A 1,153,433-nucleotide genomic window follows, 5' to 3' on the forward strand; every position below is an offset into this window, starting at 1 on the left:
TGTGGTTGCTGGGAATTGAACTCATGACCTCTGGAAGAGCAACCAGTGCTCTTAACCCCTCAGCCATCTCAACTAAAGAATGGATTAAGAAAATGTGGTACATATACGCAATGTAGTGCTACTCATCAGAGAAAAACAATGACATCATGAAATTTGCAGGCAAATGGATAGAACTAGAAAATATCATCCTGAGTGAGGTAACCCAGACTCCGAAGGACAAACATTGTATGTACCCACTTATAAGTGAATACTAGAAGTAAAGCAAAGGATAACCAGACAACAACCCACAACTCCAGAGAAGCTAGCTAACAAGGAAGACCCAAAGAGGGATGCATGGATTGCCCTGGGAAGGGGAAATAGATGAGATCTCCATGAGTGAACTGGGAGTGAGGGGTGGGCAATGGGAGGGTAGGGGGTGGGGGATGAGAACATAAGGGAATGGGATGGTTGAGCTGGAACAAGGATGGAGTGGGAAAGCAATGAGAGAGATATAATGGAGGGAGACATCATGGGGATAGAGAAAAAAAATCAGTGCTAGGGAAGTTCCCAGGAATCCCCAAGGATGACCCCAGCTTGGACTATTAGGAATAGTGAAGAGGGTGCCTGAACTGAACTGGCTTGTCCCAATGATCAGATCGGTGAATACCCTAACTGTCATCATAGAGCTCCAGTGACTGATGGAGGCAGATACAGAGATCCATGGCCAGGCACCAGGCAGAGTTCCAGGAGTCCAGTTGGAGAGAGAGAGGAGGGATTCCATGAGCAAATGCATCAGGATCATGATGGGGAAACATGCAGAGATGACCAAACCAAACTAGTGGGAACTCATGAAAGTTGGATCAATGGCTGTGGAGCTTGCATGGGACTGGACTTGGCTCTCTGCATGGTTAGACAATTGTGTAGCTTGATCTGCTTGGGGGGCCTCCTGGCAGTAGGATCAGAATCCATCACTGATGCATGAGGGGGCTTTGTGGAGCTCACTACCTATGATGTGACACCTCATGCAGCCTTGAGGCAGGGGGAAGGACTTGGACTTGCCTCTACTGGATGTGCCTCCCCATGGGAGACCTTACCTTCTTGTGGGAGGCAGTAGGGGGTGGATTGGGGGGAGAGGCTGGGAGGGTGAGAGGAGGGAAGAGGGAGATCTTTGATTGGTGTGTAAAATGAATGAAAAATTTTCTTATAAAAAGAGAAAACTTGCAACTGTAGAATATATCAATAGTATATACATAGACATATATAAAAATAATTTTAATGGGATTACCCTATAACAAGATCACAATGCCCCTGCTAGACAATACAGGCTAACAAATAAAAAGCCCGGTGTTAGGGGTGGGCTACACGTTCTGGAGTTGTTGGCCAGTGAGATATCAGAGGCCTTCAGGCAGTCCAGGGTATTGTCAACACTATTGGTTACTTTCAGCACTGATAGACAGTAAAATTCTATTGTTGAAGCCATCACATACTTGAGTCTAAGAATATGTATAAATCATGTTGGTATTAACCCAGAAACTTCATTCATACTGACTAGTTTTCATAGTGCTAGAAAGTGTTATGTAGCTGAGGAGCCATCAGTAAGGCAATTAATAGGTACTGGAAGAAAAAGAGCAAATTTTCATTAAGCATGTGACCCCCTGTTAGGTTGACCATGTGGGTGGCAATACATCCAAGAGTATTTGGATAACACAGTTGGACTTGAGGAATTTAATAAATAAGAAGACACAGAACTGGGTGGGTAGGTAATGGGGGTATGAGCAAAATATATTGTATGAAATTCTCAAAGAACTAATAAAAAAGTGTAAAGCAATAAAGATATAGTCAATGATATTATAGCAGTTCTTTCATTAATGGCAAACTACTCAGGTAGTCTACACACAGTTTCACCAAGGCTCATGACTTGCATGTTGTTGCATGTTACTGAACTGTGTGATTATCTGAAGGATGTCTGACCTCACTTATGAGCCTAAAGATTCTTTGTGGCCATTATAATGAACACTTGCTTTTCTGCTGAATGCATGAGTAAAGGGAGATGTGGTGATGGTGAGGGCATGTTCCAGCCAGGAACTTCCTCAAGGACAATGCAGCATGGATGCTCAGTCAATGATCCTATTTGTGCACATAGGAGAAATGAGAAGTAGCCTGGAGAAGATAGAGTGAGACGGGCATGAAGGACGGGGAACTGGGTATCCATGACAACATTAAACAGGATGGCAGTCACTCTGGTACAGGATGAAGTGTAAATGATCTTCCTTGAGGAAGCCTGGAGGCTAATGAACACAGAATTCCACTTAAACTTGCTCCCCACTTCAACATACAGAAGCCATGGTGCTAAGTGAAGGGTGGATGCTGGGTTTTCTCCATATGGCTTCTATGCTTGGCAGAGTGCTAATCATATCCCCAAAGTAAAAAGCCTCAATTCTAGGACTATGAAATTTGTCAGCTATGTAATATCACTAAAAGCTATATGATATTACTGAACTTATTTCTCTTTTCAAAATGGGTCTGGATCTCCAAGGAATCACCTGACAGGGAGCAGTGTTAAAATGGTGCCAGAGCTTAAAACACTATGCACTGGGGTGGGGTGGGGGGTGTAGGGGTGGGGTGAGGGGTGTAGGGGTGGGGTGGGGCTTTCAGATCATCATCGTGAGCATGAGCTCTACTCCATGGTCTGCAAGCTTTCTCAGTTCTTTGTACGCTTTGGAATGACCCTGGCCAGTGGTCCTCACTCACCTTCTCTGCGTTTGCACCCATGCTCCAAAGTCCCACACGCCCTACGAAGGTTGTTTCTCAGCCATCTTCTGCCTCACTGTGCTGTGCCTGTCAGGGGAATTTGCTACTCCCCCCTTTTGAAACTCTCCCCCCCCCCCCCGATTTTGATAGTAGCATTGACGCTCTTTGCTTTTTTCCTTAGGCCTCCCTCCCTGAAATATCCAATGTCCCCCGGCAGTGGCCATGTTGGAGGAGCTGCAGTCAGCAATGGAGCTATGGGGTACAGCTCACCCGATAGCACAGCTATGAAGGGTGCATCCTGGAGACGCAAAGCCCCAGTGTGTGTGTGTGTGTGTGTGGTCATCGTCTCCCAAATGCTGTGCTTTCTCCAGCTTGCTGCTACCCTGATCCTACTGCATTTGGCGTGGTGTGATTACTAGGCGAAAGGATCCCACTGTATCGAGCATAGTGTGTATTTCATGGGAAAATCCCACTCCTCACTGGGCAATTTACGGGCGGGTCATAATGAAGATGATTTTTGTAGAGCAATGATGCTTAAGCATGAGATTTGCTGAGGAGGGAAAATAAAAATAAGGAAGTTTCATGCATAATAGACCCACGAATTCTGCCTGTGGAAAAACAGGCTGATGATCAAAGAAATCAATTACGTCCCTACACCCAAGGTTAGGTCTGAGTTTCTTGATCATGTAGCTTACAGAACTAATCACAGGTTTCAGCATGCACCTTGAAAAAATAAAGTTGTGAAAGGAAATTAAATGACCTTATTGTGTGTAAAGAAAAAAGAAAAAATAGATGGTTCGCTAGACCACTTGAGTAAAATTTTGTAGAGTAGAAATCGGGTAAGAATTTGCTATGCTGAAACCTCAAACTGCTGCCTGGCAGTACAAAGGAACTGGCTGAAATGTACTTGGCTCGCTTAAACCTTTATTAATCAATAATAAAAGAATCATTGCTTTGGGATGAAGATGTTCTGGTGGGAAAATTAATACAAAGAAAAATATCTAACTACTTGTGTGCTTTCTAGGAAAAACATGTAACTTGTCACGATAAGGTGATTTCTTCCTAAGTAAAGATTTTGTTTGTGGAAAATATGTAACTTGTGAGGTAATTTCCTTCTTGCATAGAGATTTTTGTCTTAGGCAGTATAGAAAGGATATGAGAAAAATAAAGAGACAGAAGAAAAAAAGGAAGAAGAATCAAGTTTTGCTCCCTCAGAGAAGTCTCCTGTGTGATTGTGTAGCAGGCGACTCCACATCTGCTCTCCACTTTGACCTGGTGGAGCTGGATTCCGGCATTCCCTCAGGACTTTCACCATTCCAGGACTCTTTTCTCCATATACTTTCAAAAAATATATTTTCCACCCATGTCAACTCTTCAGCTCTCCACTCTAGGGAGATGATACTTAACTTGATATCTCATTCCAGAGTCCTAGTTTCCAATGGCCTCTTGCAACATTCCCTTTGGATTTATCATCAACATTGGTGATTTCAAGTATTTAAATACAGTGAAATGTCTTTTTTGCTGTAAATGTTCTTTCGAAGTCCTAAGGATAGGTTTTATATCTTTGGGCACTTGGAAACTCAGGCTCACATCTCAGAAGGATCTTTAGGTGCTTCTGTCAATCAAGTGGCAGCCATTGCTACTGACTTACATAAATCGTATTTCACACAATTTCCCCCCTTTACTGGGCATTGGACCCAGAACCTCATGCATAGTAGTTTAGTGGCTTGCAACTGAACACAATCACATTTCCTTTGAGGCTGGGTCTCACTAAATTGCTCAGGCTAGCCTTGAACTTGTGCTTCTCCTCTATCAGTTTCCCAGGTGGCAATGGAGTATGCAAGGAAGGGCATACATGTCCACAACTACTTGGAGTCCTCCACTGCAATTCATGTAGCAGGAGATCTTGTTCACTTCTCTTTGTAAGACCAGCTATGGCCCAGGACATTACATTTTTTCACTTAGTTTTACAGGATACAGGAGAATACTCTGTGCGGAGATTCTGCTCACAGAGCCTTCTCCAAGGCACTGCCAGTGAGATTCTGGCCTGAGGTGCACCACGGGAAGGAGCTTGTTGCTAAGACCCAAATGAAGCCTTGGCAACCCAAGGTCCAGTTCTCTTATCCAGGGTTCATGTACTAGTTCATTTCTGTGGGAACTTCACGGTAAACAAGAACCGGAAAGGTTCAGATTTTTCAGATGGGATCAGGTCGGACAATCTCAAGGAAGAAGCAGAACAACAGGATTTTGGAGACCAGAGTTACAGGAATACGGTTTCCCCAGAAAATCTTTCTGGGTGTGGGTGGGCTGGACAACCAGTGATCTCTAATATTCATTGTGTGCTTCCTGGAAGCTTGGCTTACGTTTCTCATTGGTCATATGGAGGTTCCAGCATGGCTGTGGGTTGAGGGGTAAAGATTAGCTGGTCATGCTAACCGTAGGTTAATGGACTACCCATGGCATCCTCTCTGTCACAGGTGGAGATGTACTGGCCAGTGTCCTTGTTGGTCAGTGGGAGTATTGCTGAAAACAGTGGCTGTGTTACATTCCCTCTGCCCATGTGACAATATCTATTTTTCTCCAGACAGAAATTGTACCTCTGGAGGCACAATTCCCAGGAACAAGGGGACAGCACCACACCACAAAGGGGAGTTGAGGTAAAAGAAACATGAAATAAAATACACGGAGCTTTGTGGTGGTGTTCGCTTTCCTGCTGAGTTTAAACTCTGCCTTTCAATTTCAATGCCTGTTACTGAGGATCAAAGTACTGGGTAACATTACAATTGATCCAGGATTGAAATATCTTAGTTCACAGGCTAAGACTAATCATAACAACGCCAAGTGCTCCTTAGTTTCTGCTGATGACATCCTCAAATAAAAAGGGTATCTATTTTTCATAATAAGATCTGTATTTTATTAAGTACATTGAGTATATTTATTTTTTATTATAAGGATTAAATAGAAAAAGAAATGTTTAGGTTCCCGTATGTTCCTCTGAAAAGCGCCATTCTCTTCTCAGTAGGGGGATCCAGATGAGAGAGGCATTAACTTGGGATTGAGTGTCTTGGTCATCAACACAATGAAAGGAAAACCAAAGAAGTGTCCTACTCCACCCTGGTATTTTATCCAGGGCATGCCATGTTACAAATCATGACTCAACTGCTGACCAACTTTTGCCATGGAAGCCATGGGTCTTTGGGCTACTCTACAATTCAGGCGAAGCCTTTCCATCCACTTGTCTATCTATTCACCCACTCCTTCCTTCCTTCTTTCTTCCGCTATTGATCATCTTTCTTTCCCTCACAGTCTATATTTGTCTTATATCTATGTCTGTGTGAACATATTCAAAGAAGAAAAATTGGTTGGCTTAAATAATTTTGATCACTCTAAATGTTCTTTTGTACTCTACCTGTGGTGCCAGGGGATCCTGTATGAATTAATTAATCGTAGCTTGGTACAATGTACTCTTAAAGATAGCAAAGACATCCTTGGTCTCCAAGAATTGCTGATGTGAACCATGCATTGAGAGTCAAAATTATAAAGAAAATAACAAATTCTTTCTGGAAGAAGGAGATCCTCAACACTTGTGTTTATTTCCCTCTGCTTAGCTCTGAACAAGAAATTGAAAAGACTAAACCAGCTATTAGGCTATGGTAAGTGATACTATATTCTCTGCTTTGATAAACATGACTATTTCATCCAGTGACACAGGAAACACAAAGCGTCCTTGTCCTTGTGCTACATATTTGTCTTTCTGCATGGATGAGAACCCACTTCTTTGAAGGAACCCAGAGAGTCCTTAATAGACAAAACAACACAATATGCAATTTATAGGACAATACACATGTAAGCTTCGGCCCACTGTTCTACTCTGGAAATTAACTTTTCCCTTCCCAAACGCTGCATGAATAAAGTATATTTTGTTCATTGTTAACTTTGAAGAAAACCATTGCTTTTAGACTCTGAGCTGAATTAAACTATGTAGAAAAAGGTGGTGGTGATGGGGGAGAATCAAGTTTTCAAGGAAGATGGCAGCCAATTTCTTTAGTTATTTATTTTTTTATTTTTTTCCAAGAACAGTTAACATTTGCCAGGCACCTGTTGGCCTCAGTCACTTGCATCTAAAGAGCGAAGCTAATTTACCCACAGCCCACGTTCTCTGAAATGGTTAGCCTTATTTCTTAGCTCTGTTAACCAGTAGTCTAACGTTAGCTTCAAGTTCAGTTTTAATCATCTAGCCCGTAATTGTCTACTGCTCCCTGTCACATGAACAAAAACGTTTGAGAGGGAATAAGGCGAGCAGTTTACATCTTCTATGGATACTTCAAGTAATTGGCCCCAAAGTGAAACTACCGAGTTGGCCATGGTTTAGCATGTTCCGAGGGCATAAAATGTGGAAGGGATTGACCTGTAGAAAGAGTTGGTTTCTAAGAATGTGTGAACATGTGAAAATCCTACTTTACTTCAGCTGGGCTAATATCCTGAGCCACTAGATGGTGAGAATAGTAGATACATCACAAAAGGAACAAAGTTATGTACACCGATACCGAAAAACAAAAGGCTCGTACAAGATGGACAGCAGATGGAGTTGCTTCTATCCAAACAAAATCCCACACAGGTCATCGTTATACATACATTGACATACACACACCCACACACGCACAGACACACAAGCAAGAATGTGTATTTTGTAAGGTTGGTCCATGGAAATAGACATTCTTAGCAAATATGGATGACAGATCAATTGTAATTTATTGTCTTTTAACACTGTATCATCATAAAGAAAACTGGTATAAATGAAAAAAAATCTATTTCAAATATCTACATCTAAAATTTTAGGCAGTGAAAAAGCACTTTGTTGACAAGGAGTGTGGAATGACGTGTTAGCTGTGAGAAACTGCTGGATGCCTTGTTTAGTTGCCACAAACAAATCACATATCAGAACGAACAATACTGCTAAATATTCCTTTTTTTCCTGTTTTTTTTTTCTCTTTTTTGTTAAAACATACTGGGAGAAAGAAAAGAAAAGAAAACTGGAAATCCATACATCTTCCAAAAGTTTGAAATTGAAGCAATATTTAGAACCATTGATGAGGAAACACGGCGGCATTGGTGTAATATACACAATGCGCTCTTCTTCTTTAATCTGTAATGTACATCAAATACTTTACAACAATGCATTAACAAAAGGCAAGAGACGTCTTGCTGTACAGAGAAACCCCAATGCAACTTGAAGCCTAGAGTCACGTGGATGAGAGAGTAACAAAGCGTGAGAAGCCGTCCCCCATAGTGTGTAAACTACTCTGTCTTGTGCTTAGCGATAACCTCCACGCCCACCACCTCGACCGTCCCCTCTCTCCTTCCTCCAGCCACCCCATGGCCCATAAAGCACTTCGAAATCTCTATCACTCAAACTAGAAAGGTGTTGGATGTGGTCACATTTAGGATTGCGTTTAGCGTCCTACCGATTTCCCAGTTAACTCTCGATTCACTTAGCTTTCTAAAATAGCTCTGAGTATTTCTTTCTGGTTATCACAGCCTTCCTATGGAACAGGCTTTAAGAAACTAAATTTGCAGGGGAAAAAAGAAAGAAAAAAGAAAAGAAAAGAAAAGAAACAGAATGTCCCGTGGTATGCATGCACATGCACTGTTCCCGGAATGCCTCGCGTCCTGGCTCCTCACACCCAGGAGTCGGGCGAGGCCGGGTAGTGACTCGTTTCATAGTTCAGTTCACTGTAAGGACGGGCAGCGGAGTAGAAGTCGACATAGTTGCCGGTGGACTTGAGGCCCAGGTGCATGGTGTACTCGCCGGCCGGAGGGCGGTGATGGACCTGGTCCTCAAAGAAGGACTCGTCATAATTTCGTGTCGAATTCTGAAACGGCTGGTAGGTCTCATAGTCTTTCCTGCTGGGCTCCTGGGGGACAGGCTGTGCTGAAACCTGGCAGGGAGAGAGCGTGTCACTCTGGGTCAGCCATTCCCTAGCCCACCCTCCTTCCCCAGGCCGCTCTAGCACCTTGTATAGAAAGGACTGGAGCCTGCTCCGGGCTTTCTGCACACACTGCCAATGGCTGTGTTCTTTCCATTCAATTTGATGTTTTGATTTCGTATCTATGGGGGTGCAGTTTGCTGATTTGACGCTGGTATCCAATGTGTTGAGTAGCATTTCAACCTCCTTGGCCACTTACTTCCTTGTGCTGGGAATCTTCAAACTCTCCCCTTCTAGTTCTTTATAAAGTACACAAAGCTCATCATGAACGTCACGCACGCTGTGGTACTATGGATGTGACTGCTTACTCCCCCGTCTCATGGGGGCCGAAGAGTCCTTATCTGGCATCCTTTTCTCTCTTCCTCCTCCTCTCCACTCTTCCCGCCTCTGCTGCCCACTAGGCTACTTGCTGCTGTGAAAGCAACTTGGTTTTTAGTAGCCCTGTGAGAACAACTAAGTTTGATCTTTCTGATGTTCTAGCCAGGAAAGAGGCCCAGGAGAGGTTTGATAACTGGTCCAGGAGACTAGGGAGATACATCAATGGATAAAGGTTCTTGCCATGAAATTGAAGACCAGAGTTTGGATCCCCAGAACCCACATAAAGGTTGGTAGGTGTGATGGCTGCCTATGGCCCCTGCACCAGAGAGGCAGAGACAGGGGCTCCCTGGGGCGAGCTGGCTAGAAAGGATTGGTGGTTCCAGGTTTCATGCTCATTAAACCTATTACCCATTCCTAGATTCTGGAAACGTCCATGGTGATTTCTGTCTCTATGAATTTGCTTACTTTTGGAGCCCCATGTGTGTGGAACCACACAATACTTGCGCTTGTGTGCCTTGGTCTTTTGCCCTCAGTAAGTTTTCATTCCTTCTACATGTTATATTTGTTAGAATTTTTTTTTGAAGAATAAATGAAAAAAAATGGACATAGCTTATTTTGTTTATCCAAAAACAAATGAGATAATTGGATAACTGGATGTGCCTCTGTCTATTTGAGTCCCCCTTCTGGTTTTTTGGGTGTATACCTTGGATCAGACAGGAGCTCTATGTGTAGCCCTTTGAGGAGCCCCCAACTGTGTGCCACAGCAGCTCTGCTCTCTTACGGGGTGAGCTGTGGAGTAAAGAAGTGTGGACTAGGGGCTGGAGAGATGGCTCAGTGGTTAAGAGCACTGACTGCTCTTCCAGAGGTCCTGAGTTCAATTCCCAGCAACCACATGGTGGCTCACAATCATCTGTAATGAGATCTGGTGCCCTCTTCTGGCGGGCAGGCATACATGCAGGCAGAACACTGTATACATAATAAGTAAATCTTAAAAAAAAAAAAAAGAAGTGTGGACTCAGCTCTATAGAATAGAGGACGTTTGTTTTCATTATTTTTACATTTGCTGCAATATCAGAGGGGCTGGAAATGCACAAGGTCTAATGACCACATTATCTCTTGCTTATAACACATTCCTGCGATTATGTGTGGAATTGTGGCTTCCCTGTGGTTGGTCCACTCCATCACACCTGCCCAAAGTAACCAGGACCTCAGACAGACACACACTCCAAATAGTCTACCCTCTGGAAGATCAAATGTTTCCTAACACTTGGTGCAATTAAAAACTGATTAAATTAAAGAATGTTGCAAGAACAATGGTTTACACCTGTAATATCATATATGAGGGAGGCTGGGGCAGAAGGATGCAAAGTTGAGGCCTTAGGGGTTCAAGGCCAGCCTTGACCACTTAGCATGACTATGCCTCAAAGTTAAAGACTAAGAAGGCTGAGGGGCAGCTCATGGGAGGAGGTACCTGCCCATCATGCACAAGGCCTTGGGTTTGATCCTCTGTACTTATGGGGCATTCTGAAGCTGTTCACTAGAGGGTGGTGTCTACAGTGCTCTCTGGTGTCCCACCCCAACTCAGTATTCCTTGTACTTGGCCTTTGTGGGTTACTGTCTGGTGTAGGGTCTACAAACATTCAAAGGTCACAAGAGTTTTATGTCAAAAGTCAAAAATTGGTTACTTTGCTTGGCTTTAGTGAGAGTAAGATAAGGAACATTCCTGGGCTGATAATACAATAGTCAACTACCCCCAGCCCCCAATCTCTCTCTGTTTTGACTGACTCTAGGATTCCTTTTCAGGTACCTGACCCCTCATTGTGAGCAGATGTCCCTAAGGTGTGGGATGAGGGGGACCGATTGCCCATGTCCACAGTGATGTGCAAAAGTATAGTTCATAATAGTCAGGATGTCTGGTATGAATGACAAAACACTCTGGAAAAGATACAGTTTGATTACTTTCCAGCAGATTCAGTAATCCCCTATTCATTTTACCAAGGTTCAGTGCGGTAGCCTCCTTTAGAAATGGGTTTAATTAATAGGTAGTGATTTGTAATTAGCACGGTGTGTGTAAATGAATGCCTTTAATGGCCCATATATAATTCTCCTCTCAAGTAAGAGAAACTCCATTTTTTATATATAATTGATTTATACTAGAAATCGATCAGTTCTCCACAGAAGTGGTGAACTTCTTCAGAGGCTGTCCAGGCTGCCTCATACTTCCAGTTAGTGCTGGCAAATGAGCGAGACTTCAATCTACCTGTGAAGGCCTGGATGTTCATGGAGCATTAACCTCTGCTAGCCCCCAGATCCTGGGCCTGAGAGGAATTTTGGAAGTAGCCGGCAACATCGGTGAAGGCCAGGTCTAGCAGGCTGCATGGTGGGGGGAGGCTTCCCATTCCAGAAAGAGTTGTGTGTTGTGTGAGACTATACTGTAGTCTGAGCTCGGAGCACTGAAGGGCCCAGTCAGAAGGCTTGGAAACATGCACAGGGCACTTGCTAGAACCCACTGTCTGTATTTCAGTAGGCATTGCCTTCAGTACTGAGTGAATTGTTGATTTCTTATTCCTCAAAGTATCACAGGAGTGTATGTATGCACATGCCACATTGACCTATATCTGTGTCTTCCATCTGTCTGTTGACTTATCTGTCTGCTCATCTGATTCCTACTTTGCTGGCCTCTTCTGCAGCAATCACATCCCCTTTCTGTTTCTCAGCCACATGGTGCAGACAGGACATTTTTATAAGAGACTGAACAGATGGGGCCTCTTGATCTTGTACCTTCAGCTTCCCCAACCAGGAGCTAAACTTATTTCCTTTATGTAGCACCCAGCCTCCAGCATTTCATCACAGCATCAGAAAAAAAGAAAGATCAAGATTGACTAGCAAACTGGATTTATTTTGAATAGTTAGCAAAAACTAACTGCTAATGACAGGATCTCCAGTGTTTTTCATTTGTGAAAACTGAAGATTCAGGGCATTAATGAAGAGGGCCAAGTGGTAAAGACTTCCATTTCTTGGGTCTATTTCTTGGGTCTCAATGTTGTCACAGCAGTAAGAAATTCTCCAAGATGTGAATAACTGGGACAAATACCATATTTATTGAATCAAAGAGACCAGTTTGAGGGCCAACAGGTTTATGTTTTGATAGCAATGGGTGGTGGTAGTCGCAGTGGAGGGGTGAGAAATGGGGGCTGGGGGGGGGCTCATGCCCAGATTTTAAAGCCACTGAGTCAAGAGACGGGAAGTGGGACACAGAGACAGAAGGATCAGTTTGAATCCTTGCTTCTTCCCAGCTGGAAGACTGAAGGTAAATCCTGTCCCTGGATAATCATGTCCTTATCCCTGGTGACAATTACACCTGTCTGCTTACCTGAGATTGGGACTCGGGACACCAACAAAACCAAGCCAAATCAAACAAAATCAAACCAAACCAAACTAAACCAGACCAAACCAGACCAAACCAAACCCTTAAGGTCATGGTTTAAGTATAAAACACAAACCCCTTTTGTTGAGAGATTATGAACAAAAACTCCCACTGCCAGAAAGGCATGTGAAGTTAGATATATTCGCATTTATAATCATGGGATTAATGAGCAGACTTTCACTGGGACTTGGGGAAGAGTGAAAATAATGTGTGTGATCTGTCACTAAGCATAAGAACCAAGGATCCTCAACTTTTATTTTACACTATTGGTTGTTTCTCCTCGGAGACTTTAAGTACATAATTTACTGAGAATGTGCACGGAGTTCTCGGCAGTCACATGACTTGTGCCCTGGAGCCTGGCTCCTTTTCTGTGGAGGCACAGGAAGTGTGGCTCTGGGCTGTGTCCCTACCCCGCCACGATGGCCCACACATCAGGTGCTGGCACTTATGCCCCCTTCTCAGGACTTCTGCATTGTCCTGGAGACCCACCTCTCTACGGTCAGCTGCTGCTTGCCCCTTCTCGGTGACTGTTTTGTTTACAGACAGGTTCTCTTTCTACAGCCCTGTTTGGCTTAGAATGTGCTATGCAGCCTGGGCTGGCTATGAACTAATGGCCACGGCACCCTGAGTGCTGGGATTATGGGTTTGAGAAACCATACTTGGCCCATGTCAAGGGCCTGTTCTCTGGTGCTTTGCAAATCTTAGTTCTAATTTTCATAAAGGATCAGAATACTCTTCAAAATAGGCTTATGAGAACATTATGGGCTATTCTATAAATGCAGGGAACAGTCTTTGGAGCTACTGTAGTAAGACCATGCCTAGGCTACACCAGGGTGCATTTTTATTACCAAGTACAGCAGGATTGCATGGCCAGGAGGTCTGCTATGAGATGTGCTGGTTCTGCGGGGAGCTTCTCTCTACCTGCGTAACTAAAGGCTAATCCTGTACTCTTGGTTGCAAAATCAGGACTACATCCTTTCATCCCTACAAATCTCTGAGAGCTTGAAATTCTTTACTCCATGTAGCTACAGAATTTCATGATATTTGCTACAAGGAAAAAAAAAAAGAGTTGGTTTCCATAACTGGAGTCGATATCTCTAACACACTTTGTTCACTTCTTTACATGTAGGCAGGTTCACTGGCAAGAAAACAGTCAAGGCTGCCCTGGTGATTTCCTTTCTACTTTCCCGACCCAGTTTATTTATTCACCAGCTTTTTTTTTTGCTTTTAGCAGAGCCCAGAATTGAAGGGGGGCAGGTAGCTATTAGCAATATGTCAGGCAGGCTCTTAGGCCATTGCATTCATGGGGGTGGGGGTGGTTGTTACAACAATGCCAGATGTCTTCCGGAGTGGGTGTGCACAGACTGGAGAACAGAAGGTAGGAGGGTAACGCCTCAGCTAAGGATAACATTTCCTGTGGATGGCTGATCAGACATGAAATCCAACTGAAGTTCAAGGACAGTTTAGTGTTCTCTCCTTCCCTAGAAATGGGACTGCACAGGACACGCCCACCTGCTGGAGGGCAATGCGGCTCTGCTGGGTGCTGGCATTGTTCTAAAGCCACACACACACGCTCCCATGCTTTCCTACACCTGGCCATTGCAACCAGGGGCATGTTTTTTTGGTTATTTATCTCCATGTAACTTTCCCGAAGTGTGGCAAGCATGTAAGGCACCCACAGAAGCTAGCCTGAGCGAGGGTTATTACAAGGGGCCAAACTTGCTCTGCTGCCCACCGCAGGGGTGAGGGCGACAACTGGCTGATAGCAGGGAGGCCCAGCCTCTGTTCTGCTCTTCCCCAAAGAAATGGGCAAAATGATCCTTTAACAAATAGTTCTAAAATCAAGCAAACAGAGACTCAGGGTCTTCTGTGTGGGTTTCTTTTTAGAGTGGTGTTTCTGTTATTGTTAAATATTATGTGTAACACAAAGATTTTGTGTTAATTACAGATGGCTGGGTAATAGAAACTACCCAATCCCTGTCCAGTCAACAGACACCTCTGTTTCAGGCACTGGCATCTTATACTTGTCTAGTTGGGGCTTTCTTTTTAGGTCCAGCCCATCATCTGTTTCTCACTTGTATCACGGAACACTCGAGGCTGGATAGGTTTATAAAAGAAAGAGGACAATTTATCTCATAGTTCTGGGTGTCCAAGGGCATGGTGCCAGCACTGGATTGCCCAGTGATAACATCACGGCAGATGGCAAGGTACTGGCTATAGTACATTCATGTGCATAAGAGAGACTACCTGGGGATGGGACTCTCCCCCAGGAGAGAGGGGTGGACTCCCCAGAAAGCTAACTCTGGGCCTCACAGGAATGACTGTCATCATTTTCAGGGTCAGGGCTGCCAGTGAACTTCCACTAGACTCCACTTCTTAAAGGTCCTACACCCTACGCACTGCCGTTCTGAAGGTCAGGTGTCCAGCCCATGAACATCCGAACCAAGACAGCGCCATAGCGTGACACCAACTTTCTACTGCCAGGTAGGAAGTGAGGGTGAGAGTTGTTCTGAAGCCTGAGGCTGTTTAAAGCCTGCAACTGGACTGCACCGGGAGCAGCTGTGATACACTGCACGGGAGGACAGGACACGGGGCAGCTTGGGTTTTGATGAGCGTAAGGCAGGCGTCAGTTTACTCCTGGCGAAACCAATGTGGAATTCTAGGCCACGTGAGTTGATGGGAACAGGAATACAGACATGTGGCTTACACTTTACCTGGTTGTGTTTGATGTCTTCGGCGGGCGCACCATATGAATTCCTATACAAAGTTGAGACTCCAGTGTTTTGAGCTAAAAGCAAAAGGAAAACAGAATCATTAGCAATAAAAGCCAGGTTCCAAGTACGGAATGATGGGTACTGAGGCAGGTTCTTGGCCTCATACAGCTTGGTATGTCATGGACCATTCCAAGTGGAAGGATCTCTTTTTCCCCAAGTCCCCCTTTACATATTTGGGAAGAAGAGAAACCATGCTATGAACCCCCATAGCCTGTCAGCTTATTCTAGTAATGTTTGCATCATGGACAGGGTCAGGGAGGGTGCGGCTCACAGATGGTCACCTTGCAAGTTTTATTGCCCTCTTTCCCGGCAAAAACCAAAGGATAATAAAAGCTTGTCATCTGCGCTGAGGCATGCAGGAGCTTCGTCAGCAGCTCAGCTTTTAGCTAGAGAGTGACAAGAATGCAGTCTCTGATTTGAGTGCACACAAACGCTTGGTCATCTCTCGGACAGTTCACTCGCCAAGGCCTGAAGGCCATGCAGACAGCATGTCTTAACATCTATCCCTTTCACATCTGGTGGTGGAAGGGGCGGGGAGCTTCAGAATCCTGTTAGGTACAGAGACAACTCCACATTGTCTTCACACCTGCCTCTAGGTGAGGGGAGGGAAGGTATCCTGCTTCCAAGGGAGGTGCCCAGTTGCTCAAAAGGTACCTTGGAGGTACATGCCACAGGCCCAGATGAAGGGCAATATTCCTCTCACATATACTGAGGGGTCATGGCTTAAGAAAGACATGAAGAATGTCCAAGATCAGTAGAACACACGCACGCGCACACACACACACACACACACACACACACACACATACACACACACACAAAACCACCCTTTTTTCGGGGGTTTATTTTTTGAGATAGGGTTTCTCTGTGTAACAGCTCTGGCTGTCCTAGAACTTGCTTTGCAGACCAGGCTGGCCTGGAACTCACAGAGATCCACCTGCCTCTGCCTCCCAAGTGCTGGGATTATAGGCATGCACCACCACTGCCAGACACACACACACACACACACACACACACACACACACACACACACACACACACACTTTTAAAATATCCTTGGCTTCCATGATCTGAGGATAATGAAATTTACATACCACCTACTCTCTTAGACTCAATCAGGACAGCATAGCAAAGTTTAACGTCATACTGCTCACTGCTACTATTCTTGCCTAAAAGGCACGTAACACAGTAGCTGTGCAATTCACACCCTGGGAGACAGTGCTTAGGAAGCGAGAGCAGAGCTCACTTTCGGCTTCCTCTTTACCTCCTGTGTGTGTTGCACGCACATGGACGTGTGGGTATGTGCACCCTTGCTCATGCACAGTACCAGGGGTGACGGAGCAGAACATCGGAGGCTGTCCACCGCTGCTCTCCACCTCATTACCTTGTCCCCGAGGCCGAAGCTCACTATCTCGGCTAGACTCTGCCTGCCTCTGCCCTCCGGTGCTGGGGCTACAGGCGCGGGCAGCCAGGCCCAGCTCCTTGCACGTTCACACTCAGGTCCTCATCCTTGCACAGCACAGTGAGCAATCTCTCCAGCCCCTCTCTTCAGTTTTACACCGCTCTGCTACCCTCTCTGACCAGATCTACATTTCACCTATCTCTTATCTTTTTTACTCCTGGATCACTGAATCTTCCTAGTGGGTCCAACTGTCTGTCTGTCCTGTGTTCACTATTGACCCATCTTCCACAGCCAGGGGGACCCTGTGCTTTATGGATTGGATTATGTCACTCTCTCAGCTTGGTAAGATTCAAGCTCCACATGCTTTGCCCCCAATCCCACTTTCCACCATGTTTCTTAACCAGTCTCTCTTGTTAAGGAGCCTTAGCCACGGTGCTCCTCTTTGCTCTACCGAGTGAGTCAAGGTTGTGTGCCCTCAGGGAGACTATACCTGTAAATCCTCCTTTACAGGTACAGTCTGGTGGTCAGGTATCAGCTGAGATGTCTCCTTGTTACGCATGGCATGCAAAGCTACCCTTTCTACCGGGCTTCCTCTGTCTCATCATCTGTCTAGTCCCTCATCATGCTCAGCATCATGTGACACCACCTTGTGGGAGAACTTGTTCTGATACTGATCTTGTTTACTGCTGGTCTTTGTTTACTAGAGCAGAGGCCCTATAAAAACAGAGAAGCATGTCTTGTCCTTTCTGCTTGTATGTCTCTGGATGGAGCCGGGTCTCAGTGGATCTTCACAGAGCAGGAGACATAATTATTGAATGTCTGAATGAAGGCATGGATCTTAGAAATCGATCTATCTGCCCTATATAAACATGCTGACAAAAATGTCACTTCAAGGTCAAGGTGAAAGACTGATGTATTTTAGGGGGCAGGAACATCTGTACTGTTACAACCTTAGCCTCTTTTCACAGTGTATTGGTTTTTAAGTAGAAGATGCTTCTGTTGGAAGTTCTGTCCTCAGCTCACTTGCCTGTGTAAAAGAGACTCCGGTTGAGAGGGAACTACGTTCACAGGTACATGAAGTGGAGAGCCTCAAGGATGCTCTTCATAGAGAAGTGCCTTTCTTTCTTTGTGTGCCATCCCCTAAACACTCCATTTCTAACCGAAAGGATTAGGATGGCTTTAAAAGGCATAAGAGAGACACTGACAAAAAACGGCAGGCATCACCCGATGAAAGGGGAAGTTCAGATGGAAAGGTGAAGTCCCCAGATAAACTTAAAAGTTAGGCTGTGTAACCAGGGATCAGCCGGCACAAAGAGGTTCCTAGGCAACCACAGCTGGAGAACTAGCTGCCAGCATCTGGCATGCTTGAACGCACAGCTGACGTTGGGATTCTCAGGGCCCCTCAGTAACACAAAGAGAGATGGTGTTCTCAGAGACGTGCTGGAAGCTAGGGAAGGAATGTGGAAGAAGAGAGAGTGGGATGGCTGGGGTGAAAACCCACATGGGTCTGGATTTCTGAGATCCAAGCAAGGGAATGTCAGTATAGGTGAGGAACCGTGTCTACCACCAGTGTTCCAATGTTGCCTTTGAGGGCAGGTGGTCCCTCGTTTCCCATAGCAGACAGCCTCTCCTCAATGGAGAATAGTAGGGCATCACTGGTCCCTCAGGACCAAGAAAGGAGGAAACATTTGAGTTTTTTCCTACCAAACCCTGCCACACCTTGGGTTTAATCTTAAATGACAGGGGGAAAAAAAAAACCAGCTAGTTTTGAAATGGAGATCCCAAGAAATCTGACTTTGTAAGTGAATTCTCGAATGATGGGCACTTCCCAAAGTTCCTAGAGCGGAAGTTGGTAAAACGACTCTTCTATTCCAGTGTGACATGTTGGGTGCTATTGTGGCTCGGCTGGTGACTTAATTCACACCACTGACAGGAGGCACTCACTACCACCACCAGGCTCATCACCAAAAGCCCCACCTTTGTCCTTGCCGGCACCTCCACTCCATCATTGCCACCCTTGCCGGCATGTTAACATCCACTCTCATCCCTTCACCTCCACCATTACTGACACACTCACCTCTGCCCTTAACACCACAGAGGGGGCTGGACCTCCGCCATCACCACCCTTGCTAACACCTCGGTCTCCACTACTCACTACTGTCACACCCCACTATTATCACGGACATGAAGTCACCAACACAATCACCTCCCCTTCTCTCATTACCACAACCACCACCACCACCACCACCACCACCACCACCACCACCACCACCACCTCCACCATCACCACCACCACCACCACCTCCACCACCACCACCTCCACCACCACCACCACCACCACCACCACCACCTCCACCTCCACCTCCACCACCACCACCACCACCACCACCACCACCTCCACCTCCACCTCCACCACCACCACCACCACCACCACCACCACCACCACCACCACCTCCACCACCACCACCACCACCACCACCACCACCACCACCACCACCACCTCCACCACCACAACCACCACCACCACCACCTCCACCACCACCACCACCACCACCACCACCACCACCACCACCACCACCACCACCACCTCCACCACCACCACCACCACCACCACCACCACTTCTCTCCTTGCCCCACTGCCTCTCTATCCCTCCACTTCCCTGATCACTTCCACCACCCTCACACTGTTAACAAACAGCTTTTTATCTAAAATCCCATTGACTTGAGAAGAACGTTCTTATATCAACAAACTCAGTCAGGAGCCCAGTTTTCCCCTAGGTTGGCTACATGACTGATAGCATTGTTTTGAACTGAGTTTCCAAGTAAAGTCAGAGCTAAGCTGTTTGGGCCTCTAAGTAGGTTTAAAGAGTTCCATATATCTTAATAGCAGAGTTGTCAAGATCTTGGCCATTTCCTAGGCGGGAGGACGATCCGGTACACGAGATATTTTATGCATTATTTTACTGTGTGTGTGTGGGCAAACTCATGTATCACTACAATTATTTCAACATAAACATATTGCTCTTAAAACCCTTCAGGATGATTCTACTGGGCCAGAGAGTTGAAAAGCAACACTAAACTCAAAGGATAGCAATACAATCAATCTTACAATTATTCTTCTAACTATCATCTCAATCTGTCATCCCAGATTCCGGTGCTGTGGCTACCTGGGGCAATAATAATTATAAACTGGACCGGTCAGATGAATTTGCTGTCATTGATAATTCAGGCTAATCAGACTGAATTAGATTCTCCCCTGGGCACCTCTATGCTAGGGACTCAGATTCTCAACTTTCTCGGGCCATTCAGTGATGGCTAGAGCAACATTTATAGGGCAGGGAAAAAAATAATAGAGAAAGAGAAGAATAAGTTATGGTGGTGAAATGAATTCATCTCTCCCATTCAAGAGGCATTTCAGGATGCAAGGTGACATGTGGGGTCTGCACACTGAGGCAGAATGTGGTCCTGAGGGTTCAGGTAGGACATACATCTTTTAGCGCATGTTTCTTTATACAGCTCTGCAGGGCTAACACAGAACACACCGCTGCTGGGGTAAATACATTTGTTATTGCAAAAATTTATCTTATCTGTCCTGGGTTTGGAAGACATTTAATAAATCATCCAATTTGTCTACTCTGCTTCCCTGCAGGTCTGCGCATAAATAACATCAGAGACCCATGCCCCATGCTTTTCAAGAGTGCTCTGATGGGAGCATCTCTGCCTCTCTTTAGGGTTACACCCTTTGCACCCCAGTTTTTAATCAATGATTTAACCACCTGATCTCCTCTTACAGGCCCATTACTCATAGTCTATTTTCAGGAGGGACCCATCTTCATCTCCACGTGGCAAAGAGTCATGTTGGGCCTTTGTTAAAGTCATGTGGCTCTGAGAGTCTAGTTCTGAAGATTTAAGCTCCCTACAGGAGCTTTCCATGTCCTTCTTCCCATGTCCCATCCTTATAACTATGTCCTCAGAGAAGCTGTCAGGGGAAGGGAGTGGATTAAGACCCCAAAGACATTTGTAAATCCCAAAGGGAAACTGTATAAAAGATATGGGGTGGGGGGGTTAAGGCCATGCCTACTTACAAGCCAGGGTGAGCAAAGCATTCTGGGAAGGGAGCTAACAGGCACCAAAGTCTATCAATTTTGGCTTCCCCAGAGTTCCCAGCGGATGGGATGGAAAGATGATGGATCTGACTGAGATGGGGACAAAGACAAAAGCTCATTCATTCTGTAGAAGTTTCATGGGCCTTGCGATCTATATAAAAGATCGGCATCATGGTAAGAGAAGAGAAGATCTCAGTAAGAGTCCTGTAGGTATCCTTGTCTTCTTCCCCCAGTTCCAGGTACTATCAAGATCTCAAATGCTCTGACAATCCTCCCAGCCATCAGCATTGGTCCCGGTCAAGGGCGTGACTGCGCTCACCTGTCATGGCGTCTTTTCTAGAAGTGTGTTCTCCTTTAGTTCCATGGTAAGTGGCATTGTTGCCAGTGGACTCATAGTCCGTTTTTCTTTCTTTGAGGCTGATCATTTCTCGAGGTGAAGCTGGGGCACTTGCTATATAAAGAAAAGAGAAAGTTTTTTTCTGTTGTTGTTGTTGTTTTGTTTTTTCTGTGTCTCACTCGATGGTATGCCTGACTTTTTACATAATCAGTTCACCTCACAAATAGACATGGTCCAAAACTTGTCAGTATGGTATTTTTTAGTATGGTATTATTTTTTAGTTTTACCTCTTTGACTTGGCGTTACCATCTTCCCTCAGTCCATGGCGACTGCTGCTTTATCATAAAAAGGGACAGTTTGACTTGGAGGTGGGCAGTTAAGGATTACTTACATCTTGGATCATCTTCCTTGTATAGAAATGGTGGAGACATGACCTCCCCTAGGTGTATGTACACTAGAGCTTTATAAATGAGACTGATCTTTCAAGCTCTTTTTCCTTCTCTTCCCCCCTCGCCCTCACTTTATTTTTTAATTAGATATGCTTCAAAGGAGCTGTTACAGTTTGAGCATCCCTAATTTGAAAACAGTAGGTACAAACGCTCTGCCGTCTGAAACTTTCTGAGCACTGACATGACAACCGGAGTGGAAAGTTCCACACACCCTACCTCCTAACACAGGCTGCAGTCAGAGCACCCCAAAGAATTCAGACCATTTTCTACAAAGTCCTACAGGGAGCACGGATGCTTTTTTTTATGTGTTTAGACTTGTGTTCTCTGCTCAGTGTCTCCGTGATATAGATGAAAATTTCCAAACTAAAAAAAAATTTATTTAAAAATGAGAAACCTAAAACATTTCTGGTCTTAGCCATTTGAATTAAGGATATTAGACCCATGTTGACACTAAAGGAGTCCCTGATGAGAAGAAATACAATGTGATTTCAACACAGAGTTGCCTTAGAGGCTGCCTTATGTAAGACAGGAGTAACATCTCCCATGAAGGGAATTTGTGGGGTTGAAACAACATCACCCACAGAGGGAATCTGGGGCTGAAACCATGTCACCTACCAGGCTCTTCTCCAGGTAGCCTGGGATAGGTGGGAAGAATGTCTTTTTTTTTTTTTTTGCTGTTGTTTTTTGTTTGTTTTTCCTGACAAGGCATTTTTGTTTCAGCTCTTGGGGTGATCATATCAATAATGTCTCATACACCCCTTACATTTCTGCTGCTTGTTGATTGCTGGGCACAAGGAATGTACCTCACCATGTTCCTCTTTCTGAAGGAGATGGGTTGTAATTACAGGAAGGACTCCCAGGAGTAATGGTACAGAACCATGGAAACCACAGTGAAGGGGACGGCTTGGTAGCCACTCAACAGTGAGCCAGCACAGAGATGTGGGAAGAGGCAGAAAAGAGTGTTGGTGCTTCAGGGGTGTGGGCCAGGCCTGTTCCCACCATGATGGGGGCATCACACTCAGTATGAGGACCTTGGCCATGGTGTGCTTTTATCTTTCCTTTTCTTCTGACTTCCTAAACCCCAGGGCAGTACTTCATAATCTTGATTTACCTAAAGATCTGCCTGAGAGTTTAGGAATTCTCCACCAATTCCTTAACCTTTTTTTGGTTTGAATTTTCCCTGGAAAGCCCTTGGAATCCACTCTTACCAAGCATGCCTGGTGATGAATAAGTATATATTTTTTTTTTCAAGAAACTGACTTTTAACATAAAGCCCTCTTTGGTAGTGTCTAAGCTGCTTTTACAGTCATGCCTCAGTTTACCTTTCATCCGAATGCTGTGCAGGGTTCCTCAGCCCCAGCACATAAAGCTTGCTTCTCCCCCAATGTATCTCTTTGCACCATGTGAATCATTGGATTCTGCCCAACTTACTAAACTCCCTGTACAAATCTCTGTGCCAGACAGTGCAGGATGCAGGATGTGAACTGTGTCATGCTTGCGAAACTTAGGGAATCCCAGTAGAGTATGGAAACAGACATGCAGACACATTAGAATCAGAGTTGGAAGTATTTAGGAGAAGTCACATCCAAATGCTGAGAAAGTAAGTAGAGGCATTGTTTGGCTGTCCCGAAGAACCTTCTGACACATCCCAACTGGACCAAAATGAAACCAAGGCTCAGTGCTCAGCTCTTGAGGCACTTGGAGGTTTCCAACCCCAACTACCAATCAGAAAGAATTCCCCAAATTCCTTAAATATAGATGCTTGAGCCCCATATAACATCAGTTGGGTCAAAGCATCCAATGGGAACGTGGGGGCATTGGACAGGACAACCTGCAGTGTCTCCCCTGGACACACTTGAATCTTAGTGATCTGACCCGCGGGTGCATCTCCCTGCTGCACAGGGACTCTGGCTCTTCAAGACGGGATTGGAGGCTGAGGAAGGCAGGGAACAGAGCAGGACTGGGTTGTTGTCTGTTCCACGCTGGAGGAGAACAGGGCCACAGTGAAGGGACTCTGCACTTTATGTATTTTTAGTACCCTGAGCTTAAAGGAGAATTACTGCATGATCAACCCAGGCTCCAACCAGCCCCCAGCTTGGCTGGGCTCAGTCCATCCTGTCCCGTTCATGTCTCACCAGCGGCTGCGGGGGGCTCCCTTACTTCCACAACCCGCTGCCTTCTCTCTCATCCTCTTTCCTGTGGAGAAATCCCGCTTTTGTCCTTGTTTCTCTGGTCCTGGGTATCCTTGCATAGAACCTGGCCATTCAGGAGTCCGGGCCCATCAATCAAAGAGGCACAGGATTTGGAACCTTTTGACCAAAGCTTTTAAAAATGAGAGCCTAATATTGCACAGATGGTGATGTTTATTAAGCTACATGAAGTGTGTAATTATCTCCTGAGACCTTGCACACGGTGATGCTCCGGGTCTTCAGTAAATCAGGGTTAAGCTCCAGGAAAGATCAAATCATGCGAACGAATGTTTATTAGGTGTCTTGATGTGCCTGGCCTAGGAAATACCAAGGCACAGCACTTGATGAATGGATCCCCAGTCTGGCCTTTGCCTGCCTACTCCAGACATGGCTCTTCCAAAGCCCAATCCCTTCCCATCTACTCTGTCACCTCACCTTCCTGACTGATTTGTTCTTAATCAGGTAGAGCCTTTAACAAGCACCCTCCTCTTCTGTCCCAGGCGCCCTTCAAGCCCTCAGAATCCTAGAGTCAGAAGTACGTGTCCACCTCTGTGCTTCAAAGTTACAGGGGCTTCTTGACTTCTCATCTATGGTTGGGTCAGATGTCCTAACCAACAACTGTACCTTGAACACAAACTTTCATGGAGCTTGGAGAGGGTAACGACATTTCTCTCTTTGTTTCTGCTTTTTCCTCAACCCCATGACAGTAAATCAGGTGAAAAGTTTGAGGGCAGTCATCCTTGAGGACAGAAAAGTCACTTTGATAGGGTGATTTTTCTGCCCAACCCTCCAAAATGCTGTTTCAGAAAACAGGACTTCCTCATTAGGGGTTGGGGACAGGGCAGGGAAGAGAAGGCTGTCACAAATAAGAGCCTAGACATCAGGGTACATGTGGGGTCATCTGGGTATTTAGTCTTGACCCATTTCTCAACCAAAGAAACAAACATTCAGAGACAAAAAGATAAGCTTAAAACACTATTCTCTGAGTCAGAGAACAACAGGATGCTTATGTTACTAAATGGCACACATATTTCCATTTAATCTTTTGGCTTACTCAAAATGACTAGAAAATCATATAAAGTATTTTAGAAATGAACCAACTGAGATAAAAATTTAAGTGCTAGGAATTTGGCAAAATGAGAGAAAAATTATGAGTAAAAGTTGACTATGACACAAACTTATGAATGATTCAGAGTTTATAATAAGTGAGTTGTGTATGGGGTAGACATACTTGTGTAACCATGATGTGTGAACTCCTGCCTGCTTCCTTTAGACTCCTTCCTCATTGAGTGCACGAGGGCATCCCATAGACAAGAAGCAATCTCAGCTGGGACTGGTTCCTGGTCTGTGTACAGCCCCCAGAGTTGCCACCACAACAGAAAACACACCCATCTACTACCCAGTGTATAAGCCAGACAGCTTTTCTCAGTGTGGTGTTGAGATCAGGGGCTGGGCCTGAGTCCCTAGGCTCAGGAGGAGGAAAGCAGGGCCTGGGCCTGGCTCTTACCTGAGCGGTTGTTGGGAGACACACGCACAGGAGAGATGGAGGGTGTGCGGGAGGAGGAGTAGGGCCTTTGTCGATCCCTCTCAATGGTTGAAGACGAGGCTACAAAGTGATATTGTGACCATCCATCCTGCAAAAGACAGCGCACTTCTATTAAGCAGGGAAGGCACGGTGATGCTTCACCTCCTGACTCTGCAGAGTTCCAAGCATGTGAATTTGCAAAACATTTCTGCAGGTGTCAGAAGAGATTACAGAGCCCCGCATATCACCAAGGCTTAACCCAGAGCAGTGGGAATTGAGGACACACCTCTTCCTCCTGGAGACAGCCTGGCCAGCTGGGAAGGTGGGCGATTTGTGTCTGCTTTTCCCCCAAATACTGAATAATGGTTTCTGTGCCAACTTGTTTTGGCCATATGCATTATTAAAAGCAAATATACTGCTCAGAATGTCAGATGGCTCAAACTGTCTATCTTTGTCTACTTGGCTTCAGCTCTGCCTGCTTGCTCTCCATTCACTAGCAAACCTTTCTTAAGTATTAATTTCTAATTCTCAGGACAGATCTGTGAGCAACAGGGCCCCCGTGGCAGCATCCTGCTGTATCATTTATCCCCTTTACGTATTTTCCAACCTCTTTCTGCATCACAGAATCCCAATCCTTCTGCCCCTGGACCTCAAGGCTCTGGTAGGACACTGGATAGATAGATGATACATTCCCTGAAGACCCTGGGATTTCCACTTCCTATCAGAGCATCCTCAAAAGGTTTCCCACCTTTTCTTCCCTAGCCTTCCACTATCTGGTCAGCATGCAAAATGTATCAATACTAATTTTCATAAGACCCACAAATGCATTACAGGTCATTTATGAATTCATAGAGAACAAAGAGGAAAATTAATGTAGCTGATGATTTAAGTCCTTGTAGCTACAGAGAGCTAACATGTTAACTGTTAACTCTTGTTAACCTGTCATAGGTTTTCCTTCTAGTCTTTTTTCTTTAGTTGAATTGTATTTCTTTCAAAGTACTGTCCCAAGGAGTGCTGGCCTTGGGTATCTGCCCTGCTCCCAATTCCCTCTTCATGGAGAAAACTCTTTCCAACTCTTTTAGTTTGTTTTTTAAGATAATGTTTAGACTTTAAAAGAATTTGATGTTCTTTGAGGAATCATTGCAAATATTAACAAAATCCATACTCATTTCAATATTTGTTCATCTGATTTTGATAATTCCTGTTCTTACTCATATGATAAAGCCAGGACTATAAGTAGGTTCCTTTGAAAGAGGTTACCAAACAGGCCCTGGGTAAGTGACTGTGTGGTAAGATTCTGCTAACAGTTCCAAGAGCTGGATTCCATTCCACAGAAAAGGAAGGTGGTGAGGCCACACTACAAAAGGAAGCAGGTTAAAGACGCTGCTATTGAAAGTGAAGTTCTCATTCTTGGAAGAGAGAACAGTAGTGAGAGGAGAGTACAGTGTGCTGATGCAGCTGCCTTGTGAAACTTGGCAAAGGAACACTGTGTAAATAAAATGCTGATTGGCCAGTAGCCAGGCAGGAAGTATAGGTGGGACAAGCAGAGAAGAGAATTCTGGGAACAGGAAGGCTGAGTCAGGAGACGCTGCCAGACGCTGCCGCCATGAGTACCAACATGTAAGATACTGGTAAGCCACAAGCCATGTGGCAAGGTATCGATTTATAGAAATGGGTTAATTTAAGATAGAAGAACTAGATAACAGGAAGCCTGCCACGGCCATACAGTTTGTAAGCAATGTAAGTCTCTGTGTGTTTACTCTGTGTGTTGGGTCTGAGTGGCTGTGGGACTGGCGGGTGAGAGAGATTTGTCCTGACCATGAGCCAGGCAGGACTGGAGAACACTCCAGCTACACTATAGGAGTTACATAGAGCCAGTCACTCACTAAGCATGGCCTCCAAGTCAAGGACAAAACAGATGTGAAGGCATTGGGTGGAAACAGAACGGTGGCCATGACGGAGGGGGTAATCGAGGGTACAGAAAGACACAAAGCCTTCTGGGTGCTGGGAACGGAAGACAGCTTATAGACCGCAGAACAGAAGCAGCAGCTCTGGAGGAGGAAGGGAGGGGAGCGCACATGAGCAACTGACTCAGGCGGAGACTTGGGGAGAAGTGGAATGTTTGACTCTCTGTTGGAAGATCTGACGCCTTGGCCTTTGAGTGTTAGACAGAGAAATTGTGCTTCATCCTGTGTTTCTGCTGTGAGCCTAAGGGACTGGAGGTGCTGCTCCCGAAAAGAATTATGGCAGAGAAGCAGTTTTGGGAGGAAAACCGAGACTGCTTTGGGAGCATGTTCGATTAGAGATGCCTGAAAGACATGGATGTAAGAGGAAAAAAAAAAAAAATCAAGCAGAATCTGCAAACCTGGCTCTCAGGAGCAAGATCAGAGGTAACACATCCCAGAGTTCAGAAAGAGATATTATCCAAGGCAAGGGAAGAGAAAGAACAGGGAGCAAACGCAAATTAAGAAAAGCATAAAGCAGAGGCTGAGCGAGCCCAGGGATGCTCCCGCAGTCAAGAGTCAGAGCAGCTGTGAAGGAGGCCGAGAGGAACGGAACAGAGCATCTGGCAGGAGGTGGAGGCAGGTGCAACATCGGGCAAGGAGAGAGGAGTAGATGTAGAAGAGGAGACAGCGAGCGGCAAAGACCAGCACTCGCACTGTTCTTGGGGAGGCGGGGACCACTGTGGTGGGCACTGAGGCGCTCTGAGAAGTTTGGTAAAGTCTAACTCAAGTGGGCTCAGAGGATTCCATGACTCGAAGAAGGGAAGACTGAGTATGGACAGCTCTCGGTGAAGTTCTAGAACTGAGAGAATCAGCAAGACGAGGCTTGGAGAGAGGGAGGGATGGAGAGATGCTTTAGGGGATCGTCTGGAAGTCACTCGGGCATTCCGTGTGCTGATGGGAATGACTCAACGTCCAAGACAAAGAAGCTGGGGACACTGGGGAGAAAGGACCATTGAAGGATGATGCAGGAGTGACAGGATTCAGTGAACTAAGGGACTGCTGGCCAGGAGGAAAGGTGAGGAGAGACAGTCTGTCCAGTCACGAGAGAGGGAAGTAGGGAGATCTGGGCACAGGAGGGTGAAAAATCTTCTTTCTTGGTTTTGCATGTTTTCTCAATGAACGTGAGGTCATCAGCTATAAGCAAGGAATATAGTTTAGACAATAGGAGAAGAAATAGGAGGGGGCTGAAAACTGAGAAGTGTGTGTGTGGAGGGGAGGCTCAGTTTCAGTGCTGAGCGGGAAGCAAGGGGGGTCTCAGGGCTGGAGAGGAGGTTCAGTGGGCACGGTGCTTGCCACACAGAGCAAGCCTGAGGACTGGGGTTCGGATCCCCAGCACTCATGGAATTGCTGAGCAGATGTGTTGGCCTAGCTACAATCCCAGTGCTCCAGAAATGAAAAGAAATCCCTAAAGCACTCTGGCAGCTAGACTAGCCAGATTGGTGAACTCCGGGTTGAAGTGGGAAAGGGAAAACCTGCCTCAATCTATAAGACAAAGAGTGATCACGGAAGAAGTCCAATATCAACCTGCTCAGGCCCACAAAAAGATGTGCACCTCTACACATGTATAGTACACACACACACACACACACACACACACACACACACACACACACACGCACACACACACACCATACAAACAACAACCCTGGATGAGAGGTGACATATTCCCTCTACCCTCTCATTCAGTGAAGCAGGAATCTTGGAATGGCCAAGCTGTGGATCTTTGATACGGCTGCATCTGGAAAAGCCTGGGTGGGACATTAAGATTTCTATTCTGATGGCACATGCTTGCAAATGTCATAGCATGGTGTAACACTGGATGCTGGAGGTCAGTGTGCAGCTGGACCAGGGATAGCTAGATCACAGCTGATTACAAGCATGAATGCTGGCTGACCAGTTACTGTGAGGCCTCACTTCTTTCCGCATCTCTTACTGTTTGAATTTTTGATCATTTGATTCTTGGTGTTCTAAATAAGCTCAGAAGATGAAGATATATATTTTTGAGGGGAATGTTATTGCTAACTGAACATGTCCCTACTAGCCATGTGCATATCTGTAATCTAGTTAGCAATGAACTATCATTTACTTCTTGTTGTCACTTATAAAGACTTAAGACTGATTTATACAAACACATAAGTCTGGGAGATCTTTTCATTCATCATTTGTCTCTTTGCTCGCTATTTTTTTCTTGTTTAAATTTTAACTCATTCTTGGCCATATTGTGTGTGTGTATGTGTGTGTGTGTGTGTGTGTGTGTGTGTGTGTGTGTGTGTGTGTGTGTATTCTATTATATTAAATGCTTAACCAAAGATCCCTTTGTACTATCCCAATGGTTTGTTGGGTTAGATAAGAAAGCTCAGGAAAGAAAAATGGAGACTGAGGGACAGCCACAGTAGCTAGGGAGAGCTGTTAATCCCCAAAGGCTGATGATAAGGAACTTTTTAAATGTCCGTGACTCTGCAAACCTCAAGCAGTGACCTAGAAGATGTGCCCTTTAGCTAGAGACCCAGCTAAGCCGTCAAAAATGTGATATGATATCTGGCACCTCAAATTGGTTTTTATTTTTAACACATTAAATTTAAAACTGGAGGCTGTTAAATTGTCCCGAATAGATAGAAACAGAAATTCAAAGAGAAGTCCAAAGTCCTTGAGCTGTAACTCGCCACTAGGAATCACCTGACCTTTTCTTCATACCCTCCTGTTGCCTTCCCACCAGTTGGGGCTTCTGTGTCAAAATTTCTTATGTTTCTCTAAGAAGTTTAATATCCCTCAAAGTTGTGGCTTTCTACAGTGGAATCTTTAGGGGTTCTAAGCGCAGGGGAACCAGGTCAACTTTAAGAACCTGGCCTCAACTTTATGGTCTCAGGAACACCAGTGCTTTGTGACTGGAGCTAGCTTCTGTAGGGAAAGGAGCATGATGTGTGTGCATGTAAACTTAACAGACACATATGGCCGGGCGGTGGTGGCTCACGCCTTTAATCCCAGCACTAGGGAGGCAGAGGCAGGCGGATCTCTGTGAGTTTGAGGCCAGCCTGGTCTCCAAAGCGAGTTCCAGGAAAGGCGCAAAGATACACAGAGAAACCCTGTCTTGAAAAACAAAAACAAAACAAAACAAACAAACAAACAAAAAAAACCTAACAGACACATACACACTCACACACACCATGTGAGGTGTGCACTCGTATACCCATAATGCATTGTGGAGGACAGAGGTCAGTCTTTAGTGTCTTCTTCCATTACTCTCCACCTTATTTTCAAGTGAGGGTCTCTAACTGACCCCAGAGTTCCCCACTTGGGCAGACTAGTGGGTCAGCAACCCCTCAAGATCCTCTTGTCTCTCCCTCCTAGCACTGAGATATAGACGTGTACTGTAGTCCGGACTTTTTATGTGGGTGATGATGATCTGAATTTTCATCCTCATGCTTGCATCCCAGATACTCACCCACTGAGCTATTTCCCCAACCCCTTCATTGTATATTTTTGAACATTCAGTGAACATTTCCAAACAGAATGCTCTTAGTAGAGGGACCTCCATGACAGATGTGGGGATGAGTGCTTTACAAACTTAGACAGCATACCATTGCCTCATGACTTCTTCTTCTTTTTTTGGGGGGGGTGGGGGAGGTGTTTCAAGACAGGGTTTCTCTGTGTGGTTTTGGTGCCTGTCCTGGATCTTGCTCTGTAGACCAGGTTGGCCTTGAACTCAAAGATCCACCTGCCTCTGCCTCCCGAGTGCTGGGATTAAAGGCGTGCGCCGCCACCGCCACCGCCACCGCCACCGCCACCGCCACCGCCACCGCCACCGCCACCGCCACCGCCACCACCACCCAGCTGCCTCATAACTTCTTCACAAGGCACTAAACACATATCAGTATGGAGTTTGCTACACGTGTTCACAGGCTGAGCCAGAGCTGCTGGTTAAGGCCCAAACTGCTCTCAGGATCATCCCCGCTCCTACTGGAGAGGACTCCCATCATGAAGAGGTGGAGCAGAAGGCAGTGAGGACTCGGCTCCTCTCTGCCAGTGTTAGTAGACTCTATCTGTTTTCATTTCTTTCTCCTCCATAAATCAGGGGCGACAGAACTCACGAGCATGAGGGCTTAAAAACACAGCAGCACCTGCGATTCTCAGTCCTTGCGATTCTGTTTGCATTGCTCTCAGGAAGGCCTAGGCGTAAGTCCTTGCAACGTCTCCCTTCTTCCTCTGGCTGATGCTAATGACTCACCCTAATTGCAAGTCACTGGCCTGTAGTTTCTCAGCACAGGTAGAGGGGTCGGCTAGGTGGAACACACACGTACAGAAAGACTTTAAGTTTTTCAGTCTCCTAGTGTATTTGGGAATGTCACATAGAGCATTCTCAACATTGACTTCTATGGGAACAAGAAGAGGCCACAATCTCAGAGCTGAGAGATACCGTACTCATACTCAGTCTGGCCAAACCTGAGAATGGAGCCTCATTGACATTGTGATTCTGCTTTACATGTGCATACCTTCTAGCTGTGGTCACACCTGAGTATGGAGACTCACAGACTCTGTGATTCTGCTTTACATGTGCACACCTTCTGTCTGTTAGCTCAGAGACCCAGCACAGTGCCTTCCTTTTTACAATCTGTTCAGTATACCAACCTGGCTCTGTTTCGTGCCAGGTAAACAGGAGGCAGGAAATGCAGGTGCATCGAATCACAACAGCTAAATGCGTGCTGCCTCCAGGGCTCGGGAGCATGCAGGAAAGACGCTAGAGTTTCCGTTTCCCACTAACACTGCATGTTCACATCACACTACAGATTGTAGTGATCCTGTCTGCCTGTCTCCCAGCTGTGAGGCAAAGAGTCTTGTTGGTTTTTGAAACTCTAGTCCTGGGCTTAATGCCGGAACACAGCTAAGCCTGACATATGCTAGCTGGATTTTATGATGTAAGGTAATAGCAGCAATTATTGCAAAAACAAAGTGCTCATCAATTCCATAGGTGTTACTGCTAGCTTCTATAGTCCTTGTATTCTCTGGTTCTATCACAAGAATGATCAGAGCCGTATGATCTTTTTGGTACTGTTTTAGTGGAAATGGATCACATGAGAATCTTTTTCTGTTGTTGGTCCATGACATACACACATTCGGGCTGCAAAGCAGCATTGGTTCAGCTGAAATATTTAAGAAGTAAGTCTTCAGCTAGGCTCCCTCAGCATCAGTGGTTTCTCTAGGCTGCCTAGGTTTCAGTGTGGAGTATATGAACTTGCTTCCTTTTTAATCTAACCTTGAGAGGAATTCTGAAGCATCAATGTATCCGTACATTTGGCCCCTGGGTTGATGCCGATTCCATGTCCATCTTTTGTCTCTGTTGTTTCAGAAAATACAAGTTCCTGCCCATAGCGAAGACACCCAGCTTTCCCCAGCCACAAACCCTCAGGAGGGCGGGGGATAAAAGGATGAGAAGGGAGAGCAGATAACATTTCTCATTAGTTGTGCTCCAGTTTCCTTCAAGGTTGGGTACAGACACTCACACCCACTGCAGAAGTGTGCCTAACATACCGAGGGGCTGGTTCCTGAAGGCATTACCCAGCAGAACCCTTACCGGTTAGGGAACAGTGCTGACAGTCACATTCCAGATGTGCTAACCATGTCATCCAGAGGGGAGGAGAGCACTTGGGTGAGATGGAATGAGAAATGTGGTGTGGGGCAGTGCAGTCTCCCACCTGCCTCCCCCACATTTACATCAGAGGAGGAAGGGGACTCGGGGTAGGAGTTGGCTCAGGCCACAGAACAGAATTTACAAGAAGGGTAGACGGAAGAGAATTGTCTCAACAGACGCTAAAGGGAAAGTTGGAGACTTGGTCTTCGGGAGAGAGAAAATGGGGTGACCCAGCATGTTCTCACTAAACAGGTGGGGGTTAGCAGGGCACAGGACCTGGAGTTACTCGGTGTGTAGCCGGCCTCTCCCCTCTGTTTCTGGAAGATGAGCTTTGGAGACCGTGTCAGGGTGGGGTGACAGGTGACAGTGAAGAGCCACAGCCCAGAGAAGGTCAGTGTTGATGGCCCTGTTCACAACACCCTGTCCTAAGCCAGTTCTGGTGTATGGTTTTCTATGCTTAGAATTTAGATTTGGCAAAGTCTTTTCTTATGATATAGAGACATCTCTGACTGGCATGGGCTTCATTCAGTAAATAGCTGACTTTGACAATAAATACTATGTATTTACGTAGGGGCCATCAGCTGAAACCCAGCATACACACTTGACTGTGGAAGCCCACGTATGGCGACTGGCCCTTTTCTTCTTGTTGTATAAACAGCTCTCAAATTTTCTTCCTCTGATAAGATTTACTTGGCTTCAGAACAAGGATTTCTCAGTGGACATCCAGAAACGACTTGGTGTTGAAGGGACAAATACAAGTTTTTTTTGCCTTTGCTGTCCTTGAAGGCTCTGCAGTCCATAAAGCCTGTCAATTCTAATTTTCTCTGAGTGACCAGAGACAAAAGGGAATGTGGGTTGCAGATCCTTTGGGCTTTTAGTAACTCAGGCTCGTCTATTCATCAGCCTCACATACTTAGAGCTTGTCGCTCACATTCACATCCAAGACTTCTTCACTGGGGACACAATTGTTCAAGTAATAGCCAAAATACACATTGTAGCTACCTGCTGGAAAAGTCCAGACTGCCCTCATAGATGAAAAAACGCTTGTTCAAAGATGTGCCGTTTTCCAGTTATTTCTGGGTGGAATGAATTCATTAGTATAACTACATGAAGCAGAGAAAGAGGATATTCGGAACTAGTGGAGTTACCCCCTTCTGTCTGTCTCAAAAGAAAATATTCACTAGTATGGGAACAACAGAGGTGGACTGTTTGATACACAGTCAGTGTGACCTAAGACCAACCCAGATTTTGCCTAGCAATGATACCTTCTGCTGTTTTCTGTTGTAATAATACAAAATTATCTTTATTTTAAAGGTACAAATGCTTGTTATGGATTCATTTAAGTTAATTCCACCAACAATTCTAGAAGCCATTAGCGTTAAATATTTAAACTAAATGTTAAGGGCCAAAAGGGAGTATTTGCAGTTTAATGCAGAAATAAATACTACCTGACAGACCCCTGGCTTTCATTACTTTGTTTCAGCTCTGCTGCTTTAAAGAAATTGAATTAAATTGATTTGGGTTTTAAAGGTACAGTATACACGAGGACGTGGCTCTTCTGAAGTACCATCTTTTAAAAGCAAATACTCAGAAATCAATTTTATGAATGCAATTAAATTCAGTTGGGCTAATTCTGAAGACCTATTATCATCAAGAAGATTTGACAAGTTGTAAGGAAATCTATATACTTTAGTTGAACCACCATTACTTATCAGGATTCAACAGTTACCAACAGAAGGAAAACAAAGACCTTAAGAAACCAGAAGAAGATCAAGCCAGCCTCTTTTCTGGTGTCACTTTGGGGACTTTAAATAAAAAAGTGGATTTCCATTTCCTATTTGTGAACAGGATGTCAATGAACACATCCAAGCAAGTATCTGTGGAGCAGGACATGGAGTCCTTTGGGCACTTGCCAAGGAGTGAGGTAGTTGGGTCATAAATGTCTTTCAACAGATGAGCAGAGATAAAAATGTGGCACATACAGACAGTGGAACACTCTCCAGCTGTAAAGAAAAATGATAGCATGAAATTGAATAGAAATGGATGGACCTAGAAAAGATCACACTAAGTGAGTTAAGCCAGACCCAGAAAGACAAATGCCACATGTTCTCTCCTATCTGTGGTTCCTAACTCCAAATCGTCAGATATGAGCAGTATACAGCATGGAGTAGCAACAGACCAGGAAAGTTTAAAGAAATCATATGGGGGTGGAGTCTTGAGAGGGGAACAGCAGGATACAGGTGATATGAAGTGGAAAATACAGTAATTGGGATGGGGCTAAAACCAGGGAGCAGAGAAAGAAACCAATATAGAAGGAGAAGGAGGGACAACTAACACCGAGGTTGTTTGATAAAGCCTCAACAGATGATATTATTTTACATTTACCTAAAACTATACACAACAGATATGAATGTATGTGTTTGCATACATCTGTGTAAGTGCATGTGTGTATGAGCTGACCCATTTGGACTGACAATATTCCCCACAAAAACTATAGACTAACAAAACCCCAGTACCAGGGACAAGAAAACTCCTTTTATATAGCTGGTTAGGGAAGTCTAAGTGACTCCCCAAACAATATAGACTACTGCTGTAGCCCTTGGTTGCCTCTCAGGAGCTGAGGGTGGACCCCTATTGCTGAAGATGCCACTTGACATGACAGCATCTTTCCTGTGGCTTAGCTTCTGTGATTTCAGAATATTCTATTTAGGCTTCCAAGGGAAGGAAGCAATTAAGAATCCTATCCAGATGCAACACCTATGAACCACGACAATTGCCAGCAGGGGCAAGATGTGCATAAAGATGCAGTAAATAGCATGCACATGCTGGTGGCAACCAACAGCTGTCTAACTTAACTTAAGGCCGACTCAACATGAGGCAAATCTAGGCAGCCTCCCAGGGGTAGTGAGGTCATGGACCTTAGAAAAAGAATCTACTACTGCAACTTTTCTAGACCAGGATAATCCCTTGCTACATTCTAAACCCTATCCTTCTACCTTCAGAAAAATGTAACTACCCACTCATATCAAAGAAGCTTCTCTTTACAGCAAATGGAGACCATCACAGAAAACCACAGCTGGACACAGCTGGAGATCACTGGATTGGGGGGAGTTCAGCCCCAACAGATACAGCTACATCACAGTTCCTGCATTTATGGCTCAGAGAACACCGAGGGACAGACTGTCCAAGCCAGAATTCCAGGAAGTTTGCTGTGAAACAGTCTCTCCTGGAAATGGCTGCTGAAACAAGACCAGAACAAGGGTACTATCAATGGACATGTTAATGTGGAAGGGGGAAATTTTCCCAGTGTCCCAATTCTAGACAGGATCTTACTCTGTAGCTCAACCAGGCCTTGAGTTTGTGATCTTCCTGCCTCAGTTTCTAGAATAGCTGAAATTACAGGCTTTATTACCAGGCATGGGTGAATGAAATCCTGCTGATGGATAGAGACCTACTCAATAGAAGAGATGTTCTCATGGATGACAGGTATAGCTATGAGCCTTATAGCAACCTGGAGTCATAGGTACAAAGTGTACTGAAGGTTCACAGGGGAAGAACTGACCCACCATCCCACAAAGCCATCAAGGATGGCTACCTGAGCAACAAATTAAATCTCTGTGGTGTTGGATCATTAACCATGAAGGTTAAGGTTGTAGCTGGGAGTCCTCCCCAATTCATCCAGGCAATTTGGCATTTAGAAATGACTCCAGCAAAGTGTGAGGACAGGTGTCTGGACCACGTGCAAGGGACAGAAGTATAAAATGGACAGAAGTAGAAAGTGGAAAGCTGGGCACACAGAGAGTGAATTCCAACCTCAATTGGGAAAAGTGAGAGGGAAATATCAGTGTGACCATCAGAGCAAGGTGGTTAGGAGAGGAGATGAAGACAATACAGAGAGAATGTGTCTCTACAGAGCAGGAATGAATAGCAGAGGCTTGTAAAACAGGAATGAGGGAAACAGACACACCCCAGTTCTTTTTCAGAGAAAATGGCTTCAGAATCTCAGACCATGAACAAGAGAAACATATATCTGTTTTAAAACTGAGTCCAGAAAAATAAATGTAAAGCATTCAAGAAACACCTGTTGAGAATCACAGTCTTAAGCAACAGGGTAAGGAAATCCAGCATGAACAAACTCACTTAGAAATTTCCAGAATCTAGAAGGCAACCAAGGAAATATGAAATCAGCTGTGTGCCAAATGAATATGGAAATGGCTGTTACTGGTCAGACTGGGAGAGTGGCACTCAGGGAAATCAGGTGGGAGCTGGGGAAATGGGGCTTCAGTGTCTCTCTCAGGAGTGCATGGGAACCATATCAGGGATGTTACCCTACCTCAGGACTAGTAGCACCCAAAAGAAGCATCAAGATTCCAAATTCTTTGACTTTACTTCTCCTTTGGCCACTGATAACAATTTTCATATTGTTCACTCTATGACAGATCGTCTGAAGACTTCTTGGTCTTTCCTAGTGCACTGATCTTGCATAGGACTGAGAAACCATGGGTGTGGGTTAGCTGTTAAGGTTGAAGTAACTGGTAACTACTGTAGCCTTCTCACTGAGATGAAAGATGTGGGACAGAGAGCACATTCTTATAAATCCTGAGCATAGACAAAAGGAGTACTAGCTGTGTGCTCTGAAAATTGGCTGCAGGGACTATTGTCTTAAGTGTTATTCCAGAGTGATCCACTATAGCTAGAGTTTTCCTGCCTTGCCCACAGTCAGGACAAATCTTTGTCACCTGTCAGTCCCACAGCCACTAAGCCCCAACCAAGTAAACACAGAGACTTATATTGCATACAAACTGTATTGTTTTGTTATATGTAATTTTACTATGTTAAAATTAAAACCTTCCTTTTTAAAAAAAGAAGAAAAGGGGAAGTGCTGTGGATATCACTCTATATAAATAAAACACTGATGGCCAGTGACCAGGCAGGAAGTATAGGCGGGACAAAGAGAGAGGAGAATTGGGGAAACAGGAAGAAGGAGGAGAGACATTGCAGCCACCGCCAGGAGAAGCAGCATGTAAAGACGCCAGTAAGCCACCAGCCACGTGGCAAGGTATAGATTTATAAAAATGGGTTAATTTAAGATATAAGAACAGTTAGCAAGAAGCCTGCCACGGCCATACAGTTTATAAATATTATAAGCGTCTGAGTGATTATTTTACATGTGGATTGTGGGACTGCGGGGTTTGGTGGAACCTGGAGAAAAGCCCTCCAGCAACAATCCACATGTTGAATGACAGAGGTGAAATGATTGTTGCTCTTGTGGCTTAAGTTTCAATTCAAGCCCCTGCACAACACACTTCCAAGAATTGTACATGATCTTATGATCATAATCATTTCCTTTTAAACAGGACTTCCCAAATGGCATGAGATATAAGGATACAGCCTTGTATCTAGTGTAGAGGTCTAGCAAAAGCCTGAGGTTGATGGACAATTCTGAATAGCCCAGTGAAGGAGTCCAGGCATGAGTAACTCATCAACAGATGGGAGAGGCTCAGTGACGGGTATGTCTCCAAGAAAAGGATGATACCACTGACCCCAGGAGAGAAGGAGACAACATCTGCACAAGTCTCCTAGGCAGAGTGACCAAAGCCAGATGCAACTCTGCTAGCCAGGCTGGCTTTCCTCACCATGGAATCATTTTTTCCTCTATTTAACCAGCTTAGCAGGTGGGAGATGGGCAAAGGTACAGCATACAAGAGAGAAGAGGAGGGATTTAGGTGTAACATCACCCAACCTATCCTGATCTGCCAGAAAACCAGTGGTTGAGTTTGAGTTAGTATCACAAAGTGAGCTCCTGTGTGTATGTAAACTTACATTTACCTCACTGACTTTTCTAGGGCTTGATTGAGTCTTTCCCCCACTGCTTTTTGTCTCTGCAATTTTTGACTTAAAACTGTTTGGGTGAAGCTTTGTAATAGAGTGGAATTAAAGAGGAAATGTTTAATTTGGGTGCAGCTATATGGGTTTCCCTTCCTTGGGGATCTATCTGAGCAAGAGCTGTAATTTAGTCACTTCTTGTTCAGTAACTGCCACGTGCATTGATTTCCACTTTTGCACAATTGATTTTTACTACTGTTCCCATTTGTGCATTTGATTTTGGACAGATATCCTATGATGAGTGTCTGAGAACTGTCTCTTAGAGGTCAAGGGACCTCATGAAGAAAGACTTTCTTTGTCAATACAAACATCACCAAGTAAATTCTCAGATTTATGGAGGGGAATGTTTCATAGCTGAGTTTAACCTCAGTCTTTTCTTCTGCTACCCTAACTTGATATCAAGTGATTCAGAAAGAAAACACTTGAAGAGCTACAATTGTAAGCCTTGAGACACAAGCTTTGGGTATTTGCTTGTTTATTTGATTTTAGAACCTGGCCTGAATCTTTGTGTCTTTCTAGTAATTTCTTGGAAAATAATTTTTTTTTAGCATAGTTGAAGGATTAATAAACCCCTGGTGAGCAAGTTCCCTGATAAAAAACAACAACTTTCCATCTAGGAGTTTTTTTTTTTCCCCCAGAGGACTTACTGCTTTTCCATCACTATCTTAGATACTCAGAAGTAAAATCTATTAATTCTTTTTTTTTTTTAAAGATTTATTTATTATGTATACAGAAGAGGGCGCCAGATCGCATTGCAGATGGTAGTGAGCCACCATGTGGTTGCTGGTAATTGAACTCAGGACCTCTGGAAGAACAGTCAGTGCTCTTAACCTCTGAGCCATCTCTCCAGCCCCCAAAATCTATTAATTCTTAACGTGCTAACACAGTGAAGGAAGTATTAACACAGTACTCATTCTTCTTACTGCAAAGCTGAGAAATCAAAGTTTTTGGATTTTGACCTAGCTGTGAATTTCCCTTGACAGTATCTCAAAACAGTCTTCTAATTCACATGGGAACCCAGGAGATGAACCCGATGAAGGAGTGTTAAATGTGCACCCGTGAGTTTCGTTTGCACCACAACAGCTGGGTCATCTGTGCACAGTGCTCAGAAGACTCCACCAGGCCATGCCACTCTGCCACCCATGGTGGCTTGGGCACTGGTGGCAATCTGCAGCTTTCCCTTGCCTATCCATAATTACTTATTGATTTCTTGTTTTGTCTGTGCAATAGTAGCAGCAGCCAATGAAATGACTACAACATCAGGAAGACAAGGTGGGGGGCGGGGCGGGGCGGGTGCTGTGTGAGAAAGGTGGGGAAGGGCATGCTCTCCTCTTACCAAAGCTTGTTACTTACCTGCTGAATGGCTGATGGAACCTGGGAGTCTATCCTCCCAGGTGATAAAGGGAAGGATACCTAAAATTAGTTATGCTTTGTTTCCCATGTCAATGTCAATAGAAAAACCAGTATCAGTAGCCTAAAAAACATGACGTTCTTTAGTTTTCAGCATAGCTAGCTCAGCCTTCTTGGATACAAGAGCTTGCTGTACAAGATATCAGTGTTTCACATGGGGGGTGTGGCATTCCAAAAGTAAAATACCCCATGCCAGAAATATTGGCGGTAATTAGAGGTAACTAATTCATTTCTAATTCCTCCGATTGTCCATAAGAATTTGATTCTGATGTTTGATCTATCTTTGGCTTGCTGCTGGCCTTTATGAAAGGATGAGCTAATTCTCATAGGGAGACTGAGTAGTCCATTTTCTCTGGGGCACTTTTGAGTTTCTTAGAATAAAAGTAACGAGCCTCAGTATCACAGGTTAAACAACTGAAGAATCAATCATCTGTTACCTGAGGGCAGGGACGGACCTGTCTCTTCCACAGTGACCATGCTGGGGTTGTGCCACGGACACAGAAGAGCAGAGGTGTCGACTTTCCACCCCACGTGCCTTCTCCACTCGGAAGTACTTCGACTTTGGTGCAAAGCTTCTTGCTACCACTTCTGCCTTGTTTCTGCTAGAACAATTGTGTCTCAGAAGGCAGACCTGGGCTGACTGTACCTCGAGTTCCAGAACTGAGCTGTTACCGGGAGAAGGGGCCTGTGTTGTCATCCAAGATGACCTGGAATGATTCAGGTTGATAGAGTAGCTGTTCTCAAAGTCCACCAAGGGCAGCTTAGAGCTCCCACAAAGCCTTGGTTGTACAGATTGGTCCTATAAGGGAAGTCCTGTTAACACTGCATGACCAGATCATGGGTGTTGACTGAAACGCGGGGAATGACAAGCTTGTCTGCTGAGCTGAAGTGTTCTCCAAAAATGAGGAATGAGTCATATACAGAAAGATGACATGGGGAACTGGAGGACAAGCTGACTGATACATCAGCCTAGGTGCCAACCCCACAGGCAGGATTGATTCACCGGCTGATGAAACATTCAGAATCGGTTACAATTCTTTTGTAAGAATCCATTTTGTCACAACCAGAGAGCAAATATGAAGCTCTCATCTGAAATTTTAATGATTAAAATCAATACAGTATTCTACTATAATTGAAGAAGAGTGACTCAAAGCCCATGAATTGGCCAGAGAGATACCTCAGTGGGTGAGAAGGCTTGCTGCATAAGCATGGGGCCATGAGTTCCAGTCCCAGCACATATATAAACAGCCGCAGTGGCTGTGCACATCCCTGTAACTAATATCATGGTGGGAGGTGATAGGAGGTTTTCTGGGGCTTTTGGGACATCAGCAAGAGCTCCAGGCTCAATGAGAGACTGTCTCAAAGGAACATGGAAGGGTTAGGATAGCCAAAGTCTTCCTCTAGACTCTGCATGTACACACACATACATATGCCCATACACACACACCTGCCTATACACAGAGCTCCTTATACATAACACACTTACACACACACACACACACACACACACACACACACACACACACACATGCCCACAGAGGCCCATATACAACCCCCCACATACACACATTTACTTAATCCTGTCCAAATCCAAGTCCAGGGTCCACAGGAAGAACATGAACACAGAAGGCTTTCAGGCCAGTGAGAACCTGTAGGACACTGCAGTGATTGATCTATCTCATTATTCATTTGTCCAAACCCACAGAATACACACAGCAATAGAGAACGCTCCACGAGACTCTAGGTGATCATGGTGTGTTCATCAACAGAATCAAGTACACCACTGTGGTGTCTCATGTTGACAATGGGGGCCCTTCCCTGTATGAGAATGGGGGCATATGGGAAAGCTGTACCCACCTTTAGTTTTTGTATGAACCTAAAACCACCTTAAGACACACAAAGGTTTAAACTTCAATAGGGAACAATAAACTTTCCAAACTAACAAAAACCCAGAGTCCAAATGATAAAGAAGCTTACCCCTCAGGCAACAGCTGTGTATATAACGCGTTGGAAGCAGAATGGGAGCTGTGTGAAATTTAAAACTAATGCCTGTCGCCCAGTCTGTGTTCAGGAAGGTCTGCTAAAGTGGTCATGATCATAATACCTCCTGACAAAGACCTATGAAACAGTGATCTACACTGGCCGGGGAGGAGATAAGCTCCAATTTTCTATTCCATTAAACTGTAGGCCGTATCTTCACAGACACCAGTGTCTGTAAGAGGAAACTTTAAGTTTGGCACAGAGAGTAATCAAAGTAGCTGCGATAAACCAAGACCTGTGACTTTTTATTAAAAGGGAAAGTTAAGAAGCATCTCCATTACTTTTTGCCAGCGACACAGCTTTGGTTTCTTTCATTGATTACAGTCTTATTTCTCATGCATACAGATGAGGTCTCTTTCCACAGGCATATCTCCATCTTGCCTTTTATATATTTGGGGGATTCTTTCATTTGGTGCTTTTCATTAGGGTGGATATTAATTGTTCCAGGGTCAGGGATGAGTGTGATTTCACTGTTTATGAAGGGAATGGATGACTTGTCATGTTAATAAGTTCACGGTGAAAACTCTCACACAACAAATATCTGAGCCAGGAGTGGAAACTGTTTCTACCAGAAGCATAAACACTAATGTAGTCATTAAATGGTATAGTGCCAGTATACTGGAATATGTTTAGTCACGGGTTTATAATACTGAAATGTAATTCAAAGTGTAAATTAAAAATAATTTATTTAAACTCATCATTTTTAAAATTGTCTTAGGTTACTAAGCAGTGCTCTTACTTTGGATTAAGGAGTTCATAAACTTTATGTAAGGGAGGTAACATGAAAACTATAGGAAGAATGAAGGATGAGATGTGTCATGGGACAGAATACAGATTTAAGGGAAGGTCCGTGGGGAAGGCCAGATATAGCTGTATAAGTACTTGCAAGAGATGGGATGAGCTAGAGAGAGTGGCCCAGGCTGGTCTTGGAAGGACTCATGAGCCATGTTAAGATATTTAGACACCCTCTTGGGGGTAAGGGGGGCATCAGAGGGCATGAATCACATTGACCCACCCTCTAGGAAGTTTTATTTCTGCAGTTCCCTGGAGAGGAGACTGGCAAAGGCCAAGTCTGAAGACAAGAAGCCCAGATAAGAGCTCAGTTCGATGATCCAGCCTAGAAGAGGCAGCTGTTTCTATGATCCTGAATGTAAAAACAGGTGGGTAGAGGCTGAGGTCTACAGATGTATGGCAGAGCCAGCAATGGTCCGTGGGCACTGATGCAGTGAGTGGTGCTAGTTTATGATGACAGTGCAGAGGAACCAGGGAGAGCAGCTGAATTTAGGAGGGCCGGACCGTCTGGGATTTGACTTCAGTGGAGTACTGCAGAAAAGCTATTTAAATGGGTTGTATAGATGTCTCACGGCGTAAAGAGCTAGGGCTGGAGAAATAGACTGCAGGGACAGGCACATTTGGTTAACTGCGCCCAGAGGGGAGAGTTCTGGCCACTCAGGGGAAATAAACACACCAGACAATGAAGTCCCAAGCATCCGGAGCTCAACACACCAAAATGTAAGAAATGAACAGGAAGATGAGCTGCTCAAGGGTGGAGAAAATGCAATGGGGAGCCCGAGGCAAGAGGGAGGACTGGTGTGCAGTGGGAGTTATGAGAAGACTGCTTTTGCTGATTCATTCCGTAACACTTCACACTGAAAGCACATGGGATCAAAGTGGGGACACTTGTGGGGAGGAGGGCTTTGCTTGAACTCACATCTTATTCTTCCTTTTGGCCTCACTCTGACCTTCAAAGTAACAGGAGTCTTCTGCATACCTACCCCACCACGCACATGTGCTCAAGCATTGACATGAAGCAGAAACAGCCACCCACAAAGCCCATGGAAGTTTGCTTTTCACATTCACGTCCTAAAAACCCTGAGCCTGTGGTTTGCTTTACTAAGCCTCCGCATGCATGGTTCTTCCTGCCGGTCTCCATTACAAAGCAATGGCTGGCAGGTGGAGTTTCTTAGGAGAAAGATTGTGGGTAAAGGATAAGGTACAGACCGCAGGAGACAGCAGGGCACCACGGGAAAAGGAGCGGTGAAAACAGTGATGGAAGTGAATCTTGGTAGAAATCACGACAGAATGAAGTCTTCAGCTCCAAGCCCCAGCAGCTTGTGGAGAGGATGATAGGGACAGTGTGCACCGAACGGCATGAAAAGAATTTTGAATCACCATTAGCCACTCCCTTTGGTATATCACTTTAGTGTGTACAAAACATCTTGATGATTGCTCTCCACTTGGCCATCAATAATCCCAGCCAGGCAGGAGTTATGACTTTTATGTCACATATGGGAATATTAAAGACGGAGAAGGCCCAAGGGATACATACATGCCCAAGGACTTTATCGGAGGGCGCAAAGGGTCCTTGATGGAGGTTGAGGAAAGTTCCCAAATCTGATATATGGCAGAAGGATGGGTTTGTGCAAGGACCTCCATGGTTCTGTGAGCATGCCCAGCTTCCTGGAAAGAAGATTCTGCTGGTGGAACATAAATTGGAGTAGATGATTGGAAGAGGTTAGTTGATACTCTGGCATTTGTCAGGAGTGGGAGAATGGAATACAATCTACTTGCTATATCTCTGTGTTGGTGTGAAGTTTTGTGCAACTTAGGTCTGCTTACAGTCTTGGCAAGTGATCTACCTGAGGTCACAATGCCAGGAAATGGTCTTTGTCTTTGACCTTGGGCCATTTGATTCTGAATCTACTACTCTTTCTATTATTTTGAATAATACAACAAGGCTTCCAGGCATGAATCTGCTGACAAACATTGTTAGTAGACATTCAGTGCCCAGCACCAGGGAAGCCTAGCCTCCCTCTGTCTCATAGAAACCTGAAGTCCATATTCATTCAGGAAGGTTCCATCACAAGAGAGATGTGAAAGTACTTGTATGCCCATGGTAAAGGCTCAGGCTATCCTGGTGTATTAGAACTCAGAGCATCTAGCCACCAGGTGTGACCTCCTGGAGACAGATGGCTCTTCTGTCACAGAGATGAGAAGTTGAACTTGCTCAGTGTGGCTTGGAGGTAGAAGTTGCAGATAAAGAGATGTATGCCTAATATAGGCGCAGAGTTCTGGTTAATCACAGCTACCCTGAAGTAGAATTACATGCTTCGCTAGGTCAGGTTGGCAATCGACACTAGGCATAGCTGACAAATGGAAATGACTGCTGGAGCCTAGACTGGCCTTCTTCTGTCACAGAGTTTTCAAAGGGCTTATGGCTAACCACTTCTCTGGGACACCCCGGCAGCTGAGTGTAGGCCCAGGCTGAGTCTTAGCTCCCTGCGTATGAGCAGGAGCTCAGCAGCTTCCTACTCTTGGCCTGCCCAGCTCTCTCTTTCACTGCTGGTCAGAATGGGGAGGGGAGAGGGGGAGGTCAGTAAGCTTTGCTTGCACAGAAAAAATCGAATCTACAGTGTGAGGTACGAGAAACCGGACGGTTCCTGCCTGATCTTGGTCCATGGCAGGAGAAGACGCCTACTTAAGTAGATCATCTACAGCTGAGCTGTCTTGTTAATGACTTTGTTTACATCCCATTCTATTTCTTGGTGATGTCACATGGACATTTAGACAGTTGTTTTTGTATTTTTATGTCCTCCTCCCAAGTTTATTTTCTCTTCCCCAAGCCACCCATCATAAGACTCCCTGAACACAGTCAAACACAAGCACTCCATTTTGTCAGGGCGCTTGTTTTCAGTCCCAAGTTTCTGGAGGGACAGGCGCTGCTGACCGACCTCCTGTGTATCTAGCAGGCTCACAAATCCCCTTCACGGCTTTTGTGAACCATCCACCAGCCATTCACAAACGATAAGGGATTTTACAGTCCTATGCAGGGCTAGCTGAACATAAGGGCTGTTTAGAAAAGCTGATGCTTTATATAACCATGATAACCTCGGCTCATTTTTCCAAAAGTGGATAATCCAGATGGGCTCCACTCAAGTTGAAGGTTCAGATAACACGAATGCGTTTGGGGGCACCAAATGCATCATGAATAAGCCACAGTTTTGTTTTGGTCAGAACCCACATAGCCAAAGTATTCTAGCTAATTAAATTTGTCTCTGAAAAATAAAGCAGTTGAGCTAATGATATGCTTGTCTGGCCTTTGTGTAACTGAAACCAGTGATGCATGTAGCCACGATTGGGTCCTATACATCCCAAATTCCATCTTCTAATCATGTTTTCCCTCTTCTAATGCTCTTATCCCAAACTCCTAATTATACAAAATCTTAAACATTCTTCAAGATTTAGTTTTATAATTTTCTTCCCTTTGATCTGGGCTTTAACTCCTAAAGTATATTATTCAGAAAGTAATAGAATTGCCAACAATGGCTCCATCTTTCACACTTGCTCACAGTCATGGCCTCTGTGTCTTAAGTTTTCCTTGTAGACCTTCATTTACTGATCTCTAATAGATTCTAATAAGTAGATTTGAAATAAGGATAATTAAAAGATATGGATCACACAGCTTTTAGCGGTATGCAAATGGTCAATGAAGAACAGAACAGAAATCGGCCTCCCTGTCGATTAAAGACAAATGAAGAGGAAGAATGAACTGAGCTTTTCTGCAGGTCTTTCAAAGGGAAAGTGATTATGAATGCGGGGCTTTATCAGGAGAGCTCATGACATTGAGCTCAGAGGTCCCTGTTTCATTTCACAACTGCATAATTTGGAAATGATTAAGAACAGCTCTTTCTCAACATTTTTTAATCAGGGGCCAACTAAAAACATCACATTGATTTCTCCAGCCCATCCTTCTTGAATGTGCTCATATGAAACACATTTTAAACCATCTCAGCTCTCGAGTTTTAGCTCCATTAAATTTCTGTCAACACATTCTTCTTTTTGTGGAAATAGAAAGACAATTACACGTTTTGAACTCTACTACAAACAAAGAAAAAAAAGTCCTAAGGTGCAAAGCTCACAAACCATTCAGTAAACAGCTGGAGGGTGTCCCAAAGCTGCTTTCCCACTGTGCACATAGTATGAGCAGGTGCGCTGCAGAGGGGCGGAAGTGTCTCCTGGAGCTTGGAAGTACCAGCTCCACCTCAATTTACGGGGTGATCACAATGTCAGCCCACTGCTTAGCTCCACCCTGTCTGCCCACTGCTTAGCTCCACCCTGTCTGCTCACTGCTTAGCTCCACCCTGTCTGCCCACTGCTTAGCTCCACCCTGTCTGCCCACTGCTTAGCTCCACCCTGTCTGTCCACTGCTTAGCTCCACCCTGTCTGCTCACTGCTTAGCTCCACCCTGTCTGCCCACTGCTTAGCTCCACCCTGTCTGCTCACTGCTTAGCTCCACCCTGTCTGCCCACTGCTTAGCTCCACCCTGTCTGCCCACTGCTTAGCTCCACCCTGTCTGCTCACTGCTTAGCTCCACCCTGTCTGCTCACTGCTTAGCTCCACCCTGTCTGTCCACTGCTTAGCTCCACCCTGTCTGTCCACTGCTTAGCTCCACCCTGTCTGCTCATTGCTTAGCTGCATGTCAGCCCACTGTTTAGCTCCACCCTGTCTGCTCACTGCTTAGCTCCACCCTGTCTGCCCACTGCTTAGCTCCACCCTGTCTGCTCACTGCTTAGCTCCACCCTGTCTGCTCACTGTTTAACTCAACAACCTTTTCTGAGGGAGATTTCACTTGGCTTCTGGACGAGCCCAAGAAAGGAGCTGAGCAGAGACCATGGTGGTCAGAATTTCATGCAAAACAGGATGGAACCCCCAAACACTCTCTCACCTTTAAAAGGAAAATATTTAGAAACATTTATCACCAATCTGGAATAGCCCCCTAACTCGTAACGTTACGATCTCTGCATCAAATTAAGCATGCCATGTCTAGAAGCACAGGGAAACTTGGAAAGAGAAATGCAGAAGTTAAATTTTATAAAGTATAAAGAACTGGGTGTTTAAGGGAAGAAGAAGGTCCCGTGGGAAAATCTGAAAATAGACTAAGACACAGGAGGACCAGGTATTGAATATTTTACCTTCCCCACAGGCTTAGAGAAAGACAGAATGTGCCTCTGGCAAGATGGTTCTCAAGCCTTATGATGTAACACGGTGTATGACCTCACATCCCTGTCCAAGGAGCTGGGGGCGGCATGCAGGCATGCAGGGGCTGGTGGCTAGGGATGCTCACAGTGGTGCTGGCTCTCTCAGCAGGGTCATCTTTGGCTGTGGTGGAAAGAAGCCACCCCTCTTTCCCAGCCCCGCTTTTCCTTTCTAAACCCTGGTGCTCTGTCTGTGTTTATGATGTTCCCCATCTCTGCTTACTAATGAAATTGGAATTCTCCACACTTGCTCAGATAGGAATAGCAAACACAAAACAGTCCCCGGAAGACCTTGTTAAGAATGCCTGCCTGACCCCCAGCTCCTGAAATTCTTCAGTAGAACTCAGCCATGATGTGCAGAGCCAACATCTCCACAAGTGGTGTGGTGATATTCCACTTGTATGTTACTCAATAAAGTTTGCCTGGAGAGCGGAGGAAATAGCCGTTTCAAGTAAACACAAAAGTCAGGCAGTGGTAGCACACGCCCTTAATCCGATCATGTGGCAGTCAGGGTCTCTGTGTGTTCAAGGCCACACTAGGGGACAGAGCCAAGCGTGGTGACACACGCCTTTAATCCCAGTACCAACCATAGAGACCTGGAGGTCTGTATAGACAGGCAGTAACAAGGAAGTGAAGTAGCTGGGCTAAGAGCCAATGAGAGGGCAGAAAAGCAAGGCAATAAAGGCACAGGTAGACAGGAAGTAACTCACTTTGGAAGCTACAGTGTGGTAAGCTAAAGTTAGCTGATGGCTATTCCTATTTCCCTGATCTCTAAGGCTTTCACCCCTAACTTTGGCTCCATGTTTTTTATTTAGTAAGACCACTTAGAAATTTGTCTACAAAGTGGTACTCTTTAGGTTTTAGTTTTGAACCACATTTAGAGTGAAGATGCTTTTAAATACAAAATATGAATTCCTGCTTGCCCCACAAGTATACGGAATGAATTCCAAGCCTCCTGTGGTTTATAGAGGCCAGGGAGACCTGAATCTCCATCCTCTGGGCAGCCATGTGCTAAGGCCGTCAGGGCCGCTACTGTATCTTGTAGGTGATTTTTTTTTCAGCTGCCATATTGCTTGACTCTCTCAATTGCTCTTGAACTATTTATTTTTCCTGTGTCTCCTCTGTAATTACCTGTTCAAATTTGTTGATGCTTTTTACATTTTTTTTCTAAATCTCTAAATTTATGACTTTTCGGTCTACTTTGGAATACATGAGCTCTAGAAAAAAAAGTACTACTTTTTTTTTCTAATAAAGTGAATTAGTATTATTCAAAATGTTGTACCAGGCATTTCGAAATAGCTAGGTGGGTGAATCTTGAATTTTTTTTCATCATAAAGAATGATATATGCTTAAGAGAATGAATGAGGTAAATATCTTGAGTGGGCCAATAACCAATGGATACATGCATTGAACCAGCATGCTGTACTCTATAAATATGCATAGTATTATGTGTTAATTAAAAATGGAAGAGGAGGATGAAAATGTATCTCAGTGGTTCAGATCACTCCTTACTTTTCAATGGACCTTAGTTCCTTTCTCAACACCCACATGGAGGCTCACAATCTCAGTAACTCTATATCCAGGGGATTTGATGTCTTCTGACCTCTGTGATATCCTGCATCCATGTGGCATTCATACATACACCCAGGCACATACATAAACACTCACACATAAAATAAATAAACAAATGAATATTTGAAAATAAAAGAAATCATAGGGCCAGTGAGATGGCTCAGCAGGCAAAGCTTTTTGCCAAGCAAGTCCTGAGACGGGTGCTCAGTTCTTGGAACCAACATAAAGGTGCAAGAGGGAACCAACTCTACCGAGTTGTTCTCTTATCTCCATATGTATACCATGGCATATGTGTCCATATACATCACACACACACTAGTAATAATGATGATGATAAAATAGGCTCTTAGGGAATCAAAAAAGATGATTTGGTATAAGATTGTGTAAGTTTGGATCTGTTTAGTCAATAAGGCTCACATTTTGGTATCTTGGTATATGGATAGAAACTTTCTCTTCTCTTACTTCAGCTACCAAGGCTTTTGGACAAACACCCACTATATCTGGGATGCTTCTTATTATGGTCATATTTGGCACCCTTGGGCCTGAAACCTGTGAGCTCAGGAGCCTCAGGGTTTTTTTTGTTTGTTTTTTTAAAGCCATCCTTACCTTTTTGTACAGACTCCTCAGATCTCGATACTGCCACATGCTGTTGAGGACCTGAGATGCAGCCTTGACCACCTTTGGAGAGTGCCTGGTAAAGAAAAGACAGAAAATGCACATGATGAATGCCATTTTGGTTTGGAACCGCACTGTCTTGTCAGGAAACATCCAAGTCTACATCTTCTTGGTTTTTCTCTTCAGTACAGTACTGCTTTCCTAGTCCCCATTCTCCTCAATGGCATACCTGGAAGACAACAGCAGGAAGGTACTAGAGTTTGGCAAAGAAATGCCAAAAACGCAACCAGCAGAACCCTGACATTTAAGGAGAAAGCAGATATAGTCTCTAATCATATAAAATGGAAGAGAAATATGAAAAAAAAAAGTGATTCAGTAGCACTGACTGAATCTAGGAATTTATATAGCAGTAATAAGAGAAATGGAGACACCCATATCCCCAGGGCACAAATGTAGGTATGGTGCCAGCACACTGACCTGTGTGAAGATAGGCAATTGCTTCTTGTTGCCTGTGGATGCTAAGCAAACACACACACATACACACACACACACACACACACACACACACACACACACAGAGATACACACACACACACACAGATACACACACGTTACCATGGATACCCAAGGATGCCCATGAATAAGAAGAATCTATGAAGCCCTGTGTGCTCCTCAAGCTTAGTACTTGAGATCTAGGTCACAGAAACTCATAATCATAGTTTATTGACTTTTTCTCATATTGTGCCTTTGTAATTGTTAGGAAGACACAACTCTCACCTTTGGTCAATGCCAATCTGCATGTCAAAACAGAGACTAGGTCAGTATAGCCATATTGATTTAATCCCATCAGATTCTTGAAAGTCACTTTGACTAGTGCTTGGCTTAGAGGAGGTACTAACCACTTGAAGACACTTAATTCTAAAAATGGTTTCACCACCAGCTGCATAATTCGAGTGGCAACCATTGATATATAGTCTACCTAAGGGGCCAAGCCACTTTTTCTGCAAGGAGTAAGATAGTTTGCAGAGGGCGTATGGTTGTTGGTCACAGTTACTCAGTTAACTGTCACTGGCAAGAAGAATGTGGCTGTGTGTCAGTACATACAACACTCTATGTACACAAAACAAGAAGAAGGTATAAGCTGGGCTGTGGGCTCCAGTTGTGGGTCTGTGGTCCCTGAGACTACTGGTGTTGGCCAGGATGTTACCAGTAATGAGGCCTCCAAAGCAACGGATAGTCCAGAAACTGACTGGTATGGATGACAGGTCCACTGAAAACAGTCTCTAAAGTGGGACCAAAAATGTCTTTGACTCTTACTACCTTTCTGTCCACTCTTCCTAAAGAGTCAGAGGACCAGGACACCTGCTTCTAGATAGGGTGCCACAGCAATGACAGGGATGCTGTACCCATGACATCTCAACAGCATGGCGGCCCAAATTAGACTTGCACAAATGACAACACCAGGGAACCAGCCAGTGTGGATGGGGGGCAGTTTTCATAGGGTTCCACCCCTCTATGAAGAGCTGTGGGCAACTCATGGCTGCTGAGAGACAGTGAATCGGTTTTTGTCAGGAGAAAGTCCCCTGGTCAGTTATCCATTTCCCACTGGTCAGCCCTAAACATGTACATAAGAGTGACCCTAAATGGATGACCCTAAATGAAATTCTCAAAACATTAAATAAAAATATATATTTGAAATTTAAAAAGGCCTTTGAAATGCAAAGGAAGCAGATGGTAGATGGGCTAGGGTGGGCTTGGATTTGAGAGCTGAAATAAATGAACGTTTATGACAGGCCTTCTCTAATGAAATCATGGGATGTCAGGACATGCGGACAGCATGGCTGCTGCTTTTCTGGGTCTTTACGTTTCTAATTTGTGCGAGCTGAGGTTAGAGCCTCTCCATCAAATTAATGAAGAGCAACAGTGACAGCGACCTGTTTCTGAGAAACAATCCAACTGCAGCTGTACTGTAACAAAAAAATGGGGTCCTAGGAACTCCACTTTTCTCCCTAATACATTAGCTACAATAAGGTAGCATTTATTTTATTCCACTAAAATAAATGGATGTTTAATTATTCTATAATTTATGGTAGTATCACACTCCAGCTATAGTTTTAAATTCCTGTAACTTAGAGAGAAATTTAAGCCTTTTCATGGCTACAGATTCAAGCCCCTCTTGGCCTTGTGTGATCAAGGTTACACAAAGACTAAATGCTCTTGTTGTGGATATTTGTCTCTGGCAATGCCCAGGCAACCCTGGAGGAACATTATTAGCATTCAGGTGGTGGTGGTGTGGCTGACACACTTAGCATGAAAAATTCCTCTGACATAGTGTAATTTCTTTTGTTGTTTCAACTTCTTGCTTAGTTACAAAATAGACACTCGATGAAAAGCAGTTTAGCCTCTCAATTAAAACGCCAGTGTGGCAGGGTGTAACAATAGCATGAAGGTCAAAAGGAACACTGCCCTCTTCTTAGTCTTTACTTTGGCTCCTGCCACTAGACTGGTGTCGTAAAAATATCTACTTGAAAAGCTGTAACTGTCAACTGAAGGACCAGGACAATTCAATGTTCCTAAGTGATTATGAACCGAGCCAGAGCACACAGCTCTCGACTGACAAGCGACAGTTCAGACTGTTAATAGCTTCTCTGTCTCATGATAAACACAATGACACATTCAACACGATTTCCCATATAACTGTGGAAATCATGAAAATGGATATCAGGGACATGATAGAATGTCTGTACTGTGTGTTTAAAAATTGTATGAAAATAGTAAGTCATCAGACTTTAAAACAGTGTACATTCGGCTCCTGTAAGTGTTGATAACAATCACATAGTGCTTTGATCTTCATGGGAGCTGTCAAATCAGGGGTGGCTGAAGATGTCTGATGGTACAATTCCTCATGGAGTATCCATGGTGCATCCCAGAGTACCAGTCGCCTTGAATGTCTTCCCAGTATCATAGGGGCGAGGTTCCAATGCACTGTGGTGCCTTACAAGTCTGACTTGTGCATATCACTGCATGGTTAGGCTTGCTCATACTTAGAAGTCAAAGGTACAAATATTTAAACCCTGAGGACCACAGCCAGGCATATGTGCGTTTTGTTCTGTGTTTTTGTTTGTTTACTTTGTCATGTTTGTTCCTATGCTGTTACAAATGAAAATCTGATTTGAACTGAACGTAGTTCTAGGAGCGAGTTCTTAAGAGCAATTTAGTGTGGGCATATTTGTGATGGTTATACAGGACAGCTGGAATGAACTGGTATTTATACTATGTTATTGGCTCCCCAGCTCAAAAGTTCTATTCCTGAAAAGGTTTTCTGATTTGTTAAAACACATTGAGAGGTTCAAGGGAATCTTAATGCTGGCCATCACCATAGGACTGAGCAACAAATAGGAGTGTCATGCTAAGATTCAGAGCACTTCTCCTGGACTCATTTGGTTTCAAAATCAGTGAAAAGCAATTATAAACTAAGGTGTAGGGAAGAAACGAGAAGTTATAAAAACCTTGATTTGACCCTCCAACTAGTCAGTATATTCATATACAAAAGAGATAAACCACATGAAAGACAGAAGGGCCAACTCAGCGTGAGAACTACAATTGTAAGAGACCTGATTCAGTTCAATTTAACACTTGTTATTAAAGTCACAACTCCAGGCTGTTGACAAAGAAAAAAAAAAGATAAGGAACCAATTAGATGAAATAGGTGACTGTCCATGAAGAAATATTTAGTCAAATTAAAGGACACTCGTGAGATCACCTACAGATGAAAAACATTTGCCCCTTTTAACAACCAAGTCTGGACCACACCTTACAGGGCAATTTAGTAGGTCACCAGTGAGGAGTCACATTGTTTCATGGGTGATTTCTCCAAAAAGACTTTAAAATAGTTTCACCAACTAGTTTTCTGTGGCCACAAGACTGACCACAGCATCTTTTCTAAACTCAGACAACTGAAAGGACTTGATAGATGCCCAGCCATCTACCCCCAGCTTTCTTGTCCTTAAATTCAGAGAATATACTTTAACCTTGGGATGTCTCATAAATACAGCAAATAGAGTGCTCCTGTCAACTGTGGCTTTATTGTTTCTTTAAGTGTGTATGCTTTAAAAAAAAAAAAAACAGTAGCAACAATAATATACTGGGCTCACAATGCTCAAGGCAAGTAAGCATTTCTTTTCCTTGAGACCCACAGGTCTGCTGAAGCTCCATGAAGAAGGAAACTTCGTAACTTCCTATCTGTGAACTATGGTGTTTTATTTTCAGACAGAACATCACGAGTTGTATACAATTCAAGTCCCAAATCTACATTGCACAATTGCCCAAGTCCATTGGGCTTCACTCCCTGACACAAGAACATATTCAAATCTAATGTTGAATTGCTGAATGGACCTCTTTAAGAATCTCAGGGTATTTAAAAACCTCCCCTGAAACTTTTATAACACATTGCCAATAACCTGAGTTAAATGAAATAATGAGACAGAGTTTCCAGAGAGTCTCAAAGAGCATTCCTCACCCTCTCCAATAACAAAAGAAAAATTAATTATTTAGCATTTAGGTGTAAAGGAATGGGAGGGGGGAATGAAAAGGCAAGAAGTCGGCAGGCCCTTGATAATAGAAAGTTTACCCATTTAATCTTCTTTGATTACACCGAGGGACTTCCAGAAGACAAAATTTAATTAAGGGTAGTGAAGGTTTCTGTAAAGGCTGATATACTAGCTGATACACTAACATCCTGGCTGATGAAGGTTTTTATTTTTTTAGTTGCATACAGTAAGATCCCCTTGATTCTTCAGTCACAGGGAACATTCCCACATAGGGAGGAGGTGCAATGGCTTGGAGACCAAGCTGCTTCTTTTTGTTCCATGTGGCTGGAAGCCTTTCTTTGCACTCTCCTCTCTCCCTGGGGAATTTCTACTTATCTTTTCAGGTCTGATGATCCCTGGGTCCAGGAAGGGTATCAGGACAGGCCTGCCTTCAGTTTTAGGTTAGAAAGCAAGGGCATAGTAACTTGTTAAATTAAATTACCTGCCCAGAATCTCACAGCGAGTAAAGGAGAAGGCTAGATTCGAATTCAGTTCTCTCTGACTCGGTAGGAAGGACACAGTGGAAAAAACTCCTATGTGATGACTTGGAACACAGAACCAAAGGACATGGGTCCACTGATGCAGGGACTTGCAGCCACAGAGGAGGCAGGACAGCAGGGGGACAATGTCACGTTTGCAGGCTAAGCTGGTTGGCTGCCCTGTGAAGGAACTCTGATTGCGCATGGGGTGGGACATGAAATCTTCCTTAGCAATGCAAAGACAATGCCGCCCCTGACTTACTCCAGGGCAAAGACAATGCCGCCCGACTTACTCCAGGGCAAAGACAATGCCACCCCTGACTTACTCCAGGGCAAAGACAATGCCACCCCTGACTTACTCTAGGGCAAAGACAATGCCACCCCTGACTTACTCTAGGGCAAAGACAATGCCACCCCTGACTTACTCTAGGGCAAATACAATGCCACCCCTAACTTCAATGCACAGACAATGCCACCCCTGACTTACTCCAGGGCAAAGACAATGCCACCCCTGACTTACTCCAGGGCAAAGAAAATGCCACCCCTGACTTACTCCAGGGCAAGACAATGCCACCCCTGACTTACTCCAGGGCAAAGACAATGCTGCCCCTGACTCCAATGCATAGACAATACCACCCCTGACATGCACAGACAATACCACCCCTGACTTCAGTGCACAGACAATACCGCCCCTGACTTCAATGCACAGACAATACCGCCCCTGACTTCAATGCACGCACAATACCACCCCTGACATGCACAGACAATGCCGCCCCGACTTACTTATCTCCTTTGCTTTTGGAGATGCCGACCAACTTCTCGATGCCACCGGCATCCCGTAAGGCCTTGGCGTTCTCCATGTTCTTGGTGATCACCTCGTGCAGGGTGCAGCACACGGCCGTCACGGTGTCGTCTGACATGGCCTTGCTCCCTGTGTTGTTACTGTTGTTCCCTCCAGGAAGCCGGTGGACCAGGTCTCGCATGGCGTACTTGCCTTTAGGGAAGGAAAGGGAGGGGGCAGTTTAGGAATGGTGAAGGCGGAAGAAGAGGGAACAGTAGAGAGACGGGAACAGGGGAGAAACGAGGATGCAAAAAGGCACCGTGTGTCAATCAAATACACATAGAGAAGGCACGGAACGGCTGCCCAGTGTCCACTGGGTCCAGGACCTCCTCACCACCACACTGTAAATACCTAAATCTATGGAAGTCCAGGTCTTGCATAAAGCAGCATGTACGCATCCTTCCTCATACTTCAAATCACTTCTCCATCACTTCTTTTACTCAGCCCTATATAAATGCTGTGTAAAAGCAGTTGATGTCATATGACTAAAAAGAAAAACTCTGCATGTGACTAACGTACATGAATATTAATCGAATAATTTTGATATGCAGGTGGATGAGTCCTGGCTGAGGAATACACAGTACAGAGAACCAACTGCACTTGCTCACGGCAAAGGCCAAGGGTCTGGTAGTCCACAGATGTAGGATGGAGTGTCTTTGGGAGTGACTTTATGGCTCTAACCTTCAGTGATTTCAGTTTTTAAAGCAAGAACAATAATGATATGAAATCTGTAAGATTATTTAAAAGATGAAATGAGGAAACCCATGGGAAGCATTTATTCCATGATTAAGAAAGGCCACAGCCTCAACAGATGTCATGTTGATATCCACGGTAGTAACTAAAATGTATGGTGGCTGATACAACCTTATGAACTTAGATTGGGATCTGTATAATTTAACAGCAGTTGGATCACTAGCAGGGAAGGTGACCTTGACAAATCGTCTAATGTGGTATCCTGTGTACTGTGGTAACCTTGTCTCTCCAATGAGCTTTTATTGCGTGACTCTGTAATACAGCATTTACCAACCTGGTACAGTTTTCTTTGTGTGAGAAATGAAAAAACCCAACTTTGCTTACTTAATTCACTTTATCATTAGCAGTCTTGCCTCTCCCAATGATAAAGGTACTTACAGTGACAGATTTATGGAGTGTTTTTAGAATACAAAGCACTTTAGACATTACCAACAGCCCAGCAAGACAATTAATGCATCCCACCCGTAGCTTCCAATTCTGTTCCTTTAATTTACTTCTGGAAGTAAACAAGAGCCTGCAGCAAAGTCAGCTGTCCCTAAAATTCTTTTCGGTGGAATTGGCAAGTGTTCCAAGTTAGGTTCTTTACATACCTCCCACTCCCAAACTAGACATATGTAGCCAGCTTCTAATAGTTACAGGAAACACTTCATCTGCAACAGACCTCTAAATGGCACCTTCTTCTGCTGATAAATTGTCTAGTGTGTGGCAGCATGGGGCAGGAGAAAGAATCCCATGGGAATAGGCAGTATCTTAGCTCCAGGCAGTAATAAATAAAACATAGGGCTCTGTAATATGATATTTTGATATCTGCTCTTATCCTTATTTTAGTGGCTTATTTTAGCTTGGACAGAAAATGCTGATGTTTAAATTACGGAAATAGAAGAGTGTCTGCATTCAGTTGATGACAGGAGAGGAAGTGTCTGACAGAAGTGCTTTGACTTGAAAACCCCCAAATGGGGCATATTTATTGTCTAATGACAGCATTCAAAGTGGTTTGGAGAGGATGCTTTGTGCGTGGATAGTTAGTCCTCGCAGCAAATTGCTTGATATATTTATCATTAAATCAACTCAACTCTGACGAAGAGCTTGCTTCTGTTGAGCTCAGCATGCCTGTGGTTCTATCATAAGCCACCGGAAGACAAATCTGCCAACCACTGAAGTGAGGAGACGGACATGTCCTTTCCTCCCTGCCTCTGGAAGGGAAGTGATGCAGGATGTTCTGACGACAGGATTGAGAGACACTTCAACCACTGAGCATTTGGGACATTCACACTGTGAGTGTGGGAGACTGGTCTTGTGACCTTAATATTGTGCTGGTTGAAAGCAAAAAACGTTGAGAAGAGACTTATCTGTGGAATTTCTTAGTTTGGGCTGCTGTTTTGTCTTTAAAATGTCGGGGGCAAAGGATGTGGCTTTGTTGGAAGAGTGCTTGCTTGGCATGCATGAAACCCTGGGTTTGATCTCTAGCACTTGGGAAGTGGGGCCAGATCGATCAAAAGCTCAAGGTCATCCATCCTTGCATACATACAAAGTTTAAGGTCAGCCCAGACTACATGAGATCTTGTCTCTAAGTAATTAAGTAAATAAATAAACCTATGTCAGATAATAGTAAATGTGTGGCTTCTTTATAGCCTCCCAATCTGTAAGACCTAAAGGAGACACAACTGATCCTGTAATGTTCACAATTCATGGAAACTATCCCACTACCAAGAAGCTATCCATTCAACCCTGAGTGCCAGGACATGTGCCCAACATGCAAAGAACCAGGAGTTACCACTGCTGAGAACTCATTGGAACTCTTTTGTTTCCAATATGTCACCTACATCACACGAATGCTTTTTTTGGACAGCTAGGGCTTTTTCTTAAGTTATCAGAGCCTGTATTTTTCACTAGCTGAGTGAAGAAAGCAATCAAGCATAATTATTCCCAGGTAGAAGACCTCTTGGCTGACTTTGTTGAGTCCTTTAAGAACATAATGTTCTTTTTCAATGTCTTTGTTAGTGTGTTTCAAAAAAACAAATGAGCACATCTTCTCACACCTGAATTTGAACACTTTTAGCAAAGGAAAATTGGGCAGTAGGGAAAACATTTCAGCTCTTTCTGGTGTTTGGAAACTTTGAGGCTAATTGAAGAGGGGAAGGGAAATGTGGGCCACAGGATGATGATAGCCACAAGCAACTGTGCTCTGGGCTTATAAGATCAATTTGGGGAAGATGAAAAATTGGTTTGGCTTGGGGTGGTTGTGGAAGGCTTCACATAGGAGGTGGACAGTCAGTTGAGAAGACTTTGTAGGTTGGGGGAGGAGCAAGATCCAGCTGCTATTTTCTAAAGAACATGCTGATACATTAAGAGCTCCGTGAGATTCAAAGGGGGAACCATGCCGTCTTTTTCTGACCTGGGTTTCTGCAGTTTTGACTTGTCAGCACAACTCAAGGTAGATGGCTGCTAACTGCTCCACACCCCAGAGCTGCTTTCACCACTTAGTCTGAATGCTAGAAAAAGCGAGTCTTGCTATGCAGTAAGAATCTTGGTCCCCTTTTCCTCTCCAACCCCAAGTCATTCTTTAAGGTCCCTGAGGTCTGAGAAGTCTTTCGATGTGAAAGGCAGTTAATTCCATCTTTGTGTCTGAAGCCATGAGGCAAGGCTAAAAGGTGAGGGGGTGTCTTAGTTAGGTTTTTATTGCTGTGAAGAGACACCATGACCGTGGCAACTCTCATAAAGAAAACATGTAATTGAGTTGCTCTCTTACAGTTTCAGAGGGTCAATCCATTATGATCACGAAGGGAAGCATGGTGGCATGGAGGCAGACGTGGTGCTGGAGCTGAGAGTCCTAAAGTTTGCAGGCAACAGGAAGTCCACTGTGACACTGGGCCGTATCCTGAGCATAGGAAACCTTAAAGCCCGCCCACATAGTGACACATTTCCTCCAACAAGGCCACACCCACTCCAACAAAGCCACACCTCCTAATAGTGCTACTCCCTATGAGATTATGGGGGCTGAATACATTCAAACTCCCACAGTGGGTTAAACTTACTTTCACTGTTTAATACTATTAAGGTGACCAAATTGTTCATTTCTTTTCTCTTTAGTGATAGAATAGGACGGAGAATGGTTCCATGGCCAAGGGTTGGGCAAAAGGGTGGGACAGCAGGCAGAGATTGCCTTTCTAGAAACGTCAAGGGAAACAGCTTGGAAGTTCTTCTGGTGCCAGAGACTGAAAGGGCATGTGAGGCCTAACAGCATGGATCGGCTTAGGTGACCAGTTAAGTCCATTTGTGTTTGTGTATGTAATGTGACATTGTTAATATATGTGCTCTGCTGTAATATATACTACAATAAAAGGTCTAAAGAGTCCAATAAAGGTACAGTCTCAGATCACTTTAATGCTGTCTTCTAAGACTAACATTTTCTCAAAAAATCTTTACTAAAGTGAAATGCAAAAGTGTTTAGCAATGAGTGAATTACATCATAAGTCCTATGTAAAACATGAGAATCAAAGGATTACAAGTTGTTAGGTTGGCTAAGGCAAAGGGGGACATATTACTTTAAAGACTTAAAGAGGTTCCAGTATTCTGCACCTAAGGTACAAAGAGTCCATGTATTTTCAGGCTTATTGTTTAGTGGGATCTAATCTATGCAAGATCCCATTTATTTCTTCATTTGAGAATTAGTATAGACATTGTAAATTTCCACTTAAGTTGGCATTGTTTATTTAAAATGGTACAAACTAAAAGAGCATTTAACTAGGTTGAGATTTCATGACTGGTGTTTTACAAAATATATTTTTTTTGTTAGCAAAAATAATTGTGTAGATTCTGTGAACTGGCTTATTCCATTCAACATATTTTGATGTCCTGTTTTTGTTTTTGACAAGATTTGGATCACTAAAGACTTGTGCACATGATGCCCATACACTTGCTAACGTAGAACCAGGCTGCCCTTGGTATGCACATTTGTGCTGCCCTTCAGGAAGTGCTAAAAGGGTATGTGTGATTGAAGGAGGAAGTGCCTTCCAAATCTGGTGACCTCAGGCAGCCTTCCTGGATTCTGGTTGGTCTCCGGGCATACTGACTCAGGTGCCTATTTCCTAGCCTTCTCTCAGCTGGTGGGCAAAAAGAACATGAAGAAAATGCTATAGTTGAATGTTTTAGTTCAGTATTTACCAAAGGAACCTTGCACACACACACACACACACACACACACACACACACACACACACAAAATAGGAAAAGAATAGAAAAGTTCCTAACACTGGGTGAGGTGATTTTGCTATTGTTGTTGTTACTGTTTTATTTTAAACATTATCACTCTGAACCAAGCCAGATTTATATATCTCTATTTCTATCTATCTATCTATCTATCTATCTATCTATCTATCTATCTGTCTGTCTGTCTGTCTGTCTGTCTGTCTGTCTGTCTGTCTGTCTATCTATCTATCTATCTATCTATCTATCTATCTATCTATCTATCTTTCCTTTAGTCACTTAGGATTAACTTTCATGTCTTGTGTCCTTTAAGAATGCATTTTTGAAAATGCCTTCCACAAATCCAAACCCCATAAAATGTAAATAAATAAATAAATAAATAAAGTAAAAAAAAATGTAAACCATTTTTGGATTTTCCCAGACACCAAAAAGTATGTTCTCTTCTACATTAGAAAATATGGGATGCAAAACTTTAGCTATGCACAGCATTATGTAGATTTTTTATATGCGTTAACATTTGTGGTGATAACTGTCCTGTTTATCAAGAATCTGACACAAGAGTTGGGTGTGACGGCTCTCATCTAGAATCCTAGGACTTGGAGACTGACATCAAGTTAGAGGCCAGGCTGAGCTACACAGCGAGACTGCATCATCATCATCATCATCATCATCACAACAACAGTATAGAAACAATTAAACTAATACAAAATGGTTTGGCCAGTGAAGAAGAGGAGAACTCAGCTCCCATTTATGGTGACAAGTATCCTCATCCTAATGAGGTGTCAGCAGTGACTGACAGTGTTTTAGAGAGATACATCCTCCCCTTCATTTAAAGAATGGAATGATGGTCAACCTTTTAATACAAAGGTTTCAGAGAGCCACTTCCTTTGCTGGTAATCCTGGAATGCACTTGGATGGACAAGCTTAAGGCCTAGAGCTTTCTCACACCCTCCTGTGTCTACACTTAGGTTTACACCAAGTGTGCTTGCTCTCATATGTGAGTCACCAACTACCTCCTGTGGTAGGACACTTGTCACAGCCTTGGTATTACTGGTTAGGACAGGTATGCAACCACAGACAATCAGCTTTACTGCCAGCAGGGAATTCCTGATTTTCTCTCATGCTTGCCTAAGACCCTGTCTTAAGTCCCCACTCAGCCACAGTGCCTTTGTAAGAAAGTATCAAAGCAGAAGCCTGCTTACAGAATACTCACACATGGTGTGATTAAATATTAGGCTGTTGCTCATAGTCAAAACTGACATCATCAACACAATGTAGAAGTCGGCATTCCCACAGCTCATTCAGATTCCAATCAGACCACTCAGATTGGAGAAGCTGGATGACTTACTAATCCAAGATCAATAAAATAAAGATTTATGACCAAAGTGAAACACACACAACTGTGGTTAACATTACCTTTCAAATTAGGCTCACTATAGAAGCCTTCTTCCTACTTTGCTTGTCTTTATTGCCTCATCTAACAGGTTACACTGTGAAATTTGAATGACGGTTTCTTCAAATGGAACGCTCTTCTAATGAATCCTTCAGAATGCATTGAACATATCCTTGTAAAAGTTTCTTAAACACATGATAAGACAAACAATTGTCAGCAAAGACTACTACTATGCCTGGAAATGTAACAAATACATTGATCAGCCTGGGTCAATACAACTCGGAGCAACAGTTATAAAGTGCCTTTTCTATCTGTGTACTTTCCTTAACTGTAGGTTTTCATGGTGAATGATGATGCTGAATCTCACCACCAAGTAATCAAGTAAATAAAATCTGTAACCATGACCTTACCAGCTATGTTACATTTAAAGGCAAGTAAAATTTAATTAGACATGACACGTCCATTAGGGAACTAGAGCATTTTGCATGTGAAATTGGTATCTGCAGCCTCCTCCTAGGACACTGGCTTGGCTTGTGCTATATGGTTTAGGGGATTTCAGTCCTACAGGTAGCATGGTCAGGATCACTGAAAACAAGCTCATAACTTGGAGTAATTTCTGTACTAGGCAATGGAGGTTAGACTAGGAAGAGGTGAAGCTCACACTTCAAAGTTCTGTGTTCCTGAGCTCAGGAGCTGAGGTGAAAAGGAATGGGGCATTTTCATCCTAAGAAAATGACCATAAAAGCTAACTGTTGAGACCTGCAGCATACACTCTTCACCTTGCTAACCACGAAGAAGTCTTTCTGAATGAATCAGTCGTGATTGCTGTGTCTGTGTCTATAAAACTGGCAAGGCAGACAATCCAACACACAGTCAAACAATGCAGCTAAGCAGACATCCATGGCGGTGTCCGCTCTTCAGCATAAGAGGAGACTAGCAAGGAAAACCAGTCCCTAGCTGTCTCCCCCATGGCAGCATGCCCATCAACATAAAAATAGCACAGCACAGAAGATTAGCTCAGGGAATAAAAAAGCAAGAACAGAAAAAAAAAAGCAAAAGAAACACACCATCCCATTCCTCCAGCCCTACACTGGGTTCCTAACCAACTTCATCTCCGACAAGGGTTACATCCTTATGGATAATGGTTATCCTATGCATGAATTCCTGTTTGTCCAGTGTGGTGTGAACCTGATATATTACGGTAAATGTGTACTCTTTTACTCCACATATGGACACCAGTTATTAAGGCTGACTCCCTTCTAATAATTCATAAGTAAAATTCTCTCTCTTATTATTTTTACTGAAAAATATTTTTCATACAAATTATTCTGATCACCATTTCTCCTCCCCCAACTTCTTCTAGATCCTGCCCACCTTCCTACCCACCCATCTCTACCTCCTTTCTCTCTCTCTTTAGAAAACAAACAAACAAACAAAAAAAACCCAAATAAACTGGAATTTCAGAAAAGAAAAAAAAACAAGATACACACACATAAACAAAAATATAAAAACACAAAAAGGGAAACCATAATTAATATTCAGGCAAAAGGCCAGTAAGACAAAAACCAAAACCAACCAACCAAAACACACCCAAACAAAGCAATATGAGACAAAAAGTGTATAGAAACACTGTTGAGTTCATTCTGCATTGGCCATCTTCTGCTGGGTACAAGGCTTAGATTCTAAGAGCCAGAGAGGATGTACGATTCCAAGGAAACAGTGTCTTCCCACACAACAGGACTGCAGCACACGTGAATGCAGCAACAGAGGCAGCAAGAACAGGGCCTGCACAGGTTCAGGTCAGATGGGGTCCCAAGTGCTGATGAGAGGGGGAAGTGGACATGGACTCCCACCCACAACCAAGAAGCTGTCTCCGACCGACATTCAGTTGCAAAGGTAAAATTGCTTTTTCCCAGTTCCTTTCTTTTTGATGCATCCTCTTCGACTCTCGCTGACAGGTGGGAAAATGGCAGCGGCAAGGGCAGCCCCCCGGGTTAATCACACCAGTTCCCTTTCTAGCACCAGATCTGCTCTGCACATGTTAGACTGGAACAGATATTGGAAGAGCTGAATTATTTTTTAAATGATCTTTTTTTTTTTTTTTAAATGTATCGGTTACCGTACTTGATTAGCGACTTTTAATAGTAGGAAAACTGTGGAGGTGGGGCGTAGTTAGGAAGGATCATTTGGAGGTAGGGAACCCAATGGCTAGTCTGGGCAGAGGTTGAGATATATTCTAGAAGATATGCCATAGTTTCTTTAGCTTTATCTAGTAACTGTGATTTTCAAAAGCAAGCACCAACTTATAACATACACAAGAACCTATTTCACATGCCTGAACTGATTAGCAGTTGGCTTGAGAAGATGATTCAAAGAGTAACTAAGCTTTCGAAAAGGAAATAATATTAAATGAGGCAGAATCTTCCATGTTTACTCTGCATGGTATACAGCTTTCCCAAGAGTTATGCACTCCCCCCCAATAAATAACCCTTTTCATCTGTTGGGAACACAAAATGAATTGTATTTTTGGCACCTCGCGGTTCCATCCAGAGGAGTCACTGAGCTAGATCTGAGAAATTCCCACACTGTTGAGTGTCAAGGACTGTAAGGTGATGAGTGGGGATGTCAGCAAGAAGGTGGTCAGGTGATGCACGTTTAACTAGCATGAGAACAATTCTAAAAATAAAAATGGCAGCTAATTAAAAAGAGGCTGGATGCAGTATTTCTCTGAACCAGAAATGAATTGAGTTTTAGAAATATTGAAAATGATACAAGCAGATGATACACATTTGAACAGGATTCAGCTAATTTGATTAACTATTAAGTGTGATAGCCCTCAAAATAATTATCTCAACTCATCGCCTAATTTTAGCAGAAGTGAGAATATTCAAACTTAACTAATTATAGCTTCGGGAGAGAAAAACCTATGAAGGGCCTTTTCCTTTTTGGTTAGAATTGATATCTATCAAGATCCAAGCATTCTCACAAGACAAAAATTTCATAAAACAATAGTCTGCCCTAGACAGGATGAGTTAGTGTTTCCATAATAAAGATTTGGTTACCGGAATGAAGTCTGACGTGAGCACATTGGGACAGTGTGTTGAGTGCAGCAAGTGGCCTAATGATGGATTACCAATCACATTCTTTCATTTTTGGTTTAGCAAATTGATGTGCACCACTGCCATAAGTGGGAAAAAAAAGCTTCAATTAGGGTTACCAAGAGAGGCATATGGTACTCATCATAGCTTGCACAGCACAGTGGCCCTGCTTTTTTCAAGAACATTCACATCTGTTATTGTCACTTTTGTTTTGCATTGCCCTGGGGGTACAGAAAGGAAACACACAATTTCCACCTTGTGTATAAGACAAATGCAGTTCAAGAAGTCAACCAGCACAGGTCAGGTTGTCTCTTGCATTTTGGTACCTGAAAGCCTCAGGAGCAGGAACTTCCTTAAGCATCGTGACCCTACTCAGTCCTTCCTTCAAGCTCTTTTCCCGGTACAGACCTTTCAAATGCGGGGACGGTTTTCTATCATCATTTATTGAGTTGGGCATTCCACAGACACTCATCAGAGTTTCATCCCATGACTGAAACTGGCATGTTGGACTTACCTTTCTGTCACTATTATATACTGAAGACTAGATAAAATTAAACAACCTGATGTCTACTGGCCAATAAATCCACAACTGGGATGTACCCTTAGAACACACAATGTAGGAGCACTGAGTGTTTCGACCTCTAAGAATTGTATTCATGATTATCATGCTGTTATTGCCACCCACCTCCATGAAAGGTCTTGGGAACAGAACTTCTATACAATGTTGCTAAAACAGGTTCATGTAGCCTGAACCGAGGAACTGCTGTACTTGATATCCAAGGCATTGACTTGTGATATATTATCAGCAAGTTTACTTCAAATTAGAAAAGTAAATGTCCTGTACTGTCTAATAGATGCACAAAAAAATGCAGCTCCTTGCCTAAATAAGCTAAACGCAGGCTTCTCCAAACTTGCTTGAACAGAGAAAATATGCAACCTTTCTTGAGAATTACAACTCAAGGCATTACCCTGTTGTTTTTGCTACCTACCCTTAATGTTTACACAGCAATTTCTATGCATTCATGTATCTTTACCACCAAACATATTTAAATTTCATAGCAATGTGAGTTAACATCAATAAAAATAAGAATGATGGAATCACTCTGACTGAAAACAAGATGGCAGACTGTGAACTCTATGAGCTACAATAACAAGTGATTTGATAACATATTCCCACTGGTGCAAGAGTGGCATGGATGTTATGTGAGTCTAGCCACTTCCTCATCCGGTTTAAAACCAGCACCTCAAGATGGAACTCAAGTCTGGTACCATTAGCTGGGCAAAACCCCATGACTGCCTAGGTCCTAGGTCCTAGGTATGAACCTAATATTATCCTTCTTCTAAATGGACATAGATATAAATTTCCTCTTAAGTTTTCATCTTTATACTAATAGATTAGTGCATCTCTCAATCCTTATCAGAGAAGATTCTCTTTGCTGTAGATCGAGATTAATATAGAAACCCACAATTGGTCAACACGAAGAATAAGAGATTAGGAATGTTCAACTGTAAATAGGACATCTAGCTCACACCTCTTTCTCCAAGGCTCAGGGATTACTGGGGCGGGGGAGGGGTACTACTATAGAACCCACAGGTAATGAACATCTACAGAAAAAATGGTGTTTGCTGGACTTGTCAAGGCCATTGCACATATGAACTCACAGTGAGTATGACAGAATACACAAGCCCTATGTGAGATCGAGTCAGAAGAAAATCAGCACTGATGTGGGAGGTGGTCATGAAGTCTTACCCTTTGGGGAAGAGTTATTGGTAAGTGGTAGTTGCTTGGAGAAGGATAGTTTTCTTAAATGATGTGAACCCTTAGAGATTACTAATGCTCTAGTAGAGGGTCCTATACCCATGTGCATATAGGCAGCATTAAATGGGCTCAGTGGGTTTTAAAAAGCACATAATATTGGGAAGGATAAATAGTGGGGAAGATATGGTAAAATTTCCGGGGGGAAAGAATGGGAGTATATTTGATCCAAACACATTATGGGAACATATGAAATTTTCAGACATAAAAATAACAAAATGACAGAGAACATGTATGCTTACATTGGCTGATAGGAACAGCTAGGCATGCCTTATTCCTAAGCATACCTGCCTTATCCTGACAACATATGCACACTTCCTCTGAGTCTACATACTCATGCCTTGTTTAGAGAGATAAAAATGCATAAGGAAGACATAGTATTTACTTAAACTTTGATCGTCTTCCTAACCAATTAGGTATATATGGAAGAATTCCAAAGGTAATTATTCAAACACAGGAAGTTTTCTGTTTTAAATTTACTTAAGTTTTTGTTATCTTAAAATGAAACAATTGTTTTCTATTTTGGTACCTACCAATAAAACAACTACTGGTCTCCAACAGTCAGCTCTAATTTTAATTCTGTTCATACCACGTGCTATCAGTACCAGAGGGGCTTATGTGATGCTCTGTAACTGGTTCCCAGTACATTATTCTGCTCTGTAAAACCACCTTGTGAAGGGCTTCCTGTAGAGCAGAGGCCAGCATCAGGGGACAGTGTCCTGATGCAGGTAGCAGGGGGTGGTGTTGGGGGTGATGGTGCTGGCTGGACAGTTACTTGATCTTTTTTCCCAACACAAGATGGATGATAAATTACAGGGTACTAGACCCAAACCTGCCCCAGAGCTTTTGAAACCCTTGTCTTTCCATACTTAAGAGATAATTCTCTATCTTGGTGTAGTGGTTTCAAAGAAAATGGCCTCCAAAGGGAGTAGCACTATTAGAAGGTATGGCCTTGTTGGAGTAGGTGAGGTCTTGTTGGAGGAAGGTGTGTCACTGTGGAGGTGGGCTTTGAGGTCTCATAGATGCTCAAGCCACATCCGGTGAGACAGACCACCTCCTGTTTCCTGTACCAGATGTAAAACTCTCAGCTTCTTCTTCAGCACTATATTTGCCTGCATGCTGCCATGTCCCATCATGATGATAATGGACTGAACCTCTGAACCGTAAGCCGCCCATTTTAATGTTTTCCTTTATAAGAGGTGCCATGGTCATGGTGTCTCTCCCCAGCAATTGAAACCCTAACTAAGACACATGGTGTGAGGGGTTGGGCTCAGCCTCTTCTAACCAAAGCAATAGCTTTGTTTGAATTTTCTGTTTCTGTGATAAAACACTCTAGCCCCAAACAACTCCTGGAGGAAAGAATTTATTTCCTCTTATGCTTCCAGGTCACAATCCATCATTGAGCGAAGTCGGGGCATGAGCTCAAGTCAGCAGCTTGAAGCAGAAGCCGTAACAGAACACAGCTTACTGATCCTTTACTTGCTCAGATTCTGCTGGCTTTCTCACATAGCCCAGGCCCACCTTCCTAGGGATGCCGCTGCTCACAGTGGGCTGTGCCCTTCTGTATCAATCATCAATCTCGCACAGACATAGGCACCAGCCAATCCGATGAGGGCAATTCTCAATTAAGACTCCCTCACATAACTTTGGGCTGTGTCACGGTGACAGCCAAGCTAACTAGAACAAGCTCCTTTGCTTAAAAAAGGCAAAAAAGAACTTCCCATCATGCACTCTTACTATTTTTTTTTTTTTAGTAGTACAAGTTTATAAAACTTGAAGTTTACATCAAGCTTACTGTGTAGTTTCTGCCCACTGATATATTATGTGCTTTTTTCATGATAAAGACATTTGGCATCTTTCATATTTTTACAATACATGGAATTTGAGAGAAAGAACATTAGAACCGAAAGATATTGAAAAATTATTTTAATAACAGTTGGCTTATGGTTTAGATATTTCTCCCAATTCCCTAGCTTACGAAAACAGTGTTCCTGTGAACTGTAAAAATGTCTTGGGCCACATAATATTGAGAACTTCTTTGTGAATTAACCACAGTGGACATTCTGAATGGCACTGCCAGCTTTATTAATCTGCCAGCAATATGCTGCAGGCTTATGATATGTGCAAAAAATGAAAACTTACTGGATTTACATTTGATGAGTTTAAAAGTTTTTGTATTTGTGGTACAGTAAAAAAAAATCAACAATTACAACAAGTATATGAACTCTTCAGAAGTAGACATAAAGAGAAAGAATAAAGGAGAGACCAAGTAGATGTAACAGAAACAAAAATGAGCTTTGAGGACAAAGAACAGATCAAAGTTTACTTCTGCTAATTCCTCTTAATCAAAATGGCTACATATGAGATCCGAGCCCAGCTGATAACCCACTTATTACAAGCAATATTTAACACTGAAAAATTCTAGGGAAGGAAAAGGCATTGGACGGTCCTTTGGCAATTTCTTTATTGTGGTGGGATTTCGCTCGCTGCAAAGGAGAAACACATGATGAATGGGAGAGATTGCATGGAAGATTAAAAAAGCAGAAAAATATTAGGCACTGGGTATTTGCAGTTCAATTGTTCTAAAGCCCAGCAAAGGCTTGGTGTGTTAGCTTTCTTATCCATCCATTCAGTTTATGAAATCTCCATGTGCCTATTTGTCTTGCTCACCGTGGAGCTCAAGCAAGGGGTGGCGGCACCTTCATTCAAAGAAGTCTGAGAGTGACTGACTCACAGGGCACTGGCCTCACACCTTCTAGTGGCTGTCCTGGGAACAGGGGGCAGCTGCTTCTGCCCTTCTTTATTCTCCTGGCTGTTCTTAAGGTTGGCAAGAACGACTTCCTATCAGTGATACCTTCTAAACCACGGACCCTAAGTGTGTGCTGCTCACTGCCCTGGCATTCTCTCAAGTTTATTTCAACATGATTGGCTAGAGAACAGCAAGGGAAAGAGTTACCTGCAAGGACCATGTCAGAGCTGGCACTTTGATTTACAGATAGTTTAGTTACCATTATGCAACGGTCATGGTCAGTACCAACACAATAAAACCAAACCCGAAAGTCAAGTTTCTTATTAGACAAATGTGAGTAGTGCATCTTCATATTAGAGGAGTATTTTCAACACACATCCTGCAATTCAGTATGAACAGGCCCTGCTATATTACACTAAAAACCATTAGACATTTTAAGCATATTTGAAAGAAGATTTGGGCCCAAAGACCAGGTAGCCTGCCTGCAGACCTGCTTTGCTCTCTGTTCCCTCAGCAGACTCAATCCTTCTGGCTCATCCCTAGCATTGCAAACAAACATGAGCTGCAGCCTCCTTTCCCCACTTTCCTGTGGATCCCACAGACCATCCCCTTCTGGCCTCCCTCCCTCCACTTGTCTCTGGGCCCCGGCCTCCAGGTTGGGCAGACACACAGGCCATGCCCGCCAGAAGACAAGGTAGCCTGCCCACAGACCTTCGGCTCTCGCTCTTCTCCAAACAGACCCAAGCCCCCAAACTTGTCCCAGCTGTAGCTCCCCACCTCCTGTTCACACCTTCTGTGGATCCCATAGACTATCCCCTCCTGGCCTTCCAGAAATTAGCACTAGATCTATAATCACCCCAAAACCCAGATGCCTTGACACCAGCATAAAAACACAGTCCGTAACAGCCAGGAATCTCCACTACAGCCTAGTTACCCTACTCCAGGCCCTGAATATCCCAATATAGCTGAAACACAAGAAAAACAACTCTAAATCCACCTCTACATGAAGATTATAGAGGTCCTTCAAGAGGAAATGAATAAATGCCTCAAAGAAAGCCAGGAAAACACAAGTAACTGGAGGAAATACATAAACCTTGGCTGTAGAGAAGGCCAAGCAAAAAACAAACAGTTGAAGGAAAAGAATAAAACTATTCAAGGCCTGAAAATGGAAACAGAAGCAATGGAGGAATTCTGGAAATGAAAAATTTAGGAATGCAAACAGGAACCGCAGAGGCAAGTGTCCTCAACAGAATGCAAGAGATGGAAAAGAGAATCTCAGGCATTGAAAATAGAAGAAATGAATATATTGACCGTTGAAAACATTAAATCTAAAACATTTCTGGCACAAAACACCCAGGAAATTAGGGATACTATGAAAAGACAAAACTCAATAATAAAAGGAATAGAAGAAAGAGAAGAATCCCAGATCACAGGCCCAGAGAATATTTTTTAAGAAAATTGTAGAAGAAAATTTTCTAACCTAAGAAAGGACATGCCTATAAAGTTACAAGAAGCATATAGAACACCAAATAGACTGGACCAGAGAACAGTCTCCTTGCCACATAATAATCAAAACACTCAACATACAAAACAAAGAAAAAATATTAAAATTTGCAAGAGAAAAGACCAAGTAACATATAAAGGCAGACCTATTACAATTATACCTGACTTCTCAGTGGACACTTTAAAAGCCCAAAGGGCCTGAACAGATATCCTGCAGACTCTAAGAGAACACAGAGGCCAGCCAAGATTACCATTCCCAGCAAAACTTTAAATTACCATAGATGGAGAAAATAAGATATTACATGATAAAGCCAATTTTAAACAATATCTATCTACAAATCCAGCCCTGTAGAAGGTGCTAGAAGGAAAACTCCAACATAAAGAGGTTAACTACACTCATGAAAACATTATAATAATTAATAATTAATCTCACACCAGCAAAGTACACACACACACACACACACACACACACACACACACACACACACACACATCACCACCACTACCACCACCACCACCACCACCACCACCACCACCACCACCACCACCACCACCACCACCACCACCAAAACAACAACAACAACACTAGGAATCAATAATCATTAACTACTGATATCTCTGAATATCTATTGTTTCAATTCCCTAGTAAAGAGACACAGACTAATGGGATAGATGTGAAGACAGGATTATCCTTCTGATTCATCCAAGAAGCACGCCTCAACATCAAGGACAGATATTACCTCAGGGGAAAAGCTATTCCAAGCAAATAGACCTAAGAAGCAAGCTGGTATAGCCATTTTAATACCTAAAATAGATTCAAAACTATTCAGAAGAGATGGGGAAAGACACTTCACAGTTGTCAATGGAAAAAGTCACCAAGATGACATCTATCCCCAAAACACAACAACACCCACTTTTGTAAAAGAAACACTTCTACAGCTTAAATCACCTATTGATCCTTACACGATGATAGTGGGAGACTTCAATACCCCACTCTCATCAGTGGACAGGTCATCTAGGCACAAACTAAACAGAAATATTGGAGAGAACAGATATTATAAACCAAATGGATCTAAAAGATATTTACAGAACATTTCACCCAAACACAAGTGAATACATCTTCTTCTCAACACCTCACAGAACTTTCTCTAAAACTGACCACATACCCACCTGGTCACAAAGCCAGGCTCAAAAGAAAAAGAAAATTGAAATAACTCCCTGCTTCCTCTCAGACCACCACTGATTAAATCTGGGTATCAATAACAACAGAAACACAAGAACTCTTACAAACTTATGCAAACTGAATATCTTTCCACTGAATGAAAATAGGTCAACCCAAAAACAAAGAAAGAAATTAAAGACTTTATAGAATACAATGAAAATGAATACATGGAGCTCTCAAACTTATGGGACACAATGAAAGAGGTGCTAAGAGGAAAGTTCATAGCACTAAGTGCCTACATTAAAAAAAATGAAGAGATCTCATACTAGTAACTTAACAGCACACCTGAAAAAGCTCTAGAGAAAAAGAAGCAGACACACCCAAGAGAAGCAGAAGGTAGGAACTAATCAATAAAATAGCAATAAAGAGAACACTACCAAGAATCAATGAAACAGAGTTGGTTTTTCCAGAAAATCAACAAGGTAGACAAACCCTTATCCAAATGAACTAAAAGGCAGAGAATATCCAAGTGAACAAAATCAGAACAAAAAGGGGAGCATAACAACAATCCATAGACCCAGAGAGGTTAGGTAAAGAGGAGGGCTCTGGGTGGCAAGGTGGGGAAATGCATGGATCTCCCAGGGAAGGGAAAATAGAATAGATTTTGAAGGTGGCCTTGGGACATATGGGGATGGGAGTGTGGGGGGATCAGGGGATGGAGGGGAAGGAAGATGGAGGGAGATAGTGTGAAGCGAGATGACTAGAATTGGGGGACACTTCAGGGACACTGTGGAAACCTGGTGCAGGAGAAACTTTGTGGAATCTATACAAAATAATTTAAAACATAAAAAAATTAAAAAGTAGGAAGAAAGAAAAAAGAAACAATCTGGGCAGTGAGTACATTTGTAAGTCTGAAGGGTCAATGATATTGATTGGCCTGGTGCAATTCTATTAGTTAAGCCCAGTTTAGGAAGCAACTGTTTTCCTTTTATTGGCAAGTGGCTAAGGTCAAGTTGAGGCAAGTATTTTCCTAAATACCCAGCAGGCGAGTTCAGAATAAATAGCGAAGGAGGCTCAAAGGGAAGTGTCACCTGGAAGTCTGTCTGCAGAATCAGCAAACAGTTCTGCTCAGAGAGCAGAGGTCAAGAGTAGTGAGAGGCTCTGGAGGAGGGACACACAGACACTGCACATGGAATATCTTCCCTTCCTTCTGCATTGACTTCCTGTGATTGCTGCATCAAATGCCTGAACAGGCTAGTGTTTCAAAGTCAGACACAGATATCTTTTCACCACCCTAGGAGCTTTGAGTCTAAAATCAAGACATAGGTAGGGCTGTGTGCCCTCGATGACCAGAGAGGAACATTTCTCCACCTTTCCTGAGTAGCGCTGCATTGCATGGCCATCTCCTCTATACGTACGTTGTCTCCTTTTCTGTGTCTCAGGAGGACACTTGTCTTTGGATTTAGGGCCTATGTGAGCTCTTCACAATGATCTCAAGACTCTTGCTTCTATCTTTACAAGCTCTTTTTCCAGATTAGGTCACACTCACAAACAGTGTCTTTAACCCACCCAGTTAGTGCCAGCTCCCTATGGCAGCCTTAGCAAGCTGATGCCTGGGTCAACACAAAGGTTTAAGGACATGTTTGCAGCAGATGCTCTGAGTAGAAGCCACTAGTAACAGCGACCTGAACTTGGTTTTATTTGACAACTATGCACGTACCCGAACTCACAGGTGGCTCCACAGAAGTTGTCATTTTGAGCTCACTGTGCACTATTTGAGATCTCGAATAGCATGCCCATCCTTAAGCTGAGGTTAGTGGTTAAGACAAAACAAAGTACACAAGCATCATTTCACCCAAGGAGGATGTTTTAGCATCCCCCCCCCCTCTGTGTGTGTGTGTGTTCTGTTGTCCTATTTTACTGAGAAGAATGACCTGTGAGATCCATGGAGTTAACTAAGCTCAGCCAGGTGAGACAGCAAACTCAATATCTCTGTCTCTAGAAAGCCGTCGATAATGGCATAAAGTCCATGAAAGTAACCACCCACAGGACTAGAAATAGAAAAGGAGTTTCCATTTTATCCCAAGTGACCCCTTTCAATGTTGGTTCCCTTGGGGATTTCAGAAGGGTTAATTAGATGGGTTTCATTACTGAAAATATCTCTGTGAGGCTGTGATTTTTTTCCCTCAGGGAAATGCATATGTGCTAAGGATCTTTATTCTGGAAATTAAAGATTTCTTGGAAGGAGTGCTCTGACTGCTTCAAAGAAGCAGAGAAAAATGCCAGTGCCTGTTTGCATCTGTCCAGGGGGAAGAGTCATAAGAGAAGGCTGGGCCACTGCTCTGTCACCCAGAGCTCACCACACAGAGTGATGACAAAATCAAGGATTTTGTATTTTTTTTTCCACATAAAAGGCACTGTGCTGGGTTATGATCTACCAGGGTGACAGTGTTTATATATGAGAGGAACAGATCAATTGTTTTCATTATACTGAAAGTGTGACACCCCTTACACACACACACATACACACACACACACACACACACACACACACACACACACACACACACACACGGACTGTACACAAACATCCTGGTGGTTTTTGCTCACTGTGAAGTCAATAAAAACGTAGCCTGTACCTGTGTCATTATTTGATACTAAGATAGGTCCAGAGATGCTCTGGTAATTACCAATCCTAGCCAACTGAAATTAGGAACACAAGGCCATGTGGCACCTTTACTGCTGTCCACATGGGTGGCTCCATTACTTAACAGATGTCTTAGTTAGGGTTTTATTGCTGTGAAGAGACACCATGACCACAGCAACTCTTATAAAGGAAAACATTTAACTGAGATGGCTTACAGTTTAAGAAGTTTAGTCCATTATCATTATGGTGGGACATGGCATCCTGTAGGCAGACATGGCACTGAGAGCCCTAAAACTTGATCTGCAGGCAGCAGAAGGAAAAACTGTGTCACAGTGGTCAGACTTGAGCTTATATGACCTCAAAGCCCAACTCCACAGTGACACACTTCCTCTAACAAGGCCACACCTCCTAATAGTGCCCATTCCCTGTGGGCCAAGCATTCAAACACATGAGTCTATGGGGACCGTTCCTATTCAAACCACCACACAAGATAAACACCAGCTTTTGGAAACTGAGAAATAGGAGCCCTGAAGTTGGACCCCACCTCACCCTCCAAGTGGTCCTATTTTAACTCTGTGAATATTATACAAAGTAGAGGTGCTCAGTATAAGAAGAAGTTCTCCTGTCCCAGCAGCCACTTCCAAGTTACCACACAGAGGTGTATATTAATTATAAATGCTGATCCAGTAGCTCAGGCTTACTGATAATCAGCTCTTACATTTTAAGTTAACCCATATTCCTTATTTATGCTCTGCCACATGGCAGTTCTTTATTAGCATGGCACATTCATCTCCTGCTCCCTCTTTGTCTAGCTGGCAATATGTTTCTACTCTTGTTTAAGATATTTTTGTATATTGATACAAATTTAAGGTCATTTTTGTTAGAACATACTGTATATACATTTCTACTCTTGTTCAAGGTATTATACCTATACATCTCAGTCAACAATGCAATGCAAATTTCTAGTCCTTGAAAATTATTATTACAAACTATTTAGGATAATAAAGAAATGTGGGTTAGTAGTCACCTATTACGATCAAGCTTGTAGTCATGTTAGGTATGTTTACAAGATCAAACAGAGATATATTTTAGATAGGTCATCTTCAAACACTTCAGAGATCTCAGAATATGGCATTTAAGATGTTCTAATAACATATATTTTTTTAAATGACAATGAGACATGTCTGCTCCTAGCAGCACCAATCTACTTCAGAGAAGAGATGATGGGCACAGAAGAAACTCCAAATGGAGTTTACTTTCTTTGTGGCAAAAGTTAGTTACTGGATAAGAAACTGCCCTTGCCTCGACTACTGACAATATGCTATCCAAATTGTACAAGCAGGCCACAAAAGAAAGTGACTACCTAACTTTGCCAAGACAAGGTGGGACAGTCCTTAAAAAATCCTGCTTCACAGATAAGTCTGTCAGATATTCTAGGCCTGCAGGCCAAAGATAGATTCCCCACCATTACAGAGTAACCTTGGGTGCCCGTCCAGGCAGCCAGCTGTTTCTGTCATTTCTTAGTTTTAGAAGTTGTTTGCTCTGGACTTCCTGTTTACTCAGGTAATACATTCTTCTCAGGACTCTGATGGAATAGAAGACAAGATAGTTATAGTTTTCCTTGTTACCAAATTCAGAAAAGAATCTCAAAAAAGAGGTGTAAAGTATATAAGGTTGAGAGACATAAAAAGATAATTTTGGGTTGATAATGTAAGTTACAATAGAAAATGAATTAGGTACAACACTTTGGACTCACCAAGATAGGCTTGTGGTGATATTTTGTCTTTGATCTAACAAATAAAGCTTGCCTGAAGATCAGAGTGCAGAACTAAGCCACTAGTTAGCCATAGAGGCCAGGCAGTGGTGACACACACTTAATCCCAGCACTCAGGAGATAGAGGCAGAGGGATCTCTGTGAGTTCAAGGTCACCCTGGGCCACACAAGATTGATCCAGTCTAAAAGATAAACAGAGTCAGGCAGTGATGGCACGCATCTTTAATCCTAGTACTATGGAGCTCGAGACAGGAATATAAGGTAGGTGAAGACAGGATCTCAGTGCATTTAGTCTAAGGATTTGGGGAGACAGGATCTTGCTCCCTTTCAGTCTGAGCATTCCTAGACCTAAGAAGTCTTTCTAGTGGCTGGTTGCTCTGCTTCTCTGATCTTTCAGCTTTCATCCTGATATCTGACTCCAAGTTTTTATTATTAAGATCAATTAGGATTCGTGCTACATAGGCTAGATAATGGAGTATTTTCTCTGAATTTGTCAAATGCAAATGGACTGGACATTGTTAATGTATTTCTTGCTTGTATATGTTTGTATATAGTTATTGTACTTATTGTATATAGTTTTATAGTTAGTTAGATCCTTTGCTTTTTATTTAGACACAAAGGGGAAAATGTGTGATATTTTGATTGTGTTCTGACAAATAAAGCTTGCCTGGAGTCAGAGGGCAGAGCTAGCCACTAGTAGGACCAGAGAGGTTTGGAGGACTGACGGCAGATAGACAGGAAGTGGTAAGGCGGGGCCGAGAGAGGATCTCAGCTCTTTTTGGATGGAGGGACAAGAGAAGTATGAAGCACTTGGCAGCTGCTCCCTGTTCTCTGATCCTTTGGGTTCTTACCCCAGTTTGACTCCTGATTTTTTTTATTGATAAGATTAATGAGATTAACGCTTCAGCTCAGTGTGCATGCATGATGTATGTGGAAAGGCCCAGGTGCTCTGGCACCATTGTGGAAGGAAGAGGAAAACTTTTGCTCCTGGTATTCTTGCTTCCCATGTGGTCTACTCATTTGCCTGGCTTTTCCAACTTTACTAAGGTCTGTGCTTGGGTCTCATCACTTAAGGATGGTTTATAATTCCCACACAATGCTTCCTTAGTGGTCCTCTTTGCCACTCCAAGTCCAGGCATCCTTCCAGCACAACAAAATGTCTGCTCGCCTCCCTGAGGCACGGGATAGAGGCAGCAGTAAAGCTCCCCAATTGGAACTGCTTTATGTCCCCAATTACTGTATGAAATGACACGTCCAATCTCTCTCAGTGTCTATTCAGACACCAATAAACCACATGTCCAGAGTACCGCAAACACAAGCCAGGCTGTGGTTTTTAAGACTCAAGTATAACTCATTCTCTGAGAGATGGCAGCTGCCTGCGGGTGTTCAAATGGTCTTGAATGCTAGTTCAGATTTAACATTATGTTGTCTGCTGTGTCCTGTTTGTCTTGTCTTTGTGTGTGTGCACGCACATGTGTATGTATGGCTGCACCTCTGTGGGCACACCTGTGTGTGCAGGGTGAGGGTGTACAAGAGTATGTATAGAGGCCTGAGGTTAATACTGGGTTCATTCTCAATTATTCTTCCACCTGATTCATTAATTCAGAGTCTCTCAATCAGTCACAGAGCTCACCAACATGGAGAGTCTCCCTCGCCAGCTTGCTCTGATGAATCCCTGCCTCCTCCTTACAGGTAAATTATGCCTGAACCTCCACAACCACCCAGTGTTTCCTGGGTTCTGGAGATCTGAACTCTGATCCTTTTTGCTTGTGCTGAAGGTGCTTTAATCACTGATACATCCTCCAGTGAACATGAAATCTTTTTTTTCCCCCAAAGATTCCTGCATAGATGTATTTGTTGGTATACCCAATGCTGCCCATGAAACTAATAGGGACTACACACAGAAAGAAACATTTCTAATAGCCACCTAAATGTTTCTAGAATATTATCTTGTGGCCAGCCTTCCCTACTTCAGCCCTCCAAGTATTGCTCCCATGTTATCTGTAGAGAATCAAGTTCATATTTGTAAGGAGTTAGACACAAGTGTATCATCTGGCTGGATAACATAGTAGGTTCAGTGGATTTTCCAGTTGTGACTTTCAGTTTTATGTGGACATAATCTAAGTCTCCTTTAAACACAGGAAGGACTTTTGGGAATTAATAAATAAATAAATTAATAAATAATAAACACAGAACCAAATACAGGGGTAATAGCCAAAGAGAAACAGCAAATAGCCATGACTAACCCTAACTTACCACCATGCAGTAGCTTCCACAGAGAGAGCTTCTGCTGTGGATATCACTCTATATAAATAAAACACTGATGGCCAGTGACCAGGCAGGAAGTATAGGCAGGACAAAGAGAGAGGAAAATTGGGGAAACAGGAAGAAGGAGGACAAGCAGCATGTAAAGACGCCGGTAAGCCACCAGCCACGTGGCAAGGTATAGATTTATAAAAATGGGTTAATTTAAGATATAAGAACAGTTAGCAAGAAGCCTGCCATGGCCATACAGTTTATAAGTAATATAACTGTCTGAATGATTATTTTATATGTGGATTGTGGGACTGCGGGCTTAATGGAACCTGGAGAGAAGCTCTCCAGCAACAAGCTTCTTCCTGTCTAAATTGCCCTTTTATTGCCTTGTTATTCTGCCTTCTCATTGGCTCTAAGCCCAGCCACATCACTTCCTCTATGTTTATATGTCTATACAGACCTCCAGGTCTCTATGTTTGGTACTGAGATTAAAGGCGCGTGTCACCACACTCGGCACTGGAACTGAAGCTATGAAGGGAAGTAAGTGCGTAAACATGCACTGGAACAGATGCTATGAAGGAAAACTTTTAATCCGAGGAATGAAAATGTAAGGCTTGTCAATTGCATTGTGATAACTCCCCAGGGACTCCACTGAGATACCCGAAAGCCCCGAATTATTGCTCATGCATCTTCCCTTGCAGTGTGTGTGTGTGTGTGTGTGTGTGTGTGTGTGTGTGTGTGTGGTGTGTCCGACCATCATCTGCAAGGCATCCTGAAATTTCTTCAAGATTGTTATCACCATCCACTCTACAGCCACATGATTATACCCCTTGCGGCACAGTATACCTTTAGTAAATAACCCGATTCCATAGCAATTCTATGAAGCTGACATAAAACGTGACTTTTCCTTAAGAGGAATATACTTTACTATTTTTATCTCTTTGTTGTCATCCCATTTAAATAGTCAAATTGTAAGCCACAATCAATTTGTCTTAGTGAGGGATATATGCTGTGCCCCCTGTGGCATTATAGATAACCACTAACAAATCAGAGGGAGGCCTCGTTGGCACCTGATTCATAGTAGAACCCAACAATGCTTAGAGGAAGAGTCAGGGAAATTGAATGATGTGGTTCTTCTCTAAACATATTCTTACAAGTTGGCTTTAAAAATAGTTTAGGCTATAGAATTATTGCATGTATTTTGCAGCCCTGGAATTTCTTTCTCCTTACTTACTAAATCTTGGAAGCATGTTCTCACTGTAAGCGACTCTGTACCTCTTCTCCAGTCTACCAACTCATACACTAGGAACCCAGAGAACATGAACACTTTCCCACAAGAAACTCACTCCCAAGTGTCCACCAAGGTGGGACTCGAGAGAACATAGACGGAGACTCTAAGTGCATCAGAGGCTTGCACTGATCAGCCTGGCCCTTATATCTCCATGATGCCTTCCTCTGAGATCCCTCTCTATGTCTACAGACAGGACCTTTACACATAACACAGGAGAGGAGACACTCAGATTTAATTTATTCCAAAACACCTGTTTTGTTTTGTTACAACTCTAACTAAAATTAATATAAAATATGTCAGAATAAGAGCTCTGTTGCTGTCAAACTCACTTCTCATGGTGGGGAATTTAGCTCAGTGGTGGAGTGCTTGCCTAGCTAACTGAAGGACCTAGGGTCTGATCCTCAGCCCTGGAAAGAAACCCTCACACCTCTCCACTGAAAGACTAAATATATAAATGGACAATGGACCCACAGCAAAACAGACCCACAGTGTACAGCCACCTGACCAGGGAACCAGAATCTTATCTATAATACACGATTTTGGAAGCTGGTCTGTGAAAAATCATTCTTGCAGGAAACTAGAATGCTATCTCTAGGCACCATTCAGAATTTCCATTAACAACTGGCTGAAAATGGCCAGGACCCCATAACTGACAGCTTCTCTAATTTTTGTGCCTGTTTCCAATTTAGAACTCAAAACAACAACAACAACAACAACAACAACAACAACAAAAAAGCCAAATATAGACCCTTCCGAACTCACACAGAACACCCTGCTGTCTCAGCTCCCCCGGGGCTCTCAGCCTCCAATCAGGGTACACAAAGACACACCCCCTCAACACACACATCCATGTGCACCCATGCATGTACTGGACTAGCTACTGTGCCTCTGCCTTTAGGTGCCTGGCAAGTACAAACCATCACGGCTGGTTTCCCTGCTATAGTAAGTAAGTTAGAGTACACGACATTTTCCACTGAAGAAACGCAAAGGAGTTGCTCCTTATCAATATGTGTAAGCTGCTCCAAGTGTCTAGTGGGTTTCCTCCTTGCAGGCCTCCAAAAGATTCTTGATTAAAGACTATTGCCATCTCTAGAACGGAGCATGTTTGCCCAATGACCAGACTGCCAGTTGGCACCCTGGGAGAACAGCACATGCAGAGATACAAAGGCTACCTGAAGTTTATGAGAACCTTGGATGAGGAAATCAGCAAGGAACTTGGTGAGAAATGGAGACCCAGTGTGGCTCCCTGGTTAATTTTATTGATCTTAGTAGAAATGGGAGAGGAGTTGACGAGAGTTTTTGTTTTCACTGACAAGGTCTTGAACCACATTAAGTGTGCTCAGTCTCATGCACATAGAACGTCTCTTGATATGTCTCTATCTCTTAGAGGTCAGGGATAGAAAAACACAGACATCAGATCCTGATCAGTGAGTGTGTACAGTGCAGAACAGCATTCCTCGAGTAACTGGGACACTATGTAAGTCTTCTGAGAGTTGGGCTGTTTCACACTTTCCCCAGCATTTTAAGGCTATGGCTCCTGCAGTGCCTGCTTCCCACGAACGTAGAGCAGGAATAACAATTATTTTTCAACTCCACAAATAATCCTTGACGGGCTGAAATTTTTTGCTTTGGACTCATTCAGATGACAAATAAGCGCCATGTGCTAAGAACTTGTATTACAAAGTAGCTACCACACAGCTTTAACATGTGATTTAAAAGCCGTAGTTGTTGCTTATTGTCGCTCTGTGACTTAAATCTACGCATTAAAGTTTTATTTATCCTTAGGATGTGTGTGTTTGCATATAGATGGATGCCAGAGGGCAGCTATGAAATTGGTGCTTTTCCTCCGCTTACGTGTGGGTTCTGGGAACCAAACTCAGGCCCCCAGGTTTGTGGTGGGAGCACCTCTACTCTCTGAATCATCTTCTTGGCCCAAAGCTATGCATTTAATAAGTAAGCATTGTCATCCCACCACGCCTTTCTTTATGTGGATTCCCATAGTACTCCTCAAACACGCGTATCAGCTATGTGAACATGTAAGTATTTCGAATGGGCTAATGCTCAGTCTTCAGCCACATGAGCCATTCCTTCAGACCAGAGAATCTACCTGGGCTTCTCTTCCCTTTCAGTCTTGTCGGGCTGCCTATCAGTTATGAAGCAGCCATTTGGGGATGTATGCATCCTTCCAGACTGCAGAGAACTGAAACTGAGAACTCCCAAGGTTAGAGCAGAAAAACTCCTGGTCAAGAGAACAGAATGTCTGGTCTGGGCGGAGACTTAACATTACAGCTGGCCTGGTTCAGTCGCTTTGGCCAAAGGACCACCATGAAAAGGTGGGCTTGCCTTAGATCATGCTAGAGACCTAGGCAGAATCATTAGTTCTTTAATGAAATGTTGTATTTTTCTTTCCAGAATCCCCACCCCCTTACAGAAGTTTACAGACCACAGCCATATAGAGTTGTTAATTTACCTGCTTCTCTGATTTATTCAGAAAAACTGTAACTCTTCCCTTTCTTGTTTCTCTTGTGTTTTTGGGAGTGCTTTCCTTAACACTTTGGGCATTCCCCCCAACATTTCCAGATTCTTCCTCTTTCTCTAAAGCCTCCCTTCCTGCAGTGTGGCAGCAGGTCTATGCCAGTTTAACAGGCGTGGCCTTTTCCTCCTCACCTCCATCCTCCTCCTCCAGGCAGCTCCTGAGCTTTTATGCCTGCCTGCACTTGGGTTTTTCTTTCAAATCCCAATAAGATTGTCCTTGTGCTTTTGAGTCCGTTCCTAAAATCTTTTAGTAATGCTACTAAGAAACCCAAAGAGGACCCCAGTTTCCCCTGTATCACCAACTTTTCTTCCTCACTGCTCCCCCACACACAGCTTCACAATGAATTGACATGCAAGTCTGACTCTCCTCATTAACATTACTTAATTATCCTCATTAGCATCACTTGCTATTCCAAGAGATTCTGATCCACACAAATAGCTTGATTGTTCAATACACAAAGTTGTGGAAAGACCCATCAATGCTTTAACAGAAAGTATCAAAGGATAAGCTTGTACCCTAAAGACTTTGAATTCCTCCTTTTACCAACCCTGAATTCTGGCCAATTCCAGCATTGAAAGGTCTGCCTTGTAAAGTATGCTTCAGATTCTAAAATCTCCCCTGCCCTTCCAAGCCCCATCCCAGGCCCTTGGGTATCGTCCTCCTATGAGATCCTTGGGTACCGACCTCCCCTGAGGTCCTTGGTACTGACCTCCCCTGAGGTCCTTGGTACTGATCTCCCCTGAGGTCCTTGGGTGCTTTCCTCCTTTGCTACAGTATTGTACACAACAAAACCGGCTTTGTATCAGCAAAGAGCCTGGCAACACTAAGGGTCCTGTTTCCTCTCTGTCACACAAGGGCTTGTCCGAAGTCTGGCAAGATTTGCTTCCCTTCTTCATCCTCTAAGATCAATAAAGGAGTGAGGGAAAAGAAAGTGCCAGAGCCAGTGGGGTTAAGACTATAGAGGCTGAAGGGAAGGCTACCTAAATGCTTCTGCCAAGACCCTGGATGGACCTTAGAGCAGTTAAAGATGAGCTAGAAGCAGCCTCCCCCGTCAAAGACAGAGCTTTCTGAAAATTCAACTAATATAAATCCCCTCTAGGGAGCTTCCAGGCAAGGAGACTGACCCTCTGCACTGGGGGAAGAAAGGGCACCTGTACCACCATTGAGTTCCTCCAAGTCCACGTTTTACCAGGTGAGGCCCCACCTTCCCCTTTCCCTGTTAATGCCCCCTGTTGTTCAGCGACTAACTTCTTACATGCCTGAGAACAAAGCCTGTCTCGTCCTGATTACCTGATATTATCAGTCCACCTCTCCTCCTTCCCCCAGGCAAGTAGCTTGATTGGTCAATACAGAAAGTTGTGGATCACCATCAGGGACGATGGGGGACCCTAAGCTGGGTGTCCCTGGTCATGAACTGCTTAAGTAGCTTGAGTTGCTACTCAAAATATGGCAGCTGTGCTTGGTTGTACTCTGCTAAGTGATTTTAAACAAAGAGAATGTAGGCAGGTGGAGTAAGGGACAGACTGCTATCAGTATATCTGAGATTGCTCTGGGCAAGGACAGAACCCCAGCAGACTGCCCAGGCTATGTGACCACACGAGGCTGGAGCATGTTTAGACGTCTGTGTGTTGAGGAGATGGAAAGTCAACCTGTAGTAAGTACCAAGCTTGGCTTCACTGGCCTCCAGCCTGCAGAAAGAGGTCTGCTTCATGGTCAAGGCAGATGTACTAGTGAGGCTTCTCACATACACCCACTCATGAATACAGAGTTCTAATTGATCCTCCTGCGCAACCACAACACTAGGACTCTGGACTACGGAGTGTGGTGCAGATGTGGCCAACCGCTGGTACTTTGCCAAAGTATACGCTTGAATTAAAAAGAGATGTTTGAGCAACAGTTTTTACTTCCGAGAATAAGCACTTCACATTTCTATAGTACTTAGCAGTTCTGCTTTTGAATTGGGAATCAAAATAGATAATGGGTAGGGAATCACAAAACCTAGTCTGATGTCTTAAATATAGCAATCACTCAGTTAATGTTCACTGACTGAATATAATACTAGTGAGAAAATATTAAAATGAGAAATCGAGTAAAGTTAAGGGAGCCTTGGAAACATTTCAGTTGTATTCTTGTGTGTAACAATGACACAGCTGTCACTCTCACTGGTTAAGTATTTTGAACACAGAGCTATGTTGCCTAATCTTAATGGCATGTGGCTTAGGTTTCCTGTAAGGTTTTAAAAACCTTTGTAAGCAGTAAGTTAGAGCTCAAAACATAGTATCCCCACAAGAGAGAAAAGAGCAGCTTCCCTCAGAGGAGGGAGGCTGATCTGGTGAGAATCACATCCCAGCTCAGCCTGGACTGTGCATGAATGCCACCCGTGAGGAAATCAGACCGATAGGTGCCCAGGGCCATTGAAAAGAAACAGACTTGGGAGTTCTGGGGTCAGTCCGGGGAACATACCATTCTAGATGTTTCTGAAAGCCACTGACTGCATGCGGAACATATTTTACTAGCCACAGCATGTGGAATCCCGCCTTGTGCTATACTGCAGAGATGTCTGTTTACCTGTGATCCATAACTGTGGATGCCCCATTATTCAAATAATAGAAATCATGTGTCTATGTCCACGGCCTTCCTTTAGTCACGAGTGACATCCTGAGCTGTCCTGGCCAGGACCAAATCTCAGTGGAACAGTGGCAATGGAATGAGTGGGGACAGTTTGAAGGTGTACATTAGGGTTGCTTGGGTAGATCATTAGTATTGCAGGGTTGAGTCTCGGCTATAAACAAACATTTAAAAGGTCTCTTGGGAGTCTGAAGGCAGAACCAACGTGACTTCTTATGTGTTCTTATTCCTATTCACATGCATCTCTGAAAATGGCGTTGGAAAAAAATCATACAAAAACTCCTGCGGCATAGCAAGATACACACGCACACACGATTAGGAAAACCATTCACTCATAGCCAACTAAAATTCAAATGAAGTGATGGAGCACTAAACGTATGAGAAAAAGAGCATCACAGAAACCTTATTTCACACACACACATATCATGCATACATACACTTACTATATAGAGTGTTGAACCTTACCTAAAATCAGAAAAGGAATTACAATGTTTCCTTTTCCTGGAAAATAAAGGGACCTTGACTACAAAGTGCCTCACACGATCCTCCATCAATTAGATTTATCCATCCCAGAAGCATCTGCCTCACCACAGGCTATTCTCACTTCTAAATGTTGGTCAAAGTCTCCCACCAAGTCTTGCACTCAGCTGAAAAACAAGAGCTTATTCATAGCCGGAACATTTGCTGGAGACCGTGGAGGAGACAAGGTACCCTCTCTGCACTATAGAGATACTAGCAAAGATGTATTCCTGGTTATATTCCTTATAATATATCCCATGGATAAATAACCTGACATTTGATATACGGCCTCCAAACGCAATTTCCGCCCCACACAAAACAGTATGACAGAGTGACAAGGCCACCTGTCTTCTCTATATGTACCTATCAACCTCCACAACGTGATAAGATGAAGGGTGCCTGCTCTTACACACATGGCAGATAAAAATTTCACTAGTAAAATATGACCATCTAGTATAATGAATGTAGGGAAGTAAATAATAGCCAAGAAGTGAGCGTAGGGTGGTGACTGGAGACCCACACTTCCCAGTCCTGTGGGCTGATTGGCTTTTACAGGGACGGTTAACAAGCTGGGTCACATGAACTGTAGCCATGAGCTCATGATCAAATATAATAATTATTATAAGGGTGATGACTTTCAAAACACTTCACAATATAACCTACAGGTCATCTTGAAATTATGGGAACATATGTGGACTTAGGTTTTTCATTTTTACTTCTTTTTATTTAAAAGTAAAAAAGAAAGAGAAAAAATTTTAAGAAGCTCATCTTTGGTTAAAAAGCTACAAAATGCCTGGATACCCGTGGCTAGGCATTTTATTTGATTATTAATTTTTATTTTTAATTATTTTATATATATGTATATGTATATGGGTGCTTTGCCTGCCTGCATATCCACACCATGTGTATGCCTGATGCCATGGGGCACTGAAGAGGTCATCAGATGCCCTGGAACTGGAGTTACAGATGATTGTGAGCCGCCATGTGCTTGCTGACAACCAAACCCAACCATCTGCAAGAGCAGCCAGTGCTCTTAACCACCGAACCATCTCTCCAGCACCCTGGCCATTTTATTTTAAAATGAAGCTTCCTTGAGAAATTTTTTTTTCTGTACTTAGGGGACTACCATATTAAAGTTTCCTTTTTAATTTTTACAAAGGGGACATAAGTACCACTGTCCTGATCTACAAACTCATATTATCAGCTTCCCATTTGTCTGCTTCCCATTCACGTCTAATATATATTCCAAACTTCCAGTTTAAAATTGAACTCCTGATTCTATTACCCCCTCCTCCTCTCCTTTGTCCTTTCTATTGAGAGCACTTTGCTCTCCATCCATCAGCATGTCTTGCTGGTCCCACTTTAAAAATTCCTTTCCTGGCTGCTCTGTCACCTTTCCGACTCTGCAGCCAAGCTTTCCTGATCACTCTCCTTCCTTACTGCCTAGAATCCAATTGGTAACCAGTAAACACTCTAATGTTAATCCAGGCTTGATCTCTTTGGCACAGAGCCCTAGAGAAGCAATCCAGTCCCTTACCTGTGCATGACACACAGCATCAGCATCCAACTGATTGCTGCTCAGTTGCCAGCTAGAACGCATGCCCTGTTTTAGCCGCATGCCAGCTGCCTCCTACACCATGGGCTTCTGCAGCCAGTGCTCTCTTGTTTCCACACACCTTGAAGATGTTTCCATGATGAGCTCCTATCCAAGAGTCGTTTCCTGAACACTACATTGAATATCCTTTCTCCTTTATTACTCTGTGACGCCTTATCCCATTTTATCATATCTATACCATGAAGTCAATATTGTTTGCTTGCTTTGGGGACTGTCTGAAACAGTAGACCAGGGCTCTACGAACCAGAACACTTGATGCTAAACTGTGACTGTGTTATGCACAGCAGGCATAAACAATTATTGCTCAAACGAATAAATAAATTAATTCCATTTCTTGGAAGTCAATAGACAGGGAGAATCAACATGACACTAAGCTCCCAATAGTTAACTATTTTTATTACAGGATCATGACAATTACATTAAACAGCCTATTAGACTTTTATGGCATAAGAGCTGGACTGTGACACCAGCAGCCAGAAAGCCAGACTTCTCTTTATATCTAATTGGTCTCCAGAAAGTTTTAAGTACTACACTCATTTTCCCAATAATGACTCTCTATGTGTAGATAAGAAATGATGATCTAGCATAAAACCTGTCCTGCAGACTTATTAACTTAAAATGTAACTCTTAAATCTCATCCTGTGGTCCACACTCCACTCAGTGGCTGTTTTTCTCACAGTATGTTCACTCTGGAGATCTGAGGTACAAAGGGCACTCAGGAAAATGGCTTGGGAAAATCGGGGCTCATGCCCTTGAGAGGCACATGGTCTTCTCAAAGCTGACCTTGGGCTATGGGAACAACCTTGGGGTCATGGCTACAGTCTTTCAGGTCTAGTTGTTCTGGAACAGCACTTTGTAAATGGAGTTCACAGGCCCTGAGATGCCATGCAGTGTGTCTGGAGGGCATGTGGAGGTCTAGAGAACCCATGTCAGATTCTCAGTTTCCCTATGCACTGTTACCAGAAAGACCACTGGCTACAAAATGTGCAGGTATGTTCTTTGTGGTTTTTCCTTTCTTTCTTTTCATGACCAAACCTGCTGTCTCTGCTCCAGGATGGTTCACATCCTGTGGGATGAAATTAAGGTACCAAAATGTGGACCAAGTGGGGCCTGCAAAGGAGTCACATCTCGGGAGGGAGCATTGCTTTTTTTTTCAGACAGAACTTTTTAGTTCTTTAGCTTCAACAACATCAAAGGGAGATGAAATCAAGGTGTCCATTAGTAGGTAATTGAAAATAGATTTCAATGATTGACCCTAATGAGACTTTTGAAATGAAAAGCAAAAGAAATTCAGAGGAGATGTTCACAGCTACAGTGAAGGGCTTTGCCAGCCCTTAACCTTAGATACATGAAGCCTGCTTCCTAGATTTAAACCTATGAATCAAAACAAAACAATAATGAAAACAGAACGATACCGAATCCTGTTCATTCAAGCAATAAGAAGGATTCAGTTTTGAATATATACATTGATTGAGGAAAAATAGCCCATTCATCTAAGGAATGCATTTCCAATACAATTTTGCTTTTATATTTAAATTTCAATTAAGATTTATGACATACATATTATTTTAATGAACTGTATTCTGCTAATATCTACAGTAATAGATAAAGTAATAAAGAAATAACAATTAAGACATTGATTGTTTAAAGTCTGATAACATGAGAAATATCTAAAATTAAATTTTATTTTTTTTTTATGTAAAGAACTTTCAGTAAGTGGCTTTGGGCACAAAATGCACAAATGGGCAACATCTGGAGAGGGGGGATCTGGGACAGGGGCCCTTGTTCACAGAAGTAAATGGATGACATGGAATTAATAAACTTAAGTCCATTAATGAGGATTTTTTTTATCTGTTGTTGAAGATGATGATAATGGCAGATGTCACAGCACTGGCATGCAGACTGTCTTAAGGATATATATATATATATATATATAGAGAGAGAGAGAGAGAGAGAGAGTGTTAAAAAGTTGTTTTTTTACACTTAAGGGCAGGCCCCATGCCCAACAGTAGATTGCCAACACAAAACACACTCAGTGGTATGTAGAGGTTTTTTTTTTTTTGTCACATAATGCTTTCTCTAGGCACTTTTCTTCCCTTTATCTTATAGGTCTCCTACTTATAGATTATGGTTTATGGTTTTGTTTTGATGCTATTTCTGGGTGTGAAAATGTGTGTGTCTCTGCACCTACATGTGTTTCTTCTTTGTCTCTTTTTTTTTGTTTATTTGTTTCGTATTATTCTGGGTTTTATTATTTTATTACTATTATTAGTTATTAGTATTATTTTTTTAGACCCAGCCCAGCTCACAAGCCTTGTACTTAGGTTGTTCTTGGAATGTGTTTTCATGCCCCTCCCAGGTGCAGTAAATAGGAGGAGTGGGTTTTTCTTCAGGTTGCCCATCATCTTACCCATCATTATTCAGAATGATGTTTCCAGGCATAAGTTGTCCTCATGACTGTATACAGCCTGATCTCATGTGACCTTGCCCTTGTGACCGTATACAGCTTGAACTGAAGTGAACTTTTCTCATTTGACTTGCCTAACCTTCAGAATACCCTCAGAATATAAATTGTCTGATGCCCTGAATAAAGATGGCTATTGCATGAGACTTTAGTCCATCTCATTTTTAGGCTCTACTCTTCCAGGTTCACACCACCAGACAGAATGATAACACTCTCCAAAGTTTCTCTCCACTTCCAAACCCCTAAGCCCTTCACCCCATGCCTGCGTGGAGCCTCTGAGAGTTGGGGTTCCTTTGGGAGCCAGACAGGGAAAGGATAAACAGGGCAGATAGAAAGTGCTGCCATAAGACCCCGTGGGAAAAGGACGATGCTCTCTTCCCTCTGTTTTCTCCCTTCTGTGCCGAACTACTGTGGATGAAACCCCATGTGCACACTGGAGGATGCAGACGTCCTGAACGTAGGCTCGCCGCACCGTTTCTCACTCAGAGATCATTACTGTTCACTTCAGAGGAGCAAGTTACAGGCTTGCAGTATGGAATAATGATCCAGAGGAGACCCATTCTGACTTGTAATTCAAATGGTTTTACCTACTGTTGGTCTTTTGCTTCATGGAAAATGCTTCCTTTTTTTTTTTTATGCCATGAAGATGATTAGAAACAGCATACTTCCTTCTTTATTAAGCAATATCTTTGACAATATTTATCACCTATCTTCCCTGTTTCCAACCTACTGTGTCCTCTTCCACAGCCTGAATGACCGAAGTATCAGCCAGAAAGAAATACGGTCCCAATGTTGGTTTTTTTGGGGGGAGGGGTGTGTAAATGAGAAGGTAATACACTCAGAAAGGTTCACTTCAAGCAACAGAATTACTCCTTGGCTTTCCCTAATGTTTTGTCTCTCTTACTTTAGTAGATTAGCAACAGCTGCAAAGGCAAGGTCAAAGGTTCGGCCGTCAAGAGGAAGAATTAGCCTCTCCTAGAGTCTGAGGCACTGAAGCTGAGAGGCATTCTTCACAGGACACATGTGAACAGTCAGGCTATGGGAAGGAGACAAGATGGAGGAGAGTCCCAAAAAAATTTTTTTTTAAGACTCAGGTGTCCCTCATAGCACATGCTTCCCTGTGCTGTGTCTCTCCTGTACCAGACAGAGTATGTTTAAAAGGAAGGAATGAGAGGGGGACCTGTGGTTGGTATGTAAAATGAATAAAAAAAATTTTAAATAAAAAGAAACCCATTTTGTTATGATACAGGAGCAGCAAAGAATAATCAGCAGCTGCTTGTCCACATTTGTGGGTTTTCACATCAATAACTGAAGACTGAAAATAATTTCAAGAAAGCCCACATCTGTATTGAACAGCCATTTGTGTATCACCATCCCCTACACAGCAGCATTTATTAACACAGAGCATGAATTATGATAAGTCCTCTAGGTAAGCTCTGACGTCTACAAGAAGAGATGCATAGGTTATAAGAGACTATGCCACTTCCCACAAGAGACTGTCCCGGTAACACTGGCATCCCTGAACATGGCTGCCAACCTCACACTTGTGCTCGATACTTTCAGCAGCTTCTTTAGCCTATCCCTTGATCAAACTGGTCTTTGAACATGATGCGTTTCATTAAGTGGAAAGGTAAAGTCAGAATCCTTGGGTAAACTAAAGAGAACCCTTGTATTTCATGAGTTATGAATGTTATCAAAGATTATACTAAAAAAGGGCTAATATTCCTTTGATATTCCTTGCTCTCTTGATACACACATACACATATATAGACACACACACACACACACACACACACACACACACACGAAAAAATTAAACTCTAGATATATTGACATTAGTAGCAATGTTGGCTGAACTGGCAGTTCAATTACAAATACTTATCCTCTATAAACAATAATATAAAGGAGGACTGTCTTAGGATTTGTATTGCTGTGAAGAGAAACCATGACCACAACAACTCTTATAAGGAAAACATTTAATTGAGGTGGCAGCTTACAGCTTAAGAGGTTCATCATGAGGGCATGCAGGCAGATATGGTGCTAGAGAAGGAGCTGAGAGTCCTACATCTTGGCTTGCAGGCAACAGGAAGTAGTATGTATCACTGGGTGCAGCTTGAGCATATATGAGATCTCAAAGCCCACCTCCACAGTGACTCCATACTTCCTTCAACAAGACCACACAACCTCCTAATAGTGCCCCTCCCTTTGGAGGCCATTATACCACTCCCTGGCTCCTAAAGGCTTATAGCCATATCATAATGCAAAAATGCATTCAGTCCAACTTCAAAAGTCCCCATCGTCTATAACAATCTCACACTTATTTAAAAGTCTAAAGTTCAAAGTCTCTTCTGAGATTCATGCAGTCTCTTAACTGTAATCTCCAGGTAAAAATCAAAATCAAAAAGCAGATCACACACTTCCAACATATAACAGCATAGGATATACATTGCCATTCCAAAACATAGGGAAGGGAGCAGAGTGAGGAAATACTGGATCAAAGCAAGACTGAAAACCAGCTGGGCAAACTCCAAACTCTGCATGTCCTCCATATTTGATGTCAAAACACTCTTCAGACCTCCAACTCCATTCAGCTTTGTTGACTGCAACACACTTCTTTCTCCTGGGCTGGTTCCACTCCCTGTTAGCAGCTTTCCTCAGCAGGCATCCCATGGCTCTGGCATTTCCAACATCTTGGGGGTTCCAAGGCAGTCCAGGCTTCTCTTTCACAGCTTCACAGAATGGCCTCTCTTGGCCTCCATTCAGGGACACCCCTGACACATGCCTGGTTTCAGCAGCTTTCCTTGGGTCCCATAGTCCCTTTCTTCTATCCTTGACTCTAAAGCCAGAACCACATGGCTGAAGCTGCCAAGTTCTGCTGCTTGCTGGGGCTGGAATATGGTTCCCTCGTTCAATTACATCTTCACCAAATTTCTGTTTTCGATGGTTTCCTTCACTGCCTAACCTTGGCTGTCCTGAAACTGGATCTGTAGACCGGGCTGTCTACAGTTCTACATATCCAGTTTCTGATCCAGCTAGGTGAACCTAAGCAGTTCTCAGCTATAGAAGAAGCTATAGTACAGGCAATAATTCCAAACCTACTGAAAATAAGTTTTAAAATCTATGCATGACAACGTAAGCTTGGTTTGTGAAATCACAATACTTCGGAGTTTAAGTCATTCCATTCTCAGGTGCTATTAGTATTCCAGGTACCAGAACAGCTCTGTGCTGGGGTGTAGCAGCAAAGGAGGAAGACACTGCGTACGCTGCAGGGGGAGGTCATATGCTCTAAAATGAAATGATTCAGACCTGTGCCATCACTGCCGTGTTACCCAAGGCTAGGCAGAGTCAGGGCTTTCAAAAGAAGCGTAGAAGGTGAAAACAAAGAGTGTCGTTTTTCTCATCTTAAAAAGTTAGTCGCCTAGGTGAGGGGATGACCCCACGACTCTTGATTTGCATGGAGATACTTGAGTGTTGTCCTCAGCATCCCCGAAGTGCTAAATTTGGAGTACATACACATAAACAGGAAAGAGTTCAAACACGGGGAAAGCTGGCATTCCCTCAGGTGGTGTGCGAAAGAGTGGCGCCTGGAATTATCCTTGAGGATGGGCAGGGGAGAGATTGAGAAGAGGTAAAGCAGCAATCAGAGGAATACCGGAAGTGTAGGAGCTGAATGGGAACTGGGTGAGTGGAAAGAGGGAGGGGAGCGTCCAGCAGGAAGGAAGGCTGTGAGCTGAAGAGTCACACAGTTGAAACAATGTTACTTAAGACCGGAAATGTAAGTGATGCACCTGTCCAGGAGGCTACAGCAGATTTTCACTACTGAGAGGGAGGGGAAGAGCAGGACGGAAAGGACATTATGAGGAAGAGAAAGGCCCAGAAAGACGGTGCCTGGCAGGGCTGTGGAGTGTGTAGAATCTCTGGGACCTCTCAGTGGCCCTCTTTCATGCCCAACTGAAAGTTTAACGCTGGCCATCCTCTTGTAACATTTGATCTCAGGGACAAGTGACTCTAAAGGAAAGTGTGACCAGACAGAATTTAAGTCAAGCGGGGCTCTGGCTTAACTGTGCGTTAAATTAACCCAGCCCCCTACTTAGCCACCTAATAAAAATGGGGTGCTCTTTATCGAAGGAGTTACTTAATTCAGCCTATTGTATTCTTTTAACACAAAATACCTGGCACACCATAACAAGACGTGGAGAATAAAGAAGAGGAAAGCGTCATGCAAGAAGAAAGTCACGGACAAATCCGTGGTAATCCAGGCGTTGGACGATGAAAAAGGACTTTATGTGGGGCAAGTATGAAACTTCTACAGAGGGAAGATGGAGAGTGTGAGAAAAATGGACAGGATCAGCAGAGAATTGAGACAAATGTCTAAGCATGAAGTGGAACTTGAGGAATCAGAAAACACCTCAGAAATGAGGCATTCATAGGATAGCTTACAGAAAATTGAAAGCAGTCCTTAAAGGACCATGAACAGGAAGGCAGAGACTTGGGATTTATCCAAACAAAACACAATATGAAAGAGGAATGGAATATCCAAAACAGAGTGAGACTTATGTGACATAGACGTAGCTAGAATCCCAGAAAGAAAGTTGGAAATAGACAAAATATTAGTGTAAATATGAGCAGTTACCTCAAACCAGGAAGCATAAAATACATACATTCAAGGTAACAGCAGTAAGAATGAATGACCTATCATTAAAAGTATACACTCATCAAAGAATAAAACATAAAAAAAGTAATGGAGAGCAAAAGTCAGCACAATGGTATCTTTAAACTACTCAAAACTTGGGGGGAGTGTGCAGCATTCAAGAATCCACAAAGCAGAGATAATCTGAATGGCAAATAAATAAATAAATAAATAAATAAATAAATAAATAAATAGTTTCAGATGAGAAAAAAATGCCCAAGGGAATTAATCTTCAAAGACCCTCATGACAGGAAGTTGAAGGACTTGAGGCAGAGGAGACTTACTCCAGAGGTCGGTGAATTATACAGGGTGGGGAGGATGGAGTGAAGAGAGCAGATATAAAACTTGGAAGTGAAGTCTTAGATGTACTCTAGACAAAAAGAAAGGAGAGGGGAGGGGTGGGGAGGGGTGGGGTGGGATGGGGAGGGGTGGGAGGGGTGGGGGCAGATTTAGAGCCCTGAAATAAGGTGGTGGAGAGAAAGTAGGGAAGAGACAAAAGAGAGGGGGCAGGGGCTAGGCAATGCGTGTCGTAGAAATGAAGACTATGAATCTATCAAATGCAACTGGACAATCAGAGCAAGATTTAAAAAAAATGTGCCCCAGATGAGACCATTTCTCCTGCTCTCAGTCTCCCTCAGTCTCCCTTAGTTCTTCCCGGCTGAGGCCTCCCAAGCCCCGCCCCATGCGCCTTATCGTGTTTATGGGTGTCCTTGTTCAGCCCATGTTGATGCAATCATGTTGCTGAGATTTTATGGGGGCAGCTCTGATCTCAAAAAGTTAAACAAATGATTTTTTAATATGTGCCTGTTGTACTAAGCATCAGTGAGGAGATTCCCGAGGGAGAAACTGATGTGGCTTATTCTGCATCACTTACCCTAGGGAACCCTGAATCCTTCTCAGCTGAAGCCACTCACAGGTGTCAGGGTGGAAACAATGATGGGGGAGGTCTGTGTGCAGAAAGCTGAGAAGGGACAGGGGAGTGACTCTGGGCGCTGGGCTGGACTGGGCTGGAACTGAAAGAGAGAGGCACAGGGAGGGAGAACTCAAGGAACGGATTTACAGATTTGCCTCATGGAGTGAAGGAAAAGGTAGAGAAGAAATCAGCATTTCAGTGCATTCTTCACGGGGTGGGGTGGGGTGGGGGGCGGGTGAGCAGCAAGTAGAGAGCCAGGGTTCAAATTAGAGTTAGAGTGAACTTGATGGTGAGTGAAAGTTAAAACTATTGGGTTCCTAACATTTAAAAGTAATAAGGTCACTTTTAAAATGGCCTGACTCACACAAGCATCAGGCACATTTGTCTGTGAACTTAATTAAAGATTTAATACCATTCCTTTTCATTCGGTGGCTATAACTTGTCTTTCTGACAAGCAAATTAAACTGTTCAAATCCCAAGGTGAGGACCACTGGGGTTTTATTTTTTGGTCTGTCTTGAGCACAGGATATTATCTAATGCTGGAGCTGCAATATTACTCATTCCTACTTAAAATCAGCGCAGCACACAGTGGTTTCGGTCCACTTCATCCCATGCCATCTGTCCTAAGCGTTTACCAAATGATGACAAGGATGATATTGTCAGGGGTTCAGAGGATACAAGTGCATTAGGGGACCGGCTTCTTTTGTCTTTTTAATTGTACTTTTCAAAGTTATTCGTTCTACCTGGTACTGATTAAAGGCATAATATACAAAATCAAATAAGTAATTTTATTATAAATAAAGACAGTCATTTCCATCACATAGTAAAGGATCATGAACTTCCTAGGGTGTGAGAGATGAAAACCCTTCTGTACATCAAAGGTCTGTGAAGAGTTTTCCGGAGAGTCCAGAAGGAGCTCCTGGGAGCTACTCCAGCCATGCTTGTTACTAATTGCTCCACTGGCTCCTGTCTGGCAGCATGAACATAATGACATGTTTCTTCTTGACTCCTTGGACTTTGGATCAAAATTTGCTCTTGGTGTGGGAACCACTTCATAGTGTTATAGTACAGAATGGAATCTACACACCATTGTCTTCTCCTCCAAGAGTTAAGTTTAGCTGTAGGTCAGGTCAGGACCATTCCTCTGGAAGGCAACTCTTCCTTAAGCAATGTTAAAGGCAAAAGAATGAATAGTTAACCATCTAACGGTCCTTTTCTGTGGGATGACTCAGCCCTAACAGGCTTGAGGGCCAGCCGGCTCAAACCAGTAATAAGGTACTTCCTGAGAGTTAACCTGGGTCTACCTAAGGGCCTTAGCAACAGCAGCTGAGACATGATCTGAGATGACCTGGACCAATGAGAGGACATGTCACACCAGCAGATGCATATTTATCAGACCTTCCCCCAGGGTGGGGTGGAGGGTATATAAGGCTTGCTTTTTCCTGAATAAACTAAGCTTGTTGTTTCGACATTTTCCCAGAGTCTGTGTTGTTGACTCTGTGCCTACTTGGCCCCCTCCCCAAAAGGGAACAGCACAGGACCCTGCCACACTTTCCTTCCCAGAATTCCCACTAGTAGTATAGTCACTTAGGGGGCCACTGGCTCTAAGGTGCTGTGGGATGTTCTGTATGTCCTGTGGGAGCTCGTTCTTGGGTTCCTCGTGGCTTTACCCAGCAGGTCCTCATAGAGGATGTTTAGGATCACGGGCCCGAGTGCAGGTGTCTGAGATGGTCTGCACTTGGCTGTGCTGTGGGATGGTCTGTATGGCAAATGTGTTGCTCTGATTGGTCGATAAATAAAACCTGATTGGCCGTGGCTAGGCAGGAAGTATAGGCGGGACTAAGAGAGGAGAAATAAAAGAACAGAAAGGCAGGACTTAGCCAGCTGCCGCCAAGACAAGCCGCATGTGAAGATGCCCGGGGTAAGCCACGAGCCACGTGGCAAGGTATAGATTTATAGAAATGGACTAATTCAAGCTATAAGAACAGTTAGCAAGAAGCCCGCCACGGCCATACAGTTTGTAAGCAATCTAAGTCTCTGTGTTTACTTGGTTGGGTTTGAGCGGCTGTGGGACTGGCAGGTGACAAAGATTTGTCCTGACTGTGGGCCAGGCAGGAAAACTCTAGCTACACTAAGGTTCTGCTGGGTCTGTTTACCCTATCTTTCTCCTTCTCTTCTGTCTCTTCCGTTTTCAGCACTGGTCAGTGCCTAAGTATATTTTTTCCTGATGCTTGGACTTCCTTATTCTTTTTCTAACTCCCCCCTCCCTGCCACTTGGCTGTGTGTGTCCCATGCGGCCAATGTCTGTGATGACTGAACCAAACAGCAGGGCTGCTCCTCTTTCTCTTTTCCCTCTCCCCTTTCCAGACAGGTGCCCACATTTACAGCATGTTACCTTGGGGTTCTTTGAAAGCCTCAAGCTTTCCTTTGAGTTTGTTATTAAAATCTGGTATTATCATGACTAAGAACTCCAAGGAGCAGACCCTAGTTTTCCTGTACCAATAGACCAACACCCTTGCCTTGGCCTCAGGCTACCTGGATGCCCACACCCTGTATCTCTCGGCTTCCAGCTCATTCTTTCCCTGGCCTGTCTCTGCAGAGTCACTGTGTCCTCTCTCCCTATGACTGCTCATCTCTGCTCTATCTGCCTTCCCCTACTGCCTCGTGTGCATCTCAGGGTAGAACCTCTGGCCCATCTGACTTTGGCCACTGTCTGATACCATTTCACTCTTAAATCTGATTGCTTAATGACAATTGTATTCACCTGCCTGGTCATTTCTCAAGATTCAGCAGGGTAAATAACAAATATCAGCTATGATGACTAAAGGAATACTCATCTTAAAAAGTGTAAAGTCTTTGTACAACAATTTTTTTAGGATTAGAGAGTAAAACTTTCTCTGCATATGATCCAGACTCTGTGTGTGTGTGTGTGTGTGTGTGCGTGCATGTGTGTGTGTGAGACAGAGAAAGAGACAGAGACAGAAAGACAGAGATCTAGGAGTGGGGATTGACAAGGGAATGCAATTTAAACAACTTATCCTCCTAAAGTCCTCCTCCTGCTTTTAAGTTCTCAAGATTTGGTGGGATGTTTGCAGAGAGTCACTTCATTTCTCACATATCCCCTCTTCTAAGCATTTTCTTTGAATTGTTTGGCTAGGCATTAAATGAACGCCTAGTCAACATGAATCCCTACCCCCTTCTCTCTCCTTGTCTTGTCTGAGGTCTTTAGGCTGAACTGGAATCAACTGGAAATTTCTCATTTGCATTTTCCTACATGAAACATTTCCAAGGGATGAACCATTAAACCCCTGTCTAATAAAGTAATTTTTTGACTCTTTGATTTATTTATAAGTACCCTTCTAAGGAATTCTTATCTGCCAGGCCCAGTTACTAACATTTCCCCAATAGGTGTCCAAACTTAATTAACAAGGAACTTGTGTGGCTTCATGAAAAAGAGAAGCAGCCTTTGGGAGACTGGGTTCTGGGGGTCAGGACACAAGCAACCAATCTGAAGATGTGAAGCTTTGGCTGAAGCTGAGCTTTCCTTCTGCTAGGGTCTGGCTTGAGAGACCAATTTACTTAAGTGAGTCAGCAGAGAGTATTCTCATAAATCACCCTGTCTGCAAAATCACGCCTCCACTTTAAATATTAATTGAAATTATATGTGTTTTAATTAAAACAACATCTGCCCTGGGCTGAAGAGCATGTTTTGAGATGCAGAGAAGGTGGGTTTCTAAAATGTCCTCAGATCTACTTAATAAAGTGAAGTTTATCCATTCCCAGGATTAGAGATGACACATAGCCTCCTGGAGTGTCCTGAGGTTTCTAGAGTCTCAACACTTTCCCTGGACACAGATGAAATTCATCAGAGTCAAGGGCACAGATGAAGGAGGTGCTTATGGTGTCATGTGATGATGGATACTAGTTGGGAGGTCTGCTTCCCAGAATGGAGGTAATATAGCCCAGAAGCCTTTGCTACCCCTGATCTATTGGTACGAGACAAGAAAATCACACATGCACGCACACACTCATGTACTTCTCTGATTTAACCAATAAAGTCTTATTGAGCCCTCTGCTTTTCAGTTCTGCCAGGGGACACAGTAAACACCGTATGCCAAACACAAATGGTAGGGTGACTAGGATGTTTCTCAATCCTATGCGGACAAATTTACATAGAGTTTTCAAAATGATTTCAAGTGAAATCACTGCTATGGGGTTAATGGCAAAGGCGCAGCCCTCCACTTAGTCCTCAAAGAACATACGGTTGGGATTTCCAGCTTAGGCAAGAATGTAGGTCAAAGTTCACATGAAAGCAAGTATCTCCAGGTCTAGAATTCGGCAGGTGCAGTTATTCATCAAGAATTCACTCACTGGATGAATAAATGAAAAAGGAAGTTTACCGAACCATGCATCACTCACGACAGTATTAACACTGTGGAGGTTCCCTGCCTTTAGCCTCCTCACAGCTCTGCAGGTCTCTAAGAGAAAGTACAATGTCTCACTAAATAAGATCCAGTGTAGGGAGAGCGGGACTGTAAGACTATGGACAACATTCCTACTTCCTACATCCACTCATTTGTTTTGGTTGAATACGGAAAGTTTCCTGCCTTTCTTTAAATATCTCCAGCAAACTCTACATGGTCTTTAGAGTGGCCAAGAAACTATATTTATATATTTTAATCCAAACATTTAAAATAAATCAGGACAAGAAAAGAAAGTTAGGAAAGAGTATTCTTGTCCTTCCCACTGAACTTCCCATAATGAAAGGAACTGTTCAAGTGCTGAAACGGAAGGCAGACTGGAAACAAAGTGAGATGACATGAAACGCCCTCTTCAGGGAAGCTAATTATTACCATTCTTCTGAACAACTTACATTACATAGAAGGATAATTAACATTTCTGAAGGTTGCAAAGTATGTATGTATGTGCATTAACCTCGGCTACTGAGGCATGTCATTAAGAAGAATTCAGGATCCATCTATAACATACTTTTCAGTTTGCAGAGATGTACACATAACCATGGAAACAGCCCAATGAGAAGATCAGTAGAGTGGAGGCAGCTAGGCTCCTGAGTGTGATACTATTTGCTTCTCAGCAGATGTAATAGGGTAATGTGACCATTGCTTACTCAACAGCTTCATGATAATGGAGTCCTCTGAAGATGATCTATCCCTCGAGTACAAAGGTGGCTGTCCACCCACTCTCACACCAATTAAGAGAAGAGTCCAAGAGAGTTGTAATTTAAACTGAAACCTCTGAACCAGTGATGGGAAAAGTTGGGTTTCTTCTGAAATTCTAAGTGCCTGCATGCATCTGGAACAGCTAAGGAAAAAATGAACTGACTTTCTGGTTATTCATCAACATGAAATCCTTTTCTTTGGTTGATGTTTTCTTTAATTTGTTTACTTAATGTTTTTTTTTTTTCTGACATAGAGTATAAGATGATAGTTGGATAGGAAAAAAAAATCTATCTCAGCTATCCATTCAGCAAACATTTATCAAATCCCTGCTGGGGGTTGCATATAGTTCCATTCACATGGAATATATCAGAAAATAAGACCAGGCATCAGCTCCTTATTAGCTAGTGTCCCAGTGGAGGGGAAAGAAACAAGACCGGTAAGTAATGTCACACAGGGAGAGTGTCATCGTGTTGGGGTTATGTCACAACACACCATTATAAGTTGAGAATGTTGTCAGCCTATGCATTGCATACACCTAACTTACTGAACGCCAGAGCTTAGCAATACAGTGCACAGCAGAACCTGAGTTCCTTCCCCTATGATTTCACGGCTGACTGGGAGTTGTCACTTAATGCCCCTGCCCAGTGTTGAAAAAAAACACTGCATGACAAAATCACTAGCATGAGACACAAGGAGATCTCAAAAATTCAAAGCAGTTTCTTCTGAGTGCATAGTATCATGAAGTTGAAAGGCTCTAGGTGGAACCTTCTTAAATAGGGATCATCTCTTTTAAAAATCCATCAGGGAAGGGGGTAGGGTGGGTCGATGGATGGTTTACAGCAAAGCTTCTCTTGGGAAAGTGGCGTTTGCTGAGGTGAGGGCAGTGTGTGGACACCTGCAGAAAGAGGATCTTTCAAGGTCATGATCCCAGACGAGGTCACCAAAACTTTCAGAGTGAGTTGACAGAAAGGACAAGAAGGCCACACTTGTCTTTCTTTGATGTTGTTGTCGTCCTTGGTTCAAAGTCATGGTTTCTCCTCAATGTATAATGTGCTGTCTATCATTTCTCGATACAAACAATCACTTTGATACAATATTTAGAGTCAACTGGTCGACAAGAGTAACGTGTGCTTTCTCCTAAACAGAATGTCAGCACTTTGCTAAATTCTATTCTTTTCATTCAAAACAAAAACAAAAACAAAAACAAAACAAAACAAAAAAACTGCTTTCATAAGGCCCGTGGCTTCAGTGCTTCTAGCTCTGTTTCTGAACGGCTGCCTCCGTTTCCTACTCGGTGACAATTGACAGTAACAACTTAATGGACAATGTGGAGCTTGAGGTGCTCCAAGCTCAGATGGACCACTGGATAACTGGCTTCAGAGAAAGAAGAGATGCCTAGGAGCTAGGAGGCCAATCGATAGCTCACAATTTTGTTATATATTAATCCACCAAAAGACATAAAGCACACAAGCGCACAAAACCTGGTACTTAGCATTCAGGCAGTAGACTGATTAGCTATTGATTTTTTCCCCTCTATGTTAGAGAGAAGCTATGAGGCTTTTATTGGAAGGCCCGTTGCTGGTCCTGTCTGGAATAGCTATTTAAGGAAAGGAAACGTGTATATGCAGAGGGTTTTCTGACCTTTTGATCTACTAGCTTGGTTTAAATATACAAAGCACACTGAATCTGCAAATACTAAAATTAAGCCAAAACTAAGAACAAATACCAAATTTGCAAGTTTATGTCCTTCTGTATAAAATATTGTTAGGAAGATAGACAATGACGAGAGAGAGAGAGAGAGAGAGAGAGAGAGAGAGAGAGAGAGAGAGAGAGAGAGAGAGAGAGAGAGAGGTGATAAGAACCTAAAGTCTGATTTTATTCTTAGGAAATGAATGGCTGAAACCCTGCAAATACTTTGGTTCTGAGTGGAGGCTCTGATGTGCACTGGAAAATGGCAGGGGAAAGGCGTCAGGTTCCTGTATTACTGAGAGTTTATTCAGCACATCATGCCTAGTTCTTCAACTATCCAGTGATAGAGTTTTCCCACTATATCTCACTTTTCCAAATTTGCCAAATGGTACAGCAAGCTGCACCTTAGCTGCTGTGGTTGGCCCGGCTCCCTGCTGCTCAGATCTCAGATCCCATCTCCTGATAACCCTCCTCTGCTGCAGTACAGCCGGATGGGAGCCTGTCAACTGTCCAGGGGTCATAGAGGAAGCCCACAAGGTACTGTGCCATCTCCTCAATTCCAGTGCCACCCTTGTAACAGTGATCTAGGCAGCTCGTGCCATTTCCATGTGGGTTCCTGCAGAGTCTTCAGTTCCCAGGCATCAGCTGGCCTCTGTCCTGTACCTTCCCCCGTACAGAGAGCCACAGGAAGGCCTCTCTGCTCTAGGAGCCCACTACTTCCCCTGCTAGACAAACGAGGCCTCTCGAAGGCTCCAAACCCATTGACTTGCTCCCAGCTCCCATCCCAGGACACCGTCTGCAGAGGCTGCCCCTTCGGCTTGGATTCCTTCCCTCTCCACATCTGCATAGCTACCTTCCTTCAGGCCGTCCCTGAAAGCGTTCCTTACAACCACACCCAGCTTACCCTCATTGAAAACCACACCTTAAAGTGGAAAGGCTGCGTACAGGAGGAGGAAAATGAACCTTTATCTCAGCCAATATGTAAAACTAAGCTCAAGGTATGTTACATAGTTAAATGTGACATTGCATAATGTTTTAAAGAAAACTTATGGGGGAAAGTGACACAATCACTGGCCTGGGCATTAGTTTTTTTACAGATCTGACCCCAAAAGCTCAGTGAGAAAACTCAAAACATACATGCAGGATTGCATCAAACTAAAAAAAGTTCTGCTAAGGATGTGGATGACTGACAGCAGCAGCAGATCAGCACCTGGGGGTTGACAGTCAATGTTTCAAAGTCTAAACCCGACATGAAGTTAGTACCAAAGCACACACAGAGTCAAACCCAACAGCAAGAAAACAGCTCATTTTAAAACCGAGCAAAGAGTATGACTAGATATGTCTCATAAGGAGACGTACAGATGACCAAGAGATAGCTGAGAAAATACTCAACATTACTGATCATTAGTGAAATGCAAATTAAGCCACAGGAGACATCACCTCACACCTGTCAAAATAGCTTTCATAGATGAAGGTAAGCGTGGAGAAGAGGGAACCTTTCTTTGCATTTCAGTGGTGGGATTGTAAATCAGTGCAGACATCATGGAAAATGCTCTGGAAGTTACATTAAAAAACCAAAAGTAGAATTTCCATATGATCCAGAAAAGTTCATTTTCTGGGCACATATCCACACCCTGTGCTCATCCATGGCTGAGAGCATAAAGGAGGTGGGGTACCCAATAGACTGTTCCTCAGACTTAAACTAAAAGGAAATGATGACATTTGTGACAACATGGATGGAACTGGGGGGCATTCATGGCAAGGGAAATATAAATGTAGAATATAAAACGAATTAACTCTCTTTGAAGCAAGAGTAGAAGGTTGGTTACTGGAGGCTGCCAGCTGGGAGAGATAAGTTGATATTGGTCAAAGGCACAATTAAAAGAAAGCCCAGATTTTAAAAGAATTTTTAATTACAGAGTAACATTTCAAATAAATATTGATTCCAGCATAGTGGTTCAGGACTATAATCTTAGCACTTAGGGAGGTCGGAGGCAGAGTGTTTATAACTTCAAGGCCAGTCTTGGCTATTCAACCCACCCAAGGGCAGCATGAGCTATCTGTGGAGACCTTGACAAAGCTTGTGAGGTACTATGTTAACTGTAACTTGATTTGACTATTCCACATTTCGTGTGTGCTAATACCGCTTTGTGTTCTAATTAGACAATTATAATTTATTAATGCATAATAGAACAACTGACAGCCATTCCAGGAATTATACACAAGACACATAAGATCTCACTTTCCATGAATCTACACATAAGGGGTATCCAGATCAGAGGAGTTCACTGAGATGGAGCAGCTTGGTCGCCCCCACAGTAGGAGGAACAGGATCTGCTTAATGGATACAGGTTTCTTTTGGGATGAGAAAATGTTTTGGAAACAGAGGTGGCAATTATATGGCATTGGAAACACACCAAATGCCATGGAATTGAACATTTTAAAATGGTTAAGTAGTTATATAAATATAAAATCAACTGAAAAAAAATTCAAGCTCACCAATGAAAGCTTCCTTTACCACCTCCCCCAAAGAACACTTCTAGGCAGCATGTGATTCATTTATTTGTCTTGGTTATTGTATAGAGTGTCCCAAAACTTCCTGTCTGTTTCATTCATTGGTATAACTCCCTGGACCTAGAGCAGTCCTGGAACTGATAGGGAATGAAGAATCATTTGTAGAAGAGGCACATACATATATTACCTCTTTAATGCCCCCTTAATAGAAGATCTTTGATATTTCTTAGGGGAGATTCTTTCAGTTTAAGTATGGTGAAAACAGATAAATAATACAGGAATAGATAACCAAACATATAAATGAATACAAATAGAGAGTGGGAGGAAGGAGCAGGTACCCTACCAGGCTTCCTAATTCCCCCATGTAGGAAGCACACAAACAGCACAGCAGAGCTTCAGCACATTGGGACGAAAGGATTAAACACGAAGCACAAGGTTCGCTTTCCATTTGCAAAGATTAGAAACCATATTCTCCTTTAAGTTCTAAAGGACCAACCAGTGCATTGATTAAAGCAGGAAAGCTGGAAAACACACAGCTCCTAATAAACACACTGTCCCCACATGCACATGCTCTCAAGAGGAATTCAGCTGTACACGCACACACTTGCTCAACAGGACACTGAGTTAGAGAACATACCGATGAGCTCCTTATTTCTGACATCCAAGGCCATGTTCCGGAGTGCCGTGGCCACTGCACATACTACACGGTCGTTGTCTATTCGAAGGAGCTCCACAAGGATGGGCAGGCCTTTCTCTTTCCGGACAGCGGCTCGGATATATACGGACCACTGCCAAAAGAGGGAAGGCAAAGGAGATTAGAAAGAGGGGCGAGAAGCCCTAGAAAGCCAACAGCTCCGAGGTTTGTCAGGCGGCTGTTTGCAGGAGCCGAAAAGGTTGGCTTGCCATGACCTAGCTGCAGAACAGGCTGAACACGTTAGACATGCACTGGACGGTGTCCGCTTTCCCCCTCCGAACCTAAGATAAAGGTTCCAGGGTCACTTCGTGGACCACCGCTCCTTTTTCTTGTGGCAGTGTTCTCAGCACTCGGGGCTAGATGCCACCTACAGGATGTGCACCCGTGATGCTGTAGGATGTGGAGGTTTGGGGTGGGCAGAGCTGACTACTGATATTAGAGAAATAATAATAATAAAAAAAAGAACCACCAATATGCAGGAAGTGGTGTGGGTTGGATATGGGTGGCCTTTGTAAAGAGAGCTCTGAGGTGGCCCGTAGAGATCAACTGCCATGCATGCAAAGGAAGAGGCCTTTTGTTCATCAATAGAGAAGAAATTAGTAGAAAAAAAGAATATAGGACTGGGAAGAGGAAAATATGGCATTGAGAAGCAAGAGTGAAAATGATAACACTTTTTGAAATAAGAACATTAAGATAAAAATGTATTATTTCCAGGGCTATCATTCAATGTCCTATTTTTTTAAAGACACAATTTGTTTTGGTTTGGGGTTGGTGCCCTTATGGAACAGATCTGATACTTCCTGTTGAATGAAGAGGTATTGTTGGGCAGATAAAGCCCCTAGACTCAGTCATTTAAGAAAATGCAGGTAGCCTGAGCTTTGTAGACGTGAATGCATGTTTTATATTGTTCCATACTGTTCCAAAGACAGCTGTGAGGAAAACTGATTGTCAGGGTTTGATTGGCTGCAATTTCACTTATGATCTGGAAAAAATACATTCAGGAAAGAGGATTCAGATTCTGAGGGAACCAGTCCTTCCCCACCCCTCCCCCACCAGGCCCACTCCAGCCCCCCAATCCCCCATAGGGACAGGCACCCCAGAGCTGGCTCTCACCTGTGGCAGGCAGGGAGCCCCCTCTGGCAGTGAACGTAGGGCATACGCCATGCCTGCCACATCCTCAGCCCAGCCCTGCATGAAATATGAGATTAAAAAAACAAACAACTTCATCCCATCCTACGTTAGAAGTCACATTCACATCGTTTTCATCACCATCATTCAATATCGCATGATTCTCTTCTTTCCCCTTTGTGCCTGAGGCGTAGGCACACAGATACAACTCACCATGGCGCCGCTCAGCCTACTCAACAGCCCCACGTACAGAAGCAAAAGAAACACTATTCAGGAGTCCGGTCGACAGTAGAGAAACACCAAGATTTGAAATCACTGAGCTAGATCACGTTGTGTGGCTCTGACACCACTTCCCAGAGAGGAAGTGCCCACTTCTATGTGTACGTTTGCCCCCCACAAAGAAACATGGCCTCCCCTAGACACACATTCATTGCTTTCTCTAGCTGAGTGTCTAGCACTTAATCCAGAAAAGACTGAAGCTTAAGCTTACGCAGCCGCTTATGGTTGGCCTCTTCTATAATATTAAGGAGAGAACTTGGAGTTCAGAGAGTGAGATTCAGACTTTGGGTCAACATGGAGGAATTAAAAAGTGCACATTAATAATAAATAATACTGGGATACTTTTGTCCTGAAAGACCATTGTAAACAGTTCCTGGCATCCTAAGCACAGGCCTTAGAAATGGCTCTCTTTCCACTGCCAAGCCTATGCTCTTGGTTTACACAGTTGAGGTCTCTTCTAATTCCTCAAAATGCAGGAAGACCAGCACCATCACTTTATCAACAGGGACATATTAAATAAAACATTAAATAATCTCATCACAAGAGATACCCTGTCCCTGAATCTGCTTCTCCTTTGGCTGAAGATATCACGCTCTCTGCTGCTGCCACTTTATCTTCCACACTACCGTATCTGTAATGTCCCCAAATGGGACAGCTATGGTTTTCTTGGAAGGTCCAGTACTACACTCATCTGCTCTAGGATGGATGGAAAGATAGTCTGGTAAGTGGAGAATGAAGAGAATCCATTTAACTCTGACAGGAACTTGAGAGGAAACAAAACAAAACTGAACCAAAAAAAAAAAAAAAGCCTGTAGGCTTCCAATACGTATGAGTTCAGACATGTATCAGACATGTATTTTATGATATGAAAAATGACAGCCTGGAATGGATTTGACACTCAGGTGACCCAAGAGCAGAACCTTCTTTTTTGTTTTTTTGGAACCTTTTTTTTTTTTTTTTATAGTGTGTGTGTTTTGTGTGTGTGGTTCTTCTCATATCACCATAGTCTACAGCCTGCCGTAGACATATTCAAAAGGTGCTGCAAATGTGCATGAGTTTTTCTAGACTTTCCAAGATAGGAGGTTGCCATGTTCTTAAGCCATTAGCCTAGAAGTCCAGGGAGTGGGCTGGAAATCTATGAGTCACCCAGTAAGGAGTTAAAAGAACAGAAGGCATGGTGTCGATAAAGAAGCCTGGGGACTGTGGAATGCTTCCCAGGTGCGAGTAGTGTAGAAGCATGAGGCTCACACAGTGTTCCAGAAGAGAACGGGGCTGCTTCTCTTTAAGCCCAGTGGTGGTCTGAAAGGTGTATGAGCTGCCAAAAGCTTTATTTGGCAAGTATGGGTGCCATTGAAGGAAGCAGACAGTAGAGGAAGGTGTACATACCTCACCCTGATCGGGGTAAAGTACCTGACTCAACCCTGACGTTTTGTCAAAAGACCGAGGGTAGTATGCACTGAGCAGGGCAGCACAAAGCGGGGAGGTAAACCAGGTGTCACTGAGAAGAGTGACCCATGATCAAGATAAGATGCTCAGGATTATCAAAAAAATAGCAGAGAAAGAGGGAAAAGCAAGAACAGGGAGAAGGAGAAAGAGGAAGAAAGAACAAGGACCAGGCACAAGAGCAGAACAGGATGCCAGGTTCAAATTGTCCCTGATGTGGAGTTCCCAAAGATGGCTCAGGAGGGCAAGTTCCCTCAGAGCATTCTAGCTAACATCTAATAACACACTTACCAGAAACGTTCTAACTTCTTTGTATGTTTGAACTCATTTAATTCTCAACTCTGTAAAGCAGGTGCCTTACTCGTCCTACTTTACAGGTGAGACAAGGCAAATACGGCATGATGCAGACTGGGAATACTCAAGCTGGTCTTGAACTCATGAAGCTCTATCTCTGAGTCAGTGTGCTTGACACCCACTCTCCCTTGTCCCTCTGTAGGACGGCTTCAATTATGAACATCTTCACCCCAGTTCATAGAACTTACAAGGTAATCAACTCATGTTGTTTTTCATTTTATTATTTTTAATTGCCAATGATCCATTTAACTTGCCTCTAAACTCCTGAGTAAAAGATAGTTAAGTACTATAAATTGGCCCACTGGGCACTTAAATCTATTCTTGGGAACGGCTGTCCTGATTCACTAAGACTAACACAAAAGCCACATGTAACTGGAATATCTTGTTTATGTCAGAAGAGGGTCACTTTTGTTTACATGGAATGAGATGATACTTCAGACAGGCAACATTGCATTCTTCCTTTTTCTCCTGGGCAGAATTGGGCCATTGTTTGGCTCCACGAGATGTTGTTATAATGGAACAGAGAAGAAAAGGTAAATGGTTGTTTTTAAGGCTAGCCCCACAACCCCAGGTACAAGCTTGGATATATTGAAAGGGGATTAGAAGAAGCAGAAAACAATCTGTTCACTTTTCAGAGTTCACACAGAGCCCCTAAACGAATGTGTGGGGCATTACAAGAAGAAGTAAGAGATGCAACAGTACTTCGTGAGCTGTCATGACAACCCTGGAGTGTCCAGGAAGAAGCTGTTGATGTGGGAGGGTACGGTGGTGTTACTTTCTCCCTCGCCCTCAACAAAGATGGCAGAATGGAGAGTCAACCAATGACTTCCCTTATTGGACTATGGAAGAGGCCAAGAACTAACCAGTGAAATTTTCAGTCCCATCCTGGAGGCATCCATGAAGTATGAAGGCTTCTGTGACCCCAGTGTCACCAGGGGTAGCCCTGGGGGCTTCTACGGGCTGAAGTGTGAAGGAAAAAAGAGCTACAGAGAAGAATTACAGAGGGTTTACTTGACTAGGAAGCAGGTGACACATTCGAAGGGTTAGCATGGAGGAGGTATGTCTGCATCCGAGGATGCTCAACAGTGAGGTGAGACTGAGAGAGGACAGTAGAGCAAAGTGGTCCAGCCACCAACCATCACACCACGGTGTGCCCCAGACGGGAGGCGCCGTAGGATAAAGATGACTCCACACAGAGAAACAGAATCAATGCACGATCCAACACCTATCCATCTACAGAGTTATGCTCACAGAACCCAAAGTCAGCACCACCTCGAGGTCAGCAGAAGATAGGGGACGTCAACACGGGACAGCTGCATTCTGCTGAATTCACCTACAAATGTCTAGATTGTTGTTTTTTCCATTTCTGTCATTTTTGGCAAAATGAAGCTCAGGGAATGAACCCAGTAAGAACTACTCAAAACAAAGTTATTTGTGTCTAATCAATTTACTTACACTGAGGGATTGAAAGATCAAGTAAAGTCAGTTTTTTTTTTTAATCCTTCAAATCCAGGTTGCCTGATTCAATTGTGGATTTCCTGGGACTTAATTCAAAAATATCAGCCAGAATAAAACACAAATGATGGTTACAATATCTTTAAAAATTATCCCATACTTAGAATGAGACAATTCCACTAAAGCTGATTTATGCAAGTAAGAGGTAATTTCTCTGCTAATACTGCACTAAATAACTGAAGATAATGTTTTCCATTAAGAACAAAATAGTCTCTTTTGGAGCTGAACCCATGATAGTGCTAAAATTCTGAACTGATGGATTTTCTATTCTTTAAATTTTTGTTGCTTTAGTGGTACAGTCAGCTATTAAAAGATCTTCTGTTAAATGGCAGACAATTCTCCCCTGGAATTATTAAAGTAGGTATTTCCCCACTTTATCTCTTGACATGGTAAAGAAATGTCCTATTCTAAAAACCTAATGATTCCAAATAAAATTGAACCCCCCCCCATGCATGATAAGTCCCCAGTTTATTTCTTTTTAAACACGGGTTCTGGGGATTGTCAGTTTCTCATACTTGGAAGGCATGTGCCTTACCAACTCATTTATCTCAGCCCATGATTTAACTTTTCAGAAGTATTCTAGCATCTTCTGCTCTCATAGAGTCTCAATGTGCTTGATTCTTATTCCATAAAATGAAAAAATACCTAACAACAACTTTAGTATCAATTACGAGAGTCTAAAATTTGCTTCTGAATTTATTTATTTATAAGGCCGTGTTATTTTATTGGCAATCTAATTAGTGTTATAAGCAGAACATTCCCCATGGGCCAACTTATTTATTCAGTATTATTTTACTGGAAGTTTGATTACAAAAAGAATGTGCTAAATATTCAGAAACCATGTGGTTTCTATTGTATGGCTCATGTTACTACAATTGTTTCTATTATTATTATTGTTGTTGTTGTTGTTACTGTTATTAATCGAGTAACTAAGTCTATAAAGAAATAGAACTGTGATTGGCGGCTACTATGGGATTCATGGAGTAGTTGGGCAAGGTCAGCACAAAGCCCTTCCCATGAGGGTTCCTCTACATTGATGGCATTCATGTGTTGTTCTTTCATTTCAGTCATGTAATAAGATTGTACACTTTTGTCCTCAAAATCCCCATATTTACTTTGAGAAGTGAAATCTCTGGTCAACGGGACTAGCGAAGAATTTCCTTGTTAGCAAAGCTAGAATTTATCAACAGAGACGTTGGCTAAGGCGGCAGCAGATATCGTGTGCTCATAGGGTGGGTTTTTTCCCTTGTTCATACTTCTTACATGTAAGTCAGGGTACTGCAAAGACTGAGTTTTATCACACGTATTTGCTGATAACACTAATGTTCAGGTGATGGGGTTTCCTAGGAGGAAAAGGATCTTGATGTAAGAAGTGAAGAAGGCCAGGTTTAATGGACAGTGACCTAGAAAAGCATCCATTAAGCTGAGCAAATACCTGTAAACCAGTTGTCGGCCATGTCAAGGAGCAGCAATAATCAATTAAAACAACTTATCTTTAAACATTAACCTTTCTGAATTTTTTTTCAAATACTGGAGGTAAAAAAACTCTGTGTGCATCTGCCATTTAGGAATGCCTTTCAGGGAATTTGATGCAACTGCTTCTGGTGATAGGTCTTGCATGCATGAAACTAAGGCTGTCTCAGATCTCACCCTCAGCCAGCTACATTTCCCCCTCGATAGCACTGTGTAAATATGTCCTTGCGGCGGGGAGACGGCCAGCACCCTGACCTCTAACCAGCAGGGTGTACTGGAGGTGGCAGACTCCCAGCCACTGCGCACAGGCAAGGCTGAGCTGGCGATCATTTCTATTCAATATGAGACAAGAAAAGTAACCCAAAGAGTTTACTTTTCTCTTACTCAATACCACGTCAAAAACTTCCCCTTAATTTTTTCTTTGTAAAAGTAGTTTCTCATGAAAATAAGGGACTGGTCTTGATATCTTTCTCATGGAGCCAGGGGAATTCCACCTTGGAGATATTAAAACATTTCTTCTTTTGATGACACAGGTAGGGGGAATCTGTATTTTGTTGTGTGGCATGGTCTGGAGAGGCCATGATGATGAGGCCTTTATTCTTGTAACCATAATGTTTCTGAGGAAGTTCTATGCAGCAGAAGAATTCAACTGCAATTACTTTATACTAACACTTTGTTCTGCAGCACAAGTGGACTCTATTAGAGAAAGTTTTTTTTTTCTCATGAAAGGAGACGAATTTATTTTTGAATCTAGGTTTATAGGTCCATTTTACAATCCTTGTCCATTCTGGTGGGGGGCAAAACCACATGGAAGTGTTTCTCCACCTCAATCCTAGACTATCAGCAGGGAACAGAGATGCCACTGTGGTTTTCATGGTGGAATATTTCTTTCCAGAGACTGAATTTTGTTTCCTGCTGGTGGGTGTAACAATGGGAGTAGTCTTGGAGTCACATGTTGAAGATGACAGAATGGCCCTTAGCCCGTGTGAATTGCTTCCTGCCTCTTTCCTCCGGCCTTTATGGTGATATCAGGAGAAAATAGGCTCTGACTTCTATCTTGCCTGAGACTTTTCATATCTGGGGGTCTGAATGTTATAGCGGCTGGCATTCCTTTAAATAACAGACTGCTTGTAAAGGTCTGCCAGAGGTAATTCTAAACATTGGCTTCTATACTGAGGTTTTAAGTAGCAATGCTGGGAATGTGCTGACTCCTCCTTTACTGTTTCCTTGTAAAAGTGACCTCAGTGCCACTCCTGGACCCTGACACACCATTAACAATGGCCTTCTGAACTTTTTACTTACATCTTTATTACAGAGTAAAGGAGAGACCAAGTTACATTCATCTCTTTCTTTCAATTGTCTTCAGCTTCTGGTCCATAGTGGAAGATTAAAGAGTGCTTAATTGACAAAAGAAACTGTTGGGTTGAGTTTCAACACCAAGTACTTATTATGTAAGTCAGTACTATCTCCACTGAAAGTGTCTACGCTCTAAAGATCAAAGGCAGTGGAGTTACTGATGGGGCCAGAGATTTCCAACCTTTCCCCCAGAAAAATCTCTAGGTTCTAAGTGGTTATGGGCTCTCAGGAGAGTCTTTTCTGTGCCAAAGTAATCCATAACCATATGTGTGGGCTAGAACCACTGAATCAGATCTTAGGAGTGGCTGGTTTTCCTTCATGATGGGAAGATAAGAATATTGAGGAGCTATGACCAATACTCTAATTCAACTCAAGTCCTTATGTCACAATTTCTCTCTGGCATGACTACATGGGCAATTGACAATGTCTGCTCTCAGCATAGTTTACATTTCAAAAAGACTCAGAAAGGTAGCAACCATTCTAACTGAAGCTGTACCTGCCTGGCAAGTCTTGATTTCCTTAGTTTTTCTTTGCCTTTTTGCTGTCCATGGTGCTGACCTAGACCTGCTGATGAGAGTAGCCGCCACCCCCAACCCCCACTCCTGGGGGGATGAGGGGAGTTTTTCTCATTAATGCAAAGTTTGAGTGATCTGATTATTAAATATTTGCTATAATCTAATCATTTTCCTTATGTTTTGTGGTTCTTTGAGCTTCTTGGGTTTGCAAGTCTATGGTTTTCATTATGTTTGGAAAAATTTTAACTGTTACTCCCGCCAGTATTTTTTTTCTATTCTCTTGATCCTGCTTGCATCCTTTTGTTTGAGGAGCCCAATGATGTGTGCACCGGGCAAGCTGAGGTTCATGGATGCATCCCTGCCCTGACGTGTGCTAATTTTTTTCTGTGTAATATTTAATCTGCTATTTACTGCATCTTATGTATTTTTCATTTCAAACATGGTGCTTTTAACTCAAGATGTTTTATTTGGTTTTTCAAGCACACGTCTTTTATCTCTAACTTTCTGAACATATACAATGCTATCATAATTTTCTCATGCTTGCTAATTTTAACATCTGTCAGTACTGAGCTGTTTCTTTCTTTCTTTTTTTTTTTTTCATTATGGACTACATTTTCTTTTTCATTTGTTGACAGAGTAATTTACAACCAAATGGCAGGCATCCCCAATTTTAACTTCTGGGATACTGAAAATACCTGCATTCCCATAGGTGCTTTAAGGCTTTGTTTAGACTGTGATGAATAAAATTTGTAACTACTGATGAATTTGGATTTTGCTTATAAGGTTCTTTAGAAAAGGATGGAGCACACTCAGTCTATGGCTAATATTCTTCATAATTAAACAAGATCTTTCTGAGTATTTTATCCAATGGTCCATGAATTGTGAGATTTTCCCACATGACACTGGGAAACACATACTATGTCCATCTCATGTAGGAGACAAATTTTGCTCCCTCTTGTAATTTCAGGTAGACTTTGCCAGCCTTAGGCGTTTTTCTCACAGGCAAACACTAAGAGTTCCTTGCTGAATATTAGAGGGGACTTTTCCTGTGTAAATCAGGATCTTTGGTATTCTGTCCCATGCACTCTAGTTATTTTGACTTCAGCTACAGGTTCACATTTTTTTATTTCTTGTCCTCAAGTTCTTTGTCAAAACCCCACTGTTTTACCTATTTCTTATTAGTTGCTTTTCTTTAGAAGAAGGTAAATTTGGACCCTGTCACTCTGTCCCATATCTCTGGTTCAGCAGTTTCTCCACTTCCAGAAAGGAGTTCTGCGACACTTACATTAGAACTAGAGCAGAAGTCAGATGACCCGTCTCAACAGTGACAAACCCAACATCAGGTTATCACACAGGTCTCCTCTGGAGCTGGCGTCAATGGCAACTGCGGCATTTGCAATACTGTTGTGGTTCATGACCAAGTTGAGCTTCCTGGTTCATGTAGGGGAGAAGCTGCTGAGCCATGCCTGACTAGGACCAAGAGTTGGCCCTCGGCTTGGTCCTTCACCTCTTGCTCCTTAGCTTCGGCATCTTGGACTCATCTAAAATACTGTTTCTCATACACTCCATGTAGGCAGAGCCTTCAGACAGCCTCTGTGCTCATTCTGGGGCAGTTTTTTTTTTTTTTTTCACTTTCATCTATCAGGCATGATACTTCATGTTCCATGTTTTAAAATAAGTTTCTACAGCTCGTCTTTGTGCTTTGACTTGTGCCATCGACTAGGGGAAAGGTAACTCACTCCATCTTGATGCTGAACCAGGAGTCTTGCTTTTTTGTTGTAGTCTACTAACCTCCTCTCGTTCTCGATCACAGGCCACAGTGACTGCTGGATTAAGCTAAACTCGCTGTCCCCTCAAGGTTGCCATTTCTTTCTCTAAGGATATGTCTCAAATTTCTGAGTTCTCTTACATTTAGAAAACTTCAGTTGGGCCATCTGGGCCAGAGATGCTATTTCTTCCTCCTTAAATTTATGTTGTTATCATGTCACTTCATAAAATATGGGATCATATCTGTGCAATTTTTATTCTATTTTATTTTTTTAATATAATTAGGCTGATAATATTCCTAGAGAATATTCATATTTTAGTAGAAATGGACTGAAGCTATGTAAATGTTGAGCTTCACTGCCATTACACATGTATTTCTACAATTCAAAGCCTGGGTTTTCATAAACCTCAATTAGAATAGGAAGGATCTACAAACAGGAGTTGAAAGGGCATTTGTTCACATTTTGGATAATCTTCAAGTTACTGGATCACCCATTTTAATATTCTGCAACAAAAAAATTCACTGTCTGTGAACAAGAAAAGTGCAACTAAAGTCCATGCTCTTCTGAGAAACATTTATCACTTTGTTCCTGCCATAATGCCACCTCCTTTTTCTGCTGTTCATGAACCACGTAATGAACATTTTCAAGTGTAGAAAGTGCTAAGGGCCATTAGGAAGATCTAGTTTGCTAGTCAATTTGTCACAGCCAAAGAGTGATCATGCTCTCCTCATAAACGGAAGTTATTGTGTCAGACAAGGAGGTCCATAAAGAGCTCTCTCCATGCAAAATTCTCCAGTTTTACCTCCTCATTTCTGTTTTGTTGGGTCATAAAAAGTTAAGGACTACTAAGAAATGCCACTAAAATTTGACAGTTGCTATAAAAACACATTCTTAGAGTGCTAGCTTGCTGAGGGTAGTGCTGTGTGAAAGCCACTGTATGCCTTGTCATAGCCTTGCTTATTATTTATGATTTTTTTTAAAAAGACAAACCTTTGCATTTGTGCGTGTGCTATCTGCACATGTATACTTTCATATGTTTGTGTGAAGGTGCATGAAGAGGCAAGAAATAATTATCTTTCTCAGTCACTCTCCACCTGAGTTTTTGAGACAGAGTTGTTCACTGATCCCAGGGCTCATCAACATGGCTAGACTGGCTGGAAAGCAAGCCTCATGGATCTTCCTGTCTCCATCTCCCAGCACCTGGGATTGCAGTGTCTTTTTATTGGGATTCTAGAAATTTGAACTCAGCAAGCGCAGCAAGTGACTGACCAACTGAGCCATCTCCCTTGACCAAGACTGTCTCTGTCACATGAGGATTTTTCTGTTCAGATTTTTATATTAGACTTTATTAATCTATTTGATTATAATGATATATCACTGTTTGGTATAATAAGTATCTTCTCTACTCTCCTTTAAGGACCTTCCATCTCCTTTCCCCTATAACAGAGTAAATGAAGTGTAGAGTAGGTGGTGGGAAGTCCTGATTCCCACAAACACATGTGGAATCGAATGATAAGGATCTCTGTATGTGTGCTTATTTGTAAATGCACAGAAACATTATTCAGAGGCCTTCTACTGTGTCAGAGGACCAACCTATTTATCTAGAGTTGTTAGGAAACAGGTGTTGATGTAAATTTGACACCCTAAGAGCCAATGTTCTACTTTGTCCATCTGGGATAGAAATCTTCATAAATTCTATCTTCTGAAGTAGCCAATAACAACTAGACATCCTGATGACAGTGGGACTATGTTTTGACATTCACTCAGTACTTGGAATGATCTCTGGCAGTTTTCTTTCTTGCATACTTATATTTACATTTTCTACCTTTTCCCCTTGCCGTTGGGATATCTGTTGCATTTCTAATGGTGCATATTTGTGTTTGGTCATAAAGTTATCACATTGTATTTTCTAACTCAGGTTCATAATCTAATATAGACTTGAAAAGTTAAATGGTCATAGTCCTTAAACTTTATCCATTTACTAATCTCTACTTTATTGATAGCAGAAAATTTGGTAAACAAATGTCCTCTGGACTGTGCTGAGCTAATGTGCAGGTTCAAGTGCCGAGAGGGGCATAGTGTGATCGCCAGAAGACCCGGAGTGATGTCACACATCCTACATTGCTTGCATTATATGATCCAAGATAGGAAAGAATTTGAAAATATAAAGATTGCAAAAGTTTTAAAACCCTATCATTTTATCCTTCTAATTAAGGACTCAGACATGTCTCATTAACTCTCCAAACTACCCTGGTTATCACAAGACACAGAGATTGGTAAGTAACACAAAATATACTGCATTTCAGGCAGATACTGTGAACCCAGGAGGCACTGCTGATCCTAGACATCGGTGAAACCGTCACTCTCCTGTGACTCCTCTCTATCAGTTTCACATAACAAGCACGCCATAGGCTGCTGTGGTGACTCACTGAGTAAAGACATGCCACAGGCTGCTGAGATGAGGTGACTCACTGAGTAAAGACATGCCATAGGCTGCTGAGATGAGGTGACTCAATGAGCAAAGGCACGTCATAGGCTGCTGAGATGACGACTGAATGAGTGAAAGCACCCCATAGGCTGCTGAAGTGACTCACTGAGTAAAGGCACTTGTGCCAATCCCAAGGACCCAAATTCAATCTCTGGGACCCACATGGTGGAAGGAGAGAATCAATTCTTGTAAGTGGTCATTTGATCTCCACATATGTGTTGTGACAGACTGACAGACACATGGGGGGGGGGATAACAAAGCATGTTGCTATCAGAATCAAATAATCAAAATCAAATGAAGAGTCCTGAAGAGTGACCCTCTAAGGATGGCTGGGGGATTAATTTGTGCTCTAAACATCTTACTGGCATCCTAGGAGTCAAACTGGTAGCTGTGTATGGAGATGTATGCACAGATGCTGCTGTGGCTAAGCGCTAGTGTTTGGGAACTGCTAATCCAAGCACAGGCCCGTCAGTAGAGCACAAGGAGACAAGTACATCCTGGCTTCAGTTGTTCAGGGCCTCGTGGACCACACCCCCTCCTAGTGACCAGTTGGTGGCTCAGCAAGGCCATACATCATGAGTGAATGGATGACTGGTGACATTGTATGCTGGCCTTAGACATGGTGCAGTGCTTTGCATAACAATTCTCTTTCCTCCGTATACTTTTAACATTTCCTCTTTATTACTAGTTTATAACAATTTGCTTACAATGTTCTTTGCATAGTTTCCTTCTTAGTTTTTTTTTTTTTTTCGGTTGTTGTTGTTTGTTGTTTTGTTTTGGCTTTTTTTTTTTTTTGGTGCTTGGAGTTTCCTAACTACCTTGATATATAAATGTATGATTTTCATTCAATATGAAAAGTACTCACTTTATTTAACTATTCTCTGCTCCCTTCCTCGCCCTCTTCAATCAGTACACCAGCCTACTTAAGTACAGCTATGCCTACATTGTTTTTCTTCTCGGAATGTTTCATTTTCAATAGCTTCGTATACTGTCTTCAAGACCACTGATTTTTTTTTTCCTTTTGCATTATTTAGTCTGTCATTAATTCTATTCTATGCAGTTTTAATTTCAGACATTACTGTCAAGACTCCTGAGCTTTGACTCAGGTCATCTGCATATCTCCCCTTAACTTTTAGAACACAGGAAACACAGAATTTAAGTTAAAATTTTTACATTCAAAATCTTGTAGTGTCCAAGACATTTCCACACTTTTAAATTGTCTTAAGGACATAAGAATTTCTTAAGGAACATGAAAAATGATGAAAATAGAAAAGCATATGGACAAATACAATAATTTACTTAAAATTTTATCTTAAAATAGTCTATGTGATTTGCTATCATGTAAATCTTCATGCCTCAGGTCAGGTTCACCCCAGAAATCAACTTTCTCATGCTTATCCAGTTAGTACATTGAGGAAGGGAAGCTGGAGGGGAACTGTGTGTGTGTGTGTGTGTGAGAGAGAGAGAGTGCTCTTGATCTCACAGATAGACAACTGCTCGATCTGCTACATCTTCTACCATTTTTTGCATCTAGTACCTTGATGGTACTGCACGCTGCAGATTGAGGCAGTCACAATGGCCTCTGTTAAAGAGGTCATGTGACACACAAGACAGCTAGACTTTGCTCAGTCTTCTCAGGCTAAGAAAAGATGGGGCCAGCTTAGGTTTGAACTGTGATTTAAATCAAAGCTTCTGAGACTATGAGAGCTTAGAGAAATGTAAGCTCCAAGGGCTAGTTCAAAGGAATGGCTTCCATTATTATATCTGTCCTAGCCATGGCATGCTATGTGCTGGCTTTCTGAAGAGCATGACTCTTCTTTTAAAACTTTTCTTCCGATCTCTGCTTGAAAATAAGAGACAACTTCACTTGCAACCCAGCCCAATCCGAATTCTTTAAACACTGGGGATGTCTCATGGATGGGAATGAAATGATCAGTTTTATTCATCTCTAAGGTCTTTAAGAGAAGAGGTGAGCTTACCCACCATCAGCAGCCTCAAGAGAACTCATTTGTGCTGGGCCCAGAGAGCTAGGATGTCATGGGTGAGAAAGAGGGAAATGCAAAAGCTCAGGTTGCAGCAACAGAAAGGAAGGATGAGAGAGAGGGATAAGGCAGACACCGGAGGTATGAGCAGGAGTGTGTAGCTGCACGATGTCCGGTGCATCTCCGGCACTGAGATTCCGAATATTAAGTTTCTACATGTCAACACTAATGTGTTTTTGAAGAGAATGAATGTCAAAGGAAAAGAGCGATTATGAACATTCCAAATTCAGGCACTGGTGTTAAATGGATGGAACATGATGGGGAAACTCAAAACTTTTTGATCTCTTCTCTTGACATTTCCCACATATATCCTCAGCTTTCTCAGTGATCATACTTTTTTATTCAACAAGGAAGACTGGTACATGGAACTGTTAGTGAACATAACCATGGCTTTTTTAATGAGGCAAATCCTTTCTACTCCAAATGAAGGGATGATCATTTCTTATGAAAATCAATCAGGAGCAGTATAGGTTTTCAACACCTTGGGGGAACAGGGTCTCCTTCTGGTCATTATAGTCATACACTTGCTGTTTCCTTTCTGTGGGTCTGTACTTTTAAAATGCGAGGGATTCTTAGCTTTAAGGGCCAGAAATTGGTACTATACTGTTCACATGGCTTTTGAGAAAAGATGTTTAGATTTAGCACCCTTGATGGTCAATGATAATGCTTTGAAGCACCAACATATCACAATAATTCCTGAAAGATAAGCAGGCTAGCTATCCATGTAAAAAGATAAGCATTTTAGATTGTTTTCAATGGCTGTACTGATGTCTATTTCTTTACATTCACAATGGTCTTCAAGGACACTGGAGTATTGAAGAAAAAAAATTAAGGGCATTCTAAGTCCCACAGCTCAATATAATTGGTTTTTCTTTAACGTCTTAAAAATATTTATTAGAATTGCATTTTTTCAAACCTATACTTGTATCATTTTTAAGGCTTGCTCATAATTCCAGATTGTTTTTGTATTGTAATGAACTAGCCATACCTTCCAGCTCCCTGCAGCCAAGTTCTGCAGGGCGCCTGCTGCCCCTTCCAGCGTGTCTGGGTTTGAGCACTCAGAGAGCAGCGTGAGGTAGGGTTTGACTATGGATGGGTGCCACAGCATCTGGATCCCTTTTGGTGGTTCTGCACAGTCTGGAAGAGGTCCTACTCCATCCCACTGGTGAAAGAAAAATGAGAGAGTAAATACCTTTAACATTTTTATGCTTCATGATACCGCCTCCCATACAAATCACTAAACACAAAACAGGCATGACAGCGTTCGGTGAACATCAGTGAAGCAGAGAGGGTCAGCCATCTAGGGACCACGGAAAAACAGGAGAGCTATTCTTGAGACAGAACTTTTGATTAAGGGTGGACGGGTTTGCAGCATGTTCACAAGTGGTTGAACCTAGCATTTGAAGGGGGTCTGCTCTTGGAAATAGTCCAACATAACCGAGAGAGCAAGGAAGGAAACAGATGCATATTCATGGAGTAGAAGAATGGCAAGATCAAGGTTACATGTTTTATCATTGGCATAGACCAGACACTGCATATTACAAGCTGCCCAACCCAACACTTTCACTTATTTTGTGTAAGTTGATAACCTTTGCACAACTCTGGTAAGTTTCCATATGTCTTATGCTTGATGTAGGTAACCATTGCTGTTTCTAACAAACACGTAAACATGTACAAGGGAGAGCAAATTGTTACATTTAGTATAGACGTTGACGCGAACTATATGCAAATATAGTCCTGGCTATCCTGGAGCTCACTATGTAGACCAGGCTGGCCTTGAACTCCCTGGTGCTGGAATTAAAGGCATGCACCATCACCAGTTGGCAAATTTAGACCTTAAAGCCACCCTGATAGTTAAATTCGTTCTCTGTTGAATATAATGAATAGTAAGAGAATTTGTTACTAAAAATTAACTGTATATAACTTAAAAATTATGGCTCATATTCACAAAGAAATACTGGTTCACCATTAAAAAACGATAGTCATGAGGATGGTGGCTTCTTGGACAAATGGGAACAATAAAAGTTAAATGAATAAAGTAAAAGCAAATGTGGGGGTTAATGTTTTATCCCAAGCAAATGCATTATAAAAGCCCGTAATAATCACAAGAAAGCTTTGATAAAATGATTCAATTCTATTTCTTGCATATCAAATTTTATATCATTCTTACTCTTAAAAATAACATTAAAATAATGATACTCATCTTTGATCACATGAAGCTTATCTTCTTACTAAAGGCAGGGAATACAGGTCAAAATAAGATATATATTAAAAAATACATTTAATCCTTTAATAACTTATAGACAAAGCAATTCTTTCAAATTTGGAGTAGAGAAGCTAAGCTATTTAGCTTATGTGTACCTTAATAATGAAAGACCCTAACCCTTCAGGCTTACACCCCCAAGCCTCAGGAAAAGAGAAACTTCAAGCACCAGGAAATGAGAAACTAAAAATGTAGTTCCAAGGGCAACCTGACTCAGTCACTACTCAATCACCCCGGCCACAATGTAACAATGTAAAAAGATCTCTGTTAAGAGATGTGCTCAACTGTGACTGGGATAGTTGCAGGTGTTCCAGGAAGGACCACTGTGACCTTTGTGTAAATTCTACTCCCGCCCTGATATCCCCCCTTGAGGTTTCAGGAAGAATGTACCTGTTGACCTAACTGTACCCCCTCTGTGATCACTCTGTAACCAGACCATGATCTTGTGTGATCTGTATGGGAATTTTAATCTTGTGGGTTTTATGGGTTTTTCCTTTATAAGCCCTTATGGGGCTGCAGTAAGATGCGACTCTTGCTCTCAGGACAAGAGTTTGCCCTTCTGTACAGAAGCTTCAAAAATAAATCCTCGTGCTTTTGCGTCAACTGGACTGGAGTCTGGGTTCTTGGGGCACCCACTTGAGACCCTAGATTTTGGGGTCCAACAATAATTACACCAAAATAAACACAGTTGATATATAGTGTTCTTGTATATATTTTATATACATACATATATATGTATATAGTGTTATATTTCAAAATAAGTTCATTAAGTGTTCAAGTTTTCATTAGTGGCAGATGCAGGAAGTGTTGTGAGAGGGACTTTAAAGTTACTTCACTGTCACGATAGTTTCAAGAGTGTCATTATTTGCCAAGATAAAGCAGTCCTGTCTTGTCTCTCTCAGTTATGTTGTAGCTTGGTTTAAGTCAAGGCTGCAGCTTGGCAATGAATGGCATCCACAGATGGATGGCGGCTAAGCCCTAAAAGGTCATTCCTAATTAGTGTGACACGCAATTTCAACTTTATAATCGGGGCACTTCGGCTTCTTGTTCTTTTCATCAAAATATCATCTTGACTACTTCAGGATGCCTCTGCGTCTGTGAACAGCCACCCACAGAAGGCCAGTCTGCGCCTTTTAACAATTACGAGGAAAGTAACCCAGCCCTGCCACACTGATCCTGCCTTGTTATCTGAAACTAGCTTGTTGTAATGAACACACAGACAGCACCCGGGGAAGAGCAGTCATTTTGTAGCTGGGTCTGCGCCAATGATGAGCAGGCATCACAGGCTCTCAAGAACCCAGTCTGGCAGAGCGCGTATATCTGCGAGTACAAGACATAGACAAAGATTTCATTTGTCTTTTGTTTGTTTGATTTTCTAGTCTGTCATCTCTTAGAACATTTCAAGTTATCCTTTTCACATAAAAGTCTAATAGTATTCACAGAAATCAGAACATAAGATTTCAGCTGAGCCTGGAGCAGCTTTGCCTCTGTCAGAACTAACAGGACAGCCACACACATATGCAAGGAAGATATGTTGGAATGCTTGCTATGGAGTGTGGCAGCTGATAAGTATGTGGACGACAGCTGCATTCTCTTTGGCTGGGATTCATCTTGTTCTCCTTTTCCTAACTTCGACTCTATAAAGCAGGACAAATGATTAGATCACTAGGCAATTTTCCTCTGCTCTGACATGTCATCCCTGCAAGCCTTAAATACCTTTTATTACAATCATTTCTTAACAGCTTCAGAGGGAATCTGAGGAAATAAAAGAACAACTGATGTGAATGTGGATAATCTTTGATGGTGACCAGGGGCTGGAGTTCAAAGGGGAATCTTTGCTATTTCAGAAAGTTGATGAAACCCACACATGTTAATACCAAAGAAAAAGAACCATTTCAAAGCTAGTCAATGTAACTGACCTTTATCTGGGCACTTTCTCCAAACTTTTATTGAGTTAATCAAAGGGAAAGCATCAATTTTCCATTAAAAACAGTTGGAAGCATTCTTTAAGGACTCTGTCAATTTGCCCGACCTGGTTGAGCCTGCTAATCGACATCAACAGGGTATAGGTCAATGGTGGTGTGGATTTAATGGGTGTAGGATGCAGGTGAAACTATCCTATATGGAGTAACAGTTTAGTTCTTATTTTCTTTAGAATTTCATACATGAGCACTGTATTTACATCATTTCTACATCTTTTCCCTCTCCGACTCCTCCCATGTCCCCCCAATTCCCTCTCAAACTCATGACCTTTTTCTTCTTCAATTAACATTGTTGAGTATCTATAAATGAATACATGCTGTTGAGTCCATTTAGTATTGCTCATATGTGTACGTGTTTAGGGATGACTGCTTGGAATTAAATAACTAATCAGGGGACTTGTCCTGGGAGAAGACTGATTCTCTCTCTCTCTCAACAGCCATTAATGGCCTGGAGCTCTTCATCCAGGGGTGAGGCTTTGTGAGACTCCTTCCATCCATGTTGGCATGTCAACTGGTGCTGGTCTTGTTTAGGTCACAATTTTTGAGATTTTATAGGTAGAGCATCCCTGTAGTATACAGCTGACAGTATCTCCCAGCAGATGCTCTCGTCTTCTGGCTCTTACAACCTTTCTGCCCCGTTTTCCACAGTATTTCCTGAACCTTAGGTGTAGAAGTGTGCTGTGTTTGTATCCATGGATTTGGGTACCCACCGTCACTTGTTCTCTGTATTTTGACAAGTTGTGGATTTCTGCAATGGTTTCTATCCACTGGAATAAAAAGACCCTCCTTCTTTGATAATGGGTGAGATCTACATTTATCTCTGGGTATAAAAAGTGGTCAGAGTGAAGTTAGAAATTAAACTGATTTGGAAAAAGACAGTAATAGGCTTTCATTCAGGGCCCATCACCTCACCAGCCATGGGTATTTGGGTAGGTTTACAGGACTAGGTGTGCATTTCCTCCCATTGAACAGGTTGTAAGTCCAATTAGACAATTGTTGGTGACTTGCAAGATATAAGTGCCACTACTGTACCCTCGTGGACATCTTGCCATGCTGCTCATTGTTGTGGTTCACCTCCTTTACAGCTGGGTAGGTCTACTGATTTGCTTTTGGCTTTAGATACTATGAGAGTCAGTACACAGAAAGGGGCCTTTTGGGTCAGTTCCACTAACTTCTCCAAGTTCTGTGTCCAAAGTATATAATGTCTTCAGTAATGGGGCCGGGGGGTGGATGGTGGTGTTCATATCTCTACATATGAACAGCAAATGCTGACAGGTATGTGGAGGAAGGGGGACCATCATTTATTGTTGTGATTACAAACTGGATCAGGCATTATGGAAACCAGTTTGGAAAATTCTTATGAAGCTAAAAATAGGCCATATGGTGATATATAGTAGTAATAAAAATCTTTCAGATATTAGTACTGTATGGACATCATTTATCCCCTCTACTTCCTCCTTCCAATAGTTGTTTTCTTGAACTTAGCCTTTCTAACTGGAGTAAGATGAAATCTCCAAGTGGTTATAATTTATATTTCCTCAATTGCTAAGGATGCTGAACACTTTTAAAGATATTTCTTACCCATTTTTATTTCTTCTTTTGTGAATTCTTTGTTCAGATCTATATCCCAAGCTTTAAAATTCAGTCATTTGTTTTCTTGATTCTGTTTTTCATTTGTTGATTCAGGGTATCAATCCCCCATCACATGCAAAGTTGTGAGAATTCTCTCCCACTCTGTGGGTTTCCTCTCCACTTGGCAGAGTGCTGTCTTTGCTGTATTGAAGTTTTATGAGGTCCCACTTGTTAATCATTGGCTTTAATTCCTGGACAAATGGAATTCTATTTCTTATGCCTATATTGTGTAGGGTACTGCTTATGTTTCTTCTAGCACTTTCACATATATCATAAAGATCTTTGATATACTTGGAATTGATCTTTGTGTAGGGTGACAGATATGGGTCTTAATTTCATTCTTATGCATGTGGACCTCCAGTTTTCTCAGCATCCATTTGTTGAAGATGCTGTCTTTTTCATCAGTGTGTATTCATTTTTTAACATCTTTGTCAAATATCAGATAGCTGCAAATATGTGCATTTACGTTCGCGTTTTCTGTTTTTTCTATTGGTCTACCTGTGTGTTTTTGTACCAGTACCATGTGATTTTTATCACCACAGCTCTGCAGTATGTCATGGAATCTAGAATGGTGACCCATCTGCACTGTTCTTTCTGCTCAGGATGACTGTGACTACCTGGGGTCTTTTGTGGTTCCAGATGAATTTTAGGAGTTAAAAAAAATTAAGTGGCAGGATGCAAAATCAACTTACAAAAGTCAGTAGCTTTTTTATATTCTAATAAAAAGAAATTACCCCGAGAGAGAGAATGAATAGAAAAACACTCCCTTTCATAATAGCTTCTAAAAAATATTGGACAATAAACTTAACCAAGGAGGTGAAAAACCTTTACAATGGAAATACCTGTCTGAAGAAAGAGATTGAGGCAGACACCAGACTAGAGAAAGACCTCCCATGCTCATGGGTTGGTATAATTAATATTGTGAACATGAAACTTCCATCAAAAACAATATATAGATTGAACAGAATTCCAAATGAAAATCCCCACCCTACAGAAGTGGAACAAATTATTAATGCTAATCTATTTCTGGGTAAGGATGTATTGGTAACTGTAGGATATACAGCTCTTTACAATAATGGAAATATATCACATATAAATTTAAATATATGATGCATCTAACATTTCTAAAAAGTGGCAAACTGGGTGAAGGAAGAAGTGACTATTTTATTTTTAATGTGTGTGTTTTGTTGTCATTGTTTTGTCTTTGAGACCAGGTTTCCTTATTTTTTACAAGCTGACCTCAAACTCCCTATGTAGTCCAGGATAGCCTCAAACCTTGTAATCACCTACTTCCATCTCTTGTGTGCTGGGATTATAACCATGACATGTAGTCCACAGCTACATCTTTAATGATCTCTAAGTGCCTGCTACATGGTTATGCCATTCTTAGAACACAGGACTCAGTTTACAAACCTTGTGTAAGCTATGTTCTTGACTATATTTTTCAAGACATGTTACAAAAATTGTTTTAAAAGCTTGAAATATGAAAATGTTATAGAGCTGGGAGAGAGGACTTTCTACAGTGTAAAGGGCACACCTAGGAAACAAAGCATTTTTAAGACGCCAACAAGGGCAATGTCTGTAGAGTACTTATTTATTATATTATATTTGCCATTGGCAAGTTAGTAAACACGTACATGGTATGCCGAAGGATCTTCATTCTGCAGTTTACAGTTTAGAAAATCAATAACAGCGCTTAACAACAGAGAGGACAAAGAGGCATGCGTGGTTGGATAAAGCTTTCGCTGGCGTTCATCTTGTGCCAGGCTGGGGAGATATTCAGTGAAAACGCCTTTCTCTCCTCATGGTTTATCACTCCTCAAACTTGAGAATTAAAAAAGTATTTTACAGTTTTGTACAATAAATCTACTTTAATATGTTACTCTTTTGAGTAAAAATGGTTAATTCTCTGAGTTAATTTTAAAATAATGATGCTTACATTTTATCACTATAAAAAAATTATAAAGGGTCAGACACAGTCCACACCTGTAATCCCAGCACTCGGGGAGGTTGACAAAGGAGGCCTGGGAAGAAGCCAGAGGATTGTCATGAGTTTGATCCAGCCTGGATGACATGATGAGTTCCAGGCCATCACAGGCTTCAGTGCACAGCACTGCTTTAATCTATTATTTTTCTTTAGTAAAATGAACAAAACACTTTTGTTCCTTAAATCTGTCCTTTAAATGGTCAGATTGTATTTTGCAGTTAAACAGGGGACATACAAGGGAATGTATTTCTTATTTATTTAAAAAATGTATTTGTTATTATTGTGTGTGTATGAGGTACATGTGTAAGCACAGGTGCCCGCCATGGTGTGCACGTGGAGGTCAGAGGCCACTCTGAGAGTCAGTTCTCTCCCTGCACCATGGGTTCTGGTGACCCATCTCAGGCTGTCCAGCTTGCATGGCCACTGCCCTCAACCACTGAGCCGTGGTTGAAGTTATAGTGCTCTATAGAGTAGTATAATACTTCAACCACCTCCCTGTTCCGGAGAGTGTACTGACAGCTAAAGATCCTTGGATTCACTGCAATGGAGGGTTTTGCCCATGTATTCACAGTTTATAAAGTTAAGGATCAAGCAGGTTATAACCAGAGATTGTTTTCAAAGGATAACATTCTAAAGCATGAACAAACCTTCATGTTAGAGAACTGGTTGGCTGCACAGTGACCTCTCTGCCATGAAGGACTCTTGAGAACAGGCTGGCAATAAACTTTGAATGGACATGGAGGGTTGTGTTTGCCACCCTAGACAGTGCCTCACCCAGTGACATGTTGCTGACACTTTTCCCACCAGCTTCAAATATACAACTACATGATGTATACCAGCAGAAAGTAGCTTATTACCTGTACTCTTTCAAATCGCCAAGTATGGAAAACACGTACTTTCCCAAGGATCATCAGATGATCGTACACAGAAGTTTTTTTTTTGTTGTTGTTGTTTGTTTGTTTTTTGAAGAGAGAAATGCAAGCTGCTTGACTATTTAAGTTGGATGCACTGGCTTACTATGAGCAGGGCTGGCGGCAGGAGGGTGGGTGACGGTGGCTCTTGGAAGAAATGTGTGCTTATGAAGAAAATAACCCAAGAGTGACAGCGTTATCAGTGGGTGGGTCATATATACTCAGGTGCTACCAGGGAGCAAGAGCAACAGTCAGTATTTTATAGCAGAGCACTGTAACAGTAATCAGCAAGAAGTAATTCTCTACTTCAAAATAGCTAGTAGAGATTATCTCCATCTTCCCGCCACCAGAATCCACACCCTTTCTGTTTCTTGTTAGAAAACAAACGGGCATCTAAAGAAGAAGAATAAAAATAGGATGAAACAAACACAAACAAACTGGAATAGGACAAAACAGGGTGAGAGCACCAGAGGTGCTGGTGTGGTGGTGCATGGGATGCATGGTGCATGGAATGCTGGTATGGTAGTGCATGGGATGCTGGCTTGGTGGTGCATGGGATGCTTGCATGGTGGTGCATGCCTGCAACCCCCACGTGGGAGCTGAAGGCAGAAGGATAAGAGGTTGCAGTCCAGCCTCAGCTACCCAATGAGTATGAATATGGTGTATGAAAAACACCTATTTTCAATAAAAAAAAGCAAATGTATTTAAAAATGCTTTAAAAATAGCTGGTAGGAAGGAATTTAAATGTTTCCAACACAAATGACACATGCTTTAGGAGATGAATATGTCAACCATGCTGATGCAATTATTGTAACTGCTCGTATGGACTAGAATATCATACTGCACCCCAAAGTATGGACAATTACCAAGTGGCAGTTAAAAACTATTACAATTCTCTTTGGTTTCCTTGTTGGGTTCGGATTCTACTTAAAATGTTTCTACTACAGTTAGGTTAAAGATTGGAAAACTGAAGTCATTTGTCCTTTATATGAAGAGAAAGACATAACTTAGGGATAAAAATCAGAAACCAATAAAACCAGGTGATGATGTAATACATTTTACAAAGGGACTTTGCAAACATGGTCCTACGAAGACTCACAGGATAATTCTCTCTATTAATCCCAAAGCTCATGCTGAATATGGAGAAGTACAGGACGATTTCAGCTCTTCTTTACCAGCTCGCAGTGTCCTCCCTGTCTGGTCTCACAAGCCCTAGGCTGTGTACCACCGACTTGCTAACAAGTAAAACCCACTGATTACACTGGTCGAAGGATTCCCACCAAAGGAGAGGTATCAGAAGACTGGCTTCTTCCGCCCAGCGTGCCAATGGCTTTACTCTAGTCTCAGCCAGTTAAATTGATGCTCCGAAAATATGTTGTCTTGGTGAGTTGTATCTTAGGGACACAGGCAGCAAAGGTCAGTCTTACCAGCAGATCTATCCATAGTTCCTCGATTTCTTGGCCAATTAGGGACAACCACAGCCATTGTATATGCGCAGACAAACTCTACCTAAAGGAATTCCAGTGAACTAAAGCACAAATGAGACAGGAATTGCTGCTGCACGATAAAGGGAGTGAATTCGCAGCAATGGGGAACAGTCTGACTTAAGATCCCATTTTTTTCCTTCCTGGGGAAGCCACAGGCTGTAAAACATAGGAAGACAAAGTAGGTTAGTATGCAGAATCTTTTCTCAAGCTGGGTTTGATTTCATTGGGCTGCAGCCTGGATACAATGCCTCCAAGAGTAACAGTCCAACCCCACGTTCCTCCACTGCCATTGTTGTGAGGTATGGTCTGAAGAGCACAAAATGATTTTTGCCTTCAGGGTATATTCCTGACCACCCCCAGCCTTTTGGGGATGGGGGTGTGGTGGGAAAAAGATGGCAGGAGTAGGGATTTAAAAACTCTAGCTGTAAGCCAGAAGGGAAAGGATATTTCATGCTGTCTTTTGGGAACTCCAAAAGTGAGGGTAGCTTAGTTGTGTGGATTTCTGCAAATGCTGTACGGGGGCCACAGAGCACAGCTGAGTTGATTGGGCTAGTCAGCTGCATTTGCGAGACACCGCATTGTCTCTAGACACCACATTGTCTCTAGGCTCTCCCGAGACTGAACACTTGTGTCCAGGAGGAGACAACATAGGCGGCTTTTGCTACAAAGTAGCAGGACAAAGGCATCCCAAGATAGCCCCGGGGATAGCCCTGGGGGCTAGGCAGTACATCCTCAGGATAGAAGATGTGTTACCAGGGCAGCTCAGCCTTACTGGAATCATCTGCACCCTTTTCCACATCACCGTGTTGAAACCACTGGAGTGGCACTGTTTTATCCTGAATTCTTCTCCTGCTCCAGCCTTCCCATCCTAGCCTAGGGAAACCTAAAGTCTACTATCTGCAGAGGCACCATCTCTGGCATGTTAACACCTTTCTGATAACTATTGTCTTGGTTATTTGTTTGGTGACTCAGATGGTCTTGCTCCCTGGAGAGTTGTCCCTTTCAAAGAGGCTACAGGCAATGTTTGGAAGGAGTTTTGGTTGTTATAGCTGGTGGAAGAGGTGCTACTGGCATCCACTTGTCGAGCCTAGGGATGCTGACAAACACTAATGCACAGGACAGATCCAACACAGAGAACTATCCAGTATAAAACATTTTCAGTGCCAGACCTGGTCCCATAGTCTTGGGGGTAAAACTAAGTAAATTCAATCAAGACACATTTTTCAGTCTGCAAACTCCCTGAACTTAAACAATGCCTTTGAGGTGCTATTAGAGGTGAAGAAGAAGGAGAAGAATCTCAGGCATGGATGGAAACAATGGGACTGTGCAGCCAGCTAGTCTTCATGGGAATGCGCCATGTGCTGCTTCTACGACACTGAATACGGTGTCTTAAGTCAACAAGATCCCAGCATATGGTGGGGGAGAGTGGGGTGAAACAAGGCTGCAGCCAGCAGCAGGAGTGACAGAAAGCAGCAGATGGCCAGAAAGGAAGTGGGATTCAGCAGCAAAAGAAAACCCTGGTTACTAATAAGAAGAAAACCGTCTGGAAAGAAGGCGGCCACTGTGACATTAAGACATGAAAATTTAAGGTCACCAACAGTGTCACAAAGGACACAGTCACTAGGTGATTATCTATGTAAAACCAAATTCATCTATTTAAATTATCACTTGCAGAATAATTAAGACAAATACTGGGGGGGAGGGGGCTCAGTCAGCATGTTCAAACATGAGAACTTCAGTTTGGGAAACCAGCACCCACTGAAAAAAGCCAGGCATAGTGGCATCCACCTGCAATCCCGACACATGGGAGGCAATGACATAAGGATGTCTGGGGTTGGCTGACTCCATTGATCTTGTCAAATGGTTGAGCTACAGTACAGTGAGAAACCCTGTCTACATGAGGTGTGCAATGGAGGAACCTGTGGCCTCCACATGCCTGTGTACACACACTCATACACGCACATGTATATTTACATTTGAACGCAATCATATTTTACATATGCCATACACATGCAAAAACGTAAATATTGGTTTGTGTATCCCAAGTCCTAAGACATTCATTTGGTCTAGATGTTTCATGGTGGAGAATCGATCTTTAAGAAGTAACTAAAGAGCTAGGTGAGATTTGACTACACAAATGTTTACTACAGTTTACATCAATGAAAATGTGGAGGCAACCCAAATTTTCTATAAGCAAAGGCTTGGGTCAGCACACCATGGCATGAGTCCAGCATGGAATTTTCAGTAGCTTTTCTGCTTCCCAGACTAGAGGGCTATTTGCCAGGAAGGAGACAGGCCATGCTGCATCAGGTGATAAGTGGCTGGCAGTAAGCAGGCTTTCCCTACACTTCTCCCCATCACAGAGGGGCCAAGGCAGGTAGGGGAGAGGTGGCCGGAGTGCCTGTCAGAAGGGGCTGCATTCTTTGCAGAGAGTGTATGAGCAATGAAATGAATAAAAGATCTACTATGACTACCATGTGTAGGTACTGCTACACAGTTTGAACAAAGATACTTTTCTCAGAGAGATCTTTCACTGGACCGACTTAATATTCCATTGTAACCCTTTTTGTTCATTAAGGCCATGCTGAAGGGTACTTTACAGAGGATCTAGGAGCTTCTAGGGAAGCACTCTACTTTGCAGAACCCCAGGCAGCTATGGTGCTGCTGTGAAGCACAGGCCACCTGGAGATCGGTGATGTGTGTAAAGGAAAGGAAATGCTTGTTTTCTTTGTCTGTTTCTGCTTATGGACTGTGGATATGAAGAGCTCTTGGACCAGGAAGAGGGGCCCAGTCTCCTAAAGATAAGAGCTCTGAAAGGTATAAAGCATCTGCTCCTGACAATTGTAGGGTGGTGGTCTACAGCAGTGGAACAGATTTACCAGAGAATCTATGTGTCTGCACCCAACCAAACAACAGAGTAGCATTGTACTCTGAAGGGTCAAACAAAGCTATGGATGTATGTAGAAAGAAAAAGATCCACAATGATGGATGTATGAACATTAAACTTGTTCCCACAGACAAGGGTGCTATGTATGCATGTGTATTTCTTCTTGTAGTATTCTATTTTGCCTACATACTATTTACACATGATTGGCTATATATGAAGTCTTCTTTTAGTGTTTTGGGGGTATCCGTTCCAGGGCTTTCAGCAGCTATCAAAATTCATGCTCAAATTCCAATGCAAAAATAGTACCATGTTTGCATACAACCTGTGCCCAACTGTCTGCTTTAAATCATCTCTAGAGGTACACAACATTGTATAACTTATGTGTACAGAGATGCTATGCTATATTATTTTGAGAATAACTACAAGAGTCTGAAGATGTTTGGAACAGACTTTTTTTTTTCCTGAGTATTTTATCTATAGTTGGTTGCATCTGTGGATACAGAATCCAGAGGTGGAAGCCACTTGGATTTCTTTTCATAATTAACATTTGCTTTGTCTGCTGGGAAACACTGCCAAATGAATTTAAGCCTCCAATGTAACATTTTGAATGAGTAATAAAATTTACATTTGTGCCTGCAGATATTTCGCATTATTTAGTATCAGAGTCTCATTTTCAGGCCACTATCATACACATGACTTGATGGGCTTCCAAAAGACTGGAGCCCTGTGCTACAATCTGAAAGACTGAAGAAAACTGTGGAAGGTTATGGGGAACATGGTAGCATTTAAGAATGCTATAATAATCCCTTGAGGTCAAAGTATTCCTTTATTCGAGCATGATCTAAAACAGCATTTGCAAGGATCCTTTGACACACATGTACACTACATGCATGCAAAATCTAAGTTGTGTATGCATATATGTATGTATTTATGTGTGTACCTGAGTGGGTGTGCTCATATGTGTGGGCTTGCACATTTGGGTTGGATGTATGTGCAAGTATGTAGACCAGAGGATAACATCAGGTGTTGTTCTTAAGGCACAAAAAAATCTTCTAATTTTTTTAGACAGTGCTGTTCTAACCAGGAAGAACATATAAGTAATCTAGGGGCCCTATATCCCCATCCCTAGTGCTGGGATGGGAAGGACACACTGCCATGTTCAGCTTCTTATTTTACACAGATTTCAGAGAGAGAATTCAGTACTTTATTAACTGAGTCATCTTCCCAGTCCACATATTCTAAGCTCTTAAATAATGTTAGTGTAGAATGTGTATTAGATTAGGTTTCTTGATAATTCTAGATGCTGATTGTCAATGTGATATGATGCAAAGAAGATGAAAATCCAAGAAAGAGCAGATTGTGGGGTTTACCATCTCACAGCTACTTTGATACAAAAATCTCTTCAGGAAAGAAAAAAAAGTGAGACTGGACACATCCTGGCTGTGAACACCCACTTTAAACAAGACCTAGAGGTACCAGAGGCCACACCTCAATGGCCATACAGCACAGCTGGTGCCAGATGTTGGCCTGAAAGTCACACATAGAAAAAAGATCCATACAGACCTGCTATCCATCCTCTGTAGGACCCACTCATGTGTCCAACTCCAGAGACTATGAGAGAAGTCTAACGAAATGAAGAGATGGAGCAGATTAGGGACCAGCAGGCAGTTTTTACATGGGGTTGCTCTGGAAGAGTGGAACTGAGGTTTCATTTGGTTGTGAGGAATCATTCTTGCAGTGATGTAGTGAAGCAATGCCAAGAAGAGTTTCACAGATGAATCTTTTCACTAATCTAAGCATTTAGCATCGACAACCGAGGAAGGAGCTTTGCAAGAAGCAGAGCTTACATCATCTCTTACAGTGATAATGATGCACCAGATCATGCGACGAAGATGATCGCAGCAGAAAAATCTATCCTGTTTGAAACACTGGGTCAGAATCATGTTTGGAACCCGGTCAATCTCCTGTCACTCATCTGAACACATACTGGACTTTTCATCTCTTTGAGAGGAGGGCTTCCTGGCGACTCACGGGACAGGGGAGCTAAGCTCTCGAGGACTCTGTTGTTTCTGCTTGCTTTTATCTCAGCAGTTTTTCCCAGGGTCAGGCTCATGCTGAGTGAGGCCCAGGTCTGCCTGGCCTGCAGCCAAGAGTAGGACAGTGTGGTGTGACCCTTCAGCTACGACGGAGCAGAACCCATCAGTGCACCGGTATCAGATCCTTGGTCATGTGCCAAGTTGAAAAACAAACCCCAAAGGGCTTCTTTGTACAATAGGTGCAAAAGAGGAAATACATTAATTTTGTCTTCTACTTTTTCAGGTTTCTCCATTGCCCTGAGAGGCTGGATTGTCATTACAAACTGTACTTTGGGCCAGAGAGAATCCTGACGAGTTGTCATTTTGGGAAGTTTTTTTCCAGAAAGGGACACCAGGGACTTTGGGCTTTTTGGTTCAGCAACAGACACTGAGCAGAGTTAGCTGCCAAGAGCTTTTATAAAAGGAGAGGGCAAAGCACACACTTTTCACATAGGTCTGTACTCAGGGTGATAGTTCAGGTATGTTTCCATAGCAATCACTTAACTAAATGAAAGCAAGAATGTGACATAACCTTCATGGTATACATTTTCCCGAACTAGCCCTATCAAGGAACTCAAGGAAACATTTCTGAGATTTCTATCTTATAACTAAACCTGACCTGCAGAATGGTATAGGTTCTTCTAAGGTTCAAAACACATTTTTTTTTTGAGACAGTATATCACTATGTAGCCTTGACTGGCCTAGAACTTGCTGTGTAGACCAGGCTGGCCTCAAACACAGAGATCCACTTCCCTTGCCTCCCAAGTGCTGTGATTAAAAGAATGCACTCCCAGGACCTTTTGGAATTATAAATATATGGCAGTGTTGGGAATCAGACCTGGGTCCTTATGCCTGCTGGGCAATTTTCTATAGGTGAACAATATCCCAACATCTTGTTTCGTTTAGAGACAGGGTCTTGCGAAGGGGCTAGGCTGTGTTTGAACTCATGGCAATCCTCCTGCCACAGGTTCCTGATTGTTGGGATTACAGGTGTGTACCACAGACACCCAACTTGAACACTACTTAGAAATGACATTGCTGAGTATGATCAGAGCCAGGTGATCTTGGACCCCATTGTATTTTTCTAGACTATTTTGCATACACATACATTTCATTGTTCATATGACACACATATCATGAAATTGAAGAAGGTTCATCTGAATCTTTGTCATCCATACATCTACATTTGTATACACAAATTCTTTCTACCACTTTTAAAGCTTGTATTATGTATTTTCTTCAAACCGCTAAATACTCCTTAAAAACCCAGGTTTGAGGGGTGGTGGTGTGGCTGGTGCTGAGCGCTTGTCCAGCATACAGAGCAGCTAAGAGCATATGCAAGGTACAGCCAACTCCTGACTTTGGGGCGGTAGAGGTCCCAGGGTCAGACAATACTCTGATCATATTTAAAGCTATATATGTAGAACTCTCTGGATGCTTCTAGGCAAATTTGTTAATTTAGAGACAGGGTCTTACAATGAGGCTAGGCTGTATTTGAACTCATGACTATCCTCCTGCCTCAGGCTCCTGATTGTTGGGATTACAGGTGTGTACCCCAGGCACCCAGCTTGAGCACTACTTTTAAATGACATTGCTAAGTGCTCATTGGTGGTCTGCTGGTCTGGAGTCAGAGAAGACAACTATGCTTTGTCCTACAGAGACCTTGGGGTATCTGCATTGCTTAGCCTGCTGTGACCTGGTAAGGGTGATGAACTGGGGTCCTGGATCCTGCCTCTAATTCCTGTAGGTTCTTTCACTCCTGTTTCCAAATGGTGGCCTCATCCCCTATGTGCCAAGCACTACAGGGCATGGCCAGGGAAATCACTTCTCAGTCTAACCTGGAGAAGCTGGACCGGCCCCAGCATCACTCTTCCCCAGCAGGTAGCACCATAGACTATGGTGATATTTTATTTGTACTGAAATGTGATTTTAATTTTATGTTAATAAATAAAGTTGCCCTGGGGTCAGAGCTATTAGAGCCATAGCAAGAGCGTGGTGGTTAGAAGAGCTAGGTAGATTTCTGTGTGTTCAGGGATACAGCCAGTATTGGAGACATACGCCTTTAAGACCTGGAGGGCGGTACTTACAGGCAGTGACAAGGCAGTCATGTGGTTGGGTTTACAACCAATGAGAAGGCTGAACAGAAAGACTATTTAAACACGGACAAACAGGAAGTAGCTCTCTCTCGGGGAAGCTAGGGGCACTGCAGGAGGTAAGATTTTATCTCTGAGCTCTGACCTCTCGGCTTTCTCTTTTACATTGGCTCTGTGTTTCTTATTTTAATAAGATGATTGGTTACATCTACAATAGACCACAGTTCTCTCCCTGCAGAAAGCATGAAGTCCACAGAACCTTGCCTGTATCGCTCATTTATCTCAGATTCTGCCGTCACCCTGTTTGCAGTCTTTGGGTCTTCACCCCTGTTTTTTTCCACCAGTCTTTAACAGCAAATGGTTTTCACCCCTGACTATTCAAACACGATACTGAAATGGACAAAATACACCAAATGGTTTTCCAAACCAGCACAGTTGTCAGCTTGCACCCCCAATTAAGTTTGACATTGAATTTCTGGAACTTCCAAATAGTTTTTGTATATATTTAGCTCATGGTGAAAATCTAAAAAACAACAACAACAAAAAGCCCATAACAAACCAACCAACCAATCAAGCATAAAAACAAACCAAAAAAATTTATGATTTGCTTGCTATTTAAGTCTGAAGAGTCATTGTAGACAACATCATTCCACAGCATTTTAACTTTTGGAGGTTTCAGCAAAACATTCTTCAAGAAAATTCTTAGAAAAAATGAAGCATAAACAATTTTAAGTTGACTTTTGGCAAAAATCTATGACTAGTTTTATCACACTCAAGGTTGAAAAGTTGAAAATTATCATAGGATGTGGCTACAAGCACAGTGTGAACCCTGAAAAGTCTGTCTCCTCAGAGCTTCACCAGAAGGCTTACACCCTGAGAGAAGGGCTGTGATTGGGCGAGGCCCACAATGTTCCTTCTCTTCTGGTTACTCATTTCTCTGAGCGCAATCAACACTGATCCCCTCCGTCATCCAAGACTTCATAAGGGACATCTGGGCAGAGTTCGGACTGTTCCGTGTCAAGTCAGGATTTTATGAAGTGAGACACTAGAGTCAGACCAGAGGCTCGGGCGAGGGAGTAGCTGCTCAAACCTGGGGTGAAGCCAGACACGGGATTGGGTGCAACGTCAGTGAAAAGCTCCTCCTGTTAAGACTGACATTTTAGAGTTGTTTCCTGAATGGGCCTTCCAGAGTTACTTGGTCTGTCTAGGTGGTCCAGCCTTTGTGGCTTTCCCAGCACATTCCTATGGTGGTGGGAGATGCTTTCTCCTCTGTACCTTTATGCCATGGATGTTATTTCCAGGGGAAAGCAGTGTGGGCCCCGGCGTCACAGAACATGGCTACAGACAAGGGGAACCCACTGTATCTTTATAAGTTCCTGCTTTAGTTGGCGCAAAGGGAGAATGTGCAGAACTGTATTTTCTGGCTCTCTGATCTCCTAGAACAATACTGAAGGTTGACATGGCAGCTAGTATAATACCAGTGTTAAAATGGTCAGTGAACACAAATGAGATGCCCTTTGCAGCCCTGTGGTGGGAGGGCATTAAGAAGCTGCGTTAGTTACAGTTCAGTCCTTCATTCCATTCAAGAAGAAGATTAGAGATGCAAAGCTCTGACTTGTGTCAGAGGAAAAGGCAGAACGGGATCAGATCCCAGAGTGGGAAGGCTCTGCCCAAAGCAAGGAGCATGGCCCTTTCAGAGGCACGGGTAGGTAGGACATGCAGGTCCAGATGTTGTGAGAAGTATGTGGGAAGCACTCAGGAGCTGCACAGAGCTGATACTCACAGCTATGGACTTCTGATACTGAGCCCTTCCAGATAAACTTAGGAATGAGATTTAAAGGGCATTCTTGTTAATCTTTACTCTAAGGACAACACTTTCTTTAAACTCCACTTGAAGTAAAACTATTTCCCACATCACTTAGAATATTGCACTATTGTCTGAACAAATACATTGGCAAACAAATCTATCGTCTTGGATTAAAAATCTGGCTACAGAGATGGCTATGGGCCCCGTCTCACTTTGGCAGACACTTCTTCAGGTCGACAAAACTCTGGTCAATTGGAAGCATTATTAGTGTCCAGGAAAAGCTAGCCACGTGACCTCAGTGTCCAGAGAAGGATGCTGAATGTGAGATGGCTTTCACGTCTGCGGGAAGGTGGACACGCTGTGCAGAGTTGAGTGTTGGTGTCCATCAGACAGGTGCAGTGTCTGGAAACAGCCTCCTCCAGTGCAGGCTTCTCAGCTGCTTGCAGATGGGCCATTCCACCATGCCTCGTCCTAGAGGCACTGAGTGGGAGGGCTTTTAGATCCCAGGGACCCCAGGGACCCCAGGACCAGACGGAAGGCTGTTCTCACAGCAGACTGAGGACAGCTGCCCCCTGGCCTTCACTGTGCAGCAGGGAGTCTTTCTTAGCAGGGTCTACAGTGCAGAACATTCTATCCTTCTCTGGCTGCAGTGTTCTGAATTTACCAAAATTGATCCCCAAGACCCAAATTCTGACATCATCCAGTTGTAAAGCTCATGAACTCTCACCCCAACTTCCCTAGGTTAAACAAGACAATAACCAAGGCTTTTGGAACCTGTTGTCAAACATACACGGCATATCATGCCTCTTCTGTCCACTTCCCTTCTTACCTGATTTTTCCTGTCCTGGGCATTCCATCACCTTCATGGCATCTGCTTTTCCCCACCCCCAAAGAGGATTCAATGCATTTGTCACTCAACATACAAACATCAGTACCTACTTCTACCTACACTCTAGGAACTGGGTCATCAGAGTACGTTAATGGCTTTTTCTTTACTTTGGAAGTTTCTATCCAGCCTGAACTGGAAGACAGAAAAATCATGCGGACACACTAGCGACTTCACCATATACTGTAAATGCAGAGCCCCGTATCTATATATATCGATACAGCTTTAATATCTTAGTGAGGAAGGGGATCATGGCATGCAGCTGTGAGCCTGTAGCATCACCTGATCCTGGGATTTCTTTTTCTTCTTCTTCTTGCCCCAGCACCCAGAACTCTCCGCATCCTTGCCATTGGCCTCCCCACAGAGCAGTCCGTCCAGCTCGTCTGTGCCCATGTGCTGTCCCTGAGACGTTTCTGCTGCTAGCCGGTAGGAGAGGTTCCTCAAGATGCACACACAGTTTTCAACGGTCTGCAGCATCCCCAAAAGAAAAAAGGGAAATGGAGGGGTAAGTGTAAGTGACTCAGCAGATGCTTCCACCCTGGAAAGGCAGTCAGTCTCCATGGACACATTGGTCCTCAGATGCATTTACCTCCTGCTTTCAAGGGCTCTGCTAACAACTGCAACAGAAAGAATCTGGATAAGCTTGGAAGGTCCTAAGACCATTTCTCACTTGAGACAATTATCATCAATATTAGGTACTTCAACAAACACCAGTCACAGGTAATCAAAGTGCACTTGTGAGAACTGGGCAAATTCGCAACTACAAGATCACCATTTACAGGCAGCTCCTGCTTGGAGTTTAGGAATCCAAGTCACTAAGACCACAGGGAGTGGATTTAGTTCGGCTCTGGTTGGGGATGCTGTTGCACATCATTTATCAAGAAATATACAGTTTCCGTAATGCTGGAGACCACACCTGGGAGGCCCTGAGCATGGGACATACAACACTTTGTCTCGGCTTTGGTGTGAATATTAGCTCTGCCCAATGGCTGTGTGGCTTTGTGCGCAGTGACTAACCCTTTTGTGCCTCCGTTTCTCTATTAGTAAGCCAATCATGATAAAAGCACCAGCATCACAGGGCTGTGGAGAGGACGGGATGAATTTAGAGACTTGGTGCCATTGTTGCTGTCACCAGTTGTGGATATGACACAAAATAAGTTCTAGAAGCTTCCAGAAGTTGAGAGCGAAGCTCAAGAAGCTGCATCTGCAGGCTGGAGCCAACCTGAGGCTTGTCTCACGATAATGCTTTCGCAAACCCAGCATGCCCACCCCTGTAGAGGGCGAAACACACCCCAGGCTGCTATCGGGGAAACCAGAGAGTTGAGACAGAGATTATGTGACCCACGCATTTGTCCTTTGCCCCTCTGCAGAAAGTGCTTCCCTGAAAGAAAGCTGACTTTTAAAAATCTATTTTATTTACTGTGTATGTGTTTGTGTGTCTGTGTATTTGTGCCTATGTATCTGTGTCTGTGTGTTGTCTATGCACGCCACAGCACACATGGGGAGGTCAGAAGACAACTCTCTGGAGAAGTTTTTTTCCTTCCACTGAGTGTTCTGTGGATCAAAGTCATGTTGCCAGCCTTGTGGAGCAACCATGTCTATAGGCTGAGCCATATCATGGGGCCCCAAAATTGACCTTTTACATTTTCTCCTGAACTTAAGACAGGCCGCAGGGGTGGGGTGAGATAGAGAAATAAAATACACATCTTAAGAAAGGGAAAACAATAAGGGGAAGAAAACACCCCAATTTTATTTTGAAAACCCTTGCATCTTGGCGATCATGTTTCAGAGACCCACTGTGTGGCTCCTAAAAGCAGGGAACAGACTTTCATGCCGCAGAGGGAAGAGGGATGGGTGAAGCCAACTGTAGGTAGCTCACTGTTGAAAGCTATTCCCTCCGTCTGGGGTCAGTGCCAGGACAGACAGAGCCACCGGACTCCAATCCTGGCCTGCTGCCCCCATTGGCACGAAGCTGGTAAAGGGTAGCCTGTGCTCTTTACCTGATTAGGGGTGCTGTGACTGTCAGTTAAGAAAAGCAGTTCTCAGGATATACTCTGCGGCCCATGCCATCCTTGGGTATTTTTTCCAGCTTGCCAAGGTTTCATGGCTGCTAATCCCACAGGCTTTGAGCCAACTTGATTTTCTGTTTCGAGCATCCTTTCCGCATCAGGAAAAGGAAGCCGGCATGAAAGCAAGTAAGCACAGGACGACACATGAAAGACAGACACGTCTCTCCTTGAAAGGAAAATGTTATGGCACAAGTCAAGACAATTTTCAAATCATCTCAAACTGATTTCTCTTCCATCAAGGACTCAGGAGAGAAAGCTTCCTTCCTTCTCATCTCGTTGTTTCTCTCCCCTGGGGCTTCCATGTTCCTCCAGCAGGACTGGGGAGACTAAAGCTGTAGTTTCGAGGAGTGCTTTATAATCACCCCGCAGTTAGGGAGATGGTGTGGGGAGAAGCTGGAGAGAGAGAAAGAAGGAGCTGGGAGGTGTGGCGATATTGTGTTCCCCAATATATTGTGCACCCCAATAAACTTATCTGGGGTCAGAGAACAGAACAGCCATTGCATATACACAGAGGCCAGAAAATGGTGGCACACACACACACACACACACACACACACACACACACACACACACACACCCCTTTAATCCTAGCATTCTGAAGGCAGCGATCCATCTGGATCTCTGTGAGTTCAAAGCTACACTGGAAACAGACAGGCATGGTGACACACGCCTTTAATCCCAAGGAGTAATGGCAGGAAGCAGAAAGGCATATAAGGTATGAGGACCAGGAACTAGAGACTTTTAATTGTTTAGGCTTTTAGCAGCAGTTCAGCTGAGGTTGACTCCAGATGAGGACTGAAAGGCTTCCAGTCTGAGGAAACAGGATCAGCTGAGGAACTGGCGAGGTGAGGTTAGCTGTGGATGGTTCAGTTTCTCTGATCTTTCAGCGTTCACCCCAATACCTGGCTCCGGGTTTGTTTTTATTAATAAGACCTTTTAAAATCTGTGTTACAGGGAGGGTAGGAAGGAGGGACCCGGAGAAGAAAACTGCACCTCTTATGAAGCTTCCTGGAGTTGGGTAGTCTGGTTGGGTTAGGTAGGTTCCCAGTTCAAGAGCATTCCTCTAAAGAGAGCGTGGAAAAGAAGAGAAGGAAGAGCAGGGACACCGGCAGAAGACACGCGGCGTCTGGTGGCTAGGTTTGTGACATCCATTACTGTCAACAGCACTTTTTAGTGTTCTTCTTGGTCACCAGGGTCATTTTGACTCCTTATTTTCTATTAGAACAGGCTAATTTGGGAGTCATCTGTGGACGGCTCCACCATATGTTAGCCATTCAATAAACGGTCCCAATTATAGGAGCAGAGCCACGAGCTTGCATGGAATCCAGGCTCTTATTCATTAACTTCTTTGGCCTTAAAGACAATGTGCACTCATGTTTCCCCTCTAACTTGTCATTGTGAAAGCTCAGAAGCAGCCAAACTGAGGGCTGAGTGGAAAATTATGGTGCAATAATAATACGTTAAAAGTCAACAGTACGATCCAGCCAGCAAAGCCTGGTGGAGTAATTTATCACACTGGATGGAGCCCTTCAATAGTCAGGGCATGCGGTTAAGACAGTCCTTCCTGTCACACGTCAAGAACACTTGTGTACAGTGCTCTAGTGAGCAGGGGATGGAGAGGGCATTGGACGCTGGCCCTGTTCTGATGCCCAGCTCAACACATGCCCTACTTATCAGGGATACTCAAGTCTTCTCACTCCAGTCTAGAGAAACCCTCCACTTCAACTTCATCTTTTAGAAAAATACATGGATATTAAAACAGATCATCTCGTTGGTCTCCCAAATGGATTAGGAGTCTGCTCCTCCAAACAGTCAGACAATGATGCTTATGCCACAGAACATGGTGGTGCCCAAGCCCTGTGCCTGAAAACTGCCTACAACCTCCAGAGATGGGAGCAGGGGAGCTTGGCAGAGACATGAGGCAGTGGCTTCATTTGATTCATCTGCAAGGTCCAGACAGTGGGAAAGCTGTCTTGGATCCAGCAGACTCACAGACTTAGCATCTCCATGTATCCTCTGCCTTTGGATACTGTGAATGCTCAGTTAAAATGCTCAGCATTGCTGTGGCAGTGAACTATCTACAGGAGCTCTTCCATAACTCGTGTGTCTATTACACTAACAGGCTCCTGTAAATACTCAAGATTTCTTGACTGGTCACCAGTTTAGGGATTTAATTTTCTTGTCAACCGTATTAATAGGTCTACAATGGTTATCAAGGGACTTCACAGAAGAGGGAGGCTTAAGTCTTTATTATATAACACCCCATGCTTGAAGTTAGTGCTGTAGCACTGGCTTTAGGCCTGGTGGGTATCAGTGATGGGAGGACAGTGGTGTTTACCACTGGGTGGAGCCAGTGTCCTGCAAGACACCTCAAACCCAACTCTTCAGGGTGACAGGCTCAGATATCGGTAACACTGTCTCATGTATAGTCAAAGTTAGGAAGGGTTACGTTAATTCACCCATAAAGCCAATTAATGGCTAAGCATCCTGAACTATTATTTAAGATTTATATTTATTTTATGTGCATGATTGTTTCATTCCACGTAAGTACGTGTGCTGCGCACGTGTAGGGCCTGATGCTGACAAAAGCCAGAAGAGGCCATTGGACCCCTGGGACTGGAGCTACAGACTGTTATTAGCTGCAGAGTGGGATCTGGAAACTGAGCTCAGGTCCTCTGCAAGAGTGGAGAGTGCTCTTGACCGCTGAGCCGCTGCTCCAGCCCCCAAGGGATTGTTCTTTGTTGCTGTCTTTTATTTTTGGACACAAGGTTTCCTTAGCCCAGGCTCACACTGAATTCACTGTAGCTGAGGATGAGCATGAACTTCTGACCTTCCAGCCTTCACTTCCCAAGTGCTGGCATTCAGGTGGGTGCTGCCTCACGCAGCTTATGTGGTGCCGGGGCTTGAACACAGGGCCTCCTGTGGGCACTGTAGGCGAATGCCAACCGAACCGAACCCCTTATTTGTTCTCCATCTGACTTTACAACTACACTGCCTTAGGCACACCTCCTAGGTTGTCCATTTCAAACCTCCATCTACTCAGGCTGGGCTTTAATCCACAATCTCATTGGATTTCATGATTCCCTTTTAAATGGACAAATACTTGAGGCCAGGGCTGGGTATTCATAGCTGGAGGGTGGTAATGGGGTCCTAGCAGGTGTCTTTACCAGTTGTTCCAAAAGCAACTGACGAAGAGTTAGTACCGGGAACCATGGGGTCAAAGCGGTGGCAGCTAGACTCCTCACAGGGCATGCTCTATGTCTGGAGACACTGTTGTTTGGTCCTATGGATGAGAATTCCCCAATATGAGAATATGGCTGCAGGGACAGACTGACTGAAACTTCAGGGACTGTGGAGCGTTTGGAAGGTTACAGACCCAGAGTCTAATCACAACTTCGTATGGGTAATCTTTAGCTTACTCCATAATCCCGCTTTACCTTCTTGGCCTCTCCTACAATCAGACCTAACATCCTGTTCTTAGCCAGGCCTCCTTTTGGAATGTATTCGCAGAACTCTAGTTTTCTACCAATGAAAGGGCTGAGTGCTGTCCAACAAGGCTGAAGGCCGGAAACAACAGTTCTTTCCATTTTATTATAACCCACTTCTCTCATGTCCCCACCAATGCATTTTAAAAGCCCCGATTTACAATTTCCTGTGTTCTATTTCTACTTTAGAAACGCCCTAATCTATGGCCACTAGAATCTGGCTCCATGATAAACTCTGTCTTATGCCCTTGAGTTGAGAACTGCGTTTTCGGGTCAACTGTGCCATGGTGGTGATGGGCATGGGGAAAGCTGCTGGCATCCAGTGGGTAGACAGAGGCCGGAGAGGGTGCACAACCAGCCCAGTGCACAGACTCTCACAACAAAGGCTTGTTCTGTTCCAAATGCCTGTAACAGTAGCTGTGGAGAAGTCCTCATTAAAGAATGACGTTTGTCACATGCCTTATTTTTAAAAGTAAATGTTGACATATAGCTACATATCAGGATACTACAAGATCACAACTTTCTAACTGTTGTGAATGATGAATTTAATAGAGACAAAACAAAGTATCTCCAATACTGGAAAAGCCCACCTAATAACTAATTCTCCTTTGAGTTTGTGAACTAACACCGTGCAGTGACATTGAGACATAGCATGCTGGAAGCTTTAATTGAATGTTTTTTGAAAAATTAAAAAAGGTTTTGCAAGTACTTAAAAAAACAGCCCTTAGTATAATTAAATAATTAGTTATCAAAATTTAATTTATAAGAATTTATAATTATTCAAATTTCAACATCTTCATCTTCAAAATTGGATAATTATTTTTTTTAAAAGTGCAGGCTGGAGGCTCAGATGTGTGAAAGTTTAGCCCATGGTTTGATTTACTAACAACAATCTAGATGTCACTTTAACTTCCTGAATTCTCAAAAACAGCAATTTTCAAATGCTGGTTCTAAGCTAGAGTGAGCATCCCTTTAGATGTTAGATCATTGTTGTAGTTATATCAGGAGAGGGCTCAGAACATAAGTTATGAAATACTGTAATAGCTTCGCACGGCTGCCAGCCCTTGCTTCATCTCTGGAGTACCTTTAATCATTAAGAATCTGGATCTATGCAAACAGCACCAACCTTGCTATCGATCTCACTGCTCCCCAGCGCAGACTGAATCACATACAGCAAGGCATCCGTGAGCCCGTCACACTCCCGCATCCTCCGGCGGGCCTCCTCTCCAGCTGAACTTACATTCCTGAAAAGCAAAGGGACATGTCAGTGACCTTCACTGTGGCCACCAAGAGACAACCCTTTCAGAAGGAAGTTCTTTTCCTTTTTACAGTGTTTAATGAGACTGTAGCTTTAGCAAATAGACATGGCTTCAACAGACACATCTTGGAGCTGATTCATAAGCATCTACTGCAACTTGTTAAAGAGAGAATGCAACATAATATGTTGGAGTCCTGGGACTCTTGAGAACTAGAGACTTCTAGAAACTTGGGAGGTTCACCTTATTTACAATTGAAGAGGGAATCAGAAGTTTTTGAACATTCTTTAAGAAATCTCAAGTATTTTCACAGCAAGACCTGTGGAAGGTATATGCCTTAAACATATACCTTCCACAGCCCTGTCAGAAGCATACTGGTAGGAATTCATTCTAGGGACAAACTTTTTTGTGTCGTTGGGATGTCTCTGACACAGCCCATAGGAAGGAGGTACACCACACTCTTTCCCGTGTTGCATATCCTGAGCTAAAGGCAACAGAAGGATCCTATTGTAATACTTCACATGGTTAAGCAGACAGACACTCTTGTAGCTCTACAAAAGACATGTGATGTCTGAGTAGATGAAGAATCCCTAGCATGATATTAGAATCTTTGGGAGTGCTGTTTATTTATTCTGTTACCTAAAAATGTTCTTCTATTTATATTTATGATTTAGATGTTTATTTATTTATTTATTTGCAATGGCCATGGACAATACAGAAAGAAGAGGAACACTGGAAGAGGTGAATCGGTAGATGGCACAACAAGATTGGAAGCATTTGAGAGCACAAGGGAAATGGGGGGAAGAGAATGAGATATTGCAATGGTCCTCAAATTTGGGAATCCTGATGATGACCTTGAAGGCAGCTAGAATGGAGTTACACTCTACTCTGGAGTCTGATTCTAAAAGCTTGGGTGGAGGTAGATAACATTCGCCTCCTGGATAATACAGAACATGGTATCTGAACTCGAACTCCATAGATGGATTTATTGCAGGAGCAGTGCTCTTTGCTGATTGTTGGGAGCCACAGAGGCTGACTACAAGAATCTGTGCATTGGGGCAGGGTCTGGAGTAAAGGCAGAAAGGGTGACTTCATCCCATCACCTTGGCTGACAAGGTGCTTTCTCATTTCACTCCCAGTTTTCTTTGCTGGCGCTGAACTGTTAGAAGATGAAGGAGCGGACACTTCCTGCACCCAGGCCCCTCGCCTCCCCTGGAGGTTCTGAGAGTCACTGAAGGGGATGCAATGGAATGTAAGTCAATGGAAGAAGGAAACTTGAGCTCTACAGGGCTGACTGAGAATCTGGGTAATTGGTTTTGTTAGGATTTTCTTTTAATGAAAAGAAAACAGGCGTAATTCTGTTAAAGGCTACTGATCCTAACTATTTACTTTGATATCTAAATGTTTTATAGGATGGGTTAAAATAGGATCCATCAGTACATTAATATAACACTATGAAAGGTTATTCAATTTAAATAGGATTTTTTATTGATCTTAAAATATAAATAGAAGATTTTAGGTGCTTAGATGAGATGACTAGGTAAATATTAAAAACATTTTAATGTGAGTTCTTGTAAATTCTAACCTTTGTTTCTGAGATTGTATCTGGTGGGGATGAAGTAGGAGGAGGAGGTAACTTGCTGTTAGAAAGAACTTGTGAGAGGCATGGTAATATTGTTCCAATCTAGAAGGGCAATTATAACCGAATGTTATAGAGCATGCCACCTAGGAATGATTTCCACCAGGTTGAACTTTGAAGACATTCAGGAAGCTTGTCAAAAATTTCAGTTATTCTTTCTTGGCAAGAAGAATGTTGGGTAGCAATGTGTGTGTGAGTTTTGTTTGGTGGGGAAGTTTTCCCAAATAATTAGGGAACCCAGACAGACTCCTTAGAGATGATTTATATATACCCTAGCATCTGTCTCCTCCCTTCACTGATAACCTCAGCCCTTTTTCTGTTTAAGCTCATCATGGTAGTAAACTGCCTCCTTTCACAAGACATGACAAGTAGCCTCATTTCACTGGGATTTAACAAATGTACAGAACCAGCCCAAGAACAGCAGGAATGAAAAACTTCACCAACATTATATGTTGCCAATTCCAAAATTTTTCTTTATCCTAGTTTTTATTTGATTTTTGAGTTCAGCCTCTTCCAAAAAGATATTAATTTGTCCCTATTTTGAAATGTGCAAGGTACTGAGAAATAAGGAAGACTAGTCAGGCTTGGTGGCACATGTCTTTAGTATTAGTGTCCAAGAGACAGAGGTCAGTAGAACTCTGTGAATTCAAAGGTAGCCTAGTCTACAAAGGTTGTTATAGGTAAGCCAGGGCTATAGAGCAAGACACTGTCTCTAAATAAATAAATACATAAATGGTAATAACACCTTAATAGAGAAGGGAAATGACTAAGACACACACGCATACATATGCTTTCACACACACACACACACACACACACACACACACACACACACACACATGTAGAGATACACAGACATTCTGACACACACACAAACTAACACAGACACACACATTGTTTGCATCTATGAGGAGGCTCATTATGTGCACCTTAGATGGATGTAAGAGCATGTATAGTATCTCTATTCTAGAGACGGTTTTCTAGATGCATTTGAATTTGGGTTTACACTTTGAATAAACTATTCTTGCATATGTAAACACCTATTTGGATGGCCTTTGTTTCTGCTGTGAGGTGAAGGAGAGTGTCTTAGTTATCATTCTCACCATATAAGGGAAGAAGATGCAGCCTGTCACTGCATTCAGGGTGGGGTTGGGGTGAGAGTGGGGTGGGTGTGCACAGTAGTGTTTAAGTCAGCAGGGCTTGTGGCAGAACATTTCACATGGTGGTCACAGCAGGAAGGAGAAAGTAGGAACTGGAAGCCATATCAGGCTCCATCCTCATATCTCCACCCCGTGACCCACCCTTGCTAGCCAAGCACAGGCTGGGCACCAAGTGTTCAGACCCCATGAGAGACATTTCACGTTCAGACCATCATGTGCCTCTTGCTCTTCCCTAAAAAACAAGCTTACTCTCCCACTGTGACACTCAGCATTTATTATTGTTGAAGACTTTTGATTATCATTAAAGTGGAGTCATGCCAGCTGACGGTTTAAATGTAGAGACACCACTAGGACACCATAAAGACATAAGTGTCACATTATCCCAGTTTGAATCTCTGTTCCTACCTCTTGACTATGAATGTTTTGCTAGTTATGAGCCACAACAAGTAAGTGGCTACTTTTCATCATAGACCTAGCTAAGCATTTGACAATGAGCCAATGCCTAACATAGGGAGTCCTTATACTCACTGTACTTAAAGCATTTTTCTGTCCATCATGGGGTAGGCAATTCCTAAAGCTGTCTAGAAATTGCACAACAGACAAAATTATATGAAAAAAACTACAACATGGAAAAATTCCTAAAAGTTTCTTTGTGAAATCCTTGAATACATGTGTACTATCTAGCCCCTAGAAATAATCTAAATAACCCCCTAGAAATAATCTATATAACCCTGGCTGAATTATCAGCATATTATTAAAGAGGTTCAGATTTCAGGGCATTCTTTTGATTATTTTGTCTATGAAAAATTGATATAATTTGTTTCTCTGTCTTCTGATTAAAAGACCAAGTTTTTATTTCTTTGCATCCAGACAGCTGCTTCGTTTTCCTCATCTTCAGGGTACTGGATATTTTCCTCTGATCCTCCATTACTCACTGTACCTGTTTAAATTAAATTCAACATACAGTGCTCTCCTAGGATCCACAGGGGACTTAGACCAGATGTGAATGGCAATATCATTTCACATAATATATGTGTCTGCTACAAAAAGTCGGCATGTGAGAGATCAAACTATAGAAAGCCAAGGGATGGGTTTAGGAATGTAATGTTGGAATTAGCCTCTTCCTCTGCACTCCATTAGCTCTTTGAACTGCCACTGCTGAGCACCCATTGATCTTATATGGGAATCCCTAAGAATGGGGCCTTATCTTACAGTGTTCCCTTCTGGAGGGCTGAAACGTGATCCTCGGTGCATACCTAGCACTGGGTGCCTGATATGCTTGTGGTAGGTGCTCAGTGCAAGTTGGCTACTTAAGTATGCTCATTTCTTCATTCAGAACGGAATTCAGGAGGTTGGGGGATACTTTTTTTTTTTTTTAAATATTTATTTATTTATTATGTATACGGAAGAGGGCACCAGATCTCATTACAGGTGGTTGTGAGCCACCATGTGGGTGCTGGGAATTGAACTCAGGACCTCTGGAAGAGCAGTCGGTGCTCTTAACCTCTGAGCCATCTCTCCAGCCCCTGGGGGATACTTCTAATGCACTGATGATTATTGTAACATGCTTATGTACAAATATCAGATGCTCGCTGAGTTTGAATTGGGCCACTATTCCCCCCACCTGGCTTATACAGAGAAAGCTCGGTTTTCAGAGAAACAACAGAGCAATAGGGTTTGCTTTCAGATGTGCTTTCTTTCCTCTGGTGGTTTAGATGACTGAGGGCATGCATGGTGGAGAGAACTGCTCTGTTTTGCAGCCTGGAGACTGTCAGACATTCTTGTTTCACATGAATCTACAACCTGGGGGCTTAGGGGAGGAGTTTTCACTCTCAAAATGGAAAGTGTTCCCCCCCCCCTTTGGTGTCTGTAACTTTTCCATCCCACCTAACCTGTTCCTTTGGTTTTTTCACAGGGGTTGCATATCAGTTATCCTGCATATGAGATGTTTATATTACAATTCATAACAGTAGCAATATTACAGTTAATGGTGTAGCAACAAAGACAATTTTATAGTTGGGGTCACCACAACACGAGGAACTATATTAAAGGGTTGCAGCACTAGGAAGGTGAGGACCACTGATCTAGAATGTCCTTTCTACCACTCACCTATCAACTCTGACCATCACAGTTTCCAGGATTAGACAAGAGCAATACTGTGTCCATCTTCTAAGCCTTAGTTAGCGTAGTTAGCTTTTTGTTGCTTTGACAAGCTTAAGAAACAGCTTATTTAAGAAACAGATTAATTCTTGTTCATGGTTTCATAGATTTCAGTCCAGGGTTCTCTGGTTCTGTTGTTTTCAGGATTGTGGTGAGGTAGTATGTCACAGAAGAAGGATATAAAAAGAAAAGCTGCCTACCTCCCGGTATCTAGGAAACAACAGGCATGAGAAGAGGGGTCCTGGACCAAAACATACCCCTACAAAACATCCCCCTTCCAGTGACCCACTTTCTCAACCAAGACCCTACCTCCTAACAGACCCATTCAGCTATGAAATTTTAAGAGATTAATCCACTGATAAATTCGTATTCCAATCACCCAATAAGTGCTCAATAATGCCAGTAGCTGGAGACAAAGCCTTCAACAAATTAGCATTTTGGGGACACTTCAAATGCAAACCACAGTAATTCCCTTAACCTTCCTACTACCTCCTGCCTCACCCCAGGGTTCCTTTAGAGCAGCTGCAATGCTTGAAGTTTAAACTGGCACCCATGAGGTTGGGACACAAGTGAGAGCTTTCTCTCATTTGTGCCTTGCCTGCCCCTGCACATCACATTCTTGGAACTCGCCCAGTGACCACATTCTCAGTGCAAGAGCACACAACTCCTTTCAGCCCCCTATGCTTCTAGACCAGTGGTCTTAGAATTTCTGGGTATCAGGATACTTTAAGTTATCACAACTGGGTGAGTGTTAAGAAATCACTAGCATGCATCTATTGAGTGGAGGTAGCCCTGGCCCCTGGTAATCACCCTACAATAGGCCCCACAACAAGCTCGGCAGTGTGAAGGCCAGAGGCCTTCCTTTAACAGCTGGAGCCCCTGAAGATCTTCCTCAACACTCACCTCTTGCTTACTCCAGTGAGTCTGACTTTGGGAATTTGGTATAAACACAAACCCAAGGTTCTTTCCTGCCCCAGTGATTCTATGTGTGGTCCTCTATCTGGATGGCACACATACCTGTCAGCCTAAGGACTGCTGTTTATGCCCCAGCAGGAAATCCACAGAAGAGTTCACATGAAGATACTGATTGTTTGACCATGGAATAAACTATGATTGACATGATTTACAGACACTTAACAATATTCACCAGGCAACTCCAAACACAATAGGGCACAGTGTCCCCCAACACAACAGATAGTTATTATACCAGTAGTCATGAGTAGCCAACCAGCAAATAACTGGACATAATTTATTTTCAAGGGGAAAGTTAAGTAAAATATACATTTTTTTTGATGATGATATCATTACCTACTCAGTGACTAGTGAATTTGTCATAAATTATGTGAAAACACACAGGAATGGGAAATCATACCCATTAGGCCACTTGCCTATGAACTACACTTGTATTTACTGCAGGGAAAAAATACTTAAAAGAGTTCTGTCCATCAATGTCAAAACCAAGGGTTAGAAACTTCTCATGGAGAGGAACAGAGTAAATACTTCAGCTTTTGAGGTCATATAGGGACTCTGTTACTTCTTTTCTTCCTTCTTTCAGCAACCTTTTCAAAGCATAGAACTCATTTTTACGTCTGTTATATAGACAAAGTCATGGGCTCGACTGGGTCATGGGCCAGTGTACCAACTCCTGACCTGGATCTCATCTGTTGCTCAGTTACAGGATTCAGGAATGGGTCTCTGAATATTAGTATTATACCATTTTTTTATAATTATATCATCTTACTAGATTTTTATGAATATATTCTTAATTTTATATGGATAGAGGTATAAAAATTTATCATTCACTGAGGTCATACATCTTCCCTACAAGTCTAGGAAGAAATCAAAGTAAGTGACTTTGAGTAGTGCATTGCTATTCTAAATCCAGGTTGGGTTTGAGGAATGTGGTGGTATGAATAGGAATGGCCTTTATAGGATCACGTACTTGGATGCTTGGTCATTAGGGAATGGTGCTACTTAATAGGGACCAGGATATGTGACCTTGTTGGAGTAGGTGTGGTCTTGTTGAAGGAATTATGTCACTAAGGGAGGGGTTTGGGATTTCAAATGCTCAAGCCAGGCCCAGTGTCTATCTCTTCCTGCTGCCTATGGATCAAGATGTAGTCTCTCAAGTTACTTCTCTAGCACCATGCCTGCCTGCCTGCATGCTTCCCACCATGATGACAATGGGCTAAACCTCTGAACCGTAAACCAGCTCCAATTAAATGCTTTCCTTTATTAGAATTGTCATGGTCATGGTGTCTCTTCTCATCAGTGGGACACTGACTAAGACAAAGAATCAGATGTAGTCTCTCTAAGTGTCAACAGCAGCTCTGTTTGGTGTGAAGGTTCAGGCTGCTGAAAAGCAAACACGAAGAACAGATGAAAGCAGGGTGAGCATGAGAATGTGCAGGAAAAGTGTAACCGGGAAAAAACATAGATATGGGACAACCAACCAAAGAAAATGAGCACCCACTCCGGGAAACACACACACACACACCTACACACCCTCACTATTGCCAGGGTGAATTACATGTGATCTCTAGAAGTATGTGTATAACCTATTGGAGTGCTCTGCCAGCATACAATGGCACTCAGGGGGCAAGACTTCCAATTCCCTTGAGAGACTATGCCTATGGAATATTCTATAACTAATTCACTAGATGCAGAGGGAAGAGGCCCTCTGGCCTAGAAATTCTGGCAGAAGTAGTCTACACATATAGAAACCCTTGCTTGAAAGAGCACACTGACTAAACTCTTTCCTTCTACCCACATGTAAAGATTAATACAAATGATGATCCAAGGTAGAGAGAAACTATACTAGCTTAGTGAAGAAGAAATAATAAGGGTATAAAATCTGCTATTTCATGCTATTAACTTTTTATGCTGTTTAGTTTTTTCTGTTTTTGCTTAATTGCTTATAAGTTGTGTTTTAATTATTAAGATACTACATTTTAACTTTTATTTCGATAACACCCTCTTTACTATCTCATGTCTCCAACTCATATTGTCATTGTCACTCATGTGTTACCTTTACTCCCCCCTTTCCATTTCTTCCTTATTTAACTACTTAAGTATTGATGCCCTTAGCTTTACAAACCTGTACAAACTAAACTTTCCTCTCAACCAGTACCTCCAAACCCACTGTATCTGAACCTTATTAGGGACATAGGTACCACACAGGTGTACCAGGCAGTAAATCAAGGCGGGGGGGGAGGGGGGACGGGGGACACTTCAGCTATCTCATCTGTAAATAGCAGCAATAAACCTTACTCTTAATGATGACAACCCTCCAGGGAGATTCAGATAATACAAAACAAGCAAAGGAAGAGTGAAGGGAAAAAGCAAAAACCAAAACTTGAATACACATCCCCGACATATCCATTCCAACAGACACAAATAAAACAAGGCAGTAAAACTGGAGAAATAATATGAGACAATGCCCCATCATATTATATCAACAATCTCATCATTCCTCAATAATGGAAATGAAAGACACAGAGATTTCTGGAATGTCAAAACAAGAGTCAAGTGTTCCACTTTTTAAAGAATAAATGAACACACAAAGGAATCTAATATGTAGATGAATAAAGCAAGGATATAAATAGGAACTAAACAAGATTATTACCAAAGTCAATTAAATAGTCAGTGAACTAAAGGACAAATTTTAAATCATGGAGGAAAAATCAGCAAGAAAACTGAAATACTGAAAACAAACCAAACAGAACTTCTTGAAGATGAAAGACTCAAACAAAACCCACAGCAGAATGCATGATCAACAGACAAGACCAAGTGTGAGAATGAATTTCAGACATACACCAAAAAAACATAACAAATATGATCCAAGCTTCAAAGAAATCTGGGATACCTTCAAGAAAACAAACATAAGGAAGCATAGAATAAAAGGAATTGAGATAAAGTCAAAAGCCATAGACAATTTATTCAGTGAAATTAGAGCAGAAAATTTCCCATACCCAGGGAAATAAATATCTAACTAAATGAAGCATAAACAATTCCAAGTAAAAAAGACAAGGGAAGAATCTTTCCATGGTATATCAATGTCAATGAACCAAAAATAAAAACCAACAATATTAAAAGCTACAAGGAAAAATGCTCACTCTCATATGCAAAGGTAGAAATGCAAGAATAACATCATAACTTTTGTCCGCTACCCTAAAAGCAAGGAATCATATGCCAAGTCCTGGAAGCAAATGCTAACCGAGATAACTACCTATCTTTTAACACTGGTAAAAATAAATCAACATTTAAAGATAAGCACAAATTAAAGACAATTCATGCCAAACAAGCCAGCTTCTCAGAAAATTCTTAAAGGGATCATGTACAGGGAGCAGGAAGAAAGTCCATTTCACTCATGAGAACATAGGAGGCAATATATTACACGAGAGCAACAAGTGAACAGAGATAGGATGGGAAGGAATCAATCATGTCCAATACACAAAATCACTAAATTTCTAATACTAATAGGTGAAGAGGAAGGAAAATGTCAACAATTGAGTCAACCAGTACATCAGGTAACAGAACCACAGTAAATAGCAAACTCCTCTCAATAACAATCTAAAATGCAAATGGTCTCAATTCACCAATTAAGCAATACTTACTGACTAGATTAAAAATCAAGATCCAACCATCTGCTGTCTACAAGAAACACTCTTACATTGTAAAAACATCCAAAACATGATAGTCAGTGGATGGAAATAACCTCCCAGGCAAACAGACTGCAAACAAGTTGGCACATCAATTCTTATATTTCATAAAATAGACATTGAAACAAAACTAGTTAGAAAGAGATGAAGAAGACCATTACACTTTAATAAAGAGAACAACTCGTTGAAAAGGTATTTCTACTGCAAATATTTATGCACTAAATCTTGTGGCTCCCAATTTCATTAAAAAAATAAAATGCAAAAACCAAAAATATCTCATGTTTTTTTGATGAAGTGATATGTGGAGACTTCAATATCTTACTCTCATATTTAGAAGGTTTCCAAACTAAAACTTAGAAAAGAAAGTCAGAGCTAAACATGCCACAGATCTACTGGATTTAACAGATTCTGACCTCTAAGAGGTAGGGGATGCACTTTGTTTTCAACAGTATGTGGCACTTTGTCTAAACTTGAACACATGCATCACATACATCATTGGCCACAAAGCATGCTTTCATGACTACCAAAAAAAAAAAAAAATACAAAAACAAGAAAACAAGGTGAAACAAGCCTAAGCTGAAATACTTCCTTATAGCTCATCCAATAGCAGTCAAATAAAACTAGAAACACTCTAAGAGAAGCCTTGGAAACAACATAAGTATCTGAAAACTAAACAATATACTTAGAAGGTAAAGTGGGTCACTGAAGAAAGGAGGTCAAAGAAGGGACTAAATACTTCTCATAATCATATAAAAATGATGGCACAATTGAACATAACCTTTGGATCTGTAGTTCTGACATCTTGACTCTGACATATCATTGAAACAGTCTTTGCTGGTCATGTCTACTTGGGGTTCTTTATGCTTCTTTTATTTGCTGTTCATTTCCTTTTCTAGGTTTGGGACATTTATTTTATAATTTTATTGAATATAGCCAAGGAAGTCATAGGAAATCTTAACTAAATAACCTAGTGGTGTACCTCAGAGTATTAGAAAAACAAGAAGGCAAATTCAAGTGCGGTAGGCATTAAGAAACAAAAGATACCAGGGCACAAAGTAATTGAACAGAGACTAAAAGAAAAATACATAGAATCAATACAAGAAAGAAATAGTTCTTTGAGAAGATTAACAAAACTGAAAGACCCAGATTAATACAATTAAAAATAAAAAGAGAGTTGTTACAATAGGCTCCACTCGAATTTAGCTCATTTAAGAACATTTAAAAAACCTTTGTTTGAAAATCTGGAAAATCTAGAAGCAAAAAATTACAGTTCTAAACTTATATGATCTACTAAAATTAAAACAAGGATATATAGAAAATTTCAACACACCCATAAGAAGCAATCCACATCCATACTTCTTTCACAAAATACAAAGGGAAGAACACCACCAAATGCATTCTACAAAGTTAGTATTATCATGATATCCAAACCTGATAAAGATGTAACACAAGAACAAGAAGAAAGGAAGGAAAGACAAAAAATAGGGAAGGAAGGGAGGGAAGAAGAAAGGGAGGACAGAAAAAAAGGGAGCAAGGAAGGAAACGCCAGGCAAATTTTCCTGATGAACACAGATGTAAAATTTCACAACAAAATACTTTCAAACTCAATTCAAGAAAACATTAGAGGATCACACATTGTTACCAAATTGGTTTAATTTTAGGGATGCAGTGTTGGTTCAACTGACCATATCATTCAATAAATATATCATATAAATTGTCTTAAGGGCAGAAATCACCTCAAAGTTCAATATACTGTCATGATAAAATTCCTGAAAAAAAGAATACATGAGTTCATATCTCTACATAACAAAGGTGGAAGCTAACAAACCTGTCAATAACACTGACCTAGGCAGAAAAACTAAGAACACTATGTCCTCTAAAGTCTAGAACAAGACAAGGGTGCCCGGTATTTTCACTCTTACCCAATATAGTGCTTGAAGTCACAACCATGGAAATAAGACAAGAGAAAAATAAAAATGGCTATAGCTAGAAAAGGAAGAAGTTAAATTTTCCCTCTTTTTAGATTACACAATTCTATACTTAATAGAAATTACAGACTCCACCAGAAAACTTTGAGATGTTTGTATATACTTTGAGTAGTTACAGCCAAAATAACATGCAAAACTCAATAGCTTTTCTATATACCAACAACAAATCTGCTAAGAAAATTAGGAATGAATACTTCACTCACAACACTTGAAAAAAAAAAAGTACTAGGACTATACCTAACAAAGGGGGTAAAATACCTCTACAAAGAAAAGTTTAATATTGAAAAACTACATTAAATATGTTAGATGATATAGTCACCCACTATGCTAGTGGATTGATAGAATTCATTAAGTGAAAAGGGACTGTACTTCCAGACCTAGTCTACTAATTTTTCAATCCCTATCAAGATTTCAATGATATTTTTCACAGAACCAAAACCCCTAAAATTGACATGAAAATATAGAAGACAACAGAGAGCCAGTGCAATCTGAGGTCGACAGAAGAGGGCTGGAGGTCACAATACTTAGCCTCAGAAGCCCTTGTGACAAGGGCGGTGCTAGAAGGACACTCGTGCACAGACCAACGGAACAGAAGAGAACACGCAGACAGAACTCCCTACAGCGTTTGCCACCTTACGTTTGACAGAACTGTGGAAAACATACATGGGGGAAGAATACAGCCTATTCAACCAAACAGTGCGGTCTGAATAACCCCTTACAGAGGGTGAAGTTACATCTGTATCTCTCATTCTGCACACACAAACACACACACACAAAATCAATTCCAAAAGAATAGATGACCCAGGTTTAAGCTGAAATGAAGAAACTGCTAGAGGAAAGGAGGAGAAACACTTCAAGATACAGGCACAGGCAAGAGCTTTGTGACTAAGAGTTCAGTAGCCCAGGGAAATGGGATTATGTGAAAATACAAAGTTTCTGCACAGCCAAAGAAACCATCAGCAGACTGATGAGACAGCCTTGAGAACAGAAGAGAACCTCAGGCAGCTGCACTTTAGATCAGGGTAAATATTGAGACTATGTATAAAGAAATGCAAAATTAAATACCACCTACCCTCAAAGCACCAATCAACTGTGGTATTATATTCCCCCAAATATTGTGCATGCTAATAAACTTATCTGGGGTCAGAGACAGAGCAGCCACAATATTAAACATAAAGGATAGGCAGTGGTAGCACATGCCTTTAGTCCCAGAAAGCAAGCCTTTAATCCCAGGGAGTGGTGGTAGAAAGCAGAAAGGTATATAAGGCGTGAGGACCAGAAACTAGAAGCATTTGGCTGGTTAAGCATTTGGTTGGTTAAGCATTCAGGTTTTGAGCAGCAATTCAGCTAAGACCCATTCTGGATGAGGACTCAGAGGCCTCCAGTCTGAGGAGACAAGACTAGCTGAGGATCTGGCGTGGTGAGGTAGCTGTGGCTTGTTCTGTCTCTCTGATCTACCAGCACTGACCCCAATAACTGGCCTCGGGTTTGATTTTATTAATAAGACCTTCTAGGATTCCTGCTACAATCAGCATATAGGCTAATGAACTTAACAGTATTCAAAGAAGAAACAAAAATATCCAATAAACATCCTCAGGCATCAGGGAGATTTATACTAACAGTTCTTTACGATTCCATCATGTTCCAGTCAGAATGGCTATCATAAAATAAAAACAATGAATGATAATAAATTCTGCCAAGAGTGTGGGAAAAGAGGAATCCTTCTTCCCTGCTGGCTGGAATGTGAACTTGTTTAGCTACTGTAGAAATCAGTATCAAGATTTCGCAGCAAGATGCAATTAGGACTATGACATGGCCCAGCTATATCACTTGTGGGCTTACTCTCAAGTGACTCTGTTCTAACCCAAAGATATCGGCTCATCTATGTAACAGCAAGGTAATGGAGCCATCCAGTATGTCCATCTTTAGGTGAATGTAGAATGAAACATGTATAATTTTTTTATTCAGTCTTAAAGCAAAGTAAAATTACGAAGTTTTTAGGAAACTGGGTCATCCTGGAAATCATATGTTAAGTAATGTCTCACAAAGACAAATAATGCACATTCTCTCTGAAAGGTAGATCTTTGCTTTTAATATAAAATGTTTGTGTGTATAAGTGTGCATGCACATGCACATATGTGTGTCAGTACAAGTGTGGGGTGAAGACTGTGAAACTAAACAAGGGAAGAGAGGTTTTATGGAAGCATGCACATTAGAACGTGTTCATAAGTGAACACACGTGACAAAAAAGCGCAAAGGAGGCTCCCAGAGGTGCAAGCAGGGACAGATTGGGAATAAAATGGGAGGAGAATCAACCAAGAACTTAGGTATGAAAATTCTGTAACAAAAGCTATTACTTTGTGTGCTAACTGAAAATGATCCAAGTTTTAGAAAAGCATTATCTGAAATACCAATCATATATACTGAGGAATATTAACCACGTTAGGATTAGCCATGCCTCTGTATACTTTCACTGGGGAGTTGAAGTGACTTAAAGAGTTCCTGTCCCCCACTTCCCTCCCACCACAGCTGAGTACAAATGGTACCTCATCACAGCCCAGTCAGAACTGTTTCCTGCAAAATGAGTTTCCTTAATTTTTAAAGGATTAACACAGTCTGGCTGTTTGGATTACTGTGCACCTGGCTGTCTTCTCTCGAGGAAGGCAATTTCTTTATAAATCAAGACGACAAGGGCTTGGTAATTGCTTTGCTGAACTGCAGGGACAGAATGCTTCAGTGGCCAAAGACCAGCTCCCTACTGCGGCCAGCAGAAAGCCCTGCTGCTCTTCTGTACTCAGAGCATCCGCTGCGGCATGCACTCCCCCACGCCCCCCAGGTCCCCTCATCAATGAAAAGCATCAGAAGGAGACGGATGAGCTCATCTTTCTTTGATGGTTAAACACTGTCCTTTTTAAGACGGCCTGGGTGTGCCTGTTGCAGTCAGCTATGCATCAGGGAACATTGTTCCAGGGAAGCCCAAAGCAGAACCAGAGGTACCTGAGTTGAAAGACACCCTTTTGCTGTCAAGTACTACCCGGGGCTTTAGCGACATGATTCCAATTAGACTAGATGGTTGCCACAGAGTTAACTGCCCCATGAAATGTCTGCTGAAAGTTTTCCATTGGGCTAAATTACAGGGAAATCATAGGGATAAGAACACGAATGCTGTGTGGTTAAAACCATTAGCTGGGAACGTAATTGTGCATGTGGTCCTTTGCGCTCCCCAAACATTGCCCACACTGTTCACAGTTGTTTCCTATCTGGCTGTACTAAGAGCACGAGCTGTACTCTCTGACATTTGATGTTCAGGTGACCACTTCTAGAATCGTGTTTTCATGCAGTTCAACTCCCTGACAGTGCCCACCTCCTCTGACTACACCAATGTACCAAGAGTTTTACTTACATGTGATGGACCTGAAGACCAGAGGATTACATATCAACTACAGATCAGGCAACTCTCCCTCTGTGAAGAGCATACCTGACTGCAGCAAGTACTCACACCATGCTAAATAACAGGCTGGTGATGGCCCAGCTAGAAATGCAAAAATGGCTAAAGGGGAAAGTCAGAGATCTAAAGCAAGCCAAGTCCACAGATGAATAAAAGCAAGAGCTTCCTTCCCTTTCTGCTAATTCAAATTATTCATCAGCCAGATGTTGGTTCCCTGTGAGAAATCAGAAAACTTGAAATTTAGATATATATTATACCTATATGAATATGTGTGCTGTATAATATGCACATGTATTTGTCTATAAATTAATATGCTAGAGCATGGAAACTGAAGTTCCCAGCAAAATCCACACCTGTGTTGCAGAGTCTACAGTGCTGACTGGTGACTGGCTTCACCCGACTTGACACTGTCTATGGGAAGAGAGTCTCAAGTATTCTCTGCTTTGGGCTGGCCTGGGTGCACGTCTCTGGGGCATTGTCTTAACTAAATTAACTGATGTGGGAAGCCCCAGGCCACCGTGGGCGAAGCCATTCCCTAGGCCAGAGGTCTGAACTGTAGATAAGTGAAGAGATCAAGCTCAGCACAAGCGAAGAACCAAAGAGTATGTGTGCATTTGTTTCTCTCTGCTCTTAGCTGTGGCTGTGGTGTGACCAGGGCACTCAAGTTCTTGCTTTAACTCTCCCTCAATGATTGACCACAGCCTGGAATTGTAGCCCAAATAAATCCTTTCTCCTCTAAGTGACGTTCTTGTCTCATATTTTTATCACAGCTGCAGAAACGGAACTAGGGCACTGACTCATTAGAACCACGACTGTACGTTTTAGACCCAGGGTCCGATTATCTTGGGCTATCACTAGCCTCCTAAGAGCCACTCACTGCCCATCTCTCTCTGTGATCTAACATGCATGTGAATCTCAGATATCCCCTTCCATCATGTGTTAACTTAGTAGATCATCAACCCCAAAGCTAAGGATATCCTCAGACAGAGCCTGAAGCCTGAGAAATGATCAATCTCTCCCCTTCAGTGTAACCTGATGTTCCCATCCATGTATTTGGAAATGGCTTAATGTGTGAGTTCCTTTCATTGAGCTTCATGAGGCCATTTCTATCTTGGAACGTGGTGTTCAGGGTGATGTGAATCTGTGTTTCCGGGGCCACGGTCACTCATATTTGGTTGAAGAATAAAGTACTCCTTGTTGCCTTTGAAGTGAGAGCTGTGTTTGGCATAGAGAGAAACAATGAAAATGTAAATTCAACATTAACTTCATGGAGCCTCCAGGAAGACAAGCCTCAAGCGATGACATAATCCATCTCCTTGCAGTATGAATTCTTCATGATTTATTTGTTTTTGTGGTTGCTTGCTTGCTTTTTTTTGGGGGGGGGGCTTTGTTGTTATTTTTTTGAGACAGGGCCTCTCTCCATAGGCCTACCTGTTCTGTAACTTATTATGAAGCTCCGGCTGGCCTCAAACTCACAGAGATCCACCTGCCTCTGCCTCCCCAATGCTGGGATTAAAGGCGTGCAGCATCACACCGAGCTCTAACCCTCCATCTTCTGAGAAGCAGAAGAAAACCGACAAGGAAGGGACCATTGAGGACCGGCCACCTGCCTGGTAGGTGTCAGTCTGTGGGCTGAATTAGGATCGGGCGCTCTGGATTATTAATCCATATTAAAATGAGCCTTTTAACTTCCATTTCTATTCTCCACCCAATTCCCCACATGCAGTCATATAATCTTTTACATTTATTTATTTGAAGGAAATTTTTAACAAACTGTACTTCAAAGACTCACTAAAGCTGGGAATCCAAGTTGTTTCTAAAAAGCTTCCTTATCTAGATGCTAAGTTTTCCTCCAGGCATGTTTCTTCTTTGCATGATGGCTTCGATCACACACTGATAGCATATTGGTCACCAATAACAACCACAAGAACCCTGGAAGTATATTCAGAGAACTGTATATGCTTGTGGAGCTTATCCTCTCCTCCTGTGTGGCTCCCCTGCCCTCCTAACTGCTGCGATCAGGAGTTCCCTAACCTGACTTCAGGGTTCTTGCCATGATGGCTGGCTGGATGTAATGACTGGGTTAAGCAGCCCCAAGTTAGGAGAGAAGCAGTCAAAGCCCACATTCTGTTATCCCAGGCCAGGCCCTGTTGGTGTCATTTTCCTTCTGAATTTTTGACGTTGGTGGTGGATTCACAACTTTCAAATGTTGAGTTTCTCTCCGTGTGATGAGACTGGTGGGTGAAGTCTTTGTCCTCTTTATGTTATAAGGGCAGAGCCTAACTGAATGAACCATTGCTCTCATAAAGGAGACTCGAGAGATCTGGTTAGCTCATCATCTACCTCATGAAGACACAGAAGAGGCGATTATCAGTTTCTAAAAGATGACCCTTGTGAGAATCCATCTGTTCTCATCCTCTGATCTCAGATGTCAAGGCTTCAGAGTTGTGACAAATTTATGTTGGTTATAAGCTAGACAATTTTCTTATATTTCTTCCTTGCAAGGGAGGGGGCTCTTAATTTATGGTAAAAATGCTAATAAAAACTTCATTGGATCAAAAATGATTAAAACTCTGTCCAAAATGGAAGTAATTTAAAAAATAGAATATACCTTTCCTTTATTATCTTAGAAATGTACCCAAATCTGCAATTTCTTAAATAATGAAGTAAGTTTGAAAACTCATTTGTTGATGTTACTTGGACCAAAGAATGTCACAACTCGTAGAAAAATCCAGACTCCAGTAGATGGGCTAGAGACAACTGTGTAGTTCTGCTAGGTGAATGCTGTCCTTTGGAAACAATTTGAATTTTTAGCTAATGATGAGCGGATTCTACAGTTTACCCTTTGAAGATAAAGACAGGAGATGACCAAAGGGGCAAAAACTCGAGTCCACTTGTGCTCAATGTAAGAGAATCCACAAAGCATCATTCTAAGCAGGTCATCAGATGGCCATGAAGAGCTGACTTTCATGGTTTAGCCTAGGCATACCAAAAAAGTGCCACCATCTAAGGGTTTTTAACCTGTGTGTAGTTCTTTCATCACTCTTGGTTTGGAGCAGATACACATATTTTGTTTAAACATTGTATATTTAACCAACTTATTGTCTTCCTCAAGGAGAACTAAAATACAAAAGAGAAGGTGTTTGTTCTTCACACTCAGCCTAGGTATGCCCACCCACCTGTCATGCCCTCACTGTACTTTGTAGATAGAAATGATTCCTAGAAGCCCGGTACAAACCACACCAAGACATCAGTGTGGTGTATCAACAACCTAGAAAACAGAAGCCATAAACTCAAGATTTTCTTAAATCTCATCCTAACATGTGTGACTAATCCTTTCATGAGTACTAAAATAAAAAGGTGTTAGAGATCTGGTGACCAGTAAAGACTGTAACTATAAGAAGGGAGAGTAAGTGAACTTTTGTGTTTAAAATGTATATTGTCAGAGGATCCTTCCACGCCACACAAATGCACAAGCTAGAGCTGCTTCAGCCAGGCACTGAATGACTTCACTCAATCTGATAATTTGCTGACATTCCCAAGAAACACACCACGCCACTTTAATTTTAATCACAAGTACTTAACATGTTATATTTTTATAGAATGTGAAAAAATCAAATATGCAACAGTAGTTTATTCCAAGTTCAAAGAAGTTACAAATTGCTGCACCCTTCACAGCATCAGGTCCCTGTCTTTTTGTTGCGCGTGGACACATCTGAAAGGCTGCGTGTCCATGGCTCTCATTCTCTATCAACCCTGGCTACTGACTACAAGGTGAGGCATGGTGCACTGTGGTTCCATGCACTTATAAGCCAGGGAGAAGTACTGCCATTCTCCATTTGATCTGAATTTTGGAGGTGGGTTAGGGAGCAACATCTACCTCTACAGCAGTGTTGGCCAATGTGAAGGCATGAATACTTGTGTTATCCCTTACCCTACCCCCAAGTTCACATGTTGAAGTTAATCTCCAGGGATAAGGGTGTTCAGAGGTGAGGCCTTTGGCAGGAGGTAGAAAGTGGAACCCTCATGAATGGGATCAGTATACTTACAAAAGATGCCTGGGAGAGAAGGTTTGTCCCTTTGCCCACATGAAGACACATCAAGAAGGTTTAACATTTGATGCAGAAAGCAGCAGCATGAGACACTGAGTGTGTCAACACTTCCATCATCTTGTCCTCTGGGCCAGAGGAATGAATTTCTGTTGTTTTTGAATTACACAAGCGAAAGTACTTTATCCCTGCAGTCTGCATACAGGCAGCCAGCCTTCTCTTTTCTTTTTTGTTTTAGTTATGAATTTATTTGCTATGGAGACCATGGGTTAAGTTAGTGACGGATAGGAAAGAAATAATATGAAGAAAACACAGGCCTTCCCAAAGCGAATCTGTAGCTACCATGACCGAGAGATGCAAAAGAGGAGTTGGGGAGGGGGGAGGAAGCAGAGGGAGTGTGTGTGAGGGAGGGCAATGGAGATGGAGATCGATTGGAGGTGTTAACCAGAGACTGATTGATTTGGAGGTTTCCCCAATGGTTACTCTGTCATGTGCCAGGATACCTACTGTCAGCAGCATGTGCTTCTGGTCCTTGACTCTTTCTCACAAAACCTCATTCAGTTGGCACAGCCAGCCAGCCAGCCAGCTGCACAGCTTGCTGCCAGTCATCCTCCATGGCCACTGTCTTAGCCATACACCATCTCCTGTCTCCCATACATCCTCTCTGCTTTTCTTCCTTCCCTGATTTCCATGGAAGCTCACGGAATCACCGCAGTGATTCTTAGAATACATACATTGAAGGACAAGTCCTTTCCAAGATCTTCCATTTTGCTCTTGGTCAAACTGAAAGTCCTTAGCATGGTACATACTAGGAAGGTGTCCTATATTCCCAACCAGGTTGAAGCCAATTGTTCTGTGTTCCTCCAGGGTCTGATTTTATATCTGGTACCACTTACTGGTTCCTTTAGTGTGTGTGTGTGTGTGTGTGTGTGTGTGTGTGTGTGTGTGTGTGTGTGTGTGCACGCGCCCTTCTTGTCAGTATCACCAGGGTCTAGCACAGTGTCTAGGAAAGTGCTAGCTCTTTATACACATTGGTTGAATTGAGAACATGTCCTACTTCATCTCAAATCAAACCCCGGGAAACGTATCACATTTATCCCAGATTAATCTAGAGGGGTTGATTGACAGAGAAAGTATGTGAAGGATTCATCTACTCATCAGTCTATCAGTTTTACTAGTCAAATGATATTCTGAAGTGAAGAATTTCCTTAACTTTGTTTATAAAAATACCAAGAATAATTGGATTTTATACCAGCATGGTGAAGATGTGGTATTTCATCATATAAAGTAGGCGATGATTTGGAAAGGAATATAAAAAAAATACACAGACCCTAAATTGCTGAGGAATGGCCTTTCCTATCTTTGCTGGTTATGTCTCCCTGTGTCCATGAATGACGTTATTCCTGATAAATACTGTAAGCCCTGGGTTGTTACTCACCCACGGCTGTAGACAAACACTTACAAAATACACCGGGAGGATGGAAGACTGGTAAGCAGAAGGCCTGGGACCCACTCCCTGACACTGGGATGGGAAGAAAGAGTCAAGAGAGGAAAGGAAAGCAGGTACCAAATCAAAGGCTAGAACTACTTCAAGTAAGCTGAAGATAGACTTCCGCAGAAACAAAACGATGGTGCATGCTGGCATGCCATTGCCTTTACCTATGGCAAGCTTTTTCCCCCTCAGAATATTCCTGATGTCTACAATTGCTTATGGAAAATATTACCAAGTTAGGCATCCATGCAGATATGAAGTGGAAAAGATTTCATGACCAAAAAAAAAAAAATTTCCAACTATTGCTGGCAAAATCAAATGACCCCATTTTTACAGCTTAACATGACCCCAAATTATCACCTTGCTGTATTCATTTATTATACATATGAGCACAGTTTGAATCTCCAAGACTAATGTCAGGGAGTCAGTAGGATTGTGCTCATTTTTGGAGGCTCTGTTTCCTTGGTTATTCTGCTTACTGAAGTGTTTGCTTCTTCACAGTTCTGGGCTCAAGATCCTCACAGGCAGATGAAGACACATCCAATCTTCTACACTTGTGATCTTCCTGAGTCTAACCAGACAATCTCCTCTTCTTTTGAGGGCTCACATGACCCAATTAGGTCCGTACTGACAGTATTACAGCAACCTCCCCATTCCAGACACCTTAACATTAATCATAAGTGCAAAGTGTTTTTCCAGGCTTTCTAGTTTGCTTCTTTGCTGCTGTGATTAAACGCTCTGACCAAAAGCAACTTTGGGGAGGAAAGGGTTTATATTGCTTATACTTTCAGGTCACAGTTCATCACTGAGGGAAGTCGGGGTAGGAAATCAAGCAGGAGCTGAAGTAGAAATTATGGAAAACCCTGCTCATTGGCTTACTTACAGGTTCAGGCTCAGCTAGATTTTTTTTTTTTTTTTTAATATGTCACTGGTCTACCTGCCTAAGGAAGGTGCTGCTAATAGTGGGCTGGGCACTCCCACGTCAATCAGAAGTCAAGACAATATTTCGCAGACATGGCCACAGACTCATTTGATTGAAGCAATTCCTCAATTGACATTCTCTGTTCCCAGGTGACTCAAGTTTATGCCAAGCGGATAGTAAAATCTAACCAGAATGCCAGGTAAGAGAAGATGGTCACAGAGTAATTAGATTGTGGGTATGATACATTCTGGTGTCAGCCTCAAGCTCTCATTTGGTTAATGATGCAACCCATGTTAAACTGGGTCCGTTCATGTTCCAGCTGAGCAGGGAGGACCTGAGAGATGCACAGGTAGTACAATCCTCTCTTCATCATTGCCTGTGGGTACCTGCATCCTGGATACGGACAGTGAGAATGATAGCTTTATAGTTTTCTCTATTCACTGGAACACTGATAAGAGAGTAAGGAACACTTCAGAAAGTGGTAAAGACAATCACATTAGTATGAGATTATTGTTAATCACTTTGATTTCATCTATTATTGTATCTACCTATGCTTTAATAAGTAAAAAATAACTTTCACATGTATGTGGCCTATAGGTCCTCTTGTAATACTAGGGGCATACAGCTCCTAGGAGTACAGTACTATAGGTCTGGTTGATATAAGTCTGGCCCAACCTTTCATACTTTCACTCTAATGATTTTTTTCACCCATATATAGAATTTTTTAAAAAAAATTATGTGTACTAATAATGTTCAACTTCATATAATTCTAGTAATAACTCTAGAACTAGGTGGTGAGGGGACATCTTTGTCAATGTTTCCTAGTGTGATACTAACTCACATGGGATAGAAAGTAAGGGGATGGGGTGCCTAGTTATTCCCAGCTATGGAACAAATATTTATGCTACCTTGGACAGCAATGGGATAATCTGGAAATGCATAAGAATCCGATGAAATTATATATATATATATATATATATATATCATATATGTATGTATATATATATATACACAAAAAAATAGTATACTAGAGGCATACAACTCTTAGGAGTACACACACACACACACACACACACACACACACACACACACACATGTGTATATATATATGCCATATACTATTTTTTCATTTTGTAGTGCTAATGGATGCAATAACAGAAAAGGTCAGAGTAATTAATGATAAATGCATGTTGATGTTAGTGATTTTACCTCTTTCCTACATCTTCCTAGTTCTGTCTTCAGGGTTGTTGGTAAAGAAAAGAAGCTATACCCAGAAGTTAGAGGTTTCAGGGTTTGGAAGGCAACTTTTGTAAAAATATTCTTTAGAGATGTTTAATTATTCCAAGAAAATTTGTAGATATTATGAAGACTGCCTTTGAACCTGTTGTGCTTTACGGTACAAGAAACCAAGCTGTAGGAAGACTAGACATCCATGGCAGCCGACAAAGCAAAGAGGTACTCTAATTAGGGTCAAGAGAAATTAAACACGTGTCCTAGACCAGCTGTGTCCACATTCAGATGCCCGGTTGTCAGTGGGCAGTGCTCAGGAGATCTACATTTTCCTCTACATGCAGCTTCTGTCTGTGAATGGCTAAGCATGTCTACTTTTGATAGATTTCTTTGCTTGTCAAATAGGCAATACCTTGATGAAATAAAAAGTAGAAAGAAGGACTAAAAGATGCCAGCATTAATGTACTCTTGCTGCAGAAAAGAAATCGAGAGTTAGCAAGAGCCATTCTCCTAATATCTGCTCCCTCCTTTTCCTTCCTCCTCAGGGCAATTAAAAATAGACCATATAACATTCGGAAGACTTTTCAAGAATTTCAGCAAAATCTGGAGTTGAATGTATTGGAAAGAAAGGCATAAATAGAGGTGTACACTAGGGGAAAAAATCTATATTTTATCTTCAGATGTCTCAACTTTGTGAAATAAAATGTTTATGAACGGTGTTACTCACTTTTACAGAATGAAAATATTTTACCCCATAATAAGACAGACTGTGGTAGAGAAATACTTCGATGCTACATCTCACCTCATTGTCTATCTGGCCTTGAACAACACAGTTAATGTCTGACCATCATTTTCTGAATGTGAAGAGTTGGTAGATGTGTAAGGCATCTACCATGTACAAATCTGTACAGGGGGCCACTCATTCCTGTTTTTGTCCTCAATTTATGCTCCCCCAGGTACATACACTGTCATGCACTTTATTACATGACTCAAAATTTATCCTTGGGCCCAATAAACAAAACTTTTTATTCTGTCAAGTTCAGGATCAATTAAAAATTAAAGCAAAGGAAATGGAAACAAAATAGTCGGTACACAGCCAAGACTACTAAGACAGTGCTAAAGTTAATTAATTATCACAAATAATATGGGCATCTTAGAGTTGTGATGTGATCCAGTTTGTGTTGCCCAGCTACTCTTGGGAGTGGGGCTGCCTTGGACTGTGGTCAACCTACCAGGTAGTATCATTAAAGAAAGCTGACTTTCCCTCTCCTAACAACCATTAAATGCCAATAAATCCTCAGCTAGTACTGGGATGTCATGCCCACCTTCTCCAGTCCATTCTGGGATTTTTTTTTTTTATGGTTTGAGCTTGCTTATATATTGAGTATGCTGTCACAGTCTCTGTTAAGTTCATATTTGTAACTGCTCTGTTCTGTCTGGGAAGCACTATTTGCTCGAAGTCATCCATTACCTCTGGGCTCTTGCAATCTGTCCGCCCTCTCTTACATGAAGTTTTTTGAGCCTTGGGGGCAGGAGGTAGGGGTGTGATATGAAAATAACTGACATCCTTTAGAAATAAAAAAAGATGTGGATACTGCAGTTATTCAAGATTACATTCAGACGTAGATTGGAATGTCTTTTGTATCCTTGGACTGTATACTTCTGAAGATATCCCATATCAACATTAAGGCCATCTCAAAGACAATACATCTTACTTAAAGCTCTTCCCAATCTTCTAGGGTATAGTCTAGGAAGAGCAAGCAGGTTCTCCACTGTCCTAGGTTCCACCTGCCCCTGTTCTACCTCCTTAACCTCCTGTTCAGGTCCTTGCTCACCTCGCTGCTCTACCCTCCAGACTTTGCACACAACTGCATTCACACGCCACTGGGAACATGGTACCTCTCCCTGCTAACCATGCTCCTATGGTTCCAGGTAGTCTACAAAGCTAAGGAGGTTTTCTCCAAATGTCTCTCCTTGAACTCTTAACAACTGGAATTGAAGACCCTTCCTCTTTCAGGCCTCTACCCATTGACCATACCCTAGATAGCAATACTGAGATATTTATTCATCCCCACACTTGAATTGTGTCTGAAACTCCCTTCTGCTCTGCTTCTTAAGTCTGTTTATTCACTGGGTATCCTCCTGGTGTTCTTTAGGGTGATGTATGCCCCCTCAACTAGAGCATTTCAACAATGATACATAGGCTTTAATCATGGCACTTTGGACGCTTGCTGTTTGTTCACTCAAACTTCCTTCTGTTCTTTCAGACCACAAGTATCATGTCTAATTAATCTTTGTTTTTATGGTACCTAGCAACATCCTGGGCACAGTCTAGAAATTTAGTTTATGTGTATGTGGGACAAGAGACCTCATTTACATTAGCTAAGCTGTTGACTTAGTACCTAAGAAGGACACAGTACAATCTTACGGCTATTCTAAACCATTTAAAGAGGGACAGCTGGCTTCAATGTTGAGTGTTGCCAGCCGATTCCAAGGTCCAGGCATCATGAGCAGAGCCTTCTATTCAGACTCAGGAAGCTCAGGTTTGAATTTTAATGCACAGAGTTATTTTTTGTTTTGTTTGTGTTTTTGTTTTGTTTTGTTTTAAATTTTGCCATAAGTTACAGGACCAGTTGCTAAAACTTACTTGAAAGCTTATTTTTTATTTAAAATTGGAGAGAAATATACATTTTTGTTCCTAAAGCACTACAGTAATACTGTCTATTTATTTTCAAGCTGTGCTGGTAAACAGCTCAACAGTCTCCTTCAAAGACAGTAGATGATGATTCACTATCATAAAAACCAAGAACTAAGCAATACAAATGAGCCGGAAGGACAATGCACACTGAGTGGGGCAGTGATGACTATGTGAGAGAAGAGAACTTCTGCTGCTCCATAGAACTAACGGACACAGTGGCTTCACTTAATGGGTATGTCACAAACACTCACACTGGAAAACAAGAAAGCATAGGCAATAACCAAGGGATGGCTCTCATGAGCAACTGAGGAGATCTTCTGAGTGACTAGGAAACTTGCAAATCCCCTTGCATTGGTGGGATGGGCACAGGGCAGTTGCCAGGCAGGTGGACACAGCAGCCACTGAAGGTACATCCAGGGATTCAGTTATTTCTTCAGTCACTGAGCTAGGAACTAGTCAGGCATTTGCAAGGTGAATGATGATATTCTAGGGAGAATGAATTGAACAAGTCATGATCCTCAGCTTCTTGGGAATATGATTTGTCATGTGACTGGGCTTCACTGGGCACATAGGACAGGGCTTCGCTCCAAATGCTGAGAAATAGTGCATCAAAGGCAGGAAAGCTTTGTACAGGGGTCAGGGAAGCCTCAATTTGTCGTGGAATGCCTATGAATGGGAGACATTTTGATTGAGATGTGAAGAGGCAAGAAAAAGAACAAAGTTCTTTGTGTTCTTGAGGTCATGTGTGAAGTCATAGGGCAGACCAGGACCTAGTGTCCAAAGTGGGAGTAAGGAGGCTGTCATTGTAGCGGGCAGAGGACACTGAGAGGCATGACATCAGAGGGTTGGACCAACTTTTCCTCATTGATGGACAGTCCTTTCCTCTAAGAACTCATGAACATTGATATGAAGACAAGGGTCATATTAGTCAAACTACTCAATGTAGAAATAGTAGAAAAGTAAGATAATATAGGAAATGAGGTGTCTGGGGCCCCAAATACAATGAAGGTTCCTACACCTAAAAGCATAAAGAAAAGCCAGAAAAAACATTTTTGTTTTTCCTTGGAAAATGATAAACATAGTTATATGTGATCCTGCAATTCTGCTCCTAGGCATCTACCCTAAAGAATTAAAAACAAGTAAACCACACAAGGGTATGAATATCAGGGTTATTCCTAGTGCCCAAAGAATGGAATAGACCAACTCACCAGAGGTAGATTAGGTACCTAGGACAGTATATCCACAAAGAGATATTATTCAGACACAAAAGAGTGAAATACGAGATACGCCTTCTTGTTTGGTTTTCCTGTTCACAAAAACTAACCAGCATATGGATGAATTCAGAACATATGCTACATGAAAGCAAACACCATACATTGTGTGATTCCACTGATAAGAAATATGCAGAACAGGTAAATCCACAGAAATAAAGCACAGGTTGGTAACTGCCAGGGCCTGGGGAGAGGGCAGGGGGACTGTCTGCTTCACAGGGACATGGTTTCTGTAATTTGGAATTAGACACACATGGTTGGCAGTACATCTTAAGGAAAAAAAAAATCCACTGAGTTTTCCACTTCAAAATAGTTAGCTTTATGTTGTACGACTTTCACTTGGGTTTATTTTTATGAAAACAGAACAAAACAAAAATTAAGTTTTTTGTTTTGTTCTGTTTTCATAAAACAAACTGCCCATGGGATGGGGGGTCAGGACAGAAGTTACCCATTGGGTGTAACTTTCCTACTGGCCAGAGTTGCACTCAGGCCGGGAAGTTGGATCTCCAGGAGTCCCTGTGATCTCGATGGTCTGTGGCGTTCCCTGAACAGTCTTCACAGCTCAGTGAGCTTCTCAAGAGGAAGAAGCCTGGGAGGTGAGAAGTGGAGCCCCTTTCTGTACCAACCTCCTTGTTCCCAGTGGGCGCTGCTGTGCTTTTCAGGCCCTGGGGTAGGTGCTCAGACAGACTGTCTCCAAAGGTCTCCCACCGAGGCTGCAGAGCCTCCCTGACTGACTGCTTGGTAGGAAACAAGAGGATCATCAGTCTCCATGACCTGCCCTCAAACAGGAATTAGCCTCGGAAAATCCCAATAAACTCCATGTTTTCCTCTTTAAACCTATTGCTTCAGGGCTGGATGAGATTTCTGCCCCATCGGGCTGGGGGGTGCTGTCCTGTTCATCTACTTCATCTGCTTAGGAGTGACAGAGGTCAAGGACAATGACACTCAGTCATGTTTGTTAGCCCAGAAGACAGTGCTACTCGTCATGGAAAAGAAAGAACATTCCTTTCTGTTCTAGAAAGTAGCTTATCGGTGCCGCTTTCCCATATGCTAGGGAGAAAGCCTGACCTTCAGGAGCTGCCAGACTCTGAGCTAAGGACCAGAGCCAGGTTCCTCCCACAGCCATGGGCACTCACTCACTGTGACAGGCCACAAGCCACGCCTCCTGGCAGACTCAAAAAGGACACAGTGCTTTTCCCTCTTACTTGAAATAATTGCCTTTTCAGTAAGCTCCATTTGCTCCAGCCACCTGACCCACCATTGTGCAAAACAAAGTTATAAGAGCAGTCAGGACCACTTCCGGTGGGAACACTCCCATCTGAGAGGACCTTCATCCGCTCAAATTAAATTAGCTTGCAATTAGTGATTACACTGTTTTCCAAAATAAGGTCAGATAAAAATGCAACCCCAGAAAGAACAATGGTCAGAACATGAACGTCAACATAGCATGTTTATGGGGCATCACAGGGCATGATGAATCAGCTGGTCTCCCCCGGGGATAGTCATTCTCACACAAAATCTTTGTGCTAGCATAGCCTTTTTCCCTGGCAATAGGTTACCTTAAGAGAAATGTAATTAATTGTAAAGAATTCATTAACTCCAGTCAGTACCTCTGTGGCATCCTGTCTTCTGTGCTGGTGCAGAGCTTGTTAATGGGGAATAATGATGCAGCCGCACCTCCCGGGAACAATGATGAAGGACACAGGTTAATCAGAAATCTTAGCGTGTCTGTCCTCTTACTTAGCAGACCAAGAGACTGAGAAATACATCCACGACACAGACAGAAAAGTACAGAGTCCCAACAACATCGAGTAGAAAGCATCAACTTGTAGGTACATATTACCCTTAAGAACTGTTACTTTAATCTTCCAGAAAAAAAGAGCCTGTATTAACTATTCATATTCTTGTTGCCTGAGGGTGTACTGGAATCAAGGAAATGAGTATGAGGGGTGAGGGAACGAAGCCACATTGTGCAGTACAGGCTCAAGCATCTAGCTCTGAACTCACAAGACAGCATGAGGGCACACAGTGCAATCCAGCTCAAGCATCTAGCTCCAAACTCACAAGACAACATGAGGGATACACAGTACAGTACTGGTTCAAGCATCTAGCTCTGAACTCACAAGACATCATGAGGTCACACACACAGTACAGTACCAGCTCAAGCATCAAGCTCTGAACTCACAAGACAGCATGAGGGCACACAGTACAGTCCCAGCTCAAGCATCTAGCTCTGAACTCACAGGACAGCATGAGGACACACAGTACAGTACCAGCTCAAGCATCTAGCTCTGAACTCACAAGACAGTGTAATAGAGGTGAGACCTCTAACTCAGCGCATCTTGAATGCTTTTAAGGGCTCTCATTTGTTATGCTTCTCTTCTTCCAAGAAGACTCCTGCTGGTAAGCTGAGGATTATCAGCTGACCTCTGCTCTTGTGGGAACCGTATTCACCTTTTGTTGTTGTTGTTGTTCCAACTATGATTGTTGTTAACGTTATTTTAAAATAATGTCACTTTGCAAAGAAGAAGTGTACACAAGCAGACATGTTAAGGCGTTGCAAAGGCTTAGAATGTAAACTATGAGTGAAAAAGTTGAGTTCTTTCATCCTACATTGTCAGTTACCAGACTTGCTTCTTTGCATCTACAGGGAAACTTCTCTTTACACAGTACTGGCACAGCAATCTGGAATGATTTTATGTGTTGTAACATCGAGAAATTGTGATGATTTAAAGAATGAACTACATCATTTAGCTTTCAAGGACCCACTCTCATATAAAACAATGTTTTATAAAAATAAGTATTAACTCCCTTGCCCACTCCACCACATGGCAGATAAAGGGTGGGGCCAGACCTCTCACATACATTTCCTGGTGCCAGATCACCTGTGCCCCGTCAAATGGGTCAGCCCTATTGTGCTGCCCAGGCGAGGTGCAAGGGCTGTTCTTCTCCCGTGCTGCAGCCTGTAGCGGGTAGGGTCAGTTCTCCCGCTCTTTGTGTCTCTGGAATCAGCTTTCCCACCTGCAGGAGGTAGCTGCAGGGGAGGGGGGTATCTCTCCTTCACCCAGGCCACTATGTGGTGACAGATAGTGGGGCTGGCTCTCTCCCTCTCACACCTCCAGGGCCAGCTTATCCACACTCCCAGACCCCAAGGGCATGAGAGCAGGAGAACAGGCCCTGCTCCTTGATGCCTCCTGCAGTGGGTGAGCTAGCCAGGTAATACTGGAGCGCTCACTCTGGTGGTGCCGATGAGGGAGAATTGGCAGGCTGACCAACCCAGCTAAATATCCAGGCAGGGAACCAGGGCTATGAGTTGGCCCACCCCAACATCCACCTCATCTATGAACTGATGGAGCGTGTGATGAACCTACAGATCCAAAGCTGCAGGAGCTCCATGACACAGGACAACAAAAGGATTTCCAAGAGGAGTCCCAGTGAGGGCCCAGGATTGAGGGTGTAGCAGCGGCCAGAGGCCTTGAACCAGACCAACGACACAGACACATTGCAATGAAGACTTACAAGTAAGATGTATAGACTAAAGGGTGTATCGTGTGACTTACAGTGTCATACATATTATAGCCGTCACGAAGAGACTAGGCTTTTTTTTTTTTTTTTTTTAGTTTTCATTTTTCTTTTAAGTCATATTTTATTTTTTGGGAGGAGGTTGCTAGGGCAGAAGGTGGCTATGAAGGGATGGGGAGATGAATGGGTTCAGGATGCATGGTGTGAAATCCAAAAAAAATCAATAAAAAAGTAAAAAAAAAAATGGTATACTGGTTCGCCAATTTTTTTCTTAAAGGAAGCAATCTCTTCACATTTAAAAAATGTAATGGAAATATCAGAGTATTTATATGCGGACAGGAAGAATGATTTTTGTTTCTGGACCTTTTTAGACGAGGTCCCAGTCTATAGCTGAGGGTGGCTTGGAACCAGCAACAGAATTTCAGCTGGATTTGAACTTTTCATCTTCCTGCCTCTACTTCTAAGTATTGAGATTAGCTTCATGTCTAGCTAGGAAAAATGAGTGTAAGAAGCCAATATTTACAACCAAATTAAAAAACAGAAACATTTTTAAAAGCTTTAGTTATGGCCTGTAAGATGGAAGGAATGGCCAGGCGGTGGTGGCGCACGCCTTTAATCCCAGCACTTGGGAGGTAGAGCCAGGTGGATCTTTGTGAGTTCGAGGCCAGCCTGGTCTCCAAAGTGAGGTCCAGGAAAGGTGCAAAGCTATACAGAGAAACCCTGTCTCGGGGGAAAAAAAAAGATGGAAGGAATGGCATGATGGGATATTTTATGCTAATCATTTATATTTAAGGTGAAATCATTATATGCACACCTTTTCTGGCTAAGAGAAACAACATATTGTTTGGGAAGAAGTAGTCCTCATTACTAGTTCATGAAATATGAATGCTGGAAAGAACTATGGATAATTAGAGTCAGTCCTTCCCATAATAACATGAGGACCTGAGCTAGGGGAACTATATACATGGTAACCAAGTAAAAACCAAGAATGGCAGTGTGTGTCTACAATCACAGCCATGGGGGGAAAGACACAAAGATTCATCGGGCTTGCTGGCCAGCTGGTCTTGTTTCAAAACATAAGGTGGGAAGAAACTGAGGAAGATGCTTAACATTGACTTGTAGCCTATACGTGCATACAGGTACACAGAAAAACACAAGCACACACGAGAGAGAGAGAGAGAGAGAGAGAGAGAGAGAGAGAGAGAGAGAGAGAGAGAGAGAGAGAGAGAGAGAGAGAGACTATTGTCTTATGATGGGTTAATTAGGAAAAATTTACCCATTTGCCTACCTCAGGACAGACAGGCATGGCTATCTGCTGCTAATCCTGTGGACACTGCCATTTGCTCACCAGAATGACCACAGCGCACACTCAGTGGCCTGGTATAGGAAGGATACCCAAAGGAATACTGACAGGGAGAACCAGGCTTTCGGTTGATATAGCTCACTCCTCTGGTCTGGATTCCCCCAGGCAACTTCCGGACTGTGCACTGGCACTCCATGCAGTTAGTCTACAGAGGATGAAAATGCTCGTGTAGGCTCCAGGAGAGTCCACTGCTAGATTACAAATGAACGAGTGTCACTGACTGATAGGCCCTGCTGCCATGCCCTGAAATCCTTCACGCTACGGCATCATTTCCCATGTATGCTGGAGCCAGTGACTGAGAGATCTTAGCAGCATCCACAAGGCCAGCTCCTACACAGGAGACTTCAGTCCTGTGAAGGATGATTGGGCTAAAGGCCTCTGCAGTGGCTTGATGGGTTCTGTCAGTCTGACATTTCAGTGCCCGCCTCTTTGCCTCACTCCTTCCTCTCCCTCTTCCTGCCTCCCTTCCTTTTTTTTTTTTTTTTTTTATTTGAGGGAAATCTCAACCATGCTTTGGTGGCTCTCCTCGTTCCTCTGTCCATTTTTCCTCAGAGGTGTGGCCTCTGAGTAAATACCTTACATGAACTGCCAATTTCCTTCAGATGATTTTAGAGGAATCTGGACTGTGCCAGCATATCTGTCTCACCATAAATAAACAGAGGTGTATTGGAGAGAGGGCTTGCTTGTCTCTGTCTTGCATGCGGAGTGAGACGCCTAGGTCTGGTGTCACACAATATGACTCCCTCCTTTGCTAACTGGCTTGAAGACATCGCTGCATAAGCCTTAACTTCTGGATAAAGTAGAATCAGCTGAGAATTCCTGCTTCACACTCTACCACTGTGTCAAGCTCCAGCTTCATCTCCTGGGGTAAGGAAATGAACAAGGAAACCTGTGCACAGAACATTTTTACAGCCTGTGTTTATGATCACTACCCCTTGGAAATATGACCTAAAAGCTAATAGTAGCTATTTTTACTTGGGTCATAAAATAAGCATTTTGTTTATATTGTATAATGAATTAAATATACTACATGCTGGTCAGCATGATTTTGCTATACAAAACTTTGGATCTATCAAAGGTTATTTGCCACCATTTCAGCATTCTAGGTGTCTTGGCAGGGTATAGGAAGCATCTGAGCAATGTCTCAGAAAGGTTAGGATGGAAACACAATGGCTTTCATCCATAGACGCAAAAGATCTCAAGGAAGCAAAATTTTACGCGGAGGTGGAATTTCTATAGAAAGAAGAAGCCAGGCTGCTGGCAACTGGCTATACCATACTGTTGCCAGTGAAATGCTTTCTTGGGCAGGGGACACACAAGCCAGAGAGAAGGTCTGGGCTATTGAAATGTGACAAGAGGCTGGGTAAGGTACTCATGGGGAACTGGCTGAAGTATGATAGGAGCTGGAGAGAGATGCCAAAGTGAGATGTTCACCAAAGATGACAACACACCCTCTTGGGCTAGTGCCTGGATGAGTTCCAGGGGATCACAGGGGATGTGCTGTGCAACCTGGAACAGTGTCCTAAGAGTACAAGGGCAAACTAGGGTGGATGGAAGTGCTTTCCATACTCCCGAGACTCTCAAAGATCAACTAATAGGCTGGGAGGGTGGGGGTGGGAGGAGGGAGGAGAGGGGGATCTGTGGTTGGTATGTAAAATAAATAGAGAATTTCTTAATAATAAAAAATAAAAAATACCAGAAACAAAGTTAAAAGATGTTTAAAAGGCAGTTTGGTGGCTTGTCAATCTAGCAGAATGACAGCACTAAGCTCTTGGTAGGGCCTGACCTCCATCAGAGAGATGCCCATTTTCCAAACTTTTGAGGGAGACCTACGATCAATACTTCTCAAACTATTTTGAAAAATGTACAGGGAAAGAACACCATCAAAATCCTTTTACAAAACCAGAATTCTCCTAATGTCAAAACTAGATAAAGACCCAACAACAACAACAAAAAAGGAACACTATAGACCAATTAATTTGATGATCCAAAAATTACAAGATTTGGTTCAACATATGTAAATCAATAAACGTAGCACATGATATAAATAGACTTAAGGACAGAAAACACATGATCTTCTCAACAGACCCAGAAAAGGCATCTGAAAATATTCAACATGACTTAGGAAATAAGAACAGATGGAAAATACATACACATAAGAGAGCTGTGCACAAGAAAATGACCAACATTATATTCAATAGAGGAATCTGAGAAGATTTTCTCTAAGTCTAGAACAGGCACGAGAATCTGCTCTTTCTGCTCTTACAGCATAGTGCTTGACTCTCAGCCAGAAAAATATATGAGAGAAAAAGCAAATACAAGTAGAGAAAAAGACAACTCATCCCTATTGGTAGATAATGTGATTTATACTTAACAGAACTCACAGTCTCCACCAAAAATACAGAGCTCAGATAAATACTTTCCACCAAGTTTGAAAGATATAAAAATCAACATACAAAAATTGATAGCTTTTTTACATACGATCATGAACCTGCTAAGAAAAAAAATTAGGAAAATAGCTCACTTACAATAGCTTAAAAACACTTAGGAATAAACCTAACAAATGTAAAAAATGCATACAATGAGCACTTCAAGGCATTGGAAATTGAAATGAAAGAAAACACTTGGTGATGCTAAGAGTTTCTTTGCTAATAGAATGTTCAAATTAATAATGAGCAAATAAATGGCTATATGTCCAAGAGGACTGTACAGATCCAATGTATTCTTCATGAAAATTCTAAGACATTCTTCTCATACTTAGAAAGAAAGATTGTAAAATTCATATGCAAATAGAAAAGACTCCACATAGCCAAAGCAATTGTAAGCAAAAGGTATAATACTGGAGGTACCACAATAACTGGCCTCAAATTATACTCTACAACCACAGGATGATACTAGCACAAACAGATATTTAGAGGATAGAATAAAGTAGAATGCCCAGAAATAAGCCTACATGGCTACAACCATATCATTTTTACATGGGTGTGTAAAAAGAATACACATGAAAAAATACGGCCTTTTCAACAAATGGAGTTGGCAGCACTTGATATACACCTGCTAAGGAATGAAAATAGATATCATTCTACACGTGCGCACATGCACACGTGCAACACACACACACACACACACACACACACGAAAAATCAATAAAAATGTATCATAGACGTAATTGACAACCTGAAATGTTGAAACTGCTCAAGGAAAACAGGAAATATACTTCAAGATTTAAGCATAGGCATGAACCTCTGACAAGGACTCTAAAGCACAGGACATTATTCCCAGAACTGAAAAACTCTCATTTCACATCCCATGAAATCAAAATCCTTCTTCACAGTAAGGGTGAGGGGAGGTATCTGATCAGCAGGGTGAGCAGACCATCTACCAGGTGTGAGAAAACCTTGGCCAGCTGTACTTCAGACAGGGAGTTAACATACAGAACACATAAAGAACTGCAAAAATTAAACACTTCAAATAAAAACACAACTGCCAACTAATAAACGGGCCAATCAATGCACTAAACAGACAGTTCTTAGTACCTATGATAGACAAGTGACCAATCAATCAGTATTTTTAAAAAGTAGCTAGTTATCTTTAGTCACTAGAATAATACAAATTAAAACTCCTGTGAGAGTCCATCTCATCCCAGTCAAATGACAAGGAATACTGGTGGGGGTATGGGGAAAGAGGGATGCTTTTTCACTGCTGGTGGGATGTAAACTGAAAATTGCGGAAATCTGTACGGTTAGTTCTCCAAACCTTGAAACTAGAGCGATATGATATAGTTACACCACTTCTGGGCACAGAGATACCTGCCTGTAGGAAACAGAGCCAGCCTAGACATCAATCAACAGATTAATGAACAAATATGGTACATATACACAATGCAATTTTATTCAGCCTGAAAAAAAAAAAAACAACCATGAGATTTGCATATCTCAGGCCCAGAAAGACTAATAAACATGTTTTTTTTTCTCATATGCAGAACCTAGATTTTAAATTTTTTATATAGGCACATGTATGTTTATAGTGTTGCCATAGGGCAGGGAGGGGACCATGACAGAAGAGGAAGGAGAAGAAAGATGGTAATAGAATACATGTGATGATGGGAACGTGGGGAATGGGAGCTTCTGGTGAGAGAAAAGGGGACCAGCAGGTGGTAGGCAAGAGGGAGAAGAGGGCCATGGAAGGAGAAAGGAGAAACAAAGAAAAAAAGCATGCATGAACATGCCATAACTAACCCCATTTTTTCTGTGCTTATTTTTAAAGGAGAAAAAAAAACCCACAGTATTTTCTAAAACAGGACTAAACAGAAAAATCCAACTGTTACAGCATTACCATAGCCTGAGGTGTGTCTGTCTGAAATTCAAAGTGAATTCTTAACTTAGAGCCCCACTCCTTCCCAGGATGCGACAGTATTCAAAGGCAGCGACTTTAAAATGAGGAAATCTGCTTAGAAAACAAAGTCTTTGGTCTTAGCCACATCTGACTGGTGTTCTTAAAAGAAAATAAAATTTGGGTACAGATCCCTGAGAGAAGACCACAGGAAGAGCCTGTGGATGACAGAGGTCTGCTGTTCAGGAGAGAGCCCTTAGAGGATCATGCCCATTGGCACTTTGATATATGAATTCCGCCACACAGCTGTGAGGACCCAGATCAGTGACTCAATTCACACAGCCCATGACACTTGGATACAGCAGCTGAGCAAGTATAAATATTTCTACTTTCTGCTGACTGTGCTAAGGGAAGTGGGCTGCAAGTGGTGGGGTGCACAGCCCTGTTACCAACGTGGCTGCTAGATAGGCAGCAACCACTTAGTCTAATGAGCTCTCAGACTGCCTAGTTCTGCCCCAGTGACCTCTGTGTCCTCAACTTGGATGACCTTCATGCTGAGGCATGACTCAAGAAAGCTCTGTCACATCTACACTTAGACCCTCTTACACTTAAACCAGTGAGGAGATGCCGCAGCCTGAAGTCCAGGTGTAGAAAAGACAGAGGGGGAACAAACTATGTGCAGCACCAGAGAAAGAGTCCTTTTCCATTCCAAGCACCAGGTACAGAGTGCTACATGCAGCTGGCACATGCCCAATATCCTTGTCCAGATGGGCAAGCCACCCCAGAGTTCAACATCCAACACTTTCAAAATATGAAAGTTCAGTCCTACTGGCCCTCTTTTGTAGTACTGGAAGGTTCTTTGAGTGCTACTAGGGGAGATAATTCAACAGCAGAACCTAGTTATGAACCCTGCCTTACAGTAAAAACTAGCCCGCCAACATAGTGACCACTGGTGTAACTGTGGTATAATTGTTATAGGAGTAGCCAGTTACTTTGTGGTTGGATTTAAAGACCAGTTTACAAGATGGAACCCCTGGAACCACTAACTAGGCCCCAAAGGACTAGGTCATAGGACTCGGGGAGAACATTGTAGTGTTCTTATGTGAAATGAACATACATTAAACGGCACAGTAAGTTCTTGTCTTCACACCCACAGAGGAGTGCAGCATTCTTCAGGGATGTGAGCCTCGAGAGGCTCTCCATACTCTAGTAGGTGGTCCCAATCCATACACATACAGGTAGCATTAACTGGACTTAATGAGTTTCAAAAGAGAGCACATGAAATGGGAGGTAAAAGTGGTGAGGAAGACAAGAGAGGGATGAGAGGGAAAAAAATGGGAGAGGGGTGTGGCTGGAAGTTTTTCTGTGTCCTGCCCAGCCCTGAGGCCCCACAGCCACTTATATAATAATCACTCAGAGGCTTACATTAATTGCCAACTGTGTGGCCTATGGCAGGCTTCTCACTAGCTAGCTCTTTCATCTTGAATTAACCCATCTCTACACATCTATGTATCACCACGTGCTCCGTGGCTTTACCTGCATCCCATTACATGTTGTTCTTTGGAATTCTCCTTTCTCCTTTCATTATCTCTCTTGGATTTTCCTGCCTGGCCCCATCCTGCCCTGCCATAGGCCAATCCAGCTTTATTTATCAACCAATCAGAGCAACACATATTCACAATGTACAGAGACATCCCACAGCATTTCCTCTTTTTTTCTAATAAAAAACAAAGGTTTTAACTTTAACAAAGTCAATCTATTTCTAAAACAAAAAAGGAGGATATGATATAGATATGATAGGCTGAAAGAGTAGATTATTGAATCTACTTTTAAAGAGCAACAACTTGTTTGGAATGTTTTACATTGCTATGGATTTTAGTTTATTGGTACAAATTTAAAGTGAATTTTGTTATACTATATATATATTTCTACTCTTATTTAAGATATGTTTTTGCAACTCATTTAAAATTATAATGTATAATTAAGAAATACAGATTAATAATTAGTCTTCTATAAAATTCAAACTTACAGTCATGTTAGTTAAGTTTTCTAGGTATACATAGATATATTTCAATTAGGTAAGTAATCTTCAAATACTTCAAAGACTCACAGAATATGGCATTTAAAATGTTTTAAAAACTTAAACTTTTCTGGACAGTGAGAAACATCTGCTCCTGGCAGCATCAATTTACTTCAAAGAGAAAGATGGACATCAAAGACACTCCATATAGAATTTATCTTCTTCTTGGAAAAACTGGCCATTTGGGTAATAAACTGCTTGTGCCTGGACTGCTTGATAATATGGTGTATAAACTGACCATACAGGACCCATAGCAAAATGACTGATTTTGCCAAAACAAGGTGAAATGGTCCTTCAGATTCCTGCTTCACAGAAGAAACTGCTAGACATTCTACAAGACACAAGGAAAAGCAACTGAGACACTCTAGGCCTGTAGATGCCCCAATGCTGCAGAGGAACTTTGGGTGACTGTCTAGGTGTCTCTGTCATTCTAGATTTTTTGAAGTTGCTTACAATGCACTTCCTGCGTACTTAGGTAATATTATATCCTTCTGAGGTCTTTGATATAGTTGAAGACTAGATAGTTATAATTATAATTTTCCTTGTTTATGATAAATGTAAATTAGATATGAAACTTTAGACTCACAAATATAGGATAGATGATAGAATATTTTCTTTAACTTTGCCAAATATAAATAGACTAGGTATTGTAACTGTAATTCTTGCTTTGTAACTGTTCTATTACATGTAAATTTACTATGTTAAAGTTAAAACCTTCCTTTTTGATTACTTAAAAAGGGGAAATGCTGTGGGATGTCTTGCTGTGAATATGTGTTGCTCTGATTGGTTGATAAATAAAGCTGTTTGGCCAATGGCGAGGCAGAATAAGGTGAGGCGGGACATTCGAACTGGAGAGAAAGGAGGAGAAAAGGAGAGACTGGGGCAGACACTGCCAGCTGCCGCCAGAAGAAGCAAGGTGTGAAAGTACCAGTTAGCCACAAAACCACGTGGCAATGCATAGATCAATAGAAATGGGCTGAGCTGAGTTATAAGAGTGAGCTAGCAAGAAGCCAGATCCACAGGCCATACAGTTTGTAAATAATATAAGCCTCTGTGTGTTTACTTGGGACCAAGAGGGACACAGGTGGGAGAGATTCATCCTGACCATGGGGTTGGGTGGGACCAGAGAAACTTCTGACTACAGGGTGTGGGGTGGATTTGATGCAAGCACATTATATGCATGTATGGATACTAAATAAAATATTAAAACAGAACATTCATCTGAATAGGTGGATAAAACTGGCATGATCTTATCATAAAAATAGTAATTTTTCCTCTTCTTACCTGTGGCTAACACAAGAGTAAACCAGATAAAATAATGTCCTCAGAGCCTTCTAGCCATGGTGTGACTATCATTAGCATTATTTTGCGATGGGTTTTCTCAAGGTCACTCTAGAATTAGTGGCACCGTGGGACCAAGCGCTCATCCATTATATGGGTTAAAATGACTAATTGAGGGTCTGAGTTTAATTATGCTCATAAGCACAGGCACAGTGCAGCTCCTTTGACAGGCTTAATAACATTCTGTGTACACAAAGATAGATGAGAAAAATTAGGGTTGTATATTGTTGTCCTTCAGGACAAGATGCTGTAGTGGGAATAGAATAATAAAAATAAATAAACGACTTGGTGGCATGGGCAAAGGAGCCGGGGAAGTTAACAAAGCCAGCCTTATGCACATACTCCCACTGCTGATAAAGTCCTAAGCACCCATGACAAAATGCAGCACAGCCACAGAGTAACGTGTGTGAGTTGTCTTATTGAGCCAGTTGCTGGATTAAAGGGGAGAAAAAAGGGCTCCTTATCAAGGTTTTACTTACAGCTCATTTTGAAATGATGATTATGGCCATGCCAAGGATCTTCAGGGTATTGATTTATATGTTTTAAATGGGAAACACGGCCATCTTTCTCAGGAAATTCAGGAAGCATTCATGCTGCACACAGCTGCTGGAGTGAGCTATGGAAATGATGCATGTATCGTGTCACTTTCCCTGTATAGGAACCTAGAATGACTTCTGGCTGCACAGAGCCTTCCATAAATCCAAGCCGTGCGCTGAAGCTGACTCAGAGTCGGGAGAGAAAGTGAAGAAAGGCTCCTGAGCAAGAACAGGGCACACAGAAGTCACCCACCCACCCAGGAAGCCTCTCACTTCACACACACCTAGTGAGAGAGTTGCAGTCACACCTCCTTACTCTGAGGCAATTACACCTGACATGCTGACCTCACCCCTGCATAGGCAATGCCTTCGTTCCTTACCTGGGTTATAGAGGCAATTGGTTTTACACACAGACAAAAACAAGTCTGCCTCTGGTCATTCTGTCCCAGTTTGTGAGGACTGTTTTGGAGCAATGGTTTACTCATTTTCCTTCCCATTCTGTGTCCTCAGGTGCCCCCTTGCTCTGCAGGGCACTCTGTTTCCAACTAGGGAAGATGCATTTCTTTTCTGGTCTGCCAGAGCAGAGTCTCAGAAAACTCATGGTTTAAAACAACAGAAATGTACCCTCTCAGGATTGTAGAGGCTAGAAGTCCAAAATCCAGGTGTCAGCAGGGCCAGGCTCACACTGAAGGCTCTACGGAGCCTTTCCTACGGTGGGTTTTAGGCATCCTCAGTGTTCCTTAGCACGTATCTGCCTCCCTCTCATATCTGTCTGTTTCCCAGGTCTTCCCTTCTGTACATCTCTCCTTAAAAGGGCACTATTACACACACACAGAGGTCCACCCTAATCAGATCTCCAAAGACATTACTTCCAAGAAAGGTCACCTGCCAAGGTTACAGATGGACACAGAGTTTGGAGGAAAGTTTACTTCAGCCACCACACTGACCCTGACCAGCAAGAACTTGCTCATAGAGTGATCGGATCTGGCCTCATGCAGTCTGTTAATACATGTTTTCAGCTGAAGGTGATTATTATAATGGCCAAAGGTTAAGGGACACATTTGATTACACGGTGCTCAACAAAACAGTCATCAGTACAAACCCAAATCTATTTCTAGGTCTAACCCTGTCTGCATGAAGTCATTTCCCCAGAGGAGTTCTTAATCATGAAAGGAAGAAGAAAAAGACTAACAGAATAATTTCATTCCGATTTATGTCCCAAGCCTTTCTAGTATTTTGTCACATTTGTTTTGGACAATATTTTAAAATGGTTTTTATTTAAAATAAAGTTTGGACACAGCAGAGTTGGAACAGAAGATGGAATTATAAAATAGGAAGAAATGGGCATGAACAAATGTGACTGAATTTGGGATGAGGAAGGTAGACATGGTGAGGCAGTGAGAGAGTTAAGTTTTACCTGGCATCTTGATGACTCATGATTCTAAGGCCCTCTATCCCATCCCATGATCCAGCGACTGCCATTTGTTATGAACTCATTCCTTCAGCAAACGTTGAGAGCTCTCCCTGCCCCCATTTCTATTTTATTTTATCAGTGATAAATAGGTATTTCAGGGACAAACAGATGGATCTGCCTGAGAAAAATTCCATTTCCTACCCAAAATGAATTTGAAATGGAAAAGGATGAAGGGTATTGAGTCTTCATTTTACATATCATCTGTGCTTAACTTTTGGCTGTGTCCACAGGAGACGATTCTTTCCTCATAAGGAAGGCAGAGGCCAGGGGCCCTTCTCTGTAGAGGACTCTGTGAGTCAGGATGGAGAGAGAGGTGGCCACCATGGAGGCGATGCAGCATCTACTGCTGAGGGACACACAAGAGCCTAGACTGTCGACGAAGACCATGAGTTGCCTGAGGAAATGTGGCTCTGGACATTCAGATTTTGGCTTCATAAAATTAAACTTATTTTACTTGAATTTTTCTCTGCTGAGCAAATTTTGGACAGTGAGGAGCAGTGTGGCTTACATTATTAAGCTTGCATTCATCTCTGAAATGTAGAATGGTGAAAAAAATAGTAACTGCTTAAATTCCTAGCCTTGTTTCTTTTCCTGGAGTAACAGAAACAAGTCTGAATTACGCTACTACGAACAGAGTCAAGAGCAATGATGGCTAGAAGTGGTCCGATATATTTACTTTTACCTGTCATTTGCTATACTAGGTTAGAAAATCCTGCGATAGCAAAATAGTTTTATTTCCCTTTCTATTTCATTTCATTTACGCATTCCTAAACTGCAGTTTCAGAAACAATCCTAAAAATATCAACTCATCTTAAACTTTTTAGTCACAGAATAGAGGAATCTGACATGAGTGACTAGGATATTCCTAGTGCGCGCGCGCGCGCGCGCACACACACACACACACACACACACGTATTTTTTCAAGAGCATCCATGGGTCTAAGTGAAGATTTAAGATGGAACTTGTTGGGGCAACTGTCCAAGGCTCTACAAAAATATATGATTTTGAGTTTTGGTGGCTCAGAGAGCAATGTCAGGTGATGCTTTCTTCTTGTTCTCTCGTGAGGGCCTCAAGGCAGGTCTATCACCATGGGAGGAGAGGGTGGAAGGAACCAGGAGCAGGATGGGATTCCAGTTACTCTTTATGAGGCTCTGTCTCAGGGATCCAGCCAGGAGCTGTAGCTGTTTCTTCTGAAGACAACACCCCAAGAACCAGCCACATCCCATCTCCAAAGGTGCCCCCACCTTTCTACATCTCCAGAGTGTGGACCACACTTCCTGCACATGACTGTAGGGACACAGCTCACATGCAACCACAGAAAGACCTCAGGACTGAGGATGGGGAGTCAGGAAGGGCAGAGAAGAAACAACTGACGTTTAAAGGCGAAATGGCTATTGGTTAGGTAAGTACCACTCAGTAAATGCTAACCAAGAACTTAAGGCGGAGCATGATAGTATATGCTAAATTCCCAACACTCAGGAGGCAGAAGCAAGATCACCACAAGCAGGTACTAGGCTGGCTTGGATGGCAAAGGAAGATCCTGCCTCAAAAACATTGACAGGAAATTAAATGAACCAACACCTAGGACTCCGTGGCCTATTCATTGGTAGGCTGGTTGTTACATGCTATTTCAGGAGGGCTGTCTACAATCTTACCATAGGACCCTATACATCCTCTTGATACAGTCAAATGGAAATGGTCAGCAGAAGACTCAGGGTGTGGGTCAAATGTCAGGAGTGGCCCTATAACCTAAGTAAACATAACTTACAAAAAGGAGGAGAATAAACTGTTCTCAGGGTCAGGGATGCAGCTTAGTGGTTGATCTCCGGTCTAGCATGTATAAGGCCTGGGTTTGACCTAGTGCTGACAAAAAAAGCAAGACTCAGTTTGGTATTTATATTTTTTGGTTGTGAGCCTAGCCTTTAACGGCTGAGCCATCTCTCCAGCCCTCATTTTGGTATTTATGGAGACCTGGATCCAGCACTCTCACTGGATTCCAAAAATCTATATGTATTCAAATCTTGATACAAAATAATACAGAATTTTCCTCCGGTACTATCACTGAATTCACCTGACAGTGCAGTACTGTGTTAGGGTCAATTGGGTTCATATCACTCCCTTCTGCTGGGTTAAGAGTTACTGTATGTCAGGAGCTGTGGTGGGGATCTCTGTGTCCCAGGTCACTCCCTGGCACACTGCTGTCACTTAGCAAAGGCTCATGGGATCAAGGTGATAAAAGGCAGAAGCATCGCAGGAAGTGATTTCTTTAATGGGAATAAAGATCCAGGAGCTGCTGAGAAGAGCAAGAGTACTAATTACTCATAACAGGAAACCCTGAAACTTCTGTGACGTCAGACATGGACAACTGTTTGGGTGTGTTGTCCTTATTCTCTGGGAACCGTGGATGCATGAACATGGAAACTCCTTGAAACCTTTTGTTCATAGAGTCTTTGATGAATTTATTTTACCACTTTGGATGACCACTATATTACTCCCCCAGTCCAAAGAGACTATCCGTGTGGCATGATATGCCATCCCATTAGAATGAGAATGGCACTAGCTTACTGCTTCCTGTAGGTCAGAAGTTTAGTTAAAAATAAAGTTTGTTACATGCAAATGGGTTTTGCTTTATAGTTCATGTAACACTCTCAGAAATGTGGGAAATCACCAACTCTGGTTGCATCCTGACTTGGTTACAACATACTTTTCTTAAACCTAACAACCTCTACTCTTAATGTTTCCAGTGAGGTGGTAACTTCCATCCAGAAGCAGAAGCAGTAGGGGTGGAGCCTCTCTGTGCATGGAGAAGTATGGGGTGTCACCCTGATCTGACCTCACTTTATTCAGGGTCCTATCCCAGACCTTAAATGCAGCTGGAGGCCTCATGAAAAGGTCTCGTGATGTAGTGGCCCAACTTCTCTATCGTCTTTGTTATCAAAGGTGCCGAACACACCTAGATTGGCTATGCTCTCATCTTTGAATCAAATGTCATGAAGATGCAATGATGCAGCTGTCATTTAGAATTTCATCTGCAGAGTTGAACATGTCTCCACTGGTTACTCTGCAATGAAATCTGCAGCTCCTCCTTCCACAGGCTTTTTTTTTTTTTTTTTTTTTATTAATTAATGACACGGGCCTTGCAAATAGAAGAAGCCAAAAAGAGGAAGATCACTTTCATAGATGCAGGTAACTGAGATAGATAACCATGTGCAGACGGTTGGGAGTACCTCCAGTGTTGGTACTGGAAGAGTTACAGCTCTTCAGGCAGAGCGGGGCCTCCGAAGGATAATAGAATTGAAGAAGTCATAAAAGGATGCTACAACAGGGAGTTTTGGAGAAGTGTAAATCTGGCTGATGGTAGAGACTATCCCGAGAAATCATGCCGAAGGTTCGTATGTCATGTGGTGGGGGCAAAGTGTTCAGAGGATTCCTGTTCTGTCTGTAAGTATGTGAAGATATTCACAGGAGCTGGCTATGAGCCTTCCTCTACACACAGTAACACAAGTAAAGATGCCCTCTAATGCCAGGGCTGGGGTACAGATATTTGTAAGATGGTTATAATTAATCCTCATTGACATGCTTTTGTTCCTTCTTAGCAGAGACCTGTCTGCTTCTAGAAACTGACCAGCTGTTAGAGAAACTGCAGGTCAGTGGCAGCCCAGCTGAAGCCATTCTGCACATTTTAGCTCTGAAATAGAGATTATTTGATTAGGCATGTTTAACGAACCCTTTTGCTCCTATCCCATAATTAACCCACCTGGTAGAAATGTCCAACTTTAATATAAACCATCCCTAGGAGCACAGGTTGACTTTAGAAGAACGTCTATCATGTTTAGTACCTCCTTTCCCAGAAGTCAATCAAGGCATACAGACGACTCTAAGAAGACTACATAGATTTCTTTGTGGTGCTATGTGGCGATTTGTTTTTTAATGTACTAGAAAAATTATATATACTTATGATTCTTTTAATCATTTGAAAAACATTAAGTAAAGCAGGCCTTGTTAAGGAAATATTTCTAAGGAATTATGGAGTGTTGTAATCATACAAAAGAATTAAGGGGAAAAAAACTCAGAATAAAGTAGTTCCTGGCGGTATTTAATTACATCCCTATACATTTATCACAGAATCTCCCCCAAGCAATTGCCTGGTCATTTTACATGTAAAATGTCACATCAGATTATTACAAACCATTGTTTTCAATGAAGACCTGGCTTGGGTTGAGATGTAACTCTGTTTTGTTCTAGATGTAAGACAGCAAGTTAACTTGGCTGAACACTGTGTGGGTCTAGAGTTGTGGAAAGCGCCTCTTGAATCGCTCTCCTTTAGCTTTCTATTTGCCATGCCAACATCTGTCTTGGCAGACAGTCTGGTCCTCAGGAAATAGCCACCAGGGTTACAGGAAGAAGTCCCTGCACCAGGAGCTCTACAGAAGGGGAAGGGACTGACCTTAGGCACCCAGTGGCATTGCGCAGCACCTGTGATGAATGCAGCTGTATTTTCCGATCGTCCTGAAGAGGTGAATTTTCCCAGCCCGAGTGAGGGATAATCACTGCGTTGGTCAACACTGCCAGGGCATCCTGGATGATTGGCATTTTGAGTGCATCACATGATGAGAGGTTCCAAAGGACTCCTGTAAGACACATATAAAGAGAGCCACTGAGTGGTACCACTCTTTCTCATCTCAACTAGTTTTCCTTACTGGAGATAACAGCATTGGCAGGAAGGAGTAAATAGTATGGGCTGGGCCAGCAAGGTGGCTTAGTAGGTAAGAATGCTTGCTGTCAAGGTGGATGACCGGACCTCAATGACTAGGACCCAGACTCTTGCATGTTGTTCTGTGACATCCTCATGTATGCTATGGCATGTACACACACACACACACACACACACACACACACACACACACACACACTGCATAAATACAAAACACAGAAGGGGGGGGTAAGCACATGTGTTTTAGAGCCTGTCCTCAACAGTTAACAAAGAGGTCACAGGTTTGAAAGAGAACAAGGTCAGTAGATAGATGGAAGGGTTTGAAGGGAGGAAAGAGAAAGGGAGAAATGATTATATTATGATCTTAAAAAATATATTTAAAAAGGGAGCAACAGAGAGTTGGAGATTGAATATAACAGTAATTAAAGACAGAACAAAGGCAAAAATGTTGACCACACAGAATGTTTTGTTTGGGTTTTAAAATAGGAATTACCTAAAACAAAACTAATTCTAGATGAGGTCAGAGCTTCTATGCTATGTCACCATTTAAAAATGCTTTTAAAATAATTGTCCTATTTTATTTTTGTTCTGTATAATTGACATAAAAGAAAAGGAAACCTCTGTGCTTAGGCTGGAGAAACTACCACTGGGATGCAGAGACAAGACTGACTTGCTCTTCATAAAGCAACTTCCGGATTACTTGTTAAAGGGGCTTGGCCTTTTAACCAGATGAAATATCATCTCATCTATTGTGTTAGATGAGCACAACACTGTTCTTGATAGTCTTTTTTGTTAATTCTTGCATTCCACATGCTCTACCAAATATAGCCATTGATAACACAAATCTGATTGTTAATTACAGGAGCAGCTATACAGTTGTATAAAAAGTACTTTAGAGATAAACTTTCAACTATCTTCAGAACTAGCATTTACTGAGAATTTTATTTACACGAAGGCAATTGTCTGGCATATATAAACCAGCCCTTTAGTGGAGGGTATCTCTTGAGGACAGGTCTGGTTTGCCTGTTTCTACAAACACAGATGTATTTAAACCAGCCATTTCTGTCCATTGACACAATTATCTCTGCTTCCGTCCACAAAAAACTTGTCATCCTGTCTTTTCCAGACAAGTGTTTACCCAACCTCCTTTTAAGGTATCAATGATTTTTCATATGCTTTATGTGTGATTTTTATTCTCATTAATCTCCTACAATTGAGTATACAAAACATTCAATGGTAAACAATAAGTGCAGAAAATATGTTTTGAGTGGGACTGATTTGTGATACTAGAAATATTAACATACTATGTCATTTTGAAAAATAAGATAAAGTTGTTCATTCATTCATGATGAAATCTTTTATTAAATTCTGATCACTGAAATAGTCAAAATGTGTACCAGCATTCATTTGTAGTGTCACAATGTTATTTTATAGCAAAACAATAGATGTTTCAGTTTTAAAAAGAACATTAAAAATAAATTATATTTAATCTCAGTATTTGAGGATATGTTTTCAGAAAAGCCATGTTAAAGCATTGGTGTGCACTGTATGTAAACAATAGAGACAGATGATAATAAGCATTTTCATTACCAGCTCCTGATTGAAAATACTAACACATACAAATTGAAGTCTGAAAGTGAGAGTTTTAAAATGTAGGTGACATTTCACAGCCAAACATAACTAAATAGTAAAACACATTTTTTTTTTACATGTAAGGAATGTATAGGAGTCCAAAGCCATTATGTGATAATAGTAACTAATTTTTGCTATTTTTAAAGACTAAAAGAGAGTTAGGAGGGACTAATCTAATATTTTACAAGACGAGAGAAGATGAAGGAGATGTCTTCATTGAACTACTCTGTCTCCTTCACCTTTCTTGCCAATTTATTGGTTGATTTAAACTAGTTCAGACTTGAGCACGGGGTGATCCCTCAGTTCACAGTCTACCTTTCTACACTGATGCTGTTGTGTGTTATAGTCCAGTCAACTTAGGAAAGTCCTTGGTCTGCATCTCCAAGTCTTCCACGTAGCTGCATGAGTATCTGAGGCCTACAGTCCACCTCCTGATAGGAGGACCACGACTCACTCAGTCAAGGACAACCTGGGTGTGAGGTGAAGGGTGGGGAAAGTGGGTGCAATGGCACAACTCTTCTGGGAGAAACCCAGACAACTATTCAAGGGGTGCCCTCAAAATCTGAGTTTGGGTCCATTATCTGAATACAGGTAGAAGCTTGAATGTTGAATCAGTGCTTTCTGGAGACAGCTGGCACAATGGTTGATATATTGAGAGATGTCAAAATTAGACAAGAGTTGGGTCCACAGCTGTCCTGACAAAAACACATGGTGGGGGGGGGGAGAATACACTGGAGGGAAAGAGATTCGAGATTCATGTAGATAATTAAGTATCTTCCTCTCTCAGTAAACGAGAATTGGATTTTGCTCAAATTATCCAGTCCTTCCTTTCCTCCTTTCTTCTATGGTGGTTTAGGACATGACCACAGATTGTTTGATCATCCCTAAAAAGTGGGGGCAGCCAAAGCCTGAGTACAGGAGAGAGAGCTGGACTCGATGACTTCTTGCGGCCAACAGAGCAGCATGGCGGTCTGGCGGTCTGTGAGAGCCCACACCAGACTGTAGTGCGCAGCACTGTGGCTTTTTTTTTTTTTACATATTTCCCTCTGGGGCTGTTTGCTGGCAGTGCAGCCTGCTGTCATGCCACAGGACCCACAGGCAGCCCACAGACAGGCCGCTGTAGTGAAGAGGGAGGCCTGCATCAAACAAATCACATGACCGTACCACTCTGCAAGCAGGTCCTCCAGGGCCACCCAAGTCTACGGAGACTTGAATCTTGCAGAGCCAGGGCTACACAATGGGGCTGCTCCTGGATCCCTGACCCTGAGACATTGCATGAGATATGTTTGCTGTTTCCAGCTCTTAAGCTCTAGGCTTTGTCTGTTATAGCTCCTTCCCTTCACACCCTGCTGTCTCTCTCCATCCCTTTCACGTCGTTCCCTTTGTCCAATGGGCTTGCCTCACTTTGGATTTCTTCTCTTCCCTCAAGTTGCTCCTCAGTTTACCAAGATGCATCTGTCCTCGTATTCCTTCCCAGCCATGAGAAGATAGGAGGCACTTGTTCAAATGTTGGAAGGATGCAGAACACACACTCAGCATTCGGCGTCTGTAGCACACAGAATGTGCTCTAGCACCCAGGAGGTGCTGGCCTGGTAGTTACCACAAAATAGCAGAGTGAGTAACTGCAGAATACGACCCTGCAGGATGCCAGGGGCAGTGAGCATCAAGCATTTCTAAAGCATTACAGTGCTAGCAAGATGATGTAAGGAACTGAAAGAATAAAATAGCAGATGCAAGACAAATAATAAATCCAGGTGCGAATATAAAAGTGCTATTTAAATGGCATTATATGCCCCGAATCTACAGACATTCTACTTGTAGCTGGCAGAGAAATATTTATACCTCTGAAAAACAGTAATCAATTTAGCACTAGGAGTTTCATCTCTTGCAGTTGATTTGGGCAGTTTCATTATATTAACTTACCAATAATTCTAAATTACCCAGGGTGATACCAACTTGTAACACACAGAAAAATTGTAGCATAAACTGAATTCACAAAGCATCCATTAGAAGTTAAATAAAAAAATGTTGTAATCGGTAACTGGGGAATTTTAATTTACATGATGAAGGTACGATAATTTATTTCTGATAGTAATCTGTAATAAAATTGTTTTTGTGGAATGTTCCATTAATTACATCATCCAGTAGTATCCTTTTATCAGCATAAAGTTATTACTGTTCCAAATATAATTGACAGTTGGTTCAGTTGAGAAGAAATTTAAATAACTAATGATGTATACTAAATATATTTAAGTGATACTTTATTTTTATTTCAGGTAAAAGATGGCTCTTTTTCTTGAGATTATCATATTCATGAGCAGTAATTGGTTTATTAAAATTTCTTTAATAAGGTCTTAATTACTTTCATTTGATCCTTTATTTTGTTTTAATAGGGGGTAATTGTGTTTTTTTTTAACCTGAAAGAGATGACTGTCTCTGTGTAAAAAATGGACAAAACCCCCCCTTTAATAACAGCAAGTCTCAAACATGGCCCCCTGGCTGAGTAAGGCCTTATTCCACCCTCCATTTGATTTTTATTATAAAACTTAAGGAAGAATTCTTAACAAAAGGTAGGGCCCTAAAATATGCCCAGAAGTCTAGGCTTAATTTCCTTTAAATGTTTTAAAGCTGTTTATTTAAAATTAATCAGTTTATGAAAAATTAATGTATGCATTTATGAGGATTTAGTTCAAGGAACACTTTCATTTAGTTAATTTTGAGAGTGACAGTTTGTGTACCTGAGGAAGGCAGTGGAAAAAATAAATGGGATCAAAACCTTTTTATATTAAATTAGAAAAAAAATAGGCCTATAAGCCAGTTGTAGTGGTGCACAATTTTAATTCAGGGGGAAGAGGTAGGGAAATTTCCATAAACTCTAGGCTAGCCTGGTCTACATCGTCTACATCTCAGACAAGGCTATATGGTGATGCCTTGTCTCAAATACAACCACAAAAAAAAATGTGTCTTTATTGTATGTGTTTGGGTGTTTTGGCTCCATGTATGTCTGTGCACTATAGTCATGCGGTCCCCACAGAGGCCAGGAGATGGAGTCAGATCCTTTGAACCTGGAGTTAACAGTAGTTGTGAGCCACAGTGTGGGTACTGGGACTCAAATTCAGGTCTTTGGAGAGAGGATCCAGTGCTCTCTACTACTAAGTCACCTCCCTGGCCTCAAAACAGTTCATTTTGTGATAAAATCAGAGTTGGGCTTAATGAGGTAATTTAGAGCGAGCTAAGAAACCTATTGCTTCCTTTCCTGCCTTAAGCCTTGATTCATTCATACCTATAGTTTTGAGTGGGACCGAGCTGTTGATTCAACTCTGGGTCTAGGAGCCCCTGAACTCCTGTTGGGTTGTCTGTAGGTACACTGTGTTCATCTGGATATTTGTGCTCACATCCGAGTGCTCACATATCCCAAATGTGCAGTTAAGATGCAAAGGCCTCAAGGTGTACATGAGAATTTTACCATAGTGAAAGAAAGTCCTTCTTGATGCAACACACACACACACACACACACACACACACACACACACACACACACACACACACCTAACACATAGCAATATTGTTTAATAAAAGCATTTATCTCAACTTTATGCTCCCATTTACCATAATGATACTTATAACCAAAGTCAATTCCTTAGGCCCAGACCCCTCAAGCTTTCTGCAGGGGCTGAGGAAGCAGAATAAAGGAAGTCTAAGTTCTCCTTAATCTTCCCAAAGATTAAACCTCCTTGCTCTCTGCAGTGGGGTGGAGTGAAGGTTGAGCCTCTTGGAATATCAGCTCATGGAAGCATTTAGAGCTAGTTATGAGAGGAGGAGGCTGTGGGGAGTGGTTCACGTGGGGGTGAAGAGGAAGCCAGACAGGACCGTCACCAGCATCACCACACACCCTCATCCTACAACTGCCGTATATGGTTTCTGATCCAAACACCGGATCATTTTAAGTAACCACAGACAGACAGAGGTCGAGATTCAACTAAGTTAGCTTTTGCTTGTTTTCAAATAAAATCAGTCAGTCAGTCAGTCAGCCAGCCAGCCAGCCAGCCAGCCAGTCAGTCAGTCAGTCTGCATGTCCATCCATCACTGAATTTCACTGCAGAATGGATGAAGAATGATTCTGACCTCTGTTGGCATACAGCAGTCATATTCTGGTCTGAGAGGACAAAATCTACCTGGTTCCCATGAGGCATTCTAATTGCTAAGATTCTAAAACAACTTTATGCAAAGATGCAGCCATCCAAATGAACATCTCCTGCTCTAAAGCCAGAACTGATTCCACCAATGAACTCATGCTCAAATTTCTGCACCAACTACATTGACTGAAAGTTGGGCCTAAGCTTGAAAGGTTAACATAGGGAAGAGACCTAAATGCATCTAAATTTTTGATTAATCATTTAGAAATCTATCTTCATTTAAAAAAAAGATTTACTTTTTTGAAATTTTTATGTTTATCTGTATAGATATATATGTATGTGCCCCATGTGTGTGTCTGCTGCCTGGAGAGGTCAGAAGAAGATGCTTTGAAAACTGGCTACTCAAGAGCTAGAGTTTGTTTATCAATACCCTCCCTGTATTGTGCTACTAACAGAAACTCTGCCCCATCCCAGAACAATACCCATCTTTAATCATGCAACAATGAGGCCAACGTGTGTGTGTGTGTGTGTGTGTGTGTGTGTGTGTGTGTGTGTGTGTGTGCGTGTTGCATATGTGGTGAATGTTTGTGTGGTGCACACATGTGAGTGTGTGGATGTGCATAACTGTGCTTGTGGACCTGGAGGTCAGAACAGAACATTGGGTGTCTTCCTTTTTTACTTCCCACCCATGTTGCCTTAAGATAGGGTCTCTACCTGAACTAGAAACTCACTAGTCTGAGGCCAGCAAGGTCTCAGGATCCACTTGTCTCCCCTGTCCCAATGCTGGGTTACAGGCATGTGTAGCTGTGTTCAGCCTCTTACGTAGGTGCCGGAGATTCGAACTCATGTCCTCCTGCTTGCACAGCGAGCACTCTTATTCACTCCGTTATCGCCCCTGCCTCCAAGAACCCGATTAAGACCCCATACAACTCTCTTGGATATAATTTCTTCATGATTAAGACTATCAGCATCATGACCGCAAGTCTAATAAACTTAGTTGTGTTTATCAACAATGTTTTGCTTATTTGGGACATTTGGCAAATCACATGAATGGTTGAGAATGTGTGGACTCTTAGCTTTGACTAACATGGAGTGTGTGAGTTCTGGAATGCACAGGGGGATCCTTTAACTATAGAGATCGTATTTGGGTGCGGAGTGATGGGTAAGGTATCTGCAGCTCCATTAGTGGTGCACCCCAGGGCTGACACAGCCTCACAGGTTGGCAGTACCTCTCACAGCTACTCAGGACTTCTGGGCCCAGTGAGAAGAAACTAGAGCAAAACTATGTAATGTTTATACAAATAGGATGCCGGCCATCTTGGGGCGGGGAGGGGTTCTGTGATATACCACGTATAGAACTGTAGCCTATTTTTGCGCTGTTGGTACAGGCATCAGATTCTGAACGTTTCATAGCTCAGCATCCCAGTGCTGTGGTTTGGACTTGCTTTGTTTCCCACTGGTTCACTTGTAAAGGTTTGGGCTTCAGTGTGGAGGTCAGCATTTTAAAAGGTAGAATCTGTAGGAAGTGCTTTGATCAATGTCGGGATGGCCTAGGAAGGTATCCTGGGACTTGGCCTTTCTGGCTTCCTGAATTGCCCTGTAAAGTTTGTTTCTGTATGAAATCTCACTATGATGATGGCTATGCCCAGGCTAGATAAATGGGGATGTCAGATTTCTTTTTTACTTTTAGTCTTCACAACTACAAACTAAATATGCATTTTTCATGATAAAATTATGTAGATTCTGGTGCTACATGGTTAGGGTATTGAAAAATGAACTAATGCACTCTTGGAAAAGGGCATCTGGGAACAACAATCGGGTCCATTTTTAGGAATACCCTTGTTCCTATGACTTCAAACAAGGAAGTATTTATGACATTATGTGGCAGAATAAAAAGACTAACAAAGACTGAAGTTGATATTTCACTTCTCACAAGCAATTAAGAAATAGCCTCTGGTGGGTCTGCAATAGGTATTCACAGGAAAGTTATTGGACCACACAAATCCTAATGTGTAAATTATCACACAGATGGCTGCTTAAGGTATCCAAAATAAGAACACATTGAAAAATCATTGAAGATCAAAACATAAATTCACACCTGGGGACACCTGATTTTTGATAAAGAAGCCAGAAATATACACAGAAAAAAAGACAGCATCTTCAACAAATGGAACTGGTCAAACTGGATGGCTATATGTAAAGAAATCCAAATAGATCCATACTTAGCACTCTGCACAAATTTCAACTCAAAATGTATCAAAGACCTCATCATAAAACCAGATACACTGAATCTGATAGAAGAGAAAGTGAGGATTAGCCTTGAACTTATCGGCACAGGAGAAGACTTCCTGAACAGAACACAATTAGTATAGGCACTAAGATAAACAATAAGTGGGACCTCATGAAACTGAAAAGCTTCTGTATAGCAAATGATACTGTCGTTCAGATAATGTGGCAGTCTACAGAATGGTAAAAGACTTTCAGTACCTACACATTTGATAGAGAGTTAATATCCAAGATGTATAAAGAATATAAAAAACCAGATATCAAGAAAAAAATAACTTAATTAAAAAATGGGGTATAGATCTAAACAGAGAATTCCTCAAAGATGATACTCAAATGGCTGAGAGACACTTAAAAAATGTTTAATACCCTTGGTCATCAGCAAAATGCAAATCCAAGTTACTTTGAGATTTCATCTTCCACCTGTCAGAATGGCTAAGATAAATCAAACAAATGACAACTCATGCTGGCAAGGATGTGAATTAAGGGGGAACACTCATCCATTGCTGGTGAGAGTGCAAACTTGTAGAGCCACTATGGAAATCAGTGTGGCTGTTTCTCAGGAAGATGGGAGTTGATCTACCACAAGATCCATCTAAACCACACTTGGTCATATATGCAAAAGATGCTTCATCCTACCAGAGTCCTTGTTCAACCATATTCATTGCTACTCTGTTTATAATATCCAGAAACTGGAAACAACCTAGGTAGCCCTCAACAGATGAATGGATAAACAAAATGTGGTATATTTACACAATAGACAATTACTCAGACATTAAAAAAAATCATGAAATTTACAGGCAATTGGAGAGAACTACAAAATAATCATTCCAAGTGAGGTAACCCAGACCCAGAAAGAGAAATATAATATGTACTTGTTTATATGTGTATATTAATTAGCTGTTAAGTCAATGATGTATTAGTTTTTGTTTTATCTTATTATATTTTATTATTATCATCCCTTAAAAACCTGTTCATATTCTAATGAGATACAGAAGGAAGGGGGCTGATTCCAGACAGGAGAGGAGTGGAAAGGAACTGGGAAGAATAAGAGAGAAAAAAAGAAAACCATAATCAGGATATATTAGATGAGAAAAAAAGCTATTTGCAGTAAAAAGGAAAATAAAGAAAAAGGATTGTTAAAATGATCAAACAATCTCACATTTTGAGTTCTTATTATTCTCTAGGGTCTTGGCCAAGTACCTCCTATACACTGACTCATGAAAGCTTCCACCAATTGCCTTTGACAGGTAAGAAAACTCAGAGGAAGAGAAGTTGAGTCCCCTGTCCAAAGTCATTCCACTTGTAGGTGAGAAAGAAGGCCAGATGTGATAGGATGCACATGAGTAATCAGACAAATGTCAGGTGCATGGATTTGAAACTTGAGTTAAAGAGGTGATGTGGTCTGCCATCTTTTGGAGCAGAATGCATGAACTCAGGAGGCTGCTCCATTCTCCTCTTTTCTCCACTTTCTGTTTTTAGTCTTAGGTCACATAGTTTGAGGGATTTCAAGAAGAAATAATGAACATTTGGAGCTGTGAAATTTCTTCTGCTAATAACTTTTTTTTTTGCAAACATTTAATTCTATTATCTCTACTGTAAAAAAAAAAAAAAAAAAAAAAAAAAAAAAAAAAAAAAAAACCAAAGCTACAGCAACACAATCATAGTCTTCCATGGTGGAATGCTGAACAAAAACAAGATGGAATGGGAAGTAACCTCACACTAAATCCCCATCACCATAATTATGTCAAAATCATCCCTGTTTTCAGGGATGTTTTCGGTTCAATAAGAACTACAAGACACTATGCTCTACTGTAAACCTGCGACATTTCACAACTCTGACTATAACCTAGGAAAGAAGTGTAGCTGGGGGTGTCACCTGCATATTTATGCCCAGCGATTAAAGAATTTAGAAAAATTTCTCAAGGAGAAGTTACAAATTAGAGAGCTCAAATATAAATGCTGGCTCCAATTCTCCAAACTCTACTGCCCCTTCGAGATACTCTTGGAGGTGACTTCATGGGAAATGTCTGCCAGCAGTGGTTACAACCATTAAGACAGCTATCATCACGGCTAATCACCCTCAAATCTATGTTTCTCAGTTTCACTTAACAACTGGAGATTTCTCGGAAGTGCTCTTCCCACTCCGTTTCCATAAGCCAATCTACTGCCTCACCAGACACTTGGGGACAGTTCTGTTCTTTGTGCCATGTTTAACGGTTTTAATTTTTCAGCAGATAATTTATGAATATCTACTAACTAACATTGTTAGTCTGTTAGTCACTCTGAAGAACATACAGTCAATGAAGCAGAGGCCATGTATGGAGATAAAAAATAAAGCATGTGCATGTGCTCAGTGACAACTTGAAACTGACTTTAAAGGGTCTTACATAAAATTCAGGAGCCATCAGAGAAAGCATGACAGGAATATACAGGTAAAAAACATGTCCATGGAAGGAAATAAAAATATAAGGATCAATGGCAAGGGTGGACCATGAGATGACCCTTGATTACAGAATTACCCAGGAAAGGACAGAGACATTCAGGTGAAAAGAAAGACAGAGCAGAGGCTTGCAGTTATGAATGGGTAAGAGTTGTACTGTCTGAAGGCTTAATTGCATGGTAGATGTCAACTAAAATGTTGAATCAAGAAGTATATCTCTCAACTATCCAAAAGATACCTATCATTTGGGCGATTACAATTATATACTAGAACAGTAGTTAACCTCTCCATCATGAGGAAGTTCCGAACAGACCCACTTAATTTCCATCTCTAATGGAAATGGCCTGCGGACTGATTGGATACCACCGTTACTTAAATTTATTTTTATTGTATGTGTACGAGTGCTTTGTCTGCATGTATCTATGTGCACCATTTGGGTGCTTAGTGCTCACAGGGCTAGAGAAGGGCATTGAATCCCCTAGGACTGGAGTGACAGACAGTTATGGGCTGTTATGCGGATGCTGGAACTGAACTGGGTCTTCTGTAAGAGCAGCAGGCGATCTGAACTGCTGAGCCATCTCTTCAGCCCAGAACGCCACCATGATTTAAAGAATTGTTAAAAAAGAAGAAACATTGGGGTTGCCCATCATTATATCCTAGTTTTGACCAATGGAATGGAGTTCATTGACATGAGATCCCATGTAACTCTTCCTCTTGAGTAGAGAAAAATGAGGGGAAGATTAAAGGATGTGACGAGGGAGATCTTTGTACCTCAGCATCGTCCGCCACTTAACTTCATCATGTCCTTGTGGATCCGCTTTATTATCCATGTACTCAGTAAAGAGGACATTCTTCAACTAAACTGTCTGCAGCTCTAGAGTGGTTTGTTCGAAACCTGTGGGTCCAGATCCCCTTGGGGTGACATGGCCTATTTACAGGGGTTGCAGATCAGTTATCCTGAATATCAAATGTTTATATTACGATTCATAACAGTAGCAAAATTAGTTATGAAGTAGCAATGACAATAATTTTATGGCTGGGGGGTCACCATAACATGAGGAACTGTGTTAAAGGGTCACAGCGTTAGGCAGGCTGAGAGCCTCCTAAGGATGAGAACTGCTCTAGAGAGGGAAAACTGGTAGGCGATCGTTTTACAAACATTCTGCCGTCTTTGTGCAGCTGCTTTCTGGAGCTGGGGGACAAGGAATAGAGGAGGAAAGAGGGAGGATCAAACCTTAGGATCTTCCTGGGTAGAGAGGCTCCGCCAGGAGGACAAATGTATATTGTACTTTTACATATTTAAAGGCGGAAGCAGTTTTGGAGAGGAGTAACGGGGTGACATGGTAAATGGGTGGTAAGTGGAAGACACAGGGCAGTGACGCTACTTTAGAGTCCCAAGATCACGATGTCAAAACAGACTCTAAGAGTCACCCCGATAGAAATACCATCTGACTCAGGAGTTCACAGTAAGGTCTATAGAGGAAGAGGCGTGAAGTGCTCTCCATTCGAGGCCTCCACATGCTGTGAGACAGTCAAGAAGGATGCAACTCCACGTTGAGAACATGCACAGATATTATGTGTAGACCCCAGGCAAATTCCTGTGCTTTTGTGATTTGCTGTCTGTCTAGATTGGCAGGAAAACAACCATCCAAGGCACCGTGCTTTCACTGTATGGCACCCTGATGCCTAATGCTGTCTGCAATCTTCTAAAGGCAAGATTTGCACACGAAAATGGATGTGGTTTTAGGACAGGAGCTAGTTGGCAAGAGGGGAGTTAGCAAGAGTTAGTCGGGGAGGGGAAGGAGAGGCTAGTGAGTGCTGCACATAATCACAATCCGTTCTACGCAATGGTTAAAGGATTTTTAAAAAAGGATGCCATTATGTCCTGATGTGGAACTCCTCAGAACTTATGGCCTTCCCGAGTGCAGTGGGATTCAGCCAATAGAAGGATCTGAGGAAATCCGGAGGAGATGGAGGGAAACAGCAGGGATGCTGTGCCAACTCCTTAGTTAGACACTTGGAGCTGAGAGCCTTTCTAGTGATGGCCTCGTCTTTCTGTGGGCCCCTGTCTTCCCAGGCTCTGCAAGCACTCTGTCCTCTGATTCAGCTCACACAAACTGTCTGACCAGCCCTAAATCAGCCCAGATCATATTCCTAGAAGAAGATCCCTTCACTGGATTTTCTGGCCAATTCAAGCTTATTTGCCTTCCCCCCACTTTTCTCTCTACAGGGCCCGGGGTGAAAACCCAGGAGGAGAGGCACGTCCTCTAAAAGTGTATACTGTAAGTGCAGTAAAGGGTGGTCAAGCAGATGGCTATCCAGATTAATGTCTGGTTTTGTTTATTTAAAATGCCAGGCAGGGTGTGCACCTCTAATCCCAGCACTCAGGAGGCAGAGGCAGGTGGATCTCTGTGAGTTCAAGGCCAGCCTGGTCTACAGAGTGAGTTCCTGAATAGCCAGGGCTGTTACACAGAGAAATTCTGTCATAAGAAAACAAAACAAAAAGCTTTTTATTACGTTTTTTTTATAGTGGAGTGTGAATGAGTGCGTGCGTGTGTGTGTGTGTGTGTGTGTGTGTGTGTGTGTGTGTGTGTGTGTGTGTGTGTGTGCACCACAGTGCATATTGGATTTGGAGGTCAGGAGTAGGATTTGGAGTGTAGGAGTAGATTCTCTCCTTTCATCATTCCAGTTCCGGAGATTAAACTCAAGTCATCAGACATGGAAGCAAGCACACTAATCTGCTGAGCCATCTCCATAGCCCTTAGGTTTGGTTCACAAAGTTTAATTTCTCCATGCACATCATTTGTACAAAGTGAAGGACTGGCCACTTATCATTAAGGTTTTTTGTTGTTGTTGTTCAGCAAACATTTTTGAGTAACGACTATGTGTAACAGTCTGGGATTTTCTCTTTTTTTTCAGATTTTATTTTATTAATTAATTTGTTCTTTTGAATTTTTATACATATCTAAATACATTCTAAAGACTCTTTAAATACATTTTTAAAGATAAAGGTCTCGTAATATACAACTTAGCATTTTGAAATGCACAGTTCAGCAGCATTAATACATTCATATCAGTGGGCAGATACCATGCCTCCCTAGAAGAGCATGCTTCCCTTTCAATGCCCTAGCAAGATGCTTGGTGTATGGAGGCCCTGCTCTGGAAGTGCTTATGTGTTCTTAAAAGGTTAGAAGTGTTGGGTGATGGTGGTGCACACCTTTAATTCCAGCATTCGGGAGGCAGAGCCAGGTGGATCTTTGTGAGTTCGAGGCCAGCCTGGTCTACAGAGCGAGATCCAGGACAGGCACCAAAACTACACAGAGAAACCCTATCTCAAAACCCCCCCACCCCCCCAAAAAAAAAGGTCACAAGAAGGAAACCAAGTTGTAGTAGGTCACATTGTGATTCCCCTGGAGAAATGCTTCAGTCAGCTTGTGGAGTCCGAATGTCTGGCTAGACTAAAGGTGTGAGGAGGAGGGAAGTCAGACACTTGGGCTTGGAAGACAGGAAGAAAGAGACCTGGCAGGAAACTGTGGGTTCCAGGTTGGGATGCCTTCAATTTAAGATGCCAGTTAGCTATTCAGGAGTGATAGCAGGAGGCAGCTGCTGGGCCAGTCAGCAGCACATCGCTAAAGATAGAAACACAGAGGCCTCAGCATTTAAGTGGTATTTAGAGCACGGGGTGGAATGAAATCACAGAAATAGAGTTCAGATGAAGCGACAGCAGCCCAGGGCTGGTCCTTAGCATTTAAAAGGCTAATGGTGAAGGCAGTTTGGCTTCAGAAGAAAGGCATTATAGAAGTTTTAGCTTGACAACTTGTTAGCTTTGCAGGGGTATGGGTCTGAGATCTCAGCTGACACTTCTGCTAACTTACAACTGCTCAGACTTTTTTAAAATATAAAGGCAATCTGAAAGTATAGGTTTCCTTGTAATGTGTGTGTGTGTGTGGGGATTGGTGTGTATCTGTGTATGTGAGTGTATGTGTATATGGTGTGTATGTGTGTGGTGTTGGTATGTGTGTGTATGCTGTTGGTGTATATATGTGTGTGAGTGTATGCATGTGTGGTATGTGTGTGTGGTATTGGTGTGTATGTGTATGTATGTGTGTGGTATTAGTATGTGTGAGTGTATGTGTGTGTGGTATTGGTATGTGTGTGTGTGTGGTGTGTCTGAGTGTGTATGTGGTGTGAATGTATATGTTCGTGTGGTATTGGTAAGTGTGTATGTGTGTGTGGTGTGTGAATGTATGTGTGTGTTTGGTATTGGTGTGCTGTTTTGTTTGCATTGTGATGTGTGCACTCGGTGTGTATGTGCCTGGTGCGTGTGGCTGCTCCAGCATGTGGAGGCCAGAGGCAGACACCACTGTCTCTCTGGAGGCATGCTACCTTTATTTTTTAAGGCGGGGACTCTTCCTGAAGTTGCGGCTCACGGGATTGGCAAGGCTGGCTGGCTGAGTAGCTCTGAGATCTGCCTGACTCTGCTTTCCCCACACACTAGAATTTCAGGCACCTACCCTGGTGCCTGGCTTTTCGTATGGGTTCTAGGGGTCCAAACTCTGCTCCTCATGCTTGTGAGGCAGGCATCTTCCTGACTGAGCCATTGCCCCAGCCTGTAAGCTTCCCTTTATTATGCACATCCCCCAAAAACACTCCCACCGAAAACCGAGTTGCAATTTTCATTGCAGAGCATCTGGTTTAGGCCCATCAGTGGGTTGATTGAGGACAAAGAGATGCGAGTTAGAAGGTTGATCATTACGTCAGGTGCTCAGGGATTCTAAGCAGAACAAATGACAGGCGGGATAAAATCGCTTATTTTAGGCTTTTTCTGAATCAAAGCAATAGCATAAACGGAGCGTGGCAAAGGATGCAGAATGATGGGGCCGCTATTATGATTGGAATGTAAAGTGTAATAGGATTTTCAGAAAACAATTTAGGGAAAGTGACAATCTTGCTTATTTAAATGCCGTGTGACATTCAGCATTACTCCTCCAGGTAAATCACAAAATTGATAAAATGACTTCCAGAGATATTGTTGAATATGCGGAACACATGTAATGCATTTATCTGTTGACTAACCCTCAGGTGAGTGGAAACGGTATTGTTTCCCGGGAATCAAAAGCAGCGTTTACGGAGCCATTATGCTAAAATGTAGAGGTTCCATGCTTTGTCTCTTTCCACCAAGTTTTTTACAATGCTTCTATTTTGGGCACTCCTGATTTTTCCTATATGGAGACATAGACTGTATAATAATTTCAATTTACACTGTAATTAGTCATTATGCAATTTCAAGTTCACAAAAAGTGCACGCTTTGGTACATGTTTGAAGCTTTCTAAGATAGTGAGTTGTTTCTTTCCCCTTCTAACTTAAAGTTCAATACATGGCAGGTTTAAAATCTTCAGTCAAGCTGGGCGGTGGTGGCGCACTCCTTTAATCCCAGCACTTGGGAGGCAGAGCCAGGCGGATCTCTGTGAGTTCGAGGCCAGCCTGGTCTACAGAGTGAGTTCCAGGAAAGGCGCAAAGCTACACAGAGAAACCCTGTCTCAAAAAACCAAACCAAACCAAAAAAAAAAAAAAAAAAACAACCAAAAACAAAAAAAACCTTCAGTCAAGGAAAAAAGAGGTAATCTGAAAAAGCCCTCCAGCCATCGACATTGAGAGTTACTAGGACAGGTTCCTGTGGTCTCTCTCTGCTCAGCAAACACTCACAAGTCATTTTTATAGAAATCAACACATTTTTTACATTCAGCACATAGCACTGACGTATTTTGATATCAACAAATATGTAGCCATGTGTTAATTACAATGCTTAGAAATAGTCTATTGCATGGACAATTTTATTGATTGATTGATTGAGAGAGAGACAGACAGACAGAGAGACAGAGACAGAGAGACAGAGAGGAACAGGGTCTTACTACATATCCTTGGTGGGCCTGGAATTGGTTACAGAGAGCAGGCTGGCTGTGAACTTGGAGATCTACATGTCCCTGCTCCTGACTGCTAGGGTCCATTTTAATCCAATCACATATTGATGGACATTTGAGCTATGATTTTTCTTTTTTTTCTATCATCAGTTCATATCATACCAATAAGGTTTTAAATATGTTTTATGTTTAACCCAACTTCATTGAAAACTGTTCTTAGTATCTACTGAGTATGAGCTCCAAAAACGTCAATGACTGGGTAAGGATGATAGCTATTTTTTTTTTAAAGATTTATTTATTTATTTACTAGGTATACAGTGTTCTGCCTGCATGCCAGGAGAGGGCGCCAGATCTCATTACAGATGGCTGTGAGCCACCATGTGGTTGCTGGGAATTGAACTCAGGACCTCTGGAAGGTTCTCTGGAAGAACAGCCAGTGCTCTTAACCTCTGAGCCATCTCTCCAGCCCAACAGCTATTTTTAATAGTAATAAGTTGCTAATGTGCCCCAACAACATTGTGACAATTCCACCCAACAATGTTTGGTGTGAGGTCTTCTCTAATTGGACCAAGCAACTATTTCATACTGGGAGTTCTCAGCACGGGTGGTGTCTCCTTACCACAAGGGTTCTGTTTCAGCCACCTTCAGGTTGCTTTTTGGAACACCCCTTCCTAGTTGACTGCATTGGGAGTAAATAAACATTAAACAGAAGAATTCAGAAAGTATCAGAATGAATACTGATGCACAAAAGCATCAGTTTTCCTCCTCCCTTTTGGGGGACTGTTGTCTATTGATGCCTGTGCTAGATTCTTCACAGTGTTATTTCATTCATTTGTTTTCTACAATTAATTCTACTTAAAAAATCCAGTGGGCAGTCTTTGCTATTTCCTACCGACACGATTCTTCTATTGGGTGTCCTGGTCAGAACAAGGCTCAACAACTATAAACACTATCTATACAGAGGCCCTGGAAATAAAGAGCCACTGCCCAATATTGCTGTCAATGGGCATTGACCATTGATTAATTCAATAATGAACTCTACTCTGTCACCAGCATCTAAGGGTGTGAAGCTTTCAGCCACTTGTTATTGTAAGCATATGGCTTAGCTTGTGTTTGCAGGTTGAGGAGGGTATCGTTGCCATGGTTGAAAGGAGGAGGACATACATTGAGCTCTTTCCCATAGATCTCAATGCTTCTACTTCTCTCTTCAAGTCATCCTACCTTGTGAAGAACAGTTTCCTCATCCTAACTTGAAATAGTAGAAACCCAAGATCTAGAGTGAACTTAAATGGGCTCTTTTGTCATGATCGCTAGCTTTAGAAATCATAATAACCTAATTGTTCCTACCACCTCTGCTTATCTACTGGCAGACAATTCCAATCCATCATGCCACTGCTGTCAGATTAATGTTGCTCCTGTACAGGAGGGATTCATGTCATTACCCTACTCAACAGCCATCTGCTTGTCTCCATCATCCACAGATTTGAGAACAAATGACAAATTAGAAAGGATCTAGAAGAGCAAGTCAGTAGGATTTGCTGAGCCAGTTTTCATATAACTTCTTATAATCCTAATAAAAGTAAATGGAATAACATTAATATCAACCCCTCTCAGGATGGAGAGAATAAAATCCAGGCATGTAACCCTGTGATTGTGAATGTTATAAACAGAGTACAGAAACACCTGCTAAGGTGGGTGAGGATTAGGTCTCTTAACTAACCACAACAAATTCCAATGTACTTTGGTATTCATTCAGGACTATGAAAGTTCAGTTAAATCTCCAATAAGGAAGTGAGATGTAGACATTGGACACACATTCACAAGGGAATTCTGGAGCATTTTCTCCAGGTCCCCAGCTAAGGCAATGAGCTTAGTCATAAATCTCAAGACATTGTTGTTCAGTTTCTGACAAACCCATCATTTATAATACTACAGCTTCTAACAATCAGTAAAGTTGGGACTCCCATTATCCTAAAAGAACAACAACAAAGCACCCTAAAAATAAAAAAAAAATCAATTCTTGGTGTCCTAAAAGATGTATTCATTACTTACTTAAAACTACTAAATTCATTTAACAAAAATGAATCAGCAATATACGTATATAAATTGTTCAAAACACAAGCATTACAAGTTATTGAGAACATTTTTATAGGCAGGAGACATGGCTCAGCTGTTAAAGGCTAGGCTCACAACCAAAAATAAAAGAATATGTTTTATATGTCATTTTATGAAAACGACAAATATTTAGGGAAAGTGAGACTTTTGAAAACTATCATGTTTTCAGTCTATGGAGAGCTCATTAGATATAATATTTCTCATATCATGAAGAAATAATATTAGATAGAAACATTTATATCATTAATTTAAATTCTGGAAAATAACTTGCCAACATAACTTCTATGATTCATGATGCAGAGTGCTTCTTTTTTATAGTAATTAGAGAGTGGGACCAATTATTTTTCCAGGTAGGTTGTGGATATTGGTGACTAAAATCAGCTAATCAGATGAAAAATACTATGGATTCTATGACAGGGACTCATAAACCACGAATTTAAAAACTGCACTGAGTTTTTTATGTAAGACAAATGGACAGGTGGCACTTGCTGATCCCTGGCATCTAGTGGCTTGGTGGGGCTGGCGGTGATGAAATAAAGAAGCAGAAGTATAGAAGGAAGAAGACCAGGAGTTGGCTCAGTATTCAAGCTGGCTGATATTGTTGGAGCAAGAAATAGGATCTCTAGATGCCTGTTTCCACTCCTGCTGTAGAGTTAAGGCACCTACAGAAGTGTTAGCTACCATAACAACTCACAAAGCAAGGGAAGTCTTACCATGGAATCACAGGTGGATAGATGAGCAGCCCAGAAATACAGACATGCCTATGAGAGGCTAAGCCTGTTTCAGCAAGCTACAGGGAGGACACGGTAGTGGATATTAGCTGAGGACTATGTTGAGATGTAGACAGACAGCCTAAGGGGAAAATGGAAGTAGAATCTCCACCAGATTAGTCCAAGGATGGTTCACTGATGATATGTCATTTCCTCTGCCCTTAAGGAAGTTGTATATATATGTTTATAAGAGAGATGAAATCAAGTATCTGCAATTTACCCCACATGGAATTTGTTCTATCAATCTCAATCACAGGAATGTCATTAGCAATGCCTCATAGGGGACAGAGTCCTAATGAAACAGAAGCCAGTACAGCTGGGAAGCCTGGCATGTTTGTGAGGACAGAAACTCACACCACCTCCCTTTTTCAGGAAGAATATATTCAAATTATGACTTAAAACATGTTAAATGTTGGTGTTAAATTGAACTGGGCTAAGAAGGACCACAGCATTTAATCACTTAAAGCTGGAAGATAATAGTTGTTACCTATTTATTGTATAAGAAAGACAAAACATGATGAGTTCTTGACTTTGTGAGAAAACTCCATGTCTTGACAATGTTTTGTACAGTACAAAGGCTTTGATAACTGGATAATACTTATTTAACATTAACTGAGATAAGAACTCATACTTTAGAGTTATTAATTATAAAGATAGCATGTATAGAAATAACTGGATAATTTCTCATAGCTTTATTACATTAGTTTTCAGATGCTACATCTTTTTAGTGTGGGGATATTTTTAAGACAAGAGATGTGGACATTTATTCTTAAAGATAAAATGGGAATTGATTATGTTTTCCAAAACAAGGCTACTATTTACAATATGGATCATCCTTTAAGTGTACAGATTTAACCATATATAATGTTGGCATCTACAACACATGCAATTTAAATTCTTTCATAAAGGGATAGTCTCTTATAATAAATATGTTCTTTAAAACTATATGCTAGCCTCTATTCCTATCACAAGGTCTCAGATCTGAGAACATGGCTAATTCATAGCATTCTGGAGAGTGTCTAACATCTTAAAAATGTACATATTTTTCTTGGAGAATTGATTTGTACTCTAAAGTGATTTTTTTTTCATAAAGAAGAAGACACTTTTAGTTTGGGACATATGACATTAATTTTTTAAAATGTCTCTTCCTCCTAACCTGGGGATAGCAGCAGTGATATGCTTTTTATTTTCTTTGAATAATGATCTAGCAGCTCTGCTTTTTGAGAACTTTCTTGGAGTATTTACTGAGTCTTTGCAGCTAGCAAAGAAAATTGGGCATATGGCCATAACATGTAAAATTTTTTTTTGAAGTGGATTTTCAAGTTAATAATTAAAACATTAAAAGAAAATATTTACTGTTGATTGGCTGAGACCCTATCCTTCCGTGGGCAGCCAGCAAACACAGACAAGCCTGTAACAGGACTCAGCTTTTCTCAGGAAGCTAGCAGGAGGCCACAGTAGTGGCTATGAGCGGACCACTTTGAGATGTAGTCAGGCAGTTTAAGGGAAAACTGGGGTAGAGTCTCCACCAGATTTATCTAAGGGTGGCGCTCCTTGGGTCAGAGACCATATCTTCCTCCCTCTGGCACCCCAAGTCAAATATTTCAGGAACTGTGGGGTGGTGCTCACTGCCCAGCACCTCAAGACCCAAGTGGAGCTTAGTCCCTACGTTGGAAGCCTTATCTCCCTCCCTCAGCTACCCTCACCCTCAGTGTCCCTCATTTTTAAGCTTTCTATAATAAAAGCATGAGAACTGTGTGTGTCACATATTATGGAATTTCAGCATCATGATGTCTATGAGAATATGTTGTGCTCATGTCCCATCAGTACAGGATGTGGGGCAGAGATGGACTTTACCTGGACTGAAGGATGGGGTTAGTAGCAACCAGCCCTTCCTTTCCTTTTTTTTTTTTTTTTTTTTTTTTTTTTTAAACCAGGGACTCAGTGTGGCAAACTCTCTGTCCTGCAACTTCCTAGTAAACATTGGAGACCTGGTCTAAATCTGTAGACAGCCAAACAAATGGATGCACTTGTAGTGATGAAACTTGGTGACTTCTTGAGTCAGAATGCCTCTGTCCACTGAGGAAATGAGACAGGACCTGTCTCTCCAGGCAGTGTGGATGCACAGGGCTGACAGAATGAACTACAGGTTAAGCATTCCTAATCCGACAACCTCAAACCCCAAATGTTTCTAAATAGGAAGGTTTTGAGGAATAGCCTGAGGCCCGGATGGAAAATAACACACCCTACTTTACACGACAAGTTGTAATAAAAATGCAGGTGTGCCACTCGGTTTATCCAGTGTCACCAAGAGAACACGAGAGCCATCCCATTCCCTTACCCTTGTGTAACGTTTGCTTCACACACAAAATTAATAAAAGACACATGATTATTTTCAGACAATGTGTATGAGGCAGGTATGAAACGGAAATGAATTCCATGCTTAGATTGTGTCCCATTTCAAAGATAATTCATAATATGTGTTGCATAATGCATTCTAAAATATGAGAAAAAAACAACAATTAAAAGCACTTTGCTCCCACACATTTCACATAATTGGTCACCAAACTGTGGTGTGTTGACCCAGGAGGTTCTGGGCACAAAAGCAATTTGGAGAATTGGGACCCGTCTGTTTTGGTCAAATTGACTGGGAGAGTCTTGACTGATGATGGGGCAGGAAAGCTCTTAGGAGAGAAACTGATCCAAACAGAGGCCAGCTACTAGATACCAGGAACAGAATGAAGTCCTAGGGGTGCTGGGTAGGGATTTGAAGGACTCGAAAATAGTCTACCCAGCCCAGCAAGGAGAAGACTGTATCTCACCTCAGGGGAAGAGGTAGAGGTGGAAATCTTTGTTTTCCTCATGTCTGGGGCCTTAGCCGTACTCTTCAGGGATTTCTATGTAAACCATTTTGCCAGGGCAGCAAGCCATTCCTTCTGGGTCACAAAACACCTGGCAGGTACGGTTCTCTGGGGCTTGAGACTGACACCCATGGGATACTGCTTGGAGACCAGCCTACGAGACTAGCAGCCAGCAGAGCAGCAACCACAGTGCCCTGGGGAGCAGTGACAATCAGAGTGGTGACCTGCATCTCCCTAGGAGCATTGCAGAAGATCTCCTGGGCCTGGTGTGCAAAGCAGATGTAGAAAAGAAGTCAGAAGGCTTGGGACAGAAGTCCTTGATATATAGAATGTGATCGATAGAGGCTCACAAATGCATGATAAACCCAAGGGCACCTTGAAAGGGGTGTGTTTGTGTGTGTGTGCGCGCGCGCGCGCGCGCGCTCATTGGTATGTACACAGTTGTATATGTATGACTGGATATGTTTTGTATGTCTACACTTGCATGGTCTGAGTATGCCTATATTGCACAGGCACAATTAAAGGTATGTTTGGCTCCTGTATATGCATATCTGTGTGTGTATACCTGTGTGCGCACACATGTGCATGATAATGTGTGAAAGCCAGTGAATCACTGTCTTGGAGGAGATGTTAGGCGCCAATTCTAGTCAGAACACCCCCCACCCCGGCCACCGCAGTCCAGACAAATCTCTCTCACCCATGGTTCCCCTCAGACCCAAGTAAACACATAGAAGCTTTATATTATTTACAAATTGTATGGTCTATGGCAAGCTTCTTGCTAGCTAGCTCTTATATCTTAAATGACGCCATTTCTAATCATCTATATTTTGCCACATGTTCCATGGCATGTTGTTCCTTGGGTGGCAGGCTGGCATCTCTTCTGTCTCTGCCTTTCTCCTTCCTCTATCTTGGATTTCCTGCCTGGCTATATTCTGACTCGCCATAGGCCAGAGCAGCTCCTTTGTTAACCAATCATAGCAACACATATTCACAGCAAATAGAAAGACATCCCCCAGCATGGAAGGTAACTGTTGGCTTAAAAATATTTTATATTTTAAGAATCTCACTTCCTCCCTCTCATGTTTCCTTCCATTTATTTCCATGTTATCTTCCATTTTACATCCTCTCAAATTCAAGGTCTGTTATTCTTCAGTTATTGTTACATGCACACACATAAATATATAAATCTACAGCCTGCTGAGTTCCTTCATTAATATTCCTATCTATATGTGTTTAGGACTGACCACACAGGACTAGATTACCTATGAGATAACTTGTCTCTGTAGAAGACTGAGTTTCCCTTTGTTATTTTAAATGAATATGCTCTAACTTCTCTCCTCTCTCATCCATGTCTAGGTGGCTTTATTTTACCACAACCCACAGACGCCTGGGAGGTCTTATAGGTGATTGGGCTGCTCCCACCTTCCTGTCCTCAACTCCCGCTGTCAGCGCTCGCCTTCAAGGACTCAGTGGTATTTTCTCTGAAGAAAACACATAGCAAAAGTAGCCATTGAGAGATAAATGGGGTGGGGGTAGTTCCAAGTGTAGCTATGAGCTGGAGTACTTATAAATTCCATGTCACACAAACTTACTGTGGTCTGATCCTCTTTTCTTTTCTTTTTAAATAAAGAACTTTGCATAGAGTTGGCTGTTACCATAGTAAACATTGTTTCCTCAGACATAAATAACAGGTAGCCTTAATGGAGATGGAGAGGGAACTCCTTGGAGGTAAAGAGACTTTTAATATTTGGAGACTATTGACTTACTTTTCCTTTGCTGTGATACAATACCACAGCCAAAGCAACTTATTTGGGATTATGGTTCCAGAGAGAGGGGTCTATCATGGTAAGGAGGCATGGCCCCAAGCAGCCAATGACATAATTCCTCCAGTAAGACCACACCTCCTAAACATCCCCAAACAGTACCATCAACCAGGAACCAACTGGTCAAATACCAGAGACTATGGGCAACATTTCTCACTCAAACCACTACAGAAGTGGACTGGAAAACAGGAGAAATTCCTCTCCGTTCACTGTTTGACTTAATGAGGCTTTGTGCTTGTGGTAGGTTGGTTCCCCTTCAGGTATCACACGGTTTTCCCTTTCAATCACATTTTCATTAGATTCCACTTATAAATAACTTGGCATGTTCAATGTGAAGTGTTTTCCCTCTGAACAATAAAACTTCACATCTGTGTTTACACACTCCAATAACTAAGTTAATAGCAAAGACAGTTTTGCAGAAAGTTACTAAATTGATTAACTGCTCAAAGAGCCTAAATGATCCACATTCATCTCAAAAGCACAAATATGTGTTAAATACAAATCCCTACTTCCTGTCAAGGTAAGGAAGTATTAGGAGTCTCCTGGGGGCTACATGAAAGGTAAGGCATGCAAATACAATGCTACCCCAAACATCCTCGAGAAAGGGTGGATGTGATCAGCTATATATGGTGATCACACATCACAAAATATCCCTTGGGTCAAGTTCAAGGGCTGAGAGATGTAGAGAAAGGCATTTTCACACAACAGTTATTTGGGAGAGCAAGACTGATACTGAGGATTCATTATGAGTTCACACCTGTGTATAGACATTTGTGTTAATGCATCCGTGTGTGTGCAAACCAGTGGATTCTTGTCTTGGAGGAGACAGTGTGCAGGAGAGGAATGTTGTTCCTTTAACTTCAATCTCTCAGTCTTGTGTTCTCTCCTTCTCACTTTCTCATTCTTTCATTTCAGTGCCCCGAGAATGCATGGGACCAAACATTGGCCACATTAAGACTATAAAGAAAGCTAAAAAGTAAAGAACTAAAACAAAATAAAAACACAAAACACATACCAGAACCCATTACCAGTACCATCAAACCGCTAGCTTCCATGCCCAGTATCCTTTTTATTAATCTTTTCTCCATGTATGGGGATTTGTACTTCTCAGCCTTATATGTCCAGTGTCTTACTGCTCTCACTGACCGCAAAAGGAAGGTTCTGAATTACATGAAAAGGAGAGAGACTAGTTCTTTGCCCTGAAAACATCATGCACGTGCCTGTCAGCTCTCGACATGAACTGTGAGGGAGTCCTGTCAGTGCAAATGTGAAACTATTGAACACTGGGCACCTGGCTGGGACGGCGCTCACTTCGGCTTTCAGTTAAGCAGCTGCACAGATGGACTTGGGGCACTGTGTGTGTGAACATAGCACGGACACCACTTGAAAACAAAACTGAGCTCTTGAATTAAATCCATCTGCTGCAAAAAAAAAATAATAATTCAACATAGACTAAAGTCAAGCAAAATGTTGATCAAGTGTATATTTGTGTGCAACGGGTCAGGATGCATACAGTTTGTGCATCATCCCTTCCATGCAGAAGTACAGAGATCAGGCTGGAGGGCACATATTGATGGGCAATGAATCCCAGACTGACTGACACATGTAGCATTAGGCCTTGAAGAAAGAAACTGGAGATGTCAGGCATGAAAAAGGTTTCTACTTTCGTTGGGGATGTGTGTGTATCTGTGAGTGTGTGTGTAAGTTTGCACACATTCACCACGATAAGCAAACAGATGACTCCGTTTAAATGCATTCTTGCCAAAGTGGTTTATGGGGTTTACAAGAAAGTTACAACTTTCTGGACTCATGTTTTCTTTTTCTGCTATGACTACGTTAAAGCCAACTGTCCATCTTTAAATCTCTTTCTAGATTTAATTGCTGTCTTTGTGAAAATCTTTTGTTTCCATCAGAGATTAGCCCAGAGACATACTCTTTTCCATGGGTACTGGGAAGGTATAAGCATTTTTATAAACGTTGTTAAGATCTGCTAAAATTAATTTTTTTGTTAAATTATCGTTGTTAATGATGGATTCTATGAAGTTTGTAAATTTCCTTTCTGCTGTTCATTTTCCTGCAAATAAACAAAACCAGTGAGAATGTGGTAATTTGACTTCCTAGTCAGCAGTGGTTGGACTCTCTCTTGTTATCCATGCTATTCTGAATAAAAAGGCTATCAGTCTAACATCAGTCATATTGCCCTTAGCACCAGAAATCTGGAACATACTACAGATAGCTTGAGATAGCAATGAGATGACTGTCACTTGCTTCCCTGGCTCTGGATATCACAGTTCCTGCCAGGAGGACTGTCTAAACAGTTTGAACTACACTTTCTGCAGTCACACATTTTGATGGGCCATTTTTACTTTGGTCATAGGGGAAGCACTTCCCTTGGAGGAGAGACAACTATCACTGGTAGCAAGAACTTGACTGTTGTGGGATGTCTTTCTGTACACTGCAAATATATGCTGTTCCCATTGGCTAATAAAAGAAGTTGCTCTGGCCTATGGTGAGTCAGGTTATAGCCAGGCAGGGAATCCAAGCACAGAGACAAGAAAGAGAAAGGTAGAGGCCGGGGAGATGCCAGCCTTATGCCCAAGGAACAACATTCCAACAGACCGGTAAGCCACAGCCACATGGCAACTTATAGATAAATAGAAATGGGTTAAGATACAAGAGCTAGCTAGCAAGAGACCTGCCATAGACCATACAGTTTGTAAATAATGTTAAGCCTCTGAGTGATTATTTTATAAGCAGCTGCGGGACCGCTGGGCCTGGTAGGACCAGGGGAACTCAGGAGCGGAGAACCTTCTGACTACATTTGCCTGATCCAAAACATAAGCCTTCTTGACTAGGATTGGTCCAGCACCAAGGGCTGTCCAAACAACTGTTGTGACTAGCCCAAAATACTCCTTATGTAGGTACACAAGCAGGCTGCCTAGTTTACTCCATGAACTGGTTGAGATACACACTTGCTACCTTCCATGTGTTGTCATTATCTGGTCAAAAAAAAAGGTTTATCTCAAGTGATCTTGAGTTCACAAGTGCTCAGTCCAGTTCAGTACTGGCAGCAGCAGGATCTCACAGCTTGCCTCACTAGAGCGTGACAGTGGAAGATCCTATGGGTGCTACCTGAACCCAAGATGGTGACCTTCTAATACTACTTCCTACCAGATCACTGGCCTTCCAAACAGCCCAACATGTTTACCTGAGCTCCCCACAACTGCTTCTGGACAGCTAAAGAGGTCCTAGGGCCTCAAAGATGTCCAGCAGTTGGTGCCCCATTTTTGGTACTCACTACTGGGCTCTGGAATAGCCCTGTTTGCCTCAAGTCCTGGATTTCTAGTGTAAAACACTGGCAAAAGCTGCTGATAGCAGAAAAAAAAGTTTCCTAGATAGACTTCAAATCCACTTGTGGTGATATTTTATCTGTGTCCCCCAATAAAGTTTATCTGAGGATCAAAGGAAAAAGCCAGGCACTACAGTAAATATAGAGGTCAGGCAATGGTAGCACACGCCTATAATTCTATCACTCGGAAGGCAGAGAGCTGTCTGGATCTTTGTGAATTCAAGGCCACACTGAGAGCCAGGTGTGGTGGTACATACCTTAAATCCTAGCATTAACCATAAAGGTCTGGAAGTCTGTACAGACAGACAGGAAGTGACAGAGCTGGGCAGGAAGAGGAAGTGATGTGAGTTGGCAGAACAGAAAGGCATATAGGCATGGGTATACAGGAAGTAGGTCTCTTTGGAAGCTGCGGAGTTGGTGAGGTGAGGTTAGCTGTGGCTTTTCTTATTCCTATGATCTCTCAGGTTTTAAGCTCACCTGGTCGTCTCAGTGTGTATCTGCTTCCCTAGACAACTTACTGATCCCACCCAAGGCTCCCATTCACCTGCTAGAAGCCAACCAGTGGGAGGAGCCTGCTTGAACCTGACTGATCTTTGCCTACCCCAATACCTAGCTCCTGATGCCTCATCTCCAGAATGTTTTCCTGACAGAGGCAAGTGTCCAAATCATTCTGGCAGCAGTTACTAGCCACTGGAGCAGAGCAAGAAGAAAGGAATTAGAAGCAGAGAGGGGAAGAGGGATTCAGGGAAGTGATAAAATGTAGCAAGGAGCCAAGAGAAGAATCTGCAAGCTGTGGTCATGAGAGATGCTCCGGAGAGATGTAGTCCTGTAGAGGCAAGGCTTGAACACTGGTCATTACCAAGGACTAAGGATCTAGATACCCAAGTGTGATGATATTTTATTTGTGCTGAAATGTGGTGATATTTTATTTGTATGCTAATAAATAAAGTTTGCCCGAAGATCAAGGAAATAGCAAGCCATTTTAAGTAAACACAAAAGTCAGGCAGTGGTAGCACACGCCCTTAATCTGACCACATGGCAGGCAGGGTCTCTGTGTGTTCAAGGCCATACTAGGGAACAGAGCCAAGTGTGGTGGCACACACCTTTAATCCCAATACCAACCATAGAGACCTGGAGGTCTATATAGACAGGCAGTGAGAAGGAGGTGAGGCAGCTGGGCTAAGAGCCAATGAGGGGGCAGAACAGCAAGGCAACAAAAGCCTGGGTAGACAGGAAGTCGTGGCATTTTGGAAGTTGCAGAGCTGATGAGGTAAGGCTGGTCGGTGGCTCTCACTATTTCCCTGAGCTCTAAGGCTTTCACCCCTATATTTGGCTCCGTGTTTTTTATTTAATGAGACCGCTTAGTAATTCAGCTACACACAAGGCTGGCACAGTAACCGCAACATTGGAGGGCACCTCCTGCTGCTGCCACTCGCTGACGTAAGACACTGGGGGAAACACAAGCTACCAGCACGGAGCACTTGGAGTGCTTCCTGCCTCTCTACAATGTATATTCATGGAAAGCACGGAGCCCCAGCCAGCACACTGGTGATGTTTCCTGCTCTAAGCTCCCTTGTCCTCTTCTTGGTGCTCACCTTATGGAGAATGGATCTAGTCCTCTCAACTGACCACTCCTCAAGGACACAAGCTCACACCTCCCTCTTTTCTTTATTTTTTCTACTATACCTTGACTGAAGTGTGGCTCAGACACACCTTACGAGAGCAGCGGAGTAAGATGACAGGAAGACCAAACGTTATACCAATTTCCCTGCTTCTCCAGTTCGCGGACTACGGCTCCCCTGCTAAGAAGTCATTTCCCCGAGACCCTTTCCCTGAGCAAAATTCTCTTGAGGACATGTGGCTGACATCTACCTGTTGGGGGATATTTTCATTGCACCCTGACACTCCCAAGACTGACAATAAAGTTTACTTTGAATCAGAGGGTGGAGCTAGCTACTGGCTGGCCAAAATGAGCCATAGAGGTATTGGAGAACTGAGGACATCTAGAGAGACACAGGAAGCGGTAGGGAGGGGCTTAGAAGGATACTCAGCCCTTCTGGATTGAAGGAGGAGAGAGAGGAAGTTACTGGTAGAGAGAGAGGAAGTTACTGGTCGCTTCTCTGCCACTTCTCTGATCAATCAGGTTCTTATATCGATATCTGCCTCCTAAGTTTTTATTGATAAATAGTAATTACATAAATGCTTCATCCACCACTTTATAATGTCAATCATGCCATCAATGGAAACCCCACTGCAGGAGCAAGTCACTGTGCAAACCTGAAGCTTCCATTCTGCCAGAATGGCTTTGTTTTCTAAGACACAGCACGAAGAAAGTCTGTTCTGGATGCTTTACTCTAAGTATAGAATAAAAACATCTGTTGGGAAGGAAACCAGGTGTTGGGCAAGCGATGTTGACACTGTATGCTTTGCCCCCTCACCTCCAACATCCGGTGGGGATTTCTATGCTGTGTTTGTTAACACTAGTTAATGTAATTTTTGTGATAATTGTAGAGCAAATAGAGCAAACTCTCAAATATAATTAGGGAAAAGTGTTTCTAATTAACTTGTAACTCCTGAGTTGCAAAGTAGAGATAGAAATCAGTTACACTTTGTCAGGTCTAACGAGCACAAATGCACTGTACATTTCAAGGTTGGTGAGCTGAGGAGAGCCGTAAGGGCTCACCAACACCCTCCTGTGGACCTTCCTAAGATTCCGTCATATCTGGCAAGGGCATGGAAGAACATTTTACCTTAGGTTGTCCAGCACTATGGATCTCCGAGATGAAAACTGTATGAACAGTTTAGTTTACCCTCAGATGGTTCAGGGATATGTAGGATGGATGAAGATGATCACAACATTAGCTTACAGCCATACACACAGTGTGTGTGTGTGTGTGTGTGTGTGTGTGTGTGTGTGTGATGCCACTTAACGTTACCTTATGGGCATACACTGTGTGTGTGTGCACACACGTGCATGCATCAGATGTTGATTGTTGGGGGGTCTTTCTCAATCTTTTCTCCACCTTGATGATGTTCTGTTTTAAGATAAGGCCTCTAACTTAGCCCAGATCTCACTAATGGGCTGGACTGGAGGGCCCTGTCTTTGTCCCCAGTGCTGGAGTTATAGACTTGTACTGTTCTGATTTCTGGGGATCCAGACACAGGTCGGCATTTTTGCAAAATCTGAACAACCAGTATAGCCCATACAAAGGATGTTGATGAAATTCTACAGTGTTCTTAGGTAAGTAAAGGACCATAATCACACTAAATCCTCCTCTAATACAGCATCGTCAGTGATATTTGATTACATGCTATGTCTTGTGTTAGAGTTAATAAAGAAGGAATGTAAGGATGACTTGTCTAGATACAATTATAATATAAGCTATAACTCTTTTGTAAAATTTAAATCAAAATATCTTACACACTGGGGCATAATCACGATCAGCAGTAAGAGAGACATACTCTTGAAACAGGGAGCCACAGCTGTGAAGGAACATGGGTAGGAAGAGTCCATGGGATTGAGTTGTGTCTCCACCTAAAACACTCCTTCAGACTTCAAGTATGAGAGAGGAAAACTCACCTCTACTTTAACATGCCACTACATGCAGCCTTCACTTGTTCAAGAAGAGCTTCCTTGTATATAAGCCCTCAACCCTTTCTGACATCAGGAAAACAGATCACTTGATTTTTCATGCCAGCTCTTGCCACGTCATGTGAACTAGATCTACTGCTTTGGCTTATGATCTGTTTTGTCTACCACGACACCAGATCTGTGAAGGCATGTCTCTGGATTAGAGCTTGAAACCTCTTGCAATGGTTTTGTGAACTGATTATGAAATTCTACTTAGGGTATTCATTCTCTCATATACAATTCACCGGAAAAGGGAGAATTTCTCTTCACCTGGCTTCTTTCCAGCCCCATTGCCCATCTGGTTTCCAAAAAAGGGCTCACCGTGATCTTAGCTATGGAAAAGGAATTTGTATCCATGGGAAAGCTGGTCTATGATGAGGAGGAACCTGGGATTCCCCTTCTTGCAACACTAAGCACCTTGGCCTCACATCTACAGGGTAGGTACTCACCACATTCACTGATGTGTTTAATGGATGAGTGTGAATAAACTAGAAACATGTGTCTACCTCTAGGACAGAGTGAGGTGGGCAGGGCTGTGATGGTGCACATTCCCTAACTTGATTGAACTCAATCTGGTAGGAGGAAATTGGGAGTAGGAACAGTGCTGAGGACTGTAAGTTTTTGCTTCTTCACATGTAGATATTATTTGGTTAATCACTATAGAGAGATGACTCTAAAATGGCCAAAATGATAGCAGGCTAGAGCAGGCAATGTCTCTATAATGAATATACTAATTAGAAGCTAGCTAGATGCCATGTGGTCCATAAGAGACTAAGCAAACACACTTAATCTTCTGGGTCCCTCAGCAGTTGACTGGAATTAACAGGCATGCATTAGTGAAGAAGGATTCTGGCCCAGGAAGTCTTCCTTCCTATGAGTGGAAGACTGTATTGATAGAATACAGGTTTCTTCCAACCACTCCTGCACCCTTCCCAGAGTGCTAGAGGGGCTTAACAAAACCACCTGTTGGTTTGTCTGGTAACCTTCTTCCTCTTATGAGAGTAACCACAGGGAATTTGAGTTTCCCTGGTCTCCGTAAGAGGTGTCCTGGCATTTTCTAGAGGACGAAAGGGAAGCTGCCAGGCCCCACAGGAGGTTGGCCATTTTATATGTTGCACATGTCTACTCTCTTAGCTACTTTTCCTGTGATAAAACACTTTGACTAAAGCAGCTTATGGGAGAAATGGTTTATTTTGGCTTACAGTTGCAGAGGCCTACAGTCCCCCATGGCAGGGACACGGCAGCAGGCAGAGAAGGAGAGAAGGTCTGGCGCCAGGAGCAGGAAGCTGGCCAGTGACATTGCATTTACACTCAGGATGCATTATTAATAAGACCATTGAGCAATTTGTGTTACAGCACTCTGCTTACAGAGTCAAGGATCTACTCAGAAAATAGTGCCACCCACGGTGGGTAGTGGAAGAAAGACTGATTGAGGCTTCTATAAAATGTAACCTGAGGGCCAGCCACCGACGTGTACAAATAAAGCCATGCTGACACACAGTCACATCCCTGCAGCTATGTATAACCTTGTGACTACTCCCCTCACCCTATAGGTAGACTAAGTGATTCTAATGCAGGCCCAAGATTCTACAAACTGGAAAGCTTTCTAGCTTCCCCTCTACAGAGTTGGCCAACTGCTGTTCTGGAACCCGAAGGGATGTTTTAGAAATGCATAGAGACTTGGCTGAGCCTTCCAAAGATCTGCCAGAGACAGAAAAAGAGAAAGGAAAGCCAGCAGCAGGTCCCAGTATGGAGGTATGAAGAGCTCTTGAGCAAGCAGAAAATAGGAGCTGGTAGCATGGTGCAACTGGACCATGGCAGGTGCACACACATGTGCATCCCCAGGAGAGGCCGATGGCCAGACGGTGTGGGGGTATCAGATCCAAGGGGTTCCACAGCAAACAGAAGAAAAGCAGCTGTTGTGGCACAGGATGGAGGAATACCTGCTGTTAATGAGCCACGGGGAAGTGAAGGCCGCCAGCAGACAGTACATATCCCTCTACCTGTGGTGCCAGATAGCTAAGAAAACCCCCAGAGAGGAAACTCAGAGACTGGAGGGATGGCTTATCAAATAAGGGCCACTTGTGAAGTGTTAGGACTTGAGCTCAAGTCCTTAACACCTACATAAGAAGCTGGGTGTGTCTACACATAGGTCTGTAACCCCGGCACTCAGGTGTGAGTGGAACACTGGAGCTTTCTGGAATCCAGCCTAACTCCAGGTTCAGTGAGAGATCCCGGTTCAAGGGAATATGGTAGAGAGTGGTAGAGTAGGAGAGGAGAGACCCATCCATTCTCCTCTGGTCCCCAGGTATGCTCATGGTACACACACCGCATCAGGGAAAAATATTACCTCATGTCAGTCCTGATATGGTGGGTTAGGCTGAGTTGTCTGAGCTGAGCTGAGTGAGCACTACACTTCCCAGAACTCCCTTCCCTTCCTGGCTCCAGATGCTGCTGTCCACAGGGAATTCTGAAGTTTGGCAGGTACCAATGAGACAACAGCCAGGAATCCTGAGGATCTCAGGCAAGGCGCAGCCAACACCGGTCTGTGTATATTTTCATTGCTCTGCTTCTTCCCCTTGCGGGAAGGAGGGGCACAGATCTGTCTGCTCATACCGCATCTCCTCTGTCAGCGTGCCCGGGCTCCATACACATGAAAGCTCTGAACCATCACTCATGGCTAGAACATGATCAGTGACCAGCAACAGAAGACATGAGTCTGTCATCCCAGGTCCTGGTTGGGTGCTGTTGTCTCTCATGCTTTATGTCCAGCTTTTCTTCCCGATGACAGCCTGATAACCAGTGTCCCGTCCCAGCTCATCATCAGGCATGGCGCTTTCTTTGTCAGCTCTGACTATAATATCAGGTCTAATCCTGACAGGAAGTCCATTTTTCCATGTCACTCCCAGAGTGTCTGCTGCTCCAGTGAAACCACAGCTATTATACCTGGCAATAGGTTAGGTTGCCTCCACGCCATACTCTGATATTGTAAGGTGACTTAAGCACCTTTCCAAAATAAGCAACAAGTCACAGACAAGTCTCCTTCAGGTGGTACGTGCTTAACACCAAAATGAAAGATTTATTTACATCACTCTGTTTTATGTGTATGCATGCTCTGCTTGTGTGTTTACATGCTTGTGCACCACATATGTACCTTAAGGAAAGGGGCCAGAAGAATGGGTCAGATCCCCTAGGACTAGAGTTATAGATGGTTTGGGCCAACCATGTGAATGCTGGTAATCAACCTGGGTCTTTTGGAAGAACAGCCAGTGCTCTTAACCACTGAACCATCCCTCCAGCCCCTTTAACATCATAATTAACCTAGACAGGTTATCTCTTGATTACATTTAAGCTCATTGATAATGGACTCTTGAAGTCAAACGAAACCAGATTGGTATTGTTTCTCCAACTTAAGTTCAAGGACATCCTTTTGCCAGCAGAATGATAGTCCATCAAGGATGCCCTCATCTTAGCCTTTTATGCCTGTGATTACATCCCCATTCACTTACTAGAACACACAATGGCAAGAGATAATGGCTTTTTAAACTTCATTTTATTTTGAACTCTAATGTCTCTGGATTTCAACATGAAATAGGTTTTCCTCTTTGATTTTAATTTCTCCCCGGGAATTTGATAATTCTTCATTGTTGTCCTGTCCTTCTGGGACATCTATATTCATTTTCACCTCCGAGTTGTTGCTTATTGTTACTGTGGAAACCCTGATTCACTGTGCTGGACAATGTGGGTACATGCTGTTTGGAACAAGGAATGAAATTGGGGTTTAATTTTGAACCCTGAGAACATGATGGCTCTGAATTTGATTAAAAATCTTGCTCTTGTGACCCATTTCAGTGACTCTTGCTGTGAGGTATTAACTCTCTGCCCAGAATTCTAAGTGACCCTCTCCCTCAAAAGCCATAAAGGTGGAAGAAAGGTTCTTATGGTAAACTACTTAGCTCCTACTTTTGAAGGAGCCTCTGGGTGATGGTAGACAATGGGGTAAAGAGAAAAGTGCCTTGGGGCTGGGGATGTAGTTCAGTGGCAGACTGCTAGTGGAATATGGCTTCAATCCACAGCAACACTAACAAAAACATAATAAAATGTCTTGAATTAGTAAGCTCAAGTAGCTGCTATACCTAGAGTAATGCCTCCAACCTGGCTTCCACTGGAAAGGAGGATAATATTCACTAATATTTACATTTTGTTTTCTCTGTCAAACTGTTCAGAACTCACACAGGGAAGATATTATTCATTAGGAATCTAATGGAATTAGGAAGATAATAGAAAGATATCATCCAACAGAAATCTCATCCTATGTCTCATTCATGCAACAGGAGTTTAGTGGACCAGTAGGACAGTGGGGGAACTCAGTTAGGGCTGGGGTCTACTCAGGGGGCTTTATTTCAATGAGGGGACTCGTTGTCCTGATGGACTTTTAGGGAGATTTTCATAGAAGGCAAACATGTGGCATATGGAAAGGAAATAGAAAGGGAGAAGCTATGAAGACTTTGTATAGGAACAGTGGGCTATTTCCTGATTTGCCACAGCCATGTAAGGGCAATGTTCACTCACAGGCAGGAATGTGTTGGCCTATCCTTCCAGGCAGAGCCATGATACAGAACTGACAACTTTGAAGAACTTCAGAAAAAATAAAGACAAGAAAACTGATCGTATAAGGGAGGGCTAAAAAGCTTCCCTAGCTAAAATTCAGTCTTGAAAAGTCTACCTAACAAAGACACTTTATGGGCCCTTCACCACAAAGTATACCCTACCAGTCCACCTTGAGAAAGAGTTCACCACGTATTTACCACTCTTCATTTGTGTGCAGAGAGCTCAACAAAGCCCAGCTTCCTTCTGTTTTAAAAGTTAGAAGATCTAGGGTAATTGTCACAAGCATGTCTGCAAAACTAAAGAGACAGTCACCCTGAATAGAAGATTTGACACCAGGAAGAGTGAGATGATTCATGCTATACGACATTCTTAGAGAAATGCTTTAACACTATATATTAGTAAAATAAAAACACAGGCCATAAAAATCAGAAAGCGGTTTCTTAAAAGTAATGAGAAAGATGCTTTCACAGTCCTCAACCCTGCTCCCGGAGGCTTCTACAAAGAGTGAGGAAAGTGAATGGTACAAATCAATGTTAGGCGGTAGAAACGGTTCCGCGATTGTGTAACAGAAATGGCAAAGGTCTCCAAATTACATAAGCAAAGAAAAAAATAACCTGAGGGTCAAAGTCTGACTAATTGCATAGAGGACAGAAAAGGAGGCTATGGGAATTAGTGGTTTATAAAAAGGTAATATTTCAGAACGGAGAAGGTCATTCTTTAAACTGGAAGTGTTCAGTACCAAGGAAGGTTTTTTTTTTTTTTTTTAAAGAAACACACAGCCAAATATCAGCACACACCTTCACAGAATCCTATAATATCAAAGATAAAATTAAATTTGTAAAATATTCATAGGAAAAATAACTTTCTATCATAAATTCCATATCTAGTATAGTTCACTTTCATGTGAGACTTTAAAACGGGTATTTTCTTAATAATATCTTCTGATTGCCCATTTTTAGGAATATGTAAGATGGCAAAACACTAGAGAGGAGGGTATTGAGATCCAGGGGACAGATGTTGTAAAGCCAGGGCTGCTATGCAATAGAGCTGGGGGACAAGATCCTGATGTTGCCAGATGTATGGGGCTCTGGGGTACAAGATGTTGAGTAGACAGAAGGAAATCAGCAATCACAGAAAGCATAGGCAAAGATCAAAAAACAAAAACTGCATGTTTTCTTCCATATGCAAGACTTAAATGTGTGTGTGTGTGTGTGTGTGTGTGTGTGTGTGTGTGTGTGTGTGTGTGTTAAGGTCATGAAGCCAGAGAGTGGACCGTGAGAAGGGAGGAAGTGATTTTAAGGAATGGGAAAATAAAGAGCAGGTAACAGAATACATAGCATGAAAGAAAAGGGGACTATTTATGGGGAAGAAATGAACCAATAAGAGGAAGACGAGAGTAGGCAACAGTGTGTGTGTGTGTGGGGGCGGGGGTAGGAGGAATCAGGATGAAGCATATGTGATGACATATTACATATGAAGATGCTATAGCAAACCCCATTAGTTTGCATGCCAACTTAAAAACCAGGAAAGAAAAATGAAATCACTGGCAAGGTTGAGTCAGTGGCTGGTTTCCTTAATTAAAAGAAAGGACCATTTGGGCCCACACAGCATAAACGGACTACCCACTACTGTTGGAGAAGTGATGCTCCCAAGGACACCGATGTAAAACTTACTGATCAAGTCTTATGCTCCAATAAAAATCTGCTTTATTATTATTTGTGAAGCATTCTCAAAACTTCAGTTGTGTATTTCAAAATTTATGTTGATTATTCCCACATTTAGGGAGAGAAAAACCTTACATTTGTCATGCCCAAAGGACAAGCAACATTTCTAATTGGTCCGTTTGCTCCCAAGCATGGTGAGTAATGGACAACAGAGAATAACTTCAACTGGGGTTAAATACAATGCTGATCATTATCTCATCCTAATTATTGCATAGGAGGAAAATTATGTATTCCCAGGCCCACTAGGCAGCGAAGAAATACATGCCGCTGTGAGCCGCGGCTGCAAAGTGAGCAGGCGGGTGTTTTCCAGCATGCCTGGTTGTGTGCTGCAGGCAGACACCTCTACTTTAACATTTAATTATTGTTCAAACAGTTTTCTAAGGTTTATTCAGTAAGTAATTTATGGACCTGTGGGATGACTACTTCATTTTATCCTTCTATTGTTTGCATTTTGGCTTTCTCAGTATCTCTTTTGAATCGGTATACACACCTTGCACATGGTAATGCATTTCATGTGGACATTTTAATGGAGTACGTAAGGCACTTGACTGTGTCCTGACCCCACTCAGCCCTCCCTCTCCGGTGAGTCCCCCTAGCTTCCCCAGAGCGTTCACCTCTACCTTCCTGTCAGATATACATATGCAATTTTATGAATTTACATAAATTCTATGGTCCACAAATGAGAGAAAAGGTGATCATTTTCTTTCTGGTCCTGACTGAATTTGTTTCATATGACAACCTCTTGATTGAACAACATAATGTGGTTCTTTACTGAGGAATAAAATTCCATTGTGTATATATGCCACCTTTTCTTTACTGATTTCCCTGCTGATGGACACATAGGCTCATTCCAAGACCTGATAGCTGGATTTCATCCAAATTCCTGTTTCTAAAACATGTTAAAATCACTAAATTAATCAGCTTACAATTCTGCAGATCCTAATATTTATCTATAGACAGGATGACTTCAAAGAACTCCTGTCTCCCTGGTCCTTTAACATTTCCCAGTGCATTGTGTTCTGATGTATGAGCTCAGAGGCTGAAGAAAGCCTGAGGGAAAAATTTCCCTTTACCTAAGGGAACTCCTATAACACAGCATGTCATGAGTCCTTGATGAACTCTGTATCATGCCTCCTGGAGAATTGAAAAAAAAAAATCACAGTTTTATTTAATTAAAGCATGGACACATGACCTCATTCCCAAAAGGATCTGTGGAGGCTCCTTGGAGCAAAGGAAGTGAAGAAAGCCGCTCTTACATCTCTCTATACCTTCCACAGACACTGACTTCTTCACTGCTTATCTGGGAAGTTTATAAAATGTGGACACATTTGTCAGAATACTTCTGTCTTAGGGTGTTATTGATGTGAAGAGGCACCATAACCATGGCAACTCTTACAAACATTTAATAGAAGCTGTCTTACAGTTTCAGGGGTTTATTTAGTCCATTATCATCATGATGAGAAAAGCATGGCAGCATGCAGGCAGGCATGGTGCTGGAGAAGGACCTGAGAGTTCTGCATCTTGATCTGAAGGCAGAACAAGGAGACTGCATGCCACATTGGGCATAGCTTGAGCATATGATACCTCAAAGCCTGCTCCCACAGTGACACACTTCCTCCAACAAGGCTACACCTACTCCAATGAGGCCACACTTCCTAATAGTGCCACTCCCTATAGGGCAAGCCTTCAAACACATGAGTCTATGGGGGCCGTTGCTAATTTAAACCATCACAGTATTTTTACATGTTTATCACTCAGCAATACCCAGGCATTGGTCATTCAGAGCAGAGCTTCACCCTGGCAGTGAGTACTCGATCGAGAGTCAGTTAGTCAGCAGGGCTTAGCAGAACACCTAACATCTGTGCACTCTGAAGTGCTTGAGGGATGAGTGGAAAGCATGATATTCCTGGGAGCACACAGGCAGGCTTATTACACCAAGGAGACCACTGGACTTGGGCAGAGACAAATGTCTCAGAGGAGGAAAGAGAAAGAGAAACGGAGGGTTTGGTGACCTTGGGGTTAAACTGGGTTAGCTGAAATAAAACACTGGATTCCTCAAGCTCTGCAGGCGTCAACAGAATCAGCACTTCAAGGCCCTCTTTGGCAGATGATATGGGCCAGTGCTGAAGATGCAGATTTGTCTCTAAGGCTCTCTGACTTCCATTTACCTCATTTCATTTTTCTCAGGCCAGAAGGATTGGCTTTGGTAAGACTTGATCACTGGTGTGATGTCTAAACAGAAGTCAGCTGAGTCCTGCAGCCTTCCTGGTACCCTCAAGTCTCTGCCCCTGGAAAAACTCAGAAGGCTTTGTACTCCCAGCACCCATCCCTCTGCACAAGCTTGTCCTCACAGGCGTTTTCTTCCCATTCCCTTCTGCGAGATGGTACTGCAGTATTGTTATTTAACAGCACCTACATTGCTAACCCCAGCTACAGTGAGACTATAACACTCTGCCTCTGGGAAGGCAGACAACATCTGCTAGGGTAGTAACTTTGATTGTTCATAATTGATTCACCGATGTTTCAAAGACAGTGTTCCTTTCAGAAAGGAAAGAGGAGAAAGCTTTGGCTACCACGGGGACATTCTTGTTTGGCTTTCCTCAGGAGAAGCAGAGTGAAAAAGGGAAGGTCGGTCTGTATGCCAAGTACTACATCTTTCCCACAGCCCGAACTTCACCACAAGTGAAATCTTCTTAACCTTCCAAGAAGGATGTATGCTTTTGATATTTCCAAGTGGAGCTCAGAGACATTTCTGCCGCTGTTTGGGGTTAAAATGGTGGTCTCCAAGAGCTTCCAAAAGTAGCTGGGGAAGGCAACAGCTTCTCTTGATCCCTTTCTGGACACCCCAAGTGCCAACCGCAGCTCCCGTGCCATGCCATGGGCCCACTGCGTTTAGGTCATCAGCTACCTCCAACGTTCACACGATTTCTTTGGTGACGTGATAAATGCTATTGAAGCAGCTTCCAGATCATGGTTCTGAGTTGCAGACAACACAAAGGTAACTTAATTCCAAGTCTTTTCCAAGCCTGGAATAACATGTGCAGCCTATGCAGAAGGTATTGTGCAAGACTCCCATTTCCCCGCTTTCTGTATCCAGTAGCAGAATCTTGACGCACCAAGCATCTTGTTTCCATCACACATACTGAGTCCTTTTCTCCCAGGCACTTCCAACTCACACACAACCAGTGAGCATAAAGATGGTCTTGCATAACCATAATGGCAGGGAATTATTTCAGATTGTGTAATTCACCTCGGAAACAGTCCTCAAAGTCACAAAATGCAGATAATGACCACTTTACCTCGCCTGACCCATCTGACTTCATTGTGAAACATTACTTTAATAATACTATAACCCTTGCCAATAATTATTTCCACAAGGAAAACCCTCTACTTATAGAAAAATGAAGAGGAAATAAAGCCAGCAAGCAAGTAAGGGTTAGGGGAGGACATAACAAACAAAACATAAAAAAAGAGGAGCCGATTTGGGTCTCGTTTAAACTTAGCTAAAAACAAGAAAGAGATAGAACTACCTTGAAGAAAGAAAACACAAGGAAATGTTCTGAGACTGGGAGTCTGGAGCCAGCCTTGCGTGCCTATTTATGATTCTGTAGCTTGCGCGATGCATTTTCTTAAATATATTTTTTTCACATACTTCATCTGCATAGATATAGAGAAATTTTAGACCTGAGACAGAAGGTCAAGGCGATGGTATAGTGGATAATTAAGGGATCTTTTGGGGAAGTCGCATTTGCAATTCATTTGTCAAATAGTTGCTTGTAGGGGTACCTTAATGAACGAGAAGCCAAAACCACCTACAACAGTAGTGAGCATAATGAAGAAGAGGGAACTTCAGAGCCATTTGGAATCCCGTACTGGGGACATGTGTGTCATTAGGACACCAACAAGACTGCACACTTACAAAGTGAGGGATGACAGTTAATGGTTAACGATTACTCTGCCCAATTATACCAAGAAAGGTACGGGCTGAACGCTTTCAACATTTTCCCTCTTTACACCCTCATTACTCTACAAGCTACTCTTATTAAGTCTAAAACCCAAAGTTCCATGAATGTGGAAAGGCATTCAAGTTAACTTTCAAACAGCTCTTTAATATTCAGTAATATAACCTTGGAACGTTGAGCATGCAGGGGTATTTTACTCAATCAATTAGCACTAGAAGCACAGTATGCTCAGTGTACTCATAAACCAGGACATATATGGCTCGTTGCCAATAGCTTGAAGGCCTTGTCCCCTTATCAGTTATTTCTAATGTTACTCTAATGACGGCCTGTGGGTACTGCAGGAAACTCAACTACTTCTAAAACAAATGACAAGGACTGAAGTAAGATCACAGAATGCTAGGGATGGCTACATTTACTCGTTTCTAATTATTGAGCATGATCTACCTACGTATGTTACCTTTGATGGTATTTTTACTGACTCATTTGAAATTGGAAAATGACTATGTTATCAGCTCTGGGAGGCTCTGAGTTGTAATGCTTGGTTCTCACATTTGCTGCTGGGCTGGATACTGAAACAGGCATCTTGAGGTAAAATGGAACCATTTAGTAAGAAGTCTGACCTGTGACCAGCTCCCGGATCTCCAGGTCTGTGGTCTTGCGAAGCAGTCTCACCAGCGCTGGGATGCCACCACAGTTTTTCAGGGTGATTTTGTTGTCGTCATTGGCCTTCCCATACACCAAGTTCCTCAGAGCCCCACAGGCACTACGGTGGACTTCCGTCATCCGGTGATCCAGCAGGTCCACCAGGAGCTGTATGCCTCCTTGTCTCCTTATCTGAAAGAACAAGGGAAAGAGCTTTGGCCTTGGGGAGTCAGGTTCTGCTGTCTGAGCCCAAGCACTGTTTCCCTCAGCAAACCTGCTACAGACAGCTGCACTGAACTGGATTAAGGCTTACAAAAGGGGAGGAAAACTAAGTGCTCTTCTTGGATTCCATCCCCTCCAACTGCTTTAATATCCTACCCATGAGAAAGTGAATTCACTGCTTTCAAAGGATAGAATCTTGGAAAGGTAATTTTAACTCCATAATGGGTACCTCAGACATTTCTTTAAAAAACAAACCCAAAATGTCATGTGCTCACGGAGTTAGAATGATTACCATTCCTGAGACTTAACTAAATTTTACCACTGTCTTAAAGGGCAGCAGTATTGATACAGAAAACACCGAAAGTATTCTACTCAACAGGGAAAGACTGAAAACACATAAAAGGCGCTGAAACTCCACGAGAAGCTGAAATAATTGACACAAGTGGTTTTGTCTCGGAAGTTCTGTGATGCAAGGGTCACTCAGAGTGAGAGGCACAGCACGGGTGACCACAGAAAGCATGTCACACTTAGGTCTTTGACCTAACCACAGTGAAAAACACATTATGTTGTAGTGTTCTATTTGTTGAAAGAAAACTGAAATCTAGAGATGAATGCAAGAAATGTTTTGTGGTATGCTTCCACATACATGCCCTTTTTGCTGCCCATTAACTTTGGGGACAACTTAAATATTTAAATTGAAGAGAGAACAAAGTACCTAATCAATACACAGACTCTTTGTTGGCATCAGCAGCAGCAAAGCTACATCTTAACACTGCTTGCTGCATTTATGTGGAAAATCAGATGATTCATTTGGGAGGGCTTCTTTGTCTTTCTTTAGACTTCTATGTTATCAGGGATTGAAAGATTGGCACCTCCATGATTTAATTTTCAAATTCCAGAAAACTTATTCACTGCACCCTGCCACTCTGTCAATGGTGCTCAACCACACTGCTTCAAGCTGCAATCTGGCCATACTTACTCCCCACCCCAGCATTCCAAGGTCCCATAAGACTATAATCTTCATTTGTTTCACCAATATCTTTTCATCCCAAGCGCAATGCCATGCTCACCATAAATGCTCACCACATCAATTCTGAATGAATGAGGAGCGTTAATTAACATATGACTTGCTACCTTAGGGTTCTATAGATTTACTAAAACATTGCTGTTCAAAATTGAGTAATATGCACTATAAAGGAGGGGGAAAGGGCTTTTTGTGAACAGTTGAGGTTGTATGCAGGGATCTCCAGGGGCATTTCCCACATCAGCTTACAAACATAAGGAGGGAGGCTTCATGCACACAGGTTGGAACACTGATGATTCATTAAGAGCCTACAAGAAGTGTTTTCACTCATGCACATAATGCAAACATAAAAAGCAGAAAGCTTTACAGTGCTCACGGAACCTTAATTCTTTAAGCTGGAAAGCATGATGTAGTGCTTTGTGTATTGTGCCTCCCATGGGAAAAGCACCAGAAAGAGGGAGAGGAGGACTCCCAGGGCACAGCACTGCTGAGTGAATGCTGAGTTCTCTTCCTTGCACTGAGCACAGCCTGCAGGTGGTAAGGATGCCTGGGGAAGGCAGCTCAAAGGATGACTGAGTTGATTAAAAAAGAAACAATGGAACCTGAAACAATGTCCTTCCTTAACAATTTTACCCTGGGCTTGTTTGGCAGCGTTCGGGAGAACTGTGTGTGTGTGTGTGACATGAACTGAGCATGTCTGCATTATAGCCCCAGCCACTTTATTACTTCACCTCAGAAGGTCACCCCATGAGTATACAAAGGGTATAAGGAAGGTCTTTTTTTCCTCTGTGTGTGTATTTGCATATGTGTTCTGTGCTTTACAGTTCTATAGTTTCAAATAATGATGAAGCCATTGAGAAAGAAGAAATAAATCTCACCATAATAGTGAACCTATCAGGCATAGATATTAAACGTGAGAGCAAATCAATAAGTTAATTTTTAATTTTGTAAATACTTTTAGTTTGATAATGTACTTCATGTTTATGTGACTTGTTGAAGTAATATACAATAATAGTTCTGGAAGTGGAACAGCAGGTCCTTGCTTGCATGTGTCTACGTGTTTGGGTGACACATGTGTGTATGTGGTACACATGCCTGGGTGCACATGCACAAGATGGCCAGAGGCTGAGGTTGGGTGTCTTACTCAACCATTTTTCCTGTGGTGGTCTGAATGCAAAAGGCTTCCACAGACTCATAGGGAGTGGCATTATTGGAGGTGTGGCCTTGTAGGAGTAGGTGTGGCTTTGCTGAAATAAATGAGTCACTGGGGTGGCTTTCAGAAGCTCAAGCCAGGCCCAATGGCTCATTTGTTCTTTCTGCTGCCTGTCAATCGAGATGACAATGGCTCATTTGTTCTTTCTGCTGCCTGTCAATCGAGATAACCTTTTTAGCACCTTGTCTGCCTGCATATCCCCATGCTTCTCACCATGATGACAATGGACTAAACCTCTGAACTGTAAGCCAGCCCCAATTAGATGCTTTTCTTTATGAGTTGCCTTGGTCATGGTGTCTCTTTACAGCAATAGAAACCCTAGATAAGACACTGTCTGCTCTCTACATTAGATTTTGAGAGAGGATCTCTTACTGAATATGGAGATCAAGGTATCTGTGGTGGTATTCTAATTGTACTGAAATGTGATTTTGATTGTATGTTAATAAATAAAGTTGCTCAGAGCTCAGAGCTAAAATCTCACCCTTCCTCCTGCGGTGAACTATGAAATGACTTAGACACAGGGAAATAGCTCGCTTTCAGGAAGCTGGAACCACTGCAGGAGGAAGGGTGAGATTTTAGCTCTGAGCTCTGACCTCTCGGCTTTCTCTTTTACATTGGTTCTGTGTTTCTTATTTAATAAGACGGTTGGTTACATCTACAGGTATCTCCCCATCCCTTTCTGCAGGAGTCTTTAAAAATCAAATCTTAAAAAGACTTTAGTTTTAGGGATTATTAAAATACAACTATATGTTAGCTAATATGTAATGCTTTATATAGTATCAAAATAAAATAAATCCACTAGAAGACTATCACATTAGTCATAACTGAATAGATAATTATTATGCATTAAAGAATGGTACATGGCATGTCCAAGGTGGCTTCTTTTTTATAGTAGTTGGTATGCATTTCGGGTTCCTTTCTGTCTTTCCTGCCTCTATATTTCTTTTTAGCACTGAATAACATTCCTGTTTCTGGATATATTACAGTGAATTTATCTGCTTCTCTATTAGACAGGTGGTTATTATATTGGTCGCTTCCAAGTTTTGGAAATTATGAACAAAGCCACCTAAACATGTGCTCAGTTTTGTATGTACTTAAGCTCTGAATCCCTCTGGATAAATGCAAGAGACTAATAGTTGAATCCTATGAAAATAATCAGTTTGGTAAAAGCAGCCGAGGAGTCTAGCAGAGCAGCTGTGCCTGCCACTGGGCACTCCCACCACCACTTCCTGCTGCTCCCTGACCTCACAGCAGCTAATGTTCTCAGTGCCTGGATCCCAGCCACTCTCTAAGTGTGCAGTGGAATGACACTGTGTTCCCCCTCTTCGAAGATTTCCCGAGTGAATCAGATTTATTTGCACTAAGGCAAATGGTTGAATAAAATCAATCTGAAATGCAGATGGGACCATCCCAGTTTCATTTGAATGGACTACATCTCTGAACCCAATGGAATCAGAAAACGATCACAAAAGATTTTTATTCCCAACCCAGGTAGCTAGCCTTAATTTGTTTACTATATAGTTCTGTGATATATGGCTGACTTGTTCAATGGGTTCTATGTAGGTATCTCATATCTATTTCTCTGCCTAGTTAGGATCTAGATGGGAGCCAGTTCATCAAGAATTAGAAGGATGGAGGCTGATGGCTTCCACCTCCTGTGATGAAGTGTGAATTGGTTAACCAAAGCAAAACTATGTCCTACTGCCTGCCCTGTTGGGTTGTTGACAGACAGAGTATTATTTTCTTTGCTGTCTTTCTTTTTCCTTCATTTTAAAAAAAAGTAGCTCAGAATGGTCTTGAACTCAAGATCCTTCTGCTTCTGCATACTGAGCTTGTGAAATTAAATCGGAGAAGCAATGAATGTTTCCAATGAACCCGAATTAACATATGCCCATGTACTTACCTCTGAATAATAAACAAGTATACTTCACAGGGGTTACAATGTGTTTCAGTTACACCATAGAGGCTATATCGAAGAATTTAAGAGAGAATCTCTATTTTTTCTTTCTCTCCCTCCAGTTATGTGAAATAACTTGCTTCCTTTGCCTAACTCATCACTTTAAATTTTATATCAGAGATGCAGCACAGCATGAGGCTTAGGGTTCCCTGGAGTTCAAATTGTGGCTCCTCTGTACCTTTCTAGACAGTTACTTGTCTATAAGTATTGACAAGACAGGGATACTTCATAGGGTTATTCTCAGGACGAAACAAGAATTAAAATGTGAATTGTTTAACAAAGCGCTCAGCAAGTATTACCTTTTTAGAAAACACTGCTTTCTTGAAGTCATTCACCATCTCATCTCTTAGTTTCCCACCTGCTCTGCCATGATGCTCCATGAGCCTTGGGAGGATGGGGTGTGATACAGATGTCCCATTTGGACTAAGCACACTCCAGTTTCTTATTCTCATCACATTGACCAATTCTAGGTCTCCGTGTTAATAACCATTTACTGCAAGTAGAAGCTTTTCTGATGAGGATTGAGAGACAGCACTAATCTATGGATATAATGATATGTCACCGTGACAGCATACATTAGATCTGAACAAGCTCAAGCCAGACAAAATTCTGGCATGTAGCAGGGGAGGTAGGCATGAAGTCTCACCCCTAGCTGAGGATCTATTACAATTTATAACTAGTGGGAAAGACAGAGTTGTTTTTTTCTTTAAAGATACGACCCTGCTAGGTCAGACCACCATGGTTTAGGGGATAGTCTCACACCTAAAAATTGAACTTGATTTTTTAAATTATTATTTTTAAAAAGCGAAGACTCAATGTGAAGTGAGCTGAAGTAGGTGTGGATCGGGAGAAGCTGGCAAAGGGGTAATACCATTAAAATACATAGAATACAAAACTCTCAAAGAAATAAGAAAAATATTTACAGAAGGATTATCTGTCAAGGAACTATACCTATAAGCCAATTTGATAAAGGATATTCTTATTAAACTTATTATCTGGTCAATATGTAAATTAATTTATGACTAGGATGACAGCATATAGTAGTCAGTGAAAGGAATGCAGTTCCTAGTCATACTTTTCTAAAGTGGTTGTAGTGCAAATTTAAAATATTATGCAATACATCCAGAATCCCATCTGGTATGTGGCTAATGAACTCAATAGCAGCTTTATTATTCTTACTCAATTGTATTGATTGTACTGGTCATTTAAGAAATAATTTTATATACATAAATACTATAAGATTTTTGCTAGCTATATTTCCAACATAAGGAAAATGAATTAATTTATGTTTTAAAAGGGAGTGCAATGTTTGCTTTTCTTGTCATGATAACTTAATAGATTTTCTTAAAGACATTTAAATAATTTTGAGTAACCCTTACTCTCTATATATTTCAGAAAAGCATTTCTCTTATGCCAAGATTACACAAAAAACACCCTTTTCTCAATTTCAAGGTTTGTTGTTGTTGTTGTTGTTAAATGAAAAATAGAGTGAAGAGAGGAACACGTTTCACTTCATTAACAGAGTAACTTCCAGTAAGTAGATGAGAAAACAAAAGTATAGCAACTGATGCCCGCGATGAGAACTGAGATGGCCCAGATGGTTCCGTCTTCACAGACTTCCCCCGGGCACCGCTCATGAACCTTGGTGGAGGATGTATGGGGCCTCGACTTTCTGCTCCACCTGCAGACTTCTCTGCATCCGGCACAAAATTACTTGTTTTTTGCAGTGTATATTTCTGCCCTGCCTACTCAGGGAATTGTTAGGAAGAAAATGAGACAGCACAGAGGGATACCTGAGGAGGACACAAGTCTACAGATACATTCATATTTGTTATTTCGTTCCTCTTTCCACCTAAGCGTCAACTCTGAAGTCCCCATAATTCATAGACTCCTTGTCGCCCGGTACCCATTTCAGCACAAAGACTCCGACACCATCCATGTGTCCTTCCTTGGCTGGCACTGGCATCAGATAAGACCATCCAAAGGTGGCTTTGGGAGCACGTGACAGAAAGGACACCTTGGAAAAGTACTCTGACATTTTTAATCTTTTTCAATTACCTTTCACTTAAGACAAGTGGCTAGGTTACAGTAAATATTAGTAAAGTTTTCTATCACTTGTGAAAGAAAACCGTTTCTCACGGGAACCTCTGAAACGATCTATTTTACTGCTGTATTAACTCTCAGGTTCATATCACCCAAGGGTCCCATCCTTTAAGGAGATAAAAGAAGAACAGGGAAACCCTTTATTTTGGACTGAACATGAATCATTATCTTCCACACAGTGATACATTTCTATAAGGTACTTAAAAGACACAAAAATACCTGCAATGCCACAAAGAAATCCCTCCCCCATCTACTGCAAGGCTCTGCTCATTATTCTCCTCTTGCTAACAACAACCGCGGTGAACTTTCTGGTCAGTTCCACTGTGAGAATGAGGGAAGGTCAGGTGCGGGTCTATGAGCAGTTGGCTCCCTGCCAATGAAACAAGCACAGAGGCCAAGTGCCACTCAAGCCATCTTCCCGAGGGCTGGGATCTCATGTCCTCCATACAGTCCTCAGGGATCAGAAGTACTGAACCCCCAAAGATGGTCTCAGCTGTATTTACTCTCTAGTGCAGCCACAGAAGGGCCTCCTTTAAACAAACAAACAAACAAAAAATAAGCCTATTCTCCAAATTCTTTCCCCAAATGTTACTTCAGGAGGTCTCAGGGTGTCCCATGACAGGATGTCTATCTAAATTCTTTGAGTGTGAAACAATAAGCTGGACAAGATGCATAATAATATATGTATAGACGTGTGTGTGTGTGTGTGTGTGTGTGTGTGTGTGTGTGTGTGTGGGGGGGGTAAGTGCATTATGTATGCTGACAGGATCATCCATGTGCACTATGGCAGCCAAAGATAGACTCAGGTGTTCTGCCATATAGTTCTCTCCTTAATCCTTGAGACAGGGCTGACTAGCATCTGGAAAACTCTTTTGTCTCACCTTCCACAGCTCGGGGCTTGTGGATGTGCAGCATGAGTGCTGGGGTTCACACTGAGGTCCTTAATAGTTGAGCAAAATGTGGTCTCCCTTTCGAAGCCATCATCCCAACCACCTAAGTAGAAATTTATCAACAGCAAGAAAAATAACATAGTCTATACTCTGCTGCACGAAAATGGTGCAAGAAAACATTTGAGTCAAGAGACGAGGTCTTTTCTGGGTTCTTTTCCTGACACAGGAGAAGCAAAGAGGGAGCCCTGGCGGTGAGAACAGGGTGGGTCTTTAATGACGGACAGGTGGGTTATGATGTAGCTCTGGACAATCTGTCATCCCACAATTAAAGGCATGTATATCCCTGTTCTCTCATGCATGCGCAGAACATGGTAAAGAGGAGTTTACCCTTCACAGCTCACTTCAAGGACAGACTTGCTTTCACTGCCCTTGTGCTTAAGACTGGTTTAAGTCCCCCTTGCTTATCTCTCCTTTTCTTCCAGAAAACCCCTGACCCCACATTACCCAGGGGTATAGAGGGGCTGATGTTGCTCTCCCAGAGAGACCATATACTTTTATTTTTAGGGAGTAAAAAGCTTCTGTCTGGGGCTTAAGTTAGCCTCTGAGAACATTTGCTTTAAGGCTCAGTGAGTAGGCCCTTTAAACCTAAACTTGGCCCATAGCAAACATCACTACTATGCATTCACACAACACAAGAATCAACCTCACTTTAAATGAAAAAACAGTGTGAGAATGCCAGTGACCAACTTTATCATTTAGCTGTGTTATGGATACAATGGTCCATAAGACAGAAAAACTGAAGTAGGTTGGTAAGCCCATTGAAAAACAGATTCACAATTACAAAAAAATGCTTTAGGAGTTAATTAGGAAATGCAGCAAGATATAAGCTTAATAAGGTTAAAAACTGAAGACTCTCCTTATCTAACTTCATAGTTATCATATATGTGTGTGTATTAAAAAGAATTAAAATTTTAATAAAAAATAGATCACAGTATATAGAATTCTGTGGAAATCAACAAAGGTTAAGGGCTTTGTGTGAGGAAATTTACATATATTACTGAGGTAAAAAAGAGTACCTGTGAATAGATGGGTCTGGAGGACCACATTCCTGAAACCTTTCAGGACTAAGACTTTCATTTACCTGCATGGGGATAAAAACTAAAGCTCTTATAATCCAAAGTCAAGTTAGGTTTCCAAGTTGTTTTGGACAGAATGACAGTTAAAAAAATCATCTAGAAGAATTAATATAGAGGAAAAATCAGAGGAAACTACAGGACTATGGAAGGAAAAACACAGTCTAAAGCACCAATCAGAAAAACATCGCGGCAACGGACCAAGAGTCTATAGACAGGAAGGAAAGAGAAGACAAGAAGAAACCCCAAAAGATCTGTATGTTAAAGAAAAAAAGTTAGGATGTGGTCCTGAAACAGCAGGGGGTTAACGCAGAATAACTGCAAATAGGGTCACACAGCAGGGGAATGTCGCTTTCCATTCTTCAAACTTGCATAAAGTAAGTTCAAAAGAGTTAGACAACTGATTGACTATATAGTGAGAAGTCAGAGGGTGATACATGAGACCTTACCTATCAAATAAATAGGTAGATGGAGAAATAAATATGAAGCATAAAGTGGAAGCACATCAAAAGGAGGTGTGCGTGGATGTTTACCGGAGAAGCTAAGGCTGACTAAAGGCAGCTGGCAGAGTGGAAACCCAACACACTCACCACATCAGCAAACATTAGTGAAGGGCAGACCAGGGAAATGATTGGCTATGAACACGAAGGACAAAATGCTTACGGCCTTATTTTAGGTGGGGACACCGAGGAAGGCAGGGACGTCAAGGTCTGAATCTAGTTTGTGCTTCTAATGCCCACACACCTCTAGAGCTCATCCACAAAGGGGTCTTGGGGTGGTATTGTGGAGAACTTACTTCTGTCTACTTGCACTGATCACAAATTATGTTGGTGATACTTATTTAAGTAAAGATATAAATGGAATTTCTGTCACAACCAATAAATTTGCATTTAATACTAGGATGTGCTCATCTGTAAATCTATAGGGCAGCTTCTTTATCTAGTCTCATGAAGACAGACATTTTTTTACTGCCTGTTTTTGGGGGTATACAAGCAATAAGTGCACAGAAAAGACGTTTCCACAGATGCATAGGGTTAGTGGACTATAGGTTATACATGTGTTCAACCACTAGATGTAGTCTAAAAGGTTGTAGTAATTTACATTCTACTGCAGTGAGCAAGAACCACCCTATACACTTCATATTAAGGAATTCTTTTCTTTTTCTCAGTCTACTTTATACAAAATGACATTAGTTTTAAGTTTTAATCATCCTCTTATTATTGGTGAGCCTAGGCCTTTGAATAAACTCTCTAACCATGTGGGTAGAATTAGAGAGCATTGCTAAGCAACACAAACAAATACATTAATAAAATAGAACAAAATGCCCAGATCATGATGAAAAACTAGATATTGAAAAATCAGTGTTTGCCAAAATTTATTTATAGTTTTAACACAATTTCAATCAAAAATGGATTTTTTTGAACAAAGCATAACTTTGATCTGTAATCTTAGCACATCATAAGACAGAGACCATTTTCAATAAGGAGGAATGCAAAGGGATTATTTTATCTCATGGATAAATATTGTATAATGTTTCAATAAATAAAACACTGGGGTATTGATGGCAGAGTCAAAATGGCTGAGGAATGGCTGAGAAGAAAAGCAGGCTGTAGTGAGAATCTGCTATCTGACAAAAGGCAATATTAAAAGCCAGTGTGGGAGGGTTGAATTTCATGACAAAAGGCTCACAAGGGAGGTGGTCATGTGTCATGTATACTAAAGAGGAGCTAAATATACCAAATAAAGATAAAATTAATTGGCATGAACATAAAAATGCTTTCAATGATGAACAAGGAATCTTGAGAAAAAAAGCCACAAATAATAATAAAAATAAATTATTTCCCAAAAAAGCATATTTGTTTGCATACAAAAGGAATCATTTCAGTGTTTGTGATCCCAGGAGCACTGGTTTTAGAAGTGTGAACAGGATTGTAACACACCTGCTAGAGGATACATGCTGAGGTGAGGAGACATCTTCATCTGACTTGTGGTCCAGACATTCACCTCCTTTTCTCCCTCCTTCCTTCCCTGTCTCTCAGTACCAATGGAGGCTGGACTCAGCAGGTTCAAGTTCACAATAAATTCAAAGATATAAATGTCGTCTCAAAGCAAATTCTCTTCAAATTCTGATCTTAAGAAATCAAGCCAAGCATGGTAGCACACGCCTTTAATCCCAGCACTTGGGAGGCAGAGGCAGGAGGATCTCTGTGAGTTTCAGGCCAGCCTGGGCTACAAAGCAAGTTCCAGGACAGGACTCAGTTACATAGAGAAATCCTGTCTGGGAAATACAAAAATGAATGAATAAATAAATAAATAATGAACAAAAAACAAACAAGTTAGACATCTCTTTTGAGTGTAAACATTTATCCCTTTGGATGAACAATTACAAACATTCTTTCATTTCTTCATTGGGAGAAGATAAAAATTCACATGATTATGTACAGAAAACTGAAATTCACATGTGGTTTAGCACCTAACAGAGTTCGGGGTAAGCACTAGTGTAATTTTTGAAGATCCAAACTCCAAAAGGCAGAGATACAACCTAATTATCTGAAAATTACCAAACCATTTCAGAATATAGGAAGCCCACAGATGTTCCCTCCAAGCCTTTACTTTTGTAAAGATCAGACCACTGTTCATCTTTCTTTCTAGCCTTTAAGGAGGGTTAGATGGCCAAGACTTTCCATTTAAGGAGGCAACACGCCTCGACAGGAGTTGGAGACTAAGGAGCCGGGAAAGAAGCAAATCTGATGAATGAACGGCGGAAGCTGGCAGCAGCTTTACCTGGAAGAGACTGGCAATCATCCAGCCATTGTTTTGCAGTCTTCCCTTATAGGAGATCAGGTAAACTGTATGTACAGTTCCAGTACCCAGGAAGTAAGAACCAAAGACATAACAGAATCAGAAGAGATGGTGTGAGTGCCAGGGGCAGCAGACTGCTTGGGAGACGCAGCACTAGGGATGAGGGAATGTGGTGAGGGTCACTGGGATGAGCAAGGAGGTCATGGCCTAGGGCTGAGGGATGGAGAGAGAAGGGTGGGTGCAGTATGAAGTGGTACCACGCTGCAGGACTGGGGGACTTTGGTCATCATTGGGGAGCTGGCTTTACTCTGAGCAAGCAAGAAGCAGAGTTCTTCTAAAACACTACCTTACAAACTAACTAATACGCCTAAAGACAGACTGGGTACCAGGCAAAGCCACCAAGACCACCCCAGTGAGAGAAACCCAGCAACTTCCATATGAATGACAGGAAGATGATTTGTACAGTGTCAAATTCCAGATCTGCTTGGTTGATAGGGCTTTAAGTATGATGCCTGAGTCAAAGAAAGGAATCATGGCTGGCTATGATTCTTGGCTTTTTCATTTTTAATAAACAAGCGTGCTGCTGATAATCATCACAGCCATACTTTGGTTGATTGACAGATGGCAAAGCACTTAGGAGAGACACAGCCTCTCATTTAAATTTCATTGTGTTGACACAAAAGGCATACATTTAAAAAAATTACTGTTCCCTTGTCCATGTAAAATGGAAAAACGGCATCTTTCAAAAACATAATAGAGGAATTGTTTTGTATCTCAGATAGCCCACAGTTATAACAGATGATAAATATTAAAGAAAAAGCAACATATTCCACTGAAAGAGCAATGGTGAATGTTTAACAAAAATTCCCTTTACGTTTATTTTATTTTAAAATTATATATCTTTTTTAAAAGTGCTACTTCAAGTAAGATTTTCACTAAACCTCCTGAAATTGTATAGAATCCAAAATAGGTTTTATTATATGAATTACATGATTGAAAGTGTCTTCTTGTTATACACTTAAAAAAGAATAGGTATTTGGAACTTTTCCCCCCTTTCTGTACACAGTTATGAAGCATCATACAAGCTCCAAAATACTATTCTTTTCTTTTGTTGTTGTTGTAGTAATAACCAATATCCAGGGGACGTCATTATGGTTGAGAAGGAATATTTATTAAATGTTGGTCCAGGTCTGGAGGATCTCACAGTGAAGGTAGAAACTGCCCTGTAAAGCCCATTGCAAGGTTTTCAGAGACAAGCAGGGTGCAATTATACCCTAACATGCTCAGGGTACAGCAATTACACATTTGCTTTTATTTTTACATTTTTTGTATGTGCTTATGTGAGTGTGTCTGTTTTTATGTGAGTGTGTGCATGTGTGTGTTTATGTGTGTGCATGTGTGTGTTTATGTGAGTGTGTGCATGTGTGTGTTTATGTGAGTGTATGAGTGAGTATGTGCTACCGCACCTGCAGGAAAATCAGAGGATGACCTGCAGGTCTCAGCTTCCCCTATCACCATGTCAGTTCTGGGGGTTGAACTTGGGCCTCCAGACTTGCCAGAAAGAACTTCTACCCACTGAGGCATCTTGCCAGTCCAGAGAACCATACATTTTTGGGTGGGGTACACATGTGGTAGTTTGGAGGAAAGGATCTGGCATTGGTGTTTGGTGACAGTATGTTTTCTTTTTTTTTTTTTTTTGTGATATATATTTTTTATTTTATAATACCATTCAGTTCTACATATCAGCCATGGGTTCCCCTATTCTCCCCCCTCCCACGCCCTCCCCTTACCCCCAGCCCACCCTCCATTCCCACCTCCTCCAGGACAAGTCCTCCCCCGAGGACTGTGATCGACTTGGTAAACTCAGTCCAGGGAGGTCCAGTCCCTTCCTCTCAGACTGAGCCAAGTGTCCCTGCATAAGTTCCTGGTTTCAAACAGCCAACTCATGGAATGAGCACAGGACTTGGTCCCACTGCCTAGATGCCTCCCAAACTGATCAAGCCAATCAACTGTCTCACCTATTCAGAGGGCCTGATCCAGCTGGGAGCCCCTCAGTCTTTGGTTCATAGTTCATGTGTTTCCATTCATTTGGCTATTTTTTTTTCAATAATTGAGTAAAACTGAAATTTATTATATGCCACAGTTGTCCTAGGGACCTCCATGCTATATATATAGCCTCTATGGTTCTATGGGTTGTGGTCTGATTGTTCATTTTATATCTAGAATCCACCAATGAGTGAGTACATACCATAACTGTCTTTCTGGGTTTGGGTTACCTCACTCAGGATGATTTTTTCTAGTTCCATCCATTTGCCTGCAAATTTCATGCTTTCATTGTTTTTCTCTGCTGTGTAGTACTCCATTGTGTATATGTACCACATTTTTTTCATCCATTCTTCCGTTGATGGGCATCTAGGTTGTTTCCAGGTTCTGGCTATTACAAATAGTGCTGCTATGAACATAGCTGAGCATGTATCTTTATGGTATGTATCAGCATTCTTTGGGTATATGCCTAAGAGTGGGATGGCTGGGTCTTGAGGTAGTTTGATTCCTAATTTTCTGAGAAACCGCCATACTGATTTCCATAGTGGTTGTACAAGTTTACATTCCCACCAACAGTGGAGGAGTGTTCCCTTTGCTCCACATCCTCTCCAACATTGGTTGTCATTGGTGTTTTTGATCTTAGCCATTCTAACAGGTGTAAGGTGGTATCTCAGAGTCGTTTTGATTTGCATTTCTCTGATGATTAAGGATGTTGAGCATTTCTTTAAATGTCTTTCAGCCATTTGTAGTTCTTGTTTTGTGAATTCTCTGTTTAGCTCTTTAGCCCATTTTTTAATTGGACTGTTCAGAGCTTTGATGTCTAGTTTCTTGAGTTCTTTATATATTGTGGAGATCAATCCTCTGTCAGATGTGGGGTTGGTGAAGATCTTTTCCCAATCTGTTGGCTGTCTTTTTGTCTTATTGACTGTGTCTTTTGCCCTGCAAAAGCTTCTCAGTTTTGAGAGGTCCCATTTATTAATGGTTGTGCTCAGGGTCTGTGCTGTCGGTGTTTTATTTAGGAAATGGTCTCCAGTGCCAATGCGTTCAAGAGTGCTTCCTATCTTCTTTTCTATTAAGTTTAGTGTAACTGGATTTATGTTTAGGTCTTTGATCCACTTGGACTTGAGTTTTGTGCATGGTGACAGATATGGATCTATTTGTAATCTTTTACATATTGACATCTAGTTATGCCAGCACCATTTGTTGAAGATACTCTCTTTGTTCCATTGTATAGTTTTGGCTCCTTTGTCAAAAACCAGGTGTTCATATGTGCATGGATTAATGTCAGGGTCTTCAATTCGATTCCATTGGTCCGTATGTCGGTTTTTATGCCAGTACCAAGCTGTTTTTATTACTATAGCTCTATAGTAGAGTTTGAGGTCCGGGATGGTGATGCCTCCAAGGGTTGCTTTATCGTATAGGATTCTTTTAGCTATCCTGGGTCTTTTGTTTTTCCATATAAAGTTGAGTATTTTTCTTTCCAAGTCTGTGAAGAATTGTGTTGGGATTTTGATGGGGATTGCATTGAATCTGTAGATTGCTTTTGGTAAGATTGCCATTTTTACTATGTTAATCCTACCTATCCATGAGCATGGGAGATCCTTCCATTTTCTGATATCTTCTTCAATTTCTTTCTTTAGAGATTTAAAGTTCTTATCAAAAAGGTCTTTCACTTGTTTAGTTAGTGTTATCCCAAGGTATTTTATATTATTTGTGGCTATTGTAAAGGGTGATGTTTCTCTGACTTCTTTCTCAGCCCTTTTATCATTTGTGTATAGGAGGGCTACTGATTTTTTTGAGTTGATCTTGTATCCTGCCACTTTACTGAAGGAGTTTATCAGCTGTAGAAGTTCCCTGGTAGAGTTTTTGGGGTCACTTATGTATACTATCATATCATCTGCAAATAGTGAAAGTTTGACTTCTTCCTTGCCAATTTGTATCCCTTTGATCTCCTTTTGTTGTCTTATTGCTCTAGCTAGAACTTCTAGTACTATATTGAATAAATATGGGGAGAGTGGACAGCCTTGTCTTGTTCCTGAATTTAGTGGTATCGCTTTGAGTTTCTCTCCATTTAATTTGATGTTTGCTGTTGGCTTGCTATAAATTGCTTTTATTATGTTTAGAAATGTTCCTTGTATTCCTATTCTTTCTAAGACCTTTATCATGAAGGGGTGTTGGATTTTGTCAAAGGTTTTTTCAGCATCTAGGGAGATGATCATGTGGTTTTTTTCTTTCAGTTTGTTTATATGGTGTATTACATTGACTGATTTCCGTATGTTGAACCATCCTTGCATCCCTGGGATGAATCCTACTTGGTCGTGATGGATGATTGTTTTGATGTATTCTTGGATTCGGTTTGCCAATATTTTGTTGAGTATTTTTGCATCAATGTTCATGAGGGAGATTGGTCTGTAGTTCTCTTTCTTTGTTGCATCTTTGTGTGGTTTGGGTATCAGGGTAATTGTAGCCTCATAAAAAGAGTTTGGTAGTGTTCCTTCTGTTTCTATTGTGTGGAACACTTTGAAGAGGATTGGTATTAGTTCTTCTTTGAAAGTCAGGTAGAATTCTGCACTGAAACCATCTGGTCCTGGGCTTTTTTTAGTTGGGAGACTTTTGATGACTGTTTCTATTTCTTTAGGGGTTATTGGTCTATTTAAATGGTTTATCTGGTCTTGATTTAATTTTGGTATTTGGTATTTATCCAGAAAATTGTCCATTTCTTCCTGGTTTTCCATTTTTGTGGAGTACAGGTTTTTGAAGTATGATCTGATGATTCTCTGGATTTCCTCATTGTTTGTTGTTATGTCTCCCTTTTCATTTCTGATTTTGTGAATTTGGGTGTTCTCTCTTTGCCTTTTGGTTAATTTGGCTAGTGGTTTGTCTATCTTGTTGATTTTTTCAAAGAACCAACTCTTTGTTTCATTGATTTTTTGTATTGTTCTCTTGTTTTCTATTTCGTTGATTTCAGCCCTCAATTTGATTATTTCCTGGCGTCTATTTCTCCTGGGTGAATTTGTTTCTTTTTGTTCTAGAGCTTTCAGTTGTGCTGTTAATTCATTGGTATGGGATTGCTCCATCTTCTTTATGTGTGCATTTAGAGCTATGAATTTTCCTCTTAGCACTGCTTTCATAGTGTCCCATAAGTTTGGGTATGTTGTACTTTCATTTTCATTGAATTCTAGGAACTCTTTAATTTCTGTCTTTATTTCTTCCTTGACCCATTGATGTTTCAGGTGGGTATTATTCAGTTTCCATGAGTTTGTGGGTTTTCTATAATTTTTGTTGTTATTGAGTTCTAACTTTAAGGCTTGGTGGTCTGATAAAATACAGGAGGTTATTCCAATTTTTTTGTATCTGTTGAGATTTGTTTTGTGTCCAAGCATGTGGTCAATTTTTGAGAAGGTTCCATGGGGTGCTGAGAAGAAGGTATATTCTTTTGTGTTAGGATGGAATATTCTGTAGATATCTATTAGGTCCATTTGAGTCATAACATCTGTTAGGTCCTTTATTTCTTTGTTAAGTTTCAGTCTGGTAGATCTATCTTTTGGTGAGAGTGGTGTGTTAAAATCTCCCACTACTAATGTGTGGGGTTTGATGTGCGTTTTAAACTTTAGTAGTGTTTCTTTTATGAATGTGGGTGCTTTTGTATTTGGAGCATAAATGTTTAGAATCGAGACTTCATCTTGGTGGATTTTTCCTGTGATGAATATGTAATGTCCATCCTGGTCTCTTTTGATTGGTTTTAGTTTGAAGTCTATTTTATTAGATATTAGGATAGCTACACCAGCTTGTTTCTTAGGTCCATTTGCTTGGAAAACCTTTTCCCAGCCCTTTACTCGGAGGTAGTGTCTGTCTTTGGAGTTAAGGTGTGTTTCTTGTATGCAGCATATGGATGGGTCCTGTTTTCTAATCCATTCTGTTAGCCTGTGTCTTTTTATAGGTGAGTTGAGACCATTGATATTGATGGATATTAATGACCAGTGATTGTTAATTCCTGTTATTTTTTTGGTTGTGTTGTGTTGTCCTTCTGTGGTGTATGTTGGTGTAGGATTATCTATTGCTTGATTTTTCATGGATGTGTTTAGCTTCTTTGGGTTGAATTTTCCCTTCTAGTGCTTTCTGTAGGGCTGGGTTTGTGGACAGGTATTGATTAAATCTGGTTTTATCCTGGAATATTTTGTTTACTCCGCCTATGGTGATTAAGAGTTTTGCTGGGTATAATAGTCTGGGTTGGCATCCATGGTCTCTTAGTGTCTGCATGAGGTTTGTCCATGATCTTCTATCTTTCATAGTCTCTATTGAGTAGTCTGGTGTTATTCTGATGGGTTTGCCTTTATATGTTACTTGGTCCTTTTCCTTTGCAGCTCTTAATATTTTTTCTTTATTCTGTGTGTTTAATGTTTTGATTATTATGTGGCGAGGGGACTTTTTTTTTGGATCCAGCCTATTCGGTGTTCTGTAAGCTTCTTGTATCTTCATAGGTATTTCTTTCTTTAGGTTAGGAAAGTTTTCTTCTATGATTTTGTTGAATATATTTTCTGTGCCTTTGAGTTGGTATTCTTCTCCTTCTTCTATCCCTATTATTCTTAGGTTTGGTCTTTTCATGGTGTCCCAAATTTCCTGGACGTTTTGTGTTAGGACTTTTTTGTCTTTATTGTTTTCTTTGACTGACGAATCTATTTTCTCTATCGTGTCTTCAGTGTCAGAGATTCTCTGTTCCATCTCTTGCAATCGGTTGGTTATGCTTGTTTCTGTAGTTCCTGTTCGTTTTGTCAGGATTTCTATTTCCAGCATTCCCTCAGCATGTGTTTTCTTTATTGTCTCAAATTCATTTTTCAGATCTTGGAATGTTTCTTTCATCTGTTTAATTGCTTTTTCTTGGCTTGATTTGATTTCTTCCCATTTTTTGTTCGTTTTTTCTTCCATTTCTTTAAGGGAGTTTTTTATTTCCTCTTTAATGGAGTTTTTCATTTCCTCTTTAAGGGAAGTTTTTATTTCCTCTTTAAGGGAGTTTTTTATTTCCTCTTTAAGGAAAGTTTTTATTTCCTCTTTAAGGTAGTTTTTCAATTCCTCTTTAAGGAAAGTTTTTATTTCCTCATTGAGGGAATGTTTTATTTCTTCTTTAAGGGCCTCTATCATCTTCTTAATGTCATTTTTAGGGTTGATTTCTTCTGTTTCTTCTGTCATGGTATGTTTAGGTCTTGCAGGTGTAGAATCACTAGGTTCTGATGTTGCCATATAGGTCTTTATGTTGTTGCCTGTATTTTTGCACTGGCGCCTACTCATCTCTTCCTCTGTGAGGTGCAGGTGGTGTCTGTGTCTGAGAGTGCCTCTCTTGTTCTAATTTTTAGTCTTGGTTTAGTAGGGGTTCTTGGTTAAATTGGTGCTTTTGGGCTATTTCTTCAGGGGCAGCTGATTTCGATCGGTGAATTATATACTTATGATTCTGGTGATCTGGTTTGGTGTCTGGGTAGCGCCTTCTTCTGTGTTCTCAGGTCACTTTTTGTTCATTTGTCAACTCCTCAGCTGATCTTGTTTCTTCAGACTTTAAACTGTAGGCATCTGAATCCTCTCCCAGATGGGTTTCAGCTGAGCAGGGTAGTCTCACCAACACCTCCAAGTTGTTGGGTTTCACAGGATCAGCAGCTGGGCCCTGGGTTGTCCTCAGACGGAGTGTTCAGATTCGTTCTGGTTCTGACCCACGGAGATAGCTTCTTCCCCAGATGTTGGGGTTAGGGGCGTCCCTGTTCCAAGCTGTGTCTGCTTGTCTCCGTCCCTGGGCCTGTTTACCTCTGCGGTCCGCCGCCAGGCCTGTATGTCCCTGTCAGCTGCCGCTGGGTCTGTCTGCCTCTGGGGGCCACCACCGGGCCTGAATGTCCCTGTCGGCCGCTGCACGTCTACCTCAGCGGGCTGCCGCTGGGCCCGTCTTCCTCCACAGGCCGCCGCCACAGGCCTACCTGCGTCTGCTTGTCTTTGCTGCCGGGCCTGTCTACCTCTGTGGACCGCCGCTGGGCCTGAATGTCTCTGCCGGCTGCCGCCGGGCCTGAATATCTCTGTCGGCTGCCGCTGCTGGGCCCGTCTACCTCAGCGGGCTGCTGCTGGGCCCGTCTACCTCCGCGGGCCGCCGCTGCAGGCCTACCTGCGTCTGCTTGTCTCTGCCGCCGGGCCTGTCTACCTCTGTGGGCCGCCGCTGGGCCTGAATGTCTCTGCCGGGTGCTGCCGGGCCTGAATGTCCCTGTCGGCCACTGCCGCCGGGCCCGTTTACCTCAGCGGGCCGCCGCTGGGCCCGTCTACTTCTGTGGGCCGCCGCTGGGCCTGAATGTCTCTGCCGGCTGCCGCTGGGTCTGAATATCCTTGTCGGCTGCCGCCGCTGGGCCCGTCTCATAAGAAACTTTTTTAAAAAAGTTTAAAAACAGGCTGGAGAGATGGCTCAGTGGTGAAGAATACTGACTGCTCTTCTAGAGGACCTGGTTCAATTCCCAGCACCCACATGGCAGCTCATAACTGTCCATTACTCCCGACAGTATGTTTTCTTCATCTTCAAATTTCTTCAAACATGGATTTGTGACTGGGGATACTTTGGATTCTTTTGAGGAGTAGAATTTAAGATTCTTGGAAATTTTAAAGGGAAAACAGAACCAAATTGAATTGCATGATTACGGCAAGCAGCTCTGGCCAGCGGGCCTAGTTCCCAGCAGTCTGTGGGCTCACTGAGTGACTCTGAGAACAGAGAGCCCTGAAAGGGTGGGGAGAGGCATGTGGTGAGATGAGAGGCAACAGCCTGAACAGAGTACCTCCTAGAAGCAGATACTGTGGGTACTAGCAACACTAGGCAGATGCTGAAATCCACATCAATGTGGAAGTGTGATGGAGGTGGTAACACGGGAGGACCAACCTCAGGCTCCCGAGCAGAGGATGGAAGCGATGGAGGCTATGGCTTCAGAGTCAGCAATCCATCTGGGGAGGCATTTCAATGATTTCATTTTAGAATGTGTAAACATGTGTCTTAGAATCTATTTTCCCATTCCTTCACATTCGTGGATTTCAAAAATATTAACACAAATGTGGGAGTTTCCACATATCTTAACTGTGTAAACTATTATTGCTATTTCTAATTTGATAGTCCTGTTTCCTGAGCCCAGAAGGTAACAATGGAGCCTATCTATCTATGACTCTCCACTGAGCTCTGCCATTGGCCCTGGAGGATCAGCCTGCAGGGAATTCCAAAGTCTGAGCAAGAGAGAAAAACAATGCCACCACCCAGAGTTCCCTGGGGCACTACCAGACTCAACCTACTGTGAACAGCCATGTTAAAAACCCATGCACCAGATGCTACCCTTATTTTTTCCTGGGTTTCTCTGGAAGCACACTGACATGCGTGCTGGTCCTATTATTTATTCTTTACAGAAGAAGAAGGCTTCATTCAATGTGAGAGAGACTTCAGCAAGAGTCCCGAAGTCTTAGCAAGCCTCCCAGGCATTTTAAAGTCAGTAATACTAAATTAATAAAATTCTATACACATATAACATTCCAAAAATTATATATATATGATGTACATATTGTGGTCGTTGAATAAGACTGTCTCCCATAGGCTCAGATGTTTGAATCCCTGGTTCCTAGGTGGTGGCATTGTTTGGGTAGGTTCAGGAGGTGTGGCCTTGCTGGAGGAAGTGTGTCACTGGGGGTGGGCTTGGATGTTTTCTAAAGCATGTGCTATTCCAGTTCACTCTCTGCTTCCTGCTTGAGGTTCACGTTGTGGGCTCCCCTTTGTTCCTGCTACTGTGACTGCCACACCTGCGGCCATGCCTCCCTGCCACCACAGACTCTGATCCCTATGGAACCGTAAGCCCAAATAAGTTCTTTCTTTTGTAAGTTGCCTTGGCAATGGAATTTTATCACAGCAATAGGAACGTGAAGCATGAATCTATTTAGTCTTATCAATAAAAACCTGGAGTCAGATATCAGGGTGAAAGCTGAAAGATCAGAGAAGTAGAGCAACTAGCCACCAGAGAGTTCTTACCTCTCTCAATCCTTGGACCAAAAGGGTGTGCCAAGATCCTGTCTCCACCCGCCTTATATTCCTGTTTCCACTTCTCTAGTGCTGGTGTGTAACACCACCACCTGGCTCTGTTTCTCTTTTAGACTGGATCAATCAAAAATATGTAACACTACTATTTTTTGTTCTTTTAACTCATTACTTGCAAGGTCAAGGTCCCACCTGAGGTGTGCAAACTCTTAAATAGATAAAGTAGCCACCTAAAAGCTGAGAACAATTACTTCTCTACATCAATAACCTCAGTTCAAAGACTTTCACTGGAGTTTACTAGATAAAATGTCTGCAACCTACATTATAAGTAATTAAATACTCTGTGGTGATATACTATATACCCTAGTAAAATTTGCCTGAAGATCAGAGGACAGAACAAGCCACTAGATTAAACACAGATGCCAGACAGTGGTGGCACACACACCTTTAATCCTAGCACTCGGGAGGCAGAGATCCATCTAGACCTCTGTGAGTTCAAAGCCGTACACGAGATTGACTCAGTCTAGGAGAGAAACAGAGCCAGGCAGTGGTGGCACACACCTTTAATCCCAGTACTTGGGAAGCACACATGCCTTTAATCCCAGGAAGTGATGGCTGGGCAGAGAAAGGTATATAAGGTGTGAGGAGACAGGAATTAGAGGCTTTTTCAGGCTGAGGGGTTGGTGAGGTAAGAGGTGGTGGCTGTGGCTTGTTCCTTTGTCTCTCTGATCTTTCAGCATTTACCCCAATATCTGGCTCCGGGATTTTTATTAAAAGACCATTTAGCAATCCGTGTTAAATATCTCTGATTCAGCCATGCTTTCAGACTTCTCCTCTTGATTCATGCAGCTTCTCAGGATCTCAAAATCTTTAATGTTCAAACGATCAAGTTTCTTTCTTTGTTGATTTTCTAATTATGCATTAAAAAAAAACATAGTCTATATAAGTGACCTGGTTCCTGTTTTTAATTCTTCAAGAATTGTCCTGTGATTTCTATGTGTTGGCAAATGAAGTTTCTCTCTAAGCTTGAAGTCAAGCAGTGTGTACACACTGGGTTTTTAACTGGTTGGTAGACCCGGAGGATATGTAACAAAGCAGAGTGGCACCAAATAATGTTTTGGTTTGAGTTTTAAATTATGGATACACAGTAATCACGGTTGTTTTACTTAAACACACATATTCAGACATGTCAATCTCTGCTGACTCCTCCATATCCCACATTAGAAGGTCACCACCCCAGGATCTGGTTCTGCCCACCCTACCCAATCATCTCCCACTGACTACATTTGGCTTCTGTGGCTCTGGGATCTAGATGCTGTTGAGCATGCAGACATGCTTTCACCATGGCTACAGAATGGCTCCCTTTCCATCACAGTGACATCTGACCAGCCTGAGTAACTACTGACATGACCATCTCACCTGGCACCTCTTCCTTAGATCCGTCTTCCCTCCTCTAGGTCCCATTATACTTTCTACTTATTTCTTAATGGTTTATTTTATGCACATCCCTGAACTTCTGCTTCCACAGAAAGTCTGGAGGATAGAAGCATTGTGAGAGCAGAGATATTATCTGAAGTATTCAACTCAGCTCTTCAAGGTCCAGAGGAATACCGGGCACTGAGAAGACATACCATGATCTTTTGAAGAATGAAGCTTTAACTCTAGACTTGGAAATTTTATAATCATTGTGGTGATATTTTATTTGTGTCTTAATAAATAAAGTTTGCCTGGAGATCAGAGGAAATAGCAAGCCATTTTAAGTAAACAAAGAAGTCAGGCAGTGATAGCACATGCTCTTAATCCTATCCCTTAGCAGGAAGGATCTCTGTGTGTTCAAGGCCACACTAGGGAACAGAGTCAAGCATGGTGACACACACCTTTAATCTCAGTACCAATCATACAGACCTGGAGGTCTGTACAGACAGGAAGTGACAGAGCTGTGTAGGAAGAGGAAGTGAGGTAGCTGGGCTAAGAGCCAGTGAGAGGGCAGAAAAGCAAGGTATATAAACCTGGGTAGACGGGAAGTTTCTCTCTTTGGAAGCTGCAGAGTTGGTGAGGTAAGGTTGGCTGGTGACTTTCCCTATTTCTCTGGTCTCTCTAAGGCTTTCACCCTTATATTTGGCTCTGTGTTTTTTATTTATTAAGACTATTTAGAAATTAGTCTATAAGTCATCCTGTTTGTCCATTCTACCCTTTTGGAGAAACACACATACCAAGCAAAATGGTCTTTTTTTTTTTTTTTTTTTTTTTTAATAATAATAAAAAAACCTTCTGTGCCTGAGAAGCTATTTCAGAGTTCTAGAATATTATACAACCTGGAATACGTAGACAGGAGCTCAGGGAAACATTTTGCACACGTAGAAAGTGTTTTTCTTTGAACTTCTTCATTTATGAAGCAACAGTAATTTTCCCACAAGTAAATGCCACCCCTGTGCTTCTGTACTATGTGCACCTGCATCTTGTTTATAGAGGCTGATCCTGAATATATTAGCTAATTATAGATATGCAGATGTCTTGTTTGCCATGATGTAAAAATATATAAAAATCACATGAAATAGGTATCACTCGGGTCTGTAGATGAATACCCAATTTCTGTGAGGTGTGCCTGGGTGATAAGGTAAAGAGACAGACAAAAGTTAGAACAATAAGGGAGATTATTCATAATGCCAAGTCTTCACATTCTGCTGTCATTCTTCTGGTGGAAGGCAGAATTAAAATATTAAAATAGAAAAATTTGAATTGCAGAACAAATTATCATCTATTGATTCGTTTCTTAGGACATTTATTGCAGAAAAATTCTATCTAGAGCCAGAGAAACTGGCAGAGGGAAGAAAGCATCAGTTCTGTTTTTTTCTGAAAGATAATATTAAAAGCTGCAAGGGATTCACTAATGTAGACATACAGGGGTAGAAAATGGCAAGACTGAAGGTGAATGTCGAGGAACCTGTGACTGTTCACTCAAGTATTTGAAAGGGTTTTTCATAATAACAGTTGGGGTATATGATCAATGGGATTACACTGAAGACCATATACTCATCATACTGGAAAAGACTGATGCCTATAACCTAGTCAGGGAGTCTGGAACCTTTATCCGAGGGAAGGCGACTCCACAGAGCAAGGCAAGACGACATCCTTTTTTCTGAGGTATAGTTTTCCAGGGCTCTTCCTGAGAGAAACATTTCTTTACTCTAACAGGTTGCAGTATTAAGAACAATGCCACCTACCCCTGGTGTTACAAGGCATCCATGGTCTAATTTCTGGTGACTGTGAATATGTTACTTGACACTGGCAACTGCAGGTTACAGATGGAATGAAGTAGCTGATCAGCTGACCTCAAAATGAAGGCTTCTACTGATTGCTTTGATGGACCCAATGGAACCTCACAGTTCTTTTTAATGCGCTAGAGGAAGATAAAAGATTTTTAACTAGGGAGATGACAGTATGAAGAAAGATTGAACTAGAAATTGCTGGCTTAGAAGATTGAAGGGGCCATGCACCAATGGAAACCAGTAGAAGTTAGGAAAGGAAAAAAAGAAAAAACGCAAATAGCTTCTACCAGGGCAATTCTGAAAAGGAACACAAACCTCCTTGTTAGGCAGTGGGCTTCAGCCTAGAGAGGCCAATTTTGGATGTCTGTGCTCCAGAGCTTTAAGATGACAACTTCATTTAAAACGAAGCAGCTGGTTTTGTGGTGATTTGTTACAGCAGCAGCAGGAAGCTAATACTCAGGGCTGTGGGTGAGTCCCAGGTTACACTCTCATGAGCGGCATGTCAGCCTTCAGCAGATAACAAAGCAGCTGCTTTTATCTGCACACCTGCGAACAGCAGGAGGCTGCTGTGCCCTCTTGTTCTGATGTCCAAATTCCTATCTCCACTACAGTAACCTATACATCATCTTCCCGTGCTCCAACCACTGGGACTCTCTGGGCCGACTAGATGAAGTAATCTGCAAATGACACAGCTGAACTTAGGTCTAGGAGAATCAAGACAAATGATTACCTGCTCTGCTTGAAGAAGTACCAAGGTCAAGGAGTTCACTGCTTGATTTATGGCAATGCCGTTGACCAATGCCCAGAGCTGATGACTTTGTTTTTGTTTTAATTTTTTTTCATTCTCTTGCTCCCTTATCAATCTTTGGTCTTTTCTCTTGTTTCTTTACTTCTTGTCTCTAATAGACCTCAATATCCCCAATATATATTACCATCTCTCTACAGTTCAAAGACCTCTATCAATTGTTACGTTTCCTATTTGCTGCAGGATAGCATCTAGGAGACACTTCAGATCAGTTGAGAAGCATTTCAATGTCTTCCAGTTTTCTCTGTCAGCCTCTGTGGCTCTGCAGCCTTGTCTACCCAGCTCAGCTCATCACCCAAATCACACTCTTTCCATTTGGTCACTCATCTCTTTTGTCATCATGATGTCATCAAAGCTACATCTTGGAGCACTTTGGTATCAGGTTGTCACAAAAGGAGTTGGGTATGTAACAAATATATCTTATATGAAAACCAATAAAATAGACTGCATGTATCTGAGATAAAAAGAAAATTGAGATTGGCTTTTTCTCAGAGATAGACTTTTTTTAAAAAAGAAAAAAACAAAACAAAACCCCAGCAGTTTTCCAGGCTGATTACAGCCCTGTAAACCTTTCATACCTATTGAGCATTGTTATTGGCTTGAACTTCATTGGCTTGGATACAGTCAGAGCTAAGGAGTTTGACACTCTAGTCTAACAGGCCATTTGTGTTGAGAACTGTTGTGAACCATGGGACCCACTCTGCTGCTTCCTCTGTGAACAGAGATGTTGCTGGAATCTTCTAAGAGGTGTGTGTTGCTTTTGTTTCCAGATTGTTGGGTTTTGGCTGTCATGTGGTTCATGGTCAGTGTGAATAACTGGCCTATGCTATTCTCATCCTATTTCTCTCTCTCTCTTTCTTTCCCAAGTCTTCCTCTCTTGTGGTGTGACCAGGTCAGTTGTAAAACAAAACAAAACACAAAGTACCAATGACTTTCTTTCTTTTTGATTCCTTTAGCAGACGTTTATTGAAATGCTGGCAGATTACAAAAGAGTGTAATAATTCTCTCTTTGTTCTGTCATTTAAAATATAAGCATAAGCCTACATGAACTATTGACAAGATTTACTACTGACAAATAGCTGACAGTCCAGTGTCCTCTACAGGCTCAGGATAAAACACAGTCGAGTGCTGTGGATATCGCTCTGTATAAATAAAACACTGATTGGCCAGTAGCCAGACAGGAAGTATAGGTGGGACTAGCAGAGAGGAGAGAGGAAAAGGAGAGGAAGGCAGAGGAGAAGAGACACCAGCTGCCGTTCAGGGAGCATCATGTAGAGGCAACAGGTAAAGCCATGGAACACGTGGCAACATACAAATTAACAGAAATGGGCTGAGTATAAGAGTAAGAGCTAGACAATGGTAGGCCTGAGCTAATGGCCGAGCAGTTTAAATAATATAAGAGTCTGTGTGTTTATTTTATTATAAGTGGGCTCCGGGACTGGTGGGACTTGGCAGGAGCTGGAGAGAAATTCTCCAGCTATAGTCGAGTAGTTTTAAAGACCATGGACCCAATTGTTGAGCGTCTGAAATACTTTGATACTTATCTGTAAATCAGAATTATGAATAATAACTTTCATTTTCCAAAGACATTTTTATTTCACATGCATGGGTGTTTTGCTTGCATGTATGTCTGTGTACCATGTGTGCGCAGTGCCTGTGGAGGCCAGAAGATGATATTGGATCCTCTGGAACTGCAGTCAAAAATAGTTAGCTACCATGTGGACTGGGAACCAAAATTTGGTGTTTTGTAAGAGCAACAAGTGCTCTTAACTGCTGAACCAACTCTACAGGCCTACTATGAATATTAACTTTCTGGTAAATCTAAAACTCTTCATCTTGCAGCTCATATCTAATAAAAGTATTCTTACATAAAAAAAAATGCTTTTTATTTCTGAAGACTCTCCCTTTCATTCTCCGAGATCCCTCCAGTTCTTTCCAACAATGTCCAAGTACAATTACAAGATAAAGCCCAGATGTGAACATGGGGCCTAATTCCCACTTTGCCCTGCCCCTTGCCAACAGCCCCCAAATGTCTCCATGTAAAATCAAATTAAAAATCTATGGGATGACCTTGGGCATAGCCACAACTTCTTAAACACAAACCCCCAACCTCCTCTGAAACAACCTGTGGGTTGTGACCCCATAGGCTGTGCATCTGAATGTAGTAGTCATATACAATCTAGAAGCAGTAAATGCTCAGATGAACAGCCAAAGAATAATTCAAATTCTAATGTGTAATGAATCTGAGGAGTCCCTGCCAGTGTGCATCTGGGCTGTACTGTATAGCTTCACTGTAGCCTTGGCTCTGGACACACATGGAACTTCACAGTACACATCTTGTCATGCCACACAGTGCCGGCACCTACTGCTCTAACATGTTTTGAGATGACAATATCTCATGAAACACAGTGTTTTTGCATAGGTACACAGTATCCTGCTCTCATAGCAACACCATGATTCAGCTATGGAAAACAAAGACTTTTAGTGTTTTCCCAGTATTGTTCCTCAGCAAGTAAGTACAAGATTGATGTTTCTTTGAATTGTGTTTTGTTAGAAAGTTTGATTTTTAAATTGATATTTCAGTTGAGATTAGGATAGAATTTTCAATAATTTCTGAAATGTTTCTGAACACCTTTGCAACACTTACGCATATGTATTTATACAAAGAGGTGGTCTCAATGACAACTATAAATTCAAAAGAATGATGAACCCTGAAAAACATAAACTACATCTACATCCTATAGCATTAAATATTCAGCTAGGATTTGTTTATGTAAAACTATTTAAGCTTATCAGGCTCATTAGTATTGCAAATTTGTTAACATCATAGGTCTATAAAAGAATTGCTTTTAAAAATGATTTATTATCACTAAATATTTTATATAGATCTATTTTATATATTACTTACTATGGGAAATACAGTCTTCATTGTCCTTAAGTCCCTGCTCTAGATTATAGATTATATCATCTGTAGTTGTTGACTTGTCCTCACTCCGACTCCAAAACCCATGAAGACATCATGCAGAGACCATGACTTCCCTTGAAGTAGACTGCTGAAGGTATTCACAGAATTCCTACTAGAACAATCACTGTCCATCTTTATAACTACACAGATACTGGATATTATAGTATTATTTACTCTCAACTAGATTTCAAGGGAAATTTTGGCTTAACAAGGCTCTGGTGAATTCTGTTGGGAAGGTAGTCTTTTCATACATCATTGTTAACCAATTCAATACATTCAATCATAACATTCTGTTTTTCCAAATAGTTATGGAAATTAAAATTAGCCTAATGGAGATCCTTGGGGAATACAGAAAACATCTTGTATGAATATTCATAGTGTATAGCTTCAAAAAAACCCAAACCAAACACTTCCAAAAGGGCCATGTGGAAAGGGCAAGGTCCTTCCATATTGGCTTAGCTACTGAGATGGGAAGATTTGAGTCTTTTGATATAGAATGAAATGGAGTGATAACACCAGCAAATATGGGACTGAATGAGGTCAAGTTCACTTATTGAGGACAGATTCATGACAACAGAGGCAGCAGCCATAACTGGTTAGTACAGACATGAGATGGAAACCCACAGGAGCATGTACTGTGCATGGACAAAGTATGCTACCCAACCTTTCTGCAGGATTGCATTCGGTGGTTTGAGAAACTATTTTCCTTAGCTCTGTGACATGAGAACCTAGAGAATTTTAGAAGGGAAAACTGTAAAGATGGCAGATAAACAAGATATGCCTTCCTTGGTTCGATGATTTAGAGATTTTTCTTCCAGCATGGAAGTAAGGCCTCAGGGTGATGAGTTGGCAGCAATTCAGAATCAAATGGCTACTAGGAGGTGAGAGGACAGGGCTCTCCTGCTACTCCTCTCAAAGGCAAAAAAAGAAAAAATGGAAAATGGAAAAGAAGAAAAGTGGAAAATGCTGGGTGAGGCAGTTTAGGTGCATCTAAAGTTGATCACATTCTGAGAGATGGACTCGTGCTTCAGATACAGGTCTATTTAAAAACATATGAAATACTTCATCTCCAGAAATGTGGCAAGGAAAATGGAGCACAGTAGCACTTGGCTGTCCTTGAGAGGGGGAGGCAGGAGAAGGAGTTCAAGATCAGCTTACATGACATGAGACCTTGTCAGAAAAAAATAAACTGTACCAAGGGAAAAAAAAACCTAGAGAGAAATCCCCGTGTCCCACACACAATAGGAACCAACTGACGTCCAGGAAGGCTATTTGTTTCTCTTTCTTATAACAGTAAAGACGAGGAACTATTCCAGGAATGGGCAGGTAAAGAGGATCCATTCAAATAGGAGGAGAGTGTGAACGTACAAAGGAAATGAAATTAAGATAAGCCACCATAAAACTGAACAAACCAAGACTAGTAATGTCACAGAGCTTAAGGGACACCAGCTGCATGGATGTTCATGGACACCCAGCTTTTGAGGTGGCTCTAGGCTCATCCTTATCTTGCAGAGAGAAGATGATAACACCTGGAGTTTCTTGTCCTGACACTGGGTTGCTAAATTCTACTCCAACAGTGGTCTGACTCCTTGATGCCCACCTGCTTCCTGAAAGGCTCTCAATGCTCAATGATTACCCAGACTGAAGTCTGGCCATGTTTCTATTCAGAATCTCATTCCCCACACCCCACCCCACCCCACCCTACCCCACCTCACCCCACCCCATCCCCTGTGTCCAACATCCCCCTTACAGAGCAGGATGCACTCAAGACCCACTCAACTCTCCTTCCTTCTCACTCTGTATCTTTTCCCTCTGCTGGAGTGGCACTGGGGATAGCCGATCTGCTAATTCAAAGGCAGGTCATGAGGATACCATCTTTTCTCTGGCGCATCTGTGCTGAGGTGGTTTGTGGGCCACAGAATGGCCGGTCTGAGTTGCTGAGGCCCTCTGGTGCTTGCAGGGGACAGTCTCAATCTGTGTCTGATGCTTGCAGCTGTCTTCACCCCCGACAAACACATCGGCCACCTCTTGGCTCCTAATCTCTTCTCTCTTCCACAACCTTGTGATGGTTCACCTGGAGGAATCCTGACATCTTAGGGCAGTCCTAGATCCCCAGGACTAATTGCACCCTCATTTCACCTCTCCCTATGATCTAGAAACACAGGGCAAGACACCAGATGTGAACGGAAGGAAGCCAGGCTTCCTATGGCTCTTCCATTCTTCCATCCCATCCTTCTCAAGTGGCATTTCTGTCCTTTACACTGCTCCCATGAAAGTGGTCCTGAAGCCACTGAAGAGACTATCAAGATACAGTTCTATCAAGAACTGGGTCCTTTTAGAATCAGTCTTGGTATTCATGAACTCATTTTGTAGTGGGCAAGATAATTGCTCATATCTGTATGCCATGTCCTCTGGGGCTATGAGAAATACCTATTTGGCATATCACATAAGTCACACAAAAGTGTCATGCTGGTACCTGAGGTTTCCATGACACCCACAAGGAGGTCCTTAGTCAGCCCTTAAGAAAAACTTCCAAGGCCAGACAAGCCTGACTGATGGAGGGATGCTCTGACTGGCTCAGGCCCAGGGGAAAAGGGTAGAGAAGAGACAGGAGCAGGAGATGGTGGCTGGGCACCAGAGCAGGTGATGAAGAGATGCATGTGATGGGGGTGGGTAAGCACCCTAGGCCTCCTTTCTTTAAGTAGAAAAGCCTCATAAAAAAACAGCTCCTGGTGTCTCTGAAGGTCTGTCTCCACTGCTTTCTCCACATTCCAAAGGATCATAATTTTGACTTCCTCCCTCATCCATCATGCCTCGGTGGAACCATATTTGTCTTCTTTATTTCTAATTCTGCCGCAGCCTGTTAACAATATTGCCAGCCTATTATCTCCTCCACTGAGGGTGAGTCACGGTCCTTTTCCTTTGAGGTCCCATAACTGGTGCTCCACCTCCTCCATCACCCTTCATGTGTGAAGGACCAGGCTTTCAGGAAATTAAAAAAAAAAATGTATCAGCCATCATCGTCACTCATTCTGTATTAGCTCTGGCAGCACTGTGCTCACAGTGGACCACACATCATTTTCCTCCTGTGTCTGCGAGGCTGTGATCTTTGCAAGCTTTCAGCTTTCCACAGAGCTAACCATAGACCCAACTATTGCCCGAAGCACATTTCCAGTCTGTTCCTCTTCCTGCCTTGACTGTAGCTGATGGGATCACGAATATCCTTGGAAACAGGTCCCATAGCACTATTTATCAACACCACTGCCCCCTTTTCAACATCCCCTAGCTGACAGCAGCAGATCTCAGGAGCTGGACAAGCAAAGAGGGTGTCTACACACACTGTTGTCTATAAAACCAGAACACTGGTTTCACATGAAACGACTATAAAGTTTCCCAGCTGACATCTGCTCTTGGCTGTCAGCTCAGTGGTGTCCTTGCCACAAGGATACAGAGCCCCAGGCCACCGTGCAGCCTGGTCCTCTAGGACTCAGAGAGGCAAAGCTGTTTCCTCATGGTCATGGAGCCACATAGTGGTACAACAACCAGAGTTCAAAGGCTGGCTCCAGTGCCTTTTGACAATAGCAGTGGTATTCTACTTCCCGATGCCTAGCAACCGAACACAGGCTCCTTGAAAAATAAATGAGGGACAATTTACAATGAGGGTAGAGAAGGAATCATTCAAAGGCAATTGAGCAAAAAAAAAAAAATGGATAGAACCTTCCCTTGTACTACATGAGGTAGAAAGAATCAGAAGTGAAAGAAAATCAGGAAATACTTTACATGTAGTAGACAGGAATAAGTCCCAATTTCTTTAACATCTAAAATGTTTTAAATCGGTCTGAAGAAAACATAATTATGGAGAAAGGGACATTTATATATGAAGATCAATTTTTGTGTTCCAGTTAAATAAAGACACACTTTGAAAAAAATATTGTAAATGATACAAATTGGACATTATGTGCACGTATGCATGCACATGTACACACACACAGACATACACCTGGGAGTGGTAATACACATCTATAATCTCATATAATCTCAGCACTCAGAAGGCTGAGGATGAAAATCAAGGCTAGGCTGGGCTACATGGTGAGCCCTAGTCTTCAGAGAAAGAAAAAGAAATTCCATAGGTACATATAAATAAAACCCTTGGGGCTGACGGGCTAGCTCTCAGACCTCTTCCACCGGCTGTAAGTGGGTTCATTTGTAGATAGTATTTTTCTGGCAACCTCTGACTTTCTGTTTCCTGTTTTTAACTTGGGCTATTCATCACTGCAGAAAGCCGGCAGCCACCCTGACTGGACGTTAGTACTCATTACAAGCACCCTGGAACTATATTCTGCCTTCCCGTGTGTGTGTGTGTGTGTGTGTGTGTGTGTGTGTGTGTGTGTGTGTGTGTGTGTAATCCCTGGTATGACAATGCACTGCTTACATATGTTTGTCTGGTAGGTGTGGATTCCTTAACCGACACATTAGTAACATTTGAATCTCTCCTTTAATGCAAACCCAGCTGTGAGTCACCTTTCTCTATGTCTACTAGAATTACCTTTCTGTAACAAAAAACAGAGTATGCTTTAGGAACTGGAATGGCATCATTGGGAAGGGTGGTTTGGAGGTAGGCAAATACAACCCAGATTGTTTTCCTCGTACAATCTTGGAATGGCTTAACAATAGGTTCTTCAAATACTTCAGTTGCATATTGTATAGTCAAGCTAATTTTTCTTATAAGGAGGGATCAGGTCAAAACTCTACATTAAATATTCATTACTGGTAGATTTAGGCTTTTTGTCAAAGTTTCCCACATGTGGGAGGTCACATTACAATGTTTGAGTTTCTAGAAAAACAATGCGTTCATGAATTTATTTAACAGAAAGCATATCCTTAATGTAAACATTTAACACTTTTATTAAACTAATTTCTGTTTAATTAATTGATTTTATTACATTTAATTTAAACAGATAATAGAATAAAATATTAATGTTTTAATATTAAAAATAATCCCTTGCTGTGACTTAGAAGGGTAGAAATATTTTTTTAATGTCTAGGATGTATATTACTTAGATATAATTGAAGTGCACAGACGTGTGTCTATGTGTGTGTGTGTGTGTGTTTCTATTATGTAAATCTCTCCATGTGTGAATAGAAAAGCTCATCTTCTTGTTTATTCAATGGTGTATACATAAGAAGACATGGAAAAAAAAAGGCAGAAAGGAAGAACTGAGATAAACCAAAATTCTTTCAACTCACAAAGGCTTTTGGCATTATCTCCAAATCAATGACATGCTCTTAGTAGGCTTAACTGAAGAGAATTCCCCAGAAAGGATTGACGAAAAATGCTCAAAAGTTATCAATATTGATGAACTTCCTCGGACATGCTTGCAGTCTATACTCCTGAGTAAGCTTCCATGTCCCATTTTACTCTGACTTCAAGTTATTTTACTGTGACATCTCCAGCAATTATCACACATGGAAAGCACTATTCACATTTTACTGATGTCTACCCATGCTGCTCAGGCCCCTGCCCATTTAAAAGACTACTTAGATATCAGATGCCTATTGGGTGCACATTGTGAGGATTCCGACACCTTCTCCATCCCTTCTGCTTCCTCTGATCTCTTTTAATGTTTCTTCAGCTTCTTTCCTTGTGATCTTGCCTTAGACTCTGAAGGAGCTGTGTGCAACCCTCCCACTTCTCCCGATCTTCAGGTGCTTGCTGATCTTCAAAGTATATGCACTTAATGTTCTACCCTAGATTGGGGCACCTGGTGGGATGCAAAGTTCACTTTAGTCGCTGGACACTTGTCAAGCTGACACTGCCTAGCTCTAACTCCTCAGCTTTGCTGCACCACAGGGGTATGCATGGATGCTCAGATTTAACTTTATTAGCTCCATAGGAAAACATAAAGGGCTGGCTTTCATCTGCTGATTGAAGGAAGTGAGTCCAAGACTTTGTACCTATAAGTTTCGGCATCCTTCTCAACAAAACTGATTTTTTTTTTTAAACTTCATTATAAGAAAACTGTACAAAACACCATGATGAGGAATGAGGGAGCTATGATTTATGGCCCTCTGTGTAGAGGAGATTTAATTCTGCCTTCTGCTCAATGGCCTATCCATTGTGTGAGCAAAGTCAATACCAATAATGAAATGTAGACTGAAGGGCTAAATCAATTCAATAAAATGCAATAGAAAGACTAGAGGACTGAGTAAATTTGGAAAGGCTAGTGCCTGCCAGATTAGTATTTGGACAACAGGTAATTACAAAAATCAATACCTGTATATGAAAACATGACAGGCAGCCATCCATCGCAAAGCAGGGCGTAATTACTAACGGTGTGGACTCTAAGTAACGATGAGAGGACAAAACAAGTCCATGTAGAGTTCTCACCAGACTTTACACGTTGGTGTGTGCATATGCTGATACACATATGCACACCTCCCCATATGACCACAGGAAGTGGGGTGGGGGCAAGTTACACCTCATGCTCTCAGCTCAGTGTTAAGTCATGTCTTCAGTCCTATCCTACCCTAGCCTTCCTTCTGATCCAGCTCATGGGAACCAGAGGACAATCATCACGGGGACCCAGAGCTGAGGATGGGGCACCCGTGGGGAGGAGGAGTTCTATTAATAATATTAACTGTCCTTCAAGTGCTAGCTGTTGGAGAAAACTCCAAATACTGAAAGGTGACTCAGGCAGCTCAATGACACCACAAAAGAAAGTATTATATGTGCACACACACATACATACGACATGCTCACACCTCCATATACTCACACACATACTGACATATACAGACATAACACAAGAACATGCATACTTATATATACATGGGCAAAGACACATGTACACACAGACATACTCATGCCTACATATGCTCACAAGCACACTGGCATATAACACATACATGTACACATTGACATCTATATACAAGTTCTCATACTCTGATGTGTACATACATTCATAAGATTATATTGTAACTTAGTGTCTTGTGTTCCTAGACACAAAACTATGGATAAAGCATGTTCACTCACTAATCTGTCTTCTTAAATCAAGTCCTTTAACCCCACAAAGGCCCTATAAATACAGTTTCAGTATCACTAGTTTTTCATGCACACATTTCTACTCTTGTATTTTTTCTCTTTTAAAATTTCTTTACACTTAAACCTTAATTACATCATTTCTCTGCTCCCCATTCTTCCACTATTTTAAAGATAAGCAAAGAGGTTCCAGAAGACAGTAGCTTCTGTTCCAGATGACAAGCTTGGTTGCTGGCATGGGAAGCTTCTTCCATCTGATCTGATGGATATGTCGGTTCCCCTTCACTGCACAGCCTCTGTCCGCCACAGGGTACAGAGCGCAACTCTGATAGAGCTACAAGTAAGTCCAAGATCTGTTGTTGGGCTGCATGGCAGCTGACAGGCCTCAAGGCCAGTCCGCAGAGCATGTGTGCAGAGCTAGTAAGACAAGCGAGTTCATACTGCCCTGGGCCATGGTAGCTGTGCAGCCTGACTGGATGACTTCCTTTCCTGATGTTTGACTTCTGAAAGCATAGAAGTTGCCACTCCCCCTTTCCCTTCTGTCCCTCATCCAAACAACATGATGGAAAGCTCACATTTCCCCCTTTGACATGAGCAGGAGATTCAAACCAGAGGAGGCCCAGTCTGTAGGGATGAACCCACTGCCCAGCCATTCACAGTGCTGAGCCAGCGTCCTTTCCAAATCTCTTGGAATCCACATCTGGACTATGAGAGAGCCTGCTCTGTTCATTCCTGAAAGCCTCATCATGTGAGAAAAAGCCTTGCAATGTGTTCGTGGGGTCTGAGGGATGTCAGAAAACCCAGTATCAGCCCCAGATTTGGGGCAGAAACACAACCCACATAGGACTGATACACCAAGTGCTCCTGTATCAACATTTTGCCAACAACATAACAAGAAGCTTTCATGACCTTGGGGGAAGCTCCAAAGGTCTCCTCTTAGAATATTATCAGTATGTGGCACCCTACTCTGCCCTTCACTTTGCATGATGACTGGGCATGGGGGGGGGGGTGTCAAAGCAGGGACCCTAAGACGGTGTCTACAAGGAACACCTGTCATATAACCTTAATGTGATTTTGGTCATCTTAACAGTAGGTACATTTTACATTTAAAAACTCTCCTTGCTTAGCATTTAAGGTCAGATAATTCTATGCTGTGTGTGGCTGCCCTGCGCATTACAGGATACTCTGTGGCATTGACGGTCTTTGCCCATCAAGTACCAGTTTTAACACCACACCCCTCCCCCAAATTGTGACAATTCAAACTGTACCCAGCCACCAAACCACAGCTTTCTGAGAACTACAAGAAATGTGGTTTTTCTGATGGTGGGCACGAACCAACTTCTTGAAGGAAAATCTGCTAGGCTACATGCATCCAAATGTAAGGAAGCCAAAATCCACAATAAATTGCAAAGACATCCTTGCATCTTTTCCTTCCACTGTTAAACCAGTTTGGCTCATGCTCAAAATTTCTTACATGCTATGGAGATGCCTCATTATAGTTTACAAAATCTTTAAAAAATTTGATTACTCAGCTCCTTGCAAGCCAATGCTTATCCTCTATCTGAAAAAAGAATTTGAGTTAGCTGCGGTGACCATGGTAATTTTCCAGAAATAAAACACACTACAATGTTGTACATTCCTTGGGGTATTCCAAAAGCATGGAGCATTTTAACAACCATTTATGTGATGGACACAGACAACAGGCTCTTTAATGGATCACATATATCCATATTATATCCACTGCTGCTTTTGTAAATGGCTCAGAACATTTGGTTATAGGGCAAAGCCTACAGCGCTCATCCTACTAACAAGTTCTCGAAGACAGACAGGCCATCATGAATCCTGACAATAATTTGAGGAGATAACAATTGATGTCTGGCATTTTTTTTTTAGTTTTGGGAGATAGATTATTCACAAAGACAGAATTAGGAAAAGGAAGACAAATTATAGCAGCGTGAGGCGCTGAAACATCAGCTTCTCTCAGACGGGCAGGCATGCCTGGCCCTCTCATCCTCTGTACTCAAACAGAAAAGGTGTATGCACATGTACACATGCAATTCACTACACGACGAGCTCTCTGTCTCCGTCTCAAGGATAAGTCTACCAGTCAATGGAGCAATTTTCATTTTCCTGTATCTTTTTCTGTCTGACGTGACTCTCAACATACCTAAGCACTTATGAACACAACACCACTCCCTCGATGACGCCCGGAGCACTCACCTCTGCTTTAATTTTATTGTCTCCGAAACAGAGGTGTTGCAAGTAAGCTGCTGCATTGGATTGGACGGAAGGGAACTGATGCTGCAACATCTGTATCACTTCAGGCAGCTCTGGGTCTCTCCATCCAAACTCCCTGTATGAAAGGAAGCAGGAGAACATGAGGAATCAAGCCCAGCACAGGCAATGTTCTTCTAACACCCACTAAATGTGCTCAGCAGTCAAGAGAACACTTCACAATGACTGTGCTGGCTTCCTCACACATACATGGGTTCAGTGCAGAAAGGGTTTCTGAAAAGATCTTGGGTACCAGCTTTTAAGCATCCACATCTGTATACATTCATACTCCATGAAGATTACATACATGTGATCTACCTGTCTCAACTGAAAAATTACAGAAGATTAGGAAAAGATAATTTAAATCCCCGCCCCCCATTTTTTCACTTGGGCTTAATTGAGTAGAGAATACATTATTTTAATATACGATTTCAAAAGGCTGGCATACAGCATTTGCCAACATTATCAAATGAGGAAAACAATGGGTACAATCCAATATGCCATAAGACAGGTAAGCGTACTGATACTGCTACTTTTGTCATTTTCAAAGCCTTTTAAGAGACGAATGAAAACAAGAGGGAGGGAGGGAGGAAGGGAGGGAGGGAGGGAAGGAGGGAAGGAGGGAGGGAGGGAGAGAGAGAGAGAGAGAGAGAGAGAGAGAGAGAGAGAGAGAGAGAGAGAGAGAGAGACCCCTTAAATGATTATCTGAGGTTGGAAGTGCAGTAGTAGCATGATGACTTCAAAAAGGTAAATTATTTATTTGAAGAGCTTTCCAATGCATGCTAGCAAATTTTATGTGTCTCCCCTTTCTTTCTGTGTACTTTCCCTAACAAAAAGGAAAACTTAGCCCAAGAAGCTGGTTCTTTATTTACTTCCAGGATATATGCTCCACTCCAAAATTTACATCTAAATTCACTGTGTGTGTGTGTGTGCTGTTCCTAAGAACGTTATTCTGTGAAATTTCTCAGCTCCCTCAGGTAGACCATGTAACCAGTGGGGTGAACTCTGTGGGTTCTATTCTTAGAAATCAGAGAGCTGATTTTTTTAAATAGAGAAATAAAAAGCAACCTCTGAGACCACAGACAAAAACCTGACCTCAGAAGCCACAATGGGGACTATTTATCTGAGAGATGGGCTGGAGGAGAAATAGGGTGACTTGGAAGCCAATCCCACTTCTGGCGAAGCCTCCATCCTCCTGAGCAGAGAAGTCGTGAAAAATGAGGCAGAGAAGGTAGAGGCCGAGGTTAAAAGTTCCCTGGCAGATTCTGACCTGTCCTCCCTATCTCCCCTTTCTCACAACTGGTAGAACTGTCTCACAAACGCCGAAGCATGCTGGTGCTGAAGACAGATGGAATAGGAAGGCCTCTGAAGATGGTTCGTTTTTACTGGGGGAGAGAAAGCATTTGATTTCATGTGGAGGAAGTCTTCAATATACTTGCACTCTGCCTGATGCTGACAAATTTCCCAAAAGATAGACAGCACATATTTTCTGAAAATAGTTAAGAAATGGCTGGGACTGAATCCTCCTTGCTTATGTGATCACAGAAGAAAATAATTACGGGTCAAAACATGAGAAGTCTGTTTTCCTCTCAATTTAATTTCCCTTTGTGGCATGATTCCAGATCACCTCTGTAAATCAAAAAAACAAAACAAAAACAAAAACATTGTCCTCACAATAGTAGCCCAGCAGACTTATATTCTTTATGTAAATGAAGCCCAAATCTGCAGAGAACCTATACAACTTCCAAGCAAAGACATTGCATTCCTAAGATGAATTTAGGTAAACTTACACTTTCAGAAAGCAATTAGTAAAGAACTCATTCCAGCCTACTTTATAAGCCAGATGGCAATTGCTGTATTAGCCAATGGCTTATAGGGCATACATCAAGAACATCTTTTGAGCAAGACCTCCAGGAAGGAAGTCTTAGGGGTCCTTGAACATCTGTACATGCGTGTGTACATACATGCATGTACACACACACACACACACACACACACACACACACACACACACACACACACGACTCAAGTCTGGCAGGTGAACATTCCAAACTGTTCTTGGACAGGTGAAGGGAGGAAGGCTGCTGCTCCCTCATTCCCCATCCACAAGCTTCCAGAATCACTTCCCCCCTCAATGTTCTTCTAGACATTTCAGTGTGGTTTTGACTGCACTTTTCTGGTTCAGACCCTCCAAAGATCCCATTGTGTTAGAAGAGAGGCTCAGAGATCCCCCATGACCTTCTATACTCTCCTGGCTCTGCTCACTGATATGATGGGGGGCACTGGCTGAGTGGATGCTCACTGAGCCCATCTGTTGGAGTGAGATAACAGTTCCTACCTTAGAGTACTGGTGGGATGGTTAGCAATAATAGTTACAGCTGGCACCCAGTGTGGGCCCTCTAGAAATGTCAGGGATTCCATATAACTAGATGAAGGAGAAAAGAATAAGAAATAAGAACCATCTATAATTCCTAGAAGGTGAACTCATAACTGTCACTTGTTACTGGGCTTTACTCTGGAAATGTTAATGGACTGGAGAATATGCAAATGTAACCTTTTCTCCATTAAAGCTTGTCGCATAGACCAACAACATTGTGACTACACCCTCCCTCAAGTGTGGACTGTCTGCATTGTTAAAATCACAAGGCAATGCACAGAGCTAAATAGCTAGCAGTTTTGAAATTCCTTACTGTGCCATGCTGGCACCAAAATCAAAGAGTTGGTGGGCTGTCACAGCATTTTATCAAGTTCCCCAAGGAAAAGAACCCGAGGACACCCAGGGTCCTCACAATTCACATTTCACTTTTAGCAAAAGTTCTTGCCAGAGTGGACACTCTCCCTTTGACTGCAGCATGAACAACTTCACTGGTGCCTGTTTGGACTTAATGTAAGACATTTCAACCATGCGTGTGTGCATGTGTGCGTGTGTGCGTGCGTGCGTGCGTGCGTGTGTGTGTGTGTGCGCGCGCATGTGTAAGTGTGCAAGCACACATGTGCAAGTGTGGAAATGAGAAGCAGACATGAGGGGACCTCATCACTTGCCCTTTATTTTATTTTTTTGAGATAGAGCCTCTCACTGAACCATTGATTCATATAGGCTGGTTGACCATTCAGCTCAGGAGATCACCTCGCTGCCCCCTCATTCACAAGCTCTGAGATTACTGGAGCTTGTTGATGAACGCACTCTTTTTTTTTAAATGGGAGCACTTGGGATCTACATTCAGGTCCTTATACTTGCAGGGAAGGCACTTTACCAATTAAACCATCTCTTCTAGGCCCACAATCATTATAAACTTTTGAACTCTCAAAGTTTTAAAGACTGAACTACTATTAATTTTTAGATCCAAAGCCATGAGGTAGGCTGTTTTGTTCTTTATTTCACTTTATCTTGAAGAAGTTGGGAGTGGTTCAGAGGTGATGAAATTAGAAAGTAGGCAGAAGGCTTTCATTAATAATAAAAAGGAGATATTTCCATTTTCACTAACCAAAGTGAAATTATCTGATGATATTCACATGAAAGAATCAATATTGTCCACTTTATTCTTGAGTACTTTACAATCCCAAACAAAAACCTGTTAATTATATTTTTAAAAATCTATCATATAAATAGTACTGGAATTACGACCATTTAGAAAGAAAGTGAATTGTTATAATTTTGTAGAAGAAGTGGCTTTCTTCACATTGTACAGTTTTAGTAAAACAGACTCACTCAGCCATATCACAAGCATGCATTCACTCTGCCATGACTCCTTAGGGCAAGTCACCCACTCCACAGATATATACCTAGCTCATGAGGGATCTGACAAATAACCATGGCAATAGAAAATAATGTAACAAACAATTAAAGATGCATCTCTGATAGTGTGGTGCTTTGAATTAGATATGGACCCCATAGACTCATGTGTTTGAATACTTGGCCCATAGGGAGTGTTACTCTTAGGAGGTGTGGCAATCACTGGTGTAGGTATGGCCTTGTTGGAGGAGGTGTAAGACTGTGTGTGTGTGTGGGGGGGGGGGTTGAGGTCTCATACTCTCAAGCTATGCCCAGTGTGGCTCACAGTCTCCTTCTGCTGTCTGCTGGACTCTCAGCTCCTTCTCCAGCATCATGTCTGTCTGCATACTGTCATGTATCCCACCATGATGATAATGGACTAAACCTTTGAAACTGTAAGCCAGCACTAATGAAATGTTTTCCTTTATAAGATTGGCCATGGTCATGGGGTCTCCTCACAGCAACAGAAACCCAAACTAAGACAGACAGATAAATGAAATGAATGAATCCCATTAGGAAATGAAGAGAGAATGGTTTATAGTATTGTGAATCTGTCTCAGTGTTTATGATAGGTCTCTGGTTAGAAGATGTGGTGGTTTGAATGAGAATGGCCCCTATAGGCTCATGTATGGGAGTACTTGGTCCCCAACTAATGGAACTGTTTGGGAAGGATTAGGAGGTGTGTAGAGGAGGTGTATCTTGGGGAGGGGGACTTTGAGGTTTCAAAAGCCCTTCCTGTTCAGTTAGCTCCTATTCTTGCTTGTGGGTCAGATGTAAGCTCTCAGCTACTGCTCCAGCACTATGACTGCCTCTCTGCTGCCTTGCTCCCCACTACGATGGTCATGGACTTTAATCTTCTGAAACTTAAGCCCCTAATAAATTCTTTCTTCTATAAGTTGCCTTGATTATGGCATCTTAACACAGCAATAAAAAAAGTAGGTAAGAAAGAAGATATTACAGAAAGTCACATCATGGCCTCTAATACCCTCTAAGCCCTGACTCCTGAATCTGTGAATGCTTCCTTATCTGGACAAATACACTTTGCAGATGTGATCAAGTGAAGGATCCTATGGGGGAAGGAGATTATCTTGAATAACCCACAGTTCTCTGAGGCTAATTTGAGCATTCTTAAAAGACAGAAGGAGAGGGACAATTGCTACAGAGGAAGGTGATACTGGCACTTTGAGATAAGGTAGGCTGATGTCTTTGAGAATGGACAAAAGGATCAAGAGCTGTGGGATGGCAGGAGAGCAGAGCTCTGAGAGCTTTCCAAGGCAACGGAGGAGATTTTCCTCCAGGGAGACAGTGATAACCCTGACCCCTTGATTGTAGCATGATGCACCTGAATTCGAGTTTATGGTTGGCAGAATTGCAAAGGGATAAGGCTGTACTGTTTTAAGCCCCTCAATGTTGTGTTGATTTGTAGCAGCAGCAAGGACTGAGTTCAGAAGTTTAGATTTTCAAAACACAGCCCTGGGAAGCCTAAGAGAAACCTATCAGGGCAAAGATATGGCGACAATTGCCTGATATACCACTACAAACATCACCTCTAATCCGAGTGTCTTCCCTTTCACTTCCAACTATGAGGCGCAGATTATTGATTTTCCATGACTTCCTTACTACCTCTTGGGTATTTACATATTTTTAACAATAGTTTTCTTAATCTTCATTTTATTTTTACAAAACTTTGTAGCCTTAACTTCTTTTATATCCCTGTCAACCTGCCTACTTTGTCTTAGGATTCAGCTACAAATCTACCTACCACCAACCCCCCCCTCCCACCCTGCCCCTGGCAGTGTTTATTGTACATCCATAGAGTATCTAGTCACTGAGGTTGACAAGAGTCACTTTTTGTCTTGAGGATCATACTTTCAAATAGAAAGTGGTACTTAACTGTCAAAAGAACAACACAGACTCTTTACCAGATTGTGGTATATGTTTAGTGTGTTAGGTACTGTTTCCCCAAATTCATGTCTAGACGCAGTTAGGGTAAAGACCAAGAAGAGATCGTACTGGACAAGAGTGATTCCTATGTCTAAGGAAAGTGTCCTTATGAAAGAGAGAAAAGGACATAGAAATGCAGAGAGAGAGGGCAGAATGTGAAGATGGAGGCAGAAATGGTGTGATGACGCACGCCAAGAATGGGAAGGTTCCCCGACAGCACAGGAGGCAGGACTAGACTCTTTCTCCATCCCCTCTGGAATGATCCAGCTCTGCCAAGAACCTCATTTCAGACATCAGACACTGTAGATGGCGAGAAATTGGTTCCTGTTTCTTCTTTGCTTTGTTTGTTTGTCATTGATGGTACTATGTTACAACTTCCATGTGCATTCATGAAACTGTGACTGGGAGATTAGGACAGTGAAACAAAATATCAACACGTAGGCCTGTGAGAATTTGGGGGTACAGCCATCATACACAGACTCTGAAATGATGCTCCATAAGAAGATGCTGGGGCAGGGGTGTGCACAGCCTATCAGAAAAGAGGCAAGAAGGGCAGTGGGCAAAGGAGAACATGCTCTGAACTTCAGTAGGTGAGGTCAAAGGGTCCAGATACTGTAGGATATGTCATCCATTGTTGTCCTTGATTGCTGCATGGAGACATGGGGATGGCAATGGAATGTTTTAATCTGGCTCACATTTTGAAAAGATCACTTTAATGGGGGTTGTATGCAACTGTTAAAATCATAATTTGTAGGGAAAAGTGTGTTAAGTACTCCTGGGTGTAGCTGAGTTGATGAGAGGGTCCTTGTGGTTGCTGTTAAAAAGAGAACCCATTGACTGCATGGAAGTGGGGAGCAGCAGAGGAAAGCATGGGTGCTGTGAGGCAATTGTGAGGTCTGGTGCATGGTGCAGGCAGAGCTACAGGCTGTCATGTTGGGGCGCATGTGAGAGAAGAAAGAGGAACTCTGTGAGCACCTGACAAGAACCCTGCTCCCTGTGTCTGTGGCCACCCTTGCCCTGACCCCATCTCAGATCCAGTCTGGGGCTGGTGGGTGCTGCTGCTTAGGAGAGGCTACCTGCTGGGCCCTGTATCTACTGCTTCAGGTAAGGATGGTCAAGGTGAAACAGCCTGTTTCCCAGTGGTCGCTGAAGTACAGAGAGGCAAACAGTGAAGTGATGAGAAAACTAGGTGTTTCTGAACTATTTGGATTCCAAATATTTGAATTTAAGCTTAGCCAGCCACGGACTCCTTCTCTGAGTTCAGTTTATTAAGAATTGAGAAGGAAAAAATAAAATGAAAGGACCAGAAAAATTAATGCTATTATTTACTTTCTTTAATTACATGTAGTTTAAAATCAACAGATATCTGCTTCAATTACAGACCTAAATATTCTAAAAAAAAAAAACAAACATGAAGCTGTAAAAGATATCCATTTACTAGAATACCTCTGTGATGTCAGTGAACCTTAAAATGCTAGTTATGTACTCATTAATTTACTAAATGTATTCAATTAAAAATATTCCATGAGGAAAACCTAGTCACCTTTGGAATGTTTTGTGTGGATATTTTTATGCAATATTCATGTATGTATGCATATTCATGTATACATGTTTCTATATGTGTGTTATACATATATACATCCATCTAATACTTGACTATATATTGTATATGTTTATAGATATGTATACTTATGTAATGAACATGCACATATTTTTAAAGGCTATTACATAGTAGACCAAAAATACTATGTGTAAATCTTGACTACCTAACCATCCGCTGAACAAGGACAACAATAGAAATGCTAAAGTGGACACGGGAAAGCCCATGAGGCGTCAACCCTCCACAAGAAACTACAGGCAACTAAGGAATACTGAAAGAGGGAGAACTAGTCTACCCCAGGAACTAGCACGTCAACTGGTTATCCAATACCAAGTAGTCAGTCATGAAAATATACATACAAGTACCAGTATTTAGAATGAACAGGTTATATTTATGTATTTAAGAATACATATGTATACAAATATATGTATATATAAAACAATGAATGAAAGAGAGCAAGGAGGGGTATGTGGGAAGGAGAGAAGGGAAGGGGGGATAATATAATTATATTCTAAGCTCAAAAACTAAAATAAATAATTTAAAAAATAAATTAAGTAACTATACCCAATCTGCCAGTACTCAGTACAGAGTGGTGCATTTGGTGAATCTTACTTATGAAAGCTTGGAGCTTCTCTGAGAAGGCACAATGATATGGGCAGACACATTTTAATTGTAAGACCATCTCTTTGTGTTCCACCCTGGGCTGTGTGTTCCGGTACATGAAGAGCTGTTTGTTCTGCGGCACCTGTCACGAAGTCTTTCCGATGTAAGCCATGAACACAAACATGGGCTTGAGGCTGTCTGTCTGCCTGAGTCTGGCCTCTGCTACTACAGTATGCAGCCTTATCTAATACTGTGTTTACCCTTTCAAAATATTTGTAACATGTTTTTGACATATACATTCACTTTCATTGTCACACTTTAGCTCTCTAAAGTATGCTATCTCTACCTAAGACAACATCCAGGAGAAATACTACCTTTAAAGAACGTCTCAGGAGAATCTAACCCGATCCACTGTAAAATTTGGCCATGCTCTCTCAGCCTCTAATCCTTGCTTTTGGATTTTAGTCAGCAACCGAGGAGGCAGAATTATATAATATGAAATGCATACAATCCAAGGGAGAGGATAGTACATTTCTTTATGAGCTATGAGTTAATTTTCTGGTGAATATAGGTCATATACGGTAGTACTCAGTAAACTTTGAAAACAAGTTTCTAACCACATTGGTGCCACATCAATCTATCTAACCAAGATTAGCAGATCACACCTGTGGTTGGACAGAGTTGGGCTTCAGTCCTCTTAACATGAAGAACCCACGCCACAGAGACTGTCTTATGCTGCTGCAGGGAAAGCTTCTCATGACTTGGCTGCATTGGTGCCCTGGCAGAATGGTCTTCTTCTGGACTGGCTGCATGTATGCAACTGTGCTTGGGTGCCTTAAGGAACTTCACACAGCAGAGAGAAGAGAACAACACTTACCCTGTGACTGACACTGAAACACCCGTCACTCAGGCACCACAGGGGGACTTTGGTTAGACAGTCACACTGCCTGCAGTTAGTGAGCTACAAAAGTGTCCATGCTCAAACAAATGGCCCCATACCCACCCATGGTGTAAGCTGGTCCTGGGCTGCCAGGGCCCTATTCCTACCCTACAGTCCGGGCCAGGGCTGCCCAGAGAAGAGATCTTGACAGTACAGGAAGAGAGAAATGCCACCTAGAAACTTTCCGCTCTAAAGCTGTCTGCCCCCACTCAAGTATTATTCTGGGGGATAACGTTATATCCCAAGCCCTCTTCACATCATAGCAAAACTACAACTTTTATAAAAGAAGGACCTGAAATGGAATAGTTGCACTGTTACAGAGAAGCCACATTGCTTGTATAAAACTCCTTTCTTGTAAAAAACTTGGTTTTGTTATAGCATGAAATGTTGCAGACAGCAAGTCTGACACTTCCATGTAACTCCTAGAGATTGATTCATATATTACATTATTTTAGCCCAAGACACAAATATCAGTCATGGTTAGCTGCTAGAATGGGAAAGCAACAGAAAGGTACCGCTTCATTAGGTCTATACCTACTAGTGCTTCTGACAAAATAAAACAAAACAAAACAACACCCCAAACAAACAAACAAACAAACAAAAACAAGGGAAATGCATCCATCTAAGCTTGGTTATGGAAGCTAAGGAAGGCCTGGATTCTTCCTGGTATTTACTCAATATGAAAAAAAGCATGGTGGTGCCCAAGCCAGCATGCATGATTATTTCTCATTCCTGGCATCAAATGCAGAAGGATCCCATGGCATTTCATTTGATCTAATCCTATTGCGTTTTACTATAAAACTACTAACTTACATTGATATCCAGTGTCTGGATTTTTCTAACTATAAAAATGTAAGTATTTTCTATATTCAGAAAATATTTTCACCCTTCAGAGTCAATTAAGTGACAATGGGTGTCAGTCGATGGGTAGAGTAGAAGAGGTGCGTGGAGGTAGGGAGCTGTAGAGTATAATCCTAGAGGATTCCATGGCTGGGCACTGAAATATATATGCAAACTTCTCGTCAGACTACAATAATAATAATAAATAGGATTCAATTTTAAAACAGAGTGTCCACTTAGGCTTCTCCTTGTTAATAAGTTCCTAGGTATGTTTTTTATAGGGTCAGCATGTACCTAACTCTTAGCAGTATTACTCTAATTAATTTAAAAATTAACTTAAAGTTCGCAACGAGTTTGGGGACCCCTCTTGGTATTGTTGTCACAGGAGTCACAACTTAAGATGGGCAGGGTGTGACCAGAGAGATAGAAGAGGTTTCACTGTAGGGAAAAGGAAGAATGGTAGATAAATAGAGGTTTATTTATTCAAATCACAAATTCATATATTATGTCTGTTATTTTTCTCACTAATTAAGACCGAAAGCTTATCATCCATAAGAATGGCTTAGTTTTCAGCTCTCTGTATAAGCACTAATCGGAAACTGCTAAAAGTGAGAACAGTGGTTCTTTAGGAACATTGGCTTGAATTAATTGCTAAATTGTGAAACCATTCATTTCCTTAGTAAGAAGTGACTGAACACAGAGGGCGGCAAACTCCAGAAGCTTCTGACCTGGTGGCACTGAGCAAGCTCCTAAATGTGACCACTGGCTGGGAGACCTGGGTGGCTCTGTGCTTCACAATGCCCCGGGCCAATCTGCCTGACAGTTTCATTTATTCAGTGGTTGGTTCCTACAACTAAAGAATTGTCAGTGGTCTGCAAAGGTAAAGGTTTCTGGTATCAAACAACTCAAACCTTGCAGGGGTTCTATTTCTTCATTTCCTCACCTCTACCGACAGCAGCTGACTTTTTTTTGTTTTTTTTAATCATAGAAACCTCTGAAATTCCATGTTGCAAAGCAATGAAAAATTTGATTAGAAAATAAAGGAAACATGCTGGGTGGTGGTGGTGCCTGCCTTTAATCCCAGCACTCTCTGTGAGTTCCAGGCCAGCCTAGTCTACAGAATGAGATCCAGGAGAGGCTCCAAAGCTACACAGACAAACCCTGTCTTGAAAAAAAAAAAGAAAAGAAAAGAAAGAAAACAAAAGTGAGTCATAATGAACACCTGAAATTGTACTAAGTTCATCTGAGCTTTACTGCATACTTGGCATTGTTATGTTTTCTCAAAATATTTAAAATAACCCACCGTCCCTTTGAATTTTCTGTGTGTCCTTGAGCAAACTCAGCACTGTGGAGCAGTTTGGGAACAAGGATAAGGGAAAGGTCCCTCGGATAGCTGTTACTTAAATCATAGTGAAAAACTTTAGCATAATGAGCAATTGTTGGAGGAAGGGGGGATCATTTGCATATGAATGGAAGTCAGTCTTGTAAAGTTTAATTTTAGAATTTCAATTAAATGACACACCAGATAAGTCAGCTGAATGTAAATATTTGTTCTTTGAGAAAAAATAGATTTTCATTCATTTCTAAGAATTTTCTTCTGAATAGGTTTGGAAATATGCTATTCATGATGAAGGACATAAATTATAGCATTTCTTAATGAGTATACCACTGGGGCTAAGAAGATCATTTTAAGGTGTTCTCTGCACCATTCCCCCTCTCCCTCCTCCCTCTTCCTCTTTCTTTGGGGTACTGGGCAGTGGGTATAGAAAAAGCTTGGCAACCAAGGGCTCTGTTGAACCTACACCCATTTCCTAGGGATGCAGCTAGCAGCTTGGGACCCTCACCTACATAGTGTGGCACACCACACCGAATCACGCAAGAACCTAACTTAATAACTCCATGCTTCCCTTTGACCGTGTCCGGGTAATATCTAGGAACTAGTGGGAGGGGGCCATTTCAGCTTGAACTGGTTTGGGGTGCATATCACAGTAAGACAACCTTTGTCCTGCGAGTGAATTTTTGGCTACGTATGACTGGTCATGCATATGATTAAAGTCAGATGTACCAGGGGAAAGAAAGCGTACAGTTAGGAAAAGCTTCCATGATTCAAACCTGTCAACTAAACCAGAAAACCACCTACTGTAGCAATCAGTACCTTCTCTTGCCACTCAGAAGGAAGCCCCAAACAGTAACTCGCTGCTCCTGACACTCTAGTCTGATGCTCCTTTGCAGTGTGTACTGTGCTGTCTCCTTAAATAAAACTTCCTGTTGTTTGGATGTATGTGCACTTTTCTAACTCTTTGAATCAGAAGCCAAGAACCTAGAAAGGCCAGGTCCAGAGAGAGACCCCTGGTAACAGGATAGTACATGAACCAAGCAACGCTCACGACCAAAGCACCACTTCAGCAGCAGCTGCCAGTGAAAACACTCCTTTTATTACATACAACATGCTCTTCACAGGATGAAACTGGTCTAACATCTTCAATCTTATATTTGATCTTAAGGGCCTTCCTTCCTGCTCATTCTTTGCCCTTTCTCCAGAGCCTTTGTTGGACTGCGATGACCTTAGATTGCAGAAGGAGAAATCACACGAGAGAGCTGAGAGCCAGAGAAAGCAAACAAATTCAGTGATGAGTGAGCTCTGCTCTGGGGTCAATGTAACAAGCAATTTGTCTTGGATTTGACTGCGTGGGGGTGATAAGAAATTCGAAATAGATACTTCTGTGTCGTCCACCTTAGAGACGATTGTTACCTAATTACTGGATATATTATCTGCAGGATGCTGCATCACGTTCCAGTAAGTACTGACATTCCTTCGTTCCACACAGACAGGAATCAGCGTAGTAAGAAGTAATGCAGCCACTGTGGTCCAGGGTCATCCAGCAATTTTCCTGAAGCCCATAATCAGGTGATTATTGTGCCTGTGGTTGCAACCAAGAGTCTCACCATCTCATTAAGCCTTCTTTATAAGATAGGTACAAGAATAAATTTGTGCCCCTTGGAAAATTCCATTAGGATCAGAAAAAGAAATTATTGGATTTAGTACAGACACCAAGCATACTGTAATTTTAGATCTAGTTCTGTAATTAAAATAATATATTAGGCACCCATATGGTGACATTTTATGTTACTGGCTTCTATGCTTTCTCAGGAGGCCAGGGTCAGGTGACGGAACATGGAAAGATGGGTCCTCTCCACCAATGCCTGCACAGCTTATTTGCTTCTTGTTCATGATCTGGCCTCAATACCACAGAGAGTCTACCTCTCCAGATTCCTTCCTAATTTACATTCTTCATTTCTCTGGCATTTGTTAGTCACCTGCTATCCATTTAATGAATCACCATGGTAGTCCAATAAAATGGACTGTCTACATACCTATTTCCCTAGAGAACTGCGCTACTTATTAGTCCAGTTAGTCCAATCCTCCAGGTAAAATACTTCTTCATTATTTGCATTATTCTACCAATATTAGTATTTTCATATTTAAAGTCTTCAAAAAAAAAAGAGGCAATCAGGAGTGCTGGCTGAGATTTAAAGCTCACATTTTCTTTAAGCATGATGTAATATAAAGCACATAACCTTCCACAGTCTCAATACTCACTTACTTACCTCCTGTAATGTTACTTCTGCCCTAGAATTTTTTATTAAAATCTATTAGGATGACTAGAAAAATAGAGTGGACATTTAGAGAACGATGGCTGCCCAGTCATCAAATCTAACAAGCTAAAGCCTTAACTGAATTGAAAAAGATACAAATCTCCCTTATTTTAATGTAGCTGCTCAATAAATGTTAGGCGTCAACTCACTAATCTTCCCCATAGTGTTGTGAGTTGATGGCTTTGGCTGTTTCTGTTGCCAGAGGAAGAGCTTGAACACCGGGAGCTTGAGTGATTTGCCAGAGTTGAAAAAGTTCAAGGGTCCCCATTCAGCCTTCACTAGACTCATTCCCTCTGCTCCATGCACACAGCCAACCCCATGACAGGGAAGGGTATCAAAACTGATAAAGGAAACTGCATTGTTCCACATCTATGGCGACACAAGTTAATCCTAAGAAAGTCAGAGAATCTTGCTCCTATAACACAGAAGAGACTTGACTATCACTTAATTCCCTGTTGTCCTTTGAAAAGTGTTTTGACTCCATTTGTTAGATATCAGAGAGATGCAGACTGAGCTGAGAAGCCAAAGGAAAAAGAGTTTTGTTTCACTAGGATAGAGGAAAGGTGTACTTCAGCCTAGCGTTCAAAGAGCCCTCAAACTCATTCAACACCCTGGTGGTAAAAATTGCCAGAGAAAGTAAAAAGTCTATATTTTTCTGAGAAAGGAGAGTCAATTGTGGCTCTTATTTTCATAGGAAATTACTTGTGGTTGATTAAAATATCATGTACACTTTGACAGCCTAGAACATAAACCCTAAGGGATTGAACTCAGGTCATCATCCTCAGCAGCCTTTTAGCTACCTTGCTGGCCATATACTCACAATTTAAATTCCAAGCATGCCAGCTAAGCAGTTACTGGGACATTTTAAGAGGCGCTCTGCTCTCCATCTGTCATCCATGCATCATCCATAACTTTTTTATAAATATCCCTTGACCTATTTATGTTTAAGTCTTTGAATATTTGAGATTTCAAGTTTACTGTTCATTGTGTAAGTTAATACTTCCTTTGTAGTTAAATCAAAGGGAGAGAGATTTGCATTAAGAAGACAAAGGGTGGGGGAATACCAAATCTTACTTCAAGATATTTGTCTGTGCACGTGCATTTTAGTGAGGGCTTGTCACATATATGTTCTGTGAGGGTTCAGGGGATGATATCCCAGAATGAGGGACTCACTGGTGGCTTGTTGTTTGTTTTTCTCCTTTGCTCATTACTCTTTTGTGGGGCCTTCCATCTAGCTCCCAAATAAACCACACACAGAGGCCTATTCTTAATTATAAATGCCTGGCCTTAGCTTGGCTTGTTTCTTGACAGCTTTTCTTAACTTCAAATTATCCCATCTACCTTTTGTCCCTGGGCTTTTTCCTTTTCTTACTTCTGTATGTCTCACTTTCACTCTCTCTTACTCTATGGCTGGCTGGGTGGTTGGCCCCTAGCATCCTCCTCTCCTTGTCTTCTTGCTTTCTTCTTTTCCTCCCAGATTTCTCCTTCTATTTATTCTCTCTGCCCACCAGCCCCACGTATCCTTTCTCATGCCTTGCTATTGACTGTTCAGCTGTTTATTAGATCATTGGATATTGACAGGAAAAGTAACCCAGCTTCACAGAGTTAAACAAATGCAACATAAAAGAATGCTACACATCTTTGCATCATTAAACAAATGTTCCACAGCATAAATAAACATAACACATCTTAAAATGATATTCTACAACTGTGGCCTTGGAAGCCAAGTTTCTCTCTCATCTTCTCTTGCCCTCTTGTAACATCCCTTAACTTCCCCAAAGGAAGCACAAGAACTGGAACTCCCTTGTCTTAGTTAAGGTTTCTATTGCTGTGAGTGACCACGGTAACTCTTATAAAGGAAAAACATTTAAGTGAGGTGGCTTGTTTACAGTTCAGAAGTTCAATTCATTATAATCACGGTGGAACATGGTAGTGTGCAGACAGACATGGTGCTGGAGAAGTAGCTGAGAGTCCTACAGGGAGTGGTCAGTGTCACACTGGGCATGGCTGGCTTGAGCATATATGAGACCTCAAAGTCCATCTCCACAGAGACACACTTCCTCCAACAAGGCCACACCCACTCCAACAAAGCCACACCTCCTAATAGTGTCACTCCCTTTGGGGGCCATATCAAACCACCACATCCTACTCCACAGCAGGCTGTGGAACCCATGAGTGCCTTTTCAACAAAGCAAGCTGTGATGATGGTTAGTCTTGACTATCATCCTGATAGGATCTACAATCACCTAGGAGATCTACCTCTGTGAGCATCTATGAGTTTCCAGACAGGCGTATCTGAGGAAGGAAGACCTTCTCTCAGTATGGCAGTACCACCACATAGATTGAATAAAATAAATGTGAGTAGAGCACCTGTATTCATCGCTGCTTCCTGACTGTGGCTGCAATGTTTCCAGCTAATTAGTGTTCCCACTGCTACACCTTCTCCATCATGACGGACTGTATCCTCTTAAACTGTGAGCTAACAATGTGCTCTTACAATAAGAAAAACAACTAATATGCTAGCTGTAAAGCAAAATATACATTTGTCTAACCGGGCCTCATCTTTCTGTACAGAAGCTACTGATACAGAAATTCTCTGTCCCACCTTGCTTGATAGTAAGTCATAGGACTCTATTTCAGGAGTCCTGCCTCATACCTACGAGGGCAGAGTACTGAACAGAGAGGCCAGAAAGAATCTGAGCAGGCCTTCCTGGGTTTCCTACTCAGTCCATCACCATCAGTGCACATTTCTATTGTCTCACCATGAATGTTCATGGCTGCTCCTGTTCACTGAACCCAAGAATAGGTAGGTAGTTTGTATCTTTCTGTACCTTCAGTCTGAAGCCTCCTGAGTCATACAGAAAGATCACCGAGTAACTATTCTGCTTTTCTTTTATTAACCTGGCTGTCATCATCCTTATTTTGGGCTAGAAAGGGATAGCTCTTCTGATTTTACATCCACTTGCTGTGACAGCTGCACCCCCCAGCTGTTTCTAGGCACCATTCTCAGAGATCAGACACAATACAACGGTTTCACAGAGAAGCCAACCAGAACTTCAAGTTGGAAAATGTGTGACACCGGTACATGCTGGGATCCTAGAATGTCTTCTGTTCATTTAGTAGGTAGCAAAGTTTCAGTTATTATTTTTTCTTTGCAAAAATAAAAAAAAAGTACTATCTTAGAATTAAAACTTGGGATGCTGTTACATAAAGCAAAATTCAACCACATTTGTTTTCTCTTTTTTCTTTGAAATGCAAAACCCACGACATTGTTATCACCATAAACGGACATGTCAAAGATGAGAGGGCAGGATTATCCCAGAGGAACACACAGATCAAAGGACTATTACTTCAGTAACTGCTGAATAATTACTGGGAATAAAGGAATGGTTTGTAACTTCTAACACACAATCAAAAGACTATAAACTCATTTTCTATAATATTCCCAAGGCCTTATTGCTTTGGAAATTTGAATACTTTTCTAAAGAGCTCTTTATTTCAGGATGTATCCCCTTTCACTGAGCCTGCATACATACCCTGGCCACTGCAGGCTTCTAAAGATGAGCTCTATTGTTCCACTGACCTTCCAGCAGCCCTGACTTGTGCCCTGTCACCCCAGGGCTTTCCTACAAGACAGCTTCTCCTTCTACCTCTTCCCTCAGCTACACTGAGAGTCTGTTTGTCTCCTGTAAATGTCATGAGCCCAGACCCAACTGTGTGTCACCCTCTACAGATACTCTCTACACCGTCACCAACTTTGTCAACTCGCCTATCCACCACCACCCTAGGCCTGCCAGCACTGTAATAATTCTTTACCAATGAAAAACAAATTGATACTATTCCTATCCCTACGATGAGCTGGCAGGATTAAATTCCACCTGTGAGTCAGGGTTACTCTGAGGAAAACACCGCTTGGTTCTTGACATCGTGGGAGCTTGCCTGCCTCTCCTGTGGCAATGGAACAGCAGTCATAGCTCTTACATCACTGAAATGTGAAGCTTGCTGTGTAATCATGTAGCGATGTTTTCTCACTTAGGTGGGTAATGTCCTGTGAACAGGGCTCATGCCAATTTTAACTCCTCTGCACATTCTCAGAACTCAACCTTTATGTTTTCAAAGTCCAACATGTGGTCTCTGATAGAGAAAGTGCCTGATGGGCAAATGGAACTAATTCACAGTAGATAAAAACAATGGGATGACTGATGATAACTGCAGAGTCTTATGTGATGACTGAACAGCTGCTCACTGTCTCCTTTATCCTGCCTTTGGGACCCCAAACATCCACCAAACACAGAATGCCAATGAAGACTAGTGAATATCAAAAGGTCACTGCCCGTCCCCAGAAGCAAGTGGCTTTTGGCAACTATGATGAGTGGCATTGTGTAAGACAGGGTTTCTTAGACTTAGCACTACAAGTTTGGATCAGATATTTCATGGTTAGAAATAAGAGGCTGCCACACTGTAACATGCTAAGCAGTATCCTTGGCATCTATTAATTAGGAATCAATAGCATATAATCCCCTTTTACTATGCCAGATAAAAATGTTTGCAGCTATTACAAAATACTTTGTGGGGAGGCTAGGATGTCATACCTGGTTGAGAAACACAAGCATGAAGTATCAAGAGAAAGGCCCAACACACTCATCACCTCCAGTCACACCATACAATCTCCATTAATTACTTACTCTTGATGGTAGTATTACCAATGGCAGAAAAAGGTTTTTTTTTTGGACTAGAGTTCAGTGAGTTTGGAACCAGAACTGTGTGTACAGAAGAAACATCAGAAAGGATATGCAATAATGACCTCTTGTTACATTTGGTTCAAGCATTCTAAGTGGATGACTAGCCATGTGGCAGAAACAAAACATGAGGAGGCTGTAGGCACAGGGAGATTTCCAGAGTTCATCAGCCACCCCAATAGCAGCCTGATGGCTGATGGGTCTTCCCAGGACTCAACACATATAATCAGTGAATGAGTATGTGACTATTCTATGCTGTCTCCTTCCAGGGAACTCTGTAGTATGCACACATATTTGCAAGAGAAGACACTCAAGAGTCCTGAGTACTTTAACATTGTTTTCATCCTCTTATCACCCAATCAGGCCATCTTCCATGAGGGGGTGAGTTGGTGTAGCATTTTCCAATGTCATAATCCTGGGGTAAATAATGTTCCTCAAATGCTATGGTGTCTCAATCAAATTTAGATCTGTCTGAAAGTCAGACTCTTTTAGTGTGGCATTCATGAAGACAGTTGCCTGAAGCCACACTGGTACCTTAGCCTTGATGTATTTCCTCCAACAAACCCAGACTTCAGAATAGCATAAAACCCTTCTTATTAGGGAGCCTGGCAGTACTGCAATTGTGACAATGTCTTCCGTGGGCCAAGAAGACCACAGACACTCGGCTAGAATCAGGGGTGCAAACCTGGCCAGGCTGAAAGCACTTAGCAAAGCTGGCTCAGCCTCACTTCGTGGCTCTCCCAGAAGCACAGTGGCTTCCTTCTAGTAACCTCCAAATCCTTCATGACATTTACTCATCAGCACTGCAATTACTCTCCACAAGCATTTGCCTGGTAGAGTTGGCTCAAGCTGAGAAGGAAAAAGACATCCAGGTTCCATTCAATAGGAAATAATTCATGCTTGCTACCATAAACACAGCCAACTACCCATGGCTGGTGAGGTCATGGACCCTAGAGGAGCACTTACTATTGCCAATTTCCTAAACAGGTGACACTCCTAATCATGTTCTAAACACTTATTCTTCTTCTATCACAGATAAGTTCAGCTCCATCCTTCATTAAAGAAGCTTCTTATGGCAGCTATGAAGGAAAATGAGGAGATGGCAGTGGATGCATCTGGAAAGTAGACTATTAAACAAGGTGACCCAAACTCAGAAAGACAAAACCATACGTTGTCCCTCACACATGAACACAAGCTTGTAAATGCACATGTGTAAATATGTAAACAGGTGTAAATGTGGTAGGATAGATGATAGAATATTTTCTTTAATTTTGCCAAACACAAATAGACTAGATATTGTAACTGCAATTTCTTGCTTGATAACTGTTTTGTTATATGTAATTTTAGTATGTTAAAGTGAAATCCTTCCTTTTTGATTAGACAGAAAAGGGGAAGTGCTGTGGGATGGTCTTTCTGTTTGCTGTGGATATGTGCTGCTACCATTGGTTAATAAAGAGGCTGTTCTGGCCTATGGCAAGACAAGTTTTAGCCAGGTGGGAAATCCAAGCAAAGATACAGCGAGAAGAAAGGCGGAGTCAGGGCAGATGCTGCCAAAGGAGCAGCATGACAACAGACTGGTAACACCATGGAAACATGGCAATACATAGATTAACAGAAATGGGTTCATCTAAGACATCAGAGCTAGTTAGCAATAAGCCTGAGCCATAGACCAAGCCATTGTAATTAATATTAAGCCTCTGTGTGATTATTTTATAAGCTGCTGTGGACTTGGTGGGACACAGGGAAACTTCCATCTACAGAAAAGTTGTATATAATGCCTACAATTTTATTTTAACATCTTATTTTTTCTACAACCTCTAGCTATGTGGGACTGTTGCATCTCTCTCCTGCTCTTCAACTGTGCCTGCGTGTGAATCTTGGTGTCCTTTGTATGGAAGGCTGTTCTCTGTGTCACCTGTTCTAGGCCACAGCTCACAGTCACATAATGAAACCTGAACATCAGTGTGGCTCAGAAAAGATGATCTCAGTAATAGAGGTGCTACCTGGTGTGTGTGTGTGTGTGTGTGTGTGTGTGTGTGTGAGAGAGAGAGAGAGAGAGAGAGAGAGAGAGAGAGAGAGAGACAGAGACAGAGACAGAGACAGAGACAGAGAGAGACAGAGAGTGCTTATGTGTGTTCTGGGGAAGAAGAAATCATTAGAAAGCATGGAACCATTGTCTTCCTAAGTTTCTATACTGTGAGCATCCCTATAGGCTTCAGACTTGCTAAGCCACAATTTCATGATCTACTCTGAAACACACACACACACACACACACACACACACACACACACACACACACACACACAGTGGATATATCATGGTTCCAGTTCTTTTTTTGAGACACCTTACTTTTAGATTCTCTCATCAGTCTATCTGTCTCTCTCCCCTCACACATGAAACCATATCATAACATTTCTGCTTCATCAGAGGTATTCCCTGTGGAGTTCTGCATGTGGTCAGAAAAAATATTAGGCAGGGATGTTTCATGAGAACAACAGTGGCTTTTCCTTGAATGGTACGTGCATGCCTCCTATTTACTGCTTTGAAACAGTGTAGGTTGGAGTGAGCAATGCATAACCATTGAGAATGAGAAGACAGGAAGGAGAGAGACAACATTTCAATGTGAAACAGAGATTCTATCTGGAAGGTTAAAGCATAAAGTGACATTTGTTATAGGTAGCTCTTTGGGAGACTAGTCCATATATGGTACTGTGAAATAACAAATGGTTATGACACATTTTAAGTTTGTTACTTCTGCTGGAGTGAAAAACACAAAGTTTTACATGAAAACTCAGTAAGAAGAGAAAAGTTAAAATACCAAAATATTTAAACTTTATGTACTATACATTTTAATAAGTAAAAAGTGGACAACAATATGAAAAAGTCAAGTTCGCAAAGATGATCTTTTTTTTCCCCAACAACCAGAGAAGTAATATAAAATTCAGTGTTACTAGAAGCTGAGGAATTAATGGGTAAAGAATTAATTCATACAAAGGTCATTAAATTAACTCTGACATATTTCTAATTACAATGGGCCCAGAGGATTTTAACTGTCATTAGCTCACACTTCTTGGAATGATGAATCTCTCTTTAGGTACACATGGCAATGTCAGGTTAGGGGCTAACATTTTTAATATCATACAGAGCTACAATCATATATAACCTTGTATGTATTTGTTTGTCCACTGTGGGATGGTCTGTATGTCAAATTGCTCTGATTGGTCAATAAATAAAACACTGATTGACCAGTGGCCAGGCAGGAAGTAGGTGGGACAAGGAGAGAGGAGAATTCTGGGAAGCAGAAGGCTGAGGCAGAGAGACACTGCCAGCCGCCGCCATGACCAGCAGCATGTGAAGACGCCGGTAAGCCACCAGCCACGTGGCAAGGTATAGATTTATGGAAATGGATTAATTTAAGCTATAAGAACAGTTAGCAAGAAGCCTGCCACGGCCATACAGTTTGTATGCAATATAAGTCTCTGTGTTTACTTGGTTGGGTCTGAGCAGCTGTGGGACTGGCGGGTGACAAAGATTTATCCTGATATTTGTCATTTTTGCTCTGAAAGGATTTTAATGTGGTTTCTTCTTTAAGAAAAAAAAATTAAAGATTAAAATTATGGTCCTTTACAGAGCAAGTCTCATCACATACAAGAAAATTGACATAACACCCTGTATCCAATCTGACCACCATGGATTAAAACTGGATATCAACAACAGAAACAACAGGAATCTTACAAACTATGGAAATGGAACCTCTCACTAACAGATGAAAAGTGGGTCAAGACAGAAGTTAAGAAAGAAATTAAAGACTCTCTAGAACTGAAAGTAAATGAATACACAACATATCCAAATATAAGGGACACAGTGAAGGCTGTTCTATGAGGCAAGCTCATAGCACTAAGTGCCTATATGAAAGAACTGGTGAGACCTCATATTAGCAATGCAACAGCATACCTGAAAGCTCTAGAACACAGAGAAGAAATCACACCCAAAAGGAGTAGATAGCAAGAAATAATCAAACTCCGGGCTGAAATCAATACAATTGAAAAAAAATATAAAGAATCAATGGGACAAAGTGTTGGTTCTTTGAAGACAGCAATAAGACTGACAAACTCTTATACAAAATAACTGAAAGGTGGAGAGACAATATCCAAATTATTAAAATTAGAAATGAAAATGGGGACATAACATCAAGACATACTTTAAAAACCTATACACTACTGTTTTGGAAAATCTAAAAGAAATGGATAATTTTCCCAACATTTACCATTTACAAAAGGTAAATTAAGATCAGATGAGCAATTTAGACAGACCTTTAACCCCTGGTGAAATATAAGCAGTCATTAAAACTCTCAGCCAAAAAATGTCTAGGGCCAATGGTTTTAGCTCAAAATTCTACCAGCCACCAAGCTTGTGGGAGTGACCAATCAGTATCTGATGTTACTGAAGGCCCAGTTCATGAGATGGAACCCATACTCAGTACTGCTTGGGTGACCAAGAACCAGAGACTAGATAGCCCAAGGACCTACTGTTATAATGAGAGAGAGAGAGAGAGAGAGAGAGAGAGAGAGAGAGAGAGAGAGAGAGAGAGAGAGAGAGAGAGAAACAGCAATAAAAAGACTCCTAATGACATTCTGATGTAATCACACATCAATGCCCTGCCCAGCCATGAACAGAGAAATATCCTCCTGCAACAGAAGGGAACAAATACAGGGACTCACTGCCAGATATTATACAGAGAATAACAGAATTTGGAACATTCAGCCCTAAAAGTGATGTCTCCCATAGGCACAGGAGAAAACTCCCTGAATAGAACTCCAGTAGTACAGACACTAGGATGGAAAATTAATAAATGGGACCCCATGAAAATGAAAAGCTTCTGTAAGGTAAAGGACATTGTCAATAGGATAAAATGGTAGACTACAGAATGGGAAAGGATCTTCACCAACCCCCACCTCTGACAGAGGGATGATCTCCATGATGTATAAAGAACTCAAGAAACTAGACATCAAAAATCCAAATAATCCGATTTAAAAATGGGGTACAGAGCCATACAGAATTCTCAGCAGAAGAATCTCAAATGGCAAAGAAACACTTAAAAACAAATGTTCAACATCCTAAGCCATCAGGGAAATACAATTGAAATGACTCTGAGATTCCATCTTACACCTGTCAGAATGGCTAAAATCAAAAGCACAAATGACAGCTTATGCTCAAGAGGATGTGGAACAAGGGAACACTCCTCCATTGTGGGTGGCTGTGCAAACTGGTACAGTCACTTTAGAAATCAATATGGCAGTTTCTTAGAAAATTGTGAATCAATCTACCTGAAGACCCAATTATAACACTCTTGGGCATATACCCAAATGATGCTGAATCATATCACAAGGGTATTTGCTCAACTATGTTCATAGCAGCATTATTCATAATACCAGAACCTGGAAACAACCTAGATGCCCCTCAACCAAAGAATGGATAAATAAAATGTGGTACATTTACATGATGGAGTATAACTCAGCTGTTAAAAAACAATGACATCAGGAAATTTGAAAGCAAGTGGATGAAAATTATGCTGAATGAGGTAACCCAGACCCAGAAAGACAAACATGCTATGTACTCACTCATAAGTGTATATTAGCTATAAAGTAAAAGATAACCATGCTACAGTGCACAGACCCAGAGAGACCAGGTAACAAGGAGGGCCCAAGGAGGGATACATGGATTTCCTGGGTAGATTGGGGTAGGGTGAAGATGGGAACCTGAGGGATTGGGTTGGGGATGGGTTGAGGGGGAGAGTACTAAAAGAGATGACTGGAAAGGGGGTGCTTTTTGTGGTCAGTTAAAAACTTGAAACAAGGGACATGCTCATAAATCTACAAGAATGACCCTAGCTAAGGCTCCTAGCAATAATGAATATGTAGCCCGCACTGACTATCTCCTGTGATTGATTAGTAACTAACCCAACTGTTATCAGAGAGTCTTCATCCAGTAACTGATGGAAACAGAGTCAGAGACCTACAGCCAAACCTTAGGCCAAGCTCAGGGAATCCTGCTGAAGAGAGGGAGGAAGGATTATATGAGCCAGAGGAGTCAAGGACATCACAAGAAAATCCACAGGAATAACTAACCTGGTTCATAGGGACTCCTAGTCTGAACCAACAACCTGCATGGGACTGACCTAAGCCCTCTGCATATATGTTGTATAGCTAAGTCCATTTTGGGGGGCAGGGGCTGTCCCTAACACTTTGGCTGGCTCTTGGGGACCTATTCCTCATACTCCATTGCCTTGCCCAGTCTAAAGATAAGGCAAGGTGCTTGCTTAGTCTTATCACAACTCGATATGCTATGCTTTGCTGATACCCATGAGAGGCCTGCCCCTTTGTGAACCAAAACAGAGGAGACATGGATTGGGGAGGAGGATGGAGTGAAGATTGGGGGAGGGAATGAGAGGAGAGGTAGGAGAAGAAACTGCAGTCAGGATGGAAAACAAATTAATAAATTAAATAAAAAAAACCAAAAATGTCTCCATCAAATCTCTCTCTTCAGGACTCAAGGAACTTCACAGAAGAGGATGTGCAAAAGAGTCTCAAAACCACAAGGGCTAGGGGACAGAAAACAAAGTCCTAGAAAGCAAGGCTCTCTAACTCAAAAGACTGATGCACATATGAACTCACAGAGACTGAAGCAGTACACACAGGGCCAGGATGGGTCTGTAGCAGATGGGGTTCTAGAGCTGAATGGAGAAGTGGATGCATGCCCCCATTCCCAACCCAGAAGCTATCTCCAGTTGGCAGCCACTTGCAAATGAATATTTAGTTTCCTCCAAGGGAATCTCACTCTGGGGAAACAAACTACTCTTAAGGGTAGACTGCATTCCCAGCAGTAGATGGCCAACAGAAAACACGAACTCAATGGCATCGTTGGAGGTTCCTTGTCTCATAATGTTATATCAGGGCTTTTCCTTTTATTCATTTAATTTTTTAAAATTTTATCTTGTTATTTTTAATTTGTGTTTGATATAGTTTTCTTCTCTCTTTTTACTGTAAAGGTCCTTCCTGCATATATTACGCCTTCCAATTCAGTGTTTCTAGGCCTTCCGAGTGTACAAACAAGTGCACGTCTGCTTCTCATGCCTTCTTCTGTCTGTTTTGCCCAATTCGGATGTTAGTTATTTATTGTTTTTTATTTTATTATTACCCTTTAGAGGCCTGTTTACTTTTTAATGAAAGATAGAAAAGGGCCTGGATGGGATGGGGAGCATGGAGGAACTGGGAGGAGTAGAGGGAGAGGGGATTATAATCAGAATATGTTATGTGAGGAAAAGTATATTTTCAATAAAAGGAAAAAAAACTGTGCTCCCTAGCATGAGACAAAATGACTGTGTTCCCAAGCCGTGTTTCTAAAAATCTGACACTTAACCTCCTGTCCCCAGCTTTTTATAAGCACCCTCATTGTCTTGCCCTAAAGTTACAATGGGGGGTGGGCTTCAGGTTCTTTGTATTCTGAGGGTTCCTTCCCCCAAAATCTTCTCTCAGAAAACTATATTTGTTATTTATTGCTGCTGATACTATAGTTAGGATCTGGCAAGGTACCCAGTGTTCTCCTGGCATTTTGCCATGGAGACTGACAAATACCCAGTTATAAAATCCTCTAGCTGAACAGGTGGTTCACTCTCTAGTAGGCTGTCACTTGGCTTCCACCGGAAAGCAGCTTCCCATGGCCCTGCTGAGGAAACCAAGGACTGTTTATTTCTCTAGCTTTTGGGACATTCGGAAGGCCAATGTCCTACTACCATTCTCTTTGTGGGCTGAGAAGTGTGGCCTCTCGTCCCTGCAAACCTTGGCCTTTCAAACCACAACCTGATTTGGTAAGTGGGAAAGAAAGGGAGAACATGAAACATAATGGGCCTTGTAGTTGTGAGCATAGGTAAATAAACTCACAATGTTTCTATCATGTAAGTCAACTTGGGGTTGAAATAATGGGTATAATCTTATAAAAGAACACAATGAGTACCTATCCATCCCAACAGTGCTGGGTACTATCCAAACTCTCTCTCTCTATTCATCTATCTATCTGTCTGTCTGCCTATCTATCTATATCTCAAAATCTAGATTAATCAAGATGTGCTAAAATGTAGCCATGCATCAGTCATTTCAGCCACAATTCCTCTGAAAGATGTCAAGAGAGTTAAGCAAAGTATCCGGCCCCAGATGCAGTCATTCATGCTCAGGAGTCCCATTGCTAAACTCCACAAGTTGATGTACACAATCTGGCCTGATAGTCAGAGACAGGCGATAGCTAAGTCCCAAATGGGGTGGTTTAAAAGGAAACCAAGCAACCATAGTATTCACGAGAACATAGCAAAAGGGGGCTGAGTTAACCTGAGCCAACATCACAGGGAGGGACTCTCAGCTGCCAGCTACAGAAGGAATATAACCTGATAATGACCAGCACCAGTTTCGTGTAATGCTGTTTCACTGGACCAGCTGAGGCTGCCTTACAAACACTGAGCATTCTCCCAGCAGAGCAAGCACCTTTCCAGTTTGTTAAGTGGATGCTGCCTGGCTCATAAATCGATACTAAAAGCCAATCAGACCTTTGAGACCACATCTGGTAAGATGTTTTTGTTGACGGCAGTTTTCCATTCACAGACTCAGCTCTGGATTAGCTTGATCCTTACAACGCCTTTCGATAACACAACTTTTAAAACCAGGCTTTGAGAAAAGACTTTTTTTTTTAAATCCTAGAATCACTTAACTTATTTACATGTACATGGCAGGGCCTTCAGAAGGAACTCCCAATGACTCTGATGCAAACAGAACATTCCAGAGATGAACAAAAACCTTGTGCCTACATATGCCAACTTTTACCCCAAGTAGGAACTTATAGAGAAAACACAAGAGCATGTACAGGACAAGAGATTTCTCTTCTAGCAGCCAACCCATGTCCCTTTTAGGAAGCATCTAGTCTTAGGTTTTTTTTTTTTTTTCCTATTGACCAATAAGGATGCTTCAACCCATTTGGCTTTACCCTTGGCATCTCAAACTGTCTAATATATGGAATATCACCTTTTAGGATAAATTTCAGCATTTAGTTTAAATGAATTTTAACTACAGTGATTGATGGAGCTATCATGGAGAAGAATATTGAACATCAATAAAAATGGCATTCAGAAATTATATTTAGTAAATAGGAATTGGTCGATAAATGACAGTCAATAACAAAACAAGACTCAAATTGATAAAGAAAATATTCCAAATGTGTGCTGGAGGAAAAGAGAGAAGAAAGAGGAAGAAGAGATAAGAGACTATAGAAAGCCTCCAGTTGATACTAGTCTTTAAGCGTCCAGGACCTAACATTCATGCAAAAGTTCTGTGACACATATCCTCACTATCAAATCTGATTAAATAATAGGGAAAAATAGTTTATAAAGTATTTTCAAAGAGAAATATTTTAACTCACATACTGTTATGAGAAATTTAATACTGTTTCATTTGTTGCCCTCTTCATAACTGATTTTCAAACAGGTAAGTAAATATACTGAAATGACAATAATAGATACTTTTAACAGCCAACATATATTGACTTTTTACAATGTGGAAAGTTCATGATGAAGACTTAATAAGTGTATTACAGATGCGTGTGTGTGTGTGTGTGTGTGTGTGTGTGTGTGTGTATGTGTGTGTGTATACATATATACATACATACAGATGCATAGGAATTATATATACCAGAGGTATTTCTCTTGTGGTCAAATGATAAATATTTTAGGCTTTGCCTGCACCTGGTCTCTCTTACAGTTATTTAACTTTGTCCTTGTGGCAGAAAAGCAACCTCCGGAAGATGCAAGCAAATGGGCATGGCTCTGTATCAATAAAACTTTATTTATAGAAACAGGTAAAGTGGCAGACTTGGTGAGTATACCATAATTTATTCCATAAGTTGAAACTATCTGAGAAAGTTATATGGTGGTTCACAGGGGAGGGAACTGAGATTGAAAGGTAAAAAATCTTTAGTGAAATCATATAGCTTACACATCGTACTGGGAATAAATCAGCTGAACTCATTGGTATAGCCATGCAGTCATACCATCATACAGGAAAGATCATTTTCCCCACTTTAATCAAAAGTATATTCATTAAATAATCAGTTTCCCAAAACTCTTCTGATGCCTTTATTGTCTTAGCAAAAAAGAAATGTAATGACATGTCAAAAGCAAAACAAGTCTCAGCTAAATTTTATTAAGTCAGAAAAGAAATTAGTGTAAATGTTCTAAAGAACTGACAAACACTGCCAGAAAAGATGTAGGAATTAGAAATCGAGAGCTCTTGATTGATAGTCCTTCACACACTTTATGTTTGAGACCAGAAGAATAATGTAAATGAGAGAAATGGGGAAGCAGCAATTTAACAGATCACTCTCGAAAGATGAAAGACAAATGGCCAATAAGAAGATGAAGTGTTCAGCATCCTTAGTCATCAGGAAAAGCCAAGTCAGAATGACGCCGAGGCTCTATCTTACTCCAGTCAGAATACTTATCACCAGGAAGGCATACAACAGGAGGTGCTGATGTGACTGTGGGGAAGAATGTGAGTGCAGCCACTGTGGAAGTCAGTATGGAGGTTTCTCAGAAACTCAAATGATGAAGAACTAGCATATTATATAGCTATGCGCCTCCTGGGACTATACAGTAGAATGCATGTCAGCACCCACATACTCACATATCCATGTTTACTACCACGCTATTTATAATAGCCAGAATTAGTCTAGGTGCCATCAACACATGAGGATGGATGAAGGAAGGTGCCTGCCCACTGGAAGCACCATCAACCAGAAAGAAGAACAGAATGGCACCATTTGCAGGAAAATGGGTGCAATTGGAGACCATTATGTAGAATTGGGAAAAGAAATACCACAAAGTTTTGGTCATATGTGGAATCTAGGGCTCTCTGTCTGTCTCTGTCTCTCTGTCTCTGTCTCTCTCACACAAACACACACACAAGCAGAAGGTGGATTGTTTGGGAAGAGAAGGGCATCTTTTGAGTGGGGAGTGTTGGGATAGCAAGAGTAACGAGGTGGATATGGTCAAAGTATAAAGTATAAAACATATTTGTATGATAGTGTCATAAAACCCATTAGTTTGCATAATGGATATAGTCTAAAAGGATATTATAGAAATCAGTAAAAGCCTGGTATACATCTCCATGTTCCCATTGTTTTTCTTGCTGTAAAAGCAAGTACAAGGATTTCTTTCAAGTTCGCCGGAATCATAGGTGTGCTTTCCTATAACACAGCTTCCTCCTTCACAGGACAGTTCCCCTGGTGAACCTCTGCTAGCACAAGAGCTGTGGCTTTTTCTCTCTGTCAGTGCAAACCTTTTAAACAGTTGAATCTGCTGGATCTCTGCTCCTTTCACAGAAATGTTCTCCAAACTCCCTATCAGTATTTGACTGGGTATTAATCATTTGTAGGAGATGTGAACATTACATTTTCTGACATTACTTGCAAAATCATTCAGCATTCCCCATATGCATACTATTTTTTAAAACTACCACCCAGTTCACTGGTTCTGGGGCTTTAGTGGTGCCATCTTACTGGCAGGTTAAAAAAATCTTTAACTAGCAGATCTAAACAACTAATGTGTCCTTCACATCACCACAGCCAGCCAATGATGTCATTCTTTGCTTTGGGCTTTTTAAATTACATGTAGATAGAACTTGTTTCCCAGAATACAGCTTTTGCTGAACATTTGAAGTCAGTCAGCTTGGCTGATGTGCACTTTTTTTTCATTTCCATAAGTATCATAAATACACACAAAAGCATAAAGTCTACAGAATTAACCACACAAACATACTTAGAACATATAGCTGCAGATTGCCACAGTGTTTAATTCTCTGCTGTAATGAATGCTACTGACAAGTAGAGTTAAACTGGTTAAATGGTCACCAGTGGCTATTTTTAGTGGCATGTTGAAACTCTGGGCACAAATGGAGGAAGAACTTTCATTGCAGGGTTTGCCTGTACCTGCGCCTTATGGGTACCGTCTGCCTGGGACCAAGCATCTTTAAAACACCGAGTAACTGATTACATCTCTGCCTCCCCTTTACCTTTCATAATGAGCTGCACACTATTAAGTTAATGCACATTTATCTACAACAATTCAAGTCAGACTGTGAGAGAATCTTTCTAGTCTATAATTACACTCCAGTGTAATTAGCATAATTTCCACTGCACATATTTAATAAAGAAGCTGCCATTACGGGTTGGCTTCCCATGTGGAAACCCTTCCAGGAGGAGACCAAGTCTCCTACTACTGAGCTGCCACAGATGCACCAAGCAGATCTGACACCGCTTTCTGTGAATGATGAATGAGGGGGAGGGCAGGCTTCTCAAAAAGGGGCCAATGGAGTTCTCCTAACATACACTGCCTACCAAGACACAGGCAGCTAAGGGCCTGTTACGATAGTTACGGTAGAAACTGCTGCCCCGACAACAGCATCGTGAGATGCGGGGATCCGGATTACCTCCATCTGCAAACACCAATACCACAATCTATGTTGGATGGGCTTCCCCGCACAGCTATTAGTGTCTCAAATCCAGTCACCACTAGTTACCACTAGATGTCACCAGTCATTAACTGAGACACAGATAAGAAGCATTGGAAGAGGATTTTTTTATTAACTTGAAAGACCCACCCCCGCCCCAGCAACCAGTTCTCTTTTATACACAGCCCCCTTGTGAGAGACTGATTAACAACAAGAGGGAACCAATCTTTTTGCCCAGTCCTGAAATGTCAAATCCTTACCATGCAATTTAAAAAGATTGCATCCCTTTGGTAGGTTTGTGACAAGTCTGTCCAGATAATAAGCAAAAACAAAAACAAAAACAAAACAAACAACCAAACCTCCACCAAAACCAAAACACCGTGACATAAATGTCACTACATTTTGTATGGACATTCTACAGAAGGTCTTCACAAAACAGGGCTCATCAATGTTTGGGGACAACATTTTAGCTAGATTCTTTCTTGTATATATTGACTGGATATTCAGAGGAGACATAAGGCATTTACTCCCATAGCGATGAATGGAAGGTAGTGACTGTGTGGGCATTAAGAGGATGAACATGAGACAAAGAAGAAATCACCATGCTGTGGCAGAGAAACTCATTAAGAAAATGGCAAAGGAGTTGGAAGCAACTGAATGAATGATGGCGAATCCCCAGAAAATGCTGCTTTGAATGTCTACACGGTCATGATGGAAAGTGCCATGCAGAGAAGTTGGATGAGTGGAGTTTTTAAAGACATGGTGGAGAAGAAAGGCCATGGGTCTCCTCTGTGTCCTTCACTTACTTTTCCAGATGTATACTGAAAAGGTAAAGTGATAAAATTGAGTGCTGATGACCAATGTGTGTATGGAAACATCACAGTGAAATCCACTAATGCTTTGATCAGCATGCATTAAAAATTATGTGCATGCTGAGCTCTGCATGCACATTGTATGCAGGTGAATGTAGAGGGTAAGGGGTCAACCTCTGGTGTTGTTGCCCAGTGCTGTTCACCGTCTTTTTGAGACAGGATCTCATTTTCCCTGGAATTCACCAGTTTGGTTAGGGACAAAACCCCTTTGCCAACTGAGCTATCTCCCAAGCCCTAGTAATTATAATTTAAAAAAGCAGGGTGAGGAGTTAAAGTCATTTCTGTCATGTTTCTGTCTATTTTCTTATCTTTTAAAATGGCATAATGAGCACATAAAAGGTATTACATAAAAGGTGTTATAAAATGAAGACCCACTGATGTCATTATGATTTGTATTTTTTCCCACAGAAAAACATCTCAACACTGAGAGTTCATGCACCTGTGAGCACTTGCATTTATGGCTGGTCCTGGAAATTATGGTTTTTTTTCCTTTTAATATCCAATTTCCATCACAGTGAGTTATATATATTTTGACCCTTTTAAACTTTTGTACTATTGCAGGTGCTTGCCAATAACATGCTCACAGACATCTGGAGAGAGAAAGCAGCTAAGACCACTCTGCTTTCCTCAGTGATGAACTTCATTCTCACCCTGTTGCTTTTCTTTATTTTAGAAAACTTGACTAACAATCTGTAATGTGAGTGAGAAGCAAGCCTTCTGGAAGCAGCCTGTCAGGGTTGGTTTCAGTGAGATCACTGAGTGTGACAAAGGACACTGGGTCTCAGAGAGTGACCTGCTTAGGTGGGAAATGATGGAGGCAGGGATAAACCCATCATGTCCATAAGTCGACAGAAAAGTTAATGAGAGAATCCACGCAGCCTGCTTAGCAATATCCACCTGAGAAAGGAAATTGGATATTTATTGTCCCTCATCTGTGACTGACCTTTAGCCTCTGAAGATGCAAGAGAACAGGTTTGTGGTACACAGAAGCCCTCCCATCCCAGCTTCTGTCATTTGACAACTGTCTGGTCCATCACAACAGAGGCAGGAGTGGACAGATTTCCTGACTTAGCTGGTCTTGACCAAAATAACTAGGGCACTTTGTTTAAACCCAAATCAAACCAAACCCCAAATTATTTATTTATAAAAAAATCTAAATTTCAGTGAAAGTTTACATTATGACCATAACCATACTGAGCCAGACCACAGAAAGCAGCCCATGGTATTTTAAAAGCTGACATGGATTTAGAAGTTAAATGTGAAGAGAGATCCAAGCATTTGGTCTCACAAAGATGGCATGCAGGTGGGGTCTGATACAAACACCAAATAAGGGTAAACACTTATCTTTAAAAAAATGCCTCTTTTTAGAAACTGCTACCAGAGCTCCTCCCTGGACTTGCCCTTTGCAATCTCCCTGCAGAGTAAGTTTTACAGGAGTAATCCCCTGCCCCAAGACACTCAGACTGTCATCATCCATCCTTACATAGTCCCAAAGGCAGACATGCTCAGAACCACACATCTATTCAGCAATTCCAATTTATAAAATCATACTCCTGATGGAAAAATTTAAGACATGGGATCTTGAGCTATGAGGCTGGGTTAATCGTGGGAATGTTAACCACACAACAATTAATGTCAAAAGGGTTCTCACGGAACTCTAAGTCAGAAACTAAATACCCAGAATGAAGTAGACGACATTTGCACTAATCCCTCAATTTTGAGTCAAGTTTCCATGAATATAGAAATTACTTGAGATAGTTACTTTCAGACCTTCCTCCAAACGGGGCTGTTTTATTTTAATTTTGTTCATAAGCAAAAAGTATGAACACTGTATGATTTTTCTCCATTTTCCCCCCGAAGTTCTGACATCCAACTGTTCACCTGTACGCCCAGAGACTCACACATTAAAGTTGTATGTTATATAATGAGTCTATAGCAACTGATAAGTGCTGGTGACATACACCATGCAACATGTGACATGGGCTGTCAGACACATGATTGTATTCCCATGAGCCTATTATAGACATTCAAGGAAAACAATCGGGTAGAAAGAAGAACATAAACCCAGGACTCTAATGCGCAGTCTTAAAAATTCTCCTGCTTTCCTGGTGTCATATTTCTGGTTAGACTGATTTCTACACAGTGGGGAACAATAGATATGAGCCTGTGAAAACTACAGGCTCCTGCTTCAAAACATGGCACCATTAGAAGCAGCTTTAGGAAGGCTCCAGCTCTTTTCTCCTGAAATGAGTATCCAGCATTGTGCTTCTGGGCTGTGCCTCTTAATACTTCCTTTGTGTGGCTTTATTGGATTATTGCAACCCAATCCTTATTCCTTATTATGGCAAGAACCCTTAAAACAGCAGATAAGAAATATCCATTAACAAAACCCTGGTAGATGAGAGCTAACCAAATAATAGCTGATGCAAATACCATGTGTAACCAAAATAAAAATATTTGTGGAAATTAAATTGTATTTAGTAACATACCAATAATTACCATGCCTTATCACTCGGCAATAAAATAAATATGTAAGATAAGAAAAGGAGCATATTTGATGTCTCTATTTTAGCTCTGTGTTTTAAGTACTTAAAAGAATGAGCTAAATATGAATATTAACACCATCATTCAACCCACCCAATCATAGCTTTGTGTATATATAAATAAGTGAAAAACAATCACCTTGTGAGAGTGGTACATGGAAAGTCTATTTATTCAGTTCTGAATCATTTTTAAAATACCATTTGTGATTAATAAATGGTCCTTATTGCCCATGAATCAGTTGCAGTCTACAGTTGGAAAAAAAAATCACCCCTCCACACATGTGTATGTATGTGTCTGTGAATACATTTCACTCAGGAGCAAAGTAAACATATCCTGATACATCATCTATAGAGTGTATTGACCACTAACAGTCTGAGAAGATGTGCAATAATCACTTTTAAAGAACAAAGTTACATCGAGAGGACAAAGAACTTTTTGATGATTCTAATTAGCGATTTTCTGAGTATTTGCCTCCTTCCTTTCCTCCACACATATGGTACATTTCCAGACAGTGAACAAGATAAAAACAGCAGTGATAATGATAACATTACCTGCTTTAATCTGGAGCCTAACATCAATCATTAGAGGAGCTTCATTACTATCATAAAAGATTTTATATTTAGATGAACAGAGAATATTGGATTTGGATGATACATTGGGAAGAATCGTGGTTTGTCTTTGAGAATCTGATATTACTTATAAAACTGGGTGTAATTATCAGATGAGTCCTCACTCAGGGCTATCTTAAAGGGGAGGAGCAAGGGAGAGAAGGGTGGGGAGTGTTCTGAGATGTGGACCATCCCACTTAGCCTAAGGAGAAAACAACTCTTGTTGAGTGTAATTCAAACTCTCTGTCCTCAGATACAATTCCTAAACTCTTTTCATCATGTAAATTAGAATACCAAGTATTTAAAAATATTGCAAAGATAACTGTGACTAAATACATAGATGATCAGAAAACAACTGGAGTAGCATGAGGCTGTTATATGAACAAATTACGTCATTTCTCTGTTTGATCACTGGCCAGTCAATTCAGTACACCACCACAGCTATCCATGTGATTTTTACAACCATTGATGGCACCTCACATTGTTGGTTCTTTGCCTGGAGATATTGCTCTGAACATACTATTTTTCGAAGGACATATGCCTTTGAATCAATGTTTTATATATATGTTGCATCAAGACCCATAAAGAAATCTATGTTAGAGTCATACAAACATGTGTGATACCTCTTTTCCAAATCACCAAACCAAACCATGCTTGCCATATCTTTTCCAAATCACCAAACCAAACCATGCTTGCCATATGGTGGCCTTTATAATCTGTTTTATCCTGTTAAATACTAATAAAGGCTCTCTATACTAACTTGAGCACTCAGTATTGAACAGTCCTTACATTATCAGATCATGACTCTTGTTGCACAATGCAACTGTCTCATAAAAACACTATTAAATTTCATTGGCCTCAAGAGGATTCAAACAAATATCCTATGAAAACATGGCAGGACAAAATACCTATAAGTCTGAGAAAAATGTTAGAATTATACTCATGAATATTTACCTTATTGGTATATTAAAAGAGGGTTGACTATTGGTCACATATGAGGCCACCTCCTCCTTTTATATGCCCTATGAGCTAAAAAGGGCCTTCACACCACAAAGGGTTAAGAAAACAAATTACCCAGTTGAAAAATGGGCAATGGCTCTGAACAGATAGTTCTCAATATAAGAAATAACCTGGAAACAACCTAGATGCCCCTCAAGTGAAGAATGGATAAAGAAAATATGGCACATATACACAATGGAGTACTACTCAGCAGTAAAAAACAATGATATCATGAAATTTGCAGGCAAATAAATGGAACTAGAAAATATCATCTTGAGTGAGGTAACCCAGACTCAGAAGGGCAAACATAGTATGTACTCACTCATAAATGGATACTAGATGTGAAGGAAGAGATGGCCAGACTGCAAACCACAACTCCAGAGAGGCTAGCTAACAGGGAAAGACCCTAGGAGGGACACATGGATGACCCTGTGAAGGAGAAGTGAATGAGAGCTACTTGAGTGGACTGGGTGTGTGTGTGGGGGTGCTGGCAGAGGGCAAGGAGTGGGGGATGAGAACATAGGGAAATGGGAGGGTCAAGCTGGAACAGGGACAGAGTGGGAGGGCAGGGAGGAAGATACTATGATAGATGAGGACATCATGGGAATAGGAAGAGGCAGGGTGCTGGGGAGGCTCTCAGGAATCCACAAGGATGACCCCACCTTGGTCTGCTGGTAGAGGGTGCCTGGACTGTTCTACTCTAGTGACCAGCCTAGCAAATAACCTGGCTGTCATCATAGAGCCTTTGTCCAGTGACAGATGAAGGCAAATACAGAGATCCACAGCCAGGCACCAGGCTGAGCTCTGGGAATCCAATTGATGAGAGAGAGGAGAGATACTGCAGACGAGGGACATCGAGATCATGATGGGAGGATGTGCAGAGATGACACTAATGGAAACCCATGAACTATGGACTGGTGGCTTTGGAGCCCTCGTGGGACTGGACTAGGCCCTCTGGATACGGAAGACGGTTGTTTGGCTTGAACTTTTTGGGGGGCACCCAGGCAGGGGGATCAGGATTTGTCCCCAGTCTATGGGTAGGCTTCTGGAACCCAGTGCCTATGGTGTGACACCTTGCACAGCCTTGGTGCAGTGGGAAGGGGCTTGGACCTGCCTAGGCTCAGTGTGCTGGGCTCTGCTGACTCCCCATGGGAGACCTCGATTTGGGGGATGTGGGGATGCAGGGTGGCTTGGGAAAGAGGGCTGGGAGTGGGAGGAGGGAAGGGGGGGTATCTGTGAATAGTATGTGGAGTGAGTAGAAAATTTCTTAATAAAGAAAATGGAAAGAAAAAAGATTCACTAATGCAATAGTTAACAAAAAATTGTGGGGGTAACCAACCAAGATCTCATTGGAATTAAAGTCTACTCCATGAGGTGGAACTCGTTTCTGACATTGTTTGAGTGGCCAAGAACCTGAGACTAGATAGGCCATAGACCTATGGTAAAACCAAATACTAGTGTGCTGCTAAAGGAACATAGCAATAAAATGACTCCTAACGATATTCTGCTATGCTCATAGGTCAGTGCCTTGCTCAGCCATCATCAGAGAAGCTTCCTCCTGTGGTAGATGGAAACCAACACAGAAACCCACAGTTCAACAACTTGCAGAAAGTGAGAGACTTTGGAACACTCAGCCCTACATATAATGGCTTCATCCAATCCCTTCTCTCAGGGCTCAGGGAACCTTGTGGAAGAGGAGACGGAAAGACTGTAAGAGCTGGTGAGGATGGAAGACACCAAGAAAGCAAGGCCTTCTAGATAAAATAGAGCTGATACTCACATGAACTCATAAGAGACTGTCAGCATGTATAGGGCCTGCACAGGACTGGGCCAGACAGTGTCCCGTGCTGAGAGGGGAAGTGGACACAGGTCCTCCTCCCTAACACAGAAGCTAGCTCCAGTTGATAACCTTCTGCAAAGGAAATATTAGGTTTTTTTTTTTTTTTTTTCTAATAGAGTCTCACTGGGTATACAAACTACACTTAAGGGTTGGCTCCGGCTCCTGCAGTAGATGTCAACAAAAAACAAACTCAATGCAATTTTTGGAGGTTTTTGTTTTTTTGTCTTAATGCGAGCTCTCTCTCTCTCTCTCTCTCTCTCTCTCTCTCTCTCTCTCTCTCTCTCTCACACACACACACACACACACACACACACACACACACACACACACTGTCTGCCCCTCCCCCTCTGTCTGTCTTTCTTTCCCTTACAGGATTTTTTGCTTATATATTATAGTTTCTGGTTTTCTGTTTTTATGGGATTCCTGTCTATATGAATGTATATGTCTCTGCAACTACATGTGTTCCTTGTGTGTTTTCTTTTGCTCTTTTTTCTACCTGTTTATTCATTTTGTCCTATTCTGGCCTGTTTGTTTTTACTTTATTTTATTTATCTTTTTTTTTTTTTAAATATGCCTGTTTGTTTTCTAATGAGAGAGAGTGAGCAAGAAAGGCAGTGAATTTGAGGAGGAGCTGGGGTAGGGGAAACCATAATCCGAATATATTGTTTTAAAAAAATAAATTTTAATTAAAAAAAGCACTGAGTGTCTATATGTATGCTTGTGAAATGAATATAAGAGAGGCATGACTGGCTGAGCTACGAGCCTCACGCTCTTCTGTACTACACCTGCAAGATTTTCTCTGCTGGCTGAATGAAACAACCCTCCTCCAAACACGAGTTCTCTTGAGCTAAGGTGAGGCAGATATCTTTGTTAAAAATAACTAGGTATTATTTTTTATTAAGAGTCATAAGCTCAAAGGAAAACTGGGCTTTTCATCCAATAAAATTTCTTTCTAACGAATTCCCCTGACCTCTTGGGAAGCTTCACACCTCTGCAGTGGGAGGCATTCCACTTAATGAGCAACTCAGCAAGTGAACGCTTCCTGCTTTCCTGGCAACGGCAGCTGATTCCCAGTAGCTCCCACTCCAGGGCCCAGTAGATGGTATTACTGTGCAGCCTTGTGTTTATTACAGTCAAGATGCGGTAGTCTGCTTTTGTGTTGACACGAAGCATCATGATTTGGCTCGGTATATTATTTTCTCTCAGAAAACAACAAAAACAAACATTTTGCTTTATTGTGTCAAGTTTTCCTACAAGGATGTGTTGCTCTCTTGAGTATTCAGGTTTTAAAATTTAGCACTGGGAAAGGAAGACACAATCTGATGTCTACGTAGATTTCTCAGGGAATACTTATGCTTTTAATTCTTACTCTGTTGTGATGTGATTCCTGATCCACTCTCCCATGCTCTCCCACTCTCAGAATCACAATTCTGCAGGACTCCTTGATGAAAAGCTTCAACCCATGTTGCATACCCATCAGTCACTTTCTCCTAATTGGGGGAGGAGACGAGGTCTCTAATTGGGATCTTCACTGAAACTGCCATCAACCTGCAACCAATGCTGGGTAGCTTTGTGAAATCTAGCCTTTCATGATGATGGTGAAACATTGTCCCCTAATCCCTTGAGCTCATAGACACTGGGGGTTTGTGGGGCTGCTTTGGGCACTTACTAAATTCTGTTGATCTTATGTCTGTTGTAGCAAAACCAAAAAGCTTTTTAATAGAAAACTATTGTATCAAACCTCCATTCCTTGTGGTCACACTATGCAGTAAACAACATATAACAGTAAAATCATTAGACAAGCTTAAGGCAGGGAAAAAAGCATCTACTCAATATCACATTAAAAATGCACTTTGGAGAATAATTAGAAAATACAACAAAATAAAAGTTTTTTGCAAAAATGTAGCTGGATTAAAAAAATAAGAGCAACACCAAGACATATTAACATTTTACTGGAACAAGATTTATTTGCAATTGATTTTAACATAGTCTTGCAGAACAAGTTAAATTAAATATGATATATTTAGAAATAGATTATAAAGCCTCAAAATAAAGTATAATAATTAAAAAACATCTTTTATGCATAAAATATTCTAACTTGGTTTTGCTTTTAAATCTCTGATTAAAATATGTTTTTAATATAAGTAGTTTCTTTAATCAAAATAATTGTTTTCTAAGGACAAGCCTGAGGCAGGTTGGAAGCACAGCTTTAAATGGAAGCCCTGAAAGACAGAAAGAATTTGTTTAGCTAATGCACATAACTAGTTTACCTAGTTAAACAGAAAAACAGTAATTTGACGGTTCCTGGGCATTTTTCTGAGTGCATTTCATTTAACATATGTTTCTGAGATGGCTCAGAACCCAGGGGAAGCCTATCTCAGTAGCATGGGGCTAGAATCCCAGCACTCCAATGGCACGATGGGAGACAGACTCTGGAAGACTGCACAGCAGCTGACCTGGCAGGTGGGCAACTGTGAACAAGAGACCTCATCTCCAATGAAGTATCAGGTGAAGACTCACAACGGAAAAGGTCATGTGACCATCTCCAGCACATCGTGGCACCTGTGCAACCATGCACAGGCATGTGCCTACACACACACACACACACACACACACACACACACACACACACACACGATAAAGCAAAATCTCATGAGTAGGTGAGAAAAGCAAAAGAGCTGTCTTTCAAGTTCTCAGGACGAAACCCTACTCTGGCTAGGATGTAAGGGTGGGGTCCACTATTCTCAACAGGCCCTACTGAGTGCAGGCCCTGTCACAGGGCTTCATGTGGGAACCACTTTATTTCATCTTTACTATAGGTGATAAGACATGTGATACCACTATCTCCACTTTAAAGATGGGGAAAATGAGACACAAAAATACAAGCAAGTGGTCCAAGTGAACCTTAGTGGCCGCATTGAAGACTTAGGACATCGATGCCAGATGTCTAATGCTTCACCATAGTATTCCCTAACGACTGTTCAACATTAGCAGTGGTGAAATCAGGAAAGAAACCTTATCCCTAAAACTCTTCTATTGCTCTAGTTGGCTGCAAATCAGCCAGTTCAAATCTTAATGTCCTCTCTCTCTCTCTCTCTCTCTCTCTCTCTCTCTCTCTCTCTCTCTCTCTCTCTGTGTGTGTGTGTGTGTGTGTGTGTGTGTGTGAGAGAGAGAGAGAGAGAGAGAGAGAGAGAGAGAGAGAGAGAGAGAGAGAGAGAGAGAGAGAGAGCCCACTTTTCCACCATTGCTGAGGAGGAGGTGTAAGGTGCAATTCACCTCATTGGGCTGCTCCAGTCACCCATCATGAAGGAGACCCCAGCCTGAGAAAGCACTCAGTGAAACAGATGTACCATCCTCTCTCTTGCACTCCACAAGCACAACCTATGCTGGTTCCTGCTACTTCATAAACCCCTGCAGCTCTACAGTTAAAGAAAATGAAACTTTGAAATGGCTAGAATTGAAGACTGAGATGATTGCAAATCAATCAGGATGCTCTTTTGTACCAACCCATGGGGGAATGCATTGAACAGAACGTATTTCTTCAATAGACATTTTACTAATTGTGTTTTCTAGACACTTTAATTCCATCAAGAGAAACATACAATTTGCAGACTGCAGAATATCTGATTTTAATTCCCACGTCATCTATTTTCGGGACATAGTTTTAAAAAATACAGTTAAAACACAGTCTTACTTGTGTTTTTGAAACACAAGTAAGTATTTTTGAAGAATTTTATTTATATAATTATTTTAAATGGTCTGACTTTCCAGAACATAAAACAATGGTATGTTAATCTAAAACAAAATGCATCTCAAATTACAAAAACATGTGGAGCGAGTTGAAAATCTGCTTTAAACAAAATAGTATACCTACATACTATTCCTAGTACCTGCTATTGTGTCCTAGTCAATAAAATTAAAGATCTCAAGACAAAAATTTTAGGGTGGATTCAATAACATACACCCTATAAGGGAAAGGAGAGGGAGTCTGAGATGCAAAGAGAACCTGGGAGGAAGGCAACATGACCACATGAAGACAAAGGAGAAGAATGGGCTAAGAAGAGCTGAGACAGCTCTCAGGGGCCTGTTCATGCCTTGACTTTAGATCACTGGCCTCTAGGAATGTGAAAAGAGATGTTTCTATTGATTCATGCATCAAATATTATGACAATTTCTTTTGACAGCCCTAAGAAACAAGCAAGCTCTGCACTTGAAGATAATAAGCATGCAATAAAAGTATGTATTATGTAGCACAACTTGAACGTGACCCTGAGTCTTTGTCTATTTTCTTCTTCCTGGAGCAATGAGAGAAAATACTTTTGATTACATTTATTATTTATTTGTAAGTATGTGTTCTGGCAATGGGGGGGGGAGACACACACACATGTGTGTGTGTGTGTGTGTGTGTGTGTGTGTGTGTGTGTGTGTAAGCATACAGACATAAGACAGAGGATAGCTTGTGGAAGTCAGTCATCTCCTTCTGTGACATGGGTCCTGGGATCGAACTCAGGTCATCAGACCTACTGGCAAATACCTTTACCTGCTGAGCCATCTCACCAGCCCAAGAAGAAATATTGGTAAAAATCATCTTCTAAGCATGACCTGTTCTACAAAGCTTATTAGAAATGTGGGTTCTTAATAATATTTATGTTTTTAAAACTCTCACTTGTGTCGAGAACACAAGTGTTCTACGGCCATATCACCCTGAATGCGCCGGATCTCGTCTGATCTCGGAAGCTAAGCAGGGTTGGGCCTGGTTAGTACTTGGATGGGAGACTGCATGGGAATACCGGGTGCTGTAGGCTTAAAAAAAAAAAAATAAAAAATAAATGAATAAAAATAAAACTATCACTTGTGTCGAGAACAGAACCCATTTTTTTCTCTCAATTTTACAATTTGCTTTTTCAATTAAGAGCAAAAACAGTTTATAAAAACTAGAACTTACTTGTTAACTAAAAAATTACCTAGGGGGTTGGGAGATGGCTCCATCATTACATATTTGTCATGTAAACATGAGAACCTGAGTGTGGATCCCTGGCATCCATATCAAATTCCAGGAACAACAGTGCTTGCATTCAAGATTAGTTCTGGGGAGCCAGAGACCGGAGATCCCTGGAGCTGACTGGCCATACAGACTAGTCCAAACAGTGACCTATGTTTCAGTAAGAGACTATCTCAAAAAATAAAATACAAAGCTACTGAGTAAAACATCTGACATTGACCTCTGACCTCCATATGTACCAGCACACATGTGCACTAGAAACATGTATATACACCACACACACACACACACACACACACACACACACACACACACACACTTCTTAAGAATTTCACAACACTTGATGTATAGAAACTCCACGGGCCAGAGACCAAGCACTATTTCAGATGGGTTACGATGTCTTCATTTCTCTTAACTTTGATGCTTTTGATGTGAGAGAAAACAGTACTTCCACTACACCTTCCTCCATGTCTTATCACAGCTCTGCTCTTTTGCAAACTAATGTCCCTAAAGGATACACTGGTTTGAAAATGTTTCTGCCAACACCCACGGCAAGCACTAAATTTCTCATGTAGCAACGTTGCGAGGTAGAGCCCACTAGGAAACCAAGGGGCTCACGGGGACAGACAGCCCTCGTGATTGGACTTGGACCGATGCCTTCCATGTCAGTGTGAGCTCTCCCTTTCATAAGACTGGATCAGTGACCACGAGACTGGATCACTGAGAAATAAAGTAACCCTTCACTTGTACATTTTCTCACATGTCCGCTCGCCTCCCTTATACACACCAGGAGTCAAGCGGAAGGCTCTTGGTAGTCCAGGCTTAGACGTCTCAGACTCCCAAATCAAGAGCAAAAATGGACCTGTTATCATCTGGGTATAGAACATCCCCCAAGGGCTCATGTGTTGAATGAAGGCTTGGTCCGAACCTGGTGGAACTAATCACAGAGAGGTGACTGCAAGGGTTTTTCCTTTCTCCACTCATTACCTGAGGGAATTCATAAAAACTTACAACAGTTTCTGGAGGGTAAAGGAGGTTCTTGACTAAAGATCCAATGTGAGTTGCCACCTCGTGTTCCTGTTCTGCCTGCCATGATAGATTGTATACTTTAGCTGTAAACCCAAAGAGACTCTTCTCCCCTGAAGTTGATTTTATCAGGTACTTCTTCAAAGAAGTGAAAAAGTGACTACCACACCTCCCATGCTTGATCAAGCAATGTTGACTGGTAGTCAGCCAACCAGCAGTGGGGATACACTTGGAGATATCAGTCTGTGTCACTGTCATTGGTCAGCTCCATTAGGTGCTCAAGAGGATGCAATTCCCACCTGATGTTCACATTTGATCCCTTTCGGTCACATCACCCTGTAGCAGGAATCTTGAAAGGTCTTATTAGTAAAATCAAACCTGATGCCAGTTATTGGGGTGAATGCTGGAAGATCAGAGAAGCAGAACAAGCCACAGCCACTTCACCTTGCCAGTACCTCAGCTGATCCTGTTTCCTCAGACTGGAAGCTTCTCAGTTCTCATTCAGAATGAATCTCAGCTGAACTATTGCTCAAAAGCCTAAATGCTTAACCAGCTCTAGTTCCTGGTCCTCACACCTTATATACCTTTCTGCTTTATGCTATCACTTCCTGGTATTAAAGGCTCACTTCCTGGGATTAAAGGCGTGTGTCACCATGCCTGGCTGTTTCCAGTGTGGCTTTAAACTCACAGAGATCCAGATGGATCTCTGCCTCCCAAGTGATAGGAATAAAGGCGTGTGTGCCACATTGTCTGGCCTCTATATCTAGTGGCTGTTCTGTTCTCTGACCCCAGATAAGTTTATTAGGGTGCACAATATTTTGGGGAACCCAATACCACTACATCACCCAGCTGCACGCCTAGCAGAAAGTGGACGCTACATATTTATTACTGGTTGTTAAATTGGCAAAGAAGGCACCCTCTATAGGTTGCCTCCAGGGACCTGAGAATTGTGACATCCTCCCTCCCAGAAGGAAACATCTGATTTAGGTATAGAATGGGAATACTATGCATTGCTGTGGAAATCACTGAGAAGTTGTTCTGCCAAGCTCCAAGTCCCATTCAGGTGAATGTGATGGCCTTGGTTAACAACAGATGTGAACTACTCTACTGGGATCTACCTCCTACTGCACACGGGATACAGAAATGGCTTTTGGGTCTCTAGTTGCTAGGCAATTAACATTGACTCAGATCAGCCAGGCAGGTTGATTTGCATATCTTTTTTGAATCAATTAATTGTGATTAAAATTAGGCTTTCATATGCAAATTTTTCTTGCAATTAATATTTACAGAGCAATGAACCATGAGTTAATTTAACACTATTACTATTTTAATTGTTCCTATCAGCTTTAACTCAAACATTAAATGACAACAAGTAAAGATTCTGCTATTGTGTGGTCCCCTTAAGGATAAATTTCCTAGAGAACTTTTACTCCAAACTCAAAAAAACCAAGGTCACATTTGTCCCAATCAAGCATTCTCTCTCCCTCTGATTTGTTAAGATAAAAATCTGATAAATTAAGACCCTGGATCTATCCTAACAAGCTCAGGTGGTTAAGGATGCAATGGCTGGTCTTTCAGCAACTAGAACATGTTTTGCTATTTTTAGAGTTATTATTTTTTTTTTTTGCCACTGCCTCTAATGTTTTTACCATGTATGTTTGAGAAATTCCAAGGAACTTTTACCTAGACTATCTAATCATTACTCAACTCTCAGAAAAAATCGTGATTTTTAGTTAGATAAAATATGGATGCCCCTCTGCTCCAGTAATATAATTGGAATCTCCTGCCCATGTCCACTGTAGAGGGAAACTTCTGGAATTTTCCATGTTTTAAGAAGCATTGCTAAACCAACACTTATATCGTCCCTTTTATCAATATAAGGACAATCTAAACAAATATATGACTATTCAGAAATTTCTAGGAAATGGAAACTAAGTAACTCCCACTTAACTGATTCAGTATTGACAATATCTTGCAGCACTTAGGAGGTTCAGTCCTCCAGGTAGAAGGCAGCAATGATACAATGATGGTGTAGGAACCTCCGGAAATACATGGCCAAGAGTGAAGCAAAGGTCATTCTAAAAATCATGAAGGATGGATATACAACATAAAACAAGAGCTAGTGACAGCATCTGGGAGTTCAGGGAGACACTGATGTCACAGCATGTAGTTAAGAAGTAATAACAGAGATCAGAGAGGCAAGAGTACCAGAAAATAAGTGATTTAGGAACAAAGTACCATCAGCATTTCACATGATACACAAAATAAGTTGAAAATCCATTTAAGAACAAATCTGTTTCTGTGGGTTTCTTGTTGTGTCCTTGCACCCTCTGCTCCCATAATCCTTCCCCCGCATCTTCCACAGAATTCCCTGAGGTCTGCCTAATGTTTGGCTGTGGGTCTCTGCATTTGTTTCCATGAGTTGCGGGGGTGAAGCCTCTGATTAACAGTTGGACTAGGCAACGATCTATGAGTAAAGCATAATATCATTAGGAATCATTTCATTGACTTTTTATTTCTTTTTTGTCAGTCATATTTGATTCTATCCTAGGTCTCTGGGCTGTCCAGCCTCTGGGTTCTGGCCCTCCAGGCTGTGTCAAGAGTTGGCTCCCTCTCTTAGTATGGATCTTAAGCTGGACCAGTCATTGGTTGACCACTCTGATAATTTCTGTGCCATCTTTTGCACAGCATATCTTGTAAGCAGGGCAAATTGTAGGTCAGAGGTTATGTGGCTGGGCTGTGGTTCCAATCCCTCCACTAGGAGTCTTGTCTGGTTACAGAAAATGGCTGGTTCAGGCTCCCGGGGTCCTAGGAGCTCACGGAGAATGAACTGACAACCAGGGAGCCTGCATGGGACAGACCTAGACCCTATGCATCTATGTTAGAGTTGTATAGCTTGGTCTTCTTGTGGGACTCCTAACAGTGCGAGCAGGGGCTGTCTTTGACTCTATTGCCTGCTTTGGGGACCCTTTCCTCCTACTGGGTTGCCTTTTCCAGCCTTAATAGGAATGGAGGTGCCTAGTCTTAGTGCAATTTGATATGCCATGGCTGGCTGGTATCCATGGGAGACCTTCACTTTTCTGAAGGGAAAGGAGAAGTGGAAGGGGTGGGGGTAAGAAGGGAGATTGGAGAGAGGGAGGGAGAGAGGGGAAACTGTGATAGGGCTGGGAAAATTAATAATAATAATAATAGTGATAATAAAAGAACAAATCTGAAGGATTAAGTTTTTAAAATTCTGAGGGAAAAAAAACAGGACTCTGACACTAAGACTAGCATAAAGGAGAAAAACAAAACTGGACTATGTTAAAAAGTAAAAGTTAAAAGATTCAGATGAGAATCGTCATGAACAGAGAGAATAGGCAAGGATAACGATTCATCAAGGACGTGCAGCTGCTCCCACGGACACTAATGATGGCTCTCACTGACAAACCAAGCAAGTCCAAGTCTGTCGCATATATAAGTTTTTAAAGAAAATACAACAGGGGCTGGGGAGATAGCTCGGTGGGAAAGTGTACTTGCCTTGGAAGCCTGGGGATCTGTGTTCACATCCCCTAAAATACCCACATAAAAATGCCAGGAATGGCTGTCTAGGTATAGAACCCCAGCATTGGAGGGTGAGGCAGAGAGAAGCAGATCTCAAGATCTCCCTGGATAGCTAACTGATCTAGCCAAAACGGCGAGCCTCCAGTAAGCCAAAGACCCTGTTGCCAGGCAATAATGCAGAAAACAGTAGAAGATGATGCTCAGTGTCCTGCTCTGGCACATGTACACCCTTGCACTCTCATATGCATTCAACACACACACACACACACACACACACACACACACACACACACAAAAAAAAAATAAATAAAAAAAAAAGTACAAAACAAGGAAATAGGTAATTGTATCAGTCTCACTTTAAAGACCAGAAACAGACTTAAAGAAATAAGGATTAAGTTCATGTAAGGAAACAGGACTAGTATGTTGGGACTTTATACCCAGGTGGCCTACTTCCAACACTGTTACTCCTAATCCTGTACTAGAATAGGGTTAGGTAGGCATGAACAATTTAGATACTTCCTGTTCTCAATGAATGCTAAACACTGAACATAATAGAAGAAATGCAAATTGAAGCAACCAGCTCATCAAGTGGATAAAAATGAAACTGGCTGAACAAATTGAAGCAACCAACCCATCAAATCTGCAAGTACTTAAAAAGCTGATTAAGAATTGGCACATACGGTAAAACAGGAACTGACATAGGTCCGCAGCAGATGCAGAAATGAAGCAAGCATTTCAGAAGACAATGGAGGATAACCCTTCATTTAAAGATGGAATACCTCTATCCCAGCAGTTCAACTGCCTTAGGGACATATGTCAGCACTGGCCTAAGAACAAATTCTTTGTGCTTAATGTCCATTTTCATTTCAGTGATATAACACCATGATCAAGGGCTGGAGAGATGGCCCAGGGGTTAAGAGCACTGGTTGCTCTTTCAGAGGACCCAGGTTCAATTCCCAGCACCCACATGGCAGCTCACAACTGTCTGTAACTTCAGTTTCAGGGGATCTGATACCTTCACATCAATGTACATAAAATAAAGTTAAATAAATTACCAAAACCAACAAAACACCCACCATGACCAAAAGCAATTTGAGGAGGAAAGTGTTTATTTCATCTGCTAGCCTCTAAGTCAATCACTGAAGGAAGCCAGGGCAGGGATGTGGATGCAGGACCTGGAGTAGATCACGGAAGAATGCTACTTTACTGACTGCTTCTCATGGCTTGCTCAGCCTGCTTTACTATAGCACCCAGGACCACCAGGCCAGGAGTGGCTCTGCCTCAGTGAGCTGGGTCATCCCACATCATCAAGCAAGAAAATGCACCACACGTTTATCAACAAGCCTATCTGGTGGGTGGTGGGGGCATTTTCTCAATTGAGGTTCCCTCTAGGTTGTATCAAGTTGACAAGTAAGACAAGCATGACAAATATCAATGTATCTATTGATCAGACAACTGATAAGGAACTACAGCTTATACACCTGATAAAATACTACAAAGCAGGAAGAAGTAATGAAATACGCATTCACAATACTGAATGGACAGAACTCCAGAGTGAAGCTTCAAGTATGATCTCTGGTATGTGTAACATGACAGTCAATGATCACAGAATCCAGAGATCTCTGGTACATATAGCATGACAGTCAATGTGATGTGTCACCTAGACTAGACTACAGAATCCACACCCTCAGTCAAACATTATCCCAGCTGTTTCTGTGAAGGTGTTTAGCTGAGAATAGCATTTACATTAGCAGATGGACTAGTGGAGATGACCTAGGGCCTAGGTGAGCCTAATTCAATCAGCTGAAGAGGATGTTCTGCTCAGAAGATGTACTTCTTCCAACAGACTGTCTTCACACTTGAACTCTCTTATGGATCTTTAACCTGCAAGCCTATCTGCAGGTGTGAGCTTGTTCAAACTCCACAGAGTCATGAGCTAGTTCTTCAGTATAAATGTCATCCTGTTTGTCTGTCTGTCTATGTATCTATCATCTATATCTTATGTTGGTTGTTGATGCAGAGAATACTAACATTTAGATGATGTAAGGTTTTAAAAGACACAAAGTGACTGACAGGCAAGTATTTACCTGGATGGCTAAGAACTGGGGATAATAGTTTGCTGTTTGTTGTCAACAAGCACTAAACAGGCTACACACAGTCTTCAAAGGCTTGGTGAAAGAGCCTCCCTACCATGCCACGGCAGGGGACAGGTTTACACAGTCCTGAGACTTGCATTTCCAGGGAATCTCATTTCTCAGGACAGTGACTATGCCTCATTTCTAGCATATGAAGATGAGTTGATTTTCTTCAACTGTAGTTTGAATGACTGGGCCAGTTTTGAAAGCTAGATAAAACTGTTACATCAAAGTGGAAACTGTATCAGTCAGTTGTTAGAATAGTAAAATTCTTCCTTTTTTGGGGGCTGTTGTTTTCACATTTTTATTTTGTAACAGCAAATAATTTGTACTCTGATACGTATTATAATTTATAATATATGTTGGGTGTATGAATTAGCAAAAAATTACGCTGCTCTAATTTGTGGATCCTGTCAGACATCATTCACGCATGGCAAATTATTGAGCATCTTCTCAGTTAGGACTCTCCTGCAGTCTGATTCATTGCTACAGCTTATTTTTCTTTTGTATAAAATATTACATCCATATTTTAAGGTGATATGAATGGAAACCATATGCTGTATATTTAATGTCCTGTGAGATTAGGATTCCCAAGGAAAAGTAACATTAAATGGCATTGATATATTGAAAATCATCTACATACACAGCTTTTGTTACTTTAAAAACAGCTCATAAAGTATTTCCTGCTATACCTTCAAGTGATGTCTTTAAGGCCCAGGAAAAACAATTGCTAATTAATTGTAACACCATGTCGCTTATGCTAACAGATTTCTAATTAAAACCTGTGTTATGTAAATCAGTTCTTCACGGTTTCTATGAGTGTAATGATTATATAGGTTGTCAGATAGCAGATACTTATTCACTTATGAATCTATACTGTGAGCTTCATTGTATATACATCTGTTTACATAGTTTTCTATCTGGATAAAATGGATGACTGTAATGGAAATCAATCAACCAAGAAAGTAGATAGGCCTGAGATTTGAAAATCAGCTTTCTAAAAGGGCTCTGGAACAGTGGGGAGGCAAGTTGAATATTACCTTGTTTCAAGTTGGTTATATGAAATTCTATAACTAAAAATAATGAAACTTCCTGTTTTTGCTATGACATGTAGGGCTCCTTGGTTATAGAAAAGATGTGTGACTTCAAGTGCTACCAAATGCAGACAACACACATTGGCTTCTTTCATTGACATAAAAGACTAGAGAGATCTACTCAAGGAAGGGCTCTGTGAGAGACAGAGACAGAGTGTTCAAACTACAAGGGTGTCAATGTCCCTGTCAAGGGCAAGCACATACTCTCAGTAACCTAACTTCCTTCCCCCAGGCCCTGCCTCCTAAATAGCCTTCCTACTACTGTTATCAGCTTGGAGGTCAAGCCTTCAAGACATGAACCACTAGAGAACACTAAGATCCTAACCAACTCTCAATAAAGCAAGTTCCTGTCTCTACTGTGCTAGGTTCTGGGAACACCGAGAGACAGATCCTGTCTGAGGGAGGAGGCTCCTTGGCAGGAACATAGGTAGCAAACCAGGAAGTGGAGTCCAGGGTGTATTATGCCATGATGGGCCACTTACTACAGCTGAGAATTGAGGTGGTTTTCTAGGTGAGCAGAGTCTAAAGGTAACACCAGCTGACAGGAAGACAGCTTTACCCTGGGAGCATCGTTAATGAGGGAAACATTTTTATTGGACAGCAATCCATTCTCCGTAACTGGAACTTTGCCCTTAGGGAGCAGGGTGTCAATAAAAGCCAAAACCACAAAGAGAAGCAGGAACAAGACCACAAGGGGGCTGAGGCCCACCATGAAGGACAGGACTGTGTGGAAAATGCCTTTCTTTCACTGGCAAATGAGTTTTCTTGGCAGTCATCACTTATGGGTGGCAGACAAGGAACCTTAGGTATTAGTGTTCTCAGTTCCCATGGGCACTGTGTAAGGAGAGGGCACAATGGGAGGTACGGGAACACAGGAGGCACCTCCCAAAGCAAATCCCGGTGTCAACCATCAGGCAGAGGAGGATCTGTGGCAAAACCATAATGTTCAATGAAGGAAGCTTGCCATGAGTCTCGGAAGACACGAGGATTAGTAAGGATAATGGAAATCCCAGGCTTCTCCATCCAACATGTATGACCTAAAACTAGGAGCTATGTAAGATGAGGGCCTATGATACCCACTTACTTATATATCTAAAACGTCTATTAGTTAGAATCTCACTGTTCCTTTATTCCATCCAGGGAAGAAGGAAACTTAGCTAATGAGAATGGAAGGCAGGCTTTCAGGCATTGAACCTTCTCTGTGTTCCTGAAAACACTTGCACACGACTTTTCCAGAAAACACTAGCACATAACTCTGCATTAAGAGCCAACAGGCCTGATGAATGCATGCTGTGGGAAAGCCCAGAACAGCTAGCCTCCTCTGTGGGAAAGCCCAGTTGAGGCAGCCTTCCTGTCCTCAGCATGTACCACTCCCAGGCAGCCTTCACTACTGGATTCCTGACAGGATCCATTCTGAGATGCCAGGGATGTAAATGAACCTTTACACTCAGCATTCTTCAAAGGAAAATAAATAATTCAAATGAGATAGAAAGAATCGTTTTCTGCACAGAAAACAAATAACCAGCCTGTGTAAATACAGTTTCCTATGCTATGAAATAGGGACACTCCAGGGACTATCAGGCAAATTCATTTAACAAAAGAAAAGGGATGCTGGCAGCAGTGTGGGTGAGTGGGAGGAGGCACTGCTCGGGAATCTGGGTGTTGGATGCCACTCCTGGCTGTGATTCTCACTAGAAAGCACCCAAACGCTGCCTCGTGTGACTGACATCACGAGGACCGCAGGGTGGGCACAGCAGAGGCTTTGCAATACAACACTTCCATGGCCTGGCACTGCAAAGGACATTTCCTGGTGAGCTCAGGTACACAGCTGAGCCTCTGCCTTGTTGTTTTCCACCAAAAGCCTTCCCCAAAGCTACAGAACCCATCTGCTTCCACCTGAGTGCAGCCCAGAAGCGCAGCGAAGTTAGGATTCCCAGGACAAGGACAACCAGTGGGAGCTGGCGGGTATAAGTCTACCTTGGTGGACTGTAAGTAGAGGGGATCTGCCTGCTGCTTGCAAGTGTAAATAGGGCCCGCCCTCACTCAGTGCCTAGAGTCTCTGTCTGGCTCTCCCCACTTCCTAAATATATAACCTGCATGCCAGCTCTTGTCTCAGGTTCTACTTGTAAAGATCTTAAATTAGGGCAGCGTGAAGACTGTGATCAAGAAAACTCATGGCCAAGGTTGCATGGTGACAGGTGGGACTACCGGGGAGGGAAAAAGGAACAGCCTCAGCAAAGGGGGCAGCAGGAAGAAAGAGTGAGACGTAGGAAGAATGTGTGTGTGTGTGTGTGTGTGTGTGTGTGTGTGTGTGTGTGTGTGTGGTGCTGACGTTCCCATATTAAAGAAGTTCCCAATTTAAAGATTCTACAAGGCTCATTGACAAGACTAGAATCTGATGAGAGTTGGAATGTGGGAGATCCAGAGCCAAAATATCTTGGGCTATCTTTTAAGGCTTAAAAGGTAAAATTAAAGATAATGTTTAAGCCCTTAATAGCTACTCATTGCCCACCTGTGTGTGACCTGTCATCTGTGACCATCATATGCAACCTTTGGAAATTCAGTAGCCTAACAAACTAGCTTCCACTAACTCAAAGGCTAATAATGCCATCAGATAATACCTGAGACCTACAGCAGATACGTTGTCTTCTTTGCTATAATCTGCCTACTGGATGCTTCAACCAACGTGACTGAAGGCTGCCTTAATTTATGATTTTCTTTTGTTCTGTAATTAAAAAAACCTTCAGGAAAATCTTTCCATGTTGTCAAGTTATTAAAGGCAACCTAACCTATGTTACCTGGCCATGGCCACTCATATCATGCTCAAGGATGAACTATGTCTTACTCCCTATGAGATGAGAGTTGCATTTTGCATTGCTGGGTGGGGTGTGACTGATTGGTACCAGCCAATCTGTTAGGTCCCACACAGGACCCTGAGCATCACCTGTAGCTAGAGTGACAAGAATCCATTAAAAACTGCTTGGCTTGGCGGCAGGTCCGCTTTCCCGCAAGGGCGGCAGGCGGCCCGCGGCAGCGGCGGCGGCGGCAGCGGCGGCACACGGCGGCCGGCGGCGATCGGCTTCTTAGTCCGAGCTGCTGGCGTCCTAGTCCGGGTAGCAACTTCTAGCCCGGGCCTAGGTCTGTGAGCAGCTTGCCTAAAGCCGGTGCTACAAACAACTCAGACCTGCCCTGCCGAACAGGGCCCTGCCTGTAAAGCCAACGCACGTGGTCGGAGCTTAAGGAAGCCAGACCCAAGCCTTGACTCGGCACAAGAGGGAACACGTGGCTGCATTTAAGCTTTAGCCGGCTACGCTTTCTTGTGCGTTCTCTCTTTCCTCTCTCTCTCTCTCTCTCTCTCTCTCTCTCTCTCTCTCTCTCTCTCTCTCTCTCTGGATTTACACCTGGGACACTAGGTGGCTGCTTTGAAAATCCCCTCGGATTTCTACTGTTCTACGCAGATTTGGTAAGTCATAATATATCAGATATTTTAAAGGAAACTATCTAAAAGAGAATTTTTTTCCACATTAAAAAACAAATGGGTTTTATGTGTACATTGGAAGAAAATTGGTTTTTGTTCGAAATTTTAGGCAGTCTGGCAATGGAACAACTATATAATATTAGTATTGGTGGAATTATGCACCTCATCACTATAATAATCCACATTTTAATATTTAAAAAGATAGTCAATTTAAGTGCCAGGATAACAGCGTTAGAAGAACTTGTTAAACCTGTAAAAATTCAGACAGAAGAAATTAACAGTGAAGTTGTTTCAAGTTGGGATCATAAGGTTGCAGAAAGAAAGCCTGTTTTCACACAGTCACCCTTAATTTATCCTGTAACAGTACAGCAGATGCCTGATCAAATGGCTACACAAAATACTTGGGCTCCAATTGAAATGTTGGATTTAAAAAGGTTTAAGGAGGCAATAGTATCTTATGGCATGCATTCCCCATATGTAAAGCAAATGTTAAACACTTGGTCAACATATAATAGGATAGTACCACAGGACTGGCGGGACCTCGCACAAGGTGTTCTGGAACCCAGCCAGAGACTTCAATTTCTGACTTGGTTTAAGGAGGAGGCTAAAAACATAGAAAAACAATGGAGGGATAAAGGAGTACAAGTTTGCCAGGATCAGCTTATGGGCGAAGGCCAATATGCTTCAGCACAAGCACAATGTTTATATGATGTCCAAACCCTAATTTTATGTCGAACGGCAGCCTTGAATGCATGGGACAAAGTTGAGGAACCAGGAAAAAAATCTGAGTCATTTACAAAGGTGAAGCAAGGCCCAAAAGAGTCTTTTACAGATTTTTTACAAAGACTGGCTTCAGCAGTAAAGAGAACGGTCTCGGATTCAGAAGCTGGTAAGGCAATAATTGAATCTTTGGCCTTTGAGAATGCGAATGCAGCATGCAAAAGAATAATCAGGCCATTAAGGGCAAGATCTGCACCTATGGAAGATTGGATTAGAGAAACAATTAATGTTGAAGCTGATGAGCATGATGATACATGGGTAGGAGAAGTAATTTCAAAAGGTTTGAGGAGTGTTAGATGTTTTGGATGTGGAAAGCAAGGACATTTGAAAAGGGACTGTAGACAGGTCATTTCCAGAAACAATGTTTCTTCAAGGAACAATGGCAACAGAATGCCCCTTCCTTCTGGAGTATGCAGAAGGTGTGGTAAGGGAAAACACTGGACCAACGAATGTAGATCAACAAAGGACAGACAGGGTAATCCTTTGCCTCAGTCTTCGGGAAACTCCCAGAGGGGCCTCAGGCAGGCCCCCAGTGCAAATCCAGTTCAAACCTTTCCGGCAGCCATAGAGGAAATGCCTGCTCTGGAGAGCGATTAAATAACCAAATGCCTATTGGAATAAATCATGCTGGTCAGAATGATGAAACAGAGAGAATAGAAAATTCAGGAGAAAACATAAAGAAAATTTTTTGGCAAACTTCTATTAATGAACAAAGACCAAAATTAACGATAAAAATAAATGGTGTTTTGTTGTCTGGTCTGGTAGACACAGGTGCGGACGTTACCATAATTGCACCAGAATTTTGGCATCCAACTTGGCCTCTTCAGGAGGTAAACGTTCAACTGTTAGGAATTGGGACATTATCTCAGGTGAAACAGAGTGCAAGATGGCTCGAATGTATAGGTCCAGAAGGACAGAGAGGAAAATTAAAACCATATGTGGCTAACATAACTATGAACCTGTGGGGTCGAGACTTGTTGCAACAATGGAATACTCAGATTAACATCCCTCCAATCTCAGAAACAAATCATAAACTAGCACATGTTACTGAGAGAAATATTAGAAGATATTGTTCTAATGAGTGGTCACCAGCCATCCATATTATACAAGAACAGGGCACAATAACTGATGATCTTCCAAAGACACCAACAGCTCTACCTTTAAAATGGTTAACAGACAAGCCTGTATGGGTCCAGCAATGGCCTTTAACAACAGAGAAACTCCAGGCTTTAGAAGAGCTGGTAGAAGAACAGTTAAATGCTCAGCATATTGAAGAATCAACCAGCCCTTGGAATTCTCCTGTATTTGTTATTAAAAAGAAATCTGGTAAATGGAGAATGGTAACAGACCTTAGGGCAATTAACAAAGTAATTCAGCCAATGGGTTCTCTACAATCTGGGATGCCTTTGCCTACTCTGTTACCAAAAGGATGGCCTCTCATAGTTATTGATTTAAAAGACTGTTTCTTTTCAATACCCTTACAAGAAAAAGACAGAGAAAGATTTGCTTTTACAGTGCCTACTTATAATAATTCTCAACCGGTTAAAAGATTTCAATGGAGGGTCCTCCCACAGGGAATGTTGAATAGCCCAACTCTGTGCCAATATTTTGTACAACAGCCATTGGAAGTGATACGTAAAAAATTTCCTAAATCTATAATTTATCATTATATGGACGATATTTTACTAGCTGACTCAAATGCAGATACTTTAGAAATAATGTTTGAAGAAGTAAAGAAAATTTTGCCTCGCTGGGGATTACAAATTGCTCCTGAAAAGATACAAAGAGGAGATTCTATTAATTATTTAGGATATAAAATAGAGCTACAAAAAATTAGACCCCAAAAGGTGCAAATTCGGAGAGATAGACTACAGACTCTTAATGACTTTCAAAGATTATTTGGAGATATTTCTCATCTACGAACTATTGTTGGGGTAAAAAATGATGAACTGACTAATTTGTTCAAAACCTTAGAAGGTGACAAGGACTTAAATAGTCCAAGAGAATTATCACCTGAAGCTGAGAAAGAATTAGCCTTGGTAGAAAAGAAAGTGCATGAAGGACACGTGAATCGTATTGATCCAAAGCTGGATTGCATTTTGGTTATCTTACCTTCTAGGCGTTCTCCTACTGGAATATTAATGCAGAGGGAAGATATTATATTGGAATGGATATTTTTACCAAATAAACCAAATAAAAAATTAAAAACTTATGTGGAAAAAATCTCTGACTTGATTTACAAAGGAAAATTGAGACTTCGTCAATTAGCAGGCATAGACCCAGCAGAAATTGTCGTACCATTAACTAAGGAGGACATTGAAAAATTATGGACAGAAAGTGAACCTTGGCAAAGAGCTTGCAGTAATTTTTTGGGAGAAATTAACAGCAAATATCCCAAAAGCAATAGAATTGATCTTATAAAGAGAGCTGAATGGATCTTGCCTCGAATTGTACGGCAAAAACCCATATCTGGAGTTCGTACATTTTATACAGATGCCAACAAAGAAGGAAAGGCAGGTTACAAATCAGAAAATTTAAGTAAAGTGGTTCAAAGTCCGTATAATTCAGTGCAAAAATCAGAATTGTATGCTATTCTGTTGGTATTAATGGATTTTTCAGAACCTCTCAACATAGTAACTGACTCTCAGTATGCTGAAAGAGTGGTGTTACATATTGAGACTGCAGAATTTATCCCTGATGCTTCAGAATTAACTTCACTATTTATTCAATTACAAGATACAATCAGGAAAAGGAATCATCCTTTATATATAACTCACATTCGATCCCATACTGGTCTGCCAGGCCCTCTAGCACAAGGCAATGAAGAGATTGATAAATTATTGATAGGAAATGTGCTGGAGGCCTCAGAATTTCATAAAAAACATCACGTTAATAGTAAAGGTTTAAAAAAGGATTTTTCCATAACCTGGCAACAAGCCAAAGAAATAATAAAGAAATGTCCTACTTGTTCCTTCTACAATCAGACGCCATTACCAGCAGGATGTAACCCAAAGGGTACTCAGAGAAATGAAATCTGGCAGATGGACGTGTTTCACTTTGCAGAATTTGGAAAATTGAAATATGTACACCACACTATCGATACTTATTCAGGATTTCAATGGGCAACTGCTTTGAGTTCTGAAAAAGCTGATTCTGTAATCACTCATTTGCTAGAAGTTATGGCCATCATGGGTATACCTGCACAAATCAAAACTGACAATGCTCCATCATATGTCTCTGTTAAAATGAAACAGTTTTTTGCTTATTACAATATAAAGCATATTACAGGCATACCACATAATCCTACAGGTCAAGCAGTTATAGAAAGATCAAACAGAACTCTAAAGGATATGCTAAATAAACAGAAATGGGTAACAAAAACCCCCAGAAATAGACTGCATAATGCTCTTCTAACTTTGAATTTTCTGAATGCCAATGAGAAAGGAACAACAGCTGCAGAGAGACATTGGATAATAGAAAAAACTACAGAATTAAATCAGCCTATATACTTTAAGGATGTGCTGACCTCAGAATGGAAACCAGGGTATGTATTACATTGGGGACGTGGTTTTGCTTTTGTTTCTACAGGAGAAGATAAGCTGTGGGTACCATCAAAATTGATAAAGGTTCGATTTGAACAAGAGAGACCTCTTAATTAGAGGAGGTGATAGTTCATCAACCAGCATGAACATCCAATTTAAACTAACTTGTATCAATAACACATGCCTTTTCATTTAATCAGATAATAACTTGTCAAAAGGAAACATCCCCAAAATTAGTCTTGGGGAAAGGTTTTTGTTTTTGTCTTTTAGGAGAATGAAGGTTAAGGAATCTGAAGAACACTGGACAAATGAGACAACTGAAGAAAAGGGACAAATCATCTATCCCAAGAAACAGAGTGAAACGGTGTATGGGTATATATTATCTAAAAAAATTTTATGTCTTCCTAAATGTTTGTTTCTGCTTTTCTCTAAAGATTTAACACTATTGGTCTTCTAACAGTCCCAGTTCAATTAAAATTTAAAGCTGACTTTGGAGTTGGAGAATGGCTCTCTCCTTCTTTAAAATCAAGCATGTTGTTAAAAGGAAAATGCAAACTCCCTGTATCATGCCAGAATAAGAGCCATTTCTGCTATGGTACAGGACAAAAGCAAAATTAATTAAGGGACTATTCTATTACTAATCTCAACTCTTTGATTCTATTCTGATTCTTTAAACTGTTCTCAAAGTATAAATTTTATATCAAAATTTACAAGATTAATATATATTATATTAATATATATATACATTTTAAACTTTGTTAAGATATGAATGGTCACATAGAGTACTAACTAATTCTAGAAAAAAGGCTAGCTGCATATATATGTTTTTGTGTTCGAGTCTCTTATCAGTTTTCTGCAGGAAATCATGGCCAGGCCTAACATCAACTGAAGTCTCCAGAAAGAAGATGGGGCCCCACAACAACAACAATTCCACGTGGACAATAATAATATCATTAAGCTGACAAACATCATCCATAGATCAGCTTTGAACTACAAGGTGCTCAGAGCAAATTTGAGATGACTAGCTGAGATGATCCAGTCTCAAAGACTACTTGAATAAGGACTTGAGATAAACCCTCAACTTTGGCATTATACACAGACTGGATAATGAAGGATATAGTTACCTCTCCTAGAATTTGACAATTAACCTAAAATTTTTCTTTCAGGATAAAGAAAACTTCGCCCATACCCAGCAGGAAGCAATTTTAAGAATACGACGCCCACATTCCCAAAGAGGTGGTGTGGGGCGGGTGGTTTTTTGGTCTTTTTAATGGGTTTTGGGTCTGGGATAATTTTCAGTATTTAGGGGGGTTGGTTACAAGTTATTGTCAAGGGTTAGGAAAAAGGCTAAGCAAAGGAGATTAGATTTAAGGTTCTTGTTTAAAAAAAAAAAAGAGAAAGAAAGAAAAGAAAAAGACAATTACTAGTTTTAAATACTTTACATTGGATTGAATTGTTTTATATTGTACACAAATTTGAAACTGATATTGTTAGAAAATGCTATATGTATATTTCTAATTGTATTTATTCCATCCATTTAACAATGTAATGCAAATTTCTGATCCTTGAATGTTATTATTATCAACTATTAGGATATAAAGAAATGAAAGCTAGTAGTCAGACATTATCATAGAACTTGTAGTCATATTAGATATGTTTTAAAAATTGAGCAGAGATGTTTTAGACAGGTCATCTTCAAACCCTTCAGAGATCTACAGAATATGGCATTTAAAATGTTTTAATAACTTAGAAAATTTTTCTTTTTTGAGACATGTCGGCTCCTGGCAGTACCAATCTACTTTAGAGAAAATATGGGCATTGAAGAAACTGCATATGGAGTCAACTTTCATTCTGGCAAAAGTTAGCCACTGGACAACAAAGTATCCTCGAATCAACAGGACAAAATGGACAGACAGATCACGAAACAAGGGACTACTGATTCTTGCCAAAACAAGTGTGGTTATGGCTTTATCAAAAGGCATCTTCTGAGGCCAGGACAATATGGCCCCATCCCTGAAGTGGCCTTCGCATCCGGAAAAGGTACGGTGCCCTTTTCTTTGAAGGCAGCTTAACAGGCAGAGGGCCGATGGATTCTGTTGTACAATGGAACAGCAGCTGAAAGCTCATGCCTCTCAAAAGTAGACTGGCATTTAATAGAGGGATGTGGAGAAGAAGGGGATGCTGAGATGAAGCCATATATACACAGCCAAGAAGAATGGACAGCTGAATTAAAAAACTGTCAACAATTTCCAGAATTTAAAATCCTGAATCATGACAGGACACTAGTGGAATTCAGGTGTTTCTGGTACGTGGACTGCTCTCACCCAATGTGAGGTTGAACTGTTGACCTTGTGTACATCCTACTTCACAAATGAGTCTGTCAGATACACTAAGCCTATAGGCTGAAGATGATGCCCCAACACTGCGGAGAAACCTCAGGTGACTGCCCAGGCAGCTGGCTGTTTCTGTCAACTCACAAAATTTTTTGGAAGTTGCTTGCATGCACTTCCTGTTTTTATTTTTGTTAGCTAATATTATTCCCTTCTTGGGTCTCTGAGGGAGTTGAAGATTAGTTAGTTATGGTTGAAGATTAGTTAGTTATAGTTGAAAATTAATTAGGATAGAAAGTACATTAGATACATCTTGGAATTATCAAAATAGGATAGATAATGGAATTATTTTCTCTGATTCGTCAAATACCTGTTTAGGTATTTATTACTTGTATATATTGTATATAGTTATTGTACTTTTGTATATAGTTTTCTTTTGTTAGTTATAACCTTTTGCTTTTTTTCTTTTTATTAAAATAGAAAAGGGGAAATGTGGTGGTAATCTAATTGTACTGAATTATTATTTTGATTGTATGTTAATAAATAAAGTTGTCTGGGAGTCAGAGCTATTAGAGCCATAGCAAGAGTGTGGCGGTGGTGGCACACGCCTTTAATCCCATAGATATCTGTGTGTTCAGGGTCAGAGCTATTAGAGCCATAGCAAGAGTGTGGCGGTGGTGGCACACGCCTTTAATCCCATAAGATCTCTGTGTGTTCAGGGATACAGCCAGCATTGGAGACATATGCCTTTAAGACCTAGGGGGCTGTACATTCAGACAGTGACGAGGCAGTCATGTGTTTGGGTTTACAACCAATGAGAAGGCAGAACAACATACTTTAAAAATACGAACCGACAGGAAGTAGGTCTCTTTTCGCGAAGCTGGGACAGCAGGAGGAAGGGTGAGATTTTAGCTCTGAGCTCTGACTTCTCGGCTTTCTCTTTTACATTGTTTCTGTGTTTCTTATTTAATAAGACGGTTGGTTACATCAACAATCACCTGTTTCCAGGACCAGTAGTTAATGGACCAAACCTCAGTTGCATCTCAGGGCCCCAGTGCCTATAAAATCTTCTCCATGATTGGAAGCCAGAACACATGGAGATGCGTGTGTGTGTGTGTGTGTGTGTGTGTGTGTGTGTGTGTGTGTGTGTGTGTGTGTGTGTATGTGTGTGTGTGTATGTGTATGTGTGTGTATGCATGTTAATTATTGCATATATAAAGGAAACCAAAGGTCACACAAAACACTATTCTTGTACTGCAACTTGTCATTTTCTACCTTACCAAGTGGTCTTTCTTTGAGAACAGCTGTTTTCATATCGCATGGTCTGAAAATCACTAGTCTAGATTGCTCTTCCCAGGAAACCTAATGCGCTGTTCATCCTCCCTGCATCCCACCGTCTTGTCTGGTAAAGTAAAAAAGACAAGTTGAAATGATGATGGCCATCCTTTGTGTCTTTCAAGGAGTTCTACAATCCTTTGCCAAATTTCTCATAAAGCATCAGATCATACACTCCATATTCTATTAATTTTAATAGTTAACAGATGACACCCTAAAGATTAAAAACTGCATTTGGTTTTGTATTTCTCTAGAAAAAATATATTTAGTACAATGCTGTATATCCTTTTGGTAATATACTTTCATGTTTTGATTTCAAATATCAATAAAAAGTCAAAAAATACTTGCAAAATTTTAACTTTTATTGCTTTATCTCCAGTGTATTTTAGGCTTCTCCCTGCAGTAAAAATCATCAGTTCTGCGTAATATGTCATTTCCTTCTGACTCCAGTGATGCATAACTACATATATACCTTTGTCCATAGTGTTTCCAACCTAGAACATCCCTCATCTCACTACAGACATCCAGCTAATCTCAGCTCTGATGGGTCTTGTTTCATTCCCATAAGCCTTCTCCCATTTCCCCAACTCTCCACTCCTATCCTTTAACATGAGTCCCATTATACAACTGCGTTGCTGTTTGCTTATGTGGCTCTCAGCATTTATTTCATTCACCTTTGGACCCAGCTCATCTAAGCAGCACATGACATGAAACAGGTGATAAGGAAGATAAACCCAATCCCATCTTTCCATTTTTGTCACAGATGCTCCTAGATTCATTTGTAGATGCTACTTCCCAATACAAGAGCAACTATGGAGTTCCACCAACGAGCATTACAGGTTTCCTTACATTCTGGAAGGGGGTGGTTTTTTCTTAGTAAATAGAATTTGGCCCTCAGAGTACCTTGAGGGTCCTGAGAAAATGGTATATTTGCAGAGAAACAGCTCTTTTGCTTCAAAACAGCAACTGCAACATGAGTAGAGGTACATTATGCTGCAAGTCAAATCGCTGAGGCATCCCTTTACCATCAGGTAGGACTCTATTCATGCAAATGAGAACAACCCACAGGATAAATAGCAAACCAACCAGTAAATGAACAACAACTCCACTACTGCTCTCTGGGTTCTCAGAAACCTTGAAACCTCAGAAAGAACAGACTCAAAGGCGTCTCAGGGGACTCACTTCCCTGACGCCCATCAACGCTTCTCTCCAGTGTTGCTCCTCATCACCACAGAGGCCACTCTAGGCTGCACTCCTCACAGTTCACCATCCGAGATAAATACAGATCACCCTTTTAGCCTCCACATCCAAAAGATCCAGGGGAAGGATCTCACAGGTTTCACTTTGAATAAGAAGCTCAGTAGTAGAATAGCTGCTGACACCAGGATGTGGGGATTCCAGTAACCTCTGGGTTTATCACGGAGTCCATTCAGAGTCATGAAATGCCTGGCTCCCCCCGCAACCAATCGGATAGGGTCTAGGGAAACATGTTGTAGAGGCAAGGAGTTGTACTGTCCTTGACTTAGAAATGGCAGGATATGAGCTACATGCTTCCAAGAAATAGCTCCATGCTCTACTGCTTAAAATACATTAATTTGAGAAATCTGCTCTTTCCTTTGAGAAAAGATTCATCATTTTAAAGCATAGGTCTCTTTAAGTAATTTTTAAAGGCTGGGCATTTTTTCCCTTAGACTAGATTAAAAGCTATATGGAAACAAAGCTGGCTATTAATTTAGTCTATAACTCCCTACAAAGCATTGTAACAGGATGTTGATTGTACAGTAAGAGCTAAACCTTATACACCTGGGGAATGTGTGTTTCTTAACAGCACAATTTGCTGCTCAAGTAAAGATGTAGTACTGTAGTACTCACCTTTAGTTCCAATAATCAAAAGGATGGCTTGCTGTTGACTGTTTTTGTCCTCATGATGCCTTGAAGACTTTAAATAATGGTTGCTTTGTGTGTGTGTGTGTGTGTGTGTGTGTGTGTGTGTGTGTGTGTGTGTGTGTGTGTATGTATGTGTGTGTGTGTGTGTGTGTGTGTGTGTGTGTGTGTATGTTAAAAGGTATAAGTGCTTGTGGAGAACAGAGGTCTACCTTAGATGTCTTTCTTCATATGCTTTCCACCTTGGTCTTTTGAGATATGTCTCTTACCATCACTAGTAACTTGGTAACTAGTTTGGGCTAGCTGACTTGGGAGCCCATCATTCTCCATCTCCCTAGCACTGAATTTATAAGTGTGTACCACAGTGTTGCACTTTTTTTTTTAAAGGGTTTCTTCAATTCAGAGACATGTGTCTTTTTTTTTTATTATTATTTATTATGTACACAGAAGAGGGCACCAGATCTCATTACAGATGGTTGTGAGCCACCATGTGGGTGCTGGGAATTGAACTCAGGACCTCTGGAAGAGTAGTCAGTGCTCTTAACCTCTGAGCCATCTCTCCAGCCCCCATGCACTTTTTAACATGGGTTTTGGATAATATGAATTAGGTCTTCTTGCTTGCAAGGCAAGCATTTAACCAAATGAACTATCTCCCCAGATGTAAATATCTATCGGTTTGGTTTTATATATACAACTATATTCTGAGTGGTGTCATGCATCTACGCTGTCTTGGCACTGCAAAGGTGGAAAAAGCAGGGCTGAGAGTTCAAGAATACCATGAGTTATTGACAAGCTTCAGCGACTTGAGGTCCTGTCTCAAAAACATGTTTTAGCTGTATGTGGAGGATCTCATTCAAATAAACACCTATCATTTCATCATGTCTGCTGAAAAATGACCTTGGGTTCCACTATAATTGACCTTCAGAGGGGGCTTTTAACAAACTATATAAGAATTCTATCAAAGGGGACATTTCATTGAGAACATCAATTTTGCCCATTATTGGCCTTACTTTTATGATCATGGAGGTCACTTGGTGCTTTGGTGTGAACCTCATGCTTAGATAACTCTTTTACATTGAAAGAAAGAGATCAAAAGTGGAGTCCTTTCATAAGGACCCCTCCTGTTTTAACACAAAGTAACCTTCATCATCTCTTTAACAAAACATGCCAAAGCAAAAGACAAGGATCCCTAAAAAGGGACATATGATAGGAGCTGGCTTTATGGGATTCAATAAAACCACTGATCTTAACTGAGTCCTTAAAAAAACGTTAGGATGTTCCTTCATTAGAATGTTGACAGGTAAGATATGTTGCTATGGGTAGTAAGAATTTGAGTACATGCGTAGGAGGAAAGACAAGTGGTCACCTATTAACCTTCTTCAGGAATAGTGTTTCTTGTTGATATCATGCACTGCCCTCTCTTCTGTGTGTAGTACTCATGACTCAAACCCATCTCCACCTGGGGCTTCTTCAGATGGACAGGTACTGTCAATCAAAGGCAAGCAGTCCAACCTAGGAACTTACACAAGTTTCTTTTTCCTTCTTGACAATTTGAAAGATAAAAATTTATTCTATCTATGTATTTCTGCAACACAGAATGAGTTTTCTTCTTCTTCTTCTTCTTCTTCTTCTTCTTCTTCTTCTTCTTCTTCTTCTTCTTCTTCTTCTTCTTCTTCTTCTTCTCCTCCTCCTCCTCCTCCTCCTCCTCCTCCTCCTCCTCCTCCTTCCTCTTCCTCTTCTCCTCCTCCTCCTCCTCATTATTATTATTATTATTATTATTATTATTATTATTATTATTGAGACAGGGTTTCTCTGTGTAACACAGCCATGGCTGTCCTGGATCTTGTTCTATAGATCAGGTTGTCCTTGAACTCACAGAGATCTGCCTGCCTCTGCCTCTTGAGTTCTGGGATTTGACTCCTTATTAAAGTCAAGAATGTTTCTTCACTTTGCCTTGCCTAATTTAAGTTGTGCTTCTGTGCTTGGACAGCTACTGAGTGAAATAAAGCCGTTATTTAATACATGCTTGCTATGCTAGGTCAGGCTATGTGAAAATCTACACAGCCACTGTGGTGTCTTCAGTGAAAATGCCCCATAGACTCAGGTATTGGAACCCCAGGACTCCTTTAATGGCAGCTACAAGGTACACTTAGGTACTGATGGTAGCAGTGGTGGCTATTACTGGGCACTGAGCATGGATTCTGAAGTGACACCAAACTTTACTTTCAGTGACATTATGCTGTGACACTCTTACAGAAAAGAAAAAAAAAAGCCAGACCAGTTGAATGACCTTGAATGTGTAGTAAAAAATGGTCAATTTTAAAAAGTCTGAGCCAGGAAGGCCGGTCTTTAATATTCTCAGTCATAGAGAAGACGACACGGATTGCTTTGCTATTAATGGCTCTCTCCTGTAATAGCCTCTGTGGGTTCTGAATCCAATTAGGTAGATTCTTTTTTTTTTTTTTTTTAATGTGATTATTTACTTTGGGGAATTTGCAAGTCATTTTCTTGAAGACAAACAAAGTAACCATCTCTCACTTCAAGGAAAACAACCCATAAGACAGCACTGTTCACTGCTTCAACATGAGCTTTCACAAAGATAGCACGGGGAAAACTCAGGTTCACCACGTGCGGTTCTGAATGATTTTTGATGCAATAATCAGTAACACTAACAAATGGGACGTTTAGAAGTTGTATAATGGATGTTGGTATTCAGATGATCTGAAAGAAACCTACTGTGGCATATGTCAACATCACATGGGATATTAGAAAATCCACTTATGACCTTCAGGGTCCACCTGAGAGAATGCAATGGATTTTGAGCAAAAGTAATGGTGTCTCAAGTTTCATGTTACAACTAACCTTTAAGGAAATGTAATTTAGAGCTGTGGTGTAGTTTCAAAGAATACCTGGAATTGTTTGAAAAAGCTTTGGAAATATTGTTTTCAATAAATGTGGTTTGAATGAGAAATGCAACTCACAGGCTCATGTATTTGAATGATTGACACCCAGTTGGTGGCACTGTTTTTGAAGGTTATAGAACCTTTAGGAGGTGCAGCCTTGTTGAAGGAAGTACGTCATTGGGGGTGGGACTTGACGGTTGATAGCCTGGACTCACTTCCTGTTCACTCTATTTCCTCTGAACTGGATGGAAATGTGATTAGCCTGCTTCCTGCTCTCCCTTCCAGCTCTTTTTCAGCTTCCTAACGCAAACCCTCTCTTCCTCAAGATGTTTTTGTCTGTGTTATCATAGCAACAGAGAAGAAACTAATACACCACCTGTGGATTAGTGTGGGTATATTTTCTTAACGGGATTCAAACAAAATATATGCTAATGTAGATGATATCTACAGATGCAGACATGAAAATTCAGCAGCTTCTATTAAGCCAAACATTCTATATATTTGCAATTTTACCAAATATAAGCCTTCTTTTTCTCTTTTTTATTTTATTTAAAAATACATTTTCAAATAAAATAGAATTACCTCATTTTTCTCCTTTCCATTTCTCCCTCCAACCTCTACCATGCCCTCCCTACCAGCCCATCTCACACTTAAATTGATAGTCTCTTTTTCTTTGTTATTATTACATGTATATATATGTATATACAAAAATATAAATACAACCTGCTGAGTCTGTTTTTGTTTGTGTGTATATGGCTTTAAGGCTGAACCACTTTGTATTGGATAACCAATAAGGGAGTCCAAACCTGGGAAAGGCTAATTCTCCCCAAGCCATCTTCTTATATGCAGAAAGTATAAGTATTTTAAATGAAGTTTATTTCAATATGTAATGGGTTTATATTTTACTTGAAGATGAATATTTAATGAATGTACTAAATTAAATATTTACATTTTTAGTGTCACTTATAATAAATATAATAGATACAAATAACAGATAAAACTCTCTGAGGTATCCTGGAATTTTTAAAAATATAAAAGGAAGTCCAAAAATTAAAAAAATATTGTGACCCTCTAGCTAGAAGGTGTAAGTGGGAGCAATAGGGATGGTTAAGCTATAGGCTCTGTATACTTGTGCCTCAATTATCCCAGGATGCAGAAATTTACTCCATTGCTGTACAGCACAGGCTGGTCCCAGACTCAAGATTCTCTGGATTCAACTTCTTGAGTGCTAGAATTACATGTGCAACCACACACACACACACACACACACACACACACACACTCAACTTGACTCTGTAGAGGGTTTTGTAAGGTATAAAATGAATGGATGAGTTGTGCTCAGATTAGTAAAGCACCCACTGAGCCACGTTTACATATTATTTATGCAACTGATACATATACTTACTAGGGTCACATTTTTGTCAGTGTGCAGAAACTCTGAGTTCAAATGTAAGAAGGCTCACCTCAGATGACTTGGTAAGAGTCCCTTTGGTTGAGAAAGTCGAGAAAGAAATTATGGAGATATTTGTCACTTTAATATGTCTACTTTTCTTTAAAAAAAAAAAAAGAACCCCTTTTACAAGTATTCATTTTGCTTAAAGATCACCTTTTAAGATTTCAACAGGCTTTTCTACCCTGCATTCTTTGTCAATTTAATTTATTTTCCACATTCAAGGTGGGAAGCTTAGCTACTAGATGCTTATTTACTGCAGGAAACAAATATGCTGACTCTTCTTACACGTTGTATTTCAACAAGCTGCCGCCTTCACATCATCATCTTCATTTAATTTTTATTTTTAGTATTTTAAAACTTCACTTATTGTATATGGGTGTGAGATCCTGCCACAGCGAACATGCATGGAAGCCATAGGACACTTTGCTCTTGTCTGCTCTCTCCACTATGACTTCCAGGATGCGGAAGTATAGGTAGTTGTCCCAGAGAAAGGGATGTTTGTGGGAACAAGCCTGCTCCCTATGAGAGCTGGAGTAAGCAGGTAAAGCTCAAGGTTATTTGCCACCTTGGAAATTTAAATACAGGAAACCATTCTTGTGGCCATCTAGTCCTTGGATGTCACTGGTAATCTCACGGCAGCCCACTGTTCACATTTTCACAGTACAGGTCTGTTTGATCCATCTTCCTTAGAGATCCATGTTCCCCGGAGGTCCATGATGTCCACTCTCCATATGAAGATGAAGCTTGGATGCTTCACTGACTGAAAAAAAACCTCATCACCTGCTCTGCTTTTTCTCTCATAGTTTGGTGACTTCTCAATAAAAAAATCAAAGGAGTCCTGATCAAACCTGACTTTCCGATAAACAACATTTTTAATTGAGGTATGTCTCATGTAATATCTGGGATGAAAAATATACCTGTTGTTTACCTGGAGTTCAAGCTTAACTAGAATTCTTTTATTTTATTCAGCAACCCCAACCCTTCCTCGCCTTGGACACAACTCTTTTGAGCCTTCCCAGATTCTTGTCCTAGCTTCTCCAGGGCACAGACTTCCCAGAATGGAAATAGGAGGAAGCTATCTTCAGACAATACGGGTCTGCAGCACATTCTCCCCTGGAGATTAGAGCTCTTCAAAGATGGCAGCAGCAGAAGACAATAAAAGATAGAATTAAACAGGAACTCTCAGTAGGAGGTCTTCTTCCCTCTGCTTCTTCATTCTAGGGCTCAGGGATCAGAAAACAGCTTTGGTGGCCTCAGTCTGAGTAGGTGAGGGAACCAGGGGAAAGACAAAGTCCATCCCCAGCATGTGGTTCCCACGCTATAGAGGTGAAGTGTTGACCAAGATGTGTGTGTATCCTCATAGTGTATGTTTATAAGAACAACTGCAAAGAACTTTTTCTGAAAGACTTCCTCAGATGTTACCATCTTGGCTTATCTGTTTCCTAACACGCCTCTAAGAAATCAAACAATATTTTTTCCCCTAAAGTTTTACTGTTGATAGGAAATAAATGACATTTTTAAGCTTTTACTTTTCCTCTGTCCTACAATAAAATATGACTAATGAGCAGATGGGGAACAGGTAAGAACACCTTATTTTTTTGTTGTTCATTTTAATCCTAAGATGTACATTTTTATATTAAAGTTGCAAACTATATCACCATTATGCACATTGGGGACTCTACCCATTTTGCTCCTTCCTTCTGCAGAGAAAAAGAAAAGATTTGTTTCTTCTGGGAATACTGTCTTAGGTTTTTCTTCTTTCTAATATGACAGTGACACTTTTGGAACTCAGTGATTCTTCATTGGTCTATGTTCTTTCTGGGCTGGTTTGTGTCCTCTAGAAGAGCTGGCAAATCACAGAAGGTAGGAGTGAATCCTAAGAAGGGAAGTGGGCAGCTGGGAGCCGGCAGCTGGGAGCCAGAAGCTAGGATCCTTTGTACTGGTCCAGGCCACTAGCTGTCAACTAGGAACCAGTGGACTGGTTTTCTTTAGTTTGTTATCTAGGGTTCTAGATGACTAGCGCCAGTCCCCATCTGCTCAGATGGGAAAGGGAAGAAGGCTGTACTTCCTAGGACAGATGAACCTCTCTTAGCAGGTGGAAAACACAGCCATTCCAGGGAGAAAACCACAAGCAGAGGTCAGTGGAGGCAGGTGATGGTCCTCTAGCCACTTTCTGCATGGCAAGTGCTTACCCTCAGGATCCTCTTGGCCACAGTCTGGAAGGAGCATGTGCTGTGTTTCAACCAAGGAAGTTGTTCTTAGATCAATTCCTCTCGCCTCAAAGTTATGTGGGGCCACAAAAGAGGAAAAAAAGGAAGACTACTCACTCTGGCATAGTTGGTGCTTGAACTATGTAATAAATCCTGAAGAAACTGACTATAGTATCACGAACTAAGCACCTAGCTAAAGATCACCAAAAGAAAGGCAGCCACAGGAAAGAGGAGGCCTCCTCCTAGTTTGACAAAATGTGACTTGTTTTCTGTGTGGTGATGTCATGGTGTGACTCCCACCATGGCCACAACTTCCCGGCTCTGAGGCCACCTTTAACTGTTGATAGCTGCAAGGTGGAAATGACCTCAGGGCGAATGGAGGATGTCAAATTCAGCATACGCTAATGGTTGGAAAGCATTACCTGGCAAGTTTTGCAAAAGCAGAGTGAGATCAGGTATTTTGTAAGCTCCACCTCTCCAGGGAAATCTCCCATCTCTCCTCATTTGACCTCCGTAACATCCTCAGGTGTTCACACTCACAGGGACAGCTGGACTCTTAGCCCTAGCTGCGGTCTTTATCACTCCTCATGTGGCCACTCCTTCATGTCTCTTTTTTACTTCTCACACCCAGACTTGTGCAGGATGTTTGTAATCGTTAGGTTTTGTTTGTTTGTTTACTGGTGATAAAACCCAGAGCCTTGTACAAGCTAAACAAGTGCTCTACCGCAAACACACAACATTTGAAGATCTGAAACCAGCACAATAATTCTGGGTTCTTCTACAAAAGCATGAAATTGTTCGAGCCCTTTCATGTTTGTTTACTTATGGGGGTGAAGTCTGTAGGCCACAGCCCATGTGTGGGGTATCAGTTCTCCCCTTTGATGGTGGTTTCAGTGTTCAAGCTCAGGTGACCGTATTGACAGCAAGTGCCCTTCCCCACTGGGCTATCTTGTCAATCCCCAGCATCTGTCTCTTTTCTAAAGGCTATTTATTTAAACTGAGAACTGGGGCAAGAAACAGTATGCTGAGGTGGTGGGAGAGATCCTTGCAAGAGAAGAGACTCTATATCTGTCTCTCTTTACCTGTTAAGGCAGCCAGCTGCCCATGGAGTTATGCCACCCTATTTTTTTTTTAAACTGTATCTTCTCCTTTGTTAATTGTGTAGGTGGGTTTGCTTCCTTAGGCCACTGTGCTCAGAGATTAGCTGACTTCATTTCCCTCCTTTTCAATGTCTTACCCATTGTTTGGCCTCAGTAAACTGCACTCCAAAGTGAAAACCTCAGAAGATTTTCTTTGATTTGCCTTTTCTTAGGCCTTTTAATCTCTCTCAAGATGAGCTCTAAGAACTAGAATTCCTTTCCCCCAAGTGGGTCATAGAAACCCATAGCCCCCTTCCCTCAAAGGCTGTCATAAAACCTAACCCTTTCCCAAACCATTCTGTGTGAAAAAAATGACAGTCTATAACCTACTTTGCTAGGTAGTAGGTCACAAAACCCTCCTCCTCTTTCAGAAGAGGTCCTGTCTCATCCCTAAGGAAGAAATCCTGCACAGAGATGGCAAGAATCTAGAGAGGCTTTGCTGGATTTCAACATTTACACCATTAGCTCACATTTTCTGTTCAATAGCATCTCCATAAAACTGTGCATGCTTCACTGAACCTAAGTATAAACTACCCTGGGCCTTTGAGTTTTCAATCTGAAACCTCCCGTGTTACACAAAACTGTGATCAAATCACTATGCTATGCTTAACTAGACAAGCTACCACTCCTTATGACAGGCAGGAAGTGGGTCATCTCCTTCACTGATTCTACATCTCCACCTCTTCTCCCCTCTCATGGACAATGCCACGTGTTTCCCGTTGACCGGGGTCCAGTGAGGTCAAGAAACGAATTTATGAACTGCTGCATCCTCATTTTTTTGGGGCTCTGCTCAGCTTTCAGTCAGCAGTCTTAGATGCCTCTCTGGCTGCTGGGAGGCTTCCCACCATCTCCTGATCATTTCAGAACTGGCAAGGTAACATGCTGACCCAGCTGTTGCTAACTTAAAGCACTGTTCAGAGTCCCTTTCAAATTCCAGCTCTTCTCTCCCCCACAACCTGGCAAGGCAGGTGCTGCCTCTACTGTGTCAGATAAGGAATACAACACCAATGGGGTTAAGTGGATTCTCCAGGGTGACACAGCCGGAAAGGCAAGGGGCAAGAAGGACCTCAGCACCTGGAACGGGTCCTGCTTTCTAATCCCTAGGCTCGGCTCTGCTTTTCTTCTTTTTCCAAATTCCTGTGCTGTAGGAGAGGCCACTTCAGTTTCAGACTAATAATGTACTAATAACAACCTCTGAACTGTTACCTGTAACACCCCGACAGCAGCTCACCCCGGACAGGGCTCCATGCGCCTTGTGGTGCACCTACTTTGCATCACGTGCCACGCTCTATTGAATTGTTTATGCATCCTGCCCAAACCCAGCACTGTCTCTCCCACACTGTCTATAAATATGGCTCAGTGTCTAGCATGAGCCTGCTAATGATTCATACCATGGAGTGCTCTGGGAAATCCGAAGTCAAAGAGGAACAGATGGATCTTGGTGCATTGTTGCAAACCATGGTTGGATGCAGGACAGTAAGAGGCCTTTTACCAAAGATACTGGTTCAGAGGGGCAAGAACCGGTGAGCTCCAAGAACACATTTTCCCTAAACACATGTGAAAAACCATGTAAGACAGACAAAATGACCAAGAGCAGGGGAATGACAAAGAAAGATGACCCTACAGCATGGACTGGAGGTAGACATTAGGGCCTTGAACTAAGCTAACTTGGAAGCTGAGAATAAAATGTACAGGAGAGGGGCTACCTAGCTTGTTCAGTCACCAGCACTGTAGTTAAGGGACAATTAGGTCCTGCAGCTTCTGCTCTGATGAATGAGCTATCACCCCAGTAGCTGCATTATCCTAAGAGTGGGTTCATCAGAAAAGATGGGGTTTAAGGCTCTCACTTTACCTTATCTATCTTGCCATCCTCTATCATGTGAAGGTGCTGAGGTAGGACATTGTTGGATACTAGCCCCTGTATCAGATCTCTGAACATCCAGAGCAGCTAGTCGATGTTTTCCTATTCATTATAGATGACCCCCAAAGGGCTAAAATACCATGTACATTAAAAATAGTCTTTCTGCATAATCATATTCTTCTTGCATCCTCCCTGATCCTACTTAAATTTCTTTTTAAAAAAATATTTTATTATTCCTTTCATACAATGTATTTTGATCATATTCATCCCTCCTCCAACTCTTTCCAGATCCACCCAACCTCCCTTGATTTCCATTTTAATTAGAGAAATTTTAGGACAGCACTGTGGCTGGAGGCTAGTACCTAGATTTCCAGAAATGACAACTGCTAACACTTGAACAACCTCCTTTAACTTATCCACTTTCTTTCCCATTCCAGTACCAAGAAGCTGCTAGTCACAGTTCCCCACTGCCAATGATGACTGCCTTCTTCGCTGCCTCAGCAGTCCCTTGCCTCATTTTAAAATGATTTCTTCTATGTTTTTAGATTATAATTATATCATCTCTCCCTTCCCTTTCCTCTCTCCAGACCACTTCTTGCTCTTTTTCAAATTTATGACCTCCTTCCACCCCCATTTATTGTTGTTAAACACTCACACAATTTCTATACTCATAAAATATGTAAGTACAACCTGTTCCTTCTGTATAGTGTTACCGATATGCATGTTTTCTTGGCTGACCATTTGGCATTGGATAACCAATTGGTGTGCTTTTCCCTGGGGGAAGACTATTTCCTCTGCTCTCAGCATTCTTTAGTTATCTGTAATGCCAGAAGCTACACCCATAAACGTTACCATCATGACTACCTAAACATGACCTGAAGAAGGGCAACAACAATAGACATGCTAACATGGAGTCAAGAAAGCCCAGAAGGCTTCCATCCTACACAAAGTCCCTTACCTCTTTGTTTCCAATTTCTACCCATCCTTCAAGGCTTGGTGGATATATCTAATCTGTACCTTTTTAACTCTGCAGTGTGACTAATCTTTCTTTTTTCCTCCATCAGTATATATCTTCAGGATTTTATCAACAACTTAAGTAAGCCACTGAAACCAATTCTACGTAACTAGATAACTGGTATCTTATCATACTTCATGTAGTCATCCTTGGTTCTATACTAGAAGTTGGAAGCGGCATCTGTCAACATTATTAGGGCATTTTTTGGAAACATGATTAGGAAAACAGGCCCATGGGGCAGATCCTGGGATATCTGTTTTCCTACAGACATTTTCAACTGAAAAGGCACAAGAAGCATCACACTGTCTATTGGATTAAAAATCAAGTTTTTTTTTTTTTTTTTTATTCTGTTGCCTTGGAAACAGAATGACTGTTGCCTCCTTGATTTGCTATCTTTGCAGAATTTACAGGTTGACCCTGGACCTTGGCATGCGGGGACCAACTATCTTTAAAATGTAAGAGTGTGCTTTTATCCACACCTGAGGAAGGGGGTGTTTGATGCTGTCATCTTGTGCCATGTTGCTGAGTTGAAATGCCAAAATATCTCAAAGGTTCAGCTTCTATTGTGCTCAAACAAAAAGGCATAGAATTGAGTTTGGTCTAAAATTCACACCATCCAGCTCCCTATCATTAGTGACAACTGTCACAATCTGGCCCAGGACAGAGCTGACTGTTGTCTTCATGACCATGGTGCCCCTTCTCCGTGCACTGCAGACTGGGCTTGGGTGCACAGCTAACCTTTGCTCTTTGGAAACTGTGACCAAAGTTTCTGAGGTGAAAGTGGAAGTGATCAGTCCCCTTCAGAGTGGACCCTGAGGCCAGCAGCTTAGTTCAATGAGGCAAGCTTACTCAAAGTGTGATCCAAAGCATTTTTCTGAATTGCCTTCAAAGTCATTTATCCATCCCCATAGACAAGTTTGTCTTCATGGCTATAGCAATTCTTTCCACCTCACTGGTTTGGAAATGTCATCCTTCTCTCTCTCTGTGTCTGTGTCAGTAATGAAGTAAAGGGAGATCAGAGGCCTTTGTCCCCAAGGTTATAGCCTAACCTCTGTGGTGTGTGTGTGTGTGTGTGTGTGTGTGTGTGTGTGTGTGTGTGTGTGTGTGTATGTGTGTGTGTTCACAGGCATTCAGTGCTTTAACTCATGAGTCAGGCTTGCAAAGCATGGTAGTCAAATTTAGAAGGCAGCCTGCTGGGAGGAAAGGTCTATTCTTAGCATAAGACAGACCATGTGAAGCCATTTTGGGGACCTGCTTTAAGATTAGAAGCCAAGGGGTTACGAGAAATTTGACTAGTCAGGTGCTGCCTAGATTTTATGTGGGCATAAGCCTCTACACAGACCTGCTGAGCTCACCTAAATACTTCCCCCAAAATAAAAACCTTTATTTAAAACAAAACAAAACAAAACAAAACACTGGTTTATAGTGAAAAATACATGAGTAGCAAATGTTCAGGATAAAATGAAATGTGTTCTTCACACTCTTCATTGTATTAGATCAGTGCCACTCCCTGTTAGTTTATCTATAGTTACCACAAGAACGCTCACTGTGGGGAGAATATTCAGGCTGCTTCTGAATGCATGTGTCCCTAAGGTCACAGGGGGAGGTCATTAGGTAACAGCACCCTTTCAAGAGGTCTCTAGTCTCTTAAAGCCACAAGGACACAGAAGGTGACTGTTGGCCATCGACAACTAAGTTAGTCCTGATTAGACATTGAATATTGAGATGCTTGGGCTCCATGTTTGTGAGAAAACATTTAATCTCACTTATAAGCCACCCAATTGGTGTTTTTTTTTTTTTAGAATAGCAAAAAACAAAGAATATTATATATTCTCCATTAATTATAACTACTTTTGGGGGGAATGACTATATATTACATTTACATTTGTATTTGACTTCTTATTTATTATTTTAGAAATAAGTTCAGTGATCCATTTTTCTTCCAAAGAGTCACCACTGAGTAAATATTTCAGGATTTGAAGGACGCACACTGGTCAGCCCAGTTGTTGTGCAGTGAGCCATTCACAATGGGTTAAGAGATGAGCATGACAATAAAACTTCATTGAAAATAACAGGTCAGGGGCCAAATCTTACCTATAGCTGTTTGTTTGTCGACCCTGATTTAGGGAAGGTGGACTTACTTCCCTCAATGTTCCGTTAGTCAAAAACTCAAAATTAGAGATAATACATGAAAAGTTAAGGAAGTGTTAACTGCTTAACTTTTAATTTTATTTTTAAAAATAAATTTGGCTTCAATCAAAGCAAAACAAACTAGAAATACTGAAAAAATAGAATGCAAATCCAAGTAAAAAAATTTCATTGCTTAGACTAGATCTTTCTGTTCAGATGTACTAGTCTTTATTAACACAATTTTGGGTCAAATTCAAGGGTCTGGGACTCAGTTTCAGTAGTGGCTAGACAGAAATATGCTACACTTCCCCCCAGCAGAGCTTTCCATCAACACAGCCCAGTGGTTGTATCATACTCCTTATTTTCTCTCAGTCCCTCCCAGTGTGCTGAGCACAAGCATGGCTTCTAGGAGGTACTCAAAGCACCCAGTGGCCTGCCATACTCTATTTGATACATCAGAAGTGAATCCTTAGTTTCCCTCAAACTTTGTTTCGCTTCCTACCTCCATTGCTTCTATTTATACCTCTGTTTTCTAAGGTTTAAAACTCCAAAGTCATCTCTTGTGACAGCTCATGGATCCGTCTCTTCACTCCATCCTACACATGAAAATCACTGTAATCTTCCTGCAGCTCAGCTCTGATTCTGTCAATCTTTGTTCATAACACCTGGGAGCTTTTGGCTTTCAGAAACACAGGTCCTTGCCTCGTCATGTGGAACTACCAAGGGAAAAGATTGACCAGCTCTCCCACTGATCTTGCCATCTGGTTCAGATCAGAGGGACCCTTCTCACGTGCAAGACACAAGACACTCATTCTACCCTACATACTCACTACACACCTCCCCCTCCCCCCCACACACAGGTTCTGCTCCTTGTATACATCCATCCATCCATGCATTCATATTCCCTACATACTCTCATCCTCACATAATCACATAAACTCTTACATATGCATCTTTAGCTTCTTAAACACTCATGCTCACAGTCACACATGAAGACACTTTCCCCTGTGCATTATATCCCTCATATACTTACACACACTTGCAACACTGATGTTCAGTTTCATGTATATTCACACACACAGTAATGTCCACACTCAACATCCAACACCTCTCATCACCCTCATCCACTCTTGCACATTACAGACTTGCTCCCTCACACTAACAGGTCCACTCTCACACTTATGCCACATAAACTCATTCAAAGCCAGTCACAATGCCTCAGACTACACACCCTTTGCATATACTCTGTTTTCTGAATGAGTATTTGCTTATGACATTTTATCTTTCCAGAACATTTTTACCTTTGTTTTAAAATGCTGTAGATCATTTTAAACCCCATCACTCCATGGAGAATTAGGACTTCTCTCAGACAGTGTCTATAGTTTGCAGCTCTTTTTGTCCTTAGCACTTCTACCAGGGGAGGGAGGAAACCTGGACGTCACCAGACATTTGTACAGAATGCTGACTGCCTTCCTTGTTGCCTTAATAAGCCGTACTCTGTTTGGTTCTGGCCTGGTCCTACCACTTCATCCGTCTTCCTCCCATCCTTCCCCCCCTCCCCTCACATGACTACACACTGGCTTTTATAACACAAAGAATCTTCCTCTCCCACCTGTATTTGTACATCTCATTGCTTTAGCTACTACACAGCACAGGCTACACCCTCCTTACTGGCCACTGCATGTTGACGGGGAGGGCAGCGCAGTTAGCAAGGGGTGTGAGGCTGAACTAAGGCTGGTGCACTCATGCATGCTCTAAGTAGTTGCATTATGCTTTTACTTTTCACCTGAGTGCTGGCTAGTTCTGTGTCAACTTGGTACAAGCTGGGATCATCTGAGAGGAGGAAGGCTCAATTAAGAAATTGCCTCCATAAGATTGGGTTGTTTGCTAAGTCTCTAGTCATCCAGCCTATGGGTCCTAGTGTTGTTTCAGGCAGTGTCAAGGGTGGGCTTATTCTCCTGGCATGGGTTTTATGCTAGACCAAGGATAAAACCAAACAGGACTAGAGAAAAAAATGTCAGTGTGATGATGCCTAGCAATATTCTGCTATACTCATAGACTGGTGCCTAACCCAGTTGTTATACAGAGGCTTCATCCAGTAACTGATGGAAACAGATGGAGAGACCCACAACCAAACATTAGGTGGAGCTTGAGGAAACCTGCTGAAGATGAGGAGAGAGGATTGTAGGAGACAGAGGGGTCAAGGACATCACAAGAAAACCCACAGAATCAACTAACCTGGGCTCTTAGGGCCTCACAGAGACTGAAGCGACAACCAGGGAACCTGCATGGGACTGACCTAGCATTCTGCATAGATGGGACAGTTGTATAGCTTGGTCTTCTTGTTGGACTCCTAACAGTGGGAGCAGGGGCTGTCTCTGACTCTTTTGCTTTCTTTTGGGACCCTACTCCTCATACTGCGTCATTTTGACCAGCCTTAATCCCAGGTGAGGTGCTTAGTCTTACTGCAACTTGATGCCATCTTTTGTTGACGTCCATGGGAGACCTGCCCTTTCCTGAACAGAATCAGAGGAGGAGTGGATTGGGGGGTGGGGACTGAAGGTGGTGGGTGGAGGAACTCAGAGGAGGAGAAAGAACTGCAGCTGGGATGTAAAATAAATAAATCAATAAATTACAAAAAAGATTGGGTGGTAGGCAGGCCTACTGTAAGGCATTTTTTTTTTCCTAATTAGTGATTGCTGGGGGAGGGCCCAGCCCATTGTAGGCGGTGTCATCTCTGGTATGGTGGTCCTAAGTTCTATAAGACAGCAGGCTACATAAACGTGGTGAGCAAGCCAGTCAACAGCACCCCTCCATGGCCTCTGCATCAGCTCCTGCCTCCAAGTTCCTGCTCCGACTGCTGTTGATGATGAACTGTTGTATGGAATTATGAGTGAAATAAACCCTTTCCTCCCCAAGTTGTTTTTGGTCATGGTGTTTCATCACAGCAATAGTAACTCTAACTAAGAAAACCTGTAATAAATTCTAAATTACCCTTTATGCAGTTTTGCATAGTACTTTTCTCCACTTAAAGTATATTTTGTGCTAATTATAAGTACATTTAAAACTATCTTTATATCAACATGCTTTTGGATACTGCATTTACTATCAATGTTACTTGAGGATCTGTGTCAAGGTGGAAATGTGATGAGGCCCTTTCCTCAGATGTTTGAAGAGCCTAAGATCTCTAATGCAGTACTAAATAGAGTACGATGACATTTCTTTGTATCAAAGCCTGTCGGAGCTGGAGAGCCCTTGAGGTAGAAGTTTGATCAAGTGTTGTCTGTCTGGTAAGGAACACATGTGAAATGTTTGGGGGTCTCAGGGATGCTCAAGGAAGTCTCTGTTGGGCAGAAATTGCACTCACTGGTCCTGCTGCGAAGACTCCAGAGAGTCCAGCCCTTTCTCTATCAACAGCTCTATTTCTCTCTAAAGAGAGGAACACTAATTTCTCTGTGTGTTGACCATACAGACCTGTGTGCCTTCTGTCACTCTTCAGGTCCTGGTTATCCCCCTGCCTGGGCTCAGAGTCTCAAGCTATGAATCCTTTACTGTCTGTTCACATCCTCCTGGCAGTGCTCCATCATCTAGACCGTGAGCTCTGGTTTGCTACCATGGCCAAGGCCAACACAAAACTATTATGCTAGGTCCATGTTCATCCACTAACACTTACCTCTCAACCCTGCCTGCAAACCCCACCACTGCAGGCTGCACACCCTGCCACACTCAAGACACTGACTCTGCAGAGCCGCCTCAGACTTCTAGATTCCAGATCTCTCCTTGTGCTCACCTCAGACACTTGGGATCTTTTCCCTGTGAGAAAACAGATGGTGACACTCTCTTCAGATCCTTCTGCCTGACTGAGCCTATTCCCATTTACTCAGGCCTTTTCATTGTTAAAATAGAGGAAATCACCCCATTTTCATTTGATACCACTAAATCCACTTTTCTGCCAAACACAACAATTCTCACAATTACCCTATCCACCTTCACCTCATGTTGTATCTGTCGGCCTTCCAGCAGCTAACAATATGCTGGCAAATCTGTTATTACAAAGAATACTCTGTCTGTCTGTCTGTCTGTCTCTGTACTTACCCACACACCCTCACACTCACCTTTAGGAAAATAACCAGAGACGCCTATGATAACAATGCTGTATTGATAATGATAAGTGCCCATATAATGTCAGGCATCGTTTTCTGCAGTTTGCACATATTAACACAAATCTATGGCTGAGATTTATTAACATCATCCTAGATTTGAACAAACTGTGACACAAAAAGGTTAGGTAACTAGTTCAAGGTCGTAGCAGCTGGAATTGAGACGAGCAGGCCTGAACCAAGGCAGCTCAGATTCCCGAAGGCACACTGTATTGGCTTCTAAACTTCACTGCGCTTGATGTCTTTATTTTTTTCCCCCCTTCATATTCCGGTAAGCCCAGCAAACTGAGATTTACTGCCCCAGATCCCAGATCTAAAGCTGCAGACTGCAGTGGCTGGTTCATTATCAGCCTTTGTACTAGACGGCACAGCGGCATCTGACCCAGGTTGGTCCTTTCTCTACCTGCTTTCTTCCCTGCTTTCCACACTTGAGTACCCTCTGTCATCTCCTTCTTTCACTGCTGGAGTCACTTCAGTTTTCTCTGCCAAACTTTCCGCTGTTCAAAGCTCTTTACCAGCTTCGAGGGGATTGCTCAAGTGCCACCTGAGGATCGGAATAGTGCTTACCTTATTAGAAACCACAAGACTGCTGTAATATGGGCAAAAAGCTTAAACCAGTATCTGACCCACGTGGAGTCACAGGCTTGGGATGTCCAGGTCTTCCTTCCAGCCCTGTCCACACTCCGAGCTCTGCTTCCACAGCTGTACTTGGATAGAAATGGATAAGCCCCAGCCTTTCCATTCTGCCCCTTCTCCTGACACTCAAACTGGGTGTCGTCTGGAACGGCTCATCTTGAGAATCAAGGTTCTTCCCAGCTATTCAGCACTGTGGCTATCCTAGCCCCTTTTTCCCCCCTGAGAACTCCAAATTCAATTCATCAGAGGACTCTGTGGGTGCCACCTTAAGTACATTCCCAATGTGAGGACTTCTGATAGCCATTCCTCCTAACTTCATGCGTGGACCTCTTGCTTTCAGTCAAGGTCTGCAGTGCCCTATATAAGGTATCCCTGCCCCTCGCCTACTCCCTTTCAGAATCATTTTTCTCAGAGCCCTGAGTGATCCTGTAAAATCTAACACCCATATTAGTAAAAGTGCTGAGTGCTGCTCTATCTGATTTGTCACAGATCCGATCTTAATAGGATCGCCCTACAACTGTGTCTTGCACAAATCTCCTCCATATTTCTTGCCCCAGTTTCCCTAGGTTGGTATTTCCAGACTCGCAGACCTCCTTGCTGCAGGTTCTCAAGCCTTTGCAGTTTGGATTCCCTTTGGCCCATAGCCATCGATGGCTGTTGGACTGTACTCATCTCTTATTCAGGTTTCTGTTCAGACATGCCTCTCCTTGGCTACCTAGGTGCTATGTATATAGAACTGACAGGCCATTTGGTCAGTTTTAAGTGTGACAAAGCACAGAATAAATCTGTAATTGCATTGGATTTTTTATACATCCAGAATACTTTGGTATGTCACATCTGACTCTGAAACGGATAATGTGCTCTCAATTTCCACGAAGCTTTTAGGGATGCTTCTTCGGCCTCAAGTGGAAATGACATGGTGCCCCTCATGGACCTGATACTCGAGAATACTAATCGAATTTGAATCGGAATGAAGCCGAGGGTTCCAGACCATCCTAAAGGGAGTCTACATCTGAGCTCCTTGGTCAAAGGACTTGCTTAACTGCATTCTGCTGGTATGGACCAAGTGGTAAGACCAACACAAACCAAAAGTAAACTCAGTAAATTTCAAATACAACATTTTATCTAACTTCTTCTGTTAGCATCTGTAGATGCAATTGACAGATTTTGACAGAAATGGTACTGTTCCTTGCAGATTAATACCTTTCACTTTCATGCACAGAACAGTTGCTTCAATTTTTCCTTTTCCATTAGGATTTTTGTTTATCCAAATATTGGTACCCTTAGACAAACAAGCGACTATGTCATGGTTTTCAAAAAAGCTCTGTGGGTGAGCGAATGGGGCAGAATACTAAGCATTTAATCAGCTGGGCAACTGAAAAGGAAAAAGTGTGCTAGAGCAACACTAAAAACAAGAACCGTTCAATAGTCAACATTGTTAAAGCGACGCCAATTCCCAAGAATGGGCTAACAGAATTTAACTTAGACTCATGTAATCTCTTCTCTAGTTTGATAAGCATGAAGATGTTTCCCCAACATCTTATACGACAAATTTTGTCTTTTACAATTTCAAGGCTTACATTTTGTTTATATAATAGTAGCAAACTTTGTATGGTCAATAAAAAGCACAGGAATTTGGGACATAGAACGGTTAACATCTGACCGGTGTGTCTCAGGCAGTGTCTGTTGGTGTGGAGAGGTCTGAGGGCTTGCTCCGTGCAAGGTATGTGTGGTTTAGGACCAGCCAAGGCTCTGGTGAAGTCATGCGGCACAACATGGCCGAGAACTGAGAGCAGCGTCTTGGGTTCATTACCCATTCTATTTTGAATTCATGTTTGAGATCACCTCCTAGACAGGTGGAGACCTTTCACCACCGCCAATATTTCACACCCCCCAGGGAGCTCTGTGACCCACGACATGTTTGCCATGCAGTTCAGCACCTTTGCTCTGGGAAGTCTGCCCATCTTCCTTCCACACTACTCTCCCAACGGTGCCTGCTGCTCTCACATTACAAGGTCAGCAGGGAAAGTGTTGACCTCTCCTTTCCCCACTGGCACCCCGAAGTTTCTTGCGGGTGTAGACATACATAACTCACCGTGGTCATTTCAACGGGACACAGAATTGACTGCCTCCGTCTCTGCTGACATAAAGAAGGCGTTACTGCACAGCAGCATGTAACAACCACGTGTGAACTGCCTCCAAAATGTTTAGTGATAAAAAAGGGACTTGCCCACACAAGGGCTCATCAGATATCACATCCGTGTCTAGAAAGCAGCCAACCTACCCTAAGTTTTTTGGTGGTTTCACTATGTTATGGAATTATGTGTTTTGTGTGGTTTTTTAAATACATTTACTACACAGGCTATTTTCATTTTACATGCTTTAAGAGAGCAACTGTTTTATTACAAGTGGGAGAATTACAGCATGCATGGCATAGAACAGAATCTTTGCTCCAGGTCAAGATAACTTTCAAAGAAGTATGGGTATTCTATTTTGGCAGGAAATACTGATGAGCAAACAGCTCATCCCATCCCAGGGAACTATCCTAAAGCTAGAGAAGAACGGAGACCACCATAATGCAGTTAGTACCTGGCCATGGGAGTCTAGGGGCGAGTGCTGTGATTGCAAGGGGGGCGCAGCCCCAGAGAAGAAGCGTTTCGTAGTTTGGCCACTAGATGGGTATTTGTCAATCAAAACGGCAGAATCCCAGAAGTCAAGTGATAGGCAGACTATCATGAGACCGTTGCCAAATGTTTGAGATCCTGAACTCTACTGTCTTAGATGTGTTCTGACCGTGGTCTGTGTTGTTTCCAGAGCTTGGAGTGTCTGAACTTGCTGCTGGGTATAAAGGGATTTCACACAGGGTCTGGTAACCCTTTCCTGAGATTTATATGACAAACACCGATGGGACTGAAAAGGATGACAGAGACCACCTGCCCCATCCCATTACTGCCATGCAACAGAACATATTCCTAGTTGTCTAGGATACTACTCCCCAGTTGTTAACACTGGAACAGCATGGCAAGCCTTAAAGTGAAGTCTGAGTAAATGATCATAGGCAGGCCCAGTTATTTCTTGTTAAAAATTACCAAAGGAATTTTCCCCACGAGCTGCAGTAACTGTCAGAAAGCCTGGTTTCTGCCTGTCTGAAGAATCTGGGAGGAAGATCTGAAAACATCGTCCCTGGTTTCTTCACTTTAGCAAATAATAATGGGACACTGGAGGGTACCTATCGGAACAAGGCAGGGGCATCTCAGGTTACTGGCAAGGGAGAATTCTGGCTTCCTTGAAAGGATGAAATGCCCAAGCCTTCTCCATCTGAGGGCAGTGTGCCATTGCCTGGACAGTGTGCCATTGAATGTGAAGAGTACTGGGATGGGAAAGTGTATAGTTGGCCATTGTTTCAAAGGCACTCAGACATCTTCATTTGCTGTGTGTTAATTGAAAGAAACCATTTGTTTTGAGGCTAAAATGGTTTACTTCTGAAATCTGCTAGGGAATGGGTACTGATTTCTCAAAAACCTCAAGGCCAAGTTTCATTTTTCCAGCTTTCAACCCAACATATTATTTTGTTTTTCTAAGGAGTAAAAGACTTAATGGAAATTAAAGTCTGTAGCTGAAGAACTGACCTCTTTTTTTTTTTTTTTTTTTTTTTTTTTTTTGCCTGAACTGGAGTCTGAGAGGAGCGAGACTGTTTCCTTTCTTATTTCTGAGAAACTGGCTCAAAGGTGAACCCTAATGGAAGCCTTCAGAAGTTCTATTTTCCTTTACAGGCCTAATGAAAGAGTCAGAATTTGACCCAAGAAAATATAGATCATGATGCATTCCCACATGTTAAAGGAACCTCCATGCTTTATCACTTTGAAATGATCAAAAGAGGACTGTGATAATTCATTAAAACATACACACCCATAAACATACATGTGTAATTCATTTCTTCTGACACTAAAGTTCTAATTGTTAATTTTTTTAACACAGTGATTATAATGGCTAATAGCACACAGTTAAACAAAAATATGAATTAAGCCATAAAATTTTGGTATAGAGTTCTAAAACAAAAAGTATAATTTTATTGAAAGTACAACTTTTGTTGAGTTAGTTTTATTTCCGTGAATGAATGTTCTACAATGAGACATATTGGTTATCCTATTGTTGTTTTCTATAGATGTATGTTTTCTGAAATGCTGTATAGGTAAATACATAGTGAGTTTCAGAGGTGGGAGATATTGCTCACTATTTGTGAAGATGAGGCACGGAAAAATTGTGAAGGAGACTTGGAAGGGGCCTTTGGAGAAATGCAGACTTTGAGCTAGGTACACTGTCTCAGCCTGAGAGCTGTTACTCTACAACTCAAGGGATGCATCTCCTATTGCTAATCTCTGAAAACATCTAGTCTAACAACACAGCTAGACTAGCATGGCTGCCTCCTTCTGGGTATATTTGCATTTTTCTCTCCCCTTACAAAGGTTAAAATGAGCTGTTTGCCCCTCTTCTTTGGTCCCTAAGAGTTGAGCCCCAAATCAAAGGTACTTACCACCATAACAAGGTAAATGAAATGTTGCTACTTTCTATTGATAATGCAGAAGGAAAAGGGCTGGGTAATACTGATTTTTCAATCGAAGATTCTTAAACTTTAATGTAAAATGAATCAGTATTGGATGTTCTTGCAGATATTGGTTTGTAGGCCTGGGAGTAGATATGGGATTCTGCAATTCTAACATGGAATTTCAGGCTGCAATGCAGTAGTACACTTGGCTGAAGACATCAGACTTGAATGTTTTCCCGTGCTGATTAGATATACACGAATGAATTTCCCAAGGAGCATCTATCTGGTGGGAGACAGACAGTGCTCCACACAGATTGTAAAGAATGACAGCGCATGAAGTGTCCGTGTCCAGATTGAGGGATCTCTGAGTGGAGAGAGATGCTACCACTTAGATGCAATCAGAGGAGACTGGGTGGAGCAATTACCCTGGGACTGACAGAGGTCAACGGCATGACAGGAGGGCAGGGACTGAAACAGAGCATTACAGAAATAATAAGGCTTTCGCAAGTAGAAGTGATTCTGGGATAAGAGTTCAAAGCTCCCTCATCAAGCTGAGAGAGGTTCAATAGGAGAGAAAAAGGAGACATTTGGAGGATTTGTCTTGGGGGAGGGGGAGGGGACATAGAACATCTTTGAAAGCCAAGAAAACAAAAATTTTAGTAGGTAAAATATGCCTTAAAAATTTATGTTCTGACATTTTAAATGGCGAGTTTACATTTTGTTGATCATGATATCAACTGCACGGAACGCCTGGGTTCTCAAATTCAGACATTTCATCAACTAAGAAACACTCTAAGTCTATAAAAATCAAATGATCCTAATACTTTATTTTGTGATAACATTGCAATATAATACCAGGCTCATTTAACATGGTCCAATCAAAGGGACATCTTAATGCCATCTTTTAAATTTCTGGCGTCTGCAATAAATTGGGTGTGGTGGTTGAGAGGTGTTTCCGATAGAATCAGTGATTCCCAACTTCCACATTCACAGCTCACATTTATGGGTCTGGTTAAGATTCAGATTGTGGTGTCAGAGGCATGGAGTAGGGCCTGGGATTCTAAATTTCCAGCCAGCACCCAGGCTCAGACTCACACTTTGGAGTGCAAGCTTCTAGATGCTAGTAAGTTTTTCTCACTCTAGAGCTCATTTGTTTCAGTAAAATATGTTTAATGCAAAATTCAAAATATGGTAGAGTGAATAGTTTTTCAGTGATTTCAATTCTTAAATGATGAAATGACAATTAATTTATAGAAATCAGTTCACTTCTGTAACTGGGCATGTACATGTATCAGGATCATTTACATACACATACAAGTGTGTGTGTGTGTGTGTGTGTGTGTGTGTGTGTGTGTGTGAGAGAGAGAGAGAGAGAGAGAGAGAGAGAGAGAGAGAATACAGAACTCCCCATTTTCAAATCTCATTTTACAGAACTTATACATTCATTTTCAAATTTTTTAGAGCTGATAAATGGCTCTATTTTGACCTGCACATTGTAAGTTAAACTCTGTGCCACACCAATCTTCAGAAAAGCCATATCTACATGAACAAAATGTTGGGCAGCTAGACCAGCCTCCCCTTGGCCTTCTCAGAGAAGTTGTCACAACCACAGCTCCACTCAACCTTACTCCTTGAATCTACAGCTCTGTAGATTCCTATAGAATCATATCGCAGCTCTGAGATTTGCAGGGCCCAGGGGCACCTCCTCTAAGCAGAGGGCAGATGACACAATCTCTGAATTAATCTAGTTAGGCACTGTCATGGCTGCTCACTGAAGGCACTAAAACCAGCTAGGACTATGGCAACAAAATACTACAAACTGTGCACCATCTGCAACATAGTGCTCATGTTATCACAGCTCTAGAGGCTGGAACCCAAGGTCAAGGTGGCAGGTCAAGGTGCTAGCCCATTTTCCTCATTCTGAGGCCTCCCTCCTCAATTTTCACATGGCTGGAGTCTCACTGTCTGCATAGTCTTTCTCATTAGTGCCATGGGAACAGAGCCTTAGCCCAGTGATCTCAATTTACCTTAGCCACCCTCTTGGAGACTGTTTCTATACACTATGGGTCTAGGAGTTAAGATGTCATCACAGGAATTTGGAGGATGGTACCCAGTCCTCTCTTGAGCAAGGTGGAATTCTAGGTGTTGGAGAGTTCTGTACATAGAAGGAGTAGAGGCCTAAGACAGAGCCTAATCTTTGCCATAACAGCCTGGTGAGCAAAGCCAAGACAAGAAGGAAAGGAGTGGGAGGTGAGAATGAGTAGCCAGGTGACAGAGAAGGGGCAGAGGGGCCTAGACCTCTCACCACAGACTGCAGTAAGGCCAGAGCAGGCTCATTCCACCCACAGCGCCATTCTCGAGTTCCTGCCCCGGGCTCCAAAAGCTTCCATTGTACCCAAGCCTGTGAACTGGTTTTCAATGAGGCACTCCTGGCTGAGGCTGGTCAGCCCATTTCCTGTCTCTTTCATCCCTCTCTGGAAACTTACAACAAGCTCCTATTGACTGACTTGCCACAGTGCATTCTCATTCCCTGCAACTGGTAAGTGTTCGCTGTGCAGAATGAGCTAATGTGGCACATTACACACAGGCGCTTCAGCCTGGAGCATGGGCCAGAATGGCAGATGCACTGCACAGGCCCAGGGGCCGGAGAGATTCTTCCACACTGCTCAGAAAACCTCCATTTTTAGTAAGCCAATGATGTCAGTAATAAAACTGCAAGGGCATTGCCTCTGAAGAATGAAAATGCATTCTTTGTGATGATTTGGTGTCTCATCCTTGGGGTTAGCATTAGTTTTAAAGCTAGCTATACAAAGGAAGGTCCAGTGTGTGTGTGTGTGTGTGTGTGTGTGTGTGTGTGTGTGTGTGTGTGTGTGTGTTATTATGTTTGTGTATATGCATCTGAATATGTTTAAGTGTCTGTGGATATTTGTGTGGATATATCCACAAAGGTATTTATACATTGCTTTGAAGATACACAGTATTTGTGCTATTAAAGCTCCACTTACAATATTAATGCTGCCATTTTCTGTTATTTTCAATCTGACTTATGGCAAATTTAAATCTGTTCATGTTTCAGTCATCCTCAAAACAGAGGACAATGAGCACATTACAAGGCCCCTGCCAGAAATACATCACCTTATCTAAAGATGCCCAGGCATTATAAAACTTCACTCTTCAATGTCAGAAGTACCTTGCTGTTGTCAACTTCATTTACCATCGAGAATAATTTTCTAATATAATCAGACCTGGCTTGAAACACGACAGCATCTCTGTGAAGAGACAGAGAGAAGCCCTATTGGCTCTTGGGAAAACAGGATGCTTTGCTATCGGATTCCTTGTATTGGCTGAAAGCTTGGTGATTTGGGGCCTTGTCCTTGGGGTGAGGGGAAATCAACTGAGGTAGAAATCATGAGATGGCACTTCAGCTCTGAAGCAAACAGGCAGTATGCGGAGGACTGGAGTTATCACACAGAAGTGTGTGATGGTTGGTGTAAGCAGGTACTAAACGGCATTTTAAAGGAGGACCGGAGTTATCACACAGAAGTGTGTGATGGTTGGTGTAAGCAGTTACTAAGTGGAATTTTAAATGTAAATGTAAAAGCCAAGTTTTCATTTACATTCGATTTAAAGTTTATATGATTTTACGCATGACTATTTCCCATTTATTTCCTAGTCACTATTTTCACCTCGTTTACCTGATGCAAATGTTTTTCGGTATCCAGTATCGATAAATATTTGCTGGGTAAAAGAATAAAATATCTAAAGTTGATCACCATAAAGATGCTAATTTTTTAAGTGGTGTGAATAAATGTTTTTGTTCTGTAGAAAAATATGGCATCTGATTTAAAAGGCTACTTTACATTCATTCTTTAACATGGGTATTATTATAATTAGGTAATATATTATTACAATGTATTTATAGAATTTTGTAGCCCATTTGAGGAGTAGTGCAAAGCAAAAATGCTGTGGTAACTTTCACAGAAGTGACTCTTACCATTTCCTACAAGGTAGGAGACAGCACAGCTTGGAAAATAGCCATAGCTAGGATCCACAAGCATGACTCATTCATCCGTTCTCTCCCCGGCTTCCTTATTCTGCTTCTGTGTAGACTTCTGTCTGTAACAACGTAGTGCCTGGACAGCATTTTGCTAGCTATTATCGTGTGTGTGTGTGTGTGTGTGTGTGTGTGTGTGTGTGTGTGTGTGTGTACACATGTGTACAGGTATGCGGTTACATGGGGAGGCGAGAGATCGATATTAAGTATCTACCTCAATTGTTCTACTCCTTGATTTTTAAAAATAATTTATTTGTGTGTGTGTGTGTGTGTGTGTGTGTGTGTGTGTGTGTGTGTGTGTACCTGTATGACTGTATGTGTACTATGTGAGTGCAGGCACCCATGTACACCAGTGGATATTGTATCTCCTGGAACTGGAGTTATGGGGTTTGTGAGCCGCCTGATGGGGGTGCCAGAACCTGGGCTTGGATCATCAGGAAGCGCCCTAAGCATCCTTCATCACCGAGCCGCCTCTCCAGTTGTGTGCCTACATTCCTTTGGGACAAAGTCTCTCACTGAACCTGGAACTCACAAATTCAGCCAGGCTGGTTGGTCAGCAAGTCCCAGGAATCCTCCTGTCTGTCTTCCCAGTGCCAGGACATTCCGCCACATCCAGTTTTATCCAGAGGTTTTGGGGATAAGAGCTCAGGTTCTCATGGTTGTACAATAAGAACTTTACTAGCTGAGACATATCCTACCAGTCCCCTCAATTATATTTTTGTTGCTATAAAATATACAGACATTTTTACCATTCTAGCTATTTCAAAGCTAGTACTATTAAGCACATTCACAAACTCTGTGCAAAACCCTTCACAGTCCAATTCTAGTAAATCCTCATGCTAAAGATAAAGCTGATGGTCACTAACCATCAACTGCCTATTCTCCCACACCCACTAGTAGCTACTATTCTACCTTATAGCTCTGTGAAGATGATACTCTTACTGCCTCATGATATTCTAAAGAACAATCAGCCATCTTATACCTGGCTTATGTCACTAAGAATGTCCCCGAGGTTCATCCATGTTATAACACATCTATACTTCATTCCATATCAATACTGAATATTGTTTACATACTCTGTACTTTGTTTATCCATTCATGTGTTGGTAAGCATGCCAGCTGTGCCAACTTCTTGACTATTCCTCTTTTAATAAGCAAAGGGGTAAAGGGCTTCAGAGGAGTCACTGAAAGGAAAGGTTGATGTTTTGTTGGGAAGATCACTCGGGTTCAGTTTAACAACTCACCCTATAACTCAATGACTGAAAACAGCAGCCATATTAGTTATTGCCTTATGGTGTCTTTGCACAGGAACCCAGGACAAGGAGCATCAGGGATGATAATCTGTGTTCCATCATTTCTAAGAACTAAGCTGGAAGATCCAAAGACTCAATTGGCAGAGGGAAGCGTACCTTCAAACTTGGCTCACAGTACTGCTTGCAGGCCCCTAGAATTCTGACTTGCTTTCTGCCTCCCCAACCCACAAATTTCCCCTCTGCATTATTCTGTTATGCACACAGGCCCACTCAAATTCAACATGGACAAGGAAATCACAAGATATAAACAACAGAAGGCAATACTACTGGGCGTCATGTTGGATGCTTATTACCTCAAACTTCTTTATTACTGCTAATTGTATATGGTATGGTAGATATTGGTAAATGTTTTTTTTGGAAATTAAATGATTAAAAATAAATACTATCACTTTTAGGGAGAGCATAAACTATATTTAGAAGAAATATTTAGAAGAAATATATTTAGTAGAAATACTTCTACTCACTTATTCATCAAGAATACTCAAAACAGTCTATGTAGGTAAAGCAAACAAAAAGCCATGGTTACTTTTTCATACTCATAGGAGTGGATATATATGAGTGCCTTAGACTAATTTTATATCACTCCCTTGTTCAAGAAGTGATTGCTCCCTCACTGTGACTTTTAAGTCAGTGGTTTCCAAACATCTATCTTTAACAAACTTTGATTTTTTTTCCCTCAGAAGTCTACTTTTATTCCACCGAAACACCTGTCCTACATTCCAAGTTATTTCATGTTTCTCTTCCCTATGTCTTAAGTGATTGGGGATGCTTCTGTGCAAGGTAAAGGAGTGGTCATTCTCTGTGGGTACCCATAAAGCTTTCAAAAAGAATCTGATGTATGGAGTCAAAATATACTGTGGCCCACTGAGCTAACTTTGAAAGTCAGGAGGCCCACCCCTAACATAGCACCCTTTAGCACACTGCAGCTTCATGTGGCAGGCTGAGACCTGGACTTCAGGGCTTCTTGCAAATGACCCAGTTATCACAGCGTGAACGTCGTCAGTGTGGTGTCCTATCTCTAAAGCACCCCCAAGCTAGGGGCTTAGGTGACAAGCTCCGGCATGGATGTTTAAACAACAGACATAATAATAAAAAAAAAAAAAAGCAAGTATGGAAATGTCTTAGAAAACTGAGAATGTGATACAACATAGATGGGTGTATGTTTTTTTCCTCTCGGCCACCAACAGGCTTCATTTATATAATGTGCCTCACAGTTTTACCTGTGCCTTTTCTCACTCTGGTCCCCTCCGCCTCTTTCTTGTCTTCCTAATATGTTTACTACGTGGTAACACACATAGTGCACCAAGACCATTCAAGTGGTGGGGATGATCTTCAGGAGATGGAAGATTTTCAGTTACCGGACTTGTCAAATTATAATATGCCATGCACGGTGAAACTTCATGCTAAAATGTATTGTTCTTCTGACTTTGAAATGCTAATCTTCTTCCTGCCAATGTCAGAATCTCTAAATTAATGTCCCCAATTTGCTGCAAAACTTTTCAAGAGGTGATGGTAATTAACTGTCACTGGTTAACAACTGACAGTCAGCGCTACCACCTGTCTAGCAACAACAAATATTTTGAGTGCTCCATTTTTGAGGGCAATTAATTGTTCAATACAAGATGGTAAACAAAAGTGACTTATGACATCAAGTCACACATAAGTACTGGTTGTACATGGTAGACATGGGATTTCACATCATCACTTGTGATGGAATAGCAAGGCAGGATGATAGGAAGTATCATTTCAGAGCTCTCCTTTAACGTTTACCTAAAGCCAGCTCCATCTACTCTTGTTGTGTTCCAGGAGCACATTATCTTTCTCTTGACTCAAAACGGTGGAGAAGTTCCCCCACATTAATTATCTTCTCATGAAAACTTATCACGTTACACAGTTGGAAGAAGAAGATGAATCCAATGGTCCCATCCAATAACAGAGGGATTTCGAATGAATACAAGTCAGAACTCTGAAGCCCCCAGCCACTTCAGTCCTGTCCTCAGACTACCTGGAGGATACATAATCACATTTCTAAGAAGTACAATGAAGAATCATCGCTGATGTTATATCACACCAGGTTATATTGAAGCAGGATCTGCAGAATGTATGGCACTACATGGTTAAGGATGAGGAAAAACAGGCAGTCGTGGCCAAGAACCTTTTTAACGTGTTAACTGGTGATTAAAGAGGGAGTCATGCCATAGAGATCTTAGACTGATCACCTTGAATAGTGGATATAAAATGTTCAACACCAGACCTGAGCCATATTATTAATTAATTTTAATTGTCATGGCTGTCACTTATGAACATCATTTTCATTTAACCAGCCAGGTAAAACCACAATAAATGTAGGTGGTCCAAAGTAAACTTGATTCCATTTCTACAAATAATGGTGAGGTGTAGGGCAGATGAGAAAATCAGACAGGACAGTGAGAGGGCAGTGGCAGCTTGGCAAGGGACAGAGGACATGGCCATTGTGGGTAGGGGAGGGTGAAGTAACTGTTTTTTGAAGAGGAAAGCATTACATTCTCCTGTAATCTCGAAGATAAGAGACAAGACCAGAGAATGAACCTAGGAGAGACATGGACTGTGTTTCAACGGACGTTACTGTGGAGGGCTGGGAAAGCAGTTCTGCTGGTAGAGTGCTGGTCTACTCACATGAAGCCCTGGCTTTGACTCTCTGTATTTCTTCAAACATGGTATGGCGGTGGCCACCTGTAATCTCAGTACTGGAGCAGTGGAGGCAGATAATGAGAAGTTTGAGGTTATCCTCAGCTCTATAGCAGGCTTGAGGGTAGCATGAGTTACATGAGACCTCTCCAAAATAAAAACTACAAAACAGTATCATCAATATCACTGTGTCTGCCTTATTCTATAACAACTCTGTAAAATGGTTCAATTTGAATGTCTGGCTAGAGGGACTGGGTAGGGAACAGAATAGGGTGGCTGCACTCAGTGAAATGAATAGTGATTTTCAAACTTGGAAGGTCCACTTAGGTGAGTGATAACTGGGTGTTGGAAATGAATATTAGGATCTGCAGAGATTCATAGCCCAAGAGAAGTAGACTATGGGAATAATGTTATACATGCTTTGCAAACATCCCAACAATGTGACTTAAGCTAGATAATAATCTAAATTACACAGTACTATGGTTTAAGCATTAAGATTTAAAAAACATTCGAATCTCCACCTTTGTAGAGCATTTTAAAACTACTTTCTATCTGAAGGTTCATTTAATATATATATTATGATGAGAAATACATTGATGAATAATGAGAAAAACATCTGACAATGTTCTTTACTGCAGTTTACCCATTGATAATATATGGATAAGCAATATTATTGGGTGCGACAATATGATGTCTCCAATACAATAAGTTTCAAAACATATAAACATGGCCGGGCGGTGGTGGCGCACGCCTTTAATCCCAGCACTCGGGAGGCAGAGACAGGCGGATCGCTGTGAGTTCGAGGCCAGCCTGGGCTACCAAGTGAGCTCCAGGAAAGGCGCAAAACTACGCAGAGAAACCCTGTCTCGAAAAAAAACCAAAAAAAAAAAAAAAAAACATATAAACATAGCAAATAAAACATAGTAGTCATAAATATATATTTCCCTAAAAGTGCCCATTTTTATATTATTGATCAGTTTTTTAACTTAAAACAACTCCAAGGAATAGGAATAAGCTACAGCCAATTGACAATGCAGTTGCTGATTTGTGCTCAACATCTTCATTTAAGACATGCTACTGTGTGCATTGCTCTGTTGTGCTAAAAAACAAAAACAAAAAGGAGAGAATTACTGCAAACTGCATTTGTGAATGAGATTTTTTGGCACCCGAGAGACAGTTGGGCTGACACGAAGACTTGTACACAAGCATGGGGACCTATGTTCAAATTTCCAAACCATGTAAAAAGCCACACGTGGCCTTGCACCTGTCTGTAAGTCCAGCCCTATGGGTGTGGACACAGAATGACTGCTGGGAGTGGCTGTCTATCAGCCTAGGTCCAGTTCAGTTCAAGACCCTGTCTCAGGGGAATAAGATGGACATGACCCAGTAGGACAGGACACCCAGTATCCTCCTCTGGCCACTGTGTGGACACTGGCATGTGCGTCCCCACATATGTGTGCCAAGATTTTATGGAAAGGGGGGGAGGGAGGGAGGGAGGGAGAGATAGAGAGAGAGAGAGAAAGGTCTTTCAGCATGTTTGAAATTTTTCTTTAAAATAGTGTGCATCAATTTCACCAGCCTGGAACACTGGTTAACCAAACTCACTAAAGCTGCTACAACTGTTCTGATTTGTACGTCATGTCACAAAAGTTCTAAATATAACTTCTACTCTTCTTATGCATGAGACCACTTATAGTTCCTTCAGCAGACACCGGTACATCTGTCTTTATTTATGTTTCTAGTTATTTCATTATTTAACTTTTAAAATAATACGACTATTATGACTTACACATATATTTAACTTACCCATAAGCATATCTAAACATGTATATTTAACATATACATAGAAACAATTCAATATTTGGTCTCATGTACAAAGTATATATCGGCCATTTCTGATAGTCAGGAGGTTCACATCTTATAGAAAAGAATATATAATTATGTTTTTTTTTTTTTAAAAAAACAAACCTTCAGCAAATGTGGCTTTGAAGTGAATTTTGTATGTGTAAAAACCTCATTTTCCCCAGGATCCCTGACTTTACAAATGAAACTGGATGCCACCATCTCTTTGGATGAAAAGTTTCTGTACATTTGATAGAGTCTAAAAGAGTTAAAAGTAGAAACATCAACATTTTCCCAAAATCTGTGTGACTGAGCCCACTACTGTCAACAAAGAAACTCCAAGCCCTCAGGAACAGTCCTTCCTCACCCCAAGGCTGGAAGTAACTCAAAGTGGTAAGGAGCCTCTGGGGCTTCGGTACAGAGTGTGAGTAAGACTCCCTCGACTTCAAATTCCTATGTTCAAAGTCAACATTTGCTTGGAAACATCTTACTGAACAATCCTCTACAACTCTGTAATGAAAAAGAAGATGGATCTCTGTTAAGATCTGAGGGGCAGATCCAGGAAAAACTGAATGACTGTCACAGAAACCATACAGCTCCCGATCGCTGTGCTGTGTCAGAGCCACGTGAATCACTCCCTCCTCCTCCCTGTTGCCTGCCACACGGCCATCCAGAACTACTGCCCCACCTCGGAAAGAGCCATGCAAGATGCAAAAGGAAGAAAACTACGTGTGCTAGTACGTGCAAAGCAAACAACAAACAGACAAATCACAAAATCATCTCATCATGTGACCAGTGGGTTTGGGGGCTTGTGTGTTGGACAGCACCTGCGGCTTGTGACCCGTGGGTTTGGGGGCTTGTGTGTTCACAGCACCTGCGGCTGTCCTCGGCTCACTGGGCCGTGGACAGCAAACTGGACATTCCTTCCAGGCTAACGAATACTACACAGAGAAGCGCGAAAAGAGTCAAGGGGCTGGAAAGACTCCAGTCAACAGCTTCTAATGACAGAGCAGATACTCCTGAACCCCAAAAGTTAGACATCTTTGTTCTAGCACACTTAGTTCTACTATGCGCCTGGAAACAACCACAAATTATCACTTGAAAGAAATGGAAAATGTCTTTTAAAAGTCAATACGTTGGACTTAAGAGTCACATGGTTTTTTGAATCCATAACAAGAATAGTAAGAGTTTTAAAGACACCCTGCAAAAAGGCATTACTGTGTTTTATTCTCCATTCCAGGTATTACTGGGTTTATTTGTCTTTTATATCAGGACAAAACATTCTTTTCTGGGCCTTGCCAGGATTCCCTGTTTTTCTGTCTGTATGTCTGTGCTTAGCATGCTGCTGGAATTTTCAGAATTTACACACATCCTTAAGGGCAGCATCTAGTGCTCTTGAAAATAAAGATGAACTTAAAAGCCACAGTATTAATTTGCAGTATAAATTTAACACATACTAAAGATTAGTGGCCAGTATTCTCTTATTCTTTGTACCATTTCTTACTGGTGTTTCTCTCTTTGGTGTGTAGTAGGCACTCAATAAATATAAGTAGCATGATCCACAACTTGAAAAGGTAAAGGCTGTGACGATAGACAGAAAGAAATAAACCTATGAATGTGACAGCAATATAGAAAAGGAAGGTTATTCCATTTCATAAAATAAAGTACCTTTAACACACAATATAAAGCACAGAAGCTAGGCTGCACACAGAGAAACATAAATTTAGTTTCTTATTAAGCCAAATTCCTTAATAGGAATGCTTAAAGCCTTTTTATTGCAGATATAATCTTATTCTCATGAGGTAGCTGATGCCTCTAATCTCTGCACGTGGGACACTGAGGCAGGAGGACCATGAGGTTAAGGCAAACTTGGAATAAATAGTGCATTAGGAGATGGCCATGATTATAGAGCAATGCCTGCTTCGACTGAAAGTATACCTGAATAAAAGGGACAAAGTTGAGTAACTGTCTTTATCAGATTCACCTGTGGGCATGCCTGTGTGGGATTTATCCAGCTTATGAACTGATGCAGGAGGGCCTACCCCACTGTGGGTGGCACCATCCCTAGGCAGGTGGTTCTGTGCGGTGTAATGAAGCCACCCAAGCTCTAGCCTGTGGAGAAGGAGAGAGCCAGGAATCAGCCTCCTCCATGGTTTCTGCTTCAAGCTCTTCCTAGCCTTCCTGCCTTGACTCAACCATGATGTATTATGGCTGGAAAGCACAAGCCTATTGGCCCTTTCCCCCACAAGCTCTTTTTGGTCAGTGTTTTAACACAGCAAGAGAAGGAAGGCTAGAACACATAATATCCAACATAACATGCGTGTATATCCCCAAGTTAAATACACAGTGTGAAAGTCAAACAATGCCCAGTCGGATACAGTCTTCTATATGAGCATCTTTTCATCTTTCCGCTAATGTTTTATTTCCATATATTCTTGCTTTACTGTTAAGAATAAAATATTTCCAAACAAAGGATGATAAAAATAGTTTCTGAAGAACGTCCTAACCTTGCATGCTTTAAAAAGGAAAGGTGGGTTTCAGTTCAGAGACTTTTGACTGCTGTGAAAGCTTGAAAATCCAGAGACCAGCACTGAGCTCTGGGGATGAGCTATACCTTCAACCTCCTGCAGTCAGAAGCGAGCCTTTAGTACAATTCAATGCTACCATGCAGACTGCACCAAACACAGCACTTAGTGAGGGCCCTCCACGTGGGTTTCATTTGTATTGAGGCAGCTATCTGAAAGCACAGGATGAAATGATTGCTCCATTCGCCTTTCATGTTTGAAGAGGCAATTTCTCTTTATATGGGAAACCATGCAAATTCTCGATACAGTACCTAAGAAGCAGTGTGCCCTGTCAGGGAAATGCCTGGAGATGAATTTCAAATGTATCATCACACTCAAGCCCAGCCCTAAAGAAATACTGGCATCTCGGCCTATCGAGAGTGTTCACTGGGGCAGGTTACATATATGTCTGTGTATATGTATAGATGCATTTATATGTGTGAGAGCATACACATCTGTACATGTGCACATGAGACTGCATCTATATTAACTCACAAGGAGTCAATCCCAACTTCAGAAGCAGAGGACCATGAAAACCCCAGCTGCCGCTGGAAACAAGAAGGTGGAAGAGAAATGCACCTTATCGAATTGTATCTCCAACAATCCACAGCCAAGTTCTTACCAATTCCCAAACAACTAATTTCTGATTTCTCAAATTTGAGAATAATTTTTTTTGGGGGGGATCTTTATATTCTGATAAACGGAAAGACAGAGGCTGGTAACAAGTTCTTCTTCCCAGGCGGTAGGAGCACATGTGACACTGAAGGTCACATGAGACCTTTGCCCAGCTCCTGCCTCTGCTCCCACTTCACTGAAGACCCCTCCGGACCAAATCAGAGGGCTACACCCATAAGCACCCAAAGTTGTTCTTATAGTAGTTCTTTATGTTTTATTTCTGGGTGTTGATCCATAGGAGACATCAGGGGTCCATTCTATGTGTCTACATTTCCTATCACACAAACATTGTAAAACGCAAGAAAAGCCGACCTTTCCATCCTCAGCCAACAAGAAGGCAAAGGCAATGTCGTGTCACAGAGCGCGCGCCAAGAGGAGACCGGGTTATTAAACCTTTTTATACATCTCAGAGTAAATAAATGCGGTTTTACCCACCTGGGGTCTTTCTGAATGCTGTCAATGGATGGGGACCTGGCCAAGGTGCCTTCGGGTGGGAGGGCAGGGCCCGATTTGCTGTACGGAGAGTCAACGGAGGGGCAATACTGCAGCTGTCGGTAAGGGTCGGCGTAGTTGGAGGCTGGGCCAGCGGCGTAGCTGGCCCTCTGGAAGGTGGCGGCAGCGGCGGCGGCGGCGGCGGCATTCTGCGGCCCGTGCTGGCTGCCTGTGCGCTGCAAGGGGACGGAGTCGACACCGGGGGAAGACGGGGCTAGGGTAGGAAAGGAGGGACAGAGTAAAAAACTGAGGACCTGCTGGCAGAGATGGTTAACCAGGTCTAGGCAGGGGGGAGCATTACACACACACATAAAAAAAAATAGGGGTTCGAAAGAATAAAACAAAATTAATCCGTCACAGATGACCCAACACAGTCCATGCTACCTAATCAAATGACAATTCACACGCTGTTTCAGAGGTAAGCCGAAAATACGGGGGTCCATTGCTAACCAACATCAAAGGGAGGCACACACACACACATCCAACCTGTGGACATTTTTCACAACCAAAACCTAGGCTGGAGTGTGGCTCCAGGCAGAAGGCCCTGGGTTTTGATCTCCAGCATGGGTTAAAAAAAAAATCTCAGAGGAAAATATTTTATTAGGAAGCACGGACAATTAGTTCTTTATTGTCCTAGCTGAGAACATTCAAGATGTGTTCAGATTAACCTTATGTTAACTTTATTGAGTTTGTAATAAATTTAGCAGCAAGGCCATTTTCCAGAATAGAGAGAAGGGAAGGGACAGGGTATGCCTGGGGATGGACATCGAGTGAAGAGGGCTCAGTATTTGTAATCAGTACCGCAGCATCCCATGCCCGGCTGCTCTGCTTTCTGTAAAGTAAATCCCTAAAGATTTCATGTGCCTTTTTCTCAGTAAAGCTTTCCTTTCACAGGAACAAATGCACTTGGGAGACAGTAGACTTGTCGGGGAAGGAAAAGGCCATCCCAGTAGCAAGGCAGAGTGAGGAGTTGACGTGGCTGTCCCCAAAGTCTTTGCATCTTCTCGACATGTCTAGGCTGCTTTGAGAAGACTTCACACAAGTTACTAAAATCAGTGTCAATGTTTCTAAACTGAATCTTGGTTTTTGTTTCTTTTCTGAGGTTTTTTTAGATGATGCCAGGCCACTGTTTTTATCTGTCTCTCAAAAAATATTCACGTCTAATGTCAAATTGACATATAAAATGGAAATAGCATCCCTCTTACGAGTGGGAGGTGACTCGTTATTTACTGTCCTAGCAACAATCACTATAAGGACATTTGCTTTGTGACATCTTAGATCAGTAGAGATGCTGAGTTACAGCAAATGTCTATATACTGGAACCTGTACCCCAGGTGCACTATATTAGATTCCAATTTCAAGTCACACAGCACAATTTTGACTTCCTAGCAACTATTTCTTATAAATTATCATTTCATAAGGGCTATATGCCAAATGAAACATAAAGGTAATGATGGCACATCAAGAAAACAATTTGCTTAGAGTGTGTAAGGAATTCTCTCAAAACAATAAAAGCTGAAAGTAAACTGGAGGAGAGATTGCCCTGATGAGGTCAGGATTTGAACTGACAAGTTCAGGATTTTACTTTTCCAATTAACTTTCAATACTTTTATCATATGATAGGCAAAAAATTAGGAGAATAGGTTAACTGACACAATGAAAACTATTGAAATATTTATGAAAAAAAAAATCTAAGAAATAGGGCTCGTATTTCCTAAGAGGGGTTTTAAAGATTGGTGGTACTGTGTTACACAGTTTTTCTTTTTTCACTGTATTTGACTGCAAGTGTGGCAAGTGCACCTTCTCAGCCACCATAAAAAATAAAGGTAATAAAAAATTTAACATATCATGAACAATACACTTTATACAGTAATCAAAGCAGTTTAAAACCTAGATAACAACACAGACACAAATAAAATCTCATTGTGCCCAAGAGTTGTGTTAAGCAATCAGAAAATGAAGGGCAAAGGAGAGACTCAGTGCGCTGCCTCATTTTCACAGAAGTACATTCTTCATTCTGGAAACCAAACATCAGTGTTTATTCTTGCTGAAAATTGTTTACAGGCAAAAATAAATTCTCTTCTAAAAATGTGTTTGCTGTTAATCCCGTGATTCACACAAGTGGGCACAAGTAGTAGAGACCAAGAAATAATATTAAAACTGAATGAAACCACTGTGGAGGCTGGGAAAAGATCAGCTGGTAAAATGCCAGCTGTGGAAGTAGGAGAATCTGAGTTCAATCCCAGCACCCACCAGACAAAACTGGACAAGGAGGTGGGTGTTTGCCATCCCCATGCTGGGAAGGTAGACAGAGGATCCCTGGACCACCCTGGTCAGCCAGTCTAGACTAATCTGGGAGCTCTAGACCTTGTCTCAAAGAAGGACACAGCAACTTGTTTTCCATACTCTACATGCACCTTCTCACATACCAAACACACATGACTTCCTGCACACACTCAAGCGCCAACACACACACACACACACACACACACACACACACTCATATATCACACACCTACATCTTTAAAACAACATTTATTGACTAATGCTAGGATAGGGAAGATGAATGAAATGACTGTCTCCCACTCTGTCTAAATTAAAGCAGAAAAGGGAAGGACTGAGGAAAACACTGGTGAGCAGCAGACCCGAACTCGGGGAAGAATGCCAGGGAACTGGCTCACAACATGCAGTGGCGTGAAGTTCTATCAAGGTAAAACCTAGACGTGTAGGGAAGGAGTGGTGGAGAAGGCTGGGTCGCTATTTGGTGTGGAGTTTTGTTTAGACTGATTTTATTATTTTGTGTTTATGAATGTGTGCCTGGTTCCTGCAGGAGGAACAAGTGCGTGCTCTTCACCACTGGGTCAACTCTCCGGCCCCATTTGATTTCTGCTGTGCTCTTTTCCAGGGAAGGACCATGCAGCTCACTGAGTGCTTAGCTTCCGAAGTCCGATCTGGACCCCAGCTCTAGCCCTCAGTCTTGGACAAGGTGATTAGTTTCTCCTAGATGAAACATTGGGAGCTATGAAAGGGAGCAAGGTGGCCTCCTGGGATTATTGTTTGGATTTTATGTGGGAAGAGCATCCAATACGTAACATAGAGAAAATATTACACTAATGAGTCATCACTCCACTATCAAGGCTGAAATCTACAACACTACACAAAGGAACTATGTATGGGACCTGGGGGGAGGGGAGTGTCCTTGCCCTGGACACCAGAATGCTCACATTTCCTCAACAACCTATTAGAAGGGAAGCATGCCAGTTTTCCCTTACAGATGGGAAACTGAGACATGGAAAGATGAAGTCCCCTGATAGGCCAGTCTCTAATAGAAAAAGAATTTAAGCCTCTGTAGGTAGACTCCAGATGTTATGGTTATTACCAACATAAGCTTCTAGACAGGGCTTAGAATCTCAAAGACAAATATTTGTGAGTTACTGAGTACAGTGACTGAATTTTAAATAATTTTAAATAAGCTAGAATGTCAACTAAAGGTAGAGAGGGAAACATGGGTTACCACAGGAATCAAACACCCAAATATCACACTAGAAAATTATCATAGATGTGTAAACTAATTATCATTGGTGTGTAAACTAATTTATATTATTTTTATAAAATTGAATTTTATGTAGATATATAGAAAAGATATATAAAAATATTTCAAAAACCTGACTTGTTTCACTTGCAGAAGACAAAAGGTAAGAGTGCCCGGAAGAGTCTTCATTTTAAAGCATCTTGACTCTGTCTTGCCGCCGATGTAACTACGTTAGGCTATGAGGATGTGGGCTATAAAATTTTAGATGGATGAGCAACTTTCTAAAAGTTACTTTTTTTAAATCACAATAATTTTGACTTTGATGAATTTGCTCTTCAAAAGTATCATCCATTATCATGGGGGGGGGTGAAGAGAGGGAGAGATGGAGAGTTTGTGTGTGAACATGTTTACATGTACATATGCATGCATGCATGCATGCAGATACAGCCTGGGGAGGTGAGCATGTTAGCAGACATGCATGAGAAGCCCAGAGGTCAACCTTCAGTGTCTTCCTTCAGGAAGGGGCACTTTTGCTTTCCATTTTTTTGACAGGGATGTAGTGCTCACTGATTCAGCTAGGTTGTCTGGTTACTAAGCTTCTGGGGATCCCTCTTTCTCAGACTCCCTAGTGCTCAGACAGCAGATAGACAACTCCACAACTAGCTTTTTTTCAATGGGATACTGGGGAATGATCAAGCTGGAGAGCAAGCATTTTACCTGCTGAGCTACCCGGTCAGACATTGATAAATACTTAAATCTCTGTGTAGGTCCAGTGAGAAAGGCAGTTTTTGAGAATTTCAAGATAGAAAATCACGGTTCAAATTTATGCTGTTAAATTAAAATGCCCCAGCCATGAGAATAAAGTATCTACCATACAAAGAGGGCAACGACAGCTCGGTAAAGTGGAGACCCTGCGACCACAGAGGTAAGAAGCCAGAGCCCCAGCAATGCAAAGATGGAATTCCTTATATTTAGGGTAAAGCTATCCCCTGGGATCATGGAATCTGTTTGTTTTAGGTATCTGGTACACAGAAAACATTGCATGAATGGGTAGTTAGGGTAGCATGAGAAAGTCTGAAACTGACTGGGGATAGCGATGGCCATCTCTATCCTTAGCACTCAGAAGGCTGAGGCAGGAGGATTGTGAGTTCAAGCCCACGCTGATCTACTCTGGGAAGACATTCTGGGCTACATAGCAAAAACCTTGATTTAGAAAAATATCAGTGTCACCACTGCTATTTCATAGGATTGTATGGACGACAGTGAGGAAGGCACTGTAAGAGTCGGGGCTCAGTACAGCCCTCTGACTTGCTGAGCTCTTTAGCTCTTGGTATATCTTATACAAATCAAGTCTGTTAACATGGATAAACAACTGCCATTCCTCTATGAGAAGTCTTTCATTTAATACACCTTCCCCTTAATCTCTGCTATTAAACATTTTTCTCCTGTATGAGTTCCAGAGCTCCATTGACCTTGCAGCTTACTCCACCCAACCAAATGTCCTCCTGGCAAACATTTGGCGGGGTTGGGGCTTCATCAGCTCTGCAAACGTGATCCTTTCCTCTCACCTCCTCTGTAAACAGCCCTTTCTCTTCCCATGAGCTCTTAGAACTCAATGAACTGTGCCGCTAGCCTCTCCAGGGAGATCTAATAAGTGGCCTCTTCTGCAGTGGAGTTGACACTTTGACAGACATCCATGCCGTTGCTGAAATTATGTTTGTTTTCTGAAAGCTACACAAATAAAACCTTAGTTTGTCAAGGCAAAACAGAGAGATGCCTTGTGTGCTATATTTGGAAGAGGGACAATGTATCCTTGTTAATAAAGCCAAGCACTGCTCTATGAATGATGGTTACAAGCATTGTTTACTGAAAAGGGAAAAACAAGAAGAGAATAAAATCCAGGAACCTGGCACTTGATAAGAAATCATTGTGAGGAACAGTAAGTGGAATCCAACAAAGAGTAAGAAAAGCAATATTCTTTTTGTACATTTTTTACTCTTCATTTTATATATGTATCTATTTTTCATCTTCTTTTACATGTATAGATGTTTTGACTCCATACATGTCTGTGCGAGTGGGTGCTTGGTGTCTGCAGAGACCAGAAGAGGACCTCAGACCCCATGGAACTGGGGTCACAAATGTTTGCAAGCCACTATGTGAGTGCAGGTAAGTGAACTGAGGACCCCTGAACGAGCATCCCAGGTTCTTAGCTGCCGGAGCTATTTCTCCAGCCTTGTGTGAAGGGACTGGCTAGCTCCACTGTGCTGAGTGTGGCTCTGGAAGGCCTGGCCCTTCTCTCCCATTCCCTCAGCCTTGCTAAAAACCATTAGATTACATTCTTAAAGGTAGCCACCTTATTTGGCCATTTCTTCCTCCTGAGGCTGACTACCAAGGTCCAGCTATGAAAGTATTGAAGTCCAGCAATCTAAAGCCCACTTTAGTTCACCTAATTAACATACTCGATTAAAATTAAACACCTCATCCTAACACCCCTATAAACTGCTATTTTCCTGTGTGTCACACCTGTCTCCTCTCTATCCAGAGGTGGTACTCTGTCCCTCTTATGAGACAAATACCTTGCCCACTTTCCCTTGTTTCCTACCCCATCTCCCTTGTCCTCTATCTCCTGCCTTTGTCTCTTATTCCCTGACCTCTGTCCCTCTGGGGCAAATAAATCTCCTTTGTGTTGAAAGCTTGGTCTTGGGGTCCGGAGCTGATACTTTTCCTTTCATCGTGTTTCTATATATATTTGTATATACAGATAAATATGAAAACACAGCACGTATTGTCTAGATAATTTAATATATAAGAAATACATAAGAAGGTAATTAAGGAATGCTGCCTCTAATCAGACAATGAGTGATGGTGGGGCCAAGAGCTCTCAAGTCCATTACTGCAGGAATAAAAACTTTTTGGCTCTCAATCTGGCATGCTCTCAGCAAAGGTGAATTGTGTCTTCCCAGTTCCTGCACTTAACACAATCTGAACTGGGCTATAGTCAATGGATAGCTATTCAAGAATAAATACAACATGGTATTACAGCTTCAAATGTCATTATTGTTTTTGAAAGAAGTATTTTCAACATGGTTACACTCCTGGTGGAATTCTTATCACTAACGTTCAGGATGTTTTCACTGCTTTTACTGGAAACAGAGGATAAATGTCCCCAAAATGTGAAATCGGATGTAGGAATGCCACAAACATGGTCATCATGGATGAATATAACACAGGTATGAAGAGAAAAGGGGACAAAATCATATTTTAAGCAGTGATCAGTTTTGTTCTTTTTATACAGCAGAGAGATTTACAAACACTGTTTTAGGCATTGCTATGTGTTTTAGACATTTTATATGTCTGAATGTTTTGTCTGCACGTATAGCTGTGCATCACATGTATGCCTGGTGCCCAGAGGAAGTGGTGAATCCCCTGGAACTTGAGTTACAGATGGCTGTGAGCTGCGAGGTGGGTGCTGGAAATCAAACCTAGGTCCTCTTCAAGAGCAGCAAGTGCTCTTAACCACTGAACTATCTCTCCAAGTCCAGGTCTAAGAATTCTTAAGAAGTTTTTTTTTTTTTTTTTAACCAGGTACTTAAAATATGGATTAATGTAAAAAATATTACTAGGATCTTTTACAATATTTAGGAATGGCCACTCTTGATTAACAGTCCAGGTACAGCTATATACAGTAGAATTTGGTAAGTTTGTAGAATTTGTTCTAAAAATTAAAATATGAACAAGTCAATGGACACATTGGATATTTAATGAATCCATACTTAGCCTTACATATCTATTCTTCCATATAATTTTATTTGTATGTTTCATGCTACACATTTATATTTCTTCTCATGTACAGAGTATGTGCTGGAGCTACCGATGGATGATAACATAGCCATGTGTTATGTCTCCCTGACTAGAAATGAGGAAAGAATAATAACAAGACTATCCTCATGCAGAGTTTCCTTTTGTGCAGACACCATGTGAAGAGCCAATGCATACTGCCACATTTAGGGCTAATAACAACCTGTGTGGATTCTAAGATTTCTTGATGCTACCTCTTCATTTCACAGCAGAGAAGATGGAGGACAGAACAGGTAGAATTTGGAACAAATCCCAGGCTGACTGACCCTTCCCTGCTTGTTTAATCCCATATGATCTCCTGGACACTAGATATTAGAATATGTCCAGAAAATATAGCCCATGTGCTTTGAAAGATAATGTATTTTGCAGAAAATCCAAAGAAAATTAAAATGCAAGGTGATATATATGTATATATATCACATCTGAATAAATCTTTATGATTTTATCTTATTATCTGCTCTACTTAAATATTCATCAGTATCTGTTTTCTTTGAAAGAACTGTGCTAAAATTGCTTTCAAGTGAAAACTGAATGGGCCTGGATGAATATTTTGCATAGCATTTTCCATGAAGATGAAAATGGCGTAGTTGAATGGGGAAATGTTAACATTATCCATGGTGGAGTCACTTCTATTACCTAAGGTGACATAAGGGGGCTGAGCAAACCTAATAAAAGATAAGAGGGAGAAAGCAGGGAGAGAGACTGCAGAGAGAACATGAGCAGATATCCTGGTTGCCCATCTCTAGAAAGTTAGGGACAGCCATTCAATAATTGGCTTTATAGGAGGCTCATATATGGAGACAGAGCTGCTTGTAAAAACCAGATGGTTGCAGAACAGAATTAAGATGTTCCTCTATCTTCAGTACTAAATGATTTTCCGTCAAGTACGTTCTTATGATTTAGAGGCCTATTATCCTCTATATGTATACAAATGTCTACCTGGTGAACAAGAAATTAAAGAAGAAATACTGTGGAAAGTTAACTACCCAAGCAAAGTTTCTGAGCTAGCTGAAAACCTGAGTCAAGGACACAGCCTGGGGTCTGGTAGACTTGGGGCTACAGCTGTTGTGATCATTTTTATTGTATAAATAAACATTTCTACTTGAAATGTATGCTGTGCTCTGATCTTGATCAATTCACTTGTCTACAAATCTGAAACATGGCCAAGAACTGGAATGGCCGTACAAATAAATTCTAGAGCTTTCTAACCATTTGAATTGATAGACAATGTCTAGAACAGAGGGCACAAGCTGCTAACCTCTAATTACTGATCCACAGAGGTATATCTTCTGCTGACATCTTAATTGTTCTTAAGTTCCAACCTCTGGTGCTGTTAAGCCCTTATGTGAAAATTATAAATGATATCATATTCACTGCTCAGTTGACACATCATTTTTCGCTTCGTCTATTTTCAACACTGCTCTGTCTACTGATGTGATGTAAGTAAGACGAGAGCTATGTTTGTGGAATTATCATGGATCTTCAAGGACAAGGCTAACTTAGTCACCTGCCGGCATAGAACTCTTTCCCTTTCATCTCATTGCCCACATTGACAGGTCCTCAAAGAAGGGAAGAGTTCCCATGTTTGGTGATGAGACACTCTCTGGCAGCCTAGCTGACTAAGAGCCACTGCCGATTCAGAAAGTCATCCTTGTTTCTTTTAGGTTGCTGCATTCCTGGATTACTGTGCTGATTTCTGCCTATCACTGCTGTCTTCAGGCAAGGGGACAGAGAGACTTTCTTCAAATATCTCTACTGATGACACATCCAGGACCAGTGAGGCTTCCAAGGTCATCCTTAGAGCCTGCATCATTCTGCTAGGGTGGGTTGGAAGAAAGAGGGAGCAGGCTCTGCCCTGCAGTGGCCTGGTGTGCCTGGGCAAGGCGGTGTCTGGAGCCGAGTCTTCAATAGGGAGTGGTGGAGACCATGTCCTCCGGTATGGCTTTAATGGATTGTGCATCTGCTTAGCTCTGTAGAGTCCAATAATTCCTATGTGAAAAATACTGTGAAACACACTGTTTGTGTGTTTTACCATCCACAAGCCCATAGTGAAGAGGGAGACTTAGGCTTTTTGCTTTGTTTTTGTTTTGTTTTTTGGTTTTTTTGTTTGTTTGCTTTTCAAAACAAGGTTTCTCTGTGTAGTTTTGGTGCCCATCCTAGATCTCACTCTGTAGACCAGGCTGGCCTTGAACTCACAGAGATCCACACCTGCCTCTACCTCCTGAGTGCTGGGATTAAATTCGTGTGCCACCGCTGCTCGGTGAATTAGGCTTCTTGATGCTCTGGCATGAAACTAAATATTTCTAACACATGTTCATGGGGTCGATCACATGAGAGTTAGGCAGCCCATGCACAGCTCAGGAGTTCATAGGACTTTCTGAATACACAAAAGTAGAAAGGTGGCAATGTCTAAGCTGGCATCTGAGACTTAGTCCCCATATAAAAGTAACAGACATGGGTGGTTTATATCTGGAAGCCAAGAAGGAAGGAAAGAGAGAAAGGAGGTTGGAAAGAAAAGTGATAGTGATGAGTGAGCACATGGAGAAACTCCTGGGATATTCCTTGTGATGGAGAAATTTGTGGTCTCAACACACTTCTCCTTTAACATCTACAGGTGTTATTTTTGTTTTTGTTTGTTTGTTTTGTCCAGATCTCTCTGCTCAAGAGTGGCTTATTATTCAGTATAGCTGTAGTCAAGCATCAAGGTGGCCCAGACATAGGCTTAGTATGTAAGAGGGAAGGATGGGGAGACAGTTGCCATGGAGTTAGTACAATGCTTAGGAGACTAAGCTAGTTGAAAACAGATCCATGGCACTGACCTTTCAGGCATTCCCAACCTTTGTTAGTCTTTGTTAGTCAACTTCTATGTTTAGGAAACTATGTAAGATGAAATGTGCTCAAAGACAAGCCACTGTATCCAGTAAGCAGTAGATCTTAGCAGATTCTTAATAACAGATCGTCCAAAGCCATGAAACTCCATCGGAAACAAGTGAATCTGTTTAGCTTTCAAAAGGTGTTTGTGAACATGGGGCCAAATAAGTGCAGGGACTAGGACAAGACAGCCCAGACGTGTCACTTCGAAGAGTGGCTCCAAACAACCTCGGTGACTTTGGACGCGACCCCTCCATGTCTGCTTTATGATGTACAGAATGAGCATCGAAATGGACCCCAGCCTCAGGATTAGTAAATATATTAAATGCACTGAAGACTGTCCCTGAGAGTATCTACGTGCAACTTGCTTTTCTTCTTAAGACCTCACCCTTGGTACCAGCTACTCATTCCCTAATCCTTGATATGCTTTTCCCTCATCTGTTTCCAAGATTGGGTGCAGTGAGAAAGGGAGATCAGCTTTCTGTTCGGCTGCAGTATGGTCTGAATTGTTTGGGGGACAGGACTGAATGAGATACAGCTGGTTGGTTCCCTGTCACTGAAAGGCAGGAAGATACGGCTGTTTGCTCATGTCACATCAGCCATCAATCTGCGCTAAGAACGGTGAACGGGGTACCTCAAACCTAAGGGCCTCATTAGAATGTGACCCCTTCTCCTAGGGGGTAAGGGTATTTATTTTTGCCCCGGAAATCACTTAGCTCAGTTTCAGTGGTCTGCAGTCACAGAGTGTGCGCAACACTGGGGATGTGAATAAAATGGCCATGGATACAAAGAAGCAATCTTAGAGTATTTCCTGATAGCTGTTTTGTAATTATTTGTAGCCTTTGATTTTTTAATAATTTCCATTTTTAGGTATATGTTATACTAGATACAATTAATATTATTTTACATGCCTCTTATATATGAGTAAAATATGTATGTATGTGTGTGTGTGTGTGTGTGTGTGTGTGTGTGTGTGTGTGTGTACTAAAGGCATCATCTTAACAATTCAGTCTGTAAAGGAGTGGGTCCTGGGTCTAGGTAAGTGTGAGGGCATGAAGCAGGCCAGATGCAGGCACAAGGCCTCCTGAGCAGGGCGGGTTGGGAGCTTGTGTCTTGAGGCTTGTGGCTTCATGTAGGAAAATCTTATTTTAAGGTGTGTTACTTTTGTTTATGTTGCATTTGTTTAACTCTGTGAAGCTGTGTTACTGTGCCTGTGTAAAACACCTGATGGTCTAATAAAGAGCTGAACAGCCAATAGCGAGGCAGGAGAGAGGATGGGCAGGACTGGCAGGTAGATAGAAGGAGAAATCTGGGAGAGGAGAGCTAGGAGCTAGAGAAGGAGGAGGACTCCAGGGGCCAGCCACTCAGCTACACAGCAAGCCACAGAGTAAGTTATGGACATAAGAGAATGGAAAAAGCCCAGAGGCCAAAGGTAGTTGGGATAATTTAAATTTAAGGAAAAGCTGGGTAGAAACTAAACCAAGTCAAGGCTGGGCCTTCATAAATAAGAATAAGCCTTCATGTGTGATTTATCTGGGAGCTGGCTGGCTGCCCTCCCCCCCCCAACAAAGAGCCAAAAAATAAACAACACTCTGGTGCCCAACTTGCAGCTAGTATATCCATCTAGAACCTGAGAAAGCTGAACAACAACAACAACAACAAAAAAAAAAGGGGGCGATAAGGCTCCTTTAAAGTTTCAGCCGGACAGTTTCTGCAGGTCACTGAGCCCTTGAGTAGCTAGTATGTTAAGTAGGAATTAAAAAACTAAGTAAAAATGCTGGCCGCAGAGCAAGCATTGGCATTCTAGAGCTTTAGGAAGGTGAATGCAGTCCCTGGTCAAACAAACCTCCAACTGGTACTGAGTTTCATGCTTGGCTTGCACGACCTGGGAAGTGGGCTGAGCCAGCGGAGAGCCACGTGCATGGAGAATCCAGGTGTACCTCATCTGTTTAAAAGTTTGCTTGTGCAGTCAAAAAAGGCTAAGAGATATACAGTAGAAGAGATCCAGATGGAAAAACCTCTAAACAGGTTCCAGTGTGTTTTACAATGTGCATAAGCTTAAGAAAGAAAGAAAAAGGGTATGGACAGTCATAGAAAGAAATGTTTTTTTTTAAAAAAATAAAGTCTTTAAAGAGAGAAGTACAATAATAAAATATAAGCCACGTAGAGATGGGAAGTACATGGGGAGTTTGGATCCTGTATGTTGTGTTGATTTTGAATTTTTTGAATAGTCATAAGCAAACAACAGCTGCTAAGAGACATGGGATTGAAAGAGGGACTGTTGAAATAAATCAGTCTATATATGTTAGGAATGCCTTAACTTTTGAAAAGTCAAAAAATGTATTTGTCAAATAGAAATCAAAAATGTTTTAGAGTTTTGTTCCCACAGGAGATGAGAAGCTGTGGATTGCTTCAGGGTGAAAATGGATCAGATTTGATCAGGCAAGACCTCCTGAAAGTTGACAGGTGATATCTATTAGCAAAGGTTACTGCTGGTCTTCCCAGGACTTGGTCATTATCTCAGAATTTCCTCTTTGGGACCCTAAAGATACTTCACAGACAGCAAGAGGAAGTATGGAGAAAACTATGCCCACATTCCCAAGAGGTGGGGGTGTGAGCGGTTTTTGGTTATTTGGTTGGTTATGGATGTTTGTTATCATTTAGGGTAATATAGTATATTGATATAAATTTAAAGTTATTTTTGTTACACTGTATATATATTTCTACTCTTTCTTAAAGGACTTTGTATACTGATAAAAAGTTAAGGTTGTTTTTGTTACAACATATTATATGTATGTTTCTATTCTCATTTAAGATATTGTAGTTATGCAGTTCATTTAAAAATGTAAGGTAAAGTTCTAGATTTTGAAAGCTATTATAAACTATATAGAATAATCTGGAAACAGGTTAGTGGTTAGTTATTTATAATAATCAAATTTGTAGATATATTAGGTATACTTTGCAGATCATATAGAGATATATTCTAGATAGATGGTCTTTAAACTTTTCAAAAACCTACAGAATATGACATTTAAAATGTTTTGTTAACTTAGGATTTTTCATGACAATGAGACACATCTGCTCCTCGTACCACCAATTTACTTCAGAGAAGATTTTGGGCATTGAAGAAACTCCTTATGGAGTTTGCTTTCATTGTGGCAAGGTTAGCCACTGGGCAAAGAAACTGCTCTTGCCTTTGACTACTGACAATGTGCTGTGCAGACTGGATATGCAGGACACACAGGGAAAAGACTGTTGAACTTTGCTAAAACAAGGCAAGACAATCCTTCAAAATTCCTGCTTCATGGAAGAGTCTGTCAGATATTCTGTAGGACACACAGGAAACTGACAAACTTTGCGAAATCAAGGCAGGGCTGTCCAAAATTCCTGCTTCATAGAAAAGTCTGCCAGATACTCTAGGCCTGTAGGCTGATGATGGACGCCCCAACACTGCAGAGCAACTTTGGGTGACTGTCTAGGCAGCCAGATGTCTCTGTAGTTTGATAATATTACATCCTTCTGGGTCTTTGATGTAGTTGAAGACTAAATAGTTACAGTTGCAGTTTTCCTTAGTTATCTTAGAAAGTAAATTAGGTGTAAAATTTTGGATTCATTAAGATAGGATAGATAGCTGGGCGGTGGTGGCGCACGCCTTTAATCCCAGCACTCGCGAGGCAGAGGCAGGCGGATCTCTGTGAGTTTGAGGCCAGCCTGGACTACCAAGTGAGTCCCAGGAAAGGCGCAAAGCTACACAGAGAAACCCTGTCTTGAAAAACCAAAAGAAAAAAAAAAAAAAAAAAGATAGGATAGATAATGTATTTTTTCTCTTAATATGGTAACTACAAATGGACAGAATATTGTGAATGTAATCCTTACTTGATAATTGTTAATTGTATATAGTCTTACTATGTTAATAATTGTTAATTGTATATAGTCTTACTATGTTAAAGTTAAAAAATTTCATTTTTATTTAGACAAAAAGGGGGAGATCAGGTAGATTATTTTAAGCTGTGTTACTTTTGCTCATGTTGCATTTGTTTTATTCTGTGAAGCTGTTACTACGCCTGAGTAAAACACCAGATTCTAACAAAGAACTGAACAGCCAATGGCAAGGCAGAAGAAGGCAAGGTGGGGCTGGCAAGCAGAGTATATACAGAAGGAGAAATCTGGGAGGAGAGCTAGCAGCCAGAGACAGAAGGGGACACCAGGGGGCAGCCACCCAGCTACACAGCAAGCCACGGAGTAAGAGTAAGATTTACAGAAGAAAGAGAACGGGAAAAGTCCAGGGGCAAAAGGTAGTCAGGATAATTTAAAGTGAAGGGAAAGCTGACTAGAAACTAAGCCAAGCTAAGGCAGGGCATTCATAATTAAGAATAAGCCTCCGCGTATGATTTATTTGGGAGGTGGGTGGCAAGCTCCCCCCAAAAAGCCAAACAAACAAACACAACAGCTTCACTTCCTCTATCTCCTTCCTATGTGCCTTTAGCAATAATCACAACACTGTGTGAGTCATCACACTTGCTCAAAACTATGTCAAGTTCCACTGTGCCAGCTGGCACACGGTGTCAAACCTCTGACTCCCACATCCTGCCAGGTCTCTGTCATGGTTGTTATTACAATAGACTTTCTGAAGCATTTTGAGGAGACTGTTGGTTGCCCTCAAAAAAAAAAGAAGAAAAGCATAGCATTCCTTTGCTCAAGATGTTTCTCCACCGGGCAGTGGTGACGCGCATGCCTTTAATCCCTGCACTCGGGAGGCAGAGGCAGGCAGATCTCTTTGATTTTGAGGCCAGCTTGGGCTACAGAGTAAGTTCCAGGAAAGGTACAAAGCTACACAGAGAAACCTTGTCTCAGGAAAAAAAAAAAAGTTTCTCCATTGGTGCTGGGGAATAGGCTTGTAAACTTTCTGCAAAAGGCCAGGTTCTATGAACTGTACGGTGTCTGTCACAGCCTCATACTGCTCCCTCCGCAGTCCCAAGGCAGATGTAGGGACACTTAAAGGTAAGGGTGAGGGTGTGATCCAAAGCTTTAACCCATGGACACTAAAATTTTAAATTTCATGTCACTGCCATGTATCAGAAAACAATACTCACCTCTTAACTTCTTTCTTCCAGTAATTTAAACACCCAATAATGAGTCTGAGCTCTTGTTTGCCACTGAAACAAGTGGCAAGCTGGACTTGGCCTGTGGGCCACTGTCTGCCTGTCACTGGGTTAGACTTTCTAAGCCTTAGAGACTAGAACAGAGTATGATCCAAATGAGGCTCATGGGTTTGCACGCTTGGTTCCCAGTTGGTTGTGTCTGGGAGGTTATGGGACCTTTAGGATGTACAGCCTTGCTGGAGACAGTGTGCCAAGTGTGTGGGCTTTGAGAGTTTGTAGCTGTACCTTACTTCCTGCTCTTGCTCTCTTCTTCCTGTGTGTGGAAATGCTGTCAGCCAGCTACCTGCCACCAGGCCTGCCTCCTCTGTCATGGTGGGCTGTGTCCCTTCTACAAATATAAGCTGAATCCTTTTCTAAATTGGTTTTTTTTGGGGGGGGGGGCTGGGTATTCCATCACAGTAATAAAAAAGTAGCTGATAGAAATAGCTTTCTTTTATTTAAGTGTGAACATTTTCTATGGCTTGGAATGTGAACTAAGTGCATGGCAGTATTTTATTGTAGCTAATTTTTGACTAATCCTTCAGAAGTTTACTAACAAAGTACAATCCTAAAAGCATATATACAACAGAGCCTCAATAAACTTCTTTTGTTGTCTGTTTTAATTCAAATTAGGCATCTAATGTCACTGAGGTTGTCACCCCCTTTTTCACAAGGAAATAAAATTATCCTAATTGATAATTGGCAAAAAAGATAAATAAATATTCAAGTGGCCCAACTCCAGACAGCAGCAGCTACAGCAGGCTGAGTGTGAACGGTCTGACAAGGATAAATCAGTGTCCTTTCTTATCTAAGTCTAAATATCTATTATTAATATTGAGTGGCATTCACGATGTCACAAGGAGTACACTGAGCCTTTCCTCTTTCAATGCAGTGGAACACTGAGATGTAAATATCCATAATCAGCAACGACAGCAGCTTCCCTTAACTTCAAAACATGTAATTCAGCATCACACGTAGTCTAACAAAGTCACTGCACTGTACTTAGTGGTCACTAGAAGCCACAATTCTCTGAGGTTCCAGAGATCCCAGCTTAGCTCTGGACCAGAACCCCAGCTGTCCCACGCCTTAGCCATGGCTCTCAGCATGTGCAGCAGGGAAGGGGTAAGCTTCCCCGGCAGATAACCAACCAGGCATCTTTGCTGCTTACCTGGAAGGGTGAGGTTGTACAATGAATGCTCGGCTCAACAGCTGTCTAAGTTTTCTGTATTTATCATTAGAGTCAGCGTCATTAGGAATACAATCATAACCTTAGACTATTTTAGGAATAGCTACAGGTCACAGGAAACACTTGTTGTTCTCCATGGTTCCCGTGGCTATATACAATTAAAAATATATATTTAATACTGGAGAGCTACACAGTTAATTGAGTTATCAGTAATTACCAAATTGCAACATTTAAATAACAATTCTGAATGGTTTAGTCTATTAGTGTGTACGAAACACATTTTAAGTGTATCTTTCAAAATATGTCACATTTTTAACAAATATTTTGATCTCCAAGCTTGCTAAAAGGTAGACTACATCATTAAAACTGACTTACCAAAATAATGCATCTATATTTGATGACAAGGGTACTGATTGCTTTTGTGGAGTACTTATATTCATTAGATAAACTACCTAAGGCACAGAAAACATCAATCATGTTTTGTTTAGTTTTTCTCCTTGATAAAGTAACTTTACAATTCCCTTCCTATTTCCATCATTCTTAACTAGGTAGCTAAACTAGAGTTACTCTCTTTCAATCATCATCAAAGATACTGATGATAAAAGCAGGTTATAAGGCTTGACTGGGAGTATGTACACACACACACACACACACACACACACACACACACACACACACACACACATTATTTTCATTTGGAAACAATTATTTAGCTTCCAAGGAGGTCCATATCCCCCATGCCCAGTGGGCAGACCTGAATGTGTCCCCAATACACACCTGTGCTCGTGCGGAAGGTGCCAGTGTGTGCTGGCGGCAGAGGGTCCCCCTGGCTCTGGCTGAGACTCCTCATAGGGGGCTTCTGATAGACACGGTCTTCATAGATGGGGTCTATGTGGTGCTCTGGGGACTGCAGGGCCCGCAGCTCAGGGCCCAGGTGCCCATGCTGGCTGCTGTACGAGGCTCGGGACCCAGCTGAAATAAATGAACATGGGCACATTAAGACTCAGCCAATATCCAAACAGTGTTTTATCCAAGAATATTTGAATGGAAGCGCGTAATGATTGAAATCTACAAAAAAACCAAATGAATAACACCAAATGGCATCAGTGCACACCAGCCAGGCTAATCAGCTTATCACCCTATCCAGCTGCCTTGCTCTGCTCCCAAAGCTGATGTTACTGGATGGATGTTGAGGTTTCTCAACTAAATCCACACCAAACAGGACCACTGAAACAATTTTTTTCCTCATAGCCTGATGAATGTAGCCTGCCTCCTCATCCAAGGAATCAGACAGACAGACCATCTGAAAACTCCATGCATCATTTTGATTTAGCACTACAGAAATTATTCTAAATGGTGAGAAAATGAATACGTTCCAGGAGCGAAGACATCTGGATGTGTATTGCTGAAAACTGAACTAGAAATTGTTGCCATCAGCAGGTTTTTGCCCTGGACAATGGATGAGCCAAAGTGGAAGGACAGGGACCCTTCTCCCTGAGAGAAGCAGATATTTAAGGACAAGGTTTCTGCATCCCATCTCCTATTCCTCTAACCAATGAGGAGGATTTGCATTTCGTCTGCCTCCCCCTGGACAATGTCTAAATGCTTACCACGAATTGGCTTATTTACACTTGATGGCTATAAGTGTTTTGGCTTTCTAGTATTTGTGAATTCTTATACACACATTCCTGACATAGCCTGGGAAAGGTGTCACTGTGGAGCAATGCTACAAAACAGGGAACCATAAAGAAGTTCCTTTTTTCATTATTTACTTTTTCCAGACAGGGTTTCTTTTTTTTTTTTTTTTTTTTTTTGAGACAGTGGTAGTTGTCCTGGAACTTGCTCTGTAGACCAGGCTGGCCTCAAATTCACAGAGATGCACCTGCCTCTGCTGAGATTAAAGAAAGGCGTGCGCCACCACTGCCTGGCTCATGAGGAGATACGTTTACATTGGTTGCACTGAATAACAGGAAATGAGAAACTGGTTTAGAGCTAATGCCAGGAGGAAACATGTCAGGGCAACAAGGAGGAGTGCTATGTATCGCTGGTGAGCAGAGAATGCACATTAGAACCAAAGGGGACTGCAGTCTGTTAGAGGAATGGCTGTTCACTCCCAGCCTCCAAACTGACACTCACCAGCCATCTTGGGAATTAATTGCAAATTACCTTTCAATAGCCTGAGTGCGGAGCTCTTTAAGAGGGGGTAAAAGCTGCATTGGAAGGACTGGAGGGGAGAAGGGAAAGGGGGATATGATGCCATTATATTTTTATTGCAAAAATAAGTAAATAAAAGCACCAGGTTTCGTAGGAAGGGAAGGATCAGGGCAGGTGAGGTCTTTCTCTTTGTTGATAATTAAATAATTTCAGATTTAGACAGAGTTGTGGTGAATGATAAGATTGGAAGTAACTGTTTTGCATAATTAGGTTCACTGCATCTGATTTTCCAAATGCCAGCACCCCACTAAACCTCACGCTTAGATTTGCCAGGAATATATTTCAGTACGGTGTGCTCTGAGTTCCTGCTGTCAATGCTTCCTGCTGCAGGCTCAGATTATGTTGCTAAAATCTCCAAAGTCTAAAAAACAAGGAAACATTATTTTCATTCTACATTACATGTTTGACTGAAATTAAGCATGACTCTAGGACTCAGAGTGGTGACTTTATCATCATTTCTCTGCTCTGAGTCTAAAAAAAAAAAAAAATCCTACCCAGCAAGTGACAAACAGGATTGCTGCTGAACTGTGGTGGTGACTTTGGGACATGTGTGCAAATGTTTCTTGAAACTTATTTATTAGTACCATTCACAAATTAATAATCTAGTGCTAGGCGAAGAGTCACTATCTTAATATGAAGTGTATCTTTGTGGAAATCATACTTTCCATGTGATGGCATTGTTACAAATATTGTCCTTAGTTAACACAGAGCCCCACAACTGGTCAATGTGAAGACAGGAAGAAAGCACAGTGTGCTCAGCTCTAAATGAGATGTCTCTGCCATACCCACTTCTCCCAAGGTTCAGGGATCATTACTCAAGAAGGGGCAGAAAGTCTGTGAGAGCAAGAAGTAGTAGAGGGCTACGGTGAAGCAGCAGTTTCCAGAATCAACAGGTCAGCTGCACCTATGAACACACAATAGCTGTGGCAGTGTGTACAACGCCTGCCCAAGATCGAGCCACACAAAACCCAAGCATGGAGTAGGGAGGTGTTCCAAAAGTCTCGTCTCTAACTGAAGGGGTGTTGGCAATTGATGGTTGTTGGGAGAGGGAGATTCTGTTTTCTTTAGGGATGTGGCCCCCCAAGAAGTTGCCCGTGCTCCAGTAGATGGCCTTAGACCCCTGCACATACTGAAAGCGTTAAGTGAACCAGAGGGTTTAAAAGAAAGAGAAAAAGAATATGTGAAATCGGGAGGAAACAGTGGTAGAAAGATAGAAGTAGAACTGGAGGGGATGAAATGGATCAAATATATTGTATACACATAGGAAATTCTCAAACACTAAAAAATGCCAACGGTCAACAAAAACACAATAATGCCACTACCAAATATTAGAATACCATAAGTAATATTAGCAGCTCACAGTGTTTTCCCATGAGAACACTTGTGGAAAATAAATTCCCAGTTTAAGTTGTAGATCGAGCATGAGAAAATCTTTCTCAAAAGAGCTTTGTTTACACTCTTTTTTTTTGTCCACTGTGGTCGGGTTTGAAGACCTTGTGGGTGGACATAGTTATTATCTAGACAAACAAAAAGGACTGTGGACCAGAAGAGAGGCCAAGGAGTCAAAAATTAAAAGAATTTTTTACTGGCTTTGCTCAGGGGGGAAAAATGGGATCATTAGATACATATAAATATCTATCTTGTCATGGCCAATATGAAGGAAAAGATTTACATGAAAACCAATTCTGGGAATATGCACCAAATTCTCACTAGATGCTTTATATATCTTCTGACTCAAATGAAATGTACTTTTCTCTGATAGAAATCTCCTTTTGTCATCTTGGCCTACTTGACAGTAAGTTCTAAGCACCACAAAGGATGCTAAACTCCAGTCATGAACACTTATAGCTTTCCCAGGAACTGGAACTATGCTATTATAAGAAGAAACATGCTGGGAAATTTTTTGACTCAGTCTTAAATGTCACCAATGCCAACGTCAAGTGCCCTTACCAATTATGTTGGTAGCAAACAATTCTGGGAACTTGACCTTAACCTTGGGAGCTCAGAGCTGAAAAGGAGCAAAATACAATCAAAACCTGATAGAACAAGGAAAACACCAGACCAACTGCCTAGACACTTTCCCCTGCCAATGCAGAAGTGCATTTTGGAAGAATAATGTCAACAGACAGCATTTTTTAAACGTATTTATGCAATCATTCTAACATTTCAGGTTTCACTTCTATCATGTGTCCCTGCTCTTCCTACTTCTCAAACTCAGAGACCACAGAATTCAGTCACTGGTCATTTTAATGTTTGAAGACTCTCACATGTGGAATGTGAGCATGACATATAGGATTATGAGTTAGTGATACAGAATGGCTACAGTGTGTCTTCCATGTGTGCTCTGTGCACGCCATGGCTCCCAGGGGTCTAGGAAGCCCCAGGAGAGAGCATTCAGGCTGACACAATGCTAGGGCATGGAAGCTCCTACCAGAACTACCTCTGAGCCCCAGACTGTCTTTTCATCGCTCCTGACAGTTGGCTCGGAACACCTGACTGGTATTGGAGGTGGGTAGGAAAAAGTTCAGTCTTATGCTGGAGATGCTCAGGGATGTCGGGTCAGCTGGAGAACTGGAGGGCCCAGGACTTCACACATCCCATGCTCTGTGTTGTTCCCATCTCACCTGTGCAACCATTACGGGGATGTGGCTTACGATGACAGGAAAGATGGCTTCGGGGCGTTGGCCGTAATGTTTAAAACTTGGATGTAAACAGAAACAGTACTTTCAAACACATTTTACCGTTTCCACTGTGTCAGTTTTAGAGAGCAGAGCTGAAGTCAGACATGAACTCCACCCCTAGATCTGTCTCTGACCACTCTAGTGAGAGAAGACAAGTCACCAAAAGCATCCTCATCCCTAATTTCAAGCGTATAGAACAGAGAAGCTTGCGCTGTCCCGCCTGGGACTTTAGAGGTATGAAACAAGAGACGGTGCGCAGAAGTGCTCTGCACTTGAGAGAATCACAGCAGGTCTATTTTGTCCCCTGGACTTCAGACTCTAGAAAAGAAGCCATCCTGGGCATAAGAATAGGTTGGTTTAAAAAACAAAACAGTTAAATACTTTTTCTAGTATACACTCTAAATTTTACAAGCTCAGAGATTTAATTTTGAAACATTCTAAGTGATGCAAATTTTTCTGATACTTTTATGAAATGTAAATGACCGTGTTTTCCTTTCCTTGAGGAAAAAAATGCTTGATAAAACTCGGAGAAAAAATGAGATATATGGATAGGAACAGTTAAAGATATAAAATCTAATAGTTTTGGTTACTCTCATAATCTCTTAAGTGTACATCTCTTAAGTAGACAGAGATGCAAAGATTATGTGGTGGAACAGAAAAAAAATCACTGAAATGAAATTGATCTCAATAGAAAATGTAAGGATGTGCTCTCTGCTGGTGGCCTGAGAATACACATGAAGTGGTCCCACAGAAGAGTGTAGGGGCTCATATCGGAAATCCCACCAATAAAAAGGTTGAGGCAGGAGGATTGCTGTGAGTTTCTGGTCAGTCTGGGCTCCTGAATAAGAGTCATCTCAACAAGACAAAGCAACAAGAAAGACAATTAAAAAGGGAGCCCATCAATGCTCTTCCTTCTTAGCTCAGTTCTCTTCTTGGATTTGGCTTTTGATTCAAATTGAAATTCCCAAATTTACTTCCTACTCTTATGCTAATTCAAAAGTTAATCTTAGTATTTAAAAAAATTCCAGAATAATCTCCATGTCTTCTGAGTTAAATTCATGAACAAAATTTTATTTGCAAATGAACACCAATTCATTGAATTCACTGATAATGTGTCTCATGTGTTATAAATGCAAAGCTATATGGATGCATTTTGCATGTAGACTCAGAGCCATATTTCAGATCAATGTTTGTGAGGGAAATTATTAATTCATATGCATTCAATGATAAAATTGCATTGTAACCTAATAATTTCAATGTAATGATATAAAACTGTTCTGTGGTGATTTGTTTTTTTGGAAAGAAAAAGTATCCTTCCTATTTCCTCTGTCTCATAAACAGTACACTTTCATATTCTGAACATCATACAGCTTTGCTGCTCTAATGGAGGCCTGTGTACACACGGAGGAGACTGTAGAAGTGAAGAAAGTGGCAGTGTACAAAACCCAGGGTTCTTTCCCACAACTTTCCTGATGAGCTATCCAGTATGAGGCTCTATGATTACTATTCTCCATCACTCCCTTTCCCAAGTGAAGAGTCACCAGTTGTGACTCAAGCACTTTCCGGTAAAATTAAGAAAAGATCAGTGACCAAAATCGCTGGTCCTCACACTACAGTGGTGGTGTCTGTGTGATCTAGTCTCCTGTAAAACCAAGGTTTCTTGACCTGTACTTCCTGTCTAAGCCCAAGCACTCCTTCCTTAACCTTTAGGAAATGGGTTTCTTTTGTGTATTCCGTTAGTGGAAGGCAGGCTTTTGCAAAGCAGAAGTGATAGGGTACATCAGCAATGTGACCTCTGGTGACAATATGTTCTTAAGACGGGCTGGTTGATGATTGCATTTTTACTTTCCACTGTGAAATGTGTGGACTGTCTAAGATGCCACTAACGAGGAGGGAGACACAGTAGGTACACAGCAGTGCTGGGACACCAGTCCCTGAAGCCAGTTTTCTCCTCCCAGGGCGGGTACTAGGCTGGTTTTTGTTTTTCAGAATTTTTCAATGTCCAGATTGAAATTCTGGTTCTTCCTCAGCACTTCTGAGGGCCTGAGGTTGCACAACTTAACCAGCCCTCAGAGGAAGCTCCTGCTTCTCCTCTGGTTGAGAAGACAGAGGCTATTGGTCTAGCTGTGAACACCATCTGATCACTAGAGGACTTCAATTTAGGTACCCGTCTTGAATGCTAGAGGCAGACATATCAATGCCATAATCTCCCCTGCCTTTTAGAGCAAACACAAGTGGCCTCAACAGAAACACAGGGCAGAGTGTAGCTGGATGCTGGCCATGCAGGTGGACTTTGGCAGGCGCCCAGCAGCCTGGCTCAGCATGCTCATGCTTTGCTCGGCATGATGACTCATCCTGTAGCTGCTGTGTGGCTCCACAAGGCCAGGTCTACACCAGGGAGCCACATGTGATTTCTTTGTGTCTCTCCTAGAATGACCCTTCCTCCAGACAGCCTGGAGGGTTAAGGTTACTTCTGAAGGAAGAGTCATTTCTAGGAGGGGAAAAACAGGGACATTGTTGTTATCAAGCAGATGTTTTTTTTAATCTGGATGGGCTGGGATGTTTTTGTTGAGGCTGTCTTGATTTTGATGTGGTTCTGAAGAGGGGCGTGTGCAGGTCCCCCGGCACTGCCACAGCACACACACCCCTGTAGAACAAAGGTCCCTTTATCTTCCATTTTCTTTGTAAGCACAAATAGCATTTCCCCACCCTGGGAATATCTGTGTGGCACTGACCCCTGAGACTTACAAGAGAAGATATATACAGGAGGCCCCTTCCAGACGAGGGCCTCAGAAGAAAGCCCAGTGAACAGGACAGTTGGGTCTTTCTAGGTACCTCTAAACAGTGACCTGGTTTTAATGGTCACTGTAGATTTGAGGCAAGATGCAGGGTCTTTGGTGCACTTTCAATACTTAGTCTTCAGTAGTCCCTTAAATTGGGGGACTACTGAACATCCCCAGGAATACCCACTCCAGAATGGATATGGACAGTGGTTCTTGGAGGGAGATTTCGTTTCTGATGCTTTGGGGGAAAGCTAGCCACGCCCTTGAGAACAACAACAACAACAACAACAACAACAACAACAACAGAAGGCTATGGGCTTTTCTGCCCTTAGCACCTCTTACCCTGTGCTGCAATCAGCTTCCTGCTGGGAACCCTGGGACCCGACCAGCAGGAACTAAGTATGAACATCAGGACACTCTTGCCTTGTCCTGCCTCCTGCCCTTCTTCAGTTCTTTGATAAAAGACTTTGAACAGCATCACGTGTGATATCAGGGAAAATCAACTTCTGAGGCGTCTCCGAGTCAGGCCACAGAGTCAGGGGAGACAGAGTCATGGCTCATGAATGTCCTGTGGACTCTCCAGAATCTCTCCAAAGCAACTTCCAGACTCAGCCTAGCAAAAGGGTCTTCAAAAGACTCCACCCAGGCACCCCAAACCTTTTCTGGCAAGGGCAGGGAGAGTTGAATTATTATCCTTTTATAGAGAGCAACATAATTATATTAAAACTTGTAATTAAAATGTTTGGACATCTGCAAGCAAAGAAGCTTAGTCTATGAAATTTAATTTTTACCTGGAAGGAGTTTCATAGTTATTATAATTTGCTTCAGAATATATTTCTTTCCTGGCTGGAATGGACGACAAGTCTAGCTCACTGATTCCTTTTTATTGTCCTAATTGACTACTGATCAAAGCAATCTATGATTTGGCACCCTAGTAATTAGTCACTTCTCAGAGTTCTTAGTGGTCAGTCTTATATTCATGCACAAACTCGTCTTTATCAACAAGGGGAATAAAACTCAATGGGTGTCATTTTATTTTTCAATTGCTGCTTTGGAATACCTCATTGGTGCATTCCTGAACAGTGCATCTGTACTGTTGGGTCCAGGTCTAATTATTATAGATAACCCTGGGCATTTTCCATGGAGGATATCCAGAACAAGGTGGGCCTAGTATGTCTTCATATCTAAGCAGCACAGACAGGCTGAGACCTCAAGGCAAGTTTCATTAGTTATTCAAAGAGCCAGGGGAAGAGGGCTGTCTCCCTTTTTGGGTTCTGTGGCTTTTGCTCCAGCACACAAAGGAAACTCTCAGAGTAGAAAGAAGAAGAGGCTGGCTCAACAAAAGGGGGAATCAGCAGGCAGATGTTTTCTGTCATAAATTACAATCTTACTTGTTTGCTTTTTGAGATTTTTGAGACAAGGTTTCATTGTGTAGACCCTGGCTGGCCTGAAACTCACTACAGAGACTAGGCTGGCCTTGAACTCACAGAGATCCACCTGCCTCTGCCTCCCAAGTGCTGGGATTAAAGGTGTACAAAACCATATTGGGATGCAATTTTTAAAATGTGACTGGAGATGGTTTACATTCCCTATCTTAAACAAAAGCCTTTCGTTAGATTCCTTTTGATATATCATACATAGGCTGTACAAATTTCCTTTGAGAATTAGACACTGAGCTTCAAAACACATAAGTGCAACACATGTTTCTGTAGTGGTTTCACTAGGAGAGAGGGAGCTTTGTGGTTTCTATGAGAAAAAGACATTAACTTACAACATAATTTACAGAGAGCAAGTGCCAGATATAGACCTTGTAGATTCATTATCCTCTATGTTTACATTTTATAATCTCTCCATGTACTGATGTTTTATTAATTTTGATAATTTTGCTTATACAGAATGTGGTATATAAAACGTCTTTGAGAAAACAGGAATTATACAGTGAAATATGGAGTTTCCAGGAGGCTTCAGTCTTTGTTTTTGATTCTTTTCTAAGAGGTCTAGCATGCGCTTTTGAGCACGCATGTTTTAAAGGCTGATTAATTTCTGGATTGAGTACATACCGTTGCCATTTGAATGCAGGCTGCCCTTGTTAAAACACTAACTTCTTCACGGCATACGTAAAAAGCACCAGTGTCTGGCTAAAGTGCTCCCATCCCATTTTTCAGATGTCTCTATTCAGAAAAGATACTGATGCGCTGTCAGTCACTTGAGAAGAGTATCCCATGGGATGAGTGCCACTTCTCCAGGACAGAAAGTTCCACAAGGGAGTAAATGCTACTGTGCATTGTCAACCAGAGTGGGGGCTATTTGTCAGTATGTGGCAGTAACAAGTTAATTGGAGACTATGGTATTACGCTTGCATCTTGCACAGATTCTGAAGTTGAGTCTAACTTAAGATGTTAAGCAGGGATGAGACAGCGCCCTCATTCCTGAGATTTTTGGCCCCTGTAAAATAAGCCTTGGAATGATCTCTCAGGGCCACTTCAATGAACCCGAAAGTCGGCTTCACTACACACTGAACTAGGACCACCTTGGTCTTAGATCGTTTAGCTTTCAGAATTGTGACATGTAAATTTCCATTGTATACAATGATGACATTTGTGGTATTTTGTTATAGCAACTCAAATAGATAAATACAACAACATGGATGCATTTATGAAATTTCTATATCTAGCCAGCTGAGCTTCAAACGTGAACGGATGAGAATATACCTATAGCACATGCATGGTGCGTGTTTGCATGCGCGTTTCATTTTAAGGAGAAGGAACAATGACCTCAGTTTTTTACAGTAACTGTTGAAGTATATGCATCTTCATTTTTAGCGGGGGTGGGGGGTGGGGGTGTTTCCACCTCCTTATACCCTGCTGCCGGTTCATACACAGACAGCTAAGGCTGGAGTCACAAACTATTGTTTAAAGCTCAGCACTGACTCTACCTCTGCAGTAACCCACTGTCTTGGGCTCAGAGGCACTGGAGGACTAGCAGGCAGAAACCAAGGCTGGAAAGTCTCTTGCAAGAGATTTTACACAGTAAGCAGAAACTGGAATGGATTGCTCAAACTTGCTCCTTGGTAAAATTATTGAATGGTTTTCTTTAGATTTCCTTTGCTGTGGGTCCCTGAAAGGTTCACGATATACTGCATAAGGTCAAGAAGTAATATGGAACAGGTACTGATTTTTGAATCTTATTTCCCAGGGTTATACTTGTGGATGCTCACTTGGTTGATGAACCTACAGTATTCCATGACCTGCTTTATAGGTGTCCATACATCCCACACAGAAACCTAAGAAAGACAGAGGCACTTTCTAGAGAATTGTGAAGCTCAGAGGTAAAGGAACAGATATTATCTCCCTACAGGAAAATATCCCACAGGGTCACCTTTTGGCTCTTCTTTGTTGATTTCTATCATTTTGCTCATGTTAAGCAGAATCTGTATGCTGGTTAATTTTGGTTACCATCTTGATAGGATTCAGAAACACCCAGGAGATCAGTGAAACACATTTCTGGCTATTCCTATGGGGGTCATGGGGACTCTGACCTGATGGATGGTTTAATTCACTGGTGGAGTCAAGACTTCAATAGAAGCTTGCGAGGAGGAATTGTGAAAGGTGAGACAGAGTTGAGGAAGTACGTCACTAGGGTGCTTCCTTGGGGGGTGACATCTTGCCCTGGCTCCTTCCTATCACTTCATCATCCTGTTTTCTGTCTTGTGTGAGGTGATTCAGTCTGCCAAGCTCTTCCTGATAGGATGGATGGGCAGAAATATCTGACACTGGGAGCTCAATTAATCTTTCTCTCTTGAGATTTTCTTTTTCCTTTCTTTCATTGTAGATATTTTAGTGATAGTAACATGAATTCTAAGTAACACAATCTGGTATACCTTTATATTCCTATTTTGGTCAATATGAACATTGCTTGTGGTTATTTACCAACTATAACAATTTCACTCACTCGTTTGTTTACCACAGGCAGCCAAAACATTTGTAGACTTGACATCTATTGGGAGAGACATGATATCATGTTATAGATGTACAGAGATTCCATTACTTGCCTTGCCTTTTTCTTCTTGGTGTCAAGTTAGTGCTCCCCATAGTGATTGTATAATGACCCATATACTTGGAGCAGCCCACAGAGATTTTAGATACTTCTACCTGAGTTAATCTGCAGGGAATATGTGTACTTATTCTACTTCTTTCCTTGATGTCCCATTAACTTAAGAATCAAAGGTAAAAGGCTCCGAAGTTAGGGATAAACTCACCAACAACTCCAGTGTCAACTAAACTTTCCCCATAGTTGGCTGCTGGGGAGCCGCATCCAGCCCCAGTCCTGGGGCTACACACAGATTCCTGTTTCTAAGTCTTTCTGTTCCCGTGTTGTGGTTTCTTTTTGCCATTCTAGATAGGACAAAAAAGCATTTCCTAGCAGATGCTTGGCGTACCAGCCATCTCACTGCAGCCCTGAAGAAACACTTACAGTACCAGCAAACCACGGAGCTCATTCAACGGGCAGCCTATTTCTCAAAGGACAGGGAAATTTCCTGGCATTTGGTTCCTTTTTCTGTTCCCAGAAGCAATCCCTTTTTAATTGATTCCTCTTTAATTTCCTCACATACCCTCACTTTGCTTCCAGTCTCCGATGCTGTCAGTATTCATTCCCATTCTCTCAGGGACCCTTAGGGTAATGCAAAGAATCTTATTTGGATTTCCAGAGAATCCATTCTTTCAGAAATAAAAATCGGCCCTTGCTTTCAAAACAAAACACAATGTGGCTCTGCTCTGGTTTGGGTATAGTTTGTCTCCAAGGGTCACATGTTGGAAGCTTGGTCCTAGGAATGGGTATGTTCTGATGGTGATGATGAAAACTATAGAAGGCGGGGCCCAGCTTAGGTGTACAACAAGTCAATCGCTGAGAGTACTGCCTGTAGAGTTCCTGTGGAACCTGGGTTTGATGCTGAGTCAATGGATTGTTAAAAAACAAAGCAAAACAAAAAACATGGCTCCCGAATCTCTTGCTTCCAGCCTCACCATGTGACTTCCTCCTGTATGCTGTCCTTCTGAGGTTACCTGCCACATAATGACATCACCTAAGGGGTTCTCAACAGAGGTCAAATTGATGATGGAACCCTTCATGAGGTTACACTTATACTTCTTTGTAGTCAAATTCAAGCATACTGTGATGTCAACAGAAAATGAACTACTGTAGCCAAGACATTGTCCGTGAGACTCATGAATCTTCTGCTCACTCATTCACATGAGTGTGGAACTATGCAAACCTTCCCTCTGGGATATATGTGACACATGTACCTTGAAAGTTGCCTCTTTTAACAACCCTTCCTTGACTCACCCTCCATATGCCTCTCTCTTAGGTTTCCTTCAATCAGATCCCTTCTCACATCAAGCTGTGTTAGACAAGTTAGTTCTGTCTTTCCTATGAGTCTGAAGTTCTGGGTTCCAACCTGTGTATAGTTGAATGCCCAGAAGAGGTAGACACTGACGTTCTTGGAAACAAGACATAATTACAAAGCCTGTTTAACTTGTGGACATACTAAACCAGGGGCAGTGCAATCTCAGAGGATGTTTTAAAGACTGCAATTGTCATTCTTCCTTTTTCCTACACTGCAGAGCAAGAGCCAACAATCTGAGGAATCCAGTTTTGCATCCCAAAGGACAGTGCATGATTTCCCTCAGACCTCTTTTCTTTGTCTCAGATGCTCTTCTCAATATCTATGTGCTTCTCTCTCCTTCCTTCAAAGGTTTGCTCCAATGATAAGCTCTCTATGAAGTGTCCCCAGCTGCTCTGTCTCTGACCTCTGCAATCCCTCGTCTCTACCCATGGTTGTTCACATCTGACCCCGGAGAGAACATCAGGGCTTTGGCCTCTGGTGCTCACAGGTGAGTCCCCAGCCCAGAGAAGGATGCCAGGCATCAAAGTCGTGCTCTTTAAATTCCATCGGCTGTAGTGAAATGGCACAACATTACAGAGCTAAGAAGGGATGGAACTGTAAGCCCATACATCTGTCTACATGTTAAATCCCTCAACTGCTGCCTTCTGGATGTGCAGAACTCCATGGAGTGTAACAACTCTTTCTTCTCCATCTACAACGAAGCTGGTTGTTGTTTCATGTTTTCTGCCCTTAGATACCGACATTGCACAGATCCTCTGGGACTTGGGTCGAGTCTTCCTTCTCTGGCTTCCTAACCTGCTGCCTGGGGCCTTTCTCTGGACTTCTCTTCACTGTTCTGCCCGTCAGTATGTTTTACTTCTGGATACTGTTTCCTGCCATTTCATGCTTCTATTTCGCTAGGATATGTTTTTTAAATATGGTAGCTTCTCTAGGGCAGTGTGCCTAGAAGACGGATTTTCTGAGACGCTGCATGCGAGAGCATGTTTGATTTTTCCTTCACATTGGGAAACAGGTTGTGTGTAGATTTGGGGTTGAGAATTACTCCCTTAGCAACTCGGGTAGCACCTCTTATTCTCTGCTGTCCAAAACTGTGACTGCTTAGTCAGGTAAAGACTTTTATTTCTCTCCAGAGGTGCTGGGTCTTTTTATCTTGGTGCTTTGAATTTTCATGATGTGGAACAAGGAACACTTTCAATTCCTAGTACAAGGTGTTTCTGACTAAGGCATGAGCCCTGAGGAATTCTTCCTTCTGACTTTGATAATTTGCCTCCTCTCCTCCTTTTCTGAGACCCCAGTCATGTATTCTATCTCCTGAAGTTGTCTTGTCTCTTCTTGCATTATTCTTATGTTTTCTGTCTATCCCTTTATTCTTTATCTTCTGGGTTATTTCCTTAGCTATTTCCCAGTCATTTTTTTAAATCATTTGTTTCTAGTTTTATGAGTTATGTTTTTACAGCCTGGAAGGATTTTCATGTTGTTCGCTCCTTCCACATATCCTATTCAGTTTTTATTTAATGAATTCAAGATCTTCCTAAATCCTCTTCAACGCCAGACCTAAAGTTTTTGCTTATTTCTTTTAATCTCTTACATCCCCTAAATTATCTGTTTCTTTTAAGAGATAATTTATTTTTCTATTTTAGTCTCTTCTTTTTCAAGGCAATAATTCCCTCCCATTCTTCTGTAATCCTTGTTAATTTATCATATTTGAAGAAGAAAAACCCAGAGGCAGCTTCTTTCCACAGTGTGAAGAGAAGTGTTTCCCCATAGGTGTGGTTTCCAAATGTGAATTTATGATCAAGAGGGAGGGTCGTGCATGATGACCATCTTCCTTCCTAATGATGGGTGGTAAGCGGCCTCCTCCTCTTCATTCCTCCCAACCCTGCATGTGTCTATGTGATTTGAACTTCACTCAGGATGCCAATGTCTGAATCGGGAGTCTCACACTGGTTATGGTTTATTCAAGATAATACTCCTATTTTTTTTTTCTTGGAGTAAGCCCTCGTCATTCTTGCAGGAGAGGTCACAGAGGGAGAGATGGATACCAATTTAGGACTGAACAAGGCAAACATTAACTTTCAGTTCCTCCCCCGCATCTTCAGCTCCATGTCTCAGAGTCCTCAGAAGTCCCAGCTTGACTCTGACTCTTAACTTCCAGTTTTTACAAGACTCTTTATTTGCTTATTAGTGACACTGGAGTCTATGTTCTGTCTCTCTTGTGACTTCATTCCCCCGTTATATTCTTACATCTGCATTTGGGGATGGTGTGTGAGAAACAGGACAGCAAATGCGAGGCAGAGGATACCTGTTGAACCACTCCTTGTGATTTCAATTAAGATTTAGTTTCGATTTTCCCCATTTATTTAAATAGGATAACTATTTGTATTGTATTGTATTTGGATAACTATTTGTATTACAATAGTTCAATATGAAGATACCACGTCCCTTTCCCAAACAAGTTAAATATGTTCACTGCGTTTTCATTGGCAGGGTTGGTGGGAAGGGTAGGAGGGGAGGAACTATTATCTGTGAGTCAAACATAAAAAAATAAAACAGTAGCAAAGCCTCTTAGGCCTTCAAGCAGTGAGAACTCAGTTTCAAGGCTGCAGCAAAGATCTTCCTGGAAGAGGATGCTGAAAGCAGCCCTTTCTCCACTACTGTTTCACCTGGACATTGATCTGAGAGAAAGGAGACAGCAAGGGAATTGGAATGCAGATGCAACATAAACTTGACTCAGAGCTAAGGAGCATTTGATTATTCTGTGAATTCTGGACTGCTGGGCAGACCAAGACTTAGACAGAGCTAACTTGCACAAAGGAAGGACAGCATGCTGGAGCCCAGTGTCTGCCTTCCTGGGGGTAAGGGAACATATGATATGAGCTGCTAAAGATACAGTAAGACTATGGCTGCCTACTGTCAAGTAGGGGTGCTGAGTTTTTGAAGGAGAAGGTAAAGTATGTGGTAAATGATCTGCACTCCCCTAGTGGTGGAGACATGGAATCCCAGAGTGTACCCACCATATATGAGAGAGATTCATTCTCCACAGATTCAAATGTCATAGGCAGGAACTGTTCTTCCAGAGCAAAAGCCCTAGGGCGGTTGGGTGAGGGGCCTGGCCAGGGGAAATGCACATGTCTGTTGGAGAGCTGCCCAAGGAGTCTCTTCCTAAGAGATCTGCTGATGTTACAGCTGAGAGGATGTCTCCTCCACCAAGTTAAGGTATTGATTAAGATCTCAGGCTGACCTAATAATAAGCAGAAAATGTAAATCTGAACAGGGTTTTTTTTTTAAGGCCTAATTTTCATTGATGTCTAGTGTATGAGTGAGCAGATGTTCATGAGATGCATCCTACTCTTGTCCAAAGGCTAGGAAACCATCAGCTCCAGGAAGAGAAATCTCAAGAACAGGAGCTAGGCATCTCATTGCTTCTAGACTGAATCCCGGGAGCTGAGTGCTAAACATGTTCCCTATGAACTTATCCAGTGACGATGCCCTTCAGCTGCTGGACCATCTCCTCCAGGAATCATGTGGGGGCATATCAGACCCTACAGGGTCTTGGACCAGTGTTTTCCATTTTGTTTACTAAAAGAATGAGACCTGGGAGCCTCAGTAAGTCAGGGACTGAATGATATCTCCAAATAGTTAAAACTCAGAGTTTACAGTGCTTGAACCACTCCAAGCAGGATGGTTTAGGTCCATTTGGCTCGAGCATAAGATGATCACGCCTTGACTAAATAACTCTCCATATAAGGGCAATTCCCATGGAAATCAGTGGCTAAGAATTTACATTTCATGTGTTATTTCTCTCCCAAAGTAAGCTCCTGAAGCTTGACGACTTCAATACATATTTACATCTTGTATTTGTATTTCTAACAGGATTAATTTGGCTCAAAACTCAGAAAATGAAAGATCATGTTATTTTCTTCACAAAAAGGAACAGAAATTGGTACAATGAAGTCATACTCAATAGGATGTTGACACATTTTTGAGAGGATTTTGCTTCCTTCAAAATCACTAGAGATTTACATGCACTAAAAATTTTATATTGGTAGGCAAAAAATATCTATGTCCTTACTATTTTCCTTTAATGACAGAAAAAAATGCTCTCTACTCATGGATTATGTGTAGCTTAGACTATGAAGACTCTAATCAAAACTATCCAGGTTAAATGACATTCCTGTCATTGCAGATTTGCTCAAGGAATACATCACTTCTGAGCCTCAGTATTCAATTCTGAGGGATGGAGGTAAAAATCACACTACTTCAACCAGTTGTTGGAGATCAGGTGATACCTCCATTGCAGAGTGTGGCACACTAAGTGATACTTGGCAGATGCTTTATAGTATAATGCATTTTCAGTATAATTTTGTTCATCATTCATGTTTAATGTATTCATTCATTAAGATAAATACATTTAACTCAATGTAAAGAAAATTAGGTTAAGCAAAGAGGTTGTCAGGAGAACAATGTCAGAGGCAAGTTGTATCATTTGGAAGGCTTTCTTACTCTATCATTTATGTGATCAGCTTGGGGTTTGGAAGAAACAGGAGATTGTTGTAACACTTGGGTCCAGGCAGAAGGAACAATTTCAAGCTCTTTCTGTTTGCTTGCCCATTATTCTTGACCCACCTTGCACAGAGCTCCCAGAACAGTTGCCAACAGGCAAAGGTGGGCTTGCCAGCCATGTGCAGAGAGGAAGACATCACAAGTCCTTAGGGCAGGATCCACTTCCTCTTCCTCTGCGCTATCCTCTCTGGCCACTCACCTGACATTTCTTGTCACTCACTCAACTTTGCTGAACAAATACTGATGTGCTGACACTCTGTCCCCTGCCCCTTACCACAAATGTATTACCAATGCTTTGAGTTAGCTTCAGCTACATTTTGAATTAGTTCCTCATTTACAGTTAAGACTCTGGGATGATCTCCTCAAAGAAGCATGCTAGACACATATGAGATCCCACTAATTGGTCCCTTCTGGATTTTCCCATCACAACTAAGCTCTGTCTCATTCTACATTGGCATTAAAGCTGAAATTGGAGCAGTTTTATTTAAAAAAAAAATTGAAAATGGTGGCTCATGGCTGTAATCCCAGCACCTTGGAGGTGAAGGCAGAGGCAGAGTGGAGAAATTGCTGTATGTTAAGAACCATCCTGGGGTACATAATGACCTAGACTGCAGTGGGAGACATTGTTTTTAAACGCTCCTTGACCAAAGCTATACATTTTGAACACAGTGATGATGCCTCCTTTACGTGCTAAGCACAGGATGTGGTATGCTCACCAGTTCACCATAGCTGTTTTGTGCCTATTGCAAAACACAATTTCTTTCCTTCAGTTTCTAAACTCCCATGTCGGTTATCTGATAAATAACTAAAGTTAACTTGTAATGAGTCAGAAGTGCACAAATATAATATAATATAATATAATATAATATAATATAATATAATATAATATAATATAATATAATATAATATAATATAATATTTTATATATATAATATTATATATATATATATATATATATATAACCTTAGTTGCTTGTCAAATGGTGAGAGCAGATGACCCTCTCTGCCACATCAAGTAGGCAGGTGTTTAAAGTTTGGGACCTCCAGTGATGCAGAACTGATTTCCACTCAGGTTTGTACAATAAAAAGAGATATATTTGCATAAGAGAAGAACACTACTAAGAAGTCATGGGTGCCTAATGACTTAAGATCCAAAAAGTTACACTTTTCTGGGTTTAATCCAGATTCTGAAATCTTGGGCTAGCTTCTATACAGTTCAGTTCGGTCACCAGTAAGATCTAGTAGAGAAGGTGGATGTGTTACTGCCTGCCCAAATGCTTTCTGTAACTGACAGCCTGAAATCCTTAGACAGCATTTTGCAATCCTTGACATCCTTTTGGCTAGACAAAACAAGCCCAGAATAAAACTCTGACCCACTTACCCAACTTTCTATGGGACATGTGCACTGGGATTCTGGCAGAATGCCATCACATGCAAAAACCTAGGTCTTAGTATCAGTCCACATGCCCTAAACCTACTCAGCTACTTCTGGAACCTGCTCCACCTCTGTCATTAAAACTCTGTTTTCTTGGTAATCTTGTTCTTACTATCATCTCCTAGCTCATGAGAAAATCACATTGGCATGTGCACTTGAGTGTACACACACACACACACACACACACACACACACACACACACACACACGGCTTGTTGTTCATCACCTTCAATGAAGTATGTTTCCACAGGTAACTTTAACTTGGATTACTGTAATAACTCCCACATTACAGTCTTCCCTTTGCCTTTGATCCTCACATTTTATTCCCAATAGATCAGCCAGAATAAGCCTGCTGCAAACCAAGCCGGGCTGTGTCACCTCTGCTCAATGGTTTGTCTTAAAGGGCCTTCCTGATCTGTCTATCCTTCTGCTCCAGCCCCTTGGCCAAGTCCCAACCTCATCCCTTGGCCAAGCTTTCCTCCTGCTTACTGCTTCCCCAGTGTGCACACCAGGCACACTCCCACCCTCCTCCACCCTACCCCACCCCACTCCCCATGCCTTTGGACTCCCCTTTCTTTTATCAGAACACCCTTTCCCTAACACCCATACGGCCAGCTGGCTCACCACTCTAGGAAAGACTCAAAAATCACCTCCTGATTAGAACCTTCCTTAGCCACTTCATTGAAAGTGGTTTTTGTTTGTTTGTTTTAATAATTTTCTGTCCTCTCTATTTGAGAGGAGGTTAGAGATTTCAGGATAATCTCCGGAGACCGAACCAGTGGTGGTACAGAAGAGACACATGGCGAAGAACTGTGAACTTAGTTCCTAACGTGTGTCACTACTCTCTATTGATACTTGTAGTTGTCAGGGACAGATCTCTCAGTTCACAGCTCTGCTGAGACAAAATCTACTTTGTAATCTCAATGTATCTGTGATCTTTCAATAAGCAGACCAGGTGACTCCCAACTTTATGATGCCTGGAATGGTTTCAGACACAGGGCATCACACACATAGTATGAAAGCTCTGATATCTGTCAGCGCACACATACCACAGTCTCTCTCCTATATTTCTCTTGGGCCACGGGTCTCTATTTTCTAAATAGAACATGAAATCTTATCCAAATCCAGTGTTCAAACACTCTGACAGGATAATTTTGAACTCAAACCACCAGTATCAATTTGCATGAAGAAATCTTTAAATGAATATTTTAACATGTATGTTAAACAAATGAATTCAAACATTTAAAATGTTCATTGCCACTCTAAAATTAAGACTCTTCAGTGGCACATTGAATCTTTTTTTTTTTTTCCTCACTAGGTAGCAAAAATGAGATATGGCCAGAAAATAAGAGGAACAGATGGGAGAGAAAGGACTGGTCAAATGGAACGCTCTTCCTGGCCAGAGAAACAGAAGTGTCCTCACCTCTAACCAACAGAAACTTGAATGCTTATACACCACCACCACCAGCAGCAGCAGCAGCAGCAGCAAAGACTTTGAAAAACTCTTTGCAGACATCAAAGCATAAACCACTTTCAAAATTTACTCACTTTTCTAGAGTCAACAATACAGGGGACAATTCTTAGTAAATCGTATTTCCATTCCCTAAATATTTCCTCAAGATCCCACACATTCGGCTACCTGGCCACACCCTCTGACCCTCTCCCCTAAACAAACAAGCAAACAACAACAACAATAACAAAACCACTCTTATGTCATCAAGTAAACACAGACATGAAATGGTCTTTAGTAGTAAGGACCGAGCCTCCTTGACTCTCCTCCACAGTAGCTGGGGTGGGTGGGTGATGATGATGATGATGAACCCAGGGTTTTAGTCTCCTATGACCTCCCGCTTCTCCGCCTCTTGGTGCTTGTTTCAAAGGCTGCTCTTCAAACTAATGGCTACATTAGAGATATTTGGGCATTAATGACGGCCTACCTCCAAAATGCCGCTCTCCAGGCAACACAGTGAGAGCGATTATTTTCAGTTCTGTGAACGCACCTCGCACACAATTCAGCAGGCAGCCTATCCCAGCCCGCATCCCGCTAAGCTAGGCTAGTCCATGCTGGCAATTACTGTGTTTGAATTAAAGATGCCCCTGGCCACCTGCCCTGTGCCTGCAACAAGTCCCCTTTTTTTATTCTATTTATCTTCACAGTCATCTATTTGTGTCAAGAAAAGAAACATATGAGCACAGCATCTGTTACTAGAGTCACAAAATTACCAAATACTTCCAAAAGGGAAGAAATAGGCAATAAATCCAGATTACTTGTCAGGTGTTTAAGGAGAGAGCATTAGTCTTTCAATCACTGTGTCTTGTTTTAAGCCGAGCATATGCTGCTAACAGCAGAGTCGCCCAGCTCACCCTAGTCTGTGATGCGGACAGGAACCAGAGAAACGTCACCTCTTCTAATCTGCCAGGGGAAAGCAGCCCCCCCACCCCCCCCACCCCCGCACACGCCTATAATGAAACTGTAACACCTTGAAGACACTTCCCTATTGGTTACTTTACTCTGCTTGATGAAACCTTTGTAAGTTCAGAGTCTGATTTGGGGAAAAATCTAACTTTTTCTGGCAACTAGCTCTGATCATACCCACTGCGATAGTTACTGGATTTCTCTCTGGATGCAAGCAACAGGTCTATGTGGCCCTACTAAATTAACCTTATTGCTCGGTTTAAGTCTTCAGACTCCTGGGAGGGAAGAGGGAAGACAGGCGGGTGTTAGAGGCCGGAGAGACCACATGACAGGCACACCTAAAGAAGGATGCTGAGTCTTTCCAGACAAGCCCTGGCATCCCCCCTTCCCCCGCCCCCAGCCTCAGAATCTAAAAACTGGCCCCGAGACATGCCCAGACCTGCTGCTTGGATCCAGCACCCTTAGTCCCCGCCATGAGCCCAGGTGAGCTGCGCCAAGGGCGCCAACTCCCTTACCTGCCAGGCTGCCCGGCCTCTGGAGGGTGGCCGTGGCATACAGTTCCTGCGAATGCTTGCTGTACTGCTCGGACGCGTGGACCAGGCGCTTGGTGGGCGACAGGGTGGCGTAGGTGCCGATGGTGGAGCTCAGCTGGTGGATGGGCGAAGAGGAGATGGTGGACTGCACGGTGGGGGGCGAGGTCACGCGGATCGGGGACAGGCCGGCCGAGGACACGACGATGTTGATGGGCGAGCTGGTGCTGTAGGACTTGGCCAGGCGGCTGGGCGACTGCTTGGGCGAGGAGCCTCGCGGCGCGGCGTAGGCGGCACCCTCGGGGGCCGAGCCTCCGCGCTGCAGCTTGGTGGGCGAGCCGCCCTGCGTGGTGGTCAGCGGGGAGCCCCCGCGCGGCGGCGCTGGCAGAGTGGAGCTGGAGTAGTAGAGCGCGGCGGCGGCGGGCGGCGCGTCGGGCAGGTGGAAGGCGCTGCCCAGGCTGGGCGCGAACGGCTCCCGCGGAGGCGGAGGCGGCGGGGCAGGCTCGGACCCCGCCAGGTGCCCCGCGCGGCCGGTCGTGCCCTGTGCCGGGGAGAGCAGAGAACACGCGCGCTCAGTGGTGGAGAAGCAGCCGCCCACCCGCCCCGCCCGGCTGCAAAGGACAACTTCTGCGCCCAGAGCCCCGGGAGCCCAGGCAGCGAGAGGAGAGGGATGCGAACTCACACCCCAAGTCCGTTCCCAACCAGGCTCCTTTCCAAGGAGAAAGGAGAGGGCTAGCAAAGGCAGGCTGACAGCGGTGCGAGAGGCATGCCTCTGCTCAGCGTTCCAAGAGGTTTTAGTCACAGAAAGAAAAAAAAAAAAAAAAAAAAAAAAAAAATTAAAGGCCACCCAACCGGTGATCTCCCAGAACGCCCTCCCTATCTGGCAGTTTTAATGAAAACTCCACGCTCGCATTATTTCAGGAGACACACTTTCGGCTACCCAAAACTGACCGAATTGTATACTTAGATGGAGGATGCAAGAGATGTACTTCTTAGAATTAATTCTGCTGCTTTGCCGCTAAGACTCTTTCTGTGGGCAAGAGTTAAACAGAGGGAGAAATGCTACCTTACAAGAGTAAGCTTGGCTTTTCAGTATATATATATATATAAAATCCAGAGGAAGCAGATGAATTAAAATTGAAATGAGAAAAAGCACTTCTCTTTTCTGGATTTTCAAAGTGTACTCTAGATGGCTCAGTGTATCTCTCTGGTACAGCTGTGTCTTCCAACTGAAAGCCAGTTGCTTTCCTTTACTTAGAAGAACACAAAAGACAAGGGCTAGGGTGGAGTTACAAAGATCCCGGGAGGGGAAAGCAGTTTCCTTGAATTTTGCTCAGAGACAAATTTGCATCATAATGAAAACAACTACGTCGTCAAGCACTTCTGGGAAGAAGGTCTTGAGCCTCCAAGCTTCCCCTCAGGGGAAGAGAAAGGGTCTGGGGAGTCCCTGGTGTGCAAAGCTGGCCGCTTTGCTCCACTGTGTGAGAGAAGCTGGAAAAGAGGGTTTGGGAACAAAGAGTGCCGGTTCCGCAGGGAGGACAGCAAGGGGCTGGCGGGAAGAGGGACGGAAGAGCAGATACGTGTTCTCCACAGAAAATTTCAGTTGTGTCTCTGCCCTTTGGGATGGCATTTGGCAAGAGGGAGGCTGGGCATGATCTGCACACGCACAGCATTCCAAATTGTCTCTGGGATGTCAGGAGAAATGCTGAGGGTTTAACCCGGCAGCATCAAGTTCCTTTGTTAAGGACAAGTTAGGACTTGGGGGAACATCTCCGCCAGTAAAATCTTGCCTCATGAACTCCAGGAGCCCAGTTTGATCCCTAAAACCCACCTTCTTCAAGGAGGTGGGGCAAATGGAGTTTGTGTTTACTAGGGAGGCAGACAGTTTAAGCATCCCTGGGACTCAATGGCCTGCCAACATAGCATAGCCTCTTTGGAGAATTCAAGACCAATGAGAGACCCTTTGGGGAGAAGGGTGTACAGAACGCAGGCAAGGACACTTGAAGCTGTCTCCCGACCCCACCCCAACATAGGCACATGCACATGCATAAACACTCACACACTCACACATACACACACACACACTCTAAGCACAGCTTTGTGTGAGGGAGATAACCATTTGTTAAGAGACTTTCTCAGTGGAAGGTATATGTGTATCTTTCTCTCACATACATTTGTTTTATATATAATGAGTATGTTTAATATAAATTTCATAAGTACATTATGTATCCCAACCTGAACTGGAATTATTTTTAGTGTAACAGTAGGAGACACCGTAGAATGTAAGCCCCATGCATTTGTGCAAAGAAGTCTCTCTAGCAACCACAACAGGACCTCACCCACAAAGGAGACTGCGGTGGCATTCGCTGAGGAAATGAAGGAGTGGCTCACAAACACGACCCAGGCTTTGGCCTTGAGAATCCAAACTCAAGACTGTACGAGCTCTGCAGAAGCTCTCTAGATCTCAGAGCTGTGGTCCAACCTCACCCTGAAACGCTTGGGAGCTTTTCCCTCAGCAGTATTTCTGAACATGGAACCTAACAGACTAGGCGTCCCAAATCAAACTGTAGGTGAGCATTGCCAGAGGAACTTTAAAAAACATTTTGGAACAGCTATGACTTACTCTAGACATTTAACTTAGAACCTTGAAGGTGAGCCTGAGCAACAGGCCAGTGACCCGGCTTCCCAGGAGATTCCAATGGCCAGCACACATGAGAACCAGTTCTTAGAACTGTGGTTTTCAGAGGGTACTGCCTATTCATGAAGCAACAGCAGTGTTACCTCGAAGAGAACAGAAGCCTTGCTCTAAACCAAGCTACCTCTGTTTGGACAAGCTCTCTAGGTGATTGAGTCCCCACCAAACTTTGAGAACCAACAACAGCAGACCGTTTGGTTCTGAAGGTCTGAAACGGGTCCTGGCATTGGCATTTCTAACAGTCTGCCAAGGGAGGTAGATGGTACTGATCTAAAAAATTCTGACAAGCCCACAGACATTTTCCTTCTGAGGATCTGCTATGTTCATTGTTGACTACGACCTCTGCAACCTGGTATCCAGCTAGTAAGTGGTGAGAGAGCTTCATACAGGAAGATAATGATGGAGAAAATGAGAATATAGAAACACCCTAAATTCTTATAAGAAAACACTTTGTTATGTCTTCTGTGGCACTAATCATTAACTTCTACATTAATGATTGCATTACCAAATGCATACTTTTAAATAAATACTGATAAATATAACTAATTTAAGTGCAGCTGTTACTGTATCTTTGCAGTGGATGGAGGTTGATAGGGAGATGTACAACTGGTCAGAGTGCAAAGAATAAGGAACTGTGACCGGCTTAGCCCTCAACTGCACTGGACCACCTTCTCTCAAAGCTGAGGAAGAAGGGACATAAGGATTGTAAGATTCAGAGACCAGGGAGGGGTGCTATGCAATGGTGTCTTCTAGATACAACAGGGCCATCACAGCAGTAACTCGCAGCATCTGTGGCTCCCTGCAGAGGACATTCATAAGATAGAGTCAGCACCTGCAGGAATGGGACAGTAGATCAAAAGGTTCCACCCAGGAGATACTGAAAGGTGATGCTTGCCGAGGGATGCAGAATCTGTTTTCTTCAGGGATGTGGCCCTGGTAGGTTGTCTATGCTCCAGTGGATGATCATACATTCATGCCCATACAAATAGCACTCACTGAACTGCTTGGGTTTCGAACAAATAAGAAGAGGACACGAAGTTGGACAAATTATCTTGGGGTCTGAGAAGAGCATGGGGCAAATGCACGCGAGAGTGAGGGGTGTGTATGACTATAAAACACTGTGTTCATGTATGAAACTCTCAAGGGTACAAACATTTTTTAAGTAACTGTCTTTTTAAAGTAGATGGAGGCTACAGTAGAGACCTACAACTAGTCACATAGAATAATGACTGTGGTAGGCCTAGCCCCACTGGGTAAATTTACCACGCAGCCCCTATTCTTAAGGTCCAAGGATCATTGCTGAAGGGGGGTGGTAAGATATGAAGAGCCAGAGCATCGAGACAGGACATCTGCTGGGAGACAGTGTCTTTTATATGTCACAGGGAAGCTGCACCCATGAACTCCCAACCATGTGGTTGAGATCATCTAAACATCATCTGCAAAATGATCACACACGTTGACATCCCAACATGTCAATGCAGATGGTGGGAATCTCACAAGGCCCCACCCCTAGATGAAGATCCACAGGCTGCTGAGAGGGGAGGACTCACAGGCTGCTGAGAGGGGAGGACTCACAGGTTGCTGAAGAGAGGCAGAATCAGGTTTCTCCAAGGATAAACAACCCAAGAGATTATCCAATCCCAAGTGGTCATCCCTAAATACATGTACATATGAACAATACTAGATGGACTTGGTTATCTGTGTGTGTGTGTGTGTGTGTGTAAAACAATTATAATTAAAGAAGAGGTCATGAATTTGAGAGGTGACACATGGGAAGAGTTGGAACATGGAGAGGGAGTGGTGGAAATAATGTAAATATAGTTCACTTGTATGAAAATTTTGATAATTAAAAAATGAATTTAGAAGGCAACTAACTCAATAAATAAGCTAATTAACTAATAAAATAGAAAAATTACTCAATATTTCTGTATTTGAATGATGTGTGATCCAGGAAAGCTATGGTTTGTAAACACCTTGAATTCCTGATGATCTGTTGGACCATCTAATCTGAGAGGACTAATTCTGTTGAATGTTAACATCTATGTAGTTTCCTGAAAAGGTCCCCAAATCCGCAGAAATTTTGGAAAATGCCATATTACCTCTAGACATTTTGAAAGCAAAGGTGTCTAAGTCAAAAATAGGCATATAGGAGGATTTTGGTGAAATTTTTAGAATTTTTAACAAGGAGAAGGGGAAGGAGAAAGAAGCGATGACATTTTATATTTTCTGAGGCGGTAAGCAGTGTTATTCACTGTGTACCGAAATGTGAATTTTACACAGCCTGCTGTTTCCATTTGTTTAAAAGCTTCCATTACTGGGCCTTCCCGGGATGCCAGCCTTCCCAGTACCTGTTGAGCAGCATGACCATGGCCATTTGCTCTAGGCCTGGCAATGCCCCAGACTGGTACATCCCAGTATGGCAGCCACTGGGCAGACAAGCTCACTGAGTGCTTAAAATGTGGCTTGTCAGCTGACGCTGATGATCTGGATTTGGCGTACACTTGATTAATCTCAATTTACATAGCCACATGTAACTGGAGACTACCTTATTGGGCTGCACAGCTGCACAAGCTCATCTATAGCTCATAACAAAAGGTCCAGAGGTGCTGTGGTCCATCCCAGTGGCTGATGGAGTAATAAATGTCTAAGAACAGCTCATCATTTGTGCAAAAATGGGAATCTGGGAGCACGTATCCACTTCTGTTTCACTGCATAAATTCATTTAGTAACTCTTAGCCAGTTTGGGAGACATAAGGCTGCCGTTCAAGCCTACTCTACAATTCATAGGATGGCTTATTATAACCCACTGTTGAATTAAAAACAATACACAATAGATGTAAAGAACTTAACCCACTCCTGTGCGGGTTCAGCTGTACCTCAAACATGAGTTCATACAATGAAAATGTAAGTCTATTTTTAAAATTAGATTTCAGCCAAACTTGGACTTTTTAAAAATTAAGGACTGGACTCCTTTCCATAGTGATATTTATAAGCAATAATAATGGGAAGAAATCTGTCATTGTTGAAGAGGCCCTTAAGGAACAATAATGATAAAACACATTTCACAAGGACTTGGAGCAGAGTGGGCCCTGATGTTGTCCTTGGTCACAGTTCTGGATGCTGGCAGGGACCATTCCTCCCTCTATCTTTCTTCCTAGTTCTTTGGATTAGGAACAGAACAAAGGTGACTTTGTCTCCTGAGAAAGTGGGGATGCACTTCTTTGGAACTAAGAAGGAAACAGTGGTAAAGAGTTATCAAGTAGGTAATGTGACTGGACAGCTTCCAGGAGGCTGATCCGGGCACATGCCCAGGGTGGTTCTGTTTTATCTTGTTATGTTAGAAAATCCTCAAGAAAACAGAAACAGAAACCAAAGTTCATCTCTTTGTATATAAGTTTCAGTTGGGACAGACTTAGGATATACCACAGTTATGCATTTTATGTTCTATTTGTGTGTGTGTGTGTGTGTGTGTGTGTGTGTGTGTGTGTGTGTGCGACTTATTTGTTTATTGTGGCCTTCTCTGTTATTGTGCAATGGATTCACACCTCTTTGATAAAACTGTTTAATAGAGGCTACATTTGTCCAATCGCTATTGAAAGACAATTGTATATGGAAGTCAGGCAAGGCACCCATGGCCTCCAAACAGGCTTTAACTGAAACAAAGCACAAGCTTGATGCATCAGGTCACTCACTGCCTCCCCAATTCACTAACCAGAGCACTGCCCAAGCATGGTAAGACAGGTGCTCTCAGAGTGGGTTCAGCAGTTCTCTTGAATCAGTTCTTTTCTGTGACATTATTTCATTGCGTTTTAGGGTGTGCTGTACTCTCTGGGTCATAAACATGCCCTGTTCGGTTTTGGAAGAGTGGAGACCCTGGGAATGTGGTGGGTTTCGTGCAGAAAGTTGCATTGGCCTCAGCAGCAAACAGTTGCTTCCTGATCTTCACTCTGAGTCATCTGCACAAGAGCCAGGGATGGCCAGAGCTCGCAACGGGGACCCTTCTTGGAGCTTGGATGCTTATTTTACTCTCTTTTTCTGGAATTCTGACAATATAAACAAAGCAAAGCACAGCAAAAAGAGAGAGGAAGAAGAAGAAGGAGGAGGAGGAGGAGGAGGAGGAGGAGGAGGAGGAGGAGGAGGAGGAGGAGGAGAAGAAGAAGAAGAAGAAGGAGGAGGAGGAGGAGGAGGAGGAGGAGGAGGAGGAGGAGGAGGAGGAGGAAGAACCCCAGTGCTCATCGCCAGCTCTCAAGTGACCTGAGAGCTAACAAGCTCTTAGGAACCTTGAGTTCCAATCATGAGTATACCATGACCCTAAATGAAACCACATCTTATAAAAGAGGTCCCCGATTTATGACAGTCCTTGTGAGGACACACTGAGACCTGTCAAATTTGCTGAAGTAGTCAGAAGCCCCCCCCCCCCCCAGCTCTGGGAGAGGAGTGATGTTTGCCCAGAATGCTAGGCAGCTAGTGCAGTGATGTCAGGAATGGGCACCTGAGGTCACTGGTTGGTGGCTTCCCAAGATGAGCCTCTTCAATAGCTGGCTACCACAGTCTCCTGTCTTTTTTTTTTTTTTTTTAAACCGGATTTTGCCCTTTCTCAGTTTCCTGTGATTATGACACATGGGCAGATCTGTCATGAAAGGTGTCCCCTCTGAAGGCAGCTCTGAATGATGGTGACTAAGTCTCTGTTGGCACAAGTGCTTCTGGGTCAACAGAGGGGCATTGAAGGAAAGTCTGCACAGCACATTTCAAAGGAACCTCCACATCCAGGCTGTCAATGGAAGTGCAGGAATGCAGCCCTGGCTCGCATCAGGAAGGCCTTGGGCTGACATTTGCAGGAACTAACTTAACACAGTGTGGTCTAGGTGATGTCAAAGCAGACAGACAGTAAAGAGATGACTGATGCATACCCTTCCAGTGACTCAGGGAAACCAGAGGACAAGTCACTGCAATGGCATCTTTGGAGACACTGATTTCTCCAAAGTTAAGTGAGGAGAGTTTTGTCTGTGCTAATTAAAGCTTTGGAGAAAGCATCGTGGTTTCTTAGGATGCATTTGCCTAGAGCTCAGGAGTTCATACACGGATGGACAAAGCCATTGACTCTCCCACCTTTCAAATGAGAAAAACTACCTACTCTAAAATGCAAATGGTTTTATAAAATTATTATATAAGATATAACTGTGAGGAAAATTTTACAACCCCAAATCAGTCAAGTTCCTTGAATTGACTCCCTGGATTGTGATGGATTTGCTTGTGCATTACTACCCCTGTCCATAGGAATCTGATAACTTTTCCTCTGCAGTGATCAACAGAAGGGAAGGCCAACCTCTAATTTCAAAGGAAGAAAAAAAAAATCCTGGTACTGTAAGAAAGATTTGATTTTGGAAACAGTCAAAAAATGATGTGGTGCTTGTCTAGTGATTCTCTCAAGGGTCCTGGCTTTGATAAAAACTGATAAACAACATAAAGAGATGAGACAGCTTCCATGTACAGCGCCTGCGCTGTCCCCAAAGGCATTAACTGCTACAGCGGTTACCATCAGTGGGAAAGGAAGGGCTAGTAAAACTGTAGGTAACAGCTCACCGACAAATTCAACTTTATTGAAAAGAAAAATGGGGATGGTTTTTCTCCTTCAGCAAAAGGGCCAAAGGACCCATTGTTGCCTTGTGGATCATCGTGGAGACTACCCTCGCTGCTCACTTTTTATCTGAGGGTCCCAAAGCTATGGAAAGCAGTGAAGGGAGGAGGAGAAAGAGAAGGGAGAAGAGGACAGAGGACAGAGGGACAGAGGATGGAGGAGAAGGAGAAAGAAGAAGGCCTGGCTTTGGCTGGGTTTTGGAAACCTGTTCTTAAGGCTGGGTTGCCTTGTGCAGCCTTAGCTCAAGGAGAGGAGCCTAGTAGCACCTCAACCTGAGAGGCCATACTGTGTTGACACCCATGGAAAGCCTGCTCCTTTCTGAACAGAGGTGGAGGAGGGGAGGGGTGGGTTGGGGGGAGGGACAGAGGGGAGGGGAGGGGGAGGGGGAGGGGAAGGGAAGATGGGAAGCTGCTGTCAGGATATAAAATAAATGTAAAAATTTAATTAATGAAAAAAAGAAGGTGTGGAAGAAGAGGAGGAGGGAGGATGGGAGGACGCATCAGAGATACTGAGAGCCATCGGGCCCCTAGTGATGCAAACAGGAGATGCTAAGTATTCCAATTCTCCAATCCGTAAATCCTTAGGATTTAAAGATGTCATTAGGACAAACAAGATGCTATAAATGTTTGGATCCTTGGATGCTTATTTTTCCTGTCCTTTATCCTCCCTTTAATGAAAATTCGATAGCGTCATAGCTAGTAAGTATTTTATGTCCGACCATTTCTATAAGCCGCCACAGAAAGAAGAGTGGAGAAGGAAGCACAAAAGAATGGCACAAAGATCCTATAAATACTTATCATAAATAATATATAGGAAGCACGTCTTAGTGGAACATCTTTTTAAAGTCTACATGAACACTGGCAAAAATATATCACATAAAACTTTCACTTCAGCACAAAGTCCTGTCAGTACAATTTTAATAATCTAAATATTTGCACAGAAAAGGAAATGTTAGCTTGGAACACAAACATACACTCTCTGCAATACAAAACACTTCCATTGTCAAAGCCAGATTAAACATATTTATACTAGAAAGGGAAAATAGGGGAGAAGACTTGAAAGCCAAGCAAGAAATGCAGATTTATAGGAAACAAGCATTTTTAAACTATCAAAAAAAAAAAAACACCAAAGAAACCAAAAACACAAAACAAACAAACAAACAAAACCCTCCTAGCAGAATCCCACATATATGCCAAGGAAAATACACAAAACAACATGCTTTCTCCTCTAAACACTGCATGTTGGATGCATTCTGTGCAGTCTACATGGCATACATCTAGGCAAAGCTGTGTTTTTCAAATGTACTGGTAACTTGTATATCAAAGCATTACTTCAAGATAATTTATCTTATTATTAAGCAGGCAAGAGTAGCCCTTCCCATGCTGAGATCAATACAATGGCTGATTATTGGAAACTTTCTCCTCTTCTGCACCAGATGGGACTTTAGGGTCTACCCCACTACCATTCATACTTGTCAGTGTCCCAACAATGTACTCATCTGCCTCTGGGAGACCTGAACACTGACATATTCATAATTACACAGGGACATACAAGACGGGAAGTCAGTGTAATATTAAACAGATAGGCCAGATTGAAAAGAAATGACGAATTTTGTTCTCTTGAGAAGCTTGTTGCTCCTCCAGAATGTCCACTACTATATGGTTTCATTTTAGCTAACTGTCACATGATTCTCAGCTTCCTGCAGGCCATTTCCCCAGGATTGCCAGAGCATATTTCAGTCCTTCCAGGAAACATGTGCATGGCTTTTAAAAAAAAAATCTCTCAGCTCTGATACCACTTTTCCAGGGTTGTATCCTCAGATATATAATTTCGTATTTCTCATTTATTTTGTTTCTTTTAGGAGAGACTTGCTGGATGATTTTATTTTATGTTTAGACATGAGAAAAAAAATCATTTTCAGAGTGGTTCTTTTATGCCATAAGTTGTGCTTACAGCATTTCAAGTAATTTACAGGGCATTTTACATGCAAGGAAGCAAGCAAAACTTAGAAGCTAGCTAACTCCTTATTCTCCAGGCTACTTAGACGCCCCTGTGGTATCACTATGGTGAATGGCTGAACCTGGTGGGATTTGGTGGACCTTCGGCCAGTTACTGAGGATGTAGAAATTATTTTCTGTAGATGACACTTTTCATTGAAACACACAAATGGGAATCTCTTATGCAGCAATAAGTGACTGGATAATCACTTTTACATATCATCATGCTCTGCTAAGAACTCTTTACTGGCTTCTACCTTACCCAAAGATGAGCTCTACCAATGATCCATTACATCTCCTGTCACTTTCCAAATCTGCGCACCCTGTTCTAGCTTCCCTGATCTACGTGGTGGTGTTTTTATTAATATGCCAGACAACTCCACCTGAAGGCCATTACATTCATCACCCCTGGATAACCATAGACCTCTCCTATGTGTCCTCACCCAAATGTCTCCTCTGCAAAATTCTATAGTGTTTTATTTTCCTCTCCGAGTATCATCGTATTCTGTGTCCATTTCCTCCCTTCAGTGACCATCACCTTCTAATTTATGAGATATTATGCACATTGCTTATCTGAAGTGTTGATTTTTCTGATTTTCATGCATACTGCTAGAACAAAAGGTCCCCAAGGACCAGGACCATCTCTATTTTCTATACTTGACCATCTCAAGAGCACAGGCTCATGCCATAAACAAGCATAGAATAAATGTTTTGAAATGAATAACAGGGTAACAGATGAAGTAAAAGAGAGGGAAGCTTGATTTGATTAGGACTGCTTATAAGAGCTGACATTGGCTTAGAAGAAGTAAGCAGATAGGGAGCAGGAATCCACATAGCCTGCTAAAAAACTGTGAGAAGTATGCAACTTGGATGAGCAAAGCCTCTGGGATGGAGAAAAGAGGGCTGGGGGTAAATGAGGCTACATCATTTCCTGGATGTGACATTTGCTGAGGTGGGCTGTACATCCACTGTACTCCAGTTCAACTTCATGAATTCCCCTTAGCTTTGGAAAAAAGTCCAGCCAGATGACTCTTGTGACTGATGAGGATCTGAGAGGATATGGTGAGCATGTAACCCATCCCCAAGGCCAACTGCAGAATTAGCAGTGGTCATTCAATAAACTCTTAGGAGGTTGCATTAACTAGAGTCTTTCTAAAAATTGACACCAGAATCTTAAACATTGATGATATTGCTTCATATTCACATTGGGGTATCATTTGTGAGCAAGACAGAAACAGTTCATATCACTTTAGAATTACAATTTTTTTAGAGATGGGTAAACATCTTTTTTTTTTCTGTTGATTATTGATCTTACTCAGCTCATCATCCATTAGCCACAATTTGGGCTCACTCGCCCTTGTAGCACTTGTTAACGACAGGGCATTCAAAAAATTAATCTCGCTTGAAGGAGAGATGTAACACCATTGAGAATATTGACAAGAATAATATCACATGGGCTTTGTAAAACCAATGGATCTGAATGAGATGTTTTTGAAATGGGACCTGGTTGCTCTATTTCCAAGAGTGTAATACTAATAGTTTGGTTGAATTGCTAGTTTTCTGGTTCAGCGTTTCTATGCTGTTACTTTGAAATTACAAGTCCTATGGGGGTATTTAGCAAAGCGGCTTCTCATATACAGCACACAGCTGGAGTTCATCATGCTCCCAATCACCAATAACCAGTAAGCTTTTTAGACTTTGAGTGATCCAACTCCCATCTCAGCTCTGCTGGGAAGAGTTCATTAGTCCATCAGTGTCTGGTTTGAGTCTTCAGACTTCCTGATCCCACCTCTCCACCCCACAACATTTGACTCCTGCTAAAGTTGTATCTTGATCACTCACACTCATTGGTGTCTTCAAACTACAACTGGGAGGACTCCAAATACATAGCTGTGACATCCCCACCATGTAGTAACACTTTCTGATTAAACTTTCATGGGAGGCAGAGAGTCAAACAATCGAGTCCATGAACTGCTTTATAATTCTCTCTTACCTACTTTGTTACAGCCCAGCACACATGACTGCAACATTTACAAAACCACAGCTGTCAGAGCATTGTTTGAGGAAAGAAGTCATTTTAAAATACACTTATCTGAATGACTTCCCTTTAAGAAATGAGACGCACAATGCATGCCACTTGATGGCTGTAGTGGCTACATGAGGCCATTATAATCTAACCTCTCTACATACACTGTGTAGGTAGGTCCACATGGCCTTCGAGGTCCTACTGCTACATGGATTTCAAGCACCTCTCAGTTTTATTGGAAAGACATATGGGTGAATAATAAGAAGTCAGTGAGAGAGATGGGCTAGAGGCTTACAGAACTCGGTGATGGGTCCTAGGGCTTGGGAGGGGTTCCTGGTAAATGCAATACTCAATAAGTGCCTAAGAAGTAACTAACCTCCTCATTTAAAAAACTGGGAGTTGTTGGTCCTTCACTCCAAGATCAAAAGCATGTAAGTTCAGAATTTCTTGTACAGCTGAAAATATGCTCAAAACTTCTGTAGATAACTGTAGGATATATTAATTCTGATGGATTGTTTGAGTATATAATAAGTAATATATAATACATCCAAATCATAAAAATAAAAATGATACACACACACACACACACACACACACACACACACACGATTTTCTTTTTGGTGGTATAAAAGTTTTCAAAGGAGAATGTGTGTGTGTGTGTGTGTGTGTGTGTGTGTGTGTGTGTGCCTGTGCAAGTGCAAGTGCATGTGTACTCCCCTGTGCATGAGTACCCCATGTGTTAGCTCTGTCTGCTTTTCACCAAGTTGTTTTTAACTATAGATAATGAATTTGTGCAGTGAAATTGTAAGAATACTCACATGCCTTAAAGAAACAATTAAAAGTATACTTCAAAATCTGACTTGACAAAGTGTAAGTATTCCTAAGCTAATCACAATTATCTACAGTCTAGTTCTATATACTCAATTAAGAGTTTACATTGCTCCTTGATAGGATTAACTTCAAAGAATAATTACATGACTTTTTTTTTTAAAGGACAGAGATTTGTGTCTTTTTCCCAACTAAACTCAAAAATTCAGATTGTCTGATTTACTGATAACACAGATAGGTGTAAGTATGGTAACTATATCCTCATTTACATATTCATGCAGCTAAATTCATACAACAGAAATACAAGATTAGCAACTCACAGACATTCCTAAAGAAAATTTTCCCCATTCTGTATTACTCTACACTCATAGTTTGACATTTCTTTAATTCATTCACAGCAAAGGACCTTTTGTAAGTTTTCCGACACATCCACAGAAACCTTCTGGAGCTCACATTCCTTGTGCTCCCTGACTCTGCATCTGCTCCCTTGGAGCATACCCCCACAAAAGAGCAAAGGACCCTTACCTGGCTGAAGCTCTGGGCGGCAGCTCGGGCTTGTGTGCTGCGTGCTGGGAGCTGAGAAGGGGCTGTGTCACCCAGGGCCAGAGTCTGGTTGCTATGGTAGCTGGCCGGATACTGGAAAGACCCTTCAGGTTTGGAATTGAGCTGAAGTGCACTCTGGGAGAGCAGGCTGGGCCCTGCATTGAAAGTCATTTAGAGCAGTCAGTGACAGTCTCGGTGAAGCAGAAATGACATGTATTATTTATTGAGAGTAGCCTAGAATTATCACATGCACATTCCAGCCATCTACGCTTTGAATTCTGAGAACTAAAATGACCATATAATGCAGCTCCAGATGAGATTTGTGTGTGTATGTGTGTGTGTGTGTGTGTGTGTGTGTGTGCACTCACGTGTGTGTGGCATAAAAGTTCTCAGAGGAGTAGATTTTTCAAATGATCTCATCCTGACCTACATAGAGATATTTCTTATGAAGCAAATTAATCAAGTAGTTATTTTTAGATCAGACAATATCAGAAACATTTGAAATAATGTAAAAAAAAACCCTTCACCTTTTTGTACATTTTAATTGCATTAATATAATTATATCTCCCACTTCATGACTGGCATACTAAAACACTCAAAACCTTCAGATCAGTGACAGATTCCATTGTATAAATAATGATGTAATACCACAGTGCCAGAGAGCAGACAGTGTTTAAAATATTAATAGCTGTTCATACAATGTAGGATTCACCCTGGTCTTATATAGTCCCTGCTGACTAGTTATCTTTGCCATCACAGCAATGCTCAGCAGGAGAACAAAGAGAAAGATATGCTGATAAGATCGGTGCTGTTAACATGGGGTGCATTATAGGGAATGAGGGGAGGATGGGTAAGTCCTGGCCTTAAAATTTAATCACATTTTGCATGCACAATTTGGCTCTATTTTCTTGTATTTTACTTATATTGAATTCTTGCAAGAGTTTACATTTTTTATTTTAGGAAAAAAATTTAAAATTCAAACTTAATATTCACTTTGGGAATTTAAACCTTCACTGAGAAGTGAGCATGTGTTTTCTAGTTTCCCTTGAGTGTGTTTGAGATGGTTAGTGTAGGAACAGTGTTGGAGGAGGCAGAACTAGGCAATACCAATGTCTTCATGTTTCTTTGCAGCATGGTGGGAAGCCCATTCTTCATTCATGCAGAGTAATAAAACATACAGCCTGCAGGACAGTCATGGAACATCCTTAATGCTCTCTTTGCTTCTTAAAATAACAATGTCATTTCCGGTAAGTGAGAGCTCACAAGATTCCTGATTGTCCTTAAACATGGCATTCTCTTTCCAATGAAATTCTAAATGTGACAAGGGCCATTCTCTGACAACTATAACATGCCTAGTTTCAGGAGTATTGGTCCCCATGATCCTTGTCATTCAAGGTCTCTGCCTTTCCTCTCTCCCTTTGGAACAACATGAGGATGTATACCATTTTAAATTATGTTTCTATCCGGTCCCAACCTTACCATGAAAGGTTTCACAAAAACACAAGCACAACTCTTTTTCTTTTAACCCAAAACATAGTCCCAAGGCAACAGTATATATACATCAGGCAGTTATGTTTTCAACAGCCTGCAAAAGAAGACCATGTACCCTACTTTGACCGTATTATAAGCTTCATCACCAGAATGATGCTGCTTCTGTGGAGAGACACATTCCCTTTTCTTCAGGGTACCAGAAGTCCACTACCCTAACTGTAGTGGTGGAAGCTGCCAGGCACAACAGAGTCAAGAGCTGGTCTCTACGTTCTAGACAAGGGGCAGGCAGAGTTCTGGAAAAGCTTTTGGAAGTGAAGTGGGAAACTGTTTGGGGTAGTGATCCATTGGGGCTAACCATGGAGAAGAGAAAAGAGGTCTTCACTGGAAGAGCAGAGATGAGTTTTGGCTAAGTGCTTTAGTACTGTTGGAGGTTTTTGCTCTTTTGGGGTGGGGGTGGGGTGGGAGGCTACCACCCAGCTAACAAATAATTCACACACAGCTTATTCTTAATTATGAATGCCTGGTCTTAGCTTGGCTTAGTTTCTTGCCAGCTTTCCTTAACTTATCCCATCTACCTTTTGCCTCTGGGCTTTTCCCATTCTCTTACTTCTGTAAATCTTACTCTGTTGCTGGTTGTGTAGCTGGGTGGCTGGGCCTTGATGTCCTCCTCCATCTCTGGCTTCTCCTTTTTAATCCCCCTTCCCAGATTTATCCTCCTATTCATTCTCTGCCTGCCAGACCTGCCTATCCTTTCTCTTGCCTTGCCATTGGCTGTTCAGTTCATGTGTTTTAGACAGGCACAGTAACACAGCTTCACAGAGTTAAACAAATGCAACATAAACCAAAGTAACACACCTTAAAATAATATTCTACCACACTTTAGTCCTGATCCTCAGCGAAGACCATAATGGAGAGAGCGAGCATGGTAGAAGAGCAATGCCTCTGATAGTCACTGACCTCCTGGGAACACGAAACTTTACACTGCACTGGTTTGTTATTTCATTCAGGATAGTGGGTGGGCACATATAACAGCCTGTGCTGGGCACACCTTCCTCTCACAGTGCACCTCAAGGGTGAGGGAGGTTACAGCAGACACAACAACAGTGCACAGAGTTGGAAATCTCAACAGAGTAAAATAAAGCGGAAGCTTTAATTTCACATCATTTAACATAATCCATAAAGCAAAATGCCCACATGTTCTAATTATTTGCCTTTAAAGAGAGTATGTAAATTTTGCTCCAATGACCGGGCGTGGTGGCGCACGCCTTTAATCCCAGCACTTGGGAGGCAGAGGCAGGTGGATCTTTGTGGGTTCGAGGCCAGCCTGGGCTACCAAGTGAGTTCCAGGAAAGGCGCAAAGCTACACAGAGAAACCCTGTCGCAAAAAAAAAAAAAAAAAAAAAAAAATTTTGCTCCAATGAACTTTTCCTGAGTAGCAAGTTAAATAATTTTGTGTCTTATGAATTCATGCCATCATTCCCAGAAATGTACAAATGCTATTCATACAGGATTTTCAAATAACAACATAGGGTTCTTTTGCAAAACAGAATTTCAATTAAAATTATGGTTTATCTGCTCCTGAGAAATGCATCATGGGGTAATCAAACCTGCTCATCTTTTATAGCATCAGTCATGTATTTGATCAATACTCAATGAAAACAAACCAAGACTCACCATCTCATTATCTCGCTAATACATCTCAAGCCCTGAAACCAAGATGTGCTCTGACAATGATAATTGCACCAACGAGCAGTATCATAACTTCACAATACTGACATCTCACTTGCCAAGGACAAAACAGTCGGGACAATAGCGGAGACCCTGTGCACACCTTACAGTGACTTTCCCCCACTGTTTATTAGGCTTCAAATCAACAAGAATCTTTTTCTTCCAGTTTTGGAGAAAATGCATACATGAGAATATGAAAATGGTTAAAAATCACACAACATCCCTAAATCACTTTATAATGGGAAACAAAATTGCATACAAATTTCCATTAGTTGATTAATGTGACTGTGCACTGAGGCAGAAAAAATAAATTTGCCAAAGACTTTTAAGGAATTTAGTTTAGGGATTTAAATTATATTTCTCCTCTTCCTCTAGAACTTTTGGATTTATATGTGGGCTTGCTTGGGCTAGCAGCAAATTTAGACAATAATCTTGAAGCCATGGAGTGTATGCACTAGAGGCTGTCCTTTAAACCCAAAACACTAAGTCTCATGTACACATCAGCATTTTAAGGATTAAATAGTCTACAAAATAGCCAGCTCCTTGCAGCAGCAGAAGTCTTCACTTCTCATATTATATTATTTCCTTAGTATGCTGCTACTTTTGGGTCCTACCAGTGCTGTGAGATGTCCTGTATGCTGTAAATATATGTTGCTATGATTGATTAATAAATAAAATGCCGATTGGCCAGTAGCCAGGCAGGAAGGATAGTGTAGGCAGGACAAGGAAGAGGAGAATTCTGGGAGGTGGAAGGCTGAGGCAGAGAGATGCTGCCATGAAAAGCAAGATGTAAAGTACCAGTAAGCTACAAGCCACGTGGCAACTTATAGACTAATAGATATGGGTTAATTTAAGATATAAGAACTACATAGCAAGAAGCTTGAGCCATTAGGCCAAACAGTTTAAATAATATAAGTGTCTGTGTGTTTATTTTATAAGTGGGCTGTGGGACTGCAGGACTTGGCAGGACCCAGAGAAAAGCTCTCCAGCTACACACCAGGAACTGGGAGGAGCTGATTTAACAGATTCAACTTCAGTAAATACAAAGGTTGAAATGTTCATTTTTACATAGAACTTTATATGCACTTACAGGTTATATTAATACAGACACCATGGTAAACAGACAGTTTCTCATGTAACTAACTGGGTACTCTAAGAGTTTCTATGACCATGTATGGTCAACCACGTATATATGTTTGCAAATGTTTAAGGAGACCTTATCTGGAATTTCCAGTTCTTGTCTGATTTAGCTGAACATCTGTTGCAGATACGTTAAATTCCAATTAATCTACACAGTGTTAAAAAACACAGAAAGGCCCGAGGTCTCCTAAGTAATGTTTGCAAGTCATCATTTAAGTCACAGCAATGTAAGTAAAATGATGAGGTATGCGCTGAGAAAAAAATCAATCCAGAAGTAGAAGTCAGCTGATGTGGGGCTAGTCCTGCTACATATTTACACAGCCACAGATGCTGATGGGGTCGTAGTGACAGCAATAGCAGGTGCTCGTTACTAGGTCCCAAGAACTGTACCGAGCACTTTACCCCTAGTAACAAACTGAAGTTTAAAATAGTCTCAGCAAGGACTAGTCCCATCGGTCTCTCTGTTGCTGAGGAACTGAGGAGTCCCCCAGCTGAAGAGATTCACTAGGTGGTGACACTGGGCTGGGGGAAGTTGTCACACATGGCTGTCTGGCTTCAAGAGTGCTCTCAACCAAGGCCTTGCACTAGTCTGTTGCTTCACATTTTAATCTCTCCAAATGTGAGTTTGAAAATTCTTGACAGAATTCAAGATTTTATGTGAATTATTTTATCCCACATTATTACTATTTTTATTAATGATGATAATGATCATTGTTATTAATTATCTACTTGCCCAATCACAGAGCCACATGCTCTGCTAACAATTAAACCCTGAGTGGGATTTGTTTTCCTGGAAGCATGCCATAGTGCTGTTTCACATATTACCTATCACTTCCTCTCAACACCCTTTATGTTTTTGTTTTGTGTATGTGGAGGGGGAGGGTATCTAATGCATTGTTCAGCAAAGTGGCCTGCTGTAATAAAAAATTAAAAACAAACAAACATTTACTGTTGCATCCAAGAGTTGGAAAGCTAAAGCTTTTGTCATTAGGAGAAAGCTGTTCTTGTTTCCTCAACCTGAAGTTTCTTCCTCTGCTAACTGCGAATGTAATTCTCAAATGTCAAGTGCTTCAATATCAACTCCTCCATGTGCCTGTCTCTGATAGCCAACTGCCCATGGGAAAAATAACCCTGTCCTACCATCTACCTTAATTCTCTACAGACCCAGTTCCAAGAAGTTTTAATAGTCTGGCAGATGCATGTGTACTGTATCACACAATAAAAAGGTTCTTGGGAAATCTGGAATGAAAGCTGAATCTATAGAAACACAGGTGCTCCAATGGCAAAATGAGTTAGCCTGGGCTACTTTTATAAAACCACAGGCATCTAAAATGACAGCAGAATGATGCTGAGTGGCAGCAGGGATTGGAGACAGGGAAATCCTTGCAGTGTAGATGAAATAATCTGTGATGATTCTGGAAATCACAGCTGAAGCAGAGAGACAATAGGGTGGAAAGGGAGACATACATTTAAGAGACATGTGCAAAGAACTCAGGAGACAGGAAAGACATTCCCCAAAGGGTAAGTGGCAGGGGACCCAGATTTGGAGACTGCCTGGCTTACTGCTTCAGTCCTGGGGTTTGGGAAGAGGGTGGGAATTCATCTACAGAGGTTAAAGACACTTCTGACGAAAATGAAACTTGGCCAATGTAATATTTTGAGTCTTTAATAATTTCCCGAGTAATAAAAAAAAGTATTTCAGTCACACATAAATAAAACTTTGAGCAGAAGTGTGATTGTGAAAGTCACCTGTAGAGGTGTGTGAAGACCCAAGAACAAGGGTAGGTCTTCAAAGGGCAGTTTATAGAGTTAATTTCAAAGAATCATTTACCATTGTCAAAATGCATTAAGGAGAGAGAGAGAGAGAGAGAGAGAGAGAGAGAGAGAGAGAGAGAGAGAGAGAGAGAGAGAGAGAGAGAGAGAGAGAGAGAACAAGAACTGAACATGAACAAGCCTTGAACAGGTGCCCAAAGAGATGTTTTGTGAGACTGCTCATTTAGGACAGTCAACAGAAAAATAAACATGCAAATGATGCATACCTTCAGGAAGGGCTATACCTCACACTCACAGCTTGAGTTAAATTTACGGTTACCAGGAAGAACAGAAATGTGATACATTCTGGGCTTAAACTTTCTTTTTTACAAGACAACTTAAAAACCTTATTTTTCTGTAGGCCACGAAAAATAATTGCACCAAATCTCACACACATCTGTAACAACAGTGAAATTGGCATTCATTTCTACATTTTTGCTACTTGGAGGAGGTTAAGAATGATTTGAAGATGAAGAACGTTTTGTTTGCTTTAACTGAGAGTAAACTCTTACAACAATACCACATAAAAGGGGTGTGGCTGGGGGAGCTGGCTGATTGAAAAATACTAGGTGGGACTAAGTGAAGTACATGGTGGTGATGACATACAAGGAGGTTATCACAAATTATAAAATATGCCAAGCGGTGTTGGTGCACGCCTTTAATCCCAGCACTTGGGAGGCAGATCTCTGTGAGTTCAAGGCCAGACTGGTCTACAGAGGCAGTTCCAGGACAACCAGAGCTGTTACACAGAGAAACTCTATCTCTAAAAAACAAAAAAACCAAAATAATAACAATAATAATAATAATAATAATAATAAATAAAATGGAAGACTGATAATTATTTGTAAGATGATTATGGTCATAGTAATCACACATTGTTCTGCAGAATATAAACACTGGCTTTGTTTAAAATGAGCCATGCATCCTTTTCATCTATTGAAGAGGCTTCTTCTTCTTCATGGATTCTAAGGGAATCTGTCACTTTATCAAGACACTTGGAAGTTGTACCTGGTGGTGTTAAACTGGTTATTTTCTCCCGAACTTCTTAGTAACTTATGTATGAGTTGACATTTGGAAAAGTTCCAGGGAGGAGGCTCCTTAGAAATAGTAGCCCAGCCCACCCACTACCTCAAAATGTAACTGAGGGCAGAATCTCCAAGGTCCTGTTACACAAGCAGGCTTAGAGTTGACAGGGATGCTCTATGAGCAGAGAGACATTTATATTTCATTTCTGTCTCCGTATCTAGAATATATATTACATCTTGTCAGTTGATTCCAATGTACAAAATGATTTATGTGAAAATTAAAACTTAAATGGTCCTGAGAAGACCTGGATCACACACATAGACTTTAAACTGACTTAAATCCAACACGTTATTGTCTTGTTGCTTTTGCAAGCCTGACTGATGGAGAGGCACAAACCCAAAGTTGGTAAGGGTCTCACATAACGCAATATCTGTTCCTTTAGATCTCTATATGAAAGAGAAGACTGAGAAAGCACATTTGTCAAAAGCACAAAAGCCAAATATGCTATTTCAGTTTGCAATGCTTTGTAAATAATTTTACAGAGCCTGGGAGTGTAATCATAGAGCAGTGTTTTCATTTCACATTGTAGCTCCCAAGTGGTTCTTTAAAAGGGTTTATCTTCCGGTTATTTATCATTAGGTATTACTATTGTGTAATAAGGATAACAATACTATATATATTCTAGTAAGTTAATAGTCTGATGAAAGCAGATTCATCTCTGTGTACCAAAAATCTTGAAAAAATGGAAAATTAATGGAGGCCAGTTATGAAAGAGAAAAGACTTAAAACTAAATTTAAAAATGCAGCAGTCAGTACCTGGGTCATACTGACTCATGATGATGTCTCTCAATCGCAGACTTGTCGCTGTTCCTGGGGTCCACATTGCTGCCTGTGAACTTGGTCCCTATTTCTTATGATCTGTCTTCTCTATGTCATCTCTCAATTTTAGTAGCACTCAAACTTGTTGGTCTCACAAACCAATTGTGCCCTTAAACATCACTGCAGACCTCTCACAGCTTTTACTGATATGGATTAAATGCAGTGGTATTTGGTGGAATATATAAAACAGAAGATTAGTAAGCCAATAGTTCCTGCTGTTATAGCATGGATACCAGCGCATGCCCTGTGGTCTCAGAAAAATGCCTCTGAACTGTCATGTGGGAGAAAAAAAATCGATGAGAGGCAATTGATCTCTTAGCATTGTGAAGACCATTTGACTTAGAGGGTTCTCTGTCAGAGTCTCAACACACACCACTTCCCTCTAAGAATTCCCAAGTACACTTTAAGAGATCTTCATGTTTGTAGCTGGGGCATCAGTACCTCTCCATGTGAGAAGATATGTCCTAAGAAATAGGGACACAGTTCACAAAGTAGCCATGTAGATCCCAAGGCTTTCTATCTTGTTGAGTCTAGACTTGGTTTCCACCACGATAGACAACAAAGAAAAAACATGATTCCCTTTCCCTTAAACATGGCTTTCATGTGTTGAACTAGTTTGAGTCATATGTTTCATTTTTATTACTATTATTTCCATCTTTCCTATTGGTGTTCCTTTCTGGAATTATGAAAAGTCACTCCACAAAATGTCTCCCACTTTTAATACTATGAATCACATGAATATATGGTGTTGCATTTTACAGCATTTTTTTTTTTTTTTTTGGTTTTTCAAGACAGGGTTTCTCTGTGTAGCTTTGCGCCTCTCCTGGGACTCACTTGGTAGTCCAGGCTGGCCTCGAACTCACAGAGATCTGCCTGGCTCTGCCTCCCAAGTGCTGGGATTAAAGGCGTGCGCCACCACCGCCCAGCCGCATTTTACAGCATTTTAATAACTTGATGTCTCAAAGGTTCTCATGTGAATTGAGCATTTTAATAACACAATGAAAAGGACAGACTGTAGAGCCACAGTGAATAATGCATTTGCATACATTGTATTTGGGTCCTGTCTGCTCTGAGTGGATTTCTATACATGATTGATTCTTGATATTTTATTATGCAATGATTTGAAAGCTCAGAATTATATACATTAAAAATTCATATATGAGCTCTCATGAACTTCCCACTGAATGGCAGAATGATCCACAATATAGCAGAGCTCAAATTCATTAGTACACTAAATAAAGAAATAATAACTCTTTTAAAATACATTAGACAACTTAATTTCTGGTTAACTTATATGTCATTTTTCTCCCAAGCTGTCCTTTAATTTCTGTATTTGTCCAGCTTTAGTTTTGATTTTGACTGACAGTTTTTTTTATTAGTTACCGGCTGAGATATCATCACCCTTATCTCTTATATCTGTTTGTATCTCCAAGGATGCATGTGTTAAATCAAGTTCTTGAACCATGTTTATTCAGGCCAAGCCATATACGACACTGAGAAGCTAATGGCTCCTAGCATCTTTAGTAACTTGTTCTTGTTGGTCATATGTTCTGTTTCATTTAACTAAAGCTACAATCTCTGAAGCCATCCTTCTACCGACTCAGTGACACATTTGTATGAGTAAACTGCAGGGTGGCAAAGGCTGTTCACATTTTACATACTGTTCAGGACAGTGTGCTTAAAAAATAGAGTTGGAAAATATTTACAACTATCTGATCATAAATGAGTATAGCTGGGCAGTTACTGCTCATCATGGCATTTGGAAGACAAGATGACTATGATTTAACATTTATTTTTAATTAGTCATAGGGTAAAAAAAATAACTAAAGCTTTAAATATAACAAATCAAGTGCCTCATGCTCAGGTATTGAAATAGCTTTCTATTTAATATTTTTTTCCAAGTTGATTTAGATTTATTTAGTGTTGTTTTAGTCCCCTCTGAGTGGCGATTAGGAGACTCAAGGGCAGGATGCCAGGTTCAATTTAGCATTAGCTAGTTCACAGCTATTCTAGCTAATGAAGCCATTGATTGAATAATCACAAGGGACTCCCCAAATCTGATGTGCTTTCGCTAATTAGATGGATGTATCCAAGAGTGCTACATATCTATGTGCTGTTTCTAGACCAAGAGTGTCCACATCAGAGATTATTATACTACACAGTGGACAGCTCTGCTGGCTAAACTTGACTTCCAAACTCACTCCTTTCAGTCACTCCACTGACAAGGAGACCTGGCACTTGTTGGACCTGGAAAAGGGGGGCAGGGGATCTAGGAAAGGAGCAAGGAGAATTGGTTTACCAGTACTACATTCTTGCTGCCTGACTCTGTTTCTACCAGTTCTAGCAAGTTCCGAGGGTGGAGGTCCAAGGGTGGTGACAGCTTCTGTCAGTTTGTTGCTAATTCCCGGGAGTTCCAGCATGTGCTGTCTGCTCCTTTAATCTTGCCTATCTCTTTGTAAATAGCCTGTTAATTAAATTGCTTTTCCTTAAACTCCTTTGAATAGAATCTTGATCGTATCTGACCCCTAACTGATAGACATACAGGGAACAACTGACATTTTAATGTTCAGATCCTTTCAATATTTGACATTAGCCATATATTGATGTTCCAAATTATTGTTATGTATACAATATTTTCATTTTTCCCTATATTTTATACAGTGAGTTTAGTCTTAAGTGTTTCTGAAATTGTTAAGAACAAATTGCTTTCCTGAGTAACAATATTCCCCACATACATGGCTGTTGCTCAGAATCCTTTGGCACAAAAGTTTGGTGCTGCCTTTATCATTTGGCACTTAAAAATGTGTGTGTGTGTGTGTGTGTGTGTGTGTGTGTGTGTGTGTGTGTGTGTGTGTGTCTGTGTGTGTGTGTCTGTGTGTGTATTATTTTAATGGCCTAAATTAGAAAACAGCCAAATCGTAATGAACAGAGGACAAATAAGTTGTTAATATATTTTTACAATGTAACTTTACTTAGTACTGAAAAAGTTAACTACTGTTTTGCCACAAAATGGACAAATCCCACAGTTGCAATGCAAAGCAGAGGCTGTGTGATTGCGCTTGTATGGAACCCACAAAGCGAAGGTCTGAAGAGCAGCTGCTTTGCTGGAAGGCAGTTGGCTTTAGGAGAAAATTTTAGCTATCCCTAATCAGACTACTCAGTACATTATAGTAAGTACATAATCCTCCTTAAAACACAGAGCAAGTACAAAATGTCTCTGCAGTAACTGGAGTGTTTAACCACTCTGTAAGGCATAAAAGTAAAGGGTGGTGTCATTCATGCATGACTTCTGAGCACACACTTCAAGAGAAGGAAAGCATTTGCTAGACATTCTTTTAACATCCTTTAAATGTATGGAAGCTTCTCCACTGAGAAGGCAAGTGTGGCTACTTATTTCATGACAATAAAATAAAATAAAATAAAATATCATGCATATTTATCTTTTCGACGATTTCCTTTTGTTTTATTTCTGAAATTTTTTTTTACCATTTCCATCTTTCTTGTTGTTATTTATTTAGCTTGTTTTAAGTTATTTTAATTGTGTGTGTATTTTGTATGTCTCTTGAGTGAGAATGTGTATGTGTGTGAAGGCTCCTATGGAGACCAGGAGACAGAATCAGATCCCCTAATGCTAGAGTCAGAGTTGGTTGTAAGCTGCCTGACAGGGTGCTGAGAGACCAACTCAGTCCTCTGCAAAAGCTGCATGTACACTAAACCACTTAGCCACCTCTCCAGCCCTTGTTTGGCTCTTAAGACTCGCCCCCCCCCCAAAAAAAATACAACATTCCTCTATTTTTTAATAATAAAGTTTAGATTTCTACTAAATACAAGTTTTATTATAAAATATTCTTGTTTTGTGTTGTAAACAGTGCATAACTTTCTCGTCAGAGTCAAAGCTTCCCAGAAGTGTATTTCTTAGTTATAATAGGATTCCATGCATTAATATTTTATGTTTTTAATTTTTGTGAATTATCATTAATGAATGTGAACTTCTTATTTGATGTCTTAATTTGTTTCTGATCCTACACAACAAAATATCCTAATTAGATATTTTTATAATCATATGATAAAAGTTGGAAATATATTCAATATATTGATTTTAAAAATATTTTCTTATTTGCTATTTATTGAGATGGAAACATATAACCTAGGCTGTACTCTGGACTACCAAGTGAGCTCCAGGAAAGGCGCAAAGCTACGCAGAGAAACCCTGTCTTGAAAAACCAAAATAAATAAATAAATAAATAAATAAATAAATAAATAAATAAATAAATAATACAGGCTGGCCTCACACTCACTCTGCAGTTTTGACTTTCTGATTCTCCTGTCTCCATACACCAAGTACTGAGATTCAGATATGCACCATCCTTGGGAATTGAAGCATAGTCTCTTTGCATGCTACATAAACAGTCTACCAAGAGAACCACTTCCACAGCCTCCGTTTATCAACTGTAAGGTCTGCATTTCTTTTACTTTCCTTTTAAGCATTCTAAGTGTGCACTGAAAAGGTCAAGTGAAGACTTTTTATTTATTGCTTTTATTTTTGAGATTATATTGACATCATTTACCCTTTCCCTTGCGTCCCTCCAACCCCTCTCATATACCTCTCCTCGCTCTTTCAAATTCATGGCCTGTTTTTTTTTTCATTAATTATCATTACATGCACACATGCACACCTACATATTCTGAAATAAAACCTGCTCAGTCTGTATACTGTTACCTGCATGTACGTTTTCAGGGATGATCATTTAGTTTTGAATGTTTGTCTTAACACCAGACTCTGTGCTCATCACATCTTTATAAGTGAAAACAGCTTTGATACCTCACTGCCCTCTTTAAAATCCTGACTAGGACTTCAGTATTAGTTTCTATTCTACCTTACAGTGTGATTCACTTAACTCTGCACTCACAGCAATTGCTGGCCTAACTGTGTAACTGTATCTAGTCCTTTAATTTCTATTTATTTCATTGATCTTGTTTCGTATAAAGCTAATATAACAGTTTTATTTTGTTACCGCATGTCTGAATTACTGATTTTTTAGAAGATAATTCAGTGTGCTTATAGAAAGAGTGAGGTTGGTACAATGGGCTAATATCTTCTGGTTTAATCTGCTTGTCTCTTATTTTTCTCTGTCATTTATTCATCTTTTCTCTGCTTTTTATTTATTAAAGTTTAACCTTTTCCCAAAACTAATAATTAAATATGCTACTACATTATATGAAAAGGAGACATCTACTCTTATGCTCCCCTCTGAGCAAGAAAACATACTGTGCTGTATGCTGCTTTTTATACTCTGCAATAAGGTGCATGTATTTCAAATATTAGTTAAACACAATTTGATACCATAACTCCATTATAAGCAGTGGCAACTGTACATTTTAAAATGTAAGTATGGAGAACGAGTATAATGCCAACTCTGCATCTTATTTTATGAGTATAAATGGAGGCATTTTGCTTTGAACATGTTTGGGTAAGCACAATATTATCTAAAATAATAGTGGTATTAAATATACTACAGAGAAATGATACTATAGGGAAATAATGTGTAAATTAAATTATTTTAAAAACAACTATGGTAACTTACTCTTAAATTTTTCCTTTTTTATGACAAACCTTGAAACGCAGTCAATAAAATTTAATTTAATTTAAATTTTTAAAAATGCTTCATTGATCTTTTTTTTTTAATGCTGGCATTACCAAGAGAAGGTGTTTTAATAGTGTGATAGTGTCATTTGTGAAATTTTGCTCAAATAAGTCCACAGAACTTTATTAAGAAAGGGTTGACTCCAATGCCTGCACTTTTTATTTCTAAGCTTCTACCTTTCTAGATGAAAAACATAACTACATACACATAAATCTTTAAATAGTATAGAAATAACACAATTTAAATATAGAAATGTAAAGTTGTTACATATTGCTTTGGCACAGTACAGAGTAGTTAAAAGTGATTATATCATATGGAAAACTTATCTTGTTATACAATTGGGGTCATGAAGACCTCTGCCAGCAATGATCCATACATGTGATGGTTAATGTTAAGGCAGTGGTGGCATTGGTTAATCAAACACAAATGAGTTCATAAACTATGTTTGTCTAGAAGTTGAAACTTCGGTGAAAATCTTAGATTCTAACTGCTGACCTGGAGACTTTGTAACCTACTTGGTGAGGAGGGAATTGTTGAGAGTGAAGAAAGACAGAGGTATTATGAAGATTTCATTACATATGGCTCCTGGGGTGGTCTTAATGAGAAATATCTCCACATCTGACATTTGTTTCCCAGTTGGTGGCACTCTTTGGGGAGTCTCAGGACAGGGAGACTTCCGGAAGGAATTAAGTCACTGGGGCAGGCCTTGAGAGTGTATACCCTGTTTCACTTCCATTTTGCCCTCTCTTTCCTGGTGTGATACAAAATGGCATCGGAGAGCTACCCACTCTGCCTGCCTGCTGCCATGCCCTCCTCCCCATTATGGATCACCATTCCAAAACCCTCAGCCAAAATAAATTTCCAAATGTTGCCTTCGGTCATGGTGATTTAGCACAACAACAATAAGCAGCTAGCTTATACGGGGTTGCTGAGATTGGGGACATGGCTCAGTTTGTAGAGAGCTTGCCTAGTGTGAACTTTCTGTTTCATCCTCAGCACTACATAAGCAGGGTGTGGAGATACACGCCTGTAATCCCAGCATGCCAGAGATGGAGGAGTTAGGATCAGAGGTTCAAGGTCATCCTTCGCTCCATACATAGTGAGGGAGAAGACAGTCTGGGCCATAAGAGACTGTCTTAAGAAAAAAAGAAATGCCAAGACACAAAACCCAGTGGGGCTGCCATTTGACCTACTCTCACTTGTGGAGTAATCCTGCGGGTCAAGTATTCCTGACTCCTGCAGAGAGCGAATACAGGAGTCCACCAGCTCAAGGCCTGTTGTAAGTTCATCTTCGATGTCCTTTTGACCATCTGTAAGGAGATATAAAGCAGTAAACATGATAGGGTAATACTAAAGCTCTAAGTCAGTTTTTAACCAGTGGGTTGTGAACCCTTTGGGGGACCAAATGGCTTTTTCATGGTGGTTGCATGTCAGATATTTACATTTCAATTCATGACAGAAGCAAAATTACAATTATGAAGTAGTAACCAAATAATTTTATGGTTGTGGGTCTCCACAACATGAGCAATTGTATTAAAGGGATACAACAATAGGAAGGTTGAGAAAAGCTACTTTAGGTTATTATTTAACAATCAAATACTACATCTATTAGACAACACCTTTGCAAGCCTTGGCATCAAGCAGAGAAGTATAAATTAATCAATTATGTATATTCTTGGAGGAGATTCAGTTATCAGAAAATTAAGAGACGTTAGGCCCTTTACTCTAAATCAGGAGCTATCATAACTTCACTTAATTCTTACTGTCTTTTTTTTTTCAATTCACTTTTAGAAACCTAAAGTTTATAAGAAAATTAATCACTAGAGGTCCATCAAGTGGCCCATACCTTACCTTGTGTCTGCCAGTGAAACTGCTCCCCTGCTGAACTGCAAGAGAAAGAACACATAGCTGTAATGAACTGATTAGCAAAGAAAGGATTCTAAACACAAGATACACCCGGATCTCAGAGTAAGTTGGCTGCCTGGAACTCGCCTGAAGTTTTCACAAAGGAAAAGGGTCCCACCGAGATAGAATCTTAATTTTAATGCATTTGATGTATATCCTTTTTTGATTCACAGGTAAGACCATGCTATCAATGGATATTATTCAGTAATTTTTTATAAAGATAGCTCTTCCCCCCCCCAAATCCAATCCATTAAGCAATAGCTTATGGATAATTCAGTTTTACTCAATTTTAGTTTTTTTTTAAATACAAGTCTGCATAGTATTGGACATTGTAATGTAGCCTAATAAAGAAATATATATCCTCTTTTTATTAAAAGCAAGATAACCTTTGCCTTTACTTCAACATTTCCTATGAATCCTTTCTTTCCAGTTGATTGTTGTGGCTTAAACAATGTGACTTAAAAATAATAACGTATTACCATCAACTAAACATTCTCTCCTAAACATATATCTTATAAAAATGACCCAGCTAGGAGTTGTTCATCTATCTATCTATCTATCTATCTATCTATCTATCTATCTATCTATCTATCTATCTATCTATCTCCCTACCTACCTATACATCTATGATATGCCAGTGACATTTCAGAGTATGCCTACATAAATGACTGATTTATTTTGCATGATTTCTTAACTATAAAACAGATAAATACATTTGAAATTTCTGGCTGTGAACAACTTCCATTGTACATTCTTCTAATGGTGCCACCATTTTCTGTCAATAACTGACAAGAAATGGTGCTATCAGTGACAGGTACCATTTTGACAATGGTTTTCTACATGTATTTCACCAGATTTTTTTTCTTGATAAAGAAGCTTCTATGAATGGCTCATCAGTCCCTTAACAGTAAGTGGGTTTTAGACCCTTAATTTGTACCTTAGAGGCAGCCTCTGCATACGTTTATGTGGGAAAGGGGAATTCTGGTATAAATCAGCACTCAGAAAAGCCATGATTGATGTAAATGAGAACAAGAATGGTCCCTTTAGAAACGAATGACTATTACAGGGTGTCTTGCTTCTCAGCCAACTCATATTAGCAAAATGGAAAAGATTTTTACAATGCTAAGAGCTAAAGACAGATCTGACACATGAAAAGGTAACTACAAATTCATTTCCATGAAGCTCTTACATGCATTAAAGATATATAGCACTATACAAAAGCTATTTCTAACTGCAAAGTTCAACCCTTACCATGGAATGTAATACAGAAGTCAATATTTTTAGAATGATAAGGAAGGCAGTTTCCCTTAGTAGGTATCATAGAATATAAGGTTGTTACATATTAAAATTCAAGAATCACCATGATACATCTTAACCATAGCTATCACAGCTATCCTATTCCTTTAAGAATACTATTTATCAAGCATTTGCTGTCATGATCCTAATATTGCACATCAATATCATTGGACATTTTCAGAAACTGCACTAGAACTTGAGCATATTGATTCTGAGTAACTCTAAGTGCATATTATTTGTGTCATAATCATCTGTAGCTCTTCTTAAATGTATAGGTGAAGTCCCACCAGAAACCCAAAAGAAATATGTAGAAAATATGTAGGCTTGGCTGAGTATCTGCTGTAAACAATAGGATCCTACAGTCCTTACGTGCTATGAATGTTAGAATCATTAGGTAAGACATTCATTGTCAGTTTACTGCTGATCTAAGCTTTGTTATTCTGCATCTTAAGGCTGGACAAACTTTCAAGGTGGCATAACCTTCTAAGTGTGTATGCCATCCATTTATATAGGAATAGAAAACATTTTCATACTGTAGTGGGCTGAATAGTGGCTTTCTCCCAAAATAAACTCCAGATCAAAATCTTGAAACTTGTGCATAAGTTATTTGAACCGAGGGTTTTGTGGATGTAATATCAGTTAGCTGTCTTCAGTCAGGTCTTCCACAAGAGGGATTTAAATGGAATATCCTTATAAGAGATTGGAGACAACCCACACAGGCATGGGGATGGCCAGGTAAAGATGGGAATGGGGACTGGGGTGACTTGGACACAGTGGAAGCCACACAATCAGGAAGAGGTTTGGGGAGAGGAATTTCCCCTTCCATTTTATAAGAAACTGTCACCCAGCTGACACAGTGGCTTCAAACTTCTGGCCTCTAAGACTGTGAGAATAAATCTGTGTTGTTTTAAGCTAGCAGATGTGGTAATTGTCAAGGTAGCCTTAGATAACTCTAATATTAATGTTTTCCCTGACACAGTGAAATAATTGCTACTATTTTCATACTACAGCAGGCTGAAAGCAATCTAGGTATTTGGTACTAAGACCTAGTATACAGCAGGTCCTTTTCTCAACACACTTTTTTTCTTCCTTTTAACAGCAGAACACAGTGATGTTAAGGAATGTGACCACATAGCTACTAAGAGTCAAGGCTTTGAACTAAATTGCACAATATCACAATGCAAACCCCTCATCCACAATTCAAAGTCACTCACTGGGGTGTGGGGGATGGATACATCTTAAGCTTCCTTGTGTCTAAGGCAGTGCAAATAAGTGAATGACCCAGAGAACATTGCCTCTGTCCATTATATGTAGAGAGGGTTACACAAAGCCCCAAGGGAAGAAGAGGAGGGCGTCATTTCCTGCCCAAGCACAGAGGGCAGGCATGAGTTCTCTAAACTTTCTATCAGCTTACGCCCTGTGTTTGGATGGGTTCTTAAGAACGGACACTTCTGCCAGCATATACAGAACACAGGTGAGAAATAAGGTGTCATGGTGTGGGAGGCTGAAGGTTCGTTCTGTAGAATTCACATCACACTAACCAGCAGAGAAATGTGCCGTTGTTGGTGTTCACAGGCAGATCTTCCTTCTTTACTTCCTCCTCTCAGGGGATGGAGCTGGAGGGAAGTAGCCCAAGGCAATTCCTGCACAAAGAAGGTGGAGTCCCTGCTTCTGCTCATTTTGGGGGTTTGTCTGTTCCTCTACAATATTAGGCGAATCACTGTATAACACCACATTGCCACATAGTTATTCTTTGGTTCATCTCTTTATAAAGCGTTTTATAAAGGTTTCATGATGCCACAGAAATGAGAAGGAATATTATATTATTATTATTATTATTATTATTATTATTATTATTATTATTATTATTATTATTACAATAGAAAAAACTCACTATTGATGGTAATATAGAAATGTCCTCTCAGAAAAATGTCCTATTCCTTTGGGGCAGACAGAAAGCATTAATCATTTCAGTGGCTTCCTTGACTTCTTTCCCACAGTTAAAATGCATTAGCAGTAAGACTGATCACAGAGTGCAGACATCCCTGGAGGAACCTGGTTTGGATTTTGTTTCCTTAAGTGCATACTTTCCTTCCTTTGCTCTGGGATTCTATGTAATTGCATGTTTTACATGCTTGATTCCTTCCCTTAAGAACTTAAGATGTATAAGGTGGATACATCTTAAAAAAAAAAAAAACCCAAGAAATCGAAAAGCCTAACTATTCTTTAAATGATCAAGGACCAGACCTGTGTCTCAGATATTCTCATATCCAGAATTAGGGATTACCTGCAGTAAACAGTCTCAATTATATAAGGAAGTTTAGTATAATAGAAAAAATCCATGTGTAGAAAGACATAATTCATTTTCCCCTTCACGTCATACGTGAGGAAAGTGACAGAAACATTGCTGTAAAATATTGAAGTAGAGGCCATTTGAACATTTCTAGTTAGCAACCAACAACTTCTATGTTCTGCAGGTATGAAAGATGTGTGAGGCGAGACGAATTTAGACCGAAGAATCACCCTGAGCCCCCTGTAAAGTGGTTTCCACCACTACCTTTTCTGATGACCATCTCACCCACCTACGGGCCATTTCTAATAAAGAATATATATGAAAGCTCAGAGGTTTTCTTAACGTCAGGAAAAGACGCAGAGCAAACCATTACCACTGATACTTTCTCTCTGATGGACCTGCTTAAATATATTTTCTTTTGTAACTTTCAGAGGCCTGAAGCATCCGTCTCCACCCTGAACCATGTAGGGCATTATTGCTCCTAAATTCTTTCAAAATGAAATAAAGGTACAGGACTGCAAGGCTTTTGTTAAGTTTGCTTTGAAGCCGAGCACAGCACCTAAAACATAGGCCAGGGAAAGCTATTGTAAAATAAATTCCTTCCAAACTAAGGTTTGATTCTACCCTACAGGATGCTCATATTGATGACATCCGTATGTCTTGACCCTGGCTCTAACATAAAAGAGCTTTTAGTAGTTAATTTTGCATGCAATACCTCATACTAGTAGGCAGTGATTGCGAAATAAAATGACCTTAGTCAAAAGTCTTAGATCCTGTGGGAATGATATGTGTACGGTAAAAATGACAAGAAATCGGTCTGTTTGATGTGTGGTACTTTGCTATAGGCCACTGCTGCCTTTTGCTATGTGTGTTCTGTTTCCTAGTCTGCTGTGGTAAATATCTTTTTTCCCTTTGGTTACTGCCTGTGGCTTCTGTCCCCAAAATAGCCCTAGCTGAACATCACAGCGACAGCATTCTCCATGCAAATGACATGTTGATTTTTCTCTTATATCACAAACCTTTCTGCCTTTATTATTACAACAAAATACATACTTTTATGGCTACTATAAACATTTTCATAGGACTACAAAGGCTTCTGTTAGGAGCACCAAGATAAACCAGAACATCACATGTGCAGTACTGGGCTGGGTAGTCCCCCAAACCTGACTCTGTGGAGCGGGAGCCCAGCTCAGACAGATTCAGTTCACAATACAGTAGGCACGACTTGAACTTGGAAGGAGAAATTGTGAGGATTCCATCAGTTCCTTTATTTCAGGTGTTTAAATGTGTGCTGATGAGGGGCTTAGAACACCTAAGAAGTATGCAAGGGCTTAAAATTGTTTATAAATTATAGCTGGCTACGACTATGATCATTTATTATAAATTACTGATGTCAATGTCAGTAATTATAAGTTGATTGATTATGGCTTACTCTACCTTTTTTCTTTGTGGTACATGGAAGTTGGCTGTGGGAAGGTCTAAATGGAGAAATGTGAACAACCAGTATGAGAAAAGACCATGGACAGTGATTTCTACACCTTTACTATTGGTCATAACAGGACCTGAGAAGATGCTGCAACAAAGATTATACATTTTCTTGGTGAGTACCCTTTTGTGGCTTTGAGGATAGAGAAGGGAGACCATCAGATCACCTTGACTTTCACTATTGTTTGCTACTTGAATGTTCTCAAAGGCTCATGTGTTAAAGGCATGGTCCCAAGGGGGACATTATGGAAGGACTGTGGCATTCTTACGAGTTGGGTTTTTTCTTTTCAAGTCATTGAGGATGACCCCAAACAGGGATTGCGGGGGCTCTGGCCTCTTCCTCTCTTTTGTTTGATTAGTTTGCCCAGCCACATGTTCTCACTGCAATGTGCTCAGTAATAAATTCAACCAATCACTGACAGAAAACTGCAAAATTGGGTGCTCCCAAACCATTTGAATCTCTGTACATTAGTTATCTTGGGTATTTTGTTACAGTGATTAAAAAGTGGATTTACCTAAGTGCTAATGGGGTCAGGTCATCTACAGTCAAGAACACAGAGCTGGGAGGTACCGAGTCAAGAGTCCTCTTCAAGGAGTTTGTGGACAAGTCCATGGGGTCTTCAGTATGCTAGCTGTCTAACTGGTACAGTTTCCTCATTGGAAAGACAGGGATATCTTTATCATAGGGACTTATGAAAATGAAGAATGTAAAGAACTTAAACGCACAGAACAGTAATGGGAACACAGAATTTAATATCACGAGGGAAGTCATGAATGGACTCCCAAGGAACAAATGCTTGGAAAAGAACAGTCACTTCACAAAAGAAAACGAGCTTCCACGGGACAGTCACATAGAATTCAACTTGTCTTTGCTTGGGGACAGATAAATATTACCACACAAATATGTCATGGGTTATGCAGAATTTATGCTCTCTTTCACCAAAACTGAAATAGGGACTAAAACGGGGGAGTATGATTTAAAAGGAAAGGTGGCTTGCTTTCCAACTGTAAATTTCTCCAATCAGCACCATACAGGCCATCTTGCCTGGCATTTGCCATCACTCTTCCTATAGTGAAAACCAGAACCATTTTCTGTTTTCAAAACCATATGAGAAAATATACAGTACTCAAATGGCTATTATAAATTTCTTTCCAGTTGGAAGGAGAAAAAAAAATCCGCATTCCTAAGCTAATTTTGTTAGCATTGATGACTGACAAAATACGCAAGCAGTTGATACAGCAAAGCACACACCCTCCCCCGGGGTAGCCTGAGTACAAGCGGCTCCTGTGTGTGTCACAAAGGGCCACAACACTGTCACACATGGGAGTGAGCCAGCCAGAGCGAAGCAAGACAGAAAAACCGTGTGTTCTGTTTGGGTTTAATTCCTTTGAAAGAAATATTCCAGTTTGTCATAACCACAGAGAATTAGCCCGAGGCCCGATCATCCAAACTGTGCTAGCTACACAAAAGCCGAGCTCTTACCATGGGAAGGGAATGAATTCAAGTTTCTCTTCTTGAAATTAACCTTATAGTTTCAGAGTTGATTGTAGCTATACTACAAGGGGCATATTATGTATAATATCCAATAATGAAAGCAGCAACAAATGGTGCATTATAAAATATGAGTTTCTCATGCTGTATCTCCTTCCAGAGATTCTTGAGAACTTTCTCAGGCATGGGCTGGAAATTATTTTTTAAACGATTTTACTAGTACACAAGAAATTTATTGTAGCTGGAGAAATGTTATCTAACTACATTAGAAAGTAAACTATCATAATAACCCTGCCAGTGAGCATCCCACAGATCTGAGTATAGTAAACTGTAATTTTTGGTCACCAGGGGTACTATTGTAAAGGGCCCTCCAATCTGTGTAGTTTTTGTGTTAATACTCCTGCATTGGACATTGCTACATGGATCAGCTAACTTTAGCATTCTTTGTAACTCATAGTTAGACGTTGATTAATTTGACCACTTTATTTTCTGATCCGTGGAGTCCAGAGCTCTCTGGACCTGGAAGCTTGCTGCTCATGACTGTATTTTAGAGCAGGGAGTGCAAGAGAGTAATCACTATTTGCTGACAGACATGATGCTCCCAGCAAGATATTCCAAGTGTCAATCCTCTGAGTCATCTTCACTACAAAATACCTCAAGTCCTGAGTAAAAGGATTATCAAACTCCTGTTTTCGTTTCCTGTGATTGTGTGTATGAGTGTGAATGAGTTCAGATTCAGGAACATTTATGTGCCCGTGCATATGAAGAAATGAGGAGTGTGTGTGTGTGTGTGTGTGTGTGTGTGTGTGTGTGCATGTGTGAGTGTGTATGTAGGATTCACTTTGCTATTCCTGTAAGGCGCATAAATCTCCCAGCTTTTTGTTCATCCATTCTTCCTTCATAAGTAAGCATAAGTAAGTGTGTGTGTGTGTGTGTGTGTGTGTGTGTGTGTGTGTGTGTATTATGGATATGTCAAAGCCTGGGCACTGATTTGACTGGAATAATATGGATTTGTTAGTATATATGAAGTTTATCCCTCGTAGATCTTCAGTGGAAATGTAATGTATGCAAACAACAGTCTTTTATTTCTCAGGAAAGAGAAAAAAATTTGAATAACAATATATGACGTGTTAAAATAAAATTTCACTTTGACTTTTTATAGATCAGAATCCACATGGCATCCATGGACAACAGTAGGCATGACATTCTCAGTCTTTACTTCCTGAAAGGTAGTAGCAGCTTTTGACCATGTAAGTCACTGCAAATCATCCAAAGGGTTAGTTTGAAAAATTCAATAGTACAAATGATGTACAAATATTCATGACTACCAATGGCTAGAATATTAGCAAAAATAACTCATCAACTGAGCAGTGAAGGGAACCAATATATCATACAATGGAAACGTCTTCAGCAAATGAAAGAAGGGCTGGTGATACACAATAGGCAATGATTCTCAAAAGACTAAGCTGCCTTAAAGAAGAAGTAATAGCCTGGAAAGACAAAACTAGAGGACTGGAGGATAGATTAATGATAACCAAGGATAGGTACAGGGGACAGTGCAGGATGCATGAGCCTTGCCATGATGTAATGGTTTTGAACAGACATTGGTGGTGCTACATTCTCACAGAACTAAGAACATATACAAATCTCTCTCTCTCTCTCTCTCTCTCTCTCTCTCTCTCTCTCTCTCTCTCTCACTCACACACACACACACACACACATACACACACACACACACACTCACACAGTGGCGGGAGAGGTAGAGAAGGACATTAAAAATAGAAAAGTGTGGATTATACCAATGCCTTACATGTTAAATTGTAGAGGGAACCAGGCAAAGTTACAAGCGACCTTTCTGTGTAAATTATCTTGTATTTTCATAGGCCTGTAACTATTCACAAATAAAAACGGAAATAAAACTGGAGTGCAGTTTGACAATGCTTCCTTTTCTTCCCCCAAGTTGTTTTTTTCTGCATACAAGATGCTGCTCAGTTGTTCTCTCATGTAATATAAACTAGAACGAAATGAAGACTGGGGATACTGGGATAATGACAGAGAAAGGCAGGGATGGAGAGGGGAGGACAGAAAAGATGAAGGAAAAAAAGGGTGTTGTTCACTTGTGATTATCCTTTTGTTCTTCATTCTTCTCAGAGCTGGCTGGACCTGCCCAGGCTCATTGATGCTTTGTTCTGTGAATTAGGTGTTATCCCTGCAATATAATATACCAATCACACTGCCAATCAGGTGCAAGAACAGAGCTGTCATTGGTGAAAAGCTCATGGGTTATATCTCAGATTCCCTGCCCATCAGGACCCAAAATTCCTTTCTATCATCACCCTATGATTTCAAGGAAAATTTAAAGTGGTATTCTGGTTTCATACATTAGAGCAAAATGCAAGTTTTAATGCATGCTCTTTAAATGCAGAAGATCTCACACAATGCAATGTATTGCCTCTCTGCAAACATTTATTAAAGATAGGCTGTTGTCTGGTGGATACTCTCCTATTCTTCTGCAGACTTGCAGGTGATTGCAGAGCCCATTTTTCTGCATGTCTTGTAAACCACTCTCTGCATACCTGGAAATTGGTCTTCTTGATTAATTACGTATGTCCATTGCTTTCCATATATATTGTGGTAAAAATTAAAACGATACATTAGAAACTACTCTCCAATGTTTAGCATAGAAGATTTGAAATTGAAAGATTAGATCAGACTCTTCACCTTTTGCAGGTACATAACAGCTCTTTATTCTGCTCATGAAGGAATGAAGCTTTGAATAAGAGTTCTTGCTAAACAACGGTAATGCTTGCAAAATGTTTCAGATCTTTTGCAGAGCCACAAATTAAAACGTTTCAGGATACTTAAAGACCTCTCTAGTTGAGAGCATGTCTGATTATTTTCCATTATAAATGTCCTTTGGTGCCCACACTCCTAATGGCCGTGGCTGGAACTTTGTGTTGCCCCCAGTGCAGTGGTACACAGAGCTCTATACTTAGAAGACAGGACTCATTCTCTCCATTCAGGAGAGAACTGGGCGAGTGAGTGGAAGAGCTGTGCACCATCCACAGGACGGCTTCTTACTGTACAGCTCATCCACAGGCAGAAGTTCCCTACTGGAGCCGTGAATAGGACTCAGAGCACATCCAAAGTATGCATGTGGTGTTAAGTACGGAGGGAGCAGGAGTGCCAACAGATCCACAAGACCGGGCTTTGCCTCTGAATCAGAACTGGTTCTGGGTGAAGAAGACAAGATCTTCTCAGAACTATGACCTGCCAAAGAGTTAAGTCAGCTCTCTGACTCTTCTATTGTCAGCCAACACTCAAGATAAAATAATGACCTGGTGTGGGGAGGGAAGTCAGAGTAACCACAGCTGGACTTCATGTTGGACTTTTTGGACTCCTGGGTAAGAGAATGCTGAACATGTGCATGCCAGTGCACAAGCAGGACAAAAAACAGGAGGCATCTTTCCCCAAGCTTTTTGCATACTATATCCTATATATAGACTGGGCTTTGTTGATTATGTCAACATGATGTGTGGCTGATAGATGGTATGGCAACTAAATGACATGAAGTTCTGGGGGCAGAGTACTAGCACAACTTTATGCCTCTTTTTGGTTTGCCTACACCTCGCTGCATCTCTAATCAACTCTGCACAGAATCACTGTAATTGATGTGCTGAAGCAGAATCCAGTCAAGCAACCTTAGCTCACGATCTGTCAGAGACTGTCCTCTGATGCAAGAGCAAAACCCAGCTCTTCTGAAGAGCCCTGGAAGGTTTGAGGAGATACTGCCTGGAGGACCTCACTTCAGCTGTATGTTTTTGGTATGTATGAGTCAGGCTCTGCAACTATGAGACTCCACCCTAACTTTATTACTTATCAAAGCATGGTGAGATAGTCTGGGTTTGTCTTTGCTGAACCATGAGTTCCTCGAAGACAGAGACCAAGCAACATCCATTTTTGTAGCCCACTGCAGGAGGCTCGGGGACTGGCACTCATGAGTCATGTGCTCATGGATGGGAGTCACCATAGTGAAGACAGCGCGGAGCCTCCTCTTCCTAAGTGGATCCTTTACTCTTGTTTTTGAAGAAGTCCATCTTATTTGTGTATTTACTGGGACAGAAAGGGTGTGGACATAGCATTTTATTTGTTGTAAAGCATGAATAGAATAAATAAGTCACCTATTGAGTGGAAGTTGTGACTGACAACTTTGTTTGAAATAAAAACATTCACCAATCAGACATGCCTTGCTCTGCCCCTCTCCAATTATCCTATGTGGCCAATACTTTAAGAACACTAACTATATTTAACAGTGCAACAACAGAATCATTTATGACAACAGTGAAATTTTAATTTATATTTTACACATGTAAATTTACAGTATTTTTGTCTTTTTCAGTTCCTTAATTATTTATTATTTGAGAATCCCATACATGCATATACTATGTTTTGATTAAAACTATTCATTCCTGCCTTTGTGTGCACAGGTGTGGGTTATCTGCTGGAGCAGGGGTAGCCTCTAAAGGCCCATATCTCTGAAGAAAAGTGATTATCCTTCCTCTAGCAGCCATTGATGATCAATGTCTCCCCAGCTGGGGGTGGAACTTTGTTATACTCTCTCCAATCCATGCTTGGAATTTTGTGTGGCTTGGTCTTGCAAAAGTCTTGTTCATGCAATCACAGCTGCTGTGAGTTCACACTATTTATCCCACACTTCCTTTCCTCAAGGCTCAGAGATCATCACAGAGGGAAGAGGTGGCAGAGCAGAGGAGAAGCAGAAGAAAGACTGGAAAAGCCAGAACCATTGGTGATGATAGCCATTTTTTCTTAAAGTCAGTATACTCTTTCCAGAAAGAGAAAGTGAAATTATGTCCCGACCAAGGGTTCTATTCACAGATGCAATATGAACATACTTTGCAAATACCATTGAATTTTGTCCTTCATTACTGGATGTCTTCTGTTTTCAGTTACACTCTGCCTAATGTATAAACTTGAGCAAACTAATTTTCCTGTCTCTAATTAAGCCCATTGCAATATTTCACTCGTTCGAGCTTCCTGTTAAATGAAACATTATTTTCACTTATCAGTGTTCTGTGATGTGCTCCTAGTGGCTTCTAATTGGGGACAATTATAAGAAGATAAATCTAAAGTCAGCAGTGGCAGTTGTCATTACCATATCCCTGCTCTGCTCCTGAGGACTTCCTGTTTGTTTAAGACAACAGGGAACTCAGGATCAGAACGAGGCTTGATGAAGCAGTACAGGAAACACACAGGCAGCGAGGACATCCTTCATTTTAATTTGTTGGTTTAATACAGCTTGAGAGGAAATCACAAAATCCTCCTCACCTGGTGTGCTTAATGGCTTTAATGAAATGAGTGGGTGGTGTTGACTTAGTTCTTACCAGACTCATTGAGTCTTACAGCCCTGGACAAACTGTTGGAAGGAGCCATTTGCTCAGAAAAGGCTCCGCATGCAATGATATGCATGTATACAAATGTTATAACAAAAACCTGGTATTTTGTGTAGTAATTATAAGCAACTTAATTGAAAAGGGGATTAAAAAAGGAGCACATTAAAAAAGGAGTGAGGGAAGGGTCCCTGGGGCAGGGGTAAGGTTGAAACAGATGGTTGTCAACCCAGGAGGAAATCCCGCCTCTCCCCAGGGCCCAGGTTTCCTTCTGTAGTCAGGAAGAAATAACAAGGAAATCAAATGTGACTTTTGTTCTCTTTTATTTGTAATTGATAGGCTTCACCTGATTTCTCTACTGAAATGTAAAGTGATGCTATGAAAGTGTTGAGTTAGTAGAAAAAAACACAGGCAAAGTGGGGTGAAATGTTGCTACGGAAACTTTTGATTAGCATCATCATACATGTGCATACATACATGAGTTCACGAACAGACACATACACTCATATAGACACACAAACCATACCATGAGCACACATAACAATAACAAAACAAGCCCATCCTTTTTGCCCTAATTTAGAATGGGGACATTTGAGAAATGTCAGTATCTAACCCCAGGGTTAATGATGCACAGGGAATGAAATTTCAGTTTGTCTGGGTGAAATAAACTGTGCATAAGGGTCATACTTCATGTCTCTCATTTTCTGCCTTTGTAGAGATTCAATCAAGAACTCTTCTTGCTACCAGGAGGAATTTTATATTCTGTAGGGATGAGCAGTTGAATTTGTAAGTTTTAAAGGCTCTCACAACTGTTTTAAAGAAAGAGTAAGCCTGTGCTACGTGTTGAAATACTCTGAAATGTTTCTTCTATGAAGTCAACAGTATCCAGCAGTTGCTCTTTATGGAGGTTAATCTACATAGCAGCGCATTTGTATGGACTTTCTTTCTTTTCTTTTACTTTTTTTCTTCTGGGCTCCTTTTTGGAGGCAGGTGCTAAATGACTTGTATGCTTCTAGTTTGTGTTCTACAACTTAAAGTGAAAGGTGACAAAAATCTTTTGGAGGGGGATTCAGTAAAGCCTACCATCAATCCATGGAGATGTCAAGAAATCAAACAATAAGTATTACACTGATACTCCACAGCTCCTGGGAAGCAGTTAATCCACTAGACAACTCCCCCCACCACCACCACCACCACACACTCACACACATACTAACTCCAGGCTTTAGGAAGGAACAGTAGTTTCTCTACCTCCTCTGGAATCTGGACTAGCCAGCAACCCGTTGCTACTAATAAAAGGGAGGAGTTGGGAAGGGGAAGACTGGAACGTTTTAATTTCTAAACTACTGCAGGCTGGGTCTTAGGGGATCTTTAGCTGTTAGTCCCTTTAATAAACAAAATACCTCTGAGACGCCAGCTTCCATAGATGATGTTTGGCTACACTATGACAACCATGTTATGAGAAAGCCCAAGCTGGAGACACAGGAGCTGTACAGAGGCACACAGAGTTGGCAGATACATGAGAGAAATGGTCTTGAACTTTACTTCTGAGTTGGATTGGTAAAGTGAATGACCTTGGTTAATGCCCCTAGGAACAGGAGAGCTCCTCCCCTATGCCTCACTTAGATTCTCTACCCAAAGGATCTGGAGCAAGTATATTTGTGCTCCTGCCCCTGGGCTAGGAAAGGTTCGTTACAGTGTAACTGATAATGAAAATAGTGTGCACAGCACACAGAGCTCCTTGGCAGCCAACAGTAAGTCTAACTGATCAAATGACTGACTATTGAACGTGCGAGTCATACTGAATTTATCCTCCATAACAGGATATGTACAGAAACACTGGGTTAAGCATTGTGTATTGTCTTCATTGCATAATGAGTCAATCTTATAGTTTATTTAATTCTTAAAAGAAGTGCTAAGTGCACTCCATACTCTGGATTTCTGAAATTGAGATTTAAAACAAAACTATTAAAGTGCTATGTCTTATTGCTTTGAGAAAATTATAGTTCAGAATGGAGACAACATGTAAATTATCAAGAGATGATAATATAGAAAGATCACTTTCTATAATAATAAGAATATATTAACTGTATTAAGACCTGCTAAGACTAGAGAGGAATTTTCCCCTGATTTCCTGCACCAGGGAGGACATCTGGGCACAAACATGGTTTGATCCAGGTCTCAAAAGAAATGATGGTACAAAATTTAATGGAAGAAAGCAAAGGAACTATGTGGGAGTATTGACATGGCACACTTCTAACACGAGACAAACAAAGAAGAAAAAATTAATGACTTAAGTCGGTGTAATACTTCTAGATGATGCTACAGGCGGATGGAAATGACTGTGTGGGATGAAACTTGGGTTGTGAGACACTACCGTGTTGCCGTGGTGCAAAGGAGGCACGTGGGTCACAGCGTTAGCCAGTGTGCAGAAAGAGCAGGTCTCTGTCATGGGGGAAGGTTAATGACACGATAAAACAGCAGTCACAGAAGGCACATACACGAGGTTCTGCTCCAGGGGCACTTGGCTTTAGATCCGGATAATTCTCTGTACGTGTAGGTATATGTTTGAAACAGCGTGGATCTTAGGTGCTCCTACAGAGAATACAGCTGGAATTCCTCATGCGATGAAAATTGACAGGGGGAAATCCCTTGTAAAGTAACGTGTGTGTGTGTGTGTGTGTGTGTGTGTGTGTGTGTGTGTTCCACATCAAATTTCTACAGGAATCTTACTTTTAACACAGTCATTTCAGCAGTAAACATCAATATTACAATAATTCACAACAACATGAATGTGCCCAATATCACTAGTTATCATAGAGATCAACATTAAGAGCAAACTAAAGTACTGACTTACATCTACTTGGAGAATATTTTTTTAACTTTATTTTTATTTACTCTGTGTGTATTTCGCATGTCTCCACATCTCACCATTTACCTCCTCCAAAATATAAAACAAAATAAATTTTAAGAGAAGAAAGGATAAAAAGAAAAAGAAAAGAAAGAAAGGGAGAATCCCATCATGGAAGCTGTAGTATGACACAGACAGTCACACAGTATACCCCTTTATCCACAGATTTTGACATGCGGGAGTTAATCCCAAAGAATCATTGGTCTGGTTCGAGATCCTTGGTATCTGCCACAGTATGGACACTGGGGCCTCATGGCAACTCCCCCTGCACATCTCATTGCTGCCCTGTGACACAGAGCTCTTACATTCCTGGGTCCTCAGGACTGCCCCCCCCCACCTCCCCCAGTGCTCCAGAAGATCACAGATGGGGTGGATGTTGGAGTGGGCCAACACTTAACCCTGGTTCTGAGCCTGGGTAGTTGCAGGGTAGTTGTCTTAGCCACCAGGGGGAGCTCTCCAGCATTGCCCTGGCTAGTTCATCCCTTGTAGCAATAAAATGGGGCAGGGCCATTTCTCCCTCTTTCAAGTCCTCAGTCTCCTACACCTATATCTTCAGGGCCAGTTCAACTGTGTTGTCCAATCAAGATGTAGGGGCCGCTCTCCCTAGTGGTGCAGTCTATGAGGGGCAGGAACAGCTCTCCTGCTCTTGTGACCTCAGGGCCAACTCTTTCACCTGCCTCAGGTGTTGGTGGGGGCGGGGGGGCGCGGCGGCATCTCATCTCTCCTCTGCCCAGGCTGCCCTGTCACAGATGAGTAATGGGGACAGCTCTCCCATGCGCACAATGTCAGGGCTGGCCCACTCACAGGTCTGGCAGCAGGGTTAGCTCTACTGTGCTGCCCAGGTCCACTTTCCTGAGTATTGTGCTCCCCCACACCAGATGCAACACTCTGGGAAAGCAGGCCCTTCATCTTACCTGGGCAGCACAAGAGAATAATTTTTTTAAATTAATTCTTTTATTTTTTTGAGATTATAATATAATTATATCCTCCTCTCTTCTCCTCCTTCCCTCCAAACCCTCCCATAGGGGCTGTTATTCAAATTCATGGCCTATTTATTTATTTAACATCCTGACAGCAATTTCCTCTCTCCCCTCTCCTCTCCTTCCCTCCTCCTACCTCCCCTCCACCTCTCTTCAATCTACTCCTCCTCTGTTCAGAAAGGGGCAAGCCTCCCATAGGTATCAGCAAAGCATGGCCTCCTTTTATTAACTGTTGTCGCATACATATATGTACATGCCTATACATACAGATATATATTATAAATACATAAGTATCATACACTAAGTCTGTCTTGTGTTACTTGTATCTATGTTTTCAGGGATGACCAGACAATAACAATAGACATGCTAGTGTGGTCAAGGGAAAGCCTGAGAGGCCTCAACCCTACATGAAGAACTAAAGGCAACTAAGTAATTAGGAGAGTAAAACAAATAGTCTTCCCTGGGGAAGGATATACCTATTGGTTATCCAATACCAAATGGTCAGCCCTGGAGAGTAATTTTTAAGAAGACTGACATTGTGAATCAAAGGTGTGAAGCTACCAAAACTGACATTATGAATCAAAGGTGTGAAGCCACCAAAATCTAACCATTTTGTCAAGGAAATGTAAACTCTACAAACATGTGAGGGACTGGCAAAAAGTTTCTTTGTAAATGAAAACTACAGCTAACCAATGGCTGAGCGATTTCAACCAAAAATTTACAAGGAAACACAAAAGGAAAAATACCAGTAGAAAAATGCAACTTTATTTATAACTTTTCCAAAGTGGGGAGAATGCCATTGTTCATCCACGCGTGTAACCATGCAGTGAAAAGTGACCACACAAGCAGAAAGTTACACAGTACTGCAGACACATGAGGCAGCAAGGAGAGAGCTCACAGCTGCACAGTCTCCTGCCTATCAGATTGATGAGTGATTGTGAGAGACTAGTAATGTCTTGTCTTGTGTTTCATGTGTGTGTGTGTGTGTGTGTGTGTGTGTGTGTGTGTGTGTGTGTGCCATTGAATTAAGACTGACTGAATAAGCATGGTTTATTGGAACATGTGCAATTTACCAGTGTCTACATCTCTGAAGAGGACACCCCACCCTCAGCAACTATTAGCTGGCATTTGTCCCTCAGGGATGGGTGGGACCTTGTGAGTCCTTTCCCTAATCCATGCTATGATGTTGATGGTTTGATGTTGTACTGGTCTTTGCAGGTAACTACAGCTCTTATGAGTTTATGATTATAACTGAATGTCATGATCAGAAAACAGCATTTCACAGTGCTTTTGCCCATGCTTTGGTTGGTATATCCTTCCCACACAGTCTTCTGTGACCTTCCTTGAGTCTTGGAGGGGGTGATACAGATGTCTCTGCTATTTTTAGCACTTTGACTAGTTATGAGGCTCGGTATTAACTGTTGCCCCACTGCAAAAAGAAACTTCTCTGATGAGCAATGAGAGCAGTCTAACCTCTAATTAGAAAAAACATTTTGAAGGCACTTTTCCATGTGCATTTAGCAAAATAATCCGGGTAGTTTCCCCATTTAGGGCCCATGACCTCCCAGCCATGGACTCTTGACCAGGTTTACAATATTAGTCGTGATTTCTCAACTGGGGAGTGGAACTCAAATTTCATAAGAAAGTGACTGTCGTGTATTTGAGTCACAGAACATGGAGAAACCCAGTTGGCACTGGCCTGCAAGCTTTATCCCTACTGACTAACTTTATGCTGCTGGAGGTGATATGCATGCTATCAGAAGAGAAAAGTAACCATTACCCACTGGTGAACTTGGTGAGCTACAGGCACTAATGGCCTGGCAAGACATGCCCATTGCTTACATAAACGCCACGGGAATAAACATCCACTTTTTTTTTTTAATTGGATTTTAGTCTTCCAAAAGATGAAACATGTGCCTGGTACCATAATAGAGACCAACAACCTCTGGCTCAGTGGGTCTTAGGTCCTAGAGGAGAAACTAGTACATTTTTTCTGTTAAGTAGACATAATGTTGAGTGGACTTCTAATGACTTATGGTTAGAGCCATGGATTAATGTGATGGACCTTTTTAGCTTCACTCCCTACTCGGTGCCTTCACTTTCTCCATATCAGCCCTGTTTCGAGAAACAACAAGTGCACTGGGGTGGGGTACACCCTGTTGTCCATGTCAGGACTTTAGGGAGTGACTTTGGCCCCCACTCATTAGCAGTCTTTCTTCTTAGTCACAATCAAAACATCTTTGGAATTCATCAAATGTCCTTAGGTTAAATTGTCTTCCTGTCTAACCAATGATTAAGGTCATATATTCCACAAAATGGGTATTGGAAAGAATAAACAACCATCTCAGGCTATTGATGTATGTTAAGGGCAGTCCTAAAGGGAGTATCTGAAACAAACTGCTAAATTTTTGCTCATTGAGCTGAAATCACACTTACTGATGGTGAGTTTACATGTAAACACACTACGCCAATGAGGAAAAAAAGAGTGCTGAATTTATCTAGGGTTTAGGGAAATACAGAATTCCAGAGATGGCCGATTCCAGAAGCAGAAAGTGTGTGAGGGCAAGTTGGCCTCTGGTGTGGACATGCTGCTCTTACTTCGGGCTGTGATGCTGTGTGGCTGTTGAGAGAGGTGAGTTTATTGCACTGGATTTGTGCTGGTTTACAACAATCACTTGGAACTGGTTTACAATGCCGGTCTGGAGGTGCTTGCCATATCCAAAGAATAACCAGTCGTTTCCAATAGAGGTGGAAGTCATCCTCTTTCACAATATTAAATCCTAAAGTTGATAAAGAAAACTCAAAGGACTGAACAAATATCTTAGTCCACAACATTCAGGGCTCCACAGAATGTGCCTATACAGACAGATTACGTGATGCTTCTCACAGCTTCTCATGCTTTCTAAGTTGTGGATGAGTGTAAGATTTCTACATTAAACAATCATGATCTGGTCATCTTAGTGGCCTAAATTCTAATTATAACGACTCTTAAGTCTACCCTAATTCAAGTCAGGGTTATGTGAGGCAAGGCAATTGAATAAAATAAAGATTATTTATTTTTCTAAGAAAGAAAGAAAGAAAGGAAGGAAGGAAGGAAGGAAGGAAGGAAGGAAGGAAGGAAGGAAGGAAGGAAGAAAGAGAGAGAAAGGCAAAGAAGAGAAAGTGATTGGCTAGCTCCAATCTCCAATAATAGTCATTTTGCTAGTGCACCATTGGGCACCTCTTGCCTGGCAGGTCATTATTGTACCTCACAGCGTTCACAACTAGGTAAGATGCTTGATAACTTTTCTTCCCCAGCAGCTTCTGACATGATGGATCCTAGCTAGCAGGGAGGAAGTTTTCGATTTGTCCACATCCTGCAACTAAGGTATGTGGTATCTTCAGCAACAGGGTCTTAGCACCAAGTTCTGATGGGCAAATAAGAAGAATGGCAACAACCTGGAGCGTTTTAAATAACTCAAAGGCCTCTCTGGCTGAAGACTGGCACTTCACACCTAACATTTGGTGTTATTTACTCCGGTTATTGTTTGGTTGACTTTAAAGTCCAGCACTTCTTTCAGATTTCCTAAGTATCAAATATTTACAGTTCCCAGTTGCTTGAGCGCTTACTGAATGCAATTTTAGTGGTCATGCATAGTAATGATGGGGAGGGGAATAAAGTAGTCACTATGAATTTTACTCACCAATGAAGAAACTGGTGTAGAAGAAAGGATGCCATGGCAGAGTAGAGGTGGGAGGGACTTGTCCTTCAGGACAGTGATTATTTATTTATTTATTTATTTATTTATTTATTTATTTATTTATTTATTTATTTTTGAGACAGGGTTTCTCTGTGTAGCTTTTGGAGCCTGTCCTGGAACTCACTTTGTAGATCAGGCTGGCCTCGAACTCACAGAGATTCACCTGCCTCTGCCTCCCGAGTGCTAGGATTAAAGGTGTGCACCACAGCTGCTGGCTAAGGACAGTGAAGAACCCTTTTCCCCACTGGGCATGACTCAAGGAGAGCCAATCATTGCCAAGTCAGTGTTGCCATCCTGTAGGCATTTACAGTGTTGGTGGACTTGTTGGAAATGAACCAATGGGCAGCAGACGTATGGGTCTGAACATCACTCACTATAAAGTCCTGCCTAAGAGTGGAACAATATGAGCTTAATTTTACATGGGGAGTGGAGGGGTGGTGGTGGTGGATAAGCTCAGCATCTCTGGAAGTATTCAATGACAAACTTCTAAAGTCCAAATGGGACATCAGGTCCCTTTACAAAGTGAACTTGAAACTGGATGTGTGGAAATGTGTGCATACACTGATGTATCTCGCAACACAAAGGATGCTCCTAGTATTTGTACCTGTGCCTGCTTTTTTCTCTGGACTCCAGAGGGCAGCCATTGCTAATGCTTTTCTCGTGTTGTTCACTAGGTTTCCTTCAGGGTTTGATTATTTGAAGTTAAGCACCTGCCAATTCATATCAAATCAGTGTTAAAACAGAAGCCATGTTATGTACAAAATGGAATAAAAAGAGTTTCCCCCATGTTTTTGTTGATAGTTTTATAATGATAGAAATATGGAAATAAATGTAAAGGAGGGGATGGGAAGACAGAATCTTAGGGAACAGTCTCACTTGCATTATATTACCTAATTAGTCACGCCTTAAAATGTTAACTTATGAGTGCAAAGCTAGGGCATATAAAAATGCAGACCAGCCTTCTCTATGGATCCTAACTACATTAGAAGTCTCCTCATCTGTTGTTATTAGATATATTCATTGCACAAGAAGATGAGTTTTACTTGGACATCTTCATAGATGAAGTTTATATATTTGCTTATATTCAGCCCCCATTGCCCACTTTTATGGCCTGGCTTCCCTTTTCTGGCTCTCTTTCATACCCCAATGGCCCTCCACTGACTTTTATGTAACACACACACACACACACACACACACACAGACACACACACACACACACACACTTTCTTTATGTGAAGATGAGGGGGGGTGTCTAAGCTGAGTCCATAACATAGCTATGGATTGTATAGCAAATAGCATGAATTTATAGGCATCTTTTTGTATGCTGACATAGATTCTTCTTGCTATATTCTTTTTTAAAATCAAAGTCAAAATTAGTTGCACAAATAGATATACTTAAAAGTTACATGAGGAATGTCTTGAAATACTTTAAATTCAATATCTAGTTTTAATTTGAGTTAAAAATCACATCACACAGTAGGGTATACCCATAGCTTTCTTTTCTCACATTCAGAATTTCCCTCAATAATAAAAGAATACTTCGTGTGATAGAGATCTGCAGTCCAGTATACAGGGTTCCCAAGATGGCCTTTTCAGAGTTGAATATGAAATTTAACCACATGAGCTTCCCGTAACCACTCACTGGGCTTTAATTTGCACCAAATGGACTCAATAGTGACAGATCTAAGCTGTATGTGCTTTTGGTGGATGGAGAAAGCTGTGGAAAGTGGATCTGTGTGACTTAGCAAGCAACTGGGCAGCTGTGCCATTATCCCAAAAGGCAAGGTCCGATACTGTTCCTTCTCCATCTTTTATTTTGTTAATGGGCTCCACTGGAGAAGAGGGATAAGAGATGTAGACAACTATCCATGGATAATTGGAAGTATAGGTCAAACTTGCTTGGCATTTAGGAGAGAAAAATAAGGGAAGGGAGTTAGGAAGAGTTAGTTATGCTAAGGTAAACTTCAGGAACAAGAAGGTGCTGTCCCTGTGACCAACCAGAAATCTGCCGACCCTTCTCTTAACATTCATGTAGAACTACGAGAGGATCATTTGCCAGTGGAACACACCATATTCCACCTCTGCATTCCCTCACACTTGAATGTAAAATGAGTAGAAAATGTTCAGTTATTCTGGTTGATAATTTGCTCACCTCAGATTGTGTCTCAGTTACTGATCTATTGCTGTGAAGACACACCATGATCACAGCAACTCTTATAAAAGAAAGCATTTAATTGTGAACTCTCTTACAGTTTCAGGGGGTTAGTTCATTATTGTCATAGTGGGAAGAAGACAGGCATGGAGTTGAGGCAATAGCTGAGAGTTTTACATTATGATCCATAGGCAGCAGGCAGAGAGAGAGAGAGAGAGAGAGAGAGAGAGAGAGAGAGAGAGAGAGAGAGAGAGAGAGAGAGAGAGAGAGAGAGAGATTGGGCCTCAGTGTTGACTTTTGAAACCTCAAAGCACACTCCCAGTGACACACCTCCTCTAACAAAGGTACAACAAGGCCACACTTTCTAATTCTTTCAAACAGTTCATCAACCGGGGACTAATCGTGCAAATATATGAGCCACTGTATGGGGGAGGGGGCATTTCATTCTCATTCAAACCACCACAGACTGGATCCTCTATATATGACAGGGAAGCTGCACCCATGGAGTCTCAAAAATACTGATACCTAAACAAGATCAGAATAATGATAACACCAGTTGACATTCCAACAAGGATGGGCAAAAAATCTCATGGGGTAATTTATGACTGCTGAGAAAAATAATTAGTTTTACCCAGGAATGATCCCCCTAACTGGTAATTCAATAGCAAGTAGTCAGCCATAAATACTTAGGTGCAAGAGTAACCCTAAATGGACTCAGTGGGTTGTATGAAGATGCTTCCATGTCTCTATTTCCCTCCAGATCCGTTTCTACTTTCCTAGTCAACTGATTACATAGGACTCCAGCTGTGATTTGCTAAGATCCTAATGTGAGAAAAAATAAGAACCATTTAATAAGACAGGCTATTTACTCTAAGAATATTTCAATGTTTATGAAAAGCCAAGAGCAAATAAATGCATTTCTAAATTCTTGTGCGCTATTACTGGATCAGAACAGATTGGTTGTGGAGAATTATGACATGAGGCTTACTGGGAGGCATGCCTGATTTGAGAAGACTGAAATGTGTCTCAGTTTTTGGTTACTATTTGAAAATGTTCACAGTATTAGAATCATGAACCATAATGTGCCAACAGTCAGTGTAGACTAACTATAGTTCAGGGTAAATGTATACTTTTTAAAATGCACATATGTACATATAGATCAGATAAATGTAATATGGAGCAGATACATGATTCTTTGAAAATTTACATTTAACTTCTAGGTAACAGAGTCATTCCTTATATTATCTAATCTCTAAAATTGTAAAGCTTCATTTTAGCTTTTATATGCTGAACTTAAATGTAATTTAAATATAATCATGTGCATCAATGTCTGATTGTCTTTTGTGAAAACATATAATGTATATAAAATAATTACAGTTGAAAGAAAGGGGTATGGTGATATATTGTGCACCCTAATAAAATTTGCCTGAAGATCAGAGAGACAAAGGAACAATCCGCTGCCACGTCTTATCTCTTGGACTCCTCAGCCTGAAAAACCTCAACCAATAGGCCTCTAGCCAAATAAGCTTCCTCAACTGAAAAAGCCTCTAGCTGAAATGGACGCTTCTGCAGAAAAGCCTTTAGTTCCTGTCTCCTCACGCCTTATATACCTTTCTCTGCCCAGCCATCACTTCCTGGGATTAAAGGTGTGTGTGCTTCCCAGTTCTGGGATTAAAGGTGTGTGCTACCACTGCCTAGCCTCTATGTATAATTTAGTGGCTTGTTCTATTCTCTGATCTTCAGGCAAATTTTATTAGGGTACACAATATGTCACCACAAAGGGGCAGGGTTTTGGGTTCTAAGAGATAATATTTTTGTTCATCTGAGAGCTGAAAATATAAAGTGTCATTGAGACAAGTGAGATGTCTCAGTGAGTATAGTTGCTTGCTGTCAAATCTAATCACCCGAGTTTGAGTCCCAGCACCTCTACATGTATGTGTGTGTCCCTCCCCCCAAGAAAATAAATACATACAAAATATTAAGGTGTCAGTACTGAACTGATTTTTGAGTTGGTCAAGCTTTCTTTTGGCAATTTCCTCCACTTGTATAGGGCACTCTGTTACTCTCACACTTCTCTCTTCTTATCGCCATCCTACCCTTCGCGCTCCCTCATAGGTCCTTTTCCTACAACCGTGCCTTTTGTTTTCTTTGGCAACTCACTGAGGGAAGCAGGGCCGTCCGTATGACCATAAGTTTGGAACTGTCCACTGGAGCCTGGTGGAGTCACCATTTGGCGTACAATTGATTTCTTTTAAATGATGATGATTTTGCTATGAGAGAAAGTTGGAAAACACTACACTAGGACCTTGCTTGCTAATTACTTTCTTGAAAGGTGTGCCAGACAATTAATACCCAGGACCCCTGTGATGTTTCAGAGTTATTCTGGCAGCTGCATCGAAGATCTCAGGGTATCTGACTTCATTTGCCATGAAGAGGTGATACAAATGCCAAAGTTGCTTCTCTAGCCAGTCACTACTGGTCCATTGTGTTTACAATGTGCAAACATGAGAAGTATTCAGACACTGACATTCTTTCTAAGAGAATCCAAGAGGTTAGTGAGTGATGTCTCCATTCCAGGGCCAGAATGGGAGAGTATCTCGTTCAGACAACCATGTCCCTTAACCTCCAGTGACTGTGAGTATTTACAAAGAATTTACAAAGTATTTTTTCTAACCTGCACTGCCACTAGCATAATTATGGGCCATAAGTATCTCACTCCCCTTTTCTTCTTTAATACAATTTGACAAAATTTACAGTAGCAAATATGCCCACGTGGCTTTCTGGTCTGACTTTTTCCCACAGTGTTTTTGGGTATGAGAACCTTTTACGTGTGTTTCAGTGAAACATCTTTTGATTGCTTAAGATTATTTTAAAAAACAACCTAAGTAATAAATATTTATGGGAAAAATAAAATCAGTAATGTTGAAAATATTTAAGACATTCAGAATTCTATAAATCACAGAAACATTCATGGATATTTGGCTTCATTTTCCCATTACTATCTGCTGACATGTATTTTATTAGCTGTAACTTTTCCAGTATTCTTCAGAACTTCAATGAGTAGTTTTTAATGGCTATATCCCAGACTTCTATGAATGTATTTTCAACATTCAGTTGATTTTCTTGTAATCTGATTATATATTTGAGAAATTACGAAACCTGATACCTCTTATATCTACATTTCTACACTTCTGCGATAATATCCCTGTGAGGCTTTGGTTCTTTTCCTTAGACAGATTTCCAGAGATGGCATCAAAACAATGGAGACAAGAAATACATTATTTTATTGTTTTCAACTAGTTTTACAATTTCCTTCCCCAAAAATACTGTTAAGAAGAAGTTTGGCAAGCATTCAAATTCACTTAATGTTTTCAGTGTCTGAGTTTAATTTTAAGATTTACACATAAGTCACAAAAGACATGGGAATCTTGATAAGTTAGCTTCCTAATTGTTTAACATATATTAACATGAGTATATAAAATCAATAAGCTGCACACTGACCAAGTCCAAAACTGATTAGAATGCTGAAAATTCTACCTGTTGTTAATAGAGCAATGTCTTTTATTTTTGTTGTGCCAATTTTTCTCACGTAAATTACAGAACTAACCTTCTTAAATATTAAAAACAATATATATAAGTGGATAATTTATTTTATTATGATCAAATTTACCTAAATAGAGCAAGAAAGAATAATTGTATTTCTCAGTGTGTTATTTCCTTATTTAGAAAAATATTGTAAATGAGCACTTGACAAAGAACCATTAGCCATTCTACCCTTAATGTTTTTATATTGGTTTTATAAGAATATATCACTTTGATACATATAAATCTCTTAATTAACAACTCAATTTCTCCTTATAGTAATCAGTACCTGCCATGTAACACTCCCTGTACTTTCTAACAAATAACTAGTGAAAAGGATGGAATACAGTCAGTTTTGCATTGAGAGATTTCTCAAGCCCATTATGATGTGGGGAGTACCACACATGAAGTGTTTTAAGGCGAAACAATTAAGTTGTGCTGAATGTTGTTCTTATAACACAATATACGGAAACTTCATCTATATGTGGGAAAATATCTATTCATGTAAAGCTCCAATTTAGGAGCTGTGTCTGTGATTGCTGGCGAAACACTTGGCATGTATTTGAATTCTCATTTTATTTGTTTAATATCCTATAATCCATATGCCTGTGCACTTTATTCATTATTTATTTATTTATTGGAGAACTGGAGAAGTAATGCCAGTACTTCAGGAGTTTGATCCTGACATCAGCAGGATATTGAGGATATGATTATATCTTCCATTTTACTTTCATTTCCATGTAGGTATACTTCACTGTAAAATCCATTAAACACATCTGCCTTTTAAAGCTTGGGGGAAGGATAAGCAGACACATTGTATATGGGAACAATTCTTTTGTTCAATAGAGTGTGGTAATAATATGTGAACTTTACTAAAACAATTTATGTACTGAGTTTTTCTATAATTCATTTCTGTATAACAGAGTACAGAGTAGCTGCAGATACAGTTCTATATTTGGGAGACTGGAAAATCAGAATACACAAAACTGAATACACAAAAGATATTTTGTATAGATTTTGTTTAGTGACTTGGTATTTATGAAATACAAGAATTGATACTGAACAAACAGGCACATAAATAATGTTAGTGGAAACTATATACATTTGGTATGGTAATTAAAAATATTCATTTATGCTTGGCGGAAGAAAAAAATATATTGTTTTGGATCAACTTTACATTTTCCTCACTGAAGGTCTGAATTCAGTTCTGAATTGAGGGTTAGGTTTGGAAGATGTGCTTTTCTTCTACAGAGGATTCTCGGTGCTCAAAGTGTGAACCAGGCTAAACATCAGATGCACTGTGTCCTGGCTATGAACAAAAATCAATTCTTAAGTTTAAGAAGACACTTTAATGAGAGATATTGTAAAAACAAGTGGTGTATTCTACCCTATGGGAGTATAATCATCTATATCTATTTATATCTATCTTATCTATCTATCTATCTATCTATCTATCTATCTATCTATCTATCTATCATCTATCTATCTATCTATCTATCTATCTATCTATCTATCTATCTATCTATCTATTTTCCTACCCATCTATAATCTATGCCTGTGATTTATCTATCATCTATCTATCTCTATGTACATGCATATATAAGTACACCTATATATGAGTAAAGAATACATATATATATATTTCTTTACTCTTCACACACATAATTCAAAATATTCACCATTTTATACTAGCAGTTGAAGAGGACAAATGAAAGACATGGGGGGAGTTAAAAATAGTATATGTTGATTTCTATTAACATTTTCACACAAATGTATCAGAAGAATATGCATTAATGTGACTCAATGAAAAATAACTGCTCCAGTGGAACTGGTATAAACCAAGGCCTTTGTTTCTAACAGTAAATCCAGACCTGCCTTTGATTTCATTCTTTAAGTGTGTGTGTATGTGTGTGGTAAGGGAGAAGCATGCACATGTGAGTCTTTATATGAGTACACAAATATATGCAGATTAAATTCTGTAGTTAAAATTCCTGTTCTAAATTTATTTTCTACTCTATTCTGATTTTTTTTAGTTATCTATATATTCCCTTTAGTTATATACTGTTACCCTAAGAATAAAGTAATTCTAAATAATGGAAGGAAAATCTATGCTATAAGAAGGTATTTAAAAATTTCATAAAATCAAGTTCAAATTTAGTCTTTGTTATTTCTCTATAGTGTCAACTTTCAAGAGTTTTAAACACACGGTGAGTTACAGGTTTCTTCTCCAGGGTGGCATTATAATATCAAACTTACAGTTGGACATAGTCACAACTAGGCATTGGATGGGCATTCATTTTTCTTTCTCCTTCATCCATTTACTCCACATGCATACCACCTGCCCACTGGCTGCTTGACAATGGCACAATTTCACTTAGACATATGGATAAGTGATATGATTAATTACTCTCCATCAACAGTGTAGATTGCTGGCTTTGTGTGACTCACTTCAGAAGCAGTAATTCGGAAAGATGCTAACTGTGCTATCCTGGCATTGACTTAATGATAAGCTTCAAGGAAATTGAAAAGACTTAGAAGTATGAAGCACAAAACAACTGACCAGATGCACTCTGCAAGTGACATGGGCCTTGGATAAATTACTAGGTGTCCTGGTTATATTCTGTGACTAAACACAGTCTGACCAAAAGCAGCTTATAGGAGAAATGGCATTACTTCAGCTTACAGGTTACTGTCCGTCACTGAGCAAAGTCAGGGCAGGAACTTGAAGCGGAAGCCACAGAGGAACGCTGTTTACTAGCCCACTTACAGTTGTCATGGGTTGCTAGCTTTCTTATACAGCTCAAGATCACTTGCCAAGGGAATGGTGCCACCCACACTCGCCTGGGCCCTCCTACACCAACTAACTATGAAGGTCATCCTCTATAAACAGTCCACAGATCAATTAAGATTACTCTTCTCAGGTGACTCTAGGCTGTGCCAAGTTGACAGTTAAAGCTTATTAGGATGCTAGACTAGAACTTATCTACTTGATCACTCTAATAAATTATTGGCCTTTTATATCAAATATTTTGATCATATTCTTTCCCTTCCCTCACTACCTGATTACTTTTGAGATTTATGTGAAGAATGCACAAAGCATCGTCCCTTTCTTCAGACTTGGTTGCCTCTAAATAGTTGATAAAAAATGTAATATTTCTTGACAGGTCTAGTCTTAAGTGACCCAAAGAAACAAGAGGAAGTTGTGGAGCTTAATGTAGAACAAGAATTTTTACTAGTGTTCATTCAAATGCTCAATAAGCATAACTCCAGTTGCTCTCCAAGACCCACCTAGTGTGTCCACAGTATTTGGGTGTTCTAAGATCCTCCACCAGTGCCCAGAGATGTGGGCTTTGTTGTATAAATCAGAGAGGAGTGGCCAAACATGCCAGAATCTGTTTGAGGTAGAGAAGGTTCTTCCATCTCAAAATGAGTGTGTGAGTTCTGCTTACCCTCAGAGGCAAAATGGAACAGATTGAGTTTCCTCGGAGCAGCAGAACAACAGAGTCTTCTAACAACAGATATGCATGTTCTTAGAGTTCTTCCAGCTGGAGGTTTGAAAGTAGCAGTCAGCCAGGCTGTACTCCCTCCAGGGGATTTAGAGGAGGGTCTCTGCCTCATCTGTCTTGGTGTCCTCCTTAGATGAGTTACACACAGATCACCTCACTCTCTACTTTGCATCATGATATGCTTGTCTCTCTTACTCAGTGTCAGACAGTCCTCTGTGTATAAGAACATCATTCACACAGGGGAAGGCCACACTTTAATCCAGTGTGATTTCACCCTAACATATTTGTGTTGACCCTGTGTCAAGTTAAGTCAAGTACTGTGATAACTGGAGTCAATTGTCAACTTGATAGAATGTAGATTATGCTTCTGGAGGTGGTCTCGATTGTGTTCTCTTTGAATACAATCTTTCTTTGATGTGAGAAGACTCTTCTTTCTCGTGGGTGGGGCCATTCCCTTGGCTGCAGGTCCTGGACTATATAAATTGGAGAAAAACAAGCTGAACACATGCATTCATTTGTCCTTCTCTGCTTCCTGCTTATGGACTCGATGTGATCAGCTGCTTCAAGGTCCTGGAGCCTTGACTTCCCTGGAATGATGCATGAATCTCTTAAACTGTGAGCCAGGATACCCTTTCTCTCTTAATTTGTCAGGTTATTTCATCACAGCAACAGGGAAAAAAAAACAACTAAGGCACATATAAACGTTGTTTTAGGGGACACAATTCAATTTATAATGGGAACTAAATATTAAGTTTTATCTCCCCCCCCCAGTTATGGAAGTCCTGAGTATGACAACATCAAAGACATTTCTGGGTATTTCTTTGGGACTAGTGGCCTGGCTGCCTTTCTGAGCTCTGTGTTTGATTTTTTTTTTTTTTTTTTTTTTTACAACTGCAGGAGTCCTCGAATTGCTGATACACAGACAGTAAGCCCTTATCAACAGAAGCCTCTGTGACAGAGCCTTCACTCAGAGAAGGTCACTTAAAAAGATGATTGGAACACAGGGAGGGGAGGTGGAAATTCTGGAAGACAGAGTTGAAAATAAAGTATTCCATACTGCCTGGAGATTTTGCTGACAATAAATTCTATAAATAACCACAAAACCAATTTTGTGAAGTGAAATTTCTCTCAACAATCAAATGCAAATGTCACAAAAGGAAGTATGTGCCCAGACATATAACAAGATCAAACAGAAAGTGAGGTGCAAGCAAATAGGAGTTTTTCCATGAAGTGGTTACAGCACCCCTGGTCCTTCTGCAGAGGCATCTCTGACGCCAAGCAAGTGGACACTCTTTGAAGTGACCCAGAGAATCCAGATTCTCACTCTAAACTGGAGAAGCTAAGAAATATGCTGTTTGGCTATAGCCTGTGGGAATGTACCTGGCAATGCTCCTGAACAGGACTCAAGCTGTATCAGAGAGCTGGTTAGCAAAGGAATAAGGAGCTGCTGGACTAAATGTAGAGTGTAAGTAGTGACTCGGAGTTTAAGGGCATCTGTGCAGAGAGAGCAAGGCCACAGAGGAGCAGGCAGTAGGGAGGGGCACATCACCAAGAGACGAGAGAGATTTTTTTCCTTAGAGTTGTTGGTCACGATGCTGGGATGGTGGGATACTGGTTTACAAAGGATTCTAGAACTTCCCTAATACCAAAGTGATGTTCTTCCTTTCCATTCCTCCGTTTCATTCGTAGACATACATCCTGTTCTCTCAACATACAGCAGGCCCTCACCATGTATTCCTAGAGGCCTCTATAATCTCTCTATCTTTTTTTTTTTTAATGGAAGGAGGGTGAATAAATAGCTTACGAGTCCAAAAGAACCTGGAAGTTTTGACTATTAACAGAGGGTAAAAATTACAAGTGCCAAATTGGGATTGCATTAAAAATAAACATAAATAACAGTAATTACCATATATTAAAAAAATCTAATATCACTGTGGCCTGAGCACCAATCAACTCAAGAGTCAGCATCACTCCCATCACTCTTGCAGATAGTCCATGAAGTCACCTGCTGTACCTTCTATTTGTGGAACATGAGAATTCTGTCTGGTAATGGGGAGATACCAGGGTGCCCATCATTGGTGTGGGGGGATATGGTAATTCAACACAGATGGCAGGAATCCACCCCAGGCACATGAGTGTGAATACTTTAACATGTGGCATGGTTGTCATGGACATAGTGACCAACAATAGACTTTCTCAAACTGAATACACCTTAGAGGGTTGTAGGAACTGGAGAAAACGTTTTCTTGATTGTGTTGTTTGCTCAAGGCACTATTGCATTAAGTAAGTAACTAAGAGGCTTAGAGAAGGTCTGGCATGCAAGTCTATGGAATTTAGTTTTCCTGATGATGACCAGAAATTGAGACATGGAAATGGCCCCCAAGTCAAGTCATGGGCAAGTGTTCTGGAAAGCAATATATAAAAGAGAAAAACTGGAATCTCCTGGGTGGAGGGAGGAAGGTGATGTGTCAGTCACTGCAATTCTAATCATTTCAGGTGATATGATATGGTGGTTTAAAATGGCAAGCTATGGTTTTGTCGGTCAGTTCACCTTCCCTCTCTCTGATGGCACATTAATTAACTGTCTGCTTCCCACGAAAGGTGAAGTATCTTCAGGCTTTGGCAGTCAGCATGTGGTGTTGTATTGCCATTGGCTGCTCTGGTATCTGCCAAGATTTGGATCATCTTTTTATCAAGATACTACTATGCTACTGCACATGACCTAGTGGCAGGTGGTCCTACAGATGCTGGGAACCATCTGACAGCCTCAGTGATAGAGGTGGGCGTCACATATCAGAGACCTAATACAACTTGGAGTTGAGTTTGAAACCACATGATTTTTCTAAATGATAATGTCCCAGCTGACTGAACACCAGCCTCAAATCTCCCCTCAAGGGAAGTGACATACTGAGTTAATAGGGTGCTTCAGGGTATTGGGTTCTCCATACATGCAACTGATGGCATTCTTATGTGCTCTTACTAGTCTTCATGTATGATCCTGTTTTCTCTATTAACTCAGATTACTGCTCACTTATCTATTATATGTATCCCTCACCAGAATATCATCTTCCCAAGGATACATCCTTTACTACATCCCTTACTGCTGTATTCACAACACTGACCATCACTTTGGCAAACAAACACTTCATAAATACCAACTGTACAGAAGACAGCTGTCATTGAGTCTCTGGTCATAAAGCAAATCTAGGGAATTCACCATCTGCATAGTTGCCAGGTAGTATAATTTGCTACAATTTTATTCCAGAGCCATTTCTCTCTCAGAATTAGGATAAGCTGAGTGTAGAAAACACCCTTGCAAATTTAGCAAGGGCTGTTTCCTCTGCGCTATATAACATCCTGTGCCCACAAACTTCCATTGCTGTTCCAACCCATCTTTCAACCTAAGTATTGTTGAACACAATGGTTTACCTTTTACATTCCAAGCCACGTAGCACATCTCATTACCAACAGTTCTTTGGATGTGATGCATCAGTCAGAGGCTGCACTGGTTAAACTACCGCAACATCTACAGAAGGTGTCATTCCAGATGGCATCCCCAATTTCCCGTGACTACAGTGTGGAGTATCACACAGGAACACTCACGCCTCTGTGACAGTCTTTGGAAAGTGACTCACACAGCCGAAGGGAGCCGCACTGACAGCTATCACATGCATTATCCAGTGTGTCAGTGCAGGAGACAGCAAGCCAACAAGTCCCAGGTTTGCTCTGCTAACTCAGCACACAGAAGGTTCATAACAGCACTTTGTACTGTATCGTCACAAGTGTGGGGTCTGGAAAGGGACTTTTTTTAAGGTCTCACAGTGGTTTTATACACCGCCTTTTGAAACATAAATTGTTCAGTCCTTGTGGTTGGAATGAAAAGTGCCTCCTATAGTCTTGGGCATATGGATACATAGTTCCTAGTTGGTGGCACTGTTTGGGGAGGTTTCGGTTGTAAGGCTTTGCTAAAGGAAGTATGTTACTGGGGCTTCTCTGAGAATGAAAAACCCTACCCACTTCTAATTCAGTCTCTGCTTCATGCTTGAGATTTAAAGACAAAAGCTCTCTTAGCTTTGCACTCCAGCTTCCATGCCTCTGCCCTGCAATCATGGTTTCCTTCTGAAACCTTAAGCAAAACTCAATTTCATCCCTAAGTTGTCTTAGTCATGGTGTTTTGTCACAGCAACAGAAAAATGCGAATTATCATCATTTTCAGTAATGAGAGATTAAATTCTGTTGGAGTAGGTTCCTTTACCAAAGTACCAAATCGTTATAACATGTTATACCTCAATCACTACAAATACAAGATTTATAAAGAAAAAAAATCAGCTTCCTACAAACAAGATGTATATACAAAATCCTATTGATATACGGCTTAACCAAACACAATGTGTTTTCTATATGTAAACTCTAATTGTTACCTGTGGTACTGTGTGTATGACACTATTGTTGGTATTTATTCTCTGTCTTCATATTGCACATGGCCATGATTATCCCTTCATCCGTACTTTGGTAGCAGAGCTATAGATATAAATACGAACTCTAAAAATACAACTGTAGTATAGTTCTGTTTTTCCACAGAACTTGAAGACAAGTGAGTATGGCTGTCTCATGGGTGGTGGTGTTAGCACCAGAGTAAAATACTGACCTTTCCCATTCAACTACTAAATGGGCTTGAAGCCTCTTTAACTTCTGACTTAATTGAGTTTAGGTGTATTCAGCATAGGATGGTCATACCAAAATACTGAACTGTTAGATTGTATTTGGAATCAGCCCACCCCATCTCAAAATATGACACTTCTGCCCGCTGTCTTTACTTCAAAAGTTGGGGGAACCTCAGAAACAGCATCTACAAGCATATCTGCCCCCCTTGTCTCTTGCCATTCCTCCTTTACCAAAGCAGGACTAGAAACCAGAGTTTTATGTCCTCAAAGTAGGTCACAGATGCACCAAGTTAAGTTCTAGAAGCAATCACGGTCAATGTCTCTCTTCCTTATTCTCCTTTAAACTCCCTTATCCCAGGGACTCCTTCACCCACACAGGATGTACAGATGATTATGAATGGGCAGGTCTTGCTCACGGCCTGTAATTCCATACCTATCAGATCCCACCAGTCTTCATTCACATTTCTCCACCACTGTCCATTTTTCACAGTTACATTGATACCACTGTTCTACACCCGCATCTTAATTTCTTAAGTCTCTTAAGCCACAAAGAGACTTTGATCAAATAAATTCATCATGATTTTTCCTTTAATCTGGCCTTTTACAGCAATGTTTGTCATGACTTTTTTTGATAAATAACAAAGTATGACAAGTTTCTATTCCTCTAGGCATGTTATCTATAATGGAAATCTTAGTTGATATTATTATTTATGTGAATCACATATTCAAGATCTTATGTACTTGCCCAAATTATTATATTCTTATTTTAACTTGAAAAATTAACTGATGAAGATGTATTCAGGCTGAATAGCACATGTGGATACAACATTCTTGAATTAAGAAGTAAAGATAGTGGCATATGCTCCTTAGAACCCACATTACTATTTCAGTCATCTATACTTAGATAAATGCAACCAGTGGCCATAAAATTCTAATGACCACAGTCAATGAGATCTATTCTATAGTCATTGTAAGGATAATCCTAGGCATAGTGGTAAAATCAGAAAGGAACTGTAAAGCAGATTATTTTATTCTAATGATGTCACATGTCTGCATGGGAAAGAATTCTTACATCCCTCTGGGCTAAGTACTCAATGCCAGCAGAGAAAGGATGACAAGCCAGGCTATAGAACATCCATAAAAAGACCACACATATTCAATATTTGCCTTCTTTATCCTAGTCTTTCAACTGTTATGGTTAACATAATTTCATTGAAATAATCTGATTTAATGAATAGAACATGCTGGTAAATAGAAATGCATTTTATACTTCACAAAGAGAAACTGAGTTGCTATGGAAAATTATAAGCCAAAATCAGATTAAAATTTTATGGTTTGTCTTTTAAAATACTTAAAACAAATGCAATTTATAAGCTCCTTCTAAATGCCAGCTAGTCTGGAGGTTTTTAGAAATTCAAACATTTTAGGTCATATACTTTGAAAAGTTTTACTGTAAACAGTATTCAGGGAAGAGCTAACAGACTCTCGCTGGGCTTTGTCTCCCTAGAAGGTTCATTTCATGAAGCTCTGTTCTGTTAAAACCTAAAGAATATATGAGGTTTCAAGTATAATCATAACGTTTGATCTACAGTTTTATAATTTTAAAGTATTTTTTCATTCACTTAATAAGTTTATTTTGTTAACTTATTTGGCTAGTCACCTCTCTCTCTCTCTCTCTCTCTCTCTCTCTCTCTCTCTCTCTCTCTCTCTCTGTGTGTGTGTGTGTGTGTGTGTGTGTGTGTGTGTGTGTGTGTGTGTGTGTGTGCTCATACAAATATGAAGGCCAGTTGGTGTAGTTTTCTCCTTCCACCACTTGGGTCCTCGGGAGTTGAGTTCAGGTTAAAAGACACCCTGGAAAGTGCCTTTACCCATTGAACTGTTTTGCTAGCATTGCCCTGTATGTTCAATGATGCAAATATATATGTATGCTGTCTGACTCTGAGACCATTAAAGTGGTTTTCCCATCAACCAGTGTTCTAATCTGTACCCAGTGATGCCTATAATACCAACTGGTCCTGGGAGAAAAACTCAAACAAGGAACTTAAACTGCTTTTGAAAGAGTTTGTTTAAATCTGAAGAAGTTTTGAGCTTGTGTACATATTTCTTTCAAATGTCTGCTTAAAGTACATTATAATACGTGCACATCAGAGTGATCAGTGTCAGATGGAAGAAATCTACTTTCTAGAGAACAAGCTTGCCACCCATCCACTGGTGAACCTCATCAGTGCTCAAGGCGCTGACTTCCTGTTGAGTTCAAGGAGTTTCACATGCAACCCAGACACTGCCATGGAGGGGCACCCTCTCCATTTCACACTCTAGGTGACTGAAGCCACCTGCCAAAGCCCTCACAGCCCGAGTGGCAAAGGAGGCTAGAGATGAAACTCAGACACCAGGAACCTTAAACCCTGGGCCTTCTGCATGATGTCTGCTGGACTCTGACAAGCATACCATTTCACTAATAAATAACAATGCCATTACAACTTAGCATACAGATGCCAGAGAACTAACACCAGAGGCTTCTTTCTTGTACAGAAACCCATATATTAAAAGTGACATCTCAGCCACTGGACTTCAAGATGCCAAATATTTTTCAATTATCTCTTATTGAAGAGAGACACATCAAGAATGTAAAACTAAGTCATCTGTAGATTTACTGACACCTAATCACAATTTCTTCCTCGTTGTCTCATAATCTCCTGCCATGGCAAAATTCATCATTGCTTAAAATATACTATATGAAGTCTATACCAAAATGATCAGAATATGAGACCAGCATGGAACCAGCAGACAGTTTTAACAAATAAGAACAGAGTGCAGTCTGAGAAGCTCTGCCCTGGTTATCCTATATTTAAAGACCTTTGAAATGATTTATTTATTTATTTTTTTACTATTTCCTTTACTTTTTGAGATTATAAAAATGAATGCCTTCCCTTTCCAACCTCCACAACTTCCCATTTACCCTTCCTTGCTCTCTTTTAAATTCATAGCCTCTTTTTTTCATTAATTGTTGTTACATTCATGTGGTGAAATTTTGTTTGTGATCTAACAAATAATACTTGACTGAAGATCAGAGTGCAGAGCTAAGCCACTAGTTAGCCACAGAGGCCAGGCAGTGGTGGCATACACCTTTAATCCCAGCACTTGGGAGACAGAGGCAGACAGATCTCTGTGAGTTCAAGGCCACCCTGGGCTACACAAAATTGATCCAGTCTAGAAGAGAAACAGAACTAGGCAGTGGTGGCTCACACCTTTGATCCCAGCACTTGGGATCTCATGCCTTTAATCCCAGCACTAGAGAGGTGGAGAGAGTAACTGATATGGTTGGGTGGAGAGAGACAGGAGCTCAGGTCCCTTTTGGCTGAGGATTTCATAGAGGTAAGAATTAGTGTCTGGCTGCTCTGCTTCTCTGATTTTTCAGCATTTACCCTGATATCTGACTCCGGGTTTTTGATTCATGCTACACATTCATACATATGTGTTTGCACATGTACATCTATATGTATATGCATATGCATATACTATCCCCATAAAGTCTCACCAACACAACTGCATAACTGTGGCTGGAGAATTTCTCTCCAGCTCCCAAGTCCCGGCAGTCCAACAGTCCACTTATAAAATAAACACACAGATGCTTATATTATTTAAACTGTTTGGCCTAATGGCTCAGGCTTCTAGCTATCTAGTTTTTACATCTTAAATTAATCCATTTCTATAAATCTATACCTTGCCACATGGCTTATGGCTTGCCGGCATCTTCACATGCTGCTTGTCATGGCGGTGGCTGGCAGTGTCTCCCTCCTCAGCCTTCTACTTCCCAGAATTCTCTCAATTCTCCTCTCTGTTAGTCCCACCTATACTTCCTGCCTGGTCACTGGCCAATCAGTGTTTTATTTATTGACCAATCAGAGCAATTTGACATACAGACCATCCCATAGCACATAACTAAACATGAGCTGAGCAAGGATAGCAACAATTGACATGCTAAAGTGGATGGAGGAAAGCCCAGGGTCCTCAATCCTACACAAAGCACTATAGGCAACTAAGGAATACTGAGGGCTGGAGAGATAGTCTTCCCCAGGGAGGAGTTCAGGAATTGGTTATCCACCACCAAATGGTTACTCCTAAAAGCTTTAACATTTTAAGAGAAGCAACAGGCAGAATTGAGTTCTAGTGAGCAAACTTTTTTTTGTTCTTCTCTATGAACATTTTCCATTGTGCTTATTAGTGACATCAGGATTTTTCTTACAAAAGCATAATAAAGAAATGAAATATAATTAGCATGGTTTTAAAGGAAATTTTTTATCTTCATATCAGGTGTATCCTTCGGAGGAATCTTTTGATTGCTCCAAGCTGTATGTTAAGATATAATACAGAGGGGAGGTGGGGAAGGAAGAGGAGGCTACAGTTGGGATGTATTGTATGAGAGAAGAATAAATAAATAAAATACAAGTTGAAAAAAAGATACAACAGAATATCAGTATTAGAGGCTTTGTATCTATTTTTCATTAAGTGACATTTTGTTATAAAAAGAATGTCCTTTTTAAAATAAGAGTGCATTTTTGGACACTTTCTCAAAATAGGATGTAATTTCTGAGCATGAGAAAACTAACTGCTTGCAAAGAGCTTGCCTCTCTCCTTTTGTATCCAAGCCCTAACAATGGGAGATTGAGAATTTTTTGAGGTCTAAGTGGGACAGGCAGAGATCCTGGACCTCGGTTCTCTTTTTGTGTGCTTTTGGGGCTGACTCAGAAGAATACGGAGCAGCAGAGCCTTGAAGACACCCAACCGTTAAATTAGAAAAAGAGCAAGCACAGGACTGTAAACAGAACTGAACTGCCTACAGAAAGATGGTGTGCTCAAAGGCAGAGCTGGGAATCAGTATGTTCCTCTCTGTTTCCACGGTGAAGCATGGTTTGGGGAACCTACTGATTGGCCAGCTACAGAGACAACAGTTGTCTGAACCTCTTCCTACTGTTCTATAGTTTACTAAGTCATGGCTGATCATGCTCTTTTCATTATTTGTGGAAAAATTCCCTAGATGGTTCTACAGGTGAATCATCATGCCACATATAGAGAAGATATGTCCCCAGTCACCTTTGGTGAGATTGCTCTCCATGGGGATTTCCAGGATGCACCAGGGATTTCTCACTAAACGGTAAGTGGTGATGCTTAAAATTCCTTTAGGGACAGTTTAGAAAGTTCTGTGGTACTCCGTTCTTCCTGCTTCCTCCCTCCCATCCCGATGTGTCAGTTTACTGCCAATCATGTTATTCAAGGAGTGACTATTTCTTACAGGAGAGAGATTAGGGGCATGAGGAAAACTGACTTTTTACTTTAAATAATAGCAACTAATGCTTATCAAGGAAGGTTTGTTCTGCTCAAAATTAAAGTGATCAGATGAAATAAGAGCTTAGCATTTTGCTTTCCATCCGAACCAAGATTATGCTTGCTCAGGCGCCTTTGAGAAACAGGATTACATCTGCTATTAGAGTCTGTCAGCATAAATCTTCCCCATTGGCAATGGGCATGCACTTATTTATTATAGAAAAAAAGCAAACCTTTTACAGGCCAAGAACAAATAATCCAAAGTAATACCATTAAAAGCAGTGAAACTTTTATCTATTATTATATATTGGTCTGTGTATGGTACAGCATCCACAAGACTGCAAATTATAGTTCAGTTTTTACGCAGTTGCTCAAATAATCACTTATTGCCATCACTCATTTGCAATCTAATTCAATCATCTAGATGGTAGGTTTTAATGGGTTCCACTACTTCTTGATGTGCCCCGGGGGATTGAGAATTGTGTTTGGTTTTCCTCCCTGCATCAAGGAGACCGTGATTGTTTCACCCATGCATAAATATACTCAGCCCTGACAGCTTGCAGAGGAAGGAGGGCTTAGTGGATATAGACTCAAGAATCATTACAAGGACACTCCTCCAATTCACCTGACATTCCCACTTATTTCATAGAGGTTGGCCATGTGGGAATAAAGCTCTTGGTGTGTTCAGGGTGCTTGTTCCCCTGGTCACATTCACAGAACCAATGAATGAGTGATGTGTGATTTGTCCTCTCTTTCCTCGTCTGCTTTCTCTACCATGTATGCTCAGGCAGCCACCTTCTCTACTGTTCAGTCAGCTCACATTCACCAGCAGAAAGTCACACATACTTGAGGCTTGTGTAGAAATACCCTAGGACACTCAGGCTTGCTTCTGATTTTTCAGGGAACTGATAACAGCTTGGGCAGAGATTGTAGGAATAGCCTGACTCCTACATAATATAAGGTAGACATAAAAGAGGTAATATTCTGAAGAGAGTTATTATTTATTTGTTTATTTATTTATTTAATACTAGTGTTAATATTTTGCTGTGTCATTTACAGAGTTAAGAACTTTAAACAAAGGACAGTGAGATGGATCAATAGGTCTAAGCACTTTCAGAAAATTTGTTTAAATGTCAGGACCCACACTGTGGAAAGAGAGAATGGATTCTGGCAAGTTGTCTTCTGACCTCCACAAGTGTGTCGTTTGTATGAAACACACACACACACACACACACACACACGCACGCACGCACGCACGCACGCACATACAACTAATTACATGTTAAAAGGAGTCTAAATAGTTTAGTACAAATCTCTTTCATGGACAAAAATCACTGGTTTTCCATAGTGTCAACATTGCAGCCTTAGATTTTCTTTTAAACTTGGTTTTTGTAAACAACATTACAGGCTTAACTGTTACTTTATGCAGGAAAATAAGTAGAGTCTGAGGTATTAAAATCTTCCATAAGAGGTTCCACTTGGCATCATTTAAGGGACGGGTTTTATTTTGTTATTAAATATAACATATTGAAACACAAAAGGCTTTTTCCCTCTCTTTTTATGAGCAACAACAGAAACAGCATAAATTCCCATAGCCATAACCTTGCCTGCTATACAGAAACATGTATTGCCAGGCACCTCTGCTCTAAGAATGGAGATTATACCTGGGTGGTTCATTTACTTCTACACTGAAACAAGCAGAAATATAATAAGCAATGCTTCATTTGAAATTTAATGATAATAAAAGCCTTCATATATCACATATTTCTATATGTAAAAGGTTAGGTATAGTTGGCAGTGTATATTTAATTAATATTTTATTTCAGTTTAGCTCTTCATGGCTGTATGATACATTAAGGCCAATGACAATGCAACCATCTGCAACTGAATTTAGATAGCTTCTTCTCATAGATAACAAACATGGAGTCAACGTACTGATGAAGCATCTGAGATCTAACACTTCACATCTCATAAAATTGTCCTTTTTCGTTGTAAAACCAATGTTTATAATTTTGATGAAGCTGAAATTTTCTCAAACACACACACACACACACACACACACACACACACACACACACACACACCCCAAGTATACAAGATTGGTAAGACCAAAGCATTCCTTGACCACAGCCTGTTACATCTTATGCCACATGGAGATAATATGATGATTGATAGACTTTAAAGTGTCATTGAAAACAACATTCCGAGAAGAAATAGAAAAATGGAACAGTATGGGAGTAACTCAAAGAAAGACATGCAACGGCTAAGCTTGGGCATCACATCTAACATTGGCCACCTGTTTCTATAACTGTCCACCCAATTTAGGGATTCTGTTTGTATGTGAATCTAAATGGTGACATACTATATTAGATACTTCTTATATTTTAATATTGGCAGGTGTATTTGTATATGAAAATTGAAAACATAAGATTTTTATGTCATCAAAAGGTGAGATGCTCTATACAAAATGGCAGACCCTCTGCATTTCTCTGCCTATTCTCAGTGCAAGTGCCCACTTGGGCTATTTTTAGGTGGACTGTTCTCCCAACATCATAGGCCTTTATACTTGATACCTTTAAAGACAGATCACTCCATTTCTTCTTCCTAGAGGGTTTTACTGACTACAGTGCACACAACAGCAAGCCTCCTTTGCTCTCATCCCACATTCGGTTCTACTGTTCTTTATAGTTCTTCATCTGCTTCTCTTCTTCCTAGGTGTAATCTCAGTGCAGCATCTTCCTACTCAGCCTTCAGATGCAATGGGGACTGCAGAGAGCAGAGCAGTTTCAACCTCAGCTCCCAAGAAACAGACTCACAACCTCAGTGTCACATTAGACACAAGCACAACTCCAGGAAACCAGGATCAGCCAGGTGGGAAGAATTCTAGTATGAAGAAAGGGGTTCAGGGATTGCTCATAAATTTCATATTAGAATTATATGTGTCTCAACCCAACAGTTTTGTGAACTTCAAATTACTTTTACTTAGAATATTCTAAGGCCAGAGGACAAAGATCAAGGTTACTGTGGAATTTGCTATTGACCCGACTCATTTGGAGCATGTTCTAGCTCCAATGAACAAATATCATAAAACTTTTCACTCTCAAAGCTGCAGTAGATTTTTGGGTTATTTAACTAGCATTTCTCACAAATAACTAAACCACATAAATATATGCAGAAAAAAATCAAATTATCATACTCACAATTTGGTGAAACTATTTTCTAAGAAATGATTATAGATTTAAAAGATGGGGTTATTGTTTCTGGGAGATACTACAGGACGTTCATGTAGATTCTAAGATAAAGCTCAATATTTATATAATAATAAAGTGACATTAGCTTTACTGTTTTATAATTATTTTCCAAAAGATACTTGATGCCCAGGTTATGCTATGGTTGTGTTAAGTTCTATGGTGGTGGCTGACATACTAAGAAGTAAGCAGGTCAGGGTAATTTCACAATCATCACAGAGGGTTACTTTAGGATGAATGCCACCCAGTAATCCTCACTATAGTCTACTAGTATCTGAAGGAATGGCTTGGTTATGGTACTCACACCAAGCCAAGACAGAAATGTCTGGCCGAATCAAGCAGAGGAGGGCCAGAAAGGCCACAGCTCCAATTGGGAGGCATCATAATTAGTTTTTTGCTCCTTGCTTTTGATGCTCAATCAAGCATAAGACTCAGATAAGTACTTTCTCTCCTTTAGGCATGGCATGACTTCTTAGCATTCATTCTGAATTGACCTACAACAGAGCATTGATATATGCCAGACATCTCTCGCCTGGGGCCCTGGACTGGTCTCTGCTGGCTCTTCTGCCCTTTGCTGCTCATTTCTTATTGTGGTAGTAGATTGCAATCTGATGGTGACGATGTTTACCATTTGTAGCCTCAGGCTTGATTCTTTAGGATATCAGAATTGCATCCAGGAAACAAATATTGTCTTTAATTTTATTCTACAGGATAATCGGTACTCTATACAAATATGCTATAAAGAAAAATATCAGTAACACATCTGAAAAAAAAAAAGGAATAAAGAGAAAAGACCAAGTTAGAAATATAAATGAGAGCTAAATTCTATTACTGGGATCTGGAAAGTAATTTATTTTTATGATACGTTGTATGAATGTCAACAAAGAAAGGAGGGGCTGTGATGGTAATCTATGTGTTTCTTAACATCGGTCTACAGCAAACAAACAATTACAGCGCAGAGAAGTAAGAAAAATGGCAGCGGAGTTAGCCACCCAGAAACTACCCCTGTCCCATGTGGACTCTGCCCAGATGCCTCCCCCGTCTCCTCTGCATACTCTGCAGGGCTGATAGCAAGGGTGGACTATCCATCAATCTCGGTCTTACATTTAAAACTCATTAAAAATCTGCTTGCCATTCCTCTCAAAGATTAATCACACAAGTCCAGCATAATATCTTTGCCAGTTTAAATGCCCCCCCTTCAACATTTCATTTCAAATGTACTGTAATTATATTCTATTGCTTCTGGCCAAGTTAGAAAAATGTATTTAAATAATAACCCTATTTTGGTATATGCTATACTCCTAGGACTGTACCCCATGCTAATTTATGTACAAAATTGAAAATAGACTTAGAAGTCTCTTTAGAACTAAGAGTCATTTATCTATCTACCCACCCATCTATCTTTTACACTGTATAGTAAGATAAATATAAATAAATTTAATAACACAAATAATTGTTCTTTAGTTGTTTTAGCTTTCTGTACTCCATCTTTTTGTCTTATAGCTTTACTTTTCACTTATTTGTTTTGTTTTGGTGGTGTTGGTGATCAAATCTGAGACCTGAGCATATCAGGTAAGCATTCTGTCTATGAGCTATGTCTCAGTCTCTCAGTCAGACCTTATATTTATATTTATAATGAGAAAAAAGATGATTCTGGAGACCCTGCCAATGCTTTCTCAAGTTCATAGACCTGCATACCATGTATATGCTTCCCATGGTATATGATTGTAAGAGTTTAAGAAGTAAAAACTTCCAGGCTTGGTTCATAAACTCTACTAGATAGAAGTCTGGGGACACTGTAAGAAGTGAGTGTGATGGGGTATTCTGATAGTGTGGCTATCTTTTACTTAATTGTAGAAGTGTTCTAGGCCTGTGGTAAGGTGGGCCTCTCCTTGTAGGCCTTGCTTTCTTTTTCTTAAATGACTTTTTCTCTCTTCTAAAGTTTCCTTTACTTTTTAAACTCATCCTAAATAGCTTATATCTTTTGTGAGAGCCACATTTTTCTTAAATAATCACACTAAAATATTTAACATCCTCACATGGTTATTGTCCAAGTTGCAGATCTGTGTCACTTTGTCTATTAGGAAGAATTAAAGTATGGTCTAAAAAGGCCGACCTTGAGTGGGCATGCTCATCAGTGCTTTTCTTGATATAGTACAAATACTCCACACTGGGCTGTTCTTTTAGCACCCTCTATCTGCCCTGCAGTGTAGGACTGGGGACTTGCTCCAGATTATTGTAGGATGCATGGTTCAGCAAATGGTATAAAATAAAAACATAATTAATGTGGGAACTCTGCACCTGGGCACTCTTACAAGGTCTACATTCTAATTTTGAGCCTCGAGGATCAAATAGGCAGAAGCCAGGCCATATTCCTGTCACCTCCGTTTTTGCCAAACTGACTGGGACGGAGATCACTTCTGACTGTGAGGATCCTGATCTATAAAATTTCAGCAGTAGCTACTTAGAAGCTCCACACTGTGACTCAACATCTGCTTCCCTTTCCACAGGATGCAGACTCTGAAAATATTAAAACCAATTAAAGCAATTAAATCCACTTAGCAGGCTGGTTTAGCTTATCCTTTCCAAAAATACCGGAGAAAAGATGACCAAAAGGCATCTGAAGTTTGCTGCCATTTTTTGGAATGCCACAGCTTTCACACTCGGCTGACTCAGGGCACAGCACTTGAAGACAACAGTCCCTGTAAATCTAGAGGGGCAGATGACATTTTTGGATAGCTTCCCTAATGGCACAGTCGATGGAAACAAACTCGTGGTACAACTGAAAATGAACTTCGGGGAAACTTTGTGCTTCATTTGCAAAGATAAAAGCATTTTTTCAACACAAAGTGCTCTGCCCTCCAGCCATTCACCTGGAAGAAAGTGCATGTGGGACAACCGGTAATTACACTGAGTTCTAAGCCTTTCATCAGTGTCCTAAGTCTGGCCTGTCAACTTACAGAGTCCCTTCTGTTCCATGTTTGAAAAATGAAAAAAAAAGGGGGGGGGTAATGTCTACCATACCCTATACAAATGCAACCCTAAACTAATATGGCACACCATGTTTAAGAAAAGTCTAAAAACTAAAGTGTAAGATGAAATTTGATTTCTTCCCACTTTTCCCCCCCAAATGGCTAAATACTACCAGGAACTTGCCTTTTATCTTGGTGTACCCTTACAGAATCAGACTTCTAAAAATGACAACCACAGGTCATTTTGATGAAAATTGCGCTTATTCCAACTCCGGAGTTATTTAGGAGACAGTACCAGTTTGTTTGCTCCAGAAGTCTCATGTTGAAATGCCATCCTCGCTGTTTTCATTATGTGATACAATAGCTTCCCCCCTACATACACTCAGAGTTGTGCCAAAAAGATGTACCCAGAGAACTCTGACCAGAATCATGAGCCAAAATAAGCTACTTTTTCTTTATAACTTACCAATTTGTAGCAATGAGCTATCAGAATAAAACAAATGGACTGAGATGATTTGCTGATACTTCCACACCTCTGTAACCACTTACAGGGTTCTGAGGGACCCTCAGTGGGGAGGTCATTGTTGCTTTATTATCATCTATCTCATCCTATACTCACACCAGAAAAATCAATTCCTTTTGACAAACTCCTCGATTGAGAAAACAATGTTCTGCACCACAGTCAGATTCCTATGCACGCACGAACTGCACCCAAATATTGCATAGATATAACTGATCTAAAATAACCATAGTTTGTTACTGTCCAAGCCACCAAGCATGCCGGAGTAGGGGCTGGACACAGTGTAGCACAGAGCATGGGAAGGGCTCCAGTGCCCAGGTCCCTGTGTGATTATCTCATAGTGGTACCCTATAGTTCCTCCTTCAGGGATCAGCAGAGAGGCTGCTGCCTTGCCACTGACTGTGGTGACATTCACCATGGCCCTTTGTAAGCCCAAGTCTCTGTATAGTCACTGTGTGCTGTGGCCTATATCAGACCCTTGTGGATGGAGACTTTGGCTTACTTCCCTCTCTGCTCAGGCCCTGCCCTCCTCATCCTGAAAGGTCTCTGCTTGGCATCACTGGAAATGGGCTGGCTCTGTGGTGTCCCTTTGTTCTTCTCTCATATCTGGTCTCAGTCTAGGTCTTCCTCCATCTAGCCCTTGTCACAGCAGAGGCCCCAGATGAATGATTCTAGTGTTCATGCCAGGGATGGATTATTTTCAGATTTTCTTGTGTTCTATTTTGCTTCCAGTCTTAGCGGTCTGACCCTAGCCAGGATAATTACTTAAGTGCAAGTCATCTGCAACATATTCTGGCCTTTTATTTTTTATTTTTGGTTTTTCGAGACAGGGTTTCTCTGTGTAGCTTTGTGCCTTTCCTGGAACTCACTTGGTAGCCCAGGCTGGCCTCAAACTCACAGAGATCTGCCTCCTGAGTGCTGGGATTAAAGGCATGCGCCACCACCGCCTGGTGTTCTAGCCTTTTAAATACATTTTTTTCTCTGTGTTTGTATGTGAGTGAAGGTAAATAAGTCTAGACAAGTAAGTATATATTAAATAGGGTTTTATAGAAAGGTGATTTGTGCTTTATGGGAAATCTTTTTACTCATGGAGATGTCGTTTATTTAAGTATCAAGTATTAGAGACTGAAGCCTAATTATATAATATTGAGTTTCATTATGCATTTTCATATGTTTATAATGTATTTAGGTCATATTCAATCCCACTACCCTCTCTTGTCCTCTCCTACTCCTTTGGTCCTCTGCTTCCCAAGCCCTGGAGGAGATGGTATAAATGTCTTGTTTAGCACGCATCCTTCACTTAACCTCTACTGCAGCTAGGACTCTGTGTTCATTTCATTGTTTCTTGCATCTTGTTCAAGTAGCTAGCACTCCCGGGTTGCTAATCACTCTGTTTGTGGAAACTGCTGACTTCTGCTTGGTGACTTATTCATCTTGTCTTTTAAATTTTCAGCTCCAAGCTCATTTTTTTTTCAGGAACATTTCTCTTGTCCTGTGAGACTCTTGCATGATCTGCATTGTGTAATGGCCCTGCAGAGAAATGGTACCTTTGTGCCCTACGCTAGGGCTCTAAGGATTTCTCATGACCTTCAGTTAAAGTTTCTGGGGTTTCTCCATGACACATACTTCCATATCTTAAGTCCCTAAGATGGCAGAATATATTGCAGCCAGGAGGAGGAGGCTTAAGACACAGCGTCACAACCCTTCAGGATATCCATCCTCCGGTCCTCAGAGCAGAGTGGCTCCTGCTTACAAGACAGGGCCTCAGTATTGAGCCTCTAGCTCTTCTGTAGTTGGAGATGCCCAGTGCCAATGAGCTCTGTACAGAGATGCTGCTTTGGTGCTCCTCTTCCTCGTGCAGCCTAAAGTCCTGTCCTTGTGCTGCTCAGGATCTGCCACTCTTGCTTTATGGTAGCTGGAGCTACACAAGCAAGTGTAATCACACCAGTGCTGGATGGGCTCCTTCCGCTGTGTGTGTGGATTTTCCTTCCCTTCCACAAAAGCTATATATTAACATTGGGGGAGATTGTCCACTGTCTTGGTGTCTGTGTTTTGTGTGCAGGAGGAAGACCAGATGACATCATCTCTATTAGAAACACCGCTGGGAGTTGGGTGAGTTGAATGTAGAGTGTCATAAACTCAGGGTCCCCTTTATTTTTGGTGAAGAAGAAAAAAAATCCAAAGCTGCTGCCCTAGCTGGAGCAATATAATACCGATCTACATGATCTCTCTTCAGTACTAGAAAAGCCACAGCCAAATATTTAATTCCACCTTGCTGGCATATTCTACCCTCTGCAAATTTCACCTATGACCTTCTGAGCAGACACATCTTTTTCCGAGGGTATCTTCAACATGTAGGTCCTTTCCCTCACTATGTCAACTGTCCATCTGTGACTTGAAACCCAGTACAGAAGATTCTCCCCCCTTAGCCATGCACCATTCACTCAGGACTAAGTGCTGCCAATTCGACCGCTCTCCAGTCTTGCCTTGGACTCCAGTTCAGTGTCACTGGGACTGACAGGTGACTGCAGGCACCTGGCCCTGTCTCTCCTGAATTATGCAAGGTCCTCCCTGCCCTGAGCTTTCTCAAGGCTAACAGAGTACCCCAGGTCACCACTAGCCCTACAGGGGCCTCCAAGCACAGCCCAGACACACCAAAGGGCTGGGTACCTCACAGAAGCATTCTGTGTTATCAGACTCTGCTCTTGTTGCCACAGTGCTACTAAACAGAGTCTATTTTTATGTCAGAAAAGACACTCACAGGGAGTCTCTGTGTATCCCATACCTGATTTTAATTCCAGTGCTTAACATTTATATGAATATGGTATATTTGTTAAAATTACTGAATAAATACTGCCATATTTTCATTAACTAACATATTTGGTTTCTTTAGATTTATTTTGCTTTGATTTTAATGTCTTGTACTCGTTTCAGATGGCATGCAGGGCTCTGTATTACACTTTACCTTCATGTCTCCAAAGGCTGCTCTTGGCTGTGACAGTTTCTTATCATTTCCTTTTGGTGATGTCATGGATGATTTTGGTGAGTGCTGGTCAGGGGTTCTGTAGAATGTCTACTGCTGGCATCCTAGGTTCCTTTGTGAATGTAGATGTACAGATGGATGAGCAACATAGTGGTATCTTTGCAAGACTGCAAACGGCAAGCGTTGCATATGACTGTGGATGCTGACTTTGATCAATGGTGCAGGTCATATTTTCCTTCTTCTTTGTCAATTCCTGGTGCCTGACAGCTAGTAATGGCACAGTTACATTGTATTCCATCATTTGATGGAAAAAAATCTATAATGTTCATGCATTTTTAGCTTTTAATTTAGCCGTGTATTTTTTATTATAATATTTAAGTATATATTTTCTAGTTTTAGAACTGAACTTCAGCACAGTTGATTTTTTCTCCTGCACTAAAAAAAGTTTTTTTTATGTTAAAAAGAAGAAACAGGATTGACTATATTCAGAAAGCATTGATCCCTATTGTTAAACTCACATTGATTTTATCAATGTTTGTAAACAGCAAATTCTAGGAAGAGAATATTGGTTTTTATAAAGATATTTACCTATGGTGAATGCTAGGCAAACCCTGAGCTCATGTGGCTAATTAGTGTGTCCTGCTCTATCTGATGGACACATATTGACTATGACTTTTTCAAGCTCAGACAGTTCATTCTCTAAAGGCCAAAACTGGTCCATTAAATATCACATCAAAATCATGGTGAGAAAATTTGACACAGGAGTTTCCTGTCATTGTCAAGGATTGATCTCCAACCAGGAATTACCATTGCCCCCCCAAAAAAACCACATGTAACTTTTAGAAAAAAATGAGAAATTAAGTTTAATATAATAATTCTCAAAGTGAAGCAAAAAAAGTCTGGAAATTAGCATTGTTTACATGTTGGCATTGCTATAAGGTAGTAGTAACAAGCTGAATAGATTTATGCCAAAATACAAGTCAATGCTCGACTCCAGTCTGTCCATAATAGAGGCTGGCAAATCTACTTGTTTATCATTATTAATATTGTTATTTTGTTTTTAGAGATAGTGTCTCACTGGGAAGCCTATTCTGGTCTTTTTAAGCCTCTCTACTGCTAGGCTACAGGCGTGCACCACATGCAGATGATGTCTTTAAAATTAAAAATTAAGGGAAAGTAACGTAAGACATGCAAAACCAATAAATGTAAAACAAAAATTAGAAGTTGTTATTGTTAGGACTTCAGTTTCCACAGCTTTATTTATTTACCCATCCTTGCATTCCTAGGGAGATTCCCATTTAATCCTTGCAACTCATGGGCAACTTCAAATTGAATACAGAACCCTCCCTAATGTTAATTTTTATTTCATAGCCAGTGATACAAATGCCAGTTCCTCTCAATAGAGTGTGCTCATAACTGTCCTAACTTTGTTCACAATTTCTGGCATCACTGGTACCATTTAAGTTTAAGTAATTTAGCATTTTGTTTTTACAGTTGAAGGGAAATTTTTCACTACTTTTAATATTTTCCTAAAATCCTTTAATTTCCCTTATAGTCTTTTCTTGGATAGACCTCAGACTAATTTTTGTCTCTGGGATCTCACTTCTTCCTTACTGCTCTGTGTTTATGTCAGGGTTGTATTCAGTGTATAAGTGTATTGAGTAATAATGACAAACTTTCTGGTAGTTATACTTTTCATTTTTTAATCACTTCCATAAGCTCTGTATTTAGACCTTAAGGTGTTTCTTTTTAATTGACTTCTAAGAATGTAACGATTTTGATTTCTTCACTTGTATCTTGCAGTCTTATAGTATTGGATTTTTCTAATGGGTTTGTCAGGTAGGTGCTATTGATTTTTCCATTATAGTGTATTATATGATTTGAAGAAGATCCATAGGAAGAAAGTGTTAGTCTGACCAGCAATTATGTGACACTGAGATTCCAAGAGTGAAGTGTACAAAAACGAAACGTTTCCCAGTCTTCTCTAAGACAAGAGGCGTTCACTGTTTAAATTTGATGAGCGTCACTTCTCAATATTTAGCGGCCGGTGCAAAAGTGCAGTAGGGAACAGTAAACAGATTGACCAAGCCCAATGGCTGAAGTGATGGGATTCATTGATTCATTGTATAGGGGGATCACATGACTGCGGGACTTAAGGATAACAGATGGCCACAGCACTTGCACAGATTTTATGGTCGCCACGGAAGAAAGCCAAGGAGAAGAGGGAAGGAACAAATGCAAACGCACTAAGAAGCACACACAGCTCATAGCATCTTCTAGCCCATACGTGGCAATGGATGTTCATGTACTTTGCTGTAAGTACTACATCCTCCCTGGGCCAAACAATAAAGACCCAAGCAATACAGGGCATCCCCAGGGCATTGACTCAGCCCCAACGTAGACAGTGATGTTCGAATGGAGCAGTACTGGCAGAAGCTTCCAGAGCAGAGAAACAGCCTGGCTGCTTTGCCCTCTCTGCTTCTAGGTATTCAATAGCGAAATCAACAACGGGGGGGGGGGGGGGGGGAATGGCGCCATCACCATTTTCAGAAACCTTAGTCAAATCAATGTCAAGTTAAAAGCCCCCGCCAGACCATAATGAGAGAGGGCCAAAGCACAGACAACATTCTGAGACAAGACACATGGCCAAGCCAGAGAGGAGAGGACATAGCAAGACCCCATAGGGAACATAGGTAAATTAAAATCTAAGATCCCAGTATCCAGGGGGTTTTGAGGGAACCACTAGCAGGGCACTGGCAACATCCTCAGTACACGGGGGATAGTACAGCTCCTAGTGAACCTTCTGTGATAGGCTTCACATGACATTCATATTTATAAGGCAGGTGGATTTGTGACTAAGTGTAACTAGAATCAAACAGACTCCTGTATACTTACAAGAAGTCAAAAAATATCTTAAGAGAATGCATCTGTATGGAGCTGAGTCCCACAAAAACAAATCATTATGACATTGCTATTTAATTATCTTTGAATATTTAGGAAGAAAAAAAAATCCAGATTTTTTTTATTAGATTATATAGTCATACCAAACTGGGTCTTACTACGGCATTTCCTTTTTTCTCCCCCAGTCCTCCCCTTAACTTCTCCCAGATCTTCTCCCACACTTTTTTACCTCCTTCCAATATCACATTCTCTCTCTTTTTATTTCTATAGTCTGACAAAAACTCAAGATTTTAGCTGCAGAATTTTTCATCCCATCCATGTGAAATTGGGGAGGGAGAATCCAATATGGCTTGTATGATTAAGACATCAATTAATTATGTGGACCAATTATAATTCAGTTGTTTAATAATTCAGTTGATTGGTAGCTGAAAGTCTAGCATTGGAATAGATGTTATGACTCTCCTTACCTAACCTACATGAGCAGGGATTATCAAGGATCTTCTAATCTACTAATCTATTTTTAGGGACCGGGCAGTGGCGGTGGCACACATCTTTAATCCCAAAACTTGGGAGGCAGAGCCAGGTGGATCTCTGTGAGTTCAAGGCCAGCCTGGTCTACAAAGAGAGATCCAGGACAGGAATCAAAACTACACAGAGAAACCCTGTCATGGGAAAAAAAAAATATTTTTAGGACAGTAAGGCTCATCCTCTCTGCTTCCTGGCTGTGAAGGAAACAGCTTTCCTCTAAAACACTGGCACTCTGATGCCTCCATCTTTCTACAGCCCCCAAAATAATGAATGGAGCTGACCATATGCAGAACCTTCTGAAACTCAAGTATTTTGTCACAGTAACGGAAAGATGACTTAGTCATCTTTCCATTGTGAATTTCAGGAGTTCCCAGTGCCTGTCTATATGCACCTGTCCTTCATAGGGTTAGCATGCCAGAGTTATATTTCTATAACATCTTATGTCCACCTGTTTTTTTCCCCAATGACCAGCAAAGTTCATGTTCTGTCTCCACAGCTATAATATTCTTAACCACCCACCAGACTACCACTGAAGGTTCATTTAGACAGAAAACATACATTAAGCAAGCCAGGTACTGTTAGAATTCTTCGCATACAAGTCAGGTGGCCCAGGGACTTTGTTTCCTACTATGGCCTGTGAGCTATGCTACATACAGGCAGAAAGTGAAGGAATGTAGATCTGACAACAGTTGCTTTTGCCAGCCAAAGCAAGGCGTTAAAAAAAGTTCCGTAAGAGTGATATTTAAGATTTCAGACCCTTAGGGAGCAGCAAATTACACATTTTATTCCTATTTATCCACCAACTTCCCAAAGGCCAACAATGAAGATAATAAGTAAAATTTTCTTGTCTGGCATCTTTGGTCAGTTTTGGTTTAATAGCATTTATTATATACTCATTTGAGTGTGGAAAAAAGTTTCTTACACACACAGACAGAGCAAACAGAGCCCTGATTTCTAAGACTTTTGCTGTCAAGTAAGTGTGGAGACATACATACATGAAGAGTGAATTCCAATCAAGATAGAGTTAATGTTGAGCTTGTGTGAGCTACAATTTCCTCAAAACATTAAGGTCAGCTCCAAACTCAAGAAACAGAAGTCCAAGCAGATGATATCTTATAATGTGGTTCAGGGCTGAAAGTCTCAAGTGATGCTGGAGGGCAGAGGCCCATAAAATGAAACTTTGATTTTCTATATTTAAAGTAGGGTTGCCATCGGCTTTTTACATCTATGTTCTCATAAAGAAAAAAAGGAAATGAGTTTATTTTGCTAAACATAGCTGGACTTAAAGTAGATGATTTGGGAGATTAATTAACTTAGAAAATCTATTTAAGGACTTGTAACTCTATCAATGGCCTTGCATTATTAATGACTTCTCAGAATTGCAGGATGCTTCTGAATTCCCCTGACCCTTCCGTGCTCACCTATAATTACTCAGACAATTTAGTATGTGCCAGGCAACATGCCATGTGAGCTCTGTGTACAATTACAATCCAACTTCCAAATAACAATGCAGGAGGGAAATTATTATTCATTTTCAGGAGAGGAGATGGGAGACTCAGTCGGGACAGGGAACTTAGCAATGGTTACACTTTCATGATGAGGCAGAGATGATGAGAAACCTTCCCCTGTAAAAATGTCACATAGCCATGCCACCAACAATCTCCCCCTGTGTGAGAACAAGTTATCTTTTCTACAATTATAGAAATCTCATATCTATTAGGGGACTCGGCCCAAAGACAATTATTTATCAATACAAGAGACATATACTAAGCTCATGTGATATTTTCAGAATTTATTTAACATATAGCTCAAAACTGTTTTCAATGACCCATGGTACCACAGGGGGTCATAGATCCAAGGGCCATGCTGTGCAGGTCCCATCCTTCACTGGCTCTGAGATAACTGGCCCTGCCCCTTGCTGGACACTAAAGCAGGAGAGCTGCCCCACCTCCCCTAAGGAGAGATGGTCCTGCCCCTCATCACAGGAATGAGAAAACTGGCTCTGATGGCCTGGGCCTAGGAGAGCTGGCTCTGCCCCTCGCTGGAGAACGTAGGTCCCAGCAACCGCCAGGATATTCAAGAGGAGTTTGGGTGAGGGTCCAGTGAAGATGGTGAGCCAGAGGCCACAGGCCTTGAACCAGACCAATGACTCATTGCAGTGAACATTTATGGGTGGACCTAAGTGGACCAAACAGTATACTGCATGACACACTGCAGCTCCCAGTGCCAATATGAATGAAGAGGTGTTGGAGAGTCAGGAGAGATGGAGGAACAACATCATTGCATCTCACAGAACTGGAGTTATAGGCAGTTGTGAGCACCCATGTGGGTGCTGGTAACCAAACCTGGATCCTCTGCAAGAACAGAAAGTGTTCTTAGCCATTGAGTCCACCTTTCCAGCTCTAAAAGTTAGATATTGTACTAATGCTTGCAGAAAAAGCAACACAGAAACCATGTACCATTGAAGAAACTGGTGGATTTATAGTTGTTTTTATATTTGTCTGTTCCTTTAACTAGATTATAAAACTGTACCATGAAGGGATGAATGGATTTCAGTTAACAATGAGGTCCTTGAAGTCACACACCCTACTTTGATGTGAGGAACCCTTTAGCGCTAGAAATTGGGGGACTCACTAGTACAGATATCTGATGATAGAAATTAGAGGCCTTTTGTAATGATTTTGTTCTTAATGAACTGGAAGAAAGTGCTAGGAAGACCCACGGAATGATTGTGCTGTGCATTTACTCCTTAGCTTTATAGGCAGATCTTTATATCTCACTGTTTTACTAGCAGATAATGATTTATTCTGCAGTTATCATGGTAATTAACTCCCATGAACCACAATTAACTCTCCACACATTGACATCTTTATTTCATTTTTTAAGCTTTGTTTTTTAACAAACATATTTGTTTAATGCTTTATTGAGCAGACATTCATTAGTTAGGAATATAGACTATATTCTTCATCATGTTCCTCATTACTTTGATAAATTACATGGAAGAATCAGCACACTGGATTTATTTTGACTTGTGATTTCATAAGGGATTCTGTCCATCAGGAAGGAGAATGCATGGTGGGTGCAGGAAGGAGATGGATCATGTAAGCAGTGGGATGAGATGTTGGGTCATACAGAGCAATCAGAGAACAAAAAATGGAACCAAGCACAGAGCTGAGCTGTTACCTTCAAAAGCCTCACCCAAGTGATTCCCCCAGTGGGTGCAACCTGTTGACCAACCAGACTTTCAAGCACATGAGCCCACTGGCCACATTTCAGCTTGAAACCATAATTCAGATTCAACCAAAGGAAAACTGTTGATGGGCTGAACATGTTTCACCTATCTTTACACTCCCACAATACCCTTACACACTTATCCTTCCACCATTTTATACTGACCTGTGAACACTTTCTTTCCATGAACTGTTACATTCTATTGTTTCTTATAAAAAGTCAGGGATGAGGAAAGCAAACCCTGAGCTGGATGTCATAAGTCATCCAGCTTTGGGTGACTCCCTTCCCAAATTCACTCGAAGATCAGGGACAGTATGGCTCTGGTAAAAGCCACATGATCTCTATTCTAGTCAATAAAAATATTTTAATGTGTAAGATTCACATGTGGGTTCTGGTTCCATTTTGTGTGTGTGTGTGTGTGTGTGTGTGTGTGTGTGTGTGTGTGTACACATGAGCGTGCATTTGTCCACACCTTTTTTCTTCTATTTTGTAGAAGACTGCAATTTCCTTTTACAAATTTCCCACTTTATTTTACCAACCTGTAACCACTTTACCACGGGCCTACTCCCTTTGCTGTGCTTGGGGGACCTATGAATTTGATATCTATTTTACCAAAGTGGTTTTTATCACACAGTTGATAGAACGTAAAATCTTGCATTTTACCCATGGCTCAAAATGGCCCTGTCCCCTTCCCTCCTATAAAGCCATTTCATTTCCCCTGTGAGGCCTGTGAAATCTGACAGTGTGACTCTGGAAGGCAGGCACTGCTGGAGAAGAGGCTTTTCAGCCTTGTAAGCAGCATGCTTTCAGAGCACTTTGTCAGAACGCACCACACCAGATCCATCTGTTCATTAACATGAAGTACAGAAAACAGCTTTACTCTTAAGATCATCTTAAATCAGGCACAGTGCTGCTTCATTACATCCCAAAGACATATGCCACTGTTTCCCTCAGTGGTCAGAGCCAATCACTGACCTGTGTTAATTATGCATTTTAATCCTTGGTCCTGTGGAGTTTGCAGTGGTTTTTCAGTACCAGGCTCCTGAAAGCAATGTTAGCTATCAGTGCAATTAGTTGTAAACGTAGAATGATTTTTACACACTCTTGGGAGCATGAGACCAACTAGTAAAAATGCACTTAGTTTTGAAAAGTTGGGAGAATGTACAGCTGTGTTTACCTCTTTTTACATTGTACTGCTATCTAAACAAGAGTGACAGGTAACAGGGCTAGGTGGACTGCTAAGTGGTAAAGTATGAGGACAGAGTCTGGGACTCCAAAACTCATGTAAATATCAGAGGGGGTGTGAGCCACCCATAATCTTATTGTTTAGAAGATGGAGAGAGAGTAGACCCCAGTGCAACTGGGCTAGCCAGATTAGCCTTTGATTAATTTCCTGTCTGCCTAACCCTCTTCCTGTGGTTATGAACAGTCACAAAAAAATTACAAATAAAATAAAACTGAACTAAAAGACATTTTTTTAGCATTTCACACAAAGAGGACTCAGTATTGTTTGCTTTTAAATGCTACAATTGTAGGGTCTGGGTTGAAATAGGACATGTATTCCTTTCTGTAGGTCATATGTAGTAAGCTGGACAGCCAATGGCCAAGAAATTCTCATGCCGGGGCATAGTGTTCGGAGTATTTTACTGTGCTGTTCTTTTTTTTTTATTTCTTTGCATAGTCTTTTTATTGTAAAGTTTAAAAAAATCAGAACATGGCCTGGAGGTCAGGAAGAAAGTGCTAGCCCCTTACTGCTGCTTCTCTGGGTCTGAGGCACACATCTTTATACCAGTCCAGAGCTCTTGGAAAATTTAATGCTCTCCTACCATTGAAACTCAGACTCATGGAAGAACTCTGAACACTATGGCACTGACCTCAATACGACAAGAATTGGCATTTTGTGGTTTCCCAGGGCACTTTGTTTGCAGACTGCCATTCATCACATCTTTCTGGCAGTTCCACCATTTGAGGGGTTTATACCTGTGATACACGAGATGTCTTCATGGGTGATGTCAGGGTAACAAGCTTCCAAGGGTCAAGCTCCTAATCAAGTTACATATATAATATTTTCATGGCCAATATTCATCCATAAATAAAGCTTTAGTGAATGGGGGAGCTTCTGGAATGCATGCCTATACTCCTTCATTAAACAAAGAAGCACTGAATGTCTTTTGGATACTAAACATGAAGTAAGGAATAAAAACCCCCAAATCCTTGGTCTCAACGTGAGAACATTCCAATGTGGGTGGGCTACTACCTAGAAGCAGACATGAGTAAAACAAAGAAAAGTGCTAGGATGGAACATAAATCAGGGGGCGTTAGCAGAGATGGCTACCAGTGGCAAGACCTTGCTCTAATTCAGTTGATCAGAAAATCTGAAAGTCTTCCCCAAGAAACATATTTAAAAAAAAAATATCTGGAGATGAGGGAAGGAGGGGATATCAGAGAGGTGAAGGAAAATTCAATGATGCTGGGGCTTAGATGGACTATTCAGAAACAGACAGAAGACCGATATGCTGAAGCAGAATCAGGGCTGAGGGTGGAGGGTGAGCGGGCAACAGCGGGGGAGAAAACAATGTCAGAAGTAAAAGTAAAGAAAGAGAGGGCACAGTGTTCAGGGTCTGGAGGCCATTTTTAAAGGCAGTCTTTTCTCCAAGATGGGCAGGCACAAAGGGCACTGGTTAGAGCATGGCATCGTTTGACGAGGTCAACTGACCTTCTCTCATTGGCTGCTATCGAGACAAGTGTGTGCTGTGAAAGCTGAGCACAGAAGCACAGAAAATGTGGGAATCAAGTTGGCAATAGGGAGGGCACAAAGAAGGGGCTGAACTCTAGCCCAATCTCACTGAACAAGCTGCCAGGTAAGACGGTATCAGTCAAAGACAACACTGAGTTTTAACATCCGAGCATTTGAAATCGCGGCATTGCCTGACCAGAACGCTGAGCAAAGAATAAGAAGTCTTGTGTGGGTAATATCAAGGCCCACTTTCAGTGGGATGAGAACAAGGTATCACTGAAACATCCTGATGACTTTGGGAGAGAGCTTTGGAGAATCAAAGGCTGGAGAGATGGCAGTGGGCAGAAAGCAGTTGGCATTTAAAGCTGAAGTGGGCCCAACTGGGAGGTGTGCCTCAGTTTGCTGCCTGGTCTTTTAAAATGGGAAACGTAATATGACTGTCCATGATGCTCATGACCTATGGTTTCTACATGTGAAATATGAACTGTGGCCTGAAAGCACATATTCTTTGTTTGGGTTAGATTCTACTGCAATCACTTGGTATTTTATGGATGAATAAAATGAATTTCACTAACAAAATTAAGAATCAAAACTTGGAAAAGAAGTAAGAAGAGAAAGTAAGGAAGTTTCATAGTTCAATCAATCATAAAATACATTGTGTATCTCCTTGGTAGGTTTTGAGTTTTAAGACACCAAGATACATGTAGAGTGTTCAAGAGTCATATAGTCTAATTGAAAACACCGCAGCTGATGGAAAAGAACAGAAAACCAGACTATGTGCCAGACTTTGTATAACCAAAGGATATATAGGATCATAAAAAATAAAAGTATCATCTCAAGGCATTCCATGGGAAGGGTTTAGAATAAAGTGCAATTTCAAGATAATCCCGGCAGAAATCATAACGACAGATAATGCTGACTCAATAGTGTCAGATGGCAAACCTTGGGGTTTTCATATATTATCCAATGCAATCTTTATAGAACCTGCAAATGATTGATGTTGCTGTTGTTGTTGACTGCACTACAAAGACCACAAAATGGTTTTTCTTTTAAGAAGAAGCAAAGGGAAGAAGATCAAAGTCTGAGTTAAAAGTAGATTGGACATTTAAACCCAGACCCTTTTCGATAGTACATGTTATTAACCAACACATACTACTTCATTGAGAAAAGTCCACATTCCAGCTATTTCAGATGCCAATGATGCTGTATATCATATGCTGTATTTTTTGAATGACGGGAGGTTTCCATGTGCATTATATGAGACAAACATAAACTTGTAAAAGCTGGGTACACAGACGATTCTTTCCCTTAAATAAATGCTGAGAGTGTAAAGCAGACGGGGTCTTACTCGACAGTGGAAGGGGACCTGCAGGAGCAGGTGGGGAAAGGACAGGAGGACAAATACAAACACCTGTGCTTCAGAAATGTGATCATCGGACTCAGACCTTTATATACCAACCTAAAATTGATTAGAAATAATGAAAAATAATATAAACCCCGGCAAACCAAACAGCTGTTGAGCCAATGCACAGCATGGTGTTCACTGGGCCTGCTTTGATGCCAAAACTCTAACATTCACTGACAGTCCCCTCCTGTCCAAGAACTTATCAAAATGCTCTAAATGAGGTACAAGGATGAAGCATGCTAAACACTAAATATTTATTTATACTTGATTTCCATAAATACTCAAGCAAACCTAAAATATGAACTAAGAATATCTTCAAGAACCAGCTATCCTGAAAACCAGTTTATTAGAAAATGGTGTGATATACATCAAAAAAAGCAATACTTTTCTGTAAGTGTTTAAAAATGCACATCACTGAGTGAAACCTTCTCCATGGCTTTGCACAGTGTAAGATTTCCTAAATGGATTCAATAGAAAACGTAAAAGAAATTTAGAATTAAATTAATTTTTTATTGAAGGAAATATTTTATGCACTCAGAAAACAAGGTATTTTATTCCTGACTGAAAAGACACAGTACTCTTAAGATACTACTTCTAACCAAAATTGTGTGTGTGTGTGTGTGTGTGTGTGTGTGTGTGTGTATTTGATTATATTCAAACAGTTTCCTGATGTCCATGTGGATTCTTTTTCTACTTGAAAAATCAAGTCTAGATGAAACTAACAGCATGTTTGCAAATGACCTAGATACTTGCATTACCAAAAGGAAACACAACTAAACATCTTTAAAAACATTATCTTTCAGTTGGTTTACATGGTGGATTACATTGACAGATTTTTGTATGTTGAACTATCCCTGCATCTCTGGAATGAAGCCTACTTGATCAAGGTGGATGATCTTTTTGATGTGTTCTTGGATTCTGTTTGTGAGTAATTTATTGAGTATTTTTTTTGCATCAATTTCATGGGGGAAATTGGTCTGTAATTCCCTCTCTTTGTTGTGTCTTTGTGTAGTTTGGTTATCAGGGTAACTCTGGCCTCATAAAAACAATCTGGCAATGTTCCTTCTGTTTATATTTTGAGGAATAATTTGAGGAGTATTAGTGTTAGCTCTTCTTTGAAAGTCTGGTAGAATTCTGTGCTAAAATCATTGGGCCCTGAGCTTTTATTGGTTGGGAGACTTTTAATGACTTCATCTGTTTTCTTAGGGGTTATAGATCTATTTAAATTGTTTATCTTATCTTGATTTAATTTTGGTATATGGTATCCACCAAGAAATTTGTCCATTTCTTTTAGATTTTACAATTTTGTGTCCAACCAATGACTGGTCCAGCCTGAGACCCATGCCATGAGAGTGAGCCCACATCTAGTCCTTCCAGGAGTTCTAGGGACTAGAGGCTGGATGGCCCAGAGACCTAGGATAGAGCCAAGCATGATTTCAGAAAAAACGTCAACATAATGACGCCTAGTGATATTATGCTATACTCATAGCTTGGTGACAACCACAATTGCCATCAGAGAGCCTTTAACCTACAACTAATAGAAACAGATGCAGAGACCCACAGCCAACATTAGTTAGGCTAAGCTAGGAAAGAGAGGAAGGAAGCGTTGTACAAGTCTGCAGGGGTAAGGACATCACAAGAAAACCCACAGAATCAACTAACCTGGGTTCACAGGCCCTCACAGTCTGAACTGACAACCAGGGAGCCTGCAGGAGAACAACAGAGGCCCTCTACATATATGTGATAGTTGTGTAGCTTAGTCTACTGCTATGGAATGTTGTTCTGTATGCTGTGAATGTGTGCTGATAAATAAAATGCTGACTGGCCAGTAGCCAGGCAGGAAGAATAAGCAGGAAGTATAAGCAGGATATAACAAGGAGAATTCTGGGAAGAGGAAGGCTGAGTCAGGAGTCACCAGTCAGACACAGAGGAAGCAAGATGACAAGGCAGAACTGAAAAAAGGTACTAGGCCATGTGGCTAAACATAAATAAGAATTATGGGTTAATTTAAGCATAGGAGCTAGTCAGTAATAAGCTTGAGCTAATGGCAAAGCAGTTGTAATTAATATAAGGCTCTGTGTGTTTATTTGAATCTGAGCGGCTGTAGAAATTTCAGCTACAGTCTACTTGTAGAACTCCTAACAGTGGAAACAGGGGCTGTCCCTAACATTTTGGCTGACTTTTGGGGACTCTATTCTTCATACTAGGTAGCCTTGCCCAGCCTTAATACAATGGGAGATGCTTAGTCTTAATGCAACTTGATATGCCAAGACCTTTTGATACCCATGGGAGGCCTTTCCTTTTCTGAACAGAAGCAGATGAGGAGTGGACTGGGCGTGGGGGCAGAGAAGAGGTGGGGGAAGGGGATGGGAGGAGAGAAGGGAGGGTAAACTGCAGTCATGATGGAAAATAAATAAATAAATTTAATGAAAAAAAAAACCCAGTATCTCAAATACCTTGCAATTAATGCAGATGCAGACACTCGAATGAATGATACATCTGGGAATTCAGCTGATATCAGGAGCATGTATGGACTTAGCCTATTACTTACTAATAAACAATACCATTCAGCCATTGGCACTAAAAGCATATAACTTTCATGTTAGAAGGAAAACAAATACCTATCTCATACAATATTGAAAATATACCTTAGCAAGATCAGTACACTTGAGACTAATTTCCAAATGGGAAATAAATAACCATGAGAGTAGTTGAAACATAGTTTAAACTACCCACAGGCTTTACCAGCAACTGACACATATAGCAATAACCTCAAACTGTAAAATATGTAAAATCACCCACTACTTTTAATATCCATATTTATGATCACATAAAACAACTCTTAGTTCAGGAAAAGTGCGAAATGAATTAACTATTTTTATTTGTTTGTACATCAGTAAGGTTTTACTATCTTTACTGAACTATCTATCCATGGCCAAACACTGAACTAAGGCTATCAATAATGATGTTGGACATCATTTAACAGGGCTAAAATGAGAAAAATGTTGGCTTGAGCTTATTCTTTCTTTTACTATTAGGTTTTATTTCATAAAATATATTATAAGTTTCTCTTGTCTGCTCTGCATTTTAGTTTGATATACTCATAAACACACAGCCACATTCAAATAGTCAACATCCTTTATTTAATATTTTCTTCTATTTTCAGGAAAAGATGGTTATTTTTATTTAAATTAAGCATCTGGTCATATAGCTATTCTCATATAACATGTTTTCTTCTGCTGAATATGATATAAATGGCTGGTTTTCTCCATAAACAGCAGTCCATTCAGTTTTCTCAATTTTCACCTGATTTCTCGGCTATCTTGGTTCACATATTATTTATAAACTTGCATAAACGCTTCTTGAAATAGAGTATACTGTTTTTTTATAGACAGCCTGCTTTTAAGCAAAATAATGTATGAACTTATGGGTCTGATGTGTATTTATGCATATTTAAATACTCACTAAGATAATTACTTAATTATTGAAATGAAGATACCCAGGTAACTCCACACTGTACTCACCCATCATAAGAAAACACTGCCCAGCTGTGGTTCTCTGTATTTCACAATGCTGAAAGGAAAAGGCTATTCAACAACATGACTTTATTTTTCATTTTTTGAATTTTGCATTGATGTACCTTTTCCAAGAAGAATTTAGCTCTTTAAGCAGCTTATATGGGAATATATTGACAAAAAAACTCCCTAAATACCTCAGTATAAAAGTGATATGTATATTTGTTGTATACAGTTCTATGACTTTTAACGTGTGTGTGTGTGTGTGTGTGTGTGTGTGTGTGTGTGTAGCTGGTAGCATTTTCAGCCTCACATAAACTTCCCCTCATTCCTTCCTTGATCATTCTCACAGTCCCTACCAACCACAGATGTGTTTTCAAGACTGTGACATCATCCATGGAGAATGCTGCAGAAAGATTCATACACATATCTTTCCTGAGTGGCTTGGTGGTGCTAAGATTCCTTAAAGTTTCTGTGTGCACCAGTAGGTGGTCCTTTTTATGTCAGAGGCATGTCCTATGATGTGGACAACATCATTTAAGCATTAAAGAGTTGGGCTTGCTTCCAACATTGAGAGGAAGCAGATAGAGCTAATCTATAAGGTTCTGGTACAAACTCACATTTTCATTTCTGCAGCATAAATGCCCAAAGATGGGGTTCTGAATTACCTGGTGAGTATACCTTTGTAAGCAATTACCAACATGTTTGTCAAGACTCATAGCATTTTATATTTCTTCCAGCAACATATAATAATTCCAGACTCTTTGTGTTTTGATGTTGTTACTTTGCAGGTGGTTTGCACTGCCAAGGTGCTCAGTGGGCAGGGCTGATGTGGGGTTGATACTTCACAGAGTTCTGATGGTGTTCAGCATCTGTCTGTGCTTATGTGTCATCTTTTTATTCTTATTGGTAAAGTGTCTGTTCAAGTCCTATGTCGCCTTCCACTTTCAAGTACAGGGACCAAATTCATAGATTAAACTTACAGGATATATACTATGGCTGGATTTGTAAGTTTATTTGAATTTCTTATGTTGCCAAATGGCTTCCCTTTCATAAAGTAAAAACAAAACAAAACAAAACAAAACAAAAAAAAACAAAATAACAATCACAGAACAGGAGTAAACATTTAAATAGAGGATCTCTCCAGCACATACATTTACTTCCTTAAAGTGAAATGAAACAAACTGTTTAGGAAGTTGCATTCTGGATCATGTGACTGAATATGTAGGGATAAGCTAATAGGTAATAATGTGCTGATTGATGCACAGCTCCCCTATCACTTTTACAATTATATGAATTTATTCTCTGTGCCTGCTCGTTGAGGTGTCCTGATACACATTCACTTGTCATTCATTTTATTTATAGTCTTTTTTTTTAAATCAAACTAGATTTGTTATTAGGAAGGGATTTTATCATCTGCAGGCACAGCTGTGTGTGAAATGAGAACTTACTGAATGTGAGTGAGGCTGCCTGGAAATCTTGTTCTAGGCTCATTGTGTTTATCCCAGTGCCTCGCTTCTCTACCTGCTCTGGTAATGGAACAGATTCACATTCTAGAAAGATTCTGCAACCATCTCAGTATCTGCCCATCTAACAGGGAAGAAAGGTAAAGTCGGGAATGTAAATTCATGCTGGTGCGTATCACAGGCGAATCCCAAGCAAAGGCACAATCTATCTCTATCTTTACTATCTGTTTTCCACTTCCTGGGGTTGTGCTACACAGAACTTTCAACTGCATTTTTGTTCAGTCTCTCCTAGAAATGGCTGCACAGATAAGACCAGAATAGTGGCAATAATAATGGGCATGCTACAGTGGAAGGAGGAAGATGTTGCAGGGTTTCTCCCTTAGACAAGAACTACAGGCAACTAATCAAGAGCATTTTTAAGAACTCTAATTGGTTAGATTTTCAGTTGATCCCAAATATTTAAGAGTCAAAGAATTTTTTAAAGGTTCAAAACTGCTTTACCTACTAAGAAATAATATATTTGAGGAGCATGTTTTATCTTTAATATGGTATTTATAACACATAAACCTAAGAACAAGATACAATTTACTCTTCATGTTATTAATTTTTTTCATAGCTTCAGAAATTAAATGCAAGTTTATTACACATTTAATTTTTGGCAAACATGGATTAGGCACTAACTACAAAATCTAAAAGATCCACAACATGCCAGACAGATTTAATGGAACTACTTAATATCTCAAGCCATCTCATTTTGAGTTTTATAGCCCCAATTTTTTGCCTGACAACAAGTACTGATTTTAGTAAATGAAGATAAAGAATATAGACTTTACAGATACACCTACACACACTCACACTTGCCCCTCACACTCATTCAAACACATCGACACATACTTTGTCTTTCCATTGTTTACTCAGCCTGCTTCTTCACACTAGCCAATGTAAATAAACATATCAGGATGCAGAGCAGCCAGATTATCAAAAACCTTGCATAATTTTAGTAAGCCCTGTCCTTGGAATAAAATATGCAAAATAAATGTGCATTAAAATAAAAACATGAGACTGCTTATGATGAAAGCTGTAATTATGATTAAGAAATCAGAAAGTCATGAATGTGATTAGCAATTTTCAGATTTTGAGGAAGCAGAATGAATTTTTATAAGGACTGCAGCAGTAAAAACCCCTGAGCATTATGAAGTCATGTTGATTACTATCACTACCTAGGATTCAGCTATCCTAGTACAAGGCTGCTTCTTTAGCAACACATGGAAACTCCCTGGCTCTTTGTGTGTGTGGTGGTGGTGGTGGGGGCTCCATATTATGTCAACAGAATTTGGGGTACTAATAGGACTGATCATTTACTGTAAGAAGTACAAATATTTAAATAGCATTTGCTGTGCTCTAACCCATCTTAGCTGGCTTCTATATTCCATTAGTGCCTCTCAACTATACTAGGAGATAGGTACAAAGAGGATTATTAAACAATGCATTCAGTGTATGAAACCCAGGACAAGGTATAACTGGGATCCTAACTCAGGTAGACTGGCTCCAGGTTCCAAAATCTGTTTTTATTTTTTATGTGTGTATGGTGTTTGTGCATGTGTATATGTGTGTTCATGTCCAATGCACATGTGTTTGTGGGAATGTGCATGCATGCGTTTGTATGTGTGCTAAGATGGGTACATGTGTTAGTGCTGTTGTGCATGCATGTGTTTGTGTTTATGTGGGTTATGCATGTGCTTGTGTAGGTGTGCATGTATGTATGTGTGCATGTAGTTGTATTCTTATCAGGTGTATGTATGTTTGTGTGGGAGTGCATGCATGTGTGTGAGTGTGTGTATATATATATGGTCTTGCTTAATTATCTCACTCTTTTTTTTTTTTTTTTGGTTTTTCGAGACAGGGTTTCTCTGTAGCTTTGCGCCTTTCCTGGATCTCACTCTGTAGACCAGGGTGGCCTCAGACTTACAGAGATCCACCTGGCTCTGCCTCCCGAGTGCTGGGATTAAAGGCGTGCGCCGCTGCTGCTGCTGCTGCTGCTGCTGCTGCTGCTGCTGCTGCCGCCGCCGCCGCCACCACCACCACCCAGCTTTATCTTACTCTTATATACTGAGGCAAGGACTCTTACTTTTGAACCTAGAGCCTCTGGCTTCAGCTAGTTTTGTTAGCCAGATTTCTCCACAGGTCCTCTATCTCTATCTTATGAACACCTCCATACCTGCCCAGCCCTTACATGCATCTACTGGATTTGCACTCTGGTCTTCATGGTTGTATAGCAACATTTCACTTTTACTTGCTGAGTCTTCTTTTCACCCTAGATTTGAAGAACTTAACACTGCCCTGCATTCTAGGAAGACAGCAGCCCAGAGCACTGAGACCTTGCCTCACCCTCACTGTTCTGTAAAGACTAAAGTTTCCATGGCACTCACCACCACAGTACACCCCCTGCAATCCCCCCCCGCCGCGCAACACCCCCCCCTGCAAGTGAACTGGGTCTCATTCAGAGCAGGGACTCAGGAAACCATTATTGACACCAAAATGGAAGGATACTAAAGTGACAGGTTTGATTTCCAGGCAGAGCTCAATGTTTTAAGAAACGTATTTTAGACAGAATCCCACGATTCAGCAGCTGCGCACGGTGCTGATGCTTTCTTCCTAATTACCATCGACCATTTGGTTCTCTAGACACTCCGCTGTCACTAAACTACCACAATTTCATGCATGAGAACTTGCCTAGCAAAAATATTTTCAAGAAGAACAAGGACAGCTGTCAAAGATGATCATCACCTTTGCAATGTGAAGCATCATGGAATTAGCTACTGGGTATCTCCACGGGTGGGGTGGGAACCAGCTTTCACACTTCAATGTTTACCGCAGACTCCACAACACATCTATTCTCTTGCACACATCCTGTGCATGGTGCAAACTGTTGATAAGCCACACTTACTCCTAAGGTTTTCATAACCTCTACATTCAGTAAGTAGGGCAGGGGAACATGCATTTTTTACTAGTTTATCTCAGAGAAGATTGTCAAGGATGAAGGGTGGAAAACATAATCCAGTGTTAATATCCATCTAATGAATAACTCATTGAATTAGTGTGCTTGCCATTATAGTATGTTTTGCATCCTTCACTTCCTTGAGTCTTGGCTCATGAAAAGTTTTATTCAATAGTGTGAATATGACATACATACTTATAAATATCAAAATGTATCTGGAGATCACTGTGCAGATGCCTACATATAGGAATCCTTCCTGTGAGCTGAATTTCATCTGCATCTCTATCAGCATCCAGACTTACTTTCTCCAACAGGACATTTTTTTTTCCTTATGAAATACAAAAGCAACTTATACGAAATTTGTGATATATGTATAATTTATGTAATATCCTTACAATTACAGGGTGATTCTAGATAATTTCTGTGTCCTTTGTCCAGATGCTTAGATGGTCACATTCTGACTTTCCATTTGGAAATTAAAGAGATTGGTTTAAAATTATATTAGTGTAAGAACTAGGGTGTAGCTCAGGTGGTTAAAATGGTTGCCATGCAAACATGAGAACTTGAGGTTGGATTCCCAGAACCCATATTAAAAAGAAAGCCAGGTGTGGTGGTGTGAGCCTCCAGAGTTGAGGAGACAGAACTGGCTAGCTAGACTACCTATGTGAGCTTTGAGACAGTGAGAGGAACAACACCTGCAGTTCTTTGAATGAGAAAGTCCCATAGGCTCATATATTTGCATGCTTGGTCCCTGGTAGGTAGAATCCTTTGATAAAGATTAGGAGGTGTGGTCTTGTTGGAGGAAGTGTATCACTGGGAGTGGGCTTTGAGGCGTAAAAGCTCATGCCATTTTTAGTTAGCTCTCTGCCTTGGGTGGTCTCTCAAGATGTGAGCTCTCAGCTACTGTTTCAATGTCAACCTACCTGCTTGCTGCCATGCTCCATGACATGATGCTCATGAGTTCTAACCCTCTGGAACCATGAGCCCCAAATTAAGTGCTTTCTTTTAAAAGTTGTCTTGAACATAGTGTTTTGTCATAACAATAGAACATAACTGAAACAACATCTGAAGTTGATATATGGCCTACATGCACACACACACACACACACACACACACACACACACACACACACACGCTGCACAAATTGTTGATGCTATCAAGCACAATCTGCCAAATCTTGGGGTTTAGAGGGTAGGTAGGTGAGAGCAGGTGCCACACTTTTAAGCAACCCAAATGCCCTATCTGGACTGGCTTATAAACTAGCCTTCAGAAAAAATAAAAACCACTAGAAATTTGAAATCAAGGCTCTTGTGAAAAACTTCAAAAGGTGTAAACATGTCTGGCCTCACAGGTCCCATATAGATGTATGTTTTAATAATTTAATGACTTAAAGAGTTATATTCACCATTACCTTAATTGTGCTTTTCTAGACATCTTTATTCACTATACATCTTTGCAAAAACACAGACAGCTATAATATTGCTACTTTATTGGAGCTGACTAATTATCTAGAGGTCATTTACACCAGTTTATACTGTACATGTCAAAGCAGGGCATTGACAATAGCTACTCCTAGAGAGTTCAGGTTTAGTTGTCTCTAAGCACCAACAGAAATGGAACTCCATGAAAGAGAACTACTGTTTTCAGACTTCAAACAGCGAACTTTAATGTAGTGCCTCAGGTCAGGAGAATGGACTATTGTTTTAAGAAGCACTGTTCATTCGGTATCACTAATTTGTAAAACAGTTCATTGAATAAGTCAACAAAGTTTAAGAAATGGAAAACCTCTAATCTAGGAAAGATAGAGGTATATAATATGGATAATTTAGAACCATTGTTATATTAATTATTTTTTGTGGGTGTTATACATGTGAAGATGATATATACTTATACATGTTTGTGCGTTGCACGTGTATATACATGTTACACACTTAGAGGCCTGAGGTTATTTTTGGGTATCTTTTGCTTTTGTATTCCACTTTAGTTTCTGAAAGGGATTTCTCACCAAACCTGGTGATTATCTTTTCCATTAGACTGAATGACAAGCAGTGCCCCCAAAGGTCAGCCTGTCTTTATTCCTCCAGTGCTGGGGTTACAGGTCTCCACAAGCATGTGCACATACAGCTACACCCTGCTTTTACGTGAGTGTTGAGACTCCAATCTCAGACACTCATGCTCGCTCAGCAAGTGCTGCCCCACTTGCCCTGCTGACACTGGCTGTTTTAAAAACAATAATTTAAATACCTGTGGAGCATTTAAAAGTTGTCAAATAGTACAGTGATTTACAAACATTTTCATGAAACCTATGGTAGAGTTTGGACATAAGGAATACTGAATAGATTTAAAGGGTTGTTAATTCAGTGTCTATCCTTTGGGGAAAAAGACTTATTTGCAATCCATAACAATATATTGGTTTTCATAATATCCTGATGAGGAAGAGCCTAAGCCTTCCATTGGAGAATCACTACAATCATCGATAACTGATCATGTTGACACAACAAAACTTTCATGACTCCGAAGGTGGGGTCAGCTGCTACCCAGTCATACCCGTTATATCATTTCAGTCCATAATGGAGAAAGAAACACACATCTGTGGGGACAAACGCTTTCAGAAACTCAGCTTGAGCTATTCTGGCATGTTTTATTTGCATTAGGAAGGAGATTTTTGGTCTAAAAATGTTTATCATCACATGGCTCCAAAACCAAATCTGTAAGTAGTATTTAGAAGAACATTTTTGATGTGAAATAAACAAATATTTTCCCAAAGATGTGCCACCACCTCTTGACAGCTGTTCTGTGAGGCACATGCTCAGGGCAGTCAGCTGTTCATTGTAGTCCATTCAGTTAAACATGTGTACACATGTGTAACACACCACACACACACACACACACACACACACACACACACACACACACACACATACACTGAAAACATCAGAACAAAAAAAAATGCCATTATATCATTGGTTCTTATTTGGATACTCCCACTTTTTATGATAGTTCTCAGAAGAGACTCATTGGTAGGAAGTCATTTTTCCCCCAAAATCCATATACCACTTTCTTTTTTTTTTTTTTTTTTTTTTTTGGTTTTTTCGAGACAGGGTTTCTCTGTGTAGCTTTGCGCCTTTCCTGGAGCTCACTTGGTAGACCAGGCTGGCCTCGAACTCACAGAGATCCGCCTGGCTCTGCCTCCCGAGTGCTGGGATTAAAGGCGTGCGCCACCACGCCCGGCTCATATACCACTTTCTAGAAAAGGTCCATTTCAGAAATGGGGAAATGTTCTGTTTTACAAGAATTGGAGATACTAATGCTTCCCTATGTTACCATTAATGCAGTAACTGATCATTCTTATGAACATGACTTAAAGATTCGAAAATTCTATTCTCAGTTTTCGATTCAGATCCAGGTGCTGATTTTGTTACCAATGATCAAGGCTGTAGGTATCTTTTCCCTCACTGTAGTCTCTAAGGCAGAAAGGAAGAAGTTTCTCTTCTGCTCTATTTATGTCCTTTAATACTCCTGATGGGTTTATCTGTTCTAGTGTTGAAGGAACAGGCAGTATCGAAGGAAGTGACTTATTGACTGTAGTTACTATAGTTGCCATTGGATCAATAATTATAATAAAATTCAGCCTTGCTTTTTTGACAGCCTCACTTAACTGTCCCTGACTTGAAGTTGGAAATCTTTTATAAGTTCATTAATCAATTTTATTATTGATATAAATATTTTAAGACATTAAAATATGCAGCATGAGTTATCAAGTAACAATTATTTCCACTTAAATATGATACTACTCTCAGTAGCAAAGTATGGGTTCAGCCTCGTTTCAACATATGAATGAAGAAAATGTTACCTATATCTCATTATATATTTATAAAGTATATACATAATTTTATTCATCCATGAAAAAGAGCAAAGTTAGGTCATTTGTAAGAAAGTATATGCAACTAGCAACCAGAGATGATCATTTTGAGTTGAACCAATCCAGGAAAAAATTATATGCATTTTGTCATTTGTGGATCCTAGATCTTGTACTGATACATAAGATCATGTATGCATATGGAACATGAAAGCAGAAGAGAAACTAAGAGGTAGACTGAAGGAAGGAAGAGAAGAGGGGAATATTGGACACAGAGAAAACATGGCCAATGAACATCATCAACCAGCAAGAAAATGTCCTTATCAAAGCAGAACAATAATGACAACCTCATGAAAATTGTCTTAAAGGACATGCAGTAGTAGTACTGTTGATATTTCTAGTGTTTTCTCATCACTTTTAAAATGATTACTTGTTAAATGAATGACTTGAATCCAAAGACTTAAAGAGTGTGCACACTCTACTAGCAGCTTTGAATAATAGAACTAAAGGAGTTTGTATTGTATGCATTTTCATACTGAGGCCCCTAATCATAGTGATCTTCAGCCCTTCACTCCACTGTTCTGAATTCTACAAAGATTGTACAATAGATACTCTATTTCCATTTCCAAGTTTGGCTCACAATATCACAGTAGTATCTAGGACCATTGCTAGCCACACCCAGCAGTTGGTAAGATAAGATTCTGGCCGGGCGGTGGTGGCGCACGCCTTTAATCCCAGCACTCGGGAGGCAGAGGCAGGCGGATCTCTGTGAGTTCGAGGCCAGCCTGGTCTACCAAGTGAGTTCCAGGAAAGGCTCAAAGCTACACAAAGAAACCCTGTCTCAACCCCCCCCCCCCAAAAAAAAAAAAGATTCTGAAATTCTCATGCTGTGGTTTGAGAACCACACTCAGGAGAGAAGAAAGATCAAATCCAGATTGTTTCTGAATTTTGATTGCTTGGGGTCAGCATATTATTGAGGTGGAAACTACAGCCACTATCTCACTTGACCTCAAAATCATAGCCAGAGTTAGGGACATGGGGTTATTAATATAGGCACAGTGAATTCCAGGCATTTAGCAAAAGATGAAGGCTTAGTCAACCACTAGAATGGGGCTCAAACTCGTGCTGGTCTACATGTCTGCAAACTTTGGAGACTTAGTCATCTGAAAAGAGAAAATTGAACTTTCAGGATATTAATTCGTTAACTGAAGCATTTGGACACACATTCTTAAATACTCAAATGATGCTTCCAATGGAAAGTGGAGAAGAGATATCATTGATGTATCAATGATACTATGTAATGTGACTGGCAGATGTGACTCTAGAAACTATGGTTGGCTATCAGGAAAGAAGCAAGTTTCCCTGAGTCTAATGGGGATGTGCAAAGCAGCTAGATAGAGTAGAAGGAACAGCGGGCTTAATGGCATTGGAGCATAAAGAATATCCTGGAGACCCAACATATCTCCTACATGGGGAGAAATGGTAAAGCTAGGCAAGGGTGGGTGACAGCATCTTAAAAAGGCAGTAGACTTACATTAGGAACACGTCAGTCAAACTACAGTCAATCCCAGGGCTGATTTTTTTGGACATTGATTTGCATGTTTGAGTCAAGCATAAATCTAATGTGTTTATATAAGACATTATCCAGAAATTGAGCGAGAAAAATTAATGATGTGCTTGTGTAATATTGTATGGTGAAATGGATTTGTGATAAATTCAATTATCTTTCAGCATCTGTACTCCTCCTCTCCCCACTTCCACGGAACAGGCTTCCATGCCCCATCAGCATTGGACTTGGATGGGTGACTTAATTCTGCCAATAGGAAGCGAGACTATGCAGAGTAGATTGCCAGATGCTCCTGCAATCCATCACTGGAAGCACATGCCCTTCATCCTGCACCCAGGATACCTGCACACTGCAGTGGTCTGAATGCTGTCTGAAGCATGGAGTTAAGACCTGAGTCAGGGATGCCCAGCCAAGGCCTGGCAAGCCTTTGTTTCTCTCAATGTTCACAAATATGAGTATGAGTATAGTCTTTGAACTAGATATCACTGAATTTTCATGTTGTTTAATATGCAATGTTGTTAAGGCAACAAATGATGAATATAAATTTTAACACACATATACATACATACATACATACATACATACACACATACACATACACTATCACCACCAATAACAACAATAACAACTAGCCAGCCAAACAAACAAACAAACAAACAAAACATATAATAGATCAGCTCAGGCTTAGACCCAGACCTGATAACAAAACAGGAAGACAATCATTAGGTTCCTTTACGGCACACGCACTACAACCTTGAACTATAACAACAGCAGGGAATGGCTTGTAAGACTGTGATTTTTGTAACTGAATTAAAATCGGGTTGCTATTGCTTAGCCGATTGCTTTACGCTTCCTTGTAAACCCATTCTATAGAATGGGATAAATATTTCATAATTTAAAAACACTAGTTATAAATTACCTATAAAAACTGCATTTTTTCCCTAAAATTAAAAAAAAAAAAAAAAAAAACGATGCTTGTGAGATGCAGTGACAAACAACAATTCATTACTGTCTTCCATACACATCACCTCCAGTTAAGGCTACAGATGCCTCCTATGTTCCTTGTAGATCTTTCTCTCTGCAGCTAGTATGATGCTGTCACACTGTTCTCTTGCACATAGCTGGGATTTTTATGCTGTCTTTATTCTCTCCACCTCGAGGCAGGGGTGTATTTATTTCTCTTTGAAGCAAGTCCTTTAACAATGAAGTTGTAGTACTTAGACTGGGATGACACTGAAGGGCATCTATTGATATTCTCGGCCATTGTATCAATGGTTGAGTCAGTCTAAGACCTCAATGTGACTTTTCCCCCCTGGTAAATGCATTTGATGGCTCTTGAACATTTTTATCCTAAAAATCTGAATACATTAAGACGCAGACTTCATGAGATTTGGAGTCCTTTCCGCTGTGCAGAGAGTTCTTAAAATAGAACAATTAAGCTTCTTCTTCAAAGATACATGAGTTTCCTGACTTTCAGAACTAGAAACCGCTTCACCACTCCTGGAACCTGGTGTAGCCCAAGTTTTCTGGATAAGGATTCCCTTTGAGAACCAAGGGAAACTGAAGAAATATCACACACACACACACACACACACACACACACACACACACACACGAAAAAAAGAAAAAGAAACAGGAACCTTCCAGTCAAATATCAGTAAATAGTTATATGATGTTGCAAAAGCTACAGTCTCCAGAATATGAACTCTGATTACATTCTAGTTGATGGACACTGTTTATTCATGTCCCTCTAAGTCCTCATTGCTTTACAAACTGTAGCCATCAAAAATCACAATCAGGGCTGGGCAGTGGTGGTACATGCCTTTAATGCCAGTACTTGGAAGGAAGAGGCAGGTGGATCTCTGTGAGTTCGAGGCCAGCCTGGGCTACAGAGTGAGTCCAGGAAAGGGACCAAAGCTACACAGAAAAACCGTGTCTTGAAAAACAAACAAACAAACAAACAAATCACAGTCATGTCAGATATCTCTGGGGTTAGAGGACGTGGCTTGCAGAACTTTGGTATCCATCACATAGCTTCAATAATCTTTAATACTGTGACCATCTTGTGTTATTTACCATACTCCAATTTTTTCAGCTGAAAGACTTTATAGCCCCTTTACCCCATTTTTTGTATGTGTATGTATGGTGTACATATGTGCACATGTATGTACACATCTGTGGGTATATATGCATATTTGTCTGACTGCATGTGGAGACCTGAGGCTAATGCTGGGTGTTTACCTCATTTATTTAGGCAAGGTCCCTTGCTGAACCTGGAGCTCGGCATTGTCTCTATTCCTGATAACCATCTTGTCCCAGGAATCCTCAGTTTTTGCCTTCCAGAATTATGGGTGGCCAGTGTGGTTACCTGGATTTTAGTGTGGGCTCTGAGGATCTGAACTCAAGTCTTCACATTTGTGAAATGAGTACTTTACCCACTGAGCCATCTCCCCAGCCCTGGTTGAAAGTATTTCAAACAACTCCAAGATACCTGTATGTCACCTACAGATGCTGTAGTGTCCATCTGCAAATGAGAAGAATATTCTATTATCCTGGTTAGCTATAAATGCCCAGGTCAATTATCAGAAACTTCTTATGTGTCCAAATTCTTAGTTGATATTAAAAATTCTCTTCTGAAAGGGTTTTTGTTTGTTCATTTACAATTTGGATAAGAAAACCTGTGTGTTTGAATGTCTTGCTACATAAAGGTTTCCCTTTCTCTAATGGCTTCCTCTTGTGTTTTATTTTTTGTTGTTTTGATTTAGAAGAAAGTTTTCTCTTTCTTGAAATACTTATTACAATACATTTTGAGTTTGGTTAATTACTTCATTGAATTGCTACCCAATATGTTGCTGTACTCCATAGACAGACATACAGACACAGGTGATCATCAACATTGCTGCTATATCCCATAGACAGACAAACAGACATAGGTGATCATCACTGACATTGTTGCTGTATTCTATAGACAGACAAACAGACGTAGGTAATCATCACTGACATTGCTGCTGTATTCCATAGACAGACACACAGACACAGGTAATCATAATTGACATTGCTGCTCTTAGTATTTGTTTCATCTAGAAGGGGAGCAAAAAAAAAAAAAAAAACGGAGACTCCCTCTGTAGAGTGATCACAAGACACATTTCCACCTTTCAGTCTGAACTTCCTTATGTCTCCTCTAAGGAGAGTGAGAGTGTCACTAGTGTGCTTCTCTGCGAAGGCGCAAGCCTTTCCTCCCCTTGCACATAGTCCTGTTCTGAAGATTGGGTTGAGTGCAGTCAAAGAGGCTCCAAGTCTTGCAGAGAAGCAGCTGGCAAAATTCATAGCACATGGCAAGATTTCAACGTTAAAAATGAATTGAAAGAGGTCTGACTCTGCCTTTAAAATTGCTGCACATCAGCTATTGAATAACTAGTGCCTAGGCTGAAACCAAGAGTTCTTTACAGCCCATACCATTTAAACACAGATGTGCTCTGCATTGCCAGTAAAGCAAGGATCCCTCTTCCCATCCATTTCACACACAGAATCATCTCCTATAGATTTTTGTGCTTATCACGATAAGAAAAAATGATTTAAACAAAAACAACCAGTCAAAGGACTGAAAGACCTAGAAGACAACGAAGACAGAGGAATGAGCATCTCAGAACATGTGTATGTTATGGTTGCAGGAAAGTGAATAACAGGCACACCTAACACTGTCTGACTTACCCCGCTGTCCAGTTCATTCCTCCTATAGCTATTCTAGAATACACACTAATGACCAGGCTAATCATCCACAGAGCTACAGCAATCTCTGAGTGGATTAGGATCTTGTATCTCAGAGTACATACTATTACTCTAAATAATATAAACAAGTTGATTTATTTTTATTGTCTCAGGTAAAATCCAAATTTACTAGTCAAAGAAAAACTAAGGATTATTATTTTGCTTTATGGAACAAGACTAATGAACCATAAACTTGGGTTGCATTTAGAAGAACATGAACATGGTAGCCATTACATTCTCTTAATTTGTAATTAATCAATTTACTTCAAGTCTCTTCTTTTGTTGAGTTTTCTCATTGTTATAATTTTTGTATTTAAACATGTTTAAAACGCCCTTAAAAATTGACTACTCTAGTGCAGACATTAAGTGAGGTTAGGAGTTGTCTGATCATTCATTCCTTCATAAAATAAGATGACTAGAGTTCAGCTAATGCAAGAGAAACCTCAGTCAGTTCTCCCCAAGATCCTTAAAGTTGTTTTGTTTGGTACTGTATTTGTCTCCTCAAAGCATGCTGGAGAGCTCATGAAAGGTACAGTCTCAGGAGGCTTCAAGATTAACTCCTTCAAGATAAGCCCACTACAATCCTTAAGAAAAAAGAGAATGAAAATGACACCCTAGAACTGTGTGTTCCTAAAAGTGTTCCCAGCCTCGCCAGTGCAGAGTGACTGTGGAGACTCTCCAGCAGTGGTTCTCATCATTCCTAATTCTGCAGACTCTTAAATACAGTTCCTCACATTGTGGTGACCCTCAACTATAACATTATTTTTGCTGATATTTCATAACTGTAACTTTGCTACTGTTATGAATTGTAATGAAATATTTTTGGAGAAAGAGAATTGCCAAAGGGGTTACACAACTCATAAGTTGAAAACCACTGCTCTAAGTTTACCAATGACCATCCATGGTGCTCAAAAGTAAAAGCTACTGCAGGATTGGGATCAAATTCAGAGAGGCCTTCGTATCACTAGTTGAAATCACAATTATAGGTTTAATGCAATTTGATACATATATATTTCAAAAGACTCAACTAAGAGGTTGGACTTTGGGGACAGTTGGGTCAAGAAAGGGGAGCTTCCTGGATGGAATTAGTGATTTAACTGAACGATGATAGAGGGCTAGCTTACTCTATTTTTGCCATGTGAAGACACAGCTAAAGGTTGAAAATGCAAAGGGAGTTCATACCAAAAACACTACGCTGTTTCACCATGATCACAGACTTCCAACCTCTGGAACTGAAAGACATGCATGGTTTTAATGGTGTGGAGGTTGTGAAAATCTGTTGCTGATGCCCAAACTGGCCATGGTGTTAAACATGCAGTACTGTGAATTGGGCATGTTTCCAGGTACTGTCTGCACACTGATGAACACACTGACAATTTGCTTCTAAGAAACTGAACTCAAGGAATCTGATGGAGAAAAATGAAATCTGATGTAACTCTGAGTGCATGGTTAATTCCAGCTGGAAGTTGCTCTGAGTTTGGAGAGGAAAGCCTGGTCAGGAGATCTGATCTTGGGAGTATTGTATGTGTAATCAAAGCAATCTTACCTACTTGGAAGATGTTGAGACTATGTCCATGAATTAGTTATAAATAATCTTCCACTCTATGATATGTAACCCACATCTGACACTGTCCAAGAAGTCACAAACCTGGCTAGGATAGGTCATAGGCCTAAAGGAAACCTATAACGATTATTATGATAAATAAACATAGCAATAAAAATATTTAAAGGTATATTGCATTATCTTAGGTGGAGTTTCTATTGCTGTGATAAAACACCTTGACCAAAAACAACTCGGGGATGCAAGGATTTAGTTCATCTTATACAACCTTCAGGCCATTCCATCACTGAGGGAAGTCAGGGCAGGAACCCAACCAGAGTAGGAGCCTGAAAATAAGAACTGAAGCAGAAGGCATGGAAGAGTGCTACTTACTGGCTGGCTCCTCATGGCTTGCTCATCTTACTTTCTTATATCATCCAGGATCTCTTGTCCAGAGGAGGCACAACCCACAATGAGTTGGGCCCTGGCATATCAATTATAAATCAAGAAAATGCCCCCACAGACATCTCTATAGTTCAATCTTATTGAGCCATTTTTTTTCCAAATGAGCTTTCTTAGATAACCTTAGTATGTGTCAGGTTGAGACATCACCCCCTCCCCCTGCACACACACACACACACACACACACACACACACACACACACACACACACACACAGGAACAGGACACCTATACACCAGTGCAGCATTCAGTACTCATCAGGGAAGCTTCTTCTTGTTTTAGATGATAATTAACACAGAGACCCACAGCTAGACAAGTGTGCAGAGAAAAAGAGACTGAAATGCTCAGTCCTAATGGGATGTGTATGTCTCATACCCCTCCCTACCAAGGCTCAGGGATCCATACAGAGGAAGGGCAGACAGAGTGTAAGAGTCAGAGGTGGCAGATGTCTTCTAAGAAGCTGTCTTCCAGACACAATGGGACAGATCCATCTATGAACTCACAGAGACCATGACAGTATGCAAAAGACCTGCTCAAGCTCAAACCAGATGAAATCCCAGGAAAAAGAAGAAGTGGGCATAAAGTCCTATCCCTAGTCACGAAGCTATTCAGTTTTCTTCAATACAGTGACGCTGGATCTATCAACTACACTCCAGAGCAGTCCCCATGACCAAGGGTCATCACTGAACCCTAATCAGACTCTATGTTTTTGTTTTTAAGAGAGAGAAAGAACATGAAGCTGGGTGGGTATGAATGTGGGGACATATGTGGGAGGAGTTGGGGAGAGGGAAGAATGTGATATTTATATTATATATTATATACATTATCAATGAAGAAATAAAACTTAAGAACAAAAAGCTTCTAATTTACATGAAGAGCATGCATAAAGACTCAATTCCTGCCCTCATCTTCCATAGTTCCCATACTATTATCCCTTGTCTCATCACTGCCATCTATCTTGAGCCTCCTTGGGGTTAATTGTGCATTTCTTTCTTGCTGAGCTCAGACAGCACAAAGCCACCCAAGCCTCTAATCATCATATCCATACTATTCAGCATCTCCTCTCAGCTAAGTTCATCATCCACCCTTATTCATTTCTTCAAGCTTCCTACTATATTCTAATCTACTGTGTCTTCACAGAAAGACAAGTGGATTTCACATAATGACATAATGGAAATGTCAGCAGAATGGTGGAATGTGAATGTATGTCTAAGGGCATGCTTTGCATTTTTAAACGTATTTTTGAGATGATAATATAATCACATCATTCACCCCTTCATTTTCAACCCTTCAAAATCTCCCACGTGCTCCCTTGCTCTCTTTCAAATTCATTTTTAAAAGATTGTTGTTGGTGGTAGTTGTGTGTGTGTGTGTGTGTGTGTGTGTGTGTGTGTGTGTGTGTGTGTGTTCCTAAATACATAAATACAACCTTCTCAGCTTGTATAATTTTACTTGTATTACTTGCATGTATATTTTCATGGCTGACCATTTATTTGGTATGGGATAACCAATCTATGTCTTCGTTCCTGCGGAAGACTATTTTCCTGCTTTCAGGATTCCTTAGCTGCTTGTAGTTCTTTGTCTACAGTTGAGGCCTTGTAAGCTTCCTCCCCTCATCCACAAAATATCAGAAGTTACACCATGAAATTTCACCTATATGGCTACCTAAACTAGCAACATATACAATTTGCATTTTAACATCAAACATGAAATCTTTTGAAAGACTCTGGAGTGCTCAGAGTTAGTATTACCAAATGTATACAATGTGTAAATAACTGTATTATTATACTCTTATCAAAAGGTTTATCAATGAATGAAGCTTATATTGCAACAGAAATACATACAGAGATTATGGTGATTCAGTATTTACGACACTATAAGAATAAGTTTACCTCTAGCATTTTAAGATCAATCTGTACCCTCAACAAATACATAAATGCTGGTGCCAACACATAAGCAATGCATGAAGATGTAGCTGACCAAATGTCCTTTACTAACAATATCTGAATGACGTAAGGGTCCAGAATCATGTCTACTGAAGGTTACATGTCTTCATGTTTGTTCATAAACCACTCTGATAAAAACGAATGAACCATATTTAAATTTAGCTTGAAAATTATGACCTGAACTTGAAGTCCTACTGCAAGTATTACCTTAAATGTCAGAGGTGTCTTCTTTGAGGTTTTCCAATTTAAAGTTTTTGCTTTTATCTTTATTTTCAACAAATTTCTTAGGCTGTCAACCATGTTGTAATAAGCTTTGATCAATCAATCAGCCACCAAATCACCTCATCTTTGCTATGGATTCAAATGTTCTCAATCATTTTTTGATTGAGATCATTTTTCTTCCTGAAATCAACAATTCCTCACAAGTTTATTGACTTTGTACAAAGGAAGTTTCTGCCATGTTGGCACAAATGCTTAAAGAATTCAACAGAGCTCTATCCAAGCCAGAGAGAGGTGATGTACACAATGGAATTTACAATTATTTGTTTTTATCTTTCTGTATATTTGTTATTTGTACTTAGACTTTTCATGATGCTTTATACATACCATGTGCTAAATATTTATAGGACAAATAAAGGTACTACAGGAAACACAGGGTAGAAGAAAACTTCTAATCCTAAGTATAGTCTTCTTCTACCTCTTTTCCACATGCCTGGTTTTGGGGAATGGAAGCCATTCTGTTGGGCATAGCTCAACAGAAGTTTCTCTAGATTAAAAAAAATAAAAGAAGCTCTTCAGGAATTATGTGAAGTTGATATTTCCATTTAAATAGACTTAGTATTACTTTATCCTGAAAGATAATTATAAACATACAAAGGATATGAATGAGGGTGTAAAAGACTCATTAAATCTATAATTGGGATTCTCTTGAAACTGAACTACATTTTGGTCATTATTTGTAACTTTTACATGTTAATAGGATAACCACAAAGAACACAGACAGTCTACTTTGATTCTCCCAACTTGTTCTCTACACTTGCTGTGAGGCCAGATCAGCCCCTGCAAATAATATGGGCAGGATGGCTCCCACTTTTTCTTACATTAAGTTGGCTTATAAAGCAGTAGTTTTCTATGTGTCTTTTTTATACACCCATGGTTTTCATTAACTTCTCACTCCCATTTCCCCCATCCTCCCTCTTCATCCACACCTAAATCTTTACAACCCCCGAACTCCTCCCTCTCTATTTTTATAGCACCTACATTGTATTTTTTCTGATTAAGTAATCTATTCAATGACATCTTTCTAGTTTTCTAGGTTCTGCAAGCGCTCCAGGCTAAACCAACAAATAAAAGATCTGAATCCAGGATCCACATAGGAGAGACAACATGGGGAATTTATCTTTCTGGGTCTGGGTTCCCTTAATCACTATAAATTTTTTTCCAGTTCCATATATTTATTTACAAATTTTAAATTTTTATTTACTGATTTTCAGTTTTCAAAATTTTATTTTTTTCCAGCTCAGTAAACAAAGGAGATTTGCCACCAAGTCTTAGGACACCTAAGTTCAATCCTGGAATCCACGTGGAGGAGGGAGAGAACAGATTCTCAAAACCTGGCCTCTCATGCCCACATACACACCATGACTGTTTCCATTCCCCCAGACAATTATATGAATGTAAAAGGAGGAATTTTTAATTCCTTTTTCTGGTGGAATAAGATTCCATCACATATATAAACCATATTTCCATTATCTGACCATTAGATGACGGCTATCTAAGCTGATTCCATTTCCTTGCTATTCTGAACAGCACAGCAATGAACACAGGTGAGTAACTATCATTGGGGTAAGTTATGGAGTCCTTTGCTACACACTCAAACTATACTCAGGAGTAGTACAGCTGGATCATATGTTAGATGTATTTCTAGTTCTACAAGTAACCCCTCACTGGTTTCCATTGTGGCTGCACCAACAACTGGCATTCCTACTAACAATGGATGAAGATTTCTCTCTTCCCACATCCTCACTGGTCTTTTCAGTCATTTGTTGTATTGACAAGAGGCATTCTGACTTCAAGAGGGAATTTCAAAGTAGACCTAATTTGCATTTATCTTATAGCTAATGATGCTGAACACTTTTGAAAATGTTTATTTGCCATTTACATTTCTTCCTTTAAGAATTCTCTACAGATCTATAGCCCATTTTTTGATTGGGTTGTTCTTATCTTCCTGTTTTGTTTCTTGTGTTCTTGGTGCATCTTAGATATTAATCCCCTGTTTGATGCACTTCTGGCAAAGATTTCCTCCTATTTGATAGCTGTCTCTTCACTCAATTGACTGATTCCTTTGTTGTACAGAAGCTTTTTAGAGCCATGAGATCTTAGAAGATATAGGTTCTAATATTTGTTTAATAGCCATTTAATGAACAACACAGTGCCAAGTGGTGTGGGATACTCCTTGTGGGTTGTTGGTCAGGGAAGCTTCACAGCTTCCCCAACCCCAAGTAATACAGGTTCTACCTTGCCATTCCTCTTGATTGTTCTCAAGAACTAGAAGAGAAGACCCTACTGCAGGACACACTACATATTTTGGATGCAAGATATAGAAAGCAACCTGGAGCTGAGGCAGAAGCTTCCTCCGAGATAGCTTGCTTTCACCAGCTTCCATAATGTCAGAAGGTATTATGCACACACCCGAGGGAACAAAGGTATCACCCAGCTGTGAACACCACAAACTACAATAATAATCTGCTAAGCAAGATGTCTCCACCAGGGCTCTAATGACACACCTGTTATGGGAGGGGAGGGACAACCCGCTCTGTTCTGATTAGATTTGAGGCCTACACCATAGGAAGGAATTCAGGCCTTGTACTATAAGCCCAGTAAAAACCTATGGCTAGAGAGACCATAGGCTTTAGGACAAAATTTTAATACCATTATTTAGTTAAACTGGCATGGTATCAAATTGCCTCCTAAACATTAGTATTTTTACTCATAGGCAAAAGCTACTCCTAACTTTAACCAGAAAAACTTATTGAAATAAATGACAGTGAATGAAGAAACTTATGACTGACCGAAGTGCTCAGAATATGGGATGGTTTAGTGCTCATCCCTATAGGGGATATTTATGTTATCTCTCTTCCATGTTCAGGAAACACCTTAGAAGGAGAGGGCCGAAAGAATGCAAGAGTCAGAAAAAGGGAGAAGGGTGGAAATGATACCCGCTGGGCATGACCTTCATTACAAAAATGAACTCAGAGGAGCCAGGGTTGCTGGCCCTGGATCTGCACAGTACAGCACATACGAACAGTCACAGAGAGGAGGCAGACTTGTGAATCCCTCCCCTCTCCAGCTGAATTATCAGGTATTGATGGATGAGGGGTTTGGGGAGTTATTGTCTATACTTCAAAGATTCTGGAGAGCCCACCCAGCTTAATTGGACAGTTCCAAACCTACAATCACACAGACAGCCCTGGTTAAACTCAGTAGGCCACAACCCAGATTAAAAAGACAGGAACAAAAGCAAAGGATCTACAATAAGGAAGAGGATGTTAATAGGAGTGGGAGATGAGAAGGTGGAGATGAAAATATTGTAAGTGTAGATTATTACTCCAATAGTAATTTTGTAAGCATTGTGGTCATTTTAATTGTAAAATCAAGAAAAATAGTAACTAAAATGCATTATCTTTTCAAAGAATCAAGATGGCTACAGTATATACATATTATATCTTTACATCAGTAATTCCTTCAGTTGAGAAACCTCTCTTTTTTAAACGGAGTATGGTCCACTTCTAATCCATTCCTCACCCTGCTGATTATCCCTCAAATCCTTCACTTGCTGTCACCAAATGGTCTCATTCTTCTAGGATAGGGTGTTTGGGGACAGGGAACTCTTGCTTAGCTGACCTGTATTCTAGCTGGGCCTTCGTTCCTTCAGTGTAGCTGACCGTTGGGAGCTGATTCTTTTCCTTGTTGGGTGCATTGTATGAGTGTCCAGAGAACATTTGGCAGCCATTGCTAGGGCATGCCTCCTAGGCAACAGCTCTCCATTCTTTCCTCTCTTGATTCAACCATCCTACGGTGATGCTGCAGCCCTTGTTCTTGGTAGGTGTCCTGAGGCAATTCCTTTCCTAAATGCCCTGGGGAAGCCCCTGCTCGCAAAGCCCACGTCTGGACTCCTGCACTAGCACTTTGCAATCCACAGTATTATTTTCTTCCCCAGAGGACTCTTCCTGTTCTAGCACACTTCTGCTAGTCCCGTGTCTATAGACTGATGCAGACTTGACGTATACTATAAATTGGAAGAATAGTTCTGTGAAAGGAGAGTTGATGTTTCCATAGAAACTAAGGGGAGTCCTTGGAAAGGCATCGTCCAAAATTGTTGAATAACATGTGAAAAAGAAAACGGCAAGAGATGGACTCATAAAAACTCAAGGGTATCTCTATTTTCAAACTGCTTCACAAATGACTCCACGTTTCTCCTTTGAAAGAAGCCGTAACTCATGCAGAGGAGCGGATGGTAGGGGCAGTTTGTGGGTGCCAGGTAGTGAGGACACACAGCAAGCACACAGCCAAGAAAGGCCATGATCCTCCAGGCAAAGGTTGATGATAAGCTCGTGTTGGCATAATACCTGTTAAATGTAGCAAGTTAATAAATACATATATTTGTGACTTCCTGTGTGGTTCAACTTTTTTTCTGCCATATCATCTGCACAGTATGTATGGTTTTGTAGCAACAAGTGGCTCTCCAGAGAGAGTGTCACCTCCTTTTACAGGTTACAGCCAGAAAATAGGAAAGAAAACTAGAAACAATGAAGCAGGATGGAAAAGAACAAGACCTCCTAAATCTGGTGTCCCCCATAAACTACAGTCCTACATGTGCCTTTTCTTTCTTGGTCCCAACTTTAAACATATTGGTTTATGTACACTCTACAGGTTCAAGTTTAAGAAGGTAATCAACTACCTCAAAACCATATTGTTCACAACTATTTTTACGCATTGTATAAGTAGTATTTTATGTTGAATTTATTTCCCCCAAAATGCCCACCTATTTTTTCATTCCCACCCTTATTTGTTCCTTTGTCTCCTTGACAAGTTTTCTTCTACTTTCATGTTGTGTATAATTTGGTATATCTATATAAAGCCTACGAAGCACAAATGAGAGAAAATGTGTGGCATAATTCATTTAATCTGATTACCTCTGGTTACTTCTATTTTCCCTATATGATATAGCACGAATCGTTAGAAGGTCTTATTAATAAAATCAAACCCAAAGCCAGGCATTGGAGTGAATGCTGAAAGATCAGAGAAGCAGAATAAGCCACAGCTTCCTCACCTTGCAATTCCTCAGCTGATCCTGTTTCCTCAGCCTGGAAGCCTCTGTGTCCTCATCCAAATGGATCTCAGCTGAACTGCTTCTCGAAAGCCTGAAAGCTTAACCAGCACTAATTCCCGGTTTTCACGCCTTATATACCTTTCTGCGTTCTGCCATCACTTCCTGGGATTAAAGGCTTACTTCCTGGGATTAAAGGTGTGAGTCACCATGCCTGGCTGTTTCCAGTGTGGCTTTAAACTCACAGAGATCTGGATGGATCTCTGCCTCCCAAGTGATAGGATTAAAGGTGTGGGTGTGCCACCATTTTCTGGCCTCTATGTCTGCCTAGTGGCTGTTCTGTTCTCTGACCCCAGATAAGTTTATTAGGGTGCATGATATATAGGGGGACACAATATCACCACAATATGACATAAATTCATTCTTCTTTACGGTTGAGATTTTCTTTTATAGACAGGAAGCAACAGTGCATCTACCTTACTCCTTCTTGGTTCCTGTGATATTTGGCTTAGCTTACCTCATATGACTAAGTTTCCTTTCTCCAGTGCTATGTACCCAATGGCCCCATCCAACGCCTGTTATTTTCTGCCTCCTCCTCCTTCTTGCTCACAAATCCATGACTCCACAGGAGGACTTCTTCTTACACTGCAGGTGGAGCCTACTGTATCTCTGTTCTCTGTTCATAACAGAGCAGGCTACCTGGCCACTGATGGGCTCTCAATGAAAAGTAATGGGGTAAAAAGCCAGCTTCTCAAACTATACTATCAGCCTTTAATTGTCCACAACATCCAATTCTACAGAGTAGCAGCTGCCATAGGATGTGGCGGTTTAAATGTGAATAGCCCACAGAGGCTCATAGGTGTGAAAACTCAACTGTTTTTAAAGGATTAGGAGATGTGATATTGTTGGAGAAAGTATGTCACGCCATTCCTGACTAGTTCTCTCAGCCTTGTGTTGTGTTTCAAAATGTGAGCTCTTGGATTCTGCTACAGAGCCTTGCCTGCCTGTTTGCTGTATGCCCCACTCTATAATGCTCATGGACTCTAACACTCTGAATCCATAAGCATCCTCAAAAGCTTTCTTTTTTTCTAAGTTGCTTTCATCATGGTGTTTTAACCACAGCAATGGGCAAGTGACTAAAACATGAAGGGAGACCAGTAGCCTGGGCCACATACCAGTAAGTTGGAAGGCATATGGAGCAATTTAACCAAGACTTTTCCTTCATCCATACCACGGAGGCGGTAAAAATTAAGAAACAATGAATGCATTTCTACTCCAGAAGCTCCATTTCCATCAATATTCCCCACTGAGCCCTCCCATGCAGGAATTACTTAGGCCAGAGAACACATAGTAGTAGCAGTTATGTAGGATGAGCTGTCTCCATTGCTAATAGATGAAAATAGAGCTATAGCTAATAAGATGGCACCAGATAAGTAGAGCTCCATTGCTCTTGACCCATATACATCTACAAATCAAAGGAAACTATGTGACATAATGCATATGCTAATTTGCTTTACTAGAATAACCATTTTACTATCACTATTTATCCCGTAACACACTATATAGCTTAAGTATAAAGTTGCATTTATTTTTTAAAGACAAATGTTATAAGTGACCACCACTTGGCACACACCCTTTGTAGTGGAGTTTTGTGTAACATCTTGCTACACAGCATCCCATTCATAAGTAACCTTCACATCAGATTTGTCCCAAACATAAGCTATTACCTTAAACTCAGTTCTTCTCTCACTCCCTTCTCTATTTCATCCACAAAATGCCTCCATCTTTAGCCATCGAGACTACTGACCAGTCTCAAAGTCATTCAGTACTTCTCAGTTCCTGGGTCCAATCAGTGACCAAGACCCACCTTCTTCTTATATACAAAGCAACAAACTAAACTTTAAAGTTGAATAGTGGCCTTCTGTCTTCTCACCAGCCTACTTTGTGGCCATACCATCTTCATCTGACATGAAGAAGACTTCTAAACAGAATTTTGGACACACATTTCCCTGGTGAGTCATTGCCCATACAACCTCACCACCGGTAAATATATCCTCACCCAGTTACTAAAGATGTCCCTCTATGATAAGGTCCTTAAATGGCTCATAAAGTTCCAAAGGCTTTCTATTGCCTGAAGAACCAAGCCTGGGCATTAGGCAGAGGAGGCTGTGAGCTCACTTTTATTCTGCTCTCTCACTGCACTAGCCCTTAAGTTTGGGTGGGCATCCTGCCTCTTCAGATGCAGCACTTTCTCCAGTTCCAGACTTAGGGGCATGCTTAGTGCAGAAAAGAGTCTGCTTCCATTTATGAACACAAAGGTTCTAGATACATTGTAAGTAAACATGAGTAGACACGAAATAACTTGCATTTGGAAGCTGCAGAGTCAGTGAAGTCAGGTTGGCTGGTGGCTTTCCCTATTTCCCTGATCTCACTAAGGCTTTTACCTTTATATTTGGCTCTGTATTTTTTATTTAATAAGACCATTTAGAAATTCATCTACAGGAAATAAAGGCTTCATTCTCCAGTTGTCCATGATAGCTCCAAAACCATTTTAGAGCACTTATTCTATATGTTTAATACACACATATACATATACATATGTCTATTATCATATATTATAATGTAGCATATGTGCTAATAGACTCTATGCTTACTGAGGACTTTTCTTACCATGATTCCACTCAACTCAAAGGATTCAATATGTATAAACATGTTATACTATGCATAAATGTAATTATGAGTGAGTTACACTATTCAAAATGTGTTACAAAATATATGGCAGAAACCACACATTTTCCAGTTATATACAATGAATTCCAAAAGTTCATAGCCAATACTGGCTTGTTCAAAGTTGATTATAAAATTAGTATAGTTTAAATTAAATTCTTTATGGAAAAAAATCAAGATCAGAATTCCGCTCCCCACTTATAAAACACAAGGTACAAGCTGATCAGGAAACCACTCAGATGAAAAAGATAAAGCTTAGTTTATTGCTTAAGAAAAGTCATGCAGAAAAAGAGGCATCAGAAGCTCATCAAAAGGTCCCCACAGCAGGGAGATCTAATTATAATTTGTCTGCAAGGTTCAGTGAACATTCACCACCTTATTAAATAATATAGAGATGCAGACTGTTTTTGATTTTCTTTATACACATTGTCCAAATCAACATAAGAAAATTTATGGAAGCTACCTAGGAAAAATCTCCCTTTCAGCCCTTCTTTCTGTGCTGGCTATATTCTTGTCAACTTTCCTAAGCTAGGGCCATCTGAGGTGAGGAAACTTCAACTGAGGGAATGTGTCCATAAGAATAACCAGTAGGTAAGCCTGTGAGGGAACTTTCTCAATTAATGATTGATGTGGGAGCACCCATTCCATTGTGGGTGGTGCCACCTCTAGGCTGAGCCAACCATGGGAGCAAGCCAAAAACATCACTTCTCTAGGGTCTCGGCATCAGCTCCTACCTCCAGATTCCTGACCTGAGTTCCTTGTCCTGCTTTCCCTCATAATGGACTGTGATTAGAACATATAAATTGAAATATACCCTTTCCTTCCCAAGATGCTAAGACAATTAACAAGACAAATGCAGCATCTTATGGTGATATTTTAATTGTACTGAAATGTGATTTTATTTGTGTGTTAATAAAGTTGCTTGGGGGTCAGAGCTAATAGCAAGCCATAGCAGAAACTGGGTGGTGGTGGTGCACTCCTTTAATCCCAGCTCTTGGGAGGCAGAGCTAGGTGGATCTCTGTGTGTTCAAAGATACAGCCAGCATGGAGACACATGCCTTTAATTTCAATACCAACCATAGAAGACCTGGAGGTCTGTACAGGCAGGCAGTGATGAGGAGGTCATGTGGTTGGGTTTACAACCAATAAGAAGGCAGAATAGAAACTCTATAAAAAAGACAAACAGACGGGAAGTAGGTCTCTTGCTGAGGAAGATAGCAGCGGCAGTGAAGGGTAAGGTTTTTAGCTCTTAGCTATCGCTCTGACCTCTTGGGCTTTCATCTTTGCATTGGTTCTGTGTTTCTTATTTAATAAGATGGTTACATCTACATTTGGCGCCCACGGGTAAAGTTTTTAGCTCTTAGTGATCGCTCTGACCTCTTGGGCTTTCATCTTTGCATTGGCTCTGTGTTTCTTATTTAATAAGACGGATACATCTACAGCATCTTGCCCTGTGCATGTTTTCATACCTTGATTCTGTTACTCATTGTCTATTTGTGCATAATACATATGATTCCTAGCAGGTTCTGAACTCTGTAGCAACACAAACTAGTCTCATCATTAATATGAATCTCTTGCTGTGGTTAAAACTCTCAGCAGAGGCTGCAGTTATGAGACAGCTACTGGAAAGAATAATGTTTGATATGGCTTAAAGGACCAGGTTTCAGACTGTCAAAAGAGGTGATTACTCTTCATTCTGACAATTGTTCCAGAATTTGGGGTGCCTGATTCATCCTTGGGGGACTTCTGAGACATCTCAAAAGGCAGTCATTTTCTTCTCTTCCTGACTAATATTCTAGTCTAATTATGATGTTCTAATTCCACCAGGATGCCTGTGTGTTGGGGAAGGATCTTGGGACTGCTGGAGCCGGAGGTCTATAACCAGAAGCATGGCAGGTGTGGAATGTGAGGCTGACACATGGCACCTGGCCTTGTGCTGTGCTTCTGCCTTAGGGACAGGAGGGAGAAGGTGACTTAGGGAACCCCGCTGGCTGGCTATAGAGATGGTAAGGAAGTATGAAAACAGCAGATGCCACAGATGCTACTCTAAGTGCTGTTTACTAATATGAATTGGTTGTATTTTAGCCAGATGGGGCCTATGCGGAGAGAGACAGGGAAGTTCGGTAAGCCTGACATCACCCTTATTTTCATGGGATGTCCACAATTATACAAAGACTTTCTAGAATATCTGAGAAGTGGTGATGAGGGGCAGGTACAGTGGAGTCTGATAATCCAATAGCTCCATTCTGTGGTTAGAAACTGGATTGTATTTGATTCCCAGTCTTCTGGAGTACATGGCTGCAACCCTATTCATGCAATCTAAGAATAGTCTTAATGGAAATTCTACAACAGTATCTACAGTTTGTCTTTAAAACATGAGAAGGGGATTCCAATGGATAGGTCTCAAGACCATCATCCAAAGACAGAAATGGGTTGGGCTTTGGGATAAAGGTATGGTCTCCCCCTTGCTCAGTGTCACAAAAGCAGTGACCCCAGGCTCTAAGAGGATGAAAAACATACTGAGGAAGGTGTGGTATCCTCATCCAAAGCAATGGAGACACTTTGAGTGGGATCAACTCTTCCTTCTCTCTGAACTTTCCAGAGCTGGCTATGTAATGTGAACTAGATGATGCTGGGTGGCGTCCCATAGCTTGCTGCTGCAAGATGAGGGCCAGTGAGCAACAGGTGAAAGATGTGCCTGTACCACATACCAAGAATGTCGAGAACTAAGAAGCAGAAAGTCAAGCAAGAGGCCACACATGCAATGTTTAGAATCACTAAACACTAAGGCTAAGAAACTCGGTGCTCCCGCCATATGAGAAAGTTGACTCGTATTCTGTTGCATTAATGACAGAGGGAAACGATGTATCGTTACAATCTTTGTTCTGCAGTCCTCATTTTATGCGATGGTGGTTAGGACTGAGAATGACTTCCAGTATGTGAAGTGACACTCTCTGTCATTTCCAGGGAGTCATCCTAAGGAAATAACTCAGCACCTGGAAATGTTTAGGGCTCTCCTCTGTCAAAAGGAATGTTGGTTAAAAGGTGAAAAAGTCAATGTCTGTGTTACAGCAGAAGTTCACTCATCAGCAGATGCACCTGAAAACAAACTGCAGTCTGATATGGGACCTGGCTTTCCCCCGCTTGCCTTCCTGTCAGCGTCAACTAACCAAACAACTGCCAGCAAACTGAAACATCAGACTGAAATAGCAGATGTGGAGCCAGAACGAAAAAGAATTTCCCTTCTGCTTCTGACATCATAATGCCAATGAAGAAATTAGTGTTCTTTAATGGAGCCCCAAATGCCATGTATCAACACGTTATCAAGTGAAATTATATCTGTCATGTTGTACTATAAAACTTTTTTTGAATATTCATGTGGAAATAACAAAAATGCTTAATAGCTGAAAAGAAAAACAACCAAGAAATTTCTGAGGATGCAGAACAACTTTCATGCCACCATTAAAACTATAGAATGGACAATATTAATACTGGAATGCAAGGGAAAAGCAATTGTAGAAATACAGTTGAGCAGGGTTGGACTGTAAGATATCGATGTGACTTTCCTCTGATCTGGATAATGTTTTGCTAACTTTGCGCTTTGCGGATATGGAGATGAAACTACCGCTTAAAAAATGCAAGAGTACCATGGAGATCAAACAGCCAAGTGTTAATAAAAAGCAACACGCTGCCAGAGACACTAAGGTCTATCTCACAGTTGGCTTTTCCGAAGACGTAGCAGCAGTGAACAGATTTTAGCTTTATTGGCTAAAGGAAACAATTCTATGTAAATACAGCCATTTAGACTTATAAAAGGTGCTTATAAAACAGATAGAAGATGCCAGAGACAGCACACATTGTGGAGCTATTAAAAAAAAAACTATTTAAAAAACCATCTCCCAGAATGTTTTATAACATTTATTTAGTTCAAAACAAGTTCACATTTCTCCAGTTTTTCCCCATCCAAACCTTACTTTTGGGAAGGATGAAAAGGCAAGAAAAGAAAATAAATATGAAAAATTAACACTATTTTAAGAACCCCATGATGGCTAAAAAGTAGACCCTATGAGGAGAGTTGATGTCAGAATACTTACTGATCATGGCTGGTGGAGAAACTAAAGCCTAAAGATAAGATGTCCAAAGCATTTCAAAGGAAAAGAAACAGAAGATAAAGAAAAACCCAATAAATAAATACAAGGTTGTTAGGTGAGAAATTAGTATACATTTAGAATTTTAATTTGTAGCTCTCAGAATCTCTGAGGTAGAAAAATGTTGTATCTTTACACAGAAATGGATTTTAATTATAGCATAGAATGGCTCCAGACAGGGATTATGAGGGGGTGTGCCAAACTTCCCATCCTTTTTTTCTTCATCTTTATTTGATAAGACCATGCCAAACACTTAATTTAATGGACCAGTGAGAGGTCCCAAATGATTTTGAATGATTTCTTCATTATTAGCATACGAAGAAATAGGTTTTACTGTGACATGTTCATATGTGTGCACTTCTTACTTCTCCTCCTGCCCACTGTCTCCTGTTCTGTCTCTCCTTGGTTTGTGGGCTGTCTTTCTTTAAACCAACCCCCGCTCTGTCTCTCCTTTGTTCCTTTTCTCTCTAGTTTTCTCCTCCTCTTTAGACCTTGTCTTTTCTCTCATAATCCCTTTCCCTTCACATCCTCGCCACCCCCTCTCCTCATGTTTTCTAGATGGAACTCCTTTCCCTCTAGACAGCAATGCCTCCTGTTATTCTGAATACAGAAACAAAGCTGCACAAAGCCAGAAAAAATAAAATTCCTTTTAATTTTATCCCACTACCTATATCCTTGACAGTCTTAGTATGGTCCACGGTCACAGCCATGGTGCATCATCTGAGAACCTTGTGTGCAAAATAGAACCTCACTCCCCATCCCAAACTACCCAGCTTTAACTGGGTGAGAAGATCACTGAACCCCACATTCAACAAAGTTGAGAACTACTTATTACAAAAATTGTTAGAGGAGAGAAGCAGGTATTTCCTGAGTTCCATTTCTGGCAAGTTTTGCTTGGCAGTCCTGCTTGTGTGACTGAGTAACATTAATCCTTGCTCATAACTTATCAGTAGGATTCCCTATAATTGCACATCTTTGTGAGCAGTGCTAAAATTACGTAAGAAACAAAGTCACACATACACAAAAAGCAAATATGATCTAGTTTCAAAGACATTCAAGTAGAGAACATGGTTAGCTTTCACACCACATCTGGAAGTGGAGCCCAGAGCAGTTTCTACATGACAGGGCAGGAGACTTTGATAATGCAGTGCTGTGTCCAGGAATTTGAACTTTATGATAATAGGCCTCACACAGTAGCAGCCCTGTGGCATTTCACATAGCCTTGCTGAGAGACGATTGGAGCTACTCTTTAAAGGAATCATTACTCCCAGCATTTCTGTCATGTTTTCTTAGAAAATGTTAAAGGTCATTTCACTTTCTCAAGGAAAAAAAATCTAATATTTAATGAGTTGCAGGCACAGCATTCTATTCGGTATCTATCTGTAACAGGCAAAGATCAAAACCACAGTTTTAACCTGGATGTGTTAGGGATTAGAATAAAGACCTAGAGCCATGTTCCAGGAGAGACTGGAACCAATAAAGCTCCTCCATGAGGTCGGTCTTGGCTGTGAAATGGAAATGGAAGAAGCTGAGGCTGGGAATGCAGAGAAGCTATGCTCAAGCTCCGGGAGTGAGGAGAGACATCCCACAATGTCAGCAACAACGTTAATGGTCAAATCCTAGTCCATTCTCCAAAACTGTGTAAGTGACCAGTTCACTTGAAGCTTTGGGACTTTTTCTAGATATGTAGTAAGAACTAGACATGTATATTTATTGCTCCAAACAATTATTTTAGATTTTGGTTTCCTTCTTTTTATTAATTAATCACTTACATGCCTAGCACTAAACTTGAGGTTGGAATACTACGAAATAGATCTCAAAACAACTTCCCATAAGAGGGGATATAGTGGCGTGACAGAGCATGTCAATCCCATAAATTGCATACACAGACACTGGGCTCAACCTTCAGCACCATGGACAGGGCACCAAAGACTTATGCTCAGCTATGGCACACAGCCTATGTATCTGCAAATTCAGAACTCTGAAGAGTTCTGAGACAGGAGAATAACAAGCTTGAGGCTTTCCCAGAATACATAGCGAGATTCTGTGATAGAAAAAAAAAAGGAATCATTCTATATTTTGAATTCTTATGTCTCACAGTCTCTATTCTTGTCCAGCCTCCATATCATTCTGTATCTCCATATAGTTTTCCCTAAAGCAATATATGCCACTTATATATCTCTATCCTCAGCGTCCTTAGAGCTTCACCCACAGTTCTGAGCTGAAGATTTAATTTCTGTGTCTTCTTGCCACTTTCAAGTATTTCCTCTGTTGAAGTCACTTCAGACTTATGAGAGCAAATCCATTCTGTATGCAGGTGGGCCAGATTGTCTCCCTGCATTCAATCTCATTTGATGGGATGCTAGTACCTTCACAAATTTAACTCAACTCTCAATCATTCCCATCCAAGACAGCTCCAAGGTCATGTGATCCATACAATCTTACAGGACTCATACTCAGGAGAACAAGGTATTTGGTTTAATTCTATGCTGATACTATCTTAATGTTTAAAACTACATCTATACTTACTTATTCATTTGTGTGCGTGTGTGTGTGTGTGTGTGTGTGTGTGTGTGTGTGTGTGTGTGTAGGTCTGAGAACCACTCACAGGAACATGTTCTCTCCTTCCAGCATGTGGCCTACAGGGGTTAAACTTGGGTTGTCAGGCTTGGTGGTAAGTGCCTTTATCTGCTGGGCCATCTCACTAGCTCACAATCTTAAAATTCAGTCCTGTGAGCTGCATGACTGGCCTGTCCTCAACAGTATAAATGGTCCTTCCTGATGCTTCTTTCTAGCCTGTCCCTCCACAGGGAGGCTAGAAATGCTTTCCTGTGTTGAGACAGTCTGTTCACTCAGAAAAAGTGATGAAATAAAAATTCTTCCACTGGGGCTGAGTCTGAGCTAGAGCAATTGCTGTCCTTACAGAGAACCTGAGTTTGGTGCCCAGCCCCCATGTCAGGTGGCATTCAGACACCTGCAAAGCTAGCTCAAAGGGATTGGTACTTTCTTCTGACCTCCTTGTGGTACCTGCCCATGTGTGGCATTCAGTCACACAGAGACACACGTAACACATTAATAATAAAAGAAAAACTGGTCATGTCTTTTCCAAAGAATAATTGTAAATAAGTATCTCAGAGCTTAGGCAGCCTTACAATTGGGAATCTGTATCTCTCTGAAAACTGTGGCCTGCCCTGGTTGCCCTGTGATTGTGCTCATGTTCTGTGGGCTTGAACTCACTCTTCCTCACATTTGACACATAACTTACTCATCAAGCCTTGTGTATAAGCATGCAGTGTGGTAGCTCTTGGTCTTCCTTCACCCACTCTGGGTGGCTCATCGCCTCATTTCAATGGCATTAGTAAGAGCAGTTATAGCCATCTCATCCTGGCAGGGATCTCTTCTATTTCTGGATTTCTTCATGGAAGAATATGTGATGAGAACAGGTGGGCAAACATGGATGTGTAACTATATGATTTCTTAAGTACAATGGCTTTGAGTAAAAGCACCATGAGAGAAGACAGATGCACCCAACTCAGCAGACCCTTTAAGCACCCTAGCTCAAATTAGGTTTTCATAAAAACCACAACTCTTTTCTTTCTTTCTGTTCCTGTAGTTAGTATGTCCACTTTTAATCATAGTCAATTCCATTCCCACCACTACTTTCTCTGCAAAGTTGTTAGTCTGCACAGGGATGCTCACTGGAGGGACCCATGAGCTGGTACTGGGCAAATCTACAGACCAGTGTGGGGACTCCAGCTCTGCTTGTCTACATTCCAGTCTTTCAGACTATTCACCACACCACATTCAAGTTCTAGTCTTATGGGCATGTACATGTCCAGTTGCCATTAAGTTAAAATCAACTAATTAAAGAAAAGGAGAACATAGGCAAAAACATGTAATTGAACAACCCCAACTGGTATTACTGATTTCATCCCTGATTTTCTCGTTAATAAATTCTAGATTAGTTTAACAAGCAATCAGCTATATAAGTCCCAATTTAGTGTAGGTTCAACCATTCATTTATCAGACATTTAATAACCCATGGTATTTATATAATATTTAATATATATCACATTATGAAATTATTATATAATAAAATGATTCTATTTAATATTATAATATATACCAGTAAAGATCTAAAGATACATTGTTAACATAATGAGAGAGAGATACAACAAACACATGAAGGCTAACTACATAGTTCAGTGGATAAAGGTGCTTGGCAGCAAGCCTGAGGACCTGAATGAGAGCCTTGGGACCTACATGGTGGAAAAAGTATTAACTCTTTTCTTCTCATTTTCCTCTGTGCACTGTGAAACACACACAAACATACACACAGAGAGACTAAACAAACAGATAAATGAATGTTTTTTTTTTTAAAAAAAACAGATACATGGTGATATAAAGTATGTAAAAGTCTGACCAAAGGCAAATGTGCTTGTGTGTACATATTTGAGATGAATCCCACTCCCTGGTTCTGAGCAAATGATCTACATTTTATGAACTAGGTTTTATATGTACGTATCTTGTTACAGAAGGAAGTTACACATGTTCTGTTTCTGAGCACTGGCTGCAAGTAGTCACATGGCAGATTCTGTACTACTAAAACTATAAGAACATGAAAATAACCCTAATGTTTAAAAATCACTTTATCTGTGTGCAGCTACACAGGACACTTCACCGATGGCCAGCCACAGAGCTTCGTGTACTCTACTCTTGAAACTGTCCAATATATACCATTTTCCTTGTCTTTTGAATGCCATGGTGTGACCTCAAAACTCAATGGAGCATGGCTGTGTGCAAGCAGTGATGCACAAGGGCACCTGTGTGAGGAATACAACAGACTCTGAAACATCCATTGCATTTGGCTCCAAACCTGTTGCCACCTGACTGAAAACAGGTATGTGCCAGCACACCTTGAAAGATCACAGGAAGTATTGTCCCTATGGTACATATTCAAATACTTTGGGGTTTCAAAGCCTGAGAAAAATGGCTTCCAATGTATGTTCCATGTAATTTGTACATGAATCAGAATCAATGATATTTCCTGAAAGGAAAAGCAAGCAAAGGACCTAGAAACACGCAGCCTATTGATTCACACCAATAAAGCAAATCCTCTACTGCAGGGGAGATGCTCACTTTGCTGAAGCTCTGGCCATCTCATTCTGAACTTTCTCAGCACAGGGGATGTTACAGTATATGTCCTCAAATATTAGTCCATTCATTTTCCTTGTGTAATAAAAGTGACACTGGAAGGTTAATGATGTGAAACTCTACAGACAAAATGAAGCCACTGTCCTCACTGTGCTGACAAGACCACACTAATGCATTATGAACAATTAAGAAGAGAGGTATAATAGCTGGGCGGTGGTGGTGCACGCCTTTAATCCCAGCACTTGGGAGGCAGAGGCAGGTGAATCTCTGAGTTTGAGGCCAGCCTGGTCTACAGAGTGAGTTCCAGGAGAGGCTCCAAAGCTACACAGAGAAACCCTGTCTCGGGGGAAAAAAAAAAAAAGAGAGGGCTATTGGGTCTGAGGTGGAGATTCAGTTTATGATGTAATGTAACCAGCAGGGGCTCCACTCTACTAGATAGCATGTACTAGTATGAATGGTTGTTTAATTGATGCCTAAAGGGATTCGATGTTATAATCAAAGGACAAACTTAACTGACTTATACCACGTTCTGTATTATAACGTATCTTTGAATTTCTTTGAATTTGACAATCCCTGACATAAAGGTAATCCATAAGTATGCCATTATGTGAGTTTTACAATCCTACAAATATGCCTTTTAATGGATATAGCACCACATTGAGATATTAAACAACAGTCCTATTTGAATTCTAGCAGAAGTGGGTATGTTGCCTGTAAGGAAAATCTAAATATTCAAAGGTGCAACTTTCTCTTAAAAGGGTTTAGAGTAGTTAGTTACAAAATCTATAAAAATCTAATTATGGGACCTTTTACTGTAGTGAATAGAAAGCTTATTAATATTTTAATTCAGTTAAAGCATTTGCTTAACTTATAAAGTGCAATAACTATAGTGCAATTAAATAATAAAGAGAAAAAAACAGGAACTGCCTTTACAGTCACCATACATCATTTATATGTAATTATGAGCAATCCCCTCTAACAGCAAATTATAATCATAAAAACAGGGAGCGCTCAACACTTCCATTTAACACGGTGAAGGAAGTCCTGACCAAGGCAATTAGGCATGAAACAGAAATTATCAGCATCTATACAGGAGTATAAAGGAATAAATTTACCCTCAACTCACAGTTGATATAATCTTACAAATAACAAATCTTGAAAGTACAGAAAACAAATCTTATACTGGCAATCAGGTTCAGCAAGGTTTGTGACATCATTAGAAGAAAAATTATTTCAACACGATAGAAATCAAACTTTTTTGAACTAATCAAAAAATAAAGTTGAAATATGATTTTACTTAAATAAGCATCAACATATTTAAAAATAAACTTATAAAAATATGTAAAATATTTGTAGCATGGAATTAAAAAAACAAACAAAAGTCCCCCAAAAACAGTGTTCAAAAATTAAAGGTGATCTAAGCCAACACAAAGATTCGTCCTAACCCTAAACTGGAAAATTCCCGTTTTGTTAAGATGACAATGCCCATTAAATATACCTACTGCCTGATCACAAATTCTATAACAATACCATGTACCTTTTTCCTGTTTCTGCAGAAAGTAACAAGCTTTATAGAATTGTATACATTTAAATAATAAGAAAGTAATGATCAAGAAATTTAAATGGCAATACAATGACATAGAATAATCAATAAAGTGACAGAGAAGTTAAATACGCAGACCTGTAATTCCCAACACCCAAACTCAATGAGGCTTATGTAGTTATTACCATAGAATTTTCATTTTTATAAAAATTTAAAAAACATATGGTTATTTTTATAAAAATTATAAGATGTGTGTGAATATACACATTTGAGTACAGTATAAGAATTATTTTATAATATTAAAATAAATTCCAGCATTCTTGATTTTTTATTTTTTTTTTATTTTTATTTTTTTTGGTTTTTCAAGACAGGGTTTCTCTGTGTAGCTTTGCGCCTTTCCTGGAACTCACTTGGTAGCTCAGGCTGGCCTCGAACTCTCAGAGATCCGCCTGCCTCTGCCTCCCGAGTGCTGGGATTAAAGGCGTGCGCCGCCGCCGCCGCCGCCGCCGCCGCCGCCACCACCACCACCACCCGGCACATTCTTGATTTTTAATAAGCAATATTTGACCACTCTGGGCATGTTCCATATGAAATATGTGAATTTTACACTAAGAACTGAGCACAAACACACTAAAATCATGCAATCATCCTATTTGTTAAAATACTGACAATTTAATCTTTCAAATGTTACATATTCTTTAGGTGTAGTATTAAGACATTAATCTTTGAATAAGAAGAAATATAAACAACAAATTCTTAAATTTATCCACCCCATAACTAAGTGAACTGCATGCAGAAATACAATAAAGCAATTCTAAGAAGGTTTAAAATCTTGTCCTCTGATTGGATAGCTCAATGAAACATTAACAGATAACTGAATAAAAAGGAGGAAGCCCACATATCCAATGTGTCCAACTCTGCGTTCTTACAACTATAAGCATCACCACATCAGAGTAATTAACATATCCATTAACCTCTTATTGCCATAATTTCCTTTCTACTTTTTTTTTTTTTTTTCAAGACAGGGTTTCTCTGTGCAGCTTTGTGCCTTCCCTGGAACTCACCCTGTAGCCCAGGCTAGCCTCGATCTCACAGAGATCTGCCTGGCTCTGCCTCCCGAGTGCTGGTATTAAAGGCGTGTGCCACTACCGCCCAACGTCCTTTCTACTATTTTGTGTGTATATAATAAAAATCCTTAGTGTCTATTATTGTAGCAAATTTTAAGCATACAATATATTATTATGATCAGAATGTTATATATGAGATATCTAGACACACACACACACACACACACACACACACACACACACACACACACACACACACATATACACACACACAAACCCTACTGATTGACTTCACTTTTATGTAGGATCTAAACTACTGAACCCACAGAAGCATACTGGAAGAGTGGTTACCAGGGGAGAAGAGGTTATGGAGTGAGACAGGCTAAGAAGACAGTTTCAGTTGTCGTGTACTGAGAGGGAAAAGAGAGGAGATTCTACTAGTGTCTTCTCCCTTGTGAAGTGTAACTGACCCTCACTGCCTGTATGTCACCGGGCCTCAGTAACCCTCAGTAGCCATTCTTTCCTAACATGGCCAGCAAGCTCACACCAATAGCACCGCCATGCTTGCAGAAAGATCACACCCCAGCAGCAAACATTCACACACTCACCTTTACAAAACAAACAAACAAACAAACAACAACAACAAAAAAAAAAAAAACCAAACTTTAAAAAACTTCTTCCACTACTTAGGGTCCCTGCCTTGGACTTTTGGACTTTTATGGTTTGTTGAAGGCGATCTTGACAACATCAGCAAGGCTTCTTGTTGGCATATTTAATGTTTCCCAGACATCAACCATTGTACACACATTGTTAGCAGAATTGAAGTCCTCAATCCTTGGTCACCATGACTTAAAGGTTTATTAGCTTGTTTTTTCATTATCTTTTGTAGATTTATTCTTTCTAGTCAACTTCTAGATACTACACTGCTTTGACCTAGAACACTGGCATCATGGCTTCCACAGCAGAACTTTCTGAAACAGTGTAAGCTACAATCAATGTCAGCTAGACTTCACTTATGTGCTTGCTAGATTAGTTTTTGTGTCCTCAGAGTAGTATGTAAGCTCATGAGTCACAACATACAAAATGTTTAAAAACAATGCACTAGATTACTGAATAAAGAGATGGATGGTGATAAATGGAACAAAGAGAGAGTGTGTGGATACATGTACCCATCCCTCATTCCCAAGAAAATAGTTATTTGATGTAGTATAGAATGACTACTGAAAGTTCTCTTTTCTGACAAGGCTTAGATCCACTCTGTCTACAAATAGCACATCCCTGCATTCCATATCTGAGGCCAATTGGATTTGAAGTGTTGACTCAAAGTACTGCCACAGCTTGCTAACATGCGAAGTTAACCTATATTTGTGAGAGCAACAAGTCTTCATGTGATACTTGCTTTGAATATAAATCCTTGGAGGGGGAGCAGACACCATGATATTGACATCACAAGGGCATAGTACTGTTTGCACTGTGCCTAAAGTAATAGTTCCTCTTTTTTTTTTTTTGCCCCCAGAAGCCTTTAGTTAACAACATACTTTGATTTCAGTCTCACAGCAGATCCCTGGGAGATTGTCTAAGATTTCCTTCTGTTCTTTTTGAGTCTCATCTGCTGCTGTTGTGATTGCTCTAAGCTGTGGCTCTTCTCTTCTTCACCCAGTCTACCTCACTGACTGCTATGCATCCTGTTCTCCCTAGTTGCCTGGGCAGCTTCAGTATCTCAGCAGCTTTAGTGAGGAAGCTACAGCATTACATTAACAGCCATAAGCCAGAGCTTAGCACCTAGCAGTTTGAAAAACAGACTTAATATAGGCAAGGTCTCTGGAAGAAATGCCAATGTTGGTAAAATTCACACCTTACAGTGAAACACTGTGATTATATGAACCTGAGGAAACAAATGAGAATGAGTTGCTTTATGCTGTTTGGGTTATTTACTTAATGGAATTTTCATTGTTTTCCTATTTTCTAAATTTCTAATTTGGAGTAACAAAAAAGTAAAGGAAATTTCTGAATGTTTAAGTAGATGCATTTATTACTACTAAGAAATAGAATGAATAGTTATAGTAAAGGGAAATTTGGTATATTGAGAAAAAGATACAGTCGATTTGCCAAAATGGAAATGGCCAAATGAGGTGTGATGGCACATGCCTGTGATCTCAGCATTGAGGAGGCTGAAAGTGAAGCCTAAGTTCAAGGCCAGCCTTTTGATACATTTTTAAATGTATTTACCTTTCAATAATATCTCTAAGTCTGCTCCGCCCAGCCAGGAATCAAACATAAAATGTCAAAACCCAAAGCAACAAACCAACCAATCCAATAAAAATATATCTTAATATCAAGCACGGATTGGAGGGCTCTTGTTTCTAAATGAGCCTTCTTGATTATTCTTTTGCAATTTTCCATATCTGTTTTAGCCTGTATTTCCCTTCTTTATCTTCTCAGAGGGGGTGACAATAGCTCTTACATTAGAGAGTTGATCTAAAGACTGAATTAAATAATCCACACAAAATACTGAGCACAATGCGCGGCTCAGAGTAACTGCTCATTGTATATTTGTCTTTGTTGTCTTTGGCAGCATTATAATCAAACAGATGCACAGTTAACTTCCTTTAAGTTCTGAGGACGTTCTTCAGTAGTCTTCCACACATGTCTGTTCACTTCCAAATAAGGTTTCTAGTAGACACCGGGTCTTATGTAAACACACACTAAGTGCTGGTTATGAAGCAAGGATTGTGCTGTACTCCTTCCGAGGCTGGGCAGCACAAGGCTCTCCATGGAGTGAAGACTGCATTGTCAGTGTTAAATATCCATTAGAAAACACTTAAGAGTTTTATGCTTTCCACTGTACGGCCAGTGATACCAGACACACGTTCAATAAGGATAATTTGTAAACTCCCCTTTCCTGCTTTTGTAGGCCAGGACATGTATGAAGAATATGGCTGCAACTGTTGTCTTCTTAGAAGATGAAGCTAGCTTAAAGTAAAAAGCACAGTGAAGAGAGATCCCTCCTACATCAAACATACACTACATGGTGACTAGTCATTCATTCATCAGTGATTGTGAGGCTTAAAACGATAAATGCGCAACAGAAAGGTAGATATTAAACAGCATGGAGTCTAACAGAATCATAAACAACCTTCTGTGTCTGTGTGTGGGGGGATAGAATGTAAATTCTGTGTGACAGGCAAAATGGAAGCGTAATTTATTATTGAATCTCTACAAAGAATAGTTGAATGGAAAGAGGGTGAGTTGGAAGTTCCAGGAACACAATACTAGTCAGTCTTAGCTTTTTGATCCTGCACAAGTCATCTTACAGGAAGGCCTTAGTTTTTATTTGAAATCTGTCTATCCCTCCTGTAGCTATAAAATGCCGAGTTTCTAACAACAACCCCCCAACGCAATCTGTTGTTTTGTTAGTGTCATTCTCCCAAACCACTACAATGGACCACAATCAACTCTATTATCCGAGTCAGAATTCAGCATCCCACCCAGACCCGATCTACAGGGAGACAATAGCAAATCAGCCCTCACAATGAGGGTGGGCTGCATGCAGCCGCCAGCCCTGTCTCCATGTGAATGAGACTCTGTAAGCGCAAATTGAAACTGCACAGCACCCAGAGCTATCCTACTCTGGATTTCCTTTTTATTGCCATCACAGCCAGCTTTCTGCAGAGTACCAGGCAGGGCCACAGCAGGTATCTGACTGCATTGCTCAAGACTAATTGAATCTTGTTGTTCCTTATAGACAAAACTACCATTCCTGGATAGTAAAGGAAAGAAAATAAATGGATAAAGAAAATGTCCTGTGATAAATTCTGTCTCTACAAGCTATGTATGCACATAAATTATTGTATAGAAATATGCACACATTTTAGTTAAAAATCAAAGTAAATGAAGAAAACTTGATTTAAATATATATTTCACCTACAATTCTAAGATCAGGAGGTTATGCAAATTTATAATTGAATTATTTCCCATGGGTATGTCATAGACTGGAGTCTTCATATTAGGTCCCATTAAATTTGTAGAATTTTTAAAATTCTGTGGTTGACCTTAATAACTTTCTTAATCCACAAATGCTGGCCATGTTGAATACTTAAAACATAACATTATTACAAAAGACAACATGCTAACATTCTCCAAGGACTCCCCAAGTTTTAATTCAACACACCCTGTAATATCTGTGCTGATTAGTGGAAGGGCAATATGCTAGGTTTTCTCCAAATCACATGAGATTATTTCTTAAAATTCTCATGACTTTTGATTTGGAGTTGTTTTTAAGACTTAAAGAGATTTTGTATTTTTAACACAAGAATACAAAGATAAGCATAAGTATAAATGTAGGCACATAGGATATATGCATTAAAACAGAACTGCATAGATATAAAGATCTATGGCAACAGGTTATTAAGATAGCAATAAAGGCCATCAAGGGGGGATTCTTGTTCAGAATAGAATCACTGGCCTACATAGAGACCTAACATGTCGGTTGTGTCTGGTCTGTCATATACCTAAGGAACCACCCCAAGGAATGGTCCTTAAATGGTGCTAATGAGGATGGGGGAAACAGTTATTTCATTAATGAGACAATGTACTTTTCCTTTCAGGAATCCCCACCCCTACTCCCCATGTCTGTCTGTCTGTCTGTCTGTCTGTCTGTCTGTCTGTCTGTCTCTCTCTCTCTCTCTCTCTCTCTCTCTCTCTCTCTCTCTCTCTCACACACACACACACACACACACACACACACACACACACACACACACACACACATCACAATTCCTACAAGGCATCATGAGGGTGTCATGAGTTTCTTCTAAGAAGAGTTCAACTTTTCCTTTTTTTTCCCCGTCTTTCTTTTGGATGCTGGCCAGAACCTAAGTAATTTTTTTCTGATACTTTGGGCTTCATTTCTCTTTCTCCAAAGCTTTCCTTCCTGTCACATGGCTGTTTGTCCATCTTATGTCTGCCTGCTTAATTAAAGTGGCAGCTGTGGAGATGTACAGCTTGCCTGTCCAAAGGTTTTTCTTTTAAATCATTATACTTGTGCTGGAGCTTCTGTTTGGGTACATTCTCAAATGTTTTTACTAATGAGACTAAGAGTCACAGATATGAGTGTCAGTTTCCCCAGCATTATCACTTCTGGTAGCAGGATGATCCTCAACTTTAGTATCCACAATAGTAACTTGGAATGCTCTATTTAAATGTTAGAGCTGTAGACCAGTGTAATCACAAATCTGAAAAGGGGCACTTCTGAAGTGAAGACAGGTTTATTGGTTCAATACAGAGGGTTACAGGCTAGAGGCTGTGCCTCTTGAAAGAGTAACTTTGATGAACATATCATAGCCACTATCCCATGTCATTTCCAAGTAGAATACAATGAAACTATTCACTGTTGTCCATAAAGACACAGTGCTTGGAAAGGTCTCTCTTCTGTGTCTGTCATGGCCTCTCGCCATGATTCCAAATCAGAATCTCTTCTCTGCCCTGCCTGGAGCTAGCACACACAGAGCTTGTCCTGGGTGTACAGGGGGCAGTTTCTCGGGGCTGCACATTCCATCATATGCTGGCTGAACAGAGGCCCCCAATCATGGCTCTGGGTTTCTAGAGATTTATCTATGCTATTGTCACTGGGATTCTTCAGCCAATTAATCCCCTGGTTATACAAATTCAGCCATGTTTCAAAAGTGATCCTCATAAATCATGATGGGCAGAAATGCTTGTTCAAGAAAAAAAAAAAAAAAAAAAACCTCTCTTAAGGGCAGGCTCCTTTGGGAGCTATAGGCAAGAGGACAGAGAGGAGGAGGCAGGGAGGCAGGAAACTCCCACTGGCATGTTTAATCCAATTCCCTGACATGTCACCTCCAATTGTCCCTCCCTCAACCTGGCCCTGGCCCTTCAGCCTAGCTCCTTCCCCCAAAGGCTCTCAGAACAGCATATTCTCTTTCACCTCGGAATGAAATGGAGGCATGTGTGAATTGTTTGCTGAACTAACTGTGCCCTAACTCAAATGAAATCGTACTAAAGCAGGAACTCCGAAAGTGTGTTTGTAGTAAGTTACTGGCAGACTAAAAGGCTTTTATTCACTAAGGGAATTTCAGTATCAGCAACCAAGGGACTTGAATTGTTCTTTCCCATCTGGAGGGCCCAATATGGGACGCTATCGTCCTCGGGCTTTAGTGGGGGCTGAATGAGGACACAGAGAGTGATGGTGTAATGGTCTCTGTCCCCAACAAACCCCCAACCTCAGGAAGACTCCAGGTGATCTGAAGACGGATGCCGGAGGCAAAGCAAAGGAAGGAGGAGAGCGCTTATCTACTCTCGTAGACAAATTCCACTCTACAAGAGGCCACCTTTTCTTTTCCTTTTCCTTTTAAACAAAACACCTATTCACTCTAACATAACGACTGTCCCTAGGAAAACAGATGCTCTATGAATGTTTCCTGGTGGCCACGTACACTGGTGCCTTTGTCGTACATGCACTGAGCCTGTTCTGTCGATTCGCTCCATAAAACTTTTTCTGCCCCTCAATGGTGCTTTCATTTGAATCATTTTTATGTTATGTGTTTGTTACAATTCTCAGAAATCCTCACGGGGATATTACTTGACAAGCCAGAATTTAAATAGAATATTTGACTACTTTTTTTTTTTTTTTACTATTTTAGAAAATCATGTTGTCCAAAGGGGCTGAAAGCATTTTCTGTTGTTGTTGTTGTTTGTGTCTTTTTATAAGCTGACCTTTGTCCAGGGACAAGAAGCAGGGTATCAACAGAACTAACTTCTACAGGAAAAAATAAGCTGGAATGGGCATTCAGATATTTTTAGCCATGGCCATACTTGCATGTTTGAGTTTCATTTCAAGGATAATTTTTCTTACTTCAAGGATATGTATTTTTTTTTACTCAGACCAACACACACCACTTTGAGTTCAATGTGCTGTGTGTTGAAATCTCCTTCTCTGGATAGTCCCTCCACCAGGAGAGTCCTGTCAACACATGGGATGTTTCAGAGAAAGACACTTGTGAACTGTAAACACTGATATACTGTCTTTTTATATTATAAATTAGCATTTAACAATTAAAACACATTTATTTCCTCAAAGAAAACTGATACATTTAAACATTACGATCTTGGATTTCAGTTGTTGAGGGTAAGTGTGCTGAATGACCTATCTCACCTGCTAGAACTATCAAAAGCTGAAGGAATAAGAGTACTCCAGAAATCCACAGAGGTAAAAGTATGGGTTGTTCAAGACCACAGGCACATGAGGTTCCTACAACTCTTTAGACAGAGCTGATGACCAGGTCTCACCTACAGGTGCTTGCCAAGACGGCTCAACACTGAACCAAGACAAAGTCACAGAAGTCAGCATTAACCTACAGCTTTTATTGGACCAGCATGCTTCCACACAGGGTTAAACATTTCATATGCACCAACAATTAATGCTTCCAAGATCACTGCCTGCTAGGAACACCGATATCTTCATTTTAGCCAGAAGAAAATTTACATGCAAGGTTAAATGCAGTATGATCTTTCGTCCAGCAATTCTACCACTGGCTATACATACAAAAGATCCACAGGCAGAGACTGAGGCAGATACTTATATACAAAGATTCATATCAGCATTCTTCACAATAAGTCAAAAGATGGAAGCAACCAAACATCTAAGAATAATTATATGCATTAGCAAATGTGGCTTCCATATACAGTGTAGTTATATTTAACCCTACAAAAGAATGAATCAGGCATTTAATTCCAGCAATTGGGAAGCAAGTCAGAAGGACCTTGAATTTGAAGCCTACTTGGGCTTTATAGCAAGACCCTATCTCAGAACCATTTTTCTTGTCCACCATTTCTGATGATGATGATGATGATGAGATGATGCTGATGATGCTGACGACAATGATGGAATCAAATATCCTACAACATAGATTATTTTTGAAGATGTTAAGGGAAATAAACCAGGCTTGGGAAAAAACTACATTTTATTTATAGGTGGTACATACAAGAGACAAATTCATAATTAACAGAAACAAAAGATGAGGAGTTGTCACAGACAGAGGAAGAGAGGGCAGGGTAGAGTGTTCTGGTTTAATGGGTCATCTGCCCATTATTGACTAGGGCAACTGAACAGCTGAAGTTAGGTTATTTGTGAAGAAGTAGGTTTGCTTTGGCTTCACTGCTAGAGGGGCTGGGATATCCAGGAGCCTGGTATTATCCAAGGTCTTTTGTTGATTCAGCCTATGGCAGAGAAGAGTGTACGTGAGCACCCACAGAAGTGGTGAGCATGGGTGGTTCTGTAACTGCACAATCTCACAAGCACTGATCTCAAGGGGAGGTATTGCTGGCTGGATGTAGACTTGCTCTTAAAAGCCATCCTCTCAACACTGCCACCTTGGCCAGCAAGCAGATTTCAAGACAGGTTCCATTCTCAAACCACGGGATGGACATAGCATTTCAGTTGTAGATGACAAACGGATTTGGGAAATGGATGGTGGTGACAGCTATGCATTATTGTAAATGTACTGATGACACCAATTTGTACATTTAAACAGCTAACATGGCAACTATGAAGACATATATGTAAATATTATACATATAATAAAACATATATGAAAGGTATAGGGATACATACTTCAAAGAAATGGAGTGCCATGTTTATTCCAGCAAGTCCAGAGCTCAGTGGAACATGGCTAACAGCTCAGGAAGGCCCCTTTTTGGGGCCATGCTCTTGCCTGTGAGTCAGCAGACTCATGCTCAGGCTGCATCCACCTCTGTTAGCTGTGCTGATTGCTGATGAGCCAAGATACTCATGCACAAAGGTCACCATGCCTGATCACAACTCCTCCTGAGGCATATGCCACCTTGTCAGTCCATATTCCAGCCTGCCTTGCCTCCTGGCCTCCTTCCAAATCACCTTTGCCTCAGTTTCAGACTTTTGTAATTGTTCTACCACACGAAGCCCCCTATTTCCCTCCTCACACCTCTAGGTGCTAAAAGATCACCTTTCAAAGTCCACTTTATTTGGATGGACAAAACCAAAAGTGGGTGCAAAGGTCATTCCAGTGCATCTGAGACTTTTGATTTCTTTCTCTAGTTAGAATCTTACAAAGGATAATCACAGATGATATACTTTGATGTTACTGTGCATATTTAGCATTTTCTACAAATCAGTCTTGCAGATATTACTGCATATTCATAATGAGAAAGGGTGAGACTGTAGATTTCCTCCAGTGCTTAGAAGAAAACAGTGGATATACAAGTTGTTTAGTAAACAAACTGTCATGCTTGTCTGCCAAATGGGTACCTGGGGAACAGTCAGCACAATGGCTATGGTGTTGACATGAATGTTGAGATTCAGAAGGGTTGAGAGGGTTACTCTAAACAGATTTTTTTCTAGTAAATAAAGTGGAATGATATTATACCACAACTATACTAATAGAGTCAATTCTTAAAGCTGTCTGCAGCATGAGCATCCATGTAAGGAAAGGCACATTTAAAAGCTCCCTGCGGGACTGATCAATCACTGTCACTTTCAGAATTGGTCTCTACACTTGGGCATCTCGTACGAGGTTCACGAAGAATGAACACATTGTTCCCCCTGCAACTGTACTGTGTGTCAAGTGACAATATCATCCATCACTTCAGTCACACTAACTGGAAGCTGAACTTGCACAAGTTGTACCACAGAAGGTTCTTTGGATCAGTGATTATCTGCAGCACCTTAAAGCCATGCTCTGAAAGAATGACTTGCTGGCTTCCCCTTTATGCACCCATGCTAAGTTCATCAAAAGAAGTGCAGCCACTCACGAAACAAAGAACTTTTATTTCCAGTGGTTCACAATGAAAATGAAATTTCTTTATACATATGTACACACACACACACACACACACACACACACACACACACACATATATACACATGAAGGTGTTTCTTATATATTCAGGAGCTGGTCTCTATTTCATGAGACTTTAGAAATTCACAATTAAACTAGATCAGTGATAGCTCTTGTCAGAAAGGGAAATAAAGTCTCTAGAAACCTTCAAAAATGTTTGAGAGTCTGGGGCTGCTAGCAAAGGTTTCCATGCAATTCCCAAGAGTTCCCAGGGAGCTCCCACATGTCCACTTACAAAGTGATGCCGAAATCTATTCAATCCTTGCTGAGCATCTATCAGAGGAAATCGCCTAGAGAACTAGACATACTAGCCATTCCCTGCTGGCCATTTGAGGCACAGTCTGAGCAGAAGGATCCATGCTTGTGAGGCAAATATCATCCCTGTCTTGGGATGGACCATCAGGCTTCCTCTTAGCTTCAGGAAGGTGGCTTCAAAGGCTTCTGTATTCCAGGGGAGCTCTCTGCACTTGACAACTAATTGATGTAAACTGGCTATACAAGATACATCAAAAATCATGCCTATTTTATGAAATTACATTAGGGATATGATGAAAATATTTTGGAAGAGAAACCCTGGCATTACATGCACAGTGCTAACCTGGGCAGATGGGTGCTTGCAGTAAATGGTGATACAGAGAGATTCTGTAGACACCGCCTCTGAGATCCGGGAAATCAAGGGCCCTTAGACTTATGTAAGACATTATGAGATTTATGAGATGTATTGCTATTTTGTGTAAGTTGATTATGTGGGTTCTCTCCCATGAACTTTGAAGATGATCCTGCTCAAATATCAAGGGTTTAGACATACCTTGCCTAAGGCATTAGTGTTTTCACCTTATTTAGCAATGTCTCCTACTATGACTGGTGAAAACAAAAGTCAGATTTTACTTAAAAATATTGTTATTTTGACAAGGTTGGTAAACAGATTATTTAATTTCCGTTAAAATGTCAAACAGTCTGACAAGCCAAAGCCTCTCTCTGTAAAGAACATTTAATTTGTTCAGAAAAGGAAGCAAATGAGGACAAGTCTTATATAGTTCATAAATAAGAAACGCACACTATAGTTCCACATGATTTGAGCCATCTTTGATCTATTTTTAACTCTGCTTTGGTGCTTAAGAGAAACTCACAGGGAAAATGGTTCAATAAAAAGCAATATCCCCAAGGGACGACAGTCAAATAAAGCTGAGTTTGGAAACTGGTTGCCTTTGCTAAACAAAGGGCGGGGACGGGTTTGGGAAGTCTTTATCATAGCTATGAATATGAATGGGACTTCAGAGCCAACTATGATTATGGAGATATCTTAAGCTTTATTCAAGACAAAATTTCAAACAGACTAAGAAATATTTCATTAAAAAGGGTGGCTAAAGAGATTAATGGTATTTTCAAACAATCTGAAATCATGGATTTGGGGGATCTTTTTTTGCTTTATTGCTAAAATTATTCAACATATGCGTCTAATATCTGCAGGAGAATTACAAAAATCCTTTTGTTCAAATAGCTCCATTATTCTACTATTATTTAGAAATAGTCATTTATATTAGAAATTACACAACATACACTATATGACTGCTTTTTTTCAAGCTGTCATTACCCTGAAATTTATGCAGTATTCTACCTTGCAGTAAGCTTGGGTTCATATATTAAACTGCTTTTGTAAAAGTGGTATCCTACTTTCTCTTCCAGTATAAGAATAATTTAAAATAATAGATTAAAATCTTTTTATATGCAGTGGCTTTTTTTCTTGTCAGCCTCACTAATTTCACATTATATGTTAAACTATTCTCATCTTTTAGATTGCTCATTCTAGTTCACCACATACAAAACATGAGATATACAATACACATTCATAGCTCATACCACACGACTTATTTATAACAACACAGCACACACAATATACACCTTATAACACATACACCCACAATAATAATCATAATCAATAGCTATAACTGTGACTGTTTTAAGCATTTATTTTCGGTCTCCTGGCAAGGTGGATGTTCTATAGTAGTTGTTCAAAATTTCATGAAAATTTAGATTTCCGAGTTCTTTAATATCTTGTTACTTAGAAGATTTTAATAATTTGGAATTGAAGTTGGCTAGAAGAACATTTTTCTATAAACAGCTGGAGACTAAATATTCTATATTTTTAATAAATGTTATTCTGGTTCTCCAGGAAGCTGGCTTGGATATTGAGCATAACATGCAAGCAGTTTATTGGGGCTTCTCTGGGGGAAGGGAAGGGGAAAGAGGTGCAGTGTGTTAGTGAAGGTTCTCCCAGCAGATGAAAAGGCAGAGACACAGACAGAGACACAGAGGTAATAATAAGCTGGAAATGCATAACTTAGCTATAAATCATATACAGACACACTCAGCTATAGAAGTAGGTATAAATTATAGAGAGATGCAAAGGGACTTACTGGGCAAGTTGGGCAATTGGCTCACCTGAGTATACAGGCAGAGACGTCCAATTATAGGCTATCTGACACAGAGTGGAGAGATGACACATTTCAAGTCCCAAAGGTTTAGACTTTTGATGCTAATGATTTAACCATAGTCTGAGATCAAAAGCTGAAAACCCAAGGGTCACATTTGTTTAAGTCCTAGAAGCAAGAAGTCAGAGAGCCTAGGGATCAGATGTCTGACGGCAGGCAGAAGGGAATCTCCCTGCTCCAGGACAAAAATTAGAGAGAGGAAATAATTTTCTTCATATTCTATCTGGGCCCCACCTAGATAGACTGTCTAACAATATAGATATCACCACCCATATTGAGGATGGACCTTCTCCACTCAGTCCACTGGTGCAGACTAGTCTGCTCAGGCTATCACAAAGCCAGAATGAATGTTCTGCTAGTCAACCAGATAGTCCTTGATCTATTTATGCCAATACCTAAAGTTAGCCCTGGGTCAACTAGACAGTCCTTGATCTAGTTATGCCAACACCTAAAGTTAGCCATGGCAGAGAAGACAAGGAGGGAAGAAGATACTTTTCATGTAAGATCTCAATTATATAAAATACTCACAGGAAAGAAGGCTAGAAAGCACACCTGGGAATGGCCAGTGTTATTTCTGGGTGGCTTAAATTTTGCCTGTATCCTTTTCCGTATGGACAATATTTCATATCATGTGATAAAATTCCCAAATGGCAGCGTTACATCTGACTCTAAGAGTTGATTGTGATGGCCTCAGCCATGTCTTCATTCACCTCCATATTTTCATCCATATATATTTATTCCTGTGGCTCTGACACTCCTCATATGTCATGTGGCTAGGCATACTGTATTTCAAGACACTTGGACTACCATGCTTGCATATTCAAGTTGGACCTGATACTTTTGTGAATTTAAAATGATCACCACCAAAAAGGGCTCAGCACTTACTGATGTTCCTTCTCATCTGGAAAATAACCTTTTCATTGCTTACATGGAAAGAAAGCCATGTGTCATACATATTGTCTCCAGAGTGATTAACTAATTTTAAAGGTATTCCATAATAAAGAGAGCACTGTTTTTGTGGGAGCTAACATGACTGATTAGATAGTTGTCATTGGAAAAGCTTTAGTGAGGGCCACGTTCTGGGTATGATTCCTAGGCTGTGCAAATTAAAATTAGGTTTGACTATTGGTTGAAGAGATGCTAGAGGTGTTTAGTAACTGACAAAATGAATAATGTTAAGATCTTTGTGTGGTTAGGAAGATTGTCAAGACCCTACCTTTCTGGTGTGAGAAGTGTCACATTCTAGAAAATCCTACATTTTAGTTTTTCAAGTGTATTGCTCAGGACTCAATGTGCAAAGCTCTGTGGGTCCCATACTCACCTTAGAAAGGCTATGTTTTCTGAACTGACTCAGAGACAGGTTATTCCTGCTGCTTACCTATCTTTGGTGCACCTGTCCCTGTGGAAGTTCCTCCTCTTACCTAAGCAGAATAAATTCTTGTAACCAATGCTCTGAGAGGCTCTACAGAGAATATGCAAGGGCCATGTGATATCTGTTACTGCTGCATGATAAATATTGGAAATGAAGCTGAATTGAGTCTAAAACTGGATTCACTTTAACCAATGTACCATCATAGGGACAGAATTCAGACAGTTCTTTTCTTGGCCACTTCTGACCATCTGAGGCTATCCATATTTATCAAAGAACTTCTTCCTTGGCATACACATTGTAAATTTAGATACAATGAGCTGTTCTGGCATCCCATCTCACACCTGCTTCCCAGCTCAAATTTTACCAGCTACTTTGATCATAAAACTTTAAGGTGGGCACTTGGAGAGTTAAAACAGATGAACTTTTCCAAAAAATAGCAAAAAACATTGAGAAAACAGACATCTACTGAACTTTGATGTGTCACTGAAAAATTCTTCTATTATAACACAAGAGTCCAGCGCTGTAGGCAGGGACTTCTGTAGCCATGTCCAAAGGTGAGCTTTCTTTCTTCACTGATAGAGAAAAAGGACTGTGTTGCGGTTGGAGTACAAGTAGGAGAGAATTAGAAGTAGTCACTTTGCATTTAAAGAATAATCAATTCCCCCACTCAAGGGTCGAGGGAAAGAGAGCTTGGGGGAGCGGGAGATTCCAGCTGGATCAAGAACAGAGGGGGAGAACAAGGAATAAGAGACCATGGTAAATGAAGACCACATGAGAATAGGAAGAAGCAGGGTGCTAGAGAGGCCCACAGAAATCCACAAAGATACCCCCACAATAGACTGCTGGCAATGGCCGAGAGACAGCCCGAACTGACCTACTCTGGTGATAGGATGGCCAAACACCCTAATTGTTGTGCTAGAAACCTCATCCAATGACTGAGGGAATCTGATGCAGAGATCCACGGCCAGGCCCCAAGTGGAGCTCCAGGAGTCCAATTGGCGAGAAAGAGGAGGGTTTGTATGAGCGAGAATTGTTGAGACCAAGGTTGGATAAAGCACAGGGACAAATAGCCAAATGAATGGAAACACATGAACTATGAACCAATGGCTGAGGAGCCCCCAACTGGATTAGGCCCTCTGGATAGGTGAGACAGTTGATTAGCTTGATCTGTTTGGGAGGCAGCCAGGCAGTGGGACTGAGTCCTGTGCTCATTGCATAAGTTGGCTGTTTGAAACCTGGAGCTTATGCAGGGACACTTGGCTCAGCCTGGGAGGAGGGGATTGGACCTGCCTGGACTGAATCTACCAGGTTGAACTCAATCCTCAGGGGAGTCTTTGCCATGGAGGAGATGGGAATGGGGGGTGGGTTGGGGGAAAGGTGAGGGGGGCGGGAGGGAGGAGAACAAGGGAATCCATGGCTGATACGTAAAATTAAATTAAATTATAAAATCGAATTTTAAAAAGAATAATCAATTCAGAGGAGAGGGAACATTATGTTAGCAATTAATGCCTCTTCATGAAATAATAAAGCAATTAGTGAGGACTTCAACACAGGAACTAGCACACTGAAGTGGCAGCCACAGGGGCTGGAAACAGGGAAGGTGGAGATGTCCAGAAAGACTCTTGGCCCTAGGATGATCCAAGAGAAGCCAATATCCATAAGTACAGGAGGAAGCTCTCTCTTCCAAAAACTTCGAATCAGCATTAATTCCTGCATTAAATGCAAAACCTCCAATAAAAGGCAGGGACATGTTTTTCAGGAAACAATATACTAGAAAGTGTTGATGTTTCTGAGTGAGCAGTAAATGGTAAGGACCATAGACTCTCCACAATCCACAGGAAGGTTTCTGAACTTCTAAGAGGGCTTGACTCATGATTCCTTCTGACTGGAATGACACTTGATAATGTAGACTCAGACACTGGAGAGCCTCGCAGGGAGAAGGTTTCCCAACTGCATTCACTGGGAATCAGGAGCAAAATCTACATGGCTCTCAGGCAATACATAGCCTCAGCCTTGATCAATGCTCAGGGGTCTATCGGGAGACTGTAGTTATGGGATAGGCCAGCCCTGCTAAACTTAACCTCTTTCCCATGGCTGTCAACATTAGCATCAGTACCTTATGTAACTCTATCTCCTGTTCTCTGTGGAGACCAGTTTTCATCAACAGTAGACCACTCATGACAGTTATTTAAACCTTGGTGTCTTTTCCAATTCAATTTAGATCCTGCTAAATGCAGAGTCTGACCCAGGAGTCTGGCTTTAATTCTGCATGTCTAAGAAGCTCTCAGCAGGCATGTATGATATCTTAGCCCATAGCATCATTTTGGGTAACTAGGGTTTAGTAGTTTACACAATGAAGAGTGAGGGTCCTCCCCCATCATGCTGGTGACCATCTATATTCACAGTGTTTGCAAAAAGGCATATTGTACTGCCTTCAGGATTCTCTCATGCAAACAGTTTCCCCTTGATGTCTCCCCAAATTTAATACAACAGCAACATCTGTCTTTTCATTCTCCAATGGGAGAAGGAATATAAACACAGCTTTTCTCACTAGACTTTCACACTGTTTCTGTTTTGTGAACCATTTTCACTCTCCTTAGTTCAACTTAGCTAATGTCACTGGAACACCTCTCAGATAAATTGAAGACTACATGGTTGTTGCAAGAACCCAAAGATTCCCACAGCCTTCCTGGCTTTTTGTAGACACTAAAGCTACACCTCCTTAGAGTGAAACCTGAGAACAGTATATCTGGTACAGGTAGAGAGCAGACATCCTGGGATTCCTCTTCTCCCCTGGGGTCTAGTGATATCCATTTGAAAACTGTGCAAAAGTGGGAGTCATGCCTCCCTCTCTTTGTAAGGTTATCAGGAGGATGAAATGAAGTGCTGGGCGCTGTCTGCGAGCCACACCTTCTCGGAAACACACACAGGAGCATTTCCTCAAAGGCTTTGGTGACAACCACTCTCGGCTCTGACTCGTTCTTGACTGAAGGTTAGATGAGGCTGAGATGTGAAAGGGAAAGAAGTCCCACTTCTTATGGAGTGCTCACTCACCTGTGTTAATACAAAGTACAAAGGGAATTATAATGAAATAACCACATTCCCACTCAAATACATGCCTTGTAATTCTTCTATAAAATCTTGAGCTTGTCATATAATGTGAAATGTGCTTCAGAACACACCCAAATAATATAGAACTCTCTCTCATGAATGCTGATACTTATATTGTTTTTAATTTGTTTTTCCTATATTCACAGTGTTACACTAAGCATGAATTTTCTTCCCCTCCTTTTTCTCTTCTCTATAAAAAGAACATTTTTGTCACAAGTGTAATTTTGAAATAAGCATTTTTCCTCGGGTTATTTAAAAATTAAAGGAAAAGGAAAAGCATTTCTACATCTGCTACTGCAAGGAATATGTTATTTCCATGCTTGACCTATCTCAGGAAAATACAAATCATGACATGTAACAATGTACACCGGGAAAAATACGACTAGTAAATATGTGTAGCAACACCAGTTGTTGCTGGTATTATAAGCTAGAGGCTTGGACCTAAAAGTGCTTCATTTAGAACTAGTATCTGCTACTCAGTACTCACATGACTTAGAGAACTTGCTACACTACTCAACCATCTGTTGACTCATCTAGGAACAGAGCTGAAACTGGACCCTAACTCAGAGTCTTGGAGATTAAACATAATTTCTATGTAAATTGATCAACAGCATCTTTGTCCCACTGGGTGTAAATGTCAGTGGGGTGCATATGTATCACTATGTAAGTATGTTTAAATAATGAAAAAATAGATAGACATTTGCTCTCATGTTTGCAGACCACTAATGTAAGGGAGAATATACCACGGACTCTTTTCATAGGTATGAACTGCTAGTGCTTCCAACTTTGTTTCATGTATCAATTAATTTGTACAATTTGTAGGGGAAAGGCTACTCAGCATCCTCAAAGCATGACTTACAGATGATCTGACTCTCTCAGAGATGCTTTCAGAGTCTTTTTAAACCCTCAGCATTCTGCAACAAAATTCTTCCTTTGCTAGAATCATCATTTAAAAAAAATAATATTGAAATTATTTTATTAAAATGTATCTTCATCTGAATTTAAGGATAGGAATAAATTTAATGGTTCATCATATGAAATAAACCATATAATTAGTAATAAAGCATTGTACATTTCAATTGATAAATGAGTAGATTTTAAATATTTTTATCACAGCAAAGATAAATACGTGAGACAGGTTTTTTCATTCACATTACAATTGTATCCAAACTGCACACTGTGTCCCATAGATAATAAAATGATTGTCAATTAAAAGTCAAATAATTTGATCATGCAAATCTCCATTATAAAAACTTGCCTGAAGTGGTCACTGAATGATAATTATCTTTAATATAAGTGTTCAGAGCTGTTAATCTACGATTATCATGACAATGTGGTTTAAATGTGTCCAGTGTCCATAATAGTCCATGTGGTAGGAAAGGCATGTACCCCACTGTGGGAAGCAGAGTCTGTAACAGTATCATTAGGTCACTGGAACATGCACTGGGCGTTATGGATGCATGTCTCCTCCTATCTTTCTCTTTTTCTTTCTGGGCCATGATGCCAAAGATTCATTCTGCCATGTTCCCCCCAATACATACTGTCCTAGTTAGAGGCTCAAAGTGATATGGTCTTGATCTTCAACTAGAATCCCCAGACTGTGGATCAAAATATCCCTTTTATATTAATAATTTGATGTATTACTTTGTATTTTGCTATACTAATGCATGGATAACCTACATGAAATCAAAGCTTGCCTGTAACCCTGAAAGATTAGGAGCAGAAATTAGAATTAAAAGTTGTTTGAAATTATTAAACTGGGTAAAATTTATAGACACTATATAGATCATAGCTCTACAAATATATTCACTTTCCAACAGTCTATGACTTTTAAATTAGTCATTGGTATCCAATAGACAGAGAATAAATAGTTGCCCTAAATTTTAAATTTATGTCTTTACTTGAATGGAAAAGAAACCGCCAAATGCCACAGACAAGACTCCCATGGTAAAGTGGGGATAGGGTGGTCTTAGGAACTAGGGCATCCAAGAAGCAAGAGATCAGCAAACACACTTAAAGTACAGTGTTCACACTAGTAAATAGAAAAATTTAAAGTATATCCTAGCACCCTATAAAAAGATAAAAGAGATGAATTTTAAAAAATACATGTTTGTCATCCATTTTGCATGTTTTTCATGATAAATTTCTGGAAACTGATGTAGAATTAGGAATTGTAATTACTATTTTGAGTCACTAAACGTCAGCTGAAGATTCTCTGTATAACCTAATAATAGTCCAGAACAATCTAAAGCCTCTCAAGAGACTGTCTATCACTTGATGGGTTTACTACGGACTCCATTTTAAAAAACAAAAAACAAAAACCCAAACGAGGAGCCATTTTGGCGCAGATCATCCATTCTTGTGTTATTTGATTACAGTGGGAAGACAGCCATGTGCCCATAAGGCACTTCCTCCCCTACAGGCACCTGGATGGCAGAAGTTTCAAATTCTATATGCTTTAGAAAGACCTAACTTCAAATTTCATTAGAATTAAAGTTTAAAAGCGAGGCTTTTAATGGCACAGACAAGTGGGGCAAAGGAATAATAATGCACATTCCACTGCAGGTTCTCAGCAAAGCATGCAGACCCTGCTACCTCACATTAACTTTCTGTCAACAAGAAGGACCTTCTGAAGAAACATGGCCCAGCATTTTTATTAGCTGTAACAGTTTCCCCTTGACCAATAAGCATCATCCTTAATTGAAGTCTTACCGTACCGAAGTAATGAAGGGTGCACTGGACCGGTAAAACCAGATTTATCATAACATTTTCTTCTCCTTCTAATTCCAAAGATTAATTGGTACTGCTTTTGCCATTTTCGTAAGTTTGCTGCCAAGAGGCCAGCAACACAGCAATTGGGCTATTTAATTTACTGTATATATCCCATCATTACTCAGGGACATGCAGCTTGAGGTACAGATGCTTAATAAGGAGAAATAAGCAATATGTTCTTGTTGTCTTGTTAGTTATTCTTTGTGAAGAGTGTTCACCTAATAAGACTGTCTGGGAATACTTAGGTCAATGTATTCTGTTTTGTTGAGTGCCCTGGCAATTCACAGGATCTTGTTTTTAATGAAGATGTTGTCATACAAAATGTGCAATAGTTTTTCTGACAGAATGAAAACTTTTTTCTACCTGGATGTCTATATTAAAAGATAACTAGATAAAAATGATGCATTCTATGTGTATTTTTAAAAATTATCTTGTATTGTTTCTAAGATTAATTACATTTCTCAAATAATACAAATTGTTTATTCACAGATGCCTTGTTATTAGGTAAATACTTAAGGTCAATTAAACTGGTGTCCTATGCTAAGAAAGTAAGAACAATAATAAAAAAAACAGGGACCCCTCTAGTTTTCAGTGGATGCTAGACATGATATTCATGAACCATAACATAGATATAAACTGTGTTCTCCAATGTGAAAGTCACTCTGAGTGATTATGAAGTACATCTGAATTGTTGCGCTGTCCTGACAATTGGTGCCATGGGAAATAGCTCACTCACCTTTTTTCCTCAAGGCCCTGTTTGTAGGGGTTCAAGCCCATAAGCACTTTCCTAAGGTTCCTGAAGATCCTGAGCTCTCATTTCAAAATCTGTTGACCTCATCCAGCATCCAGCTTCTGGCCATCTCTTTACCCTGTCACCCACATGTGGCTGAACGGTACTTAAATCAGCCAGGATTGATGCTTTTAAGGGACCTTCATTGCAGGGCCATGGTCTAGATGAGCAAATCATTCAACTGTCAGGGTTTTCTTCATGTGACATCTGTACAATCAATAAGCCCTGGACGATGCCATGGGGCAGCTGGATTCACAGCTGTACTGTAGCAGATGCTGTCGGCCAGAGACAGCAGTGCCCACAAGGCACGTGCTATCCTCTCTATCCTAACTGCCCGTTCAGGGTGACCAAATGGAGTTGCTGTTGCAGTAAGTCAAATGGCAGGATGTAATGCGTTCTCTCCTATATTATATACACTGAGTAGTCTCACTTCAGTCAGTGTTCATTTTGAATTATGGCTTTTAGAAACTTCATTTTCAGTCTTTAAATAGTTTAAAGAATTAAAGCACTCTCCTATGGAGTTACACATATTAACCATAAATTTTGTGTTTTTTTTTTAATGTTACAATCTCTGATCTGTTTGTAGTCGCTTTTCAATTCAGCAGATCAAGCTAAATGTCATTTTCCTTTTCTTTTCCCCACCTAAACAAGGGATTTTGTCAATAGCTGCTCATCAGTAGACTTCTCTGTTCTTCATAAACTGCAGTTATATCTATTATTGTCACTGAAGGTATTTTTTGACATCCTATGCCAAACAAGAAATACATAAGCCTGTTTGTGTCCTTTGGCCTTTGGATGGTCACAAACACCAATGATTTCTAATTCTTTTTGGCATCATCAAACTGAAAAATCTAAACAAAAACTTTTGTTCCTTGAAGACCTACATCCTCCCTTGTACATGCTAATAACAAAAATTAAAGCCACGTTGTGGTTTGGTATTAGCATGGTTATCATCAGGAAAATAAGAAAAACAATTATTGGTAAGGATGGGGGATGGAGGAGAAAATTAGACTGGTGGTGGGATTGTAAATTAGTCTAGCCACATGGAAACCAGAAATGTGGTTCTATGAAATTCTCATTACATAATGAATCATAACACTTCTGCATTTTACCACAAAGTATACAAGTTGGGTTACTATAGCAATACTCGCACAGTCATGTTTATGAAGACATCCAGAACAGCTATATGAATGTATAAACACACAGTGGACTTTTATTGAGCTATAATGAATGAAATTGTTGTTTTCAGGAAAATGGATAGAACTATAGATCACATGAAATGAAACAAACCAGTTTTACAAAGACAAGTGTCATATTTTTCTCTCATATATAGGCTATGAAGTAGAAAGCAGACATGAAAATATGATGAAAATCAGTGATGTAGAAGAAAACATGGAAAGAGGAGCAAATAAGAAAGAGAAAAGGTGGGGTGAACATGATCATAGTATGTTCATATATGATGTATGAAAATGTTATAATGAAACCCCTTATTTATATAATTAATATATGCTAAAATACACAGTGTATCTTAAATGGCTGTCTTTGTTGGGGTTTCTTTTACTGTGATAGAACACCACTGACCAAAATCAACCTGGAGAGGATAAAACACCACTGAACAAAATCAACTTGGAGAGGAAATTTTCTTTTCAACTTACAATTCCCTAGCACAACCCATTATTGAGGGAAGTCAAAGCAGTAACTCAGGGTAGAAACCTGGAGGTAAGAGCTGATGCAGACTCCATGGAAGAATGCTGTTGGCTGCCTTCCTCCCTCTTGTTTGCCCAGCCTGCTTTCTTATGACACATAGAACAACCAGTCAGAGATGGCACCACTGAAAGACAGCTGGAGGAACTTCCCACATCTATCATCAACCAAGAAAATGTCCCACCAGCTTGCCCAGAGCCAAACTAATGGGCACAATTTCTCAGTTGAGGTGCCATCTTCCCAAATGTGTCAAGTTAACACAAAACAAGACAGTACAATGACTCAATCAACCACAACCACAACAAAAATAACAAAACATTAGATAGGAGGTTTGAGCAAAAAGACAACCAACCTCCAGTCTCAGAATCAATAAATTGTCCTGCTCTGTTCAGACAAAGTAAGTGAGTTTGTAACCCACAATCTATAGAATGCTGCAGGGAACTTCTTCTTGTTGAGACCAAACAATTTTCATGGTAGGAAATTAAAGAGATGGACAGGTTAAAAATAAATGACTCTGTGCTCTAGCCCAGAGTCTCTTAAACCATGATTCCATTCATCTCATGTCAAGCCTCCAAAGGAGAATCATGGACATTAACTCTGATTAGTCTTGAAATAAATGCTCAAATAGCTACAGCCACCATTGTAAATCGGTAATCTGCACCAGCCACTAACATCAAATGTTCTGTCATCGACTGTGATAAATGACACATAGTGCATTGCCGTTTAAAATACACAATGAATGTTCACACTTTAATAAGGGCAAGGTTCAGAAATGGTAAGCTTCTTTAATAATCTGTTTTAGAAGGCACACGAGGCAGTCAACTTAAATTTGTGCTTTTCAAAAGCAATTTCTCAAGATTCTCAAGAAAGCAGTTACATTTATTTTTAATCTTCAATTACTTATCAACTGAAATTCCATGCCAACTCTTCACTACAAACCTTCAATAAAGCATCCCCTGACCTCCACTTTCTTGTTGTATATCCATAATTTTGTTTTTATATAAATGTGAGAGTCTACAAGAGAAAATATGATATATCTGTCTGTGTTTGACTTCATTTAATACGATGATCTCAATTGTATTCATTGTTCTGCAAATAGCTTAATTTTATTCCTGAATATAACTCATTATGTAGTGTTGTGTGTTTTCATGTTTTATCCATTAACCTGTTGATTAATGCCTAGACAGATTTCATGGCTTAGCTATTATAAACAGTGTGTCAGTAAACAGAGTCTCTGTCATATTTTGACTTAGATTCCTTTGAATCACATAAGAGTGGTGAAGCTGTCTTGTGGTAGTTCTATTTCTTTTGCTTTAGTTTTTCTGAGGAACTTCCACTGATTTCCACAGTGGCCAGGCCAGTTACATTCCCACAAGGAGTGCAATAAAAGTTCCCGATGCCTCAGATCCTCAGCAGCATTTATTGTTACTTGTTTTCTTGATAATAGCTATCTTGACTTGGGTGAGATATAATCTCAATGTAGTTTTGATTTATGTTTTTCTGATGGTTAAGAAATTGATTTTTTTCTAGGTTTATTGACTATTTGTACTTTGTCTTCTGAGAACGATCCATTTCTTTGATCTATGAATTGACTGGATTAATTTCTTGCATCTACTCTTTTAAAATTCTTTATATATTCTGGATATTAATTAACTTGAGGACAAACAAGCATTCAAGCAAATGGAATTACCAATTGCTTATGAGATGCTAAATCAAGTGATGTCTACACCATGTCATTCTTTTTAGGTTCCCATTTGAAGGTTATTTGCAAGCAGCCAAGATGGGTGGTTTCCTTTTCACTCCTTACATTGATTAAGTCTGCCCTCATTTCAGGCTGTTGCTTTGTGATGTATAAATGTGATCAGAAAGGTTATGACGGTATGCTTCCCACTCAAGAGGAAATGTTCCTTACAGTGATAAAGACCAAGAAATGCCCTGGGATGGAGGAGAAAAGAAATTATTTATAACTAGAAAATAAAAATAGGACTGATGTTGCTTGTATAATTATCATTTGCAGCAAGATGGTTTGAGAGAACTGTTACCTTGTGTTGTGATATTTTGTTGCCTGTGACCCACTCATTGATGATAAATGAAAAATGGCACAGCTGATATATAATTATTTACACAAATTCTGTTTAGAGCCATAACATGTACAGAGTCCCATCCTACTTGAAGTTGTCTTTCTACAATTCCAGTTACACGTGGTCATCTGATATGAACTAGGTTCAGTTAGCATTTGGACCATTAGCAGAAGGCCAGTAGCAGCAGAGCACTAGGTCACAATGCCGACATCTTTCAGTTCACAACCCTTCATCAGAGAGTCACTGTATGATCTCCTATCATCACAAGAAGGGGACATAATACAAGCAGATACTTTGAGAGCTGAAATGAGAAACCATATTCAAATATTCTTTACTATACTCTATGGTTTACAATGGTCCCATTATCATTATTATATAGTGTTGTCAGTGCCTTACTGTGACTAATTTTTATAAAATTAACTTTATCACAAACAATCACATGTAAGAGAAAACAATGGCTATATTATCTTTGGTGCTTCTGGAATACGTATATCTTGTTACTATGTGTAGAGAGGACTATAGTTGGACAATGGAAATGTGGATGGCATGTACCCCGAACACCTGAATATAAACAATATGGAGATTCAGGCATTGTAGAATGGTACAATTCTTGCTCCTGTGTGTTTGGTACTGAGTTTATATTCTTTACTAGGCTCTCCCAGGACAGACTAACAATTCAGTTCACAAGCATGAACGGTGAGTGGCAAGCATTTGTACTTGGCAGAGTAAGTCCAAATCTTCCTGAGAATTCCATATTTATATCCTGACCTCAGTTAATTCCCATGAAAACATTCTAAGGAACATGACCTAATATCTGTTTGAAAGTTTTGCAGTAAACAGGCTAGTGTGTGTGGCAGATACATGAAACGGCTTAATGAATAAATGAAACCTTTAAGGATAAATGTCTAAATTCCACTCAGACAAGTTAAAAAAAAATGAAATAAATGGGTATCGTGTTCATGAACTGAATGACTTGTAACCATAAAGCATCAATTATCCAGAAGCAGACCACATAGCTATGAAAATGGGATTCGTTACAGAGACCACTGGAGTTTATGAAGCAAATGGAAGTCTCCTGAAGATCAGCTGTTGAGACAATTGGCGGTTTACATGGGGGGGAAATGAGAGGAAAGGAAAATCAAATCTATCTTGATATGCTGAATTTAGAACAATCAACATATTGCAATATAAAAAGACATACCTTCTCAATTAATGGGAATGCTCTCATAGGTCATTGTTTTAATTCCTTAAATTATTTAAAGATTCAAAGACAAGTTTCTACAGCCATAAACCAAAAGAAACACTGACTGGGTAACCACATGGATTAAAATAGTGTGTTGGAGGCTGGGGAGTTCCAAGGAAGCAGGAGTGTAGAACCAAAAAGGAAATACACAAGCAAGCTAATAAAAACAAGTAAGAAAGACATTCTGTCCATCAAAAGGGGACACAAGGTGACGAATGCCAAAAACCTTGGAGAACATGACTATAAAATACCCGAGTAACAGAAAGTTAGCAACTAAATATACTGAGAATAAAAATACCTAAGTTAAAATGATGTCAACAGAAGAAAACATGCAAAATGCATGAACAGCACTTAAGAGAATTGTAAACATCGATATCTAATAAATGTGGACAGTCTTCTATTAGAGCAGAAATTAGAATGATGAAAGCTTCAAAATCCACCAGATGTAAAAGAACAAATAATAATTAAGGAAACATGTGCTGAGAGTGCATGGAAAGAATCAAAACATTTCTTTTTCTTCAAATTAATTTTTTTAATTATTTTACATACCAATCACAGTTCCCCTCCCTCCTCCCACCTCCTTTCTAACCGGCATCCACTCCTCAGAAAGGGAAAGGCCTCCCTTGAGAGTCAACAAAGCATGGCATATCAAGTTGAGGCAGAACTAAGCTCCTCCAAGCTGCATCAAGGCTCAAGAAGGCATTCCACAATAGAGAATGGGTTCCCAAAAAGCCTTGTCCCACTGCCAGGGACCCCACAAACAGATCAAGCTACACAAGTGTCACCCACATGCAGAGGGCCTAGGTCAGTGCAATGTAGGCTCCCTAGCTGTCACTCTACAGTCTACGAGCTCCCACGAGCTTGGGTCAGCTGTCTCTGTGGGTTTCCCGATTATGACCTTGACCTCCCCCTTGGCTCCTACAATCTTTCCTCTCTCTCTTCAACTGGACTCCTGGAGCTCAGCCCAATGGAGAAATTTATTAGCCTTACACACTGGTTGTTCCTCTTCTGCCCATCCCCACAGGAACCAATACTTGCCCTTATCATGAATATGATTCAGCAATGTTCTAGCCATATGTTTACAGAGTCAAAGTCTGCAAATTCTGAGAATATTCTGGTTTTTTTTTTTTTTTTTTTTTTTTTGTTGTTGTTGTTTTGTTTTTTGTTTTTTGGTTTTTCAAGACAGGGTTTCTCTGTGTAGCTTTGCGCCTTTCCTGGAACTCACTTTGGAGACCAGGCTGGCCTCGAACTCACAGAGATCCGCCTGGCTCTGCCTCCTGAGTGCTTGGATTAAAGGTGTGCCCCACCACCGCCCGGCTCCTGAGAATATTCTGTACACACCAAATTCCCTGGGATACATTCACATGATGCATGGGAAGGTATCAGCTAAGAAAATTCATGTGCTACCAGCACCCAACTGATCATAAGAAGCAAAAATGAGTTAAAAAAAAAGTTTGCAAAAAAAAAAAATGTATAACACGTATGTGAAATTCAAAAACATGAGAAAACTAAATATTTTATATATTAAATATATCTGTGAAGGAAAATATAAAGAATTTAGTGAAATGAATAAATGGGAAATACAGACGTGCATTAGTTTAATCTCCTGAAGGAGAAAATGGAGAGACAAATGGTAGCTACTGACCAGCAGAACTGAGACAGTTTCCTAAAAACCATGAACTTACAAATATTCTATAGTCTCAATTGTAGACACTATAGTCAAATCGTGTGTGCTACTATCTTAAAATTTGTTTCTGATAATTATATTTATATAGCACACTCTTAAATATATTCTTTTTACATTAGAACTAAAGCCCTATAATAAATGATAACATTTTTAAAAACAGTGTATAATTTAGTCTACTATATGAGAATAGATTTCTTTGGAAATATCACTGGATCTAATTAGCATCTCAGAGACTCACTTGCTTTGTACTTTTCTGACTTACAATGGAAGAATTCTCCCTGGAATGAGGCCAGTTAAATCTTCTGTGAAAAATTGGAAACCCAATCCCCCGATGCTACCACCAACAGTTCCTCTGCTTCTTACTTAAGATTCCCCTAGTCTTCGGTTTTCATTATTTCTTTAAAACCATTCAAATATTCCTTGGAGTTTTGTTTCTTCATTAGTTTATGGTTCCTCTGCTCTGACCCCAAGTGCCACACTCAAAACAAGGTTGTGCTTAACGTCTTCCCTCTGGAATGCTCATTCACTAGCCAGTGTAATAAATGCTTCAAATGGTCAAGATTAAGGTTAAACATACCTCTGTAGCTCCTCCCTGAATGAAGCAATCAATTTAATTTCCTTCCTTTGAATTTCTGATCATTTCTCTCTGTGTTTTTTTGGGGAAAGAGTAGTCTATAGAAACACAGTGCTTACCACAACGGACATTTTGTCATGGATGCTTAAGAAAACTGTTCTTACCCAGACAAGATGTGGCTCCGTCCATGTTAAATGGAGCATTATCCTTAAGATAGCAGTAAGCACTGAAGACTAGACCAATCAAGACTTTCTCAGAGGTCCCAGTGAAAAGACAAAGAGAACCTAGTTCTATGCCTTTGCCCAGGGGCAGACATGGCAGGGTTTAATCTGGGGCTCTGGCCAGAGTCTCAAAGGAGTTAGGTTTCAGTTCCTGGGAACTTGGATTTCCCCCTGCAGTGACTGGAGTTATCAATCCCAAGGCAGTTGAGCACTTGTCCCTGACACACAGGAGGAGGTATCCTGTTCCCCTTGTGCAACATCACTAGATTAACTTCCTGCCAACTTCATCTCATTGTATGCTAACTTTCTGCTGACTCTGTCCCATTTCTCTCCTGCAAACTGTATACAAGATGCTGTAGTTCTTAATAAACTTGTTTCTCAAAACACTTAACGTGTACAAGACTCACCCCCCACCCCCCGCCCCCGGCTGCCACCGACCCCAATGTTCCTATTTTCTTTATTTTCTGATTCCATGTTCCTTCCCTTCAGGAATCTGTCACTGAAGAACAGCCTGTTAGTCCATGTCAGTAAGTCTGTAATTTGCATGAAAGAAGGCAAATTCCCCTTCTTATATACAGCTGTTTTCCAGTATCTTACATTGTGAGGCATATGGTATGACCAAGCCTAACATTGACTGAGTTCATAGATGGGTGGATAACTGACTGTCTGCATTCCTCCATTCCTCTTCTTCTTACTGGAGGATCTCAAAACCCATGTGCTTTGTTTCTGTTTTGCCACTGCCCTTGGCACCTATCCATATGGAAATAGGCAGAGTTCAATTTTTGGACACACGTCCTACACGATACCATTAGTTTCTATAACCCCTCAAACACACTTCATGGTATTCAAAGAACACTAACAATTCTGAGGTTTAAGTGATAATATGAATTTTATCTCTTACCACATTAATCTCATTGATAAAATTCTTTCTTGGTACCAGGTGGCTGGTAATTAAATGTACTTTATTAATAGTTCAACAAAGACCTAAAAATTGCAGTGGCATTGAGCAATAATCAATATGAGAGCAACTACAAATTCCATACTAAAAATACCAACCAAAACACTGTGATATTTCAATGTGCCCTGGCTACACCACCACACTCCTATTACATACGTAATTTTACCATGGCATTCCTGGCTAGGAATGGCAATAGTTGAAAACTGCACCTGTAGCTCAGTATAGTCATAATCTCTCACTAACTAAAAGAAAAAGAACAAAAAAGCATTGTACGTGTGTGCGTGTGTGTGTGTGTGTGTGTGTGTGTGTGTGTGTGTGTGCGTGCGCGCGCGCGTGCGCGCATGTGTGCCTTTCTGTCTGTCTATGTGAAAATCAGGGCATTCTCTGTCTCCTTGTGCTTGTGACACAAACATTGTCATATCATGTTTGGATAAATTAAGTAAAACTGGTTCATATATATCAAACATTTCTGGTGCCAAAGACTATAATAATTTTCTGGGTTTCCACAAGTAATCATTGTAACAAACTTAAATAAAGTCATTCTCTCAAATTCAAGTAGTTATGGGACATTTAAAAGTACATGCATGAAGTTAGTAATATGTACTGCTGACATTCAAATCTAGAACTCACAGGTTCCAGCTCCACTGTCTTCACCATCACCCTACAAACACTCCTTAAATGAAAGCCAGGCATTTATTAGACATTCATGACTTAACAGGCAATATGTGAGTCCCTAAAGACACAATTTAATTATTTACCTTAAATGAGGCGTGTTAAAATGACAATGAGTTCTCAACAGGTGGACACCATCATTCACACATTAGGGAAAGAAGGTTAATTGCTAAGTTTTGAGAAAAGTCGGCAGTCTATTCCTTGGACAGATCTTTCCAATAAAATCTTGCTGAGAGCTACATTCTCAAATAAGTACATAAGAATAAGAAACAATATGTGGCATTTTTAAACCTCTTCAGTTCTTGAGGTACTAAACAAGCAGATGTTTGAGAAGACTGGGGCTTATGAACACCGCTGCACTGTCAACAAATTAGGCAACATCTTTGCTGCCTGCTGCTAACACAGCAATCTCTTCAATTTAAAATTCTGATCATTTCTCCCGGATAGAAGAGAATTAGAATACATTCACGCAGGATGGAGTAAAACAAATCAAGGCATCTGTTTGCAACGGTAAAGCTTCGAGTAGAAGTTAAGCATACAGTATTGGTCTAGAGCACCCAATGTTTTAAAAATATGTTAAACAAACAATCACTTTCCATTCCTTTCCTGTATCATTTGACTAAGTGGAGTTTCCAGAAACTCTCCACCTACCTCAGAAACCATTGGAGACACTGATTGATTTGCTTAACTTCTACAGTCTATATCTAAAAAGAGGGGCACTATCTGATCCCCAAGGCTTGTTTACCTTCCTATCTAGACTAATGTATGACCTCCAGATTCAGTGAAAGCTCATGTCTCAAAAATGAGGCAAAAGAGAATTGAGAAAGACACCCTGTTGGAAACTCTGACATCTACATGTATACACAATCCTGTGCAAATGCATGCAAACAGACCCACATATGCAGAAAAAAAATCCACTTCCTGACTGCAAGAGACAGTGTGAACAGGATGAAGAGCCTAAGAGGAAAAGTTTGAGCAAACCCAGGACCAGCTGTTTTCTGATGTAAAAGTGAGGAAATACCCATCAATCCCAAACACAAACAAACATCCCACATCCACATCATACCAACCCAATTCCTAAGGAGAACACTAAAAGAAGGTTAACTGTACCAAAGAGGACATGAAGAAAAATACTCAAAGAATATTTAACCAGACAAAGTCTAAAACAAGCAAACAAACATCAATAACAACAAAACAACAACAAAATAACAGGAATTAGTAAGTATTGCGCTATAATAACTCCCAGTATCAATGGTCTCAATTCCCCCAATAAAAAGACACGGGCTAATAGATGGGATTAGAAAACAGGATTCATCTTTCTGGTGCCTCCAGGAAACACACATCACCACCACAGAGAGACATTACTTATGATAAAAAGATATAAAAGGGCATCCCAAACAAAGGGATGCAAGAAGCAAGCAGGAGTAGTTATTTTACTATCTGATGAGAGAGACTTCAAAATAAAACTAAGCAGAAGAGATATGGAAGGACACTACATGGCTCATTAAAGGAAATATAACTATGTACAAAACATAAGTGCTCCACAGTTTATAAAAGAAATACTACTACAGCTAAAATCACATATTGAACCTCACAAAGTAATAGTGGTGCCAGTACTCCACGTTCATCAATAGACAGGTCATGAAGACAAACACTAAACAGAGAAATGCAGTAGTTCAATAATGTCTTAATTAAAATGGACCTACCAGACATCTACAAAGAATTCCATCCATGGAATATGATTTTATCCTCAGAAGCCCATAGTACTTTATCCCAAATTTACCACATCTTTGGACACAGAGCAAGTCTCAACAGATGTAAGAAAACTGAAATAATACCCTGCACCCTGTCTGACCACCACAGGTAAAAGCTAGATAATAACTACAAGAACAGTCTAAAGTACACAAACTCAGGGAAACTCACTACTGAATGCAAGTTCGGTCAAGACAGAATGTAGCAAGAATCTTAAAAGGTCTTATTAATAAAAACAAACCTGGAGCCAGGTACTGGGGTCAACACTAGAAGATCAGAGAAGCAGAACAAGCCACAGCTTCCCCACCTTGCCAGTTCCTCGGCTGATCCTGTTTCCTCAGACTGGAAGCCTCTCAGTCCTTATCCAGAATGAATCTCTACTGAACTGTGCTGCTCAAAAGCCTAAAAGCTTAACCAGACTCTAGTTCCTGGTTTTCACACCTTATATACCTTTCTGCTTTCTGCCATCAATTCCTGGGAACAAAGGCTCTTGTTACCATGCCTAGCTGTTTCCAGTGTGGCTTTGAACTCACAGAGATCTGTGTTGGATCTCTGCCTCCAAAAGGCTAGGATTAAGGGCGTGTGTGCCACCATTTTCTGGCCTCTATATCTAGTGGCTGTTCTTTTCTCTGACCCCAGATAAGTTTATTAGGGTACACAATATTTTGGGGAACATAATATCACCACAAGAGAAATCAAGAAGGGAATTAAAAACATTTCAGGACCAACTGAAAAAAACAATATGAGAAAATCTATGGAATATAGTGAAGGCAGCTCCTAGACAAGTTCATAGCTCTAAGTGCCTAATTAAAATGAAAAAAAGAAAAAGCAAACAAAAATACAACTGGAGAGATATAGAAATAACTTAATGATACATTTGAAAGCTTAAAAAAATAAGAAGAAACAATGCCCAAAACGAGTCAAAGGGAAGAAATAGTAAAACTCAATGTTGACATCAGTGAAATAGAAAAAAAAATTACATAGAATCAATGAGATGAAATAGGTTTTGTAAGTTTCCCTGTGTGAGTTTTCTTTCATTGTTCCTTGGCATTTTCTGAGTGTTTGGTCTGGATTGTGAGCACAAACACTGTATTTCCGGACACATATTTTTGTCCAGAGTGAAAAGAAATTTGGTCTGTATAATCTGTGTTGCTTAATAACTAAGCAAAAGGCTGCAATAAGAAGGTCTTCTGCATGTCTGCTGAGAAAGAAAAACATACATGATTTACTGGTGGTAAACTGTGAGGCTCTTTATGTACTTACATTCTTCCTTTTATCTTTGTAAGAATATAGAAATGAACTGTCACAATTTTATAGCTAGGAAACTGAAATTCAAAGACATGGAAAACATATTCCCAGGCAAAGCTAGTCAATGCCTAGAAACACAATGGTCCTCTGTTTAGTTTTGTTAGTATTGGGTGCTGGGGATTAAATTTGGGGTTTCATGAAGGCTAGGGAAATACTTATATCGCTGACCCACATCCCCAGCCCAACAACGGTGAAATTGAAATATAATTTATGTAACTAAAAACTCATTACTTTACATCTCTTGGAAAAAAGTTACAAAAATAGAAACACACACAAAATCTTCTAGGCTAATTAAACATTTACAGATTTCAGTTCCCTCCCAATCAAAATGTTAAACTTCAAAACCCATTATAGTTCTCATCTACCATCTGTTTTATGATAAAATATCTGTGAATAAAATTTTGTGAATTGATTATTTTTAGATTTAAAATATATACTAGTTGCTTGAAATGACATTTTGGAAAGAAGCTTGGCTCCAAAAATGGTAGAAAGGTTTAAACACATTATTCATGAGAAACTATCAAGTGACTATAAACATTAAGTTTTCAAACTTTTAAAATAACCTACATAAAATTCATGGAAAGATGACTATTGTCAGTTTTAAAGCAATATACTTAATGTGGTAGCTGGTTTTATAGACATCAATCTTAGTAAAAGACCATGGACAGTATGTGAAAGAACCAGAACTTCACAGGAGAATACTGAATGGCCTCACTATACATTTAATAATAATTACATAAGCAACATTTTATCTCACTTGTAGAAGCATAAATCTTGGAAATAAATTCAGATGAATAATCTCAAGATAATCATCATTTTGGCAGGTGGATAGAAAAATGGAGAAAGTCAGTTAAAGAATGTTTGTACTCCCAGGTGAAAATGGACAGAAGAGATAGACAGAGTTCTTTACATTATGACTCAAGACACCAGGAGATACTGTGTCATAGCATTTTAACACACGTGTTTGTGGAAAAAAAGCTACCTGGGTTCAAAAATTAGTATACACCTTATAGATCTGGGAAAATACCTTTTCTGTCACAAAGTCTTCATCTACAAAATGAAAAACTAAAACTTAGCTCATAGGGTAATTACAGGATATTGTATGATTTAAGTGAACCATGCAGTGTTATGTCTAGCTTATGAAAATTGCTCAGTAAATAATATCTTTAATAAGCATTAAACTATTACTATTAAAATTTAGAGATTATAAAATGTAGAATGGATAGAGACCTACTTCTAGTGGTTGAGAATACCCATTTAAGTCTTAAATATATTATTATCGCATTCTTTAAATCACAAAATCTGTAAGCCTAGAACTTATAAAAGTTTACATTTAACAATCCAACTACACCTAAACCTCAGGTAATTATTTTAACAGGTAGTATTCATAAAATCTAACTGGAATGAGCAATGAGAGGTTATATTCTTATTTGAAAATGTCAGGATAATGTATTATTTTCATATATTGTAATTATATAATGCATATATAGCAGTTACACATACTGCTACATAAATGTAATCATGACAAGTATGTAGAGTTGTGCATTATGTAACTGTAGGTATGTACGTTCTAAGACGTGCTTAGTCAGCTGAGCTTTATTATTGTGTAAACAATACTATATTTACTTACATAACTGAATGATCACATCATGAGGTTATATAATCCTATGACATTGCTGCCACATTTGTGGTTCACTGTTGACTGAAATGCCATATGCTGTGTATGGTGACATTACATACAAACATATAATCTAAAGAGAAATGGGCATAAGATATATTTTGTGTTTTGTAAGATGGAATGTTTATATGTGATAATATTGATGGTACTGCCCAAACAATAACAACATCACAGCAGAAATGTACCAAGAGTTTTATGTAGCCTTTCATAGTCCACACAGATGGAATAGTCACTACCTACTCATGGGCACTGCCTGTGTGTGGAGGTCTGCCTTGGATGACTTACTATGAACTAGTGGAGGAAATAGAGAATGGACAGACACCTACTTCTAGTAGTTGAGAACACCCACTCAAGTCTTAATGTATGACAGCTTTAATCTAATTTATGTTTGCTACTGTATAGCGATGGTTCTATGTAGTGACCTTGGACTCTAGCCCAGACAGGAGAGGACCAGAGAGCTGACAATGGGGCCAAACCAGGATTAAATGAAGACATGTCCTGTTCACCAACTGTGCTCTTACAGTTTCTGGGCAAGGAAGAGTTGTTTGGAATCCTATGCAGAATTTTGATGTGCTGGGTCCAGAATCATTCTGAAATATCCCTCCTAATTTATGGAGAGTTAAGGAAACATGCTATAAAATATTAAGTGAATAATTTTAGTATTGAAAGAGGATGTCTATAATAGCAGGGAACTAGAAAAAGAGGTAAGATAAAGAAGACTTGTTCATTGAAAAGTATGAAATTAGGAATGTTTGTGATGGGTGCTTTTGTTCCAGAATTTACACTAAAAAACAGAGAGAAACTCTTTTTTTAAAAAGTGTCACTTCAGAAAAACAATTTGAAAATATGTCTACAGTTCTTGTATTTTCTTATAAAATTAAAGCATAATGTAAAATACTTTAAACATGACTACTGCAAAAGTGACTTGGGACACTAAGTCAACAAGTGATTTTTCTTGCTTAAAGAAATATATACACCCTTTTTGGAGGAGTAATAGCTCACACTTCTCCAAACTGATTATTCCCTAGAACAGGAACTGGGACAATGTCATAGTTTTTGTGCCTTCTAAACTAATGGGTTGGATATTAGCCAATGACAGATGGTGAGAGGTGAGGCCTAATGGATATATTCAGTCCTGGAGATCCTGCTCTTATGAATAGAGTACATGGCTATGAGAATTAAATTTCTGTCATTCATAAATAATCTGTGGTATCTATTATAGGAGAACCAAGCATAAAAGAGCTAACATCTTAATCATAATAGTAATAAATGATCATGTTACTTATTAATGTATTTCCTTTTAGATTATACATTTTACATGTACTTTCATTAATACAGAAAATGAAAATAAATAGCTATATTTCCCTTAGTGTCGTCTATAAGAGATATCTACCTATAGTTTGAATTATATATCTCTCCATTGTATTTTTCTTACCCACTGAAATTAAGAAATATAATTATTGGGGATCTATTTATATACTCTCATAAGTTTATAGTAGCACTTGAGAAAATCTCCTCACATCTTTGAGGGATAGCTAAAACATACTACTAACAGGAAGTTATAGTTGGTCCTTTGGAGTATTGATGCCCAACCATTAACATGTTTTATTAAATAGTAAATCTACTAAAGAAGTGGCATCTGGTTCAATTTGGACTGAATAAAGAGATGCTCAATCCAGGCAGGTCCAGTCCCCTCCTCCCAGATTGAGCCAAGCGTCCCTGCATAAGTCCCAGGTTTCAAAGCTTTGCCCTGGAGGAGGTGGGAATGGGAGGTGGGCTGGGGGGAAGGGGAGGGGGGCAGGAAGGGGGAGAACAAGGCAATCTGTGGCTGTTATGTAGAACTGAATGGTATTGTAAAATAAAATTTAAAAAAAAAACGGACAAATATAAAAAAAAAGAGATGCTCAAGAGAACACAAACCCTCAGATAAATGAGTGTAGTCATGGGAGGAAGTAACAAGGCTAAGGAGATCGAAAGTTCTAGAAAGAAGGAATCACGTGCTCATAACAGTTAGATTTATGCATCGCATAGATCAGTCACCAGCTAGGTGAAGGATGGATCAGGCATGACTATAGGGAAGAGTAAGGTAAGAATGTTGTTAAAGGAGTTTGCCAAACAGGACAAGGGCACAGACCCAGACATGTCTTCATGATGTTGTTCAATGAAGAGGTACCTGAGCAAATCCATCCCCCCCCACACACACACAGCATACAATTGATTATCATTGTGATTGTATTTCCACCAGAACCAGACAGCTAAACCCTACTGCTGAAGACATCCCATGTTCTATAGGCAGCAGACAGGTAAATCAAGCTGGAAATAAGATGAAGGTGGTTTCTCTGTTGGATCATCCTCGGAGTGTAAGCTGAGGGAGAATTGTAAGCCATGTAAGAATAAGAAGTGTAAGCTGAGAGAGAATTGATATCAACATTCGTACATATGTGTGGAATCTATGTCCTATACTACCTACGGATGAAGCAAAATGTGTTCACTGGTACAACAGGCATGGTACAATAGCCAACTGGTAACTAATAGGGGATTTATGTCAAGTACTGTGAACATGGTCTGAAGCCCATGCTTAGAGAGATCATAGGTCCTAAAAGGGAAGTCACTGTTGGTGTTTTGGCAATTGGACATGATATGCCAATCAACATGCCTCTTAAATAATTACATTTATCCCTGTCGCTTAGTGTTGCTGTCAGCTTTGCTCAGAGACGCTTCTTTTTACGGTGGACAAATTGCAGAGACTCAGAATTATTCCAGGGCTGAAAATAAGTGACTGCATGCCAAACTGGACATCCATATCACTCCCTTCAAACCTCGGCAAAATGTGCAAAGAATGCAGGTGGTGAGAAGTGAAATGCAGTGCACTAGAACAGCAGCTTCTGGGCATGGCACTGAAACTGATAGCAGCTGTGATTACCTACGCAAGACCAGGCACAAGTGTGGGCCCATCAATATTCTATTTTGTAGAGGGGTAGGTGCTCATGAGGCCTTATCTCTCTGAGGAGTTCTAGGCATGCAATGGTAGCTTTGGGGAGGTGACATGAGATGCCACCTTCCCAGAAGATCTAAAGGCACTTAGTGGCTCCTGGAGGATGAAGAAAATTTTTCTTCAGTAGTATAACCATTGGTAAGATACTCATGCTCCTGGGAACATCTTCTTACCTATGCTTTTCCAAGAAAACATGTTCTAATACATTGAGAAACTCTGTGTGTGTGTCTCTCTGTCTCAGTCTCTGTCTCTGTCTCTGTCTGTCTCTCTTTCTCCCCCCCCCTCTCTGTCTCTGTCTCTGTCTCCCTCTCTCACACACACAGAAACACACATACATGTACACACACATGCAGATGCAAACAAATGTCTTAAAAGTAAAAGGACTAGTTGGGAAGAGCAAAGAGGTCAGCAGGAGTAGGAAGGTACAAGAGAAGTAACAGGCATCAAAATGATAAAAATACCTTTGATGGACAGATACATATGTAGACAGATAGATAAACTATAATGAAATTCATTATGATGTATAATTAATAAATACTGATAATGACATTAGAAAGTATCATATAGAGATATGGAGAACATGTGAGATATGATATTGACTGGACTGGCAGAACATGCCCACTGATAAAATAGTGGCACAAATGTCATGGGAGTAACCAAACACTTCCTAATTGGATTTAAGTTCTGCTCCTCAAGATTGAGATTGTGAATTGACAGGTAAATGTACTGAGAATAGATTACCAGAATTCAAAGCAAAACAGATGTCAATTTAGCAGTGCATATAGACCTATGAAACCAGACAGACCTATTGCTGCTTAGAGAATGGCATCTTTAGTCCAAAGTTCTTCAGAAACCTACAATTGCAATGTGAAATGAATACTTATTTTTCTCTTCACCATTGATCACTTTCATTCACTCTTACAAAATTATAGCAAACATTGTACACTAGTCATTTCCTTATTCATCCTGCTTTGGTTAGTCTGGATGCCTAAGACATTTTCATCATGAGTTTCAGAGACCACAGAAATAATGGTGAGCAGCTACATACACCAGAGTATGATGGTTAATGCTTACTACCAAACAGACTGGAATCAGGACTACCTAGTAAAGCATGGGAGTTTTTTCAGAAAGGTTTTAGTAAAGAGAGAGCATCCATCTGAATGTGGGTAGCACAGTCCCATGTACTAGTATCCCAGACTGAATAAAACAGGGGAAAGAAGGCCAGCAGGGTGCCCACTTTGATCTGTCTACCTCCTGTCTGTGGTAACATGTAGCCTCATGATCCTACCCGCTCCTTTCCAACCATTATTGGTGATGGACTCAAATTAACCCTTTGAAACTGTAGGCCTCAAACGAGTTCTTTCCTCTTGGTTGCCTTGATCATGGTGTCTTATCACAACTATAAAAATGTAATGAAAACACATACCTTAAATAAGGCTTTGCAAATAGAAAACAACATCCTGCCCATGATGTTAACCTAGTCCACAAACACAGGGTGCAAAGATTCCTACCAAAAATTCATTGCAATCAAACAAGAAGTGAATAATATTAGACACTATGTATTTTAATTCTCACCTTGGAGCTGGGAACAAAGAGCCAACCAAACTCACAATGTAGCTTTCAGAATAAAGTGTCTGTAGAGCCTAAGAATAGAATCTCTGTCACACTTCCACCCATGACAGGCTATGGTGCTGGCTCTCACAAGTGGACTGTGAAAGCAGTGAGACAATTAAAAATGCAATTGGGGGCCGGGCGGTGGTGGCGCACGCCTTTAATCCCAGCACTTGGGAGGCAGAGTCAGGCGGATCTCTGTGAGTTCGAGGCCAGCCTGGGCTACCAAGTGAGCTCCAGGAAAGGCGCAAAGCTACGCAGAGAAACCCTGTCTCGAAAAACCAAAAAAAAAAAAAAAATGCAATTGGGGATGAATCCACAGGGGATGTCAGAGCCCTGGGGGTGGAAAAACGTAAGTCCTTAATTCATAGTATGGAAGAGAAGCAGCCTCTATACAGCTTTCCTGCCTCAGTCTATTAATGATTAACAAATTGCTCTGGCATTCACTCAGAGAAATGTTGGAATCCATTTACCATAGTGGTACTGTTTCCTTGGCCAAGAAATCTTCCTACAGATGTAAAGTACCCAAAATACAACACCAAACAGACGGCTGAGAAGCACACTATGTTTCAGAACAGAAAGTTAAACCTTACACACGGTCCCAAGAAAGACAATTTACTTGTAATCAAGTGACTATAAAAAAAAAAGTGTTTTTAGAAGATATAAATCTCAAACTAACTAACTGAACACGACTTTCAGCCATGAATTAATAACTACTCCCCCATATGCATTTGCTACTGGAGGAGTAATTTTTAATAGCATTATACATTAGCAAACCATTTGGATTCTATCAAAACATTCATCTCAGTAACCTACAGTTCCGTATCATTTTGGGGGTGGTAGCGAACAAAACTTGTGATTTGGCATTTCTCATTCCCAACAAGTTGACTGCAGGAAAGCCTCCCTTTGTATAAAATTATGCGTACTTTGCATTCAGGACAAGTATTAATTTTGTTAAGAAGAGTTTCAAGTATAAATCAGGTTGCTCTGGACATCTTTTGAACGTCTTACATCTTAATTCAGGTCACTTCCAATTTCTTTCCCACATCTGACGGAGTGTCCCAATTCCCTGGCTAGGTTTAAAAGGAAACAAACGCAGCTACTTCCAATGGCAACTCGAAGCCGAGAGAAAGCAGGGAGCCCGGGGCCCGTACCTGATGCTGCTCATGCTGCCTGTGTCCGAGCCAAGCTTGCATCGCTCCAGCTGGCTGGCCACGATCTGGCGTTCAGCCTCCAGCTCTCGGGTCAGCCTTTCAAACTGTAATTCCTGAAAGAAACCCACCAAAAAGGTGAATAGGAGCAACTGCATGAAACACAAAGTTTAGAAACAAGATGGCAGATGACAGATGGGGAAAATAAGATTTTTCCAGGCATCAACTTTGAGAAACAGAGAGTATTGCTGTATAATAAGGCGAGGGTCTGAAAATTAGACAGATTTGTAAGACACTGGCCCCCAGATACCAATATAAGTTATTTGTTATCGGTTTCATCAAGTTTAAAATGGGCTAAAATACTAATTTCATAAATAGGAAGTGAAAATTAAGTGAGATACCCAGCTAAACCACTTTTCATGCATATTTTAGTTGCAATTTTTATCTTGTTTAAGAAGCAAAATTGTAAGTAGTCACATATTTAAGAAAAATTTTAACAGTTATTATTTTATAATTTCATGTTTAACTATTTCAAAAATTAAATTATCTGCACAGTTATATTTCAGGAATGAAAAAGAAAAATACTGAAACCTAGATATAGGGTAGACGAGACTTTTACAGAATTAAAACCTCTCAAGGTTTAGTGGGTTTGTTTTTTCAACATAGTCAACAATCTTACCAGCCGCCTTAAGATATTTTTGTATGAAGTTTTTATATCACAGGTTCACAGGTTGTAATGGTTCCTTTGTTTTATTAAAAAAAAAACCAACTCCCCCAATATTGCTCATAAAAGTGGAAATTTTTTTTAAATGTTGACATTATTTGGAGATTTAAGTACAAGACACTTTGTAAATGAGAGACCCCTCTTCCTACCACAGTGGTAAAGCAAGATGGTCAAGAATCATGGTCAAGTTCAGTCTTTCCTTCACACATTCTGGATGGTACAAACTACTTCTGGTAAAAACTGAACATGAAGACCCCTGTTGGGTGAATCTCTGACCTATATCCTGGCCTCCTCTCTAAAGATTTATTTTTTTGGAAGTTCACCCTCACAGGAATATCCAATTTCTCATTTCTAGTATTTAAATAATATTGTGTCTTAAGTCTGCCCATGCTACAGGAAACTGAATCATCATTCTGTATTGAACACACCTTTAAAACAATGAACTTAAAGACCACACAGGGTTGTTTGTAGCCAGACAGAAGTCTATGATTATTTCATCTTCTCCATAGAAGGCTACTATGGTGACACATTGCAACAATCTAATACACAGTTCAAAATTAAGTGACACACACTAAGGACACACAGCTTCTTGTAGCTGCTCTCATAGTATGCTTTCTTCATGTCATTCCAACAGTCAGGAATGATGAAAGATGGTTAATGGTCAAGAGAGATGGGAGAGAATGTGCTTAGACATGAAGTAGATAGCCAATTGCCAAAAGTGATGGGAGACACTGAACAGTCAGGACCATGGGAAACAGTATCTTGACCAAGAGTGATGGAAACAGTCAGGAGTGACCACAGATGACAATAGCCAAGAGCAAAGAAAGACAATCAAATGTTGAGAGTGATGGGCAACAGCATCATGGTAGGGAGTGACAGGGGACAGTCAATGGTCAGGAGTGATGGGCAACCATCTGTTGTCAAGAGATAGTGGCAAAAACTGCATTATGAACAGATAGTAAGAATCTTCAGCATTTGGCATCCCTTTAAATAGACACACCACCCTCCATTCTGAAGAACATCTTTGAATATTTCCTATATTGTAAGTTTTTTTTTTAAGGGGGAATGTACTTTGAATATGCCTTTTACACTATTTTTTTTAATTTAAAGTTTATTTTTTGAGAATTTCATACCTGGATACTGGATTTACATAATTTCCACCCATCTTTCTCCCTTTCAACTCTTTTCATGACCCCTAAATGCTCTCAAATTGTTGACCTTTAATTATTGTTGTTATATACATATGTCTATAATCTGCAGAGTCCATTCAAAGTAGTATGTATGTTTAGGGTTGACTGGTACCACTCTTGGCATCTACCTAAAGGATTTAACATCATACTACACAGATAATTGCCCAGTCATGTTCATTGCATACAATACTGTATTCACAGTATCTAGGAAATGGAAACAACCTAAATATATCCTACAGCTGACAAATGGATAAGGAAAATATGGTACATGTACATGATGTAATACTATTCAGATGTAAAGAAAAAAGAACTAATTTTTAAAGGCATTTTTTCCATAATGTTTCTGATTTATACTGTCTCAGACCAAAATTTTATAAAAGTCTATATTTGCCTTAACTTTATCACATTATAGGTGTGGTATTTTTTTCTCTGCCTTTAAGATCATTTTCTCCATCACTGATCATGTGAGACTTGATAATGTTCCCTGATATAATTTTTACTTATAATTCACTGAGCTGATCAGATTTGTGAATTGCTACCTTCCATTATTTGCATGAAAAATTAATCTTTATGAATGTTCCTCACTGCATGCTTTCCTTCAGTGAGAATACAATATGTTACTTTGAACGGACCCTCAACTCACAAATTGTTTATATAAATTTTCTTCATGTTTCATTTTATATGTTCTCTGTTGGTGTACTCAAGTTAAATAATCTTTTCTTCTGCATTGTTCAATATTTCACTAATTCTTCCCAGAGTATTTTGTCCCAGACTCTGGCAAATAAAAATCCCAATAGCTTTGGGTCACTCAAGTAGGATTCTTGTTAACACAGAGGAATACACTTGTGTCACTCTTATGATGTCTGTATTTGTTAGTTGCAGCATCTTGTGACAGGTCCAGTTGGCTGACTTCTCTCTTCAGTGTGGATCTCAGCCCAGGCTCCTCTGCACATGTAGTGACCTTTAGACATGAAATGTTGTATAGTTTCCTCTTTGGGGTTCTGTATATCTTCATGATTCTGCAAATATTACTAGTCATTTCGGAGGCACTATGAAGTCACTAGAAGACAGTTTGCTTCCTTGGACACTATCCTTTAAGATTTGCTTGGGAAATCAGGACTTTCAACCTAGTGTCAACCTTCCTCCAAGACCCTTTTGGAATTCTACTCAGTATTTCATGAACAGAGGGCATTCCTAGCCCTACTAGAGGAGGCTGGTACGTATTGCCAGCTCCGACTGAACACCAGAAACTGAATCCTCTTGTCTCTGTTCTTTAGTAACTTTTGTACTCCAATTCCCTTCTCTGCCTTCTGCTAAATAAGAGACTCTGCCCCCAAGGAAAGCCTTTTTAATATATGAGCCTGGGAGCTTCAGCGGCATTTGTTTACCTGTTTCCCACTACTGTTTCTGCCTCCCTATACCATAGACAGTATGATCACAGACAGTATTCCCCATTTCCCGAGCAAACAGTTCAAGGCTTATGAGGAAGGCTATTTCCGCCATAGTGCACCTCTCCCTGGAGTGGGAACTCTCAGACTATCACCACCCTATTCTTGCATAGCCCTAGATCAAGATTAACAACCGAGCTGCGAAGAGCTGCAACCGATGAGAGAAGTAATTGACCATTCAGTGGAGGGTTCATTTCTCCCTTGGCACCAGCCCTCCATTTGACCAAAATGCATATGCATCTCGAGCAACCACTATCTTCCCAGAATGGAGGTGACCCTGTGGCCATGGGGGATACTGTCAGGGTGGTGGGGGCGGAAAGATGACGTGCCGAATTAGCATGGTGTTTGGAGGGAAAACAGATCTCTCAGGCCTAAACAAGGTCCTAGGTTCTTTTCAGAGAATATGAGCTGCCAAAGCCATCAAGAAGATAGACGGCACTAGTCCGATCTGGAGAGGATGTATGAGATCAAGTGGAAAAAGAAAAGAACGTAGGGAAGTAGACAATACTGTCTGTCCACAGCTACGTGGCACTGAATTAGTTTACTGAAGATGAGGCTTTCCTGAAATAGGACTGAGGAAATTTCTAGACTTGGAGAGCAAACTCAACAATAAAAGTCAGGCAGAGGGGGGTCTACAATAACTGTCTACTAAGACCTTCATCGGCACAGTTCCAGTGGAGAAGAAATAATACAAATTAGGCTACAAAATGTGCAATATGGAAATCGGCCAGACACACCAGGATCTGATGAGAATCTTGTGCAAGAGTCAGATAGAATGGCCTTCAGTGAAGGACATTTTAAAATACAAAGTATTGCTAAATATCCCTTTTCCTCCACTATATATGAGTTAACGTAATTCACAGGGAACAAACATTTGCAAAAACATCAGATCTATGACTCCAAGTTTATTAAAATGTTCATGAGCAGACATAAATAGTCGTACTTTTAGAACAGCACATCACTGACTCATATAATCCATTTGGATTATTATGAAAATTATCATATAGTTTTATAACTTTGTCCTGAGGTGTCTAGGTTAATAATTTATTTCCTTTAATTAAATGGGGCTTTATTAAATATTTTTAAACATATAAAAGCATATAAAGTCTCCTGAGGGGGCTTAGCTAGTCAGTATGAAAACTTAAATCAGAAAACTCGTAGTTCATCTAATTCCTCCAATAAATATTTTTCATAGCATTGTGATGGAACATCAGCTGGAAATGGACAAACTGACTTTGAGGATGGGGAAAACTGAGACTGAGTCATGAATTAAATAAAATAAACTCGTGATGATTTTACTAGTCTTAATAGCTGTTTTTAGAAATGCTGATAGACATTCAGCAAAACTTCCAGTGAAGTATAAAGTACAGTACCACAGTCCTACAGCATATTTTTAATGTTTTCATTTCTTATTTTACAATTTTTCTTCTGACTAGTTTCCTTACTATTGTTTCCTTGTTATTCACACTAACATCTGTACCTGTCCCCAAGTTCCTTCTATCAACCATTCTTTTTTACTTCTTCACTGTATCATCTTCTGCTTCCCCATGGGTAAACATTCCTTCTTTTAATTATTTAGTTTCTTGCTGTTCCTGGGCTTATTAAATTATAGGAGATAAATATCATGCTATGAACAGTCCCCTTAATTATTATCTGGTATTTAATTTATGAGTATGAGTATGAATTTATTTCACCCTTCCATTATTTTAGTGCTTTTTCTTTTTCTCGATTATATAAGTCTTTTCTACATGTGGTAGACTTCTTTCATGGCATAGCATCTTTGAAAATATTCTTGTTCTATATCCAATGGTTCATATTTGGGGTCTGAGTATACAAATGATAAATGCAGCCTGAGTGGGGTGCCCTGGTTGTGTTCACTCAGGATAATTCTGAGTGTGCATACCAGGTGGCATCCCATGAACGATGGTGGTAAATATTTAGCTGTCCTCTTCCTCACACTACACTCTACCTGTACCTCTATTCCCACCTACCTTTGACAATGAATTCTGTATCAGTGCCTTATGACATAATTTTCTTCACTCTTTAGAACTCAATTTTCTTGAGTGTGATGTGTAACCTGTCACTTTGTCCATCGAACACATCAATACCTCCTAATACGAAGTTTAAGGTATTTTTCATTTTAGGCCTCTAGGTTTTACTAATCTTGAGTCAGAATGCACTGTTGCTTTCCTCATAGAATTAAAGATATTCTAACAATTGATGCTTTGCAACCTTGTTGAAGCACATTTCTTTATACATCTCATCTGCATTTTATACATTATATTCTTTTTTTATTACGAAATTTTTTACTCATTTTACATACCAATCACAGATTCCCCTCTCTTCCCTCTTCCCATTCCCCCCAGTCCCGCCCCATTCCCTCCTTTGAAAGGTAAGGCCTCCCATAGGCAATCAGCAGAGCCTGGTACATTCAGTTGAGGCAGGTGCAAGCCCATCTCCCTGCATCAAGGCTGCTTAAGGGTCCTCTGGCAGTAGGCTCAGGATCCATCCCTGGTACATGAGTTGGCTTTTTAGAGCCCATTACCTGTGGTGGGACATCTTGAACATTATAGTCTTTGAAAACTGTTTCCTTGCCTTTTGGGCCAGAGAGGAGGGGTTATATAGGTTCAACTCGCCTTCTTTATTAAGAGTTTAGGTTAATTTCTAAAAGAAAATTGAGAATTTCAGCACAAAGAAGGACACCTAAGAGGAATGGTGAACCTATAACATTCCAAGACTGTGTACTAACTGTGGAACTCCCTGAGCTTGAATATTCTGATTTGCTCAGGTTGGTCCCTATGCTGGCATTTAAAGCATGAACATGTCATACCTTAAGGTGGGGTGGTTGCCATGTTCCTGCTTTGGAAGATTTTTTTTTTTTCTAAAATCTGATACTTTTAAGATTTGGTCAACTTTCTTCCTGTGGCCTCTATTTCTAGAATTTGGGTTCATACTTTGTTTTATTTTGAGCAAATCAGTGGGTGAGAAATAAAGATAGCAGTCAATTTTCAGGCATGTACTCCTCTTTATGGAAGGAATTTTAACAACTCAACCTTCTTGGGGACCAATGTTCTGCCTTTCCATAGCCTTTCTGCATTTGATGATGGCTTCCTTTGATGACTGATTTGACAATCTAGTGATCTGCTGTCCAAATGAACCCTTGCCCTAGGCTCGTCTCTTTCTTACTGCCATCTAAGAACATCAAATTCCACCATAACCACAGCGCCTAGTGGATCTCAGAGGATTGTTCATTTTTATCAGAACCTCCCACCACAAATTCCATATTTCCTCTACTTTTTCAATGTACTGGCCATTCTATCTTCAGATGACACCTGGTTCTTACAAGTGCCACTGTTGATTGTCAGTTCCATATAAAATGAGAGGATTGAAGTCTCTGTCTTCAGGTCCTAAGACAATAGGTTCAGGGTCTCTATCAGCAGCACACTTTCAATCCTAGAGCAAAATGGTGCCTGGAGTAAATTTTGGTCATTATTACTGTCTACACCTCATCTTTGGATGCTGATTTACCAGGGAGGGGGGCCACAGCATATGAAGGTGACTTCTCTATTTTAATATATCACTGCAGAGGTAAAATCTTGCACCCTAATGTTTCTTATTTGTATACACCAAGGCTTTGAGACTTAAATAATCCAGAATGACCTTCTTTCTTATATAACACCTAATTCCCATTTCACATGACTGAGTTGACTTCATAGCCACCACCTTCTGAAAATGTTAATTCTGTCCACCTGAAATACATCGTGAGGCACGTCTAAAGAGAGAATGGTAAAATGACAGGGTAATAATAGGAATCTTGCAGCCAAGTGTCCAACAAATGTGGGGAAAACAAGCCATGATGTCAGGATGGAATGGAGCAAATCAATGTCAGCTGTTCAGCTGTGTAGCCCTCATTGGAGAGTCAAAAACTATGGCAAAGAGCTGTCTACAAAAGTTTACAAAGCTGACAGATAAATGTTTTAAACAACCATGGTGTCATTCTGGGTCACCTAGCAAGACAGCAGATGACAGGAATCAGCACTCTGAAGCAGACTCTTAGGCACCTTTCCAGAGCAGTTTCAATGAAATATAACAAAACATCCTTTTCTGACCGAGGCTTTCATTCAGCAGCCTCTAATCTCTTTGCTCTGCTGCTTTAGCTTGGCAAAGGCCTTGCTCGCTATTTAAAGCATGCTAGCTGATTCATTTAATTCAGCTGAGAGACAGACACCTGGAAATTAGCAAAACCATGTTTCTGCGTAGTTCAAAGTGATGTTAATTCCATTAGTCTTGATTAAAAGTTCAGGAATACAATTATCTTGAAGACTGTTACCTATACCGAGTAATTTCTAAAAAACTTATAAAGCCTTGTAAATCTCTGAGTATAGAATATAAATCTGTAGAAAAAAGGGCACCGGTGTTTGTATTTTGCTATTTTTTTTTCAGATAACAACTTTGAAGTATACGTCTGGTAGGAGTGCCTACTATATTTATAGCAATAGCACAAAGAAATGACAGTCAATGTTTTAAGTATTTTTCACATACATTGGTCATATTATTTCTGGTTTCATAGCCATTCATAAAGATAGAAAATATAAGTAGTCTTGGAGTATACTGAATTCACTTAACTCCACGCCTATTTTTTTCTCTTAAAATATATACATGGTCTTATAGACCATACTTTGCCCAAGTATTTCTTCTCACTTGATCTAGAATGTCCTCAATAAATAATGAATGAGTCGATAGGTTAATAAATAGGAAACTATATCCTTCTTGGCTAAGTGCTATCCATGACACTGCCTATTCAGTCCAACAAATATCATCCCAACAAAGTAGGCATTTAATTGCTTTGAGACATCTCAAAAATAAAGTTGTTAAGTGGTCGACACAAGGATAGCTGGACCTGGACTGAAGGTCTAACCCAATCAGAATCCCACTGTCTCAAAGCACTAATGCTAATCACATACACTGTTTTCATGCAGACTACAGGACCAGGAGTCATTCAGTCATAATTGAAATTTAAATTTCTTTGATGAGAAATAAGCAAAACTCATCTTTTCACACTGCCCCCTTTACTTTCTTCTCCCTCTGATACATCTGGAAATAAAATGATATACTTTTACCCAGATAGGAAGAATTCCCACTGTGGTGTTCAAGTTCACACTACAATGGAAATAATCCCTTCTAACACAATTCTTACCTTTTAAGAGGGTCACTGTAAAATTTGGGAATACCCAACAAAGGCAATGGCAAGACAGAAGGGTAAGCCGCCAATGTTCTTGCAGGAGTGGGGGAAGTAGCCTTCTGTTTTTTAAAGGATGAAAATGGGAAGACTAGGTTCAGTGAAAGACACCCATTTCCTCAAAAGGACTTTCCATGTGCTCATCTTCCCTTGCTGCTCCAAGGGAAGTAGCAACCCACTTCTTCTTTCTTGAATCTCCTGATCCTTAAGTCTAGAAGAAGACCTCTCTGACTTTCAATGTTATGACAGTAAATCTCAACTCTGCATCATGCAACTGACCTGGTCTCTGTAGGTGCATTTCTTAGCCTGGGGAGAACTGACCATGACACTCACAAGACCAATGAGCCTTTCTTGGATCCACTTAACTATCCACATGTCTTCTTTCTTCAACTGTCTATGCCCATAGACATCATACTTAGCTTTATGACTTTGCTTTTACCTAATATAGGAAGGATATACTCAATTAACAGTGAGTGGATAGATGGCTGATGAACCAGGTATGTTTGTAACAATTTTCAGAGTGTAGACAATCTTCTCTGGCATGAGGAAACCATCAGGACATTTTCAATTTTCACCGACTGATTCCCTTTCCCCAAAGTCCTGTGTCCAGTTGTAAAGTACACATTTAAGAAAATTAACTAATTTAAAATTGAGGTGCTTTTCCTATATATTACTACCCTATCATCTTGCTGACATAAAATTCTCTTAAGTTTACTGGTAGTTGTTTGAAAGGTAGTCGTGACTTACAATAGTATGAGGAGGAAATATCCTGTCTTTTTGGTGACTCCACAGTTTCTAAAGAGTTCTCCTTCACTGTATCATGGGAAAGCAAAAATTGTCAAAATGTGGTAATGGTGAACCTCTCTTTCTTGCCTGAACTCGTATTAATAAAATATCAAGGAAATGCTACCTTTGTGTCACAAGCAAACTAGCGAGCAGATTCTTTCATCCCCATTTGCTGGCAACTTCTGGTCATTTTTTACATAATTATATTTTACTCAAAAGCAAAACTGTATCTTCTTCATCCAAAGCTCTTGCACCTATTCATATTAGGAACAAAAAAAGTTAAAAGAATAAATTAACAGTAGGAAAAAAATGTCTATGTGCTTAAAGGATTCTGCACAGTACTGAGTGGTACAGTCAGGGAGGATATGGATGCAAAATTAAGTCAAGCATACATCCTGCTGATGGGCTTAAATCTAGCAAGAGAGTGAAACTATGTTCAAAATTTACTTTACTACAAAGTAGCCTATTGAAGTAGCAAGAAGGAAATGTGGGAAGATGTGCAGAGATGACTGACCACACTGGTAGAAGCCCATGAACTGTAAACTAGTGGCTGTGGAGCCCCCATGGGACTGGACTAGGCCCTCTGGAAAGGGAAGACGGTTGTTTGGCTTGAACTGTTTGGGCGGCACCCAGGCAGGGGGATCAGGATCTGTCCCTGGTGCATGGGCAGGCTTTTGGGAGCCCAGTGCCTGTGGGGTGACACCTTGCACAGCCTTGGTGCAGTGGGGAAGTGCTTGGACCTGCCTAGGCTCAGTGTGCTGGGCTCTGCTGACTCCCCATGGAAGACCTTGATTTGGGGGATAAGGGGATACAGGGTGGCTTGGGAAGGAGGGCTGGGGGTTGGAAGGAGGGAGGAGATGGGATCTGTGGGTGGTAAGTAGAGTGAGTAGAAAATTTCTTAATAAAGAAAAATGAGAAAAATCAAAATAAATAAAGAAGAAGGGAATGTGAACAAAACTTACAGACAACTTATCAGGGAAGAAGACAGCAGAGAAGAATGAACTCAGAGGCCATGTCAGGTACAGGGGCTATCATTTCAGGACAATGGGAAATGACCACTGACCATGTGTGAGAGTGGACAGAAGCCATTATATTACAGAAAGCACAACTAATTGCTCAATGCAATCGCAGTTTAGTAGGAGCCAGACTGTCAGCCAAATGAGTTGCTTGACAAAAAGGAGAATACTTTTCCACATTCCTAGTAAAATCCCCTTAGTAAATTTTTAGCTCTCTCGTTTCCCTGACAATAAAATACTTGAGAATGAGTACTTAGGATTGATATCTCAGGACTGATCGTGTAAACGTGGCCTGTGTCCAAAGTCACACTATGAGGTCCTCAATTTGCCGGTCCCTATCATTGCCAACAGCGGGGCTTTTTAAAACCAACGTAAAATCCTCGCGAGTTTTAGAACATAGAACTGTTAGTCATTTCATCCAAAGAAGCAGGCCCGTTTGTTTCTGTTTCATGTGGTTGCCGACAGTACTTTATTCTTTGGGGGTACACAAACTTTGGAACCTCTTTTCCTCATTGCCCCAGGGTGATTTTGTTTGTTCTGTTTTACTTATTTTTTTCTGAAATAAAACTACATTTTGAATGAACCTGTCCAGTGACTCTAAGTTAATCACAAAGTCTAGATACTGAGTTGTATATCCTCAGCTCAGAATGCTTGCACACTTTACATAACTTACACTTGGACATAAATAGGTACCATCTACATTAAGCATACTTCTGTATGCGCTTTCATTGGTACTGTAAATCCTGATATTGACTGAACGGTCTCAGGCCATCATTGGGGCAATATCCGATAAAAAATCGATTACTACTATAATTGTACCTAATGTGATAGCTGTAAGGGTTATGCTATTTACATAATAACAGCATTTTTTTCTTCACTATGATCCAGTGAAAGATCTAGACTATGAAAAGTATTCCACCAGTGTAAGGAAGAGTAAACTGACAATCAGGGAGTTAAATAAAAAATTAAAAAAAAAAGGATTATTTAATGAGTGAGTAGTACAGCAGGAAAACCAAGAGAGACAGCCCAGAGCTCTTTCCCGTTTCTCGGTAAAGTATTTAATATGCATATAGATGTCAACTCTTGCCTTTCATCTTAGTGAGTAGCAGTCGAAACATGAACATTCTTATACTAACATGTTTCAATTCAAATGAGACAACAGAATCTGATTCTGTGCTGTTCATTTCTCACAGTACTATGTGTTCCATCTTAAAGCCTCTTGACTATAGTAGCTTCATGGTTTGAACATGTCAGTGTGATCTCTTCTCAGATCACTATCAAAGGACTGAATTTAAACCCACCCGACCTCATGCTGTGAAGGTTTTGCTTTCTTTTCCTTTTATTATTTTCCCCCGTTTTGAAATTCCTCTACTGGTAATAAATTAAGCATGGTTTGACAAGGAATATGTTCCTATTTGTCGCTTGATAATCAAACAGGAACTTGTAGGAGGGCTGTGTGGATGAGTGTGCCATGGTGTGAATCCCTTACACTGCAGCTATGTGAACTGTGAGGATGACTCCCGCCCGCCGCAGTCGCCGTGATTCCACAGCCCCCAGTGTGGCAAATGTCTTCCTGGGTGTGCATCACTGAGCTTGCAGGCTATTTTCAGTTATCAAGAGCAGCTTGCCAGATGTTCCTGGTACACTGAATTTGTCACACTGCAGACAAGCTAATATCATTATGTGAGACCACAGGGGAAAAAAATAAAAGACTCCACATTTAATCCAAAGTAAGTACCATGAGACCCATCCAAGCAGTTGGGTTTGCACATGATACAGCAGCTTCTAGCAAATGAGCAGCTCATAACAACTTAGTTATAATGGGTGGCAGGATTCTACACCATAAGCTCAACTCCATTAAAGTGAATTCAAGTACATGAATTCATGTACGAAGTATAACCTTAGCATCTGTCTACACTTAGCCAATATTTTGTTTATGCCTTTTTTAGGAACAGCCAAATTATCTCCCTGTCCCCTGAAACCAGGTACTAAAATTTCCATCAACTGCAGCTTTACCTGGCAGCGAGGGCAGGGCAGCCTGACATCAGCCCCCTGGGCTGCGGCACTGGGCTGCACGCTGCTCGTGACTCTGGCAGCTGTTTCGTACCTATTAGGCCAATTTTTGTCCAAACAATTTTCCCTTGCTAATCAAGTGGGGAAAGCAATAGTCTAGGAGGAAATTAAATAGTCAACAAGATATGTGTACCTAATAAACACGACAGAGCTGGTATTTAGTCAAATCCAATGATTTAATCCAATCCTATCTCACTCAGCATGGAGGACCTATTTTAATAAACTTAGGCAATGCATTTTGCCATAGAAGTAATGTCCCATTTCCTCCCCTAAGTGATGCAAATAATCTTCAGAGACAAAAAAGAAAAAAAAACATTATTTTAACTGTTACTTTTGTTTTACAGATGAGAAAACAGAACGAGACTATGGACATGGATCTACAGTTATGTTTAATGTATCTTCAAGCAGTTTTATGTATAAGATAGTATTTTTTATGAACAATCTTTCTTAACATTTCTACACCTTAATCGGCAGGGGTCCACCAATCTCTGGAGAGTGCTTTCACTCTCACACTCATCCCTGACCTCCAAAAACCTCAGTATTCATAAAATTAAGTGCTATAGGCATCACTTTAGATTTGAGTTTATGTGTATAGGTGCACATATGTGGGCACATATATGTGGCCATGTGTGGGTGCACGGATGAAGAGGAGAGTCTTAAGTGTCATTACTCAGGAGCTGCCTACTGTAGCAGGAATCTTAAAAGTTCTTATTAATAAGATCAAACCTGAGCCAGGTATTGGGGTGAATGATGGTAGATCAGATGCAGAACAAGCCACAGCTAACCTCACCTGGCCAACTTCTCAGCTGGTCTTGTTTCCTCAGACTGGAAGCTTCTGTTTCCTCATATCCGAATGTGTCTCAGCTGAACTGTGCTGCTAGAAGCCTCAAAGCTTAACCAGCCAAATGCTGCTAGTTTCTGGTCCTCATGCCTTATATACCTTTCTGCTTTCTACCACCACTCCCTGGGATTAAAGGCGTGAATCACCATGCTTGGATGTATCCTTGAACACATGGATTTCTGCCTTTGGAATGCTAGGATTAAAGGCATGTGCTACCACTACCTATCCTCTATGTTTAATATTGTGGCTTTTCTGTTCTCTGACCCCAGATAAGTTTATTAGAATACACAGTATTTTGGGGAACACAATACCATCACAGCCTACCTCAATTCTGAATTAAAGTTACTCATCGACTCTCAGGCAGGATGGAAGTCCAGGGAGCCCCAGGGTTTTGTCTGTTTCCATTTTCCCACATTTGGACTCTAAATGAACACCATAGCACTTGGCTTTTACACAGTTCTGGAGAGTGAATTTAGTCGCTTATGCCGTCAAAGTGAGCACTTTGTTTACTAACTCTCAAGCCTGGGTTTCTCAGACTCCACACAACTGAGCCTAGGCACCCCGCTTTTACAGTCTCCTAGCTGTTTTATGTGGGTGGTATCTAGAAGATCATGTAGTTTGTTTTCTTTGGAGAAAACCAAGAACAGCACCTCAGATCCACCAAATGTCAGCTTTTATCATCAAAATCAAGACTGACTGTGGCTTGCATCCCAGTCCGCCATCAGACTTACCGCAGCGTCATGCTGACTCTTGTGCTGATAGTGCGCACTTCTTGTGGTGTGAAAACTCCACATCTTCAGTTACTGCAAGGGGAACTTCACCACGGCCACATCTGTTACTTTGTAACTTTCGACAATTCACATACTACTCCAGACACAAGTGTCACTTGTCTAAAGTACCAAGACTTCTCTTACCATCAGAACTGGACTTCCATTGGAATAACTTAGGTTTATATGAGCTTTCATAACTTTGACAAGTAGCTGTATCAAATGAAATCACAATTCAACTGAACTATTTTTACAACCGTCTGTTGAACATCTCCACACTATGTACCCTGCAGTTGACAACTTCCTACCTACAGATAGGGAGGACATATATTCCCCCATTTTTATATCTTTGTTGTTATTTGGTAGCTTTTAGCATTCTGTGTTCCTATCAAAATGTGTTTGTATCAAAAATACGCATCTTATGGTATGCTTGTGTTTAATTTGAAGACATCAGTTCAATTCTTTGATTACAAATTTGAGTAGTGAGTACACAGCTCATTGTTTATTGATACTTTCATACCAATCATGATCCATAAACAGTATGTCACTGTGACATATAAACATATGCCCAATGCACACCATTTGCATATCAAGGTAAGCATGTAATGGGTGGGTTTCTAGCATCTGCATGGAGCGCACCATGCTGTCAATGTTTTAGTTTCCCTCTATCTGCAGACAGACAGGCAGTTATATGCTCATTTGCAAGCAACAAACAATTATTCACAACTGTATGACAATCTTCTTCAGAGGCCCTACCTCAGACTGCGATTAAGCCAGAAAGCCTGAGAAGAACAAATACATAAACTTCTTTCATGGCCTATTTCTCATATGTCTGGCTGAAAACTGGAGTGTTATCTTCCCTGTTTCATGCTGTGCCAGCCAACTCAGGCTAGGAGAAGCAGCAGCTGTTTCTAGATCAAGGTATACACAATAATCCCATGGAGCACGGGTGTAAAGTTTAAGCCTATATTTAAATGCATTACCTTTGTACTTAAAACACTAGACTATTTTCTGACATGTATATTTTGGTAAAGTGGCACATTTATCTCTTATAAAACTCAATGAGCATACAATAGATATACTTGCTCAAGAGATTTTCATCTAGGAGGAAAATGAACCAAGGCTGGGGGGATGCCAGATCACAGACAGGAAGGTGCTGGGCCAGGGACTCAGGTGACAGCTCACCTGGGCCACTCTAGCCTGCTCCTCCACATATAAAATATACTTTGCAGACTGGCACTGGGGAGCCCCACAGGAGAGACAAGAAAATCCTATTCATTTATAAGGGATCATAGAGGGGGAGCTTTTAATTCTGCAGCTATGGGAATGGAGGTGGAGAGGGATTAAATGACTAGAGTATGCAGTTTTAAAGCCCACATGGGACACAACTGAGGAAAAGATAAATGAAATAAAGTTAACCCCAGAGCTGCTTCCAATCCATTGTCAAAATATATTACCCCAATATGGAGGCAAACTAGTAAATGAAGCAAAAGCCAAAACAAAAACAAAAGAAGTAAACAGAAAACACCGGAGGGGGCCAGAGAACACCTCACGGTGCTCTTCTTTGTTAACCAGTTTCTACAAGAGCAGTAAGCATTACACATGGAGAAATAACATGGCTTGTGGATGTCACTAAACTCAGCTGCCTTCTTCAGGGGGAATGTTCATCAAATTTGAGATTCCTATATAACTGGAATTCAAAAAATATCTATAAATATCTACATTGTTCTAAGCAAACAGTGTATTACCACAACATTAAAATAGGGATATACCACTCCTACGTGAAAATGTATGGCCCTTAGCCAACACATGTGCTCTCTATTGACCAAATATATCCCACAATACACTTGAGTCTGCAAACACATGCAAGGGCCAGGCCAGCTCCGGGCTGTTACCAGTGCAACTCCTAACCATGCAGAAGAACCTCAGAGCCCTTAGCCAAGCGGTCATGGGACTCCAGGGTCACTGTGCCCAGTTGACTCAATGTCTCCTTCTTTAATTCCTTCCCATCTCCACCTCTATAGTTAAGCTTTTTAATTTTTTTTTTGGCAGAAGTATTCCATAGTAATGTATACACATTCAATCTTCAACCTCAGCAACTAAATTTAATTACATTTAACAACTCAACACTGAATATAGTATCTCTTGAAGAAGCTCTATTAATGCTGATGAAAATTACCAGAAATTGGTTCAGAAGAACATGAGGGCTTGAAATGAAGTGAGGCAGATGCAATTCATAATGAGGGGATGTGTGACTAGTGAGGAAGCTATGCAATAAGTAATCATATACACAGCTTCCCTTCTTATAGGAGCACGCACTCCAAGGTTACTGCTTATATCTAAAATGGTAGGTGACACTCAGTAGGCAAAATCTGCTAATATCTATTTGCTTTATACTCAAATAATCAGACAGGTGACAATTTTTTTAAAAAAGCTCTTGTTCTTTTTTTTGTTTTGTTTTATTAAGAAATTTTTTACTCATTCTATATACCAACCACAGATCTCTCCCTCATTCCTCCTCCTGCTCCTCCACAACATTCTCCCCCAGCCAACCTCCCATCCCCTTCTCCAAAAAGCTCTTGTTTAAGACTTTTACATTTTGTGTTTGAGTACTTTGCCTGCACATGTGCGTACCCCACTTGTGGACTTGGTACCCATTGAAATCAGAAGAGGATATCAGATCCCAGGGAACTGGAGTTATGTAGCGGGGTGAACCACCTCATGTGTGCTGGGAACCTGAGTCCTCTGTGAGAGCAACAGTGTTCTTAACCACTGAGCCATGTCTCCAGACCCCAAATCAGCATTTTATAAAAACAAAATAAAAAAAGGGTGGTGATTTGAATGATAATAACCTTCATAGGCTCATATTTGAATACCTGTTCCCCAGTTGGTGGAACTATTTGGAAGTACTAGAAGGTGTGGCCTTGTTGGAAGACTGTGTTATCAGGAGCAGACTTTGGGGTTTCAAATGCCTGTGCATTCTCAGTGAGTTCTCTCTCTGTTTCTGTCTGTCTGTCTGTCTGTCTGTCTTCTCTGTCTGCCTGTTACTTGTGGATCAATATATAAGCTTTAAGCTAATGCTCCAGCTCTCCACCTGCCTGCCTGCTAATATACTCCCCTCTCTCCCGTGATGGCCATGGACTCTAACTCTCTGAAACTGTAAGGCTCATTCTCTATAAGTTTCCTCAGTCATGATATCTTAGCACAGAAATAGAAAAGTAACTAAGATAAAAAGCAAATAAAACCAACCTAGACAATCAGAAGTCACACACCAATTCTGCGTTATTCCTAGAAAAAAAAAATCTCAGATCTCTGAATGAATTAATACAAGCTGGGAGAAGGGTGTTGTGTAATTAGTCACAATGTCATGCTTATCAACTCCCTAGAGTTTGCAGTTTATTTTAAAATCATATGTTGAGCCGGGCGGTGGTGGCGCACGCCTTTAATCCCAGCACTCAGGAGGCAGAGACAGGCGGATCTCTGTGAGTTCGAGGCCAGCCTGGGCTACCAAGTGAGTTCCAGGAAAGGCACCAAAGCTACACAGAGAAACCCTGTCTCGAAAAACCAAAAAAAAAAAAAAAAAAAAAATCATATGTTGAGTAATCAAACTCTTCAAATGTAGTCTAGATGGATGGCTCAGTAGTTACAAGAACTTACAGCTCTTGCAGAGAACCCAATCAAGTTCTGTTCCCACCACCCACACTGTGGAGCTCACAACTGTCTATAATTCCAGCTTCAGGAGACCCAACACCCTGTTTGGCACTCTAAGGGCACCTGCACTCAAGAGTGGTCATTCACACATAGACACACACATAGGCATATGGGTAAAAATTAAAAAATACCTTGAAAAGAGATTGTATGTGTTCTCACTGAAAGTCTACCTGACTTTACACAGTGCAAAAGCAGGATCCCCATTTGGTCATGATGCCTTAGTTGGGGGTACAGCACTGTCAGCAAGGCCACTTTCTCTCTTGCAAGAAAAAAATATCTGGTTGCAAGTGATGACCCTGAATACTCACTACCTCTTTTATCTTTAAAAGTCTAGGAAAGGAAGCAGAACTCTGTGTTTACTATACACATACCTTCATTTACTCATTCATCAAATACGCTGGGCAAAGATGTAGATCAGAAAGGGGGTGGGGAATACAAAAATCTCTGCCCTCCAAAGTATATACTCTAATGGAGAAAACAGTCAATGTCTTAGTTAGGTTTTCTACTACTGTGATGAAACACCATGACCAAAAAGCAAGGTAGGGAGAAAAGGGTTTATTTGGCTTATATTTCTACATTGTATTCATTCCATCAATAAAGTAAGTCAGGACAGGAACTCAAACAGGGTAGGAATATGGAGACCAGAGCTGACCCACTGAGGGGTCCTGCTTACTGGCTTGCTTCCCATGGCTTGCTCAGTCTGTTTTCTTATAGAACCCAGGGCCACCAGTCCAAGGATGACACCACTCACAATAGGCTGGTCCCTCCCCCATCAATCACTAATTCAGAAAATGCCTTACAGCTGGATCTTATGGGGGCTTAGTCTCAATTGATGTTCTCTCCTTTCAGATGACCCTAGCTTGTGTCAAGCTGACATAAGTCTTTCCAGAACAGTGAACAAGCCAGTCACTGATGTGGAATGCTCCCTGCAATAAAGGCAAAGAGCGATAATTCAGGAAGAAGAAGATGATAGGGGAGGAGTGTAAGTAGGATCCTCTAGAACAAACCTCGGGCTAGATCAAAGATGTGCGCATACTCAGAGGAGAGGAAGGGAGACCAATCTGTGCCGAAGGCTCGAGGGAAGGGGAGATGGGACCGCGCAGCAAACCAAACTGCAAAAGCAGAAGCTAAGGGGAGAGCGCATGCTCCATCAAGGTCTTTCCTCTGCTCAGCAAACAGCAGGGGTGGGGCGGGGTGGGGCCTGATCTCAGAAGAGGCTAGGAGTCAGTTCAAGGACCATGGAAGCCCTTTCAAACCATAAAGATTCCAATTTTGTTCGGTTTAGAGTTGTAAAATGACAAGGTTTACATTTTTCTAGACTTCCACCTGAAATAATTTTCATTAACACTTATTTTCCAAATTAACTACTACAGCATCGTTCCTGGTTTGATATCTGGATCCCATCAGACTGCTTAGCTCATTTTTATCCATTTGGAATTTTCTGCTTTATTTAAGCCCAGAGGGGGCTTAAAACTAAATTGGTTGAATATACAGTGTTACAAACATACACAGACAATGAAAAAACTGCAGACATAACTAAGTGGAAAAATGCAACAGCCTTCATCATAAGCTGATCCAAATAGTTTTGTCAGACTCTCTACCTAGGACCCCACAGCTTGGTAGAGTTGGGCCACTTGGAGTAGATCTGTTTCTAGACAAGTGGAACTATCTCTTTTTCTTAATTGTGTGGCTAGCTAGCATTTAGAAATAAAATTGCACAGATAGCATTTTCAGCTTGGCATTTGGAAAGCCTCATAGCGTATATTCTTTTTGAGTCACATTCAACTCTGCTTATGCTTTCAGAAGCTGTTTCAGAACTTCTTTTTGTGTCTTTTGCTGTATCCGCCTGATATAGAAACTTACATTTAAAATACTATTCAAATTACTTTCTCATGTCAAACACTTAAACGATGTAACATGGGGGGAAAGGCAACCACACGAGTTAATTACTTAACTTAAAATTAACTGTTTGGTTACATACATGTATTGTGTCATATAGTTTGCAGGTTTATAGTCATCTAAAATGCATTGCATTCATTTAAAAAATCTGTGTCTATCTTATGTGCCTAAAGTGAAGCTTCATAGGCAATTACTCTAATATTTTGATAATATTATTAACTAATGACCAATAGAGAACATATTGCCAAAGGCTAAAGCCTTCTAAAATGACTACTCCTTTTGTTTATTATTGCAGTTCTGGGGCTCAAATCCAAGGCCTTGTGAATGCTAGGCGATTGCTCCGCCACTGAGGCACATCCCCAGCCTTTAAAGCACTATTTTAAATCCACTCAGTGAAGCTTGCTTTCACGTCTTAAAAATGAAATGCCTTCTTAAACGTAATATGATTAGCATAAACTTGTAACTTTTAATTCACTGAGCTACTGAGCTAAGGTGCACCTGCAGAGTATGTGCAAGCTTTCTTCGTGAACACCTTGGAAATAAAAATGTCTGAGGTGGGTAATTAAAATCCTGAGATGTAAAAGTATGCTTCTATCAAAAGTTTATTAAAATTTTTATAAATTTGTTTACAAAGACCTTCCCCACCCAAAACTAAAAATAAGAAGTCATGTTTACATCAATATGGTAATTCATCTTAGCACCTGCATTAAAGAAGCCATCTATGGTCCTCTGGAAGAGATACCTAACTCCAGAAAGGAATCAGGATGCATCTATAATTGGTATAATTGATCTGAAATCATTTCCTGTCACTATGATCAGCCACTCAGAAATACTTCAGTTTTAAGGACAAAAGTGTAAAGATTCCCTGGCTTTCCATGTTACATCGCTCACAATTCTATAATATACACATATGCTGCAGATATGACAATCTCATGTCCGGTTCCCACAGGCAGTCACCATGGTGATTACCTTCACATTGCCTGTCTGCCCTCAGTTAGCGTCAACAGCCTGTTAAGTATCTCAGAAACTTTCTTAACCACAATGACTGGCCAGATTAAGCCACTGTCAGTTTGGGGCAATGATTCTCTCAATGAAATATCTGAATCAAAGAAAGGTAAAGACATTGGCATGATAACGGCTTTCTACAATTATGGGATGCATGTATCCCATTTACACCTGCACCATTTACCATAACCACAACGTATAATTATTGCATTCTGGTTCTAATGTAAAACTCGCTGTTGAGAACCAAGCAATCACTGCAAGAAAGGGAGCGCCAAGCAACAAGTAACCCACTGTACTGGGTTCTTGTCTTTACTTCACGTAGTTACACCACCAGCTGATTTTCATGTCTTTATTCTCTATGGATATTTTCTTCCCAGCTTATTCACTTAAGGAAAATTTTTTTAAAGTTCTGAAATAAAACCACACTTCTTGACAAATTATGACTTTTGACATGAATAACTATAACTTTCATGAAATCAAAAGCATGCATCTAGAACAGACCAAGTTTTCCTAAAAACAACGATCACTGAACAGACACGATGGTTAGTGGAGATGGAACTTGAAGCGGTAGACCTCACAATCCCTTTCTTTTCAGTCCCCTTACTTGGCTCTCCCAAGTTCAGCGTTTGTACACTGAACAAACCAACAATTGTGAGGTCAGGAACAAATTTTTATAATCTAAATATAACTCTAAGCCCCCAGCTACAAAACTTGAAAAGCGTCACAAACACAACACAATAAAGTGTCGGAAAGCCAAATAAGGTTAGTTTTTATTTTGTTTCTTTTACCTTTGCTGGACCTTTGGAAGTAAAGGGTCCTTACAAACTTGAACACAGTGGTCCAGGCAGGAAAGTCCACCAGTCCTAAAGATGAAGAAGGGTTACAACGCCCTCCTTCCCCAGGCACAGAGCTGGCTGCTTCAGGCTTTCCACCCACCTGCTCCTCCCTCCTGGAAAGAAGGCTAAAAGCAAGCAAAGGGGCTCAAAGTCCAAGAAGGCAGAGAATAGCAGTCCTGGGAAAGTCAGGATGTCGGATTTCCACACTTTAATTTCTTCTTCCACTAGCAAGCAGTGTTAAGAGAAAGCAAAGCAAGATGCACCAGATAGCGCAAGCCTAGTGGTGGCTGTCTTAAAAGAGGGAAGAATAGAGTTCAGCCAGGCACAAAGGTCTCCATGGCAACAGTGAATTTAGACCCCCACCGGCATTATTTATGCAACATTTCATCACAAAAGGACCCTCCCACTAGCCAGCCTAGCAAATTCTAGTTTTCTAATCTTCCTTTCCTTTGCCCCAGATTTGTACCTGGGTTCTTAGCTATCCTTATCTCAATCTGAAGAGACAGAACAAACACAAACAGCATCAACCCATTTTTTCTAAAAGCAGAGATCATAAAATAAGATTCCCAGACCAATTCTGGCTGTTGACTCCTGGGTGAATAAAAAAACAGGATTGTACCAACTTCATATTATAGCCAACACAGTGTTGGCTTCAAAGATGGACAGTTGCTGGATAAGCAAGTGCTTATTCTTATTATTTTTCATTTTGAAATGAGGTTGAGATTCAAAAGAATAAAATGAGGCAAAAATCTTAGGCACTCACCAGATGCACAGAAAAGAGACCTGTCTAGATGTTGAATTTGGGGCTAAATTTTATATACTGATATAATCTTTCAACCACCCTAGATAGTCTCTCCATTTTAGCCTAAAACAAATGCTGCAGCTTTAAAACATTTTTAATTGAACTGTGGACCAAATTAATAGCAGGTCAACATTATAACTAGACGAGCCAAAGAAAGTTACTTGAAACTCAGATTGCATCCCTATGTAATGTGGCTGCTGTGAATCTCCGGAGGTACCTGCTTCAATTCTACAACTGTTGACAACTATAAGCTGTCAGGACAATGTTGGTTGGGGCATAAAAGAAACATTACCAGTACCCATCTTACAGATACTCAATTTGAGGCTGGTTCACACAAGCACTTGTGTTATTTTGGATATTTTCCTATTGCGGCGAAAAGACACTATGGCCAAGGCTAGTTATAAAAGAAAGCATTTAATTTGGGGCTCATGGTTTCAGGGGTTAGTGTCCATGGCCATCATGGCAGGGAACATGGCAACAGACAGGCAGGCATGGTGCTGGCGTAGTAGCTGAGAATTCATGTCTTGAGACACAACCTCAAACAGAGAGTCAACTGGGAATGGCAGAGGCTATTGAGACCTCAAGGCCTTCCCCCAGTGACACCCCTCCTCCGACAAGACCACACCTCCTCATCCTTCCCAAACAGCTCTACCAATGGGGGACCAAGTATTCAAACAACCTACAGAGGCCATTCTTGCTCAACCCACAACACATGGCAGCCTCATAAAATGAAACTGTTGATTTTTAAAACAGTGCAAGCCTATTAAAACGTCAAAGTTTAAGAGATTGTTTGGTGGGTAACAGGCTTGTAAAAGCAGGGCGTCGTATTCCCAGAGGCCATATTAAATCAAGTGAAGCGGGTAGCATGTGCCTGTAATCCAGGAATAATCCCAGTCATGGAAGGCGAAGGTAGGCGAGTTTCTGAAAATTTACAGGCAAGCTATCCTGATGTTCAGAGAGCAGCCGCAAAAAATAAAGAGAGCCTGTCTCAAACAAGGTGGGAGGCAAGGGTTAACACTGAAGGCCATTTTCTGACATCTACATATGAGCTGAGCACCTATGTGCCCTCTCTCTCTCTCTCTCTCTCTCTCTCTCTCTCTCTCTCTCTCTCACACACACACACACACACACACACCACAAACATCATATGTGCACATCACATACATGCAACACACATGCACATAAAAATTCAAGGTTGTGGGAATAGCTCAGTAAAATAAACACCTAGCAAGATCAAAGATACAAGTTTAAGCCCAAGAACCAGGTTTTTAAAAGCCAGGCATGTTAAATCCCTGTTTTGGGAAGGTGATGACAAGTCAAACCCTGGGCTTGTTGGCAGGCAGCCTAGTTTAGTTAGTGAGTTTCACACCGATAGGAAACTCTGTCTCAAAGAAAAAGTAAAACAAGCAACAGTACCTGAAAACACACAGCACAGGTTTTCCTGAGGGTTCTACAATCATGAGTGCATACCTGTGACTGCACACAGACATACATATGCACACATATTCAAGGCTGGAAGCTAAATCAGTTGAAGAACTCATTCCTAGCCATCAGGGTACTGAATTTAACCATGCTCCAAAGCCACCAAAACAGTAACAAAAGTCACCAGTATCAAATTCCATACATTATATTGCAGTTCTGGACCAAACATTCTGCACTCTAATTTCAATAGTGTTTTAACAGAATTGCATGTGTAAATCTAAATTTCTCATCTCAATTTAACTCGACTTATATTGTACTGTTTTCAAGAAAGTTTTGCAAAAAATGGTCCACATGTGAATCTGTTCTCTGTTAATACCCATCGGAGATGGTTTTCTCTTGCCTGCAAGGAGTGCAAATGCCCATTACATAATCCCAGAAGGGAAGAGTCCCCCAACGGCAGGTGTACTATGACTCTGTGTTCAAGTGTTCCTGGGATCCTGCCCAGTTTGCCAGGTATGGGACTCAAAAGTATGCACTGTAAATCTAGAGCTTTTCCTTCCAAGTGATTCTAAGGGAATCATCCTGATGTCTTCCAACACTGAACACTGCAGAAAAGATGTGGAAAGCTGGGCTATTTTCTGTCTGTAAACAAGAAGTCCAGGTAAGGAATGTTGTAAGAGTTGATCGACCTTCTGCATCTGTTCCCTTCCTTTTGGTTGCTTTTCAGTATTTTTCTTTTTCCTGCTTTGTTTTTCCCTGCTTCTCCATTATTTGTTGTTTCTCTTGATGCTTCTGAGACGATTTCACTTAGACAAAGGGTTTATTACTTTTTCTACTGTTCTATTTTCCATGAGTTCAGATAGTCTTTTCATACCTTGTCTTACATTTACTTTGAATTTTGGTTTTCACAATTTTAAGTTCTGTTAGGTTGAAAAAAAGAACAGAGTTAACCCTCTCTTACAGGACTTGGAAGCAATGATTTTTGCTCTGCAGTTATAATTTCTGGACCTTTTGTACATTGTTGCGTCTCTTTCTCCTCCTTCTGACATATTTCTACTTTTTAAATTTATAGCATCAACATAGTTATATTTAAACCTTTTGGTATATTATCTGCATTATGGAAAATTTATCTGAACTCATGTCTGCTGTGGATATCGCTCTGTATAAATAAAATACTGATTGGCCAGTAGCCAGGCAGGAAGTGTAGGTGGAACAAGCAGAGAATAGAATTCTGGGAACAGGAAGGCTGAGTCAAGAGACGCTGCCAGCCGCCGCCATGAGTACCAACATGTAAGATACTGGTGAGCCACAAGCCATGTGGCAAGGTATAGATTTATAGAAATGGGTTAATTTAAGATGTAAGAACTAGATAACAAGAAGCCTGAGCCACGGCCATACAGTTTGTAAGCAATATAAGTCTCTGTGTGTTTTACTCGATTGGGTCTGAGTGGCTGCAGGACTGGCGGGTGAGAGAGATTTGTCCTGATGGTGGTCCAGGCAGGGCTGGAGAAAACTCCAGCTACAGATGTCCCTAACAGCAGATTTAGAAAGGAAGGGTATGATGCACAGTACTAGGGAAGTGGCTGTCAACTAACGCTGCAGCTCTGTGTCACCCTCAACTCCAGTCCTAACCCCCAACAGTATTTTGTCTCACAGGAGTTTGAACTGAGGTTTCCTGTCCCTTGTGCCCCTCTCTTAATGTCTTTATAACGTGGCATTCCAGTTGAAGATTCCACTTAGGAATCTAAGCCCCTCCTCCCAGTACACTGTCCTTGTCCCCTCCTTCCCCCTTTGTAAATAAATATGCATTTTTATGTTATCAGGAAAGAAATGCCTGGATTCGGCATATCCTAGCATGATGGCAAATAGAATTTTATACTCCCACCACTATTTTGGTACTTGGTTCTTTTTTAGCGTTCACAGAATTGGAGTAGAATGAATTCAAACTTGTGAGGCCGTATTAAAAAAAAAAATGGTTTAAGGTAAATCCTAACACATGTAAGTTAATATTTCTTTGTGACAAATTCAATAAAACTTGTAGTCTAAAAACAAAAGAACAGAAACTTTTAGGAGCTGGAGACACAGTTCTGTGGCACAGCCCCCACTCAGTATGCAGCATGGGGTCTTGGGTTCGAACCGCAGGCGTCAGAACAAAGGAAGACATAGTAACCCTGGAAAACTAGGAGAACAGAGGATTCCCTCGATTTGATAACAACAAAACAATGGCTTAAGCCATGGAAAACAGGAACAACCTTAATTTGTGTCTTGATGTTTCTCTACATTAAATTTAAAGACATAAAATATGTAACCATTAATTAAATTTGATAAATTAGGGGGGGAAATGACAGCCTCTAACGTGCATATCAGCACACCAGAACTCTCTTACTGTGATGCTTCCAACAGTCTGTATGCTGTAGTACTTTTGTGTCTCATAACTAGAATAGATACAGAGGGACACATGTGCCCAATGGATTACTACTCAAAGAACACACATCACCAGAAACCACATATGACATTAAGACTGAGTCGACACAAATGATAGTGAGCTGCTCTTGATGACTTAATAACTTTTATATTTGTGTATTGCACATAGAAATAAAGTCCCAGGGGAGGGAGGATGAGAACATAATTCATGACTGAATATAGTCAACGTACATGATAAACTTGAATGAAAATATCTTCATTAAACTCATCACTATGAACAATTAATATATGCTAATATCATTTTTATACATACAAGATGAGTTAATCATGCTAATTACGAGGTATTTCTAGAAATTTGCAGGTGATACAAGATATATTTTTAACAGTTAAAATTAATAACAAGCATCCCATAAACACCAGTTGATTGAGAAATGATGTTATACCCATTTTGGTATCAAGTACTAAAAACTAAACCATATCCCACTAAAATTATAAGTCCTAAATTACTTTCAATGCTAGATTTTTTTGAGGCTATAAAAGAAATGTGCATTTGAAACTGGAACATTATTTAGCTACTAAATCTTCATGATTATAAAAACAACCCAAACATTTTAACCTCAGAGATTTTTTTTTAGCAATATCACTGAAAAGAAAATGATTATAGCTTTTAAAAACTAAAATCAGAGGAAGAGGAATCGCCATGTAATATAGGATCATTCATTTAAAAAATAATTTGGTATACTGTGGCCTTCTCATACCATGACAGAAACGAAGTTATATTTGATGACTTGGTTTTATCTTCTAATTGTAAATTCAGAGTGGGAAGAGAAGTAATACTGACACCAAAGGCTCTGATATTATAAACAGGTGGCTTTGTCGCAATTTGCAGTTAGGTGTCACATCAGTGTGTAAATTTACTATTTTATATGATTTTTGATATTTCCATGAGTCTTTTCCTAACCCACATCTTTCCAGAAATTTTGTCTTTTCATTTTTGTTAGAATAAGCAATCCACTATGAGAGTCTATAATTCTATCCATTATTCTTCCAAAGTCTAAGTTATAAACTGATACATGATGGACAGTCAAATTACCGAGCTGGCCTTCCAAGGGCCCCGGAGAAGCTCCAGCAGGGGGAGGTTGTAGCCATTAACCAATTGCAAGGAGTAACAGTTTGGGAGCTAGCTCAGCTTCTCATATGTAGGCCTGCAGTCATTGCTAATGTCCATGGCCAAAACAGATTGTAGGAGGTGGCAAAGGGAGGAAAAAGGAGAAAAGAGGAAGCTGCAAACAATGCTGGACTTCTGTCTAGGACTTAGCAGTGACCTTCTCAGATAAAACCCGAGCCCCAGTGATGTCTCTGGCCTCCCTGCACTATAGGAAGCTTGTTAGACAAAAAGCAAGCCTCTTGTTACTGAGACAAGATTTGCATGCCTTCACATACTAGCTCATATTTGTCAATCGGGATAGACTTGAATACTGTCACGAGGAATGCAGAGAATTGTAAATCTCACTAATTAAATGTGTTGCGGTTACGACTTGTTCCATCAAAGTATCTAGGACCTCACACTAAGCAAATTACATGCTCTCCTTCATTTTATCTCAAAGTAAAGCTCCAGCAATGACAGATTAACAAACAACGTTAGTTGTAGCTCTCCATCCTTGCATGAAACTAATTTCACTATCTTAGGAGTGAGCATTGTGTTTTTCAAGCAGGATGTGAACTTGACCGTCCTGGCAGCTGTTCCTTGACCCCTCAGCATTCTTGATGTTGTAAATAGTGAGTCCATGAAATCCATGACTTGTGCTTTGGGGGAAAATAAAACCTGTAGACTAGAGTTCCTAGACCACTGAATACATGACAGCAAGCTGTGCTGGATCTACTCTTAATATATGTTTTTCTACCAAATAATAGAAATAAAAGAATTATAGGATTCCATTTGTAAAGGAGTCCTTTACAATGTCCCTCTCTCTTTCTCATTCTCTGACACACACACACACACACACACACACACACACACACACACACACACACACACATAGGGAATCACTGGCAGAATGCAGTACAGTTTTATACTACAGAAGACAGTTTGTGGTATAACTGAGCCCAAATTTTGTTTATAACTGTGTGGAGAAAATCTACTATATTTTACTCTTTATACATCTGAAGTGTATATTTAAGAGATTATATATACACTTCAGATGTATAAAGAGTAAAATACAAAGACATTAACTTTGAAGGAAATAATTCAGTTCATCTGTTTGCTTAGAATTGCATCTTATTCTCTCAGCATTAAAAATGACATTTGTTTCAATTTTTTGCATACTTAGCTCATTTCATTCTTACATTTTTTTCTGACATTTATATAAAGTGGTGATCATGAGTAATACCCTGTCAAAACAGAGTGAGTTCTGTTTCTCTGGTTGGATTTACATATTCTTCTGTTGCCCTTGGCCGTGGCACCAGAGGAATACCAATAAGCAAATGCACATGACTAAGCATTTTAAGTTCTTCACACAATGTGCTTGGCTAAGACCCCAGCTAAAGAGACTACTTGAAAACTATTTTTGCATGCGGGGACACACATACACAGAACCCACAGTAAGATGGAAAGAAACCAATACGATACTTTAAAACAAGTATGAATAAACTCTTAAAAACATACTACCACTCAATATATCAAATCATATTGATATATGCCTATGTGTAAAATTACTCCCTGTAGGTTATGCAGTCCTTGAGTATTATCACACTTTCCAACACAGATGCCAGGACATTCTGTCCTCGATCTAAAGAGTTACCAAGCACCTTGGCCAGCTAAGTGTAGTGACAGTGTGTAGTCATTAAGGTAAAGAAATAAACAAGGCCAGGTTGACTCATTACAACCAGTACTCATGGAACTCTTGGACTTTACTATTCTCCTTATGCTTTTGTTTGATGGTCCATGGTTTTAAAAAAAAATCCAACACTATCAAACGAAACAGGATCAGCTGAGGAATTGTGTGGTGAGGAAGCTGTGGCTTGTTCTGCTTCTCTAATCTTCCAGCATTCACCCCAATACCTGGCTCCAGATTTGTTTTTATGAATAAGAACTGTTAAGATTCATGCTACTTCTGGCGCCCAACGTTCGTGATACAAATTCATGAAAAAGCTGCTTGCCTATGGCCTTGCAGGTCCCAGATCAGATCTGAGCTACCTTCAGTTGGTTGTGGTGGCACACTCTGGTTGGATTTACTGAAGGAGGCAAGAGGCAAAAGGATCCCGAGTTTGAGGCCAGCCTAGGAGGATTGCTAAGGAGAAGCTTCAGCCTGTGCCCAGCCACAAACGGTGGCAGTGGGACCAGGGAGGCAGCAGCTGCTGCTCCGAGTTGCTGGCTGCTTCTCATCATGTTGGTGACTTCACTGATGCTACTACCTGGGACAAAAGGTTTACTGCTGCTTGTTCAGAGAATAATTGCCAGGACCATTGTGCTACAAGAAAGCATCGACAAAGGTCAGTTTGGAAAAGTTTGGCAAGACACATGGTGAGGAGAAATTGCTGTGAAGATTTTCTCTTCTAGGGAAGAGCGTTCATGCTTCTGAGAGACAGACATTTATCAGACTGTGATTGCTCTAAACCACAGAGGAGGCACAAAAAAAAAAATGTCTGCAGGGAACCATGAACACACCTAACAGCAACTTTAAAATCTTCCAAAGGATGATGGGACCCCACAAAGATGACTCCACATGGACTATGGTAAAGCCATTAAGATGATTCACACCACCAAAAGATCAACTTGGACTACAAACTACTAAGGACAATTTTGAGATGGCTAGGTGAGATGATCCAGCCTGACAGGCTACTTGAACAAGGACTTGAAACAAGCCCTGCACTTTCTCATTATGCAGAGACTGGACAAATGATCAAATGATACAGGACTTGACAATTAACCCAAAAATTTTCTTTTCAGGATTCCTTAAAGACACCTTCACCCCCAGAAAGCAGGAAGTAATTTTAAGAAAATGATGCCCACATTCCTAAGAGGTGGGATGGGAGGTTTTGGTTGTTTAATGAGTTATGGATATTGTCATTATTTATGATGGTTGGTTACAAGTTGTTAATTGTTAATGGTCAGGAAAAAAGCTGAACAAGGAGATTAGATTCTGAGTTTTTTTTTTAAAGTAAAAAGAGAATATAGATATGAGGTAGATCAATGACTCTACTCTGAGAAAAAAAGATAAATAATAGGATAAATGGGTAGATCACTGAATCTACACTGAAGAAAAAGGGGAAGATATAAAAATGACAAAAGGTAGACTACTGAATGTATTATGAAAAGAAAAAAGAGAGAATATGGATATGATAAGATAAAAGGGAGATTATTGAATCTACTTTTAAAAAGGAACTACTTGTTTTACATAGGATATGTAATGAAATTTTTTTGTCTGAGTTTATCAAATGTTACTGGACTGGCCATTGTTAATATATATAAAATGGAGGATTTTGTCTGAATCTGTCAAATGTTAGTGGACTAGACATTGTTAATGTAATTCTTGACTATATATATTGTATATACTTATTGGATATAGTTTTTCTTATATTAGTTACAAGCTTTTTTCAATTTTAGACAAAAAAGGGGAAATGTGGTAGTATTGTATTCCCCAAAATACTGTGAACCCTAATAAACTTATCTGGGGTCAGAGAACAGAACAGCCACTAGATACAGAGGCTAGAAAATGGTGGCACTCACACCTTTAATCCTAGCATACCAGAGGAAGAAATCCCTCTGGATCTCTGTGAGTTCAAGGCCACATTGGAAACAGCCAGGCATGGTGACACATGCCTTTAATCCCAGAAAGCGAGCCTTTAATCCCAGGGAGTGATGGCAGAAAGCAGAAAGCAGAAAGATATATAAGGCGTGAAGACCAGAAACTAGCATTTGGCTGGTTAAGCTTATCAGTTCTTAGCAGCATTTCAGCTGAGATTCATTCTGGATGAGGACTCAGAGGCTTCCAGTCTGAGGAAACAAGATCAGATGAGGAATTGGCAAGGTGAGGTGGCTTGTTCTGTCTCTCTGATCTTGCAGCATTCACCCCAATACCTGGATTCAGGTTTGATTTTTATTAATAAGACTCTTTAAGATTCATGCTACAACTATCAATCCTCCATGACTTATATTGTTCGTTATATTTCTTCTCAGATAGCTTAGATCAACCTATAAGTACATTCTGGGTCTTACAGTAGGATTAGTTATGTGCAGGGTACTTTAGGGTACTTGATTCAACAAGATCAAACTAATCTGGAATCAAACAATTTCAGAGTGGGGCTATGAGTCAGTGGGGGCTGTGCTCGCTATGCAAGCATGAAGACATGAGTGTTCATGAGACGAGATTTTATGTAATGAAATGATATTTAATAAAGCCGTTATAGAGGCACTCCTTAGCTTCTACACAAAAGTAGGGCATAGAGGCAAACATCTGTGACCCCACTGCTTGAGGACACACAGAGAGAGGGGGATTTCATTAGCATGTACGATAGACAGTGTGGCTAATCAGTAAGCTTTGGGTGCTATGAGAGACCCTCACACACACACACACACACACACACACACACACACACAAAGTGGAAAAAAAATTGTGGAAGATATCCGTGTCAATTTATGGCCTGAACTTGCACCATTGGTAAACAGAACCCACCCCGCACCCTAACACACATGGAGAAATTTGCTCACAATGTGGTAGCACTCTAAACTACTTTAACATGACTCACAGCGGGAGCAGAACCTTGCCATTTGTTGATTATCTTTTACGTTATCCTTTGTGAATTTTGAAGCCTTTTCTGTGAGACTATGATCGCATCTTTCTTCATTCCTGAAATTTTCATACAAGTCTATGACACCAGGAGCCATAACTGTATGCCATAACTTAAGCTGGTTGTAGAATTAATACCAATTAGTAAGAATCCACTTGGATTCACTCACAGTTCTGTAAAGCTACTAACTACTGAAGTCTGTCCCTTCATATCTTCGGTGCACTAAGAATGGAGTGACTCCTTGACATTTCAGAACTACTCTCACACAAGTACTGAATGAAAAATCAAGGCTCATTTAGCTCTGTTTGTCCATGCTAGGTCTTTCAACTCTTGGTCTGAATTTATAATAATCAGGCCCCAGTCTAGAAGGTGAGCTATTTACTAATGAACATCCTGGACCCCTCCCCCCCAAATATCTAAGGAATAATGATACTCAGAATTGTCAGTATTCTACTTTAGGTAACTTTCCTGGATATCAAGGGTAACTTGTTTGCTCTACTACTGAAAGTGCATTTGTCCACACCTGTTCACAAGGTGGGAAACAGCTACATTTGAGTTACATCAAAACAACAGCTTAGGCATATGATGGGAATTTCCACATTGTATGCACACATCCCAGTGAAGTGGGTTATGATCTCATTTCACCAGTGAAGAAACAGATTCTGCGATTAAATAATTTTCCCACATCACACAGACTTTAAGTGGTAGAAGCGATTTTTGAATTTTAGCCGCTCAGAGTTCTTACCCATTAGTGACCAGTGTTCACTTCTGAAGCTTTCAGTCTGTCTCCTCAGAGTCACACCTCAGATGTATTGCATTATGCTCTTAAAATGTCTGCATAATGCTGAGGGCTCAGCACCCCCCTTTGCTCTGAAAACAACACAGTTCTGGTGAGAGCCTCCAGTTCCATCAACATCAGCCAGGTTCCCCTGGCAGGAAAAGCTGTGGCTGTCTCCCTTCCAATCTATCCACTAAGCAATTCCTCATCAAACATGATTTCCTCAGTTTTAGACACAGCGAAAGTCCATAACGCACCTCCAAATTTAAACTCCTGTATATGACTACATTTGAATGGTGCACGTATACTTCCTTTAAAAAAGGAAACATATCTCCCCTTCCCTTTCAATAAGCCTCCTGTGGAATGGTTTGCAAATTGAAGAAAGAGGCTGTGTGTACCACTTGGTCTATTAATAACAGGACTGAGGGTGAAGAGCTGAAACATCAGCATGTTAATGCACATGAAAAGTATGGGACGCAATCAAAAGTAGGCACCGTTACTGAACATTTTCATTAGTATCTGTTAATGACTTGCTCAAAAAAAAACCAACAAAAGGAAGTATATACTACAACAAAAATATACAGGTCAGTCTGTCTTGCAAGTCAGATGCTACAGTTTCTACAAAATTGGAAGAAAATGTCATCGTCAGCAGATATTTTACCTCTAATAGATCTTTTATGATACTTCTATAGTTACTGATTTTTAACACTGCAACAAGATTTATGACTTTTTACTCTTTTTTTAGATGCACTTATTTGTGATGTGTATGTGCACTGTGTGGTGGAGAGAGGCAGAGTAAGCTGCGGTGAACTTGTGGATTCTTCCCCTTCTGTCATGTTAATTCAGCGATTGAACTCAGATCATCAGGTTTAATGACAAGTGCCCTTATCCATCAAGCCATTTCACCAGCCCGATGCATTCCAATTTAATGAAATTATTGGAGGATTTTCATTAATTTGTTAAGATTTTGTTAAGATTTGTTAAGAAATTGTTAAGATACCAACAGTATTTGTGCCACGTGTTTCACTTTCTCAAAGTACTACATCCATGCTGACCAAAGAAATAAATGTTTGTTTTGTCTTTTTTTTTTCCTTTACTTTTGCCAACTCCTAAAGTCTATACAAAACTCAGGGCCTCTATTCATCTATGAGATCAATGGGGGTCAAAGGTAAGATGTACCTGAGGATGCTACCATGTCCAGCACAACTTGACCTGGCTCAGAACAGCCAGAGGATGAAGAAAAGACAAATACAGAGACACACGCAAGTTCAGAAAGACTAGGGTCAGCACAGCCACACATGCTCTGATGGAGCGCACCTCCTATGAAACATCCAGAACTTGAGCATGTTTGTTATGCAGAGGGCAGGAGGCAGACTTAGCTAGATGTTGGTAGGTGGTCTCTTAGTCCAAAAGTCTCAGTCTGTAAACATCTGGAAAGGGAAGGCGGTAGCTGCTAGTTTTTGCACACACTGTCAGTATTTACACTCAGACCACAGGAAGGTTTGCCACCCTTCTAAGCCTGACTCAGGGAGCAAGACTTTGCCAATTTCCTATGGGTCTGAGGCACATGACCATGTCCTCATGTATCAACAACACACATCCACTCAGGAATTCACCTGCTTTTTAAACATTCATTCAAGGCTCCCTTAGCGGCCCAGATTTCAATTCTGTAACTTTCAGGGCAACTAGACTTTTCCATTTGGGATTTTAGGCATGTAATCCTAAAATAAACACAGACATGCCTTACATCATTCCATCGCTGAAATTAAAGTCTAATGGAAAATCATGTGATACTTGTGCTGGTGTATGACAAAAAGGAACCTGAGTCAAAACGTTTTATGTGGTCATAATATTGACCAACACATTATTTGAATTCAGTGATGAGACATACAACATGGCCTCAGTCATCTAACTTCTTGAGAGTTGCCTGAGAACCTACAGGTAGAAGCAGGTAGAAGATCCATGTGCTATTTTGATGGCATTCTTTTTTTTTTTTTTAAATCCAGGTGATACTTCAGTTACATACTGAGGAATTCCAGGTAAGAATTTGATTTGATATGAATCAATTGTAACTACTTTTGGAAAGTCTCAAATACTGAGGTTTTTTTTTTTTTTTTTTTTTTTTTTTGCCTCTAAAGTACAACCATAACAACAGGTCTGGGCTGAAATGATAAATGATTGGAACACGTACTCAAGTTTCCTCAGGTGATATTGCTGGCTACCCAAGAAAGTCAATGAGGTAGTCATCATTAATATTATAGACATATATATATGCTACTATGGGACAACCAGAAACCTGAGCATTTTTATTATGTACAGCATAAAGGGAGGGGTTTAAACACACACACACACACACACACACACACACACACACACACACACACACATATATATATATATATATATATATATATGAATGTTAATATTTTATGTGGCTCATTCAGTTTATGAAAAGTACTCAATAACTCCTAAGTAAGAAATAATAATTGAGAGACAATATAGCTAAAAATAGCTTTTGTATAATATGTACTGAAATTTTTCTATACACATATTTAATGTCTTGTGCTTTGTTTTTCCGAAATAGAAAAATATGCCAACAAATGAACAAATCTTTTAAAATGAGTACTAGCGCAGGACACTGTTATTTCAAAATTATTGAGCAGAACAGTTTCAGATAATGACACTGCTAATGAAAGGCTTGATCTGAAAAGAAATGTCAACAACTGCCAAGGCAGGAACAGAAAGGAAACCAGAACATTGATGGAGAAAGAATTCATGGGGAACACATGGGCAGATGCTGCAAAGAGATATGACAGCGCTTGTTTGATGATGCCACTGGAAGCCCAAAGATGCAGCCTGGATCAAGGTAACAAAACACAAAGAATCCTCTGCCCAATGACGACTGTTTTCATACTCTGCCACACAGACATAGACACATGCTAAAGCAACTCATCTCTGATACTGAAGTGTAACTAAAGGAGATGTGATACTGTGCTCTCATATGTACATGTCAGAACGTAGAAGATCACGTCTCATGTATTCATAATATTGACAAACAGATAATTGATAAGTGTAGAAAAGTAGTTTGGCAAGTGGTTTCTTTTTTTCCATGACAGCATGAGAGCCACTTTTACACATATGAAGTAATTAAAATGATGTTTGTTGCCCATGCTATTCTGTACCGATGATGGGGTGATGTCTTTACTACTGTAGACCATGAATAGTATATTATTTTGTAAGAATTTTATTTTTGTGGAAATTTTTTTCCTAAAAAATCATGTCAATAACTGAAATAGATTTAATTCAGGTTATTAGAAATGAAATTTAGATGTTAAATTTTAACGTGATCTTGATGGAAAAACATACAGAAACAGCCAGCCAAACTAGTGGAAACTCGTAAACTGGACCAATGCTGAGGAACTCCCATGGTTTTTTAGAGCCCAGTGCCTATGGTGGGACACTTTGTGCAGCCTTGCTGTAGGGAAGAGGGGATTGGACCTGCCTCAGCTGAATGTACCAGGCTCTGCTGACTCCCCATGGGAGACCTTGCCTTGGAGGAGGTAGAAATGGGGGGTGATTTGGGGAGGGAAGGCTGGGGGCAAGAGGAGGGAGGAGAGTATGATCTGTGGTTGGTATGTAAAATGAACAGAATTTTCTTTAATAATTAAAATTCCTTAATAATAAAAAAATTAATGTGACCTGTTTGAAAATCTCTAATTATTTTAAATTTATTTAAATTATTTTATTAGATTTAATTGGAAATATTTAATTCTTTACTTCTCAGACCTCGTTATGATTTTAGGAAGTTATAATTTTCTAAATCAGAAAATCTATCATTATGATAATACATGAATACATCTCCTGCTGCCTCATGGTTTACAAAATGATCTTAAATAAATCATCACTTGATATTCTCAATAATCTTTCAGGGACTTATTAATATCTAAAACCAGAAAGTTATTATGAATTTAATACCAGTATGCTAATTTTTTACCACCACAGGATTCATTTTTTGAATTGAAAATAGATTCTTCTCTCATACAATACATCCCAACCACAGTTTCCCCTCCCTGAACTCCACCCACCTCCCTCCCCAGATCTACCTCCCCTCTAACTCCCTTCAGAAAGGAGCAGACCTCCAAAAGACAAAAACCAAATATGGCATAACCTGATACAATAATACAAGGCAAAAGCTCTCATATTGAGGCTGGACAAGGCAACTCGATAAGAGGAAAAGAGTCCCAAGAGCAGACAAAAGAGTCCGAGAGACACCCGCTCCCACTGTTAGGAGTCCCACAAAACCACCAAACTAACAGGCACAACACAGACACAGAGGACCTGGTGTAGTTCCATCACCACAGCATTCTTATTTGGAAAGTTAAACTGTCAGGCTAAAATTCCAGAAACTACTCAGGCACCTATTTAAATATATCTAGGTACTCACGTGTGCTTATTGAGAACACACTTAGGTACTATTATATCTCATACCATTTATCATCCACCTCCAACCTCACATACAGACATTTCTAGGAAGATTTTCTACAGGGCAAAAGGGGATCCCCTTCCTCCTACTAGCCTCTGTTCCCAAGGGTCAGGCAGGCAGCAACAATACTCTAAGAGCTTGGACATACAGAAATCACTGAAAGATTATACTTCTCGTTAGCAAAATTAAGAACAGTTCTCCTTTTATCTTATTATTTTATCTTGTTATTATGAAAGACCCCACCATAGCAATTTAACTTTTAACGCTGGAAACTGCTCACAGCAATGCCTCATTGCTTCTGTATTAATATAGTCATAATTATAAATTATAGGGGGAAGTGCATGTGAGTTATTTATTTTCATTGTTGGTACCAAGAATAGTTCCATGATTTTTGTCATCTGGAAAGATCTGGGAATTCAAAGCAACACAAAAGAATATTTCTTTTCAGGCAAGTTCCCCAGGGCCATGTGTCAGTACGCATAATAATCACGGTGACACTCCACAGTGCTATTCAAACACTTCTTGGCAGTAGCAACAAGAAACAAGGCCACTGCCCTTTGGCCAGGGAGACCAGAGTGTCTCTTCCAGTCATCAGTCCAGATGGAGGGGTGACACGCTAAGCCATTGGGAACACTAATGGAATAGGCTTACAAAATTCAGAAATGAACAAGAGACTAGTGCATGAATCCACTTCCCCTTTAAACACTGAAACAAAAATCACTAAACCATAATACTGCTTTACACTTACCAGACTGATAGTACTAAAATACACTGGTGGGAGAATCAATCTTTGCACAGCATTAGTGAAGGGATGGATCTGGTACATCACATCACTGAAAAATGTTAGTGATTTGCTGGAGTATCTTGGTAAGTATAAATAAATTAGTTAGCAATTTAAATGGAAAGCTAAGTATAGCGGGTTGTGTATCCTTCTGTGAAGAGGAATAGAGGAGAAGACTTCACAATAGGTGTGTTAACAACAACATAGCAAATTGTTGAATGTCTATGCCTTTCGTTCTAAAATGGAGCTCACATCCACCATCAGATGGGATGGTTGCAATAGACTGTAAATCCCCGCAGGTTTCCATCTCCATGTAATGTATTAGACAGGTAACATCTAACTTTTCAGGGTTAAGGCTGTCAGCTGTGGTTCTCAGAACATATTGCTAAATGTCATAAGTTTCAGAACATGGCAACACACCATCCTATGCAGCAAACACAATTAGCTTAGCTGCATTTGACTTGCTAATGCTGTCGCTGCAGAGTGCTTTCAAACTTAAGACCTTTTTCCACTGTCACTGTGAAGGCCCATTTACCAAAAGGCTCTCCCCCCAATTTTCTCTCCTTAAATAACCAAGATTATCCCCCCATACATATGCTTTGAATTGAAACAGACTGCAGACTCAAAAGGAATCCAGAGTAATGGCTAATTATAAACTTTGCTGTATGCGGTTTTTATGATCACATTATTTTAGTAAGAAATGTAAAACCCAGGAAGATTATGCTCCTTAAAAATAAAAGGCAATAAACATAGATATAGCTGAAACTTATGATAAACTATAAATATAGATTTATTATATAACCAAAGGAATTAGTAGCTTAAGAAATTTTATTTTCTCATTCATTTATTGATTGAGTTATTAATGTCCTGCTTTGTTACAGATACTTTACTGAGGGACAAGGAAGTTGACAGATGTGACCACACTTCCACACAGTGTACAGTTTAGTTTAGCTTGGAAGCAACCTCTGCCTCCCACTGCTTCTTCTAGGAACTGTTTTATCTCTGCTAACCAAATCAATTTGTTTATTTCTACAGCAAATTTGCTACAGTAAGAATTTAATTATAGCCTAACAAATTAAAAGAGTATTTCCCTTTTAAATTGACGAATGTACAGTATTAAAATATAGCTCAATGATGTTGGTTACTGTTCTATCATATATAGATAGTAGAAATAAGAAAAGTTACTATCACATGTTTTCAAGCATTCATATTCCCAGGTTGATTCTTCTTTGCCCATGGAGTCTCGATTGCTTTATAAAGGAAAACAGAAGTGATTCCTAAATTTCATGATCTATAGGTAATGTTTTAGAAAAGGATCAGCCCACTCACTATTCATAGAAATCATAGAGGGAATGACAAAGGAAGCTATTGTAATTACCCAGAAACAGTGGGGACAGGAAATAGGATGGCTGTGGTAGAGAACATAGAATGTGTCAGCATGGAACTAATGAGAAAAGGCTGTTGTTAGTATAAGAATTACATCCCCTCATTCACAGCTATGCTATTAAGAACTCACCTGGGTTCTATTGTGAAGGGGCTTTGAAATTGGCTTAAGCTTTCTAGATAGTTGACATAAAATAGGAAGGCTTTAGAATCATCCTGCTAACCAAATTAAATCATAAGATCCCACAGACATCAAAGATGCTATCTGGCTACAATCATAGAAATAGTCTGGCTACAGTCATAGAAATAGTCTGGCTACAGTCATAGGAATAGAGAAGAGACATAAGTTGACATGAGCCAAAGAACCCAGGTAGTTTTTTTTTTTTTTTTTTTTTTTTTTTTTTTTTTTTGGTTTTTCGAGACAGGGTTTCTCTGTGTAGCTTTGCGCCTTTTCCTGGAGCTCACTTGGTAGCCCAGGCTGGCCTCGAACTCACAGAGATCCGCCTGCCTCTGCCTCCCGAGTGCTGGGATTAAAGGCGTGCGCCACCAACGCCCGGCAGAACCCAGGTAGTTTTGCCAAGTGGACAAAGAGCAAAGGATCAGAGACCCCCCGCCCCCCCCCCACACACACACCTGTACTGGATAACACTGCTGAAGTCAGCCAACAAACTCAATAACAGAAGCAGGCTGTGTCCTGGACCTTCATAAAGATATCTTGACTTGCACCTTGATTTCATGCTAAGGAGGATCATGTTGTTCTTCGGAGGAAGAAATCCTTATTTGACACAAACAAGACTTTTTGCTACAATTGTAACCCAATTATAGTTACAATTGGATAGAGCAGCAATACAAATCCAAACAGCAGTAGGATCCTACTGCAAAGGACTAAGGGAAAGAAGCATTTGGAGGCTCATGTTAGAACTGAGTTTAGGGGCTCAGAGGACTTTAAACTGAGCTGAAGGATAACTCTGGGAGCAGGACAAAGCAACATTCATTTTGAACATCCCAAGCTTGAGATGTCTCTAAGTTTCACAGTTGTCAATAAGAAGCACACATTTGGAGTTCAGTGGGAACATGAGTGGTAAGAGACATATGCTGTGTCATGAACATAAAAACTACATATGATAAAGTAGAGCTACCTACGTGCTCTAGGCAAAACTGATGAAGAGGGAAAGCCTTCAGAATGCATTTACAAGTCAGGAAGGCCTTGAACATTAAAAATAGGAAAAGGCTACACACTAGAACAGACTAAATCCTAAGAGAAAAAAATCCTGGCATCCTGATCCCAGATCATATAAATTTGACTATCTTTAGAGATAGTCTTTATAGAAGTAATAAAACTGGAAGGAGGTCATTAGGTAGGTCAGAATCCCAATAAGGAATCAGTGACCTTGTAAGAAATGAGAGTGAAGGATAGGAGACTTGCAAACAGGGAGCATGCCTCCCAACACAGACCAACACAACTCTTCCACAAGATGAGGAATAGCAGTGACAGTCTGCAGTCCACCAGAGACCAGGGAGGGCCATGAGGCTGATTCACCTTCACAGTCTCAGAGGGAAATAGATTTGCTCATACACCCAGACCTGAAATTCTGACTTCCAGAGTGGGTTGCTAAATTGCTATTGTTTAAAGCAACCCAGTGAGAGGCACTTTGTGATAGCAGCCTAGCAAATTAATTTATACACACTGTAGGAAAATTGGCCAATGACACACAGCCAGTCAGTTATAGTTTGAGCATGATGGCCTCCATCCATTATAATAAAAGAAAGAGATAAAAATATAACAATGAAGCCGGGCGGTGGTGGCTCACGCCTTTAATCCCAGCACTCAGGAGGCAGAGCCAGGTGGATCTCTGTGAGTTCGAGGCCAGCCTGGGCTACCAAGTGAGTTCCAGGAAAGGCGCAAAGCCAAACAAAGAAACCCTGTCTTGAAAAACAAAACAAAACAAAACAAAATATGACAATGAAAGATAATCTGTTTACCCAATTACAACAGTAATCATAATATTAAATGTTCATGTTTTAAGAAACAGAAAACAAGCATTCATTATCAAGCATAAATTGACTTACAAACTAAATCCTTTTATTTCATGATCTGTGACAAAATCTATTGAGATGCAACTGGTACAAATAACTATTAATCATGCATGAAAAAATATGGAAAGAAAACTACTGATATTCTTAACTATGAAGCCATTTATGCATAGTGGTCTTTGTGTTTATCCAAGTAATGTTTTATTTAACTTAGAACAGTTAAAAATGTCAAACTGTCAACAATCCAAATGGCATAAATTCAAAATTTGAGCTGGAAGTCTGTGAACACGGCAGGCATCTAACCCCCTCCAACTTGAAAAGGAGCATACCTTCTGCTATAAGCAGAAATTGATACATAATTAGGCCTCATGCAAGGAATGTGTTTAAGGTTGACACTATGAATTATAATACATTCTCAAGTCCATTATAAAGCTTGAAAAAGTACCTAGAGGGAAAATACTCTCATAAAATGGAGCAACTCTGAATTTTATCAACAATTTGCAACAAGCTCTGAAATATAAGTTGCCTCTTTAATGCACTGGGCTAAATGCACTGTAGACTGACTCAAAGCAACAGAAACTATGAGGAGTCCTGTTAAATTGTGAATCTCCATGATTCATAGAAACCCAGAAAATACCTAGTTAGAAGTAGAAATTAATGCAGAGTTATCTCTAACAGGCCCAAGGCTTTAAATATCATCTATATGCTGATGGCTTCCAAGGCTTTCATCTCAGTTCTATGTCCCTGTGGAGCTCTGGGCTCATCTAGCCAACTACCTACCTCCCCCTTCCTCTTGGTATTTATTTATCTGACTTCTTGAAGTTCATGCCCCAGAATAGATTTGTTAGTTCTCCTGTTATCCCTGTCCAATCCCTCCTAGCCTTTCTAGTTCTTAGTCAAACGCACCTCTGTAAATGAGATCTTCAGCATTGTAGGCCTAGGGGATAGAAACTTCACAGAAGAGTTCAAGCTAAGTTGCTTTTCCTTGCACACCACAAAAATATATCAGGCAGATTCTGTTCAGTCCATTCTCCTTGGATCATTCCTATGAATGCTACTAATGCCAATCAACCTCCCATCTCTGCTCTAAATGTCTGCCTTGGTGCAGTAATCATCTTTAGACCCAGTGACTCAAAGGCTGAGGTGGAAGAATCAATGGAACCCATAAATTCAAGAATCAACTGAACATCTTGGGCAACAGAGTGATACTTTATCTAAAAATGTAAATAAATAACAAAAAATTTAAATAGTGTTTGTCTTAGTTTCCTCAAGTTGTTGTCCTAACTCCACACCATTGTCTCCACTCTGTTTTCCACAGAGTAGAGAGTTGTCTTAACTCTGAACCACATAATTTGCATCAAATGTTGAAATGGCTTCCTTGTGAACTTGTTCAAAGGTTTTAACAAAGGAGTGCAGCTATTCACATACCTTCAACCAAAGAAAGGTACTCCTTAACTTGGGTGGTCCTTGTCTTTGAGTGCAATAGCTTTGGGAGGGGAGCAGGATACACACAGAGGGGTGAGGCAAGGAAAAGGCATCCACAACCAAGTCAACTTGGTGATCAGCAGGGTGACAGATGTCACATAAAATTGCCCTCACATATATAACGGCGTCCTGTGAATCACAATTATCATAGTCATCACTGTGCTCATCAACATCATTATTACTCACAGTGAACCAGAGTCTGCTGGATGTGATAGGACTGTCTTCTTTTTTTTTTTAAACTTAACTTTTCAGTACTCCAATATTCTTCCAAATCCTAATTATGCTGTAGCATGTCTTCCTTGAACCACAGAAGCAATCCCTTCACCCCGTGTCTCATCTTTACCCATGGACAGCCTTCCTCCCTTCCTTCCCGCAAGTCTGAGTCACATATAACTCATCCAGGCAGCCTTCTCCTCTGCTACCACTACCCTCTAATTTACAGTTTCAATGTCCCATGGATTTTTGTTGTATTAATACCATTCTCTGTCACTACAGGTATGAATTATTGATTTTTAATGATTTTATTTACATATATACCATTTGTTTTCCTAGTAAGTCAATGTGACATAGGTCTTTTTATTCTCTTTCCACAAAATATGAGTGTCTTATTCCTTTTAAATGAACCATGAGTAGTTGATATTTAAAGCTATTTTTTTCCTACTGAATGCAGAAAATTATGTGTTCTTAAAGAGTATGACCTTCTTTCTAAATCAGTAGGATTTGTTCCCCCTCACTAAGACAGTCAGTCTGCAGTGTGAAAAGAATTATTCATTGCTCACTGACCCCTAATGGAAGAAGGACATTTCTTGAACTTTGGAAAATATAACATTTAATTTTTCTGAACTTTATAATGAACGAAATTTCAACACTTTATGTTTTGCACAGTATAGCTGATCATATGCACCTCTAACCAATGAAACTGCAGGAAGTTTCTGTGAGGGTGTGTCTACACCATGGTTGGCCTAGTCCCAGGTTGGGTTAAAGCCAAGTGAAGCTTTAACCTGAGATGGTCCCTGTGCATCTACACTTCATGGACTCAAGGTAATAAAGAAATAAGCTCCTTCCACTTGGCCAGGCCACATTACCCTTTTGTCATTGTAGTTTCCCTGCCCAACAAAACCACACTGAGAATCCTCTAACCTACACGATGACCTCCTTTAAAAAAGAGGCAGAAATTTAGAACTGATTTATTTGACAGGAATTTGGTTTGAGTCCTAGTATTTGCTATACTGATTTATGATCACAATATAAGTGTCCATGACAGACTTTTACTGCTTGTTCTGGACACAGAGTACCACTTTAGTTGCCCATATGCTGAGTTCCCTCTGCATCACTCCATTGAAATCACTAGGTCATTCCATGGGATTCAAGCTCAGTAAAACTTAGCCAGTCCAATGACAGTAATGACCTTCATAAAGGAATCTTAAGCAAGAGCTCAATGCTTTGCCAGGTAAAGAAGGCAAATATTTCACTTGCATTATCAAGAAGATAATACTGAAAAGCTTTATTGGGCCCTGTATATTTTATCTTGAAATAACAAGCGTTTCAAGCTGTATACATAAAAATTTTGAAGATGTTCATAAAAACAACAACAACAAAAACATTGTGTTCATTTCAAAGAGAGGAGACAGTTTATTCTGGAGTCAAAAATGAGTAATCATGGCCTGGAAACCTGAATTGAGGTTTCCACAAATTCCATGTTCCAATATGGTAATAGTTTCATGAAATTTTTTATAGTAACAGAAGAAAGGAAGTTATAAACCAAGGTATTTTTAAAATGCACTGGTGGGAACATCAGGTAGGCTGGACACAGTGAAGTTGAGAAGTCTCTGCTGAAGGTCTCAGATGCTGCACAGTGCCATTCTTAGCCTTTGAGTTGGTGGAAGCTAGGGTCAGTTTGCAAATTCCAAAAAGGATTTTACTTGATTGTCACAAGGATATTAGGTCAAACACAGAGAGGAGAAATAAATGGCTATTAATGGAACTGAAGACAGCTTAGGCAATCTAACTTGGGACCTGCAACATTTCTGCTCCCCGTAATTTTAGAAATTCTAGTGGGTCAGTCAGTCTTATATAATTTTCAGTAAAGGTATGGATTTTTTTGGGGGGTGGTATCTTCATTTCAGAAGCAATGTATTTATAAGAACAGCTAATTTTCACCATAACCCCTTATCTAGTCAGTGTAAGTCATAAAAGAGAATAGTATTATTCCCATTTCGACAGTGATAAACTGAGAAGGGAAGTCACCAGTTCAGACTGAAAAACCAGTAAGTGTTAATGTCTGAAGGCTGACTGAGTTTCACTCACAGCCAGGGAACCCAGCTTTCAATAATCCACTCCTTTCCCCCTGTTCACAGAAACAAACACTTCAGGTTCTAGTGGATGATAACTTTTAGGAAACAGAATCATTCTCACAGATATTACCCAAGTGAATTACAACAAATTACGTTGTGGAAAAATATCGTCCACACGGTCCTAGTCCTCAAAAATGCTATGAAGTCATATTTTTGAGTCACTGACATATTTCTGTTTGGCTACTCAGTTGCTTGTTGAGTCATGCCTTCATATTTGCTTATATTTCTGTTTATTCTGTGGTCTGAGGAAAAGACATTTCACTGATGGAAAACAGCTTAGATAGACACCAGTTTGGACTCAAGAGTTAGTCCATGAATATGAGGTGTAAGTGAGTCTGTTAGCAGAAGTCTAAGAAAAAAAAAACATGTTACCTCAAACTTTCAGAGTTTTGTTTTTTAGTTTTAGGTAGTCTTAGCATTAAATTGTCACTTGATCATGGAGTCTACATAATATAATTTTGTACTGTGTTTATAAGTATTCAATGATAAATATTTTCCCTGAAGCCAACTAGTGTGAGCACACTGTTCACATGGTGCCTTGCACAGCACACAGTCCTGGGTATCAATTTTGCCTCTGTCATAGCAGCATCACCTCTGAGAAGACACCTCCATGCTTTCCCCCCATCTGTGCCTGTGCTTTTTGCATCTGGAATCTCTAGACAGGCAAAAACCCCCAATCCTAGTCTAGAAAATGTCCAATCTAGTTCAGGGTCAAATGCCACAGAGGACTGTGTCTGCTCTTCCCAAGGAAGTGGGTCATGACATGCACTCACATTCCTGGCATGTGATCCAGTGAGTATTTCACTACAATGTGTTAAAGAATATTTATCCTTCTGAGCTTCAGGCCCCTTCAAATACAGTGAACTGAGAGCAATGGTTTTATTTCTACGTGTGTTCTTGACTCACATAAGCAATCAAGTTATAGTTACCATTCCAAACAGATTTTCTTTTGATTGGAATACATAGTCATAATGTTTAGCTCTCCATTGGCATAATCTCAGTCCCCGGTTTCACCAAGTATAGACTGAAAGAGCAAGCCACAGCTATGGAGAACAGAGCACAGTAAGCCTGACACAATGCAAAACACAAGAACAAGACTGAGAGAAAGTCCCAAGTTCCAGAGAGTGAGCGTTCCATACTGTCATGTCAAAACGCTTGAGTTTGGATGTTAAAAATCATGACTTGATATTTTCTTTATTTGTGTACCTACTGGTAATCCCACCAGGCTCTGACAATTCAAACCCATTTTCACACAGTGGTCCCTTTCAACTCAGTGAGTAAAAAACAAACCCCCCAAACAAACAAAGGCAAGGAGGTGAGCATATTCAGAATTCCTTATGTACAGGTATGAAACTGTCAAAGAACTAACATTTTTTAAAAGATATAAGAATTTAAGGGATCGTATTTGAGAACAGGAAAGAGATAAGAGGGTGGAGAAGGTCAACAGGAAGGATTACATGGGCAGCCAACATGACCAGAGTACACTACAAATCAATATGAAGACACCATAATGAAATCCATTCGTGGTTCAGCCATATATGCCAACGAAAGTGACTTTTGGAAACTAGTCCTAGTGACATACACCTTTAATCTCCGCACTCAGGGACCAGAGGCAGGAGGTTTCCTATTTGAGGCCAGCATGGTCTACACAGTGAGTGTCAGGGCAGCCAGGGCAATATGGTGAGGGCTTCTCTAAAAGGAAAATGTCTCAGACTACAAAAAGAGAGATGGCTTTACAAAAGGAGCTTGTGAAGGTGAATTATTTTGCATGATTATATGTTCTTTCTTTCAATAAACTATGACTCAGGATTTATATTTGGAAGCTTGTTTTTCATAGAAACAGGAAACTGTCAGGAAGCAAGCATTAATTACTTTTAAAGAACAATATCAAGCAATTCTGTCTTCCTAAAAGATCCTTAAAGTGCTAACATCCCAAATAAGCTGATCTATGCCAAGATACTCAGTCTCAACTATGTACTTTCCGGCCCTTCCAAGGTATCTGTCTTTAGTAAATTTAAATATAAAGAAAAATCATTCACTAAAAGCCATAGCTGCAAAAAGTAGAGATTAAATTGCTTACTAAGACTCTAGTGTTATTGTAAGAATAAAAAGTTCAAACTTCTGTAATTTTCTAAGGGTCAGCTGACAACAGCTTAAGTTCATGACTACACTTACCTACAGGCACAGACATTCTCTCCCTGCTGTGATGTCCATTGCTTGAATGTATGCTTTTCCTGCTTCACACTGACAATGTCAATGAGACATATGGATAGTCAAATGTGCCCTCTGTGACATTTTCTAAGACAATTCGCCAATGCCAAGATTCCTCCATTAAAGTTTGTTTTGCTTTGGAGTTACTTTTATTTTAATGTCAAGACAGCATTTGTATACCAATTATCCTCCTTCAAGTGGTATGTGTAAGTAAAGAAATCAAAGTTTAACTTGCTTCTTCACCACAACTTTGTGGTATAGAAATTCTATTATTGCACTTTAACTTGAAATAATGTTTCTAAAGGTCATTGAATAATGTTTCTGAAGGCCACTTATAAAAGTTGCAAGTAAACCCCATGCTTCCTTCAAAATGATAAGAAAAGGAATGCCACAATAAACAAAAATTCTATGGTATTCAGAATCAAGGAATAAAGCAGGAACTGAGAGACTGGCCAAACCTGAGTCCCTTCAGGTATTCAAATAGATGTTTTTATTATTTATGCATTAATTTGAGCTTTCTGTTTCGGGCAATTTATTGCCCCGTATTAAATTTAATTCTTGTTTGTACAATTCTGCAAAGTTAACTGTCTTAGTTACTTTTCTATTGCTGTGCTAAGATACCATGATGCTTTACTGAGACCTGACAGTTTCAGAAGGAGAATTCATAGCCATCATGCAGACAGCATAACAGTAGGCAGGCAGGCATGGCACTGGAGCAGTAACTGAGGGCTGACATCTTCAGGCACAGCTACCAGGTAGAGTGGGGGAGGGACTGAGGGAGGGAGAGAGACAGACAGTGAGAGAACTTCCTGGGAAAGTCTGGGGGTGGCTTGTGAAACCTCAAAGCCCATCCCCAGTGACACACCTCTTCCACCAAGGCCACAATTTCTAATCCTTCCCAAACTGTTATACAAACTGGGACCAAGTAATCAAACATGGGCACCTAGGGGTGCTATTCTCCCACAAACAACCACACTCTACTAGTTGGCAACCATAAACTTATGATCATATCATAACTACATGGCCACCACAGACTTATGATCATAATTAAAAATTCACTTGGTCCAATTTCAAAAAAATCCCCACGGTCTTTTGCAGTCTTAACAGTTTCAAAGTCCAAAATCTCTTCTGAGACTCAAGGCAATCTCTTAATTGTAAACTCCTTCAAAATCAAAGTGTCAATTACATACCTCTAACATACACAGATACAGAATACAAATTGCCATTTTAAAAGGGAGGAACGGAGGCATGCTGACCAAATGTTGTGACTACAACCTTGCATACTTTTCACTCAGGTGGACTTCATAGAATTAGATGTTGTTACCAACTCATCCCTCAGTTCCAGTTCTGTCCACTTCTCCCCTATTCTCCACAGCCTAGGTGGGGGAATTAGGATTAAATGTTTGATGTAGCAATGGTGCAGTTGTCTGATTTCCTGTGAACCCACCAGAGTCCCATAACTTCTGCTCTCTGTCCCCTTGCCTCTCAACAAAAATCTTCATTCACACTTTATCAGAGTTACTAACTTCTTTAAGTCTTGATCACCTTTGTATGTAGAGTGTCTCATGAGAACCACAATTTGAATATATGAATACTTGTGGTTAAAATGTATACTAATTGAAAATGCATACATATTTTCAATAGAATGATCACATAATTTCCTGTTTCACATTCAACTTTTGTCTTAGATTTTTGTTTCTAAAAACAATGTAATCATGTTAATTATTTATAAAAGACTTGATTCTTAAGAGAATCATTATACTTCTGATTGCCTGTATGTCCTTTACTATTTTTTTGAAGAGGCTCTTGCTATGTAATGCAGGCTGTCCTTGAATCACCATTTCCCACCTCAGCCTTCTCAGCTCTGGGATATGCCATTAGGTTTACATATTATGGAGATACTATCTTTAGTGTGTTAAATGAGCTATCCTTAATTTTCAAAGGTACATACTGATGCTCAAAAGTGTTTAGCATTGGCCTGATGTCTGCTTTGTGATTGAGTGTGAAGGAACAAGAACATTGTATCCTCTTAATTCCAGTCTGATGACTCACTGCAATCTCAGTCAACTAAGATGAAGATGGCTCAGTGATATGGAAAACAGGAACCAACAAATGCATTTTTCTTGCCATTTAGACATAATTGAAACAACCACTTAGGAAAATAATTTGGTGTTCGCTTATTAAGATAAACTTTAACTCTTGAGTATATAACATACAGAAACGTAGAAAGTGTGAACCCTGATACATGTAAAGGTTGTTTATTTTATTTTATTATGGTTTTCCAAGACAGGGTTCCTCTGGGTATCCCTGGCCGTAATGGAACTCATTCTGAAGACCAGGCTGGTGTTGAACTCAGAGATCCTTCTGCATCTGCCTTCCAATTGCTGGGATTAGAGATGTGTGCCACCCTACCTGGCTTTAAAGGCTGTTTAAAAAGCACTTTGTAGAACAGTGAAATGTCTCCCATGGAATCAATTGTTTGAACACTTGGTTCCTAGATGCTGGGGCTGTTTCTGAAGACTGTGGAACCTTCAGGAGGTGGCATCTCACTACAGAAAGTGGGTCCCAGGAAGTATGCTTCTTGGCTTCCTGGCTGCAGAGGCAATGTGACTAGCCAAACTTCTGTTCCTGCCTCCATGCCTTTCCTGCTTGATGCCAAGTCTTCCTGACCAGGATGGACTGTCTGCCTTTGGTTTGGTAAGCCAACCAAGCCCTTTCCCCCTTACGTTGCTGTTTCAGGGTATTTAACCACAGCAACAGAAGGTAGCTAAGACAAACAGCAGAAGTTCAGGGACAAGCTGGGTGACCACAGGGAGATACACAAGCTAGGACACAGTTACATGACAGACTGTTCTAGACAGTGAATGGTATACAACATGTGGGCTTCTAAATCCACGTCTTGTCATTTGTGTGCAGTGTGATAGGAGATACGGGAGCGCAGAGAGAGAGAGAGCGCGAGCATCCCTGTGAACACGGCCATTGCATAACCACTTTGTTCTTCACTTTATTCATCTCTTGAGTGGAGATAGTGGTACCTACATTACAAGGTCATTATGAGTAGTGTGTGTGTGTGTGTGTGTGTGTGTGTGTGTGTGTGTGTGTGTGGTGTGTATACACTAAATGTGTCAGATGAGAATGAGTAGAGATAATTAATATGCATGTGCCCTCATAAATTGTCTGTTAGAATATAGTAGAATTGAAGTAAAAATCAAAATATATGTAATTTTCATATTATTAAATATGGTTATAAGACAACCTTTTTGCATCTTACAGCGTAACTAGTAACTATATTGGCCTCATTTCCAATGATAAAATTTTTGATGGATTTGTTTTCCAGGAATAGCACTAGCAGCTAGAAAACACAGAAAGAGAAATATTCACTTTATACATTGTCAGGTGCTCAGAGAAGCCTGAAGACAGTCGGTATGCTTCCCAGTCTCAAGTTTATATAGAAGTTTCTATGACAAATAACATAGGCTTACTCATCAAACAACTATTTTCATATAACTACATATTTTCAATTAAATACTGGGTCCACAATGATAGAAATCTTTCCTATAGATGAAAAAAATCTAGACTATCATGAATTTTTGAAACTAGAGTCCCTTCAAGGCCTTGGATGTTTCAAATAAAGGACATCAACAAATGATGTAAACAGTACAAGAGCTGATGACGAAATAGTAAATAGAACAATGTCTTAGAGTCTTGTGTGGGAATCATACATAGAGCCCTGTTTTAGATGATGTGTCAAACGATGTGAGAGTTGCACAAGGTAATTGTGAGACCACTGGCACCTTGTTCCTTGTGTAATGGACATCTAGATTATCTTAACGCCTGTGAGGAAGGACAAGGCTTTCTGGACTTGCAAGGCAGAAACTATTCAAGGAGCAAGTTCAAAGGAATGCAAGCAGAGCCATGCCTGAGGGGGTGACAAGTACTTCTCTCTCTGACCTCTACTTCAGTATGCCTCTGCTTCCAACAGACTGTTAATGGAACCATTTCCAAAGAGATTAACTTCACGGTTTCTAACTTCACTCCACTTCCAAATCGCTGGGTAGGCAGGCAGGCAGGCAGCTTCCTCATTCCACCTGCACTAGGTCTCTCCTGCTCCTCCTCGCCTCCTCCTGGGAGTGGCTACTCAGTACAACCATATTCTCTTGAATATTTAATCTCATTCTCTCCATTCTATTTATTCACTCGATTTGAAAAACCATTTTATGGTTTTCTTCAACCCGTTTTCGTCAAGATACATTTGACCATGGTACGTTTTGTCAAGGACTTGAAAACAGCTTCTTTAATTTCTCTTTTCCATCTTCATCCTAGCTCACAGCAGAAGGGTTTCCATCGCCTCTACTGTAAAAACAATGCTGAGTTTACCCCGCCAGTGATTTCTTGACCTCTCAGTACAGGAGTCTTCTAGAGAAACCGACTTTCACGACTGTGGTGTGCATGTGTATAACTCTTCCATGAAGACACGTTTAACACATTCTGGGGGCACTGATGTTAAAATGACCTTAGCCACCACTTCTTGTGGCTTCATGCTACCAGCTTCCTTTAAATAGCATCCTCCTCCCTCTGCCTCAAAGGATTCCTAAAAGGACTCTTGTCCACATTCTCTTCCATTCACTATCCATCATGTTTATTAGAAATCATGCTTGCAATAACATTTTCTCTATCACATAAATACTCACCTTTCTGGCTTCCTTAAGATGTTTTATTCTTTCTCTCACCAAATTCCAAACCACAGTGTTGGCTTTGATCCCTCTTGCTCTGTTACTTGCTATATGTTTACTTCAAAGTCCAAGTCACCTGTCAGATATGACTTCATTTTCTTCATTCACCTACAGTGATCCCATGTTTATTGCTCACTCCTGGAAGTAAATTCCTCTGGCATCTTCTATGGCTGGGTCCTTGGTACCATTTCAATCTCCCATGACCCAAGGTACTTCATACCACAATCCCCCTACAACTTATCCATGTGTTCTCTATGTACACCTGTGCAGATTTATTAGTGTTTGTTTAGGATTCAAGTATAGGCACAGAGACTCTGATAATTTTTTTGTGTATTGACAATTATTTACTGAGCTGTTTTCTCCCCCAGGTTCACTGTAGAGCAGAATATAATAATACGAAAATAAAAAATATGGCACATAGCCTTAGTTCTTCCTTAATATGTATGTTCTGGGAAATATGAGCCATTTCACAAAATACCTTGTAGGAAAAACATTTGCACAAATATTAATGAGAAAGTTTAGCATACAGTAAGCTTAACTAGAACAAAGGAAACTATATTACCAGAACTTCTAGGCCATTTATACTTTAAGGAGCAGAATAAATTTCTTAGAAAGGGAAGGGTGGACAAATTCCCCAAACTGTTTTGCCGGAGGTCTAACTCTCTTTTCTCAACTGGTAGAGTGTGTTTTTGTGTGTCTATGAATGGACGTGTGTGTGTGTGTGTGTGTGTGTGTGTGTGTATGTGTGTGTATGTATGGATGTGTGTGTATGGCCATGTGCATTGTGTATAGAAGGATATGTGTATATGAGCATGGATGTGTGTATGTGTATATGGATGTCCATGTGCATGTATATATGCATGTATGAGTGCTGCCTAGACATGATGAAGAAGCTGATGTCTGGGAGCTCAGTCATAGCGACAAACTGTATAATGATGGCCGGTGTCTGTCAGTCAGAGTCTGTTAGTATTTTTCCCTTGCTTTGGACACATTTGGCTTTATAAGCTCTACATCCTTTATCACCTGTGTTCTTTCCCACCCAAACACTGCTTTGTTGTTGTTCCATTCAAAGCCGACCACACTTAACTGGCGCCACCTACTTCAAAGCATCTGAGCACACGCTACCAATCATGGGAAAACAGTCCCTCACAAAAACTGCTTGGAGCTAGACACGCATCTCAGTTAGGAAGCTGTAAACGCAGGTGTACCACTGTGCTAGGACACAGGGTTAAGGAGAAGCACCGAGAATCACCACAATAAAGGTTCCACAAATATGAGTGTGAGACTGACAACACCATAAACAGCTTCATGCATGTTCACGTGAGATTTTGACTCAAGATCAGAGGCTTTGGATCACTGTCTCCTCCTCATCTCACTGCCAGCTCTGCTGCATATTCCAAGGATGCATCTTCACAAGACTGTCTGCAAACATGCCACACACACACCACATACACAGTACATGTACAGCACACACACAGTATCCCCACAGCATATACAAATATCATAGCATATGTCAAACATACATCACATACACAGTATACCCACGACACATACTATATACCACATACTGCATCCTGCACATCATATAACACACACTATATTCACAACACATAACACACACATACATACCACAAACACAACATAGCCACAGTACATGCCATACAAGCATCACTTACACACACAGCACACACAATATACTTAACTACATACCACATATACACATCACTTTACACAAACACTATAAGTTACATAAATGCTACATACATCACATACCTCATACACAACACATAAACCATACAGATATTACATATCCACACATACATGCACATACACACAACACATACTATATCCATACCACATACAGTACACAAACATCCTATACCCATACCACATGACAAATATACATGCACACATACACACACACCACAATACACAATACATCACATTAGATAAATAAATACCACACGAACATTATATACACATAATTCTCAGAGATTTTGGAGTCAATTGATAATAAGAGAAATTTCATTAAAAAATACTGCCCAAGACTTCCATTTTTTCCTACTTTCGATCATATGATAAACATTAAATCATTATCATTCAGTGAGGCAATATACCACAAACACATGCTGCTGTTGACTTTTTTATTAGGCACTAACTATGTTCTAGTAAGCCTACTATTCAATCACTGAAAAATACATTATGCTTACCCTACAGTCTTTATTAGTTATTTAATCTTAGGCCTTGTATTTTCAACTCTTGTATTTTGCAAAACTAGTAGGCATAATTGTGTTCGGAAGTCGGTGTCTTCTCTTAAGAGTTTTACACTGTGACTTTTGTCATTACGAACTACTCACTTAACAGTCCTTCAAGTGGCCAAGTGTGATAGATAGCATGGGACTGTAATTCCAGCACTTGGGGGACTGAAGCATGAGGACTACCACACGCTTACAGTGAGCATGAGACCAGCCAGGCACATCACAGGACCCTGTCTCAAATATTTAAAAAAAAAAAAAAAAAAGGTCCAGAAACGAAAAGAGCTCAAAACGGATTCTCAGTATGTTCTCTTTCCTTTACCTGGTCTTCCAGGTAGTTTAAGGGGAGAGATGACTGTGGCCCCGACCCGCTATTTATTATTTAGCATTCTTAAAATTCAAATGAGCAAGAAGAGACTCTCCTGATCAAAAGCAATCTGCACTCCCAACATGGGCTGCAATTAATATATTTTAAATTTCTGAGTGTGTTCATAGGATGGCAGAGTAGGAAATCTGAGCATCCCAAACAGATGGTGTAAGCATTCTGGCTTAGGTAAGGATATAAAAATGACATTATCGGAAATATCCCAGCTTCTTAATGCTTCACAAGTAGCTGGGACTCTCTAATCCCCTCTCCTTATCTCAGCTGGAGTCCTAACCCTTCTCCATTAACTCCTGGTGCCATCTGTAGGTACTAATGGAATGGCATCCAAACTGGTGGGGGTTTGGATATCTCACAGAAGGAAAATCAAGGGAGTCACCTTAGCACTTGAAGCTTGAAATTGTCATCTCTGAAGTTCTCCCTGGCTTGACCTCCCCAGGCTTCACCATGGTGTGTGCCCTGTTGGTGTTTTTTCTCAGGGTGCCTCTTTCAGTTTATCTTGAGTTGAGGACAAACATGGAGTGCTTTATGATTTTTTTTTTGTCCTTTTTCCAAAAGCGGTTTAAAGTAATGTACCAAAGACATTTTAATATGAACAAAAAAAGTTCATCAATGATATTTTATATATCTTGATTTCATGTTATCATAAATCTTTTTTTCTCTTGTAATCTCTTCTTTTTTTAAAAAAAATGAATGCTTTTTAAAATAGCAGTAACATTATTATCACTTGGCTTCGTGAAAAGAATACTATGGATCAAAGGTGTGTCAAGCACATTTTTAAATTCTGTAATTCCTATGCTTCGACATTCTGGAGGCCGCCGAACTTACAGTGAGCATTAGTGGGAGCGGCAGCTCCTCCCCCACAGCTTATCTGTCATAGAAACAGTGATGACTAACTTCCATGAGGGTTCCTTCTGTAAGCAAGCTGACCCAGGCAGAGACCCCCTCCACCATCACTGCTACTAAGAGCTCACATTCAGAGCTGGATCCTCTTGCACCAGCCATCCAAGGACACGAACCTAGAACTGAAGAGAGTTCTACATCCTAGGACCTCATGATTTTTTTTCAAACTAGCCCATGCTCAGCCTACTTACCAGGCCTCTCCATCCATTCCTGTCCATATATGCAAAGAGGTCTCTTGCACATATTTGTTCCTTATTCCCTTTGCCCATGGACTAAAGTAGAATCTCTTGGAAATTTTGAGTAATGCTATCTTTGTGAGAGTAACTGCCTCCTAATCTATTGGCCTCACTTTATTGTTTTATTAAATATAATAAAAAGCAAAACTTACTCAGAGCAATAGATCACTAGATCCATCTCTTATTATTGGTTTCTAGTTCAGTTCCCATGTTCACAGCTGTGCTTTACAGCTACAGCCTGGAACTGTTCTACTCCAGAAACCAGCAGCAGGTGATACAGATCTTGGGGACTCTGATACTGCTGCAGCACTCCTTGATGTCAAGGGCCAGAATGGTCTACACAATGCTCAGAGAATCCCAATGCCAGTATGATCTGATGCTGCTATTTGCAGCTACAGGAAACAACACCTTACAAATAAATGCAAAAAAAAAAAAACATGTCTGTCTTCTTTTAGATTTAATAACAATTACTTAACCACAACTCTAGTATCAGGTTCTAAAATTATAATTATGATGGTCTGTAAAAAATATATGTATGTACATAAATATTTATTTTATTTTTAATTGTGTGTGTGCACATGCACATGAGTGCAGGTGCCCTCAGAGGGCAGAGGAAGACCTGGATCCTCTGGAGCTGGAGTAACAGGCAGTTAGTTATGAGCCTCCTGACATGGGTAGTGGGAACTGGACCCTGTTCCTCTGCAAGAGCAGTATTCTTAACGGTTGAGCTATATCTCCATCCTCAAGAAATGTATATTGAATATACCCTATTTCCCAAACTATGAATTACTTCAAATGAAATCATAAAATTAACTAAATTTATTTTTAACAATATAAAAATGATTAATGTAATATTTACTGAGATAAGAGGAGTCTGCTCAACAGACTACACACATAGTATATACATAGTATATGCAACAGAGACTATGCATACATATATAATAGTTCTACAGTGAACACAGTAATGTAATATACTTTTACTGTTTTCTTAGAGAATCCTTGTCTAAAAGAGTGCTCTCTCTTGCATTCATGTTGGTTCACAAATAGTTTTGATGATTTGGTTTCATAACATCCATACTAAAAGACACAGTCAACTAGACTGACCATGCAGCTAAAATGATCAAATTGACATATACAGATTGCTCTCTTTACAGCTCTTATGAAAATGATACAGTCTTGAAAATACACTTATCCCTAAAGAATATGGCTCAGAAACCATTCCTATCTTTATGCAAAACTAATCGCTAAACATCCTCATAGTATGTATGTATGTATGTATGAATGTAAGTATTTATATATATATGTATTTTTCCTATCTATTCTGGATTGGACCAGGGGAGAGTGATATCAATGTAGGAACCAAACAGCAAACAAAGAGTCCCACTTCCAACAACACCAATCTTAGAAAAACAAAAACATTTTGACCTAAATAGGGATCATTTCAACTTCATAGACTGTTTAGACTTCCATGGTGAACACTCTTAACAGAAAAACACACCAGGAAAGAAGTGTCCAGTCGTGAATTTGGTTTTGATTATTTTTATTTCCTTGTGACAGGTAAAGAAGTGGAAATTGAAGGGCAGACACACTCACACTTGTGGGATTTAATATGTATTTTGTGTTACACTTTGTAACAGGTTTTAAGGCAAATTCTCATTGGTTCCTTGTGACAGATCTATTGTTCTCTCTGCTGTCGAGTTAAAGCTACCGAACTCAGGAAGATCATTCAAAGTAAAAGGCACTTGAAGCTCAAACCTGATGAAGAACCTGCTGTGGAACTCTGGAACCATGTAAACGTCAGACTCACATCTTTAGTCCCAGAACTTCTACAGCAGACGAAGACACTCCCCTAGAAGCTGTGAGCCAGAAAGCCTGGCACATGCAGGGCAGCTTTGACAAGTGAGACTCTGTCTCAAGCAAGGTAGAAGGGAGAATGACTCTTGGGTTTGATCTCTGATCTCCACAAGTCCACTGTGACATGTATGCAACCTTCCACACAAACAAGTGCACACAGACACAAAAGTCAATACTTTAAATCATTTTGAGAATTTCATCTATTGGTACTATGTTTACGTCATTTCCACCCCACACTCTTCCCCTTCCAACTCCTCAACTTCACGACCTGTTCTTTTAGAAAAATAAGTAAATGCTGTTTAAAAGATAGAGTCACCAATGTTCATTGCAAGCACATCTCTTGAACTAGGGCCGCCTTCTTTGCTGTAAGGAAACAGCTCACATCCATTGGCTTAATGACAGGGAAGAGGCATGCTGCAAATTATGAGTGTCTGAGACAAGTGCATTGAATAACCCTGGTGTTTTCATTTATGTAAGACTGCATATAACTCCTTTAATATTTAGTGACAATGGCATTACTGCATTCATTGACAATGATCAGCCAAAAATAACTGTGTAGGTTGTATTTTATCAAACAGATTTAATCTCATATGAAACTTTGATAAACATGTAATTTCAAATACAATATTAAAAGGAGACTTGAAAGAAATGGAACCGTGACATTCAGGAAAACGTACTTTTATCAAGAATTGGCTTCTTTAAAAAAAAAAAAAAAAGAATGTCTCTGTGAGTTTTTATATAAGAACCTTCAAAAAATAAAAAATGATTATTCCCCAGCTAAGAAAAATTAATAGTTGAAACTTACCCATTAATAATTATTCCTCACCCTCTACCAGCTTTACAATCCCATCATTATTTTACAATACCATCATTATTTTTGTCTCTCAAAGTGAACAGAAAGTGTGATCTGCCGGGTGCGGTAAAGCAGGCCTGCAATCTCAACTGAGGTTGAGGCAGGAGGATTGCAATCTCAAGGCCTGACTGGGTTACAGAGTTGCTCAAAACAAGACCAGGCAACTTGGTGTGATGCTACCACAAAATCAAAGGAAAGACTAGACAGTCCGCTAAGTGTTACAGGACTTGCCAAGGTTGTGTGAAATATTGATTGGGCTTCTCCACTCCCAACACACCAGTGTTGGACCACCTAGATCATATTGTATAAGTTAATTTAATAAATCATCTTGTAATATATATCCACTCTATTCAGTCTGTTCCTCTAGATAACCCTGATTAGTACAGATTGTAGAGCCAGGAGTACAGTCATCACTTGTGACAAAGCTGAATACCAGTGGCTTTTAGACATTTAGGACTATTTTATGGAAGGAATAAGGAGAAGAGCTTTCACTTTGGGTTGGGAAAGCCCCTGACTGCTCTCTGTTGATTGTTGATGTGACATGACTTACTACTACAAGCGCTTGCTTCCTCTTTCTCATAACGATGGACTTGGGATCATGAGCCAAATAAGCCCTTTCTCCCTTAAGATGTTTCTGCCAGGGTATTTTATCACAGCACCAGGAAACAGAGCCAAGACAGACAGCAATCTAAAACCTCTAATAAATAATTTCTGAAAACTAAAAAATGCACTCTAGCAATACTCACAAAGAATACAACATACATAGACATGGCCTGGTGCTCTGAACTGTTAGAGCATAAAAGAAGGTAAAAACTTTGAACCAGTAACAGAAAACTACTATATAAGTATTCTCTTTTTGTTTGCTTGTTGCTAGCTTCTAGTCTTTATCAATAAGTGACTTTGCCATCAAAACATCTTTCTACCAGCTTGTCTTGTTTCCTTTCGTTGTTGGAGTGAGGAGTAGAGGAGTATTATCCCAAAGACTAATCACCCAGAATCTTACACACAAATCATGGCAAAGTGACAGAAAACAGGTCAGCAGCTGCAATTGCAAGTGAGCGACAGGAGGTCACTGACCTGCCAGGGATACAAGGGAACACACACAATAACAAAACGGGGTCCCATCATCACTGTGGTGGACCTAACTGATAAGTGAGTTTTTCAATGTCCACTGAATGGTCCTGCTATAACTACTCAGTTTAGCAGTGCTGCGCCTGTAAACGGCCTCGTTGTTAGTCAATAGCAGATCCAGGAGAGGTCCATGGGCCCTTTCCCTTCACACTGAAGTCCAGCAACTGGCAGATTCTGGAGGAGGGGCATACATTGTCTTCAGTAGCGTACCCACAGCTAAGCTGAGCAGGCTGGAGCAGAAAGCTGTAAACCCATGATCACACAGGGGGGCCTGGTTATACTCGGTGGATCTCAAAGGAAAATAAAAAGATATCAATGTGAGAAAGGAACTTGTGGGGAGGGCACAGGAGAGGAATGGGAGGGAAATAGGGCATAGTGGAAAGTGGAAGTAACCTTATGCATATGCACGAACCTGTCAACAAACAAATTCAACCAATCGGTGTGCTCTTCTCTGGGGAAGACTATTCCTCCTGCTTTCAGCCTGCCTGTGGTTGTTTATGTAGGGTTGAGGCCTCTTAGGCTGTCAAAGGTCCACATCAGCGTTTTTATTTGTTACTGTCTTTGTCCAGTTCCTGCTGAGGTAGTCAGTCATGCTCATAAGATATTTAAGAATACATGAGTTTGAAAGGGAGTCAGGAGGAGTTATGTGGGAAGGTATGAAGGAAGGAAAGGGAAGGGGGAAATGATGTAATTGTCTTATAATCTCAAAAATGAAATCATTGAAAAGAAATAGTTTTTGTTTGTTTGTTTGTTTGTTTGTTTGTTTGTTTGTTTGTTTTGAGACAGGGTTTCTCTGTGTAGCTTTGCGCCTCTCCTGGAACTCACTTGGTAGCCCAGGCTGGCCTCGAACTCACAGAGATCCGCCTGGCTCTGCCTCCCGAGTGCTGGGATTAAAGGCGTGCGCCACCACTGCCCAGCCAAAAATAAATAGTTTTAAAAATAAAAATGTAACAAAATTATTTTTAAGAGCTGGAGCAATGGCTCAGTGGTTAAGAGCATTTGTTGCCCTTCCAGAAGACCAAGACTTAGTTCCCAGCACCCATATAACAGGTTATAACCTTCTGTAACTCTAGTTCCGGGGGATCTGACATGCTCTTCTGGCATCTGTGGGCACGAGGCAGGCATGAAGTGCACAAACATACATACAAGTAAGACACCCATAATATATAAATAAATTAATACATTTAAATTTTATAAAAATAATCATTTTAAAATAATGGCTAGCTTTGCAATTCATAGATCATACCTCAATAAAGCCCTTTAAGAAACCAGACAGCTTAAATGTTTACCATGGAATTACTTGTGGATTATTAAAAAAAAAAGTTTAATTTGAATTAATATTATGGGCATATTCTTTCTACCTCAATTATATAGCGTCTCCGGTAAACCATAAAGAATATGATTGGTTCTCTCACAGATAGAATAGAAAGTAAATAAATCACAAGGCCCCAGTGCAGGTGCAATCCAGGGAAACTGTCAGAACCCACAGGATCACAGAGCTGGCACTGCAAACTGAGCACAGAGTCACTCAGGTCTACGCTTGCCCGCTGCCTTCAGCCGACCTGCTTCCCCCGAAACCTGCAGCAGCGTTTTTGCTTCTTACCCTTCGTGACTGCCGATTCAGGGATGATTGCTTGTTGTGGCCTACTGATTACTTCATTTAAAGGTTTTAATTGCATTGTCTTCAGAGTGAACACTATACCATGCATGATATTTAGTAATGAGGTGAGAGGTAAAACATAAACTCACAGGTAAAGAGATTTGCATAATTCATCGAGAGTACAGGAAACACCATCATATTAGGAAGGTACACACTGCTAATTGCAAAATTATATTCCATCTGCTAGCACAAATTGTGGAGTCAGGGTATTTAAGTCTCAACAAGTTGTTAAGTGGTTGAGCCTTGGAATGTGTTTGCGTTTTGGGTAGGCACTCTGACTTCGTCTCCAGTGGCAGCCACTGTGTAATTAATGTACTTTCTTTGGAGTGGCAGAGGAAGGAAGAAGAATATTATCTCAGGTATAGCAAGTGATTTAACCATGCACCCCACCCCACAAAGTACACTTGAGCTTTGTTTGCTTTTGTTTCTTTGGTACAGCTCAAAAAATAAAAATAAAAATGAAAAAGTACTGAAGTCATGGAAATTCAAAAATAAAGGCATGGGAAGAGTTTGTAGAGCTTACACACACACACATTTGAAGAACATGAGCTAGCACTGGCGGCTCCTTTCTCAGTCTTGGGAAGAGTGTCAACGGTTCTGGTTTTTCTTTCGGTGTGTTCCGGGGCTCTGACTGCTTCTGTTAACCCTGGAACTCATTTGGTCTGTTTTTAGCTGTCAGGAAGCAGATATATGATGAATAGAACCAGAGTTAATTTGCAGAGGTATCTGCAAACCACTTGAAAAATCACTGCTGATCACTAAGCTCCCAAATTGGGTCATGAAGAGCAAATCCCGCAAGGCTGACTTGCTATCTCTGCTAGATTTATGAAAGCAGGAAGAACTGGGGAATTGGGTAAAAACAATGCGCTTGGCCATCAACGAAGGAAGGCAGCTAACAGTGCCCTGGGATGCCCTTCTAACTCTCATCATTTGTAATCGCATTTCAAGACCTCTCCAGATGTCAACAGCTCTGCAAAGAGTATGGTGGTCAATCCAAAAAGAGACACCAGCAGCTCTCCTTCAGCTTTAAGAAACAGATACTATCCACTGGAATCAGCTCTGCATGGAAGCCCTGAAGAGTTGTTTAACACCTGCCTCTTCAGAACATAATGCTACAATGTCAGCCAAATGTGGGTCTGCATTAAGGTTTCCTCCAATAATAATTAATAGAATCTGTAGTTAAGGGCCACTTAAATAGTTTAGCAGGGAAAGGTGCATGCCATCAAACCTGGCAACCTGAGTTCAATCATAAAACCCACACAGCAGAAGGAGAGAATCAACTTCTATGAGTTGTCTTCCCATCTCCACATGTGCACCATTCTGTACGTACACACACACACACACACACACACACACACACACACACACGATAAATATAATTAAACATTATATTTAAAACCTACAGTTGAAGTCCCATAGAAAAAGAATAAAACACTATGGGTAATGGCTCATACAGGTATATACCTAATAACAATTTTGACACTGTATTGATTATTTCAATTGATGGGAAGTTCTCCTATAACCTCTAACTATGTTTCATCTCAAATTTGGGATCTGAATAGAGGTCATTCACTATCATTTGTGTAATAGGAATGATCCTAAAAAAAAAAATCTGTGTTGGAAAAATGAGTGAATTCTAAAAGTTGAGAGGTGAAATTTAATTAGGATGAATAAAAATATCTTAATGTCAGTGTAAAAAGTTTTATGGCCAAAGATCAAGAGATTGAATCATAATACGCATCTAAGGCTGCAGAATAATGGGTAATATATTCACTGATTGTGTGTGCTGTTTTAGTTTAAGTGCTTGGCAGTTGACAAGTATCACCTAACTCAATCCTCAGAGCACTGGATGGTAGTAAGAACAGAATTCACAGGAAAGGATGAGGAGGTTGAACACAGAGTGTCTAAGCAGCCTGCTCAAGGTCACATAAGGAAATAACATGTGGCACCATGTACCAGCAGCATCCTTGGCTTGTCCATGCTCTCTCTGGTCTACCAGGCTACATTGATTCTCAAAGAGGATAAGCTGTGACTTATTCTTTCACAGTGTCAGTGAAGCTATATGCTGTACTAGGAGTCGTAACACTACATTTCAGGGTGTTTGTGGTGATTATTCTTCATGACACCTTAACTTGATAACATTATGTTATGTAAATTATAGCAACTGCAGGATGGGAAAGGTTATATAAAGAAAGTAGTCAAAAGTTTTGAAGGATAAGAACATGATAGTGATCTTGAATGAACATTCCATGGATTAAACTGCCACATGCAAACTGGACTTCCTTGATAATTATTGTTGCATTGCTAGGACATGTGGGATAAGAGCTGGCAGGAAACAATTGTAGCAATTGCAACTCTCCAAAATTAGAATAGGCTAATAATATGTGGTGAAGTCAATTCCTTGCTGCAGGAAATCACAGGACGTTAGATGGAGCTGGCATGTTAGGTAGGAGAGCACAGAGTTTTCCCCCTGTGCTTGTATCCATAACTATTTGCCAGTCATGTACTTATCAGGACAAATGAGGAAGCTAAAGCTATGATCTGACAAGTTAAATATCAATGTTTTTGAGTAAAGCACATAAAGTCTTTCTTTGAATCACTGGACTTTAACTATGTTCCCACCATCCAGCTAAGGAAAGGGAGAATAGAGAAAACAATCAATAATCCCCAAACCAAAAAAGAAAAGTAAATGATGGAACAGACCTTTCTGGTGCCGGGAATGACAGCTGCTCTCCACAAGTCCTTCACAAAAGCACCCTGCCCACTCCCCGTGCAGGCACCATGAGATTCCCCTGGCTGGTGACATGACTGATCAGGGTAACACTTTTCATTCAGAACCACTTCTATCTCTATTCCCGGACATTTCAAGCATATCAAATTAAAAGGTGTGAATTTGCAAGCTCTCATCACTTACCTCTCAAGCATAACTTGATATTTTTACTTTAATAAATCATCGGTCTCCAAATCAAATAGGCTACGGCATGATTTGCTGTAATTCAATTGTTGGGAGAACAATGCTGGTTACAGTGGACTGAATGTTAATGTGCATTATTTTTATGGGCAAAATAGATTATTTCAGATAATTTTTCTCTGCTGAGATCTGCCCTTCAGTCTGTAGATGTTTTTATGTCTGCTTTTGTGTGCTTTGCTTATCGTTGAATGTATCTTCCAGCCTCCATTCAATCACCACCATTCCCTGGAACTAACTAACTGCAGTAAATTAAGGTCACCTGAATTCAGTCTCAGTGTGGTTTGCTCCTTGGGTGTCTTTAAAAACTGCAGTGTACCTTCTCTAATTCTGCTTCATGCTGTTGTCACCTCGGACTACATCTTTGTCCCTGGCACTGTACAGTGACAGGATTATTAGTCTGGGAAAATGCATGAACCACACTTCACTTACCCACTGGTGGAGGAGTTCCTGACCTTTCTTTTCCGACAATGCTGTGGCAAATGCCCCTTAAACATCTTGTGAGCCACGGGAGACGATAACATACATCACAGTGGACTGACTGAAGAACACCGAGAAACTAACTGAATCTCACTACCATGATCACCTTCAGATTCTTAGGGAGACAGCTAGCACAGCACTGTAGCTGCCTTTGTGGTGGTGGTGTTACTATAATGAAACACTTGAGCTGGCTACTTTATAAAGAATTGAGGTTAATTTTGGCATAATCTTTTAGAGTTGCAAATGCCCAAGGGAGTATTGCATGGGTTCTGCTGAGGGTCTGCCAGGACGGTATCACACAGTGGCTTCTTTTATTTTCTTATTTAAATCTATTAAGATACAATTCTAAGGATTGAATCTAATCCTAATCTTTTCCCAAGAGGACCCATTTTTTAAACATGACAGTCAGATGAAAGTTATCCTCCGAGGGCAGTTCAGCTCCATTGTGAATTTTGGCACCATCCATGTTCAAACCACACAAACCACCAGGCCTGCCACAGAGTTTCCAGCCCCTCTATTTGACAGCACCTGATATCTACGGCCTTGCCAAACTGATTTGTTCAAATGGGACATCATTATCTTAACTGAATCGAATCCACAAATTACCAAGAAGGGGTTCTGGCTTCTACTCTGTAGCTTGTGCAGCAATGACCTCTGCCTAGTTTCCAGTAGGGAGCCAGAAATGTATATTGCTTCCTATGTATTATGAGGATTCTATTCTGTTAAATAACCATTTCTTCTAGTCCCTAAATGGATTTATGATGGGGAAAGTTTTGCCTTTAGGATTTTTACCTGTTAAATGGATAAAATGCTTAAGAAAACGCTTCCTTCCTTGGTGTCACTAAAATCTCGTCTACACTCCAAGAGGTTGTGCTATGGTTCAGATGTTGACTCTGACCTCAGATGCTCGTGTGCAGGTAGTATGATCCCAGGGTAGTTGATGCTCAAAGATGATGAAGTCCTCAAAAGATGTGACTTAGTAGGAGAACCTCAATAAAAAGGGGCATGCCCTCCAATGACTTTGGCCATTTCAAGTGGGATTCTGGGTAGTTCTGGAGAGAGGACTATTCCAGAAGCCTTACCCTGCCCCTGCCCTGCTGTCTGGTGTCCTCATTAGTGATTTAAGTAATCACTTCTACCATGGCCTTCTGTAATGATGAATGAAGGGAGGATATTCCCCAGATCTGAGTCATCACCAGCACCATGCCTTTGCACCTCTAAAACTATGAGCTAAATAAATACATTTATTTCACTGGTGACCTGACTCAGGTGTTTTGTTATAGCAACAAAAGACTAACTAATGCAGATGGCCTGCCACATTTAGGTTTTTGTTTTTTTTTTACAACAGAAACTTAATAGCATCATCAAACAGTAAATCAAGTTTCTATGCAAATTGTGTTGTCTTTTTATGACTTCAAGGTTACATATACTTATACTCTCTGGACACTACTATAACAATGGTATGTTTGTTTATTCCTAAACAAATAGAGATTTTACTTCACTATGAAGAATTTTATTGTTTCCCAAGAAGAAATGCTGATATTTCAACTATATACTAAAGATCAGATGTCTGCATTTAAACATCGACTTCTGTGTTTTACACTCTCTAATGAAATCCTTACATTCTTGAGAATTCCGAAGCCGTATTAAAAGAAATAGCATTAAGTTACTACAAAGGAATTCAAACATACTCATTGATAAAGACTCACCTCATATTTATTCTGAAGAATAAGCTCTTTAAAAAAAACACAAAAATATTAGACTCAACGACTTTCTTTTTTAAAATCTACTAAAATACAATGCTAAGACCCATGTGTCATACTTCTAAAATAAAATGGACAAGATGGTGTTGAAGGTCTGTTTAAGCTCTAAAATTTTTATGAGCCTATAAAAATCACCCAAATAGAAACTTCAGTGGGAAAAAGGCAATTTCCTTGTCTCCATTTTTGGACAAATTTCCTAGAAAGGAGGCTTCAGTTGTGCATTCACCTTCATGCCTTGCCTCAGACACCAGGCACGGGCTGGCCAAGGAAGCAGCAACATCTGTCGCTGCAGAGTGAGGTCCTTAAAAATGAAGAAGCAGGCTGACACAGAAGAATGAGAAGCACACGCAGTTAACATCAGCAAAGGCTCCACAGCAGAAAAGAAGCAATTCAGTGAGAAAGGAGCCGAAAAAGATGAGGCATCCCTCATAAACCATATCAGTATTTCTAAGGTGATAATCACATTTTAGTATGTACATTCTTCTTTCAACATTCCTTGTAATGTCACTTAAGAAAATGCTGGTAACTTACCATTTAAACTAGTTCCCCCAACCCAACCCCGAGACAAACTTGAGTATCTTCAAATATTCTCAAGAGACTCCAATGTGAATTTTGAAAATGCAGAAGATTTTATTTGGAGTCAATTAAAAACTGTTTCATTATCATAATTAGGAAATGAGACAACAGGGACCAGAGAGATGAATTGACCACTAAAAGAACATACTGCTCTGGTCCCTAACACCCACTGAAGGTGGTTGACAACTTGGTAACTCTAGCCCTAGGGCATCTGATGCCCTCTTCTGTCAGACACCTCATTCATGTGCACAACCCATCCACATGCACATATACATAATTAAAAATAATAATTAAACTTATAAAAACAATAGGCAGGGCATTGTGTAATCACCAGAATGTGTACAATAAAGAGAAATAACAATAAATCTGTCCAGGACATGAAACAGTGGCCTAATATTGGTGAGAATACATAACAGAGCCGTTTAAAAAGTAGCTAGTTGGTTAATTAAAGGTTAAATATGCACCAAGTATGCCCAGAAATTACACTTCCATGAAATGTTTACCTTTATGAAGACGTATGCAAATTTCTGTAGAAATATTATTCACTTAGTAGTTTCCAAACAGCAATAATGCAAATATTCATCTGATGGTAGGTAGGTAAACATGTACTTATTATACCAATGGAATGCTATACAGCACTTGAAAGGAATGAGGGACTTCAGCCCAAACTGAAGGATGCAGAAACAGTAGTAAGAAGAAAACCCAGAGGCAGATGTCTCCATCTTTGTGAAACTTCTGGAAAAGCAAAGTCAGAGAATCAAAATTAGATCAGGCCTTTTTATGGCTGAGAGTAAATCGCAAGGCTTTACTTGCAAATGACATAAGGGACCGTCATAGAATGACAAGGAAGGTCTAAAACAGGACTCAAATAGGGAATTTACCTGGGAATGATGGTCTCTAAAGACCTACTTCCAATATGACAACCATAATTGGAAAGATCTGTTTTTTTATGAAAGTATTAAAAACTACCTACAAATTGTCTAAAGGGCCCATAACAACTGCAGAAACATTTGCCTAGAGAACAGGAAGTGTTCACTCCCAACACCTCACTATCTTGCTTTCTGCCTCTAGAGTCATGGGACAGATATGTTGCCCAAAAGGACAAAGGGGTCCAGAGTTCTCTTGAGGGGACTGTTATTTTTTTTTTTAATAGAGCATGGAAAGGTTAAATGAATGGGAATACTGAGTACACCGGAGACCTACATAATCTGTGCACTTAAGTCAAGACTGGAATAGATGAAATGGCATCAAGACTAGGGAGAAAGTTATGGAGAGACTCAACAAAGAAACAGCTATGACAATCCTTCCTGTGGCCAGAACTAATCCCAAAGCCTCATATCTAGTCAGATCAGGAAAGAGAAGCTCAACAGACAGTTAAGGACTCTGTAACAGAACTACAGCTGAGCATGAACCACAAGGGTGTCAGTAGAGAGGAAGGCAGTAAGGGAAGCTCCATTCTATACAAAGTGACTGCAGGGGCTTATTACAGAAAAATGAACATCACAAAACCAGTTCTGTCCATTGAAAAGTGAGGTGTGGTGACACACCCAGAACTTGGGAAGTGGCAGAAGGGGAATCAGGAGCTTAAGTTGTCCTTAGCTATGGAGGAAGTTTGAGACCTGCGTTGGGTATGTGAAACCTTGTCTCAGGGGACCACAACCACAAAACAAACAAACAGACAGACAGCAGCCGCATGCTAACAATAAGAATGACATTCAATTTCCAGGGCTGATTCAGTACGTTATCTAAAATGTCTAGTTTTCAATTAAACTAATTACAAAATATCAGAGAAATATGAAAATATGGATCAGATAGAGGAACAAAATACAAACACCACTGGTCTCTTCATCAAGGTCCTAAATGACAGTTTTACCAGTTCACCATCAAACTGAAATTCTGTGGTAGAAAAGGACAATAATAGGAATGAAAATGTTATCAGAAAGTATCAATAGTAGACTTGAGCTAACAGCACCAACTTCAATGGACTCGAAGGTAGACTATTACATGAAATAAAACCTAAATGGTGAAGATAAAAGAGACTGGAGAAAATTGAACAAAATATCAGAACGATGTGGGGCACCAGTCAGAATCCAGAAAGTCAGGGTTGACAGAAAAGGGAGAAAAAGTCAAACACCTAATGACTGTAAATTCCACAATTCAGCGAGAAACTTTAACTCACACATTCAAAAAGCTCAAAAAGCTGCTAGGAGGCATAAATGGAAAGATCCAAGCAGGCATATTTCAGTCAAAGGTTAAAAGAAAAAAAATGGTCCAACATATACAAAGGAATGCCCAGAAAATCAACAATTGTTAAACCGTGAAGGAGAGAAGACAGTGGGGTGAAATATTCACAGTTAACCCACTTAAAGCTAATACAGAGATCCTCAAATACACAAAGCAAAACAGAACTGGAAAGGAATGGGGACAATTCAACAGCACAGATTGGTTACTATCCAATTACAAATTAGTAACTTACTGCCAGTAACTGTAGTAATAATAAATACACTACTTAAAGTAGCAGATAAAAGCACTTGACACAGCTTTTTATCCATGGACTAGAATTGAAAATCAAGAAACGGAACAGTGTAGCAAAGATTGACATGCTATATAATATTCCCTTCAGGCTGTGGAGTTTCTGTGGCAGTTTATTCTGAATCTATGGCTTTCTTAAGAGCTTTTCTTTGAAAGGCTTTATTCTATCCAGTGTTTTAAAACATTCATTTTGATGGAAAGATTTTCCTTACTTTACTGTGGGTCATCTTTGAAGTTCTGGGCACTTTGAATGAAATATGTCCCTTTTCTTCTTATTGAGTATTGTTCAAGGATTAAGAATTTGTCATTGAAACTAGTTGGCTTCAGTAATTGTTTATAAGCACAAGAATATTTCTATTGGAAAGATTAGTATGCCTCTTGTTCTGACACATTCAAAAGTTTGTGGAAGCTTGCATTAGTTGTGAGACTGGGCACTATTCACAAGCAGAGCCTTGTGAGATCTGGTTCAGATTTAAGTTGATCAAATCAAGCTTATGCGTCCATATAGGACTCAGCCCCATGTCAGCTGTTCTGATCCCATCTGTTCTCATCTCTGACTCTTACAACTTTGGTCCTAGTTAGACACATCTATTTTCAAGGGACCACGCATTCACCAGAAGGAGAGAACATACCTGGGTGAACATAACAGCACATTTCTGTAACATCTGTCTTTAGTACCAGCAGTCTGAGGAGAGGCACAAGCATGTACTCTCATAAGAAGCCCTTGTCCTCCAAGACACCTAACTTCATGCGCAAGGTCCCTAAGGCGATTCAGCACCTTGGACAGTGCAACATCCATGTGTGTGCAGAACTGCCACATGATTTTTCCCCCCTCAGTCTATATGTTGGTTCTCCAGTTCTATTTGTCATCTTACTCTTGAGTAAGAGTAAGTGACAAGTCATGGCTCTCCATCTGATTCTCTGTCTCTGCAAACTCACAGTACTCACAATGTGGAAGACACAATGAAAAGATGAGCATTTACCTTTATGGCGATGTGGCAGCAGACTGTATCTTAACATGAAATGACTCAGAAAATATGTGCACAATGACCAGAGGTTTAAGGGAAGAACCACAGGGAATTATAATATTTAAGAGAAAATGGAAGAAATGAAACAAAGACAGATATGAGACCACCAAGAAAAGGGAAATCAGAGGGATGGGGGAGTAATAAAAGTCCAGAGTAGGATTTTCCTGTTTGTGTATTTCACAGCATCAGATTCCACAAATATATCAGGTGTGTTAAGAAGTATTAGAGAACATTTCTTTCTGCCAACAGGAGATCATGAACTTTTATAGCAATCTTAATGTCATACTGCAGGCAGGAGTTGAAAGATCAATAAAAAGTAAGCTAGAAAGAGATTTTACAAAACTCTTTTAAAGAGCTTTGGTGGTAAGTGCAAGGAAAGAATAGTGGGAAAGAAAAATAAAGTACTCTGGCTATAAGTTAAAGACAGGATTTGGCTACATGTTTCAGTAGGAACCTGCAGCTTTTTTTTTTAATTAAGAAAGTTTTTATTCATTTTACATACCAGTCAAATCCCCCTCTTTCTCCTCCCGCCCCTCCAGCCTCCCCCTCCTAAACCACCCTACCTTCCCTCCTACATGAAGGTAAGGCCTCCCATGGGGAAGTACATTTAGTAGAGGCAGGTCCAAGCCCCCCTCCCCTTGCATCAAGGCTGTGCAAGGTGTCCCACCATAGGTAGTAGGCTCCAAGATGTCCACCCATTTAGCAGAGACAGATCCTGATTCCATAGCCAGGGGCCCCTTAAGCAGATCAAGCTACACAACTGTCTCACTTATGCAGAGGGCCTACTCCAGTCCTGTGGAGGCTCCACAGCCATTGCCAAAATTTCATGAGTTCCCACTAGTTTGGTTTGGTTGCCTCTGTAGGTTACCCCACCATGATCTTGATGCCCCTTGCTCATAGAATCCCTCTTCCCTCTCTTCAACTGAGAAGAGGAATGGCTTGAATTTTGACAAAAAGGGAAGTGCTGACCCAAGGTTCAAATACATAACAAAATGACTGGGGATATGGTTCAATATTCCTTTTAAGAAGGGACCACCCATAAGTGAAAAGTGATGAGAAGAACAGGGAGACTCAAGTCCTGACATCACCTGCTGAGCACAGGGGAAACAGAGCATAGGAATCAAGGGGCAAGCAGGTACTAGAGCATGAAAAAGCAGAGCCCAGGGGCTGGGAGTGGAGTGAAAGACTGGGGCCCAGGGAGGTGGGACTGGACTAGGGAAGTGAGCCCAGGGAAAAGAAGAGCGAACAGGGGAAATGAGTGCAGGGATAAGGAGATTTCATAACAACAACAACAACAACAACAACAACCAAAGAGCAGTTGTGGTAGGAAAGGGTGAAAATCACCACTCCTGAAAAGCCGCTTTGGATAATACTGTATTTCTAGTATTGATTTCTACAGCACTCTAAATTGCACAACAGTTCTTTCCAAATTTCCCTCAATTTTTCAATCAGACCTCAATACTTTAGTTAAATGCACACATTTTACATCCTTGGAATTTTGTGACCTTGTCTTATTGTGCCACCACAGACGAGTCTATTATCCACTATATATGGGAAAGAGTGTGCTGAAAATCTAACTCTGACTGATCATCCTTTAACTTGTTTTGAGGGTCCTTATCATCTTGCATTGCATGCATACTTCCTGGGAAACTCATGGTCCCACCAGAGCTGCTCCTGTCCTGACTCGTTTATGACTTCTTTGGTATGTAAACCAGATCTCTCTTCCATTTATTTAACATCATCTATCAAAATCATTCCATTAATTTCAGTTTTCTATAAATACTTTCAAATTCTGCTGACCTTCCCTACATCAGTGGCTTAGTCCTCTGTTACTACCCAAGATTAGACAGAAAAAAATAAAAACACCAAACCAAAAATTAAGCACATGTACATTTTAGCCTGTTTATAAGTTGGTTGTAGAAAATTTTAATAGCTAAATACTGCTAATCTCAAGCCTACTCCTACCCTGGGATAATTGTACATACAATTGTATCTGTAAATATCATTGCCTTCACAGTTCCTTCCTTTTGGAGATTAAAAATGTCTATTAGAGTAGGAAGCCATTCTGTGTGAAGGAGAACAGTATGTTTCTGCATCCATATAGATAGTGGTTTTAACAGACATTTCATGTTCTCATTAATTATATAAATTTTAAGTAGTAAGAAACTGCAGAACTGTGGTGGGGGAGTTGTCCAAAATGCTGAGGTATGTGAACAGTCAGACAAGGTATGGGCATAGCAGTGCAGCTCCCATTGGTGAGCTTTTTGACACTGTGATAACTTCCATCTTCCAATACAATCGGACAAGCTAACTCTTCTGCCAAGAAAAGGGGAATACTGTTAATCAAAAGGATATCATGTCCAATGCACAAGTTTGGGAGACACTTCTGAGACATTATAAAGTGCATGATCTTGGCAAGCAGCTGGAATGCGACCATTTGGAGCAGGTCTATTTATCAGCAAGCTCAGGGAGCAAGTTTAAGGCTTGCACATTGGTGTTGAATGGAGCATGAAGAAAGACTAGAGGAGGTCACATAAATACTAAGCAATGACCTTCCATTTGGGAGTTAGAGGCAATTCCTCACACATGCTTTTATGCATTTAGAATTTATTTTTCAGGGTTCCATGGTGCAGGTGGATTGTAATATGAATGAATAATATTATGACCTGGAAAACCATGACAGAAACAACAAAACCCACAGCAAAGAGCATAAAAAAGCAGCCACCACCTCAGACAGATGGATTCAGTAATAACAAGACTAACCATTTTATTTAACAGTTCACAGCTTCTTTAACTTTAAAAATATTACCCTAAAATGCTTAACTTTTATCTTAATTTTTTCCACTTATAAATGTTTACCTTAATTCTTCTACTTATAAATACATACTGAATATTTGAAAAGATGAATAGGAAAAAAAAACTGTTCGCAGTTCTAAATAACCTGAGTACATTGCAGTGAAATGATTAAACATAACCCAAGCCTATAGGGACAGTGATATCCTGCTGAAAGCTGAGTACAGATGCCTCATACAATGGGTATGGAGGACTCCCAAATCAGTCAGCCTCAGGAAAACAAACTTGAGAAATAATTTCATCTTGTGACAATGGGTGGAAATAATTCATATGCAATTTCTACCTAGTTATACTTGCTGCTGAGTTTTTTTTTTTTTTTTTTTTTTGGTTTTTCAAGACAGGGTTTCTCTGTGTAGCTTTGCGCCTTTCCTGGGACTCACTTGGTAGTCCAGGCTGGCCTCGAACTCACAGAGATCTGCCTGCCTCTGCCTCCTGAGTGCTGGGATTAAAGGCGTGCGCCGCCGCCGCCACCGCCGCCGCCGCCGCCGCCGCCGCCGCCGCCACCACCACCGCCCGGCGCTGCTGAGTCTTTTTAACTTTAATAATAGGTGGTGGTGGTGGGGGTATGTGCACATGCCAAACTCTCATGTGGAAGTTAGAGCACGGCTTTCACGGGCTGGATCTGTGCTTCCATCATGTGGATTCCACAGATCTAACCCAGGTCATCATTTGGAAAGCACCTTTACCCACTAAGCCATGCAGCAGTCCCTACAGGAGACTTTTATGTGCCCAAGTTGTCTTTACATAATTGCTTGTTATCTGTTTATCAAATGTTTATTTAGTGCAGCATTCAGTCACTTTAGCCTCAGAACAACACTGCTGGAAATCAGAGAACCATAGCACAACACTGTGGTGATCATTTCTAATTAATTTTGAACATTATGATATTTGTAAACACCCCTAAAAATTGACCATTAAAAAGCCATCTATTGATTTTTTTCATCAAGTAACTGTGCACTCATTTATAAAACTGCTCCTAAAGAATTGTCATTTCTAATTTCTCTTTCATACCAAATTTGGTTTCTCAGTCCTCCATCAAACCCATTACAGAATGGCTGAATCATGGTGTTGTGAGACTGGATGAGTCCTCAGAGAGCATCGTATCTAAGCTTCACTTTATAGACTAGAATGTAAGGCCCAGAGAACTGATATAAATTGGATGCAGGATCAATGTGCTTAAGGAAACTAATGTTGTGTAAGAAGTCATCAGTAAAATGTAATGTAAAGAACTAGTCTCCAAAGTCTTTGATTTTAATGAGAAAAGATAATAGCATCTCTTTTTCAGTCAAATGAATTAGCTTCGGGTTTATTAAAGTTTTAATATGTTCTCTCAACTTTAGATTGGTTAAGGCAGACCAGAAGTAGCATTTCCTTTTCCTTTTTGCCCTTCTGGGAGACTGACAGCATGAGTGCATACAGAGACATTTCTTCTCCTTATTCTATAACTAATGCACTTGCCTCTGGAAAGAGCCATATTCCCAAACCTTTAGTCTATGATCTCATACTAGAGAGCTCAATTGTTTAGAACTCTAGTAACAATTAATGTTTGATATTTCATCATACAGCTGCTAATTTTTTATTTCTGTTCTAATTATACTTTCATTTTTAAATTAAGAAATGGCAAAAGGATTGGCATTTGTCAAATGAATGTCAGGCCATCTACTAAAGAACACGATACTTTCATTCTTTATTACCTCCTCAAGAATCTTAGATTATCTTTCAGCTATTTCTTCCTTGATTATGAAGTCCATTTATACCACAAATATATTCTTCAGGCAAAAGTCAGCAGACATGCATACCAACAATGGATGTAACTAAATGGAATCACAGCTCCCCATTCTCTTTCCTGCAAACATAAATTTGAAAGAAGTCTAGTATTTTTATACCTCATTCACTCATTCAACCATCTACATATTCATGTTTTCTTTGACATTTTTTTTTATTTATTGCCATGTTGAATATCACACCCAAGGTCTTATTCACTTGAGGCAAAGGCTCATTCACCTCCAGGTACTATATTTCATGATAATAATAATATCCTTCATCTCTACACATTTGAACAGACTTTCAGTAGGGGCTGAACTTCTCCATCAAAGGTGGGATACCTGAGAAGTCAGCGAGACAGTCTGTTGCAAGAAAATCATATAAACCAATAATCCTTTCTCTAGAGCAATTTAGTTCCCACTCCCACCCCCAGGAGACATTCTTTGGTCATCGCTATAGTGAGAATTATTAGTCACAGAATCATTAATATCCCAGGCTCAGGCCATCAGTGACACACAAAGGAAAGAATTATCCAGCGCCTAGGATGTAAAGAGTCAAGGGTAAGAACACTGATCCACATTATTTCTACTTAACACCACTATCTTCAGGCAGCTCTGGCTTCTTACACAATCTTGCTAGGAAAGCTGGGCGCATCGCATCACATATCTACTCAAATCATCTATATTTACCAAAGCAACAAGTGATTCAAATGGTTGTCAAGTTTGAAATCACTGACCATATAACACTTGGGAAACCCTTAAATATTAGCCAGTGTCTAATAGCTCCCCCCCAAAAAAATATCATTTGCTTACACAATAGACTCGCTTTTAAAGCATCTCGTCTCTAATGCAACATTGTCACTATTTCCAGTGGTTATTAGTATTATATACAAAGTGATGGCAAAAAATACAGTGCTCAGTTAATGTGGAAATTTCTATGTGAACCAAAGAAATGGATTACAGAACCTCTAAAAGGCTAATGCACCTGAAGAAACTGTGAGTGGAGTGATATTACAAGTATCATTCTGCAAAATCATTTAACTACAGAGTCTATTTTTCCCCTGAGCTTTAGTAAGCATGGGGTCTCACAAAACAGTTTCTTTTCTCAGTGTGAAAATAAAATAGAAATTGAATAATTTCAAACTTCTCTTTTTTTTTTTTTTTTTTTTTTTTTTGGTTTTTCGAGACAGGGTTTCTCTGTGTAGCTTTGCGCCTTTCCTGGGACTCACTTGGTAGCCCAGGCTGGCCTCGAACTCACAGAGATCCACCTGGCTCTGCCTCCCGAGTGCTGGGATTAAAGGCGTGCGCCACCACCGCCCGGCTTCAAACTTCTCTTAATAGAGATTGGGATCAATTATTCTTGAGGATACAAGTTGTCTCAACAAAGGATTGCATCCAAGGCCCACTAGCACAAGGATAGCATGATGATTAAAACCCCAAAGACGTTCATAAGGGAAAAGGTGAACTGTAACAAAGGAGAATCCTGCAGCAGACATTTTCTCACATACACAAAACAAGAGGCAAAAAAACAATCTAGTGTAGTGTTAGTATGAATGAGATCCTCAAAGAACAAATACACGTTAGGCCTAGGAATGGATTCTCCTCATTCAGAAATCAGACTATAAATTTCCCTCACATCATCTAGCTGCTACAGTCCAGTATGAAATAAGGAAAAAATAATTTAGTAAGCAATTCTTGGAAATAATTGTGGAAGACAAAGGAAAAACTCAAGTGACTCATAACATCAATAGTGACTTTATTATGCACATAAATTATAAACAGTCACAGGCTGTCTTTTCTCATCACTAATTATATTAAGGGTTACTGACGGTGTACTTAATGAAGGCAATCGCCTGAGTGTAGACAGTTTTGCAGAACCATGAGCATATCCTCAGCAATTAACACTTCCTCAGGCTGTCACGCAGACTGGGTTTGTGTCCTTGATATTTCATGCGGGTATGTAGATATGCATATAGATGCAATGTTAGAGCTTTAAAAAAAAGACCGGCAAGCACCAAAGGTGTTCCAGTGTGTGACTAACGAGCGACCAGACAGGAGTTACGCTTCCCTCCTCTCAAACTCACTGCCGCACTCACACCTCACACGCAGCAGAAAGGGGACTCATCAAACATTATGTGAAGGTGGCAGGAATGGCATGGCAGGTAAGAAAGCACACGAACAGTCCCTTCGCCATCACTAAGGCAGGACAAGAAGAGAAGGAAAATGAAAGGGACAGGGGAAGAAGCCATGTTGAAACTTTGAAACTTTTCAAAGGCTGAGACTCAAAAATTCCAGCCTAAGTGACAACCCTGGCTGTGAAGACTGTTGACATGTAAAAAATAGATCTCTTAAAAATCGGGGGCATCAGGCGCTAGATAGATGGATAACTCAGCCATTAAGGGTGTATACTGTTGTTACAGAGGACTCCAGTCTGGTTCCCAGCACCCACATCAGGCTGCTCACAACTGCCTGTTGGAATGCACTCACTTGTACATACCAACACCTGTGCTTGTGTACACACACACACACACACACACACACACACACACACACACTGAAAAACCAAAAACCAAAATTTCAGATTACTGACACAGAAATATTTCTTTCATATATTTTCTAATATATAACAGAAATAGAGATTTTCTAATAAAAATGCTAAGATAGCAATGAACCGTGCTGAAGGCCTAAGCCCACATGATTTTCATGTGTGGATTTAGCCTCTTCCCAGATATTTTCAGGCAGCTTCATTAGGGACTAAGCCTTTGCTTGTATCACAAACATCAAAACTACCTTGCAGATTCTAACCTACGGAGGCTTCACCTTATCTGCTCTGACCCTACCCCTTTGGCATCAGGAACCAACCCGTGATGTAATCTGTCAAAAAGTAAAAGATTCTTTAGCATTCTATGAGATGAAGTTTCAGAAGCCACCAGAAACTGTGGCTACTATAAGACCCTCAAATCAGGACTGGCCCTGTGGTCCTCTGGTGTGTTTATTCCTTAACTAAGAGCCTCTCTATTTCTCCCATCCTTAAAGCTTATGCTTAAAATTATTTTAATAAATGTCTATTCTGCTTCATGCCAATTGATTCTGGATTGATTTTCTATGGTGAAGTATTTGGCTTTCCTGGAGGGGAAGTCTTTGAGAGGAACAGGTAACTGGCAGCCCTGTGTTTCTCTGCTCCCGCTACTATTGACAATCACCAAGCACATACACACACGCACAAACCTGTGCATGCACAAGCCCTGACATCCCTCCACAACACACACATACATGCATTCACAGCTATAATTTAGTTACATTTCTATCTCTTTTATGGCTCTGGAGTTCTGGGACTCTGGCTCTGTGCGTATAAATGCTTGTCCTAAAAGCATGAGGACCTGAGTGTGAATCCTTAGCATCATCCAGTGAGTGTACACACACACACACACACACACACACACACACACACACACACACGGGGGGGGGGGGAGAGAGAGAGAGAGAGAGAGAGAGAGAGAGAGAGAGAGAGAGAGAGAGAGAGAGAGAGTTTTATTTTTAAGACTCACTAGCTATACAGACACCCTTGATTGCTAAATGGTCATTTTTGATCAACCAAAGTCATTCTTTTCCAAATAATGAAATAAATCAGGTCAATAGGTGATAAGAGAATGATAAGACCAATCAATCCTGCTGATCAATAAAGTAATAAAAGGCCAGAGCCAGAGCCACACAGCACTCAGAATACAATGATTTGACTTTTAGCCATCCTTCCCTAAGTGCTTTCTATATGACAAATGATGGGTTCAGGGTGCTGAGAGGAGGTATATTCTAAGTTCATTCAAGGCACAGGATTTTGGAAAAGGTGAGCTGTCCTTGCTTCCTAAATCTATGGATATTTTTTTCATTTATTTAAGATTATAGAAAATGTGATGACCACATCTCACTCTCTCAGATTTATTCTAATGTACATTAATAATGGAAACAGTTCCAGTTGAAGAATAAGACAAACCACACCCCAGGCTCTCCTTAGCTTCAGCCATTTAAAATTAGAAGAAGTAGTTAATCTTTTTTAGCATCTACTTCCTTCTGAGAACAAGAATAAAGGGCATTTCCCCCCAACTCACAAGGTAATTGAAAGTATTCATTTAGGTAATATAAGACAATTTATATGGTTAAAAATGATAAAGCTGGTCAATGATTGCATTGCCTTCCCAGCAGCCTTTTCTTTATAGTGCATAACATAATCACAGCTTTTTCTCTCCCAAGGCTTAGGGCAATTGTTGCTTGTTTTTCTTGGTGAATATTAAATTGTGGAAGCTTCACTGGTGAGATTAGAGAAAACATTTCTTAAAAGTGAAAAAAAAAAAAAGATGCGAAGTTTGGAAAACATTTCTTTTAGAATAGTTCCACACACTGAAAAGAGCTACAGCCATGCGGGGGTGGGGGGTGGGGGAGGAGGGGAGGTGTGGGGGAGGGGGAAACCCCTTCAACAATTGTCCTGCAAATGCTGGACAACCCTGTGCATGACAGTGAAATTCAACACTTAGCCTATATTCCATACAAGCAAAACTTTAATATAAGACCTGAAACCATGGAATGAGTACAAGATAATAAATTCCTAAAGATATTTTTATGAGCAATTTTTTTTTTTGCATAGGATTCTCCACAGTTACAAAAGCTATTATAAACATTGTTGGTAAGGCTATAAATGAAACTGAACTCACATACACTGTGAAAGGTAAAATATGATAGCAACTGAGGTGGTTTGTCTTAACGATAGACTTGACAGGATCTAGAGTATCCTAGGAGACAGTTTCAGGCACGTCTATGAGAGACTACTCAGGTCTCTTAGCCTCTGGTCATGCCTGTGGTGACGAAGAACTGTCCACTGTGGCTGGCACTATTCCCTCCACTGAGAATCTGACCGTGTAACAAGGAGAAACTGAGGTGAGCACAAGTGTTTACTCCACCTCAACTACAGAGGCAATGTGGCCTGCTACTTCAAACTTCTGCTGCCTGATACCTATAGTTATGGACTGTGACCTCAAACTGTGAGCCAAAATAAACCCTTTCTCTGTTAAGTTGCTTTTGTTGGGAGTGTTTTATTAGATCCACAGGAAAAAAAGAACTAAGAGAGCAATTATGGAAATGGTACAGAACATCCAGGGGAAAGACAAGGCTAGACACAGAGCCTTCAGAGGGTCAAAGGCGCCACTTGTGGGATGTATCTAGTATATACGTAAAGTGCATGAGGTCAGCATGCAGAAGAGACATCTGTCCATTAGTGTTTATTGCAGCACTGTTTACAATACCCATTACATAGAATCAGTACATGCATCTGCCAAAAGATGCATGAAAAGAAAAAATAAACTTTAAGTTTTATGTACATGCAATAGAGTGTGATTAAATGATAAAGAAAAATGTAACCATTCACAGCTAAATAGGAGAATTGGTGGACACTATGTAAAATAAAATAAGGCAGATACAGAGAGACAATTTTAACATGTTATCTCCTACACATGGAAGAAAAAGTTGACCTGAAAGTACAAACTACTAGGTATATGATTAATCTTTATTATCAACCTGACTGAATTTAGAATCACCATGGAAACACACCTGTTAGTGTGTCTAGGAGGGTGTTTCCAGAGAAGAGTCACTAGCCAAGACAGACTTATCCTCAATACTAGTGTTAGAATTAAGTTCTGGGTCACAAAGAGACCACCACTCAGCAAGGCGAAGTTTTACATTTGGTCAAGATGATGTACACAGAAGAGCAAGAACACCAGGCAAAAGTGCACTTGGTTCTAATCCTCAGGCAGGTGGTAACTGTGTCTTTTCCCCAGCATCTAGGGTCACACCCCACAGTCATTTTCTACTGGTTAATTTTTAAAGAATCAGTGCAAAGGAAGTGAATGAAGGTAGGGAATGGCCTGCCACATATGTCACTCAATGTCCAGAATACGGCAGGGCATTTGTGCTAATAAACGTTTTCAGCAGTGGGGGGATGTAAACATTTGCATAAAAATTTTACGAGCCAAAGGAGATCAAAAAGATTTAAATTCCTTGTTGTAAACACAAGTTTTACAGCATTTGACAGAAAAGACTAATATTGAATGTTTCTTACATGGGTGACACTATCCCAAAGGGTGGAGTCTTTGTCTCAAAAAAAAGTAGAAAAGAGTTAAATATCAGCATCTATTTCTGCTTCTTGACTGGATAGAATGGGACCAGTTGCTCCATACTCCTATCACCACAGCTCCCCAGCAGTGTGAGGTAGGCTTTCCCCCAAATCTTTTAGCTAAAATTTAAGGGATCCCTGTTGGAAACCCCTGATATTTAATGTAGTCCACCATGTCCTGACAGCTCTCTGAGCTCAGAGCAAAAGGGAAGACTCCCTTCCCCTAGCAGGGCCTTCCTACTCTCTACCTGACTTTATTTGGAAGCTGTCCCTGAGCCTGGGTGCCAGACTTATCCCAAGTGTGACCTTTGACACGGTTCCCTGCAAATGCTCTCCTCCTGCTGCCCACGTGATAATTAGGTGCTGTGCTCCCGTCTGTATGGTGGAATCATGTATGATGGAATTATGCTGCCAAATGCAAATGAAATGTACTCTGAGCACCCAGTAGGTGATGCCCCAGCTGCAGACCCTGTCCTGTAAATTCCCCTCACTTTGGACTAAAGTTGAGATGTCTCTCTGAAGCGCACTCATGGAAGAAGGATAGTTCCATCATACTCACAGCCAGAGCCCTGCATGCAGCCTCTGCTCCCTTCATCCTTGCAGATTGGTGGCTAATGGACCATGAGGAAAAGGGAGATCCCCACAGGACCCTTAGTCCCTTAAACTGCTTGAATCTGGTACTTTGCTGCAATGAGAAAATGAACTAATGCATGTGGGAATGGGAGCTTGCTAAGGTAGATAAAGGAAGAAGAGTGAGGAAGAAGCAGAATAGGTGGATGTGCTCAAGATATGCTGTGTGCAGGTATTGAAATTTCACAGTGAAGCCTATTGATCTGTACAATTAATTGATGTTAACAACAACAGTACTGGTGTGTGGTGGTTTGAGTGAAAATGGTTCCCATAGGCTCATATGTTTGAGTATTTGGTCCTCAGCTGATGGAACTGTTTAGGAAGGATTAGAAGGCATGGCCTTGTTAGAGGAGGTGTATCACTAGGGATGGGCATCTATGTTTCAAAAGCCTATTCCAAGCTACGTCTCTCTGCCTTGTGCTTGTGGATTGAGATGTGGGCTCTCAATTACTGCACCAATACCATGCCTGCCTGCCTGCCTGCCTGCTGTCATGCTCCTCGCTGAGATGGTCAAGGACTCTAACCCTCTAAAACTGTAGCCCCAAATTATATATTTTCGAAGTTGCCTTGGTCATGGTGTTTTTTTTATAGCAACTGAAAAGTAACTAAAACATGTCTGCCAAGTATCTATTACCTACCATGTGTGGAATGTATCAATGACGAAAATACATAAAGAGTACTGGCATTGTGTCTCAGCCCTTTGGTTAAGATCATGTGTAGTATCTGTTCTTTTTTATTTATTTATTTTTTTCATTTTACATATCAACCACAGTTTCCCCTCCCATCTCTACTCCCAATTCCCCACTTCCAGCCTCCCCCCCAGCCCACCTCCCATCCACTCTTCCAAAAAGGTAAGTCCTCCCATGGGGAGTCAGCAGAGCCTGGTACATTCAGTTGAGGCAGGACCAAGACCCTCCCTTATGCATCACAACAGAACAAGGCATCCCATCATAGGGAATGGGCTCCAAAAAGCCAGCTAGCTCATGCACCAGGGATAGATCCTGATCCCACTGCCAGGGGCCACTCAAACCACATGGGACGGAACTAGGCCCACTTCATGTGGGTGAAAGTAGTATCTATTTTTATCAGTTTAATAAAGATCACTGTCTTCCTGGAACAAGAGGCAGAAAACAATTATAAAGAATATTATAGCAAGTCAACAAATTATGTATTATGTTCCAAGAAGGTAATCATGTCTTCTAAAGGAGAGTAGACTATGATGGAAAATAAATGCAGTCTGAAGTAGGAAAATCAAAGCAGGTGTTTCTAACATGATTTTGATCAAAGAATTAGAGGAGGTAAGGAAGCCAGCCAAAAGGTAGCAACAATTCTAATGTTGATGCCACAGATACAATCTTCCTTGACTCTTGATTTTGTTTGTCTCAATTCTACACCATTGTGGGTGCACTGGTTTCACTAATGTGCACATGTATCATATAACTCCCTACTGTGTGGTCTTTCCTACAGATGTGCTCTCAGCCACATGCACTGACATCGGAGGAGCCAAGTATCTGAACCACTTGAACTTCCTTTGCTGAATTCTGTGCCAACACAAGCCTGTGTATAGAAATAATGATGAGTCAGGTATTGCCAGAGTGGAGATTGTTGGACAGATTCTGAGGGAGCTCTTGGCCTTTTCCTCTCCTGGGTGTTGAGGCTCAAACCTGTGGCTGGCCCAGGCCAAGCATCTGGTCTAGCACTGAGTTCCACCTGAAGTCCCTAGCATCTTGACATTTTATTCCTGCTCCAAATTGAGATAGTGAAATAGATTGCAAGCCATTGGGTGTCAAGTCTGTGAGTGCACACAGGCAGATTCTAGTTCCTACACACCTGTTTCACTTGCTTTCAAATATACTTTAGGAATAAAAATAATAATATGTTTAAATTTTTTTTATATAAAATTGCTATATGCTATTAAACTGTGTTTTACTACACATCATCATGAGGAGTAAAGGTAATTATGCTTCTGCAAAAATTTCTCCCAAAATGCAGCGGCAGAGACACTGTCATCTATTTCCTTTTTTTCTACCATAATATCATCTGTTTTATTACCCTGAATATATAAACTAAGATGACAGAAATTTCCATTCCTATTTCTTTGTCATTATTACTCACCTAGTTATAGTATTATCCATCTGATTTTATGGTGACTATTGAAAACAACTGTTTGAATAAAGAAAGAAATCTTTAAAAAGACCCATTCCAATTGTCAAACACACAAAGTAGGTCACAGGTTGGAAGCCTGCCTTGATTTCTCTTTCCCTACATATTCAAAGTATGAGGTACAGTAAGATTGCTTAGTCTGGAGGCTGACTTGACAAGTTTGGCTGTTTTCTCCAGAGTGGGAATGTCTCATTAACAGGAAAACCAATATGCAGATCAATAAGAGACAGTGACAACAACCAAGAAAATAGTACTTGAAAATTTGACAGGGACATGTCATTCCAGATACACTATTATATAGTATCAATAGTACTTGAAAATATTACAGGAACATATCATTCCAGATACTAGACACAAAGATTAAGGTGGCACCTTATATGGTATTTTTCAAAACAAGTTATTTTCTCATTTTAAACATTGAAAATATTTTAAGGTAAATGAGTAATTAATCAATAATAAAGTCTCTGTGTATCACCCAGCAATATATATTTTTAATTCTCCTGGCTCCAGCAGAGCAGAAGGGCAGTCATGGCTACTTCTCACAGGCTCACTGTATTGGCACTTTAATGCACACAGTTGAAGAACGGATGCTTGTCTCACAGAAATCAAACTGAAGACAAATTGAAACACAGATTCATTTTGCAGATAATTTTGTGAAAACAGAAATATGAGAGAAGTAGCATGGTTTAATGGCAGAATTGCCAATGTGGTCCAAAATGATAAGATAACAAAATCCTAAATAAGTTTTGGTATACAGTTACAATTCACAACAATTCATTTTGTGTATATATTACATTATCCAACATTCTGGAACTGGTACATAGAACACAGAACTGCATGCCAGAAATTCTGTTCATCTTACAGCACTGTCTAAAGTATCTCACATAAAATTACTTTCTCAAGTTACTGATACTAAATTTAAACACAGTTAATAATTTTTACCCAGATATTTGAATATATAAAAAATGTGCTTATGCCCATGTTTAATGTATTGCTTTTGTATTCTGCAATGTTTTTTTATAAATAGAGGAAAAACCATTCTTTTATTCACTATCTATCTATCTACATCTCTACTTACAAAAATTCTTATGAAAGTGAGAAAAATAAATAAGGAAATGATGCCATTTGAGAAAATGTAGTAATTTCATTTATATCTACAATTACTACTTTATAAAAACTAATGTTTCTCAGCAAAAAACCTACTCATATTACCCAGCTTATGCTTTATTTTTAAATATAAAATATTTAAGCCTCACAATTGTATCAGTCAATATGCTTAAGAATGTGATGCAGTTTTAGAAGTCACGTACTGTTCCATCTTCTGGAAGGTACCTGCCCTGACAATGGTCTGTGAGTGATCTGTATTTCCTCTCCAGCTAGCTCCCTCCCATCTTTTGTTGTGTCTTTCAACCAGGCCCCTTCTGTCTGGCTTCTTCTTTCATCTCCATTACAACATGGTTGAAAGAGGTAAGTATCTATGAAATTGGGTTCTAGAAGCTATGCTCAGTTCTTTACTTTCATTTGGCTTTATTTATTTATTTAGGTTTTTTTTTTTCAAATCATTCCAGTCCCCTCATAGTTTTATGAGAAGTCATTATTAGAGCACCTAGTTTAGAGATAATTTTTGAGGGGCTTAGGGAGACTGAGGGGTTTTGCAGAGTCATGACGGTAGTGGGCAACAAAGAAGAATTGAGCTCAGGAGGTTCAATGTGCAAATTCACAGCCCTGAAACATATCCCAAGACCTGAAACTATACTCTTGTGTGACCAATCCCTGGAATATACTTCTGTCAAGGAAACCATTAGAAAGCTAATTTTAAAACCAAACTGATACATACTTTTGAATTATTTTAGGAAAACGTTTTAAGTGGAATGCATGTCCCACTTCGGTTTTCCTCTTTTTAGACCCAATTTTGTTTACTCAATTTACCATATACTTTATGCATTTTTCCCTATCCATCAATTAGGGATCATCGTCATCTGCTCTCAGCTGTCAGTGGTAAAGCTGGTAACTTGGTCTCCACGAGATCGTCTGTGGACAGTGAGCTTTCTCTCAAGTTGCCTGCACTCCTGCTGTGAGCAACAGCAGCAGGTGGAGGGAGCATGTGTCCTGGTTCCTGGAGCTCAGGAAACAGATGACATCTGAGTGGTTCCTGAACTCATGTGCAAGTGACGCTTTCACCCAAATGGAACACAAAACCATAATTCAGAGAACTTGTTACACTCAAGAACTACTTGAATGGTTTGAGAATCAACTATTCTAACTTCGTTAGATCATATGGGCTGGTGTAACTATTAGTGTTTTCCTTTCCAAGACAAAGAACTTGTCTAGGCACAAGTGTATTATTTAAATCTGATCAATAATTGCTGAATAGAAAACTCATAATTTATTATACTCTTTGGCATCAGAACCCCTGACTTCAGATAATAGGCTTTCAGACAAGTTCTCAAATACTTGGTAAAATGTGTTTCTGGCTCTTCAAATTTACCAACAAGAAGAAACATTTATCATTTAGGCTTTCAGAATAGTTTTCAAATACCTGACAAAATACATGTCTAGCTCTACAAATTTACCAACAATAAAAATTTTTTCTCGCTGTACTTTTTATCTTGCTATTGTTAGTTTATAGAAAAAAGTCTTTGTTTTCTTAGTTATATTTTATATGTATTATTAATAATTAAATATTTGTATACATTATAGGTTAAATAGCATAGTCAAGCTGGTGGACATCCTATCATGTCATATTGTTCTTTGGTAAGAGCACAAAAGATGGAATCTCTTAGCAATTCGAGATATTCCTTGTTACTCATATTAGTGGTCATGCTATATAACTGATCTCCAGAATTTGTTCATTTATAAAGTTTGTTCTGTGCCCTTTCACCCAAATTCCTTCTACATTTTCTATTTTTTTTCCTGGTCTCTGGAAATAATCATCCTATTTGGTGTTTCTACTTATATCTTTCTCTAGATTCCACAAAGAAAAGAGGTAATGAGGGATTTTGGTTTCTTGATTATCCCCACCTCCCTCTGCTAGGGCAGGAAGTGTAGGCCCGAGGACAGAGGACGAGGTCTGGTGTCTGGATGCCTTCCTCTATTGCATGCTGCCGTTGGGACTTGAGACAGGGTCCCTCACAGAATCAGAACCATTTCTACTAGGCTGGCTTTCCAGCAGCAATCCCTCAGTTTCTTCCTGTCTCTGCCATACAATGCTAGGGCTGCAGATGAACAGTAGCATCATGTCCAACTGCTTATGTAGATGCTGCTTCAAAGTCAGATCCTCATGTTTGAAGGGTGAATACTATTACCCACTAAACCGTCTTCCCAGACCCAGATTATTGCACTTAACTTAATGTCTTTTATTTTATCCATGTTATTTGAAATATGTAGGACTTTTCTTGTTTAAATGCTGAGCAATATGAAATCGTGTGTGTTTGCCCGCTGCAATAGTGACCTACCAGGAAACGTACCAACTAGTACAAGAGTGATTGGCAAGGCTAGTTATGAGGTAACCAACTGGTCTCTGGATTGGATGTGAGGCCTCCTCCACAGGAGAGAATATAATGTTTGGTACTATAAGCATGGCCAAAAACCATGGCTCAGACTTCATTGGCCTTAGGGGAGAACCTATTGACACTGTTTTGTTCTAAGTGGTCATGTTGTCAAACTGCCTTTGAACATTCATGTTTATATTCATATACTGGTGCTGTTCTAACCTTGATCTCAGAATCTTCTTATTGCTATGGTATTTGTTTCTCACACAAGATCTGCACATCAAGCCAGAATGAGCTGGGCGGGGTGGCACGTGCCTTTAATCCCAGCACTCGGGAGGCAGAGCCAGGCGGATCTCTGTGAGTTTGAGGCCAGCCTGATCTACAGAGCTAGATCGAGAACAGGCACTAAAACTACACAGAGAAACCCTGTCTTGAAAAAAAAAAAGAATTCCAGCACGGTGAGGAAGAAGAGGGACATCCCATTTCTAGTAAAGAAGCTATGGGCAGATGACAGCTACTGGGGGAAGGCAAGTCTCTTTCCTTAGAAGTGTGTCCATGGCTAGGTTCACCAAGGCCCCAGTGGATGATCCCAAGCTTATGTGCATACAGGCAGCAACTGACTGGACTTCATTTAAAAGGAGAACATTAAGTTGAAAGTAGGATGATATCAGGAGTTCTTAAAGGATTTTAAGCAGGGGTAATGAAGGATAGATATAATCAAGGTCCATTACATATATGATTGGAAATTTGGAAAGAATAAAGTTTAGGGACTGGAGAGATGGCTAAGTGGTTAAGATCACTGGTTCAATTCTCAGCACCCATAGGGTAGCTCACAACTGTCTGTTAACTCCAGTTCCAGGGGATTTGCCACACTCATACCAATGCACATAAAATAAAATTAAATAAATTATTTAAAAAGAATAATATTTAAAAGCTGTGTGTGTGTGACTCTGTGTGTCTCAGCCAAATTTTTATTATTCATTTACCCATGATAGACACTGGATGGTTGTTCCCATATCGTATATATTATTAAAAATACTACAAAAATCATGGTACTATAAACATTTCTTCAACATATGGATGCTTTTCCGTCTGGATATATACCCAGTAGTTTATCTACTATAGTATAAAATATGATGGATTTTTTTTGAAGAACTGCATGCCATATTGCTTAATGGCTCTATCAGTTTATCATCACAACTCTGTACAATGATCCTCTCACTTTCACACTGTTATCAACACTTACTATTTTACTCTTTGTTAATAAACATTATCATCAGGTGTGAAGAAATATGTCACAGTAGTTTTGATTTGTATACCTTTGATAATGAACAATGTTGATCATTTTTTGATAAGCCTGTCAGCCATTTATATGTGCTATCTGAGGAAAACAAGAACGTCTATTCCTTTCTCATTTCTTTTGGTTGGGTAAATTGTGAAGGAAAATATTGAGTTTTATAGTTCTTATATACTTGGATATTATCCCCCATTAAATATGTAATCTGAAAACACTCCCTCCCATGAAAAGAGTGAACCCCTCTGTAACATACAGCTTCTAGGCATCAAGGATGTGCAGTGATGTTGGGCACTCTGAGTCTATCTGCTCTTCCGAGTGGATCAGATTCAGTCAAGTCAAATTACAGAGAGTGAACAACTAAACCAAATCCATTATTGCAAAGCTCTTATTTCCTGGCTTCAAGTGCTATGGGTTTTGCCATATTCAGTCGGAAACTCACTAAACTGAAAAATCCTGACATCTCTCATCTTTGTCAAAGCCTTAAAAACATTACAGTCAATGTCTTGAAGTCACTTAAGCCCTCTGGCTCCATGAACTCAGCTTATAAGCTTTCCACAAATGACAGCTGATTGCTGTTGGGAGGAAGTGACAAATGGATGAATTAAAAATTTACACACACGATATGAAAACATTGCCTATAATCAGCATTATTGACTATTAAAATGAGTTTGAAAAAGAGATACAGGACTTGAAATTTGAAAACTCACTGTCTTCTCTAAGAAATAAAAGCATCTCCCTTTTTCTGTAGTTTACAAAAGATGAGTAAAAAGCATTTAAAGATGTATTATGAATTAAATATTATTATAAAACTGATTATAATTGTAGAACATTTAGAAACCATTTAGCAGTTTAATAAAAGATTTTAAAAATTCATTTTAGTAGACTGCATTGTAATAGATAATTTCTTGCAAATATTACAAATGTAGGATATGCTATTAGAGTGACCCCTTAATTTCTACAGACCACAGTTAGGTGAAACTTGTAGAATTGAAGGTTTTTTGCTCCTGTTTATTTTTATAAATTATTTTTTCTATGTGTCAGCATGTATATTATCACAAGAATAACTCACTAGAATGTGATTCTAAATCTGGAACTGGAACATGACTCTACAGAGGACTATGAGGACCAGGCCAATAATGCTGTTCAATGGATTGACCCTAGATAAGTGCCATGGCCCCTCCATGTATTCAAACACATGTCATCATAAGGCCAAATGCTATTATCTCACAACCATCATTTGCTATCCTAACTGTTGGTCCTTTAGTATCTTCCCCACACCCTCTTCCCCATCATTTCTGTATTTACATTGTTGTGCTGAAAAAAAAATGGATACCACCATGACTCTACAATTTTGACTCTGTAGCAATTTCCTTCTCTACTGCTGTGATTAAACACTATGACCCAAACCCACAATGATGGATTTTTTTGGCTTATGGTTCCAGAAGGGTAAGTGTACATGACCACCATGGTGAGAAAGCATGGCAGCAGGCAGGCATGGCATGAACAACTGCTGAAAGCTCAAAGCTTGAAACACAAGCCGGAAGCAAACAGTACACATGGAATGGTGTGTGTCTTTGAATCCCCAAAGCACACCCCCATTGACACACTTCCTCCATCAAGGCCACACTTCTTAAATGTGGAGGTTTGAATAAAAATAGCACCCATAGGCTCATAGGGAGTGGCACTATTAGGAGGTGTGGCTTTACTGGAGTAGGTGTGGCTTGTTGGAGGAAGTGTGTCACTAGGGTGGGGCCTCAAGGTTTCAGATGCTCAAGCCTAGCCAGTGTGTTACTGTTACTTCCTGCTGCCTGAGGATCAAGATGTAGAATTCTCAGCTACCTCTCTAGCACCATGTCTGCCTATACACCACCATGCTTCCTGCCATGATAATGGATGAAATCTCTGAACTACAAGCCAGCCTCACTTAAATGTTTTCCTTCATAAGAGTTACAATGGTCATGGTGTGTCTTCCCAGCAATAAAACCTGAACTAAGACACTAAACATATCCAAATAGCACAATCAACTAAGGAACAAGTATTAAAACATTTGAATGTATGGGAGACATTCTCATTCAAACTACCACAGACACTCAATGTTGCTGCATTTAAACTTTCCTGGTTTAGATTTAGTAGAATATAATTAAAATTGTTGAGACTTTTCAACTAGCCTCAACATATTACTTTGGTATTAAAAAATATAGTTGTTGTGAGACTTGTTTTCTCAACTTCATTATATTTTGCTAAGATAGTCTGTGTCCTTGCACAAAACGCACAATGACTATTCAAATATTTTGTGTGTACTGGTTTTATCTCTGTGCTATATTAGCTACTGAGATATACTGAGGTAGAGATGTTGGAATCTCCAACTACCACTAATTTTTTTTTTCACTGAATCTACCTCAGTCTCTTGAACACTGATATTACAGGTACACACCACTACACACTACATCCATCTAAACAATTACGTCAAAAAATGGTAAATACATAAAATAGTCCAAATGTTTCATTTGTGCTTACTAAGGACAGAAGTAAGCAGACCATGTCAAGTCCAGGATTAAGTTTAGCAGTATGTTAAGGAGGAAAAATGAAGGTAAAGCTGATAACTAATTATCTCAAGCAATTTTCAAGATGTCTTTTTTATAGGAATACTTCCAGTCTGGGTCTCCATAAACGTAAGACATAGGATGAGATGGTCTTCCATCTCTGCAATTTGGAGAATAAGTTATCGTGAAATTACAAAAGAATATGTTTCCACAATTTATTGAGGTGTAAATCTTTAAATAGTGAGAGCATTCTCCAAGTGAGAGCATACTGTTGTGGTTTTTTACACTTTGGGGTGGGGGGAGCTGCCACCCAGCTCCCACATAAATTCACAGACAGAGGTTTATTATTGCTTATGAATGCCCAACCTTAGCTTGGCTTCTTCTAGCCAGCTTTTCTTAACGTATCCCATCTACTTTTTGCCTCTGGGCTTTTCCTATTCTCTTACTTCTATAAATCTTACTCTTATTCCATGGCTTGCTGTGCAACTGGGTGGCTGGTCCCTGATGTCCTCCCCTTCTTGTTCTCTTGCTCTTAGTTCTCCTTCTAGATTTGTCCTTCTATTTATTCTCTCTGCCAGCCCTGCCTATCCTTTCTCTTGTCTTGCTATTGGCCAGTTCTTTATTAGACCATCAGGTGTTTTAGACAGGCACAGTAACACAACTTCACAGAGTTAAATAAATGCAACATGAACAAAAGTAACACACCTTAAAATAACATTCCCTAAAACAGCATACCAATTCATAATCCAATAGCAAATGATCAGCCCTGAAAAAAATACCTTCAAGTAACCTTATACAGAGTGAGCAGGTTGTATGTATGCATTCTGAAACATATATATGTAACAACAATTAATGAAAAAAGAGGTCGTGAATTTGAAAAAGAGAAAGGAGAGGTGCATGGAAGAATTTGGAGGAAAAATAAGAAGGGAGAAATAATACAATTAGATTATAATCTCATAATAAAAATACTCATTAAAAAGCATCATAATGTTCTACACCTGTATGATGGCTGATCTACAATGAATAGTATTTTTTTCCATCAGGAAAATGTAATTTAGATAGGAATATGAGTTACCATTCCTATCTACAAATATTTCACATAGTTTTTCAACATAAATCATGGACAATACTGACATAATTTAAGTCCTTTAATGAGCAAGACAAAGATATTCTTGGAAGAAAAAGATGCTTGTTTTGGGAATATACTTTCTTTAAAACAATAACCAAGAAAGCCATTAAAATATGATATGCCCTTAATATAGAGAATTAAATTATGTGCATATAAATAGAGGTTATATATTTTCATTAGCACAATATTTTTTTCGTAATACCATTCTAAACACAGTAGCATTGTTATAGGGACTAGCAGCATAGACAATATATATATATATATATATATATATATATGTATATATATATATATATATATATATGTTTCACTTCAAAAGAAATAAGGAGCCAGACGTGAGTGACAATGACCTGGAAACACAGATTTACGTTCTTCAAATTCCATGTTGAAACGAGGCAGCAATTTCATGAACTTCTTATAGTAATAGAACAAAGATGAAGCAAGAGACCAGTGCAAACAAAGTAGGTGCTTGCCACACAACGGAGAAATCTCAGCTGTAGGCCTCACGTACTATCTGAGAGCATCCTTAGCCCTTTGAGGGGAGAATAGGGTTATGCTAAGCTAAAACATTCCAAAGGTTTTGCTCTGTTTATCAGAACATTAGGTTCTGCTCCATCTATTTGTCATAGAACGCCAGGATCCGTACAGAGGTGGGTAAGGGATGGCTCTTTAGGGGCTGCATACAGCTAGAGATACTTAGGCTCTGGGTCTACAATATTCCAACCTCTCCTCATCGCACAAGTCCTAATCAGTCAATCAACCATTGTAGACAGCATCTTCCCAGGAATTCACAGTAGCCTTGAAGGCCTTTGAGGATGGACCCCTTCCTCAGATCAAACTTTGGATCACAACACCTTTGTTTCCCTGGTTACACTAGAATGAAAACATCACAACTTCCCATGAAAAAGGGTGGAGATAACTGGACTTTGTTGAAGCCTATTAAAGGAAAGCTATTTCATTCTGGTCAAAAGAATGAAATCTTACCTTCTACCTCTGGCCCTGAGGGAGGCCGAAGATGACAATCAGATCTGCTTCAAAGATTAGAATATTAAAATCATTGTCTTCTTTCTTAAGCAGCTAATCCATCAGGGCTTGTCAATCACCTTGCTAGAGGCCCATCCCTCAGGAAAACAGAGTCATCTAAAGACATGCTAAGAAGATAGAAGGAATAATTGTAATCCTCCTAACAAGATAGTATGCTTAGGTTTTCCAATTTGGCCTACTACCGATTTTTAAAGTATGTACTGATGAATCTCTGATTCTGGTTTTGGCTATAATACCCTTCTCATTCCAAATTTTATTAATTTGGATCTTTGTGTTTTTTGGTTAATTTGGCTAAGGTTTTATTGATCTTTTTTATTTTCTCTAAGAGACAACTCTTGCTTTTATTTATTCTTTGTAATGTATTTGTTGTTGCTCATTTATTTCTATTTCATTGATTTCAGGCCTGAGTTTGATTATTTCTTACCATCTACTATTTTGGGATGTTCTTTCTTCTTGTTGTTCTAGACAGTTCAGGCATGTCTTTAAGTTGCTAATATGGGATCTCTCTAGTTTTTTTTTTGTTTTTGTTTTTTTAATATACACAGTGCTATGGATTTGCAGCAGCCTGCCCTGTGTGGCATAAGTTTGTGTATGCTGTACTTTCCTTTTCATTCAATTACAAAATGTTTTCCTTTAAGTCTTCACCAAAATTATCATTCAGTAGTGATTTCTTCAGTTTCGATGAGTCACCAAATAACTGTGGGGATGTAACCTAGTAGAAATGAACTGCTCAATCCCAGTCATTAGAGCACTCAGACCTGAGAAATAATTTACACAGGTTCCCTGTGATGACTGAAGAAACATAGTCATCAAAAAGCCAGGCATCCCTTGAGGGACATCAACCTTTTGCTCTGGAATGCCTGGGAGATCCTAGTGACCTACAGGTGAGATAAGAATAGAATAATGGGCTGGGTGGTATTAACTGCTGCCTTTGCTTCTGTAAAACCTGCTTATGGCTATGGGGAAGAGATGAAATGGTCTTTTTACTACTACATGGTGGGAAAGCATGACACAATTGAGGGAAGTCAATGCCCCAACTAGACATCGTATGCCACCAAATAAATAAATAAATAAATAAATAAATAAATAACCAGTACCAGGAATGGGTGATATACTGTTGAGGCATTGGCCTAAAGGGTCTCATCGAACCCATCAAATTTCATAAGCCATTGTCAAGGGTATTGGTTGTTCTCTACAACATGATGGTAAGAGTCTATTGCTTAAGACCACACTTAACTTATATCATGTACACTGAGAAGTTGAACTGGTGCCTACAGTGCTTCACCCCTACAGACTTTGGCTCATGGTTCTGGAAGGTACTCTGTGTGCTACTGGAGGAAAATTATTAATTTAAATATATCCTAGCTACAAACCCTGATATCTACCCTGGCAACTTTCCTGGTGCAATAATAGCACAAATGTTATGGGAGTAAACAACCACTTTTTAAAACTGTATTTAAGGACCACTACATGAAATGATACCCATATTTGAAACTAAGAAAGTGACAAAGAACCTGAGAATAGATAGGTCATAGTCCTAGAGGAAAACCTAATATTATTCTATTAAAGGAATATAGCAATAAAATGACTCCTAATAACACACTGCTATATCCATAGATCATAGCCTCATTCAACTAACATCAAAACTGCTTCTTCTTGCAGTATAAGGGATTTAACAAAGAGAGCCATACATGGAAAATGTGCAGATACTGAGAAACTATAGAATGGTTTGTCTTATTAATATACCCAACTCTCAAGTCTCGGGGTGTTGCAGAATATTTAACTATGCAAAGATGTGCTGCATTTATTTAAGTTGTAGAATATTTGTTAAACTTTTAAAGATGTGTTGCATTTGTTTAACTATATGAAGATGTGTTGCTGTTTCACCTTGCCTGCCTAAGGCACCTGACTGGTCTAATAAAAAGCTGAATGGCCAGTAGCGAGGGAGGAGGTATAGGTGGGACTTCCCAGCAGGGGGAATAAGTAAGAGGAGGAATTTAGGCTCAAGAAAAGAAGGAAAAAGAGATGTTAGGGAGATACCAGGGGCCAGGCAGCTGGACATGTAAGAAGCAGGAAAATAGGACATACAGAATGAAAGGTAAAAAGCCCTGAGGCAAAACAAACATGAATAGAAACAGATTAAATTAAGTTAAAAAGCTAGTGGGACAAGCCTAAGCTAAGGCCCACATTCATAATTAATAATGAATCTCTGTGCCTTTATTTGGGAGCTGGTTGGTGGACCAAGGAAAATGACAACTACATCATGGATCTAAGAAGAAAAGGGAGTAGAAAGAGTAAGAGCCAGACGGGCAAAGTGACTCTCAGGAAACTGTCTGAGACACAACAGGATTCATGCACGTATGTACTCATAAAGACTGTGGAAATGCACATAAGACCTGAACAGGTTGAAGCCAGATAAGGGCCCAGCACTGAAATGGGGAAGTAGACATAGGCTCTGACCCCTAACCATGAAGCTATATGCAACTGATAACTCCTGGCAAAGGGGAAAAAAAAAAAAAAGGTTTTCTCCAATGAAGCATCACTGGGGATATCAACCATACTTCAGGGCAGGCCCTTTGCCCAGGAGTAGTTGGCCAACACAGATGAACTCAGTGGCTTTTTTGATGATGTTTTGTTGTGGCATTTTTTTTTGTCTTATTGGTCTTTTCTTGTTCATTTTGACTTTTATTTTTGTGGGTCTGTGGGGTCGAGAGAGAGAGAGAGAGAGAGAGAGAGAGAGAGAGAGAGAGAGAGAGAGAGAGAGAGAATGTAAAGTTGGGTGGATAGGGAGATAAGAAGAGTTGGAGGAAGGGAAAATATCAAAATATGAAGACTTTTTAAAGCAATAAAACAAAATGATAATTTAGTTACGCTCCCTCGAAGCTCCTCCTCTGATGCAGTTGCTTACAGTACCTCAATCAGCATGCCCAAGCCTGACATTTTTCCTCAATTCTAACTCAAAAAGTGTAACTTTTCTTTTTCCTTATTTCAGTGTCTAAGTACTCTTTCCCTGATACCCTAGGCTTTCTCTCTGAAGTCTCCCCCTGCCCACCTTACTGCTGAAGATTTGGGTAGGGGGAAGCAAATGGGGAAAAGACACAGTCACTACATTCCTTAGAATAAAAACAAAATGCACTTCCTGCCTTGGTGTGTGTTTACTTTTCATGAACACACCCTCTTGATAAAGAATAAAGTTTGATTTGTCTGGACACTTCAGACTGGTGATTTCTTTCTTCACAACTGAACGTACTTGTAACAGTAGAAACCATCACAAGCCTGGTGATTTTGGTTACCCTTCCCTCTTGTATCCTTAGCCTCCTAGATACTGAACCTGTTCCCTCTCTTCCTTCCCTCTTCCCCTCCCCCTTTCCCCACATGGCCCAGCTCAGCCTGGTCCTGTCTGCTCTGGATCCCCCCAGATATTCCTGGCTCTGACTATGTTCTCCCACATATCTATAATAAAATTTCTCCCCCTCCATACCTAGGAGTAGTCATGTCCTTTCATTTCCTTTTATTTATTTATTTTTTCATTCACCCAGGTGTAGCTAGAGTTTTCCTGCCTTGCCCAGTCAGGACAAATCTCTCTCACCTGCCAGTCCCACAGCCGCTCAGACCCAACCAAGTAAACACAGAGACTTATATTGCTTAGAAACTGTATGGCCATGGCAGGCTTCTTGCTAACTGTTCTTATAGCTTAAATTAATCCATTTCCATAAATCTATACCTTGCCACGTGGCTGGTGGCTTACCGGTGTCTTCGCATGCTGCTTGTCCTGGCGGGAGGCTGGCAGTGACCCTTTCCGCCTTCCTGTTCTTTCTTTTCTCCTGTTAGTCCTGCCTATACTTCCTGCCTAGCCACTGGCCAATCAGTGTTTTATTTATTGATCAATCAGAGCAACACATTTGCCATACATAACATCCCACAGCACCCAGGTGCTGTTCCATCTTCAAATTCCACAAGTTGCTAACAGAAGATTTATGTTAAATGTTAGTCTAAAAATTTATTCAGTTCTGAATATTGTAAGTGAAAGTTCTAAAGAAAATGCAACTTCATAATACGATAAATTGTTGGCACTATTAATATCTTTGTCCAAAATGTCATATGTCCATCAAATACTTCCATTCCCAACAACACTTTAAGAAAAGGTCACTTTTGTGTCATAACTGAGAATGAGCAGAATTTCCAAAGATGAATTCATTAAGTAGACTTTTAAAAATTAAAATAATTTATTTTAAATGTCATAACAAAATTACAAGAATAAATTATCACTGAAAAACATGTGCTCACTTCTCGAGTCTCTGATGGTCCCTGAGCTGCAACTGTTTCCATAAAATTATCAACTTCAATTTAATTGATTGGGCTTATCCTTTGCCACTCCTGCTACCACCTTCCCTAGGGACGGTTGATTAAGAGAAGCCAGAACCGACCATGGTGTCATCCTTCCTCCCAAGAATGAACTGCTCCAATAAAATATGTGCAGAGAACACTGTGAAGTCACAGTGTGAAGGCAATATGAAGGCCTAGACTTGACTTTACAGACTCCATCTTAGGGAAGGGCCACCATCTTAGACCACCTGCTGTACTCAGTTCCAGGAAGGACCTCAGGAATGTACCATGGCAACTGAAATAGATACAGGGCAGTAAAGTTAAACAAGACCCAGATGCTCTTGCAGACATCTTGTCTGTGGTTTATGGCCCTTGTAGATGTCCAGATAAACCTGGTCATAACCCAATAGTTTCAAATGTGGTTTTGCACCTGAAGTCTAGACCAAAACTTTCAAAAAATCACCTTGCCCCTTATCCCTTCTATCCAATCCCAAGATGCCAAGGCATGTAATTCCTGGCTTGTGGTTTTTCCCTTTAAAAACTCCTACCCCCGGGCCTGTGGCTGCTGCCACATTTCCTTTCATCTGCTGGGCAGCAGCCCAGGTTCAAACCGGACAATAAAAAGACGCTTATGTGCTTGTATCAGAAACTGGCTTCTTGGTGGTCTCTGGGGGCTGTGTGACATGGGTACAACAACAGTTTCTTGTAGGACTGACCACGCAAATGCTGAATGATAGCAGAGTAGCTGAGAAAGCACTATGAAGAGTATCCGAGTAAGAAGAGTGGCTTCTTGTCGTGAGAAACCACCGAGTTTCCTATTTGATACCATCTTTCCCCATGTTTAGTGAGGTTCTAGTACTAAAGATGTTGGTGGTTTTTAATCGTAAGCAAGAGAATGAGCTGAATCACAATCGCACAGTAATAGTTATTAAGAATAACTTAAATCATGGGTTTACTTTAAAGAAAGTCAGGGTAATAGGTGTGACTGGTGCATGGAAGATCTCCAATCAGATTATACCAGTGAAATCTCCCAACTCTGTGTGTGTGTGGCAGTGAGTCTGTGGGCCGTCTGGGAACCCAGTCTATGCATCTCAGGTCCACTGCTTAGCAGCTGTAAAATGAGCAAATTATTCCAGCTGGCTGCTTCATGGCTGGAATGGGGGCAGTGAAACTGACATTAAAAAGTTGTTCTGAATGCCATCTACTTACAGCATACAACAGGTTACTTAATAAAAATGGAGCCCAGGAGAGTCAGGTACAATTCTTTCTATATTTCTACAACACAGAAATGCTACTGTCTTTGGGGATTTCTTGTGAGAGAAAGGCAGATTAGGTCACTCAAGGGCCTATTTTCTTTTCAGGGTTTGCAATTCTGTCTTACGGCCCTTGCTTTATGGGACAGTCTATGCAAGCCTGTCTACCTCTTTGCTAGCTTAAACATTACAGGAAGACATATATATGTATTCATATATTGAGTGAATGATGCCAATTCCTTCTCTGTAACTTATAATGAGATGGAATTGGGACGAGAAAAAGATGTGTATTTAGGAACCAGCTGAGTTATGAGAGAACAGGCAATTGAGACCCCAGGCCTTTTCAGCCTCACCTAGTCAATAATGCCTTTGTTCTTCCCAAAGCACCACCTACATGTGTTCCCATTTTACAAGTAAGGTTTCCTACCTTAAGTAGACAAAATATACAGATATATATCATTTTTCCTTTCACAATAACTAATAAAGAGCCATATGTGTTTTGAGTAAAGAAAAAAACGTTTTTCAAAGATATGAGTGCTTCACTACACTTGCATGCAAAACCTACTGGATAGTAAAGAGTTTAAATCACATGACTATGTATCACAAAATGATAAAGACAAGACTTAAATCTCAAATGAAGCCTTCCGGGGATAAAGGCATATATACAGTTTCTGACCTCAAGTAAGAGAATGGCCTATCTTCCTCTGTCTGCAGTTCACACCAAGCATGCTGGTGCATAGGTACTTCCTTTTAGAAAGAAGCAATGTCTCAAGTCAGCATATTCAGCTCATCCTTAAGCAATGAGCACTTTAAGGAAAGTACCGACTAAGGAAAGAATCATTTCCATTGCACTCTTCAGAGAGGAAGATTTTAAAGAGTATTCATACATGGGATCATTTGAACAACTAGAAATTACAAAATGGAAAAAAAAATCTGAGACTAAGTTGAAGGAATATATTTGGATAAAAATAAAAGTGCGGTGTAATGAAATCACAGAATGGAACTAATTGTGCCTCATCATAGGAATTGCTCTCTTTTGCATCTGAGTTGCAGAGAAGAGCTTGCTGCTTGGTGCATTCTTGCCGGTTACAAAAGGAAGAGAGCACTTGAGATTCTTAACCACTCTTTTGTAATGTAAAGGAAGGAATTCTATGCTTCAGATGGGGAGAAAGTGACTTCTGAGAAACTGATCAGGAACACAGAGGCCTGCCTGGAAAGGAGGTCAAATTTCTTCCCCTTGATGACAAACATCAAGTGCAGGTCCAGAGTAGAAGAGAATGCAGTTTAGACATTTCTCACATGGAATGCCTTTTCTACCCAGGGAACAATAAAAAGGACGAAAAGCATGTCTGGGTGATTTTTACTGCCTTTATCTATCTCTGTAGCTATTGGTGTATTGACCAACTCATAGATAGAATCTTTCCTTACGCATAAATACAAAAAGATAGCAATATCACTACACCAGAAAAGGATGTTTGTGGCTCTCAAAAAAAAATTTTTTTTAAAGCTGTTTTAATGTTGTACTAAGGCTATAATACAGGAAAAAGCAAGGCCCCCACTTGAGGTTCTTAGTCTTGTTAATAAAATAAATTACAAATAGACTCAAAAAAGAATCTCACGGATAATGACTAGACTTTAAAAGAAAAACTTGCCAGGGCAGGCAAGCCATCACATCGGCAACCTCCAGGAGGAAGAGAACTGAGTAGGGAAGAAAAGGGCCATGGCATTTTAAGCCGGAATGGATGTCAGGCACATTGACAGGCAGCCACACAGTGGAGAGCAGCTTCAGGAGAAGACTATGGAGGCTCAAAAAGTTAATGAAAGCACATTTAGAGACGAGATAGAAGAAAGAAAAGAAACAGGCTTTTCTGAATAATTCAGAAAACCAGACAGACTTGCAGTCCTACGTAAGGAGCACACTGGATCAGGGGAGGAGGTCAACTGTGTCAGCTGACCTGCAGGTACAGCCAGGAGAAACGTATCTCGTGAGGTGGCCACCGGACCCATTCTGGCTGTGATCCTGTTTTGATACACTGCCAACAGAAACAGATTTGCACAGAGTTTGTGTTTCCTGGTAAGGACAGACACTTTCAATGGAAGCAGGTGGATGCCATGTATCTGGAACTGTGGTGGGAAGAAAAGAAGGCTACAGGCTTGATAGGAGAAAGCAGAGGGGGCCCTATTTCTTCTTCAGTGCCTTTGTGTGACTGCAGGCTCTCCAGTCTCCACCTCGCTTTACTTTTCTTCTTTTCATTCCTGTGGTTTTCATTTTCTACTCCTTCAACTCATGGGTCACTCTGAAAAGACTTTATTAGAGAAATGATCAAAACTTTTCATTAGCTTATCTGTTCATTAAACAAAACTTTAAAGGAATGCCTATCTATCATCTATCTATCTATCTATCTATCTATCTATCTATCTATCTATCTATCTATCTATCTATCTACCTACCCACCCACCCACCTACCTACCTACCTACCTATCTACCTACCTACCTATGCAATATGTTTTATCTATATCTATGGAATATATAAGTACATTTTTAGTTCACTACATCATATTCTCATTTTTTTTGTATTGCATTTCAGCCATAAAGTCAGCTTTGTACACAGTTTTACTTGCAGAAAATTGGGGTGGAAAGTTCCCTGTCACTGAAGCATGAATCTATTTAGTCTTATCAATAAAAACCAGGAGTAAAATATGAGAGTAACCTGAAAGATCAGAGAAACAGACAGCCACCCATGACTTCTTACCTCCCCAGATCCTCTGACGGGATGGGGGCCCTGAGATCCTGTCTCCACCCACCTTATATTCCTGTCTCCCAAGTGCTGGGATTAAAGGTGTGAGCCATTGCAGCTTGACCTCTATGGTTAACTAGTGGCTAGCTCTGCCCTCTTATCTCCAGGCAAGCTTACTCTCTCTCTCTCTCTCTCTCTCTCTCTCTCTCTCACACACACACACACACACACACACACACACACACACACACACACAATATCATACAACATGTCACATTTCAATAGTGCTCCCATTACTGGGTCATGCTCAATGTTGTCACAATTACCAAGAAGCTCTTAGGCAGACATGCAAATGAAGTAAATTTTTAAAACCTCTTCAGCATTGATAGTTCTAGACTTACAGAGCGTACTTTGCTCAGGTAGGTGGAAAGGGAAGCAATACAAAGTGAAACTCAGAGATCAAATGTAGAAATGAATCCACAAAATTGGTAATTATCTGTGGCACAGAGTTTAGGAGCAGATTTCAGAATAATTTATTTTCAGTCCAAGATGTATCTTGGTGCTAAAGCACAAAGCTTCCATCCCTAGCACCCAGGGGTCAGAATGAACACCATACAGCCTAAGTCACCCTGGAGTTCTGACTAAAGTTAAAGTAACATTGTACACAGTTCAATGTTATTTACTTTAAGATAACTTCCCACATAACCAGGTTGGTTTCAAACTCACTATGTTGCTGACTTTGGTTCCAAACTTCTGATCTTCCTGTCTCTGACTGAACTGTTGGGATCATAGGCATGTGCTGCCACGCCATGTTCATGCAGTGCTGAGGAACTGAACCCAGGACTTCATGTAAGCCAGCAAGCATTCTACCAACTGAGCTACATTCTGCTATCACTACATTCGATATTACTTTTTCAATAACTAAAAATGTCCTTAATTCTGAATCAGTTTGTGACGTATGTTATCACTCATTCACAGTTTTAAATCTCAGGGTCTGAAAGCTCCTTAGCAAACTTAGAAACAGTGTAGCAAAATTATCCTTTATTTTCAAGAGCAGTTTTTTCATTATTCTTCTGGACTACAATTTAGGAGCTTAGAACTTTTTCTATGAAATGTGTGATTTCAATTAATATTAAACCTGCTCTCCTTTCATGTACATTAACATAGTACCTATAAAAGCTTATGAAACTTTTTTCTTTATCTTTAGGAAACAACCCCAAACTTGGTCTCAATTATTTATTTATACTGAAAGCACATCTTCCTGTCTCTACTGGTTGCCTGTTTGATTCTGTCTTACCTTTGGGTTCTAAATCATCTCCGACTTCAGTTGATGACAGAAAGAGCATCATGATTGTTATTGTCTATAAATAAGAGTTAATGTGAGCATGTGGTCTGATGAGCAAATGGAGACAGCTTTGAGTACAAGTACCTAAAACTCCAATGTATAATAAGTATATTTAGAGAACACATGGTTATATAACCCCCAAATTTACAAAAAAATGTATATATCATCTTTTATAAACCCATGTACTTAAGATTCATTTTGTGTTGTTTCAGTCAACACTTCTTAAAATGTGAGAGAACACTGTAAATTAATTCTATTTTAGTCAAAGATTCTGTGGTTCCCACACAGAACTCCTAGATGCCATCAGAGAGCTCCAGTCTCATTAGTGGGTTCTTCTAACAAGTCACCTAGATCCATAGAAAGTGAACATGAACCAGAAGTACACGGAAAATGAGTAAGAGATAAAAAGATAACCATGCACTGAGATACTGTGAAGAGGTGAGACTAGGGTGACAAGGAACAGAGGAGGAAGGCACAAGGTAGTTGTGAGGCCAGAAGAAAGAGTAGACAAGGAAAGGTTTATATGAAGACTTGGGAGTCCTTTTCAAATAGTTCTGTCCCTATGTCATCATCAACACTTGTCATAGAATTCTGGTTGCCACAAATTTCATGGGTAGTAGGTGGGGTGTAACAACATCCATCTGGCACAGTTTAAGGCTTGTTGCTAAACACCCATTATGCATAAGGCTGCTCTCCACAGCAGAGGGTCAACTGGATGGAAAATCAATAGTACCAGTGTTAAACAAGAACAACACCACTGCCTTAACACAATGCAAAGACTGTAAATAGTTCCAGCAGAGAAATACTGTATTAAAATATGTGCCATGTGCAATTCAAACTGCACAAACTCTGATAGTCCTATGAGAAAAAAGAATAAAAAGACAGCCAACAGGTGTGTGAGGAAGATGAATTTAGAAATAATCCATAATGTCAGGATAAAAATAATGTCACAGACCAGCATGGTGCCTATAGAAAACAATGGTGTGGGCATAACCAAGAAATAGCAAGGTGAAAATTGAACAAGCTTGTTCATAATCAACCATGAGGATCAAGAAAAGAGGAGGCTCCAAGAAACCATCTCCCTTGTTTTGTCTTCTACAGTTGATTGAACAAAGATATCTACCAGTCATGTCCAGGAGAGGACCTGGTTTTGGAGAAAAAAATTATTCTTTCAGTAGTTAACTTAGAGTTTAGAGACCTATAAAAAGGGAAGGTGGGTTTTTAGAGAAGCCAGGGATGACCGCATGAGTGTAGGGAGATATAAAGGGGTGCTGAGTCTTGTGAGACCTCCAGTGCAGCCCTATTGAACACACAAGTTTAAGAGTCAGGAAAAGAAGAGAGCGTTGGCAAGGGAAATGAAAGGAAGAGGCAGAGTTCTAAGAGGAAAACCATGGGAAGACTATGTCCCTTCCAGATTTCTCAAATATATTACCAGATGGAAATCAGTCTTTTCAAAACCTAAGTCAAAAGCTTGTATCTCTTCTTACACAAGTCCTTCCTTTCAGGTTAACCTCAATCTTCGTTTATCTTCTTAAGTATACTTGATCTTTGCTTCCATTGCACCTGGTCAAGGACTTTCTAAGCAATTCCAACTCTACAAGAAATGAAACACCTTCTGTTCTCACCAGGCAGAGATAACGCAGGGATCATAATTGCAGCAGAAAATAGAAATGCTAATTTTGAGTAAACCAACAATTATATATCTACACAATAATCTTAATTATAGAGTCATTTATCACAATATAATTGCCACTGGCCATGACATTTAGATATGTGTTAGAGCTGTGTGCCTAATTCCTTAAACAAATTGGTTTGCACACACCTGTTATAAAGCTGAGTTTGCCAGCTACCTGTGAGGTTACTAATTACTTGTAAGAAATCTACTGACCTATCAGGAAGGGGTTAATATTTCTCAGCAGCATCACCATAGTCACCACTGGAAGTAATTCTCACAATGCAGTAAGACACAGTCAAGCTGTCTGCAGAGGAAAGTCCTTAAACAGCATGCTGTTCTTCTATGCAGGTGAGTGCCAGCTTGTTCACCCTGGGTACCTGGGCCTAGCAACTGGCCTGACTGTAACTCCCTACCACAGAGTCACAGTATAAAATCAAACAGCATTTGAATTATCTCCTGCTTCAACAGAGAAACTGAGTGGGATGCTATACTTCATCCTAACACACGGCAATTTCATACTCTCTTACTAGACATTCAAAAGTCTATGTTACACATATTCCCTGTATATGAAGCCAGGGGCACATATTTTGGGTTGATGTCTACTAGAAAACAATAGATGGCAGCAAGATTATAGAGATCTGCCCATATATTGAAGACTGCCCTTGAACCTGAGTGTGCAATATTCCATAAGGGATCAAAAGTAATTTACCAGTCAAGCCTAGTGGTGCAAGACTATAACCACAGCTACTCAGAATGCTAAGGTAAGAGGATCACAAGTTCAAGGCCTGCTTGGGCTATAGAGTGAGTTTAAGGGGAGACTGAGTGAATTACCAGGAGACCCTTCCAAAAATGAAAAAATAAAAATGGACTACCACAGTAACTTCCTGTAGAACACTTGCCTAGCATGTGTAGGGCTCTATGCTTAAACCACAGTATTGCAAACAACAAGACACTTTGCATAGAATCCATAGCATTGCAAACAACAAGACACTTTGCATAGAATCCACAGCATTGCAAACAACAAGACATTTTGCATAGAATCCACAGCATTGCAAACAATAAGACACTTTGCATAGAATCCACAGCATTGCAAACAACAAGACACTTGGCTTAGAATCCACAGTATTGCAAACAACAAGACACTTGGCTTAGAACCCACAGTATTGCAAACAACACTTTGCTTAGAATCTGCATTATTGCAAACAAGACATTTTGCTTAGAATCCACAGTACCGCAAACAACAAGATGCTTTGCTTAGAACAATTTGTACATATACCAGTAACATCTAAGTGAACTTAAAAATACAAGGATGTCTACTCTGAATGGTGATCATATTCAAAATAAAAAGTTTCCTCAAATTGATATTAGAAAAATAATTATTTGAGTAAATTCAGGGGAAAATGTGACTTCTTTATTTCTTATCAATACTTCTTATATTTGTAAATATGAAACATATCTGGAACTATGTGACCTGGTTAATTTATATTTATAGTAATTTTAATTGCTTATTCAATACCATGGAGTCAGCACTAAGATCATATATGTTTCAATACAGTCCAGGAATGAATTTGTGTGAGACTTCTGAGTGCTTGTGAGAATACTCCAAGATAACAAGTCAAGAATCTTGTAACCTTAGTTTCTTCAAATACGGAATTGTTCTTGGAATGTTTTCATGCTCCTCCCAGGTGTAGCAGATAGGAGTGCGTTTACTTCAGATCACTCATTATTGCTTGCTGCTGTTATTCAATTAAATTTCTTAAACTATCCTTTATATTCCTCTATGGAAAAAACTTGTTTTTGTCATGTGTGACTTGTCCTTGTGATTGTACACAGCTTGAACCCATGAGAACGTTATTCATATGATTTCTCTTAATATAGTATTGCAGCTGAAGTTTTCTCCGGTCCTGCCCAGCCCCACAGACCCCACAGCCACTTATAAAATAATCACCCAGAAGCCATTAGCTCAGACCTACCACTGACTAGCTCTTACACTTAAACTCAGCCTATTTCTGTTGATCTGTATGTTGCCGTGTGTCCCATGGCTTTACCTGTGTGCCATTACATGCTGCTCCCTGGAAGGCGGGCTATCATCTCTTGACTCAGCCTTCCCCCTCCCACAATATTCCTCTTTTGCTGGCCCTGCCTATACTTCCTGCCTGGCTACTGGCCAATCAGTTTTTTATTTATCAACCAATCACAGCAATACATTCACAGCATACAGAACATCCCACAGGACAGCATAAGTTTTCTGATGTTCTGAATAAAGTTGACCACTGGATGAGAATTTAGTCTGCCTCATTTATTGGCTCCATTCTCCTAGGTCCTACCACCTCTAGATCAAGGAATACACACACACATGTATGTTAGTATTTTGTCATCTTGACATAAACCAGAGTCATCTGAGAAGACAAATCTCAATTGAACAGATGCTTCTATCAGATTTCCTTGTAGGAAAGTCTGAGGTGTATTTTCTTGATTGATATAGAAGGGCCCAGTGTACTGTGGGTAGTGCCATACTCTGGGCTGGTGGCCCTGGGTCGTCTAAGAAGGCTGAGCAAGGCATGGAAAGCAACTCAATAAGCAACATTCTTCCATGGTCTGCTTCAGTTCCTCCCTCCTTATTCTTGTAGTGAGTTTGTGCCCTAACTTTGTGATGTATCGTAAGCTGTAAGATGAAACAAAATCTTTTCTCCCCAAGTTGCTTTTGGTTGTGGTTTTTATCATAGCAATAAAAAAACCAATGAGGCTACTATACATGTCATATAACATGTATGAAGGGTGAACTGTGTTGTACTCAAAGGCAGGATGTCAGTCAGCTTCCTGTCATCATAGCAAGCACCTGAGGTAATCAGCCTACAAGGAGAAAGGGCTAATCTTGGCTCACAGTGTTGGAGATTCCAGTCCCATGACTGGTTGGTAGTACAACTGCTTCTGAGTAGATAGCAAGGCACCATGTCTTGGTGGTTGTGTGTGGTACAGCAGCACCATCCACAGGATGGTTGAGATACAATGGAGGAAGAAGGATCTGGGTCTTACTTCCCCTTCAAGGACATGATTCTAATGAACTAACTTCCTTCTGTAGGTTCCATCTCCTAAAAGGTTCACCATGTCCCTCTGGTGCCCCATGCTATGACCAAGCATTTATCTCATGATCCTTTGGGAGATGCCGAAGATCCAGACTCCAGCAGGCATCAGCGTAACTCCTGAGCAGCCAGTGTTCCAGGAAATGTGCTCACTGCAGGTTAATAGAAACGGTCTCTCCTCTTGGGAGAGGTAAGAAACAGAGCCAAGTCAAAAGTCTTCATACAGAGACATTGCATTCAACTCTGCAGTTATGAGAGGGGCTGGAGAGATGCTCATGAACATGTGCTGCCTTTGCAGAGGATTTTGGATTCAGTTCGTAGCACCCACATGGGAGCTCACAGCATTCTGTAATTCTATTTCCAGGGCATCTGGTGACTTCTGCCTTCTGTGAACACCATGCATGCTTGAAGTATATATACATGTGTATGTATATACAGACATGTACTATATTTTCTAGTGATTCAGTTTGTCATGCTAGTATATCTACTTAGCTAGTATTTTACTTAACTTGTTTATAAGATTCTTTAATCCTTACTTAGAAATCCACAGACACATCATGGAGACTCAAGACACAAATATTTTTTGAAGAGAAATTAAATAAATAGAATGCTAAGCTTCCAAGTCAGAATGCAAAGTCCAATAAAAAATGAAAATCCATTCAGAACAATTAAATGCCCTAGCCTGGTACACCAGTTTTCAAACTGTAGCAGAAAATAGATTTCATTTTCTCCAAACCTTACTCTCTCATAAGCTATATTTTAAACCTCAATTTCATAATCCACAATAATAGAATAGTCAATTTAAAGAAACTTAAAACTATTTTTTTCAAAATTCAAATTTTATCAGTTTTATAGATTCTCAGCAAAACCTATATTATCCCTGACACTATTGCCTTTGCATTGAATGGTACTTAGCAATGAATAGTATTGGCATTTGTTTTTCTGCAAAACTGCTCTTCTTAAAGTGCTCAGAGAGAATGAATGTCCAACTTCTGAAGCTTGAGGACAAGTATGCCCTGGACAACAAGTTTCTAATTTCTCTCCCTCAAAAGGCCACGCAGGATCCCATTTAGTAACCTGAAAGTCTGTGGAAATCCCACAGAGTGACAGCATTCAGAGCTCCAGGCAAAATGACTGTTTTTCCCTCAGCATGATGGAGTGGCACACTTATGTCACAGCCCCGAGTCACAGTGTCCTGCCACGTCTCTGCTTCCTTACTGCAACATAAGCAGTTTGGAGGAAATAAACTCCAGACTCCCAACAATTCTAAAGCACTGTGACATCCAAAGAGTTAGGATTTTGAGGTGTGAGGAAGGAGAATGGAGAGGATATAGATTTAATAACACACCATCACAGAACTAATCTACTCTTAATCAAGAGACGTTGCCACCATCACAGTTTGATAGGTTACTGATATTAAAAAAAAAGTAGCTCAGATATTTTAAGCAGTTTTAATGATCCTGTTTTATTGAACAAATTAACTACTTTAAGCAATAGTAGAACATTCTACATGATTTCTTTTAAGCACGTATATCCCCAAAATTGTATGAAGTGCATTAAGGTACTTATGACGCCAGAATACAATGATGGGCAATTATAACATGTACGTGCCTTCCTACATTTCTATTTCTTAACAGAAGACAAGGGAAATTAGAGTTTGAAGTTATAGGTATAGGTAGAAAGAATATCACCATCTGTACAGAGCTTGACTTGCAACCATTAGAACCTGAATCAAATCCCCCAAATCAAAGCAAAAATGCTGGACATGAAAGTGCACTTGTAACTTCAACACTGGGAAGGTGGAGACAGGAGGATCCCTGGAGTTCTCTGGCCGGCCTGTCTAGCCTAATTGGTGAGCTTTAGAACAATGAAATGGCCTTCCTGAGGATGACACCTAAGGTTGTCCTCTAGCCTCCACACCCTCACCACCACCACCCCCACACACTCATGTTCATATATACACACATATCTGCATGCACACCAATACACATACATAAGAAACTTCGAAGTTATATATGTATACTTATGAATGGTATAGTTTTCTTTAAATGAGACAAAACCAGCCAAGCCTAGAGACAATACAATATTCATAGCAGCACTCTTTTCTTTTTCTTTTTCTTTTTTGTTTGTTTGCTTTTCATATACTATCTTGCCACTGCTAGGATTACAGGATTGTAGCTTAAACATCCCAGGACTTGTTTCTCTGTAGTAAAGTCTCTCAGCACACTCAATTTTTGAGCTCCTGTGACTCCTGCCTGAACATCCAATGTGGAAAATAAGTGAATGACCAAGAACTGTATAGTAAATAAAAACAACACTCAAAAGGGCTTCATGGTGGGAGGGATAGGGGATAAGAAGCTTTCTGAGTATGAGACCAGAGTTTATAAAGACTGCATAAAAGCCAAGTGGGCATGATTGCATACCAGGGATCCTTGTAGCAAGCTGGTTAGCAGACTAACTGAATCAGCAAGCCCCAAGTTCAAGTGAGAAACCTTGCCACAATATATAACATGGAAAACAATTAAAACACACACACCATGCATATGCTAAATTAAAAGCCTTTGTTGTTGCACTTTTGGTGTTCAGTAGTTTTTTGTTTTTGTTTGTTTGTTTGTCGTTTGTTTTTCCTGCTTGCTTATTTTACCTAGACTGTGATCAAGTGACTGGGAAAGAACATGTTTCAGATTAGGACCTGCTTTTGTGGCTCTCAGTGATATAGTTACTAAGATAATGTGTTCGATGCACCAGAGTGATTCTTAGACAGAAAGAAGTTTCATTTTCTTTTCTTTTCACTTAGAAAGTACCCTTCCAATTTTACATGTCAAGATATCTTCCAAGGTAACAGCTGCGCTTGCTGGGCCCAACCCAGAAACTAGTGGGCCTGTTTAGCAACATTTCTGAGTCCACAGTTTGATTTTGCTTAGTGAGACAGATGACTGGAAGGACAAATGAAGGCCTAAGGAGAAGCCCTGCTATGAATGAAGAAAACAGGACCAAGGCCGAAAACAAGCACCGGGGTGTCAGGCTTATCTCAGATATGAAGGGAAAGCAGAAGGTTTTAGGACTCTGCCATTCTTCCAGCTATATGACGGCACATGCGCAGTTCAGTAGCTAAGCCAGGGGTCTTACGTCATCAGTGCGCTGCGTGATGGCGTAGCTCCCTAAGCCCACCTGCGCATGTGCGGGGAAGTCCTTAAAAAGCGGGCCACAAACTCTTCCCTTCTCTTCTGCTGTCTCCTGCTCCCCCATCTCTCTCTCTCCCTGCACGTGTCTTTCACGGGCCTGGTCACTCTCTTCTGTCACCCCCCCCCCCCCCCCCCCAAAGCTCTGATACTGGGTTTTGTCTTGCCTCGTGACCTTTCTCACACGGTAACAAGTGCCGCATTTAACACCAACAGAAGGTTGGCTGCAGGCATGCTGGTCCTCTTGTAGAACAACGCCACTTTGTTCAGGGCTTGCACCTGTTGCCTTCTTCACCAGGGGATGAATGACTGTGTGAGCTGCCTCGGTCTCCTTGGCAAATCATGTCAGCCATACTTCCTGAAGCTTTTACCTGAATCAGCTTCTCCTTCCCCTTTCTTAAGATGGAAAGATTTTTTTTTTCTTGAAATTCATTGCTTAGACTATTGCTTAAGAGCAATAATTAAATGAGTTAGAACAATGCAGTGACCCCACCCTCTTCTCTTCCTATTCATGTGCTGACCCCCTGATAACTAAGAGCAATGAACAACTAGATAGGATCTAGAAATACCTAGGAAAGAAACACCTCGGCACATCTATGAGGAAGCTTGTAGGCTGGGTTGAGAGAGGTAGGAAACTCACCTGAAATGTGAGCGGTACCATTCTACTGAGCTTTGGTGTTATTTCAAGAGGAGGAAATAAGCTGGGCACCAGCATTCATCCCCCTCAGCTTCCTGGCTGCAGCTGCCTCACACCCTTGTCTCCACGACTGCACCCTCAAGGTGGGAGGTGAAGGAAGTCCTTCCTTCCGAAAGTGTCTCCTCGTCAGGTATTTGTTCCCAGCCATGAGGGGCAGAACCAGGTACCCACTCATCACCACTACGCTAAGGTTTCACAGTCTAGCCCCTCCCTCTCCCCTTCATCTCACTGGCAGTTGACTCCATCAAAGCCATTTTATAGCCTAAAGTCATCTATTATCATCAATTCTATATGGCTTAACTTGGTGCCCATTCCTTTTTCATTAAAGTGTATTTTTAAAAAACTCAAAGATTTAAGGGGTGGGAAAGAACCTCATGAGAAGCTGTGTACTACAAGAGATTACTATTATTATTATTATTATTATTATTATTATTATTATTATTATCATTACATAACAGTAGAGTGTGGACAACTTTGCTACGAAGAATAGGAGGACCTGACGTACTAGATGGTCTCATCTGATACCAGTAGCCATGCTTCTTCATTTTTAATAATCTTTCTCTTCCAAGTAGTTAGAAAAAACAGTGTTTTTAAGGAGAAAGCCATCAGTCCAGAGCCTGCTAGGGAATGATGTGTCCTTTGTAATGATGGCTCCTATATCTCCAGCAAACAACAACACCTGTATTTTCATGTTTCTCATCACAGCACTTTCTCAGGACTGTGAGAGTTCCAGAAAAGCACCCCTCCTGCCACTCTGTGGTAGTACTGTGTTCCCCAAAATATTGTGTACCTTAATAAACTTATCTGGGGTCAGAGAACAGAAAAGCCACTAGATATTTAAGACAGACAGTGGTAGCACACGCCTTTAATTCTAGCATTCCAGAGCAGAAATCCATGTGTTCAAGGATGCAGCCATGCATGGTGACTCACGCCTTTAATCTCAGAAAGCGAGCCTTTAACCCCAGGGAGTGGTGGTAGAAAGCAGAAAGGTATATAAGGTGTGAGGACCAGGAACTAGAAGCATTTGGCTGGTTAAGCTTTTAGGTTTTGAGCAGCACAGTTCAGCTGAGACCCATTCTGGATGAGGACTCAGAGGCCTCCAGTCTGAGGAAACAAGACCAGCTGAGGATCTGGCGAGGTGAGGTAGCTGTGGCTTGTTCTGGCTCTCTGATCTTCCAGTTTACCCCAATACCTGGCCCGGGCTTGATTTTATATATAAGAACTTTTTAAGATTCATGCTACACCACTCCCTGGTTCTTAATCAAGCAAAACTTCTGAACAATGTGAGTGAAGGAAAGGAAATGAGTCCCTAACCACTGTGCTTTGTAATTTAAAACATGCATATGACTGATAGTATTATATGAGACTAAAGACAGCATAAATGTATGTTCAGAATATAGATACCTATATACAGTATAGATAAAAGTACATTATATAATAAAATATGCTTATTTTACATACATATGTAAATGCTATATAAGGACATAAGATATCCATATATAAATATCTAAGTAGTATATAATTACATAAAATATTTATAAGGAATATATATAAAAGTGTATTATCTATTTATTTTTCTAACTCAGAGTTAAGTAGAAAACAGAATCAAGAAAGTAAGAGACCATTCTTTTGTTTCATTTCTTCTTTTCAGACATGTGTGATCTGAATGTTCTCTTTTCTCTCTCCCCCTCCTTCCCTCTCCTCTCTTCTTTCTCCCCCCCCCCCATTTATTCTTACACTACTATCAAGAGTGATTTTTCCTACTACACAAGCACTACTCACACTAAACCTTCAGTGATTGCCATGGTAACCAAACTGTACTTAGAAGTCCACAAAACTACCTGCCTCCCTTTCCAGCCTTAGTTCCTGACAGGTCCAGCCACAGTCTGCACACACACCACTCACTGGGTGCTATTGTCACACTATGCCCAAACACTCGACCTTCTATTTCCTGTCCATGTTCTTGGGTACACTTTATTTAGAGTCCCTAACAAGGGTCACTGCTACCCAGGTCCCAAATCTATTATCCAGCATGCCTGGCCCAAGGCCTAGGGCAGCTTACTGTACTTCTGGAAGCTGTGGATCCTCTCCCACCTCCAAGACTCTGATGTCACACAACAGTCCACTCCTCTCCTGTCAGGTATTATAGTTGCAATTCTAACTCCTCAGTTACTCCCTGGAAAGCCAGGGTTGGTATTCATCTCAGTTTTCAAGTACTACATGGCTATTTAACATAAAGGAGTGGTCCCACAAAGACTGTATGTTGAAGGAACAAGAGAAAAATAAATGAAAAGCTTTAAACACACACACACACACACACACACACACACACACACACACACACACACACACACACACAGCCGGATGCCACACAGAGCTAAGAATCCTCTGGAAGAGTCTGGAAATAGTGACAGGAAATAAGCATGTCCCCTCCCCAACATCATATTTTCAATTTTAAGCAATGTCAGCACAAACTTCAGCAGTGCTTGGCTATTTTGCTAAAATTATTTCATTTTATAATTTTCAAACTTCTTGCATGTGCTATCTAAATACATTTCAAAAATAACCTTGTGATATTCGGATTTAAACATCTCCATTTTCCAAGAAAGGAAAGTGAGGACCAAAATATGAGGCAGCTAATGAAAATTCAGTCATGGGATCAGGAATCTGTGCTGTGAGAAAGGCCCTACAGCTGCTTCCTCGCACACAGCCTACACCCCCTTCCCAAAGTTGCATCATAGTGAGCCCAAGTGGGGCAGGAAAAATATCCACAGGCCATGGGAGTGAGGTGAGCCTCGGGAGTGAGGGCAGAGAACACCAGCAGGAATAACTCATTCTGTGTTCGCTGATCACAGATGCCTGCCCTGTGCTGAAGGGCACAGCAAGGACCACAAAGGAAGACCTGTTGCCATGAGAAGTGGGGAGGACTTGGAATGAGCAGTACTGAATGAGCAACACCAGTGTTGCTGCTGATGGGGTCCAATCTCCATATTGCTACTTTAGCATCTTGTAATCTGTCAGATCCTCATTCTTCAGTAACAGTTCCTTCATACAGAAGACTGTGCAGCCATAGACACAATAAAACCTAACTGGTACTAGACTTGAGAGAGACTTCTCTTTGCTACACAGGAGATCTTAGACATTCCTTTAAAAACAATCCTGGAGCTTTTTAATTATTTCTCTCTTTTTTTGAGCTTATAATATAATTCTACCATTTCTCCCTTCACTTTCCTCCCTTCAAACCTTCCTATATGCCCCTTCTCAATCTCTTTCAAATCCATGGCCTCTTTCTTCAGCAATTATTGCATGCATATATGTACATATGTATTCATCTATATCCCTAAATAAATCCTATCCAGTATATATAATGTTACTTGTATTTATATTTTCAGGGCTGGCCTTTGGTATTGGATAATCATAATCCATTGAATGGGGGACGATAATGTCAATTTGAAAGAGGGTAAGGAGAGGTATATGGATTATGCTGCCTGAAAATTGAACAATAGCCTGTTATAATTACAAACTATGATTTTTCTCTACCATTTATATAACCATTAAAATTTTAAAAACAAACTCATTCATATCATAACATCACTTTTTAGCATATAAGTCAACCTGCTGATGCCACTATACAGATCACAGGAAATTGATTACTATTTTTTAACATGGAGGGTGCAATAATTTTATGCAGCTAAGAGTATCTGTACTGCTGAAACAGCACAGTAAACATTCTATCCAGCAATGTTGCTCCTGTGTTTTATTATGTTGGTATTGTGACATTTGACATGGGAAAGCAATGCGTTCATCATAGAGCAAAAAGGGATCAGTCATATGAAGTCACCTTGAAATCTGCAATAATAAAATTGACTTGCTCCAGCTTAATGTGAGGATCAGGATCCTAACCTCTCTCCTCTGTAGGGTCCAATACAACACAGTGTGGCCATCTTGTTATAGCAACACTAGGCTGCATAGTGAAGAACAGAGGACAGGAAGGGAGTAGACTTTTTGAATCCCAACTTTTCCTTCCAATCGGGACTATAAAGACTACTTAGGAGTCACTGAACATGGGTGGAAAGCTGGCTTGTTCTTCAGAAATAATAACCTGGGTAAGTTTTAAAATATTATCATCCCAAGTTTCAGAACTTTCAAATTGCCTTAATTAAAAAATGACTTCAAAGAAGATCATATATTCAAAGAAAATTGCACTTTGATGAAGTAATAAAATCAAGAGACAGGAATAGGCTTCAAGAGAAGAAATCTAAAGTGTCACAGGGATTCCAAACCATGAAACAGTTGAAGCCACAACATAACAAATATACAATGAAAGTATACTACTGATAATAAAAGCATAAAATTGTCAGACAATATTATGTGGCAAAAGTCTGTTAAGGGGTTTATGTGGCCTATATATCATGACCACAGGCCACTGAGGGGTGCTATGGCAGGAACTCAATGAGCACAGGAACCTAGAGGAAGGAACTGAGGCAGAGGCCATGGAGAAGTGCTGCTCACTGGCTTGCTTCTTGTGGCCTTGTCGGTCTGCTTTCTTATATACCCAGGACCAGGATCTCAGGGGTGGCACTATCCACAGTGGGCTGAGCCCTCTCACATCAAAAACGGAAGTACCCCACAGATTTGCCTGTAGGCCAATCGATGGAAGCATTTTCTCAATTGAGGTTCCTCCTTCCCAAATGACTCTAACATGTATCAACTTGACAAAAGAATCAAGCAGCACTTATACTGAAAGAGAGAAATAAAGTTTTCGTTAACAAAACATTGCTGTTTTGATAGTAATTTTAGCCCCTACCCTGTTTTGATTTTTTAAATTCCATTAGACAATGATGATGTTACTAAAGCAAATACATTGAGAAGACATGCAGCATGGGTTTTGAAAATTACAGCCTCCTCAAACATCAAAGTACTCACAAAAGTCATCATTGACATGACCTTCATCCTAAAGAAATCCAGTTCTTTCCTTTTTCCTTTTTTTTGTGTGTATGTGCATATATGCGTGTGTGTGTGTGTGTGTGTGTGTGTGTGTGTGTGTGTGTGTGTGTTAGTATAGATTCCATTTATGTGAATGCGCATGTGGACACCAGAGGCCAACATGGAATGTTGTCTTCAATCACTCTCTATCTTTTGAAATAATTTATTTGTTTATTTTAGTGTACATTTATGGATATGTGTGAACAAAACCATTAAAGTATGATGATGGAGCAGTTCAATATGTCAGCATTTGTATGGACAGTTTTCAAGACACTTATGAATGCTAATCTTGGCTAATTCTAAACATGTAGTTATTTGATTTTTTTATTTTCTCTCTTCTACTTTACCTTGTTTTAAAATTTTACATAAGAATTTTAGTTACATCATAATGGAATTGGGCCTTTTCGCTATCATAAAGATATAAAGTTCAAACTGAAAAAATATTGGTTAAGTATATAATATGTTGAAAGGGGTGCTGCCATATTGGGACTTGCTGCCAAACACAAGTAGCTTCTCTGACAGCTCACTAATTTGAGTACATCTTATCATACAGATGATAAAGCAAACCTTAGGTCTGAGAAGAATCCTAGAGAGGTGAATTAGTTGAAGAAGCTACATGTGTGTAAAGATGACCAAAAAAAAACCATTACAAAAACATTAAAATGCTGTGTCAACATTTAAAACAGCTTTGTGAAAATTTCAACTGTGAGATACATGCTAAAAAAAATGTTTATCTCCACATACCATTTCAAAAGATTGTTGCTTGAACTTTTTCCTAGAGATTTACAAACAAAAGATGGGACAAAGTAAAATTCTGCCTAAGTCTACCTTAGCAATCCATTGAGTTTACTGAGCACGGTGACAGGCTGCTTACAGGAGCATGGGTAACTCCACAGTAGCCACACTACCTCAGTATGCATGATTGTGGTGATACTTTATTTGTGCTGAAATGTGGTGATATTTTATTTGTGCATCAATAAATAAAGCTTGCCTGGAGATTAGAGGAAATAGCAAGCCATTTTAAGTAAAAAAAGAAGTCAGGCAGCGGTAGCACATGCCCTTAATCCTATCACTTAGCAGGCAGGGTCTCTGTGTGTTCAAGGCCACACTAGGGAACAGAGCCAAGCGTGGTAACACACACCTTTAATCCCAGTACCAACCACAGAGTTCTGGAGGTCTGTGCAGACAGACAGAAAGTGACAAAGCTGGGCAGGAAGAGGAAGTAAGGTAGCTGGGCTAAGAGAGCCAATAAGAGGGCAGAACAGCAAGGCAATAAAAGCCTGGGTAGACAGGAAGTAACTTGCATTTGGAAGCTGCAGAGCTGATGAGGTAAGGTTGGCTGGTGGCTCTCACTATTTCCCTGATCTAAGGCTTTCACCCCTATATTTGGCTCCATGTTTTTTATTTAATAAGACCATTTAGAAATTTATCTGCACATGATGACTTCCCCACAGCTAGACATTTCTTAAGACCACATGTTGCTAGGCAAAATGATATACAGTTGGTGGGAACGTGCAAGATGAAGTGGCTGGAATCACATGGGCTCCTGGCCCTTCCGATCTTTTCCATCTTTGACAGAAAGGAACTACAAATAGGTCCAAACTTGAGGGCCACCTATGTATAGCCATAGCTGCTTTAACACTGAATCCACAGCCAACAGCTCTGTAACTCAAGCCCAAACATAGCTTATCTCTCACACATTTTCTCTTTAAGCCAGATTCTTGTACTTAGAAACCATAGTAGAATAGTAGCACCACACTCTGAGACCCATTTTAGACAACAGTCATCCCCAAGAGAATGTGTGAAATGTGGCATTAAATGGACTGTGAACAGAGGTTTATTATCTACATGAGCTGAAGAGAAGCAGACCAGCACATCTTTGGTGGGATCCACATGCCCACATGCCCACAAGAGCACAGTGACAATTAGTTTGAGAGTTGGGAATGCATTTCAGCAAGAAGGCAAGCTCAAAACATTGAGTCACATGAGACTGAGTGAATAAAAAGTATATGGAGAGCTGATACCTTCAATTAAGGTTTATGGCTAGCTGAACAGAAGTCTCCACCTCCATCAAAAGCTTTGCTTTCTTCCTTTCAATTACTAAGAGTAAAACAAGAGAAAATACCAAAAAAGAAAGTTCTAGAGACAAACAATTTATAAGTTTTAAATTGCATGACTGCTTGGATAGTGTGATTAACTCTCATGCCTTCCTGTGCCATTCTGTTCAGGACATGAACCTTTCCACAGTCTCTCCTCATCTACACTATATGTTATTCCCCTATAGGTCACTTATTCCTCTTCAGTTACAAGATTAAATTTCTTGCTATCATTGGGTGTCTAAGTTCAAGTGACCATTATATTATCTTCCTTAATAATAGACTTAAACTTTAAAAATATTAATTTTAGAGGCAGCCCTGGGGTATAATGCGGGGAAGAACAGATGCATTCTGATACTATTTGACCACACCACAGATTATAGAGGAAAAAACAGAGAATATACCAAATTAGGTACTATTTGAGGTTTTGAGCATCCACTGTGTGTGTTTGTATGTGGGTGGGAGGCAGCTCTTAAAAATATACCCCTGTGATGCCGGGCGGTGGTGGCGCACGCCTTTAATCCCAGCACTCGGGAGGCAGAGGCAGGCGGATCTCTGTGAGTTCGAGGCCAGCCTGGGCTACCAAGTGAGTTCCAGGAAAGGCGCAAAGCCACACAGAGAAACCCTGTCTCAAAAAAAACAGAAAAAAAAAAAAAACAGAAAAAAAAATATACCCCTGTGGATCAAGAAACTATTACAATCATATAACGCCAGATCAGGAAGAAGTGGTCTGGAAGATTTGGGATCATACAATGGAAGAAAATGGTTCATGGCATCTGTTATTAAAAATACCCACTCTTTCACACCATGTCACACTGATTATTGTTCAAGACAACTATTTAACAAGCAGCCTTATGGGAAATTAATATCCCATCATCATGTACCTGATCTGCTGTTTAGCGGCAATGACAAAGAGAAAAACAATCTTCTTTCTCAGCAGCTCCTGGTTGGCTGCTTCTCACTGCACTGATGCTCAAGGCTGGAGTCATTGTCTACAGACTCATTAAGGGCCAGGCACAGAACATTCTACAATTTTCCTTCGCCTCTGTTAAAACAGACTGGATAAATAAGAAGCCATTTGGGGCTATTTTCTCATTTGTGAATCACAGAGATGTTTTTCTATCTCTTGAAAATACATGGAATTTCTCATGTTTACTTCACAAATGGGAAAAACTGTACAAAGCTTCCTTTTACTAACTAATCACTGGCATGAATTGGACGGTCCATGATAGTGTGTGGTCTTATTACTTTAAACACACATAGGCTTGTTTAGAAATGTTATGCACCAAATAAAACCACTGTTGTTCATAGTCTCTTAATCTGTTCCATGAACTTCTTGAGAAAAAACAAACAATATTATATGCCTCCATAATAAATAATGAATGTGAGATGATGTTACATATTGAGTCTTATATTTGCTTACTTAAAAAACTGTTTCTGAGCCAGGCCCTGGCAGTGCACACCTTTAATCTCAACACTCCGGTGGTAGAGACAGGCTGTTTCAATGAGTTCAAGGCCAATCTTGTCTACAAATTGAGTTCGAGGACAGCCAGAGCTGTTATATAGAGAAAAATTGCTTTGACAAAACAAAAACAAATAAACAAACAACAACAAAACCCAAAGTCTTTGAGACAGACTTTCACTCAGTATGTAGCCATGACTAGCCTAGAATTTTCTTTGTTGAATAGGCTAGCCTTGAACTCATAGACATCTACTTGGCTCTGCCTCCTGAGTGCTGGCTGTCTTGCTTAGTATTTAATCCTTTAAAATATACTGGATATTGTCTAATGTCATGAAACAGTCTTTAAAGTAGATGACTTTGATGTACCTTAACCATTCACCATTCATCATGGGTACTACAAATAATTGTACACTTTTTATAAAGATTTTAAATATATTCATATAGATATATGTATATATACACTTTAAAATATTCACTATTGATAATATGTTATTTCCTAAATGGTAATTTAAACTAGGAAGCAACAAAGTGGGTGTTTTATATCAATAATGCTGCCTCTTTTATAAGCATCCAACACCATCATGGTAGTGCCTAGAAGTGATGCTGAGACATGAATAAATGAATATGATGTGTTCCAACAAAAACATACTTTAATTTCATATAATTTTCATATACCATTCAATGTTTTCCTTCTTTCAAGTCTTCGTAACTACCCAAAATGTAGGCCACAGAAAAACAGGCAGCCAACTGGATTTGACCTCTAGTTGTATTTTGCTGATCCCAAATCTAGGCCACATACGGATTTAGCTACTTGGCCTCATGAGCATCTCTTGCTCCAGGATAGGCCAACCCTCTCTCCAACCAGAAGCCTCTTCCTTCAGGGAGGAAGCATCCCAAGCCAGTCGCCCATCCTTTATCTGATGGATGATAGATGCTTGAATGAATTTGCAGTAAAATGGGTTTTCATGGGTGAAACCCATGGTTCATTAGCATGGCAGCTATTAGACAAGAGTTCTTGTTCAAGTCAGTGATACTCTCAGGTAGCTCTTACACCTTCTCTGGGCGTTTAGGTTGAGCACCTACAGCTCCACCCTAATGGAGGTCCCTGACCCCCTGAACCCCAGTCTGAACAGCAGTCTGAAATGAGAAATGTGGTTGTACGGTTCAAGGAGCTGAAGCTCAGCTCTGCCTAAAAGGGCTTTCAGAAATCAGAGTGACGACATTAGCCATTCTGTGCTTACAGGAGTAGCTCAGAAGGAATCACGAGCCTCAACTGCCTGGTTAAGGAACTTGCCAATGTATGACCCCAGTTCTCATTTCTTCAACAAAATATGCGTACAGTGCCCCTAGTGTGCAGCTGCCAGGACACTACTGAAAACAAAACAAAACAAAACAAAACACAAGGGCAGAAGCCATCCCTAACTTGTCATTGTCACTCCAGATAAGGGTTTAAGAAACAATCAGTTAATACAGATGATACATTAATAGTATTTTACAAGAATGGGATACTACCTTAAGTCCCTTGACCTAAGCCCTCTGCTTATATGTTAGAGCTTGGTCCTCTTATGGGACACCTAACAGTGGGAGCAGGGACTGTCTCTGACACTTTTACTGGCTTTTGGGACCCTATTCCTCATACTGGGTTGCCTTGCCCAGCTTTAATACATGGGGAGGTGTTTAGAGTTACTGCAACCTGATACACCATGTTTTGTTGATATCTGTAGCAGGAATCTTAAATGGTCTTATTAATAAAAACAAACCTGGAGCCAGGTATTGGTGTGAATGCTGGAAGATCAGAGAAGCAGAACAAGCCACAGCTTTCTCACCTTGCCGATTCCTCTGCCATCACCCCCTGGGATTAAAGGCTTACTTCTTGGGATTAAAGTCCTGTGTCACCATGCCTGCCTGTTTCCAATGTGGCCTTGAACTCACAGAGATCCAGATAGATCTCTGACTCTGGAATGCTAGGATTAAAGGTGTGAGTACTACCATTTTCTAGTCTCTATGTCTGTCTAGTGGCTGTTCTGTTTCTGACCCCAGATAAGATTATTAGAGTGCACAATATTTTGGGGAACACAATACCACCGCAGATATCAATGGGAGACCTGTTCTTTCCTGAACAGAAATGGAGGAGTGAATTGGGGGTGGTTGGGAACAGAGGGTGTGTGGGGTGCAGGGCTGGAAGAAGAGGAGGGAGGGGAAACTGAGGCCATGATGCAAAACAATTTTTTTAAATGGATGCTATAATAACTACTATCTTTCAGTATGCCAGTGAATTCTAAGCACAGGACACACACATAAACACACACACACACACACACACACACACACACACACACACACACTCAAAATCCGAAGGTTATGAGAGTTCTAATATTAAATTCACTATTCTGATGAGGAAATTAAGGGCACTGGAACTGATAGGTTCCTTGATATAAATATAACCCTTCAAAAAATGGGTTAGGACTCTTTTTCTTTTTTTCATTTTGGAGACAAAGTCTCAGTTTGTAGTCCTAGTTGGTGTAGAACCTCTTCTGGCTCTGCCTCCCGAGGCTGAGGTTAAAGGTATGAGCCATCACACCTACACTGGGTTTTATCTAAACCTAAGCAGTTGGAGGCCTGATTTTAATGTTGATACTTTAATTTTGGACAATAAACTTTAGGAAGGGGTCATTTGAGGATAGAGTGGACAAGGAAGGTCTTTCTCAGCAATGGTGATTTAAAATGAAGCTTGAAGGATGGAGGGCATCCACAATGAGAAGAGATAGACATTTCAAATGAAGCAGGTATAACATCTATTTCTGGAAGGCTCCATTGTTACTTGGACAAAGAGAAAGCTGGCATGCCCGGAACATGAGAAAACCTTGGTTAGGAGTTCAACTTTTTTCCCATAACAATAGAAAGCTATGAAGTCTTCAAAAGAGAGGCAGAGCTGTGTGGAATGTTATAATCCTAGCTCTTGGAAAATTGAGGCAGGAATATAACAAGTTTATAGCAAGCTTGTGCTAAACCTAAAATAATGAAACAAAAAGATGAATGATGAAGTTACAAATCAGATATTGCTAGGCTGGTGGTTAGATATGAAAGTCTTGATATTCCCTGGGGAGAGACCCCTCCCTCACAATCCATAGCTTATAAAACCAGGAATTTCACCTACAAGGAATCTGATTACTCAAATGAATGGGATCTGAGCATTATTTCAGTAGAAAGAGGAAAGTGGAGACATGATAGTCTGACTGCCTCAGAGATCATTAACAGATAGCGATCTAAATCTTCTAAGATTGCTATCTAGTTGGAGGACTTCTAGTAAAGAACAAAGATCGTTGCCCCTTCCATTGAGTTAATCCAAATGGGTTTGTCAATCATCTTGGAAGGACAATACCCTTCAAGGAAGACTGTCAATCTAGGGGATTTAGAAATAATACAAAGGCCACCTAAAATGTGGGTGGCCTCCATGATCTCTTCGGTCATTGTCCACTCACTCTGTGAGACTATTCTGCTTTGCCATGATCCTTCTTCTCATTGTCCACCTTCACCCCTTAAAAATACTTCACTTTAGTCTATAATAAACTCTGCTTTTATTCTATACTCTGTCTCCCCTGAATTCTTTTATCAGAGCTCACAAGGACCAGAGAGTCAACGAGAGGCCACAGTGAGATCCCAGTGACAATCTCATTTTAACAAATCAATCTGGCCGGCAGCTGTAATGATTGGATGACCAGGGCTGGGAAACAAGAATGTAAAGGAGGAGACTAAAGGCTGTTGAAAATATTTTTTTTTCTATTTAAACAAGTGAAAGCAGCAGAAAAAGAGGGACAAGTGCCACATCCACTAAGGAGACAGCTCCTCAGCAACATACCCCAGCCTAATTCTCTGGGCCACTTGATGGTGAGACAAACAATGCTGCTTCCTGTGAATACACTGCATGTGCCTAATGCACCTTGACCTTATACCTGTCTCTCAAGGAGCCTTGAAAACGAGTACGGGGATGAACTGTAACAGGGAGAAAATGATTTTATCCATGTAGCATACAGACAGGTAATGTCAATTAAAGTGTTCCTAAGGGTATTATAGAGTTAGTATCATCACAGAATTTGAAGAATTATAAAATATAAACCATTATTCTGATAATTTACTTTTGGAAAATGACTCATCAGAGAACTTATAAGTATTTTTAATTTATTCTAAATCATAACTTACAGACATTGATACAAATAAGCATATTGCCTATCTTTTACCAACTGCTATAACACTATGGTATACGATTATTAAAATGTTTTACAATTTAGCTTAGCTAGCTACATATATGTGATGTGCTCATAAATACATATAGGCAAACATAAATGTAAATGTATCTGTAGATCCATCTAATTATGCTTTTAGAAAGAGAAACTTGTAAAAAAAATTTGACAAAGTATGTCTATTTTATCAATTCAGTAGCTATAGAATAGAATTCTCACACACAGTCATAATATTAAACATGAGGAAAACAGGTACGGGTATGTTTTTTTTTTGTTTTTGTTTTTTTTTTGTTTGTTTGTTTGTTTTTTTTTTTTTTTTTTTTTGGAGATATTGCTCGGTCTTTAACTCAGAGGAGTGTCTATAGGCTCCTGAGAAGCCAACAGGAGAGAAGAGCATGATTGAAATAAGAGAAAACCAGGTCTCGGTAACTGATGGACTGTGTCCAGTGAAGAAGGGGAAGAAGCTACTCTAAGGACCTGGAGAATGGATGACTGGGTTATCAGAGGATTCAGAGGAGTTGACAGGAGGAAAAAGGTGGAGGCAATGGAATGGTGATCAGCCATGTTGTGCAGAGTTCAATGTGTCCAGGGGTCATGAAAACTTGGAGGGAAAGAAGTTTAAATCACTGAACATCAGTAAACCAATATTTTGCAGAGTTTCAGCAAAAAGTTACTTAAGTCCAAAAAGACAAAAGTAAAAGACAATCTTAGAGAGAAGAAGGCCAAGATGGAAGGGATATTGAGAGTTGACACAGAAAGGCTCATTTGCTATCCCTCCTGAAGCCATATATTTGCACCTTGGTCACTTTGACACATGGCTAGCCTAGAGCTTCTTTTTAAAAGGAAATCTTTGTTTAAGTGTTCTAACTTGTACCTATATAAGAAATTTAATTAGTTCTTTATGAAGTTAGAAGTTACAAAGGTAAGCATGAAATGAGTACAATGCCCCCAAGTGGGAATTTAATCAATCTCTAGAGGCAGATTCTCCTCTTTGGTTCTGTAGTATTTCTTCATCAGCAGAGGAGCTGGGTCTTATGATGAAATCCATTTGACTGATCTTCGAAGCTTCATACAATCACTTGCATGTTGGCTTTAACTCTCTCTCTCTCTCTCTCTCTCTCTCTCTCTCTCTCTCTCTCTCTCTCTCTGTGTGTGTGTGTGTGTGTGTGTGTGTGTTATTCTCAGAATATCCTCTGTGTTAATTTTTGAGTCAAAGATTCAATTATGGAAGATGATTGCTCTTACCTCGAGGAGACTCCAGTTTATTGCTGAACCAACTACTTAAAGAATCAAACACCTATTTTGTTTTCTGAAGTGTTTGGGAAATAAACCATAGTAAAAGTGTGGTCCATGGGGAAGCTTTGGCAGTCTCCAACACACACACACACACACACACACACACACACACACACACACACACACACACACACTGTGCCACCCTCCTCAGCTGGCATCCTTTTTATTTTATGTTTCCTGTTGACTCAGTGAAGTCAACAGTCAATAGAAACATCAGATGAATAGAAGATTCTTTTTCTCAAAAGAATACTCTCAGATCTCAGAGCATTTCTAAAAGATACAATAGAGCTAGGAGCTTAAGAAAAGAAGAGATAAGTTCCTTCAATAAGACTCTTATTGAACAACTGAGCTAAAGAGGGAGAAAGGCCTCAGCAAAAGCAAGCGCTCTACTTGAAGTTGACAATTTAGGCAACAATGTATGCCCTTCCTGTTGAGAGAACACTTGAGAAGTTTTGAGACAGGTCTTGCTAACTCAGCATGCTGCTACACAGAATATCCTTCATTGGCAGCATTACACATAATCAAAAGGCAATTGTTTCATTAAACAAATGTTCATTTCAGTTAAAGACTCTTGTGGTAATCTGATACCCATTCTGTACAGAATAACCTTTTCAGGTATAGAAATCACCTGTCAAAACTCTAAAAGGGCTATAAAAATAACCATGGGCATTAGGTGGAGACTTCTCCCTTTATTTGAAGTTACAACAGGCTAACTGAGCATCCATTTCTGCTTTCATAAGCTGATGATTTCACAAGTCTCCTTGATAGAATTCTCCTGGGGATCCTCAATGACTCCTAGCTAGTTCTGAACCCTCTGTGCATCATTGTCAGCATCAGAGAAAATAGGTGCATTTCAACCAAGTGGCTGGAGACTCTGGAGAGTCTGTTAATTTTGTCAGCCCAAACTGAAATGAATGAACATCCTAGCACCCTTGTACAAAGTGGTTATATAAACTTTCCAAAATATGTATATATCCAATATTTATATTCTATATTGAGCTACTCTGATAGACTTCTGAAACATTAAACTGCAATCAATGAATCTTGTGTAAGATCTCATAAGTGTACAGAAAATCTTAAGATGAAATTTCACTCTACATTTACTACCCTAATTCGTATATTAAAACATAGGCTACGCCTGGTGGTGCATGCCTGTAGTGCTACTGCTCAGAGGACAGAGGCAGGATGACTTCTCATGCATTTGAGACAAGGCCAGTGAACTCTATGGTGACTTCTAGGTCAGTAAAGACTGAATAATCGAACCTGTCTCAAGAACACTCAAAGCCAATCACCAATCAAAACAAATTTTTTAAGAATATAAGTAAACATATCTGTACACTTAATAATGAAAGTATAAAAAGTCTTTTGAATATTCTTCTAAGTAAGCCCCCTAGAACATAAATATGTAATTTCTTTTTTTAAAGTCTTATAAAAGTAATGATAATTAATATTTCTGGGGTTCAGGACATGGTTCAGTAGATCAAGTCTGCTACAGAAATGTGAGGAATGGAGTTCAGATTCCCAGAACCCACATAAAAGCTGGCCCCCACCCCTGTAATACTAATGCTTGAGAGACAGAGACAGGGTCTCCAAAGAGCTGGAATTGCTGAGCTCTAGGTTCATTAAGAGACCCTGATTCAATAAACAAAATGGAGAGTGGTTAAGAAAGGCACATGCTATAAATTTCAGGCCTTGACATGCATCCATACACATGTTCATACACACATGGAAACACATACATACATACACACTTATCCATACCACATACATAAGAATTCAAGTCTGAGGCAGAGCCAGGTGGATTCCTGTGAGTTCAAGGTCAGCCTGGTCTACAGAGCGAGATCCAAGACAGGCACCAAAACTACACAGAGAAACCCTGTCTTGAAAAACCAACAACAACAACAACAACATCAAAAAGAATTCAAGTCTGTCAAGTTGCTTGAATTATGCTCTGACAAGAATACCCTAAAGATATTTATGGCATGAGTTGACAAGAGTTTAACGCACATTAAATTTGCCGTATCCTCTTACACTGTCTTTGCAAACAGGTAGAGTGAGAAGCAGGATACAAATGCAGGTCTGATGGGCACATGCCCAATGTAGATTGTTTCCCTCCTCACGTACCCACCACTGCTGTGACAACATGCAAGAATAGGCATCCTAGGGGCACAGAAGGGATTAAAAGACAAGAACATCTCACCAACTCAAAGACTGCCATGCCACAGTTCTGAAAGTAGAAATCTGAGGGAGAGAGAGCTCGCCTGCTAGGCTTCCTCCCCATTATATCCAACAGCTGTCCCATGGGCCCTCATCCAAAGTGGTCTGTGGATGCAGTGTCTATGCAGAGATGGAGCTCTGTCCTCTCCCTCCCATTACATTTCTTAAGATGCTTTCACCCACTTCACTTACTGTAATCTCTCTAGATATAAACTGAGGCTCACTGTATGAACCCTACACTAAGCCAGAGAACCAAATTCCTACTTGGCTTGAAGAATGAACTGTGTGTCTGATAAGGTCAATTTTAATAACTAATATTCCCTGATGCTCAAGTCCTATAGTGCTGTCTCATAAACAAGGCAAGAAGAGGGGCCATTGCAGAGGGGAGGGCTTAAGACTGTGAGAGTCAGAGGACCAGGAAGCCTGTTGTGAGCTCCGGTGTCCTAGAAATGACAGGGAAGCTACTTTCATATCTCAATAATATGACTGTCTAAACAGGACCTGAACAATGACAATACCAACAGACATGCTATTATGGAAGTGGGGAAATTTCGTAGGACCTGACCCTTAGGCAAAGAATTACAGGCATCTAAGGAATGCTGAGACACAGAGAAAAGCTGTCATTCCAGAGCCCCCTAACTGGTTATCCAGTATCAAGTGGTCAGCCCTGAAATCTTACACATACAAGCAAGAGTAAAATAGATGCAAGATGTTGTGTAGAAATGATATATATGTAGAATGTATATATATATATTATATATTAATGTGAATATACATACTCTACATATATATTCTATATATAGAGAGAGAGTGGGGAGAGGAAGGAAGGGAGAGAGAGCAGGAGAGGGAGCCAGAGGGGGAGGAAGAGAGGGAGAGGGGAGAGAGAGATAGAGAGAAGGAGAGAGAGGGAGGGAGGGAGGGAGAGAGGGAGAGGGAGAGGGAGAGGGAGAGGGAGAGGGAGAGAGAGAGAGAGAGAGAGAGAGAGAGAGAGAGAGAGAGAGAGATCATAGGAAATTTGATCAGAAAGCCTTCAGAAGTTTTGAAGGCTTACCTCTTTAAGACCAGGCAGGCAGCACTTGAGTGTAGTGGACACTAGGGCTGTGGCTAACTAGTCTTCCCGTTCTATGCAAAGGTGGTAAGAGCTACTCAACTCTAGTTAATTCTTCACAAAATAAAGGATTTTGATCACAAACATTTAGTTTATTTGTTCATTTGTTTGAAACAGTATGTCATATATCCCAGATTGGCCTTGAACTTGCTATGAAACAGGCCTTGAACTCCCAACTTTCCTGCCTGAATCTTCCAAGTGCTAGAATTACAGTTATGTGTGCTCATGCCCAGCTCTGATCTTCCAAACTTCCATTAGAAAGCAATCTTAATATGATCCAAACAAGACCAGTCTTTAAAGCACAGATACAAGTTTGGTTGGTTCGGTGCTTCCCATGGGATGCGCTACTTCCCAGTCAGGATAGCTGTGTGGTATTCACTAGCAGCTGGGAGCACCCCACTTTCACCTTCCTTTAACGAGGTATTGAGTCACAGCAACAGAGCAGAACACACATGCCCTTGCTCCTTATCCTTGTACATCTCCTACAGATACTAAATGTAATGAAAATAAGTCATTAACCCTCATTCTAGTATTTATTCAACAAATACGATGCTGAAGGTAGAGCTTATAGTGTCTCAGGGATCCTGAGTTAAACAGAACACTGGCTAGGTATAACATTGAGGGTAGCCTCAGGAAGCAGACCAACCTTTTCACAGAAATATTTAGTAAAGGAATGGACAAATTACCCTCAGTGTTTTAGGTTTGGAAACAACAACAACAACAAAAAACTAATTTCATAAATTATTTCTTACTGTAATGTAAATCTAACAAACCAACACTTGGAATAGAAATATTGTATCGTTACTTGTTCTGCCCGCTGACAAAGTTCCTGATGATAGCAACTTAAGGAAGAAAGGATTTACTTTGTCTCTCAGATCCAGCATAGAGTCCATCATGGCAGCGGGAATTTCAAGCAGCCAGTTACATTGCATTCGTAGAAACAAAAGAACACTGAATGCTGCTGTTTGGCTCCCTTGTTCCTTTTTATTCAGTTCAGGACTCCGGCCAATTAGGATGCTGCTGCCCATCATTCGGGGTGAGTGTTCTTACCTTCATTAAAGGAATCTAGAAAATCCCTCACAGACATACCCAGAGATTTGTTTCTATGGTGACACTAAACCCATCAAATTGACAAGATTAAGCACCACAGAAACAAAATATGATATGACCACTACTCAGTGTCTTTGGCAAAAATCAATAGATAATTGAAATAATTAACAAGAAACCAGGAAATGTGATCCAGAAAGTAGACAATTACAATAATTATTTCTTTTCTGAGTCATGAGGAATTTTAAAAGGACTAATACAATGTATTAACAATGCATGTACTGGAGTACTCATTTCAAAGCATTACTGGCCCACAATCCTACAACTTCTGTACTTTTTATAAAGGCTATAATGAAAGAACATGATTTTCAACCAAAAATCTGAATGTGCTACTTTAAAAACAAAGACCAAGACAAGACCAAACCAAAGACAAGATTTGCTTAAACTAATTTCAAGTTCATTATTTGAAAAGCACAGGGCTCATCCCATCAATCTAGCTTGGGCATGACCTAAGAGAGCCACCTACAGAGGTGTGAAGACAGCTCCAACATCAGAACATATTTAATGCATGGCACTGCCTGACATCCACTCCATGAAGATTCATTAAGAATGCTCCTCACAGTGCAGAAGGCTATCTAACCAGAGTCCAAGTGACAGGTCCCATTTTTCACTTGGGTCAAGACATGATGACACAGTAACAGATGGTTAACATGAGCCTGATGGGAAGGAGGGAATAACCACCCAGTTGCCAACTGGTGGGGTATTTAAGGCACCTCCACCATGTAACAGTATGCTGGACCTAAGCCCTGGCATCAGATGCTACTCAAGTTCCAAGGTTCCATATGAGCACAAATACGGGTGCAGTTCCATTAGGTTTGGGGACTGAAAGTGTTGGCTCTAGAGGCGTCCATTTATTTTGATCTTAATAAATTTAACCCGTCATTTCATTAACATTAAGACATGCGCACGTCAGCTCAGATGTAAATATATATAGGTTGAAATTGTTCCTTGGGGATCTTCAGTTGGCCCCAGTTATTACCCAGCTGTTTCCCCTCGGTTGTAGCTCTGAGTTAGGAAAGAGGGAAAACTACCTGTACACACCTGTTTGGCTCTTTTCTCAAAGTCACTGGAATAGAGGTAAATAACACAGTCCCACCGATTAACATGGGAAATATTTACAATGCTACTGCAAATCCAGAGACACAGAACTGAAGCTACAGAGAGCATCGCAGCTGTTCTCCTCCTCCTGCTTTCATTGTTTCCCATCTATTCCCATCGTGCCCTCAATGTCTCAGAGTAACAGCATCTCCTAACCAGACTTTAAGGTGGCCCTCATGATGTCTGCTCACAGTTCTATACAGTCTGCCCACCCTGAGGCTTATGACTTGTTCTAAACAACAGACTATGATGAGCACACCCCATCGTACAAACCGCACAACAGGGGGCTGCACTGCCACCAGAATGTATCTTGAGAGACTTTCTTTGCCAGGTTGCTGAAGTCAACAGCCTTGCTGGGAAAACCTGCAGAGCCAAGGGATGGGGAAAACTTTCAAGAACCACAGAAGCCTTCTGGGAGCCATGGGCACATGGCAGTCTTGGACAAACAAGCAGCTAAGAATGAAAGGTCTAAAGGAATACTGTCAACACTTTGAATAAACATGGAAACAAATCTCCTCTATTGGACCTTTAAGAAAACCTAACACAGAGGACACCTTGAATGTTGCTCGGACACTTCGAGCAGAGGACCCAGCTAGGACTCACAACTTGCACACTGGGAATGACATATGTGTGTTGTTTTAGACCAAACCTAAAATGAAACAGAGCTCCAACACTATTCCCAGTGGTGTGGTGTGGTCTGAAGCATGGTAAAAAAAATTGGGGGCAGGACATAGTTACTTACCCCAACTATGCTTTTTAGGTATTTTTCAAGAGTCTACTGATGAAAAAAATATTCCCCCTCCCCCTGTAAAATCCACCATTTGTATATAAACTTGAAGCAAAATTGGACAAATGCACATAGATGCATGTCACCAAGTCAAGGAACAGAATGTTTGATCAGTGCCATCCCCTTTCTCTAGGCATCTGCTAACAGTTTCTGTCTAATGCCATCTGTTTGTGGAGGCCACAAATCCTACAGCCTCTCCTGCATCAAACAAGGCTTTTGTGCCTCACACCAGTTGTTACTGTATGTTGATAATTTTGTCTGTTTCTGAACTTTCTTGTCAGAGAATATGCTACGCACACTAAGATGAAAAGGAAGTGTCTCATTCCTGTGACTTTCACCCACTGGTGACTTCAGCAACTGCTAGACCCCTCGCCTCCCATCAAGGCGCATGGGCCATGGATGGATGGGTGTTCCTGCCTGACTCCCCGTGTCTGTTTACAGAATGATGACTCTCAAATCACCTCTGCACTCTCAGTTCCATGCAAATAATCTAACTGATGAAAACTGCAGCAAGTCCAGAAGCCTCACTGAAATCCATTGCCAATGCTCATCCTTCTTCTAACTTGGAAAGATACTCCAGAGGAAGGCTGTGATAGATGATGGGTCCTGCCCCAAACCGAAACATACAGCATGCAGCAGCCTAGCCTAGCCTAGCACATAGGGAGTGTTAAATGTTCAAGCATTTTATAGAGTAAACCAAGACAGAAAATTTAATATTTTCCTACTCTACAGAAATCAGAAAAATCTATAGCCTCTTGGCTCCTCCATTTATACATATTCACAGCAAAGAGATGAAATAAGTATTTCTGAAAACTTTCATACTCTGTTTATCTATTGCTCTAATTCTAAAATGTAAGTTATGACACTAGGTGGTAACTCGTAAGAAATAAACAAAATTAAAAATATTGTTGAGTTTGTAACTTTTCTGAAACATAGGAGTGAGATGAATGGATTTATCAGCAGTAAAATGTGAAACTACACAGTAGAGCTGAGTGTACATTTCATGCCACAAAATGTGCCTCAGTTTACCCAGGAGGGAAATTTGTTAAGCACAAACAAAGAAGGGCAAGAAACCGTATACACTATGCATTGTGAATGGCGTAACCTGGCTACAGAAGAAGCTAGGAAGATAAAGTTTGGCATTCTAATTTCTATAAGTGAAAGCCAGAGCGGAGGTGTCTTGACTGGCCCATCAGAAGTGCCTGGCAGAGACTTGGCAAGATCAAAGTGATTCCGAAGTTGTTATTCTTAAGCATTAACAAGAGAGCTGGCTCCAGCCCCCAGCACACAGAAGTGTCAAGAATCTCCTAGTCAGAGACTCTGGGACAACTGAGCTACACCATGACACGACGTGTATGTGTGCCTCTTTGTCTAATTTAATCATGTAAAAGCATCTCTATTCTCCAGTCTGTGAAGACGCTTGTCAAAATGTCACATAAAGGAAGATGATGAATGAACACTATTCTAAAATTATACAAAACAATGCAAAACACTTTCTGTGTTATTTTTTCTGCTTGCTAAGAACATACAGTGATCTGCAAACCAATGTAAAAAGTTTGAAATTATGCAGAAAGCCAAAAGAACAGAATAAAGAGAATTGCTCCTTTATTTAAAAAAAAAAAAAAAGTCTAGACAAAGGAATCGGAAGATGTAAAAAGATGCAAAAGATGTCAGAAAGGCTGAGGGTGGTTTCATTTTTACTTGGAGAGACTTTTGTACAGAACAACATTAACATTAAATTTATGTTTCACTAGATAAAATATACTATGTTTAAGTAGTTGCTAAAGTGTATGCCCATCTGATTAAATTAGATGAAGATAATACAAAACAAAAGAGGTGATGGTTTGAAGCCTGCAGTGTTTCAAGTAAAATTCATGGATGCTGATTTATGAAATATAAAACAATTTTCAGAAGGACAGGGGGAGATGGAGAGAGAATGATTCACACCCATAACCCTCATACCGGCAAGGGGAGATAGTTATCTATGTATCTTGGCTTTAGGGAGTCAAGACAAAGTCATCTTTGTCTCAACTACTTTCCTTTGCCTCCATTTCCTAAGTCAGACGAAAGGTTAAAGGACCCATTGATCCTTCATGCTAAAAAAACCAAATGCTGGAGCCTTCCTGTGTTTGTCAAAATCTTCTAAGTGCTGTAGAACAAGTCTTGCTGCTTATAACTCTCTCATATCCTACTTCAATTCCCAGTGTTCTTTTGGGGTTGGTCTATTGCCTCTCTTCTAGAGTATTACAGAATCCCTTAACCTTTCTGCTGGCATCCACCACAAGGCTACTGGGGTCATGGGTTTCCCAAAGAGCAATCTGTTCATTATTGAAAGGAAAAGTTTTGGCTCAGGACCCCCAAGGCCAAGTTCTCAGCACAAGGATATTTATTTGGTCCAGGGGGAGAAAGGGCAGGGTATAAGAGACAAACACAGCCAATAGAAGACGAGGGAGAAGGGGAAGGGAAAAAGAAGAGGGCAAGGGTCTATTTCCTAGAGAGACAAAGAACTGCCTCTGGGTAGAGAGGAGACAGACATGCACATGGAAAAATGATAGTTTATAAAGGTAAAAGGGGAAACTACATGTTAGGATGAGGTGTTTAATTTTAATTGGGCATGTTACTTTGGTGAGCCAAAGTGGGCTTTGGATGGCTGAACTTCAATACTTTGATAGTTCGACCCTGGTGGTTAGAGTCAGGAGGAAAAAGTGGCCAAATATGGGAATAGACCTTGGTGACTAGCTTTAGGAATGTAATCTAATGGTTTTTAACAATGCAGAGGGGAATGTGAGAGAAGGACAATGCCTGCCAGAGCCAGCACACTACATTTGAGCTGGCCATAGTCCCATCAACGGTATTTCCAGCTTAAAACAAAACTACAGTTACTAATTGTAGAGTGGTAATTTCCCCTCAGATAAAGCCTCCCATCAGAGAGGTAAGCTCTTGAAGACAAAGGATGTTCTAAAAAGAGGCAAAACATTCCATTATGTAGGGAAGCTCCTTAAGCTCAGGAAGTAAACAACATGGTACTTTCAGGAAGTCTCTGAAACTGACAAGATTCACTTGACCCCTCCCTCCACAACAATAAGCAGTTATCGCCTACTGAAAGACATTCAAGCTGAGTTGCCAAGAGTAGGTTCAGACCAGCAGAGCTTCCTGGAAGAAGCAAAGATCGGGAGAGACATCTGAAAGACACAGAGAACTGAGCTGCTCAGAAGAGGCTCAGACCAACTAAGTTACATGGAAAGGCCTCTCCAGCCTATAGAACTACCTGCAGGTTGTATAGTGTGTTCCAGTTTTCCAGTTCTTGTGAGCTGTCTCCCATCGTAGGGTGGGTTGTTGCTTTTGGTGATGCAACTCTCTTTGAACCATTTCTGCTCCTGTAACATCTCACCCATACTCCTGTAGGTAACACCAATTAAACACACGTGTTCACATAGTTGGACTTTTGTCTGTCATTCATTCCCCATCTGGGGTGAGTAGACATCTGCTCACATTTCCCCAAGAATACTGTCATGAAACAACCTAACTATCCCCTCTACCCTTGCCATTTTTTTCCACTGTCTACATGAAAAATTGAAAATTCTTGTGTCTGAACATGTCCTTCCTGGTTACTTGGAAAACAGCCCAGTTACAAAGTTGGAGTGGTAAGAAAGATGACTCAGAAAGTCAAAAGAGAGAAAAGGGGTAGGTGGCAGTCCCCATGCCTGACTGTGTCACCATAAAACAGCACTGGAATCATTTCACATAAATCTTTATGTACCCAGTTTTTCTTCTACTGTCTCCTCCACTAGACACACCTGAAATTCAAGGCAGTAAATTGTCAGGACAGCATTTTCAATATGCAAAAAGAGAGGGCTAGAGTTGAGCCTACTACTTGGATTAAAGTTTTGCTTAATAATTTACTTGTCTTCTGTCATAGAAAAAATAACACAGCTTATCACTTTATCACCGGACAGTGTAACAACTTTAAAAATGTAGAAGAAAACAACTTCTCATCACCTGTCATTCTGAATATTTACACAGACATTATTACTCTTTAATTGCCTTCAAATATTTTTTTTGTGTTGACTTAGGTCTCAAAAGGGAGTCCTTGAGAAACACATTCCTCTTACTATTGACAATTTGATGGAATTGCTCTTTTGATTCCTTGGCACAGTGCTACACTGCCTACACAACAGAATGATTACATAGAATTTTCATATGAAAATATCTGTCCAAGAATGATGAATGCACCCAGAGAGGTCAGGTCAGATAGTGTGACTCAGCTGAGCCTGGCGCTGCTGTGGTTTGGGTTTGGTTTGGTATGGTTTTTGAAAGCTTTAATCTTGGTTAATTTGAAAGGTAGCATCAAAATGGACTGTAGAGTGGGCTGGTGGGTAAAGGAGATTTGAGAAGCCTATCAGAGAACTTTCTAAAACTGTGTTGTGATTTGTTTTACTGCTTCCTGAAACACGTCATACATTATGTCCAAAATCACAGTCTACTGCTAATAACCTCTAATGTGGATTTTTGAGTATGGACTTGAGAAGGACAAATGTAGAAGGAATCACAAATAAAATGTAATGAAAACTTACATCTCAAAAAAAAAATCTGTCCATTCCAAATTTTGTATATTAAATGCCCGAGTTAAATTATTGACTTTTATATAAAAACAGATAACGTAACAACAGTACCTAACATTTGCTCTATGCATTCCCCCTACTATAAATGATTTTAAGCTATTATTAGATATTGCATTTGAATTTCTCATAACTCTTCATGGTAGACATTCTTGCCACTGATTTTGATAGGTGACGAAACTGGAGCAGAGAGAAGTTAAATAAATATAAACTATATCTTACAACACCCCCATTTATGATTAAAATCAAGTCATGGATAGCTCCATCTTTTAGATAATCCTAACATCTTGACACTATTCTATATGCCAGCCAGTTGGCCAGCTAAGCTTCTCTGAGAAAGCTTTACCCATCAGATGTGTGACTGCATATGTCCCAATGTGGAGTAAGATAGTGTGAGTGACATGGTCCCTGGTCACAATAAGCCCTCAATGATTTTTAGTTAGTATTGTTATTAGTAGAAGCTCAAAGCCTGACCAATGTGGAGAGCTTATAATCCATATGGACTGATGAAGACCATTGCTTTCCCAGGTCCTGGGCCTGTGCAGTGAGGTTAGCTAAATGTCCCCTGAAAAACTACATCATATAGTTCAAGGTCAAATCAAACAGTGTTTGCAGAGGTACTTAGCAAACTGTATCAGCTCTACCAACTATCACTTTTATTAAGTCAACAGGGAAAAAATTGCCTTAACCTTTTATTCCACAATTACATCTCCAGAAAGCTTCAAGGTCCCTGGGCTCAAGTGGACCCACACTGATAAAACTTTCCATACTTTCTACAGTGAAGTGTGGGTGATCTGTAAAACAATTTCTTGAGCAATTGATATACAAACCAGCCTCTCTGGAGTTTTATAGATCATACTTCTACGTTCATAGATGAAGCCCAATAACCTAAGTTTTCCTACTAATAACACTAAGAGGTCATGGAAATGTTCAAACATCTGCAGTGTTTTGTTCTTAATTCACCAAGGACTACAGATCAAGATAAAAATAATTTTATAAAATAATTTAAATAAAAATAGTGCTTACTATAATCAAGAACTGGCATTAGCTACTGCTTATTTAAAACTCAATTTCCAATGATGCTCACTGAGTATAATTTAAATAACTTTTATGAATTTGAGGATATATGCATTATTTTGACACATTTTAAAAAATAGTAATACTGAGGAGTCTAGAAATTTGAATTCAGCGACATCCCACTGTCACCATGCTTGATGGCTTAAAACAAAATCAAGGGCTGAAAACATGGCTCAGTAGTTAAGAGAATGCAGAGGGCCCAAATTCAGTTCCTAGTACCCACAGCAGACACCTCACAGCCACTATCTATAACTCCAGGGTATCTGCCGCCCTCTACAGACCACATGGGTAACTGCATTCACATCCACAGGACTCCCCACCACCCTCCCACGCATACACATAATTAAAAATAAAAGCTAACAGCTCAATATGGTGGTGCATGGGTTAAATCTCTGTATTTGGGCAGCAGAGGCTGGTGGATCTCTATGAGTCCCAACTGAAGTATATTCAGGCCAGCCAAGGCTACATAGCAACATCTTGTCTCCAAACAAAACAAATAAATAAAATAAAAATAAATATAAAAACTTAAAAGAGAGATATAAACAGGACTAAATAGCAGCTTTTGAGAGCATTGTTATTTCTTATTATCAAAATCTTCTATCTTAGCCCAGAGGTGACCCCTGAATGTACAGGAAAATAAAAGCACCATTCCAATCTCAGTAGATATGGCTATATAATAGTGTGTGCATGGGAAAGTAATAAGAGACAAGACTTAAAATTTTCCAGAGAAAATATTGTTGGCTTTCACCAGAGAGAAATGGTAAGCACAGTTAGTATTATATTTTCTTATTTTGGCATGAGAAACGTATACAAATGGAGAAATTTCACTGATGAAACTGGACACTGCTGTTACTGCCATGACTATTGTGTGCATAGGATCCAAGTTAAAATTATTTACCCGTTGTAGAGATATTTAGCACTTATCTACACAGAAAATGCAACTATTCACAAGCATATAACATTTTCCCATAATATATTTCTTTGAGATAGCATCTCAATGTATAGAACAGGCTGGCCTCATGGGCACCCTCTTTATGCCTCAGCCACCTGAGAGCTAGGACTATAAATTGTCACTTTTCATAAGATTTTAACCATAAAGATTTTCTACACAAATAATGTTAATACCATTAAAACATTTTAAAATTAAGTCTGCTTGAACAGGGAGAAATGAAATGTAAAGCGACAGTTCTACAATGTTCTTAGCATGGTGCAATGGAAGTCGTGGTCAGCCTGAATAATCTATCAACTGAACTGAAACATGCCATCACGAGTGACTGTGACTTCCTGACCTGAGTCCTGGAGGTGTACTGAAAGAGTCAGAGAGGGCAACAGGGGGTACCCGGGGGCACCCCGAGGACTCCACAGTCACAGCCATTCAAACATGGCAGGGCTGTCACAAGGCTGTGGTGCCAACAGCAAACTCAATATTAGTTTAATTGTAAATTGCACTCGACGCTTCATTTCATTATGTGGGGAGTGTCTGTTTGCTGTGAGTGATGGTTTAATTTATTTTTAAAGAGAACTTGAAAGATTTTTCTTGCAAATCTATCTGAAAACACACAGAACGTTTATGATGGAGGAGTGTCCCTGCCGAGCCAAAATTTGTAGAAAATGATAAAAAGTTGACTGCAGTTGGCTGATCTTACAGAAAAACAAATGTCTCCCTAAGCCTTTAAATATTTCTATATTCCTAGGGATAATGGCCTGTGTGTATATGTATGTGCATTCTATTTGTTTTACTAATGCTCATTGTCTGAATTTCTCTCTTCTTTCTATACTTTTTTCAGGTAAAGCTACAAAGCATAGAAGTGAATTTTCCCTACTTACTCTACAGGTAGGGAAATTTATTTTTGAACCCCACTCGGAAACTTCATAGGCTGTGACCCTATATAAGCTACATTTTTTTTTCTCAGCTTCATCTTAACTTAAACATGGGTACAGTGCAATCTTCCTTATGCCGGAAATGATAATGATTCAGGAATATGAACAAGGGAATTTAAATTTTGGCACACTGCTGTTAGCAATTCCAGTCATTATTAAGCAGAGCAACAGTAGCTATGTGGGAATAAAATCTCTTACGCTTTTTGTTGCAGACTGAATGTCCCTCAGTGTCCGTAAGTCCAGAGTGGTTGGGAATTACTATACGCTTGTCTCTAGCCCCATCCAGTTTCACATGTAGGGCAGATGGGAGTGGTTCTGTCCTGGGTGTCCCCCTCATGAACACATTTTACTAAAGGCCGTCTCAGAAGAATGCCAGCTATCTTCCTGCAGCATGTTACCTCTGGTCTGCCCCTGCTCTCTCGGCATGGTAAGGCAGGAAAGTGAAACAAACAGAGCTGTGTGCAAAGGCTCCTTTCCAGTCAACCCTGGCTGGTTCCTGGGAATCATTGCTTTACAGTAACTGACTAAATTGCAGATCTTACATATGAGTAAATGAGCCATTTTGCTTAAGGAAATAGCCTTTAATTAACTGCAGAATGCCAGCCAAGTCACAGAAACAAGTGGAAGGCAGATTTCAACATCCTAGTCTTTCCTAGGAAGGCAGTTCTAGGAGGCCTTGCCACAAGTCTGTACCCTGGAATGCTGCAGCAGATCACTAAGTTTTTAAAAGAATCTCATACTCATCTCCAGGATGAAAAGGAGCTGTCACGGGTCTGCCTTCAAAAGCACTGTGTATCACGCTGTTTTATGAAGGGATAACCACCAGACCCTACATACACAACCCAGTGAGAAGCATTTGGTCAAGCCAGCTCTTTTTGAATTACTCAACAATTAAAAAAAAAAGTGTCCTAAATCAAACTTAATCAAACAAGAAAGACTTTATCAAAAGGATATTTGTATATCTCACTAAATCTTCAAAAAAAAAAAATCAAACTAAGCATTCTGGTGTTTTTTGTTTTTTTTTTCACATAGCACAAATTCCAATTGTCCTAACTTTTGCTATAAGTCGGTGAACTCCACTCAAAACACAGAGCTAGATAAAGAGACATACCAAAACTCAGATGTTCACATCAGTGCACCTGGCCATCAACCCTTCATGGTTAGCATGAGCTTGGGGCACTGTACACAGTTTGGCCCTTAAGGTGGTTGGATAGCCACCACGAAGGTGTCTCCTTCAAAAGTTTCTTGACTCACAACTAAAAAGTGTACCAGTTATTTGTCTCATTGCACAGACAAACCGCCGTGGCAAATGCTTATTAAGGGAGGCAGGGCATATTTGGTCTCACAGATTGAGGATCCAGCATGGCAGAACATCATGAAGTCAAGAGCTGTCCATATTATATCCAGTCCAGGAAGCAGAGAGAGACGAATGCTTGTGCTCAACACCCTGTATCTCCCTCTGTCTTTTTTTATTCTAGCAGGCAATTGAGGTCAGTCTTCCCAATTCTAGAAAACCCTTCACAGACGCGCCTATGAATTTGTCTCCAAGATGATTTTTTTTTTCGAGACAGGGTTTCTCTGTGTAGCTTTGCGCCTTTCCTGGAACTCACTCTGTAGCCCAGGCTGGCCTCAAACTCACAGAGATCCACCTGGCTCTGCCTCCGGAGTGCTGGGATAAAAGGCATGAACCACCACTGCCTCGCTCCAAGATGATTCTGGATCTGGTCAAGTTGGCAATCAAAATAAACCAGCACACCAAACTAGATATTATACTACATCATTATTAATTCAAATGATTCTTGAAAAGACAGGTGTGGTAGCCTATGACTTTATTCCCAGCACTAGGGATGTAGAGGTAGACAGATCTCCGTGACTCTGAGGCCAGCTAGCGGCTAAACAGTGAGATTCTATCTCAAAACAAACAAACAAAAAAACCAAACAAAATCTTTTTGAAAAAAAATACAAATTTGGACAACAAAAATGGTTTCTAATTTAGTTATATACACAGAAAATTAAATATTATAATAATAAAATATATACCATTAATGCAGGAAACACATATTATTGCATCCATTTATTTATTGCACACAGCATCAAAAAGGCCACATTAAATCAAGTTCATTTCAGAATTCTTTCCATCCCATTAGTACTGGTGTAATAAGAAAACTGTCAGCAAACACTGGAAAAGTTGTGAAGAAACTGGAGCCCTCACATGTGTAAGTTCTTTCCAAAACATTCTAGCAGCTCTTAAAATGTAAAAACCGAAATTGTCGTGTAGACTAGCATTTTACTCGTGGGTCTTAACCCAAGATAAATAAATTAAAAAAATAGTCCATACAAAAAAAAATGTGGTCATGAATATTCACAGCACGATTATTTCCTGATAGACAAGAAATGCTGGTACTCACAGTAAGGACTGCTGAGAGACACTCGGAGACAAACCAGGCTGCCTAGAAGAGACTCAGACCAACTGAGCTGCTACAAGTTATGCAATGAGCTCTGGGTTTGCAGCTGTTGTGAGCTGTCCCCCTTTGGATGCCACTGTCTCTGAGTCACTTTTGCTCCTGTAAGTGACCCTCTCTCACGCTCATTGGTTCACCAGTGGGACTGTGATGGTATCCTTTCTCTGGTCCATCTTTGGTTCCTTATCTGGGGTAAGTAGATGTTTGCTCACAGCTCCTAGGAATAGTTCCACAGAACAGTTAAAGTAACAAAACTGTCCTTCAATGGGTAAGTGGATCAATGAAGTGAGATATATGCTGACAAGGAAATAGAATTTGGGTTAAAAACATTGGTAGGATCTGCCATAGCCAAGCACCAGGCTGAGCTCCAGGAGTCCAGACAAAGAGAAGGAAGAGGGATTCTATGAGCAAGGGGGGAGGGGAGGGGTTTGCAGGGGGGTTAAGATCATGATGGGAAAATCTATAGAGATAACTGAAACAAGCTCATAGGAACTCATGAACTTTAGACTGACAGCTGTGGAACCTGCATGGGAATGGACTAGGCCCTCTGCATACAGAGACAGTTGTGTAGCTTGGTCTGTTTGAGGGGCCCTGGCAGTGGGATCAGGAGCTGACTTTCTTGAGCCCATTACCTATGCTGGGACACTTGCACAGCCCTGATGCAGGGGGAGGGGCTTGGACTTGCCTCAACTGAATGTACCAGGCTTTGCTGAGGCTTACTTACCCTTTTAGAGGAGGGAATGGGGAATGGGTGAGCCTGGGGAGGAAAAGCTGGAGGGGGGGGGAGAGGGAGGAGGGATGAGGGGTGGAATCTGTGGTTGCTATGTAAAATGAATTAAAAAAATTCTTAAATAAAAAAAATGTAACAAAATTATTGGTAAGATCTAGATGCAAGCTTTAATAAAATGAATTAATTACCCAAAGTGTCATAAAATGTCACTTCCTATTAATGGCTATTACCAGTTAATATCAGCACTGTACATCTACTTCTAAATTTTCTTTCTTTTTAAATATTAAATAGTCAATACAAAGGAAAGGTTTCCAATGTTAGCTCTCTGTGATACCCAGCAAAGCTCCTGGAATGGCTGTTTCTCATCTTGTATCATCCTAGATATGGAGGTATATTTTCTCACAGGCATTATTAAAGCCAAGTTCTTGGACAGTATTCCATGGATGGCTGAGGTGCTGCTCCCAATTTGAGCCAAGCTCCCCAAAGAGGGAGTATTTTCACTCTAGATTATTAATATTAAGAATAAATTGCCTGTGTCTTTTGACAGGAGGTCAATAGCAGGCAATTTCAGGTCTCTGACAAGTAGTACTTGAAACAGGCAGTATTATTTGTTAGCAGCGCTTTCTTCTGCTAATATGTGATCTGAGTATCATGCTGACCTGTTTGGGTACAAGGCTATTCCTCTGTCATGGATGTGGCAGTTCCAGGGACCACCACATGGGGCCTACAGTATCACCTCTAACAGATGAGTGTCAAGATTGAACATTAAATTGTTTCTGATTGCCTAAAACAACTCTGGGATAATCTGATGTTGAATTATTTGTTGTTCTAATTCTTCATTTGAGTGTAACTTCATCCAGAAGCACAATATCCCAGTTGTGTAGGCTGTAAATGCATCCCCACATGACTCAATCTATTGACTTGGTGAATGCAGCCATTTATCCCTGTCTATCTAAATGTGGAGGATCACATGTCAAAAGTGATTTTTTCCCCTCTTTTTGCCTTATTAGTATTGAGTTGTTCTTTTTTTATGATAATTAGGCAAGAAGTCCAGCTGATTCCCCTAGGCCATGAATAGAGTGTGGAAGTCAGAACCCATTATTTGTGGAAAAGGAGAATGCTGATCTTCACTTTCCAGCAGTAGCAGGCCACAGAGCAAGCTCAAGGCCAGGGCTTGAACCTGTACGTGCCTTTTATGATTGCAGCCAAGGGACAGCAACTTGACCCTGATTGATAGCCTTTCTCAGGCAGGTTTACCTATGTCACTGATGCACGGTACAAATAACTCCAGCCCAAAACACTGACTCTCAATAACAGGAACATTCTAGTGAAGCAGAACTGCATTTAATTCAGTGTTCTCTAAGTATCACACACTGTCCATAGAAGTAACTCACTAATAGTGAGGTGTCCAAGCACTGATTGGATTGTCATTAATGACTCCCCTCAGAAACTGCTATGGAATTATCAGCTCCTCTCTGTCCCTAGCACAGAGGAGCTCAGAGCTGAAGGGGAACCTGTCTTAGCCTGAGAAGAACCTTTGCGCTAGGAAGACATTTCCTTAGGAAGATGGAGAGCAAGCACATCACACATCGATCTATTGTTATATTGAAGACATGAGATTGTGTACTGCCGTGAGAGTAATCACTAACCCATAGCAAACACTCTAATGACCCATTTCAGTTTGCCAGCAATCTCCCTGAACACAATTTTTATCAGATAAACTGAGAAATTTTTAGTCTTAGGAATTTCTGTCACAAAAAAATATTTTAAAAAAATGTAAAATAAAAATGTATTTATTATATGCCTAATAGAATGTTTTGCACATGAATTTATAAAGAATTACTAATATATATTATAAAATAATACAATTTTAGAGAAACTTAATACACACTCTTTTAAGAAAGCATTTTATTTGAGATACTATTTGTGGTGGCTTCCTCATTCTTTAATAAGTTGTGTGTTATCTCAATTATTCCTACCACAGATCTGAATGTTGTATAGACAGATGCTAGGCTCACGGTATTTTGGCTGTTTTTCTGAGCAACAAGGGCTCTCCCTGTTTACTCTCTCTGGAATTCTATGTGTTCATTTCCTACTCTGAGAAAACCACTCATGAAGCATTGATTTTTATACTCCAAGAGTTCCTGCTTTGTTGTCCTGCCTGAGGCCCTTATCAGTAATTAATTATGACATATTTTCCCAGTGAGTTTGTAAGGGTCGTTAAACTCTTTTTCAAAACTTTGCTGCAGGCACCTCTGCCAGAGCAGACCTAATGACTTATATACAAAAAGTATGACAAGCTGCTGCATTTTTTTCATACTAACAAAACAGAGTCAATGGAAAAGACAAATAACAGTATGAAATTCAAATAAAATTATACCATTAAATAATCCACAGTGATTCAATATTTCGTATCTATTAGAAAAAAAGGTTGAAAAGGAATTTAATTATATAACAAATACTACTGATATGTTAAATGAGCTAAGATAGGTTAAAATAGTTATCAAGCAAAATAAACATTGTATCCCAATAATCACATTTTCATATAAAAGCCAGTAGAAGAAAATCTTGGTAAGTATTTGTGGATTTCCCATAATATTCAAGAATTACCTTCATCATAGAATCCATAAAACACTAAAATATCACATTTAAAATATTTAATATGATTTCACATGATGAATATTTAACAATGATTTCTTTTGACAAATATGAAAGAATAATGAGAGGCACTAAAACATTTTTTCAAACCCTATATGCTAAAAGCTTCCTTCCTACTTAGCATGCAAAGCGGAGTCTTCACAGCCTTCACTGCCGTATGAACCCCACAATCAGCAGTTACAGAGAAAGCAGCACAAGGAAATCCAGAGAGTTCACCCTTAGAATGGAGTTGAGGTTTTCAAACAGATGAGCAGATACAGAAATGTCTTGAGGAGAGATGTATTCGGAACTTTTTAGAGAAAATACATTTTAGGAGACAAAGACACACACACACACACAAAAAAAAAAAAACTCACAAGAAACCACAGAGAACATATAAGTGAGCTGAGAATGGTATGGGAAAGAAGGTATGTCCATATTTTTAGAATTACTGTATCATAACTGTTACATGGAGCATTAACTTCCAAGTTCCTAACAGCTTGTCAGCCTTGTTTCTCCCTCATTTCTATGTTTGTCCAACCCCTGTCTCATGCACAAAATCATTAGTCTGACCATTTTGATCTACCCGACTATCCTTTTCCTCCATACATGGAACTCCAGAGCTCCACACACCCAGTCATCCTTGTCTGTTGACATGCACTCTTCCTCCACACACACAGTCATCATTGTCTGTGACAGAGGTCTTGCTCTGAGGTTCTGTCCTATCTCTGTTATAAACTATATTTTAAACTAGAGAGACCCTTCTTTGTCGGCTTCTTGTGATGCTTTCACATCTGAATCCATACCTTGTAAAACACACTGCTCCTAGAGCAGCTGCTGATCTAGTGAAGAAATGTAGGGGCAATCACGCTTCCATTATTTCTTCCTCTCTCTATGCAAGACTGGAAACAAGATATAAAGTTTAAAAGTATAGAAAAAAGTAACTTTCTTTTTAATTTTGACATGTGGAAAAACTTTCCCTGCTAGTATTATGGTATGTATAATCCTTGCCTTTCTGATTAAATGAATCTAAAGTTCACTGGTCTTTGGAGGTAATCCTTTCTGTTCTTGACCTTTCCCAAAGGTGTTTTAATTTCCTTCTCTCCATGGATAATAATTTTGTCGTTACTTTCACAAAATGCTTTTCCAAAATACTGTTTGGAGGATGCTTAGCAGTGCTTGGTCACATTCCATACTGTGTTATCAGAGCTGCAGCTGTGTTTGTAGTAACATTAATAATGTTAAAAGATCACGAAATATGCAAAATTGGAGAACAGCAATTAAGAGAATATCTTATAAAGGAAAAAGATAATCTTCCCTTTAAAATAGTATTTTTCAATGCTGTACTGGCTGGTTTTGTGTGTCAACTTGACACAAGCTATAACCATCTGAGGAAGGAGACTCATTGGAGAAAGTGTCTCCATGAGATCCAGCTGTAAAGCATTTTCTCAATTAGTGATCAATGGGGGAGGACCCAGCCCATCGTGGGCTGCTGGTCCTGGGTTCGCTAAGAAGGTGGGCTGAGCAAGCCAGTAAACAGTTCCCTTCTATGGCCTCTGCATCAGCTATTGCTTTCAGGATCCTGCCCTGTTTGAGTTCTTGTCTTGACTTCCTTCAGTGCTGAACAGCAATGCTGAAGTGTAAGTCTAATAAACCCTTTCCTCTGCAACTTGCTCACAGTGTTTCACTGTAGCAATAGAAACCCTAACTAAGACATACCCTCCCAGGGGAGCTATATACATATATAAAAGGAAGGTATGACACCTGATGGATCAATGCAAAAGATCAAAATTTATTTTAATTACATAAAATTTAAGATGTTTTTAAATCAGAGTTGGACTTTATTGGGAGACATATTTAACATGTATTTAAATCATAGGGCTTAACAATTGTTCAAGGGAAGAGTTAGACCAACCCAAGACCCAAGTGTGGACATAGGCTTTTCAAGGGTGAGTCACCAAAAAGAAATGAAAACTTTATATAATTTATATATGCCTTTCTATGGCACATCGTGTGTCAGGTTCACAGTGGAGTGGTTTGGTCATAGTAAAAGCTCAGAAATGCCTTCATCTCTGTCTTTTCCGATGTTGAATTGACTAGCATAAGTGCCTAAAAACAAGTGGACAGTTTTTTCTATCTAGGAGTCATCAGATTACTAAACACTGACTCATAAAATGTCTCTAAAATCAGGAATGTGGTTTACAATGTGTGTGATACTGGAAGAATAAATAAATTAGGAGAGCAGTAGGGCATCAATGCCTAAGAGTCTTCACAGTTTGAGTGCTTTTCTGTATAAATCACTTGGAATTTAATAATGTGTAAAACTTTGTAATATTTATATTTTAAAACTCATTATATGTTTTTTTCATGAAGGCAAACTCTAAATCTTAGAATCAACCTTTATAATCACAGTCTGGGGCACACAGTAGGAGCTTGGTAAATGCTACGGAAAAAAATGCCTTTACATAAACTAGCATGTGCCTAGAAATCATCTGTGTGGCCTATTCACCATTGAGTGCACTTGGATGCTAGAATTACTTAAAAAATCATTTACCTAGCCAACATAGTTTGCAAATATCAATAAGCCCTAAGTAAGACTGTATAACTCCTCAATTAATTTCTTCTACCTTATAAAACAGACACTTTGGATTATTTGGGAGATGACTCAAAGGGCAAAAACACTAGCCACATAACAATGGCAAGGACCTGAGCCTGGACGCCTGGCACCTCCTTAAATGCTGGGTATGTGCAGCAGGCCGCCTGTAATGCCAGCCATGTCGGAGGCAGATGCAGAGGATGCTTGGAACAAGCTGACCATTTAGACTAGAAAAGCTGGTGAACTATGGATTCAAGTGAGACACTGCTTCAATACATAAGGAGAATGGTGATTAGAAAAGTTAGTAGATATCAACTTCTGGCCTCCTTCCCCATCTCCACATAGATGCAAACAAACATAGATGTATGCACAACACATATGCAAAAAACTGTAAGTTAGAAAGCTCACCTGGATACTAATTTTTGGAAACATGTGATTATCAAATGATAGAGTGGCCAAATAACAGAGAAGATGTTATTTTTTTTATCAAAAGTGTATTTCCAGGAGATTCACAGTATTGCAAAGAGCAAATGTAATATTCAGATTCATTGCAAACAAGATACAAAGGCAAATGTTATAAAGTATAGTTGAATACAAATTCCTGTCTAAGAGAGCACACCAACATCATACCTTTTTTTTTTTTAATGAAGGCATGTAAATGAAGACCAGAGTGATTTTCCTCCAGCAGATCACAGGCAGGCAAGCTTGTTCTCTGGCAGCGAGGAATAAACTCCAGTACTCTCTCTTCTCCATTGGAGAGAGTGCCAGGCCTTCCTCACAACTGCTCCATTCCACTCTCACACCAGCTGTCAGAAGGAACAGAGACAGCAGATGTGCTGTCTCCTTTTTTTATTCAATTTCCTCGTTTTCATGGTTTTAACATGAATCTTGGCATTACTGATGGTTGCTTTCCAGCTTCTGGTTTTAAGTACCCATGCTCAGGCTTACATCATCATCTACAGTGTGACCATGAATCTCTTGTCTCTATCAGCATTTTAGTCAGTAACATTTTTCTCACAGTGGGGAGTCTAAGACTTAGAAATAAAGTCTTTCATCCCTCATTTCCCATGTCTCTCCTTCTCTAACTTGGTTTCAGCCTGACTCCTTACATATTCTGAAGTTAGGAACTCAAACCAGTAGACGGGGCCAGTGTGATGACAATAAGAACAATAACACAAATTTCCTCAACAAGACTCAGCCAGACTGGCTCTGCAGCCATTTTCTTTGTCCTAGTCCTATTGAAAAGGTTAGATTATCTCCATTCCACTTGTATACTGGATTCAGTTCACTCTTATCTACTCAATGACTTCCTCTCAGGTAACATCGGTTACTCAAGCCATGGGTCATTTCCATCATAAATCATAAGATCAGATCTACTGAGCCTTCTTATCCACATGGACCCAACCATCCTCGCACTCTAGAACTTATCACATATCAGTCATGAAGGCAAACTCCAAATCTGAGAATCACCTTTGTAATCACTGTTCTGAGCACACACTAGGAGCCTGGTAAACACTACTGAACAATGCCTTTTGACATCAATGAAGGTACTGATGGCCACTCTATTATTTATCCAAATGATCAGCATTGCAGCTACACCACACAGTGCACCCTCATCCTTCACTACTCCCTTGGTGAAGCACACTCAATTACAGGACAAGAAATGAAGATCAGGTATCTCTCAAAATCTCATAGGAGGAGAGACTTGGGAACTATTGGAAAAGAGGCAGGGATTCTGAGACAAGGAAACTTATCATGGACTTTAACTAACTATCTATCATGCTAAACCATTTATTTATGCTAAAACGAAAGTGGAAAATCCACCAGTTAAGTGGCAATCAAGATAGGAAATTGCAGCGAAGAGAAAAATCAATGAACACATTTATGTCAAACATGCATGACTCTGTGTTCAAGGACTCATCTTAACAAACATTTCACTCACGTCTTCCTGTGAGGTAGCAAGCATTTCACAAATCATGATGCAGCATGACTTACGTTTCGATCTATAATTATAAACTAGAATTTATTTCCACTCAAAGTTAACTACCAGTCTGAATCTCATTAACAACTTATTCTAATGAACTCTATCTACTAGCTTTTCATTGTACCCACTGACCTAGTGCATGCTGATAGTATAAGGTTCTCAGTCTGTATGTTAGATGGGTTAATGAATTATTCAGTTTACTGCATGATAACTCAGAACACGTGCCTGCCCTCCCTACACATGAATGACTTCCCTGCTACAGGAATGACTGACTTCCAAAGAGACAGGATTAGAACATGATGTGAGATCATAAAATATCATACTTGAAATTCCCTGTTAATAATTGATTTCTACTTGGCCGGGCGGTGGTGGCGCACGTCTTTAATCCCAGCACTCGGGAGGCAGAGGCAGGCGGATCTCTGTGAGTTCAAGGCCAGCCTGGGCTACCAAGTGAGTTCCAGGAAAGGCGCAAAGCTAAACAGAGAAACCCTGTCTCGAAAAACCAAAAAAAAAAAAAAAAAAAAAAAAAAAAAAAAAAATTGCTTTCTACTCAAATAACCAGTGTTCAAAATTACCTATATGATGGGGGTAAAATTATATTCTTTAAATGAAAAATACAGAGATATATATGTTATTGTTAATGATAAAAATAAACAACTTTGGGCTGTAAAGATGGCTGAGCAGTTAAGAGGATATACTGCTCCTGAAGAAGGTCTGAGCAGTTCCCAGCATCCAAAGGCATCTTACAACTACCAATAACTCCAACTCCAAGGGATCCTACACCCTCTTTTGACCTCTAAGGGCACTTGGACAAATGGCATACACTTACACAGACACACATACATACACACGAATAAACAAAAAAATAAAAGCCTAATTTTTAAAGTCAGTTTTTATGAATACTTAATGCTTAGAAGAAATAGCATTAATTTGTTTAAACTGTATGGATAAAGGTTATACTTAAGAGAAAAAATAATCCTTTAAAATTGTTTAGTACTGAGATTCCCCAATGCAGAAGTGATGTGTTGTCTGAATCTGGCTACGCCAAGAACATTCCTATATTTTCCTTGTGGGTTTCTCATTCCACCTAAGCAAACACTGCACTTAAGACCACATGTCTCCCTTCGGGCCTAAAGCTTGCTCTATGCCAAGTTCCCAGGAAGGTGTTTGATTGCTTCTCATCTTAATCGTCTATCACAGAAGAATCTCAGCTTTGCTCCCCAAACCAGACACTGGATTCTTTAATCTCTTAGGAAAATGAATCTTTAGAGGTTTTTTTTTTTTTTACAAACTAATTCTCTACTTACTAGGTACTTAAATGAAGTATCATGCAAAACACATAATAGCACTATATCTAAAATTTCTAATAAAACCTCTGAAATGAGTAGGACAGAAATAGTAATGCAATTTTAGAGTATTTAAGGAACTCACACAAAGTCCATTAATATAAGAGGTACATAAATAAATATCAGCTAACAAATCTCATCCTTTTAAACAACTTTCACGACTGATTATCTGTACTGGCAAAACCAGCAAATCTAGCTTCATGCTAATGTTTAAAACCAAACGTTGATGCAAAAGAGATACAATTTTAGTGAAAAAATAAATTTAAAATATTTATAAAAACATGAAATAAAGGATTCTTCCAGTGGGGTGGGACGTCTTCATTTTTATTTTGCTGAATGTGATAAGCTCTCATAAGTGCCTCAATATCACTTTATCCTTACAGTACTTGATTGAATCTTTGGTTTTATTATATTCTTCTCCTCAAGAATTTTGAGAGTAGAAAGGTAGCTCAGTGTTATATGTCTAGCATAGGATGCAGAGGCTCTGGACTCATCCTCAATAATGCAATAAGTGTGTGCAAAGAGGGTGCTTGGTTGAAGCCATTTTATTTACAGCAATGAAGTTTGGCACTAAGGGCATCATCTAAGTTCTGAACACTGATCCAACACTAACTCAGCCTGAAGAGGAATTCTTACTGACCAAATCCTACAAATATTTATTTTACACTCAAATTTTCCCCTGTAAAGTCTAATTTCTTCTATACTCCCAATGAACACAGTATATTCACACTTCTTCCAAAGTAATCACACACCAGAATCAGTATAATCACAGGCAACATTTTTATCTTTTCCTCCTAACTTCTCTGGAATATCACAAACATGTAAATTTTAAATAATTTATTTTTTATTAATTTCTATTCAATATCTGTTGAACATATTCTTTCTCGTCCTCCAAACTTCCCTCAGATTCTCACCACTTCCATACCCACCCATTCTTTTTATTTTTTTAATCCTAGTTTATTCTCTTGTTTTAAAGATGAGTACCACCATCATATACCATTTCCTTATACAATGTCTCATAATTTTGTTTTTAATGCTACTCATATAGTTCCAACTCATGTTTATTAATGATGACATTATTTACAGAAGGGATTTGTCATCATTTCCACTTTTTGCTAGCCAATATTCTTCTATATTTTTGTCACCCCAAATAAGCATCATATTAAATATATATATATATATATATATATATATATGGATATATCTGAAGTTTTAGAAGATATGTCCAAACTTGCAAGGATTCAGTACTCTTACCAGGTATTTAAAATGTCACTTCCAATGCCAGTGCACACAAACAGATCATTTGACCAAGGAAAACATACAGCAATTCACTTCCTTTTTTTGGAATAAAAAATGAGGGTTTCCCTAATCCTTAACCATTAGCTAGAATAAAATATAAGTATTTTTTTATACTGGTATACTTGATAGAATCAAATGAGAATTGGTTTGTATTTAAAATTCAACATTCACAATGCATGCATCCAAAGGTAAATACATAGCCATGGCTTTTTTTTTACATTTTCTCCTGTGAATTTCATGCTTATGTTCTCCTTAGTGTTCTAGTCTTCTCTGTTCTTTTTTTCTTCAACATCAAGAGTTATATTTACCAATCTTTGTCCAATCTTTGTTACACTGTGGCATATATTTCCTCTTCGGTATTTTTCTACTTTTAACCAAATAATTTTTATTTCATTTTGTGAATTTCATTTTGTGTATGAATGGTTTGCTTGCCTATATATATGTACGCCATATGCCTGGCACCTGCAGACATCAGAAGTGGGCATCAGAACTAGAGCTGCAGAGACCACTGTGAGCTGCTATATGAGTGCTGAGAATGGAACCCTGATCCTCTGTAAGTATAGCCAGTGTTCTTAACCACTGAGCCATCTCTCAACCCAATTTTATACTTTTTAATGTATAATTTACTTTCTATTGTTAATATTTCACTGCCTCATATCCTATACATTCCCTAATAATTTGCCTTTTCTGCCTTAAAAGCCCTCATCACCATTACCTTATATCAACTATCTCCCCAAATTTTTTCAGATATGCTTATTTTTTCATGTTAATGGCTATAGTATTCTCTTAGGCATTTTTCTATATATTGTAAGGCAATTTTAATTTTAATTTTATTTGAGATGTTCACACTGGTATCATTCAAGCGCTCCTTTGGACTAAACTGAAATACTAACAAGAGAGGAATTGGGCTTCAACTGACATCTGAATCTGTTATAAGCCCTTCATTATGTCCTACACAGATAAGTCTTTTTATTTCCATCCACTTGATACCACTGTGATTAGTTTGTTTGGTGAAGTGGATTCTGTCCTCCTTTCATCCTTCAAATATTCATACATCTACGTGATCTTAAAAATACTGTTTGTCTACAAAAATAACCAGATAGATGACACTGGCTACAACTGTCTAAACTTGGGCAGGTTATATGACTCAGTATAGTGATTTCCTAGCATGCAAGAAACCCTGGATTCAATCCCCAGATCTCATAAGCCAAGTATGTTCATACATGCTTGTAATTCTAGCCCTTGTAAAGTAGAGGCAGGAGAATCAGAAAATCAAAGTCAATTTCTTTAGACACATAATGAGTTTAAGCCAGACTGGGTTACATGAGACTATATCAAAACAACAATTAAACAACTGTCTAATTTTATGTGTCTCTTTGGGAGATGTCAATAGTGTGATGACCTGAAGTTTCTCTACACAGGGCCTTGACTTGGCATGCCTTTTCACCCATTGTAAGCTGTACTACTGGGTTCCACAATAAAACACCATATTTGTCATTAGACAAGTCTTACAATTTTCTTGTTAAATGTTCACCCCCCATTTTATATTTTAATCACTGAACTAAAGCCAGTGTCTCAGGAAGACTTCCAGATCAAACCCAAAGAAGACCTATAACTATAGTTAAACTAGCCTTAGTTTAACTGTCGTGAGGAAGTACCTTGGACTGGTTCCAGGTCTGGCACAAACCCCTGCTGGGCTCCCACGGCCAATCTTCCTTAGAATGATCAGAAATGGGATCTTCACTAGCAAACTCATGGAGCAGCACAAGCTCCTACTTAACATCTTCCCACTCTAGACTATCAAATCGATCTACTCAGCTCTCCCTGTAGACCTATTAAGCTGCACACTTCCTGAAGTGGGGCTTGGGGTGGGGGCAATGTCTGACAGTATCATTGATCTTTCCTGTCAATGGCATCCCCTATAGCTTTACTAATAGACTGACATGTGGGCTTCCTACACTTATCTAATCAGCCCTACTTATTAAACATTATCCTCTGCAGCCTTTCAGTTTGCATACAGAACAGTGACTATTCTTAACTGTTCCACCTTCGGGCTGTGCACCCCTGCCATACTGTTCCTGCTACAAGTTGTATCTCTTTTCCACAATGCTTTTGCTAAACCAGCATCATGGAATAAAACGACCCAAACCCAACAGAAAGCAGAATGAGGCCCATAGAGACTAGGGTGTGAAGGAGCAAAGAGGCAGAATGCTGAGCAACAAAATATAATTGAACAAAAGAATTAGTCTAATGCTCTACAACATCACAGTGTAACTAAAGTCTGCAAGAATTCATTGTTGACTTCAAAACAACTGGAAGAAAATAGCCTGAAATCATTTCATGGGTAGAAATGCTTATTATCCCATCTATAGATTATACAGCACATCTTTCAAGTTATAATACTGTATCCTCTAAATAAGTACAAAAGTTACATGTCAACTACATTTTGTTTTAAATTAAGAATCCTGCTTTATTCTCTAGACGATGATCAGAAGAAAATATGTCTCCATCCAGATTTCTGTAATCATTTAGCATCCTTGATTTACAAGAAACAGTTTTTATGAAATAGTTTCTTTTTAAATCTCAACCTTGAGTTTTATTTATTTATCCATTTTTATAGTGATGTCATATCAGACTTTGATAACTTTGACAGGGAAAGTTTTAGATTTTTTTCCTGTATTGTAATTAACATGTTTTATATGATGAATTCTATTGATGTTCCTTAAACTCTCAAGTATTTATGTTTTCACACAATCATTGATAGACCAGTGTAATGCAGTTTCCCCCGCCAAAAAAAAAAAAAAAAAAAAAGACTAGCCATGAAACAAAACAAAACAAAAAAATAAACAAACAAACAAACAAAAAAAACCCAGGAAGTTCATTTTCCCTTCACCTACTGAGATACTACTCAACAATTATCAATAAATTCTCAATTTTTAGCTTCTCAGATAATTGTTGACAGTTTATTAGCCAATATTTTGGCATACCAACTATTTGACCTGAAACTTCCAATAACAACAAATGTCAAGTTAATCAACATATCTTCCAAAAATTCATCTTCATAAAAGTGTTCTCTTCCTTATGGAATATGTTAGACTTATGTTTATAAGAAAAGCCGCCTAAACCACAAGTAACAGCATGAAGTCAAAAACAATTGTAACCATATTTTAGTATTATTTATCTAATGAGTACTAACATGATACTACGCTCAAACAATGTAACCATCAATGTTCCGCCAAAGAAACAATTTTTACATGCCCCCATGTATGAAACACCACTGGAATGCTCCTACCTGTTCTTTGACAGAGGCAAGGATGGCAGAGGTGGTCTCTGTCTCAGAGCCGTCCCCATTGGAGGTGTTTAAGCCTGGGCTCAAGGAGCTGGTCTTCTCTGAGGCTGAAGAAGGCTGGTCTGGGACAGGCATAGCTCCTGTAACACAAGAGGACATGCTCAGACCAGCTGGACATCATTGCAAACAGACACAGCTATGAGGTCTACAGTTGGAGGGACAAAAGTTACAGGCTGTCCCAACTCGTGGGACATAACTCTCTAACAAGGAGCAGTGAAGTCAAGCAGGATGTCACTCTGTACAAACCCCAACCAAGTCTGAGACGGCACAGGCACACCTTTGTGCCATTTCATCTTTTATGTGGGACAGTAAATGGTGATAAGGTAGAAGCAAGATAATTAGGATGAAAAAAGGTATAAAACATTGAGTCAAATCTAGTCTACTTACAGACTGACATCTGCCTTATACAAATGCACTACTCTACTGGTATGTTTTCAAGATAATCTATAATCCCCTTTACAAGAAAAATCATACAATGTAAATGACCAATTATTACAGTAACTAAAGGGATACCCCAAAAGAAGTTTGGTTGGTACTGTGAAATACAGAAAATAGCTGTTTCAGCCCACAAATAGTTACATTCATACCCTGACAGAGAGCAGACAATACCTCTTTAAAACCAGCAGGGACCTTTTTTTTCTAGTTTATTTTGTTCAAGCTTAAGAAATAAATCAGAAACTCAACTTACATTAATACCAATGCAAAATGGACACACTGGTCCAAGCTAAAAACTAGATTCTCCAAAGTTATTTTTATTCCAATATATATTGGTCAAACTCACACAGATTCAAATTTTTTACCTCTTTAGGTAATGGCACGAAGTGGTGGGGCCTCTGGTAATTAATTAGGCTATTAAGTAAAAATTCTCATGAGCATGTTGGTGCTATGATAACATGGCCCAGAAGGGAGGGACCCTTCCCTCTCCCACCATAGGAAAACATAGTGAAAAGAATCATCTATGAACTAGGATGTAGGCCCTCACCAGACACTGACTCTGCTGTGCCTTGAACTTGGGCTTCTTGATTCTCTATAACTATGAGAAATGATGATAATGACGATAATGATGATATATATATATATATATATATATATATATATATATTGTGTGTGTGTGTGTGTGTGTGTGTGTGTGTGTGTATTTGTTTTAACAGTGCTGAGGACTGATCCCAGGGTATTCTACAAAGCAGGCAAGTGCTCCATCACTGGCAGTCTAAATAGATTAAGACAAAGACTGCTCTGTCAGGTGTCTATCTCCTCTAGCAAGGGTCATTAACACAGAGATCACCAGAAGACTAACACAAAGTTTAACCACAGCATCTTGATAAAATGCTAAGGAAGAATAAAAGTTAGTTTCACACCAACACAACAGTATTGCATGTCCCTCTGGGACCAGTGTTATTCACATATCCAAGGGTATTTTTTAGGACCCCATTCTGAGCACCCTAGCTTTGATACTGAGGCAGAATTCCTACAGATGCTCTTATTCTATATTATGCATTACAGTTGTTCAATAATATTGGATTATGAATACCTAAGAAAGACCACTTAAGTGCCATTTGACCCAAAATATATAATAAAAATGTGTCATTCAAATCCTCACTGTCAACCAACCAACTCTTGAAGTAAGTGACTTATACTATCACCTGGGAGAACAGGCTAGCTTTGGAAAATTATCCCATTGTAAACAGAACACATGAGGGTGTTCAGGAGAAACATCACCAAGACAGAGTTTGAATACACAACATGATAAACACACATACGACGAGGGCTGTAGCTGACGTGTTCCAGATGTCTGCTCGAAAGGACAGAAACCAACAGAATGGATGCCACCTAAATGACGACGGCAGGGTGTTGTGACGATCACCTGAAACGTATCCATGCATTTATATCACTTTCCTGTGTGCTCTCCTTTTCTGACCAAGTCTCTTGCTTATGCAGGATGTAGACATTTAGGTCAACAGATGCACCCAGGTAAAGTAGTGAGACCTCTGGCCTTGGAACTGGGAGATGTTTTCAGAGAGGAAGGAGGCAGCAACACAGAAGAGTAAGAAAGACAATGTCACATCTGTCACCTCTGAGAGACCCACTTCTGACCTTGACACTTGACCCTCCACCGGTGCCCATGCAGGCGGCTTCCACAGAATCACACAGAAGCACCGAACTCTGAGAAAGTTGGAGCCTTGCATACTTTAACTCACTATTCTAAATTTTATGCTCTCTAACCTTCATCCAATCCCCGTTAATTCGGGTCCCAGGCTAGTGTTAAGACGCATAAGTGGGGCAGGAATCAGCTTTTCTGTCTTGCCGTTCCTACTTGAGTACCTTTTGATGTGTCTACTTCCCACAACCTAGAATGCATCAGAAATGCCAATCTATCAACAAAGTTTTATAAAAAGTATAGCAGTGTCCTATCTTAATAAAATATGATGCTTAGTAGGCATTCAACTAAGTCTTACCCTTTGATCCAAATAGCCTAAGAGATATATAGTGCTGTTTATCCAACCCCCCTTTCCTGTCATTCTTCTATAGCAGAAGCAAAGTGAAATGTTCAAGGTTTATCCCACCATGCAGAGCAGCTGTTACCCGAGGCAGCTTCCACACCTGAATGAAAACGACTCGTAATAACTTCTGCACTAGAATGTCCACAGACCATTGTAACTTTACCATTGGTCACTACTATGCCCAAGAAGCAAAGACTGACAACACTTGCTCCCAAACTTCATATCTTGTGGTGTACAAAGAAGAGACAAAGGAAATGTGGAAAGACCTGCCAGATCCGAGATTTGAACTGCCTCAGAAGGGACTGAGGGGGGGAGGGGAGGAAAGAGGGAGGGAGGGAGGGAGGGAGGGAGGGAGGGAGGGAGGGAGGGAGGGAGGGAGGAAGGAAGGCAGGTTTGAGTAAATCTACCATTCCAGATACAGAAATATATTTGCTTTAATGAAGATGTGACTATCCAATTTTTATATAATTTATTCCATATAATGAATACAGAATTAATGTAGAGGTTGTATTATTCAGCAATATCTCCTGACTAGTTTCTTTTATCCATAAAAAGTAGAGTATGGTTTAATTATGCAATGAATACTTAATATTTGGTAAACTTACATGTGTGGTGATATTGTGTTCCCCAATGTATTGTGCACCCTAATAAATTTATCTGGGGTCAGAGAACAGAACAGCCACTAGATATAGAGACCAGAAAATGGTGGCACACACCTTTAATCTTAGTATTCCATAGGCAGAGATCCATCTGGATCTCCGTGAGTTCAAAGCCACACTGGAAACAGCCAGGCATGGTGACATACACCTTTAATCCCAGGAAGTGATGGTAGGAAGCAGAAAGGTATATAAGGTGTGAGGACCACAGCATGATAGAATGTAGATTAATAGAAACAGGTTAATCTGAGTTACAACATCTAGTTGGGAAACAGCCTAAGCTAAGGTCAAGCTTTCATAATTAATAAGTCTCCATGTTGTTATTTGCAGGCTGGTGGTCCCACAAAGGAAAGTCTGACTACAGCTCACCTCACAAACTTGGAAACAAGAAGAAGAGGAAGAGGACATATTCTACATTATCCATCAATAACACACTGACTTTCCATTAGGCACCACTTCCTAAAAGTTCCACAGGAGGGCCACCCTGGAGAGCAAAACTTTCCCAGTTCAACCTTTAGAAACACTCGAGATCCAACATACAGTATAAAGTGGCATTCCCTACATGAAACCTTCAAACCCACATGAATCCCCCATGGTCCTTGTTTGCTACTAAGACCTGTGCCACTGAATGCTCAGCCAGAAACCATATTTTCTTTTTAATCAGAATAAAAAACAGATGGTTCTAAACACTGTGTATCAAGTCTGCATGTTTCTCATATTTTACTTTTCACAAAAAAAGTGTATTTTACCTTCTACTTTATTGATGGTAAGGATGTCTATATACCTTCTGACATTCTCATCTCTATCTTCAACCCATGACTTCAACTCCATAAAAGCTTATATTACTCCCCTGGACTCCTCACACCAAACTAGAATACCCTGGGCTGCTATAGTATAGAACAGCCTCCTGATGACAATGCTCTCCAGGTTGTATGCTCTAAAACACAAACACTGTCAACAGACTGTGGGGCGTTTACCCACCACCCCCACAGCTTCCCAGAGTTTTCTTGAGTGCGAGCAGCAGGAAATATTAGATAGAAGGATTTATAGCGGAGAATCTTGCGGAGATAAACAGATAGAAAATAAAGGATAGCCTCGAGAGGGCCTGGAACCTATTCCAACGGGCCCCGACTGTCTCTGGTCCAGGGTTTTTATAGAGACGCCAAGGGGTGGAGCAAAAGACCTCCTCCCCCAGCACAGCCAAGTGCAGACCATCTCAGACACCTGCACTCAGGCCCGTGGTCCTGATCATCCTCTATTCGGACCTGCTGGGTAAAGCCACGAGGAACCCCAGAACGGGCTCCCACAACAGACTAACTCTTTGTTTTACTTCCATCACTCAGTGCCACTTTCATAATGTATCACTCATATCAAATTAGTACTAAATAATAAAGTACTACAAGTATTCCTATTTAAATATATATGGATACAAGTAGCTTAATGTCTAAAGTTTAATATGTTTCAATGTTTGATTTTATATGTTTTACCTCAAATTGTAACAGTTCAAAGACTTTAAGAATAAGCATCAACATTTTTATGAAAAGTAAGCTGTATAGAATCCATGGCTAGTACAGATTAGTACCAAAACACTAACATTGAATTTCTCCTTTGTGTGGTCACTGTGGACACTCAAGCTGAATCTTAAATTTGTAAGTAATATACCATTACCAGGGGGGAGTCAGAACACCATCCTCTGTTAAAACTGTTCTGCACGCAAAAATATGTCTATCCTTTCTTCTGTCCTTTAAAAGAGAAATTTAAAATCACTGCTTATTATAATATAAGCAGAATAATAGTTAATCACTGTCAAAGCTGAATAATGAGGATAAAAGTGTGATCTGTCTTGATCTGTGTTCAATATACCACACCTAGCTCAGTAGCTGTTATACAGCAGCCAGTTAATATCTGTTGAGTTAATGTATGAACTATTAGAGTAAAATCAATAATGGCTGCTTACTAGAGCATATAACATAAGCAGAGTGGGCTTTTTGTTGGAAGCACTTCTCTGTACAGTTCTTGAGTGATTTATTTTGGCTTAGGAAAGATTTTCAGAAATTCTAAGGCTAGCTGAAGGCTTTTGCCACAGTGGATTCCCAACAGTCATGAATCCTGAGCATTTGGATACTAAGGTACAACCATCAATCAAGCAGGCTTCTGGGACTTGATACATGAAAATAGCAACTTTGAAAAGGAATCTGGGGAAAAAAATGTATGCAACACAGCATTAGAGGATGGAAAATATCAGCATTGAACTATATTCGGAATATAGAACAGTGAGATCCATAGAAGGCAAAGCTAGGAAGTGGAGAAATGGACATTTCCACACAAGAATGTGAAGTGAGACACAGCATATAAAGTCAGCCAAAAAGCTACAACTTGTTGCTGCCTTGGGACTTGTGACAGCAGCAACAGGGGAACTGTTGGATTGAATGCTGAGTGTAGTCAGAAATTTTCCTGTGTCCCGGCTGGCCAGCAGTCAGGACGAATCGCTCCCACTCACGTCCCCAAAGTAAACACACAGAGGCTTATATTAATTACAACTGCTAGGCCATTAGCTCAGGCTTATTACTGACTAGCTCTTACATTTAAATTAACTCATAATTTTTATCTATATTTAGCCATGTGGCTTGATACCTTTTCTCAGTTCTGCCTTCACATCTTGCTTCCTGTGTCTGGTTGGTGACTCCTGACTCAGCCCTCCTCTTCTCAGAATTTTCCTCTCTGCTTGTCCTGCCTATACTTCCTGCCTAGCTACTGGCCAATCAGCATTTTATTTATCAATCAATCAGAGCAACACTCATTCACAGCATACAGAATGATATCTCACAGCAGTTGAGTTCATTCATTCATATGACAAACAATGTATTAATATTCTACCTGTGTGTCAGAGACATTAGAATGATGGGAAGCTAACCATAGCTTGAAAAGCCAGTGGACACATTCTTTATCATTGCCTGGACTGTTTATTGATCATCAAGGAAAATGGAACCAAAGTGAGTATCACCACAAACTTAAGGTCTGTTGTATTATAATTCTTAGGGACATACATTCCATCTGCAGGTCAAAGGGAAGCACCTGTGGAGACTACAACAGGAAAAGGCAGATATGCACAGCCACATTCTAGAGCAGTGAGGGTTGTGAGAGAGGAAGACTCCTCCTTCTCTTTCCTGAGTGTTGCACAGTCTTCTTCCTTTTAAGTGGCAGATCAATTATTTCCATGTTGTCTGAGGGCATTTGTCAAACATGTATCCAAAAATATGTTGTAGGTGAGCCAGGCTCACCCCAAAACTTGTTCCACTTGAGCTTCCATCCTGAGATGCCAAGACTAACCCCAAAATTAGTGTAGAGCCAACCAACAGGGAAAGTTCACTATGGCAGCTGACAACTTCTTTTGGTGCAATCATGATCCTAAGAATCTACATCTCTGGAGAAAAGGCAAAAGAAGGTAGAAGGCTGATTGACTAGGAGTAGAAAAATCAAGTATGACAAAGAAGAAAGGACAAGAATAGATACATTAAGTGAGATGAGAGGATCAGAGAAAATGAGCCCTGGGCTGGGATTTGAGACACATCAGGATGACTCTCAAAATACTAATAGGAAAGGAAATTGGAATCAGGGGATTTTTTAAAGTATAGTGACAACCATGAGTTTGTTAATGGTTGTGGATGTATAGTGTTAGAAAACTACCCATTTGTAACAATCTGTCTACATCATTACCTGGTGACATGAGTCAGAGACTCTACAGTGTGGGGTTCCAGTACATAGCACACAGAGACTTGAATCCAGAACCTTCACATGAGCTGTTGTAAGCAGTACAACCTCCTGTTTCATGTCACCAAATTTTGCCTACACTTCACTCTGGGAAAGCCAAGCTCATCTGAGGCTGGATATGCAAATAATGACCTGGGAGTTTATTGTGAACAGAACCCGATATCCACACAGGTCATTTCCTGTTATCTCCTCCCTGGGAATCCTACAGACACCAAGCTCAGGACAGTTTCTTATCTCTTTTATTTTTCTCTAGTGATTTCTTTTATTTCCCCTTTATTTTATTTTACAATACCATTCAGTTCTACATATCAGGCATGGATTCCCTTGTTCTCCCCCCCTCACCTTCCCCCCAGCCTACCCTCCATTCCCACCTCTTCCAGGGCAAAGCCTCCCCCGAGGACTGAGATCAACCTGGTAGACTCAGTCCATGCAGGTCCAGTCCCCTCCTCCCAGACTGAGCTAAGTGTCCCTGCATAAGCCCCAGCCCCAGGTTTCAAACAGCCAGCTCATGCACTGAGCACAGGACCCGGTACCACTGCCTAGATGCCTCCCAAACAGATCAAGCCAATCAACTGCCTCACCTATTCAGAGGGCCTGATCCAGTTGGGGGCCCCTCAGCCTTTGGTTCATAGTTCATGTGTTTCCATTCGTTTGGCTATTTGTCCCTGTGCTTTATCCAACCTTGGGAAACAACCTAGATGCCCTTCAACTGAAGAATGGATAAATAAAATGTGGCACATATACACAATGGAATACTACTCAGCAGAGAAAAACCAATGACATCATGAGGTTTGCAGGCAAATGGATGGATCTAGAAAAAATCATCCTGAGTGAGGTAACCCAGACTCAGAAAGACAAATATGTTATGTACTCATTTATAGGACGATATTAGATGTGTAACAAGGATGACTGGACTACTACTCACATCACCAGGGAAGCTACCGGGAAAACAGGACCCCAAGAAAGACACGAGGATCGCCCAATGATGGAGAAATGGCTAAGATGTACATGAACAGCCTGGACATGAGTGGGAGTAATGAAGGGCGAGGGTCGAGGGAAAGAGAGCTTGGGGGAGCGGGAGATCCCAGCTGGATCAAGAACAGAGAGGGAGAACAAGGAATAGGAGACCATGGTAAATGAAGACCACAAGAGAATAGGAAGAAGCAAAGTGCTAGAGAGGCCCACAGAAATCCACAAAGATACCCCCAGTAGACTGCTGGCAATGGTCGAGAGACAGCCGGAAGTGACCTACTCTGGTGATGGGATGGCCAAACACCCTAATAGTCGTGCCAGAAACCCCATCCAATGACTGAGGGATATGGATACAGAGATCCATGGCTAGGCCCGGGGTGGAGCTCCGGGAGTCTAATTAGCGAGAAAGAGGAGGGTTTATATGAGCAGTTTCTTATCTCTGAACAGAGCAGTAACAAAAATCACCCTGAGTCACCAATCTCCCTGTAGCACTGCCTCCTCCGATAACAACCTTTACAATGAGAGTCAATTTTCTCGCCAATCATCTGGTCATCACTGCTGCTTTCTTTGTTCCGTTGAACACCAACACTGGAAACACAGCCTCCCATTTTATTTGAGACAGAAGTGTATTTTAAATTATCACCCAATAACACATAAATACTATTCCGTTTCCTTCTATTTCATTAAAAAAAAATGCTTAGATTAGCGCCAGTGAGATGGCTCAGCAGGTAAATATGGTTGATGCTAATCCTCAAAGCCTGTTCAATCCTGGGACCCACATACTGGAAGGGAGAACAAACTCCTGCAGGCTGCCCTCCAACATCTACATGAGCATTGTGGTGCACATGTCTTGCCCCCCTGTAAATAAATGTCATTTAAAACAGTACTCCCTTCTAAACTGATTGAAGTAGAGTAGGCAAGAAACCACTGGTATAAAGTGTGAAGTCTGGCTAGGGGAGGCAGTGGTCCTGGCCTGAGCTATGCTTCTTTCTCAATTTCTGTCTTGTTTTACTTAACCGAGCAGTCCTACACATATCTTCTTAGCATAGATGCAAGCTTTGTGTAGTTCCATACACATCATTTTGTATTATTTACTTTACTCTCTGTGTGTGGGCATGTGTGTATGTGTGTGCATGTGTGTGTGTATATGTATATATGCACGCGCACGTGCCATTTGTGTAAATATAGGCATATGCATACCCTAGAATGTATGTGTTCAGAGGAAAACTTCCTGAAGATGGTCTTCTCCTTCCACCATGTAAGTCCCACAGAAGAAACGCAGGTGGTTGGGCACTTTCACCCACACACTCATCACCACAGCGTACCTTGTTACATTGAATCTTCCCTACATAGAATTACCCTGCATGTATTAATCATCACTAAGATGATTACTTCCCTTTGCTCATTCTCCTATGTATTTTTTTTCTTTCTGTAGCCTTTCTGGACAACTCCAGACCACATGACTCACTTCCTCCTCAGTGTCACCTTGATGTGCGAGCTCTCCTCTGGCACTGCATTTATCACTGTGAGATCGAATGATCTAGCTTCTTCTTCTTCTTCTTTTTATTTTTTATAAAAAAAAGATCGTTTAATGTTTTTTAAATGGGGACAGTACTTGATATGGTTATGGTCCCCTTCTCCTTTAAGCTATTTGGATGGATTTTTGTGTCACTTGCAACTAAAAGTGCTACTAAATCAATGATGCACTTAGATTTATGGAAACAGTATAAATTTACATTTTATGTCTCCTAATTAGGTCATGGATTCTTTGAGCTCAGAACTGTGTCTCATTCATATTTATGACCTCAGTGCCTAGAATCGTGCCCTATAAAGTCCTGATGTGATTAGTGCTTATTGAATATGTCAAAATAGGAATAGAGTTAAAATTCATCATCAGCCTTATTTTAAAATGTCAAGGAATTTTATACCCAAAACACTGATGGTCGTATAAATGTCCTATAAATTTTCCATGTTTGTGAACTTGACAAACTAATGAGTTTGGACAATACATATAATATTAAAATACTTAAACACTGTACTGTATTGTTGCCAATCACAGAGCTGCTTTTGCCCCCAATTAAGATAGGAATGTCTAAGTGAAAGCGATAATGATGATAATAAAGCAACATTTTAGGTAAAAATTATAGCTGTCTCCCTCTGGAACCAATACACACACTCATTCCCCCAAAGGACACAAAAATGCATTTCCTAAGCTGACCAATGGGTTTCCTAAGCTACAGAGACCCTTCTCATCATGACAAAGAAATAAAGTATGGGATTCTAGAATAAAAACTAATCAATGTACAACAGAAAATTAGTACGACAACATTAAGATTTTGACTATATAACGGGAGGTTCTCTCAAGCTAGTTGAGTATGATTTTAGCTGAAAATTGAAAAGAAAAAAAAAAAGGTGAAAAGCTCACCACACAGTGTGCTTCACACAATATATGTCCAGATAGACTCCCACTGCCTCAGGGTGCTGGGGATTTCCCAGCTCAGCTCCTGCAGCCTAAAGCCACATCTAATACTAGAGTCTGGGAAGGAAAAGAGCATGCCTTACCAAGCACTCTCTTTTACCATATTTCAAATAAGTACATAGATTTCCATTCTATTCCCATACTCAATTATAGATTTGCATGATGAAATCTCAGTTTAAAAAGTATGTTCTATGATGTGCAGCCGCCAGCCCTCAAAAAATTAACTGCTGTGAACTCTCAGTTCCGACTGTCACTATCCATTAACTGGAAAGTCCCCAATGCAGGCCCCATACTGGTCAACAACATGCTCTTATTATGTCATATTTGAAAGTTTCCACTGAAATTACAGCAATTTTCCCTTCACATTGATCACGAATATACATGTGATTCTTCACGATTTCTCAGGATGCTGGAAGCCACTTGTCCCACATGGCTATCAGTGAGCTTCCCGGGTCGGAATTCAAACTGTGAGTAAATACTCATTGTCAGAGAACATACTTATCTCATTCCAATGGAGAGAGAGCACGGCGGCATTCCTATTAGTGCTACACAACTTTAGTGGCTATGATGGGCTTGGAATGCTTTTTCAAAAGACATTTCTTTAGCTCTTCAGAGCCGACAAAAGAAAAGCTGACTGAAAACAATGGCTGGAAAATAAATTTACACTCCTTCTTTACTCACAGACAGGAAATGTCTAAGTCTTAAGTTACATATCTCACTCACTACAGCGCACAACTGCAAGAAGAAATAAAGTGAGTTTTGCTGAAAGCGTTGCCTCTAAACAATAAATTATATGAAGACTTTGCATTCGATGAAAATTTCCATGTACCTATATAACGTACCATAAGAGTTTGTACTCTTTGCTCCCCTCCAAAGTCCTCTCAGGCTCTCCCCATCACATCTCCTCCCAACTTCATGCCCTTTTATAATTAATTAATTAAATCCACTAAGTTCAGTAAGTGTTCCCCTCTGTTTGTGGGTATGGTGTCATCCATGTTTTATTGTTCTCAAAAAGTTGCAAAATGAGGAAACTTTGTGTGTCTGAAAATCCATATGTGTGTGTGTGTATCCATTAAATATGATATTTTAGATGTTAAGTATCATACTGTATGATCAATAGGTAACTTTAAATTGAAAAATAGTTGGAAGTTATGGGAAAGTAATTATCAGTCATTAATCCTATTTTTGAAATCCGTTCATCTTCTGATTTTTCAATTTGCAAATATCATTATTGCTATCATCAGTTACAGACTTTATATACAATTTCCCCGTTTCTCAAAAATAAGAATCTTAGTTATCGGCTCCATTCTTTAATTCCCTCAGTCTTTATCTTACTACTGTTTATTATGGGGCACTGTCTAAATGACACAGAAGATTAGATAAAGAGGTTCATAGAACCTAGATAAGAAGGGTCCTGTATGGGGTCTATAACATGAGATTATGGGGGTGGGACTCTATAGGCATGCCAACCTAGAGATGCTAGACACCTCCTCATCATTTGGAGTTTTTATGAATATCCATTACAAATCCATGATGTATTAACTCATTTCACCATTTGGTAATTGAATGCTATTTGTCCCCTAGGCCTGGAGGTTAGGGGTGGGGCTTAAATTTCCATTATTAAAGTCACATAGCTGTTTCCTCTGATACTCAATTCCCATCTTGAATCTACTGAGGGGACCACCAAGAGTTATCTCACTAGCATAAAGCACAGTATGACTGAAAGGGGCTTCTTAGGAATGACATGACGATCTTGTCACCCTTAGACTCAGGAATTTACAAGGCTTTTTAAGAGTTCTTGGTCCAGAGATTGATGATGAAGGCCACATTTGTATCATTTTATATAACAATGTAAACAGCAAACATTAAATTGCAATGTGCTGACCAAATACCATCGCATTGTATCACACTATTCCAGATTCCTATTTATTCACAAATACATCCTTGTGCTGCCCATGGAAGCATAGTTTTACTTTATGAGAACAATGTTCCCTTTTGTTTCCTTATTTCAATTCACTGTTTCCTAAAGAGATTAACATCAGTGGAGAACCTCTGGGGAAACCCAACTATAATGCTGCATGCTAGTAAGGACTACTGCACATTTTTCATTACAAGGTTTGAGTTTCTAAGGAATTTAGACAAAGGGAAGTTCTTCCTGAAGCTCACTGCTGTACTGCATGCTTTAGACACTGTCCAATACAGCAACAACTAACACCTCAGCCCTGCTTAATCCTTAGAACTTAGAGCATTGTTGCCTCTTTAAAGATGGGGTGTGATCAATGCTACATAGTATGAATATTAATTTATTAGTAATAAAAATTTGCCTTTCACTTTTATATTCATTTTATGTGATAATGTGTACAAAATATTCTCTTAGGCTCATTTGGGAGGATGTGATGATTTTAAAATATGTTGACAAATCCTTTGATATTGTCTTCAGGCTCCAAAATGTAATTCACCTCCCCTGAGAAGAGGCAAGATTTGATGACTCTTTCAAAAAAAAGGTGGTGAAAGGGGTGATGTCTGTGGTGGTATTGTGTTCCCCAAAATATTGTGCACCCTAATAAACTTATCTGTGTTCAGAGACAGAACAGCCACTAGAAAGGCTAGAAAATGGTGGCACTCACACCTTTAATCCTAGCACTCCAGAGGCAGAAATCCCTCTGGATCTCTGTGAGTTCAAGGCCACATTGGAAACAGCCAGGCATGGTGACACATGCCTTTAATCCCAGAAAGCGAGTCTTTAATCCCAGAGAGTGGTGGTAGAAAGCAGGAAGATATATAAGGCGTGAGGACCAGAAACTAGAAGCATTTGGCTGGTTAAGCTTTTAGATGGTTAAGCTTCAGGCTTTCGAACAGCAGTTCAGCTGAGAGCCATTGGGATGAGGACACAGAAGTATTCAGTCTGAGGAAACAGGACCAGCTGAGGATCTGGCAAGGTGAGGTAGCTGTGGCTTGTTCTGTATCTTTGATCTTCCAGCTTCACCCCAATACCTGGCTCACGAATTTGTTTTATTAATAAGAACTTTTAAGATTCATGCTACAGATGTCAGATTGTGACAATGAATTATAAAAATTATTGTGATTTCTGTCCATGATGTTTGCTCATAGAACAAGCTGTCCCCATTGAGAGAAAGCTCAAACATCCCCTTGAAGAAGTACATGTAAGTAGAAAGCACAGTATCCTCCAACAAGGGCCAAGAACAAGATACTACAAGCCATAATGTTACAAAAGGCCTAAAGTGGAAAGTCTCCCTAGTGCTCTTAGGATGGCAGACTCCTGGCTGACGTCCTCACAGACACAGTATTAGAAATATAAATCCATAGACATGTACCTAAGCTGCTACCAAATTCCTGGGTCACAGAAGTAAAGGTAAGTATTAGTTTGTTAGATTCACGGGCAAAATGTTCTATACCAACAAATGAACAATAGTGAGATGACTGTCAATCTCCACCTGCTTGAGAGTTCAATGCTAACATTATTGTGACAGCCTTTTAGAGAGACCCATGTAGAATGAACCACAAACAAGCTAAGCAGACACTCGTGTTTCATCCTCAAGATCTACTCCAGACAACTGCTTAGGTTTTATGATTTGTCACAAGTTAATTCTTGCTTTGTTTATTTTATTCTTAAATGTATTTTATTTTTTAATTAAAATGTCTTCATTTCCCATTTCCCTCTGTTTTCTCCAACCTCCTCTGTACTGCCCTCAAGTTCAACTACATGGCCTCTTTTTCTTTAATTATTATTGCTATAACACACACACACACACACACACACACACACACACACACACACACACATATATATATATATATATATATATATATATATATATATATATATTCTGCTGAGTCCATTTAGTGTTGCTTATATGTATGTGATTTTAGGGCTGACCACTTGGTATTGGATAACCAATCGAGGGTCATATCCCTGGGGAAGACTACTTCCTCTCTCAGCAGTAGTTAACTGCTTTTAGCTCTTCATCAAGGGCTGAAGACCCCTGGCATTTCCCACATCCATGCTGGCACCACAAACTCTTCATTTCCAATAGGCAACCATCTTTAAATAAAACCAAGAGAACTGAGAAAAAAGTGAGATCAATGTATTAATAATTAGTTATGAAGATGACTTCACAAGACATTTTATTTGTGTCTGCTTAGAGATTTGAGTGAACAGTACACACATTTACAAAGTAAGTTTATTGCTAAATTTATAATGCTATTTTTGGACATCCTGTTAACTTGCATGAATCTATTCCATAATTTTCATAAAATATGCATAAAACAGTGGTCTCTTTTATGTAAATAGTGATGGGGACAAAATGTTTTAATATCCTAAGATGATCTAATCTCATTCATATACTGCACCTCAATTAAAAAAACAGATCCTTATGCACCAGTTTGAGCTGCTCCCCCTTGGTGAATGCCCATAATAACCCTCAATTTCCCAGCTAAGGCTGCCACTAAGCTTCCAAGGATGCATTTTCTAAAAGTATTTTTATGAGATTTTCTTGGCAGTTCTGTTCATTTCTTGTTATGTGTTCAAGTGGAAACCAGTCACCAGACACCTAAGATCCTTTCCATTGTTTTACTGGTCCCTTTCAGGTCTTGGTCTGAAAGAACTACATTCTTCCCCAACACAAGATGGTGTGAAATTGTATCTGCTCTCTGGTTTTCTTTGTATAGTTCTAACCAGGAAAATAGTTCATTTAAAAGTCTTGATATTAATACTTGCTTTGGTCAATAAATTATCAGTGACTCTGTGCACACTTGTTAGTTAATTAATTCATCTATTATTTTTGCCCTCTGGGGGATAAAATCCAGGGCAAATACTGAGCTACATCTCCACTCCTTTTGCAGTTTTTCACTTTGAGACAGTCTAGGTAAGTTACTCAAACCGGCCTTGAACTCACTCTGTAGCTAAGGGCTGAACTTGAACTCAGCCTCTTGAGAAGCTAGATATAAATTACAAATTATCCTTGGATACAAATTACATTGGCAAATTGTCCCACGGAATATGCACTTTTGAACTTGACTCGGGAGCCTGGAAGCCCTGCTTTCTTGGATTATATTGTCCCCCTAGCTCTGTAACAGGGGAAAAGAAGAAAAGCAAACAGCCGTGGCTAACAAAAGTACTGAATACATGGGGCCAGCTAGAAGGTGAGCTTTTTCCAACTGTGATCACTGTTATTTATCCCATGGTATAGAAATGTCCATCTTGGAAACAAGAAGCATGAAGCTCCTCTCTGGTGAGATCATCCTCTGCTCTGCCCCATCTGGACAATCTCTCAGGCAGGAACCCAAGAAGGAATGTTTCAGAAGGGACGCCACGGTCACATATGCTGGATGCTGTAAGTGCCTTATTTGATGATTCTACTTGATATGTATTCTTTTGCCTTGGCTTGTTACATGATAGTAAACTCATATGAACCCAAAAGCATGGCTTCTTTTCCATGTTATGAAACATGGAATTTTCATGCCTTCTCTGACAGACCTGGTGGAACATGAATCTTCATTCTGTGTTTTCCCTTGCTCTGGGAGCTCCTGCGCATTGTATATGGGTGGTAGAGGCACAACATTTAAAGAGTGACTATGAAAAACCAAAGTTTTATTCAACTCCACTAGAAACATCACCTGAGATAGCAAACAGACATTGCCTAGAGAAAGCCAGTGGGGTTTTGAGACTCTGTTATTCAACCATTCCCAGCCCAGACTGACTGACACACCATCCAGAGGTCCCAAGGTAGCCTCCTTACAAAGATTCCTCAGTAAAAAAAAAAGACATGGGAATATGAATTTCTTTTAAAACCAATTTTATTCTTCATTTTCCTTTGTTCTCTTTTGCTTTAGGCTTGGAAACCAGTGGCTGCAATTTGTGGCAGACTAAGGAGTCGAAAGTGATCAGGTTTAATTACCATACCACTGGGAAATATACTTGCACGCCCCACTGTAATTGGCAGAGCAGGCAATGATCTCTATTCAAGGCTTATGTCTGTTTCAAAACTGTTCTCATTATTATACTTTGGAAATTATGAAGTTCTTGACTAGGCCTTACAAATTATTATTAAATTGACTCTAAGTTAAAAAAAATCTGTTAATAGCATTTAAGCCATCCTACATGTTAAGATACAGTCAACAGTTACTGATAAATTAACTATAATCACACACAGTATATTACACTGGATTTAAATTATGATGTAAATGATGCATTTGTAGAGGTGAAGACATGTTTCTAAATAAAACAAGAATGCGTTTTCCAAAATCTTTATGAGATAAAATTCAGGCCACATTGGTACTCACCTCATTCGAACAGACAATTAAAGCAACACTCCTTTAACGTATATGCAAACCCTCCACTCAGGGCAATAACCAAAGGCAAATTCAAAGGATATTACTAAGCATCTTGATGTTGAGCTTGCAGCTCACCAACACTAATGTTCTTCCCACCACTCAACTTTCCAAGGTAATGCTAGCTCTATGCATCAACATTTTTATATACTAATTCATGAAAAATATCCATAAAAGGAAAACAAATTATTAGGGAAGATTTTCAGGTGTACACTACAAATCTGAGTTAACAACATGAAGCTATTTCTGGAGTACAGGAAATTAAGCACTTACCATGTCTATGAATAGGATGCTGTTTACCCTGTGATGCACAGCCTGTGCCTGTCTATTCTGACTTTCACACCATAAAACATAAAACAGTAATGACTCTATTTCATCAATGCAAAAAATAAGACTCAAGAAAAATGAAATGTGTATCTTCTCAGCAGGTGGTCAACAGCAGTCCAGTATTTTGTATTAAATTTTTGGTTATTATGCATCATTATTGATGCTTCAGTGTGATAATTCAACTTTTTTCACTATGTGTGTGTATATACGATCATGTCTGTGCAGATGTGCATATACATGTATATATATAGATGGGGGTCAAAAGGACAGCCTCAAAATTCATCCCACAGGAGGCCATCCACCTCTTGAGACAGTCCTTCTTTGATCCATAGCAAGTCCACTAAATTGGGTAGTCAGTATGCCCCAGTGATCTTCCTGTCTCTGTCTCCCTAGCAAAATGATATCAAGTCTGCCTCCGTATATCTGTCACTTTTTTTTTAAACCAGGGTTTTGGGTTGGGAACTGAATGCCGGTACTTGCAGTCGCAAGGCAGGCATTTAGCAGACAGAGCTATCTTTGGGGTCACAAATGCCATAATTCTTTTACATTACACACCCTACTTTAAAACCATACTCATTTCTTTTCAGTTTAAAGTGGTTTGGGGCTTTTATTTTTGTTTTTTGTTTTCTTGCCATATCTAGGAGCAAAACCAAGGCGTTGCAGTATCAGGCAAGAACTCTTCAATGGAATTACAATACCAGATTTGTTTTTCCATTGGAGCTTCATTAAATTATCCGGTCTTGACTCTATACACCCGAGGCAGGCCTCATACTTGAAACCTATCAGCCCCCAGTGGTCCCATGTAGCTGGAATTATAGGCATGGGAGAGGAGGACACTGTGTGTGTGTGTGTGTGTGTGTGTGTGTGTGTGTGTGTGTGTGTGTGTGTGTGTGTGTGTATGTGTGTGTGTGTGTGTGTACATGACCCCTTAAGATGTTAACTATTTTTGAGAATGTGAGAGAGGATGCTACAATCTCAACCACTAACATATCAGCTACCTTTTAAATAAAATTCTAACTGACAAACAATATAGTACATATTTTAGAGGCTAGACTAGTATATTATCACCTATGTTAGCACTGTGGAATGATTTGAAAAAGATAATTAGTAAATTTCTCAGTCTGCTTATTTTTGAGATGCAAACATTGGGAATATAACATGCATTATAGTCACTGTTCTGCCCAATGAATCCCTCCAGTGTATCCCTCAGTTTACCTGAAACTTTGAATCCTACAGCCAACACTTTAGCTTTCCTCATCTGCCTTCCTTAGCATCTGGTAACCTGGGAGCAAGAAAATCTCCCCAGTATTTGTGAAGTCCGTTGAAGACTCCAAAGGCAAATGTTAGCAAAGTGATTAGAAAAGCAGGTTTTTGACATATGGCAAATGTTTTATGTAATCATGTCACATTCTAAATCATGGATGAGTGAAAAAGTTTATTCAAGATTGTTTATTCAAAACACAATAATAATAATTAGCATCTTAAAGTTCATTTGTACCTTTAAAATCTGTCTTTTTTTCAAGTACTGTATAATGACTCAGCCTTTGGGGAAACTTCCCCTCTGCCAACAGGTTTCCAATTTTCTATTACTTTGCCTCCCTATGGGTGCTTCACAGGATTATAATACTGAATAAAACACCAAATAGTATGACATGTAGTTGCAATAAAATTATTCAATTACAAGTGTTCTAAAATGTTTATTATGCAAACTTAAAACGAAGTGTAACACTTAGGAAAAATTGGGTCACTACTGTTGATCCCAAACAATTGCTTTTTAAAAGGTGGGGAACCACTTACCTTTCTCTATGGAACAAAAATTTTAGAATGATGTCTTTTTTGCAGTGAGAGGCCCAAGAGTTAGTTAGATTAGTTCTAGTTTCTGTCTCTATCTTTTAGGTAAACTTTTCATATCTCTAAAGAAGACTGGTAAAAAGTTTTAATCAATAGCAGTATTATTTCTGAAAGAGCGAAGAGACAACTTTGCATCCTTTCCAGTGTGAAAACCTCTTTACCCTGCGCATGCTAACAAGCAAATTCTTGACGTTCAAGATTGTTTTTTTAAATACAACTGTCCAAGGATCTGAAGGAAATGGTTTGTCAAAATTAATTAACACATTTTAACTCTCCACCTATCTATGAATTTAAAATTCTCCATTATATAAACACCCTTAGAATGCTTGCATGAGTCCCTGAGTTCAATCTTCAGTGCTGTATAAACCAGGTCAGCTGGTGCACATCTGTAATTCCAGTGCTGGGGAGAAGGCAGGAGGATAGGGAGATTAATTCCATATTCAGCTACATAGCAAGTCCAAGGCCAGTCTGCGATGACTATGACATACATATATATACATGCAAACCTAAAAATAAAAATAAACACTGTAGGTATAGATTTTTAGCTAGAAAAAAATATACAAACATTTAACAACATAACCTCTCTCTGTGTTTCCAGAAAGGTTCCATATCAATCCTTTTCCATGTTTCTTAGAAGAAAGAGCAATTGAATTTTGCATTTGTGGCACACCAGCCCTAGCAGTTACCTTAAGAATATTATATGCACACAGATGGCTGTACGAACAATGTAAAAGAAATGATTATGTGCTCAAAGGTTTTTTTTTTTTAAGTTTACATGTTATGGGTGTTTTGTCCTCAACTATGTTTGCACATCATAGCATGCCTGGCGGAAGAGGGAATCTGATCCCCAGAAACTGGAGTTATACATGGCTGTAAATGCTAGGAACCAAACTCTGGTCCTTTGGGAGAACAGCAGATGCGCTTTACCACTGAACTTTCTCTCCTGCTTCAACACTCGAGTTTTAATTTAAATTTAAACCAAAGCTTTTCTCAAAACCATACAATAGCAGGACTAACTGAATACCTACTGTGCTGTGGGATGGTCTGTATGGCAAATTGCTCTGATTGGTCAATAAATAAAGCACTGATTGGCCAGTGGCCAGGCAGGAAGTAGGTGGGACAAGGAGAGAGGAGAATTCTGGGAAGCAGAAGGCTGAGGCGGGGAGACACTGCAGCCACCGCCAGGATAAGCAGCATGTAAGCCACCAGCCACGTGGCAAGGTATAGATTTATAAAAATGGGTTAATTTAAGATAAAAGAACAGTTAGCAAGAAGCCTGCCACGGCCATACAGTTTATAAGTGATATAAGCGTCTGAGTGATTATTTTATAAGTGGATTGTGGGACTGCGGGGCTTGGGGAACCTGGAGAGAAGCCCTCCAGCAATACTACTGTGCACCGGGTTCAGCTCTTCAAGAACACTGACTCCTTAGCAAACAAGCTGAGACTGTTCTATTATCACCCCCCACCTTTTCTAGAGGACAAAAGAGAACCAGGGAAGTGCCACCTGTAGGAAATCAGAGTGAAGAGCTGCTGTTCAAACCCTGTTGTCCCCAGTCTCTGGACTGTGCTGTAACTCCACGAGATGCCCCTTAACACTAAACCACATAGAAGGAGACAGCTCAGAAACAATCCAGGTCCAGAATGAGCCACAGTCGCTGGATGAAAAGATAAATTCCTACTGTGGAAAAACTGCTGGAGAAAACCTGTGCATTACTGACATGAGATAGCATGTGGATTTGGGTTAGGAAGAGAGACAGTCTACTATCAGGCAGCCTTCCAGCAAGCTTAGTATTTAGGTGTTTCAGTGTCTACTACAACATCCAAAAAAATATGTTTAAAAAGAAACTCTTGATTAGCTCCAGCATGTTACCCTGCTGTCCAGAGCTCTGGGCATCTGTGGTCAGCTGTTGACTTGAAGGAAGCCTCGGGGACCCTCCCATTAATGTTTGAAGGGCATGCCACCAGAAGCTAGGCATGCTGCTTCCAAATCCACTCACCTCACTTTAATTCATAATTATTCAATTAAATATTTGTAAACCAAGGAAACATAACTACATCAAGAAGAGAGTTTTATTGTTGTTAAATGCCTGCTCTGGCGAACCCCCTTTAAGATAAACCATTAAAACACCGTGAAATTAATTACAGAGGAGCCGGTGTTAAATGGCAAGGGACACATTATAAACATGGAAATGATTCTCCCATCAGCATGCCTCACCAGTGTTTCAGATTCCCCACTCTCCTTAAAGACGCAGAAGCTGCAAACATGAAGGAGCAGGGCAGGAATGTACATGTGGCATGTGGAGGAGCAGACTCCTATTTTAGTAGATAACCTGGTTGTTAGAAGGTGAGTGAGCCGAACGGAATGCAGCATGCAGGGAGTTTATGATTCCCTAACTGGAATGACTCATCTTAGCCCGCTGGTCTCTATAGCTTGGCTGGAAGAGGTTTTGTTACCAACTAGTGTTTGAGTAATATTTACGGAATGAGTGATTGGCAGAATAAGTCATAAGTGACTATTATGTTTAAATCCAGTCTGTCTGTTATGTGATTTTCTTTTCAGTTGATCTTTTCATAATGAGAGTGTGTATTTTGTTAGAATCATTTACTTATTGGATCAATTAGTCATTTATTAACTTAATTAACAAACAAGCGGCTACTGGCATTTGATGATGTCAGTAATTCCTCTAGAGAAAGTGAAGCCTAGTTTGGAAGGGCCCTTTGGTGTGACAGGGACTCCGCTTCTTCTGCTCCCTGGGGAGGCTGTTTGTGCATGACAGGAACACGAGGCGACACAGACAGGCTGAGTTTATGGAGTGGTAATTACTTGCAGAACGATGCTAAATTTAAATTGTACAAGTGACTGAATTTCAATTTCGAATAACCAATCTACACCCCATCTTATTGGCAAATCATTATCTAATTTCTACGTAGCACACATATAATTTGCACAATTGAGAAAAGATGTCTCTCAATTAGCTATTTTAAAAAGTGGAGCGGCTCTCTGAACTCTGAACGTAAGAGTAAAATCGCAGCGACATGGTGAAGAGATTGAATGATATAGGAAGATGAACATCAATTACAAATTTATCTGCAAATTTTATTTACAAGATAAGATCAAACTCATGATTAAGTCAGTATTTAATTGCATGGATACCTACAGAAGATAAGTAATACAATATTATATTTTATATATTTAACTTTACACCATCATATACAAATATGTCACTAAACCAAAGCTACCTGGGTTTCTATATGAATTTGCACCAACACTATTATACCCAGCCCCCTCTTAGTATAGTGGATTCTGTTCTGCTTATATGAGAATTCACCAATAGGACCTACAGACAATTATCTCCACAGACTATTTTACATTGGGCAAAATGTATAGATTAGACTGGTCAGCAAGAAAACTGCCAGCTGAACATTAATGTTGGCTACATTAATGAAAGTAATGGGAAAATTTGCAAAACTATATTCTACCATCATTAGAAAACTAGAGAATAAAACTATAAGGACTGACATGGATGGAATCTGTCACAAAAACTAGTTACCCACAGAGCCACGTGACTTCACTGGCTCAGTTTTGCTTTTCAGACAGGACCTTGCTATATCATCCCAGGCTGACCTTAACTAGCAGTCTTCCTGCTTTAGCTGTCCATTTGAGAGATCGTGGGTGTATGCCATCATCTCTGGCACGTAAGTGACTTCTAACACACTTCGTCCCTCTCATGGGCAAGGAGAAATGCCATTTTAAATTTGAAAAGTATTTACTGGTTTGATGAGGTGAAATTCCAATTTTCCCTTGTCAATTCTAGAGCCCCCGAAAATAATGACAGTCATTCTGTACATTTCTTCTTGGCACAGGACAAAGAGTTGAGAAGCACATGAGTGGTCCTTGAGCAGCCCCAGGGAGAGGAAGAACTTTTGCTGAGATAATCTAAGTGGGAGGGTAATGAGGCATGAAAGAATTAAGTAATAATTTCAAGGTCATACCCTGACTCTTTAATGGAGCAAAGAACAAAACCATAAGTTTTGGCTGCTAGATACAAACTATAATGTCCAGGGGCTGCTTCCAATCTTATAATCTTACAAAAGTATTGCAATGAAAGCATCTGACATCAGGCGAGGAACTCACGAACACACACACACATACATACACACACACACACACACACACACACACACACACACACACACACACACACTAGCAAATACTTGCTTATCTAAGATGCTAGATGACCCCCAAAAGGAGTATTTTAAAAGCAAATGAGAGACAACATAAACATGTCCTGCAGTCTCCAAAGGAGACCCTAAGACAGGAGACAGCACACAAGTGTATGTCCTCCTCGGGGCTTTCACTCGTACTCTGAGTGACTTTATGCAGTTATATAGTCTGTCTTAAATGGCCAGTTGAAAAGTCTCCAACTTGCCTAAAAGAGCTCTGTTTCTGAGACGTGGCTTCTGCCTAAGTGTGGGGAAGGTACCTCCTCCTGTCCTGTTCTTTACTCTAGCTCATGCAGGGGTTTGAATCAAACCACAGTTTTCAAGAAAAAAAGATAATTCATGAGTTGAACTCTACATGTGCATCATCTAGAGCAGTGACTATCTTTCTACTATTGCTAGTGAGGGATCGGGAAGACAGCAATGGGGGCAGAGGGAGCCAGCCCATCTCAGTCATTACATTTTCTGCCCAGTAACACAAATCGAAGGGATCTTATGAAAATAAGCAAATGACTAAAAGTCTTATAGGTCATTGTATTGCTATATGGTAACCTAGTTATTTGGTTTATTGGTGTCTAATTTGCTGCGGCTGGGCTGGTGAGGCAAACTTTTGTACGAGAAAGGCCAACTTACTTTTATCAGTAAATCTTTTTATAAATGTGCTTTATTTTTAATTGACCCTGTGTGTGTGTGTGTGTGTGTGTGTGTGTGTGTGTGTGTGTGTGTGTGTGTGTGTGTCTCCCCTAATGCCACAGACACCATAGGTTTTGGGTCTCCCTGGAGCCAGAGTTTCAGGCAGCTGTGAGCTGCCCAGTGTGAGTGCTGGAAATCAAACCAACATCCTCCGCAAGAACAGCACATACTCTCAAACACTATTCTGCTTTTGTGTGTTTGCTTTTGCTTTTGTTTTTTGGTTATTGTTATTTTTAACATGACAGAAGCTAGAGTTACATGCAAAAAAGAATCTTAATTGAGAAAATGTCTTCGTAAGACTGGCCAGTGGAGCATTTTCTCAATTGATCTTGATGTAAGAAGACCCAGTCCACGGCAGATAGCACCAACCCTGGAAAAGTGACCCTGGGGTGTAATCTAAGCAAGCCATGAGGAGCAAGCTAGTAAGTGGTGCACATCCTTGGCTTCTGCTTCAGTTCCTGCCTCCAGGTTCCTTCCTCAAGTTCCAGCCCTGACTTCTCCCAGTGATGGAGCGTGACTTGACAGTAAGACAAAATAAACCCTTTTTTCCGGAAGTTGTCAGACTTAATCGCCTGTCACAGCTGGCCAACAAGTATGAGAAGAGATTCCAAATCGAAGCATGAATAATACTTTCCTTGAATGATATTTTAAATTTTTCCTCACTGCATGGAGAAACTCCATTAAAATGCCCTCTTCAGTAATACACAATAGACAATATGAATGTGAATATGGGTAATAGAAATCTGTACTCTTTTTTTTTTTTTTTGTATGCAGTCTCTCTCCCTGATTCTTCTAAATCAACTCAAATGTATCTATGTAGCACGGTGTGCATTTTCAGGTGGCTCCTAATGAAGGGTTATCAATACCTGAAGCAGACCAAGGGTCCCCCTAAATATCACTCTTCCACTCTCTGGGACCTGCGACTATACCAAGTCGATGGGAATAAATCGGTCATTAGTTAACCGTGAGAGCAGGCTGAACTGTCTGCTTGAACCCAGTGTAACCACAGCAGCCTTTTTAAGCAGAAGAGTGAGAGTCAAGATGGAGGACAGGACAGAGGAGGAGGCACAGTAAGGGAAGGTGGAACCGGATTATGCTGGTTTTGAAGGCAGAAGGAAGCCAGGAGCCAAGGCGTGTCAACAGCCTTGAGATATCAATGCAACCTCACTACCATTAGCCTGGGCATGCCAGTTTCAGAACGCAGATGACGGAAGACAGAAAATCATCATCTGTGTTATTCTGAACCACTGCACGCATGATACGTTTCCACAGGAGTCATCTTCCCTGGGCCGACTGCAGGTGTGCCTCAGCCCCTGGGTAAGCAACATGGCCTCATTTATGTGACCCTGCAGTGGTAGCACTGTGCACCGGTCCCTGCCACTGATGTCCTTGGAGTTCTGAGCCTCTGCAATCCGGATGGCTGGGTATTTCTTTCTTTTACCTTCTTTTCTGCCCCCCCCCACTAACTTAGTATGCCCCATAAATGACTTTTCCTTTTCTAATGTCTTTCATCTGTGGCCAAAGATGCTAAATTCAATTGTTAATTTATTCAGTCACTGAACCCGACTATAGCAAGGTCCTTGGTTGATTGCTATTAAAATGTATTATTTATTTATTTATTTATTTATTTATTTATTAAGAGATTTTCTAGTCGTTTTACATTAGCAGCCACAGATTCCCCTGTCCTACCTCCTCCCACCCCCAGCCTTCCCCCCAGTACACCCCCCATCCCCACCTCCTCCAAGGCAAGGACTTCCCTGGGGAGTCAGCCCAGCCTGGTACATTCAGGGAGGAGGGCATTGGACCTGCCTCTGCTGAAAATGTATTTTCTGAGCACCAGATAGTGTGCTCAGCTGAGGAATCAGGAAGTCGGCAGCAAAAGCAGTTTTCAATACAAAGTGTTTACAATGTAGTCCGCACAGTACACTTGAGTCATAGAAAGTTAAACTCCTATCCGGAAAAGCATCCTTATAAACAAGAAACCTTATTTCATGGGTACCAACTCAGACTGTAAATTTATCAGCAGTCTGTGGTCCTGTGATCCTGGGAACACTTTGAGGTGTGTCTTCAAGAAGTTAAGTCGATGACTTTCTCACTAGGTCCATCCATCCCTTCCATCCTCTCTCACTTCTTCCCTTCCTCCCTCCTTCTGTCCTTTCCTTTGATCTTTCTCCTTGCCTCTCCTCCTTCCTCCCTGCCTGCCCTTCCACTTGTAGGTTTTGCATTATTATTTCTCAAAAACTAACATTACAACAATCACAGAAAAATAAGCTTGGGTTTGTAACAGGTATGCAAACCTGACAAAATCTTGCAGCGGGTGTCTTACTCTGTAATGAGCATTTAGTCATATATGACTGATTTTCCAGTTAATTTATGCTGAATAGCATGTCCTTTTATTGGGTGTTCAACACCTTTTCAGCTGATCATGAACGTAGATCCTTATGAGAATGAGTGAAAAGTATTATCCTTATGGAGAGGAACACAAATTGCAATGTAATGGTGTGAGTGGGGCAGAGCCAGTGATCCTCACATGGGTGGCATGGGCAAAGGGAAATGGCTTTCATTTTGAACCAGGGCATTATGGGGAACCCCAAACAAACCATGGAAGCAGTCTGTCCTGTTCCATCACCTTGTATGATCTGGATATGGCTTGTATATATGTCCCTAATAATTAGTGTATGTCCTTAAGATTTAATCATCACTGTGAGGTACCAAAAAGGATAGAAGAGGAGAGACCTTTGGGAAGTGAGCAGGATGAGATAATGTCATCAGAGTGCAACTCCATGACTGAATACTACCAGCTTTTTAAGAGAGGGCAGAAGGTTAACATTGTAGTTTCCATGCACAGTCCTAGGACTCTGCCAGCAAGCCCAGTTGTAACCAGATGAAGGCAGAGCTGACAAGCATTTCTTCTTTGTAACTCCCCAAAGCTGTGGCATACTGCTATTGGCAATGAATATGAACTAAGACACACACTTAGGTCTGCTTTGCTGCAAGTTCTACTTCCCTTCTCTCCTAAAAACAAAGCATGACAACCCAAGACCTGAAATGCATCTGCAATGGTGAGCACATCTGTGAGTGAGGAGTCTTCATGGCCACAAGCACCCTAGTCAGGAGATGCGGGAAGCTGGCCTGTCTCTAACACACGCAGCTGTGACCAGGAGTCATCCCCATTGTCTCTGGGTCCTTGCAACATGTGCTATCAGCTGTGAGCTCAATGAAGGTAGCAAATAGCACCTCTCCCCACATCATCACTTTGGGGTCAAAAGCCATGTGCGGAGTGCAAGATGTGTGAATTGATCAACTTGTGCAATGCAAGGCATCCACAGCTCCTCAACATCATACCGACTCAGTGTTTTTTTTTTTAACTTTTAAATTTATTTCTCTTTTTAAACATTATTTTTGAGATTATAATTACATCATTTCCTCCTTCCCTTCTCTGCCTCCAACCTCTCCATAGACCTTCCTTGTTCTCTTTCAAATTCATGGTCTCTAGTTCTCACTAATGATATATATTGATGATGTTTTAATGTAAGAAAGCCACCAGCTACACATCACCTATTAATTATTAGTGTGGCATGTGATGTCAGGTATGGGGTGGTAGGAAGGCATGCAGATATGTTCATCTGGTCATAGACAAACACTGAATTTATACAATCCCACATCCTGCTTGACCAACACTATCTATAAATAGGAACAAAAAAAAAGACCACAGAGGGTATATATTATATAACAAGGGATTATTTTAAATGGGCAAAGTAAGTCTTCCCCCAGGAAAGGGAGTTAGATGGATGCCTGCATGCAGCTTGCCACCTTTTTGTACCTCAGTTATGTTTCAGCCTACTTTCAAGCACATTGAATGTGGACTCCAGAGGTCACACATCAAAGCAAACTGCCATAAGGCAGATTTGTCCTTGGATCTGTGCTGGTTGTCAATTGGCTTTTGAAGGCATCACTAAAGGCTAGGAGGTCAACTTGCAGACTGGCAGTTTAATAAACAGCACTGGGAAGTATGTTGACTGATCCTGAATTACAGCACCCTTAACTACTCTAAATGTTGACTGAGCCCGCATTACAGCAACCTCTTAGCTACTCCACCGGTTGACTACGCCTGTATTACGGCACCTGCTGGCTACTTCATCGTACATTGCTCAGACAGTATTTGCCAAATATAGGACAAAGACAAGAAATCGAGAAGTAAGCACTACACAAAATATCCCAGGTTTATCTGTCAGCTAAGACAACACTCCAATCATTTTTTTTTTTTTGCTAAACCCCTAATAACAATGCAAAGATTCAGAGTTGAAGTGATAAGTTCCTTTCTTCCTATTAGCAATCCCAAATGAGGTTGGCTTGTCTTGTCATACCAAATTTTTCAATACTGTATTAGCCATCTAAAAATCTTTCCCTTGAAGCTTCTCACAATTAAGTGCAGCAGGTTGCTTATGATCTCCTCATTAGTGTATGGCCTTTGTGACAAGTGTCCTGTACCCTGCTATGGATATATTCTACTGAAAATAGCAATGGAGACCATCCAGAGCCCATAGAGCATCTTTCCTATTCAGGAAGTCAAGAAGAAAACAAGGCACAGGGGACCATAATGGACAAGGCAAGGTTCGCGTAAGCCAAATCTAGCTAAGCCTGGGCAAAAACTCACAAAGTCTGTCTCAGTATAAGATGTTTCTTAAAAACAAAAACAACACCCTGATTTTCACAAACACAGAATATTCCAAGCCCTGTACCCCAAGAAACATAAAACCCTACATTTTTTCCTAAGAACCAACAAGGCTAAAGATTAACCAATCAGATGCTCCCAAGACAAACAGATTCTTACAGTTAGTTCCTATAGGCCAGATTCCCTGCTTCTTCAGGGCTGAGTCCCACCTCCTCCTGCAGACACCCCTGCCAGCACTGAGTTGTTCTGCACAGACTCCTGTTCCTTCAGCTCCCTCGGCTGACATAACAAAGTTGATTCCTTTTACAAGGGAGAGGAGACTGTTTTCTCTTTCTCCCTCATTCTACACTCTATAAATGAAACCTTTCCCTCTAAATCCAATCAGTGGGTCTCAAACTTCAATACACAGAATTCTAGGCAGCATGCTCAGAAAATCTGATTCATAAGTTTTTGAATTCCTTTAAGGCCACAAACCTGCATCATTTCCACTCTGCAGTTCACAGGAATGGCCAGACAAAGAAAGAGAAGCTGAGTCTTGGGGGACAGTTTTATGAGGGTGGGCAGAGTGCTTTCTAGAGGTCTCCCTTAAAGCTGATGGTACAAGGTTCCCAACTATGTTAACAGAAACTGAGGTGGCTAGCATACCTGTGTTCATTGTTAACTCCAACAACAACTCATCAACAGAATACACTTGTTTCACTCTAATAGAGACAACTATATCCTCAAAGGAACCTAGTTTACTATGGTCTTTGAACACTTAACAAGATGTACTTAAGGAGTAAATTACATACCTTACAAAGATACCGTAATTATAGCGTTCTTCTACAGATTAGAATGTCAACTTGTTTTACTAATCATATTATAGCGTTCTTCTACAGATTAGAATGTCAACTTGTTTTACTAATCATATCATTTTGTATCCATTCACCTATAGTAATGAAGCACATGCTCAGCTCACCAGACTCTGAGTTATAATAATAAAGGTTTAAAGATCAAATGAGACATTAACCAGAGATCCTATACAGTCCTCAATCTAAATATACAAATGTGCTTGCACACACACACACACACACACACACACACACACACACACACACTCTGCAGGATATGGCATTCAATTGAAATCATTACATTATAAACAGTTAATAATTATATTTTCAAATCCCAGTAATAAGATGATTTGGCCATTCATAAATATGTATAATCTTTCTGTACCAACACTGTCGACATAATTTGTTTTCCAACCCCACTGATTTTCTCTAGGCAGATGTATCATTTTCCAATTATGAAATTAAACATTCGATTTGAAAATATGTTGGCAGTCTAATTCCAGGTTTAATAACTTTCTGTGTATTTTCAGGAATATACACTGCTAAGTTTCAGGAGGAAATCATAAAATTTAAAATGGTTAACAGATTTCAAAGAATGCAATCAGCCTCTGGGTTAAACTGTTAAGGAGAACGCAAGCTTTTATGGCTGGGGAAGCCTTTGGAAAGAAAAGCCACAGACAGCTGGAGAAACAGTTGCTCTGGACCCAAACTGACCATAGCAGCATCACAAACTAGAGCAAAGTACAAGAAATACTGAGACTACAGTTCTTAAACTCAGGGATATTAGTCATAGAGTCCGACAGAAATGCATCCTGTCATCCCACTGCACATACTGGGTGTTGAGATAACACCACATCAACCAAACATAATTAGAATGTGTCAAGACTTCAAAATGCCATGGAAGGTTCAGGTTTAGTTTGTTACATATTATACAAAAGAAAAACCAGATGTTATTAAATAGGGTGAATATATATATTTTTAATTTTGATAAGGGATTTCCCAATACTATCGGGGTGACCTTGAGCTGCATCAGAGACAACAGTAATGGGAGTGGCTGGCAGGCTACCTCCCCGCCACCTGAGTCACTTGTGTGGGAATCCCACTGCCTCCAGCACCCTCTGGGTTTCACACACTGCTTCCCAGGGAAGACAGTTGTCAGATGTCAAGTGTGAGAGATGCATTTGAATTTTGAACCCTATAGACTGGGTGAAAGGGAGAAGAGAGGAGGAGGAGAGGGAAGAGGAAAAGGGGGGAGCACCAGAGATAAAGACGAGATCTGAGTGACAGGAGGTGGGGGGACACTGGAGCTGCCCCTGAAGGAGCAACAGGGAGCTTCAGTGATCCCAAGACTCAGCTCTGCTCCTTTCTTGAGTTATGAGGGAAGCAGTCACATCCATCTAAAGCCAAATGAAAGCACTCGCTTTCCTAAATGCACATGAGTTGAACTGTGTCACAACCAAACAACCCGGCTATGAGTATGAACACTCAAAGTCATAGAATATACATGGAAAGAGAAGCTGTGCTTTTTAAAAAACGAAAAAGAACGATGGGCTTGGGTCCCAGCACATGTGACAGCCCACAACCATCTATAACTCCAGCTCCGGGGATCTGATGGCCTCTGCTGGCTACCACTGGTTCCGTAGTAATTTGAATTTTTTTAATTAAAATTTAAAGATTTAAAAATAATTTTTTTAATTTGTCGAGTGCAGGTCTATAGGAGAAAATATAAGCATAGACAAGGAACGTAATCACAGAAGGACCAGATTATTTAAAAACCAATATTCACATCATCATCATCAACATGAATATGCTGATATTGATTCATTGTTTGTCACAGACACATGTGCAATGTTACAGGATGTTGTTCCATAACATGTGTTCTTTGACTTGTAACATTCTCCTGATCCCCTCCTACACTGAAATCAGCCGTGTGGTCCTTATAGAGGTGCCATTGTCTCCCCTCAGCTGATATTTACAGCTGACCCACCTGATCTACTGTTCCACACACTCAAGGTGTCTCTCACTTCCCATTAGGAACTACAGAGGATGCTCTGCTAACCTGTTCACTTCAGCAAGATAAGTGCTTTGGGAAGGAGGGCTGGCAAAATGGTTCAGTCGGTTAAGGGGCGAACGGAGTTGCCACCGAGCCTGATGACATCACTGAGTTCAATCCCCCGGATCCTTATGGAGGAAGGAGACAACTGACTCCCATACACAACATGATTTGCACCCCAAATATACAGTAACAGATTTCTTTTCTACCATTTATCTAGTGGTTCTGAAATAGGAAAATGTCCCTTAGGAGACAGAGAGTTTTGGGTTTCTGACATCAGTGGGCAGAGCAGGGGCTTCTGACGTCAGCCCAACATAGAAAGGGCATCTTTCTTGAAAGCTCCATGAGAGAGCCTAGAGATACAGAACTAAAAAATATGAAAAATACTGGATTCTGATACAGCTCGAGGTAATTCATGTCCTCAGAATTCACCTTCCTCTAAGCAAAAGTGAGTCATTGTAGTTGAGACTCACTATGGATATAGAATCATAAAAAAAAAAAATACAGTTTTGATTAAATAAGAGAAATGCATACTTTTCTCAAAGAGTGAAGTAGGAAATGGCCCAGGCCAACATCGTCAACAAGACGGGAATTCCTGCAAACTCAGTATGATGACACCCCCAGGCTGTTTTTTGTGCTGAACAGTTTGTGTTGATGTAAAAGCCAACCCAAATGCCAGTGGAGAAAACTGAACTCCAACAACTTCTCTCAATGAGTGACTAAGTTTCTCTCAGCTGAATTAGTAAGTGATGGGAAAGAAAATAAGTCTGTTAGTGTGTTTCAACATACTCCTAAACCTATATGAATGCAATGATGCTCACCAAGAAGTAAGTTCAGTTTCCTTAGCTTTCCTGTTTTGTACAGGACTGCAGACTGTGCAAGTGACTGGTAACATTGCTGAAAACAGTCAGATATTATTTAATGATCTCTTCAGCCAAGTGACTTTGAGACTATCGGGACACAAAATGCAGCTCTGGCTCCAGATGCTGTTTATAGTCAGAATACTGAAATTTTTGTTTTGACTTATACTAAGATACCATATATCCAGATTTAATAATGAAGCATGCAGGAAATGTATAAATTAATTATATGTATAAATTAATTCGAACCTGCTTAAAAAGGAAATCATGTATGATTCCTTAAAAAGGAATGATGTAGAAGCCAGTAAGTTATTATTTTTTTAATACTAAGAGAAAAAGCAGTAAGGCTGGCCCATGGAAAGCAGCTATTAAAATTTACACTTATGTTCTTAACAATTGGTTAAGGAAAGAAAATACTTAACAAGAAGCTAAACAAGATCATAAATTACATTAAAATCCAGGGCTGCATCTGGTTATCAAATAATATTGAACAGAAGGAAATCCAAGTAGTGGCTTCATTTTATTCTATTTTTAACAAACCAACTTAATAAACCCTATACCCTGTACCATTATTGAAAAACATACACACATATATTCATTGGGGTATATTTCAAGTGTATATCACTTTGTTGATAGACAACAAAATGCTTTTGATCCATTCTGAAATACTGATTGGTCACATTGTTGGCCAGGATGGCTACTAGTCATTTACAGTTTGATTTGCAAATGGAAAAAAAAAATATTTCTTTTCCGTTTTAAGGAGTAAAAGGGTACAAAGTTTATGGTCCCCTCTCCCCTTCACTGGCAAATGTCTGTTTAGACATGCTGATTTATAGTGTTCCCAGTTCTTCACAAACTTCAGAGATCAAGGAGATGGGGTAGACTGACAGGTGAGTTTTGGTCAAAGTCTCATTGCAGAATCCCAAAGTCTTAGCACTTTCTTTTCTGACCAATAGTGAGAGTTGTAGGAAGTTGGGGTGTGAAGCAGGCAAAAACGGTGGCCATCTTTCCATAGCAAAATTACCCTGTTCCCAACTTTCAGAATTCCCTTGTAGAACATGGCGTCACCCCGGCCCTGGCTCTATAAACAGCTCCATACCTTGTCCTGAGCTCTTTGTTAATGCTCCCAAATGAGTCTGACATACTCTACTGTTTGGCATCCCATGGTCTATTCTATAAACATGTTTCAGTATCTGGTTTTTCATTACGTGATGGTCCCAACATATGAGTTTTCAGAGCCTAAAAACTTTCTTTTTATTCTTTTGAGAATTTCATGCACAGGTACTGCATTCACATCATTTCTATCCTGCCCTCTTGGAATATAAAGCATGTCATTTATGCAGCATTTGTCTTAGACCATACACAGACTCTAGCTTTTCATATGAGGATCAAAACTCCAAATCCTTAGGTTCTGAGTGACCAGCATTGACTAAGATCACAAACACTGGCCAATGGAACATCATCAACACCAACAGGGACAAGTTATATTGACACATGAGCCCATAAAATGATATGATGAAGACATTTCATGAATTTTTCCAAAATTCATAACTCTAGACTAATCATGGGGGGGGGGGGAATCAGACAGATACCAAATGAGAAATATTCTATAAAATGCCTGAGGAGTACTCCCACAAACTGTCAAGCTCATCAAAAAGCCAACAAAGGCAGAAGCTGTCACAGTGAGGAAGAAACACCTAAAGGAGATGTGATTATTAATATAGTCTCCAGCCAGTCCTTGGTGGATCCCAGACAGAAACACAGTGTTAGGGAAAATGGAGGAAGGCTTCTTAACTGGAAGTGTTAGTCCATGATTCTGTGTCAGCACTGAACTGTGCCTCATGACTAATGCACTGCATTCCTGGGAGAAGTGAATAACAGAGGTAACTGAGTGTGAGTGTGTGGGAGCTCTACTACCCCCCAAAACTCTGTGACTTTAACACTGTTCTAAATTTAAAACTCAGTCAAGGCTATAAAAAAATGACAATAGTGGATATATCCTTTAACATGTTCTATAAAAGACATAAACAGTTCCAGTCAATCCCCTTCCCATAGTACTTTCTAGATCTAAGCTTTGGGGTCTGAGGCCACATCATGTCATTCATAGGAAAATATCTACAAAACAAACTCCCATACTGTATTGCTGGCCTGAAGCTAAGAGGGGGGTCAAAGCACACTAAAACCCCAGATTTTCTTATCCTGAGTGGCAGGAGTTTGGCTGTTCCCTTACCCACACTGCTCAGATGCCAGCAGACCCCAGCAGTTAGACTTCTCCAAATGCAGGTGTGCCCTAACTGCAGGTAGCAACTGATAAGCTCAAGTGCCTCCGGCTACAGGGACTGGTTGCTGCTTTGCTTATCTGACCACCAAAACATCCTGGGCTGTACTTCCTATAGGTTCATTCCCCTGACCCTTGTTGCTCCTGAGTATGCTAATGAAGCACCCTTGGATGCTCTTGCCCCAACCAATGATGTACCATTGCATGGCCCCAATCAACCATTCTTCCTAGGGCAGAATTGTCCCTTGCCCCCTCTGAATAAATGAGCTTCCCAGGACACAGTCTTCCTTGTGTTCTTTGGCTGTGCTTGGCCCAGTCTCCTCCCTCCCAGGTCCAGTTAATCCACAATAGCCTAAATATATTATGACAAGCAGGGCTGAAGCTCAGCACCACACCTAAGATTCAGTGGTCACTGCAGGAGAGGAGGCAGGAGGACGGTGTCTCCTAGGAACAGCAGAAGCTACATCCATAAGATCTTGCCAACATGACTAAGTAAATGTGAACTGAACAAAGAGAACAAGAGACATGTAATGTGGAAATGGGTCCAAAAGGTACTAACACTAGCAAAAAAGTACAAACAACTAAGAATGCCAAATGCAGAATAAATAATCTTACCCAAGGAAGGGCACACTAATTGGTTATCCAATACCAAATGGCTGACCCTGAAGACATACATATAAGTAACAATATACAGACTGAGCAGAGTTTATTTAAGAATCTATACGGATATTTACAATTAATCAAAAAAGAGGACAAACATTTGAAAGATAGAAGGGGGTATATAGAAGTATTTAGAAGAAGGAAAGGGGAGAAAAAATCTAATTGCATTATAACCTCAGAAATGAAAATCAATAAGGATCACTGGTATGAAGAATAGTTCATACAGTCTTCTTGACTTGCAATAAGAAAAGTGAAATACAGTCACATTTCTTTGTATTTCCTATTAACATGTTTAAATGTATGCTTTGTTTTGCTTTGTTTTTATTTTATTTTATAATTTAATTTAATTTTACAGGGGCACTTGGTTAAATGTGGTTTTACTTCACCATGAAATTCAATGTAGATGAAGATAGAGAAGGCTGATAATTATCTTGCAAGATATCTCTTTGGAAGTAGCTTATACAGAGATTTTAAAAGATCATAAATAATAACGACTGAAGTAAAGACATTGTTAATATAGATTCTTAAAATAGTCATTTTAAGTGTTAGCCAGCAATGCGAACATCAAATATAAAAAAATGCTTGAAAAATTTAAGTCCCAGTTTAAAGTGAATAAAATATGAGTCAGTTGCATAATATATGTCCATCAAAATAATTCTACAGAATTTAACAAGTAGAAAGAGAGATGGAAATATGCTGTGAACATATTTCTAGTAAGGGGGAGAAAAATGTAAAGGCAGAACCCACACTTGTGGTTTAAGTAGGATAAAGTTCGTAAGTACTAGAATTTATCTTGCAGAAGAAATTGGTTTTAATTGAGTGTCCTACTTAGATTCGACTGTCAACTTGATATAACCTAGAGTCGCCTAAAAGGGAATCTCAACTGAAGGGTTGCCCAGATCAGGCTGTCCTGTGGGTGTATCTCTGAGGGGTTGTCTTGTTAATTGATGCATATCCTAGTTTGCTTTCTGTACCTGTCTCACTGTCTATTGATCATTACTTAAAACAACTTAAGAATGACTTATTTTCATCTTCTAGCTTAGAGTCCATTACAAAGGGAAGTCAGAACAGGAAATTAAGGCAGGAACCTAGAGGCAGGAACTGAAACAGAGACCATGGAGACATGCCACATACTGGCTTGCTCTCAATGGCTTTCTCACCAGCTTTCTTAATCAATCCAGGATCACCTGTCTAGACATGCCACTGCCCATGATAGGGTGGTCTTTCCTAAATTAACCATCAGCTAAGAAAGTGTCCCTGAAGACTTGCCTAAAGGCCAATGTGATGGAGGTATTTTCTCAGCTGAGGTTACCTCTTTTCAGATGACTTTTGCTTGTCATGATGATATCCACGATCTCTGCTTAATCCCTGCCTCCAGATTCCTACTCTGCTTCATTCAGTTCTTGCCCTGACTTCCCTCAATAATGGACTGTGATCTGGACATGTAAGCCAAATAAACCCTTTTCTCTCTAAGTTGCTTTTGCTCCAGGTCTTTATCATAGGAATAGAAAGAAAGCCAGAAAAAAGCAGGAAGACTCAGATCACTTTGAGTGGTATCATCCCCTGAGCAGATGGTCTTGTGCTATACAAGAAAGCTAGCTAGCAATGATGACAGGTTGCATTTCATCTCATAGAGCAGGATCTAAACCCAATCAGAAATTGCTTAGTTACTCCCATATGTTCAGGCCACTACTGCACCAGTAGGGATGTCTACTGTAGTTCGTAGGGTTCTCAGCTGAGTGTGAACTGATAATTAATTTTCTCCTCCAGTAGCTTACACCTTCCAGGAGGAATGAAGCTTCTAGCAGTACCAGATTAATATTGTCATGTTCTATGATTCAAGTACATAAGTGTCTTAAGCAAAAGGGTCTTACTAGCAAGTTCTGGAGAGTAACAAATAACATTGACAATAACCTCCAATATTTGGAGTTTCATGCTACCACACTGGCCAACAGTTCAGAGGAAGCCCACTCTCGGAACTTGGCGTTTTTGCTAGCCTGTAGTGTCTAGCAGGGACATTGACAGCCAATTATAAGGTATTTTATCCCCCCCTCTCTATTTCTCTCTCTCTATTTCTCTCTCTCTATTTCTCTCTCTCTATTTCTCTCTCTCTATTTCTCTCTCTCTCTCTCTCTCTCTCTCTCTCTCTCTCTCTCTCTCTCTCTCTCTCTCTCTCTCTCTCTCTGTGTGTGTGGTGGCATTGTGTTCCCCAAAATATTGTGCACCCTAATAAACTTATCTGGGGTCAGAGACAGAACAGCCTCTAGATACAGAGGCCAGAAAAGGGTGGCACTCACACCTTTAATCCTAGCATTCCAGAGGTAGAAATCCCTCTGGATCTCTGTGAGTTCAAGGCCACATTGGAAACAGCCAGGCATGGTGACACACCCCTTTAATCCCAGAGGGTGATAGCAGATAGCAGAAAGATATATAAGGCATGAAACCAGAAACTAGAAGCATTTGGCTGGTTAAGGTTTCAGGCTTTCGAGCAGCAGTTCAGCTGGGAGTCACTGGGATGAGGACACAGAAGCTTCCAGTCTGAGGAAACAGAACTGAGGAACTGGCAAGGTGAGGTGGCTGTGGCTTGTTCTGCTTCTCTGATCTTCCAGTGTTCACCCCAATAACTGGCCTCAGGTTTGATTTTATTAACAAGAACTTTTAAGATTCCTGCTACATATGTGTGAAAGTGTGTGTGTGTGTGTGTGTGTGTGTGTGTGATAGTCTAGCACAGAGGCTGAGCTGTGGATGCCTGGCCAGCCCAAATGCTCCACAAACACAGCGTTAGAGTACTCAGTCATCTCTGGAAGAGCCAGGGCTGTTTTTTTTCTCTCATGGTAACCATGGGCCACTTCCACAGCTGTCACAGTTCTATTTTAGAAATGCAAAGTGGAAGATGGTCCTCTCAGAGGGGAATTCTTCAATTTACATAGTTCCTGGAGATTCTTTCAGATAGCTATTAATTTGTTAACACTTTTTAAAGTGAGGCAGCTTCCCAAGATTCTCTCTGTCAGATAAATCATTGAGGTGGTTATAAATAAAGCATTACACCTTAAATCCCTCAGCACCCAACCCAGAAGGCTAAGTGCCACTGGTTTTCCAGAGAGATGTTAGAAAAATTAATTGATGTTGATAATTCAATTCTTTCCTAACATTAAAAAATGCACAAGCAATACAATTACAGAAAAGGCTCTGACACTAGACAGAAAGGCAAACCTGGAAACACGCTGGGCTCATCGCCTTCATTACTTATTTTTGAGGAAAATAAGCTGAAGTTGTTAAAATACAAAAAGAAAAAGACAGAAAAGGTAACTCTTCAAGACCCCTTCCCTTCCAATTTAGCATTTCCCTCAGTAACTCCCACAGATTTACTTTAACACATCTGAAATTCTAAAAGCTACACTAACTGAACATGTAACACACCTGAAATTCTCACACCTATGTGGTGATATACTGTGCACCCCAATAAAGCTTACTTGGGGATCCGAGGACAGAGCCAGTCTCTGTTCACACACCTTTAATCCTATCACTTGGGAGGCAGAGATCCATTTGGATCTCTGTGAGTTCAAGGTCACACTGGGCTACATGAGAGAAACAGAACCAGGCAGTGGTGACACACGCCTTTAATCCCAGGAAGTAATATGGAGGACACAGAAAGGTATATAAGGTGTGAGGAACAGGGATTCGCTCTCTTTAGGCTGAGGATTTCGTAGAGGTAAGCTAGTGGCTGACTGTTTTGCTTCTCTGATCTTTCAACTTTCACCCCAGTATCTGGCTCTGGGTTTTTTATTATAAGACCTTATAATAAAGTAAAATCGAGTAAAATAAAAGTGTGGCCTTGAACTCACGGAGATCCAGACGTATCTCTACCTCCTGAGTGATAGGATTAAAGGTGTGTGCCATCACTGCCTGACCTCTATGTCTAATTTAGTAACTGGCTCTGTCCTCTGATCCCCAGGTAAGCTTTATTGGGGTGCGCAATATATCACCACACAGCTATACTAACTGAACTTGTGAGCGCTAGATAGGTTTTTGGGTAATAGCATTTTACTTTTATTCTACTAAGTGACAACGTTTTTTCTCCCAATATTTGAACAGAGATTCAGGAAGGAATAAGATCATGAAAATATTGAAAATATGTATACTAAGTGTGATAGTATTGATGTTCAGATCTACAGGATCTTGAATTGGTTAGGCAACAAGTCCACAGACATACTTATGAGGTATGCCTATGAGGGACTAGGTTAACTAGGGTGGAAAGATCTATTCTACAACTGTTCAGTGCTGGGGATGTCTTTCTATATGCTGTGAAAATGTGCTGCTCTGATTGATTGATAAATAAAATGCTGATTGGCCAGTAGCCAGGCAGGAAGTATAGTAAAGGTGGGATAAGCAGAGAGGAGACTTCTGAGAAGTGGAAGGCTGAGTCAGGAGACGCTGCCAGCCACAGCCACCATGAGAAACAAGATGTAAAGATACTGGTAAGCCACGAGCCACGTGGCAAGGTATAGATTTATAGAAATGGGTTAATTTAAGATGTAAGATCTAGCTAGCAAGAAGCCTGAGCCATTAGGCCATACAGTTCATAATTAATATGTCTTTGTGGTTTTACTTGGGTCCAAGCATCTGTAGGACTGGCGGGTGAGAGAGATTTGTCCAAACCACGGGCCGGGTAGAACACAGGAAAACTTCAACTACAGTTCAGCACCATTCCCTCATTTTGTTCTGAACTATGAAGGCTTTGGCAAGCCAGAGAAGCAATGATGCCACATTCTCTGCTTCCTGACTGTGGATGACGTGACCAGCTGCTTCAAGCACCTGCCACCATGACTTCCCCTGATATGCTGAGTTGTACCTTAAACTCTGAGCAGGAATAAACCCTTGCTCCCAGACACTGCTTTAGTCAGAGTATTTTATCACACCAACAGACAAATCGATGGACTAACTTCCCTGAAGATTCAAATACTTAAACAATAAAGTGGCATTACACAAGAGACACATCGCAACTTATGTCCCCCAGAGCTGGACTTTTACAACTATTTGAGATATGTTATGGATGAAATGATGCCATGATCCTCACATAAGACTTCTGCCATAACACCAGTAGGCAAGTTATTAAAGCTCTGAAATGGGAGAGACTATCAAGATTTTATCAAGATCTTTAATTGTTCCGAATTCAAACAATGGTATTCTTATACAACCCCCTGGGTAAATACAGCTGAAACTGTTAAAACAGTGTCATTAAACAACACTCCAGTCAAACAGAGCTAAGCATAATTGTGATGCAGCCATACACTGAGATTGAACCATCTGTGCACAATCAAGACATTCTAAATGTCTCCAAGTAGATTATGAACTCAGCAAAAGTTTTAAAAAATGAACACAAATCATAGGTAAGGGGAAAGTAACCAAAGAAGCAGCTATAATTTGTGATTTACTTACTGTATCTTAACCACGTTTCCGAGGAACTGGTTACATGCACACTGTCCTCATCATGAGCCAGGGTCTCCAGTCAGGACTATGCTGATCCTCTATGTGTTAGTGGATGCTCTAGTTCTGAGACAGTTAAAATATTTACCTTTCACTTCTCAGTAGACCCTTTGAGTATCTAAGGTTTTTGATTAAGAACACTTATTGGAATGACATTTAGAATATTTTACTAATTATATTAGAAACCATGAGACTTTACTTACTTCTAGCCCTTAATAAAGATATGCTATCTGTTGCCTATGAGTATGCTCATGTCTTAGTAATATAGATTCAAGACTGAAGATAGATTAGGAAGGATTACTACTAGGAAGGCTGTTTCATATAGCTATTCTTGAACTTTCCATAAGAAAAGTGAAATTTGGGGGGGATAGATGGCAACATTTGTATTTCCTATTGACACCATGTTTAAATGATTTTACTTGAAAGTGAAAATAAATGAGTATGAGTGTGCACAGGAGACTGATTTCCAAGAAAGCACACAGTAGTTATTTTTGTAAGGAATATCCTCCTTCAAGATTCTTATTTGTAGGGAAGATAGCACTTAAAACCCAAGAAATACCCCTTATAAAAAGTTATTTCAAAGTCTTTTTAGAGGATTTCAAAACTAAGGCAAATATATATATATATATATATATATATATATATATATATATATTATAATTTATATACAAAGATGTAGCTACATAAATATGTATTGCAGACTCCAGACATTTGCAGTTATAGGTGATAGATAGATAGATAGATAGATAGATAGATAGATAGATAGATAGACAGACAGACAGATTATATAGAGATGTAGCTATTCAAGACTGCAGACTTCCCCTGTCTGGCTATTAAACCAATTCCTATCATTGCCCTTCATGTAATAAAATTAAGTTCCTGCCCACCACGGTGCTAAGGAAGTTGAGTCCTTCACTAAAATATGTGAGAGGGATGATGGACATTAATTTGAGCATAGACCAAATTATAGTAACCTTACTATACCATTTTTTCAAGAGACAAAAGTGGGAATTTTATTGAATTTGAGTATTATTGTATGTATAGATTTGAGTGCATACCTGAGATTTTTTTCACTTACTCTTTGTATTAAATTTTTTTTTCATTTTGCATACCAACCACTGTTCCCCTTCCCTCCCCTTCTCCCACTCCCTCCTACCTCCCCTCATCCCACCCCCATCCATTCCTCATAGGGGTTAAGAAAGGCCTCCCTTGAATACTCAACACAGGCTGGCATACCAAATTGGGGCAGGACCAAGGTCCTCCTCCCTGCCTCAAGGCTGAGTAAGGCATCACACCATAGGGGATGGGCTCTAAAAAGCCAGTCCATGTATCTGGGATAAGTCCTGGTCCCATCCCCAGGGGACCCACAAACAGATAAAATATTGAATTGCTGGTTTAACCAACCCAGAATTCATGTTTACAGGGTGGAATGAAAAGTCTGATCTGGTGACAGTGGCACCAATGGCAAGTTTCTTCCCCCACTCTCACAGAGGAAATATACTAGAGTATATTGCTAGTCTTATTATGTAATGTGATATGATGCATCATAGTTTTGTCACTTGATGAGGTAACTATATGAATGAAAAACAGCAATGCCTACATATTCTGTCCTATGAAAAATCTTTATTATTTTTGAAATTGTTTTAGATTACTTTGTTCAAGTTCATTTTGTGAAATATTTAATACTTGAGTATTTCCTGCCACTGCTGAACACCTTGGGAAATTCTGACTAGCATATTTGTTAGGATTAATCATTTTAGATAAGACTATGATACTGAGCCTTCCCATTCATAAAGCATTTATATAACCCAAGTTTATTCTTGTTTCCTTCTTGAAGTCCAATAAAATTTTATAATTTTCTCCTAGAGTGTTTTTTACAAAACTGTTTAGATTTTACCTGCTTCTTAAAAATCTACTCTTTTTCTTTGCAATTGCATTTTACATTTTCTAGTTATGTCTGGCATGTAAAAAAAAAATCTCTGGTTTTCTATTTTGAGATTTGGTATGGGTATTTAAATGTACTTATGGATTAGTTCCAATAGCCTATGGGTTATTCTTCTAGGTTTCTTGTAGGTATGATCATAAAGTCATAATAACAGCATGCCTCTGCTTCCTCATTCTTTCACCTTGAGGTTTTGGATCAATTAATATCTTAACCTTGAGTGTTACAGATTATCCAATGCCTGACAATTCCAGAATCCAATAGAAATACTTCTAATAGTTCACTACTGAAAACATTGATCTGCATTAACAAGTTAACCAACTCTGCCTGTGTTTTCCTGGCAAGATAATTACTTTTAAACCATGCTATGAACTAAAGTTTCTCACACACCTTTTGATATGGTTTGGGAAGACAATAAAGCATGCCCTTCTGATGGTATTAACCTACAAAGTTTAATCCATTAGTTAGCTAAAATTCAGCCATCTTTGCCTTTCTGAAATCAGATTCACTTTCCTAGGATTAGTTTGAACACTTAGACATTTTTCTGAGTTTTGTTCTGATGATGAAAACTGAGATTGATCTGTTTTTTACTATTTATTCACCATTCATTAGAGTCTTGCATTTAAAAAATGTGAAAAAAATGAAATTCTCTGAAGCAATATTTCTTGGGAGTGGGTTGCAAGGGTAGAGGGCAGATAGGAAGGGATGAGGAGAGAAGGGGGGTCGAGATACATGATGTGAAATTCACCAAGAATCAATAAAAAGTTAAATTGAAAAAGAATGTTGGTAGCAAATAGAGAAATGCTACAGGAAGACAGACACAGAATCTGAACTGATACAATTACAAGTCAAGGGGCTGCTAGAGATTGGGAAAGGCATGGGAGAACCCTCCTTTACAGGCTCTAGAGAGATCATTGCTCTGTCAATGCCCTGATTTCATATCTTCAGAAGCCTGGGGTAAGATACTTCTGTTATTCTGAAATGCCATTGGTGTGGCTTTGTTCAGGGAGCTCCGGGGAAGGTGGTGCTATGGCTCAGAGCCAGGAGAGGAGACAGGGATTCGCAATGTCAATGAAGTAAACAAAGAGCCAGATGGTATGCCACCAGCAACAAGAAAATGTTGATACTAAGTCAAATGTTATCCCAACTGTGATGAACACAGGAGCGTGTTCTGAGCTACACGCAAGCCGGAGCAAGTGGAAAGGGATGGGTAGAGGGCTACGAGAGGCACAGCCACTTGAGGCATAATGCCTAAGTGTCCCGAAGTTGCTAACATTGTATCAAAAGTTTTCCAGTTCTCTGGGTAATGCTTTTGTGTCTAACTGCTAAACAGACTTGTTAATGTATTTGGAAAATTAATGCCATGAAACCTAACTCCACAGGCAATGAAGACACAAGCATAATCTACACTGTATCGATGGAAGTCACTCCTGGAAACACATCTTGGCCATGGGAACTCAAACTCACCTTTTTTGTCATCACTTTCTTTTTGTCCTCTCAATCCAAATTTCCTTTTGGAAAGCACAGCTTTTACACTTTGGGGTTTTATTTGTCCATCCTCATTTTTGGGTTGATGAATAGGAAAAAGTCAACTAGTGTGTATTGATCAGATTCACAAGGCAAGCAGTGAGAAGCCATGCTGCATTTCCTCTGGTCAAACAGGATCGACGACATAGATGCCATGCCAAGGAAGGGGGTGGCTACATTTAACACGCCGCAAATAGAATTAATTGACTTGCTGTCCAAGTCAGATGATGGAGCTATTCTAAATCTGGGAATGAAACCAGAATTTCTCCCCATCAATTCTCCTTTCTCTTCACTAGACTAGGCAGTCTCAAAGTTTTTATTCTCAGATGATAATCAATTTAAATGAGGGAACTCCTGCCAAACTCAATGCTCTAATTACATAGTCAGGAAGGACTGATAATAATTATGGCAATGTTCTACACTTACAAACTGTTAGGCAATGCTGATTTAGACACCAGGATCCCATTTTCTCTAAAATATATTCACACACATATTTTAAAAGTCTGAGTATGCCTATTAAAATTCATCACTAATAATCACTGTAGCCCAAATTTTAACTATGAAAATTAGTTTTCAGTGTTATATTGAGTTTTCTATTTTCAAGTAATTCAAAAGTACCAATAAAATGAGAGAACACACGGGTGCAATGACCCCAGGGTGTGCTAGCATAAGAGACAGGAAAAGTCTTGAACACCCCTTTCCCTATATCTTTTTGTATAAGCGGGAAAACTTGCAGACATCCAAACCCAGTTACAGCAGGGGTCTAAAAGAAAGCTTATCAAGGCCAGTGAATTGTTTGTTCAAGATATTATTCATACTTGACATGGCTTTTTAAAAATCTTCACTTCTTCTTGCCTAGAATTTTGTTTATTCTTTCTTTTGATTACCAAATTCCATGGTTACTTCCACCAATAAAACAGCAATGTCCTGTTCAAAGAAAAATATTCTAGCAGCTTACAATGCTTCTATTCTCCTTGCATTTCCTCATCCCCTAAGGGAAGCTCGTCTGCCAGATCCCATTCATGGCCAACAAATCCTTGCCAAAAAGGCTTGAAATGGTAAACCAGTTCATGGATAAATACATAAGCTATATTTACAGAGAAGTAAAAAGCTCACATTTGCCAAACAAGAACTGTACACAATAGTTTATAAGTGATACATCAGTACAAGTTATAAATGCTTTAGGTCATTGACATCAGGTCTGTAATTTTCCCCACAGAGAGATATTGCTTTGTTAATCGAAAGTTTAGTCAAATAAGTATTACAGTTTGGTAGGCTTGTGATACTCTGGTTCATAGCATAGACAGAGCATACTTCACATAAGCCCTTCAAGGTCAATCTGCTTGAAATCCAGCCTTTGATTTCAGTGATATCACTGCACTGATCTCACACTTTTCTCTTTCTGATGTTTCATCTACTCTTATAGTTGCTCATTCTAAAGAACCTCATTCATCCTTGACTCCTGTCTTAGTTTTCAATACTCTATTGGTTATGTTAAGTGGCCTCATCTTTAAATTCCTGTGTTAACATCCTAATCCCCAATTACACAGGATGTGATTATATTTGAAAATGAAGCTTTGATAGATGTAATTACTTAAGAATTATTCACACTGGAGTAGTGTAAACCCCAATCTTATATAACCTTTGGACACAGACAAGCTCTCAGGCAAAAGTCATTTGGAACTGGTCACCTGAGCTTTGGAATTCTGTTTCCATTAGGCCAGAAACCTAAGACCCAGGCCTGAGTCAGATCCCCAAGTAGCTTTAGAGAAGACCAGATCTGATGGCACCTTGACCTTAAACTTCTGGTCTTTAGAACAGTAAGAAACTCTCTATTGTCCTAGGCCACCCAGGCACCATATTTTGAGAGGACATCCCAATAAACCTGGACTGTATTCAATGGATCAGCCAATACTATAGACTTTATGCATATGTAGAAACAATTTCTGATAAATGCACATGGCATACGTTAAGTAAAGTTTACTAGTAAGAACTATTATAAGGTACCATGCATGGTTTTATGTTCTCTGTACTACTGGCCCACAGTAAACATACTCATCCAGGAACTGTATGCCAGTGCCCCTGTCAATCATACGGTAGGCAATATTTACCCTGAATCACTCCAAGCACTAAAACTAGCATTCATTATTCACAAGCCAGCTTCTCATGTTATTGTCTTTCCCAGGAATGAGCCAATGTGGCAATGATGTTCTCAAGTTTTATGGATATTCATATTTTATCTTTTGGTTTGCAGAAAATTTAGAAACTGAACTAATCTTAGGAGGATAAAATCAGATTGTGAACCTGAGAAACAATTGTGACTGAGCAAGACATTATGTAATTAGGTGCTGAACTGTGGGCACAGATGTTACAGCCTGTAAGAGATCAGAGCAGCCTTAGATCAATGAGTGCTGGCCTCAGCACAAGAGTCTTGCTGTGTCTTTGTGTTTCTCTCTTTGGATTGCTTTGTTGTCTGTGGACTAATCTCTGTTTGGGATATTAAGTACTTAGAATTCATTTAAAATTTGAAAGCACACTTAAACATCTTTGTCCACAAGGACTGTTTTCAATAGAACTGAAAGATGAGAACTTTCAATCAGTAGGGAACAAGAATTATCAAGAGTAGTCATTGAGCAAATTAGACTTTATCCCATCTATCCTCCAGCAAAGAAGTAACTGATAGGTAATGAAATGAAATTTTTAGGAACCAATGGGATGTGTTTTCCCCCACTTGCTTGGGTCTACCTTTTTTGGGAAGGGGTTTCATCCACTTGGATGATTTCATGTATTCATAATGGTACAAACACTTGTAGAAATGATTAGTAGGCTTGACTCAATAAATCATGTTATCATCCCCATAGAAAATTAATGCAACAATATCTCCTTCCAAACACCACTGTGCTCATACTTATGAATCTTATATTTCCTCCCGTATGTTGATTTTTCCTCATCACAACCTTATGAAATTTGAAAAAAAGAACCACAGTACTCTTCAGGGAGAATAAAAACTTATCAACTCACTCAAGTTTGAAGTAAAATTTGCACAGTTGTATTTCTATGAGATACCATCCTAGGTATCTCCTGGGTGCTGTGAATTCAGCTATAAACCTTAATGCCCGCCAATGGGAGGAAGTAGACACAATGAATGCCAGGTATATCTGTATCTATCGATATATAATCTGCTGCCCACAGAGGACACATTCCAAGACCCAGCAGTGGATGGTGAAATGTGGATGGAGATAGCACCAAACTCTACCTATACTGTGTTCATCTAAGCATGCATACCAATGATAAAATTTAAATTATAAATTAAGCATAGCAAACAACTGACAACAATAATGAGATGGGGCAATTTTAACAATATACACAAAAGCTACTTGAAACTTACATATTTATTTCTGGAATTTCCCATTGAGTATTTTTTTTAAAGAGGACACTGAAACAGCTGGAACTAGAGCTACAGACAGTTGTGCATTGCCATGTAGGTACTAGGAATTGAACCCAGGTCCTCTGTAAGAGCAGCACATTTTCTTAACCATTGATCCATCTCTCCAGTTCCCCCACTGAGTATTTTTTTAATTTTTTAGATTATTTTATCATTTTTCATGTGTACGAGTGTTTTGCCATATGTATGTATGTACACTTTACATGCAGAGGTCATAAGAGGGCACCGGGTCCTCTGAGACTGGAGTTACAGATGACTATGAGCTGCCATACGAGTGCTGAGAATTGAGCCCAGGCTTTCTGCAAAAGTAGTAAGCGCTCTTAACCACTGAGCCAACGCTCTAGTCCCTGATGAGTATTTTTAGAAAACGGTTGTCCATGGACAACTGACACTGTAAGAAGCCAAACAACACCGGAGGGAGATTACTGTTGGCAGAAGACAAACCAGGAATGACCTCTAGAAGAAAGACACTCCAGCTGTGTACTGAGATAAGAAGAGTGGCCAAAGCAACAGATGAGGCGACAGGACACAGAGAAGGAACGAGGGGCTGGGAGCAAGACTCAACATGTTTTGAAGTTGACTTCATCTTTGAAGTACCGAGAAACCACCGACATGAACTGGTGCTAGCAAGGCCGTGGTTCTGGATTTGATGGGTGGGCATCAGGGAGATGACACAGGATGTCAGTTGAGCGGTATCTACAGCAACCTCTTCATAGAGCAGCAGAAATAGAAAGGGGGCATGAGAAAGCAGAAAGAACAGAAGTAAGGATAGACTTACTCTATGGTCTGGTCAGAGAGTCTGGAAGCACATGACAGCTGAGGAAGGAGACAAAAAAATGGATAGAGACCAGAGGACAATACCTTAAAACCCAAGTATTTACTTATCTTTAGAAGAAAATGTAACCAAGAACAAAAGACTAGGTAATCCAGAGTCCCAGAGTAAAACCAAATACAGCTTGTCTTTAAAAACAAAACAACAGAAAAAAAAAGGGATAAACTGAGTCTTGGTGGTGCGGAAAGGTAGCACAGACAAGTGACTAACACCAAAATCAATGCAGAATAGTTCCTTAGGCTGGGAGTCCAACACACATGGCAGCCTTCACTGACATCTCTGGAGACTCTAGTCAAGACCCTGGAGTCAAGACCTCTAGTCAAGACTCTTTCCATCTTACATAGGTCTCCTGCAGTCCTTGGCTCCTGGCCCCTGACTTCATCCTCAGAATCCACTAAAATCTTCACTGGTTCTCACCTATTATCTCATCTGTGTATGGGTAAGGATATAATCTTTTGGGGGATATTTTATTAGGCCCACCAGTGAAAGCCAAATTCATATCCTCTCAATGACAGCTGCACTGCAATCTTAATCTAATTAGCAGCTCTCAAACCCACTGCCTTGTGATGTCCCACAGGCATAGAATCTAAGGCTCAGGAAATGTCCATCTTCAAAGGACATCTTGCTGCTAACTACATATTTGAGATATTTCTGCCTGCTCACCCTAGTCCATGCCCACTCCACTTACTTCCCTGGAAAGGGTTTGCTTCATGAAAGAGTTCTTTTTTATACAGAACATCATCGTGAGCTATACACTGTTCCACTGTCTAAATGGCTGCCCTTTCACAACAAGCCAACAAATTTCCTATCATAAATAATCTTCGACAATAGCATCTACACCATGGTCAAACCTTTGTCTCATCCATGGAACTTCTCAAGTCACTTCTATAGCCTTGCTTCATAGCCACAGAGTATTGCTGCACTATTTACAGTTTCAAACCTGCATATAATGAATTTTAGAAATTTCCCCTCCCCATGGTCCTCTGTCATCACTTCCCATCACATTCTCTTCTGGAAAACTTACTTCTCAACAAGTATCCCTTCTACTTCTGTGTTTTGTGTCTATTTGTGCATGACCCAGAGTTTAACTGGGCTTTCTTGCATGAGTAGGAAAGTTATTTACGGGAGCACAGAAAAGTTATCAGTCCCTATACCAATAAAGAAAGTCATAGAATACTATTCATCATGGATATTTGTCAGTTTTCAAGGCAATGATTCCAAGCGAATTATTTTAAATAAATGAAAGATTTCCAAAATCATGGATAATAGGTCCCTCTGTTGAGTCTCCTAATGCTTTTAATGGTTAGTAAATGCCCTAAGAACTCATACCTGACAAAGCTTGGGTAACCGAGAACCAAAGACTAGATTAGATAATCCAGAGTCCTAGAGTAAAACCAAATACTACTTGTCTTTAAAAACATAACAACAGAAGCAAAAAAAGAGTGATAAACTGAATCCTAATAACATTGAGCTATACTCATAGATCAGGGTTTTATTCAATCATTATCAGAAAAGCTTCCTCCTGTAGTATATGTGAACAACACACCACACACACACACACACACACACACACACACACACACAGAAAGAGAGACAGAGACAGAGAGACAGACAGAGAGAAAGACACAGAGAGACAAAGAGAGAAGTGATACCTTGGAACACTCAGCTCTAAGAGGGAAGTGACCATCAAGTCCCTCTACTCACAGTTCAGGGAACCCTGCTGAAGAGGAGGTAGAAAGCGTGTAAGAGCCAGAGGGGACGGAAGACACCAGGAAGAAGACTTCTGTTGGTTTGCCTTGTCCATCTCTGATGTGACGGGTTTTGTGTTTTAACTTTTTTTGTTTTATCTTATATTTCATTTTGTTATATTTTGTTATCTCTTAGAAACCTGTTCTTTTCTAATGAGAGACAGAAAGGAAGTGGATCTGGATGGGAGGATGCACTGTAATCAGGATCTATTGTATGAGAAAAGAATCCATTTCAATAAAAGGGGGGAAATCCATATAAAAACAAGCATCTATCAACACAAACCATTTTCTTGTTTTTGGAAGACACAATATGCAAAAATGATGAATATTGCTGAAGTCTAACAGCAAGAGAAACCATCAGAAGCTATGTAAAAGGGACCAGAGTGAAAGCTGCTTCTGGTGGTGAAACTTAGAGGCCAAACTTTTGAAGAATAGTACACAGTCAATACTATATTTGTACTTGATGCAACCCAGCAGTGAGGGCTTTACAGAACATTCCCAAACACTGGAGTTCATATGCAACCTGTATTTACCTCATTATTAATGGCAATGAGCAGGCAAATAAACCAGGAAAGAAATCATTAAAGATATTAAAATAGGAAATTTAACTGAAAAAAAAATAATTTTTTCCCAAAATGAAATTCTTTTGATGAACAAGAAAGAGTCTCTTAAAAGCCACCTCCATTTCAGCAACCAAATGCTCATTGATTAGTTTTGTGATAAGAACCTGACTATGGACCTAGGCAGGATGGACACTCTGTAGCATGAATCTTAAAAGTTCTTATTAATAAAATCAAACCTGAGGCCAGTTACTGGGTAGAACACTGGAAGATCAGAGAGACAAAACAAGCCACAGCTAACCTCACCTGGCCAACTTCTCAGCTGATCTTGTTTTCTCAGACTGGAAGCCTCTGTGTCTTCCTTCATATCTGAATGGCTCTCAGCTGAACTGTGCTGCTCAAAACCTAAAAGCTTAACCAGCCAATTGCTTAACCAGCCAAATGCTTCTAATTCCTGGTCCTCATGCCTTATATACTTTTCTGCTTTCTACAACCACTCCCTGGGATTAAAGGCTCAATTTCTGGGATTAAAGGCGTGTGTTAACATGCTTGGCTGTATTTTTGAACACATGGATTTCTGCTTCTGGAATGCTAGGATTAAAGGTGTGTGCTACCACTGCCTATCTTAAGTATCTAGTAGCTTTTCTGGTCTCTGACCCCAGATAAGTTTATTAGGGTACACAATATTTTGGGGAACACAATACCACCACAACACTCTGTTCCTCTAATCTGTAAACATCTGCACTGGCCCATATCTCACGAGAGGCTCAGGACTATCCTGAGTCCCAGCCAGAGATCCAAATTGGGCAGAGATAAAAGGAATTAACCTTCCCTATACTTTAAATGTGTCTAATAACTTAGGATTCACTGGTATCACCACCACAGCAGACAAACTAAAAATAAGCACAAAAACTCTATACATGTTACATCAGATTAGTTGTAATCATCCACCCCAAAATAAAATTTTCCATGCTAAATTAACTATTATCCACAAATAACTCATCTCTAAACAACATGGCTTCCTTACTAGTTACCTTAATAATTTAAATATAAATTCAGTTAATCATATTTTAAGTGAAAAATTTTCAGAGGAACAATTATGAAAATATGAAATATGAAAAAATTAAACTTTTCAAATATGCTCAGCAGAAAGTCTTAGCTAGGATTCAAGAAATTTAAGATTGTGTGATTTAGGTTTTGAATTTTAATTATTTTCTAACTATTATACATTTCAATATTATTAAAGCACAGCTTTGGGGCTTCAATAGAGAAAGATAACACAATACAATAAGAAATAATAAAAATAATACAACACAGAAAGAATACAACAAGTTTCCCCTCCCCCTCGGTGCTGAAGAAATAACACAGTGTTTTAATGTATGTTCATATGCAGTATCTTCCAAAACTGAACTTTTGATACAGGCTAAATGTATCAATTAGAAAAAATGAAAATAAAAAAATGCTTTAATAACTTGTGTTTCTTCCAACCAAGATACTAATTTACTAAATTAATTAATATGTTGTATGCTATTTTCACTAGTTGAAGTTATCTTCTTATACATTGGTCTAGTACCTTTTGTGATAACTACTAATTATGCACAAACACCTGTGTGAAAGTATCGTAAAGAATTATTTCTTTTTTACAAAAATAGAAGATTTACACACTGATAAACACCTGTTATTTCAAAGATACAGTCTGAAGTAATACTTAATAGAAAATAATTTGTTCTAAAACTTTTGTATTAAAATGCATATTAATCATTTTATAGAGAGGACCAAACAGTGTGATTCATAGAAAGTAGTTGTCTTGTGTAGTTTAAATGACAAATGATCATGAGTTTAATCTATAAAATTAGGGGAAGGAACAGACAATTTCACTCATGAATGTAAATATTCTCTCTGAATGGGAAACAGCCGAAGCTGACTCCTGGTTCTTCAATAGTTCATCTTCCTGGTTAATCTATCTTTGAGTAAATTAGCCCCTATTAGCCTCAATTTGTTTATTTGTAAGCTCTTAACATAATAAGCACTTATTTGGAACTAACAAAAGTATTTGAAGCAAACATTAATAGGTCGTATGGATTATAAAATACATTATCTTCATATAGTCAATTAAAATGAACTTATGTTTATATTTCAGAATTTTAATTAAACAATGCACCTTAAACATGTTCACTAATTAGACTATCACTAATAAATGTAGGTAAAGGGCCTCCATATGCAGATTTAAACAGCATAGGTATGGATTAAAATAATTGTTTTATCCAAAATAATGTGATATTTTAATGTGCATGTTTTTAAAAGATTTCTATGTATTTATGTGAATATGATACATGTGTGCCTACATGAGTTTATATGCAGTGAGTGCAGTCCCCTGAGGAGGTAAGAGAGCATGGTGTGGTATAGGCAATCGTGAACATGAAGAACTAAACCCAGGTCCTCTGTAAGACCAGAGACTCTTAAGCACTGAACCTTCCTTGCAGTCTCCTAAGGCACAGGACTTTAAGAAATGATTCCAAAGTGGAGAACAAATTTAAACAGACACATTTCTTTTTAGTGAAATCCAGCAGATGTTCAGTCTTCCCCGGGCACAGATGAAATCTTGTAACATTTTATGCATGACTCTGTGAAACTTTTTCTTAAAAAAATGATTTTTGAGGCACTGAGAAAAAGTAAGGAGAGAAAATATTACAATAACTTGTGTTTCTTCAAACAAAGATATCAATTTGCTATTTTATGCATTTCATAAACTTTTATTTTTGTGGAAATTATTTTGTATATGGTACTCTTATGGAAACTACTGAGTATGTTTGTCAAATAGAAATTTTTTTACAGCTTTTTCTAGTAAAATAAAGGAAATAACATATCTTAATAACTACTGTTTCTTCAAACCAAGATATTAATTTACTATTATATGCACTGAACAAACTTCTAGTAGAAATTACTTCAATATATATTACTCTTATGGTAAGTACTGAGTTGGCATGTTTGTTTGTGTGTGAAAGAGGAAAATTTATGATAGATTTATCTAGGCAATCAGTCGACACATTGACTTTTTAGGTTACACTTTCAAAGGTGTTGATCCAAACTTCCAAGCAAGTGCTTTGAAAACAAATATATTTTTAGATGGCTAGAAGCTAGCTTTCTCATAAAACATTAATAAGAGCATTCAAAGCCAAGTGTGAGCTTCCTTCCTTCATTTTATCTTCATCATTGTTCCCCAAGGAATGTAGCGCTATACACACAACCAGGATTATCACTGCTCACTTCAAGTTGATTACTTCAATAGGAGACATGCAATGGTTCCCCAAGAAACCAGGCTAAGTCTCAATATAACTAGTATGTTTAAAGTTTTAAAAAACATGAAATCCATTTTGTAGCACTCTCTTAAAACAGAAGAGCTTATGATTTTAATCATTATTATAAGAATGATTTGCTAACAATACTGAAAATTAGTTACTGGATCAACTAGAAGTATGCTGGGGCACAAAGGTTCTGAGGAACGAGAGATGACAAGGCAAGAGGTAGAAAGGAGTAGGAGAGGAATTCACTTCATTCTGTCATTCAAGAAATCACGTATGAGTGCAGTATTCTACCCTGCCTTCAAAGCACACTGTACATAACACACCATTTAAGCACAAGGACACAGGTTACAGGTTATGCCTCAAACACTGCTGAATTAAAAAAAAATAACCACAATTACTACTTGAAGTTTTTATAGACCATATGCATAATTAATTGTAGCTGGGTTCATAAGCAATTACTTCATATTTTAGAGGCTACTATGAATGTGTAGTCTTTCAAAGAAACTGAAGATCTTGATTGAGTCATATTACACCTTAAGAGACCAGGAGAAAGAAATCTATGTTGTTGTTTGTCTTCGGTCATTCACAAGTCCCTTGGGGTGCAAAGAGAATTTTCATCTGGTGACTGTGAATTATTGACAAGCATTAACATCTTGAGATATTGATGAGATAAACTTTGGACTTCTTAAGTATTTCATGTGATGCCCTATTTCTTACTTAACGAATGGCATCATTATAAAATTGCCTGGCTCACTAATATCACGACCATTCATTTATTTCCACAGCAACAGCTCCACCCTCCATTCAAGAATAAGAGTGCTTCTGAAGTGTTAGTCACTGAGGTGAAGTGTTCTTTTTTACCACACTGACTTATCTCTGCACATCACGAAAATACACATAAAACATAACTTACATGCTATTACATATGTATTGATATATATACTGATATATGAAATTTTATGCTTTGATGTCTGATGTGTATATGTATTACATCATCCCTACCATTATATGAGAAAAGTAAAAACAGATGATTTGCATATTATGACATTCTCAATTCATATCTTATAAGATTTCATATCCCCATTTAAAAACTGAACAGTAGTTTGCTCTAAGTTGCTTTCGGGCTTTGTTTTTAAGTTCTCTAAAATGATCTCTAACTGAAAGGCCCACTTCTCTTTCTGCAGTGTATAAATTACGTGGCTCTTTCATCAGGACATACTCTTTACCTTGGAGAAGGACCACAGCTGTCAGATTTCAGCTCTCCGCTGCTGACGCCAACCATCTGTCATCTATTCGGTTTCCTCCTAAACAATTCTCCCCACATGCTCCAGTTGTTTTATGGCTTCTTCAAAACTCCACTGCCTCAATTCTACTTTCTGCATCTAATAACCACAGAAATTCTGTCATTGTCCTATGTTGTTTACTGTTTTCCTCTTTTCTACATGTTATGGTGAGGGTTCTAGTTCCTTACTGGCCACTCTGTTTATTATCTCTGTTCCACAGCGTCAAAGATGATTCAATCTCCTAACTTGTATTGTGTCGTGCTCTATTGAAAACATGAGTGCATTTTAAAACAGTTATCTCCTATGCCTTTTGTTAAGACTTCTCCTATATCGTTTTGATTTATTGCTTTTTCTTCAATACATTTACTTTTTCTGAGACAATGTGTACATATTTTGAAAGACTTAATGGCAGATATTATAAATTTATTTTATAATGTTGTGATTATTCACCCTCTCTGTCTAAATATCCTCTCACCTACAGAATGGGCATATGATATTTTATAGGGGCTAGCATAAAAGAGTGTCCTGACAGTATGGAGAGTAATAGATACTATTTCTGCCAGCCATGGTATCACCTACAAAGCAAAATGAGTTTGAAAATCCTTGTTTTATTCTCTCATATAAAATGCAAACAACAGTACTAGATTCCAACTGTGACAAAAAAACCAAAAAAAAAAAAAATTACTTTCTTCCATGTCACCTCTTGTCAATTTACAGCTCTTGTCATTTCAGAACTGGGGGTTGCCAAGAGTGGCTATCTATGGCTTTGTATCTACTGAATGAATGCTTCTTAGACACACATATAGTTTCTTTCAAACTTGGAGTGGTAATATCAACCAAATGGGTCAGTAAGATGATAAAAGAAGATAAAGTACAGTTAAATGCTGCCATATCATCGACACTGAGGATATATTTCTTCACTGGAATGTAAATCTTCATGTAAGAACATGCATTATTAGTTTTTCTTTCCTTAGTTAGGTTAATTTTGAGATGAATTAGAGGCAAGGGTGCATTGGTACATTGAGGCTAAAAGATAAAAGGGTACAGGGTGGCTACTACTAGGAATTACACATGTGATTCAAAGTGCTTCCTGGCATTAATGTTGGGAGATATCTCTTTCAAACCTCACATAAATGTACTGTACTCAGCACTGTGATCATGGAATTATGTGATATATATGAAGGATATCTGTTAGCCTCTGAACCGGTTAGCAGCAGTAATACAGAGAAACAGGTCAACATCAAACCTCTAATGTATTCCTCCAAACATAAGACATTTGCTGTGTCCCATTCTGTGTCTGGGTAACGAGTGACAGTGGGAGCAGGTTATACTTCATGCCACTGATGAAGCTTTCATAATGATGCCTTCCCTGGGCTCTTCAATATGTGAAACAGTGATTGATAAGAAAGAGTCAATTGAAATAATTAGGCAAAGGCCGCTCTTATTTAAGCAAAATATTAGCACCTCCTTATAATATTTTTGGATATTTGGAATCCTGAACATTCTCTTTTTAAAATAATTTATTTACTCTTATTTCATTTGCATTGGTATTTTGCCTGCATGTATGTCTGGGGGAGGGTGTCAGATCTTGGAGTTAGAGACAATTGTTAGCTGCCAGGTGGATGCTGGGAGTTGAACCCAAGTCCTCTGGAAGAGCAATCAGTGTTCTTAACTGCTAAGCCATCTCTCCAGCCCAACATTCTCTTTTCAAATTGAGTATATATCTGAAGGCCAAAGACAAAGCAGTGGACACTTAATAAGTTTTATTTATCACCCATGTAAATAAACATCGAATGATTCTCCTCTCCTACTTTCAGAAAACACTGCAGCTAACAGCCCACAGTGTGAAAACTTCTAATGAGGAGGTACAGACAGCATTCCTTGACTGTTCCTGAGGATGCTCTTTACATCCACCTGTGATAAAGAAAGAACGGATTCAAGCATCTCGTCTCCTGCAGGAGTAATACGAGGCTTAGACACGTTGGGGCTGTTCTTCCATAATTATCTTTTACAATTGTATCTCCCCAAATGAATACATTCATTTGTTGTTGTTGTTCCTTATGTTAAATAGCATGCTGGCAGAATGTCTTGCTAGCCGACAGGTACCAGTTAAGCCTGGTGCTTCTGTGTAAGCATGCACAGTGGTTTTATTTTCTGAGCCAATATAGAACAAACGTATTAATGAGCAAATTCTTCATCACCTAGGGTGAGGAACAGTGATGGCTACATTTACCAAGGGCACAGCATCATCAGACTGATGGTACAGCTGCTTTTGAATTAAAAGACAACAGTAAAAAGGGCTTTTCCTCAGTAGTGAACAGCTTAACAGAGTAGGAACAGAAAGTGTGAAGTCAGGGTTAGGACTTCTTACCTATGATAATCCAACAATTACAGTTTCCATTTGTACAATGCAGCCATGATTGGCATCCCAGGTGTGTGTTGGGGCCTCCATAGGCAGCAATCAAATGCATTTTCTTTTGGCAGCTGCTTAGAGGCACTTAGCTGTGTTGCTGTGCTGTGCTGTGCAGGAAAAACTTGGATGTTTACTATACAAGCATTTGTATTAAAACAGCCCAAACTTCTATATTGACTTATATTTAGCCATTAAATAAATGATAAGCAACCCATAATCCATAGACCCAAAGACATTAGGTATAGAGGAAAGGACTAGGAGGGAACATGGATCTCCTGGAGGAGAGAATAGAATAGATTTTATGGGTAGACTGGAGGTGGCCGGAGACAGTGGAACAGGATTGGGAAGATCAGGTAGGGAGGGGGAGAGGAAGATAGGGTTGAGGAAGAGAATTCAGGGAGAGACAGCTGGAACTGAGGGGCATTTGAGGGATGGTGTAGAAACCTAATGAAGTGAAAACTTAAAATACACGAAGATGATCCTACTGAAATCTTCTCATAATGGGGGAGGAGGAGTCCCAACTGGAGATTTCCTCATCAAATGAGGCTTCCAGTACCAGGACTGGGTTGCATTCAGTTGAGCTGTTAGACAAGGAGGTCTCATGGAAATTCCCCCTCCCCCCAGCAAAACTCAGGCTGTTGCGAAAACAATGGGTCACTCTCCAAAAACTGACACCTAGGCTCCACTGCTGAGGACAATATCTATACAACTCATTGAAAATGGCGAAGTTGAGCTGGTGCCTACATGAAGCCATCTCTACTATGTCCTAGTGTCTACAGTTCTGGAAAGCCACAAAACCTTTAACCTGCAATTTGTCCTGCCTGTAAGATATTCTAGGGCAATGGTGGCACAGAATTTGTAGAAGTAGACAACCAATATATGATTTGATTAAGGCCCACTCTTTGAGATGAAACCCACACATGACATTGCTTGGGTGATCAAAAACTAGAGACTAGATATATCAGAGACCCAGGGAAAAATCAAAACTACTGGACAAAAAAAAAAAAAAGTATCAATAAAATGACTCTTAATGATATTCTGCTGTACTCATAGACCAGTGCTTTGTTCAGTCATCATCAGAGAAGTTTCCTCCTTCAGCAGAAGTGGACAGATGCAAAGATCAACAGCTAGACATTGCTCACAGGGAGTGGGGAGGGGGTGCAGGGGGAGGAGAGACAGACAGGAAGGAAGGAAGGAAGGAAGGAAGGAAGGAAGGAAGGAAGGAAGGAAGGAAGGAAGGAAGGAAGGAAGGAAGGAAGGAAGGAAGGAAGAAAGAAAGAAAGAAAGAAAGAAAGAAAGAAAGAAAGAAAGAAAGAAAGAAAGAAAGAAAGAAAGAAAGAAAGAAAGAAACAGAGAAAGTGTGTGTGTTGAACACACAGCTCTAAATGGGATGTCTCCACCAAATTCCTCCTCTCAGAGCTCAGGTAACCCCACAGAAGAAGAGGCAGAAGGATTGTAAGAGCCAGAGGGGGTGGAAGGCATACACAGAACAAGACCTTCTGAATCAACTGAGCTAGGCTCGTGAACTCACAGAGACTGAAGCAGAGCACACAAGCATGCATTAGGTCCTCTGTGAATATATTATGACTTTCAGATTAGCACTGTGAATTGGACTCCTGAGTGTGTGAACAAGTGTGTCTCTGATTCTTTTTCCTGTCCTTAGGGCTCTTTTCCTTTGGGGGATTGCTTGGTCCAGCCTCGGTGTGATGGTTTTTGTTTTATCTTATATTTTATTTGTCATGTTGGTTGTTATCTCTTAGAAACCTGTTCTTTTCCAATGAAAGACAAGAAAATGGATCTAAAGAGGAAGGGAACACTGGGAGAAATAAAGGGAGGGGAAACTGTAATCAGGATATACTGTATGAGAAAAGAATCTATTTTCAATAAAAAATAAAGTGGCACTGTCTTAGTATCAAAGTAAATGTAATCCTAAAACACCAAATAAGTCAGTAAGAATCAGTAATTCTCAGTTGAACTCAGTGGCAAAAATTATATATTAATTATTATAGTGATTAAAAAATCAATTCCACGATTCATCATATACTCTGTAAAATTTGAAAAAAATACACATGGTACTCTGAAAATTTGAATAGTTTTCTCCACTCTTTTTTAATTCCATGTGTTTATCACATTATATAATGCTTTCTTTCTTTATTGCAAGGTCTCATATACTTAATCAGGTGACATAGATTAAAATTATAATATCAGCTGCTATATAGATATTTAAGATATGGCTCTACATTGATTTCTTTTCATTGAAAAAAGTTTTCATAAAATATATTCTGATCACAATGTCCATTCCCAAAATTCCTCCCATGTCTTCCCCACTCAATTCTATGCTCTACCCTCATTAAAAAACAAAAAAAACCAGACAAATAAGAATTAAAACACACACACACACACACACACACACACACACACACACACCAAACCCCTTAAAAAAGAAAAATCAGAAACCATAATATACAAGCAAGAAACCAGTAAGACAAAAAAGTGCCCAAACAAAGTAATATGAGACAACACCACCAACAACAAAAATCTATAAAAGTACTCCTGAGTTCCCGTTGGCCATCTACTCCTGAGCATGGGACCTACCTTCAAGTGTGATTGGTATCGTCAGTGAGACTATTGGAGAAAACTCCCGTTTCTTTGTAAGCAGTTGTCAATTGGAGATAGTGTCTTGGGTAGGGATGGAAGCTGGTGTCCCCTTTCCTCCTAGCACTGGGAAGCCGTTTGGCTGGAACGCTGTGCGAGTTCACATGTGTATCAGTCATTTCATGTCTGGAGGATCTATCCTGACTTAAACTGATTTATTTAACAATTTCCTGGTGTTACCTATTTATTTTTCCCTTTTGCCATGGACAGCACTGTAATAAACATTAATCATCCTAGCACTAGTATACTGTAATTTATGCCACTTTTTTTTTTACAGACTTCTATAGTCTATTACCAATCTCCATTTTCCCCATATGTGAACAGCTATATTTCTCATTTTATCTTCTTACTCATTTCCTCTATTCCTATCTAGTCAGTAAAAATAAAGAAAAAGAATCTTGCCGGGCGGTGGTGGTGCACGCCTTTAATCCCAGCACTCGGAAGTCAGAGGCAGGCGGATCTCTGTGAGTTCGAGGCCAGCCTGGGCTACCAAGTGAGTTCCAGGAAAGGCGCAAAGCTACACAAAGAAACCCTGTCTCGGGGAAAAAAAAAAAAAAAAAAAAAGAAAAAGAAAAAGAATCTTACGAATTCTAGCTACTTGTCTGGTCTTTGTTCTGAAGACCCAAGTGACTCTTGCACACTCTGAGAGTCTTCATGATTTCTTGAAAATATATACAAAGACTGAGTCTGGTACTTCAAAGAAGTTGCTATTACTAACATAATTTCTCTTTAGTAATGTAATAGTATAAATTCTGTTTAGTAATACACAAAGATGGCACACTACTATGCAGCTTGTGAAATAGTCTATTCTTACAAAAAGTCTGCTAACAGCCATTGCTTTTATGGGTAAAGAATAATCTTAGGGGAGGGGGATAATAGAAGAGAGGTTGTATGAAAGGGAAATACTGATGGGAAGATTTAAATGAGGAGGGGTGAGAGAGAGGAGGAGCTAGGAAGGGCAAGGAACATTAAACATGTTTAGGAGTAGTTGACCAACATGTAATGGACTCCATGGCATTTTTGTGTGCTTTTATTTGGTTACAGTTTTGTGGGTTCTGGGGGTGGTGGTGGTAGGGTTTTTTTTTTCTTGGTTTTGGGTGGGTTTGTTATTGTATTGGGTTTTTTGTTGTTGTTGTTTTGCTTTGTTTTATTTTTTGAGAAAGAACTTAAAGTTCAGTGGGTAGGAAGGGGTGAGGATCTGGAAGTACTTGGGGGAGGGGAAGAATATGATCAAAACATTTGAATTTGAAAACAGCTTTAAATAATATATAACATATATATAATATATAATATATATACACACATATATACAAGAATGTTTGGAAAAGCCATATGGAAGCATACAAGATGCTAGGTTACAAGCTCTCCTCTCTCTATATACAGAGGTACAGTATATGTGGAGGATACTGCTTCTCCCAGGAGGTTATTAAACAAAAATACTAATTCTGGGTATAGAATTTTGTCCTCCAAGTTTTTAATCAAGGGGTTTCCAGAGACCCCCACAACAACACAGGGTACTGTCATTGCTCTTTGTTGGCAACAAGAACTTAATGATGAGACCCTATTGCTGAAGATACTGTATAATTTGTTCAGAAACCAAAAAGAAATCAAGCTTCCATTGAGCTAGCTCTCATAGTGATGGAAGGTACATTACAAGAGGCTGAAGAAGAGTCATTCACAGTCTGACCCAGCTGAAAATGCTGAGAGCCATAGCAATGACTGTCCTGAAAAGGTCTGTGCAATGGTGTGATCATGGCCTGATATTATGGGGATAACCAACTCCTTCCTGGTTGGATTTAAGGTCCTCTCCACAGGCAGAACTCATGCCTGTTGCTATAAACCCGGCCAAGAACCTTCAACTAAGTCCACAAGATCCAGGGAGGTGCGTACTACTATGATTTTGCTAAAAGGCCATCATATTAAATTGCTTTTTAAATAATATATACCAATGAGATTAGTATAGCTCTGAGCACTCATCAATGACAAATCTTTGGACAACAGTTAATACAGAGACTCCCAACTGGTCAAGAGAATCAGTGACTGTGAAGAGTTCAATCCTTATATCATTCCCTTCCAAGGATCAAAGAACATCACAGAAAGACAGGGTAGAAATATTATAAAAGCGAGAGGCTGGAAAGAACTGCTTTGGACTTCTAGACACAACATGGACAATGTACTCATGAACTCACTTTTGAAGTAGAAGGGCATTTAAACAAGGAGAATTGGTAGAAATTATCTCAGTGGCCATGGTGCAGAGCTGGAGACATCAGTCTGAGCCCATGTGTCACAAATGTAGGGACTTCCCTAAGAAAAGCTTATTATATATACATGTAGATGTGTCAGGTTAGAGAGCATACACATATTTCTTTGTTGCATTACATGAAAGGGCATAAGGCAGATCAGATAAGGTAGCAATGATCATATCTCCTGCCTATGCTCCTCATGACATCTAAAAAGGGCAGGCAAAGCAGAGCTGACTCTAGAATTGGTGTATCTTGTCATGCAAAGGAAGAACTGGAAAAGAGCTCCATTGGTAAATGCTTGCGACACAAACTTAAGAGCCTGAGTTCAATACCCATAACCTACATAAGAACATGGGCCTGGGGTGTGCACTACTGTAATACCTGTGCAGGGGAGGCAAGTTGAGATGAATTCCTCGTGCGTTCTGAGCCTCAGTTGGTGAGACTCACTCAGATCCCAGCAAAAGACTCCATCTCAAAGCAAAACCAAAAATAAAACAAAACAAAAAACAAGGTGGACAGCTCCTGAGGAACAATACCCAAGGCTGACCTTTGCAACCCCCACATACACACTCTTATACACAAGCACACACATACATGCATACCTAAATAAACAAGTGCACCTTTACAAACTCCACATACCCCCATGCAAAGAAAATGAAAAATGTGTTAATTAATAAACAGATGCACACAGGCATGTTAAAAGGACACAGGAGCTGCTTTGAAAAGGAAAAAAACTTGAACTGCCTCAACAACAACTAAGCACATCATACAGTATAAAATGCACATTCACACGTCTACACTAAAGGGGTGAATAAAACTTAAGGAGAAAAGGCAACATCTCATGACAAAGAATTACTCATGATAAGGGCACAGTCTCACTCTTCTCTGTCTAAGCGTGAAGTGTGAACTGTACCTTCACACTGAGCAATCTCACTGGCCCCCTAAAACACTCTTTATTAAAATTCACTCTACAAGTATATGAAACTCTCATGCAATTTTCAAAAGATTTAAAAACATGCATTCTACCTTTAGCAATTTAAAACAAATAATAATAGGAGTGAGCTGATTACTCTAATTACAAAATAAATTCCTTAAAGGAACCTGAAGGTATTCAAAGATATTCTCAAATTAATCTGTATTTGATAAGGTAGAACACATTCCATCAACATTTGGGGACAATGTTTTGTCCCACTGACTCTCTCCAATGTTGATTCTCTTATCTGATGGTGCATCTTGGGTGAGCCCAGCAGTCTTTGGGTCTAGGTTCCCTCACCTACAACATATCTGTTCTGGATGTACTTATCTCAGTGGTTATAGGGGAAATGTACTCATAAAATACTTAGAGGCATCTCTAACATAATGAACACAAGCATTACCTGCCATTATGATTCTGAATATCATCATTAAGATGTTATCCTAAACAAAGAGATGGTTACTCCTCTCATCCCAGTTTTATGAAGCAACTGGGGTGAAAAGGAGAGGGCAGCGCAAACAGCAATTACCTTCAAGTGCTCAGGTCAGGGGTGATATTCTTTATGCTGTTCTCCCATTTTCAACCTCTAGATAAATACGCATTAACTTATAATAAAGTCAGCATTTAAGACATAAGCAACTATACTTATATTCTATCCTTTTAAACCTTGTTTTATGATAATATTATGTGCATAAATTTAAATACTAATCATTCAGAACTTTTTCTGTTGAGGAGAATCAATTCTACCCTGCCATCAACCTTTGCTTCTATCAACATTAGTGATGTTAAAACGTTTTCTGTTTCTGTGATTTCCAGTCATTATTTCCCCATCTCTGGATAACACACCTAGATCAAGGATATTGATTGTATCCAGTGTCTTCCTACTTAGATGAGTGAAAATTCAGTTTTTCTGAGCTCTCCTATGTTCCACCTGCCTCCCAAGCTTGGCTATTCACAAAGTTCTTGCATTGCTCAGTTTCTACATTTTTAAAATAATATACACGAGCCTTATTTCTCCTGTCATCAATGCTACCCAGTATTAGTTCACCAGGTGTAGCAGGGCCCATAGAAATAGGATGTAATATGCTTAAAAGGTATGAGATGTGGCAGGATTAACTGTCAATCTTGGAAACATGTATTTGCTAACTAATATAACCCAAGAACTGCCAGCTGAAAGTAAGCACAACATACTTGAGTTTGTAAAGCTGTCTCCAAAATGCTGGATTTCCATTCTGAACTTCATCTGTTATATCCATATGCTCGGCTACAGGCGTGGAGGGGCACCGGGACTGTCCACACCATTCCCTGTGTGCACATGCTCGGCTACAGGCGTGGAGGGGCACCGGGACTGTCCACACCATTCCCAGGGTGCACATGCTCAGTTACAGGAGTGGAGGGGCACCGGGACTGTCCACACCATTCCCAGTGTGCACATGCTCGGCTACAGGCGTGGAGGGGCACCGGGACTGTCCACACCATTCCCAGTGTGCACATGCTCAGTTACAGGAGTGGAGGGGCACCGGGACTGTCCAAACCATTCCCAGGGCCCAACTGCATGCACAAAAGGAATGCATGGCATGGATTCACTCTCCATCCAAGATTAAAACAGACACTGCTGTTACAATTTCTAAGCCCACAGGCTAACTTTCACCATTCACTAATGTCTTTGAGTAAGATGTGGAACTCTTCCCCACAGTGGTTCTCACCCTTATGTTCCATGTTGGTACCAAAGAAATATGGGACAGAGCCTATCAATCACAGTGGCTGTGCATCAACCAGTTGCATCAGAAACAGACTATCCTGACTGCAATGACAAATGGGAGCTTGAATGGAATGTCATAACCAGTGAGGCCAAAATAAATCCTACCTCTCTCTCCAAAGTTCTGCTTCTTAAATGTCTAAAATCACGAAGCACTTCCTTTCCTTGCCCCAACCGTGACACACTCATTAAACTTCAAACATTGAAAACATGATGTACAGATTTGAAGTCATGGGACCCTGGCTAACCATACTTCATTCACATATTGCCAAATAGCTAATGAACACCCCCCCGCAGCTGCCAGACGATGTCTGAGGAGTGCACGCACTCCCACCCCCTCAGCAGCACAGACAAACTGGTACCCACGCTCACAGTCTAGATAGGATGCAGAGATAGAGACAGGCAAATACAAACTAGCAAAATCTGAACTGAGACCAACCATTACTCAAGCTAGCCCTCGCTCCCACAGGGAATTCTTTCCTTTGGAATCAGCTCCTCTCAGGGCTTTTCTGTAGCTCTGGGTCTTCAAACAGCTTCATGCCAACTGTTCTGTGGTATTTTTCATAGCTGCCAGAACTTGGAAGTCTGTTACAGCTAGATGGTTTCTATTCTAATTCTTCCTCTTCCAGCTGGTCTGTCGACCACCTCGGATGCACCTGCCTCTGTTTTTCTTCAGCTCTCTATCTACCAGAGACACAGACACTGAAAAAAATATATATAAATTACAGTCACTCAAAAGACTTAGACATATGTAGTGGAATTTCTGCATTCGCTTAACCATGGTAACATCACTCTATGCCTGATCATGAACACTTCTTTTTTTTTTAAGTAAAATCAACTTTTTTTTTTTAAAGAATCACTTTATTTTATTTTATTCACTGTGCATGGGTGTTCCTCCTGCATTGATGTCTATGTAACACATGCGTACCTGGTATCTGCAGAAGCTAGAAGTGGGCATTGGATCCCCAGGGACTAGACTTACAGATGGTTGTGACCCACCATGTGCATACTAAGAATTGAACTTGGATCCTCTGGAAGAACAATTAATGCTCTTAACTGCTGAGTTATCTCCCAAGCCCAACCAAGATCAACTCTCAAATTTCAGCATTTATAACCCCCATATTCTATGTGGCTACATAAATCTTTGAAATGACATGTGTTTCCATGTGCAATTATTTTTGGATGTATAGAAATGAATGTATCATTTTTTATGTAAGTCGTGGCAAGGTCTCAGGTAAGAGGGTGCAAATTATGTTGATAGTTATGAGACAGGATTATGAATACCCACAGTATGCAAGATACACAAAACAATTACAAGTAGCTGTGCATCAGGGTAGATCTGCATTTTGCCCCATATGATATCCATGACAACATGAAGAAGCTTATGATTTTCAGAGCTGTGGCAGCTTCAACCTCCAGGTAAGGCACCCAATCAAGTCTTTCACTCTGCATGACTGAGCACAAGGGCCATCACCCAGATTATGTCAATCTAATACAAGGAGTTCTTTAAAAAATAATATTGGTTAGGCTTCCAGTAAGAGAATGGACTAGAAGCTTCTTCCATGTGATCTGCCAAAGGAAAGTCAAACAAGAAAAAAGACTTCTACAGAGGAAGAGTTTCAATTGTTCACAAAGTTAATAAAAGGTCAGTGAAAAAAATAAAGAGAAAATGACAGATGACTTACCAAAAAAGAAGGAAGGCAAAGCTGAGCTTACACCGCTTTCTGGTGAGCAGAGACACAGAAGTCTCATCCAAAAGGTAGACCAGGAAGCCCTGGAGAAAGCCGACTACATTACACACTGAGGACAAGCTTGTAGTCCAGATGCAGGTGTGGGACTACAGGAAGGTGGTGGATACTGGCAGAAGAGGCTGGACATTAGTCAGTGAAATGCAAGTGGAAAGAGAACCTACCCTCAGGTGCCAAAACTGAACTTCATCCACAAAGAACTACCTGAAAAGTTGATGAGACTTATCCTGGAGTCATCAAGCAGCTCAATCTATAGAGTTACTTACCCCATAATGCATTTTGGTAGTATGCAAACACCTGTGAAATTCCAGTGGAAAACTTTATATGTACAGTGATATTCTTCCACAGGGTGATCAGTACTTCCAAAGTGTAGGAATTATGATGGTAGAGCTTCTACGTGCAGTGATGCCCAGGCTGCGGTTGCTTCCTCCACTTGTAATCCATTTAGGAGACATGACCCAGCTAGAGCATTTGCCACTATGATCTGGGAAGTCTGAAGGTGGTGAGAACCTTGCTAGCCCAGAGAATACAAAGCAGACTGTGGCCAACAAAGGACATTGGCCTGCAAAGGAGGGAATCCACTGTGGTATTTTTCATAGCTGCCAGAACTTGGAAGTCTGTTACAGTAATACTGTAATACTTGTCCAACACAGGCTCAAAAAAAGAATAGGGCACTGGAGGCATGTGGAGTTTGTTGGTGGTTAGAACACATCACACAAGCAAGAAGACCAGAGTTCAGATCTCCCCAAACCAAGTAAATGAGGTAATAATGGAAGGTTGTTTCTAACTCCAGCCTCAGAAAGCAGAGGCAGGAGATAATTCAAGGAGGGTGGCTGGAGAGAATATCCATAATGGGAAGCCTGTTGGGGTTTCTTATTGGCTTGGTTGGTTGGTTGGTTTGGTTTTATTCCCTAATGTTTCAAAGCACTTCCTTAATGAGTCTCTGAATTTCATTGGAGTGCAGTACAGCATATCACATTTCATCTATAACTTTATTAATTTGGGTCTTCTTTTCCTTTTGGTTAGTTTAGCTAGAAGTATATTGATTTTTTTTTCAAAGACCCAACTCTTGTTTTATTGATCCTATGCATTATTATTTTAGGCTGCATTTTATTTATTTGTGCCCTTTTGTGGATTATTTCTGGTCACTCACTGATATAGGTTTTACCTGCTCATGTTTTTCTAAGACCTTGAGATGCATCATTAGGTTATTTTTGGGGGAATCTGCCTGCATTTTTAATATAAGCACTCAGAAATTTTCATTTTGGCATTTTCTATATCCTACAGGTTTTATATATTGTGCTTTTCAGCTTAGTTCAAATTTAACTCCTTATTTATTCAATGGCCCACCATTTAATACCTAACCTCAGCCTACACTGCATATCAATAGTAATAAAACAGCATAGTATTACATAGTGTTGGCATAAAAACAGAATTGTGAACTAATGGAATGGAGGACTAGAAATGAACCCACACAGACATAGTCAGTCACCTATTTGCCAAAGGTACCAAGACCAGACATTGTAAATTAATTAAAAATAACATTAAAATTTAGTACATGGGGAAATTCATATGTAAAGGACTTAGTAAGATTTATGTCTCTCATCCTGTACAAAATCAATTCAAAATGGATCAAAGACCTACATGTATGATCTGAAATTCTAGAGAAAAATGTAGGCGAAACACATCAAGACTGAGGTACAGGTAAAGACATCATGGAAAGGATTCTAACAATATAGGAAACATCTCTAGGTATTTACAAACGGAATTGAATTAAATTAAAAAGCTTCTTTACAGCAAAATAAACAACAAACAAGGGGAAATGACAGCTGACAGAATGGGAAACATCTTTGCCAATTATATTCTCAATGGGGTATTCATATCTAGAGTCAACAAAGAACTAAAAAAAGGAAATACACACATAATCTTCTGTTCAGTAAGTGGGCTAATGAATTGACTATCCAGTCCTTAATGGAAGAAATACAAATGGCCAATAAATATTTTTCAAAATTCCTGATCCATCAAGCAAATAATTTTTTAAAAATTTTTTGAGATAGGGTTTCTTTGTGTAACAGTCCTAGCTGTCCTAGAACTCACTTTGTAAACCAGACTAGCATTGAACTCACAGTGATCCACCTGCCCCTGTCTCCCAAGTGCTGGGATTAAAGGCTTGCACCACCATTGCCCAGCTTCAAATCAAAATTTAAATGATTTGTTTCTTACATCCCAGCCAGAATGACTACTATTGAGAAAACCAACCCCATCCAACATATATAGGCCATGTCTGGGTCATTGGTCCTATGAGAACCAGGGTCTGTGTTGACATCCATTAAACTATGCTGCCACCAAACACTACAAGGATGCCTAGGATCTGGGCTACCACCTGTGGCCATGTTGGTGTCCAAGAGCCATGCCACTACTGGGGCCATGCCAATCTCAGTGGTCTGTGTCACCACCCAGGGCCATGATGATATCCAGGCCTGAGCTGCTGCCAAGGGCCATGCCTAGTTCCATAGCCCTATTGAAGCTATTGTCTGTTGATGTCCATGGCTCCTGATACCATGGAAGGCCATGCAAATACCCAGGGTCTGGTCCACCATCTGAGGCCATGTTGGCGTCTGAGGACTATGCTGTTGCTGGGGCCATACTGATTTGGGTGGCCTGTACTGCCACAGGGGCCATGATGACATTCAGGTCCTAGCTGCTGGCAAGAGCCATGACTGGGTCCATGGTCCTGCTGCAGCTGGGGTTTATGTTAACGTACATGGCTCATGTTACCACAGGGGGCCATAGGAAACATGCATGTTAAAAGCCAAGGGCCTTGCTAGGTCAGCCCCACCCTTTACTGGCTGCAGGATAGCTGTTCCTCTCCCTCCCTTCACACTGTGGCAGGAGAGCTAGCCCTGCCTCTCATGTGAAAGCTGCCACCCCCACACTAGGGAGAGCTGGCCCTGATGGCGTGCCAGTTGGAGAACTGGCTCTGACCCTTGCCTGAGGGAGCAGTCCAGACTGACCAGCTCAGCAACCACCCAGGCCCACATGCTGGGCCTTAGGTTAGCCTACCCTAACACCTACCCCATCTATGACCTGCTGGAGCACATGACTCACAGGACTGGTGATAGCCACAAGATCTCCATGACCGGGGCAACAGCAGGATATCCAAGAGGAGTTTCAGTGAGGGTTCAGTGATAATGGTGTACCAGAGGCCTTGAACCAGATCAATGACTCACTGCAATGAACATTTGCAGGTGGAGCTGACTGGACAAAATCAGCTGTGGCACATCACAGTCCCCAATGCCACCAGGACCAATGAAGAGGTAGGTGTTGGAGAGACGGGAAAGATGGAGGAGCAAGGTGGTTTGGTTTTGTTTTGAATGAATTTTGGGAGACGTTCTTTTGGTGCAACACTACATGGATAGGGGGCAGATATGGAGGGACTGGGAGGTAAGCGGAATTGGGGTGCATGATATGAAATTCCTATAGAATCAATAAAACATCATGTTATTAAAAAATAAAGTAAAGCAAACAACAAAGTAAAACCTACCATTTGGTCCAACCATCCCTGGGTATATTCCCAAAGGGATTTAAGTTGGCATACTGCCGAAAACTGCACATCTACATTTATTGCTGCAATGGCAGGATATATTCACAGTGGTCAAGATATGGTACGTCTTTAAATGCTTTTAAAACATTTAAGGAAATATTTCAGAAATATAACATTCTGATGAAGACAAACTTAATGATGAAAAAATGTCATTATATCCAATATATACCCAATATATTACATGGAAGCAACTTAGATGTCCATCAACTGATAAATTTATAAAGGAAATATACCCTCACACATACACACATATACAATTTGATTTCATTCATTCATAAGAGCAAAACTAAGTCACTGGCAGGAAAATGGATGGAACTCGAAATTACTGCCTTAATTGACACAGGCTAGAAAGACAAAGATTTCCTATTTTCTCTCATATGAGAAATATAGATCTCAGTATGTATACATTCATTTTATATATGATATGGAAGCAGAATTGATCTTGGGTACATGAGGGAAAAGTAACAGGAGGAGAGAAAGAGAAATAGAGTAAAAGTGATATAATTCCATTTCAGTTAGAAATATATTTAAAAAAAGAAAAAGAGAGGGTTATGAGATAAGCATGAGCAGAGTACTAGATGTGTATATATGAAGATGTCATGATGGAATTAATTATTGTATACACTCATTAATAACAGCAACAACAAAAACTCCAAGAGTATTAACAACTACAAACAAAAGATCTGAGAAGCTACCAATAGATATACTTGAGCCATCAACTGCAGAAGTGTAGTCAGAAGAAAATCTGTTAGGACTATTCCTCAGGCTAGAAAGGAGAACAGGGTCCTTAGTCTGAAGTTCTAAGAAAAGATACATTGAACACTATACAAAACTGTAAATGGCTGTGAAGTGTGTCAAAGCATGGGTTGCTCAGATATTGATGGGGGACCTGAAGCTCTCACAACATAGTTTTTCATAATGGCTATCATATTAATGCCTTTTGGGATACTGAAACATCACATTCTAAATGCATATTCACTAATGCCAGCACATCATTCTATTAGGCATGTTAAACTGTACATAGCATGATGGTACAATAGGGATGATTTCTCAATGAGTCTTACAAAGTTCGGAAGCCCAACATCCTAAAATTGAGTGTGTGTGTGTAGACATGAAGCAGTGGAATGCTAAGTACCTGTTACTTAGAATGTATTGACTTAGGTGCCCATTTAAAAATACAGACACATGATCAAGATTTCATCAACATTCTCTGGTCTTATGCGCCATGATGGGATGCTAATAAGCATAAACCTCACAAATGATAATGAAAAATAAGTCAGTTTAGAAACTTGGATGTCATGAGAACAAAGAGAGTTACTGAGTCAGAGATTATCACAGGATTTCAGTTATCCAGTGTCACAGCCTCAAGGACCCCAAATAGTGTTCAATCACTAGCCATGCAGAAAGCCTAAGGCGCTGTTCTTTATTAGGACATAAGGATGAGTCCCAGCTTATAGAAGTCTGACAGTTTAGTTAGGTGGGACTGAAAACCAACTGTAAACATAATACCTTGACAAGACAATAGGACAAAGAATAATGACTCCCTGGGTAGAAAGCCTGGAGATGGCCAGTGGTCTGCAGCCAAAACAACACTGCAACAGGAGGGAAGACTTGCATGACTTTTCATTTGAAGAATATATCTCAAGCTGCATTGCTTAATATAAATATTGGCCTTAATCATTTAGGAAATGTGCCAAAGAAAGTGTCAGTGCCTAAACAAGAATATCAAACCTGACAATCCTTTACATTCTAAACAGCAAGGAAACCTTGTCCCCTGATCAGCTCGATATCTTAAATATAAGGAGTTACATGTAAGACAGCATGCATCCCCCTTGTATTTTATTTTCCTAATATATGTTGGGTTTTAGTTGTTTTGAGAGAGGGCCACTTATTGCCGAGCTAACCTCAAACTTACTGTGTAGTCAAGGATGGACACGGGTACCTGATCCTCTTGCCTCTGCCTCCCACATGCTGGGACTCCAGGTGCGTGCCACATCCAGCTCATCTTCTTTACTATGTTAGACAACCCATTTTCAGTGTACACTGAGCCAATTTTCCTTGGTGTTAAGTATGTTTCTGGAGCGTTTACTAATGTTGCCATCTGAGCAATTGTGTTAATTTAAGTTAAATTGCCATGATTATGACATAAGCTTAAAGAGTAATTAAGTGTAACTATGACATAGACTTTGACAAAGGAAGGCCTTCATTAAAGATGGGTATGAAGTTTTGGATGGTGTTCATATTTTTATCAAGGATTTGCTATAGCAAATTAATTTTTTCAGCTTAATCCTGAAAATCAATCTTATAACTGTAAGTAAATGTCAAGCCTTTGCCTGAAGCAATGTTTTGAAAATTAAATGTGCATTGAATTACATGTTTTAATGTGGATTACTACTTTTAACAAATGTTGATTTCTAAATTAAAAATGATCATATTTTCCATTCAATATAAAACATAATTTGCAATTACATCAATTGTGTCATGTCAGAAAAATCATTAACTTGAAAAACAACTTTGTTTCTAATGCTTATTATGAGACACAAGTAATTTGGAAACCCACCAATTTGTTGGTGTGCCTGTGTGTGCATGTGCATTTATATACACATGTTCTACTGATTAAAATTAAAAGCAACACACCACTTAAGTTCGTTAATTAAGTATTGTCATATCACCTTAAATGAAAGCTGAAAATCAGAGTAAATTAGTCAGCACTGCACTTTAGCACTGAGAATTATTTCACTAAAATATTTTTAGTGAAAGACAAACTTTATGACATGTGACACAGAAGATGCTTGTTATACAATAGTAATTGATTTTGTACAGATCATCTGAACTTTAATATAGTGTGCACAATGTCACATTTGTTCATTATATTGTAAGCCTTAAGAAGTCATATTTGTGTTTAAAAACCAATATTCTAAAGTTATGTGAATTTTAGTTATTCAACACATATTGCCTTGCTTTCTTAGTGGTCCACTCTCCTTGAGCTATGTGAGTTTAGAAGGAGAAAGAGACCCATGGATTCACAGCACACATCATGCAAACCTTCTCACATAAACTTCTAGCTGAGCTCAGCTTGCCCATAGCCTTCCAAATCCAGCACCATGTTCTCTTCATAGCAACACAGCCTGGATCATAAAGAACAGGGTAGATACTATTATAATGGAGAAAATAGTTCAATTCTGCTTTGGGAACTCACAACATCAACTACAGATTATTGTATAAGGGGACCTAGAAACTGTACATGGTAAGGGAACACTGAAACTGTGGGTGGGATTGGGCGATTTTCTGCCCATCCTGTTTTCCCCAATGGAATGCTCATGTCTAACATTACTTATACAACTTAGGTTGAATTTTTACAGGTCTTCATCAAGATAGTGTCAGAAAATAGATAACACTCAGCTGTATCTGAAGTCCCCATGCATAAGTTAAGATGTTTCAAAGGCTTCAAACATTTCCATTTTGTGCACTGCAAATCTATATCTACTAATTTCCATTTTTTTTGTCACATAGGGTCCAACTGATGACTTTCTTGCTTATAAAGTGATAAAAAGGAATTAACCTTATAATCTATTTTCATTTTGAAATTTAAAGTAAAGTGCAACAACATGCCTTGCATTTCCTATTTTTATCTTGTGTAGATCTGTTTAGCAAGACTCTCACACACTGCATTCCACTGTTGGTTTTAATTTCCTAGCTGGCTGTGTAGACTTCTCCTGAACAGTGATCAACAGGTTAGTGATCCTTGGCTGAAAAGCAGAAACTGGACGTCTTGGATTAGAAATGCCAGCAGGAGGAAAAAGATAGGTATTTTCATATATAATGATCTGTAAAGTATTGTATTAAAATGTCATTTCCTACAGACCTCAAGTGCTGCTACCAGGTAATGAAACAATTCAGATTAACACACATCCAAGGATCACTAAGCTCCTTGTCAAATGGAAGGGAAGTCTATGAACACTCAGAAGAGTAAAAAAGACCCGCCCCATGTGGTTATCTCCTATGCCTCAGTGTAGGGTGAATTGAAAGGCAGACGGTAAGTGGGTAACTATTGATCTTGACATGGTGTGGGTCATGCTGTCCTTCCTGAGAATGCCATGTAAATAACAGTACAGTAGTGTCTGAGGGACAGGAATCTAAACTTCTGTATTCATTTGGCTCTCATCTTTCTTGCCTCATTTGCAATCTCTGCTATCCTATGCCTCCTTTTAGCTTTCAGGTTAAACAGAAGAGTCTGTAAAAATATATTCTCATTAAGAAGTCAGTTTGAAAAACGGGTCTTTTCATGAAAGGGCTACCTGGAAAAGTATCCTCAGGCTGACACAACATGGCCCATTTTATCTTCCAAGCTCTACCTCAATGTCAATGGCCATGACTTTTGTACTGAATTGACTTAGTCTACACACTCGTGTTTTCAAGGGTAGACAACCAAGCAAGTCATGCAACTGAACTTACAAACAGCTCAGGTGGAGACAACGTTAAGAAAGGAAAGTGACATCAGTGTTGAGCATTTTGTTTGATGATTAAGAAACAGAGGGTCCCTTCCTTTGGCTGATGTCTTTGAGCATGTGAGAATCAGTACTGAGGTCCTCTGCTTTACAGCAAGGGGACTGGGTCTAGGATCAAACTGCCTCTTAGCACACAGCAGCATGAAGCCAATCAGAGAAGTTACTGGAGTCCTGCTCATAGAGCCTGAAGTCTACAGTAACGGTAAAATTTCAGACATGTGTCAAACAACATATTCTTATGATAATGTCACATGGTTTCCTGTTCATGTGTCAAAAATGTCCTGAATTACCATTACTGTACAAAACACACACCACCACCACAATCAGCACCACCAACAACAATGCAGTGTCTATATAGTCACATTTTTATAGAATAATGTTCATATTATATTCTTCCAGAACAGATTGAAATATTAACTTCTGTCACATCCACCAGACCCTGCAACATTTTCACAATCTGAAGTGATCTGTTAAGTTTTCATTTTATAAAACTTAGCAACACTCTTCCCCCTCCACTTGTTATAAAAATGCATTTAATTATTTCTGCCTTTAATTGGGTTTTGCATAAATTGAAACTTATATTCCCTTCTCTCCTAGCAACTGGTACTATGATTACATATATATATGTGTGTATGTACATGGATATATATATATATATATATATATATATATATATATATATATATCCTTTTATGCCAGCATCCACTTTATAAAATAGTCCACATCTGTTTTAGAGCAAGGATTTTAATAAGCATTTTAACTAAAAATCAACAAGGCTTTAGAATGAAGCTACAACTTTCATTCTTTACTGTATATCAGTGAGGGCCACATTTATTCACTGGTCCAGGTAAATCCTATAAGAACATGCATAATTATTTGGATGTGTAATCAAATACAGCTATGAGGTAATCACTAATAGAATTTCCACTCCAGACATTTTTTTCCTTTATGCTTGTTAATGTATCTTGCACTTATTTTCTGAGAGACTAATTTTGATTCTATGTGAATACATTTTGCCTGCATGTATGTACATATACATGTAAACCACACAAGCAGTGTCCACAGAAACCAGAGGAGGGCATCAGACCCCTAAAATTGTAGTTATAGGAAGTTGATGAACCACCATGTAGGTGCTGGGAATTGAACCTGGGTCTCCTTCAAGAGCAGCCAGTTTCTTAACTGCTGAACCTTCTCTCCGAACCCCTGGCCTCTTCTTCTATCTTCTATGTATTTCATGAACTTCTACATGTACTGTTGGTATAATGTGGCATTTTGACAGTGATGAAACTCAAATTATCAGGGCTCATTTAAGTGGCTGCTAACACATTTTAACTTGTGACAAAGCAGATTTCCAATAAGCATTTAATTCACCTGCATTTTCAAACTGTATGTGTTCTTGTGTGCCTACAGAGAGTAATCAGGATTCCCACGTAAGAAAGTGAAGACATCCTTATATCACAGAACACTGAGTGTCCAGTGGACATGCATTTAACAAAGATGTGAGGGCTGATGGGAGTTCAAGTCCACATGGGTGGGACACCATTGAGAATGGGGACATTTACACTGTGATGCTGACTGCTAACTTAAAGAGTTCTATATTATATACTGTGTGTGTGTGTGTGTGTGTCTAAAATGTATGTGACTATTATACGGATATTATATAGATGTTCTATATAATATATAGAACCCTGATATGTCTAATATTTACCTTAAAGTTTACATCAATAGCAACTGCAATCAGGCTTTTAGAGGAAGCTACAGAGAACATACAGTAAATTAAGGCAAGCATCTGGCTGGTGGAAAAGAAAACCCACCCAGCAAGTGATGGGCACCTGCTAGTTAGAGGTAAGCTGCCTGTGATCACATTCAAGCTCAAGGTTTTAATGAGCAAATGACAACTATCTTTCTAGCCAAGCCCCAGCCTCACTCTACATCAGACCACACAGTCATCCCAATGCAAAGTAGGCCTGGCTGATAAAGTAAATAAATGCCAAAGGAACCTCTATACAAATAGCTCCACATGCATGACTGTGAGGTCACAATATAAATTATGCTTAAGACTTCTAAATAAGATAAATGAGACCAAATTTCCATTATCAAGATCGATGGTAATCCAGGTATCACTGAGCAGAGTAGATGTGTATTATAGACATAAAAGCTTTTTGAAGAATTGGTTTTAAAGCTCTTCTCTCACCTTTACAGAATTTGGGGAATACCAGGGTTATACTTGCTAAAAGGATTCCACCTAAAAATTATACAAAAATACAAAATCCTTATGAAATGAAGATGCATGAAGACAGGGAAAATACTATTAAGGAGTGGCATGTGGGCCAGCAAGATGGCTTAGCGGGAAAAGGCATCTATCTCCAAGCCTGACTCTAATAAGTTGCCTTCTGACTTCCCGACATGGAGGATTGCATGCACATGAACACATAAACACACAAACACAGTGGTGAAAACATCATAAAATATTGTATTTGAAAAAGCGACATGTATCCAGATGTAGAAACTGCATGAAGATAACCATGGATGAAATCAGAGAAAGGTATATTTAAATGAATTCAAACCCATGGAGAAATGTCATTTCTGCAGCAACAAAAGCCACTAACATTAAACACTAATTGAAATGAGATGTTAGTGTACAACCTTCATTGATATTTTGTAACTCACTCTACCTTGTGAACTGGTAGGGTAACTGCCACCACTAAGGCTACTTTCATCATCACATGAGCAAAAGCAAACACTTGTAAGAAAGATACCATCTCACAAATTCTGTTTTAACTAATGGCCATTATTAAGAATTTTATCTTAGGAAAACCTAATTATAGAGCAGTTATTCTTCTCACTACACAACCAAAATTAAGTGGACCGAGTTTCTATATTTCTAATCTGCTCTGTTAAATTGTACCATACTGTAACTGTCAAGCAACAGTACTTAGAGATAGCTCTGGACAAATCAAGTATGATTTTTAAGTAAAATGCCCTGAACAATCAACTTGTTTAGCAGGATGAGGTCTCGAGCTCTCCTACTGCTTGAACATTTCAGCAAATGTCCAGAGCAAGTGCTCATTTTCAGGAGCACAACTGAGATGACCTCAGTGTGCCTGCTACCAGAAGATTTGGACTTTCTTGTGTCAGAAGGGCAGAGAGCAAGGAAATGCCACCAATCTTCATGCTGCTAATGGGGTGCATGCTGGGTAGGGGTGAAGACAGCATTCTATTGTCTCCTGATGCCAGCTAAACTGTGAAGTGCATAGATCAGAGTTTAAGTAAAACTTCACAAAACACAGAGAGGTGCCTATGGGACACCTGTCACATTGGAGGGCCTGCTGCTGTCTGGGTGAGTACAGACAGATTTCCTGAGGCCCTTTCCTCCTCTTATCCCAACAAGGAAAGGAAGAGGGAGGGAAGGAGGGAGGGAAGGAGGGAGGGAGGGAGGGAGGGAGAGAAGGAGGGAGAGAGGGAGAGAGGGAGAGAGAGAGAGAGAGAGAGAGAGAGAGAGAGAGAGAGAGAGAGAGAGAGAGAGAGAGAGAGAGAGAGAGAGCCTCCATATCCCCTAACTCAAGCCTGGGTTAAGAAGAAAAAGGAGATAGGGAATGGCATTTTGATTTACATCACATAAACTCTAAACCAAACAATGCATGAAAGTCATGGGCTTATTAAAATCTGACAGATTCCACTATCTGAAATAGAGTTTCTGTGCTCTGTGTCTGCAGATGGGGGAAGTAGTTAGGGATTCTACAATTCTGCTGAAAGAGGAGGTGGAGAGAGGAAAGGCCCCAGGAGTCAGAGGAGCTGAGTCCATCAGATCAGCTGGATGAAAGCATGCAACTCAATCAGGGCTCTGAACTCACGTCTAACAGCAGCGGAAGCATATTCTTTGCCCTAAAGGGAAACATGATTATAAAATAAAGAAAATCAATGCTTGGGTATAATCCAAAAACAGAATTGGAGTATATGGAGAAAATTACAACTCCAATAAGAAAAATCTCTCTGGGGAGTTTCAAATTTTGATTAAGGAAAGAGATGTGTTACAGGGAGGTGGTGTGTATCGTTTCTCTTCAATCTAATAGTAAGCCTACATCATGTTTCCTCACTAACTTAGATGACTGCGACTCCTTCACATATCCTTATAGTTCATAATATGGAAATCAATTAGCAGAATTTAAACAGGTATGAGAGAAGGAAAGATGGACAGAAAGAAGGATGTATAATGATTACAACCTAGGTATTATTGGAAGGGTTTTAACATGAATATAGGAATTTCACAAATTCATTAATACTCATCACACACATTTGGGAAACAGAGGAATTTAATTTGACCAATCTGAACTCTTAACTTCCACACCCTGGTGCAGTGAAGTAGCCAGAAAATATTGAAACACGTATGTTTAACAGAACAAAAGAATGTACCAAGACAAGAGAGCATACACTACACACCCACAGACAGAAAATCCATCTGCCATGTAAATTTAACCCTTAAATCTGAATGATGTGCACAAAGAAATTAAAATGAAAGAAAATGCCAGGTGTTCAGTTATCTCATGTTTTCCCCTAACAGCAGGGAACTGTGGTCATGATGGTGGGGGGGGGGGCATTGAGAAAAGGGGCATGTACTGTCACAGGGTCTATTCCTTCCCCTTTTAGTATAAACGGCCTTTACTGCCTTTCTTTCCTCTTTGGCTGGTGGTTCCTTGTAGACAGGTGCTATGAGTTAGTCCATGAAGTCCTTGTGTATACATCTATGCACCATGATAATCTACTAAATATTTAATTAGCAGGATGACATGAGGTCTTGGAACTATGGAAGAATAAAAGGATATGGAATTTAAAAGAAATAAAAACATCTTTTTAAATGTCTTTTCAAGATTTGTTTTATTTTAAATTATATGTTTGTGTATATCCGCAGGTAGATATGTACACATGAGTACAATTGCCTACAGAGGCCAGAAGAGAGTATGAGATCATCTATAGCTGGTGTTCCAAGTGGTCTGAGATGGCCTGGTATTGACGCTGTGAACCATGCCCAGCTTCTCTGTTAAGAGTAGAGCATGCTCTTCATCATGGCTTCATCTTTCCAGCCCAACTTTAAACCTCACAATGGAAAAAGAAACATAGCACAACCATAGGGAATGTAGGGTTTGAAAGGTATTCTATGAAGCAAAATGATGTCAGACTCATCTCATTGAGGAAGCCACTATGACCTCATGGGGTCAGAATTACTTCCACAGTGGAAATGATCCTGAATAGGAAATAAGGCTTTCAGAGACATGTACCATTCAGAACCTGACACCAATGGCCAATGTGCTCATGTCCATCGCAGTCTCTGAAAATGTCTACTACTATCATTATAAAATAAATCTTGTATCGGTAACATTCTTAGTGAGAACATTATTATCCAAACATTTTAACCAGTTATCAAAACATCTTCTTGCTTTCAAGCTGGCTTTTACTTGCAAGATAATGTGTAAAGACTCAGGATTAAAATCCTTTTGTCAGAACATACGTAGAAGCTGAGAGCACAGAAGCTAAAATAGTTACTGCACAAACTGGAAACACCAACAATAGATTGTTGGAAGAGTAAAAGACAGAATGGATGGAAATGTGGGGAAAAAAAAGTTAATGTAAATTATCACTTGTAGAACAAAGGTGTGTGGCTGCTTGTTAGAAAATTCAACATTTTGTAGTGTTCAAGTTTCTACAGTAAAATTCTAGGGAATTTATTTAAATCATTCATAAAAATGTAAACATAAATTTCACCCAAGATCTGACTTCAGACCCTCTATATATGAACTGCTGGCTAGTTATTATTTTGGAACCTCACTCCTTTGGCTGCTTGACTTTCTATATATGGTTTACCACATCCCATTATACATCACTTAGGAATCATTTCCTAAGCTGAATGTCAATGTCAATGATCTAATATCAGCATGAGGGACACTTAAATTCGCATTGTTATGTCAATTAGAAATACTGACATTTCTATTTAATTGAGAAAATCTAAAGCCATTCTAATTTAATTTAGCATTATGTTATTTTAACCATCTAATTTAGGGATGCATATGCTGGAACTATTTCTTAACAATCCATTCCAGGAACAAAACTGTCCCTAAATAAACAAAGAACACATTCAGCTCACTAAGAATGAGTTAGCAGGTTTCATCAGTAGAACAGGCTTCCTCATTCTTTTTCTGTTAATTTATTTATTTATATATATATATATATATATATATATATATATATATATATATATATATATATATACTTTTTGAGATAGGGTTTCTCTGTGTAGCTTTGGTGCCTATCCTGGATCTTGCTCTGTAGACCAGGCTGGCCTCGAACTCACAGAGATCTGCCTGGCTCTGCCTCCCGAGTGCTAGGATCAAAGGCATGCGCCACCACTGCCCAGCTGCTTCCTCAGTCTTGGAGGAGCGGTATGCATAGTAATAACCCGTGCTACAAACAAGCCACAGCACAGTTGTAAAATATTGACATTTTATTTTACCATTTTATATGACTGATAAAACCGTCCCAAGGGTCATTATTACTGCCATCTGAATAGGAAAAAAAAAAAAACAGAATATTGATGAAATATTTTTAAAGAGTTTGAACAAAATCAAACATTGATTCTACATTGTACCTGTTTTCATCTCACAATAACTTGATCTTTTTACATCAATATGTGAATTATAAATATTACCAGCAGGGCCCCTGCGTACTTAGGCTAAACTTGAACTTGGGATGTTCTTACTTCAGCTTCTCGGGGGCTGTGATTCCACCCAGCTTTGTCTATGTCCGACACTTTCTTCTGTGTGTCATCTTACTCTTCTTCCTCTGCCCACCTCTCTTTCCTCCCTTCTCCCTTCCCTCCCTCCCCCCGTCTCCTTTTTTATTTCAGCCGGGCCTTGACTTTGCTATGATGCTGGAGACAGTGTTGACCTTCTGACCCTACAGTTGCTACCTAACAAGTACTAGGATTACAGGTATGAGACACCACATCCAGTTTATATGATACGAAGGATCAAATCTAGCATTTCATACATTCTAGGTAAGCATTCTACCAACTGGACTATAGCCCCTGCCATAAGGGTTATATTCTAGTTTAAAAAAATAGTAGTATCTTTGGCTAAGATGAAATTTTAATAATGTATTTCAAAAAATTTTCAATAGTTTATGAGCTGAATTTTTTCCAGGTAATTTAATTCTAATTTGAAGAACATTCAATAAGTCTAAATAAAGACAAGCACTTCAGGTTTTGTAATAATTATTTTGTGGTGTTTAATGTAGTAGACAGTCATGGAGATGGCCACCGATTACCCTACAACCTGGTATTTCTGATTTTATTTTTCAGTTTCCCCCGAGGACCCTTTCTCTAATGAAAGGTTATTATTGCAGTAGACTCTATATAATCCTTCTTGGCTCACATACTCTGATAAGGCAAGCTGTTACCCTAGAGAGAAAAAAAAAAGCATAGCAGGGAACAGAGTTAAATCTCTAACCAAGGGTGAGGGAAACTATGAAGACCTCAGCCCAATGAATGGCGTCATGTTCTTCAAAGCTGTGGGGGATTACAAACATGAACCCTTTAGCACACAAGAATTCAGATGAAATTACAGGTGCATATTCTGACCTTGCAATACCACAAAACAGAAGATCACCTAAGCCACCACGCCTTGACTCACAACCAGAAAACCTTTTTCAAAGGTTTGCTTTTAATTGTGTATATGTGTGCACACATGTGTGTGTGTGCATGTGTGTATGCATGTGTGTGCTCACACATGTGCACCCATATGAGTGTAGTTGCCTGAGGAAGCGAGAAGAGGCATCTGATCCCACTGGAGCTGGAAATACAGGCGGTTGTGGTCTACCTAACTTTGGTGGTGGGAACTGAACTCAGGTCCTCTGCAAGAGCAGTAACTATACTTAACTATGGAACCATCTCTCCAGCCTCTAATTATGTTATTTTAAACCACTGGGATATTCAAAACTTGGTTAACAATAGATTTCTCATATATCAGCTGTCATGTTACGATGATTCATACACTCTAGCTGTTGACAATTTATATTTAATTATAATTTTCTTGAATCCATATTATATTCATAACTTCAGTACTCCCATCAAAAATTCAACATTTTAAAAGAGAATAATGTTGGAGACTACTGGATTAAATGAGGACTACAACTACACACAATGAAGATTTCAAACTGACATTTAATATCCCACAAACAACTAATGTAAAGATCAGTGTAGGAAACCATTAATGACACATGCAAGTTTTTTCGGTTATTCTGATTTAGGATTTTGCTCTGTGTGTGTCATGAAGAGTTCTATAGCTTTATTTGAGGCCTTTTCTTTTATGAAGGGAAGTGGATGGGAGTGGACCTGGGGGAAATGGAAGGAAAAATGGGAATCTGGAAGGAGTAGAGGGAGGGGAAACTGTGGTTGGAATATACTGTATGAGGAAAGAATTTATTTCCAATTAAAACAAAAAAGGGTGTTATTGTCAATCAGGAATTTTCATGACTCAAATCTGTCCCCAGATACTATTTATATTTTAGCTTGATCCAGAAAATGTTACAGCTATGGCTAAAGAAATGCACTAGAAGCCAGTCCAAATCACAAGCACAGAGTTTCATGGCAGAAGTGAATAAGGAAATATGAGTTATTATAAAATGATCATATGCTCAGCTAATATATAGCATACTTTTGTTATAAAAGTTATTGTTACATGTTCTCTTCATTTGATAAATATTTCATAAAGCAGAACAATGCTCTCATGTCAAAGAGCGTGCAGGAAAGTTATTATTCATAACAGTGTTTAAAAGTCTTCTAGGCCCTTAGGTATCATACTAGTAACAAATGGCTTGGTAGTGCTATAAGAATTAACTCTTTGAGAGAGTTATGAATGGCACATATGAAAAAGTTCATGTAAACAGTGAGATATACAATGAAAGGTTCAGTATAAACACAGAAAAAATGTTCTTAATAAAAAGTCATTAGGCAGATATTCTCATATTCAAGTGTTTTAGTAATTTAAAAGGTAATTGACAATAAATATGGTGCTAGATTGTGGGGTTTAAAAGATAGAAGAAATATATGCAAAAAGCAGATACAGTTATATATCTGTGAAAAACAGAGTATATAGTTAATAATAGCAAAGTATGTTATTTAGTTTCTTGAAATACACAATAAGTGCTCAAATAACACGTGAAATTGGGTACATTACAAATGCATTCATAACCATATAGTATCCAGCTAATAATCAAAGGATGGTGTATAACTAATATGCCAATAGTAGTGATCAAGCCGCACTCTGAAAGGCATTCCGATCAATCAAAAGTAGTAATGAGGCTGAGAGAAATACAACAGCAGAACCAAAAGTGTCAGGTGACCCTCAAGTCAGACGGCTCCAAGCTGAGCAATTCCTCTTCTGGCTTCCCTGTGACTATGAAAAACTGTGTGCATTCTGTAGACTAGAGAGTCTTTGGAACCTTAACTTCCCCCAGGGAGCTGAACCTCTCAGTCAGCTACACACTCCTAACAGGAAATCATCAGCACTTGCAGCATGAGTTGTGGCCAGCATGTTTGAAGATGGGTATACTGTACGAGATAGTAATCACAAACAGGCCTTGTATAACATCAAACACCAGGCAAAGGATGTCAGAGTTATAACACTTTGCTAAACAAAATATTAAGTACAGGGACTAAACCAGGATGACCAATTCATCAAGAAGGCATAAGAAGAAACTGCTGGTAGAGCATTACCTAGCATGCAAAGACAATGGGTTCAATCTCTAGTTTCAAAAAAAAAAAAAAAAGAATCCTCCCAGTATACTGACACAAAGTTCAGATCTCTACAGAAAATGTACAGAAGTAAAGGAAGAAAAGGAAAAAAAATCCAGTTTCCATTATGGAATTAAACATTCTCTTCTAATAGAAAAAAGTTAGATGCAGAAACTTAATGAACATAATTCATATTTAAGAACAAAAACTACAAATTAAATTATATGGATACATGAACAATCACCATGATTAGAATAATAAAAATCATGCAAATCATGAATAAAAGAGAATGCTGTCAATAAAAGTAGGTTTTAACGGCATAAAGCACAGGCATGATAATGATGAAGGTCTGAGTGAAGATATTTAGTAATATGTGGCAAAGGCAGTCAGTTTCACTACTAGTTTAAAAAATGAATTAGGAATTCATACTTTTAAAATAATAAATGAAAAGGGTGTAGATGAATTTCTAAATGGTCTTATTTAATAAAAAAAAAAAACATGGAGCCAAATATAGGGGTGAAAATCTTAAATAGATCAGGGAAATAGAGAAAGGCAGCAGCCAACTTTTCCTCACCAACTCTGCAGCTTCCAAATGTGAGTTACTTCCTGTCTACACACATCTACATGCCTTGCTATTCTGCGATCTGATTTGCTCTCTCTGCCCAGCTACATAACTTCCTCTTCCTGCCCAGCTCTGCCACTTTCTGTCTGTCTGTACAGACCTCCAGATCTCCATGGTCAACTAATGTTGGAATTTAAGGCATGTGCCACCACACCTGGCTCTGTTTCCAGTGTGGTCTTGAACACACAGAGATACTGCCTGCCAAGTGATAGGATTATAGGCATGTGCTAACATTGCATGACGTCTGTGTTGTGGCTGGCTTTTTCCTCTGATCTCCAGGCAAGTTTTATTTATTAAAGCACAAATAAAATATCACCACATTTCAGCACAAATATCACCACAAAAGGGTAACATTGTTTGAAAGAAAGAATACAGGAATTATTCACAAACAATGCATTAGATCCTAAAGGTTCTCAAAGAATCTATTAAAAAGTTACTAGAATCCCCTTCTTTCTCTTCGACTGGACTTCTGGAGCTCAGCCTGGTGTTTGGTTGTGGATCTCACCATCTGCTTCCATCAGTTACTGGAGAAAGGTTCTGTGATGACAGTTAGGGTATTCACCAATCTGATTACTGCTTGGACCTGCCTCTACTGAATGTACCAGGCTCTTCTGACTCCCCATGGGAGGCTTTACACTCTTGTAGGAGGGAATTGGGGGGCAGGTTGTTTGGGGGGAAGGCTGGTGGGGCGGGAAGAGGGAAGAGAGGGATCTGTGATTGGTATGTAAAATGAATAAAAAAATTCTTAATAAAAAATCACAAAAAAATGTTACTAGAAGAACAAGATTGCAGGATAAGTCTCAATACAAAAAAAACCCTATGCTTTAAATATATACTAATAATTAGCAACTATAAATTGAAATGAATCAAGACTGTTTATAACATTAAATCACATGAGATATGTAATGACAAAAGCAATTGTAAGACTTATAAAGGGAAGGTTCTAAAACATCCATCTAAAATATTAAAAGAGTATGTTCACATGCATGAATGACTGTGCAGGATTCAAAGACTCGATATCGGCAGTACAACAAACAGATCCTCCTTGCATTCAATGCAATCCTAGTCAAAATTCCTAGTCAAAATTGCTGTAGGCATTTCCACATAAATGGAGCAAATGATACTAAATGCCAGTTGGTAAGAGTATCTTTTCATGGATTGAGAGAAAAGAAATTAGGGTGAAAAAGCAGCAAATTTGATCTCACAAGACCCCATTCAAAACTTAATTGAGTTTGATCATTTTGATATAAGACAAGGTATGTAAAATAAGGGTCCAATGAAATTTCAGAAATATATACATTCACATAAGAGGGTCAGTTGCTTTTTGATCATGGTCTCTTCCAGGATATTGGAAGGTGTTCCCAACAGCTAATGGTAGATTTATCATCTATCTGGGCAAATTATGAGGCAGGTGCACAAAAGAATCTTGAACTATACACAGCCAGCTTCAAGGTGCAAAGACTTAATGATACAATTGGCAAAAGTTTTTAAAAATCCAAGTTACAAGTTAAAGTTCTCAAAGATAGAACTCAAAACACAGAAATCAGAAAAAAATAGCAAAGAACACCAAAATAAAGCAAAAATTCTTTGAAATATTATATCAAAAATGAAAAAGTAAGATGCAGACTGAGTGAAGATAAATCCAAACACCTACTGGATGAAAGAATGTATCCAGGATAGGGATACAGAAAAAAAAAATCTGTAAGCTTTAAGAATGACTCAATTAAAACATTGGCAAAGGATCCTGAAAGATATCAAGGAAGGAAGAATGCAAATCACAGACAGCACATAAAAAGATGTTCAATACCAGTGTCCATTAGAGATGGATGGAAAAACCACAACGAAATACCACAACCCATCAACTAGTATGAATGAAATGAAAGTATAAAGAAACCACATTGTGCTTTCAAAGATTTGGAAAAATCAGAACCCTTTGACATTGCTGGTCAAAATGGAATCATGTGTAGAGAGTTTGGTAGGATGTGACACATTAGGAAATATTAACTACACCTAGGAATATATATCCCAGCCAGGACTAGTGGCACCATTCTGCAACACCAGCTGCTTGGGAAGCCCTGGCAGAGGATCTCAAGTTCAAGGGTCACCTAAGCTACAAGGTGAGGTCAAGGATAGTGTGGGCAAATTGATGAGGCCCTGACTCAAAACAAACAATTAAAACTGGGACGAGATACAGCTCAGTGGTAGAAAACCTGCTTAGCATTTACAGCACCCTAGGTCCAAGTCCCAGTATCACACACAGAGATAAAAACTATACGCTGTTTTTAGCATGCAGCTGAGAAAAAAAAACATTTGGTATCTGTAAAGAAATATTTATTGCAAATTTATTCATAATAGCTATACACCAGAAACAATACAAAAGCCCATTAACTAGTAAGTGGATAAGTAAGTGTGATATATTCACACACTGAATATCAATCAGATGTTTTTAATGCCTTATTGATGTAAACTACAAAAAAGCTGTGCATTGTAATTTCCAAGGCATTATGCTGAGTGATAAGAACCCACCACAGAAAAGCTAAACAGTGTATCTCTATGTACATCAAACTCTGGAAAACAAAAATCATGAGGAGAAAAATCAGGTAGGTTCCCCAGGTTTGTAGAGGTTAAAGGTGACCACCATGGAAGGGAAAGTGTTTATTTAGCTTACAGCTTATAGTCAGTCAGTGAGAAAAGCCACAGGCAGGAACTTGAAGCAGAAGCCATGTTTCCCCTGACTTGCACAGCTACCTTTCTTATACATCCCAGGCAACTTTATTTAGGTATGCTTTGACCCTCAATAGGTTGGGTCATAAGCATGTTTCACCATTCATTTAGTTTTATACCGAAAACATTATTGCTTGAATAAGCCAGATTTGTATGTCCCTTCAACAAAAAACACCATGTGGTTTTAAGTTCAGAATAGAGCGCACAGAAAAATTCCTTTAAAACTTTATATGTTAAATATGTTTTTATATTCCTACAACATACTATTGAAGGGGTGGGTTACTGCATCATATTATATACATATATATTTTTAATGTCAAGCTATTTTTCCATGTAGCTAAAGCATTTTTCATTCATACCAGAAAGCTGCAAGGTTCCTAGTTCTAAGTCTCTGCATATCATGTTAATAATTATTGGTATCACTTATTTAAATCATTCTATGAGAGGTATACATTGCAATTCATTATGGCTTTAATTTTCATTTCCTTAACAGTCAGGTTACGTTTAACAGCTCTTCAGGTTCGCTATTCATGTTGGTTTGTCATAGGAGGTATGACTTTTCCTGGGGAGAAATGAACAAATGGTCTTTCACCCTGATTAGGGCAAAAATAATAAACCAGAAACTCAATTTCACCCAAGTCCAGGCTGGTGACCCAGTGACTTTCTTGTATCCCTTACAGGAACACAGTGAGCCAAAAGCAACAGCATCACTGGAATACCCAAACATGGATGGCCAGTGACTCACTAAAGTGACATCCTAGAGCATTCTGCCAAACTTGTAGGCAGCTCTACTACAGTATATCCTCTAAGCAGCTGTTGACTGCTTTTCATAATCTTGGTGAGTGCCCTTGTCAATCCTGTAATTATCTGAGCTTTCCAAGCCTTTTAACTTTCCTTAGCTCAGTAAGTCATATGAACCTCCTCATCTCTCCAAGAGGGACTATTTCAACTTGAAGAAAAGAACATATAATACCACAGCATAACTTTTTTGGTGAAGTGACATTCTGATTCTCACTTGTTATCATCCTCATCATCGTCATCGTTAAATTTTCAGACAGGTTCTTACTACTTGATGGAGGCTGGCCTTAAATTCACAGTCCCCCTGCCTCAGTCTCCTAAGTGCTTCAAATAGAAAGCACCACCACGATAAGCTTTAGACAAGATTTAACTGTATTTTCTTCTTATCCATGAGCTTAGACAGTTCTGTATGTAGTGGATACAAGTCCCTTTTTGAGCAGGTGATAAGCAAATGTTGCCTGATGGTCTGTAATTTATCTTTTCCCTCTATTAATATAGTACTCACAGGAAAAAAATAACTTTGCTAAAGTCCATTTATCAGCATCATTTTCATGGACCTTGCATTGGAGTCTTCTCTGGCAAGCATTTGTTTGTTGGTTTGTTTGTTGGTTGGTTGGTTGTTTTTTTTTTTTTTTTTTGGGAGGGGAGGGGGGTTGAGACAGGGTTTCTCTGTGTGTTTTTGGTGCCTGTCCTGGATCTCACGCTGTAGACCTGGCTGGCCTTGAACTCACAGAGATCCTCTAGGCTCTGACTCCCCAGTGCTAAGATTAAAGGCATGTACCACCACCGCCTGACTTGTCTGATAAGTTTTGACCTAACTGAAGTTTATGAATATTTTCTACCAAACCATAGATTTACGTTCATATGGATAAAACATTTTTTTTTAATTTTGTCAAATTTAAATTGTGGGGTTTTCTTTTTCCTTTTATTTTATTTTTTTTATTAAAATTTTTTTGGTGGCTGGAGAGACAGCCGTGGGTGCTGGGAACCCAACTCTTATATTTTTGGTTGTGAGCCTAGCCTTTAATGGCTGAGCCATCTCTCCAGCCCTCTTTTTCCTATTAAACATCCCTCCATCTGATCAAAACCATTTGTTATTACATTTATTTTGCCAGCAACGTCACAAAAATCAATTGGATATATACATGCCAAGCCATAACTAGAGTCCTTATTCTGTTCCTCTGATCTGTTTCCGTCAGAGACTACTGTGTCTTGATTACTGTACTTGGTTAAGAAACTTAACATTAGCTGCTAGGACTCCTCAAACCTAATTTACTTTAAAAACAGGATAGTGATTTTTCCTTTTCCAGAGAATGGAGATTTTTACTATTGGCACCTGTAAAGGCTTCTATACAGATCTAGTGAGAATTGCATCAGACCTGTACATAAGATGGATACGACAGCCTGTGTCAGCCTCACAATCTATAAGCAAAGGTCCACTGATGCCTCTGTTGTAAATATCATGAACTTCTTTAATAGGCATTTTGTGATTTTTTTTTAGCATACAGATAGTTTGCTCAGCATATGGCCACATATTCCTGTTGGAAAACTAATACGTTAGTTTACAATTTTGTGTCTAACTGTTCCCTGATGGTGTGTTTCACTATCATTAGATTTGTGTTTGTTGAGCCTGCATCTACTGGCAAGCTCTGACCTGGACCATCCTATCCTCTGCGAGGGAGTTGTTTCTGTCTCTTCGATGTGTTTGGAAGAATCTTCTTCCCTTATTGCACTGGTGATAACTTCAGCACTGTTAGTTAGCACTGTTAAGAATAAATGCATTTACTGTATTTCAGTCTGATGGGAAAAATACATGTATGTAGGTTGCTCTCTGCTAAGTAACAGCTGCAGGTCTTTTGCATACGGATTTTCCCCCCAAAATCAAAGTTTCTTCTTTCATTTTTTTTTACCATGAACAGGCATTAGTTTTTTTTTTTTTTTTTGAAAATGCTATTTACTGCATCAATGGATAAAATTGTGTGAATTTCCTTCATAAGACAGATAGTAATATATGCATTATATTAATTAGTTTTTGACCTTGACCCAACTTTGAAATGTAGATGAGACAAGATGGTCATGGCAAATTATTCTCTTCGTACATTTCTGGATTTGATTGGATAATTTTTGAAACTTTCTTACATATATCAAATTGAGCCATCCTGGCCTGCAGTTTTTCCCCATTACAATTGTCTGAGTTGGTACCAGGATAATGTGGTTTCATGAAATTAGTTGGCAAGTATTTTCTCTCTTCTTTATTCCACACAAAAGATGATATTATATAAATTGCTGCTATTTCCACTTTAAATATGTTTCATAAATTTTCATAAGAACAATCTCACCTAGGAAGTTTTAAATTATGGGTTCAATGTCAATAACAACTGTAGGAGTATTCAGACCACCTATTTAATCACAACTTAGTGTAGGTAGCTTATAAGTTTTTGGGACTTGTTCTATTTCATCTATCAAATTTGCCAGGTCAACACATGCAGAGCTGTCCATGGTATCTCATTTTATTACCTACATGATCAGTAATAACAGTTCTCATTTGCTTTCTGATATTGGTAATTTTTGCCTTGTCATGTCAGAAATCTTAATCTTATTGGTCATCTGAGATTTCAAGTGCCCCTCCTCCACCAATCATCACCGTCTCCAGCATGCGGCACACCTGGGGTAGCAGCATGGAGGTAGGACTGGGTGGAAGGCCCACATATCTCAGCCCCCTCCCGTCTTTTCTCTGTCTGGCCACCATGAGCAAGCATGGCACCTGACACTCTTCATCATGATATTTTGCCGGCACTAGCCCCAGGACTCCTGGGGTCAAATGGCAATGGACTGAACCCTATGGACTAGTGAGACAAAATCAAACTTACCTTGCTTTGATTGTTCTCATGTGTTTCTGACACTGACAAAAATCTAACACAATCCTGGGGATGCATCACTGTTCACTAATATTTGTGTCTGTGAAATCCTATAGCTTTAGTACTATTTTTATTATATCATCCATTCCAGCTGCTTCAGGGTTCATCTCCTCTTTTTCTAGGTCCTTTAGCTGAGTCTGGGATATGTCTTTCTTTGCATTTTAAATTTATAGTGTTTGGGGTTAGAGGTTTCCTTCCCAATGGTGTTCTTTTTTTGTGCCCACAAAATTTTAATGCAATGCATTTTAATTTTCATTTGCTCAGTATACTTTGTTTATCTCTCATGGGCCTTCCTCTTTGATGCATAAATCCATCAGAAGTGTGATACTTAACTTTCAAAAGTATGAAGGTGTCATACCTCTTCAGATCGGTAAATAAAATGATCTGTACCATTTAAGAACAGAATTAAATATTTTGTGAATGAGAAACTTTCAAATACTCAATTTATAGAAAACTGAGAAGAATGTCAAGGCTATGTTGATACTAAGTCCATCTCAGCTTCTACCATGTCTCACAGAAAACAACTCTGGAAGGTGGAGAGTAGGTTTATCTTGGGAAATCTCAGAACTCTTATGGATAGCAAGTACTTAGTTCATCTGAATGAGTATTGATGAGGCTTTCTGCCTCCTACTGGGCAGATACCATTGATGGATTCTATGAAATCATACCACCTTCCTTCATTCTAAGAAATGAGATAGCACTACTGAACAGATACAAACTAACAATAAGAAATGATTCACCCAATCTTTTATCCCCATAAAGCAAACATTATGCAAATTAAAATTCAAGCAAAGAAATAAAACCCAAAAATGAAAGCCCTTTCACCTAAAAACAGAAATACATTATTGTTTGCTGACATTCTTTTAATTTCCCTTGCTTCCTAATAACCTAATAAATCACTTTCTTTAAAGTCATTGAATAGATTTATTTGAATCAATATATTTTATTGTTACACCATATTTGAGTTTACCAAGAGTAGCCATACTGGCCATAAAAAATGCATGGACAGGTATCCCAGGGAGCTGATAATTTATTCCCTCTCTCCCGCTCCCCCCTCCCCCGTATGTGTGTGTGTATGTGTGTGTGTGTATTTCAGGCCAACATGAAGAAATTATTTCCATTCCAAAACATCCGCTTCCAAAGATGGGCTGGTTTCAGGCCGGAAGCTCTAGGCAGGGGAACTAAGGGAGAGTTTGTATACAGCAGTAGTGAGGATGGCACAGAGTCTAATTATCTGCATAGCAAACAGAAGAAGATTCTCTCTCAGAATATTCCACGGGCCACACCTGACTTGTTAACTTGTGTTACCTTTGTAAATTTTGGTTAAGCCACCTTTATTGACAAGGGTGCCAATTTTCTTAGCATTAAATTAGGGGTTTGGCAATAAAGAAAACTGCAAACTTTAAACTTCTGCAAACTGTCTTCCAGATTAAAAAAAAAATATTATGTCATTCAATATGTACGAGATAACTAGTTCCAGCATCATGGGGAAAACTGGTAAAGGAAGAGAAATAGCCAAGAACTTGAATTAAAATAGCTGAGACCACAATGAAATAGGTGTTTAAGGTGGATGATGGTCTAAGTACCCCAAGTTGACCAATGAGCAGTGTTTACACCATAGCCCGTAACAATGTATGATTATGACTCCTAGGAACAAAACCAAAAAATGCTAGGTTCAGATTATTGTTGTTGTTATTATTATTATTATTATTATTATTATTATTATTATTATAATTACTACTACTACTACTACTACCACCTGTTTTTATATTTTATTACCTGTATAGGCTAGCAAGCCACTGACATGAAATTTGTCTTATCCAACAGGAAAGGTTTACTCAAAAGTTGGTAGGACAATGTAAGTGGAAACGCTTTGCAATTATAATCACAGACTGGCACAGAATTGCCACTGGTTATGTGAAGTATGTGAATGCAGAATTAGGAAGGATGCCCTGTAGGCAGAAGTCAGGCCATATCAGAATTGAACATCCTGAACATCTATCCAAAGTGGGCATCTTCATTCTGCCCAGGGTTTTGAGCTGTAAGTAACAAAACTTGGTTCCTTGTTTTCAGAATGAGTATCTTCAGAGACCAGTCAGATCTTTGGCACATGGATTTTAAATACTTTTCACCCCCACCTCAGATCAAAGACTTTTGAGTTTCTTTTTTCTTCTACAGAACAGAAATTACTGTTGTTTTTTGTTTCCTGTGTCCCCGTGTAGGTGGGGATTGGAACTTGGGTTAATCTTTGGAGGAGAATTTCAGTTCTGAAAATAAACACGTGTAGAGTTCTGATGTCCTTGTGTTTCTAGCTCTCTACTTCCCCCACTGCAGCAGCCTCTATGGCAAGCTTGAACTGCCTTCCGCCTGGAGCTTGACCACTGGGCTGGGACTATCAACTCTGCACACAGCTTTTATCTAATAACACAAAACATCCCTGTATTTCATCTCTTTCATATCTTCATGCTCCCTTCCTGGAGAATTTGCCCTTTCTGATATTTCAAACGAACAACAGTGATTATCAGTTTTCTGATAACATAATTCTCCCACCTGCACTAAATTACAGTTCCAAGGGTTGATGTCTCTGTTTTGTGGAATCTTTCCCCTTTGCTAAATCTACATGTTTGGATTCCTCTACCTATCCTTCGAAGAAATGCACCATTTCTCTGACAGATGCTTTATGTACTGAAATACTGGTTCTGACACCTTGGCAGGTATGGAAGTCACCTGGCAATTTAGTGAAATGACAAGCCAGACTGTCCATGGTTCAGGACGAGGACTGGGATATGTATTAGTGTTTAAAAGGTACCACTGGGATTAGAGGTAACATGATTCAGCTGCCACAGAAAGCAATTCTAATTGACTCCATATATTATATGTTGTAGGATGAAGGCCAGGTTCATTCAACTCATGATGACTTGGAAGTTTGTCTTTTTTGGTCAAATACTCTGATATACAGAAAAATATAAGCATTAAGTATTGTACTAAATCCACCTAAAAGAAAATGTTTTCAGATTTGATTGTCACTGATATTAAGTCATGTCTTAAAATTTACAACTTCACATTGTCAGTATCTCTTCTTTCACATTGTTGGCTGTAATGTACACTGTAATCATGTATCATAAAGCCAAATTTTCTTAGAATCAGGTAAATACAATAGCAAACTAATCCTACTTGAAATCAAAGTCAAAAGAGAAGCAATAATAAAATCATTCAATTAGTATTATGAAAATAGGTGATAAAATGACATTATTCAATTCAGTCATATATATTATACTTATGTACATTACACACACATTATCCATGTGATCATAGAGTATCTCTTAAAATATACTTTAATTCTTTGAGAATTTCCAAGTGTACAAAGTATTTTGACCATATCCATGCTTCATTCTTCCCTCTGATTCCTCCAAGAAATGCCGCCATATCTTCCTCCCAAATTCATGTCTTTCATTATTTTTTAACTCACTGAGATGAATTAGTGTAATGAGTAGGGGCATCTATTGGACCACGGGCAACTTAGCAGGCTCAAATTCTTGAAGAAGATTGACTCTTACTCCCTCAGCAGTCATCAGCTACCAGTAGTTTCTCAGCTAGGAGTGGACTTTGTGAGTCCCCCTCCCTCCATGCTGGAGTCTTAACTGATTTGACTGTGTAGGTTATGAGCAGGCAATCACATCCACTGTGATTTCATGTATCCAAAGGCCTTATCATGTCCTGAAAACTTCGCTTATCAGCTGTCCTCCCCAACCACTGGATCTTACATTAATTCCAACCCCTCTTCGACAATGTTCTCTGAACTGATGGGGAAGTAGATATAACACATATATCCGATATCCTACTTGGGGCTGAGCACTACATAGTCATCCATTCTCTGCATTCTATATTGTGTCTTATGAAATTTATTTCTCTACTAGTCAATTTGATCTTTAGGGCTGGGAAAGGATAGAGCTTGGGGCACATCACAGCCATGAACTGCTTCTTGATCTGTGCATTATAAAGCCCATGAGAACCATTCAAAAACAGACTTTCCTAGAGTAACACCTGATTCAGAATTATTGGCACCACACCCATCTTTTCTCATGCTCACTGATGTGTTCAGTGCCCCAGTTCAACTCAGCTAAATGGAGTTCATTTAGGATTTGCCGCCAGAGCAGGAATGGCTGGGTCTAGAAGTGGTGCCTGGGTAGAAAGACCGGAGATCAGCTGGGGTCTCGACACAGGATCCGATCACTCTTCCAATCTCAATACAGTCTTGATATTGATCCAGAGCCTGACTTCAGGGAAGCCACACTTTTGTTAGGTAGAGTCAAAGCTCCAAATGAGAGAAAGAAAGAAAAGGAAGAAACAAAAGAGATCAAGATAAAGAAGGAGATATGAGGGAGGAGCAGCCAGTCTGTCAGTCTGTGTGAATTACAGAACTTTTGGGGACCTTCCGCAGTAATGAGGTACTCAGGAGTCTGTTGTTCCACACTGGTAAAAAATAAATAAACTAGTCACTAAAAGCAGTCTTTGTTCAGTAAAATGGCTCCCTAAACTTACTGACACGGTTTTAAACCACCATCATGAGGCATTCCATATATAAAGAGTTATTATCCAATTACTAAGTCTAAGTCTTCCTACAATAATATCTACTGGGAAAGTTAAGCAACAAAAAATAGATCTTTATTTTTAAATAAATTATAAGAGCTAAATATAATGTCTGTACTTAGGAAAGTTCATCATATAAATATATAACTGATTTCAACAAGTGCAAAGTATTCAGGTGCACAAACACATATGTTTAAGAACTCCACATACTCAAAAGCACACATGCACACACATACATGCATATGTAGGAACTCACAAACACATACAAACATGCACAAACATATTCACAAACACTCAAATGCGAACACATACACAATATATGAGTGTACATGCATGAACACACATGGAAGAACTACAGATATATATATACACACACACACAAACACACAAGTGAATTCAAACACACATACAAGTGAATACACACATATACGTTCATGTGTAAGAACCTGCAAACATATGCATGCATGTGAACAAACATGCATGTCAGAGACCTAAAAATCACACACATATATATACACATACATGAACACACATGAATACAAGTTCATGTGTTTATACATGTGTAAGAACTTACATACATACATAACAACCACCAGCATGTATACAGACACAAGCACAGACACACACACACACACACACACATACAGATACGATGCACGTACTTTTTAAACACAAGTTGCACCAATACAAAAATCTCTGAACAGATTTTTTTATTTTTCTAACTGCATGTCAGAAGAGGGCACCAGATCTCATTACATATGGTTGTGAGCCACCATATGGTTGCTGGGAATTAAACTCAGAACCTCAGGAAAAGCAGTCAGTGCTCTTAAATGCTGAACCTCTCCAGCCCTCTCAACTGATTCTTAATTACCATATACAGTGCTTCTCCTACAGTACTGTTTATTACTAGATAGTAAAAATCCTTTCAGAACACACTATGGAATTTTTGATGTCCTTAAAATCATATAAGATTAGTGGATAACTAATTTTTTTTTTTTTACATCCAGGTAAATATTAAGTCTAGCAATTTGGATGACATTAAATGTGCCTTATATTTTTATTGTTTCAGAAATATACTAACATTTACTGGACAAATGTGGACTCTTTGTGACCTCAACAAAACTTTAAAAACTTAAGATTTGAGTGCGGAAATCTGAACACACCACACAATTTCACAAGAATCAGCCATGCTCCTGGGAAGCTGCACAGTCAAGAGTGTTTGGCAGGACAAGTTGAACTGGGTTGGGGGAGGAGAGAGGAAGGTACTAAGTTGGTTGGGGTTAATTTTGGAGGAGTTGAGGGAAGGGAGGTTAATATGATCAAGATATATTGTACAGCACTATCAAAAAATTAATACAAATATTATAACAGGGATCATGATTATGTAAACACAGGACACCTTGCTATACAAGATAAAATGTTTCTAGAATTAGCATCCTGTAATAAACTACCAATGAGAATAAATAGACATAGGGGAATATTATATGCTTATTGGGAACGACTCTTAGTAAAAATGCCTTTGATTATTATAATTAAATTATTATAATTAAAAATAGAAATTACCTAAAATCTAAAAGTCCAAGTACTTATGGATTACTTAAAAACTACTTTTCACTGTATGTGCCTCTCATACTAAACAGCCATTAACAAATGTTAAAACTTATCAGTACTGTATTAGTTAACTCTTTTGCCGATGCAACAAACTGACAATAGCAACTTAAGGAAGGCTATGTTCATCTTGGTTCACAGTCCAGGGTCTAGTCGATCACTGTTTGCCAAGTCATGGCAGCAGGGCATGAGGCAGATGGTCCCATGCAGTCCACAGGTAGGAACCAAAGAAAATTAGTTTCAGTGCTCAGACCACATTCTCTATTTTATACAGTCCAGAATCCCATCCCTACACAGAAGGTGAATCTCAGTCAATCAATCTAAGATAATCCCTCAAGGACATAACCAGAACGTTGTCTCCAGGATGATCCCAGAGTCTGTCAAGTTGACAATGTTAACTTCCACAAGCATTAACACAACATACTGTATATGAAACATTGTGCTAGTGTCAAGAGTACACTACTTCAATGAATCCACAAGCCCACACAGTCAATGACATTCCTTCTGTTTTTTACCTGAAGCACCCACTGTACAGATCATCCAGTTCCCACAATGATACAAAGATGACCTGCACTCTTCACAATAAATGCAAAAAAAAGGAAAAGTACAATAACCTCCTTAGTCACCTGTCAGCCTCCCCTCCTTAATCAGCTTTGGTCACCTTTTTCCTCATAACAGTCCCTAATAAACTATGAGCACTACAGCCAGGCATGTAAGGATCCTCATGATCAGCACCTAAACATTTTCAGATTAAAGCCAATCATAGCCCCATTAGTCATTATAGGTAAATTTGTCTATATTTTTAATATAGACTCATAGATTTATGCCATAGTTTGATCTAATCAGTAAAAATAGTTTTTGACCACATATACATACTCTGCCAGGTACCAGGGTTAACAGTTCAAAGGACAATGTTATATAGCCTATGGACTACAGGCAAAAGAAAATGAGACAGAGGTGAGGAGAGAGAAGGTGATGGCAGGAAAGGGTTCCCTAGGTGGTGATATTTCCGACAAGGTGACATAGTTTGTTCAGAAACTACTATTGTGACCACTTCATGCCCAAGTCTGCTGACCTATAAGACTAGAGATTGTACCCAAGTGGCATAGGATGTAACATTAGGCTTTGAAATCCTGTGACTTGACACCTTTTAGCACAAGAAAACTCTACAGTGACCAGCTGCTCCAAGAGTGTCCATTATATCCCTTTTATGCATATCACCTTTCCCCAGCAGTGAGCTGCTGCTCACTTCTTTTCAATCCATTAAGACTTAGTAGTAAATATTTAAACATGAGAGACAATGTATTTCTGAATATCACCAAACAGTTTACAAGATTCCACATTAGTTGATTTTGAGTCTATCCATAAAGATAGTGATATAATACATTTATTAATTACCGTCCAATTTTTCACAACTGGGAAAGCACCTTTGACTCATTGTCAATACAAAAATTATTGACTGATTTTTGACAGAAAATATCATATGAAGTACATGGCATCAGGAATATAGGGATCATTTGAAGGAAGGAGCCAATTTTGAATACTTCAACTGAAGAAGTAAGACACACAACAACCTCTCACCCTTGATGGACCAAATCTAGACAGATACATCAGTAACAAATACATAGTTCTAAACTTGAGTCTAGAAAACCAAATACACCAAAAATGTATGGAAACTTACAGCTTAGTAACAAATGTATATGGAGAAAATGTCCTAGGTCGCTTTAGCAATAGAAGTATAAGGCAAAATAACCAACAGTAAGATGTTGTGGGATATTTGATCACACTGTGTGAAAATGTATCATTGTTTTACCTTCCATGAAAGGCACCTTCTGATTGGTTTTACAAAGAGCTGAATGGCCAATAGCTAAGTAGGAGAGAACTGGTGGGCTTCCAGGGAGGAAGAGGAACTCAGGGAGAATCTGAAGCACATGGAATTAAGCCAGTATGGTGTGGAGCAAGTCAGACATACATAATGGAGAAGAGGTAAAGAGCCACGTGGCAGAACGTAAATTAATAGAAATAGGTTAACTTAAGTTATAAGGGTTAGTTGGAACAAGCCTAAGATATGCCCAAGCTTTCATAATTAATAATAAGTCCCCATGTCACTATTTGGGGGCTGGTGGTTCAAAGAAAGCCAGCTACAGTAAGAGATTCCCAGGCTCCTACTACCCAAAGTGTGGTCTCTGGTCCAACTGTGTGAGAATTACCAGAGGACTCAGAACACAAAATCTTTTGGTTCTATTACTCCAGAATCAGACTTCATAGGTTTCAAAGATATATTGTGGACACCCACATTTGAGAAGCAATCTCCAAGGCTTATTATTGAAGTTTGACATTCTGATCTAGAATGGACTCACAGCTTCCACCAAGGTCCAATATACACAATTATGACACCAGTCAGTTGGATCAGCTCATAAACAAGCTTGAACTTCTGAAACTATCAAGAATATACCAAAACTTTGAACGTTTAACTTACAATGTGTTATGAATATGGTGTCCTTAGTCATGTTTGGCTTTCAGCATTTAAAGTTGTGATAATCTGAGTAATATAGGACATACCTAAATTGCAACACAAATTATGGGTCACCAAGAAGAGAAATCAATAGAAATTGTGCTTCAAATACCAAATTTGTACCAAAATACGATTTTGGATGTTATTAGCTGTTAATAGAGTACTAAAATAATTTTCCTTATTTTTATTTCTCTTACTAACACAACTACTAGATAGGAAAAATTGCCTCTGTGGAACACAATTTACCCCTACTAGAAAGTTCTGCTTTACAATCCAGCAGGAACCTGTAAGATAATTCTCTTTACACAGGTAGAACATTGCTGAGTAGTAGAAATACCAACCGAGCCAAAGACCAGGATTAGAACTAAGCTTGAATCCTGCTGGATAAACTACATCAAAGAGGAGCCATTCTTCCCTCAAACAAAGGTAAGCAGTGTGATTGCCCACAGAGACTCACTCACTCTCCATGTACTCACAAAATTTACATTGCCTATCTTTTAAAAAACATCTGAGCAAATGGAAATGACATGAGAGCACCATGTCTAACGATCTACCAAAACCATGTCTTGTGAGAAATTCCTAATCCATCCTCTACTTGACTCCTCTGGTGCAGTCAACATCAGTGAGTGTGTAGAGAATAGTGGCCAGATAGCTAGACAACAGCCCACATCACCAGAAGAAAGAGTGTTCTTAACGCCAAGGGGACATACTCCTGCAGACTCCTTCTATTTACTCCTGCCAAATAGCCTCATCTATGTGCTAAGCTGGAACTAACCAACTTCCTGCCAGCTTGTGTCAGTGTCAGAAGAGGGAAAACAAATGAGTAAAATCTCCATTTCCACAACCGCGACCTCAACAAAGTGCCATCCAGACTGACAATGTTTAACAGGAAACAGCAGAAGAATCCTTATGATGTTATGTGCAATCATGAACACAAACTGCAAACCTGACAGAATCTAGGGTCACCTAGAAGACAGGCCTCTGGGCATAACAGTGAGGGTTTGTCTAGTTTAGGTTCACTGAGCTGGCAAGATTCACGCTAAGAGTGGGCAGCATCATTCAATAGGTGGGAGTCTTGTACTCAGTAGAAGGGAGAAGGTGAGCTGAGCACTAAGCCTTCATCACTCTGGGTTTCCTGACTACACATACCGTGGGACCTGTTGCCTCACACTCCTGCCACCATAAGGGACTTCTTGCTCAGAACTGTGAAACAAAATAAACTACTCCCATACTCTTCATGAAGGATATCTGTTCTACACTCAGAACCGCTGAAACACAGGCCTTCATGGACACTTGTACTCGCAAAGGCTAGAGATACTGTGGAAGTGGAACAATGCCTTCCACGTCTGGATAGTTCATTCTCTTTGCCAAACTGATCCCTGTGAGATCTATTTATTTATTTGTTTTTTCAAGACGGTGTTTCTATGCATATCCCTAGTAGTCCTGGAACTCTCTCTGTAGATAAGGTTAGCCTCTAACTTAGAGATCTGCCCACCTCTGCCTCCTGAGTGCTGGGATTCAAAGTGGGCACCAGTGGGCACCACTGCCCCCGACTTTCCTGTGAAATCTAAACTGGACATTAAAAAGCCAACTCTTCAGAAGCTTCTGGAACCACAGAGGGGAAAAAGCTTTATTCAATGCTTAGACCATAGTGTTAGCACTCCCATTAGTATGTCAGCACTGTTCATGAGCAGCATGCTGAAGGTAAATCTCATAAAGAAGAAAAAAGAATTATGATATGGAAAGAGTAGTGAGCCCCAATAAACACAGGGAGGGATCAATTCACAACTTTAGAGTTTTTCACTTATGAAGAGTCAACAAATTGCATATTTCCAGCTATTCTGATTTCAATTGATTTTCCCCATTTTTTTCCAAGACAGGGTTTCTCTGTGTAGCTCTAGTTATCCTAGCTCTGTAGACCAGACTAAACTCTAGCTCAGAGATTCTCCTGCCTCTCTCTGTCTCCCTAGTGCTGGGATTAAAGGCATGCACCACCGCCACCCAGCACGTTATCCTATTCCTAATAAAGGGAAGTGCCCAGGGAAGTCAGCTCTGGGATGTCTTTCTGTATGCTGGGAATATGTGAGGCTCCCATTAGATAATAAATAAAGCTGCACTGGCCTATGGCAGGGCAGAATAAAGTTAGGCGGTACATTCAAAGTGAGGAAGAGATGAAGAAGGGTGGAGTCCAGAGAGACACCAGCCCACCACCAAAGGAGCAACATGATGCCAGTAGACTGGTAACACCACCACCACATGGCAAAATGTAGATTAATAGGAATGGGTTAATTTAAGATGAAAGAGCCAGCCAACAAGAAGCTAAAGCCACAAGCCATACAGTTTGTAATTAATATAAGCCTCTGAGTGCTTATTTTTTTAAGTAGCTGCAGGACCTCTGGTGGGAGAGATTTGTCCCAACCATGGGGCCGGGTGGGACACAGAGAAACTTCCATCTACAGAAGTCAGCAGAGTGAGAAAAATAGCCCTGGTTGGATTTAGTGACAGGTTTAAATTTACCCTCTGTTTGCAAAGCAATAAGTAAACTCCTGTTTACATGCCCCAGGCCTGGGGGTGAAGGTTTGGGGGAGATGTCAGAGCACACAGGAGGCTTTTCTCAGCCTTCAGCAAACCCTTACAAAGAGCAAACAATTTTGTGTCTGGAAAAACTGAGAAACAGACAAAGGAAAGAAAAGAAACATGTGACTACAGAGGCACAACTCACCCATGGCCAGCAACTTGGAACTGAATGATCAGAAAACCAGGAGCCTTTGCAGACTGAACAGCCAAAGTCCAATGGTCATAGAGTTTCCCCAACAGCCAGAATACAATGCACATGCTTTCAAATACACCAAACAGCAGAGTGGAAAGGATACAGAAACAGTGACAAGCCAAGCTGATAACACAGATTTCTTTGTACTCCGAGCCCAAAGGCACAAGAATCCTGTAGAAAGGCCTTCATCTCGCCTGTACCAAACCTCCAAGGCAAAGAGGAACATGAGTGAAAGGAACAGTAGGCTCTAGTTTTGTACCAATTAAAATTGATGAACATATTTTATCTTGTAAAGAAAAATTAATTCCCCAAAGATAGAATTCAAGGTAATAGATGGGCGATATAAAAGCTAGTAATGACCAGCTTCTCATTTATACTGAAGCAGAGACTCACATACATTATTTATGTCAAATAAACACCTCTGTCACTTGTGAGCAGTAGTTTTATCCAATTATTCATCTATAATAATCACACTGGAAGAACACATCACATCGAGGAATGAGAAGGGAGGCAAATGGCATTAATGTAGAATATTTAACATTTTTAATAAAAATAACAGGAATTTTTCTTCCTTTACTTTGAAATCCTTTATATTACTGAGTAGTAAAGGAGATGACAATATCCTGAGTGCTACCTCAAGATCACAGTACACTCCTCACACATTTGGATTTCATCTAATAAAGAGCATGAGTTTGTAACATGGAGTACACCATGCATCATTGGAGATAGACTTCTTTATACTTCAGAGAATCTACTTTATAAGGTAAACATACTTAAAGTTTCCACACTTATTTACTGCGATAGATGGCTGTATGTATCAGCTTGGCTAGGTCATGTGCCCAACATTTGGTCACATACAAGTGCTGAGACAATGCTTTGCCTTGTCCAAGGTTATTCTGTATTGTGTAAAAAAGTGATTTTTTCAGACTGTGCTGTCCCCTAAGATACACCACTTGATAAGTAGCTTTTTGACTACATCCTCAGGAAGAAGGATGGATACAGGCAAATCCCCAGATCTATAAACACCTCTGTGGCAGAGACCAACAAATAACTTATTCAGAAAAGTAGAAAGGCTGCCACCCTATATACATCAAGGTCAATTAGGACAGTAGGAGTATATGTGCATATTAATATCCTATGAAGAGAACCAGGTCTAAAAATTTAGACATCAGACAGAAGAAAGTCCAAGTTCACCCTCTCCTTATTAAGAAGTAGGCACTTACTTAGCACTGTGATGGCCAAGCCTTATTGGGCATCTTTTCTCTACCAAGTGTATCAAGGGACTAACAGTGAGAGAAATTCCACTGTATCAGATTTAGCTTTAACTCAGCTCAGTCCCTACAACTGATGTGCCCTACGCAAATTGTTCTCTGTCCTCTCTCCTGTTTACCCATGTGGAACTGTCATTCACCCTTTTGCCCATTCCATCATCTCAATCTACTTCTGCTCTTCACTGCTATAGCCTGTACCACATCTCACAGATAAGGCTCAACTATGATGCAGCAGCCAGACTCTACAGCAGCAGTAGCAATACCAGCAGAACTTCAGGCTGAAACAGTTACCATATGCCTACAGAAACTATCTTTGCATATCTCTCAGCTTCTGTCTCATGGGCCTATTTCAACATTTTGAACTCTGCTGGGGCATGGTTAAATCTTTACAACCATTATGTAACATGGGTGGGTAGATAGATAGATAGATAGATGGATGGATGGATGGATGGATGGATGGATAGATAGACAGACAGACAGACAGACAGACAGATAGATAGATGGTAGATAGAAGATAGATAGATAGATAGATAGATAGATAGATAGATAGATAGATAGATAGATGATAGATAGATAGATAGATAGATAGATAGATAGATAGATAGATAGATAGATAGATGAATGCTAGATAAACAGCCAGCTTTACTGCATGGTGATAGAATGTGATCTGAAAGTTAGTATTAGTAAGTAATATTGGAATAGAAGATCTTACATTTGCCTTGAGCAGTTACTAAGGAAAGTTGGACTACTTGAGAAACTGTTTCAAAAAACAAGCATCTCATGAATTTATTGTTATTCATGAAATTCTGACATCATGGAAAGGTCTAAAGTGTTCATATGATGTTTCTGACATAGTGTGCTCATGACAGAGTATCCCACAGAAGGACTTCTACCTCAAGATGAAATCTGTAGGCATATTTCACCCTACATATTTGACTTCAACCTGAATTTGCAGTCTATTTCCTTGCCCTATAGATTTTGTACTTGTCAGTTCCCACGATTTTGTCAATTTTTAAAAATAATCTTCTTTCTCTGAATATGTATAATATGTATGTGTATATGTGCACATGCACAGAACACAGTCACATATCACACATTTTATTAATGTGTGTACACCTGTTCTTTTTCTCTGGAGTGGTCTCTTCTTGACGTGGTATTTAAGTATCACTGCAAACATCTTGGCTGAGTTCTACTATTGTGGTTTCAATATGCAATATCCTCCATGGGCTCATGTGTTTGAATGTTTAATTCCCAAAAAGTGTGCAGTTGGGGAAGTTTTAGGATCTAAGGAAGTGGAGTCTCGCTGGAGGAAGTGGGCCAATGGGTGATGATGATGGTATTGAGGTTTTATAGTCTAGTTCCACTTCTTTCTCACTCTCTGATTCCAAACTGTACTTGAAATATGACCAGCTATCTTAGTCATGACTCCATGCCTTCTCCAACCAAGAAGGAAGGAGCCTCTTGAGATACACCCAATCATAAACCCTTTCTCTCTTTAAACTGCTTCTTGTCAGGCATTTGGGCATGGCAACAATTCAATGACTGATACAGCTACCATCCATGAGAAGTCTGTACTCTTCAGGACCGGAGGAAATGCAACAAGGTGATCACAGGTATGTGTCCTCAGTCCACTGTTGTACTTGATGGTAACCTACTTCATCCATTCACCAGCCAGGAGTGGCATGCTTTACGAGGCCACGTTCATACCGAGACTGTTTGGTAATCAGACTCAACCCAGGACCTGCCACAGTGTGCTGTCCTCTGGCTGTGGTTCTCCATCAGTCTGCAGGCGTGTTTGTGTTTCTGGAATTTGCTTGGCCTGCTGCTGCTACTGCCAAACCTTCACTTGGGCAATGTGGATTCCATTTGCGATTTTGGTAAACACAATATGTTCAAAAGGTACTGATGGGAAAAGGAATCCCCAAAACTGTCTTGATATTCAAAACTGGCTAGAACAAGCTATTTATTTTTCAATCAGCATGAGACAATTTGGTGAGGACAAGGGGCAGCTGACTTCATTCCACAATTTCTAGAAACTACAAGTAAAAGATTCTGAGTGTATTTCCAGTCCGCCAGCTGTGATATATTTTGTTCTCCTACCTAAAGTCATGTTTTTTATTTTTTCCTTGTTCATTTACTTCTGTTCTCCTTCTATATACTTAAAATTAGTTTCTTCCTCTTAACTGTTTTACACTCTTAGATGCACACAATGTATGTATCGCCTACTCTCTCTGGTCCTATTTTGTTGTTTTTAGTTTGCTATTTGAGACAGAAGTTTCATGTTCTTCAGATTGGTCTTGAATTTGTTACATAGCCTAGGAAGGCTTCGAACTTCAAAACTTCTTGCTTCCATTTCCCAAGTGCTGGGATTAGATGTGTGTGCCACTAGGGATTCAACTCAAGGCTTTCTGTATGCATGGCAAACATTTTGCCTGCTGATGTATATCCCCAGCACCTTGTAAAATTTCAGTTGTTAGTTTTTCAATACCTACTACAGCCCAAGCTACAACCTACAAGATACTATAAGAATGTCACAAATGCGATTCTGTGATACAATTCATTATAACCAAATTTATGACTAAAACCCACAAAGAGCTCAAAGAACTATGGTGTTGTATATACATTACACACTTGGGAAACAGACTTGGGAGGACCCAGAGTCAAAGGCCATCCTCAGCTGTAGAGTGAGTGGTATTGAGCTTAAAGTCAGTCTGGGCTACATGAGACTATCTCAAAAACAAAATAAATCCCCAAACAGTAGAGAACAATTGAGATCTTATGAAAGTCTATTCTTCAAATTCAAAATAAATAATCTTGATCAGTCCGCTTTGCTATCTTGGCCCTAAGTGAAAATCTAGTGGCAGAAACAAACACATGACAAGAATTTACAGGGAAAGTGGGAGACATAGTGAGAAAATTCACTTGTGTAAACACAGGGCACCTCTACATGCAGTGAAAGGAAACTGTAACTGTGACAATTTGCATTGTAAAATTACTACTGACAGAACATAAGCCCTTGGAGTGATTCAAGCACTATCCAGTCAACACACATACATCTAGTAAAATGATAATGTACATGTAAATTTCAAAAACTTAGATTGATCATGGGAAACAATGTCCTAGATGTTGGAATCATAATGAATTATAGCGTACATTTGAAAACATAATCAAGAAAGAAAGAAACATAAGAGAGGGCCAAAATGTACATATTTGAACGTTTGTTCATAAAGACTACATTAATTATTCGCCATAAAGCAAAGACACATCTGGAAATGAGCAAGGGTATGCCATTTGTATGTTGACCCATGCACTTTTAGATGATGAGAGTCCTACCCACTTCCCTGGTAATCACTCCTTCTGTTTCTCTCTGAGTGTCTTTCTTACCTACTTCTCTGTCTCTCTTCCAATGTTTTTGTTTTCCTCTCTTGATAAATCAGCTTCAAATACGGTAAGCACATTTACACTTGCAGAATGTAAAGCCTCTCAAAACTAGAAAGTGGATACAAATCTGCAAAGAACACACCTGTTCTGCAACCTCTCCCCGTCTAGTCTCCCGTTCCATGGAAATCTCACTTCAAAAACATTTTTGTTTCTGCCACTTGAATCTAACTCCTTTTGTCACAAGGAGTTTGTCATAGTCTCCAAGAAGCACCACTTGCAAAGCCGATTCTCAGGTGCTCTTGCTGATGTCGCTGTTGCTGGTGTACTCAGGCTTGGCCGCCCTAAAAGCTCCTCTATGTGTAACTCACTTGTTCAAGGGTAACACACAATTTGGGAGGTCTAAACATCATGCCTATGTTAATAAATCTCTAGACACCGTCTCCAACTTGACCCTGCTTCTACATGTACATACTTCTACACTGATATCTTGTTGCCTGTTAGGCTTTTTTTAATTCAGAACAGATATCATAAGTTGATTCATCTCACAAACCTACTCAACCCACGTTGTCTTCCCCTTAGTTGGTGCCTACACTACCTCTGATCATTCTCATCTTTGCCTTCCTTTTTTCATTCTGTACCTAATGGACTAAGTGATTTAGCAAAGTCTTTCATTCTTCTATACCCAACATGTGGTCACCTCTCTACCTTACTGTCCCCTCCTAGCATGAGCCATCACCTGAACTGATGACATAGTTTGTTAATGGGTCTTCATATGTCCACCATTTCCTCCTTATCATAGACCTACATTTATCTAAGGCAATGTCAGGTTATGCACTATTAGTTCAAAACATTCTCTGAGCTACAAGGCCCTATAAAATCTAGCTGCTGGTTAGTTCTCTAAAGTGTCCTATACTACTCTCCTTTTTGCTACAGCATCCAACACACTAGTCCTAACATAGTAATAAGCACCCCCCATATGTGACCCTAGGCCTTCACTGCTCTCTATGAACCAATGATTTCTCCGGTGGGGCCAAATTCCATAAATCCTTCATTTCTATGGGTCACCTCTGTCAATGTGCCCTACGTCAAATTCTAGCCACGTTCCCATTGCCTGGACTCCATTCTCCCTTACCCTGATCTGCTGTGGTTTCATTTCCCATCACACATCAGTTCTTATACACTATAATTTATTGCCACTGTCATTTTCCCACCATCACGTTCAAAGCTCCAGGGAAACAGGTGCCATTCTGCTTTGATCACTGATACAGTCCAAGAAGCTCCAAGACCCTCTAACTTAAATGAGAAAAAACTCAGCAAACATTTGTTGATCAGAACACTCAAAAAAATTATGCTAAGTAATTGAAAAAAATCTCACCTAAATTATATAAAAGGTAAATGTCACATTTAGTGGCAAACATCAGCCATCCCAAGAAACCATCAGTGAGCTAGAATGAACAGCCTGCCTGGGCTTCAAGCCAGGTTTTATGGCTCAGCCTTCAAGAATTTCTTCAACTCCTCTTTTTTTCAGGGTTTTGTTGTTTTCTTTTCAAGATTACGTATACTGACACAGTCAAGTTACATATTTACAAGGGGAAGATTCTATGACGACTCTGATGGCCACCCACTATTTCCTTTGCAACCTGGCCGGTTGGGGTGTGCTGTCACTTTTCATAAAGCAAGTGTTAAAAATATACCATAATTACAATGTGCAGCTGCATTCAAACCCCCAAATAAATCTTATGAAGTCACAGTTCCTTAAAGAATGATGGCTCCTTGGGCATTCTCATTCAAGCAGAAAAATTTTGTAATGCCCAAAGGGCAGCCTTCGACCAGGGATTAATAGGAGATGCCAAAAGAATCTGTGTAAAAGGCATCATCTCACAGGGTGAAACCAGGACAATAGCAGCTTATTTTAGCAACAAGGAAAGGAGAGAATTGTGAGGTATAAGGTTCCCAGACCCAGACTCACATCTTAGTTTATCAGCTTTTCTTTTGCAGATCACAGTGAAGCAATGACATGGCCTTCCTTCTCTGAAAACAGGAACAATCCATAAGATCCTTGTGAGGACTAGTGAACAGCCACATATGAAACCAATCACCTATTCAGCAATATTTTTTGGACAATTAAGCCTGAGGAACAAACATAAGTTTAATGTATACACCCACCTAGTTAGAGTATTTTTTCCAAATGAATAATGGTCAGTGAGAGAATGTTTGTCTACATATTGTTCATAGGTAGAAATGTAAAGAAAATCAGAAACTGAGGAGGTGTATAAAGTATATACATTACTCATGACTCTCACTTTTTCCAAATAGGATCTTTCTATGTAGTCAAGGCTGATCTTGAACTCCCAACCCCCACCTCACCCTCCCAAATTCTGGGATTACAGGTATGTTACAGCATCCTTGACTCTAAAGAACATTTTTACCTCTCACCTTCAGGTCATCCATAGAGTGTCTGCTCTCTGACTCAGGACATTTGGAAACTAGTGACCCTGTTCATCATAAATTTAGGTTCTCTGGGAAGAGGGAGCAGAGCCTTGTCCAGGTTACCCAGCACCTCTTAGACATGTACTTTCTGTTTTTAAAATTTGTGTATTTAGTATGTATTTGTGTGTGTGTGTGTGTGTGTGTGTGTGTGTGTATACATACAAGTCATGACACACAAGTGGAATTCAAAGAATAACTTGGGGAAGTTGATTCCCCCCTCCCAAGTGGGGTCCTAGGTTTGTGCACAGGTAGCCAGGCTTTGTAGCAAGTGTCCTTAACTACTAAGCCACCTCAGCAGCCCTGAGACATACACTTTCTGAAGCTGCATTCCAGACCACATTAGTCAGAGGGTCTGGGTCAGGGGGTTAGCAATTTAAATCTGAAAAATACTTGCAGATAAAGAAGACTCAGGCAAAAGCACCTCAAGTCTTCCACTCTGAAAAAAAAATGAAGCTACTGATAGAGAATTGAGCTTGATTATCTTTGCTTTACCCTCAATTATGAGCTTATAAAGTTTGGTCACAAGAAAACACATTTGGAAAAGAGAGTGAACATGGTATTCATCTAAAAGATCACACTGTTTGGGTGGTATATAGACTCAACTCAAAAAGCATCTACTCAGAAACAACTTGTAAGAATTCATGCCAAAATCAGAGCAAGACAGTGAGTAAGCAAATAAAAATACATACATAATTAAACTGACAAACAAACGTAGGCTACCCATGGGAATTTATAACAGTATAAAGTAATTCAAACACAGAAAGAAAGGGAAAAAATGCAAAAAACAAATGTAGGTTCTGCTACAGCAGCTAAGAAATTAGCAAAGCTCTAGGTGACTCAAGATGTGACCAAAGATCGAACTGCAGCTTGTGGTCTAGGGGCAGAGATAAGGTGGTACATACAGTTGTGGGAGACAGGACAAATTCCAGTGCTCAAGGGCCATCCCGGGGAGTTTGCCCTTTAATACTCTTGGTACAAAGATGTCAAAGGCTTAAAGAATGCCTATGTTTCTCTAAATCCAACGAACTGAGCCCAGAGTGGAATTGTAGCAGCAACTGAACCTCAGTCAAGAGCCCAGAGATGGGGAGAACTGCAAACTGTCCAGAAAAGTGAGGAAAAGGACGTAGACAGCAAAAAAGAGTGGGAAGGACCTTCCATCCCAGGAATGACTTTCTGGGTAAATCTGTGTGATCATGGAGTTCAAAATTAAGGGGGAGGAGGAGGAGGAGGAGGAGGAGGAGGAGGAGGAGGAGGAGGAGGAGGAGGAGGAACATGTACATGCACGCAAACACACACACACACACACACACACACACACACACACACACACACACACACACGCGTGAGCGCTCGCGCGCACCCTTCTCTTCAACATGTGGCATGTGGCATAATCTACCAATAATGGTTAAATCTGAGTTATGTGTAGTAGTTCTAAGTGTATACTTGGACAGGAACAGAATAAACCTTCAACTGATTAATTACTAGCACTGGAATAAAAACTATAATCTCATCAGTTTGGAATGTCAAGCAATAAGAAACTAAAATTACAGAAAACTATTGCATATAAACTAAATCTGTTTATTCTCATTAAAATCAAATCCCCAGGAAAAAAAACAATTATATTATTAAAATCTGTCTGCAAACATACACCAGTATTCAATTAGTTGATTTTAAAATATGATTTTAAATTTTTTTCTATCATTCATGTTGGCTACATGCACTTAAAAATCTTTTTCTTTTGAGACCATGTAAATCTTGCCTAGACTTGGTATGGAGGCCAGGATGGCCTCAAACCCAAAAGATGTACCTGCTTCTGCCTCCTGAGTGCTGGGATAAAAGGCATGCCACATCTGGCTTTAAAAGTCAGTCTTATATCACTGATATATAGGTTGTATGCTTAATGTCCCACATGCCTAGTAAACAATTAATACATTGTTTTCATATTTCAACATTATGTACTCTCACAGGACCAATACAGAAATGTACTCAGGGAAAGAATTCTCAAATGGAGCTTGGGATGATAAGAGCTAGCCAGCCATATCTCAACATTTTCATGGCGGAATGCATGGCAGATACAATGGTAACAAGGCAGGCATTGACCTGATTTTGTGAAACTGGAAACCAGTAACATGGCTGGGGCCATAGTATTACAGGATCTGTAAATGATGCTCTCTCTTCTTGGTACACAAGACGATGGTGGAGGGTCTTGAGCAGGAAGATAATAGGATCTGATAGCCCTTTGCCAATGACTTCACTCTTGTTTTCTATTGAGACCCAAAATAACGTAAAGTTTCTGACTCTTGAGCATGTCTATGAACTTGGCGGTCAGCAAGTACCAGAGTTGATATGCATTAAGTGTGAGTTAACCTACTTAGTGTCATGTTTAATAAACCTGAGCTGTACATATGTCATCAGGGATACCCATGCTATTAAAGACAGAAGGTCTCAATATACAGGAAGTCATGCCTATCTGCTCTGTGGTGTGGTGTGAAATAGTACATGTGCATGTGCATAAAGGAAGAATATAAAAACCAAAACAGAATGTATCATTATTTCGGCACAATCTGTCTGCTCAAGGTCATAAAATCCTAAAGAGACAAAACTTCTCAGAGAGGAAAGCATACCTTGTGTTCCCTTAAGAATAGTTTCTAGGGGTTAGTAGTCAGGCTGGGACTCCTTATGGCATCAGTGTGGTAGTTAGACACTCGGAGTGGCTGCAGAATTCAGACACACACAGCTTGGCTTAACCCAGCTACATACCATTTCTTTAAGTTACTTTATTTGGTGATTGCTCATCCTTATTTTCCACTCACTTCCCTCTAGTCTTAATTTGGTTTTTCTAGTTACCATGGTATCTCTAGAAGTCTTCTTAAACAGCTCCCCAAACACAGGACTCTAATTAACAATAAAAATAGATAGCTGGCTTTATTTCATAGCTCCTTGTAAGCGATGTCAATATACATGCACACACAGAGAGAGTCTCATAATTTAAAAGGAAAATTTCCAGTTGACAGGAATATGGTTTAAAAAAAAGAAAGAAGGTTGAATCATAAGAACTTGAAATGTCTTTTAAGTAGATGAACCAAAATTTTATCTACAATGTGAGGTTTCAATGTAAGCAAAAATATAGCAATACTGGCCCATTCTTTCTAGTCTCCTCTGCTAACAGTATACATATTTTATTGATCTAGAGTCTTATCACAGGCCCACAGTCTTATCTACAAAACTTTAAATATCCTAGAACTATCCAACCTTTCTTTTATCAACTTAATTAAATAACAAAGCAAAACTGCAAGAGCAAAAAAAATAAGTATTTAATATTTCAGTCAGCTTCTATATGTTGTTCTCAGATTAAATGCCTTGTCTTCATGACCTCACTCATTTAAGAAATCAATGATATAAATAAGATTACTCTGATGAAGTCTACAGCTGACTGTTGGACTCTTGAGAACCTTCGGCCTTCATTACAAATGTGAGACTAGGACTTGTTAGCTTATTCACAGCCTAAGCTCCATCACTTATAGAGTCTTCGGATCCCTTTTCTCTGTGAACGACTGAAGCAGTTCACTTCTGAGTTATCCTATGGCACTATCCCTTTCTTTATTTTCTTTTATTGGTTTTTTTGAGACAGGGTTTCTCCGTGTAGTTTTTGTGCCTGTCCTGGCTCTCACTCTGTAGACCAGGCAGGCCTCGAACTCACAGAGATCCACCGGGCTCTGCCTCCCAAGTGCTGGGATTAAAGGCATGCGCCACCACTGCCCAGCTATAAGTGCCCAGCTAGGGCACTATCTCTACAGGAGTTAAGTTCCACATGACAACCTTCCTAGAGCAATTTTGCTGAAACATCACGAAGTACAATGAACAAGAATGACAGCAATAATTAAATGTGCCTCCATCACTCACTAGACCCAAGGATCATGAGAATATTATAAGAATCAGTTCCTCGTTTTTTAGAATAAAAAGGTCTTTTACTGGAAATCTCCAGATCTCTACACAGAACCAGGGCCTCCATCATTCACCATCCCTCAGCCCACGAGCCTTCTTTCAATCCAGAAAATTGCCTCCGAGTGTTTTAGACATGTGCTCCCTGAACTCCCTTCTTTAGCTGTCTTTCCACTAGGCTCACTTACCCCTTCTTTGAACACACATTAGCTTTTGTCTCAGAACTCTCTCTTCTTCCCAGAATCCTGCTTTCTGAACACTTAATTTTTCTCAGTATCTGACATTCATTCGTTATTAACAAGCTAAACTCTTCCTCCCTGCTAAAAATGAGCATTCTGTGAGTAGAATCTAGGTCTACTTTTTTAAACTCCAAACACATGCACTACCCACAATACTGCCCTTATGTGGGTTCTACTAGGAAGGGACTGGCCACTTTTCCCCTAATTTTATATTTGTCATTTATTTTAGGCATCATCACAATAAGAAAAAGATGTATTGCCTGAAGTGTCATTCATGAGTCAAGCAGATTAAGTCTATTAAAATACTCAAGCCTCAATTGAATTACACAGAAATAATAATGTAGAAACTCAAAGAACTTTATTAGACAGTCAACTTACAAATTCATGGACAGTGCATTCCTAGTTGTGGGTTTCGTTGTTGAGCCTAATCTGACTCCAAATGCTTGAGGTGGGGAGGGGGAGCCTGTCAGTGTCTGCCACTTCCACTTCAATTTCTCACAAAAATAGAAACTATGGGAGTTATAAAAATGAAAAAAATTGCTAGTTCTCACAAGCAATTCTTACTCTAAAGCTTATTTTCATCAGCAGAGTTCATGGTGCATTACTTTTGCTCACACACACTGAACTTAGGCAGTACATGGTTTTATTGTTATTAATAGTATTATAATATTTCTGAATCCTTAGAAAAATGAATGTGTTGATTATAACAATACACAGCAAAATTATATAGGAGAGATGCTTTACACATAAAATTCAATGACCATAGCAGCATCTTGGTCTTATTTTAATTCTATTGATAAGAGATATAGATATTCTGATCAAGAGAGCAATCATTCTTTCCTGCAAACAGTTCTGCTGTTGTTGTTTGCTTGTTTGTGCTTATGTACAACTATTCCAACCATTGGACATTGGCATAATTACATTACCTGGACAACTGACTGTTGTCCTGTAACAATGGCTATGTCTTAATATCATGTTTTGGATACTGCAAAAGACAAGTGATGTACTTTTGCTTTTTTAATCAGATTTGCAACAAACTATCTACAGGAGCTACACTACATGTTTCCAAGTTCATTTCCAATGTTACCATCGTAGCAGCTTATTTCAGCTGAGTATTTTATAATTGAAGTTAAAATTATCTAACAGAGGTGAGAAATATTCAAATTACAAGTTAGGAAAAAGCAAAACTCATGTAGTTGCTTTTACTTCTAAACTGTATCCTATGGGAACCGGAGGTAGGCTGATTGTATTTATACACGTGCAAAAATCTACCTTGCAATACATGTGTATAAGAAGCTAAACTGAGTAATTTAGAAACCAATTAGAACCTGCAATTTACTATTATTCAAGCAATGACCTCAATGACTGCAATGTGGTGTTTAAATACAATAGTTCTTAAAGACAGCTGACAAATCTCCATTACTTCGAGGTTTTGTATAAAATGCTCCACCCTAACAATATAATCAGCATAAATCATGGCAGTGCATCTGCCTAAAGGGCCATCAACACATTACCACTGTAGTAGAATTTCTATCATCTCAATACATCATCTGTTTTTTTTTCTTCTAAAGGATCAATAAAGATAATGTTTTCAGAAATCTCTATTGCCAATCAGAAGTTACTGTTTTTAGATAATAGAATTCTAAAAGGCAAAATACTGTTCTTATTGTCACTGTCCTATAAGTTTTAAATTGTAGGAAATGGCTTAAATAAAAAACAAACCCGTATACATCCTTATTATATGCAGCCCACTTTTATTTCTGCAGAATATTAACAGAACATTTCATTCTTCTATTAATAATATACTGTGCTCTTCATACACTTGCATGTTCTGGAGTCCCAATAAGGCTTGTCTGCTTAATGCCAGATATGTGCAACTTATCACCTAATGAGCCCCTCAACTTAAACATCTGTTAAACCTCTACAGCCAGGCATAGCCTAACACAATATGGTTTATCTGCTACATCTCAATATGTAGGTGACCAACTGAATTTTTCTCCCTGAAAGCTTAACTTACTCTCAATGATGGCTCAGATGACTCTACCATGTCAAATCTTACAGTCACCCTTTATTACACCATTTCTTCTACCCTACCTGATCTGTTGGAAACCTACAGACAGATTATAATCAGTGTTATCATATAGAACAACTCATCTCTTGTCAAGATCCCTGCAAGGGTCTCTTAAGTGAGCTTGTTGCTCCAACTTTGGTCCTCTGACAATTAGGGAAGAAAAAAGAATCTTTTTTTAAAATATGAACTGGATTGTGCCATTTATCAAAAAAATTTATGTATAGAATGAAAGCTATGAAGCCTTCACAGTGATTCACAAGCCCACTCGGTTTGACCTCCCATTTTAACTCTGACATCATCCCTACATCTCATATTGTGTGTCCTGCCTACACACCCCAGCCTGTTGATCTCCTTGACATTCTGCATGTACACTTGGCATTCTCACTCTTTAGAAAACTAAACTATTGGCTGCCTGGCATCTAGTTATCTACATGTCTACTGTCTATTGTCCCACCTTCCTGAAATTTTATCTTGAATGGCATCTTTTCAATGAGTGTCTCTCACTATTTTATCTACAACTACTAAAGATACACCTTACCTTCTAGTACACAACCCCTCAAAGTTGCCTTATGATTGATAATGACACATCACCTCCTAAAATATTCAATACTTAACTAGGGGAAAACTGGATTCAGGGAAAAAGAAGTCAAGACTTCTTTTAACTGTAGAATTAACCACATTTTCATAGGTGTAATCTATTGATTTGGGGCATTAGTTTTGAAAAATTCTCTGAATACTTTTATGTTATACAACATAATGCTAGTACTTTTTTCTTTCACTATATGAAGGTATTTCAACAGTAATTTATATTTGCTGAAGCATTTCCCAGACAGAGCTCCTTAGAAGCACTAACCACATGACCCTTATCCACTTCAAAAGTCCAATGGTTTTGATAAAGCTAAACAAAGGAAAATAACCCTCATATTTCATGTGTTAAAAAAGCTCACAGTATATATACAGGTTAAGGAAACTTAGAACGTTGATGCATTCCTAATCATTATTGCTAAAGTGGTTATTTTTAGTCCTTTACCTATGATGGTAAAAAAAGGCAAGCATTTTGAAGAGTGACTCAAAAGCAATAATCATCCTGCTGTTACTGACTGTACGTTCCTCTTCACATCCCAACCCCTTCTGTCAAAGGGGACTTCTGTTTATCATAGCTATTAGGCCATCATCCTTAGGCTTAACACCAATCTATTTCCTTTTACACATGAAGAAACCCTTCCATTCTTAGCCTCTTGACAGTTCTCAAACTGCTTTATAGTTATTGTAAATCCATTTTGAATACATTTAAGGTGATACAAACAAGAGCTATATTAAATTGAACATGAATGAAACAGAGTGAATATCATTTGAAGACCCAAGTTAAAGTAAAAAGCCCTCTACATCCAATTCAGTAGGAAACTTAAGGCTAATATAATGTATTAAGTCCATTCAAGAGTAGAGGAACAGAGCTCAGAATCAGATTGAGAAGCTTGGCATAGTATACTCCATTCTACTTTGTCAATGTAGCCAGATGTCATCTCTTCTATTAGATTTCCTTTAACCCTTGAATTCCATGTCTTTAAATTGCCTCTTCCTAATAAAGATGAAAGCTTTCTCTTCAAGAAGTTGAATCATACATAGATGTTCATCTGCATTCTCCATGGTACTCAACTCATTTGTTATGCAAATAGATACTCAATAATAAAACTGCTGGTTGCCAACAATTGCTGTTTCTTAGTATGAATGTTGTATCCTAAAAAAATTATCTTTTAGAGCTTGAGGGATATAGGTCTCAAAGGATTTTTGCTCAACAGGAATAAATCAAATTACAGGGCCAGAAATATCACACCAGGACCCCAAGCACAATGGATCCTCTAGCCAAGGAACCAATTATTTTTGATTGGAATAGGCATTACATGAGCAGATGCTACTAGGACAATAAAATTATTAATAACTTCCCACAGTAAATTCAATTATTCAGATAATAGGTGCTTGCATATAAGCTTTATGGGCAGAACAAGAATGGATTGGAGTTCTTTCTTTTTAATCCTGACTTTTATAAAATAATAATAATTAAATCTAAGCCCAGAAAACTGAAGTCAATAATCCCTAAACAAACATCAAGATGCTCCAAGTACATCATCAGCATAAAATTCAAGCTGTCACCTTGCTATGGAATGTCATTCTTTATGCTGTGAATATGGTTGCTCTGATTGGTTGATAAATAAAGCTGCATTGGCCTACAGCAAGGCAGCTTAGAGGCAGGCATGAAATCTAAGCAGATATAGGGAGAAAAGAAGGGGAGGAGAGAGAGACACCAACCACTGCTAAAGGAGCAGCAGATGCCAGCAGACTGGTAACACCACAGCCATGTGGCAACTTGTAAATTAATAGAAATGGGTTAAGTTATGAGCTAGCTAGCCAGAAGCCTGCCATAGGCCATACAATTGGTAATTAATATAAGCCTCTGAATGATTATTTTTATAAGTGGCTGAGGGACCGTGGGGCCTGGCAGAACCAGATGAACTCAGGACCACAGGGCCAGTCGAGACCAGAGAAACCTTCCAGGTATAGTCACCTAGGCTTTGTTTTTCCCTAAAACTATGGTGTCTGTGCAGACTGAATTTCAGAATAATGTAATCATGTCTATGAAGGAAACATAAGACAATATAAATTACGGATAGTTTAAAACTGGGCTGTTTGAGAACTGTTTGAGATAATGGGATGAATTCGGAACACCAGATTCTAGGCTGCCCATTAACGGTTCTGTAGGAAAGAAGTGTGGGCATTTGAAGGCAGCAGAAGCGCACAGGGGTTAACAGGCGCTTATTTAAGGTTGTATTTGGCATCCACCTGGGACAGAAGCTGGAGTTCTTTCAACAGCTTAGGTCTGCTCATCCTGGTCCCTTCCAGCTCCACGAAAGGTTGATCACGGTTGTGAACGATATCATGAATTGCATTTTTTTTTTCCTTAGAGCATTCAGATCAGCTTCTCCATGTCTTAATTGTCCCTTGGCTTCTTTGTCTTCATCAGTAGCAGATGACACTTTCCTCAAAGGAAAAAGGAAGTTCCAAGAACCAGGCCAAAAGATTCAACTAGGAATGACCTTAGTGGACTTAGAGTACCTTCAGGGAAAGACAGAAGCAAGTGTTCATTTACATATAAAGTCCAATAAATGACGCAGCAATTCTTAGAAATTCGTACTGAATTTATTTAGGGGAAAAGTCATCATTATATTACCTTTAAAAAATGGAAGTCACATTAAGCAAAGAAAATACAGTGTTGTGTAAATTTAGAAATCCCCTGACCATGATTCATAAAACATGTGTACACTAACTTATAGCAAGAAACGTTGCGGTATTATCCCAAGGTGTCACCCCTTAAAAGATAAAAGCTTCTTAGTCTCCAGTCCCTTGTGACTGTCTGGCAGACTCAGTATCAGCTTCACAGTTAATGCTACTGGAGAGAGCACTTACCTGTACACAATCTGTGTTAAGAAACTAACAGTACTGCCGATGAGAGAACCCTTCACTATGGAGGCTCTCCAAAGTCAGGCAAGATGCTAGAGACTTCTCTGGACTCTATAACCTAGAGGCAATTAGCAGTACCATCTCCTCATGCCCAGATGAGAAGCCTCAGTCAGTGCCTAGAGTGTCCCACATAGCATCAGCATCCTCCATCGAGAACCTACACAAACAACCCATCAAATCTCAGGTGATTTATGGTTTTAAATTTCTAAAATGAGTTCAAAAGAAGAGATAGTTTAATCACAGATATTCTTTTCAGGATGATCATCCAGCTGTTCTGAAGTTCTTTTACCGCCCTCCCCTTTGGTAGATCTTTTGTTATTCAGGGGAAGAGATTTCCAAACAACTCAGAAACACTATCTGGTTTGGGAAACAATCTGATCAACTCATAAAAGAACGGAAAGTAGGGAAAGAAAAGGGAGCGGGACTTACAGTGGGGGTGGAAGGGGGCAGAAAGAATGTTCAACACGAAGGACTCAAACTGTGGGTCTCTGACTTTGCAAAAAAAAGAGGGAGGGAGATAAGTCAAAGACTATGGCCACCCCCAGAAGCTTGGAAAGGCAGGAAATGGAGTCTCTCATGGAGGGAGCCTCCACAGGCATCACAGCCTGGATGATACCTTGATTTAAGTGAGACCCCAGGTAGAATTCTGGTATACAGCACTTTAAGCATAAGTATGTGTTTTATGGCATTGCAACATAGTGTTTGTGCAGCAGCAGAAGAGAACTAATGCACTCAGATGTAACAAACCCCTGGAGGACTAACCAAGCCAACCATCATGCAGGCCTTTAATCTCAGCACCCAGGAGGCATAGGCAGGTGCATCTCTGTGAGTTCAAGACCACAGAGCAAGTTCCAGCACAGTCAGAGCTGTTCCATAGCAAAACCCTATCTCAAAAAAGTCAAAAAGAAAAAAGAAAAACAGAATTAACAAAGACTTCCCAGTACCGAATGCTCAATGGTTATAAATATTACTGTGACCCAAGTTAACTCTCTATAAAAGAATCAGAAGGTTTTAGGTAATACTGAAATTGTTTTTAAAAATCCACATTAGGGAGCTACTTGGAGAGTTTGAAGAAATTTGATATCTAAAATGTGCATCATGGTGCCTGTACCTCCTAAGTTCTAAACAAATGTCTATTGTGGACATTCTATTCTGGTTCCCCCATAGACAGACAGGGAACCTTTGTCCAAAGGGCATTCTTCCCTGTGTTGAATGGATCACAAACTATTCCGGTGTCCATGCAAAATGCCCAGACAGGGAGGGAAGTCACATGCCATTCTGCCACTCTTAGAAGTCTCAGAACAATCAATAACTCTGTGCTACTCTGTGTGGTCCCGATCAATACGTGATTCCAGTCATCATGCACAAAATCCAAGTAGCCGCCTCCTTGACACCTTATCAGGAGCAGTAGATAAGCTGGAGCAATTTTTCTAGGTATCTGAAAGCATATCTATCATTGTGACAGATGCATGACAAGGCATTACACCTTCTCTTCCCAGCCTCGTTTTAATACCACAAGCCTATCTATAATACCACATGATTCTGATCAAGGCTTGAGATTCCATTCTTCCTAGACTGCCAAAGCAAAATGACCTTGCCGAGAATGCCCAGCTGGTTGGCTGATGCAAACTGCATGGAAGCCAGGGAAGGATTCAACAAGTCAAGCTATTCCAGAAAAGCACAGACTTGCTAAAGGCTCCAGTGCTAATTTTATATCACATTCATTCTAGCCAGAAAATTTGCCCTTTGCTCAGACGCTGGATTCATTTCAGAGAAAATGTCCAATGATTATTTGAGGCAAGAAATAATTGCTGGTTTTTGTTTTTATTTGGGGGAAGAAAATACAAATCACAGAAAACATTGCAGGCTCCGAAGAACATGTCAGATTATTATAATCAGCCAATCAGAACCTTAATGAGCTGTTTAAGGTTTCCTTTCTCCCTTCCACGTGGAGATGATGGCTGTTCAGTCTGGCAGAAGATGCAAAGACGCGGAGGATACAGTGTGAGCAGTCAGTGATCAGCACTTTTAAAATTACCATTTATTAGTGCTGAGAGGAGTGCCAAGGACCAGTCCCTTTGGCTGTTGGTCATAGCACAGCAGAGTTCATGTTTTAATTTCTTGAACAATAGCACTGAGGCACTGGGAATATAATCAGGGAAAATAAGAAAGCAAGAAATATTCTAACTCTCTGGACACAGTCACTAATTGGTATGGCACGAAAATTTCAAAGTTCTCTGGCCCTCTGGAAGATGACAGAGATCTTGCTGGGGCAGGTCATCCACTTGACAGATATGTGCTGAGTGACTTGGGGTAGGAAGTGACATGTTGCAGAGGGCTGCACACAGCCTCACAGCCTAGTGGCAGGGCCACAGGAAACAGGTGCAGGGCTTGGGCTCCCACAAAGGCTCTTTACATATGCATCTATGATTCTCTCTCCAGGAGACATCTAACCATGCCTATCGACATCATTAGCTATGAAAACTGGGAGATGGAATCCAGCAGTCACGCGGTGAGTTAGAGGCCAAGGATGTTGCCAAGAGTCCTATAATGCAAAGGACAGTTCTGATGTCATCAAATCCATAGTGTCAACAGTACTAAGGTGGACAAACTTTAAGCTACATGAAAGCAGAGTCTGTCAAAGCTTGCTCATTCCATTAAAAATGGAACAACGGGGGCAGGGTGACCAAGCCACACAGTCAAAAATATAAAAGGCCCAAATCAGCTTATAGCAAACATTCTCTTGCAACACCCCTTGACATAAACAGGCCTGATGATAAATGGAAGCTCTTTGGACTCACTCCTCTGTACAAAAAGGTGCTAAAAATATTCCCAGTGCCAGGTTGGCTTTCAGGGCACAGCAAGAAACAGGTGACATCCACATCTCCTGGACAGCAGAGAATCTTTTCCAGTTCATTGCTACCACTCTGCTCACTCGGCTGTCAGTTAACTAGCCTGTGCACAAGCATTGAGTGAGTGTCTGCCAGAGATGCCATCCCTTCTGTGTACATAACAGATTCAGTAAGGATGCTCACCAGAGACCCCCTCCTTTCTACATGCCATCTATTCCTTTCAGAACTAACACATTTGTAATCATCAATGACAATTGGTGACTTCTGAAGGGGAACAAAACATTAGTTTTCTTTAAGGGTTTGGTCCCTCATAGTCTGACCATGCTCTCTAGTTGATGGTTCCATACACATCGGTAAATGGGCCATACAAACTGAACTTGGTGGTGGTGGTGGTGGTGGTAGTGGTGGTGGTGGTGGTGTGTATGTATGTGTATGCATATATCTATATATCTACATTGTATGTATTTGCCTGTGTGCGAGCAAGGGAGAGATCAAATTGGAAAGGAGTATGGAGATGAACGTTAGATCTGGGAAGAGTTGGGGGAGTCCTGGGGGATGAACATGATCAAAATAAATTGCACTCGTGTTTGATATCCTCACAGAATAAATAAAAATATTACATTAAAAACTGTAGAATAATGGAATATTTAACAGTTGAATTTTCCTTTCATCACTGCTATTCCAAAGAAACATGCCCCAGCACCCCTTAAGGCTTTACTTTGGCCTGTAAATGACCTTAAAAGCTTTTGGTTCCTCTTTATGATGTTGTTTATAATTTAGTAAATTAAAATATAGCACATCTTCAACACTCATTGAGCAGATGGAATCTTGAGAGGAGACCAGGTAAAACAAGAATTAATTACAGGAGGAAGAGTTTTCTCTGCAGACTTCTCAGGGGAAGGGAAAGAAGCAGTATGACTTGATAGATACTTTCTGGACATATTTTCCAGGAAATCTACTCACTCTTAAACAGTGATTTAATAGACTCATCCAAAGCTTCTTTGTTAAACATATCAAAACTATAGAAGGTTGTTGGTTTGTGGTGTGAAAACCAGAGCACATCCGACCTGAAGTATTTACAATGTAAGCAAGGAATGGCGAGATAGCTCAGCAGTTGAGAGCACCTGTTGCTCTTCCATGGGATCCAAGTTCAGTACTCAGCACTCACATCTGATGGATCACAACAGCCTATAACACCAGCTTCAAGGGATCCCAGCCTCTACAGTTACTTACACACACACACACACACACACACACACACACACACACACACACACACTTAAAAATGAATCTAGGAGGTTGGAGAGATGGCTCAGCAGTTGAGAGCACTGGCTGTTCTTCCAGAGGACCCGGATTCAATTCCCAGCACCTTCATAGCAGCTCACAATTGTCTGTACCTAGAGTTCCAGAGGATCTGATCCTTCACACCAATGGACATAAAGTTAATTATTTTTTAGAAATGAATCTAAATTAAATATATAAACTGTGAACCATATTATGATTTTTCCTGAAATGACCAGGCTTCAGACTGAAGGATGAAAATGCCATCTTGTCTCGGTTGAACAAGGCAGCATAGAGAAGAACTATAAAACATTAATACTTAATTGAAGTTAGTCAATATACAGAGATGCATCCTGGGAGGGATGAGACTGCTTGTCATCAGTAGTATGCATTTCTCTTCTTAGATAACGTAAATCACAAGAGCTGTTTTTAAATTGATAGTCCCTGAGTTTATCATCTTATCACAATACTAAAATCAATATGAATGTGTAGTTTGTAAGACATTTCTTCATTCTGAACCAGTTAAGATATATAAGAGTTGAAAATACAGCATCCACTGTATTACTGATGGAGTCAAATCACAAGCCTGGGTCAGTTGCCAAAGCATGCATACTACAACTTCCCTTCTCAATGAAACGTTCCCAAAGAAGGGGCCAGATCAAGGCTGCACCTACGATACTGATTCAACATGGAAGTGATCAGAGGGCGTGTGTGCACAGGACAGTTTGGCCTTGCAGGAAAATCCAAATTTCAGCCCATCTATTTAATACAATGGGGCTAGTGGGTGTTGCTTCCTCCAGTGTCAAAAAAAAGTTTAGTAATCCCTCCTTAGCTATGGTTTATTGTACTCTGGTTTTGGTTACCTTTAGTTAACCAAAATTTGAAGAGTTTAAAGAGAAAATTCTAGGGAGTGGAGAGGTGGCTCTGTGAGGCAAGAACACTGGCTGCTCTTACAGATGAGCCGGGTTCAATTCCAGCACCCAAATAGGGGTTTGCAACTGTATGCAAATTCAGTCTCGGGAGATCCAACAACCTCTTCTGATCTCTGTAGGTACCAGGCAAGCATGTGGTGCAAAGATAAATAAATAAATAAATAAATAAATAAATAAATAAATAAATAAATAATAATAAATAATATAAAAATAAAAAAATGTAAAGGCAAAATAACCATACAAATTTTTTAATGTAAAGAAAAATTCTAGAAATAAACAGTAAGTTTGAAACTGCATATATTTCTAATCGTGATGAGAACCCTTGCCATCTAGTCATCTAGATATGATCATCCCTTCTTAAAAAGTGGTCATATTGGGGCTGGCAAGATGACTCAGTAGTTAAAAGCACTGGCTGCTCTTCAGAAGAGTCCTGGTCAAATCACCAGCACCAACGTGGAGGCTCACAGCCATCTGTTAACATCAGTTCCAGGGGATCCAATGCCTTCTTCTGGGTTCCACGGGCACTGCTTGCATTTGGTACATAGACACTTTCAGGCAATACACCCATATATATAAAATAAAAATAAATTAAATCTCACAATTAATAAAGAGTGGTCCTGCTGTATATACCACCTACCTCATAGCCATTTAATATAAATATTGCTTCTCTTATTCATATGGTTCAGTATTAGCCACGGTTGTAGGCATTTGCTGGATGTCTTAGCAGGTAGCCTCTCGAGAGGTTGAGAGATATTATAAAGAAAAAGAGGGAGCTATCTGCAGAAAAGTGGAAGAGAAGTGGAAATGGAGCTCCCTTCCAACACTCCTTCAGTGTCTGCTAAGTCGTTGGTGAAAAGACTCTCAAGAGTTTTTATAGGCTTGTTTTTAGGAAAAATTATTTGAGAACAAAGGAAATTTTGGAATTTAGTAACTAAACCTGAAAGCTCTATTCCTCAACTACTATTAAGTGAAAATAGCAAGATTTGATGGTTTTTTTCATCCTGAACACTACTACTTCATGAGAAACACTTATTAACCTCAATACCATACAAAATAAAGAAGCAGGATCAAGTATAATGGAGCCAAGGAGATGTAATGATTTTTAATTCAGAAAATAAGTTCTCTAATTTGTCAGCTGGGTAGCCTGTTCTAAAAGAATGCAATCCTTATTAATTTTGAAGGGAAATGTAACCCAGATAGATATAAAAATAGACATGAAAGAATGTTTGTGTAGTAGCGATTAATTCCAATATTCCAAACACTTATGGTAATAATTATAAATTATTTATTCCAAATTGGTTTGCACAGATAGAAGACAAGTAAGATTTTTGGCCTCAGGTAGTATTCATTGCTGTATTCCTTCATTTAGAGGCATAGCTTAAAAATATTTTTTTTTTTTGGATAAAAGTACAAAGCCCTTATTCTTTCACAAACAAAGGTTTCCAAATTGTTGAATCATCCTAGTAGAAACCTGTATTCTTCTGAGTTTCAACCCCTACATTCAGACTACCTATTAGTCTATTATGGTATTCAGTTCTCAACTTGAAATTCTTCCCTTACCCACAACCTCAGGTCTTGCTTCCTAACTCTGTAATTCATGGTTAAATATGTGCACACACACACACCCATCACTTCTTACTGTTCGTAGTCTAAGAACGTATAACTCTGCTCAAAACTTTCAGATCTAGAAAGAGGATTGAATGTTTGAAAGCATTTTAAACTCTGGGTTCAGTGATTAAAGCAGAGTGACTGTAACCCCCCCCCCACACACACACACACCAGTGTGATGATACTGACAGATAGGGCTTTGGGGGAGAAAATAAGGTTTACAGAACTTTACAAAATTGAGAGTCTTGTGATGTAGTTAGTGTCCATAGAAGAAGAGACACCAGAAGGCATGTTATCATATTTTTCTATAGGAGCCCAAGTTAACTAACATGGTGATAATGGATAGATTCTGGTCCTTACTACAATATTGTAAGACTTCAAATGCTAGTTCTCTGACAGATCTGTTTTTGTTACAAAGAACACAGTTGGTGATGAATTAAGCAAGTAAAATAGTGAAAAGGTATATACATTCTACATTTTCATATCATGACTCAACAATGCCATCAAATGACCACTATTTATATTATATTCAATCATATGTTCTTCACAAAATAGAAGACAAGTGCCACTGCATCCTCATATTCCCTTGAGTGAATGGATACATTAGGGCTTGTCAGGAGTTTAGGGAGAAGGTGAATAGATGATAGGTAGACAGATACAAAACTGATGACATGTAATTTTTCAACAAAATAATGTTATGGTTTGAATCAGAATAGCTCCATGGGCTCACATATTTGAATACTTGATCCCCACCTGGTGGAACTGTGTGAGAAGGATTAGGAGGTGTGGCCTTGTTGGAGTAGTCATGGCCTTGTTTTCGAAAGTATATCACTGTGGATCTTCTTTGGGGTTTCAAAAGCCCACTCCATTTCCAGTTTTCTCTCTCTCTGCCTCATGGCTGTTGTCTCAATATGTATGTTCTCAGCTACTGTTCCAGTACTGTGCCTGCCTGCCTGCTGCCATGTTCCATGCAATGGTGGTCATGAGTGAATTTGCCCTCTAAAACTGTAAGCCCAATAAACTTTATCTCCTCTAAGTTGCCATAGTCATTGTGTTCTGTCACCTCAGTAGAAAAGTAACTAAGACAGCAACTTTGGTAATGTACACATTTCACTGAAAAAAAATCCATCTATAGGCTCATGTCTTAACAAAAAAAATCATAAAATCTGTGTGTAACATATACATGGCAACATATAATGTAAAAGAAAAGAATAACTGCTCAAAGAGTTTGCATGAAAGCTGAATATAGGAATAGTGAAATTCCAGGAACAATGACTTTTTTAAAACATATCAAATATTTATGGGCATTTAATAATGTTATGGATTGCAATGTATATTCAACTACAGCTCCATTCTGCTCTATACTTTTGCTGTTGCTTTTTAATTCATTTCTTTTGTAGTGTAACTGACATCAAATTATAAATATTTGTAGTCATTTTGAGTAAATATAAACCAAGCTATAAAATAAGCCAGCATTATCAAGACCAGGGATCTTTCTGTGTTCTCTTGTTAGTTTTGATAATCCCTCAAACTTCCTTCAGAGTTGCATATAAATATTCAAATAATCAGAAAATAGCTTTTAAGTTATTGTTTTTCTTTAATTCCTTTGCTTCATTTATTTTTTCTTGTCTTATGATAGTAGTTGAGGTTAAGGAAACTATTATTATATTTCTTTTTCTTTTCATGACCAAAATAGTACCAAAATTTTAGGGTTTAAGTATTATTCAGGTTCAGACTATTTTCTTAAATTCCTACTTTACTGATAGTTGTTGACTGTGCATAATTTTGGACTTTCTTATAATTTAGGCATAGATTGGAAGTGTTAGCTGGTTCATCTCTCTATATACTTTACTTCCATGCCTTCCCTAGTAAGGCTTGCCCCATATCATGGGGCTTCCCTGCAGGTAGATCTCTGTGCTTGTCTGTCACAGATTTTAATTGGATTTACCCACTTGGAAGGCCTGATCAGAGAAGAATGGAAGAGCCAGAACCTTACTGTGCCCTCCTCTCTGCCTTCCTCAAACTCTGAGCTGATAGCTACAGGCTCCCCCAGGACTTTCCTGCATAGCCCAGACTGGTGTCTTATGAAGAGGGCCTTCCATTATCTTTATAGGCCATCATTTCTTCATCTTAGCATTCCTAGCATTTTGGAGACCTGGAGGCTCAGTAATGCAGGGCTGAATGTGGAGGGCCATCCTTTCTGTCTGTACATGAGATTCAAATAATCCTTCTCCTTGCTCATGACAAACAGGTTTACTAATGAGGAAAGTGGTGATAGGGAATGGAGGGGGTTGGGCAAGCACAAAGGGAAGAAAGCTTTCTTTAGTCTAATACCTAAGTAAGTTTTCCATCTTCTTGTTTGGCTTCTCAGCTTTCCTATCAACTGTGCATCCAATGCCCACTTTTAAATTGTCTCTGTTGTAAATCCTGAAATGACCTGTAACTGATACTTTTTAATTATTAAACCATTCCTAGGTTCTCAGGAACTATTATAGTACACATGTTGTTAGGGGCCAGTTTTCACCTGCTTTCTTTTATTTTTTTTTTTTACTATCATTTTTCCTAATGTGTAGCTGTGAGTTCTTTGTAGCTCAGCTGACTGGTGGTTGGAACAAATCTCTCCCATTCACATCCCTCAAGTAAACACACAGAGGCTTATACTATTTAAAACTGCTCAGCCATTAGCTCAGACTTATTTCTGACTATCTTTACACTTAAATTAACCAATAATTCTTATCTACATTTAGCCACGTGGCTTGGTACTTTTTCTCAGTTCTGTCTTGTCATCTTGCTTCTCATGGCAGTGACTAGCAGTGTCTCCTCAGCTCCTTCTTTCTGTCCCTCTCTTTGAATTTCCCACCTGCTTCTAAGCTGACTTGCCATAGGCCAAATGGCTTTATTTATCAACCAATCAGAGCAACACCTATTCACAGCTTACAGAAAGACAATGCATTTCCTGTTTACTTAGGTAATATTATATCCTTCTGGGGTCTTTGATCTAGTTGAAGACTAGGTAGTTATAATTTTCCTTGGTTATGATAAAAGATAAATTAGATATGAAACATTAGATTCACAAATACAGGATAGATAGAAATTTTTTTCTTTAATTTTACAAAATATAAATATACTAGATATTGTAACTGTATTCTTGCTTGATAACTGTTTTGTTATATGTAATTTTAATAGGTTAAAGTTAAAACCTTCCTTTTGTTTAGACGGAAAAGGGCAAGTGATGGGGGAATGTCTTTCTATATGCTGAGAATATGTGCTGCTCTGATTGGTTGTTAGATAAAGGTGTTTGGCCTATGGCAAGGCAGCTTAGAGACAGGCAGGAAATTCAAAGAGAGAGATGGGAAGAAGGCTGGGAGAGACGCCAGAGAGCCACCCAAGGAGCTACATGTAATGGGACACAGGTAAAGCCATGGAACATGTGGCGATACATAGATTAACAGATATGGGCTAATTTAAGATATAAGAGCTAGCTAGCAAAAAGCTTGAGCCATGGCCATGCTTTACTCGGGAGATGCGAGTGGGAGAGATTTGTCCCGACTGCACAGGGAATCTTCTGGCTACACTAATGTCTTCAGATAAACATATGGTTCACTATTCATCAGACACTTTTCTTTGCCAGTATGTGTATTAAATACTATCAAATACCACTACTGGCTAGATATGCTCTTGCAGTTATACTTGCTCATTAATGGAAAGTAAGGTATATGGTTTTTACAAGCTGCTGTGGTATCTCAAATTTACTTTTAAAATTTTTTAATTAGAATTGCAAATCAGATTTAACGCTTAAAAGAAAGGTTTTGAAGGTTGAAGAAACACCTTCTGCAATTATCATTATTATCGATATTTGGATATCCTTAGAGATGCTCTGCCTGCAGTGCTGTAGTTATCTATTGTGACACTTTTACTTCATGTCACCATCCTGTCTAGAGTTTGAAAACAGGTATGGAGAAAATAGTCTTCACACTCAGCAATGATCTCCATTATTGCCAGTATCACATCATTAACATCTGTTTAAGAGTATCAATTTTATGTTAAGACAAATAACATCACAAAACCATGAAACAATGAATGGATGTAGTTTATTTTACATCAGGAAAATCTCCATACCACAAGTAAAAGTAAATTCAGTTATATATTATAGACAAATTCCATATATATCTCATATATTATTTTATTATATCACATAAGTGGTATTTACACATATATATTCCCCTAATAACTGAAAGTATTTAAGCACCACAGAATATTGAGCAAAATTGTTAATGCTTCCTGATAGTGGGATTAAGTAGCTGAATCTTATAAGAAAAGAAACACATGAAACAATCACCTTCTATTCAAGCTGTATCCTCTTAAAAGTTCAGTGTGGAATACTTAACAGTTTCACACACATATACAAAAGGAATGTGTTTTAGAAGCAGTGAGAGACATGATTAAAGACATAATTACATCTTTTCTAATCTGTATTTCACTTTGTATTGAAAAACAACTATGCATTAAGAAGCACAGAGCGGCAAATGTGTGCACGGAATGTATTTCAAACTGTAATATAACTACTGCATATTTTCTTTGGACGTGGTCCTTTAAAGAGCATCTCCCCCCTGCTCTCACTCTTCACCGCTATGTGCTATTTTATATAAACATTTGATAGCTTGTCTCTGGGATGGGCTCTCTGGAGAATGGTTAATTGAGCACAGCAAAGTTCAGAGGAACCCAAGGAATAAGCAGAACTGGTTCTGCAGCTTGCCTCACATCATCAGGATAGATCAATGCTTAAAGGACACACGGCCAGTAGATGTTTGACAGCATCTGCAGTTCAGACTTTACAATGAGTACAAGTGAATCAAACGGGTCTCACGCATGTAGACTAAGGAAGGGACGGAAACTTATTTCAAAACTACTAAACTGAAATCTGCGGCATACAGTCCAGTGACTTGGGATATGGTACCTACACTTTTCCTATTATTCCATTAAAACCCTTGCTGTTCTGTGTCTGTTCACAATTGACCAATGCAGATACTCAGCAGCCAATCTGCCTGTCCCATATTTTTTTTTCATCTACCTACAGAGTAAACCCACCCATGGAAAAAAGCATGGGGACCTGGGAATACTAGTATTTACAAGGTGCAGATAGAAGATGGGTCCTCCTGGGACTTTCACCACTAGCCTGAATATCTCAAATTAATAACATTTTTCATTTCTGTCTCTGCAATTACACCAGAAGCCTTTCCTGGGGCTCTTCAAGGCCTCCTCACTCTTTGATCACTTGTGCCAGCCAGCTTCAGCCATCCTGCACGGCCAGCTGCCTGTGGAGCAGCCTGGGGTTGCCATGGAGACCATGCCAGCATGAAGAGGGAGGGTGAGGGAGATGCCAAGTGGAGCAGGGAAACATGACTCTGAACTAACACTCTTGAGGTTCAGGTGACAGGCCAGTAAGATGTGGGTAGAGGGCAGCAAGGAAGAAGTGGGAGAGGGTGGAGACTGAAAATTAGCAAGTATTCCTGGTTATCACCCATTGCTTCTACCAAACTAAAACAAGAACGTCAAACCTACTGGGGCTGGAAGATAGCTCATCAGCTACCCTTGTAGAGAACATAGTTTGGTTCCCAGCACCCACATGGTAGCTTACAACCTCTTGTAACTCAAGGTCTTGGAATTCCAGTTCCAGAGGATCTAAGACCTTCTGGTCTCCTCTGGCTCCTGAATGCATGTGATACACATAAAACTCACTCAGGAATATACACATGTATAATTAAATAAATAAAAATAAAATCTATAAGTCAACCTATCTATCACGCAAACACACACATATGCATGTTTATTATATGCATAGGCATACACATACACACAAATGCCTTTACTATATAAAAAATGGGTCTGAATTTTCTTGCTATCTGGAAAGAGTAATTCTTGAGAGCTAACAAGATTGCTTTGGAATGTGCTGCTACTTTATTTGAGCACATTATCATAATATTGATTCTCAATCATGATTCACATCCCATTCTGTGCTATTGACAAATGAAGCTTTGACATTTTTTTCTTACTTCTGCACAAAATCCAAAGCTCTGCTATAAGTACAAGAGCTCTGAAACCAGGTGTGGTTTTGTGGATAGAACTACACACTCCAAAGGAGTGACTCCTGAATTCAAGACTCTATCCAACTCGCTAAGATTCTTCTGTCTCTAAACGGTGTGCATAGGTCACTCCCCACTACTCTTGTTCTCTCTGTCTCTTGGCACAAGGTAAGAATGCAAGGCTCCGTAGACCACTCTGCCTAATGGAATATGGCTGTGCAATGTATGATGTCATTTAAGATTTCATTCATTTCCCCCACTGGCCAAGGAAACCTACAAAGGTGGAGAATCCTATTGCTTAAATGTCCAGGTAATTAGTATTATATACAACTCCATTTCAAGCCCTCGATAATCTACGCTGAAATGTACCAAGCTTTCTCTTCTTGTCTGCTGAAGCCAGGGATTGTTTTCTTAGGCAGCATAACTAGGTTTACTCACACCGATACACATTCTCCATGTTAAGTTACAAAATAATGTGATTGAAGACATTATTATCCATTACTATACTAGGAGCCCAGGGAACTGTGGCAGCATCTCCTCTTGATGTCTACATCGATGAGCACATAATTACTATAAAAAGCAATATGGATGAAATACTCTACAATAAGGAGTAAATTTCAGTTTGAGTTCCACAGGGCTCAGGTTAGGTAGGACTAAATGAGTTTTCACAAGAAAGCAACGTTTAAATAAGTGATGCTGAAAAACTGCTAAACATGGAGACCTCCCATCACAATTGTAGGGGTCTAAAAATAATGCTAAGACAGGTTCACCACCAGTGTTAGCAGCATCAACAGTATTGGCATCAGTGGAATTAAAGGAGAGAATTGTGATTTTGCAACCAAAGGACTCTATGTGGTTAGGCCAAGTTAAATTTGGATTTAAGGGGGGAAAAAATCAATTTTGTTTCAATGTATATATCTCACGCACCATTTTGGACACAGTTACCCTAAAAAAAAAAATCTTAACATAATAAAACTGAAATGCATTGCTTAATGTCTTGTTTTATTTACATGTTAGTAGGCTTCTTACATCCTCATTTGCTAAATGGAACCACTGTAAATCTGGGTAGGAAGAACCTGGGGACTGCACAGGTTGTGCAGCAGGCTTGTTGGAGGCATTAAGATTTCATTTTCAAGTATTAGAAAAATTATTCACAAAACAGATTATTTCTTTTCTTTCTTTTTTGTTGCTTTGTTTTTTGTATGTGGAAGGAAGAAAATACTCCTAATAATTGGTTAAAGTGACTTAAAAAAAAATAATGTAAAAGCCCTTTGCCTCTCTGAAAGTCCTGCTCTAAAATTATGCCAAATTGAAAAATTCAGCAACTTGTAAGTTATCTTTTTCCCATGGTTACAAGCAATCAAGATAATAATAAAAATATTGCTTTAAAACAGATTTACTATTCTCTTTCCTGTTACCAGAGGAAGAAATCTATGGCATAACTGATGATAATAGTTCACTGATTTGTCATTTAATAAACACAAGCCAAGTTTTAAAAACAGGCATAAAATATTAGGACAAAATCCAAAACTATTCAAATGAATCAAGATGCCCCATCCTTACTGAAATCTTTGAAAACTGAATAGGAATTTTTGAAATTCTAATATTGAAGTTACCTTTTAATACTTAATTTATCCTATTTGTTATGGTATATTTGTTACAATTAATAAGCCAATACTTAAACATTGCTATTAACTAAAGTCTATACTTAATTTAAATTTACTTCACATTTCTCTAGTGTCCTCTTACTTTTTGAGGAGCCCACAGAAGACTCCACACTACATTTAACTATCACATCTCTGTGGGATCCTGTCAACTCTGACCACATCATAGACTTCCTTTGTCTGGGGGGACCTTAACAATTCCACCAGCATTGTTCCTATAACACACGGAATCCTTCCTGCGTGAGACTGATGTCATGAGCATCTTTCAGGAACCCACAAAGATCAAGTGCTACTCTCAGCACATTTTATCAAGGGCATAAGCCAGATCATTGTTATTGACAATTCTATACATTGTTTGCTCATGTTGTTGAATACACAACTATATTTTAATACCCACCCTCAGTACAGTGATCCTTCTCTCTCCGTAGTGCATTGGTTCCAGGACCTGCTGTGGTACTTGGATATCCAAGTACCTATATGACCTTGCATGGTCTTTAGGTTCATATCAGCTCTTGATACCACAGCTTTGGAAACAGCGCAAACACTGTGTGATCAGCTCTCGCACAGTAATTTTTAGGAAGCAGAAACAATGAAAACAGCTCTCCATGTGCTCAGTATAGATTCTAGCATTTTTTTATTTTATTTTATTTTTTTTTGGTTCAGGTTTAGTTGAGTCCTTGGATGTAGAATACCATATACAGAAGGCCATATACATCATCAAATATCCAAAGTGCAATGAACTCTTGGACAAGATTCCCTTTATCATTTAGTTTACTTATTTATTTGTGTGTATGTATACTTTCATTGGCCCTCTCTTGCACCATGGTTCCAGGGACTAAAATCAAGTTGCCAGGCTTACTGTCACTGGTTCAAAAATTTATTTTATAAGTGAATAGTACCTTATATAAATTATAATTCCATTTCAAATATTCATTAAGCATTTCCATCACTTGCAAATACCTATACCATAAAACTCAGGGTCTGATCTAGGTCCTCTGCATATATGTTATGGTTATGTAGCTTGATATTTTTGTGTGACTCCTAACAGTGGGAGCAGCAGTGTGTCTGACTCTTTTGCCTACTCCTGGGACCCCTTTCCTCCTACTGCATTGCCTTGGCCACCCTTGATATGAGGATTCGTGCCTACTCTTATTTTAACTGGTTACGCAGTTTTCAGTTGATATCCATGGGAGGCCTGCTCTTTTCTAAAGGTAGTTGGAGCAGAAGTGGAACTGGGGGAAAGGGAAGGTGAGGGGAAACTGTGGTCGAGATGCAATGCATGAAATGGAAATTTAAAAAAAATAAAGAAAATAAGTAAAGCTGAGAAAATAAAATTGTCTTGAAAAGTACTAGCATATTACAAAGGTATTTCAATTGAGTTCTCTGGAGACTAAAGACCAAAGTTACATTACAACTGGGTATAAAACTACAGGAAGGACCAAAGCGCTGTTAAAGATAAGAACAGCTGCCGATGGCAGAGTGACTCCACATCCCTCCCCAGAGCCACACAGGCAGCCTAGACTTTCTTGAGCTGTTTGGGGACCTCAGATAATTCTTTCTAGCCACACCATTGTTAATCCAATCACAAGATCCCCTGTGACCTAGCAGTTGGCACATCTCCCTTAGTGTTTTGAAAACACAGGAGGATTGGAGTGTCTTACTTGGTAAGCCACCAAACGACCAAATGGAAAATTTCAGTGAGGAAAAAAAAAACAACTTAAACCTTGCATTTAAATTATTAATTAGTTCCTCAATTAAGGAGAAAAATGATTAGACTGAAATTGTATTTTTTGTAGACAAATGATGGCTGTAAAAAGCATGGCATCTCACACTGTGATTTCAGCACGCAGAAAGTTGATAGAGAACTATGGAAATTTTAAGGCCAGCCTGGGTTATATAATGGGATGCTAACTAGCTGATCTACAGTGTGAGACCCTATTTCAAGAAACGAATAAAAAGGAGGAAAAGGACACACAGCAGGGATCCTCTTGTTTCTACCTAATATTCTCAGGAATGCTGTGGTAATGCCGGCCAGAGTGTGTATTTTTCAAAGTCTCAGAATGACTTAAACAGGAACATTTTCAAGGCATGGGATACAGTTGGCAAATAGCCAGCTGAGTGTTCCTTTTTTTTTTTTTTTTTTTTTTTTACTTTCTGTGAGACTCAAAGCCAAAATCTGAAATAGCACATAGAATGTCAACAGTGCACACAAAGGTGGTAAGGAAAGGCCAGAATATCACCTGCCACCCAGCCCTGAGGTGACCAACCTCTCAGCACAGCTACTGAGGACACACATTAAGTCAGGAACACTGGAGCCCTCTGTGGAATTAAACTGAGTCAGAGGTTTTAAGGAAGAATTAAGAGTGAAGTATCCAAAGACCTAAGATGCACAGACACAGAACCACTACAGTGCTCCAAGAGGAAAATGCCCCCTATCTACACTGCTCTTTGAGTGGACAGCCAAAACATACAACCTCACAAGGAAATGACATTAAAATGCACTTACTAGGTCAGAAGAACATCCCCCATTTTAATGGGACATTTGACAATAGCACAGTTTAAATGTGAATGTTTTCTGTTCTGAATTTAATTAGGCAGGGAATTTTGTGACAAGAAAGTCCAATCAACAGCTATGAATGTTTATAAAAGCAAATACATTATAGTAATTCTGAGTCACAAATATGACATAAAAGTATACACGAAACTACCAAAATGCTACTCTTGAAGTCACATAATTAGGACCTAATATTTTTATTATGTTGCAGTATTTCAAAACAATTAATAATCTATACACACTAAAATATATTCTTTATTAAAGACAAATGTGTTTCACATGAAACAATCAAGGTCTTATCCCGGAATCAACATTTGAACACTGGTAGAGTTTGAAATAATTTACTTTTCAGTTTCAATATTCTACTGCGTAGATAGTATCCAAAATTTAAATCTGACAGTGAGTACATACTTTGAGAAAACAAGCCTAGTTTTGATAATTAAATATGCTAATCACTTCTAATGTTACCATTATTCATCTACACTTATCCTTAAAATGATGTTCTTAGGACAATGGGCTACAGGTTCCCACACAAACCAGCATCTCCCATGTGGTTCATAATGTACAACTTTTCTTGGAGGTAAGACTTATTTTCCCATGAAAATATGAAGCTGATTAGATTCTAAAAGTATGATTAATATTATTTTGGAGCAAAACATTCTGGATCATTGAATCTTATTTATGATGAGCTAATCTGCCTTTGAAAATAACCTACTGTGTCTGATGATGCCAAGAACTACAAGGCAGCTAACTGACTAGGGAAAGCACTGTGTAAGACCTTTTTACAGAAACTCAGTCAACTCTTGCTCACTAACAGTCACATTGATCTCTCACAGGCATCTACTGTTAGGTTATCTGCCCTCTAACTCCTCTTCTTTCAACATGCACCTAACGTAGGCTTCAGGGATGCTCATATATTAAAAATGTATCCTTCACAAGGCATTTGCCTAGAAGTCAGGCACGTGTTAGTGTTCACAGAGAGCTGTGTGACATCCACCTAAGATTCCTTTAAAATACTGCAAGCATTAACCCTCAAGGATGAACACATGCAAGCAACCTTACAAACTAATAAGTAGGTGAGATGACTTCTGGTTCACATGCATATTAGGAAGGTAATAAAATGGGGAGGCACTTTTGACTAGAGAAATGTCTGTGTTGGTCTGGAAAAAGCAGAAAGATGGTCAAAGGAGCTGTAGTTGAATAAATTAAGGAAAGTGATGGAGGAGGGAGACGTGACAATCAAAAGATTTGGTGCTTTACTTGATCATCTTTGCAAAAGCAAGATGTAAGCCTTCTGGAAGCTGTGGGAATGAGGTGCTGGAGGGAAACAGGGTACAGGCAAGTATTCCTGACATCAGGAATCTATAGTAGAAATATAAGAGGGGAGGCCTGGACCAACATTAAGAATTCAGCTAAAGAGAAGGAAGAGGTTTTACCAAAATGAGAAGCATCCATTTAATTTTGAACAATACATGCAAAAGTAACTTTACAAAACCTTAATAACACATGTGTGTGTAGTACTCTATAGCATGATTCACATCACCATCTGTAGCTTATAAACCAAAGCCAAATATTTAAGAAGACCTGAAGAACAATTTAAAATTACCAATTTAATTTTACAATTTAAAATTAAAAGAATTGCCAACATTATCTATTGAACATTCTCATTTACTCAGGAAATAATTCAGTATTAAAGTCATGAAACCCGTTATTAAGGTTGGCCTTCTTAGTTTTGGAGACCTCACTGGCTTTGTTCTGCATTCTTTGCTGAAACACTTGCTTGTCCCAGCCAAAAAAAATGCATCTTATGAAGCCCTAGCTCTGGAAATGATTGGATTGAGGTCTTCTGAAGGGTAAGTAGGGTTACATGAAGTCACAGAAGTTGGGTCTTACGGAATCAGTGATCTTACAAAATGAAGGGTAAAGACAAATCAAGAACATGAGTGTGTAGCTACTCTTCCAAACTGAAACATGAGCAGAGGGAAGCTCAGAAGACTTACAAGCCCTTCCCATGGCTTATAGAATACAAACAATTGCTTTTCAAAATAAAATTCTTCAGTGGAGTAACTACCTGAAAACTGTATGGAGATTCTGGTAATACATCTTCTATTAGTCATTCACCTGTGCTGGGATGGATTTATTAGGGGTGCAGGTGTCTTAAGAGACACAGATATTCCTATTAAATAACCCCAGTAAACACATGGATTCACCAAGCTTGTCTTAGATAGAATCATTCCTTCAATCTGTTATTGGGGTGGACAGAAATACCTCCCAGGGGAGGTCAGATATCAAAAGACCATGTGAAGGAAGAAACAGCTGGAAGGGAGGATCTAGAACCAAGAAGTGAGCCCTTACAAGAAACCAAGTGTGCAGAACTTCCCAGCCTCCAGAAATGTGAAAAGCAGCCTACTGTCTGTGCCACCACTCTATGCCATCTTGTTTTGAAGACCGCCTAAGCTTACAGAGTCTTTCTGTATTCTGATTAATGAAGTTCCCCCAAAGTCAGGTAGGACTGCCCACAAAACACGGTATGTTCTCAGGTCTTGATTTAAGTATAATTTATGCCACTCGGTAGTCTACTCAATTTGTAATGTTACAGAACATCCATTGACACGTTGCTAAAGTACTATCTGTTCCATGCCCTCCTTAAGATCTTCACCAAGTCTTCTCACATCCTGGTACCCTGCACACCCAACAGTCACACAGTGTAACACCTGAAACCCTATTGTATGCCCATATTTAAAACCAGTGTGCATGTGCAGCTTACTTTCTGACATGATTATGGGAGTTTCCACAAGCTGGTAGTTCCACTACAAACTGTTGATCATGATGTGCAAAACCCAGAATGACCATCTCATCTTGAGTGTCCTTCTTGATGTCTTGTAACGAACATAGAAGCAGCCTTATTCTTTCTAAATGACCTGCAGCATTCACCCTCAAAGAAACATCAGCAATAAATACCTAGGTATCAACATTCTGCTATTCAACAATAAAACTGAAATCACTGCTATAGTATGTGAGCATCCTCATTAATATAAGTTATGGGTAAGCATGTTGAGCATTAATAAGCTACAGCAAATAAGAAATACACTCGTAGACTACACTCCAGTTTGTTCTAAATACTAAGAAAGAAAAAGAAGAGTAATATGCAATAGACAGAACTGTGTGAGCATGAAGGATACTGAGACTGTGACCACAGCTTAGTGTTAACATCTTCATTGGATCAGAGCTATGAATATCATGAAGTCACTGAACCCTGACACACCCCACCTCAAAAGCCTCAATGAGAAATGCCTGCGATAACTTCCTGCTATTTGCAATCAAGTAGATATCATCGGAGGAGATTCTGAAGATCTGTGATCACAGCAAAATTGATTGGACAGAAATCTGATATGCTGCTTTAAAAATATTTATCATTTCCAAGTGCTAGAATGTGAGAATACACATGTAAAAACTAATGTGCTAGGAAAGCTCAAAGGAGTAACTGTTTTTATTTCCTCTGACACCCTGTTCAAAGAAAGCCAGTGCTTCTGGGCTCTGTCAGTTTTGCACCCTCCTGCAACTTAGCATCAGCTGCCATCCTCTGTGGACAAACCACGATGCTGTATAAGACAGTTTGTCAGGCTACAGCAAAGACAGGTGCATTCATCTTGCTACACTGTGGGAAGCAGAGAGCATATACACTTAACACTGAAGGATCTAGAGTCCTTGTGGCTATTAATGTATTTTAAGGGAGCTTGCACACAGAGGAAGGACAATATGTCAGAGACCTGTTGGAAAATACATTTGTACATTTGTAAAAACTGATTTTGAACAGGAGAGTTATAACCTTTCAAGAAAAAAAAAAAAAGTCCCTCACCTCGAAGGGGAAGACAGCCTATCTCGTTCTGGAGGAACACACCCAGAACATGTTGCTTGCTCCTCTTTATGGGCTTCTAACTTACCCAAAACTTAATTCTTACCCGTTTAGTGAAAAGTCCTTTAAGCTACTTATTCTTTCTGTGACAGTTCTCAAAATGTCTTCACTTTGTAACCAGGCCCCCAGCTCAGCACTCACCACAACACACCTGGTCTGGTGTGTCCATACATAAGCCTGCTGAGCAAGGGGTGTCTCCTGTCAATTACACCAACCATCTCCTTGTCCTTCCTCTCACAGTCCACTTCTATCTTGTGTCCACAAGTGCAAGGTAAGATCGTCCCTTGTACATGCTCTAAGTTCTCAAACAGGAAAAAATGGTGTCATTCTATAATTTATCATGCACCTAAACTGCAGATAGGACTTTAAAATTTATGAGGGAAATAGACCACCGTGCCTGAAATAAACAGCAACAAAAAACGTGTCTTCTCCAATTTTAAAACCTTGCCACTTGCTAAGTGGTAATACTCAGTGGGGAATTTTAACTTCCCTTCCTTATTTCCTTCAAACATTTGGAGAATGAATAACAAATTAAAGTTTTATGACTTCTCTTGACTTCTTCCAATTGACAGGCTACAATTGGAGTGATAAGAATCTCTGCAATTCTATTCAAAGTATTTTTTAAGAAATATGCTGAAGAAAATGGAAGCCAAAACAGAGTTCACACTTCTAAAACTGTTCTGATAAAACCTCACTGGCGCCAGACACAGCAGCCCTCTGGGAGAGAAAAATAATATTCTAGAGATAGCTTGACAGATTTCATTGCTGAGGAGCAATGGGGTTTTATGCTACCCCCTTTTAACGTCTTAAATTCTTGTGCAAAAAGAAAAATGCAGGGAAATTTCTTGATCTGACTTAGGATGACTTTCAATTTTTGAAGTGGTATAAATAACTAACAAGTATATTACCATTGAGATTCCTTCCTTTGTACAATATCCAATGTCATGCCATACAGCAACTATTATAGTCATTAGTGAAGTAGGGATGCTGTAACGGTTTTTGTAATGGAGCTCAAACACTGTTTTACAGGCAAGAAAATGCTTTTATTCCAACTCATACAAATTACCATACTTTTTGGAGTACATTAAAAGTTTCAAAGAATATTTGAACTTAAATGTTTCTAATAGTTTTCACATTAATTGCCTTATCACATCTACAAACCCCTGAGACTTTCATCTCAATAAACAAATGCCAAAACAGGCAAATAGGCAAGGTGAACAAAGTCCCTAATGCCACTATCATTTGGATCACTGAACTAGTGGAACTACTCAATTGTTTTTTCCATAAGGTCCCAGTAGCCAGTATCCAAACTTAACACAAACTGATGAACAACAAAACCTCATGAAGGCTCATGAACCACTTTAGACAACAGAAGTAAAGCTGTACACATAGCTTGCGATGACTAGCATATTTACTACGTGCCAATGGCCATCTAAAATTTGAGGATCAATGATACCATAAATTCCCAAATGGGCCAATTCTTGTAAAAAGCCTACTATGTATAGCCAAGGGAAAGGCACACATCTCTGAAGGGAAAGGATAAATGTAAATAAAAAAATGTATTTTTTCCTTAGATTGGTGCCAAACTCTACTTCCCCAGGGAATCTGAATCTGACAACCAAGATTCTATGAAACAATATTAAGGAAAGTGTCTGCAATATAGGTAAGGACCATCTCTACCCAAGAGCCACAGTGGCCATGAACACCTGGCCTTCTCAAGCAGAGGCCCCTGCACTGGTACAGGAACCTAATTATGCATCTTGGGGGGGGGGGTCAAAGTAGGAATTACAGAAAAATGACTTAACATTTTATTATTTCACAGAAAGAATAGCTAACACCCCTGATGTCTCTTTACTGGGTCCTTGGCTAAGTATTTTAAGTACATTATTTCTTAATTTCCCCCCAATACAACAGGAAAATGCAGGAATTAGTATGTTCTCTCAACTTAAAACAATGGTAGGGCCCAATTTTTAAGCCCTCCTTTCGGTAGCCACTCCATTCATTGCTTTATTTTGTGTTACCAAGACACAAAATTATTGAGTGATAATGATGTTTTCTTTCATAAAAGTCACAGGAAAAGGTTTAGAACCATGCTCCCTAAATAAGAGTTAATGACATGAGGTCTATAGCTGTTAAGACACAGAAAAAGGAAAGAGAATTACTACTGATAAACAATTTAAATCACTAAAAAGCAAAGAGATAAAAGGAGAAATGGGTAGAGAGTAGAAATATGGGATTCCCAAAAGAAAAGTACACAGGCTGATGAAATAAATGTTTAACCTTAATATTTTTAAAAGAAGCAAACTAAATCACAGGAAAACAATATTTTTGCAATCTAATAGGCAATTGCTTTTATAATTACCATACCCATAATTGCCATCAGTATGGAAAAGCAATCTTATTTATGCTGTGGTAAAATATAAATAATACAACTTCTTTGGAAGACAACTCAACATCTGCACAATTCTCAGCCAGTCTCCCTGAGACTCAAGAATGATGTTCTGTGTCTATGAAGACTTTTTTAAACTCAGAAGGCTGAATTATAGCTCTTTTTCATTTGGACCACTTCATTTACTGTTAAAGAACTGTTCTTTCTAAAAGTTAAATTATTCTGTGTTGAAGATAATGATTACCATGTTACTATAATATTTGAAGGACCAATTAAAATATTTGTTAAAGAATAAAATTTAATATAAGAAGTGGACATTTTTAGGTTGAACAGTCACACTCAGAGTCGCATAAAACATATTTATTTTTAATGTATTTTTTTTCTTAATTATGCCCATTATTGTGCCTATTAGTCCTGAGACATTAAACACCAATCAGACTCTAACTCCACCGAGGTGAAATATGCCCTGGATAATAGCTATCTTGAACCAGTATTTATATGTGGATTGGGAAGGTAACCTGTGACACGGTCCTTTTCATGGTCAATGTTTGTCACTTACAAGACCATCCAATTAATTTTAGTTAAAAACTAACATAGAGAGTAAGAAAGAAACCCTCAGGGCAAGTTACTTTGGAGTCCACCATTCATAACTCAGTTGAGTTTCATGGATCATCCTCACTGTAAATCAGCCAGGGCAGTAGGCACCCCTTGACAAATGCTCACATAGGGACAAAACAGCCCGAAATAGTTAAAGAACTCAACTACTAAATGAAATGCCGTGAATGCTTCTATGTCCCGAATTCTGCGAAGCAGAACTCTTTACAGACCATGCCAACAGGGAACACTTCTTGCTTACCGCTGATGCTTCCTTCCAGGTGAAGGAAACTTAATTAATGAAACACTTCGGCCAACCTGCCACTCTCTCTGCCTCTGAAGATTACATGAACAGGTTGCCTTGCTTCTTCCTTCTTCCTCTGGAGATACCCTGTCTGTAGAGACCAAGGCTGGACTCTACCAGCACAGATGCAGCTAAGTCTCCAAGGGGAGGAAGAAAGAAGACAGACCATGGACCTAGGACATCTCTCAGCAATCACACAAAGCTATATTTAGTCCTGGAGGGGATTCCCTCATCTTTTCCCTTCCCAGCTTGCCCAGAACATCGTGGCAGGGTTATTTGTTTGGCTCCTTAAAAACAGTAATCTATATTTTTACGTATTTCATAATTTTAAAATAAACTATACCATTCTGTAATAATGTTGTTACATGAGAGGATGTATTTCAGTAGATATGAGGAATTTCCTGAACCAACATAACTAACTATATGTAACAGCTACAAAAATGTATTTTAACCAACATACATCTTTTAAATTTAATTTCTAAGGTCAGTTGTGGTAACCACAATTATTAAACAAATAAAACAAAACTAATGAGAAAATCCCAGCCCTTACCTATGGAGGATAACTATACTTACTAACTCCAATGGCATGACTAGCAATCTTTCTAGACATAATGCTTCTATCCCTTCAGAAAGAAGTATGCTCATGTCACTCAAAACTTGCAGAAATTTTTGACACACATATATCTATACTGATTTAACCAAATATAATTGGCTCACCTGTTTACTCAAAAACAAACAAAAAACAAAGCCAGCAATGCCTCTTACTGTAACATGTATTTTATTCTGAAAACATAATTGGCAGTTGTCACAACAAAACATAAATTTGAATATAAATAACTACGCTGATTGTCAAAATGTTTCCTTGACTGAAGAAATACTAGTCTGCCATCACAGGGGTCACACTCTGCAACAAATTCTACTACATATCAAAGTGTAGTGACCATAAAACGTCTGTCACAGAAGGTCACAGTGATGTCAAAAGGACTTTGGTGATGTCAAAGGAGCATCGAATCCTCAAACCTGCAGGAACCAAAGCCCACATGCCTGTCTTCACTCAAGATCCCTAGGACGAGGGAATACATGAAAATGACCATTGATGCTCAAGTCAGCACCAATGTACCCCCTCTGTCCTCTTTCCATCAGTTAAGGAGGAGGCCGTCTCCTTTCCAGACAGTTTCTGCTCTTTCTTTCCTTCTACTCCCTTACAGTGGTTTTCTGCAGAGGGTGGAGCTCTCTGCCTTTACATTGAGCAGCTGTTGAACATCTGACCTCACAGAGTGATGCTGATTAAACGTCTATAATATTCTCTGTACAACACTAATCTGTGTAGAAAATCTGATCTTAATCAGGAGGCTGACATAACAATAACAAGGAATATCAAAGTCTTGAAATTTCTGATTACTAGGATATGACAATCATTTAAAGAAGTAATGCTGGGAGATATAACTTAATTTCTTTTACCTTAATGGTTATATATTTTAATACATAAAGGAATTATATATTCCAAGAGAGAAAATTTGTCATTTTACATGACAATCTACAAAATATAATATTAAAATAGTGTATCTATATAAAATAATATAACAATGTCTAATCTTAAATAGAGAGGATGGGGATCATTTAATGTCAATAATCTATTTTAAAACATCCATCTTAATTAATAAGTATAAATTTACAAGCCATTTATTCACATATTTTATACTCAAACAAACATAGTGAGATATTCTACCTTACTGTATCCATTTTACAGATGAATAAGCTGAGTCTGAAGACCACATTAAATGGTCAGGGGCAAGCAGCTAAGAGACAAAAGTTGATATTCACTCAAAGCCAATGTTCTCTCCATTAGGAGAGATGCAAAACAGCATTACATTATTTAAATTCACTTTTCTAATAACTTTTATTGCAGATCATAATTATACAGAAAAATGAACCATGACCTACAACCTGTGTGTCTTTGATGTATATTGGTGAAATTATTATGGCCACTCCACATAGTTAAAAGGAAGATTTATTTAGTGGGTAACTTACAAAAAAGGGAAAGGTAGGTTGTGGGGTCTGGGGAAGGTCCAGCGGTGTTCTCTGGAGCTCTGCTTGGTCTACCTCCACCATCTAGGGTCCCGGAACCGAGCAAGCGCTCCCCCATCCAGGTCTCGGGTCTCCAGGCGCCTCCCCTGGCCCCGCCTGGAGGCCCCGCCTCGTAGGCATGACAGTTGCCAGAGTCTCAATGGGGGTTGGAACTTCCAGATCCAAGCTGGAATGGCTACCCACTACAGATGTATGATTTTGAAATAGTGGGATGTATTATAATATGTAATATATATAATCATAAAATAAGCTTAGCATTCAGCAGACAACTTGATCAAGGAAATGGGTGGATGCACGTGTATGACAGAAGTTTCTAGGAATCACTGTCTCATTTATTTGATCATTATTTGTAACCTGTCAAAAAATAATTGATACAAAATACAATTTCAATATCCTAATGTTGATGAGCCATTTCCTACAAATCAATTAGCTAAGATAAAGACCTTGAAAATCACCTCAACTGCCATGTGATTGAAAGATGAAGAACTGGAGTTATCATCATCCCATATTTTTGTTATGAGTCATAATTTAATGGACTAAAATAACAGAATGATAAAATATTTCTATGAGTTTCCTGTGTTGGAGGTACTGTTTGTGAACATAATTGGATTCATTAAACCTAACCAGGCAGTTTATTAATCAGTAGGCTGGATTGGCAGACAATGTGATGGAAACTATTTATGTATGACATGTTTAATATTTTATAGTCATATAAAAAGCTGCTACTTTGGCATGTAATCAGATAAACTTGAAACTAGCAACAAGAACCATGAACTGCCTTCCTGAAATTAACTTTTCACACACAACACCACACACCTCATGAAGCCATCGAAGGACTTCACGTTTGGAACATGGACAATGACAACCCTCTTGGAAGCCAGTGGGAGAATTTGGATTTAAAGTTCACTTACTCATAAACCAGTCAGCAGAAACCCATTGTGTGACACCTTCAACCAAACTACTGCCTTAAAAAAATGTGTGGTGTATGCTTGTATTTTATTCACAGTTTGAATCTGAGCTTAAATATGTCCAACTATGTGGAATCTCTTTAGAGTGAAAATTACATCAGCAAGAGCAATACAAGTCTCACTTTCCACTAAAAGTAACAGTAACATTCAGAAAACGAAACCACCAAGAAGGGTGTGTCCGTATTCTATCCATAATGGGGGGAGCAAGGGGTGCGTTCAGGGGAAGTCTGAGGTGTAACATTTTCTATTTTGGTTTCAGTTGACTTGCTACAACTAGATATACTGATCCACACAAAGAATAAGTGGCTTTATAAAAGAAATTACTATAAATCATTTTCAATTTAAAAGTGATGGTTTTCCTTTTTTAAGAAGAACCTGACAAAATATAAGAGAGCTGTGCAAAAACTCTTTAGCAATCCCACATATGTGCCCAACATCAAGGAGCAGCTTTTGGGGGAGAGGCACTACACATTCAGTGACATGCAGGAAGAGATACTTGGAGGATACTGTAAGTTCATTTTTCAATTTTACATCCCATTATGAAAGTGATATTACTCTTAGAAAATATTTAACAAAACTACAAATTGCCTTTTTCCAACTAATATTATTTGAATTTCATTTTTCCCCTCTCTGTGATGAACTACTGAAGTGGGAGGAAGAATTGATGACTTCCATTGTATTGTGAAAGATGCGAAGTAGCTGGTAATGCAGTAATTTGACTGTGTGTGACTTTTATTATAAACAATGCAAACACCAGTGACATCTATAATGACTGGGTTTTACAACTGCACAAACACACACAAAATTAAACAACCCCTTTCAACAGGACTAGGACAATTCCATTACAGCAACAACCTCATGCAGTTGCTATAACTGCCATTCAGTCAGGTGCTATCATTTCCATCCCACAATATGGCATAAAAGCCTCATGCACACTCTATGGAGTTGCTTTTTTTTTTTTTTCTCATGCCCAGCAGCTGCTCTCTGAAGGCACACAGGGCCATGCAGTGTATCAACTCGTCTCTAAGAATCATGGTTAAAACTGAAGCATTAGACTTGAAGAGAGGAAAGGAACGGAGGGAGAAAAGCATTCCTCCTTCATCTAAGGCGTGCTTTTGAGAGATTCTACACTAATATCACGCAAGGGCTGCAACAGTGTGCTCAAAGTGCTCCTGTAAAGTTCCCAGAATGTGAATAAAGGTGAAAAAAAATATTGGTAAAAAGAATCACAGTGTTCCCTTAACTTGATTGAACAGTGTAGCCTCTGGCGATAGAGCGCCCACTACGCTCACTCGTTATTAGTATAATTACAGTCCTTCTAAATTTCAACAACTAATTCCAAACGTATCCATCTTCATTCAAGCCCTGAGACCTTGTGACCCACAGACCAGTGAGGATACTGTTCCACATTAACAATGGATTCTGCTTGGCTCGGAGAAACAGTAAAGGAAGGGGCATCCGGTAGTTGAAAACAGCTATTCCACACACTAGGATTCTTGCACCTATTGCTCATACTTCCCATAGATCGGATCCACCAAATCATGCACAAGATCTATTTTGGCGATCCAAAAGGAGTCATATCAAACAGTCTTCCATGGGATTTTAGTGTGGCTGGGAAGCCTTCTAATTATGTAGATGCATGCCCACCAGCAGACATCAACTAAACTACCATCAGTGGAAGGGCGCACAATGAGGTAACTCATGGGCAGTGGCAGCACCTCCCCATTTTCATGGAAGTCAACGCAGAAAATCCCCAACATCTTCCATATCAGTCACACAGTTCCTAAAAGTGAACTGTCCGTCATGCTTATCAAGGCCTGATTTTTGCTCATTACATATCTCTTTTCTAAGCCAACATATTTGCTTGAGAACATTAGGCATGCATGTTTATAAAGCCTTGCAGAGCTAAAGCACATCAGATCAGTTCAAATGAGAGAAATACAAACCCCCTTGCAAGCACAGCCTCCCCTATTATCCTCTTCTTCCACACCCTTCATTACCCCGGTGTTTACAGTGATACGCAACTTTGGGCATTTGGGAAATAAGTGGCTCTTTGTGGAAAATACAGAGATGCACACCCCCTAAGTCCCCAAGTCTGTTTTCCGACCCCCACCCTCAGACCAAGGAGGTTGCACCTCCTTCCTAGCGACTTTATTCTGAACAGAGTGGCTCAAACCTGCTGAGTAGCAATCGATGAAAACACATTACACACCAGAAGAAGAGGAAGGTCGGGTGGGAGGAGAGCGAAACGCAGCTCTGCTTTCAGCCATTAATTACGAATCACCCAAATATCGCTACGCGTATCTCCCAAGCACAAGCACCCTTGCCAAACCTGGCTGTCAGGCAGCGCTTTCCAGAGCCTCGCTATCTATTGTCAGGGCAGAGAAGCCCCGGAAGCCTGTGAATCCCTCTGAAAATGCGTCCTCGGAAACGCTAAATATAGACCAAAGGGGTCTGGGTCTGGCGAGCAGCGGGAGATTGAAGAAACGGCCATGGACGCATATGACCAAGTCTTTCCATTTTGTTCTAGCCAAACATCGTAATGACATTGAACATAAGGGCAAAAGACTGGAAGGAAGTCTTCCCCACCCCCACCCCCTCTTCTCCCGTATATTAGGGACGTCATGAATGCAACCGGGTTGCTCTGGAGGGTGGCGGGGAGCAGTCGGTGTTGCCCTATATACGCGTCCTCCGGGGGAGAGGGGCGGCAGGGAGGGGAGCACGCGGAGAAGCCACTTGGTAACCGCTCCAAGAAAGACACTGGCCCCGGACCCCGTTCCGGGCAGAGCCGTCTTCCAAAAGGGGACCCAGCGCGATCGCTGTCCTCCCTGGGGGCAGACAGCACCCCACAGCCGCCGCCACCACCCCTGGCCCGGCCGGCAGCGGAGGACCAACCCCCACCGGCGGTGAGCAAGAGGACGACGCCCGGAGGATGCGCCCGGCTCCAGCAGCTCCGCGCAGGCAACTCACCGAACGGCGCGGCGCCCGACTGCTTCCTGGCGAACATGCACCCGCCGCCAAAGACAGCTCCTCAGTCGGGGGAAAGGCGTGCGCGCCGCCGCCCGGCTTCAGAGCAAGGTCCTGACCTTGCCCAGCTGCAGCATCCTCCGCTTTTGTTGTCGGAGCGCGGCCGCGGGACAAGTGATGCTGGCGGGGAGCAGGGGCGAGCGCGGCGGGCGAGAGGCGGCTCCCGACGCGAGTGCGCAGCGCCCGGCCCGGCCGCCCCTCCGAGCGCGGCGAGCGTAGCGCCCCCTGCCCGACTCCACGGGCGCCGCGGGCTGCTCGGGGTTCCGCGGGGCTCCCCGGGCTCGGGCCGGGCTCCCGAGCCGCCGCCGCCGCCGCGCCCGCCGCTCCGCTCGGCCGCTTGTCGCCGCGGGCGCGAGCCTGGGCCGCCCTGGCGCCCGGCGCCGAGCGCTCCCGAGCTGCGCCCTGCGCGCGGCCCGCGCCACCTGTGCCGCCGCCGCCGCCGAGAGCGAGGCTCCTCCCGCCGCGCGCCGCAGCTCAGCCTCCGGCTCAGCCGCGGCGGCCGACTCCGGCGCCTGGCTAGTGTGCGAGCGTCCGCCCCGCCGCCGAAAGCTGCCCCGGGTGCGGAGCATGCCCAGTGCCGCCGAGAGAGAGAGCGCGGCGCTTCGCCACGCGAATTCCACTTCTGGTTTTCGCGGCGGCAGCCACGGCAGCGGAGAGGGGAGGAGGCGGAGTAGGTTGGGAGAGGGCCGAGCATCCTCGGGAGCGCACAGCACCCGGGCTGGAGCAGGTGTGGAGAGTTGATTCTGGCGTGGAGGGGGCAGATGCCCGTCTGTAAAAGGGCAGCCGTGGAGGGGTTCTAGACTAGCTTGTGAGTTAAGGAGAGCACCGAGGCAGCCGTGCGAGCTAGTGGATGGGGATGGATGCTCTTGCAGATTCTAGGGTTCCAAAGCAAAGAACGCATGACGTCTGTGAGGTTCTCTGCACGGAGTCTGCCCTGTCTCCATCACCTCCAGTGTTCTGATTATGTTTTTCCCAGATACTCTCTCCTTACGCAAACTCAGTGTGGTTTCAAATCTGTTATATAGGTGAACTTCCTGAGAGGAAGACCCCTGTCGGATCTAGAGCTTTGAAGACGGTCGATTTCTCCTCGACCTTGGATTACTTGTTAGCCAGTTGTCGTCTTCGGCACCTCCACCACTTTTTTCCTCTTCCCATTGTCCCGTGCTAAAATGGAAACTTAGTTCCTCTTCCCCAGACCCCAGTGAAGCCGGTACAGCTTTCTCCATTTCCAACTGCGTTTCCCATATGTCTCTCAGTTAGCTAGCCATTAGTCCACAGAGTGCGAAAACTAGCAAGCACAGTCACACTATGGGAAGTCTTGTTGGAAAACAAAACCCGTGCCGCGTGCCAAGGCAGGCTGTCAGGCCCTCCCCCTATGTCCCTGTCAGCTGCAACATTCAGGAGTGGCAAGGCCCAACAGTCACATTCAGGACAAATACTTCTCATAATTCTCCCACTACTCATCCCCCTTGACCCTGAAGCTCCCACACTCTGAAGCTGTCCTCTCCGCTCCACCCCTTCCTAGGACCCTGAGATGAAGATGCCCGTGATAGAAAGCATGGACTTGTAAGAAGAGGAAAGGTCCGTCCCAGCTTCAGCCATCTCAGGGATGTTTCTGTTCGGCTTGCAAGGGATTATCCAACAAAGTCAGATGACTTACATTAAATCTGAGATCTCCTCTGTTATTCTCTGGAGTTAAAGGCTGAGGCAAATGTAAGGTTAAACAGACCAAGCAGGTAAAGGAACGAACAGAAGATGGAGCAATGGCTGTTCTCAACAGTGAAATGTGCAGTCGTTCCGCTGACCTCAGGTAGGCTAAAGGCTCACTTGCAGAAGCAGTTCCCCAGTGTGGGTACTACTTTGGAGCTGCTGTGACGCTAACATGGCCTGATTTCTGTGAGGGAAGACCTGTGGTCATTTTCAGGTGTTATTTACGTCAGCGCCAGTTGAACGGGAGACTTGTTCATCTGGAGGACAGCAGGCCCCAGACATCCTCCAGTCTCCAGATCCCCAAGCTACAGCTACTGTGGTTACAGGCGTGAGCGTGGGATCAACAGGCTTTTTGTGCGGGTGCTGAGATCTGAACTCAGGTTCTCACAGTTGTAGAACAAAAACACTCAAGGCAAAATCCGTTATTGCAGGTGGTAGGTACACAGATTCTGTCCTTAGAACATATATATGCACATGTTTATGTCCCATCAGACTCAGTGTGAGAAAATGATTTTCTGAAGCCCCCCCCCTTTTTTTCGGGGTGTTTGCTCTGTTTTTATTCTTTTTTTTTTTTAAATGAGCAATTGCCAAATTCCCATCGGTTTACTGTGCACTGTGGCAACACCCATGAGCCGTCCCTGCGGAAGTTCTTGTGGTGGGTGTGGGATACTTAAGAAACAGAAATGCCCTGGACTGCACTGATTTAATTTACTCTTTGCTGCATTTCATTGAAACACTTAGGATTTCTATTCTTCCAGAATAATTTGTAACTGGAGATATTATTAAATTCACAATTAGATAATTTTGAAAAATAAGACGAAGTGCTCCTGTGCGATGCTGAGTCTTGGGTGACTCGCTGCTGCCATCTTTTGCTCCTGCTTCTGATGGTTCCTGTAACAAGCAGTGTCCTACATTCACACATCCACTATGAATTCAGAAAATTGTTATTCTCTTAGTTTCCAATTATAGCAATCAATGCTAAATGAAAATTCATTATTGTGGCTCTTCTGTTTGCACATTGTTAGAGCAATGTGCTACAGAAATCACTTCTAAAAGCAACACGTGTCTCTTGATCTTTCCAAATCAACTTAAAATTTGAAGCAAATATATTTTTACATGGAAGTTTGAATTGAGTATTGAGAACAAAATATAATAATGAAAAACATTTTATAAAATCACATCATATTTCAGAGTTGGAAGTATGATGATTTGGGAAAAAGGGTGTAATCTTTATTATAGTAAATTGCTATCTTGGTCATGATATTCAACTGGAAAACGGTGGCTTGCCATTTTTACAGTGTATTACCTATTGATAAGCAAAACTATTGAAATTGGGAAGTATAACTACATGTCAGCAATTTTAGTTGCTGCCCTGTATTTAAATACAGATAGTCACAGTAACTAATTCCTTAAAATTTATAGAGACTGGAGAGCTGTCTCAGAGGTTAAGAACACATACTGCTCTCATAAAGGACCTAAATTTGGTTCCATCACTCATGTGGGAGGGTGCACAACCCCCAGTAACTCAAGTTTTAGAAGATCAGACGCCCCCTTCTGGGATCCACAAGAACTGCATTCCTTTGCAGATGTGTATATACATATACATAATTAAAACAAATCTTTTTAAAAATCATTATTTAAATTCTACAACCAAGGATCCATAACAGTAACTCATCAGTGTAATCATGACATGGGATTTATATGATACATACAAATAATAGTAAGCTTAAAATACAGCATCTTACTTTTAGAGTATTACTATTTTTTGAGGACTGCAAAAATAAAAAAGCAAAAAATGAATGAATGAATGAATGAATGAATGAATGAACGAACGAACGAATAAATAAATAAATAAATAAATAAATAAATAAATAAATAAATAAATAAATAAATAAATAGTGGTTTACTAATCTTCATTAACCACACCTATGTCAGGGTCATTGCACCATTTTATTAAAAAGTTCGCACTCCAAGTGGACTGCCCTTTATTGCCACTAAAGCTCATATGATAGAAACACCCTTTTACTTTTTCATTCAGAAAATGTTTATTGAGTATCTGCCAGAGTCCAGCTCCAGATGAGGGCAGGGTCTGAAGTGGGTGGATGCAAGAGCAGCTAAGGAGAAATCAGACATGGGATACTTCTTAGTTTCATTTTAGGAGAGATGAACAGAGAGGAAGCACATCTCGGTGTGGCTTGACCTACCCTGACAACCTGTACCTCTCACGGGCTTTACCTATACACAAACTCATTTCCTCCTAGACTTTAATCATTGATTGCAAAGTGATTTCATGCTCCATGCCTTTTCTGAAGGCTTCCGTGATTACATAAGCATATGAAAGTAAAAGAAACAAAACGAGCCAACGGCAAATTTCACGAGAACCAAAATCTAACATTATGATAAAATCAGTTCTTTTAACTCAAAATCTTTTTCCTTAAAATTGGTGTTGTAAAGCCTTGTGGTTACAGAAAAACTAGACAGGATGTCTTATTTAAGTTTGACTAAGTTAATAGATCAGAAGCTATTTCCTACTACCTATTATTCTATTAATCTACTATAATGAATATTTGATCTTTCTACAGGAATCTAATTCCTTGGTCCCTTGTTTAAATTCTTTCTTTTATACCTGACATAAGACCACCTTCCTTTCCCTTGACTTCTGAAAGACCGTGCTCTGCTCTTTATTCTTTCTTCAATCAGAGAAGTCCTGATCTGACAAGTCTGCTCAGGAAGCCAGGCAGTTCACTGAGCCAGAATGTTTCTCTTTGTGTCTCTGTCATAAACTCTTGTTTCAATATGGTCTCTATCTTTATTACAATCCTGCAAAGAGTAAAGGAACATCAAGATTCCCAGAACTGCTTGCTTTGCCTTCAGGAGGGCACCAAGGCTTGTCATTAATTTTATAATAAAAATAATCTTTTCTTTGTCCACGTTAGTTCTGTGTATCTGGGGAAAAACATGACAATCTAATAATTCAGTTATAGTTTTGTCAGCTTCTAAAATTTTCCTAAGTTTTTCTTCTTTAATGATTTATTCCAGATCCTATGTCTTATGCTTACTAATAACACTTAAGTAATAAGTTCTATAGAAGACTCTTGCATAGCTAATTCTCCCAGGGAATCACCATGAGTTTTATTCTAAACATCAGCTTCTATAAGAATTATCACATTCTCCCAGTTCGATCCTTCCGTGAGGGGCCCTTAACACCAAGGAATTCAAACATTAAACATGTCAAAGACACAGGCAAGAATTGTGCAGCAAATCCCACCAAGGGCAGTGAAGGGTCAGTCCACGTCATCCAAGCACTGTGAGTTTTGTCAAGCAGCGCCTTCAAGACACTTGGCATTGCCAAGTATCTATTGTGGATTACTACTGGGATAAAATTGTAGAAACAGTGAGGAACAATAGAGCAGATGATGAATTCCCTATGACTAAAACTAGGGTTATTGGATAAGAATAGAAGAAAGCATCCAAGGGAAAGGTTTCGCAGAGCCTATGATTGAAAATACCCTCCTTCTTGCTTGCATGCGTGCTGTGCGGTGCTATGAGTCATTGATTCATTTCCATCTTCTAATGTTTCCTAATTGTTCATTTCTCTTCAAGCAGTTCTGTTTACTATGCCAGGACATGGGTGATGGGTTCGTTACATTTCTATTGCTGGGTCAAAATCCGTAACCAAGGCAACTTATAAAAGGAAGCATTTAATTGGGTTTATTGTTCCAGAGGATTAGAGTTCATGAAGGCATGGCAGCATGAACAGTGAGAACTCACAACATGAACTGCAGAGAGATGGAGAGGATGTGGGAGAGAGAGAACTCAAAATGTTGAGAATCTTTTGAAACCTTAAACCCTGCCCTAGTGACATATGTCCTCCAGGAAGGCCACATATAGCAGATCTTTCTTGTCAGCCTTTCTTTGGACCACCAGCCCCCAAATAAAGACACAGAGACTTATTGTTGATTATGAAAGCTTGGCCTTAGCTTAGGCTTGTTTCCAACTGGCTCTTACAACTTAAGTTAACCTGTTTCTATTAATCTTCATTTTGCCATGTGGCTCTTTACCTCCCCTCAGTACGGTCAGTACTGTGCATCCAACTTGCTCTGCATCTCACGGGTGAAATCCCACCTTTTTTCTTCCCAGCATTCCCACGTCTTCCCAGAAGTCCCACCTATCCTTTCCTGCCTAGCTATTGGCTGCTCAGCTTTTTATTAAACCAATCACAGTGACACATTTTCATAAAGTGTAATCAAATATCCCACAACAACCTCACCTTCTAATCTTTCCCAAACGGCCACCAAATGTGGTTCAAGTATCCAAATATATAAGTCTATGGAGACTGTTATCATTTAAATCACCGAAGATAGCATGGAGAAGAAACAGTGTCTGAAGTCCTAATACAAAACCAGGAGAGCTCATGTTAGGTTAAGTGCTGAGTTTCTTTGATACACAGTGAAGTCAGTGCTTACACTGGCAAGAAGATATAGGGGGTTCAGTGAGGGGGTCTAAGAAAGATCCTTGCAGGAATCAAGGTCACGGTTTATACTGAAATCTCTAAATTCTGGATAGCCTGGTCAGATGTAGAAAGGACACATATTAGTCCTCAGAAATGGACTGTGGGTCAGGGGTCTAGGCCAACAGGAACTGATGACTTTGCCACATTTTCAAAAATCCATAGTATTACAGAAATGAGGCTGGGCACAAAAATCTCCAGGATCACTCAGCATTACCCCCACTGTCATCAAGAGAATGACACACCCTGTGGTAGTTTTCTTTCTATTGCTGTGATAAAATACCACAGTCAAGGCAACTTATGGAAGAAAGGATTTATTGGGGCTTGTGGTTCCAAAGGAATGGAGCTCATGATGATGGAAGGAGGTCACGCTGGCAGAAGCAGGAAAATCAAAACTACCCTGAGACTCCATCTTACACATGTCAGAATGGCCAAGATCAAGAAAACAAGTGACAGCTCATGCTGGTGAGGCTATGGAATGAGAAGAACACTCATCCATTGCTGGTAGGAGGGCAACCTTGTACAATCATTGTCAAAATCAATGTAATGATTCCTCTAGAAGATGGGAGTTGATCTATCTCAAGATCCGGCTAAACCATTCTTGGCCATATACCCAAATGATGTTTTACCCTATTACAGAGACACCTGCTCAACCATGCTGCTCTGTTCATTATAGACAGAAATTAGAAACAGCCAAGATGTCCATCAGTGAATGAATGGATAAAGAAAATGTGGTACATTTATATGGAAGAATATTATTTAGTCATTAAGAATGAACTCATGAAATTTGCAGATAAATGGATCCAGCTAGAAAAAAATCATGTTGAGTGAAGTAACTAGATACAGAAAGACAAATATGGTGTATATTTACTTCTATGTGGATGTCTGTAGTTAAATCTTTACCACATAACCACAGAGTTTAGGTACAGAGTAAGGGAATGGAAAGAAGGAATTGGATCTCCCTAGGAAAGGGAAATAGAATAGATAGTTGTGGATGGAGCAGGAATAGGAGGATCAAACTGGGAAGGGGAAGAAAGTGATGGGGGAATACGGAGCCAGCTAAAACTAAGGGCCATTTGAGGGGTTGTATGGAAGTGTAATACAATAGAATCCTTCTAATAATATATATCCATCATATATATACATATATATCATGTGATAGATATATGATAGATGTATGAAGGCAATCTAAAAGAAATTGCCAAATGATAGGAGAGACAGAGCCCCAACTGGCCATCTTTTGTCACCAAATGAAGCTTCCAGTGCTCAGAATGCATTAAGTCTAATTGAGTTGTTGGCCAAAAGGACCCCATGGGAACCCCCAAATAACCCAGGCTATTGCCAAGGCTTTTAGTTGTTCTCTTCAAATTGACAGTAAGACACTATTGCTAAAGACAGCACCCACACAACTCATCAAACATGGGGAAGTTGGTTCTTAGCTAGCACCTTCACCCCTCTGACTAGTGTTTAAAGCATTGGAATGTGCTCTGTATGCTACCATAAGTGAAAGGTAAACATCAGCACAACTACATTGTCGTTTATCTACAATAATGATCTGCCTGCAAGACACACTAGTGCATTCATGGCACAAAGCTTGTGGGAGTAATCAACCAGTACCTGAATGTATTTAAGGTCCATGGGATGGAATCCATCCCCTACACTGTTCAGGTGGCCAAGAACCTGAGATGGTGCAGGCCAGGGACCTAGGGTAAAACTAAATACTGCTGTTCTGCTAAAGAACATAGCAATAAAATGATTCCTAATGACATTTTGCTATGCTCATAAGATCAGTATCTTGCTTTTAGCCATCATCAAAGAAGCTTCCTCTTGCAGTAGACGGAAACAAATACAGAGACTGCACAATGTGCAGAGAGTGAGAAACCTTGGAACACTTAGACCTAAATGGGATGTCTTCGTCAACTGCCTCCCCATAGGGCTCAGGGAACTCTATGAAAGAGGAGTCATAAAAAATGGGAGTGGAGATTGAGGACAGCAAGGGAACAAGGCCTTCTAAATACAGCATGATGGGACCAACACACACATAAACTCCCTGAGACTGTGACAGTATGCACAAGGCTTTCATGTGTCTTTCTCAAAAAGGGGTTCCAGCACTGAGAGGATAAGTGGACACGTGCCTCCATCCCTAACCCAGAAGCTACTTCCAATTGATAGCCACTTGAAAATGAAAAATTAGTTCTCTTCAACAGTCTCACTGGGGATACAAACCACCCTTAAGGGTTCATGAGGTCCCCATGCTCATAAATAGATGGAACAAAACAAACTCAGTGTCATCTTTGGAGGTTAAGCTTCATAATGTTTTGTTAGGACGTTGATTTGATTTTGTTTGCTTCTTTATTTTACCTCACAGGTCTTTGCATATATATTATGGCTTCTGGTTTTGTGTGTGTGTGTGTGTGTGTGTGTGTGTGTGTGTGTGTGTGTGTGTGTGTGTGTATGTGTGTGTGTTTGTGGGATTCCTATGTGTGCAAACTTGTGTCTCTGACTCTTTATGTATTTTTTGTGTGTTTTCTTTTGCTTTTTTAATTCAATTTGTTTGTTTTATCCTATCTTGGATTGTTTGTTTTTTTTATATTGTTTTATTATTGTTCTGGGGATGCTTGTTTATTTTCTAAGGAGAGACAGAACAGGTTTGAATGTAGATGGTTTTCAGATAGAGGCTGCCTATAATCCCTTTCTGCCTCTTACTATAGACATATTGTGTTTTCCTCACATGTCTTTTCTCTTAAATTAAAATTAAACTTTGTCAATGAAGAGTAGTTTGTGTGGTCTGAAACCTCATACGTGAGAGTGGAGGCCAGTGAACAAACAGCATGTGATGTGATGTGTTAGTTAACTGATCCACAGATGACATCTCATTCCGAGCTTTGTGTAAAGAGCCCGCTTCAGTGATTATTTTACCATCTTCCCTAATGGGTAGTTTTTTCCCCCTCAGGCATAGGTCAACTTTATGTTTTCCACCCACTCAAGTGTTACTTTCAAGATGATATACAGCGCACATTGTGATGTGAATCTATTCATTACAATAAAGCTCTAGAATGTTTCATTTGATCACCTACAACAAGCAAAATGCTGCTCCCTAATCTGCTCTGAGTCTGAAATGGGTGAATCAGTATATCACAAGCAAATGCCACTGTTCCTGCACATGGAAATGGTTAACAATTGATGGTTGGTATGAGCAGTGACATTGAGATGTCCTTTACTGCTGCTGTCTTGGTCTTACTGTACAAAACACCCTTACTGCATTTTTTTTTTTTTGTCTCTAGGATACAGGTGATATGCAATACTGCAATAAAGTGTTTTCATATTCATTTATTTCAAATAAGTGTTAGCTGAATTTCTCCTACATACAGGCAATTATATCATGCAGATTAATGATGAGATTTCACAATCAGTTCCACTGTGTAGACTAGCTCCGTAAAATGCCTTCACTGAATTTTAAGGAGTTAAATGGGAAAATCAATGCCACAGACTCAAGGGGCTTATCTATTTTACTATATTTCATGATATCATACATCTTTAGATGCTTTTGTTTTCTGTTTTTTTTTTGGGGGGGGGTTGTTTTGTTTTTTCTGTGTGAGTCCATCACTCTGATTTGTTGACACAGTATGAGATTCATATTTTAAGAGATCTTTGTCTCTGTACATAGGATATATAGAGGTGATATTTTATACTTTTTGAAATCAAATTTGTATTTTCACAGTGTGTATATTGTTATATATTTTGTTTTGCTTGATGTGAAATCAGCAAGTTCTTACCTAAATAAAATGGAAATTTCAGAAGTATAAGAAAAAGCAAGACCATCACCCCTCAGAACACTTTGTTTAATTTTCATCTCATATTTTTTCTTAAATTGAGATATAGTATAAAATACCTATCCTTATATTCACTTAAAACTATATTTCTATACTTTTAAATTGTTTCTAACATGTTCCTATTCCAAGGCAAGAACATCCCTTAAATATCCAATATTCCATTTCATATGATGTTTTACATGCCAACAAAACAGTCAATGAAGACTTCTCAATCATTTTAAAAGATAAATGTTTCATTTGTGAAATAATTCATTTGTGAAATAGTTCTAGGTAGGATGGACTAGCTTATGGCAGCTCTCCATCTCTGCTGAGTATAAGTAGATGTCTTGTATGGAAAACAGGAATATTCCCAGAAAGCACCTGAACCTTGCTGGAGCCAAAAGAACTAGAGGAGCCAAGATCCCAGACAACAAAGTGTGCAGGGCAGAGCTGGTGTTACATTTTTGTTCTCCCTCCAGAGTCTCGGCCAGTCCAGAGCAGTGGGAGAGGCTGGGTTCCGAGGTAGAGGGCCATTGTTTCACACTGGCAGAGGTCTTGCTGTTCCCCTTGAATAACAGTTACGTGTGTTTATGACAGCTCAGCTCTAGTTAGTGAAGTCCCTGAATGCAAAGGGTGAACAGGTGATCCTTCGGCCTGGAAAAAGCAGGGAAAACATGAGACCTTTGAGGCAAATTTTCACAAGGTGTATACACATGGCCTACTACTCTGTGCAATTTATTATTCAAGAATGTGAACAATGTCTACATAATAGTGACTAAAAATGAGTGAACACATATGGGCTAGAAATAGACTCACAAGTGCTCCAGAAGGTGCAATCCGGAAACAGGATGTTTAGAACAGTAATGATCTATATGTTCAAAGTAATTAATACAGAAAGCAAGGAAGTGAGGGCCAACAACAAAATCAGCAAATTCACCAAAACACTGGAGTCTGTGAGGATAACTCTACCATGAGTCCAAGAATGCCTGTAATAACTGAAGCTAATTAGATTGTATTCAATACCTGTGATAACGATATTTTCTAAACATTCAACAAATAAACTTTTCACTAACTTATAAGGAAAACTTCAATGAGCTTTATGACATTAGACTGACTCAGAATATATTCTCAGACAGTACTATGATTAAGCCAGAAATCAACATCTCAAAAAGATAGAAAACTTTCCCTTAGGATTTTAATTTTATACTATTTCAAAATAGGCCTAGAAGGAAGGTTGTATTACTTGAAGGTTAACAAATTTTTACATCTCAGCTCAATGTGCCCACTACACTATGAATTAGGCATGTCCTTTGTTTTGCTGTTCACCTTTACATGTCGAGATTAGGTCTCTGCCCCTTTTTGTTGGTTTAACAAGTTCAGATACTGCGTTAGTTTACAGAGACTGCCAAAGCAAACATACCACCACAGGTGGAATCTTCTACAAGATCAAGGTGTGTGCAGGTTTGGTTTCCATGGATACTGCCCCTGGCTTTCCAATAGTTTCCTTCTTGCAGTTTTCTCTTAACCATCGCTCTGTTCTTTCCTTATGTTGTGGACTTAGGACTTCCCCCGTCTTTCCCTCTAGATTTAATGTATGACTACTTTTGTTTGCAAAAGTAGTCATAATCTAAGGAATGAGACTCAGGGCTTCAATTTATGAGTGGGCCACAATTCTAACCATAAGAGTGGCCATCTGCTGGTTGTCTTGAATGGTAATTGGGCATTTAGAACTCTCACTCACCCTGCTAATTCATTATTCATCGATTCATTAGCTCATCAAATATTAAGTCCTTATTCAATTGTAGGCCATGCTGTGGGCCCAAGAGTGGCGGGCATCACTGCTGTTCTGGAACTAACACTCTAGAGGAAGACAAAGGCGATGAGCAGAGAAATAAACTTCTCCATATTGTTGTAGCATCATTGTGAATCATTGCTGAAATCTGAAGGACGTGGAGGCAAGTGCTAGAGCTTTAAAGCATGTTGCTTTCGACTCTGTGTTCAGGAGGCCCTTCTCTGAGTAAATGACATTTCTGGCCTGAATACATAAAGAAATCACACTAATATCTTGGATGCATGTATTCTGTGTAAATGGCACAATAGTGTCAAGGGGTGTAAGGCTATTGTAGTATAGTATGGAAGTATGTAGTATAGTATGAAATATAAAGTATGGAAGAAAATGATCATGGCATTTTCAGGGTGTAGATCATCCTGTTTGGGTCACAGGAATACTTCTACATTGCAAAGGTAAGGGGGCATGGGTGAATTTTGACCAGATCAGTCAGTACACCACAGACGACAGGCTTCATGCCCAAGGTGGGGAGGAGGGTCAGAAGAAAATAGCTGTGAACCTTGCTCTTAGCTCTCAGCTCTCAGCCTCTGGGACTACTGAAAAGTAAACGAATCTAGTTTGAAGTCCCCAGGCATGGATAATTTAAGGGGCAATGGCAGGAGAATGGATTGTGCACAAACTTGTGCTGTAGTTTTCTAAACCCTCACAACCAACCGAGATAGCAATTCTTTACATCATGCCAAAGACTTGGTGGGAGATTTCTGGATTATGGATAATGATGTAATGATGTTTTGATTTTTTTTTTTTTTAGGTTATGAGTGTTCTCCATTTTGGTTGTTCTCAAATGCTGCCTGCCATGCAGCTGAGTGGAGAATCTGACAGTTAGAGGTGTACAGCTCCTGTTGGGAGTGGTGGGGTCCTACTCTGAGGGGTGTACAGGCTTAGTTCTTTTCCTGTTGCTGTAAAACCAAGCACTCTGACAAAAGCAAGCAAGAGCATTTGTTTTGATTCACAGCCCCATCTACAGTCTCTATCTCTGGGCGAGTCACAGAAGCAGGAGCTGGAGGCAGCTGGTCATGTTGCATCCAAATTCAAGGACCAATGAGTGACAGATGCTGCCGCACAGCTCACTCTCTCCTTTTAATCCATCCCAGGCCTCCAGCTCAATTCACATGATCAAGAAAGTTCCCCACAGATAAGCCTCAAGATCAACCTAACCCAGATAATCCCTCCGAGGTATATTCAGAGCCCTATCACCTAGATGGTTCTAGAGCTCATCCAGTTGACAATTGAGATTAGCTATGCAATACATCCATTTGGACAAGTTAAATCCCAACTCAGTATTTCCTTCCCATTTGGGAAATGCACATTTCCTGAAAGACAGCCAACTGTGAGAACATTCCTTAGGACTACTGGCAGGTACAAGAACGTGTTGATGGGATTTAGTAAACACTGGGGGTGTTTTTGTTAGTTGGTACACGAAATAGGTTCATAACCCTAGTGTTCACATGGCATGAAAAACTGTATTCATTTCTATCCCAATTGAAACCCGAATTCAAACTCTGAGCTCCAGCTACTGGAAAATGTCAGGAGGTGAGAATGAGTTGAGAAAGGGTTGGAATTAAAACAGGAAATGTTTCTTAAACAACCATGAATTAGACACTAAACAAAAGAAGCAATAACCTTGATGTATTCTCTAATGGTTTCCAGGTTGGTTAAGCGGGTTTTGTTTGGACCTTCTCAGTAGACTGTTGCATTGTTAACATACAAGCATACATTGGTGTTTCCCCCTCCCCCTTTAAAGTAACATCTGGCTAAGTATTTCTTTAGAATTCCATCACTCTGATAATCCCAGCACATGACTGGGAAGAAGTAATAATAACATGATCTCCCTCTGATCCTAACTGTATTTTTTCTAAAATCTTACCTTGAATTTTAATGGTTAGTGTAAGATTTTCTATAATATTTTATATCACAGGACCACTGTTTTAGTTGTCTTTTTTTCTAAGGTTCCTCTCACTATATAATGCTCCTCAACTCATTTACTCTTCTCTACCTGATTAGGTTTCTTTGGCAAACACAGATTCGGTTATGTTCAGGCTAAAGTTCTATTTTTTCCTTTTGGCTTAGGGTTTTTTTTTTTTTTGTTTTTGTTTTTGATTTTTGTTTTTTGTGTTTTGTTTTTTTTTTAAACAGGGAGTCATTATCTTTATTGAAAACTCCCACATTTTAACACTTGATAATATCAGTTTGTTCCCTCATATTTTAGTAATAGTCTCTACATACTTATATTTCGGACCATAGTATCTTTTTATGGTCCCAGCATCAATAAGCTGTCTATGTTTATGTGTGGAGTAAAAGCAAGAGAGAATTTATAAATTCGTTGCATGTTAGGAATGGGTACAATACTCAGAATACTATGTACAGCAGGTGCTAGGTTTGCAGCTGTCTGGGGGAGCTTGGCTTTGCATTTTCTTTTCATTTCTTCCTCTTTTAGATTTGGACAGTAAACTCCTATATTTCCATATCAGAGAAGTCAAAAGTAAATCCATGAGTTCTACAAGCACTATTAACTCTTAACACTTTTTTTGTTTTGCTTTCTTTCCCCTCTCTGTTTGTTTAAAAGAAACATCTCACCTGGCCCTGGGAATATCATGGGACATGTTACTACACAGTGTTGTTAGCGCTCAGACAGGGTCCAATGCCCTACATGTGATGAGTCTGGTTGCACTGGGAGGGTTTGTTGGAAGTCCACACTTCCTGTGGATCCTCCGAGGATACCACCACCTCACTGGCCAGGGACGTCTACATTACTTAAAGATTAATTTTCCAGAACAAGGACAGACAACTTTTCGACAAACCTACAGGCTGAGAATTTACTCACTGGGGTGGGGTAGGGTGGGATGGTGTAGTTATATTTGCAATCTCAGTTCTGCTAGTATATGAAGAACTTCTAAAGGCATCTCTTATTGTCGTGGAAGTATTACTGGGAAACCTGACTCATGTGCAAATGCGGTTTTTAATATCAGCCCTGTGTAAACTCAGAGTGTACTCAAAGTGTACAGACTTCACAAATACAGATTATTACACTTCTGCAATGAAATATTGTTTGTCAATAAACACCGTATGGGTCACCAACATGATTTCCAAGAACAAAATCATCTTCCTCTTATATAATCCTGAGAGTTGCATTTTCTTTGAACTAACAATACATTCCACTAAATTTGTCAAAACTCATAGAGATAGAGCCCCAAATTAACCAAAGTGTATATATAAATCATATCTCAATATAAAAGTATAGACAAAAATATCTGGAAATACATTGACATTAAAAACTGTTTAATAAAATTACAGTGTGTATATATATTTCTTAAATTTTGTTAATTTACTTTATACTCTTTGTTTATAAAAACCCTAATTACCTAATGGCCACAGTCAATTAACCGAGCCAGGATGGTGATACCTTGAAATGGGTTAAATAGTGTGTTACTACTCTATATTAGTCTCCAGAGAAACAGAATACACACACACACACACACACACACACACACACACTTGACTTACAGTGGGGTTCCATCCCAATGAACCAAAGAAAAGCTTAAATATTATTAGGTGGAAATTATATTCCATATAATTCTGAAAATTTTAAATGCTGTGGGAACACTTACAATAGGAAAAAAGTTCTAACACAAACCCAACTTTATGAACTGTTGAGTATCTCATGTAATTTGCTGAATAATTCTAGGCATGGTAGAAATAGAGCAGTTGTATGGGTGTTCTTTCATTCTATTGTGAAATAGAAGGATCAGAAACCATGGCACTGAAATCAGAAACTGGATAAAGTTTATAACCTATTATGAGAGACTGACACAAGACGGTGGAAGCTCATTAGTCCCTCATCTTGCCGGCTCCAAGCTAGAGACTCAGGCAAGTGGATCGTGTGGCACAGTCTGAATGTAAAGGCTTGCAAACCAATAGAGCCAATGATAGAGAGCCCGCTATGAGGGCGGGAGACATGGCAAAGAGAGTCATCCGGAAATAACGTTCAATGTGGATATCAAATAACCGTTCAGGTAGACACATATGGTAAACCAACTTAGCCCCTGGAATTCATCTCTACGTGTAGCTCAAAGGGGATACATTTAGAAAAAGGATTTTTGTAAATGTAAGTAAGAGAGTTCAGATAAAGTTACACTGGCTTTAGGTGAATTCCATTTCAAAAATTATAGTGACTTTATAAGCAGAGAGAATACACAGATATATCACAGGAAGAAGACAACATGACATGGATACACAGCCTAGAGTCAAATGATTACAAACCTAAAACCACCTGGAATTGTGGCTGGTCCTTCCTGGGTGGGAAAGACCAAAGAAATTCCTCCTGGAAAACCCTCCAGAGGGTCTCAGTCCCTTTCAGTTCTTTGATTTTAGTCTCTAGAACTAAATCAGAGACTAAATTAATGTTTCTTGAAAGGTCTTTGTGATGACCTGTGCTGACTTCTGCTGGAGACATCTTTACTTGTCTCTCCTTGCCAAAAGGACCAGAGAAAAAAGAGCTGCTCTGTGTAATGTAGTGGGGTGTTCCCAGATACAGGGAGCTGTTCTGTGTCCTGTAGTGGGGTGGTCCTTTTCTGAGTTCTAAGACCTTGAGCGTCATGGGAACAGAAATGCAAACTCATAACACAACATGAAGCTGTGTGGGATTTTTTTTCAATACTTTTGCAACATGATATGTAAACATATGCATATACATGCACATACAAACATGTATAATATACACAATATATATATATAAAGAGAGAGAGGGAAAGTAGCAGTTTGGAAGAAAATGGCCGCCAAAGGGAGTGGCACTATTAGGAGGTGTGGCCTTGAGTATGTATGACCTTAATGAAGGAAGTGTGTCACTATGGAAGCTGGCTTTAAGGTCTTATATATGTTCAAGTCACGCCCAGTGTTTCAGACCACTTCCTGTTGCCTGTGAGTCAAGATGTAAGAACTCTCAGCTCCTTCCCAAGCACCATGTCTGCCTGCATGCTGTCTTGCTTCCTGTCACGATGATAATGCATTAAACGTCTGAACTGTAAGTGAGCCACCCCAATTAAATGCTTTTCTTTATAGGAGTTGCTGTGGTCATGGTGTCTCTTCACAGCAATACAAATCCTAAGTCATATGTATATATATGTATATTTTATGTATGACCGTTTTGCTTGAAAGTATGTATGCACACCATGTGTGTGCCTTCTGCCCACAGAGGTCAGAAGAGGGTATCACATCTCCAGGGACTGGAATTACTAGTTGCAAGCAACCATGTGGGTGTTGGGAATTGAACTCAGAGCTGCTGCAAGAGCAACAAGTGTTTTTAATCATCAAGTTGTAACACTAATCTTAAAAGGTCTTATTAATTAAAAAACACGAAGCCAGAAATTTGGGTTAAAGCCTTAGAGAGATCAGGGAAATACAGAAAGCCATGAGCTAACCTCACCTCACCAACTCTTCCAAGGAGAGCGACTTCCTGTCTACCCAGGCTTATATGCCTTGCTTTCCTGCCCTCTCATTGGCTCTTAGCCCAACTACTTCACTTCCTCTTCCTACACAGCTCTGTCACTGTCTGTCTGTCTGTCTATACAGACCCCCAGGTCCCTATGGTTGGTACTGGGATTAAAGGCATGTATCACCACACTTTGGCTCTGTTTCCTAGTGTGGCCTAGAACACACAGAGATCCTGCCTGCTAAGGGATTAAGGGTATGTGCTGACTGACTTCTTTGTTGATTTAAAATGGCTGGCCTTTCCCCCCTGATCTCCAGGCAAGCTTTATTTATTAACACAAAAATAAAATATCACATTTCAGCACAAACAAAATATCACTACATTGAGTCAATGCTCTAACCACCTGTTTTAACCCCTGATACCTGAACCCATGTATGCTTCTTTATATCTGTGGGGATGTGGGTAGGCATGTATGTGTGTGTGTGTGTGTGTGTGTGTGTGTGTGTGTGTATTCAGGCACCCACAAATATGTTTCTCTGACTCAAACTATACAGTTGTTCTTACATGTTTATGGATACAGGATGCCCATCAGGAACAGAATCAGTGGATCCTTAATGATAGGAATTCCAGCCATGCCCCAGCGGGACACTTAGTCATTTCTGCCTAGTTGTTTCCTGGTCATATGTCTTACATTACCCACATACTGCATGGTCATGTAAATTGAGTACAGTGTGACCATGTGATCTATGTGCATGCATAGAGTAGTCATGTGCACATGTGTGGGGTGGTCCTTAAAAGGCAGATCCCATGTCCCCTCCTCCCCTTCATGTGTCCTTTCAGCAGGCCTGAACAAATCTATCCTTTCCCCCTTTCCTTAATAAAACTCTTGTTAGTGGGTTTTGTTGTGTTCCGTGACTTTTCCTCGCAGGTAAGAGTGCTGCTAAAGCCAACATTGGTGCCTAAAACCAACATTCAATCCTCTTATATAAAATGGTATATCATTTGCATATAATTTACAAAAATACTTCCTTCTACTGTAAATTATCCCTAGATTACTTAAAATATAATACACAACACAATATGTTATGGTTTGGATATGAAGTGTTCCCTCAAAAGACACACGTATTGAAGGCTTGGTTCCACCATGCAATGTGTCCATAGACAGGCTTTTGGGAATTGATTAATCATGATAGCTCTCCTTTATGAATTAATCCACCCATTGATGTGTTTCTGACTTAATGGCATTATTAGGAGCTGGTTAAGCTTTAAGAGTTGGAAAGGGGCAGGATGAAGAGACTTTAAAAGAAGTCTCTTTGTCCCTTGTCCCATCCTGTCTGTTTCCTTCTGCTTCATTCCTGCCACCATTGACATTCTGCCTTACCAGAGGCCCAGAGAAATAGAGAAAATATCCTTGTACTGAGACCTCAGAATCTCTGAGCCAAAACAAACCTGTCATTCCTTTATGTCATTTCCCTGGACATGTGTTAGAGTGAACAAAATCCCTGAGTAATGCACCATGTCAATGCTGTGTAAGGGACCCTGTGTCGTTTATGAATAACGACAAATGAAAACTTTGAACATATTCAGTGCAGTATTTTAAAATGTCTTCCAACTCACGTTGTTTGAATCTGTGTCTATGGAGACTGTAGATCTAGAGGACCAGTAGCATGGCCCCAGGTAAATGACGCCTATCCCTGGATGCTGTCTCTCACCCAGTCCTGTGTCTCTGCCTCTGCTGTTCTATGCCACTGTTCTTCCTGCCCAGTGACTTCTGGGTCATGGGGAATGTGACAAAATGTGTTTATCCCAAGGATAAGTGACTGATCTTACATCTCCTGTAGCCATTTAGTGGATCCATTGGCCACATCCTAGATCGTGTGAAATCCCAAGTTGCTAAAAGTGGTAGGAATGAGGGCCTAGTAAGGAGAGCAAGAAAACAGAAGTAATGCTTTTTGTTTAACTAACACCTTGCATGAATAATAATTTAAATGAAGTACAATTATTATTAAATGTTTGTTTTTAATGATAAATAAATGAAGACTTTCACAATCAATCATGCTATGCCTGTGTTTACCACATCTCCCTTTTATGGTCCAATATAAAAGTCATTATCTTTATGAAAATGATGAGTTTTATACTATGATAATAATTATGTGTGAGTGGTACCCCATTCAATGCCTGTGGAATGGATTTTGCACTAATTTAATTCAGTCAGAATTTAATATTTTATACGTTGTTGAAAGAACAATTTAAAATGTTGTAACAGTTAAGAAAATAAACAAATGGTAGTAGTAATATTCATTTACTGATGTATTTGTCTATATGAGTAAAGATTTGACCCAGATGCAGAGAACTGTTCATCTCTGCCTTAAGTCCAGAGATTTGACAGAAGTAAAAAAAAAAAAAAAAAAAAAAAGCTATGAGCAAGGTGAGTGGACACCTCTTCATCCATCTATGATCTGGACATGATGCTGGCTATCTTCTGAAGCCCTAGAACCCAATATCTGCTACTTATCTCTGGGTACCTTGGGTTTCCTTACACTGCTGTGGTTTCATGACTGGCTGCACGTGAGGACAGAGAAGATAGAAAGGCAGAGGCTGTGCTTTGAATAATTGAATAAGAACACAAACAATTTCATTTTCATGTACAGCAGTCTGTTCTAATCCATTGAGTTTGTGTTTTAGTTGCTCAGAGCATAAAATCAAGGTAGCATTAAAACCTCCACCGTTTTAGACAATGTTCTATTGCTACGAAGAGACACCATGACCATGGCAACTCTTATAAAGGAAAGCATTTAATTGGGCCTGGCTTACAGTTCAGAGGTTTAGCCCATTTTCATCATGGAAGGGAGCATGGTGGAACACAGGCAGATGTGGTGCTGAAGAGTAGCTGACAGTTCTACATCTGGATTCACAGGCAGCAGGCAGAAAGAGAGCCACTGGGCATGGTTTGTGCTTTTGAAACCCCAAAGCTCACCCTCAGTGACATACTTATTCCACACCTCCTAATCTCTCTCAAGTAGTACCACTCCCTAAGGACTAAACATTAAAATATTTGAGCCTGTAGAAGTCATTCCTCTTCAAACCACCACATTCCATTCCTTACCCCCCATAGGCTTATAGCCATATCATAATGCAAAAATGCATCCAGTCCAACCTCAAAAGTCCCCATAGTCTATAATAGTCTCAACACTTTAAAAGTCCAAAGTTTAAAATCTCTTCTGAGACTCACAGCAATCTCTTAACTATAATCCACTGTAAAAAACAAACAAACAAACAAACAAACAAAAAACAGATCACATACTTCCAACTTGCAACAATACAGAATATACATTACCATTTCAAAAGTGGGGAAACAGACCACAGTGAGAAAATACTGGACGAAAGCAGGACCTAAAACCAGCAGGGCAAACTCCAAACTCTGCTTCTCCATATATGATATCAAAATGCTCTTCAGATCTTCAACTTCTTTCAGCTCTGTTGACTGCAGCACACTTCTTTCTCTTGGGCTGGTTCTACTCCTTGTTAACAGCTTTCCCTGGCAGGTATCCCATGGCTCTGGCATCTTCAACATCTTAGAATCTTCAAGGCAATTCAAGTTCCACCTTTACAGCTTCACATAATGGTCTCTCTGGGCCCCCATGCAGGGTCACCCCTGACACGTGCCTGGCCTCAGCAGCTTTCCTTAGTCATGGAGGGAGAGTCCATAATGCATTTCTTGTATCCTTGATTCTAAAGCCAGAATCATATCTTTGAAGCTGCCAACTTCTGCTTTCTGGAGCTGGAACATGGCCCCCTCATTCAAATACATTTTCACCAGCTTTCTATTTTCAATGGTTTTATTCATTGTCTAATCGTGTCTATCCTGGAACTTGCTCTGTAGACAAGGGTGGTCTCAAACTCAGAGATCTGCCTGCCTCTGCCTCCAGAGTGATGAGATTAAAGGTGTGTACCACCACACCTGGCCCTAAGCTTTTCCATAACTCCTTCTCACAAGTTGGAAGCTTAGCTGTGTGGGATGTTGCCCTAAAGTCACTACTACCTTTATTTCATTTAGCATCAGTTTTTTTTTCAACTTTTTATCTCCGTAAGCAGAGACTTAGCTCCATTACACTTCCTAGTGCTTCTTTTCTCCTCAAACTGTACATTTTGTATTTTTCCTTACTTAGCTTGCTCCTTTTCATTATAGATCTGTATAAACATGGCTACTAATAACTATGCCAAACAGTCAATCCTAGACTGTTTAGAAATCTTTTCTGCTAATTCTATTCATCCAAAACTCTTCAATTTAGCCTAGGGTAGATTTTTTTGGACAAGGACAGGAAGCAGCCACAGCCTTTGCCAAGATATCACAAGAAACATGTCTAGACCACTTTCTAATATTCTTCCCCTCTGAAACTTCTTTAACCAGGCCCCACGGTTCAAATGACCCTCAGCGCCACTGTCATTCAAGCTGTTACTAGTATGGCCAATTAAGCCCCATTTACAGTGCTTAACTGCTTTCCTAATCCATAGTCCCAAAGTCCACATTCTGACAACAAGCAACATGGTCAGGCCCCTCACAGAAATACCTTGCTATCTGGAATCAACTTCTATCTTAGTCAAAGTTCTATTGCTTTGAAGAGACACCATGACCACAGAAAGAAAAGCATTATATTGGGATTGGCTTACAGGTTCAGAGGTTTAGTCCATTTTCATCATGGTGGCAAGCATGGCAGCATTCAGGCAGATATAGTGCAGGAAAAATAGCTGAGAGTTCTGCATCTGGATTCACAGTCAGAATGCAGAGAAAGCCATTCAGTAGGGCTTGGGCTTCTGAAACCACAAAGCCCACCCACAGTGACAATTCCTGCAACAAAGCCATGCCTAATCCAACAAGGCCACACTTCCTAATCACTCTCAAGGAGCACCACTTCCTAATGACAAAGTATTCAAATATTTGAGCCTGTGGGGGCCATTCTTATTCAAAGCACCACATCCACATTCTGTGTTTCATCCATGAATTCATTTCTATAAAATCTTAGTCTATACTAAGCATGGTACAACATAAACATCAATATTTAAAACAAAATAACAAAACAATTAAACACTATTCTAAATGTTATTTAAAACTTCTGAATTGTTTTCTTATAGAATTTTCTATTTAGTATTTATACAGTGCAGTTGCCCATGCTCACCTGAAGGCACAAAGCTGAAGCTGTAGATAGGATCTATTAGCCTCCTGAGATAGTCTATCACAGTGGTTCTTAACCTTCCTAATACAGCAACCGTTTGATAGTTCATGTTGTGGTGACCCCCAACCATAAATTTATTTTGTTGCTACTTAATAACTGTAATTTTGCTACTATTGTAAATTGTAATCTGATTTGCAGGATATTTGACCCCCTGTGTGGGTCATGGACCGCAGTTTGAGAATTCTCTAGCCTCTAGAGAATCCCAGGCAGTTTTAGCAAGAGAAACAAAGATGGGCCTGTCTGTGTGCAGATTAAAGTACCTCCATTGCTAAGAAAAGTTGTGGGCTAGCACAGTAGATTGGTGTGGTCACTGTGAAAGTATGTGTTGACTGTAGGCATAGAAGAATTCACACACACTCCCGCTGCATGGACACTGAAGCTTTTCTGAGGGTGTTGCACACATTTCTTGTAGAATCTTTTTAGTACATCCATGAAATAAGTATTAAAATGCCTCTTCTTTCTCTTCTTCGCTTAGTCAAGCAAAATTGCACATGAATAGGCTGAGAATACCCAAGGTTGCAAGTGTACTGCACTTCAAGTCTTGTGCTGCTGGTTGACAACAGAGGAGCTGAAAGGAGCTCTATCCCTTTTGAATTCCTGTCCACAGAAGGAAGCAAGACATGGATGGAGAAAGTGGATTTCTGGTCAATGATTACTTTTTAAATTTTAATATGCCATTTTAATAGATTCAATGCATGTATATTTGATGATAATGTATATTCATTATTTTTAAAAGGGGGGAGACATTGAATTTAAAGTCATATTTTGGCTGGGGATGCCATTAAGCAGAAGAGTTTTTATATGAGTCTGATTAAAATGTTTGTTGCCTGAAGGAAATTAGTTCTTAATTTCGTAAGATTGTCCTAGATTGTTTCATCTAAAAGGATATAATAAATCACTTGTGTGATCTCCTTTATTTTGCCTCTGAAGCATAAAGGAGATAAATTATTTGTCCAAGGTCAAAAGTCTTAGGGTAAACATCAGTCCCCAAGCCATGCATTAATTATAACCCATTTTTAACTAAATACTTTTAGAAAAATGCAAATATACTACAACCAACCACAGTATTGCTGATGTAGTCCTATGATTTGATAGACCCACTACTGAGCAATATAGGGAGCTAGCCCAATAAATAACATGGCCTGCCCTCAGTCAAAAAGGTTATGCAGTTTTCTTTGAATGTGGGGTAATAATAGCCAGTTACTATGAAAACAAGAATACATTGCTGATAGCATTGTAAGTTCCTAAGCAATTTGAAACATGCACATACTACTTAAAAATCATGATAACACAGGGAGCTCTTGTCCACTGGCCCACATTTGCTGAAGAGATGGAAGCACATATATATAGACAATATATTTCTGAATGTCAGTGGCAGCTTCATCAAAGTCAGTTCACCTTGATCTCCAGAAGAAACTGAATACATATCACTAACCCTGAGTTTTATTTTTGTAATTATAGTGTTTTCCAAGAGACAAAATACTACTTCCCAAACTGTAAAGGAGTAAAATAAGTTATTGTTCTGAAAAATGTAGAGCACATAAAAAAATCAATTACATACATGAAAGTAATCACCGGACATTTCAGACAAACTTCACCAAATAATATTGTTTTAAGAATTACATATTTTTTTTTTACTTTTAGTAGTCATAATACATACTATTCATAGAAAAACCCATTTCCTTAAATTCAGTGTTGAATAACAGCTAATACAGTACACAAAAATGCAAATTGAGATTATTTTTCAATTTTAACACTGTGATTTAGTAGAATCCTATTGATCTTATTTTAATCAAGTATAAATTCAATAGTATTTGTAAGAATTTGAATAGGTTATTCGGAAATGCTGCTGATCATCGGTGACTATTACTATATTAGCATATGTGGTGATATCATTAATCATATAGACAGTACATAGTTATAATGTGGTAACGACCACTTGTGTAATTCTGATAATATGCAAAAAATAAAGTTGAAATGTCACCACTTGAAATAATGGATGACTGTGAGAAGAATGTATGACTTTTGCTATGTACTAAAATAGGTTCCCTCACACACTCATATTTTGATGCTTCACCCACCTAGTCGATACTGTTTAGGAAAGATCCTTTAGCACATGAAGAACAATGGGTAGAGTCTAGTCTAGGGGGGCTGACTATTATCTGAAAGAGGATTACATGGCACAAATCTCTCTCTGCTTTTGTCTCCATCCATCTATAATGTCCAAGGAAAAGACATGCGAGGACCTCGTTAATGGTGGCCGACTGTAAGAATGACAGTCCTCAGGAGACGTTGACCCCACTGGACCTTGATCTTGGACTTTGCATGTAAAGCTATGAGAAAATAAATTTCTGTTGTTTAAATCACCCAGCCAATGGTATTTTGTTATGGCAGATTTAGCAGATAAATACATATTTCTTTTGGGGGTGGTCAGGACAACAATCATGGGAGTAAAACCTTCTCATGTATAAAAGAAACATGTCTATTTTTACATACATGCTCACTAAAATTATTTTCTAATTATGTAAGAAAACTATAATATGGTTTGGGGTTGACAGACAACAGCAGAGTTAAACTGGATGATGAGTGCAGTGAGGATGTCCCAGCACCCCTGCTCGAAGAAAAGCTAAGTTTGAATCTGTGAAGTTGACAAAGAGGTGCTACTTCTCAAAGTTTTTCTCGTTCTTTCTCAGAGGTGATGAGAATGAGATACAGAAACTCATCAGGCAGTTTAGGGTCAAGGACATAGCTTGTTCCTGATCCAACCTTGGAAATGTTCTTGGTTCTCTCCTGGCTAGGGGCCGGAAACATCAAGCAGGAGATGCTGATGAAGAAAGGATGCAGCCTTTCTTCTACATGATGTAAATGAATACCACTGTCTAGAAGGAGGACCTGACTGTCTGACTGTCTACATGAAGAGGCACTGGGACACCTTGTTGGCTGGGCAGCTGGAATGATCAGCCAATGACCTGAATGGCTGCTCCCTTGCCTCAAGCCATAAATGCTTATTAACCACGAGGTACCTCATCTCTAGGATGCTATACAGGACCTCTCCTTGTTCTCTTGATCTTGAGCTTCCTCCTACAAACCTGTAAATAAACTTCTAAACTTTATAATGAGTTTAGAAAGATAACAAAGTATATACAATAAGTGTAATACATAGGAATATATTTATAATAGCATATTATAAATATAATAAATAATAAGTAAAATAAAGTTTATATAAAAAAAAGTTTCTAAAACTTCACTCTCTCTTAAGTCCATAAAATTCACTCTTTGGGTAGCAACAAGTAGCTGCATTCATCTGTGTAGTACCAATTTTTCTTTATAAGTGTCAAATCTTCCTCCAAACCAGCAGAACTCAGAACCTACAGAAAAGGCCCAAACCCAAGGCTGTTATGAGAAAGAAAAATAAAACGTTGTGTACCTTGAACATCCTCGGCCTTCATTTTACTGCCTGGATGACTGGATTCTTTTTCACTTTACTTCGGGTTCTAGTAGACCTGGAATAATTCAGACTCCTGGGGATAATTAAGAAAAAAGGCACTGGAGCAGGGACACCTGCTGCTTCTGGGGATATGGCTATGTACGAATGACACAAGGTACAGTGTTTGAGGCCTTACCTCCTAGAGAGAGGGAAGAAGAAGAGTAGCTAGTGACTCACACCTCCTTGGTCTCTGGAGCCACTTCCCAAATGGGTTGTCTCTTTCTCATGTAACATGAGGCATACATGGGACTGATATAGTTTGACGTCATCAATTACAAACAGAGGAAAACAGAGATTTCATGTACCCAACATGAATAAAGTGGTTTCTTCAGTCGGAATGTGATATAAAAATGGAGCACTCTTCCAATACCCCAGCCTATAAGTCTGCAATCAGACACCAAATAGAACAAAAGACTATAGGCTTGTGAAAACAAAACCTTAACCACCACCCACCAGGATGATTCCTGGTTAGAAATTTGCATACTCCATTCCAAGAGGGTACAACCTTAGAAAGGGTCAGACGGTATCTCAGAGTCTTTATGCAGACTGCTTGTTAAAACAAAGTAACAAAGTAAAGGTTTCTTCAAGGCTAAAGCCACAAAGATATAAGGACCATACATAATTTGGAAAAGTAATAAAATATAAATATTCAGCAAATGGTAAATAGTTCTAAAGAAATACAGAATCCCAATTGTCTAATAAAGTGTCAATGCAATTGTCTCACATTTCAGCATGCTCCAAGTGGACACAGATAGAGCAACAAAGATCAAGACAGGATTATGAAAATAAAACGATGGCATTAGCACAACAGGACAGAAACTGTAGAAGAGAGCCAAACAGAAATTCTGGAGCTGAAAGAATATAACAATTGAACCAAAAATTAATTAATAAATGGCTTTCATAGCAGACCTCATCAAGAAGACAGTTGAGGAAGCAGAAGGACAGGTAATTTCATGTCACCTTGATACGGGAGGGAAAAGTAGTGGACAAGGCTATGTATCACATTAGAGGATAACCCCCATGTGATCTGTTTCCATATAATGCTAGTCTCAGGAAAGGTAGAAAAAAGGAAAGAAAGTCCACAATAAAAATTCTCAGATTTGAAGAGGAAAGTGAAGTTCCCAAAGCTATGAACCCAAATAAATATGCAGTAAAAATGATATTATCATCAAATGTTCAACATTTAAAAACAAAGGGAAAAATCAGAAAGTTCTCAGAAAAAAAACAATGCACATGGAAAAGAGAACCCCTTTGCAATATTAGCTTCTAAGTAGAAGCATTTCAGAAAGAAAGTGGATTGACCAGCAAGATGACCTGGTGGGAAAGGCACTAGCTGCCAAGCATGACAATCTGAACTTATTCTGAAAACATCATGAGAGAGGGAGAGAACTGACTCCAGCAAGTTGTCTTCTGACCTCCACTCTCATTCCTTGGCACATATATACCATATAAAAATAAATAAATAAATAGACAAATACATGTAAATAAAGGAGAAAAGTTACAATAGTATATTCAAAGCAATGGAGGATATAAAACTCAATAAAAATACTTAGTAAAATTGACTTTCATAAGTGAAAGATGAAAATTTCCTCATAAAAATATAAACCTGATGAACTTACATACAACAAATCTTCAACAAAATAATAGTAAATGGAATTCATCAGCAAGCTTGAGAGAGCATACCCCATAATCCAGTGGGATTTTGGTATACAATGTGAACATTTTGATGAATATTTCATCTCAGGCATCCCCTGAGATGAAATGATAGTTTTTTATATGAAAATCAATTCATGAAACATATCACATTGTTAGATGTTAACTCAATTAGGATATTTGAATAGATGGAGGTTTTAGAATTCAGTGTTCTTTTTTAGTGAAAACATATTACAAACTGGATCCATAAGGAGTGATTTCAATACAATACAACCTGTTCATAAAAACATACAGCTAATCCATACTTAATGGTGGAAACTCATAAGTTTCTCCATAAAACCATGAATAGACAAAGATGTCCACTCTAGCTTGTAGTGAATATGATATTTTGAGTCCTAACAAGTATACTTGTTTAAGGACAAGTATAAAAGGATAAAAGGTATGTCCTAGTTATGATTTCTATTCCTGTGAAGAGACACTGTAACCATGGCAACTCTTATAAAGGAAAATATTTAACTGGGGCTGGCTTACAGTTTCAGAGGTTAAGTCCATTATCATCATGGCAGGAAACATGGCAGGATTCAGGCAGGCATGGTGCTGGAGAAGGAGCTGAAAGTTCTATAACTTGATCCGCAAAAAACAGAGGGAGACTATGTGTGACCTTGGGAATAGCTTGAACATAGGAGACCCTAAAGCCCTCCCCCACAATGATACACTCCAACAAAGGCCACACCTACTCCAATGAGGTCACACCTCCTAATAGTCCCATAGGCGAAGCATTCAAACACATGAGTCTATGGAAGCCATTTTTATTCAAACCATCATAAGGCATATACTGGGGAAGAAAAAGTAAAGTTATTTCTGGCTTTAGATGACATAATTTTATATGTAGAAAGCCCTAAAGACTCCACTAAAAGATTGTTAAAACTAACCTATGAGTTGAATACATTTGTAGGATAAGTAAACATGAAATTCACCAGATGTGATGGCACACATCTTCAATCCCAGCACTCTACTCACCAGAGGTGGAGGCAGGTAGATCTCTGAGTTCAAGGCCAGCCCAGTCTACATAGTGAGTTACAGGCCAGCCATGGCTACACAATGAAACTGTCTCAAAACAACAATAAAAACAACAAATGTAAAAATCCATTTATACTCACATGTAATACACAAAATGAAAATTTACAAGCAATTCTTTCAAATCTTAATGGATGAAAGTGAATTATTTTATGAGGATATGGCCATATCCTAATTTTGTAAGAGCCTTTTAATATTTCTGGGTGATAAACACATACAAACTGAATTGAACTTTCTTAATTTTTATAATACCTCAACTAGTTTATATGGTTTACATGATGGTGAGTAAAAATATGCCAATTAATGTGACAGAGTACCAAGTGTGCTTAGCTGTGTGATCCAGACTGAAACTAAGCCTCTGTTACATGACTCAACTTCTTTTAAACGTTTTATTTCTTTTGTATAGGTGTTCTGCCTCATGTGCCTATATACTAGATGTGTCCCTTGTACCTGAAGAGGCCAGAAAGGGCAAAGATCTTCTGGGAGACAGTAGTTATAGATAGTTGTTAACCATCATGTAGGTGCTGGGAATCCTTTGGAAGGTTCCTGGACCTGGGTTCTCTCAAAGAACAAACAGTGCTCTTAACTGCTGAACTACCCTTCCAGACCCTGGACCAACTCAAGACTCACAGAAACAATCTTTTCTGTTCATCATTTTCTCATCGAACAATAGAGGACAGGAACACCATCTGATAGCATCATTTTATGATAGAGGAGTGCCAAAGCAAGCTTTTAACCAGTTTCCATATCAAGGACCCTTTATTTTTAATAATAGTTATCACTGTCACCACTACCACCACAATCATCATCATCACCATCGTCATCACCATCATCATCATCACCATCATCATTGTCATCACCATAGTCATCATCACTATACCATCATCATACAATCATCATCATCATCACTATGACCACCATCCTCATCATGGAATTATTCACCAAATGCTCTGATGTTTGTTGGCATCTATATTCTATTCAGATACGTATCTTGAAAAAGGCCATCACAACTGTCAGAATTTTCTAGCAATCTGAAAAATCCATCCTTTATAGTCATATGTTTGAACTTAATATAAAAGTGGGGTTATGTCATCATTAATAATTAAAATATAGTGCAAAAAGAATATTTTAAAGTTATTTAAATTTGCCTTGGGTAAGATAAAAAAGGAATCTTACCAGTAAACAAAGAGCTGTTGAATTTGTTTTGTTTTTGAGTGCAATTAATCATGAGAAGCAACATGATCAAAATGAACACTTGGAACAACCTGTTATATTGTGCTTTTGCTCAGAATTTCACAGCAAATGAGATTTCTAAAAGCAAAGTGGATATTCAATACAGGCTTTGTTATTAATATGAATACTAAATCCAAAGTTTTTACAACTATGACATCTTTAAGTAGATTTTTCTTATAAAATTCATTTCAGATTTTATTCAGTTTTATGTTTCTGGTATAGATGGATAAAATCACTATAACTGAATGAGTAAGAAGTGACAGAATTTTTTCAAAATCACTTTTATAATCTTTACAAATCAATGAACAATAAATAGTAAATTCTTGATTTACTTTATCTTTAGTGAACAGCTATGAAGAAACAAGCTTCCTTTGGTAAATACACTTTCAACATCAATATGGTATGTTGTATGTACATATTTAAAGTTAACTTATTAGTCATTGTACAATGATTTCATGACATCATCATGCCAGATTTATGTGGCAGAAATGCGTTTGACTCAAGAGGTTTCGCTTAAATATCTAATTAGGAAACATGGACTTGAGAGTCAATTTTCCTTTCCAAGAGACTGTGTTTGTCCAATCCCAGCATTTTGGAAACCCTTGGTGGAGAGTTCCATCATCGCCTACCTTTTAAAGCCAAGAAGGTTTTATTAGTTGCAAAAACCTAATTAGTGGGTGAGCACTGAGAAGTGCACCGCTTGCCAGCAGTATAAAGTTTATAAGAAAATGCACAGCACAGGGAGCAGCAGTGGTCCTTTTCTTGGTTTGGATTTAACCTCCTGTGGTGTCATTTTGCTTATGTATTCCAAGTTCTCCATTTTACAGATTAAGAAAATCAAAACTAGAACCCAAGAAAGCAAAAACATATGCCCCAAATCCACAGCTAATCAGCAGTCTCTAGTGTCCTTCACGCCAGTGAGTGATCTTTCTGCTACCAATCGTGCGCTGACAGATGAGCTATAGGTGGATGGAAGCTCATACAGGCTATGCATCCTTCAGTGGCTCTGCATCCCTCAGCTTTTAAAAAAGTATGATTATACCATTTCTCCCTCCAGCCCTTACCACATACTCCCCCCAACCTAGCTCTTTTCAAATGTATGGCCTTTTTTTTTCTTTAATTTTTATCAACACACACATACACACACACACACACACACACACACAAATAACAACTTCTAAATACATGTATATAACCTTGTAACACAAAGTTTTAATAAGTCTTATAATAAAAAACCTTGGACCAGATATTGGGGTAAATGCTAAAAGATCAGAGAGACAAAGAAAAAAGCCACCGTCATATCTTACCTCCAAGACTCCTCAGCTTGAAAAGCCTTCAGTTCCTGCCTCTTCAGGCCTTATATGCCCTTCTCTGCCCAGCCATCACTTCCTGTCTCAACCTTCCTAATGCTGGGATTAAAGGGATGTGACTTCCAAATTCTAGGATTAAAGGCGTGTGCCACCACTGCCTGACCTCTATGTTTAATCTAGTGGCTTGTTCTGTCCTCTGATCTGCAGGCAAATTTCATTAGGGTACAAAATATATCACCACATAACCTGCTCAGTCTGTATAATATTACTTGTGTTTTCAGAACTGAATGCTTGTGTCCCTCAGTTTTGACAGCAGCAAGCCTTGGGAGCAGCCACAAGCATCTCCCTCTGGGGTTGCAGTTCTTGTGCAGGCTTGGATTTGGGACCACATAGCCTTACAAATGTTACAGTTTACAGATCGCTGGTATTAGGGCCCTTAGCTCTACCAGTATATATGACTCGTGTATGCCTAGGAAGTCTGGCAGTTGAAGTTTCCAAGGCTAGGCATTGGGATAAGAAGTTGAAAGCAAGCTGTAATGCAACCCCTCAGCCTGTGTCTGAGACCCTTAGCACTAAAGACCTCAGAGCTCCGTGGAATTCTTTAGTGACCAAGATCTACAGTTCCTTTCCTGTGACGCTTACCCCTTCTACTTTTCTGCAGCCTGACCCCTCTGTCCTCTCTTGTCTTCCAACTTGCTTCCATTGTCCTTTTTCCTCTCCAGGTCACTCTCTTGAGCTACCAAGCCACGCTATGTTGTTACGGTCACAGTTCCCATTAATGCAGGTCAGTAAGCAGCTTCTGCGGCTCCTTTTGCTGCTGCTGTCACGTCAGGGCTGCCACTGTCTGCGGCTGCAGGAGTTGCAGGTCTGCCTCCTTTCCAGCTCTCAACACAGCCAGCCCCTCTGCATCTCTTGCACCCTGGTGGGCTGCCTGCTTAGTCCCACCTTCTGGTCAGTTAGCAAGGAGCCACCCACTCTGCTGCCTCTGGAGCTCAGCCTGCCGGTCTCTCCACCTTCACTTACGTTCAGTTTTAAAGTTTTTTATTTGCCTATTTGAGACTGTCATACATGCATACAATGAATTTTATCATATCCAGGCTGCCCCAGCTTCATTCAGATCCTTCATCACCCCCTCCACCAACTTCATTTAGTGTTCTTTATGACACAGAGTTCGATCATGCTGCCGGTACGTGCATACTAGTGTAGGGCCATTCACTGGATTCTTCCTGTTGCCCGTTCAATCTGCTCTGCCGACAGAAGGTAAAAAGAGACCACTCAAAGTTAGGTGACACAGAGGCTATTTCTCAGCACACTAACCAAGTAAATAGTCCACTTTGCTAGCTAGAGAAGGGGTATCAGCACTAAACATGGAATGCTTTCCATGCAAATGAATCTTCCTGTTAGTCTTTACATTATCAATCATAACAGTCCCTTTGCTAGGACACTTAGAAGTGCTCTTTCCCTGGTCTCTATCGAAAAGGCTCCAGATTCACCGATAATTCACCAAGAGTTGTGGTGGCAAACAGTTCTGTACAAACTGAACATCCTAGAAAGCAGTCATGGCTGGGTACAACTTCCTCCAGTCTTCAAAGCAGCCAACACTGGCATAAGGACATTCCAGATAGTCATTTGATTAAGACTCCTTTGTTCGAGGCGGCCAGAGAACCAGTGAAAGTCCAAAAGCCGTCAATTAGGAAGCCAAAACATGCCCTTCCCCAACGGTTTTTCTTACACCAATAACGTAAGCAGCAGAAGGAATGCTTATGATAAGAATTATTATTAACATCAACATCATTAACTGCCCTTTTAATAATTCTCAACCCTTGCCCAGTGGCCCAATGAGAGGTAGATCTCCCTAATTGTCTCATCTCTGCTATACAGTCTTATTGTCTAAGACATATAATTAGATAAAGCTTCAGAAAAGTGCAAAAAGGCCAAACCACTACCAGCTTATTTCTTCATAAGAGAAATATTATTGGAGCAGGGAAATTACAGTGCCATATATGATCTAATAATATGAGGAACTAGAGTAAAGTGAGGATTTCTGTTGTGGCACAGACCATAATGCATAAAAAAAAGGTAAGTAAGTACCTTCAAGGACACATGAGATAGCACAGAAATAAATCTAATTTGACTGACAAATCAAATAAAAACATTCCAAGGATTTTTTTTCAACATTGGTAAAAAAAAGTTTAAAGTAGCTTGAAATGAGAACTATTTGTTTGTTTATATATACCATTAATGCTTCCAAAGAGTAGTCACTGAAACAAAAGGAGAGGTATTTGCACTTGGCTATAAAATTTAAGGAGAGCCGGGCGGTGGTGGTGCACGCCTTTAATCCCAGCACTTGGGAGGCAGAGCCAGGTGGATCTCTGTGAGTTCGAGGCCAGCCTGGGCTACCAAGTGAGTTCCAGGAAAGGCACAAAGCTACACAGAGAAACCCTGTCTCAAAAAACCAAAAAATAAATAAATAAATAAATAAATAAATAAATAAATAAATAAATAAATAAATAAATAAAAAAATAAAATTAAGGAGAGGGGACACTTTCAGGTTGGTTAAGAGAATCACAGGGCAGACAACGCAGATGCAAACCTTTATTCTTCATGTCTGAAGTAACTCTACCCATGGTGATTAATCTTCATTTTCAACTTGGCATGATTCAGAATCATGTTGGAGATTGGTAAGGACACCTCTGGGTGTGTTTGTGAGGATATTTCCAGAAAAGATTAACTTTGGTGGGACACCCACCCTGTATGTGGCCAATACCACCCCAGGGGCTCAGGGTGTAGATAGAATAACAAGAGGAAAAGGGTGAAGCCAGCCAAGCCTGGGCATTCTCCTTTCTCTACTTCTTGGCTGTTGTGATGTTAATTGCTCCGCTCCAGGACCTGCTTCCCACTAATGAGGGATGGTACCTGTGAAGCTGCAGGCCCAAATTGATTCCTTTTTGCTTTAAGTTGTTTCTGTTAGATATTTGGTCATGGTTCTGCAAGTCTGATTAACAGAGAGTACCTGTCTCACAGCAGCACTCTATAAGGATCAGAATGAATCTACACAATGCAGCCCAAGATAATGCCACGCAAACCCCAAAAAGGACCTGTGGCTTTTTACTGCTGATGTAACAACATAGCACTGTCCAGGGGCCTTATGCAGACAGGTATTTCTCAACAGGTACAGAAGCTGGAGACTCAAGATTAGGATGCCAGTATCTCTGGGTCCCCCACCCCCACCCCGGTAGCCTCTAACTGGCCTGAAGATAGCCATCTTCAGGCTGGTCCTCACCTGGACTTCCTTTTGCTTGTCTTTATTTTATTTATTTACTTATTTATTTATTTGATTCCTTCTTTTTTTATTTTAATAAGGACACATGTCATGTTAGGAGAATCTTATCTGAATGGTTTCTTGCTAACTCGATAATCTACTCAAACACCTTATTTCCAAGCAGGGAAAACTAAGGGCTGTCAAAAGACACGTGCAGTAACTCCTGCCTCGGGGCGTGTGCTCTGAATTTGGCAGGCATGTGAGCCAAGGAGAGTGGAAATGCTTTTTAATGGAAAAAAAGGTGGGTGGCTTCCGGTGCCACTGAAGGTTTGGAGGGTGTTGACCTGGCAAAGTTAGAGGTGAGTTGGCTTAAAGTGGCTGGTCCTAAGTTATGAGCAGGGACAAAACCAGAGCAACAGAGAGTGACTGTACACAGTCTGAAGGTTCTAATGTGGCTGTGCTCTCACAGAGCAGGGGTAAGCGTTTCAAAGCCAGAGAAGACTTGGAAAGACCAATATTGATACATGGTCTAGTTATTGTCTATTTCTATTTTAAAATATCTTTTTATATTCAAATTCCATTTACCATTTCCACTACTTTCTTGTTTGTAAAAAGGTAATCATTTCAAGGAAGGAAACTGTGGTGATGTATTCTGTACCAGAATAAACTTGCCTGAGGATCAGAGGACAGAGCCAGCCACGAGATTAGAGTTCAGGTAGTGGTGGCACACACCCTCAATCCTATCACTCAGAAGGCAGAGATTCATCTGGATCTCTGTGAGTTCAAGGCCACACTGGAAACAGAGCCAGGCAGTGGTGGCACACATGCCTTTAATTCCAGGAATTGACAGCAGGGTGGAGAAAGGTATATAAGGCGTGAGAAAACAGGAGCTAAGGCAGTTCAGCTGAGATCCTTTCAGGTGAGGACTCAGAGGCTTTCACTCTCAGGAAACAGGATCGGCCGAGGAGCTGGAGAGGTGAGGTTGGCTGTGGCTTGCTCTGCTTCTCTGATCTTTCAGCTTTCACCCCAATAACTGGCTCTGGGTTTTCTATTAATAAGACTATTTAGGATTTGACCAACAGGAAACAATTTAGAACTATCTGTGTCTTTATTCAATTTATGGTAAAAGACTCTAACTTTTCGTCATCTCATCATGTATTCATTTGGAGAAAGGGACAGTCCAGTCATTATTCCCAGGTTCTGAAACAGAATGCTATGGACCAGCATCTTGACTATTCAGACTAAAATAGATAAAAGAATGCCTCTGCAAACACTGTAGAAATGGTATCACTGATGTTCCAAGTTATGCCAAGATAGCATAACTCAGAGGCCACAAGGATCAACTTTATAGAACATAACTTCTTTTTTTCCCCAAATCAGGCAACATGTACTCCATTGCTGCTTGCCATTTTATTGATACAAGTATTTTATTGAAATAGATATATCATAAAATATAGATGGCATCATGACTAGACAGCAACATATTCAAAGCAATAAGTTGTTCATTACTTTTGCCAACAAACTGAGAGTGATACACATTCTATCCACAGCAAGAGTATATTTATCACCAGTAATATCTGGCAGTGCTGGTGATGTTTCTTACTATCTTACTGGTAAGATTCTAAACATTGAGGAGTTCGCAAGTGTTTTAACAATCAAGAAATGTTATGTTTTGTTGCTCACAGTTGAGATGGACTCTTCAGTCTTTACTCTTGGTGGAATTACTGTCTATGTGCAGACAACCCTCAAGATTCTACCCTCTACATTGTATAGTATTTGATGCTGAAACAAATAGGTCAGTCCAGTACACAAAGAAAGTACTATTATGAAGGAATGGTTGGAGAGCCAAGAAAAAGGATGTATTTGTTGCATGAAGTTGAACTGAAGCCCCACATTGTCTAAGCTACTTATTTGAATCCATTAAGTCTCTTTATGCATCCTGTTTGTATGCTATAGGGCGGAATCTAAGATTTGGAAGGCAATCTATAAGTTTATGGGTCTTCAAATCATTCATTTATAGGAAGTACATGGAGATGGATTATATTGCTATGAAGTGTAGTGTGACTTCCTGTAAGTAGGTTGCAAGTATGGATATCACTCATTCTTTCTCCCTTTCCAGAAGATTAGAGGTGGTAAGCTTCTAGGGCCTTTTAAGTATATCACAATGCTTTAAGTCATTATAGTGTAATATTTTTGTTAATTCTTTGAGAATTTCATACAAAATATTTTCATTATTTTCACCTCTAACACTACTCCATACCACTCCTCCCAGACCCATTAAAAACATCTACCAAGTCAAAGCTGTGCTGTCCATACACTAATGGTTGGGAAGTTCTCTGCTGGAGTGTGGTCAACCTACCAGGGATCACTGCCTTGAAGAAAACTTACTCTTCTTCCACTAGAAACCATTAATTATCAACAACTCCTCAGATAGGGGTGAGGCCTTGTGAGTCTTTCCCCTCCATGCCAGACTATTGAGTGCCTTGATCTAGTTCAGATTTTGTGTAGGCAACCACAGCTGCCGTGACTTCATGAGTGAGCAGTCATGACATGTCCAGAAGACTGCGTTTGGCTCCTGTCCTCCTCAACCTCTGACTCTTACAACCTTTACACTGTCCTCTCTTTTCCATGATTGTACCCGAGTTTTATGTGTCTGTGTGTGTGTGTTGTGGGGGGTGGGGAGGGCGACGTGTTGACTGAGATGTAACTAGAGTTTTCCTGCCTTGCCCACAGTCAGGACAAATCTCTGTCACCCGCCAGTCCCACAGCCGCTCAGAGCCAACCAAGTAAACACAGAGACTTATATTGCTTATAAACTGTATGGCCATGGCAGGCTTCTTGCTAACTGTGCTTTTATCTTAAATTAATCCATTTCCATAAATCTATACCTTGCCACGTGGCTCGTGGCTTACCGGCATCTTCACATGCTGCTTGTCATGGAAGTGGTTGGCAGTGACTTCCTCACTGAGAAAGTTCTTATTGTTTTGAAAAATATTCCTTGGTCATTGATTTTTGTAAAGTAAATCTCTTACTATAAGATCTGTAAGGCAATGATTAGAGAGTTTGAAGGAATGTACTTCAATAAAGAACAAATGCCTTAATGTTAGAGTTAAGGCCTGGAGATAGGAAAGACCTATGGGTTATTTGAAATTCTTCCTGACTCTGAAGAAAAGACAAGGGTTAGTATAGAACTAATAGAACCCACATCTACCAAAAATTGATAAGGTTGCCTTTTTATATTCATAGTTCATCTTGATTACTTAAGAAAAATACAGAATCTTAAACAGAATTTTCCTTCTTTGGAGTATTTTTTTAAATCTAACTGTAGGGCTTTTTCTTTGTCCTTTATTCATTTTATAAGCTGAACCCTTAAAAAAATATCCTGGTGTGCCTTCTGATACACTATCTTCAAGTTTCTTTACCAATTGATAACCATCTGGGTTGTGGTCCAATTTATCTCTTTATTATTTTTACCCTCCCAACAACTAACAGGCTCATAACAAATACTAAGGTTGAAACTAATAAAACTCTTCCAACAGAAACAAAACAAACAAACAAAAAAAACAGCTCCTTGAGGAATATAGATGGAAATAATTATCAATAAATTATTTGCAAGCTGAATATAATCATATATTTTAAAAAAGTCATCCAGTATGGTCATTTGTTTTATTCTAGAAATATAGATATGGGGTTTATAAGTGTAATAAATTATAAACATGGACTTAAAGTTAAAGTAGTACAATCTTCTCAACAAATGCAGAAAAAGCTCTTGATAAAATCCAACATGACTTTATGATATAAGTCCTAGACAGAATAGGACTGCAGGGAAAAGACTTCAGCCTAGCAAAGTCTACATATGACAAACCCACAGCCAACATGATCCTAAATAGAGAAAGGCTGAAAGGAAAGCTCTTAAAATCAAGAATGAGACAGGGCTATCTACCATCCCTGCTACTTCTCGCTATAGGTTTTGAAGTTTTAGCTGCATCAATAAAAACAGAGAAGGAAAGTAAAAGGAAGCACATAGGAAAAGAAGAACTCAAACCATCCTCATTTGCAGATGATGCAATATTTTACATAGAAGATCCTGAAATTTCTACCAGAAAATTTCTAGAAATGACCAGTTTCAACAAAGTGGCAAGACACAAAAGCAACTTATAAAAAACAGTAGCCTTTCAATATAACAATAAAACGTGTTGAAAAAGAAATGTGAACACTCTCATTCACTAGCCTCAAAATAAATATCTAGCAATAAACCCAACCAAGAGGTAAGAGACCTCTACAGTGAAAACCATCTTACTTATTGACCCATCAGTCCATAACCTCATTTTGTTCTTGTCATAATTTTGTTTCAACCCACTTCCAACAAGTGATGTGGTAGATGCAGAAATTGGTATTTCGGTGAGAATGGATATAAGACACAAGTTTTTCTCCAGAACAGCAAAGAATGCAAGCTTTTTCAATGTGTAGTATGATTATATTAGCACACAAATGACCCTGTGGCTGGTGACAATGATGAGTCAAAGTGGTCCTTGGGCACTTTATGTTTTGGGGTACAAACTTAATGACTGTCTTCAACTTGAATGTTAACAGTCTGTGCTTTTCTTCTCTTTCTTTCTTTCTTTCTTTCTTTCTTTCTTTCTTTCTTTCTTTCTTTCTTTCTTTCTTTCTTTTTTTTTTTTTTTGAGACAGGGTTTCTCTGTGTAACAGCCCTGGTTGTCCTGGAACTCCCTCTGTAGCCCAGGCTGGCCTCAAACTCACAGAGATCCACCTGGCTCTGCCTCTCAAGTGCTGGGATTAAAGGCGTGCGCCACCACCACCCAGCCAATCTGTGCTTTTCTGTGGGTTGAAATTATTCTTTGGGATAGAGCCATAATCTCAGGAAGAGAAAATATTAAAGTGGAGGGAATTTTATCCAATTTTCTTGGTGATTCATGGGAATGTTTGGATGGATGCCAAGAGGTGACAACCATAAGGTTAATAGTCTGTGGAGCCAGCTCTATGGCAAGGTAACAGAAACTGGGCTGTGTTCTACACTGAAATTCTCCTCAAGGAAAACAATGCATTTAGACAGAGTGGCACAACACGGAAATGCTCAAAAGGAGCCAATGGATGAAACTTAATGGCCTGATTCCATGAAGGATTAACATATGTGCCTGATTCCAGGAAGGATTAACATATGAGATCTAGGGGCTGGGGAGATGGCTCAGTAGTTAAGAGCACTAACTACTCTTCCAGAGGACCCAGGTTCAATTCCTAGTACTCACATGGCAGTTTACAACTGTCTGTAATTCCAGTTCCAGGGGACCCAACACCCATGGCAAAACACCAATGCACATAAAATAAAAATAAATAAATTTTTAAAAAGCATATGAGTTCTAACATCACTTGGGCATCACATGCTCAGGGAACTCAACACAAAGGAACCCGACTTTGACGTGTTCTAACTTAGCAGCACACTGGCATACATTTGAGAGACCACAGTGACAAAAGGCTCTATGGATGCTTGCTGTGGATATTGCTCTATATAAATAAAACACTGATGGCCAGTGACCAGACAGGAAGTGTAGGCAGGACAAGGAGAGAGGAGAATTGGGGAAATAGGAAGAAGGAGGGAGAGACACTGTAGCCACTGCCAGGAAAAGCAACATGTAAAGATGCCGGTAAGCCACAAGCGATGTGGCAAGGTATAGATTTATAGAAATGGGTTAATTTAAGATATAAGAACAGTTAACAAGAAGCCTGCCAAGGTCATACAGTTTATAAGTAATATAAGCGTCTGAGTGATTATTTTACATGTGGATTGTGGGACTGCAGGGCTTGGTGGAACCTGGAGAGAAGCCCTCCAGCAACAGATCCTGTATTTGAAGACTTCATTTTTTGATGGGATTTGAGGAAAACTCTAGAAATAAGTGAATACCACCTAAATTTTAAACACAAACAAACCCATACACTAATCATTCAGAGGTGCCTGAAGCAAATGGGTCAGCCACCATCCCTGGTGTTTGCCAGAGGTGTAAAGGCAGCCAGAGGCACAGGAAGTTTTTAGGAGGTAACACAATAACCAAGCAATTATGCCAAGGAACAAGTAGGGGACTTTGTGTAAGATCTGTTTGAAGAGAGCTAAATAGAAGTGAAGTTTTTGTGTGGTTTGCTTTGTTGCATGTTGTTTCTGTAGTTGATCCTGGGTTGGAATCTACAGCAGCTATTGAAAAGGTTGATAGTCATTGACCAAGTCCTGGTCTTAGTGAGCTCTTGCTGTAGAACAAGAGCTGGTTGCTGCAATGGCAGTTTTACCATTCTGTCTTCCTTCATGGTCTGGATGTTGTTCACTTCTCTACTCAACCTTCCAACAGTTTTCACTAGTAGTTTCATAAGCATTATGTTATAGACCCAGTCTTGCCTCAAGTGTTGGAGCAGAAACATCTGGAACACAGTCGGCCTCATTAATTGCTCCAAAACAGCATATATAAATTCCTTGGCTTGCATACTGAGACAATTAAACACTATAATAAACATGTTTTGAAAGTCTTCCTTTCAAAGACTCTCAAAAGTCAATACAATTTGCCCTTTGTCGCCAGGAGCTCAGCCTGAGATAAGCGTAACAATAGTTTCCCTGTGATAGTTCTCTGAAAAAAGAAAGGCTTTGGCCCACTTTGTCTTTCTCTATACATCTCCTTTAGAAATCCTTTCCATCATAGTTTTTTTTGTCTACATGGATATTTTAAATTCTTCTATTTTGCATGGAAATCCATACATGTCTCTTAAAAATGCCATTTCACTAATTTTTCTTGTGTTGTGTTCTCTCTGAGATTGCCATGTTTTCAGAATTTTACTTTCTCCTATTTCTAACATCTCCCTCTTTCCCCATAAGCCTGTCATGCTGGTGCCCAGCTCCCAGAACTTGAGGTGAGTATATCCACCTTACCTCTATCGCTGCATCACTAGTTAATGTCTGAGTGCAGCTGGATCTGACTCTAAAACATGCCTCATAGCTCTTGACTCCTTAGTTCCACTGACACTTCTCTTACTTAGAGTCTCATTAAATCCACCTAGGAAAATGCTCTCCCGCACTCCAGTTATGTTCCTTCTGATTCAACATAACCATTGCTGTCATATTAATTTTCCTTAAGACTAGATCTGACAACTTCACTTTCCTGTTAAAAAAAACACTAGTCTTTTTGTTTTTCAAAGTAAAGCTCTAACTTCCTGACCATGTGGTGCTGTGTGTTCTTCAATGTCTTGATATTTAATTTTTTCTATTAATTAGCCCTTACAGCGTTTAATCCAAGTCGATCACATTACTTTCCATGCTACAACCCACATCCAAGGGATCTACAACTGCCAAATCCTTTGTATTAAAAGAAGATTTATGGGTAGTATGTGTATGTCTCGCTCATCCTGTTCTCTTTATTGCACTGAAAATAATTTATTTCACTAGTCAAACAATAAAGAGTGAATAATTACTTTAAAAAGTAAATGGGTTGAAATACTAAACTATGTCAGTATAGTGATAAATCATAGGCCAGCACAAACAACAATTATACCAAAGATTTTATTCAATGATATTTCATATATGTGTGTTCATATTTGTGTGCATGTGTGTGTGTGTGTGTGTGTGTGTGTGTGTGTGGGTGTGTGTGTGTGTACACATGTGTATGTGGGTGCATGTACATACACATGTAGCCCAAAGGCCAGCAGTAGGTGCTAGCCTTCTTCAGGGACTCTCCCTGTTTCTTCTTGAGATGAAGTTCCTCACTGAAGCTGGAATTTACTGATTGATTCACCTAGCCTGGTTGGCTGGTGAGCTCTCGGGATCCACTTGTTTTTGTCTCCCTAGTTCTGCAGAAACAGGTCTGTGGCATCTACCTTTGTTAGATGGGTGCTGGGGATCTGCAATCAGTTCGACATGCTGAGCTACCTCATTATTATTATTATTATGAAAATTTAGTTGGAAGAAAGTGTTATGAAGGTTTTTTCCCCCCAGTCTTGATTATCTAGAAAATTTTTTCTAAAACACATAAGCATGCTTAACACTAATATGGAAAGCAGAGAGCCCTCAGCCTTCCTACCTCTTTCGATCGTACGCTGGAAACTGCCCTCTGTCCTGTAATCAGTTTGAGCAGTGCTGGCTCGGGGAGAAATGAGAAGGCCATTGGATCAATATCTTGGAGAGGAAGCTCTGGGTAAAACAAAATGCATAGCTGTGATAACCAGGATTACTTTTCCATCCTGGGAGTTTTTAACCAGTGGAGTCACATTCCAGGAAATGCAGAAACAGTGAATGGCTCAAAAGAATCCAGCCAGGTATTTCTATACTGCTATGAGAATATGGACCCTTTCTTCCAACTGAAATCATTTCTAAAGCTCAGTGATAATGAAATCACCAAGATTGGTTCTAACTCCTTTCCCAAGAAACCTAATAATATTTGGCCTAACAGATACAGAACAACCTTTTGGGTTTTGCTGGCCAAAGTACACAATGTCATTGAACACCATGTACCTGTAAGATTGAAAATTGTAGCTAAGCTTCCTTCTTAAGATAAATATGTCAATAATTTTCATAATAGCCTAGAACAAAGAGGTGTCATTACATTCTGAGCTGGATCAGAAAACACACTGAAATCAAGTTGCCCTGTCATGGTGTCTTTGAGATCCCCTCAGGAAGAATGCAATTCCAAGGAACTGTTTCCTCTTTTATTACCTGATCCCTTGTTGCTCCAGTCAGAGTGATTTAAGTGACAATAACTGTGCAGTGTGGCCTGGCCCACTTATAAGACTGTAATTACACCCCACCTTGAAATCATTACCTGTCTGATCTTGCCCCCACTAAATCTCTTGGCAGGTTGAGTTCTGCATTTAATGTTGAGGTCATGGCAACGCCAGTACCCAGTAATGCTCTGTACATAATAGATGTTGTATGTATTTCTATGAAATGATTAATCAAAGTGAACTCTGGTGATTTACCTCACAGCTCCCCCAAATGCCAACATATCAATGCAATCTGTGTGATCGCATATGTTTGGTGTGCATTTTCAGAAAGGATGTATTAAATTTTTGTATTTTTGTGCACACTCCGAGGAAACCCATCTCACCGGTTGCCAATTATATCATTATTTCCCAAATGGCCGTCACTGAGCCTTCTTTTCTTTGCATTTTGATGACTCCTCCCTTAAGGCTGATGTACAGGGAGCCCAAGTGTTGGAGGAGGACTAAGATGGCGAATAATCCTCAGGGGTAAATAGAGGATAATGGGCCAATAATTGCTGCTGACGGCAAAAATAGATTTTGACCCTTTCATGAGATAAAAGATAGTGCCATTTAATTGCCCTAAATGTGCGCTGTTCCTTTGGGAACTGGATTCAGAAGATACTGCAGTCGTACACCTGGGACTCAGAAGCCACTGATTGCCGCTCGTTCCTTTTAGTCTTCATTGTCTGCTTTTGTGTGTTACTGTATGGAACCCCTGTTAAGATGATCAGACAACACCGTTAAGATTTCCATAGTATTCAGCACAGCCTGCGTGGCACACTTCAGGTTTTATTGTAAAGAAAAACAATATTATGTGATATATATATATATACATATATATATATACACACACACACACATATATAAGAAAATAATTTATAAAGCACATTGATCACATTGAAGCAATACTTATTTTAATAGACTTTCCATTATCATATAGGAACTTAACAGAACAATGGAATAATCCATTAGCAGCAAGTCTGCCAGCTCAGGTTCTTATGCCGGGCGATAACAGCAAGGAGATATTGTTACAGATGTTGACATTAACTGACTGGAGCTTATAATCACATTCATTTTTAAGAGACAAGAAATGCAATTCTTACTTGAATCCTAATTGCTGTATCCTTCTTGATTTTTTTTCCCATCTCTGACATTAAGAAAACCTGTATTTTCATTTAAAGAATGTTCTCAAAGTACCCTGCAGCAACGCAGACACAAAGGTAAACAGCACAGAAAAAATGATTGTGACTGTCCTCAATACCTCTCAACAGATACAAAACTAACAAGTATCTCATTGGTAGCAGTTATTTTTATCATCAAATAATAGAGTGAACGCTATACTAGAAATTTATTATATCTCATTCTTTTTCAGTAGGCATCTGGAACATGTTACAATGCTTTTTCTCTCTATTATTCAGTTTCCCTATCAACACAAAAATGGTTTTGGATTATCTAGAGTGCAGTATTTTTTATTTACAAATCTTTAATTAAGGCATTTTTGAGTGAATGTATATATGTTTTAAGGATCAAAACAGGTAGAAAATACCCAAGTTTATATGTAAGCTGAAAGAATGTTTCTCAAGAAATTTCAATGTACTTTTGAAATTAACAAGTCCAATAATTTTGTGTTCACTTGTGTGTGTGTGTGTGTGTGTGTGTGTGTGTGTGTGTGTGTGTGCATGTGTTTGTGCATGTCTGTATATGTTCATATGTGTGTGCATGTTCTTGGAAGCCAGGAAACAACTGGTGTTGTTATTTCTTGAGACAGGGCCTTTCATTGGAGGGGAAGGTGTGTTGTTCAGCTTTCCACAGCTCCATGTTGGAATGCCAAAATATTATTTGTTAATTTTTAATTTTTATTCTTTTGGTGGGCCTGCTACCCAGCTCCCAAATAAATCATACACACAGAGGCTTATTATTACTTATAAATGCCTGACCTTAGCTTGGCTTATTTTTTGCCAGCTTTTCTTAATTTAAATGATCCCTTCTACCTTTGGCCTGGGGGCTTTTATCTTTCTCTATTCCTGTATATCTTTTCTTTCCTTCTTACTCCATGTCCGGCTGTGTAGCTGGCTGGCTGGCCCCTGAAGTCCTCCTCTTTACTCTCTCATTCCTCGATCTTTCTTCCTTTCCTCCAAGATTTCTCCTTCCATTTATTCTCTCTGCCTGCCAACCCTGCCTATCCTTTCTCCTGCCTTGCTATTGGTCGTTCAGCTCTTTATTAGACCATCAGGTGTTTCAGACAGGCACAGTAACATGGCTCCATTGAGTTAAGCAAATGCAACATAAAAGAATGCAAAACATCTTTGCATCACTAAACAAATGTTCCACAGCATAAACAAATGAAACATATCTTAAAATAATATTCTACAACAAAGTCGTCCAGTAGCCTACAGAGGCTGTGCAACTAACCACGGAGATCTGCCCATTGTCTCCACCTGTACAGTGCTGGGATTGCAAGGGGGAATCACTACACCTGCATTTTATAAATTTAATTTTTGAGAATTTTGTTACACACACACACACACACACACACACACACACACACACACACACACACCCTACAGAGTTCATTTAGTACTCTTGCATGTGCATACACTTTGGGTTAAACACTTGGATAACCTATCAGAGGTCTCATCCCGGAAGAAAATCAGTTCTCTTTCTCTCAGCAGCCATTGGTTGTCTCCAGGTCTCCATTAGGTGTGGGGCCTTATGAAATTTCCCCTGTTTACTTTGGCACATTATCAGTATTCAGGTCTTATTTAGATAAACCATGTTGTTGAGATTTCATGGATACAGTTTACTGTCATGTCCTGAAGAGACTATCCACCAGATTTCCTGCTCCTTTGGCTTGAAAGTCCTTCCACCCTTGTTCCATGATGTTCTCTGAGCCCAAGTACCCATAGACACTTATCTGCATTTTGACCCATCTTAGTACTAGCCTCCATCTGCTGCAAAAGAAGTTTTTTTGGTGAGAGGTAAAATCATACTTATCTATGGGTATAAGGATATGTATTTAGAATACAGTTAGAAATTATCTTGACTTAGGTAAATGACAGTATCAGGTTCTTCCCTAGCTAGCACTTATAACCACTCTAGTCAGTGGGAATTGACTAGATTCACAGTACCCAAAACTGATTTCCTCCTATTGAGTTGGCCTTAATTCTGACTAGACAGCTGTTTGTTACCTACCCCTAAGATAAAAATACCACTAGTGTACCAACAGGCACATCTTGCTAGGCTTGTCATTATTGTGGTTCATGGACTTACTGAAGATATTACACACTCTGGGCATAGTATCTGGAGGAATAGAGCTAGAATTCACCAAGGGGCCTCCTCCCTGAAGACTATCTCTCATAATAATAAAAATGTGCTACATAAGGTGCCATGGGAGAAAAGCATGCCTGGCATTGAAATGTGAGTTCTGAGAATTAAACTCAGGTCTTTAGGCTAGAACGACAAGCTCTTCACTAGCTTAGCCTCCCCAACTTACAAGTAAAAATATTTTTATACCATTATAAAGGATCAAGTTGTCCTTAAAGCTAAGAATAACTTTCTGTTAAAGGAAATTGTAGACGAATTTCTAAACAGTCTTATTAAATAAGAAACCCACAGCCAAATACAGGGGTGAAAGCTGTAGAGATCAGAGAAATACTGAGAGCCACCAGCTAACCTTAGCTCACCACGCTGCCGTAGCTTCCCAAGAGAACCACGTGTCTAACCTGTGCCTTTATTGCCTTGCTGTTCTGCCTTCTTATTGGCTCTTAGCCCAGCCACCTCACTTCCTCGTCACTGCCTGTCTGTACAGACCTCCAGGTCTCTATGGTTGCTACTGGGATTAAAGGCATGTGCTGTGGATATTGTTCTATATAAATAAAACACTGATGGCCAGTGACCAGATAGGAAGTGTAGGCGGGACAAGGAGAGAGGAGAATTGGGGAAACAGGAAGAAGGGGAGAGAGACACTGCAGCCACAGTCAGGACAAGCAGCATGTAAAGACGCCGGTAAGCCACCAGCCACGTGGCAAGGTATAGATTTATAGAAATGGGTTAATCTTAGCTATAAGAACAGTTAGCAAGAAGCCTGCCATGGCCATGCAGTTTATAAGTAATATAAGCGTCTGAGTGATTATTTTATACATGGATTGTGGGACTGCGGGGCTTGGTGGAACCTGGAGAGAAGCCCTCCAGCAACAAATGGCGCCCAACAGGTCAGAGTTTCCACCTTAAACCTGAGAATATTTAATAACCAATTCTAAACAGAGCCAAAACCAGGTTCCTGCTTCATGTCTCATAAGGGCAGCTAGACACCACAAAATGCAGGTTTGAACATTGGCGGGTTCCTGGCGTGTGCGTTTGACAGACAGTATGGCAGGAATGAGGCGTCTGCCAGTGGCACATTACGCTGTGTGGTAGATTTAGTCTTTACTATTATTTATTAAAAAAAAAAAAAAAAAGGTTTCTGGGCTACACGCTGCTTTGATAAAAGCTTAGACCCACTATTTCTGAGACTTGATGACTCACAGAACTGGCGGAAAATGCCATGTTGGTAAGCTGAAATGGGCGGAGTCAACAGCCACAGCACCGTTTCTGTCTTAGAATACTGCAGTTTAAAGCAATAGATTCACAATACATAGGCTTGAAAGAGACAAAAAAAGATAAATTAATATAAAAAAGCCATACAAAGATGAATATTACACAGACAATCTGGATTGTGTTGTCTTTGGGATTTTTAACTACAAAAAAAAAAAACATTTCATCAAAAAAGATGTTGAATTAAACCAATATGTATATTTTAAAGGTACCTTGACTTCAAAATTTGGATTTAAGGATATGTTGCTTTGGAAAAGAGGTTCTGCTTTTGTTTCCACAGAAAATCAGAGGCTGTGGATTTGTTCCAGATTAAGATACATCAGGTTTGACCAGCCAAGACCTCCTGAAAGATCTCCGATGACACCATGGCCCAGATGATCCAACATCCAGAACGGTTTCAAGGCAACTGGCTCCCACAATACAGCCTCAAGGACTACCCCATAGGCCTAAAATTTTCTTTGTGTCCCCATAAGATACAGCGCCCCCCTCCAGCAGGAAGTAGTAAGAAATGCTACACCCAAATTCCCAAATATACCAAGCTGGCTTTAGAGGTGGAATTGGCTCACTCCCCCTCTAAACCCAGACATATTTAAAAAAAAAATGGTTGAGATTCTTCTATCCCAAATCACAAGAGCCCTCTGGTGTGGGACAGAAAAAAAAAACCAATATTTTTATTTAAAACAGGTTGATTATAAATATGATCTCTTTCTAAAAAAGAAGAGGGGATATGATATAGATATATAGGATATAGAGATGATAAGATAAAAGGGTAGATTAATGAACCTACTTTTAAAGAACAACTTGTTTAAAATGTTTTACATTGGTATAGATTTTAGTTTATGTTTAAAATGTTTTACATTGGTATGAATTTTAGTTTATTGATACAAACTTGAAGTTAAATTTGTTATACTGTATATATATATATATTTCTATTCTTGTTTGAGGTATTATGTTTATGTAACTCATTTAAAATTGTAATGGATAATTAAAAAATAGATTAATAATTAGTCATCTATGATAATCATATTTGTAGCCACGTTACTTAAGTCTTCTAGGTATACATAGATATATTTCAAATAGGTAATCTTCAAACACTTCATAGACCTAGAGAATACGGCATTTAAATAACTTAGAATTCTGTTGACATGAGACACAATTGCTCCTGGCTGCACCAATTTGATCCCAAGAGAATGTTGGGTTTCTAAGACATTTCCATTTGGAAGTTTGTCTTATTGGCACAAAATGGCCTACTGGGCAAAGAACTGCCCTTGCCTTGACGGCTGACAGTACAAATGCAATACTGTCTTTTCTGGACAAGTGGGACACAAGGAAAGCGACCACTGTACTCTGCCAAGACAGGGTAAGATGGTCTTTCAAAATTCCTACTTATGAAAATGGTCTGTCATATACTCTAGGCCTATAGCCAATTTGAATGCACCAACAATGCTGAGAAACATTAGGTGACTGTCCAGGCTGCCAGCTGTCTTGGTCTACTCTTGCAAGATTCCCGAAAGTTGCTTGCATCCATCTACCATTTCTCATGTACCATTATGTTCCTTCTCAGGTCTTTGATGTGGTTAAAGACTAGATAGTTGCAATTTCCTCAGTTATGATAAAAGATAAGTTAGATATAAAACCTTAAACTCACAAATATAAGATAGACAGGACATCTTCTTTAATATTGTAACTGTAATTCATGCTCAATAATTGTTTTGTTATATGTTATTTTACCATGTTAAAGTTAAAACCTTCCTTTTTAAAAAAAGAAAAAAAAGGGGAAGTGCTGTGGATATTGCTCTATATAAATAAAACACTGATGGCCAGTGACCAGACAGGAAGTGTAGGCGGGACAAGGAGAGAGGAGAATTGGGGAAACAGGAAGAAGGAGGGAGAGACACTGCAGCTACTGCCAGGACAAGCAGCATGTAAAGACGCCGGTAAGCCATCAGCCACGTGGCAAGGTATAGATTTATAGAAATGGGTTAATTTAAGCTATAAGAACAGTTAGCAAGAAGCCATACAGTTTATAAGTAATATAAGCGTCTGAGTGATTATTTTATACATGGATTGTGGGACTGCGGGGCTTGGTGGAACCTGGAGAGAAGCCCTCCAGCAACAGGCGTGGGTCACCACACTTGGCTGTGTCCTTGAATGCACAGAGACTCTGCCTGCCATCCGATTAAGAATGCATGCTACCACAGCCTGACTTTTGTTTATGGATGTCCTCTGATCTCCAGAAAAACTTTATTTATTAACATACAAATAAAATATCACCACAGGAAAATATTGAAAATGTCAGGATCGTTACAATGCCAGCTCTTCTGAACATTTGCTCATTTGGATATTGCTCATCTGTTTCTCACTACTTTCATTATACTGTTTCCTCTTAACTGAGATTTTGTAAGGTTTTTCAAAACTGTGGATTTAATTAATGCTAAATCCTAGTTTTGCTCAAGTTCAAATCTTTTTATATGGGAAAATATAAGGACTTAATCTGTTTTTAGGAAGCTAAACAATCTTGATCTGTGCTTTGTGTGAACAGTGTTAATTTCATCACACATGGGCGTAGAAATAATACAACAATTACACAGAGAATGCTGTGTTTTTCTACAGAGGAGTCAGAAGTAGCCTTATTTTGGTGATCTTGCCTTTGCATGTAGGTAGACAGAAGATAGCACTCCATTACTCCTTTATTCCTATTTCTTAAGGAGGTGGTATCCAGACCTAGGTACCTTCTCAAAGGCATGAGAGAACAGGTGCAGCAGCAGTGTGACCCTGATGCTATCAGATACATATATGAAACCTGCATGTTTCCTCTGCTCTACTGTTTTATTGTTGTTTTGGTTGTTTGTAGCTTTTCTTCTGTGGTTATGACTCATGAGGTAATACAAATACATACCATTCCACCCCAGCTTTTAACAGAAAACAAACCATCTCCATTTCTGCTTACAAGAGAAATCCAACAATAAACATCAACTATCTGCTTTTAGATTTGTGGACAGTTTGTTTTCCTTCTCACATGTTCCTTGGACGTTTCACTCTCCAAGATCTTCTGAGATAGTCCTGGAGTTTGGTTTTGAATAAAATTATTGAGAAGATTAACTACATTTGCAATGATGGAGATTATTACACTGAAATACCCCTTTTGTTCCCTCACAGAAAATTGGCTTAAAATATCTACCTCCTAAGAGAGACGATCTCTCATCTCAGTTCCCTTAGAGAGAACTGTGGGTTTCGGCTGGGTTTTCACAGTGGAGAGAAGATCAATTAACTTGTAATCACTGAAGTAGCATAAGGCTTGGGAATCTAGTCGGCTCTACTTTCTATCCTTCAGAAATTGATTTCTGTTCTTGAGGTATACTGCAAAGCAACTTTTGATTTCCATAGACACCTGACAATCACGCAGATTTTCACTGAAATGAATCGGAAGCATCCTTGTGGGAAGATGGTCTCTGCGAAGGGTAGAAATGAGAAAATAAGATACATTGTCTAACCTAGCCAAAACCAACAGGATTTCAGTTATTTTTTTTACAGGCATTCTGTAAAAGTCATATTTTACATGTATTCTGCAATAATCTCATTACTTAATATATTCATACTTTTCTAAATACTCTTTACTCTTTATAGTGTTATATTCACTTAGAGATGGTGGCAGAGTAAATTTGAAGCATTCTAGAGAAACCAGAATATTAAAGTTATGTTTTCTGTATAATCATGTTACGTCATTATTTAAAATTAATAATTACATTTTAATCATTTGTGTGTAAGAACCACTGTGTGTGACACCGTGTGAGTGTTTGTATGTATGTGTGTGTGTGTGTGTGTGTGTGTGTGTGTGTGTGTGCTTGTGTGCATGTGTCTGTGCACATGCACACACATATTGGTGTGTTTGTGTGCATATGTGCCTGTATGTGCATGTGCGTGTGTGTGTGTGTGTGTGTGTGTGTGTGTGTGTGTGTGTGTGTGTGTGTGTTGAGGGTGTGTAGATTAGAGTTGATTTTCTTCTTCCACTATGTGGATGTGGGCATTGAACTCAGGTCCACAGTCTTGGCAGCAAGCCTCCTCACAATGTGAGCCATCTTGCCAGGTCCATTCCAAGTTTAAAAAGTTATGAATTGACTCCTTTCTTGAGAGTTTGCTTTTTTTTTAACTTTTCTTTCTTTTTAAATATTTTTCTTTAACTTGAAAACTTCCCTGTGACACGAATTCCTAAAATGTTCTTCCCAGCCTCTTTCCCTCCTTCCATGTCATCCTATTCTGATGCTTGCACTGTGGTTATGGATAAGCACTATGTCATTAAAATAATAATCCCTCTCTGAAGATATATCATTTCAACTTCAGATTATCACCTCAGAATCAGACTTTATGTTCTTTCAGAAAAATATAACTGCTTAATATTTTTTTTTATTTTTCATACATTTTTTCCCTCTGGAATCCAAGGCTGATTTTAACATAAATGATCCATGACTTGGGATATTATTTAGAGGAAACACTGCTATTTCTAAAAGTGTAAATACAAGTTATATTTTTTTCATAATCATCTATAAGGTGTTGTACATTATTGACTTTTAATATATATTCCATCACAGTGGAATTGTTTTAAAAGAATATTCTAGAAATCTGTAAACTTCTCTTAGAATGAGTCCTACATCATTTTGTTGCTTGGATGTCATGGCCTACCCACTGACCTGTGTCCAATTTGGGGCAGACATTGCTGTTTATATTTCAAGAATAGACTTATTACAGGGAAGTAATCCTGAAGATTTTTCCATATTGTGTATGAAAAGGCCATTTTTAACAGCAGAAAGAAGAGCATAAATGTCATCCCACCTAAAGAGAACACATTAATTTCTTTTCTTGAGAAAATTAGAGTTGTTTATAAATTAAACATGAGGCCTTTGAATTATAAAGCAAACACAGTGAAGTACAAGTTGGACAAAAATTTTTATTTATTTATTCCTTTTATTTTATTTTACAATACCATTCAGTTCTACATATCAGCCACGGATTCCCTTGTTCTCCCTCCTCCTGCCCCCTCCCCTTCCCCCCCAGCCCACCCCCCATTCCCACCTTCTCCAGGGCAAAGCTTCCCCGGAGGACTGAGATCAACCTGGTAGACTCAATCCAGGCAGGTCCAGTCCCCTCCTCCCAGACTGAGCCAAGAGTCCCTGCATAAGCCCCAGGTTTCAAACAGCCAACTCATGCAATGAGCACAGGACCCGGTCCCACTGCTGGATGCCTCCCAAACAGATCAAGCCAATCAACTGTCTCACCTATTCAAGGGCCTGATCCAGTTGGGGGCCCCTCAGCCTTTGGTTCATAGTTCATGTGTTTCCATTCGTTTGACTATTTGTCCCTGTGCTTTATCCAACCTTGGTCTCAACAATTCTTGCTCATATAAACCCTCCTCTTTCTCACTAATTGGACTCCCGGAGCTCCACCCGGGCCCTAGCCATGGATCTCTGCATCCAGATCCCTCAGTTGTTGGATGGGGTTTCTAGCATGACAGTTAGGGTGTTTGGCCATCCCATCACCAGAGTAGGTCAGCTGGGGCTGTCTCTCGACCATTGCCAGCAGTCTTTTGTGGGGGCATCTTTGTGGATTTCTGTGGGCCTCTTTAGCTCTTTGTTTCTTCCTTTTCTCATGTGGTCTTCATTTACCATGGTCTCCTATTCCTTGTTCTCCCTCTCTGTTCTTGATCCAGCTGGGATCTCCCGCTCCCACAGGCTCTCTTTCCCTTGACTCTCGCCCTTCATTATTTTTAACATATTATTTTTATACTTATTTAGACCTCACTATTATTTCAGGTTATTTTGTGTAAGAAAAAATTTTTACAAGAAGCTTTTATTTTTCCTATTTCAAAATTCCAATCATTTGATTAAGAAAATTGAAGATAATAAGGAATTAGTAATATCATTATGTAATTCCCAAATTCTTGAGCAATAAAATTTGTGATGAATGAACTATGGTCCAAACAGAATAATATATTACTTGATGGAGAACTACACTGAAAATCTATTGAAAAATGATGAAGGTTCTTGAAAAATAGTTTATGTAAATGTAAGTAAATCACACAGATTCTTTCTTGAAGTTTGAATGATTTCAAACTTTTATGAAAGAGTTGATATTTGAGAGACTTTTGTTCAGAAAATTTTGATGTCATGATGGTATAGAAGGAATCTGTTTCTGTTTCTGAAGCAGGAAAATTAATTTAAAAGTACATGGCCATATTTTGAGAGATTCAGAACTGGTTCGAGATAATTTAAGATCAGCTTACTTTACCATACATTAATTTTTCATGATCCTTTATTAGAAAAAGCTGTATAAGTCTTTGTGTCTGAGACTATATGCAGTACATATAATTTTATTTGCCAGTTTGATTTTTTTGTATAATTGAAAGTATGCAAACCCATAAAATTCCTATTTCTAATAGAAAACTTCCTGGATTTGTATTTAAACATTTAAATTTGACTATTAGAGCTAGGGCATCTCTTTTATTATTGTTGGCATTCCTCTACAGTTCATTTATTTTAGTTTTTATTACTAGTAATTAGACAGTTAGCCAGGATATCCATTTCTTCTGGGAGAATTTGGTTAAAAATAATATTTTTGAAGTACGATTTTCCAAGAAGCTGCCTCGTTAAATATAGTTTGCAGAACTCAGGGTGCCCTACTGGCTGAAAAGCCTTCGGGATGATGTCATCTTTGTTTCGTCCCCTCTGAAGTTTTGCTAGCAGAGTCCATTGTTGTACTCATGTCAATCATGAGGTAGGCAGGGGAGGATGTAGGTGGAGGGGAATGTTGGCACTGATCTACAGTATATTTAATTTCATAAGACATTATTTTAATTGTTATGAACATAAGAACATTATAGTTCTAAGATAGGCATGGTGGATCAAATCTGTAATCCCAGAACTTGGGAGTCAGAGACAAGAAGAAGTTAAGAGTGAGGCCAGTCTTGGCTACAAAGTGTGACCCCCATCTCAACAAACAAACAAAAGAATATGTATCAAAAGAGAATACTTAGTTCCATGTGTAGGTGACTGGGCTCATCATGTTCAGGAACACTGCCTCAGAAAGATATACATCTCAATTTCAATGACATGCAACCATACACATATTAAAAGTAATTAGTGCTGACTCTAAATACCTAAAAATACATTCAGTAAAGTAGACATGGTTTCATTTGCTCCCAGCAGAAAACTGCAAAGCATGTGTTGATCTGAACCAATCTGAAAGATTCTACCCTTTAGAGTGACCTGCAACACCCCTACTGGGTAAACACTCACAGGACTCTGTCCCCTATCACAGAGACATTTGCAAGTCCACTCTTGTTGCTACTCTATTCACAGAAGCAATGGAATGGATTAAGGTAGGTGTCCATCAAGAGATGAATGGATCCTGAAAATGTGGTCCATGCACATGTGTAGCTAGAGTTTTCCTGCCTTGCCCACAGTCAGGACAAATCTCTGTCACCCGCCAGTCTCACAGCCGCTCAGACCCAACCAAGTAAACACAGAGACTTATATTGCTTACAAACTGTATGGCCGTGGCAGGCTTCTTGTTAACTGTTCTTACATCTTAAAGTAACGCATTTCTACAAATCTATACCTTGCCACGCGGCTCATGGCTTACCAGCATCTTTACATGCTGCTTGTCCTGGCAGTGGCTGGCAGTGTCTCCTTCTGCCTTCCTGTTCTTTTATTTCTCCTCTGTTAGTCCCGCCTATACTTCCTGCCTAGCCACGACCAATCAGGTTTTATTTATTGACCAATCAGAGCAACTTGACATACAGACCATCCCCCAGTACAGCCAAGTGCAGACCATCTCAGACACCTGCACTCAGGCCCATGGTCCTAATCATCCTCTATGCAAACCTGCTGGGTAACGCCACAAGGAACCCAAGAAGGGCTCCCACAGGACATACATTAACATCCCACAGCACACATGAAGGGATTTTATTCATCCATAAAGAAAAATCATTTTTTTAGGAAAATGAATGGGAATGGAATATATTGAGATAACCCAGAATTTAAGAAAAAAGACAAATATCACATGTTCTTTCTCTTATTCAGATGGCACTCACTGATTGTCATATATGTTTATTTTTATGGATATATTTGGCTATAGACACTAAAATGATAAAGGGGCCTATGAAAAGGGGTAAACATGATTTTAAGCAATGAGGGTGTGGAGAGGCAGTGAAAGGGCGGGGGGGGAAGCATGTATGAACATGCCAAAGGCAAAACCTGTTACTTTGTATACTAATTAAACTCAGTGAATAAAATGCGGTATCTCACTTGAGCCCTGTGCTTCACTTATAACCATTGAAATCTGTCTTTTCAATTCTCATGTTATAATCCCTTCTAGAGTCAAACTGCTTAAGGTTGGTACATCTATCCCCTCACCATCCCCTCAGAGCGGCAGTCAACAAGCCCAGTGAGAGGCTCATGTTTCATACATCTTTGCCAGACCAAGAAAACCAAGTGGTTTTGAAACTTTGTGAAAAAGAAAAGAATGCAATTATGCAGTGGTACACTACAAGTTGTGCTGGCATAGACCTCTTAGAGGTGCCAGGTTGGTTTAGGAACATTCAAACATCAGATTCTTGTGAGCAAGGAAAGAAGACCACATGGCCTGGCTTGTCAGTACAAGGCATTTTATAGAAACTCTGGACTGTTTTAGTCATTGGCTAAATAGCCCACACAGTAAGTAGCTTGCTTCATATTGAAATGTGTGTAGTAGAAGGGCTCATTAGATGAGATGTTGTCTAACATGTTGCCACTAAAAACTGGCACTTTCAGTTTTGGCTTACCCTCCATATGTAAAGAGCCATAAACTGTACTCTTTTATTTTATTATAGCATTTTTATTTTATAATTAACTTAATTTCACATATCAGCCATGGATTCCCCCGGCATCCCTCCTCCCACCCACCAGCCCTCCCCACCCAATCCACTCCCCACTGCCACCTCCCCCAAGACAAGGTCTCCCCTCTGGATAGGTGAGACAGTTGATTAGCTCAAACTGTTTGGGAGGCCCCCAGGCAGTGGAGCCATGAAGTGTACTCTTAGAACTCTCTAGATACTGTTACCAGCAGCCACTTGAAGCCTTGTCCTGAATTTGCAATGGAGTTTTGCAGTATACATTTCTTAATTCTCAAAGCATACAATAGAATACAAAATTTGATACTATATTTATCATTATATTTGAACTTCGGAACTTGAATCCATGTAAGTTTTATGTGTTATTTGCTAAGACTTTTGCTTAAGAGCTTGCTGTATTATGTTGCATTAGAATGAGACGTTCATTACATCAATAGATTTTCTAATTGTTATAGTTTCATTACAGGTTATTTATTTTGCATATTAAATTATAACCAGCCATATTGATGGCAATCATGGTTATTTCACTTTTTCTCTATTCCTCCTCAATGAACATTTTCCTAGCAATGGTTATTTTTGCTCTTTCTTTCCCTTGGTTTCACATTTTTTAATTGTATAGGATAATCTATTGTCTATTTTGATACCATTTGCCCAAGTGTTCATTATTGACATCCTATTCCTGACTTTTAAATGAAATACTTGAAGGGTTTCTCCTTCAAGGATGGCCCTTAGTCTAGGCTTGATGGCAACATTTACACAAAGAAGCTTTCATTTCTTCAGACAGAACTAACTCATCAGAAATTTGAGTTGGGTGTTTTCAAAGTACTTTTCTTATCTCTCATGAATATTTCAATACCTTTACAAATTACATACTTTCAATAATAATAAACAATAGCTTTCAATAATTTCACAATACTTTGACAAATTTCTTACTTTCTACTTGTTAACACGTTTCAATAGTCTGTTCCCAGTATTTTGTTATATCTTCTATCTTGGTTAAACTTTAACTTGTATATTTATACATCAGAAAAGACTACTCAATTTAGGTCTTGATTTATAATTTATATTTCTTAAATGTATATTTCTTTATTACACTAGACTATAATATTTCTATGAATTTAGGCTCTTTTAAAAATATTCACTTTGATGTTTTGTTTATTAGATTTAAAGTAAATAGAAAATAACATTTTCTCACCATTTTCATACCTTTATGCAGGTACAATTGACAAATTGTGTATAATTAAGATATGCAGTAGGACGCTCTGGTGCATGTACACACCATGAGATGTTAACAATATCAGGCTAATTAACATCTATACTTCACAGTTAGCATTGTGTATAATGTTGTAAATTTAAGACCCCTCTTAGCACACATAAGCTCTATTGCTAACTGAAGTCATTAGATACCCAGTTGTGTAGGTGACAAGTTTTGCACCTTAATTTAAATCATTAAACATTTTTATTTTGTTCTTTGCAAATATTTACTTCTATTATTTTCTGTTTCAATTTTTCCTAATAATTTTCCTTTTACTGTTCTCAGGTTGTGTTTGTAGTCTCTTTCTAAGATTTGAAATTAGGTGCCCAATTAACATTATTTCAAGCCTGTTTTGGCAAGTGATAAATGTGGGTCTGAACATTTCTTCTCTGAGCTCTAACTTCTAATTCTATAGTTTATAGTAAGTAATGTTTTCAAGGTTATTATTTTCTATAAATTTATAAAATATAGTTTAATGTCCTTAGTACTAAAGGTTCTTAATTGACAGCACCACCTATGAACTCCCAGTAGCCAGTCATGATTGCCTGCACAAGATCATATCTAACAGCACTCTAGTGTGAACCCCAAGGCCCCACCCCTAACTGAGGAGCTATTTATTGATAGTCTATAGTATCTGGAAGAGGGAAAGTCAGCTTGTTGTTAAGGGTGTGGCCTCTGGTGGCTTGACAACACTCCAGTTGATGCTGCTGCATCTATGAATATATAGGCAGCCAACACTGGACTTGGTGAGCTACTAAAAATATCAAAAGGGGACAAGAAGTTGTGGGGAGATGGGGTTCATGGTAGATCTGGGAGGAGTTAGGGAGTAAATATGATAAAAACACATTGTATAAGATTCTTAAAGAATTCATAAAATATTATACTAAAAATTCGAAGTAAAATAGTAATTTTTTTTTTTTACATTTTCCTAACTGTTCTTTCTCATGGACTCATATGATTTTTTACGTCTCTGTGTTGGAGACAGGGTCTCTTTATAGTCTGTGATGCAAGTATGTGGACCAGGCTTGTATCAGTTCTCTTGTCTCTGGGATTATAGCTGTGAGCCAATCTGCCCACCTTGTTTGTTTGTTTTTGAGGCAGTCTTGCTACATAGCTAAGTCTGGCCTCCACATTGGTATTCTCCTGTCTCAGCATACTACAAGCACACCCATGAAGGTTTTTGAGTGTTAACATATGTAATTCATTTTAGAAACTTTAAAACATGTCCCCAGAGGAGTAATTGTTAGGAAGGGATATTATTCAATGCAGATAGCTTAGTAATAAGAATATGTTGATAAGCCAGGCTGTGATGGCATGCACCTTTGATCCCAACACTTGGGAAGCAGGGGCAGGTGGAGTTCTGGGAGTTCGAGACCAGCCTGGTCTACAGAGCAAGTTCCAGGACAGGCTCCAAAGCTACACAGCAAAACCTTGTCTCAAAAAACTAAAATAATAATAATAATAATAATAATAATAATAATAATGATATGTTGATAGAATTTGCTTAGATTTCATAGACTTATTTTATGTGGCCAGGCAAGTCATGTGTTCTCCCACAGACTGCATGCAACAGAAATGACACAAACATTTTTACCTGTTTATGTTACTATCTCTATATAGATCACCCAAGCTTCATCCTTCATGAATAATAATGCCACCTATTTAAGATGCTCTTGGATTCCAAAGTGTATTTGTCATTGTGAATTTTATTTTTGTGTTTTGTTGAATAACTCTGTCTTTACTGCAGTTCAGTAAACACTGATATCCCTGCCCTGCACTCCTAAAGTAAGAAAAGACAGAGTTATCCCCCAAATAACATTCCACCTGCATTCTTCTCTGCAGATGTCCTGTCCAAAGTACTTGTTGGCATATGAGTGCTGTGCATAAACATGAGAAGTCTTTTTGGCTTACGGGGGAGCTCTGTAAACTTCCTCTGCTGTATGTGCATTTGCATGTAGACGGGTGCACATATCTCTCCGTCTGTTTACTGAGGGGTCTTTACTTGTCCTCAGCTAATCCAAATCCTCAGTTTAGGGACCCAGCTTCCTAAACACACACACTTAACATTGTGATAGCATTATATATTTTAAGTGCCCCCACTGTTCTCTCATTTACCTTCACATTTTCCAGGTACTGCTGAGAGTCGGTGAGCATGAGTTGGCCTTTATCTTTGTCTCCTCTACCTGCCCCTCAACTTTCCCTGCCTCTCTGTGACAGAGAATTGGAAGCATTGTTAGCTCCTCTGCTCAAGAGGGGGAGAAGCCAGCCCTTCCTCTGACATGCTTGATTACTCCATTCTGATTGGCTCAAGAGGGGAAGAAGCCAGCCCTCCCTCTGACGTGCTTGATTATTCTAATTGACATCATTAAAAATTAACCTTGTTTCACAATTATGTTGACTATAGGGTTTCTTTCCCCATTCTGCCATGTCTTCTTTGCTTTCCTTTATTTCACAGAAAACAGTTCACATGTTCTACTTAAGAATTCCTTACCTATGGTGGGACACCTTGCACAGCTTTGATTCAGGGATGAGGGGCTTGGACCTGCCTCAACTGAATGTACCAGGCTCTACTGACAGGAGGCCTTACCTTTACTTTTTTGGAGGAGTGGATGGAGGGTGGGTGGGGCTAGGGGTGTGGAGGGTGGGGGAAGATGCAGGGAGGAGGGGAGCAGGAGGAAGGTTGAGAGATGAGGGGGAATCCGTGGTTGGTATGTAAAATGAATAAAAATTTCTTAATAACAGCAGAAAAATAATTTAAAAATAAAAGTAAGAAAGAAAAAAAAGAATTCTTCAAGACACATCATTGCAGTTGTGATCGAGGTAATTTTTTATTTTATATTTTAATTTAATTTTACATATCAGCCACAGATTCCCTTGTTCTCCCCCCTCCCACCCCCACCTCTGTCTTCCCCCCAGTCCAACCCCCCATTCCCATCTCCTTCAGGGCAAAGACTCCCCTGAGGATTGAGTTCAACCTGGTAGATTCAGTCCAGGCAGGTCCAGTCCCATCCTCCCAGGCTAAGCCAAGTGTCCCTGCATAAACCCCAGGTTTCAAACAGCCAACTCATGCCCTAAGTACAGGACCAGGTCCCACTGCCTGGGGGCCTCCCAAACAGATCAAGCCAATCAACTGTCTCACCCATTCAGAGGGCCTGATCCATCTGGGGGCCCCTCAGCTATTGGTTCATAGTTCATGTGTTTCCATTCATTTGGCTATTTGTCCCTGTACTTTATCCAACCTTGGTCTTGACAATTCTCACTCATACAAACCCTCCTCTTTCTCACCAATTGGACTCCTCAAGCTCCACCTGGGGCCTGCCTGTGGATCTTTGCATCTGGTTCCCTCAGTCATTGGATGGGGTTTCTAGCATGACAATTAGGGTGTTTGGCCATCCCATCACCAGAGTAGGTCAGTTGGGGCTGTCTCTCGACCATTGTCAGCAGTCTATTGTGGGGGTATCTTTGTGGATTTCTGTGGGCCTCTCTCGCACTTTGTTTCTTCCTTTTCTCATGTGATCTTCATTTGCCATGGTCTCCTATTCCTTATTCTCCCTTTCTGTTCTTGATGCAGCTGGGATCTCCTGCTTCCCCAAACTCTCTTTCTCTCAACCCTCGCCCTTCATTACCCCCACTCATGTCCATATTGTTCATGTAGATCTCATCCATTTCTCTGTCACTGGGCGATCCCTGTGTCTTTCTTGGGGTCCTGTTTTCTAGGTAGCCTCCCTGGTGTTGCGAGTAGCAGTCTAAGTCATCTTTGTTTTACACTTAGTATCCTCCTATGAGTGAGTACATACCATGTTTGTCCTTCTGAGTCTGGGTTACCTCACTCAAGATGATTTTTTTCTAGATCCACCCATTTGCCTGCAAATCTCATAATGTCAATGTTTTTCTCTGCTCAGTAGTATTCCATTGTGAATATGTACCACATTTTATTTATTCATTCTTCAGTTGAAGGGCATCTAGGTTGTTTCCAGGTTCTGGCTATTACAAACAATGCTGATATGAACATAGCTGAGCAAGTGCCCTTGTGGTATGATTGAGCATTCCTTGGGTATATGCCCAAGAGTGGTATAGCTGGATCTTGGGAGAGATTGATTCCCAATTTTCTAAGAAAGCGCCGTATTGATTTTCAAAGTGGTTGTACAAGCTTGCATTCCCACCAGCAGTGGAGGAGAGTTCCTCTAGCTCCACATCCTCTCCAGCATAAGGTGTCTTCAGTGTTTTTGATCTTAGCCATTCTGACAGGCATAAGGTGGTATCTCAGAGCTGTTTTGATTTGCATTTCCCTGATGGTTAGGGATGTTGAGCAATTCCTTAAATGTCTTTCAGCCATTTGAGTTTCCTCTGTTGAGAATTCTCTGTTTAGTTCTATAGCCCATTTTTTAATTGGACTGTTGGGCATTTTGATGTCTAATTTCTTGAGTTCCTTATATATTCTGGATATCAATCCTCTGTCAGATGTGAGGTTGGTGAAGACCTTTTCCCATTCTGTAGGCTGTCGCTTTGCCTTGTTGACCATATCCTTTGCTCTACAAAGGCTTCTAAGTTTCAAGAGGTCCCATTGATTGATTGTTTCTCTCAGTGTCTGAGCTACTGGTTTATATTTAGGAAGTGATCTCCTATGCCAATGCATTCAAGACTACTTCCTACTTTCTCTTCTAGCAGGTTCAGAGTAGCTGGATTTATGTTGAGGTCTTTGATCCACTTGGACCTAAGTTTTGTGCATGGTGACAGATATGGTTCTATTTGCAGCCTTCTACACGTTGATATCCAGTTATGCCAGACCATTTGTTGAAGATGATTTCTTTTTTCCATTGTACACTTTTGGCTTCTTTGTTAAATATTATGTGTTCATATGTGTGCAGATTAATGCCAGGGTCTTCAATTCGATTCCATTGGTCTACATGTCAGTTTTTATGCCAGTACCAAGCTGTTTTAATTACTGTAGCTCTATAGTAGATCATCAGGGATCGTGATGCCTCCAGAGGTTGTTTTATTGTAAAGGATTCTTTTGGCTATCCTGGGTTTTTTGTTTTTCCATATGAAGTTGAGTATTACTCTTTCCAGGTCTGTGAAGAATTGTGTTGGTATTTTGACGGGGATTGCATTGAATCTGTAGATTGCTTTTGGTAAGATTGCCATTTACTATGTTAATCCTGCCTATCCATGAGCATGGGAGATCTTTCCATTTTCTGACATCTTCTTCAGTTCCTTTTTTCAGGGACTTAAATTTCTTATCATATAAGTCCTTCACTTGCTTGGTTAGTGTTACCCCAAGGTATTTTATATCATTTGTGGCTATTGTAGAGGGTGATGAATCTCTGATTTCCTTCTCAGTCTCTTTGTCAATTGTATATAGGAGGGCTGTTGATTTTTTTGAGTTGATCTTGTATCCTGCTATGTTGCTGAAGGTGTTTATAAGCTGTATCTGTTCCTTGGTTGAATCTTTTGGGTCACTCAAATATACTATCACGTCATCTGCAAATAGGGAATGCTTGACTTCTTCCTTTCCAATTTGTATCCCCTTAATCTCCTTGTGTTGTCTTATTACTCTGGCTAGAACTTCAACTATTATATTGAATAAGTATGGGGAGAGCAAACAGCCTTGCCTCATTCCTGATTTTAGTGGAATTGCTTTGAGTTTCTCTCCATTTAATTTGATGTTGGCTGTTGGCTTGCTGTAAATTGCCTTTATTATAGTTAGGTATGTTTCCTGTATTCCTGATTGCTCCAAGACCTTTATCATGAAGGGGTGTTGGATTGTGTCAAATGCCTTTTTTGCATCTAGTGAGATGATCATGTGGTTTTTTTCTTTGAGTTTGTTTATATGGTGTATTACATTGACAGACTTTCATATGTTGAACCGCACTTTCATCCCTGGGATAAAACCTACTTGTTCATGCTGCATAATTGTTTTGATGTGTTCTTGGAATCTGTTTGCCAGTATTTTATTGAGTATTTTTGCATCAATGTTCATGAGGGAGATTGGTTTGCAGTTCTCTTTCTTTGTTGTATCCTTGTTTGGTTTAGGAATCAGGGTAATTGTAGCCTCATAGAAGAAGTTTGGTAGTGTTCCTTCTGTTTCTATTGTGTGGAACACTTTAAAAGAGTATTGGTATTAACTCTTCTTTGAAGATCTGGTAGAATTCTGCGCTGATACCATCTGGTCCTGGGATTTTTTTGGTTGGGAGACTTTTAATGACTGTTTCTATTTCCTTAGGGGTTATTGGACTATTTAAATAGTTTATCTGGTCTTGATTTAACTTAGGTATGTGATACTTATCCAGAAAATTATCCATTTCTTTTAGAATTTCCAGTTTTGTGGAGTAGAGGTTTTTGAAGTATGACCTGATGATTCTCTGAATTTCCTCAATGTCTGTTGCTATGTCCCCCTTTTCATTTCTGATTTTGTTAATTTGGATGCTCTCTCTCTCTCTGTTTTTTGTTAGTTTGGATAAGGGCTTGTCTATCTTGTTGATTTTCTCAAAGAGACAATTCTTTGTTTCATTAATTTTTTGTATTGTTCTCTTTGTTTCTATTTTATTGATTTCAGCTCTCACTTTGATAATTTCCTAGCATCTATTCTTCCTGGGAGATTTTGCTTTTTCTTGTTCTAGAGCTTTCAGGTGTACTGTTAAGTCACTAGTATGAGTTTTCTCCACCTTCTTTATGTGGGCATTTAGTGCTATGAATTTCCCTCTTAGCACTGCTTTCATAGTGTCCCATAAGTTTGGTTATGTGGTGTCTTCACTTTCGTTGATCTCTAGGAAGTCTTTAATTTCTTTCTTTATTTCTTCCTTAACCTATTGGTGATTCAGTTGAGCATTATTCAGTTTCCATGAGATTGTAGGTTTTCTGTAGTTTTTGTTGTTGTTGAAATCTAACTTTAAACCATGGTGGTCTGATAGAATGCAGGAGGTTATTCTGATTGTTTTGTATCTGTTGAGATTTGCTTTGTGGCCAAATATGTGGTCGATTTTAGAGAAAGTTCTATGGGGTGCTGAGAAGAAGGTATATTCTTTTTTATTAGGATGCAATATTCTGTAGATATCGATTAAGTCCATTTGAGTCATAACATCAGTTAAGTCCTTTATTTCTCTGTTATGTTTTGATTTGGGAAATCTGTCCAGTGGTGAAATTGAGGTGTTGAAGTCTCCCACTATTAATGTGTGGGGTTTTATATGTGGTTTAAGCTTTAGTAATGTTTCTTTTACATATGTGGGTACCCTTGTGTTTGGGGCATAAATGTTCAGAATTAAAACTTCATCTTGGTGGATCTTTCCTGTGATGAGTATGTAATGCCCTTCTTGATCTCTTTTGATTGATTTTAGTTTGAAGTCTATTTTGTTGGATATCAGGATGTCTATACCCGCTTGTTTCTTAAGACTCTTTGATTGGAAAGTCTTTTCCCAGCCTTTTATTCTTAGGGAGCGTCTATCTTTGAATTTGAGGTGTGTTTCTTGTATGCAGCAGAAAGATGGGTCCTGTTTTGTATCTATTCTCTAAGCCAGTCTTTTTATAGGTGAATTAAGTCCATTGATATTAAGGGGTATTAATGACCAGTGATTGTTCATTCATGTTATTTTTTGGTGATAGTGTGTGTGTACTTCTCTTCTTTGGGATTTAGTGCTGTGCCTTTATCTATTGCCTGTGTTTTCGAGGGTGTATCTGACTTCCTTAGGTTGGAATTTTCCTTCTAGTGCTTTCTGTAGGGCTGGGTTTGTGAATAAGTATTGTTTAAATCTGGCTTTGTCTTGGAATGTCTTGTTCACTCCATCTATGATAATTGAAAGTTTTGGTGGGTATATTAGTCCAGGCTGGCATCCATGGTTTCTTAGTGTCTGCATTACATCTGTCCAGGTCCTTCTTTCTTTCAAAGTCTCCATTGAGAAATCGGGTGTTATTCTGATGGGTTTGCCTTTATAAGTCACTTGGCCTTTTTCCTTTGCTGCTCTTAATATTCCTTCTTTATTCTGTACATTTAGTTGTTTAATTATTATGTGGCGAGGGGACTTTTTTTTGGGCGTCTTATCTGTTTGGTGTTCTATAGGCTTCTTGTATCTTTACAGGCATTTCCTTCTTTAAGTTGGGAAAGTTTTCTTCTATGATCTTGTTGAATACATTTTCTGTGCTTTGAGTTGGTATTCTTCTCCTTCCTCTATCCCTATTATTTGTAGGTTTGATCTTTTCATGGTGTCCCAAATTTCTTGGACATTTTGGGTCATAACTTTGTTGGCTTTAGTGTTTTCTTTGACTGATGAATCTATTTCTTCTACTGTATCTTCAATGCCAGAGATCCTCTCTTCTATCCTCTTGCATTCTGTTGGTTATACTTGCATCTGAAGTTCCTGTTCATTTACTTAGATTTTCTATTTCCAGCATTCCCTCTGTTTGTGTCTTCTTCATTTTTTTTTCTATTTCCCTTTTCAGGCCTTGGATTGTTTCCTTCATCTATTTCATTGCTTTTTCATGATTTTCTTTCAGGACTTTATTGTTTTCTTCCAGCACTTTATTGTTTTCTTCTGCTTTATTTGTCCTTTCCTCTAATTTTTTTTATAGCGTTCTTCCCATTTTTTGTTTGTCTTTTCCTCAATTCCATTTGTGATTCCTTCTATATAAGCCCCTACCTTTTTCATGATGTTATTCATAAGGCTGTTTTCTTCTGCTTCTTCCATTTTTTGATGTTCAGGTCTAGATGTTGGAGGAGGGGTAGGTTCTGGTGATGCTATATTGCTCTTCATTTTGTTGTATGTACTTCTGCCTTGACGTCTGCCCATCTCCTTGTGGTTTTGTTCTTGGTCTTATCTGTGCACTTGGTCCAGACAGAGCTGAGAGATTCAGGAAGTCTCTCTCTCTCTTGTCCAGATGGGAGCTCTGGGGCGGGATGGGAGCTCTTGTCCAGATGGGAGGTCCGGGGTAGGATGGGATCTGGGGTCTGGTCTCTAAGTCTCAGGAAGTGGCTGGGGTCTTGGGCGGATGGTCATGGGGACAGGGCATGGAGATTGCAGGGTCTGCCGGTGGTCTTGGAGAAGGGGCACCTTCCTGGTGGGGGTGGAGGGGATCCTGCCTGAGGGCCAGAACCTGGGGCCAAGTTGGGCAGGTCTTCCACAGAATGGCTGGTGCCCAGGGATGGGATCTAGGCTCAGCCCAGGCACTCACCTCTTGTCCAGATGGGAAGTCCGGGGCAGGATGGGAGCTGGGGGCTGGTCTCTAAGTCTCAGGAAATGGCTGGGGTCTTGGGTGGATGGGCGTGGGGGCAGGGCATGGAGATTGCAGAGTCTGCCGGGGGTCTTGGAGAAGGGGAGCCTTCCCGGTGGGAGTAGAAGGGATCCTTTCCGATGGCCATAACCTCTTGTCCAGATGGGAAGTCTGGGGCAGGATGGGAACTGGGCGAGATAATTCTAATAAACACAGTCTACAAAAAAATTACACATATTTTTTTTCAGTGATGAAAACTATTTAAGCCTCTAAGCAAGTATTTAGTAATGAGGGGATATTTGATATGATATGATTTAGACAAAGTTTTTAAAATAATTATTAAAATCAAAGTAAGATAAAGCATCTAGGTGTGTGTGGGGGGGATGAGAAGACTTGGAGAGGAGAGGATAGGGGATTTGATTACGTATGTGTAAAATTATATGTATGTATAAAATTCTCAAGTAATAAAAATAAAATATTACAGTGGTTGTGTGAGTAAATCTGGAGTAATAAACATTTTATTCTAAACAATTTACTAAAGTTATATAAATAGGGTCAGACTTTGAATCTGAGAATCAAGTATAATAAAGTGCAGTGTAAAAACAACTATCGTAGTTGATGGCAGCCACACCACTAGTTGATGGGAACCTTCTTCATTGTCTTAAAGTCATATATATGAAAATTGGAATAGATGAGCAATTTTCATAACATTCTGTTCTTACAGGATTATGAATTGAGACTGTATTAATCATTTATGATTCTTTTATTTGTTTGGGAGAGAAAAACTTGTGTTTACAGAATATGGAGAAAACCTGTGCTGGCAATCCCACCTGAATATTATGTCCGTCTAACATCGTTATCTCATGGTATTTTCTCACATGTATTACTTTAAGCATCAAGGGTAAAGAATGTATACTTAATGTTTATGTAACTCATAGGTATTAATAACAATTTGTAGAAAGCTATGAACAATTTCATAATTCCACACACACAAAAAGGCACTAATTTAAGATCATTTATTTCCAAGAATATCTAAAACTCCTTATGTTTTTTAGTTGTGAAAACCGTGGCACAGTCTGTGTGTTCCTCATTGAGCTGGAATGGAGAGTGAATTTAGTAATGCTTGATGGTACTTGTACTAAAATCAATTTACTCTTTCAACTCCTGAAACCCTCCAAGTCACAATTCACCGTTACTTTCAGTATGTTTATCTTTTACACAACAACTTTGTTCTATGCAGCAGAAGAAACAGTGGCAAGTTAGAATGAAGAGCAGCTCAAGAAGGGGAAACCTAGTCTTGGGTTGTAATTATCTAACATTGCTTTTAATTCTACTAATGCCGTCTCCAGCTATTTCTTTTCTTTTTAATTCCCCCCTCTTTTTGCCCATGATTGTACATGAATTTTCTCTCTAGGATGGCTTCTGTCTGAAAGCATATCAAGAACTTATTATATTAACTCTATGTTTATGATAAAGTCTTTGGTTTTTCTAGGCAAAGAAAATTATTTCAAGTTGATTATTGAATGATAGTCAGTTGAAGATGAGAGCCAGTTCATTATGTCTGCAACCTTTGAAACGAGTCATCGCATTATCTTCTGTGTTCAACCTCTGCCTTTGAAATGTGTTGATGTTTCTATTATTTTTTTTTTTTACTGTAACAATGCTGATTTTAGTGGATTTTGATGTTCGTTTGTTTTCTTGGCGAGATTTAAAAAATCGTTTTCTCATTGTGTTGTCTGTTTTGCTACAGTGCAATAAGTGTACAGTTCCACTATTGACACTAAAACTATGGTATACATGATTATTTCCCCTCAGTTGTCATAGTTGAAATCTGATCACCAATATTTAGAGGCAGGGCTTTAGGGATGGGATGAGGTCATGAAAAGGGAATGCTGATGAGTGGGACTAGAGCTCTCTTAACAGGAATCCCAGAACTCTCCCTTTCTGCATTCTGAAGCAGGAAGTGAGGCCTTACCAGACTGTGTCTGAGGGCACCTTGATCTCAATCTTCCAAGCTTCACAGCTGTGAGAAATCAATGGCTGTTATTTATAAGCCGCTCATAATATTTTTATCAGTCAGTAAATTAAGAGAGAGAAATTGATGCTGAGAAGTGAAGCACAACTGTAATAAATGCCGACAGGATTTGAATGCAGCTTTGGAACTGAGCGGTGGAGCCTCTGGACTGCAAACGTGGAACGTGGTCTCCCAGATGTCAGTGCAGCTGGCTTTGTGAACTTGTGTTTCCAGCTCCAGAGCTGTCAGCATGTGAGCTTTGCACTTCAACAGCATGGTCAACGGTGGCATTTCATACAGATTGAGCCTCTAAGCTAGGCACTGTCCAGAACTCTACAATGTATTTTGTAGAAATATAAAATCAGTGCATCTGTCACAGCTTAAGTTGCTCAAAAAACCCAAACCAATGTCTCCGTTCTTACTATTAACCCTGGACATGAAGCTGCAGTTTTTCCAGGTTTTTTATTAGTGTGTGACAAAATTTCATTAGCACATACCACAATATAGACTAGTTTAGGATCATTTGGATTTTATTGATAGAGAATGAAACTGAACAGCAAGCGTGCATTCACCTTGTTCTCTGTTCTCGACTGTGGACATGATGTGATCACAAGGTCCTGATGCTGTGACTTCCTTGTGATGACTATAACTTGGAACTGTGAGCCAAAATACCCAAATAAGCCTTTCCCCTGTAAGTTGCTTTGTCAGGGTATTTTATCCCAGAGCCGGGAGTAAAAAGAAAGAGGGGAGATCTAAGTTGTTGGAACTGTTCTTTGGCTAGAATGTGGGGAAAAATGTTACTTTGGGCTAGAAATGACACAGCATGCTGGAAATAGTGGCTAAGGGGACATTCTGGCCAGAAGACTTTCAAGTGCTGAGAGAATGTTGAGAGTGGAGGCATTGCTCTGGAGGATTCAGAGGGAACAAGGGCTCCATAAGGAATTGGAAAAGGGACTATTCCTGTCATAGTTTAACCAAGAACCCTGTTTCACCGTGCCTGTGTCATGTGAGCTTGAGTGTGAAGCTAAATTTAAAGATAATGGATAATAATAAGAGTATTTACTATTCTTTAATAATGACTACTATTGTTTAAGTATTTAATAATAATAATAATAATTATTATTATTATTATTATTTAGACAGAGGAAAGGCATGTGAGCAAGCTTATCATTTAACATGGGGAGAGGACAGACAACAAAGCTGCAATTGTTAATAAGATTAGCTTATTAACCCTGCACAGTCGAGTCCCAGAAGAAAATCCCTGGGATGCCACTGTGTGAACTATGTAGGTGAAACCTCAGTTGCAGTAGAGACCTTGGGGTACTGGAGGGTCCAGGACTTGTGGGCTGTCTACCGTGGAGAGCTGCAGGCACAGAGGAAAGCTAGCCGAGGAGCAAATTTCACATATCGGCAGAGGCAGAACAGCAGGGCAAGTAAAGAATGGCAAGGTGATCCTGGGACAGCGGAGCGAGCATAGGATGGCAGGGCGAGCACAGAATGGCTGGGCGAGCATAAGACGGCAGGGCGAGCACAGGACGGCGGGGCGAGCACAGGACAGCGGGGCAAGCTAACCCATGTGGAGCATAAAACGATACAGTATGATCCCCAGATGCTGGACTTGGAGCTGGAGGGTTTTTGGTCTTGCTTTGCTGTGATCATACCTTTTTGTGCTCAACTCTTTCCTTTGGAACAAGAATGTTGACTCTGGGATTATAGGGACGCATGTAACTTTCATTAGATTTTTAAAAATTTAGTTTCTTCTTTGAACATTTCATACTTGTATATTACATTTGATTTCGTAAGAACTTAAAATTAAGAGGGTTTAGAATTTTAAGATGTTAGAATTATTGAAGACAATGGGGACTTAAAAGTTTGATTGAATGCATTTTATGTTCTAACATGGAAGGTTTGCTGCATAATTTTATGTCAACTTGACATAAACTAAAAGACATCTGAGAGGAGGGAGCCCAAATTAAGAAAGTGTTTCCATAATATTGGGTGGTAGGCAAACCTGTAAGACATTTTCTTAATTAGTGATTGATGTGGGAGGGCCCAGCCCATTGTGGGTGGTGCCACCTCTGGGCTGGTGGTTCTGAGTTTTATAATAAAGCAGGCTGAACAGGCCATGATGAGCAAGCCAGTAAATAGCATTCCTCCATGGCTTCTGCATCAGCTCCTGCCTCCAGGTTCCTGCCCTGCTTGAGTTCTGTCCTGACTTCCTTTGATGATGAATTGTGATGTGGGAGTGTAAGATGAATAAACCCTTTCCTCTCCAAGTTGCTTTGGTCATGACATTTCATCACAGTAATAGTAATCCTAACTAAGACAGAGGTCTTAAGAGTGATGCAGTTGAGTGTCAACTGACAAGGTGTGGAGATGAAATGTTTTCTTAGACCAAGCACATCAATATTAACATTGGTCCCTTTACGCTTAATAATAGTATATATGAGACTATTCAGATATCCTGACTCCCAAATGCTTTAATAGACTTAAGTTAGCCACAGTTAATGGTCCTTGGTTAAAACAAAATGGGACTGTGGTATTTGTCAAAGGGTTTTAATATAAAGAAATTTATGTTTCATAAATGTAACATCTTTCCCTCACAATAACAGGACAGAAAACACACACACACACACACACACACACACACACACACACACACACACACACACCTACAAACCTGGATCTGGAAATGTTGTTGGGAAGTACATTTTGATGGTCCTGATGAGTTGGGGTTAATAAAGTGTCTTCGGGATTGTGTGTGTTACAGCTTAGGTTTCCGATGTCCTCCAGCAGACATGTGATAATGTCTTGTTCTCTTTTCTGTGGTGCTATTGGGACATGGCAGAAGCCTTAGCAATTGGGTCTAGTGGAAGGAAGGGAGGTCAACAGGGCCTTGCCTTGGAGAGAGTTCACTGGGGTTATGACCAAGTCCCCTTTGTGTCTCTCCATGTTGCCTGGCTGGCATTAGGTAAGCTCCTTTGCCATGGGCTTCTGTAGCATCACTTTGTCTCAGGTCTAAAGCAATGGCGCCAACTTATCATGGACTAAAATCTCCAAATCCAAGGGTCAAAATAAGATTTTACTTCATATAACTTAATATCACAAACATTCTGTCAAAGCAGTGGAAAGGTAATTAATAGAAAACTTATAAATCTTTACTAAAGGTTTAGAACATCAAAGACATTTTCAAAAGCTCAGCTTTTAAGTAAATATTACTTGGTAAGAAAAGGTTGGTATAAATTATTTGGGGAAATTGTATTCTCTCTGTGATTTATGTACGTGTGGGAGAGTTACATTCTGATTTGAGCACTGAATTAACATACAAACTGCAAGGAACATCTCTGTTGGTATGTTATTTTTTTTTACCCTGACTAGAATTTTAGATGTAAAGATAATTGAACATCTCATTTTCTGAAAACGTTATCACTGTTCAAAAATATGTCAACCATTTTTTCTTGTGCCAACAATAAACTGTTAGATAAAGAAAAGTGATGAACTTTTGAATTTGTCATCTGTACAATTTAGTTGTGCTTTACTGGTTTAAAAAATCTGCTAGGCAGCAATTGCCAGTCTGAAACTGAAATATACATTTGAAATCTCATTATTTGTCAGAACAACTTTGCAAAAGTGCTATTTTGAACATTATCCAAAATTTTCTGTCTAAAATACATTTCTCTTAAATCTTAACTAATGTAAAAGACAAATGAGGATGCCTTTCACATGATGTTATTCGGAGATAAACAAAGTGTGGTACTTAGGTTGATGAAATAGTAAGGTGACTGACTGACAACAGTAGACATGTCCACCTTAGGTTTTCTCATTGTTATATTTGCTTTTTTATGCTGCTGTGATATGACCAAAAGCAACTTGGGTAGAAAAAGATTTATTTTAACATTAAACTTATGATTACAATTTGTCATTGAGGGACGTCAAGGCAGGAACTGAAGGCACGAAGTTTTGGCAGAAACCATGAAATGCTGCTTATGGGATTATTCTGAGGTTCATGTTCAGGTAGCTTTCTTATACAGCCAAGGCCTACCTGCATAGGTAGGGCCACCCACAGTGGGCTTGGCCCCTCACATTAATCATTATTGGAGAATATTTGTTTACACTGTGACAACGTGTCTTTGCCAAGGCACCTTCTGATTGATTTAATAAAGAGCTAAATGGCCAATAGCTAGACAGGAAGAGGTAAGAGGGACTTACAGGGACAGAGAGGACTCTGGGAAGAAAAAAGGCAGAGATGGAGAGGGAGTTGGACATACAGAATGAAAGAAAGGTAAACAGCCACGTGGTGAAATGTAGATTAATATAAGCAGGTTATTTTAAGTTATGAGAGCTAGTGGGACAAGCCTAAGCTAAGGCTGAGCTTTCATAATCAATAAGAAGTCTTTACATCATTATTTGAGAGCTGGCTGGCAGGACAGAAAAAGACTCATTACAAACCATCAATGGAGACAATTCACCATAGACATGCCCAAAGTTCAGTCTGTTGAAGACAGTTCTTCAGTTGAGCTCTCTTTTCCCAGTTGACTACAGTCGGTGTCAGGTTAACAATAAAAACTAAGCAACATACTTATTAAAATACACTACAAATACTTTTCTCTCTTACTCTTTTCTTGTAGAATTATCCAGATTTTATTACCATACTTATATGGTACACTTAAATACTGTCTGAAAATAACATATGTGTTAATTACTTTTTGCACAGATAATATTATGTATTTTTAAGTAAACTAATATTCTGAATAGATCTTATTTTTTTCTTGGTCAGTAGTTGGGTACTTGGGGCAGCATCTCCCTATCTCATTTTTGGAATACAGTATGAACAAAGCATCATATTTCATATGCTGAATCACCAATATTTTTTCTTACAATGATAAGAAGAGTCTTAGTCTGCCTTCGTTAAAGCGGATATAAACTATCTTCCCTGTCTCATATGAACCTTTAATATTATTTTACTCACTATCCAGACTGGAACTGCTGGATTAAGTTTTACAGATTAAAATTCTACATAGTGCTAACATACTTTAAAATAGAACTTGTAGGAATCCACAGTCACAAAATCAATACTAGTTAAGTATTAAGTGTGCTTCAGCCATATCTGAAATAATTAAAAAGTCTCCTAAAGGAAAATGTTTAGATTAGAAATTGTGTGTGTGTGTGTGTGTGTGTGTGTGTGTGTGTGTGTGTGTGTGTGTTTCTCTATCTGTTTGTCTGTCTCTGTTTCACTGGGGAATAAACCTAGTGTCTTAAGCAATGAATTACCACTAAACTATATCACTAGCCCCAGGCAGATGTACTTAGAGTTTGTTTATACACTTAAACAATACTAAAGGCTCAAAGACTTTGTTTAAATGTGTTGTACCTGTCAGTAATTACTATAGAAACAATTAATATTGAGGGATTATAAAAATAGCTATGTATTTTTATTTAAACCTTTACATATAAAGCCTAATATGTAAATATAAATTGCACTTTTATGGAAAACAATTATGTTTTCAAAATTAAAAATGGCAGTGGGAAGTGACTTTGTTTTTTTAATTTTTATTTTTGATAATTTCAAACATGTGTTCAATGAATTATGATCATATCTATTCCCCATTTGCCACCATCCAACTCCTACTATGTGCCCTCAGTATGTCCTTCTTCCAACTTTATCTCCCCCCCAACTCTCAAGTCAATAAGTCTAATTAGTGTTGCCCATAGATTCGTGGGTATGAGGCCATCCACTAGAGGATGGAAAATCTGCCAGAAATCACATCCTCAAAAAGGAATGCTTGTCTTTCTCCCAGCAGCTATTCACTGCCAGTAGCTCCTCAGCATTTGGTGGGGATTGGAGGTCCTCTATTCCCTGTCTGCTGGGATGACTGACTTGGCTTTTCTCAGATAAACAAAGAATCTGTGAGTTCACGAGTGCCATGGCCAATTCAAGTCTCAAGGAGAACACTTCACAGCACCCCCCCCCCCCATCTTTTGGCTCTTACATTCTTTCCATTTCTTCTTCCATGTTTTTGAGCCTTGGTGGTGTATGTGGATATTAATTAGTGATTTTCCATTTACTTACAGCACTTTGATAAGTTATTTGTCTCCTCATCAACTGTTGTCCACTGCAAATAGAAGCCTCTCTGGCCAAGGTTGAAAGCAACTCGAAGAGTGACATTGTTTTAATTGCTGAAAATCTCTATAATACTAGCCTTCATAAAGGGTTTCTGGATTCTCACAACTGTATCTCTATCCATGTGTGCTGATAACACTTTTGAAGTAAACTCTGGAAAGTGCTTTGTTATTAGAAGTTGTGCATGTGTGTGGGTGCGTGTGTGCATGTACATCCATGTGTGTGCAAAAATGCATGCACCTGTGTGTTTGTCTGTCTGCACATGCATATGGAGGTCAGAATTTGATTCTGGTTGTCTTTCTCCATCTCTCTACACTTATTGAGACCAGTTCCTCCTGTCAAACCCAAAATTCTTTGAGTTCCTAGTCTAGCTAGTGAGTTTGTCTCAGAATCCCAGTTCTGTCTTCCAAGTGCTAAATTCCAGGGAGGCAGACATGCTTACCACATATTTGCATACCCAAACTCCAGGCCTCATGGTTGCAGGGCACACACTTTATCCATGTAGCCATTTCTCCAGTCCCAAACATCTATTCTTGAGAAGGATTAGATGAAGCAATTAGAATATAACACCAGTGGCACAGACACTGAGAGCAACAATTAATTAATGGGATCTCTTGAAACTGAGAAGCTTTTGTAGGGCAAAGAACATGGTCAATAAGACAAGACGACAGCCTACAAAATGGGAAAAGATCTTCACCAACCCCGTATCTGACAGAGAACTGGTCTCCAGAATATATACAGAACTCAAGAAACTAGACATCAAAATACCTAACAGTCCAGTTAAAAAATGGGGTATAAAGCTAAACAGAGAATTCTCAACAGAAGAATCTGAAATGGCTGAAAGACATTTAAGGAATTCCTCAACATCCTTAGTCATCAGGGAAATGTAAATCAAAACTACTCAGATACCATCTTACACTTGTCAGAATGGTCAAGATCAAAAACACCTAGGACAGTTTATGTTGGAGAGGCTGTGGAGCAAGGGGAACAGTCCTCCACTGTTGGTGGGAAAGCAAACTTGTACAGTCACTTTGGACATCAGTATGGTGGTTTCTCAGAAACCCAGCTCTACCACTCTTGTGCCCAAGAATACTCAATCATACCACAAGGACACATGCTCAACTATGTTCATAGCTGCACTATTTGTAATAGCCAGAACCTGGAAAAAAAACAGATGCCCCTCAACTGAAGAATGGATAAAGAAATTGTGGTACATATACACAATGGAGGACTACTCAGCAAAGAAAAACAATGACATCTTGAGGTTTGTAGGCAAATGGATGGATCTAGAAAATATCATCCTGATTGAGGTAATCCAGACTCAGAAGGACAAACATGGTATGTACTCACTTATAAGTGGATATTAGATATAAAGCAAAGGATAACCAAACTGCAACCCACAGCTCCAGGGAGGCTAACCAGTAAGGAGGACCCTAGGAAGGATGCATGGATTACCCAGTGATGGAAAAATGGATGAGATCTACATGAGCAAACTGGGGGTGAGGGGGATAATGGAGGGCAAGGGACAGGGGATGAGAGCTTAGGGAAGCAGGAGGTTCAAGCTGGAACGGAGACAGATTGGGAGAGCAAGGAAAGAGATACCATGATAAATGAAGACACCATGGGAATAGGGAAAGGCAGAGTGCTAGGGAGGTTCCCAGGAATCCACAAGGATGGCTCCACCATAGACTTCTGGCAAGAGTCGAGAGGGTGCCTGAGCTGGCCTACTCTGGTGATTGGATGGCTGAATACCCTAAATGTCATCATAGAACCCTCATCCAGTGACTGATAGAAGCAGATCCAGAGATCCACAACTAGGTGCCAGGCAGAGCTCCAGGAGTCCAATCTATGAGAGAGAGGAGAGATTCCATGAGCAAGGGATATTGAGACCATGATTGGAAAAAGTACAGACAACTAGCCAAACTGGTGGAAATGTATGAACTGTGGACCAATAGCTGAGGAGACCCCATGGTATTGGACTAGGCCCTCTGGATAAGGGAGACAGTTGTTTAGCTTGAACTGTTTAGTGGCCCCCCAGGCAGTGGGATCAGAACCAGTCCCTAGTGCATGAGCTGGCTTTTTAGAGCCTAGTGCCTATGGTGAGATACTTTGTGCAGCCTTGGTGCAGGGAGGAGGCGATTGAACCTGCCTCAACTGAATGTATCAGGCTCTGCTGACTCCCTATGGGAGACCTTGCCTTGGAGGAGATGGGAATAGGGAGTGGGTTGGAGGGGAAGGCTGGGGAGCAGGAGGAGGGAGGACAGGGGAATCTGTGGTTGGTATATTAAATGAATAGAAAATCTCTTAATAAAAAATATTTTTGGCCTTGAAAACAACCCATAAAATTTTCTATGAGCAGAATGTTTGTGTCCCCTCAAAAGTCATATGCTAAAATCTTAACCCTCAAGGTGTGGTACTAGGAGGAAGGGACATTTGGGAGATAGTGGAATTGATGCCCCGTCCCAAATTCCCCTGGAAACTCTTTTGCCTTCTTTACCAATGAGGAATTTAGCAAGAAGCTCCAACATTCAGCAAGACAGCATGACCTCACCAGACACTAAAGATGCTGGCAACTTTATATCTTCTAGCTGTCTGAAGTATGAAAAAATGAATTTTATCATTTATAAGATATACTTGTGTTGGTATTTTGTTTTAGGATTCCATATAGGCCAAGAAAAGAAATACCAATTTAGATCTTTTGCTACCACTAGGGTTGAAATTATAATTAGTAATAAAGTAATCACCATAGTTTCAAAAAGTTTTGTCATTATTTATAAAAATATTGATCATGTTATCATATATGTACATCCATGTATGTATACCTATGTGTGTATACATGCATAATAGTAGCACGTAGCATTAAGTACATCACTTACTAAATCCCCCAAATAAGACTAGTTAGTTCACAGGTAAAAAGGATTCTTTTAACAATGAAGATTCTGGGGAAAATTGCCTCAGGAGGTTAATATTGCCTGAGTATCACAATTTTTTACTGCTAAATATTAGTGTATTACAAACTAAGCACCCTAAAGTAACAACTTGTATTATTCCACCAATTTGTAAGTCTGAAGTCAGAAGCAGTTCATGGGGTCTCTGTAAAGGGCATCACAGGCTAAAATCTCATAGTTGAGCTTGTCTGGAGACTCTGTTGACAGATATGCTTTAAAACTCTTTCTTGCTGTTACAGAATTCATTCCTGTGTGGCTACAAGGCTGAGCTGCCCTCCCCATCCTTTTCCATATGGCCCCTCCAGTGTCAAAGACAGTCATGAAGAATTTTCTTGCTTTGAATTTCTCTCCAAACTTTTCTCTTTCTACATTGTTCAGCTACCACATGAATACAATTCACTGCTTTTACATGATTGTGGTTTGAATATATTCACATAGATTATCTCTCTTCATCAATGTAAATTCTGTCCCATAATTTGATATCATTCTTAGCTTGGTTTCTCTTAGTTTCTAGCAGTTTATCTATTATCAAAGAAGACGGGGTTTACAATGGACATTGGCACTGAGGACATTTCAGTGTCTATCACACCATATTAGAGAATCTGTTGAATAATATACAAGAATTGCATAAAAGCCTTTATTGATCTACACTCTTTGGTTCATACTATGGTACAATCATCTTGTATTCAGAGACTGACATGTAACAGCTAGTGTACAGAGAGAGGGGTAAGACAAACGCTGAATACATTTTTGTGTGTTGGCTCATGAGGCAGAGACAAGGCTCATTTAAAGAATACCACTCTGTGATGAATTCTGCTTGTGTTGAGATAGATGGCATAGAAATTTTCGTCCTTTGCCTATTGCCCAAATTAGAGCGATATCTGTTGTCCTTGTTCTTATTTTCCTTTCCAACTTGACAGAAGCTGGAGTTGTTTGAGAGAGGGCTCTCAATTGAGAAAAAGCCACCACCATACCACCTGTAGGACATTGTCTTAACCACTGATTGATGTTGGAGGGTACAGCCCACTGCAGGTGGTGCCAACCCTGGGCAGATGTTTTTGAAGTGTAACAGAAATCAAGCTTAACAAGCCAGGAGGAACAGTACAGGAAACAGCCAGCACTCCATGGCTTCTGCTCCATTTCCTACCTCTAGGTTCTTGCTTAGAGTTCCTGCTCTGACATCCCTTCACAAAGGGCTGTATGCCATACAGTAAAATAAATCCTTTTTTCTGATGTTGCCTTGATTATGGTGTTTTCTCACAGCAGTAGAAACCTAGCTAGGAAAGAAATACACATTCTTTGGCAGTCACCATGAATGTAGATCCAAAAGAAAGGACTAGATGCTCCCATAGTGAAGGAACAATACTATAGGAGTTAAGATGTATTTGTCAGTAGAGAAAAGATTAAAAGAGTATTTGGAGATAGAACTTGGGCATAGAGCATAGAGTGGGAGTATAGAAATTCTAAATACAGTGGTTAGGGACACTTGGTACCCTTAATTCTTAACTATTGGAAACCTGAAATTATGAATGGTTTTTAATTTTTAAAAATGCTTAATTTTCTTTTAGAATTTTGTACACTATATTTGTATAATACTTTTTCTCTTCCCCAACTCCTTCCAGATCCTCTCTCACTTCCTTACCTACTAAGTTTATGTTTTTTCTCTCTTAAAGAAAGATGCACTCAAAACAACAACACCAACACCACACACACACACACACACACACACACACACACACACACACACACACACACACACACACACAATCAGACTTAGCTAGCTGGCCAACACATATCAGAATGGTTGTTAAGAAAGTTTAGGACTTTCTTTCTTGATGATGCCAACCAAAAGTTGTAGTGGATAGCCATTCCAGCTTTGACCTGGAAATACCACCCCCTTTGAGGCTTCAGTAACTGTCATGCCTACAATATAATAGATGTTTTTGAAGTGTAACAGAAATCAAGCTTAACAAGCCAGGAGAAACAATACAGGAAACAGCCAGCACTCCATGGTTTCTGCTCCATGAAGGCGAAGCCGAGAGAGGACCCCTGAAGGCCCGAGATCTGGATGGGGGAGCTCTCTTGGTTCCTGGACCCTGGATGCTGGAGGTAGACCGAGCAGAGTTCTTCAGAGAACACCGCTGGACTGTGCTACACCTTTCCCAGACCCTGTAACCTATTCCTTCACTTGTAAGTTACCCCACAAAATAAATTCCCCTTTTAACTATGTGGAGTGGCCTTAATAATTTCACCAATAAAAAGTGATTCTGTAATAGTCATGTTTTTTCTTGTAGGTTTAATTAACATTAAATTAATAATAGAAATAGATAGTGCCTTTATATAAATTTCTTCAGGTTATTTGAAACCACCGAGATGAAATTATTGCTTTAAAATTTTATATTGTATAGTGAAATGTGAAGCTTAACTTCCTGAGTTACGGTTGGGTTTAATGAAGAGCAAGCAGAGCAGAGTTCCCGATGTACTTGATTGTGTGTTTAAAAAATCTGTTTTATTTGCTTCTGTGCATCTCAGTCTTATGAAACCTGACTTCTTAAAATTAAAGTTAGACAGCAAGCCATGAGTCTGTACAAAACTTGTTTCTCCTTCTCTGCTTCTTTGCTTCCACTGGTCCCCAGAGCCACTGTCTTCTTTTTCTCAGAAAGCCAACCTCCATTGCTGGCCAAGATATGACAAATCAAAATTTACCGTCTATCCACATTATTGCTTAGTATTGGGATACTATCTGCTTTTACAAGCTTCCACCAACCTCCTCTTTTAATATTTTTATACATCTCCAGAGGCCACTTTTTCTTCTTATAACTTATACTGATGAGATTTTATTTTGGAAACAAGAATCTGTTTAGAGTTTTTCTAATGAAGACACAGCTGGAATTTTAGTGTAAATTATCAAGGATTGCAAACTGATTTTTATTAATCTACTGCTTATCATTCTATGTCTGTCTCCTGGACAGGGAATCCATTGGCTAATGCTCTTCTGATAATCATCAGTATTGGATGATTTCATCATATTGTGACATCATTTTAGAGTCCATATGAAAGTAATTAAGTACTTCTCAGATTCAGATATTTAAGGTTATAACAGAAAATATTTTCAACCTTAGGCAACTACAGTTGAAAATAAGTTTATATTTCATTGTCTAATGTCTGGATAATGTTTCCCACATACTTCTATTTCATCACAATGACTGAAATCTCTGTCATAATTTTACATCTGACTTTATACAATGTTAATATTCACCAGTTTTGATGAATGTTCTCGTTGCTGACCTATTTCTAGGGAAACCTTGATGCTTATAGTGCAAGTTTTTAATTTAAAGAGATCACAAGAAATTTTGGGAGACATTTCCAGGTCACAGAGTAAATATAAAAACCGATTTTATTTATAGTCTTCTTTTCTGTAGCAATATCCCAAATAATCACCTTTTGCCCACCATGCATGGAAGGATATGGGTGTTTATAGTTTTGAAAAATGAAAATAGGTGATGAATACCGAATTATTTAAAGGGGAGCAGAAAGGTTGCAAGAGCCAGAGGAACAGGGAGGTTGCTGTGAATATAGCTCAAACATTTAGCTACAGGAGGTTGTTGTGAGACTGTCGCCTTCTAGAAATGTCAGAGAAGCTATACCCATGAAGTCTTACCAACTTGGCTCTCTAAACAAGACCTAAACAATGAAAACAGTAATGGGCATGATAACATAGGAGGAGAAAAGCTCACAGTATCCAAATTGGTTACCCAATACCAAAAGGTCAGCCTTCTGATCATATGCATAGAACTAAAATTATATATATATATATATATATATAATATATATAAAAATATATAATATATATATATATATATATAATTTGATTAAAAGAGAACATGAATTCCACATCTCCAATAATGTCACTTCCATGAGTCTATGGGGGCCATTTTTATTCAGATGACCATACGACTCAACCATGATAATGAAAATAGCCTCATGGAAAGTATCTTCTTTTTGACCTAGTATGTTTACTACATCTGTACATTGCACCTTTTCTTTTTCGTTTTTTTTTTTTTTTTTTTTTTTTTGGTTTTTCGAGACAGGGTTTCTCTGTGTAGCTTTGCGCCTTTCCTGGAGCTCACTTGGTAGCCCAGGCTGGCCTTGAACTCACAGAGATCCGCCTGGCTCTGCCTCCCGAGTGCTGGGATTAAAGGCGTGCGCCACCACTGCCCGGCTCTTTTTCATTTTTTGAGACAGGGTGTCTCTGTGTAGCTTTGTACCTTTCCTGGAATTCACTCTGTAGCCCAGGCTGGCCTTGAGCTCACAGAAATCTGCCTGCCTCTGCCTTCAGAGTACTGGGATTAAAGGCATGCGTGCACCACCACTGCCCGGCCTGTACATTGCATCTTATAGCTGATTTAAACAGTAGTCTAATAAAGGGTATTTGATTTTCAAAGCAATTTTCTTGTTCTTACCGGGATTGTTAATCTCACCTGATACTGATAAACTTAAATTTCTAAGAATTTCACAATGAAAAAAACCTGATTATAGCAACACTTGTCCTGACTTATGGCTCCTAATATAGAAAAGGTTCTGTGTTGTAGAAGGCAATTGCAAAATAAAGCATGGCAAGCTTAGTAATGAAATAGTCATGATAGAATTCATGATGAGCCTTAGAAAGTAGAGAGGTTACTAGTGAGAGAGAATATAATATATACATTATACACATTTGTATCTATCTCTATATATATGTATATGTATATATATGTATATGTATATATAATATATATATATATATATATATATATATATATATATATATATATATATAAAGAAATTCAGACCACTGTAAGAGAAATGTCTACTCAAATCTCCAACAATCTCTCTAGCTCTTGTAATACACAATTTCAGATAGCTTTTAAATCTCATTATAATTCTGTGGTCATAATATATATTAAGACATATGAAACAGAATTCTTTAAGAGAAAAGTCTCTAGCAGAAGATATATGAAAAGGCAAAGGAAGATGGGTAGGATGAAGTGTTATCACTGTTGCAAGTTTCACATGCTGCCTAGGGCTGTAGCACTTTCTCTGGAGAAAAGTATCTGTCCATTGGTAACTCAGATCAAAGGAGAAAGAAAACAAGCTGGCAAAGTAAAGCTTCTGGGGGTAAATAAATCTAAGCCTATAGGATTTATTGATTGCACAGCTTGGCTATGCAGGGTTGTATGCATATTTCATTTGTGCTGCCTTGAAAAGTTAGGAGAAAGGACGCTAAAAACATATGTGATGTACTGTGGGACAGGCTTTCTTACCATTCTAAAAGCAATGCAGTCCACAAAAAAGCCCAAAGGTGGGAAGTAAGTAATTGTAGAAGAAATGGTTGAGTGCAGAATTATTTATATACTAAATAAGCAAGATCTAGATCCAAAGTCATGAAAATCAGTCAAAAGTCTTTAATGCTGAGAAATGAAGTAGGGACCAATCAGATGGCTTCTGAGTAAAGGTGCTTCCTGTCAAGACTAATGGCCTGAGTTCAATTCCAAGTATCTACATGGTGGAAAGGGAGAGTCCACTCCTGAAATTGGTCCTCTGACCTTGGAATGCTTGCTGTGGCATGAATGTGACTCAGCCCTATCACATACTACAAACACAAAACAAATAAAAATAATAAAAAAGAAAACCCAAAGAGAAGCAACTAAAACATTTGCACAGAATAATGATAATATCAGTATGTTTTATAATCATTGTAAACATAGGGAGAGTTCTTTTTAAAATATTTATTTATTATTTGTAATTATGTGTATGTTTTGTGTCCATGTGTGGACATGCATACATGTGTGTGGGTGCCTGTGGAAGCAAGAGTCATTGGATTCTGCTAGACTTCGAGATACAGGTAGGTGAGAGACTGAAGACATAGGTGCTGGGAGTAGAATTTGGGTCCTCTGCCATAGCAGTATGTGTTTTAACCATCAAATAATCTCTCCAGACCACTGGGGTCCTTATTAATATTTTATTAATATAATATTTGTATTATATTAATATAATTAATATAAAATGGCCATGTTTTAATAAATTTTTGGAGTTAAGAGAATTCCTACATTTTAATGACATTTCTCCATGAGCTCAAGGCACATATGTAGGAATATTTCTGTGTGAATAGTTTTACAAATTTTATAACCATGGACACATACAGCAGAAGTTAACATTGCCATCTGTCAGGTAGGGATATTAGACTTTGCTGGTGAATGGATACAGGAAATCCTGTGGAAGGATGGGATACACACACACACACACACACACACACATATGTGTCTCAGGGAAATCCTTGTGAGTTAAGGACAGCGGGACACAGGTGAGAATAGACAACAATAAAGAATATATTAAAGGGGGAGTAGAGGATCTGGTATTTTTGGAGAAGCTGAATATTAGCCATCCTCTATCATAGTTTACATTTCTTCTGATGTGTATCTGGATACATGGTTGTCTACAATAGAGATATTTTACAGGTTGGTAGACAACTGAGTGCAAGCCATATGATTAAGAATTGTTCACAGGGATGTGATGAAAAAGAATTATGCTTCTGTAGTTGTGTTCTAGAACAATACTTCTCTCTTTTTCTATCCAATCACTCTTGTGTGCTGTTATAGCTGATTCATGGCCACAGGAAGTCTATATGTTTTTGTAATTTTTTATTGTTCTTTGAGAATTTCATACATGTTTTGATCATATCCAACTTCCTTCCCCAACTCTGCTTGGATCAACCCCTTTCCTAGCTACCCAACTTTTTGTTCTCTTCTTTAAAAAAGACATCAAGGTAAGTTTGTGTTTTCCATATATTATTGTATGTGTGCTTTCCACTGGACTGTAGTCAACCAACCAAGGACCAGGCCCTTAAAGAAAACTAATTCCTCAAAGCAGCTATCATTTACCAGTAGCACCCCAATTAGAGGTGGGATATTGATAGGATATCAATCCTAGCCAGGATTTTGTCTGACTGTGTTTGTACACATCTTGTTCATGTAGTCACAACAACTCTTGAGTTCATATGATTGACTGCTCTCCTATGGCTAGAAAATGCTGTTTCCTGTGGTCCTCCACCACTTATGGCTCTTATAATGTTCCTCCTCCCTTTCACAATAATCCTTAAGGCTTGGGGGGACAGCCTTAATTATAATCAGAAAATGGTTGGTTACTACATGCCACTATTGTACTAGTGGGCATGTTTTACCAGGCTGGTTGTTTTTGAAGCTTGCAAATTCCACAGCTGGTTGAGAGTGATGACTACTTTTCTCCTTCAGTGGTCTCCATCCCATGGCTCTGACTCCATGGATATTCCAAATGAAACATATGTATCTGAAGATTCAAAGATAACAACAACAAATGAGAGAAAATAGGTGATGTTCGTTTTTTTTGGGTCTATGTTACCTTACTCAAAATGATTGTTACCATGTCCATCCACATACCTGTGAATTTCACAGTTTTTTTTATCAGTGGAATAATATTTCATTGTGTAAATGTACTACATTTTTATTATTCATTATTGGTTATAGAGGTTTAGGCTGTTTCTACTTCTTAGCTATTGTGAACTGAGCAGCAGTGAACATGGAGAAGCAAGTATCTCTACAGTAAGATACCAAGTCCTTTGTTTACATGCCCAAGAGTGGTATAGCTGGATCATGTATTGGATATATTTCTAGTTGAGATCCACAGTGGCTGCACCGATTTACATTCCCATAAGCAGTGAATAATTCTTCACCTTTCCACTAATTTGTGCTAGCATTTGTTGTCATTTGTTTTTGGATCTTAGCCATTCAGAGAGGGGTAAGATGAAATCTCAGAATATTTTAAATTTGCATATCATTGATGGCTAAGGATGTTGAACAAATAAAAAAATGTTTCTCAGCCATTTGTATTTCCTCATTTCAGAAATCCATTTAGTTCCATGCCCAGTTTTAAAATTGGGTTGTTTTAGTAATGTTTGGTTTTCTGAGTTTTTTGTATATTCCAGATACTATCTGTCTGCCAGATGTATATCTAGTAAAGATATGTTCCCATTATGTAGGCTGCCTCTTCACTCAAATGACACCATCCTATGCTATACCAAAGCATTTTTTTTAATGAGGTCCACTTAAAATATTTATATTGTACCTATCAGGAAAATCTAAAAGAAGTGGATGAATTTCTAGACAAATATGTGCTAGAAAAACTGAATCAAGATAAAATAAATAATTTAAGTAGACCTGTAACATCTGATGATGTAGAAGCAGTAATTGAAAATCTCTCAACTAAAAGTATTACAGAGCCAAGTGGGTCTATCCTATTTCTATCAGACTTCAAATAACTAACACAACTGACATCCCCATGATCTCCACTGTTTCTTCCCAGTCCTCCCGTATCCTGTTAGTAGCCCTTTCTACAGAGAGTCTTGCTTCTAATTTCATGTCATATAGATACATAATTTTACCTATCTATATAAAATTTTATGTGTCTATATAAAATCTAACATATACAGCTAAGAGAAAATAATGTGATATTTAGATTTATGAGACCCAAAAATTCACTTAATATCATTATTTCCATTTGCGTCATTTTTTCTTATAAACAGCATAATTTTCTTCTCTCTAGCAGAAAATGTTTCACTGTGTGTGCATATATTTTCTCTCTTCATTCTTCCATCAACAAAACCTAGGTTGGTTCCATAACATAGGGTCATGAATAGTTCTGCAGGAAACGATGTGGGAGCACCTTTGGGGATGTGTTGACTTAGAGTCCTTTACGTGAACATCCAGGAGCAGTGTAACTTTGCCATATGGTAGATCTGTTTTTAGTTTCCTAGGGAGTTTCACACCTATCTCCATATTTTCCAGACTACTCTACCTTCTCATCAATAGCCTCATTTTGTCATTACTATATTTTCTTTTTTTTCCTTTTATTTTACAATACCATTCAGTTCTACATAACAGCCACAGATTCCCTTGTTCTCCCCCTTCCTGCCCCCTCCCCTTCCCCCCAGCCCACCCCCCATTTCCACCTCCTCCAGGGCAAAGCCTCCCTCCCGAGGACTGAGATGCACCTGATAGACTCAGTCCAGGCAGGTCCAGTCCCCTCCTCCCAGACTGAGCCAAGCGTCTTTGCATAAGTCCCAGGTTTCAAACAGCCAACTCATGCAATGAGCATAGGACTCAGTCCCACTGCCTAGGTGCCTTCCAAACAGATCAAGCCAATGAACTGTCTCACCTATTCAGAGGGCCTGATCCAGTTGGGGGCCCCTCAGCCTTTGGTTCAGAGTTCATGTGTTTCCATTCGTTTGGCTATTTGTCCCTGTGCTTTATCCAACCTTGGTCTCAACAATTCTCGCTTATATAAACCCTCCTCTTTCTCGCTAATTAGACTTCCAGCGCTCCACCCAGGGCTTAGCCGTGGTTGTCTGCATCCAGATTCCTCAGTCCTTGGATGGGGTTTCTGGCACAACTATTAGGGTGTTTGGCCATCCCATCACCAGAGTAGGTCTCTCGACCATTGCCAGCAGTCTATTGTGGGGGTATCTTTGCTATATTTTCTTAATGACAGTCATTCTTATTAAGGTGAGATTGACTTTCTAGCCGTAATTCTCACCTCTCTAATGGCAATTAAAGTTGAAAACTTTTTTATGTTTATTGCTCATTTCTGTATCAGCTTGTGGTAATTGTCAAAGCAAACATTTTAAAAAATACTAGAGAACTATAATCATGTACATACATCTTCCACAATACATTGTCTCTGATTCATATCAAGTTATAGGTGAAGAAGTGATGGCACAGAACTGAAGGTAAATGATTTAAATTATGCACTGTGGTGATACAACTGAACTTATGGCTCAAAATAGTTTGTAATTAAAGTCTGTGCAAATGGCATATGAAAAAGACAATGGTACAGGTAAATAGTATTTGAATGGAGAGTAATCAGTGTTAGAAGGAAAAAAGTAATTACATGTACTTTTTATTTCAACCTAAATTTGATTGATTACTTTATTTTCATGTGGCATAGTAAACATTAACAGGGGAGTTTATTAAATGTGATTGAAGATTCTAAAGAGCAAGCTACTGTTACATGGAAGGTAGAATTTAACAACAAAAAAAGGAGGAATTGGAACTCATGAGAGAAGCACAGCAGAGCAATTTCTAGAGAGGAATGTGTTTATTCTGATTTATGATGGTATTGTAAAAACTACGCAGGCAGTAATAAGAGAGGGCCTGTGCCTCCACATCTCATACTCCCGTCTGATGGCAGCAGACAAACACATTACTCTGAAGACACAGATCACAGAGTTGAAACGTGGCTTTATATTTTGAAAGATTGCAGGTGCATTGGAAGGAATTGTTGCCTGCAGGACCACACATTCCTTGGTCTCTCTAGGAATGCCAAGATCTTTAGATGCTAAGTATCCCCCATAAAATGACATAGAGTTTGTATTTGACCTCGGCACATTTGTTTGTGTACTTTAAATCATCTCTAGGTGACTTTTGATACCTAGGAAAATGCCAATGCCACATGAACATTACACTGTACTGTTTAGGATATAGTTATAAGGAAAAAAGTCTGGATATGTAAGCACCTAACTTTTTCCTCATATAATTTATTTGACTTATGGTTTATTGAAGTATGGCCTCCATGGATACAAAATACTGACTGCTCAGTTTTCTTAGTGTCTTCCACCTATTTGAGGTAAGGCTATTATTAATACTTTGAAAACATGCTTTAATCGCGCTGATGCTAGAAAGCAGTAGGATCAAGATTCTGCAGTGTGTTTTCGCTTTTTGTCTTGTTCTCTAGTGCTCTGGTAGTAGTTTTGCCAGTATCCCAGTGTGCATGATTCACTGCTTCCAAGTGGATAAGAGACACGTGGAGTGGTTTTGGACTCTATCAATAGCTACAGCCATGCCCTAAGGATCTCAGCCCACACCAACCAAACCTCAGCCAATTTGTGCACATAAATGTGAGCATTATTGTCAACTTAAGCTATGGTTTAGTGGCAGTTTATAATAATAGTGCTTTATTATCCCAATAGGTGGTTGTATGGTATAATAAGTAGAATTATCCTCTTTAATTTTGACTGAACTTAAAATAAAATATTAAACTCCAAACTATAGGAGATGCAATATGGTGACATTTTTTTAAAAACCAGGCTATTGAACTCATGAATTTTAAAGGAGAACCCACAATTACCACTTTACTAAACCAATAGAATTCCTAAATACACTCTAAATATTTGTCCTTATACCAACAGAAGAGTGTAATTCTCATCCCTATCAAGGAAACTTCTCTTTGAGACCATTGCAGAAAACCAAAACTTTTCAAAATGCATAGTTGTGGAGCCCAATGCCATCTGATGATAACATCTACAACACAACTTCTGCATCTAAGGCTGGAGATCATCATGCAAGAGTTGGTAGGAAGATGGTAAGAGACAGAGGATCAGGGAGTTTGCTGTGAGATTCTGTCTCCTAGGAATGTCATAATCTACACCCATGCAGTCTTACCAACATAGTTGTCTAAACATGACCTGAACAAGAATGATCCCAACAGATATACTAACATGGAAGGGGGAAACCCACCAGTCCCCAACCTTACACAAAATATTACAGGCAACTAAGACATGCTGAGAATGTGAGAAAGAGTCTTTTCCAGGGAAGAGCACACCTGTTGGTTATCCAGTGCCAAAGGATCAGCTCTGAAAACATTCACACAAGAAACATTATGTGGACTTGGACTGAGCAGGTTGTATTTGTGTATTTTTAAGGAAAAAACATAGGCCTTGAGTTTAAAATACAACAGGGAGTTGGGTAAATGGGAGGGTTTGGAGAGAGGAAATGGAAGGAGGAAATTATATAAACATATTATAATCTAAAAATCATTTAAACTCATGACTGAGGACATTTGAATGCCTGGCCCTACCTAGTATAAATGTAGAAGTTCCTGACTTACGATGAGGCTTAATTCACAAATCCCATCGAAAGGAGAAAATACAAATCAAATTCATTAAGTGCACGTCTGTCCATCATTGCTTGGCTACACAGTTTAATATATTTCAAGAGAAGGATCAGCTCTTAGGATCACATGGAATGCTGGGAGCTATGACTAGTACCTGCTCAGCACAGTGAAAGAGGACCATACAAAACACCAGTTGCCTGGGAAAAGATCAAAACTTCAAAGTGGTGGTATGGTTTCTACTGAAAATATATTACTTCTGCATCTCCACAAGGTTTAGAAATCCTTTGCAGACGTTCGTGTGTGTGTGTGTGTGTGTGTGTGTGTGTGTGTGTGTGTGTGTGTGTGTGTGATGGCATCTTGAGAGGAAAACGCAGCAGCACAAGTCCTACTCGGCAGCCACTGCAGTTGCAACTTCTTAAACCTCATGGCTTTCCCAGGAGCTCATGAGAGATACAAGACCCATCAGAGACTCCTCTAAAAGGACAGGGCTCTGAAGACCCTGGGGTCATATTCCAGCTGAAGACTGGATTTCAGAGGCTTGTGGAACAACCCTTGGGCATAGAATAAATATGTGGCCAGTGCAGCTGAGGTAGATGGGATGGCAATAAGCAAAGAGAGACGACCAAGCCAACATGACATGCTTTCCTTTCTCAGGATTTGGACCTGAAGCAGGATAGAATCTGGAGGATGAGTAGATGGTTTTTAGCTTCATTGTGTCACGTCACTTACTAACTACTTTGGAATGAAGCTCCAACCTCACTAATTTGAGTCTGAAAGATGACTGATAGTAACTATAGAGGATGCTACCCTACTACAAATGTAACTACCCTACCAAAGGACTAAGTAAGGTTTTGTCTATGAGCAGTGAGAAAATTGCACTTAATGCATATATGAAGAAAAAAATGAAAAGAACAGAAGTATCTCATAACTATGAATATATAATTTTTTTGGCATCAGACTCTTTCATATTAAACCAGAGGGGCATTTATTACAGGATGAATCACAAAATTCAATCCAGTTTTAATTTATTATTACATTATTGGAAATTGGACGCTTTCATACAATTAACATGAGATTGCTTTAAAAAATTAAATGTGTACAATGTATTTTTCATTATAGCGGTACCATATGTGATTTGTTTTTGTTGCTCTTCCGTCTTTACCCCCACTGTTCCTCCTCCACTTTTACCTTTCAAGTATAATAGTTTCCTTTCTGCCTCATGTCCCATGTACTCTGTGGCCCTCCCTTTGCTTCCTCAGCCTCCCCTCCCCCACTTCCCCTCTCATGGTCCTGTTTCTAGCTGCACGAACTCTACCCACACGCGTACTTTCATATATACATTGAAAATTAGAGTCTGGCATCTGAATATGAGAGGGAACCTGTGGTATTTATATTTCTGAATCCCAATTATTTTCTTTAAAGTAGTATTTTCAAATTCCATATATTTTAATGAAGTTTTCATAATTTCATTGTCCAGCTGACTAAAACTCCACTGTGTAAACGTACAATATTCTCTTTATCCATCCATCTGTAGATGGACAACTTGGCCAATTTCATTTCCTTGCTTTTATGACTAGAGCAGCAAAAGGCACACATTTGCAGGTCTCTTTGCGGTAGGATGTAGTCTTTGGGCATATGCCCAGTAGTGACATAGCTAGGTCATACAGAGTCCCGTTTCTGACTGTAGTACTTTACACTCCTCCCTGCAGTTCAGGGTCCTCTTTTCCCACAACCTCATCAGCATTTGTTGCCATTTTTCTTTTGATGAAAATCATCGTGACTGGGGTGAGGTTCAATATCAAAGTAGTTTTGATTTGCCTTTTCCCAGATGGCTAAGAATGTTGTGGTGGTTAGTGTGAATTTTCAACTTGAAAGCATTTAGAGTCACTTGAGAAATAAGCCTCTGACTTTTCATTTTAATGTTGGCTTATTGCTAGTAATTCTTTTCCTACCCTGGTAATACTAAATTGCTGGTTCACTCTGCTAAATATAATTGTTTCCTTTATTCATCTTTGCCACTGATCTATTCTTGTTGTGGGATTTATTATTTTTTTTTTATTTTCTCATATATGAGATTGTGGTTTTTTTCCACATATGTAGTTTTTCTTTAAGCATTTCTTTTCTTCCTTTCTTTTCTTTCAAGACATGTTTTCTCTGTGTGGCTGTGGCTGTGTTACAAGTCTACCTCTGCCTCCCAAGTGCTGGGACTAAAGGCATGCACCACCATGCTCAGTCTTTTTAAGTATTTCTGCATGGATGGATTGGTTTTCATGAATTATCTGAGTGAGTTTGTCTTAAATATTCTTGTTTCTCCATCAATTTGAAGTGATAATTAGAGATTGTTGGTTAGTTGCTTTCTTTTGTTGTTGTTGTTGTTGTTGTTGTTGTTGTTGTCCTTAACTGAACCCAGGCTGGAATCATCTGGGAAGAGGAAATCCCAGTTAAGGAAGAAAATGTCTCCATCAGATTGCCTATAGGCGAGTCTCTGGGGCATTTTCTTGATTAATGATTGATGAAGGAGAGCCCAGCCTACTGAGAGCTGTGATATCCCTGGGCCAGTAGCCCTTGGTGGTATAAGAAAGCTGGCTGAGGAAGCCTGTAAGCAGAATCCTCCCATAATCGCTGCATCAGTTCCTGCCTCCAGGTTCCTGACCTGCTTGAACTCTTGTCTTGGTTTTCCTGGATCATGGACTGAAAACTTTAAGCCAAATAAACCCTTTTCTCCCCACATTGCTTTTGGTCACACTTTGCATCACAACAATAGAAAGCAAAAGTGACAAAGGGCAAAAAGACAGAGGGCAAATAGAGAACCTGTAGAAAGTGAGAGACTGCTTCCCAGATATACTTCTGACAAAGGGTTAATATCTACAATATATAAAGAACTGAAAATTTGAACACGTCCTCAAATCAAAACTGCTAAAAATAAGTGGAATGATGAACTGGTTATACAGTTCTAAAAGGAAGAAAACAAATCAAAAAATATTTTAAAATTGTTTAATGTTGCTAGACATTAGGACAACTCAAATTAAAAAAAAAAAAAAAACCTGGGCGGCCGAGGCGGTGTAGCTCCGTGACGGGTTCGGCCTCGCACGCGCCTCCCACCCAGCGCCGCCACGATGCCCAAGAGGAAGGTTAGCGCGGACGGAGCGGCGAAGGCGGAGCCCAAGCGGCGCTCGGCGAGGCTGTCGGCCAAGCCCGCCCCTGCCAAGGTGGACGCGAAGCCGAAGAAGGCCGCGGGAAAGGATAAACCATCAGACAAAAAAGTGCAAACAAAAGGGAAGAGGGGAGCAAAGGGCAAACAGGCGGAGGTGGCTGACCAGCAAACCACAGATGTGCCTGCAGAAAATGGAGAGGCTGAGAACCAGAGTCCAGCCTCTGAAGTCGAAGAGAAAGAAGCCAAGTCCGACTAACCATCCATCGTGTCTGTCAGTGTCCCGCCTCCCTTCTTGTACAATCCAGAGGAATATTTTTATCAACTATTTTGTAAATGCGAGTTTTTTAGTAGCTCTAGAAACATTTTTAAAAGGTGGGGGGAAGTCCCGCCTCATCCCATTTTTTAAGTGTAAATGATTTTTTTAAGAGGTTAAATCACTTGCTGGTTGTTTATTTTTTGGTACAACCAGAAAATAGCAGGATACTGAATCAGGAGAGGCTGTGACTGTCTCGGGGGTCACCATAACATTCCGTAGAGGGGGCTAGTTTTATATCCTACAACACAAAGCATACTTGGAGTCTTGGTCGTGCATTTGTGTCTGGAATATTTTCAGTTATTTCTGGTCTCGTGTTTCTAGTAGAACTGTATCCTAAAAAACCACTCCTCGGTCCTTGCCCTGTCAGAACTGTCTCTGGTCATGGCAGTCCATTTTGCTAACAGTTGTGATAATGTGCTGTGAAAGATTGAAATTTTGAATATGTACTGTATGTGGCATAAAATTGTGAGTCAGTGGAATTAAGGATTGTGAGCATTTGATTGTTATGTGAGGTCTTAGGGAAAACTTGCCAAGCTTAGGATGGAACATCACTGGAATAAGTTCAAAGAAACAATAATACATGGCTCTTTTGGGTACGTGAACACAATGTATGACTCTTAGAATTTGGGTCCATGTTTTAAAAATTGAAATGTCTGTGTACTCAACCAATAAAGTCTCAGTTGTGAAAGAGTAAAAAAAAAAAAAAAAAAAAAAAAAAAAATACCTACTTTGAGATGGCATCTCAGCCCAGTTAAGTTGGCTGTTATTAAGAAAGTAAATGACAACAAACGGGAGATGTGGATATAGAGGAACCTTACTGCCTGTGATAAGAGTATCAACTGGTACAGCTACTGTGGAAATCAATATGGAGTGCTCTCAAAAAAAAAAAAACAAGTAAAAATAAAACTGCATAATGACTTAGCTATACCATTCGTAAGCATGCATCCCAAGATCTCCATCCTGCTGCCAAGACATTTGCACATTCATTCATCGCTGAGTTATTCACAGCAGCAAGGAAGGGGAATAAGTCTAGATGTCCACCAGTGATGAATGGATAAAGAAAATGTGCCACATATACATAGTAGAAGTTTATTCAGCCATAAAGAAAAATAAAACTACGAAAATTTCAGAGTATTGAATGGAACTGGAAAATATTACATTAAGTAGGGCAACCCAGGCTCAGACAAACACTAGTTTTCTTGAATATGCAGATTTCAGCTTTTTAACTTTTATATATGTATATTCATGTGGAAGTGAGAGTGGATAGAGGCCACAAACTAGAAAAGGGTCCATGATAAGATGGAAAAAAAAAAAGCTTTAATGGAGAGAAGCGAGGAAGGTTACAGAACACCTCCGAGAGTACAGGAGGGTGGGTACCCTAGATGTTGAAGGTGAAGATGAAGGCAGGATGCAGGGAGATGGGCAGGAGAAACAGGGGAGGGGGAAGTGGAGGCTCAGACCAGGATGAGTGTGTCTGAAAATGTCAAAGGAAACCTGAAATTTCGTGTGCTAAATACAAAATGAAGAAAAAGCAATGCATGACGTCTGGATATAGAATCTCCACGGACAGCTGTTTACTTCTCTGGATCTATACAGCTGCATGTTTTCCTGGCTTTCAGGGTCCCTGGTGAAATTCTAATGTTACTTGGATGATTCTGTCTTTATGTATGGATGTTGGCATTTTTCCAATTCAGGCTTTAGTAAACCACTCCCCCTTTCCCTTTCTACCTTTCTATCTCCCCTCTCCCATTCCCCCTTCTCTCTCATTCCCCCTTCTGTATTTGTATATGTGTAGTATGTGTGAATGCATGTGTGTCTGTAGATGTGTTTACACATATGTACTGGGTGTGCCTGCCCACGCGTGTGTGGGTGGGTTAGACATTGTTGTCGGGTGTCCTTCTCAAGCCACATCCATCTTGGTTTTTGAGGAAGGATCTCTCACAGAACCTGGCTCTGGGTGACCAGCAAGGCCCTTGGATTTGCCTGTCTCTACCCCACCTTTGTGCTGGGGTTAGAGGCTTGAGCTGCCAACACCAGCGTTCTAACACGGGTCTTGGGGATTGGACTCAGATCTTTATGCTGCTACAGCATGTGGCATTTCCTCAGCCCCTAGTGTTATTTTCATATATTGTGTTTGGGAAATCTTGGCTATCATATGCCTTGAAGAGATTCTTCCATTGTGTATACCATGCTCTATGTGTATCTTGCTTTTGAATGTCAATCCTTTCTGAGGTTTGGGAAATTTTCTAGTACAATTTAATGAATAATTGTCTATGCCTTTTGATGTTATCTCAACCTCTTCTTCTACCCCATGGATTCTTAAGTTTGGTCTCTCTATATATCTAAGACTTCATAGAAGTTTGGGCCATGCTTTTTTTTTCTTTTGTTTTGTTTTTTCTTTATGTCTGTCTGAATACACTATTGTCTAAATTCTGTCACCATTCCCTGAAACTTGTTCTGATTTTTCTTATCTGTTGATGCTGCTTTCCACTGAGTATTTTATTTGATTGATTCTTTAATTTCCAGAACTTGTTTATGGTGGTTTTTTATTTTTTTTTTTGTGTGTGTGTGTCTTCATTTCCTTACCAAATGTTTCCTTTGTACTTTTGAATTTCTCCTCCGTGTTACTGACCTCGGCATTCACTTTGGTAAGTATCTGACAGAGGCCCTGAGTTGATTTTGTTATTTCTTTCATCTGCTTATGTAAGTGTGCTATCTGCTCCTGGATCATTTTAAAATGTAACATCCTGAATTCTTTCCCTGGAGATGTTGGAACATACGGCTCTCAATGGGATGTTTCCATCAAATCCTTCCCCTCAGAGCTCAGGGAATCCCAGGGAAGAAGAGGTGGAAGGGATGTGGGAGCCAGCAGGGATCAAGGACACAAGGAGAACAAGGTCCTCTGAATCAACATGAGCAGAGGTCATATGAAGCCACAGAGACTGAGGCAGCAAGCACAGGGCCTGCACATGTGTACACCATGTCCTCTGCACATATACTGTAGCTTCCAATTTAGTACTTTTGTGGGACTCCTGAATGTGTGAGTGAGTGGGTCCCTGATTCTTGTGCCTTCTCTTTTCTCCTTTGATTGGTTTGCCTTATCCAACTTTGAAGTGATGTTTTTTTGTTTTATCTTATTATATTTTATTTTGTTAAAAAATGAAGAGAAACATGATAGTTTAACAATTAAGTATACTATTTTAAATACAAATGAAAAGTAAAGTAAAAAAAAATAGAAAAACAAAGCATCTAGAAAATAAAAACAAAAACATTGACAATGTCATGTAATAGCCTTTATTTCTTCTTCTCTGGGATGATATGGCATTTCCCTCCCCTTGGACTGCACCAGTCTCCACAGGTGAAAGGGTTAGACAGTCAGTCAGTCTCCAGTAATTCACACAAATTATGTCACTGTGGCTTTTCAGGTTAACAACATTTCTGTGAGTGCAGACTACTGCCAGAATTCCCAGGCCAAAGGCCCTGCCCTCCAAAGTTAGACCCTTTCCTCTAGTGAATTGGTGGCCAAGCTTTCCACAGACCCCTCTCTGCTGGGAAGTGGGAGGCTGCTCACTGGAGCACCTCTGCTTGCCAGCCTAGCACTGCGTAGGTTCCACAGCTGGTGTCTGTGGTTATGTCTTGCTTCTGGTAATGAGGAGGGGTTGTAGTTGTCTTTTCTGGCTGACTGTGTAAGGCTCAGGTATGCAGGCCACACTTGTGCTGTGCGCTCCAGCTCACTTTGCTCCAGTCTGAGGTCTGTGCTTGCTTTTCACAACCTCACATCTTGTCTCTGAATTTTCAGATGCCGCTGTTATGAACAGTGTACTGGCAGTGACAGTGCATGCTGAACAATAGGGTAGGGTGGCTGTGGCTGATGCCACCGATGGCATTTGCAGTGCCAGAGGATGCACCGATCAGGCTCCCTCTATCTCTTCACTGGAGGAGCTTGCTGAAATAGGTAGCAAGAGCTGGTAGGCACTTCAGGGATTCAGTGGAAGCAGGCTGATGCGGTGGTTCAGCAGTTCAGTCCTTCTGGGCTGAGTCCTTCCTCTTCACTAGGTTCATCCACTCCCTAGATGTTAGTTCTAGTTTGACATCATACCCGGAAGTCTTAAGATTACTTAATGTATCTCTAAAATACAAAATCAAAAATATCTTTGATACCTTTCATATTAATTTTCATAAACTTTTTGCAACTTGATAGTAGACAAGTCTTGATTCACTAACATTACATATTCTATTAATAGTGAAAATTACTCTGAGGATCTCTTTCTAAGTTCACCAAGAGCACTTTTTAAAGGTAATTACATCCTTTCCTAATCAATTACATATGCATGCCTGACATTATTTAATTGCTTTATTATTTACTCTTCTTGTTGCTATAGCAAAACGGCTGAAAAGCACAGTTTACCACAGTTTATTTTTGTTCGTGATTGCAGATAGAGACCATCACGAGAAGGAAGTCTTGAACTGGGAGTGATGCAGTCAGCAGCAGCAGCAGCAGCAGCAGCAGCAGCAGCAGCAGCAGCAGCACAAGCAGAAGTCATACAGGGCTATAGACGGGAAGCAAAAAGTGCAGGGAAGAGGAAGTGACTACCATTCCCTGCAACTATCAATGCCCACACCTAAGTGTCTCTCTTTTCTAGATAGATGCTATGTCCCCCATGTTCCCCGACTTCATAAAACAATACAATTGGCTGGCAGCCTTGAACGAAATGTTCAAATACATGAACCCCTTGGGGATACTTTACATTCAAACCAAATGGCGCTTTAGCCCTAAACAAAATAATCGTTGAGAATTTGTGGGGTTTTTGTTTTGTTTTGTTTTTGGTGAGATAAAGTGTGATTTTGACACTTTAATCCAAGAATCACATTATGTTGAGCTAATTCAATAAGCCACTTCATTTTTTTTTGCTGCACAAAAGTAAACATTTCACTTTTTTCATTTCTCGTAACATTCAAACTTCTCTTAGTTTTCTTTAAAATTATTATTGAGCACATTTATGATAATTAAGTAGTTTCAGTTGGTTTTCCATATATATCTTTATCACTTATTTTAGTCTTTGTAAGAATATTAGATGACTTAGAAAAAATTATTGACTTATAATAAGCCATATTATACAATGCTCAGTGTTTAAGCAAATATTGAATGAAACATTAAGTGTTTAAGTGTGGAATGGTTATGAATTCCTTTCTCTCTGGTCACACATTCTTTTCGACATAAGAGTAAAAGAATTAAAGCTCCACAATGAGAAAACATAATTTCATTTCATAGATCTATGGTGTTTTCCTATGAAGAACTATATGTGTGCACAGATAGCATTTAACATGCTGAATAGGAGGGCTCAAGGGGGACGCATGGATCTCCCTAGGAAGAGGAAACAATAGACTTTTGGGGGGTGGACTGGGGGCAGATGCAGATGAGAACAAGAGGGATCAAGTGGGGTTGGGGTGGGATAGAGGGAGAGAGTACTCAAAGAGATGACTGGAATTACAGGCATTTGGGGGTGATGTAGAAACCTAATGCAGTGGAAACTCCCTGAAATAAATGAGGATGGCCCTAGCAAAGACTCCTAGTAATGGGGGATATGGAGCATGAACCTGTCATCTTCTGCAATCAGGCTATAGTTTATTTATATGCCCAAACAAACAACAGTGCCACCTCCAAACCCATCACAGAAGCTTATTTTCACAGCAGACAGAGGCTCCTACACAAATCCACAACTCATTAAAGTTCAGAGAAAGGATCATGGGGTACCACATTAATATATCCACAGCACAACCCTTACACCTAATGCTCAGGAAACATCAGGGAAGAGAGGCATGGGAAGATTTAAAAGAGCAAGAAGACCAGGATACCTACTGCTAAATAGTGTCTTCTAAACATGGCAAGGAAGCTGAGGCCATAAAACCTCAGCAGTATGATTTCCTAAACAAGGCTTGTATAATGAACATACCAGTCTCCATGTCAACAGGGATGGGGAAATTTTATAAGGTCCCACTAACTCCTGGACAAAAATTATCAGGCTTCTGATAGGTTATCCAGTCTCAAACATTCATATGTTATCAGTCCTAATCATATGTACATATAATCAACACTAACTAGAGTCAGTAAATTTCATATGTATGTATGTATGTATGTATGAATGTATGTATGTGCATGTCAGTGAATATGTGTGTGTGTGTGTGTATGTGTGTGTGTGTGTGTGTGTGTGTGTGTGTGTGTGTGTGAGTGTAACAGCCATAATAAAAGAAGAGGTTATGAGCCTGAAGGGCAGCAGCATGGGGGAAACAGAAGAGTTTGAGGTAGGAGAGGAATGGGAGGAAATGATTTAAATATAGTCTACTCATGCATGGAATTGTCAAATAATGAGAATTATATAAAAGGAGAATATATTGCAATACATTTTAAGTTGTATAATGGCATAATTATCATTTTAGGAGAGATTATGGGAACATAGATTTCATCTAGTTCAGTTTTGAATTTTAAATGGTGTTGTTGAGGATATCTATGCCTCCAAGGTAAAAAGGAAAGCCAGATGATGAAGTAAGAGAGATATCTTTAAGTTAAATGACAGTCTATTCATGTAAAACTTGGCTTCTAGTCTTGGTCTCTTTTAATTGCATCATATGTATCCAACTTATGATTCTCAACAGTATTTATGTGTTTGTGCATTCTAATGGCAGTTCATAATACATTTGGGTACCTTGAAACTGATGTACTCTACTCTATTTCAAACTTTCATCTTAAAAGAGAAGAACAAGTTCTACCAACTGTACTTAAGCTGTGTTATTTAAAGATGCATTGTAAAATATGTATAAATATATACATAAATGTGTGCACTCTAACACAATTTTGCTTTTTAATTCATTATTTGAACACCAATAGATATTTAAATTCATTATTAAATATTATTCAGGAATTCTCAATGAATTGAAGATACAATATTGTTTACTGTTTGTACTAGAATTCCATAAAATACACCTCTGGGAGAAATAACATAATTATTCCTGGTCATGGCTGATTAAGATTTTTTTTTCTGTAAAAAATTGAATTTTATAATAAAGACAAACTGAGGATATAATTCAGTTTATTGTAAGTCAACTTCCCCAGAGATACTTTGCTTTCTATTATTGTTCCATTGCTTTGAAACAACAGTAAACCATGTGTGGTGGCTCACACTCATAATTTTAACCCTCAGGAGGCTGAGACAGGAGAACCATGAACTCAAAGCTAACATTTTCTACATAGAGAATTCAAAACCAATGTGGGCTACATACAGGAGATCCAAAAATCCATAAAGAATAAAAACATAGAACTGAAAATATATTTATAACATTCAGAATTCTTTCTATTTTTAGTGTTCTCTTAAAAGTAATATGCAGGAAGTTTTACACAGCCACTTTGAAGTGGACATCTCACTTGGGACTGTTTTATGACCCACCTGTGCACTATTTAACTGAACCAAATGATTCATGTAGTTAAATTGAGATGCAGAAGAAAAGGCAACTAGGTCTTACCTACTATCCATGTAAGTAAATTTAGGCTAATGTCAAATGATCATGAATGGCTTTAGTATACCCCAGACTCCCTGACATCTGTCACCCTAAGAAGAAAATGACAAAGAAAATGTCAGGAAGTCACCGGACGAAAAAAAAAAGAACAAGTTAAAAAAGGAGTATTCTTGTTAAAATAGAAACAGTCACAGTCAGAGAACAATTCCTAACTTTAATTCATATAGTTAAAAATTCAACCAAACTACAAATAAGGAACAACCTAGCAGTAATATTGGGGGGAGGGATAGAAAAAGTAGTTTTACTTTGTGTGGTAATTGAGTTTTACCCTTGATTGGATTTTAAATTTATTGGTTAGTATGCTCATGAACCTTGTCTTAGTTAGAGTTTCTATTGCTGTGAATAGATAGCATTACCACGGCAACTCTTATAAAGGAAAGCATTTAATTGGGGTGGCTTACAGTTCTAGAGGTTTAGTACATTATCATCATGGTGGGACATGGCTGTGTGCTGGCAGACATAGTGTTAGAGAAGGAGCTGAGAGTTGCTACATCTTGATCTGCAGGTAGCAGAAGAAGTCTGTCTAATACATTGGGTGTACCTTGAGCAAAGAAGGCCTCAAAGCCCACCGCACAGTGACACACTTTCTCCAACAAGGCCATAACTACTCCAACAAAGCCACACCTCCTAACAGTGCCATTCTGTATGGGGACCATTTTCTTTCAAACCACCACGTTCTACTCCCTGGTCCCCATAGGCTGTAGTTATATCATTATGTAGAAATGATGTTGTTGAATATTATTTTAATATGTGTTACATTTGTTCATGCTATCGAACATTTGTTTAATGATGCAAAGATGTATTTTATTCTTTTATGTTGCATTTTTTTTTTTAACTATTTGAAATTGTGTTACTTTGGCTGTCTAAAACACCTGAATGGTCTAATAAAGAGCTGAAAATTCAATAGTGAGGCAGGAAAAAGGATAGGTGGGGCTGGTAGGAAGAGAGAATAAATATAATGAGAAATCTTGGAGGAAAAAAGAAGAAAGAGCAAGAGAACAAAGAAAGGAGAATGCTAGGGGCCATCTAGCCAGCCACCCAACCATACAGCCAGCCACAGAGTAAGAGTGAAAGAAAGATAGACAAAAGTAAGAAAAGGAAAAAGCCCAGAGGCAAAAGGTAATGGGACAATTTAAAGTCAAGAAAAGGTGGCAAGAAACAAGTCAAGCTAAGGCTAAGCATTTATAATTAAGAATAAGCCTCCATGTATGATTTATTTGGAAGCTGGGTGGCAGACCCCTCAAAAGAGCAAAAACAGCCAACAACAAAATACATTCAGTCCAACTTCAAAAGTTCCCATACTCTATAACAGTCTCCAACTTATGTAAAGGTCTTTTCTGAGATTCATACAATCTCTTAACTATAATGCCCTGTAAAATCAAAATCAAATATCAAGTCACATACTTCCAACATATAATGGTGCAAGATACATATCACTATTCCAAAACATAGGAAAGGGAGCATAGTGAGGAAATACTGGACCAAAGCAAGACTGAAAACCAGCTGGGCAAACTTCAAAGTCTGCATCTCCGTTTCTGATGTCAAAACACTCTTCAGATCTCCAACTCCTTTTAGCTCTGTTGACTACAACATAGTTCTTTCTCTTGGGCTGGTTCCACTCCCTGTTAGTAGTTCTCAACAAGTATCCCATGGCTCTGGCATCTCTAACTTGTTGGGGTCTCCAAGGGAATACAGGCTTCACCTTCACAAAATGGCCTCTCTAGGCCTCCATGAAGGGATATCCCTGGCACATGACAGGTCTCAGTAATTTTTCCTTAGTTGCAGAGGAAGATTCTGTAACTTCTTTCTTCTATCCTTGACTCTAAAGTCAGAACCATGTGGCCAAAGCTTCCAAGTTCTTCTGCTTACTAGGGCTAGAACATGGCCCCCTTGTTCAATTACATCTTCACCAGCTTTCTTTTTCCATTGTTTCCTTCACTGCCTAAGCTTGGCTGTCCTGAAACTGGGTCTGTAGATCAGACTGGCCTAAAATTCAGAGATCTGCTAGCCTGTGCCTTCCAAGTGCTGAGATTAAAGGCATGTACCACCACACTTAGTTTATTTTTAATTTCTTTTCACAAGTTGTAAACTTTTCTGGGTGGGATTTTGTCCTGAGGTCACCAGCTATGGGCCAGCCCCAGCAGTGGTCAGGTCCCTAAAAGGAGATAGAGTCTTCAAGGGAAGGATGAGCCAGGCACGATGGTTGAGAGAATCTCAAAGCCCGACTGATTAGCAGTCAGGATGCTTCTTTACTTAGCCAGAATTCAGTAAGCAGGGATAGATTCATGCTGTTCCAAAACATAGATCATATCATTTCTAGTTTTGGACATGTTTCACTTCCTCTTGCATATCTTTTTGTAATCATTGATAAACTTTGCAAAACAAAACAGTTTTTTTTTTGTTTTTTTTACAATCATTTTTATTCATCAACCCCATGACTTCACTTCTAGGCAGCTCATATGGTTTCAAGGACACTAGAAAGGATCTCTAAGCCAGCCTGGGCAGATTACCGTGTTCTGAGCAGAGTATTATTAACTCTAAAGGGCCAGAGTGCCTAAGAAAAATCCTCAGGACAAAGTTACTTTAGTTATTACTCAATTTCTGGCATAATACAATGTTTACATTATATGTAATTAGAGAATTTATTTATCTGTCTAATCCTGAGAGTCTTGTTCTTTGGTCATATGACATCACAGTCACTCTGCAACAATCAACTTTTCTAAGAAAAAGAAGTCCTGACAGGTCTTTTATCATCTTTCCACATGATTCTTTGACCATGAATATAAGTCCCTGTGTAGGGCAGAGGTAACGCCAATCCAATTTTGTTGCTGAATATGCTAAATAATCGCGTGAGTGTATAATAGGAAGAGACTTGTACTTTGTTCTGATTGTCTTATTCCTGAGTCAGTACAGGGGCCAATGTTTCTAGAATATCTAAGAGCCTCATAAAGAAATCTCTGCCTTATTTATGTATGCCACAACCTCCAAGGCGTAAGGAAGGCCTTCAAGTGGATAAGGCTATATCCCTAAAAGTGTGAGGGGTGATATGCTCAGGACTTTCCTGGGGATGCTTAGAAGCGGTATTCCTAGGAGAAGGCATAAATGATTCATAAGAAATTTCCCATCAATCCAATATCCCCAAACTGTACAAATATTAAAAGACCCCCAAGCATGCAGCACATGGAGGTCAGAACTAAAAGTGGTATGGCAGCCATTATGTGGCTCAACTTTGCTAGATCTTTGTCAAGCAGCTGTGCTGGCTTTACCATTTTCGCCATTCCCATCAGATACAGCTGTCCATTCTGCCTAGCATCCTTGAAACCACAAGAGCTACTTAGAAGTTGGGTCATGGGGCCCATGAATAAAAATGATTGCAAAAGATAACTCGGTTTATCAATGATGACTAAAAGGTATGCAAAAGGGAGTGAAACACATATCCAAAACCAAAAATGATGTGATCTATGTTTTGGAACAACATGACTCTATCCCTGTTCACTGGATTCTGTATATATAAAGAAACTAATCAGTCAGGTTGCAAGAGTCTCACCACTACCAATGGCCTGGCTCAATCCTCCCTGACCTACTCCTTACCTTATCTCTAGGACCTGCCCACGGGGGTGGGGGGTTGGGGGGTGGGGGGTGGGCGGGGCGCGCGAGCTGGCCCCCAGCAGTCAGCACTCCCTTTTTCCATTTCTTTTCTTTTTTAAAAAATTTTCAATTAATATTAAGGCTCTGTGTAATTTTTAAAATATATTTTTATTTTATAACTAACTTAATTTTACATATCAGCCATAGATTCTCCTGTCCTCCCTCCTCCCACCCCCCAGCCCTCCCCCCAATCCACCTCCCATTTCTACCTCCTCCAAGGCAAGGTCTCCCCTGGGGAGTCAGCCCAGTCTGGAAGACTCAGCCGAAGCAGGTCCAGTTCCCTCCTCCCTACACCAAGGCTGAGCAAAGTGTCCCAGCATAGGCCCCAGGCTCCAAAAAGCCAACCTGTGCACCAAAGACAGGTCCTGGCTCCACTGCCTGAGGGCCTCCCAAACAGTTCAAGCTAATCAACTGTCTCACTTATCTAGAGGGCCTGGTCCAGTTCCATGGGGGCTCCTCAGCTATTGGTTCACAGGTCATGTGTTTCCACTAGTTTGGCTATTTGTCGCTGTGCTTTTTCCAATTATGGTCTCAATATCTCTTGCTCATACAATTCCTCCTTCTGGAGCCCCACCTGGGGCTCAGCCATGGATCTCTGCAGATCTCTGCAGTCACTTCCATCAGACACTAGATGAGAGTTCTATCATGACAGCCAGGGTGTTCAGCTTTTTCTATTTCTTAATATGTTTATCTCCTTGAACACAGGAGTTAACTCCATTCCACTTCCTGGTCCTCCCTTTTCTCTTTGAATTGTATGCTTTGTATTTTTACCTGCTCAGCTTGCTCCTTTTCATTATAAATCTTCATTAGAGTTAACACCAGTAACCACAACAGAGTCTATACTAGGATGTTTTGAGATTTCTTCTGCCAATGGAATTAATATAAATCTCTTCACTTTAGCCTCTATAAGACTTTTCAGAAAAGGGCAAAAAGCAGCCAATTTCTTCACCCAAATATCACAAGAATGATTTCTAGACAACATACTAAAATGTTTCTCTTCTGAAACTTTTTGATCCAGGCCCCCAAAAGTTTGAATCACTCAGAGCACCACTGTCTTCCATGCTCCTACTAGTATGGCCCATTAAACAGCACTTAAAGCATTCCACTGCTTTCCTAACCCAAACTTTTTTTTTTGTTTTTTTTTTTTTTTTTTTTTTGTTTGTTTTTCGAGACAGGGTTTCTCTTGTGTAGCTTTGTGCCTTTCCTGGAACTCACTTGGTAGCCCAGACTGGCCTCGAACTCACAGAGATCCGCCTGGCTCTGCCTCCCGAGTGCTGGGATTAAAGGCGTGCGCCACCACCGCCCGGCCCTAACCAAAACTTTTAAAGATCAAATTCCTCCAAACAAAAACATGGCCTGGCCTATCCCAGCCAGACCCTGTCCCTGGTAACAATTTCCATCTTAGTTAGAACTTCTATTGCTGTGAGGAGACACCATGACCCCAGCAACTCTTAGAAAGGAAAACATTTAATTGGAGTGGTTTATAGTTTCAGAGGTTTAGTCCATTATCCTCATGGTGGGACATGGCTGTGTGCAGGCAGACACAGTGCTGGAGATGGAGCTGAGACTTCTACATCTTGATCTGCAGGAGGCAGCAGAAGAAGTCTGTGTACCGCACTGGGTGTACCTTGAGCAAAGGAGGCCTCAAAGCCCATCCCACAGTGACACATTTCCTAATAGTGCCACTCCCTGTCGGGAGCCATTTCCTTTCAAACCATCAAACCTGAAGGAAATTTAGATGCACTAGAAATTTCTAGTGTAAAAATGAAAACCACTTTTAAGATGATGAACTTTTATGAGATTATACACCACATGTAAATGGTTTGGGGATACTGGCCAAGCTATGGCAAAGAGCTTTAAAACTTTGGTCTGGATTTTGTTCATCACCACTGGGAATTCCATGAAGGGTGTTGATGAGAGTATTAAAAGCTATTCCAGGTTCCAGCTCTTGCAGTGTCTGTGAAGTATTAACAAGCTCAAGCTGCCTTGGGACAGTTCTATTAGTGTGTTTCATGAATACTTGATAAATAATTAGGAAATGACTGTAGGTGAAGTTCTGACAAAAATATTTAAGGAATAAGTGATGAGATTCCTGAACATTACTTGTGTTTAGTTCAGTGTTCTGCACAGGTACTTCTTTTCTTGGACTTTTATATATGAGTATTCTGTAATTAGAGACCAGGACTTACTTTGGTGTACTCTTTTATGACATTTATCTCAGTTGTTCCTTAATGGTAAGTGCTTTATTCTAAGAAGTTGTCTGAGCCAAAATACTAACCTCTATATCTTTCCCCACATTATTGCTGTATTTATCTGTGTTGTCAAACAGTATCAGCTTGACAAAAGACATTTCAATGCACTCTTGGGGGCTGTTTAATCACCAACTAAATAGGCAGTTAATAATAATGCTTTAAAAAAGTAACTCAGCTACAGAGAGAATTTTCACAGAGCTAGGATAAAATTGGAAGGGAGAGAGATAAGGAAAAAAGAAGTGGAAAGAGAGGAATGGAGAGAGAAATGAAGACAATCTCTACTAATTTCTATCTTTATCATCTATTCAGAGAGAGAGAGAGAGAGAGAGAGAGAGACTTGGAAAGGGATGGGTATGGAACATGTTAACTGACACTTTATTTTTCATATCACTTATTGAGAAAGGTGGCAGAGGTTTGCTGAGTGAGAGAGAAAGGTACATCGTAGACAAACATGTGGACATTAACCATATTCACCATTCCTGTACTACAGTATAGCAAGCACCATCCCTGAGTGACTCTCATTTGATATCTCTAGGTCAGTGAAGCTGCTGAAATCTGTGGAACCATCTTTCCTGCAGGTGTGTCCTTGATGGCTCAGTGTCCTGCTCCACATAGGAAAGATTTTACTTCTCTTGTGTCCAATAAGTCTCAGACTTGAATATATCTATCTGTATATCTATGTAACACCCGCCCCCCCCAAAAAAAAAAACCTATGTTGACAGGACCAAGAGATAAATCTGAGATGGCAGAGGACTGGGGATTTTCAAAGCCTGGTATCAGGAAGGCAAGATCCCTCTGTGAAATTGTGAGATAGTCAAAGAACCATTATTGTCAATACTTATTACAGTAAATCGAACCAGTATCCCACCCAGGTCAGCTACTTTCATGTCACTGTCCAGTTTCCAAGAGGCTGGTGCTCCATCAAAGTACAAGTCCACACTGTTGCACCTTGAAGCTTGCTTTCTGGAAAGAATTGCAATTAAACTTGCACATTGTTTCCGTTCATTTCCATAGCTGCCCTGCCAGTAATTCAAGTTAAGTATACACATTCAACTCTGTTTACTGTACCTTTTTACTCTCGTTTTTCGTTTTTTTTCTGTGTCAATAAAAAATGCTGACTTTCCTAATTCAATAAATTGTGGTGCTTTCAAAAAAATTATTCTTAAAATATTATCTTTCCAGTGATTTTATTTGAAGTAGAAAACAATCTTCACTTAGGTCTACTAGTTAATAATGTGTAGGGCTGTCTGCTTATGTGAAGAGTCAGAACACTAATGAGTCTTTTGAAACAGTCTCTCCTAGAAATGGCTGCAAAAAGAGGACCAAAACAATGGCAATATCAATAGATATGCTAACACAGAAGGGGGAAATTTTCACGGGATCCTACTCCTAAACAAAGGACCAAAAGCAACTAAAGATGACTGAGAGAGGGAGAATTAGTATTTCCCATGGATGAGCCTCTTCCTGGGGACTCATATAAAATGGTCAGCCCTGAAACCGTGTACACACAAACAACAAACGTGGACTCGGTGGGTTTATTCATGTATCTGTGCATACATAGTTATTTAGGTAATAATAGTAGTCAAAGAGGTTATCAATTTGAGGTTTTAGGGAGAGTATGGGAGGGGTTGGAATCAGGAGACCTGGGAGAGGCTGGAAGGAGGAAAGGGAAGGAAAAAAACGATATAATTCTATTTGAATTAAAATGTAGAAAAACATGAAAAATCAGACTAAACATAGCCTTTACTTTTGAAATGAGTGTATATGTTATCTGTTCATGTATTCAAGGACTGCTCAGAATTTTGACATCAAAGTCAATAAATATTACAACAATTAATTTTATTTTGAAAATATTACACATTTTGTTGCTTCATATTTACAGTTTATCACATGTATAATTAGATATATATATGATTTGAGTTTATCCTCTACTTAATCATCTATATACACACATATATATACATGTATGTGTATATACATATATATACATACACACACACATATATATACATACATACACACACACACACACACACACATATATATATATACATACATACATACATACACACATAGAATGTGTATTGCTAAGAAGATTTTTGGTAAGAAACTCCCATAAAAAATTTGTGAAGAAATACATTACATCATCTAATGTATGAACCTTGTACAAATAAGAATATAATTTCTAATTTTTAAAAAGACTGTATTTTCTACTACATCTAAAGATCTTTTTAATTAACATCATATCAGAACACGTGTTTTATCTTTAAAACTGGATGGTCAATGAATTTCAGAAATTTCTTGTCTCTTTTCTTTCTTGTCTGACATGTCATAGTCCTGTTGCTGAAGATTGGTTCTTGACATTCTGAAGTGACTTGTCTTTTGAAGGTAAACACTTATTCTCACAGAATAAATGCATTCCTATAAAGTATAAAAACTTTCAGAGTAGAAAGAAATATGAGCAATATGTATTTGCTTAGAAATTACAGTATTACATATCATTTGAGATGTGGCCTGAAAGATGCCTTACTCTACAGATTTAATACTAATAATTGGTTTATAAGTGTTTTGCCATATTTTACCAGAATGCATTGCTATTAGAATGGAATTGGCATTGTCCTCTTTTTTCCTCTAACCAAAAGGAAAAAGTTTTTGTCTATCTCAAGTAGATGTTAAAAAAGAAAAACAAAAACACATGACGTTTATCTATTTTCATATGATAATTGCAGAGAACTTACTTAGAAAGTTTTTACTTATTTGAATGATAAGACTTTCATTTGAAGCTTTCCAATCTTTAAACTTACATATTTTATAATAAGCATAATTAACATCATTATGATGACATCTTTGGCTATCTCTTGATGTAAAAATGTATCTCTGTTTAAGTACCTATTCATTCATCTCAACATTTGTCTCTAAATGTCTAGAAATATATTTTGTAGAGAGTGTCAATGATATAATCACACATTCCTTGCTTACTGGATGTGTCGCGATGTCTTTTCATTCTCCTGTGCCATTCCTGATCATTTTACTGTCACAGCTCCTGTCCACTCGAGGACAGTTCCCATGGGTTTTGCAGATTCACAGTTTGTGAATGGAAGTGTACTGTGCATTCCCCTCCAGCATGCATTGAGGCATAGAGTACTTCAGTTCTTTCTTGCTCTTAACAAAACTCTTTGCACAATTCTTTGCTAATTTTTGGTTACCTAAACACTTAGTGAAAATGTTGGTAAAGACAGGTGGCAATGAGGGTGGGGGAAAGCCACCAGTGTGTGTGTACATATGTGCTTGCATGCGTGCGTGTGTGCGCGTGCGCACACGCGCGTGTGCACATGCACATCTATGCTTGGTATGATATCTGTTATAGAACCTAATTTCATTGACAATTTATATTACTCATACAATGAAAACACTATAGTTTATTTTCTGTCTTCCTGATTTATGGAGTTTCAGTGTTTTAAAGATTTTTACAAACATGCTACCCTGAATATTTGTTTATAAGCACTCAGTATATAGAGCGATTATTTCCCTTCCCTCTTTCCTGGCTTCCTCCCTCTGTCTCACCCTTCATATTTTTAAAATTGAAATACAGTTAGAAATAAAAATCTTTTAGTCATAAAGCAGAAACTCCTTTGTAGTGGGTAGCCATTCCAGCTTGGATCTGGAAGTTCCAACCCCCATTGAGACTCTGGCAACTGTCACGCCTACAAGGCGGGGCCAGGGGAGGCGCCTGGAGACCTGAGACCTGGATGGGCCAGTGCTCTCATTGTGTGCTCTCTCTGTTCTGGGACCCTAGACAGTGGAGCATGGGACTCTTAATCCTAGGGTCGTGGGTTCGTGCCCCATGTTGGGCACCAGATATTGGTGAAATTATTATGGCCACTCCACGTAGTTAAAAGGAAGATTTATTTAGTGGGTAACTTACAAAAAAAGAGAAAGGTAGATTGTGGGGTCTGGGGAAGGTGTTTCGAAGTTCAGCGGTGTTCTCTGGAGCTCTGCTCGATCCATCTCCACCGTCTAGGGTCCCGGAACAGAGAGAGCGTTAGCCCATCCAGGTCTCAGGTCTCCAGGCGCCTCCCCTGGCCCTGCCTCGTAGGCGTGACAGTTGCCAGAGTCTCAATGGGGGTTGGAACTTCCAGATCCAAGCTGGAATGGCTACCCACTACACTCCTTATTTTTAAAGAGAATTCAAAATTATTTTTAAGTAGTTAAAGTAATTTGCACTTCAATCTAGAATGTAGCAAAATGACAGTGTGTGTGTGTGTGTGTGTGTGTGTGTGTGTGTGTGTGTGCACACGCGCGCGCGCGCGCGCGCGCGCGCGTGCCCCTGTGAGTGTTGTTGTTTTATCTACTAAATTCCTATAAACTGGTGTTTTAACTTGTCTTTTCAGATTGCTAATTAGTCTCGGGAAATTTGTACATATATGATCAGGGTGAAGTGTCACTTCTCACTGTTTTCATCTATTTTGCTAATTCTGTGTGCACGTGTGCTTCTCCATATGATTTACACTATTTTATATCTTCCAAACACTGATCTGAATCAGCTTCTTCTCTTTGATATTGTCAAAAGACATCCGGTTGATCATTCTCTTTTTTAGTGTTACAACCTGAAAACATATTTCAATTTTTACTACTGTAATCAAAGCTTACTGTATGGTTATTGCATATCCACTGTCATATAAGCAATCTTAAAACCATGAACATAAAATGTTCTCTTATTTGTTTCCTTTTATTAAAATATGCCTGTTCAATCTTTGCTGTAGTGAGTGGCAAAAGAAAGGTTGATCCCTTGCTTCTCCGCGTGGAGTGCCATCCCTTGCATGCTCTCTACTGTGGACCATTCCTCTGTCAGCTGGATCTACTGCTGAGTGGAAGTCTCACACTGAGCTTCTGACTTTCTATTTCATTGTCCTCTCCAATGTTGCTTTTTCTCCCCCCTCATTGCTTAGCGGACCTGACTACCTGTCTCACCTTCCTTAGGAGTACCTCTGCCTTTTGTAGTCTCTTTCAGATTCTTTCTCAAATAAATCTGTTCAAATTTTTTTTGGTTCTCATTTGATTTGAAATTTCTTTGCTACATATTTTAAGATTACTGATATGGTTACATTTCATTTTAAATATGTCAACATGGGATGACCAAAAGTGGCAGGGGTAAAGGCCTTTGCCACCAAGTCTGATGGTCTGAGTTCAGTACAGTCGCCCACAAGGTTGAATGGGAGAACCAACTCCTGCAAGCTGTCCCCTGGTTTCCAGTGCAAGTGTGTGTGTGTGTGTGTGTGTGTGTGTGTGTGTTTATGTATGTGTGTACAGATGCAAGCCTGTACACACATACACCAAATAAATAAAATACAATAAAAAGTAAAAAATAAAATAAATATGTCAAGCTAATGCCTTTTTGTAGTTATTTTCTTCTTCTTTTTTGGTCTTTTAAAAGTTATATTGAGTTCTTAGCCAAGTGTTATTTGATTATCTTCTTAGATACTGCATCTTTGTTGCTATGGTAAAGGGCATTCTTAATTAGATTTTCTTCTTATTGCTTTGTAAAGAAATGCCATTTTTCTATTGATATTCTACCTAGCACATATTATTCATAATACTTTGTAGTTAGATTCTATTAGACCATTCTATCTATGCAGGGAGTTATTTTAGGTGCAAATAAGACAGTTTTATTTTTTCCTTCTCCAATTCTGGCCACTCTAACTTAATTCTTATTTTTCTTGCCATTTACTTGTCAGAAGAAATCTGATTGGTTGTGCTTTTTCAGGATGTTGATTTGCCTATGATCTTGTGCCTATTGATGGTCTGCCTCCTGCATTTATTAGCTTTATAAGAGTTAGCTGCCTTGGAGACTCACTCGCTTCTATATGTGCACACATAAGAAAGCTCTCTCTCTATGTAATATTATATATAATGTGTAACGTGTTGGACATGGACCATGTAGTACCAAGTCTCATGGTATTTCTTGGTGACACTTCTTGAGAGTCTAGTCAAACTCAATGAGCCTCCCCTATTATCTGGTAAATTTTTTTTAAATGAACCACTATTTGTACCAGTTTTTTACTGTCCTTTCTGTAGAGACCTTATAATTTCTCCCTTCAGAGACAGGATTTAATTCCTGTCCTCCTGACTGGTGTCCTCTTGACTAGTGCTAGTGTTGCTGTTTGCTCCAGTTCACATCATTTGTTGGGGTTTGGAGAATTTTATGTGTAGAGCTCCAGAGAGACCTTCTGTTCTTATTCCCCTGCAGCTCTGACTTCAGGGACTAGCTAAAACAAACTCAGGGAAGTCTCCTCATGTACAACCTTTAGAGTCAGGCTGACTGACAGATGTGTGAATAGAATTCCTGTAGAAACACCTGATTTATTACTCTGTATGTGTGATATAGGAGACAACACAAAAGATCTTTCTGCTTCATCACTTTTAATAGGATTTCCTGTCCAGAGAATTGTAAGTTAATGCATGCCAATCCTTTTCTTTTCTTTTTTCTTTTTTTTGGGGGGGAGGGTGTTGAGACAAGGTATATCCCTGACTGTCCTGAAACTCATTCTGTAGACCAGGCTGGCCTTGAACTCACAGAGATCCACCTGCCCTCTGCCTCCCTGAGTGCTGGCATTAAAGGTGTGCATCACCACCACCCGGGTATTATTTTCAATTTATATATTTTTTGGTTATTTTTAAAATTAGTTCTTTGAGAACTGAATACAATATGTGTGTTCATAAGTTCATACCTTCCTTCAACTACTCCCAGATCTACACTACCTTCCCCGCCCATCAAACTTTGTGTCATTTTTTAAAATATATCAAGTCCAACTTATGCTGTCCAGATATTCTTAGATGTATGGCCATTTACTAGAGGGTGGTTGACTTACTAGTGGCCATATTCTTAAATAAAATGACTCTATTTCTTTCAGCAGCTATTGATGGCCAATAGCTCCTTAACTGCTGTTGGCACTTCCTGTCAACTGCCTCTTTCTATGCTGGAATTTGGACTGGGTTCACTTTCCCTGGTTCACTCTTCCTTCCCATTGCATCTAATGCTCTGTCCTTTCTACTTGCTTTTTCCCATCAAGGGATGTCTGGCTGACCACTGGAGTGTGGTGGACTTCTCAAGACTACACATTTGGAGAAAGCAGGCCTTCCTATCTCCAGCTGCTTAGAATGGTCATAGCTCCTGGACTAGTCACCAAACTTCATGAGCAAATCCCTTCCCCATGCTGGGATTGCATCTGTTTGGGGCTTGCAGAGGTTGCATGCATGTTGCCATAGCTGATGTCAATTTGCACGTGCAGCAGCATTGCTGTGTCCAGAAGATACTGCTGACTTGTACTCATCCACCACCTCTAGCTCTTACCTATTTTTGCCGCTTCTTCTACAACAACCTCTGAGTCTTTGCTTGAGGATCAAGTTTATAGAAAGTATACATTACCTGTAGGGCTGAGCACTCTACTGACTCTTACTCTGTGCATATTGCCCAGTTGTGGGTCTCTGTTATTCACCATCTACTGCAGATAGAAATTTCTCTGGCAGGAGTTGAGAAAGAATGAGACCCCAATCTAGGAGTTATAATAAAAGGTTTGCCTAGGGGTTGATTAAGGGTTAGTTTAACAGTACGCCCATTCAGCAGATTAAAAGTAGTAGGTTCTCTCCTAGGGTCTATGATCGGTCTAGCTATAGGTTCTTGGCCTGATATTGGTGCCAGGTAAGGGTTTCACCTTTTGGAAAGGCACTTAAATATAAATGGATGTGGTTGATATATTGTGCACCCCAATAAACTTATCTGGGGGTCAGAGGACAGAATAGCCATAATATTAAACATAGAGGTTAGGCAGTGTTAGCACACGCCTTTAATCCTAGCATTCCAAAGGCAGAGATCTGTCTGAATCTTTGTGAGTTCAAAGCCACACTGGAAACAGCCAGACATGGTGACTCAAGCCTTTAATCCCAGGAAGCAATGGCAGAAAGCAGAAAGGTATATAAGGCGTGAGGACCAGGAATTAGAGCTGGTTAAGCTTTTAGGCTTTTAGCAGCAGTTCAGCTGAAATTCATTCGGATGAGGACACAGAGGCTTCCAGTTTGAGGAAACAGGATCAGCTGAGGAATTAACAAAGTGAGGTAGTTGTGGCTTGTTCTGCTTCTCTGATCTTCCAGCCCCAATAACTGGCATCAGGTTTGATTTTTATTAATAAGACCTGCTAAGATTCATGCTACAAATGAAAAATGGCTGGTTTCTCCCATGACATTTTTACACTTTTACACCAGTGTCATGACCTGTAAGTCTGGGTATTGCTGCAGCTCATGGGATTCACAGCTGGTTATGACTGATGATTACTTTACCTCCAAGAACATGCATCGCTTCTTCCAGAACTTTGAAAGCTAGTCAGTAGGGATGAAGCTTCTAGGGGACTGCCAGCCTGTTTTCTCCATGATGCACAGACTATGTGGTGACTCAGTAATAAGTTCTATGGTCAAGTTCTTAGAGTTAACCGGAGCACCAGCAATGGCCAAAATTGTCTGTGTTTCTTTAGGACCTCCCTGCATTTTAAGTTTCCTTGTGGTATTAGGGTAGTTGACTTGAGCAACACTCACTATTAATTTGGGGGATGAGAGGTGGGACAATCTTTATTTTCTGTTAATAGTATTATTTTTATATATTTTAGGATGTGAACATATCTTTTATGCTTATACAATTTCAATGAGAATTTCCTGAAACTTATGCAAACTTTAGATATTTAAACATCCCCAGTAACTAGCTTAATGTGGCATTTAGGTTAAAAATGTGAAACATAATCAAATGTATATATTTGCTGCCAATTTTTTTTGTTAATTAAATTTCTCAAGTATAGTCATTATATTTTGGACTAATTATCAGATTTTTAAGACTGAAAAACTGTTGCTCCCCCTCTCTTCTTTCACACTGTACTTTCTCAAATGTCTTCAGAGTGCATTCAGAGTCACCACAGCAAGAGGAGCAAGACAATGAAGGGGTCCAACAGAACTAACTGCCCACAACCCCAAAACTACAGAAGTTGAAACACACACACACACACACACACACACACACACACACACACACACACACATTCAAATGTAGAAACTAAATGTAGGAATCAAATATCATACATCTATTTAGAGATCACTTTAGAAGCCTCCTTTCTGGGTCAGCTATTGAGAATACCACCAAACACATTGAGTTTCATAGATTCTAAGAAGCTGAGAAAAGAATAAGGACATTGACCAAGCCCATATATCTGCAGGAATGAACTTGAGGATTATAGATATGCTTGATGAGGAAGTCACAGAGATATGGACCAATCTCCCTTAGCTCCCTCCTGTCCTTGGGTATTGGCTTCTCATATTATCCTTTCTACCATTCTGTCTCCCACCTAATGTTTTATTGCTATAAGGAAATGGTGATACCTTTCTATACTCAGGGATTTACGTTTTTCAATTTTACTAACCTTGTGATAATACTCCAGTGAGGAGAAAATTTGATTTTCAAAAAATATGTGTTCTATATGAGCTTTGCAAACTGGTTTATAAGTGCGCCTATGGGATCAATGTAAAGAAAGTAGGGGCTATGTCTTAGGGCCCGAGACTCCGAGATGAAGGCCTAAGCTACCCTTGCATCATTTCCTGATGATCTCTTTCCAGTTCCTTCACTGTGCCAGCTTGTTTTCACAAACCCGATCCATTTGTACCTTTTCCCCTCGGATCACGTTTTCCGAAGCTTAACAATGTTGAACCAACTCCCTGATGCTGTAACACTTGAACGAAGGAGTGGAAGGGTGGATGTGGACTTTATGCAGCTCATAGATCGTTAGATGTTATGGTCTGTTAGTGTCTCCCACTGGAAAAAAATGACATGTTGGAATTCTGACCCCTAGGTGATGATGTTAGGAGATGGTGCCTTTGGGAGGTGGTGAAGTCATAAACACCATAATCAGTGGGCTTAGTGCCCATAAAAAGAAGGTCTCCAGAGAGATCACTTGAGAAGTTAGTATCTCACACTCAGAAGAGCGCCCTTACTAACTCCTGGCTGTCTTACCATCACCTCGGAGTCTCTGGATTTAAAACTGCATGATATGTTCATGCTCTTGTAAAGACTGTATTAGACTTCACATTTTATTATTATTTATTACTACAGTCTGAACAGACTAATGCAGCACAATGTATTTCCCTCTCCTTTACTTGCTCTTTCTTTTTTTCTTTGTTCATTAGGTCTTTCTCTCCTAACCAGTTATGCCCGAGGCTTTACGTTCCTCAAGCATTCCTGCCTTCGTCCATCCATGAAGGATGCCTTGTCCTCAGCACTACCCCTCATTCTTGGGTCCTCATCCCAATCCATCATTTTAGATTTAGATTCATACAAGAAAGAATGTAATTTTTCAGCTTCAGCGAGAGAAGCAGGTCATAGCTCATAGCTGGATGAGGCTCTTTGGTAAGATTCTTTCACTGTAGGTTTACAAGGTTTACTGCTGGTCCTCAGAAGGGGACATGGGAAAAGGAAGAGATGACTGGAAACCAAGATGAAAGAAGCATAGATCTAACTTTCTAAGGAGATTATCTAGGTGATCTTAGGTTATTTCCTGGAATAACATAGTCATCTTTTAAGATGCTATATCAAGGAAAAAGGAGCGTAGGCAGATTTACTTAATTCATGGTCAGTCTTCACCAAAGAGTATATGTTTAGAATCATTCCAGAAGGACTTTGAAATATGTTACTATTATGGACAACTACAGAAGGTCAAGCTGACTGCACCCTTCTAGATTTCATTCATTAATTACTCAGGTCACCGGAGAATATATTCTGGGCCCATTTGGTCCTAAAAGTTGACACATTGTAGCTGCATGCTGCAGCTTTCCCAGGGACTGCATGTGGCACTACTGCAGGAAACGGCTTTAAGTAAGCACTTATAGGATGTGCCGCACAGAGGAGCATCCTTCCCCTCAGTAGGTCCACAACAGAACCCACTGTTGGGTGGCTATATTAGAGATAATGCCCAGGGAAAAAAATCTGTTTCCCAGGATAATGCTTTTTTCCTTCCTAACGGTGAGAACTATGCAGGCAATCAATGCAGTTTTTGTGCTCCTTTTGTGCCCAGTAAATTCAGTACCAAATACAAATTTATCTGTTTATTTTTTTCTTAAACTCTAATTTGTGATGCCGGGCGGTGGTGGCGCACGCCTTTAATCCCAGCACTCGGGAGGCAGAGCCAGGCGGATCTCTGTGAGTTCAAGGCCAGCCTGGGCTACCAAGTGAGTTCCAGGAAAGGTGCAAAGCTACACAGAGAAACCCTGTCTCGAAAAACAAAAAAAAAAAACAAAAACAACAACAACAAAAAAAAAAAACAAACAAACAAACAAAAAAAAAACCTCTAATTTGTGTTTTTACTCCTATTTCCCCAACCCTCAACATTGTAGTCACAGCCTGCCGCGTTAATATGTACTTTCCACTTAGCCTTTTTGTTAGAGTAATACCTTACATTTTCATTTTTTATGGCCCTAGTCTAGGTGGTTACTCATGCCTAATTCCCTAAGGCTCAGCTGTCACCACTGGAGGACCCAAGCCAGACATGTGTCTCTACATTATAACCTCATGGTAACTGTCTCCTTTAAAACAAATTCTTCATACCTGTTCTTGCTTGTAACCGAATGCCAAGATTCGTTTTTAACATTATATCTTATTTTTGTCTACATTCCCATCTCTCATGCATGCTTGCTCATGGGACTCCACTGATCATAGGATGATTTTATGTACTTTAGCTAATATGAACACACAGGCAGAGGATTTCAGGTCAGTTTATGCTCTTTGATGTATCTTCAGATTCATTTATTTTCAATCGTTGCTCAAAATCCAAGAAAAGTCTCCAAAAATTAACCTTGATAACCATCATCAACATTACTACTCATTTTTGTAACTTCCTGAAGTATTTATTAATCTTTTGAAAGTTTTTTTCTAAACATGAATTTTTTTTTAATAATGCAGATATCGTATTGGAAATGGTTTCACAGGTAAAAGCATTTCAGTTTAACCTATGTCTCCCTCCTTATCAGCAGAGTAGGACCAATCCATTTCATACTTGTATAAAATGGGTTTGGATCAAACTCACCCCTGCACCTTCCCTCTAATTCCTCCTATGTCCCAGCACCACTTTTCCTTCCCAGCTTCATGCACTCTCTGACCTACAGAGTCCACTCAGTGCTGCTGGGACCTGAGTCAGTGTAGAGCCTCCTGCTGGAGCCAGGGTTCTCAATTCCCCGGTAGCCATCAGCCACTGGTAGTTCCTCAAGTAAGGGGGAGTTTTGTGCTATAATTTCTTCAGGCTTGACATTGTGCAGGTCACATGAACACAGCCACAGCAGCTGTGAGTTCTTGTGTGTCCTATTGTGTCTGGATAACATTTTCTTATAGCCTTCCTCTAAAACTGTTGGCCATTTCAGTCTTTTGCCCCCTCTTCCTTGGGAGGATGATTTGTGATACAGATGTCCTACTTAGGGATGAGCATTCTACAATCTCATATTCTCCAAAAAAGTTGTGAGCAACCATATTAATTTTGGTCTATTGCAATAAAGAAGTTTCTCTGACAAAGTTTGAGAACATAGTAATTGATAGGTATAATGATAAATATTTAGAGGCCAATTCAATATTACGTCCATTTAGCCAAATAGTTGGAGTAGGTTCTCTACTAGGGCCTATGATCTACCTAGCTATGAGTTTTTGGCCTGGTTAACAGTACCAGCATGAGTTCCATCTTGTGAATCAGGCCTCAAATCAAATAACAGAATGGTTGGCTATTGTCACAAGATTCATGTCAATATGATCAGTCAAATGAACATATTTTGTCAGGTCAGTCATTATTGTTACTCACGGAGGCCACAGGGGATGATTGGTCTTCTACTCTACTAGCCTGCATAGTACCTTCATCAATATGAAAGCTAACCAGTAGGGATGAAACTTCAAAGTCAGTACCAGTTTCATTTTCTCCATACCCTATGACTCAAGAATGTTGTGTTTTCAGCAACAGGCTTTTACCTTCAATTTCTATGAACGTTGGACTTTAAATTGAGAATAGTATTAAACAGCCACCTAGGGTTTGAAGTGTTGGAGGCAACCAGTTCTCTTATTTAGGGTTACTACTGCTAATAGGAAACATCATGATTAACATCAAGTTGGGAAGGAAATGATTTATTTGGCTGAATCTTGCTTTCATATCCATAGTCCATCACTAAAGGAATTCAGGACAGGAACTCAACCAGGGCAGGAACCTAGAGGCAGGAGCTGATGCAGAGCCATGGAGGGGTGCTGCTTACTGGCTTGTTCAACATGGTTTGCTCAGCCTGCTTTCTTATAGATCTCAGGATCACCAGCCCAGAGCTGGCACCACATACGATGAACCGGGCCCTCCACTATCAATCACTAATTTAAAAAATGCTCTGCAGCTAGATCTAATAGAGGCATTTTCTCAGTTGAGTTTCCCTCCCTTCAGGTAACTCAAGCTTGCATCAAGATGACATAAAACTAGTCAGTACAACAGCTGTGGGTAAAGGAGCATATTATTTCGAGGGTCAATAAGAATACCCTTACCAACAACTTAAACCTACATTTGACACTGGCTGTGAAAAGGCAACCTACAGAATAGCAAAGGTATTTTCCAACTATACAATCTAACAAAAGACCAGTGAATAGACCATAGAAAGAACTTAAAAAACCCTAAACTCCAAATAAAAATGGACCATGGAAAGGAACATGATGTTGGGTGGGTAGGGGGGTGGGGAGGATCTGACATGAGTTGGGGGGACATAATCAAAATATATCATTATTGGTGAAATTATTAAGGCCACTCCACTTAGTTAAAAGGAAGATTTATTTAGTGGGTAACTTACAAAAAAGGGATAGGTAGGTCGCAGGGACTGGGGAAGGTGTATCGCAGTCCAGCGGTGTTCTCTGGAGCTCTGCTCGGTCCACCTCCACCGTACAGGGTCCCGGAACTGAGCGCTCGCCCATCCAGCTCTCAGGTCTCCAGGCGCCTCCCCTGGCCCCGCCTCATAGGCGTGACAGTTGCCAGAGTCTCAATGGGGGTTGGAACTTCCAGATCCAAGCTGGAATGGCTACCCACTACATATCATATACATTTTTTAAGTAAAAAATGGATGACAGAACTTAACAGAGAACACTCAAAATAAATATAAATGTCTGAGGAATATATTTTAAATATTTAAATTATTTTTGTATTTGAAATTCAATAGCTTAGCCATCAAGGAAAAACCACTGTGAATGTTTTGAATTTAACTTAAAATTTTTTTAATTAAGAAAATTTTTTCATTCATTTTACACACCAATCAAAGATCCCCCTCTTCCCTCCTCCTGCACCCCCCAGCCTCACCCTCCCAACCCACTCCCCCGCCACAAGAAGGCAAGGCCTCCCATGGGGAGGCACATCCAGTAGAGGCAAGTCTAAGCCCCTTCCCCCTGCCTCAGGGCTGCATGAGGTGTTTCATCATAGGTAGTGGGTTCCACAAAGCCTGCTCATGCATCAGGAAAAAAAATTTTAAGATGTAATTTTATGGTAAAAGAATTACATCACTTTCCTCCACATCCTTCTCCTCCCCCCAGTGCCTCCCTGCTACTCTCCCTCCAGCTCCTTCCATGCCCTTATACACATTCTCATGCTGATAAATTCTTTTACTTAGGTTATTATTAATACATATGTATGAATGTATATGCAGAAATATGTAAATACTTCATCCATTTTTTTTTTGTATTATACAGTGTTAGGGTTGACCTTTCTATGTTTGAAAGTCAATAAGGGATACAAAATCTCAAGAGAGCTAATTCTCCATACAGCAGTCATTAGTTACCTGTAGTGAAAATGTCCACCTTCTACATTAATATGTCCATTGTTCTAGTGTATGTGTAGTTGTTTATAGAAGAGACTGTTTCATAGCAGACTTCCTAGTTTTCTGGCTCTTAGCCCTATCTCCAGTGATGCTTCCTGAGCCATAGAATAGGAGCTTTGTGGTAGATATATTTGTTGGATCTAAGAGACCCATGATCCATTGATCTCTGCATTGTGTCTAGCTATGGTCTAATATGATTATCTTCATTTGCCACAAAGGCTTCTTTAGTGAGGTGTGGTAGTCACACTTTTCTGTGAGTATAAGGATAAGAGTTGGAATGTTGAAAGGAGTTATGCTGATCTATCAGAGTGGTGATAGTCGATTCTTTTCTAACATCCATGACCTCACCAGCCTCAGGATACTGGCTAGGTTTCCATTCCCAGGCATGATTTCTCTCCTATTGAGTTGGTCTTCAGTCCAATTAAACTTCTGTTGGTTATCACTGACATATGAGAGTCACTTCTTGCACTGCTGGTCATTTTGTGGTTCATAGGTATTGTAACTGGGCAGGACTGCTTAATTGTGTCCCTCCCTTGGCAACTCACAAAGTATTTTCTGGAACCATGGGTAGGTTTTCAGTCACATCCAGCTTGAACTATCCAAGTTTTGTGTCCTATGTATGTGGTGTCCTCAAGCAACCCTGGAGAGGCAAGCAAGGGGTAAGTTGATTATATTGTTTTGGAAGTTATTTTGACTACCCTGACCAAACATTCAAATGGAATATTTTGTGCTTGATAGCAGTTTTTTTTAGTCTGGTTCTTATGTAGAGTATTGTTAGTCCAAGTGGCTTAACTTCCTTAAACAAACAAGCAATCAAACAAAGGAGTGAACTGTGTGTGAGAGATATTTTAGGTAGATATAAAAGAACAGGATTCCTTGAGGCTTGGTGTTATTTCCCCTCCTATGTTGACTTCCCTCACTCCTCTCCAGTTGGCACCTTCCCTGTTTTTATTCCCCATTTCATATCACCTTTAGCTACCATTCCCCTGTCAACCCTCCCCTCCCTAGTCCCATCCCTGCCCATGGGCCCTTCACACTTTCCTGGTTTCTGTGGTTACTCCATGTTGTATACTCATGATGAGGATTTGGAGCTAGGAGCCACAAGTGAAAGAGAACATTTGGCATTGGGGAAACCCACACAATGGGAGAGAATCATTGATAGCTTTATGTCTGACAGAGGAATAATACCTAGAAGATCCAAAAATCAAAAAAGGAAGAGTCAAGGAAACAAATATTACAACAGAAAGTGCTCAAGAGAAGAAATAAAAATAACTAAGAAATATCTCAAAACGCATAGATCATCCTGAGCAATTAGGGAAAAGCAAATTAAAACAACTTTGAGATTTCATTTCACCTCACTCAGAATGACTAAGATGAACAAAATAACCAGCAACGAACACTGGTGACATTTTTGGGAAAGGAGAACCCTCACTCACTGTTGGGTTTGGCCCTCACTCACTCTTGGGTTTGCAAACTGGTTCCGCAACTCAGGAAATCAATATTGAGAATCCTCAAAACACAAAAAGAAGCCTATCATTTGACACAGCTAGATTACTCCTTGACATTTGTCTAGAGAACTTGATATCCTATTCCAGATACTTACTCAGCAGTGTTTGTTGGCACTGTATTCACAATAGCCAGGAAATGGAAACAATCTAAGTGTCCTTCAACAGATCAGTGGCTAATGCAAGTGTGGTAATATACACAATGGAATATTTTTCAGCTCTAAAGAAAACTGAAACAATGAAAATTTCAGGCAAATGAATGGACCCAGAAAAGATTATATCAAGTGAGGTAACCCAGACCTACTCTTACATTTTTAGCTTACTCCTGTTAGCATGACTGATATTAAGAAAATAAGTTAAAGATCCATATATTTAATCTGAGGAGTTGGAAGGTAGAGTCAGGCAGTGAGTTCTAGGCAAGATAAGCTTGATCTACATAGTGAGACCCTGTCTCAAAGAGGGAAGGAGAGAGAGAAAGAGAGAGAGAGAGAGAGAGAGAGAGAGAGAGAGAGAGAGAGAGAGAGAGAGAGGAGGGAGGGAGGGAGGGAGGGAGGGAGGGAGGGAGGGAGGGAGGGAGGGAGGGAGGGAGGGAGAGAGAGAGAGAGAGAGAGAGAGAGAGAGAGAGAGAGAGAGAGAGAGAGAGAGGGATTACCTATCATTTAGGGTTAGAGAGATGACTTAGTTATTAAGAACATGCACTGCTCTCTCAAAGGACTGAAGTTCATTTCCTAGATCCCATGTTAGGTGGCTCACAGCCACCTATGATTTCAGTTGCAGGGCAAATAATTCATGGGCACCCTCCACTCATATGGACATAATTAAAAATAAATCTTTTAGAAAAGAAAAAGTTGACAAATGTTGGCATGAGTGTATGGAAAGGAGAATACTTATTCACTTTAATGTGAGTGCAACCTAGTGTAGCCACTATAGAAATAAGTCTCGAGGTGTCTCAAAAAGCTAGAATATAATCCAGTTATACCATTGTGGGACACAGACTCATAGGATTCTATATCCTACGACAGAAATACTTGTTCACTCATGTCTATTTTTCTATTCACAATATCCAGAATATGAATACAGCTCAAATGTTCATATACTGATGAATGGACAATGAACATGCAGTGTATAGACACAATGTCACTTTAATCAGCTACAAAGAGAAATGAAATTTGTAGGTAAATGGATAGAGCTGGCAATAATCATTCTGCCTAAGGTAATACACACTCAGAAAGAGAAACATCACATGTTTTTCTATTTTGTGGTTCTTAGCTTTGAATTTTAAAATATGTGTATTTAAACTGTAATATCTATAGAAACCAGGAAACTAGAAATGAACACTGGAGGAGATTTAAGAGAAGAGGAATAATTAAATGTAGGCAGTGTAAAGGGAATAAAGGAATATTTGGAAAGGAAAGTTTAAGTAGGGAAGGAGATGGAAGAAGAAGGTAAAGGAGATGAATAGGCAGGGCAAACTTATGCTAAAGAACTTTGCAAAGCCATATGGATGCTACTGATTTAGAATCTCCCTAAGTTTGAACACAAACATAAATGCACACACACATGCATGTGCACGCACACACATACAACTTAAATGGGTTTCCCCTGTACTAGAGAGATGCTTCTTTCAGAAATCATAGCCTATCAAACAAATAGGACTGATCTTGACAAAATTTTCTCAAGAGTATTGGCTTTTGGTTGGCATCTAGGAATTTGGTCTTCTTGACAGGTTTTTAATTGATAAACTTATTTTTGCTATGCCTGTGGTTCCTGTACTATTGGTGTGATTCATAGTAGACACTTGGGCAGCAGGTAACCATTTGACTATCTCCAAGGAAACTTTTAGCTAAGTAACAAAAAAATTGGCCTGATATTCAAGCCATAAAACTGAATACATACATAAAAGTCAAAAAAGGTTGCACATAAAAGTCAAAGCAAACCAAGCCAAAACAAAATTAAAGCCCACAGTCATGTGAAAGTAACAGTAACATGGTGGGAAAGCTAAAACTCATACAGAAGGCGTAACAGGGGTATAATCTCTCAAGGACCAAATGGAGGATGCAGTTGGACATGACTGGCAGAGCAACATGTCACTGTTTTTGTTGAAACAATGAACTGTGGTCCTTAATTTATGGCATGGTGAAAAAGCCTGGGATTGGCCAAAGGTGAGAATAGACATTAGTAGTGGTTCACTTGCCATCTGTAAAACTAGTCAGGGCTGCAAAGTGCCAGAAAGAGAAGGAGGAGAAAAGACATGAGTGCCTTGAATGTAATTAGAAGAGAAGAAAAAAAATCATTCATCTCAGTTCTACACAGACCCCAGAGATTAGGTGTCCATTTTTAGTCCCATTTTTTTCTTTAAAAATAACTCCAAATTGAGCTAATACCATGGACTCCTGCCAATCTGAACTGTTGTCAATTCAGGTTGACAATACCAGAGAATTTAAATAGCATCTGATGCCTTCATTCTTTTGCAGTATATATTTTCATAACCTTGGAATTTCAGATGTCTGAGCAAAACTGCACTACATATCACATATGACATCTAAGTAAAAGCATATTTTTTTTTTAAAAGTGATACTTTCTGTGTGGTTAGTTCTTCACCTCTCCCATAGAGCAGGATCCACTGGTTTCGGTTCCAGTACCTTGGCTGTTTACAGGGTTAACAGATTTGAAGCTAAACTGAAAGAATATTTTCTTCACATTTTTCCCCCTCAGTCTACATCTGTAAGTTTGTTTCTGTCTTCCATATGGCAGTGAAGGCGAAGAAGAAACAAGTCTGATGAGGGAGGAGATTAAATCCAAGGAGCTGAGCTGAGCTGAGAGGAGGGGAGGAAGACCAGAGAGGATTCCAGACTCTGCTTGGGTGTTTTCTGCCACTGTGGCTGCCTCCTTCCCTCCGAGTCCTGAAGGCACCTCTGTCTGCTCATCATCATGCAGGGCTGAGCTCTGTATGTGCTAGTCCCACAGGAGAGCTGAGATCTGCTCCTCTGCCTTGCATTGCTTTTCAGTTGCATCATGATAAAATTCGATCTCAGCCATATACCTTAGAAATGTAGGTTGCTTTTTTAAAAACAGAATCATCATCAGCACCGAGTACGCTACTATGCACGTGGCTGATTGTCTTATATCTCTAAACTATACATATTATGTCATTATAAATATTGTCTGGTGTGGAATATACTAACTGTATAATCCAATAAGTTAAGAGTTGATATTTTCACTTCTTATTGGGCTACATTTCTCTCGCTGCTAACAGTCTCATATATCATCAGCTCAGTCACATTTTGGAAAATTCTACGTGGCCAACTATGATGGGCGGGCACTGCCACTGTTTCATCCTGTTCTCCCACACACTACTCTTCTCACCTGTTTCTATTGATCATGGACACAGAGCATCCTTCTCACAATCTTCATAGGTGCTCTCTGCTATCCGAATTTTTTCTCTTTGCTTTGTATGATAACCCCACATCAACCACTTATCGTTGTGTCTTCCTGTGTTCAGCTTCAGCATTTCCTCATCTTTTATTCTCCCACCTCTGCCAGATACAACTTGGCTCCAGCACAAGAGAACCTGGATGGCTTTTACTTGACTTAGGGAAGCCAACACTACTTTGAACACAAGGGTGTGAGGATCAAACTTAAGAAGTGAATCAATGTGAACAGTGTGTGTGTGTGTGTGTGTGTGTGTGTGTGTGTGTGTGTGTTTAAACAGCACAGTAGTAAAGCTACTGAGTACTGTGAGGTTTAAAAAAATATGTACTGTCCTGTACAAACTCAAACTTTCCATCAATTCTGTCTAGAGATTAATGATTAAACATAAAGGGACAGTTTAGATGAGAAAACATTAAAATTTTGTTCAAGGGGAAAAGTGTGACTTTTAAAAACTGTCTTAGTTAAGGTTTCTATTGCTGTGATGAAACACCACGAACAAAAGCAAATTGGGAAGAAAAGTGTTTGTTTGGCTCACACTTGTGCAGCACTGTTCATCATTGAAAGAAGTCAGGACAGGAACTCAAACAGGGCAGGAACCTGGAGGTAGGAACTGATGCAGAAGCCATGGAGGGAAGCTGCTTACTGGCTTGCTTCCCATGGCTTGCTCAGCCTGCTGTCCTATAGAACCCAGGACCACTAGCCCAGGGATGACACCACCCACCGTGGGCTGGGTCCTCTCCCCATCAACCACTAATTAAGAAAATGTCCCACAGCTGAATTTTAAGGAGGCATTTTCTCATTTGAGGTTCCCTCCTTTCAGATAACTCTAGCTTATGTCAAGTTGACTTAACACTAGCCAGTACATTAACAGGTTTGATAATATTTAAAAAGACAAAAGATGGTTTCTAGGCAAGATGTTAATTTTGGGTTCTATTCACAAGAAGGAACAATAAGCCTGACATGGCTTTGTCTTTCTTAGGGAGCGGCATTTCTTTCCCATTGCCTTCCTCTTAACCGAGGATTTTAAAAGTGACATTTTAATTCTAATTTCTTGTGTACAGTTATATAAATAATGTATTTTCTAGTGCACACAGAATCGCCTGCTTCTTCCTCTTCAGCTACAATCACTGCATGGACTTCTTTCTAACTACAGGAATTTCGTCCATTTTTCACATTTTAAACTGATCTAGAAGCCTTGCAGTCACTTTTGCCAGTGCCTAAGTACTTCACTAATTGAGCATGAAAGACTAAATCATGACTGGACACTGAACTCTTTCAATTAGACGCAAGGGATGTCCATAGGGCGGCTGGGTCAAAGTTGAGTTCATGGCAATCTGTTTCTAACCAAAAGTAGTAAAATATGGTTTTTTTTTTTTTTTTTTTTTTTTTTTTCTAGAAAAGTCTTGGCCACCACCAGTGAATGGCTGCTGAATTCCTCACATTTCCTCATGATCACCCCTCCCCCCACCTGCTTGCTGCTTCTCAGGTGTCTCTCCTGCCTCAAGGAGTTGGTGGATGTAAGTAACTTCCTGACTGTGGCTGTGAACACGCAGGTTGGTGAAACCAATGGCACCATGATATCTGCTCCTTTTGCAGATGAATGTAGGAAGTAAATGTTTTTTTTTTATAATTTTTAAAATATATATACTGAACAGCAATTTAAAATCTTTTCCCTTGCCATTTTACTGTTCTTTTAGATTGCAACGTCACATTTAGAAGTCAGTCCAGAGATGATAATTAAGGACATTCAGTTAGATAAAATGTTTACATTGAATGAGGGCTTTCTTCATATTACCTGCGTGCTGCCCACTTTAAAGGAGAGTCTTCAAACTTCAATTAACCTAGGCAAGATAAGCTTTCACAGCATGCCCAGAGGCTTATGTCTTTTTGATACTGTCAAGTTGATGATGGTAATCATCACACATGCTATTATCCCTTATTGGATTATAATTCATTTTTGATATCAGTTTATATATTATATATGCATTTCCTCCCATTGCTTCTATTTTAATACTTTGCAATTGGATTTAACCATTCATATGTATTCTAGTAAAATCACATGAAAGAGATGGTTTAAAATTCAACATTATACCTATGTATTAAAGCACAGGATAGTGAATATATTCAGATTGCTGAAACTCTGAATGCCACAAACTTAAAGTGCAATGAAGATGGAAATTTTAATTTCTGTCTTCTCTTGGAACTATCTTTATAACCAAAATGGAATAGTTATGGGTGCAGTTGGGGGAATGCCATTTGCCGCATTAGTCTAGAATTCCTTCTGTTCTGAAGCAAATATCCAGACATTATTTTTAGCCTGTATTGTACATAACTTGCAGAGATCTGTACTTGGATACCTCCCAAATGCAAAATGTAAGTATAACTGTAGAAATAGGCTTTCTTATTTTAAAGGGAAAAAAAAGGCGGCTCATCATAATTAAATGGAATTACAGGGTTTTAATGAATTATGGCTTAATTAGTGGAAGCTGTGTTTGTAGAGGGAGGTCACCTCACCGTTGAGTCTTTAAGAACTGCTCTGAAATGTGTCACATGCGTTGAATGTTGCGGTGGTCGCTGTTCACATCAATGACCTAAGACTTGGCCTTTGTCACCGTCCTTCTCCCTCTGTTCTAGTTTGGTCCCCTGGAGCCGAACACACAGCTTTCTGTGCCCCAGTTCCTTACGAGGCTACTTTTTATGCACAAGACTATCGGTTTTTCTTCTGGTTAAAGATTCATAAAATTAATTAAACAAGAACCGATATTAACTTAGTGGGAAAAAATGGTTCACAGAAGAGGGTCTTCTACTTGGTGGGTTTTTTTTTTAATGTTTTATTTCTTTGCATTGTTCTCACTGTCATCCTCTGCTCCCACACCCTCCATGTGTATGAACTGTCACCCCTCAGTTCTCCATGGCTGCTGTTCTCACTTGCTTTCGTTTATTTCTCTTGAAAATTCCTCTCCAAAGGTTCCTGTGGAACCATAGCCGCAGGATCTCCATGACTCAGGGCAACAGCAGGATATCTGAGAGGAGTTTTGGGGAGGGTCCAGTATGGATGGGGTAGCAGAAGTCAGAGGCCTTGAACCAGACCAACAACTCATTGCAAGGAATATTTGCAAGTTAGGCTGTTTTGGCAAAAGAGTATTCTGTGTGACACACCACAGCTCCCAATACCACTATGATGAATGAATATGTGAGGGAGAGGTGGACAAGACTGAAGAGTGAAGCAGTTTTTTAAAACAAAATTATTATTATTTCTATTTTCTTTTGGGGAGAGAATACAAGGGTGGATGGCAGGTATAAAAGGACTGGGAAATGACTGGGATTGGACTGAATGATGTAAAATTCCCAAAGAATCAATTTAAAAAAGTGTTAAATAAAAGATAAGCATGTTCTCAGTGAGTTTTAGTTAGACGAGGTTTGATGTCCAGGACAATTCATAGGTGAGTGTGATGTTGTACCAACTGTCAGAATAAACAATGCATCTCTCTTACCACTTGTAAGAATTTGACCACGAATAATTGGAGTGGTGAAACATAGAAGAGAAAGCCAGTGACCTAACATTCCTCCTTTTTAGATCCTACAGATCACAGGCCTACCTATGCACCTACATATTTGGATGTAGGTATTGACATACTAATATGATCAATACTATGTTTTTGGAATTGGGTATTTCTATATTAAGCAACTAAATAAACCAATTGACCAGTAAATTAGTGTTATCAATAAACTCACAATTACTGATAATGTTTGTATAATCAGAAAAATCATGGTTTTTGTCGAGTATTAGAGGAAGACAGTGGTGAGTGGACGCTCAGGACCCAGTTGTCTGGAGAGAGAGAGAGCGCTGCTGAAGACCTGAAAGGTTCAAGATATTTCCTGAACGTGGTCCACAGTGTTATTTAAATTCTCATTGCTTTCTTCAGACATAAGAAGTTTACAGCAACTACACACATCTTTTCAAAGTCCCAATACACTGAGCCAAAGAGGTGACTCAGCAGGTAAGGGCAACCGATGCCAAGTCCAATTACCTGAGTTTCATCCCCTGGATCCCCACGGCAGAAAGAGAAAACAGATTGCTGCAAAATTTCCTCTGAACTACACACACACACACACACACACACACACACACACACACACACACACACACAAACACACACACACACACACATACACACACACACATACACACACACACACAAACACACACACACACATACACACACACATACACACACACACACACACACACACACACACACACACACACACACACACACACGAGAGAGAGAGAGAGAGAGAGAGAGAGAGAGAGAGAGAGAGAGAGAGAGAGAGGAGTCAGAGACAGAGAAACAGAGACAGAGAAACAGAGACAAGAGACAGACAGACAGAGACAGAGAGACAGAGAGAGACAGACACACATGTACATACAGAGAGAGAGAGAGGGAGAGGGAGAGGGAGAGGGAGAGAGAGAGAGAGAGATGAGGGAGACTAAGATTGCTGGCACATAAAGAGGGGAATTTAAATGTATCTTTGAAGTCCTGTACTTTCTCTAAGTTCAGCATCAACATTGTTAGCTTTGATCCACTAAATCAGTCCATCATTGTTCAGACAAAATTCTGAAACACAAACACCGTCTTCACACAACAAACAAAAAGGTATAATGATGTTGTTAATAAGACCTGCTTTTTTCAAGTCAGTGAAAACTTCATTCAAAAATGGTTCTTCCAAACAGTCTCCCCAGATGATGAAATATTCAATGGAACATTTATTATTCCACTCTTAATTCCTGTATTTCTGATTAATTACGCACCCTAATATTTATACTGCATTGCATCACTTGCAAAGTGTCTTTACCCTTCACTTTTATTATTTAATTTCAAATTAACAGCAATCATTGGTAACCAATTTCAGGAAAGCTGAAATGAGACAAAGAATTTAGTAATTTAAACAATATCAAATACAAAGTCATTTTCAGGGCAAATGGTTATCATCAGTGTTTCCTACTAACTGAACACATTGTGGTCCATAAGAAAGGATCTTCACATGTGATCACTGGTCTTGCTTATTTGAGACTTCCCTGGGGGATAACAATGCTCCCAGTTAACTAATACAGTGAATGAAATTAGCCCATGCAAACATTGGAGTCTAAATTAAACCCACATCATTTCACTGTAGGTTATAAAATATTTCCCTGCATTCAGATTAGGTGTTTTGCTTCCTCATTTAATAGTTCATATCAATGAATTTGTGTTTATAATGTCAGAAGAATGTGGGTTCATATTTTTCAGGTCAAATTATTAAATATTAAGTAATTTATAGTTGGTTCCTGGAGGTTTCCATTGACAGTGTCTTTTTTAAAGCACTATTTTGAATGATAATTTCCTACCATACCACCAATTTCTCCTGCATGCAGTATATTATAATATCAGAGACAGTTCCTGGTGGGGTTGATTCAGATGCTACAATATAAACAAACTGGTCTTGTTCAACACACATTCACTGTTATTTATTTTTTATATGAGGGATTTCTCTTTGACAAAATTTAAAAAGTAATAGAGAGGAAAGCCTTTGTAAGATATATCATTCTCAACTCTTGGTTTCAAAACACTAAACAAAACAGAATTTCTTCTTCTTAGTAGCTTAAATCTCAAAAAGTCGAATGGTAAAACATCCAAAAGGAACTCCTTTTATCTAAAATAATCAATTCTATTTTTTTCTCAAATTACACTGAACTGGACATCTCTATTTTAAACCCACCTTCTCTACGGCTCAGGAGATATTGTGGAAGAGGAGGAAGAAAGAGTGTAAGAGCCAGAGGATGGAGAGTGATGCTGCAAAACGCTGGCCTCTGGACATGATGTGGCTGCCACCACTAGGAACTCATAATAGCTATGGTTACCTGTACAACAGCTGTGCAAGATCAAATGAGCTAAAATTCTAGCCAACATGAGATAGATGGTATCCAGGCCCCACCCTTTACTGAGGACCAATTAGCTATGGATAGTTAATGATGGAGGGGTGTGGTGATATATTGTATCCCCCAATATATTGTGCACCCTCATAAAGCTTATCTGAGGATCAGAGGAAAAAGGCAGCCACTATATTAAACATAGAAATCACACAATGGTAGCACATGCTTTTAATCCTAGCCTTCAGGAGGCAGAGATCCATCTGGACCTCTGTGAATTTAAGGCTACACTGGGAAACAGCCAGGCATAGTGACATACGCCTTTAATCCCAGCACTAACCATAGAGGTCTGTACAGACAGACAGGAAGTGATGTAGCTGGCCAGGGAGAGGAAGTGAGATGCAGAACAGAAAGGCAGATAGACGTGGGTATACAGGAAGTAGGTCTCTTTGGCTGAGGATTTCCAAGTGGTAAGAATGTGGCTGGCTTCTTTCTGCTTTTCTGATCTCTCAGTTTTTACCCCAATATCTGGCTCTGGGTTTTTGATTAATAAGGCTATTTAGCAATTCGTCTTACAGAGGGGGAATCATTATTGAGGATGTGACCACTGATCCATTTCCCATCCTATAGTGTATGGCTCCATGCCCACAGACATGTGGGCAGTACTAGCTGGACTTACTTAGCTATCCAAAAAAGTTAGGAGGGATCTATGTTGTAGAGATATGAGGAGAATTGGAGGGGGAGGTGGGGATAGATAGGATCATATCTGATTGCATATATATATGAAATCCTCAAAAATAAATAATTAATTAAAAATTAAATGAAAGATTGAATAGTATTTTCTTAAGTGTTTAAAATTTAGAAGCATTAGGGAAATGAAGGAAGGAAAATATTACATCTGGGATGATGTGTCCAGACTGCTAACCAAGAAGCTAATGGGAAACTGTAAATGCTGGTTTAATAAAACTGTAGAGTGAAATGAATTTAAGCCTGATGGAGAACAGATTAGATGCGTTTTCCTTTAAGAATCAATACATATCATAGCGGCATATGTCGACAAGGTTCCATTGTGTTATTTCAATGCCTCTGAGGGGAGATTTATTAGGCACTATTACTGAAATGAATTTTTAATGCTGTGATATTGATCCCATCATAAGGTACACAGTGAAGTAAAGCGCGGTCCTGATTTTGAGAATGTTGATTCAAAAGAATGACTCATCACGGTGGGGATTTCAGTGGCTTAGAAGCTCCTGTAGTAGAAGTTATATCATCCAAATACATTTACTCATACCAGTAGACACCAATTAGTTGGAGTAATCTGAAATAATAAAATGATTGATTACTTTTCTAATATGGTCTTATTTGACTCATAAAAAAAGATCCTTCTTAACTCATACCCAGTGATGAGGCCACCAGTTTTCATCCAGAACATTTGGCTTATCTCTGTGCATGTTTACATTCACCCATAGTTTCCTTAGAGTCATCTATTTAAGAGACGATCATTATTCTAGATGCATGAGAGAATGTGGTCATTCATTCAAAGCTCTTGAAGAACCTAGTACTGGGATGTGCTGGTTCCGTGTGCAGCACTGCCCTCTACTGGGCAAGGATAAATCTTATGCTGTTAATGGTTTCTGGATTACTTAAGGGCAGACTGATAAGAGAATTCAAGAAAAGATGACTCACATGGAACTACCTGATACCTTTTAAGCAGAAGAGGCCAAATAAATTACTATAGACTAATATAATATTCAATCTGTTCATCTAGCACTTTATTTTGTGGGCTGTTTTGAATAAACTAATTTAATTTGAAGGTGGGAAGTCCTACGTTTTACTGAATATCATTTGAAATGTAAACATGTGAAAGGTGACTAGTGTAACATATTATTAACTAGTTATAATATTTAGGGACAACTCGTATTTGAGTGATAGTGGTGTGTTATTTGCTACAATTCTTGCTGTAGGAGGTGGATCACAGACAGATTTCATTTCTTTTACTCTCGGCTCTTACAATGTAGGACAAAGGATTTAGAAGTAAACACTAAAGTAAGACTAATTACTCATTAATATAAAAGACAAAGGCCAGTGTGCTACCATAATTCAAACTTAAGTCATATTGAGTAACAGTAGAAAATTATGATCATTTGAATAAGTACATTTAAAATACTTCAATATCCTGGACAATATGGTCCACCTTTGATGTCAGAACATTCACAGGTGGCAGAATGCCCCCTGATTAACAGCACCTTTTGTCATTGTTTTCAAGATCAGCATTCTGATGAAGTCTATATCTTTTTTTTTAATCTTTTGCATTCTATCAATACTAGTTTGTCTCAACAAAACTTAGAGGATAAACCAACAGTTCTGTAAACTCACTTATGACACCTATGAAAATACTCCATAGAATATGTTAAGTAGCAAATTACTTTTTAAGAAATGGGTAAACTAAGGTAGGATTCATACCTTCCTGTGAAGTCTTGGGACAAGAAGGACTGTATTTGCAAGGAGGGGCAAAGGGTATGCAGGCATTACTGCTATCTGGGAGGTTACTCTCTAGAAATAGTTTCTGTTGACTCACTCGTTAATTTAAAAAAATATGACACCTGGGTGAAAGGTCATTGGTTCAGTCCAGCAAGAATATTTTCTTTGTAATTTTGCCAAGGACTCTTAGTAATAATGCAGTCTGATAAAGTTGTATCCTGAGTAGAGATATATTATAAGAATTCCAGACATACAGTGTTTATAAATTACACCAACTTCTTTAAAAGTCATATGTCTGTCTGTGGTAAATTGGAAGTTTCTTATATTGTGTTTGTCTGTCTACTCAATTTTCCTAAGTCTATTTTGAACACTAATAGACACTAATCTCCAGTGAACACCTGGAAAATAAAGAATGTGTCACAACAACCAGTCACCCAACACATATAATGGTTTTCCATTACCTTCTGCTTAAATTTGAAAATACACATCACTGACACATGACATTCTGCCCCTGTTGGCTCTCCAGCTGAGGTATACACGATGATGGTGGACATGTATATACACACACAGTCACATTGTTAGGCATCTGCTTTGCTGAAGCAGGGTTTCCTGTTTAGAGAACGTGGGAGTATGGATACAATTTAAGTGATCTGTAAGAAGTATGGATATGAAATAGTGTCTTTCTCATAATCTCTAAAATCCAGCACTTTCTTATTTACAAATAGAACATCACAAGTAACAAAGACGTTATAACATAAAAAGATCTTTATGTTATGGCATATTTTACATGCTGCAGACATTCAAATTGTCACTAAGTCATAATTAATTTAAATTTCAGTAGTTACTAGAATGAAAACTAGATTTTATTACCTGATCTATTCATACTATAGCACATGCTTCTTCATATGCTATCTATAGTGACTGCAGAATTGTGTTTATAAGTGATTCTCTTCATCATCATATTTAGAGTCTTATATTTAAAAATATCATGTAACTCATAATCATGCAACATTTCAATTGAAAGGAACTATAAGGTTTGTTTAAAATATTACCCTTAAAATTCAGTGAAAACTCAGTGGATGTAGCAGAAAGTAAGTAACAAACTGCTGAAAACTGAGACCAAAGTGAGTTTTTTTTTTTATAAAAAGATTTATATACATGTGTCTGTGTGTCTCTGTGAGTAAATTCCATGTGTGTGCTAGTGCCCAAGGAAGCCAGAGACTGCATCAGATAATTTGAAGTTGGAGGTACAGCTGTTGAACATGGGCACTGAGCACTGGGCTCGGGTCCTCTGAAAGAGCAGCAGGTACTCTCACTGCTGGGCAATCTTTCCATTCCTTCAAAGGTGAATTTTTATAGGTACTGGGAAGTGTGTGTGTGTGTGTGTGTGTGTGTGTGTGTGTGTGTGTGTGTGTGTGTGTGTGTGTGTGAACTTTCATTCCTTTAAAATAAGAGTTAATAAGTGTAACCGTGAAGAACATGAAGAAATATAATGAACAATGTGATTGTGAAGTGTACCAGAAATGTATGATCAATCCAAAAGCAAGCAATTAGGGAGAAAAATGTTGAACCATGTAAGAAGACATCCAAGTTAGACACGTAGTGTCAAAACATTAGCAGGTATGGAGATGCAAATGAAGTAATTAAAAGGGGGATTAGTAGATTCATACAAGCAATGGGGAGCTTGGGTGTTCAGAGGACAGGTATAGGTGACACAGATACAGGTATGAAAAATTTAGGAAACATAATCAATAAATTTGCCCTGTATTGTGTGTGTGTGCATGCGCGCGATTGACTCAAACCTTAATAATAATAATAAATTTGCACGAATCATTTAAGCAATGAAAATTGATTATATTATGAACAATACTTTTTTTGAGACAGGGTCACACGTCTAACCTCAAACTTGTGAGTAGTTGACAATGAGTTTGAATTGCTGATCCTGCCTCTACTTCTTAGGGTTGGGATTAGAGGTGTGTACCCTCATGTCTGGTATGTGCATATGGACGAAACCTAAGGCTTCATGTATGCTAGGCAAACAGTCTACAAGCTGAGACACAGCCTCAGCCAAAAGACTGAAATAACACAAATCCCTTAGTTGTGGCAACTTAACCAAAAACTGACAGAAAAGGAAAAAATTGAAAACCTGAAAAACCTGACACCACCTTAATAAATCATGTACTAAACATTTTTGCATATTTAAAATGTCTGCTTTTCAAAGTGTTGACATCTAAATAATTTTGTGGTCTTTGTCACATGTAAACCTTTTTCTTAGAAAATTTGTGTTAAATGACAGTAGTGTTTTACAGGGAAAAATATTGAAGATGTTGAAGGATATGGAAAATAAAATAAAATAAGGCTAAAGTACACTGGAATAAAATGAACTTACAAGACTCAATAAAATGAGGTGAAAATCACATGTTTTGAAGAACTGTAAAACACACCACAATTTTAAGAGATGCGGCAGACAAAATGAACTTTCAAATATGTCAGAATAAAAAGTCATTTCACATAATAAGAGGAAACCAAGACTCACACAGATCTTATGGAGCAACGTCACTGGCGAAGGAACACAGCTTTAGCTGCTGTATTTTTTAAGTATCAAGGAGTGCAGCTTCCAGTCTGGCAGATTTCAAATACCAGCTTTCCATAGATACACAATTACTTGTCCAAGTCAAGAAATAAAGGAAACCCACTGAATATCATCAGAAAGCTCTTATATCTCACACACATTAATCAGGCAGGAAGGCTATTCCACTTGCTTATTAATTCTTTTTTCCAAAGCATATTTACTTGGGTAGAATTGCACATTATTTTAAAGACATCAGTTTCCTGTTGTTTAATTTTTAAACTTAATGCAATCATAAACAAAATTAAGAATAAGCCTTTCTAGAATTAAATATCTGACACTAACATTTATATGTAAAAATAAACACTCAAATATTGGGAAAAAAAACAGACTACTGTAAGCTAAATTTATCATAGCTTAAAACATCCCACGAATCTGAAATTAAAAATCTGTTACTGGTACATGGGCAAAGAGGAGTAATAGAGTAGAGGACACAGATGCTAAGAGAATCTTCATAGCTGTGGAAATGTAAAATACTTCCCAGGAACCAGAGAAACAAAGGTAAGGTCAAAGGTTGACCACTTGAGAATGTTAAGGGAGGAGTCTGAGCGAGGTAAACATGACAAAAAATTTGAAATCTTATGACTTCAAAAAAATAAAAAACCCAATAGGGAAGTGGAATTAAGTCTTAAACGAGCACTGTCCAGGCATTTGTACAAACACCCAAATTTTTAAAAGGAACAGGAATGGTAAAAATATTTCAGTCATGTAAAAGAGTGAGTTAGAATAACAAGATCTTCACAGATACTTAGATGTTTGCTTATATATATAGTTAGTTATCAGGATCAATACTTGAAATTAAAAAAAAATGACCCAAATGACCTTCAGTAGTTGAACAGTTAAATGAAAAGTAGCATATCCATGAAAAAGAATACTCATACTACGTGAAAGAAAGCACACTAAAGAGATAATCTATTATAATGATTCCCATTAAGCAAAATGTGAAGAATAAGTCATCTGCAGAACAAACAGTGAACTAGTGTTGTCTGGAGTTGTGTGTAGGAATGAATTGCTTTCAGAAAGGTAATGTGATATAATTGTAACATGATGATGGTTATATAGTGTTATAATTTAATGAAATACTATTGATTTATGCATATAATGGAGGAATTTGGTGGTATGGGTAGATATTTTTTTAAAGATGGGTTTATGAACATTAAAAAACAGACCAGGGCTGGAGAGATGGCTCAGAGATTAAGAGCATGGGTTGATCTTACAGAGGACTCTGCTTCAGTTCCTAGCACTTACGTGGCAGTTCACAACTGTCTGTAACTCCAGTTCCAGGGGATCCGATACCCTCACACAGACAAATGTACACATAAAAAAAAAATAAACTATAAAAAAAAATTGCCAATCAAACCATTGCAAACACAAGTATATAGAGAATTAAGTCAACAATGATGTCTAAATATCCTAAACTTAATTATGTATCACATTGAGAATAAAATTTCATATGTGAAATTTAGAAATTATCTTGATAACTTTTGAATGATTTATACCTTTAATTTATATCGCACAACTCCAATAAACGCAATACAATTTTTCATCAAAGAAGCTTAACTTGACCGTAAGTGGAGAGTTTTACAGTAAACCACAACAGGTCACAATGCAGAGATCAGTGGATCATGGGGAGCTGAGCCCCAGTGGATACATCTTTAACTCAACTCCTTCTGATAGGTCAGAAGAAGGAGTGGGAAGTGTAAGAGTCAGAGGAATGGATGTCTGCTGTGAGATTGTCTCCCTAGACAGGGCTGCAGTCTTCCCTCTGCCCCCTTCAGCCTTTCACTCTTGTCCACTTCGTTTCTTCTGTGACACTTGCAACCCACAAAGCCACTCTCTACCAGGGCCCCTTATGGCCACACTAGGCCAGGATGTAGGTAAGTGGGTAACCAGATACTTTTTGATTGGCTTTAAGGCCTACTCCATCAGATGCAACTTATACTGGTTAAAGAATCTAAAACTAGATAGGTCAAGAGCTTAAGGGAAAAATGACTATTATTCTGCTCTTGAAACCTGTCAATAGAATAAATCTGAATCACACATGTCTATACCCATAGATCAGTGCATTGCTCAGTCCTCACCTGGGAAACTTTTTTTGATGTAGATGGGAATTAACACAGAGATCCCCAATTGGAGAATGTGCTGAGAGTGATAATCTTAGGGTCACTCGCTCCTAACTGGAATGATTTCATCAAACGCCTCCCCTCAAGGCTCAGGGATCTTTATAGGAGAGGTAGCAAAAATGCTGTAAAAGCAAAGGTGCTATGACTCCAAGGAAACAATGTCTTCCAGACATAAGTGGACTGATGGTCATATGGACTCACGATGACTATGATCTCATGCACGAGACCTGTGCAGTCTCCAGCTAGACAAAATCCTAGCGCTGTAAATGGGAAGCGTGTTGGAGAACCCTCTTATTAAGTTGGCGGTCCATCATGTTCAAATAGCTCTCTGAGCCCAGCGCAAAATGGAGGACTCCCTTTTTCAGATTTCTTCCTCTTCTCCACTAACCTTATTTGGAGAGTGTCTTTAAGCTCAGATGTCTGGCCTTATTTGAAGGGTGACTCCCAAGAAAAAGGAGGCCCACAGACGACGCCTGAACAGGGAGCCCTGGAAGGCTCGGAGTTTGTGAGTATCCTCCTGCCCTAGGAGGTAGTGGCATTTTTGCCTGACCATCCCACCTGAGGACTGGTTACCCACTTTCCTTTCTTTGGTTTACTGTCTGTTTGAGCCTTCGGGAGGGACTGAATACTGTTTGAGGACTGAAGCCTTTAGGTCGGGGTGTAGGCAAAAACCTTTTCGCCTTTCATAAAAACCTAGTAACGCAGTAATTATTCAAAAGTCTCTAGGATGGTTGCCAATCTCTCAAATCTGTGGGCAGGCTTTTGTCTAGGAATTTTCCATTCTTTCTTTTTACTCACTCTAAGACCTGCTTGTTTCTGTCTGTTCTCTCTTCTTAAACTTCATCAATATCCTGTCCATGTTTGCTGTAATATAGGAGTCAGAGACCAGGAGGTTCCTGTCCATTTGGCGGTGGTGGCACACGCCTTTAATTCCAGCCCTCGGGAGGCAGAGCCAGGCAGATCTCTGTGAGTTTGAGGCCAGTCTGGTCTGCAGAGCAAGATTTAGGACCAAAACTACACAGATAAACCCTGTCTTGGAAAACAAAACAAAACAAAACAACAAAAAACCAAAAAGACAGAGGGAAAAAAAGAGGCTCCTGCCCTTCCCTGCGGCGCCTGCTGATCTAGCCCTCAGTAAGGTATGTACAGGGCATTTGTCTGTGAGTAAATCTGATTCCAAATTTTGGAGTACAATTCTTCAGCTCTCTGCCCAGCATTACTCTCCATAAGGGCACGTTTGCTTGTCTGGCTCCTGCAGCCTGTTACACCATGTGGACATCTCTCCTCTCTCCACTCTCTCAAGATCAAGAGCCGCAGTCCTGTCTGTGATATCACGGAAGACTCACAGTTTAAACTCTAACCTGTTATATCCTCCACGTGACTCTGGCTCTTGCAGCCCGCTGACCCACATGGACCACCCCCTCCTTCTCTTCTGCTTCCTCCTGGTTTTCTCTTGCCTTGCAGCCAGCCTGCAAGCCTACCACGCTATCTCTCAGTTCCTGTCTGCAGTCCTGCTGCTCTGGGGCCCTCTTCACTCATACCGTGTTCCACTTTGCTACCCTCTCTCTTTCTTCCTCCATGGACTCAGATTTTATTATACTTACTTGGCCTCGGTACAAATCAATAGTCAAAATTGGCGGACTTGATTTCCAAGTTCACAAGTTGTTAACAACTATTACTGCCACAAACAAATGGTCTCCAAATTTCTTGCAGTTAAACTTGCTCTGTTACATTTCCAAAGTCTTTTACCTCTAAGGTTCCACTTCCCGCTCTTAAAAATCTTTTATTTCTATGATTTATTTGTACTACACTCTATATTTTAAGATTGTGCTTAACTCATATCTTAAGACTTGTAATTTGCTCATCAGGCATGGTTTAAAATCCATAGAATTCATAACAAAGTGTTTCCCATGGAAAGTTTTGTTCATCTTGTTTCTTGAGAGAGTTGTGTCTGCCCATGTCTGTTTGTGTGTTCTGGTGCATCCATAAAAATTAAATATGACATGGAGACATAAATGGGTTGGATACTTCTGTTTTCTCTGCTTCCACCAGCTGCCAGTCACCACAAGGCTGCTTTTATGGCCGGACCTCAGAATATGCCTCTGAGCCATCTGGTCACTGGATTCACTTTAGTAGAGTGTCATGTTCTTAAAATTACTTCCTGCTGTCTGAGGGCTACAACATCTTTAGGGGACCCTGAGAAAATTGGAGTAATAGTCAATCCTTAGAGAGCTGGCTCTGTCATTTTTTTGTCCAGGCTTTGTGTGATGCTTAAGTGCAGAGCTTACCTGAACTCTTGGCTAGAGTAGTCTGTGAGATTGGACCATCGCAGATCCCAGCTTTGCAGGTTTCCTGAGCAGTTTGTAGTTTGAAACTGATCACTGGGTGGTGTTTGTCTTCTTAGTCTTGTTACCACACGGTCCAGGTGGATTTGTTGTTTCAGGGCCCCATCATCTTTTAGGAGACTTGAAAGTCACTGTTAAGAATGGTCATGGTTCATTGAAGAAGACTTAAATTGTTTAAGTTCCATAACCCAAAAGTTAGAGGACCCAAATCTATTAAGTAAATCTGGGGTACACAAACTTGGTTCCTAATTGCCTGCTTCAGACTCAAACCCAAAAACATGTACAGGAAACTAAATGAAGCTTATTTCTAAAATTAGTTAGTACTCTGTATGACTGCTAGTATCCCAACAGAAAGTCAGAATACATATATATATATATATATATATATATATATATATATATATATATAATCTTATAGATTTTGAGATAATATTTATACCTTAAGAAAAATTTTAAAGAGTCAAAATAAAACCAGATGATTATGAAGTTAGTTGCAATAAAATAGTCCCTTAATTTTGTTTTTTTTTTCCTGTCCCATACCAGGTGTTTCTTCTGACACGAGACAGAGATTTTGGATTTTCCTTTAACAAGCATGCTTGGCTTTAGAGAAGGAGAGGGCCATGCTTCAAGTCCAAAGCCTGCATGGATTTCTAATTGAATTGGGACCACAGAAAGATCATTTGTCTTTTATGTTTGTAGAGAGCATCAAAAACAAGCATTTGGAAAGATTTATGAAATTCTACCCTGTTGGAGGTACACGATACCATTGGGCCTATTTACTCTTTTTTGGGGGGATATTTTCTCTTAGTTATTTGTCTTTCTTCTTCAGATGTCTCATTTGTCCAGTGGTCTTTAGATTCCTTAGTATGAAGCTTTTATTATCCCAGAAAGACAAAAACAAAACTCTGTCCCAACCTTAACTTTGGAGAGTTCCTTTTTTTGGAAGGATATATCTTTGTTAAGGCAAAATGTTTTTGGAAACAGAAAAAGTATTATTTTTTAATTAAAAGATGCCTGATGAAATTAAATGCATTTGTTAGTCTTATAAGTTAGTTTGGACTGAATAACCAAGCTGTTTGAGGAACTATCTCCTCTTTTAATCAAGAGGTCTTGCCTATTCAAGTTTAACCTTTATTAATCTTGGTGGTATCCATAGCTTTTCTTCTCCCGTGGAAACAAAACAAAACATCTTCCCTATATCGTGGTTTTCATTCTGAGGTCAATACATTTTTAACATATTATATTGTATACAAGTTATATATATTGAGATTAATATTGTTAGAAAATGCCATACATATATTTCTAATCTTGTTCAAGATATTGTACTTATACTGTTCATTTAACAGTGTAATGTAATTTGCTGATCCTTGAATGTTATTATTACCAACTATTAGGATATATAGAAATGAAAGTTAGTAGTTAGACATTACAGTCGAACTTGTAGTCATATTAGGTATGTTTTCAAGATCGAGCAGATATATTTTAGATAGATAGGTCATCTTCAAACCCTTCAGAGATCTACAGAATATGACATTTAAAATGTTTTAATAACTTAGAAAAATTTTCTTTTTTGTTATGACTATGAGACATGTAAGCTCCTGGCAGTACCAAACTACTTCAGAGAAAATAGCGGCATTGAAGAAACTGCATATGGAGTTAACTTTCATTGTGGCAAAAGTTAGCCACTGGACAACAAAGTATCCTCAAATCAACTGCTGACAAACAGGACAAAATGAACAGACAGGACATGAAACAAAGGACTACTGATTCTTTCCAAGACAAGTGTGGTTGTGGCTTTATCAAAAGGCATCTTCTGAGGCCAGGACAATATGGCACCATCCCTGAAGTGACCTTTGCAATCTGGAAAAGGTACAGTAACCTTTTCTTCGAAGGCAGCTGAACAGGCAGTGGGCTGATGGCTTCTGATGTGCAGTGGAACGGCAGCTGAAACAGTTATTCTTGAAGAGTAACTAAGCTCACACCTCTCAATAGTAGACTGACATTTAATAGAGGGATGTGGAGAAGAATGGGATGCCAAGATGAAGCCACACACATACAGCCAAGAAGAATGGACAGCTGAATTAAAAAAAAATCAACAATTTCCAGAATTTAAAATCCTGAATCATGACATGACACTAGTAGGATTCAGGTGTTTCTGGTACATGGACTTTTCTCACCCAATGTGAGGTCAAACTATTGACCTTGTGTACATCCTACTTCACAAATGAGTCTGTCAGATATGCTAAGCCTATAGGCTGGAGATGATGCCCCAACGCTGTGGAGAAACCTCAGGTGATTGTCCAGGCAGCTGGCTGTTTCTGTTAACTCACATTTTTTTTTTTTGGAAGATGCTTGCATGCACTTCCTGTTTTTATTTTTTATTAGGTAATATTATTTCCTTTTTGGATCTCTGAGGGAGTTGAAGATGTTAGTTATAGTTGAAGATTAGTTAGTTTTAGTTGAAGATTAGTTAGTTATAGTTGAAGATTAGTTGGGATAGAAAGTGAATTAGGTACATTTTGGACTTACCAAAATAGGATAGATAATGGAATTATTTTCTCTGAATTTGTCAAATACAAATGGACTAGACATTGTTTAGGTATTTATTGCTTGTATATATGGTATACAGTTATCGTACTTTTGTATATAGTCTTTCTTATATTAGTTACAACTTTCCTTTTTTCTTTTTATTAAAATAAAAAAGGGGAAATGTGGTGATATTTTATTTGTACTGAAATGTGATTTTATTTGTATGTTAATAAATAAAGTTACCTGGGGGTCAGAGCTAATAGCAAGCCATAGCAGAAGCTGGGCGGTGGTGGTGCACATCTTTAATCCCAGCACTTGGGAGGGAGACCTAGGTAGATCTTTGTGTGTTCAAGGATACAGCCAGCATGGAGACACATGCCTTTAATCTCAATACCAACCATAGAAGACCTGGAGGTCTGTATAGATGGGAAGTGACGAGGAGGTCATGTGGTTGGGTTTACAACCAATGAGAAGGCAGAATAGAAAGTCAATAAAAAAGACAAACACACAGGATGTAGGTTTCTTGCTGAAGAGGACAGCAGCAGCAGTGAAGGCTAAGGTTTTTAGCTCTTAGCTTTTTCTCGGATCTCTTGGGCTTTTAACTTTGCAATTGGCTCTGTGTTTATTTAACAAGATGGTTACATCTACAAGACTGATTTAATTTTTTTCTACTATCCAATGTCTCTCTGCAGCTGTCATTCCTTTCTCATTAGCATTTAAAACTGTACAGTTAATAAAGCACTGTGTAATCTATCTTCGGGGATTTTTATTATCCTTTTCTATTTATTAAGTATAGCTTTTAAAATGCAATTAAATCTTTCTATATCTGCTTGTCTTGTAGGGTTGTGATATATATATATATATATATATATATATATATATATATATATATATATATGTAGCTAGAGAGTTTTCTCTCCAGGTCCCGCCAAGTCCCAGCAGTCTGACAGTCCACTTATAAAATAAACACACAGACACTTATATTATTTAAACTGTTTGGCATAATGGCTTGGGCTTCTTGTTAACTGTTCTTATATCTTAAATTAACCCATTTCTATTATTCTATACTTTGCCACATGGCTCGTGGCTTACTGGTACCTTACATCTTCCTTGTCATGGTGGCAGCTGGCAATGTCTCTCTGACCCAGCCTTCCACTTCCCAGAATTCTTCTCCTCCTTGTCCCACCTATACTTCCTCCTGCCTGGCTACTGGCTAATCAGTGTTTTATTTATTAACCAATCAGAGCAACACATTTGACATACAGAACATCCCACAACATATATATATATATATATATATATATATATATATATATATATATATATATATGACTTAGCTCTTGAGTAGTTAATACAATTGTAGGTCTTAGCCAGTTAATATCTCCCAGCAATTTTTGAAAATCATTATGAGTTTGTAATTGATCTCTCATAATTTGTTCTCTCTGTGATTGAATTTTCTGTAAACCTATTTTTTTTTCAAGACAGGATTTCTCTGTGTAGTTTTGGTGCCTGTCCTGGATCTCACTCTGTAGACCAGGCTGGCCTCAAACTCACAGAGATCCACCTGGCTCTGCCTCCTGAGTGCTGGGATTAAAGGTGTGCACCACCACTGCCCAGCCTGTAAATTTATCTTATATTCTAGGTTATTAATAGAATCTTCTATTTGTATTTTCAGGAGCAATTTGTAATCCCCAACAAGGCAAAATTCTCTTTACTTCATCAAACATTTTTTTCCAAGGTATCTGTGTCTAAATCAGCCAGTAAGGTATCATCCATATTATGTAAAATTATAGATTGAGGAAACTGTTTACAAACTATTTCTAAAGGCTGTTGTAGAAAATATTGACAAAATGTGGTGCTGTTTTACATTCCTTGTGGAAGAATTTTCCAATGCTTCCTTTTACAAGCTGGGAATTATAAAAAAGGCATTGTGGTGGCCAATTTTTTTTTATCCTCTTCTTGTAAAGGTGTAGTAAAAAGCAGTCTTTTAAATTGATCACTATAATAGGACATTATTTAGGTAATAAAGAATGCAAGGGAATCCAGGATGCAAAGAGCCCATTGGCTGGATTGCCTTATTAATAGATCTCAGATCTGCTATCATCCTCCAGTTTCCATTCTCCATTTCTTTTTAATAACAAATATAGGAGAATCCAAGGACCGGACAGTTCTATGTTGAACATTTGGCTGCTCCTGTACCTGTTGTTCCAGTGCCTGTAACCTTTCTGATGTTAAAGGACATTGTTCCATCCACACAGGTTTGTCAACTAACCGTTTTAAAGGTAGGGCTGTTGGTACCATTGAAAACCCAACAGCTGTCATGTCCTGCTTATGTACAACCTGAATGGTCTGTGACTATTCTTGATAATACCTGCTTGGATTATCTCCAGAAAAATCAAACAAACAACAACAACAGCAAAAACATTGTTTTTAGGAATGACTTTCCTACAATCCCCTTTTACATGACCTTGCTTAGTACATTTAAAACATCTGACATTTTGATGTTCCTAAAATTTTAGAAATCACTTCTCCTATCAAAGTAGCATCATAAGTGTGAGATCCAATTTCATCTGTATTTCTATTCCATTCATCCAATGGTACTGATCTTGCCTTTAAATACCTAATCATCCTTTTGTATTCTTACTCAGCATTTTAAAAAGCCAAAGACTCACCTAATATTCGTCCCACTTCTGGATCTGATACTATTCTCTTTACAGCTGAAGTCAATCTTTACAAAAAATCAGTGAAGGCTTTTTTTGGGCCTTGTATAATTTCATTAAATGACTCAGACCTCTTTCCTGATTCTCCAACCTTGTCTCAAGAATTCAAAGCTGCTAAATGACATAGGGCAAAGGTGTGATCATCAAATTCAAGCTGTCTTTGAAAATCAGCATATTGGCTTTCACTGAGAAACTGGTCTTGGGAAATATCAGTACCTCTAGCCTTGTTTGTCTGTTCTATGGCCCCTAGCTTCCTCTTTCTACCATGCTTTTCATTGTAACTGAGGCTAGCTTTCAATATTACTATACATAAATTGTTCCAGTCTTGAGGGACAATTCTGTTCTGATTTGCCCATGAATTTAACTTCTACTTCATATAGGGTGAATGCATACCATATGAAATGACTGCTTCCTTAAATCTCCTCAAATCTAATAATTTCGTAGGATTCCATTTAACTTCTGTATAACCTTGGGGATGCGTATCGTCTACTGGTCATTCTTACATAGTAACTGGATAATCTAAGGTTGGTTTTCTAATAACTTTGGGCCACCCCCTCTTCAGTTTCATTATGCAGTGGTGTAGTGGGTCCTTGTCTAAATTCCTCTGTCTGTGTCTATTTTTCTTATTTTTAGTAATCAGTTTTTCTAAGGCTTGTAGTATCTTATCAATTTTTCATACCTGGCAGAGTCATCAAACCACTTTTTTAGGGATAAAATATGAAATACCTAACTGGTAGTAATTATAATCAACATATGTCAATCCCAGCTAATTTCATTATCCTTTTATTTATTTTTTCCATTTCTGAGCCATCCATTGTGGCACTATGGAGCCCTAACTCCCTGCATTGTGGTATTTCCCATTCTTAATGTGGGAAAGATTTTTCTTTGGATTTCCCAGGTGTTTTGTCAAATTTGCTGTGACATCTATGGTGGCAGAATGTGTGGCACTTGGGGCCAGGATGCGGCGGCCAATGACTCCGGAGGAAAAGGAGACCCACAGAAGTGGACCAAGAAACTATTCATAGTTGATACCTATTTGGAAAGGGACAATCATCCTTCTCCACTGGAGTGTCACTGGGTACATCAACCACACCCCAGGGCAGGCCCATGTCCTATAGTTATTGACCAACACAGAATGAACTCAAATGTCTTTTTTGTGGGCTTTTGTTTCATTTTGTTTGCTTTGACATATTTTGTCTTAATGTTTTTTTTTTTAATTGTGGCTTTTGTGGGACTTTGATTGAGAAAGAGAGAGACACACACAGAAAGACAGACAGAAACAGAGAGACAGAGAAAGAATGGGTAAGAACATGAAGTTGGGTGTGTCAGGAGGTATGAGAAGTCTTGGAGGAGTTGGGGGAGGGGACATATGATCAAGAAAATGGCTGTATAAACAAGATCTGGACAATGACCTAACTATACCTGTCAGGGCCCTGCCCCAGCTGGGTTCAAGTCCTGAGATAGGGAAGGGGCATTGTTGCAAAGAAAAGTTCAACCACCAGACGAGTTTCACACAAATGGCAGCCCTGAATAGCTTGAACCATCTTTATTTATACTTCAAAAACAAACATGTTTTTCCCACCCCAAAGCATCAACACCAGGCAAAAACAAACATGTGTTGCCCAACTTTTAAATCAAAACAACTTTTAAACCAAAGACAATGCTCAGTATTTTGCTAGCTTGGCTAAATATCTAGCCAGGTCCATATTGTCCTTGCAAAACTAAAAGGTGATAGACATAGGTGCACATTCCCAAGAACAACAATATCATTAAAAATTTAACAAACACGTTTAGAGAAATAGGGGTCATTTGCCATAAGCTGCTTGCATACAATTAACTTGAGTTTCTCTGACTGTTCCCTTATCCTACAAAAGGGTTCTGCATGCCTAAGCCTCTCTATTAAGGGCAAACTTTTATGAGGCACTCTTTTTCCATCATGCCACAACATTCTTGATGTTTTTTCCCCCAGAATTGAGAGATGCAGTCAATGTCTCCAGTGTTGCTTTCTTATATGTGCCTATTAACTTTTATTGCTGCCCATCCTGTCGGCACTGAATCAGAAAGTTTCCCAGGGTCTGGAATAACAGTTGGTATTTCTAGATAAGAAACCTGACAAGTATCAGTTCCCAAAGAATTTTAGGAGAAAAGTTTTGAAAGAAAAAGATGGGTTTCCGGGAATGATTGCATCTGTCCCATAAATGGCCCACAAAGTGGAACTAAAAATCCAACAAGAGAGTTATCAACATTATGAGAAGAAGAGAGCATGCAGGGCTGTGTGATTCCAACAGTATTCTGCACACTGGTCCTTGTCAAGTGAGAGACCATCTCCATGGGCTTTGCCTCATAGAGACCTGTTGGAGAGGCATTCATATGCTGATCTGAAACTAGGCCACATGACTCCAACATATACCATTCCTTGGCATATGCCCAAAGGATTTAACAGTCTACTCCACAGACACTTATTCAGCAATATTGATTGTCACTCTATTCACAAAATCTAAGAAATGGAAACAACCTAAATGTTCTTCAACTAAGGAGTGGATAAAGTCAATGTTGTACATATACACAACAGAATACTATTCCGCTACAAAGAAAAATGAAACATACACATTCAGGCAACATTAAAGGGAATCAGTAGATTGGATATACTTATATATATTTATTAGGTCATATGCATATATAACAACAGTGGTTAAAGAGTAGGAGACCATGAGTTTGGGGAGAACTGGACATGGAATGGGTAGGAAAGGGGGGAGTGATTTAATTGTATTTTAAATAAAAATAGAAACCCCATTAATTAAAATTCAAGTAACCTTATAGTAAAGAAATAGAGAGTTCTGAGCTATCTTAGTTTCATATGTAACATTGTTATTTTCAAGTTTCAGAGATAAACTTTTAGACAGTTGGTTTTTACTGAGGAAATGGAGGTGTTACCAGGTTTTAGATTTAGGTAATAATTTTACATGCTACAAATGAGTTTTGGTTATTTAACTTGGCAGATTATTTTCACATCTGATATATGCCAAAACTCTACTTGATCCAAATATGTGCATTTCAAACACGATCTTACTCTAAAGGTGAACCCATATCTAACTGCTATTAAAAATAAAAAAAAAGCCAAAACCTAAACCAAAAACAAAAGCAATTTTAAAAAAAGAAAAATATAAATGTCATTTGGTAAATAGTTTTTTGTTAGTAATATGGCAGAAGAAATTGATTCCATGCATGGTGGAATTAGGCAAATGCATGTCTGAATTGAAGTTTGGAGCTAGTATTCTTAGGTGAGAGGTGATTGGTGATTGGATTAATGGCCTGAGGTCCAGAGAGAGGTGTGGGTTGGATGCCCTCAAGTTAGATAATTCACATCTCTGGCTAAGGCTTGCCTGTTTCAATTGTAGTGAGGTGACTCCTGTGAGCATACTAATGGAAGAAGCTTCTGAAACAGTCCTAAATTGTCAGAAATGAAGAGAGCAGACCACTAAGTAGGCCATGGTACCTGTTTCTTGGATCCAAGTCAAAGTGAGTTTCCAGAGATAAAAGTTATTGTTCAAGGAAGACAAGAGGACATCCTCCATCCTGTACTCTTAGGGACATAAAGTCCTTTTCCAGAACCGCTCTACCCCAGTACTAACCCTTTATCAGTGGACCGACCAAGCAAATTCTCTATCTGGGTTGAAATAGCTGGAGCCATGGAATCTTCAGTGAAAGGCAGGGAATTGCCAACTTGGAGGATCGTGACACTGTAGGTGAGAGTGGTGGAATGTCAAAGTTGATAGCTAGTAAAAACATACAGCTTTAACGGGTGCCCATGTACCTTCTTAAGCTGAATTAATAAGTGAATATAAACATCATGGATAAAAATGAATTCACTCTAAGTGCAGGATGAAGTTAAGTTCAGATCAATTACTGTCTTCCAAAAAGAATTTGAAATAGCACATATTTGCAAAAGAAGTTCTAACTCTTCACAGCTCATTGAATATAGACAGATTGAGTTGGTGCCTGCATGGAGCCTTCATCCCTGTGTTCTCGTCTCTTCGGTGTGGGAAGGTGCTCTGTAGGTTATGGAAAGGGAAACCTGGACACCAACCCAGCTACAAAACCCTTAACCTACAGTCTGTCCTGCCTGTAAGATATGCTAGGGCAGTGTTGGTGTAGAACTTGTGGGAGTGGCCAACCAGTGTGTTTGGCTTTACTCGAGGCCCACTCCACGAGAGGGAATCTCCACTGTACACTGCCTGGATGGCCAGGAACCAGAGACTGGTTGACCCAGAACCAAACACAGCTGGCCAAAAACAAAACCAAAGCGACAAAATGATTCCTAATGATATTCTGATATACTCATAGATTAGTGTCTTGACCAGTTGAAATCAGAGAGGTTTCCTCTGGCAGCAGATGGGGACAGATGCAGAGACTCACAGCCAGATATTTTGTGGAGAGAGAGTCTAAGTTGGAGGTCTCCATCAGGTCCCTCCCTGTGGAACTCAGGGAACCCTGTGGAAGAGAGGGAAAATATTGTAGGAGTCAGAGGGGATGGAGGATGTCAGGAGAACATGGACTACTTAATCAACTAAGCCGGGCTCAGACAGGCTCACAGAGACTGAAGTGGTAAGCATGGGGTCTGCTACAGTCTATACCAGGTCCTCTGAGTACACACTATGGTTCTTAGCTTGGTGTTTTTATGGGACTCCTAACATTGGGATTGTGGGTGTCTCTGACTCTTTTGCCTGCTCTTGGGACTCCTTTCCTCCTATTGGGTTGCCTTGTCCAGTGTTGATATGAGTGCTTTTCCTTGTCTTATCCTGTTTTGTTGTGTTTGGTTGTTGTCTCTTGGAGGCCTGCTCTTTTCTGAAGGAAAATTGGGGGGAAGGTGGATCTTGGAGAGAGGGGAGGGGTGACTGGGAGGAGGGGAGGGAGGGGAAACTGTGTTCAGGATGTATTGTATGAGAGAAGAATCTATTTTCAATAAAAACAAAACAATCAGTATGGTGCAATACAATAAATAGAAGAAGTCTAAAAACAAAACAAAAACAAAAACAAAAACAAAAAAAGAGTTCCAGAATAGGAGGTGGGCATGATGGTGCATGCCTGAAATCCCAGCACTTGGTAGAAACATGAGGATTAGGAGTTCAAGGTCATGTCTGCCCTACCTGAGCTGCAAGAAGCACTATTTCAAAATCAAAACAGAACAAGTCACACACACACACACGCACACACACACACACACACACACACACACACACACACGTTATAAAATAGTAGTAAGGTGGATAAAATAATAAGAAAGAAGAGATACTGTCTTTAAAGCTGATAAAGAAAATCTGTTACGCTAGATTGAAGATAGAAAATTGCTACATTATCTTGCTTATGTTTCTGCAATCTGGGTAGTATTTATTTCAGGTGGACAATGGTCACCTCTGGTCACCTCTGGCCTTCATTTGGTGTTAAGAGTCTAAGGTTATGTTTCCAACATGGCCCTACACTGATGTGTTTGGCTGGAGATTTTCTGCTTCTCTTTCTCTCTCCAGGACACATGGTGCCTGACTTCCTTGACTATTCTCCTGACATGTCAGTAACCTTCAAGACAATTTTCCTAAAAAGTAGTTTTTGGAAAATACATCCTTTTACAGCAGGTGAGGCAGGAGTTTCTGTAGAAAGAAACAGAGAACTTTGTGTGTGTGTGTGTGTGTGTGTGTGTGTGTGTGTACTCAGAGATGGGGATTGTTAAACTTGAGAGCATGTAAAAGACAGGCGTGGTGGGCAGGGCTCCTGTATGTCAAGGGAACTACCCAGACAAATGTTAATATTTTCAGGAAATATAGTATTCAAAGTATAAAATTCTAGTTTTCTTAAGATAAGAGAGAGAATAGATCCACTATATAAAAATATCACTTTGTATGTTGAGTAAGGAAGAAACCACTAATAACTAGATAAAACTAGATAAATTGAGGTGATAAGACAAAATGTCTTAGGCAAAGAGACATTAAAACTTACCTGGCAGACAACCCACATTAGCTAGAAATAAATTACAGTGTAGCATTTATCCTAGTCATCAGAGGAATAGAGATTTGTGCCTGCTGGTGTACCAATAATAGGTTTTCTGGAAAATCTGGGAGTTGACTAGTCTTTAAAGCATCAGGTTTGAAGGGTGGTAAAGCACTATCTGCCTGAGCACACACATTCCTAAGTATATGGTTTGAACACTATAGAACATACCATTTTAATAATGGTAATACTCACTAACTGCATTTAGAGTTTATTAACCCAAAATGATTCAAAGGAAGATTTTGATCACTAGAAAACAATCTTAAAAGCGCTACGGGAAGGTGGCTATAATTTCCCCCATTTTATAGCAAGTAACTAAGTGAATTAACAAAGGTAATAGTAAGAAGAAACGTATGCTTAAGCCTAAGGCTGGTGCTTCACATGTCTAATATCTTAATGGCTCCTCTGTAATCCTTTAAAGATGTCATGTGAGTCTTTTTTAAAAAGTCCTACTTTTTAACAGGTTAGCCAGAACTTTCTGCCTGTGAACCACATGCAGAAACATCATTCACCCTGACGTACCATAGGCTCAGAAGGGCAGTGAGAGCTGTTCCAATGGGGTTATATGTTCATTGCCTTCCTAGTATCAGTGATTTTGTAAAACAATGTGAATTTTACATGAAACTTTCTTTAAAGGATAGAAAATACTGTATCTTACTTCACTGATGGAGGGAAATGAATGGTTTTTCCTCTTAGCTTTATTTATTTATTTTTTATGCTGTTAAAAAAAATCACAACAGACAAACATAAACATTGGGTATCAAAAACTGTTTTAAGGCTTCGAGTCAACCCAAACTCCAGTCTTTCTGAAGCCAACCACTGAAACTCCTTTCTCACCAATGTTGTACTTTCCAGTGAAGATTTTGAAACTGTGCCATGTCCTATTACCATTTAAGTGTGCCATCTTCTTCACAGGCTCCTGTGTTTGAACACTTGGTCCATGGCTGGAGGTGTTTTAAATGAGACCCTAGAGCCTTTAGAGCTGTGGCCTGACTGGATGAGCTAGTTACTGGGGAAGCAAGAGCTTTGAAGTTGTCACTCAGCCCGGGCTCAGGTCTAGCTTTGTCTTTGTCTTCTCAGATCCCCGATAGCAATGAGGCCATCAACTCCTTCCCCTTAAGTTGCTTATCTCAGATATTTTATCTCAGTGACAAGAAAAGAGATTAAAACATGCTCAGATTAACAGCTGTCACATTTAAATGCCTCCTCCTGCTCTAATAATTTGAATTATTATCAAAGGCAACAAGGAGAGTTTTGAAGTATAGTAAACTCACTGTACATATGTATCCCTACTTGCCATGAAATAATGTAATACATCTGTAGCCCTACTCTTACATGCGCAGAAGCTGGACACACCTAGTGAGTAGCACATTGCCAAGATTTTCCTTTATTTATCCATTGCTAATTATAATACTCAGTTTATTGACTCTGCTCTCTGAAGTGGAATATAGGTCATACAAGGCCACAGTAGAATGGAAGGTCTTTACGCTTTTCTTACATTTTTCATATTTCTTACATTTTATTTTTATATTTTTTTAATATTTTTTTACTCTTATGGGTTTATTTGAAGCCCACTTGCTCCATGCTGGGAAAAGGTCGTGTTTCTATGATGGACAGGTGTTCTTCAGACAGGAGGACTGGAAGAATCATCACTCACTCTCAGCTCTGATCTTTTCTTCTAGGGTTAATTCACTCATTACAGTTCATGCCTATTACAAGTTTCCTATCTGCTATCATTTGTTATTTTTTTTTCTGGCTCATGGATAAAGAAATTAATAAATAATGTATAAGTGAATAAAATATTGTGATATAAGATAGACATTTTAGCATTATTTGTCTTTGGTGGAGGGAATATATGATCAAGATTCTAGAAAAACTATTAGGAAAAAAGGGGATTATGATTCTGACTTTATGCCAGATTGACTGACTGTGAGTTTGTGGCACATTCTAGCCATTTGGACATTTATAAATATCTTTTGTGAAAGTGAGATTAGCACTTTATCTGCTGCATAATTCCTATGCTTGTGTTCAGAGAGTCAGGAAACATGGGGATGAAGAGGATGTAGGCAGAGTGGAGGTGCTCAGGCTGGGGAGGGTTGCTGCTTCTGACACTACTCCTGCCTTTGAAGAATTATTACATCCAAACTTCTGATGTATCACCTTCAAGTAATATCTCTAGTGCCAAAATTCTACTAATGCTACCATGAGGACAGGTGGCAATGTTCTGCAATTGACACCTGCTCTCCTTATGGTTTTACTTTCTCAGACTCAGCCCAAGGGATATCTTTATTTCATTGACTTCTAAAAGCAGAACTCCCCTAAGGCAACTATGAATTTGATGTAGTGAGGAATAAGAAGCCAGTCTGGATCTAATCTAATCCCACACGTTACTGTACTGAAATTAAAATGCAGAGAATTCCACATTTGAGCAGTTTGCAGGACATGTAAAGGGCTTCATAAATTACAAGCTTTATCTCGTGATAAGGATATGGAGATTCAGTTTTCTTTTCTTTTCTTTTTCTTTTTTTAAACAGGAGCTGAGGACCGAACCAAGGGCCTTGTTCTTGCTAGGCAAGTGCTCTACCGCTGAGCTAAATCCCCAACCTCGAGATTCAGTTTTCAATTGGTTCTTCAAACTGTAAGAAAACAGGTAAGCAATGCTCATGTACATATGTGTATGTAAAAACAATTAATGATCAAAGAATCCATGAAACTAATAGAGTAGGCAGGGGTATGTGGGAGAGTTTGGATGGATGGAAAGGAAGAGGGGAATGATGTAATTAAACTATAATCTTAAAATATAAAGTAAAAAAAATTAAAAATCTTCTGTAGTCCTGTTCATGTGTACATTTGAAGGAAGTGTCAGTCAGTAAATGCAATATTTCAGTACTGCTAATTTAATATGATAAGCTCCAGATAAAGCTTCACACTGTTAATCTGTCACTTCTCTCTTTAGAGCGGATCATTCTACCTGTTTCTCTGATGCTTCAGGTTTGACAGTCAATTGACCTTCATGATGTAGTTGACACATGCTAGGTAATGATGGGTTGGGGGGTCACCCCTAAATCAAGCAACCATGAATAAATCTCATCTTACAAAGCCAAGTACTCACCATTTCCATCATCCATTTTAACTTAACAAGGTGCCATATTTGCTTAGTCGAGTTAGTTCCAGAAAGTAGAGTTGCGGTGACCTCAGCTCATATGAAAACAGCCCCTATATCTTCCTGAACTGCATAAATAAGTAAATAACAAACATCATCCTACCTCAAGTTGCAGGACGAAGGGAAAACCGAAGAGCCATCTTTTAAATAAGAATTTGAACTAGCACATGTCTGCAAAAGATTTTTTTTTAAATTTTTGTACATGGTAACAACTTTTCATAATTTAAAATATGACTCTTTATCGAGGTAAAAATTACAAATCTTGAAACTAGGGAGGCAAATATATGAAGGATCTAAACTCTCAATCCAGCGTGGAGGACATAAAGACTGGATATTAAATTTGCAAAACTTTTCATATTATTTCTGTAAAGCCAGTTTTTAAAGAGAAAAATTAAACAATGGATCAGAGTTGGTGCTTTTGGAATACTTTCTGTTATTAAATCATACTTTTATACAGTTTGAAGCTGGTATTGAGTCTGAATGTGGGCTTCTTCTGCAGTAACTTTTCTAGAACTCTGTTGAGATTCAAAATCCCTTTGAAGCATAACCATGCCCTGAGGATACTGATGTCCACACAGTCATACACTCATATGATTTGAGATCTAATATGATGTCCTTATGGCCATATATTCATGATTTGACATCTAATATGACAACTGCCCACTCCCATATTTAAAAACTTACACAGGAACAATCAATTCACATTGTTCCAAAGCCACCATGTTTGTGAATAAATGTTCCCTCTTGCTTCATATCTAAATGCTATATATCTATTTGTATGTATATTATGTTTGTGGATTCATGTCTTATCTCATAGTAGTGTCTCATGTTATGAAACTGATTTTTATTGAACACAAACTAAATAAAAGAAAGGCTGAAAGAGGTGTCTTATCATTGTACTATTGATGTGAAGACACACCATGACCATGACAACTTCTATAAAAGAAGGCATTTAATTGGGGCTTGCTCACAGTTTCAGAGGTTTAGTTCATTATCCACATGGTGACATGCAAACAGGTATGGTAGCTGAAAGTTCTACTTCTGAATCTGAAGGCAGCAGGAATAGTGAGAGCCACTAGGTTTTGCTTTGGCTTCTGAAACCTCAAGCCTACCCCCAGTGACACACTTCCTCCAACAAGGCCACACCTACTCTAATAAGGCCACATCTCTTACTGCTTTCAAATAGTGCACTCCCTATGAGCCTATGGGGGCTATTTTTGTTCAAACCACACTATAAGGGGCATGGATGAAAGAAGATTAAAATATCCACATTTATTATTGTGGCTAATACAAATTAATATTATTGGTTGTGCTGAGTACATTTCAGATTGCCAAATGCATAAACACAGCCAATATTGTAACTGTTTGAGGCAGAAATGGTGTCACCCCTTTGATGGCTGTTCTTGGTTGTCAACTTGATGACATCTGGAATTAACTAAAATCCCAAAATTGAGGGCACACCTCTAAGGAATTTTGCTTGTTTTAAAGTAAGACATTCTACTTCTAATCTGGGTCTTTGAGGTAGGAACATAGGCCTTTAATCCAGATCTTTTGAACTAGAAAAACTCATATCTAATCTGGGCCACACCTTCTGCTGGAAGCCTATTCATTCAGTACACGAAGAAGGAAGCTTTTGCTCTTTGCCTGCTTGCTCTTACCTTGCTAGCAAGTCCATTCCTTCAGTAGTATTCGAGCCTACTTCAGGATTCCAGAGTATACTGAAGACCAGCTGAGACATCCAACCTTGTGGACTGAGCAACTACTGGATTCTTGGATTTTCCATTCATAGCCAGCCATTTTTGGATTAGCTAGACCACAGCTTGTAAGTCATTTTAATAAAACCCCTTTATACATACATACATACATACATACATACATACATATATACATACATACATACATATATACATACATACATGCATGTGCACACACACACACATATATGAGAGAGAAAGAAAGGGGAAGGGGAGAAGAAAGAAGGGAGATAGAGGGGGGGTTGAGAGAGACAGAGAGAGAGAGTAAGAGAGAGAGGGAGAGGAAAAGGGAGAGGGAGAGAGGAAAAGAGAGAGAGAGAGAGAGAGAGAGAGAGAGAGAGAGAGAGAGAGAGAGAGAGAGAGAGAGAGAGAGATTCAGAAATTCTTTCTGTAAGTTTTGTTACTTTAGAGAACCTTAACTAATACAACCCTTTTGGCTTGCAATGCCTAAGGCAAAGAGGGGTCAATAATGTTCCAGTCACACAGCACTTATGGAGAACTGAGGCAGGCAGTCAAGGTGGGACTCTGGACTCCAAAGGTCTTTGTCACTGCTCTTCTGCAAGTGCAAGCTGCAGGCAGATAACTTCCAGTCTTTTCCTCCTATTTTGAAATGGTGTGAATCTTACTTTCCACCATTGTCAGAAAGTAGGATAATGTGGAAAGTGGATCTTTAGAGACTCGAGCACTTAGAATAGCAGGGAGCCTGGAAAGAGAACACCTGAAATAAAAGTCTTGTAGCAATAGCACATTCTTAAAATACAACCCATTTAATTAAGACAGAGGGAGAGAATCCATGGTGTCAAATCAGTTATGTCCCATTTCCATGTTGAAGTAACTCCAGCTTCCCAATTCTCTCTTTATAAATAGCCAGTGTGTTGAGTGTGAAAATAGTGAAATATAAATGAGTCTTAAGATAGCACATCACCCCTTTATCTCATTGCTAAACTTTAATGTTTCCTGAGCTATATGACTTGGGTTCTGTTTTGGGTTCTCAATGAGCTACATCTTTTCTACCCTGATGTAGCATCTTCTTTCAGGAATCGCGGCACCACCATTGGTGTATTTTTCAAGGAAGCACACAGAAGTCATGCCGCTTCCTCTTCCTGTCACCAAACGCATCCAACCTGCAATACCTGCCCTCTCTCCTAGCTTACAGTGGTGTTAATTTCTCCAAGTCTCCACCACTGTCTCCTCGGTCCAACGGCCTCTCGGCTCATTGGACTGGCTTCCTTCACATTCACATGTAGCTCCTTAGGCAGTCAGTGATACTTTAAAGCTGCAATTCCTCCCAGTTTTCTCAAGAGAAAAAGAAAAAAAATGTGGGAATGTGTCCACAGAGGTAAAGGGATAACCTAAAGCTTTTTGAACTGAGCAGTTTGTACTGTCACAGCATTGATAAAGCTGGTGGCCAGGAAATAACTGGGCTACTCATCAAGGAGAAACTACCCAATAGCATCAAAATTGAAAAGAGAGAGAACATTTGTGTCAACGATGTTTGCAAAAAGTGAATCTACAAGCAAATAGAAAGACCTAGATAACAGTAAAGAAATATAACTAATAAAATAGAACAGGAAATGTAAATGAACAGACAATTTGTAGGAGAGGGTATGAATGGACAGATAATTTATGAAGATGCATAGGTATTTAGTGAGATGTAATGCCTAGAAGAAAATTCTACTCTAGACTTATCAGATTGTCAGGCAATTAAGAGTTTATAATTAAAAGCATCATGTAAATATAAAAAAGGTTTTAGAGTTATGGGTATGCCTAAACAATGATGGAGGACGTGAAAATTAGAATAATCCTGTGGAATATGATTTGTCTAAATCGAGCAAATTGGAAATTAGCATTGCTTTAGACTTCAGTAAATCAGCGTCAGCAGCACAGTTTCGTGAAGCAGGCAACTGCATACAATGCTCTTCGTGTCGCTGTCAGTAACAGAGTAGAAGTGTTTCACCCACCCTGCTGCCCCCTCTTCAAATGTCCATTGCTAGGGAAATTGCTATGGACATTCCACAATAACCATGTGGACCATTTGTCAGCAATTATGGCCCAGTCACATTTCCTTCTTGATGGTTACAACGTGCTACTTTTTTATTCATTGGGTTGATTGCTTAGCTATTTTGTGTGACTCTGTATACAACAAGCTCATGAATCTCAAATTCTTCTGGAGAGATATCCTTTCTGTGGTAACCCAGTCAAACCATGCTGCAGTTCGCGTTAGTATGGCCTGGGTAGTTTTTTCAAAAGCATCTACTGCAGCTATTGTTATCATACACCACCGAGAAACAATGAGGAAATGGTGACTTTTCTGTGTTTAATTTAGAAGAAATGTGAATTATTTCAGTGAAAATGACTTAGAATGTAACACTGGGATATTGCAAGGAAAGGCCAGTCCAGTTGGGAGCCGTTCTTAGCCCCCACTGCATTTTAAATCATCTTTGAATAGTTTTCTGCTGACATTGAAAAATGAAAGTGAATTTAAGCCTAAATATATGTGCGTGATTTTCATGTCAAGTGATACACAAATAGAAATATGTTGGTGCATTAATATCATTCCCTAAATTCCCACTAAGTTCTTCATTTTCCATTCAATGAAGTTAAATGATCAATTTTTAACATCTAGTGAATATGTATGGATTCAATCTTAGTAAACTTGAAATATTCAGTAATATTCTGGGATAAGTGAATCACTGTAATTGCCATTATATAATGTAATGAGGAAAAGAATACTGATTCAAGACTAACAGGAAATCTCATGAATAAGCTTGTAATCTATGAGATTTAGTTTCTAAATTTAAATTATATTTATGTGAATAATTTTCATGGCAAACTCTAAAATTAATCATATCAATTCTTCTCAGAAGACAAAAAGACACTTTTGAAATAGTATCTGCCAAAATTTTAGTATGTGTTTGTTCTTTGGATAAAGACTAACAGCGGCCTTTAAGCAGTTGCAGCCGAGCTGTGAATTTCTCTCGAACTGACCAGTGATTACAAGTAACTCTTTGTTGAGGAAAGAAGAGGATCTGCACAGCTACCCGCTGAAGGTTAACTTGATGCTTGACTTTGGAGTCTTGTAACTATGTGTAGTTTGGCAAAGTTTTGTCTGTTTTATGGGTTCAACTCAGCTGTCAGTACTAGGCAAGCACTTCTGCCTAGGTCTTCTCAGTCTGGCAAATGTAGATTGTATATATTCAAGAGACCTTATTGATGTCTAGAACTTTATATTTGTGCCCTTTTGAGGTCCATGTGGTGTGTGTGAAAGTAATTGCCTAGGATGTGTGAGGCCCTGTTCCTTTCTCCAAAGGGCCATATAAACCACAAGTGGTACTTCTTCATGCCTATAATCACTATAATACTAGAGTCAAGTAATTTCTATTCCTGTAAATGTGATATGCCTGACGAAACTAATGTTAATATTTATGTGAATTAAAGGATTAATTTTGAAAAAAAAAAAAAAAGACTAACAGCGTAGGCACAATCCAGTGGTGGATGTGATCATTCTTAAGTGGACTGTTTGGCTGTAGCTTAGACTTAGAAGCAAGAGTCCAAAACCTAGTCCTGGCCCATTGTATGGGCTCTGTGACATCAGAACGCAGTTGGGGCGTCTCAAACTTTGGTTTCTTATCTGGAACAAAGGAATAATAATATTGGTTGTGACACTGGGTGAATGTGGATGATAAATGATTATAGCATAGTTCCTACCAGAGGACATATGGTATCTGTTGATGATGATAATGATGATATCAGAATGACTGGTCAACTGACTTGTCAACACAGGGAGTGACAATTAAATACAGTGAGTGTGATACCAGGTCCTTACTGTAACAGGTAAGTCTGAAATGTATTAACAGTTTGTAGCTGTGTTACTCTAAAATTAAGTTATGAATAATGCATCTGTAATTTTACTTTGTATCATCCAAACTTTTAATTAAAGTGTATAGAGAGTAGCTATCTTTGTCTCACTAGATTTTAGAGGTCATGATCTTAGGGATTCCCCCCCCCCCTTTTACTATAAAGTAGGCTATAGACATATAGGTATATAGTCTTTATTGTATTGAGGTATGTTTTATCTATTTCTAATTTCTGCAAGATTTCATAAAGAATTGTTCAATATTGGCCAATCTCTTTTCTGCAACTATCAAAATGATCATGTGATTTCAGCCCCTACATTTATTTATATGTATGTATGTATGCATTTGTTTATTTATTTAAGTATTTAACTTACGGATTTGCATATACTGATATGCTCTTGCATTACAGGTATGAAACAAAGGGAGTTATAATACATGATCATTTTAATATACTCTTAAATCTGTTTGGTAGATACTTTGTTCATAATATTGGCATCCATGGTCATTGGAGAAAACTGTGGTGGATTTTGCTGTTGTTGCTTCTTGTTGTTGTGAATTTATCTGATTGTGTTGTCATAGTAATATTGGTAGAAGCCTGAGGGTTTTAGATACCACCATGTTTATTACACAGGATTCAGCTGAGTGCTTATCATGAAAATGCAGAAAAATCAGCCTGAGGCACAACCCTTACCTCTTTCAGAGTAAGGATTAACAGAAAAATGCAGAGAACTAGGTCTTAAAGACAGCACTTGAGTCTTCCCGAGTAGGACAGGAATCTCACCACTTCTCACAACACTGTTCTCCTTTAAGCAGAAGCTATATACACGGAAGGGAGGCAGGCAATTCCTCCACCCTCTGTCCCAGAAAAACCTCCTGACAAAGCAAACATAGAAGCCAAAGCTACCTGTGGTAGAGGAAGCCTGGAAGTGCTTCGTGCCAAAGATTCTGCAGGCAAGCAAGGAAGACCTGATGCCAGAGGAAGAAGAGTCCTTCTCCTCTGTCTTCTGTCTGATACAAGGTCAAGTTTGGATGGTGTAATGTAAATGAGAATACTTCACCCTGGGATCATCGTGTGGCCTGCCTGGGTTAGAGCCTGAGTTACCAGTTTAGAAATTCACATCTATCAGGTATTAGCAGCAAGTTGCTGAGGGATTTTAAATGGTCTCGATACTGGAATTGTTATATTAAGTATCTAAAATACCTATAGTTTGTATGTCAAGAGATCTATCAACAAGTAGGATGGCATGCAAGAATTGGTGAGGAATTTAAGGAAAGAAGTAGAAACTACAAATAGAGAACATTATTAAAATCCCTCAGCAACTGGGCTGAAGTTGCATTACTAGAATATTCAAATGCAACATGAGGTAAAATTTCAGTTGAAGGAAAAACAACAAAATATTTCACAGGTGTGGACCATTATCAAATGCATTAATAAATATGCAGCAGTAGTTCTAGACTGGTGGGGGTACAAAAATGAGAGAGAATAAATGAGTTCAGAGAAAATTTAACTCTGAAAAGTACATCTAAACCCTTCACGTTGGAATTAACCACTAACTGTTAAGAGGAAATCTTGAAGGCAGTGGATGAAAATAAATAATTATAGGAAGAGTGTTTTAAAAATTCCAAAGAGTTGTCAATAAGTATGTAATCCAAAAAAATAATGAAGTTATGTCTTTAAACTTTTACAAATACAGTAGTAAACTATTCACAGGAGAATTTCATATCCAGAGGAAGTACAAAATCTCAATACCAGAGAATATTCTTTTTTCTAGATCAGAAAATTTCCCCATTACTATAATAGTGATACTAAAATTTATGAAAATATATTCAATGCTTATTTTTGAATATGTTCATTGTTGCTGCTGCTGAAACCAGGTTCTGATTTCTGTAGCCTTTCAATGCAGACTCAATACCTGAGACTCTCCAGCCTTCTTCTAGGCATTCAGCAAAGAACTGGAACTTTTGAAATATCCCTATTCATGGACTGGAAACATAGCTCTCTTCCAGTGTGAAGATGATTAACACTCATTTCCTATTGCTGATCCAATCCAATAAATACCTATTAATGATATTTTCTTTGTTCTGTATCACATGAATCTTAAAGGGTCTTATTAATAAAAACAAACCTGAAGCCAGGTATTGGGGTGAATGCTGGAAGATCAGAGAAGCAGAACAAGCCACAGCTAACCTCACCTTGCCAACTTCTCAGCTGTTTCCTCAAACTAGAATCTTCTGTGTCCTCATCCAAATGGATCTCAGCTGAACTGCTGCTCAAAAGCCTAAAAGCTTAACAAGCTCTAGTTCCTGGTCCTCACACCTTATATACCTTTCTGCTTCCTGCCATCACTTCCTGGGATTAAGGGCATGTGTCACCATGCCTGGCTGTTTCCAGTGTGGCTTCAAACTCACAGAGATCCAGACAGATCTCTGCCTTTGGAATGCTAGGATTAAAGGTGTGTGTGCCACCATTTTCTGGCCTCTATATCTAATGACTGTTCTGTTCTCTGACCCCAGATGAGTTTATTAGGATGCACGATATATTGGTGAACACAATATTACCACAGTTCTGTTCCTCCTTCTAGATTCAGCATAATATGAGTTTTAGTCATGTTTGTAAGATGGATGAATTGTGATTGGCCAAAGTTTATGACTTCATAGCTACAGCAAGGTAAAAAAAATCTCTTGAGACAAATATTTGCTAAATATTGCATTGTTCTAGTTAAGATTTTATTGGTGTGTGAGACCATAACCAAAGAAAATTGGGGAAGGAAAGAGTTTGTATTACATATCCCAACTCACAGTCCTTTGAGGGACTCCAAGGTAGGAAGAACTCCAGATAAGAACCTGGAAAATAATTTAAAAAAAAATCTCATTATTTAATCACTTTTACTTATTATACTAAGATGCCTCACATCTTTATTCAGCTGCAGCTAGAAATGCTATCATAATTGAAACTTTAAAAAAAAGGAATCATTAATCTTGATTAATTTTCATAATCATTATCATTTATCTATTTATTTATTTATTTTTGTTAAATAAAAATCCACTTAATTGTAAGGAACTTGCAAACAGAAAACATCACACACCTAGACTAACATAAACACTCTTACAAGGTTGTTGCCCAGACCCTAAACCCATACATCCCCACAAACCTCTATGTAGTCACAATAGCCATTATATAACTGTACTTTCACTACTTATGACATTTTATAAACTTTTTCTACCACACACACTAAATTAAAAGTCTGTGACATTGCTAAAACTAGAGGACACACTGTGCTTTGTATCCTTCCTATTCCATAACTGACATGTTCTTTATCTACAGTCCATCCTTCCTCATCACCTGCTAGTGTCTTGTCCTGCTCCCCTTTCTATATGTCATGGTGCACTCACACATGTAATTGTTTACATGTCTGCATTATAGGGTAGGATTCATCAAGAGAGAACTCAGAGTTCTTCTTTCTTTCTGAGGTCAGGTGACCCCACCTAATACTATACATTCTAAATCCATCCTTTGCCCTGCAGATTTTGTGATTTCATTTTTCTTTAGAGCTTAGTAGTATTCCATTTTCCGTATATACCCGGTTTTCATTATCTAGTAATCTGTTGATGAACAGCTAGATTGGTTCAACTTCCTTGCTATAGTGAATAGAATATCAGTGAACATGGAGGTACAGATATCTCTGTGGTCAGGTATAGAGGTCTCTGGGTGTATGCTCATGAATAAAATGGCCAGGTCATATTGTTAAGTCATTTTAAAATTTCTGAGGAATCTCCAAACTGATCTCCATAATGGCTATATTAACTTTCACCCCCCACCAACACTGAATCAGCATACCTTTTTATCCACATATCTGATATTTGTTGTCAGATTTCTTGATGATACCCATTCTGAATAGGATGATGTGGTATCTCAAAGTAGTCTTCATTTGCATTTTCCTGATAGCAAAGGATGTTAAATACTTCTAAAAATAGCTATCGGCTCAATGCTGAAAAATGTCAATGTTGAAAACTGTCTACTTAATTGAAAACTGTCTATTTGTTGATTGGCAGTCTCATTCTCCTGATATTTAATTTCTGCAATTATCTGTAAGTTTGGATGTTAGGACCTTGTTTGGAATGTAGTGGGTAACTATTCTTTCCCTTCTGCGGGATGTCTGTGTGTTCTGATGATAGTTTCCTCTGCTGTGCTGTATTCATCCCTGTTGATACGTGAGGCATGTTCCTGTGGTGTTGATTCCGAAAGCTCTCACCTACCCACCATCTTAAGGGTTATTCTTTAAATTTTCAGCCTTTCAGGTTTTAAATTAAGTCCTTTGAACTATTTTGAATTGAATTTTCTATAAGATGAAAGATATGGGTCTAATTTCCTTCTTTTGCAATTGGGTAAGCAGTTTGGCCCCCACCATTGTTGAATAGGGCATCTTAAATTTGCCAATATACATGTTTTCCTCCTCTGTCAAAACTTAGGTGGACATAGCTTTGCCTTTTAATTTCTAGGTCCTCTATTTTATTCCATTGGTCTACCTGCCTGATTTATGGCAGAGCCAGGTTGTCTTTATCACTAAGAATATGCAGTATATTCTGAGGTTGGATACTGTAATTCCTCCAGCCATAGCCTTACTCTTTTGGCTATTCACGATCTTTTGTGGTTCCGGATGAAGTTTCGGGTTGCCATTTCTTTCTAAAGCTGTGAACTGTGACATTAGAATTTTGAATAATATTGCATTTCATTTCTAGATTAATTTTCATAGTATAACCCTTTCACAATATTATTTGTGTAAGCCCAAGAACATGGAGGGTCTTTCAGTCAGCTAGTGTCTTCATGATTTCCTTTTTTAGTGTTGTCTTGTTTCCATTGTAAAGGTCATTCCTAGATGTATAATAATGGAGTTATTTTGAATGGAATACTTTTCTTAATTTCCTTGTCTGAGAGCACATTGTTAATATATATGATGTCTCTTGTATTTTTAATAATGATTTTGCATCCTGTAACATTACTATAAGTACTTAGTAGGTATAAATGTTTTCTAGCAGATTCTATAGGGTCTTTAATATTATTCTTGTTAATTTTATTTTCATATAACAAGTAAATATCACTCTTTAATATGTTTGAAACACAGGTCCTATCCTATGTCAATTTGTTTAAAAATATCTTCATAAGTTAAAACATTCATATACTAAAACATGACCACATTTATTATTTTTCTGAAAACAAAATACAGTCATTCGTTATGCTTTTCTTAATATTAGCCTTTAAAATTGAACAAATTTTCTCATTAAAAATAAGAACAGATGAGACAATAATAAGAACGCACACAGCAATATCAAGTGAGTGCTTGGATATTTAAACTTTGCAGGTTGTTTTGAAATGTCCCCATGCAAGAGGTACATTATGCCAAAGATATGGCTTTTAATTTTGAGCAAAGATGTGACAAATTGCCCGAGCAGCTGCACTTTAGTTTTCTGGAATATCATCTATCCTATAATATCAGTAATTTTGACACCTTGAATATTAGCTTTTCTTATGAAATTGGAATATGTTTAAAGATTTCAAGAGCAAATTGAAGGAAAGTTAGAATAGGGCTATATCATAAGAAAAATGTAGTTTGAAAGATTATGGACTAAACATTAGTTTTATTTAAAATTGTACAAGTATACATGCTCTCTAATCAGTACATTTCCTAAATTCTTACTTATTCAGAAGACATAGAGTAATAAAATTCAGATATTAATATGTTTTATTACATCACTGTAATTGTTTTGATTTGGCACTCATTTATTTCTTAGTGTAGGCAATGAATCAAATGCTTTAATGTTTTTCTCCAAACGTGTTTCTTAGAAATACCAAAGGAACAGTGCCAGGAGACTGGGACCTTAAAAAGTAAATATGTTAGGGGCACTCAGTCTTCTTAACTGGTTTAGGGCTGTTATCAGAGGAGGAAGTCATTTGTGAAAGAGAAGCAGGCATTGCCTTTTCTCTTTCTCTGTTTTTCTTTTTCTTTTTCTTTTCTTTTCTTTTTTTTTTTGAGAAAGGGTTTCTCTGTGTAGCTTTATGCCTTTCCTGGAACTCACTTGGTAGCCCAGGCTGGCCTCGAACTCACAGAGATCTGCCTGCCTCTGCCTCCCAAGTGCTGGGATTAAAGGCGTGCGCCACCACCCCCCAGCTTTTTTTTTTTTTTTTTTTTGGTTCTTTCTCTGTTTTTCTAATACATACCAACACACAAACATGTCTACACACAGACACACCACACATTATTGTTTTATCATGTGTAATCTGACATGTTTTGACACAGTAAGCCTGGTTTATGCAGATGTAGCCTTTTGATTATGACCATTACTGTGAAAAATGCATTTTCTTCAAAAATAGTCTTCTGTGTTATAGCAGAAAAGTGTCAGATAATGTTTTCTAAACATAATAATTTCCGTGAATAGTGACATATACATTAGTGTTAAGGTATAACTAGATATTAGATTGTACAAAGACCTCTATGGCTCATAGGTTAATAGAATTAATATTGTGCAAATGACCATCTTACCAAAAGCAATCTACAGACTCCGCATAACCCCAAACATATTCCTATGGCATTTTTCTCAGAAATAGAAAAAAATCTTAAGTTGATATGGAATTTAAAAAATCCCAAGATAGCCAAAGCAATCTTGAGCACAAAGGGCAGTGCTGGCAGATTTCCAGATTTCAAATTATGTCACAGATTTATAGTAATGTGAATAGTATGGTACTAGTACAGAGGACAGATACATAGATCAATAAAACAAAACAGAAGACCCAAACATGAGTACATGTAACTACAGCCATCTTGTATTTGACACAGATACCAAAAATACACACTGGAGGAAAAGCAGCATCTTCAACATGTGGTGGTAGGAAAAGTGGTTGTCCATATGAAGAAGAATAAAGTTCAACCATTTCTATTGCTCTGCACAAAAATCAACTTCAAACAGAGCAAAGAACTCAAAGCACACTTGAAATGATGAAAGTGCTAGAAAAGTACATAGGCAATATCTTATGATGATCGGACCGGTGTAGATAGGTATAGGAAAGGACTCTGGTTAGGATTCCATTCTGTGATAATGAAGGCCAACGCTGACAAATGGGACCTTCCAGAACATCCAAGCTTCTATGCTGCAAAGGATGCCACTGAGTGAAAGGGAAGCCCAAAGAATGGGAGAGTCATTGCCTGCTATATATCTGATAGAGAAATAATATCCATAATCTGTTAACTAAAAAATAGAATAATCAAGGTATCAGATGACCCAATTAAAAATGGGATATGAATCTGAACAAAGAGTTCTGAGAAGACAAAATGACTAGGAAATACTTTTAAAAGTCTTCAATGTTCTTAGCAATTAGAAAAACATGAACTAAAGTAACTACCACAGCTAAAATGTCTAATGTCAAGAAAACAACTGGTAAATAATGTTGGCAAAGATATAGGGTAAGGAGAACTCTCTCATTCACTATTGGTAGGACTGTAAACTGGTCCAGCCATTATGGAAACAAGTGTGGAGAATTATAAAAAAGACAAAAGTAGAGCTAATGATTGAATGATCTATAGAACTCCTTGTCATATGTCCAGTGGTCTTCATGTCCCACTCTATAGATACTCAGCCATATTCTTTGCTGCCCTATTCACAGCAGCTAAAAAATGAAAACAACCCCTAATGTCTGTCAGCTCATTAAGGGATGAAGAATGTAGTACATATGCACTACGAAATATTATCCAGCTATAAAGAGTAATGAAATTTGCAAAGGAGTGGGCTGAACTAGAATATATACTGCATGTGGTAACCCAGATCCCGAAAGACAGACGTCACATATTCTAGAGTATATGGTTCTCATATTTGTGAATCTTTGGATGTGAATATTACAACCTGGAACAACAATTGAAACAGGAAAGTAAAAAGGGGCATGGCAGGGGTTGGGGTGCAGAAGGAGATCTAGAAAGAAGGGATAGCAGGACACTATCACAGGTGCTGTGAAGGACAAAATGGGGAAAAGGGAGGAATTTTTCTGGGGTGAAGGAAGGGATGGATATATTGAGTGGGAGGGAGGGACATAGTGAGGTAGAGAGATGGAAGAACGATAGAGAACACTAAGGATGATTGTGAAAGCTATTATTATGTGTTTATTTAAAATACAAATCTAATATATAAGTGCATTGCATTAATATGCAAATAATTTAAATAATGTTATAGAGTTAGGGTTAATAATTTCCTCCCCCAAGAGCCTTAGGCTATCTAACAGTAACTCCAAAGCCAGCCAAGAGAAATAACCCTTTAGTCCTTGGTCAGGGATACACAGGAGAGTCCCGAAGTTATATTGGTCATTGCTGTGCCCCTTCATTGCCTCCCATAACTTGGAGGTAAGACCCTGTTGCTGAAGACATTACACACCTTGGACACATGACTTGGAGAATTTGAACTTGAACTTATTTGGAATCCTGGCCCCTGAGAACTGGGTTCCATAGTACTGGAAGTGCTATACAAGCTTCCAAGGGAGGAGAGCAGTGAGAAATTCCTCCCAACTCCAGAGCCTATAAATCACATCAATTACAAGCATGGCAAGATACATGCAAAGGTGCAATAGTGGCACCTGATAGCTTGAGGACAACAGTTACCTAACTGAACTGAAGGCTTCCTCAACAAAGGGGAACTGTAAATGCCCGGTGCTGTAAATCTAGTAGCTACCTGTGACTAGGGAGGACATGGACCTTAGTGGAGAACCCAACACTGCAATGTCTTACTTAGGTTTTCTCTTATCATGAAGAGACACCATGACCATGGCAACTCTTACTAGGGAAATATTTAATTGAGAGGGCTCATTTAAAGTTTCAGAGCTTCATTTCATTATCATCATGGCCAGGAGCATGGTGGCATGCAGGTAGACATGGTGCTGGAGGAATAGCTGAGGGTCCTACATCTTGCAGGCAACAGGAATGGAACTGTGACACTGGGTGGTATCTTGAGCATAGGAAACCCCAAAGCCCACCCCCACAGTGACACACTTTCTCCAACAAGGCCACACTTCCTCCAACAAAGCCAAACCTCCTAATAGTGTAACTCCCTATGAGCTTATGGGGGCCAATTACATTCAAATTACCACACAGTATAAGTCCCAATTACATTCTAAATGTTCATTTTTATATTCACAGATAAGTCATCTCTTCTCAGAGAAGCTTCATTTTTCAGTGAGTAGAGCCCATTCCAGACATCCCAAACTGGTCAAAATGCAGAGGGAAATTGACCATGTGGTGCCCAGCTCCAGATGACAGATCTACAACATAGCCATCACACCTAAAGCTTAGGCGACTTCTCTAAAGAGGGACAGAGAGATTTAAGAGCCCAAGGACCAAGGCATCTGCTCTGAGAGAGTTTCTTTATTTGACAAGGAGTGTCACCCATGACCTCTTAAAATATGGTTGCCCAAATAAGACTTGTACACTGACAGCATCCGTTAATACTCCAACATGAAAGGGGGAAATCTTATTGGATTTCATCTCTTACAAAGGGAGAATCAGTTTTCTTCAAGGACAAGTGCCTTGATAGGGTATCGATTCCCATATGGTCAGCCCTAAACATCTAAACATATGCGTATATGAAGAACACTAAATGACTCAGCAAATTGTGTGTGTGTGTGTGTGTGTGTGTGTGTGTGTGTGTGTGTGTGTGTGTGTTGAGATAATTAATAAGAGGTGGTCATGAAGTTGAAAAGGAATGAGGGAAGACATGGAATTAGTTTGAAGAAGGAGAAGAAGGGTTGAAATGATGTAACTACAGTGATCATGTATGAAATTCTCAAAAATAATAAGATAAATTTTTTAAAAAGAGGGGACTCTAGATTGAGATTGCTTGGTTCAAAATTATAACTGTGTTCCTCACCATTGATTTTGTAGAAGCTAATTGTGACTAGTCCCTGTTCTTTTGCGTATCAGAACTATCAAGTGAGAAATATAAAAAAAAAACTGGTTAGTGTGGAAAGCAGAAATGATCTTCATAAATATACAAGCAAACATTGAAAGGTCATGGATAGAGTTATGATCAGGACGAATCCTAAGGGAATTTAAAATTTTAATATTAAATTAAATTTTAAATTAAATATTAAATTAAAATTTAATATTCTCAAATCATCATTAACATTTAAAAATGTACATGATTTTTATTAATTAAATTTATGAGGTGCTGACAAATATTTAATTGGGACCTTCAATACATAAAATATACCAACATAGCTGAAGATCAAAGACTAAATTAGAAAATTAAAACTTGTGAAATTGGATGGATTTATTTTTAAGTCTAAGGTGGTCACTGAATCTTGTTTTATGTAATTAGAAGAGTTTGGGTGGATATATCTGTATATGTACAGGATTATAGTACAAAATTATGAATAATAAATATTCACTCAAAATGGTTCAAAGGGTTGTCCATTAATAAAACATGGGTATCTGCATTTATCATGACTATAAGAACTGGTAAAGAGAATTATTTTTATTAAAATTTAAGATTTGAAAAATTCAACTTAATCAGTAGCAGTCTTCATGTGATGGGAATGAGCTAATTTACTGAGAGTGTGTTAATATGGGAGAGAGTTATCTTAATGACTATAAAGTAGTATTGAATATGCATAAAATATTGGTATAAGTTGCTTTCTTTTTCATTACAAACTTTAATGCTTCAAGAAATAGGAAATGAAGTTTTTAAAAAGCATTTTCTTACTTTCAAGAATTTTAGCATTCTTCATGTATATGGAAAAGGGAGGGAAACACTGGCATGTTTAAAGGCAAAATGATATTTCCTGAAAAGAAAATCTCACATTACAAAAGGATAAAAAGGAGACCTAGGATAGAGGGAAAGATAACTAAAATGATTCCTAATGATATTCTGCTATACTCATAGATTGGTGCCCATCTTAACTGATATCAGGAAGGCCTCTGTCAGCAGTTGATGGAAACAGATGCAGAGACCCAAAGCCAGACATTAGGCAGAAAGAGAGCCCAAATTGGAGATCTCCATTTGGTCTGGCCCCTTGGAGCTTGGGAACCCCCTGCGAGAAGGGGAAGAAGAATTGTAAGAGCCAGAGGGGTCTAGAACACCAGGAGAACAGGATCTACAGATTCAATGAAGCAGGGCTCATAGGGGCTCTCATAGACCAAAGCTACAATCAGGGAGCCTGCATGGGTCTGACCTAGGTCCTCTACATATATATTATGGATGTTAGCTTGGTGTTTTAATGGTACTCGTAACAGTGGGATGAGGGAGGTGTCTCTGGCTCTTTCACCTGCTCTTGGGATCCTTTTCCTCCTATTGGATTTCCTCACCCAGACTGGATATGAGGGTTTATGCCTAGTGTTATTGTATCTTGTTATGCTGAATTCAGCTGAAATCCCTGGGAGGCCTGCTCTTTCTGAAGGGAAACAGGAGGAGTGAATCAAAGGGAGGAGAAAGGGGCCTAGGAGAAGTGAAGAGAGGAGAAACTGAGATTGGGATGTATTGAAAACAAAATAATAAAATAAAAAAATAAAAGCTCCACCCCCACCCCTACCCCCACCCCCACCCCCGCACCAAAAGGGGGAAAAGTATATTCACTTCAACAGTAAATCACTTCAACAAGGGTGATTGGAGGGAGTAACTCAGGGAGATGTCTACTTAGACTCTGGAAGATGAGCAAGTGTTTTTAATAATAAAGAGGAGAGGGAAAGTGTATTGGTCACATGAATCAGGAAGCATAAAAACATTTCTAGAAATGAAACCACTTTTTCCACTAGACTCTCCTCTGACTTCAAATCAATCCAAATATGCCTTCCTTGCCCCATGTCGTTTTCAAAATGTGCCATAACTCAATTCAGGTCAGTCTGAATTTTCCCCTGGAGTTGCCAATTGTGCATTTTCCACAGACTTCCCAGTGTCCAAACCATGTGAAGGTTATCTCACACTAGCTGTGGCCATAGTGTCTGAGATACATCATGTTGTCTGTTACATATGATGGGGGAATAAATCCAAACTCATGACGTATAGAAAGTATGAAATATTTCTGAAAATTAAGTCATTAAATAGTTCTATGTTATTCAGCATGATTCCATACACACAAATTACCAGATGAAGAAAATATACTTCTACAGAAAGTACATTCCTTGTAAGACTGACTTGCATTGCCAAATACAGAACTGTTCAGACATCAAGTCTGAGATCTAATCCTTAGAAAGCCTAGCCTGCATGAATGACACTGGCATTGCTTGCCAGCTTAAACTGTTGCAAATGCTTGTTTAAGCTGAATTCTGAATTCTGGCTTCTTTTATTAGAGTCTGAAATTTTTATACATGCAAGAAAGAATATGTCTCTGTGATAAAACCCACCATGAACCAGGGAGTCTGAGTCTCATGGGTATTTCACAATTGCTGCCAGAGGAATTAGGTTCATCTTGTGTGACAAGACTGTCATAAGCTTGCATGTGTCCTCCACATAGATATCTGCACCTTTGCATTTGCTGATACTGTTTTGCATCATTTCAAGATAATGAATCATTGACACAAGACTGTGTGCTAAGCTATGGTGCCCTTCCCACAAGTCTCCAGACCTGATGGTAGTCTTGGAAACTTCTTTTATAGAATACAGAGTATCTTATCTTAGTAGGAGAGTAGTTAGTGTGAATGAACTAATTTGTCAAAATGAATTCAATGGAGCCAGAGATATGGCAGAGTGTGTAAGGTGTTATCTGTGTAAACATGAGAAAATGCATTCAGATCCTCAACACTCAAGAAAAAGCCCAGCTCTGAAGCACGTGACTGTAACCCAGTATTGGGGAAGGGATTAACAGGTGAGGACTTAGTGGCAATCTAGTCTAGTTGAAATAGTGAGCTTCAGAATCCTTTTAGAGTCCCTGTCGCATAAAGTAAGATGGTGAAGTAGTAGAGGAAGTCTCTTGACATCAATCTCTAACATTGCAACAAAAAAATAATTGGTTTAATTAAAAATAATTTAAAAGCCATGGACTCTAGAAGAGAACCTACTATTTCCAAAAAAAAAAAAAAAAAAAAAAGTATACTTTCTAATTTCTGGGACTATGCTCCATGACTCTACCTATTGATTGGTTGTTGTTTTCTGAAGTCCTAATGCATACATCTACTAAAGACTCCCGTATCTAAGACTAAGGGAACACTGTGCAAGAGGGGACAAGAAGACCATAAGAACAAGAGGACCAGGCAGTTTACTGTGAGATTCTGTCTCCTAGTGGTATCTGAAGCTACATGTATAAAGTGTCACTGACATGACCGTCCAAACATGAACAAGGACGACACCAACAGACAGGACAAACTGGATGAGGAAATGCCCATGAGGCCTCAACCCTACACAAAGGACTACAGGTCACTGAATGAAGCTAAGAACAGGAGAGGTGGCTCTCCCCAGGGAAGAGCACATCAGTTGGTTATCCAGTGCCAAATGGTCAGCCATGAAAAGATAAATATAAGTAACAGTGTGTGGTTATATTTAGGAACATTTAAGTATAGACATATGTGTGCAATAATAATTGATATAAAAAGAGTCGTGTGTTTGAAGGGGAGTGTGGAGGGGCACGTGGGAGGGTTGGGGGGGCCGGAAGGAGAAATGTTGCACTTAAAATGCAATCTCAATAACAATAAAAACGTATAATTTCTGACCGCATTCTAAATATTTACCCTTATCCTGACAGATACACGTAGCTCCCACTCCCTATTTAGAGAAGATGGAGATGACTACAGCAGTATACAACTGGTAGAAATGCAGAAAGCTACTGATGGTGTGGGGTGCCTGGCCTCAACTGATTCATCTATAACACAACTTCTATACCTAAGGCTTAGCACATCTCAGATGAGGGGCAGAAATATTGTAAGAGCCAGAGAACCAGGTCATCTGCTGTGAAAGTGTTTCTTCTGTACATGACTGGAAAGCTGTAATCATGAAATACAAACATGGCTGCCAAAGTATGACCGACACAGTGACAATACCACTTGCCGTGACAATGCGGCTGGGGGAAATTTCACAACGTCTCACTCCTAGATGAAGAACTATAGACAATTAACGTCTACTGAGAGAGGGAGAAACAGTCTTCTCCAGAAATAAGCCTTCTGATAGGTTATCAATTCCCAAGTAATCATCCCTAAAAACACATGTATACAGTAAATGCTACATGAAGTCACCAGTTTAGTTATACATGTGTGTGCACGTGTGTGTATGTGTGTAAAAATAATAAAGGATGTGTGTGTGTGTGTGTGTGTGTTGTGTGTGTGTGTAAAAATAGTGATTAAAGAAGAGGTCATAAATCTGAGAGAGAATGGGAGGAGTCAAAATGGTTAGAGAAAAGTAGAACTGGAAAAAACAGTATTTATACATGAAGTTTTCAAACAATTAAAAATTAAAAAAAATAATTTAAGCTACACAATGAAGCTAGCATGAAAATGTGTACCTTGCATATTTAAATTGAGGAATGAAGTTAATATTAAACTTTTAGAAGACAAGCAAGACAGTTGGCCATCTGTGTTTATACCCAGGTTTAAGGGTACAGATGGATTTGTTAGTGCAGAAACCTTCTTCTCATTGGATATAAAGTTTACTGGGGAATTTGAAGGTGTCCTGTTGGGAAAGCAGGAAAAGATAATTTTTGTGTTTGCTTAATTATGGTTGGTACACCCCCATGTTATCTACTCTCTCAAGGACATTTCATATAAGACTAAGTATAAACTTGCATTTTACAACATTATTTGACTCATGTGCTGTCTCTTCTTATAATATCTTGTCTCCCAGAAATGTAAAACACACTATTTGGTTTCATTATTAGTATAAATCACTAGTGTTTTAGTTTGAAATTCCATCTAGGAAACTCTCAATAACAATTTGTATGTGAGACTTTGAATACAAACATTCATCTAAAAACTAGCTCATCATCCATTGTGTCTATGGATATTTGAAAGAAGATATAAGAATTTGGAGCTAACGTTACATATTAGACAGATAAAATAAATCTAAAAGGAAAATGCTGCCCTTAGAAAGAACCAAAAGTCACGAGGGGTGACAGGTTTGATTAGAAATGTCAAAGCCTGGTGGCATCCTGCCAAGTGATGCCTGTAAGCTGTCATGTCAAAACACCATATTTCTAGTTTCATGAACTTCTCTGATCCCAAGATAAAATGCAATGAGCTATTTCACTTAGGTTAATACTTTGCTTTATGATACCATACATATTTTGAAGATTTTGATACATACATATTTTATCACTCATATTTGTAAAATCCTTAAAACATTGTACACATATAGGTTCCATCATTTATTACCTTTAATTTATGAAAGATAAGTTTACATATTTTTTTTTAACCAAGGCAAAATCTTCAGATTTCCTGGGATTTGCAGTTCAGTGGATTTAATGGTTTTGAAGGGAGGAAATGATGTGTAAAATAACCAAAATGTACCAATTTGGAGCTTGCAGAAAACCATATAATCTGTTATACACAGATATCATGCTTTCCATTCATTTTCCTAATTCTGTCTGGAAACATGCTTGCACCTGCCTGACACTGACACTGGCCTCATCTTTGAGGCACTGAAATGGCTGGAACTGATGAACCGAATTCTGCTCCGGCTGTGCTCAGCTCTGTGTAATAATTATGCACCAAGAAAGAATTATGCAACCTAGTCATTATGGAAATTAAGCTATCTCAATGATGAGAGAGCTGATGGATGATTTTTGGTGACAGAATTATTGTATTTCTGGCTATTTTATCACCACATGTAGATAGGCACACATTCTCATCAGATCTTTTAGCTGAGGCAGTGGCACTTGAAATACATTTTGGGATTTGGTTAGAAATGTATAATGAAGCCAGTATGTATGGGTGGACAGAATCTCCCTTGGACACTCAATGTGGGAATCAGACAGCATTGCCTTTATCTCCACTGTAAATAGAAATCCTAGAGGCATTTGGTGTGTTGGCAAGTTTGTAACTCCAAAAACACTAAAGCACTATTTTGAGTGGCACTTATTATGTATATCAGTTCAGCAGAAAATCTGCCTACAGAGCAGAAACTGTGCTTGGATTTCTTTATATGATACCAGTGATTATGGACACATACACTTTTTCTTGGGGAGGAGATAAAGAATGATAAGTGTGTTTCTGTCCAAACAGGGTTTCAGACAATATGTCAACCCTTTCAGCACCAGAAATCTGGATTATGATGTTAACAAATCTCTCAGATCTATGCATATTCTTTCATCAGATATGGTAACACACTGAAAAATCCACAAAGGCACCAAAAATAAAACCCATCAGGAATAAAGACCAAGTAAAGATATTTTTGAATGAATTAAAGTTAATCTATTAATACAAGTTGGAGGCTTAAAAATGCCAAAAGATTGAAGTAGAATTTCCCAAAATCATAGAAAAATCCCGAGGAAAACTAATTTTGGGAAAGAATAAAATAACTTCAGAAACAGCAAACAGTGAAGTTTATATGTGGTTTCCCTTTCCATTTCTGCTCAAAGTAAAATGAACAAAACCAGAGCTTGCTTGTAATGTGTAGGCACATAAAGTAATTATGGCGCCATGAGAAATATAAGACAAAGTTGTAAGAGAAAAGGACATAAACATCAATAAATTTTCTAGCATTTGTGTAAAGTAGTACATCTTTAGAAAAATAAACAGGTTTATTGAGTGTGCAATTTACTCATGTCAAGAATGATGGGTTTGGGTTTGTTCTTATGATGACATTCATCACCAAATCAATTTTAGAGCATTTCAACTACTTCCTAATCAAACTTCATAGACAGGATGTATCATTTCTCTAGAAGGTTTACCATACTTCCCTCGACCTGTCTATGTTGGGCAGTCATTTATCTTTCTATATATTCACCTATTCTAATGCATACACTTCTTAGGGGTTAGAAAGTTAAGGACATATACTATAATCCTTTGAATTAGCACTATGAGGCAAAGAGTTCAAGGCAAAAGTTATTTTCCAGGAAAAATGAGATAATGCTAAAAAGGTCAATTTGTCAATAGCAATCATAAATTTATACGCACCAATTGATATGTATTTTGGTAACAGTGCTTTCTAAAACAAAAGTAGCAAAACTGATAGGATTAAAGGAGGAAATAAATGATGCATTAAAAATAAATTGGCAAAATATTAGCAAACTGAATCCAGCAATGTGTAAGAAAATTTTACTCATCACAACCAAGTAATGGGATTTTCTCACACCATGTGAATTTGATTTAGTATCAGACACATGACTAACATAGGATAAAATAATAAAGGAATAAAACAAAACTTATTTCCATTAATGTATAATGGCATTTGAGAGACAAACTGATATGCAATTGTGATCAAGTTGTCTATTAGTTAGGAACAGAAGGTATCTTCAGTCTGAATAACATTGACCCAGAATGAATACCTGGGGATTCCAGTAAGAGACAGGAAAAGAGGGCTGGAGAGATGGCTCAGAGGTTAAGAGCACTAACTGCTCCTCCAGAGGTCCTGAGTTCAATTCCCAGCAACCACATGGTGGCTCACAACCATCTGTAACGAGATCTGGTGCCCTCTTCTGGCCTGCAGTCATACATGCTGTATACATAATAAATAAATCTTAAAAAAAAAAAAAAAGATTTATTAAAAAAAAAAAAAAAAAAAAAAAAAAGAGACAGGAAAAGAAACACCAGTCAGGGCCCACTGCTCTCACAGAAGCTCAGGCACCTGTCACTCACTAACAAAAACACATTCTGCAGGCTCACATCCTTGGAATAAAGCCTGAAACATATGGTTGGTCTTAGAATTGAACGAAACCTGAATTGGAAGGTAAAAATGAACTTATTCCTACCATCCTTCCTTCCTTCCTCCCTCATCAAGCAGCACTGTACCAGGAGGACTCGCTTTCCCTGGGCTCACAATTTGCCCTGGAGGGAAAGAAAACAGACATTTCAACTAGCAGCTCAGCACTAGTATCCCAGGAAGTCACACCCTCTAACCTTAGTTTAACACAGGTAGCAGTGGATGGACACTTTACTGAACATGTCCTGGGCTTGTTACAAAGAAGAAGAAAGTCCTGGTAGTTTTAACATCATACGTAAACCTGGAAACTATTATGCGAAAGAAGTCAGGGAAGAAGGAGGAACATAACTCGATGGTACACATGTATGGAGTACAAAATAATTACTGCTACAAGTTACTTTGGTAGAGAAGACGGACAGAGGGAAATGTGAAGAGACTGGCCAACAGGGAGAGGTATCGAGTTTGTATGCATAACTTCACATTCTATTTCACAGTAGGATAACCACAGTTAACAACAATGCATCACATTTCAAACTGATATACTTTGGAATGCTAAGTGGGACTCTATTAATAATGTGTGACTACTTAAGATTTATTGGCATGTGAAACCTTGTCACCTCTAAGCAATATTCCATTATGGGTATTGAGTGTTTAGGCAGAATGCCTGAGATAACATTTCTAGTTTAGTAAATGTCAGGAACAAGTCACAAATCTTAATTGATTTACATTTATCTATTGTAAAATTAGAAAAAAAAATGTGTTCAATTTTTCAATTTTTAGCTTTGCAAAGACTGAAGGAGGTAATACATGTAAACCCTCATGACACCTAACCCATTTCATCATGATTAGTTATGGTTGCCTAATTAGAAATGATCTTTTTACTTATAAAGAATAAGTATGCCGGGGAATACTGATCTAACAAAGTGGACATTCATGCTGTACCCTTCTAAGTTTACCTCTCCTCACATTTATGATGCCCTCATCCTTAACATGGAAATTGTAATGTGCCTTTATAATCTAATTACATTTACACTGCATTGTCTAAATGATACTTTCTTTAAACTAACTCATAAATATATTTTTGATTTTGTTTTAATGTTTTTATGCAGTTATGAAAAAATCAAGGTATGAAGAACTAATAATTTTGTAACATATTTGATTAGTCATTACCATCATTGAATATGTACTCTTAGTATCCACCAATATTTTAGGTATCTAGTATATTTTTCATTACATAAATTATGGTCATGATTAAAATATTGGTAAAAAGCTGTCTTTCTCCACATCTTAGATTCTATTTTTCAGTCAAATTCCACCTCTGGGAAAAGCCAAAGTACAATGAAACTGAGCATAGTATCACTTATGGTCTTGGTTTCCTGTTATGTCTGTATCCAAACTTTCAGGAAGAAGTCAGGACAATTCTATGTGAATGCTGGGTAAATGGTAGATCTCTTTTCTATGACTTTCTTTTCAGCCAATAATTTGTTGTTCCATCTCTTTTTGTGAAATTTTATATAATATAATAATGATTTTGTAAATTTTAAACAACATGGAAATTGCAGAGATGTACATGCATAACATTACATTATTTCCTCAAATGAATAAATGTGGCTATGTGTAGTAGATATCAAATTCTATTAATGTGTATTTCTTATAGTGTCTTAACCTCTTAATAATACAGTCTAAATCTTTTTACCAATCTTACAAACATACAGCTAACTCCAATTATCCAATATAATAATGAGATATGTGAGGGAAAGAATTGAAATTCACAATGAATTCCCCAGCCACTTATTGGTCAGTAGATTAAATGTCTCTATCTCCTAACCTTTAACTAGAGGCCTTTCAGGGAAGAGGAGTGTTTCTGCCTCCCTAGGACCCACAGTCCTGGAGGAATTAAAAAGTGTGAAATATCTAAATGGCAACTGGGAGGAGGAGGTAACAACAAAGGGCATTGCTGATCCACAGAAAATCCCTAAATAATTAAATATGCAATTGAATGAGAAATTCAAGTTCTAAGCCTGTTTACAAGTACATCACAATCCCAATAGCCTGCTGCAGACCACAGGATTCTATCCTTCAGTGTTTATGCATTTTGCTCCTTCCCAACTGTTAATTTGCATGTACTTCAGAGAGTGACTAGGAATATTTTTCATTTTTAATAGCATACAGAATTTTATATATGATGTGTACAATTAGATAAAATACTAAATTGACAAATGGATAATGTATACAAAGTGACTATCCTTTCATTTCGTAAACAAGAAATATTTGATGAGCATGAATTGATGTTTTGTGTTAGCTGGTGGTACGATTCCTTTAATATCTTTTGCTATTTTCACCTTATAAGAAATAGCCAGTGTTGCAAATACCAATAGAAGCATGATATCTTTTCCCAAGGACTGAGAGTCAGTAGCATGTGAGTTTCAGGATGGCAGAGACCTTGGCTCTTTAGGGTTTTTTCACTAGTATTTTATTAATGTCTTGTATGGAAGAAATGAGTGCACCTAATATGAGGAAAGCATATAAATCTAATTTAAAATATAGTATAATTCATAAAACACATTTAGGAAGGAAAAGTGAGTACATCTATCTTTAAAGGGAGTCAGAGAAAAACAAAACCTATGGAATTCGCTGCATTATAAAAGTAATAATAAAATTTGTAACAATAAGTATTGGAATTTTCATTCTAAAAATTTGCATCATATATATGTAAAATTACAGAAATATTAAATAGCACGGGTAGACACCCCTTGCTCTCATTCACAGCTTCCTTACTGTCTGGTCACCCCACAACTGCTTGCCAGGGACCATGATCTCCTTCTGGCCCCTCTCCCTCCCTTCAGGGCTCATGAAACCCCAGATTCCTCCCATCATGGACAGGCCAGTTTGTCCACATGGCACAGAGATACAAGGGCAGTCCTTCAGGCAGCATGCATGGAACAGTGTCTTTGTTAGTGTTTCTATTGCTGTGAAGAGACACCAGGACAATGTCAACTCTTATAAAGGAGAACATTGAATTGGGGTGGCTCACTTAGAGTTCAGAGGTTTAGTCCATTACCGTGATGGTGGGAAGCAAGACAGTATCCAGGCAGATATGGTGCTGGAGAGGTAGCTGAGAATCCCTCCTCTTGTGCCGGCAACAGGAAATAGTCTGTCTCACTGTGCATGGCTTGAGCCATTGTTGGGAATATCTCCTGGAGCTGCCTTCTCCAAACCCTGCCCTCAGCTACTCTCTCCAAACCCCACCCCTGAGAAAGCCCACCAGGTAGCCTCTCCCCTCAGAAAGCCTTCCAAGAGTCAGCCCCTCCCTGGGGCTGCTCAAGATCAGGTCTACAGGCTGTTTAAGACCAAGTCTCCACACCTACCGTGTTCTCGTGATACCTCCCCTGCCTTCCCAAGAGTCACCCAAGAGGTGCATTGCTCTGCTCAGATTAAAACCTGGACTTAATGATTCCGTTTGATTAGTTTGTTACATTGGCGGTGGAGGATACCTAATAACCGGGGATCCCAAACTCATCTTGGTGCCGAACCTGAGTAGAACTTTCCTTTTCCTACCTCCACTATGCTGGACTGTCTTTTGCCCGGTAACTCACCCAATTCCAAACCAATGGCCTGTAAGGGATCCAGGATCCCCATCCCCATCGGTCTTCACCCCTTCTGGGAGAGAGGCTTCCTCCTGGTTCACCTGCTGAGCCACGGCAGTGGGAGGAGACTCCAGCCCCTTTGGCACAGGGACAGTCCCTGCTTCTTGGGATCTCGCTGGTTTTACCCAGAGACTATCCCACATTCCCCAGCCTCTGGCTTAGGAAACCGGACGCGATTTTTGTAGACCCCCGGCCCCCGGCATGGCTTGTGAATGGGTGCTTTCGACTTAAATCCGATCCCCCAAAAGCCTACAAAATTTATCCAAATTGGGGCTGTCTCACACCATATGCCTCCTCCAGGTTTATATGAGAGCATTGGACTCCCGCCCCCCCCCCCGCCCCCGCCCGTCTGCATCCCTGCTCACCCCACTCTGCTCACAGCTTCTCTGCTTGCCTGTATCTTACTCCAGCTTTCATTTCAATTGCTCTCCCAGTTTTCCTGACTTGTTGCTTCCTCGGATGCTCGCTCGCTCTAGCTGTGCCTTTGTTTCCCTGGTGTGTGGTCCAGGCACGCTGGGATTCACGCACAGCACATGGCTGTTCACACCCCGCCCTACCCCGCAAAGGTCTCATTCTTCTGCTCCTTCTGTCTCTCCTTGCCCTCCTGGTCCGCGCTCCTGTGCTTCTCATGTCTTACCTCCAGGATGGCCTTTCACTCTTCCTCCCCACCCCCAATAAACCTCTTGTTTCTCCTGTGTTCTCTTAGTGGCATACCTTTGGCAGGGTCCGCTGAAGGGTGCCCACCTTAATTTTGCCCGCCAGGCTTCTCTGGCGTTTGACTTGGCCATGTGGAAACCTGTGACAGATCCGTTGTTCCCTCTGTCTGCCCTCCCTCAGGACCGTGCTGTAGTTCAACTCGCCCATTCTACCCATACCGAATCTGTTCTCGCTGTTTGTTCCTGCCTGTTCCCCTAGGAAATCTCTCCTGTTGCTCATCGAGGCTCTCTTTCGATCTTGGGCAGTCTGCACTCCTACTGATTTTTCTGTTTCCCTCCAGGCTCCCGGAAATGGGCTGCCTTGACCCAGTGGGAGCCACACCATGGCCAGGAAGTGTATTTCATTCCTATGCTGCTTTATACTATAGACTCTTATTTTAGGATTTTAAGTTGGTCAGTCAGCTGACAGAGTTTCCTCGGAAAAGTTTTGTTTTCCTGTTTTCCAAAGTCTTCCTGTTGGAATGTACCACCTGTTCTGTGTGTGTGTGTGAATCATGTGGCCACAGTATACTTATTTTAACTGGTCTTGGATACCTGGGTTTATGTGTGCTTGTTTTTAACTGGTCTTGGATGCCTGGGTTTACACATCTGTATGTCTTGGTAGTAGCTCAGCTGTTATTACGACTAACTGGACTCAGAATGTAATGACAGAAAAAGTTATTTTGTGCTGTTCTACCTTATTATAAAGAAAAACAGCTAAGAAATTGGGTGTGGTTAAAAACCTGTAACAAAAATTAACTTAAAACTGGTAATTCTAGATAAAAACTGCTCTGGAAAACATCACGTGGTCTGCCATCACCTTACAACACATGGGCGGTTGCCATCTTGGCTAAGGTTAAAAAGAGAGGTCATATGACTTCACCGCCAACAAAAAGAGAGGTCATATGACTTCACTACCAACTTTAGTAAGGGTGACCACATGGACTGGCCCCACCATGGAGACATTGGGACTCCAATATATTTTTCTGGATGATAATTCCTTCCCTGTAATAAAAACAAGGTTTTATTTAAAGCAATGCTGTTTTAATGAGGTATTAAAGCTGCATCTCCATGCATTCAGGTACAAGGATATATCTTGCGGAATAGCCAAATTTCTTAGCATAAGAGCAAACCCCTCAATATTGATTTTAAAAACCACTAAATTGCTTGCAATGTTAAAACTTGGTCTTGCCTTATGATTGTATCTTAGGACCACAGCTAAACACTAGAGACTGAAATATTCCTCCTGGTCTTCTTGCTTTAACCAACATTGGTAAGCTGTAACTAACTGGGTAAGCTGTATGTCCAGATTTAGCTCATTAGTTAAACAACATTTATCCAACTCAGATATACCTAACATAATTATACCCGGATCCTCAAATGCTTCAGGGATCTGAGAATATGGCATTTTAATAAAAAGGTTTCTCATAGAGACATGCCATCTCCTAGCAGCATCCTGAACCTCCTGGAACTTCCACCTGGAAGCTTGCTTTAAATGTGACAAAGTTAGCCACACAGCAAGAAGCTGCTTTGCACCTTAAACTGGTGCCAAGACCCTGTCCAGACTGGACAACAGGATTCTGGGGGAATCAATTGCCTTATGCTGCCAGGACAAGGTGGGTCACTCTCTCCAAATTCCTACCCCACAGGAAAGTCTGTCAGATATTCAGGATTTGGCAGCTGAAAACAGGTTCTGCCTCTGGAACTTCTGTCCCCCAGTGACCATGGAGGGCCTGAGAGTTCCAAGGTAGCTGGAAAGCTGTCTCACCTCTGCAAATGTATATTTGTCCTTCTCAGCTCTGATGGCGTTTGATGACTAGGGTACTGATAGCTTTGCCAGTTTAACAGCTCTCCCCTGACCTCCCAAGGCTACAATGAGCTTGGCAGCTCATTAGTTCATTAGTTAAGTTTCCTGTTAAAAGTTTAGACAGGTGTGCCTCATTCACAGGCTTCCTGGGAACACTGACTGCAAACAGTTCTTAGGAATCCTTAAATTTCTGTGGATTTTACGAGTCCCAGAGTTTAGAGACAGGTTAGCATTAGAGAGGGTATGGAAGCCTCCCTCCCTCCTCCTCCTTCACTTATTCAACCATTTCCATTCAGTAAAGATCCTCTGGTGATAGACTTAAGGGTGTGTTTCATCAAGCTGAAACCAGGCCCTAGGAGAAATGTTCATACCTTTTAACCCAAAGCTATTGTCTTTTGCTATGACACCAAGATGCAAATCTGTTCCCGTTGTTTTACAAACATCTGCAGGTCCCTGCACAGGTCCACCCCTCCTTACAGACTTGTGCAAAGACCAACCCACAGGGGCTCTCCAGCCAGATATGCCAGCTCCTGAACCAGCTCTGAGGATACCAACCAGGCACTGACAGATTGATTTCACCCACATGCAATCTCCTAGAACATCAGTGCTGGTACCACCTCTCCAGACTCAAGGGAGTTTCTGTTCTTTTGTCTGGCTCATTCATGCTTGCCTCTTCTGTACAACCAGGGCACACCCCCTGTTCCATTCTTTTTTCCACAGCTATCCCCACTCACAGGGCCAGTGTTAATAACCTATTTTTTTTCTGCTAGCAATCTGCCTTCACCTCCTCAAGAAACAGGTTCCTGAGATCTCAGGATGGCAGCTAACTGAATACTTTTTCTGCTCACACCTCCCACTGTGTGTGACCCCACCTGTTCCTGACTTTCCCTTCCATACTTCATTCCTTGCCATCAGGAAGCAGCCAGACTTGAACCTGTGTCCATATATACACAAAAAGTTTGGGATGTTGAGATATCTCCTGGAGCTGCCCTCTCCAAACCCTGCCCACTCCTGAGAAAGCCTGGCAAGCAGCAGCCTCTCCCCTCAGAAAGCTCTTCCTGGGGCTGCTCAAGACCATGCCTACAGTCTATTTAAGAATGGGTCCCCATACCTGACCTGTGCTCTCATATACCTCCCCTGCCTTCCCAAGAGTCACCTGGGAGGTGCATTGCTCTGCTCAGATTAAACCTAGACTTAATGATTTGTTTGACTGGTTTATTACATTGGTGGTGGAGGATACCCAATACCCGAGGATCCTCAACTTATAAATATGAGACCTCAGCGCCTGCCTCTAACAGTGACACACTTCCTCTAACAAGACCACACATACTCCAACAAGGCCAAACCTTCTAATAGTGCGACTCCCTTTGAGAACCATTTTCTTTCAAACCGCCACATTTGCACTCCCTGCTCCCCAAAGGCTTATGGGCATATCATGCAAAAACACATGCACTCCAATTTCTAAAGTCCTCATACTCTCTAAAGGTATCAAACTTATTTAAAATTCTAAAGTTCAAAGTCTCTTCTGAGATTCATGCAATCTCTTAACTGTAATCCCCTGTAAAATCAAAATCAAAAAGCAGATCACAAACTTCCAACATATAATGGCACAGGATACGGAGCCATTCCCAAAACACAGGGAAAGGAGCATAGTGAGGAAATACTGTGTAGATGTAATCAACCGTCTTATTAAATAAGAAACACAGAACCAATGTAAAAGAGAAAGCCAAGAGGTCAGAGCTCAGAGCTAAAATCTCACCCTTTCTCCTGCATGCTCCTAGCTTCCTGAAAGAGAGTTATTTCCTGTGTGTCTGTGTCTTCATAGTCTTTTGTTCTGCCTTCTCATTGGTTGTAAACCCAAACACGTGACTGCCTCCTCACTGTTTGTATATACAGCCCTCTAGGTCTTAAAGGTGTATGTCTCCAATGCTGGCTGTATCCCTGAACACACAGAGATCTATGGGATTAAAGGTGTCCGCCGCCGCCGCCGCCGCCGCCACCGCCGCCGCCGCCGCCGCCGCCGCCGCCGCCGCCACCACCACCACCACCACCACCACCACCACCACCACCATACTCTGTCTATGGCTCTAATAGCTCTGACCCCCGGGCAACTTTATTTATTAACATACAATTAAAATCACATTTCAGTACAATTAAAATACCACCACAATACTGGACCAAAGCAAGACAGAAAATCAACTGGGCAAACTCAAAACTTTGCATTTCCATGTCTATGGTCAAAGTGCTCTTCAGATTTCCAACTCCTTTCAGCTTTGTTGACTGCAAGACACTTCTTTCTCTTGGGCTGGTTCAGCTCCCTGTTAGCAGCTTTACTCAGCAGGTATCCCATAGCTCTGACATCTCCAATAGTTTGGGGTCTCTAAGGGAATCCAGGTTTCAATTTCATAGCTTCATGCAATGGCCTCTCTAGGCCTCCATTCAGGGACACCCTGAACACATGCCTGGTCTCAGTGGCTTTCTTTATTGTGGAAACAAATTCCAAAGCCCCTTTCTTCAATCCTTAACTCCAGAACCACATGGCCAAAGCTGCCAAGTTCTGCTGCTTACTAGGGCTGGAACATGACCCCCTCATTCAATTATATCTTCACCAGGTTTCTATTTTTGCTGATTTCCTTCAGTGCCTAAACTTGACTGTTTTGAAACTTGATCTATAGACCAGGCTGGCCTTGGACTCAAAGATATTTCAATTACATCTTCACCAGTTTTCTATTTTCAGTGGTTACCTTCACTGACTAAGCTTGGATGCTCTAGAACTTTTGATGTAGACCAGGTTGGCCTCAAACTCAGAGATATTCCAGTCTCTGCCTCTGGAGTGCTGGGATTAAAAGGCCTGCACCACCACACCTGGCTCTAAGCTTTTCTTTAATTCCCTTTCTCAAGTTGTAAACTTAACTGGGTGGGATGTTGCCCTGAAGTCACCACTCCCTTTATTCTATTTCTTAATCTGTTTATCTCCTTGAACACAGGATTTAGCTCTACTCCACTTCCTGTTGCTTTTCTTTTCTCCTCAAATTTTACAATAAATGTAAGTAAATAATTACAATAAATTTTGCAATTTATCCTTCTCAGCTTGCTCATTTTCATTATAAATCTTCATTAGAAATATCACTAACAACCACATGACAGAGTCTATACTGGGCTGTTTTGAGTTTTCCTCTGTCAACAGAATTAGTTCAAATCTCTTCACTTTGGCCTTGGGCAGATTCTTTGGACAAGGGCAGAAAGCAGCCACATTGTTTACCCAAATATGAGAAGAGTGATTTCTAGGCTACACAGTAATATTCTTATCCTCTGAAACCCCTTGAGCTAGCCTTGCTCAGTTCAAATCACCCTCAACACCGCTGTCCTCCATGCTCCTGCTAGTAAGGTCCACTAAACAGCACTTAAAGTGTTCTAAATTCTTAAAGCATTTTAATCCACAGTCCCAAGGTCCAAATTCTTTTAAACAAAAACATGGTCTGGCCTATCACAATACCCCAGTTCCTGGTATCAACTTCTGTCCTAGTTAGGGTTTCTATTGCTGTGAAGAGACACCATGATCATGGTAACTCTCATAAAGGAAAAAAAAAAAAAGAACATTTAATCAAGGTGGCTGCTTACAGTTTCAGAGGTTTAGTTCATTACCATCATGGCAGCATGCAGGCAAACATGGTGCTGGAGAAGGAGCTGAGAGTTCTTACATCTTGACTCACGGGCAACAGGAAGTGATCTGAAACATTGGGCATGGCTTGAGCACATATTTGAGACCTCAAAGTCCACCTCCACAGTGACAAATTTCTTCCAACAAGACTACACATACTCCAACAAGGCCATACCTCCTAATAGTGCCACTCCCTTTGGGAGTCATTTTATTTTGAACCACCACAAGCAAGGACTCAGGACACTCCTCCTTTTATTCGGGTCTTATCAGAGCATTTCCAGCTGCTGACTACAGCTGTCCCATTGCCACAGTTGGCCCTGAGGTTTAGTGCCAGTTCACACTGCCCTGGAAAAATTGTTCCATGTTCCTTGACCAAACCCGGGAAAGCAATCATGTGTCTGACAAGCCGAAGACCTGGAAAAGAGACTGTAGCCCCAAATGCCAATGAGAGAAAATTAACATCTTGATCATGATATTAATTAGTCCCCTCCTGAAAGAGGAAAAGTGACTTGAAAAAAACGAATGAAATACAAACTCAACCATTAAACTAGGGACATATATGCAAATCTCTTCATATACATACAACAAACAAACAAACCCCAACAACCAATAACAACAAAGCCCATGAAAAACTACCCTAACATGTTTCTTCCAAAAAAAAATAAGATATCCCATAATTGTGGTCCATATCTAAAATGACCTGGAAGAACTATGGAAAAAATTCAAAAGAATTGTAACTATGACCGCTGACCTCAAATAAGACAAAGACAAAGAGATGAATGAAATAAAGAAGTCAATACCAGACATGAAAACAGAGTTTGATTTTTTTATGGAAGTACAAGGACACATTTATTAGATTTTAAAAGAAAAACTGCAGAGCAGGCAATGTATCAGCTGTTGCTCAAAGAGTAGAATGAAAGATAAGAGGGGGAAATCCAACTAAACAATATTGGAAATGAAAACCTTAGTCAGTTGCCCTAAAACCTCAGCAGGAAGCCTGTCTCACCATCAGAGTAGATCATAGAAAAAGCAGAGTTGTGGATGGAACACAAAGTATAGGATCGGATCACCCAGAAAGTGTCAATGGAAGCGCAAATCAAGTGTGAATAGCACATGGAGAGTTTTAGAACAGCAGGAAGAGACAGAAGATCTGAACTATGAGTGGAGAAAGACACCGCAGTGAAGACAATCTTCCTACTTTGCTGAATGTGTTTATCTGCTATAGACTTTTTCCTGATGGAGTCCTTAGGGTCATTTATGTATGTGATCATATAATTCACAAATAAGGATATTTTGGCTTCTCTCTCTCCAATTTTCTCCCCCCTTTTCTCTTTTACTTGTCTTTTTGCTCTGACTATACTTCAAGACAATAAATAACCCAATTTAAAAATGGGCATAGAACTAAAGGAGATTTATCAAGAAGCAAAAAACAAACAGCCAAATAACATTTTTAAAAGTGTTCAGTGTCTTCAACCAACAGGGAAATGCAAATGAAAAATGCTTTGAGATTTCCTCTTAATCCAGTCAGAATGTCTAAGATAAAAAACCACAAATGATGATAAATACAGACACAGATGTAGGGAAAGCCGAGAACTCATCAAGTACTGTTATTAATGCTAACTGCTATAGTCACTGTGCAAATCAATGTGAGTTCCCAAAAAAAAATCTAGAGATAGATATACCGCATGATCCAGCTATATCACTGTTTGGCATATACCAAAAGAATTCTATAGCTCATCCATGTTTATTGCTGCTCTATCCACAATAATCAATAAATAGAAACAGACTAGATGTTTATCAGCTAATAACTAGATAATGAAAATATGGTACTTATATACAATGCAATATTATTCAGCAAAGAAAAATAAAATTGTGTAATTCCCAAGGAAATGGATGTAGGTAGAAACAATTATTCTGAGTGTGGTAACCCAGGTCTAGGGATACAAGCTTTGCAAGTCTGATTCTCTTATTTGTGGATATTAGCTTTGGATTTTCAGAGATGTGTGTTTTCTTTAGACTATGAAAATATGTCAGGACATTAGTAAAGGATGACAGGGGGTGGTTTTTGAGGCATGAAAGCTATAACAAAGTGGTATAAAAGCTTAAAGGGGCTAATAACAAGAAAGGTTAACTTGGAGTGGGAAATGGATTACAGGTAGCAGAGGCAACAAAAGGAAGAATTAATAACACTAAAGGACTTTTGAAAAAGTTAGTTGGAAACCTACTACTATAGAATATCCATATATATGTGTACACACACACATACACACACACATACACTTATTTAAGATGTGTTGCATTTTTTTGAAGTTGCTGTCCAATCCGGTCCCACAGACTCCCAAACACTACAGACTATTGCCAGTGCTCTTGGTTACCTTCCAGAACTTTTCAATAAGAGTCTGTTGATGAAGATATGGCATGCCTGAATTACAGAACAAGAATTACTTAGAAGTTTCATTTCTCCTGGGTAGCTTTCATAGTACTGGAAAGTGCCATTCATGTGGCAAAAGAGGGAAAGTCTTATTCAGATTTGAAGCCTGCATGCTACAATAATGAGTAGCCTGGTAAGACATGCCCACTGTACTGGCCCAATAGTGTCAGGAATATCATGGGAGTAACCAATGATATTTGTTTGGATTGAGGTTTTTACTTCAGAAGATGAAATCAATACCTATGTCACTATTACAGTGCCAAGAACCTGGGGCTAGATAGATCATATGCTCTAGCATAGAATCTACCACTATTATACTACTAAATGGAAATTGTATTAAACCAAGTCCTAATGACTTATTGCTATACCTGTAGATTAATGCTTCTTTCACCTTATCAGAGAAGGTTATATTTTCAGTAGATGGAAATAAACAGAGACCTCAACCTGTCAAGGTGCAGAGAATGAGGAGAAACTGTGGAAGCTCAGTCTAAAATGGAAAATCTATATCACACCCCTCCTCCCAAGGCCCAGGGGTCATTACAGAAGGTGCAGAAACAGTTTAAGAGCTACAGGAAGTAGACGATAACAAGGAAACAGTGTCTTCTGGGCAGGGCGACTGCACATAGGAAGTCACAGTGTGTGTGACAGCGTGCACAAGATCTGTGCAAATCCAAGGCAAATTAAATCCCAATATGCTAAGGGAAGCCAGGCATGGAGTCGCAACTCTAGCAAAGGAGCTATGGGTTATTGATAGCTGCTGGGAAAGGGAAAGCCACTTTAAATTAAGAGTGGTGATGCCTCTGGTTAAGTTCATTATGCTCCAGTGTATGGTCACATATCCAAGCATATACAAATGGGGCTAGATGATGTATGTATGTATGTATGTATGTATGTATGTATGTATGTATATATGTATGTATGCATGCATGTCTATATGTATACAAGGTTGCATAGATAGGGAAGGTGAGAAGGATCTGGAAGGACTTGGGGGAGAGGTGAATATGATGGAAACATATGGTATGGAATTCTCAAACAACTAACATAAAAGAAATATTAAGTAATATGCATGGAAAGCTTCCACTAATTACAAAAATATTATGACTATTTCCATAATACAAGGTACAAAGTGGAGAATTGTGTTCTTAGTTGAGAGAGATATATATGGGTCTCATATTAGATTTTTATTTTTATTTATTTTTGAGACTTTCATACATTTTTGTGTATGTGTCTGTTTCCTATTTCTACCCTATAACTCCCTAATATACCCCTGCATGCCTCTCCCAACTTAATATCTTGTTTTCATTTTTTAATTTTGGTACCCCACTAAGTCCAGTTAGTGCTACCAATATGCACATGAGTGTGGGGCCACCCAAAGGGAGCGTGGAAAACCTATTGTTGGCCACATCCTCAAGAAAATGATTCTGTCTCTCCACTGCAAATAGCTGCTCAGTAAAGGATAGGGCCTGGAGGATTTCTTCCCTTCTATTACGTTGAGATATTAGCTGGCTTGATCTTGTGTCGGTAACTATAACTGCTCTGACTTCATGATTCCAATAGCTGCATAGTGTCCAGAAAAAAGTATTTCACAATTCCCCTCCTCAACTTCTAGCTCTTAAATTTTTTCCATCTCCTCTTCCTAGATTGCTTTTTTTTTCTATGTGGTAGACAGCCACAGCCCTCAACATCTACTTTCTCACATTTTTTTGGTTTCTCTTTCTGAATATCTTTTAGCAATATTATTCTTTTTTTTCTTTCATTATTGTGCTTTATAGCATTTAAATACTGTATTGAATCAGCCTCTCCATGATTTTCACCTGGGAATTGCATGCAAGTAGAATTGAATTTTAAGGCTGGGTTTTTGAAAACATAGTTTTATTGCTATTCCTTTGTTGGAGGATATTGTCCTTAAATTGTTCTTACAAAGTCACTCTCAGTAACCATAGAAATAGCTGTATCTCCCAAATGTTTTCATTTTTAACTCCAACTTAGAAATCTATGAAGTACACACATTCTTTTTTTGTCTTCAGCTTAGACATTATTACATGTTTTTACAGTATTTCAGGGAGGTATGCAGAATTCTGGGAAACAGCCTAACATATTTCTGCTTTTTTAGTTTGTTTACCTTTTGATTTTTGCTTTTGTATTCATTAACATTTTATTTAGATGTTTGAAGTTGGAAGAATATATTGAGATGATGCAGTGTGGACAATGTAACACTCTTGTGAGGGACATTGGAATACCTTTTGCTTGTAAGTTCAAACCTTTTAGAATCCCTTAGAATGCTTTTATAATCCACTTCTTGAGCTCTTTTATCTGTGTTGTAAGCTGTGATTTCAGAAACCATTTTATTTTATTTTATTTCATTTCATTTATTCACTAAATGAGAGACTAATTTACCTTTTGGAACTCTAATATTAATTGTGTTCCTCTCAAAATATGTCTTAACATTTCATATATTCTCAGCACTAAAGAAGTTTCAAAAGTAACAAATGCCACACCAGCTAGTCTAGCACTCAAAGCCAATGCACATTGGGGTGTAAAGAGATAAGAGAGCAAAGGGCACACTGGTGTTCATGAGAAGTCTTGGTTAAGCAGGAAGAATAATCTAAAAACCATTCTGGGTGGAGCGTTGTTTTAAGCAGCACCTGAAACAAGAGCCCCTGAAAAGGGGCTGGAAAGCTGATGAAGATGAAATACAGGGATTGGAATTCCCATAGCAGCTGGGCATCTACCTTGAGCACAAATGTGTTCTGGTCCTTATTTATCTACAAAAAGAAGACAAAGAAATGTATTACAGTACATACCACCGGGGGTAGTGGTGGTCGTGTCCTTTCTGTGTCATGCAAGGATGGCAGGATGGGAGCTTTGTACTCTCACTGTGTCCTGTCCCCCATACACTGTGCTATCTAACATGGATTAGTCTGTCTTTGGCAATTCAATGTATCAAGACCCTGTTTCTTTCTTTCTTTCTTTCTTTCTTTCTTTCTTTCTTTCTTTCTTTCTTTCTTTCTTTCTTTCTTTCTTTCTTTCTTTCTTTCTTCCTTCCTTCCTTCCTTCCTTCCTTCCTTCCTTCCTTCCTTTCTTTCTTTCTTTCTTTCTTTCTTTTTTGGTTTTTCGAGACAGGGTTTCTCTGTGTAGCTTTGCGCCTTTCCTGGAACTCACTTGTTAGCCCAGGTTGGCCTCGAACTCACAGAGATCCGCCTGCCTCTGCCTCCCAAGTGCTGGGATTAAAGGCGTGCGCCACCACTGCCCGGCTAAGATCCTGTTTCTTACAAATCTTGTAAATGTTCACTTCTTTATTCTGCTGTCTGGCGAACCCTGTTCCTGAGAGTCTGTAGGAGATCTGTAAGCCAGAGATTCCCTCCCCTGTCCTTGGTGGCCTTCATGTGCAGATCATGCGTGTGGGTTATTCTTTCCTCCTTTTCATTTCTTCCATAGTTTGCAGTGAGGAGACATTATTCTCTGTAACCCCTCTTCTCTTCATCCTTTTTCTTCTTTCCCCTCCATCACCACCACAAAAAACTAGACCTTACACACACCAGGCAAGTGTTCTTCTGCTGAGCTACACTCCTAGTCTCCACAGATTGTTCATTATCTCAGTGACCACGACACCTCTTTTCTCTTCTATAGACTTCCTGGTCTGTGTCTTTATAATTGGGAAATAGCTTGAGGTCATGTGGGTTCATGCCCCAGTTTTTTTTAAGCAATTAGGAAGGTAAATTGGCATTTTATATGCTGAGGAAAGTGGTATATCTCAATAAATAAATACACGATTTTGTCTAAGTATTTTCAGGAAGAATTATTTAAAATTAACAAGCCCCAAACCAGCAGTATGATAAAAGTTGCTTGAGGTTTCTGACTTTCTGGATATTCTAAATGCAGTTATAGTTAGCAAGAGAATTCCCCTGGTGGCTTATTCTTGGAGATAACAGATAACATAATCAGAGGTAGATGAGCTCATTAATGTGATATTTTTCTAGTTCCAGGTCTCTTGACAGGTTATACTTGCCTAAAAATTATTCCATGCCCAAATGCTCTAAGTTGGGATGTCAAGTTCCAAACAGTAGGGATTTTAATGATGTGCTCAGTGTATATGGACCCAGAAAGTTCATCTATGTGCTCCACCACTTGGGAAAGGTGAGGGATCATCTACTTGTATGAAGATCACTGTTGAGTCTTTAATTATTGGTAAATTTATTGCAGTCTTATTAACCATCCTCATTTGTGACAGTCCACTAAGAAATTATCCTTAGTCAGCAACATAGTGATCCTCTTACCAGACCCCTTAAAAAGCTTTTTAACCCAATATTCTAAATTCTAACACAGCATAATTTTGAGATGGAGCACTTGCTACTGGGCTGTGGTATAGAGATCACATATATTTTTTAAACAGTCAAGAAACTTGCTCTTTTTATGTGAATTTGAGAATGCTATTAACAAACAAAAAATTCAGATTCATATGGTCCATATGTAAATGTGGGCATTGAACATTTTTAAGGTAATTCGATGTTTGTGGAGAAGTTGAACCAGGTCTCTCCAATGACAGAGTGGATTCTCATACTTGGAGTGCAATGCACTGCATTTGTAGAATGCATTGAAACAAAGTGGGGTATGATACAAAGGAAGGAAATAAGCCACCATCATCACCTGGAAAACGTAACTGTAGTCCTGCTCCAAGCAGGGAGCATCAATATACAGCAAGAAAAGGAGATATGAGCTAATTGGATAGGAGATGAGTTCAAAGGTATAAAACTTGTAAAGAGACAAAGGTTGAGTCTCACAAGACTTCCAAAGACTCTAATCTCATCCTAATCTAATCATCATCTAATCTCATTCCCTCTGCCCTACCATATCTTTCACATTTAGGGGTGTAACTGTAATATGTGACACAATTTTCACATTCACTATTTGAAACATCGGAGACAAATATTTAGTCAGTCTTAGTCTTTAGGTGTAAAAGGAGGCTAGAAAGATGGGTTGAAATATATAGTTTGTATAGAATGACTTCAAGGATTTATCTTTAGTTACTAAAATCAATGATGCCACCACTAATAGTGGGAACACTAGTAGATTCAAATTCATGTAGGTTGGGTTAGTGATCCCTGTACAACATTTATGGGGAAGATTTTGAATAAGCAGACAAATGCATTGCATGCCTCTCAGGAAGAGCTTGTCTGGGCAACACTGTGAAAGAGGGAAGTACTTTTGAAGAGAGAGAAGCAACCACAAGCAGGAAGTTACAGGAAACCCTCCTCTAGTGATCAGTACTTAGACTGTAGGTTTGTTTGAATAAGTAAGTGAGAAAAAGGAAAAGCTGATATCAAAAATATATACTGATAGAAAAAATATAATGCTGATAGAAAAAAACAGGAATTTCAATTTTAGTATTGAGATATTAATTAAACAACAAAGGTGTTTATAACATAAATTTACATGATTACATAACTTTCCTTGATAACTAATTTAGCTACTATCTATCTCATGTAGGAGCAGAAGCAGTTTTTGGTCACTATTTGATTTGATTTGATTACTGCCTTTTAATGATCTTGGAAGGGATTCAAATCTAAATTTACACATAAGAGACTCTTATTTTGGACGATATTATCACATTTATATTCAAATGAGAATTGTGAATTGAGTTTCACTCCCGAGAGACTCATCAGTTTAGCACAGTAAATAACAGTCTCAAGACCACTGAGGCATCCCAAAAGCAATTTAGGATATTTAGACAACTGATGTTTCTAACACAAAATAAAATGCGTTTTAGCTATTTATGCATTGTTTAGCATTGAAATGCATGTCAGTTTCATAAACTTCTTATGCATTATGCTCTAAAATACAATTCTATCTGAATGTATTTTAATAAGTGGCTGACATATTTACAGAAAGAATAATCAGAATTCAGTTGCCACATCCACATTCTTACAGCACTGAATTGAGGGCCTTGATAGCATGAGATTATAGAACTCTAAAGGCCCTTTTCATCTGGTGATTATTACTGTAGTTCTAAAACTAGGCTGTCTGAAATAAATGTCATTTTATTACAAAATATAGAAAGGCAGTCTATGTGTTTATGCATTAAATCTAACATGAATCTGGAACAAAGTGCAGGGCAAAACACCTTCAGGAAATTCTACAGTTAAAGTTAATCAATGAAATCTGCTAAGTAGTTATTGACAAACATGTATTTTTGCAGCACTAATGTTTAATTTTAGATAACACTGATACAGTTGATATAAAAATCCTTGAATTCTTTGATTAAGCAGCATTACTAGAGATCTATAAGTCAAACTGTTATTTGAAGTTATATGTGCATGTGAAATATAAGGATAAAAACAGAAGTGACTCTGATAATTTTCCAAATAATTATTGGCAAGATAGTCTCAAGATGATAGTGCTCAACTGTTCAAAATCTCACATAAATTTACTTAATGAATAAAACATTTGTAATATTTAGTTGTGATTGTCAACTTGACATTGTCCTGAATCTTCTAATAATAGAATCTCAATGAGAAGTTGCCGAGATCAGACTAGGTTGTGAGCATGCCTGTGGGAGATTATCTTCATTATTGTTAGTAACTGATGTGGGATCGTTCCCTAGGTCGGGGGTCATGGGCTACATACATACAGAGAAGAGGGTGAACATGAGTAAGCACCCACATTTACTCTTTCCCTGACCTGACTTCCATACAATGGTAGGATGGAACCCATAATTGTGAGCTACAACAAACCCCCTGTCCCATAAGTTGCTGCTTATCAGGGTATTTTATTGCAGCAACATAGGTGAAACCAGGATGTTTGTTAACAGTTGTGATGAAAAATGCAGTATTACCGTTATGCCAGCGGAGGGAGCGATGCTTGATACCATGGCTATTATTTAAACTTATTCTGGTAGACAGTAGGCAACAAATGGGAATCAAAGTAGATATGAGTAGTGAATATTAAAATGAAAACATGGATGACATAAAATTAAGAGATTCCTAAAAATCTTGAAAAATTCACAGTATGGATAAAAGAGCTTTTGTGTGAGCCAAAGGCCTGAGCTTGAGTCCCAGAACCTGTACACACTCACACACACACACACAGACACACACACACACACACACACACACACACTTACAGAAACCCATACTACTAATAAATACAAATTATAAAGAAAATGCATACTTCCAATCAAGGTTTCAATCAAAGACAGAATGTACTACACTTTAAATAATTCTTTAAAAATCATGTCTATGGAGTAAATAAAAGTTCTTATTCAAATCTCAATAAAATATTCACTTAGACTTAGAAATGACTTAAATTGGAAATTATCAGGAGTGGATGAATATGTGAAAGGAATTGAGGCTGCCACTTGAGGATTCAAGGTTGATATAGGAAGCAAAGGTATAGACAAATGCATGAATCATATGGAAAATTTAGAACAAAAATCATCTCTATGTGGAATTTGCCCATGGCATATGCAGTCTGAAAAATCATGGGAACCATCACCTTTGCAACAGCTGGTCGTGGAATATCTTACTATGTTCACAGAAAAAGCTAAGCATGATTTCCATCTCATTCAAACACAAAAATATTTAAACTGAGTACCTACTTCTGTGTTGGTGGGCAGTAAGTAATTCTTAGATAGGAAAATATATTTTGGAAAGATGTAGTTTGGTCCTATGGGCAGGGAACTGGTTCTGGAGAACAAGGATATAGTATGTGGTTTTTAAAACAGTGAAGCACGGTTTTGAAACCATTTTTCAGAATGAAATGATAAAGTTTGAAAATGTAGATTGGATTACTCTTAACTGAATATCACAAAATGTATGTGTAATTATTTTGAGTAAATTAAAAACACTTTGAAGATACTCTATTTTTCTTAACCTTGAAAAAGATTTTTTAAGTATAAAACTTAAAAGAAAAAGTTGATATATTTTACTAAGAAATTTTGTTTGCGATATTGATGGTAACATTTTTTAGAACAACAGAAACGTGGAAACAGGCCATAGTGGATCTAAGGACAATGACACAGGTTTGATTTGCATACAGTAGCTAACATTAGGGCATCTGCTAATAAAAGAGAAGATTGAATAATATTTACTGAGAATAAAATAAGAATGTAGTATATATACAATGTAGAGTGGATTAAATACACATAATATTGAGTAACATGGTTGTGTTTTAGGAAATAAAAATAGCAGGGTAACATTTATATAAGGTGAAAAACAAATACCTTCTCCTCTGACATCTCCCTTGTGTGAGCACATTAATTTGGATGGGAAGATTTGCAACTGAACACTGGGAATCAGAAAGATACTGGTGTTTAGGATATGAAAACATGACCTCAAACTTACTCGTGATGCTTCTATTAAAAGCTCTGAAGTATTGTTCTTAAAAACATAATCAAAATTGAGTAGATGCCAATTTGAAATTATTGATAAATATGCGGTTATGCTGTTTTTGTTTGTGTGTTGCTCACAGTATGTTCAAGCAAAGTCTCATGGGCTTGTTAGAAGTGATGGATGGCTGGAGAGATGTGGGTGAATCTGAGGGCAGGAAGTTTTGTGTCCTGTCAAAGGTAAGAGCTATTCTTCAGCATGGAGAGCTCAAATAACAACACTATACCTGCATATGACAGCACATGCACCAGTATTGATGGCCTAGACACAGGAGAATGTGCCCACAAATACATGACAGAAACTGGAGTGTATTTTCTAGGTCTCCAGAACTTTGACATGAAGGGAGGTCATAGAATTGGCCAAAGCTAGATGACCTTCACTAAGAAGCAGATATCAAAGTAGAAATTGGGTTTCATTTCAGAAAGTGAAGAAATCATATTTTTGTGATGATGAGTTTGTGATTTATATATATATATATATATATATGTATATATATATAAAGTTTATATATATACAAAGTTTATATATATTATATAAAACACATATAACACACATATAACTGTTTGAACTTTCCTGTTTTCTCCTTCACATTTTATTCATTTGTTTAAATTAAAATACAGATTAATAGGCATTGTTATGACATTCTCATGTGGATTTGTTCTTTCCCCTTTTCTGTCCCCTGCAGTTCCCTTCTGTTTCCCGTCATCCATTCTCTCTTGTCCTTCACAGTAAGCTCTTCTTCCTCTCTCATGGCCCCTCCTATCTTCATGAATTACACCTACATCCCCACACAAACATATATAGCAGTAATGAATCTTGTTTATCTCAGTGTATATAATTAAAGTATTTATTATTGTGATGGTTGAAGCTTACATGTGTTTACTGTACATGGCACCATATGGTTTTTATACATATAGAATAGTTTGTTTTTTCCTCAGGCTAGATATAAAGTGTGTTTCTGTCTTTGTTCAATCTAATGTCTGATTTTGACTGAGAAGTACTTAGACCTGCTAAATATAGCTAACATTTAATTGGGTGAACTATAATTTTCATCCTTCAATCATACTTACAATAGACATTAATTAATATTTATTAGCATATATAGACTTTTGATTTTCTAATACAATACCAATAATGAACTGAATTTCCTCATGAAACACTGGAGGCCTTAATTTCTATAGGACGGAGAGACAAACTAGGTTCATTGTAAAGAAAGTTAGACAAACATGAGTAGCAAGAATCTTAAAGAGTCTTTATTAATAAAACAAACCTGGAGCCAAGTATTGGGGTGAACACTGGAAGATCAGAGAAACAGAACAGGCCACAGCTAACCTCACCTGGCCAACTTCTTAGCTGATCTTGCTCCCTCAGACTGGAAGCCTCTGAGTCCTCATCCAAAATGGGTCTCAGCTGAACTGTGCTGCTAGAAGCCTGAAATCTTAACCAGCCAAAAGCTTAACCAGGCCAAATGTTTCTAGTTCCTGGTCCTCACGCCTTATATACCTTTCTGCCTTCTACCATCACTCCCTGGGATTAAAGGCTCACTCTCTGGGATTAAAGGTGTGTGTCACCATGCCTGGCTGTTTCCAATGTGGCCTTGAACTCACAAAGATCCCAGATGGATTTCTGCCTCTGGAATGCTAGGATTAGAGGCATGAGTGCCAACATTTTCTAGCCTAAGTATCTAGTGGCTTTTCTGTTCTCTGACCCCAGATACGTTTATTAGGGTACACAATATTTTGGGGAACACAATACCACCACACATATGTCTCACATATAATTGTGAAATTCATCAGTATTTGATAAAGAATATAACAGAGAATGAAAACATGTAAAATTTAGCTTATCTTTATTGTAAAGTTACTAGCTTCTAGAAAAAAATATTCCAATTTCCTTTTCACATATTAAACTTAGTTAATGTAGTTGCTTTTACTTGTTACCAGTATGAACATTTTATCAAGGATAATTTATTTCAGATTTCATTTTGTAAACTAGAGAGATGCAGTTGTTTTGAAGCACACAGTGTCATATTGTTGATGTTTTCATGGCAGTTAGTTTGAACACTGAGAACACTGAACTGCCTATGCTCTCATATAAATTTCCTGCTATGGTGTTGTAAGAAGAACATCTGGCCATTTGCTGTGAGTTAAAGGGTAGCATTTGACAGTACAGATTTCAGTAGAGTGACTTACCATGGCTTTCTTTCAAATTAATGTCATGCCTACAGAATTCAGTACATTGGTTGCACAATTATTCAAATTATTTATTATTGACATGACAGACTTAGTGATTCTATTTTTGGATATATAATTGAAATAAATAAATTTCTGCTCTTTCAGCATGGATGGGGCCACATTTCATACCATTAATGTACAGAAAGGACTCACCTTAACATTTTGTATGCAGTGAACTCCAAAATTAACTTGGCATACAGCTAGCATGAGATTGCACATCTCTATAGAGTCAGCAAGGCATTGTCTGCCTTACCTGCACTGAAACCCATTTTTTTCTCTGAACACTTGCCTATGATGATGGTGTCATCTTGTTGAGGGTTGGTACTCTTGTTCCTGAATTCTAGTTTATCGAGTTGCAGGAAGACATTTTTCCCTTTGCTCCCTTCTTGCCTCTTCCCGTCTTTGTCTGCTTTCTTCATTTCCTTTTTATTCTCTTTTTCTTCTACCATTTTCTTTCCTTTGTAAGTTGTCAGGAGCTCTTAATCATATGGAGTCCAGTTTCACCTGCACCAGATTGTTTTGCCAGTACTAATGTGGGGCCTCGGCTATTTTTCACCTCAAATTTACAATTGTAAGTCTGATACTCTTATTTAGTTTGAAAAAATATTTAATATGCCCACCAATAAAGTGGTGCTTTGTGGGAAAATGAAAAGTTATATACCGTATTCGTTTTTTGAGATGAATGTCATTTTTTTTCTCTCAGAATATTCATTTATACTTATCAAAAATCCTGGGGTAAGAACATGATTAGACTAGCAAAGAGCCTGACATGGAAGCATAGAGACATTAAAAAAACAACAACAACAAAAATAAAAGCAAAGGCACAATTTGGGGTAGAGTCATGAGTGGGGTGAGATGGGGTCCTGAGGCATATTGGCTAGCTGACCAAACTAAACCTATGAACTTCATGTTGAGTGAAAGATTCTGTCTCCAAAATAAATGCAGAAAGTGATGGAGGAAGAGCCTGATGCTTACCTGGGGCCTGTATACCCACATGTGCTCATGTGCACATGCACTCACACTAACAGTACAGATACTACATACACAACACATCACACACACATACACACATATGCACACAAAATAAAGTAATTTGTGACACAATTCACTTCACTTCACAATATGAGGGATACATTTTCTCTCTCGTGGACACAAACATTTTAACTAGTAGACTCTTCAAAAAAAAAAAAAAAAAAAAAGCAATGAGCCAAGCATGATGGCTCACACCTTTAATGCCAGTGCTTGGGAGGCAGAGGCAGACAGATCTCTCTTAGTTCAAGGCCAGCATAATCAATGTAATGGCTTTCAGGCCAAAATTAGTAATCATAACTTCCCAGCTTTGATCTATCTCAACACCCTAGCTTATTTCTCAGTCCTTTTTTATCACTCATCTATTTTTGCCAAACTTTAGACCTACAGCTTCAATAAGAAGACAGTTAACAGGATAATAATGAGTTTACTAATTAATAGTTTCCAAAGATCAATGTAAGCTTTCTCTTAATGTAGTTTAAACATCCTCCCCAGGAGCTTGCCTAGTAAGGATTTATAGACATCTGTTCTAGTGTTTCTGAACAAAAGTTGTTTCTAGTGACGGTGCATATTCAATAAGTTATTGACACAATCCTAAGGAGAATTTTTTTTTTCAAAATCACCAATACAATTTACTGATGAAGACAGACTCATGCAAGTTTTTAATCAGATTAGAGACTTTAGGGATTTCCAACTGTTTTTCTGCCTATTGGACATGATTGTGGAATTTCTGCTGTAAGGCTGTATAATGACCTCATATTAACATTCTTTTCTCTGAAATGTGAAACTGTTACCTTCTATGACTCAACAGCTTTTTTTTATATTTCTTTTTTTAATTTATTTTTTTATTTTTATTTTTTAAATTACACTCATGATATTCATTAATTACACTCATATTAATCACATTTGTGGTAATCATAGATTACATTCGCAGTATGTATATATGTAATATATATATATATATATATATATATATATAATTTTTTTTTTTAAATTTTAAATGCTGAATGTCATTTATTGAAGGAGGGAAGAGGTCTTAAATACAGGCTTACAGCACAATGGGAGAACCCTGGAGGGCAGAAGTTCGCTACTGATGTTTTACAATCTTACATCTAAGCTGTTAACGCCCATTATTCAGGATACACAGACAAGGAACTTCCCTTAAGCATTCAGGAGGGTGGAACCTGGCAGGGAATTAGCATAGGGAGGATATCAAAGTCAAGTTCTGCAAGCAAGGCAACAGTTACCCAAAACAGGGGCCAGGGACCTACAGGTCCCCCTTTAATTAAAAAATGAGCTTCTGACTTGGGTTGCGTGGGACATCAGCTGGTCAACTTACCCATCATGGAGACGCCTGCCCAGGCCACACAGGTGCTCTGTCTTAGGTTGGTGAGTGCCCCCAGGTATTACCCGTCTCTGAATACTCATTATCATACAGGCTCAATCCTGTGTGAGCTGCAGAGTTAACTGCTGCTAAAGATCTCAAAGTGGCACTGGGCTTGCAATCTGTGTGTTCAACACAGAAAAGACCCACAGGGGTCCTATCTCACCCATAGCCAGTAGGCTAAAGGCAGTTGAGCCATTCCCTTCCTTAACAAGCCATACTGTATGCTGGAGTCCTTGTAAGATAGTATCCCAAAAGCAACTGGAGCTTGAGTTTATAAATTTATAATTTTCAAAGTCAATCGAGATGCATATAACTACTGAATTAAATTTATCATGCCCAATAGAATGGAAGATTAACTAACTGTGGTAGCTACTTTTGTTGCCAGGGTCTCCACTGAGTAATTGTAGTAAGCAATTATGAAATGGTAATCCCAGAAACAGTAGCAACGGTGGCCACCATTGCTATAACCGCAACAGCAGCAGCAGCAATGTCAAATTCTCTTCTTGAGTGTGTGGACATCCACTGGCATGGATACAACTCCAGGAACACGAACCGCCAAGGCCCATTTTTCTTGATCCCAGCACGACTTTAGCTGGCAGCTTTTCTGGAGAATCCAATCTCATGGCTACAGTTCCTAGGCTTACATTAATGCTTGCCAAAGCTGGCGATATTGGGCTCTCAATCTCCATTGGCATCAGAAGGGTAGATTTTTTTCATGAAGACTCATTAGGTCTCTGTCATGTTGGGCTTCAACAGCAGCCACAGGATGCATTCAGTGCTCAGGAATCCAAAGAGGAACCTCATTGTCCTGAGGAAAGACATAAATAGAAGCCCGGGGCCACACCAAGACTAGATCGGGTCTCCTCCACGTGCTAGTAGAAAGATCCTTCCATCACTCCAGAGGGTGATTTGCAACAGGGGCCCTCCAGTGCTTATCTGTATCTGATACTCCATCAGAATCCACTGATAAATTTTTTTTTTTTAATTTTTTTTTTATTTTATGTACATGAGGGAGTCAGATCCCCTGGAACAGGAGTTACAGATAGGTGTGAACTGCCATGTGGGTGTTGGGAATTGAACCTGGGTCCTCTTGAAGAGCAGCCAGTGCTCTTAACCGCTGAGCCATCTCTCCAATCCGGATAAAAAATTTAAAATATATAAAACAAGGGAAAGAATAGAATGTGGAGAGGAATGATGAGTCCCTAGTTCTTTTTTTTTTTTTTACTTTAGTAAAATGTTTGACTCAACAGCTTTTGTAGATGTGATTGAAATATTCATGTCAAGTCTTATGGTGGCTCTATGTATCCTTAAGAAGAGTGAATCAAAGACCCTTGCTCTTGGGAGGGAGAAGGAAATGTGCTCATGGAAACATAATGAGGTGATGCATTCAGAAGCCAGTGTGTTGACAGGACCCTGAAGTACCAGAGTCTCTGGATTGCTATTAGACACAGAGGTCTCCACTCAGTGAAACATCTCTAGATTTGTGAAACATTGTATTCATGATATTTTGAGGCACTGCTTTTATAGAGATTTGTTACAAAAGCTATAGGAAGTTAGCACAATGCCCTTCCAGAGACCTGCTGTGCAAGATGGAGTAGAGGGATTGTAGGAACCAAAGGTAGAGATCACTGCAGCAACACTGTTTTCCTGACAAACAAATCACAGTGGCTTTGACTGCCTGTACATGACCTACACCAGAGCAAGCCTGACAAAGTCCACGTGTGGATAGGGAAGGAATTCTGATTCCACTCTAGCTCAGGAACTATTGGCAGTTGCTGGCTGTTGGGAGGGAGAGTCAGCTTTCTTTAGGGATGCTGCTCCTGAGAGGGACCCACCCATGTTCCATGACATGGCTTTCCATCAGAGCACTCACAGACAGCACTATGGACTCGATGGACTCGATGTATTTAAAGAGCACATTAACTTGGGAGGAAAAAGTAGTGGTGGGGAGGGGTAAAAGAATTGGAGTAGAGAAAATTGGGCATGGATTTGATCAAAGCACATTAAACACACACATAAAATTCATAAACAATAAAAAGAATAAATTATACTGTTTTAAAATAAATTTTTATTAAACAAACAAAACCAAACAATCCAGTATCCTTTTAATAGCTCTTTACCCAAGACTTTACACACATAACCTCAAACTCTGAGTAATGGATCACAGGTGCATGTAACAATAACTTCATGCTAAAATTTACAAAAATTTATATGCTTGCAAATTATTTCAGTCCCTCTTTATGTAACAGGCTCAAATTTAACTATGTTTATTTCAGTTATAATTGAACAGAGCAACCATGATCAATGCTCTCTCTACCTGAAATGTAAGCAAATCACCTGTGTTAAAGCATAATTTACCCTCTAGCAGACTTTGCACTTTTAGAAAGTAAAAGGATTTTATTAATATATTCATAAGTAAGACATGTGATCATACAGTAAGGATGCCTCTTCTACTTGAAGATAAAATATTTGTAAATGTCCCTGTTTAGAACCTGACATCTCTTAAGTTTTATCTATATTTGATTGAGTAAATGCTATGATATTGCCTCACCAGTACACCAGAGGTCCTCCCCCTCTGGTTGGGGTTGATCCGGCATTGTCTGAGTCCCTCGGAAGCCGATAACTCAGAGGAGAAATTAGCTGCCTGTGGAAAAAGAGAGGAATCTCACACCAAGCATGCAATTGCACCAAACATTGCCAGCATGGTTGCAGATGGGGGACGACTTGTTACCTGTATTTCAGAGATAAATAAACTAGTGCAGGCTAGGGAAAGTAACTGTCCCAGATCTCTGAAGAGACAGGGAACAACAGCTGCATTGAACCTGGCTGCACCTTCTACAACCATCCTTCCCTTTCCATCGTGCCTTCTGATTGCCTTACTTAGGTCCTAGTTCTTGCCTTACCAAAAACTGACCCACTGAGCCATCTCCCAAGCCTAGGATTTAATCTGTGAAACAAGACAAATCAGTGCTCTTGTACTTAGAAAAGCCTGCTTAAATAAGCTTAAATGCATACTGGGAACAATATGAGTACATTCAAATATTTTTTTTTCTAAATAATAAACCATATTCACCTCGAATTATCTTCAGTCCTGAGGGCTTCCTGAGCCCTGTACTTCCATCTTGGTAGTGTCTGACACCCAGAGGAATAGGGTTAAACTTTGCATCAGGATAGGTTCCTTAGGGCATTTGTTCATGATCCTTAAATGGCATCTGGGATTCCACCCCTGCCAGAATCTAAAGGAAATGACAGATGGGAAATGAAATTAGATCATGTCTATGCTGTTGTGATCGCACTACACCCCTTTTTCTTCATAACTCTGTTGTAAGTGAAGAAGATTTCATTTTAAATTGGGTCCTAGAGATTAAGAAAAATCAATAAGGAACTTCAGGGTGGAAAGAGCCTAATTGAACAGTATTCTCCAGGACTGTGGAATTTATCACTTTTTATCTGACAGCTGAATTTTGCTTGCTCAGAAATTATCAAAACATAAATTATAAAGACCTATTCCACAGAGATTTATATTGATCTCATTTGGAAGACTTGAAAGGGGTTTGGACATAAATACTTAAGATAAAAATGTTCTTAAAACACAGACCTTAAATGAGCTACAGTGACTTTTGGATAGCTTATAATTTTGCAAATGTTATGGTTATATGTCTGTACAAAGATAATGTTGAGATGGCATTCAATCAGTGTGGAATATATTCTTAGTCATTTGGCTTCTTGGGTGTTTGTTATTCAGCCAAGCTTTATATATTTAACCTCAGTGCCCATACCTCAGCATTTATGTATACTTGTGTGCTGCTCTTATTTGTAAGTATGACCCCAGCAAATTTTATGATGCAGAGTTCATTACAGGGCAAAATGATTCAGTCATAAAGCTTTTTCTTGCAAGTCTAACCTCGTTACCAGCCACAGTTCCAGGTAAATGCTGATGACACAGGAGAGAGGAGAGGTCTAAGAAGAAGAGAGATAAAGAGGCCGTGAAGAAGACAAAGCAGATAATGATGAATAATCACGACACAGGAATGTTTTCATTCCAAGCACTTCTAGGTGAGGTGAGTGCATTTCCCTGTCTAAGTGAAGACTGCTTTGCTGAGATGTGGCTAATCTTCTCAGGCTTTCAGTATATTATACCAGACTCAACAACTTCCTTACAGTGATAACCTGATATCTGTAGTATGCTTGAAAGTTTTCACTTTGGAAAACCACTTTTCTTTTCTTTAGCTAAATCTTAATTACATCAAAATGAACTGAGTGGATTAAACACCTTGTCATGCTTGCAAGATTGGAAGGTGGGTTAGAAAATTGAGGGGGAAATGCTGGTTAGCCCACTTGGATATTTGGTGCCAGGAGATTGTTATATTTATAGTTACTTAGTAAGTTTCTGGAATAATATACCTGACAAATGCAACTTAGTGAAGGAGAGGTTCGTTCTGATTCATGGTCCATCACGATGGTGAAAGAATGAGGCAGCTAGCGTCCAAAGTCAGGAAAAAGGGAGCAGCAAAATCCATGCTCAGCCACTTTTGCCTCTATTATTTACCCCCAGACTCTAGCCAAAGGAATGGTGCTACCCACATTTATCTGCCATGTCAGTTAATCTACTCAACATAAAGCCTCATGCATGTGTACACAGGCTTGCCTATTTCTTCACTCCCAATCCGATCAAGTTGATAAACAAAGTTAACTACCATAGCTGGTAAGTGAGAATTTACTTGTAAGTCAAGGGGTGGTGTTAGGTTGGTAAACGCAATCTGCAGTGAGATACTTGAGGCTCTGAAAATGGCAGCTGTCCTCTGAATACTGAACCCTTAGTGACCACACAAGTTTTACTGCACCTCTTAAGTACCTGTGGTGCTGAGGAGATTCATGTTTTCTGAAGTAACATATGGTTATTGAAACCAATTCACCATAGAAAATAGTGGGGTTTGTGATTTAAGACAGATATTGTTGGCATATTTTAGTGACCATTTTATTATTTACTATATTGTTTAATATTAAGGTAAAGAAAAAACCCAAACAAATGTATTAAAAAGAAACAAAATTCATTAATAGTTAATCTACTCAAATGATAATTCTGAACTTTTGGTATGCTTTTTATCAAACTTTTTATCTAAAGTTTTATGTATAAAGCTCCTTCAACCTCTCCTTCATTGTTTGCTATGGCAATCACTGTGCACTATAGATAACAATAGTTCCTGAAAGCATTCTGTAACCTGTACTACAATTCTTTGTATGCAGTACAGTTTTATGGGTGTAACTTCCTAATCAGCATAAGGCCCACATTTTGTTGCAATCTTTAAATTTTATAATAAATTGCAGTTATTTATCTATGTTACTATGTATCGATACAGTTTATTGTTTATTTGTTGATGCTATAGAGAATTCCAGCTTTGGAAGTGTCACAGTTGCTTGAGTAATTACGATTGAAAACGAGCCTGGAATCTTCCCTCTTATCTCTGCAGTGGAAGGCTAGCCTGTGCATCCCTGGGCAAATGAAGAGCATTTCCAGAGGATGCAGCCTCTCAACATGCACACAGGAGCATATTTCCAGCTTCAACTTTAGCAAGTGTGGCTTGGTTGCTTCTTGAGAAAATTTTGTCTACTCATACTTCTCTGCTTGCAGGTTAGCGATGCTTTGGCCCTACTGCCAAGTGGCTAGAGTCATGGTGACTATGGAATGCTTTAGTAATCTATTACTTGATGTTTTCTTATTATGACTGAAGGACAAGACCGTTGTATGTTGACTCAAGTGTCCAGCATGCTTTATCTCAGTGAATGATATCTTCATCCTTCATCTGAACCAGGCAGAAATTGGCAGGTCACATTTGATTCTCGATTGACGAATAGTCTTATTTGATACTTTCTCATACACATTTGGTATTTCTTTATTGAAAGACACCAGCATGCTGTTCCATTATGTGTATAACTATAGAAGATTATTAGATGGTCTCTTTAGGTCACACACTGCCTCATTATAATGCAGCATACATCCAAATATCAAGCAGAACAATCAGTTTTAGGGAAAATTTTAATTCCTGGTAATTTTTGAATTTCATGATTGAACTAATCAGGCAACACACATCTTCATCACTTACACACATATTTGTTGGAACACAGAGGCATGATTTGTCAGCATACCTAAAATAGGAGTTTGATTTTCTGATCTTCAATTCAATTAATTCTCTTGTTCAAAACAAAGTGCATTAATGAATATCAATGAAATATTAACATGAGGATCAATGCTTTTTGATATAGTTCTTTAAATAACATGAGCTTCTTTTAATAAACAGTCACATAAAGTGTGTAAATATACCATTTAATCCCCACATGATCCTCTAGTCATTGATTTCCAAAAACTTCATATTTAGGTTGTCTAACAAATAATTTAAACACAAAACACATCCTGAAGTGACTGTCATAAAATATCAGAGTGTTCATCCATTTAAAATTTTCATTAGTTTTAGTTTTTCTCACACCATCATTATCTAAATTTCCAATGTACAGTTTGTCCTTTTTTTCTCACAATTATATCAAGTCAATTCTTTGGTCAGATAATATTGTCCTACATATTATATTTCTGATCATGAGACAATTAGTGTTATTTGTATAGAACTACAGGGCCAGATAGCAAGTTTCAACTATTTGAATGAGATTATTTGTATAGTTTATTTAATAAAAATTATAATTTCCATATCTTGTGAGTAAAATTTAGTGTGTTATAGAATGTTTTTTAAAGAAAAACCCTAGAGTACCATTTTTCATGCTCAAGTTAGTTTATTGCAGACAAGAATTATTTCTGTGAAAAAATAAGATGACAATGTATAATTAAGTCATAATTGGTCTGGCAAGATGACTCAGTAGCTAAAAGCACTTGCTACAAAGCCTGATAATCTGAGTTCAGTTTCTGGAACCCACACAAAGATGCAAGGAAACATGCACCATGTCATGGGTGCCCAAACACATATGTACATGTCATATACACAATAAATAAAAAAACTTTATAAAGTGGATTAAAGATATATGTAAAATACCTGGATGATAATGCAACATGAAGACCCAATGAAAAACTTGTTGATATTGTAATGGGAAAAAATATAGGGACAAGAACCCCAATTCACAGATGCCAAAGCAAAAACAACAAATGAGAACATAGGAAAATTCAAACCTTCTACCTAGTAAAGGAATCCCTCTCACCTCCCCCCAGCACACTGGCGACAATCTGTGGAACTGGAGAAAGTATTTGCAAGCTAAACATTTGACAAGGGGTTAAACCCATAATACATACAAGAAATCCCAAACATTCAGCAGTATCTAAGTAGAATGCTTTAAAACCAGACAATGGGTCTAAATAAATAGTTCTTAAAATTTACATGTGGCCAAAAGTATAACATGAATCTCAGCATTATTAGTGATCATGGAAATTCAGAGAAAAACCCTAAAAAGACCCCCCCCCATTTCCAGGGAGAGGAATCATCAGGGAAATAAAAGCACTGGACTGGAGAGATGGATTAGCAGTGAAGAGTGATTTCTGCCTTTGAGCTTGGTTTCCAGCATCCACATGGTGACTCAGAACCGCTATAACCTGTGATTCACGAGAACCAATGCCTTCTTCTTCCCTTCACAGGTTCTTTATCTGTGTCTCTGTGTCTCTGTCTCTGTCTCTGTCTCTGTCTGTCCCTCCCCCCCCCCTCTCTCTCTCACACACACACACACACACACACACACACACACACACACACACACACACACACACCAAGACAGTGAAAAGTTAATTGGCTAAGCTCTGATAAGTGGGCTCTAAATTGTGTGTAGAATGGACTTGGTGTCTACAGTCTACAACAATGTGAATTTCTGTCCTAAAAATCCAGAATAAAGGAGGAGACTTAGCTTGTGGTAAGGAAATGGCAAGTGTTTGGGGAAGTAAATAGATTTAACATTATTTAAACACTACACATTATTTACACATTGAAACACCACTTGGCTCTCATAAATATGTATAGCTTTTATATCTAGGTTAAAATTTGCTTAAGAAAAACATATGAAATAGAAATAATTATTCGAAAAACCAATCTAACGTTGAGTTACTTGGGTGGTCTATTAGTTTCCTGTTCCATGACAACATGAAACAAAATGGGGAATTTTTTTTTTTTTTTTTTTTTGGTTTTTCGAGACAGGGTTTCTCTATGTAGCTTTGCGCCTTTCCTGGAACTCACTTGGTAGCCCAGGCTGGCCTCGAACTCACAGAGATCCGCCTGCCTCTGCCTCCCAAGTGCTGGGATTAAAGGCGTGCGCCACCACCGCCCGGCCCAAAATGGGGAATTTAAATCAACAAAAATTCTCACTGTTTTAGGAACTAGATATCTGCAGTCATGGTGTGGGTAGAGGCAAAGCTCTTCTCCAGTTTTGAGATAGGATCTCTCCTTAGATCTATCAGATTCGAGGAGCTCCAGGCAGCATCTATACCAAGCTTCATGCTGTCTTAATCTTAGAATCTTCCCCTGAGAAGTCCACTTGGTATGTGTGTGCATGTGTGTGTGTGCATGCGTACGTATGTGTGTGTGTGTGTGTGTGTGTGTGCGTGTGTGTGTGTGTGTGTGTGTGTGTGTGTGCATATGTGCTGATTTCCTTCCCAGAAGGACACAGTGCTCAATGAATGAAGGGTCTGTGTTAGTCTAAGAGGAAGTCATCTAACCTGAGCTGATTATAACTCTGAAGAAGTTCACATTCTAAGATATTGTTCATTCGGGTCTCAGCATAGTTTTTGGATAGTCACAAATAATTCAGACTCAACTGACAGCTATCAAAACTGTGAAGTATCACTGTAATATATATATTCTGGATTTAAAATATATTACATTATTTTTATAATTTATATATATTGAGTAATATGTACTCTATTATAATAATATATTCTATTATAATTTAAGTCTCATGAAGAGTAAAAATTGAATTATTTTTGTTAACTAGAAATTCATGATGTGCAAAATTATTAGCACAATTTACTTGAATAATTGTATGCTATGCAGTCTGAAAATAAATTTCCTGCATTTTATTTATCCACCCAGTCAGGAAAATATAGTTAAGCATTAATATTACTTTGGTCAGCTATTTATTATTCCTTAAGAATATATTTCTATAATAATTCCATAGTTGTGTTCAAATGTATTAAACTTGATGCTGTCCATGTTACAATACTGTATGACTTATCATGTGAATATCCTGGCATTTAAAAGAGACTGGTGGAAGCAGATATACTTGGGGCTCCAGTTTCCATCACTCACAATAATAGAGCCTTGGCCACTTATCCTCACCTTTCTCTGTCTATCTCTTTAACTGAATGAGAATAAGGATAATTGTTACTTAATTTTTTATAAAGATTTATTGATTTTATGTGTAAATATATATGTCTGAGTGCTTGTATGTGTAACAGGTGTGTAGAGGAGCCTGTTGGGGGTTGGTGGAGGTCATTGGATTCCCTGGAGCTGGAGTTATAGGCTATTCTGAGCTGCTTGATGTAGATGTTATGAATCAAACCTGGGTCCTTTACAAGAGCAAAAAGTGCTCCTAACTAATGACATTCCTGGCCCCTCAAAGTTGTTTTTAACTAAATAACATTTTCTAAACTAGGTAGAAAATAATTTGACAAACAGACACTACTCTAGTTAGGGATCTCAGCTACAGAAAGTATTAATACATGTGTGAGTGTTATACTGCTCCTCAAATGTCCCAAACAGCCTCCTAGCCTTATATTTAAAAGGACGAAATGGATTAGATGTTCACACAGGACTTCAGCTAGATGACTAAAGGTAGTGACTAGGAGTCTCATTTTGTAATATCCTGGAGGACTTGAGTGTACTAAGACTTCTTGATCAGAGCCATTGATTTATGCAAATTGTGGTGAGTCCTTGACTTGTTCCATGTGAAGTGGTAGTGATTTAACAAGCCATGGCAAGTGAAGGGGGGACTTTAAGTCATTAAATTATCCAAGTGTAGAAAATTTAAATTCTCAAGTTACCAAATGATCCAAATATTTCTTTCTTTTTTTTTTTTAACTAGAAGGGACATTAATATATTTAAGAACTATTAAGGAACTTAGTGTCAACTTGAGTGGGTGCTTGTCAAGACTTGCATGCTTTCAGAAGGACCATTTACAAGCCTTAGACTTCCGGAGAACTTACACAGTTAAAGCAAATATAATCCCCAAGCTAAGGAGACTGCAGAGTCACAGAGACCCCACAGGGGAGTGTTGTTTCCTCCAGTTGAATAGTCATAAATGTTAGATCTGCTCACTCCTATTATTTTACAAATTGCATTTCCAGAGGAACATCTTAACATCCCACAACTGACTCTATTAGAGTTTTATTGAATATTATAGATTTAACATCATGAAACTTAATTATAGAGACTTAAATAAAATGATATGCCATGTTTGTTGAAAACAGATCTCAAAATGTGTTTTAAATCTAGATTGTAATTTTACATGCCTAGACTATTCTAACCTAGACATTTACACATACTATGCATTTCCTCTCCTTGAATTTCATAACATTTCCAAAAGGGAATGAATTCTTAAAATCAAGACAGAATTGGTAAAAGCTGGATTTAGTTTTCTTTCAAATCTACTTCCTATGGAGTTCTATGTCATAAAATATGTTTTATAAAATATGTCTTGATAACCTATATCACAGAGTTTGAATAGAGAAATATTTTATTTAATGCAAAATTGTAATTTCTCTTTAATCAATGTAATTGTGAAGTGCTTACATCTAGGGCCTTTCATATGATTAAAGTGGAGTATTTAGGAAACTATACAGCTTCTATACTGCCATTCAAACCATATTATTTCACAAGGTAACAAAGGAGATGAATACAAGATGATGTTCTTGGAATAGAGATCTCAGACTGATACTTGTGCACCACCGCACTTTCGATATGCTAGAACATGATATTCAGTGATTCCTGGGTTGGAGGCTTGTCAATCATGTACTGATGTGAGAGATAGAAGAGGCCATTAGATCTTTGAAAACACTTCCCTCAGAATGATACATCATTGTACTTGATTAGTTCCCATTAGTGGGAGTCACTATAAAGTAAACAAATAACCCTTCACTAGAATCAAATCATTATTCTTTACTATGTGACCATTTCCACAATGCTTCCACTCCAGTTACACCATCTGCCTTGAGGAGGACATAAGCAGAACTGAGCAGAAGTCATTGCCATGTCTGTCCCTGGCTAATACAACCCTAAGCTAAATAAACCTCTTTCCTATACCCAGAGCAGTTCATTTATTAATTAATCAAACACCTTATTACAATATGTGGCACATAGTAAAGGACAGATCTCTAAATACCAAAAGATGTCTGTCCTTAAGTTTGTTATAATATATCAAAAATAAGAGCATATTTGTTCAGAGTTTTATGACTCTTGACTGGCTAGTATAAATTTAGGTTTGGGAGACATCATAATGGGGAAAGGCAATCTCATGATTGAGAGAAAGCACTCTATGTGTTGCAGAAATGCCTAGTGTGATATAAGATTGGATTGTCTAGAAAAAAGGGTTCTCATTAAGGGAGAGGTTTGTAGGAAATATGCATGGTAAATAATTATTGGATGTGTGACCCAAAGTTCTCCATTTTGTGTGTGTGTGTGTGTGTGTGTGTGTGTGTGTGTGTGTGTGTGTGTGTGTGAATTATGGTATTTTCTCACACATATGTGGCTTCATAAGATCCACTGCTACCAAACTGAATGTTGATAGATGGACAGAATGCCCTGCTGGTGTAAATAAAAAAACAACCAACCAACCAAACAAACAAACAAACAAAACGAAGTTCTCAGAGTTCTCAGAGAAGAGAACATACTATTTTCAAGAAGACAGCAAGCACACTCATCCTCTGCCATTCGAAAGGGTCAATGTTCTTTACTCAGTCTGCTGATTACAATACTAATTTCTTCATGAAATACCCCCAGGATGTGCAGTCAAAGAATCTGAACAATTTCTTAGCACAGCCAAGTTGATACATGAAGTCAGTCTTTACAAGTGGCAAACATTGGCTTCTGTCTGTTGCATGGTGTGTGCTCATTGTGCATTAACATTTGGAGAAAGACCTCAAGAGGGACAAACTGAGAAACTTCTGTTAGATACTTATAGAATAGAAGAGTAATATATCTAAATGTAGACTTTGCTTCTACACAAGCATACGACAGATCAAGTATTTTACCCAATGAGTTAGCAATAAAACTCCAACCTATTTTAGGCATTTGGGGAGACTTTTCTTGATTTTTTTCCCTTTATTTTATTTTTCAATACCACTCAGTTCTACATATCAGCCATGGATTCCCTTGTTCTCCCCCCTCCTGGCCTCCTTCCCTTCCCCCCAGGCCAAATGCAAGCTTCTCATTCCAGGATAATGCTGCCTTTCAGGGGACATCCAGCAATTTCTGGAGTCCTTCTAGTTGTCACAACTAGGTAAGAGGCAGAATGGTCATGTATTGGGCCGATAGTGAGGAAGTTACCCTTTTCTTAAGTTAACAAAGCCTCAGTCAGACCTGGCTATGAGCTTGCAAAGTCTTCGTTTCTTTTAGTAGAACTGATCTTTAGGTCCTTGTATTTGCAGTAACCTTTCTGGATCTGTGATCATTACACTGAGGAGCCCTTAACATTTGCATAAGATATTCCACAATTGCTTCATGGCGACTGCTACCATACTTATGCTTTTGACTCTGATTCATTTCCTGATCAATGTTTTTTACATGATTCAAGTATCAACACTCCTCTGAGCTTGATGTTAATTAATTGATGTTAATTGGTACTGCTCCAGTCTTTGAAAAATGTGTGTATCAGCCATCTCTTTTACTTTTTGAATATTTCTGGAAATTCATATGAAGTCCAAATATAGGAAATTATTCACACTTCCAAATCTAATGATCTAACTTCTAATCATTAAATTATTTATTTCAAGAAGGACCATAAGATCTAAATACTGATCATAAGTGTATAGGAGAAACTTTGGTCTGTGAATAATGAGTAAAACTTTAATGAAAATATTGCACATGTCATTTTGGATGAAGAATAAATTCTTGATATGGAAACAATCCTGGAAACAAAGGTTAAAGTTTTATATGCACTTAAATGGAATTTTATGGAACATGATCTGTAGATTTTGTAACAGTCCCACCATTTTTTGAGGCTGTGTGGGTCAGTTTTCTAGGACTGTAGTTAACACTTGACAATGTCAGCTTATGAAGGGGAGATATTTTTATTCTGGATTATAGTTTTGCAAGCTTCAGTCCATTGTGTGCTGTGTGAGGCAGCTCACTGCAAGGGGAAATACACATCAAACCAAACTCCTCTGTTCATAAGCCTGGCAGAAACTACCAAGGGGAGTGGGAAGGTGCTGATGTTCCCTTCAGGAGTGAGTGCTTCTGGATGGCAAGAAGACTTTCAATGCAACTTCAGCTCTTACAGAGTCTACAGTTTCTCAACAGTGCTATGAATGAGAATCATGCCTTTAATTGATAGGATGCCCTCATGAAAACTATAATGAAGGCTTAATTCTTTATTTAACTGTTCTATCACTAAATTTTGGCGAAACTATGTTTTAATTCAAATGCTAGAATGGTTCTCTACAAAAATTCTATACTATGTTAAGTAAATTAGGAAGAATATACTGGAAAATCTCCCATCAGTTAAGGATGTTGGCATAAAGAAGCAAAATGATGGGAGAAATAGTCATTCAAAATAAAATCTGTAAGAAAATCTATGTGTAGATGTTCTGTGCTGGAGATGATGAGTACCAAAGAAGACAATTTTGGTCATTAGAGTGAAATCAATGCCTAGAGAATAATTTCATAGAGGAAGTTCTTGACATTGTCATGAAGTTTGTAAGAAGTTCATCAGGAGCAAGACACTGAATCATTGAAAGCTGCAAATTTAGGAGGAAGAACTTTTAGATTTAGATATTAAATACATGATGATGTTCTTATTACACAGAGGCAAATTTTGTTATATTGGAACTATAAATTCTTGTAGAAGAAAGCCTACTATTGGAAACTGATGTAGAAAATGGTGGATCACTGTAACTTTAAGTGTGAGGTTACTTCTAGTCCTGTGCTTCTAAGTCTTGAAATTTAACTCAAACAAAGGTCAGAAAAACCATATTATTCTCTCACAGACAAACCTGGTTTGTACAAGCCATTCACTGTAAGATAGAGTTTGGAGGAGCATGGCTTAAGGGTTACCACACAACCGCACACATACCCATCAATCCTTATAGAGGCCAGCATGCTTAAGACCCAGAAGGAAGCCAGGTTACCAGTATATTTGAATTGACTTTCCAGCCTTAAACACTGCTAACAATTTCCCATTGTTTCTCTGGATATTGCAGGTTTTCTATAAGCAAAGACTCCATTTTGAATTACTGAAATCGTCTAAATCAATTTAAAAAGTTGTCAAAACAGTTTTGACAACTGGAAATGGTAAATAAATCAATAAATAGGAACACCACTGTCTATAAAGAAATCCATGTGTTTAAAAGTCATTGCCTGATACGTCAATCAGAAAACATTCTACGCTGTGGTATCTTAAGGACATGTGTTATGACTACTGAGTAACCATTAAAAGGTGAAGTATAAGAATGTTCTAATGAAATCTCTTGCTCATAGAATCCCTCCCTCTCTCATCGACTGGACTCCTGAAGTTCTGCCTGAGACCTGCCTGTGGATTTCTGCACCTGCTTCCTTCAGTCACTGGATGAGGGTTCTATGATGACAGTTATTCAACCATCTGATCACCAGAGTAGACCAGCTCAGGCACCCTCTTGACTATTGCCAGCAGTCTATGGTGGAGTCATCCTTGTGGATTCCTGGGAACCTCCCTAGCACTCTGCTTCTCCCTATTCCCATGGTGTCTTCATTTATCATGGTATCTCTTTCCTTGCTCTCCCACTCTGTTCCCTTTCCAGCTTGAACCTCCTGCTTCCCTAAGCTCTCATTCCCCCGTCACTTGCCCTCCATTAACCCCCACCTCCACCTCCAGTTTGTTCATGTAGATCTCATCCATTTCTCCATCATTGGGCGATCCATGTGCCCTTTCTAGGGTCCTCCTTACTAGCTAGCCTCCCTGGAACTGTGGGTTGCAGTCTGGTTATCCTTTGCTTTATATCTAGTATCCACTTATGAGTGAGTACATACCATGTTTGTCCTTCTGAGTCTGGGTTACTTCACTCAGGATGATATTTTCTAAGAGATATTGAGGCCATGATTGGAAAAATTATAGAAACAACTAGCCAAACTAGTGTAAACACATGAACTGTGAACCAATAGCTGAGGAGCTCCCATGGTACTGGACTAGACCCTCTGGATAAGTGAGACAGTTGTTTAGCTTGAAATGTTTAGGGCCCTCAGGCAGTGAAGCTGGGACCTGTCCTTAGTGCATGAGCTAGCTTTTTGGAATCTAGTGCCTATGGTAAGACATTTTGCACAGCCTTAGCGCAGGGAGGAGTGGCTTGGACCTGCCTCAACTGAATGTACCAGGCTCTGCTGACTCCCCATGGGAGACCTTGCTTTGGAGGAGGCGGGAAAGGGGGGTGGGTTCGGGGAAATGCCAGGGGGCAGGAGGAGGGAGGACAGGGGAATCTGTGGTTGGTATATAAAATGAATAGAAAATCTCTTAATAAAAACAAACAAACAAAAAAAGAGAATGTTCTAATGAATCTAATAAACTAATATGAAGGTGGAACAGTATAATGTAAAATAATGTGTCAGTTAAATACAAATCGATCAAATTTTCTAATCAGGTAACTTTGCTAGGCTGAATATAGATATTGAGATATAAACAGTAAGAAATGTGAAAACAACCACAATAAACTGTAAGATATAATTTTATAAAAAAAAATCTCTTCAGCTATCCTACACAAATAAATTTTGCTCACATTGACCCATAGGTATAATTGTCTTTTCTGCATTCACTGCTCCATGAATACTGCAGACACATTGTTTCTCTCATTCTCATGGCAAGATGTTTCTTGGGAGTCTGCTAATTGCTGCCATCATCAATTATAAGTCTGTGAATTGTGTAGGTCCCATACGAACACATGTGATATATGACAAGGTATTGAAGTAAACTGAATAAAATTATAATAAACTATACTGAAATTTCAAATAATAAATAAAAGAGCTCTTTCTTGTGCATCATAAGACCTCAATGCACTGCTTCCATCTGACGAAATGATGTGCAATCATGACACATGAATAGATAAAATGCAAATGAAGTCCTTCATTTGATCGGCCTCAATGTTTGGATATGGAGACTAAACATTTCTCTCCATCCAGCCCTTCCTCCTGTTCTACCTTGTTTCCTTTCTTTTGTATCTAATGCAAGATATTCACACTTACACCCAACACACACACATACACACACACACACACACACACACACACACACACACAGAGTGCAGATGGATATAATATAACATTATGCTGAGCACTATTAAAAATGAAAATATATTAAAATAAAAGCATATAGATTAAAGAAAAAAGGAAGCCGTAAAGAGTCAAATCCAAACCTTTTCCTTCTTACTTGTTTTTCCTTTATACCCTGCTCATTTTATTGTAATTATATTCACTAATGCCCATTATACTGTTACTGAACCCCAAGAACTAGACAAGTTTTAACTTTAAAGAAACAATTATGCCATAAATAAAAATATGTATGTATGTATGTCTCTTCTCTTTTTTTAACATGATTCTTTAATGATTCTTTGAAAATTTCACATCATGCTTCCTAAGCCTGCTCATCTCCCAGTTCCTCCAAATCCATCCTGTGGTGATATATTGTATACCCTAATAAACTTGACCAAGGATCAGAGGAGAGAGCCAGCCACTAGATTAGACATAGAGGCCAGACAGTGGTGGCACACACCCTTAAGCCTTTCACTCAGGAGGCAGAGATCCATTTGGATCTCGGTGAGTTCAAGGCCACACGGGAAAGAGAGCTAGGCAGTAGTGGCACACACCTTTAATTACTGGGAAGCACACATGCCTTTAATCCCAGGAAGTGATGGCAGGGCAGAGAAAGGTGTATAAGGCATGAGGAAACAGGAACTATGGCTGTTCAGCTGAGACTCTTTGCAATGAAGACTCAGAGCCTTTCAGTCTGAGGATTGGTGGAGTTGGTGAGGTGAGGTTGGCTGTGGCTTGCTCTTCTCTGATCTTTCAGCTTTCACACCAACATCTGGCTTCAGGTACTTTTTTATTATAGGACCATCTAAGATTTAAACATCACCACCCCTCACCCCTGCAGCATGCTTCCTCAAAATTAATTAAAAAACAAACAAGCAAATACACAAACAAACAAACAAGTAAAACCTTGCTCCTCCATCCTTCCAACACCTCTTCATGCACCCTAGTGGGTCCAGAGCTGCACTGGGTCAAGCAGTACACCTTTTTGTCCACTGAGCCCACCTGCAAAATGTTCATTGCAATACGTCATTGGTCTGGTTCAAGACCTCTGGCACACCAGCATAACTGGACCCTGACTGAAACTCCTCTCAGATATCCTGCTGTTGCCGAGTCATGGAGTAACCACATTTTATGCTCATTAAAACAAAATTAATTCTTTTCATTTATGTTAGCACTGAAAATGCCAAGAGGGAAAATTAAAACCACCTCTAAAATATTATCATTTTAGTTATTGGATTAACATATTTTTAAGTAATTGATAGAAAAACATTGAACATCTGAAAATGATGCTTTACAGCAAATCCATAGAAGAGTAAATATTCCTGCTTTCTTCCTCTTACACTTCATTGTTTAAAACATGGCTATCTTTCCTGACTTAGACAGGCAACATGTCAGAGTTTGATGAATTGTTTAAGTTCTCGCTACGGTTGCAAGGTGAGCAGGAGGCATCACAGGGACCCTTGGGAAACCGAATGTCTCCTTAGAATACAAAGGAAACAGTGCTGAAGTTAGATTACACACAAATATAGGATGAGAAGATGGGAAACGTTTGCTTTTAATACAAAGCTATTACCTGAAAAGCCAGGCATGCAGGGAATTGTTCTAAACAAATGTTTCATATGTTGTAATCTGCCTTTCAGAATACATATTCACTCAACCCAAGTCCCCTAAAGCAGTTCACAAAAATACAGACACATTGGAGTGGAGTTGAGACAAAATTCCATGCAGTACATCTATAAGTGGACGATTAATTTTTCATCTTTGGAAGTTGTTGTGAGTTTAGTTACTAGACAGTAACTATAGTATGATACTGGGGATTATAATTGTACCCCTTGGAACACTCTTTTTTAATAAGAAAAGTATAAATTATTTGATACTTTAAAATGGACTCTCTTAAAGTCCCTAATCTTTTTTTTTTTCTATAAAAATGATTATTACAAGGCTGGAGAGATGGCTCAGTGGTTAAGAGCCCTGGCTGCTCTTCCAAAGGTCTGGTGTTCAATTCCCAGTAACCACATGGTGGCTCACAACCATCTGTAATGAGATCTGGTGCCCTCTTCTGGCCTGCAGGTGTATATGCAGACAGAACACTGTATACATAATAAATAAATAAATCTTTTAAAAAATGATTATTACAATACTTTTAGGAATATTTATAAATACTGAGACACAATGCTAACTATATAGTTGCTGTTATGATCATTATTTCTCAGAGCTTGGGATATGAGATTTCTACTACCCAAGAAAATATTGGAATGGTGTACACACATAAGAGAACATGCAGTGTTTATTTTGTTTTCTCATAAAAAATTTTTATTTTTGGGGGGCAGATCATCATTATTTAATGTTTCTGACTCAAGTATGTTTAATTAATGATTCAAGTCCAGAAGGCTCACAAGGAGAACTGCACTCCCATAAATGTATCCATCGAGTGCTGAAATTTTTATGAGATTTCACAGGAGAAACTCATTCCCTATGAGGTTGGTGGGGAACATTTTTGTTCTGAGAAACTCATACTGTTCAGGTTCCGTAGCTTCCATAATTAATGTGAATATTTCAATCCCTTATCTTGAAATATTCAGTTACCTTTGCAGTATTGCCTTGAAACTCATGCCCCCTCTTCCCATTAAAGCAGCTAGAACTTTGTGGCAGAGAAGACAGGAGAGAAGAGACTATGGAAACTGTTATTATCTGTAGCCATTTTTAAAGAAAATCCTGATATGAAAAGGAGGAGATTTAGGGACAGCTTTCTGCGATTAATGTATTTTCGTAGAATCTTCATGCTTCTAAATTGGAGAAATTTTCCTAAGTGGGTAGGGTGAAAGTTCAAGTGGACAAGGTGAAAGTATTAACAGATGGTGATTCTGCCTAAGGACTCCTCAGTCCAGCAAGGGCATCGAGTTCAGGGTAAAGGGGAGTAGCAGCCAAATGTGTTGATGTGTTTAGCCAATGGAAGAACGAATGTAGAATGTGTTTCCTCCCTCTCTGAGGCACAGCCTCAGCGATGGAGAAACATACCAATGACGAAATGATGTAGCATCTAAGTAAATAGAGTGTCAAGAAGCCTGCAACTTAGAAATTGCCAAGGGATAAAACGGGCCTTGTGTTTCAAGAGGATGTCATTGCTTGGATTGATGTGAACAAATTCATAAGACACACGTGTATGTTAATGAATTTATACATGTATATATCTAAGTGGAAAGCAGTGAAGGCGTGTTCCTACCCATTCTACTGTCCTTCTTACACACAGTATACTATCATCAGTTTTCTGGAGCCCCAAACCACCTCATATATGTATTATGGGAGAATGTGGGGCTGATATTCATCTAGTGAGAATTTCTACCATCAAGAAGAGTAAGAACCTGAGATAAAAAGAAGTTTCAACTATCATAAAAGATAACAAAGATACTCCTAAGTTTATGCTCTAAGATTTGAATTTGTTAGTAAAAATGAAAATAACTAGGGGAGGGGATTGTGTCAGCAGCTTCATAGGATGTGAAAGGGAACCATCAGTCCTATAGGACACAGAGGCATCAATGGTCACAGAGGCATGCAACACAGGGAGCCCGAAGCCACCCCCTACACTGATGTCTACTCCCTGGCTTGGGTTACAGCCCCATGATGACTCAACTTCAGTTCCACATTGCAAACTCTCGCCAGTCATCGAATAATTCATCGATTTGCTTCAGGATTTTACATATTGCTTTGTCATGGGTATTTGCCTTTTATGACTTCTATATTTCCATGTCTGCATCACTTTCTCCATTTGTATGATATTCAACGTTTCTCAGAAACTGGGTTAGCCTGACACAGTCTTGTATTAATTTCTGCATTGGTTAGAGCATTCTCTTTAGGGTACACTGAGGTAAGTTCCCTTATTTGATTAATTATACAACAGGCAAGGTCTTTAGTTCACAGAAGGCCATGGTAGGTATTTGTGCAGAGGTGAGAACACAGGCTACACAGGGAACAGGGCAAATATAGGGAGACTTTAACTCTCAGGCAGCTGTTAGGGACTGTGTAAACGTTCCAACTCTTATTTCCCAGGTGGCAAGGATCATCTTTTTCAAAGAACAAAGAAATAAGACTAGAGAATGCCCGTTCAAAAATAAACTAATCACATTCCCATCTTGCTCTCCTGAATTAAAAAAAATCAACAACTCAGATTTGAATTATATATTGTATACTGAGGCAAAACACAGAAGTCATTGTATAAGTTCTTGTCCTGGAGCCAGTCTGCATCATAGCCATGTTAATTAATAAATCCACTTATTCTACTCCTATGGTCCAATGATCAGCTCTAAACATATGTGGTGCACTATTTTCTACCATCGGTAGAAGGAACACACATAAGCTAAAGGCAGCACTTGTTAGATGTAAGTGGTTTTTTTTTTTTTAAATGTGTGTGTGCGTGTGTGTGTGTGTGTGTGTGTGTGCGTGCGTGTGTGTGTGTGTGTGTGTGTGTGTGTGTGTTGGTTTACATAAGTATGCTGAGTGTCCATATATGTGTGCCTGTTCATTAATGAAGGCCAGAGGAATATATGGAGCACATGGAGTTTTATGCTCTATTACTCTACACCTTTATTCTTGGGAGACAGGATCTCTCACCGAGCCTTGAACCAGCAGTCCTCGGGATCTTTCTGTATTCACCCACTACAGTGCTGGGATTGCAGGTATATAGGCAGCCACTCCAGTTATTTTTTGTTTTGTTTTGTTGTTTTTTTACATGGGTGCTGGGAAAAGATGCAGACACTCAGGCTTATGCAGTTCATGTTTTACCGGCCGAAGCTGTTTCCCCACTGCCCGATAAGGGAAACCGGAAACCGTACTAGGTCAGGCACATGGGAGTTGTAATTTATAAATAGGGTGTATGTTGTAAGCTTCATTGACAGGTTGGTGTTTGAGTTTGCTCTGGTTGCTTTGATCTTATCTATGGATTTTAGTAGTTCCTGCTATAGTTGGGGGGGGGGCATGCAATGATAAACACAAACCAGCATTCCTGATGCCTGAGGAAATGGCCTCTCCTCAATAAATACATCAAAGAGTGGAAAAACACAACAACAACAAACAAACAGAATGCCTGGCAATACATGTATGTTATCTGTCAATATTCCAAACCTGGCAGACCATGATATAGGCCAATGTATCATTTTTTTAGCTTCTCAGACAAGAAAGCTTAAGTAGGGATCTAAAACACCACTGTAAAGAGGACAGTGTTTGTACCTCAATCCTTTCATGGAAGGATGTATGTTTAACATGGACTACGTCTATAATCTGCAAATTAGAAGGTCTTAGGTGAGAGTGAAATATGCTATTCTAGCCTTTAATGACAGGCAGGTAGGAAACTGTGGTTATTTGATTTTGCTACATGATGTTTTAAGTTTTGGCCCAAAATGGAGCATGTAGAGGCTGGTATTATTTTGCTACTGTTTTTCTGATCCTCAAATATCCATAAAATTTGGCAACTTAACACAAATGTTTTATTTTACTGTTCTCTAAGTCAAAAGTTCAAAGTTGTCATGCTGTCCTTAGAAACCATTATTGAATGAAAGGAAATCCTTGTGCCATTTGAGTTGTTGTTGCTGGGGGGCACAACTCCCTAAACAATACAGATTCTAATCATTCTTCTTGATTGCTCATGGGAATTAGATCCTAAGGTCCAGTGGTGAGTATCCCACACACCTTGTTGCAAGGTGCTGAGACATCAAGCAAGGCTTTAACAGCAGGCTTCTTCCCCATGGCTGGATTTCATAGTGCCGGAAGGTTCTCTACAGGTTGTTTTGGGAGAAAAGGCATGAACAGTCTTTCTAAGTTGTGAACCCTACAAACTACAGTGCCAACTTGTGAGGTAAGATATGTCCACCACGCAATAATTTCATGACTGGCAAGTAGGTAATCAACTGCTCTTTCATTGGTTTTAAGAGCCACCCTACAGGACAGAATTCATGCTTAATAGATGAACTTTTCAAAAATTCATGACTGGGGGTGATGATGGTCATAGGGCCTACAGTAGGGGGTGTTGGCATGGCAGAGCAGATGACTACTGATGTTTAGCTAAAATGACGCTGCCCAAACTGTATCCTATATCTATGTTTATACCCATAGGAAAATGCTTGTATTTTCTTTGATGGTAGCTCCAAATCACGCACGTGTTACAAACTACATTCCTTGAGCAGGTTAACAGTCAAGTTAAACATCAGTATCTCTATCTGTGGGACCACCACACTGGGTTCATGTACTCATATACAAAAGCCTATTTGGATTTCAAATCAAAGTTATATTTTATTCCTGTGTGCTTTGAAAACTTTAGAAATCAGTATAATAATTTTATATTCTATTATGGATTAAATAACAAAAACATTTTATTTGCGGCTTTCAATGGTTACTCAGAAAGAAAGTACCCCTGAACTCCCTGATCTGTGTTGTGCACCTATATTCCAAAAGAGACTTAAAAAGAGAACACTTGATTTGCCTGTTGTTCATTTTGCTTACTTTTTAAAATGATATTACAGAGAATTCCAATGGAAGTCATGATTTATATTAGGGAAAAGAAAATATGTCACTGGAGAGATCAGCTAGCTACTTGTTTCTTGTTCAGATAATATTTATGTATTGCAGAAAACTATGTTTTCATTCTTAAAATTAGTTAATTAAATAATTAAAAGTTTTCATGTATGATGAAATATATAAATTTAAGGGCTTATCATTTCAAAGACTCATTTTATTCAGAGCCTTTTCAAGCAACCAGGGACCACTTTAAAAGCTAGGGTATTGAAAAGAAAATGCAGCTCTCCTCTTTGCATCATTAGTTTGAGATAAGGCCCGTGTTATTTTCCTGCAGATGTTTCTTCCCTCTGTACCCACAGTGCATGCTGAATCCACAGTTGGCATTTGTCTCCATCACTCTCAAATGCTGTGTTTCTCTGCTTTAGTTACCCTTGGCCTGTACCTTGACCTTCTGCTGCCTGTCTCAATAAATTCAGAATGCAGGCATTTACCTGCAGCAAATATGAATGGTTCCTCCAGAAATATAGCATCCTATAAAAACCAAAGCCAAAGGAAATAGAGAGGTGAGGTCAGGTATAATTTTCTCATCACAGCCTCCCTCACTTTTTTCCTTTTAGGCTCAATACCATGTTGACCTCTGTCTATTTTTATGGCTAGATTAATTCTGCTATTTCAATGAGTCTGTATTTTCAGAACCACATGGCTAGGATGACCTTAAGAAGTGCTGACCTCTAAAAACATAGTACAAAAAAAAAATGATCGAAACAGAAAAAAGCTCAAGATTCCCAGAGCAGAGAGATACCTTAGAGACGATCTTATGCAACTTTACAGTTTCATAAAGTGGTGAATGAAGAAAGGAGAGCTGTCAGGCTTCCATCTCTCAATGCTGGAGCTGGTGTCCTCAAGCCTTGATTCAAAAGGTCTGAAGACTGGAGGTCTATTCTGTCCCAAGCCAGGGAAATAACAAGCACCCCAAGATAAGAGCTGAATTACACAAGTTGTAACCCAGAGGAATACTGAACTTAACCTTACTCTGTGTCCTTCTTTTGAGTCCTTCAATTGCCCATGACACAGTGACTTTTGCCCCTGTTGTACGAAAGATTGTTTTACTTCCCTATGGAGTCTCCTGTGTGTCTTCTCCTTTGCTGGCCTATAGAAAGGTCCATGGTGCTTATTGCCAGTGCATGGTATTCACGGCCTGTACCCAATATCTTCTGTGACAATGGTCTGAGTGGAGTATTTGAGATCATTTTTCACACACACACACACACACACACACACACACAAAGAAATTATGGAAACCAGTGATTTTGCAAGATAATTAAAAAATGCAAATAAAGTATGTTTTAGAAAGCTTCTGTGGATCTACATGGGGCCAAGACTCTTTTTCACAGTGTGACTTTTCCTATAAATTAAGGAGATGGCATAAACCTCTTACCCTCTGGGAACATTATATATAATAATACACACACACACACACACACACACACACTTACACACACACACACCTTACCCATGGCGTCAGATACCTCCTTGAAAGGTGCGCTCTTTGATGATCAGTACTACTGCGTCATATTTGCTGCCTGAATCAATTACAGACTCAGCCTTGGCATGCTATTTGGGGGATTTCAAGAGAGGAGCAGGAGACAAAGAAAGTCAGCATGACAAAATGACAAGTTGAAGACAAAGAGAGATGAAGTGATGATAAAGGGAGAGCTATTGTCCTCTCCTGGTCACGTTAATTCTCTCTCCTACTCCTTTCTGCCAAGGGAGCTTTAGACACATTCAGCTCACAAAATTACCCCCTTAAGCATAATAACTACAATAGCATTATTTGTGATTGCTATTGTTTGCTTTTTTAAAGACATCAAGTCACTGTTAGTCTTGTATAAGACACATTAAAGGTACTTCAAATAAACACCCTTTACAAGTTTTATTGACTATGAATGAAAATTAGAATGCTTTATTATTTTTCAAGGACAATACAAATATAAGATATAGAACTTCCTTACACTGAAGAGAACAAATACATTATAAAGCAAACAAGGTAGGCAATTTGAAACATAATTATATTTGCCATAGAAATTTTAAAGATTTACTGTGATGTTGGTAACTGGTTATCTTTTTTTAGTGTTACTTTCATCTTCAGTTCTTGGTATCTAACCAAAAATCAAGGGAAAAAAAGGAGTATGTTGTGTAAAATGACTTTTTTTTCATTTCAAAACATCATTTGCCAGATGTATTCACATTATCACAGAACATCCTCATATGAAACAAAAATACATGAGACATGAGCAAAATCTTTGTAAAAATTCTTGAATTTTTATCTTGAGCCTATAGGGAGAATGATTAATTATACATCATGATTCATTTTAGAAACTAAGTGTCTCATGCTGGGAACTTAAGAGATTAATATTGGATTAATTAATTAAGCATATGGCACAAGGTAAGTGAGATTTCTTTACTCTGCAGGCTGAGAAGCCTGGCCAGGGTGGAAATACGCTGATATGCTGGATATATGGCAACATTTATATATAAAGCAAACAAATAAGAACCTTTATTCACTGACAGTACTTTATGAAGGACTAGTAATCTCTGAGTAGCCTAACACTAAAGATAATAGCATAGCATTGTAGATGTAAGATATTGATCTGAACAGGCCATTCATAGGGGAGAATGAAAAGACAACATGGACTTCAGTAACAGAAAAAACTAATATTTTAATTTTTTTATTAGTTGTGGAAAAACCAGAAAATCCAGGGGAGAAACACCTCTGGTCACTTTGGTGGGTCTACATAGACCTTTATAAGAATATTTAGATCAGTGATTTTCAATCTGTGGGTAACAAATTCTTTGGAGGGTTCAACGATCCTTTCACACAGGTCACATATAAGATATCCTGCATATCTGATGTTCACACATGCTTCCTAACAGTAGCAAAATTACAGTTATGAAGTAGCAATGCTGTGGATATCGCTCTTTATAAATAAAATCCTGATTGGCCAGTAGCCAGGCAGGAAGTATAGGTGGGACAAACAGAGAAGAGAATTGTGGGAAGAGGAAGGCTGAATCAGGAGATGCCAGGCCACCATCCAGGGAGCAGCATGTAACAGGCACACAGCTAAAGCCACAGAATATGTGACAATATCTAGATGAACAGAAATGGCCTGAGTTTAAGTGTAAGAGCTAGTTAGTGGTAGGCCTGAGCTAATGGCCAAGCAGTTTTAAATAATATTAGCCTGTGTATGTTTATTTGGATCTGAGAGGCTGTGCACTCAAGGACGCAGGAGCTGGGTGGACACAGGAAAATTTCAACTACGTAGCAACAAAGTCATTTTACTGTTGGGGGTCACCACAACATGAACAAGTGTATTAAAGGGTCACAACATTAGGAAGATTGAGAACCACTGATTTAGATGATGCCATTATAAAAGTAGAATATGCATAGCAAAGGTTTATGCTCTTATTCAATTTTTTTACTAATGTACTTAATATTTCTTACAAATATGATACCAATAGAAAAAAGTGTGATTTAAAATGATATTAGTCTTTTTAATAAAACAATCTAACAAAAATACTCTCATTAAAAAGTATACAGTTATTTATTTCACCTTTGCCTTTAATTTAGGTTTTTTTTATTGATTTTAACTTGATTTTTATTGATTTTTGAACTTAATCTTCTATGTCTAGTTTTATACTTTTAAGCTAACCTGATTTTTTTTTTTTAGTACCTGAGGCAAGGGAATTCTTTTTCCTCATTTTAGAATGTCTGTGTAAGTTTGTGGCCATTAGCTTCTATATAATGATAGCTTACTCAAACTTAGTAACTTCAGACAGTAAAATGTTATTGTTTTTTCATATCTATGTTAACTTGGTGCTTTTACTGGTTGGGCTGAAATGGGAAGATTGGTTGAGGTGATTTGATTTAGCTCAGCTTTGCGTGATCCCACCTATACCAGCGGATGGTGTGGGCTCACTGCTCATTATCACTAAGGGTCCAGGAGGAAGCAGAAGCCAGTAAGCTGAGGACCATGAACAATCACAGTGTTAGTCCAAGAATCAAAAGGAACTAATGCGAGGCTACAGAAAGACCCAAAATGACATGGGGCTAGTTGGGGAACAGCAGTGCTACTTTCCATCAATCAAACTCATATTAGTTACTTTTAAAAAATCAATTATAAATATTTCATAGATTGAAAAGGGATTATCTGAAAGACAGTAGCCATTGCTATTGTAAAAAACAGCATTGTTTTTATATTCTTGATTTTCCTTTTATTGAAAATAGATCCTTTCTCATACAGTATATCATGGCTATAGTTTCCCTTTCCTCTACTCCTCTAAATTCCTCCCACCGCCACTCTAGATCTGTAGCTAGAGTTTTCCTGCCTGGCCCACAGTCAGGACAAATCTTTGTCACCTGCTAGTCCCACAGCTGCTCAGATCCAACCAAGTAAACTCAGAGACTTACATTGCTTACAAACTGTATGGCCTTGGCAGGCTTCTTGCTAACTGTTCTTATAGCTTAAATTAATCCATTTCCACAAATCTATACCCTGCCATGCAGCTCGTGGCTTACCAGCATCTTTTCATGCTGCTTGTCAGGGTGGCAGCTGGCAGTGACTCCTTCTGCCTTCCTGTTCTTTTATTTCTCCTCTCTGTTAGACCCGCCTATACTTCTTGCCTAGCCATGGGCCAATCAGTGCTTTATTTATTGACCAATCAGAGCAACTTGACATACAGACCATTCCACAGCACAGCCAAGTTGCAGACCATCTCAGACACCTGCACTCAGGCCCATGGTCCTAATCATCCTTTATGCGGACCTGCTGGGTAAAGCCACGAGGAACCCGAGAACAGGCTCCCACAGGACATACAGAACATCCCACAGCATCTTTTCTGTTTCTCATTAGAAAAAAATAGGTTTCAAAGAGATAACAACCAAATATGACAAAATAAAATATAACAAGATGGGGCAAAATGATAATATCAACAGTGGACATGACAATCCAACAGAAGGAAGAGTCCCAAAGGCAGGCATAAAAGTCAGAGACCCACTTGTTCTCACAGTCAAGAGTCCCAGAAAAATGCTAAGCTAATAGCTATAATATATTCTCAGAGGACCTGGTGGAGACCCATGCAGGCCCTGTACTTGATGCTTCATGTTTTATGATGTCACAAGTGTGGAAGTGACAAATTGTTCCAATATTAAATTTATTCATGAGTAATGCTCAGACTTATATAGTGGAAGACTGCCTGAAGATTTGAGTGCACCATGCTATGAAACCTTACATCATGATGTCTCCTTCAATCTTATCACTGCCCTCATGATAGGACTTAGATTAAATTAAAACAGAGACTATATCCTATCACTAGATCATGAAGCTGTCCATAATGATTTCACGTTTTACTGTTATTATTGCTGCCATCATCATCATCACCATCGTTATTATTATCATCACCTTATTCCTATCCTGGACCTATTACCCATCTCATATTTAGTGCAGTGCTCAAGAATTTGCTATTACATGACTTCACTTCCACCTTTGTATCAGAAAGGAAGAGTAAACCATGGTGTCACATACTTGCAGTCCAAGCACTTGTAAGGATGAGGCAAGATGTCTATTGGACTTGGCTACACAGTCAAGTTTCTGCCCAGTCTGAATTACATAGCAAGATTATGCCTTCAAAAATGAAAAAAGAAAAAGAAAATGTTGTCTATATCAAGATTAAAACATTACCACTAAACGTCACTTATTGTGTTGTGGTTGAAATAACCTTTTCCTGAACTTTTCTTCTCAACTTCTTTGTAAGGCTAAACCTCTTTAATTGACTATTATTAATAATTTGATGATGTATTAATTCTACTTATTTATTTCATTTATGTATCACTTTGCCCCAAAACTTTAGGCAATTCTTTTACAACAAAGGTATTCAGCATAGCTATTCACGAGTTTTCACAATTAAATTGTTCAAATTGCTGATCAACTTCAATCCTCTATTGAATAGTGTGATAAATTTATTCAGTTAGTTGCAAGTGATAGATAAGTAATTTATTTTCATCCTATTCTTACTTGACTAATTTTAGCAGAGACAGTAATTAATAATGGATTTCAACCTATACCATCTTTATAAATAAGCTAGATCCAACCAAAATCCAAATCCTATGTTTTCCACTTCCACACCTGGAACACCCAAACAGGAAAGGATGAGATTTTGATACCAAGAGTCTAATCTGTATTCTGTGATGCATTCTCTGATAATGGATGAATTTGAACTATAAACCATAGACTCTAGATTAGATTATGGTAGGTATAGAACTGGAGTGGTGATTTGGATACGAAGCTGCAATGCACATTGTCACAGTAGAAGACATGATTTTCCACAGGCATGTGTTTGGAGAAAAGGAGGAGAATGCATTGAGATGAAGTAGGAGGCAAGAATGGAATGGAGAGAAGGCTGAAGTTTCTAACTTTTCTGTTTTATGCCCATATGCTTTGGAACCGTAGAGGCCCAGTTCTACAAATACTCATCAGATCACCTATGTAATCACACAATAGTAAAAGTCATGCACATGTGGATGTCATGCTGCTCTTACAATTAAAAAAGACACTATATCTTCCTCAAGCTTCTGGGTTACATCCAATACTAGAAAATCCTTTTCTGAAATATTGTGGAAATCTTTTGTGATCTTTAGTGGTTAGGATTAGTACTCTGAAGGTAACTTTCTTCTAAGTATTCTTTTTACTGATCTCTCACCTGACCTTTGGTCACAAAGAGCACCTGTTCCATTAGACTCTGAAATATTGATAAGGGGCACTGTCCTGATGAAACACCAAGCATTTCTAGGCCAGTATTTGCAAACAGACTGCCTGCTCAAGTTCCCATTCTGCAAATGTGCCTTGGCTTTAAAGGTCAAGAATGGCACCACAGGGACTTTTGATTGCGTTATTCTGATTTCTCAGCTATGAATCACTTTCATTCCAAAGCTCGAGAGCCAGGGCTTTAAAGGAAATTTAGTCATTGCATCTTGAGATATTACATCCACTTGTTTGGCATTCAGTTAAAACTCTTCATATTGGCTGGCACTGGAAACGGCCTTTTCAATTATTCCATGCAATAAAATAAAATTAAAATAAGATGACTGGGATGTGTGATTCTCATTTATATTTTTATTGTTTGCCAATACATGACTTGGAATGACAGATCACACCTGATTCATAAGGTATATTTAAGAAATTCAATTCAAATATAAATCAACACATGTATTCATTTATAAAGAGGTTGTAGTAGTCTAAAATTTCTTAACTTCATTAGTCAAAATCATCTCTTAGATATTTATTACAAGAAATGCATCTATCTATAATATATGTATATGAATAACAATATTTGCATGTTTATAATATAAGCATAACATTTGTCTTATTAGGATCATATAGCATGTCTTTGAAGAAAAAAGATATAATCATAACTAAAACACAATATTTGTACTTCTCACTCATTAAAAATATCTATACTTGAGCCGGGCGGTGGTGGCGCACGCCTTTAATCCCAGCACTCGGGAGGCAGAGGCAGGCGGATCTCTGTGAGTTCGAGGCCAGCTTGGTCTACAAAGCGAGTTCCAGGAAAGGCGCAAAGCTACACAGAGAAACCCTGTCTCGAAAAACAAAAAAAAAAAAACAAAAAACAAAAAAACAAAAATATCTATACTTTATGATTTTTACCTGAGAAACTCATTACAAACTGTTTTAGGTTTGCATTGCTATAATATAAATCTATGACCAAAAGCAAAGTGGGTACAAAAAGATTTATTTCATCTTACAACAATCAAATCATACTCTATCACTGAGGCAAATCAGCAAAGGAACTCAAGCAAGGAACATGGAGGCAAGAAATGAATGAAAGACCATGGAGGAATACTGCATGCTGGTTTGTTCTTCAGGCTCATGTTAAGCTAACATATACCTCCTAGGACCATCTACCCAGGTATAGCATCAATAGTAGTGTGCTGGGCCCTCCAATATCAGTGATTAATCGATAAGAGACCCCACAGCCAGCCTTGCCTGAAGGTCAATTTAATGGGAACACTTTCTCTGTTGTGGTTCCCTTTTCCAAGATAATACGACCTTGTGAGAAAAAACTAAAAGATCTCATTGTCAATTTGATAGAAAACACATCATTATTAAATCCTAATTTTTCTTTCTTAGTTGTCTTCAAGTTGCCATGTTAATATTAGCATCACTGTATAAAGCACAGTCTGTTTTTTTTAATTAGATAGAACTTTAAAAATTCCAACAACTAAATATAACCTTGTCCTGACACTGGAAGGCTTGTCTGGCTTCAAGTGATGGCTAGCTGAGACTGTATCCCTCTTTACTAGGAGTCCTCATTAGGATAATCTTCATAGACTCCATGATATTTCCACTGCATTAGGTTTCCACACCACCCTTCAAATGCCCCTTTAATTTCAGCTGTCTCTTCCCACACCTTCACTCTCCACCTCTGCTCCCATCCCTACCCACCCTGAATCCATCCTTAAAATCTATTCTCTTTTCCCCTCCCAGGGAGATCTCTGCATTCCCCCAGAATCCTCCTCCTCTTTACCTAACCCTACTGGGTCTATGGATTGTAGCTTAATGGTTAATATCTACTTATAAATTAATACATATCATATATATTTTTTCTGGGTCTTGTTTACCTCACTCAGGATGATTTTTTTCTAGTTTCATCCCTTCTTTGTTGCAAATTTCATGATGTCACATTAACAGCAGATAATATTATTTTTACTCCATTGTGTAGATGTACCACACTTTCTTTATCCATTCTTTTGTTGAAGGACATCTAGGTTGTCTCCAACAGAAATCTCCCAAACAACCCAGGCTGTCACTAAGACAAAAGATTGCTCTCTACAAAGTGATAGCGGGGGCCCATTGCAGAGGACAACACATATATAACTCATTGAACATGAAGAAGTAGATCTGATGTCTACATGGAGCCCTCACCACTCTGTTTTAGGCTCTTTGGTGTGGGGAGGTACTCTGCAGTCTACTGAAAAAGAAATATGGACACCAACAAATCAATAAGATGTTTGACCTACAGTATGTCCTGCCAGTCAAATATGCAATGGTGGCACAGAAGTTTTGGGAGTAGCCAATCAGTGTCTGATTTCACCTAAGGTCCAATCCATGAGAAGAAACCTACAGAAGCTTCACTTAATTTATCAGTTCAACTATAGATAACACCTCCTGTGTTTCCATGTCTTAACTACTGTTGACTATTGCAGCAATAAACATGGACACACAATTATCTTGGTGGTAGGAGTCAGAGCCCCCTTTTGTTCCTGTTTGCTTTTGTTAATGTTGTTTTTGTTTGTTTGTTTACAAGACAGAGTTTTTCTGTGTAGGTTCGAGTGTTCTGGAACTTGCTCTGTAGACTGGGCTGACCTCAAAACTCAGAGATTTTCCTGCCCCTGCCTCCTGAATGCAGGAACTAAAGGCATGTACCACAACCTGCCTCAGAGCTCTTTTGTCATATACTAGGAACAGCATAACTGGATCCTGTAATAGTTTAAGTTTCAGTCAGTTGATGAAATACAATGCTAATTCCATAATATTCAGAATGAGACCATCTCCTAAGCATTTGGAGTCAACTCTTGGAAAGTCTCACGCCTGCATCTTGAGCTATTTTCCATACAACCATTTAGATTTTTGCCTTACATGAAGGTCTTCCATCTAATTTTGTTGTTATTTGAATTACTTTTTAAAAAATGTCTCTTTAATGTTGAGAACTTCATACATGTATACAATAAAATATGGTCCTAAATGGCCACCCATTTGCTCCCTCTTGCTTTTATGATATTCTTTCTAACAAGATCCCGTCTAAACTTATGAATGGGTATGGAGCCACCCACTGGATCATGTAAAACTTAGCAGTAGATATATCCTCCAAAAAGAATAGTTTTTGATCTCTCGACAACTTATATACAGCCAGTATCTCTTAAAGCATGGGATGGAGTGTGAAGATCATCTATCTCCTGTATGTTTTTCTTGTATTTCCTGCAGAATTTTGGCTGCTTTGGTCTTATGTAGACATCCATAGCTTTTGTGAGTTCATGGGTGCACTCATGAAACTGTGTCTGGAAGGCAGCAGTCCACAGCACTTCCTTCTCCCTCAGCTCTCACATCTTTCAATGAGTCTTTCACAATGTCCATGAGTTTTGGTGTGTGTAGCGGGGAGGAATGTTACAGGTTTAGAGCTGAACAACCAGTCTCTTACACTCAGAACTATGGCCAGGTAGTTACACATCTCTTCATTGATGGTTGTCCGCTGAAGAAAGAAGCATCCCGGACCAAGCGTGAGAACAGCCCAGGACTATGGTCTAAATATAAATATTTAGAAGACAATTTGAGAACATGATCATTTAACAAAATAGCAACTGCAAATGATACCCTAGGGGCTATCGCCTCTATAGTCATGGGCTTTGATCCCAGATTGTAGCAGAAGACGTGAAATTCCTTCTGTGGAGCAGGCCTCAAATCCAGTCAGAAAGTGGTTAGTTACACGATAAAAATCATGCCACTACTTCTCCAGTGAGCACATCTTACTTGGCAAATTAGTACTGCAGCATGTAAGGTTTAGGACTGGATAAAGACCATTGGTGTGTTTTCTTCCCCAACAGCCTGCATAGTGCCTTCAGGCATTATGAAAACTAACAAGACAGGAAGATACTTCCTGGTCAATTTGAGAGTGACCTTTCTATTTTCTACATTCAAAGAATGTGATGTGCTCATCTACATGGACATTGTCTTAGTTATGGTTTATTGCTATGAAGAGATACCATGACCATGGTAACTCTTATAAAGAGAAGCATTTAATTTGGAATATCTTACAGTTCCGAAGTGTAGTCCAGTGTCATCATGGTGTGGTAGCATGCAGGCAGACACAGTGCTGAAAAAGGAGCTGAGAGTTCTACATCTGGATCTACAGGCAACAGGCAGAGAATTGGCTTGAGCTTCTGAGACTTCAAAGCCCACCCACTAGTGACACAATTCCTCAAACAAAATCACACCTACTCCAACAAGGCCACACCTCCTAATAGTGCCACTCCTTATGAACCAAGCATTCAAACACGGAAGTATCTGGGGGCCATGCCTATTCAAAGTACCACAGAGATAAAAGCTGAATGACGTTGGAGATTTGGCCATCTTTAGATAGATGAATTCTCATTAACATCAGAGAAGAAAGATATCTGTACTGGTTTATTAAAATATAATTTTATTCATAGTACTCTACTACCTGCATACTATCATTCAGGAACAAATAGAGATAACTTTTATACAACAAAATAATATTCATCGTCATGCTTTTCACATACGTAAAAATGATTGTTTCCAAACTAAAGAAGTATGAAGTAAAAATATTTGTAATGAAAGGGAGTTTAATTGAATAAATATCAGTGGTACACATCAAGATAAATGAATGATAACTTATAGTTTGTTATAAAATGTCTTAAAGATAAAATTTAATTATTTTATGTGTATGAACATTTTGCCTGCATGTATGTATGTACATCATGTGCATGCTAGCTGCCTGCAGGAGCCAGAAGAGGACATTAGATCCTTTAGAACTAGGGGTCGCAGATGATTGTGAGCCTCTATGTGGGTTTTGGAAACCAAACTTAACCTAGGCCATCTTTCCATCTTCCGTTGTAAAATAAAATTTAAAGGTACTTGTATGTTAAATTAGGTAGAGTGATCATGAAGGAAATACAGGATGTGACATCTCAATAAATAGAAGATAAGTAACATTTTAAAACTGAAACAACTCTTAGCAAACAAACTGAGGAAGATGAAGAGGGTGCAATGGGGTATGGATTTTTTATTACTGGTGATACTGAAGTGACTCATGTCATGGAGTCCCTGGAGAATTGCCAGGGACCTCAGCTGGGTTTATGGAATTATAATTTCAGTTAATTAACACCTCAGAACTCAGCTGTTACCTATTGCTGGAAATTCAGGAAAACAAAAATAACTTACACTACCATTTTCTAAATTAATTTGGAGTGGGTAGAGTTCACCTTTGGAATAGATTTCTTTAGGGAAAGTGGGAAAGAATAATTGCAATACAGGTGAAATGCATGCAAAGCTTCACTTCTGGACCAGGAATTTTTTAGTGTCAGCTTTATGTTTACCTTCTTAAAAATGTAGACACTAATGTTTCTGCTTTAATTTTTCAACTGTACATTTGTAATCTGTAATATTAGGACTAATTGGTTCTCCATAGGACTTTGGTGATGTAAACATTAATACAAATATTTTCTGTATGTCTCTACTCTCTCCTTCCAATGGAAAGGCCTGAAACATGTTCATCCACAGCACTGGTTCAATCTCTCTAGTTATTATTTCTCTATTAAGATTGTTTAATGCTTTATGAGTCAGTCTTGGTACATTGAATGCTTTGAGGTATCTATTTCCTAGGTTATCCAAATTTTTAAGCTATTAATACCAAATTGTACATGAATAAAAAAATAAAATTTAATTTGTTGGTGGGTTCACATTTGATGAAATAAATGAAATTCTTTCTTTTACACTGAATTTCTTTTAGAATCTGACATTTTCATTGATTCTCCTCATAAGTCTTAACAATTGCTTACCATGCAAGTTCAGTGTGAATTTTTTTCTCTGTATAGAAAAACTTACAATAAGAACAGTATATGATTACTTATGATTGAATAAGAAATACATATGACTAATCTTCTATTATGACAGAAAGAACCTGGCCTACATTTTCTACCATATAACTTTCTCTCCCTTGGACCACTGCTGCTGTTCATGATAGGTATTGACACATTGAATTTGATCATGCAATCGATGACAGCAACTTCCTTTGGAAAACCTTTTGAATTTACAGCTTAACTCCAAATACCATTGAGCCAGTTAACCAAATAAATCATTAATTTACTTTAGGTTCTCAGGCCTTAAATTTTATTTCATTTTTGACTGTGGCTTTTAATAAAAATAAAAAATAACAAATACAATTGTTACCTACTTTGTTACTATTAAAAATTAGTATAAAAGTACATATTCTTCTTTATTTAAATTTATTACACAAATATTTTCTGCCCCAAAGAAAATTTTTATTTGATGAAATTATAATAATCAGTGAATATTGAAGTTTTACTTGAATTATGGTTTCATTTGTTTATCATTATAACAAATCGATCTATTATCATGGAGACTCTAAGAGGAACATGCAACTTTCCTAGGGAAAATAAAGCAAGGTTTTCTCAACTGAGCATAAGGAATGGATACAGAATGTCACAGATAGAGATGGATGACTGTGAGCCTGTATACACACCACAACGCCACACCACAAATACCGAAATGACCACACATGTTCTTCTCTGTCTTAAACATATTTGCATGCTGTCAATTATTTCTTTATTATTTCTTTAACTACGTATCACTGATAGTTATTGTAATAGTTATTACATTATGGTGATTGCAATATATAATTGCATACTCATATTAGAATGTACATCATCTTTACAATATAAAATGTGCTAATATATAATGGTACAGATGTATTTTTATACATAGATATTTGTGCTTATTCATATTATATATGTATATGGAATATATACATATTATTATAAGATCATTAATTATGCAATGCAAGAAATTATTGTGATTATTATCTGTGCAATCACTGTTGTTATTATATAATAAATATATATATATATATATATTATATCTATTTTGGCATTATGCTTTGGATGTGGATAATATCCAATAAAACTCATATTCATATTTTACTCCAAATATAACAGTGTTGCAATGCAACAGAATCTTTAAAAATACTTAGGTTGCTCTCATAAACAATTCTCTTTCTGGAGAGACTGTATGAAGTACCCTGAGAGTTATCTGACTCTCCTGGGACTGGATTAGCCTGTACAGCAGGTGCTGATAAAGCCAGGTTACCATGGTGTTTGCACTTTCCTGCACAAATATCCTTGCCACTTTGCCATGTGCTTTGCCATCTGATGCCATCTGTAATGGGATCCTATCATAAGTTGAAAAGGTACGACTGGATCTCAAAAATGTGATGTACATAAATGCATTTTTTTCTCCTGAATTATCCAGGCTCAGGAATTTTTCAGGGCAGCATAGCATAACTTGAGAGATGCAATCTAATCTCTGACTACTTTCTGCTGCCTTGATAGAGCCAGTCAAGGCTCAAACTTTATGGGAATTCCACCAAGTTCTTACTCAGCTGGTGAGTTGCTTGTCAGGAATGTCTTCATGTTTGACTCACCAAAGCAACACACATGACTTTATGCATTCACTTCAGATTTAAGAGCAGGGGTTAATGTCATCCAACTGATAAGTCATAAGAGGAAACCTGTCTTATTGCTATGATGAAACACTATGGCCAAAAGCAAGTTGCAGAGAGAAGGGTTTATGTGGCTTATTCATCCATGTCAATAGTTCACTACTGAAGGAAGTCAAGATAGGAACTAAAATTGGGAAGGAACCTGAAAGGAGGAGCTGATGCAGAGACCATGAAGGGATCTTGTTTACTGGCTTGCTCTCCATGACTTGCTCAGCCTGCTTTATTATAGAACCCAGGAACCCCCAGTCCATGAATGTCACCAATCAAAATGGGCTGGGCCCTCTCCCTCGGACCACTAATTAAGAAAATGCTCTACAGACTTGCCTGTAGCCAGATCTTATGGAGGCATCTTCCCAACTGAGGTGCCCTGCTCTCTGATGACCACAGCCTGTGTCAAGCTGACATAAAACTAGCCAGCACTAACTCTGGAGTATAGTATTTACTTCTGGGAAACATCCAGCCAGAAATCCTGAAGTGTGTACATCCTACAGTCCTCACTAACCACAGGACTATGACAAAATCAGCACATCATTGTAGAATTTTGAATATCAATCTAGAAGACTATTTATCAATTATGAAGTGCCACCCAAATTTTACTTGATGATGTTATGCTTCATTTTCCTGCTCATTAGTTAAAATTTCCCTGTACTGTTTTCCTGCCTGCTGAGTTCAGGGCTTTGAATTCACTTCCATGCTAGAAAGTATATTGACCCTGTGTACTGACACCTGTGATGTCTGATCCTTAGCAGAGTGGTCCTCAGCCTTCCTAATTCTGTAACCTTTAATATAGTTCCTCATGTTGTGGTGATCTCCAACCATAAAATTGTTTTTGTTGCTACTTCATAACTGTAATTTTGCTACTGTTATGAATCATAATGTAAATATCTGTTTTCTGATGGTTTTAGGCCTCCCTATGAAAGGGTCATTGGACCCCCAAGGGATCATGACCCATAGGTTGAGAACCACTGCCACATGCCATAATGCCATAATGCTTCATACAGGGCCCCCAACAAAGCACCTAAGTATAGGAAGTATATATTTTAGCCTACAATTCCAGGTTACAATCATCAAAGGAGGCAAGCCAAGATAGCAGGATCTTATAGTCATATCAACAGTTGATAGCAGAGAGAATGAATTATGCATCCTTATTCAACCCACTGTCTTGCTTTTAGTACATTCCAGGACTCAAGCCCAAGAAATGATGCCACTCACCTTTAGATTGGGTTTTCCATAGTCGATTGACACAATTAGACAATCTCCATCCCAAAAATTGCCCACAGCCCAACCTAATCTCATCTAGATAGTGCCTAATTGAAACTCTCTTCCAGGAGATTTTAGATTGGGTCAAGTTCACCATGAAAACTAATCCTTCCAGACTGTGATTAAAATCAAACATTGTGATTTTATGTGTAGAGTCTGTTTACAGACTCATTTCTGTATGTATAGTGCATGAAGGTGTATATGCACATTTGTGTGTGCATACAGAGGCCACAGGTCAGATTAAAGTATCTTCCTCAGTCACTCTCCACCTTTTTAAAAAATTATAATATTTTTAGCAAGTCTTTGAGAATTTCATAAATGTATGTACAAAGCAGTTTTGATTACATTAGAATTTCCTCCCCACCCCCAAACTCTTTCTGGATCCACTCAATTGCCATTTTGCATCATATCCTTTTTTTTTTTAATCACAGAGTCCAACCTGTGCTATCCATATGTGCATGGATGTGAGGTCATCTAATGGAGCATGGTTGGCCTACCAAGGACCACACTCCTAAAGAAAATGGACTCGCCTTTCCTTGGCAGCCAACAATCCTCAGTATTTAACTAGCTATAGGTAGGGATCACTCATGAGCCTTTCTCTACGTGATACTGGAATGTTTTTGACTGGATTTATTTTGTGAAAGTTTTTCTGTTTGTTTGTTTGTTTTGCTTTGTTTTGTTTATCTTTGTTTGTTCTTTTGTATGGTCTTGTATTAAACCAGAAGCTTACCATTTCATCAGGGTGGCAGGCAAGGGATGCAGGGACCTGTCTGTTTCTACCTATTTAGGACTGGGATTGTAGGTATGCCCTCCTGCCATCAGGCCAGGCACTCTTAAATGGCTGCTGGGTATTCCATCTAAAACCTTCACACTTTTGTTAGAGCTCTTTTTCCAGCTTCAATTACTGTGATTTTTCTAGAGACTTTCAAGATTTTTGTGACTGATAGTGTTATTTAGTTGATCCACTACCTCTGTTATATAGTTTATGAAGAAAAATACACCAGTTCTTGAATAACAAATGTTGCTTGCTGAATATTGCTTTATTTTAAACTAAATGAAGTACTCAGACATACCATATTTTTAGTGTCATGATTCTTAGCAAACACAATCTTGCATTTCAGATCTTATTAATCAAATATCAAATACGAGAAAGCAATATTCTAAATGCTTTCAAGATGCCCTGGGCCCCAAGGAGTGGATTCTGATTTACAGTCTATGCTGCCTCTGGTGATTATGAATTGCAATAAAAAACAATAAAAGTAAGTTTCATTTGTGCCATGAAATTTTGCTTTTTAAATCAGTACAGAAAGGAATATTGATTAACTCAAATCATTAACAAATGACCTAAACTTTTCTTTTTAAATTTATTCTTTCCCTAGAATAGTTCAAGAATAAGAATATTTTCTTTTTTAATTTTTTAAATTTTATAATTTAATTTAATTTTACATATCAGTCACAGATTCCAATGTCCTCCCTTCTCCTGCCGCCCCCTCCCTCCAACCCACCCCCATTTCCGTCTCCTCCAGGGCAAGGACTCCCCTAAAAAAAAGAAAGCAAACATTTGTAATCAGAACACCAGCATTAAAATCCTATATGGTTACTCTTTCAATCCTAGATACACAGACTTGTACACTTCAGTTAAAAATACCAAATAGTTCTTTAAAATGAAAGTGATGATATTGTTTACATGAATGATAAATTTATTTATTAATTACATCAAAAAAGAATATTTTCTATTTCCAAAAGTTACATAAATATTCAATTTGGATTATAACCTCAATAGTATACTGATTACCAAAAAAATTATCTGAGCTCCTCGGTAGTCATTGTATCCATCTAGTTTTCATTTTCTCCTCACCCCTCTCCTAAACCAAAAGTATCCCAAGCAACCTGTTCAACTTTATTCGATTTAAAATAAGATTTCAAGAGACTTTTTCACACTGTTTCTGTCTCTTCATTTCTTGTCAAGCAATAAGTAGACAAGATGATGTGAGTTTGTATTTGGGAACTCCAGTCCAGTTACCATGTGAGTGACTCTTCAAGGGAGTTAGCCCAGCCACTTCGTCCTAGGCCATCAGTCATATCCAAATTGATTGCCTCCAGACTGCAGATGTGTGTATAAGTTCATAAGAGATCACACATGCAGCCACGCAGGAAAACTGGTGGGACACCCCAAAGACGTACAAGCAGTCAAGATACTCTTTTACATTGCTGCATGTTTGGATATGTACTACCTAGCAAGAGCTAATCTGAACATCCATTTTAAGATGTAGATAGAGTGTCGAACAGAGCCAACTTTACTGATTGAAACCGCACTTCATATTAAAGTTTAGAAGTAAATGTCTTTACATAGTAAATTGCAATACGTCAGCAATATTGTCTGGCCTCAGAGAAGAAGGTGAAGTGAATAAATACACAAATAAATTAAAACAAGTTAAGGACTTTCCCCATATCATCAGCCATCCCTACTACGGTTTTGTTTGTTTCAAAGTGTTAGATTTTATTCTTCACATCTGATGCAATTTTGTTTTTGGTTTATAAGACCTAATGTTAAGAAAATTGTCAAGGTGAATGAGCATTGGAAAAAAACCAAAAGCACAACTATTAATATGTGGTGCCAAAGCATAAGGTTCACTTTAGATTTTTTTTTTAATATAGCCTGACATTATTAACTAAGGCTTGAAGAATATTTTCTCCATTCAGAAGTATTTTTATTTTATTTTATTGGCAGTGGAGGAGGAAAGGGTTTATTCAGGTTACACATTTATATTATAATTCATCACCAAAGGAAGTCAGGGCAGGAATTCAAGCAGGGTAGGATCCTGGAGGCAGGAGCTGCTGCAGAAGCCATGCAGGGTGCTCCTTACTGCCTTGCTTGAACTGCTTTCTTAGAGAACTCAGGAATTTATCTTCAGATTTCATGTTTGTTATCTAGTAGTTACAGGAAACTATCTTCACTTATAAAGATACATGATGCCACTGATTATATGATGTTTCATACCACTTTACTAGACCACTAGAATCCCTAAAAACACTCTAAATAGTTGTCCTTTTATCAACAGAACAGTGTAATTCTCGTCCTTCATCAAGGAAACTTCTCTTTGCAACAGATAGAGACCACTACAGAAAACTAAAAAGTGCAAAGTTGTGGAGCCCAGTCCCATCTGATGATAACACAAGGCTGGGAGATCATTGTGGAAGAGTTGGTAGGAAGATGGTAAGAGCGAGAGGATCAGGGAGTTTGCTGGGAGATTCTGTCTCCTAGGAATGTCATAATCTACACCCATGCAGTCTTACCAACATGGTTGTCTAAACATGACCTGAACAAGAATGATTCCAACAGACATACTAACATGGAAGGGGGAAACCTCACCAGTCCCCAACCTTACACAAAATATTACAGGCAACTAAGACATGCTGAGAATGTGAGAAAGAGTCTTTTCCAGGGAAGAGCACACCAACTGGTTATCCAACACCAAATGATCAGCCCTGAAAACATGCACACAAGTAACATTATGTGGACTTGGGCTGGGAAGGTTGTATTTGTGTATTTTTAAAGAAATAAAGAAAAAGAAAAAGAAGTCAATGAAATGATTCCTAATGATACTCTGCTTTACTCATAGACTGAAGCCTAGCATAACTGTCATCAGACAGGTTTCATCCAGCAACTGATCAGAGCAGATCCAGAGCACCACAGTCAAGCATTAGGTAGAGTTGGGGGGAATCCTGAGGAAGAGGAGGAGGAAGGATTGTAGGGGCCAGAGGGATCAAGGACACTACAAAATCCCACAGAATCAATTAACCATGGCCCACAGGGGCTCCCAGAAACTGAAGAGACAAACACTACATTGTAGGACCCTATATGGGTCTGAGAAAGCTCTTCTTTTTACTTTTTTATTAATCAAAATGTGTTCTTTAACCATTTCATAGGCACTAATATAATACAGTCTGGTTACTCTCATTCTCTACCCTCTCCTGTCTCTTCCTACCCCTGTGACAATCCCCTCTTCCTCACTTCCCTTCCCCCGTCTCTATCTCTTCAGAACTGGGATTATAGGTATGCCATCATGTCATCAGGACAAGCATTTTACGTGGCTGATGGGTATCCATTCCATCTATGCTCGTGTCTATGTGATCGTGTAGCAGGAATCTTAAAAGTTCTTATTAATAAAATCAAGCCCGAGGCCAGTTATTGGGTCAATGCTGGTAGATCAGAGAGACAGAACAAACAACAGCTAACCTCACCTGGCCAACTTCTTGGCTGGTCTTGTTTCCTCAGACTGGAAGCCTCTGTGTCCTCATATCCGAATGGCTCTCAGCTGAACTGTGCTCCAAAGCCTGAAAGCTTAACCACCCAAATGCTTAACCAGCCTAAGGCTTAACCAGCCAAATGCTTCTAGTTTCTGGTCCTCACGCCTTATATACCTTTCTGATTTCTACCATTACTCCCTAGGATTAAAGGCTTGCATCCTGGGATTAAAGACGTGAATCACTATGCCTGGCTGTTTCCAATGTGACCTTAAACTCACAGAGATCCCAGATGGATTTCTGCCTCTAGAATGCTAGGATTAAAGGCGTGTGCTATCACTGCCTAACTAGTGGCTTTTCTGTTCTCTGACCCCAGATAAGTTTATTAAGGTACACAATATTTTGGGGAACACAATGCCACCACATGATCGATTGAGTTTAACCAGGGTCATCTCTGTGATAGACTGAGTTTAACCAGGGTCACTTCTGTTTCCATACATTTGGAACTATGTGATGGAGCCTGATAAGCTCACCAGCACAATCAAAGTTGAAGACAGTACCAATCCCTGTCCCAGAGTCCTTGAGCAGTTCGGCAGGAAGGGATAGTAGTACATGCAGAATGACTTGCCATCCACAGTCTCTTAGTTAGGGTTACTATTGCTGTGATAAACACCATGACCAAAGCAGTGTGGTGGGGGATTTATTTGACTCATAGTTCCACATCACTGAAGGAAGTCAGGACAGGAATTCAAACAAGGCAGGAATATGGAGACAGGAGCTGATGCAGAGGCCATGGAGGGGGGCTGCTTACTGGCTTGCTCCCCATGGCTTGCTCAGCCTGCTTTCTGATAGTACCCAGGACCACCAGCCCAGGGATGGCACCACCCACAATGGGCTGGACCCTCCCCCATCAACCACTAAATAAGAACATGCCTTAGAACTGGATCTTATGGAGGCAATTTCTTAGTTGAGGTTCCCTCCTTTCAAATAATTCTAACTTCTGTCAAGTTAACATAAAACTATACAGCACACATAAGGAACAGTGTTCTATTATTATTATTTAAAAAATTTAATTTAAATGAACTTTGATCATATTATTCACCTCCACCAAGTCCTTCCAGACTCTCTCCCACTCCCTACCCATCCAACTATAAGCTTTTCTCAACAATGAATGAAAAAAAACAACAAACTCTCCAATACTAAGAAAACAAAATAAAACCACATCTAAAAGGGAAAACAACAACAACAAAATCCCACCAAACTGCAGCTAAATAAATGCACACAAAAAACTGTGGAGTCCAATTATAAGTTGGTCAACTACTCCTGAACATGAGGCTTTTCCTGGAGTAGTTGATATACCCAGTGTCACTCAGCTAAAGAAAAGAGATTTTTCCTTTTCCAGAAAGTTTAAGTGAGAGTTCAGTTGTTAATCTTTACTCTACTGGCTAGGTTTTCAGTAGTTAGTTAATTAATTAATTAGTTCACTTTTTAAATATAACAAAATAACATACACCATGATAAAACAAAAACTATCATATTGAAGTTGGACAAGCCAAGCCAACGGGAGAAAAAGAACCCACGAGAATGCACAGGAATCAGAGACTCACTCCTTCACACACTCAGGAATCCTATAAAAAACACTCAACTAGAAACCATAATATAAACACAAATCTAGAGCAGATTTGTGCAGGCCCTGAGCTTGTTGCTTCAAGTGTCTGAGTTCATACGAGTTTTGCTCATATTGATTTGGAGGGTCTTGGTTTTTTCTTGGTGTTCTCTATTCCCTCTGGCTCTTATCACTTTCCACTTCCTCTTTCAGAGTATTCCCTGAGCTCTGAGAGAAGGGATTTGATGGGGATATCCCATTTCATGCAGGGTAGGGCAAATGCAGTACATTTACACTCATGGAGTATTATTTAAAAATCAAGGACATCATGAAATTTTGGGGCAAATGTGCTGTGGGATGGTCTGTATGTCAAATTGCTCTGATTGGTCAATAAATAAAACACTGATTGGCCAGTGGCTAGGCAGGAAGTATAGACAGGACTAACAGAGAGGAGAAAAGAAAGAACAGGAAGGAGTCACTGCCAGCCACCACCATGACAAGCAGCATGTAAAGATGCCGGTAAGCCACAAGCCAAGTGGCAAGGTATAGATTTATGGAAATGGATTAATTTAAGCTATAAGAACAGTTAGCAAGAAGCCTGCCACGGCCATACAGTTTGTAAGCAACTCTAGCTACACAAATGAATGGAACTAGAAAAAAAAATCATTCTGAGTGAGGTATCCTAGACCTAGAAAGACAAATATGGCATATATTCACTTATATGTGGATATTAGCTGTGAAGTCAGTGAGAACAAAACTACAATCCACAGAACCTCAGAAGGTAAATATGGAGTAAGGGGCTATAGGGAACAGATAGATGTTGTTAGGAAAAAGAAAAAGGAAATAGAATAGATAATTATGAGTAGGTCTTGAATGTATGGATCAAGTGGGAAGGGTGAAGGGAAGGGGTTGTGGTAGAGAATACAGGGAGACACAACTGAAATTAAGGGACATTTGAGGGGTAGTATGGGAACCTAATACAGTAGAAACTTCCTAAAATGAAGGTGATCTAAATGGACTTGCCAAATAATGGGTGAGAAAGAGTCACAAGTGGCTACCTCTCATCACCCAACAATGCTTCCAGCACCAGGACTGGGTTACATCTAATTGAGTTGTTTGGCAAAGGTTCATTGATCTATGGCCCTAAGCTTCCTCTTTCTACCATGTTTGCCATTTGTAGTTGGAAATTTTTCTGTGTCCCGCCACGACAAATTTCTCCCACTCATGTTCCCCAAGTAAATACATAGAGGCTTATATTAATTATAACTGCATGGCCATTAGCTCAGGCTTATTTCTGACTAACTCTTACACTTAAATTAACCTTTAATTCTCATTTATGTTTAGCCATGTGGCTTGGTGCCTTTTCTCAGTTCTGCCCTGTCATCTTGCTTCCTCTGTGTCTGACTGGCGACTCCTGACTCAGCCTTTTTTTCCCAGAAGTCTCCTGATCTGCTTGCCCCGTCTGTACTTTCTGCTTGGCTATTTTTATTTATTTTGTTTATCAACCAATCAGAGCAACACACATTCACAGCATACAGAACAACATCCCACAGCAGCTATTCTTACTGAGGATCTCCTTCCAATATTGCTGGTGCCAAATCATTCCAGTTTTGGGGGATAATTCTGTTCTGAGTTGCCCATGAATTTAACATCTGCTTCCCATAGGGTAGATGCATACCATATGGAATGATAGAGTTTTGTTTTGTTTCATTTTCATGCATGAACCAGTTAGCACAGATTTTGGGCCTTTAGGCTATATGGTCTTTGTCATACCTAATTAGTCCTCACATTGTAGCCCAAAGTCATCATGACGTACACAAGTGTGTAGATATATGTGCATTCCAATGTAAATTAATTTTTAAAACAAGCACAGATTTTAGCTCTCTAACATCTCTCACAGAAGTCATCTCTTTTTCATTGGGTATAGAAAAGAAATTTATGTGCAGTGAAATTTTTTAGATAAATTGAAGGAATGTCTCATGAATGTGTAACCAAAGAAAGATCATGGGCGAACATGATAATATAAATATTCTCAGGATAAATATTTCCCAAACTTTTCATGAGAAGCAAATGGTTGTTTTGCTTTATTCTGTGTTAGTAACATTTTAACTTATATTAAATTATTGGCATGACTGTAAAAATATTTAACTAGAGATAAAGAAATAGTCATTTGCAAATATTATCAGTGGCCTCCATGAGATAATTTAGACATGAGTAAATGAGATCTTTGATAAACATTATTTGCTCATCCAATATCATTCAGTGTGTTATTTGCAAGGGATAATGACACTTCTTCTTTAAATATTGACCCAAAGGTTAGTCTTTCAAAGTATCTAAAATAATTAAAAACAATGTCTAATGTTTCACTATTAGATTGTGTAAATATTTACATCATAAGTCAAATGTTATGGGTCAAGGATTTTCACAGTTAAGAAAATGAGAGCAATAATATGTCTTCCTTTGCTTCAGCTATTCAAGCTTTAAATAAAACCCCCAGCAAATGTCAATCTTTTTGCATCTAGATACAATGCACAAATCAACAGAGGCGTCAACAGCTCTGAATGATTAGGGAGACTTAAAAATTAGATGGTGAAGTATCCCAGGCTAAATGTAAATGCTGTGGTTTTGAATGAAACACATTATCCAATCATAATTTTCTGTGTCCATGCAATGACTTAAATTATAGATAATGACTTCTTTTATTCAAGAATCCACAATCTCTTTAAATTTGACTCCCTCATAATCTTTTTTATTGCAAGTAGAATTTTTACTCACTGTTGAAGAGTGTGCTTCTTCTCCTGACAGAAAGTTCAGAAGTTCTACCAAGCTCACCCCCATGAAATGCACCCGGGAGATCCATTTTAAATGTCACACCTGAGGAGTACCCTGCAAAGGCTCTTGCTTTGTTTCCCATGGGAATCTGGTATGTATCCTTGCAGCCTTTCTCTTGCTGAGTCTGTTTCTGTGTTCACTTTGGGAACAATATTGAGTAGTTACATGATTTATATCCACTTTCAAACCAGGCTGGAGGCCAAATGGTTCTCTGTACAAATTATAAATGCCAAGGCTTTGGAATCTGCTTTGTTTAGTATTGTTTATCTGGAAGATTGCAAACAATATTGAGGCTATCAGCTAAGACTGGGCAGAAAACTAGCATGGTGTCAGGACAGTGGGAGAGAGAATCTATCTATCCAAACTCTGACATGCTAAGAACCTCAGTGATCCACAATTATTAAACTATCAGCTTCGTATGTTTGGGTAGTTAATCTGTTTGCTTGTTTGTTTGACTGCATAGATTTCTGCTCTATAGTGTATCTTGATATTTTTTTCCCTAGGCTAAAGTTACAGATGTGGAAAATAGTCCTACATTTCTCCTGATAATCATCTTCTCTTATTTAAAATGGAGGGCTAACTGACAGATAATGAAGCTCTGTTTCAAAGTACAGCCCTTTATTGCAGCCAACTGCTCTGTTTGGCGTCAGTCATGGTAGAAAAAAGGAAATACAGATAGAGGTACAGTATGGACTTCCTTTCTAAGCCTAAGTAGGATGAGTCAGGACTTCTAAAGGGCTTGCTGTCTTAAAAGACAATCACATAAAACAGAATGAATGTTTTGTATCTTGAATTTTAAAATGGGTAATGTAGATGTAACCAACCGTCTTATTAAATAAGAAACACAGAAACAATGTAAAAGAGAAAGCCGAGAGGTCAGAGCTCAGAGCTAAAATCTCACCCTTCCTCCTGCTGTCCCAGCTTCGCGAAAAGAGACCTACTTCCTGTCGGTTCGTTTTTTTAAAGTATGTTGTTCTGCCTTCTCATTGGTTGTAAACCCAAACACATGACTGCCTCGTCACTGTCTGAATGTACAGCCCCCTAGGTCTTAAAGGCATATGTCTCCAATGCTGACTGTATCCCTGAACACACAGAGATCTTATGGGATTAAAGGCGTGTGCCACCACCGCCACACTCTTGCTATGGCTCTAATAACTCTGACCCTGAACACACAGATATCTATGGGATTAAAGGCGTGTGCCACCACCGCCACACTCTTGCTATGGCTCTAATAGCTCTGACCCCCAGACAACTTTATTTATTAACATACAATCAAAATAATATTTCGGTACAATTAGATTACCACCACAGGGTAAAGTAGTGGAATGGGATAAATTCCTCATTTCTTGTTGATATCTGATATTACCAGCCTAGAGTGAGAAAAAGACTGAGTGTGTGGGTTTTTCATTGTTCCTTTTTACTTTTTTGGAAGAAATAAATCTAAACTAAATATACAAACAAATTTCAGGACATGAGAAACATTTCAGCAATTTCAAGCTCAGAGTTAAGACCAAAGTCTCCTGAGAAAATAACCCTACATAGGACAGCATCTAAAGAAAACCAGAAGAAAACTAGGAATTTTCCTCTGCTCTAACTTTCCTTGCTGTCCTGGGATTTGGTGAGTTTCTTCTTATTGGAAGTGGAACTGCTTTGTGATGAAATAGATTTTTTTATCTGTTGAATAGTGAAAGACACATTTATTGAACCTAGGATATGAATTCCATAATTACTAGAGAAGAAAAATATTAAAATTATGTAAGATTGTGGAAGCCCTATGATGAAGAGCTTTGGTCAGAAACATCCGAGATACTTGGCGACAGCTGAATGGTGATGTCAGTCCTGGACAAGAAAGAAAATCCCCCAAAAATAGTACTAGGCTGAAAATAATTGTCATGGGCTGATGCTAACATTTCCCTGAGATATTTTTGAATGCAGAAAATAAGCCCAAAACAGTATGTTCTAAATACATCTCCAGAGTTATTGGAGAAACTGTATTTGTATTAATACAGATCTGTATTAATAATAATAGGATGCAGGAATGGCATGATGACTTTTGCAGCAGTAGATGATTTTTCTTATTGGAATCCCAATTATTTTGGACTTCTTAAATTCCTTAGTTTGTTTGTTGGTTTTGTTTTCGTTTTCCCAGTGCTGTAAAATAATCTGACCAAAGCAACTTAAAGAAAGAAAGATTCAGCCGGGCAGGGGTGGCACACGCCTTTAATCCCAGCACTCAGGAGGCAAAGGCAGGTGGATCTTTGTGAGTTCAAGGTCATCCTGGGCTACAGAGCGAGATCAAGGAAAGGCGCAAAAGCTGCAGACAAACCCTGTCTCAAAACAAAACAAGAAAGAAAGAAAGAAAGAAAGAAAGAAAGAAAGAAAGAAAGAAAGAAAGAAAGAAAGAAAGAAAGAAAGAAAGAAAGATAGAAAGGTAGAAAGAAAGATAGAAAGAAAGATTCATTTTGGCTCGTAGTTCCAGTGTAACGCTTCATAATGAAAAAGTCTCAGCAGAAGGGTCTTGAGGAAGCTGTTCTCCTTGTATCCACAGTCAAGAAGTAGAGATTAAAGGATGTTTACTTTCAGCTAGAATTCTCCTTTGTATACAGTCCAGGACAACATCCCAGAGAGTGACACTGTGCACTTTTACTGTAGCTCTTCTTGTCTCAAATCTAACCTAAGTAATTCCTCACAGTCAAGTCCAGAAGCGAAATAATCCTGCACAGGTGTGCAAACAGAGTTGTCTCCAAGGTGGTTCCAGATATGGTCAAGTTAATAAAACTAACTGTGCTGCTTTCTAATATCTTTTTACTGAGGAATAATACAGCTATTTTAATACAAAATCTTTTTAGTTAAGAGGATACAAACACATTTGGATTCAGCAATGTTTTCTGAATCTGCTGTATTCTGCAACATCAACTAAATTTGAACACCATATAGAATCATTTCTTCTCTGATCTGCCTGAGGGTGCTAGATACTTAACATCTCAGTGTAAGTCATCACAAATGCCAACAGTCATGCTTCTCTTCTTACCTTTTTTCTTTTGCTGTGTGACATATTTTGCCAACCTCTTAGCAGGTTGTAGGTATTATGAAACTGTGCCTGGGAACTTCCTTCAACCAATGCCTGATGGGATATTACAAAGTAATCCTGCTCCTTTGCACATTGAATGTTATGTGGCTCACATTTACCACTGCCTCTCAGACACGGAGACACAGAATTAAGCTCCACTAACCCACACTGATATTGGGCCTCTCGACCCAAAGTTTGTTAATGCACAAGCCTTTCTTGGATCTCTCGATACTCTGTTTCCCTCTGTCTCCTTCAATTCCCAAATAATTTTGGCACCTGCCTCTGCTGTAACTGAGTCATTATGTAGTCAGTAGACATATCTCTGACAAGCATTTTAACAATTATTTTAATCATTAATTGTATAACTCAGAGATATCAATCCAAAATATGTTTTCCAAAATATTATTTGACTTTACAATGTTGGGGTGCTTTAAGTTGATTTATAAGTAAACTTTGAACATTCACACAATTTTAAAGACATTTGCAAGCCATTCAGAGAGAAAAACCAAAGTAAACCACTAAGCAAAAGCTTGCTTACTTTGTCTTGTGTATATGAAAACAGGAAATAATAAGCAAGAGGTAAATTCAGTGCCATATTAGTTTCTTATGCTTACAACTATGCATTTCCTTATGTATTTTAAGAAACTGAAAGTACATACATGTCTATCATTACTCATCAATGCAAACTTATAAATATTTAAGAGATGAAAATTAGCTCAAGAGAAGGTAGTTACTGGAAAGAAGTTATGTGTCAGTGTGCTCTACCTAGAAAAAAAAACTGCATCTCATTAGTGCAGTTTCATTTCCTGAGAACATTTTAACTTACCATGTTCTAATATGAACTTTGTCATTATTAAATTGTTTTAATAAAATTTTCTCTTTTGTGCAAAAGATTACATTTATTTAAAATTATTGGTTTTCTTCATTTGAAAAACATTTTTTTCGGACAAATAAACTCTGTAAATGAGTCCATACCCAGTTCTTGTTCTTTTTAGGTACATGGTGTGCTACATCTATTGATATAGCAACTTTTCCTCTGAAAACTTTAACATTTACTTCCTAAAATCAGGCTTGAACTTAACGCTTCCAAACAACTCAGAAAGCTCTGTCTGGTAATGTGGAACTGTGAGGCATGGCCTGCAGAAACAGAGTAATAAGTATAGAAATTATCAACCTTATTGTGAAGAACTGAATTCCATATAACCTGTATTCATATTTGAAGCCTCAATTTCTAATGCTATGTTATTGGGAGTTGGGAAGTTGAGGATGGTTAGATGAGGTTAATATGGCCCCAACCCTGTGAACAAATTATTATCCAGTTAGAAATTAGAACAAGTTAGAAATTAGAACAAATTATTATCAAGTTAGAAAGGATCTGTACTAGGATTTGAATCAGGCAAATTGATATCGGCCTTGTCATCCCACAAAGCAGTGGATAATGAAGATGTGTTGTTTAAACCACTGGCATTTAATTATAGGAGCCCAAACTTATTGGTGGAAGTATTAAGACAACTCTGCGTAGTTAAAGGGGAGGTTTATTTTGTGGGGTAACTTACAAGTAAAGGGATAGGTTACAAGGTCCTGGAAAGGTGTTGTGCAGTCCAGCAGTGTTCTTTGGAGAACTCTGCTCGGTCTACCTCCAGTGCCCAGGATCCAGGAATCAAGAGAGCCAGCACATCAGGACCTCAGGTTTTAAGGGCTCCCTCTTGGCCCTGCCTTGTAGGTGTGACAGTTACCAGAAGCCTCAGTGGGGGTAGTACTTCCAGGTCAAAGCTGGAACAGCTACCCACTGCATAAACTGATCCTCAGCCTTCAGTCCTGAGATGAGGAGTGCCTCTGTGACAAAGACCTGTTAAGTTGAAGCACTTCGGCACTGGATGAGCGATAGTGTGGGAGAGGTTCCGTACAATCCAGGAACACAAATGTTAAGAATTACTGTCCCCAGGTTTTAGAAGAAAAGCTGGAGAAGTGTCTATTGTTATTAAATGACAAAAATCTGACAGTTTTCTTGTGTGCTTTTTAGACAGTAGAACTTACTTGTGAAGCAAATTCTTGACAGAGTCCCCTGTCTCCTTCTGACTGCTCAGGGTAGGTGGCAAAAGGAAATAAGTGAATAGAAGATGAAGTAGTTAAACAGAGAGGGACACAAACGCAAGGTTTATAAGACTCTCAGAATATCTGGCTGTGCTAGCTGGTTTTGTCAATGGACACAAACCTAGACCTATCTGGGAATAGGGAACTTTAACTGAGAAAATGCTTCCAGAAGATTGGCCTGTCGGCAAGTCTGTGTGGTATTGTCTTGATTATAATTTCTCTAGGAAGGCCCACGTCCCTGTACATGGTGACATCCCTGGGAAAGGTGGTCCTGAGTTGTATTAGAAAGCAGAATGAGCAAGCAATGAGGAGCAATCCAGTAATCAGCACTCCTCGGCGTCCTTTGCTTCAGTTCTTGCCCCCAGCTTCCTGTCTCAAGTTCCCGGCTTGACTTCCTTTGATCATGGACTGTGATAAGCCAAATAAACTCTTTAATCTCCAAGTTGCTTGTGGTCATGGTGTTTTATCAAAGCAATAAGAGCCCTGAGACACCATCTTACAAGAAAAGAGAAAATTTATTCTGAAGAAATTGTAAGGATGCTGCTGAGCACCCACTTCAGTGGAAGTCATGGATCAAGATAGGATTATGCTCACAGATACTGCCAATTTAATGAAAGGAAACATGCACACAGACTTGCTAGGTATTACATGCCTATACCACCAAGCCAGTTGGAGAAAAATGCAGACTGTCTTCAAGAAAAAGAAAATAGGACCTTTAAGTCAATCCACGGCATTTTAGAATGAATGTCTTGTTTTCAACAGGCCGGAGAGCTTTTGATCCAAGCTCTGGGGTGGGGCCACCCAGAATCTTTGGATCAGCCAATAGAGATTTGGAGATAGGATTCCTTCCCACTCTGTATAGAAAGCACAGTGTCTGGATAGAGAGAATTGTTACTGAAGGTTAAGGGACACTTGTGTCTACCTTGCTGGTTTTGGACTTCTTAGAAGCCATGATCACCTCCTCCTCCCTTTCTCACCCCTTTAGAAGGAGAATGCATATTCATCCTTGCCTGACTGCTCTATTTTAAATTTTCATAGATTATTATTTATTTTTATAATTAATATAGTTACTTCATTTCCCCCTTCCTTTTCTTCCTTCTAAAGCCTTGCACATATCCCTCCTTGCTCTTTTTCAAATTCATTGTCTCTTTTCATTAATTGCTGTTATATACATGTATATATATGTATATATACTATATATATGTAGGTAATGTATTTTTATATGTATATATATTTTTGAAATATACAGCTTTCCAATCTTCACAGGTTCAAATTTTGGGAGAAATTTTGCCTCAGAATGAATAATTCCTAAAGGCTCACTATATAAAATTTAGATGGGTTTTGGAGACTTTACGTTTTAGAATTGGTGTTTGTGTAAGTTAAGATTTGGTGGCATTTGAGGATGAAAGCAAGAAGCACATGAATTTTGAGTGCCTGGTTCATAATGGCTTAAACTGAGTTTAAGTGCCCTCTAAAAATTATTACATTGAGTCAATAATACGACATGTGAACTTTCTTGGAGTCTTTTGAAAGGTAGTTGTGGTTAGCTAAGGTAGTGGTCGTGAAGCTCTCATGATTTAAATAATATCATTACTAAGAAGAGGACTAGACACAGGCAGTGGATGAAGAGAACCTCGGGGGAGAGTGGAAAAAAGGAAGCCATTGACAAAAAAGAAATAAGGAACACATCTTCAACAGGAGGAGAATTGAATACATATCTAGTGAATGTTGATGTACTTCCTGTTATCCAAGAATGTAAACAACAACAACAGCAACCTAAATGTCCATTTTTAATCTACCCAGTCTATGGTATTCTGTTACAGCAGCCTCAATGAAATCATGGAAGTGTTTATTTTTAATTAGCTCAACCAGGCATTGAAAAGCATTTTTATTCTGACCATAAATGTAATTAAAATTTAGTTTTATTTTTACAATTAATAGGAATATACTCCATTCATCATAATTAGCTTCTTAAAAAAATTTATCAATAAATTGAGTTTTAAGAAAAATGTTGTTTCTAGGGTTAAAATGCATTTGACAATATTCAAAAGCTAACATATTATTCATGAAACAGACTGAGAAGGTGTAGAAAATTTAAAAACACCTGCAGCAATCACCCCATGTTTTATCCTCATTCTTTACATGCAGTACAATTTTATGCCATGGTGAAAGATACTGTTTTTCTCTCTGATCTCAAATAGGTAGTCAATATTATTCTGTCATTGCTCAAAACTGCTGTTACAAGCTCTAACCTCCAGGTTGGATCTCCAGGGAGTCACAACAAACAGAGCTGGTGTTTGCAGAGTCGTGGTTGAAAATATTGTAGGAAGTATATTTGGCGGCTGACAAAGACAGAGTCAGGGGTCCAGGCTCCCAGGTGACATGGCTACTTGAACAGATAGCTGTTACATGAGCCTGAGTAAGGATTTCCAGGGATGTGGAGGACTTCATAAAGTGAACAGTTGACTCCTGATCAAAACAAGAATCAGCTATGTAAAAGTGAGTGGAAGGACAAGGGGCTTTCACTTGTTTACTGGACTCCAAATGTTGTTGACAATGTTTAAGCAGTCCCTTTGCTGGTAGACCAGTGAGGAAACCTCTGTTAGTTACTTACCTCATTGCCATGACAAGAAGCAACCTCAAGGGTTTATTTTGGCTCACAGTTTCAGAGACTAGAAATCCCTGTGGCAGGAACCTGAGGCAGCTGGGCAGATTGTATCTGCAGTCAGAAAGTGGAGATGAGTGCTCATCTGGCTTTCTTCTTTTTATGCCGTCAGGAGTCCCAGCCCTGAGATACACTGTGTGATGGGCTTCCTTCTTTGATTACTCTAATTTAGTAATAGGTGGTGAACAGAGGCTTGTTTCCTTGGTGATTATAGGTCCTACTAAGTTGGCAGTATCAACCATTTCAAAGACCTTTGTTGTTTGCTATATGTTAATTGTTAATTACAAACACCAACAAAGGAAATTAGAATTGGGAACTTTTGAGTGGTGTCTTATTTTAATGAATTACCAGAATTTATGAAAGTACCATTTGAGGGACTCCACATGTATTGGTGATAATTTTTAAGTGATAATAAATAAATGCAGGTATGTATTGATAAGAAATAAAACCCAGATATTATTCTTATAATTGGTGACACATGTTTACAAATATTGTCAAAAATGGTCAAATATTTATTCAAGTGATGTTTGATGTCTTTTAATTGTGATTCAGAGAATTTACGTGGATGGGAAAACAAGAACAAACTTTTACATATGGAAGAATGGAGGAAGCAATTAGAGGAAAAAGAGAGGATTATATAGGAGGAAAAGAATGATGCATTTCCATACTTTCTATGTATGTTAAGTCCAGATTTGTATTTATGAGAGAGTGGTGTGTGTGTGTGTGTGTGTGTGTGTGTGTGTGTGTGTGTGTGTGTTTGTGTGTGAATGAGTACAATATAATAATAAACATATGATAAAACTGTCACAACAAAGCCATAGTTTGTATCTTAACTAAAAATTAGTAGAAACAAAACAAAATAAAAATGTGCAAGCAATAATAAAAATTTCAACATTAACCAAGTCATAGATGTCAAATTTAGAAGTAAATAATATCTTATTAGATATAACAGTCCACAATTAAAGACATAAGTTTCCATTTTGTATATTGTGATTCTTAATCAGTTCTGTAGCTGATGAGATGCCCTCTTATTTCTATTGCTGTGAAGAGACACCGTGACCATGGCGACTCTTATTGATTTTATTTAATTAGAGACTTGCCTATCATTCCAGAGGGTCAGTCCATTATGTTATAGCAGGGAGCAAGGTGGCAAGCATGGTGCTGGAGCAGTAGCTGAGAGCTCGGGCAAGATCTGCCAGCAGAGACAAAGAGAGGTGGAGGTAGATGGAGATGGAGAGGGAGAGGTTAACGGAGAGGGAGAGGAAAAAGGAGAGAGAGAGAGAGAGAGAGAGAGAGAGAGAGAGAGAGAGAGAGAGAGAGTCTGTGTCTGGCATGGGCTTTTGAAACTTCAAAGTCCACTCCTAGTGAAAGACTTCTTCCAACATGCCACACCTTCTAATCCTTTTTTTTTAATTTAAGATTTTTTTTTTACTCATTTTACATACCAACCACAGAATCCCCTCTCATCCCTCCTCCTGATCCCCCCCCCCCGCCCCGCCTTCCCTCTATCCCAATCCCCATCCCCTCCTCCTCCAAAAAGGTAAGGCCTCCCATTGGGAGGTACATTCAGTTGAGCCAGGTCCAAGCCCCTCCCCCTGCATCAGGGTTTAGCAAGGTGTCCCACCATAGGCATTGGAATCCAAAAGGCCAGTTCATGCACCAGGGATAGATTCTGATCTTATTGCCAGGGGCCCATCAAGCAGACCAAGCTACATAACTGTCTCACTCATGCAGAGGGCCTAGTCCAGTCCCATGCAGGTTCCACAGCTGTTGGTCTAAAGTTCATGAGTCCCACTAGCTTGGCTCAGTTGTCTCTGTAGATTTTCCCATCATGATCTTGATGCCCCTTGCTCATATAATCCCTCTTCCCTCTCTTTGACCTGACTCCTGGAGCTTAGCCTAGCTCTTGGCTATGGATCTCTGATCTGTGTCCCTCAGTTGCTGGATGAAGGCTCTATGATAACCAGACTACAACCCATAGCTCCAGAGAAGCTAGCTAACAAGGAGGAGTCTAAGAAGGACACATGGATCACCCTGGGAATGGGAAATAGATGAGATCTCCTGAGTAAACTTGGGGTGGGGGTGGGAGCAATAGAGAGTAGGGGATGGGGGATGAGAACATAAGAGAACAGGATAGTCGAACTGGAACAGGGACAGAGTGGGAGAGCAATGAAAGAAATATCTATAGAGGGAGACATCAGTGGAAGAGGGAGAAACCTGGTGCTAGGGAAGTTCCCAAGAATCCACAAGAATGACCCCAGCTTAGACTTCTAGCAATAGTGGAGAAGGTACCTGAGCTGGCCTACCCTGGTAATCATACTGGTGAATACCCTCCTAATCCTTCTAATCCTTTCAATAGTTTCACTCCTGGGTAACTAAACATTCAAATACACAAGTGTACAGGAGCCATTCTTATTCCAACCACAGAAGCTGAAGTAAGCTAGCTTCATTGGGAAAGCAATCTTCTATTTCTTGGCAAATACATTCATAACTTAGGCCAGATTTCCAGATGTGGAACTCAGCACAGGGCAGAGAAGTGATGATCTTTATGAAAATGATGCTACTGGATGCCCAAGAAGCTTTTGGTTCATCCTTATAGTGTTAGTTTTGTTAACCACATAGCAAGCAAGGGTTTTATTCTATATTCACCAGTATTAGTGATTTACTTTAAAATTGGCCCAATAGAAGAAAGTGTGAAGTTAATGTCTCTGAATCAGAAAACTAATGTTTGGTCACATCTGGGCCACTGAGAGGGACCATTGTTAGATATCCAGAAATTGGTTAGTCAGAAAAACATCATAAGAGGCTTTCAATGAGATGCTAGGAAAGATTTCATTTTATTTTGGTTGTATTAGTAAGCCCTGGAGTGTGGTATATAATTGATTTTACATATTTTAATGGCATGGCTGACCTGCTTATTCAGAGGTCGCTCTGTCTCTACCTCCTAATACTAGAAATATGGGCAGTGCCTGGATCTCCAGCTTTTCTATTGCTTTTGGGGTCTGAACTCAAGTCCTTGTGATTGCAAAAGAAGTGCGTTAACAACTAAACAATCTGTCTAACGCAGCGATAGATTTTTAAAACACCTATAAGCAGACATTTCTGTCCCACCAGCAATTCCCAAATACCCAGCAGCTGCTTCCCAAATAATTGACTCAGAGGCTTAATATTACTTATACAATGCTCAGCCGGTAGCTCAGGCTTATTACTAACTAACTCATACACTTAACCCATAATCCTTACCTATTAGCCACATGGCTCAGTACCTTTACTCAGTACGACACTCTCATCTTGTTTCCTCTGCATGTGGCTGGTGACTCCTGACTCCGCCCTTCCTCTTCCCAGCATTCTTAGTTTGGTCACCCTGTCTATACCTCCTGCCTGGCTACTGGCCAATCAGCACTTTATTAAACCAATTCAAGTGACAAATCTTTATGGTGTACAAGAGGATTATTCCATAGCAAGCACTATTTTTATGTTTGCAAAAGTGAGACAGAAAGACAGACTGCAAAGTTGTTGCAGTAATGTTGACTTGACGGTAATGTTGTGTGTGGAATATGAGAATGCTCAAGCACACAATAGTGTCTTAAGAAACCAAATCATCTCATAGGCATAAAATAACTTGAATAAAAGTTATTGATATTAATAATTAAATTATAAAAAACATTTCTTCTATTGCACTAACTTGGAGTCAATATTATTTGCCGCAAAACTATTTCATAAAGACAGAGATAAATAAAATGTTAATCTCTGGAGAATTTACTTCATGACTTGTGTCATTTTTGTACTCCATTGGACAGTTATAAGATCTGGTGTTAGATTCATTCCTTTTTCATAAATTTACAAATGTGTAAATGCTATACTTAGCTTTTCAAGAGGCTCTTCATTATTAACAAGCTCAGTGCACTTAGCTGAGCCACGAGCAAAAGCAGAACATGTAAGTGAAGCTGCTCAGGGGCACAGAATGGGGAATGTGGTTTTACCCTATTCTCTGTGAGGTTAATTTCTGCATCACATGATGATATGAAAGAAAACAGACTCATACTTAGTTTTACTTATCTACATGTTAAACTGTCTCCACAGGCACATTCTTGCCCTAGGTGCAAGCTCTTATTTTTTTTTTCAGTTA

General features: G+C 40.0%; 2 protein-coding genes and 1 non-coding gene across 8 annotated transcripts; 2 read left to right on the top strand and 1 right to left on the bottom strand.

Moving 5' to 3' along the window:
* Window positions 1-7,463: 7,463 nt before the first annotated feature.
* Ctnnd2 (catenin delta 2) lies at window positions 7,464-888,628 on the bottom strand. Of its 6 annotated transcripts, none has more exons than XM_076551692.1 (23): window positions 888,398-888,628; window positions 737,687-737,823; window positions 581,161-581,273; window positions 440,590-440,624; window positions 439,932-440,048; window positions 425,000-425,172; window positions 411,276-411,831; window positions 390,043-390,237; window positions 372,621-372,891; window positions 273,311-273,443; window positions 235,578-235,791; window positions 193,429-193,612; window positions 147,486-147,603; window positions 141,088-141,273; window positions 121,784-121,957; window positions 107,547-107,621; window positions 106,377-106,527; window positions 56,286-56,496; window positions 50,426-50,510; window positions 25,227-25,353; window positions 21,064-21,195; window positions 15,177-15,250; window positions 7,464-8,669 (listed from the first exon to the last, which is right to left on the bottom strand). In XM_076551692.1, the coding sequence occupies exons 1-23, from the start codon at window positions 888,432-888,434 to the stop codon at window positions 8,409-8,411; spliced, it is 3,759 nt and encodes a 1,252-aa protein (XP_076407807.1). In that variant the 5' UTR covers window positions 888,435-888,628; the 3' UTR covers window positions 7,464-8,408. The 6 variants fall into 6 exon arrangements, with proteins under 6 accessions (XP_076407807.1, XP_076407808.1, XP_076407806.1 ...); XM_076551693.1 differs by lacking the exon at window positions 888,398-888,628 and adding an exon at window positions 887,760-887,775; XM_076551691.1 differs by lacking the exon at window positions 888,398-888,628 and adding an exon at window positions 887,640-887,739.
* On the top strand, window positions 315,555-315,673 carry LOC121822983 (5S ribosomal RNA). Its single transcript, XR_006064286.1, has one exon. It is a non-coding gene; the product is annotated as a 5S ribosomal RNA (ribosomal RNA).
* Window positions 888,629-981,800: 93,172 nt separating the features above from the next.
* LOC102914744 (non-histone chromosomal protein HMG-14) lies at window positions 981,801-982,478 on the top strand. The gene has a single exon (XM_042261885.2). The coding sequence runs from the start codon at window positions 981,864-981,866 to the stop codon at window positions 982,155-982,157; it is 294 nt and encodes a 97-aa protein (XP_042117819.2). The 5' UTR covers window positions 981,801-981,863; the 3' UTR covers window positions 982,158-982,478.
* The last annotated feature ends 170,955 nt before the right edge of the window (window positions 982,479-1,153,433 follow it).

Source organism: Peromyscus maniculatus, chromosome 15 (assembly GCF_049852395.1).
Source record: "Peromyscus maniculatus bairdii isolate BWxNUB_F1_BW_parent chromosome 15, HU_Pman_BW_mat_3.1, whole genome shotgun sequence".
Taxonomy (NCBI): Eukaryota; Metazoa; Chordata; class Mammalia; order Rodentia; family Cricetidae; genus Peromyscus; species Peromyscus maniculatus.

Bases quoted from the DNA above. Each gene is read 5' to 3' on its own strand.
- Ctnnd2 (XM_076551691.1), bottom strand. From the start codon at position 887,697: ATGGCTGAAAGCAGAGCTGCGTTTCGCTCTCCTCCCACCCGACCTTCC. The intron at 440,049-440,589 runs GTAAGGTATGGG...ATCTCCTTACAG, and splicing joins GTTTCACTGGCAGACACAAG to ATGGTCAAAAGGACATCGAA. The intron at 425,173-439,931 runs GTAGGTCAAATG...CTTTCAATGCAG, and splicing joins GGATTACTCCACAAGTGAGA to GGCCCAGCCTGCTCTCCCAG.
- LOC102914744 (XM_042261885.2), top strand. From the start codon at position 981,864: ATGCCCAAGAGGAAGGTTAGCGCGGACGGAGCGGCGAAGGCGGAGCCC.